A 1,153,433-nucleotide genomic window follows, 5' to 3' on the forward strand; every position below is an offset into this window, starting at 1 on the left:
CAATAATGAAACATATGGAATGCTGGTCGTAGACTGAATGTTTGTGTCTCCCCCAAATCCATATGTTAAAGTTCTAAGCCCCAGTGTGACTGTCTTTAGAGATAGGGTGCATAAGGAAGCAATTAAGGTAAAATGAGGTCATAAGGGTGGAACACTGATCCAATAGGATTAGTGTCCTTATAAGAAGAGACACCAGAGAGCACTTACTTGCACAAAGAGGGCTTGTGAGCACACAGTGAGAAGGCAGCTGCATGCAAGCCAGGAAGAGAGCTCTCACCAGATACCAAATTGGCCAGAACCTTAATATTAGACTTCCCAGACTCCAGAACTGTGAGAAAAAAAAATGTCTGTTGTTTAGGCCACCTGGTATATGGTATTGTGTTTTGGCAGCCCACGCTGACTAAGGCAGCTGAGTAGTCATAATTACTATGAAGAGAAAGAAAGCAGGGCCAAGACCTCAGGTGGTGGGAGGTGATGTGCTACTTCCACTAAAGTAGTGAGGAAAAGCCTCTCTGATAAAGTGCCAGTGTTTAGCTCAAGGAATTTTTACATATATCACACTCTTGTAACATTCACCCAGATCAAGACAAAAAAATTTCCAGCACCCCAAGATTCTCCTTTGTGCCTCCCCCCAGTCAGTACTCACCTAAGAGTATTCTAATTTCCACCAGCATAGATTGTGCTGTATGTTTTTGAACTTCATAATAGTGGAATTTTATAGCACGTTGATGGACATTTGGGTTGTTTCCAGTTTGAGGTTTTATGAATAAAGCTGCAAAGAACATTCTTGAACTTGTTTTTTGGTAGACAACACTCATTTCTGTTGGGTATATGCCCAGGAGTGGAATTGTTGGGTCATAGAGTATACATATGTTTAGGTTTAGTTACCACTGCCAAATATTTTTTTTCAAAGTGGTGTTATCAAAATGTTTCCACTAACAAAATAAGGGAATTTTAATTGCTCCTTACCAACATTGGTATATTGATTTTTTGAATTCTAGCTCTTTTGGTAAGTATGTCATGGTATCCCTTCGTGGTTGTAATTTAGATTTCTCTTATTAAAAAAAAAAGATGTTGAGCACTTTGTCATATGTTTATTGAGCATTTTTATATTCTTTATTGTGAAATATCTGTGAAAGTCTTTTGCTCATTTTAAAAACTGGATTATCTACCCGTAGCATGGAAGGAAATATGTACAAATCATATAAAGGGTCTAATATCCAGAATACATAAAGAACCTCTACAACTCAACAACAAAAAGACAGATGATCCAATTTAAAAACTGACAAAAGACTTGAAGTCATTTCTTCAAAGAAAATATACAAATAGCCAACAAGCACCTGAAAAGATGTTCAATGTCTTTAGTCATTAAGGAAATGCAAATCAAAACCACAATGAGATATCACTTCACAACTACTAGGATAACCATTAAAAAAAAAAAAAAGAAAGAAAAAGAACAAGTATTGGCAAGAATGCAGAGAATTTGGAACCCTCATCCATTGCTGGCGGGAATACATAATGGTGCAGCCACTGTAAAAAACAGTTTGGTGGTTGGTTTCTCAGTAAGTTAAACATAAACTTACCATATGACTTCCACTCCTAGGTACATTTCCCAAAGAACAGAAAATATACATTTACGTTTGTATAAAACTTGTACACAAATGTTTATACCAACTCTATTAACAATAGTCAAAATATGGAAGCAACCCAAATATCCATCAACTGATGAATGGATAAACAAAATATAGTATATCTATATAATGGAATATTATTCAGACACAAAAAGTAACAAAATAAAACCCAAATGAATCTTGAAAACATTATGCTAAAGTGAAAGAAGTCAGATCCTAAAGGCCATACATTGTATGGTTCCATTTATATAAAATATCCAGAATAGGCAAATCCATAGAAACACAAAGCAGATTAGTCATTACCAGAGGGGAAGGGGAAGGGGGCAAGGGGAGTAACTGCTTAATGTGTACAGAGTTTTATTTGGGGTGATGAAAGTTCTGAAATTAGATAGAAATAATAGCTTTACAACATTGTGTACGTACTTAAACCCACTGAACTGTACACCTTAAAGTTTACAATGGTAAATTTTATGTTATATGTATTTTACCACAATTTTAAAAATTGGCTTATCTGCCATATCTTATTAATTTGTTAGAGTTCTTTATGTATTCTGGATAGGAGACTTTTGCCAGATATATTGTCTTCCTCTCTATGTCTTACCTTTTCACTCTCTTAATGTTATCCTTTGGTAAATGGAAATTCTTAATTTTAATGACATCTAATTCATCAATCTCTTCTTCATAGTTAGTGCTTTTTATGTCCTATTTAAGAAATCTTTGCCCATCCCAAGGTTACTAAATATTCTCCAATGTTTTCTTCTAGATGCTTTGTTTATTTAATATTTAAGTAAATGATTCATTCTAATTAATTTTTGTGTATAGTGTAAAGTATGAGTTAAGATTCATTTTCTTCCATACAGAAATTAAACTTACCTCGCTCATTTATTAAACACCATCCTTTCCCCACTGCACTGCAGCGTCACCTTTTTTATAAATCTGGTGACTATCTATATGAGAGTCTGTTTCTGGACCCTGTGTTCTATCTGTTGGTGTGTTTGCCCACCTTGTATCATTACCACATTTTCTTAATTTGTTGTAGCTTTTTTAGAAAGACTCAGAATCTGGTAGTGCACTTCTTCCAGCTTTACTCTTCTTTGACATTACCTTGGCTATTCTAGGTCTTTTGAATTTTCATATAAATTTTAAAATCGGTTTGCCAATTTACACACACATACACACACACACACACACACACATACACACAAACACGAACCTACTGGGATTGTGATTGAGATTATATTGATGCTATAGGGCAACTTGGGGAGAACTGACAGAGAGGCAAGAGATCATTTGCAGCCTTTCTTTTGAGGAAGCAGGCTCAGATGCCTCCCCACATTCCCTTTCCCATTTTTCTATTATCTGCAAGTTTCCACTAATGCTGCTTTCTCCCAGAAATACTTGCTTCCTCCTCTAAACTCCCACAGAAAGCTCTCCACATCTTTCTAATGTATCTCAATGCAGTTCTATGTTATACCAAAGCCCTTTGGTTGCCTGGTTGTCCGTGAGCTTCTAGAGAACAGGAAATCACATCTGACTCATCTGAGAGTCTGTGGGGGAGCGGTATAATGAAGTGGGAAAGGTATAGACCAGTAGAGTCCAAGAGAACTTCTGTGGTGATGAAAATGTGCTATATTTGCACTGTCAACACTATGGCCAGTAGCCAGTTATGGCTATTGAGTGCTTGAAATGTGACTAGTGTGCTTGAGGAATAACATCTTAATTTTCTTTAGTTATAATTAATTAAATTTAAATAGACATGTGTGGCTGGTGGCTGTCGTATTGGGCAGCACAGGAACAGGCTTTGGAGGAAGACAACTGACCCCCAGCTCTACCATTCATAGGCTGTCACCAAAGTTGTTCCAAATCCATTGCTTCCTCTCCATCCCGCTGTCACTCTTGCCTAGCTCACAGCCACAACCTGGCCCATATAGTTCTCTTCCTATTGCCAGACCAATTTTCTGAATCAAAAATCTAATTCTGCTCCTTTCAGCTGGAACCGCCATCTTCCAGTAATTCACCAAAATGACCAACTAAAAGGAAAAGAGGAGAGGCACCTTTAGAAAACCTGGAGTTGCTCCTTTGGCCACATACAATGTAAATCTACAAGACAAGTGATATTGTAGACATCAAGGGGCCTTGTTCAAAAAAGAATGCTCCATCAATGTCACCATGGCAAAACTAGAAGAGTCTACATTGTCACCCAGCATGCAATTGACATTGTTGTAAACAAACAAGTTAAGGGCAAAATTCTTGCCAAGAGAATTAATGTATATATTGAGCATATTAAACATTCTAACAGCATGTGAAGGAAAATGAACACAAAAAAGAAGGGCACCAAAGAGAAAGGTACCTGGGTTCAACTGAAGTGCAAGACTGTCCCACCTGGAGAAGGACACTTTGTGATGGAAAGGGTCCTGAGCTGCTGGAACCCATTCCCTATGAATCCATGGCATGAAAGTGTAAAAAATTAAAGGCATCTGTACTGTTAAAAATATTTCTCTCAATTGAGTAAAAATGTGGTGTCCTCTCCCTCAAAGAAATAAAGAAAGAAAATCTGATTCTGTCTCTCCTCTACTAAAAATACTTTAGTGCCCTGCCACTGATTAGAGCTGCCTCCCAAATCAGGAGTTAATGACTTATTTGGGGGGCTCCCTCAGTCCTCTATGTTAATTTTTAAAATATCAAACCTACAGAAAAGTGGAAAGAAGAGTGTATATAGCTTTTGTTTAGAATTACAAATTATTAACCATTTGCCCTATCTCTCTGTTTCACTTTTGCTGGGCTATTTGAAAGTAAGTTGTCAATAAGAACTCCTAAACACTTCAAAATACATCTTCTAAGAATAAGGACATTTTCTTACATATCCCCAATATAATTATGTTTATGATCACTTTAATGTTGTTTTAATAATGTAAACAACTTAATATAAACATATTCTGAATCATCCAGATGACCACTATATATTACAGTATTGCCACTGAAATTCAGTGCTTGTATTAGACATCATGGGCTAGATTATGCTGTAGTAACAAAAAGCCCCCAAACCTCAGTGTCTTGTAACAAAGTTTATTGCAGTCTTATGCTATATACCTATTACATGTTTGCTGGTACTTTGCTCCATATCACCTCCCTCCAAGTGCCAGGATGATACCAAAGTAGCCCCTATTGTGAATATTGCTGGTTGCCATGACAGAGGGAAATAGAGTGCTGATAGGTCTCACATCAACAGTTAAATGCTCTGGCCCAGATCACAACTCATTGACCCATAAGTGCCCAGAATTCAGAGAGGCAGAAATTTTGCTGAACAGAGTTCAGGAGTACTGCATTGCCCAAATTTTTATTTGTGTTTGAGCAAAATGGAGATGAAATAGCATTACTTAAATTGTCATGGCTAATAAGAAAAGAACAGAGTTGGACTTTATGCTTAAAATTTAAGTTTACATCAAGTGAAGGCTGGTAACATCGCAGCCTGGTGTACAATGGAAATTTTCAGAAACTCTCTTCTTCTCCTTTTCCTCCTCCTCCTTTTCCTCCTAGCACTTCTACCATTATACTAATGTTTATAGTACTTCTCCTACCACTATACTACTGTTAATATTACTCCTATTACCACAAATACAAGCACCTTTGCTAAGCACCTTGCATGAATTATTTCATTTCACTCTCCTTGTAAGCTAGGTATCATCACTACTCCATTTTACTATTGAGAAACTATAGTTAAGAGAAGTGAAGTAATTTGCCCAAGGTACGCAGCTAGTAAGTAGTGAAATTCAGGCTCTACCTCTGGCAGCTCAACTCCAGAACTCACACTCCTGAGACTGGATGTTGTAAATATTCAAAGAAAGAAAAGTTGTGGAAAAACAGAGCCATCCTGACCCACTGTCCTATAAGCAGACCAACTCAAAGAACTGGGCAATTGAAGTCAGTATCATCTTGTTTTGAGTGGTAATTTAGTTTCAGCAAAACAACACCTGTCATGTTAAATTGTTGAGAATTCTAATTTTATTTGTAAATTTGGTTTTATAGTTCTGTAAGAGTTTATACCTAGTGACACATTTCTACATTACAATAAAGTACTTTCAGTGAATTCTATGGTGGGAGAGAGTCAGGAAGAAGTTTTTTCTTTAAAAATTGTCCATTTATACATTATTCAGGTTTGAGGAAGAAAAGGCTTAAGGATAAAGTTCAATTTCTAAGCAAGACTTAGGAGGCCCTTTGTAACCTGGTCCCCACAAACATCTCCAGGTTCATTATCTCTAAACTTCCTTTTCTCCAGTCCTCTGAACCATTTGTGGTTCCCCAGCTTAAAATATCTTGCTTTCTCAGTTTTTGTATAAGTTAGGAATTGCTTAGATTCCCTATAATAGAAAATGTATCTTACAGTGGCTTAACCAAATAGGAGCCTTATTCCTCTCATGTAGCAAGAAGTCCAGAGGTGAGCAGCCCAGGGCTTGTGTGGTGGCTCCTCTATGTCAGCAGAGACCTCCACTCCATCTTCATTCCTCACTCCTTATGTGTGGTTGTCAGCCTTGGCTCATCCCCTCATGGTCACGAGATAGCTGCTCCACCTCTAGCATCTTATCTGCATTTCAGGCAAGGGTAAGGGCAAAGAGCAAAAGATACACCAACTGATTTCGCTCTTTTTTAAAAAGGTTATCCAAATGCCCCTCTTAGCATCTTCTGTTTATATCTCATTGGCAAGACTTCTAAGACCTCTGTCATATGGCCTCTAAAATTTTGCTCATCTGCTGGCGATGACTATGCATTTCTCCAGCGGAAGTGAGTAAATCAGTAGGATTTTCACATCCTGGATAATGCCTGCTTCAACCACCAAATGCTCCAAAAATACAGGTGTGTCAGTGCGCCTTCTCCAAGAAACAGACATTAAGATGGGATTAGATGTTCAAGAGATCTCTGGGGGAAACAACTTTGGATGATAAAGAAGATGGTGCGAGAGAAGGTAGGGAGAGTTTAGACGCTGATGTAGGTCTCATACTTGTGAAAGGTAGGGAAGGGAAGGAGATTTAGGTAAGAAGAGTCTCAGATGACCATGTAGTTCTAAGAAAGCTTCAGCCAGTCCAATGGAGTGTCCTTGAGACAAAATTCCCTGTTTAGGTAACCCGTGTCTCCTAGGAATGGTCCTGCATCAGTACCCCTGCTGTGCTCTGTCATTGGCAGAGAGGGCTCTGCGCAAACACAAATGCAGACTGGATCCAAAGGGGTAGCACCTGGGGCTGCCAGTCAATGATGCTCCCACAGCAGAGGAGCTGAGTGGTGAATTTTCATGACCACCATACAATGTATTAGACTTTTGGATAAAATGGACATCTCAAAATTCTCCCCCACAATGCCTGCAGAATCAAGTCTGAAGTTCAAACTCATGTCCTGAATATCCTGTCCTCTTTTCCCCCCTCCCCCCATTGCCCACGATGGATGATGGAGTGACAACTATTGAGAGTCAACTATGTGTCAAGGCTGTCCTGTGTGCTTTTATACCCCGTATAGTCATCAAAGCAACTCGGTGAAGTAGGTATTGCCTCCCTCATGGCAATATGGAGAGTGGCCAAGCCTACTTGCCTGGAGGAGAGGGTAAGCTGGTATCAGGTGTTTTGGGGCTCCTAGGGTGGGAAGTGAGTTCTTCCAAGACTTACATAGTAGGGAATTCCACTAAGACAGAAAGTGGAGTCCATGCACTGGGCAGGAACGGAAAAAAAAGAAAAAGAAATGTCCCCTTCATCTTTCCTGACTTGAACATTTTCCCAGGTGTTACCGCAGCTCGCTCCTTTGTGCTTCCAATAGACCTGGTCCATGGCCTTATTGCAGCCCTGATCACGCTGGTGACAACTGCTTAGATTTATCCTCCCTTGCTTTAGCTTTTCAATTATGTAAATAGATCATTCATTCTTGCAGCCCTGTAGGCATTGGGGATTCCATGGTAAAGGAGATAGACATGATCCCTTCCATATCAGAGCTTCTGGTCTGGTGGAGAAGACAACAATAAAACATAAAGGATGCAGAGATGAGATGTACAGCGTTCCATGGGAGGGCATGGCAGGAGAACGAAGCAGGGGCAGGGGACAGAAAGTATATAAAACTGATGGTCACTATATAGCTGTTACAGCCTGTGACAGCTATGGCTTCGCCTTCCTGTCTGCCTACCATTTGCCAACTCCTGTGATCCAGGTAAGGCTCTCAATTACAACGCTTTGTTCTCCTGCTACCACCAACTGGGCATGTGATACAAGGCTAGCCAATTAGAACACCCATCCCCCTACCCACAGGGATGGGTTTAGAACTGGGTATGGGAGCCCGGCAGGGCCAAAGTCTTCCCTGAACTTTGATTTCAGGAAACTGGGAAACAGGGGGCATCACTTCCTTTAAGACCATAAGCTGTAAGGACAATATAAGCTGGAACACCTTGTCATTTTTCTAGATCGCATGAAAAAAGCCACCTGAAGGGGCAAGAATGAAGCTGCTAAAGATGGAGCAGGGCAGCCATGGCGACATCTTTCATGGTCCATTTGCGTCTAAAATCCATTTCTAGACTTTTTAGTTAATGTGAGTAATTAACTTTTTAAAGCTAGCTTAAGTAGGGTCTGTCACTTGTTAACAAAATCATCTTGATTGATACATTGAACTTTTCATCTTGAATTTTTGGTACTTAGCCCAGAGTAAGGGATTGATAAATATCTGTTAAATAGATAGATGTGGTGGGTGGGTGGGTGTTGACATGAGCCAGATTTCTTCCTCTATTCTGCTTTTCAACTTTCGAAGCCTAGTAGTCAACATTCTCTGGGAATAATTTCTAAATTCACTTTTAAAAACCATTTTATTTATTTGTTTTTCCAGTTTTATTGAGATGTAATCGATATATAACACCATATAAGTTTAAGGTGTATGTGTTGATTTGATACTCACTTCATTTTCGATTTCTGTAAAATATAGCCATACAATTATAGCTTTGTGGAAGCTTACAAGAGCTTTTTCATTAGGCATAGAGAATGATCTTTAGTAACAAATAATTTGTTCCTGCTCTACAATAGAGATACAAACATAGCCCAAGATCTGAAAGCACCATGATTGAACATACCTAGAACCCAGATCTTGGTTTCTAATATCACTTTCCATTTAAAGGAACCAGGGTTCCTTGGAGAAATGGCTAATTCTAGGACTGAGCCAGGAAATATACAGGTGAGTCTGGAGCATCTTCCAGTGGCAGAAATAAGAAGTTGCTCAACAACAACAGACATTAGTGGGGGTATGTCAAAAGGATGCAGAGCTCCCAATAAACACTAAAATAAAAAAGTACTAATATTAGGTTATAGCCCAAAGTATAAAATAAATGCAAATGAGTCAATACTGAAATAAATAATGATCAATTAAAGAAATAATCAGGGGATAAGAGACAAATCTCTCATGCAGAAGAATTCCCAACAATCTATGTAGCTATTTTGCCTTCAAGGAGGGAAAGTGTAACTCCACACTCCTTAGGAATAGGTTGCACATAGTGACATTCTTTCAAAGAGTACAATATGGAAAAGCAGAGAAAAAAGAGAAATTTAGCAACGGAGAACTTCGCAATGGCTGACCTACACCACCTCAGCCAGGTGATCAAGATCAACATCAACAGTGGTAAGTCATGTTAGTAGTAGTTACTCTTGATAGGATGCGATGGGAATGGTGCTTTACCTCTGTTGTCTTCCTCCTAAAAACTCATAACTCCAGGCTAATTATCAGAAAAATATGTCAGTGCTCCTCAAAACTGTCAAAGTCATTAAAAACAAGGAAAGTCTGAGAGGAGACTAAGTACGACATCTAAACATAACATGGTATCCCAGATGGAATTCTGGAGCAGAAAAGGGACATTAGGTAAAGAGTAAGGAAATCTGAGTAAGGTATAAACTTAAGTTAAAAATAATGTATTAATATTGTTATTAATTAATTATAACAAAGATATTCATTAATTGTAACAAAGATACCATACTGTTGTGAGATGTTAATGAAGGAAGAGACTGGGTGTGGGGTATATGGGAACTGGGTACTATTTTTGCAATTTTTCTTTTAATGTCTAAAATCGTTCTTAAGAATTAAGCATATTTTTTTAAGGTATTGTGATCAGAATTAACGACACATATATAGAGAGTTCTGTGAAGTTGTCACAGTAGTCACTGGTCTTAAGACCTCAGTCCTAGTTTCTTGAAGCGACTTATGAAAAGCAGAGAATTTGAACTTCTTGCTCAGGTGTTCCATGAGCAAGTTTAAATGCCCAAAACAACCACAGAAAAATGCAGGCTAAAGAGAGTTTGATAGCTTCCTTTTACTGTAACTGATAATTTCAATTCAATTTAAAAATACTTATAATCTGTGGTAGCCCAGGTAAGCCCTGCTGCATGGAAAGGAGGCCTCACAGGGCAATGAGAAATAAAATGAAAAGTGGCTGGTAACTGAGGCACAGCAAGGAATTTTGAATTTACATCTCAGATATTAGGCTCATGTCTTGGCGGTTGACATGATCCATCTCCCAAAATAAAAAGGGACAAATGCCTCCCCACCCCAGGGTTCTAGACCCTTCTGATGGGCATGTTTCTCATCCCGCTAGGACAGCTGAGGCCACTGAATTTCAGTTGCACCTCTGAGGACCAAGGATCCCTGTCCAAGGGCAGGGGGTACCTGCAATCTCAGGTATCCCCTTTACACAGCTCTTTGGCAATTAAGTGCAAAACACCTGCCTCACCAGTCCTTGAACCTAAACCCACTATGGGGATCTGGCCTAGCTCACAACCTCACCCAGGTATGAGTGTCACAGACTGTAGACGAGGGCAAGGGTGAGAACATGGCTTGGAGGGTGAGACACTCTCTGGGTAGAAGCTCTGTGAGTGCGAACCATGCAGTAAGTTGGAAACAGTCACTGTCAACTGACGATGATACCATTGTTATGCCCCGACTCGTATCTCCACGAACCACCAAGAAGCCAACACCTATGCAAGAGCAAGAGGGAGTTTATTTCAGACTCGAGTCCGGACCACGCTCCGCACACCGACGCAGCAGTGAGTAGGAGGCGGTCCTGAACATGGGGCTTCAGGGGTATTTGAAGGGGAAAATTGTAAGCACCTGGAGTGATGTCTTGGCGTTACAGGATTGGTACAAGGAGCTTGACCTTTAGCGGGATTGGCTGGGTGATGGTGCCAAGGAACAAGGCGGGGAATTTGGAGAGTTACTTTCTAGAGTTGCTCTGATTGGCTGAGTCTAGGGTGAGGCGATCGTCTTGCTATCTGCGGCTTTTCCGGGAACTGGCCTGTGCTTAAGATGGAGTCTTATACCTAAGATGGAGTCACTTTGGTTGTTCACCATCAAGCCTGTCGCTTTTCACTTTATAATGCCATTTGTCATACAGATGCCTTTAAATTGGGCATAGTCAAATTTAACAGTCTTTTTCTTAATGGTTCATACTATTTGCATTTTACTTAAGAGACCCTTCTCTACTCTGATGTTCTAAATATATTTGTTAATTTTTCTTCTGAAATTGCAAGGTTTTAGTTTTCACATTTAGAGCTTTGATACATCTGTAATTCATTTACGGTCTGATGTGACATAGGGAGCTGATTCTGTTTTTTGTTTCCATACTAATAATCTGTTGTCCCAACACCATCCCTTCCCTACTGTCCTGCCCATCTGGTGTCTTGGCTAACTCAAAGTGGGCCAGTTCAGCAGACTCGGTGGAGGCCTGTCGGCACCGAACGCTAGCCTTATAGTATCTTAGAAGCTGCGTTGGTGAAGGAAGATGTCTCTTACAGTTTATGAGAAAAGTTGCCATTTAAAACTGTAAAAACTTTCTAGGCAGAGCATGAATAGTGGTACATGGTCAGTTACAAATCCAGGTTTCAGAGTCAGACCGTGTCAGACCCTGCTTTCTCTCCCAGATGTGTTTCCTCCAAGGGCTCTATGGTTACCTGTCCTGGTGGGGGGGCCCTGCTCACGCTATCCCTGTCACCCCCAACTCTTCCCTGGTTGCCTAACTGTGCAACTCCTCCCCAAATCACTGATGGACAAAGGGAGCCCACTCCTAGAGACCGAAGTTGGGTCCCCTAGAAGCAGAGGATGAGGCAGGCAGGGGATTCTTGTGCAAGCTATTTATTGAGAGAGAGCCCTAGGGAGAAATCTGTAAGGAAGGGAGGGAAGCAAGACAGAGCGGGGAAGAAACAAGCAAATATGTGCTTTCAAGAGAGGTCTCACCACAGCCAGATCCCACACGGAGCTCCAGGGCATTTTTTACACTGCAGAGTTTGTCCTGCCCGGAGGCCAGAGAGCTGGGCTTTAAACCCCACCCTATTAGTCAGCCATTGGCCACGGGCCACTGGGGCTGTGTGTGTAACCTCCCAGGCATCTCCTGGCAAGGCAGTCCCCATTAGCTAAGAGAACCGCCAAAGAAGTACAGAGCCATGAGCTTTCTCCAGCCAACACCCAGAGCAGCTGGGAAATGGGTGCACTGATAAAAAGAACCTGATAAAGAAAACATGGGTAGGGCACCAACGGCATCCACCACAGAGACCAAATCACTACACACTGCAATTCAGTGTGAATTAAAAAGAAATATTCTAAACAAAGGCCGAGGATGAGATGATGGGAAAGGATTGGTGACAAATATGTACTTGGATATATCTTTCACAAAGTTTCATCATAAAATGATCAGTTTTACTATTTGATGTTTGTTATGTTATGCTGGTTTAATTAAATTGTCCCTTAGCTTTATTTTTTTCTGATGCCAACAGAAATCTATGTTCATTGTAGAAAAATTAGTAATTTATGTCTTTGAAAAAAGTTCCTGGTAATGTCTTTCCATACCCCCATCCTGATATAACCACTCTTAAGAGTTGGGAGTATATATCTCAGCTTTTATGTATAGGCATTATTGTTTTGAAAAGTCTAGAAAGCAGAGGAGAGCACATTAAATCTGACACACTAAAAACTTTAGCAAATATACTTCACGGTAAATTTGAAAGCTCTCTTTTTGAGATAGGAAATGAGACAAAGATACCTGCTTGCATCACGAATATTCACTATTGTCCTAAAGGTCATAGGCAAGGAATGCAAGAAGGCAATAATTAAGGCATAAAGTCTGGACAAAAAGAGGTAAAACTGACATTACTCAATAGTGACATGATTGTGTATATAGGAAGCCCGAAATAACCTAAAAATAAACTGTCAAAATAAATAAGTTAATTTAGCAAGTTGGCTAGATACAAGGTCAATATAAAAAATGTACTTCTATATACAAGCAACAATTATAAAGTGAAATATAAAAAGTTACTGTGTACAATAACATCAATAATTAAAATATATAGAAACCAATTTTTTAAGTGTGCAGATCTTTAGACCAAAAAAAAACACTAACAAGAAAACAACAACTATAAAACTTTATTAAGAAGAAGTGAAGGTTTTCTGAGACACTGCTAAGGTTTCTCATAGTAAGCCTTTTACGTAGCCCTGTTTGGATGGATTTCTATCCTTTATCTGGACTACGAGGGGTCTTCTATAAGCATTGAACAAATCAATAGCAAACATTTACTTGTCAGAACAGTGGAAAATACATGACATGCACACTTTCCTTTACCTTCAGAATAATCCTGTTCACTGTTGTTATGTCCACTGTACAAAAGGAAACCAAGGATCTGAGAGTTCAAGTAATTTTCCCAAAGTCACCCAGACAGCAAACTCTAACCCAGGTCTGTCTGATTCAGGAAACAGTGCTCCGTATCCCTGTTCAATGACTGAAACTCAATCTTCAGACTTATATTGAGGCAGTCTTTTTAAGTCCAAAGTTTAGCAACGTTTATAAAATGAACTTCAAAAATTTCACAAAACGGCAAAAGTTGACCCTAACGTAGAAAGTCTTGGGTATGAGTTAACCATTTTGGGGAAAAGCCATCATTTGCACATGCAGTGATGACAATTGGCCACCAGATGGCGCTGCAGCACATCGCCAACCGCCTCCGCCTGTTCGATCCAGTGGCCAAACCTTTACAGGAGAGCAGAGAAATGAGAAAAGTAAGCACAATATAAGGCATTAAAAAAAAAAAAAAAAGCTTAATGTACTAAATTTAAAATTCTATCTTATATTCTGAGATCACGTACTTCCAATTCTTTTGGGTAGTAATAGATGGTTGTTGCTATCTTGAGACGCACAACCTCCTTTTAAAAAAAAATTTTATTGAACTGTGTGAATTCTGAAAGTCTGAGATCAGTAATGTACCATTTTCCCATGAAAAGCAGATCCATATCAAATATCTTAATGTAGTTTAAAGATTTCCAGCCCTTAAGCAGCGGCCCCTAAAATAAACAAGCTATAAAGTACCTGTGAAAATTAATGTAGTCATAAATATTCTATTTAGAAGCGTTTGTTTGTTTGTTTGTTTGTTTTGTTGGTGAGGTGAAAATATGTTGATAAAAGAACCTTGAAGTCGAGGAAGCTGACTCAGTGGGCATTTTCAGGGGAAATATTACCATCAAGTGTTGAATAGATCATCAGGAAGGTATAAAAATACGGGGAGTTTGTTCTGAATAAAGTAAAGCCAGAGTCTTAGCGCGATTGAGGAATAAACGGAGAAAGCTCAGAACTGCTGGGGGGATATTCTGAAATGAAAGGGAGGGGAAATGGGAGGAGGAATCCTGAATGAATATAGTCTTTTGTTTTGCACTTATAAAGATGGAGAGCGTCCCTGTCTCTGGGCGTGGCCAAAGGAATCAGGGCCCCAGGGATGGGTGTAGAAGACTGTCCGGTTATGGACTAAAACTTTCTTTAGTTTTGTTTTATTTACTTAAGAAATATTGAAATCTGAAACCCTCAGCTCAACCTGCTGGAAGTCTTCCTTGACTCCTGCTGCCCTGTGCACACACTAAGCCAACAGGCTGGTGCTGTTTCTTGTTATTCTTGAAATTCTACTTCAAGTGTTTCTTTGGCTAATAATTTCCTCAGGCCTACATGTGCCAGGCACGGTTCTAATTGCTGCATACCTTGAATTTTCACAATGTGAATAATTTCTCCCAAATTACCAGTGAGGAGCCTAAGACTACAGAAAGGTGTGACAATTCTCTCGGAGTGACTTTCCCTCTTGGTCACACAGGTGGATCCTGAGTTCTACAGAGGCCAGGGATCCAGGAGCTAGGTCGTGTGTGGGTGCCCTGCAGCTGTGGGCATGGAGTACAGATGAAATGGAGTCTGAGCCCTGGATGAGGAAAACCAGGGAAAGTCCCAGGTGTCAAATTTAGGAAAGTAGGTGTTGGGCAAAAATAAGGCTGGGCTTCTGAGAACAGGCAGGATGGGCCAGCAAGTTCTGGAAGCAGTGCCAGAAAGATACCCAGAGATATAGGAGTCAAAGGGCAAGAGCATTCTGGGGGTTGCCGCTGTATGGTGCCTTGAGTTTATAACCTCAAATGGTGAAGGGCAGCAAGAAAAGAGACTGGCCCAGGAATGAGACACAGCTGGGAGGGTGGAGGAAGCTGACTCAGCTAGGGACAACTCTTAATGTTCCCACAACTCTCCTCCTCCGCCTTCTAGGTACGCTGAGATCTAGAATTAACCCCAGTTTTCCTAGAGGGGAAACAGGCATGCAAAAGAGCTCAACAGGCAGGCAATTTGGTCATTCTAATTCTGGGTTTTCCTTTTTAAAACTATATTTTAAGTCACATGTGCTTATAGGTTGTTTTGATTTTAGTCAAGGCAGGTATAAAAGGCTTACAACTTTACATTGTTCTATCTTCTTTATCAATCTTTGATTTCATAAATTGAAATCAAATGAGGAACTAATTCTCTTTTAACATCCGCCTCCCAGTTCCTCTCATTCTCCCTATGTATTTTATATCGCCATTTTTATTAATGGTGTGCATTATTATGATTATGTTATTGTTCACAGCTGAGACACATAGCATATGATGATTAAATTTTCTTTTCCTGTACTTAATAACCACTTTATTTTTTATTTCCTTACTTATCTGTGTTCCTATTCCCATATCTCTCTCTTTCTCTCCTTCTCAATTTTTTTTTTTTTTTTTTTTTTTTTTTTTTTTTACCAAATACTTCTATGGATCTTTTTTATTCCTATGTTAAGCCCTCCTGCTCCAATGCAGGCTGCTTGTTCTCATAGCCTGTGGCTTAACCTTCCTCCTTAAGTTCCCTTCACCTTCTTCTGGATCCTAAGGCTTCCTCTTTCTTGGGATATTCTCTTATTTTCCCAAAGCACATCTAGTCTTTAGTTACCTAAATATATGTAACATATTTTTAACAGCTTAATTGAGATATAATTCACATACCATACAATAGTTTGAGTGTAAAATTCAATGGTTTTTAGTATATTCACAGAGTTATGAGACCCTCACCATAATTGTCACCCTCAAAAGAAACTTCATACACCTTAGCCATTATCTCCAACCCTTCTCACCACCCCACCACCCCTGCCCTAGGCAACCATTAATCTTTCTATCTCTATAGATCTGCCTGTTACAGACATTTCATAAAAATTGAATCATATAATACATAGTCCTCTGTAACTGGCTTCTTTAACTTAGCATACTTTTCAAGATTCATTCATTCATGTATCAGTAGCATGTATCAGGACTTCATCTATATTTATTTATTAAACAAAATTTAATTATAATAAAATACACATGACATAAAATTTACCATCTTAGCTATTTTTAACTGTACAATTCAGTAGTGTTAAGTATATTCACATTATTGTGAATTCAATCTCCAGAACTCTTTTCATCTTGCAAAAGTGAAACTCTACACCCGTTAAACAACAACCTATATTGCACACCGATATACATAGCAGCATTATTCATGATGGCCAGGACATGGAAGCAACCAAAGTGTCCTACAATAGATGATTGGAGAAAGAAGCTGTGGTACATATATGCAATGGAATATTACTCAGCCATAAGAAAAGATGAAATACTACCATTTGTGACAACATGGGTGGACCTCGAGATAATCATGCTAAGTGAAATAAGCCAGACAGAAAATGGTATTACATGATATCACTTATATGTGGGATGTAAACCTAAAAGCAATAAATGAACAGGACAAACAAACAGAGACTCATGGACATGGACAATAGACTAGTGGTTACCAGAGAGTAAAGGGGAGGGGGAAGGAGGGAAGTAGATGGGGTAAAAGGGGTCAAATATGTGGTGACAGAAAGAAATTTAACTATGGGAGGGAACACACAATACAATATACGTATGCCTTACTGTTAATTTGTATACCTAAAACTTACTGGATTTCGTTAACCAATGTCACCATAAAAAATAATAATAAAAATTTTAAAAATCTTAAAAAAAAACCCAAAACCTACTCTCCCATCTCCTAGCCCTTGGCAATCACCATTCTACTTTCTCTATGAATATGACTACTCTAGATATTTCATATCAGTGGAATCATACAGTATTTATCTTTTTGTAACTGGCTTATTTCACTTAACATAAAGTCCTCAAGTTTCAATCATGTAATAGCATGTGTCAGAATTTCCTTCCTTTTAAAAAGGCTGAACAATATTCCAATGTATGTATATACTATGATTTGTCTATTCATTCATCCATTGACAGACACTTGGCTTGCTTTCACCTCCTGTCAGTTTATGAATAATACTGCTATGAACATGGTTGTACAAATGTTTTGAGACCATGTTTTGAATTATTTTTATTGCCAAATAATATTCCATTGTAGTGATAAACCACATTATATTTATCCATTCATCAGTTGATGGACATTAGTTTGTTTACCTTTTGGCTTTTATATGTAATGCTGTTATGAACATTTATGTCCAAGTTTTTGTATAGACATATTTTCACTTCTCTTGGGTACACACCTAGGAGTAGAATTGCTGGGTCATATGGTAACTCTATGTTTCACATTTTGAGAACCTAGCAGCCTGTTTTCCAAAGCAGCTGCACCATTTTACATGTCTATCAGCAGTATGTGAAGGTTAGTTCCAATTTCTCCACAACCTCATCAACGTTTTTTATTATCCATCTTTTTTATTATAGCCATTCTAGTGGTTGTGAAGTGAAACCTCACTGTGGTTTTGATTTGCATTTCCCTAGTGACTAATGATGTTGAGCAGCTTTTCATTTGCTTTTTGCCATTTGTTTCTTCTTTGGGGAAACATCTGCTCAGATACTTTACACATTTTTATTTGGGGTATTTGTCTTTTCTATTGAATTGTGATAGTTCATGAATTCTAAATATAAGTCTCTTATCAGACACAGATTAGCAAAATTTTTCTCCATTCTGTGGGATGGCAAGATACAGGTTTTGAGTCTTTGGGTGGAGAAATCGAAATTGAAAATAATATATTTCTCAAAATTTGAAGACAATGTCCATGAATTCAAGATTTGAATGTTGCTGTTGAGAAATTCTATCCATTACAGTTCCCAATCTATTGTATATGCTTGCTCTTCTTTCTAGAAATTTAGTATTCTCTCTTGATCTTTGTAAATGTAACAATGCCTTTGTGTGGCTCTTTTCATTCTTTGTGGTGAGTAGTCAGAAACTCTTTAAAGATAGACATTAATGGCCTCTAGTTCTGGAAAAAGGTTTAAAAAAATTTTTTTTTATTTTCTTTGATAATTTCCTGAACTTCATTTTCTCTGAAAGTTGGATGTTAAACCTGGATTGAGACACCAATTTCCCTACTTTTTCTCTCATATTCTCCATCTTTTTGTCTTTTTGTTCTACTCCCTGAGACATTTCTTTGTCTCTGTTTTACAAACTTTCTTTTATTTTCATTTTTAATTTCAGAAATCATATTTCTTAATATCAAGAGCTGTTTTTGATTTTGTTCCTTCATCATAGCATCCTTTTCTGGTATTGTGGATGCAATATTTTCTCTATCTTTCTGAAGATAATAACTGTAGATTCGGGGATATTTATTATTATTGTTGTTTTGTTTTCTCATGCGCCTTGCATTGCTTCTGCTTTCCTGGGTCCCTTTTTCTTTTTTGTTTTGCTCATAGTCTTTCATATGGAAGGTTTTCCTTAAATGTCTGGGGATCTTTGGCCATCAATTCAAAGTTAAGAATAAGGGAAATAGAAACCTGATTGAAAGTTCTATATTTGAGTGAGGGACTTGTAAACCAATTGTTCTTCCCTGGAACATGATCAAAAGAAAAAATCTGTCTTATTCATTTGAGGACCCCCAAAATGCCAGCATTGTGGGGATCATTTATCTTGGACAATTAAGTTTTTCTAAAGAAGAACTTTCAGTCTCCTGTTGGGGGACAAACTTTCTAGGAATAGAAGAGTAAAAGGGGCCTGGAGATCTAACCATTTACCATGCAGAGTTTCAGTTAATCCCTTTGTTCTTAGTTCTGAGTCTTATTTTGATCTCCTGACATACTCAGTGTCCCTAAATCTGGGGCCTCTTAGGTTCTATTTTTCCAGACTCTAAATTTAGCTCCACAGGTACGGTTGCTAGAAAATCAATGTTTGCTTGTCACAATATATTACTTTATTGTATCCCTTAATGATGGCAAGCTTTTCTATAAATGCTTCAAATGTAGGGTTGCCAGATGTAGCAAATGAAAATACAGGATGAACAGTTAAATTTGAATTTCAGTTAAACAACACAATATTGGGTACAACCTGTGTATTAGTTAGCTTTGGCTGCCATAGCAAAATACCATAGATGGGTAGCTTAAACAACAGAAATAATTTTCTCCCAGTTCTGGAGGCTAGGAGTCCAAGATCAAGGTTCTGGCTGATTCAGTTTTTAGTGAGAGCTCTCTCGCTGGCGTGCAGATGGCTGCCTTCTCACTATTTCTTTACAGGGCAGGGAAAGAAGAGAGAGTGAGCTCTCTGGTGTCTCTTCTTATAAGGAAACTAATTCCTATCATATCAGAGCCCCACCTTTAACCTCATTTAACCTTAATTACTTCCTCCAAATACAATCACCCTGAGGGTTAGGGCTTCAACAGGAGAGTTTGCCGGAGGGGGAGACACAAACATTCAGGCCATAGCAATTGTGTACTAAAAATTATTGTTTGTTTATTTGAAATTTAACCGTAACTGGACATCCTGCATTTTACCTGGCAAGCCTACTCACACAGTGGGGCTTTCTTATGCCCTTCGCTGTGTGGGGCTTTGAGGATCAGCTTACTCAGTCCCTATGACACTATTGCTAGGAAGGGCTGATACCTCCCTGCTTTTACCCCAGGAGGAAGTGGTGCCTTGAGAGGGTAAGCAACTTTCTTAAAGTCACAAAACTACCACATGGCCAAGGCAGTTAGTTAGTTGAGGCAAGAGTCAAGCTGCTGAGGCAGGAAGCAAATCCAACGCATCTGACTGCAAAACAAGGCCAGTAACCACTTTGTCAAAGTTCCTCTCCAGAGAGGGCTAAACTCATTGTCATGTTTGGGATCAGCCTCCTTTAGTTCATAGACCATAAATGAAATGAAAGTAAATACAAAAGCCACGTGCCCATACATGAGCAATAATGCAACCGCCTCTCCTCCAAAAACCGTATTCATAAAACAAACCATGAAGTACTGGAAAACAGGAACTCAGGGCAACGCGTTTAAAAATGCATGGCTCAACTCCAGGGCAACTTGTCAATGTCCTCTGCCTTTTTTTTCTTTGAATTTTTATATTTTAATTTTTTAATGAGGTATAATTAACATCAATAAAATGCACAGATCTTAATGTGCAATTAATTCAATACTTTCTGATATTATATATACTTGTAACAGTTGCCCCAAACAAGATGTAAACTGTTTCCATGACCCCAGAAAGTTCCCCTGTGCCTCTTCCTAATCGTTGCCCTTTCCTGCCCCCACTGCAACCACTACTCTGATTTCTATCATCAGAGACGAGCCCGTTCTCAAACTTCAGATAAATAAATTCACAGAGATCATACGCTTTTGTATCTGACTTCTTGACTTAACAGAATGTTTTGGTTTTGATTGAGGTAAAATTCACAAACATAAAAGTAATCATTTTAAAGTGTCCCATTCAGTGACATTTAATACATTCACAGTGTTGTGAGACCGTCACCTCTATCTACCTCTCAAACATTTTCGTCGCCACCCCCCTCCAGTTCTTCCCTATCCCCAGAACCTGGCGACCACAAATCTGCTCTCCATCTAACCTTTATTTTTTATGGTTCATAAGTTCTCATCTGGCTGGTAAAATTGGACAAGTAGAGAGGAATTATTAAAAAGAGCTCCAATGAAGGAAAGGCAGGGAAACAAAAGCAATACTGGATAAGTTTAAGCCGGACAATCAAACTGACGCGGACAGGGCAACTTCTCTAGTTTGGGAGCAGCTCAAGCACTGCGCCAAGAGTGAAAGGGTTCTTGACTGAGCATCAGAACGAATTCAAACACACGCCAGAGTTAGAGTTAAAAAGAAAGTTTATTAGAGAAGGACAGAGAAAAGATCAAGTAGAAAAAGCAAAGACAAGAGAAAGCAAAGACAAAAATACAAGACAAGAAGCAAAGACAAGAAAAAGCACCGAGTGTGGGGGAATTCAATTTATATATCATTCTTAGTTTCTATGAGTTACGGTTTAAAGACTTTGTTTATCGATTTTCCTTTGATGATATGGGCATACAGTGAGACAGGATAAGAGCATGTAGTGTGAAAAGGTAATAGGTAACACGAAAGGCCTGTTGGCAGTTTCCAGCTTTTGATCCATAGGTTCCCCATGGTTTTAGTCATAGGGAAGGAATGATTTTATTTTATGTAGGCCTTGACTTAAAGACTCTGTTTTCCTGTTTTCCCTTCACATATGGGGAAATGGTTTGTTAGCAATCCCAGCAGAAAAATCTTCCTTTGTTCTGCAGATTTCCTCATCATCTGGCTGTAGGGCTGATCAGTATATTGCAGTCTCTGAACATAGCTTGATTTAACTTAGTTTTCTCGCCTCCTCTCTACATTAAAACAACAAAGGACAACATTCCTACCACTACCAAGATAAAGCCTACTCTTCATCTTGAGCAGAAGTCTCCCGCTCCAACCAGTCTTGAAGGCAGCACTGGTGCATGTGGTGTTTATTTTCTTATCACCACAGCACAATTCAATGTCAATGTTGAAAGAGAAAAGCGCCACAGCTGTTCTCTCTACAAAAGGCATTGACATAAAGACCAAAGTAAATGTTAGGATCCTGGAAACAGCAGCAGGTGTTTTAAATACAAGAATAGCAGCCACAGGGAGAACCGTGACAACTTGCTAAGCAGCATCTACCCAGAATTCATTTGAAATGGTCACAATAGGAATGGCTGCTGACTTCCAGGTGTGTTCTATCATCGACCTTTTTGCTAGGTCTTCTTTTGCATTGCAGGGGATTTCTGGATAATTTTTGATGGTTTCTGAGTTTTCACTCACCACCATATCCTTAGCAACTAGTACCTAGTGTGATGCTTGCTGCATAGGTGAACAGTAAGAAGTTTTGGAATGAATGATTGAACAAATAAATTGCGCTACTGATTGTAAAAGTGAAATCATAAAATCACTTCATTAGACTCAGAGGAAAACTAGAGAGAACGAAAACAAAATAAATGATCTCCCACAATGGGAAGCAGCAAGATGGTTTCTATGTGTTACCCCATTTAATCCTCACAATTACCTTAAAAGGTATCATGATGCCCACTTTACATATGAGGAAACCGATGGTCACAGAGGTACCCCGCTGTCTCCCAGAACCACAGAGCTCAAGCTTCTTAGTTGGTAATTGAGGGAACTCAGGCCCGAAGCAGTCCGGGGTCTTGACTCAGGTGACAGAGCTAGGCTAATTAGTTAACAGCCTACACAGAATGTTCCCAGTTCTGTTTCTAGCTGAAGGCACTATGTAATAGTCCTAAAAGCAAACTGACCATTTGTGTCTAAGGCATAGAAAGTGTCAAAAGATAATTTGCTTACTTAAAAAAAAAAAAAAAGGAGCACACAGCCTCCTGGAGATGTTTTACGCAAATAAGCCATTATCACTTATACTAGGTAGGCCCGTATTGCAGAAATCTCAGGGGATAGCCATAGATGAGCAGCAACGGGCCAGACACTTGGAAGGCCGAAAGGTTAGGCACTGGAGTACAAGGGATTTGTCAGTGGGTCCTGGTCAATTCACTTTTAGCCTTTCTGTGCCTCAGATAGCAACTGACTACAGATATACAGATGCTCTGCCAAAAAGAGCAAATTCAGTCAATAATAATTACTGAGTACGATTAAGTGGATAGAGGGTCCAAAGGTGCCTAAGATGCAGTCCCTGCGTTTTTCTCTGATAGGGTGACCAACTATCCTGATTTGCTAGGGCTACCCCGATTTAAGCTCTTAAATTCCCTCATCTTGGGAAACTCCTCATCTCAGGCACACTGGCAAAGCTGGCCACCTCGGTAAGGTCTTAATAGGCAGAAGAAATCACTTGTGCAATAATGACAAACACTAGGGGTAGCATGTAATGCTGAGTCTGAAACAGAGACCCCAGTGGACACAGGAAAACAGTGTTGTGTCAACCACATCAGAGCCTGCAACAGATAAAAAACAATACTGATCTTTCTTTATTTAAAAAGGTGATGCTTTGTTCATCCTGGATTTTTGCATTAATTTAGATTTTTTTTTCAAATATTGCATCAAAATATTATTCATCTTGATTCCTGAATTTTGGAGCACTCCCTTGAATTTTGCACCCGAGGCAAGTTCCTTTCTTGCCTCTGTCTACTGCCGACCCTGCAGGGCACCTCTAAGTGCTAGCCATGATGTCTCTAATACAGTCTTCGAGACTTGGGACAAATCGCTCAGCTTCTCCATCTGAATATTCTCAGCCATATGTAAAAGAGGGTAGACTACACCGCTCCTAGGGACCCTTCCAGGTCCAAGTTCTATGCTTTCATAATTAGGTGTTCAGGAACTGATATGAGGCCTGAGACAGGCAAGGAAGAGAGAGGAAGGAGGTATGTCTACTTGTCTATTTTCAGAGAAACAGAACCAGTAGGAAATTTCATATATATATGCGTGTATATATATATGATTTATATGCATGCATATATTCATAAAAATGTATGTGAATATATAAATATATATTTATATATATGATATAAAAATATATATTATATAAAACTTACTTGTGGTGGTGAGACTGTAAGTTTGAAATTTGTAGGACCGACTGGCAGCTAGAAACTTTGCAGTCCACAGGTGGAATTTCTTCTTTGGAGACACTAGTTTGCTCTTAAGGCTATTCACTGATTAAATGAGGCCCACTCAGATGATTTCATTTACTTCAGGTCAACTGATTATAGGTGTTAAGTACATCTATAGCATGCCTTCACAGCATCACCTAGATTAGTGCTTAATGGAACAACTGGGGATTATAGCTCAGCCAAGTTGACTCATAAAATTAACCATCACAAGAGGAGAAAATTGTTCAGAGGAGTTAGGTGAATTGTCCAAGGTTATTCAGCTGACTGGTGTCAAAGTCATCACTGAAAATGTGCTGTGCATGACCACAAAGTCCACATTCTCCCATGAGTCTTGTTATGTCTGGACCTCTGGAGAAATTCCTGGAGCATCAAAGCAGATTCCTAATCCTCTGCGTGACCCTGTTACTTCTATGTCATAGACATTTGTGTGCATCTCTCCTGGACTGTGGATTCTTTGAGAAAATGTTTATGTGTATTCATTTTATCACCCATAAAACTAGTAAAGAGCCCTGCATGTGCCAGGCATTCGGGGAATATTTGCAGAATTAGGGAATCCCTAATAATTCCCAACATGTCGTGCTTCTTATGTACCAGCCCTGAAATAGCTTTAACTGTAAGATGTTAACTCTGTGAGAATGAATGAAGGAAACCTCATTTAAAATTGAGTCCGAAGCCTGAAGGTGGGGTAGGGGAGAGCTCTCCCGCACTACAACTCTATGTCAATTACAGACCCCTATAGGAAGAGACTACTTTGCATTCCCAATAGGAAGTGTCTCTATTACCCCACCAGGAGAAAGGAAGATTTTTCTCCTTGCTCAGAAACAAGCCCAGCCAATGGGACTCATCACAACTCAGCCGGTGAAGAGCCATTACCACCCTGAATTCTTGCTTTCCTCCAAAGGACTTTCCTTCAGAGCACCCCCTCTATACTTCTTCCTTTTTCTCTATGAAGAAATCGCTCCTCTCCTTTATTAGCTGGACTTGCCTATGGTTTCGGCTATAGCATACTTGTCCAGAATTGCAGTTTTCCGCTATTCCCAAACAAACTAATTTTGCTGGTAAAATAACTGGCTGTTTTATTTTTAAAGGACTTCTAATTTTTTTTTTTTTTTTTAGTTTCTTAACTTTTTAACTGAATCTAAATTTCCCCACCAGGAAAAAAAAAAAAAAAAAAAAAGATCAAAGGAAAAAACTCTTGTGACCATGGCAGTACATTCTAGAATTTTGTGGCACATTCTTTGATTTCTTGACAATCCTGTAAAGTGGGTCCTACTATTATTCTTGGATAAAAGATAGGAAAATGGAGGCTCTGAAAAGTTAAGAACTTATTTAGGATCACAGAGTTTTTAAGTGGTGAAGCTCACACTTGAATCCAGGCAACCAGATTCTACCTTCTGCCTACCTAACCATGTACCACACTGCCCATGCCAAACTGAGCCCTGCAGCCAGACTGGACCTCAGATGTCAAATTGATTTTCTCTTCTTCTAGATGTAGAACAAAGAATTCCAAGTGCTAATAATGGCAGCACAGGACCAGTGACCGAGCTCCCAGCTCCCAGCCCACAGGCACATTCTCCTAGTTGTCTCTCAAAGTGAAGCATATGGGGACCTTGCATGCCCTGCCTTGGCCTCCAGGTGCTATTTACTCATCTAGGTGTGGGTTCTGCCTTGCTCCCAGCCTGTCGTTTGCATAGTAAATGTCACACAGGCCCCACTGGTCTCTACCCCCAACCAAGGAATGAGAACAGAGACTGAAAGGAACATTCTTTTGCTGGTTTCAGACAGCTTGACTTCAGTTTTCTGTTTCTGTTTAATAAAACGAAAATCACTGAAAGTAGGGGTTGCTTCATATCCAAAAAGCAGTGGGCCAGGCCTGGTTCTTTTCCATGCCTTGGACAACTTCCAAGAAACTGAGCAATGTCTGAAGTTACAGAGATTTAGGTTTGAATCCCAGGTCCACCACTGACTAGTTATGTAACCTTGGGCTTAACCTCTCAGAACCTCATCTTTCTCCTGTGAGAAATGGCGCCAATTGCAGGAATAAAAGAGAGAATGGGTACCAAGTACTTTGCACAGTACCTAGCACATATCCCATACATGTTATCTATTGTTCCTAATTTGACTTATTTTATCCGTCCTCATACTTGTTTCTTTGAAAATAAAGAGAACTTTAGAGTAAGGAGAAAAACAAAGCTTAATGTTCTTTGCAACTCTGATTTTTTATTACCTGGCCTCTTCCTGGAAAAGGATTCCAAGAAATTTTAGAACTAGAAAGTGAATAAACAAATGAGATTTCAATCAGTCAAAAACACTTGTAGATTCCATCTTTCTCAGGGAAGCCACTGCCTACATCTTGACCCAACACTCAGTCAGTGACTTTACCTCCCTGGGCAATTTCCAACAAATGGTTCTTATTCTTGAACCAGGATATGCAAACAAGGACACTTACTGGTAGGGAGGTGTCAGAGCCTCTGGTTTCATCAGCTGCCTACTCTCCCAGGAGAGCTGGTGGGACCTGTCACACCAGCAGTTAAGGCCAAAAGACAAGCCAAACATTTCAAGGTCCATGGGGCCTCGCCCTTTTGAGTTTTTAATTTAAGCGGAATACGTTAAGAGACGCCAAGGAGGAAACTGTGTTAATTTATAGTTGCCAAACCAAGTGGGATGCAGAAGGAAAAAAACGGGAAATAGAAAAAAGTCAGCTACCTCATTGTGCAAAGCGAAGAATGGGGACAGGTGCAGAGAGTACAGCCTCAGGTCTCAGGAGCCCTGGATTCCTATCCCAGCTCCTGACCCCAAGAGATAACCTCTCCCTGGAGCTCCGAGGGAGAGTGACAACACTGCCCAAGCTCAGACACACAGAAGTTCTTCTGGTTGCTTTAGGAAGAGAGGTAGAGAAGGGAGAGGGAGAAGTGACTATGCAGAATTTAAAGCCAGACAGGGGTAGTGGGTTGGGGGGTGGCCGGTATATTTTTCTTTCTCTCCATCTCTCTCTTTCATATTTCTGCCTCCATTTTTTAAACAAAAGATGTTGGTTAAAAGAGAAATATTAAGGAAATCTTGAAGGGGGCTGAGGATGAGGGTAGGAAAGAGAAAAGGGACGTCTCAGAGATTTAAAATAAATATGCAGAAGTCCAGAAGGATCTTCTTGCCCACTTCGTCTTGGGAATAGTAGCAGGTGGTGAAGGTTGAATATATATTTTGTGCTAGTTTCAGGTCTTTTTTTTTTTTTTTTTTTTTTTTTTTTTTTTTTAGCACCAGATGAACTATTATTGCTTTCTTAAGATTCTTTCTCAGAGCAGGTGGCATCTAGCCTCTCTAGCAGGGAGAAGGGGCAGTGGGGGAAAGAAAAGCTAAACCCTGTGCAAACTCCTACTTATCCTTCAAGATCCACATGAACATCACCTCCTTTATGAAGCCTTCCCTGGTGGCACTGAGGAGTTAGACCCTCATCTCTCCAATACCAACACTGAGGGCTGGTTACAGTTATACTACACAGAACTATTTACCTGTCTCTGTCCTCTTCTAGATTCTCCTCCCCTGAGAGCAACATAAAGGTAGCACAGGATGAATGAAGGACCCCAAATCAAAAATTTCTGGCCATGGTTTTGATCATGATGCTGGAAATATCAATGTATTGCACACGGACACCCAGCCCCTGGACACTAAGTTTAAAAAGTCATTGAATGCACATGATTGAGCATAGGCGAAGGGTGGAAATTTTCAGGAGCCCCTCAAGCTGGTACAAAGGCAAATTGTTCTCCTCCCTCTCCTGCTACCCACCGCAAGTTATGCTGGTACCTGGGGAATGTGGGACACTTCTTTGATCGAGATTACGGGAGTCTCTTTAGAAAACTTCATTTTCAATTTTTTCTTAAATTTACTTAAATTTTTAAAGTAAAACTTAGAATCAGATAATCCACTTCCTGCAAGCCTGAACAAATCTGACTTTTCAAGACACTAATGAAACGCTTCAGTCGAGAATGTTTATTCCCATCTAAAGCTGCACCCAGGGCAGCTGTCTTCTTGACTCTTTTAATTGTTCCAGAAAGTAAGAAAAAGTCTGACTCACAGATCCTTTTGAGTTGTAAAGCGACCTGGTCACCTGAAAAGTGAATCTACAGGTCCTCCATTTCCCCAGTGTGTATCTCTGGGATGCCAGAGAATCTGCATTCATTCATTCCTTCAGCTGCTGTGCCTGTGTCTGTACAGAGCTGTCCCCTAGATGGATGTTGGAGACTGAGTGGGTGCTCCGGTCACTGCCAAGGGAACGTCCTCCTTTAGATATCAAGGCAGAGCTTCCTAGAGTGAAGTCAGACTGGCTTAGCCTGGGATGGGCTACCTTTGCTCTGGTGCCTGGAACTAAATGAAATAAGCTTCCTATGTCCCAGGCTCTCCGCTAGGTTGCTTTTATGCACATTCCTGCCTCTTCTGGTAAAATCAGACAACAGCAACAAAGGAAGCTCTTAAAGAGGTTCATTGATTTATTCCAGGTCATCCCACAGAGCCAAGTGCCAATCAAGCTCAAGTTCTGTGGTCAGTCCACTACTTCTTCTAGTAATAATAAAAAACTACTATTATAATGATAATGGTGATGATGATGATGATGATAATAATACAACCCTCTACTAGTAATAATAACACTAATGAAACACTTCAGTCGAGAAATGTTTGTTCCCATCCAAAGCTGCACCCAAAGCAGCTCTCTCCTTGACTCTCTTATCTGTTCCAGCCTCTCCAAGTGGCTGCCGATCACTGCAGGTACAGACAAGTATTTCTGGATACACATTTTGGGTCCCAAGGACAGTAAAAAATTCTACAATTCTGAAGCTATATGCTGAAAAATACAACTTATTTTCAAATGGAAAATAGTTGTGTTTTGTACAAAAAGAAAACAGGGATCCATTTTAAAATTTAAGATTCCCACCTTCTTTCCCAGACCCCAAAGTCTCGCCCACCTGTTCTGTGTAGAGCAGTTCCCACAAGCCACCAACCCCCAGTTATGGCATAATCCAAACTCTGCTCCTAGACTCTCACAGTTGGTCATGGGTCTGTGTGCCCAGCAAATGTTTGCAGTCTTCTGCTGGGAATGTTATCCCAGGTCACAGTAACAGGTCAGATCATTGGCAGCCTATGGCCAGGTCTGGCTCACCCAGGGGTCAAGTGGGCATTTTGTTCTCAGGCTGGAGGAGGGAGCAATTGGGGAAAACATACCTGGTGTCTATTGCTATAACATTGTTCCTGCTTCATGGACCACATCCCTCCTCGTGATTGGTGATCAAATTTTATATTTAATTAGACATATTTTAAAGACTTAGGTGCTCTATTGTTCCACTTAGCCTTCTGGTTTTAACTTCTTGGTTATAAAAATTGGAAAGATGGAAGAAAGGACGCGATTAATGGTAGGCGAAGAAGAGTTGGGAAATATCCATTAAATGCAGTTAGGGTGGACTGCCTTTGGTGATGGCAATACTTAACGTGTATTATGTCCTTTTTTTGTGTCACACAATGTGTTAAGTACATAATCTTGTTTAATACTTGTTTCTCATTTTACTGACAAGGAAACTGAGGCTCAGGGAGGTTAAGTTACTTGTCCGCAATTACATAACTAGTATGTGTTAGAGCTGAAAATCTACCCGAGGTCCATCGTCTTATTTCACAAACCAAGGCTCCTAGTCCCCAGGTTGTAATGATCAGTCTTCTTTTTATTTCCCTTCTTTAATTCCCCACCCCCGCCCCCACTTCCACCCCTGACCTAAGGATATTGCCGGTCTCCCTTTTATTTTTTTATCTTAAAGAACTAGATCTCTGAAGGCGGGGCATCTCCCACATGTTGTGCTCACGGACCAGACCAGGGCCTGGTGCACCCAGGGTATGGTCCGTTGCTTCACCTGGGCAGCGAACGCAGGACCTTCTGCTTGTAAAGCAGACGTGCTAACCATTACACGGTGGAGCCGCCCTTGTAATGACCAGTCTTACAGGGTCTGGAAATGGATGACCTCTGTCCCAGTGTTTTTGGAAGGAGGCATAATTCAATTTTCTCTTCTGCTTTCAAAGCTTTGCTCTTCTCATATCCCCTATATTCACCAAACCAGAGTTGGGTCTATATTTTAACCAACTGGCTCCTGAAACTACATAAATCCTGACAAAATTGTGAGAGAACAGAAAAGGCACAACTTACTGTCTTTTCCCATTTGATTATGAGATGTACAAAGTAGAAATAAAAGAGGAAATCCAGTCTCCTATGAATCAGGTCATGCAGAAACTCACAGGATCTCCTAAAGGCGAGGCCACCTTGCCAAAGGGGGAGGGATTCAATTGCTATTCTTCTCGAATCAAACCTTCAGGGTACATATGTGTCTGGGAAAGTCGAACTTAAATAAATTCAGCTCTTCAAATAAATATCACTTACTGAAACTAGTCATGAAACATTTTGCAACAACAAAGGTACCACACAGAAGCAAAACCAAGGCAGGATCCTGGAATGGATGACAGATATTCAGGGAAACACCGGTGAAATCCAAATAAAGTCTAGAATTTAGCAAATAGCAATGTTTTATTGTCGATTTCTTAGTTTTGACAAATGTACTATTGGTAATGTAAGTGAATAACATTAGGGGAACTGGGAACTGGGTGGGAGTTTGTATGAGAATTCTTCCCGGCTTTGCAACTTTTCTGTAAATCTAAAATTACATCAAAATAAAAAGTTTATTGAAAAATTTTCAAAACCAGTGAACTGATATTTATTCTCCTAGTACAAATGAAAGGGACTTGCAGTGCTTAAACCTCTTTCAAGTAAGATAATACTTCTCTCACAACCTTTGAACATGGGTGTCAGCGAAGGTCCCGACAATGGAGAGATTGTGTTTTCTTTCAAGAGGCAAAACCAAATGCAGAGCTATTTACTGCTCTGGGTCAATGCCAAGTGAAAAAGAGAGACCTGTGATATCTTTGCACTTTTCAAACAAATCTTTTCCTTTTGTGTTGTGCCCTTTCAGGCTCTGTTTAATTTACTGGGCAAATGAACTGCAGCGTTTTGCAAAAGTCAAAGGAGTATTGAATTTCTTAGAACCTAAATACACACAAATTAACTACAGGAAGTGTTGCAACTCCTCTCCAGAAAGGGGTGGGCAGCTGCGGGATTGAAAGAAACATTCGTCAACATCACCAGGAGGATTTCCTGCTCAGTGTCTCAACATTACTTAGATGGCTCATAACCGTCTTCCTTTAGAAAGCATATTCATAAAATTAAACGCACCAGGGTCATAAGTCCTAACAAACCAAACCTTCATCCATTTCTAGAGGGTAACGAAGCTCTGTGCAACCAGACTGGTTTCTTAGTTGTGACAAATGTACCATGGTCATATAAAATGACAGCATTAGGGGAAATTGAAAGTGGATGAGGGATGTACATAGCACTTTCTGAAAGATTAAGATGCAACTTTGATTCTATAAAGGAAACAAAAAACATTACTGAGAACTTTGCTCTTCCCTCTTCCCCATATCGCTGGGTTTTTATTTTCCTTGTGAGAATATAAATAGTTGTCTTAAAATGTTTGCTTTTCTTTTCCATTTTAATTGGTGTTTAGAAAAATGTGCAATATAATACTTTCTTGCTGGAATCTGCTCTTGACTATAGCATGGGAGTTTATAAAATATGACATCAATAAAAGGGATGGGACACATGAATCTTTAACAGTGAATGTCAAAATCATACAATGAGGGAGCTGAATTCTATTTCCATTCTTCTCCTGAACAGCCTAAAAATCTATTTAGTCAGTAATCAGGGGGATACAAAGATGTGTCAGATGTAGTCCCTGCCTTCAAAGAGCTTTAAGCCTAGTGTAGAGATCCAGGCAGGTAAACTTGTACTGCCATGTGTCACAGGTGTTTTATTGGAAGTCCATGGAGGATTGCATGGGAACAAAACAGGTGCAGAGAGCAGGATGATATTCAACATGAGTTTAGAGCAGTGGTTCTCTACGGGGGGAGATCTTGGCTCCCAGGGAACATTTGGGAGTATGGAATTAATTTTGGTTGTCTAAACTGGGGATGGTGGTGGGGTGCTATTGGCATCCAGTGGGTAGAAACCTGGGACGCTGCCAAAATCCTACAGCACACAAGACAGCCACCCCCAACAAAGAATTGTCTAGCCTCAAAGGTCAATAAAGCTGAGGTTGAGAAACTTTGGTTTAAACAGGGAGATAAACAGGGGTTTGCCATGCAAACTCAGGGGGAAAAGGACATTTCAGGAAAATAATAGGACTGGAGTGTAGGTCTGACAGAGAAGCTGAAAAAGTAATCTATAGCCTTAAGCTGATTATTTCTCAATTTTCCTGGCCACAAAACAGTGATGCTAAATGACTCATCTCTCTTCCTCATTTCAGAAGGAAGTGCCACTGATGAAAATAATGTCCCGGCTTACCTGCTTCATTGCCCTATTTAATTATTCTTGTTCTTTAGCAGTGCCAGTAGCCCATTCATGAAAAAAATAAAGATAGTGTTTGAGAAATCTAACTTATGGCAATGTGGGAGATAAAGTGCCTGTAAAAGTGAGAATCGTATGAAATGTGACAAGAACTCAACCACTATAGTATCTATATTTCTCATGTAACTTGGGATCTGGAAGAGGGCAGCATAAAGCTAGGTTGGGGCTAAATGGTCACTCTGTATGGTGCCATCAGGAATCCAGACTTCTGTCTTTCCCCTCTGACATCCTTAGCATATGGCTTCCTTCCTCTTGCTTGCAGGATGGCTGCTGAACCTTCTCAATGTTTGACCTTTCATCAGCATTCCAGGCAAGCGAGAATGGATAACAGGCAAAAGGTGAAAGGCTTCCTAGTTGTGGCTTCTCCAGTTAACAAACTTTCCTGGCCTCCTCTCTTCCTAGAACTTCCACTTACATTGGCCTGAACTGTATTACACGGTTATCCACAGCTCCAATGAAATCTGGAAGCTTCCAGCAGGGAACCCTGTAACTAAATTGTGTTTAGGTTGTTTTTAATAAGGAAGAAAAGTAGAATAGATACTGCGTAGGTAATTAAAATATTGCTTTAGTGCCTTAAAATGAGCACACTCTAGGTTTTTCTTATGATTCCAAGATAGACTAATCTAATGTTGAATTCTGCTTTCAAGAAAATGGTATTTATGTAGCAATCTTCCATGGTAATTTAAAAGATGTTCGGTCTTTTAAAGCATCTTGCAGATAGCCTAACAGTTCAATAATCATTTAAAAATATTTATTGAGTATCTAATATGTACTCTACATTATATACTAAACACAGAAGACCAAAGTGTAACACATGGCTTTCGTTTCTAATGAGCTTGTTAAAATCTGCTTGGAAAAAACATACAATGTAAACAAATAAAAAGCTGAGTAACAATAAAAAAGAGTTAAATACCAATCAGCAATAGCAATATACTAAAGTAGTCAATTGTTCTTGTGAATGTAAAATGATAAAACCACTTTGGAAATCTGGAAGTTTCTTAAAAACTTAAACATACACCTACCATATGATCTCTCAGTTTCACTCCTCTGGTATTTACCCAGAGGAAATGCAAATGTAAGGATTTCTGTCATACAAAGATTTGTATATAAATGCTCACAGTAGCTTTTCCACAAAAGCCTAAACTTAGAAAGAAATCCATTTCTTAACCTAAAGTAACAATAGTCAATCTCACTCTTCAAAAGTAAAATGGGTTGAAATTTTGTGAATGTTTCTCTTTTAAAAAAAATGTAATTTTAGTTAGGAAGAAGCTCTATTAAGTTTGTCAAATCTTCTTTGTCTGCTCCATCTGTTAATTCTGAAAAGGTATATTTGTCTCCCATTGTGATTGTGGATCTGTCATTTTAATTATTTGTTTTGTTTTTGTTTTAAACATTTCAAAAATATGTTACTTTGTTTATAATGATTTATGTCTAGTGACTTGTACCTTTATTAATAAACAAGAAACACTCTTCTTTGTCCTTGTTAATTCCTTTGCCTTAAATTCCGTTTCATCTGATATTAGTGTTACTATATATGCTTTCTTTTGTAAACAATTGCCTGGTAAGCCATTTTCCATTCTTATGTTGTTTTGTTTTATGTATATCTCCCGAAACAGCATATAGCTGGATTTTGGGCTTTCTACTCAACCAGAACCTCTTTTACAAAGAGAATATAGTCCATTCACATTTAATTTTGATTATTTATATATTTGGACTTATTCCTACCATGTTATTTCATGTTTTCTACTTACTATGCTTCTCATGTTTCCCCCTTTTCTTGTATTTTCTGGAATGACTGTTTTTGGTCCTCTAGCTCTCTCACTCTTAACTTTCATTCTCACTCTTGTATTCTCTTTCTTTCTCCTAATGGTCTGATTTTCTTCTACACTAATGGTCTTAAAACTTTTTTCTTCACATAGGCCTTAAAATACTTTAGTAAAAGTACACCTTCCCCCGCCGCATTTTAAATTTGGCATTTTAAAACTTCTCATGATAAGCTTAAAGAGTTGCAGAGGGTGTCATTTCTAATGAAACTGGGAGTGTTGACATTTAAATAAAACTTTTGTGTCATTCTTTTAGATGTGTTTAATATGATCTAAATGCCATAGTTACTTGCTACCTTTTATCACATTTTTTAAATACAAGCTGAGGATCTGGTGAAGAATGGCTGGCTGGATTGGGGTTGGCATACTCTGGGGCTAAGGATTCAACTAGCCACTGATAATAGAATGGTTACATACATTTGCTTACCTGAGAATTGAGCAAATAAGCAAGCATACTGAGGTTAATAAGTGCCTGGTTTTTGTTTTTGTTTTTGTTTTTTTTTGTCAGAGAATAGAGTTAAAATTATAAAGAGAGGATAAAATGAACCTTTTTGTGCTAGATTGGAGTTGGAGTTATTGATGTGCATTCATGAATTTTTAATACATATAGATTGATATAAAAACAGAAATAGATGTACAGATCCTATTTCTATATCTTTCTATATATGTGGATATGTATACACATAAATATATTTTCTAGTTCTATCCACTGAGAGAACTTAAAAGCAATGGCTCCCTAGTAGCAATGAGCACACCAAGTGCCCAGATCTTTGTCACTATGTATCATTCTCCACTAAAAGGAGTCAGAACTCCTTGGAAAAATGGCCAATTCCAGGGCTGAGCCTGGGAAAGAATAAATGAATCTGAAATATCTTGTTGTACCAGAAAATAAGGAAGCGTTCAAAAAACAATTGAGCCATATCAGACAGAGCAAATGTTAAAAAAGAAAGAAAGAAAGAAAGAAAGAAAGAAAGAAAGAAAGAAAGCCCCCAAACATATTACAACATGGATTACTTTGAATACCTTGTGCTAAGTAAAATAAGTCAGACACAAAAGAGGAAATATTGTGTGATTCCACTTATATGATGTACCTAGAATAAGTAAATTCATAGAAACAAAAAGGAGAATAGAGGAACAGGGAGAATGGGGAATTATTATTTAATGGATACAGAGTTTTTGTTTGGGATGATAAAAACTTCCAGAAATGGATAGTGGTGATGGTTATACAACAATGTGAATGTACTTAATGACCGGAATTCACACCTAAAATGGTAACAATGGTAAGTTTTGTATTATGTATATTTTACCACAATAAAAAAGAAAGGGAATCTCATTGGCCAAGTCTAAGACATTTTGAGAATCAAAATAATGTAGTAATAAATTTTTAACCACTAAGTAAAATAGGACCCCATCAGTTAATGCTGATGTGAAAATAAATAAATAAAATGGGAAAGTTCTAACACATCGTAGAATTTCAAATAATAAATACAAAAGAAATCATGGAATTGGGAAATTATTATAGTAATAATTAACTTAGGCAAGAATCATCAATGAATTCTAAAACTGGTGGGTGAAATTCTAATGAGGAACAGGATAGTTAGATATCTCAAAATATCTTTCTACAAAATACTTATTATTAAGTATAATACTTAACTTCATAGTGAAAAAACTTGGCAGACACCATCTTAACCAATTGGTCAAAGTTAACATCACTGGTTATGGGATAAATAGACATCATGTGCCTTCTGATATCCGTGGTATTCCTGCCCAAAATGCATAAATCATAAAGTAGTATCAGACAGATCCAAACTGAAGGACATTCTACAAAGTAATCTGTAAATTTCAAAAAAAAAAAAAAAAATGTGAAGGTCAGAAGAAATAAGACTGAGGAACTGATTTCAATTGAAGGACATTAAAAAGACATGATAGTCACGATATGCAATGCTTGATCTCGAACTGGATTCTGGACTATAAATTACATTATTAGAACAATTAGAGAAATTTGAAGTTTGGGGATTAGATAGAGATGCTGTATGTATACTCATGTTAATTTACCGATTTTGATGGTTGTACTACAGTCAAGAGGAGAATACACCTTGGTTTTAGGAAATACATGCTTAAGTATTTTAAGAGTTATGGGGCATTATGTTTGCAACTTATTCATAAATGGTTCAGAAAAAAATTGTAAAAGTGTGTGATGTATGTATACACACACACACACATACACACATACATACAGAGAGAGGAATACTGATAAAGCAACCAGTAAAACGTTAATGAGGAGTCTGCGTAAGGAGTCTGGGTGAAGAGTATGCAGGAACTCTTTAAACTCTTCTTGTGCCTTTTCTGTAAGTTTGAAATTATAACAAAATCAAAAGTTAAAAAAAAGTACCGAGTCATTTTTAAAAACCTGTAATTTCTCTTTTTCTATTAAATTATATTTTCATTCTACTTTCTCTACAGACTTTTATCCCAAAATAATACAGTTGTATAATTAAAAGTCTGTTGTTGATTATCTAATAGGCTACCCTGGAAAAAAAAAAGGATATACGCTTAAGTATCTAAAAACTTTCTTCTTACCGTAAAAATAATTTTGCATGGACCTATAATTAAATTAAAATCAGTACACATTTAATATAATTATCAAAAAACAATATATATTCCAAATTTTGATAAATAATTATTAAACAGAAAGTAAAATTATATTGGAAATGTATCTTTGGATTCATGGGTTAATAGTACTTGTTGCTAGAATGAGACAGAATTTGGCATCCATTATATTTTTTTTCTCATTAAAAAACACATAAGTGCCCAAAACCATTGTTCATATAACTAAGTAGATGAGTATGGAAGACATTTTATTTTAACAATGTCCCCCGATTGCTTGAATATCTTTTGAGTTAGAAGCCAAGTCACATAGTGATCCATCATCAAAAATTATTGTATTAAACTCTTAGCTGACAACTCAATTTTGCCTTCTATCAGTTTTACTGAAAACAAAAACCTAGAATTGATAGAGTTGGAAAGGGATTTGTTACTCAGTGATGAGGATCATTTCCTTAATACCATCACCAATAGCTAGACTGACCTATTTGTTTGGAGCCCCAAAGGTTTTTCTACCTCAGGGCAATGCACCTTGGGAAGATTAAGCAAGAGTAAAAAGGTCTTCCCTCTGCAGAGTACAAGAATGGTAACTGTAAAGAAGAGATGTGGGAAAAAGAATCTGTTTTAGAGGTATTGTTCTCAGGCATGTTGATCTTGGAAGAGATTTTATCCAGGTACCCACATGTGGCTTGTAAAGTCTTTGTGTATACTCAGGGGTACATGCATCTTAATTCTAAAGTCACTATTAATACTTCTATTTATTCTAATAGTGTCTAGGATTAATCATTATGCATATCCTTTCCTGAACAAGGCAGGAATCTAAGCACACTTTATTTCCCTTCCTTCTCTATCTTTACCTGTGCCATTTCCCACATTGAAATTACCTACTCTACGGCCATGCCACCCTGAACATGCCCGATCTCATCTGATCTTGGAAACTAAGCAGGGTTGGGTCTGGTTAGTACTTGGATGGGAAACCACCTAGGAATACAAGGTGATGTAGGCAGAAAGAAAGAAAAGAAAGAAAAGAAAGGAAGGAAGGAAGGAAGGAAGGAAGGAAGGAAGGAAGGAAGGAAGGAAGGAAGGAAGAAAGAAAGAAAGGAAAGAAAGAAAGAAAGAAAGAAAGAAAGAAAGAAAGACTCATCTAGACCAATTGGCAGCCAATTTAAAAAAATAGGTAAAATTAACTGGAAAAAACAGCTTTACTCAAAATATCAAACCTATTATCACTTCAACATATAATCTGTATAAAAAATGATCAATAAGATACTTTACATTCTTTTTTTTCACACCAAGTCTTTAAATCCGGTGTGCATTTCATGCTTGCAGTACATTTTAATTCGGACGAGCCACATTTCAAGCGCTCAAAGCCACACATGGTTACTGGCTACCATATTAGACAGAGCAGTTCTTGAATTTTAGTTTTAGATTGTTATTGGGTTTTGTTTTATATTTTTACATTGACTTTTTTTATATTTAATGATCTACTTGTTTCTTAGCACTTTCTTGCATTTCACAAAGACTAAGAATGTTGTATTTTATATATTTTATAGCTCTTATCACAGTGCCTAGTAAATGTTTTAAAATAGTAATAACATCTGATGCAAGAATTATCAGATTAATCTTACAGAGAGGATATGAAACTGTTCAAAGGTTTGGACTTGAGTGTTCGAGACTTCATGGATAGCAATCTGCATTAGGTCAAATTACTATGTTTTCGGCATGATTTTAAATTTATCAAAAAGGTGAAGGTCTTGAAAACAAAATTGTGAGAGTCCATTTCAACATTTTATTTCTACCCCATTAACCAAGACCAAAATGCAATTTACCCACATTTTCTCTGTTTCAGCATCTTGTGCCTTTTTCACATGGTTATTCATTGACACCCTAACAGGGGCCTCATGTCTTTTGTGTTCCTAAATGATTTAAATTTATATTAGTTTCATTAGGATTTTTTCACAGTGCCAGACATTCTCTTGGTGTTCACAAATGTTAACTTAGTAAATAAAAAGGGTGCATGAAAATTACATAATTTTTCTCAGAACCTCTTACAACTTTCCAAGGTTCTTTAACATTAAGATGTAGTTCTTAACCAGAAGTTACTCCAAAAACTTCTCCTGAAAGGTCTCAGAGCCCAGGAATGAATCTCCCATTCCTAGAGGTACTATTGGGCCCAGATAGCCAAAACTGATTAAGCTGAAAAGGAGGCAGGCTTCTTTGTCCTGCAGGGTCTCTGATCACCCACACTTCTTTCCCAATCCACAGAAGCAGCATGTGCTCAGGGTGCCCTGAGTTGGGCCAGCTCACTTTAAATAAATTGTCACAGGTTTACTCTGCTAATTTGGAGGAAGAAAATACGTGTTAGGAAACTTATGGCATAGCCTGGGAATAACAGAAACCGTGCCCCATTTAAAAGGCCTGTATGTCGCCTTGCTTTTCTCGCCATATTGGAGCCTGTGGAGGCTTGCTGAGAACAAGACTTCTAAAACAACAAATATGTCTGGAAGGCTGTGGTCCAATGCCATTTTTGCTGGCTGTAAGTGGGGTCTCCGAAACCAGAGAAAATGTACCACTCTTCTTAAAATCGAAGGCATTTATGCTTGAGATGAGACTGAGTTTTATCTAGGGAGGAGATGTGCTTATGTGAATAAGGCAAACAACAACACGGTGACTCATGGTGGCAAACTGAACAAAACCAGGGTAATCTGGGGGAAAGGTAACTCGTGCTCATGGAAACAGTGGCATGGTTTGTGCCAAATTCCGAAGCAACCTTTCTGCTCAGGCCATTGGACACAGAATCCACGTAATGCTGTACCCCTCACAGATTTAAAATGAGTAGATTCATTCTCTTGAAAAATAAAAATAAAAATGAAGGCCTGTATATCCAGAGACTGAACTGCTTTCGTTTCTTCTTCCCGTCCTGTTTCCTCCCCACCAAAATATAATTGAAGAACTAATCTGACTTATTAACACAGAGGAATTAGCTAGAACCATTCTATCTTTTCACATTTTGTGTATCTTCCAAACACCAACTCTGAGTTTAACAATCTCTGTAACCCTAGAACCTAGAAGAGTACTGAGGACAGAGGAGGCAGTCATTACTTATTAAAGTATTGCTTTGTGATTCTAGGGAACTTAACATTTTATAATTTGCTTTAAAAATGTGAATATATGTGTGTGGGGTGTTTTCTCCGGGTTCTCCATTTTACTATTATTCATATGTCTACATTGCTCCCTAGCTGCTGTCCAGGGAGTCAGTGGCCCTCTTTCCCAGGAGCCCTCCAGTGACTCCAACCACTGGGCCCAGCTTATTGAGCAGCCTTGAACTTACCCTCGTTCTTACACATGTAATATTTTTTTCTTCGTTAAAATTCATAATGTACGCTCATAGTAAGAAACTTGGAAATGCAAAGAAAAATTAAATTACCATGTATTCCTACACCTGTCGTTTTATTAAGCCCTCACCATAAGCTAAACCTAGCATTAAAATGTGTGATCTCATTTTCTAAAGACTTACTCGCGGAATTTCTTTGCAGGATTTTCTGCTATCCCAAGGCCCGATTGGGCTCTCGCGACTTTCGCTCCATTCAGGGCCCGAAGTGGCGCATGACATAAAATCTGTCACGCAGAAGTAAAAATCTATTATTCTTGGTAAAGAAATATCAGTCTGGAAATTTTTCAGTTTGGATGAAAAACTGAAAATGCATCAGCCTAAGGAGAGGAAATACGTTTGTTGAGGAAACTCCGCCTGGCTCTGGACCCTTCCACACGAACCTCGAGCTCCCCCAGCCCTCCTAGTCTCAGACATCCGCTCAGGGGCCGACACCTCCGGTGGCTCCCAGGAAATGCCCCAGAACACTCTGCGGGAAACACCGGCTGCCACGCTGGACGCTCTGGCCCCGCCCCCAGTAGGGCCCGTCTAACCAATGGGCGCCGAGATCGGCTGCGAGTCACGCGTCACCGGCCAATCACGAGAGGCCACGACCGTAGAAATGCTGGGTGCGGCGGGGCTAGGCCGCTCGGCGGCGGAGGCGGGCACTCGTGAAGACACTCTCAAGCTATGGTGGTGGTGGCACCCGCGCAGAGCCCGGCCGCTGGGGCCCCCAAAGTACTGCTTCTGTCCGGCAAGCCTGCCGCCGCCGCCGCTGCCGTCGGAGCCCCAGCCGGCCGGGCTCTGCCACTCATGTTGCCGGGCCAGCGAGGGGCCAGCCCGGAGGCAGAGAGCGGGGAGCCACCCCAGGCGCGCAAGCGACAGCGTCTCACACACCTGAGCCCCGAGGAGAAGGCGCTGCGGAGGTGGGCGAGGGGCCGGGGTCTGGAACCGGATCTGAAACCAAGACAGGGTGCTGGATCTGGATCCGGCAGCACTCCTTGGCCTGGAGGGTCCGGTGCCAGCGTGGCGCGGAGCGGGGCGGGGCAGGAAGGGGCAGGAAGTCTGGACTGACCAGATCCACCACGTTGGGTTGAGTCCAGGGCTTCTCGGGCCGTTTTTTCTTTCTCTTATATCTCATTAGAGATGACTAGAGCTAGGTATGTGAGCACCTGGGTTCCCGGCCCTTTTGCTGTGTGTGTGACCACAGATCGGTCGTTCAGCTTCTCTGAACTTGGAATTAGCTGCTTCTTGGTTTAACTACTTTTTTGGAGGGGCAACTGAAATGACAGCTGTTAAAAGAACGGACTATGAGCTCTGTAAGGCCCACTAGTTGAACTCACTGCGTCTTTAAAATAGTATTTACTTCATAAAGTAGTTGGAGAGATTGAGTACTTAGTCCTTAGTACTTAGTCCTCTGTAATATTACTTCTTTTGTGATCAGTATGACTTTTGAACTCATTAAGTGCCTTTTCTAACAGACACGGTCCCAGCCATCAGGGGACTGCCCAAGATCTCAGCACTAGGGCCGAAGGCATCAGCCTCTCCCTTGTTTGAGTTCGGTTTGGAAAGGGAGGGTTTATGACAGCACGATTGCAGCCTTCACTAGATTTAATCAGTCCAAGTCAGATTCTGTTTGAGGGAAATGGAGACAGGAAACAACGGGGGAGTAGAAAGGGGAGGAGGAAATTTCTTATGATGCAAGATGAATAATGTTTGTGTCCAGCTCCTGTGCTGTGGCTGGCATTTCACTGAGGTGGATGATGCAATTTCGGAGAGAATAAAACAACATGGGAGAGAATAAAACTGGTCTTCAAGCTAGATTGAAAGAAGGCTGTATTTTTGTTTTATTTTATTGAGGGGAGGAGCTTGAAGTGTATTTTACCATTAATCTACTTATACCATAAATTTATATGAAAGCACCGACTGGCCAAGTTTTCAAATAAAGATATAATTAATAAGGTTTGACATGACTCAGTGTGGTATGTCCCTTCTGTTCTCAGGAAATTGAAAAACAGAGTAGCAGCTCAGACTGCCAGAGACCGAAAGAAAGCTCGAATGAGTGAGCTGGAACAACAAGTGGTAGATCTGGAAGAAGAGGTAAAAGACTTCAGGCCAAATTCTTCTCTTTTATCCATTGCATGTCCATCCTTCCTTGACGAATGTTCCAGTATTTACTGCCCATCCCAAGTTGTTTCAGCCCCTTTCGAATGAAATTGAACATGTAATTAAAAGTTTAAGTTAGGGTAGATAGGTAGTTGATTAAATGGTGAAGCTTGATGAGAGAAGTGATTGACTCTGGCCTGTGGTGCTAGATCTGTTTCAAAGTAGGTGAATTACAGTACAACAATGTTTATCAAGTTAGTACTAAGAAATTAGTAAGAGCAGATAGGAAATCATTGCTTAAACTTGAGACCCTTCCTGTCTTGGCCAAAAGTCCATTAAATGTCCCTTTTCCCTTCCAGGGTCCACTTAATTTTAAATTTTTGCCAGTAACACATTTTGAGTACATAAGGATTATTTATGTTGGGGGTTTTTTTTGTCTTTTTTTTTTTTATACATATTTTGATTTTATGGTCCATTTTTATTACCTGCCAGTTCAAGATAGGATTTAACGTGTTATCTAAATTAAAACCTCAAGTCACCCTTTGCTGAGGTCTATATTAGTTGGAGGCATTGTGTTATTTGTGACTCCACGAAATGGCACTTCCTAAATAGCTTATTTTTAGTAATTATGACCTTGCCTTCTAAATACTGCTGTGAACAAATGGATAAACAGTTTTCTCAACGATCAAGGAGCAGCAAAGGAAATCAATTGTAGTGAAATTTCATCAGGTGTATTAAATGAAAGAAGTAGATGTTTTACTAGCCTCTTATGAACTTTCTTCCAGAACCAAAAACTTTTGCTAGAAAATCAGCTTTTACGAGAGAAGACTCATGGCCTTGTAGTTGAGAACCAGGAATTAAGACAGCGCTTGGGGATGGATGCCCTGGTTACTGAAGAGGAGGAGGCAGAGACCAAGGTAAGTAGCCTTTGGTGCCATATGTGAGAACTTGTTTTAAATAACGTGACATGACCTCTTTAACGACACTTAATTCAAGTGTGTAGTGGATAGTACCAAGTCCTATAATTGTTATGTGACTCTCTAAGAGCAAGTACTAACAAATGCTGATATAGCCAACAAGATGTGCCGTCATCAAGAACGAGAATAAGAGAGCCAGTCAAATCTGATTTTGAGTGCTACTGAAATTATAGTTGAGTTATGGATTATAGCAAGTTCAGTGACAATGTTTAAGTGGTCTAAGATTGACAGTAGCGCAGTTCTACTCTGTGAAGGTGATGTTTAGGACAGAGTTTAATTATCCAAAAAGATTCTGGGCCTAAATTCACTATAGAGCTTTATTATTTAAGAATATTATTATGAAGAATATTGAGATATTAAGAATATCAGTCCTACTTGAATCTTTAGGGAATAAAAATATTTCATTGCATAGAAAATCAATGGAAAGTTAGTCTTTTCTTCTTCTTGAGGGGGACTCAAAAAAATGTAAACAACAAAGGTAAGGGGAAAATTTTAGCTCTGAAGATTACTTTTCTAACTTTCTTGAAAGTTGAGCATCATAACTTTCCTTGAGGATTCTCAGCTGTTTTAGCTCTTTATTCACTTTGGTCTTTCAGGAGAATGGAGCGAGTCCGGTGGCCGGGTCTGCTGAGTCCGCAGCACTCAGACTACGTGCACCTCTGCAGCAGGTGCAGGCCCAGTTGTCACCCCTCCAGAACATCTCTCCATGGATTCTGACGGTGTTGACTCTTCAGACTCTGAGGTAGGGGTTATTTGAATTTACTAAAGAGCTGCATAACTAGTTAATTCCATCTTTTTGATGCCTGACATCCCAAACCCAGACAGATGAGGGCAGAAGTTAGTTTGGGTTGGGTTAGAGGTGAACATTGACTACCTTCCTGTTTCCAGGTGATTTAGGAGATAGAATGAAGTATAGAGGTTATCATATAGCATAATGATTAATTTACATTAGGGAACCTCGTACTAGATGTTCTAGGTAGATTCTCAGATGCATTCTAATAGTTGGACTCCATTTTTTTGTCTCTTGCAGTCTGATATCCTGTTGGGCATTCTGTTCAACTTGGATCCAGTCATGTTTCTCAGATGTCCTTCCCCAGAGTCTACCAGTCTGGAGCAGCTCCCAGAAGTCTACCCAGAAGGACCCAGTTCCTTACCAGCCTCCCCTTCTCCATCACTGGGGACGTCATCAGCCAAGCTGGAAGCCATTAATGAACTGATTCGTTTTGACCATGTATATACCAAACCTCTAGTCTTAGAGATACCCTCTGAGACAGAGAGCCAAGCTAATGTGGTAGTGAAAACTGAGGAAGCACCTTTCAGCCCTTCAGAGAAAAATCACCCTGAATTCACTGTCTCAGTGAAGGAAGAACTTGTGGAAGATGACTTCATTCCAGAGCTGGGTATCCCAGATCTACTTTCATCCAGCCACTGCCTGAAGCCATCTCCTTGCCTACCGGATGCTTATAGTGACTGTAGATATGAGGGATCCCCTTCCCCTTTCAGTGACATGTCCTCTTTGCTTGGTGTAGACCATTCTTGGGACGACACTTTTGCCAATGAACTCTTTCCCCAGCTGATTAGTGTTTAAGGAATGATCCAATACTGTCCTTCTCCTTGATTTTTACACTGCCTGGAAGATAGCAGAGAAGCCTGTTTGTGCTTCATTCAAAAAGCCAAAGTAGAGGGTGTACAGTCCTAGAGGATTCCTCTAAAGTATTTGTTCAAACCTCACAGGTCACCTCAAGTATTGTCTTTTGACATTCAGCAGTCCAAGGTATTCAGATATATTACTATAATCCAGAATTCCAGCTTTTGAGGTACCTTTATCTTAAGGGCAATAATTTGCCCTAATACTTATATAAGGGACATTGGACAAGGGTCTTAGACATGAATTTATGAATGGCCCTTTATCATTTCTCTTCCTCAGCATCCCAGGCTTGCCTACCATTTTAGGTCTTTAGGTCCTTTAGTTTACTTCTGCAGAGAGAATACCTACCTGAGGGCGTCTTTTTCCCTCATGTACACTCAAGTAAAGATCATGAATCTTTTTTAAAATTATAGAAATTTACTATGTAAATGCTTGATGGAATCTTTCCTTGCTAGTGTAACTCTTGGAAGGTGCTTTCTCCATTTATTTAAAACTACCGTGCAATTAAAAAGTGCAATGCAATGTCTTTGTTGATTCCTTGTTGGGCCTTGTCTTACTGTGTTCTCTGTGCCATAAGAGTGATTTATCAAACTTCAGTAATGCATGCCACATTTTAAAGTGCCTGAAAGTTTTTTCCCTCTTAAGTATTGCTTCAATTTCTGATCTGAGCAGTTACCTGTATTTCTGAGTTTCTTCAGCGTAACTGACCAATATTCATAGCTAGTAAGTAGCAGAGCTAGAACCCTTAACCACTGTTTTGCTCTACCACCTGTGAGAGGACATGCCATTAAATATCAAGATTTTCTTGCCATTATTAAAGGGATTAAGAGCATTTTCTAGAATCAAACTCCAAGGGTCCGACCCTGCCACTGGTTTAGCTGTGTAGCCCTAGATATACAATATCATTTATTTCTTCATCTGTGAATGGGCATAATAGTTAATATCTCCCGTGGTTAGAGGGACTCAAAAGAGATGGTACGGTGCCTTATAAGTACTTCGTATATGCCAGGCACTATCCCAAGCACTAAAAAGTTACTTATCTTAGTCCACTTTGGAATGATTTTAATCTCTTGCAGAATTACATATACTCTAGAACTTGTTTCACAAAAGAATGAACCTGTTAAAGAAAAATCCTAGAGCCATTAATACAACCCCAAACTGGACTTGATAACCTCAGCATCCTTCATGGTACATCTCTTGGGAATCCTCTCAGAAGATATTAAAGGGCTTCCCTTACAGACATTATTTCACCTATGCCAGCATTCTATGCCAACATTTAGTAAGACCATCTCTGGGGAAGCTGAAATGAGTGAGCAGACGAAAAGTGGGTAGGATGCAGAGTCCCAAGAAGCAAAGCAAAGCAGGATATAATTTCAACCCAAGTACAAGGGAATACAATACCTCTGGAGTAACTAGAGGCATACCACAAACGTAATTGACAAGACAGCTTTAAGATCCCTGGTCACTGAAGCCAGAGCCCAATCTTAGTGCTTGGCATGCAAGCCTGCTTAGGCTGAGTTTCTCTTATCATATATGTAAGGACAATCTCTAGCTGTCCCCATGATGAGAAACATGATCACATGATTTTCTATAACTGAAAACTTAAGTCCTGACAATCTATTTAGGGATTGTGTAGGCAGGTGTAATTACAGATGCATTTTAAGCCTCCGTCATAATAGCGTAAGCATCTGGAGAATGAAGCTCAAGTAATTTACATTCAATGACATCACATGAAAGAGGCAGCTGTACTAACAGGAATAACACACAGGACACACATAAACTGTAGGTTATCAGGGTTTTCATTTCCTGCACAGATGGATGAAAATTACTAAACACTATCCTCAGCCTTGAAAAAACACCTGGTATTCAAGGACATCTTCATACTGAAACACTAAATTGAATGGTTAGAAATAAAAATCAAGGAACTTTCTTGCAAAACCGAAACAAGATTTTTATTAAATGCAAAGGGTTGTTCCTAATTGAGATGAAAACAATCAGGTGAAAGATGCTTGCATACTATTTCCCTTGGCTTTGTAATGCCAATCTATGTGTGCTTTTCTAGGTATACTTCTAAAGCAGACACAAAGTATGCACAGAACTGTAGGCAGAAGATAATACTGCCCACTCCAGGAACATTTTATGGCAGTTAAATTCTAATCTCCTAAGAATTAAATCTTGACCCTATGAATTCTGATGTTCATTAAGGGACAGTAAGACTGGCTTGTTTATCCACTAATCAGTTGCTAAAAGACAGTATCTTGTTGAGGCTGCAGTCTAACACTGTATTCTATCTACATATACGCAGCTCGTCTACAAAATGCCATTGGCAGAATATTTGAACCAAATTTACATACACAAACCAACATTCCCCTCAAGGAATTTATTGTTACACTCCCTGAATCACATTTTATTGTATGTAGATTTCGATAAAATCTAAATGGCATTTTAGGTGTTGCTGCAAAAAGACTGTAAAATCACTTGTCAAGTAGGAACACTGGACCTGGTGAGGTGAATTATATTAATTTATCACTACTAAAGTTTTAGTTTCCAAACCCATAAAACAAATTAGATAACTTTTAGCTGTGATTTCCAAATTTTGGTGAAAAACAGAACAATATCCTGAGTTTTCTGTAATTGTAACCCAAACTTAACTCCACCTGCCCACAAATCAAGAATACACATTCATCAAACAATGGCTGCTTAAATATGTAGGCAATACTGCCACCCAGTGACCTATCAACTCTCTTCAGGAATGACCATGTAACTGCACATCACGCAATTTTCCTATTCCTTAATTTTTAAAGTCCCAAACCTATAAACACAACAAAACTGTGAACTCTATATACCATTCATTTCCTACTCCATATCTGAACATTATTTTTGACGACTCAGTCACCATTGCCATTTGAATACTGGCAATCAATCACCATTGCCAATCAATGCCATTGACTGACAACAGTAATGAATTGCTAAGTGGAGTGGAACGCATTCTATGGGTTTTAGAATGGAAAAATACAGTCTGCCTGTTTTGGAAAAAAAAAAAAGTCATTTAAAAAATTTACCTTTAACCTAACATAAACATCTTTGCAGAATAAATTTAAGCCCTTCACTGATATGAATGCTGATTCAAATACAATTTAAAGGAAAGCAAAGTAGCTATTTCATTTACTTAAGTATAGGAATACAAATATCTCAAAAAGTCCAAAACACGAAGTTTTATTGAAAACAATACATAAACACCAGATTCTCATTTTAAAGTAAAACTGACAGCATTTTCCAGAACTTTCTTACCACTGCACCATTCTCATCACTATTAAAAAACAAAACCAAGTTCCAGGTCCAAAATAATTAATGAACTTGCTGGTAAACATTCTCATGGTTATAGATATTTTCCTAAATTTTATATTTGCACCTTTTCAAGAATGAGATTTTAAAAAATTGACTAATATTTATGAAAACTGGACTTTCATTTTAATTAAAAAAAAAAATACACACACCCTACTTAAATTCAGAGAAAATATACATTTGTTCATTAAAGCTCACCTGCTTTAGATACTTTTTTTCTCTTCACACATTAGCATAGAAAGCCAATGTTTGATCCATGCTGCAAAAGCTATACAAAATGAAAAGACCTCTTATTCCCCTAGGGAAACCTTAAGGCAAAAGCAAAAGCTTTATATTACAAAACAAAGCAGAGGCAAGGGGACTGTGGAGTCGGCTCAGATGAATAAGCACCACAAGGATGAAGACAATTTTTGTACAAACATATGCAAGAAGTTTAAAAAGGAGCATTAAACATCCATTTTTCCTGCAGAAATAATTGTTATGTCAGATAGCTTGACTCCTAAAACAAGTTCTATTTGGATTTAATGACAGATTCTGAATTCTCTCCTATATTTACCAATGGTTTTGGTTTGGGGGCTCTTCTTTCCTCCTTTTCATCATACAGACCTTTGATCAGAGGCCTGTCCAACAATTTCTATAGAAGACAATCGGTGTGTTTGGGTCCTTCTTGAGAAAGCTGTCACCACCCTTTCCACCATAATATGGAGACTGACTCCAAATTCTGAGCAGTCACTTCATGTTTTCGAGTTGTACTGAACAAATTTTTTAGCATGGAGATTTAAGGCTACAAACTTTGCAAGTTGGTCCCATTAAAAACTATCTAAAAGCAGGAGTTTTTCGAACGGCATGAATCAAACACTTACAGATTTCAACAGAATACAGTTTACATTCATCTCTAAATCTGAGATTAAGAAACTATTAGCTGGTTTCCAACTGGTTTCAATACTGGTTTGAAGTTCGATTAATTTTACTGTGTAGACATTAAATATTTTGTTTAAATATTAAACATTACATCTTTTCCTGACTATCCAGACAGAAATAGAGAAAGCAGGAACAAAAGGCAAGAAAAGAAACAGTCCAATTAACAGACCTGTGACTTCTACGTCATGTGCTAACAGGGAGGGATTTCAGCATGAGTTTCAAAAATGCCTGGGAGCTGGTTTCTAAAAAGTTACCTCTACTTGGCATAAACCACTTTTTCCCCCTACACAAGGTATCTACTTCTCCTACAAAGGGGGAAACTATTATAAATAGGCACCCCTGTTTGTCGAAACCCAGAAAAACAAAAAGAACTGAGGTGGTCTCCTGTTGCGTGAGGAAAGGGCCAGTATTACACTATTACACCCATTTAATAAGTTATAGTGAATATTCTGTAGCCCTAAAGGAATTGTCATTTTACTTTGCACTACTGAGTCCATAGAAGAGTTCTTCCTGAGAAATAAAGAACTTCAATCCTGGTTATTCCCAAAGGACACCTTGAGGCAGGTAGGTCCTCAAGATGAAGATCTCCTGTTAGCAGGAAGCTATTCTCTACTAATGTTTAGGCTACTGCACAATAGTTGAAGCACCAGGCAAACTGGCTATTTCAATAAATTTCAGTGTCGCTTGCCCATATGTTCTCAGTTAATTACTCACTGTTTTCTAAGTTAACATTAAAAATTCAACTTGCTAACACAGGTACAATCAATGCTGGGCTTAGCTGAAACAGCGCTTCCTCGAGATTACCTAAGGGATGCTTCTCCCACAGACAATTTACACACGGGTTACCTCGAAATCTTTTAAACTTAACAAAGTTAACTTGTAAACATTACAGAATAGCTGGGCTTATTAATTATGCAAGGGAATCCAAGGAGCAATAGTAGCACAAGGCAAAAAAGCCTCAAAGGAAAAAGCTTTTGTTTGTATTTTCACTACATTTTCTGAGGCAAGGAGGTGGGCCACAATGCTACTGGCTATTTAATCAATATAGCTACATTGAATTGACAATATATAAGTTTCAGAGCCTCTATTAAATTTCTTAGCAATAGGCTTTAGCTACTGCTTTCTTCCCTCCTTCTCCCCAATTATAAAGTCACCACTGTAAACAGAGCTCATCATCTACAAAGTTGTGACTCAACTGTCCGGGTACAGTTGTACTAGGAGTATCTTTCTTTCTTAATGTATCTTTTTCAACTCAAGTGTCTGAGTATGCTCCAAGTAAATACATGGTTTAGACAATGTGACAGATGACCTAAGTCACCCTTACACATAAAGCTTCTATACTTGCCTTTACAGACTGTAATCTCACGTTAATCCCTCTAAAAAAAAAAAAACCAAAAAACAAACAAACAAAAAAAACATATTTTCCCTTGAGACAAGCTTCCTTGGCAAAAAGTTGAATTCAAGAAATGGCTACCTAAAATGAGAGTCCCACCCCAAATCACAGGCAGAGATATTATTACATCCATTTCATAAAACTTTCAAGTCCCTATACTATATATGTAGACTCATGACTGAAAACATGAGCCTTCTAAAACTTGACAACTTCAGTATGGAAACATGTTACTGGAGTTCCATCTCTTCTTCTGTACAAGCAGCTATCTCCAAACTATTATAAATAGGCACCCCTGTTTGTCGAGGTTCCAAGAACAGTTCAGTTCTCCTAGGGAAGGTAGTGCCAGCAGCGGCATGCTTAGTTTGGCTCTCTCCTGGGTAGTTCTTAGCATTAGATGATGGCTTTGGCTTATCAGAAAGGAGTTCAGGAAGAGGTTTCCAGAGCACAAGCTCCATAGAAGGACGACTCCTAAGACATAATAAAATAGATTTTTATCAAAAGTTTTAGGAAGTAAAAATAAAAGATACGTGTTGAAAAGCTAATGTCTGCTACCTAATATGCAGAATTATGAACTGATGGCATCAAAACAGATTTATGATAAATCTCAATTAATCTTTAGAAAGCCCACTCAAATATATAAAATTTTACAATTCTATATGCACTTTCAACTAAACTAACTGGTTGTACTGAGATTGCGGTAAGAATATAAAAGTCCAATGTGAAAAATAGAGGCCCTTGAGTTAACATTATCACTTTCAAAATTGTGGTTAATATTAGCAGATGTGGGCTTGTACTAAACCATTATAAATGAAAAGGGAACACTGGACAAACACGTTAAAAGTATCTCCGTATGCCCTTTATTTAGTATAGCTATAAGTATAATGCTTTATGCAGTAAGCCAAAATGATTATGTCCCCAATGCCTGTGTCTGCTCCCCTCACCCAGCCTTCCTCTATTCACTAATGGTTTGGTTTCTGGGACACAAAGGCAAGTAAGGCAAAACAAAACACAAACAATGAAGAATACCTCGAAGTCTGGCTTCTGGAAAACTACCAAGAGGAAGCAGAAAGTGCTATTTTTTAGGCTGGAAAGCACTGTGACCGGCTTAGTCTTGACTAAACTATTTATACCCCCCCCATGGCTGGGTAGTTATAAGCTCAAGCTAGGGGGCTAAGCGAAATCTCTGCAATCTAACATTAAGCATCAGATGAACCGATTTTGGCCAAAGGTGATGATGTCTCATTTACCTAGCATCACTGGGACTGGTGTCCCAAGAGAATTTTTCAGATATCTGATGTGTATCCTCACTATCAAGTCCATCTGAAGTCTTTTCTAGGCAACACCTAAATGGTACTTTATAACTTGCCTACAGCAGACAATGATGACCTGAAATCATGTAGACTCAAGAACTACAAGAATTACAAGATTATCACTAGTTAAGTTAATGAGCCCTAAGCTGCTTTGCTTTTTAGGTTCTTAGGTTTCCTTTCCAGTTTCCTCTCTTGTCCTCACACTATACTTTCACTACTCTCTACTATGAGTTAGTTTATGTTCTCACTAGTTGTTTTTGTGTTTCTCCTCTGATGATCTAGGAAACCAGAGAACTGAGCTCCTTGAACAGTCTAAATTAGGGGCAAAACAGTCCTTAATGCTAATGACTTGAGGGGTTATGCCCTGTGAGACAAATATATGACTTTGATTTGTAGCCTTGTGATTATTATTTTGACTGCTGGGACACATTTTTTGTTTGTTTCCTAGGTCTCAATGGTGTTCCTGGATAACTGAGAAAGCCAGGTAAACAAGAGGTCTTGAAACAGATGGTTCCTACATCTGTTATCACAAGAATTTAAGAGAATGGGGTCTTTCTTGCCAATCATCCCATTCCCAAATACACTATGGATTATTTTAGGACTTCGAAAGAATCCATGGATAAGCAGGCAAGGCAAGCCACTCCTGCATACTTCAAACTCATGCTTGCATATAGCATTTTGCTCATATAAAACCAACTGTGCTTTCTTCACTTGGCTGGTGATCACGAGATGAAGAGATGGCTAAGATAGGACAGGCAGTGTCTAGAGACACTGAGTTTTCCAAAATCATAATTAAATGGAAACCAGGAATCTAAACTTACATGGACTCAATCATTTTCTTTGTAAAGACTTCATCAAATTCCCTCTTCAAACCTGTTTTCATGGTATCAGAAAGGACAAGACTGGGGAGACGGTTAATATTTCTGTCAGCTTCAACTTCTTCATCTTCGTCAATTATCCTATATAAAGCAGCAGAAGCATAGAAAGAAGAATTTAGTTAAGCTATTTTATATTCTAGTAATTGGACAAAACTTAAAAAATATAAAGGATAAAAGCAACGGGTACTACATACAACAAAAGGTCAAGTAAAATATGAGGCTATACATGGGTGAAAAAATTACATACAGAAGAGTTAACATTTCAGTTAACAAAGTTTTACATTAAATGCAATCAAATTTGAAGACTGTGTCACTGAAAACTCCCATAAACCAAAAATTAATATTCAGAGATAGTTACTATCAAGTGAAAATGCTCTGTACAGTTCTATGAGAACTTACTTTAATGTGTATGTTTTGAGTTCCCTGATTTTTATAGTTTCACTGAGAGGCTGAGGATCAAGATATCAAGTAATGAATTAGTCTAGCTTAAAAAAGTAGAGATGTTTCATAGGAAGAGCAATGAGCCAGCTACATACGCTGTCCATTTACCTGTCCTCAATTTCCTGAAGCCTCCTTCTGGCAACTTCACACTGCAGTTCTCCAGTTGTCTGATCCATTTCTTCACAAATAACATCTAACATGCCAGGTGCAGAAAGGCCACTAGTGCATGGATTTACTCCATGACCCTCTATATCCTGATGTGCACAAAGAATCCAGTCATTAGGATCAGCACAGAGCCCTGCTTCAGTTAGCCTTTTCTTTCTTACTGGACAACTGGAAAAAAAAAAATTTAATGAAAATCCTAATATAAATATCATCCTATCTCTAATCACATTCTTTTATTTAAAAAAATAATAACAATTTTGGACAGTATGTGATTACAAGATCAAAAATCATGTATTTTCTTTTCTATCATTTTCACAGCCTCCTTGAGAAGTTTTCTTCTACTGTTCTCTGCCAAACTAGGACTTTTCAGATTAGAAGGTTCAGTGTCGGAACTTAAAGTCATTCCAATTTTTTTGGCTCTAGATAGTTCAAGTGGGAATAAGGAAACCAGAAATTACAAAGCAGCAACTAAGCACTAGCCATATTTTGTCATATTGCGGTGTTCCAACAAACTGGTCATATGGGATGGTGTTATGCAGGCATCCTCTATTCCTTTATGGCAAAAATATATGCCTTATAAGGTCTGTTCCAAGCACTACAGGTGCTGACGATGTTGCTGATTTCTTGGTCCTCTGCAAAATGTCACACTGTTATCTGGCTCTATGAGTTCTGAAAAATGGGGTGCACTATTCTCCCACTCTGCAACATAAACGATCCTCACTTTCTAGAAAAACATATTTCATAGAGACCTTAGAGTTCATTAAATCCAATTTCTTTGTTTTACAAATTTGGAAACCAGGACCAAGAACATCAAAAGCGTCCCCTCCAAAGTGTTATGTAACACAGAGCTAGAAGTTGGGCACCAGACCCCAGAGCTCCTGAATCCTACTTCTGTGCCACTATCATTAAAAACTCCAACCTCTTTAGAAAAGTTCAACTGTTCAAACTCTTAACCATGAATCACTATTTGCTAATAGTATGATATACCCAGTTTAGTTGAAAGCTGTCTGAAGCAAGTTAAACAGACAACTGGCCCTGTTCTATTTACGTATTTAGACCAAAAGTACTTTATTGCCTTGACATCAGCAAGTGTAATCTCAAGACCAGAACACAGCTCTGCAAAAAAGACAAAAACAAAACAAAACTCATAAATGGCTACCACAGCTTTTCATTCTCTAAACTGAAGGTCAAAGGAAGCAGCACAGATTTTACAAGAAGTTTCCATTCTGTGTTAAGACTACAAAAATTAACATTAAAGTCTTTGGTGATATGAAACCTGAAAAGTAATAATGCTCTCCTGAACCTAGATTTTTGACTGGAATCAACGATTAAATGTATTTTGTTATAATTAGTTTTAATTCATAAGAAAGTATAAAGAATGTCTAGCTATCATGGACATATTTATGTAGTACTTGAATAGTTTTAGCACATGATGTTTTAAAAGAAGAAAAAATTAAGCAAAGAAAAAACTAGCTAAGAAAAGCAGAATAAATAAAGAGAAAATAGGTAATTTCCTAGCACTTCTAACAATTCAACTATTAAATGCAACTGAGTGAGAATTGGGTTCTGGTCTCTGATCACCAGAAGGATCTGTACTAAATTATTTAATGATTGTAGGTCTATTTTGCAAATAAATAGAGATCAATGGTGATTAAATCCCCCCAAAAATGTGCTAGAAAAGACCTCACAGTACTGATAAGAGCTACGGAAGTGGCAGCTGGGCATTAGATATGCAAATGTCAAGACCCTCAAATTCTCAAGACCGCAATCTCTTCATATGTAAATTAAATGTGGTTAACTTTTTAAGTCGATAGTTTTTATACTTCAAACTTTTTATTTTCAACACTGGAACCCTTTATTCAATAATCTCAAAATTTTTTTCTTATAGGGAACCCCCTCACAAAAGATAAAAGCAAAAAGGTTCTTGTGTATCCACAGCAATCCCAAGGTAAAGAACACAAATGTCTGGACCAGTGGTTTTTAAACTAAGGCAAATTTCAAATCTACTGTCTTATTAGTTTATGTATCAACAAGGTTAGAAAAATCCAAAGTTTCTGCTGACTAAATAAATCATAAAGTCAAAAGACAAATGACAAATTTGGGGAAACCATTTATAACACACTTAATAAACTGCTGATTTAACAAAGATTTCTTACAGATAAACAAGAAAAAGACCAGTAAGCCAATAAAAAATTTGCAGAAATAGCAACAATTCACACAAAATTAAACACACATGGCTTAAATGAAAAGATGTTCGCTTAAAATTTACAAAATACAAACTAAATATTAGATACAAACTATAAAAAGTATGTCTAGCTATATTGTTATCTAATGTTTTTAACTATAAAACACTATGCTCATAAAAATACATATAATTTAATGAAAAATAACCTTCAAGATAAGCTGCCACCATCCCCAAATGGTAATCTAGTCCCTCTTTCCTACAAGTAGACTCTTTTATGGTAATTACTTCCTTTGTAAAAAGAATGTTTATCACATATAGATATGCACCCCTAAACAATGTTTAGTTTTGCCTGGTTTTGAACCTTATATTTAGGGAATTAAGCTATATACATTTTACTGTTGAAGGACATTTGAATTATTTCCAGTTCTGAGATTTTATGAGCCAGGATGCTATGAACTTTGTGTCTCCCGATGTGCTCATGTACATAACTCAAGAGGGAAACTGGTAGAGGCTGCATGTGCCTTCAATTTATTAGATAATGCCAAACTGTTTCCCAAAGAGCTTGTACCAATTTGCATTCTCATTCACAGTATCTGAGAGTTCCTGGTGCTCCATGATCACTCCAATCAATATCTGGTAGTAGAGGAGTATTTCACTGTGGCTTCAATGTCCACTTCCCCAAAGACTGATGAGGTGAGACATTTGCATTTGTTTAGTCAACTGCATATCCTCTTTGGGGACTTTTTTCTCTCATTTTTTTCACAGACTGCCTGTCTATGAGATGTATTTTTTCTTTTAACATATAAGTTAAGTCAAGAAGTTTGAAAATACAGTTCTGGTGAGAGGATAGACAAATAAACGTTCCAACTGTTAAAAAAGTATAAACTGGCAACAACTCTTGTTCGAAATTTCAAATGCATACATTTTAAAACCCAGCAATTCTCCATCTAGAAATCCATTCACCTACTTGCAAATCTATAAAAGAACTTCAAAACAATGGTCACAGTAGATTCGTTAGTAATAGCAAAAGACTAGAAATAGCTTAGAAATCCATCAACAGAATGGGAAATTATCTACACCTAACCCTATAATAGAATTCCGTTCAACTGTTGAAAAATTACATAGAACTCTATGTAACTATATGCAACAAACTAGGAGAAAGTAAAATGAAAAGATCAATGTGTTGCACAGTGTGAACAGTATCTTCTTACAAATGTAAAAAGCAAGAGGTATATACAATTATAAGCTTGTAAGTTTTTAAGTTATCTTCCACAGGAGAAACAGGTAACAGGAGTTGCCTCTGGGGAGAATTGTGAGCATGCCGTTTGAGATGCTTCAATACATATCCTTTACACACTTGGAATTCTTTTACTTTGTAATAAGGTTCACATGGCCCAAAATGCAAACTTTAAATTGGTTATAGGGTAAAAAGTTTCCAAACTCTGACCTGCCAGCCACCCATTTTCTCTAAAAGGCAACCCATGTTACCAGTTCCTTGTGCCTCCTTTCAGACACTTAGTGTCTCAGCAAGTAGCTGAGGACATAAATTAAGTTAAATTAAGAGACCATAACGTGAAAAAAATGGCACCTGAAACTTACTCTTCATCCTCCTGCTCTAGCTTGTGTTTCTTTTTACAGGGAACTGAAACACTGTTGAAACAAATAAAAGTAATCAGTCAATTGAGAAATTTATTCAGCTTGTGCTTTCAGCCTCCACTCTCTTGCTCCAATAAGCTTTCCCACCCCGCACGAAGCCAGCTGTCCCTGTCCTTGCCGAGTGGGATGTATATACAGATCACAGTCAATGAGGTAAATGTTGGGTGGTCATGACCTATCGAGAGATTGAAATCTAAACTTCTCTTTCTGTCAGGGTATGAGAGAGAAATTTGGGGAGACCCACGTAGGGAAAACGTATTTGGGGTAGGCACTGTGCTAAGAATTTATTTCCAAGATCGCTAGGAGGACCCATTTCTGTCCCACTTTGCATATGAGGAGGCTGACTGTCCGACAAGCACTGAAAAGTTGTTCCCATCAGCGGCGGCGCCGTGCCTGGTCGAGGAGCGAGGTGTGTACGCCCCGCGGAGACATCCAGGGTCCACTCGGCCCTGGTTCCAATCCTGGCTCGACCTGGGAGAGCTGGAAAAAGTCTCCTCACTTCCTGAAGGCGCAGACGGGCCGAGGTCCGAACGGGACTCCCGGGCTGTGCAACCTCCGGGGGCTCACTATTAAGGTCTCTGGGGATCAGTGTCCTCCTCTGTAAACTGGGGGTGAGAAGCTTCCCCGCGGAGGGTCGCGAGGAGGAAGCGCCCGCCCTGCCCGCATCGCCCGCACCGCCCGCACCGCCCGTCCCGCGTCCGCCGGCCTCCTCACCGTTCGCGCGCCGCACTCCCGCCCGGGCTGATCGGGGCAGCGCGGGGTCCGGGCCGCGGGGCCAGCTCAGCGCCGTCCGCCCCCGGCTGAAAGGCCCGGCCAGGGAAGGCCGGCGGCGACGGCGGCTGCAGGAAGTCCGAGCCACCGCTCAGAGGGAGGCCGCTGAAGGGACGGCCGAGCGCGGCCATGGCTGGGGAGACGAAGAGGTTGCGCCGGCGGCCCCGGCCGCCGGTGTCCCGAGGCCCGGCTGCTGCAGCCACAGCAACTGCCGAGAGGCACCCGCCTCTGAGCCCGCTCTTGACCCCACGTCACGCCTTCTAGAACCCTCCACGCCAGGCCGCCAGGAGGCACGCCGGGATTTGTTGTGTGTGGAGAGCAGCTGCCGAAAGGAATGCCGGGCGTTGCAGTCCTTGCAGCCTACAAACAAGATGCCTGCCTCTTCTTAGCTAAAGCTTGAGGGTGGCAATGTTGGGCGTTAAATGTGACCGAGGTTCGAATCCTCGCTCCTCAAGGTGTATGTCTTTTTTCGCAGTAGTAAAATCCGATCATAATAGTACCTATCCTCATGAGGTTGATGGGCGAAGTAATGAATTAAATATCAAGAGCTTTTAGAACACTGCTTGTAACATAATACAGATTATTTAAATATCAGCTATTAATTCCTGCTATGTTTTCATATAAATGAAATTGATGATGCCTTAGGGAGAACAGCATGGAAGATCAGGAAATACCTCAAAGGCTTGTGAGAAGCTTTCCAGCTTCTGCTTGAGGCACCCACAGATATAGGCTTGCCAGAGAGGCAAGCAGAGTTGGTGAACCCCAACCAATGATCAGGCCTCATTTTCCATTTTTCCCATCTTAAAGAATGGCACCATCATCCAGTCTGAGTTGCTTGTGCTAATATCAATGCCCTTCAGCCAAAGACCACCAAGAACACATCTATAATTGAACAAAGAAATTCTGTATTGACTCCTCGCAGTGAGGGAGTGTCTTAAGGGGTGTTTGAAAAAGCTTTTTGTATAATTTGAGCTGTCTTGGGTGATTTGGGGGATGTTCCAAAGAAGCAGAGCTTTGCTCTAGAATTAATACTGTCAGGAACCAGGAATAATCCTATGGTTGAATATCTTAGTCAATCTTTTCTAGAAGTTGGGGGGAATGAAGGGAAGCTAAACCTGTAATTGGTAAGGAAGCAACAGTCCTTCATATGAGCCAGGATAGAGGGATGTTTGATAGTTTTTGTGGTTTGGACAATGTTCAGTTTTTTCTGTGTTCAGACGTAATTAGGGAGTAGTCTTGTTTTTTTTTGGTTGTTTGTTTTTTTTTTTTTGGAATTAGTCTTGTTTTTATCTCAATCCATCGAAGTCACATCTCTATCCTTATTTGATATTGACATTTTGTGAAATTGTTTAACATGCAGAAACCAAGTCCAACCTGATAGTACCAGGCTAGTTTCAACTGTCAGAAGATGGTCTTCTCTTTCTAAGCAAAACCTAAACATCATTGATGCCTCTTTTATGTTTACCCCTGTACTTAACCAGTTAGCAACTCCAATGTGCTTTATTTGTGAAATGCTTCTAGATTCATCTTTCTCCATTTCCATTGCTCTCACATTGGTCTAAGAAAAAATAGACTAATCCATTTTTCCTAATGTAATATAATGGATTAGGCTGAAGTTTTCTTAGTGTCATTTACAATCTAGTTTTGCCTCCCTAATTACTACATTGGATATATATTCCTAATGTAATATAATGGATTAGGCCGAAGTTTTCTTAGTGTCATTTACAATCTAGTATTGCTGCCCTAATTACTACATTGGATCACTTCTACAAATGGCTACCTCATTCCTTACCTGAAAAAAAAAAAAAAATCCTTTCCAATGATGTTATATGCACATATAAATATAAAGATATATTCATAAAAAGGGATCCTTACTCTATATGTTATTCTGGAACTTTTTTCCTACCTAATTATATTTCTTGAATTATATTTCTTGAATGCCCAGATTCATTCTTTCATTCTTTGATTCACAATTCTATACCAGGTGGCATACCTTTATCAGGCAATGTACTAGACTTAATCATTTTTTAGATACTGCCTATTTGCCAAGTACTCTTTACCCAGATTAAATGAAATATTCCTTACAGTAACTCTTAATTGGATGCTTTTATTACCCCCATTTTACAGATGAGAAAATTGAGGCAATTTATGGTCCCCAGTTTCCTTAGCTGTAAGTGAAGGAGTTCAACCCCAGGAATGAGACTTTAGATCCTGTTCTAGACTGCTAGGCTTTGCTCCGTCTCACTGAATTCTCTGGAAGAAAGTGGTTTGGGGGAATAGGAGACAGTTTCACTACAGTATGTCTGAGAGATACTCCTTCAGGTTTCAGACTCCTGGAAGCAAAAGACAGGATTACTGTGTACCTTCTCCTATAATAGTCTGGGGAGAGTTGCAACAGAACTTGACAGTGGCCACTGAGAGCATCTCTTCTCTGTGACATTCCAGGGCTGCCTCTTTGAGGTCCTTCCAGCTTACATATCATAGGATTGGCAGGTCAGAGACATACAGATACTCAGATAAGCCCTTCCTGACTCCTTTCTCTGGTGGCTAATCTCATATTATCTTTTTTAAAAACATGTTTTCTGGTTGTAAAATGAACATAAGTTCTTAGTAGAAAATTAGGGAAGGTGGTGATAAAATTATAGAGAAGCAAATAAAAATCACCTTAATGCCATCCTGCAGGAAATGCCATTGTCATGAATATGCTTCCAGTCTTTTTTCTTATTTGCATGTGTGCATACACACATGCCTGTGTGCTACTATATAATATATACATAAGAGCTCTGCATTTTCTCATTTTACTCTCACCATTGGACCACAGGTACTCATGTCTCTACATAAAAATGATCAAACTAAGGATTGGAGAGAATAAGTAATGTGTCTACACAATTAATAGTCATTAGTTAAGAGAGTTTAGCAAGCAACAACCTTGTTAGGATGTCAATGCAAAATTATTAGGCTTCGTTCCCTCTGAAAGAAAAGACACCAAACCAAACTGTTGATGGCAATGACCCATAAGAGGTGGGATTATCAGAACTTTCACTTTCTGGGGATAAATCTTAAGCTTTTATTCTTTTCCAGTGAATATGTACTACTTTGTAGTCAGATAAAGAATAAATGTTTTTTAGATAAACATATCTAATATGACAAGGTATGATGGACTGTATGTTTATGTCCCCCCCCTCCCAATTCATATGTGAAAATTCTAACCCTCAATTAGGAGGTGTGGCCTCTGGGAAGTGATTAGGTCATGAGGGTAGAGCCCTCATGAATAGGCTTCATTCTCTTATAAAGAGACCCTAAAGAGCTCCCTTGCCCCTTCCACCATGTGACAACACAGCAAAAAGATGGCCATCTATGAATAGGAAATGGGCTGTCGCTAGACACCGAATCTGCTAGTGCTTAAATCTCAGATTTTCTAGCCTCTAAAACTGTAAGATACAATTTCTGTTGTTTATACCACCCAGTCTGTGATATTTGATATAGCAGTCCAAATGGACTAAGACATAAGGTTAAAAACAAGAGGCCAAAAGCAATCAAGACCAGCAGCAAGCATGTTTTGAGCACTCACTATGTACCAGGCACTGTACTAAGTGTACTACTTCATAAGAGTTCCACCATAACTCTCTACTAGTGTTAATATCACCACTTTGCAGTACAAGGGACTACAATTCAGAGAGGTGAAGGACTTGTCTCAAGGTCAATTAAAAATGATGGTTCAGGAAAGATCTGACTTATTCCAAAGCCAGGAATATCATCATTGCTTTCTACAAATAGAAACATTCTTTCCTCTGAGCATCCATGAAATGCATATTCAAAGGAAGATCCCTGTATTGATCAGAGTTCTCCAGAGAAACGGAACCAATTGGAGATTATATCTATATCTATATCTATATCTATATCTATATCTATATCTATATCTATATCTATATCTATATGGAATTGACTCACATGGTTATGAAGGCCAAGAAATCTTAGCATTTGCCATCTGCAAACTAGGAAGCAAGAAAGCCAATAATGTAATTTAGGCCTTCGAATCAGGGGGCTGATGGTGTATGTCCCTATTTGAGTCTCAAAGCCTGAGAACTAGGAGCAGAAGATGGATGTCCAAGGGCAGAAGATGGATGTCTTAGCTCAAGCAGAGAGAGAGCCAGTTCACCCTTCCTCCACCTTTTGGTTCTATCTGGGTCCTCAACAGATTGGGTAATACCCACCCACATCACAGGGCCATCTGTTTTATTCAGTTTCCCAATTCAAATAATAACCTCTTTTAGTAGCATCCTTACAGACACATCCAGAAATAATGCTTTACCATCTATCTGGGCATCCCTTAGCCTAGTCAAGTTGACACATAAAATTAATCATCACAATCACTAAGGAACTAATGCTCATGCTAAAAATGGCAATACCCACTGTTGTCAAGGGCAGAACGAAACCTGCATGTTTAGATGTTGCTAATGAAATTCCGAATAGCTGATCACCACAGAAGCAGCATTTGTTTTCAGATCATAAAAGTACCGGTACATTATGGATATTGGTATGAAAAATGTGTGCCTGTGAGGACAAAGAGAGGGATGTAATATGTAAACAGGAAATGCTAGGGCATAAGAGTTTTTCATGATTATTTTAAGCAAATCCAAGAATCATCTTTTATTTGTTAATGCTTTAGCGTTTATCTAATATATACTTTTTCACAAAAAAATTACCACAATACTATTATCATACCTAACAAAGTGAAAATAATGAAAGTAATTATTATCATTTTAAAAATCACACTTGAGTGCTTATTATGTGTTAGGCATTGTGCTAAACAATTTGCATAGATAGTTTACTTTGTTTAATCTTCACAATAACCCTGTGTGGTAGGTATTATTATTATTACCATTTTAAAGAAGAGGAAATGAAGCTTAGCACATTGACGGACTAACAGCAAACAAGTGGCAGAGCTGGGGACTGAAACCCAGATATATCAGTCAGCTCAGGCTGCCATAACAAAATGCCATAGATTGGGGTGGCTTGAACAGCAGAAATTAATTTTCTCATAAACTGGAGGCTGGAAGTCCAAGATCAAGGTATCAGCATGGTCCGTTTCAGTTTCTGTGAAGGCGTCTATTTCTGGCTTGTAGAGAGACACCTTCTCTCTAGCTTTTTCACAGGGTCTTTCCCCAGTGTTCGAATGTAGAAAAGAGTGAGCAGGGAGCTCTCTGGTGTCTTTTAAGGACATTAATCCTTGCTTATCAGGGCCCCTCCTTTAGATCTCATTTAACTTTAATTACTTTCCTCAAGGCACCATCTCAAAATACAGTCACAGTGGGGCTTCGATATATGAATTTTTTTGGGAAATGTTCAGTCCATAACACTAGGCTTTGTCTTACACCAGAGCAGAGTCACAAATTACTCAAGACCTCTGATTTATTCTGACACCATATTAGGAGCAATGTGAGCTTGGAAGGTGGGTGTTTCATTTGCTTCACTCCTTCAGAAACTTTAATCCAAATAGGGCTGCTAACCTTTCAGACATTTAGTTAGAAGCATGTTTCCCGTAGGGCTTTGTCAGGGAATACTTGAAAGCGTTCCTGGCTTTAGAAGTCCAGCTAAACTTGGAGTTTAGACTAAAAGGGAAGGAATTTGGAAGAGAGGAAAAAAAAAAAAAAGTAATCGCACTGACTCAGAAGCCATGACTCAGAAATAAAGTTTTTAAAAATTTATTCTCCAAGTCATGGAGATAAATAATAAAAAAATAAAATGTTTTGCTGGGAGGCCCAGTGGCCTTTACAACTGATGGCAACAGGTAAGAGAGTTTCTTTGAAGTTCCTCGAAAAGTATCATTTGAGGCAACATTTCTCTGATTTCTTTTTGTGGTCACATTATTTGGTCCTGATCATTGTTCTGAAGAAGGAAAAATAGACCATCTATGGAAGTATATCGAACACTCCTTTCATCTCCTCCTTCTTTGCAGAAGCATTCCATTTAATCAGGACATTTGCTTGCATTGTAATTATTTACTTAAAAGACTCCATGTGTGTTTTCAAACAAGTAACTCCTTCTTGTAAATCTTGTGAGTTGGAGATTATATTGATATTCCCAAGTACCATTAAGCCACACAGCTGCTGTGGTTAATTTACATTCAGGAGGATCCATAAATCTTCAAATGTTAACTGAGAAAAACTGGCTCAGGATTCATAAGATATAAATTCTTAGAAAAGGAAGAGAGAGGATGCAGTTTTAAGCTCTGGTAGTATGTAAATCTTGGCTCAGAACCCTTCATTTTTCAATTATAAACATGACATTCTAATAGTTTGAATGTTGTTTCTTGGAATTTTTTAATCAGAATTTTCTATTTTAATCTTTGATCCAGAAACTTAAAAAAATATATATATTTGTTTCTGGAAATATATCAAGAACTAAAACTGAATTTTCAGAGATCCAAAGGGGAAGTAGAGCTGCTTCAGGCTGGGTTAGAGGAGCATGGAAATCATGACAAGAAAGTGTCAATTGTCCAGAAAAGTTAAAACTGCTCTTAACCCACCAGTGTGGAACTGCAAATGTGGTTAGTATTTAATACCAGAATAATTCTTGATAATATTATCTACATCTTGAAATGTAGACCAAAGAGACCGTTAGGCAGCTTTGCATGGTTACCCAACAGAATGCTCTGAAGGCCATGCTAAAAAGGGGACTATCTATCAGTGAAGGTCATGCTATTATAAAGATTTGGCCATGTTCAAGGGCAGAGGTTGGCAAACCATGGCCAAATCTAGCCCATTGCCTATTTTGTAAATAAAGTGCTACCATGCATGGCAAGTTGCATAGTTATGACAGGCAGTATGGACCACAAAGCCTAAAATATTTACTACCTGGCCCTTTGCAGAAAAGATTTTGTCAAACCTCTCCTCTAGGGCCTCAAGTTGGCCCCATCCCCACCTCATCATCTACTGGCCTAGTTGGGGGCAAAGTGTTTCAAGGATTACATGAAAAATTGACCAAACTCTGGCTAGGCTGTTTCTGCAGGCAAGACAAACTTTGGCACTCATTAATGCTTGAGCCACAGGTTTAATTCACATGATATAAACAGTTAACACATAGCTAGTCTTAATTAGCAGAAGCCTTAAAAATATTAAAGAACTTTATTTATTACACTTTAAAATTAGTGACAATTAGAGAGGAATCTTCTTTAACTTGATCTTTTCTTCTACATTTGAAAAGTATTTCATCTTTGTTAAAATTTCTTTGGCTTTTTCAAAATCACCTGAAATAAAGAGACATTAATGTGAGTCTTCATTTTAAGCAAGAATAAAACTAACTCTTTTGACCAAAGCAGCTAGATTAAAATTGAGCCCTAGCCTCTGGACAGCTGATCATTCATGCGGTAAATCTGAGTGACAGAGAGAGGGAGAACATCTGGATTGTTAAGAAGACAAAGGGACTAATCAAAACGGGGTAAATGCATGCTTATTTACAGGATTTGGACTTTACACAAGCTGTTTTTTTCCAGGATGGTCCCCAAGTAATAAATGGATGTGTTTTAAGAGTTTTCCTATATTATACATGGTGGTCTAACCCTGAGGGGGATGTGGAAGCCTCTGTGCCAGCTGCTGTTGTACAGACTCAGTTTCTGAGAATGAAGCCCTTAAACCGGTGGTCCTTGACTGGGGGTGATTGTATACCCACTGAGAGAGACATCTGGCAGTGTCTGGAGACGTTTTTTTTTTTTTTTTTTTTTTTGGTTTTCCCAACTGGGAAGGTGATACTGACATCTAGTGGGTACATGCCAGGAGTGTTGCTAAACATCCTACAGTATACAGGCCAGCCCCCTGCATCAACAAATTATCTGGCCCAAAATGTTGGTAAACCCTGACTTAGATATATGTAAAACTAAATAATATACCTTTATTTTCTTATATGGTTAAAACTATCAAGAAAAGCAAAAAATGATTAGCACAAAATTCAGAATGGTTACTGTGGAAGGGGGATGCAATTGTAAAGGGCCTACTGCGGGCTTGGAAGACAGTGGTCATATTCTATATTTTATTTTATTTTATTTAGTTTTGGTATTAATACAAATTCTTTGAATTATAGCAATACATATAACATAAAATTTACCATTGTAACCTTTTTTAAGTATAGAGTTCTGTGGCATTAAGTATAGTAACATTGTTGTGCAACCATCAACTCCATTTATCTACAGAACTCTTTTCATCCACTAAAACGGAAACTCTGTATCTAGGAAACAATAACTGCCTATTTCCCATTCCCTGCAGCCCCTCGCAACCACCATTATATGGTCATCTCTACGAATGACCATATAAGTGAAATACAGTATTTATCTTTTTGTGACTAGCTTATTTTACTTAGCATAATGTCCTCAAAGTTTATCCATGTTGTAGCATGTAACAGAATTTCCTTCCCTTTTAAGCCAGAATAATATTCAATTGTATATATATGCCATATATTGTTTATCCATTCAGCCATTGTGAAAAATCCTATGAACGTGGAGGTTGACAAAAATTCTCTCCTTGACCAAACTCCAGCCAGGCTCCTCTGAGCCCTCTTCTTGACTAGGCCTCAGCCTTGACCTAGACCTCAGCCTTGACTTGAACATAAAATAGTTTCTAACAGCTCAAGGCCACATCTCTAGGATGATCCTAGCCCTGCCTTAAAATGCCTGCCTGAGAAAATTCGAGGCTGCCAAAAGAATGTACTCTTTATTACAGCCAATACCCAGAGATAGAACCTCTGTCTCCCAGGCAATGTGGGAGGGTAGGAGCCTAACTTCAGTAAGTGCCAGCTGGCAAACCCCAATGGGTTTCACATGGACCACCCTTCCACATTCCCACTTTGAGAATTTTTCACTTCCCTGACTCTACTGAGCTCCTGTGCACCCCCTCCTTATTGCTTCATTCTCCCTTTAAAATGCCCAGTCACAAATTGAAGTTTAGTTCATGTTGGACTCTTTTCTCTATTGCAAGTTATTACTGATTCAAATTTGTCCTTACCATTTTAACTAGTATCTGGTTTTATTTATCTTTGACAGGCACAAACATCTCTTCAAGTCCCTGCTGTCAATTCTTTAGGTATATACCCAGAAGTGGAATTGTTGGGTTGTATGGTAATTCTCTTTTTTACTTTCTGAGGAAACACCATCCTGTGGTTCTAACTTCTCTACATCCTCACCGAGGCTTGTTATTTTTAATGTTTTTGATTATAGCCATCCTACTGGGTATGAAGTGGTATCTCATTGTGGTTTTGATTTTCATTTCCCTCATGATTAGTGATGCTGAGTACCTTTTTATATGCTTATTGGCCATTTGTATATCTTCTTTGCATGTTCTATTTCTTAAGCTGGGTGGTGGGGACATGGGTGTTTGTTCTATTATCCTTCCTTCCTTCCGTCCCTCCCTACTTCCTGCCTGCCTTCCTTTCCCCCTCAATTCCCCCCACTCCCACTTCCACCCCTGACCTACAGATGTTGCCGTCTCCCCTTAAGAACTGGATCTCTGAAGTCGGCATCTTTTTCCATGTGCTCACGGCATGCACCCAGGGCCTGGCACACCCGCCGCGACTCCCGCTCCAGGGCCTGGCACCCCCAGGGCACTTGGTGCACCTGGGGCGCGAAGCCAGGACCTTCTGTGTATACAACAGACATGCTAACCACTACACTATGGAGCCACCCCTGCTATTATTCTCTAAATTGTACTTATGCATTATTTATTCTTTTCTAAAATTATATTTTATAATTAAAATATAAAAGTATACAAAGGTACAACAGGACCATCTTAGCCAGTGGGTTGAGGATATGGATTTCAGGCAGATATGTAGGGTTGGATTCCTGTATTTTCTGCTTTTAACCTAGATTTCCCATCCAATTTATTTATGATATTAATTTATCTATCTAGCTACCTATTTATTAATTTCTCATCTTTTAAAAGACATTACCTTTGTGTGCTTCTCAGAATTGACTCCTACAGTTCCTGCAAATTAGGTAGCACACTGTGTAAGCCTATCCTCTCAGCCCTAGCTGATTGTACTGGAGCGGATATCTGGCCAAAGCTGGGCTAGATTCCCTCTCTCAGAAATCTAGAGTTGGGTCTAAGGTTTTCGTCAGATGGTGAAATGCCTTGTTTTTATAAGGAAATAGAGCAAGGTGGACTATAGAGTCATCCAGAGGGAGAGTCCACTTTGGGGCACCATATACTAATAAGAAAACAGATAGAAGTTGCTTTTAGGAAGATGGAGTAAACTGCTAGAGGCACTGAGTCCAGGACTTCAGTCTTGGTTCCAGACTGCTTTCTGGTCCCAATTTTCTGTGCCTGAAAAGTTCTGATCACACTGTATGAAAATCATTGCAGGGACTTTCTCTTTAGATTCTGGGAGATAGCCCTGATTCCTTACAATAACTTCCCTTTATCTTGACAAGCTTGAATTCTCTAATTAAGGGGTAGCACCAGTCAGAAATGGATAGAAAGGTTGTGCTTGCTTAAAAATAGCTAGAAACAGATATTGTCTCTTCAACCTGAGAGCCAGGTTGGAGACAAGGATGAACAGTCCATGTTTGTAATTCGGGTAGAGCTCTGCCATGGGCTTCTCCTCCTGGGCTTTGCAGATAAAGGGGTATGCAGGCTCTGCCAAATGTTGAGGGTGCAGCCTTGCCCTTAGGATCTACCTATATTGGCATCAGCCCACAATCCCTCATCTTATTTTCTCCTACTTGTTTAAGGGGATTGAAAGCACTTTCTCTTGTCTAATCTTTTAATGGCATATCACTGTTTTTGGCACACAGCTTGTTTCTCCAGCGAGACTGAATTCTCAAAGGCAAAAATGTAGACTTCTCTATAGGTACTCCCCATGTACTTATCATCACAAGATGTGTATATAATAGCTACTTGTTAAATGTATGGTTTATCCTTCAGTGCTTACAATTTATTTCCATATTTAAGAGAATCAAGAAATGAAAAAAATACCTTGTTCAAAAGCTCTGCTCACATTGTCTGTTAATTCTTTCAGTTTAGCTGAAAGAGAAAATCATTATCTTAATTTTTCTATTTAAATTGATTCATAATACAAAGACAATGCTTCTTGGTTTAAGGCTGCATTCCAGAGCAATAGGGATGTCTAACTTCCAGACAAAATTGGTTTCAGTATAACACACAAAAAATATTCCCTAAATCTCTATAATGGTCATAATATATATAATATATAATATATAATATTCATTTTTCACCTAACCTCAAGCTGGTACTCATAAAATGCATTTGGTGGTATTTTATTTATTTTTACCTCTGACAATAGATTCAGTCTCTTTCATGGCAGCTTCACTTTGAGCTTCTGCAAGTTTTTCATTAATATCCATTATTTCCATGAGGAATTGCCTGTCCATTTCATAATCTGTTCCTTCTGGAATCTCTATGCCATGGAGCTTTAGCTATTGGGGCAAAAAGCAAGGAAAGTAAGTTTGCTTCAAGAAACTATGACCAGAGTCATAAATCCTACTCACCCTTCCTTACAGAATATCATAGGGAAAACATGTATTGTCCTAATAATGAAAGCGTGAGGGTAGGATGCTAGAACCTTGGACAGGATCCCTTTCTGCTACTTAGAACTGTGTGACCCTGGGGGAGTCATTCCTTTACTTGAGAGTTTGAACTGGATATCTGTAAAGATTCTATTAAATCCTAAAATTCTAAGGTGCTCATCTCCTCCCTTCCACGCTCCCCCAAACCCCCTGAAATTACTCTTCACTAAAAACCATCGCCATCCAATTCTTAAAATTTATAAAATATCATTAAAAAAAAATGCAACTGGGCAATTGAGATTTACAGAGAATATTCAGAGAAAACTATACTTATGTAGTATCTTTGAGGCTACATATTGTTTGGTTCCTGGACTTGCTCAGGTCTTGAGCACTCCTGAATATAGGAGAACGACTGTCCCATAGTGCAATGGACACCAGGCAGTGACGCATAGAAGGGGTGGAAAATCACCTTACAAGGTATAGTCCTCTGCTCAGGGGGGCCAGAAGGGTCTTATAGGCATCATTCACCAGAGTTGAATGCTTCTCTGAGAAGTCCCTTTCAGTCTGTTAGTAGATATGAAGATAATCTTATTACCAACCAAATCAGCCATTAACAAACTGTTTCATAAAATATTGCTGGGCAGCCACTTAAGGAAGTGGCCAAAGTGGAATCGGTGTGGAATGAGCTATATTTATTTTCAACTGATGGGTTCTAATTCTGCAGGACAGGTCCAGGGCCTGGCTGGCTGGGGTCTGGCTGTCATGTCGAACTGGCCGTCCCTGATAATCATATAACCACAAGGCCACTGCCACCCACCCAGATTGCACATGTGTTTGGGTATGATTAGTAAGTGGCCAATAGGCTACCTGAGACCTCTGGCTGAAGAAATCTGGGTGGACAAGACGCTGTAGTTGTTGGTACCTATGCTGGAGCTTCACAGTGTCAACTCTGAAGGAACGGTTGCTAGAAGGAAATCAGGAGATGAAATTCATTCATCAAATATTTATAGATTTGTATACTATGGGCCTGGTTCCTGTTCTCATGGTGAAATAAACAATAAACATGCAGACAGAAATAATTTCCAAAAGTGGTAGGTGCTGTGAAGGAAAACAGAAGAATCAGAGAGAATGGTAGATTGGTGGACAAAGAGGTAGCATTTGAGCTGACACTTGAAACAATGATGAGGTGTAATCAAAGATCAGAGGAGTCATCCAGACAGAAAGAACATGCTAAGGCCCTGAGGTGGGAATGAGTTTGGCACCCTTAAGGGTAGTGTTACTGCAACCCGCCATAAGTGCTTAGTGACTGGTAGGGGCAGAGCCCAGAGTTAAAGGGAAGGAGCATACCTAGATCTCATCCTATTTTTACAAGGCCTTGGTCCCTTCATCTCTGTCTCCCACTTTATTTTAATCCAATCCTTTTGGCTTTCTATTTCCAGAGCCTGCCCTATCTCATCAGTTTAGCTCTGCCCAAATTTCACCATCTCTCCAAGCTTAACTTTCAGAGGAAAATAGGAAAAACACCCATTTCTCATTCTCACTTTACCCTTAGACTATGCTCACAATATTAAGTTTTTCTATGCTTTATTTCCTTATTTTGGATAACCTCTCAGTACTCCTTAAACTTCTCTACCCAATTTTAATCATTCTCATCCTAACCCTCAAGCCTTTCTTCTCCAGGGCCTTTTAAGTACCCTTCCCTCAGCTCCCGCCCCTCAAGTCTCCCTTGTCTCCATCTCCTCCGTTGTCTCCGTCCCTCAATTTGCCCTAACTTCATTCCTCGACCCTCCAGTCCTCCCCCCACTGTCTCCATCCCTCCAAGCTCTTCTCTTACGCCGGCCCCTCAATTTCCTCTTTCTCGCGACGCAGCCCATTCTCCATTCTCCCAGGCCCAATCCCCAGTCCCTGGTCTCTAAGGCTCCGCCTATCTATCTAACTGGCCCCTCCTTTTCCTGCCCAAGCCGGATCGGCCCTCTCCACTCGCATACAGGTCCTTGACAGCTATCTCGTCCTAGTGCTTTCCCAAAACCGTCTACAGTACCAGTCCATAAGGCTGAAATGGTCTCGAGTGGGGTCAGGTGGCTGTAGAGCACTGCACTGCGGGCAGAAGAACCCGTCTCCACGAAGGGGGCCCCCTGGGCCACCGCAGTTCCAACAGTGGGGGGAGTTGTTTCCTTCCAGTGATGCAGCATTGCAGCTTAGTGGTTTCCTTCCGAGGACCCCTGTTGGCCACAACCCCCACACGCGGGACAAGGCCCCGGTCCTCCCACCCCACATTTCTGGCCCGCGGCCTAACTTCGTCTCGGTCACCGGTGGAGGAAAGAGAGCGAGCCGCCGGCCAGACAAGTGCTGCTGATTGGCTGGAGCCCTGAGGGGGTGGGACCACTCGAGGGAAACCTGAATTCTGAGTCCCGCCGTGCATTTTAAACTACAAGTCCCAGCCAGCAGTGAGGCTACGCGTGGACGGCCACACCGCTGGTCCTCATTGGTCCGGCTGGTCCTCATTGATTGGCTGAGGTGGAGTTTGTATCTGTTTAGCGCCACTGCTGGCTGCGGCTACTGTGAATGTGCGGCTCCAGGTGGGCTCACGCGGTGAGTCATAGTGGGAAACTTCAATTGGGTATTTTGGCTTCGATTCCCGTGCTCAGCGTGTTAATGCGAGCTGGACTTTCCGCTTTGTCTTTTTGAGCTTGGGTTGCGGGGTAGGAGGTAGGAAAGGAATGCGTGGGCGACTCTCTTCCTTCTTTGTAGATGAACTTCCAGGTGAAGTTCACTCCCCCAGTTAACTTACAAGCTGAAACTGGCCCAGACGTACAAGATAAGAAACAAATTGTGCTTTTCAAGATCAGAGCAAAGTTGCTTTGTAAAGAGTTCTATTAATATTAGTAATTATTACCGTACTTTAGGTTCAGTCTCAAGAATACCTAGGGAGAACCCACTCTTAGCGGCTAGGCATTGCAAGGACTGGAAACACACTGACCTGTGTAGGAAGATGCCTTGCAAGTGGCCCTAAGAAAGTGTGGAATGAGGTGGCGAGGAGAGGGTAGGAGGACACCAGTCTTCCTTGCGATTCAGTTTCTCTACATGAAAAAAAAAATTTATGTTGCACTTGTAAGGTCTTTTCCGATTATCAGATTCTTTGGGACTGGAATTCTGTTCTTGCAATGATCAAGCATTACTAGCGGAGGAGCGTTCATGCATCATCTCTTTAACCCGCTAGAGCCTTCTACGTTTTTATATAAGGCTCCAAGAGGTTGTGATTTACCTAACGGTTCATGCAAAGATTTGACTCAGGCATCTTACTCCAGATCTATTTGCCTGTAACCACTCCACTGTACTTTCTCCTCAGGGCTGAGGCTAGTACGGTTTCGCCTAGTGGACCCTTATTTATCATAAGCGATGATAGCTCCCGCTTTACACACTGTCTTTTACCAGTTTTCAGGACGAAGTCTTGCTCAGAAAGCTGCAGAAGGACACAGCCTGGCTGAGGTAGTATTAGAGCCCCTGGAGTGGCAGACTCTGCTCTGGCTTCATCTTCCTGGGGCGCTTTAAGGAAATTCATCAGGACCTTTGTATCTGGAAAGCTGTGTAAATGCAGTAAGTGTGAGTAATCCTTACTCCGTTCTGGAGGAGTAGCCTGAGTGTGGGGATCAGGAGAGAATTTATCTTTTAAAGAATGATTGATTAGCGATTTAACAGTTGGTTTGAAAGTTACTTTGACTTTACTGTAGGTTTTATAATAAGTTTTAAATGTCCATCAAATTAATTCTAAAGCAAAGGTGGGAGCCTCTGTTATGGTCTCTTACGGCTCAAAGAATGTTTTCTGCAAGATTCTGAACAGCTGGTAGGCCATTTAGGATGCTGAAAAGGTAAGTGATAAGCCCATAGTTACTCAGCATCACAAAGGGCGAGGTGGAGTTGTTTAGTGCAATCCTCTTTGTGTTCTGCCTCATTAAGTAGCCCAGCCCTTAGGAGTCAAGGAATGTACTGTGAACCAAATGACAGAACTTGATTCTTATCTTCCTGGAGCTGGTTTGGGGGAGGAGGGGCATCAGTGACCATTTCTGTAAATGGCCCCCCTGGAGTGGTGTAGCAAATAAGTTTCTTTGCCTGTCTTCTACCCCAAGCCACCAGACAATTTCCCTTCTTTCTCTTTCCGAAACATAAAATTTAGTGTTGATTATGATGCAGGACAGGGCAAATTACCCTGAGGGTGGGGGGCGACCATGCTCTGCACTGAGAAGAAGAGGATTCCTTGGCAGAGAGTGTAGGAAGAATTCAACACACACGCCAAAGTTAGGGTCAAAAGGAAAGTTTATTAAAGGAGAAAAGCAAAGACTAGAGAAAGCAAAGACAAAAACCCAAGACAAGAAAAAAATGCCCCGAGTGTCCGAGGATCCAGTGCATATATCATTCTTTAGTTCCTGTGAGTTGTAGTTTAAAAGACTTTGTTTACCCATTTCCTTTGATATGGATATACAGTGGGAAGGAAGGGCTAGGGGAAGAGTATTTAGCCTGAAAGGCCTGCTGCTGCTGGCAGTTCCCAGCCTTTAATCCATAGGTTCCCTATGGTTTTTGCCATAGGGAATGAATGATTTTTTGTGTTTGAGGAGGGCAGCCACTTAAAGACTCTTTCCTGTTTCCCTTTTAGAGTTTGGGGAAATGGGTTGTTAGCAATCCCAAGTAGAAATCTTTCTTTGTACTATGAGTGTCCTCCTAGCCTTACTGTAGAGCTGATCAGCATATTGCAGCCTCTGAATATAGCTTGATTTAACATTTTAATTCTCTTGCTTTCTCCCTACATTAATTGTATTGATGAATACATTTTAGGTTTCACTTTTGGTTTTTAAAAATTGGATGAGTGTAAGCTGTTATGAGTCTCTTCCCCATCCCCAACTCATTTTCATTGCTTTTTACTTATTTATAGTCCTCGAATAATTTGTTTCATTTTTTTCTTTTCCCTGTGGTTTGTGGCTCTCAGAGAAAAAACTGATCTAGTGAAAGTGATCTGATGAAAAGTTCAGCCTAGATACAGGTCTAGACTGTTAGATTTTTAATTTTTGCAGAGCATGCTTGCCCTAGGTTTTTTTTTAAATCATCATCACAATTTGAACATCCTTTAATCTTGAACTTTAAGTCTTGTTCTTTGAAACTCACTTTATTGTTGGACAATTGTTTTTGAGGTCGTAATGTCTCGTGAGACGGATGTGGAATGTCAGCAGTCCCATGGCAGTGCCTCCTCACAATCCCATGGCAGCAGCACCAGCTCGCAGTCCCAAGGCGGCTTCTTGCAGTCCCATGGCCTCTCCTCACAGACACAAGACTCCTCACAGTCCCAGGGCACATCGAGCTCCTCCACTAGCACAGTGCCCTCATCCAGCCAGTCCTCTCACTCCAGTTCGGGGACACTGAGCTCCTTAGACACAGTGTCTACTCAGGAACTGTATTCTATTCCTGAGGACCAAGAACCTGAGGAGCCCGTCCCTGCCCCTTGGGCTCGATTATGGGCCCTTCAAGATGGATTCTCCAATCTTGGTAAGACCCTTTGTCATATAGTGTAACATTGATATTGTGTTCAGAAAAACAACTACAGAAATTTTTTTGCGGCAGAAAGCTCAAGACACTGCTATTGTGGGCTTGTACAGGCTGGTCAGGATTACAAGCACCTGTGCCAAGACTTGAGCCTGTGCCAGGATCTGTCATCCTCTTTGCACTAAGACAGCTCCTACTCATTTGATGCTAGCCTGCCTACCTGATGTTGGCTGTAGTGTTGGGAATATGTTATTTAAATTTCAAAATATCCTATGAGAGAGTATTATTCTTACATCCATTTTACAGAAGAGCAAACTGAGGTTTAGAGAGAAATTTTTAACTCGTCTACTGTCATACAGCCAGGAGTTGGGAGATTTTGTAAAAAATTTTATTTTCCAGTTAGAGCTAACATTCAATATTTATATTAGTTTCAGGTATACAGCGTAGTGGTTAGACATTTATATAATTTATGAAGTGATCCCCCCAATTAGTCTAATGCCCACCTGGCACTATACAGAGTTATTATAATATTATTGACTGTATTCCCTATGCTGTATTTTACATCTCTATGACTATTTTGTAACTACCAGTTTTGTACCTCTTAATCCCTTCACTTTTTTCACCCAGCCTCTCTACCCCTGACCCATATGGCAGTCACTATTTTACTCTCTGTATCTATGAATCTGTTTTGTTTGTTTGCTTGTTTATTTTGTTCATTAGATTCCCCACATGAGTGAAATAATATGGAATTTTCTTTCTCTGACTTGTTTCACTTAGCTTAATACCCTTTAGGTCTATCCATGTTGTTGCAGATGGCAAGGTTTCATTTTTTTTTATAGCTAAGTAATTTATTTCTAGGTATTTTTTTTTATGCAGTCGTAAATGGAATTATTTTCTCAATTTCTCTTTCTGATAGTTTGCTATTGGTGTATAGAATTGCAACTGATTTCTGAATATTAATTTTGCATCCTGCTACTTCACACAATTCATTTATCAGTTCTAAAAGTTTTTTGGTGGGATTTTTAGGGTTCTCTATATTTAGTATCATGTCATCTGCAAATAATGACGATTTACTTCTTCCTTTCCAATTTGGATGCCTTTTTGCCTTTTATCTCTTTTTTTGTCCGATTGCAGTGATTAGGACTGTTAGGATTTTGGAGATTTGAACCTGCTGAGGCACAAGAGGGCAAATTTCCCCAAGTCCTTTGGTGGTGAGTGTAGAAAGAATTCAATACATGTGTCAAAGTTAGGGACAAAAGGAAAGTTAGTTAAAGAGGGAGAAAAGCAAAGGTTAGAGAAAGCAAAGACAAAAACCTAAGACAAGGAGAAAAAGCCTTGAGTGGGGAGGAGGGGATCCAGTTTTAAAAATCGTTCTTTAGTTCTTGTGAGTTATAGTTTAAAGACTTTGTTTACCCATTTCCTCTGATACTGATGTATAGTGAGGAGGAAGGGGAAGGGGAAAATTATTTAGCGTGAAAAGGTCAGAATATGTAGTGTGAAAGGCCTGCTGGCAGCTCCCAGCCTTTAATCCATAGGTTCCCCATAGTTTTAGCCATAGGGAATGAACAATTTTATTTGTGTAGGGCAGCCACTTAAAGACTTTCCTGTTTCCCCTTACAAGGATGTGGGAAATGGGCTGTTAGCAACCCCAGCAGCAATCTTCCTTTCTACTGCAGGTGTCCTGGCCTGGGTGCAGGGCTGATCAGCAAGCATATTGCAGTCTCTGAATACAGCTTGATTTAACAATTTAATTCTCATTCCTCCTCCTGATATTATTATGACTTTTTGGAATCAAACCTATGACTTTTAGACTTTAAACCTGTGTTCTTAACCTGTCATTGTGAAAGAAGCGAATGGGGTAAAAAAGGTAATGACATTAAAATTAGCTAGTAGCCAAAGGGGACTATGGAGCCCAAAGGAGGCTTGTTACTGTATGAAATGAGTGTGAGAGGAACTGGTAGAGAGAGAGAGTAAAAAATACTTGAGTGGAAAGAAAATAAATGTAAGAGTGTAGTTAAGGGAGTGGGGGAAGAGTGAGGGCACTACGGTTAGAGAGTAGAAGTTCAAGGCCTAGCTCTGTCTCTTTCTAGCTGTGTGACCTCAGGAAAATGATGTTACTTCTCTGAGCCTTAGACCTCATCTGTAAAATGGGAAAATAATATTAAAGCAAAGATGGGGAAGATGGGCCAAAGGTTGGGATTGAATAGGGTAAATAGGAGAGATGAGTAAACTTTTCCCAGATGGCCTTAAAGTTTTCAGTGTTATAGCATCCTCTGAGAGGGAGGACAGTGAATTTGAACTTCAAAGGGGTCTAGAATACTGGTAAAGAAAAGAACTTAACCTCAACGTTCAAATCACTTGCCCAAACTAATATACTTGTTCCTCTCCCCACACACCCTCTTACCTGCATCTCTTTCATTACCAGGAGGAGGGGCCCTTCCTTTTTGGGTTCATACCCTTAATTGCCTCACTGAGAGCTTCTGGTTCCCTTACCTCCTACCTTGCCCTCTCTGCCCTCCTCCATACATCTGCCTGAGGTCTCCTAATGAGCAAAGGTCAGAGCAGACCTTCCATGGGAGGCTGCCCCTTGCATTCTCTGTTTTACCATTTGTGGACTCAGTGTCTTGATGAACTCTCCATGTCTTCCTTTTCCCCAATTGCCCAGAAGCTCTTGGTTTCTAATCGAAATATCATGATTCATTTATTTATTCCGCCATTAAAAGACGTTTAGGTTGTTTCCAGTTTTTGTTCCGGTAAGCAAGACTACAGTGAATGTCCTTGTAGTTGTCTCTTTGGTTGGTTGGGCAAATGCATCTCCAGGGTAGAGCCTGAGTCAGATTGCTGGGTCATGGGGTAGGCCTGGCTTTACTTTATTTGGATATTGCCATATTGCCTTCTAAAGTTTCTGTTCAATTTATACTTCCTGCCTCGCTTCCACCAAGAACTCTCCTTGATAGTCCCAGCCAGAGTTGCCTAGGCTCTGCATCTGTGCTTCCCTTGGACAGTTTTCCTGCATTGTTTCCATTTGTCTCTCCACTAGATTACAGACTCATTTGATTTTTAAAAGAGGTCATATTTGCATTAGGTACAAAATCTTCATTCAACTTACATCCTTGCCCCAACTACTCTGTATTACTGATTTCTTACTTAGCCTTTCAGAGATTTGATGCATATATAAGCAACTGAGTTCCCTTTATTTTCATACTAATTATAATTTACAACACATTGTTTTGCAACTTGCTTTTTATATTTAACAATATATATTAGACATTCTTTCCTCAGAATGTAAAGATCCTCATTCTCTTTTTATAAATTCAATATAAATTTATTGAACCAACCCCCTTAATAATGGACATTTAATTTATAATCTTTTGTTTTAGAAATAATGCTATAGTTAATAACCTTATACATATGTCCCTATGTCCTTTCATAATACATATGATTCTGTCTGTAGGATAGATTCTTAGAAGTAGAATTTCTGGGCCAGTGCATGTGTGCATATGTAATTTTTAAAAATTGAAGTGAAATTCACATAACATAAAATTAAGCACTTTAAAGTGAACAGTTCAGAGGCATTTTGTACATCATAACATTATGCAACCACCACCTCTTTCTAAATCAAAACCATTTGCATTACTCAAAAATAAAACTCTATGTCCATTAAGCAGTTCCTCCCTATTTTCCTCTTCTTCTGCCCTGGCAGCCACCAATCTACAAATCATTTCTATGGATTTAACTATTCTAGATATTTCATATAAATGCAGTCATATAATATGCAGTCTTTTGAGTCTGGATTCTTTCTCTCAGCATGTTTTCAAGGTTCTTTTATGTTGTAGCATATATGAGTACTTTGTTAATTTTTTTATGGCTGAGTAATAACTCCATCATGTAAATACCCCAATGTTTATTCATTCATCCATTGAGGGACATTTGGGTTGTATCCACTATTTGACTGTTGTAAATAGCGCAGGTATAAATATTCATGTATAAGAATTTGGGTGCCTGTTTTCAGTTCTTTTGGGTATATACCTAGGAGGGTAATTCTACATTGAACTTTTTGAAGAACTGCAAACTGTTGTCCACAGTGGCTACACCATTTTACATTCCTACCAGGAATGTATGAGATTTCCAGTTTCTTTGTATCTTCAGCAATGCTTGTTATTTTCTTTTTTCCTTTTTTTTTTTTTTTAAATTATAGCCATCTTCATGGATACAAAGGGGTTACATAAGTAATTCTGATAAATCTTGCCAAGTTATTTTCCCTAGCTAGTGTATAAATTTTATTCTGACTGGCAATGTATGAGAGTAACTGCTTCATACCTCTTACTAACATAGCGTGATATCCCACTTTTTGAGTTTTGTCAATCTGATCATTGAAAACGTGCAGTCGTAACTTGTCTATATATCCTTCATCCATTTTCTGTTGTATTATCTTTTTCTTTTTGATTTGTAGGCACTTTACCTATGTTAGGGGAATTAGTCCTAATATCTGTCTTTTCATGAGCATTTACTTGCATACTATGTTATTGTTTTAGGTGCTGGAGCTATACTCTTAAATAAGAGACCAAAGGCTGCCTTCCTAGAATTGATGTTGTAAATGGGGAATGTGGGGAGACAGTATACAGATAATCAAGATAATTTCCAGTTATGGTCCATATTTAGAGGGAGACATAACAGGCTATCATTATGATAACAGGTGGGTGGTGAGGTAGGAGTCTGCTTATTCAGAAAGCTGAGTGGGAGATGAGAATTTGAGTCCTCAAAGGCAAGATGGCCATTCCAATTACTGGAAACAAAGTATTCAAAGGCTATAAGGCAGGTCGGGCCTAGGATGTTTGGGACAGTGAAAGGCTGGTGGGACTGATTGGACTGTAGTGAGCAAGGGAGGGGTAAAAAGTGAGGCTGGAAGGGATCAGGGGCCAGATCCTGAGCATCTAGCCTGCCATGAGAAGTATAGATTTTATACTAAGTATGATGGGATGCCTCAGGAGGGTAATAAGTAGGAAGTTATTGTATCATGAGTAGTTTTTCAGATGATTAAAAATTGTTTAAGAACTTTTAATGACTGCATGTTATTTCATGGTTATGTAGAGACTATAACTTATTAAACTCACTGTTAGAAATTTTTTTTCTCCCCTGTCATTTTTAATCTAATAAAATCTTGACAAATCTATAATTTTGATTGCTTTCTTAGGCTGTTTTCCTACTAGTAGATTTTATGAGCAATTTTTAAAGGTATCTGATAACATGAAATTCAACAGCCCTCCAGTGTGTGCTTTTGTGTTACAGAGTGTGTTAATGACAACTACTGGTTTGGGAGAGATAAAAGCTGTGAATACTGCTTTGATGAGCCACTGCTGAAAAGAACGGATAAATACCGGACTTATAGTAAGAAGCACTTTCGGATTTTCAGGGTAGGTGACAAATTACCCATATATTTGGGAGGGATGGTAATCTAATCATCACTGTTCGATATCTTCCCACTATAACTCCCCACAAAATAAAATGTTCTCTATTTTAGGAAATGGGTCCTAAAAACTCTTACATCGCATACATAGAAGATCACAGTGGGAATGGAACCTTCGTAAATAGAGAGCTTGTAGGGAAAGGAAGACGCCTTCCTTTAAATAATAATTCTGAAATTGCACTTTCAGTATGGAGTAATAAAGGTAATATTATCGTCTGGTTATTAGAATTTTTTTTCTCCCATATAAAGGAAAATTGACATTGTGTTCTTTGCAGAATATGGTTTAGGTAAATAAAATACAGTTAGTATTCAATATTCAACTCGATTGTGTTTTTAAATTATGAAAAAGTTCTATCAAGACAGATTTTCTAAGGTTTTATTGGTTTGGTTAACTTTATTTAAAGCTGTAAGCTCTCCATTGAATTATCATGTTGCCTAAAATAGTTTATAGTTCATTGGTTGTTGCATTTTATATCATGTCAGTCTTAGATATCTATGAGTTGTTTTAGGCCATTAATTCCTCTACTTTCCTCATTTTTCCCTTCATTCCCTCTGAAACTCATTCATTTCTATATATTTATTGAACTCCTATAATATGTCAGGCGTTAGGCTGTAGGTTTTTCTGGAAGAATCTTAATTTAGATCTTGCACCTTAAATACTACTTGGTTATTCTCTGAAAGTGGAGATGTTTACCATCATCATCAGGTACGTAGCATTGTATAAGTATCCACTCCTAAAACTTCATTAATAACACATCTAAAACAAACAATTATTATTCAGTGCAAAAAATTGCTCTAGAAAGTATAATTGACAAAAACAACCTACAGAATTAAACATAACTCACAGTGATTTTAAATCCTTGGACAAGAGGAATACTCTTGGTTCTTTAATTAAAAGAAAAAAACACTCACAGAACTTTCCAAAACTATCTGGGACTTGAATGACTTGGAAAGGTATGTATGGGTTTAACATCTAGAAAATAGAGATTCCCATAGGCACCGTCCCACAAATTCTGATTTAGTAGTTCTAGGGATTTAAAAAATCCTGCCCAGGTGATTCTCTTGCAGTCAGTCTTCAGACTGGCATCTGAGGACTACGGCCATCCTGGGGATTTTAATGTACATTTTATGATTGCCTTAGTTTTCTGTGTTTCTATTTTGTTTCCTCTCTGATAATTATAGTCAGGGCAGCTGCAAAGGATTTTGCTGTTTGAGAGCACCTGGTTGAGGGGGCAGCTTGGCACTGAAATTTGGCCTGTCCTTCTCTTGACCAGCTGTGTGCCACCTTTTTCTCAATTGTCTGCCCAAGGGACACCACTTATAATTTGAACAAAGGTGTTAGTTATATAGGCTAAAGGTAGCCCTGATTGAAATAGATCAAACTAGTACTCTGCAGGCTGCATTCAGCTTATTGACATTGTATTAGGCATTTGCTAATACTTGTACTTTAACATGAAACTCTAGATATGTTTAAAAAAGTGGACTATCAGGCCACACAGAGCCTTTAATCCCATAACCTGAGGATTTGCAGGTGATGAGTAGAGGCTGCCTCCTTTAGGTGAGCGATGTGTTTAACCATTTAGGTCCCCACTGCTCTATGTTGTGTTACACTCAACCCAGCCTTACCTGGGTGCAAACTCAGGTTTGCAGCCCATGAAGCTTGCAAACTCAGGTTTGAAGCCCATAAAGTAGACTTTGACATTTGTGAGAAATACATCTATCTCCAGAGCCCCTCAGTTACCAGATTCTCAGAGGCCACTGGAATATCTAGGTTCATAAATATCTAGATCATATCCTGGGTGGCTAGCAGGTCCCATTCACTAGGCAAGTAAGTGTCTTATCTCATAAGGACCAACTTGGAATGATGCACAGTGAGGTGGCTCAAATTTGTGCCAGAGGTTGGATCTCTAGATGACTCCAGGGAGGTCAAAACCCATTACCTGAAATCTGTTAAACTCAAGGGTCTTAACAAATTTTACTCTTCCAAGATATTGTGGGCAGTTGCAAATTTACTGTTGATGACTTTGAAATGTTTGATAACTCATTTTAGGGTTGGCCTACATGGATGGTTAAATTATTAAATGAGTAGATTTTTGTTGTTTTCTTTTTCTGAGTTACAACTCAAATAATGGAGAAATGAAGGGGAATTTGAGGGGAGATGCTATTTGTTTAACTTTAGAAAATATCAGATATATAAAGATGTACTGGCTAAGAGAAGATAATGCAATTATGGTGACCAGTGGTCTAATTTTTATTGAGATGTTTATGCATAGAACATTTTTTTTCTAGGCTCAAATGAATTACTTTTTGGTTTTGGTCTTGTGTTAGTGCATAGGTATTTTACTGTGATTGATTAATATGTATTTCGAGGTCAAGGAATAAGGCTAGGTTTATGTATGGATTTTCTGCAGCATAGGAAGGCCGATGCTGTGTATTTCCATTGAAGGATGAAATTTAACTGTCATCATTTCCCATGGGTTTCATGTATGTGTTAGCCAGCTAAATAATTCCTTTAGGGTTAGATGTTCAATTAAAACAATTGTCTTATATTTCATATGTTTACTAAATTTTAGGACCACTTATTTTTTCCTTATCAAATGAATTAATGAGACCTATTTCTGCCCTTTTTCCCTTAGTTTTTGTATTTTTTGATCTGACTGTAGATGATCAGTCAGTTTATCCCAAGGAATTAAGAGACGAATACATCATGTCAAAAACTCTTGGAAGGTAATTTATTTTTTCTTATGGAAATTGCACTTAATTTTTTTCTAAACATTTGTCATTACTTAGATTTTTATTCCTAGTTTTGTAACATCTATTTATAACATACTTGTAGGGCATCGATTTGTGATAGGTGTGTTATTGATTTAATAATGATCAATTGAAAAATAGTTTTTCCTTAAAATTTTTATCTGTTAAACTTTTTAAAATCAGTTTTAGTGAGACATAATTCACATACTATATAATTCACTATTTAAAGTGTACATTTCAGTGGTGTTTAATATATTCACAGAGTTGTGAAACCTTTAGCATAATATTAGAACATTTTCATTACCTTCCAAAAAGAAATATTTACTGCATTTCTGCCTTCTTCAGAATTTGTGACACCTTGGGAAGTGAAATGAAACTGATCATTGAATAGGGCAAAGTTCTCAAAATTTTTGGTCTCAGGACTCCTTATACTCTTAAAAATTACTGAGGACCCCAAAGAGCTTTTGTCTATGTAGCTTAAATCTGTTGATATTTACTATGTTAGAAATTAAAATGGAGACATGGTAAATAAAGGTAAATAATGTCTTATAGGCAAATATTATTCTGAAAATAGTTTTGACTTTGTGGACACCCCAAATGGGTCTTGGGGTCCTTTAGGGGTTGCCTGATTATACTTGGATAACCATATCCTGTGGGAAGGTGTTCAGGCCACCTTTTACCACATTATACAATGTCCTTCACCCTCCCATTCCTTCCTCACCCCCAAAGGCCTTTCTACCTCTTGATATTTTTAGAAACATGAAAGTAGAAAATAATAGAAGGAAATAATCAGCGTGTTCCTGCCACATAAAATCAAGCAGAGTGTACTTTTTATGATCATCTATGGGATATATTTTAGTTTATGGACATCAAATTCAGTAATTCATTGTTGTTTCTATATTTGCATTGGCTGCTTGGAAGCTCACAGCCAGATTTGTGCCAGCTCTTAAGAAATGTATGGTACTCTATTTTTTCTAAGGGAGGATTCAACATATCTAACTTTTAACAGGTGACAGAAACTTATATGAGTCAGTTAAGAAAAGAAATTTATTGGCTCTTGTAACTGGGAAATACAGGGGCATAGCTGACTTCAGGCATGGCTGGACCAGGAGGCTTTTAAGCTTTATTTTACATTTTGAGTTCTGATTTTTGGTTTGGCTTTATCTATGCCTATATCTAAGGGCTTCCACAGTGTTGCCAGGGCCCTGGCTCCATCTCTTGATTTAGCTATTCTTTGTTGCCCTCCTATGGAATTGCTCTCTCTGTGTGGCAGGAAAAATGGCTTCCCAAGAGCCACACATTCATATTTTCTTTCTTTTAGAAACCACAGCAAAGAGAACTGTTTTTCTCCCAATATCAGTATTTGATCCCAGGGAAAAACCCTGATTGGCTTAATTTTACATGCCCATCCCCTGATTCTAGGGTATTATACTATTATAGACACTCTATAAGAGCTACATGAATTCAGGGAAGATTTCTCAGGCAAAAAGTGGCTATTACCAGCAGAAGGGGAATTGGAAAATGTTTTGAGAGGACCATTCTCACGCAGTATACAAACATTAATTCAAAGTGGAATGGAAATGAATTGTAAGAGGTAAAACTATTAAACTATAAGACAACTCTTTATGACCTTTGATTTGGCAGTGGTTTCTCAAATGAGACCAAAAGCACAAGCAACAAAAGAAAAAAGATAAATTAGGCTTCATTAAATTTAAGAACTTTTGTGCATCAAAAGACATTGTCAAGAGAGTGAAACACAGCTTACCAAATGAGAAAAAATACTTAAAGGGTTTTGTGTCCAGAATAGATAAAGAATTCTTACAACTCAGCAATAAAGAGATAACTCATTTTAAAAATGGGCAAAGGATTTAAGGTAGACATTTTTCCGAAGAAGGTATACAAATGAGCAAAAAGCACATGAGAAGATGTTCGACACTATTAGTCATTAGAGAAATGCAAATGAAAACCACAATGAGATACCACTACTAGGTTGGCCATAATAAAGAAATGGAAAATGACAAGTGTTTGTCAAGATGCAGTGAGATTGGAACCCTTATACACTGCTGGTGGGAATGTAAGATGGTATAGCCACTGTGGGAAATAATTTGGTGGTTTCTCAAAATAGAAACCATATAGAATTACCATATGACCCAGCAATTCCCCTTGTAGCTCTATCTGCCCTCAATTGAAAACAGGTGTTCAAACAAAAATGTGTGGGTGAATGTTTGCTGCAGCTCTATTTGCAATAGCCAAAGGTAGAAACAAAGTGTCCACCAACAAATGACTGGATAAACAAATGTGATATATCCATACAACGAAATATTTAGCTACACAAAAGAATGAAATACTGATACATGCTATAGCATGGATGAATCTTGAAAACATGCCAAGTGAAAGAAGCCAGACACAAAAGGCTACATATTGTATGATTCTATTGATGATGAGATATTTGATAACAGGTAAATTCATAGAGACAGAAGGCAGATTAGTGGTTGCTAGGGCCTGAGGGCAGGGTAGAATGGAGAGTGAATACTTAATGGTTATGGGATTTCAATTTGGGCTGATGGAAAAGTTATGGAACTAGGTAGGAGTGATGGTTGTACAACATTGTAGATGTATTTAATGCCACTGAATTTTTCACTTCACATTTATTACAGCGATAAATTTTATGTTCTGCATATACACAGTAAAAAGATGGCTTGGCAAACTTCTCACCCCTCCCCCAACCTCATAATAGTTATAATTGTCTATTTTAATCAGGCAGTGAGTGATTGATACTTGGGTAGGCATTACCTTAGACTGGCTTATGCTTTGGAGAACAGCCTACATAGAATTGTGTACTAGATGACATTTCTCCATTATAGTATCCCAATTAATTGCACATCTTTGAGAGTTTGTCGCAAGTAGGTTAATTTTGTAATTAACTTGTAATTGTGTAATTTTGGTTTCTTAGGTATTGTGATTTTATTTAGGGTATAATTCTTGGCATCAACTTTTTTTGTATTTCCTTTGAAGGCAGAAAATAAGAAAGAAATACATCAATGAAAGTAATTCATTTACAGATGCCGCTTGTTGTAACTTGTTTCAGGCATCATTTTTGACTAAACTTTTGTTCTGTTGATGTTTCTCTGATCTCTGGGATAAGTCATTTCTCTTCTATTTGTTCTTTGTGTCTTTCTAAGAATTTCACCATCTGAAGTGACAGGAAGACTTAAGTTGATAACACTCAGCTCCAAAAGTAGAATTTGGAGCTGATTCATTGTTGTTAGAAGGTCCACATTCCCTTATGCCCTTGACATTTTATGTTGGTGAGGTTTCACTGTGTTCTCTGAAAATGAGGACAATGGAAGTATTATGTGTGGACCGTCTTTAACTTGGAATAGTTGAGGCCAACTCAGGAGCGGCGGGTCTCCTGATTAAAAACATTCTGACAATCTCTTTCTATGTTTTTCCCTGTAGTGGTGCCTGTGGTGAGGTGAAGCTGGCTTTTGAGAGGAAAACATGTAAGAAAGTAGCCATAAAGATCATCAGCAAAAGGAAATTTGCTATTGGCTCTGAGAGAGAAACAGTAAGTACCTGTGTTTGTGGCTGCTCAGCTGTTCTTAACATTTGATGTCCCAAAATAATTTTAGAATGGTGATTTTTAATGTTGGGAAGAATGTACTGCTCAGATATATGAATTTGTATTAAAGAACATTGAAAATACTTGAGTGTATTCAACTAATCTAGAAACTTATAGAGAATTTAGTTCCAAAAAGTATTTGGTTGTACATAGTAATATACTTGCAGGAAGTTTTTTTTTTCCCTTCTTCCAAGTTGTTGCAAGACTGTTTTTACAATAAATGAAAGGAAATTAGGGGAAAAAAATCCAGCCATATCCCTGCCACTATAACCCCACAGCTGTTTTCAGTTTTCCTTTCCCTTCTAAGTCTTTGTTCATGTGAATTCGTGTTTTTAGATGGTTGAAATCACATTGTATATACAATTTTGTATTTTACTTTTCCATAGAAGCATCGATATATAAACTTGCCTCTAATATGTGCTTTTTGATGGTCAAGTCTCTATTTCATCAACTTTATCATAATTTATTCAACCATTTCTCTGGTTGATCATTTAGATAATTTCTAATTCCTTGCTCTTTCTGATAATGTGGCAATGAGTCTTAGTGTTTATAGATTTAAAAAATCTTCATTAAATTATTCATTAGTCTTTTTATATGCTGGCCATTCATTTTATTACATTTTGTGTAACACACTTTTACTGCGTGAGTGAAATTGCCAAATGTATTGGTCTGTCAACACATGACCTAACAAAGTAATGTAAAATGCAACCTGTAATCACGTTTTCCTTTGCGACCAGCTGTTTCTGGGTATTATATTTTAACATTCTTTAAAGATCATTTTTTTCCCCACAAGACAATGCCATTCTCACATGGCAAGAGGAATTTCCTTTCTGTGTTCACTTTGTTATCCATCTTTTCCCTTGTGATTCTGGATTTGATCCCCATTTTGGGGGGAAGAAAATACCTCCAAGATTCTTAATGACTTGGAGCAAAATTTTAGTTTCATCTTTCAAATTGTATTGTACTCTTTTAGACCTCTCTATCATCAGAGCACACCCTGACTTGGTAATTAGTTTAACGGCTTACAGGAAGAGGCTGGCGTTTAAAATTAAACATCTGTGTTTCTTAGCTGAAGTCCATTTTACATAAATATGTAATTCTATATCCTCTGTGCTTGTGGAGGGTGTAGCCCATGAGGTTGAGTAACTTGATTCATCCTTTTGGAATTGTAATGGAGAACAACTTCAATACCCTGAAGCTTCCTCTAGTTAAGAATCTCAGTAAATATATCATCCTGTAGTTGAAATTAAAAACTGTTTTTGCTCTGTTAGGAGAAATTTGACTTGACCTTTTTTAAAATACAGTTTAATTAACTAGCTTTTGTCTGGGCTTTTCTTGTTTTATCGTTTTTATGAATGCATACAATTCTATAGCTAATGCGAACAGAGCTTAACAGGTAAATATGAGAACAGTGGAAGCGCTCGTTTCTGGCTGTGGGAACTGGAGCAAGTGGCTTCCTTTTTCTGAGCCTCAGTTGCCCCATCTGTAAAATCGGGATAATTATAGAACCCAGTTCATTTGGGGATTATGAGAATTATGTGAGATGACCCTTTTAAATAAAGAGCTTGGTATAAAGCCTGCTCACTTACCGAATGCTTCCTATTTGCTAAGCACTTTACAGAGTGATTTTAGGTAAGTTTAAATCATTGACTTCTAGGCCTTGATTTCTCTGTATGAGTAGAGCTGAATCTGGAACTAAGGCAGTGTATACTCAACTAAGTCTAATTGTAAATATTTTCTAAATATCAGCTATTATTATTATTAAACTCTAATGATATTTTATTTATCAAAGGATCCAGCTCTCAACGTTGAAACAGAAATAGAAATTTTGAAAAAATTAAATCATGTAAGTATTGATGTAAAATATGAACCATACTTAAAATTATTTATCACAAAATATGGGAGGGGAGTACAAAGCATTTCAATGTAACAAAGCTAGTATTTATTTACCTGGGTTCCTTAATTGTGTGCGTACATGTTTATACATGTGAATGCATATGTGCGTTTAATTGCCATTTAGCTAGAAAGAGCATTACTCTGAATTTTTGAAAGAATAATACTGTGTAAAGATTTTATGATTAAATAATGATGTAATTTTACACTGACTTAGTTCTTGAACAAAAGACATAGTAAATCTCCTAAATTTTATATCTCTAGGGACTTTATCAACTGATTATGTTGGGATGACAATGCTAATTTGGTAAATTTGGTTTAATTATACCTGGAGTTTTAACTCTTCTAAATACCTTTTGATGGTGATTTCCATTTACCTCAGTTGGAGTAAATCACATAAATATAAGAGTATTTAATCTAGATGACAACAACCTGTCCTTAAATCTGGTTAAAAGGGGTCAGTGGCCTCATTGAGTATTAATAGTATTAATAGTTCCTGATTACCTTGCCTCAATGGAAAGCATCTGACTTAAAGATGTGAAAAGAAAACATTTGAGTTGTAGGATTGATCCCATCTTCCTTTTTATTGCTCTTTTCATTTCCTCATTAATTCATGAGCCCCCTGTGAAGTCATGAACTAGGTAGGCAATGGAGTTAAACTTGAAACAAGGCCTCCTGTCTGTCCAGCTAAGGATTATTTTATTTGGTTCTTAACCTCCAGACAACGAAAAGATTTATTCTCTCTTCTTTCACTTCCTGAAATCCTCCAAACAAGTAGAAATTAAGAATAAACCTCCACCATCGACACATTTCAACAAGTTCCTTTAGAACTCAGGGGTAGGTCTGAAAACACTTGAGAATCCAAGTGGATGACCCTCGCCCTGCCCCCGCTGCTTGGTTTTCTTCTAATTACCTTGCAACTTCTTCCTCTTCCCTGAATTCACCTCCTTTTTTCCAAGGCATCTAGAATCTCTCATTAAAGAGAGGAACCCTCCAATTTTCTGGGGTGGGGTAGCTTCAAACATACCCCTAAGATAAACACTTAGAATGCTTAGAGAATTTTCTCTGATGTCAGAGGATCCCCAAACATTTATGTAAATCGAATATCCACTGTAGTTGAGAGGAATTTAGAACGCCAAAGAAAGTACTAAGAGATATTACATGGTAATTTACAAGGGCACATGGAAGCCCTTGGGAATTAAATATGGACTCATGAGTTTGTTTGCTGGAACGATGAGTAGAGAGAGCGTGAGTAAAACATATTGTCCCGGACTCTCTTCTAGGCCTGGGCAGTGGTGAGCACAGATGGTCTTGTTCATTCCTCTCCTCATGTGGCTTCAGTCTAGTGGAGAGACAGACCTGGGTTCCCATCCTACCTCCATCACCTGGCTCTGAGAAGGTCGTTTCACTTTTCAGAGCTTCTGTTATCTGTATAGTGGAGACAATAAGGATACATACCTCAAAGATCAGCATGAGAATTAAAAATGAGCTATGCTTGGAAAGCTTTCAGCACAGAGAACACACTTGAGGAATGACAGATATCTGTAATTCTTTAATCTATTACCTGTATGACCTAAGTGGAGTCTCTTGTTCCTTAGAGACACTTTCAGCTGTGACAGCTCTAGCCAGTGATGCTGGGGATCACTTTATGCTCTCTTAGCTCCCAGCTATTGCCATACTCCATGACCAAAATGTGGCTGGCAGTGTCTACACTTGGCGGGCATGGTGGGAGCTGGGTATATCTGATACTGATGTTGGTATTAATCTGGGCAGCATTATGAATGTCTCCCGTGTGCCAGCTGCTATCCTGAGTGTTGGCCCAAGAAAGATAAATAAGGCTTGACTTAGCCTATGCAGTGCCTGGTGAAAGAAGACCTGTGCTTGGTGTTAGTTTCCTTTCTCCACTCTCCTGGGGCTCACAGCCTGGTGGGGGAGACAGACACTCAAGATGTGGTGTGGGGCAGCACAGATTAGAACCACCTCAGGGTGTGCGGTTGCATTGTAAGGAGGATGTTTTAGCGGGGCTTCAGGCCTAGTGTGCCTGGAGGGCTGGATCATCAGGCAAGAGGGTTGCACAAGCAAAGGTGTGACACTGGGAGAGATGACAGTGTCTGGGGGCAGGTAGGAGAGGAGGATACATGGGACCAGGAGCAGGATATGAGGCTGGGGTGGTGGGTGAGGGCAGGATGAGGCTGGGTCATGAAGGCCTGGCTTCTGTGAAGTTGAATTTTATCCTTTAGGTGGCACATAGCCAAAGTTGTTCGTCTTGTCTTTCTTCCTGCCTCTCTACTACTTCCTTCCCTCCTTCTCATTGCTTTCCTTTCTTCCTTCCTTTAAGTATTTTAAAATGATATATCTAACACATGTAAAGTAATAAATGTAAACTACAAAGCAAAGCAATAAAATGAATACCTTTGAACTCGCCAACTTAAGAATGACAACTTGACCCTGCAATTGAAGCACCTCACATTCTTTGAAGTCTGTCCTTACTTGCGTTTTCCACTTGACAGTGTGTTCCCAAGATCCACTGTGCTGGGAGAAGCAGTGGGGCATTCATTCACTGCTGTGTAATAGTTCATGGAAAGGTACCACTTGGAGGATTTTAATTAGAGCGATGTATGCGATGAAATTTGCTTTGTAGGAAGATCATTCTGGAGAGTTTTGCTACTCTTTAAAATCCAAAAATCTTATAGCTCTCTTCTCTTTAATTCTGATAAAACCACAATCTTCCTCTGTGCTGAGGGGTGGGGGCAGGTCCCTGATAGGTACTCACCACGTCTCTTACTTCTTCCAATCGCTGAGCTTAACTGTCTGTCCCTTTTTCTAAAAACAATAGGTGTGTTTTCTAAGCATAACATCATACTATTAAATATGCATTTTAAACTGGACAGTACTGCTCTGCTTTGTTCTTCAATGTTCTTTTATGCATCCTGCATTGATAAGAGGTCACAAAAGATCAGTCATATGTATGTATCTTCCTCAATCCACAGATGTGTTTAGAGTTCTCAGGCAATTGGAATTTCCTTCTTCCTTTGAAAAATGGGAGGATCTTGTCACCTGGGGTTCCTGTTCCCCTGGGGTTCCAGTTGTGAGGAGCTGAATGAGCCCACTATCTGGCTGCATGGCTGGTCTCCCCACCTGGCCCACTTCTTTTCATGCTACTTGTCAGGGTCCTCCAGGTTCCTTAGGTGTCCTTGAGTACCTGTTCTCTGGGGAAGTGAGAAGGAAGGCTGAGGAGAGACTGGCTTTCCTTCCTTGGTGCTATTCTGTGTGTGAAACATGAACCAATCTGTCACCAACTTGGTTGTGTGGAGAGTTTCTTGTACATTCTCACTGAGGAGCCAGGTAAATTCTGTTCTGCCTTCTCCCTTGCATGAACTTTAAAGTGTCCCAAGACATGGGGCCAAATGCCTGGCCTTGGCCTCTCTGACCCTTTGGGCAGATGTCCTGAGTCCTGCTTTTGTGTATATCTTCATGGGAGCATCTCACTACTTTTCCTCTTTTCCCTCTTTTAGCCTTGTATCATCAAGATTAAAGACTTTTTTGATGCCGAAGATTATTATATTGTTTTGGAATTGTAAGTAGTAAGCTTTTCACTTGTTTCTATTTAAATGCTTAAAGAATCTAATGTTGCTTGGCATTTCTCATCCTGGGGGACCCTCAGTGTATGAGTGTGGTGGTGGAGGCCCCTCAGAGTACATATGGGATTAGTATCATATCTGAAATCCCTCCAGTGTTTCCAAAGGCATGTGGCTTAGAGGTTTTGGACTCTGGATCTGAGACCTGGGTTCATATCATACTCTTCAGGTCCTAACTGACTGCCCATGGTTAGTTTAATTCCACTCTTAGAATCTCATTTTCCTGGTGTGAAATGGGGATAATCATGATACCCCATGTGCAGAGTTGTAAGGATTAAATGTAGTGAAGGGTAGAAAGCCCCTAGCAGGGCACCTGGCACATGTAGGTGCTGAACCACAGGTGGATATTATTTCTCTGGACCTATTGGCATGGGATCACAGTACCAGGTTGCAAGGTAATACCTGAATATCTTTCAAGTACTGGTTTACTTGCTGGTTTATTTTAGTGGCCATAGAGTCCTGTTTTATTGGTATAACCAAAATAAATTTCTTTCCGATTCCTGGAAGAGGCCTATCTGATGTCCATTCTTCCATAATAATAGCGTTTCTGGGAGCGGCTGTTGGGGCAGACAGGCAAGGCTTTGCTCCTGAGTGACAGTGTCTATGCATGTTGTCTATTACGATTATATAGTAAAGAGTCCTGATCATAGCGTTATGAGTGACTGGACAGCCCTTGTAGTGCTTGAGGGAATATCTGTTGCTATTAAATAGGAGATTATTACCTGACTGGGTCTAGTTAAAACAGTGTAATAATAGTAATAACAATAATAATACAATTATAGTAACTGATACTAATTAAGCACTTACAGTGCGCCACTGCCCTAAGCTCTTTATGTGGATTGACTCATTTAACCTTCGTAACAGTCCTCCAGGTTACTTACAAATTACTGGCAGGTTGCTACTTTTAGTCTCACTTTACAGAAAAGGATACTAAAGTGCAGAGGGGTTTGATATAACCTTGCCAAGCATCTGCGCTGTGCCAGGCACTGTACCTACATCAGTTATCTCTAGATTTTGACAACAGCTATCAAAGTGGGTGGGATCATCTCTATATTTTTAAGAGGCAGAAACAAGCTCAGAGAGGTTTTATAACTTGCTCAAAGTCCCCCAGCTGGGAAGTAGTGGAGCAGGGGTTCAGACCCGGTTGTCTGATTTTAGGTTCCTACCTGCCACTCTATAGCAATCTCAGAGTCACCTGGGGTACGTGATAAAAATGCAAACTCTTGGGCCCTGCCCGATCTACTGAGGCACATTTTTAAAACCTCCCCAAGTTCTCCAATGCCAGTTGTACACTCTTTCCATTCTTTCTTGGTCCTTAGTTCCCTATAGGGACATCTTCATTATGGATGAGGCTTGTTACCTTATTTCCTTTACGATGGGAGCCAAGAGTGAATAAAAATGGCAACTCTTTTCTTAGCTTAATGAGTTTGTTTTGTTTGCGTTGTCACTCACTCAAGTGAGTTTCCTTCCAGCCATGAACCCCCTGCTTTGACTGTGTGTTTCAGGATGGAAGGAGGTGAGCTGTTTGACAGGGTGGTGGGGAATAAACGTCTGAAAGAAGCTACATGCAAACTGTATTTTTACCAGATGCTCCTGGCAGTACAGGTAAGAGAAACCTTCAGTTCTTTTGACAACCTACTTTCTTGTAGGTGAATTACTCTCTGAATCAAACAGAAAGTGATGGACTGTGGATGAAAACCTGGAGAGCAGAGAGCCCCTGTGTATGTGTTGTTTGTTTTGTTCATGGCAAAAACATCCTACCCCTTGAACTCAGATGAGAAAGCTCTTGCTGTAAAGCTTAAGGAGTAAGAAAGGGTTAGTTAAAAGAAATAAACATATGGTCCCGTGTGTCTTCTCTTTGGCTTGGAGGTATTTCTGAAGGGGCATTGATCTTTACTTCTGCCTGATTCTTGTATAAATTCCTATTACCTCTCAGGGTGGGAACTGGACAGGTATTACAGTAAAGCTGGCAAGTTGGGGTGGTTGTGACAGATTGCTCGCTGTGGCCCAGTACTAGGTATTCCCTTCACATGCAGCATCATGTTAACAGTAGACAGGCAGGCAGGCAGGCAGATAGGCATGTGCTCTGCCTTCTCTTCTCTATTCCATGAAAGTGTTGGGTGGGTGTTGGGTGGAGAAACTGCATGAGGCATTGTCTGCTTTGAGGGACATCGTCCTTTCACAAACCAAATTGGTTCTGGCCATTCTCTGCCAAGGTTTCTTCCCTTGGAAACCACTCCATGCTGGAAACACAGTGACTGGGAGCAGCTCTTATACCGAGTGAAGATTGAGGGAGATTTCTTGGGGTTAATCCACCTTGCCTTGCTTGCTCTTCTTGGGGGATTCACCAGGTCCCAGTCCCAGTGCAAGTATATTGGAGGAGTTTTTGCTCTAGACGAGAGGGATAGCCAGAGACCATCGAAGTCCAAAAACACCTAACCAGTTCTTTACTCTGTTTATGGTTTATTCCCTTTCTTATGACAAGAATATTGAGATAAATTGGGTGCAGATCAGTGGGTGTGGGAAATTTTTTTCTTAAAGAAATATGACTTAGTGTATAAAAATGAACATGAAGAAACATCAACATATTACATATGGCCCCCAATTTATGATGGTGCAAAAGCGAAAAACATTCAGTAGATGTGTCCAGTTTTGAATTTTGATCTTTTTCTGGGCATGTGATAATGTGGTATGATACTCTTTCCTGATGCTGGGCAGCGAGCTGCAGCTCCCAGTCAGCCACATGATAATGAGTGTAAACAACTGATATGCTACAGTGTGTTCATTTTGTTAGATGATTTTGTCCAACCATAGCCTAATGTAAGTGTTCTGAACATACTTAAGGTGTAGTAAATGCATTTTTGATTTACAATATCTTCAACTTACGATGGATTTGTCAGGATGTAAGTTGAGGAGCATCTATATTTCAGACTAGAGTTTTTGAAGACTCTATGTCATTCTTTGCATTGAGGAATATTTTAACTGGGTATTAATCAGATAATTTATAATATGTCCTTTACAGATTCTTTTTAAAAATATTCTCAGGGATGGAGTCATTTTTATGGTTTACTTTAATATGGTCTTAAAATATTTTATGTCACCGTTTACATTTTTATTATTGAAATTGATACCTTGTGTTTCTGCCAACCTGAAGGGATATATATTATCTGGAAAAGTGAAATAAAATGTCTACCTTTTCTCATAAGGTGCTTTTTTCATTTTTTTACTTCTTAAAGATTTTCTTGAAAACAAATTTGTAAACACTAATCCTTTTACCCTGTAGTTTTCTATAATTTGGGGAGAATATATTTGTGAGTAACATGGCTTACAGTTTCACCCAGATGTAAGGGGTGTGTGTGTGTGTGTGTGTGTGTGTGTGTGTGTGGTTTCTACTCACATACCTAATCCGTAAATCTAAGGATCATGTCTCCCTTTCTGTGTAGTACCTTCATGAAAATGGTATTATACATCGGGATTTAAAGCCAGAGAATGTTCTACTCTCATCTCAAAAAGAGGAGTGTCTTATAAAGGTAAGATATTTATGTTCTGTGTGTGGCCACTCCAGTAGATTTCTCTTCAGAAACTGTTTTTTTTAATTCATTGGGAAAAAGTAGGAGCATAAAAAGATTGAGAATTTGACCTTTCTACTCTTAGCAATTATTTTAGAGATCGGGTGGTATTGCTTCAATCCACACTCTAATAAGCATTTGTTGGGCTCCACTGTGTACAAGCTACTTTTGTGTTCAGAGGGAGGGAGAAGGAATCTAAATGGATGAGTGAACAAACACATCCCCTTTTTTCCCCGTTCTGTCTAAGGCAGTGCTTCCCAAACCTGGTTTCACTTTAGAATCTCTTGTTAATTATTTTTTTAAATTAATGAATTAAAAAAAAAAAATCATGACATCCAGACTGTTCCTCAGAATCTCTGAAGGTGGCACCCAGGTATAAGTGTTTTTTCTAAGCTTCTTAAGTATTCTGGTGTACAGCCATGGTTGAGAAACTGGGGAGCCATGCATAACTAATTAAGGGGAGCCACACATAACTAATTAAAATCTGAAAGTATCTGTGGAAAGGGTTATAACCTTTTGTAATGGTATAGAGAACACAGAAAAGTTGGAAAAAAACCTGGGCCTTAGTGCTTTTATTAATCTTTTTATTTTATAATATCATTAAAAATGATTCCTCTTTAATTTTAGATTACTGATTTTGGGCAGTCTAAGATTTTGGGGGAGACTTCTCTCATGAAAACCTTATGTGGTACCCCTACCTACTTGGCTCCTGAGGTTCTTAATTCCTTTGGGACTGCTGGATATAATCGTGCTGTGGACTGCTGGAGTTTAGGAGTTATTCTTTTTATTTGGTAAGAAAAATTTTCATTGCTTCAGAGTCTGGTTGGAGGTAACTAGGTGAAATCGAACATGTCCAGGTAGAGAGCTTGTGTTTAATTTAGGTCACTTTTTTTTGACCATTGATTTAAAGAAAAACCTAATTTTTCATTATGCTGAAAAAGAAATCTATATATCCAAATGCCACTGAGAATGCCACTTGATTTCTTTTCCTTTCTCTCTCTACCAATATTAAGCCTTAGTGGGTATCCACCTTTCTCTGAGCATAAGACTCAAGTGTCACTGAAGGATCAGATCACCAGTGGAAAATACAACTTCATTCCCGAAGTCTGGGCAGAGGTCTCAGAGAAGGGTATGGATACAAAAGGGTTAAGAATTTATGGTTTGCTAAAATGTGTGTGTGCCGTGATGAGAGTTTCTTTTCAAATTTCATGATATTTTCTCCTATTGATTCTGTTGCAATTTTCTGTTATTTTGCACCATCTGAGAGGCAGAGGAAGGTATTAAAAGCATGGCTCCAGAGCCAGGCAGATCTAGACTCAATCCTTGGGTCAACTACTTCCTAGCTCTGTGACCTTAGGCAAGTTACTTAACCTCTCTCTGAGTCTCCTTTTTCTTTATTTGTAAAGGGGGCACAATAAACCCTACCTTAAAGCGTTTTCATGAGGATTAAATGTAATGTTCACAGTGCCTGGTACCTGTTTAAGTGCATAAAATAATAAGTAACTTTTTAGTTACAATGTTTCCTTTGAGTAAGTGTAAGAGCAAAATGAAATTACTTTGTATTTAAGAATTTAAAAGTGCAACTTTGTAATTCTCAAAAGAAAAGGTAGAAAATGAAAACTAGATGTTAGATTATGTAACAGATGATTGTATTAAATATCAGGATGTCTGAGGAATAATACTGTTGCCATATACAAGGCAGCCTCCACTTGTTGCTGGCTGTCAAGCTTTATTTCTGCCAAGCCAGCAGTTCCCAGAGCCTCTGCTGGCTGAGGAATTCTCACTATCAATGTGTGGGTCTCAGGGAAAGCATCCTGAGTGTTTTAGAACTGGGTGGAGTTTTAGCTTTAATTAGTTTGAGCTTGAATCCAGCAATGAGAGAGGAGACAGAGCTAAGAGGTTGTGATGCCTGAACAGGGAGAGATGAGGGGAGTATCATGGTCATTCCTGGTTTTCTCAGAGCACTCAGACAGATACAGAGTGAGGAGGATTAGGGGGCCCTGCCCACTCTTCCTGCTCACTCCATGATGACTTCAACCCCTCTCTCCTTTCTCTGGATGTTGGCCTGTGATTCTAGAATACTTTAATTTTGCTGGTTGAATGCATTTACTCTTCTCACTGTTATTTGCTGAATTATCTTATTGCTTTAGCTCTGGACCTTGTCAAGAAGTTGTTGATAGTTGATCCTAAGGCGCGTTTTACAACAGAAGAAGCTTTGGGACATCCATGGCTTCAGGTGGGTATGGGGCAATGCCTCCTGGCATAAAATCCATGGGGAACTTGAACTGTGCCTGAGAGATGAGGATGGCAACGTTTGCTTTGTTGGGTCCTTTCAATGCAGCTGTTTTGCTATTTATTTATTTATTTATTTATTAAAAGAAGAAGAATTTATTTTCACCACATTTCCTCAAAATTTATGTCTTTGAGTATTTAATGAGTTAATGCAGTTATTTTAGATTGAACTTTAGACGTATGTGGTCTGTAGTATATATGTGTATATGGGTATGGGTATGCATGTGTCTTTGTGTACATTTGGTGCAACCTTTTAACTTGACTCGTGGCTATTAGATGCACAAGCTCACTTTGTGTCCAGTCTGCTGTTGGGTTGTGTTCCTCTAACTCCAAACCTTCACTCCCTGCTTGACCTCCCCTTTTCCTTCAAACCTTGCATCTCAGGTAGGATGGGCTGCATTCTAGCCATCTTCGAACTTAAATCTGGAAGGAGGAAGGCAGCCTCTCCAGGGGAAATTCCTACTATTTCTTAAGCCCAACTGCTTGTATATAAAGGGTCCCACTTCTTATTCACGGTAAATAAGTATGCCATTAGTGCAAACTGTCATCTATGTCTTTCAACTCTGCATTACCTCTGTATCCCTGCTGGGGGCTATTGCTGTCATTAGATTGAGCTGCTAGAGCAGGAAGTCCTTTGTGGCTTTGCTGGGCTAATTTTTGATTTAGGAATTCGTTACAGCATTGAGCAGGTTTTCTGATGGGATTTAGGTCTTCTGTTAAGTGCAGTTCTTTTCAGCACAGCTATACCCCTTTCTGTTAACTTTTATTTGATCTGTTTCCTGTGGCAAACAGGGAATTTAAGCAGGTAGTTTGAGCTAGAGACTCAAGTACTCTGGGGAATGCTGGTCCAGGAACACCTTGGGACTCTGGGAAGCCTCCCCATGTTTTCTTCCAACCTTCCACACTTAACAGTTTGGCTCAGGTCAGCTCAGGTTGAGAACAAGAAACCCGTAGAAGGAAAAAAAAGTAGATATATGTGTTTGGAGGGTTGCCCTGGAAACAGCAGTCCCCCCCTAGAAGAACTCCCTCAGATGATTTAGCACTTAATAGACCACACAGATTTGAAACAGCAGGACCCTGGAGAAAAAGAATTTGGAAACAAAGGGTGCCTTTGCATGTGGGGATTTAATTTTGATGTAAAGGAAAAACATGCCTTTGGCTCTTTTCATGTGCCCTAATAGGGAAACTTGGGGGCCAGATGTGGAGGCAGAGCTGCTGCTGCGAAAGAAAGTAGAGCTGGCCTGTTAGGTCAGAGGACAAGGTTTGCATCTGCTGCCCTAAATTCATGAACAAGCCTAGCTTGTTTTCTTGTACTTTTTGTCTCAAACAAACAAACAAACAAAAACCTGTTACTAACAGCCAAGGGAAGGTGAAGTTCAACCTGGCCACAGGGGTCTCAGTGGAATACTTTTTTTGTCCACATTTTGTTTTTGCAGCAAAAGGTAGAGTGAATATTAAATGAGGACAGGGGTGCAGGTTGCCCACACAAATCATCTGCTAGTGATAGTTTAGGCTTTCTTTTGGGAAAATTAAGTGTTCTTGAAGAAACCAAGTGGTTTTGTGGGTCTAGCTCACTGGGCTGAGCATTGTGAGTGTGAGTTCCAGTTTCTGATTAACAGTACGTCCAGTTTAGGAAACATCATCTCTTCTATCCACTTTTTGCCTCATGTTCACTTCCTGCAATAGATGATTCCTTACTGCTTGCTTTCAGGGCATATTACAATTTAATATCTTTGAACAGTTTATGGACATCTCAAAGAAAGGGCATTTACAGATACACAGTGTTACCTGTAGTATGGCAAGGTAAAGAGCTCCTTTTTCATATTATTGCTGATGGATGACTTGTTTTAAATACAGGCCTAAATAGGTTTGTGGTTGGTCAGCTCTGTTTGGCTGCATAAAGAGCTGCCACATATGGGGGGCATTTCAGTGCGGTTTCATTTCTTCATGCATTCATTCTTTTAGAAAACAGTTAATGAGCTCGTGTGTCAAGCACTCTTAGGCACTATGGATGTGAAGAAGAATGTGCCCTTCTTTGTCTTGGGGAGCTGATAATTTGGATGGGGCCGCCTTGGGGAGGTGATAATCTGGTTGGGGCCAACTGTGAGCACAGTCACTACAGAACAGTGATACATGTGGTAGTAGTAGGAGATGTAGAATATTGGGGATCTCAAGGATGAACGGGGCCCACTGCCCACGGGGCTTTGGGTACGCAAAGTGTGAAGAGTGTCTAAAGAGTATCTAAAAGCTGAGTTGCCTGGGGATGATGTGGATATATTGATTCGTTAGGGCCTTAATAACAAAATACCATTGGGTGGCTTATCTAACAGAAGTTTATTTTCTCAGAGTTCTGGATGCTAGAAGTATAATTTCAAGGTGTTGGCAGATTTGATTTCTCTTGAGGCCTTTCTCCTTGCCTTGCAGGTGGCTGCTTTCTCTCTGTCCCCACATAGTCTATTTTCTGTGTGTTCACATCTCTCTTTCTATTCTTATGAGGACACTAGTCATATTGGATTAAAGCTCTACCCTGATAACCTCATTTTAACATGTAATTACCTCTTTAAAGGCCTTGTCTCCAAATTCAGTCCATAACAATGGGGGACAGCATTTTCCACTTTGATTGAGTCCCTCTGATATGGAGGCCACTATTCTATTAGAGTGTCTGGCATTTAAGGGTGCTTGGGAAGTATTTGTTCACTGAAAGAATGAGGAAGGTGAGTGGGTGGATGGTCAAGAAGGCCCGGGGTGTATATTCCAGGTGGAAGCTGTGAGCAGGTATGGGAGAAAATAAGGGATGGACCTTTGAGAATGGCTCTGCATGGGAGTGAGATCCTAAGGGACGGTGTGTAGTGGAATCCACATAAACTTGGCAGTCTCACAATGGCTGGTAGGGGAGCCATTCTGAATGATGCAATAAACAGTGATGGAAGCAGATGATTTTAGCTACTAGATATAGAACAGGTGGATTAATCTTCAAGCACTATAATTTTTCTACAGCCATTAAATTGCTGAACGTTAGAGGCCTTCGCTCCTATTTTCTCTCTTCCTACCCACCATGGTGTACTTGGCTTAGTGGCAGTAGTAGAGGGAGGATTGGTTGGGAAAGTATATGCAGCTTTGGAATCAGGTAGCTCTGGCTCTGCACATGCTGCTTATAGTAGCTGAGTTGGGCTTTCGGCTGGCCCCAAAGCCCACAAGCCTTAGTCACGGATGTGTTTCACCTTTCTGAAGGTGGGGAGAGCTGTCCCAGGTCACCTCTTAGGGCTCTCAGATGTAAATCCTTGAACCTTGCAGAAATGAGCATCCAGGGAGGTGAGGTGGGAGTTCTCTGTGAACATCCTCTACCTCGAACTTAAAGAAACACCTGTAATGATATGACTGTTCACCTGTCTTCCTTTCTCATTAGACCAAAGCTCTGGGATAATGTGGGCTTGGAGTCCTTATAGTGACTTGTACAACATTTGCTGGGTGTTTCCTAGGATACTGGGTTGGTTCGTTAGGATGGCCCTAGTAACTGGCCTTATTGTTGGCAAGGGGAGGGAGAACCTCCTGGAAAGATCTGGGAACTGCATGGCATCAGTCCTCAGAGGACTGAGCCAACCCCAGCCTCTGGCCTCCTGATTATATCATCTTTTTCAGGATCTAAGATGCTAGTTCTTAAAGTCTTTTGACTGATGAGGTCTGTGGTTCTGACCCACCAAGAGCTTTTAGGCATGTGGTTTTGATTCAGCCAGTGTTGATTGAGTGCTAGCTGCTGATTAGACGACTCTGGGTCCTTTCCCTCCCAGAGCTTTAGCAAGGGCATACCACTTGGTCAATAGACCAGACAAGTTCAGGGGCATCCTAGCCCGGTCTTTGTAGGAATTTTTTCTTAGACACAGCCTACTTATGTTTTTCATTACAGGATGAGGACATGAAGAAAAAATTCCAAAATTTGCTTTTTGAAGAAAATAAGTCAACGGCTCTACCCCAGGTCCCAGCCCAGGTATTCCAGATGATGGTCATTAAACACAGGCTAAGTTTAAAGAGCTGATGAAGAAGAATGATGAGTTTAAATTGTCTCTTTAATAGCAATTGCTTAACATTTTTAAAAGAATAATGTAGTAGATACTTTGTTTCAGCTTGATCTGCTCTAGCACCCTTAGAAGATTCAATAATATTTAATGCATTAGAGAAGCATAGCTAGGGATTGTCATTCAAGAAGTCTCCTGCAAGGCAAGACCGAAAGACTGTATTAGAGGTTCAAATTTAAATTTGTTGAAAAATTTAAAATTTGGGTGAGTGCTCGATTTATTGATTATAATTTTATTCCTTTAAGTTCTCTATAAGTTAATATCTGTTCATTCTTTTTCTGCCTGCTTTTGGTGAATAACACTCTTTCCACTGCTCCCTTGCAATTTCGTAATTTGGAAAACAAAGATACAAAAGACTATTTTCCCACGAAACGACAGCAAGACTTGGGGCTCCCAGTGAAAGTTATTGTCATCTCTTTAAACTTCATAATTTGGGAGATGACCGAGAAGAGGCTGGTTATGCTGCTCTTACTTTCAGTATACATCATTGAGTGATTGGAAGCCACAGGGGAGAGAGATGACAGTTCAATAAGCATGTCTGAGTCTGGTTGGGTGTGGTGGGGATTATGATGTCAGGACAACCAGTAATTCTTGATATTAGAAGTTTCACAAGAAATGCTCCAAATTTACCCAAACCTATTGGGAAACTTTGATAATCTTTAAGAAGCCAATGGTTTTCTTTGAATATTACTCCCTTTTTTATTTTTATTTTTTTCAGCCTTCTACAAGTCGAAAGCGACTCCTTGAAGGGGAACTAGAGGATACCGACACCACAAAGCGCCTAGCTGTATGTGCTGCTGTCTCGTGAACACTGGTTGAACCCTGCTGCCATTTTCTTTATATTTGTTTTTTAGAGTTTGTATTTTAATTATGGGAACGGTTGCTTTTTTCAGAGTAATCAGTACACAATTAAAAACCTAATGGAAACTGGGCTTTGTGCTTCGGCTCCATGATTAGCTTTTCAGTTGCATTCCTTTTTGTGTGTTTATTTGAAATCATGTGCCTTTTGTCTGGCACTCTACCTTGACTGTCATCAGTTAAGTTTCTCAGGATGTGTCCCTGGGTCTCAGCCTGGGCAAACTGTATACAAGTTCTAAAGGCTTCTTAGAAAGTTGCAGGGAAAGGGGCATGGTGAGATTGGGGTGGATTCTGTAGAGAATGGTTGGCTGCCAAAGTCCTCCTGATAAAGTAGGTACCTTGGTACATATATTATGGACCTGTTTTAAAGTCTCTTCATTACCCTCATAAAGCTACAGGCCCTCAGTTAAGCTCAGAGAAATAAGCCAAATAGTATCTGATTCCACTTACATGAGGTAACTAGAGTTATCAAATTCATAGAGACAGAGAGTAGAATGGTGGTTGCTAGGAACTGGGGGGAGGGCGGTAATGGGGAGTTATTGTTTAATGGGTATAGTTTCTGTTTTGCAAGATGAAAAGAGTTCTGGAGATCGATGTTGGTGATGGTTGCATAACGATGTGAATGTAATTAATACTATTGAACTGTGTACTTAAAAAAATAGTTAAGATGTTAAATTTTGTTTGTATATTTTACCACAATAAATTTAAAAAAAAAAAAGAGAGAGTGATCCATAGTCTGAAACCTTGGGGCTAGATAATCTGTAAGATTCAAATATTTTCCTGATTTTAAGAAAGGGGCATGGTATATTCACTGTGTTATGTACAACACCCAGCAGAGTCCTGTAACCAAACACATTAATATTTCTGCAGCAGATATTCACAGTCAAAGGGCTAGAGAAGACTTCATTTGAGCCTTTTCTGTCAAATGAATTATGTGACTCAGTTTTCAGAGATGTTTGTATTTTGGAAATGCAGATAAGGCACATGGGCATGTCATGTTGACCCAACGATGATCAAGGAGACCCTGGGTAAAGCCCCCACCTCCTTGGTTGGTCTTGTCTAGTCCTGGAAGTGATTCTGTGGGCTTGGTCTTCTGACCACCTCCATATGTGAGGAACCCAGGCTGAAAGAGTAAGGTTACTTATCCAGAGTCACAAAGCTAGTAAGTGGCAGAGCTGGGACCAAACCTAGGTCTTTCTGATTCTACTGTTCCTCATTTCATTGGTCCCATATTTAATTAGACTTAGGAGTGCTGACACACCACTGACAAGAGGCTGATATCCAAATCATGAATGCTAGTGTTTTAAATTATGAGTGGATACAGCTCCATGATCTGGAAGTTGGGGCACTTTGGTTTCAAGGAACAGGCCCAATAAAGTTACTTAATGGAAAAGGATTTGTTTTAAGGTTGGAGATGGCTGTGGCTGGGAGTCATCAGGAGCTCAGGTCATTCTAATGACTGGCTTCTCTTTTCTCTTTCTGACTGACTGATTTTGCTTCTCTTATTACTTTGGCTGGTTGTTGCTAGGCCACATTGTAGCTTGCTGGCCTTGCCATAAATTGAGTGCCTTGATTCAGATGCCACAGATGCAGCAGGCAGTGCAGGGTTGGGGATACCCAGCTGTTGCCCCAGATAATGGGGTAGTGGTTGGCAATTTCCATTAGAAGGGTGTGCAAGCGTTTTGAGGCTTGGCTAGTCTGGTTTGGGTAGGGGGGATTGGGGATTTAGGTGGTTTTCATATTTAAAGCAATGAGGCTGAGATTGCTAATTTAGAATGGTTTTAGCTCATTTGAATATTTAATGTGAAGGCTGTGGTTTCTTAGGGCATTTTTCCCTCATTGGGTAGTTAGCCAACCCTTTAACATTTTCAGAGCACTTTGTATTAGCTCCCTCTGCTTATACCTACTATGGTAGGCTGAATAATGGCCCCGAAAGATATATTCATCCTAATCCCCAGAATTTATGAATATGTTCCTCTTTATGACAAGAGATTTTGCAGTTAAGGATCTTGAGATGGGAATATTTCTGACTTGTTTGGGAGAGCCCAATGTCATTACAATGTTCTTTTTAAGAGAGACACAAGAGGAGTCAGTCTCCTCTTGAAAATGGAGGAAGAGACCACGAGCCAAGAAATAAAGGCAAACCCTAGCAGCTGAATAAAAAACAAGGAAATGGATTGTCTCTTCAGACCCTCCTGAAGGAACCAGTCCTTTACAGCTTGACTTTAGCCAAGTAACTGATTTCAGACGTCTGACCTACAAAATTAGAAGAGAATGAATCTGTGTTGTTTTAAGCTATCCAATTTGTGGTAATTTGTTACAGCAGCCATAGGAAACTAATATATTCACCAATGGGGAGATACCAGCTGCTGATTGGGGCCACCTAACATCTATTTTCTCTTCTTAATTTCACTCTACTTTTCTTTTGGGGGATTTTTTTTCTCTATGTCATGAAGACAGGGAAGTGGGGAGGGAGAAATGGTAAAACTAATTGCCTGCCTGCCCCCCACTATGGAAGCCGAAGAGGTCTGTAGAGGTTCTTTTCTGTGCAGAGCTCCTGCCACTGGCCCCCCAGCTGGAGGTAGGCACGGGACTTTGAAACTTGAGCAAATAAATGGATGGCAACATTAGTGGTAGGAGCAATATTGTGCTAATCTGAGCTTTCTGCATTTCCTCACTTTGGCTTTGAGCAAGTTATTTCAAATTGCTGAGCTTTTACTTCCTTATCTGTAAAATGGATACAATAAGAATTACCAACCTCATGTGGTATTTGTGAGGATTCAGTGGTGGAATGTCCATTTAAAGTGTCTGGCACATGGTAAGGGTTCTATCAGTGTTGGCTTCCATCATTAAAGGTGAGAGGGCTTCATAAGTAGTCAGAGGAAGCCACAGAAATTTCTTGAGCAGGCAAGTAATATCATCTGTTCAGATTTTTTTTTTTTTTGGGTGGAGTATGGGGCACACAAGATGGGTGGATAACTGAGATACCTTTGACGAAGTACATTTTGGAAATGCCCAGGCCTGGAGTGGGTGGTAGGAGTAGAGGTGAAGCGGCATCTCCTGGTGGCTGAAGTAACCGCCACTCCCTTCTGAAAAACAGGTATGTTGCTCCATGGTGGACCTGCTGTGTGCCTCGATGATGGTGCAGTGGATAGCTCTTATTTGTGCCGGTCCTGCACCAATGCCTCTTGTGGAATCTGCATACCTATTTTTCTGGGGGAGGCATTCCTCCTCCCACTTGCCCCCACCCCATGTCCTTCTGGAGGGGTTGAACCCACCCTGTTCTTAGAGGGCCTCCATATGGCCAGGTCTGGCCATTCTTGCTTGAAGGATTCAGGCAGGGCTTGTGACCCAAATGGGTACAGGGAAGGGCACTCCTGAGACTGCTTGGAACTACTGGAAATCAGCTTCTGCTTTCCTGGTCAGATATGAAGTAGCTGCCTGGAACACTATGGGAAGAGAGCTGCATGAGAATGAAGTCTTCATCCAGGGAAGCAGAGCTGAGAGAGAGACTGGACAGACTGGGGTTATTTTTGAGCACCTGGATCCAGCTATGCCTGAAGCGAGGTACCACCCCAGGACTTTTCAATATATCCCCCCCTTTTTTTTTTTTTTTGTTCCAGGTTGAGTTGCATTTTTTGTCACTTGTATCTGGAAAAGGCCAGACTAATAAATTCAACCATTTACAAATTCCAAGAGACCCTTAGAGACTCCTTTTTTTTCTGGTATGGAAAACATTCTCTGCTCCTGTTTTTCTGCCAACTTTTGGGTTTTCAGAGAGGTTTGGGGCAGAGAATGGAAAAGATGTGGGAAGTATCAGTCCTTCCAGCCCCAAGGTTGAGAGAACCCCTCCCAGCTAATTATACCACAGGGGTTGGGAGCAGAGCCCCTTTTCATTAAACTTTTAGGAGTCTTGGAAAGATAAAGCCAGAGTTAGACCAGTGAAGCTTGGAGAACTTGGTGCATGACAGGCATTGTGCTCAGGGACGTACATGCATCATCTCCTGAAAGCTTATCTCAACCTTGTGAGGTATTACTGCGACCCTCCCCTTTGTAGATTTAGAAGGCACTCTGGCTCTGTAACGTGACCTGTTCAAGGTTTCCCAGTTTGCAAGAGGTAGAGGCGAAACTTCAACAGAGATTTCCCTTCCCAAGAGGCCTTGCCACTCGATTACCACTTGATAAATCCTAGGCGCAGTGTTGACACTATCTGGATTATTTTATGGAGTCCTCTTAACATGCCTGATTAGGGAGAAATAGCTCCACGGATACCTAACTTTAATCACGCAAAGGTTAATGGAAATCGGGGACTCGAACTGAGGGTCTGCATTGAGTGTGGCTCTCCCAGGGACATACATTCACTGTGCCACTTAGGCTCGTGCACGTGCTTGCACACTTCCACGACTGGGATCTCATCACCTTAGCCGCGTCCGTTCCCCTGCACTTCTTAGGGTAATTCCCTCCTGGTCCAGACCCTCGCCTCAAACCCGGTATAACTGGTGAAGCAAAAAAAGCAGTACCGGAAAGTGGTCAAGGGACCTGGCCTGGGGTCGTCTGCAGCGCGGCAGGCGGCGGCGCCAAGCGCAGAACGGCTAGTGCTCTCACTGGGCAGGATGGGTGCGGAGGGGGTGGGCGCAACGCCGGGAACAGCGGCCAGCTCTGAGGGCGTGAGGCGGGGCACGTGGGGAGGGGGCGCGGCGAGTGCGCGCTTGCGTGGTGGTGGGGGGAGTCCGCGGTGGCGCGCAGGGAGCCGGCGCGGCGAGTGCGCGCGTGCGCGGTGTTGGGGGTGCTGTGGGTTGCCGCGGCGGCGCGCGGGACGGCGGGAACATGGCGCGCGGAGCCGGCGCGCGCGCGTAGCTGGCGGGACCGTTAGCTCGAGGCGGACACGGCCCGGTCCCCGAGGGGATGGAGCAGTCGCCGCCGCCAGCTCTCGAGCCTACCCTGGGGTCGACCCCGGCACGGAGCCGTAGGCGGCGGGAGCCGGAGTCGCCGCAGGCGCCGGCGCCGGTGAGTGCGTGAGGGGCGCGGGCCGGGAGACTTTCTTTGTGAAACTCCGTCGGTGCGAGCCGGGCCGGGCCTCGGCGGCTGACGAGCGCCCGCGAGTCGGAACCCGCCCTACCTTCTGGGTTCGAGCCCCGCCTCGCGCCGCTCGGTGGCGGGACCGGGTCTGTCTCCTGACGCCTCAGTTTCCGTAGGAGTGTGTGTGCGCTCACGGGGGGGGGGGGGAGTATACAGTTGGCGCCTAATGAGCTCAGCATCTCTCCTTTACCTCCTCCCTTGCGGGTCATCGGGCCCTTAGCCGCGTCCCACGCGAGAAGTACACACCCGCTGCTCGGAGACAGGTGTCGGCGCAGCTGCGGGAGACTCAGGTGCAGACAGCCCCAGGTGGAATCCAGGGAGTGAGTTGTCTGTCCTTGGAGGGAAGCAAGTCTTTCGGTGATTCAGCACAGTGATTTGGGAATGCTTTACATCCAGCCCAGCTTCGTGGTGTGTTTAGGGTATTGGTAGGGTGAAGGATGCTGGGCGAAATGGACTTTGGAGGTGTGGCTTTCCATGGGATGGGATGGCCCTGAGCATTGGTCTTTCAAAACAACTGCGGTTACAAGCGCTTGGTAAAAATACAGACGTCACAACGCGCCCTAAACCCATGGACTCAAGACTCCAAGGCTTAGGAGCAAATTTTGAGTTTTTAACAAGTTTCCAAGTTGTTATGATCCAACAAATTTGACAAGCACTGTCTTAGAGTAAGCTTCCTCTGTGCAGAGACCTGTTCTGTTTATAGCTCACCATGGTATCTTGGTACCAGGCGCAGCGCTTGGCACATGGTCGATGGTCAGTAAATATTTGTAAGAAGACTATATGACTTAGGGAGTTTCCAAATTAAGAGTTATTGAGACATTTTCAGGCGCTTTTTGAGATTAATGATTCTGTCAGATTACTGTATAATGTGATCTTTCTTAGGTCCCAATTTAACTTTTGTGACTTTCTAATGCCTTGTTTTCAGTATCTTGTAGGTAAAGCAGGGTATACATTGCTTAGCTTAAACCATCAACTGTGTATACTCTAGCTACATTAAAACTAATTCAGAAACAAAATTCTGAATAAAAAATGCGTGTTTCTTTCTCATCATTTGGGAACACTAGGCTTACAGGATTTTGTTCCCTTTAGGCAGGTAAGTATTTATTTTCATCAAAGCAAATATGAATTACTGTTTACTCAGAAAAGTTGGCAGTTTGCTTAAACTTGAGTAATTTGTCCTCTGTGATATTTTGAAATTGAGAGTTATGTTTAGTTCAGTCAGTGTTAAAATAGAATTATTTAAAAGTTATTTGATATTTCAGAGGCTGTTTTTTTGATAGTTGATTTAATTTCAATAGTTGATTTAATTTTAATAGTTTCTTTTTTCACTGACACAAAAGGAATATATAGGAATATAAGACTTTAGGAGTTGAGATTGCATCTGAAGGAGAAATAATGAAAAATCACGTGCTTTATTCTCTCTGTGTGCCATTTTTGTAGTTTATATGGATATATATAGATTTATTTTTTGAGAAGTAAGTAACATGTAACTTATTCGTTTTAGGTGTACAACATATTGGACATTTGTATATGTTGCAAAAAGATCACAATAAGTCTAGTTAACTTCTGTCACCACACGTAGTTATAAAATTTTTTATGTGATGAGAGCATTTAAGATCTACTCTCTTAGCAACTTTAAATGTACAATACAGCATTAATAACTATAGATACCATGCTGTACATTGCATTCCCATGACTGATTTTTTAAAAGTGTCTTTAAAAAGAAAACAGGTTTGTTGAGATATAATTTACCTACCATAAAATTAACCTCTCATGTACAGTTTCGCAGTTTATAGCATATTCACTATATGTCCAACATTACCGTTATCTACTTTCAGGGCATTTCTCACCCCTCAGAGAAATTCCATACTCATTACCATTCCTTATTTGCCATCATCCCAGCCCCTGGCAATAACTAACCTACTTTCTATCTGCCTTTAGATATTCTCGACAGTTAATATAATCTTACAATATATGCTCATTTGTAATTGGCTTCATTTGCTTAGCATAGTTTTTTTTGAAGTTCATCCATATTTTAGCATGTTTCAGTACTCCATTCCTTTTTATTGCTGGATAATATTCCATTGGAAGGATGTACCACATTTTATTTATCTGTTCATGAGAGTTTTTCTACTTTTTGGTTCTACTCGGTATCTGCAGGGAGTTGGTTCCAGGAACCCCACAGATACCAAAATATCCAGATGATCAAGGCCTTCGTATCAAATGGTATAGTATTTGAATATAACCAATGCACATCTTCCCATATATGATAATCCATCTTTAGATTACTTCTGATACTTAATACAATGTAAATACTATCTAAGTAGTTGTCATACTGTATTGTTTAGGAACTAATGACAGGAAAAAGTCTGTCTGTACATGTTCGGTATAGACTCAACCATCCTAGGCCTAACTGTATAGAACATGTCAGCAACAACATAACCTTTTTTTTTCTGAGTATGTCCGTCTGAGGTCGAATCCATGGATGTGGAACCCATGGATATAGAGGACTGACAGTATTATGAATAATGCTGCTATGAACATTTATGTGCATGTTTTTGTGGACATATGTTTTCTCTTGGGCATATCCCAATTGATGTGTCACATGGTAACTCTATTTTAATCTTTTGAGGAGCTGACAAATTTTTCTAAGATGCTACATCGTTTTTCATTCCTACCAGCAATATGTAAGGGTTCCAGTTTCTCTACACCCTTGACAATACTTGTTATTGTCTGTCTTTTTAATTTTAGCCCTGCTGGTAGGTGCAAAATGGTATTTCATTGCAGTTTTGGTTTGCATTTCCCTGATAACTAATGATGGGCATTGGGGGTGTGTGTGTGTGTGTGTGTGTGTGTGCGTGCGCGCGCGCGCGCGCGCGCACGCGCGCGCGCTTATTGGCCATTTGGAAAATGACTATTCAAATCTCCTGCCCATTTTTTGGGGGAGGGGAAGGGTTCATTTTTTAATTGGGTTATTGGTCTTTTTATTATTGAGATGTAGGAGTTCTTTAAACATTCTGGATACTAATCCCTAATCAGATATATGATTTGCAGATAGTTTTTTCCATTCTGTAGGCTGTCTTTTCACCTTTTTGATAATATCCTTTGTTGGAAAAAAAAAGTTTTGCGATGAAGTCCACTTATCTATTTTTTTCTTTTGTTGCTCTTACATTTGGTGTCATATCTTAGAATCCATTGCCAAATCCAAGGTCATGAAAGTTGACCCTTATACTTTCCTCTGAGAGTTTTAAGTTTTTAGTCCTTTTGCTTATGTTGTTGATCCACTTTGAGTTAAATTTTGTGTATGATATAAAGTAGTGGTCCAGATTCATTCTTTTGCGGATGGTGATCCAGTTGTCCTAGCACTGTATGCTGAAACATCTTTTGAAAATCAGTTGACCATACGTTAGGTTTATTTCTGGACTTTCAGTTTTATTATCTTGTCTATTCTTATGCTAGCACTGCAGTATTTCATTATAGTAGCTTTTTAATAGGTTTTGAAATAAAGTTTAGGTTCTGTAACTGTTCTTCTTTTTCAAGACGGTTTTGGATTTTCTGGGTCCCTGGATTTTAGAAACAGGTTAGCAATTTCTGTTAAAAAGTAGCTTGGATTTTTATAGGGATTGTGTTTAATCTGTCTTTTCAATGATGTTTGTAGTTTTCAGGTCCAACTCTTGCTCATTTTTTTCAAAAATTTCTAAGTATTTTATTCCGTTTAATGCTATAGTACATGGAGCTGTTTTTAAAATTTCATTTAATGTTGTTAATGTTTCATCACTAGTTCATTGCTAGTATATAGAGGAAATAAATTGAGTTTGGGATATATCTTTTAACTTCTTCATTTAGTGATAGACTGTTCCAGCTTTCTGTTTCAAATCTTCCCCTGCAAAATCACGAGGGAGAATGGCCTTTGAAAGGTTAAGTATGGATGCAAACCTACGTTCATATCTCTAAGTTTTGGCTCTGCTACTTACCAGTTGTATGAATTTTGATATGTTTTAGCTGTTCTGCATTTCAGTGTTCTCATATGTAATGGGACGGTAATATCCATCTCAAAGAATTGTTAAATAAAAGAGAATGTAGGTAGATATTTAGAACAGTGCCTTGAATGTGGTAGGGATTTGGTATTTGTCATTTATCTTCTTCTGTTAATTAACTCCAGTTAAAAGCGGGCCAAAAAACAAAAAGCAAACAAAACACCAAACCAAAAGAAAAATAACCAAAAAACCTCCCGAAGACAAGCAAACCCCAAACCACAGCCACCCCCCCCCAACAACAAAAAAAACCACAAAGAAAAAGCCACAAACAAAAACCTCAAACCTCTTCCTGTCCCTATCACTTTTCTATAACCCAAGAAAACTCTGTAAGTACTTGAGGAATAGTGAAAGACAAAATCTTTCACACACTACATTTCTATTGTAAAAGCTTTCTAAATCTAGGCTGCTTCCTAGGATATTTGACAGTGTATTTGCAATTATTATTAAAAGTAAGTGTAACCCAAAGCTGTTTGTTTTTTCCCAGAGTTTTTATTTAATATGATGTTCTTTCACTACCTATTTCTTCTAAAAACAGAAACAATATTTTAAAATCTGATGGTTACAATTCTTGTTTCTTTTGAATAATTGCTATTTTTAAAAAACTGTGAGAGACAAAGTTTGATCTTTGTACTTAATAGTGCTTTTGATGTCTCTTCAGTAGCTAGAGTAGATTACTGTTTTGTATGGGAAGAAATCAGAGACACAATACAACCCAGATATGATGCTTGGAATATATCATGTTCATTGAACGTGTATTTACTATGGACCAAAGAAGATAATGTTTACACTGGAAATACTAATTTAACAACAACAAAAAACTCAACTAAAATTTATAACTTGCAAAACCAGAGATTGGTAACTCGCAGACATTTCTACAATAAAATTTAAAATCGAGGTTGGTCTTTATTTTAATAGAAACCCCTTTTATTACAAAAGCCGAATGGGTACATCATATAAAATTAGGAAATATAAGACAAGCAAAACAAAATAAAACCCCATAATGTTACCCATATGATTATTGCTACTATTAAGACCTTAATACAGTGGTCCCTAACCTTTTTTGGCATCAGGGACCAGTGCTACTATGAGACTCTTAATGCCTGATGATCTGAAGTGGAGCTGAGATGGCGATGCTAGTGTTGAGGAGCAGCTGCAAATACAGATGATGCTTTGCTTGCTGTCCCTCTGCTCACTTACTGCTGTGCAGCCCAGTTCCTAACAGGCCAGGGACCGCTATTGAGGGTTGGGGACCCTTGCCTTAATACATTTCTTTCTGGAACTTCTTCTGTGCATTTTTCATTTTTCTATTTAACAATAGTCATACACATAAACATAAATGCATATAGGCATCTTAACTAAAATAAGATAAAATGACAAAATGTCTTAAATTTGTTTATATTTAAAAGTAGCTTTATTTAGATATAGTTTACATACTATAACATTTACTAATTTTAAGTGTATAGTTTTATGATTTCTGACAAGTATATACAGTTGTGTAATCACCACCACAGTCGGTAGAATAGAAAACTGTTCCTTTTTATTACTGAGTACCACTCCATTGTATATGTCCTGCAATTTGTTATCCATTCACCAATTGATAGACGTTTTGGTTGTTTCCAGTTTTTGGTGATTGTGAATAGAGCTACCATGAACACTCACATATAGGTCTTTGTGTTTCACAGATATGTTTTGGTAGGTACTTAAGAGTGAGATTGCTGGTTTGTATGATGAATGTACATTCATTTTGAAATCTACTTTTTCTTTCATTCAGTGATCTTCCCCTTTAACTTTCTATTTAAAATTTTCCCAATCTCTTCCAAAAAATTTTTAAAGCTGTTACATCAAAATCAGTATCTAATCCAGGACCATGCCTTAGTTAATGCCACTTAAGTTTCTTTTAATCTAGCATGGTCTCTTTTTTCATGAAACTGACTCACAGAAAGGACTAAACCAGGTGTCCTGCAGAATGTCCTTCCTATCTTCTGGATTTGTCTGGTAGCTTCCATGTGACATCATTTATCTTGTTCCTCTATTTCCTATGAAGTAGAAGCTGTATACAAGTTAAATATTTTTTGGCTAGATTATATCATTGGTAATGTCTACTTAGTGTTGCAGTATAAGGCTCGTTTTATCATTAGTAAATTCTTGCTATTGAGAAAGAGAAAGCAGTGATAGTGTCACTGTATTCTTTAACTAGAGATCAGAAATGAGTCCTTTTTACTACAGACCAAAAGTAGTACTGGGAGATCGAAAAGGTGGTAACAATAACTAGGGAGTGGAACTGGAAAAGAAGGAAGTAGGTGTCAATATGGCTCTAATTGTCCTCACAGTAACTACTACCAAAAACCTCTTTTTCATCTTATACCTATATTATCTCTAGGAGAGAATGTCTGAAGAACATGCATTATTTAAAATGATTAATAGTGTAAAATTAATCAGCATTAATCTGAAATGTGATTTGTTGAGATTCTAGTTTACAAATAATTGATGATTTGTAATGAGAATGTGGTGCTAATTTTGTGGATGAAGAACAGGCTTGCTAAGGAATAGGTGATCTAAGTAACACAGCAGACCTGACCTTGTGTTGTGGTTTTGCATTCTCAAAAAAAAAAAAAAAAAAGAAAAAAGAAAAAAGAAAAAAAGGTTAGCCATGATTGTTAGATAAGGGAAGGCATATTATTGTATATGGTTTCCCATTTCATGATATTACATTTGGTATTTTCACGCTATCATTGACTAAGTTTGTCATAGTAGACATTCAAAAATTACCATAGTAGTATTTCAGCTTACTGTGGACTTGGTTCCGAAAATGGTAGGAAACATTTATCAATATTTATCAAGCACAATACTTTGTGCTTGCAGAATTGCGTAAAGAATGTCACTTTGATAAAGATGAAAATTTCTAAGATTATCGTGTAATGTCAGTCATCATAAAAGAAAATCAAATTAACCATGATACTTAAGTTTTGCCAAATCATGCATATAGAAAAACGTTAGTGCTCATTTTTAGATTATAAACAAGAAAATAGTTTTTGAAGATAAGGAGGAGAATGTAATGATAGACTAGGTCAAAAGAAAAAGCTGTATTGTAAAAGAATCAACCAAATAAGTAGAAACTAGAAGAAATAAGTGAAGATGGGAGGAGAAAAAAGGATAATGATTATATTTACAGAACATTCTAAAAAATATTATTGGGATCTGTATGTAACCAGGCCACTTTTCTTTCTTTTGTGGTTGAACTCTGCAGCATCAAGTAGAGCCAGAATGGATTTAATTGTTTGAGGCTGAAGGAATTTTCCTTGGTTATTTTGTTTTAGTAGTTGTACTGAGCAGCTTAAAGAATGTAGTTTTAAAATAAGTCTAATCTTAATATCTCATGTTCATGGCCTAGAAGACTTGACATTAAGATGGCAATACTCTCCAAAATGATATAAAGATTAAATGCAATACCTTTCAAAATCCCATCTGCCTTTTTTTGCGGAAATCCTAAAATCTATATAGAAATGCACAGTACCCAGAATGGTCAAGACAGTCTTGAAAAAGAAGAATAAATTTAGAGGACTCACATTTCCCAGTGGCCAAATCTACTATAAAGATACAGCAATCAAGACAGTGTCGTACTGACATAATAACATAGATCAATAGAATTGAGAATCCAGAAATAAACCCTCACACTTTATGGTTAATAAATTCTCAGCAATGGTGAAAAGACCATTCATGGGGGAAAGAATGTTCTTTTCAGCAAATGGTGCTGGACAACACATGCAAAAGAATGAATTTGGACTCCAACCTCACACCATATGTAAAAATTAACTCAATGAATCAGACCTAAATGTAAGTGCAAAAACAATAAGATCTTTATCAGAAAACACTGGAGTAATCATTGTGACCTTGGGTTAGGCAATGATTTCTTAAATATAATACCAAAAACACAAGTAACAAAAGAAAAAGTAGATAAATTGGACTTCTTCAAAATAAAAAACTTTCTTGTGTCAAAAGACAGCATTAAGAAAGTGAAAAGAAATCCTACATAATAGAAGAAAATATCTGCAGCTCATATGTCTGATAAGGAACTTGTATCAAGAATATATAAAGAACTCTTAAAATTCAATGATAGACAACCCAGTTAAAATATGAACAAAGTATGTGAGTAGAAATTTCTCAAAGAGTACATACAGATGGCCAGTAAGCATGTGAAAAGGTGTGCAACATCATTAGTCATTAGGGAAATTTGAATGAAAACTGCAAGATGCTACCTCACACCTACTACGATGGCTAAAGTAAAAAAGACAGACAATAACAAGTTTTGGTAAGGATGTGGAGCCCTTATACATTGATAGTGGGAGTGTAAAGTAGTGAAACCATTTTGGAAAACGGTTTGGCAGTTCTTCAGAATGCTAAACATAAAGCTGCCGTATGGCTGGCTCAGTAATTGCATCCTTAGGTATATACCTGAGAGAAATAAAAGCATTTGTCCACATAAAAACTTATAGGTGAATATTCAGAGCAGCGTTATTCATAATAGCCCCAAAGTGGAAACAACCCCTATGTGCATCAGCTAACTGCTGAGTGGATAAACAACATGTGATATATCCATATAGTGGAATATTATTCAGCCATAAAAAGAAGTGCCAATACATGATACAATGTAGATGAACCTTGAAAACATTATCTGAGTGAATGATAATGTTTACATAATTAACTGGTCACAAAAGATCACATATTGTATGATTCCATTTAGGTAAAATATTCAGCACAGGCAAATCCATAGATGTACTCAAGGTAGATTAATATTTACTGGAGACTTGCGGAGGGGTAGGGAATGACTGCCATTGGGGTGATGGAAATATTAAAATTGTAATGGTTACAAAGCTCTGAATAAATATATCACTGAACTATATACATTAAATGGATGAATTTTATGGTATGTGAAATACAGCTCATTAGAGGTGTAAAAAAAGTAAATTAGAAAAGAAAAAGAATGTCTAATATTTTTTAATATTTAAAAATGCTATTTAAGATACTCTCCAGAAGTCTTCATCTCCTCCCCCCATTTTAATTTTTGCTAACACATGGTAAAATGAGCAAGATTATTCCTGTCATCTGAGATGATCCTGTCATCTAAGGTGGTCTTATGGAGTAATAAACTAAATTCAAAAGTAGTAGTTAAAATCGAGTATCTATGTACAATTTCAAGTATATAGAAAAGTACATTGAATCCAATAATAAACCACCTAATATTCTCATTAGTTATTATTAACATTTTATCAGTAATTGGATATATTTTACTATTTTAAAATAGTTATTAAGATTTGTAGAATCTGTCTTTATATTTTCTAAAATAAAATGTGTACTAAGCATTACGTAGAGAACTCCTGAAATCAAAATGGATAGTAAAGTTTCTGTGAATTAAAAAATGTCATGTGAACATGTTAAGGTGTCTGAACTTGTTTTGAAATAATTAGGTCTGTGAATGACAACATTTTTAAGGTTAAGCATGTCAGCCTTCATGTGCTTATGAAATTACTGTGCCAAATTATAGAACAGAGGAAACTGTCAACTCTGTAAAACTTTCTCTGTGACCTGTTCTCTACTAGGAGTTTAGTTTCCAGATATTTTGTTAATATCATTTGATATCGAAGGCTATATATTTAATAAAGCCAAACACGTAGGGTGGTATGGTACCTTTTATTTTGGAGTTAATGAGTCACATATCTGGGTATATTCTCCTCCTCTCAGGAGTTTGCATGTTATACATATGATTTTAGAATTTAGGTACCTTTATTGGACATTTAGCCCAGTGTGTAGTTTCTTGTCATTAGGAAAAGTATAACAGATTGCACAATTGTCTGATAAAATACTAAAAACACTGCCACTATTGCTTTTGTTCTATTTCCATATTGCGTGCTGTCTTAGATCCTTATGGTTTTAGCTTATATAGAAACAAGAGTTTTAAAATTTGCTCCATTGTCAAATAATGCTCTTGTTAAAGTCATTGCTTTCAAATCTCCACAAATATTTATGAAAATCACTTATATAAATTCTTCAGGAAATTGGCTATAAATTCCAAACATTTTATAAAAAATAAAATTTTCCTTAGATATATTTCGAAGTTATGTGTAAATTACAGAGTACTTGTGTGGCATAAATATAGTCTGTTGTTTTCATATTATTATAGCTAACATACTGTGCTTACTGTGTATTAGACATTGTTCTAAATCCTTTATGTATATTAATTTATTTAATCCCCACAGCTTCCTTATGAGGTAGATACTATTGTTCGCTTTACATGTAAGGAAATTGAGAAACAGTGAGGTTATTAAGTAACTTGCTCAAGCTCACACAGCTAGGAAGCTGAGTTGCTCTGGATTCTAATTTAGCAGTCTGGTTCTGGAGTCTACATTCTTAACCATTATACTAGACTGTGTTTGATTTGAATGATCATTAAGCAAATAGTGGTCAGTTTTAATTATCTCTTGCTACTGAAGTTTTGATTTATTGCAAGACAGTGATACAGGCAATTCCCGTGGGGATCTTGTTAAAACTTACTTTTTATTGTGAGGTTTAAGGTTATGTTGGCACAGTGGTATTTTGGAATTTGAGTCTTTAATTATAGAGTAGAGGGGTAAGTATTTGATACTGTTTATTTTTGAATTTTTTTACCAATAACTTTTTATAAAAAGGAAAAATAGCTGTAATGTAAGCAGTTTAATTTTTAAGTAGTTAAAGTTAGAAAATTGTTATTAAACAAATACTTAATGGAGTACCTGAGATAAATGTTTTTTTGACTGAATCATGGGAATTAAATCAGATAATGGAGAAAAGGATTACATGAAAGGAGGTTATATAAAAACAACAGATTTTAAGACAGTAAAGGAATGATTCTTATTTTGTACGCACCTGTGAAATAAAAAGGAATTATAATATAAAATCACTGCTTGTATCTTGTTTATTGATGAAGGGTTATCAGTCTTTACAGTGCAAATTAAAAGTTAACTACAGACAAAGTGTATTGATACTATAAGATGTTTGCTGATTCAGAATTTTAGCTCTAGGCCATGTTTGTGAAATAAATGTATAATTATAGTTTCCTGAGAAAAGTTTATTTTTGTTAAAAAAGTGGATTCCAGATAGATATTTATTCTTTATTTGAATTTCTTGTGAGACTGAAATATATTTACTTAATAAATATTAATTTTTGCGCTTATTCTTTATTCTCGAAAGACAGAGTTGAAATAATTGAGTGTCTGGAGACATTTTACACTGTGTTTTAAGTCATATCTATTTGTAAACTCAAAACTATTTAAATAAAAATTTTAAATTAAGTTGTTTTATCCTTTGTGAGATGAGTTGTAAACAGGTCAGCAGAGAAACAGGATTACTCTTCTACTTTAGAGTACATATTTCTAGTTGGAGTTGAGAGAATTGGAATTAATTCATTCGTTTACTAGTTAATTTTTTTTTTCAAACGTGCTTAGTTTCCCACCATTGTCATAGCATTTTGTTAGATTTTAGAGAGTCTGTTGTGAAAGTAAATTTGTATTAATTTGGCTCAAAAAGTTTTAAAAATTTGGTTTCTTCTTGTGTAGCATTTTAATTACTTGTTGTACAGAGAGACTTTAGATGCGGCAGTATTTTAGCATTGGCTTTTTATAATCCTGACTTCTTAATCATTACACTAAAAACACATGTCATTATATTAAAAAATACAGCAAGAAAGTAAATACTTGCATTAAAGTTTTATTTATACAAAGTTTGTAGGTGAGACAAGTATTTAATATTAAGGCTTAGGACTCTTTAATTTTATATTCTCACCCTAACACATTTTTGAGCTTCACTCAATAAGAAAAACAGTTTATAAAATACATTGTGCATATCTACCATGACTTCCGAGTGAGACAATAGTGAAGGCAGTAGTTTTATTTTACAGTGTGGAAGATTATTCCATTCATTACTGCTGCCCATTTTATCCAGTATTGTTTGAGGGCACCAGAAGTGTGTTGCTAGGTTGGATGTTCTCAGCAGAGTTTTGAAAAATCCCTTAGTGTTAGAGAAAATTATTTTCCATATAGCTGTAAATCCAGATATGAACTTTACAAAGTATGTAAGCAAGTTGTGTTTAACAAGTGTTGCATTTCAAAGGCAGCCTTGAATTTAGAGGAAGTTGTGTTTCGTGGTGTTGTAGCATATTCAGTGATCAAAAGCATGGGATCCGTATCTTATTGTTCCATCTATAAAGTGAAAATGCTACTATTGCCTACTTCATAGGGTTATGAACATTAAATAAATTAATACATGTATCCTATTTAAAACAATCTAGGCATGTAGTAAGTGCTAAATGTTAGGTGCGGTTTTAGTTATTATTATTACTATTATTATTACTCTCAGAGTAGTGGGAAATGATTAAATATTAGATACAGATAGATGACATTGATTTTGATCCCCTGCACAATCTCCCCTGGAGATTATTAAACAGATAGTTTATGTTGTAACAGGAAATATTTTGCCAGATAAGTTAATCTCTTCTAAATCTGTCTTGTTTTTTCTGCTTTGTGATCCTTGTGTCTGGGACGCTGCAAGCCACATTTCTGCATTGCCAGCTGCTCCCTGTTCTGCTGGAAGATAGGGGGCAGTAAAGTGCTGGAGAAGACAGGAGGTACTTGTTCATTCTCTTTTGCTTCCAGTGGCCTTTCTCTCTGCTGTTCTGTGAGTGCCACCCTAATGACACTTTTTAGTGCTGGCAGCAGCAGTACCTTTCTGTAACAGTTGCTTGATCCAGTTTGCAGGACAAGTTTCATCAAGCTTCTTCCTTCAGAAACCACTAAGATCAGCCAGCCAGTGACCCTCTTCAGAGGTTTGGATCCCAGGCTCATGGGGCCTCTTCTAGAAAATCAGACACGAGCAGCAGTGGACTAGTGCCTTCTTGTATGTCTTGAGTTTAAGTTCCCTGGATCCCTCTTCTAAGATTTGGTAGCCTAGCCTTGGGTGTGATAGCTGCTTCCTGCAGTTACTATCTCTGATTCCTCAGCTCTTTACCTAAAAACTTCATACTTAGTTAAGAAATCTTACATGATATTTATTGTCTGTTCAAATAGCAAGAACAGTTCCTGTCTTTCTGACTGAATTTTAATATAGATGAAGGTAATAAGGACTAGTAGTCAACAAAGTTTCACTTAAAAACTTCTCATTCCCTTTTTTTAAAAATGGTATTGTGTATTTTGATTTTTCTAAATAATTTTGTAAAGTATCCCATGAGAGTCTTAGGACAATATGAATCTTATAGATTTAATGATAATAAAGTTGTTGAATTAGACAGTTAAAGAGTTGATAGAAACCTGCAGGAAGCCTATACCAAAACACAGGACTCTATTTTTAAATCTAGTCTTATTCAATAATGCTGTATCCTTGATGAAGGCATGAGAGTTTTTACAAATATAAGATGGATAAATAATACATTGAAAGAATTAGGATTCAAAGAGATATTGATGAACTAAATAAGATAAAACCACCAAAATATTCTGTAATCTTGACAAGGGCCTGGACCATATCTATTTTTTCTTTTTTCTTTTCTTTTTTCTTTTTTTATGTCCAGTCCTTTGTAAATGTCTGACTCAGAGTATATGCTCAACAGTTAAGTATATTGATAAATCAAGGCAAACTTCATCAGTTATAAATGAGGTACTGCACTTAGGTTAAATGCATATAAACAAACCACAAAACTAGACTGCTGTCTATCACCATACACCAAAATTAGTTCTAAATGGATCAAAGACATGAATATTGGACCTGAAACAATAAATTGCATAGAAGAAAATATAGGCACTAAACTCATGGACCTTGGATTTAGAGACGATTTTACAAATTTGACCTTGAAGGCAAGGAAAGTAAAAGCAAAAATAAATCAATGAGACTATATCAGACTAAAAAGCTCTGCACAGCAAAAGAAACCATCAACAAGGCAAAGAGACAGCCATCTGAATGGGAGAATATATTTGCAAACAGTGCCTCCGATAATTTCGAAAATATGTAAAGAACTCATACAACTCAACAATAAAAAACAATCCAATTAAAAAATGAGCAGAGGCCCCATCAAAATCCCATTGGCATTTTTTAAGGAAATAGAACAAAAGTTATCAGAATTGTATGGAAGCACAAAAGACCCCAAATTGCCAAAACCATACTGAGAAAAAACAAGGCTGGAGGTATAACTGTGCCCAACTTCAAATTATACTACAAAGTTACAATAATCAAAACTGCATGGTATTGACAGAAAAGCAGACACATAGACCAATGGAATAGAATGAGAGGCCAGAAGTAAACTCTATATGAACAAGTAATTTTCAACACAGGAGCCAAAAACATACAATTTAGAAAGGAAAGCCTCTTCAATAAATAGTGCTGCGAAAACTGGAAAGCCACCTGCAAGAGATTGAAGCTAGACTGTTACTATCAACACACACCAAAATTAAATCAAAATGAATTAAGGACCTGACTATAAGAACTGAAACAATAAAGTGCATAGAAGAAAACATTGGAACTAAACTCATGGACCTTGGACTTAAAGAGGATTTTGTGAATTTGACCTCAGAGGCAAGGGAAGTAAAAGCAAAAATAAGTGAATGGGACTACATCAAATTAAAAAGCTTCTGCACAGCAAAAGAAAGAGCAAGGCAAAGAGACAACCATCCAGATGGGAAAATATATTTGTAATCAATGCCTTCGATAGGGACCTAATACCCAAAATATATAAAAAGCTCATACAACTCAATAACAATAAAGAAGCAATCCAATCAAAAAATGGGCACAGGACCTGAACAGACTCTTCTCCCAAGAAGACATACAAATGGCAAACAAACATGAAAAGATGTTCAACTTCACTAGCTATTAGGGAAATGCAAATCAAAACCCAACGAGATATCATCTCATACCTGTTAGAATAGCTGTTATCAACAGGACAAGTAATAATAAATGTTGGGGAGGATGCAGAGAAAAAGGAACCCTCATACACTCCTGGTGGGACTGCAAATTGGTACAGCCACTATGGAAAGCAGTATGGAGGTTCCTCAGAAAACTAAGAATTCATCTACTATATGATTCAGCAATCCCTCTACTGGGTATTTACCTCAAAGACTTGAAAACTCATATCCGAAAAGATATTTGCACACTAATGTTCATAGCAGTGTTATTCACAGTGGCCAGGACATGGAAACAACCAAAGTATCCTATGATAAATGATTGGATAAAGAAGCTGTGGTACATGTAAATAGTGGAATTTTACTCAGCCGTAAGAAGAGATTAAATACTACCATTAGCGACAGCATAGATGGACCTTGAGATAATCATGCTAAGTGAAATAAGCCAGGCAGAAAAAGTTGAAAACCACATGCTATCACTTATATGTGGGATATAAACCTAAAAGCAATAAATGAACAGGACAAACAATAGACTAGTGGTTATCAGAGGGGAGGAGGAAGGGGGGAGGAGAAAGGTAGATGAGGTCAAAGTGGTCAAATATGTGGTGGCATTAAAGAAAAAAAAAGGGATAGAAAACCTGAACAGACATTTCCCCCAAAAGACATACAAATGGCCAATAGAAATATGAAAAGATGCTCAACCTCACTAGCTATTAGGATTTTGAGTCCAGTTTTAAGAACCATACATTTAGAAGAACATATTAGTTAACTAGAGAGCATCCTAAAAAGTGACTAGGCCATGTGATGAACATTTGAGGGAAATTGAGGTTTTAGAGAGGAAACATCATTGCCCATCCCTTAAAGATTTATTGGACTACTGGGGATGGTTGAAATGACAGATTTGTGATAATTTATCTTCTTAAAGGATGTACTAAGAAAACACCTCACAAGTGAGGGAAGGGAAAGGAAGGACTTAAAAAAAAATACATACATATATATATGTATTTTTTATACATATACATATATATACATACATACATATATACATATATATATATGTATTTTTTTTTTAAGTCCCTGAGCAGTCACCCCTGTTCAGTTTCTGACAAGGACTTTAGCAGGGTCTCACTTCTGGGAATGCGTAAGCTGGCTTGGGTGTATATAGTCATTAATTAATTTTTAACCCATTTTTAGCCCTTACAAGTTACTGAGGGCATTTGGGCTTTTAAATGAAATGGTAGGAGAGGTATAGGTTATCAAATAGAATTGAGCAGGTACCCTGAATAACTCCTGTCCCTGTTCTTTCTCCCAAGTGAAAGGAAATATTGCAAGGACAGAAGTTCAGCACACAACAGCCCTCAACCACAGATACTGTAGCAACATACAAGAGATATGGGAGCTCTGTGCAATATCTGAAGGCAGAACACTTAACATGTTTTAGGACACAAAACTCAGACCAATGGCTAGAAGTTTTAGGGAGGTAGATTAACATGTTTTAGGACACAAAACTCAGACCAATGGCTAGAAGTTTTAGGGAGGTAGATTAAGGCTAAGGAAAAATAAACCTTTCTGGATAACAAATAATAGAAAGTTGTATTTTCTGATGAGAGTTCGTAATGTAGATATTCTTCCGTGTACCCTGAGGTCATCAAATGGGCAAGTGGTAAAGATGCTGTCAGTGTCCTTTTTGCAATATTGAGATGTTTAACCTGATGCTTCATCTGATTGAAGGACTATCCTTCTGGCCTACAAAACAAGTTGAGGAAGTACCTGCAGTCAAAACTAGTATTTTCTGAAGAAATATTTGTCTGTTTCAGCTTAGAACAAAGGAGATTCTCAAAGTTCTGCAATGTAAAAACATGGCTAAAAAAATTCTGCTCTAAAAAATTTTTAAGTAGACATCCATCAACTATAGAACAGAATCTCACAAATGTTTCTATGGACTTCTGAACAACATAACTTACCTTGAACTTTCCAGGTCAGATTATTATAATATGTTCCCTTATTTAACTAAAGTATGCCAAGATTATTGAGATTGAATGTAAGCCTATTACATTTGAGAGATATCTAGCAAAAACCATAGAATAGTTGCTATCAAGGCATTATTTTTGATGACAGTTTGATAGCAGGATTAATTAACCAGCATAACCTTTTATTTTCTGTAGCATGGAAACTTCTACCATATCACCACTCTCCTGTTTTGTGGACTGCAAGGGCGGTCCATGGTACAAGTCACATGTACACCAAGAATTATCTGTAGACCAAGTAAATAAAATAACTTGTTTACATACATGATTCTCTTGTTTTCAAAATATGTGTAGATATTGTTCTGATTAATAAAATATACATGCATTTAAAGGCAATACTGAATTCAGAGTAGCCTTTGCTATTTATTTGTATTTTTTCAATTAGTTTTAGAATGTACAGTTAAGAAATTTGCAAGAGATTTTGATGCTTAAAAAATCAAGAAACTAGAAAGTATTGGCAATAATCAGTCTAGATCAGAAGCTGGCAAACATTTTCTACAAAGGGCTAGATAGCAAATATTTTAGGCTTTGTGAGCTGCACAGTCTCTGTTGCATTGTAGTGCAGAAGCAGCCATAGACAATATATAAATGAATGGGTGTGACTATATTCCAATAAAACTTTATTTTCAAAAACAAGTGGCAGGCCAGATTTGATACATACACTGAAGTTTACTGAGCCCTGATATAGATCTTCTAACAATGCTTTCAAAGAATTAACTTTGAAAAGATAGAGGTGAGAGAAGGGGTTAGACTATAATCCTATTTTAAACCTCACAGAATACTCATTAAGTAATCAAGGATCATTCCTGCCAATCATGACTCTTACCCTGGATTGAAATGTAGGTTTTATAAGGGTTTTATTGGTGACTGTGAGGTTCAGTACCTTGTACTTCTTTCTATGCTTTGGCCTAGCTTTCTCTCTCCCTGAATGATGTGAATACACAGAAAATTGTATTTTCATTAATTATGCATTTCTAGGTTACTGCTGAATTGAGTTTTTTTTTTTTCCCACCTCTTTAATTCCCCCTTCCCCACTTACACCCCTGACCAAGGATGTTGCTGTCTCCCCTCTTTTTTTTAAAGAACTGAATCTCTGAAGGTGAGGCGCCTTCCCTGATACCCCCCACGCACCCAGGGCCTGCCACCCCTGGTGCACCCGGTGGTGGGCCTGGCGTACCCGGGGTATGGTCCATGGCTCCACCTGGGGCATGAACTCAGGACCTTGTACATGTAAAGCAGATGTGCTACCCATCACACTATGAAACCAGACCCTGGATTGAATGTTTTTATTTGTATCACTCTTTGTTTCTAATTATCTCATGGTAGGCTTCTATTGATCATAAATATTTTTCAATAAAAGATAGTTCCTTTTACTGGATTCCAGAGTACTTCACCTTGGGACTGTTAGGAAAAATTGTCAAAGACTCAAAATAGACTTGGAAAAAGGTTACTGGATTTCTTCAGTGGAAAACCAGGTTGTCTGGAATGCAGCATATGCTTCTGGGTTATCTGATTTTATGAAGTTTGTACCTGTCATTGCCTTTGAACTACTTTATTGTCCAGTACATTGTAAATAATGACAACAGTGCAAATTATACTTGTCCATAGATAATGCACATGTTCTTTTCAGGTTGAGTAATAATTGATTTCCCTTTCTTCCTTTACCGTTTCGTTCTAGTAATTTTATAGTTTTATTTTAAACACTTTATTCTTTGATTTACCTACAAATTTTTGATATAATCATTAGGTATTCTGCTATATCATTTGAGTAACCAAAATTTGTAACAGGGTTGGAACTATGTTTAGTAATTGTATGTGGCTGAATATTCTGAGCCCATATGGTTCGTATGTTATTGACACTACCTCTGCCCTTTTAAGATGAGTTTGTCAAAGGGTCAGAGGAAAATATCAACAATGTTAATATATGTTGACACCTATAAACTGTACATGTATGAAATATTCGAGCGAAGAAACAATATAATAATCTAATTAAATGAGTAATTCAACATTTTTTCTTTATCTCCTTAGGTAGTGCTATTCACTCTAATAGTCTCTGAATTTAAAATGACCATTTTTTCCCCAAGTACTATATGTGTAATCCTAGAAATACATGCCAATGTGTCTTTTATTGACTGTTATGCCAAGCTTATTAACCGTAGAGAAAATAAAGAAGGACTGGGGAAATTATATTCCTTTTTTTAACCATACACAAAAATTACTATTTCTTAGCCTCCTAAGGACTGTATTGTAACCAGCTGAGTACCCATAGGAGTAGTTTGACAAATTAGAAAGAAGCTTTTGTGTACATTTACTAGAGTGCATTTTTCTCTTAAATTTGTGGACACTTGGTGTAACGATGGTGTTGGAGTTCTCCTCTAGTATATACTCTTTCCTCACTAACTTTTCTATGGTGTTTTCCTGTGCTCTCAGAAGCCTTATTTAAAGTTTACATCAGTATTTCAAGCAATTTCTGGTCCAGCTAGATGCTCTACCAAAAATGTCCTTTGATCTCATAATGTAGATATCTCCCTTCACAGATTCACAATGAGCACAATAAAAGCTCTGAGAGGTCTTCCACTAAAGAGGAAACTTATTTAATTTTATTCATCCCAGTATCCTGAGGACTTAGAGGTTCCCAGGAAAGTCTTTTGAGAATTGTCAGCTTATGTTACTATGTGTAGAAGGAATGGAGTGCAGAGTCTTTCTTTTCTTAAGTTGATTCTTTTCTCTGTTGGCATTGAACCAAAATTATTACTCTGAGAAGTAGGGAATGTTCTAATAGTAAGAGCATATCTCTTTTACTTTTAGGCTACATATGAACATAACCATTTTACTTTTAAAGGCTATTACTGCTATTTTTATGTTGTGCCCCTCAAATTTTTAAATATAGACTTTGTTTCTATAATTTATGGCTGGTACTACCCTTAAGTATTATTGTGATGACTGTGTTTTCCAAAATGAATTCGTCTTATACATTGTCAATGTCTTACACGTTGGTTTGATGATATGGATAAAATAATTAAAAATCAAGACTGTTCAGGAAGATCCTGGTTGTTTGGTAAATGTTACATAGTCCATTCACTTTCAAGCAATGTGTTTCACTAAAAAAAGAAACCTAATCAGAGTACATTATTGGTTAGCCACTTCCAGTACGAGGAAATTGTGGAATATCACTTGGACACTGATATTTGAAACTCTAGGATATTTTAATGTTGTAAATTATCCTCAAAATCTAGGACATGATATCCCTGTATACAGAGGAAAAATAGTGTTCTCTGTATGGGAAATTAACTCTGTTTTTCTTCTTGCTCTTTGTGGAATTTGTTCTTTTTAATGCAGATACCTCTGTGAGGAGTCTTTTACTTTTGTACCTGTTGGTGTATTATGTATCAGATTCATGTTTTGAATCTTAGGGACTGGACTTAGACTTAAAGGAAGATGTGGGAAATAAAATTATACATTTTGTTTTTATTTTTCTTAGGGCAAACCTGCTTAGAATTGCAAATTGTCTCTCTTGATACTGCTGTGTTAAGTTTCATCCCTTGGATCTCTAATGTAGTACCTGTTCACTGTTTCAAAAATGAATAACATTTGACTGATTCATTCCCTTTGGTTTTCAGGTCACTGCGCTACAGTCCTAGAAAACTTAGTGACTTCAAAAAATCAACACCAACACAGGCCTTAAATTGCCAACATATAATTTCTAGTAGTTTTTTTATTTTTTATTTTTGGTGATCTCTAAAAACTGGCGTTTGTCTTTGAAATCCCATAATAGTGGCCAAATTATAGTTACAAATTTGCCAATCTCAAAGGAATCATTATTACATTAAAATTTGTTTATTTTAAAACATGTGCTCATTGTCTAGTATTTAGATAAGAGAAAATTTTAAGAAAATAAAAATAATTCATAATCCTATGTTCAAAGATAACTTAGTATAGTTAATATTTTGATTTTGTTCCTTTACTATTAAGTGCAGCCACCTTAACATGGTTGAGATCATATTGTCTATGTAGGTTTATATTTTGGTCTTTCCCTTAATAAAACTTTAAATTGCCAAGGAAAAGCTTGAGTACTCTTTTGCATTCATTCAATCAAAAATATATACGTAAACATAATATGTAAGTTTATAACTATATACATAAACACATATATACATATGCACTCAAGGCATTATGTTTGCTGCTGCTTGCAAAGTTTATTGTCTTTCAGGGCACAAAATTTAACTGTCATATAAAGTTGATCATGAAGAATGTCTGCATTCTCTTAAAGTTCAGACAAGGAACCGACCCCTCTGGATTATCCGAACTTTGTCTTACAAAGTTTCTTTGTTTGTAGATTCCTCTCTTTGGTGCTAAGACTATTGGCCAGAGAAGTCCTGATGGGCCAGTGCTGAGCAAAGCTGAATTTGTTGAGAAAGTTCGTCAGAGTAACCAAGCCTGTCATGATGGAGATTTCCACACAGCTATTGTTCTGTACAATGAAGCCCTGGCTGTTGACCCACAGAATTGCATCTTATACAGCAATAGATCTGCAGCATATATGAAAATCCAGCAGTATGACAAGGCACTGGATGATGCAATCAAAGCTCGACTTCTCAATCCCAAATGGCCTAAGGTAGAAATTTCATTTACTTCTATAGAATCTTTTGTGCTGATTTTTCATTTTAATGTAACATTTTATTGATTCAATGCAGTTATTAATATTTTAATAGTCTCTACTTTGGCAAAATGTAGAATGGCTTCATTGAGCTGGTACACTAGTTAATGGCTTCCTTTTTTATGCTTTGGAAGTATGCTTTCCCTGTCCAAGTTTAATTCTTGTATGTTTGAGATTTGAATTTTTTTTACTTATCTTCTTGATGGGATAAATTTGAGTTATTTATATAGGTTTTGGACATCTTTTTTTGCACAGATGTTTTAGATGGAGTATGATTATCATGTTGCTTTCCTTCAAGTTGAAATAATTTTATTTCCTGTCAATAGCTACTTATTTTCAGAATGGTATATAATCAGAGAAACTTTTTTCCTAATAAATCATCGTAATAGTCTAGTTTAAGAGTTGATTTATCTTTGTTTTGTACATATTTTCAGTGTGCCTGTTCACCACCTAACCCTCAATTTATTTTAGAAATGATTTCTTAAGATGTGACTGAAATGTTTGAGATATTTTTTATTGAATGCAAACCCACTTGATTCCATTCTTGGCTTTCTGTTGGGTTAAAAAAGGTTAATAGATATTTCCTAGAGATTTAAAGAAGATTCTTGCTGTCTTAATAATATGTCACAGTCATGTTACGTTATACTTCAACTCTGATATTTTTGGCCCCATTCAGTGCAATTTTCAGTATTGCTGCTGCCTCAAGAATTGTTTAATATTCTATAATTCCCTAAAGAATTTCTTTCATAACTATAATCATTGTAAATGAAACAAAATCTGTTTTAAAAAAGTGTTATATGACAACATTTGGGAGTCAGAATGCTGTTTTCAAAGGACAGACCTACGTTCAAATTCTCTCTTTTAATGAATATGGGTAAATCTCTTGACCCTCTCTGAGGTTAAGAGAAATGGGCTAATAATACCTATCTTGTAAGGTTATTTAAGAGTTAGATAATTTGTTACTTGTACATAGTAGGTGTTATATAATAGCTATGATTGTGACTTTTTTTTAAAGGTTCAAATTAGTAAATTTTTCTAGCATGGTTTGGCAATGTCTTGTCTTTCTTTCCCTTTGATATATATATATATATTTTTTGTTTTTTGTTTTCTTCCCTCTTTAATTCCCCTCCTCTCTACTCTTAACCTGTGGATGTTGTCGTTTCCCTTTTTTTTTTAAGGACTGGATCTGTCAAGGCGGGGCGTCTCCCCACACATGCTTGTGGCATGCACCAGGGGCCTGGAGCACCTGGAGCCTGGCACACCCAGTGCACTTGGGAGGCCTGGCGCACCTATGGCCTGGCACACCCGGAGTATGTTCTTTGGCTCCAACTGGGTCGCAAACCCAGGACCTCTTGTGTGTAAAGCAGATGTGCTAACCACTACACTGTGGAGCTCTCTTTCCCTTTGACTGATGTGATGAGCCTGATAAATACAGAGTTTAATTTTCAAATTAAGCATCTCCATTCATTCCTTTTAGGATCCATTCGTATCCTTCTTATATTTGTGAATATCTTTAAACTTTTATCTTTTTCCTTTTCTATGTCACTTGCACTTTCTTTTGTCAACCTGTTGTGATTTTTATGTACAAAAAAGGCTGAAAACAGTGAACTTCTATGATTATAGATGAAACATCAACCTTTTATGATAATTTCTATCATTATAGTCTCTGATTTTTTCCTTACAATAAATGAAATTATATATTGATAATTTGCATTAATATTTCAGCTCCATATTTGGTTTTAAGCAAGCTAACTTAGGAACATCTAGAATTATATAAAATTAAATTAGGGTTTATTATTGAAGTCATGAAAGGATCTTTCTATGCAATATTGTTCATAACAAAATTAATCTATAAAGAATTTTCCACTACATAAAAAAGTTTCATTTTATGAAAATTGATATACTTTTCTAGGAATATACTCATGTGGAAGAAAGTTTATTTATACTCTTGTCATAAAGATATGTCTGGTGAAATTTTATTTTATTTTTTCTTTAAATTTTGACTCTTCTAACAGCTTTTTCATTATAATCCTTTGCCTTTCTGAAATCTTGCTATGAAATGTAATTGTTGTGTATGTAGTTCGATGTGGGAAAACATGTCTTCCAATTTCTCTCTCTCGTTTTGTAAAGATCCGGGGGACTCCAGAGATTGAATGGAGAGTCTTTTATTCATGTCTGTTTTGTTTGAATGAAAGAATGATTTTGGTGTGATCTGGGTTATAAAAGAGGTATGAACTTATCTCCAGCTACCTCTTAGCTATTGTCTATGTTAATTCTTTTTGTGTCATGTTTAAGAAATATTTGTCTTCTTCGAGGTTATAAAGTTTTAATATTTTCTTCTAGAATTTTTACAGTTTTCGCTTTTGGGTTTATGATTCATTTTGAGTTAATTTTGGGTGATGGTATGACGTAAGGGTCAAGGTTTATTTATTTATTTTATATAGAAAACCATGTTCTTGTAACATTAGTTGAAAAGACTGTCTCTTTTGTTGAATTATCTTTGGCACCTTTGTCACATGCCTTTTGATCATAAAACTATGGGGTTATTACTGGACTCTGTTTTGTCCCATTGGTCTGTCTATCATTATGCCCCAACCATACTGTCTTAATTACTGTAGCTTTATTGTATGTCTCAACATCAGACATTGTGAGTCTTCCAATTTTGTTCTTCTTTTTCTAGGTTGCTTTTGCTATTCTCTGTCTTTGCATTTTTAAAAAACATCAAAAAGCTTACTGGAAAATTAATGGAATTGTATTGAATTTTTAGAGCAATTTGGAGAGAATTGCCATCTTCACATTATTGTCTTTCAACCCATGAACATGGTGTATCTCTCTGTTTATTTAGTCATTCTTATATATTCCTGTACAATTTTTTGTAGTTTTTAGTGTTAAGATCTTGCACATCTTTTATTATATTTATTTCTAAGTATTTTTGATACTGTTAAAAATGGATTAAAATTTTTTCATTTTCTAATTTTCATTGCTAGGCTATGGAAATACTTTCTTTTTTTTTTGTATTTTGTGTTATGTCTTTGCAGATCCTTTAACATTTTTTTTCTTGTACATGAGCACGTTGCCTGCAAATAATGACAGTGCTACTTCTTCCTTTCTTTTGTATATCCCTTTCCTTTCTTTTTCTTTTCTTTCTCTCTCTCTCTCTTTTTTTTAATTCCAGTGTACTGATTAGGTTATCCAGTAAAGTTTTGAATAGAAATGGTGAGAGTGAAGTTTTTTTAGTCATTCCTGATATTAGTGGGATGGCATTGAGCTTTTCATTGTTGAGGATGCTCTCCTTAATCAGGTGGAGGATGTTACCTTCAATTCCTGTTATGATTGAGTGTTGAATTTTATCAATTTTTTCTTCACCGATTGAAATTATAATATGTTTTTTCTCATTTACTCTGTTAATATGGTAAATTGAGTTGATTTTGTTTTTGGCTGTTAAGCCTACCTCGCATTCATGGGATAAATGCCAATTAATTATTAGGTATTATCCTTTTTATATATTGTTGGATACGATTTGGTGTAATTTTATTAAGAATTTTTGCATCTATGTTTATGAGGGATATTGATCTGTGTTTTATATTCTCATGATATCATTGTCTGGTTTTGGTATCGGAGTGATGTTGGCCTTAGAGAATGAATAGTGAAGTGTTCTTTCTTGTATTTTTCTGAAAGATTTGATGTAGGATTGGCATTGTTTCTTCCTTCGTATTTGGTAGAATTCACCAGTCAAGCCAACTTCACTTGGACTTTTCTTTGTGAGAAGGTTTTAATTATTAATTCAATTTCTTTGCTTGATATAAGGCCATTCAAATGTTCTAAATTCTCTTAGATTAGTTTTGGTATTTTGCTTTCAGTAAATTTTTACATTTAATTTAGGTTGCAAGTTTATAGGCATAAAGTTAACATTTCTTTATTATCCTTTTAATTTCTGTAGAATCTATAGTGATGTCATTTCTTTCATTCCTGATATTGTTAATTTGTGTCTTCTCTCTTTTGTCTCATTAGTCTGTCGAGAGGCTTATAAATTTTGTATTTCCAGATAATCAACGATTAGTTTCATTGATTTCAATACTGTACATTTCTCTTTGATCAATTTCTGCTCTTTATATTATTTCTTTCTAATAATTTTACATTGAATTTATTCTCATTTCTTAAGATGAGAACTTAGGCCATTGATTTTAAATCTTTATTCTTTTTAAAAATATGAGCATTAAAGCTAAATGCTCTCTTGGCACTGCTTTTGCTGAATCCCACAAATTTTGATACGATGTATTTTTCATTATTATGCAGTTCAGAATATTTTCTAATTTTTTTTTTGTGTTTACTTCTTTGATCCATGGATTATTTGGAAGTTTGTTGCGTAATTACCTAATATACATATATTTTAAGTTATCTTATTGTTGATATCTAATTTCATTGTGGTTACAGAACCTACTTGGTCTGACCTTAATGCTTTTAAATTCATTGAGGTTTGTTTTATGGCCCAGCATATAGCTTTTCCTGGTGAACCTACTAGGAACACTTGAAAAGAATGTGTGTTTTGCAGTTGTGAGATATAGTTTTATAGATATCAATTAAGTCAAGGTGGTTGACAGTGTTGTTCGTATCTTCTTTGTCTTTGCTGACCTTTTTTGTCTAGTTATTCCATCAATTGCTGGAATAAAGAAATTAAAATCAATTAAGATTTTGGAATTGGCTATTTATCCTTTTAATGTTATCACTATTGCTTCATTTTTTTTGAAACTTTGTTAGTAACATATTTTCGTTATGTCTTCTTGATGAATTGAACCTTTTATTATTATGGAAGATTCTTCTTTATCTCTGATAGTTATTTTTGTCCAAAAATCTATTTTGTCTGATAATAATATGGCCACTTCAGCTTTCTTCAGCTTACTCTTTTCATTATTTATCTTTTTCTATCCACATATTTTCAACCTCTGTGGCCCTTTGTATTTAAAATTTATCTCTTTTGGACAGCATATAATTTTGTCATTCTCTGCCTTTTAATTGGAATCTTTGTCTATTAACATTTAATGTAATTATTAACACTTGATTTTTTCCCTATTATTTCATTATTTGTCGTAATGACAAATAATGTCATTATTTTTGCTCTTCTGTTACTCATCTCCTGCCATTTGTTGATTTATCTGAGTACTTCTTGAGTTGATTTTTTTTCCTTATTTATGTCAAGCTCTGTGCCTGGAGTTTTCTCCTTTGCTCCCACTATTATTGGGCTAAGTAGGTCTAGTTCAACTCTTACCTTTTCCTGGAAGCTTTCCTGGGACATTGAACTTCTGTGAATATAATCTAACATTCATTTGTCTATTGCTAATTTCACGTAGTTAATTATTTATATTACTGTATAAACATGCCACTTGAATGTATCTGAGTCTTAACCTAGTTTGAAAATTCTTTGAAAGTTTGCCTACTATTTGTTTTATAGCCCAGCCATTGCTGGCCACCATTTTTTTTTCTTAACTTCATTGTCTAAATCAATGAGAAAATTAGGAGGTGGTACTGCATTTTCTTCTTAAAGACTTCTAAAGATGCAGATTTTATAGACCATAAACTTCTTGCTTAGATGGTTTAGAAGTTCTTGTTATCATTAGTTGAATTCCTCAATAGTTTTAGTCTACTTTTTAATCAGTTCTGGAAGTAAGCTAACATTTCTTTAAAATTTCACATTATGTGCTTAGTGAGATAGCATAGTATAATGGAAATAGCATATACAGCTAGGCCTTGCTTTGCATGGTGTCACTACCACAGAAATGACTGTGCAAGCTGAAAAATATCGCAGTGTGATTTTTGATTGTTCTGTGTCCTTTAAAAGTTTTTGTTAAAACATTGAAATCTTTCTTACAATGGATTATAAATGTATAAGGAATGAAAAAATATTAAAACTATTTAGTACACCATGATTTAAACTGTTAGAAACATTGATAATTTGTTTTATTTTTTTGTAAAAAAACGTATCCAGAGTTATTTGAACAATGCTTGCTGCCTTCCTCTCATCATATAATTTATAATACAGAGTGGATATCTTTTCTATGCCTTGACAAATTGTATATTCTAATTTGGATCAAGTTCCAACACTTTAACCTTTGTTTTTTCAGTTTCAAATATCTCCGAAAGTTCCTAAATTCCAATTTCTCACCTTTGGTCACAACTGCTTTTCTCATTTATGTCAATAAGTTCATCTTCATTAAGTTCTGACTGAATCTCTTATATGGTGGATATGTCAACATTTCTACTGTCAGCTGTTTCTTCTGTAACTCCTTTTATGTTTGATCTGAAGTTTACTTCCAGCATTATCACTTTTTATTCCTTTGCTGCATTCTTTTTTGCTTCATTACTTTACCTCTGTAAGCCTCATTTTTACCATTTGTAAACTAGGTTAACATCACAAACTTTGAAGGCTTTTCTAGAGGATTAAATAAAATAATGTTAGGCATTTAGCACAGAGCTTTTCATTTTCAGGTTACTTAATACATGATGGTCATTGATGATCATGGTAATGATCACCATGATACTGTTAGTAATTGTTCTGTATTTATATACACATAGTTTTAAGTTAAACTTCCTAGTCTTTTTATTGAGCATTTTTCTTCCTCTTATAATAATCTAAGTAATCTCCTGAATCCTTCCAATTTCTGCTGATCATTTAAAAAAAATTATGATGTCAAATGGATAAAATATTCCTTTAAGATATATTTGTTGCAGAGTGAACAGGAAGAATTTTTTTTTACCACATATATGGTATATATAATCTTGTGAATAACTTATTTGATCCAGTTGCTCTTTTATATGTGATTATATTTCATTTATTTCAGTTCAGTAAATATCTGTTAGGCATTTACTATAGGTAAGCATAGTTATTATCTCTCTGGTAACAATATTTAATTATTTAAAAAATTTAGCATATTGAAATTGTTTCATTGTTTTGGTATTCTACCTTTTCTCTGTTATTTAGGAAAAAAAATGTATTTGCTGGTTTTTGTTTGTAAACCATCACTGCAAAACATAGTGACTTTAACATAACCATTTATTTAGTGCAAGATTCTGAATGTCAGCTGGTAGCTCTTTTGGTTTGAGTTGACCCAGCTGATTTCTATGGTGCTTGCTCATGTGTTTGAGGTCATCTAGAGATTTGACTGGTGGTTGGGTCATCTAAGACAGTCTCACTCACATTTCTGACAGTTGGTATCCTGTTGGCTAGGGGAACAGCTGCAAGTATGTTGTGTGTCTTTTATCATCTAGCAGGTTTTCCTGGGCTTCTTCACATGGCGGTTGTAGGATTCCATGAACTGGGAAAGAATGGTAGCACCAATGCAAAAGCAATTTTTGAGCCTGTTTATACCACATTTACTGTTGACCCATTGGCCCGAGCAAGTCACACGACCAGCCTCAGACCCACTATAGAAGGGGAGTACCCAAAGGCCTCTATGGAAAGGGAAGAATTTGTGGCTATCCTTGTAATTTACCTCAGTATTCTTTGTCAGATCATATGCACAGTATGGTATATATTCATGTACCATCATTTCTAGAACATACCCTTTTTTAGTTGTATCTATTATAGTTTGACTTTTAATCCTTTTTCTTTCTGTTCTGGAATTTTCTTGAATCACATCTTTTCAGACAAATCAGTTATGAAATAGTTACTGTCATTTTAGTGTGAATTATGAGATTCAGAAATAGTTTTATTCCTCAAGGGTACCATAGTAAGAGAAACCCAAAGGAATGCTAGGTTTTAATATGGTGTAACACTATCTATGGGAAAATTTCACCGTAGGACTTTCCCATTAATTTTAAAGCACACCATAAATACCTTCTCTTTCTTCATGGATTTAATACTCTTCTTATGTTCTCATTTATTGGTTCTTCCTGATGACAGAATCCTGTCATTGGGTATCATACTTGATAACAGGGTATTGTTCCTTATTAGTCAGGTATTATATCTGATGACAGAGTTAAATATAAGAAAAAATGTTAAAAAATATCTTGACTACATGTTTCCTTTTGGTTTTACCTACATTATAATAACAAAATATAATAGTTCTTTTTGAATACTTATTTAAAAAGATTGTCTGAATCCTTTTATTTGTATCAGTTTGACAAAAACAATAATCTTATGGAGTAGATATTATTTCAACTTTAAAAAAGGGAACATTTATACTTAGTGAGAGGTTAAATAACTTGTCCAGGACATCTAGCTAGTAACTGTTAGAGTTGAATTTTAACTCAGGTCTGTCTGATTCTAAAGAATTTTTTCTTGATTAATATGCTATACTACTTACCTGGACAAAAGAGTCCATCAATTAAGAAATCTTAAGAGTTCAGAATTCTCTTTCAAGTTTTAACACTCATATGTCCATATGACTTAGAGGACACTATTCAATTTCATTTCCTATAATGTAAACCAGAGTCTATGTTGCAATTTATTTGCCTTTTACTTGTCATTACAAGTAAGCAAAATGTTTTAAATGCCTTGGAGCTTAATAACAGAAATGTATAAAAAAATGTTTTAAGACTGTATTTTTAATAGTATGCATTCATTATACAATTTTTGGGTATATGTGCTTTCTATAATTTCAAGTCATTTTTTGAACAAGAAATGAATTTTTTGAGCATTTCTGTAGGCTAGGCACTATTCTAAACCTTAGTGATTCAATCAAGAACAAGGTGGAATAAAGTTACAACTAACATTCTAGTGAGGAGAAGCAGAAAATAAATAATAATTAGATATGAAAATGTTTGAATATGATAAGTGCTCTGAAGGCATTTAAAACAGACTACAGGGAAGAAGAATACTGAGAGAGAATGATGGTTCTGAGAGAGTTTATAGGAGAAGAGGATTCAGATGGGACCTGAAAGAACCAAATGGGGAGATCTGGGCAAAGTGCATTCTCGTCAGAGTTAACAGCCAGTTTGAATTTGGTAATTAAAGAAAATAGCATAGAGGCTGGTGGAGCACAGTGAGTGAGTAGAAAGGAGATGGTAAGAGATGAGGTTGCTGAGTTGGGCAGGAGCCAGGTCATGTAGGCCCTTTTAAGTAATTGTAAGGAGGTAATATTTTATTCAAAGACTGATGAGATATCATTGGAAGATTTTAACTAGAAGAATGACATTTAATTTATGATCAGTCTAGTTAAAGATTATGCGTATGTTTAATTTCCATGTATTTGTGACTTTCAAAATTTTCTTCTGTTATTAATTTCAAATTTCATTCCATTGTGTTTGGATAACATACTTTGTATCATATCAATCCTTTAAAATTTATTGAGGCTTCCTGCAGCTAACATCATACTCAATGGGGAAAGGCTAAAAGTTTTCTTTAATATTAGGAACAAGACAAGGATGCTGACTTTCACCACTCCTCTTCAGCATTGTATTGGAAGTCTTAGCCACAGCAATAAGACAAGAAAGAGAAAAAAAAAGGTATCCAAATTGGAAGGGAGGAAGTAAAACTCTCATTATTTGCCAATGACATGATACTGTATATAGAGAACTCTAAAGATTCCACCAAAAAATCGTTAGAAGCGATCAATTAATTCAGTCAAGTAGCAGGGTACAAAATTAGTATTCAGAAATCAGTAGCATTTTTATGCACCAATGATGAACTTTTGGAAAGAGAAATTAAGAAAATCCCATCTACAGTTGCATTGAAAACAACAAAATGCCTGGGAATCAAATTAACCAAGGAGGTAAAAGACCTGTTCTGAGAAAATGATAGGTCACTGAAAAAAGAAATTGAAGAAGATACAAATAAATGGAAGCATATACCATGCTCATAGGTAGGAAGAATCAACATCATTCAAATGTCCATTCTACCCAAACCAATTTATAGATTCAATGCAATCTCTATCAAAATACCAATGACATTTTTAGAGAGCTAGAAAAAGTAATCCTAAAATTTATGTGGACCCATAAAAAACTCCGAATAGCCATGGCAGTCATGAGAAAGAAGAACAAAGTTGGAAGTATCACACTGCCTGATATCAGACTATACTATAAGTCTACAGTAATCAATGGTACTGGCATAAAAACAGATACATTGATCAATGGGACAGAATAGAGAGCCCAGAAATAAATCCATGCATATATGGTTACTTAATACGTGAAGACAAATACTAAGAATATATAATGGGATATAGACAGTCTTTTCAATAAATGATGTTGGGAAAATTAGATACATGGAAAAAAAAAAAAGAAACTGGACCACCATCTTACACCGTATATAAAAATAGACTCAAAATGGATTAAAGACTTAAATGTAAGACCCCAAACTATAAAACTTCTAGAAGAAAACATAGGCAGTAAACTCTCTGATATATCTTCTTGGGCAAGGGAAAAAGAAGAAAAATGGGACTACATCAGACTAAAAAGTTTTTGTCCAGCAAAGGAAACCATCAACAAAACAAAAAGACAACTGATTAGGATAAGATATTGGCTTATGATAAATCTGATAAGAGATTAATATCCAAAATATATATAAAGCACTCATACAGCTCAACAAGAAAAGAACAATCCAATTAAAAAAATGGACAGAAGACCTGAACAGATATTTCTCCAAAGAGGAAATATAGACATATAGACAAAAATAGACATATGTAAAGATGCTCAAGGTCACTAATCATTAGAGAAATGCAAATTAAAACCACAATGAGATATCACTTTACACCTGTCAGGGTGGCTGTCATCAATAAATCAAAGAACAAGTGTTGGTGAGGATGTGGAAAAAAGGGAACTCCTCTACACTGTTGGTGGTATTGCAAATTGGTACAGCCACTATAGAAAACAGGCTGGAGGTTTCTCAAAAAATTAAAATTAGATTTATCTTTTGATCCAGCAATTACACTTCTGGGTATTTATCCAAAGAAAACCCAAACAATAATTTGTAAAGATCTGTGCACCCCTATGTTCACAGCAGCACTATTCACAATAGCCAAGATATGGAAGCAACCTAAATGCCCATCAGTATAAATGGATAAAGAAGTTATGGTTCATATACACAATGGAATATTACTCAGCAATTAAAAAATGAAATCCTACCATTTGCAATGATAAGTATAAACTTAGAGGTTATTATGCTGAGTGAAATAAGTCAGACAGAGGAAGACAAATACCATATGATTTCACTTATATATGGAATCTAAGGAACAAAAAGAACAAACTAATCAAAACCAGACTCACAAATATAGAGGACAGTCTGGTGACAGACAGAAGGGAGAGGGGTTGGGGAGCTGGGAGAATGGGGTGAAGGGTTAAAGAAGTACAAATAACAGTTGATAGATAGTGATGGGCATGGAGAGCATGCCATAGGGAATGCAGTTAGCATTAATATAATGGCTAGGTGGAGAGCAAGAGGAGAGAAAAAGCGATTAGGGGGATTGTTTTATAAACTACATAAATATTCAGCCAATGCACTGTACACGTGAAACTAATAAAATAAATTAAAAAAAAAAAGAAACTTTTTTGGAGGCAGTGTATTTTAGGTGATACTAATGTTAAAGGTGGTGAGTTCTCCATTCTTGCAGGTGTGTGAGCAAAGATACTGAAGAGGGGATTGGAGCATCAGGTGAGTAGTTGGCCTAATTGGCCAAGGTTTTAGTATCATTTTGACCTCTCCAACCTCCAACCTACCAAGTCAGCAAATCAACTGATCAACTCTGAGCAATGCCTGGACAATACCTGTCAAAGGATGGAAGCATTTTGAGTCTGCAGTCTGTGTCCTGCTCACCTCTATCTGCAGCTGCCTACCTGGGACATAGGAGGTGCTTAGTGAAGACTTTTTGACTAGCTAACCAGCCGAATGACCTGTTGACCTATGTAATCCTTTCTGCAACTTCATGAGATTTTAGTGACCATTTCTAAGAAGTCTTTGAATGATATGTGGTCCCATTTACAAATTTGACATAAGTGGAGCCATTTCAAAATAAAGTTGGAGCCACCATATCAGAGGAACTGCCTTGCACATCTTGTTCCTTGAAACTTTGGAATGTTTGAACTGGGTAAAACAACTTTTGGACTGGGCCAAACCAACTTTGTTTTACAGTTATTTGTAAAGCTAACAGGAAAGCAGACATCCTGACCACAAGGATTGATATTATGAACTCTCTGAAGATAGAATCAGTAACTAGCCATGTACAACTAAAGAGTAACTCAGCTTGTTGGCTCCAACAGGAATCTCCTTCTTCTATCTGTGTAATTACTCTCTGTCTTTTCTCTTAAAAACCCTTTGCCCTCACCCTGGAATTGGGAAACTATTTGGGTTTCTGCCTGAATCTGTGCTCCCAAATTGTAGCTCTTAATCCCAAATAAACACTTATTGCCTCAGCCCCTCCACCCACTGCAAAAAAAAATTTATTGAGGCTTGCTTTATGGTCTAACACATCTTCTGTCCTCAGGAATGTTCCACGTGCACTTGCAAAAAAAATATGTATTCTGTTGTTGTGTGGGGTGTTTTGTAGATGTCCATTAGATCTAGTTTATAGTGTTCAAATTTTCCGTTTTCTTATGAGATAGATATTCTATTCATTGTTAAAAGTGGGGTATTGAAGTCTCCTTACTATTTTCCCCTTCCATTCTGTAAGTTTTTGCTTCATGTATTTTGGTGTCTTTGTTGTTGTAGACTAATATTTTTATGATTATGTCTTTCTGAAAGATTGATTGCTATAAATATCCTTCTTTGTCTCTAGCAACAAAAAAATTTGTCTTAAGATCTGTTTTGTTTGATATTAATTCAGCCACTCCACTTCTCTTTTTCCGTAGTTTTCCTTTTAACCTATTTGTGTCTTTGAAACTAAAGTGTCTTGTAGAGTTACAGCATGTTTTTTTTTTTTTTTTGGTGAATATACTTTTATCATACATTATTTATTTGATCAGATAGTTCTAAGTGCAATGGGGTTTCTGCATATAATAAAATTATTCCCATCTATGGCCATGCTACCCTGAACAAACCCAATGTCTGATCTTGGAAGCTAAGCAGGGTCGGACTTGGTTAATACTTGGATGGGAGACCACCTAGGAAGACCAGGTGCTGTAGGCATAAAAAATAAAAAAAAAAAGGGATTGTAGGCTGATAAGGTCCTTATAATCTGTGAGGTCTACCACGGGTTGCCTTGCCTAAAAAAAAAAAAAATTGATTACCGTATAAGTATTAAACAGAAGTTGCTTAAAGTCTACTTCATTGTGTGAATAAAATGTTTAATGCATATTTTACTTCTTGTACATGCTCAATAGTTTTTATTTGTATTTTTTTCCACTGACTGCAAATTTTTTGTAACACTTTTTTTCTGGCTTTATTGAACTATAATAGAGAATTAGTTGCTTGTATTTACATTGTTCATTTCAGTGAATTTTTCAATTATAGTTGGCATACAATACTATATTAGTTTTAGTTGTATAGCATAGTGATTAGAGATCTATATAACTCACAAAGTAATCACCCCACTAAATCTAGTACTTCTCTTCCCCACTACATATTTATTACAACATTATTAACTATCTTCCTTATACTACCCTTTATATCTCCTTCATGACTGTTTTGTAACTCTCCATTAGTACTTCTTAATCCCTTTGCCCTTTTTCACCAACCTCCCAGCCCCTTTCCTATTTAATAGCCCTCAATTTATTTTCTGTATCTATGAGTTTTCATTTTTGTTATTGTTTTTTTGTTCTTTAGATTCTACATGTATGTGAAATCATGCAATATTTGTCTTTCTCTATCTGACTAACTTCATTCAGTGCAATACCCTCTAGGTCCATCAAGGCAATATTTTTTTTTCATACCCTGCCTTTTAGTCTGTGTGTGTCTTTTAACCCGAAATGAGTCTTGTAGGAAGCATATGTGGGGATCTTGTTTTCTTATCCATTCAGCCATCCTCTTTTTTGTTTGGAGCACTTAATTTTTTTCCATTTGAGTTACTCATTGATAGATATGTAATTTTTTCTTCATGATTTTGGTACATGTTTTTTCTTCTTAAAAAAGTCCCTCCAACATTTCTTGTAATACTGGCTGGGTGGCGATGAATTCCTTTAGCTTATTTTTGTCTGGGAAGCTCTAAGCTCTATCTTTCCTTCAACTCTAAATGATAGCTTTGCTGGATAAAGTGTTCTTGGTTGTAGATTCTGGGTCTTCATCACTTGAAATATTTTGTGCCAGGCCCTTCTGTCCTGCATAGTTTCTTTTGAGAAATCAGCTGCCAGCCTTATGAGTGCACCCTTGTAGGTAACTAACTGCTTTTCTCATGCTGCTTTTAAGATTTTCTCTTTGTATTTAACCACTGGCATTTAAATTATGATGTGCCTTGGTGTGGGCCTCTTTGAGTTCTTCTTTCTTGGGACTCTGAGCTTCCTGGGGTTATATGTCTATTTCCTTCACCAGGTGAGGGAAGTTTTCCATCATTATTTCTTAAATAGCTCTTAAGAGTCTTGTTTTCCTTCAGGTATGCCTATGACGTGGATGTTTTTACATTTAATTGTATCCCATAGGCACCTTAAATTATTATTATAATCTTGGTGTTTTTTTCTTTTTTTTCTTTTTTTTCTTTTTTTTGCTATTGGATGTCCTTGGCTTCCCCATCCTCTGTATTGGTGGTTTGATCCTCTTTTTTATCCATTCTGTTGATTCCCTCTAATATACTCGTTATCTCAGATTATGTGTTCTTCATTCGTGACTGGTTCCCTTTTATAATTTCCATTTCTATTTTTATGTTTATCTCTTTGCTAAAGTTCTCACCGAGTTCATCTACACTTCCCCTAAGTTTATGGAGCATCTTTATAACCAGTGTTTTGAACTCTGCATCTGGTAGATTGCTTGACTCCATTATTCTTAGATCTCTGTTCTCTTCTCTCATATGGTTTCTGCTTCTTTATCTTTCCATTTTGGCTACCTTTCTGTGTCTGTTTGTATGTAATAAGCAAAGCTCCTGAGTGTCTTGGTTTTATTAGCGTGGCTTTGTGTAGTAGGTGTCCAGTGGCACAATCTTGAGAGGGATTCAGCAGTGGGCCAGTTTTTGCCCCAGCCTGTGTCCCTGTGGGGCCACCCGTTAAGATTCAACAAGCAATCCATAGGTGCTGTGCTTAATGTTGCCTAAAGAGGCCACACCATAAACCAAGACCAGCTGCCACCAGTGTGGGTCTTGGGGTTGGCTCAGTAAGGAGCACCGGCCTCACTGAGGATACAACTGAATGTGTCTTGGGTGGGGCCATGAGTTGGGGGAGGCAGAGTTTCAGGAACTCTTCTGGGCAGATGATGACGTTTCATCTGTGGCGGTGCTGCCTCCACACACTGAGAGTGGGAAGGGCTCAACAGAAGAACAATGGATTTGCTGGCACTTCTGCCAGGGAGAGATTCTCACATCTGGCCCTTGCTCCAACAACTCAGTGCCCCTCTGTAAGTAAGGTCCTGGTGCCCTCTGAGCAGCTGACCTGATGCTGTTGCTTGAACAAGTGAATCTGTCACTGCAAAAGTTTGGTCATGGACACAGCCTCTTTAAGAGGTATCTGCAGCTTTTGGCTGCAGTAGCTTCTGTCCCATTCAGCCACTAGGGACCGGGCACCCTTGGGCCTTTGCCCCATTGTACCTTTTACCGTGGTAGGTTGATGAATTATTTCTCTTCCTAGTTGTAGTGTTTCTGTTCATCTAGATTCCAGGCGACTGCTTGCTATTTGCTTCGTGTTTCAGTTCCAACTTTGATACGATTGCAATAAGGATGAACAAAACCTCTATCCATCTACGTGACTTTTAGGTACTTCCCTCATGTTTTTTATTTTTTAAAAATCCATTTGCCCATTTCCTGTCCTTTCATCGTAGTGTCTAATTCATTTATATTTAATGTAACTGTTGATAAAGTAGGATTTATGCCTACCTTTTTGTTATTTTTTTATATGTCTGTATTGTTTCCTATATGTCTTTTTCTTTTCTTCATTCACTACTTCCTTTTTTATGTTAACATAAATATTTTCTAGTGTACCATTTAGATTCCATTTTTTAAAAACTGTAAATATTTTTAAATTATTTTATTGGTGGGTGCCCTAAGGATTATAATTAAAACTTTAATTTAAAACAATAATTTGAATTTATATACCTTTAATTTTAATAGTGTACACAATTTTTGCTCCAATAAAGCTCCATTCTCTTCTCCTTCTGTTGTGCTATTATTGTTGTACAAATTACTCTTTATACATAAGCCCATCAGCATAGTCTTATAATTATTGGTTTATGCCATTGTCTTTTAAATCATACAATTTCTGTTCTCTTTATTGATATTCTGTATTTGGTGAGACTTTGTGCTTACACTTTAATTCTTTAGACATGGTTTTCTTTGGTACTCTGAACATGTTTATAATAACGTTTTTGTCTAGTAAGTTTAATGCCTAGATTTCCTCATGAACAGCTTTTATTGTCTCTCTCTCTCTTTTTTTTTTTTTTTTTTTTTTGCAGGGTTAAGGCCATACTTACCTGTTTGTGTGTCTTATCATTTTTTGTTGTTGTTGAAAACTGGGCATTTTAAGTACTATAACATGGCAGCTTTGAAAATCAGATTGCTTGCTCCTCCTTCCCCCAACAAGAGTTTGTTGCTGTTGCCTTTTGTAAATTAGTGACTTTCCTGGACCAATTTTTTAAAGTCTATATACTTTGTCATGTGTAGCCACTGAAATCTGCTTGATTAGCTTAGTGGTCAGCTGTTGATCAGACAGAGTCCTTAAATGCTTTGAATCAATAAATTTCCCAGTCTTTGTTGAAGAGTTCCTTGTGTATGTTGGGCTTACCTTCAACACTGGTGACTTACAATTCTGTTTTAGCCTTCACTTCCTGCTTGCTTATATATTACTGTAATTTTAGCCAGAGGTGAGAGACTAAGGTATTCTCAGGTCTTTGTTGGGCATGTGCAGAGTCTTAAACATTCCTAAGTTTCCAAGATATTTTGGAGTTTTCTAAGCCCTTTTTTTTACATCTAAATCTATAGATTTTTTTTTTAAGTTTTTCTTTAGCCTCTGATTTATCCAATTTGTATTGCTGCTTCAGGTAGCTGTGATGTTAACTAATTGCCACTGATTTTGCTGACACACACGTTGCGGAGAGGACTGTTTTTACTGAGCCATATCTGAGTCATGTAAAATAAAGTCCTGTGAATGGATTTTTTTAGGTTGCTGCCAGATAGGTCAAATAGTGGTAATATTCTGGGGACGGGCTGTTTCAGGGAACACCAAACCATTTTGACCCTTCTATTGATTTCCTGTTTCTGATTTTCACAGGTATGCTTGAGAGGCTGCTGGCTTTCAAGTCTATCATAAAGCTAGGGAAAGGGGATAAAGGTAGTGTAAGGTAAAACTCCACAAATTTGCTGTTGTTTGAGATTCAGCTGTTTCTGTTGAAGAAACATTTCTTGGGTTGCTGCAAGTTGTTGGTTAACTTCCACAATTCAGAAAAAGTTGATTTTGACAAGTTTTGCTTGTGTTCTTATTGCTTTTATGGAAGAGCAGAGTTTTGGAGGTCTTTACCTTGCCATTTTGGAAGTGCTTTTCCATAATCAGGAAAGGGGATTTTTCATAGGCAAGAATGTGACACTTCCCTTAATTTAAGTTGAAACTGCATTCTACCATGAATGAAATTCATCGCAGCCAGCTGTTACTTCTTTTAATGTTACAGATTTCATTACCAAAACAAATGTTATTACCAATTTATCTTTGGGAATAAAATGGTTTCTTGTTATTAATATAAATCATTATTTCATATGTTTTAAACACATGATTTTATGATAGGCTTATTATGTATATGCCTTTGAAGCTATGTTTCAGGTGTTTTGGGTTAATCTATAAATTGTACATACACACATAATTTTTTAAGTACAAAAGTAACTCAAAATTTCTTTTGGAAAACTCTCAAACAATAAAAATTTTATTCTTCTCGTCTGCTGCTCACCCTATTCCCCATCCCCCACTTCAGTTCTAGAGTTAACTGTTTTTATCCAATTCGAATATTTTTTGAGACCTTTTACAATATATCTACAGCTCTACATATACATACACATGTGCTCACATACAACACCTACATACTTTTTTAAGAAAAGGGATACTTTATGTGTGTGTGTGTGTGTGCCTTCTCAAAACAGAGACATTTAACAGTAGTTAGAATGGCATCTCTCAACATTAAAAAAAGCTGCATCCCCAAATGGGAAAACAAAGAGTAGTAACCTGGAGTTCAGCTGCGTAAACCACTGTGTAAGCCTTAAGTGCCAAGGTCTTCTAATTTCAGAATGATGTGTCTTCAACTTGTATCATCATTTTAGTGGAAAAATGTAATTTAATTTTAGTAAAATGGGATTTATCTCCCAATAGGATTAGTAACAGCATTCACTGAATTTCACGTTCTTCTTTTGTGAACTGTGAAGAAAATGAATACTAGCTAGTAGATCAGTGAGATTCCAGCTCCTGCTGCAGATGAAATGATGTACCAGGACAAAAACACCTATATTTTGATTTACAAAGCTAACAGCAGTTATAAATTTGCAGCTTAATTACAGACCATCTGCACCACAAACCTTTCAAATGACAAAAAATACAAAAAGTTAATTGTTGCAAAAATACTTTAGAAAAAGTGCATAGTCTAAGTGCATAGTAAATAAAAGCACTGAAAAATATCTTACTAGAAGTAGTTCAGCTTGGAAAGGTTATTACAAAAACTTAACATTTTTATTTTATACAAGTTATACTCAAAAATAACTTCATGGGACTGATTTCTGGCTAAAAGTAACAAAGGGTTTATTTGTCAAGAAACAAATACCTTCACTGACATGGTTGGATAGAAAAGAAACAAAGCTACATACCCCAAAAGTTCATACTCAAGATTTCTGCAATATTGATTCAGGACAGGGCAAATTTCCCCTAGTAGGGGGAGACCAAGCCCTGCACTGAGAGAAGAGCATCCTTTGTAGGAGAATGTAGAAAGAATTCAACATACACGCTAAAGTTAAAATCAAAAAAGTTTATTAGTAAAGGGATAATACTTTACAGACTGTGATCACCTCTCAGAGGCAGAGTGAAAGGGAGGGACTAAGAGAGATGAGGACAGTGAGAAAGACAAAGTAGAGATCCAAGAAAGACAGTGAGAGGGACCAAGAGAGAAGAAGAAAGGGCAAGTGTTCAGAGATTTCTTTAGTTCTCATGTATCATTCTTTAGTTGCCATTTCCTTTGATATGAACATACAGTGAGGATTGGGAAAGGGAAGAGTATGTTGCCTGAAAGACCTGCTGGTTCCCAGCCTTTAATCCATAGGTTGCCTAGGGTTTTAGCCTTAGAGAATGAATGATTTTATTTGTGTAGGGCAGCTACTTGAAGACTGTGTTATTCGTCTTCCCCCTTCCACAGGTGTAGGGAAATGGGTTGTTAGCAATCCCAGTAGAAATCTTCCTTTATTCTGAAAGTGTCCTGGCCTGGCTGCAGGGCTGATAAGCATATTGCAGTCTCTGAAGGTAGCTTGATTAACATTTTTAATTCTCTTGCCTCCTGCCTACATTAGTATGATGGCGCTGATATATCCTTTAATGACAGAATGTGGTAATCATGGAGTTGATTATTGCTAAAGTAGATTTTAGATGAATAAAAGAAAGAAAAATTAAGCTTGACACAATCTGACCAAATGTGTCAATTTACAGTTTCAAGGTTATTTTAGAAAATACCTACATTTACGCAGTTCTTTTATTTATTCTGACATGCTATAAACAAATAAATAACGCTATTTAAAATAAATAACGCTATTTAAAATAGTATTATTTATAAGCCTTTCTTCCTCTTGTGTCAGAAAAGAGAAAAAAGTGGCACCTAAGACTGAGGAAGCACAGGCAACTGACAGAAATGGGTGGGCTAGGGAAGCTCAGCAATCACATGAATTGAATTTACATGGTGTGATGTTCTCCTAGGTTAAGAGTCAATCTGCTCAAAGCCAATTAGGAAGAAATTTGAAGAAAAACTTTGTTTTGTAGTTAAACCCTTTATTGCTTTCATTCTTATTCAAAATCAGTCCAGCTGTTAGTCTGAGTCTGCAGGAGTTACTGTATCAAGGCTTGTAGCACTCAGTATTTGTGCTTGCAAGTTATGTTAATAAAAGAAAAATGAAATAATGCATTTCCAGAAAAGGGATAGTTTAAAGTTATTAGATTTGTAGAGTGTTCATTTTTCTGTTAATATAGATACCTAATCAGTTTTAATAGCTATAAAATATTCCTTATTAGGCATATACCAATATAACATTTTTGATTTTTTTAGTTAAGATGAAAATATAAATTTTTTTAAAATTAAATTTTAATTTTAAAATTTGAAATTAAATTAAAAATTTTTATTTAAGATGAGGAGGAAAAGTGGTCGAAAGTTTCTATCTCTTCTTGGGTACATATATGAAGGCACAAAGTAGTCTTTTTTTTTTTTGTTGTTATTTAAGGATAGACTACAAACAGACTGCAAACAAAAGGACATTTTTCTAGTTGGTCACCATTTAATAGATAGCTTTTTCTATTTGGTATTGAAGTGAGTCTTAAGCTCACTGGTCATTGTTTACTTATTTATACATTTAGTTTTTATGTCACTATTGTTGATTTGAGGTAAAACACAGTTTTTCACTGAGAGGAATTTTTCTCATAAATGTAAGCCTGAGGTAATGCACAGTCCACAGCATCTCCTTGGAAATCAGACTTTTGTGAGATAGAACCAACTACTTTAAGATGAGTTCTTTGTCTTAGGAAATGTTTCAGGAAGTCTGGCAAGAAGGAAAGTTTTGGAAAGGAAATTCAAGAAATAAGAGCTCAGTTATTTAAATTCTCAGGTTTGTTCGTTATAATTCATTTAAAGAATGTTCTAATAATTAAGTTCTAAACATATGATAAGTAATGAGGGTCACTTCCAGTTCCCAGATGGTACATATTCATCACACTAAGAAGTGTGAATGTATTGTTTTAAATAAAGTGGTAGTTTTGTTGTCATTTATACTTGACAATTAATTAAACTGTAGATATGTGCTTGGTGGGTGATATTATTTAAAGTGTATTAGGACACTCAACTATGAACGGTTTCTATTTGGCTTGTCTCCTGTAATAAAAGTTTGGTAGCATTTTTTATGTTGTGAAAAGAGAAAACTAGGGGTTTGCACAGTCATATCATAAAAGTATTTTTCAGTCTCAAAAAACCATTTTGGATCAGAAGGTATGAAAGCAACTCCAGAAACAATGGCAGAGAAATATTTTTCCAAAAAACGTTTTTAAATGATAAGATTGGTATATGAGCAATATATGTAAATAAAATTCATCTTTTTTTGAAATTGAGGTACTACTGTTGTCCAAATTGGAACATTATTCATATATTTTTGTTACTATAGCAACGCTGAATGTTAATGGATATATCTAGTAGTGATTAAATTTTTATACAGGAGATTGGCTGACATTTCAGAACTGTTATACTGTTTCAGTTTTGAAGAGGGCTTTAAAAGCATTTTAACATCGTATTTGGCTTATAATTCTCTTTACCTATTATTATTTTCTGAACCATTTGAGAGTAAGTTGCAGACATGATGTCCCGTCACCCCTAAATCCTTCAGTATGTAGTGAGAATACTCTCATATATGACCTCAGTACAACCATTAAAATCAAGACGTTAACATTGATGCAACACTGCTATCTAATCCACAGACCCTTTTCAAATTTCAGTGATTGTCCCAGTGATATCCTTTATAGACACCCTTTTCTTTCTTGTCCAGGATCAAGTACCTGGCAAGAAGTATGTTAGGAGTCTAGTTCAGATAGACTATATCAGGTCTGTACCACTCACTCATATTACAAATAACTTATTTGACTGATTGGAGTTTGACAGCTCTGGAGTTCCTGATTGTTAGTTTCTTGGTTTGTGCCCTGACTTTTTATCACAATATATTTCTTATCCTTTGTTCTGGACTGTCAGCCTTTGTCCATACTACCTAACCTGAAGCTCACTGCTCTTTTGATCCTAGCAGTCCTTTCATCTTTTTTGTTTCCTTATCATAATAATATGGAAGGGATAATTAATATTTACCATACCAGGTCCTCATGTGTCAGTTACCTACCTCTTCTTTGTAGGAGTTAGGTACAATATGAAATTATTGCCATTACGAATAATTTTATATGTCAACAGCCAGCATGAGGACTATATAAAGCTGAATAGAGCTATATACCTACAACTGTGTGTGTATGTGATATTATGCTGTGAATCTTGGGGTAGGCAGAATGTGCTCTGGAATTATTTTGGATTATGTTCCTGCCTATAGGCTCTATAATCTTAGCCTGGTTGCTTCAAACTCCTCAAGTGATAGCTTCTTATTTCACAGGGGAATAAATTAATGCAATCAAAGCCTACTATTTGGGATTGGTTGCAACTCTTGGAATATATCGTTATAGACGGAATATTCACTGCTTAAGAATTAAGTGGCTAATATTAGTATGATATAGATTTGTGTTAGTTTTTAAAGGTTGGATGTCTGTTTCCTACAAGTAAGTTTATTATAATTCTTATTTCTCAATAGATAAGCTTTAATGATGCTTGGAAATAGGCATATTAAAAGTTGGCTAGCTTCTAAATAGGTTTTCCAAGGAGGAGTCAGATTAAAAGGTGGCATAAACTTCTGGTTAAAAGTCATAATTTTTCTTAATGATAAAATATTAAATTTAGGTTTAAAGATAAATTGGATAAGGAATTCGTGTTAACAGAGAAGTAGTGATTTGATTTCTGGAAAATACATTGAGAAAGGAAAAAATTTTCTGTACAATTGGCCTCTATCACATGCATGACGAATCCTTTATAAATTCATGTGACCATGCATTAAGAGCTGCAAATTATTGAGTAAAATGCAACTTATATTTGGTGTTATTAATTTCCCAGACTTGTGCGCCCTCTTGTGTTTAATTTATAGTTGAAACTGTTCTATGTTGTGTGGCTTTCAGTTAATGGTTTGGGTTGGTGTATGTACATATTTAAAGAGATTAAAAATTTTTAAGTATAATGATAAATATTCAATGCATATTACCTAATTTCATAATTACAAGGGAAAAGAATGTTAAGTGTTTCCCTGGTTCTGTTACCTACATTTACTTTCATATACTCCATATCAAATTTTATATTTAATTATTGCATTTATTGAGATATGCGTCCTTGAACATAGTTATTTTTTATAAGATTAAGAAAGTTTAATTATACTATAATTTTTATATGAAGCTTCTGTGGCTACTCTAGGTTATGTTAGGTGATCAAACCTGAGTGCTTGGCATATTATTGGCCTTCAATAAATATTTGTCGAAAAGAAGAATGGAAATATTATAACTGATTACTTGTGTTTTCTTATTGACTGAAAGAATTAAAATTTGTCGGATAATTGCCAACTTGATATATTCTTAAAGACAGTGTGTTACTCAGGTTCCAGAGGCAACTAGAGAACAAGTGACTTTTGATTGTTAGGTTAGTATTTAATTAAAATAGGACCTTTATATTTAATGGTACTTTAATAACCGTATTAAAATCTCAATCAATAGCTTTCTTCTAATTGACATGAAACTAGGGCTCCCCTTATATGGACTCTCCATTGAATGAATTACTTTGATTGATTTCGTGGATCCCATTAGAATCAGATCATTTTTGGTGCACATTTATAAGCCATTGTGCCAAGCTGATTGTAGAAGCTTAGCAAATAGTGTCATAAACAAAGCATTCCTTTCAAACAGGGAAGGAATTGAAAAGTTGATTACAAAGAGTTTGTTACCAAAAGTTCAGAAATTGAGAATGCCTTGCCTACCTTCTAGATAATAATAAAACCCTCTTGCATTTGATTTGTATGGGCAATTGTAGACTAAATCGTATACTTTGAAAAGGAGATAAAGGACTTTATGGGTTTCTTGATTATATTCTCAAATTTGATAAAACTTACCTTTTAAAGAATGGGATGTAGAATCCTTCCTGTAAATCCCACATAATTCTGTAACTGTTGTCACAGAAAAGGATTTTTGTTTTTGGTTTTAGTGTTAATTTGGCCCATATGGCATCTCGCCTGTACTTGTGCCCTTGTAATTTTCCTTGAACACGCATTTCACTGATAGTTTTGCAATTTACTAAATCACTAATTAAAAAAGAAAGAACTGTAGGAAAAAGTTACCTATCTAGTATGTTTTTTTCTAAAGATTTGCTTGCTGTGTCACAAGTAAACATACCCATAATCCTGTCCCTTTTGTTCCTGTTATATTGCATATAGGTTTATATTTTGATCTTTTAACTTTGACCTCACCATTAGCAGATTTAAGAGAGCTCATTTTCTGTGTATCAAATATATAGAGGAAATTTGCTGACTCTTCATATTCAGGATACTCTATAAATTATTTGACTAATATTTAGTAAATAGTTATTGCATGTATAGCACCATGTCAGTTTTTCCTTGGTTTGAAGTGATACATTTGTTTGGTTTTATTTTTAGACAATTTATATATATGTAGAAGTATTTACAAATTTCAAATCGTATTTATTATTTCACTTTTTTCCTTGTTTCAACCCTTCGAGGTCAGCGTAGTAGGCATTTTTATGATGACTTTTACAGATGATGAAAACATCTTCCTATGTGTTAATATCTTTTTTATATAAATATATTGGCTAGTTGTCCTTCTAGTGGCCAGTAACCCTGTTTATAATGATTTTGTAAGTATTCATAGTGGATTGGAAATAGTATAATGTGATTACAATATAATTCTCAGTCATTTCTTCTATGTTCCTGCCTACATATTGGAGGCAATTCTTAGCCCTTTCTACTATCCACATTTTGGTTAAGAAAACAAGGATGAAATTGTTTAAACAAAAACAAACTAAATTACCAATTCAAAAGCTTGTATACATAGTTTCTTTGGTAGTGGCTTGGGTACTGTTACATTATAATAGTATCAGTCAAAAAACAAGGAGTGATATAATAACAAAGTAGAATGGTGGTTGTTACAGGTAGGAGGAAACAATTCAGTAGATGTAGAATTTCAGTTTTGCAACATGAAAAAGTTCTGGAGATCTTTTACACAACACTGAATACATTTAACACTACTGAATTGTACACTTAAAATTAGCTAAGATGATAATTTTATGTTATGTGTTTTTAATTATAATAAAAAAGACACATTAAAAAGGCAGAGAATACAAAGTTTAATATATCAAATGTTCAGGAACCTGTTCCTAGAATGAGCAAGAGATAATAATTTCTCCTCAGTGATTATTTGTGAGGTTAAATTTTACTGAATCTTGGTGTTACAGCTTGTTGTTAGAAGCTCTGCAGCGCCTATATCATCTTAGGTTCCCTTAAATTTTTAGGCTATTGCTGTATTTTGTTCAGTTAATATGATGAGAAGTATTCTTGCTTCTAAATGTATATTACTTTTTTTATTTTATTCTGGTTTCTCTGATAATAGGAAGAGATTTCTCACATTTAATGACATTTCTATACTTTTACTCAGGAATTTCTTCTCCAGATGTCTGGCACTCATTGTGAACTATTTGGAGATATCTTAAACTTAGCAAAATTAATGAATGATTAGCATAAGAGCCTAGTAAAGTCATCTATATAATGTACAGTGGTTTATGCAGGAGTAATTTAGATTCTTCCAGTAATGACTGTCAAAATCTCATTATTTTAACTTCCATTAAAATGTTAGTAGACTGCTGTTTTATCCTTTACTTTGAAGATTTAATTATAAAATAACTTTTTTACTAAAAAGTCTTTTGTTTAAACAGAAAGGCTCTCTAACCAAAAGCATAGTAATTTTTCTTTCTCTGTATTAATTTTCCTTTTAGTGCTACCTATGATGCAAATGTAGCAATTTGAATTGGCAAATACATATTATGTAGCCTTAAATAACTTCTCATCTTACTTAGAATAAAATTCTTATGGCCCTAGAAAGCCCTCATCTTGCCCTTGCCTACCTCTCTGATTTAATCTTTTAACACTCTCTCATTGGCCCATTATAATCTAGCTACAATCTTTTATTTTTTTTTTCCTGTTCCTCAAATATTTGCATTTCTTGCCCACTTTGGGCCTTTTGCACTTGCCACCTGGAATTGTCTTTTCCACATATAATTATGACTAGTTGATTCTTTCTTATATTCAGATATCAATTTGAATATTGCTACCTAATTGATGTACCTGCTTAGCCATCTGTATTCACGTTGCCCTATTTAAATTTTCTCCATGGCTTTTCTTTCTACCTGATAATTTTTTTTTTTTTTTTTTTGTCATTTCCCTTGCTCCCTAGAATGTGTGCTTCAGGAAAGCACGGAGCTTGACTTTTGTTTTTACCACTGTATCTCCCGTGTCCAGAACAACACCTGTCTTGCAGTAAATGCTTAAGAGTTGAACAAATGACTGAATGATTCATTGTTTTGTCTTACTATGTGCAAGACACTGTGAAAAGACCTGCGGGGATAGAGTTTAGTCACAGAGACTAACAGTTTAATAAGTGTGATATAAGTGTTAAGTCTTATAATAGAGGGATGTATAAAATGCTATGGGGGTCACGGATAGAAGAGTAACAAATTTCTCTTAGAGATTGGCCATGGGATATTAGAAGTGAATTAATGCGGTAGTGCTTCGTATTTCACATTAAACTGTTTTGTGGCACTTTGCTGATTAGTTAATGACTAGTTTTTACATTTCTAATATTTCATTTAACTTTACTATTTACTTTTCTGTAAAAAGATGCTGATGATATTGATCTCAGGAATGCTGTAAAAATTGTTTAATGTTGGCTAAGTGCTTTGAAAATGTAAAATGTTGTATAAGCCCTGATGTTCTTAATTTAACTACTACTTTTATAATTGTTTTATTATGTACTGTGTTCCCAGTTATTCAGATAAGAATAAATATAACAGTTTTTTTAAAGAGATCATTTAAGGAAGGCCTAATTTGTTATTTGATGTGGACTTTTTGCATTGTGTTTTCAGTAGAAAATAATATTTGTATTTTCTTTTTATGCCATTTTCTCAGAAGAGTAGTAATGTACTATAACCCCCAGGAGGCAGTCGTATACCAAGAAGATTGTGTGCTTGGGCAAGCTTAACAGCAGTGCAAACCTGTTAGTGATTAGTGACTTGATTTAACATGCAGAGACTTCCTTTTACTGATCAGATAGTGAACGTTTCAACAGATATTTTAACTTTCCTTTTCCCATAGTATTGTGTTATCTTGTGTTTAAGAGTGTTTCTTCCCTAAAGAGAGGATCCTATCTATTTCAGTTGTTGGAGCGTAATAATAGCTAGGGATTGTTATATACACAGGGGTATCTCACTTTATACTATATTATACTATCCTATGTTATAGTATAGATTTTTCTAAACATTTTGAATAGATTGGAAAATTAATAAATTGAATATTACTTTAAATTTCTTTTGGCAATGAGTTTCAACCTTTGTTTCTGTCCTAAAGTGCTAATGGATAAATACATTTAAAACTCTCTAACAGTGGCTTGCTGCTTCAGTGATTCTCAATTTTTGGCAATTTTCTGCTCCAGATCTTAGAGAGCTTCATGTTTCATTATCTGGAGTCTTACTTCAGAGAATTAGGATTAGCCATCTTCACAGAATTAGGGTGAGTGGCCATGAAAAAGAATATTATTCTTAATATTTGACCCTGCATCTCACTTATCCTTAAGGGTTTTTTTTTTTTTTTTTTTTTTATTTTAACATGCAAGAAATGGTGTTTTTTAAAGTGTGGAAATTTTAAAGATTTTCAACAGTGAAGTGGATGAGCATTTATAGGTTTTTCTTGGAGGCCCCTCTGTGTGCTTCCATAATACCCTATACTTGTTCCTATCCTAAGTACTGACTTATCACACTGTATTATAACTAACTTAGTTTTTTGTCTATAACCCTGAGAGCTTCTTAAGGTGCCTAGCACATAGTAAATGCTCAACACATATTGTAAATGAATGCTGAGTTTGTATAGACTTGAGATATTTTAACTAAAGATACTTAGTGCAGCAACAGAAAGATGTTATTTACAAAGCTTTTCTGCTGTTCAAGGTGTTTGGAAGTTTTACATAGTACATGGCATTAGTGAAATATTAGGAAATTCTTATTGGGAATACTGGTTTCAGAGCTTCCAATGGATACTTAAAACTGGTTTTAGTTTGTGACAAAGAGATAAATGACAGGTTAGATATTTGTAGAAGGTAGTTTGACACATTGCTTCATTGATTACTAATTCTTAGAAATTATGTGTAGTTGATATGAGACCTAGTGTTTTAACTAATTTCAGAATAGGTATTGAGGCTTGATTCTAATGTTTTATATTAACCTTTAAAAAACACTTCTGTATAAAAAGCATTCTATACTATATTCTATATGAAGGTATGAAACCCCTAGTCTTCCTCCTGTGGTACCCTACCCTTATAGCTACATGTGTATTTTCCTGAGACTGATAGAGTCAGCACTGTATAGTTTGGGCAATACTGCCAGTCACGTAACTGAAATAGCTTAGTGGCATAAGATACTGTCCTTTGGTTGTTTACTTCTAGAGATATTGTAGTCCTTGGCTAAAGCTTGACTGACTGCACTTTCACCTGCCTATAGTTATAATTATAGTTTCATTACTATCTGTACTAAAAACTGCACAGCTTTATGTTACATAGGTTGTTTTGTGTTTTTATTTATTTATTTTTACTGTCATCTAGAACATGAGGAAATGCTTTTTAAAAATACTTCAAGTTCTAGGATAAGACTTTTCACTACAATTATTAATTTAGTTGTTTGGGATTCATTGACAAATAAGTGTAAGCAATATTCCCCGCCCCCATTATAATATATAAGAATTGAGAAAAACTTTTAAAAAATCTATTTTTTTAAAGCTATGTAGAAATTTTGAATTCTTTGGGAGATAGATATGACCAGTTGGAAGTTAGGGAAAAGATTCTAATGCTTCATTTTACTCGGTTCCCCAGAATGTACATTTTAGGTCAAAAGGTCTGGTAAATTGTGGTAATTGATATAATCCCTGATTAAAATCCTCAATTTATTAAAATTTCCAAGTTATACTTTTGAGTAGTCACCTACTTTCAGAGAATAAATGTTATGATTATCAATCTCATAATAAGGTTAATAAAAGCTATTAATTCTCTTTGGTGATGAAAGATAAGATTAACTAATTAGCAATTAAACAATAATGCTAGAATTAAAATTCATTTTGTTTTTAAAGTTTTAGATACAACATCAGTGTCTCATCACAACTTAGAGTACTTTATCTGTGCCTTAATTATAGCGCAGGGGACTTTTAATTTTTGCCTTTGTACCTTTCAGGAGTAGTTGTTAAATATACCAGTAAACAATTGAGAAAATTTGTTTTATCAAACTTGAGAAGCCTAGCTCTACATCTCACCTTGTCCCTGTGAATTCAAAGCCTCTTTCCTGAGAAGTAATTCTTCCCCTCCCTACTCCACTACAACTTACAGCTCAGAGATCTGAGCAGTAAAACTAGTAAATGATCATAGACAAAGAACCTTTGGATCTGTGGGCCCTTAGGGGGATAAAACAATAGTTATGTGAGTATATATCTTTTAAATAACTCATTTGTGAATAGGTGATACATGCTTATAGCATGAAATTCAAGAAACAGGGTGTACAGTAAAAAGTAAGTTTTCCTTTCTGTCTTCTAGCCAGTTTTCTTCTCCAAAGGCAACTGCTATTACTAGATAGCTTTAAATCCCTCCCAGAGTATTTGATGAATGTATAAATCTTTTTCCATATTTTACACGTACACATATATATAAATAAAATCTTTTTATACTTATATATCTGCACATAGATATATAACAGTCTATATATCTATGTCTAATCTATATATGATTGTTAACAGTTTGGGATTGGAGAAGGAAAATAAAGATATTTAAAATACCTTAGGAATAAGAGTTTTAATCTGAGAATTAGGGCTTACATCAATATTAGAGCTGGGAGTGAATGCCAGGGAAGTCACCTTGGAAAGTCAGGGAAGGAAACACTGAAGACTTCCAGGGTTCTCAAAAACTGATAAGGAAACTGCTGCAATTATCAGGGGTCTTTGAGAACTGCTTCTGCCCCCATGTCTTAGGCTGCAGCAATAAAGCAGGTGATTCTCAAGCGCTTGTCCAAAACCACTGTGAATCTGACATCTGCCTTCAGCCACCTCAAAAAAGTAATGGCCTCTACTCTTTCCAGATCTCACATGTATTTTTTCACTGGCAAAATCTAACCCAGATCAATACAGGGAAAGGGTTTCTGGGAAGTAATAGAGGAGTTTTAGAAGAGAGGGGTTGTGCTAAGTTACCCAGACAATGGTTAGTAAGAATTTTGACTCAGGAAAACTGCTGTGTCCCAAATGGGACTGTCATTCTTGCTTGTACACCAAGTGTCTGAGGTTTTTGATAAAAGCTAATAGGTTATAGACAACTTAGACAACAAAAAAAGGAAACAAACAAACAAAACAATAAAAAAGAAGAATCAAGGGACTTCAGTGTCCTGAAAACCAGTGAAGGAAAAAATTTCCAGAAGAATTAAGCAGTTAATTATAAATAATACTGTCATGAAGGAAAAGAGAAGAGGAAAAAGAAATTTGCTGGGTTTTAATTTGATGGATTTAGTGAGATTCAAGAGTAGTTTTTATGGAGTAGCCAGAGCAGAGACGTCCTATAACCAGTCAGTATCATCATAATAATCACATAAATGAAGAAAAGTTCATCAAATCAACTTTGTCTTACTCTATTACCTTTTAATAATATCTTCAGATTCTTTTCTGCTACATTATTTATAGTATTAAATATAAACACCCAATTGGAATGCGATACTCCTATAATTGTCAGAACAAAATAGTGTATACCTAGAAATTACCACCTAGCTCATTTATGTAAATTATCTTCAGTTGAGTTAAAAAAATCTTTGAGTCATATTGTTTGTCATTCATTATATTCCCAGGCACAATAATAAAAAAGTACATAGACCAATATTAATTAATTGTCTTGATATAATACTATATTTATCTAAGATGGAACCATTGGCAGGAACTTGGTGAAAGATATGTGAGATCTCTGTTCTATATTTGCAACTTCTTGTGAATCATGAATCTATGATTATTGAAAAAATTTAAAAAAGTACATGGACCTGGAATCGTGTCTAGGAATCTACTTATGAGCTGAGTCACCTTGGGAAATCCTTCTATTTTTCTGTTAACCTTAGTTACCATATCTATAAAGTGAGGTTAATGATAATATATCTCTCACAGGATTGGCATAAGAATCAAATCAGAGTCTTTTTTGAAAACATTTGTAGACAGCAGAGTTCTATGGGAATCTTACTGAAAATTGTATACTTTTTATAATTAAGAATACTTGTAATTATTAAGGTTTCTTTTTTAACAGACCATTTGACAAATTCATCAAATTCACTTTGAAGCTTTGAAATTTGCAAGATTATATTTCTTCTTAACTTGGTTTTACCTGCAAACAATCAGGATACTCTCAGTATTATATATAGAACAAACACTTTTTCAGTGGGGTATGGTCCCTTTTGGATTAAATTTCTATTTTCATTGTCTTAGGAACAGCTTGAAGCTGTCATTTGCAAGTCTTGTCATCATTTGTAGGGCCAGTAAGTTTTATAATCTATTTTTTGGGCTTGATCGAATAAAAAGAATAGGGCCTTATGGCTCTTAGCAATTGAAGTCCCTTATATTTCCTTAGTCACTAATAGGCCACTGATTTAAGAGTTTCGGTTTTTTCATTAAACAAGTGTTAATGGGGTAACCGTTATATGCTGGATAATGTTATAGGCACTTGGGATAAATCTGTAAACCAAAGAAAAGGTTGCCTTCAACTGAGATGGAGTTTTGTGATGGGACAAGAAAGGAATAAATGATAATCAAAACAAATATATGATACATTAGAAAGTGATAGTGCTGTGGAAAATAAAAAAGTAAAGCAAAAATAGTGTTGGTGAGAGGGATGGGAGTGAGGGTGTGTTTTATGTAAAAAGTAATACTAGAGCAAAAATTTAAAGGAAGTGAGGGAGTTAAACATTAAGTTGTTTGGAGGAAGAGCACTCTTAGTAGGGGGAACAGCTAAAGCAAGGCCCCTGGGCAGGAGGGTACATGGCTCATTTGATGAAGGAAATTTATAGGAGAAAGTAGTAGGGCATTAGGGAGCCAGATCATGTAGGTCATTGTAAGCCATTTTAAGAACTCCGGCTTTTACTTGGGAAATGTGGACAATTAGAGGGTTTTGAGCAGAGAAGCGCTAATCTAACTTACCTTTTAAGAGGAATACTCTGGCTTCTATGTTGAAGCTGGACTGTGAGGGGTAAGAATAAGAGCACAGAGACTTGTTAGGAGGCCTTGCAGATGTGAGAGATGATGATGGTAGTGTGGAGATAGTGATATATATCTAGTTATGTCTAGATTCTGGATACATTTTGAAATAGTGCCACCAGTATTTTCTGACAGTTTGGAGAAAATCAAGGATGATTTCAAGGTGTTTTGCCTGAGCAACTGGAAGGATAAATTTGCTGTCAACTGAGATGAAGAAGGTTGTGGTTGAAGTTGAATTAGAAAGATCAGGAATTTGAGATATCTAAAAGACATCCAGTCTATGGCCATGCCACCCTGAACTAGCCCAATCCCATCTGATCTAGGAAGCTAAACAGGGTTGGGGCTGCTTAGTACTTGGATGGGAAGCCATCTAGGAGGATCGGGTGCTGTAGGCGTAGAAAATAAAAAAGTAGGGATTATAAGATGACAAGGTCCTTGCAAATCTGTGAGGTCAACCAAGGGTTGCTGCATTTAAAATAAACAAACAAACAAACAAATAAAACAAAAAAAGACATCCAAGTGACATACTGAGTAGGCAGTCAAATATATAAGTCTAGACTTTTGGAGGTATGAACTAGAGATATAAATTTGTTTTTAAAACTATATCTGTAATTACATAGATATAATTACCGGGGGTAGGTAGATAGAAAAGAAAAGAGGTCTAAGGACTGAGTCTGGATGTGCTCTCCCATTCAGAGGTCAGGGAGGAGATAACAAGTGAAAGAGACTGAGGAGGAGTGATGAGTGATGCAGAAATAAACGAGAGTGTGGCATCTCAGAATCCATGATATACCTCATTGAGACAGTTATCATTGGCATGAGCATAATCAAGATGCTGAAACTATATTTGATATCAAAAGATGCTTTGTGACTGTTTTTCCTGAAAGTAGTGGTTTTAATTTAAGTGGGTGTGGAAGTTGCTGATAACATTCTATAAATGTCCTTTAATCAAAATATTTTAAAAAGTCACAGTTTCTGTCATTGTTTTGCAGAGGTTATTGATCTTGTTGATTCATTGCTTAAGCCAATATTTTGCACCATTGCTGGAGATTGTGAGAGTTCTTGCAGATTTGTTCTAAATTTCATGGAGATTACTGAGGCCCCCTGTGAGATTTAGAAATTGGAGGATGCCCATAAGATCAAATAGGAAGTTATAGAAACCTTTTTAAGTTCCTGTTTTTTTCTTGTTAAACTGAATAAAAAGTTGTTAATATCATTAACTATCAAGCCACTGTTTAAATTTATAATTTTCTCATAAAAATCATAATTAAAAAAAATTAGTTTATTTGTTTGAATCCAGATCTATTTAAGGTCCACACATCATGATTGCTGGTATGTCTCTTAAATCTTTTTTAATCCTCGGTTTTCCTCACAGTTCTCTGTTATTTTTGTAATTCAGCTAGGGTTAATTGAAGGAAGTTGCCGAAAACTCCATAGACCTCATAAAACTGGATTAACATTTTTCCTTTTAGGAAAAGTGTCACTAAGAATACACAACAAGATCATTTAGATAAAGTAGAGATTGAAAAATAGAGGACTGATGGTTTTACCTTTTAGAATTTAGGAATGCTCGAGGTAAGAATTGGAGGGCCTCCTTTCAGAGTATCTCAGTGCTACTTTATTTTTCTTAAGTAGTTAAAGAGAGTAAGAGCTAAGTAGTCTTGAGCATAGTGTATACATAAGTTAAGGACAATGTTCAATGAAACATGCATAGTTTTTTCTCTAGGATCTGAAAACATGAGATTGGTTGTGTATTTCATAAATTATTTTTGAAATATTACTTAAAAAATCACTTTGGGATTCTAGTCTTTGGAAGAGAATAAATAACCAAAAGGTAGTTTCATAATATGAGTGAACAGGTTTTTAAGAGCACCAGGAGCAGCATGTAAACCCTTGGTTTAGGCATTCTCAGTCAATTTGTAAAGTTAGGAGTAAAGGTGCAAAAGTTTATCCAAAATTGAGGCTTTTTCTGTGGCTCTGGAATAGAATGAAGTTTGGCCTAGTACCTTGTCAGCTAATGGTAGTTGAGGGTCTTCAAGTTCAAAGATATTTTACTTTTTGTACTCTTGTGCTAATGTCATATCTGGATGCTGGGGAAGCAAAGAGAAATGAATTCAATTGCTTCCTTGACGGAACTAAGAATCCAGTAGAGGAGATTGACATAAAGCTATGTCTTTTCCATTTCAACTGTTGTTTTTTTTTAAAAAAGGCCTTTTCTGCTATTCTTTAATATGTTAATCTTAGTAAGTCAAAATTCCCCATGTGTTAGTTCCAATATCTGGGCTAATTCTGTTGAATGCATTGTCTCTTGACAGTGTGTTATTTTTTCTTGTTTCTTTGTGTGTCTCATATGTTTTGGTTGCAAGCAGACATCTTGTGTAGAACAGTAGACAATGAAGACAATAGTATTCATGCCTGTAAATGGTCATGCCTCTTCCTTTGCTTGGCCTTTGTTGTAGGACTTGTATCAGATTAGTCAGAGGCTGAACTGAGTTTTGGGTTTTGTTGTTGCTATTCTTGTCCTTAGTTCACCATAGGCTTTGTACTCATCGAGTGGTTTTTTTTTTGTTTGTTTGTTTTGTTTTTTGTTTTTAATATTCATCTAGTGTTATCTTGTGCTGAGGGTGGAGAATAATTTATCGGAGACTTTTTCTCAATGTCTGACCCATCCTCAGCTTATCTTTGTAGGTAGAAAGATATCTTCCATCTCAGACAGGATCTTTTCCCACATTCTTGCCTTCCCCCTACCAGATCTGCCATTATTTGCTACTCAGTGCCTCCTAACTTGGTATTAGGGGTTGGTAGTGGGGGCTGTTCTGGTTCAGCCTTAGGCAGTTGCTGTGTTGGGGTCTTCTTGGCGTTCCTGACCTAAGTTCCCTCAGAGGTAGGAAATGATCTGGACCTAGAACATTTTCCTGTCTCTTACCCTGCCTTAGGTCTTTTTCTGGTCCTCTGTCCAGCTTATAGCTTTTGTTCTGTAGGGAAGAAGGATTCTGATGGGACTTTAAGGGCTTTCCTTGGAACAACTGTTGCTTTCCTCTTCTGAACCTGTATCACAAAGGAGGTCCCTGGTTTCTCACACTGCCTTCATACTTTCTCCCCAGTACCAGTTTAAGATCTTTAGAGAAGAATCTGTGAGTGGGTACAAAGTTCTTTTGTTGTGTGGCTCCCAAGGGTTCTGTACTGTCATGGTAGCCTATACTTGACATTTTTTATTTTGTTAAAAATTGTGGCTGATTTTTTTCTACCATGTGTATGGCACTTGGTATCTGTGTCAGGTAAGCAAGTTCTTGTCTTCTATTTCTGTTGGAGGCATCTGTGTTTCTTTAGATTTCAGGGTAGTTGGTTTTCTTACACTCTTAGCTGTCTAATAATTTCTAGAAAAATTCCTTTTTTTAGATTTCCTGTTTTAAATTTTATTTTATTATTAGTTTCAAGTATACAGTACACTGGTTAAACATGTATATAGTTTATGAAATCATCCCCCTGATTGCTCTTTCTCTCCTCTGGCTGCACGCCTAGCCATTACATTAATGCTGACTGCATTCCCTATGCCGTGCTCCCCACCCCCTTGACCATCTATCAGCCACTATCTTGTACTTCTTTAACCCTTTACCCCTTTCTCCCAGCCCCCCAAACCCCCTTCCCTAGGGCTGTCACCAGATTGTCCTCTATATTTGTGAGTCAGTTTTTGATTAGTTTGTTCTTTTTGTTTCTTAGATTCCATATATAAGTGAAATTGTACGGTATTCACCTCTCTCTGTCTGACTTATTTCATTCAGCATAATAATAACCTCTAGATCCATCCATGTCATTGCGAATGTTAGGATTTCATTTTTAATGGGTGAGTAATATTCCATTGTATATATGAACCGTAACTTCTTTATCCAACCATTTAGGTTGCCTTTTTTTTTGATATAAGCATGGGAGTAACTCTGTTTCCAACATTCTACATCCTAAAAGGAAGCTAGGAAGTATTTATAATGTTTTAAAATTTTAAACTTTGTTTCTATCATAGCTGACTTAAATGACATTTAAAGATAAATTAGTATTAGTGATTAATTATAGAAAGTATAATGCCCCATTAGAGAAGTTTACAACTTTATACATATTTCAAATTATATTTTACTATAAGTGTTTTTATAAGTATATATTTTTTATATTTTAGAGAAAATCACTGATATTTTAGAAATTTTAAAAATATTTGACTTTAAATGTTTATTTAAAGTAGGATTCTTTTAAAGTCTAAAATTCAAGATAATAGAGCTAAAAGGTCTTTACAAAAAATTCAAATTGTGGTAGAAATACATGGTTTTAGTATTGTTAATTATAGAATTATTATTTAAATATATTTAGTTTTCCCTAATTTATAATAAGTTTAATGAAAGGTGATGCATCATACTTCTGAATCACTTATGAAAAAATATAGCTATGGTAAATTTTGTTAAGTGTATTTTACCACAATAAAAAAAATTGGAGAAAATATAGCTGAGATTCCTGGGGCAAGATGGTGTAGAGCATAGAAGCTTTGTACATCTCCTCTTGTGACCACACCAGAAATGGGACAAAACACAGAGAAAACAGCAAGCAGAGTTACCTGGGATCTAGATGAATGAACAGAAGTACTACCACTAGGGAGAGAAATAGGAAATCACACTGCAGCGGTAGGAGGGGGCAGAGATGCGAGGCTGTCCAGTTCTGAATGGCTTAGCTAGACAGGGGCTGTGGCAGTTGTACCCAGCAGGTGCAGATGTTTTTCTTGGGAGGGCTGTGACTGTGACTGAACTTTCATGGTGATATACTCACTGGGAGCTCCAGCGTGGGTCAGCTGCTGGTGAGGGGGCACCAGGGACATATGGGGGGTTGCTGAATTGTCATGGCTTCAGGGCAAGGGCTGAAGGCAAGGCTTTCTCCTGGGCAGAAGTGCTGGTGACCCATTGTTCCTCTGTTGAGCGTAGCATTCAGATGGAGCAGCTGCCATAACTGAGATGTCATCAAACTGGATAACAAAGATCACTCTGCCCAGAGGACTCTCTGAAACTCCATCTATCCCAACTTGTGGCCCTACCCAAGCCACATCCAATGAGGTCCTTGCTGTGCCCTGTGCCCCTTGATGAGAGCTCCAAGCCTCACACTGGTGGCACCTGGCCTCCAAGCCTCACACTGGTGGCACCTGGCCTCAGTTTCTGGCATGGCCTCTCGAGGCAACTATAAGTACAGCATGGGAATCAGCCATGTGAAGATAGCTTGCTGAATTTTAACAGGTGGCCCTGGAGGAGCACATACTGGTGCTAAACTTGGCCTGCAGCTGAACCCCTCTCAGGACTGTGCCACTGGATACCTATTAACACAAAGTCAGTACAACTGGGAGACTTAGGAGCATTGCTTAATACGTAGAAAGGCAGCCAAAATGAAGAGACAAAGAAGCATGTCCTACATGAAAGAACAGAACAGTGCTCCAGGAAAAATGGAGACAAGCAATCTACCAGATGCAGAGTTCAAAACACTGTTTATAAGGATGCTCAGTGAACTTAAGGGAAAAGTAGATGAACTCAGAACTTAAATAAGAGATAAAAAACAAAAATAGAGATGGAAATTATAAAATGGAACTAGTCAGAAATGAATACAATATCTGAGACGAAGACTGTATTAGAGGGAATCAACAGAGTGGAGGAAGTGGAGGATCGAATCACTGATATAGAAAATGGGGTAGTTGAGGAGACCCAATCAGAATAGCAACAAGAGAAAAGATTCCAAAATAATGATGATAATATAAGGAACCTATGGGATAACATCAAACATAACAACATTCGCTTTATAGGGGTGCCAGAAGATGAGCAAGAAGTTGAAAACCTATTTAAAGAAATAATAGAAAATTTCCCTCACCTGGTGAAGGAAATAGACATACAACCACAGGAAGCTCAGAGAGTCCTAAAAAAGATGAGCCCAAAGAGGCCCACAAGACAATCATAATTTAAATGCCAAAGGTTAAATACAAAGAATCTTAAAAGCAGCAAGAGAAAACCAGTTACCTACAAGGGAGCACCCATAAGACTGGCAGCTGATTCTAAAAAGAAACTGTGTAGAGTGAAGGGCTTGGTAAAAAATATTTCAAGTGATGAAAACTCAGGATCTACAACCAAGGTTACTTTATTCAGTAAAGCTATCATTTAGAGTCAAAAGACAGATAAAGAACTTCTCAGAGAAGAAAAAGGTACAGGAGGGCACCACCACCCAGCCACTATTATAGGGACTTCTTTCAGAAGAGGAAAAAATATGTAGCAAAAATATGAATAAAGAATGACAATAATACGTACTTCAAATGAAAAATGATTAAGTACTCCATTTAATAGACAGGGTGGCTAAATGGATAAGAAAACGACCCTTACATATGCTGCCTACAAGAAACCAACTTCAGGCTAAAAGATCCACACAGACTAGATGTAAGGGGTTTGGAAAAGATACTGCATGATGGATCTAGAAGGTATTGTGCTGAATGGAGTAAGCCAGATAGAGAAAGACAAATGCCATGTGATTTCACGTGTATGTATAATCTAAAGAACAAAATAAACAACAACAACAAATGGGAACAAACTCATAGATACAGAGAATATTTTGAGGGTTACTAGATAGGAGGGAGGTTGGTGGGGTCGGTGAAAAAGGGCAAAGGTATTAAGAAGTTTAAATGGATAGTTACAAAGTAGTCATGGTGATATAAAGTATAGCATGGTCAATAATATAATAATAAATATGTAAGGGGCAAAGGGGTACATCATTTATTGGGGTGATCACTTTGTGAATTATAGAGATCTCTAATCACTATGCCGTACAATGGAAACTAATATGTTATTGTATACCAACTATAATTGAAAAAAAAAACCTCATTGAATTGTACACTGTAAATATGAGCAACTAATTGTCTCTTATATTTCAATAAAAAAGGAAGAAAATATGTAGCTGAAAATTATATAAGTATCAGAAGAAATTTGATCTCATGTAAAAAAACATTTGATTTAAGCACTTTCTATATATTTTTTAAATGTATCAGATACCCAGCATTGCTAGCTAAATATCAACATCTAAGGACTGATGATAAAAGAGAAGTATCTTTTCTAATTTCAGGTCCATTATGGCTCCCTTTCTTTCCATTGTTGTTAAGTCAAACCATCATCTTTAAACTTTAATTACTTTCCTCTTCTCACACAAGGTCTTGCCTTCTCCTTTACAGGGAAAATAGAGATCATCAGGTTTTAATTTTATCTATTTCCTGTCATCCGTAAACTCTTTGTACTATAAACATACATACATTCACACTTAATTGATTTCTCTTTCTAATCTCAGATGAAGTGAGCTTTCTCTTCTCATCCAAGGTTAATCTTTTGCGTAGACTCTGAGTTCCATTTTTACTTATCTTTTCTAAAGCCTTGTCCCATCAGTTACTCTATCACTCTCTTAAAATTTTAATCTTCCTGTAGATCCTTAACTGCTTTAATACTGCATTTCTCTCATCAATTCTACATTGACCTTTGAGAGACTGAAAAAGACCCTAGTTTTATAATCCCAGGCTCACCAGAATGAACTTGGGCAGGTCACTTAGCCACTCTGAGACTTATAAAATGGAGATGAGGTTTACTACAAGTTTGTTCTGAGGATTAAATGAAGTGGAATAATCAATATGAAGCACCCTCTTTCAAGTTTGAACACATGATAGCTTCTCCAGGATGTTCGTTCCCTACTTCTTTCTTCCTTCAACGTGCAGAGTTATTGAAAGAATGGCCTGTATTTGCAATCTCTATTTCTAGTGAGGTTTACAACCCCACTACCTTACTGTACCTTCTCAGACTTATATTTTGAGTGATGTCCTAATTGTCAAATCCAGACCTCCAGTGTTGCTTTCGTTTTCCAACTCCGATAGTCATACTCTCACAAAGCAGCCAGAAAAAGCTTTCTAAAATGAAAACCCAACCTTTTACTAATTCTCCAACATCTGCAGGATGAAGTAAATAATTTCTAGTAAGGAAAGCACTCTTGCTCTAGATTTGCACTGTGTAATAGGGGGTTACTAGTCATACATGACTGTTTAAATTTAAATTCAAGTTAATTACAATTAAATAAAATATAAAAAGTCAGTTCCTCAGTCACATTAGCTATATCTGAAGTGTTCAGTAGTCACATGTGACTAATAAGTACCATATTAGTCAACTAAGGTATAGAATATTCTCATCACATAATGTTCTCTTGGACAGCGCTGATCTAATTCAGGATATCTTTAAAAAAGGGAGACAGATTGGCAGTATACCACACCTAGCTGGGTTCAGCAAGGGAAGCAGGGGTAATGATGCTAGAGAGCTCATTTTATTAATCTGCAGAAGTAAGTTTCCTCAGAGGAAGCTGGAGAGATGGGAAAAAATGTCGTAGGTGATAGAGGCTTTGTTCATCCCTCTTGTGACCAAATCATAGTTGTGACAGAAACGTGGAGCAAACAGCAAGGAAAGTTGCCTGGGAGCTAGATGAACAGAAACACTACAACTGGGGAGAGAAATAAGTAATCAGCCTGCAGTGGTAGAAGGCAGGAGGGGGTGAAGACGTGAGGCTGCCTGGTCCCAAGTGACTGAGTAGGACAGAGGCTGTGGCAGCAGCAGGTGGCAGCTGCAGATGCCTGTTAAAGGGGCTGTATCTGTGAGTGGACTTTTGTGGTGACAGACCTGCTCACTTGGAGCACCAGAGCCAGGTCGACTGCATGCAGGGCATCAGGAACTTATAGCGGGATGCTGAGTTGTTGGAGTGAGGGCCAGAGGTGAGGCTCTCTCCAGGGCAAAGTTGCGGCTGTATCCATTGTTCCTCTTTGAGGTCTCTCTGCTCCCAGTGTGTGGAGATATTGTTGCCATAGCTGAGATGTCATCATCGAACTGGATAACAGATCGCTGAGCCCAGAGGAGTCCCTAAAACTCTACCTCCCCAACTTTTGGCCCCACCCAAGTCACATCCAGATGTGTCCTCTGTGAGACAGGTGCTCCTTACTGAGCAGCACCTAGACTATCATTGATGGCAGCTGGCCTTGGTTTCTGGCATGACCTTCTGAGGCAGTTATAAGCACAGCATCTGTGGATTGCTTGCTGAATCTTAACAGAGGGGCACAGGCTGGAGCTAAACTTAGTTTGCAGCCGAACCCCTCTCAGGACTGTGCCACTGGACACCTATTACACAAAGCTGTGCAGATGAGACCAGAAAACTCAGGAGCTTTGTTTACTACATAGAAACAGACACAGAAAGGCAGCCAAAATGGGAAGACAAAGAAGCAGAAACCATATGAGAGAATAGAACAGAGATCCAGGAATAATAGAGTCAAGCAATCTACCAGATGCAGAGTTCAAAACACTGGTTATAAAGATGCTCCATGAACTTAGGGGAAGTGTAGATGAACTCGGGGAGAACTTTAGCAAAGAGATAAACGTAAAAATGGAAATGGAAATTATAAAAGGGAACCAGTCACAAATGAAGAACACATTATCTGAGATGAGGAGTATATTGGAGGGAATCAACAGAGTGGATAAAGTAGAGGATCAAACCACTGATACGGGATGAAGAAGCCAAGGACGCTCAATCAGAACTGTAAGATAAAAGAAGCCAAGACTATAATAGTAATTTAAGGTGCCTATGGGACACAATTAAATATAAAAACATCTGTGTCATAGGGGTACCTGAAGGAAAACAAGACTCTTAAGAGCTATTTGAAGAAATGATGATGAAAAACTTCCTTCACCTGGTGAAGGAGATAGACATATAACCCCAGGAAGTTCAGAGTCCTAAGAAAGAAGAACCCAAAGAGGCCCACACCAAGGCACATCATAATTTAAATTCCAGTGGTTAAATACAAAGAGAAAATCTTAAAAGCAGCATGAGAAAAGCAGTTAGTTACCTACAAGGGTGCACTCATAAGACTGGCAGCTGATTCTCAAAAGAAACTATGCAGGACAGAAGGGCCTGGCACAAAATATTTCAAGTGATGAAAACCCAGAATCTACAACCAAGAATACTTTATCCAGCAAAGCTATCATTTAGAGTCGAAGGACCAATAAAGAGCTTGCCAGATAAAAATAAGCTGAAGGAATTCATCACCATTAAGCCAGTAACACAGGAAATACTGGAGGGACTTCTTTAAGAAGAAAAAACATGTATCAAAAACATGAATCAAGAATGGTAATAACTACATTCCTACCAACAAGTACCTAAAATGGAGAAGAATTAAGTGCTCCAACCAAAAGACTAGAGTGGCTGAGTGGATAAGAAAACACGACCCCTACATTCGCTGCCTACAAGAGACTCACTTCGGATTAAAAGACACACATAGACTAAAAGGAAGGGCATGGGAAAAGATATTGCCTTGATGGACCCTAGAGGGTATTGCACTGAATGCAATGGGTTGGACAGAGAAAGGCAAATATTGCATGATTTCATGTACATGTGGAATCTAAAGAACAAAATAACAACAACAAAAGCAGGAATAAACTCAGATACAGAGAATATTTTGAGGGCTGCTAGATGGGAGGGCATTTGAGGGATGATGAAAATGGCAAAGGGCATTAAGAGGTACAAATGGATAGTTGCAGAATAGACATGGAGATGTAGAGTGTAGCATGGGGAAGATGATTAATAATGTAATAAATATGTAAGGGAAAAGGGGTACTAAATTTAGTAGGGCGATCTCTTTGTGAGTTATGAGGATCTCTGATCACTGTGCTGTATAACTGAAACTGGTATGTTATTGTATGCCAGCCAGCTGTAATTGAAAAAAAAAACAACTTATTGAATTGAACCATGTAAATATGAGCAACTAATTGTCTACTTTAATAAAGCTGGAAAAAAAAATGAAAGGATAAAAAGAAGCTGGAGTTTCCTAAAATACGGAGTACTTGGAAAGATCAGCAGGAATGGTGGTGGTATCAGGAAAGGAAGGTGCTATGTCTGTCGTTATGTTGGACCTTGGATGAGGAATAAATGGAATCTTATTGCTAAATGAGAGAAAGAAATGGAAAACCGTAAATTTGGCTTTTTGCATCAGGTTGAGCATTTATTGTCGAAGAATAAAAGGTGTTTATTTTTATTATGAGAAAAATGTAGATGATTGAGAAATAGTTTCTTGGGATTTTAACCTTTTGGTAAATAATACAGGCCTGATGTTAATGCATCTGCTTTTTTGGCTTAAAGGAATTTTTCAATTATGAATGCTTTTGCTGAGCTGAAAGAGATTTTTATTCTCAAATTCTGTTTATAGTCATCTCCAATCTTTAGATTTATTTTCTGTTCAGCTTATAGTCAAGAATGCCGTGAGTGTTTTACTCCCATATGTATAAGTTATTAGTGCTATGATATTTTTAGGCTACTGGATATTAATATTTTAAGTTCCTGAACTTCTGCAAGACAGCGTCCATACTGAAAGACACAGCTGTAAAATGCAGATGCTGACAAGCAGAAAAACAAAGAGATTTTCACAAGGAATTGTGGGTATTTAATGTAACTCTTTAGTTCACAGTTCAATAAAACTGTGTTGTTTCCATAGTACTGCATTCTGTATTAATCTACTGGTTTATTGCCCAGTTAACTTGAAGAAGTGCTACATTTATCTTCTGTTTCCTATCCTATATTTTAACTTTCAGTCCTCAAAAGGCAAGAATCCTACTGTCCCAGCACAATTTAATATATTTAAATTAGCTTTGTACACACTTATAACTTTCACTGAATTATTGATGAGGAAACTTCAGTTTGTATTTTCTCATCCTTGTGAAAGTGAAAATGAATCACAAATTAGTGAAACTGACTTTTATTTACACTTGCTCTATTTTCTCTATATCCTGTAAAAATTATTTTGTAAAATGAAAACTCTGAAATGGTGTAGAGAAAGGAGGGGTGGTTGTATTGCAAGGGTGGATAAAGGGGCAGGCATTGAGATCACTAGGCAACAGACTATGAGAAATGTAGAATTTCTCATTTGTGTCGTCATGTAACTATGGAAGAACCACTATAGCGCCTAAACTGGTATTTCTTTTTAATCAAGTCCAGCTGTTGGTCATGTGCATACACTCTTTCCTTCGGGTATTAAGGGTGTGTTTTCTCCTTTCCTATGGTATCTTAAATGGCTACTAACATATCACCTGGAATGTGCTCTAGGAGGCCCTGTTAACGTTGGTCACTTTCTTTATGAATTACAAGTAAAATGCTCACCCCAAGTTGCATATAAAAACTGTAGAACGAAGAATGTGACTTGACCACATAAGTTTTTTTTTTTTTTTTTTTTTTTTTTTTTGTGAATAGAGCTCTTGTTTTTAATTTGATGAGCAGGGAGGGAACTTTCCAACTCTAACCCTCTCTTTACAATCTGTCTTTAATTTGCAAAAAAGATGCATTCCAAATTTTCAGACATAAAACTGTTTAATGGATTTTTTTGGATTCGCTAGTTCTCTAGTCATCTTGGGTTATCCTGAAATTCAACATATGCCATTTCATAGATTTCAGTCTCCTTTTCTCATTTGCACATTTACATTTACTAGTTTGATATTAAAAAATAATTAGATGGCGTCTCACCTGAGTTCTCCTTAAATAATATACAGTTGCAGCTGTTAGACTGATTTTATGGTGTTGTTACTAACCAGGTCTTCCCTGAAATAAATATAAAAGCATTTTCAGCATCTTGGATCATTTAGTTCATTTTACTTATCCTCTGTGAAACATAATCTAAGTGTATTTTTAAGGCCGCTCTTTGTTTAAGCATTGAACTTTTTATTCTACTGTATCTTCTTGTTGGTTCTAAAAAAACAAATAATTTTTTTCCGTTTATTTTTTGGGATCTTCTTCTCCCCCTGACCCTTTAATTTTGTAGCAAATATTTAAGACATTCTAAGTCCCAACACTGGACAGAGCTTAGTTAATCATCCTAATATATTCAGATAAGATAAATCTAAAAACCTGTATAGTAATCATCTATTCTTAGCTGAGAAAAATGGGTGGTAATTACAGGCATGAATATTGCTGTATAGGCCACAAAATTATTACAATAATACGGCTTCGTTTAAAAAAAGAAACCAGTTAATATTATTTTGAGATAAAAAGTGTGCTTACCAAAGCATTCTCAATAATATACTCTTTCAGGAGTTTATAAAGCCCTTAACTCTGTTTTAGGTCTGATAGCAGGTACTTGAGATGCCACATATATCAGTGAGTTGTTTATAATGCATGATCTACTGATAAGATTATGCCAAGTAACAAAGATACATAGAAAAATAATGATGTGACAAAAGGAAGGAATGTTATTGCAGTGATGTCTGTAGTTAAAATCATTGAATTTTATTTGTTAGTGGCATCCTGCTTCTATTTGTTGAAATTTCAAATCGTATGCATGTGTTTGAAAATTATTCATGACTATTAGTTTCCTTAAGTACTTTTAAGAGTTATTTAGACTTTTCTCCACTAAATCACAATATGTTATATATTTCTTCCTTGGAATTTCTTGATACTACTTAATTCACCACCAAATTCCTATTTTTTGATATTCTAGGGTATAGTGGTTATCTCAAGGAACGATACAAAATTATTAAAGTAATATTTAATTTTATGTAAATATATTTTTCTTTATTTTATTTTCATTTTTCAATTATAGTTGATATTTAATATTATTTTATAGTATTTTAGGTGTACAGCATAGTGGTTAGACATTTATATAATTTATGAAGTGATCCCCCTATTAGTCCAGTACCCATTTGGCACTATACATAGTTATTACAGTATTACTGAGTGTATTCCCTTGCACCAATTTGCAGTCCCAACAGTGCATGAGGGTTCCCTTTTCTCCACATCATTGTCAGCAATTGTGTTTTGGTTATTCTTGAGGAAGATAGCTATTGCAAAATCAAGAAATTTTAGAATGAGAATATTTGATTTAAACAAATGTTAATTTTCACTTAGTCCCAAAGGGTATATAGTTTGAAACACCTGGGATTTTAGCTTCCTAGGGTAGCCTTTGCAGTGCTTTTGGAATGAAATAATAACGGAAACCTGAAGACCCAGTTGTTTTCTCCCAAAATGTCATACTTGGTAAATTACTTTAGGAATTAATACCTAATTTGTTAAAGAAAAGCAAATAGATTCAGGTAAAAATAATTACAATTATATATTTAGTAGGAAGAATATTAATTCTAGATCTAAGTAGTGCTTAGTACATTACTGGTATTTGATAAATATTATTTTTAAAATGTTTCTAGTAAATGCTTTATTAAATTTAGCTATGTGTAAAATTTGTGTAAAAATGACATTAGTTCTAAGCAGAAAGGTAAATTTATGGAACTCCCCCCAAAATAAATTGAATACAGCATAAAGGGAATTTCTGTAGAGAGGTAAAGAGATAGCGTAAGATGGCGTGGTGCCAGAGAACAGATTGGTGATTATCAGAGCAGGTGATTGCATGGTGGGAGAAATGGGTGGTCAAAAGGTACTAACTTCCAATTATAAAATAGATAAGTTTTGGGAACTTAATGCACAGCATGGTGTCTATAGTTAACAATACTGCATTGATATTAGAAAGTTGCTAAGAGTTGATCTTAAATTTCTCATCACAAGAAAAAATTAGAAGTGTGTGGGGTTGTGGGTGTTAACAAAACCTGTGGTAATCATTTTGCAATGCATATATATATCAAATCATTATGTTGTATACCTTAAATATAAATGTTATATGTCAATTTTATCTCAATAAGACTGGAAAAAAGTGAAAACGTTCACTGAGGAAAAAATGAAAAGATGGCACAATACCTTAATAAGACTTGGAAAAGAATCACATTAAAAGACAGCCCTATAATGACAGAAGTAGGAAGGTACAGTTATCCTTTCGGGCTATATAATTACCTAGTATTTGGTAAAAAAAAGAATACTAACTCAAAAACTACCTCCATACTGGACAAAGTGCCCCTTCTCTGTGTTTCTGTCTAACCCTGTATGTATCCTTATTGCTGTCTTTATCACACAAAAAAAATCACTGAAATTGCCTGTTTGTGTGTGTGTGGGCGTGCGCGCGCACACACATACCCACGTATAAAAGTAACAATATAAAGTACAGGCAAAGATTTTTCAAAAATATGTCTGTTACAGCATTATTTAAAAATAATGAAAAACTGAACAACTCTGAAGTCCTATGTTTGATAGACAGTTCTGTAAATTTCATTTCATCTATATGAAGGAATGGACTGTGTTGGCTTCATCCTCAGACTAGTGGCAAGTTCGCCACAATGGTTCCGGACACAGCAGCCTCCAGAGGGTGAAAAGGAATTCTCCTTTTCTCTCTCCTTTAGGAGTGTGAAAGTCTTTCTTGGAAGTTCCTAGCTGACTCCCTTTATTTCTCAGCTCAGAATTGGGTTTCATGCCTAGGCATTGGCAAGGGAGATAGGTTTTATGGTGAAGAGGATTTAATCACAGTGACCCCTACAGCAACATATACAAAATATTAAGAGTGGTTATATTTTTGTCATGGGAATAATAGGTGCATTTTATTACTTCATTTTTACTTTCCTAGTGTATAGAAGATTTAAATACTGAGAAAATATTGCTTTAATCATCAGGAAAAAATAGATATTAAAATATTTATGTTTGTATGTCTATGTCCTCAAGCCATTTGAGGGCAGGGCAGTGGACTGTGACTTTTTTTTTTTAATTCTGGTAAAACTGGTATACAAGACTATATGTATTTAAGGGATTTCTTTATTATGGTATTTTCAGTGGTTAATCCATCCATGCCTGGTGCATAATACGTTCTCAATAATTGTTGAACTGAATCAAGTATTTAAAGTTTAAAAGAAACAAACAATAAAGAAATGATAATGCGAAGATGAGGATTTAACTCTTTTACATCTTTGTGGGATATAAACACACTTCCTATACTCCCATTCTCCTAATATAATTATATCATAAATTTGTATATATTAGAATTGATTGTTTCTGTTAGTATTACTATTCGAAGACAATTCACAGCTGAATCATTGGTACACAGTGATTATCCCCTAATTCTCTAAGTGTTTGGTTAATTTCATCTCCTTAAGGACATCGTTTATGACTGGTTTCAATTAGGATTGATTGCTCTTTCTCTGCATGTGCAGTTATCATCTTCAGATCTCCCTTCCTCATTAGTCTGAAAATCTCTTTTGCCTATAGCTTGTGTTGAATCCTGGTTCCTGATTCAGTTTGTTTTTCATTGTTTATTCATTTCCTAATTTTGGCATTGTATTTTCTTTAGCAGCTTCCTGAGAAAGAATGGATGGGAGGTAAATTGAGACATTGCAAGTCTGAAAAATACCTTTTTCTTCTAACTTTCACTTTATATTTTGGCTTGTTAAAGACAACTAGTTTAGAAATAATTTTCTTTCAAGTTTTGATTGTCTTATGCTTGGGTTACCCTTCTTCCAGGCTCTCAATCTGAAGGCATTCTGAATCTTTATCCATATATAAAACTTGTTTTTTCCATATGGAATTTTCAAAGTACTTTCTTTTTATTCATAGTGTTATGAAATTTCTTGATGATATATTTTATTTTAAGAATACTATATTAGATCTTTGATGATCTCTCTCAATCTGAAATCTCATGTCATCAATTCTGTTTTGTTGTTGGTTTATACCCCTTTATTTCTTTTTAAATTATCTTTCTGGCACTTCTGTTTTACATGTATTGGACCTCCTAGATTGACTCTCTAGTTTTCTTGTCTTTTGTATTTCTATGATTTTTGTCTTTTTGCTCTCTGCTTTGTAGGATGTTTTGTTTTATCTTCCAGTCCTTTCATTGAGATTTTTTGTTTCTCCTACCCAATTTTCTAAGAACTTTTTTCCTTTTTTTTTTTTAACTACCCTGTCTTATTTCATGGATGTAGTATCATATATGAAGATATTTATAGCATTTTTGAATCTTGATTTGTTTTTATGAAATGGAAACAAAGGAAAAAAGTGAAAAAAGGAAAATGAAATCTAAATTAGTAAACCTAGTGTAGCAAGATTGAAAATTTCTCACTTTACATTCAAATTCTTTAAGAAAATATAGCTTCTTTATTTTTCGTTATGTCTCTAATCTCTCTCACAAGTATCTTACCCAAGCGGGTAGTGGTAGCCAAGGAGAGGGACAGAATTATAGCTTAAATTTGTTAGTTAATGTCTGTTTCATTAGGTAATTCAGCTTCTCTGAGGGCTGTGTTCAGTTTTTCAGATATCCCCCTTTCCTCTTTTCCCTGTGGTGCCTCAGATGCTGTTTATGTGCTGTGGGGGGGTCGTCTAGAGATGATTTGGTTGACAGCATCTTGGGATTGTTTACTGGTCATTGCTCTTCACTGTATCTGCTGTGGGTAGCTTCTCTAATCCTATTCTCGAATGATTTGACTGCTTAGATGGCTTTTCTCTCCTTTGGGACTGATATTTCCAAAGCTTATGAAACCTCTGGATTCTTTCTCTATATGTAAACCATGGGGAGCCAAGGGTATTGCCTCAAGTTCATGTACTTGCTACTTTCTGCTGAGGTTCTGTTGTTCCACCTTCTAGACCATATCGCCCCAAGAACATTATGCATGATGGTCTTCTCTCAGGGTTTTATATGGGGAGGTAGGCAAAAGCCTCCCACTACTTTTAATTTTGCCTTTATTTATGTACGAGGAGTGGAGGCATTCTCTTTCCTCCTAATGTTTGGAAGGTCCTTTATTTCATAATTCTTTCTTTTGCAAATTAGTATTTGTCTAACCCCATCTTGACTGGAGCCATAATGGCAGATAGGATATAGGGCAATAAATTTGCTAATAAGGGAAAATTCAAAAATATTATCCCAATATGTGAACTATTCATTTCATTATATAGCAGGAGAAATTTTGTCATCTCTTTTTAAAATGATTTCAGTACTTCTTAATTTTTTCATCTTTAATAGTAAATATACTTTTCTAACTCTGAATCAGTTATTCTCATCAGTTATGATTTGTGAGATATATCTCAAAACAAAATTTGAAATTAACAGTTAGTAAAGAGCTGTTTTTATATTTTTATGGCGTTTCCAGAAGTTGGCTGGGATGTGCAGATTTCATTATAGCTGCTTTTCTTTTGGCAGTCTTGGATCAGATCCAGTTCTTTGAAAGATGGATTATGTGAATATATAAGTGTGCTTTAAGAGTATCAAAATGTGTAATCAAGGAATCCCTTTTGATAATGTTCTAGTACCTTTAGACTAACCACTCTAAGCGATATATCTTACTAATTCTTTAATAATACCTCCTGTCAGGTGTTATAACGTGTCCTCTTTGGTACGTTTTGGAGCAATTTAATTTTATATGGAGACTTTGGTACATTAATATTGCTCTTAATTTTCTTTTTCCGGAGACAGAGCATAGCCATGTATTACCCAGGTATATTGTTTCTCTTGTCTTCCCAGCTGAAATAATAGCTGTTCTCTGCTGTGGATTATTAAGTTGTCAGCCTAGAGTACTGTACTATATATGGATGAGCCTCACTGAATATAGCAAGAGATCTTCTGTGTTTAGTGGGGAGATCATATTCCTTTATCTATTAAAATTTTTTCTTTTTAATAATTTATTTTTCACCTGTAGTTGCCATACAATATCATATTAGTTTCAGATGTACAACATAGTGATTAGACATATATATAACTTTCAAAGTGATCACCCCAATAAATCTAGTACCCATCCAATACCCATAGTTATTACAATATTATTGACTATATTCCTTATGCCATACTCTGCATCCCCATGACTATTTTGTAACTACCAATTTGTACTTCTTAATCCTTTCCTCTTTTTACCCACCCCACAAACCCCTAACCCATCTGGCAACTATTAAAATGTTCTCTATATCTATGAGTTTGTTTCTGTTTTGTTTATTTTTTCTTTAGATCAGATAGTATTTGTCTTTCTCTGACTTACTTAGCATAATACTCTAGGTCCATTCATGTTGTTTCAAGTGGTAAGATTTCATTATTTTTTAAAGCAGAGTAATATTCTATTGTGTGTACATGTGTGTGTGTACCATGTCTTCTTAATCTGTTTGTCTATCGATGGACTCCTAGCTCGCACCACTTTATATTCCTACTAGCAATTTATGGGGGTTCTGATTTCTTCACAACCTCGGTAACACTTGTTGTTTTCTTTTTTAAAATTATCGTTATAGTCAGAGGGCGTACCTCATTGTGGTTTTGATTTGCATTTCCTAATGACTAGTGATGTTGAGCATCTTTTCCTCTGTTTATTGGCCATTGCTGTATCTTTGCATCAATCTGTGGTTTTGATGATAAGAATTGTTACACAACTTGATTCACAAAGGTATATCATAGCAAAGCAAATCACTTCAATCCATATTTACTTTGCCATGAATTACTTGCCTTATATCAAGGAATCGCAGAAATTTTCAAGACTTATGATTTACATCTATGTTATATTATTTGCTCAGCCCTTTAGCAAGGTCACAGTATCATTGACACTATTTTCATTAGTAAGAAAAGAATGACAAATATACATTTGCCATTTAAGGTCATGAGCAAAATAATTTTTTTTTGATACAGTTCTATAGATTTCTCTTCTTGAACTACTTGAAAAACCATCCTCTGATGAAGTGATTGACTTTAATGTCAAAAGACAAGACATCTCTTGGGCTTTTGGCCATCTTTGGCACTAAAGTTTATGTACTGGTTGGTCAGACCCTTTGGTACTCTGATCCTGGATATGGGGCTCTGCAAACTACATTTCTCCTTTGCTAGCTGCTCCCTTCTTCCAGTGCAAGGTATTAGAAAGAAATTGAGAGTCAGAAATTAGGAGAAGGTATGAGGTATGTGCTCTTTCTTGCTTGCTTGTTATTTGTCAGTATCACTCAAGAAATGGTACTTCACCCCGGCAGTGGCAATTGGTTCGAGTCTCTGGTTTAACATCATCCTTGAAACCAGCCTTGTATTACCGTTTCAGAGATACCAGCTCCATTAAGTCTTCATGTCAGTGTCTTTCAAACTCACCTTTACATGTCATAAATGTAAAATAACTTTTATTTTGCTGAAATACATATATCTTTATGATGAATCTATAATGAAGAAGTTGAAAACATCATAAGTATAGATACCAAGTAATTGTTGCTATGGATGTCTTCTATGAAGCCATTTTTAGTTAACTTGAGTAAAGGTGGCTATATTTCTTATTCTTTTCCCCAAATACTATGCAATTCTATTTTCCATTACAGTGTTTTCATCTCATTATATATATTCATTAAAAGTACTTCATTACTATGCTTATTCAGTATGTATATATTCAAAATTTTTAAACTTTTAATTAGAATTTATTTTCTAAATTTTATTATGATGACATTGGTTAATGAAGTCCAGTAAGTTTCAGGTGTACAATTTAACAGTGAAGCATATATATACATTGTATTGTGTGTTCACTCTCCATAGTTATATTTCTTTCTGTCACCACATATTTGACCCCTTTTACCCCATCTACTGTCTCCCTCACCCCTCCCACCCACCCTTTGGTAACCACTAGTCTGTTGTCTATGTCCATGAGTCTCTGCTTGTTTGTCCTGTTCGTTCGTTGCTTTTAGGTTTATATCCTACATATAAGTGATATCATGTGGTTTTCAACTTTTTCTGTCTAGCTTATTTCACTTAGTATAATGATCTCAAGGCCCAACCATGTTGTTGCAAATGGTAGTATTTCATCTCTTCTTGTGGCTGAATAATATTCCATTGTGTATATGTACCACAGCTTCTTTATCCAATCATCTCTCTTAGGACACTTTGGTTGCTTCCATGTACTGGCTATATAATGTTGCTGTGAACATTTGTGTGCAAATATCTTTTCGGATATGGGTTTTCAAGTCTTTGGGGTAAATACCCAGTAGAGGGATTGCTGGATTATATGGTAGAGCAATTCTTAGTTTTTTGAGGAACCTCCATACTGTTTTCCATAGTGGCTGTACCAATTTGCAGTCCCACCTGCAGTGTATGAGGGTTCCTTTTTCTCTAAATCCTCTCCAACACTTGTTATTACTTGTCCTTTTGATTATAGCTATTCTAACAGGTGTGAAATAGTATCCCATGTGGCCTTGATTTGCATTTCCCTAGTAACTAGCGATGTTGAGCATCTTTTCATGGGTTTGTTTGCCATTTGTATGTCTTGGGAGAAGTGTCTTCAGGTCCTCTGCTCATTTTTTGATTGGATTTTTTTTTTTTATTGAGTTCTTTGTATCTTTTGGATATTAGGCTCTTATTGAAGGCATTGCTTGCAAATATATCTCCCCAGTTGGATGGTTATCTCTTTACTTTGTTGACGGTTTCTTTTGCTGTGCAGAAGCTTTTTGGTTTGATGTAGTCCCATTCATTTATTTTTGCTTTTACTCCCCTTGCCTTTGAGGTAAAATTTATAAAATTTTAAGACCAAGGTCTACAAGTTTAGTTCCTATGTTTTCTTCTTTATTGCACTTTATTGTTTCAGGTCTTATATTTGGGTCCTTAATCTATTTTGAGTTAATTTTGGTGTATGGTGATAGATAACAGTTTTTAGTCTTTTGCAGGTAGCTTTTCATTTTTCCCAGCACCATTTATTGAAGAGGCTTTCTTTTCTCCACTATATGTTTTTGGCTCTTTTGTCAAAAATTATTTGTTCACATAAACATGAATTTACTTCTGGACTCTTGATTTCATTCCACTGGTCTGTGTGTCTGTTTTTCTGCCAATACCATGCCATTTTGATTATTGTTACTTTGTAGTATAATTTGAAGTCAGGCATAGTGATGCCTCCAGCTTTGTTCTTTTTTCTCAGGATGGCTTTGGCGATTCTGGGTCTTTTGTGCTTCCATACGAATCTGTTATTCAGTATTTTAAAGGGAATCTAAGTGTCTGATTCACCCTTTTGTGTGACTATACATTTTAATGATTCATTCTGGCAATCGATAATATCTGAGAATCCCAACTCTTGTGTTAGGTACTAGGTATGTAATGGTATGCAATTCAGACAGGCTTTCAAGGAATACTAATTTTGTCAGGGAAGACAACTACTGAGTAATTAATCACAAAGCTAATACTTCATGATAGAGAAAAGACAGAATAGTATAAGAGCATATGGCAAAGGGATTAAGCCATAATTCACCTAGTTAATTAGGAGACTTTGCCACAGTCTAGGAAAAAAAATAATGATGACCTGGACTAGGGTGGTAGCTGTTGAGATAGTAAACATAGTTGGATGTATTTTGCAGATAGTCAGTAGGATTTGCTGAGGAATTTGAATGTAGTTTATGTGTGTGTGAGAGAGGATAACTGCTAGGAGTGTATGCCACTGGGTGAATGCTGATGCTATTTCTGAGATGGGAAGGATTGAAGGAGAAATAGATATTTCGTGGAGGGAAGTAGTACAAAACTAAGAGTTCTGTTTTAGATGTGAAATTTGTGATTCCTATTAGACATCCAAGTGGAGATGACCAGTAGGTTATCTTGGCCATGGGAGAGGTTAGAGCTCAAGCTATAAATCTGAGATTCATTAGCACATCGTTGGTAATTAAAGTTATAATTAAACTTGAGGAAAGTGTATATACAGAAGAGAAAATGTTTGAAGACTAAACCCTGTGGCACTTCAACATTTAGGATTTGAAAAGAGGTAGGCAGGTTAGCAAAAGAGCCTGAGGAGGAGCAGGCAATGTGGTAAGAGAAAAAACTGCAGGATGTGATATCCTAGAAGTTAGTGAAAGATGGAATGATCCATTATGTTAAATACTAAGCTATGTACTGAATAAAGACCATTTTGATTATATATTGTATGGATGATAGACTACAGAGAAGCAAGACTAGAAGTTGAGAAATAGAATGCCATTGTACCTGCCTAGAAAATAAATGATAAATAGTGCCTTAGACTGGCACAGTAACAATTGGCATGGAAAGTCATAGGCAAATTCAAGAGGCAGAATTAACAGACTTGATAATTGGGTATGGGGTGAGTGTTATGGGTTTTAGGTATACTATTTTAAAAGACCGGGCTTTAAAAATATAAGTAGCTAAACAAGCAAACAAAAAACTTAAGTAACTGCAGCTGGAGTATTTTGCAATATATTGGAGACTGAGCTTTTTAGTTATATTTGAAGTGGTCAAGGTTATACAAGCTTGGCTAAATCAAACTAATGACATTTTAATCAATATTTTGGATTAGGATATATCAGTTAGTCTTTGTGGAAAAAATATTTCAAAGCATGCAGATAAGGTAAAGATTGAAAGGGAAATGATTAACTACTGTGAACCATTTTCAAGCAATCAATTTTGAGCAAGCCTTCTATATAGCAACTCTTTTTATAGTCACTGTACACATGGAAATAAACTAATATTCTTCAGGAAATTCTGTTCTTCATACTTTGCAATATTTCTCACATGCTCTATCCTCATTACATGTCGATGTCCACATTAATGAGGTCCACATTAACAAGATGCTATGTGATTAAAACACTCTAAGTTTTTTACTTCTTGGTGATAATTTATATCTTACCACACAAATAAACTCAAAATGATGAATTACTTATATATATTAAAATGAGTCCATGATAGTTTCTCTGGAATTATTCTCTGGTAAAAGATGAGTGGCTAAGAAAAAGACTTGAGGACTTTCTCTTCTGGAAGAGTAATAGACAAGTTAGGTTAAAGGAACCTTTCACTGCAAAGCATTGGATAATACATTGGTGGACTCATAGAAATTAAGGGAAATTTTATAATATCCCTCAAATGCAAAGCAAAGCAAAGCAAAACAACAACAACAACAACAACAGTAACAACTATGACAAATTCTCAACTAAGAACTGTAAACTAAAACAGGTACAGTAAAAGATAGGCACACGTGAAAGTTTACCCTTTAAGTAAATGCCCATATATCAGCACAGCAGTTGGGAGTCTAAACCTTGGGCTGATGACAAGGTAAGAAAGCTGAATATGAGATCCCAGTTTTAAGCCAAGGACCATAGAAGGGAACTAAAGTAAGACTGATAGAGAACCATGGTTCCTGGCAGAAGCAAATACAAATTCTTCTGGAAGAAAAGCATCCTTAATTTGCCCCCTAGGATTCTTTCAGAGTAAGATCAAGCAGAAAGTAAGGTCACAGTCAAGATTACTAACCAATCACACAAGAGAACAAGTCATTGTTAAGGAGTTGGATGAAAAAACAGATTTCACATATTGGGAGGATCAGGTATAGAATATTAAATAACTGTGTGTAAAATATTTAAAGAAATAAGAGATGGACTCAAAAAAATGAGCAAGCAGCAAGAGATTATTAAATATGACAAGATTTGAAAAAGAACCAAATAGAATGTCTAGAAGCGAAAAATGTCAGAGTAAAACCTCAGTGGTGTGGTTAAACAACAAATGAGATACAGCTAAAGAGATAATTAACTAGAAGATAGATTTGACTAAATCACACAAAACGAAGCATAGAGGCAGAAAAATGGATATATGACAGAGTAAGAAAAATGGAATAAGAAGGTCTAATGTAGGCTTAAAAATAACCCCAGAAAGTGAGACTAGAAATTTCTAGGACAGACAATATTTAGAGAGTTAATACTTGAGAATTATCAGGAATTGTTGAAAGACTTGAATCTATAGTTACAGGAAACACAATATATACAAAGTAGAACTAGTAAAAATAAATTCACATTTAGACACTGTAGGTAAATTTGTGCCGGGTAGCCAGCCTCCAAGATCATATACAATGATATGCAATGATTCCTTCTGATATTAATTTACACTCTTGTGTGTTTTTCCCTCACTTAATAGAGCTGACCTTCATAACTAATAGGATATTGTGCAAATGAAAGAGTGTGACTTCTAAGGCTAGGTCATGAAAGACATTGTGGCTTCTACCTTGCCCATTGTTGGATTATTCACTCTGGGTGAAGCCAGCTGCCATATTGGGAAGACACTCAAGCAGCTGACCAAAAACCCCAAATAGGGAAGAACTGAGGCCTCTTGCCAACAGCTAGCATCAATTTGTGAGGCCTCTGAGTGAAGTACCTTAGAAATGGATCCTCTAGCCCGGTTATGCCTTCAGATAATTATTATTTTTTTTTTAACTAGATTTTTACAACATTATTATATCAGGTTTTAACATTGGTGAAAGGCAGGTTGATAGATGTGAGCTAATAGGAACGGTTCTACAATTTTCCCTCTACTTAGTAGCGTAGGTGTCCAGATCTCCCCACATTTAACCAAAAGCTCTGGCAGCTATGGCATTCAGTATTAGCAGATCATAGATCTAACCGGCCAATAGAAATGTGGTACATCCAATATATTTTAAGTGAATGACTACGGAATGCAACCAGGGATGTCCTTTGAAATAACAAAATAGGTACATTGTGATTTTTTTCTGTTTATTTTCCCCAGTTTTATTGATATATAATACATAATTAGTTGCTCATATTTACATTATACAATTCAATGAGTTTTTCAATTATAGTTGGCATACATTAATGTATTAGTTTCAATTGTACAACATAGTGATTAGAGCTCAAGTGATAACCCCACTAAATCTACTACCCCTCTTCTCCCTTACCTATTTATTACAACATTGTTGACTATTTTTCTTATGTTGCACTTTGTATCTCCATGATTATTTTGTAACTATCCATTTGTATTTCTTAATCCCTTGCCCTTTTTCACTGTCCCTCTCAACTCCCCTCCTGCCTGGTAGCCCTCAGAATATTCATGATATCTATCAGTTTGTTTCAGTTTTTGTTGTTATTGGTGTTTATTTTGTTTTTTAGATTCCACATGTCCATGAAATAATGTGGTATTTGTCTTTATCTGACCTACTTCATTCAGTGCAATCCTCTCTAGGACCATCAAGGCAATATCTTTTCCTATCTCCCAAATCCCCTCCCATCTAGCAGCCCTCAAAATATTCTCTGTATCTCTGAGTTTATTCCTGCTTTTGTTGTTGTTATTTTGTTCTTTAGATTCCACATGTACATGAAATCATGCAATATTTGCCTTTCTCTGTCCAACCCATTGCATTCAGTGCAATACCCTCTAGGGTCCATCAAGGCAATATCTTTTCCCATGCCCTTCCTTTTAGTCTATGTGTGTCTTTTAATCCGAAGTGAGTCTCTTGTAGGCAGCGAATGTAGGGGTCGTGTTTTCTTATCCACTCAGCCACTCTAGTCTTTTGGTTGGAACACTTAATTCTTCTCCATTTTAGGTACTTGTTGATAGGAATGTAGTTATTACCATTCTTGATTCATGTTTTTGATACATGTTTTTTTCTTCTTAAAGAAGTCCCTCCAGTATTTCCTGTGTTACTGGCTTAATGGTGATGAATTCCTTCAGCTTATTTTTATCTGGCAAGCTCTTTATTGGTCCTTCGACTCTAAATGATAGCTTTGCTGGATAAAGTATTCTTGGTTGTAGATTCTGGGTTTTCATCACTTGAAATATTTTGTGCCAGGCCCTTCTGTCCTGCATAGTTTCTTTTGAGAATCAGCTGCCAGTCTTATGAGTGCACCCTTGTAGGCAACTAACTGCTTTTCTCATGCTGCTTTTAAGATTTTCTCTTTGTATTTAACCACTGGAATTTAAATTATGATGTGCCTTGGTATGGGTCTCTTTGAGTTCTTCTTTCTTGGGACTCTGAGCTTCCTGGGGTTATATGTCTATCTCCTTTACCAGGTGAAGGAAGTTTTTCATCATTATTTCTTCAAATAGCTCTTAAGAGTCTTGTTTTCCTTCAGGTACCCCTATGACACGGATGTTTTTACATTTAATTGTGTCCCATAGGCACCTTAAATTACTATTATAGTCTTGGCTTCTTTTATCTTACAGTTCTGATTGAGCATCCTTGGCTTCCTCATCCCGTATCGGTGGTTTGATCCTCTTCTTTATCCACTCTGTTGATTCCCTCCAATATACTCTTCATCTCAGATAATGTGTTCTTCATTTGTGACTGGTTCCTTTTTATAATTTCCATTTCCATTTTTACGTTTATCTCTTTGCTAAAGTTCTCCCCGAGTTCATCTACACTTCCCCTAAGTTCATGGAGCATCTTTATAACCAGTGTTTTGAACTCTGCATCTGGTAGATTGCTTGACTCCATTATTCCTGGATCTCTGCTCTGTTCTCTCATATGGTTTCTGCTTCTTTGTCTTCCCATTTTGGCTGCCTTTCTGTGTCTGTTTCTATGTAGTAAACAAAGCTCCTGAGTTTTCCGGTCACATCTGCACAGCTTTGTGTAGTAGGTGTCCAGTGGCACAGTCCTGAGAGAGGTTCAACTGCATACCAATTTTTGACCCAGCCTGTGCCCCTCTGGGGCCACCTGTTAAGATTCAGCAAGCAATCCATAGATGGTGTGCTTATAGTTTCCTCTAGAAGGCATGGCCAGAAACTGAGGCCAGCTGCCATGTGGGTTTTGGAGCTTGCTCAGCAAGTTTCACAGGACTCTCCTAGGACAGAACTGGATGTGGCTTGAGTTAGGGATGCCTTTTGGGGGAGGCGAAGTTTCAGGGAATCCTCGGGCAGAGCAACCTCTGTTATTTAGTTTGATGATGTCTCAGCTGTGGCAGCATCTATGTCCACACACTGGGATGGGGAGGGCTCAACAGAGGAACAATGGATATGCCAGCACTTCTGCCCAGGAGAAATCCTCATCTCTGGCCCTTACGCTGACAACTCAGTGATCCCCTGTAAGTCTCTTGTGTCCCTCCCATTTCTCCCCCCCCACCCCCCATCCTCTCCAGCAGTCAACTGGTTACTAGTGCTCAGAGCAAGAGAGCCTGTCACCATGAAAGTCTGGTCATGGACATGGCCCCTTTAAGAGGCGTCTGCAGTTGCTGCTGCCACAGCCTCTGTCACATTCAGCCGCTTAGGGCCAGGCAGCCTCACATCTTCTCCCCCTCCTACCTCTTGCAGGGTGATTTCTTATTCCTCACTTTAATTGTAGGGCTTCTGTTCAACTAGGCCCCAGGCGACTCTGCCTGCTGTTTAACCGTGTTTCTGTCACAACTTTGGTGTGGTTGCAAGAGCAGATAAATAAAGCCACTATCATCTACACCATTTTGCCTGGTCTCCTTATTTTTATTTTTTAATGCTGAGAGTGGTAGTAGATTCTGGCAAGACCCATTCTAATGCTTTGATGTAATGCAAATCCATTAAACCATTTTATTGATATTAGTACATTATAAAATAGAATTTATAGAACATGAGTACTTTTTAATATTTCATTCTTCTTATAGTTTTTCATAAAGCAAAATAATGTTAGAGACGATTTTTAATAGCTTTGTTAAGATACAAATGAGAAAGGTGCACTCCTCAAAGAAGGGCATGGAAGCTTGATTAATCATTAACAATGTTGGCTACAGGGAAATACACTGCACTTACAGTAGATTCCTGAACACTGTTATTTGAATAGATTTGTAGAATTCTTGTGATTGATGAAACAGTCTTGTTTTTAAAGAATCGTAGCTTGAATAAGGAATAATGAAACCACACTAATATAATAAACCTTGCATTTTACCCTTTTGAAGGGAAATGAGGCCTTAAGCTGCTTTGGCTAAAATTTCAAAATGAATTGTAGTCATAATTCAGACATTATGGTTTTTTGTCCCTAAGAAATTCTTTAAAGGAACTTACTATCTATTGCTATAAAATGTCAATCATATCATTTACCTCTTTTTTTTTTTTCCAGGAATGGAGTAAGGATTTTTTTTTTTTCAGGAACGGAGTGAAAAAAAGTTATCTGTTAAATTGTTATATCTCGTTACTAGAGAGTATCTTTTCACTGAACAACTATAAAGGAGGTGGTTATCACTCATTTTTTTTTTATCACTGACCTTAAGAGTTTATCACACATCTCATTATACTAAAATTTCTGAGAAATTAAAGTACAGATCTTATTTCTGAGGAAAAGGAACTTTGAACCTCTGGTTTATTATTCAATTTAGAGTTGTGACGATTTGGGAGTATGATATAATCATTTATAATTGGATTTTGTAAAATTAGTGATTTTTGATTTTTAGATTGAAGAAAAGGGTTAAAGACAATGATTTCTACGGTTATTTCTTCCTTCCAATTCAAGCAAATGAAGCACGTTTTATTTCACAAGTGTATTAACTGTAATAAGCATATAACCACATATCTCTTCTTTTGAAAAGATCTGTACTATAAAATATCATTGTCCTATATTTTAAAATTTGAAGGTAGTCTTATTCAATTAATTGACAAATATTTGATTACTTATATATTCATGTTATACTAGGCACTGTGGTAAGTACAATGAATTAAGATGACTAAAAACAAAAAAGGTAGGATCTAAATCTTTGGGGAATAGGATTGTTTGTTTTTATTTTTTATTCCTGGTATTTAGCATAGGACCCATCAACAGCAGACATTTACTAAAGGTTAGGTGAATGAAAAGATGAAGAAAAGGACTTTCATGATTGCCCTCAAGAAACTTAGATTCTTTGATATAATAAGATGAATATACAGAAAGCTAGATTGAACAATAAATAATATTATTATGTGATAAATAAATAGAGTTTAGAGGTATTAGAATTTGAAGGAAACACTAAAATAGTTTTCAAACATGATATTTGGAGTACTATTATCAATTTATAGTTACAAGGTCTTATGAAGTCTTCCTGAAGAAAATGGGACTTGAACAAACCCTAACGGATTGTTAAGCTTTGGATGTGAATATCGAAGGCATCATAGGTGAGGAAAACATCATGATTGTTATGGGGATGAGAAAACATGTTAATGGGCTAGTGACAAAAATGACCTATTGGAAAACATTATAATACGGTTGTATTGATATGTCGTGTTTAGACAGAAGAGTTTAGATTCCCAAATGGCAGTTTTACTGTTCACCACCAGAACTGATTTGCTGAATGCTTCTAGCCATATCCATCTGCCAGAAGTCTGCCTGGTATATCGCCTCACAGCTATTTGCTCAGATTGTATGACAGAAGCATAGGTGACAAGAAATGGTGCTATTAGTGTCAGTAAACCTATCCTCAGTGAAAGCTACCAACCCAGCATGACTTCAAGCTTTATGACTAATGATTCATGGTGATGTTAAAAAAAAAAAAAGTAATTTTAAATGGTGTGTGATAGGCTAGGCTTCCCTTATTATTCAGAGGTTACCATTGTGGTTATGATGTCAGGGTTTCTCTGCTCACCCCATACCCTGCTTCCTCCACACCCCGAGATGCCAGAACCAATTGATTATTTCTTTGCCCACCAGTAAAACACATATCTTTAGAGAAGTGACCGTGATCCGCTTACCATGAGTCGAGTGCATTTTTCTTCCCTTCCCTTCCCTTCCCTTCCCTTCCCTTCCCTTCCCTTCCCTTCCCTTCCCTTCCCTTCCCTTCCCTTCCCTCCCCTCCCCTCCCCTCCCCTCCCCTCCCCTCCCCTCCCCTCCCCTCCCCTCCCCTCCCCTCCCCTCCTCTCTTTCTTTCATTGAAGACATGATTTAAATTTATTAATCTTTCCCTGAGACTGGGATTTAATAAAGAGGTGAATGGAAAGAACATAAGTTCATTGAATGCAGATGTAGTAGGAAAAATAGTAAGGGAGCACTACTGGATGAAGGGACAGAAGGGCAGAGAAGAGGCTTGAAGAACCAATGACAAATTTCACCCGCGTTACAGTTTTGCTCAGAGCTTCATCTGTAGATGATGACAGATTGGTTTATTGTTATCCAGAGTGCTTGTATCGTATTAGGATTGAATTTAATGATTGGAAAGAACTGTACAGTATGTACTGGTGATTAGAAGAATCGAGCTCTTATTCTACTTTTGCCTGTTAATTAGCTATATGATTCTTAAAATTGTTTGTTTTCCTTATTGAGGAAACCAGATTATAAGAATCAATTGAGTTCTTTTTTAATACCAAAATTTTGTGAATTTCTGTGGGAAATAGAACAACATAGCTGGGAATGAAATTCATGGAGATATATATAAAGTGAGGACATATTTAAACATACTGTTTTTAACACTACAATCACTCCACTAAAGATATTATATATGAAATTATAGCTCTCTATTTCTAATCACCCAACACTGCTGCTTTGTTTTAGAAGTCTTTTATGTCACATAATTCTAATGTGCCAGTTTTTTATTATTACCTAAATAGGGGCTTTATTACATATATATAATATATTATTAAATATATTTATTATATTATATATGTAATAAAGCCCCTAACAGTGAGAAAATCTGGATAAAAATACTTAATTGAAGGATGTTTTTGTTTTTAATAGAGTGAAACTAACAGTTATTCACAGCATATATACTTTCTGTTTTATAGGCCAGAAGTATCTTTCTGCTGTTTTTCTCAGTTCTTGGTTAGCTTTATTACTTTTTATTTTCATAAAAATTTTACACTTTATATGAGCTGTCCTGGTGCAAGCAGATTTCAGCTCCTCATTAGTTTTTATTGATCTAAAAGTAGAATTAGACTATAAGTGCCTGGACATAGAGGTATAGTAAAAATTTAATACTAAATACACCTTTCAAGAGATACCTGCCTGCTTATACAGTGTCATATTTGGTAGAGCCTCCAGAATGCCAGTTCATGTTAGAATGGGTCTGGAATGTCCAATCTAGCTTAACATGCTCTGGTCTGATCCCTGGGAGGATGTTTTGGTTGGGGACTGATGACTGAAGGCACAAGGACAAATTTATTAATTCTTTATGCTGGAGTCAACCTCTGCCCTGCCCCAGAGCAGAGTTCAATCCCCAGATTTGCTTTGGCGTTATCTTGTCCTTTCAAAATGATTTGGGGCTAGACTAGATCTCTTAGGGTGACCACAAATTATACTTCTTCCTATCTGTTAATTGGTATCAAGGACATGGGTGCTGAGGTTGGGAGGAAGAAAATCAAATGTCACTTGGTTGCGCTTCTGTCCTTTGTTAGACAGTATTTAGGTAATAATAAAAATCTGGCACATTACAATTATGTGACATAAAAGACTTCTAAAACAAAGCAGCAGTGTTGGGTGATTAGAAATAGACAGCTATAATTTCATATGTAATATCTTTAGTAGAGTGATTGTAGTGTTAAAAACAATATGTTTAAAAATGTCCTTAGTAGCTAAAGATTAAATACTTTAACTATTTGCCCACTGTTAAAACGCACATCTTTAGAGATGATCTATGTTAAGCTCACTGTGAATGAATTTCTCAATTTTTCCCTAAGACCAGGATTTAATAGAGAGGTGAATAGAAAAAACATAAGTTCTGAATTTGCACAGTCTAATTTTTTTGGTTTGTGAGAGGTAAGTGATACATATCTCTAGAATTGTTTTATGGTACTTTAACATGCCTCAGCATTAAAATGTCCTTAAGAATATTGCATTATATCGTAAGAGTCTGACTATGGAAGGAATGCAACCGTAATACAGTGAGTAAATTTTTTATGACTACAGTCAGTGGATGTTAAATAAAAAATGATAACTTCTTGGATTTGGTTGCAGTGTAAACTCGTGACTCAAAATACACAGATTCATAGACCGGAGGTAGAGGATAACAGGACACTTAGTTTAAGAGGCAGAAATGTTATGAAATGTTTTATATACTTTATAAGAGAGATGAGAATTTTGAGTGTAGTTTTGCATCATTTATTAATGGTAGAATTACATAGTTGAAATGAATTAAGTGTAGAGGCTTTTACTATTTTACTTTCATTCGTTCAGCTGGTGTATAGGAGGATGCTTGGTGATTGAATTAATTTTTGGCTGCATTTGCGAAGGGAATTTGACAGTCATAATAAATGGACAGCGCAGCCATAGAAGGTTGTAGCATAACTGCTCATATTCACTCTGTGTGTGTGTCAACACATGGTATTCTTAGTCTTTTTAATTTTAGCTATTTTAATAGATGAATAGTGATATTTCATTGTGGTTTTAACTTGCTTTGCCCTGATTATTACTGTTAGACATCTTTCATGTGCTTACTGACCATTAGTACATATTCTTTTGTAAAGTAGCTCTTCAGTTAATGTGTGTGTTTTTAAGTGTATTGCTTATATTCTTATTATTGGTTGGTAAGAGTTCTTAATATTTTCTGGAAATCTTTTCTTATATATATTATGACTTTTCCTAGTCTGAAATTGACTTTTTCATTTTTTAAATTGAGATATAATTGACATATAACATTAGTTTTAGATGTACAACGTAATGATTCAGTATTTGTATATATTGTGAAATGATTACCATAATAAGTCTCATTTACATCCATCACATGTAGTTACGTATTTTTTTCTTGTGATGAGAACTTTTAAGATCTGCTCTCTTGGCAATTTTCAAATGTCCAGTACAGTGTTATTAATTAGAGTCACTGTGTTATACATTTATCCCCATGACATTTATTTTATAGCTGGAAGTTTGTTCCTTTTGACAACCTTCACCCATTTTGCCCACCTCTCATCCTTTGCTCTGGCAACCACCTCTGTATATATAAGTTTATGCTACATACAAGCGAGAGCATATTACATTTTGTCTTGCTCTGTCTGAATTATTTCACTTAGCATAATGCCCCCAAGGTTCATTTATGTTGTTACAAATGGCAATATTTCCTTCTTTCTTAATGGTTGAATAGTATTCCATTGTGTATGTGTATATACATTTTCTTTATCCATTCATCCATTGATGGACACTTAAGTTGCTTCCATGTCTTGGCTATTAAACAATCTTGCAATGAGAATGGGGTACACTTAACTTTTCAAGTTAGTATTTTCATTTCCTTCAGATAAGTACCCAGAAGTGGAATGGCTGGATCTTATGATAGTTCTATTTTTATTTATTTGTTTATGTTGAAATTTATTTATCTGTTTATTTATTCATTTATATTTTTGAGGAAACTCCATACTGTTTTCCAGGAGTTCCTTTTTTTCCATATCTTCCTCAATAGTTATATTATCTTTTTTGTAATAGCCATTCTAACAGGTGTGAGGTGATATCTCATTGTGGTTTTGATTTGCATTTCCGTGATGATTAGGGATGTTGAGCTTCTTTTCATGTACCCGTTGTCCGTCTATGTCTTCTTTGGAAAAATGTATATTCAGACCTTTTATCCATTTTTTTAAGTGGCCTTTTTTCTTTTTTTCCTGCTGTTGAGTTGGATGAGTTTTTTATATTGTTTGGATATTAACCCCTTATCAGATACATGATTTGAAAATATTACCTCCCATTTGGTAGGTTGCCCTTCATTTTATTGATGGTTTCCTTTGTAGTACAGAAGCTTTGTAGTTTAATATAGTCCCACTTGCTTTTGTTGCCTTTGCTTTCAGTGTCAAATCCAAAAAATCCTTGCCAAGACTGCTGTTCTTTTAGGAGTTTTATAGTTTCAAGTCTTTAATCTATTTGAGTCGATTTTTGTGTGTAGTGTAAGATAATCATTAAGTTTTATTTTTCTGTACGTCTCTGTCCAGTTTTCCCACCACCATTTATTGAAAAGACTGTCCTTTTCCCATTGTACATTCTTGATTCCTTTATTGTAAATTAACTGACCATATATGCATGGGTTTATTTCTTAGCTCTCCATTCTGTTCCATTAGTCTATATGTCTGTTTTTATGCCAGTACTTCACTGTTTTGAGCACTGTAGCTTTGTAATATAGTTTGAAATTAGGAAGCACAGTGCCCCTCAAACTTTGTTCTTCTTTCTCAAGCTTTGGCTTTTTGTGGTCTTGTGGTTCCACCAAATTTTAGAATTGGTTGTTTTATTTCTTTGAAAAATACCATTGGATTTTTGATAGCAATTGTATTGAATCTATAAATTGCTTTGGGTAGTATGACCATTTTAACAATATTAATTTTTCCAATTCATGAGCATAGAATATCTTTTCATTTATTTGTGTCATCTTCAGTTTTACCTTTTTATTTTCTTAATAGTCTTTCGAAGAGAAGTTTTAAAATTTTTGATAAGGTCTAACTTATCAATATTTTCTTTTATGGATTATTATGCTTTTTGTGTACTATCTAAAAAATCTTTGCCCGCCCCCGGGTCATGAAGATTTTCTTCTATGTTTTCTTCCAGAAGTATTGTAGTTTTCACTTTTATATTTAAGTCTATGACCTAGTTCAGGTTAATTTTTGTGTATGGTGCAAAGTAAGATTGATATTAATTTTATTCTACATAGATACTCTGGCATCTTTGTCAAAAATTAGTTGACCATATATATAGGATCTATTTCTGGATTCTCTATTCTGTTGATTTATTATATATCTTTATGCAAATACCACACTATCTTGATTATTATAGCTTTATGGTAAGTCTTGAAATCAGGTATTGTAAGCCCTCTAACTTGTTCTTCGTTTTCAGAATTTCTCTGGCTACCCTAGGGTCTTTGCATTTCCATATAAAATTTAAAATCAGCTTACCAATTTCTATAAAAGTTGATTTTTGTGTGTAGTGTAAGATAATCATTAAGTTTTATTGTGATTTGTATTGTTATTATATTGAATCTATAGATTAATTTGTTTAGAACTGACATCTTAACAGTATTGACTCATCCTATGAATATGGCATATCTCTCCATTTATTTCAATCTTATTTAATTTCAGCAGTGTTTTATAATTTTTCTTATACAAGTCTTGCATGTATTTAGTGAAATTCATCATTAAGTAGTTAATATTTTTCGGATAACATAAATAATGTTGTTTTTAAAATTGATTCTCAATCGTCTAGTGCAAGTATAAGAAATAAAGTTGATTTTTGTGTATTGACCTTCTAACTTTTGACCTTTGTAAATTCACTACTGCTTCTACTAGGTTCGTGTTTGTCGATTCTTTCGGCTTTTTATTGTCTTTTTGCACTGACCAGAATCTCCAGTACGTTGTTGAAGAGAAGAGGTGATAATGTATACTTCACCTTAGGGAGAAAGCATGTAGTCATTCACCTTAAAGGATGAAAAGCGGTAGGTTTTCTCATAGAAGCTCTGTATCATGTTGAGAAAGTTCCCTTTTTGTGCTAGCTTTATGAGAATTTTTCAAAGATAATGAATGGATCTTGAATGTTATCAAGTACTTTTTTACATCTGTTGGATTGATCACATAGTTTTTGTTTTTTATTTTTTAAATCTAGTATTGTAGATTATGTTGACTCATTTTCAAATGTTGAACCAATCATTTGGAATATATTTCAGGAATGCAAGATTTGTTTACCATTTGAATATAAATCCCTCTTGGTCATAGTGTATTATCAGTTTTTAGATTGTCGGATTTGATTTGTTACAATTTTATTTAGAATTTTTTTATCTTTGTTCATGAGAGAGATTGTTTTGTAGTTTTCTTTTAATGTCTTTGTATGCTTCCAATATCTGTGTAATTTTGGACTTACCAAAGGAATTTGAAAGTTTTCTCATTATATCTTTTTTGAAAATGTTTGTATATAATTGATATTTCTTATTTAAATATTTGATAGAATTAATGAGTGAAGCTTTCTGGGACTGATGCTTTCTTCATGGGAAGGTTTTTAGATTATAAATTCAATTGTTTTAATAGATATAGGGCTCTTTAGATTTATGCTTCTTGAATCACTTTTGGTTATGTCTCTCGAGGAATTTGCCCATTTCCCTTTAGATGTTTAATTTATTGGTATAAAATTGTTCATATTACTCCCTTATTATCCTTTTAATGTATGTAAGATCTGTAGTAATATGCCCTTTGCCATTCCTGATATTGGTTGTTTGTGCCTTCTCTCTTTATCTTAATAAGTCTGACTGGCGTTTTATCATCTTTACTTACTGTTTTTCAATGAACAGCTTTCGATTTAAATTGAATTTCTTTATCTTTTTAAATTTTATTGATGTTCTTTTTTTTAAACTTAAAAAATGCTCTTTATTTGTAAATATAGATTCATAAAAAGCTATGAAATGTTCTCACTTTTATTATTCCTTTCCTCTTTTTACTTTGAGTTTACTTTGCTCCTATTCTTCTGTCATCAATTTTGGATGAAACTTCTTTACTAAAAGCATTCGAATATATACGTTTCCCTCTAAGCACTGCTTTAGCTGCATTCTACAAATTTAGAAATGTTGTGTTTGCATTTTCAACTAGTTCAAAATATTTTCTGTTCTCTCTCGTCTCAGGATAGTGTTTTAATTTACATATTTCAGGATTTTTATTATAGCTCTTTGTTACTGATGTCTCATTTACATTTAATATTTTTAATAAATTTACTTTTAATTGTAAAATATATATAACAAAATTAATTATTTTAACCATTTAAAAATGTATAGTTCAGTGGCATTCAGTATGTTCACATTGTTATGGAGCCTTCACCACCATCTATCTCCAGAACTTTTTTAATCTTGCAAAACTAACAATAACTGTACAATAACTCCCCTTTTCAGATTGTGTATATGTAGATAGATATAGATATATATAGATAGCATGTGAGCATAGTTGTAATAGCTTTAAACATTTTTTGGTAATTTCATCATCTGTCATTTTTGGGTATGTTTATGATTAATTTTTCTTCTGTTTATGTTTCACGTTCTCCTTTTTCACAATTCTGCCTTTTAAAAAATTAGATTGTGGATATTGTTAATGTTTTCCTGTTCTGTGTTTGGATTTCGTTGTCTTTCTTTAAAAACTGTTTGGCTATATGCTAGCAGACAGTTATTTACAGATCTGTGTAGTTTCCTCCTTTTTGGGAGTCTGCTTTGCCACCTTCAACTGCCTCAGTCTTCCTGAACTCTGACCCTCGTAGTCAGCAAGACCTCTCTGTGCTTTATTTTGTGTTTCCCTCTGTGCTCTATGACCCAGAATATTCTTAAAAGGCAAGAAGTCCTAAAAGGCAGAAAGTGAAGTAGTCATCAGGCTCACCTCATTTGTTTCCCTTCTCTCAGACATTACAATTTTGTGCTACCTATGTTCCAATGTCTAAAGACAGTTACATAAATTTTGTTCATTTTCCTAGTTGTTGCTGCAGAGCATAACTGTGGTCTTTGTTATTCCATCATGACTAGAAGTGGAAGTCACTACTGGTAACTTTTGGGGGTATGGTAAATAATATATAAGTCTATCAAAAATTTATTCTGAAAAAAAGTTTGTGAAGATAGTCTGATCTTTTCTTGTTGCCTTTTAACTAGTCTCCCCTTATTTTATGGTACTGGTACCTTTAGTGGAATGATTCAGCATGATGTATTGAATGAAGAGGGGAGCTGGAAAGATTCAAGCTCATTTTGCTACTGTTTTTGTGTGTCTTTAGACATATTCAAACTATTCTAATGCCCATTTCTTCCTCGGTAAAATGAAAGAGGCATATTAGACTGACCTAAGATCAGAAGATTTTTCAGTTGCAAAATTCTGAGTCTGTATGTATCTATAAATGCCACTGCAGGTTGAATTCTAAGCTCTGAAACCAGTTAAGCATTATTTACATATGAAAAATCTGGGTCCTGTCTCTGGCAAAGTGTCTTCCTTATTTGACCTATTTAAATAATAAATCAAGGATGAAAACAGTATTAGAGTATTGGATTTTATAGTATAAAGAGCAGTTATTCATAAATATTGTACCTCTTGACAGTGTTTTATGCAAATAAGTGGTGAAATGCTATTATGGTATCTGTGGGCTTGCATAGGATCTCATTTAGAAACAACTTCATGCAGAGAGAGGCACAACTAATATATGGATTAAATTCTTAATCGCTGTTAAAAATTCTCACCAGTCTTTTAAAACATTAACTATTTTAATTATGTAAACCATGCACATAGTTCTAAATTTAAAAGGTACTAGGGGAAATTTATAGAGGTATAAATTTATCTCTTATCACCCACTCCAACCTTCAGCAATCTAGTTTCTTTTTCCAAAACTCCTTCCCAGAAGGAACACTCATTACCAGTTTACTGTTTGGACCACCACAGATAACCTATGTATATCAGTGTCTATTAGAATTATATACATATACACACATACTGAATAGTATACTATCTGCATTGTTCTCGTCCATGTTTTCTCCTTCTGTATAATTTTTTCCCCCCATATCTCTATAGAGAACTACTTCAGTCTTTTGGTTCCTTGATATTGAATTAATGGATGTATCATAATTTAACAGTTCTCCATTAATGGATTATTTTCAAGTTTTTGCTGTCATATTCAGTGCTGTAATGAGTATATTTACTTATAAATTTTGTTTACCTTAGATTATTTGTCTTTTAATTTAGCTTATGCTTTTTTTTCTTTACCATGCATAAAATTTCAGTTTTTATGTATTTCAATCTATCAGTTTTTTTTGTTGTTGTTTTTAAGTCTTTCAACCATTCTTCGAAAGGCCTTCTCTACTCTTAATATTTTTAAAATGCTCATTTTTATGTTTAAATTTTTGATCAATCCGTAATTTATTTTGGTGCAAGAGGATCCACCTTTATTATTTTTCTAAGGTGGCTACCCTTCTGTTTTTTCCCCACTGATACATAATTTGTCTTTATCATGTCCTAAGTTTTCATATATATTTGAATTGTCTCGGGATTCTCTAATCTTATTCATTGATGTGTCTGTCTAGTCTTATAACCATGCTGGTAATTATTGTAGCTTTATAATGTAAGATATATAAAGCTTAATATCTGAGTTGGGCTGTACTCCTTATTACTCCTTTTTTGAAATATCTTCCCAGTTTTACTTACATGTTTGTTTTTTGTTCACTTTATAATCAGGTTGCTTAATTAATAAATTATGTTAGTATTTTGTAGGGATTGTGTTAAATTTTAAAACAATAAAATTGTACATTAGAGAATTGACAACTATATGGCATTGAATCTTTCTTTCCAAGATAGGATAGACCATTACATTTATTCAGTGCTTCTCAGTAGTTTAAAAAAATTTCATCATGTAGATCTTGTACTTTCCTTGATAACTTGATTCTAAGGTAATTCATCATTTTTGTTGCTCCTATAAATGTAATAATTTTCTCATTTATATTTTCTAAAATAGTTGTTGCTTATATATTTGTAGGCTATGTTAATTTTTTTATATGCATTTTATTGGGTTTTTAAAAATAGTTTTTTTAAAGTTGATTTCTTTGTATTTCCAGGAATTTGACCATATTATTTGCAAATATGACTTCTTTCTTTCCAATTTTTGGAATTTTGTTCTCTTGTATGAACTGCTACTTTTAGAATAGTGCTAAGTATTCATAGTAGTAAGTAGATATGTTTTTGGCTTTTTCTTAATTTTAGTGGGAATACTTCTAGAATGTCCTCATTAAGTATGATGCTGGTTTTTATGATGAGATATATATAAATGCATATATCTATATTTTATTATGTTAAGGAAGTAGCTTTGTCCTTTATTGAGATTTTTAAAAATTCAAGCTTCTCTTTTGCATTGATTACATGTTATTGGTGTTTTTATTTACATGCTCCTTGCTTATTTATGTATTTCAGTTTCATTTCAATAGATGCTTTAGACATGTGTTTAAACTATTCTCTTTAAAGTCGATTTTTTTGAAAATGAAACAAATCAAAGCATAAAGGGTTTTGCAGAGCTTGGAAAGCAAACAAAATTTGTTTCCATTGGAAATAGACTGATCTATTTGCAAAATCATTAATATAGTGTAAGTCAAAATGTTTTTGTATCATTTTAAACTGTTACAAAATTATGACATATGAACTTTAAATATTCTGTTTCAGTTCCTACATTGACTTTTTAGCCAACTTGTTTACAATTTTTAACATGCTACCTTAGGTATTACAATATGCATCCTCAATGATCTACTGAGAGTTAATATGGTAACAATCATGAAAGGTAAGAATTTTGTAACCTAATAGTTCTTTTTACTACCATCTGTATCCTTTGTGATATAGTTGTCATATATATTACACCATACATTATAAACCCCACAACGTAGTGTTTTAAGTTTTGCTTTAAACAGTCATATGTCCTTAAGAAATTAAAAGAAGAAAAGATATATTTTTTATATCAACCCCAACAAATTTATAATTTCCTGTGTTCTTCATTCATTCCCAAAGATGAGTATTTTCATCTGTTATCAATTCCCTTCAGCTTGAAAAACTTCCTTTAGAATTTTCGTAGGTAAGGCTTGTGGATAATAAATTCTCTCAATTTTTCTTTTTCTGAAAAGAACTTTATTTTGTTTTAATTTTTGAAGAATGTTTTCACTGGATGTAGAAATTTAGATGGACGTTTTTCCCCCAACATTTAAAGATATTGTTTTCTTCTGTCCTCATTATTGCTTATATGAAATCTTACCTATCTCAAGTTGCAGTACCTCATTCTTTTTCAATCTATATCCTAAATTTCAGATGAGAAACTTGGTGAGATGTGAATTCAGCTGTTGTTGTAATTCTGCAAACTACACAATTTAGTATTTCATTCGTAGCAAGATCTGTTTTGTGGCTACAAAAAAATAAAAAGATTCTTTTATGGTTGTCGTGGAAGGCATATGTTTCAGACTACAACTTGTGCTGAGACTCAGTAGACTTGAGTTTGTCACTTTTCTCTCTGTAAGTGCTGAAGTGCACTCAAAAGAATTCACCCCACATCATAGTTCTTATAGTTGTCATTGTCATAATTGTGACGTGTATCAGCCACTTGAGCCTCCTGGGCACCTGCTTCAGTTGGCACTTTATTATGAATAACCACGGGTGATACTTTGATTAACTATGATACCACAGTATTTGATGGTTTTTTTAGCATCCTATTTCTCATTGGCAGTGAGCTCTTTCTTACTTCCCTAAAACTCAAGGGCCCAAATAGATCAATCCCAGAAGCTCATCTTTATGAGTATATTTGCTGGGGCCACATCCTTTAATAATTCCGTATCTGTCTGGGTCTAATCAGGAGAGTGATTTAAACAGGTGTACTTTCCCCAAGGCTGAAGACCTTATTAGACAATCTTGGAAGGGTGTACTTTCCCCAAGGCTGAAGACCTTAGTAGAGAAGATTGCCCTTCCTTGGGTACTCTTCTTTGTAGCCCATTGGGTGGCCGAGAAATTTCTGATTTGCTTGGGCCAGAACTGGTCTGCAGTTTCTAGGCAAGCATGAAGCAACTCTTGGACACAGAAGTCTCACAGTGGTAACCTCACTCTGGTGACTAGTCACATGGGAATGCAGAGAAAGTTGAGTACCAGTTCATGGAGGAGGCCCGGAGTACACATTGTCCGCATTGGCAGGGATATGGCATTGGGAGGGTTATAGGAAACAAGTCTCCAGTGGAAGGAGCAAGCAGAAGAAGTTGATGCATCATTATGGGCAGGTGACCTAGAGTGTTTAGTATCTGTGTGAGAGGGCTGCAGAAAGTTAATTACCAGGCCAAGCTGGGAGCTGTGAATTTGTTAAGGGACCCTATATTCTTAGTACTTGGTGGGAGAAGAGTGCCACTAGGTGTCCTCATACTGACACCACTGATCCCATGTGCAGCAGTCAGAAAAAAGTCAGAACTCCTTCTTCCTTACAGTGGTTCTGTAGTGCCCTCTACTGTGAAAGCTCAATATTATGTTGACCATAAAGGAGAATTCCATCCATTATTGCAGAGCAGGTATTGAAGGGTGAATTTAGACCTGAAAGACAAATTAATAACAGACAAATTCATCCTGTAACTCCTTAGGGAAGTAAGACTGTGGCTTTCTGTCTGAGTTTTCGCTGCCCTGCACTACGTGGACTGGGAGTGTCCTCAGACAAAAAACCATATATATACAATTCTTGCCAACTTCAGTTTTTTTCTTTCAAAGATTGACTCCTTTTAATCTTCTCTCAGCTTTTAGTTGTTAAGTTCCTTGAAACAATTTCTAAAAATTTTTTATGTATTTTTTTCAAATGCAGTTGACATACAATGTTATAGTAGTTTCAGGTGTATAACACATTAATAAGACATTTACACAATTTATGAACTGATCACTCCAATAAATTTAGTTACCTATTTGATACCATACATAGTTATTACAATACAACCGACTGTATTCTTCATGCTGTACTCTACATCCCTATGACTATTTAGCAACTACCAATTTATATCTCTTAACCCGCTCCCTACTTCACTCATCTCTCCACCCCCAATCTGACAACCATCAAAATGTTCTCTGTACCTGTGAGCATGTTTCTGTTGTTTGTTTATCTTGTTGTCTAGATTTCACATATGACATTTATCTTTCTCTGACTTACTTCACTTAGCACAATACCCTCTAGGCCCACCCGTATTTTTGCAGATGGCAAGATTTTATTCTTTTCAATGGCTGAGTAATATTCCATTGTATATATATACTACCTCTTCTTTATCCATTCATCCATTGATAGATACCCAGGATGCCTCCATATCTATCTGGGCTACTGTAAATAATACTGCAGTTAACATATGGATTTACATGTTGCTTCAAAGTAGTATTTTGGATTTCTTCAGATAAATACCTGGAAGTGGGAAAACTGGGTCCTTCTTTGTCACTTTTGTATTAAAGTCTGTTTTGTCTGGTATAAGTATTGCTACCCCAGCTTTTTTGTTTGTTTATTTCCATTTTCAGGAAACATCTTTTTTCATCTTTTTACTTTCAGTCTGTGCATGTCTTTTGATCTGAAGTGAGTCTCTTGTAGGCAGCATATATAAGGGTCTTGATTTCTTATTCATTTAGCCACCCTGTCTTCTGATTGGAGCATTTAATCCACTTACATTTAAAGTAATTGTTGCTAGATATGTAGTTATTGCCATTTTATTATATGTTATAAAATAAATTATTAAGTTTTTTAGTTTTGGGACATTGGTTAATGAAATCTAGTAGTTTTCGGGTGTACAATTTAACAGTGAGTGATCAATGAGTTCTTGTATTTGAAAAGATATTCTTGATTAACAGTTTAAACCTCACCAATTATGTTTTCTTACTAAGGATATTTCTGAAAATCATGCTTCCATCAAAGAAGTAACTTCAGTAGGGGATTGATTCAGTGTGGCAGGTGATAGCGTAAAGCTTTTTGAGTGAGGGGTATCTTTTGATGGGGAGGAGGAAGCCTAAGGGAAGTAATTATATTTTTGAAAAGGTAGAAGAGAATTTACTAATACAGAGAGAAATTTAGTGTGAAAGTTCTTAAGCTCAAAGCTGTCTCTCACCTTTATAGCTGTCACTGTTAGGGTCCATTTCGAGTGGTGGAAACATGCTCAACAATTGATAGGAGAGGATAAAAAAGACTATTAAATAATGGCATCATTAACTTTATTTTTCTAAAGCAGATTCTTTGGGGAAGTGATTTACTAATGAAGCTAGAAAGACTGATTTATCTTTATCTAGGTTTTATATAATAGGTTATGATTAGTCTCCATAGTTCTCTGCCACACAGTATTGCAGGCTTAAAAGTTTGTATTAATAGTGGTTTCCAAAAGGCACAGGGAGACTGCCATGTAAATAATGTTTGGCTAGTTAATTCTCCTCTTCCTGAGACTCAACAGACTTCAGGCTTTGGTGAATTATAAGGAACTGAAACAAATGAAAAACGGAGGGACAAGATTATTGTTATCTCATTCCTTGTTAAATAAACATTAATATGGTCTTCTGTGCAATTTGTGTTTTTGTGGCTTTTAGTTAAAGGCAACTTCCCCAATTCTTTGTGATAATGTTTGGCCTAAAAACTTCCTGTTCCTTAGATTTCCAATTTGCTGTCTTTATCAGCCAGCCTTTTTAATCCTGTGCTCTTCTGATGAGAAAATACTAAAAAACTAAAAATCATTGTTTTTTTCCCCTCATTTTACCTAATTTGTTACTTAACATAGGATAAACTGTTTAAATGCTTCTTAAATTTTTCTATAACAGTGTCCGTAAAGACAGAGTTCATTACTGCTTCTTGGGAAGTTTGACTAGAGCTGGCTGCTGTGACTGGGTGAATTTTTTTTTTAAACTTTGTGATTTATGTGAATTTTGCATTTTACTTACATAACATATTGACATTTATTTTAATAACAAATGATTCAGGTTTCTTTCCAATGAGCAAAATTGATACTGCATAAAGATGCACCATGTTTTTTCTGTGGTTTGGATTTCTTCTCCATCACTACCTCTTTGCCAAGAGATTTTCATATCAGTTTGGGAAAATACTACCTTACAGAGTGTTGTTTCTGCCTTTTGAATAAAACGTAAATTAGATGGAGGGTCTGCTAGAAAATTATAGAGGATCTTTTACAAAGGCTTCATCCAGCACTTGCCTTGGATCACATTCAGGCTGTTTACCATTTTTCTTGTCTCTTTTAGGTCATTTCAACAGTAGGTTTGGCATTGAACCATAGCTCTACTATTTCTATTTTCTTTGCTAGTTATGTGACCATGAATAAATCACCTCATCTTTCAGAGAGTCGGTGTCCTTGTTTATAAAATGGAAGTAATGATACAGCTGACTCATGGGGCTATTTCAAAGCCAGATGAGACAACATATGTAAAATGCCAAGCACATAAAAGGCTCTCAGATACTTACTTTCACTCCTTGTCCCCACCTCTCCTTTCTTCCATTTGAGAGCCTGAGAGAACAAAACTGAGCAAGCAAGTTCTGCCTCGAGGTTCCCAAAGGGTGGAAACCTGTGACTTTGTAGGTGGAATATTGGTGATATCAGTGCTATATGGAAGAATGTTCTCTGGGGTCAGGCTAGCCCTCTCTCTATGGTGACAGCTGATTCAGGTTGTTCAGGATTTCTTTTTAAACAGGCTCACACCATTATCAATGAAAAATTTCTGTTAGTAACAGTAAACACCCAGATAACCTGACCTTCAATAACATGCAGTTGAAAGGAAGTGAGCACACCGAGATTCAACTGTGAGGTCTCCTGAGAAACAGAGCAGGAAGACCCCAGTGTTTCTGAATTGTCTCCTCTTTGGATTTTAGAGTAGCCAAGCCTTGTTAGGGTTATAGTGAGAAAGGGTTGAAGATTTGTGTAATTTGTGTAAATCTGTCATGAGGATAAAACTGAATTATTTATTTGAAAGTGAATATTCTAAATACCTAAGACCAGGGATTTTGGGGCTCCTTTTAGTGGTACTTATTACCTCCACATTATACCTGCTTTGTTTTTGACATCTTTTAGGCACTAGTGATACAGCAGTGAAAAAACAGACTTGGAGTCTATTACAGAATTTTTATGTTTACACCCTAGTTGAGAAGACAGACAAATAAAATAATATAGATTACAGAATAGTAGGGGAGAGACTTAATTTACATAGGGTAGTTAGGAAAGACATTCCTTAGAAGATGACGTTTAACATGAGATTTGGAAGCTAAGAAGTATCCGTTTTTGCGAAGAGCCTGGAGCACAAATGTTTTGAGGTAAGAGAAATTTTGTGTGTTCTCTGTACTGACAGAGGGGTCCAGGTTTGCAGTATAGTGCTTGGGGGGCAGAGTGGTAGGAGATGAAATTGGGCAGGTAGTCAGGGTCCAGAACATATAGAAGCTTTATTTTAAGAGCAGTAGGAAGCCATATGATGGGTTTAATTAGGAGAGTGGCATGACCTGACTTGCATTTTTAAGAGGTCACTCTGGAAGCTAGGAGAAGAATAGATTGTAAGGGGGTCCAAAGTGGAAATGGATAGATATAAGGCTATATTCATGTGTAAGTGAAATGTGGTGATACCCTGGACTTTGGAAGTAGCATTAAAGATGGAAAGAAGTGTAGGTATAGGAGATAAATTTTGGAGATAGCTTTGTTAGGACTTGTTAATGAAATGAAGTGTAAAGAAAAGAAAGAAGGCAAAGGTGACTTCAAAGTTTCTGACCTTAGTAACTGCTGGGGAGCAACAAACTATTGAAGGAGAGGAATAAAATCAAGAGTTCTGTTAAAGACATGTTAAGTTTGAGATACTTCTAACAGACTTAAGGGGAGATATAAAATAGACTTTCAGAATTTGGAGCTCAGAGAAGTCATCAAGTTTGGATATAAAAATTAGGAATTATCAGCATATAAATGGTATTGAAAGCTGTAGGATAGGGTGAGATCACTATGGACCATGTGTAGTTTAAGCAAGGTAAGACAGCTTGCTGCTGAACCCTGTGGAACTACTGAATTTAGAAGCTGAGCTTAAGAACCAGCCAAGGAGTCTACGACCATGCCACCCTGAATAAGCCCGATCCCGTCTGATCTTGGAAGCTAAGCAGGGTTGGGCCTGGTTAGTACTTGGATGGGAGACTGCCTAGGAAGACCAGGTGCTGTAGGCATAAAAAAATATATAAGGGATTGTAAGCTGACAAGATTCTTGCAATCTGTGAGGTCAACCAAGGGTTGCCTCACCTAAAAAAAAAAAAAGAACCAGCAAAGGAGACTGAGAGGAAGTTGCTTGTACAATAGGTGCAAAAGCAGGAGAGTGTAGTGTAATTGAAGCCGAGAAAGACAACGGTTTCAGTAAAGGGTGATAGTCAATTATGTCAGAGGCAGGTGAGAGGTTGAGTAAGGTGACTTCAGAGAAATGACTGTTGCATTTGACAATATCAAGGTATTATTGATGTTGGGTGGTGGTTTCAGTGGAATGGTGCTGCCACACACTATATTCATGTGAGAGAAAGAGTTTGGGGTAGGGGTGGGTATTGAGAAAATTGAGGTTAAGCAAGTTTCTTCAATGTTTTAGGAGAAGTATAACTGTGAAGGGAAGCAGAGAAATGGGGGTGATATTTAGTATTGTACATGACTAAGAATTGTACCTGATTTTTTCCCAAAATTTGAGAAGGAGGCATAAAGGGCACATTTTTTTAAAGCTAAATTTTACATTAAAAATCAACTATACACAGGACTTGAACTTAAGTTTTAGTCTTGTTTGTCAAAACATGACACATAATACCTTCTGCTGTAATCTTTTCTGTTCAAATTATTCGTATTTTATTATTAACCAATGAGATATGATACTAATTTGTTATTATAAGCCTAGCAGAATATTCACTTCATCTATGTTCTTATAGATTTTTCTCTCTGCTCTATCAGCCATTAAAAGAGGCATTTTAAAATTTTCATGGTAATTGTGGATTTGTCTACTTTGTTCAGTTTTGTCAGTTTTCGCATTATATATACATATTTAATTTTAATTAGTTTTAAGCATACAGTACATTGGATAGACATCGATATAGTTAATAAAATGATCCCTCTCAATTGCTCTCTCCCTCCCCTGACCCTCCAATTAATGCTAATTGCATTCCCTATGCTGTGCTCCTCATCCCTGTGACCATCCATCAGCTACTAATTTGTACTTCTTTAACCCTTCACCCCATTCTCCCAGGCCCCCAGACCTCCCTCCCCTCTGTCTGTCACCAAATTGTCCACTATATTTGTTAGTCTGTTTTTGATTAGTTTGTTCTTTTTACTCCTTAAATTCTGCATATAAGTGAAATCATATAGTGTTTCTCTTTCTCTGTCTGATTTAAATAACTTCTAGGTTCATCAAAGCAATATTTTTTTCCATCCCTTTCCTTTTCATATGTAGGGATTTTGTTTTCTTATCTTTTCAGCCATTCTATCTTTTGGTTGGAACATTTAATTCTTTTCCATCTAAGGTACTTATTGATAGCAATGTAGTTGTTACCATTCTTTATTCCTGTTTTCAATACGCATTTTTCTTCTTAAAGAAGTCCCTCCAACATTTCTTGTAATTCTGGCTTTGTGGTGATAAATTCTTTTAGCTTGTTTTTGTCTGTGAAGCTCTTTATCTGTCCTTTGACTCTAAATGATAGCTTTGCTAGACAAGTTATTCTTGGTTGTATATCCTGGGTCTTCATCCTGTCGAATATTTTGTGCCAAGCCCTTCTGTCCTGCATAGTTTCTTTTGAGAAATCAGCTGTCAGTTGTATGGGTGTTCTCTTAAATGTAATTATTTGTTTTTCTCTTGCTGCTTTTAACATTTTTTTTTATATGTAACCTTTGACATTTTAATTATGATGTGTCTTGGTGTGAACCTCTTTGGATTCCTGATTTTTGGAATTCTCTGAGTTTCCTGGGGTTTTATGTCCATTTCCTTCATCAGGTTAGGGGAGTTTTCCATCATTATTTCTTCAAATAGCTGTTCAGCATCTTGATTTTCTTCAGTTACACCGATCAGACTAATATTTGGAGCCTTAATAATGTCCCATATCCTCCTTAAGTTATTTTCATAGTCTTGACATCTTTTTTTTCTTGCCATTCTGATTGTACTGATTGGTTTTCCTGTCCTCTAGTTAGGGCACGTGATCCTCTTCTTTATTCACTTTATGCCTTTGTTTATTCTTTTTACTATACTTCTCATCTCAGGTAATGTGTTCTCCATTTCTGACAGATTCCCTTTTATAATTTCCATTTCCATTTTTACGTTTTTTATCTCTTTGTTGAAGTTCTCACTGAATTTATCTACATGTCCCAAAAGTTCATTGAGCATCTTTATAACCAGTGTTTTGAACTCTGCATCTGTTAGATTACTTGACTCCATTATATTTGGATCTCTGTTCTGTTCTCTCATATGGTTTCTGCTTCTTTGTCTTCCCATTTTGGCTGCCTTTCCATGCCTTTTTCTATGTACTAAGCAAAGCTCCAAAGTCTCCCAGTCTTATTAGTATGGATTTGTGAAGTAGGTGTCCAGTGACACAGTCCTGAGACCAAATTTGGCTGCAGGCCAAATTTAGCCCAAGCCTCTACTCCTCCAGGGCCACCTGTTAAGATTCAACAAACAATCCACAGATACTGTGCTTATAGTTGCCTCAAAAGGCTACACCAGCTGCCTCTACCATTGTGAGTCTCAGCAAGGAGCACCTGACTCTCTGAGGATACCCCTGGATGTGGCTTGGGTGGGGCTCGAGTTGGGGTAGGCAGGGTTTCAGAGAATCCTATGGGTGGAGCGATCTTTGTTATTCAGTTTCATGATGTCACAGCTATGGCAGTGCTGTGTCCAGTGCACTGGTAGGGTGGAGGGCTCAACAGGGAATGAAGGATGCTGCCGGTACTTCTATATGGAGTTAGTCTCGCCTTGGCCATCACTCTGACAGTGTGTCCCTGTAAGTCCCTGGTACCCCCTGCACACAGCCAAATCAACACTGGTGTTTAGAGAAAACAGGTCTGTCACTGCGAAAATCCGCTCACGGAAGCGGCCCCTTTAAGAAGCGTCTGCCTCTGCTGCAGCATCTGTCTCACTCAGCCATTCAGACCCGGCAGCCCCACGTCCTCGCCCCATCTTACCTTCTGCCATTGTAGGGTGCTTTCTTGGATTTCTCCGTAGTTGTATGGCTTGTTCATCTAGATCCCAGGCGATTTTTCCTTGCTGTTGCAGCTCATTTCTGTCACAACTTTGATTTGGTTTCTAGAGGGATGAACACAGCCTCTATCATCTGTGCCATTTTTTCCCCCCTCTGCATTATATATTTTGATAGGTTATTGGATTCGTCAGCTTTTACTGCATAACATACAACTTTGTACATCTTTATGGCATATAATAATAAACATTTATATTTAGCTCGTGGTTCTGGGTTGACTGTGTAGTTCTGATTCAGGCTGCAGGTTGAATTTAGTTTTACTTTATGCATTGTTGTTGTTGCAGCCCCTGCTGATATGGTAAGACTATCAGGGACATTCTCTTCTTATAGTAAATCAATGCGCACAGGACTCAATCCAAACAGTTCAGACACTCTTGGCCATTTGCTCATGTCATGCTCACTGACAACCCATTGACTGATGCAGGTAGCATGGCCAAGTCCAACAGTAAAGAGAGTGGGGAGAATAACTTTAGTGAGATGTAGGGGGAAATGTGTATTTACAGAACCAACATTTTCAGTATATTATATGGGTGTATACAGATCTGGAATTATGATATATTCTTACTGGATTAACTTTTAAATTACTGTGAATGTCTCTATCTTTAGTAATGCTATTTTTGTTAAAATTCTGATTCTCATATAAGTATACCAGCCTTCTTTTGGTTTGTGTTTACGTGTTATATCTTTTTCTAGCCTTGTATCTTTTGATCATTATATCTTTTTATTTAAAGTGTGTCACTTGTAAGTCACATATTAGGTTTTTCAGTAGCAGTTTATTGATATATAATTCATATCCTTTTCAAGTATGTAATTCAGTAGTTTTAGCATATTCACATAGTTATGCATGCATTATGACCAATATTTTTCCTTCCGGAAAGAAATCCTGTACCTAGTACCAGTCACTTCCCATTTTCCCTGCTTCCTTCAAACTCACAGCTCTGGCAGCTACTAATCTACTCTTTTTCTCAATGGATTTACCTATTCTGGATATTTCATATAAATAGAATCATATAATATTTGGTCTTTTGTGCTTGGATTCTTTGACTTAGATTGTTTTTTTTAGGCTCATCTATATTATAGCCTGTATTAGTACTTCATTCTTTTTTTTAGTGTTTTTTTCGTGCTCTGCTTCAATCCATTATTTCTTTTGGGTTGCTTTCTAGTTCATCAGTAATCTGCTATCAAATTCATCTATTGGATCCTAATTTCAGTAGTTTTTTCAGTTCCATTAAGTTCATTTATTTATTTATTTTAGGCGAGGCAACCCTTGGTTGATCTCACAGATTGCAAGGCCCTTGTCAGATTATAATCCCTTATTTTATATTTTTTATGCCTACAGCACCTGATCTTCCTAGTTGGTCTCCCATCCAAGTCCTTACCAAGCCTGACCCTGCTTAGCTTCTGAGATCAGATGGGATTGGGCTTGTTCAGGGTGGCGTGGCTATAGACTAGTTTTATATTTTAATACATTTTAATTCTCTGCTGAAATTCCCAATCTCTTAATATTTTCTGTTTCTCCATTTTCTTAATTGTATTAATCATGGTACCTTAAAAGTTTTAATTTGCCAACTCTCCGAATACCTGTGATTCTCCTGTTTTTTTTTTTGTTCTTTTGGTTGTCTGTCCTGTCTTTCTTGGCATATCTGGTAAATTCTGATAGAAAGGTAGACATGGTATATAAAAATTGGTGACTCTACAGATAATGTTTTCTTCTGGAAAGGTTCCCTCTTTTCTCTGCTAGACAGATAGAGTGGGGGTTGATCATTTTAATCCAATCAAAGATTGAGCTGAGGTGCCTTCTAGAACTGTCAACTGAGCCCCAACCGCTCCAGGGAGGAGTTGGCCCACTGGGTCACCCACACATCCTACTGCTTCTGAGGCCCGACCACTCATCCCCAGGGACAGGGGTTGGGGGCCGTCCCCGCCACACTACCCTTTGCACGCGTGATAAAGTGTCCTCCAAATCTCTGAAAAACAAAAACAAAAACAGAAAAACAAAAAAACAAAACTGAGCCCTGTGTTCACCAGGGCTTTTTGTCCTGATGTGTTCTGAGTGCTAATTCTTGTCTTCTCAGCATTCTGAGACTACTCAGAACGTTTCCCTGGTTTTTATAGGCTTTCTGCTTAGACTCTTAGTCCTGTATTTTTGGCAGATGTCTTAAGTAGAAAGCTGGCTGTGTGTCAGGCTTAGTTCTCTACCTTTTTCTTCTCTCTGGGATCTTGGCCCTTCAAGTTTCTAATTTTGTTTTACTAGCCCCAGGAGACAATCAAAAGCTTTGCTTGTTTCTGTGTTTTCCAGACACAACCTTTTGTCTAGAAGAAAGCCTGGATGGAGTCTCAGCCTCTTGACCTTTGCCCAGAATTAGCAATACCCCCAGGGAAAGAGGCAGCAAAATGTTTGCTCACCTCTGTTTTTTCTCCTCTCTGGGGTAGTAGCTTCTCTAATCATAGTTGCTTTATCAGCCCAGATGCCTTTAAACAGACAGTTTTAAAAAATATGTTATCTGAATATTTTGGAATATTTTCGATGGGAAGAGTTGGTCTGCCATAAACTATTAGTACCTGAAATCAATAGTTTGATCTAACTGGATAATGTCATTGCTTTTGTTTATGAGTGAGTCAAGCATTGTTGGTCAGAGAAATATACTAACTTTTATAGTTTATTCGTATATGTAGTTGACCTCAAGTTATTCACTGAAAGGAGCTAAAGTTTTTATATGAATTATTCCAGACTTTGGAGATGGAGAATTGTAAGATGTGTATATGAGACACTAGTTTGTGAAAGGGTTTTATTTAATTACAAAACATTTTCAAAGATTTCAATCCATTTGGTACTTTTAACTTTGTAAGTATAAGCATTATTATCTTCTTCAATCATTCAAATAAGAATTGAGCTTGAAAAGACTGCGACTTGCCTTTTGTCTTTTATTTGCTGCTTTTGGGTAGAATTACGTCTCAAATCCAGATCATATGACCCCAAGTCCAGTATTTTTTCCTACCTGCATTCATTTGGAATTCTAGAAACTATTTTTTTTTTTTTGGAATAAATCAGTTTGTCTTATTGGTTAATAGAACACTAAAAAGCATTATAACTGTAAAGCTGTAACAGCAGTGTATAACTTAGAGATGTATTCAGAGGATATACTTTCTCTCTCTCGAATTTATCCTAAGTAGAACATAAGCTCACAAATCGTTCTGTTTTGCTTTAACTGTCCACACTTGAAAGTAATAAGTTTTACTTCTATCTTGTCTGTTTTTTTTCATACTCTAGTTAGTAAAATGACCAAAGCAAAACTGAAATGCCAGAAGAGAAAAAAGACTTTTGAAGAGCTGTTTTCTTCTATTTCTAACAGACCCAGATTACTGTGAGGGTCTCTGGGTCTGATAAAATATTTGTCACCTCTTCCTTTGTCAGCTGTCACTTAGACTATTATCAGTGATTCGCTGCTGCTTATACTTCCCTCTTCTCTCTCTAATTGACTATTTTTGATCTTCTATTGCTTAGGAAACTGGATAACTAAGAGTGTTCAAAATGTCTTAAAAAGTGAGAATATCATCTTAGGACTTTAGAGGGTAGCTGGAATAGCTTTTCTTTATTTTATAGGTAATGAAATTGACATCCAGAAAAATTAGGTGCCTTGCCCAAGACGCACAGCTAGTTAGTTGACACAGGACAAGAAGAACTGAGTCTTTTTTATGGACATCAATTATTACATCATTTATATTTTTTAGGCCCTGAGTGAGGGCTTAGAAGCCTCTAATGAGTAAAGCATATCATTCTTGAGAGTTTAGAGACTTTTTTACTTTCTACATAATTGATAAATGAATTCTGCCATATATGTTACTTCAACATAAATTTGATTTGTTTGTGTGTATGTATTTATACTTATTGTATATGCTAATTCTCAAAAACTTAAGGCTGTCATCTGCGAATTTAGAACAGGTATCTGTTAATGTAAACCCACCAGTTAACATTTCAGTTCACTGAAATCTTTGCAGCTGAAACCCTATAGCAGTCTTCATTTTCATAAATCTGATATTTTAATGCTGAAGTCCCCTCCCTTAACCCAAAAAACCAGCAGTGATAGGAATATTTGAAAATTTATGCTAAAAATTGCTGAGCATAATTTATAGTATATATGTATATCAAGATACTTAATGAATGTTTGAAAAAATTATCTGTCTGAAAACTAGAGAAAAGAGAAAAATTGCTTAATAGTCACTTTGAATGAGTTCACATTTAATATATTATGAAGTATTGAAGCAATGTTGGTGAAGTAAAGAGTTGAAAGCATTTTCTCCCTATGGTCCTAATTAGAATAGTCAGAATGTTGCTTTAATAAGTATTAAGTGTATTAAGTATATTTAAGAAGTTTAAATGACTTTATATAGTTTTCTAAGGATGAATTATGAGATTCTAGGTTAACCTGGCTATTGGGAAGGGAAATTCCTGAAGTCTGATGGTTGAGACATTTTGTAGCTTAGGCGCTTATGAGTTTCCTTCTCACAAAGATGGTCTTACCCAGTGATTTGTGTACTGGACCCAATAAGAAGTTCACTGGCTGTAATTCTGATTGCCCTAAGCTCTTCCTAGAGTTCTCTGTATTTCTCTTTTAGGTTGGAAGGGAGGATTGGTACTCTATCTTTTGTGAAAAATTTTCTTTTTTTCTTTAGATTGCTAATTTTGTTGGGTACCCATGTCTTAAATGAACGTCTTAAATGACACTCTCCTTTGCCTATAGTTGGGCAGAAGCTGATTGGAAGAAATTCTTTAGCCAGTTAATTACACTTGCTTTAATATTTAGGACTCATCAGTTTTTACATTTGAGAAGACAATTTTATTTCTTGGTTTTAGGGGGCTGTTATCCTTAAATACTGCACACAAATAGAATGACAGAATTTTAGAAATGAAATATATCAGGAAATCCATTAAATATGGGAATTGGGGAGTAGTTTGAGTTACATATATTTTAACCAAATAGTATATATCTTTGATCATAGTTAATAGATTTATCCTTACTTTTGGCTGTCAAAGAATGCTAGATTTCTGCTTTTATCCTGTTACTTTCATATTATAGAAACTATAGTTCTAGTCCCAGTCTTCTTTGCTAACTTAGAGCATTTGAGCCTTATACTTTTATTGTCAGTTTCTTTAAATTTGGTCATGTTGATATAGTGGAAAGCTTTAGCATCAGAAACACTTAGTTTGAAAACCTAGCCCTGCCCCTTACTAACTGTGCAACCCTAGGCTTTTATTTATTTTCTCTGAGCCCAAATTTCTCAACTATAAAATGAGTTGTAGCGAGTATTACCTATAAGCTACAGAGTAGTGAGTTATAGTGAATATTATTGATAACATATGAAAACTATTATCTTGGAGCTTGGCGTGTATTGTATAATTTAATCATTATTTTTTCAGAATTCTTGTGTATTATATTTATAAATTGATTTTTATTTTAGAATGCCTAAATAATTTTTAAGAAGCTAGAATGCTCGTGCTTCAGAAAATTTATAGTGTTGCCATATTAGTTTACCATTTACGTTAAAATATGGATAATAAAATCATTCTTTTTCCAAATCACATGAATTCACTGAAATATTCTTATAAATAGAAATGTTACTCTCTGTTTTATAAAAAGGATATAATAGGTTTAATTTACAAAATTTCAGATCTTACAATATATATATACCATGTATAGTGGCTAGCCTGTATCATCCCAGCCTTAAGTGAGAAGGATTAAAGGAAGATATGTTGAACCTTTTCAAAAAAGAGTGGTCTGCTCTGTTGCATTATCCAAAGATTAAGTTTCTTGACATTTGCCTTAAAACCTTGAACAGTTTATGCTAAGAGCTCTGCTATTTGCTAAACTACCTCTGTAACCAGCATGCTGTGAAGCAAGACCACACCTGAAATCTTGCAGCAATATCTTTTTACTTTAGCTTTTGTATACTTACAATGTGTGATTGTATATTATAGACCAATGGAAAAAAATAATTTTTTGAGTAATGTTGCTTTTCCACTGGTTTAAAAAAAACAATTAAGAAGGACCTTTAATACTGCTTTGAAAATAATTATCAAGGTTTTTAACTATCTTGAATCATTAAGATCATAGAATCCATTATGTAATCATTTTTAAATCTTTTAAGTGGGATGTTTAAATTAGAAAATCAGAATATTATTGAAAGCTTTCTTTGCCAGAAAAGCTGCTGTGATTTTTATTTCATAATCATTAATTAAAAATATTGATTGCATGAGTTATGATTTACAACTCACATAGTAATTTTAATCTATCTTTTTAATAAAAATTCACTCTATAATCTCTTGCATAAAGAGAGTAAACAGCACCTGCCAGAGCACTGTAGCAATAAGAGCCATCAAGTGTGTATTCACTTCACTATGCAAAACAACAGTGAAAGAGTTAATAAAAGCTGAATACATTACGAGATTACAAAGGCTTTTATTTATTAGGGGACAGGGAGTGTATGGAATATATGGAATGAAATATTAATAACCTCTCCATTCTTCAGGACCGACCTGTTACTTTGGAACTACTCTCTTAGCCCCACTGAGACTGTGAAACTGTGTTTTGGTGGTCTATAGGAGAGGTTCGACTTGGCAAATGTAATGGTGAATGATGTCACTGAATGCATACCATATGTATTGAGAGTCAGTGAATGCTATTCTCACTGCTGTGCACAGGCATATGTAAGTGTTGGAATGGAAAAATCATTTTTATGAAAATACTGAGAAGTAAAACAAGAATGTTCTGTCCTGGGCCTGATCACATCACCAGTAGCTGCCAAATACGAATATTCCCTGTAAGATTTTCTCTTCTTAATTCTCCAGCTTCCTGCCTTTTGTTGGCTTTCAAAGTAGTTCATTCGGAAGGCCTTATTCAGCATGTTCTTTCTATTGATATGATATGAACACCAAATGAAAGTCCCATTTTCTTCAGTAAAGTAAAGCTGGGAGAGTATTTTAGTGTGCATGGTTTGCAGCAGATGGAAATGATTAATTGATTTAGTTAACTTGCCAAATTGTTCTTTTTTCCCCCAGTAGAGCAGTGTTATCTGAGAGAATTGTACTGCTAATCATTGTTCCACTTATTAATATATCAGAAAGGCTATAATTGTTTTGTTTTAATTATTCTCATTACTATTATTTAAGACTTTATGCTCTAATAGTACAGTAATGGATATGTCAAATAAATAAAGCAATTGATGCCTATTAGGAATTTATAGCCTATAAGAGAGAATAGTAGAATATATGAAGATACAAAAATGTGAAGTGTACCCAGGTATTTTATTCTTAAATTTTTATTAGCAAGTCACAGTGCTCTTAGTAAAAGTCCAATGTCATTTTTCTTAAGCTTGAATATATGCCATCTTAAAGTCATAAGTTTTTTCATATTATAATAGAGAACAACTTATATAACAAACGATATGATTTTAAAATTATCTAAAATAAAGGCAATATTTCCTTATATAGGACATTAGAAAATATAATAAATAAAAATAATAAAATAAAATTTATTATGAAAGAATTCTGTTATCATTTTGATATATTTTCTTTTGGATTTTTTTGTATATGTACATCTGCATATATAAACATATAAATGTGTGTGTATAAAGATGTAAGTGTATATTTTTATTTTTATAAAATTTGGAACCCTCTGAAATTAACATTTTCCTGACGATTTTTACTTTCTTGACAATTTAACATTTTCTTGAGATTTTCTCTTCATTAAAATGTTTTTAGAAATCTCATTTTTAATGAGAAATGAGTTTTTATTTTAAAAAGAAGATGCTGCCTTTTGGACTAGAAAAAGGTCAATATGCCCTTATATTTCCGCTCTTAAAATTTGAACCAGGGAAGCAGTGGGTAGGATTAAATAGTGAGGTTGCTGCAGTTATCACTTGACATATTAACTCTCACATTGACTCTTTTCATTCTGTGTCAGGGAATGACTACTGTCACTAAAAAATAAGAGCTAATATCTTCCTGACTTTGCATCAGAAATTTAAAGTGTGGGCTGGTTAATAACCACTTTTTACTATGTTGTCCTGAGTATGAGTATTGAAGAAAACATTTCCAGGTGAAAATATTCAAAAAAGAAGCACAGTATGCAAAATTTATATGGAAAGTTATTTTTTTCAGTTAAAAAAGTTTTATTATGGAAATTTTCAAACATGTACAAAAGTGGAGAGAATGATATAAGGAACCTATATAAAAAATGAAAAAATTATCAGCTCAGGGAAATCATATTTTACTTGTGTGTCACGCTAACTACCACCTGCCTCTCCACACTGGATTTTCTTGAAGCAAATAACAGAAATTATATCAGGAAAGTATTTTTTATAAAGAGCCCATCTTTTTTCAGAGCTGGGAATGGACAAATCTAAAGGTTGACTGTGGTAAAGGGTGAGTCAGGTGTCAGAAAAAAAGTATTATGATGGATAGAAACTGTAAATTCCATTTAGCAAACATTCACTGAATGCCTGTTATGTTGAAACACTGTTCTAGATGCTGAGGATATAGATTTAAAAGACATTGACCATGCCTTCAAAGAGCTCACTTTTTAGGAGTGAATACAAATAAATATTACATACTTAGAATACAATAAAGCAAAAGTTGAGCTTATATATGTACATATGTGTGTATGTATAGTATGTTTATATATGTGTATATGTGAGATGGGTACATATCCATATATGCACCTATATATACACACATGTACACATATATGTATAGGATACCATAGGAGTACCTAGAGAAACATATAACCCAAGGCATAAAATTACATATGACTAATAATTACCCTCTGTGTATCTTGCTTTTAGTTGTTTACATACACATTTTTAAGTCTGTCATGAAGATAATTACCAGAAGGAGATACCTGAAAGAGATTAATGAACAATTTGGTTTGTATTTATTACACAGATGAGAAAGTAATAGTTTTTTTTTCCTTTGCCATATTCATGATCAGATTACTGTAGAACATAGGAAAAGAAATGTTTGTTGTTTTATCGCCAAGTTTATATTAAAGATCAAAGTCTGTAAATGTAGCAAATATAGCAAATTATTGATTTACATGAGTCTATTGACTCAATTGTAGTTGTGAGTGAATTGGAGAAGCTCATCTTTCTACTATCGATCTATACTTTAACTGGTATATTTGTTCAGGAGGCTGACTTCATAGGAAATGCTTCTTTCTGAAACATGAATTACAGTGGGCCCCCAGGCTTTCATATGAGATGGACAATTATTATGAAACTGGCAGTCATTAGATCATTGCTTAGAATCCGTCACAGGATGCTACTGACTGGAACTAATGACTATGTATTTATTTTTGTCAGATAGTTCCACTATTAGGATCTTGATAATCTGTAAGATTTAAAAAAAGACCTTAGCTAATATGATTAAGATACAGCTGAAGACAATATTAGGTATAATATTATGTGAAATATTCTTGCTGAGAATTATGTAAACATTTTTATACAGCATTTTATTTTTTATTAAATTTATTGGGGTGACATTGATTAATAAAATTATATAGGTTTCAAGTGTACAAGTCAATAATGTCATATGTATATTATGTTGTTCCATCACCATATATTATAACATTTTAAAGTTTAGAGTTTTCCATAAATCCTAACAATTCAGTTAAGGTAGACTTTTCATTGTTTCACAGATATGGAAACTGAAACTTAATGATATTAAGTGACAGTTAGAAATTTACCTAGTAAGTTGTAAATCTAGGGTTCAAATTCATTTAGCAACAAATATTCATTTGGAGTCTGCTTGTAAAAAGCACTGTGGAGATAAAGCTGTGAAAACTCGTGGCACATCCTAAGGGAGAGCCAGATATTAAACTAATCAATCACAGGATTAATTATTTAATTACAATTGTGATTAATGGTATGAAGGAGTACAACATGAAATAAGAATATACAACAGGAAGACTTCACCAAGTTTGGATTTCCTGGAGAAATATTTCATCCGAATTCTGAAGAAAGTGAAGAAGGTAGTGGGTAATGTTCAAGGTGGAGGGAGCAGCATGGACAGTAGACCTGAGGGAGAAAGAACATTTTCAGGTTTAGAAACTAAAATTAGCCAAGTTTTTTTGGAGCATAATGAATGAATGAAAAATGTCTGATGAGGTAGTTAGGGGTCAAGGTCCAAATCTCATACTTTTTAGCTGAAAAATTCAACAAATTATTTAGTGTTTACCATTCATGAGGCAATGTGTGAAGCAGTGTGAAAGGATACAAACCTTCAATCTAAAGTAGACAATGCAAAAAAAATTTTTCTTAAAAGCCAGCCATGGACTTTTATGAGTATTGTGGGATTATATAGTCAATTTTTATTAATAAAATAAACGACCCAAACTAGGATGTATTTGCTTTTATTCTTGGTTTAAAGAATTAGTTCCTTTTTGCTGACTTTTGTAAAAATTGGAAAATCTCTGTGTTATTCAAGATTTCCGCAATGACAGCCTTTATTGTTTGAATCTTGTGAAAAGATCTTTAGAAGAACTTTTGGGTGCCACCTTTACATTTTCCTTTATAATTTCTTCAGAAAGGAGTCTGTATGATTCCGAATGTGTTGCTGGTTGGTAAGTAATATGTAGTGATAATGAAATCAGTTGATGAACATTTTCAAGCTGCAACTCTCTCAGGTGCCTAGATAATGGGGATTAGGCTATGTTAGCCAGATATTGGTACTTTATTGTAGAAACAGCAGTTATCTCTTAACCGATTGTTATCAGATGGATTTTCAAGGCTTTAGGTATAGACTGTCACCGAAAATAGCAATTCTGTGTTGTTCCATTTGAGAAATATTTATGAGAGCAATATATTAACTATGTAAGTTTTAAAAGATTTGGTGAAAAAACCATGCTTTTTGTAGAGAAAGCTTTTAATACAAATCAGCTCTTCAACTTGAAACAACAGAACATACTACAAGGCCCAGAACACAATGGCATTTAAACAATTCATTGCATCCGAAGAGAACAGATATAACAAAGTGACTAGGGAAGTGATTTTAAAATGTGTATGGTCAACATTGCATAGATTATGTAAAAATGAGAAAAGAATAACATAATGAAAAGACTCCTGTCTCATCTATTTGCATTATGATGAAAATATGAAATTTTGAAATTTACTTGAGAAAGAACTGCTCAGTAAAGTCTAATTCAGTTTTAAAAATTTGGATCAACAAATAGGATTTCTTCAAATATATAAAAATTGTTCTTGGAGGAGGTCTTTTTAAGAAGTAGAATAGGAACAAATATATATTTCAAACTGACATCAGATCTTTACAGACAGTTTGAGATTCAAAATATGAAGTTTCTTTCTACACAGAAATGTGAAATATAAACTGTATGTGTTCTGAAGTAATGTCTTGATCTATATTTTGTATCCCTTATTATATCAGATTATCTGTTGTTTTTGGATTCTGTGCTTGCTTTAAAACTATACTATTTTATATTATATCTTGCTATTCAGCAGAGTAAGTACTTCTACTTTGTTCTGCTTTTTCAAAGTTATCTTGGTTATTCTTAGTTTTACAATATACATTTTAAAATCTGCTTGTCATTACTATACATGTGGGATTTTGGATTGTGATTGTACTGTATCTATAATAGATTAATTTAAGGAGAATTAACATTTTTATAATAATGAATCTATGTCTGTAGGACCTGTAGTGATTACCTCACGTTTTATTCATAATGCTAATTTGTTTTTTTCTTGATCGGTCTTTTGAGGAGTTTGTAAATTTAGTCTTTTCAAAGAATAAACTTTTTCCTTTCTTGGTCATCTCTATTGAATTTTCAGTATTATTAAGTGTCTTTGATCTTTATTGTTTTCATTTTACTTTCCTGCAACTTAATTTGCTGTTTTTATTTTTTTAAATCTTCTTGAGGATGCTTGGATTGATTTTTTAGTCTTCTTCTTTTCTTATATATACATCTAAAACTATACATTTTTCTCTCAGCCCAGCTTTAGTTATGTCCCATAAGTTTTGATATGTAGTACTTTAATTTTAACTTATTTCAAGACATTTTCTATAATCCTTTGTAATTTTTTATCTACTTTTTAGGGAGTTTATTGCTTAATTATCAAACATTTTGATTATGTTTTTGTTATTGATTTCTAACTTAATCGCATTATTAGAGAAATACTTTATATTACTAGAGTCCTTTGAAATTTATTGAGATTTGCTTTTTTGTTCTAACATACAGTTAATTTTTTAAAAAGTCAACTCTATCGAGGCATAATATACATACAATAAAATACACCTATTGAAGCCTAAATTTAATGAGTTTTGACAAATGCATACACCCATGATACTAGGACCTCAATGAAGATATAAAACCTTTTCCTCATCCAGGAAGGTTCCTTGTACTATTTTGCAGTCATCCCACTGGTACTACCCCTGGCCTCAAGCAACCACTGATCTGCTGTCACTATGGATTAATTTGAACTGTTCTTGAATTTCATTTAAAGAGAATCATACAGAATGCATATATTCTTTTGTGTTCTTATTTTACATAGTATAATATTTTTGAGATTTATGTAAATTGTTGCACATATCAGTAATTCATTACTTTTTATTACTGAGTAGTATTCCATTGTATGAACATATCACAATTAGTTGATCCATTTACTTGTTGATAGATACTTGGGCTATGTCTGGTTTTTGGCTATTATGAATGAAGGTGCTATGAACATTAGTCTTCGTATAGACATGTGCTTTCATTTCTCTTTGGTAAATACCTATCAAACAACTCTCCACTTACCCCTACCCCTACCTTGGCAACCAGTATTCTACTTTCTGTTTTCATGATTTTGACTATTCGAAATATCTCATATAAGTGGAATTATTATAATATTTGACCTTTTGTGACTGGCCTATTTCATTCAGCAGAATATCCTCAAGGTTCATGTATGTTGTAGCATGTGACAGGATTTCCTTTCTTAAAGCCAAATAATATTCTATTGTTTGTATGTATGTATGTATGTATGTTATGTATATGTATGTATATATGTATTTGTATATCTGACCAATTTCACTTAGCCCTCGAGGTCTATCCATGTTGTTGCAAATGGCAGGATTCTCTTCTTTTTTATGGCTGAATAATATTACATTAGATATATATTAGATATATTAGATATGTATAGTATATATTATATATGTGTAATACATATATTAGGCATATAATAAACATAATATACAATAAAAAATATATAAAATGTATAATATAAAACAATATATATATAATATATATATATATATATATCAGTCAATCATACCTTTGTCCATTCATCTGTCTTTGGACATTTGTGCTGCTTCCTCCTTTTCACTATTGTGAATAATGCTGCAATGAACATGAGTATTCAAATATCATTTTAAGATTCTGCTTTCGGTTCTTTTGGATATATACCCAGAAGTAGGATTGCTGGATTAAATGGTAATTCTATTTTTAGGTTTTTGTGGAATCTCTATACTGTTTTCCATAGTGGCTACACCATTTTACATTTCTGCTAGACATTCCACAAGGATCCAACCCACAAGCATTCAAATTTCTTCACATCCTCACCAAGACTTGTTAGTTTATGTTTTTTGTTTTTGTTTAATTGTTTGTTTGTTTTTAATAATGTCTATCTTAACCGGTGTGAGATGATATCTCATTGTAGTTTTGATTTGCGTTTCCTTTGTGATTAGTAGTGTTGAACATCTTTTCTTATACTTGTTCATTCATATATTTTCTTTGGGGAAATGTCTACTCAGGTCCTTTGCCCATTTTTAAATCAGGTTACATCCTTTTGTTGTTGAGTTACGAGAGTTCTTAGTATATTGTGAACATCAAATTTTTGTCAGATAAGTGATTTGCAGTTATTTTCTCCAATTCTCTAGGTTGCCATTTCACTTTGCTGATGGTTCCTTTTAATATGCATAAGTTAAGTTTGATATAGTCCCATTTGTCTATTTTTGGTACTGTTGCCTGTGCTTATGGTATCATGTAAGAAATCATTGTCAGATCTAATGTCCCAAGGCTTTTCCACTATATTTTCTTTGGAAGTGTTTTAACTAGTTCTTACATTCAGGTCTTTAATTCATCTTGAGTTATTTTTGTATATGGTGTAAGATAAGTGTCCAGCTTCATTCTTTTGCATGTGGCTATACAGTTTTCTCAGCACTGTTTGTTGAAGAGACTGTCCTTTCCCCATTGCGTAGTCTTGACACCCTTGCCAGAGATCATTTGGCTGTATATATAAGGGTTGATTCTTGGGCTCTCTATTTCTGTTTCATTAGTTTATATATCTGTTTTATGCCAGTACCTTACTGTTTTGATTACTGTAGCTTTGTACTATGTTTTGAAATCGGGAACTGTGAGGCTTCCTTTGTTATTTTTATAAAATCGTTTAGACAATCAGGGGTCCTTTAAGATTCCATGGGACTTTTAGGATTTTTTTTTTTTTATTATTTCCATAAAAGTTGCCATTGGTATTTTTAGAGGAATTGTATTAAATCTGTAGGTTGCTTCGGGTAGTATGGACATTTTAACAACATTAAGTCTTTCAATTCATGAATGCAGGATGTTTTTTCATTTATTTGTGTCATCTTTAATTTTTTTCACAATGTATTGTAGTTTTCATTGTATAGGTCTTTTACTGCCTTGCTTAAATTTACTCCTAAGTATTCTTTTTGATGCTATTATAAATGGGATTGTTTTCTTAATTTCCTTTTTGGTTTGTTCATTGTTAGTGTATTGATTTTTTTTGTGTTAATTTTGGATCCTGCAACTTTACTGAATTCATTTATTAAGATCTAACATTTTTGTTTGTTTGTTTTATGTGGAATCTTTAGAGTTTTCTATGTCTAAGTCTTTTTTCTGTGACCAGAGATAATTTTATTTTTTTCTTTTCCAATTTGAATGCCTTTTTTTCTTTTTTTTTCTTGCCTCATTGCTCTGGTTAAGACTTCAGGTACCATGTTGAATAGAAGTGGTAAAGTGGGCAACTATGCTTGGTTCCAGATCTTGGAAAGCTTTTATTTTTATACCATTGAGTATGATGTTTTTTATATATAGTCTTTATATTGAGATAGTTTCTTCCTATTCTAGTTTGTTGAGCGTTTTTATTGTGAAAGGGTGTTGAATTTTGTCAAATACTTTTTTGTATCAATAGTGATGATCATGTGGTTTTTATCCTTCATTCTCTTAATGTATCTTATTACATTGATTTTTTTTTGTATGTTGAACTATCCTGTATTCCAGTGATAAATCCTGTTTAGTCATGAGGTATAATCTTTTTAATGTGCTATTGAATTCAGTTTGCTAATTGTTGAGTATTTTTACATCAGTGATCTTTAGTTTTTTTTCTTTTATCTTTGGAGTTGGTATCAGGGTGATGCTGGCTTCATCAAGTGTGTTTAAAAGTATTCTTTTCAAAATTTTGAAATAGTTGGGGATTTATGTTAATTTTTATTTAAATGTTTGCTAGACTTCTTCAGTGAAGCTTTCATTTGTTGGGAAGTTTTTGCTGATTTAAACTCCTTACTAGTTATATTTCTGTTCAGATTTTACTTCTTCATGATTTATTCTTGATAGATTGTATGTTTCTAGTAATTTATCCTTTTCTTCAAGTTTTTCAATTTATTGGCTTGTATCTATTTATTGTAGTCTCTTATAATCTTTTTATTTCTGTGGCACCTGTTGTAATGCCTCTTTCACTTCTGATTTTAGTTATTTGAATCTTCTCTTTTTACTTAGTCTAGTTAAGGGTTCATCAATTTTGTAAATCTTTTCAAAACAATTCTTGAAATTTTCTGTAGTTTTTCTTTTCTCTATTTATTTCTGCTCTTATCTTTATTTCCTTCTGTTAACTTTGTTTTTTGTTTGTTCTTGTTTTTCTAGTTTCTCGAGGTATAGTTAGGTTGTTTGTTTGAGGGCTTTCTTCTTAAATGTAAATCTTTACTGCTATAAACTTTCCTGTTAGTATGCCTTTCATTACATCCATACATTTTGGTATGTTGTATTTTCATTTTCATTTGTCTCAAGTTATTTTCTAATTTACCTTTTGATTTTTTTCCTTTGACCATTGCCATCTTGTGGATGTGTAATGGTATCTTATCGTGGTTTTTTAATTCGGTTTTTATGGTTAATAATATACATTTTTTCTGTGCTTTATTAGTCATTAGTATATCTACTTTTGGAAATACCAGTTCAAATTTTTTGCCTAATTTTTAATTGGGTCAATTTTTCTTCTCCTTGCGATAAAAAATATATTCTGGGCACAAGTCCTTCATCAGGCATATGCATTGACAATGTTTTCTTTTAGTCTATAGCTTGCCTTTTGATTTTCTAAATTGCATCTTTAAAAGAATGAATGTTTTAAATTTTGGTGAAGTCTAATTTATTATGTATTTATTTTATGATTCATGCTTTTATATGTTGTATCTAGGAAATCTTATACTCAAAGATTGTAAATATTTTCTCCTAGATGTTATGTGGTTTTAGGTTTTACACCTGGTCTCTGATCAACTCTGAATTAACTTTTAAGTATGATGTGAGGTAAGGTTTGAGGTGCATTTTTTCCCATTAGGTATCCAGTTGTTAAAGTATCATTGATTGAAAAACTATCTTTTCTTCCATTGAATTAACTTGATAATTTCGTTCAACTTGAATTGGACTGTATATACCTGGGTTCATTTCTGGATTCTTTATTCTATTCCTTTGATTTGTACATGTACTGTGATTATAGTGTCATTATCTTGTTTACTGTCTCTTTTTAGTATGTCATGAAGTCAGATAGTATATGAGTCTTCCCGCTTTGTTCTTTTTGTTCAAAATGTTTTGGCTCTTCTAGGTCCTTTGCATTTCCATATAAGTTTTATAATCAGCTTGTCAGGTTCTACAAAAATCTAGCTGGTATTTTGATTGGATTAAATTGAATCTATAGATAAATTTGGTGAAGACTGACATTTTAATAGTACTGGATCTTTCAGTCCACAAACATGGTATATATTGCATTTATTTAGGTCTTTCTTAATTTTTCATCAGCATGGTATTCCAGATCTTCCATGATCTGACCTCTGCTAATATTTTCAGCCCTAATTCTTGCTACTCTTTGCCTCTAACCTCTTTTTTCATGTACACTGAACTAGTCACAATTCCATTCACATTGTTGTTTTATACTTTGAGACTCATATGGTTTCCTTACCTGGAACACCTTTTATATCATATTTTCATATGATTAATAACAGGCCCCAGAGTCGGATGGCTTGGATTTGAATCCATCTACACTTGAATCCATAGTGCCTATCTCATGACAGTTGCTTAAAAGGTGTTAGCTTTTATAGTGCTTGTATTTTCTGTATCCACTAGTAAACTCTTTGAGAACAGTGAACGTTTTTATTCTTTGTTTTTTACTTTGGTATATTTAGTGCCAAATACAGTGCTTGGCATGTGGTAGATGCTTTACAAAAGTTTGAGTATTTGCAAAAGCTCTAGAAATAGACACAGGATATTTTTCAAAATGTTCAAATTTCACACTACTAAGAAATGTTTTTCTGGGCTCTGAAATTTTATCAAATAAGATACCCTTTTCAATTTAACAAGCAAATTAAAGATAAGTATAATAAAGTAGTCGACACATTTTTATTCCAACCACAGAGTGCAGTGCCTCAAGTGATCTGTTGTTAGTTTCTTTTCCTCTTGTCTCATTTTGTGAAATTGTTAACTAAATCTTCATTTTATTCTTCGTACAGCTTTATGAAACTCGAGTTATCAAGAATCACACAGAAAATTACTGCTGACAAATAGAAATTTTTACTGCTGATGAAATTATGGGATTAGTGTATGATAAGGAATTGTCTATTAGAAATAAAGGTTTCTGCATATTTTAGACTTTAATGTAATTATATGCTAGCAAGTATTTATTATTCAGAAAGTAAAACTGTATATTAAGGATAAATTGAACCTATATTAGACTAATTCTACTTCACTATTTTATAATCATTTTTTCTTTGTAATGATACATCCTTCCATGAGAAAAATATTTTTGAAAGATTATTACATGTATCTCACATCACTGAATTCTTAACTTTGTGAGCAAGCTTGATAAAGCCATATGGATATAATGATTAAAATAAATTATCTTAAACATACTGATAGTAGAATTCTAATGCCAAAGTATGTGAATGGATGATATTAGACAAATGCTGTAGCTGTCATACAGCTCATAGTAGTCTTTTACGTTAAGGTGGTAATAGTTCCTTCTTGGAGACTTCATTCAGTTTTGCAGGCTCTCCAAAGGATTTAACATTAGCACATCTACTGAACAAATATTTACTCAGTACTTACTATTTGTATTGTTGGGAAAGATGTCAGAATTCAGGTATATGATTTTTTTTTCAGTGTCATTAAGATATAATTGACAAATACAATTGTAAGATGTTTAAAGTGTTCATCACAGTGATTCGATATATATACATTGTGAAAGGATTCCCCTATCTAGTTAATTAACACATTCATCACCTCACATATTTATTTGTTTTTGCTGAGACTATTTAAGTTCTACTCTCAGTAAATTTCATTTATATAATACAGTGTTATCACCTATAGTCACTATGCTTTACATTAGATCCTCAGACATTATCCATCTTATAGCTGAAAGTCTGTACCCTTTCGCCAACCTCTTCTTATTTTTCTACCATCAATCCCCTGGCAACCTCTTTTGTACTCTATTTGAATTTGGCTTTTTAAAAAAATTTTTTTTTTTAATTTCATGTATAAGTGATACCATGCAGTAATTCTTCTCTTCTCTTCTCTTCTCTCTCTTCTCTTCTCTTCTCTTCTCTTCTCTTCTCTTCTCTTCTCTTCTCTTCTCTTCTCTTCTCTTCTCTTCTCTTCTCTTCTCTTCTTTCTCTCTCTCTCTCTCTCTCTCTCTCTCTCTTTGCTTGTGAATTTGTTTTTATTGGGATAAAGGGGATGTATTGGGAAATGTCACTGTGGGTGGTTATATTGTGAATGCCCACCAGGGCACTATCCATTCTAATCTTCCTGAGATAGCTTTTGGAGCTTTTTCTTTTTCTTGGAGCTGCTGCTCTTGCTGCCAGCAGTCTTTTCAGGTCCACTGCTGAGCTGCCTCTCTGTGGAAGAGAATTTTTTTTTTCTTGAGGTCGCTCCTATTCCCTGCCTCTTCAGGGTCACTAACTGGTACCTCTTTGGGGAAAGGTTTCTTTCTCTTGGGAAGACTTCCACTGCCAGCTGTTTCTTCTGAATCACTACTATCCATCTTCTCCTTGGAAAAAGATTCCTTTTTCTTGGGTTTGGATAAAGAGACAGGTGGGTCTTCCATACTAGTCTTCTGAGGAGACTCCTAGAGCTTTTGCTTTTTTTTTATTTTTGGATCTTTTACTTGTCTCCTCACACTCCTCTGGCATACTACTGCTATTTTCTAAAGATGCCAGGGCAATTACATCTTTTCATTCAAGCATTTCTTCTCCTGTTTCTCCAGTTTCCTAGTAATCTCAGCAGCCACTGCCTCCATGTGAATCATGGCCTCCTTCATGACCTCCAGATTCTTTTGTGGAATCTCTTGTATTATAAAAGGGCAGCCAATCTTCAGCCTATTCTTGAAGATTCTCCCCAAATACACTTGTGGACATCCCAGAGAAGCATTCAATTTGTGAAGCAATACTGCATTTGTTTGCCAGATACGGGGAGAGGCAGGCAGCCTTTGTTCTTGGCAGCTTGGCAGCTGCTCGGCCAATGAAGATGGAGCGGAAAATGAGTCCATATTTTGGAGTGTTATCCCTTGTCTTTGGGCCTCTGGAAACTTTTTTTTTTTTTTTGCTGGATCCTGGGAATTATTCAGACATTTGGGCTGGCCAAGTAATTATTTTTCTTTGGCTTATTTTACTTCGCGTAATGCCTTTAAATTTTATTCATGTTGTTGCAATTACCCTTAAGTTTCATCCATGTTGTTGTAAATGGCAGGACTTCCTTCTTTCTTGTGGTTAAATAATATTCCATTAAATATATATATATTCCCATATGCATTACATATTCTCATCCATTCATCCCTTGATGGACACTTAGATCGTTTCCATATCTTAGGTATTGTGAATAATGCTGTATTGAACATACACAAGTGCAGATATTTCTTTGACATTCTATTTTCATTTTTTCTCCATATATCTAGAGTGGGATTGCTGGATCATATGGTAATTTTATTTTTAATTATTTTTGGAACCTCTATACTATTTTTCATAATGGTTGCACCAGTTTTTTAAATAACATTCCCACCAATGGTGCACAAGGGTTCCCTTTTCTCCACATCCTTGCTAACACTTATTGTTTCTTATCTTTTTGGTAATAGTTATTCTAATGGGTGTAAGTGATATCATGTGGTTTCGATTTGAATTTCTCTGATGATTAGTGATGTTGAGCACCTTTTCACATACCTTTTGGCCATCTGTATGTCTTTGGAGAAATGTCTGTGCAGTTCCTCAGCCTATTTCTTAATTGGATTGTTTGTTTGTTGCTGTTGAGTCATATGAGTCCTTTATAGTTTAGATATTAACCTCTTATGAGATATATGATTTGCAGATATTTCCTCCCATTTAGTAGGTTGGTTTTTCATTTTGTCGATGGTTTCCTTTGCTGCGAAGAAGCCTTTTCTTTTGATATAGTCCCTAAGAAGTGTGTATATGTATATGTGTGTGTATGTATGTGCATATGTATGTGTACACACACACATTTTCCCCCTGTTCCAGCAATATTTGTACTTTATTTTTTCCAACTTCATACATATAACATTGTATAAGTTTAACATGTACAATGTGATGATTTTATACACGCATGTTTGTGTATGTAAATAAACAATAAGATATATCTTCTGAAATCATGCTGTTGGACCCATGGAATAACTAAAATAGAAAAAAAGTCTGAAGATAACAAGTATTTGTGAGAATGTGCCCAAATCAGAACTTTCATACACTGCTGGTGGATTGTAAAATGTTGCAGCCACTTTGGAAAACAGTTTGGCAGTTCCTCAAAAACATTAAATAGAAAGTTACCTTATGACCCACCCAGCGGTTCTACTTCTGGGATATGCCAAGAGAATTGAAAACAGGTACACACAAAAACTTTTATAAGAATGTTCACAGCAGCATTATTTATAATAGCTAAAAAGTAGAAACAACCCAAATGTTCATCAGATGATGAATGGATAGAAAAATGTGATATATCCATGTAATCAAATATTATTCAGCCATAAAAAGGAATGAAGTATTGATACATGCTACAATGTGGGTGAATCTTGAAAACATTATTTGATGTGAAAGAAACCAGAACACATGTTTATTTCCATTTGTATGAAATGTCCACAATAGGCAAATCCATAGAGACAGAAAGTAGATTAGTTTTTTTCAGAATCTGTGTGGGAGGCAGAAATGTGAAGTGACTGCTACTGGGTATGGAGTTTCTTTTTGGGATGATTTCGTAGTGAATACTATTTCAATTTCTGGTCTGAAGGTTATTCTTCTGACTGCATGTTATTGAAGTCAAGTTGGAGAAGGAGATTAATGAAGAATTTCAATATTCATCAAATAAACTTTCAATTCTCATTTTATGCAATATTCTATACTTAACTCTTCCTGGTGTCCCTTACATAAGAGACCGAGTGTTTTAGCTAGAGAGTAATTCTGTGCCATGTGCTGTAGGATAGGGGGAGCAGCTATTACATGGCTTTAAAATAAGTATCTGGGTAGACGGGGTGTCTAACTGCTTTTTAAAACTTTTCATTATGAGAATTTCAAGCATATACAAGTAAGAGAGAACAATTTTCACGTATGGTTACTAAGTCATGGTCAATGTTTTTTATCTGTTATTTTGAAGCAGTCCTAGACATCATTATTTTATTTATAAATATTTCAATATGCACCTCTAAAGGAAATAGGCATTTTTAAAAAACAGGGAATATAGGGAGTGGCTCCATAGTGTAATGGTTAGCACATCTGCTTTACACTCAGAAGATCCTGGGTTCGCACCTCAGGTAGAGCCACAGACCGTACCCTGGGTGCGCCAGACCCCCCAAGTATACTGGTGGCACTAGGCCCCGGGGTCGCCACACGAGAATGGGGGGTGGGGGAGATGCCTCACCTTCAGAGATCTAGTTCTTAAAGAAAGGGAGACAGCAACATCCATAGGTCAGGAGTGGAAGTAGGGGCGGGAGTGGTGGGAATTAAAGAAGGGAAATAAAAAACAGCAACAACAACAACAAAAAATAAGGAACATAACCACAATAACATCATCATACCTAAATATAATTAACAGTAACTTCTCATTGTTGTCAGATAATTTATTCAGTGTTCAGATTGTTTCATTAATGGTTCTCATTTCTACCTGATAGCAGGTTTGTTTGACTTATGATCTAAATTAAGATCCATATATTGCTATGTTTTTAAGTCTCTTAATTCTCTTAATCTTTGTCTATCTTTCACTCCTCTGTTTCTCACTCTTGCATATGCCCTTGCTCCTACTTGACCTTCTGGCTCTCCTACTTTCTCTTTCCTCTTGCAAATTACTTGTTGCAGAAACAGGGTCAATCATATGGTTTTTTAGTCTGAACTTCACTGATTATATCATTTTGGTGTCTTTAACATGTTATGGTGTCTCTTTCATTTTCTAAAAACTGATAGTTGGATTTTGATGCTTTGTCAAACTCACTACTGCAATATTTTGTGTGTGCGTAGGGTTGGGGTGGGGCAAGACTACTTCAGAAGTATTGTTACATACTTCTATCATGAGGCACTAATACCATGTTTTCTGTTTTTGTGTTGTTAGCAGCCACTGATGGTCATTGCCTAGATCCTTAAATTAATTTGGGGTTGTGAAATGAAGATACTTTAGTTAATGTCATTCCATCAGCTTTTATTAGCTAGCAAACTTCTATAAGGCAATCTTTTTTTCATTAGCTAGTTGGTTACCAGTGATATGGTTCCTACAGAAGGGCAGGATGAATGTTTCTTTCCCTCATTTCCCTTTTTCTTTTCACAGAATGAATTGGTTCCTTCACATCAGCCAAAGGAGACCAGTGAATTCCTTCCTTCTTCTCTCCCTTCCTTCCTCCTTCCCTCCCTAAGTATCATCATGAACCCTTGGATTTATATGGACCTGGTGTGTATTAGTCTGTTGCCATTATTACCCTTTCTATGATCAATCTTTGGGCTTTAAAGCCTCATCATGTTGGCTTCTGAGTCCTTTTGACATGACTCCAGTGGTCTTTGAAAGCTCCCTTTTTGGAATGACCTTTTGTACATTTTCTACCTCACTCCTGGAATCAGCCATTTCTCTAGGGAATTCTGTTTATTTTTGGGCACATGATATTTAGAGATCACCATCTATATTCTAGGGGCTAAATGCTTCTTAAACAGATTTTCAACCAGTTCTTTTATTTTTAGACCCATCTCTATACCTAGTTGCTTCTCAAGACTGTGTAAATTGATTGTTCAGTGTAAATTGGTTGTTTCTTAGCTTTCTGTACTTTAGGTTTTACTTTCTTGGATCTCCTTAGTCTGTGACCACTTTGTTCATCAACTTTACAGCTCCCCAAATTTTGTTGCTCTTTTTTCTTTTCCTGGTTTTTTTTTTCTTTTTGGTTTATAACTTTAAATAAAATCTCTCATTTTAGTTTTAGAGATTTTTTTTGTGTACTGAATACTTATGTTTAATCTGTTACCTTTAACTAGAAGCCACTTATGAGCAATAGTTTGGCTATCTTGACTTCACCTTATTCAAAGCATCTGTTAGGATATATTATTTCCTTCCTTCCTTCCTTCCTTCCTTCCTTCCTTCCTTCCTTCCTTCCTTCCTTCCTTCCTTCCTTCCTTCTTTTCTATTTTAGAAATTAAAATAAATTATTTAAATTAGTTTCTATCCCCCTCATTGCTCCCTCCCTCCCCTGGCCCTCTACTTTGCCACCATATTAATGCTAACTGCATTCCCTCTACCATGAGGATATTTTCTTAAATAAAGACAGTGCTCTCCTTAAGAGAAACTCTTTAAAAATATACTTTACCACTTATCCTCAATAAGAAAAGGAAGAGAGGGAATGTGGTGGGAGGAAGGGAAACAGGGCAGGAAGAAACGACAAGACCGAGGATTTCATAGATCATTCATAAAGCTTGACAGTTTTATTGCCCATGTCTTATAAAAAATCTTGACTAACAACAAGCTTAAACTACTGTATGATTAACTTATATTTTAGTCAAAAAGGCATTGCTGGTGATGTCAGAAGAATTTCTTTTGAGTTCACCGTGTATAATGGTGATTTTTATTTGGCTTCTGTCTGTGATGGTATGTTAACCATTTTCTTCTCTGATTAGAGAAACATTAAATTAGTGAGGTCAATTGTTTGGAAGAGTAGAGTCCTGGATAACTGCTCCATTTCCTCAATTGAAAAGGGAGTCTAGTATGCTGAAACAACGAATGTATGCCTGAGACTATTGTCAAGCCCACACTTCTCTGACCATTTTGTGGCTCTCCATTAGCCTAGCATTAGTATTATTACATTAACTTTCAACTGCATTCAGTTCAGCATTTCTTTGTTTATATTACCAATAGAGATGCTATTTGAAGAGTTAAAGTAACTGTGTATGGTGGCCCTTAGTGCTGTTCATCAGTATTTCTCATCCCTCTAATTCTGGGTACCTGGTAGGCTTGTACTTCACTATTCCTTTGAAGTTAGCCGTGGTCATATGTCTTGCTCTGAGCAAGGAAATATCAAGGAATTAGCATATAATTTGCTATTGCCATGTTCTTTTCCACCTGTGCAATTTGCTTTGTTTCATACAATAGAAACTCTGACAGCTTTTACATTTAATTTCCCCGAGTGAAAACTGTAAAGAGCAGAGCAATGGACATGTAGAGAGAGGGTAAGAAAAAAAATTGAAAAAACCTTGTTACTTAAAGCTACAGTGATTTGGGGATTATGTTGCTGTGGGGTAACCTCGCCTTTCTTCGCTAACACTGTGAATGTAGACTTAGTTTCTTAGAAAAAATGTGCTATGGTTTCCCCTGATTCCTGCTTAGGCAATTAATAAAAAGATGACTGAGCATTCATTCATTCATTCATTCATTCTTTCATTCATTTATCCCAGCTTTATTTAAAGATAATAGACAATTAGTTGCTTGTATTTACATTATACTATTCAATGAGTTTTTTAAAATTATAGTTGGCATATAATCATATACCAGTTCAGTTGTATAGCATAGTGATCAGAGATCCACAAAGCTCACGGTCATCACCCCGCTAAATCTAGTACTCCTTTCCCCCCTTACATATTTATTACAACATTATTAATCATCTTCCCTATGCTACACTTTACATCTCCATATCTATTCTGCAACTATCCATTTGTACCTCTTAATCCCTTTGCCTTTTTTTTTCATCCCCCCAGCCACTGTCCCATCTAGTAACCCTCAAAATATTCTCTGTATCTATGAGTTTATTTCTGTTTTTTTTTTTGTTGTTGTTGTTGTTTATTTGGTTCTTTAGATTCTACATGTCCATAAAATAATGCGGTATTTGTCTTTCTGTATCTGACCCATTGAATTTAGCACAATACTCTAGATCCATAAAGGCAATATCTGTTCCCATCCCCTTTTAGTCTGTGTGTCTTTTAATCTGAAATGAGCGTCTTGTAGGCAGCATATGTAGGGGTCATGTTTTCTTATCCATTCAGCCAGTCTATCTTTTGGTTGGAGTCCTTAATTCTTTTCCATTTGAGGTACTTGTTGATAGAAACGTAGTTATTACCGATCTTTATTCTTGTTTTTGATACATGTTTTTTCTTCTTAAAGAAGTTCCTCCAACAATTCCTGTAATACTGGCTTGATATTGATCAATTCTTTTAGCTTAGTTTTGTCTGGGAAGCTCTTTATCTGTCCTTTGACTCTAAATGATAGCTTTGCTAGATAAAGTATTCTTGGTTGTAGATTCTGGGGTTTTCATCATGTTGAATATTTTGTGCCAAGCCCTTCTCTCCTGCATAGTTTCTTTTGAGAAATCAGCTTCCAATCTTATGGGTGCTCCCTTGTAGATATCTGGTTTTCTTTTGTTGCTTTTATGATTCTTTCTTTGTATTTAATCATTGACATTTTAATTATGATGTGTCTTGGTGTGGGCCTCTTTCGGTTCCTGGTTTTTGGGACTCTCTGAGTTTCCTGGGGTTGTACGTTTATTCCCTTTACCAGGTTAGGGAAGTTTTCCATCATCATTTCTTTAAATACCTCTTCAATGTCCTTTTTTTTTTTTTTTTTTAACCGGTTCCCCTATGACATGGATATTTTTACATTTAATAGTATCCCATAGGCTCCTTAAATTATTATTATAGTCTTGGCTTTTTTTTTCTTGCTATTCTGATTGAGTGTCCTTGGCTTCCCCATCCTCTATATAGGTCATCCGATCCTCCTCTTTATTCACTTTGTTTATTCCATTTAATATACTTTTCATCTTAGATAATATGTTCTTCATTTCTGACTGGTTCCCTTTTATAATTTCCATTTTTATGTTTTTTTTTTCTCTCTCTTTTAAAGTTCTCACTGAATTCATCTACACTTCCTCTAAGTTCATTGAGCATCTTTATGACCATGTTTTGAACTCTGCATCTGGTAGATTGCTTGACTCCATTATTCCTGGATCTCTGTTCTCTTCTCTCAAATGGATTCTACTTCTTTGTCTTCACATTTTGGCTGCCTTTCTATGTCTGTTTCTATGTACTAAGCAAAGCTCTTAAGTTTCTTGGTCTTACTAGTGTGGCTTTGTGAAGTAGGTGTCCAGTGGCTCAGTTCTAAGAGGGATTCAGCTGTAGGCCAAGTTTAGCCCCAGCCTGTGTCCCTCTGAGGCCACCTGTTAAGATTCAGCAAGCATTCCACAGATGCTGTGCTTACAGTTGCTTCGAGGCCATGCCAGTAGCTGAGGCCAGCTGTCACCAGTGTGAGTCTTCGCTCTGCTCAGCAAGGAGCACTGGACTCACTGAAGAAACAACTGGATGTGGCTTGGGTGGGGCTGCGAGTTGGGGGAGGCAGAGTTTCAGGGAATCCTCTGGACAGAGCAACCCTTGTTATCCAGTTTGATGACATCTCAGCTATGGCGGTAGGTCCACACACTGGGAGGTGGGAGGGCTGATTAGAGGAACAACAGATATGGCTGGCACTTCTGTCTGGGAGAGAGCTTTGCCTCCGGCTTTCACGCTGACAACTCAGTCCTCCAGTAAGTTCCTCATTTCCCCTGAGCAGCTGACAGGGAGCTGGTGCTCAGAGTGAACAGGTCTGTCACTGCGAAAGTCCACTTGTGGATGTGGCCCCTTTAAGAGGCGTCTATAGCTGCCGCAGCCTCTGTCCCACTCAGCTGCTGGGTACTGGGCAGACTTGCATCCTTGTTCTGTCTTACTTCCTCCCATTGTGGGGTGATTGCTTATTTCCCTCCCTAGTTGTAGAGCTTGTTCATCTAGATCCCAGGTGATTTTCCTTGCTCTTTGCTTCTTGTTTTTGTCACAACTTTGATTTGGTTGTCAGAGGGATGAACAGAGCCTCTGTCATTTATGCCATTTTTTTCTCTCCCTCCTAGATGATTGATTTTTAAAAATTTTATGGCTATTTTAAAATCAAGATTCAATTTATGAAGAATGAAATTTTGAAGTGTTTTTGAGAGTTTTGAGAAATATATTTTTTACATCTTTGATAGTTATGGTTATATACGCTTTGATTTCTGACTTGTGGAAGGGTACCTTTTAATTTAGAGATAAAAATGTACCTTTCATTTAGGAAAAGCAATATGCTTGGAAGTTTAAATCTGTTGTTTGTTTTTGCTATCTCTCACTCATGGTGGCTTATTTCTTAAATGGTTTAGTGATTTTTCAAAACAAATGTTTAGTAAATATTTATTTGAACTTAATCTGTGAGAATCCTAAGGGCCTAAATTGGGGATTTTTTCCTTCATGGAGGATTTACATTTATTTCTGTCAGAAACCATGGGTCGTAGACCTGAGACCACTTTAGCACAATTCAAGTGACTTGGCTTAATCTCAAGCAGGAGATTCTGATTTGGTTTATCCAGATTTAGTTCCTGTGTGCATCTATTCTAATTCAGCTCATTGTTCCTTTCTCTCTCTCAGAGCTTTTTTTCCTTACTTACTTGGAGTCTCAGAAATACATTAAAAATATATATATTTTTAGCATATCCTATATCTAGTTATGTAATAAGAGAAAGAGCCTTACTTTGTTTGCCATAAGAAGTCCTAAGAATAGGACTTAAGAATCTTCCAAAGAATATTGAGAGACGTCACATATACTTGCTATATTCATTCTGTGTTCCATTGAAATAATGATATCTTACATTTACATAATTCAGGCTTACCAAGATTTTCCACATGTCTTTTCTCATTTAATCACCATAGCAACAAAGTATAAAAACCATAAAAACAAAGGTAAGCATGTTTGTTATTAAAACTAGTCATTTACAAGAATTAGGAATTGGTTTTATAGATCATAATCAGGAAGGATATTTCGATATTAGTATTTATAACAAAGTATCTCGTTTGTTGTATTTTACTTATTTTCATGCAGCAACATATAATATGCTTACAATGGATAAGGAATATAAAATTGTATCTTTTACGATTAGAATTGTCAATTATATATTCATGTGAGTAACCATTAGAAATGAACATGGCAAAAATAAAAACATTTAATTTAAGGTGTTGGGATTGTAGAAGTTTTGTTCATTTTATTCTAATGTTCTAATGATTGTACAAGTAATAAAAGAAATCCAAAACTTATTCTAAGTATATTAATTTCTCAGTTTTTATTAAAATCTATATATACATTTATACAGAGAAAAAGTCTCAGATGGGTGTGTGTGAGGATATGTATGTTTATTTATATATCAAAATCTTAACCATTATTATCTCTGAGTGGTAGGACTTTAAGTGATTTTTAAAAGCATATACTTTATATTTTTGTAATATGTGTTTTTTAAAAATAAGGATAATTTATTTATTTTGTAATTGTAAAAAATGATGAAAGTGTTTTAGTTTTGGAAAAGTGTCCCATGTGCTCTAAGTCTAGGTTTGAATAAAAAAGTTATCTTTATTGGGGCTAAAGGAAAGAAAGGTTATTCCAAAGGAAAAAGACATTTACAGTGAATCTTTCCCTAAGTCTCACCTCTTTGATGAAAGTACATTAAAATTGAAGACTTAATTTCTCAACTTAATGTTGAATGAGAGTCATGTAGCTTCAGAAGATCACATAATATACTCAAATATTTGATCATTTAATAGTAAATCTCAAACATTTATATTTGCCTGACTTGTGTACTTTATTTGAGGAATGAACATTTAGTGAGGAAAGAGCCAAGTGCTTTAAATATATGAAATTTAATGTCATAATCTTAATCTCACAAACCTGCAGTGCTGCTGTATCCTTCATTTGGGCAAAGTTATTTAACTCTGAAATGTAAAAGTCATAATCTAAACCCAGCCCTGAAGGGTTCGAAAGACTTTGGTCTGTCCAGCATGGCCTCCCATGAAGAGTCGCTCCTTCCTGCTACTTATCTTATTTGATTTTGCCTGTGTCTATACCACTTCCATTTGGCACTTGGGCATTTCAACAAAGGAAGATATTGAAAAATATACATTAAAAAGTTGATTAGTGGTAATTCTCATAAGATTTGAGAGGACCCTCTCCCCGACCCCCCACGTTTTGGCAGTTTGCAAATGGTTAAACTTGATGAAATTCTAATGAAGAATTACAGAGTTATTTGTTTGACTTTGCCACTTGGGACACTTGGCAAATGAGACAATTCATCTCAGTGTGCAGCTAGTCTCATTTCTTAAAGAAAATTAATTAATGCAGTTTGTCTTCCTCCCATATCTCTGATTATAGTTCTTTTAATGTACTTTCACTTTTTTGCTTTACTTTTCTTCCTTGGAAATATCTGTTTTTCAAGGTATTCTTGTTTCTTTCAACCTGATAAGTAAAAGCAATTTTCCTCAATATGAGTGTGTATTTGTAATTTTAGTACACTTTAGACAAGGCAAAGACATTTGTGCCATGTCCCGTAGGAAACAAATTCCATACTAAAGAATTTCAAAGGCATCAACCCCTTTTTAAAAGTGATTTAGTTTTTTTTTTTAAATAATTGTCTTTATTACTCTTTGTCTTCTTTTTGACAAGGTGGGTTAATATTTTGTGTATCCTACCCCAGTTGTCTTCAGACACAACAGCTCATTATGTAAATTAATTAACAACATAATTTGGTTTGTAATACCTTCACATTTAAAAAATAATACCTGTCTTTTTAGAGGTCCCGCCCCTTTTTTCCATGGTTTTTGCAGGACAGGGAGTTGTTCTCTATAATTTCAACAATCACAACCAGAAATGTAATTTCTTTTTAGGAAATGGCTTGAGCAGTTTGTTACTTGGTCTCTTTGAATCTATTTTTTCTCTATTTTCACAGTGTGGACTTCTCATTTTAAAGGTAGAATGATTACATGCTCATTTTCTTTCATTTTGATATTCATCTAAAAAAGTGGGGTTTCAGAAAATCTAGCTTTTAAGTCACTTTTAACATTTTCTCCCACCTCACAGACCCAGCAAGGAATCAATTTGAAAAAAATAAGATTGTTATCAATCATCTCTCTTACCAATGTTGTATAAAAAATTTTTAAATTATACTGGTGAGAACATGAAGAATTGGCATGAATATATTTAAAGCCAACCAAATGAGAAAAGATATAGGAAAGAAAGGATGGAAGTGAAGTTATTTAGGAATTAAGCAAATACCTCATGTTAAGATAGCCATTTACATTTTTATGTTAAAATTAAATAAAGACAATATAAAAGTCGCAGTTATAGCTCAATGGTTTTCAGGTTATTTTATTTACATATATATGCACACACAGACACATATATGATATTGACTTCCATATAACTAAAAATGATATGTAATGAAATGGCTTGATTCAGTCATGATATGATATTCTAATTTATAACAATGGAAGAATTTTAATATTCCTAATTTTCAGTCTTTTCTAATTTACTCATCGGACTAAGTTTTAGAATTATTGGGTCATTCTGTTTGCTCACAACCTTTAAAAGTGGTGACTCTGTAGAATACAGAAATATAATTCCATTATTTGCTTCCGTCATAGTTGATATCTGGCAGTTGAAGGAATGGTAACCTTTAAAATGAAATAATCCTGTCATAATATTGTGGCAGAAAACTGACAGGATAATAAAAATATACTGGGCTTTGAGGGGGCATTCTAGGGGAAGCAGTTTACAGATACTTTTTATTAGAGAGACTTACAGATAATATGTTATTCGGTATACTTAGTGTTGAACTGAGGAGGCAAGTTAGACACAAATCAAGTTTGAGGATTCTAAGATAACCCAGAAAAGTCTTCAGATTTCAGGGAATAGTTGTGAGGTTGGTCTGCTATTCTCTTTTCTTACTTATTCTTATCATATACTTCCACTGAATTATTTCAATGCAAATCTATATAGTTTTGTCATTTGAAGGTTTTTTTTAGGGTTGGAGTTATAGAGAGTTTTCTTTCTTGTCACAGTGTATAATGAATTAAATATCCATGGGAGAGATCTTTGGTAGGACCCAGGGAGAAGGGTAAGAGAATAATTATAGAGTTAGACTTAGGGCATGAGCGTAGGGGACATTTTTGAGCTGTCTACTCCTGAGGCTTCTAGGAAAGGATCAGAGAAGTTTCAAAAATTAAAAATGATAAACCATGGGGTTTGTCTGTTTTTAAAAAAAGTTTGATATTCCAAAGTGCTGGAATCATAAAGCTTATAAAAACTTTGGGGGTAATGGTGGTGACTGTTGCAGAGTTTTCGAAGAGCAAGGACAGAAGTCTATTGCTTATCAGTCTTTACGAAGTCCAATTCTATATTATGAAAAAAAACCCCCACATTAACTATTCAATCCTGTTGTGAAGTACTGTGTTTTATGTTACTTTTTGTACATGTAGCCAAACATTTTAGAATTTCTTATACTTCTTCAGTATCTTGTTAAATTTCTTATTGGATCATATACTTACTTGTAAGCTGTAAATTTGATTTCTCCCTCTGGTGATTATGAATTTAGTTTATACCGTACAGTTCTTTCATTGCTTAAAGATCCTCTGGCATTGCTCTGGACCTCATAACAGAAAAAAAAACTATTTTAGGAGGTTACACTGTTCTGATATCAAGTAGTGATTAGGTAAGATTATGTCACAACTCTGATGTAAATAAACTTTTGGCTTAAGTTTAGAAAAACCTCAAATTTTCAAAAAAGCAATGAATTCAAATGGGTAAAATAGCAAATTCTTTCTTAGAATATTTACTTAGCTGATACTGATACTTGAAGAGGAGTGTCTAGGTTCAAATTTCAGCTCTGCTAACTTATTAGTTGTGTTAAGTTGGGCAAGTTATTTAAGTAAGGTCTTCTTTTTAGATCCTACATTCGTAAAATGTGGGAAATGATATTTTTACCTTATAGAGTTCTTAGGAGTGCCAAATAAGATAATATGTAAGGCATTTAGAAAATGGCCTGTTATATACTAAATGTTCAATAAATGTTAATTTAAATTTATATAATTAAATAGTATTATAAGCATACAATTAAGTATAATTAAGTCTCCCACTTCCCTATCCACAGTTTTGGTTACCATGATTTCAGTTATATGTGGTCAATTGTGGTACAAAAATATTAAATTGAAAATTACAGAAATGAACAATTTGTACTTTGTTCTGAATAGGATAATGAAACCTCAGGTCTTGAGCTCTGTCCCACTCGGGATATAAATTATCCTTTTGTACATCCTGTCCTTGCTGTATATGATACCTGCTCATTAGTCACTTAGCCCTCTCGGCTATCAGATTGACTGTCGCAGTATTGCAATGCTTGTGTTCACGTAACCTTTATTTTACTTAATAATGGTCCCAAAGTGCAAGAATAATGATGCTGGCAATTTGGATATTCCAAAGAGAAGCTGTAAAATGCTTCCTTTAAGTGAAAGGTGAAAATTTTTGACTTAATAAGGAAAGAAAAAAAATCATACCCTGAGGTTGCTAAGAGCTATGATAAGAACAAATATCCATGAAATTGTGAAAAAGGAAAAATAAATTTGTGCTAGTTTGCTGAGAGATATACCACATTCATGTAACTTTTGTTGCAGTATATTGTTATAATTGTTCTATTAGTTATTGTCATTAATCTCTTATTATGTATAGAGAAAACATAGTATATATAGGGCTCAGTACTATCCACGGTTTCAGGCATACACTAGGGGTCTTGGAACTTATCTCACATAGATAAGAGGGAACTACTTGGGATACAACAATAAATAGAACAAACCAGATTTCTGCTCTCAAAGAACTCATGTTTGTGGGAGCAATCTAGTTATAAATACTCTAGAAAAATAATTCAAGATAGTTATGATGCTTTAAAGGAAATAAAGTATTTGATGAGATAAAGAGTGATTTGGTCTCACTGAGGAGGTAACATTTAAACTGAGACCTGAATGACAAATGGAGTTAGCTACATAAAGATTTGGGGACCAAGTTTCCTGATAAAGGAAACAACAAATACAAACACCTTGAGAAAATTGAACATAGTGTACCTGGAGCACAGAGAACAAAGAGTTATGATAGGAAATGGTGTCAGGGAGTTTGGTAGAGACCAAGTCATGAGACTTTGTAGTAGGACATGGCAAGATGTTTGGGATTTTACTGAAGTGCAGTGGAAAGCCAATGAAGTGTTTTAACCCTTTTCCTGTTTGCCCTGAGAATGCTCACCGGTGATTCCTGTGGCTGCAGCGTTTACCCTTAGATAACTCATGGATTATAGTTCTAACTTTACTTCCAAAGTTTTCCATGAAATACATTGCTTTTATTATTATTTTCACATCACTCTAGTATATCAGTAGTCTTTGGAAACAAATGACGTCATTTCTATTTATAGTGTTCTGATTTTTGTAGTGGTATTTCCATTGACAAAAGAATGAATGCTTGCAGCGAGCTGCACTTTCTTTTTCTAAATGGGGAAAGGGTTAAGCCTTGAAATGCCAACATCCGATCACTGATTTAAAAAGATTACTATGGCTGACGTGTAGATTATAAGTGGTCAGGAAGGCAGATCAGTTAAGAGATGAGTCCTATTACAGCAGTTTGAGTGAGTGATAGTGATGACTTGAACTAGAGAAGCAGGAGGGAGCTAGAGAAGGAGAGAAAAGGGCAGATTCTAAGTATATTTTGGTCGCAGAGCTGATAGGATGGTTATAGGGAGGAGAGAAAGGTAAGAATGAATCCTAAATTTTATCCTTGAGTTATCAGTTGGATAGAGATGCTATTTACTATAATAGGAAGACTGGAAGAGGAGCAGATATATAGGAGCAGATATGGCAAGGAAAATATAAAATTTTGTCTTATCCTTGTGAAAGTTAAAATGCTCTGAATTGGAAACCTTTTGGAGGCAATTGGATATAGGAGTTAGCACCTCAGCAGAGAGGTTAAGGCTCAAGATATAATTTGGGATTTTCATTTCATATTTGGAGACATGGCAGAGTGAGAGATATCCCCAGATCTCTCCCCTTGAAACAACAGTAAACTGAACATCTAAAACTCAACAAAAAACACAAAAAGTGCACACCAGCACGTCTGAGCGTGGGATCAGTGCATAAGAGCTACCACAGGTCAGAACCTTGGGTGTCGGGCAGTGGACTGGGAGAAATAAAGAAGCTGCCTCTCACTGCCTCAGAGCTACCTGGAGGAGGAGAGGGAGGAGACAAGGAGCTGCGAGTGTCCTGCACAGCCTTGCCCGAGAAAGCTATGAGCTCCCTGTGGCTGGTTGGCGGCAAGGCCCAGTCATCAGGGCAGAAGGAAGAGAAGCAGGATGGCAGAAGAACAACAGTTGATTTTTACCAGCCACAGTTGCAATACCAAGGCTGAGCCACAGTCCCTGAACCCCAACCCAGAGGGTTCCTCCCCCCATACCCTCTAAGATAGAACAGCTACAGAGCCCCAGGGCAATCTGAGAAAACACTACTGAAATTGTTGCTGACACTGACAGGGACTAAAACGGAGGGTAGCGAGCGTGATTAAATATCTATCAGAAAATAAGTATTTTTAAGGCTTTATATAAAGCAGGGATCCTAGAGGCTTACTGGAAACTGAAAGAAAAGCGCCTTCTTCGCAGCAGGCTAAAGAGGGACCTTTATATAATAAATCTTTCTGGGAAAAAAGCAGAATATATTTTCATTAATGCCCAGGTGGAGAAATAGTCCATTAAACACCATGAACAACCAAGGTAACAAGGCATCTCAGAAAGAGAAAAATCTCCATAAAACAAGCTTACAGACATAGAAATGTGCAATTTAAATGACAGAGAATTAAGGATAATACTTTTGAAAAAACTCAGTGAATTCCAAAATGAGTGATATCAACAAAGTCAAGAATTGAAGAAACACCTAGAAGAGCAGAGCAAGGAGATTGAAACCCTCAAAAAGAACCAAATAGAACTTTTGGAGATGAAGAACACACTGAAAGAGATGAAAAATGAAATAGCAAGCTTGGGAAATAGAGTCAACTGAATGGAGGAAAGGATCGGTGATATCGAAGACAGAGATCTAGAAATAAATCAGAAGGAAGAAGAGAGAAACCAAAGAATGAAAAATAATGAAAGAGAAATACAACAACTAGCTGATACCATCAGGAGAAGAAACATAAGAATAATGGGCATTATTGAAGGCGCGGAAAAGCACCAGGGACTAGAAAGCATTTTCAGACAAATAGTTGACGAGAATTTCCCAAATTGAGCTGGAGCTTGGAATTCAAGAAGTCAGCAGAATACCCAGTTATCTCAACCCAAAAAGACCTTCACCAAGACACATTTTATTAAAATTATCAAAAATCAACAACAAAGACAATACTCAGGGCAGCCAGGGAGCAGAAAATAGTAACTTATAAAGGAAAACCCATTAGATTATCCTCGGACTTCTCAGCACCAACTTTACAAGCCAGAAAGGAATGGAATCAAGTATTTAAACTACTAAGTGAAAGGAACTACCAGCCTAAGAATAATTTATCCAGCTAAGCTCTCCTTTAGATATGAAGGAGAAATTAAGACCTTTCCAGACATACAAAAATTGAAGGAATTCTCCACTATGAGGCCCGCACAGGAAATTCTGAAAGGGGTCAGCTCACCTGAAACAAAATGACAAAAAAACAACAACAACAACAAAAAAAAATGTAATTAAGAATAAAGTGACTATCAGGTAAATAAAAGCAGAGGAGTACAACCCTTACTAAGAACAGGGCAGTATAAGCTTAAATAGTAAGAAGAGAATTGTTATGACAAGATAGTAATAACGTTCAGCATACATAGGGACAAATTGAGACAACAGTGACTAAGAAAGGGAGGATTCAAAGATCCAAATTTGCAAAAGGGGATGGAGATAAGACATGTGCATAAGAAAGAAAATGGATGACTGTGTACACACACACACACACACACACACACACACATTTGTAATGGTAACCACACGTCAAAGATTCAGAACTGAAGCTGAAGCATATAACGTAAAATAAAAAAGACTAGAGGAAAAACCCATAAAAGCCAATCAAAATAAAGAAAACAAACAGAAGGACAAAGAAGCAGTGGAAACACCGAGCTACCAGAAAGCAAAAGATAAAATGTCTATAAGAAGACCTCATATTTCAATAATTACCCTAAATGTAAATGGACTGAACTCACCAATAAAAGCATGGAATGGATCAAAAAACAAAACCCAACCATGCTGCCTCCAGTAGACTCATCTCAGCTCCAAAGACAAATAAATATAGACTCAAAGTGAAAGGGTGGAAAATATTTCAAGCAAATGCTATTCAGAGAAAACCGTGAGTAGCAGTACTAATATTGGACGAACAAGACTTCAAAATTAAAACGGTAAAGAAAGATACTGAGAGACACTTAATAATGAAAAGGAAATCATGCACCAAGAAGACATAACACTTATTAATATCTATGCTCTCAATCAGAAGCCTCAAAATAAATAAAGCAATTACTAACAGAACTAAAGGGAAAAACAAACCAAAACACAATCATAGTATAGGACCTAAATACCCCACTATCAGATATGGACAGACCATCCAAACAGAAAATAAGGAAATAACAACCTTAAATGATACATTAGACCAACTGGTCACGATTGCCATTTATAGAGCCTTTCATTCCAAAACAGCTGCTTATACATTCTTCTCTGGTGCACATGGAACATTCTCAAGGATTAACCACATATTGGGACACAGAGATAGCCCCAACAAATATATGAGGGTTGAAATTATACCAACCATATTCTCGGATCATAATGCTTCAAAACTAGAGATCAAAGTAAAAAGCAGAAAAACCACAAATACATGGAGATTAAACAACATGCTATTGAATCACTAGGTTAGAGAAAAATAAAGGAGATCAAGAGATACATAGAAATGAATGATAATAATAGTACAACATATCAAAACTTTTGGGACATGACAAAAGTGGTAATAAGAGGAAAGTTCATGTCATTAAAGGCCTATTTCCAAAAACAAGAATGGGCCCAAATAAACAACCTAATGCTTCATCTCAAAAAAATAGAAAAGGAAGAACAAATGAAGCCTAAAGTCAGCAGAAAGAAATAATCAAAATTGAGCAGAAATAAATGAAATTGAAAACAACAACAACAAAACAATAGAAAAATGAATGCAACAAAGAGCAGGTTCTTTGAGAAACTTAATAAGATTGACAAATCCTTGGCTATAGACTCACTAAAGAAAAAAGAGAAAGGACACAAATAAACAAAAGCAGAGATAAAATGAAATTACAAGTGATAGCACAGAAATACAAAGGATCATTACAAGAATACTATGAAAAAATATATAATACCACATTTAATAACCTAGAAGAAATGGACCAGTACTTAGAAAAATACAACCATCTAGACTGAATCAGGAAGAACTGGAAAATCTAAATAGAATGATCAGCAGTAGGATAATTGAAACAATTATCCAAAACCTTCCAAAATGAAAGTCCAGGACCAGATGGCTTCACCAGTGAATTCTACCAAACATTCAAAGAAGATTTAATACCTATTCTCCTAACTGTTCCAAAAAATCAAAGAGGAGGCAATACTTCCCGATTCATTTTATGAGGCCAATATTACTCTGATACCAAAACCTGGTAAGGATAACACACCAAAAATGAAACTACATCATGAACACAGATCATAGTCGCAAAAATCCTAAATAAGATACTAGTGAACTGAATACAGCAGCATATTAAAAAAGTTTACACCACGATCAATGGGCTTCATCCCAGAGGCACAGGGATAGTTCAACATTCGCAAATCAATTAATGTGACACACCACATAAACAAATTAAAAATAAGAATCATATGATCATATCAATAGATGCAGAAAAAACCTTTGACAGGATACAGCATCTATTTATGATCAAAACACTTCACAAAATTGGTGTAGAAGGAAAGTACCTTAACATGGTAAAGGCCATATATGAGAAACACTCAGTCAACACTATACTTAATGGTGAAAATATAAAAACCCTCCCTCTAAGATTAGGAACAAGGTAAGGTTGTCCACTATTACCACTGCTATTCAATATAACACTGGAGGTCTTAGCGAGTGCAATCAGACAAGAGAAAGATATAAAAGGCATCCAAATAGGAGACAAAGAAGTCAAACTCTCCATATTTGTGGATGACATGATTCTCTATATAGAAAACCCTCCACAAGACTCCATAAGAACACTACTAGAAACAATAAGCAAATTCAGTAAAGTTCCTCGATACAAAATGAATGTTCAAATATCCATAGCATTGCTATACTCTAATAATGAAGTGTCAGAAAAAGAAGTGGAAATTATAATTCGTTTGCAATTGCAACAAAAAGAATAAAATACCTAGGAATAAATCTAATGAAACATGGGAAAGACCTATATAATGTAAACTATAAGACCCTATTAAAAGAATTCGAAAAAGATATAAAGAAATGGAAAGATATTCTGTGTTCTTGGATTGGAAGAATCAACATATAGATTTAATGTAATCCCCATCAAAATCCCATTAGTTGATGGAGTCTCAGATATGATGCCTGCAGGAGTCTGCATGCTACGTTGGGGGAGGGCTCAACAAAGGATCAATGGATTCTCCCAGTACTCCTGTCTGGGAGAAAGCTGCCCTTCCAGCCCTCACCCTGAAGCCAGACAATTCAGGTCCTCCCCATATGTCCCTGGCATCTTTCAAGCTACCACCCCAGCACTGGAGCTCAGAGCAAGTGAATCTGTCAGCAAGTAAGTCAGAGCGTGGGCTCTGTAAGATAATGTCAGTGACTCCAACTGCCCTCTGTCTCATTCAGCCACAGTGTTCACTAGTTTTTACAGCCAGAAGTTGTGGAGTCTTCTCTTTCCTGACTGAAACTCTGGGCTGGGGAGCCTGTTGTGGGCTGACACCTCTGGGGGGACCTCCACAGCCAAGATATCCCTCCCAATTTTGAAACACCAAAGATCTGTGTGGGATCATCCCATCTGTGTCTCCAACCCTCCTACCAGTCTTGCCTTGGCTTTTTCTGTATGTCTTTAGATGTAGAACTTCTGTTCATCTAGAGTCAATGTGATTCTCAATGATGGCTGTTTTGTAGTTTAGTTGTTATTTTGATGTGGTTGTGAAAGGAGGCATGCACAGCACTGACCTACTACTATATCTTAACCATTGCCCCTATTCCTGAAGAAATATTCTTAGTGCTATGTTTATCATTTCTTTGGCTATTTTGATATAGTCTTTTCACAGTATGTCTGAATAAAATATTATTTGGTTTCGCTTATGTATTAACTTTCTCAGTGATGCATATAATTGTAGTTCATTCACTTTCCCTAATGGAAAGTATTATAATGTGTGAATATGCACAATCCTTTATCCTATCAGAGGACATTAGTGTAATTTCCAGTTTGTCCCTGTTATAAACAGTGTTACTCTCAAAATCTAATGCATAGTTCCTAGTGTACTTATGCAAGAGTTTTTCTGCCTAGCTGGGGTGTAGAATACAGAGTTTAAAGTTCAACTTTCAAAATATTGATATACTGTTTTAAAAATCAGTTATACCAGTTAACATTCAAACTAGCAAGGTATGACAGTTCCTAGTGATAAATCATCCCCCAAATAAACTGTGTTAAATGGCACTTCTGTAAATTTATTAGATGAACATAGTATCTCACTATGGTCTTCATTTGCTTTTCCTTGATAAGTTATGTGATGGAACAATTATAAAAAGCAGTTTAATAATTTCTTTTAAAATCAAAATACACTAAACTATGATTCAGCAATTCCACTCCTAAACAGTGACTCAAGAAAAATGAAAACATTTTTACAAAAAGACTTGTCTGTATATAACTGTTCATAGCAACTTTATCTATAATTGTCAGAAAACTGGAAACAACTCAAATGTCCATCAACGTGTGAAAAATGGATTGTGAAATTGTCAAACCATTGCATGTTACACAGCAATAAAAATAAATGAATTGCTAGTACTTGAACCAACATGGATAAATTTTACTGACATATGCTGAGTGAAAGAGCCAGATACAAAAGAATAAATTAGTATGATTCCATTAATATGAAGGTCTGGAACAGATACAACTAATCTATGTTGACAGAAATCAGATCAGTGGCCTCTACAATGGAAGAGAGACTGATTACATAGGGGCAAGAGGGTACTTTCTGGAGTAACGGAAATGTTTGATATTTTGTTTGTGGTATTTACATGATGTTTACATGAGTGTACACATTTGTAAAATCTCATTTGTGTATTTTATTACATGTAAATGTACCTTGAATTTATCAAAAACAAAACAAAACAAATTGGATCATGTCATTCCCCAGTTCCGAACCCATCATGGCTTCCCAGATGCTTTAGAATAAAATCCGAACTCCTTCCTATGATACACAAGACACTCAATGAATTGACCTATACCTTCCAAACCTTGCCCATCATCCTATCACTCATTACTAAATTCTAGTCACATTGACCTTCTCAACTTTTATTAGAGATTCTAAATTTTCTTTTAAAAAATAAAATACAAGGTAAAAATAGAGAAGAGGGATGACTTAGAAATAGCAACTAATCACAATGTGTGAACATTAGATTCTGATTCAAACAAAATGTAAAAGAAAATCATTTACAGCATTTGTGTTAGATTGGTTGTATTAATAAAATCCAATGGCTTTTCTGAATTCACCTCACTTTGTGCTACATCTTTGTAGTCTCCTCCAACTCTAACTTACTTTGGCCAACAGGATGTTAGCAAAGGTGAGACAAGCAGGGGCTTGAAAAGCAATCATTTAATCTCACCTGCTCTTTTGCACAACTGGGCTTTGCTCTTGCTGCTGTTTTCACCATGAAAACATGCCCAAGATTGCCTACTTGGAGGACAAGACACTAGGGCAGAATCAAGACAGCCAGTCAAGGCCCTAAATATGTAAACAAAAAACAACCAAGATCAACAAATTCTTCTAGTCCACCTACAGCTGACCACAGATAAATGAATGAGCCCCTTCAAGCCCAGTTTAGAGCAACAGAACTACTCAACTGAATAGAGACTCTTTGTTTATTCTTGTACACTTCTGAGGTATTGTTGTTTATTATACTGCATAATTGTGACAATAAGTAACTGATAAAGCATTGATGAGACAACTGAAAGTTAAACACTAACTAAATATTTTATGATATTAAGGAAATATTTTTTTCTAGTTATGATAATAATATTCTGGTCATATTTTTAAAAGAGTCCTTAGATTTTAGACATACAATGAAATACACGTAAATAAAATAATATGATGTCTGTAAATAATATGTCAAAATAATATGGGAGTGGTGTGGGAAGGTTTATCACTGAAATTGATAATGAATACTTGAGAGTTCATTATATCTTCTCTGTACTTCTCTACATTTGAAATTTTCCATAATAAAAAGGTTTCCTTTTTTTTAAATCTAACCCAACCAACCTCAGGGCCTTTGCACTTGCTGCCACTCCTATCACAGTCCATTCAGATCTCAGTTAAAAAGTTACTTTCTCAAAGAGGCTTTGTTTGACTGCCCTCACTAAAATAGACCCTCTCCCCAGTGACTCTGTATCACAACACTCTGATTTACTGATTTTTCAGGACTTATCATCTCCTGAAATTACCTTGATTATGCATTTATTTATTTTCTGTTTCAGCACCTTCATACTCCCAAAATATAAACTCCATGATGCAGGGCCCTCCAATCTTTCTTGCTTCTGATTTTCTAGCATTTAGCTTACATCGGTTCATTGCAGGTGCTTAAAGAATAAAGAAATAAATCAAACCACAGCAGACTGAACAGAGCTTCAAATGCTCAAGTCAAGGCAATGTATATGGGATAAGTACAAGGGACAAGAAATACCTCTGAGATGTTTTCACAGAACTACAACCAAGGGGGTACTCAGTGCAGATTGGCAACCTGATCCAATCAAACTGTCTCTCTTAAAAATACACAAAATAGAATGAGAAGCGCCACTATGGTTTAGGTTTTAACTATAAGCAGGCTGGTTTTTCCATAACAAACTCTGCATTTCCAGTGTTTGTATCAGGGGTGACTGAGTAAAACCCCATTAGAGTGACTTTCAGTGCTATGCACATATAACATCACAATAAATTCTCATACAAAAGGTAATGTTTCTTTTCTTCAGAACTATAAAGACCTGTCTAATCACAAGAGGATGGCAAATCTGACCTTAATTTGATTTTACACTAGTCACTGCTATTCCATCTGAGAGAATTTCCATTCTAGTAGGCTGTTCTGATTTCCCCCATTTGGAGGGAAACCTCTAAGACTTAAGTATTAGAGCTGGTGAATCATAATTAATAAACATTTTCAAAGGACTGCAGTTAACAGGTGATAATCAGAAGCTCAAAGCTTAACATGAGAAGTATGTAAATTTTCACTGACACTTACCTCAAAATAGTCATCTTTATTCTCTCTCCACTCTCCCCATCCCTCTGTCAGATATTCCCAGTCTCTCTATCTTTGCAATTCTTCCATCCACTCTCAATCTTCTTTTCCCCTTCTCTTTTTATCCACATATATTCCAATCCCCTTGTCTTATCCCCTATTTCTTCCCTTCTCCTCCAAGCTTCTGTGAAAATGAACTCATTCATATTTTTAAAATATTTATTGACTAATATAATGGAAAAATAAAGCAATAAAAAGATAGCATTTTTACCTATCAGACTGAGCCTCTCATTCCTGAGGGAAAGAAAAAGGCAAGCAGCAAGCTCATATTACAGAAGATGAGGCAAAGCCAAATGAGGGTTATCAATATGCAGATTTTATAAGTCTCCAGATGTGAACTGTCAGTCACAATGATTACCACAGCAATCTCACAAAGGCTATATGAGAAACAAGAGTGCTGCTACAAGCATTCATTCTAAAAGCATTTGTTTAATGAGTTGGGGAAATTTTTGCAAACATACCAACAATTTTCTGTCTCTTGTTTGTCAGACACTTGTTACCCATGTAACTAAACTATACATAGATCCTAAAGTTTTATGACAACTATCTTGCCATAAAACTAAAATTTTACACTTGTGACCTCACCGTCATCTTTCTAGCAATAATATCAGGTCACAAACTCTACATGAAGACTTAGGAATATAAACTCAATAGGAATGTAAAAATGTTCAGAAAATTAATTAGTATTTGGCATGCTGGTCAAAAAGCCGTTCATTGTGGTTCTGTCAAAAGCAGTCTGGCACATTTCTCTAATGTACTAACAATCCGATGACTGGTAAACCAGTGTTTTATTTTAAATGATCCTTTCTACAGTGTTTTATTTGCATGCATGCATAAGAACCAAGTCAAAAGCTAGAAGAGGAAAGGGTATTTCATTCTTAGATTAGCCTTCTTTTAATGCTTTTAATGCTTTCTTATGCTTTTAAGACTACTTCCTATCAAATGAGACAGTGATGAGAATAGTTATGGAGGAAAGCAAAAGAAGAAAGAAAAAATGCAGTCAAGTGTTCACAGCTGCAAAAAAGATAATTTACCTTGCAAATTTTCTTATTTTTAAAATTGAATTTAAAAGAATAATCACTCCTGACAACATAAGGTCCTATTTTTTAAAGGGCTTTGCACACCAGAGATAGGTTGATCATCCTCATTCTACAAACGGATAAACTGAAGATTATTGAGGTTAAATGATTACTCCAAGGTCACACAGCCAACAAATAGCAGAGATGGGATGCAAGTTCAGGTCTGATTCCAAACACTGTACCTTTAACTACCATGCTACCCTGTTGTTCTTTTTTTTTTCTTTTCTTTTCTTTTTTTTTGTTATGTATTGCATTACATCTATGAAAGTTAACCAACACAAAAATCTAGCTATTTCAGGGCAGGTTCTTTTAAAGAAAAAAAGGGTTTGTTTTTTTTTATAACTTTTAATTTTGTCACTTTTATGACAGGTGACATACCACAGACTTTTTGGTTGTTCATTATTAATTTCCATAGTAAAGCAGTTACAGTTGACGTTTGAGAATAACCCTGGGCTTACTGCTTAGATATTCCATTTTGAGAAATGCCTATAATAAAAAAACCATTGCTAATAATTAAACACATGGGAATACAAACATAAAAGAAAACAGAGGTAAAATTTTTAAAGCACTTTGTGATTACAGAACATACATAAAAGACTGTACTTTAATATAAAAAACTCTAGGTCTGGACACTGGTTATAATTAACAATAATAAAAATACATCTAGATTCTGATTAGCAAACACCGAAAGTCTATATGTAACAATCATTGCAGAGCGCAACAAAGCTACAAAATTAAGTGAAAAGATGAGAATAAAAAATTTGCTCTTTTAAGAGAAAGGCAAGCTGCTCTAGTTGCTGGGGTAAAATAACTGGATTTAAATATTGAGAGAATTGGATTAATTTTTTTGGTACTGTTCTCTTCCTTCAATTCCCCTAGGAAGAAAGATCATGTCACTGTGTTAACAGTGATACTTCTAGGCAATTAAAGGGTGGTTTGGGGCTGCAGTACCTCCACTGTATCTCCAAGCTAGAAAGATTTCATCTGTAATATAGGATCCACAATAAGGATAAAGTAAGGAAGAGCAGGTAGAATGAGCTCTGTCATACTGGCAGTCAGCCTCATGGGAAGGAAAGAGCCAAATAATTAGCATTTCTAAACTTGACAAGGGAATGTAACAGTCACAAAGACTCTATATGCACAGCAATCTTATTCTACTCTATCCTTCATATTAGATCAGATTTTAGGAACTATTACTACTAGGTGTGTTCCATGTCAATCAAGTATTTCCTTTCTCTTATATGAATCAAAATTTTCTGTAGAATTTTAATTTAATAATTGTTCCCACTGTCTCAGTTTGCTCAGATCGCAGTTACTAATTAACAGGCATATACACAATACCCGACACACGGCAGGTACTCAAACCTGATATCTTTGAGTGTTTAGTAAGTAAGTGTTTAGTAAATATCTGGTATAGTTAGGTAACATATATATAATATATACCATATACATGTATATGAATATAGAGAAGTAATACCTACTACAGATAAGCATCCTTACTCTCATTTTACATGCAAGAAATTAAGATTTAGAGAGAAAAAGTAAATGTTAAAGATCACACACACATACATATATATTTAATGTGTGTATGTAATTAATATGTGTGTTTAATATGTAAATAAATATTAATATATGGGCATAGTATATATGTATATATTATATAATATATATGTGTGTATGAGTCTATACGCATGTGTGTATGTGTGCATATATACACACACGTGTGTATTTATACATATACGTGTGTGTGTGTGTGTGTACATACATATATATGTATGTATATTAAAAGTGGCATTCTAACCCAGAGAGGACCAAATGACACAGGTACACTATGATAGTTAAAGATATTAACAATATGATTAAACATATTCTTCATATAAGTTCTTACGATTTTATTTATATAAGTAAACCTCAAAATTCTGACTAAAATCAAATCAAATTTCTTATTTCTTCATCTAAAAGTTGCCTCTATTATTTCTTCAATCTAAACTGAAAACTATCTGGTTTCCAGTCAAAATTAAGAGCAGGAAACACTGTGCTTGCCTCCTTTCAAAACCACATCAAAATGACAAATGAACTATGACCAAAATGACAACCATCACTGGGTATCTACTAAAGACTAGATGAACAGTAGTCATACAGTAGGGGATGTTGAGAAGAGGCCACTTTGAAACTGGTAGGAGGGGCAGAGGCGCTAACACACTGCTCCTACACCTACATGTGGTAGTTAAAAATTGGGAGGGATATTTTGGCTGTGGAGGTGTCCCTAGAGGAGCAAGACTCCACAACTTCTGGCTGTAAAAACTAGTGAAGATTGTGGCTGAATGAGACAGAGGGCAGTTGGAGTCACTGACATTATCTTACAGAGCCCGCACTATGACTTACTTGCTGACAGATTCCCTTGCTCTGAGCTCCAGTGCTGGGGCAGTAGCATGAAAGGTGCCAGGGACATATGGGGAGGACCTGAATTGTCTGGCTTCAGGGTGAGGGCTGGAAGGGCAGCTTTCTCCCAGACAGGAGTACTGGGAGAATCCATTGATCCTTTGTTGAGCCCTCCCCCAACGTAGCATGCAGACTCCTGTAGGCACCACATCTGAGACTCCATCAACTTGGCTAACACTGGTCGCCTCACCCTGGTGATTCCCTGAGATCCCAGTCCAACCAACTGGCAGGCCCACCCAAACTGCTTCCAGTGGCTTCTCCATAAAAACATCCTATCTTGGCTCATGCTACAGACTTTCCTAAATTCTCTCAAAGGTTCACAGAACCCAAACAAGCAGCAGTTAGCTTCAATATGCCTTATATCTCTTGCTGAGCAGTCCCAAGCCCAGCACTAGAGGCAGCCAGCCTTGATTCACGTCTTGGCGTCTTGAGGCACCTCCAAGCCCAGTGTGGGTGGCAGCCATTTGCAGATTGCTTCATGGCTTATGTCAGATGGCCCTAGGCAGGGCACAAACTGTGGCTGAACTTGGCCTGTGGTGAGGCCCCTCCCAGAGAGCACTGTTGGTGGTGAGCACAGCCCTTGCCCTCCAGAGCTGAGGGGCAGTGACACCCAATGGCAAGGGCTCCTGCTGGGCAAGCTTGGCACCCACTGAGCAGGGGTCTCTGTGCTGGGGCTGGGAATCATAGTTATTTATCTGTGCCTTGCTACACAGCCCCTCTGGTATATAAACACATAGTAGCTGCTCAGTTAAGTTGGTTGAATGAATGAAGAACCACAGCTACCACCCACTGCACACCTGCTTAGCGCCTGCAGGTCTGTGAGATGTGAAGCTGCTTTGCACTTCCATAGGTGAGGGGATCTGAGTCAAAGAGTGGACGTCCTTCCCATGGCCACAAAGCAGCCAGGTACCCGAATGAGGTCTGCCAACTCCACGCCTGCAATGGTTTCTATTGCCTCTGGTGTGAGAATCGAGTCTAGTTTGGGCCCCAGCAGGCAGACAGGATGCCTCAGAGGGCTGAGGAGGGGCATCACACACCTCAGGAAGAGCTCTGTGTAGACCACGGCTGGCACAATCTTCTCCATCACACTGGCGATGTTGAACTGGTCACCTGGTGGGGACCTGCACTGGCAGGAAGAACACAGTGCTTCTATGAGAGCCAGACACAGCCCAGAACCTACCCAGGGTAAGGAAGAAGGAAGCACCGCCCAAGACCTTCACCATGTTCAGAGCCCCTTGGGGACACTCAGCAGGCAGCACAGCGACACCACCCAGGGCTGCATCTGAGGACAACACACCCAAAGAGCAGACTGGGCGGGCACCCAAGCTCTGCTAAAGTAATTCCTGCTCTGTCGGGTCAGCCCCTGCACAACAGCCCCTCCAGTGGAGTCAGTGGCCATTCCTCATGACCATCAGCCCGAGGGTCAGTCCCTCTCAATGATGTGCAAACAGCAACCAAGGCTCAACTACTACAGGAGGGCACACACAACCTACACAAGGGACACACCTGGAGCACTCAATTCAGGTGACCAGAGAGACTGTGCCACTGGGCCCCAAAGGATACCTAATCCATAAGGCCACTCTACTAAGACTGGGAGATATAGCAGCCCTACCTAATACAAACACAGGGAGGCCGCCAAGATGGGGAGACAAAGAAACATGCCCCAAGTGAAAGAACAGAGCAGAGCTCCAGGATGAGAACTAAACAAAATGGAGATAAGCAATCTACCAGATGCAAAGTTCGAAACACTGGTTATAAGGATGCTCAATCCACTTAGGGGAAGAGTAGGTGAGCTCAGTGACAACTTTAACAAAGAGATAGAAAATATAAAAGTGGAGATGGGAAACATAATAAAGAACCAGTCAGAATGAAGAATACAATAACTGAAATGAAGAATACATTAGAGGAAATCAGCAGTAGATTAGATGAAGCAGAGGATTGAATCGGCGATTTAGAGGATAAGGTTGCAGAAAACACCTAATCAGAATAGCAACAAGAAAAAAGAATCCAAAAAAATGAGGTTCGTGTAAGGGACCTCTGGGACAACATCAAGTGTACCAACATTTGCATCATAAGGGTGCCAGGAGAAAAGAGAAAGCAAGAAATTGAAAACCCACTTGACGAAATAATGACTGAAAACTTCCCTAACCTGGCAAAGGAACTGGACTTGCAAGCCCAGGAAGTGCAGGGAGTCCCAATCAAGATGAACCCAAAGAGGCCCACACCAAGACACATCATAATTAAAATGCCAAAGATTAAAGACAAAGAATCTTAAAAAGCAGCAAGAGAAAGGTAGTTACCTACAAGGGAGCTTCCATAAGATGGTCAGCTGATCTCTCAACAGAAAGTTTGCAGGCCAGAGAGATTGACAGGAAATATTCAAAGTGATGTAAAACAAGGACCTACAACCAAGATTACTCTTGATTAGAAAAGCTTTCAGAATCAAAGGATAGATAAACTGCTTCCCAGACAAGAAAAAGCTAAAGGAGTTCATCAACACCTAACCAGTATTACAAGAAATGTTAGAGGGACTTTTTTGAGAAGACGAAAAAGGAGGAGGAGGAGAAATATGAATAATAAAATGGCAATAACTACATACTTAACAGCAGTTACTTTAAACGTAAATGGGTTAAATGCTCCAATCAAAGGATAGGTTGGCTAAATGGATAAGAAAACAAGTCCTTTACATATGCTGCCTACAAGAGACTCACTTCACTTCAGATCGAAAGTCACACAGAGACTGAAAGTAAAGGAATGGAAAAAGATATTTCATGAAAATGGAAATGAAAAAGAAAAAGCTGAGTTATCAATATTCATACCAGACAGAGTAGATTTTAAAATAAGGCTGTTACAAGAGACAAAGAAGACCCAGTAATCCCACTTCTGGGTATTTATTTGAAGAAACCCAAAACAGTACTTCGAAGGGATATGTGGCTCTATATATTAAATGCAGCATTTTAAGGTGGCTGGAACATGGGGACAGCATGGGCGTCCATTGGTAGATGAATGAATTGGGGCGAAGTGATGTGTATGTGTAGTGGAGTATTGCTCAGCCAGTAAGCGAGGAATGAAGTCTTGCCATCTGCAATGGTACTGATGGACCTAGAGGGTATTGTGCTGAGTAGAGTGAGTCAGAGAAAGACAAGTGCTATGTAATTTCACTTACGCTGGCATCTAAAGAACAAAACAAACTAACAAAACAGAAACAAAGTAATAGATACAGAGAACGTTTTTGGCTGCCAGATGGAAGGGTGGTTAGGGGAGTGGGTGAAAAAAGGGAAGTACCAATAGATAGTTACATAAATATTCCTGGGCATGTAAAATATAGCATAAGGAATATAGTCAATAATGTAATAACTATGAATGGTGTCAAGTGGGTACTAGCTTATCTGGGTGATCACTTTCTAAGTTATATAAATGTCTAATCACTGTCTTATACCTGAAACTAATATTGTATTCCAACTGTAAATGAAAAAAGTATTTTTAAAAAAGATTTTTTTTTTTTTTAATGCAGGAGGCAGGTCGAAGGAGTGGCAAAATTATATACAAGTTATTGGTAATATTTTGGTCTTGGGTTGTCTTATAACTTAAATATAATCTTCGGTATATGTTGGTATATCAAATATTTAAAAAGATCATACAAATTACTCAAAAATTGTGTAGAAGAATAGATTGTAATGAGACAAAATATAGCCTAATTTCATTCAAAGTAAAAGTTGTTACAGCTGTTTCAGGGAAAAACAAATTCATGGCTTTGTGTGTGTGTGTGTGTGTGTGTGTGTGTGTGTGTGTGTAAGGGAGCACTGTATTTCACAGGAGTAGACAAGTTGACAATCTATCCCATATACTTGGGTTAATGATTTTTAATTCACACTTCTCCAGTGTGTAGGTCTAAATACCCATTTAAATGGATGTTCAGAAACTTGGAAGCTATTTACTTAAAGTACATTTATAGCATTAATTCATCATTTATTAATTCATTCAGTGGCATCTTAATTGTAGAATTTATATTATCACTTGGAATATAAATAAGAACAAAACTTTATTGATGAATTGATTTAGCCTGATTATTTTCAAGTATAAGAGCCAACCAAAACCAGTAGTATTTTACTTTGAAATTTAAGATTCTCTCTCTCTCCCCTCCCACCCCATCCTCTCTCTCCATCCCTCTCCTTTTACCCTTTCACCCTTTCTCCCTTTCTCTGTCCCTCCCTCTCTCCCACTCCATCTCCTACTCCCTCTTCCTCTCTGTCATTTTATCTGTTGTCTAGGAGTTACAATTATAACCACTTGGGGAATCTATTTTCTGCTCACTGTTTTAGATATTCTTTTCCCTGGATTTCACATCTTTATCTTTTTTGGTTTACTTTCTCATTTTGGTAGAATGCAATCTTCAGTACCTTCCTAAGAAAGGGAGCATAAGAGATATATTTTACTCTCACAATTACTTTAATTACAGTGTAGAAATTATTTTCCCTCAGAATTCCTAAGGCATTGATTCATTGTTTTCTAGTTTGCAGTATTGCAATTGAGAAGTCTGATACTATTCTGATTTCTGACTTTTTTTTTTTAATGAGAGCTTTTCCCTCCTTTCTTTAGAAGCTTATATTTTCTTTATTTCCAGCATTCAGCAGTTTCACAAAAATATGCCTTAATATGGACCTGTTTTGATTCTCTGGTTTACGTAAATTTTTATAGAATTTACAGGCATATAGTTTGATGGATTATCTCTTTCTGCTTTTCTCTATTCTCTCTTCCTAAAATTTTCATAAAGAGGATTTTGAACCTCATGGACTTGTTTAATTTTTTAATATTTTTCTCACCTCAATTTTATTACATTGTCATTTTGCTCTGCTCTATGGTACATCTTCTCTATCTTATCTTTCAAATCTTTTATTGAATATTTAATTTCTTCTATCATATTTTTAATTTCAAAAATTGCTTTTTTAAAAATATTGAGGTATAATTCACATACTATAAAATTCACCATTTAAAAAATTGTACAATGCAGTGATTTTTAATTTACTTGCTAGGTTGTGCAACTTTCACTGCTATCTAATTGCAGAACATTTTTATCATTGCAAAAAGAAACTGCTAGCCGTTAGTCATTCTCTATTCCTTTTGCTCCCCAACCTCTGGCAACCACTCATCTAATTTCTGCCTCTATGGATTTGCCTATTCTAGACATTTCATGTAAGTAGAATCATTCAGTGTGGCTATTTGTTCTGATTGCTTCACTTAGCATAATGTTTTCAAGGTCAATCCATCTTGTATTACATATGTCTTTTTTCCTTTCTGAAGTCTTTTTTAGTATACTCTGTTCCTGTTTCATTCAGGCAATATTTTTTTATATTATTTTTGAGGGTATAAATTATATTTTTTGAAATTTTAATTTATGTACATATTCTCTATTTTCCCATGTTTTGTGTGTGTGTGTGTGTGTTCTGATGTTTTTTATATTAGATGTTTTCTAGAAAATACCTACTATCCTTATTTTTCTGCTTAGATTTAAGCGTAAAGTATAATAGAACTTAGTGGAAGTTTTTTTTAACAAGGGCGAGATATGCTTTTCATCACATGGTGATCTGGCTGAACTATAGAATTTCTTCGAGTCTTTTTTTCCCCCTCTGGGGTTTAGTCAGATTCTCTAGCACCAACTTCTCCATTTTCTGCGTGAGAATTTATGCTTGGCTGCCTGTCAGTGTTCTAAGAACTAAATGTATAAGCCTTTAATTCACCCACATGTTTTTAGTATGAAACTCTCCCACCATGCCTTTTATTCCCCAGTACAGAGACCTGTTTTCTTTTCTGCAGGCTTCTGCCAGAAGAGGGAGGAGCAGTCATCTGGGAGTATAACTGTTTCTTAAACAGACTTTCAACCTGTCTTCCTGTTTCTAACCTGTCTTCATTTCAGTTTACAGAGGTACATGGTGCTGTCACTTCTGGAGCCCAGTAGGGATTCTGTGATATAAATTGGGTTGCTTCACAGCTTTTCTCACTGGCTTAAATTTGGGTTCTGCTAAGTCAGGTAACACTTATCCATCTGCTTTCTGTCTTTTAAAACTGCTATTTTTGCCCTTCTGATTTTTTTTCATTGTGTATTTATGCTATTTATAAAATTATTTTAATGAAATCACTTCAATGGCATTTTGGAAGAGAGGAGACCTAAATGCTTGTGTTTAATCTACCATGATTAACTAGTAGTAATTATTTTAGCAGAGTATTAAGAGAATTGTATTAACTTCTAAGGTCTGCCATAACAAAGTACCACAGACTGCATGGCTTAAAAAACAGAAATTTATTTTCTCACAATTCTGGAGAGTAGAAGTCCGAGATCAAAGTGTTAGCAGAATTGATTTCTTTGAAGGCTCTCTCTTTGGCTTATGGATGACGTCTTCTCTTTCTCTCTGCACATGGTCTTTCCTCTGTGCATGTCTGTGTCCTGATCTCCTTATAAGAATACTAGTGATATTGGATTAGGGCTCACCTGTATGGCCTCATTTTACCTTTATCACCTCTTTAAAGAATTTTCTCCAAATAAAGTAACATTCTGAGGTATCGGCAGTTTGTACTTCAACATATGAATTCAGCGCATAACAAGAAAATTTTTAACATGTATTAAGTGAATTGATTTTATGGGCCACTTTCTATTTTTTTTTTTTTGAGTTATACTTTCCCCAAATACAGTGAGATTAGTAACATTTCAGTTAAGACTCTTTTACTGTTCTTTTACATGGATTAGAAAGTCACCCAGACTAGCTTAAATAAAGTGTTTCTGTTGAGAAGTCTAAAGCCATTCTGATTCCAAATCCTTTCTTCATGATCCTTTAATAGCTTCCTTTTTCTAGCTTATAAGATTTTTCACCTTTCTGAAATTTCTCGATGTGATGCCTTGTATTTTCATCCATTGCATTGAGTACTCGGTGGACTTATTCAATCTAGAAATTAATATCCTGTAGAATTTTCTTGAATCATTTCTTTTATGATTTCTTCCTTTCGTTTTCTTTATTCGCTTTTGTTGGACTCTTTGTTATTCAGATATTGGCTTTCCTGGACTGGTCTTAAATTTTTTCCTCTATTTTCTCTCTCCTTCTTTCAAATTCTTTTCACTTTTCTTTCAGAGAGACTTCCTTATTTTCATCTTACTGACCTAATAGTGAGTCCTTACTTTTTAATATATATTTAATTTACAAGAGTTTTTTTTTATTCTCTGAAGTATTTTTTTAAAGTAATTTGTTCTTGTTTTGTGGTTGCAGTTTCTCTTTTTGTACATTTGAGGATAAACATGCATTTTATTTTTATCAAAATATAATCTACAAATACAAGATGTATAATTTATAATTAATCAAACACTTGTGAAATTACCACTCAAGACAAGTAATAGAATGCATGTCTTTTATCCTCTCCTTTTTATATCTCATCCCCTACAAGAATAATTTCTTCACTACTCGAGGTTCATTACCTCCACTGGTAAAAGAACAACTATACAAGTCAGTCTTTGCAATTATTCTTTATAAAGAGAATAGCAGCCATTTAACCAAAGAAATGCCCTTGTATTAAAAAGAAAAAAAGATAGGGCCATCAGGAAGAAAATTATCCAAGGGGAAGATTTGGAACATGAAAGGTAGGTATGATGTTTGATATAAATTAATAAAGGAATGATAGTTATAAATAAAAGCTCTTTGGTGTTTTTTTGGTTAAAGTATGGTACTGTATTTGGAGCTTTAATTAGCTATACAGGAAGGAAAAGGAGGACCTTCGAAGAAAAGTTTTTTATATTAACTTTTGTCATTCATTTATCAACCAATCATACATCATTTATTAAGCACTAGAGAGTCAAATATGCATTGAGCATGGTCACTGCCCTCCAGAGGCTCAGAGATGCTCTCTGACTTCAAATAGACCTTTTTGTCAAAGGTAGATCCTAATAAAGGTCAGAACATAAAGCATTAAGTTTTTACCCAAGCAAAAGAGATGTATCTGATACTGGACTGGCAAGAGATTGGAATATTATGTTAATGTTCCCGGTGTTCTTTCTCATCTTATACAAAAATTACACTTCACTGATTCTAAGGTTCAGTGGATTAGAGGAAAATCTCAAACTAGGAAGATTAATTCAAATCCTATATTAACCTATTTGATCATTTCACAGTATTACTGGATAATTTGTAATTAGTGACAAGCACTTAGAGTTCATGAATAATCCTGTTTGGGTGATCGCTCCCCTGTTCTGACCTTCCATGCTCCCTGTTGTTTCCAAGTGATAAATTGGCACTCTAAGTTATCTGTTATTCAGGACACTGCTTTTCTTTCACCGAAAGATACAGTATCTTCTCAATTTTTGTTAAGTGTGCATTTTCCCCATAGGTCTTCTTTTGTCACAGAATCCTAAGTAAGTATATCTTTATTTCCCATGATTTTAGCTGTAGCATTTCAACCTGGATTAGGTTTATGTTATGTTAGGATTTTGTTTTTTTTACATCACTAATCAAAGAGTTTCTAATGACAGCTTGTCTTTTCATGTGACTTGAAGACAGGTACTAGGAATTCCAGCACTATAATGACCTGTCTCATAAAGGTACTACAAGGAAGCATAATCCTTTTTTTGGAAAAGAGTTGTACATACATACCATTAAAAAGGTAAATAAAAGTCTGGTAGCCTAATTATTATTCACAAAAGTACAACTTCTTAAGCTTTGAAAGATGAAAAGATTGGTGAACTTGTCTATTTCTCATTGTTGAAAATGGAAAACTGCTTTTCTTACTCTACTGAGATCTAGTGATTAAAGTTGGGAGAATATATTTTCTGTACTGAGCTTTTCATATAGGCTTGATTGTGAATTACATTCTGGATTCTCTTTTGATCCTCTAAATCTGTAGGCCTTAGGTTGAAATGTAGGCAAAATCTGCTCATTTTATCTCAAGTTTTGAATCTAACCTCCTCTGGGTACCCACTCTCCTGTACTGTTCGCTAAGGGCTAAAACCTCTTTTTTCTTTGCTAGTGTGGATTTTTTTCCACCCAACAACCAATTCTCTGACTCTCCAGATAACAACTGGGGGTCCTACAATTCATTTCAATTCTGATACTAACTATGGATTGTGAACGCACCATAGGTTAAGGGCTCAGTCCTTAACAAGACTGCTCTCACTTCAGACACCAGTCACAAGTCCCAGTTTTCTATCTGTACTTCTGAACAACTGAATATAAATCTGGGGTTTCCATGACACTTTCTCAGGTTTGATACCTTGCTATAACAGCTCACAGAACTCAGGGAAACACTTTATGGAAGAGATACATAGAGCAGGGTAAGAGGGGAGGGGCAGAGCTTCCTTGTCCTCTGTGGGTGTGCCACCATCCTAATACCTCAGCGTGTTCACCAACTCAGAAACTTTCAGGACCTCATCATTTATGGTTATTATGGAGGCTTCATTATGTAGGTCTGATTGATTAAATCATTGGCCTTTGGTGATTAATTCAATCATCCTAGAAACCAGAGGGTGCGGCTGAATGTTCCAGCCCTCTAATCATGCCTGGGTCTCTCTGGAGACCACCCCTCAGGAACCAGTCATCTCATTAGCATACAAAAGACTCACCAGTCCATAGATGCCAAAGATTTTTGGAGCTGTGTGTGAAGAACTCAGGAAAAAGACCGAATATATATTTCTTATTGTATCACACCCACCTTACTTGAATTTTGCTGTTTTAGATGCTGTTTTAGGTTCCAGTCTGTACCAATTTTCTTCTTGCAAATGTGCTTTTTCTTTGTCCTAGTACTTTAGGGCCGAATATAAAATGTTGTTCCATTGTTTTGTTAAAGCCATGTCGATGTGTTCTGTTGATGCAATTATATTGGGGAATTTCACTTTCAGGTAAAAATAGAATTTCATTTTATTTAGGGCAAGACATGCTGGAGATAATACTTAAAGCTACAAGGGTGACTACTCTGGTAGAAATTTGGGGCACTGTTTTCAACTTTTTATCTGGAGTTTGTGCATTATGATTCTTTTCAAATTACACTGCATAGTTTCTTATACTTTTACTTTATTTGGCTTGCTTTACATCTTAGCTAAGATTCTGGTTGGCCTAAGCAAAATGTTGATTTATTGTAATGAAACACTGGTATCTCTTGAAATATAATGGAAAGATGTGTAAGCTAGGCCACTTGAAGGAATGAAATAGAAAGCAGGAACTCAGACAACCACTTTTCTCAGTCTCTTTGTCTAGGGCCACATGGTCTCTGTATCAGTTTCTTGTTGCTACAGTAACAAATTACTACACACCTAGTGGCTTAAATAATAATTCTCTTAAAACCGTAGAGACTCAGAAGTCTAAAACCAGTATTACTGGGCTCAAATCAAGGTGTTGTCAGGGCCACGTTCACTGTGGAGGCGGTAGAGGAAAACCTGTTTCCTTGCCTTTTCCGTCTTCTGGAGCTACGTTTCTTGTATTCCTTGGCTCATATCCCCATCTTCCATCTTCAAAACAATATGGCATCTTGCTTCAGTCATATTACCTTCGTTTTCTGTGTTAAAATCTCCCTCTACCTCTCTTATAAGGGCACTTGTAATTATATTTAGAGTCTACATGGATACTCCAGGAATCTATCCCCATCTCAAGTCCTTAACTTGGTTACATGTGCAGAGTTCTTTTGTCCATATAAGATAACATTCATAAGTTCCAGGGATTAGAACCTGGATATCTTTGGGGGCTGTTCTTCACTTAACCAGTCTCTTATCCCTGCTCCTCTATCTGCAGCTGTTCGTGCTTCTGTCTTTTTCTGAAGACTAGCTTTCTCTAATTTGGCATACCGGTACCAAGCGGATCTAACCTACAATGGCAGCCTTAGGTCTCATAAGAGAATAGTCTAGACTAATAGGATAGTAGATAATAGAATCGAGTATCAATTCCAGATTCCTGCAAGAGATTTGAATCGTTAACTTGGTAAGATGTCCAATTCTGGTCTAGCTTCCTGCAGCCAGGGGGCAGAACAAGAACAGCTTCAGACTCTCAATCCTATTGAGATGGTGCAGTTCTAAGAGAAAGAAGATTAAGTAGGGGATCTATATTGAAGTTGTTAATTTAGTTATAACTAGAGACACAATAAATACATCTTCTTGGACATCATAATAAGAGTGTTTTGGGTATACCAAGAAAGATGAATCTAACAGGAAATGAGAGATACTTAATGATTATTATTTCTGCTTTCAAAACCAAATGAGAGCCAATCCTATAATTGATCTTCAACATAGCATCAAAAGTGGTAAACTCTTATATGTATGAAAGGAGTAGAGGGCGAAAGAAATGATAGTTTAAATTTAGAGGAGGGATAGGACACATGCACTGAGAATTAAATAGTTGTGTATTTTTGCTGTTTATATTTCCCCAGATATTGCTGATTCAAATAGCTTGTTCCACCATTCAAATACATAGTTTCTGTGGGTCTTGGGAATGCAACCTGGGCCTCTCCTAGTCGCACTGTGAAGCTGAAGATACCCTCCCTTAACTGCTCCCACCATTTGTACACCAGCTACAGGTTCACCACAGGGATTCATTCAGCTTCTTCTCAGAGTGAATCATGTCTTTTTCCCCAAATCACCCTCGAATTCTTTGAGGATGTTTTTCTTTTGGACACATGATCATATTTTCATAGCATTCTTACTTTGTACCTTATTTCTCTAAAATAAGTCTTCTCTGGGATCTTTCAGATTTATTTAAGATATACAAATTCTAAGCTTGAGGCATTTATTTTATATCTGCTTGTCATGTATAATTCTTAATATGACAATTCCATGCTAAAGACTAATTGAGGTTCCATTAATTGATGGCACTTAAGAGAGAAGAAAATGACCATATACAACAATATATTGTTAGTCTGGAAACAAATTGCTACCACAGCTGCCTTACTGAATAGGCTCACATGATGTGGCTTGTTGGAGCTAGATGCCAACAGATCAGCAAGTACAGAATTATTATGATAATTGAAAATCAGTATTAAATTTAACAAATAAAAGCCTTGGTTTTGTAATTTTTATTCAATTTTCAGGAATTCCAGTTATTAGTGTGGGTTATTCTTTGAAAGATAGATAAGATTTACACTGGTAAAATATATGATTCCCATTTTTGGTAGGGGATGCTAGTTTTTCGAAATTCAAATAAAGTGCTCATTTAAAAAATTGTCTTCCTAATGTGTTCTAAGTTAATTTATGGTTGCCTCTTCATATCCTCCTAGTATATCACTTAGCAAGGTTACAGCAGATGTTGGCATAATATATTGGATATTAGAATGCCGATTATGGGTAGTGGGGAAAAATAAGAATAAAGGGGCTATGCTGGGAAACTAATAAAGGGCAAGGGATGGGTACTGCCAAAGTCTGGGCACCCATACAGTACAGAAGATGTGGGTGCTGACCAACAAGTATATGCAGAGTGCTAGTCTCTAAAACCATCTGGCTTAATGCATTTATATGAGCAAATTAGAGATGTAAATGTGCCCATGCAGGATTAATCATGCACTGTGCTGCTCTTTGCTAGTCTTAGTGCCAAATCACATTTCACATTCTTGGTACTCTGTGTGATTTCTTTAGATTTATTACTTTCATTTGGTATACAATGTTTTATATAGCATTAAAGCTTTACAGTGGAATTTTTTGATGTTTGTACCTATAGTGTGGAGGAAGGATCTCAAGGGGAAAGAAGAAACAGATCATAAAATCAGTATTGTTTTATTTCCTTTCATTGCTCAAATGCTACCTAAAATTCTTAGTAAATTTGCTGCTGCCTCCAATTTAAGAATATCTCGGCATTCTCAGATATAACCCTGTATTTTCTGGCATTTTTCTTTTGTTTTTCCCTGCCAGCTTTATTGAGATATAATTGACATATAACATTGTGTAAGATACTTATATGTTGCAAAATGATTACCCCCTTGGTGTTAGCAAATATCTCTATCACGTCATGTAATTACCATTTCTTTTTTGTGGTGAGAACATTTAAGATCTACTCTTATACTAACTTTGAAGTATATAACACAGTATTATTAACTATAATCATCATGCTGTACATGAATCCCCAGAACTTATTCATATTATAACTGAAAGCTTATATTTTTTACATTTTTCTAGTTGATATTCTTAATGTCAAGAGTTGGGAGACTTTTGAGTGAGAAAATGTGTATGGACTTGACAGAGGTCATAATAACTTAAGTCTTGGTTCTCAGAAACAATGAAATGTGATCATCATTGTGGCAGAAATTGCTAGTTGTTCCCCAATATTCACTTCCCCTTTTTTTGTAGCATTAAAATCTGCAATTAACTGGACCTTTGGCTACCCAGAATAAAGATTACATTTCCCAATCACACAACTAAGTTGTATTGATAAACTAAAATCTGGCCAGTGGGATGTAATCAGAAATTTCAAGTACAATTTTTGGGATGTGACTTTATAAGGGAAGGATGTGCTTTTCTTTCTATCTTTCTCTTTCCTTCTGGCTAGAATGTGGATACGATGGCTGGTGCTTAAGTAGCTATTTGGACTGTAGTTGAAAGCTATGTGTTGAAGATGGGAGGAGGCAAGATAAGGTAAGAGATCCTTGACGATAGTGAAGATGATAGACCAGCTTTGGACTTCTGATCTCTGGACTGTGTTTATATCAGAGAAAATTAAACTTCTCTTTTAGTTAAGCTGCTGTTAATTTTGAGTTATTTAACCCTGACTAATATAGTCATCCAAGGCTTATTTTGTGCCTGTTATAAAGTTGGAAAATTAACTATTTCTAGAATTTATATATGTATTTTTTAAAATTTAAAAAAATTAGTTTCTGGTTTCCTTTTGAATATCTGTATCTAACCTATTGTATTCCTGTAATTTTCCTGCATGCAGAATTTACCCTACTAATTGTGTTTTGGGAAGCTAGCTAAAGAAAATAGATTTTTTCCCAAATAAGAGAAACCAGAGTTTGTCAGTAAATCAAAGTCTGTAACCAGAAAATGTAAATTTATGATGTTTTATAGTTCTGCTGGTTATATATGATCATTGAACACAGAGGTGCAGAAATGCAGTAAGAAATTGAAGTTTTGGGGGAGTCTATAAAATGGAAAGCATCTGGTATAAAGTCTGTAAAAGACCACAGTATCAGGTCATTTCAAGTTCTTTTGTAAGTTGAAATTTGGCTTAATATAAATGGCTTCCAAGTGGTATTGCTTCCTTCTGTTCTAAAAGAGGATGTAAAGCAGCGAAGAATGCTGAAGTTCAGTTTGGTGGGTGTAAAAATCCTGGGAGGGTCAAATAGGGTAAGTATCATCCCTTCCAGTACTGAAAATGAAATGATAACAGGGAGGAAGGGACTTAGACATAGAAAAAGTAGAAATAAATGCAAATCTTGATACCGAGAGAGAAAGAGAATATTTCATTTTAATTTCTCTTCTAAAGAAGATACAAGTCTTCAAGTCTGAGGATTTTTTTCTTTCTTGAAGTGAGCAAATGGAGACCAATAGAATCTTACCACATTCTAATTTAGTCTTTTTCATAGATAGGAAAACATTTTCTAAGAAAATTGAAAAGTAAGCATCATCAAGAGATTATAAAAGATATGCATCTAATGAGGAAAATGAAAGTATCAGTATGGTAAATTAGCATCTGGGTTCCTCAGCAATCTTAAGGGTTCAAACATGACATAGCTTTATTTCCCTACAATTATTTCCTTTAACCATGCTCTGCAAAATCACTTTTTCTGGGAAAGTTCCAGATTCCATAACTTTCTGTGTGCTTTTGGGTATTAAAAAAATTTATTCTGGTCTAATTAAAAACTCCAGTATTGTATCCAATTTAGAGTTATTCTTTTTCCCCTTTTCCAGAGCCAGCGGCCCAGGCTTCATCAGGAAAACTTATTTCCCCCATCTCTTCTGGGTCTCTAGCTCTTCAATGTAGTAGAAGGAAGGAGATGGATGGGGTTAAATGTCTCTCACTTTACTGATGCAGTCCTGGCTCACTCACTGTTAATTGTTACAGTTTTTCTGGTCAACATTGGCAGGTGTCCGGATGCTTCTTTTTTTATGGAAGCATGTGTCTGAATATTTTGAAGGACTCTTTGAGAGCTTCTCCACTGCAGTTTCTTAATATGAGACTAAGGTCCAGTTCTGTCTCTTCCAGCCTCTCTCATTTTCCACCTCTAGTGGTACACCATAAAGCCTCCTGCTGCTGGAATCCCTTTGCTTCTGGGTGGTCATCTTGGATGGGATATCAGAAAGATGTCCCAAGCCATTTTCTATGGTATCTAAATTTTGGAAATTTTTATATCTTTGCCAGATGATGGGAGTTTAAGCTATTCCAGTGTTGTCCCTTTCTGCTAGTTCTCTCAAATTATCAAGGCAGATCAACTATTCATTGCTTAACCCAGTAGCTCTCAGAGTGTGGCCCCTACACTAACAGCATCAGCATCACCTGGAAATTTGTTAGTCATGTAAATTTTTGGGCCTGGTGGGGCTCACTTAGCTGTGTTCTGCCATTCCTGGATAGCTGGTCTAACTAATTATTCAAATGGGGGATGAGATGCCAGTCTTCTCTTACTACAGGTACGCTCAATCTTTATGATTAATTTTCTTGGAAGCCTCCAGCCCAGATTTGACTAGGGGTAGGAAAGCCATGGGACTCCCCATGTAACTTTTTGGAATTTCTAATGTTGTTATATAGCCCGGTATGGTAGGAGTGGGAAGGCAGCAGTAGGAAGCTTATTATTATTTCTTCGGGGAGTGGGGGGGGGGAAGGATATTAACTTATGCTATTTGTGCTTGGGGTAACAATCCCCTAATCTCAGTGGCTTACAAGTATAAAGCTTGAGTTCTCATACTGCTTATTCACATTAGCTGCAGTTCAATTGCAGGCCTGCTCTACAACTGTTTTTTCTTCTAGGATTCAGAATGGGCTCAACTCTTATCTGAGACATGCCCATCTCATAGCAGAGGAAAAAGACGCATAATGAGACCATGTGATAGCTCTTAAAATTCTATTCAGATGTGGAAAGTGCCACCTTTACTCATAATCTACTGGCCTGATACCACTAGAGCAGGAAGTATACTCATTTCAAAGAAAGGGAATTTTTTCCCCTTTTTTTGGATAAAACAGGTAGAGAAGAACAGCGAGTATTTTGAACAAATAATACAGTCTGTCACAGTTGTGCAATAAATGGTAGCATATTATTGTTAAGATATAGTTTCCACTTTCAGTAGACAATAGGAAAGGAAATACTAACAAATATTCAACAATCAGAGAACAACTAATACTAAACTTAAGTATAATTATAACATGGGGTTAGAGAAGATAGTAAGACAATCTACATGATGAATGATGGCCGTGATTGGAGTGGCAGGACATGAGAAAGGAGGGAGTTCCAGAATGGGGCAATCAGTTAAGCCATGGCCTGGATGAGGGGAAGCCCTTCTATGGAAGGGACATAGAAGAGACTTTATGGATTTGAGTGACCTGATTTTAGAGTCAGGAAAGATAGGGCTGGTGAGAGAAGGTAGGCCCAGATTATGGAGGACCTCAAAAATCAAGGGAAAACGTTGGATTTGATATTATAGATAGCAGAGCATTTGTCATTTTCAAAGATAGACTCAGTAGAACCATATGATCCAGTGGAGGGAGAGAGCTAGATGGAGAATTTTAATGCTGTTTTTGCCATTTAGTAGCCATTTATCTTTGGATAACTCAGTGGTTATTTATTCCTTCAACAAAGTAAGAAATATTGCTGTGTATAGGCACCATTGCAGGTGCTAGTGATATAAAGATGAAGTGACAGAGATCTTGTTTTTAACAAAGTTGTAGGCAATTGGAAGATAATTATAGAAAATGAAATAATGACAATAGACAAGGAAGTCACAAGAAGGAACAAGCATGGGAATGTACCTCTTTAAGAGGCAGACCATAGGTAGACAGATCCTACCAGTGGGTCAATTAAGTTAATTGTATTTTGAATATGATGTAGCCATTTAAAATTAGAGGAGATAGCTCATGAGGTGTCCTAGATATTCTTTTGGGTGGAAAAATAGGTCATAGGTTCGTATATAAAGTATTATCATGTGAATTGGAAAGAATGTTTGTCTACGCATAGAAAAGTTCAGGTAGTGGTGGGGAGGAGAAATTTAACTTTTTGTTTTATACCCTTCTATCTGTTAACATTCTACAATAATATATTTTAACTTTAAATTAAAACGTTAAAAAGTATCTCATCATAATCATTTACCCATCACTTTATTTTTGAACTTAAACATATTAATACTAAAACCATCATGTTAATATACTTCAACTCTGACCTGACTTAATTTATTCAGCTTTTGTCCTGATAATCCTAACTGCTTCTCCTGTTAGAGTCTCATCCAATAGTTATTCTTTTCCTATAGACTCTGAGGTTTACTTCTTTGTTTTTATTTTCTATTTTTAAAATTGTGGCAAATATACATAACAAAATCTACCATTTTCATCATTTAAAATGTTTGTATTTAACCCTTTTCCTCAATGAACACATTACTCCTCCTCTCCATTCTTCCTCCTAAGGACAAACAATGTTTCCAAAAGAACAGCCTTGAAACTGATAGTTATAGCCAAATCTGGGGTATTTGAGAGCAGAGGGCAATCCAAAATAGGCAACACATACCAAAGATAAGAGCCGGATGGTAGGTCTGGTGTCAGCTGTTCTTGAGGTATTCATGAGCCAGGCATTAAGTCAGATTTCTAGATATTCAGAGACAAGGAATAAACAACTTGGATAAGGGATGTGACTCCATAGTGTAGCAGTGAGCATGTCTGCTTTACATGCAGCAGGTTCTGGGTTTGTACCCCAGTGGAACCACGGTCCATGGTCTATAGCCATGCCACCCTGAACAAGCTCGATGTCTGATCTCAGAAGGTTAGCGGGGTTAGGCCTGGTTAGTACTTGGATGGGAGACTACCTAGGAAGTCCAGGTACTCTAGGCATAAATAATAAAAAAAATGAAACAAAACAACAACTTGGATAAGAAGTAGGCACCAGAGAGTTAGGACTCAGCTAGGAGACTGAGGACAAAGGCAAGGTAATTGCATTGTTGACGTGGAGCAATGGCAGTAGCAAGAAAGAAAAGAAACTGCTAATACATACTTTCTGCAAAAAGTAGAAACAGGTCTTTTAGTGTAGGTGGGTTGTACCTGGAAGAGGGCAGCAGGTGGCACTTTGATCCTGTTTTAAGAGAAGGGTTGGAGAGCAAGGCCAATTTTGTCAAGTTTGATTCACCTTCTTTAGGCTTTCTATTAGAAAAAAGACTAAAATCTTTGAAGTAGGAATATTAAAACTCGCAAACCAGACCAATTAGCAGTCTCATCTCCTCTGTCAAAACACACAGACACTACATGCACGCGTGCACACCTGCACATGCTCACTTGCCTGCAGTTAGGAGACCTTGTGATCTTTGGAGTTGTGTTCAATAATCTTTTAGTGGAACGCATGGTACATTAATGATCTGATAAACTAGAGTGTACTGTTATTCTGGTAAATATTTTAACACTACTTTCAGAAACTGACTTAAAAAAAGGATTAAGGCTTTTTATTCAGGAACATACCTTTTGATATTTCTGTTTTTACCAAATCCTGGTGTTGTATTCGAATCTCTATTTCAGGGGAGATTATTGAGAAAGTTATTGAAAAATAGGTTTAGATATATCTGGAACTTATCAAATTGTCTCCATTTCAGAGTGGTTGAAATGAAGTCCATAATACCTTCAAGCTAAAAATCTGCTTTTTTAGGTTACGTATTTTTGTTTGGATGAATTTACCTTGTTTGTTTTGTAGAATTTTCCTATCTCTAGCAGTCCTTAGACATGGCTCCCCTGTTCATTTAAATGTCTTTTTTTTTGTTATTATATTGAGGTAAACTTTTTGAGGTAAAACTTTTAAAAGATTTTGATGTTAAATTAAGACAAAAATATTTACGGCAAGCATATTTTATACCTAGACAGCCCAAATGAGTTGGCTAAGATACTAGAAAAAATAAGAGTTCAATAAAATAAGTAGCATTCTATCCATGTTAGAAAATATAATAGGAAAAAAAAGAGGCACATTTATCGTAGCAAAAATTACTTAAGAATATGTAATATGTAATGTAAATAAGAACTATGCATGATATATAATGAAAACAGTAAAAATATCAACTAAATTTTTCTTGAAATTTGACAGGATAAATTTGGAATATATGTGGAAGAATCAATAGGTTAGAATATCTAAGATTACTTTGATTATTTTGAAAAAATAAACTAAGGAAAAGGGATTAATCTATATTATAATAAAGCACACTTTAAAAAAACATTAATTAAAACTATACTATTTGATTGGATTATTGTAATGATTTAAAAATTATGTATATAAGAATAACTATGAAAAGCTAAAAATTTCTGGACAGCATGAGTTTTATATTTTGGAATATGCAAATTGTGGCTGTTACGGGTCTTTAAGACAAGACTATGCTTCAGGAAGTGGAGGTGCTTTTTTATTAGGTTTATTTTTTTTAATTAAAAATTTTTTCATTTGCAGTTGACATTCAGTATTACATTAGTTTCGGGTGTATAGCATAGTCATTAGACATATAACTTACAAAGTGATCCCCCTGTTAATTCTTACATTCACCTGACATCATATTTAGTTCTTACAATATTATTGACTATATTCTCTAAGCTGTACTTTATATCCCTGTAACTGTTTTGTAACTGCCAATCCTACTTCTTAATTCCTTCACCCTTTCCACCCAGCTCCCTAAACCCCCTCTCATGTGGCAACTATAAGTTTGTTCTCTCTTTCTCTGAATTTGTTTCTGTTTTATTTATTCATTTATTTCTTTAGGTTCCACACATAAGTGAAATCATAAGGTATTTGTCTTTCTCTGACTTATTTCAGTTAGCATAATATCCTCTAGGACCATTCACGTCATCGCAAATGGTAAGATTTCATTCTTTTTTATGGCTGAGTAATATTCCACTGTATATATATACCACATTTTTTTATCCATTCATCATTTAATTGGAGCATGTAATTCATTTACATTTAAAGTAATTTTTGATAGGTATGTTGTTATCTCTATTTTATTGTTTCCTGATTGGTTTTGTAGTTCTCATTCTCTTGCTCTCTTCTCTTGTATGTTGATGACTTTGTATAGTGTGTTTGGTTTCTTTTATTTTTATTTCTTGTATATCTCTTGTATATTTTTGGTTTGTGGTTATGATGTGCTTTATATATATCAAGCTATGTTTATAGCAGTCTATCTTAAGTTGACGGTCGCTTAAGTTTGAACGCATTCTAAAACACTACTATTTTCACTTACTTCCTCCATGTTTATGTTTTTGTCATTTTTTACTTTTAGTGTGTGTGTTTGTGTGTATTCCTTAATTTACTGTTGTAATTACACATGATTTTCTTACTTTTGCCTTTTAACCTCTAGCTTTAGTGTTTAATTGATCCACTGCTTTTATTATATGTTTGCCTTTGTCAATGAGAATTTTTTTTTCTTTGTGATATTTCCTATTCCTATTTTTTATTTTATTTTTTTTCTTAAAGAAGCCCCTTTAACATTTCCTGGAATACTGGTTTTGTGGTGATAAACTCCTTCAGCTTTTTCTTGTCTGGAAACTCTTTACCTTTCTTTAGAGTCTAAATGATAGTCTTGCTGAGAAGAGTAATCTTGGTTGTAGGTCCTTGCTTTTCAGCACTTTGAATATTTCATACTAGTACCTCCTCCAGGCAGGCAAAGTTTCTTTTGAGAAATCTGCCGATAGTCTTATGGGACCTCCCCGTAGGTAACTAACTGCTTTTCTCTTGGTGCTTTTAAGATTCTCTCTTTGTCTTTAAGCTTTTGCATTTTAATTATGATTCGTCTTGGTGTGGGCCTCTTTGGGTTCATCTTGTTTGGGACTCTACACTTCCTGAACTTATATGTTTATTTCTTTTGACAGGTTAGGGAAATTTTCTATTCTTACATCTTCAAATAGCATTTTAAGTTCTTGCTCTCTCCTTCTCCTTCTGGTACCCTAGTGGTGTGAATGTTGTTACACTTGAAGTTGTCTCAGAGGAACTTAAACTATCCTTATTAAAAAAAATTATTATTTTTTGCTGTTCCTACTGGGTGTTTTCCACTACTTTGTCTTCCAAATCACTGATTTAATCCTGTGTTTCATCTAATTGCTGTTGGTTCCCTCTAATGTATTCTTCATTTCAGTTATTGTGTTCTCCATTTCTGACTAGTTCTTTTTTATGCTTCCCATCTCCACTTTAATCTCTTTGTTAAAGTCGTCACTGAGTTCACCTACTTTTCCCCTAAGTGGATTGAGCATCCTTATAACCAGTGTTTTGAACTCTCTATCTGATAGATTGCTTATCTCCATTTTGTTTAGTTCTCATCCTGGAGCTTTGCTCCGTTCCTTCATTTGGGGCATGTTTCTTTGTCTCCCCATCTTGGAGGCCTCCCTGTGTTTGTATTCAGTAGGGCTGCTATATCTCCCAGTCTTAGTAGAGTGGTCTTATATAGAAGGTGTCCTGTGGGGCCTAGTGGCACAGTCTCCCTGGTCACCTGAGCTGGGTGCTCCAGATGTGTCCCTTGGGTTGTATGTGCTTTCCTATTATAGTTTAGCATTGATTGCTGTTGGCATGCCAGTGAGTGGGTGGGATTGATCCTCAGGCTGACCGACTGTGAGGTCTGGCTGTGACTACAGCAGACACGCTATTGTGTGAGGGCTGACCCCATGGAGTGGGATTTGCTTTAGTAGGGCTCTGGTGCCTGCTAAGTACACCCTTTGGGTGTGTTTGTGGCGCTAATTGGAAGGTACTCTGGTGTGGTCTGAAGCCAGCCACTAAGTGTGTGAGTTCTGGGGCCTCTTGGGAGGGGCTCTGGTATAGGTCAAGGTCAACCACTGCCTGTGTCTGGCCTGTGGCCACAAGGTAGGAGCTACAGAGTGATCTGAGTTTGGTAGCTCCCTGTGCTGGGGTTGGAGGGACCCCTGGGAGTGGTTATGCTTTGAACTGAGGCTGGCTGCCACTGGCTTGGGGCTGCTTAGCAAGAGGTATAGGGCACATTGGGACAAGTTGCTGCTTGTTTGGGAGTTTGTGGACCTTTGAGAGACTGTAGGAAAATTTTTAGTGTGGGCCCATGCTGGCCACTTTTGTGGATTGGGCTCTGAAAGAGGTTTGGGCCAGGCTTGTGAATTGGGTGGGGTCTCAGAGAATCACCAAGGCGAAGCAAGGGCAGTGTTAGCCAGGTTAATGGAGCCTTAGATTTGGCACTGGCCAGTGCTTGAAGGCTGTGTGTGGGGTGAGCTCAGCAAAGGAACTATAGCACCTGCATTTTAGTCCTGGGGAGAGCTGTTCTTCCAACTCTCGCCCTGAAGTCAGAGAATTCACTTGCTCCCCATATATCCCTGGTACTTTTCATGCAGCTGTTTCTTCTTTGAGGTTAGTGAGGGCAAGTGTTTGTGAGAGAGTGAGTCTGTGCTGGGGACCTTTAAGAGAACACCTGGGTCTCTAGCAGCGCTCTTTCTTTCCTAGGCTGAGTCCTTTATGATTTTCATAGCCAGCTGTTGTGGGGACTATTGCTCTGAGCTGGGGAGCCTAGTGCAGGGCTGGGACCCTTTGCTCCTCAGTGGAAACCTCTGCAGTTGAGTTATCTCTCCTGATTCTTAACTGCCACATGTGGGTGTAGAACCAGCCTGTTTTGCATCTTTGCTTCTCTTACCAGTCTCGACATGGCTTCTTCTTTCTGTCCTTAGTTGTAGGAGTTCTGTTCAGCTAGTCTTCAGGTGGTTCTAAAGGGTGGTTGTTTTATAATTTAGTTGTAATTTTAATGTGGTTGTAGGAGGAAGCGAGTACCGTGTTCATTTACTCCATCATCTTGACTGTAAGTCTAGGTTTCTTTTAAAGTTGGAACTGGTTTTGACACATAGAATAGTAACCGTGTTTTAGGAATGGAATTTTAAAATTTCATCTTGGGAGTGGTGGTGCTAAAATTGGTAAGAATTATAAAAACCTTTCCACATACTTTTGTTGAGGGGCATTGCAAAAAGGTCTGTGCACAGGTTTTTTTTTTTTTTTTACAAGTTTATAGTCATGGATATGTTAGGTTAGTATATGTCGTTATAAAGCTAATGATTAGTTTCATTTTTATTTGGTATTATTAGCTTTTGTTCTCTTTCAAAGGGTCCAGTATGTGGAAGGTGCCGTATAGAGCCATGGTGTTCTTAGTAGAATGCTATGAAATATTGACATATTTTATTACATCTTTTAAATGCAGTATTGACAATGGTAATTACAGATTCTGTGGTATGTGGTTATAATTAATTTATATCATCAGCACATGTCCATAAATAAAATAACATTTAACTAAGAATGTTGATCTGTGTTTTCAACTTTTCATGCTGACATTAGTTTGCTAATTGTTTGTTTTTGTTGTCTGGTGCTAGAAGATAAGTGGTAGTTCATGCCAAAGATTTTTTAAAAAAATTATGAGAGAAAAAGTTGTAAGTAGAGAGAATTATATATTAACTTAATTTTTTGTGAATGAAAAAAGCTGACCACATTTTTTATAACAGCTTTAGTGTGATAGAATTTGCATACCATGAGATGTACCCTTTTAAAACGTATAATTCAGTAGTTTTTCATATATTCACAACGTTGTGCAACCACTATCCAATTCCAGAAGAACATTTTTATCTTCCCCTAAAGGAATTCCATACTGATTTGCAGCCACTCTTAATTTCCCCCACGCCAGCCCCTGGCAATCACTCATCTACTTTCCATCTCTATGGATTTGCCTATTTTGGGCATTTCACATAAATGGAATCATGTAGTCACTTTCTTTTTCTTGCAGCAGAATATCTGAATCCAAGTCTAGAAAAACCAGCATTGTTATCAAAGCAAATTTGAGCAAAACTTCTATTTTATTGCTAGACTGGATTCTACCTCCTAGGAAGTGGGGTTATACATGAAAGTGTAGATTTGATGGTGAATTCATCAACCTCTTCCTTGGGGTTGCAAGAGGGAGGAATGCTTAGGAGAAATGCAAACAAGAAAACCTTTTAAGATACTACATAAAAAAAGATGATTAAAAATAATATTCGAACATTTTAGTTAGGTCTTTAACCCTTTCGTTGCAGTTTTTTGCTATTTTATTTTTGCCATTTACAGTATATAGCTAACCCCAGCTGCTAATGGAAAGTTATCTTTTGCACTGTGTTCTATATGCAGAAGACTGACAATAATTTTGTTAGATGGTATAATTGATAAGAGTATTTTTATGAGGGTTGGATCTTGAAATTACCACCCATGAGGGTTAGTTAGTAGTTATCTTATATGTGTACATTTGGAACTTAAATGGAAAATTCTTTATGATCCTAATTGCTGTTACTTAATTTGGTAATCAGAGTGTCCACTGTCTGACCCATTCATATACTTTTGAAATACGAAGAAAAAACCCTCTAATATTTTTACTTGGATGGCCAGATAGAGAGCACTTTTAAAAATTAGCATATGAATGTTTTGATTATATCACTTAAGACAGCCTGTCAGTTTGGCAGCTCTTAGCCTGTTATTTCTGTGTCTTCTCTTTCTTCATTTTCATGTTTTGACAAATGAGATTGTTCTTTTGACAAGTGATTTATACTTTATCTAAGGATTTCAAAGTGTTTTTAATTTATTTATTAAACTATCTAAAGATCATTTTATCCACCTTTTTTGGGTAATGTAAGATTCTCTCTAATACAAATGAAAATAGAAAGTGATAGTCCTGGAATTATTGAAGTAGAAAACATTATTAGACAGTAATTATTTTTTGGAATAATTATTGCTCCTTTTTTCAGAAGCTTTTATTTCTTTCACTTGAGCATCACAGACTTGGGCTTGGGTGTAGTACTGATTTAAGGGCATAATTCCTTTGTATGTCACTTGGGAAAGTGTATCTTTCAGAACTGAAGATATCCATTGATAAATGAATAAATACCATGCAGAAATTTGTTCTGCAAAAGGGAATCTTATTATATAGCTGACATTAAATTTTCTCATTTGTTTAATGACTATTTAATAAGTATCTAATATATACTGGGAACTGTTCTAGGTACTGGTGAACAATAGAGATAGAGATCCATAGACCTGACAATCTGTTGGATAACATAGAGATCAAATGAGTAAATAATGCAGTTTCAAATTGTAAAATGTGGCTTGAAGAAAACAAAGCAAAGTAATAGAATTTGTAGTGAATGTGGGGAGGGAATTAATTTTGGTCAGCAGTCCTCCCTGAGGACTTGCTATTTGAAAAGAAACTTGAATATTGAGAAGGAAATACTTATTCTGGAGGAAAAGAATTCCAGGCAGACATAACTGCAACCATCAAGGTCATGAAGTAAGCATAAGAAGGCAGATCTGGCTACAGCACAGTTAAGAGTAAGTATGGTCAGAGATGAGGGTGAAAGGTAGAGGCTAGATCACATAGGGTGGTAAAGGCTTTGTATTTTATTCTTTGTGCAAAGGAAGCCTTAAGCAAATTTTAAGCAGGGGAAATACATGATCTGATTTACATTATAGAAAGATCACTGGCTATGTGGAGAAACTGAATCATAGAAAGCAAAGTGGAAGCTTTTACAGTAGTCCAGTTGATATTAATGAAGTCTGTGGCTAAAGGAGAAAGGTAGAGGTGATGAGAAATGGCAGGAATTTGGATTAGAATTTGTGGGTAGAGAGCTGAAGACTTGTTGATGGATTAGATATTGAGAATGAGGAAAGGACAGGAATCAAAGTTAACTGTAAAGTTTTTCATCTGAGCTACTAGATGAATAGAGATGCCGTTAATTGAGATAAAATAAGACTGAAGAAGGACCAGATCATTGGGACAAAACCAAGAGTTTCGTTTTGACTATATAAGTCTGAGATGTCTGTTAGACATCTTAATGAAGATGTTGAGTGGGCAGTAATTTATGTAAGTCTGGAGCTCAGTAGAGAGGTAAGTATTTGAGGCATAAATGTGGGAGTCATCATTTAAGAGAGTATTTGGAGACTTGGGAGTGGCGGAGATAACTGAGGGAGTAATTATAGCCAGAAAAGAGGGCAGAAGACTGTGCCTTGGAGCTCTCTAGCACACACACATATCTGTTCATGTATATATGTTTGTACAAGAATCATTTGTGTCCCAATATAAACAAAATCAAATGTTTCTGTGTGAGTCAGCCAGGGTTCTTAGTTGCAAGTAACAGAAAACAACTGTGACTGTTTTTACCCAAAAAGTACCTGGATTTCAGCCGTAATGGTGCCACAGCAACTGTTATACCCTGGATGCCAGAGCTGGAGCTGGATGTTGGATACCATGATGAGCTTCAGTGGCACTAGTAGTTGGAGATTGGTTGTGGCTACTGCCAGAGTAAATTCTCTGTCACTATTCTTTATCTCACTTGCTTCACGTTTAATGTTCTATCAAAGAACTGAGCCTGTATGTTGTGTCTTCATCCTAGCTATCAGATGGTGGGAAAAAGTAATTATCTGACCTTTTTGGTTTCTATCATGAGAGATATTTCCTATAGTCCACCAAGACTCAGATAATGGGAAATTCCCCCCAAAAAGAGGATGGGAGCTCATTTACCAGACCGTTTAACAACCACCATAAAAAAATATCACTTTCATGACTGTAATCCATGTGATTGCTTACAAATTCATAATTATAGAGTTAAGCAACAAGTCATTAGAGGGCTTTCACACGGATCTCAAGAATAATATTTTAACTCTACTGACTTTATTTTCTCATAGTCTGTTTCCTGCCCTGCGATTGAGAAGATATAAACTTTTCCTATGTTTCTTTTAACCATAGCCATAGAAATATAGCCTCCTTTGGTTAAAAACGCACAAGTAAATAAATCCCCAATTCAGGCCTCTTTCTTACGTAAAACTTACGTATTAAAACACTTCATACATAGTTACTACCACTGCATCCTTAGGATTTCTTTAGAAAAGTTAATTAATCCAAAGATGCATATTCTGGCCCAAATATTGGACCACTGAATCTATCATATGCTGAAATGTCCTCCAGATCGATAAATTATGTAACAGCAAAATTACACATGCTCTCTGGCTATGGCTACCTGGTAGAGAGAAGTATTAACATTGTAGCCCAAAGAATGATAGTCCATTGATCTGATTTATATGTGAAAATTTGTAACAATCATAGTATTCTTATGATAGAAGATTAATTGCTTGCTAAAGAGATAAAGTATTTTTAGGTTAGCACCCATGTTCATTAATAAATGTCATTGGAAAATGATTGAACGCTGGGCTTTTTCAATGAGTGCAAGATTTTGGTGTCTTACTTTGAAGAGTGTTGAGTTACGTGTGGATTAAATTTGGCTTTTTCAAGGTTTGTTATTAAGCTTCATTAGGGTGAGTTTGGAGTATACTTAGGCTAGATCACTCTTTCTGTAAAGACATGACTTTTTTAAGATCTCTACTGAATTTCCCAAACATTCATTTCACTCTGGCTGGTTGAAACTTGAAAGTTGCCCTAGTGAACTCTGGCAGTTGTTCTTGATTACAGCTTCCCTTTGCCTACCCTTGTGACGTTTCATCCTACATTGGCCAACTTTGTATTCAGCCAAAATTCTAGAAGACCTCTGTGTTGATTTCTGGAGCACCTTGTCTGTGTAGCCCCCTTAGAGTTCATCGTCTCCATTTTTTTTTTTTTTTTAACCCTGAATGTTCCAGGAACATTGTCCTTCTCAAACTTTGATCTCTGTCTTCTCAACCCAGCAATACCATTCTCTGCTTGTCTGGTCTATAAAGTGCTTCAAGGTAGAAAGCCAGGTTGTAGGGCTCACCTCATTTGTATTTTTCCCCTCAAAGTTCATAGTACTATGGTGCCAGTTGTCTGAAACAATACAAAGACAGTATTTTTCCTATATTTTATCCAGTTTTCTAGTTACATCAGGAGTGTAAGCCTGGTCCCAGTTGCTCTGTCATGAACAGAAGCTAAAGTCTTATTAGAAAAACGATTATACCACTGAAACACATAAGCATTATTTCTGGCAGTTTATTGCCTTTAAAATATAATGAACACAAAATCCATAGTATGATGAAGAAAGAGAAAAAAAAATCAGGGTTAGCACAGTAAAACACCAATGATAATAACAATACTAAACATATAGCATTAGTATAAGATACGTTAGGTGGATGTATAATTACATATATAAATAAATCCTCTCAACAATCATAGGTAGCTGCTATTATTGTCTTATAGAGTTGGAAACTGAGGTACAGAAAAATGAAGTAATGCAAGGCCACACAGCTAGTGTATGGTGGATCTAAAGCTTGAACCAGGCTATATTGGCCAAATAAAAATTACTGCCTCAGGAAACTGGGTAGGTCTCCCACCCATCCCAAGTGGACAATAAGTTATGTTGTATTTAGAAGTATGGCATTGCTCAAGATTTAATTCTGTCCTCTCTCTACCTCCCCTTCCCACCCTTTTATATTCTTGTTCTAAACTCCATCCCTGGGGAAATCTTTTTTTTTTTTTTTTTTAACCTATAGCTTTATACATATCATCGTTATATGAATGAGCTCCAAATCTCTTTATATCTGTATTACAGATTTATATCTTCAACTCCAGACCATAACTCCATCTACCTACTCCACATCCCTATGTATCTGTTATCACTACCTCAGACTCTGTGTCAAACTGAATCCATTATCTACCTGTTTTTTCTGTGATCCATACCTCAGTTAGTGGAGTGTCTCTTCTTCTGAAAGATGCTAAAAAATTTTAGGGTCATCTTTAAATCCTTCCTTTTCTGTCCCTTTCATGTAATAGGTTTTTAAGACCTCTTTTACTTGTGAAATATCTCTCAAGAAGGTCCTTTTTTTTTCATTTCTTCTGCCCTAATTCAAGGTCTCTACATTCCTTATTGATATAGTGCAACAGAAACGTATTTGACCTTTATGTCTTTATTGTTCTTCTGTTCTTTCTATCCTTCACAGTACTTCCAGAGTTAGCGTAAAACTCAACTAGACTTGCTAATACTTTGATTAAAATCCTCTGCCCGCTCATCATTTGAAGTCAGGAGTTGAGAACAAGGCTTTGGAGTCCAACTGACTTGAATTTCCTTTCAATTACTTTCTAGGTGTGTTCCTTTGGAATTTACTTAACCTTTTAGCCTTAATTTCATCTTCTGTAAAATGGGCATAATAATAGTTCTTCATAAAAGTGTTAGAAAGAATCAATAACAACAGCAACAATACAAAGTATTTCAATGCTTGGCACATACTCAATACATGATAGTTATTATTAATATTGTTAGAATAATAGCCCTCTAACCATAACTCTACTATACCTTGTCTTGCATTAGGGGTTTTAGATCTATTAGATGACTTGCTGATGTGGTCCACATTTCCATACCTCCAGGTTTTGGCTCTTACTCTGTTCATTCAGTCTGCTGCACTTCTCCCCAAACCCTCTCTTCTGCTTGTTTAAAGGCTACTGCGCCACCCCTCCTGTAAATCTTTCTCAATTACCACCATCAGAATTTGTTATTCTTTAGGGCTTCCATAGTCATAATGAGAGAATATGTGATTAATTATTCCATTCTTCTAGCACTTATCAGGACCAGTGTTAGCAGCTAGCGTTATTGTTATTTTTATTAGTTGTGTTATCTGTCTTCTTCCACCTCTATCACACTACTGTTTCTTCCAGAGCAAAAATCATCTGATTTATTTTTGTCTCCTTTCACAGTGCCTATTATAGTCCCTTGTATATAATGAGTACTCAATGTGTGTTGAATTTAAAGGATTGGGCTTCATCCTCTAAACACTGCGTAATAGAGGAAGGAAGTGAGGTGGGTAAGGTTAGGGATGATCTCTCTGGGTGTTGTGGAGTAGTTTCCCTCCTGAGGAATGGGAGCATGGTCCTGCATCAACTTGGGTGTGTGGCACAGTTCTCTCTTTCACAAGTTATTTTAGTGTTCTGCTTTTAGCAAAGCAAGACCTTTGTATTCTGAAAGCGCCAATTGTGTGAAATATCACTAATAAGGAGATAAAATTATTTGGTCTCAAATATGTTTCTACCTTTATCCCTTTACTTTCCTAACACTTCTTTAGATACTTGAAAATAATGAGAGGCCTTTTGGAAAATTATCATTTTTCAAATACTGGTTCACATTGACTTTAATATACTACTTCTAAAACTTAATAAATGTAAATAAGTATGAAGCTAGCCTTTTCAGACATATATCCTGTGATCAGTGTCAGACATATCTATCACTCTTTAGGAAATCTTGAAGAAATTTATAACAATGAAAAGTGTGTTTTCTTCATTCATTTCCTCTTTTCTACTTTTGTTCAGATTTGAATTGGCAAGTAGTTATTGAGGAAAGTATTATTTTAATAGACTGTTTTACAGTATCTGCTTTTAGTAAAGTGATTTGCAAAATGCAATGTTAAAGAATGAAGGAGTTGTAAAAATGTCTTGTAGTGGCTGCAGATCTGAAAAATTGTGTTCTAACTGTTTGATGCTGGATCTTTGAAACAATAAGTTAAATTACAACATTTTGAACTCCATTAGCTTGGTAATTCAACATAAATAATCCTAATGGAGAAAGTATATTGGTATAACAGTAATTCCTTAAATATTTCAGGTATACTTACTGATTCAACTTGGAGTAAGCAAAATAAATAAAGACACACACAAAAACAAGGTGATTTAAGATAGTATTAATATTTAAAGACTAGTAGGTAATGGTCTTCTTTTGAGTGTTACCTATTAAATGAAAGTTGAAATGCCAGACAGCCGGGGAAGAAATGCCATACAAACAAGTGACCCAAAGGCACTATATCTAAAAAATTGAAAACCAATTTAAAGTCTTGTATTACTTTGAAGTTTTAGATTGATTCTGTCTTTTTATAGAAGCATAAATATATTTTTGCTGTCTCCTTTCCTGATATAGCCCACTATTCTCAGACCTTCCCCAATTTAATGACTTTGTCTTTTATTAAGTCCAGTAACATCTGAGCATGAGAGATTGCTCTTCAGTCCACAGATCATGCGTGGTATGCATATGGATTCACAGATGCTGTCAGAAAACCACCCCACAGATTAGGAACCACGTAGGTCCCTTAATTTACATATGGGAAAGTGATGCCTTGAGTGGTTTAAGTCAGCATTCACAAATTATGACTTGCAGACGGAATTTAGACCTACAGGCATGTTTTGTTTGGCCTGTTAGGATGCTTTAAAGTTTTTGAGCAAAAAGTTAAAAATCAGGAAATTTTTAGCTTCTCATGCAGATTAAGGGATCTGGCACTGTTGGAGTGATATTCCTGCATGACATTAATTGACTAGAGTTACATAGCTGCTTTTTTACATGATTCATGTATCTCCGGGTTTGCATTCTTCACAGTTCTCTTTTGTCTTATACCTGACTCTGTTTCATTTATTCATGTTACCTACCATACCTTTCTGAAAACTTTTATTATATAGTAAGTCACAGGTAGGGAAGAAAGTATAAACTTTTCTCCTGACTCCGAAGCGATTGTAGGTTTCTGCCGCCATTACTCACGCATTGGGTTTTAGTTCTTTCATTGCCATTGACTTGCCCTAGGGCACTGAACTGGCCACTTAACCCCTCTAAATTTCAGCTTCGATATCTGAAAATGGTCATAATAAGCATTTTAATCATGTAAATAGTTAAAAAAAATCTAAAGGGGGCTGTTATCAAGAAAATGGTCCTGTCTGTGTAGTAAGACTGTCAGACTGCCAGACAAAAAGGAAGAATATGTTTATTTCAGATGATATAATTACATATAAAAGCCAAAATAATTTATCAATAAATTATTAGATTTCAAGGATTAAGATAAAGTACTCAAGGCCTTTGGGTAAAACATCCCAATTACTTTCAAAGGCAAAACAGTTGGATTGGCATTAGACTTTTGAAAACTTACCTATAAGGCAAAGGCAACAAGAGAGCACGTTTAAAAATCAGTGGAAAAGTAAAGCCAAGGATTTTTATTTAACCAAATATCTGTCAGTTATTCAGGCTACAGAAAAACAATTCTCAGCATACAAGAAATGAGGGAATCCTATACCTATTACCTCTTTTTGAGGAATCTACTAGAGGATGAAATTTATCCAACCAAGTGGTGACAGGAAAAATTTCAGCTAAAGGACTAATGATGAGCATTTAAAAACATATAAAGGTGCATCTAAGACTGAATAAAAGTAGGAATGAGGGTGGAAAATGAATTTAGAAGTGCCACATATTGTGACAAAGCAGAAATAATGCCACTAAAAATTGGGAGGAAAAGAAAGAAGAAAATGAGAAAATAGAAAAGGTGTATTATTGTATAGATGGACATTAATAAGATACTAACAACAAACCTGATAAATTAGATAGTAAAAAGTTAAACAAGTAAACAGGGCACTAAAGGGCATTAAAAAAAGGTAAATGTATGAAGGTAATCACTAGGAAAAAGATAGAACTAGGTGGATGGGAAAGTGGGTAGAGGGAAGGGACAAATGGGAATGGGAGCGAATGGATGAGGAGGAGTTATGTTCTTCTCTGAGTATGAATTTTCAATAGCTTGGACTTTAAGAACCATAGTCATGAACAACAACAACAACAAAACTGAAGGCTTATATAAAAAGCAGCCTCATCAAGCCATAGTTAATATTTTGTTGTATATTAGATTGCTTCAAACATACCCTTTGCCCAACTGATAATATCTTCAGTTTCCTGCATTCTACTGGATAAAGTTCAAATTTCTTTGCCTTACAGTGTTCCTTACCATTTGGTTCCAACATACCTTGCCAAAGGATCTTTTACTTTGGAATAGAATTTTACTCATTTACCATTCATTCTCTACTCCATCCCCCATTCTTTTATCCCCTAAATGTTGAGCATCTCTGCTGTGCCAGGCACTGTTCTGGGCACTAGGAATTATAAAATTGAACAAAACAAATTATCTATCTCTATCATCTCATACTTAGCCTTCACTGTATCTTGAATACATCTTTCATATGATTACCTCATTTATTCAAATTATTCTTATTTTCTTTCATTATTTCATTCAATAAATATTTATTGATTGCTTATTGGTATGAAAACAAGTCCCTACTCCTTTGGACTTTATGTTTTTGTGGGTTGAATAAGATATTAAATAAACAAAATATATGTCATAAGGGCTTTGAAATAAAATATAGCAGCATAAGGAAGATAGAGAGTAACAGTGTGCAGGTCATGGTGCTATTATTTTAGAAGGAATGGTCAGAGACAACCTTTCTGATATTTGAAAAGTCCTGAAAGAAGTGAGGGAGGGAACCAAAAGAATAACTAGAAGGAGAAAGAATGATTCAGGCGGAGGGCACATCAAGTGTATGCTTGACATGTTCAAGGAACAGTGAGGTGGCCAGTGTGGTAGGGGCTGAGAGAAGGGTAAGAGATGAGTTCTGAAAGGTAATGGGGTCTAGTTCTGAAGGGCATTACTGGCTATGGTAAGCACATTAGTTTTTGGCTCTAGAATAAGTACTATCTCCTCTGAATTTTTAATTCAGTTCATTTGCGAAACCCTCTTTGACCATCTCTGTTTATAATGATTTCTTCTTCTAACTCCTGGAACACATAATGACCACATAACTCATGTGTTGCTTAATTAACTAAGGCAATGCCTGGTTGTCTTATTCTGTTCTGCCCTAACATCTTTGTAACTTCTTTTAGCATAGGGACTTAATCTTATACCTTTCTATCCTACATGGTGCTTTGTACCTTTTTGGTACTTAATACATATTTGTTTTGTGAGGCTCTGGCCTCAGATGTCAGCAATAGGAATTTGAAAACCTAGTCTAAGAAAGAAGTGAAAGGATGTGGTGATGAATTAGATATGAGGTACATTAGATAGATTAGATATTAAGGTTTTAGTTTGTGATTCTGGAAGAATAACAGTGCTATGGACAGATAAGGAAAAGTCAGAAATAAATTGATTTTGGAGTAGATTGATAAATTTCGTTCAGAATTTATTGAACTTTCCATGCTAATAGCATATCCTTGCTAAGCAGTACAGAATGATTTGGGTATGTCAGAACATATACAGAGTATCGGTGTTATTCATGGCTGCTGCCTGCAGTATGTCATTTCAAGAGCAGGAACAGAACAGCTTATTCATTTCTAGTGCCTAGAACAGGGGATGGCAAATAATAGGTGCTTAAGTCATAGGCACTTAAAAATATTGAGATGAGAGGTGGTAGGTGTGTAGTTATGACGCACATCATAGAAAGGGCATAGGCTTTAGAGTCAGGTCATTGTGGGTTTGAATTCCCGCCTTACTACTTTCTATGTGTTGTGGTCTTGGTTGAGCAAGTGACCCCTCTGAATCTCAGTGTCCTCATCTGGAAAACGAGGACCTTCCTTGCGGGCTACAGGGAAGACCTTGCAATTCAGACCTTTCTCAAGGGCTGTGAGATAATGAATGTAGGCATAGGCCCTAGCATAGAGTATTAGCTTAAGAAATAGTACTTATTCTTTCAGCTATAATGGTTAACATTATTAAGAAGATAATGCTTTCACCATTGAATTTCAGCAACATTTTTATAGGCTTAGAAAAAATCTCAGAAGTAATCTGATCTAGTTAACTGTTTTGGCTACTTTAATGACATTTATAGTCTAATATAGTTAGTGTCCGATTTGCATATAATCACCCAAAGCAGCTGATCCTATTTAATGCACATGGAACTCTAGGAGTAATGAGTGAAACAGTGTTGGAACATTGGACTCATAGTACATCAGTTGCTGTTATTATATATATCAGTTAGTATTCTAGAAGCTTATATCATGCTTTATAGTCCTAGCTATCAAAATAGCCTCATGATGGGATAGGAGTTGATAGGCATGTTGGATGACAAATAATAGTAGAAGTACATAGTATTTTGTATTTAGAGATGCATCTCCTTAAGTGACATGGAATCATTTTATAGAAGATGAATGAAACTCAATCTCCATAGCAATATTTTTATAGTAATAAAATATTTTAAATTTAGAAAAGCAGAGTCTATTTTTGATTAATTTTTTTTTTGTCTTGTCAGATACCTTAAAATTTTTTTCTTCAAATCATACATTAAGATTTTATGGACTTTTGGTCTAAAGTCCTTTCCTATCCCTTTTCTCTCTCAATATAACACAAATCTAAGTACATCTGTTAAAGTGGTTTCCTGATTTATAGGTATCTTCTGGCTCTGATTCCTTAGGCGCTATTGGGTGCCTCTGAAACGCATGTTTTACTTTTTGCTTTGGAACTGATGTCGTGGCACTAAGACCCAGAAACCATTTGCTCTGTGTGGCTGGAGCTGGGCAGGCTGTGCTCGAACTGAAGGGAAGGAAGTCATTAGTGCAGACTGAGCTGTGGAGTTGGGTTCTTGCAGGATTTCCTTCCAGCCTTTCCCCACTAAGGTTCTTGGGAATTAAAAAAAAAAAAATCTAAACACACAAACCAAGTTTTCCTATTTACAGTGTTTAAGGAAGGTAGGCATTTGGGGAAGGGCAGATCCTTTTCCCAAGTTATCCAAGAAGGAAGAGAAAACAGCGTAAAGAAGCTCTGATTACAGATCTTTGGAATTTTCTTTGCTAAATTTTACAAACGAGAAATACACCCAGAATTTTGGGAATTGCTCCAGGCTGCGCGTGAGGGTTTGATTGCTTGTCTAATCTTTTTTTTTTTTTTTTTTTTTTTTTTTTGAGAAGAGGAGAATTCGCCAAAAGGGGTTTGGATGGCAGAAGCCCGGCTGGGTTTTTGCAGCAGCTCCTGTTCTCAGGCTCTTCTTTGAGGGAGGGTCTCTGCAGCCGGCTGGGAGACCCCTGCCGCAGGCTCCTTTTGCAGGCGCTGGCTCGGGAGGGAAAATGCCCTGCTCTGGTAGGAGTATACTGGCTGCGGGGACTTCCTAGCCCGGTGGGAAGTGTGTTCGTGGTTTGGGGACACTTTTCATTGAACTGAAGGCGAAAAGACTGGACTCTCCTGGGCTTTTTCCATTCGCAATGAATATGGGAAAGAATTAGGGGGTGGGAGGGAGGCAGCATGACTTGCAGTCGCTGCTGCCCTGCATCTGCCCCCAGCCCCCAGCCAGCATCTTGATGTTCCACGTATCGGCTGTACAAATATGATGAAATGGCAGCCCCGGAAGAAGGTAAGTGTCCTGGAGTGGGGATGGGGCCCTGATGCCTGACCCAGGGAAGGGTGACAGGGGCCGGTGGCCCTCGGGTCCCTCTGCCCCTTTCATAGTTTGCTGGGCCAGCCGGCCCAAGCAGCTCTGTCCCCTTAGGGACTTGCAGCAATCCTTTAGGGCCAAGTTACCAAGTCTGGTATGCATCCACTGCCCTCTTAAGTTTTTCCTTCTTGGTGAGCCTGGACTCATAAGGGATGACAGCTCAGAAACACCCTCTGGCTTTAGAAGCCCTGTGGAGCTAGCGACCTGATTAGCTTTTTAGGAGCCAGTTAAGAACTGCCGGGGTCCAAGGACTTGATGGCGCCCCATCTCTGGGGAGCCAATTGGAGCTGTACCCCTGACACATTCCTGTGTCTCCTCAGGTGGGTGGTGCTGTAGCACCTCCTTCCCCAAGGGGTTAATAAGCTCGGAGCCGCTGGCAGCCGCTTCCCCAGGGCCCCGCTGGGGGGCGAGCATCCCCAGCACAAGCGTCCAGCAGCTGATTCCCGGGCAGCCCGGCCGCGCGCTGGGCCTCTTGACCGAGTGTCTGGGGCCGGGCCCCGGTGGGCCTTGTGACTGTGGGGTTCCCGGGCAGCCGCGTGGGCCCATGCGAGTGTGTGCGCCGGCCATTGTGCATGGGTGTGTGTCTGTGTGTGTCAGTGTGCACGGGCGTGTGTACATCGATCGTGAGGAAGAGGGGGAGGGGGGCACTTTGCTTTTTGCAAGATTATTTCCTAATATGGCTCCTTTGTTGAGAACTCAAGAAAAAAACTCAGTGGTTCTATCAAAATAAATTGCTATTGGTCCCAGAAAAAACGTTTCTAAAAGTGGGACTGGTCCTTACCCCACGACGTTCAGGGAGAAAGATAGTTTTCTTCAAGTTGTTGGTGGCTGTAGGTTTGGCTAGGGCTCCTTTTTGCTAACTTGTCTGACTGGCGCTGTTTGGTGAACTCAGTGGTTCACTGCATAGCAGGACCTTTTTTCTCCCCTCTACAAATACCTCATTTGGCCATGGTTTTTATTGACATTCTTCTGAAGGAAAACACAGCGAACTGAATGTGCTGTGCCCTTCCCCAGCCGTGACCTGTCTCTGTTAGCAGCTGCCTGGTGTTTTACTTGAACTAGCTAAACTGACTCTTTGTGGCATGATGTGTGATACCATGTTTTATATCAGAGCTGAAATAGAAATCATGTGTGAAATACTCGAAAAGATATTGTGCATTTGTTTTATTTCTAGAGAATCTAACAAACCCTGCTTCAGTATAGCCTGGTGAATTGAAAGGTTTTCTTTTATGTCTAATTGATTCACTTTTGATTTCTGACACTAAGTCATTTCCACCTCATTCTAAAGTCAGAATCTCCATGTGTTAGTTCTCTTTGTAGCGCTTCTTTCAGTGAGATTGGTTTCATCTATTTTAGTTAAGAGATTCGCATATCTCCTCCCTCCCCCATCCACATAAAAATCAGTTAGGATGTGGAAAACCCATAGAAGAAACCATATAATTAAGTAATTTATACAGATGCTGTGTATTTCTAAAGTCCCTTTCCCATTTCTTCTATATTTGTAAATTGCATATTTATGAGTACTTTTAAGATGTCTGTAAACTATACATTCATAAATGTCTGTTTTTTCTATTTTACCCGATGTGCAGTAACTCATGTGGTTATGTCTGTGAAAACCCCTCTGGGTACTGGTATTGCTTGAATCGCGGAAGTATTATTCTTGGCAGTCAGGTGGATTTCTGGATGCTGGAAGATTCTGTTTCAAGTGTTAGGATTCACTCTGCAGTATTTACTCACTCTGTGATGCTTAAATTGCTATAACAGAAGGTTGTATTTATTCACTGTATTCATAATCCCAAGTTATCATGTTATAAGGATCCAGATATAATTCGGCAGAGTTCATAGAAGATTAAAAAAAAATAAGCCATCAATACCGTATGATTATTTGGTGGTGGCTTGAGAACAATTCTTACTTCTTCTACATTAGAAATGGAAGCTTCCTTGGAAGAGATTCCATATTCAATTCTGGTAGGGTAGCAGTAAATCTTTATAAAGATTAGGTTTATTTTCTTACTCTTGCAAGAATACTCACATGATCAGATCATTGCCATGGTTTCTGGCTGGGTTTGCTGACACATTTGTAGTGGTGCAGTCACATGCCATGTGTTTTGCCAAACTGTTTCACAGAACCCATTTGTACTATATATGAAAAATGCTACTGCATGGTGTGATTTTAACAAAGCGAGGAATATCATCCATAAAATGCTGCCCCAAGCAGGATTTGTTTATAGCTGGGCTTCATGAGTAGGATTGGTTGGTAACTTGGTATCATGGTGCCTGGTCAGCCTCTACCAGTGCTGGCTTTTGTTAATTCTGGGCTCACTATAAGAGAATGACCATAGGTTCTAGGTTTCTTTGCTTCTAACTGAGCATGCAGCTGGGGCACATGGTTGAAGGGGAGCTCTTTACTCCTCTTTTCTCTGCTTACTTGCTGGGCTAAACTAAATACTAAGATTTAAAATGTGGACTCTGGAGTATTCAATTAGGCTCTGCTGCCTTTTCACAAAGAAACCACCAGAACATGATTAATTGTGTTCTACCCTCAGGACCAGTGAAGAGCTTAGGACCCAGTCTTCTAGAGCATAGTGAGTGGACCTTCCACTAAGATCCCTATAATTCCCCTAAAAAGCAAGATTCTGCATGGTTGTGATCCCATCATAGTAAGAATGGGATTTATATCATGTAAATAGCTGCTATCATGTTTTAAGCATCTGTTCTATGCTAGGCATCTCTACTTGCTCTATATGCATTCATTAAATTCTTATCTAATAAAGGTGTTATAATTTGCATTTTGCAGGTAAGGAAATAGATTTTGAGGTGAGATGACTTACCCAGAGTCACACTGCATGGCAGGGTCAGATTAAACCAGGTCTTATTTACTTCACAACATGTGTTCTTCATCATTGTATTTGGGATTTTTGAAAACCAGCATTCTTTATCTGAGAAAGATAAAGCCTGAGCTGAGATGTCTCAATATATAAAGGTTAGCCATAGCCTTGCTCTTTCACTTCTGGATATAAGCACCAAGAAGTTCTTCCCTTCCTTTCTTCTTGAAGAAGCACAGTGATTTTATCTATGAATTCTTGGAGCATTTAGAATCTATGTCCTTTTAGACTGATGGTCTTTTATTGATAGTAACCTTTCTCTCTCTTTCAGTCATTCATTCTCTCTCTTTCTCTCTCTCTCTTTCTCCCTCTCTCTTCCCTCTCCCACCTCCCCCTGTTCTGTGTGTGTGTGTGTGTGTGTGTGAGTGTGTGTGTGAGTGTGTGTGTGTGTCTTTTGTTTACATTTGGCCTCTCAATTTTACTTCAAGCTCTTTGAGTTCAGGAACCATATTTCATATCTCTTTTTTTGGCTCCAAGGATAATATAGTTGCTCAAAAATATTTATTTGATGTGAAAGTAAATAAGAACTATTACTTTGTAGAACATATTTTTAAACTTTCTTACTCTAAGAGGTAGAATGAACTTTAAAAAGGTTCAAAATATTTCTGTTAATTCATAGATATTATACTATATTAGATTATTAAAGAAACCAGAATATTTTGGCACTCAGTTTTAATATTTTGTAGACAACATCAGGGTGGGTTTGTCAAGCCACACTTTTTATAAAATCTCCATGGCAGTCATTATTAAGACACACCACTAGCTCCATGAACCAGGATCCTGATCCAGTGTCATGATCCTTTTATTAACATACCTTATTGGCCTGGCAAAATATACTTTCCCCTGTGTTTGTATTAAGAGGCTATCATCCATCACATTAGTTTTATCTTGTATTTGCAGAAATGATAGTAATTAAAATGTTCATCTCATAGGAACATGTTTGTTTACAATTCTGAAGTGATTTCTGCTCTTTCAAATCCAAGGATTAGTATCAGATAACACTGTGTAAATAAGACTGCAGTCAAACCTCCAGGAAAGCTGCTGCTGATGGGATTTTCTCATTGCTTATCTAATGTTATTTTACTGTTCACACATAATAAAAGATCATTAATAGGAATGTGTCACATAAGCTACATTAATTATGTCATTTCAGAATCATTTGATGTATTCATCTTGTTAGACTTGTCACATTAATATAATGTGAATCTCGCTTCTTAAATGACTTCTCTGATGGAGCTTGTTTGAAAGCTTACTTGTAAGGATTCCATCCTGTAAATTTGGGTCTTATAATAGCTTATTACTTTTACAAAAGAGTGTATTTCAAATCTCTGCACTTTCTCTATAATAAAGTTATTTTCTTTCTGGATTAGAAAGCTAAGTCTTAAATTTTAATACAGCTATATTAAATTAGTTACCTGCCTGAATGCTGTGCTAGTTGATATTATTATATTATTCATTTAGGGCCACAGTTTGTTTATAGTATAAAATTAGACTTAAGAATAATCAAGCATTGTGGACAAAAGTACTTTTAAAGAGACATCTTAGAAATTTCATGATTAAGATCTTTCTGCAAATCCATTCTATGTAACCATTCCCAGATCAGTGCAATCTACAGACCCAGGTTTTGGTTCTGCCAGTTCCCATGACTTCTGTTCTTGGGCATGTTATTTAATCTTTCACATCTGACTCCCCACTGTTATAGTTTAGCTCCTCATTATCACTTGCTGGATCTATTGCAAATGACATCCTAATGATTTTTCTTTTTCTGGTGTCTTTTATTCTTTGGTTTTCCATCATATTCCATTTGGAGTAATTATTAAAAAAGCACACCCGTCAGCTCACATCATTTACCTTCTTAAAACCCTGCTGTATCTCTCTGTTGGCTAGTAGAGGTCTTTATAGTGAGGTAAATGCACTTTGGCCTAGAGGGTATGCAAGAAAATGACTGGTATATGGGGAAAATATGAGAACTTCTATTTTTATGTATTTTTAAAAGAATAAGAAATAAATTAAGCTTTATTCATTTTTCAATATAGTTTGCCACTTGTGCCATCATTTGTTTAGAGGCCACAAAGTATCCCTAGTGGTGCCACTCATTATTCACGTCAGTCATGTGTTCAACTACAGTGTGTTTTAGTGTATTGTTATTTCCATCATAAAATATCTTGCCTCAAGTGATTAATTTTATTATTGAGAAGAAGAATAAAGAAGAATGTAGTGTAGGCTGTATAGCATGTGAAGAGGATGGGTGGGCTCTGAAGCTAGATAGCCTGGATTTGAATTCCAGCTCAGCCTCTTAGTTATGTAACTTCTCTGTACTTAAGACGTTTCATCTATTTAATGCGAATGACACCTAGCTCTTATTGTGACTCCAAGAATATAATGTAAAATGCTTACAAGTAGTGCCTGCCACATAAATGTGCTTACTACATTTTTCCTGTTAGCATGATTGTAACCTACAGTCTAGTTGGACATGACTCACCAGGCTTCTCTGCATTTGCAAGTATGTACTCCTTCCTTTGCCTAGAAAGCCTTCTCCTCACACTCAACTCACCTTCCTTTTGTCACTGGTCATGCCTTAAGAACTAACTCAACCTTTTTCTTAGTTAATCCTTCTATAATTGCTGGGCATAGTTGGCCACACACTCCTTTAACTATACTCATATAGGCCGCAGTCATAGCCCTGTATTGAAACTGTTTATATGTCTGTCTTCACCATTGTAAGGTCTTGAGGGTAGAGGCACAGAGTGTGAATTGAACGAATGAATGTTTGAAAAATGTAATGTGTTTATGGAATGAATTACATTTATGAAAAATGTAATGCAATTATGGTCAATGATCTTCAATCACTTGGCAAGATTTCCTGACTTGCCAGTTATTGGAAATGCCTAACTTGCAAGTTTATCTCTACCTATTTCTGACCCTCTCAGAGCACCATATTGGCAATGAATGAGGGTGTTTCATTAAAGGTATTATATTAACTATGCATCTGTTAAATATAGTCACAGTTATGAGGCAATAGTTGTACAACATTGTACATGTACTTAATGCATCTGAATTGTACACTTTAAAATGGTTAATTTTATGTTATATGGACCTCACCTCAACTGAAAAAAGGGAAAAGTTAGTTATTTTTGACATATCTTACAACTGACCATCAACGCAGCAATACTATGGTTGTAACCACTAGAGTAAATATTTTCTTCAGCCCTAAATATTTTTGATTTTGTAGAATTGGTAGGGAATGGTCATCTATAGAAAACTACTTCAAGGGACATTTGAGAAGCTGGGAATGGTTGATAGACTTGATAAAAAGCAAAGGAAGCCAGTGATGAGGAAATTTGATTTGGCACCTTTACTGTTAAGCAGCTAGCCAGTAAGCATTGCCAGTGTGAGAGGCTATAAGGTTTAATTGGCCCAACTTCAAGAAAGGGCACCAGCAGCCACCTTCATTTTGCTAGTCAGTCACAGTGATGACATGCTGTGGAATAAATAGCAGAAGCAAGAGAAAACCTGAAATCCCTGCCTGCCCTGTCAGCTTTAGCTTCCACAGTGAATTCATTATATCATTAATGATAACAATGTATATCTCAGCTTTAAGATTTTGCTTTTATTGATGTGTTAAAGCCATGTAGTATTATTGAAAGCTATAAAAATATATCATTCAACTTACATTTTAGGTTTATATGAAGCTTTTGTGTGAACGTTCTTGTTGTCTTTTTTAAAGGATGTTTTAAATTTATTTATGTATTTCTTTTTATAATGGCATCGGTTAATGAAATCCAGTAAGTTTCAGCTGTATATTTTATTAGTAAAGCATATATATATGTTTTTATTGTGTATTCACCTATTATGGTTAGATTTCTTTCTGTCACCACATATTTGACCTCCTTTACCCCGTCTACCTCCCTGCTTCCCTCCCTGGTAACCACTAGTCTATTGTCCATGTCCATGAGTCTCCTGTTTGTCCTGTTCATTTGTTCCTTTTAGATTTATTTCCCACATATAAGGGATATGTGATTTTCAACTATTTCTGTCTGGCTTATTTCACTTCGCATGATTATCTTGAGGTCCATCCATGTCATTGCAAATGGCAGTATTTCATTTCTTCTTATAGCTGGGTAATACTCCATTTTGAACTTTCATGTTAGTCTCCCCTTTTAGGTTTTTGTAACTTAGAGGAGTATTCTCACATGATTGAGCTCTTTAACTATATTCCCTTCCTAGCACATTTTTTAATTTAGTCTGTTAGAGTGTTCTGTCTTTGTTATTTTGAAGATTCTATCCTTTTAGCATGTATTTTAAGCAAAGAATAAAATTATATCCTTTGGCTTATATACCTTCTGTGTAAACTTAGCATTTCTAGAAAAGGTACATGAAATAAGCTTGATGGCAATTGTCAAAGCTACACCTAAGTTTTTTACTGATAGATGTCTCTAAGTTTGGACTATCAAAGGACTGAAATTTCTCTAGCTTATACCTGGTTATATAAGCCAATGTACATTCACGAATGTACTCATATTTCCAGCATTATTTAATTGGTAGGAGGTAATATTTTAGATTTACATCTTTTGGAGGACTGAGACTTGTAGAAGCACAGATATTTAGACAATTCTGAGTTAGGGAAGAGTTAACATTTGGAATAGGGTTAAAATGGAGTTAGGAGCCAGGAGGTCATTGTGGGAACACATCGTGTTTGGATATATACTCTCCTAGACATGAAATACACATAGACTTAAACCTAGAAATGTAATAGTAGAGAGTAGGGAAGGAAGAAACCCACAAGGAAACTTTGTTGCACATCCTGAAATAATTTTGATATAGCCTATATATTGGCATAACAACACTTATTGGATTAGAAATAGTTTTTTAATGGATAAATGATTCTTTATTGTGTCCTATCTAATGTTAAGTATTCCTTGTTTTAAGGAAAATCAAAGTTCACTATTTTGAATCTGAAAACAGACTCAATGCCAACTTGTTTCACATTACTAAAAACCTTGAATGTCCGTTATTTTATCTGAATCATGGCTACATTGTTCTGACAATTAATTTTTAAACATTTTATATTTTTAATATTTATAAATGAGCTTAAGAGGAATGCACAAACACATTTTGGGGATTATGCTAAATGGAGGTATCTGTGGAGAGCTATAGTGTTGAAGCCCAAATCTAGCAGGTGTTTTTGGAGCTGTGTTTGCAGAGTTGAGATTCTCAGGCCTAAATAAGTTTGTTATGTTTTTGAGTAGAAAGAAAATATTATAGTGAGCAATGGTGGGCCAATGATCATCTTGGTGAACTTTGGATCTTTATCACTTAATTAGTTTTTTTCAACAGAGAGTGGGCTGGAGAAAGAAAAGATAAAATGCAGGCTACTTTATTATATTGTTAATAATTTTTGTAAAATATTAGGTTGAACTGTTTGAAATTGCTGATGTCTGACCATCTTTTACCTACAAAAATAGAAATTTACTATGGTTCAATTAATATCTGGGAATTAGGAATGGTGGTGATACATATTGAAATTAAGACTAATATGTTTGAGGGATTAATTATGAATTTTAATATTTCATAGTCACCATGGTTTCCATGGAAAATTGCTATGCTAATATTTAATTTACCTGTGGTGTACTTGTGAATTTCATGTTAATGCAAAATTAATTCAACTGCCAGCCCTTTTTAAATTTCAACTATTTTTTAATGTGACATTTCCTAAAATGTATTACACATTTTTTGCCTTCTTACATGGAAGGTACTAAGCGTGATTTATACTTTTCATGATTCCTCAGGATTATCATCACAAACATAAATTATTCTATGTAATAACATAGCAATACTATAGGAGATTGTAAAGAATGTGCAACTGTTTGTTCTTATTCTGAATGACCTCAGATTGCCCTTTTGTTTCTTTTAAAATACTTTCATGTCTTCTTTGTACAGTTTTTATCTTCCTTTCCATGTTGCTCAAAGTAATGTTGTTATCATGTACCTATCCTTTGCAATTCTGTGTTACATATTTGTTTCCTGTCTGTGATGGGTAAGAAACACTCTAACTGAGCCCTAGTTTGTGACTGAGGTGAAAGTAAGTAGACATTGAATGAAGTGTTCTCTTATGAGTGTCTGAACTGTGGCTTTTTGTTTTGACTGTTTAGAGATTTTTAAAAAAAACTTTCCGTTTTTAGGCTGGGCTTTATGTAGTTGAGATATTTAAATAAATGCTCTTTTGGTAAGTGAGATATTTATTATGATGCTGATTACTAAAAGATCTATATCACAGGGACTGAAAAGAGATGGAACGATTTCATAAATACCACTGTAGTTTTCCCTTTTCTGATTTTGCTTTGGTGTATCTGGCTTAGCATTTTTTTCCCCCAATAGCTTGTTCAAATATATACATACAACAAAAAACTAGAGTGGAAGAAACTAGTATTAGTAGTTTAGGTGAAAGGTAGAATTGTATATCCTAGGGAGTATATGTAATTACCTTTGAGAAGAAACAACAAAGGAATGTGAGATTTATTTAAATATTAATTAGTTACATATTAATTAACCAAAACATTTTTTTTAGTGACATAAATATTATTTATTTTAAATAACCCTTTTTTGTTTTAGCTTAGATTCTTGCTAGACAGTATGATACTGAGATTAAAACATTTTTAGAAATGAAAGAAACCTTAAGGAGCATTTAATATTACAGATTAGGAAGCAGAGTGCAGTAGGGTAAAATGGCTCCTTCAAAATCATGTAGCTCTTCAGAGTCTGGCCCTAGGCCTGGGTTCTCTAAGGAAAGGGATGTTAGTCACTGGCTTGTATTGCTTCTGCTTCTCTAGTTCAGAATCTAGGATTGGGCTTGTTGGTAAAAAAAAAAAAAAAAAAGAAAAAGAAAAAAATGGACAGTTATATGGATGGTATATTTTGAAGACATGAGGAATCTATATACTTTCAGACACCACTTCTGTGACTTGTTCTCTTAAAATCTCTGTGCTAATGCTTTAAAAATCTATGGTAAAATGTAAATATGATAGCAGCATTTGTTTTCTGTTAGCTTAGATGGTCTGTTACACAACAAAACATTCAGAAATGAGATTCTTATAACCTCTTGATGTAGCTTGTAGGTAGGGATTTGTGAAACATCAGAATTATAGTCACTGAGAGGCCCGGTTTGAGATAGTGATTGGGGTCACTTCATTGGGGACCCTAAGTAAATAAGTAGCAGCATTAAGAGGGGGGTCTGTGTTTGGGGGGACAGGAGAAAAAGATAGTTGACAGTGGAAATAGAGCATGTTGACTACAAAATTTACATACTTCACAATTTCAAGAGACAATCAGCTCTAGGTCAGAGTAGGTGACACAAAAGGACCGAAAGTAAGGGGGAAAAATTGATGATTACTGTCATTAAAGATAGAATAACTTGTATGAAAAGTAAATATTTATGTAGGTTTAGCAAATATGAAATAGACCTCATTAATAAGTAAATCATCGGACGATACTTATTACTGTCCTAATTGTGATGATAGCTATGGTTCTCAAGAAATTTTAATAACCATAGAAATGGCATTCCATTTATAGTGGTCAACAAAGAATTTAGAAGGGCTGGGCTATTATAGAACCTGTGTTTCCAGTAAACAGCAGTAACTGTGAATTAATTATCTGTGTTAATTTGAACAGAACTCTCTGATTTTATCTTTTAAAGTGAATCCATAATATATCTTTTCATTGCATCATGCTGGATTAAAAATTAATGAGAATGTAAAATTTCTAAAGCTAATTTTTAAATTATTACTAATCTATAAAATATGCAATGGACATTTAAACGTTTATTAAAATAGGATGAAAATGTGGAGAAAGTGAGTAGACTTATTTTTTTGTTTAAAATTTAAATGTAAAAATTCTACCTTTAAGAGATAGCAGTTAAAGAAAAGATCTTAAATTATGGGTTATTTACTATATGTAATTACATACACAAATATACTTAACATTTATACTGACCAAATAAACAAGGCAAGATTAATAGGAACAGAGGTTATAACTTTACCATGGACGATTTTAAACACTAATATAAAAATGTACAAACTTCACTTTAATGAAACCAGATATTTGTTCAGTTTAAAATACACATAATTTCTTTTTTAAAAATGAATTAATTAATTTTTTATGGTGACATCGGTTAATGAAATCCAATAAGTTTCAGCTCTACACTTTAATAGTAAGACATATATATATATATTTACACTGTGTGTTCACCTTCCATGGTGAGATTTCTTTCTGTCACCAAATATTTGACCCCCTTTACCCTGTCTGCCTCCCTACTCCTCTACCACCCCCTACCGTTTGGTAGCCACTAGTCTGTAGTCCATGTCCATGAGTCTCTGTTTAAAATATACATAATTTCTTAATAGATTCTATAGTCATTTTAAAGGCTCTTTCAATGGTAAACTTCTAAATTGGAATAACTTTAAAAATCAAATTTGTTTAAAATCATCAAATTATTAAACATTTACTAAAGTTGCCAGAGATGCAACTGTGAATAAAATATATTTTCTCTCACAGGGAGGATAGGACAAATTGCACAAATACCTGAAATGTGAGGTGACATGTATATAACCAGAGAGAATGAATAAAAGGAGAGGTCACAGCTGAGTTGGTAGAAGGAGGAGAAAGGTTTGGAATTCAGGAGAAAAATTAGTATATCAAAAAAGTCTGCATGGTGGAGTGGCATTTCAATTAGACATGGTGGACTCATTTTTACCAGACAGAGACAGGGAGGCTGTTCCAGGCAGTGAGAATAATATAGGGAAAGGCAAGTTCTGAGCATGTTTTTACAACATGGTAAGGAATCCCAGTTTGGCTGGAGTACAGACTTCAAATGCCAGCTGAAATCCAGATGGTAATTGGCCCCAAAGATGGTGAAATTAGGTTTTCACATGCTTATTCTTCCTAACGCTCGGTGAGTAACTAGTTTTTCTCACACTTTCTTATTAAAGGAAAATGAAAACTGAATGGATTGCAAATGATGGGATTTTATTTGGCTCTGCAAGGATTTTATAAATACTACAGCAGCTGTTTACATGTTTATCATGATTGCCCTATGCATATCAAAATGATTTTCCTCATTGTTTCATGTGTAAGTCTACATTTGACTCAAATTTATCTTTGAATGTTTGCCATTCTCATTTTGTTTGTATTCCTTTGGGTAGTGTTAGTTACCTGCTGATAAGAATATCATAAATTCAGAATTCCAAGTGCTTCCAACTTTAGAATGTCACCTCTTTACTACACATATTACATAGGACTGTTAAACAATGAGTTTGAAGTACATAGCACAATTCACAAAGCAACAGTCTCTCCTGTATTTCCAAATAAAGTATTTGAAAGGAATGATATTTGCAGAATGTGCTGTAGTGGTAAATTTAGAGAGTACAAGATAATTACTTGTAATTATGGCAATTTCTGTAAGGGAAATCATCTTAATTTGTTCCTACTAAGAAATAGAATTGCTCTACTCATAGCATTTGAATCTTCTTAGGAGATTAATGCTGTGTGCCTTCATTACTTTGAATGGACATTACAGCTTTTCACTACATTTGAAATTACCCCTTTAATTTACGCTTCTATTTGAATTTTTGTTAAATGTAGTCTTTACTTTTAAAAAATGATATTCCAGAGCCTATGTTGAAGAGAACTTACACATTCTTCTTAAGCAAATTCTTAAGTAAAAGAATAGTACATCTCTACTAGGAGAATAAACTCTCAAAGAAATCATAGTCTGGGTGGTGAAGAGTCTTTAACTCATAGTTGGAACATTCGCCTGTCATACTACTCCCTGAATATTTTAAACTTCAGTTGGCCTTTAGGCTGATGAGTATTTGCCGTGGCTGAAAAAGAATGCTGTGTCTGTGGGCATTTTTATGAAGACAGAATATTGACTGCTTTTTTATTTTTAATATTTAATTATACAGTCTGGGACAGGTAAGTAGTTAAGACAGAGACAAATTGGAAGGGCAAAAATGGGTTTACATCAAAATACAATTAACTGGAAAAGATACTGAACAAGAAATGATGGACATATGTCTACACGGGTAACAAAGGTGCTAAGAATGGAAAGTTAACTCATTGTTAGGCTATGATTGTCTACAAAAATAAATGATTTCAGTCTTCAGAGCTGCTGGGGTGACTTTAAAAATTCTCAGTTTTTCAATTAGCATCGACTTCATATTATACAGGAATTTCTTTTGGCTTCAGTGAATCGAGGCTGGTACCTTAGAGCTAAAATTTCTGTCTGCCCCAATGCCAAGTACAATACTCAGCAGCAATCAGAAGCTTGAATACAGTAGCTTTTAGGCAGATCAGGAAGAGCTAGTGAGATGCAAAAGCTGCAAGTGACTTATTTAGAGTTCTTTGATTTTTAAGTGTCCTGCCCCTTCTACCAAGGCCTAAACTTGTAGTCAAACTTGGATTAATTGATTAAATAATTATTTCAATATGTATTTATTGAGGGTCTATTATGTGTCACGTGTTGGCTGTTTATATCATAATGAGGATGAAAACGAGTAATGCATAATGGTGACTCCATTATCTCAAATTTGGGATAGTTCAGTTTATCCTTATGAATGTTTGCTAAGTAAGCTAGTAATTACTGAATTTGAGAGAACCAACTAATTTACTAACTATAAGCACTCAATTTATGAAGTGTTAGACCTTGGAAGGGGGGATGCAGATTCAGATATAATATCACAATTCTTAAGGAGCTTACAGTCTAGACAGAAAGTCAGATGAGAAAATAAATTGTATGATAACATCGCTACCACATACAGGGTGCTTTGGGAACACTGAAAAGCAAGAGAAAAAAGGAAGAAGAGGTGATGTGAGCTAAGCATGAAACTATGTTTAGAAGTTGTCTAGGTTAATAACCATCATGTATTTATTTCTATAGTATAGATGGACTTACCACTTTTTTTTTTTGTTTTTATTACAGTGATTTTGAAAAGAAACTAAATTACTTTAAAAGGATTCACCATTTCAATATCATTTTAGTTCCTTGTTATATTGTTATTCATAGCTTGAGTTCCTCCTAAATATTTTTGGAAGATAAATGTGCATTACTTACATAATCACCTCCAATTAGATTAGTTTTCACAGTTGGATTCTTAATAAAATGAGTGCTACTGCTAGTCTTTTTTAAAATTTTTAGTCTTATGACATAGTGTCTTCCTTAAAAAAAAATACTTTAATGTACAGGCTTTTTGAATATATTACACCAAAATTATTTTTTCCTTATTATTATTATTTTTTAATTTAGGTAATGAGTTATCAAAGTATATTTCACTAGATTGAGGAGGAAAAATTCTATGGTTAAATAAATTTAGAAGAGGTGTACACACTATCTTTTGTCAGAGTCATTGGCCTATTGTGAAGGTTCTCAGAAGTTGTAGAATTAAAAAAGGAAGAAAGGAGGGGAGGAGAAGAGACACTTCTTTACCTTTATTAACCAAGTATTTCCCAAATATGACCTCTTTCTTTTAAATAACATGAAAATATATTTTGGGAATTACTTTCTTAACATATCTTTGTTTTTGGATTAGATTTAATAATTCATACACATAGTATGAAAATATTCTTTTCATATTACTGAAATTAATTAGAAGGAAATAATAGGCAAGAGAAGAAAATCAAATGAGACTACAGGAATAGAAAGCTGTGAAAGGAAAATATTGGTAGCAGAAAGGTAAAAAGAAAACTTATCTTGTAAAAGTTACAAAATGTTATTAAAATGGGACGTAGTGAAATCCATTATCAAGTTCCTGGATTTACTATTTCCTCAGAGATATGAAAATATTGCTAAATGCCAAAGTATTTTTCTCACATTTAATTTTTTACAATGCTTAAAACATTTCCCTACTGGTTTTCCTGAAAAATATTATGAGGGTTTCACTTTATTATTGAAGTACTAAAATTTTTAACAATATAAAGTTAGATAAGAGGGCATTGCACCCTTGGTGAATTTCAAAATTGGGGAAACATTTTCCCTTCCTGACTCTTCAAGGGCAAATAAGTGAGGTGGTTTGAAAAGAATGTTAAGTGTGATGCTGCCTGAGGTAGTGTGAACTGTTGTAGAACATCTATAAGTCTCGAAGGCATGAATCGTTCAGTTGTTTTGGTTACTTCTTTTCACAGAGTGCTATTATTCTTTGGACTTCTACTGGAATTTCACAGCACTGTTTTGCCATTAGTAGAGCAGTTATTTAGTTTGATCAATTGATCAGTCGATTGCTTAGTTCATTCTTTCAGTGTGTTCATTACATATATCAGCTATTCGACATATCAGAGAGGGAGCTGATGAGAAAGACTCTGTTCCTGCCCATTGAGCTAATTGTGCATTGCTCATTGCTTTATATTGGTTTCTCCCTCTAGATCTTCAACTGCTAAAGAGCAGTGATGGCTCTTATCCTCAACCATGTGCCCAGCAGAGTGTCTGACTGTACAAGGCATTCAGCAAGTGCCTTTGAATATACTGATTTTGTTTTTGTTTTTGGCACACAGAACTGAAGATTCATGGATATTGCTCCATTTAGTTGAAATTTATATAATAGGCTTATATTGGAGGAAACCAGAGTTCTGACAGCTTGTATTAAATGACACATCCAGCTGTATTTAGTAAGTCAGTAACAGATGAATTCATATTCTGATACTTTTCATGTTAGTTTGCAAGCCACTGAACTGTTGTGCCTTACTTTACTTATTTTAAATAAACTGAATAACTGAAGAACTATGTTTTAGAAATATAATTTGTAGTAGAAACAAAGGGTTGGAGATTTGTTTATACACACAATGATTTAGTAAGCAATAGATTCATATGTCAAAAGGCTTTTAGGTCACTGTTGAGTAGCATTGTGGTTTATTATTTACCTTTTGCCTACCACAAATGTTCTTCTAATCCAAAAACCCAGAGTAAATGTTTGCTGAGAGTCTGCAACGCCTAAACAATGAAATATTCACATGCTTTAGTGGTAGCAAAGTTGAATGGCAAACAGCTGCCAGCAGCCATTCCTTACTGATCTAATCCAGGAGGTTTGTGAAAGGGGAACATATGGATCGGGGCTAACTGGAAATTAGCAAAGCTCTAAATGTTTGACTAAATGTGGTTATAGTTTGGTATGGTAAAACCCAGAGGTGAGAAATGACCTCATATCAAAGTGAAGTGGTGAGAAAGAACTTGACTGGAAATAGCTATGATATAAACACAACATTAGTTATGAGATTCCTTTACCTGGGACTATAGAAAGGAAGTTGTATTCAGATGTATACTTGACCTGGATAAGGAGATAATCATTCAAAACTACCTAAAAAGGCACGATTCCTGTCAGGATACAATTGGGAAGCATATATTAATATTCAGTTATGATACAGTATTATAAGTATTCTAATGGAAGTATATACTACAAATCATGGGAACACTGAGAAAGGAATGTGAGGGAAGTAGAGAAGGTTTCCCACACTTGCAGGAGGTACAGAGGGTTTGGTTTCAGGTAGGGCATCACCGTAGGCAAAGGCAGGGAGATGTGAAATAGTAGAACACATTTGTTTATTTACGTATTTGTATATTGTGGGACTGTAAGTTGTGATGGGCAAGTAATCCTAAGAGCCTAATTTCCTGTAATCTTTGGTATAAATGATACCAAAAATGATAAATAATTAGAAAAATGAATTTCTCTGTGCCTTACTAGTATTTCCTAATGTTTAAGGCTATATCCATTAAATGAATGAAAGGATATTTTATTGCATCTTTTTATGTACAGTTATTTTATTAGGTATTTTTTCAAGTTATTTCATAAGATTAATTTTATGTGAGTTGAGTATACCAAAGAACCTGATATTTTCAGATGTAACATTCAAGATTTAAATTGCTTTAGTGATCTCAAAGGGTGATGGAGAAATTTGTGATCTTTGTAAAGTACACAGTATGAGTTGCTTAGTGCAAGCATAGCAAATACCCAGCAACCTCATATTAAACCACTTTTTAAATACATCACATTTGGATTACTATTAGTGTATCGTGACTTCTTGCTATGCAGTGTCTGCCATCCTCATCATGATCACTTGTGTGCTATACAGTGACCATCATTGGTACTTGGAAGCATTGCTCTTGTTTTGCACAGACAGATAAGGTTAATGTAGCTACTGTAATGATGTAACTTAATGGACTTTAGAGTTTATTTCCATGACAGGATTTATTTTAATGGCATCATAAATTACTTTAGTCCAGTATTTATAGAACCATTGAGAGTCTGAGAAGGGTTGCCTAAAATTTTGTCATATTTTAGTGAATTTTGTGGGGGAAGCTATATGCTGTGGTATCTTTGCAAATTTGGGGAGTTAGAATAATCTAGAGATCTTTAGAAATGTTAGGGATCTATAGCAGTTTTAAGTTTTTGATAATCTGGATTCTTTTTCACTTCAGATACATGATATGTAATATCTGTATTTCTTTATTAAGAGAACTAAACTATGCTTTCACTATTTTGAATGAAGAAGTAGATGATTTGAAATAAGCAAATGACAATTTGTATTATCCATTGATAGGAATTGTTAATAATATTAAAAGTGCATTTAAAAAATATATCATTGAATTTTAAAACAAAAATTGGACTTCTAGTGTTTATGAAATAAAGGCTTTCTCTCTGAGTTTTAAAATGCTTTTAAGCTTCTTATAGAAGCATGGATACAATTAATTTATGTAATGTGACTGAATGATAAAAGGTGCAGATCTCATTGAATTTAGAGGTACATGAGGTTAGCAGGGCGGCCATCCCAATATAAAACGAGGGGAAAACAGCTTTCTTTTCATGTTTTTGAGCATAACATTATTACTATTGTGTTGAGTACAACATTTTGTATTTTGTTGATTTGAGATACATTCATTTACTCCTTTCCTCTTAAAAAAAAATCATTGGCATTTTAAAAGAGAAATATAACTGATAACCATAACATCCACTTCAAATCTGATTAAAGCTCATAGGAGGTCACATTTCTTGCTCTTTGTTTTTTTTCTTGACTAGGTATTATAGCTCTTTTTGATTTGAAATAGCAACTGGAGGCATTTTAATAAATGCCTTAAACAATTATTTAACTTCATCAGTTCTTGTATAAGTGGTATTTCTGCTTTAAGCAGATAATCAGCCATAAGTTAATAATTATTGCTAATATTTGGGGAAAAAACATTTCAACCTCATTAGTCATCAGAGAAATGTGATACAACTATTTTTTTTTGGCTTCTATTTCTTTTGATGATATGCTTATTTGAAATTTTCTTCAAAAAGTCAGTAAATTACCATATATAACGGAATCAAAACAATTCCTTTTGAAGGTCTTACTCTATTACTTATATTTTCATAGATTGAGACAAATCAGTTTTTCAAGATTGAAGTTTTATTTGTTTAATTTTGAAAGACAAAGTATCTGTTTAGCATGCTTTTGGATGTGTGCTTTATAGGATGGAGCAGAATAGAATATGCCAGATTCATTTTTTATAGTTAGGTGATATAGGGAAAAAAGAAAGAAGAAAGTAGAAAGAAATACTTAAAAATACATGGGGGGGGCACACTTTGAGGTCATATGACATCTTTATAGATTTCTTTGTCAGGTAAACTAGAAATGTGGCTCTTTCCTGAACACTTGGTTATTGGTTGTTAATGGCACTAGCCTCTGTAGGTTACAATTCTATAGAAAAGTAAGATCTCACCTTACTTATACCATTTTTATGGTAAAGAACTTTTTATTACGTCAATCATAAATATGATACATAGATATTGGAGACAATGTGGCATTATACATTTGAATATATATAAATTCACATTAAATACAGCAAAAAGAGGGAAGGTATTTCCTCTCTTTTCCAGGTGTATCTAGCTAAAACTGTCTTTAAAATGTTATTTCTTGGTTCTGTGACTTGACTCTAAACACAGAATTATAGTTGCTTTCTTTCAACTGCTTGGGGAGAAAAAAGATCCAGAAGGTCAGAGATAAGGTGTATGCTCTCTCTCTTTATTATTAAGTATGATTTTGAGAATTACTGTAGCTGCAGAAAAGAGAAATTACCAGGAAAGCACTTAACTTTCACCTGGTGTTTGTATTAAGTAATTTCTAATTGATATCAAAGTTAGAAAGATAACTATATTTTTTCAAAGAGTTACATTTGAAGTTTCATATTATATACTCATGTTTTTTTTTTTTTTTTACTGCAACCTTAGTTGTTAGTTAATAGTGAATTAAAAATAGATTTTTAATAGAGAGGGAGGGAAGTAAGCATGTTATTTACTCAAGATGAACAGTTAGTCATCCAGCCAAAAGCTTTCATCTGTCTTCTTTTACAATTAAAAAAAAATCTATTAGTCTTGTCAATCAGCAGTCATCTGGGGTGATGACAAGGGCTGTACAAACACCGGTAGCAGCTGCCAAAGAATCAAAGATGTGTAACTTTTCAGAATTAAGCTTGCCTAATATGAAATAAATCAGCCTTTCATGATAAGATTGGTAACTCAGTTGCTGAACTTCTGATAAATCTATAAATTGATCCATACTGTCATATGGATTTGGGGACATTTTCATTTTACTTATAATCATCTGCAGCTCCTCTTTTTGAAAATGCACTGAATCCAGTCTTGTTTTAGAGCTGCTGTTGGAAAAATAGCATTCTAAGCTATCTGTATATTTATAATATGTGGAAGAAGTGGAACGGAAAGAAACTGTATAATCTTATCCTTAGAGTATGACTCTGGGATTTTATTTAAATGAAATAAACAGTTTCTTTTGCCATGGTCAGTTTTGCTCATAGTTGAATGTTCTAGTTTAACCAGAATGTAACATATCATACCTAGAAGAAGGTAGTTGTTTTCTTAATTAGATTGATTTGCTGTTTAACATAATGTTTTCAGCAAGGGTCCTAAATCAGCAATGATCCTTTATATTGCCCTCAGACAGTAAGAAAAGACTAATGGTCTCTTCCGGTTTGTAAGTTTGATCAGTTAAATGAATACGTGTGAAATATCTACTTTGAGCATAGAATTATATGCCGGAATAGGCGAGAGATTCAGTAGGTGAGGTTCCATCTGTTAAAGAGGGTAACATCTTGTCAGGGTAACCAATGCAGGCAACCTAGTGTAATACAAGACAAAATACAAAAAATATAAAGTGCTCCGGAACACAGAAGAGGGACTGGTTCCTGTTGAGGGATCAAAGAATGCTGCTTGGAAGAAATAGCGTTTTAATTTGTCAAAAAAATAGGTAGAATTTCAACAAATGGATATGGGAGGGGGTAAAAATATTTAAAAATAATGATATGCTTTTTTTTTCAAGTAAGGAGTTTGATAGAAGGAAATGTTGAAAAATGAAAAACTGTGGCTTCAGATAGTTATGTAGAATTTTTAGTTATGGTTCCATGTTTAAAGAGGGTCATTTAGCTTTCAGGTTCTTAGGAGAGACAAATATTCAATAGAATAGTGATTCCTAAACCCGGTGGGTCATAATCATCTGGGCCTAGGAGTTTTAAAAGCTACATGCTTTTAGACTTTGTTTCTACAGAGTCTGTTTTGGTAAATCTTGGGTAGGATTCAAGATTCTGATTTTCAGTTCCCCGTTGATGCTGTCCAGCCAAGTTTGGAAGGTAACCTTCATCATGAGCTTTCACTGCTCACTAAAAATACAACCTTCCTCCTCTCATTTCTTAGTTCCTAAATCAAAGCAAAACCAATAGACGTGTTGCAGTCTATTTTTGTTTATTGGATCCTTGAAATTTCAATGTTCAATTGGGATTGGAGTTTATTGATACTTATAGGTATATGGTTGCTCAATAAATATTTGTTGAATAGATAAAAGTGTACTAAAAAAATCTTAAGGTCGTGTTAGAGTTCCCCACAATAAATTTCTGTAAGGGGCTCGCTTTTTTATTTCGGTCTCTTCTCTTTGTGTTTGATTATTATAGTAAATAATGCTCTTAGATTTTTGGAAAAGCCCTGCAGGTTCCTTGTGGACCATGCTTTGAGCATCAGTGATAGCTAAGGTCCTATAACATTATGAAGGGCATCTAGATGAAGGAAGACATTTTGCTGAGAATTTCTGTAATGTTAAGCCTCTTTTGTAGTCTCTATTTTTACTTTTTCACTTAACCAAAAATCTGTTTTCTAGAGATTCCGAAAAGGAAATGTATGCTAATAAGTATTTTGAAGTTCTAAGCAGTTCAACTGCTGTCATTGGGGTTTGAACTGTGCAGTATATTTGATTTGTTATAGCTTCTTTATTCTACTCACTCAGCATTTTCCTGGCAGTTAATTACACAGTGGCTTTAGGGTACATTCTTTAAGATGCTGAAGACACAGCTTCACTGAAGTCTGACACACATTCCTTCTTGGTTACATAGCTAATGGCCACTCTGGGATAATTAGTGAGAAGAAACTCCAGTGGCCCAATTACTGTCTTCTCAAGGTTTTCCCTCTTAATTCTTCTTTGCTCAAATCTTGAGATTGCCTCCATTGTAGTTATCTTGTGTGCTGTTTAAAACCGAGTTTTTTTAGTTCTAGTCAGACAAATTGTAAAAGATCTGTACTTTAGTGTGTTGAGAGTACTGTAAGAAGTTGATTGTATTTTAAAGGAACCATAGAGAAGTACCAGTACCATTCAGAGCAAGAGATAGCTAATATTGTCAAAGCCACAGTAATTCCTGGGTTAAGACTAATACCAGCTGTCCTCATCTATCAGTGAGAGGGCTTGAGGTTTTAGGCTCAAAGCTATTAGGGCTTCAATAGCTTTGCCTGCTATGTAGATTAGTAATCAAACATGCCATTTTTCCATCAGGAAGCTTGACTTGGGGTATTGTAACTTACTAATGTAATGAAAATGCATGTGCATATGCATTGGTACTAAAATTATATGAGCATGTCTACCACAGAATTTGATAGGTAGATAGAATCTAAATGATGTAAATTCCTGAGTCATCTAAGTCAGCCATATGGTGTCTGCTTTTTAAGAATTTCTTTCCAACATAGAACACAGTGATTTCATTCTTTTTCCTACGGTCCATGTCAACATAAGGTACTTCTCATTGAATTGTGCAAGCAAATGTCTGTTTCTGAATTTTGTCCAAACTGGAGAAAAAAATGACTATGTTAAAAGAAACTCCTTTGAAAAATTGCTATATGGAAAGTTATTAATATTATGGCTATGTTATGGATGTGCCATTTTCTATGAATGTGTTCTTTATATAGAGAGAAGGTGCTCAGTGAATATTTGTTGATCGAATGAATGTAATGAAGTTTTGTCATAGGAGTTCTAAATCTTTCCTTTTCACTGCAGTTTTCCTGTTTGGTTCAAACGTTCCTGAGCTCTCCTTGCAGACAGAGTATGTTACTATCTCACCCAGCCTTTGCTTCAGTGTTGTGTGCTATGCTTTCCCAAATGGCCTGCGAGGATTGGTTGGGGTAACTTTCAACCTTGGAGTGATGAAACTGAGCCAGACTATGTTGCTGGAGCTCACCCTAACTTGTCATGTTTTATTGAAGCAGTAAGAGTGATGGACATAAAAATATTCTAGGAGTATTGACAACAACAACAACAACAACAACAACAACAACAACAACAACAATAGCAGCAAGTTCTGTTTTTATGGCTTGACAAATCTTCCTCTGGTTTGTAAAGCAAATAAAAGTTCTTTTGGTGTGGAGGTGGGGGAATTGTATTCAGTGTATAATGACCACATGATATTCAAAGAATTTCTATCATTTCAGATTGGATGGGCAGCTCCTGCTGAGTCTATTTAGAATTCTCTAGGAAATTGTGACTGTGCCAGGATGATATATTTCTCTAATATCCTGTCAGTTAATAAATATTTTTGCTACGAGGAAATCTTTTGAAGAGTAAAGGAAAAACAACTAATCAAGCCATAGAATATTGTGATCTGGTATGCTGCAATTAATGGAACTAGAGGTGGAGAATAAGACGATTGAATATACTCTGTATAACCATTGAGATTGGCTGCTGCTTCAAAGTGTTTTTTAGCATTCTGTATACTTGCATAATGAAAAATCAGGCCATTTTTTTATAGAGTCTTCTTTCATAGATAGGGAGATATTTAGGAAAATTCAAATTTTAACCTTGAAATGTTAGAACTTCTTTAAAAGAAAACATTTAAGTACTTCTGCTTACTCCAGAACTTTTCCAGAAATCCTCTGCTCTTTTAAATACATACAATCTTAAACTTTTTATTGAAGGTTGCAAAATTTGGAAAACACATACATTTGGCATTTAAATTTTTATTTGAAATTATTTTGGTCCTTTTAGTAAGTTGCATATCGTTATTTGTATTTTGCCCTGTTTAAAAGTTGAAGTACCTGATAAAGCAATGAAGAAGGATTTACAACTGTAGTAAGTAGCATAAGCTTTTTCCCCCACTGATGTGATCTTTTTCCTTTCATTGGAATAGAAGTCAGCAAGTTGACGTTTGCTAGCATTTCTTCTGTGTCCTAGCTGTGTGATCATTGGCACATTGTGAGCCTGTTCAGAGCCTCAGACTTTTTATCTGTAAAATTGGAAAAGAACTTTGCCTGTCTCAGAGGGCTGTAATGAGGATCTCAAGGGATAATATATGTGAAAGCATTTGGGAAACTGAAACAATACATTATTGTCATTTCTATAAAAGAGAGTTTTAAATCATATTTATCTTTTGATTGCTATGGTCTGTTATAAGTAAATCTGTATTTAACTTCTTTTTATTAATTTCTAAATGTGATTTCACCATAGTTCAAAACTCACATTGAACTATGTTTTATTATGATTCAATAGACTTTTCTTAAATCTGTACCATATATTTTTTTCTAATAAAAATTATAATTGCTTATCTGCATGCCTGCAAAAGATAGTCTTCACTTTTCTATAATTGTTTCTTCATTTAAAATTTCTCATTTATCTCAGAGGAATTTCATTTATCTGATATTATCTTACAGTTCTCTTGTCATTTAGGGAATGTGTTAATTAAACTCAGGCTCAGTACTAACTCTGGCACATGCAGCAGACTCTCCTCCCATTTGACATATTTCCCTTTATCATTTTCCTGTGTGATCTCAGAGCCACTTTTCAATACATCTGGTAGTGCTCATATTAGGCCAATTTTGATTAAGCTTGTAAATTAGACTCTGAGACCCTGTCTCAGATATTTTAGTAGAATATAGTTTTAGATCATTTAGATTCATAATTCAACAGAGTATGCCATTAAAATATTAAAAGTAAATCAGTCAAGCCAGTCCATTCTTAAAAGTTGTAAATATTATATCGATTATTGCTTATTACTCCATTTATTTCAAAAGAAGATATTTCTTCAAGTTTTTATGCAAAATTGGAAATTGAACTATACATATTGTGAATTTATTGGACAATAAGCAGAATTGTGCTCTGCTTTTGGTGTTTGTATTATTGCATATTCACTTTTTCTCCTCCAGGGACTGGATTATATTCCCTGTTTTGTCTTCTCTTCAATTCTTCTCCCTCCCTGCCCGCTAATGTAAATGTTTGGACACATGACCTAGGCTTTTAAGATACTTGTTCTTGTTCTACCCTGATTGCCTACAATGCCCTTTCATCTCTGAAGCACATGCCTCCAGTGGTTTGTCTCCAATGAGAATACTTTTCCCAATATAGGCCAACTTTGCTGTAGTTTTCAACTCAACTGATTTCTCAATCCTGAGATATCTTAGTCTGACAAGAACCATCTCCTTAGAACATAACATATTGGGCTTTCCCCGCACTCTCCATCATTTTACATTATTTTAGAGGGTTGCAGTTAACATCCCAGATGTTTCAAATATTCCTTCCTGCAGGCACTCCCTAGTTACAGTCTGATCAACTTCAGATTTACTGTTGCTCTCTAGAGAGCTATGCTGCATCTGTGCAGGGTGTTTGTTTCTGAAAGGTCATTTCCTGGTGCAAATTCCAACCAAAGGGGATCAAGCCAGAATACAACCTTTTTTTCTCTGTGTACTCATTTTACTTGGAAGAGAAATTATTCAGATGCGCTACACAGTACACAAAATTGGATGATGATGTGCTATATTGATAATTGACAGGAATAGATGAAAAGAAGAGTATTTGAGCTCTTCTAAGCTTTGACATGTGTGGGTTGCATAGTGAATTAAATACAGAATTATTTGAGTTTGAATTAGTCAAAAGTTCATTCTCCTTATTGTTTATAATATCCCCTTCAAATCTTAAAGATAACATAGCTTTCCACCTCTTTGTTGGTTTTAATGTCATTTGGCTGTCATTGTACTTTGCCTTTGAGCAGCCTAAAACAAACAGTCCTCCATTTATTATGCTGTCAATATCATCATAAATGATATGGAACATAGCTCATGGGAATGGTGGGGGCAAGTTACCCAGTGTTTTCTGAACCATCACACAATTAAAATTTTCTGAAACACAGATTTTTTTTTTTTTTTTTTTTTTAGTATTCTTTATAATTTGGCACGGTATTTTGAAGTATAAGGCATTACTCCTGCATTAAACATTTAAAATAAGTTTTCCTGTAACAGAATTGATTCGCTTTAACCCCTGTGACTGCTTTCCTGGCCGCTTCTGGTATTAGTATAAGTATCAGAGTTCATTGTAGTATGTAAGCTTTTATCTATCCATATTTCATGAAAATAAAATCCAGTCGATATTGTTTTTCAACTATATCAGATGCCTGTAATAGTCTTATGTTTAAAGAGTCATTAAGCACACTGAATTCTTCATCAAAGGCCACCTGAATGTGCTCCCAGGTATTAGAGATCTAAATAATGTAGCAAGTGAGATGATTTTTCAAAAAGCTGGCAACCAAGGGTTTAGATAAAATAGATTAAATGGAGAAAGTTTGTGTACAGTTTTGCATTCCTATCTACTTGCAGTCTACCTGCCCCATTCTCTGCCTATTCTGTCACCAAGCATCACCACTGCTAAATATAGAAGAAAGTATTATAGAAAACCACAGTACATGCTAAAACTGTGAAATGATCAGAAGAGCAGTAGAGTAACAAACTTTTTAAGTCTGAGAGCAGAGCTGGCACTAAATGAGGAATAAAATTTTGTCAGATGGTGGAAGGATGGGGGAAGGGTATATCTGGCACAGAATTGTGAAAACACCTGGCATACCTGGTAGGTGGAAAAGATCATTGTGGTGGATCTTAATGAGTTTGGTGGGAAGTTATAAGGAGGCAATGCACGAAAGATGGATTGGCTCATATTATAAAGGCCTTATATGCCAAGGTAAGGAGTTTTGGTTTTGTTTAGGAGTCAGGGAACATCCAAGAATTGTTTTTCAAACTTGGCAGGAACCATGACCATCTTCTTTCTCCCTATGCCTCTCTGTCTTTCTCTTGCTGCATAGTACAAGATGAACTGGAAGGGAGTAGTAGTGGAGAAGGGGTAGCAAGAAGACCGTCTAACTACCTGAGGCACATTGAAATAATTCTAATCAAGGGTAATGAAACTGGACCTACAATGTTGATTCTGACCATCTGGCACAGCCTTCATTCATCTACATGACATGAGAGATCTTCAGGTGTCTAAAGGCAGTCTTATTTGTATTCTTTATCAAGATATATGTTTGGGGAACTTATGAAGTCCCAGCTTCCCTCTCCAACTAGGAGAGAGTATAAGACTCAGTGACATGTCAACCTGCTTGTAGAACTTGCCTTACTATTCTCTTCTCATAACTTTTTTGTGACTATACTATTTTTATTACTTTGAAATTACAATGCTTTAAAATATTTGGAGAGCAGGATCCTGGAGATTTGTATATTGTGTTTCTACTTGCCAGTTCTCAAACTGGCAACAAAGAACTTTGGTTTTGGTTATTTCTCTAGCTCTTGTAAGGAAACCTTAAATGATGAGGATATTACATTTTTTTTTCTGCATGTATACTGCTACCTAGTAGTAGTTGTAGTTCCTACAGTGCTTGGAATGATTCTTTTCTAGGGCACTTCTTATACTGCCTTTGCAACCATGGAGGTCATCAGCAGTGAAGGCCATTTAACTGATATTAATGTCTGTTGCTATGAAACCGATACTTTCATGAAGGCATCATTTAATTCTATACCTTTTCGGAAAGGTTGTAGTTCTCATTTAGTCATCAAGAAATGTGATGTCATCTTTTGTAGGAAGGACACTTTTTTTTTTTTTTTTTTTGGCAGAATCTCTTTTTGAGGTTCTAAGGATGGATAAGGATGGTCTTCTGAACCAAAATTCTTTTTCCAAGACTGTGTTTTAGGAATGAACTTGGGTGAAACTTGCTTTCAGATTACTAAATAGGATGAACATGGCTGAACTGTGAGTGAGAAGACCTTTTTCTTTAAGAGTTGAATAATTATGCAGCTACTTTTCCTGGCTCCAGGTAGCTAGGCTCACAAGTGTGGCTGTCATTGACTGCAGTTGGACTTAAGAGACATTTTTATGGATGGGAAAACATCATAAATATATAATACTTTAAAATCTGTTAGAAGGATTTGATCTGGAGTTTTGCCGAATATGCTTTCAAACACTAATGTCTTCTGAACAGATTTTTATTAGAATGTTTAAAAACTTCCCTTTAAAGCAAGAAAATTTAGTTCATCACTTTTTTTTTTTGCAAACTTGAAAATAAAGGAATTGAGTAATTAAGTCTTATTCATAACATACCCAATTTTCCATTTTAGAAACAGTTGTTCAGATTATCTTTGTGTTTTGTTTTAATTCCATCCAAGGAAAGGAGAGTTATTAATAAAAAAAAATTATATATCGAAGTTTACATCATTAAAGATGGAATTCTTTTCTTTCAAAAATATTGAAAAAAAGAATTCTACCTTATATATTTACTTTATTTGCTAGTTCATTAAGTTATTTTTTCTCTTTTTCTAGGCATTTTATCTTTTTATCCTCACAAGTGTGTCCTAAATTCTTCATTTAAACACTTTCCTAATTGTACCCACTAAATACCAGTTTTGGTATCCTCACACTTCTTTAACATCTCTTGGGCTTCTCCCAACCTATTTGGCTACTCTCTCTTTTAGAATGAGCTCATTCTTTCCGAATCCCAGACATCATAGTTGATTACTAGGGTCTGTGCTTAGAAGTCACAGTTTTTTCTTCTCTCTCACATTTATGCAATCTGTGTTCTTTCTCACAATGAAATGTTCACAAGAGTTCCGTAATTTATTTTCATTCATTATTTAGCATGTTTATGGTAAAGCATAAGTAACTTTAAGATAAATATAGATAAACTGAAGTGTACTTAGGATGGCCACCACAGCCAAGATAGTGGAAGAAAGGGGCAACTTTCAAACTATTTCAAATGAATAATGACATAAAGAAATGGGTATATTTAGTAGTAGAAAAGAACATATAATAATATCAAGTATTTGAAGGATTGTGGAAGAGGGATTGGCCATGTTCCATATTGTCTTAAAAGGTGTGCAAGGGGTAAATTTTATAGTATATGAATTATATCTTTAAAAAATATTGCAAAGATCAGTTGGTGGAAATAAGAGGAACATGTTTTGGCTTATTGGTTTCCTTTAAGGGAGAACTTTCAAAGAGAATGGTCTCAAGATAGGATGCTCTCCCTGTGGAAGTAGTGAGTTTTCTGTCACTGGAGATGCTCGACTTTGTTCTGTAGGGCTGCTGTTGATGGGACTTAAGCATCAGGTAGGAAGCTGAATTAGCCGACTTCTACACTGTATTTCTTTGATTCTGAAGGATGCACTTTTTCCAGCTCTTTAATAATATGGGAATCAGTATAAACAATAGACATGATTACTAGAGTGACCTCTCTTTTAGATTTCAGTTCAGAACCATATTATTTAACAATTGTTATTTTTCTTCCCATGATTATCTCCAATTTTTCACAGCAGGAGAAGGGTGGAGTGAAACTCCCACATCTTGAAGGCGTATATTGTATAACATTGCAAGGAGGACAAGGAAGCAAGGATAAGAGTCATAAATTGCAGCTGGAAGCTTGGAACTGATTTCGTTACCCTGCGGTAGCTCAGAAAGGATTCGGCTCCAAGTTTAATGACTAATGAAACATGATCTGAAGAAATTCTATACAAGAATACTCTGTTGCCTGGTTCTTAAGTGACATCTCGTAAATGTACTTTCTGCTCTAAAGAGAAGCAGTTCTCCTTGTTCACCTTCACTTTTAGAGTTTGAGGTGACAGTTCAGGATTCACTTGAAAGGCTCATTTTAATTGCAGGTTAGTTTCCAACACATGTTGGTGGCCTGTGGTCACTGCAGGACAGATGTAGAAAGCACTGGCTTGAAAATAGAGCTTTTAAAATAAAAGTTGGGACTTTTTCCTCAAAGTGTTTGCTGATTGTATGTATTATGAGAATTATGGAATCTTCTAGGTGGAAGTGACCTTAGGAGACACCCAATCCAATCTTGTTCTTCCAGAGAAACTAAAACAACTTATTGGGAAATGGGACTGCCAAGTTGTGTTTGCCACATATAATAGTGCTGTTTCAGAAATTTCCTTTATTATTATTTTTCAATCCTTTGTAACTTTTGAGAAGTCCACTTCCTACCATTTTATTAAGTCTACTCTATAAAAATGTGTTTACAAAACAGGATAAAACACACTATAATTGAGTCGTAACTGAAATATAAGAGAGATTACTAAGAATTCACACACATCTTTTCTGGAATACTATTATTGAACAGAGCCAGCTATACCTCTACTTGTCATTCTAAGAGTTAATTGACAGCCTGTGACCTTAACTTCTCTGTCCTACTAACTTCCTTTAGACAGGATGTTGACTCTGTGGCATTCAACTCAGTTCCTCAGGTTGCGTACGTGCTATTGTACCAGATCTAATAGATTGTCTCTGTGAGAACTAGAAAACTAGAGGAGATAAGAAATTTGTTACCAGGGTGATTTAGTCTTTGTATTGATTATGTGTCAAGTCACAATGCATATTATACTGCAAAAGTACCTAGACTAAAGATGTTATATTACTTTGTAATAATCGAAAGTTTTTTTCTTGTAAAATAAGATTACAACTCTGAAAAATTTAATCAGTGAAGCAGTTAAGTGGATTACTGAGCTACACTTACCTTGATCCTCAGCCTTAGAGAATCAAAAGACATTCTATCTTGTCCAAACACCAAAACCCGTATAAAACTCTGCACACATGAGTGTGTGTGTGTGTTTTCACAGATAACAATTCTTTCCTATTCCTAAACCTTGGAGCCCAGAGAGTTTGGACATGTCAGACAGGCGTGCTGGGGCAAAGGCCTTTGTTCACCACAGCCTTGGAGAAATACCAGGCACAGGATACCATAAAGTTTGAAAATTAGCATTTGTTGTACTTGTGTTTGTTTTCCTACCTCCTACTTCTCCAGAGTATCTTTGTCTCAGGTCTAGGAAAAGACTAGACAGGCTGGAAGAGAACTCTTCCTAATAGAAAAATAAGACCAGAAAAATAAGTTAAATGAATTCACATTAGGGTGCCATTTTTTGATGTATTTGTTCTCAATAGACAGATAGAGACTCACCTATGTAATACCAAGGATGGTACTTGTCCAGTTGCTAAAGCATAAATTATGTTCCTTTTTGATTGTTGCTTGTTAATGCATCTTCATCTTGCTTCAGGCAGGCCACATACACACCTTTTTAACACAAGTTCGAAGTGCTAGGACATTTGCCTCTTCAGAGGGTCAAAACTGACTCTTTATATATTTCCGTATTATTAATAGCATTTCAAAGGTGTAAAGCATTTCTGTGAATTAATAATAAACTGAAAACCTCATTTTTCAAGGGAAGCAAAGTATAGAATGGAATTCTATTATGAGTCCTGTTTCTTGTCAAAGGGAAGGGTCCAGTAGTGGTAGAGCATAAACTCACCTAGGTTAACCAGGAGACTAGGGTTAAAACTTGACTCCTGATGTTCTCATTAGATGTTATGAGACTTTGAAATGTAGAGACTTATTTCTGAGATAAAGCGTTTCTTTCCTTTTCATAATTAGATGTTTACTAGTGCCAGGTTTTGAACCTTTAATGTAGCAGATGTTAGCAAAGTTTCTCATTGTCTCTCTGGGTGTCTCTAGGATTGTTTTGCTGGATCCCACCGGAAACTTCATTTCTAGGCTCGCAAGGCTGTTCCTCTGCTACACAGCAGGGCCAGGCTCTTCTCCATCTGTCTGAATCATAGATTTCCCCTAGAAATTCAGGAAAACGTTTGCCGTGCTAAGTCATTAACAACTGTTTCAAAACAGTCTGATTTCTAACAGTTGGTGCATGTGGAGATACCTAATTAAAATAATTCCAGTCTCGTTAATAAGATAAGTTGTTTTCTAGTTGCTACAGGATTATTGCTATCAAACACAAAGGACAGGAAGTTTAGCTGAGTGATTTATGCTTGTATTCCAGTCTCTTTACCAATTTCATTGCAATTTAAGAGTTTAAATCCTTATGTTTTTTTTCTTATATTTTCATTTAAATGACTGGAAGAGGTAACTAGAGAAATATTATGGCTAGGAATACTAACAACAGATGTAAAACTTATAAATTCTGCAGGAGATTTAGCTTCCCAGAGAATTTCACAGAAATTGAAATGCTAGTACATGGTGAAGTAGCCTCTTGTTTGAATTATTCACTATCACTATCTTTTCCACAAGTCCCTCAACTGAAATTTATTTCTTCATCCTCTGAACTCCCAGAGTGCTTTATCTATATTCTGCTTATGGTACTTTCAACTTTTTGCTGTAGTAGTTATATGCACATGTTGTATAGCTACTTCTCGAAGGCAGGCTCTGTGACTGACCATTGTCTTGTCTCCCCTGAAGCCTAGTGTAATGGATCATTGTAGTTTCCACAGTAATATTTGCTGAGTGAATGACTAAGAGAAAGAAATAACATTTTATCATAGACTTCAATTTATTTTATATAATCATATTCCAAGTTTTGATTAGGGACTTAGAACCTGTTCTTAGGCATATAGGAATGTTTTTATTTTACAGTCTCAAAATTACTAAGTCGGAATCACTAAAAAACTTTTGCATGCTGAATTTTATATGATAAGAAACTGACATATGATTCTTTTAGCAGAATCAACAGAATCTTGCAGACTAAAATTAAGCATATCAAACTTTCTTCAAGAAAACCTTGCATGAAGATAGACTTCTTCATTAATTGTATAGCACTCAGACAACACAGACTATTTAATGGTAAACTAAACAGAAAAAGACCATGCATTTAGGAATTAGAAAGTAAAATATTTGATTAAGCCTTGCTTTCATCAGTCATTGGTCATTCCTATCCCTGTATTACTCTGAAAACAAATTTTACCACTGCTGTCTGAGAGTTTTCTGACCTTTGTTGGTGATCATTATCAACCTCACTTCCCCAGACCCCAGCTTCCTTGAAACTCTGCTTCCCTAGTTAATTCTCATGAAACAGACATTGGGATTTTGGCAGCTAATAATAATGCCATCGTTAATTCTCCTAGTAGGAAGTCATCAAGGGACACCTGAGAAGATAGAAAGAAAATCAGGAATGAGTGGGAGAGAGGTGATAGAAAGAATGACTGAGAGAGGGAGGAAACGAGGTTAGGTGCTGGGATGCAGATTGTGAGTGAGAAGCAGCAGGAGAGAACAGGATGGGCTGACAGGTAATCCAGGCCTTGGAGAGGAAACAAGTACATGTAGGAGAACATTGGTCCATATCTACCGACATTAACTTTGTGTGTGTATGTCTTAAAAACAATGCATATATTCTAGTTTTCTTCATCTTATTAATATTCAGGGTGTCTTTTTGTTAGTGGTCATGTGTCTTTTGCTTCTCGAGCTTGTCATTTTAGAAGCAAAGAGATCAAAAGCCAAGCCACAGTCACATGGAGAGGGAAGCTTGTTACTTCATTTTTTGGAGCAGATGTTTCTTTGCTTAAAAAAAAAATGTGTCTGTCTTTCCTATTGCCTTTCCAGCTCTGACGGGCCCTTTTAGACCTGTGGTGTGAATGTCTGCAGAGATTGTTCTCATGACAAAATGAGACCCGTCACTGCTTTGAACCACACAAAGCTGTTTACCTCTAAAGACAAGAGGCCAAGCAAAACTTGTGCAGTGTTTTCCTGCAGTCTCTTAGACCCTTGTTATATGTGAAGCAGAAGAAATGGGGCATTTCTGAGAAAGGATGCTATTTACAGTCAAGAGACAGCTTTGATTGGCTGCCAGGTATGTTGGAAGTCAAAGAGGCCTGGATTTAATGCTTCTCCTGAAGCACTTGGGTAAGTTAGCTGGAGGAAGGACAAAATGGGCCTTCATGGAGACAGCTGATTCAGGATAGTATCTATATAAGGGCCTAAACAAGAGGTAACATGAACAAATGTTAACCAAGCTTTGACTCTAGAACCTGGTGTCATGCTTAACAAGGGATTAGGGCAATTGTCCAGTTAATGAGTTGAACTGTTACTGTGGAATCCACCTGTCTATTCCATCACATCCCCTTTTGGATCTTAGTATTACTAATATTGTAAGGGGGTAACAGCTTTGTTCATAACCAAATGGTCTGTGCCAGAACAAAATGTTTGAGACAATTGCTTTTCCATGTGTAGTCATGTTGGGGATCTAGTGCCAGTGACAACAGATGATTGGCCAGTAGTGAAGAGCAATGATTAATTCTGTGTTTATTCTGATTGGTAAACTTTTGTATATGTCTCTTTGTTTATTTAATAACAGATTGATGTCCGGAGGTATAAAAGTGCAATATCTGTAACCTTTGAGATTGACTACTTTTATAGATTAAATTACCTTCAGAAGGCTAAGAGATTGTATAGAAGTTGTATAGACATTTTACTAGTCTGTGACCTAAAAATAATTAAACTTATAATAAAAAGAAAACTTGGTTGTAATAGCATGATTGAGCATAAAACGTTTGAAGTTCTTTTCTGGTTTTGCAGATAGAGCTAAAACAGAGGCATAGACAAACTGGAGAAAGTTGTCAACAACTAATGATGATAGCTACTATTTACGGGGTACCTCTTGTGTGCTAGGCACTGCGTCACACCATTACCTACTTCATGTGCTAACAACACTGCAAGAGGGTGTTACAGTGACTGTTTTACAGGGGAGGAAATTGAGTCTAAGACTGAATCAGTAACTTGCTGTGTTCACAGAACTAGAAAGTACCTGTAGTGAGCTCGGATTTGAACCTGAATCTGTCTGACAGAGTGTGTTGCACATTTTTTATAGTTGTGTGCTGTAAGATGAAAAATATTATAGGCAAGCCTACAAAAAAGTAGTGCCAAAACTTCTAAGGCATAGAAGCCCAGAAAGCAGAGCTTTCAACACATTATCAAAGATCACAAACCAACATATGATGATCAGAATGAATCAGGGAGTGAGCTTTTTAGCTAACACTCCAGGGTAATTTCAGGTAAAGGAAAATATTAACTCTTATTTTTGTATGTGCCACCACAGGATTTTTAATGAACTGATTTTCTGTGCTTTAAAAATGACAGTGCTTGTCAGCCCTGTGTCTCCTGTCACCATGTTAGGTGTTATTCAGTGTAGGCACCAGGAACTTATTTTTTTCATTCATTCGTGTACCCCTGCTACTGGAAACAGATGGGGAACATCCCAGTGCTTCCTCTGACAAACTTACATAAGGTGGTGGTATTATGTTTGCTTTTCTTAATCTATTACTTTAGTCTTCAGTGCATCAACATTTATAAATAGATGTACTCTTTGGGAACCTGTATTTAAATGTAATAGTACTGAAGTCAGACTTTAAATTTGGACAAGGGTAGGGAACTTGACCAGTAAGCAAATGGGTGGGAGATATTGTCTTTTATCTAAGAAAAGAGTCAACATCTGAAAATTATGTAATGTGAGTAACCAATGTTATCCCAACAAATTTAATTTTTAGAAATCCTGTGTTTGAAACATAACCGTTATGAATTAAATGTACAGATCTCTTCCAACAAGGCGATATTTAGGTTTGGCATCATGGATCAGAAAGTAAGTCAAATATGTCTATGTTCTGCTGCGCGTCTAGTAGTTTATTTTGTTTAATGAGTGGCTCTGATCTTCTTTAGGAGAATTTAACCCATTAGAATATTATTTGAGCTGGATAAAGTGATAAGTTAGTTGTGATGGTAGTAGTGGTTCTTCCTCTTCTTTCTGCTCCTCCATCTTTTTCTTCTCTTAAGGACATATTATGATTTAAAAATCCTACTGATGTGCTAATAAAGAGACACCATTAATTTGATAATAATTATCTTGACATTAGGGATGTGTGACATATGCATGTTTATTACTCAGCATAGTGCTTTCCCAATTGGGGGTTGCAACAAATGGGAATAAATGAAGGAGTACAAATATATTTCTGAATTTGAATTCTCTGAATTTCTCTTAAGCACATTTAAAAGTTTTGTTTTTATTTTTATTTTGTCCATACCACTTAAATAATCACTTGTTTTTGATAATCTAAGGAGGTGCCTTTAGTGGAAGGACCAGTTCTGTTATTGTATATCTGCTTCTTTCTTAGTGATTCTTTGGCTATAATATGCTTTTGAATTTTCTCTTTGTTTTCTCTTCTATCTGGCTCTCTACCAATCTAAGTTTTTGCTTCCTTTTTAGACTGTAAGCTCTTCTGTATTATCTTTTTATCACATCTCTCTGGTACCCATTTTCCTGCCTTTCTGTCTTCTTTCTCAACTCAAATGTAAACAAGAATTAAAGAAGCTGAAACATTAATTTAAAATAAGAATAAATGTTCTGCCTTTTCAATGTTTGATGATTATGTGTTTATATTTTTTAAAGTATCTTAGAGTCTAAGGGTTGAAGACATTAAACTGGATCTTGTTGGATTTCTTAAACAAGTACACACACTTGTTTAGAATATAGAAGACTGCAATAGTAACACTAGAAATATGTTAATAAGTGGCCTGGGGAGTTGGCACTACTTTATTATCTGGACTATCTTAAATGTTTTAGCTAATATTTATGAATTAAGTAAAAATTTATTTGATCTTATTAATCAGTCTGCGTAATATGGCCTCTAATTTGAAGGTTCTATTTTTTTTTCTGGATTGAGGATCAGATGCTTTCTAAATAAAAGGATTTTGCTTTGCATTACACTTTGTGTATAATAAGTAAATATTTCCAAGTGTGAGGTGGTGCTATTATTGTTGTTGCTGCTGCTACTACTGTTACTATTGCATACAACTTATACATATATTGAGACTTAGGGGAGGAGTCTTGACACTTTTTGAGACATAGTACAGAAGGACTTGAGCTATACATATTACCAAAAGGAAGAAGGCAAGACATACCTGGCGTGGGAGAGATAGCTTAAAATACAACTTGGTTGATGATTCTAGACTTGATACTAATTTGGACAAAACAGCTGGGATCCATCTGGGATATCTGAATTTGGTCTGGGTATCAGATGATATGAAAATTATTAGAATGAAAAGGCGAAGACTTTAAAAGTCAGGTTGCAGAAGAGTATGTAAAATATAATTTTATTTTGGTTAAAACGTGTATGAATATGTGTATATGGGGGTAAACGGAAAGACCTAATAGAATAGATATGTTGTTAACAATGCTGATCTCTGGATGTTGAGAATATGAAAGTTTATCTAAATAATTTTTTGCTTGTCTTTATTTTCTAATTTTCTGCAATGCACATGCTGCTATTATTATTATTATTAAAGACTTATGAAAATTGGTTGTCAGAGAAGAACATCTAGTAGAGTCTTCTCTTGGTTGCAGATGAGGATGATTGGTGATGAGCCAGGTGAGGCAAGACAAGGGACCAAGTGCCTTGAAGGCTTAAATACAGTGACTTTGATAATACAAAACATCAAGAATAAAAAAAAAAACTTCTTATCTTTTAAGTATTTAAGAAAATTTATCAACTTATATGATTATGAGAAATTTACTTTCCTAATTGTTTTAGAGTGATAATGTTTGTTTTTATTCTCAGATTATACACAGATTATAGTGGAAAGAGCTCAACAATGAGCTGCGTGACTGGGGAAGCCAGCCTGGAATTTAAATTTTACAGAGATAATGCACAGTTCATGGCATCAAGAGTTTGGCAGAAATCCCCAGGAGTTAAGAAATTTCAAGCAAAGGCTGACAGGAGACATTTGGCTGGAAAATGAAAAAAGTCTGGTAGAGTTGAAGTGCATCGTGTATTAGGATCACCAGTAATGCAATGAATTTTCATGGCCAAATAATTAAGTTAGAAATTTTTTGAAAAGCTGTTTTGGTTGTATTAGCCCATATTTAAGCTTTAAAAAATCATATTATATTTGAACCAACTGTTGCAGTTTTGTTTTTCTAAGTTAGAACAGAAAGAAAGATATAGAAATGATAAACAAAATTAGAAGGAGTAATAGCAAAAGGTTGGAGATGCTCAGATTATAGGGAAGTCATGTTTACCCCAAGAAAAATGTTATTATGAAGCTGTGCCCTAGCTGGGAAGTAGATTCCAAACTCAGTACCTAAAGTGAAAAATGGAAAAGTCAAAATTACCTTGAAAAATCCCTTTAAAAATTTTGTTAGAGATCAGTAAATTCAATACAGTTGATTTTTCCTCTAGTGTTAGAAAAAAGTAACATTTCTTTGGCTGAGCCTCAGATGTACTTGGCTTACATTTGTTACCCATGCTCTTTAGGGAAAATAATACTTTTTACACTAGAACCACCCTCAGCATGGGGACCTGTGTTCTAGCCTGACAAGGTCTATTCTACACCTTACCATATTTGTTTCTGGGACCATTTATTCCTGGGACAGCTGGTGTCACCTTGAAGATTGGGTCTGAACTAGGCTCTCAGGGCATCCAGTCTGGTCGAGTGCCTTTGGGATGTTTGAGCCTGGTTCACAAATTTTGAGGATGTGTGGGATTCTAGGGATTAATTTTGAGAGTACTTGAGACTAGGGATACACACAAGGATCCTGGCTGGACTCAATGCCCTCTGGAGTAGTAAAGGGATCTTCCAAAGTGAAATCCATATGACCTGGATTTCCTTTATACAGTCTTAAAGGCTATATTTTACAGTAGAAAGAGCACTGAATAAGAGATTGAAAACTTGGTTCTATGCCTCCACTTCTTTGTTCTGTTTTCTTAGGTCAATATTTTTCAGATTTTTATACTTGTGGCACATTTTATAATAGAGTTTTGGTGGCATAATTGAAAGGAAGAAAATCTCAAAACAGCACCAAACAAACCAGTAACAATTCAGTAGAGTTACAATTAGAGTGTCATCAAGTCTTGGCGCCTATAAAAGCATCCTTGGTTGGTTTACTCTTCATTTGGTCACTCTTTCAGCACTGTTTTGCTGTTAGAGCTGTTCACTTTGTGACTGTGCTCTCATGTATAATTACAATGAAACATTATTTATGGTTTCAGTAAATCACTTTATCTTTGGCACTAGCTTTGTGGTGTCATACTCCTCTTCTTATTTCTAGCAAATCTGTACTCCGAATTTGTGCTTTCATCTGTTAAGAGAACAGTGTAAGAATTGTTTTAATGTATCTCAGGACTATTGTGAGGATCAGTGAGCTATAAAGTTTGATAACATTTTTATAAAATTATGAAAGGTTTTGAAACTCTAAGAGATTTTTTTTAGGTTTTTGTTTGTTTGCTTGTCTCTTTGCCTTACTAGACAATAAGATAATCGGAACTATAATCTGGACTGGATTTTTTCTTTACTTTGTTCTCAGCATGTGGTTCAATGTTTGGCATATTAAAAAAATAGTCAATAAATATACGTTAAATTGAAATTTAAAATTAGTTTTATTCTTAATATTGAATTGGTTTGCCACACAGCCAACCTTCTCTGTGCAAAGTGGCATCAGTAATGTAGACTCAGCTGTTCACTGGTAGATCTCATCCTCTGTACAGAGGAACAAGGTGAGTGTTTGGTGCTTCTGGTGGGTTTGAATGGGGAGCAGGGACAAAAAGACAATCAGGAATTTCGGTATTCTCTTTTGAGAAGCATTCTTCCTAAATGTAGTCAGCTGGATTATTGCATGGTTGCTGTGCAAGTAAAGTGCAGCATTTTGTTTAGTCTGTTTTAAGATGTTCTGAGTGGTTTTATTATTATAGTATGTCTATTGGAGGCTCTTCCACAGCCTTATAGATTTCATTTTCTTTAATTGAGGGAGAGAGAGAACAGCATTTACTTGGCATTCTTGCCTTTTAGAGCTGTGGGTTATTGATTCAGGGGCCAGAATAGTAATGCTTGGAAGTAAAGGTTCCCTGGGGAGCACCAGTATTAAAGGGCAAAGGGAAAATGATTAGAATTTAAATCTCCAGGCTCCACTGAATTTGTGGCTTCATTAAAAAAAGGGGGGGAGGAGGAAATGATATAGGCTGCTGCTACTGTAGGCTTTATTTAACACTTGCATCCACATACTGATAACTTGGAATTATAGCTTTCACAAGTAGAGTTATGTGGTCAAGTATGAAAAGCCAGCCAATGGACAGACTGCTTTTACTGCCAGGCATCATTTTGGGCCATGTTCTATTAGGGCCAATCAATTCTAGTATTATATCTCTTATTTTCCAAGGGAGAATATAACCGTTGGCTTTGGCTTTCTTTGAGCTTGTGAAATCTCTTTTACCTGTTTGTGGAACATGTAATCACCAAATTACACATATACTTCGTTCTTCGGTGTATCACTCTTTAGAAATTCTACTTCCCTAAAATGAAGTTTTCCTTTTAGACTGTCTGATGACTACTGTGCTACTTATCATTCATTTATATCATTTATACTTATTATTCATTGCTTCATTATCATTCTATGGAATAAAATGTAGTCTAGTTAATCTTTCAACTTTCAGCTAGTCAAAAAAATATATTTTCTTTTGGAATGTATAAGTTCCTTATAGAGAGGCCCTGCATATAGTGGTTGAGAGCATGTACTCTGGAGCTAGAATATCTGGGATGGAATCCTTGCTCTATAGTTTACTAGTTGATAGTTGATCCTTGCTATTAGTTAATCTCTGCACTTCAGTTTCCTCATCTATAAAATGGTGATATTAATAATGCTCACCTCCTAGAGTTGATAAGGGTTAAATTAGGTTATAAATGTATTTTTATTTATTATAGTGCCTGGGAGTTACGTACCTAATGTTACTATTTATTTGTTGTTTTCCCAATGAATTTACCTCTCTAATGATTATACTTCAATAAATTGTTAATGGAACATCCCAATGAATGGAAAAGGCTGCCAAAATTGTTTGAGTAGTGGGGAAATGTCTTGGTGTTTTAACTGTGGAAGAATTTGTAAGAAAAGATGCAAAGTTAACTAAGTACAGTTGTTAAATTAACCTATATTTCAGACATCTGCAAAAAGTTCCTATCTATGATCTTTAACCAATGCTTCTATATATTTTTAAATTTGGTTTAAAAATCCACTCCCCCCCACCTCCCCCCACCCCCGTGAGAAGAGGCATCGTGGTGCTCAAGAATCAGTAGACCTGGAGTGTGACCTTGGACCACTTCCTCACTATGGAATTTAATTTTCTCATGTGAAAATGAGGTGGTTGGAGTATCTGATCTTTAAAGTATCTTTAGGTTGATATTTTAGGATTCTAGGATTTAAGGCCTAAAAGTATAATTTGAAGGTGTTTTATTATTTGTCGGTATTATCATAGTTGTGAATATCTCTCAGATTCTAAGAAATATGAAATTTATCAGTGCCTTTCATGGTTTTGCCTGCTTTGATGCAAGATAAGCCACTCTTCACATCCAAATGGTGATTAGGCCTTGAGCGCATGGTTTTTCAAAATGTTGTTTTTGTTTGGGTATATTTTGTAATGTCAATAATTTGGTTGAGCAGCATATGTCAGGGATAAAATGGCCCTACAAGGATATAGAGGTTGTTTACACAGAATTTGTATAAATATACAATAACAATGAATATTAGAATTGTTGCTGTTTTATAAAGGAAAATGTTTTCTGGTACCACACTTCCTTCCTCAAGAAGAAAGAAGGGAAAGGAAGAGAAAAGATGGGAAGGGAGGGAAGAGATAATTTGCTCTTAAAAAAAAAAAATATGTATGGCAGATGTTTGTGTGTGTTAAAAACAAATCACGTTGCTGTATCCATGGAAATATGCCCGTACATGTGCACATCTCTAAATTGGGTTAAAGGAGCATTGTCAGGCCTGATTGGGGATGTAGTACAATATACTTTTGATGTCCAGGTTTTTGAATTGAAATTGAAGTTCCTTCCTGGGCACTTGAAATTAAAGATAAAAGTGTGGAGGCTTTCACTTAAAATGATATGTTGATTATTTATCTTGTTTATAATAAGTAAATCATTAGCTGGTTCAGTGGGAGTCACAGTTACTGTTACAGCTCCAGTGTGTTTCTGATCATTCTAAGGAGGAAAGAGACAAAGTATCGAGCAACCAGGGACCATATCATATCCTGAATCCTGCATTATTGAAATGCTATCTGTTCTACGTGCCATAGGTTTCATGAAAATAAAACAAGAGACCACCTTCATTATGTAGATTGAGCAGTAGCCCAAGCAGCTGTGAAAGTGAATAAAAAACTGTCCCTGTTTCTCTCAGTTTTTCCATTGATTTTTGTCTAGAAGTTTAGCATCACCAAGCAGAGAGGTCACATTGCTTTTGGGGTTTGAGGGTCATTCAGAAGCTGCTTAAGTAGTGATTTTGGTGTGATGAATAGAAACGTTAGCAGGGAAGGATTCCTTATAAATGGGGCTGAGAGTTTTTAGGAATTCCAGAATTTGGATTTTAGATTTAATATCCTGGAAACAATGGCAAAATGGAATGTTTTTAGTTGTTTTCAAATTAAATACAATAACCTTTAAGTGCGTTATTCAAGGTACTGTGCTAGTGACTGGATAATTTGGCATTTTACCATAACATGATATATATATATATATGTTCTACACAGTCGAAAATAATAGGGCTTATGGGAAAAAGTAGGGGTAAATGTAAACTTCTCAACTATGCAACTTTGAACTGTGGAACCAAAAACAAACAAACAAGCAAACAAACAATAGCTCAAACAGCCCAGGCAGGCAGCTCAAAATGGGTGGAATTTGTTATAGATGTTAAAAATGCACTAAAAAAAATGTTAAAAAATGCTGACTTGCAGAAATGTGAGATAATGCATTTGAAAGTGGAGCCCTGACTCCATTAAAGTGGGTACAGAAGGAAGACTTGCCCTGAGATGAGAACCAGAAATTATACCTCTCTCAAACTTGTGTGCAGGCATTCACTTTTCATTTTCTCTAAAACAGAGCAAAGAGCCTGTCTGTGTAGCAGCCTAGCTGAAGCCATTTTACTTTTTCTTCTGAAGGTTGCAATTCTATTCTACTCTTCTGTCTCCTCTTGCCTAAGAAAAAAATCATCTATAAACCAATCTGAATTCCATGTTCTATTAACATAAGCTAAGTGGTGCTGTAGAAATGTTTTGTAGCAGAATGAATTGTAAAAGTACAGAAATGAACTCTACCTTTATCAGTTGAGAATACAGAAAAGAAAGTTAAATGATGAAAGGTTTAAAAATGGCTCAAGGAAATACTGCAAGAAATAACACAATGCTGCATATGATTATCAAATGATTAAGTAACTGTAATTGCTCTAGGAATTTAGAGATGGGGAAAGAGTTCTTCAGAAGGGAATGATCAGAGACAGTTTATAACAAGGTGGATCATTGATTTTAGTTATTTTTCTAGCCCTCCAACTTTCTGGATTAATTTAATTTAATGCTTCTGAGGAGTTACACAGTTAAAATTGTATAGCTGTTAGATATTTAGTGTTCTCTCCCCTTCATATTTCCTCACTTCTATCTCAAGACATTTAAAAAAAATTCTCAAAGTAGAATACTTTATGGAGTCATAGTATAGAAAGGATACATATGTCTGATTCAGTAGCCATTCAAAGATAAATATTTTAGGGATGGATCTTTACCTTTCAATTCTGGTGTTTAATCTAACTTGTGCTTGTATAGTTAGTTCAATTCAATTTAGTAGAGTTTTTCTGAATGCTAAGTATTAGATAGCACTGTGCTAATTGCTGAATAAGATGTGGTCCCTGCCCATCAGGAGGGAGTAAGAAAAGAGACATAAACAAAGTAACTTGTAAGTGTAGGAGAAAGAAATAAACGTAAATGGGTGAAATTATGGCTGTCTTCTTGTAAAAAATGGGGGTTGAGCTGGAGATAGAAGGATTGCAAAGGTTTGTGACATACTGCAGGGGAAGAGTATTTCTGACAGTTGTGGAGCAAAGAATAGATATAGGAAAATGCTGAATGTGATCAGAAATAGCAAATAGAGTTCTAAGTAAAGTTTGCATGGGGGTAGTGGATGGTTGTGTTTATTAAAATATAAAGTTGGAAAACTAGGTTGGAGCCAAATTGTGAAAGTATTTCAATACCAACTGAAGCATTTAATTTATTCTATATATAGAGGCAAGCCTGTTAAAGTTTTGAGCCAGGGAAAACATGATCAGTTTGGAAAAAAAAATCTTATAATAGTTGAATGCCTACTTATATACACTGCTACTAACATTTCATGCTTTATATTCTTACTTTATTTAGTCCTTATAATAGTCCCGAAATATAAGTATTATGTCTATGGAGGGAGTATGTGGGAACTCTGTATCTTCTGTTCAATCTTGTGGTGAACTTAAAACTGTTTTAAAAAATAAAGCTTATATATATTTTTAAAGTAGGTTTTATCTTCACTTAAAGTGAGAAAACTGAAACCCTGAAAATTTCAAATGATTTGTTCAAGGTCACATAGCTATTAGTTGACTGCTTATGGAAAGTCTACACTTGTCTAATTTTTAAAGTCCATCTTTCCACTTAGGAAGTGCGTTAGACAGATTGGATGCAGAAAGAACAATGGTAAGCCTGTTGCAGAAGATACATGATGGGGAGCCGAACTGGAAGTCATAATGGAAATGGGGAGATGTAAAAAAGTGTTATAGATGGAGATTTGAAAGGACTTAGAGACTAATGGGATGAAGGTCATAAGGGGGAAGAAGTATTGAAGATACCCATTTAACTGGAAGAATATCGTCATTTGGCCACCAAATATTTAATGCACATCTACCATATACCTGATAGTTATTTAGGCATTGGGATTCACCACTGAACAAAGTCAAGTTCCTGCTTTCATGGAGTTTATATTCTAGTGTATGTAAGAGAGACAATATATAAATACATTGGGATAGTGTGCAATTTTATCTTGGGTAGCATAGAAAGTCATTTCTTAAGAAGTGATGTATGAGCAGAGACCTAGTAAGTGAAGAATGTGGTTTCTGAGAAAAAAAAGAGTAATTTAGCCGACAGACCATCAAGGGTAAATGCTCAAAGGAGGGCATATGCTTGCTGTACTCAGTATAGGAATTTGGACTAGAGGGAATGAAGTGCATAATGGTAGAAGATGAGATCAAAGAGGTTGTTGGGAGGAGGGAAGATCATGTAGAGTTTGAAGCCATGGGAAAGACTTTATACTTTAATTAATTAATTAACTAACTAACTTTTTATGGTGACATTGTACACTTTAACAGTAAGGCATATATATATTTACACTGTTTGTTCACCTTCCATAGTTAGATTTCTTTCTGTCACCACATATTTGACCCTCTTTACCCTGTCTGCCTCCCCCTTCTACCCTCCCCCCATGCTCTGGTAACCACTGGTCTATTGTCCATGACCGCGAGTCTGTGTTTGTTTGTCCTGTTCATTTGTTGCTTTTAGGTTTGTATCCCACGTATAAGTGATGTCATATGATTTTCAACTTTTTCTGTGTGGCTTATTTCACTTAGCATGATTATCTTGAGGTCTATCCATGTTGTCGCAAATGGCAGTATTTCATCTCTTCTTATGGCTGAGTAATATTCCATTGTATATATGTACTACATTTTCCTTATCCACTCATCTATCATAGGACACTTCAGTTGCTTCCATGTCTTGGCCACCGTGAATCATGCTGCTATGAACATTGGTGTGCAAATATCTTTTGAGATATGCATTTTCAAGTTGTTAGGGATAAATATTCAGTAGAGGGATTGCTGGGTCATATGGTAGATCAATTCTTAGTTTTTTGAGGAACTTCCATACTATTTTCCATAGTGGCTGTACCAGTTTGCAATCCCACCAGCAGTGTATGCAACCTCTCCAACATTTGTTATTACTCGTCCTTTTGATTATAGCTATTCTAACAGGTGTGAGATGGCATCTCATTGTGGTTTTGATTTGCATTTCCGTAATTGCTAGCGATGTTGAGCATCTTTTTATATGTTTGTTTGCCATTCGTATGTCCTTTAGGGAGAAATGTCTGTTTAGGTCTTCTGCCCATTTTTTGATTGGATAATTTGATTTTTGTTGTTATTGAGTTGTATGAGTTCTTTGTATATTTTGGATATTAGGCCCTTATCAGAGGTGTTGTGTGCAAATTTCCCATTAAGATGATTGTCTCTTTACCTGGCTGATGATTTCATTTGCCGAGCAGAAGCTTTTTAGTTTGATGTAGTTCTATTCATTTATTTTTGCTTTTACTTCCCTTGTTTTTGAGGTCAAATTCATAAAATCGCCTTTAAGTCCAAGGTCATTGAGTTTCATTTCTATGTTTTCTTCTATGCATTTTATTGTTTCAAGTCTTATATTCAGATCCTTAATCCATTTTGAGTTAATTTTGGTATGTGATGATAGACAATAGTCTAGTTTCATTCTTTTACATGTGGTTTCCAGTTTTCCCAGCACCATTTATTGAAGAGGCTTTCCTTTCTTCACTGAATGTTTTTGGCTTTTTTGTCAAAAATTATTTGCCCCTATAAATATGGATTTACTTCTGGACTGTTGATTCTTTTCCACTGGTCCATGTGTCTGTTTTGCTGCCAATACCATGCCGTTTTGATTACTGTCGCTTTGTAGTATAATTTGAAGTCGGGCAGAGTGATGCCTGCTTACTCTGCTTCTCACTGTTCTCCTATCTGCGCCTGACCTCTGGAAAGATGACCTTTCTGACCTGATAGGGCTGGTAGGATGGATAGACATGACCTTGTTTGCTCTCTATCACTGTACCTCCCTCCCCACACCTCTGCCCAGCTGTCCATTCTCTCTCCTTTCCCTGTAAATGTCAATTATGTCCGGTTGGTCTAATGTATCATTTAAGAATTTCCTTACTGATTTTCTGTTTGGTTGTTCTGTTCATATCTGACAATAGGGTATTTAGGTCCCCTACTACGATAGTGTTTGGTCTGTTTCTCCTTTTAGTTATGTTAGTAATTGCTTCACGTAATTCAGGGCTCTCTGATTGTGAACATAGATATTAATAAGTGTTATGTCTTCTTGGTGCATGATTCCCTTTATAATTATGAAGTGTCCCTCAGTATCTTTCTTTACTGTTTTTATTTTGAAGTCTAGGTCATCTGATATTAGTACTGCTACTCTTGGTTTTCTATGAATGCTATTTGCTTGAAATATCATTTTCCACCCTTTCACTTTGAGTCTATATTTGTCTTTGGAGCTGAGATGTATTTCCTGAAGGTAGGATATGTTCAGTCCATTTACATTTAGGGTGATTATTTAAATATGAGGTCTTCTCATAGCCATTTTATCTTTTGCTTTCTGGTAACTCAGTGATTCCATTGCTTTCTGTTCTTTGTGTTTCTGTTTTATTTGTTTTGGTTGGCTTTTGTGGGTTTCCCTCTGGTCCTTCTTGTTTTATGATATATGGTGTGTAGTTACCATTACGAATACGTAGAGGATAGTTTTATATTTATGCAGTGGTCTATTTTCTTCTGTACGTACATTATCTCCATTCTCCTTTGGAAATTTGGATCTTTGAATCCTCTCCTTTTCAGTCATTGTTGTCTGAATATGTCCCTATGTATGATGAACGTTCATTACTATCTTGCTATAGCAAATCTCTTATTGTTTAAGCTTATAATGCCCTGTTCTTGGTAATGGTTGCACTCCTCTGCTTCTGTCTGTTTGCTAGTCACCTTACTCCTAATTATGTATTTTTTTTTTTTTTTGTCATTTTGTTTTAGGTGAGCTGACCCCTTTCAGTATTTCCTGTAATGCAGGCCTCATAGTAGAGAATTCCCTCAATTTTTGTATGTGTGGAAAGGTCTTTATTTTTCCTTCATATCTAAAGGAGAGCTTATCTGGATAAATTATTCTTGTCTGGTAGTTCCTTTTATTTAATAGTTTGAATATCTGATTCCACTCCTTTCTGGCTTGTAAGGTTTGTTCTTAGAAGTCTGAGGATAATCTAATGGGTTTTCTTTTATTGGTTATTGTCTTCTCCCTGGATGCCTTGAGAATTCTGTCTTTGTCATTTTAATACAGTGTGTCTTGGTGAAGGCCTTTTTGGGTTGAGATAATTGGGTGTTCTGTTGACTTCTTGAATTCTGAGCTCCAGCTCATTCCTTAGATTTGGGACATTCTCATCCACTACTTGTGTGAAAAAGCTTTCTAGTCTCTGCTCCTTTTCCTTGGCTTCGATAATGCCCATTATTCTTATGTTTCCTCTCACGATGGTATTAGCTAGTTCTTGTATTTCTCTTTCATTATTTTTCATTTTTGACTTTCTCTTTTCTTTTTTCTGATTTATTTCTAGATTTCTGTCTTCGATATCACTGATCCTTTTCTTCATTTGGTCAACTCTATTTCCCAAGCTTGCTTTTTCATTTTTCAACTCTTGCAGTGTGTTCTTTATCTCCAGACGTTGTATTTGTTGCTTTTTGAGGGTGTTAGTCTCCTTGCTGAAGAACTCATTCTGCTCATCTAATTGTTTTTTCAGTTCCTGAAATGGTTGATATGATTTCTATTGGATCTCATTGCGTTTTTTTCAGAAGTACCATCCTGAATTCTCTGTCATTTAAGTTGCATATTTCTATATCTGCAAGTTTATTTTCTTGAGATTTTTCTCTTCCTTTTTGAGATGCCTTGTCACCTTGGTTGTTCATGGTGTTTAATGGACTATTTCTCTGCCTGGGCATTAATGGAAGTGTATTCAGCTTTTTTTTTTTTTTTTTTCCCCAGAAGGAAGATTTATCATATAAAGGTCTTTGCTTAGCCTGTTGCAAAAAAGGCGCTTTTCTTTTTTTTTCAAGTAGGTGGCATCTAAGCCTCTTGGATCTCTGCTTTATATAAAGTCTTAATAATGCCTTTTCTTCCCCCTTATAGATGTTTAATCACACTCACTATCCTCAGTCTCAGTCCCTGTCAATGTTAGTGAAATGTTTTGTAGCGTTTGGGCAGATTCCCGTGGGGCCTACTTGAAAAAAAAAGAAAAGCGCCTTTTTTGTAGATAAATGAGGTTTTGAGGAAAGGAAGTTAGAATTAAGAGTTCAGTTTTTGATTCCTGATATTAAACATCTAAGTGGAGATTTGAGTACATTTGGAATTCAATGGAATCATGAATTTGAGAATTGTAGGTTATAACTATGATCAGTTACCCTGAAATCACAAACCATAAATGATGAAAGGTGAGGGTATGTGAACAATTAGGGATAATTCTATCAGTACTATGGATGAAGGAAAGTGTCTCAAACTCAACATCATTTTCATCAAAGAAAGCATATAAAGAAAGCAATAAACATACTAGAGAAGAAGTCTGAAAACTGAGTATTGGGGGCTCTAATATTTAGCAGATGGAATCAGAAACCAGGAAAGGAAAACAAAGTGGAATGACTAGTAAATGAATGACTGCAACTGCCTTTCTGCATCTCATCTCTTGTCTAATGGAAAAGGGATAGATTCGAGAAGACTGGAGAGAGAATGTAACACTTGAGGCCAAAAGAGAAAAAGTGTTTCGAGCGTGAAGAACTGATAGGTCAAGTAAGATGAGACTTGATCAGTGGATTTGGCAGCTCTGAGGTCACTATGATCTTGCTTAGAGAAGTTTCGCTGGAGAGAGTTCAAGAAAGTGGGACACGTAGTAGTGATAGAAAGAATAGATAATCTCTTGTATCTTGAAGTTTTGTTATTAGGTATATTAATATTTTTGATGGTAATGTCTTTCTGATGAATTTGCCTTTTTGTACTTATGAAGTGTCCTTCATTATGTCTGGTTCTATTCTTTGTTTTGAAGTCTACTTTACCTAATACTCATATTGTCATTTGCAATAGCCACTTGGATATTGTTTTGGTCTAGATTGGTCAGATTTTAAGTTGAATGTATTTGTACAAGGATTTGGGTTTGTCTAATGTTGTGTACTCTAGCTTTCCTGTTCATTTGCTCATTTACTTATATTAGATACCGGGTGAATTTGAGAACAGTTACCAAAGGTCAAGTCCATAGATAATCCTGTCAGATAAATAAAATCTAATTTGTTATCTATACTTTTAAAATGGCACCAGGTGAATATGTATTTATTGCGTCTCATATATATCAGAAACAGCTTTGGGATTCCAGGGAATACTCAACGGATGATGTGGAGAAGTAGCTCAAACTTCTTCCCAAGTCTAATAGAGAATAATAAATTGCTTTGGTATAGTTGTCACAGTTGCTACAATGATACTGTAGTTTAGTATATTCGTATTTGTATCTTGAAGGAATGTGCAGAGAATTTACTTAAATCTGACATTTGGTTCGTTTGGATGATGGTTTGCTTTATTTCTTTTGATAGCTTCGATAATATCAGCAGTCACGTTCGTTCATGACTACTGTGCTCATTCCTTAATAAGGCTCATGTTTCTAGTTAGAATAGAACAATTAAGTTCTTCTGTTGAATCTGGGCTAATTCCACAATGCTTACCTTTTAGCTGTAATTCTGAATATTAGGCTGGCTATCTGCTGGTGTCCATTTTATTCTTTAGCCGAATAATGAAGAGCATTTTCTCTTCTGTTGCCTCCTGCCAGTGCATGTCACATATATCTTAAAGTAGCATGAAGGAATACTTAGTTTTTAATCTAATATATTGAGGTATCAGAGAAATGTATGTTTTGAAATATAAATAGAATATAATTTTCAAGGAAAAATAATCTTTAAATTTTGCTATTTTCTTTGGAAGAAGAACAATATAACATCTGGTTACCGAACTGTGGTACCCTTAGAGAATTGGAGGTGGTCCAGTTTCCAGTAAAATATTGAATTAAGTGATTTCACTTGAGTTTTTATTAAGTGCATTTAAAAAATCTCTATTCTCTCTGTAATTTGCAGTTTGCCTTTGCTTGCAAGCAGTGATTTTAGTTTACACAATGAATCATTTTCTGTACCAACATTTGTAGGATACCAAGAAAAATATCATCAGAGTGAAAATGCCAGGTTACTAAAATGCAGCAGACGAGAAGGCACCATCTACTAAGAAAGGCAGCTCTATTTTTGAATTCTTATGTTGGAACAGAGGGAACTGATATCACTGGGCACTGATCTTGAAACCTGGAGCTTTACATATTTTCTCTTTTAAGTTTGCAATAAGCCTTTAAGGTTGGCTCATTCATTCCACACAAATATGCTGAATCAGGAAGGGCAGATATAATTTTTGTTGCATTGGTTTGGAATCTTAGAAATTTGTGAGTTGCCTATGACCACATAGCCAGTCAGTGGTAGAGCTGGGACCAGACCCCAAATTTCTTATCCCTAGTCTCTTCCTTCTGCTGGGTCTTCTGTTGTTGTTGTTGTTGTTGTTGTTGTCTCTTCCTTCTGCTGGGTCTTCTGTTGTTGTTGTTGTTGTTGTTGTTGTTGTGTGTGTGTGTGTGAGAGAGAGAGAGCAAGAGAGAGAGAGAGAGAGAATTTGGTGGTAGAGCTGTAAGAAACTACAATGATTTGTTTTACTAGTTTGTTCAGCCTTTTCACCTAATGTTCTCTCCGTGACTGCAAATCTAGTGCAAGTATGTATGTGTCTAATAACAAGGTGAATCTGTCCCATTCTATAGGAGTTTAGAGTAGGATAGGTAAGGTGGATGTGAAATGAGTGCTAGCAGTGACATTTAACAGGCGTTGATTTCTGAGGGCCCAGATAAGTTGTAATTCATGTAAACTTTCCCAATGACATAGTGGGAAAGCCAGGACTGAAGTACTCATCTGTAAAAATGAAGATAATAATCCATTCTTCTTAGGCTTGTTGTGAGGATTAAATGGATTATTAGATAATCTATGTGTAAAGCATGTAGAACAGTATCTGGCACAGAGTAGCTGATCAATAAATATTAGTTTCAGTTTCATGCTTTTTCTACTCCATAAAACTGCTTCTCCAGATTGAAGTGGGTAAGAAGGTTGAGAATTAAATGTGTGGATCTCATGGACAGGAACAGTAGGGAAAAAAACATGTTTTATTCTTATGGAAATGTAACTATTAAATTATTGCTCTTTAGCAGAAGGGATTGATTTTAAGTGATTGGAATTCATACAGCATCATCTGTATTCTTAGCTTTTCCTACATTTCTTATATATGTAGATCCTCATGTTTATTGGGTGAGTTTTGAAGTTTGTTTTACTGTTACATGTGTCACAACTTTGGGAAGGAGGTATTTTTTATTTTGTTATATGTAGATCATGATTTTTTCGCTGTTCCAGCAGTATTTGATGACCTATTCTTCCATATATGTCTATTTTAACCAAGCAGACAAAACAAAATTGCTTTTCTCTCTCTAAGTTAGACCTAAAATGTGTTCACTGTGGACTTTATTCATCTCTATTAATAGTGGAACTTTTAACTCTTGTCAGAAGTGGCATGCTAACTATGCTTTCTTCTTTTCTTAAAAAAAAACAACAACAACTTTATTTTGAAATAATTTTAAACTTACAGAAAAATTGTAAAAAACGAGGTAGAGAATTCCTATAAACCTTTCACATAGCTTTCTTTTATGTTAACATTTTGAACAAGCATAGTTTAATTATCAAAACTAATAAATTAACACAGGTACAATACTGTTAACTAAATGATAGCCCATACAAATCTCACTGGTTTTTCCACTAATATCCTTGTTCTGCTCTACAGTACCATCCGGGATCCCACATTGTAGTTAATTGAGATATCTCCTTAAGTTGCTTCTAGTATGTGACTTGTCTTTGTCACTCTTTCCTGTACCATTTTTTTGTAGTGCAAGTCTGCTGATAAAGTCTTTCAGCTTAAAAAGACTATTTTATTTTTAATTGTGGTAAAATACACATAACATAAAATCTATCATCTTAACCATCTTAAGTGTACAGTTCCATAGTGTTAAGTGCATTCACATTGTTATGCAACCAATCTCTAGAACTCTTTCATCTTGCAACTGAAACTCTATACCCATTAAATAGCTCCCCATTCCCGCCTACCCCCATTCCCTGCCAACCACCATTCTGCTTCCTGTCTCTCTGAATTTGGCAAATAGTTACCTCATATAAGTGGAATCAGACTGTAGTTGTCTTTTTGTGACATGTTTATTCACTTAGCATAATGTTCTTAAGGCTCATATTCTATGTAGCATGAACCTGTGTATCTGTGTATCAAATGTTCTCTTCTCTTTAAGGCAAAAGAATATTCCAGTGTACGTAATACCACATTTTGTTTATCCACTCATCTGTCAATAGAAACTTGAGTTGCTTTTACCTTTTGGCTATTGTGCTGCTGAACAGTGCTGCTATGAACATGGTTGTACAAATAGCTGTTCGAGTCCCTGCTTTCAGTTTTTTTGGGTGTATACCCAGAAATGGAATTGCTGGATGATATGGTAATTCTATTTTTAATTTTTTGAGGAACTACCATACTGCTTTCCATATGAGCTTTTATATGCCAGAAAATGACTTTTTTTTTTTTTGCTATGGTGTTTGAAAGATATTTTCACCAAGTCTAGAGATTCTTTCAGAGATTTAAAGACCTTGCTCCACTTGTCTCTCGTATTATTTCCAGTGAGAAGTCTGCTGTGGTTCTTAGTTTTTTGTTCCTGTGTAAAATCTTGGTTTTCTCTAGCTGCTTTTAAGATTTTTTTCCCCTCTTTATTAATGTGTTTAAGAAAATTGATCATGATGTGACTTGTTTTTATTACATAGTTTTAACTTTACAAATGTTAATTTTTATTAAACCTGGAGATTTTTTAGGTATTTCTTCAGATATGTTTTCCTGTCCTGTCCTCTCTCTCTTCTCTTGTTGAGACTCAACTACACATATATTAGGCTACTTGAAACTGTTCAGAGAACACACTGATGTTCTGTGGAAACCCTATCTGTGTTTTATTTTCACTTGCTTCAATTAGTATGTTTTCAATTTACTAATATTTTCTTTAGTTTCTGATTTGCTGTTAATCCCATCCCCTGTATTTTATAACCTGAGACATTATATTTTTTCTCTAGACTTGATTTGTATCTTTTTAGAAATATCTCCTAAATATTAAATATCTCCTTAACAAGATTATATTTTCCTTTATTTTCTTGAACATATAGAATATTGTTATAATAACTTTTAGTATCTTTGTCTACTAACCTGTGTCATTTGTGGTTCGGTTTCTGTTATTCTTATCATTATGAGTTGTATTTTCCTATTTATTTGCTTGCCTGATAATTTTTAATTGGATGTCAGACATGGTGAATTTTACTTTGTTGGATGATAGGTGTTCTTGTATTTACAAATTATTTTTTAACTTTGTTTTGGAGATTTGTAGCTGTTACATTACTTGGCAATGGATTAATCCTTTTGAGGCTTCCTTTAAACATTTGTTAGGTGGGATCAGAGTAGTCTTTAGGCTAATTTTGCCTCACTATTGAGACAGTACCATTAGAATAATTCATGTACTATGTATTTTAAGGATTTTTCATTATGGTTTGTGAGAAGACTATTCATGACTCTGTGTGAGCTCTGGAGAGTGTTCTACCTGTTTCTTTCTGATGGTTCTTTCCCCAGCTTTGGGTAGTTTTCCCCATGTGATGCACAGATCAGTTTTCAGATGAATACTTAAGAGGACCCTCTGAAGATCTTTGCAGTTTTCTCTTAATGTAGTTCTCTCCTTTCCAGTGTTCTGCCTTGTGAATTCTAGGCACCATAGCCTTTTTGAGCTCCCTTCCCTTGTCTTTTCAACTAGGAGAGACTACTAGGCTCTTCCTGGGTTTCCTTTCCCAGAACTGCAGCCTAAAACTATGCAGTGAGCTTAGGTGATCATAGGGCTTACCTCTTTCTTTCTCCTCTCTCAAAGATCATTGTCCTTTGCTGACTCTTGTCCAATGTTTGAAACTGTTATTTCTTGTATATTTGCCCCAGTTTTTTAGTTGTTTCAGTAATTAGGTAAATAAATGAGTCTTGCTCCTGTTACTCTATCATGCCCAAAGGCAGAATTTGAACAAGTTATTTAATCTCTTTATTTTCTAATTTACTCATCTATAAAATGAAGATTTGTGAGGATTGAATAAGATAATAGACATAAAGCACTTAGTACAATTCTTGGCACATAGTAAGCGCTCAGAAAGTGTTAGTTGTTGTTATTATTGGCACCAAAGAGGAGAGAGAATGGCTTGAACCAGTCTGGGAAACAAGGATCGTGAGCCAGTTCTTTTTATTCTTACTCACTTTCTCTGACTTGTAAGTATTGAAAAGCAAGAGCTATTACTGGAAGTGTTTTTTCCCTGTCCCCTTCTTTCTGTTTCCTCCCCAATTAATTAATTAATTAATTACCAGGTCTAAAACATCATTCTTAATACTCTTATCAACATAGAAGCTAGTTACTTTCTCTGAAACCGTTTTTTTTCCCACAGTCAGAATAGTATAGCAATGAGGAGCACAGTCTATAGAGTTAAACTTGACTTGAAATCCTTGCTTTTCTTTTTACTAACGTGCAGCTTAATTATTCTGCCTGCCTAATCCTCATTTGCCTCATTTGTAAAATGAGGTAGCACTACATACTTCATATGGTTGGAAGAATATATAATTAAGTTAAAGTATATAAAGCTCTTTAGCATAGCGCCTGTCACGTAGTTAGGACTTAATAAATGCTGACTATTAGCTTTAATAGTAAAGTTCACACCAGAGATCTAAGACCGAAATGACCATATCTAATGCCAGCTTTCTAGGTCGTGGTTTCCTTTTAGTGGTCTTTTTGTAGTATACAACCTAATAATATTTGTTTATCACTTTAGAGTTTACAGAATATATTCTCATATGTTATCTTATTAGGTGCTTGAATCTTTGCTTCTATTTTCTAAAGAGGAACTTAAGACTCAGAGAAGATAAACAATGAATTTACAGCCAAACAGCTGGTAAATGACAGAGCCACAACTAGATAGTGATTAGAGAACTGTATATGTGTTCTTTGCACTATTTATGTTGCTTCCTAGGGAATCAATTTACTTGTGTCTAGATTTACATACTGTGTCATCAGCAGTGAATTTTATATTCTTTTAGGGCAAGGGTCATGAGGTGTCTTACTCTTTTTATTTTGCTTAGTGGCCAGTGTTCAATATAGAGATATTGTTTCATGATATCTGTGAAAAGAAAAACATAATTTTTATTTTACTGTTTACTTCCCACACATAATATTATTAATACATATTTGTATAGGGTACTGTTGAATGGTAATTCTTTCTTCAAAATGTAGGTGTGTAACTATACACTTGAGAGATTTTAATTTTGAAAGCAAATATATCCTACGTAGATAAATTTACTAAATTTTCTTTTTTGGTATAAAGCTTTTCTAGAATCACATCAAATGGAGCTGCTGTTTGCCACTTTCCTTTAGTAGATTCCATTTACAGATCAAATGTCTATGACTAAATATAATTACTTACAGCTAAATCTTATCAAAGCAGTAAGCTCAAAATAACTTCTGTGGAATTTGAAGCAAAGAAGGGAGGCAGGATGTTTCAAATAATGGATGTTTCCTATTGTTTCTTGTGGAAAATAGTTCTTATTTTGAAAAATGTCTGTGTTCCTCCATGTTGCTTTCAGGAAAAAAAAAAAAAAAAACCCAAAACCAAAACTAAAGCATCTTCAACTTTTGTGTCAGGTTTTTTTCCTACATTTTTGTATTCTTACAGGGAGAGAATTTTCTTTGGGGTTGTTAATTTTATGTTCATTATCATGGCCTATTCATGGTAACTGATTTTTCCTCCCTTTACTTCTCTAGTATTAGAATGGTTGTATTCATTTAAGGAGCCTATTTGACCAATTTTTGTTTGTTTACCTATACTGCTTACAGATTTAGGCTGAGGATTGCTGTCATTTCTAGAGGCTAATTTTGGTCAAATCATTCTGTAAACTTAATGTAGTTATTTGGTAGCAGTCTTATTTATATCCTTAGCTACTGGTTATATTCTTCATAATTATTTATGAAACAAACTTAAAAAACCCACATTAGATGATAAAGCTACATTTAGTGGTCTTTGCTTTCATGATTAAAATACCTAGTGAGTGCAGATGTTGAACAGTGTGGTACTTTTGCAATTAAGCCCTTGTGTACCAGATGAAGGGCTTCATAAAATATCTGAGGGAGTTGTAATGAAAGTCAAAGTCCGAAGTTCTTTTTTTTTTTAATTTGTAAAATTAAAATGAAACTTGCCTTATATTTTGGTCTTTTCTGTGTATTGAACATCTGTCTAGCACAGTACCTGGAGTATAGTAGGTGCTTGATAAATATTTGTTATTTGAGTAAATGAAAGGACCCAGTAAATAATATGAAAGTACTTAAAAGTATAAAATTATCTTTGGCGATGAGCTCACCAATAACTATCTAATGTTCTCATACTCTTTCTTTTGCTTACTCTGTGGTATTCTTCATTCCTCAGCCCTTTACTATGTATGAGAAGAAAAGAGGGGTTCGGCTAAATGCAAACTTCAGCTAGAAGCATAGACTGTTCTGGAAGGGACTTAGCTAACCCACATTTTACTGATGGAGGCATTCCTTGGTTTGGAAATGACTTGCGCAGTCAGTGTGGTCTGTAGTTCTTTTCTCTTGACTTCAGTGTCTGTTCCCTATAGTACACATCTTGCTGTTTTTTCACAATTTAGATGTTTGCTACTAGGACATGTTGGCAGGGTTGAGGGGTCCTGAGATTTACTGAGGGGGCGAAGGGAAAAGGAAGGAGAAGAAAGAAAAGCTGACCATCAGTATCCTAGCCCTTCTGTTAGCGACAGTTATTGTTTCTACCCAGAACAAAGAGCATAATCTTGGTTAAAAAAAAAAAAAAACAGACATTAGTGTCTTATACTTATTTTCTTCCTTTAAAAAAAAAATGGTAAGTAGGACAAACCATGAACAATAAGGAGGTGGGGAGAGAAAGTGGCAGCTGGCAAAGGGCTCAGGGAATATGTCTGGGACTGTAGGGAGAGAAAAACATTAACATGTGGGTGAGTGAAATGCTGGAATTTCAAAGCGGCAGTAATTTTACACTGAAAATCCTGTAATTACGTGCTTGGCTGTTTAATAAAAACATCCTGTAGTGAAATTACTATATATTTACTCTGTATCTGAAATGCAGAATATCTTAAATACGCATGTTATCATGGGATGGGTGCTACATATTAAATTTTTTGAAAAAGGAAATTAGATGTTTTTAGTAGCAGCTGTTCGGAAATTTTCTAACTATGAATGATCAATTCAGAGTTACCCGATTAAATCTATCATTTGTCAGTCTTAAAGGTTTCCTGTTTTTGAACTTTTGAAAGAAAATTTTTACGGAAACAAATGGTTGTATTATTAACTTCTTAGATGTGAAGCTACTGTGAAAAAAAGCTGATAGCAAGGGTGGTTAGCTTGAATCTACATGTCTGCATGCAGGCTACCTGGCCTGAGATCTTAGTTTATTCTGGGTCTCTAAGTTATGGAACCTTGGATTTTGTACCTAGAAGCAACCATTTCTCTGCTTTTATGATAGTTAAAATGATCCTGAGAATATAGAGTTAACTGTAGTTAGAGCCTGAATCACCTGGGGGTATTCTTAACACAGATTCTGATTCTGTGGATCTGGGACAAGTACTGGGTTTCTGCCTTCTAACCAATCATGAGGTGGTGCTGTTTCTGGGCCAAGGGCAGTATTGAATAACAAGGGTTTATAGTCCTGCTTCACCATTCTACTCTCCTCCTTTCTGTTGTTCGTTCTTTCTTCATCCGAGTGTCTTTCCATCTCTTTTTCTGCTCTCAGCTTCCGTCTCTCGGTTTCTGTCTTAAATTCTCTGTCTTTCTATTTCTTTTCTTTGCTTCTCTCTGCTCTCTCCTTCTCTGCCTTCCCCTTTTCTGTCTCCTCTGACAGCCTACCTCTCTGCTAATCTCTCAGCCTACCGCTTCTCCGCACTTCCTTCCCTCTCTCCCTCCCTCTCTCCCTCCCTCCTCCTCTCCCTCCCCTCCTTCCCCTTCTTTCTCTCTCTCACACACATACATACACACATACTCACATATGCACATGCATACACACATACAAACCACATTCAAAAAGTTACAGTGTAGCTACAGAGATGTTCAATGAAGAATTTACCAATTCTTAATAATGTATTTCCCATTTTGAGTCTTAGCCAAAGCCTTCTTTCTCTTTGTTCTCAGAGATAAGAAAAAATGCCAAGGAGATGGTATGTATGAATTTTTATTCACTATTAGGATTCTGTACACTGAGACATCCTTCTGGATGTGAACATAGTTTCCTCACAAGTATTAGAAAAGCACATAAATCTCCCAGGCTGGTTTGGTTTTTATAGAAGGTTATCATGGTAATTCAGAATCCAGCAATCTTAGCTGATAAGCTGGATTCCTCCCCCTAATTTAGTCACAACCCTTCAAGTAGTCATACTTCTTGCAGCCATACATCAGCTTGCCCCAAAGATTTAGTCCTGATAGGGTTCAGACCAGCTAGCTAGTAATTTTGAACTACCTACTTAGGCCTTGGGCATTAAGTTCCTCATCTGTAAAATAAGAGAGTGTAATTAGATGTTCTCCAAGGTTCCTTTTAGCTATGACGTTCTATGATTTTAAAAATCATTAATTAAAGAACATTTCAAATATTGGCTGTTAGTTTGTTCATATTCTTGACTGGATCATTTCCCCCATCAAAATATAAATATCTCTTTCTGTAAAACAGAGCTGGACTTGATATGTTCTGGATTTAATTTGAAGATTAATACATTGCATTCATCCTCCAGTGGTCTTTACTAATGTAGATAATGGATAATGTAAGCAAAAAAAAAATCATATTTATGTACTTTAGGACACATTATCTAATTACAACAAATTTTTCCTCCCAGTTGGTTTGCTTGGGCTAATATTAGACGTAGTTTGTATTTGTGAGCTACCCGGGACTATCACTATCTGGATAGTATATCTAACAATAGATAATCTGAAGCCTAAAAAGCCCAGCCGATTGAGTGCCTTTTACTTTTCTGATACTCTCTATTTATTATCGCTGAACATAAGAACAGTTAATAAATGCTTTAGAAGATATCATGGATCTTGGAAACATCCATTGTATTTTCTTTCGATTTTGGTGGAGAAGAAATGAAGATACAAAGTAGAATGAGTAAGGACTTGAAGAGCTGAGTCCCTAATGTAATCTGAGTCTTTTCTTCTGTAAGTTGTCCCTATACTTGTTAGATGCAGCACTTGTATACTGGTAGTAGTTCTAATGTTCCTTGGATTCAATATCTCAAAGTTTCACATATTATATGTTTTCTATCAAATTATTTAATTATCAAGAAACCATAGGTGATTATTTATCTTCTGAGATAAAACTTGATTTTTTTTCAGGGAAACCTTTGGATAAATAAATAGTTGAAATGTAGTGATAATGCAGATTGCTATATGCAGTCATTGGTATCACAATGAAGGTTCAGATAGGTGGGGAATATGAGGTTGGATAAGATGTAGAATAGTCTTTGTAGAAAATGTTCACTTATTCCTCAAAACAGGTACATCTTACTTTAAAGAAATGTATTATGTAGAAAGCCAGGGTTTCACTGAAGAGAATTTAATGAGGGCACTATTTACAGAGATTTGGGCAAGGTGGAGGAAACTGAAAAAGGATAGTAAGATATCTGGAACTAGCATCCCTGGGAAGCTGTCACCATTTCCCCTAGGCTAGAAGGAGAAATAGGGAATGTGTTATTAAAGCCTGATGAGAAGTAACATTGTTGAAGAAGAGTTGTGTGATAGAAGCTGTAACTGCAGAGGAGTGAAGCCTCTGAAACAGTCACAGCAAGGCAGAGAGGGAGCTGAAGGACTGTGAGAGAGGGATCAGGAATAAATACTCTCATACCTCTCTTCTCTTTCATTCTCATCTCTTGCCAGTGCCTCCTATTTGCTGAGCTCAATCCAAAACTAGTGCGTAAGGGAGTCCATAGAGTTTGGCCTCCTGGTGAAGAGGGAGCTAACAAGGCAGGGTAGGATAAGGGGTAAGATGGGGAGACAGCAAACGGAATAGTCAGCACAGAAAGGATGCATTTTGATTTACAGATAGAATTGCCTTAATGTGTAAGGAAGCATATCTGTGATTTCCTCTCACATTTACTATGTATTCCTGTTAATCTTATGTATATATATTTTCGCATCTATCCTTTAAACTTTTTACAAATAATAATTTTCACTATACCTTGTAAAGGGGGCATTCTATATAAATGCTAAAAGCCAAAATCAACTTGTTTACGTCTGTGAATCTTTATTACACTCAAGAAAAGAAACATGCTAGTTAGTTATGTTGACATTTTCTCTTAGGAGTGATGAAGATACTTTAAATTAAGCATAAATCTTTGAAGAACCTATGGGTTAATTTTAAAATCATGACCAGTTCTCAGATGTACATGGACTGTATAAAGAAAGGATTCTATTTTAGCACCCAGTTTTTTCTCTTGAGTAATGTGTTACTAATCTGATTATAGTACTTGTTAAAACTGGTCATATAGAGGATAACCTTTTCAGATATGTCTGTAGTCAACATACCTTATTTTTAAAAATTAATTTATTTTTATTATGGTGATGTTGGTTAACGAAATCCAGTAAGTTTCAGGCATATGAGTCAACAGTAAGGCATAGATATATTGCATTGTGTATTCCCTGCCCATAGTTAGATTTCTTTCTGTCACCACAAATTTGACTCCTTTTACCCTATCTACCTCCCCGCAACATACCTTCTTGATATAACCATCTCTTCGTCATCTACTGCCTTTCTAGGGGTTCCAGTTTTATTCATGACCCATCAGAGTCACATACTGTGCTATGAGACCTCATCCCTTGAATGAGAAAGTTCTATGTTAAAAACAAACAACTGCCCCCCAATCCCAACTACTTTTTAGAAACTTATCAACAAATAAGTGCTTCAGTCTGCACTTAAATGTAGCCCTTTTGTGTTCAAAAAATGAGAGTTCTCAAGCCTTGCTAGTCTGCCTTGCACTGTCTACTCAGAGGGAGCTGCCCCTGATAAGTAATGCCGTTGGCCCTGATAATGAAACTAGATATCTTGCCAGTTACCTTGGTTCATTTCTGGTCCCTGATCATCACACTTTAGAGTATAATGATACTCTAGTATTAGCTTTTTAAATTTAAACATTTTTGAAAAAAGCTGGGTGTTTTTGGGTTTCTTCTTTTTTTCAAAAGTGATTTAGGACAGACAAAAAGCAATGGATATTCTAAGTAGTGACTCCTTGAAAAGCCAGATACCCTTCTAAGTCCTTGATTCAGATCTAAAGTACATTGGCTGACCATTCTAGCTTGAGAAAGTAACTTGCAGGTTTTTGTACCCTATCCAGTACATAACCTTATTCTAGACTTGGATTTCTTTTTCTTCTAATATTGTTTAATAGTTATATATTTTAGAACTTTTTTTTTTCAGGGTATGTAGGTGAGAAAGCTAAAGTATTAAAGGGCATTTATTTTGTTGGTATACTTTTATAAACTGAAATGAGTGTTGTTAAAAATTTTTAAGTCTTGTCACTCTTTTAAATGTTTTGGCACATTCAGCACCACCCACTGTTCTATCAGTTTAAACACTCATTTTACTAGACAGAGCATTTTCATGTTGTAGTATACACATTCAGATGTAATTTCACAGTAATATTGCAGCATCCTGTTACCATGACTGTATGTAAACATTCTTTGTAATTTTTTTTTTTTTGAATCATTGTAGTCAAAACTTTAAAAGTAAGACTACTGTGTATCATTCATCTTTTGCAGTCATGGAAAAAAGGGAACTAAATAAGTGGTTTGGATAGTTTAAGGAAAAACAAAATAAGAAAAACAGCTACTCTATAGTTATTAGATTTCTTTTGGAAATACCTGAAAAGTTTGGTCTCTGTCAACTTGCATATTTCATCCTTGTCTACTTTTTCACTATGTTGTATACAACCTTGTCACAAGTGTGGAGAACTACCTGAAAATGCAAACCTCACATAGTGCCTTTCTTTTTTATACTGTCTCACAAACTCAGTTCTCTTGCAAAGAAAAATGAAAGCAGGATAGAAATGAAATGATTGTTAATGCTTGAATGTAACCCTTTCATGTTTTTAAAAAACTGTTTTATTGAAATATAATTGACATACAATAAACTGCACATATTTAAAGTGTACGATTTAATAAGTTTTGGCACATGTGTATACCCATGAAACCATCATCACAATCAAGATAGTGAACATATTTGCTACCCCAAAAAGTTTTCTCGTGTGTGCCTTTGCAGCTTCTTCTAGCAGTGCCCTCCCCTTCTATATATCCCTCCTAAATATTAGTTTGTGTTTCCTAGATGTTTATATAAATGGAATCATACATATATATGTACTCTTTTATGTCAGGCTCTGTCACCAATATCAATAGTTCATTTCTTTTAATTGTGGAGTAGTATTGCCTTGTATGGATATATGACAATGTATTTGTCCATTCACCTGTTAATGGACATTTGTGGTATTTCCAGTTTTTGGCTATTATGTATAAGGCTGCTATCAGAATTTGTGTACAAGTCTTTGTATAGGTATATATTTCATTTTCACTTGGGTAAATACCTAGGAGTAGAATGGTTGGATCATATGGTAGGTGTATGTTTTTAAGGAACTGGCAAACTTTTTAAACTCTTTTAAAAAGTGGTTGTATCATTTTATATTCCCACTGTCAGTTTATGAGAGTTCTAGTTTCTACACATCCTCACCAACATTTGGTAGGTGTGGTCGGTCTTTTCAGTTATAGTCATTTTAATACGTGCATAGTGGTATCTCATTATGGTTTTAATTTCTCTAGTGACTAACATGTTGAACATGTTTTCATTTGCTTATTTGCCATCCATTTATCTTATTTGGTCAAGTGTCTAAATCTTTTACCAGCTTTTTCCATTAGTTGTTTTCTTATTGTTGAATTTTCAGAGCCCTTTTTTTTTTTTTTACCCAGAATATAAATCCTTTATCAGATATATGCTTTGCAAAGATTTTCTTTCAGTCTCTGACTTATAGTTTTTATTCTTCTCTTTTGTCTTTTGAAGCACAGCAATTTTTAATTTCGATGAAGTCCATTTTTTTTTTCCAATTTGTTATTTTATAGATTGTACTTTTGGTGTCCTATGTAAGAAATCTTTGCTTACTCCAAAATCACAAAGGTTTTCTCTGAGATTTTTTTCCTAAACATTTTATGGTGTAGGTTTTATATTTTGGTTAATGGTTAATTTTTAGTTGATTTTTGTATATGGTGTGAGGTGTGGATACATATTTTGGGGCGGCGGGGAGCTGGCGCATGTGAATATTCAGTTGTCCCAGCACTCTTTGCTGAAAAGGCTATCTTTTCTCCACTGCATTACCTTTATGCTTTCGTCTAAAAACAATGGAATTTTCTTATTGTGCTCTTTTGATTTTCTGCTGCGTTGTTCACTGAAAACAAAGGAGAACAGATAAAGACCAAATTCTGGAAAATAAATAAGACCTTTATAATTTGGCCCCAATTTAACTCACCTTGTTCATCTCCTGCCATAACTGGTCTCCTCCTGTCTCCTCCAGTTTTACTCTGTGGAATTGCTCTTGATTCCCTGACTGTGCCATTGGCTTTCATGCCTCGGTGCTTTTCCATAAGCTCTTCCTTCTGCCTGAGCTATCATGTTCCCAGTGAAGCCTCAAATCCTTTAAGTCCATCTAAATGCTGCCTCTGAGAAACCTCCCATTGCTTAAGGTAACTGCTCTCTCCTTTGTGTCTCCAAAGCACTGTAGACAGACCTCTATTGAGTACTTCTTATTTTTTATTGTGATTATCTACATATCCGTCTTTTCTAACAGACTATGAGCTCTTAGAAGACAGAGACAAGGATTATAACTAATTCATATTTGTATCACAGTGGCTAGAGCTCACTAAGAAAATGTTAGAAGAATGGGTGATCGAGTGAAGAGGGAAGAAATTAGAAGTAAATATTTTAAGGAAAAAAAATTGTTAAGAAGAAAATACATTGTATTTAGATTTCGTTTGCCTTTGTGGGCAAAATGTAATATGGGCTGTAGGAAATCTTAAGTAGGACTATATATTTGTTCATAGGTTTCTTTATTAACTTCACAGTGTTCTTAGTTGAAATTGATATTGTTTCTTTAAGCAGTTAAATGCATTTAGTAAATGACAGGAAAAGAACAGAGTACAGTAATCAAGAAAGGTAGGTTGAGAGTGATATTTTCAACATACATACATGTAAAAGAAGAGGAAAGAAGCTGTTGAACTAGCAGCTGCTGAATTGCGGCACATACTTTCCTTTTGGGTTCAGTTTTACATAGGATTTAGCACTTAATCATGTGCAAATTGGTATTTAATAAATATAGGATTAATATGGGCCATATATTGTTATAGTTTTTAAAAATTCTTTAGGCGAAAGAGATTTAATTAGAGACGTCCATGAGAACTAATTTTGGTACTGTTTTTACACTGTTGTTACTCAGTAATATTTGGCAATATTTCTAATAGACTAATAAATTCAAATTGGAGGGAGAAATGATTAGAAGTAATACATAGGCAAATATGCATATGTACGTGTGTTACTATCAACACAGGTTTCATTTTTTTTTCTTGCTAATGAGAATGGACTTCACCAAAGAGAACAAGATTTGTGTCCTTCCAGCATTTGCAGAAGTAGCCTCTAAACAGAAGTCCTGAGCCCATTAGCACTAATGAAAAGAGTCATCCAAGGGAATAAGATGGATGTCTTGTGTTTGCATGTATGTTCTCATGTATGTGTTCTGCTACAAATAGTTTCCTAGTTTTGAATATTACCTAACTAAACCTGTCACATCAGAGTTGTTTTTGTGTGTTGATGGTATTGATAGAAGATTAATGTTTCTAAGTTTCAGACTTAATATCGCTGCCTGAGGGAGAAGGGTACTCTTGTACCCAGCTTTTAGAATGTTGGACTTTGTTTTAAAACAAACAAAAAATAAGTGTAGTCCAGAGGATTTTTAGGGCAATAAAATTTCTACATATGACAGTATAATGGTGGATAAATGTCATTATACATTTGTTCAAACCCATGGAATGTAGAACACTAAGAATAAACCCTAATGTAAACTATGGACTTTGGTCGATAATGATGTGTCAGTGTAGTTTCACATTTGCAAACAAATGTACCCCCTGCTGGGGGATGTTAATAGTTGGGGAAACTATGCATGTGTATTGGTATGTGGAAATCTCTGTATCTTCCTCTCAATTTCACTCTTTAAAAAGTCTTAAAAAAAAAAAAACCAACAAACACAAGAAAATATGTTTAAAAGAAAATGCCATTCCAATGTATATTTCAACAGTGTTCATAAAATAGTAATTTCATGTAAAAATATTGTAATTCCAATTAGTGTTTGAAACTAGCTTTGTTGAAAGCTATCCAGTAAGAAGTTTGTAAGGTGTCAGGTACTTTGTTCAGTGTTCTGTCCAGGATTCAGAGAGGCTGCAGGCTCAATTAAGCAGGTAGGATTCTAGCACATGGACTCTGTCTCCCTTCTCTGTGTCTAAGCAGGCCCTTTTAAATGTTTTATATATTCTACTTCTGGTTAAGATTTTGTTTGAAGGAAGATATTGGATGCTTTATGATGGTAATGATGACAATGACGATGATGACTGCATCTATGATGATAGGGAGGGGAGGGAAAAAATGGAATCGAGTGAATGAGAGAGGGAGGAGAAAGGGAGGGAGGAAGGGAGGAAGAGGAGAGAGGAAGGGAGAAGAAGAAGAGGAGAAGTAAATGTTTTAGATTAGGGATCAGATGTTTTTGAAAGCAGACCTGATTCTGCTAGTTCATGTCATTTGTGCAAATGACTTCTGGGCCCAGATTTTCTCTTTTGTAAATGAGAAGGTATACAGTATTTCTATATCCTGTGAACTGCTCAGAATTGGGGCAGCCTGAGCATGCACAGGTCAGAGCTCTCTGCCTTGGCCCTGCCAGTGTCACACCCCTGGGGCCAAATGGTCTCATGAAGAGACATGGCTGCCTGACATTGATAAGGCCACTCCATTGTGTCAGAATTTCCCTCTGGGCTGAATGGCACCCACTAGGCTAGCCTATCGTGATTTATAAACATAGTTTCTGTGGTTGTCAAAGTGCATCTGCTTGACGGTTGGCAGGTGGCATGTGGGTTTATCATGAACCAGGTTCTGTTGCTTGGGATCTGCCCATATACTTCAAGTTATTTGACAGGCAGGTGAATGTGATTGGATATAGAAAGGATTTTCCTCCAAACGTCTTAGGCACTAAGAAAAACTCTGAAGCGTAAACAGAAGCACTTAGTCTCTAACTCCAGTAAACTGTGTCTTGTATGAAGAAAAATGGATTATTGGATTCTGGCTGGGCAGCTCTTTTCCTTGACCCAATCACTAAACCAAATTTGATTAATTCAAAATCTGATTTGAGAAGCAAAAGACAAAAATTGTTTAAATGGTGAGGTACATGATTATAGTCAAGCAAACCATTTTTTCCTTCCTGATATGATCCCTAAGATAGCCCCTAGGATTAATGGAAGAGATTTTCTTAAAAAGTATTTTTAGATTTCTTTCCTTTGCTTACTATTTAATTTTAGCCATTCCAATCCATATTCTAGAATTCAGTCCATAGGCTCAAACCTGTTAGTAGTTAAAATTATGCCAAACTGTTTTCACTCTTACAGTGGGGTATTTTTATTAAATGAAATAATTTGATTATTAGAATTATCATTATTGTGATCTTAGGAATTGATTTTGTTATATAGTTCAGTAATTTTCTAGATTAAGGGAACCAGGGTATTTCCTTCTCAATTAAGATCTCATGCCATTTTATTTAGCGAGGTGAAGACAGGTGGTGTGAAGGCCACATAGAAAGGGGGAGAGTGGAATAGTAAACAAAGACGGAGTCAAGAATAAGAACCCATGGGGAACTGAATAGAAGCTACAAGTGAGGAAGGTCAGGAATTATAGTGGTCCTCATCCACTTACTGCCTGCAGCTCTTCTGTTATAGGCCACTGGGAACATTGGTATGTCAGGCTGGAGGTAGACAGTTACTTCAAAATAAAAGTTCCTTGGCATGAAATGTTTAATCTACTGCATAGGAGGATACATTTTGTGATATATGAGGATATTATTAGTTTAGGACAAGGGTTTCTTTCCTAATTGGAGGTGCTTTGTGGGCCCACTGTTAGCACATCGGCTGATTCCTCTTGTGTTGTACTGCAAATTGCTGATTAACTGCTTTTATGTATGCAGAGCTGACAAGTTGCCTCATTTAGAAACAAACAGTAGTGCTCTAAGGAACTAGTCAGAAGTCCAAACTGACATTTAGAAATTGTAAACCCACAGACTTCATGACAAGTAATGCTGTCAGTTTAAATTATAGCATTTCTACCTGGAGATGGGATAAAAAGAGCTAGTAATATAGCCTGTGACCACTGTATTAGAGAGAGATTCTGCTCTAGTGAGCTGAGAGATTGTACTATTTGGATCTAACATTCAGTTGTACTTCTTTTTGCTTGGATATTTTCTGGGTGATCAGCCAGTGTGAAGGGTTGACACTGTGAATGGTCGTAACAAATACATATTAGTTCAACCAATAAAAAAATCTCTATTCTTGCTTTGAGGGGAGAATTTTGAGTAACTGAATTAGGAAATGAATGAGTTGAGAGTTCACTTCTTAAAGTATGTTAACCTGAGGAAGTTTAGCAATAATTTCACTATCTGGAAAGATTGAATTATATTAAGTATATGGAAAGAAGATAAGGAAGAGTCAGGCTGAAGAAAATAGACCCCTTCTTGATTTTGATATCTCTTATCTATGTACTTCTCTATCATTCCTGTCGTTACTATCTGGCATTTTGCTGAACTTACTCCCAACTAGATTAAGGAATAAGCTCTTCTGTAGTGAAGTATGTTGTAATGCAGAGTAGCATGGTCTCATCTGCTAGCTCTGGTGTCCTTTGTAGCTGACATTGGGTGGGAGGGGAAGCGGAGAGTGGTCCAGAATGGTGAGTTGTTGTGCATACTGCATGGGATACATTGGGAAAAAACTACCTTTACATCTGTTAGTTTTTCTTTTTTAAGTCTGCATTTTTAATATAAAGCTACTGAATTCTAGAATGTAAAAAATCAATTGAATTTTTAAAAATCTGACTGGAATTGACAGAAATGTGACAGAAATAATTTCTACCTAATGACTAAACCAGTGGCTCATGTAGAGAAATGGTCACTGTTTTAGTGTCTACCACCCATCTGCCATTTGCTTAAGGAAGCATGTTGCACTGGAGAGAATCCTGGACTTGGAATCAGGAGGGATGGCTTTAACTACTGCTCTTTCATGCCTTGGGCAATGGAGTCTACCTTCCAAGTCAGTTTTTTCATCTGTAAAATGAGGATGCCTATTCATCTCTCTGTATAGGTTTATCGTCAGACTAAAATGAAATTGGAATTCTTTTGTTGACTTGGATGTTTTGTGCAGATGTAAGATGGTATTGCAATTATTATGTAGTGTAGCCAAGATAGGCTTCCAGAGCAGTTGTACAGATCTCATGTTCAGAAGGGGGTCCTGTGCTTGGAATTTAATGCTGTGTGATCATTGTCTTGAAATTCTGAATAATTGCATTTTTCAATTTGCATTATGTAAATGATGTCAGATGGGATGAAGGAGCGTGTGGCGGTCCGGAGCCTCTACTGTCCTACCTTTTGCCACTTCTCTCTTCTCTGGGACGAATTCTCAGCTGCTCACTCTCTGGCCACTGTTCAGAGACTGCTGCTACCCTCTACTCCTGGCAGGCACCTGGTTGTAGGCAAAGGAGGAATGGGATTTGGTGTGTATCCTGCACACCAAGTTGTGGGTGACGCCTGTGAGAATATGCATTACCCCAGGAGCACCCTCATGCCCTAGGGAGTACAATATTAAGTAGTAAAACAAACGGACAAACAAAATACCGTAACTTGCTTAGAGAATTGCATAGAAAAAAAGGAAGAAAACTTATTCCTGCTTTTAAATAAGAGGGCCCATATTTTCACTTTGCACTGGTCTCCACAAATTATGTGGCTGCCTCACAAAATATGTAACGGGACCTCAGTGTAGTAATTTTCAAGTTCTGCCTTCAGAGCCCTAGGATTTCTCAGGACTCCTTCAAGGCCCCAAAGGAACAGGTAATAATGACTTTGAGAAGAGCAGTTTGGTAAGGGTGTAGTAGGGAGCATATAGAGAAAGAACTGGAAGGCGAAGGTGTAGACAGCGTTGAAACAAACTTGTTCAAAAGACTGACCTTGAAGAGTAGGGAAGAGACTGGGAGCTGGAGTAGAAGATAAAATAGAGGGACAGGTCTTATTATTATTTTACTTAAAGAGAATTAAGCATATTTAAATGTTAATAAGAGGAAGCTAATTGAGAGGGAGAAGTTAAATATAATCCTTTCCAAGCTATTTATTGAAAATTTATCATTTAGTTTTTCTGTATATTCTTGAACTGAGATTCCAAAGTTTTCATTTTCCAAAGCAACAGAAGGAACTTTAGGTTTTTATTCTTTACACCCAAATAGGGGTAGGACATTGAGAGTGGCTCAGGACCATTCATGTTTGGCTGTCTTTTCAGATGTCATGGACTGGAGCTGGAGCAGAAGGCCACGCAATCTCTTCTTCTTGACTTAGTAGTACAGCAGGGTGATCATCTGCCCTGCACCATGTGTTTGGGTGTGAGATCTGTTGGGGTTTGAATACACAATTATGCAGCATGTTAGGGGAAGCTGTCATATTGGCTCCTTCAGGTATCTGGGATAGCTTTTGGCAATGACTACTATTCTTTGACTCCCCAGGGAATTAAAATGAATTGGCTTTTACTTGACTAGAATACTTAGCACAACAATCCCACCTTATCCATAGATTCACTTTCCATGACATCAGTTACCCGCAGTCAACTGTAGTATGAAACTACTACATGGTAAATTCTAGAAATAAACAATTCAGTTGTTTGCCATTCTGAGTAATGTGATGATATATCTCTCTGTAGAGCTCCAGGATATGAATCATTCCTTTATCCAGAGTATCCAAGTTGTATATGCTACCTGCTTGTTAGTAACTTTGTTGCCATCTTGGTTATTAGATCAGTTAACAGATATTTTGAAAGAAAGACAACATTTACACAAATTTTATTGTTATAATTGTTCTATTTTATTATTAGTTATTGTCATTAATCTCTTACTGTGCCCAAATTATAAACGAAACTTTATCAGATGTATATATATGTGAATAGTAAAATATATAGTATGTAAATAGGGTTTAGTACTATCTGTGGCCTCAGGCATCCACTGGGGCTCTTGGAACTATCCCCTGGGATAAAGAACTACTGTAGTAAATAGGAGTATTTTTGATTACTATGTTTTTTGTTTCTTTTTCTATAAAGTGGGAATAATAATCTGTACCTGACAGATTGTTGAGAGGATTAAATGAGATAAGCTATGTAAAATGCTTAGTACACTGTCTAGCACATGATTAGATACTTGAAAAGTATTATTTTCCTTCTTCATTTCTCTCTTTTTAAAAAATTAAGTGTTGTGTGGATATACCTTGTGTGGATATGCCTTTCTTGATGCAGTAGAGGTGGTCACAAAAATTATGTGCAAAGTCAAATAAAAAATTTTTAATTATGTTGCATGAAATTTCCATTGAAAGAAAGCTTCAGTGATAATCCCTTTTCCAAGGGGGAGGAATTACTTTTGGCGAAATATCGCCAATTTATTTATAAAAAACTTTTTCTCTCTAGCATTTGTTTAAATAAAAACAAATAGATTTGAACCTCTATGGATCTCCTTTTTCTTACCTGTAAAGTTGGGATAATTATAATACATCGTGTAAAGTTGTTAGGAAGTCTATTTGAGAAAGGTGGCTAGCACATAGTTAAGTCCTCAGTAAATGTTAGCATAATTATTGTTTTCTTCAACTGCATATTATTTTGAGATTAAGGATCCTGTGTTTTAAAATACTTATACCTGTATTTGTGATAGTAAAGTAGTATTTAATCTTTATTCTTTATTAAGATATGTTAGTTTATATCAATAACATTGGAAAGAGGCATATTGTGAGTCACATGCCACTTAGGTCTTTTTATTTGTGTAGTAAAATAAACATCATAAAATTTAGTATTTTAACCATTTTTAAGTATACAGTTTAGTGGCATCAAGTACATTCATAATTGTGCAAACATTACCACTTTCCGGTTCCAGAACTTTTCCATCACCCAAACCAGAAACTTTGTACTCATTAAATTCTAACTCCCTATTCCTCCTTCCCTGAGCCCCTGGCAACCTCTATTCTACCCTATGTCTTTATGAATTTTCCTTTTCCAGGTACATTATATAAGTGAGAGCGTACAATGTTTGCCCTTTTGTGTCTGGCTAATTCTATTTCGTATAATATTTTCAAAATTCAGCCACGATTTTGAAGTGTCCTACAATAGATGACTGGCTAAAGAAGTTGTGACACATACATACAATGGAATATTACTCAGCCATAAGAAGAAATGAAATATTGCCATTTGCAACAACATGGATGGACCTTGAAATAATCATACTAAGCAAAATAAGCTAGACAGAAAAAGTTGAAAATCACATGATATCACTTAGACATGGGATATAAACTTAAAAGCAACAAATGAACAGGTCAAACAGAGACTCATGGACATGGACAATGGAGTAGTAGTTACCGGAGGGGAAAGGGGTGGAGGAAAAGGGGACGTTGACAGGGGGGGGGGAATTTAAATCATTTCTTCAAGTAAAGAAAAAATTTCAGCCATGATTTAGAATGTATCAGAATTGCATTCCTTTGTATGGCTGAATAATAGTCCATTATATTTATGTGTTACATTTTGTCTATCCATTCATCTGTTGATGGACACTTGGAGTGTTTCTTCCTGTTGGCTATTGTGAATAATACTGCTATGAATATTGGCATACAAGTATCTGTTTGAGTCCCCACTTTTCACTTTTGGGGTGAATATACCTAGAGGTGGAATTGGTGAATTATATGGTAACTCTGTGTTTAACTTTTTGAGGAATTGACAAACTGTTTTCCACAGTGGCTGCACCATATTACATTCCTACCTGCAATGCACTAGAGTTCCAGTTTCCCTACATCTTTGCCAACATTGTTTCTTTTCCCCCTCATGTTTTGTTAATAGCCATCCTAACAAGTATGAAGTGGTATCTCATAGTGGTTTTGATTTTCCTAGTAACTAATGATATTGAGCATCTTCTCATGTGCTTGTTGGTCTTTTTCATATCTTGGAGTAATGTCTTTTCAAGTTCTTGGCCCATTTTTATATTGAGTTTTTTTTTTTTTGATTATAGGAGTTCTTTATATATTCTGCATATTAATCCTTTAGCAGATATATGATTTGCAAATATGTTTTTCCATTCTGTGAGTTGTCTTTTTCATAGAGCATTTAATTTTGATGATGTTTAATTTGTTTATTTTTTTTTCTTTTGTTGTCTATGCTGATGGTGTATCTACAAAAACATTGTTAGATCCAATGTCGTGAAGCTATTCCCCTCTGTTTTCTTTTAAGAGTTTTAGACTTTTAGCGCTTATGTTTAAGTCTTTGATGCATTTTGAGTTAATTTCTGTGTATGGTATAAAGTAAGGGTCTAACTTCATTCTTTTGCATGTGTATATCCAGTTTTCATAGCACTATTTGTTGAAAATACTATTTTTTTCCCATTGAATGGTTTTGGCACGCTTGTTAAAAATCATTTATCCATATACATGAGGATATATTCCTGGGCTCTCTATTGTGTTCCATTAGTCTGTATGTCTGTTTTTTATGTTAGTACCTCATAGTTTTACTTACTGTAGCTTTGTAGTAAGTTTTGAAATTGGAAGGTACGAATCCTTAAACTTTGTTCTTTTTCTAGTTTGTTTAGGCTTTTCAGGGTTCCTTGAGATTCCGTATGAATTTTAGAATGGGTTTTTGTTCTATCTGCATTTGATACATTTATTCATTTTAATTTTACAAATAGCAGATTGAAAAAATTTGTGAGTACTTCAGAAAAATAAAATTCTTAAGGCTTTCTATAGTTGCCAAATGTATAAGGCAATACAAAACATTCTAAGCTGATTTTCAATACTTTTTAAAAATCATATTCCAGATGTACAGTGAGACTGTGATATAATGAAATTGATCTTTGCGTGTAACTTTTAGGGACGCCTTATTGTTTTAAAGCTATATCAAGATAGAGGCATTGTCCATAGTGATTAAGACTATGGCTTTTGGAATCAGACACACCTTTGCTTGAATCCTGGCACTGCTGTTCACTACTTGTATGACTTTGGGCAAGTTACTTCTCTTGGTGCCTGCTGTTTCCTTATCTGCAAAATGAAAATGTAATGACATACCAGGATTTCAGCACAATGTCAGACACACTTAAATATTCAGATAGTAAGATAACTAAAAAAAATTTCAGGCTAATGTGGTTTCTTTTTAGTAGGCTCTCCTTTTGGGTATATGTTCAATAATGGAAGAGTGGGCAACTAGCTGGTGATCTGTGTTCTGCCATCTTTGCCTCTGACAAGCCCTATGATTAAGTTGATTCTGGGTGGGGATTTTCCCATTTGTGAAATAAGGTGTCTTCTAGCTTTTAACTCTTTAGTTATATCTTTTCTCTCACTTTTCTCTCTCTTTTTTTTATCTCTTCTGGAACCCTTGTTAGATCTGTTTTGAACTGTCTTATTCTATCTTCCTGGTCTATCTTTCTGTATTTATCTCATCTTTCCTGTATTTCGTATTTTGGGTGATTTCATTGAGTTAATCTTTCTAGTCGCTAATTATCATTTGTGTATTGTTCAGACTACCTGTTGAGATTCTCCTCCCCTACGAAGTGCCCTCCTTCTTTGATTTCTAGAATTTTTACTTGATTTTTTTCAAAATCTGCCTGGTCATTTTTCATACTTTTTTTTTTTTTTAACCTTGTTCTCTTCCTTTACCTCCTTCAACATTTTAAACATAGTTGTTTTAAAATTTCTTTTAGTTTTTTTAAAATCATGCCTAACTCTTGTGATACAAATTTTTCCATCTACGTCATCACTCTGGATGGAATTTTTCCAGTCCATACTTCATGGCCTTTGGTGACTCTTGGTTTTATTCAGGTAGTTCATGTCTGCTGAGCAGTGTGCATGAGGCCTGCAGCCTGGTCATCACTTACTGAGATGGCATCTGCACACCCTTCCAGTAGCTGAAGCTTATGATTTATTCCAATACTCACTCTTCCTGGGAGCTTTATCTGCTTCAGCTCCTGCTCACCACTCTGCCTTTATTTCTTCTTTGTTTCTAGAACTTGAGGGATTTCTGTTCCTTAGATACGAGCTCAGATATGTAGCCTAAATGATTTCCATGTATTCTACCCTTTCTTATTTTCGAATTGAGAGCTATGTCATATTGACTGGAAGCCTTTGTACATATCTAGACATGTGCATGTGTATGTCCTTGTCTAAAAAGTCTTTAGAATCTTTGATTAAACATCTCCCCTCTTTTTCAGCCCTAGTACTTTGTAAAGAGTTGGTATTAAGTAAATACCAGAGCTGTTGAATGAGTGAATGAATGAATGAGATCTAAGGCATTGGTTTCCAGTTTTGAAGTTTATGGAACATTGGTGAAACTTTAAACTTTATTGTTGCTTAATTTTTGTTTTGTTTTGCCTTTTTTTTCTGTTTAAATGAACTAGATAACCTATTTTAATAAAAGTGAACTGAATTAGAGGGTGGCCATAAAGGGGAAAATACCCAGAAACTAAAACAGTAGAGAGTTCAAAACTGCACCAGGAATTAGTGATCCAAAGAGGGAGGTAAATATCAATAAGCCACTAAAAGATATTCTTTGAATCATTGAAGAGCCCCTAGGGACCCATCTGAAAGGAGAGAGCAGTGTTATCAGCTCCTCCTGTATCAACCAGTTGTGTTTTTTCATGAAATCCAGCTCCTTATCTTTATAAGCAGGCTTTGATAAGAGATTGCCAACCAAGTAGTGTTTCTCTTGACTTCCAAAGCTGCTTTGATTTTCTTATAAATACCAAGATAAGCTCACTTAAACTAAGTGCCTCCTTCCATCTCAGGCAGAGACTGTTTTCCTTCTCTTCAGCTTGAGGAGGGTTAATATTGGCTCTGAATGAACATCTGCTGGCCCCATATTGACACAGGAATAAATTATTCAGCATGTAGTATTTGGGAATTTAAAAGCTCCATGATGAATTCTACAAAACTATATTATGTCTCTGACATTCTAGAGTTTCATTATTTTGTCTTCAATTATTCACAAAGGCTTTTCACCTCTCAAAGCTTATATGGAATTCTTCAAATCAAGTGAGCCCAAGGCTGGAATGATGGAAAACTATATTAAGACACGATGTTCTCTTTTTTGTTTCAGTAGTGTTTTTCTCTTTAGGTGGACTAAACAACCTTTTCTCTATACACATATATTGAGATCTGTTTGTTATGAGAGTGAGCTCTTTTGTTTGCACAAGTTGTCAGGAGACACTTTCTATGTGCAGTGTTCCAGTCCCTTCCTGACAGCTCTGGAGAAATGTTTTGTGAGGATTATAACAGTGATTCTCAAACTTTATTTACTATAAAAAATTATCTGTTTTCTATATGTACACAGAGTGGTGCTTAACGATATAAAGTCAAGCAAAAGAGTCTTGAATCATTTTCTGTTTCTCCACCGTTGGTACGTTAACTCTGGCCCTCTTTGTTTCTGATGGCATTGTAATGGCTTCCCATAAACTCAAAGATTCTTGTCTGTGTGTGTATGTGTGTGTGTGTATGTTTGAGTGATGGATTCCTTTAGTAGTCTGGTAGCGCCTTTGATGACAAAAAGGACTGATTTTAGAAATACAGTTCTATCCATGGCTTCCTGTACAGCTCAAAGTGTAAAATAACTTCTAGTTTAACCTGATGCAGCCCTCAAAAAACATTCCATCAAAAATAAAACTTTCGTTCTTGTGATTAACCCCAAAGAAAATTTTTGGGGGATTTAAGCAAAACACATTAAATCAGAAAAAAAACACAACTTTTTTTTTGGATGAACAAATAACTAAATACTATTAGTACTTTGAAAAGACTAGAAGTTAAAGATCATGATTTTTCTATATTAATCATACATATAATACATTTGATTCCTAAAATTGCTAGTAAATCTGTTAGATGCAGGAAAATAAGTTGATAAGCTGTGAGAAAATTGTACATTTTCTGGAATGCAGTTAATGTTTAAACTTGCCATTTCATTTCTGCTCTTGTAGCTTTCTTGAGTTGCTATTTTGTATACAACGTGTGTAGGAAGGGACAAAGAAAGGTGAGGGGTAATGGATCTGTTGCTCTCCAGTGCTTGTGTTGCTTTCTGCCAATGAGATAGATATGAAAAGAAGTACATTTATTTACTCTTCCAGGTACATACTGGACAGGTATGCTTGTGTCGTACGTGAAGATAAGATTACTGTCATTTTCACTGTAACATGGGTTAATTTTTTAAAAGTGTTGGACACTCTGGGAGATTAATAGTAATACACTGGGATCATGTCATTTCCCCTCCCCACCTTTATACTAACTTGTTAGTGGAAAATGAATTCAAATCTTTTCTGGATTATAGTAAAAAATTGCTTTCATATTTTCCCCAAATACATAATGGCATAAGTTATAATAACTGCTTATATTTGTATCTGACTGTTTACCGAACAATTTTACTTATTCGATCTCAATTTATCTTCTCAGTAACTTCTGACACATGTATGTCAGGGATTATTTATCTCTATTCCACAGAAGAAGAAACTGAGGCCCAGAGAGGTTGTGACTTGCCTAAGGTCACAGGGTAAGTAAACGGTAGAGCTAAAGTGGGAACTTCAGTTTCTTGGCTCCTTTCCAGTGCTCTTTTCTATAACTCTAATCAGAGAGAGTTTGCTCTTTGCTTTCTCCGCAGAATCCTTTTGTACTGCTTAGGCAGATGGATGGGCGTTTGTTCAGTCTTGGTAATGGACATGGATTATGCCCATCTGCTTGGTAGGAAATCAGTGACTATATTGAGAACTGTCCATTTAAAATATTAAATTGCATCAAAACTTATGACATTTAAAGTGCATTTACAATGTAGTTAAGATAACAATTTTATCTGTTCCTATGTAATTACAGTGGTTTCCAGTCACTTCAATTTAGCAGGCTGGAAAAATATGACCTCTGGCTACATGGCCTTTTCATTTCACGAGTGTGTGTGTGTGTGTGTGTGTGTGTGTACCTAATGAACTTGGGGAGGTTTTATTACTTTTATGCTCTGCTTTTCCAAGGGCTTTAATTGTCTCTCTTGCAACCCTCAAGCCGCCGCCTCCTGTCTGCTGACAGCAGGCAGGATTTCTATGTGACACAGAGCAGCAGATTATTGATTTTGTTTTTTGTGTCAGGGCACTGTGTATGTCACTTGAAGCAGTCTTTTGGGCATTAGTTCATCAGTGATTATGCATAGGGCCCACTTTAGCTTGAGCAAGGAAGGAAATGTCAAATAGGAAAGGACTGGATGGTTCTTTTAAGAGCTGGTATCAGGGAATGTATGCTAGAGAGAAACACTGAGCTGTCACTTCTCCTTTGGCATTGTACTTTGATTTCTAGTTGGCATGTTTAAAGAGCCTGACATTTCATTTCTCCTTGTTCACTTGAGCAGGGAGTATGGGATCAAAAGCCATCGATTGGCTAGCAGTAGTCTATAACTCTTAAGTAGCATTCGATCTTGAATGAAAGCTCTACATGTCAGCCCCAAACAATTGGGTGTATCTATAGCCTGTAGAGGTCTGTTCGATTCTGATTCAAACATGGGAAATTTGGTCTAGTGCCACTAGGCTTCAGGGAAGCCCTGCCTCTTCTCAGGTGAGAGCTAATTTCAAAAGCTAATTCCAAGGACTTTAGGAAGTCGTCTGCTTATCTTGGGCTAAATAACCTCTGGAGGCTAGACTGGGCCAGGACCTAGTTTCCCCTATGGGAGTTCCAGTGAGTACTGAATATCATTTCTTTCCCTTGGCCCCTCAGCTATACTTCACCTTTCTATGATGGGAGGCACATGAAAGGACTTGAGGGCTGCTGCGCATGTGGGCAAAGACTAGAAGTGCATGTGTTGCTTTCATATTTTTTTTGACAACTGAGACCCTATTTATGAGTTCTGTCATCGTTCCTAATGTCTAAGAGAAATGATTTTCTTCTGTCAGTTCTACCTCAGGGAGAATCTTTTATCACATCCCTCAAGCACTAGGTGGACCACCTGAAACCAAGGTACAGGCTATAGACTAACTTAGAATAGTGGAAAAGCGTGTGCCTCGTTCTTTCCTGCTTGTTTTATACTCAAGTGACAAGCTTGCTTTTGGTTTCGATTCTTGGTGCCAGTCTGATGATAGTCCTGAAGGAAGAGGTCAAAACTCCATTGCTTTAAATCCCTCTCTTAAAATGGTGCTATTCTTCCTGCTGCCATTTTCCATGGGCCTCACCTGCCCCAAATGGGGTAGAAAGAAACGGTGATCTGGGGCATTACTGGGGCGTTAGGTACTATATGCATGTACATTGTTTCTGAGTAAAATATTGATCATTGCATCTCAAGTTACCTGTGGTGAAACTTTTTACAACACTCTGGAGATGAAATGTGAAATTGAATGGAGTTCACTGTAAATGGAGCAGAGTGGTAAGTAGAAGGAGCTGAAGGAACTTGGATTAAGGATCTTTAGTTTAAAATCTTTAGTTTGTTTTTACCCCGATTGCCTCACTGAATATATGTTTTTTTTGTTTTTTGTTTTTTTGCTTGTTTATTTATTGACTTCTAAATTTTTCATTTTTATTTTTGTTTGGTTTTTGTCTTTTTGATTTAAGTTGCTTTTTTTGTTGCTGTGGTATATAGTGTGCTTGTTGAGTGCTCTCCCCCAACTCCTACCCCATCTCCGATAACAATGAATGGGCATCTTAATTTCACTCTGTTCTCTCCCTGTTCTCCTTCTTCTAAATTAGCTGCATTGTTTGTATGTAAAAAATCTTGTATGTTACAGAAATTGCCCGTCTATCAAGTGTGTACCAAGGATGGGTGTTAGGCAGTTTTCATGGATACTCAAGGAGATTGTCCACAAGTTTCTACTCCTCATCACTTGCAAGGGCTATTGTCAGCCACCTGCTCTAATAGATAGTAGCTTTACGTTCATTTCCTGATATTCTGTGGCCCATTGTTAGCCAACTTGGATCTCCTGTTCTCAAATTCTGGTGAGAGTTTGGAGCTGGTGTCCACTTTTCTGGCCGTTAGAGGTTTCCAGTAAGTGTAAAATAGACTCAGTATTTTAAATAAGAGCTGTTGGCCATGTCTTTATCCCAGATCTTGAGGTTGCTGTCCTTAATCTAGTCTGACACATTAGAATGAAAGCAATGTAAAACCTTGGTACCCATTTTGACAAAGTCGGTGATATCTGGTATAAAGAATGAACTATGAACCAACATGCAGACAGACCTGAGTTCATGTCCCAAATCTGCCACCTATTATGTTATGGCTTTGGGCAATTTATCTTTCTGAACCTCAATTTCTAGCCAGTAAAATGGACTGATAGTACTTATTTCACAGATTGTAGTGGAATTTGTCAATAAGTGATACCATATATGAAAAGCATCCAGGGTAGTGCCTGACATTTAATGTCCATTTTCCTTTCATCTATACAAGCTATCTCTACCTCTGACTCCCACCCTGAAGATTTAGTAAGAACTTACATGTTTATAAGGTAGAATGAGTGATTCAGGTTAGTTATATGAAATAATTTCTTGCCTATAAATGCTGATTTTTTTTTCCAATTGAAGGTTTTAGCGTTGAATGAATTCCCAATTATTTTGAATACTTTAATATAATTTTGTTAGAACTGAAGATGATGGGCTAGTAACTATATAAGATCTCTTCAAGCAGTGTAGTTTTATGATTCTTTGTTATTTTTGAAAAACCAACATAATATGCCTTTCTGGGTTTTAAGTTCTGATTTCTATGCAGTAAAAGTCTTTGGGAAAAAAAAGAGTGAGCTTCATAAGAAATTTGTCTTGTTTATGTAACCGGAGCATTAATTTTTTTGTGATGATGTTTTCTCTAAAAAAATAAAAACAACTAAAAATGAGTTTCTTTGCCAAATTCTCACATTTGCTTTGCCTTGGGCTCTGTGAGCAAGCTCAGGCAGATCCATAAAAGGTCATTGCAGGCACCTCAGCTAACTCAGGGTCCTTAGCTCTTTAAGAGTGGGGCTAAGGGAAACAGGAGAATAGGAGGGCTGGGAAAAGAGATGGTTCTGGACTTAGGATTCAATAGTTTCATATACTGTTCAGGATTTTTAGGGGGTGATTATTAGATTTTTGGCAGCAGTTTTTTTTTCCTTCCTGTGAGTTTTTATATCAGGGGTCTAGCTTTGGAAGTTCTATTCCTCAGCATTTTATTGGCTGTAATATAGCATATTCCTTTGTGGTTCTGAATATTTGTGGCTGTTGTGGGTTTTTCTTTTTTAATTTCAGTTACTGTGATATTAAGACCATCTGGTTAAAATTATGTATTTATTTTTGATACAGAAAGGTATTATGACTGAACTGTGCTGAGTAAAACTTTAATCACGGAGGTGGCATACTACAATGGAAACAGTAGGGGCTTTGAAAGTTAGATCCGAGTTTGAATCCCAACTCAATAGCTTGAGGAGTGTGTGTGATGGAAAGCAAGCTGCTCAGCTTTTCAGAGGCTTCCCTCCTTCTCTAGAAAAAAGTGAATGAACAAGTCTCATGTTTCAGGGAGGTTGAAAGCTTTAATTTATATAAAGTGTATATGTTAAGGTTTGCACATGTTAGTACCTTCCTTTCTTCACCTTCCTCTTCTACACCTTATTCATAAAAGAACTCATCTTCTGATTGGGCCAGAGCCTTACCAGGTCCTTTAAAGATGAAAGCAGAGAAACCACCCCCACTCCCTTCTTCTTCCTAATTAAGGTCAGGGAGACTCATTGTCTCACCCTGTTGGGTAACTTCCCTATCCCAATGGTGGGCTATGTCTTATTCTGTGGATGATAGAATTAAAATGATTATAAAGTAACTTTGAAATTGGGGCATAAATAGAGTACCTTTGTAGTTGTTAATTGTAATACACCACTAATAATACCAATCAGTAGAATAAAGTTATTTTTTTCAGTTATATTTCCTTTAAATATCCCAGATCTTTCAGCATATCAGACTCATTCCTGCATTTTCCTTGCTTTTAGGATTTTGGGTGTTAATTCTTAAGCATATTTCAAAAAGATCTCGATGTCAGATTCTTTGGATCAGGAAGGAAAGCTGTAGAAATTATAAGTTGAGATTATTTTAAAGGAAGCATTTTATTATTTGCTGAGATTTTATTAGTAATGTTGTTTCAGGGAGTGTATGTTTTATTATTCTTTGTGGTCAGTGGCTCTTCTTCAAGACACGGCTTGAAAGCACTTGTTTTGAATATAGCCTAATTTCTGAGTTGTGTCATGAGACACCATTTCAGCTTGCTGGACCATTGATCACAGAATTGGTATATGTTCTTTCACAGGCATAGACCAGATGCCAAAGACTGGTAGAGTGACTAAGGCTATTTTAAAATAGTAAATGCTATTTGTTTCTGTTGAGTTTTATATACATACGCGGTTATGTTTATACATAAACAATTGCATATATTTAATGTTGAAGTAAAGAATTCTCTATCCTTTCTCTAAGCTCTCAAGGAAATTAAAAATACCAGAACACTGGGTAAATCCAAGTTTTTACAGTTCGTGTAATTTTTTAAATAGGTAGAAACTGGTTTTATATCAGCATTTGAAAGTTTTAGAGCCAGCTGTACTGGTGTGCAGAATACATAACTGAGTGAAAATGTTGCTGCAAACAGAATGGGCTCCAATAGATGTTTATAGATGTTTGCACATGTTCCAAATAAAATTACATTCATCTCCAGTGCCACATTCTACAAATCTCACAGAAAGGACTTACTTGTGCTCCGTGAAGGTAATCCTTTGGAATTCTTGAATTAGACTGAGGACATTGTTATTCCTTTGTATCAGAAACTTTTAAAGATATGTGTGATTTTCTCATCCAGGTTTTTCTTATCTAATATTATATTTTAATTTCTATATTTAAACAACTTCGTGGATGATATATTTTAGAGATAGTTCTTACTATTGGATAAATCTGTAAATTGGGTACATATCAATCATTAGGTGTTGTGCTTTTTCATTATGTGTACATTTATTTGTGTGTGCCTTTCTGCCACCAACTAGAAGTTGTCATAGTGAAAATATTTCTTCTTCTTAATTTTTTTCTGTGTGTGTGTGTGTGTGTGTGTGAGAGAGAGAGAGAGAGGGAGAGAGAGAGAGAGAAAGAGAGAGAGAGAGAGAGAGAGAGAGAGAGAATGAATATGAGAGAATGAGAATAGCCTGGTTCTGTAATAGCAGAGGTTGATGTGAACTAAGAGGTGTTTGGAATTTCCTCTCATGAGTCTAATAAAAATTTTAGTCTAGGTCTGAGTATGTGTATGTTAATTTCTCACATTTATTTGAAAAATACTTTATACTTTAAGCTAGTCTAGTTTCTCTTATCTGGTTAGTTTCCATTGAGTAGTTATAACATGATCAACAGTTTGCTGTACAAATTAGACATGCTCTATGGATATATTTATTTGATAAAATTGTGGTATGAATTCAGCTCTGAAATATAAATTTGATTGGATCTGTATGAGTTCTTAACACATGATTTTACATATATGCATGCATATGTAATTATATACACTTTGTGTGTGCATCATGCATTCATATATAAAATTATGTGTCCTGAAATCAATTTTATCTTGTTTTGTCCACTTTCATCTATGAAGACTATGTTACCAAATGACTATTTTAAACCAATTTAAGCCAAAATGAAAGGTTAGAGAAAATCCAAGTTTTATAAGAAATATGTCTGAATAGAAAAATACTTGGTAGTATATAAGCTAAAATGAAAGTAATGATCTCTGGGTGATGGGATTAAAGGATGAGTTTAACTTTTGTTGTGCTTTTACATTTTTCCTAGATTTTCTAACATGAACATATATTCTTTAATTAGAATAATGTAAATCTTTAAAATAAATGTACTTTAAATCTCTTTGAAAGAAACATTTTCAACTTAGTCTACCTTTTAGTTGAGAAATATGTGTTATTTGATTAATAATGATATAAATGTATTATAAAGAACTTGAGTATAAATTGCAAACTTAACTCAAAAATAATTTTTAAGTAATATTACATTTTTGTTTCAATATCACATTAACACGTTAATTATGGTCTGAGAAGATAGTTCTCAAACCCAGTCCATATGCAGCGATTAGGACTAAAGGTAGATTACTTTTTATTACAGTTTTAAAGTATGTCCAGAGTACAAATTCTGACAAATTCTGACAAATTCCAAAAGAAACGTAAAATTTATCTGTGTTAGTATGGTTTTGCAATTAATTGAGCAGCTTTGTTCTTCCTCTGTTGTTTTGATATATTGGTCTCCCAGTGCCCACAATTCTTGTTTGCATTTATCTTCAATTCATCTTAATTAGCCAGTTTAACAAAAACAGTACTCTTTTGACCTTAGAGATGGATGCATCTTAGGATCCTCAGGGCATTAGTCGTCATTGGGATTGTTTTAGGCTTCTGGAAGATGCTACATGTGTAGTCTTTGGAGATTTTAAAATAAAATATTTTCTCTTCCTAGTTATCTAGTTTAATTCAATATTTCAGGGTGGAATTAATGCTGGAAAAGGCATCTAAGCAATGTAAAATGTGATTTTCAGAGCATTCATTAACCTGTAAAATGTTATTTTTCTCTACTCTGGTCATTTTATAGAGGACCTTGAAAATAGACCCTGTTTATTAGAGACTCCTGAATACATAAATCAATTTTGACATTTTCTTTGGTCTAATGATAATGTGACTTGTTAATAATTACTGTAGTAACTTCCAATTAATGAGAATTGTGACTTCACATTAGATTCCTTCTAATTAGTACTTTGTCATTTTACCTCATCAAAAAATGGTTTACTGGTTTGGAGTTAAGGAAAGAATTCCATTTGGCAATAGGTGGTTCATTAACACATGGAAAGAAATAGACTGGCTCACACTCTTCTTGCCAATTGCGAGTGTTTTTGTTAAAAGGAAAAGCTTGCCTTGCTTTGTGGGGGATGGTGGTAGCAGATTTCTTATCCAGAATTCTTATGTTAGGTTTTCCTTTTAGGAAAAAGATATTTGAAAAGGAGACATTGAAATCAAACCAAGTGTGGTAATCAGAAGGCTTCAAATGATAGTAAATGTACGAGCACTAAGGAGAAATTTGGGATGCCTCAGCAGTTAGCCACTCTATAAATAATGAAAGAAGATAGCATTATTTCATAGCATAGGATTTTAGAATGTTACAGTTGTAAAGAACCTAAGGAGATCACTTAACTCTACCCTTCCTTTTAGAAATAGTGGAACTGAGGCTTAGAGAGGGAAAGTAGTTAAAATTCACATACCCGTAGGACCAGTGCAAGGTTTCTGTCCATTGTTCTAGTTCACTATTATATATTGTTACTATCTTAATTACTGTGCCATCAAGAATATTAATCTAGTCTAAATGTTTTGCCTAGAATACAATGATTGAACTAGAGGCTGGAAAATGTAGTGATTTATTTTCTTTAGGTTTGTCAAAAATTCTGTGAAAAATTATGCCAGAGAACTTTAACTTCTTTCACAATGAGTAATAGAGTAAGTGATGAATAAATATAAAGATTTTAAAATTTGGCATGTAGATGCTTTTTAAATTAAATATAATTTGGAATAAGGAACCCACATATGTAACTTAAGTGCTTTTCCTAGAAATAAGTGTAGATACTACAGAAGTGTGGATAGAGGCACAAAATGATCAGGTCAGAATTGAATGTTGGTAGAATAGTGAACATAATAACAATTTCATATAGAGGTCACCCCTAGCATCCTAAGGCAAAGGGATGTTCTTACCCCATTGCTTGGAATGCTTTCTCTGTTGTTGTGATGTGAGACAAACAGCTGAAAGGATCAGGTTTCGAGTGGATACTGATGTCTCTAGACTATTTTAATTTCAAGTATACTGATATCTGTATACTAAGTTATATCTATTTATGTTGAAATCTAGAGGCCTTCACTTTCAGGGGAGGATGGATGAGACATCAGGAAGAGATTAACTTTCTAAGCCTCCCTTTTCGTATTTATTACAAGGTGTTTTTACAGATGTTACTTTTGTCCAGTTAAAAAAAATATTCAGATTGTTCGAAATAAGCAGAAGAAAATTTGAATGATTTTCAAATAGACTAAATTGAGCTCTTATAATTTAAAATCATTTTATTTTTGTTTGCATTGGCTGTTTATTACACTTAAATATTTCTTCAGGAAGGATTTCTTCTGATCCGTGATCTCCCTGGCAAAATCAGTGTAAGCACTTGAATTTCAAATGCATGCTTTTTACATTTAAATTGCTGTTCTCTGCTACTGGAAGAGCTCATGAAAACCATCTATAGTTCATAAGTCTGGTCTCTTGCAGAGAAATTAGAGGCCATTAGAACTATTGGTCTTATTTCCAACTGAATTAGTTAACTGCCTGTTAAGGTTCAGAGTTTATTGACCAATAGGCATTTATTACCCCAGCCATAATGACACAATGATTTTCATTAAATTCCAGAGTTTATGGAAATAAAAAAGAGATCTTGCAAAGAAAGTGGTTAGTGGTTGCATTTAATTATTAGGATTAATTAGGCATTTAAATGTGGTTATAAAGAATGTTTTAAAAACAAGTAGTTGTTTTTCATTGCTCTTGAGCCAATTGTCCTGAAGGGAAGTACTTTTTGAAAGTACTGCTGGTTCTCTTGTTTCACAAAGTATATATACTGTACCTGCTGAGCAGTGTGTTCAGAGAGTACTTATCAATATTACAGAACATTTGGTAGTTTAACATTTGCCATTAATAATATTCAGGATAATTTCTAAAATAATCAACATATTGGTATAGGACATTGAAAGTACTCATCTGGGAGCTTAAGAAAATGATATCTTTCTTTTAAGGACTTCTAATGTGATAATTTCAGAACCTGTATTTCCCTCACTTCTATATTTTCATTTAATTGTGGTCACAATTTTAAAATTAACAAGGATTCTTTACATAAGATATCAAAAAGATATCAATTAAATTCGAGCTTTATGCATTGTTTTTGAACTTGTAGTGGTTAAAAATGTATCTTAGGAGCTAGTTAAAAGAACGTATTAAAAATTTAATGTATCCTGAAAGAAGGTAGAGAGAATGACAGATTATAAAGTGGAACCTAGTTTTTAAGCTTTTGGGATTCTATCCATTGCATTAAAAATTGATGTGAGATCTGAATATTCATCTCCAAAACCATTTGAAATGATAAGCTGCAGAATTAGAGTTACTTCTCTGTAGAAGACTCATTTGCAAGTGTCAGCCAACATTCCTTTCAAACAACGTAAAATGAGTTTCTTAATTTGCTTTAGAAGTGTGGTTTCAGAAAGTTGATGTAACCAAGTTCATTTGCATTTCCTCTGGACAGGATAAATCCACTTCACTGATATTAGTTTGGATAATTTCTCCCCAAGGGGCAGTGCATCTTTTTCAAACTCAGAGATTCAAGAGCATTATGGGTAAAGCTTTCTAGGTTAAATTCGTATCTGTCCTGGTTGGGGAGCATGCTGAGCCACATAAAAGATGTAAATATGGATTTAAGTCTCTTTGGATATCAGTGTCTAAAGAAAAGAAAGGAGAGAACTGAAATTTTGAAAGACACTGAATTCAAGGAATGAATTTGAAAGTGGTCAGGATTGAAAATTTAAGAAAAGTAGAATGAGAGAAAGTACACTAGTGGTATAAAATTCTTTAGTTAATAAATATTTATTGAGGGATAGATTACATATCTATGGTAGGCTATATGTATATAGATATCAATTAAAAAGACCCTTGCCTTTGAAGAACAATTTTCTTTTAGTTTTGTTTGTTCATTTGTTTATTCATTTAGTAATCACTGGGTATCTATCTACTCTGTGTCAGACACCACACTGAAGATACAAAGATGAAAAGGCATTGTCTCTGTATTTCAGGAGCTTTCAGGCTGTGAAGCTTATTCCTGACATTCTCATTTGGAACACAGAAAAGGTGTTTCCTTATAAATGCTGTTTTAAAGGGAAGCTGCATGCTATAGGAGTAGAAACCTAGCTTCAGGGCCAGAGTTCTAGGTTTGAACCTCTGTTCTGTCACAAGCTATTTCCTTGAGAAAGTTGCTTAACCTTTAGTAGACTCAGGATCCTTATCTTTAAAGGAAGACATGTGATCTACCTTCCAGGAATATTAAGACTAAATAACATTACTTATATGAAAATGCTTGTCACATACTAACAAGTATCAGTTCCGTTTCTTCTCCTTTTCTGTCATATTGCTAGTTGTGTAAACCAGTGACATTTTGTAAGAACTAGGCCATTGTGAACTGGGTGGATAATAACCCTTTATAACATAATTTATTTTTATGGAAAAAATGCTTAAACATTCTTAACAATTGACTTGAAAATGAACTGTTAGAAAATAATTCCTTTGTAAGTTGGGGAAGACACATATTCAATTTTTACATGTAACTTGTTTATATGTTGCTTTGAAATAATTTTTTAATTATTTAATGTGCAGCTTTTCTCTCTCTCTCTCTCTCTCTCTCTCTCTCTCTCTCTCTCTCTCTCTCGTTGATCAGATACTTTGTAAAAGCTGAGATTATCTCTACTTATATATTCCTGTAGCAGCAAATACTTTTATACATAGTTGGTAGTGAACACATTATTTTTTAAATTAAATTTATTAGGGTAACATTGTATAAATTTCAGGTGTATAACTTTATAATCCAACTGTATACTGCATTGTAGAAAATATTATTGATGAATGGTGAAATAGTTACAGAAAAAATAATGCCAAAGATACATTTAATTAAAAATACGAAATCATTTTGATTCCTCAATTTAATACTTGTTAACAAATAACATTAGAAAATGTTTGATTTTTAAAAAGTCAAACTAAAAAAGTGAAAGTTTTATAGAAAGAGTGCTTTTAATGATTAGCGGGAACAATGGTAGCAATTTATGATCTTTGAAAGAGGTGTGGAATCACATCATTTCCTGCACAGAAAGTACCTGTCAAATAGTACACCGGAATTATGTGGTGCAAGAGACCCTATCAGGTCAAAGAAGAGCATTAATCTGGAACTGTTTAGCCAACTGAGGCACCAGTTGTCTGTGAATATTACTCTTTATGCATGATTACCAAGACCTAAATTTATTGATAGAGTTATGCAGTTGTGTTTTTAGTTATGCTTGTTTTCAAATGATTTTGTAAAATAATAGATAATCCCAATGAATAAGTAATTTTTAACACATTGATATTATGCCTGAATAAATTTTCTGACCAGTTCTCAATCAAAAGAACTTATTAAGTTTCTAGATATGTAGGAACTGCTGTGCTATTCTGATGGCTTTTTTGAAAGGAAATTCATCTGCCCTATCACTACTGTTTCTTTTTTGGAATTGCGGCCATAATTTCATAGGAATGCATCACCCATAGGACTATTATGCTGATGAATGAAAGCTTCCTGTGCCTGTTGGCAGGCACTAAGTAGGCTCTAAGCAAACTGAAATTCATTGAATCTTAACAGGGCTATTAAGAAAATAAGTGCAAATTGTCAGGAGAAGAAAGATTTGTTCTTTACCATCATCACTTGACTCTTAGGTAAGAAATGTTAGGCAAGAAAGAGACCGTTTCAATTTGTCATCCTCCTGAGACCTCAAGATGTTATCTACAGAACTGAAATAAACCATTCCTTCCTATAAGCAGAGAAAATGAGAAAATGGTTTATGCCCAGATTGGTCCATTTAGTTAGGAGGACAGTCACATAAATAACTACTTAAGAAAACAAAATAAAGAAAGAAATGGGAAACATAAGTCCCTGGCATGGACCCTTTTAGGATCAAAGCCTCTGTAAATCGTATGTGCAAAACAGAACTGTCTAGGACAACTGTAATGGGCTAATAGGAAGGCATTATGAACTTTAACCTCTCTTTACCTTAATTTTTCCATCTATAAAATAAAAGCCATTTTCTTTTCATGTCTCATAGGGGAAAGCTGGCTTAGCTCATGACGGAGAGAATTCTCTGGCAACAAGGAATTATAGAGATGTGACGAGGGTGATAATGTAATTACTGAACACGTGTCAGCAGTATGATGTGACTATTTAGATGGGCGCAAGATCCCCAGATGTACACAGGCAGAAAAACAACATATTATCAACTGTACTTGTTGTCATCAAGGCCTATTTATTATATTGTGATTTAGTTATTTTTCTTTAAAAAATTGTCTATCCGTGAATCTGTACTATTTATCAATCCAATTTACTTTGCTGAGACAGGAAAATCTTTGGGAGTGAGTCATAGGAGGACACCAGTAAGAAAGTGAGGAGGCAGCATGATGTAGGTGAAAAGAGTATGGATTTTGGCATCAGTTCAGGCTCACTGAATTTTTTCCAGTAGCTGTGTAACTTGACCCATTTTCTTTACTTCTCTGAACTCATGGTTTTCATTTTAAAAATGGGGATAATAATGTCTGCTTTCCAGAGTTGTTGTAGAAACTAAATGAGTCATCTCATGGCATTCTTTGCCGATGTAGAGGCCTTATTTGAATTTCATGAATATACTGTGCTCTTCTCAGTCTTAGGCTTTTGGACTTCCTCCTGCAGTGTTCTTTCCTCGGTCGTCTTGTTTATTTTTTAATAATATTTTTATTTTTCAAGTACAGTTGGCATACAATATGATATTAGTTTCAGGTGTACAACATGGTGATTAGACATTTATATATCTTATGAAGCGATCACCTCAATGAATCTAGTACCCATCTGACACCATACATAGTTATTATAATATTATTGATTATATTTCTTATGCTATACTTCATTAAAAATTTTTTTTACTTTATTTTTTTATTTTGTTTTATTTTTTTTAATTTATTTTTTCTTCCTCCCCTTTCACCCTTCCCCTCTGATAACCATCTTACGCTATACTTTATATCCCCATAAATATTTCATAACTATTAATTTGTACTTCTGAATTCTTTCCCCCTTTTCACCCCCTCCTCTAATCCCTATCCATTCTGGCAACCATCAAAATGTTCTCTGTATCTAATCTATGAGTTTGTTTCTGTTTTGTTAATTTATTTTGTTCTTTAGATTATACATGTAAGTAAAATCTATGGCATTTGTCTTTCTTTGTCTGGCTTACCCTACTTAATACAGTACCCTCTAGATCCGTTCACATTGTGGCAGATGGTAAGATCTCATTCTTTTTTATGGCCAAAAAATATTTCATTGTATATATTTACCACCTCTTTTTTATCCATTCATCTATTGATGGACACCCTGGTTGCCTTAATGTCGTGGTCCTAAAAAATCATGCTGCAGTGAACATATGAATTCACATTACCCTTCAAAGTAGTTTTTGGGTTTGTTCAGATAACAGAAGTGGGATTACTGGATCCTTCTTTGTCTCTTGTTAGATAGCTTTCATTTTAAAGTTTATTTTGTCTGGTGTAAGTACTGCTATCCCGGGGGTGTGTGTGTGTGTGTGTGTGTGTGTGTGTGTGTGTGTCCATTTTGATAACATATCTTTTCCCTTCCTTTTACTTTCAGTCTGTGTATGTGTTTTGATCTGAAGTGAGTTTCATAGGCAGCATATGTAAGGGTCTTGTTTTCCTATCCATTCAGCCACTTTCTTTTGATTGAAGCATTTTATCCATTTACATTTAAAGTAATTATTGATAGAGCTGTAGTTATTGCTACTTTATTATTCTTATTTTTGATCTTTTTTTCTTCTTTAAGAAGTCCCTCTAACTAACATTTCTTGTAATACTTATTTGGTCTTGATAAACTCCCTTAGCATTTTCTTGTCTGGGAAGTTCTTTATCTGTCTTTCTATTCTAAATGATAGGTTTGCTGGGTAGAGTAATCTTGGTTGTAGGTTCTTGCTTTTCATCACTTTGAATATTTCCTTCTAATTCCTTCTGGTCTGCAAACTTTCTGTTGAGAAATCATCTGACTGTTTAATGAGAGCTCCCTTGTAGGTAACGAATTGCTTTTCTCTTGCTGCTTTTAAAATTCTCTCTTTGTCTTTAACCTTTGGCGTTTTAATTATGATGTGTTTTGATGTGGACCTCTTCGCGTTCATCTTGTTTGGGACTGTCAGCATTTTTTGGGCTTGCATGTCTGTTTCCTTTGCTAGGTTGGGAAAGTTTTCAAACATTATTTCTTGAAATAGGTTTTCAATTCCTTGCTTTCTTTCTTCTTCTGGTACCCCTGTGATGTGAATGTTGGTACTCTTGATGTTGTCCCAGAGGCCCTTTAAACTATCCTCATTTTTTGATATTCTTTGTTCTTGTTGCTATTCTGATTGGGTGTTTTCCGCTACCTTATCTTCTAAATCTCTGATTTGATCCACTGCTTCAGCGAATCTACTGTTGATTTCCTCTAAAGTATTCTTCATTTTAGTTATCGTATTCTTTTTTGTGTTTTCTATCTCCATTTTTATGTTTTCTCTCTCTTTGTTAAAATTCTCACTGAGTTAATCTACTGTCCCCCTAAATTCATTGAGCATCCATATAATCAGTGTTATGAACTCTGCATCTGGTAGATAGACTGCTTGTTTCCCTTTTGTTTAGTTAATTTTCAGGGATTTGTTCTGGTCTTTCATTTGGGACATGCTCGTCTCTGCATTTCGATTGCCTTCCTGTGTTTCTTTCTATGTATTAGGCAGGACTGCCATATCTCCAGTCTTAGTAGAGTGGTCTTATATAGTAGGTGTCCTCTGGGGCCCAGTGGTGCAGTCTTCCCTGGTTACCTAAGTTGGGTACTCCAGATGTGTCTCTTGTATGGGTTGTGTGTGCTCTCCTATTGTAGTTGAGCCATGGTTGCTGTTTGCACATCATTGAGAGGGAGGGATTCACCTTTAGGCTGATTTGTTGTTAGGACTGGCTGGGCTTACCCTACTTTAGCAGGGCTCTGGTGTCTACCCAGTCAGCCCTTTGGGTGTGTCATCCTTGGATGCAGCCCTGGGTGGTGTTCTGTCTTCTTCTGAAGCCAGCCTCCAGGCATGCCAGCCTTAGGGCCTCCTGGATGGGGCCCTACTGCAGGCTAAGTTCAGCTGCAGCCTGTGCCCTGCCCAGGCCACCTGGTAATAGTCACTAAGCAATGGCAGATGTATTCCACCTATCCTGATCTTGGAGGTGGCTTGAGAGGCAAAACCACAAACTGAGGTTGGCTGCTGCTAGTGCTGGGCTTGGGCTGCTCAGAAAGAGGTATGGGGCACACCGAGGCGGTTGCTGATTCTTTGGATTTTGTGAAACTTTGAGAGATTTTAGGAAAGTCTGCCTCATGAATCAAGATGGGCCATTTGTATGGAAAATCAAATGGAAGTGGCTTGGGTGGACCTACAAGTTGGTATGGTCTCAGGGAGTTACCAGGGCAGGGTGACCATTGTTAGCCAGATTGTATGCTGGGAGTGGGGCAGACTCAACAGAGGAACAGTGGATTCTGACAGCACTTCTTTCTGGGAGAAAGCTGCTTCTCCAGTCCTCACCCTGAAACCAGACAATTCAGTTCCTCCCCATATGTTCCCTGGTGCCTTTCAAGCTGCTGCCCCAGAGCTGTAGCTTAGAGTGACTGAGTTCATCAGCGAGTAAGTCTTTGCATGGGCCCCTTAAGAGAAAAGCTACTCTAGCCACCCTCCATCTCACTCAGCCACAGTCTCCACTGGTTTTCACAACCAGCATTTGTGGGGACTTCTCAGCTCTGGAACCCTTGGTTAGAGAGCCTGGCGTGGGACCAAGACCCTTTGCTCCTCTGGGGGTAGTTCTACAGCCAAGATAATCCCTTTTGCTTCTCAAGTGCTGCTTGTGGCTGTGGGACCAGCCCATTCTGTGTCTCTTTCCCTCCTGCCAGTCTTGAGGTGTCCTCTTCTGTATGCCCCTAGTTATAGGACTTCTATTAAGCTAGACTTCAGGCAACTCCCAATGATGACTGTTCTGTAGTTGTAATTTTGATGTGGTGTGAGAAGAGGCAAGTGCAGTGTTTCCATAATCTGCTATCTTGACTGAAGCCCTGAGTTAGCTTCTTACCATCCTTAAGTCACAGCTTAAGTGGTACCTTTTCTGAGCATGTTTCTAAATAAGCTATTTTTCCCCAACCAGTTATTCTTTATTACCATACAGGTTTTGCTTTATTTCTGCACTTTCACAATTTATTTTATCTTTTTACTGTGTATTTGTTTACTGCATATTCTTACACTAGATATGAGCTTTCAGAGAGCAGGGACAGTGTCTTTTTTCTCTCCCTTCAGTTTCACTGGCACAGTGCCTAATACAGTGCTAAACATGCAAATATTTTTTTTTTTTTTTAAAGAATGAGTGAATGAATGTGAAGCACCTGAAAGAGTACTGATAAATTAGGGGACACTTACTGAATAGTAGCTATTAAGATTATTGTTAGTCATTATACCTCTACTTATAGATGTAGGTATTCACTTTTTCTCTGCTATCTGCCTTTGAGCTCCAAAGGAGGGCAATGAACACTAGAACATCTGCACATTTGCCACTTCATTGGGCATCAGAGCTGAGGGGGAAATGGGTTTCCTTTTCTCTAATTAAAGAACAGTCAGTTCTTGTTATTAACAATTGTAATGTTCTATAAAGTTGAATGAATATTGAGTTAACAAAAACTGAACCATTGCTCCTAGGGGAAATACAGGGTTAGGTTCCTACAAGTCTCTACTCACAACATTTTTGTTAGGTGATCATCACGTAACCTTATTTTATGTGTGTTTCTGTTCAAATATATCTGAGTTACTATATGTTGTTGATTCATTAACATTGAACTCATGACCAATAGCATTATAAATCCTGCCTGAACAAAGCTTATCCATCATGTGGTTTTTCTCTGTAGGGTACATCACAGCTTTATTGCACTAAGGAACACTTCAGCACTACACTTGGGGACCCTTTAAAACAGCAAAATCACCGATAAAAAGGATGCTTGTTTATATATGAGAGCTGAAACAAGAAGGCAGAGTGTCAACTTGTTTTGCCTCAGCCAAGAATATGTGGATTGGGCGACACAAATTTTTTGATGCTCTGCACATGTTTTTGAATGAATGTGAAAGTATGAGTATTGATTTTGGAATTACAAATAAATTTTAGTAAGTAAACAAATTCACAAATATGGAATCTGAATATGAGATCAACTGTACATATTGCTATTCATTATTTATATTTAATTTCATAACAATATTTTTTGCTTTACTTTAAATAATAGTTATTTATATAAATGTAATATTTATATAAATAACTCTTTTCTTCCAGAATAGTTTATTGTTTATTTTATACAAAACACATTTATTGTTTATTTTATACAAAACACATTTCATTTTTATGTATTCTTTTGTTTTTCAATAGGGCTTGCAGTGTATGTTCTGTGCCTGTGTTTGTGCATGTGTTTGAGATGCCCAAAGTAGCATTTTCACTCTTAAAAGCATCTTTAAATTAAAAAAAATCATCCACAGGACTCACAACCCTGAATCAATCTTTATAGGTTAATCCTCTGACTTTATTTGGATTGCAGTTTGACCCAGTTTGGAGAAGATGGCAAATGGGCATCTTGGAAGAAATTGGCAAGTGCTAGTAATAAAAATCAGATTTGAAAAATAAAAATTATTTATGGACCTGTTAAAGGACATTTGGATGATTCCCAGTTTGGAGAAATTATGAATAGAGCTGCAGAAATATTTGTACATAGGTTTTATGTGAACATATGTTATTTTTCTAGGGTAAATACCTAGAAGTGGGATTGCTGGATTATATAGTAAATATATATTCCACTTTATAAAAAGCTGAAAAACTATTTTCCAGAGATTTGCATTCCACCAGCAATGTATGAGTTCCAATTGCTTTGTATCCTCACCAGCACTTGGCATTGTTATTATTTTTGTTTGTTTGCTATTCAAATAGACGTTTAGTGGTTTATTTTGCTTTTACTTAATGGCTAGTGATGTTTAACATCTTTTCACGTGCTTATTTGCCATTTGAATACCTTGTCTGTTGAAGTTTCTGTTCATACCTGTTGCCCATTTTTTATTGGGTTCTTTGTTTTCTAACTCTTAAGTTTTTTGTATGTAATGGATATTATAATAAAAGAAAGGGGGTATGGGGAGAGGGTAAGAAACAAAGAATTAAAAAAAAAAAACCCAAAGACTTTGCAGATTGACTGTGTACTGGGGACTCTTTCAGTGCTTAGCTATGCCGTTTACTACTCTGCCTTAGTCTTCACTTCCTGCTTGCACTGAACCTAGAGATTAGTCATAGGTGAACACTTAAGAGTCTTCTGAGTATGTATCCTGCCCTGGGCATGTGCTTGGCTTTCTGAATTTCCCAGTTTGTATGGGTACTTTTGAATGCTCTAATGCTTCAAAGAAACTTTCTCTAGCTTTTCTTTCCAGATTTTTGGTACTCTATTATATGCCTCAACTGTAATCTTTGGCCTTAGGTGACTGGAGGTGGTTCATTTGCATTAAAAATTTTTGAGGAATGCCTACTACATTTCTGGCATGAGAGAGTTCCAAGTTAGGTGAAACAAAGGCATGAACCTTGCAATAGTCTTTTATGCAGTCCTCGGATTAGAGCAGATAAATATTATTATTTGAGAATAAGGTCTGCTCTGATCTCTCCAGAGCCAGGGACGAGGTTCCTGCACAGATAATGTGGGCTGCTGGATTCAAGACTGTCACCAGGCCAGGGAAGAAAGTGGAGCAAGACCATATTAAAATGTCACAAATCTTTTCTACAATTTTTAAGTTGCCTTTTTCTTATTTCAGCATTTGTTTTGTTGGTGTAAACCTGTGCCTGTGTTCGCAAAGACCTGAGAAAATTGATCCTGACTGCTTGTCTTGAGTTTTCGATATTTATTTAGAGGGAGGGGCTCTTAAAGTTACCACTCTACCATTTTTTTGCTCTGGATCTTTCTTAATGCCATATTTAAGAACTTTTTTCCTAACTCTATGTCACAGATTTTTTTTCTTCTAAAGGTTTTATAGTTTTATTTTTTCACATTTAGATTTGCTGGTCCAGTTTGAGGTTCAAGGTTCATAAAGTACAAGGTTCATTTTTCTGCATATGAATGTCCAGTTGTTCCAACATCATTTGTTGAAAATTTCCTTTCTTTTTAAATTCCCTTTCCAATTTTGTAAAATATCAGGTGTCCACATGTGTGTGCATCTATTTCGGACTCTGTTCTCTGGATGTGTCTATTCCTTCACCAGTATTACACTGTGTTGATTACTTAAATTTAGAGGAAATGTTAAAATTGGGTTCTATGAGGCCTGCAACCTTTTATTTTTTAAGATTGTTTTGGCTATTTTAGTTCCTTTGCCTTTCTATATAAATTTTTAGACTCAGCTGTCTTATATGTATAAAAGATGTTATTTGATCTTGATTGGAATTGCATTAAATCAATTTGTATGTTCAATTTGGGGAGGGTTAACATTGAACATGGTATGTTTCTCTATACAGATAGGTCTTCATTGATTTTTTTAAATAAGTATTTTGTAGTTTTTGCCCTGTTCATCTTACTTATATTTTGTTAGATTTACACCATTTTGGAGCTATTGTCAATGGTTTTGTTTTCAGAAAGTTAATTTCTAATTATTTGCTATGAACTATGATATTTGTATGTTAACCTTATATCTGTTGACATTGCTAATTCATTGATTAGTTCTAAGAGTTTTTTGTATTCTCCGTAGGATCGTTATATAGATAATCTTATCGGTTGCTTATAGGAATAGTTGTATTTCTTCTTTCCAATTTGCTTGCCACCTATTTATTTATTTAGACTTATTGCACTGTCACCTCTCTCACTGGCATTATTTCTGTTGCCTCTGAAGAATTTACTTTAGCATTTCTTTTAGAGTACGTTTATTGGTAACATTTTCTCTTTTAGTTTTTCTTCCTCTGCTAATGTCTTCATTTCAGCATCATTCCTGAGGATGTTTTCTGAAAGATTACAGAATTCTGAGTGTATAGTTCTTTTATTTCAGCACTTTAAAGATGTCTTTCCATTGCTTTTTAGCCTCCAAGGGTTGTGATGAGCAATCTGCAACCATTTGGATTGTTTCCCTACATGTAATATGACATTTTTACTTGGCTGCTTTCACGATGTTTTTCTTTGTCTTTTATTTTCAGTAGTTTGATCTTTCTTGTCATGGATTTTTTTAAGCTAATCCTGTTTGGGGTTTGCTGACTTTCTTGAATCTATAGGTTGATGTCTGTTTATGTCTTTCACAAAATGTGGAAAATTTTCAGTCATTATTTGTTCAGGTTTTTGGTTTTTCTTTTCTGCTCTACACTCTTTATTGTCTCCTTTGGGACTCCAATGACATGAATAGTAAACCTTTTATTGTTACCCAATATATTCATGAGGCTCTGTTCATTTTTATTTTTCAGTTATTTGTATATTGTTCAGATTGGGTTATTTCTATTAACCTGTCTTTAAATTCGCTGTTTTGTTTCTCTGTCATCACAGATCTACTATTGAATCTACTCCTAAATATTTCACTTTAGTTATTATGTTTTTATATTTCAATTTTTTATTTTTATTTTTTATATCTTTTTTTCCTTTCTTGAGAGTGTTTGTCTTTCCATTTGTTACAAGAATGTTTGCCCTTATTTCTTCTCATGTAAATATAATAGCTGCTTTAAAATCTTTGATAATTTTAACTTCTATGTCATCTTGGAGCTGGCATCTGTTGATTGCCTTATTTTCTTGTGAGTTGAGATTTTTATGGTTTTTCATCAGCCACATAATTTTGTTTAAATCCTGGATGTTTTGGTATTATCCTTTGTATCTTTTTTTTTAATAAAAGAATGTAGTTTTGTTTGTTGTTATTTTGTTCATTGTTTTAATAAACAATTTAGCTGTTTAGTTTCAGGTTTTAAGTCCCAATCCACATTTTGTGGACCTTAGTTCCTATGTCAGTGAAGTTTTCAGAGCCTTTGTAGTTTTACAAAGACTTTTTGTATGCATCACTCAATGGTCAGTCTGAGGATTAGATTGTAGGCTCTCCTATAGTTTAGTTCTCAAAACCTTAGGTATTCTTTGTAAGGTCAGATCCATATACATCTTTACGGGATCACTCTCATAAACTCCTTCCTATATTTGATCCCCCCTACACTTTACAGATATGTTCCAGCCCCCCTACTTTTCCATCCTCTAGCCAAAAACTAGGACTTCGTTTCCTCACTCTGCCATGCATAGCCAGCAATTATGTCTAAAATGAGAGGGGGAATAGAGAGAGAAAGAGAGGGAGACAGAGACAGAGAGACAGAGACAGATACCGCCCCCCCCCCCCCCGACACACACACACACACACACACAGAGAGAGAGAGAGAGAGAGAGAGAGAGAGAGAAGCATTGGGATTCATCCTGTGCTCTTGGGACCATAGCTTCTGTGATCAGAGAGAAGGGTCTCCTTCCTCCGAATTTTAGATGCCTGCCCAGCAACTACTGCGGTTGCCATCCCTGCCACTGCTGGCTTGGCCAGGGTGTGCAGTGGGAAAGAATAGAAAGAGGATTTAAAAAAACAGGATTTTCTTCACTTTCTCTGACCCGTAAGAGTCCCCCTTCTTGCTTCGCTGACCAGAAGAGTAGGACTTCTCTTGGGCTGCTTTCTGTTTCGATCTAGTGTGTACTTCCTCATTTTGAACTACTATTGAATCCAAGATGCTCAACACCAGATGGGAAGGATAAACTAAACAAAACAGGAAACCCATTGCTGGTTTGGTACTACTTTGAATTCTGGTCTTCTTCCTCAGTTCATCTGCTATCATTTACTGTTTCAGAGAGCTAGCTGTTTCATGAAGTCTTTCCAGGGCATATATGTACTCAGCTAGAAAAGATTGGATGCTTACTCCATCTTGCCTAGGAATGGAACCCCTTCCCTTTTGAAAAGGTATAAAGTATATTGTTATATTTTTGAGGGAGTGAGTATTGAGAGGCAGACATTTTTCTTAACCTTATATTTTCCATTGTGATATGTGGCACCCTAGCACACATATACCAATGTAGAAATAATATATAACATAGGAAGGAGAAAGAGGTAGGCTGTGAAGTTTATTATTTAGACAGACGTGTGTAAAATATCTGTGCAAGTGTTTTTTGCAAGCTCTCACCACTTGCTTATGTTACTCTGTTCATGTCTCTCTTCCCAATAAATATTCTTTCCTGGAGACTCTTCCTACAGGTTAGCAATTGAAATAGTAGAAGTTGCCAGTGGTTTAGCCAGTACTTCTTGGAGTGGTGGTGGGCATTTTTTAATGTTTTCTCTCTCTCTTTTTTTTTTTTTAAGAAATTGTGTGAACTCTTCATTTTCTTTTATAATTTTTCATATAAAAATAATTCTCCATCGATTGTAAAGAAGTACTGCAGCGGTGCAAGGTGTTAATAGTGAGGGAGGTTGTACATGCGTTAGAACAATAGTTATATGTGAATCCTTTGTACTTTTTACTCAATTTTGCTGTGAATTTAGAACTGCTCTAAAAATAAAGTTTACTAATTAAAAAATTCTTTCCCAGAAACTTCATATAAATTTGACACTTCAGGAAATGTTATGTTATTGAATGGCTTTGCCCTTCTCCATCGTATAATGCTTCAGACTCACATTTGAATTATAATTTGGTGAGAAAAGCAAGAGTTGATAGATGAGAAAATTCAGAAAAATCAAAGAGTGAGTCACTAACGGAGGAATTTCATAAGTGCAAGGAACCCTTATGTAGAACTCCTATATCCATGGCAATAATTTCTGATAGACTACTTTTTGAAGGAAGTGAATTTTCATTAATCTGGCATGGTTTGGATATACCTACAGTGTGGTAGATAAGATGCCAAATGTTTTTACCAATAGTGAGAATTTGGGGTCCCTTTTAATTCCCACATTGTTGGCTTCAGTGGTTTTCTGAATTCATTATTCTCTCTGCCCGCCATCACTTTTTTTCCATTTTACTTCTGGTCTTAACCACATTCCCCAGGACCAGGCTCTGTGCGTGAAGGCACACTTGCTCTGTGTTCTTTTCTGGGTAGGGGGATGATTGGTAGGGCAGGAACACAGAACATACTGAAGCCAGATGATTTCTTGGCAATGTTCAGGAAATTCCCTGGTTTTCTTCTTGGCCCAACTTTATATTCCTCCTATGCCACACTCATAGAGGAAGGGTATAGATATGGAAAGTTCAGAACCGTTGCTCTCGGGGACTTTAAACTGCTTTCATTGTTTATTTTTAAATCTTAGAAGAGAAACTTCAGATTGCTGTACCCACATTTTATAATCTGACATATGCTTTAACTCTGGGAATCCCTTCAGTGCTACTTAATTATTTAACTTCTGGTTGTCATTTCATTTTTTCTTTAAGCTTTTATCAAATTTCAAATTTATCTTTTAAAATGTTACCTTAATACTGTGATACAATTAGTTTAAAATTAATTTTGGGAAAAGAAATAGCTGATATGATATGAAACAATCAGGATTGAGAGCAGACATTGGTATTAAACATACCAAAGCCAGAGTTGGGGAGAGAGGCAATTTACAGTGGCACATTTGGTTAGAACATTATGTTGAGACTATTTGGACCTCTGACTCGGAGTTGTAAACTAACTAATTGTGTTTTCTAAAATAGCTTCCAATCTTTTGCATGTGCTTTCAGCATACAGGAAGACTAGTTAAAAATATAAATGCAGTTTTCTGGAGAGATAGGAATGATTACTCCCAGCTGAGCAAGTAAAACACATACATTGCTGCATGAAGAATGTGTTCTTTGCTGATTCTCAAGGTTTTATTTTTATTTTTAATGTAAAGTGTCAACAAATAGAGGCAAGAGAAAATTCACTTGAAAATGTCACAAAATAAAAGAAGCATAGCAAATTGTATTGCAGGTAAAAATCCATTTTAGCCAGCAAACAAATAAGCAATGGCCGAGAAGCTTGCTGATGGCTCCTTTTGTTTCTCTTTGATTTAGAGCCCCATGCCTGTAATCTAATTAACATCGAACGGAATTGCAAGTACAGTGGCCTGTTTGGTTCAATAATAATACATTTATATGAAAGGTTAATGAAATGAATTTTCCCTCCATCAAATTCATTAAAAATTGTTCTACAATCAACGGTTGCTAATGGAAAAGAGATTAAATATTCATGTTCATAAATTTTCTGTGTCATTTCTGATTTTCCTTCATTTCTGCCTCTGTAGGTTAAATTTTGCAAGTACAAGAATTCCCAGACAAAAAGCTTGATTTAGAGGTTAATTGAATACTATTAATTCTTTTTATCAAAGAGGTGATGTGAAGTAGTGGAAAGAATTTGGGAGCAGGTTTGTGTCACTTCGTAGCTGTGTGATGTTGGACAAGTTTGTAACTACCTCTTTTTTGCAATAATCGTAAGAACTTCTTGTAGGATATCATGAGGGTTGCTGATATACTATGGAAAGCATCTAACACAGTGTTAGGCACAGATAGCAGTTCAACAAATGAATACTAGAAAATGTTTTGGAAAATAAAACACCTACATATATACAGTAAAATTCATGGTAATTTATAATGGCAGTACTGATATGGTAAGACTGAGCTCTTACAAATTCAAAAATAGGTGTCAAGCGTGGGCCTCAGAACATCTTGTAGTAACTCTAAGAATCAGTGTATCAGGATAAAGTCTTTGACAGGTAGGACTGTTTTCTGTTTGACAGATATGTTTTTGGTCATCTATTTTCTGCCACCTCTTCTTTTCCACCAGGGCCAAAGGACCTTATTTAACCTATGTATGATTTTTTTTCTCCAAATAATGAATTTACTAGATAATTGGAGCCTACCCAATCAACTGCGAAAGGTATAAACATTTTTAAAAGCAATTTTAATTTAAAAATCTCCCTCAAATATATTATCTACATTATAGGCCTTTGAAACAGAAGATAACAAACTTAAGTTTTAACTATTTCTTTAATGAGTCAAGGTGATATTTATGATCATTAATTTTTCTTTTAGGCCTGATTTTTGTTAGCCCCTTACTAACTTTATCAAAGGCGATTTCTAATCTGTAAACTAGTGAAGTAGATAAGCTACCTGATAAAATAGTAAATGCTAAATTGAGAATAATACTTAGTGAGAAATTCACTTCTGTTTAATGTTTTTTTTATAAAAGCACATACTCTGTTTTATATTTCGTAGGTGAAATCAATTGGCAACCATTGTTACAACCTTTTAAGTTCATCAGTATCATCCTCTCAGTAAGCGAAAATGGAACATGACATTTGGTGAAGTTAAGCGCCTTGTCCAAAAGCACAAAGCTAAAACAGATAGGATTCCTGTGTCAGCGTTATGAGTCCTTTCTCTTCTACCACATCTGCCTTGGGAATAAGTCACATAGCTTCAGTTCAGAGCTTTTATAGTAGTTATTTCGCTTGTTTAGTATATCCCCTTTCACTTTCCAATTTAGATTTGTGTTTGGAGGTTTGTTGTTAGAGGAAGACTAAACTCTAGAATTGCACTATCCAATCCAATGACTACTAGCTACTTGGTGGCTATTTTAATATAAAGTATTTAAAATGGAATAAAATATAAAGTTTAGTTTCTTAGTCACACTATCCACATTTCATGTACTCAGTGGCCACATGTGACTGGTTAGAGACCACCATTATACATCACAGAGAACAGTGCAGAAAGTTATTTTAATTTCTCCCTTGTTCTAAATGAAACATACATAACAGAATACATATCAAAAATAATTTGCATGTATGAATCCACATGAGTGCCTATTTATTGCAAGAGGGTAAAAACTTATTGAGAGCATGGGTCTTGTGCCTTCACTTTTATATGTCACATTTTTATGTGACATAATGTATTTGTATTATATAATAAATTTTATAAAGGTAATATATATATATTTACATTTTGCTCAAATGATGGACCTCTGTTTTAAGTACTACAAGTAGTCTTTTTCCATACAATACATTCCTGAAAAAGTACGTGAAAGTTAAATATGTAAAATATCAAATATGAAAATATTAAACAAAAGATTGACATGTTCAGTGAGTAGGAAGTGTTAATTCTTAGAGAACTAAAAACTAAAATCTCAAATCATGCCTTTCTTTTTAAGAATCATTTTTTAAATTTACTCTAATTTTATTCTTTTCCATCATGACTATGCGTAGTTAGTTGTTCTATGTACATCCAGTGATGTTAAAGGTTTTCTGCCTTTGGCACCCTGTAATCATTTTCGTTTTTGACCCAGTTGTGTTAAACTACAGTTTAATACTACTGCTTTTTTTTTTTTTAATACTACTGCTTTTTTTTTTTTTAAATACTGCTGCTTTTTAAAAACTAGTATCAGCATTTCTATTTCCCCCATTTCTGTTCATTTTTAAATAAAGTAATAAGGGGACATTCGGTAAAATAGTTATATAATTTATAAATATTAGCGAAGAAGATGATGATGTGGTAGCAGGTGATATGACTGGTCAGCAGATATACTGCCATTTTATACTAGAGCTATTCTTTAGAAGTTATAAAAAAATTCAAATTCAAACAGTAAAGATAAGTTGGGAAAACTAGTGTAATATTTGAAAGTACAGATTAAATCAAAGGCAGCATATTTGTGAATGCATAAACTAAATAATAAACAATCTTAATTTTATATATCATTACATATTACCTGTATTTGTTCTATATTTTATGTTATAAATACACACATGTACCTATGAGCATATATTTACCTACCTAATCACTCATTTGAGCCACGGGAGGATAGGATGTTAGATTTTGGCTTTATTGATGTTTTAGAATTGTGAACCAGGAATGGAGTGTTGTGAGTAAAGACTTAAATATCTTTCATAGCTTCCGGTGGTAATTAACAGGTGAATAGCTTGCTGTTTCACGTCTTTAGCCTTTGAGTATTTTTACCTGTCTAGTGTTTTAACCCTGCCTAGTCCATTTGGAAAGCTATAACTAACAAAAGGGGGTAGCTTTAACAGCAAACATTTATTTCTTACAGTTCTGGAGACTGGGAAGTACGAGATCAAGGTGATAGCATATGTGGTGTCTGGTGAGAAACATAACACACATTTCTCTTGCTATCTGACATGGTAGAAGGGTAGAGGAAGCTTTCTGGGGCCTTTTTTATAAGGACACTAATCCCATTCATGAGGATTCCATTCATGACCTGATCACCTCCCAAAAGCTCTACTTCCAAATACCATCATACTGAAAATTAGATTTTAACATATTAATTTTGGAGGGATACAAACATTTAGAAAACTCTCTGAGGTGAGAAGAATGACCACTTAATAAAGACAACTACTAATAGTTTCAATAACAGGGCATAACTACTTCGGTCATTAGCTACATTTTTATTACTGCTGAAATATTACAAAATCTTACTACTTGGAACCAGTTACTGGTAGCAGTCAAGATATTTATAGTTTTTTTTTTTATAGGCTTCCTCTCTAGACTGAACACCTTGAGGGTATGAGTCCCGTCTTTGTTTCTTTCTTTTGTGGTACACATCACAGTGCCTAGTGCTCCAGATTTTTAGGGAATGTTAATTGAAGGAAATGAGGAACGAATGAAAATTTATTCTTGTAACCCAGTTGTATTTGTGAGATTATTTAGTAGCATCTGTGGAATAATTACTGAGAGTTCTTTGTGGTGAATAACAAAAAATAAATGAATGACTACAACACTTGAAAATCTTAGCTTTCTGCCTTTAGTCCAGTATGTTAACTAGCTCCCTAAAAGTTCTCTTTCTGGCTAAAGCTTCAAGTTAAAATAATTGTTCTCAGTGTGTTGATGCTCTCAATAGTCAATTCATGTTGCCTTTCCTTCTCCATCTGCTACATAATCAGTGACCAGAATGTGGTGTCTGTATGCATGGGGTGACGGCAGGGGCGGGGGGCTGTTGCTGAGGCAGGGTAATGTATTTTCTGAGGTTGGCTGGGCACCAAGTGTTCAATATTGCTTCATAGGCCTCACCTTCCCATGGCATGCTGCACACATACTGCCTCTGCTCAATCCTAAGTGATCAAGACTTGTGCCTTTCCCAAATGAAGCAGCTTCCAGGGATACTTGTGATACTGAGTAAGAGAAAAATTAGTAGCAGGAACCAGTAGGGGTGAAGCGGATATGCTACAGCAGATTATATCAATTTTCTCGACTATGGTAAACAGTTTTGAATTTGAGCACATCTTGACCTTTGCTTAGGAAGAGGCTGGCAGAGGATCATGTGGGTGACTGCTGTACCTCCCCAAACCTGATAGTACCAATTTCTTTTAGTCAGATGGTTCAGATTTTGTCTGGAAGCCTTACAACAGTGAGTATTTCAGTTGCCAATAGTCTTTTATGGGGTAAAAGGTGGAGAGAATGAAGCAGTGATAGGAATTGAATAATATATTAAATAATAAAATATTTGAAATAGTTGTTGGATTCCTCTTATATTTTGTTAGTCCGTAATTGTGTTCTTATTAGGATTCTTTTCTCATTAATTAATAATAAAAATAGCTAATTTTATCGAGTACTTACTTTCAGGCTCTGTGCTAAAATTCTTTTTATTCTATTACAGTAATTCACAATCTAGGTTTTATCATCATCCACTTAAACTCCATAGTAGCATATCTTTCACAGAAGTATTAATAACTAATTTGTATTCAACAACTATTTGTACATGCAATGAGTATTGCATGGAAGAAAGTTGGGAGAGCTCCACTCTGTGAATTAGGATCAGGGGTTTGACAGAGCTTGACTCATTATCCTACCTTGACAAGGATATAACTCTAAGCTTTTGACTGAGAAAAATCTTATAAAGTTGGGTCAGGGATTGTGGAAGGGAATTAGGGAGGTCCAAGAGAGACCTTTGAGCCTTCTCTTCTACCTCTTTTCAAAATCTTCTTCTGAAGAAAGGAAGCAAAGATTGTGGGAAACATAGTCCAGTCATACCTTTTCTCATCTAATTTCTTAGTGTCCTAAGTATACAAAATAAGCATGCTATTCCTTAACTGCTGTGTGAACTTGATACCATAACTGTCATTTAATGCAACTTTGCCTACCTAGTAAGAAGTAGATAAATCATATTTTTCAGTGATTTCAGGTGGCAGACGGGGAAATCATTTGTTCTCTCAGTGAAGTAATGAATGATTAAGTTTTGCTTTTAATATGCAAGAAATTATCAGAATTCACTGAGACTAATTTAAGAACTTTGTTTTTCTAGTTTTTGAGATATAATTGATATATAGCATTGTATAAATTAAAGGTGTGCAGTATAATAATTTGACTTACATATGTTGTGAAATGATTACCACAATAGATTTTTGTGTTTCTTAAAATATATACCTGAAATCTTTAGTTAAAGACATTTTTGTCTTTATATATGTATGCACATATATTTTTTTAGTTTAGCTTCAATGTAGCATCTTTAGAATTATGTAAAGTCTAGTTATTTTTAGCTGGTATGTGGTATATATTACCTCTTGGATTATAGAAATCACCTAAAATGTGAAATGGAAAGGATAGTGAAAAATGTCTATAAAACACATTAAAGATTAAAACAGTGGCTAAGCCAATGAAAAGAAGTGATCTTATGAATTAGTAATGAAAGTGCATTTACAAATTATTGTCTTACTTGGGACTGAGTTTTAACAGATGATGGTAGTTTAAACTAATAGAAGTCTGAATAGCCTATAATAATTTGAGTATTAAATTATTCTGTTTATGGATAGTTTCTTAACAGAAACACTGAATAGCATTGCTCATCTTAAATTACCTCAAAAGGTAATTGTAAAATGAAATAAGATAAGTAAATATGTTTCATAAACATTAAAGATGTTCTGTCTCACTCTCTATCTGTGTGTATGTGTATAAGATATAAAGTTATAAGATTATTAAGTTTAGTGAGTAGTTTTAGGAGTCGTTTGAAACTTCATTTAGATCCTATGAATGCAATTTTTGACAGTCTAAAGTATATTGGACTAAAAAGTTAAATTTGTGTTATAAAAATGTAGTTTTTGTAAGAATATTTAAGTTAAAGAGGAGGCCAAGTATTTTAGAAGCAGATATTGTGATATAAGCAATGAATACATTAATAATATGCCATTTTTATGTGTTATTTTATCAGATACAAGGCCCTTTGCTGGTTATATACTGGTAACACTTTTTTTTACTCTGTATTCTTGAAAATAAACTATGCTGCTGTAAGGACTATTCTAAAATTTAAATATTTTATTAATTTCTTGTCCCTTTCTACAACTAGCTGAAAGGAGGGATGTTCTCCTGTAATCACAGCTAATGATAATAGTTTTTAAATGAGTCCAATTAAAGAATACAATCTTATTTTGTTTCTGAGCAAAGCACACATATTTTAGATAGCAGCTTTTAAACATATCTGAAACACTACATTAAATATAGCCATATTATATTATTATTAAAATTATCTTAATAATCATATTGTTTTTTTCTGTTAATTATATAAAAAGGGAAAGTATGAAATAAGTAGAATTTGAGTGTCTCTCATTTACCTTGCACTGTACCACATACTTCTGTGAGATACAAAAGAATCTGCAAACTCTTGTCCTTGAGGAGCTTATGACATTAAAGGTAGGATAAGAAGTATTTTTTAAAAAACAGTAAAAGCAGTATGTGGATAAATGCCAAATACTGTGATAAAATGTATAAATGTATAAATGTTCTAGAAGTTGAAAGAAGGGAAGTTTAGAATATAATTTGCCTAAAGGAAGTATGCTTACCTTTTATAACGTTTGAAGAAATCGGATTTTATTGAGAACTGTTTACTAGCTTTTTGAATCAAGACTATTTACTAGCTTTTTGAATCAAGACTGTCTCAGTTTTGCTGACCTGTTGTTCGAATAAAGACTCATCAGCAGCCTTGTTGGACATAGTATATAACATGCATTATATTTCCTTTATTTGTAGGCATACTTTCGACAGGGTGTTGCCCTCCAGTACCTCGGACGTCATGCCGATGCCCTGGCAGCCTTTGCATCTGGACTGGCTCAAGACCCCAAGAGTCTCCAGCTTCTGGTGGGAATGGTAGAAGCTGCCATGAAATCTCCCATGAGAGGTAAGTATGATAAAAGTGTATGGTGTGACACTAATTTAAAGTAGAACATCTCTAGCCTTTGAAGACTTCAGACTCAGGTATTGAGAACTGATAACGTTATCAAATTTGCTAAGATTGAATATTTTAGATAAAGAAAGATTAAGAATCCCTGTCAGCAGCTGACCATGAGCCATAATAGGATTGTGGTAAGGCTACTGGCCTAGAAGTTTGTGGACCTAGATTATATTTTTGAATTTTTCATTAATTAACTATATGACCATGGGTAAATGAATTGATTTCTCTGGATTTTAATTATATAAAGAGTCCTCATGCTCTTTGTAGTTCTAAGATTCTGGACCTCTAAACTACAACACCTCTGATTTGTTTAGGTAGACCAGTATGCCATCTAGAAATAAATAAGAGAAGACATTAGACATCCTAATATTTCATAAAAGGACATATGGATCTAACTGTAGGCTCTGTGTAACATTTTTCAGAGGAGCATTACAAGATTATGTTGAATCGAAAGAGAGAATCAGCAGACACTAGTTTAAATTGTTTTCTCCTATTATTCTATTTTATAACAATTGATATTCTAGGAAAACAATGGATTGGAAATAGTACTGTGGAAGTTGGAGAAGTTCGAAGGCCCAGAACAGATTGGCTTCACTTTAAGGCATTGATTTTTGAGAAATGAGTTCTTGGGAAAATTGGACCGAAAGTGCACACACAAATTTACATCTTTGCAGAGTAGTGGAGACAGTAAAGTAGATTGATGGCAGATAGTGGACAGCTAATATTGTTCCATGTTAATTAGGGTATATCAAGCAGAACTGTTTTATTTATTTATTTTTTTCTGAAAAGGTATGTTTTTGAATGAATCTAAAAATTTTGATGGCAATATCATTAGACATTTTATCTAGTTTAGAAAATGTTTGTGACATCAGATTGTTTTAATATACCGGCTAGTGTGGTATTTGGCTAGTATGGTATATCAAAATATATGCTAAGTAAAAGTTTGATGAACTAAATGGTACTTGTATGGTATCTAAGCAATTCATAGCTATAAAAAATATCTTTCTGAAAGTCAAAGATTTCATGTTTTAGAAAAAAAGTGGTAACGAAACCTCTCTCATGTGGTTTTATAACCCCATACAAAGCTGTGTTTGCTGCAGGAACCTAATGGCTTCCCCCACTGGGGGACCTGCTGTTAATAAACTCTGACTTAGAGCAGATGCGCTTTGGAGCTCCAGGGCTTGGGGGTTGGGCATGGGGTGGCTACGGACAACAAAAAAAATCAATCTGTCTCTCCTTTCCATTTTCCACTGGTTTCTCATTCTTTGTCTACACCCTACTGCAAGTAATTTACGTGGAACATTTTTTATCTAGTTCATGAAGATATCACTTCTTTATTCTGAGGTATTTCTGCTGTTACCTTAGAATATTGGAGTGAACATGTTGAGATCAGCAGAATCATACTTACCATTTTGCCTTTGAAGCAGTTTGTTTAGATAAATGTAAGGAAATCTCTGCACTGAGAGAAATAGCTCAGTGCTGTTGTCACCCTTAGGGTTTTCTGTGCCTTGTTCTTTCCCGGCTTATACTGAGTAACCTAAGGCTGACCCTGGAGAAAGTTGCCTCTTACAGGTGCCTGGAGCACGTCAGTATTTTTTTTTTCTTTCCTTAAGGCAATTTAATTTACTGTTTATTTTTAGTATTGCCTTTACCACTGTATCTATTCCAGGTGGACATTCTTATCAACATTTTATATACAGAGATTGTGACTTTGCTCGGTGTTGTTCTGTACATTATCTTACATCTTAATAACCTCTTTTTTTGTCGTATGGTGGTAACTCATAAAATCTATCATTATTTGCTGCCCATTTTCTACCCATCTTTATTTTAGCCTTCTGCAGCTTTCTATGTTTCTGTCATTGTTGCATAGCTGTGCAGTCTGGGTCACTTTACACATAGGTCTGATCTGTTGTGTCAGTTGTTTTTATTTTGTAATTTTTAAATGCAACAGAAGAAGCTCTCAGTCCAGGTGCATCTGTAAGCAAACAAAGCTCTCATGATATGCACAGCATTCCTTTGTAGGAAGTTTCAAGATTTCATTTTTTTTAAAAGGTAGGGCTGATCTATATTATACCCTTGTTCCCTAAATAAATGTTATATTTTTGCATATTGAAACTTACCTGATTTTTTTATATTGTTGCTGCCTATATTGCTAACTGAATTAAGTCTTTTTTCTTTATTTTTATGGTTTCACTCATACTAACCAGATATCAGTTAAACTACTTCTCCTGTGGTTATATTTACATCATTATGTATAATGTATTTCCTTTAAATCGTTAATGAAAATATAAAAATAAATATAAATATAAATATGACACTCTTTTTCATGACTTCAAATTATTCACTTTCTATTTTCCATTTTTCCTGTTTAGATAGTCTTTTAGCAATTTCAATTTATTGTAGCTTATAAATGTTTATGCAAATTTGGATTGTGTAGCATAGTACTACTGCCAACCACAGATTTAATAATATAATTACAAAATGTGATGGAGTTTACCTTTATTTGTTCCTCTAAAGACACCAGGGCTGCTTCTTGCTGAGGGCTCTCTTGAGTATTTTTTCTCTCCTCCTGTTAATTCGGTAATCTAAAGACTATTACATTTATGGGCTATCACCTGTCGTGGTGTTTCTACAAGCTCCAGAGGATCCAGGGAAACTGATTTTATGAAGTGCTGGTAGAAAATGGCTGTTTAATGTATAAGCTTTTCTCTCAGGGTCAAGTTGGGACTCACCTTTTATTTGCTTTATTGTCCACCCTTGGTGAACTCTTTTAGGTGGCAGTTACTTTTCTCAGGAGGCCTCTTTTTGAAATATATGTTAAGAAATATAAACTTTCTCCCCCAAAAGATTAGAATCTTAATTCCAGCACTGCCATTTGCTCTTCCATTGACTGAGCAAAGCTGCTTCCTTTCTCTACACCTAAGTCCTTATCTGTAAAAGGGAAATGGTAATATCTACCTCCTAATAATGTTCTGAGAATCAGACACTAGAATGCAAAGGCAGGCACCTTGTAGGATGCCTCCCCCTCAGCAATGTGATGCTCTTCTTCTCACTGGCAATAGAAGAAGCAGCAGTAATAATCCTGCTCTTGTATTTATGGCTGGCACAGTATTAAGGGTGTGGAATGAGCACTGCATAGTACGCACAATCCTTTTGCTGAGAACTCACTGGAGAACTTTCTCCCAGGCCTAAGTTCCAGGAAAAGCTGAGTTTCTCCTGAGTGTTGGTGTATTTTTATCTGAAAGGTCTGGAAAATTTTCAAGTAATCCTTTATCTTTTTGCTTTGTCCTCTATGGAGCATAGAGCCCAGTGTCCTGGCTACCTTTAGGAAGTGTGTCAAGGCTTACTTACAGCCTGCCGGTCTGTATGCTGAGTTTTATTGTCTCACCCTTATTTTCTACTCATTTCAATTTTTGTGTTTTCCACCTTATTTCTACAGAAGGCCTTTGAATCCTTTTTGAATGAAATGGAATGTAAATACATAAAGAAATCCAGAAAAATGTGAAGTGACTTAGACAGAGTACTGAACATATCAGTTGTTTTTGTTTTCTTTTTTTTTTTGAGGTGGGTTAAGTTTTGCTTTTAGTATGAAATAAAGTTTTTTTTTTTTATTGTGGTAAAATATATGTAACATAAAATTGACTATTTTAACCATATTTAGTTATAAAATTCAGCGCCATTAAGTATATTTACAGTGTTGTGCAACTGTCACTACCAGCCATCTTCAGAACTTTTTTATCTTCCCAAATTGGCACTCTGAACCCATTAAACAACAATCCCCATTCCACTGTTCCCCCCTGCTCCTGACAAATATTGTGCTGCTTTTTATCTATGAATTTGATTACTGTAGGTATCATATAATATTTGAGTTTTTGTGACAAACCCTATGGTTTTTAATTTAATTTCCTCTTTAAGGAATTAAGAGAGGTAAAATTAAAATTAAATGCTTATTATGAACTTTACCTCTAAATTTTGTTTTTCGGGGGAGTGTTTTACCCTCAAAATGCTTTAGTAGCTGTATATTTTCTTTGGATCCATGTTTGGAGATTCATTCCAGAATTATTTCTCCTAATCTTTGGATTTTCAGTTCAGTACTATATTTTAGTGATGTATCTAAGGATATTTGGTAGTGGTATCACCAGGGTTTTAGGAAAGTTGAAGCCTTTTTAATAATGGATGCCAGGAAAATGTTATAAGGATAAATTGAAAGGCTCCAGAATGTCTTCATAGTGCCTTAGACAGATTGAAATCTGTAAAAATATTAGTTACCTTGAAGACGATCCATAGGAGACAGTTAGTAGAGTACCATTCTTTTGGAATGAGGCATTATGCCTGTTAAATACATTTCCTCCTCAAATTCTATAAGTTTTTCGAAATTCTAAATACGTCTGACATTTATTACCTGCTCTTCATTGCAAATACAGGACTTTTCCTATAACTTGTTTTTCTGGATTTTTATCTCTTCCAAATCAGTCTGTTTTTTGCTGTCCTTCCAGAATGAATTTTCTAAAATGTAAGTTTGATCTATCATTGTCTTACTCATAATTCTGCATTTTCCCTATTGCCTATAGGATACAGGCCCACCTCCTTAGTGTAAGAGATCTCTTAACTCTGTTTCATTCTCATCTCCAAGATGCAGTCTATCCGCAGTTTTTGGGTATTGGTCTCTCATATCACCATTTTCTATTCAGATGTTAATTCCTTTGGAAAGCATTTCCATACATACCCAGGTAGATTAGCACCTTTCTCCTTTGGGGTCCCATAGTACATCCTACCAATGCTAAGAACTCTGGATTCAAAGTTGCATCATTAGTTTATGTATTACTAAGAAAAAAGAAAATGCTAATGATTAAAGGATGACACAATTCTTTCTTATCACTTATCTTTTTATTTATATAAACTGAAAGAGATCTTTTAGTCCCTTTAGGGCATAGAAGTGACAGACCATTGTGTGGCACCATTGAGTTCAGAGATACTAAATCCCAAATTTAGAGATGTTAATATGTGAATAAATGCGCATCTCAGAACTGATGAAATGTAGTATAATAAATCCTCACTTAATGTTGTCACCATGTTCTTTGACTTCAAGTTGAAGGACATATAATGACACCAGTTTTACTATAGTATATTTAATATAAACAAAAGTTAAGTTTCTATGGCATCTCATCAGTGCTATAATGAAATGACATTGAATGAAATGACATTTGAGCACCTGCTATATATCTCTCAGCAGAGTGTGATTATTTATTATTAGCCTCTACTATATTCATATAAGCTTTTCAGGTGTTAGGAAATGCGACTTTGTTCATCTTAAATTTTTATAGCCTTTACATTTTGAAAGCACATAGCTGGTGTTCAATGACTGTTGCAAAGGGCCTTTACATTCTTATGGAGTTGGTTTGACATTGGCTATTGCATAGTTTCTAGAAAGAAAAACATTTAATAGCTACAGGTTGCCAAAACTCTGTTCCACGTAGCCTAATAAAATCATAAAATTAGTCCCTTTGCTAACAGCCTAAGTTTACTCTAGCATAGGAATTAGAATCATAGAAGAGTATAGTTGGGAAGAATCTTAGAGATCGCCTAATCTAGCCTATATATTTTTATACATTAAAAAAGTACCATACCACTTTTATTCACTAAATGCATGTACAGCTGATAACCAGAGGTTCTGATTAGTGAGTATGGACCAATAAGACATAATAATAGCTAAAAGCAGAGACTCAATTTGATATTGAAAAAAATGTTTTAATTTATATTAAGTGAAATGGACTTTTTGTATATGTATGTGTATACATGCATAGATGCATACATAGGTACATATATGGGTAGACATATGTATATATTCATACATATATGTACATAAGTATTAGACATATCCACATTGTATGTGTGTGTTTATGTGTGTGTGTAAATAAAATCAGTACCACAATTTATACATTTGACAAAGTGAAGAGACTGAGGCTATGGGGCTTTGAAATTCAAGTCTTTTTATTCTTAGCTCAGTATCTTCTCCATTTTTCCACTGTTCCAGTCAAACTCGCCTGTTGTTCACCATGACCTGTCATTCCATGTACCTGTCTTCTCCTGGACCTTTGATTAGGACAAATCTTCTGCCTAAAATACTCTTCACTCTTAGAAAAAAATGACTTAACTCCTACTCTTTCTTCAAGAAATCAGTTAAGTTCTGCTTCCATGAAGCTTTCTGATTACCCTTGATAATTACTCCATTTTCCAGACTCTTATAACATATACTGTACATGAGCTTGTACAGTTGATATTCAATATTATATTAGTTTCAAGTATATAGCATAGTGGTCAGAGATTTATATAACTTATGAAGTGATCCCCCCAATAAGTCTAGTACTCATCTGGCTCCATATGTAGTTATTACAATATTATTGACTGTTCTCTATGCTCTATTTTACATCCTCATAAATATTTTGTAACTGTCAATTTGTACTTCAATTTGGCAACAATAAGTTTGTTCTCTATATCAATGAGTCTATTTCTGTTTTGTTTGTTCATTTATTTTACTTTTTAAATTCCACAAATACTGAAATCATATGGTATTTATCTTTCTGTCTCTGACTTATTTCATTAGCATAATACCGTATAGGTCCATCTGTGTTGTTGCAAATGGTAAGATTTTATCATTTTTTTTTTTATGGCTGAGTCATATTCCATTGTGTATATGTACCACATCTTTTCCCCTCCCTTTTAAATTCTCCCAACCCCCAGTTCCACCCCTGATCTACAGATGTTGCCATCTCCCCTTAACAACTGGATCTCTGAAGGCGGGGCATCTTCTCCAGTGCACTTGCAGCGCGCACCTGGGGCCTGGCACACCCAAGGTGTGGTCTGTGGCTCCATATGGGGTACGAACCGAGGACCTTATGTGTGCAAAGCCAGTGTGCTAACCACTACATTATGGATCTACCCACCAATACCACTTCTTCTTTATCCAGTTGTCTATTGATAGACATTTTGGTTGCTTCCATATCTTGGCTATTGTAAATAATGCTGCAATGAGCTGAGATGCATTTATCTTTCTGAATTAGTGTTTTGGATTTCTTTGGATAAATACCCAGAAGTGGAATTGCTGGGTCATAAGGTAGTTCTATTTTTATTTTTTTGAGGAACCTCCATACTAATTTATCTTTTAATGTATTTATATTCTCTTTCCTGTATATACTGCAAGTGGAAATTCGATCTTTTTCTTTTGTTCCTTCAATTTCATTTTTATTTAGTGAAAATTAGTACAATTGATGACTTCTTGTCTTGTTTTGTTTTGTTTTGTTTTTTGGGGTGGGGATATTCCTATTCCTATTTCCTTCAGTCCTTTAACTGTGGCAATGCTCTCTATTATTGTATAGTTTTAGAGTTCCAATTAGATAGCTCTTTCTTTTGGACTTAGCCATGATTGCTCTGATTAAAAATACCACCAGCTGAAGCATAGTATCTTTGTTGGCCATCAATCGTTTTTGGCTGTCAATGTCTGAACACTTCCTGTGTTTGTGGAATTCTTTATCTCATACTTCTGTTGCCTGCCTTCCAGTGTAAAAGCTGAAAACATCAGATCCTAATTTTTCCATCCTTCTTTGAACCTGGGACCCCACTTTTGATTCAGGAGCTAAAGGCTCAAAGGAAAAAGAATAGCACAGGATTTGTTCTTGTAGTAGTGGGTGGCAACAGTGACATCCATTTTCTAAGGGTGGCATTTAATAGCGATGGAGGCAGAATTACAAGCTGTGGTGTCCTGAGTTTAGTTGCAGCAGTTATGTTGCCTTTTTTGTGGCATGGTTTTGACTGTGGGCCTGGAAGCCTGGTTTTCCACCCCTCCCATTAGCCACTCAGTATATTCCTTTTCACTTAAAACCAATCAAGATTGGTTTATTTTGTGAGCAATTTGCCTGATATGGTATCATAGGACCTTGACTTAGAGCCCTGCAGTGGATTCTTATCTTGGCTCTGTCCTAAGCTGTCTGATCTTGGGTGAATCACTTAAATACTCAGATTCTTCATTTTTTAAAAAGAGTATTTTCAAGGTGTTTTCAGCTCTAAAATTCTGTTAATTTTGTTTCTACTAATTAGCCAGTGGAATGCTAATGTGACCATCATTGCCTGCCAAACCCATCAATAGTACCACCAAAATTCTGCTCACAGTTTCTTTAGTTCTTTTTTATTCCAGCGTTTCTTGGGTTCTTATGCCTGTATTTAGCCATATTGGGTTAGCTGGTATTTACTGGTTCTATGCACTGCTTGCATCTTGACAGGTGTAAAATTTCTTTGTTTTCTGTTTAGTGGTCTGATTAAAGGGAAACAATTCTTTAGGCACCAGTAGGTTTTGAGGTTTACATGGTAATGTTGATTCAGACGAGAGCTCCTTAATGGAGAGTTGAGGTTTGAAGTCATAAATTGTGAAAATTACATTTTAATACAGTACTGTTGGCTGAGAGATTCATGATTTAAAGAGACCAAGCTTTTTATAGTTTTTTTACATGTGCACAGTGGAACAACTTATATGATAGTTTTTCAGGAAAGCTAGCAAATGCATCATTATAACTGCTACCTACCTCATTGTAGGGTTATAGACATTAGTTTTGCACTTGTCTTCTGAAAAAAGGAGAAGGGGGAGAAGGAGTTTAGAGGTCATCCACAGTCGAACCCAGCTTCTAATAGAATCTTTCTGTGGCTTTCTAACCCCTAATTTATATCCTTTCCAGACACCACATGAAAATAAAAACGAGATCAAAGTTAATTTTGTCTTCTACCTTACCTTAGTAAACTCAGATGATTTCTTTATAGTTTCATTGTCACCCCAATAAAAATTGATAATATTTTTTTTTATTTGGTCGTACTGGTCTCAATCAGCAGTAGTGGACACTGGGGTTGCTACTGAAAATGACAGGTATTTTGTTAGGAGAACTTTTCTTATTGCATCTTCTAGGGAAAAAGGTGAACAAGATTTATTAATCAGTCATTTGAATTCAGGTTTATTCAACTCCAAATATGTTAGAGATTTTTACCTATGTGGCAATGGCAGGTTTTGTATTTAGTGCCTATATTGTGCCAATTGCTATGGAGTTATAATAAAGTATTAAACAGTCCCACAGTGGCTTTCAGATTTAGCTGGGAAAATATTTTTTAAAAAACATATGTGGAATAATTCTAAGATAGTTAAGGATGAACTGTAATACTAACTGTAAAAATGCAGCAGAATTTTAGATACAAACATTAATGTGGGCTGGAAAACCTGGGGATACTGTATAGTACAGGCGGAACTTGAGGGATGTGTGTGTAATGTTTTGAGAAGGCAACAGGACAGAGAAGGGAGGAACATTCAGGGAAAGTGGTATGTTATATTCAAAGAAAGACCAAAAGAGAGGATGAGCGAGGCATATGCATGTGAGAGTGAAGAGAGAAAAATAACTGGACTGAGGTTAGTGTTACAAAGTCATGTGGATAAGTAGATAGTGAAGGTGGTTCTAGATTTTTTTTTTAGCATTTTATTTTATTTCATTAATAGTTTCAAGTATACAGTACATTGGTTAGACATTTATATAGTTTGTTAAATGCTCTCCCCCATTACTCTCACATCTCTGGCTCTAAACATAGCCATTACATTACTGCTGACTACGTTCCCTAATGCCGTACTCCCCATCCCTGTGACCCTCTCTCAATTACTAATTTGTACTTCTTTAGTCCTCCCAGCCCCCCAATCCCTCTCCCCTCTGGCAGTCACCAGATCATCCTCTGTATTCATGAGTCTTTTTGATTAGTTTGTTCTTTTTGTTCCTTAGATTATACATATAAGTGGTATTACACATATTTATGGTAATTGTTTTCCTCTGACTTATTTCACTCAGCATAATAACCTCTAGGTCCATCCATGTCATTGCAAGTGGTAGGATTTCATTTTTTTATGGCTGAGTAGTAGTCCTCTGTATATATGAACCGGGACTTCTTTATCCAGTTGTCTGTCGATGGGCATTTAGGTTGCTTCCATATCTTGGCTATCGTGAATAGCACTGCTCTGAACATAGGGGTACATAGATCTTTAATTTTAGGGTTTTGGTTTTCTTTGGATAGATACCCAGAAGTGCAATTGCTGAGTCAAAAGGGAGATCCATTTTTAATTTTTTGAGGAATTCAGACTGTTTTCCATAGTGGCTGTACCAATTTACAGTCCTGCCACATCCTTACCAACATTTGTTGTTTTTTGGTTTGTTGATGATAACCATTCTGACAGGTGTGAGGTAATATCTCATTGTGGTTTTCATTTATATTTCTCTGATGATTAGTGATGCTGAACATCTTTTCATATGTCTATTGGCCATCTGTACTTCCTCTAGATAGAACTACCCAGGTCTTCTGTCCATTTTTTAATTAGATTGTTTGTTTTTTGTTGAGACATGTGAGTTCTTAATATATTTTGATGTTGAATTATATCCCCTCTATTCCCACTTTGCTGAGAGTTTTTATCATAAATGGATGCTGGATTTTGTCATATGCTTTTTCTGCATCTTTTGATATGATCATATGAATTTTATCTTTCAGTTTGTTAGTGTGGTGTATCACATTAATTGATTTGCGGATATTAAACTAACCTTGCATCCCAGGAATAAATCTCACTTGATCATGGTGTATGATATTTTTAATGTATTGCTAAATTTGGTTTGCTTATATTTTGTTGAGGATTTTTGCATCAATGTTCATAAGGGATATTGGCCTATAGTTTTCTTTTCTTGTAATGTCTTTATTTGGTTTTGAAATCAGGTAATGGTGGCCTCAAAAAAAGAATTGGGGAGCTTTCCTACCTCTTGAATTTTTTGGAATAGTTTGAGAAGATTTGGTATTAATTCTTCTCTGAATGTTTGGTAAAATTTGCCTATGAAGCCATCAGGTCCAAGACTTGTTTTTTTGGGAGTTTTTTTTGACTATGATTCGATTTTGTTGGTGGAAATAAATGAATTCAGATTTTCTTCTTGACTTTGTCTTGGGAGATTGTATATTTCTAGTAATGTGCTCATTTCTTCCATATTGTCCAATTTGTTGGCATATAATTGCTTATATTATTTTCTTATGATCCTTTGTATTTCAGTGGAGTCCATAGTTACTTCTATTCTTTCATTTCTGATTTTAATTATTTGGGTCTTCTCTCTTTTTTTCTTGATGAATCTGGTTAAGGGTTTATCAATTTTGTTGATCCTTTCAAAGAATCAGCTCTTGGTTTCATTAATCTTTTGCATTGTTTTTCTACATTCTTTTTCATTTATTTCTGCTCTGGTCTTTATTGTTTCATTTCTTCTACTCACTTTGGGCTATGTTTGCTGTTCTTTTTCTAGTTTAAGTGTAAGTTTAGAGTATTTATTTGAGCTTTTTCTTATTTCTTGAGGTAGGCTTGTATTGCTATGAATTTCCCTTTTAGGACTGCTTTTGCTGTGTCTCATAGATTTTTGAGTCATTGTGTTTTCATTTTCATTTGTTTCTAAGTATCTTTTGATTTCTTCCTTGATCTCATTGTTAACCCATTCATTATTTGGTAACATGTTATGTAGCCTTCATGTGTTTGTGTATTTTGCAGTTTTTTTTCTTGTAGTTGATTTTTAGTTTCATACCATTGTGATTGGAGAAGAGACTTGATATGATTTCAGTCTTCTTAAATTTATTGATATTTATTTTGTGCCCTAGCATGTGGTCTATTCTGGAAAATGTTCCATGAGAAGAATGTATATTTTTTTTGCTTTGGGGTGAAAAGCTCTAAAAGTGACTATTAAATTAATCTGGTCTAATATGTCACTTAAGACCACTGTTTCCTTATTGATTTTCTGTCTGGAAGATCTGTCCACTGTGCCAATGGGGTGTTAAAGACCCCTACTATGAGTATATAACTGTGGCTCTCTCCTTTTCTGTCTTTCAATAATTGCTTTATATATGTAGGTGTAATTGTTGAGTGCATATATGTTTACTAGGATTTTGTCCTCTTAATGTATATGATCCCTTTATCATTATCTAATGCCCTTTTTTGTCTCTTATTATAGTCTTTCTTTCTTTTAAAGTCTATTTTGTGTGATATAAATATTGCTACCCTGGCTTTTTTTTATATTTTCATTTGCATGAAATATCTTTTTCCATTTCTTTACTTTCAGTCTGTTTGTGTCATTTGATATGAAGTGGGTCTCTTGTAGACAGCATGTGCGTGGATCTTGTCTTATTATCCATTCTGCTATCCTACATCTTTTGATTGTAGTGTTGAATACATTTATATTTAAAGCGATTATTGATAGGTGTATACTTATTGCCATTTTATTATTCGTATTTATGGTTTTTTTTCCTGCTCTTCTTTTATAGAAGTCCTTTTTAACATTTCTTGTAATACTGGCTTGTTGGTTATGAACTCTTTAAGCTCTTTCTTGTCTGGGAAGCTCTTTTTTGGCTGTGCCCACAGGGTGTGAGTTGCTCTGTGGGAGCTGACCCCACTGAATGGGATTTGCCCTAGCAAGCTTGTATACTTGTTGAGACCACCCCTTGTCAGTTGTTGCTTATAGTTAGGTGTTGCACAATTGCGGTCTAGCTCCAGCCTTTGGATGTGTTGGTTTTGTGGCTCCTTCGGAGGGGCTTTCCAGTAGGCCAAGGTCAGTGGCTGCCTTTGATTGCTCAGGGCTACCTGGTGGGAGCTACAAATGATTCACAGATGGTTGCTGCCTGTAGGTAAGTGGAAGAGACAATGCTGTAAACCACAGTCTGGTTACCCCCAGTACCAGGCCTGAGGTGATTTAGCGAAAGGACCGGTGCTCCTTAAGGCCTGAGGCTCCCTGTCTCTTGCTTGTAAGACTCCACAGCCCGAATCACTTCTGAGTGACACGCATTATGGGTGGTGCGGGGACCCAGAGAGTCAAATGGATATATTGAGCAGATTTCCCCCGATGACTGCAGTGTCATTTTACATGCCAGCACTGTCTCTGTGGTTTCCTAGAAAAGTCTCAGATTGCAGCAAGGTCAGCCACTGCCCACCTTGCGCCTGCAAACACCCCAGTCTGTTCTAGAAATATTGAAACTCAAGGGCAAGGGTTTATGGCCTGCCACTGAGTTTCTCCCAGGACACATGGACATTTCGTGGGCTGCATGAGCTGAGTGCTGTTGTTTGTTGTTAAATTCATGTCCCAAGGAAAGTACAGGATATAATTGGGTTGCCTGGGTATAGGCTTGCCACAGGTAATTTATGGGTTGGGTTGGGCATGGTCTCAGTGAGACACGGGGCTGTCAGGCCTATACAGTACCAGATTTGCTGCCAGTTCTGGGTCCGTGGGCTTCTTCAGAGGTCACAGATCACTGTAAAATCTCTGCCAATTGGGATGGGCCCACAGACCCCCATGATCTGCCCAAGTGACATTGTATGTAGTTCTAGCAGCAGTGATCTGCCTGCCACTATTTTCCCCAAAATGCATGCACTGTGCCAGCTGAGGTCCATTGTCTGCATGGAATGCTCAACCCTGGAAAGGGGCAGGGCGGGGCTAGCTGCCAGGCAGTGGCCCCCAAGGGCAGTTTGTGGGTTGGGTTTCCCGGGATCTCAGGGACACAGAAGGCCGTCGGGCTTGTACAGACTCAGTTTTTGCTGCAAGTTCTGAATCTGTGGATTCCCACAGAAGTCAGAGATCACAGTCAGATCAGCTGCCTTTGGAGGCAGGCCCACCATCTGCCCAAGCTCATGCCGGCAGCCGTGATCCATCCGCAGCTGTTTTCCCTGCAATGCATGCACTGCACCAGCTGAGGTTACCTTTTTAGAATGTGTGGTTCTGCAAAGGGGCAGGGCAGGGCTCGCTGCCCAGCAATGGGCAGACCCAGGCAATCTGTGGGTGGAGTATGGTGGGCCGACCTCCCTCCGGCCAATATAGCTTCAGAAATGCCATGCAGAGGCAGGATTCAGTAAAAGGCAAACTGGCACCTGTCTGTGGACTGCCCCATATTGGGGCCCAGCTAAGGCACAGTGGCGGCTCCCCCTCCATGCCTCACTTGTATGACTCTTGCACCTCCTGAGCCTCCATTACTCTGACAGTGCCAAGAATGTATGTCCATGTACAAGAGAGTCTGTGTACAATCCCTTTAAAGGGGCGATTGGGATTTTAGTCTCTTTCTGTCTCACCGGATGGGCAGAATGCCACTGATTTTTACAGTTGAATTTTTTGGGAACTCCTCTGTGCTGGGACTCTGGGCTGGGGAGCCCATGTCTGGGGCTAGGACCCCTCTCTCCTTCAGGGGAGCTTTGCAGCCAAGCTCTCACTCCCTGTACTCCACTATCATGTGTGGGTGCAGGCCCAGCCTGATTCGCGGTTGCCCATTCTACCAGTTTTGATGTGGCTTCTTCTTTATATCATCAGACATGTGTATGATCAACTTGATTCAGGTGATTCTCTACATTGATTATTTTATAATTTGGTTGTAATTTCAAACCCGCTTTTACCTAGTCCACCATCTTGACCTATCTCCAGTGTTAGACTAAAGGTTGAAGAGTTTGTACTTGATATAGACCATAAAAAAGTGTGATAAACATTTGTTTCTAGAGCATATTAGGAAAGGTTGTTTTGTGTATCCTTCTACATTTTCTTATTTTCTTTTGTTTTTCTTCAGACTCCCTCGAGCCTACTTATCAGCAGCTTCAGAAAATGAAACTGGACAAGAGTCCCTTTGTGGTCGTGTCTGTCGTTGGGCAGGAACTCCTGACAGCTGGCCATCATGGGGCTTCTGTGGTTGTCTTAGAAGCTGCTCTGAAGATTGGCACCTGCAGTCTCAAACTAAGAGGTTCTGTTTTCTCTGCCCTGAGCAGTGCTTACTGGTCTCTTGGAAACACAGAGAAGAGCACTGGATACATGCAGCAGGACTTGGATGTAGCCAAGACCTTAGGTAGAGTTATGCTCCTCTCCTTTATTTTAGTACAGAAAGGAAATAAAGAAAGCTGATTAACCTGACTGACGTGAATAAGAATAACATGTAATGAAACGTGAGTGTGTCTCTAAAACATTCTGTTTTTAGAATACTCAGGTCTTTAGGGCTTTTTGTATAATAAGGTACCAAGACTCTCAAAAGGCCAAGAGATGTGGATTAACATATTTATTTCCCTCTTCAGAGATTTGGGCTCACAGATATAATATCCCAAATGAACGATAGTATTGTTGAGCAAATCTTTCATCTAAATTTTAATTTTTGTTTATGTTAGAATATATCATCATTTTATTGGAGGAAACAGTACAGCACAGTGGTGAAGAGCTTGAACTGTAGAGCCAGACTGCTGTGTTTAGAATCCTGCCACTTAACAGCAGAAGTGACTAGCAGTGTAGCCTTCGGCAGGTTGCCTAAGCTCTCTGTGCTGCCATTTCCTCATTTGTAAAATACGTGTGGGTTACGATTATGATTTCTCTTATGGTAGTTATTCAAGGACTTGCAGAATTGCAGTAAGAGAAGGGGTATGGTGAATCTACCATCAGCATACTCGTAAAGAATCACTATATTATAGTAGATTTGGAGTCAAATGACTGAATCAACAAGCTGTTGGTTGTTCAGAACCAAAAGCCATTAGCAGAGCAATGAAGTGACTCAAAGAGCAACTGGTTTGTGTCAAGGTCTTTAACCTCTCATTTCCAGGATAGCTATGTCCCTGACTGCAGTTATATAACAACAATAGCAGTTTTTATCCAGAGATTTAAGTTCTAGGACAACTTCCCACACTGAGTCTTATAGAGGAAGAAAATACTTTTCTAAAAGAAGGCAAGTGAAATCGTAGCTAGTATGTCTGTGGCTCTTAAATTAAGGTGGCTATTATATGTTAAAATAATACTATAACTTAGAGGAACTTTCTTTTTTTTTTAAAACCAATTCAGGTGACCAGACAGGAGAATGCCGAGCTCATGGGAACCTAGGCTCTGCATTCTTCTCCAAAGGAAATTATCGGGAGGCCCTCACTAACCACAGGCATCAGTTGGTGCTCGCCATGAAACTCAAGGATCGAGAGGTAGGAAGTTTATCTGCAGACCAAAATCATTTCTTTTGAAACATAGAATCTTTTTTGCTGTTCAAAATGTTTTAGGTACCTTAAAATATTACTTTAAGAAGTTGATAATCATTGCTTCTATCTTTAATCAACAACTAGTTATTGGACATCTACCATATATAGGCCTTGGGGTTATAGAGATAAATAAGTCATGGTCCCTGACCTCAGGGTCTAACAGCTTGGTCAGACGCATTCTTCTTATTCTCTTCAAATGTGCTGTGCAGTAGATGAATGTAAAATTAGCAAAAAGCTATGTCATCCTGACATATTCATTAAATTAAACACATTATGCTTTATTTGAGATGGAGTATTATTACTGCAACCCTTCATGTTGTTTCTTTGGTGAATCTTTATCTCAGGTAGTAGAAGCATATTAAGTCTGATTGAGAGACCTGCATTGTAATGATAAAGAAATATCATCCTAGTCTTTATTAGATAAATGAAATGTAACGGTCTCAGAGACTTGATTTCTAGTAGATATTACATGATGAGAAAGTACTTGCAGAGTTAAAAGAGGGTGAGGTTTGTTGTGAGATAGACCCAGATTGAATTTCTGCTCCAGTATTTCCTGGCTCTGCGATCTTGGGGAAGTTATTATTTAACTCCTTTTTGCCTCTGACTTCTTGTTCAGAAAATGATGATTCTGTTTCCATGCACAGTTGTGGTAGGATTATTATCAATAATATATGTAAAGTACCTAGCATGATACCTGGAATTCCATAATGGAATTCCATACATGGTGGCTTTTAATATATTATTAATAAGGAAGAAAAGGTTAATAGTAGAGGTAACAATAAATTTACGAATTAATCTATGTGTTAGGAAATGCATTTTGTTGCATTTACACCTCAGAATTTCACTGTGGGACATTATGGAGATTAATTACATTATTTAAATGATCCAGCATTTAAGTCTCTAGAACACTAGGAAGGAATTGAGGGAAAAAATAGCCTTTGCTCCAACAGTATGCTGAAATCTCCCCTTGGGAAGACCAGACTTCTACAAAGTCTTTCTCATCTATGGGTGTCAGAAAAAAAGCCTTTGAAAACTACCAAAATAAACCATTAAGGGCCATGGGCTTTTGGCAGTTTTATTCTCAAGAGAATTGCTTAATCACTTTTCTCTTTGCTTATTTATTCTAAGATTACAAACATTTCTTATAAGCCAGATAATCTGATTTCATTATGTTAAGAGAATGAAAGTGGGTTCATACTTCTCAAGGCAGATATACTGATGGTATTAAGAAATGAGAGTAAGGTTTAAGAACTAAAACAACATAGTTGTCTAGATAGGGCCATTTGTGAAGAAACAGTTATAAATATGTCAGGAGCTGCATTTATACTCTATTTTCCTAACCTTCAGGATGTGTATATTAGCCCAGGGACTGAATAGATAGAAAGACTTAATTAGAGGCATAAGTTTATTACAGATATTAAAAATGAAAAGCGAAAATTTTCTGCCTTCCCTCTTCTTAACAGTATAATTTTCTATAGTGTATGTTATTTGGGTTTTATGAACCTGTGCTGTACAATAAATTTGAAGAAATCATTTAATTATAAGGATTAAAGAGGTCTTGAGATAATACTGGTACCAGTGTCCTACCCAAAACCTTCCCATCTTAGAGGTGCCACCTTTCATAGATACTCTTTGTCCCCTTTCTGTTGGCTTCTGCTTAACCACTACTGCAGTAGTTATCACAAGCCTGCTGATTGAGAAATCCCGTTATGTATAAGTAAGAGATCCTAAGATTTTTAAGCCTATTTCCTCTTCCTCTCTGGGGGTAGATAATGTCCAGCTACTATAATTAATGGTCTCCTCAAAGTTTCAGATTATCAAAACCTAAGTAAGTTTTACAACTCACTTTTGGCTGTTCCCCTTTCACTTGGGCCTGCTCTGGTTGCCTCTTAAGTCATAGCTTGAACACACCAGAAGCCTCGTTTTGGGATGTTCTGCTGTCTAACCCATGCTGGCTGCCCTGTGTTGCTGAGGCTTATTTATCTGATTTCTAGGCTGACTTATACAATTTTTCTTTCTCTCACCGTGTGTCTCTTCTGTTGTGTTTGCCTCTAGAATATGGAGTACCATTAATTTTATTGCTAAATTTAATGTTATTTTCTTACCATTTCTCCTAATTTTTAAGGTTGTATTTGAATGCTGCTTCTTGCCTACCTGCAATTAACTGGACATCTTTATTCCCATATCCCTGAAACCAGGCACCAATTTGTTAAAACTGGAGTTAATATTGGTTCAGAACTTAAAGGAATATATAAAATGTCTAAAGGGAATTATTACAATAATATATATTTTGTTTAAGTTTAAGATTTTAGTTGACCAGTCTTCTGGATTTTAACTCATCTAAGTGCGGCATCTGCTCATGAAGCACCTAATGTGTGCAGAGCAGGCGTCAAAGCCTAGGCAGTGGGTGTGTGGTCACTCCCCTTGAGGGACCTGTGTTCTATAGGAGACAGAGCTTGAACACAACAAAAATATTAAAACATTGCTTGAGCAATAAGTTATGTTCTCTTAATCATTGCCAATATTCTGGAATTTAGAGGTGGCAGAGGCTGGTATAGACTTGAGGAATTGTTGTGAAACAAGTGGAACTCAAGTTGGCTCCTGAGTGAGACATAGAAATTGGCAAAAGTGTCCTAAAACCTGATCAGCATTATCAGTTATGTTTTGCTGAGTGATGAGATAGTTCTTGCCTTTAGCAAAAATTGGGTATTTTCCACCATCCTCATCAGTCACAGACTCTTGTTTTTTATAAAGGTTTTATTTATTAGTTTTATCCAATTGCATAAGAAATACATTAAAATAACCAACTGTAAGCTTACCATACTATTAATATTTTGGGTATAATCTTTTCATCATATATGCAGTTATAATTGTTTATAGCTATTCAAATAAAATTGAAATCCTATCATAATACTGTTTTATAACTTGTTTTTTCATTAACTTTTTCACTAATATTTAAACATTTCTTCATTGTATTCGATGGCCTACTGAAAGTCTTATGGCTTTATTATAATTTATTTCATCTGTTCCCATACCGTTATACATTTAATTTGTTTCAAAATATTTGGTATTATAAAATCTGGAAAAAAAACTTTGTAGATAAATTTTTCAACCTCCCGCTCATCATTTCCTTTGGTTAAATTCTTAGAAGTGGTCTTGCTTGGAAAAAACATATTAAGTCTTTTGATACTTATTGTAAATTGCCCTGTAAAAGGCTGTATCTTTTTTCAGTCCTTGCAGCAATGTGCCAAAGGTTTCATATGCTTGCACTACTAATGCTATGTATTATTATTAAAAGTAAAGTCAATTTGATATGAAAACAAACCCTGGTATTTTATTATTTTAATTTGCATTGCTTCGATCTCTATTGAGGTTGACTATTTTTTAAAATTTTCTTTTATAAAAAGTTGTATGCTCATATTTCTTTTATAAGGAGCTTTATTACTCAACCTTTTTTTTCTTTTGTGATATTGGTTATTTTATATTGATCTGATTCTGGGTATTGCTATATCATTTCACTGAACTGTTGGGCAATTTATGTTCTAATACACAATTTTAATTATTATTGCTTTATAATGCATTTTCTATCTGCTACAAACCTCATACAAATATTCTTTTTAAAACGTTCTGGAATATTCTTTTCTCTTCCTTACTTCCACAAATGAACTTTAAAATTAGTTTGTCAAATTTTGGAGACTCTTTCTTTGGAATTTTTATTAGAAGTGTAATAAATTTACATATTAATTATGGATAAATTGATACCTTTTCAATAGTTTATTTTCTATTCATGAACCTGGTCTGTTCCTCCATTTACTCATTTATGCTCCTCACTGATTTATACTTTTGGGGAGGTTTTTCTCTAGATATTTAATGTGTCTCATTGGAAATGGGATATTTTTTCATTTACTTATTTTTATTTTTATTTTTAATTTTTTAAATTAAGTTTATTGGGGTAACATTGGTTATTACAGTTATATAATTTTCAGGTGTGCATTATAATTTGACATCTGTATATTCTATTGTGTTTGCCACCCAAAGTCCAGTTTCCTTCAGCTACCATATATTTGATCCCCTTTACCCACTCTCCTCTCCCTACCTCTATATATTTGACCCCTTTTAACTATCTAACTACCCCTTCCCCCGCCATTCCCTACCCTAGGTAACCACTAGTCTATAGTTCATGTCCATGAGTCTCTGTTCATCTTGTTCATTTGTTTTTTTTTAGATTTATATCCCACATATAAGTGATATCATGGAATTTTCAGCTTTTTCTGTCTGGCTTATTTAGCTTAGCATGATTATCTCGAGGTCCATTCATGTTGTCTCAAGTGGCTGTATTTCATCTATTCTTATGGCTGAGCAATATTCCATTGTATATACGTACCACATCTTCCTTTTCCAGTCATCTATCATTGGACACTTCGGTTGCTTCCATGTCCTGGCCACTGTGAATAATGCTGCTTTGAACATTAGTGTGCAAATATCTTTTTGGATATGGGTTTTCAAGTCGTTGGGGTAAATACTCAGTAGAGGGATTGCAGGATCATGTGGTAGATCAATTTTCAGTTTTTAGAGGAACCCCTATGCTGTTTTCCATAGTGGCTGTACCAATTTGCAGTCCCAACAGCAGTGTATGAGGGTTCCTCTTTTCTCCTCATCCTCTCCAGCATATGTTATTACTTGTCCCATTGATTATAGCCATTCTAACAGGTGTGAGATGGTATCTCATTGCGGTTTTGATTTGCATTTCTCTGATAGCTAGCAATGTTGTTGTTGAACGTCTTTTCATATGTTTGTTGGCCATTTGTATGTCCTCTGGGGAGAAGTGTCTGTTCAGGTCCTCTGCCCATTTTTTGATCGGATCGTTTTTTGTTGTTGTTGTTGTTATTGTTATTGAGTCGTATGAGTTCTTTTTATATTTTGGACATTAGGCTTTAATCGGAGGCATTGTTTGCAAATATATTTTCCCATTCTGATGGTTGTCTCTTTACCTTGCTAATGATTTCTTTTGCTGAGCAGAAGCTTTTTAGTTTGGTGTAGTCTCATTCATTTATTTTTGCTTTTATTTCCCTTGCTTTCAAGGCCACATTCATAAAATCCTCTTTAAGTCCAAGGTCCTTGAGTTTAGTTCCTAAGTTTTCTTCTATGCATTTTATTGTTTCAGGTTTTATATTCAGGTCCTTAATCCATTTTGAGTTAATTTTGATGTGTGGTGATAGACAACAGTCTAATTTCATTCTTTTGCAAGTGGCCTTCCAATTTGCCCAGCACCATTCATTGAAGAGGTTTTCCTTTCCCCACTGTATATTTTTGGCTTCTTTGTTGAAAATTATTTGCCCATATAAATATGGGTTTACTTTTGTTCTCTTGATTCTGTTCTACAAGTCAGTGCATCTATTTTTCTGCCAATACCATGCTGTTTTGATTACTGTCACTTTGTAGTATAATTTGAAGTCAGGCAGAGTGATGCCTCCAGCCTTATTCTTTTTTCTCAGAATGACTTTGGCAATTTAGGATCTTTTGTGCTTCCACCTCATTTTTAAAAAACTAGTTATCGATATCATATAGGGGAAATGTTTATTTTGCATGTTTTGATATTGGCCATGTGAAAATTCTCTCATAGCTCATGATTTTTTTTTTCTATTTCTTTGGATTTTCTGTGATTGAAATTTTCTGCAAATATTAACAGTTTTATACATTTCTTTTTTTATATTATGCCCCCACTTTTTTGGTTCTTAATTATTTACATGGGTTATAACTTTGAGAACTCTCCCTAAAAGCTAAAAGCGTATCAAAAAGCACACCATCTTCAGTATAAAAAGTTCAGAGAATGTACTTTTTTATGCTTATCATATTCTACATTATATCTGTGACCTCAAATTATACCTTGGTTTTCCTTTTGCATTATATTGACTCTTAAACAACAGGGCTTAGGGGTTTGGACCGCCACACAATAGGAAATAACTTTTCTTTTTTTCAAATTTATTTATTTTAATTAGTTTCAAGTATACAGTGCATTAGTTAGACATCTATACAGTTCAGAAAATGATCCCGTCAAGAGCTTCCTCCCTCCCCTGATCCTCCATATAGTCAACATATTAATGCTAACTGCATTCCCTGTGCCATGGTCCCTATCCCCATGATCATCTGTCAGCTACTACTTTGTACTTCTTTAGCCGTTCACCCCGTTCGCAATCCCCCCAAACCACTTCCCTCTGTCCATCACCAAATTGTCCACTATATTTTCGAGTCTGTTTTTGATTAGTTTGTTCTTTTTATTCCTTAGATTCCACACGTCAGTGAAATCATATAGTGTTTTTCTTTCTCTTTCTTACTTAAATACCTTCTGGGTCCATCAAAGCAATATCTTTTTCCATCTCCTTCCTTTTCATATGTAGGGGGCTTGTTCTCTTATCCTTTCAGCCACTCTTTCTTTTGGTTGGAGCACTTAATTCTTTTCCATTTAAGGTACTTATTGATAGGAATGTAGTTGTTACCATTCTTTATTCCTGCTTTTGATACATGTTTTTTCCTCTTAATGAAGTCCCTCCAACATTTCCTGTAATACTGGCTTGGTGTTGATAAATTCCTTTAGCTTATTTTTGTCTGGGAAGCTCTTCATCTGTCTTTCAACTCTAAATGGTAGCTTTACTGGATAAATTATCTTTGGTTATAGATTCTGGGTCTTCATCCTGTCAAATATTTTTTGCCAAACTCTTCTGTCCTGCATAGTTTCTTTTGAGAAATCAGCTGCCAGTCTTATGGGTGTTCCCTTATAAGTAATTATCTGTTTTTTTCTTGCTGCTTTTAATGTTCTTTCTTTGTATTTAACCTTTGGCATTTTATTTATGATGTGCCTTGATGTGGGCCTCTTTGGATTCCTGATTTTTGGAATTCTCTGAGCTTCCTAGGGTTTTATGTCCATTTCCTTCACCAGGTTAGGGAAGTTGTCCATCATGATTTCTTCAAACAGCTGTTCAACATCTTGATTTTATTCAGTTACACTGATCAGATGGATATTTGGACCCTTAATAGTGTCCCATAGCCTCTTAAATTTTTTTATAGTCTTGGCATCTTATTTCTTGCCATTCTGATTAAGTGTCCTTGGATTTCCCATCCTCTAGATAGGGCATTTGATCCTTTTCTTTATTCACTTTGTTCATTCCTTTGTTTATTCCATTTAATATACTTTTTATCTCAGGTAATGTATTCTTCATTTCTGACTGGTTCCCTTTTGTTATTTCCATTTACATTTTTATGTTTTTTTTTTTATCTCTTTGTTGAATTTATCTATACTTCTCCAAAATTCATTGAGCATCTTTATAACCAGTGTTTTGAACTCTGCATCTGTTAGATTACTTGACTCCATTATATCTGGATCTCTGTTCCGTTCTCTCATATGGTTTCTGCTTCTTTGTCTTCCCATTTTGGCTATCTTTCCATGTCTGTTACTGTGTACTAAAAAAGCTCTTAAGTCTCCTGGTCTTATTAGTGTGGATTTGTGAAGTAGGTGTCTATTGGCACAGGCCTGAGTGGGGTTCAGCTGCAGGCCAAATTTAGCCCATGCCTCTAACCCTCCAGGGCCACCTATTAAGATTCAGCAAGCAGTCCACAGATGCTGTGCTTATAGTTGCCTCAAAAGGCCACTTCAGCAACCGAGGCCAGCTGCCTCCAGTGTGAGTCTAGGTGCTGCTCAGCAAGGAGCACTTGACTCTTTCAGGATACACCTGGATGTGGCTTGGGTGGAGCTGTGAGTTGAGGGAGGTAGGGTCTCAGGGAATCCTCTGGGAGAAGTGACCTTTGTTACCCATTTTGATGAGTTCACAGCTATGGTGGTGCTGTGTCTGCTCCCTGGCCCGGGGGTAGGGGTAGAATGGGGGTCAACAGGGAAAAATGGATACTGCCGACACTTTTATACAGTGTCTCGCCTCAGCCCTTACTCAGCAATGCCTCCCTGTAAGTCCCTGGTGTCCCCTGCATGCAGCCGAATCAGCAATGATGCCCACAGTGAGCAGGTCCATCACTGTGAAAATCTACTTGTGGACACGGCCCCTTTAAGAGGCTTCTGGTGCTGCCTCATCCTTTGTCTTACTCAGCCACTTGGGACCGAGCAGCCCTGCATCCTCAGCCCAGCCTACCTTCTGATGTTGCAGGATGACTTCTTGGATTTCTCCCTATTCGTATGGCTTGTTCATCAGGATCCCAGGCGATTTTTCCTTGCTGCTGCACCTTGTTTCCATCACAACTTTGATTTGGTCACCAGAGAGATGAACAGAGCCTCTATCATCTACACCATTTTTTTTCAGCTCCTCAATTTATATTCTTATAGTATCTTGAAAATTCATTAGATGCTTCAATTGTCAAGGGATAGGTGAGGGCAATTAATGTGTTCCTTTAAAGTGACTGTGGATCATCTAATTTATATAGTTGTGAAAGTACAACTGTTAGTTCTTCATAGGTCTCTTCTTTCAGCTTCACGATACTTGAAAATAACTTTTGACTCCACAAAAACTTAACTACAGTTGTCCCTCAGTGTTACCAGGGCACTTGGTTCCAGGACCTCTGATGGATATCAAAATCCATGGATGCTCAAGTACCTTATATAAAATGGCATAGGACTATGCATACAGTTTTCCCTCTGCATCCAAAGATTCTCAACTTTGTATCAAAAATACCTTTTTTAGTGTTTAGAAAAGCAGTATTTTTGATCCATAGTTGGTTGAATCCACTGATGTGAAACCCAGGGATAAGGAGTGCTGACTGTATATTTACTGAAATACTCCACATGTGGCTGGATACATGCAGTTCCAACCCAGGTAGTTCAAAGGTTAACTGTAGTTTGATATTGAAATAAAATATAGGAAACTGCCTTTTGAGGCAAAAATTAACCACTGTGCATGCTATGACTGGCAAGGATACTAAGCTGTCTTTTTCTACCTCTTACATCTTTGGGTGTAATATATTTTAAGATTTTTCTCAAGTAGCAAGATAGCAGCCTGAAACCACTTTGTCCACTTAACCTTAAAGAGCAATAGGTTTTTCTTTTATAAGATTACTCTCAGATACTTAATAGGAGAAGTAATATCTTCTCCATAGGAATTTTCATTCTAACTAACCTTCTGTCTCCTTTAATGGTTTCAGAATTAATTTCAGGTGCCCACAGAGACCTTCCTGTGAGCTAATATTAATTGTCAGAAAAGTGCATAAATTATATTGTACTAGAGATGTTGTTCTCTATTCAGGGAATCTGATATGCAAATGTGCTGATGACTGATTTTTTTTTTTTAATCAGTGTGATTTTTCTCCTGAGCTTTATATTTCTGTACTGAACAGCCACCTTCAATTCTGTGTGCCTGATTTAGTCCTACTTCTGCATTCACCATTTGTCCAATTACCATGCCACCTCATGCTCATGTTTGGTTTATTACTGGGTTCTTTTCTTTCTGTAACAGAAATCTCTTTTCTGGCTCCTCCTTTCTGCCATCTTCTGCCTAGACTTTTGCAGTAGCCTTCTCTCAGAAGTTTTTATACTTTTTAAAAGAAATTCTACAAGCAAAAGAGAGAAGGTGTCTACTACTTAGATCTATGAGCGTAGCTTGAAGCTGCTGCCATAAGTAGATAATTTCAGGCATAGTGTAGTGGTTCAGAATGTGAACCTAGATATTAGATAAACTTGGTTTAGAGCTTTGGCTGGGCTACTTATTAACGTGCAACCCTGAAAATTATATAACTCTTCTAAGTGTGATAGACATGTGAGTTGTTTCCAATTTTTGGCTATTATGTAAAAGCTGTTATAAACATTCATATATATATATATAAAATACATCTTTTGGTAAGCATCAGCATTTATATTTGTTTGGTCATACATATGTTTAGATTTATTATTTTTACCAGCTTTCCAATGTATTTTTACCAAGTTTTATCATCAGCAATGTAAGGGATTTGTTAAGCCTTAATAAGAAAATAAATAAAAAGTAAAAAGATATATGGAAACACATGTCTGAATAAAAAACTGTATGTAAATAACTGTGTACATGATGAAAGAAATGATTCTAATAGTAACTACTTTGCTTATTGTCAGAATTAAATGACAGCTCATATAATATGCTTGCTTATTATGTCTCAGTACCATAATATGTGTGTACACACACACACACACACACACACACACACACACACACACGCACACACATAATGGAATATTATTCAGCCATAAAAAATGAAATCTTGACGTTTGCAACAACTTGGATGGACCTAGAGGATATTATGCTAAATAAAATAAGTCAGAGACAGTAAGACAAATACCATATGATTTCACTTATATGTGGAATCTAAAAAAATAAATGAACAAACAAAACAAAACAGAAACAAAGTCATAGACACAGAGGGCAAACTGATGGTTGCCAGAGGTGAGGGGTATGGGGAGGATGGGTGAAAACAAGGTGAAGGGGAATAACATGTACAAATTTGTAGTTATAAAATAAATATGTCACAGTTGTAATGTACAGGGAATATAGTCAATAATATTGTAACAACTTTACACTTTATAACTTTAGTGACAGATGGTTACTAGACCTATTGTGATGATCACATCATAAGCTATATAAATGTAGAATCACTATGTTGTACACTTAAAACTAATATAATATTGTGTATCATCTATAATTTTAAAAACTTGAGTAGTTTGAATTGAAATGTACTTTAAATGTAAAATATACACTGGAATTCTAAGACAGAATGAAAAAAATAAGGTAAAGTATCTCATTACTAATTTTTATATTGGTTACAGCATAATGATTCTATTTTGGACACATTGATTAAATGTTATTAAAATTATTTTTTTACATTTTTATGTGGTTACTAAAAGTTTAAATTATGTTTGTATTATACAGCATGGCTCTAGCCTATTTTTTATTATGGTTTTGTTTTTCATATGTGGGAATACAGTATCATTTTTCAAATTTTTTTTCACTTAATAATGTTGAACCTCTTTTCATGTCAGCACATACAGATCAACTACCTTCTTTTGAACTTCCGTTCAGTGATATGTATTACGGATGTACTATTCATCCGATGGAATGTTCAAAGAGGTTTTTTTTTTTTCTTTTTACAATTATGGTTGCAGTAAAAAAGATCTTGTACAAATCTCTTTGTATACATTTAGGACTATAGTAGTGTCTGATAAGTGGGATTGCTGGGTGAACAGGTATTATACATATTTTAGATTAAAAGGTTTTCCTAAATTGGACACCAAAAGGCTGTACGCACTTGATATCAATCTTAATTTTTTTTTTTCAGATTGATTGGCAAACCATAGCTATAGTGACACCTCAGTTGTAGCACTTTTTGTTTGTAATGGTGGTCTTCTCTCCACTGTTTAACTGGTGGCTTCTGGAGGGAAAGGAGAATAGCTTATTCATATCAATATTCCCATTTATTCATTCATTCATTCATTCAACACCTATTAAGTCGGTGCTTACTGTGTTTCAGGTACTATAATGACTTTGGGTATAAAGATGAATATGCCATTATTCTTGTCCTCAAGGAGCTCAAATCTTCTGGCATACCTCCTGTAGTGTTCCAGTCCAGTGTTGATAAGTATTTTTCGGCATGAGGAAAAACAGTGAGGGTTTACAATAGGTAAAGAGTGCTCTCCTCTCTTTGGTTCTTATGAATGGTGGTCTTTGTTTTACTCAGAGCTGGAGAAGAAGTTTATGAAGCCCAGGAGTAAATGACAGCTAAGTTTACTCCTCTTTTACACATTTACTTTTCTGTCAGTAACTAAAATCTAAAATTCATGTTCAGTAAGAATACTTTTATATTCTGAAAATGCCTACCCCATAAAAGACCTTTTTAAAAAATTTATTCTCTGTGTTCTTGAAGATTAAAAGTAAATCATAATTATTATCAATTTATGACACCTATGGGTTCATAGGAACAGTTACTGACTCTCCAAAAAGACTTCTTGACTTTGTGAGAAAATTGAGTCTCCTGGATTTCCTTTAGGATGTGGCTACAGGAAATTCATTAGATGATTTTCAATGACATCATCCTGACCATAGCACGTTCTCCAAAAACAATGCTATTTTTCTTGGACCTTTTTGCAGACATTTTCTACACCATGTATATTAATGCATTTGTAGTGCTAATATGAAATTCACATAAAGGTTTATGGGGTGTGTGTGTGTGAGAAAGAGAGAAACAGAGAAATAGAAGGAATGTAGTGAGATAATTGTTTTACTTCTAGTAGTATAGGAGAGTAGGTTAAAAGGTAAAAAGCATTCCATTTTAGCTGAGAACCATATCCTCCTAGGGAGTATTAAGTTCAGGAAGGGAATGCTTGACAACCTTTTCAGTGGTGTGTATCTTATGGGCTTTTGAGAAATAAATAAGATTGTTAAACTGTAACTCTTCAAATCACTGAAGACTGTAGGACTGGGAAAATAGACACTTGTGAAGAATAGAGATAGGATATCAATTTTTTGATTATGCTCTTTGTACTTTGTATTATAAGTCAGCTGAGCCAGACCTTTTGGGCCTGTGATGAGTAATAAAAAGCTCTTTTTCTCCTACTGATAAAATAGTTATTACTGCAAAAGAAATTGCTCACCCAGTGCATATGTGTGTATTCATAGTGGTCCTCCTAAGCCATGATTTCACTTTCCCTATTTTCAGTTAACTGTGATCCAAAAACATTAAATGGGAAAGTCTAGAAATAAACAATAGGTTTCAAATGGTATGCTGTTCTGAGTAGTGTAATGACATCTTGCGCTTTCCCTCTCTGTCCCACCCAGGACCTGAATTATCCTACATATCCACGCTGTATACACTGCCTACCTGTTAGTCACTTAGTAGTTGTCTTGGTTATCAGATTGACTGTTGCAGTATCACAGTGCTTGTGTTCAGGTAACCCTTATTTTACTTAGTAATGCCCCAAAGTGCAAGTGTAGTGATGCTAGCAATTTAGATGTGCCAAAGAGAAGCAATAAAGTGCTTCCTTTAAGTAACAAGTTCTCAGTTTAATAAGGCATTTTATCATCTCACATAATCAAGGAGAAGGGTGAGTATAGTATAAGTTATTTTGAGAAAGACCACATTCACATAACTTTTGTTACAATAGATTGTTATTGCTCTATTGCTTTTAATCTTTTGCTATTTCTAATTTATAAATCAAACATTATTAAACTTTATTAGTTATGTATGTGTAGGAAAAAAACATTATATAGGCTTCAGGGTATCTGTGGTTTCAGGCAACCACTGAAGGTCTCGGAACATATCCCCTTGCAGATATGGTGGGACTACTGTCTATGTAATGTACGATATGTTTACAAATCATTTTGCCCTCAGCCTTTTCTTTTTTACCCATCTATATTTTTTCAAATTCTACTTATCACTCCACCTATTATATTTTTGGTAGTTCTCTTACAGCAGTCTCCAACCCCTGGGCTGTGAACCGGTACTGGTCCGTGGTCTTTTAGGAACCGGGCTGGACAGCAGGAGGTGAGCAGTGGCTGAGAGAGTGAAGTTTCATCTGTATTTGCAGTTGCTCCCCTGCACTAACATCATTGCCTGAAGCTCCACCTCACATCACGAGGCTTTAGAGTCACATCAGGACACTGGTCCTTGGTGCCAAAAAGGTTGAAGACTGCTACTCTATAGAATAGAAGGAACTTTAGACTAGGAATTGGGAGATCTAAATTTGAATCCTGGTTGGCCACTACGAGTCATAATTTATGGGAAGTCCTCTTCTGGAAACCCTTTTGGTTGCTGGTTTACCATTTATAAACAGGAACACCACATCAGGTGATCGTTAGAGCTGTATTGCCCAGTGCAGCACCCATTAGCCAGCCACATGGGGTTATTTTTAAATAAATTAATTAGAATTAAATAAATAATTCAGTTCTCCAATCACAGTAACCACCTTTAAGCACTCAATAGCCCATGTATCTAGTGGCTACCATATTGGACAGCACAGAAAAAAAATTGTTATCTTGGATAGTTCTATTGAACAGTGCTACTAGAGTCTCTTGTAGCTCTAGTCTTTAATCAGAAGGCAAAAAGTGTATCACTGTCAGTAATAGACCATCTTCATGTTTTCATTGTATTTGCTATTTATACTAGAATCATTGGCATTATTTTTAGATATACAGGGAAAGAGGGACGGTTCTGTTTCTGATAGTGGCAGTGTATATCAGCCTAGCTATGTAAAACAACTATAAACTCGGGCAAAATATAAAACAAACAACTATTGGAAGGTACTGGAGAGTAACCAATATCCTAGTTAGTGATATTCATGCTGTAGTATTTAGGGAGAAAGTATACTAGTGTCTGAAACTTACTTTAAATTGTATCAAAAACAACAACAACAACAACAACAACAACAACAACAAACAGATGGATTGTTGAAAAGATATACATGTATGTGATAAAGCAAATTTATTAAAAAGTAATGGCAGTATCTTAATGTGGGTATTTAAGTAGTCACTGTATCATTCTTTTAGCTTTTCTGTATCTTTGTAATTTTTTTACCCAAAAATGTTAGAAAAAATATGGAATAGAGGATTCAGTGGTGAAAGAGGTTTGAGCAGTATTTCTAGTGATCAGACTTCTTGGTGGGAGCTGATCCATATGGAGTAAATTTCACTGGATGCCCCTGTCTCTGCCTCCCCCCACCCCACTCCATTCCAAGAAAACAAAAACACACCACAGCTCCCTTCGCCCTCCAGGCTATACATATGCAGCATATCCTGGAACATCATCACAGCAATCTATTCATAAGCAGGTGAAACCAGGTTTAAGTAAATGTCAGAAGTCGATGCCTTGCAGACAGTTTGGGTGATATGAGTGAAAGAGAGAAGTGACAGTCTCATTTTCTCCACTTTAGTGAAGGCGCGAGTGCACCCCTTCATGACATGACCAGTGGCTTTCTCTTATAGCATTGGCTGCGGGGAGCCATTTCTTCCTTGCCGAAAGATGGTAGGATAGGGCAGGGAGTAAAATGTAGATCTCATAGAAAAAGTACTTTATGTCGTTTATTAGAAATCACCACAGCTAACCCTTTCATTTTATCCTAAGAGGTAAGGGGGCTATAGAAATGAATTGACTTACCCAAGATCAGTAATGAATTGCAATTCATTATATTTAAGAATTGTTATCTTTTGTGATTAAATGTGGCACTTCTAAAGATACTAAATTAGTTATTTTCTCTATAATGATACAATTTATACAATGTTGAGTTCTCATTTAGAATAATGATAATCAGGGATAATGTATTATATATATGTATATATATGCATATATATATAATGTTTACTATTTACACATAAATTTCTTATTTTCCTATATATTTTTTATGTTATTCTGACAAAAGCCCAGAGCAAATATTTGCATTTCAGGAATGGATTTTCAGATAGTTTGGTATTATACCTAAGTAATTTCCCAGAAAGATAGGTTCCCTGGGCTATACCAAAAGCCTTTTGCTTGATATTGCATGTGGTACTATTATTTGGGAGTGTGAACTGAACCAAAAACTAAAAGATCTGAGCATAGTCATAATTAAAGGACCCAGAAGCAGATAGAATCTGACATATCAGCGACTGCAGCATTATCTAAGGACTAAGAGGAATTTGAGTGCTACCGTTCCTAAAAGTATTGTTGGCAATCTATAATGCTAAGATGCTGTCATACAGTATGATGGGTGGCAGGCAGTTCTGACAGAACAGCTTCCTGATGAATTTACATTTCCTTGATTTTTAAATTTGAACTTAACTATTCTGGAGACCATGGAAACTTGGAGAAACTGAAGCAAATTTGATGGCATTGTTCCTGTTTTATAGATGATAAAATTAAGGCTTAAGAGGAGGGGTGGGTGATTTTGCTTTATTCCACACAGCTCATGACTATGAATCATGGATTTTGAAAACCATAGGAAATACATTTTGCTAGCTACACTACTCAGAACAGCATGCCATTTAAAACAGAATTTTTTGGTACAAATCATTAAGCCTTGCTGAATAAAATCTATCCTGTGTGTCCAGTTTTTAAAAAGATAATTTCCACAACAAAAACAACAACAGAAACCATAACTTCCATAACTTTTGATTTTGTAAGGATATCACTGATGTTTGTTTAATTTTATGTCATTGTGGATTAGAACAATTAAAATCTGATGAGAATAGATTTTTAAGAACAATGCCCGTCCCATCCACTACCACAGATGATACAAATTAGGAATCCTTTCTTATTTTCAATTTTAGTTCACTATCAAAAAAAGTGTGTTTTCAAAGCAGTAATCAGAATCTTTTATTCTCCCTGAATAAAAGTACTTTCCTCTAATTACCATAAAGCATGTATAGATTTAGAAGTTTTTTTCTACAGAGAAATTACATTCCAAAGAAATTGTCATTGAATTGCTTATTGCTTTTATTCTTTAATCCACATTCTTCCTCACACTCACTAACCAGGTGTCTACTGGTTTCTAGAGATATGTTAGAGCATGTCTTTGGGCCTTTCCTGGAAGATAGAGGTTGATCGTGACAAGAATCAATTTTACCATTTCCATCTCTGATAACATTTCACTAATTAATCAGTTAACTTATTCTGTTTAGAATTTGTGATAATCGGTTAAGCCTAAGTTTTTATCTTTCAACTATCAGGACGTTTTACAAGGCAAACCAAGAGGCTACAATGATTATAGGATGAATAAAATCCTTAAGACAATAAGTATTCCCAGATTCTCCAGAACTATTAGGCATATAAGGAATTAACAATGCTGATCAGAATTTATAAGCAGAATGTGATTAAGATCAAATAGACTTTGGTTGAGTCCTCACTTTGACACATATCTAGTTTTATGACTTTGTGTAAATTACTTAAACTTGTTTAAGACTCAATCTCCTATAAAGTAGGGGTAATATGTATTGAAGTATTTATTTAGCACAGTATTTAGCTTAAAACATGGAGTCAGTTGTGTTAGCTGCCATTGGAGTCACTCCTACCATACCATCCTCATCATCTTAATCATCCTCCTTTAGCCAAGATAGCTATCAGAGAAGTTCTAGTTACTGTGTATACTTGCCAGTATTATAACTACGAATTTATCTAATCAAATCTTATTGCCAGTTCAGATCTCTCTCTCTCCTGGATCCAAATCAGTGAAATTATTTTTTCTTTGGAATCTTTGGAATATAATTTTACTCTCTTACTTGATCCCAGTGGCTTAGGCTAGCCAAGATTTGAGAGTTAATACATTTGAAGTATCCCCTATAATAAAGATAGTGGTAGCAGTCCCTATTTTGTTGAGCTCTTAGCCATCTACAAAACTGTCCTCTACAGCCTGTCACTTTCTGTGTGTCACTTTGTTTATGGTAGTCCAATGCAACTTCTACTGGGGGATCAGAATCACTTGGCCAGCCTTTCTAAATCAAACCAGTTAGCTCCCACCTTTTACATCTACTGATTTGATGTTCTCACCATCTCAGTATCATAATGGAGTAGAGTAGTAGACAGCATAGTTTGGGGAAAAAAATGTTTCAACTTCCTCTTCTCCCACAATAAGTTAAAAACTTTGTTCTTCTGTAGAATAAATACCTTTACTCTCTCCAAAAAGCAGCCGTATTGCCTTCGTTCATAAAAGAAAGGAAGTTTTTGGCTATTTTAATGTAAGAACAATTATAAGTCACATATAATAACTTCTATCAGTGACTGTCTTTCACAAGGCTCAGCAAAGTGAGATAAGAATTTCCTTCACTAAATTACTGGAATGGAAGAATATTCAATACCTGTAAAGCTAGTACCGAGTTTGTGGTTCCTAACGTTGTTCAGTTTTAAAGCTACCTTAATTGCATATGAGATCGTGTAAGAAAATGATTAGGAGAAAAGCAAGTGCCAAATCAATAAGATTGCTTTATTAACAGTCTGTATTGCAAACCATGTGCTGATTTATTGTTTTAGGCAAACTCATGATGGTGGTGGGAATTACTTTAAGAGCTCTCTCTTTGTTCCAAGTGAAATATACATGAGGTGTGAAAGGGCTTTGCTAAAGCTTTTATACCAGACTGATGGATTTTCTGGCTGCCTTAGAAATATAGAATTTCTTATGAAACATGTTACACAGCCTAAATAGTCCATCTAATTTAAAGTTCTCATTCTTCTAGTGATTACTTAAAGTTTGATCTATCACAAATGGACCCCTAACTGTGAGGTTCAAGGTATTGTATTCATTTTCCTGATCCATCCTATCAAATTACTCATTTCCTAATGCATCTTTTTACTATCATCTTTTCTGCAATCCATACTCTTTTTTTTTTACACTTAATAAATCTTCCTTTCTTATCTTAGATTCTTTTGTTTTGCTTATCTTTAAAATTGATTTCTCACAAAAACAAATGTCTTATGTGATCAAGTTCCTAGCCTGACTCCTAGTACCTCGGTCATTTCATAATCTGTAGATGATCTATAAACTTTAGCTCCTATTTCTGAGACTATCTCATTCATTCCTGAGAATCTTCCGAACCCAAAGAATGGGTGGTTGAAAGATATATTAAGTAGCAATTAGAAAAGAGGAAAGAAGTTGCGTATGGATTATTTGTGAAGTGAATTTGCAATATAAAGAGTGCTGCTATACATTAATAAGTGCATGTGTTTAAGTAAACTTTTATTGAAACATACCATATATACACAGAAAAGTGCACAAATAAATTTTTAAAAATGAATTTTGACAAAGTGAACATACCTATATAACCTCTGCTCAGATTAGGAACTAGAATGTTACCGGCAGCCCAGTAGTCTGGTTTTTGTCTCCTTCTAGTATTAACTACTCCCAAAGGAAAACTACTGTTCTGACTTACAATAGTTTAGGTTGGTTTTTCCTATTTTTGAACTTTATAGAGTGGATCTACATATATCCTCTTTTGTGCCTGGTTTCTTTTACTCAGTATTATTTTTGTTCAATTCATTATTCTCGATGCTTGTAGCAATCATTCATGTATTTTCATTTTTATCTAGTATTCTATTATATGAATATATATACACTATTCATTTTGTTTCCATTTTTCTATTAAAACTTTCTGTCTTATTTTTTATTGTGATTTTTAACATTATAGTTGACATACATATTAGTTTCAGGTGTACATCATAGCGATTCTATATTTATATTCCTTACTGTGTGATCACCACAATAAGTCTAGTAAACATCTATCACCTTGCAAGGTTATTATGATAATATTGACTGTTTTCTCTATACTCTACATTTCATCCCAGCGACTTACTTTTTTTTTTTATTAGTGGAGGTTTGTACCTCGAATTCCCCCTCACCTTATTCACCTATCCTCTCACACTGCTCCCCTCAGGCAACCACCAGTTTATTCTCTATCTATGAAACTGTTACATTTTATTTTAGTTGCTCATTTTTTTTTTTTTTGGATTCCACATATAAATGAAATCATATAGTATTTGTCTTCTCCTGTATGACATATTTCACTTAGCAAAATACCCTGGGTCCATCCATGTTGTCTCCAATGGCAAGATTGGAGACATTAAATATCAGGAGACATTAAAAATTGGAGACATTAAGAAATTATATTTTATAGAGCAGAGCAATATTCCATTGTGTGTGTACAATATCTTCTTTATCCATTCATTTATCCATGGACTCCTAGATTACTTCCATCTCAATAATGCTTCAGTAAACAGAGGTGTGTATATATCTTCTCAAAGTAGTGTTTTTGTTTTCTTCAGATAAATGCCCAGAAATGGAATTGCTGGGTCATATGGTAGTTGCATTTTTAATTTTTGAGGAATCTGCATACTGTTTTCCATAGTATCTGCACCAGTTTTCAATCCTACCAGTTTATGCACAAGGGTTCTCTTTTCTTTACATCTTCACCAACACTTATTCATTGTTGTCTTTTTGAAAATAGGTATTCTGACAAGTACGAGGTGATGGCTCATTGTGGTTTTGATTTGCATTTCCCTGATGATTAACAACATAGAGCATCTTTTCGTGTGTCTGTTGGCCATCTGTATATTATTTTTGGTGAAATGTCTATTCAGGTCCTCTTCTTATTTTTTAAATTGTATTGTTTCTTTTTTTTGATGTTGCGTTGTATAAGTTCATTATATTTTTTGGATGTTAACCCCTTATCTGATGTATCATTTGCAAATATCTTCTCCCATTCAATAGGTAACCTTTTTGTTTTCTTGATGGTTCCTTCTCTTTTAATTTGTTATATTCCCTTTACTTTTGCTTTTGTTGCCTTTGGCTGAGGAAACGTATCCAAAAAAATATTGCTAGGAATGATATCAAAAAGTTTACTGCCTATGTTTTTTTCCTTGGAGTTTTATAGTTTTAGTCTTACATTTAAATCTTTAGTCAATTTTGAGTTTATTTCTATATATAATATAAGAATGTAGTTTGTTTGTTTGTTTGTTTATTTATTTATTTATTTATTTATTTTTGCATCTATCCAGATTTCCCAGTATTTATTGAAGAGACTGTCTTTTTCCTCATTGTATATTCTTGCCTCCTTTGTCATTGATTAATTGACCATATCAGCATGGGTTTATTTCTGGGTTCTCTATTCTGTTCCATTGATCTATGTGTCTGTTCTTGTGCCGGTACCATCCTGTCTTGATTACTACAGCATTGTAGTATAGTTTGAAAATTAGGAAGCATGGTATCTCCAACTTTGTTCTTCTTTCTCAAGATTGCTCTGGCTAGTCATTGTCTTTTGTGGTTTCATACACATTTTCGGATTATTTGTTCTAGTTCTTTGAAAAATGCCATTGGTATTTTGATAGAGGTTGCATTGAATCTGTAGATTGCTTTGGGTAATGAGCATGGTCAATCCTTTATTTAGATCTTCTTCAGTTTTTTTCATCAATGTCTGATGGTTTCAAAGTCCAGGTCTTGTACCTCCTAGTTTTTTTTTTTTTTTTGATGTACTCATAAACTTCATTTTTAAAAAATTTCTTTCCAATAGTTTGTTATGAGTGTATAGAAATTCAACAGATTTCTGAATATTAATTTTGTATTCTGGAATTTTACTAAGTTCATTTATTAGTTCTCATAGTTTGAGGTAGAATCTTTAGGGTTTTCTATGTATAGTATCATGTCATCTACAATAGTACAGTTTTACTTATTCCTTTCCAATTTTGATACCTTTTATTTCTTTTTCTTATCTGATTGCCGCTGTTAGGACTTCCAATACTATGTTGAATAAAAGTGGTGAGAATGGGCATCCTTGTTTTGTTCCTGATCTTAGAGAAAAAGCTGTGAGATTTTCACTGTTAAGTATGATGTTAGTGGCGAGTTTGCCATATGTGGACTTTATTATGTTGCAGTATGTTCCCTCTATCCTCGCTTTGCTCAGACTTTTTATCATTAATGGGTGTTGGAATATGTCAGATGGTTTGCTGCATTTGTTGCTATGACCATATGATTTTAATTCTTCATGTTGTTTATGCAGCATATCACAATGATTGATTGGTGGATATTGAACCATCCTTAATTCCCAGGAATAAATCCTGCTTGGTCATGGTGTATGACCTTTTTAATGTATTGGTGAATTATGTGTCCTAATATTTGATTGAGTATTTTTGTATCTATCTTCTTCAGGGATATTGGCCTGTAGTTTTTATTTTTGTAGCGTACTTTTCTGGTTTTGGTATCAGGGTAATGCTGGCCTTGCAGACAGAGTTAGGAAGTATTCTCTCATCTCAAATTTTTGAGATCATTTGAAAGGAATTAAGTATTAATTCATTTCCCGTTTGCCCTGAGAATACTCACTGGTGATGCTTGTGGCTCCAGGATTTACCCTGAAATAACTCACAAATTACAGTCCCAACCTTACCCCCAAAGTTTGCCATGAAATATCTTGCTTTTATTATTATTTTTGCATCAATCTAGTGTATCAATAGTCTTTGGAAACAAATGACATCATTCTATTTATAGCATTCTGTTTTTAGTAGTGGAATTTCCATTTACAAAATATAGTAATTCTTGATTGCTGAACTGTCAAATTCTAGAAAACGTAGCATTCCTACACATGATGTTAAATAACACTGGCAGCAAGCACACTTTTTTTTTCCTAAACAGGAAAAGGGTTAATTCTCTTTGGAATGTTTGATAGAATTCATTGGTGAAGCTGTCTGGTCCTGAACTTTTGTTGGAAGTTTTTGACTACTGGTTAAATTTTATTACTAGCAATTTGTCTATTCAAATTATCTCTTTCTTCCTGATTCAGTCTTGGAAGAGTGTATGTTTCTAGGAATTTCTCCATTTCTTCTAGATAGTCATTTGTTGATGTGTAATTGTTCAGAGTATTCTCTCATAATCATTTGTATTTCTGTGGTGTCAGTTGTCATTTCTCCTCTTTGACTTTTGGTTTTACTCTTTTTTTCTTGATGAGTGTGGTTTATAAATTTTGTTTATCTTTTCAAAGAACCAGCTCTTAGTTTCATTGTTCTTTTCTATTGTATTTTTTAAAAAATAACTCTCTATTTCATTTATTTCCACTCTGATCCTTTATTATTTCCTTTCTTCTACTCATTCAGCGTTGTGTTTGTTCTTCTTTTTCTAGTTCCCTCAGGTGTAAGATTAGACTGTTTCTTTGAGTTTCACCCTTAGGACAGCTTTTGCTGTGTCCCATATATTCTGGATCATTGTGTTTCCATTTCATTTGTCTCAAGAAATATTTTGATTTCCTCCTTGATTTCTTTGTTAACCCATCGATTGTTTAGTAGTATGTTATTTAGCCTCCATGTGTTTGTTGTTTTTCCAATTTTGTTCTTATAATTGATTTCTATTTTCTACCATTGCGATCAGAGAAGATACTTGATATAATTTAGTCTTTTTAAATTTATTAAGACTTGTTTTGTGGCCTAACATGTCTATCCTGGAAAATGTTGCATATGCATTTGAAATGAATGTGTATTCTGCTTTTTTGTTGTTGTTGTTGTTGTTGTTGTTGTTAAATGTTATATACATCTATTAATGTATTCTATATATATGCATCGTTCTATATTTATAGATGGCTGCTCTAATGTATTGTTTAAGGCCACTGTTTCCTTGCTGATTTCCTGTCTGGATGATCTATCCATTGGTGTAAGTGAGGTTGAAGTCCTCTACTATTATTCTATTTCTATTGATCTCTCTCTTTATATCTGTGATTATTTGCTTTATGTCTTTTAGATGTACTCATTGTGTGCCGAGATGTTTACAGGTGTTATATCCTCTTGTTCGATATTTCCTTTATCTTTATGTAATGCCCTTCTTTGTTTCTTGTTACAGTCTTTGTGTTAAAGTCTATTTTGCGTGACATGTATTGCTACCCTAGCTTTTTAAAAATTTCCGTGTGTATGAAATATTTATTTTTTCACTTCAGTTGATGTGTGTCTTTTCACCGGAAGTGAGTTCTTTGTAGGCAGCCTATGCACAGGGGTCTTACTTTTCATATTCACTCAGCCACCCGGTGTCTTTTGATTAGATCATTTAGATCATTTTGCATTTAGAGCAATTATTGATAGGAATGTAGTTATTACCATTTAATTGTTTTCAGCTTGTTTTTGTAGTTCTGTTTCTTTTCTTGCTCTTTTACATCGATGTCTTTCTTTAGTAGTTTGTTTGTTTGTTTTCTCTTTATTTTATGTGTATCTGTTGTAGGTTTTTGGTTTGTGTTTATCATGAGATTCACATATAACAAGCTATGTTCGTAGGAGTCTTTTTAAAGTTGATGGTCACTTATGATTAAATGCATTCTAAAGCACATTTTTTTACCCATCCCCATGTTTATGTTTTTAACATCATATTTTAGACCTTTTATGTGTGCATGTGTGCCAATTTATTATTGTAGTTGCATATGATCTTACTACTTTTGTCTGATAACCTTCATACTAGCTTTCCAGTTGGTTGATCCACTACTTTAAATGTCTGCCTTTATCATTGAGATTTTTTTCTTTTATCTATTATTTTTAATTCTGGCAATTTCTTTTCTGCTTAAAAACTCCCTTTAATATTTCTTGTAGTTCTAGTTTAATGGCAATGAATTCCTTTAACTTTTGCTTGTCTGAGAAAATCTATTTCTCTTTCAATCTGATCGATAGCCTTGCTGGGTGGAATATTCTTGATTGTAGGTTTCTCCTTTCGTTACATGGAATGTATCGTGCCATTGCTTCTGGCCTGCAAAGTTTCTGCTGAAAAATTAGCTGATACTTTTCTGAATTTTCTTTCGTAAACTAGCTGCTTTTCTCTTAAGGCATATAAGAGTCATCTTTATTTTTAATTTTTGGCATTTTAATTATGATGTGTCTCCATGTAGACCTCTGTGGGTTAATCTTGATTGGAACTCTCTGTGCTTCCAGACTTGTATGTTTGTTTCCTTCACTAGGGTAGGTAAATTTTCAGCCATTTTTTGTTTAAATATATATATCTGTCCTTTCTCTCTCTCTCTCCTCCCTTTCTGGGATGCTTATGTTGTAAATGTTGGCGTGCTCGATGTTGTGCTAGAGGTCGCTTAAACCATTCTTATTTAGATTTTTTTCTTTTTCCTGTTCTGATTGGATGATTTATACTACCTTGTCTTCTAGGTAATTCGATCTTCTGTATCATCTAATCTTCTGTTGATTTCATCTAATTTTTTAAATTTTAGTTATTGGACTCTTTAGTTCTTATTGGTTTTTTTTTTTTTTTAATACTTTCTGTTTACTTATTAAAGTTCCCACCAAGTTTATGTTTTCTTCTCCTGAGTTCTTTGAGCACCTTTATAACCAGTATTCTTTGTTTATCTGGAAGATTGCTTGTCTGTTTCATTTAGTTCTTTTTCTGGGGTTTTGTCCTATTCTTTCATTGGAAACATATTCCTCTATCTCCTCATTTTGTCTCTCTATGATTGTTTCTGTGAGGTAAGTAAAATAGCAACCTCTCCTGGTCTTGAAGGAGTAGTCTTACATAGGAACTTTCCCTTTATAGAGTGTATGTGCTAGGTGTCTTTAGCAGTCTAGCTGGAACCGATGTGGGCATGGGCCGTAGGGAGTCCTGTGGGCATGCTGTGCAGGGGTCACCTGGACAGGCCAGTTGGAATTATTGTTGAAACTGGCTCAGGCCTAAGGGAGTCTCAGGGACAAGCCACACTATGGCCCAGCACTGTCCTGAAGCAGGTTAAGGTTGAGAGAAGTCCTAGGAGCAAACTTGGCAGGAGACTGGAGCTTTAGGCTGCAGGATGTCCTGGGAGCAAGCCACTTTTGGGCCGCCTTCTTGGGCTGGCTATAGCTATATTGGGTACAAGCGATGGGAAATTCTGGAAGGAAGCTCCTCACCAGCTGCCGTGGCAGGCCAGTTCGAGCTGTAGTCAGAGTAGGCTGGGGCCACTGGACAGTACTAGGGGCAAACCTTACTGGAATCTGAAGCTATAGCTCAAGTGTGTGAAGACCATGAGAAGGCCGGGACAAGCTGAGCTTGGATAGAAGCTCTAGGTAAAATGGGTGTGAGCCTTGGGGAGTACCTAAAACAAGCTTCAGAGCTGGTGTAAGCCTGGGACTTGGTGTGCACTGGGCTGATTTTGGTCAGCCAGCACCTTGATTAAGTTTCTGTCTGTGCATTCAAGATGGAGGGGGAACACAACAAATGGAGCTCTTTGATACCTCCAACCACAGAGAAAATCCTTGCAGTTCGCCACCTGCTTGGCAGAAATTCTAGGTTTAGTAAACAGATTTCCTTCTCATGTAGTCTAGGAACTCTTTAAACCATGATTTTTCACTGTGCCCCAGTGTGGGTGCATCTGCACAAGGCCCCTGGTGCTACCTCCCTACTGCAGGTTGGTCTGCTGGGAGTGAGATTCCCGTAATTCTGTGTCTCCATCTCTCCTACCCTTTTCTGTGTGGTTTTTTTCTCCTTTTTTTTTTTTTTTTTTTTTTTTTGTGCAGAAACTGCAGTCAGCCCTCTTCAGAAGGAACTGCTCTTTCTGTAGGTATAGATTTGATGTGTTCATAGGAGGAGGTGAGTTCAGGGTCTTCCTATGCTACCATCTTGGATTAGAATTTTGGCTCAGTGTTATTGTTGATCCTTCGAATATGTCTTCCCCCCCCCTTCTTGCCTTTTCTTTTTGTGGTTTTTAGTAAGTACTTTACTATGAAATTGCCTCTATATGGCTTGCTTTATATTTATGCTTTGTGAGATTCACTGAGTTTCTTAAATTGTGACTTGATGCCTTCATCAGTATTGGAACATTCTCAGCTCTCATCTCTTCAAATAATGCTTCTACCACATTTTTTTGTCTTCCTGTTCTGGAACTCTAGTTGTGTGTAAATTATACCTTTTTATCATGTTCCACCTGTCCCTTATTCTTTACACTGTATTTTCCATCCTCTTTATCTCTGTGTGTTTTACCCTAGATATTTTTTATCCTGTATTCTAGATCACAAAATTCTCTTTTCAGTTGTGTCTACCTTGCTATGAAGCCTGTAAATCACATTCTTAATTTCGGTCATTTTATTTTCCCAGAATACGAATTTGATTAATTTTTATAGCTTCTAATTTTCTGTTGAAATTCTTCATCTTAACGTATTTTTTCTTGAACATATTAATTAGGTATTTTAAATTCCACATCTAATAATTAGTGAGACTTATTTATTTATTTATTTATTTTTATGTTGACATTGGTTAACAAAATCTAATACATTGGTTAATGAAATCTAGTAAGTTTCAGCTGTACATTTTAACAGTAGGGCATATATATATTTACACTGTGTGTTTATTTCCCATAGTTAGATTTCTTTCTGTCACCACAATTCATGGGTTTTTATTTTTTATTTTTTTCCTTGATCCTATTTTTGTTGTGCATGTTTTTTTTTTATTGAATGCTTGCAATTTGATATGAAAATATTAATAGATAGCAAAGATATTATCTTCAACTAGAAAGAATTTCCTTTAATACTTAGTGGGCATTTAGAACAGGAGTATATTGTCTTAATTCAGTTAAAAATGAGGTATTTCAGAGCTGGGTTTCAGTCAACAATTTCTGGTTCAACTTTACTCCTAGGCTTTAGTTTTTCAAGCATCCCAAGCTGAGGTACTAACCAGGCCTCACCACCATGGTGGGCTCTGAACTTTAGTTTTTCTCTTACTGGTACCATGGGAATATTGTTAACACAGTTTACTACAATTGTTTTCTACTTCTTTTCTCCTTCTCCAGGTGTGTGCTCACTTTTCTGTAATATTAGTCAAATCCTGGCTTTTTTGCTGCTTCTGAACTTCAGTTTTTATTTCCCTAGTCCCATGTAATTGCTGAAAGTTCTGCTAAGTTTCTGTGCTCATAGTGTCCACTTTACATCTGACCTCTCAGCCTTTTCCCATAACCCTTTCAAATTGGAATATTTCTCCAGAAGATGTCAGATGCACTTTGATGAGTTTCCCTTTGTCCAGAATCTTGGACCTGTAAGTCTTAAATGCCTTGATACTGCTCCAGTGCCTTTAAGTAGTTTTTTAATTCTTTTTTTTTTTTTTTTTTTTAGGTGTTCTTGGCCAATGAATTCTTCTGTAACAAAGTAGTCTGTCATAGCTGGAAGTAGTTTATTATGTGCTTTTTACTAATGAATATTTTGACTTCTTATGTTTATTTATTTAGAATCACAACGCTTGGATCAGATAAGGACCTTAGGGAGTACTTCATTATACAGCCAAAGATACACAGCCCATTAATGGCTGTTCTCATGTCAGGGACTCCCAACTTCTAATTCATTGGATTTTACACTGTAGCACTGGTGGTGTAGTAATTAGTGTAGTATTTGTCTAATACTCTTCCTGAGTTTCTACCTAGGATTCTATAAAATAAACTCAACCTTGACCTGTTTGAGTGATGATAATTACTAACGGACTTCATAGTATAAGAAAAGAGCTTACATTTTAAAGTTATGACAACATTGTTAAATTACAGGCACATCCATGAAGCCCTATTTATGCTATTTAATATACCCACATTTAAGACTCTAAAGTTTTTTTTCTGTTTGTTAGACTCTATGTGTAATATTAGTTTTTTTCAGTCTAAAGAGGATAAATCGTAAAGAACATTACCAGATTATGTCCATCCGTAGTGCTATAGAGAAGTTTATTAACTACAATAGCTCAGCTCATCAGATGTGCCAGAGAAAAATAAGATATATTTTGACTATGGAGTCACATACAGTCAAAGGATACTAAACCAAAGGGCTTGGGCTTTTGTACTTTATTTTCATAATGTTTGAATAATATCTTATTTCTTTTATCAGTCAAGTCAATATCTTCTCTTACAAAGGATAAACTTATTTGCAAATTCAGAGGATACACCGTAGAATGAATGGAGTTGACTCTGGGTCAAGAGTTTGATCTGGTTTATGGATCTCATAGAGGAGCCACTGACAGTAGCTTTATGGTAGCTTGATTACCTGGTTTCTGTACAAGAATGCATAAAGTAGCATTTGGGTTGCATATCTTTTTGGCCTTTAGTTTTTGTTAGGAAAAGTGAAATATAAGTAATGGAAATCAAAAAAGACATTAATAGGGAATAAATATTGCTTAGCATTGAACCTCTGTACATATAAAAGCTACTTTAAAGTGTTTTTTTGGGGGGAGAGTTGTTTTGTTTTTAAATGACAGAATGTAATCTGCACATGACAGTCTGGAAAAGAATTCTGGTGTTGCCTTGGGCTCTCAGCTTCTCCAGACAAAGTGCATTTGTTAGACAATGTCTGAACCAAGGATTATTGCTATTTAATAGTATTGCCAGAGTCATAATTTTATATGCTTGAAACTTTTCTCATCCTCTCTATTTTGCTTTAGAATTAATGTAACCCTGAGGAGTAACATTTCCAATATTTGCTCTTTTTAAAAATGCAGTTTTAGGATTCAAGTGCTTCCCCAATGTGTCTCACTTTGTCTTTTGCATTTTGCTTTTTTCACAAGAGTTAAAGGAATAATAAATGAAGATAGTTAAGGTAAGCAGCAGGAAATAAATCAGTGACTTCTTTGTATTCAGGCCTGGGAACATATAACAATTCTAGAAATTGAATTTTAGACATGTAAAGTAGTTAGATCATCTGTAGCACTCTTCTCATTTTATCGATGAAGAAACCAAGGTATATGTATTTCTGTGTAGCTGATTAAGGGGTAAATTTGGAACTAGACTGCAGGCATTTTGATGCCCAACTCAATGTTTTTATCATTGGCTCCTACTCTTCTGCATGTGTTTTCTTCCACTTTAAAGTCAGGTGCTTTGGTATTTATTATTGTGCAGTTTGGGCTGTATCTTGGGCTTTTCCCCCTTTTCTGACTGTAGAAATTGATTGTGGTGATGCAAGTTGGGTCGAGGGCATTTAGTTGTCACTTTCCTATTTGAGAGCTCTGCTTATTTCAGTTATTAAAAGCAAGCTTCTAAGAAAAACACATGGTCCCCCCCCCCAATTATTTTATAAATATCCTTCTTTATCCCAATATACTGTACTTGAAAACCATTCTACTCTTTCACTTTTTTTTTTTCTGATAAGCACAGATCCAGAACCAGTCTTTCAGAAAGCTTCATCTCAGAGTTACATATAGAATGACTTCAAGTAAATCTGACATTTCTTCATGCAAGGTCTTGTTCACATCATGAGCTGTTTTATTGTGTTACAGAAATTAGTATTGCTACATTATACAAGAAGTCAATAACTCATCCAGCCTCCTGCAAGACAGTGTTGTTAAGTTGTAGCTAAGAATGGCAATGTACAAAAATAACTATAAAGAACAAAACTGGGAAGACTATTGAGAGACTACAAGTACTTAAAAGAAGAAATTAAAAGGAAAATGAAGAGAGCAAAGCAATGTGTTTCTTGTTGGGCAGAGTTCCCCTGAGGGACCCTGTGTTTGAATACTCTTTGACATTGCATTTGAATCCTTAGCTTCCAACAGCCACCAATACCGCAGAGACCCAACAGCGTGTAATGGTTCCTTCATCTCCTGGGCCTCTAGATGCCTCCTATTACAGCTCCACATTTAAAAATAGCAGGGAAATGAGAGAAAATCATAAACTAGCTATAATAAAATTAGTGCTTGCGTGAAAGACTATTGCCAGAGAACAGCTTTTAGAAGGCGCAGTGCTGGCAGAAGGCCGCTGGTGTTGGCAGTATTCAAGCCTTCACTGGCCAGCACGTTGAGACCTGAATTGGGTGTTTTATTAAAGATAGAGTGTCTTTTTTTTAAATATAATTATGAGTATAAAGAGATTTTTTTTAGATAATAGAAAATGAATAAAAAATTAGATTGTCATAATAAATAAATGTATTACTCTTTCTTGCTAAAATGGAGTAGAAATTAAATAATTTTGACTTAATAACAAGTATTACTGCTTTTCTCAAAAAGGCTGATTAAGTAAAGGGTGTTCAAGAGCTAACATCTAAGAAACTAGATGTCTTGATAAGGAACACCACCACCACTAACGAAAAACCAACTCTTCATTAATCTTTAAATGGGAAAAGAGTAGGAATTACACATGAGGGGATGGTGAGGATCATTGCATTTCCTATTAAATGCATACTTCTAGAAGATCTGGAATTCTCATTACAACTTTAAAGGAAAACTGTTTCTCTTAGAATCAGATATTTTCCAACTAGTATGTCACAGAGCCTGCTCTGGTTCAGTGGTTCTTGCTACTAAGTATGCATTACCGTGGCTATTGGCTTTCATTCCCACATATATCATTAACATAGATGATTCTTGAAGTCATTCTGCTTTCAAGGATGTGTTTCAGTGACCTGGATGAAAAGAATTTTTACTTAACATCATGAATCAGTCTTTTAAAGGATTTTTGTTGGCATATGTCCCATAGTTTCTGCTGTTGAACTTGTAGGACTCCTTTCCTGCACCCATTGCAGGCAGTAGTCTGGATCACATTTCTCTGCAATAATCTTGGTTCTAGCAGCCTTGGAAAGAATGAGCTGGAGGATTTCAGTACTAATACTGTTATGAGGGCCGTTCTAGTTAGAACCTTAGTTAAATCTAAAAAGCTGGATTGGCATCCAAAGCTTTCATTTTAAGTAAACCCTGTATTTGTTCTGCAGGGGCCAGACCATTGATCTAGTTCATATATTCCAGTTACTTTTTAATCTCTTGAGTGTATGCATCTCCATTATAAATAGACAAAAAAAAAAAAAAAAGCCTGTTCTTGATGGTATGCTAGGTTTCGACATGCCCTTTAGGTTTAAATAAGATAAAATACCTGATATTAAACTTTGAAAATGTCAGTAAAAGGATTTCACTGTAGCTGACCAGCTCTAGTCCCAAGGCACTTGATCTCTGTCCTGTACCATTACATAGGAATATGGGATATAAATCATTTTAGAGAGATTGCAAAAACAATTACTGAAACCTTGAGGAAAGACATTTGAATTTAGAAACTCTAATTGATGTTATTGGCTTTACTATATCTAGAGAATGCCCACATCTGATTAGCTATTACAAGTTAATTCATGTGTGCTGATTGGACAATAAGATTAATAGTACTAGGTTAATTTATATGATGATCTTCCTCTGAAGAACTCAAAATATTTTATATGTCTTAGCACAATATTGACTCTGAGAAATCCATGTTTTTTCTTGATGTACTTTATTCTTCTTGGTTACAGAAAGAATTGGACGTAGGTAAAGGATCACAAGGAAGGAATGACTTGGGTCATCTTCCCACAAAATTTCAGAAACAGATATTTTTGCTTGCCTTGTTCCCATTTGTTAAGGGTGATTTATCTGGCATCCAGCTGTTTCAGTGTCCTGAGTGGCTATTAAAAGGAATGGATTTCCTAGCTTATAAAGTTTTTTCTAGATTGATGTGCCAAGATTAGATTCTCTAGTACTGGAGAAGACTTTCCAGGAAATAGGAATAGAAATGCAGTTGCTTTTTTTTTCTCACTGGAAACCAGTGTTTCTGTGTAGTTAGGCGACAGGCTTCTTTTAAGGTATAGAATAAAAAAACAACAACACAGAAATTGAAAATACAAAAAATACTGTAGGTCATTTAGCCCAGCATTTAGTATAATACCTTGCTACTGCTCCACATGCACCTAGGAAGTCAACTATTATACAAGGTAGTTAATCTCGTATAATCTTAAATGGATGTAATTTTAGCAATTCAATATCTATTGATGCTTTCTGATTTTGAGTTTAGAAATAGTATAATAGGAAAGGTCCCATGTTTGATGCCACTCTATATTAAAATCTGACTGCTTATAAATACCTGAAGAACAATGATGTTTCCAAATCCTTGTTCAAACACGCACAATTCCTGTCATTGTTGAGATGCTGTTATGTAGTCCGTCATTCTGGTGGGATTTGGGCTTTTATGGGTTAGTAAGTAAACAATTTTCACATTTTTTACTTTTACTTTTCTGTTGCTATGGTAATGTTGTATTACAAAATAACCACAAAACCTCAGTGGCATACAACAATACATATTTATTTTTATTAACATCTCTCTGATCAGAGCTAGGCTCAGTGGGGCCTACTTACATGTCTGCAATCAGCTGAAATCAACTGAATGGTGGCTAGGTTGCTTCCTTGAGCTTGCCCAGCCTCTCATATATCTGAGACTTCTGGCACAACTGTGTTAATTAGGGTCTGTGTGTTACATATGTCTCATCCTCTAGTGGGTCACCTAGGACATTCTTTTATGATGAAGGCAGAGGAACAAGTGCTTAACAAGTTTCTGCTCATATCACATTTGTTAACATCTTGTTGGCCTAAGCAAGTGAACTTGACTTAGCCCAGAGTCAACACCACATCCTTGACGGGAAGAGTGAAGAACTGAGGCTATCAATGCAATCACTCTCACAGTGTGGTGGCTTAATTATTTCATAAATGAGCATGACTGAAAATGGTACACCTAGGTTTCAAATACCTTAATATGTATTGTTTTCATATGATTCTTTTTGAGGAAGTAACATTCTTACTGTCCATGTCCTCAGAAGGAAGAATAGAACAAAGGGTGACTAGAATTAGCTTTCCTGGCACTTTCACATATTTGTTTCTGTTTAATCCCCACAAAAACCGACGAGAAAAATTCTTTTAATAACTTTAATAATTATTGCTACCCTTGAAATATTTGGGCTTCCTTATCTCTATCTGGGTACTATTAAAGGAATGTTGATGAGATCATTTAAAATCCATTTTCTATCCTAAGATTTTTGTGATTTAGTGGTTACTACATAGTTTTTCTGTGTATATGACTTTGACTTTTTGTTTCAACATTACTTTCTCTGTTATTTGTCTTGTCACAGAAAATTTAAGTTTATAAATAAGTTGGTCTCAGTCAATCATCAGCAAACGAGCAGAAGATTTTTGACTAGTGCTGTTGGTCTTGGGATACATGCAGCATCTCCTTTAATCCTTACAGTAAGCCACAGAAGTAGGGACTATCATTTCCACACAGCAGATGTGGAAACTGAGGTGTCTTCTTTGAGGAAACATTTCAGCAGGTGATCCTGGAACCCCTCTCTTCTCATTTTCTCCTTCCAAAGACTGATTGGGAGGGAGTGAATTAATGAGCAGTGATAAGCCATTTGAAAAGCTACAGTTGCTAGTTCTTCACATAGGCAAAAAAATTTACTGGATAGATACATGGTATGCATGACCCCACAAAAAACATTTGCTTAAAATTACAATTGAGCAACCCGTTAGTCTTTCAGTTCCATTAATTGTGTTATTTTCCTAAGTCGTTAGTAATAAAAATTTCTCAAAACCACATTTAAAAAAATGGGCACAGGATACATAAATATATGTGTAATCACTTTATCTCTTCTATGTTAATTGTGAAATATCCATTGCAGATTCTATTTTACAAATACTATATATTTACATGTTGTGTTGTTTCTAATGAGCTCATGTATAAAGTATATTATCTTACTGAAATTACTATTTTGTAGGTATAAAAAAAAGGATATTGGTAGTTTCATATGGTTTGACCTAATATGCAGTACTGTTGTCGGTGAGAGAAAATAAGGAATCACTTAGAAATCAGTAGAATTATATCTTCATCCTGGATCTTGATTTTAAACTTCAAACTCACATTTCTGACTTCTTTATCTATATTTTTAAAATGTCCTTTGTTTTCCTTTCAAAGAGACCCTCATCATCTTCCCCTAAACACATTTAATATTTTTTGCTAATGTTCTATGTTATTCCACAAGTAATGGAAGGGACAACAATCTCTACGTTGGTCTTTTTGCCTTCCCACTCTCTCCTTTTAACCCATTCTCCCTAAGATGTTAGAGCAGAATTTCAAACTGCAAATCTAAACACAGCATTCCCCTGCATTGAAACCACCACCAACTTAACCACAAATCAAAGCCTAATCTCATTAGCCCTTCCTGATTCATCTCCTAATTACCTTTCCACTGTCATTTGCTGCTACTACTATGTAGATCCCATCCTCTATCCTAACTAACCTCCTATTCTTTTATCCTGAGATCAAGCCTTAGATCAAGCTTCACCCTTTCTGGTCCAACCTTCCCTAAATGCTCCGTCAATATGATATCGTGCTAGACAGAGTGTGTAGAAGGTTTAATGAAAAGCATTATGTACCAGGTTCATTGATCTATCAACATCACCCCATGAAGAATACGAAGCACTACGTTCTTTCTTCTGTTTGTTCCACATATTTATGAAAATTAACACAGGAACCTACTGAATAGGGTAGATAGAGGAAAGTAGGATGAAATAAAAGGTAGACTGCATCTATATGTAGTGAAATTGTCCAAGTTCAGAATTGAGTGGTTTTATTAAAGGAAAAGTAGTGTACATATTGCTGATTTTTTTTTGCTTGCTATTCATTTTTGTGTCACTAACTGTGAAATACTTATTCCAATATAGCATAACATATTGTAATGTGTGCAACACAGAAGTAGTAAATTTTTATTATTTAACATATTCTAAATTGAGATATAATTTACATATAACATTATATTAATTTCAGGTGTAAAACATGATTAATATTTGTGTATGTTGTAAAATGATCACCACAATTGATTTAGTCAATATGCATCACCATAAATTTTGTTCTTATGATGAAAACATTTAAGATTTACTCCCTTAGCAACTTTCAGATATGCAGTACAATATTATTAACTATAGTCACCATGCTGTATATTATATTTCCATGACTCATTTATTTTGCAATTGGAAGTTTGTATTATTTGACCATTCCCCCACCCCTGCTTCTGGCAACCACCAATCTGTTCTCTGTATCAATGAGCTTGCTTTTGTTGTTGTTGTTGTTTTTAGAGTCCACTTATAAGTGATATTATACAGTATTTGTCTATGTCTGAGTTATTACACTTAGCATAATGCTGTCAGGGTCCATCTATTTTGCAAATGGCAAGACTTTTTTTTTATGTACTATATATTCTATTATGTGTATGTATGTATATATATACATATATATATGTATATATACACGTGTGTGTGTGTGTGTGTGTATCACATTTTCTTTATCCATTAATCATTGATGGACACTCAGGTTGTTTCCATATTATGGCTATTGTAAATAGTGCTGAATGAACATGGGGGTACATATATCTTTTCAAATTAGTGTTTTTGTTTACTTCAGATGAACAGCCAGAGATGATATTGCCAGATAATAAGGTAGTTATGTTTTTAATTTTTTGAAGAACCTCCATACTGTTTTCTGTAGTGGCTGTACCAATTTATATTCCCACCAACATTGTACAGGGGTTCCCTTTTCTCTACTTTTTTGCCAACATTCTATGTTTCATTTTGATAATAGCATTCTAACAGGTTTTAGGTCATATCTGTCTCATTATGGTTTTGATTTTCATTTCCCTAATTTAATAATTAGGGATGTTGAGCATCTTTTCATGTACCTATTGGACATCTGAGTATCTTCTTTGAAAAAAGGTACAGATCTTCTGCCTATTTTTTAAATTGTATTGTTTATTCTTTTGCTATTGATAGGTATGAAGAGAGTTTTATTGTTTAAAAAACAAACTTGAGTTAGCCACTCAATCCCTTCAAATCTTTGTTTACTCGTCTTTAAAATGAAGATAAAAACAAAGTATTCACAGGCTATTAAAGAGATTAAACGCATGTAACACACTAACATCATGTGTAGTACATAGCAAGGATGTAATAGATGTTAGTCATTATTATTGTTTATCTCTTGATGCCAGAAACTGTTTCATTTATCTCTTATTCATCTCATTCAACACCTAACATAAAGCTTCATCATGAAAGCCTATCACATTGTTTCCTTAAAAACCACTCTGTATGTCTTGATTCTTATTCTGGAATTTTTCCAGATCACCTTCTCTGCTTGTCTGCCCCCCTCTTCCTTGTCTTTTCTAGTTCTAATTCCTGACCCACACCTGCCTCCTACCCCTTATTTAGGCTCTATGGCTTGCCTCTCACCCTGCACCTAGTATGGTCACTTGTCAATTATGTCGGATGCTTTCATGGTCTCATTAGGGACTGATTTCTGGTAGTCATTCTCAGGTCTCATGAGCTACCTCTTCTCATGAGGAAAACTCTGGTTCTTCATTGCTATTTGGGCTTTTGGGATGACAGATTTGTCATCTTTACCTGCCCTTAGGTTAGAAAAATCAGACCCTCAGGCTAATATTTGGTCAATCCCTGCCTTAGGGCTTAACTGAGTGATTTGTATATAATATATACTCTTTGGGATTCTTAGCAAATGGCAGTCTTATGCCTAGATCTGTCAATCTAGGTCCCTTCATTAAGACTGATTTTATTTTATACATATTTTATAACTTTAAGCGGAAAATCTCGTGTTTATTTGTATCAGAGATAAAGCTATAGAGAGAAATAGTCCATTCGTTTATGTTATTTCAGTGACTAAGATTATGGACATATGAGACTTATTTGAGGTACATTGATGTGAATAAGAGAAGATCAAAGAAGCAAAATAAATAATGAATATTGCTTTGAAAAATATAACTTTAATTTAGCCTTGCTGTAGTGTGGAAAACTATTTTCTAGTTTTGTGGCTCAGAACTATTGTTTGCATAAAGTCTAATTTACAAAGTCAGAAGCTGAGATAAATATTTGTGTCAGATACAAATGACTGCAGGATTGTGTTAGTTGTAATGGTATAAGTTGTAGAACTACTCTCATGTGAGAAACAAGGGCAACTGAGGCATCTCTGTTTGAACCAATGACCTTAACTTTGATTTTGCCTAGTATCACAGTACGTTGAGGTCAGATTTTAGCCCTGATTTTTCTTCCAAATACCCCTGATTCCCTTCTCTTTGTTATTATTTCAGTATAGCAAGAAAGAGAAGGATGGATATCTAAAGCCTGAAGTTGTTTCATCTGTTTTTCATAACAAATTTTGTTGACCCTATGTACTATAAGTTTAATTAGAAATCTTCTATTACAGAACCTTACAATATTAGATCTCAAAAGACCTTAAAGATCATCCAGCCCAACGTTTCCTGAACTGGGTTCTAAACTATATTCTGTACGATGTTAGTAGATGTTCCAATAACAAAAGGGTTTTGTGGGAATAGTAGTGTATGATATCCAGAATTAAAAAGGAAACTTAGTAGGCTTCTTTCTGCAGGAGTTCTTAAGAGCTGTAAAGGTACTTTGTTAATCATAAAAGGATTAACTAGGAAGGGTAATTAAGTAGGGACGGTGACTCAAATTTATTTGAATTTTTTTGTGTGTGTGGAATATTTATTAACATCTATCATAAGCCAGACAGAAAAAATTGAAAATCACATGATATCACTTATATGTGGGATATAAACCTAAAAATAACAAATGAACAGGACAAACAAACAGAGACTCATGGATATGGACAATAGACTAGTGGTGACCAGAGGGTAGGGGAGAGGTTGGAGGTGGGAGGTAAACCAGGTAAAAGGGGTCAAATATGTGGTCACAGAAATCTAACTATAGGAGGTGACCACACAATGTAATAATACATATGCCTTACTGTTAAAATGTACACCTGAAACTTAATTGGATTTCATTAACCAATGTCACCATAAGAAGTTATTTAATTAATTTTAAAAAATAAAGTAAACGGGGGCAGGGGGGACAACTATCAGAAAGATCCAATTAAAATAGTAAAACAGAGTATGCCTCTTTCCTGCTCAAAACCATTGAAGTAAGTTTCCATCTCACAAAGAATAAAAGCCAGGATTCTTACAGTGGCTGCCAAGACTCTTCAAGCCTCGATTTTCTTATTCTCTCTAACCTTTTTTCTTTCAACTCTCTACCGTGCTCCAGGCACACTGGACCTTCGCAGTGAAGCCTGCTCGGGTCATCCTGTTGCTAGTATTCCCTATCCCCCTTCCTGCGCTAGCTTTCTCCATAGCACACGGTGTCTTCTAGTATACTAATTCCATCATTGCCTTATTTAATTTTTTTTTTATTATCTCTTTCTTCCTATTAGCGTGTTGTTCAATGACAACAGAATTTTTTTGTGTGTTTTCTTCTCTGTTGCATCCCTAGCATCTAGAATATTGCTTCACACATAGTAAATACTCAGTAACTATTTGTTGAATGAGCTAATTGTCCTTGGGAGAAATTAAGAGTCTAAATTATAGTGATATGCCTGAGGCCTGGAAGAAAGGTACAGATTTTTACTGTCTCCATCCTGAGTGGACCAGGCAGGGGAGCAGAGGCACAAGCAGAGCAGAAGGATCCTCCTTAGGAAGACCCTGTATGAGGAACAGGGAGTGATGTTATGACCTCGTACAGTGAATGTGGTGACATTTTTCTTCTCGGGACCAAGACTGAGACAGGGAATTAGGAGGAAATTAGGAATGACGCTTATGAAATAGGAGTAGGTGATGGTGCTCATCTTACTGTGCTATACTCTCCTGTAATTACAACCAGTGTCACATGAAAGGACAAGGACAGCCTTCTGGCATGTCCCGACAATGAACCCTTAGTCTGGAGCTGAATTAGTCTTGAGTCCAGGAAACACTGGCCTGTCGTTCTTTAAGCACATATTTTTACAAGATACCAAGTCATGCCAAACAAGTTATATAAGGAATAGTTTCATTTTGGGTATTCTCTTTCTTCGGTGACAGATTTTGTTGTTGTTGTTTTGTTTTTTGTTTTTTTTTTTTGCAAAACTTGGTCATTGGTTTCAGGATTTTGATAATTTCATATTTTATTTTCCAGATCCATCATGTGAAAAATGATTTTTTTGTTTTGTTTTTCAAAATACAATAGAAGGAAGGGTTAGACACTGTCTTATAATGATAATTCCAGTTCTTGCCTGCAAAGAGAGTTTTATCTTGTAGTGGTCTGACTTGTCTACTATCATATATTTATCAAAAAGAAGAAAAAAAACTTTTAACCCCATTCTTTTCCAGATGAATAAAATATTCCACTTCTGTTCCCTTAGCTAAAATGAATGGATACAGTAGTGTTCTGGAGAGTTTGTCCAAAATTTGTCCCCTTTTCATACAAAATGTTATAGTACAGAATCACAACTACCAGTTTTCCACTTTTTCTATTCCTGCTTCATAAAAAGAGACAAAGCAAAAGCTTTGCTATTTTCTAATAAAATATTCCATTTTCCACATCTGTTCCTGTCTTTTCTCTGAAGCATTTATTCAAGAGAACATAGCATTAACTGAAAATAATAGAATTGTGGGAAGACGTTTTTTTGATAAATGTATTGACAGTTGATTTGTTGTGATTAGAGGAAAACCTTGGGAGTAGAGGGTTTGGGGCTAAAAACTGACTTTATGCCTTTACTGCCAGACAGTGTCTCATTCTGCCCTTTTCTCCTTTCCTCGTGGTTTCCTCTAAAAGAAATCGTGTGACCCTGTCACTACAGTTTGTAATGCCAAATATCTAAGTGTCTTTAAAATGCAGCACAACATTTTTGAAGGCAAATAGTGAAGTAGTTTTGTCTGACATTTCCATTATAGCTCTTAGTGGATTCTAGACATCATACATAATGGTGGCTAGCTGATTCTTTCTTTTTTTAAAAATTACAGTGCAAACCCATTGAGCTGTCTTTTTATATTTGATGTTCCATTCATTGTACATGCAGCACATTTTTTTTTCTTAGAAATGTGATTTGATCAGAGGATATCTGTAATGGTCTGGACTAGATTTTTCTATCATTTGTCTTACATTTTAGAGATACAGCCATTTCTCATAGTTTTGTGACATACCTAAGTATTTCCAAACTAACATAAATTATTTTGTTATTGTGAGTATTCTGATTCCAAACTGAAAAAAGCAAAGATGTTTAATTGTCACCATTACTATCAAATTGTTGTTTTATGTAGAAGTTAAAACTGTATTTTCAGACTTTATATACATTGGTTTTTTTTTGAATCTTAAAAACTTTATTAAATTTTTTACTCATATATTAACTATTTAATGAGCACCCGTTATGGGCTTAACAGTGTATGATGACCTCAGTACAAAGATAAACAAGATTCAATACCTGCCTTTGAAGAGCTCACAGTCCAGAGAGAAAGGCAAATGAGCAAACAAGGAAATTACAGCAATTACAGCAATAACAATAATAACAAAAATGCTTTGGTCACATTTTAACAGTTGAGTCCCCCAATAATAGACAATCCAGTAGCTTCCTACCACCACAGCAGTGCTTCGATCACCTTTATATTTGTTTCTTCTGGGTCCGTATGAGAATTTCTTTGGAGAATGTACTCATGGGTGGAAGTGTGAGGTCATAAGATATACATAGAGTTGATTTAACCAAAAACTGCCAGATTCTTCCCTGGAGTGGATGTATCAGTCTGTGCTCCACATCTTCATCATTGCACTTAGCATTCTTTAGCATTTTAACTTTTGTTGGTCTAAAAAGTGTAATATGCTTTTCCCTTGTGTTAATTTGCATTTTTATTACTAATAAATCTGAGCATCTGTTTTTAGTTTTGTTAGTCTTAAAGTTCCCTCTTCTATAAATTGTAAGCCATTCTTTGTTGTTGTTGGGGTTGCTGTTGTATTGATTTGTAGGCATTTCTCATATACTCTTGGGTTCAAGTCATTTGCCAGTTTTATTTATTTTATTTTTTTAAAATTAAGTTTATTGGGGTAACATTGGTTAATACAATTATATAATTTTTAGGTGTACATTATAATTTAACATCTGTATATTCTATTGTGTGTTTACTAGTTTCCATCAGCTACCACATATTTGACCTCCTACCTCCCCCTCTCCCCTACCCCTTACTCTAGGTAACCACTAGTCTATTACCCGTCCATGAGTCTCTGTTTGCTTGTCCTGTTCCTTTGTTGCTTTTAGGTTTATGTCCCACATATAAGTGGTATCATGTTATTTTTCAGCTTTTTCTGTCTGGCTTATTTTGCTTAGCATGATTATCTTGTGTTCTGTCCATGTTGTCACAAATGGCTATATTTCATCTCTTCTTATGGCTGAGTGATATTCCATTGTATATATATGTACCACAGTTTCTTTAGCCAATCATTTATCGTAGGACATCAGCTGCTTCCATGTCCTGGCCGCTGTGAATAATACTGCTATGAACATTGGTGTGCAAACATCTTTATGGATATGATTTTTTTTAAGTCTTCGGGGTAAACACTCAGTAGAAGGATTGCTGGATCATAGAGTAGATCAATTCTCAGTTTTTTGAGGACCCTCCATACTGTTTTCCATAGTGGCTGTACCAATTTGCAGTCCCAACAGCAGTGTATGAGGGTTCCTCTTTTCTCTGCATTCTCTCCAGCATTTGTTATTACTTGTCCTGTTGATTATAGCCATTCTAACAGGTGTGAGATGGTATCTCATTGTGGTTTTGATTTGCATTTCTCTAATAGCTAGCGATGTTGAGCATTTTTTCATATGTTTGTTGGCCATTTGTCTGTCCTCTGGGGAGAAGTGTCTATTCAGGTCCTCTGCCCGTTTTTTGACTGGATTGTTTTTTTGTTTTTTGTTTTTTTTTTTTTTTGTTATTGAGTTGTATGAGTTCTTTTTATATTTTGGACATTAGTCCCTAATCAGAGGCATTGCTTGCAAATATATTTTCCCATTCTGATGGTGGTCTCTTTACCTTGCTGACCGTTTCTTTTGCTGAGCAGAAACTTTTTAGTTTGATGTAATCCCATTCATTTATTTTTGCTTTTACTTCCCTTGCTTTCGAGGTCAAATTTATAAAATCCTCTTTAAGTTCAAGGTCATTGAGTTTCGTTTCTGTTTTCCTCTTGCATTTTATTGTTTCAGGTCTTCTATTCAGGTCCTTAATCCATTTTGAGTTAATTTTGGTGTTTGGTGATAGACGACAGTTTAGTTTCATTTTTTTTGCAGGTGGCTTTCCATTTTTCCTGGCACCATTTATTGAAGAGGCTTTCCTTTCCCCACTGTATATTTTTGGCTTCTTTGTTGAAAATTATTTGCCCATATAAATATGGGTTTACTTCTGGACTGTTTATTCTGTTCCACTGGTCCGTGTGTCTGTTTTGCTGCCAAAACCATGCCGTTTTGATTACTGTCACTTTGTAGTATAATTTGAAGTCAGGCAGAGTGATGCCTCCAGCCTCGTTCTTTTTTGTCGAGATGCTTTTGTCAATCTGGGGGTCTTTTGTGCTTCCATACAAATCTGATGATTTTTTGATATATTTCTTTAAAAAATGCTGATGAAATTTTGATGGGGATTGCATCAAATCTGTATAATGCTTTAGATAATATGGTCATTTTCACTATGTAGATTCTTCCAACCCAGGAACACGGAATATCTTTCCATTTCTTAGTATCTGCTTTGATTCCTTTTAATAGAGTCTTGTAGTTTTCATTATATAGGTCCTTCACATGCCTCGTTAAATTTATTCCTATGTATTTTGGTGCAATTGCGAAAGGAATTATTTTTTTTATTTTTTTTTCTGACACTTTGTTGTTAGAACATAGAGACACTATGGATTTTTGAATGTTGATTTTGTAAGAAACTTTACTGTATTTGCTTATTGTTTCTAGTAGTGTTCTTGTGGAGTCTTTAGGGTTTTCTCTATAGAAAATCATGTCATCTGCAAATAGTGACAGTTTGACTTTTTTGTTTCCTATTTGGATGCTTTTTATATTTTTCTCTTGTCTGATTCCACTCACTAGGACCGCCAATGTTATATTGAATAACAGTAGCAACAGTGGACAGCCTTATCTTGTTCCTAATCTTAGAGGGAAGGTTTTTAGTTTTTCACCAATAAGTATAATGTTGGCTGAGGATTTGTCATAGATGGCCTTTATTATCATAAGGTACTTCTATACCGATTTTGTGAAGTGTTTTGATCATAAATTGATGCTTTATCTTGTCAAAGGCCTTTTCTGCATCTATTGATATGATCAAAGCATTATGATCAGAGAATATGGTTGGTGTGATTTCAACCCTCTTATATTTGTTGAGGCTATCTCTGTGTCCCAGTATGTGGTCAATTCTTGAGAATGTTCCATGTGCACTAGAGAAGAATAAATAAACAGCTGTTTTGGGATGGAATGCTCTGTAAATGTCAGTTATGTCCACTTGGTCTAATATGCCGTTTAAAATGTTATTTCCTTATTGATTTGGTTTAGTTGATCTGTCCATGTATTATGTATGTGTGTGTGTGTGTGTGTATACATACATACATATATATATATATATATATATATATATATATATATATATATAGTCGTGCATTTTCTTCTGCAGGTGCCTTATCTCCATTCTCCTTTGTGAATCTGGATCTTTGAGTCTTCCCCTTTTTAGTCATTGTCATCTCAGTTTGTCCCTATGTATGCTGAACATTCATTACTATCATGTTATAACAATTCATTTCTTATTATTTAAGCTATAGTGCCCTGTTCTTAATAAGGGTTGCACTCCTCTGCTTCTATTTTCCTGATAGTCATTTTGCTCCTAATTATGTATTTTTGTTGTTGTTGTTGTTGTTGTTGTTGCTGTTATTTTGTTTTAGGTGAGCTGACCCCTTTCAGTATTTTCTGTAGAGCAGGTCTTGTATTGGAGAATTCCCTCAGTTTATGTCTGGAAAGGTCTTAATTTCTCCCTCATATCTAAAGGAGAGCTTAGCTGGATACATCATTCTAGCCTGGTAGTTCCTTTCACTTTATAGTTTAAATATGTAATTCCATTTCTTTCTGGCTCGTAAGGTTTGTGCTGAGAAGTCCAGTGATAATCTAATGGGTTTACCTTTATATGTTACATTTTCTTCTCCCTGGCTATCTTGAGAAGTCTATCTTTGTCGCTGATTTTTGATAACTTTAATACAATGTGTCTTGGTGAAGGCCTTTTTGGGTTGAGATAATTGTGTGTTCTATTGACTTCTTGAATTCCAGGCTTCAGCTCCTTCCTTAGATTTGGGACATTCTTGTCCACTACTTGTCTGAAAATGCTTTCTAGTCCCTGCTCCTTTTCCTCGGCTTCCAGAATGCCTATTATTCTTATGTTTCCTCTCCTGATAGTATCAGCTAGTTTTTGTATTTTTCTTTCATTATTTTTCATTCTTCAGTTTCTTTCTTCTTCCTTCTGATGCATTTCTAGATTTCTGTCTTTGATATCACTGATTCTTTCCTCCATTTGGTCGACTCTATTTCTCAAGCTTGCCATTTCATATTTCAACTGTTGCAGTGTGTTCTTCATCTCCAGAAGTTCTATTTGGTTCTTTTTGAGGGTTTTAATCTCTTTGCTCTGCTTATCTAATTGTTTTTTCAATTCCTGAAATTGTTGATATGATTTGTTTTCTATCTCATTGAGTTTTTCTGAAATACCATCCTAAATTCTCTGTCTTTGAGTCGCATATTTCTATGTCTGTAAGCTTATTTCCTGGAGATTTTTCTCTTTCTTTTTGACATGCCTTGTCACCTTGGTTGTTCATGGTGTTTAATGGACTATTTCTCCACCTAGGCATTAATGGACGTGTATTATGCTGTTTTCTAGAAAGAAGGTTTATTATATAAAGATCTGACTGTAGTCTACTGCAAAGAAGGCGCTTTTCTTCTGGTTTCCTGTGAGTGGCATCTAAGCCTCTTGGAACCCTGTGTTATATAATGCCTTAAAGTACCTGTGGTAGCTTTTATATGCAGATCCCATGTTCAGACATGCTGGTGTGCAGTTTGGGTGTTTTTTTTGAGTTTTAGATGTTCAGGTTATTGTTGTTTCAAAGGGAGAGATCTGGAGACGTCTCTCCACCATGTTTTCCATTGAAATGTGGCTCATAGCTCTGGCCACTTGCTAGGACTTGAAATGTAGCTTATAGGGCTGGCTACTTTTGCTGCAGTTGGAAAGGTCACTCAAAACAGTGACCACCCAGCTGTGAACACTTGGTCCTGAATCGTTGGGAGCCGAGCTTGGCAGCAAGCCAATAATAGTGCCCAGGTAGTCTACAGGGTGAGTGGTGCGGGGTCTCAGAGAAAGTGGCTGTCAGATCAAAACAGCCTCAGTCTTGCTGCAAATTTGATAACTATTGTGAAGTCCCGCATAAGACCCAGGTCACTGCAGGACCAGCTGCTGTCTGTGACTGGCCCACAGGCCCTTAATATCTGCCCAAGTTCATGATGGTAGCAGTGATATGCTTATCTGTACTGATGAAGTGTGGCTCACAGCACTGTTTGCCTGCTGGGAATTGAAATGTAGTTTACAGGGCTGGCTGCTTTTGCTGTGATTGGAAAGGCCACTCACAATGATGGCTGCTCAGCTGTGAACATTTGAATCACTAGGAGCTGAGCTTGGCAGCAAGCCAATAACAGTGCCCCAGGCAGTCTACAGGTTGGGTGGGCAGGGTCGCAAAGAGACAGTGGCTGTCAGATCAAAACAGCCTCAGTCTTGCTGGAAATTTGGTAACTGTTTTAAGTTCCCACAGGTAACACAGATCACAGCAAGACCAACTGCTGTCTGGGACTGGCACACAAGTCCCCGACATCTGCCCAAGTTTGTGTTGCCAGCAGCGATCTGCCTGACCTTATCTCTGAAATGGAGCTCACAGCACAAGCCCTTATTGCTGGGATTAGAAACACTGCTCACAACAATGGCTGACCCGCTGTGAATAATTCACTCTGAATCACTCAGCTCAGGGCTTGGCAGCCAACCATAAACAACTGCCCTGGCAGTTTGCAGCTTAGGCAGGGCAGGCTGATCCACTCTGACCAGCATCTCCTAATGGCTGTGTGGGAGGGGTCTGCACAGTCAAGCTGGTATGGTCTGTAGGGGGGCCTGACTAAGGCACAATGGTGGCTGCCTTTTCAGCCCTCTTTCTGACTCAAGATAATCGAGACTTTTTCAGAATGAATCCTGTGCGAGCCTCAGACCTACCACTGATGTCCCAGGTGAGTGTCCTCAGGTTAGAAAGCCTTTATGTGGGTCCTTCAAAGGGATGTCTAGGGGCTCAGTCACCTTCCATCTCATCCAGGCAGCTGGAATGCCCTCTAGTTTCTACAGTCAGAATTATTGGAATCTCTCAACCCTGGGCTGGAGAGCCCTGAGATGTGACCAGGACCCCTATCTCCTTCAGTAGAGCCTCTGCAGCCTCGCTCTTTCTCCTGCCTTAAAGTACCTGTGGTAGCTTTTATGTGCAGATCCCACGTTCAGACATGCTGGTGTGCAGTTTGGGTGTTTTTTTGAGTTTTAGATGTTCAGGTTATTGTTGTTTCAAAGGGAGAGTTCTGGGTGCGAGTCCAGCCTAATTCAGGACTTTGCCCCTCCTACCAGCTTTGATGTGGCTCCTTTCTATTATCAGATGTAGATGTTAGGATCACCCGGACTTCAGGTGATTCTCCACATTGATTATTTTATAATTTGGTTGTAATTTCAATGCGGTCCTAGGAGGAGAGGAACCCTGCTTTTACCTAGTCCGCCATCTTTCCATTTGCCAGTTTTAGGTATTGCAAATGTCTTATTGTCATCTTGCCTATGAGTGAGTTTGTGGAATTATTTGTATATTTTATTGCATTTTGCCTGTTACTTTATATAAGTGTGAAATTTAAATATAGAAGTGCTAATATTAGCAAAAGAGGTATGTAGGTTTCATAAACTCATAGAAATGAGATACAGATGGAAAATACTTGGCCCTGCCCAAAATAGTACCTCTTTATCCTCAATTTGATTATTCCTTTGACTTCTGCTAAATGAAGGAACAGGATAAGACTAAAGAACATATGTAAAATGCTGAATATATCTTTGAATATCCAATCTAACAGCTTGGATGTAATTGTAGAACAAGAATTTCCCTTATAACATGAAATTCCATTGTTTGACTTGCGCACATTCAGCCTTTGTTCACATTTTCAAGAACAGATTATTCACCAAAAGTAGGACATGGCTTCCTCTGGGAGACCAGTTGCAAGGGCATTGCTAAGTAACCTCCACCACTTTAGAGCACTGACTAATTTCAACTTTAGTATATTTTTAAATTTTATTTGGTTTCTGCTAATGAAGGTGGAAGATTGGACTAAGTAAGAGTTTAGAGGGCAAGTATTTTATTTTCGGGGGAAATTTTGGTGGCCCATTATTCGATGGTTTTTAATTAGTATAAAGAAAGGAAGTAGGATTTCTATAAGGACAGCAGTTGTGAAAATCAAGTAAGACTTCCTGTAAAATTTGCTTAAAGAGCTTAGTTAGTATGAACAAATGATATGTAGTTTCTCTTTCCTGTCTTTAACTCCTATGTTAAGCCCTTTCTCTTCATTATCAGCCTTGTGAATACCTTGAGGTCTTACCTATTTTAGAAAAAATTTCCTTGTGTCCCTTTTTAGCTACAGTGCTATTTCTTTACCACCAGTGTGAGCACATTTCTCAGAAACATAATCTACACTTATTACTGACACATCCTGACTTTCTAGTAACTTTTCCCTTAAAAAAAATCTTTAATCATGTTAAAATATTTATAATGTTTTCTAAATTAGTTTCACATCAGATAGGACAGGCTAGATTGTCTTGTAATAACAACCAAGTAAAAAAATCTCAGTAGTTTAGAACAACCAAGGTGCATATTTTGTTTATGCTATATGTTCTTTGCAGATCATCAGAGAACCTCTGCTCAATGTAGTCACTCAGGGACCCAGACTGAGAGATAAGTCACTGTCTTGAGCATCACCGGTTGCCATTTCAGAGTGAAAGGAAGGTCTCACACTGGAACTGACATATCTTATATACTCAGAAAGCAAAGAGCTGGAAATATTTCCTGTTAGCACCAATGACAACCACAGTTATATATGTCATGCTTTGAGGCTAATAATTCTCCATTTATTTGTCTTTTGGTCGATGGCTTTCTCGTGTGGTCTATACTTTTTCAACTTGCGAGATCATCTTTATTGGGAGTGATTATGGAAGAGTTCCTACAGATTAGCTTTGCCTTTGCTTCTGCTGAAGACACTCAGGGCTTTCTTGGTCTAGAATTAGTTCTTAATGTTGTTTTCTTGGTTTCAGATTCCATATTATATGGAAGGTTTAAATGCAGACTCCACAGCTGTGTATCATACAGGCTAGAGTTTAATTTGTCACTGGACATCATGTTTCTATGCAGAAGACAGATGACAAGATTTCTGTGTCTTCCAGGAATAGTTTTTCTAGTTTCCTTTTCATGGACAGGGAAGTCCTTTCTAGGCTCCTTGCTTTCTTTGTACAAGAGTTTCAGTTCTGGTTTTCTGCAGTCTAAGGCCAGGTTTCCTCTTCCCTATTCAGGCATTGTTCCTCATCAGATGGCCCCTGTGTCAGGACTCTTTTGGCTTCATAGTTCACATTTTAGTTTTGAGTTCATTCTGTTTCTAGCATTTTATTTAACGTGTTATATCTGACATTTTTTTCATGTTTTAGAAGGAGGTCCACATCTAGACTTCAGTCATTCTTCGACCATTATGGTTATCTTTTCGTCCCCTAATATACTCAATGTTTTTTCAGTGGTTCATGATTGACTCCCATTTTATCAAATTCCAGGGATACTCTTCAGCCTTATATCTTACTAGACTTTTTCTGCACGTTCAGTATTCCTGAATAAACACTCTTTTTGAAATGTGCTTCTTTCTTGGCTTTTCTCCTGTGATTCTTTTAGTACTTTGTAACCATTTCCTCACTTTCATTCCCAAATTTTCCCAAATACTAAATCCACTCAACAAACACTGATATTCTTCAATTTTATTTTTCTCTGTTTTTTTTTTTTCTTCTAAATTCTTTGTATGGGCCCTTACAGTTTCATTATTCTAACTATTGCCAAAAACACATTGACAGCCTTATTCTTTCCTTTCCTCGTATGTTCAGTTGGACATAGGCATTTCAGTGCCTCTAAAGTAATTATCTAAACCTGGACTCATTGCTTTCTCCTCAAACTCATTTCTATGAATTCCTGATACCACTTAGTAATATCGGCCTCATGAAAGGAAACTAGGCCTCTCATCCTAGAGTCTTCCCTTCCTTCAACCCCTACTCCCCCATATAGTGCTGTTTTAGCTCCTAAATATTATAAAATTTTTTATTCTCCTCTCTGTCCCTACTACCATACATAGTTAAATTCACATTCATTCTTCCATTCACATAAGACATTTATATTAGATACCTACCCTGTACCAAGTGTTTTATCACAGTGGTAACTAAGTCAGCAAAGTCCCTGCCCCACAGTTTATTTACATGTAGGTGATAATGAACAAATAAATAAATAACATATGATCTTAGATAGCAATACGTCATTGCATTGCAATGATGTTCTGTTGTTGCCTAGTGGTGATTTAGGTAATTTTCAAGTTTAGTTTTTTGGAATGTGAATAAAATCTCTCTTGAAGTTTCAATCTATAATTTAAGTGCCAGAAAATGCCATACTGTGACTATTTCTCTGAGTTTTAGATATGCAAAATATAATTTACTTAAAGTAGTCTAGAAGTCTGAATAATTACTTCCATTATATTGTTGAAATGTATTCCTTTAGGACATCATTTCACTATATAGATATTTTATTTTACATGATAGCTTTTTCTTTAGGCTCTATTTAGAAAATTTCCCAGGAGTTGAAATGCGTAGTCTCTCTCAAGAGTATTTTGATTTTTGTTTGATATTTTATTTTTTAGTCCATTCTCTGAAATATCTATGAAAACTTTTTGTAGATGCCTTTAAAATGATGTGAGTTTTTCAGAAAACAACAACGAACTATAGTTGCAGAGTGAGTGAGCACTGGAGTAGAGTACTTAAATCCTGTCTTGGCATTTAGAAGGCATACCAAGGGTGTATATTTGGGTATCTTTATACCCCACATTTTGCTGTTTTTTGGCTTGCTGTACTTGCTGATGAATCAGTGAACATGTTTCTAAAATCAATAGCTGAACCATGTAACTAATAACTTCTCTTAGGAGAGGAACAGAGGGGCAGAACAATGATGTGGGCTTGTTGGGTGAATTAACCACCATCACTTCTGTTCCCATAGTCAGATTCTGCCAGAGGATGGTGCCAGATCTTTTGTGGTCTTTGAACATAAACCTGAGTTTCCCCTAATGTCGACATCTTTAAAAAGACTCCAGCAATGCTAATGGAGATGAAACTGGCAGTCAGAAATGAGAGAAAAAAGATCCTAGCATCCAAGTTATTGTAAATGAACAGTTTTTCTCTGGTTTCAGCTGTTTCATTTAGATAAATGCTTCTAGGAAGATGAGACAACACCATTTGCATTATGGGTTTAATCATGGCAGTTACAGCTTAACTACCTGGCTTCAGTTTTGTATGTGCGTATGGGTGTGTGTGTGCGTGTGTATGTGCACACGTGTGTGTGTATACACACATACACATCATGCATGCATGCATATACATACATACATACATACATACATATGTGTATATACCTCTATCCACCTCCTCCCCTCCTTCTGAACCTTGCAACCATTCTCAACTCAGTACATTTCAGTAGTTGGAATACAGGGTAGCCAGTGTGGCAGGTTAAAAAATGATTGAATACTTCATCATCTTACTTCTCACAGTGAGCTCTGTTTTTGTTAGAGAGTCGTAGCTGATATTAACCAATGGCTATTGCTACTCCTAGATAATGGCATAGTAGTTGTTGAAAATATGTTGGAATTGCCCTATCAAATGAGTTGGAGCAGAGGATAGAAATGAAATTATTCCAGTGTTGGCCTGGGGCTGTTCTGGAAAGAACATGTAGCCATGTAGCCTTCTCGTGTGCATAAATTATGATACTGAATATTTTATGGCTATTTTTGGGTTGTGTTCTCACTGTATATAATACAATTTAATTTCCTCTTCTAAAAAATGAGTAACTGAGTAGAGAATGTCTTACAGGTAGGTGACATGGCTAATAACCAGTTGTCTTGTTAGTCTAGGATAAATGCTCCTGGTCCTGGATGTGTTTGTTTTGCTTTTAATCACATGGAATATGGAATACTGAGAGAGGGAGAGAGCTGGGCAAACACAGTGAGGAGAGAGAGAGAGAGGGAGAGAGAGGGGGAGGGGGAAGGCAGGAGGGAGGGAGGAAAAGAAAGAGAAAGAGAAAAATATTCTGATTCAGGAAAATTTTAAATGCACAGTGGGATAGAACTACCCTGTCTCATAGCCTTTTTCATGTTTCAAAGCATGCGTTTTCTCATGTTTTCATATTGTTGGTTAGGATAAATATTGCCATTCCATATTAATATTAGACTGTGAAACACAGATCAAAAAGTTAAATAAATCGGTTAAGATTCCTCAGTAACTAATTACTTGCCACCACATATTTGTGAATCACTTTACATTTTAGTTGATAAATAATACAAATTATATTTTTGTTTCTCCCAATAGTGTGACAGTCAGGTATGGAGTCCAGCTCTCCCATTCCCAGCTAAACCTGAGGTTGGCAAACTTTTTCAATAAAGGGCAAGATGGTAAATACTTTGGGTTTTTCGGGCCAGACAGTTGCAATTATGCAACTCTGTTGGGGTAGCATGAAAACAGCCATAGATAATAAATCAGTGGACATGGCTATGTTCCAGTAAACTTTATTTACAGAAATAGGTGGTGGGCCAATACTTTCTCTAAAGCAGTAGCTTCCAAACTTCTCCTTACTAAAGGGCCTGTTATGGTTCCCATCTGTGACTTCCATGTTTCGAAAGTTGGACTTTCAAATAAACTCAATATTGAATAATAATTAGTTCACACTCCTATTTTTAAATTAATGCCAATCGAAATTCTACATGACCATGTTTCTTAAAAGCTGTGACTATTGAGTCATATAGCTTTGTGATACCCAGAGTCTATTTTTCTGTCAAGTGCATAGCAACATCGATGATAACTTGACAATTAGATAATGATATAATTTAAGTCTTGGGCCCTGGGCTGCTAGTTGACTACCTCCTTCTTTAGGTTCTGTAATCTGTTACATGCAACCACTACAAGGGGCCCACTTTGCCTTCAGGTTGTGAGAATAATCCCGATGTCTGCATTTGTAGGCTTGCATCCCAGCCGGTCTCTGTTGCTATGCAGCTTCACCAAGTTAAGTTACTCTGCAAAATTGCTTTCAAAGATAACCCTCAATATCATTTGAGATGACGTGAAATCATTTTCTTAGTGAGTAAGCATCTATTCAGAACTATGTATTAAAATATATTAGTAATGCAAATTAGAGTATTAATGTTTTCATGTTAGGGAATATGTACTTTTAAAGTTTAAGAGAATTTGACCTATTAAATTACTGAGTCAGCCTTGCAATTTTTAATATTTATAATTGATTAATTGATTAGACATGATTTTGAGTTAGGACTCTAAGTTTGTAAACAATATTGGAATATTTTAGGGACCCCAAGAATGATCATTTTTGAACATTTACTTATAAGAATTACCAACATTTTTTGAAAGGGCTCGTTTGTCAGATAACTAGAGAATTAAAAAAAAAACCTGAACATATTAAATTTGTAAATGTAGTTTAAAGCATTTAAGTGAATTTATTAATGTTGCAATAGTCTCTTTAAAAATGATAGTATAAAAAGAATAAGAAAATTAAATTTGAAATCTTAAGAGTAAATAGAATTTTGAATTTTTAAATATAACAAATGGATAAATAAACCAAAGAATGCCTGAATAGTCTTTTCTGTTTATGTCCTCGAACATTAAAAAGAAAAACCTCACATTGAGATGATCAGTATGAATAATCATTGTGACTGTACAATCCTGATGGAATCCCAGGCATGGCAAAGAAATGACATTTTAGTTAGATTGCACAGTTTACAGTTTCTTAGAGGCTTTTAGAAATATTGAAGTTTATGAATCTCCGTTTGCCTTCCAGGACTAAGATTTGCCAGTTACTTACATTAGACACCTCTCTTATATGTAGAATTAATTTGTTAGTTGAATGTTATTTGAGATATTATATTTAATATAACATAAGAGCTCTCATTTTAATCACAAGGAGTGAAACCTCAGAGATTCTGCTCTGAGGAACAGTGAATTGGTCTCAACATGAAATAGTGAGTGAGTGGCTGGTCATCAGGCCTGACCTCTGAGGTAATGTCTCAGAACTGAGTTTTCAGTAAAATAGATAAAGAATTTTTATTAAGTTTCCTGAACTGGAAACACATCCATCCTCTCAGTTTGCTGGACAACGTGTTTACCATTAAGGGCCTGCCCATCTAAGTGAAAGCTCAAGGTGGCCATGGAGGGCATGCACCACTGCCACAGGGGGAAGCGAGGCTTGGCTGAGTCCCAGTTATATTACAAGTCGTGGTGGAGGTGCTGCCCTTTTGCCCGTGTCCTGGGGAAATTCATCAGTTCCTAGAGCTACTAGAGATTGCAAGACATTATCTCATTCAGCTCTTTGACTCTAAGTAGGCATTTACTTAAATTATCTCTGGCAAAGGAGAATGTCTTCATATACTACTTATATAATTCAAAATTAATTGTAAAGCTGTATTAAAAAAAAATTAACTGGGAGATTTTGTTCTATCTACTCCTAAGATCTGCAGGGGTGGTTAAGTCACCTTGCTAACCTATGGGAAGTAATGATGAGAAAGATAATTAGAGCTTACATATTTTGAGCACTTTCTGTGTGCCAGATACTGAAGTAAAAACTTCCAATACATTCACTTATTTAATCCTCACAGCTACCTACTGGGGCAAATAATGTTCTTGTCTTCATTATGCAATTGAAAAAGCTCAGAGTTAAAGCTCCCAAGTGATGGAATTGGGCTTTGAAACCTGGGTTTGTCTCATTTCAAAAGCTGTGCTCTCATCCTCTGTGTTATTCTGCCTTCACAGGTCATAGTACTTAGCTTGTCTTCTAATTGTGATTTTCTTTTGGAAATAAATAATTAAGCTATATAAAGAATTATATAACAGTGAAAATTAAAGGGTTTGGGGGATTAAGGAATTACTGTTATTTCTATCAATCCTACCTATTATTAGTTAACATGTACAGTATTGATGGTTGGAAGGAATTATTTACTCATATGGTAAAATTGTTATAAAAACAAACAGTTTGCATAGTTCTGCATTTTCTCCCTTTGCTACATAGTCCATACTGCTTTAACTTTTAGTTTGTTCTTACTATGTGGAAAAGTGGAGAAGCTTGATTGGTGAATTATTGAGCCCTCATGGAAAGAAGAAACAAACTTGCAGGAGAACTTGATTTGAAATAAAAATGTGGACCTTTATTCTTGGCCCCATGAATTCAAAGCCTTATAGGCTTATAATGCTCTTTGGGTAGGATCCTTTCTCTCTCCCTTAGTAAACATCAGTAGAAAGCAAACTCCAGTGTGGCTCTAGTGGGTGTATATTAAGAAGGGCAGAGCTGCAACTAAAAAAGTGGGATCACTTTTGAATTGAAAAAAAAAATTGCCTATTTATTTGCTTAGTGCATTTAGTAGGGTATATGTGGGTTATATTCACAATATTTTTATAGGTGGGCATTTTGAGAATTGTGTTCTGTTTTTAAATTCTAATGTCCTCCTTAATTTAAGAGCACCTCTGGAATAAATTCTCATTTTTCCATGGCAAATAAAAGTCTGAGAAATAGTAGAGATTAAAGTAAATTCAACCCCCAGCCTGGCCCCTAGTTTCCAGGCCAGCTACAGTGAGAACTGTCAGGGAGATAGATGGGGGCTCTAAGGTTTCCTGGAGTTTTCAGCCATGTGTGGGCACCACATGTGGTGTGTTCAGTGAATACAAATACAAGAACACATGCTGTTTCCATTAGGGACACTTCAGACCCCTCTCTGTCCCCAGCCTTACTGAGGAGTTGTATGGGTCATTTATCATAGGCCACTTACTGATACTGACTGGAGCTCAGGCCCTACTACAAGTAAGCAGCAAACAGTGTGATTTGTTCTTTTAGAATGCATATCACACAATGATATTATTTTTTAACAGTTCACAAACTCATATGCAACGATTTGTTTAACGAGCTGTTTATAGAGTGGAATGTATTTAAAATACAGATCTCACTATGTATGTACCTTGCTTAAACCTTTCAGTGATGCCTGAGAGTCAAAAGTATTCAAGACTGGGTCTGCCTTGTCTGCAGGCTCATCCCCTTGTATTACCTCTAGAAGCCTAAACTGCTGTTAGCTTTCCACATATATCATATAATTTTTGGCCTTTCCTTGACCTCTACTTCTTTGTTCCTTTTGTTGACAAGGCCTTTCTCTGCTTTCTTTGTCAAAGTAAAGCATCTCATTTTAGAAGACTGAGGTCAGCTATCACCTCCCCCAGCAAGCCTTTCCTATTTCTCTTCCCCAAGTCTGGGTCTGGCATCCCCCTTGAGCGCTTAGAGAATGGTGAAATGTTATCTATCATGGGTTACTCTTCTCTCAGTGTATTGAAACAATGTTTCCATCTCTGTCTCTGTCTCATGGTGTGAGCAGCCTGAAAGCTGGCTTGAGTCTGTTTTGTCACCCACCCTCATGTGCCTGGCCCATGTGCCTGGCCCAATGGCTTGAGCACTGGAGAGGCAACCACTAGTGATTCCTGAACTGAGTTGAACTGCCTTGTAAGCAATTCTGAGCTTCACTCAGGCACAGTCACATATGATTCTCATTATATTCCTTATCCCAGTGCCTTACACACCCACACTATGAGAAAGTTCATACTGAAGAACTGGCCGACAGTGTGACTCCCTCAATTTTCCATGATTGAAGAGCCCAGATATACAAACCTTACAATCTGTTTTCCTTCATGAGTGTTGTCACTAGAAGCACTCTTTATTGAGTGTTGTGTTGGTCCTAGCAGATATCTAGTAGCCGCATCAGCTATTGTTTACACTTAGGAGAAAAATAGTATCTTAAAAAGAGTACCTGGTATCTTAATGATCTTCAGCATTTCCCCTTGTTTTATTTGGCTTAGCTACCCAGAGTCAGGACTTCTCCTTAGCCACAGTACTCATAAAATTTCTCATTGCTTCAGTGTGTGATTGCATGCTATTTACTTGCAAGGAATGCATTTTCTTCCTAACCAGGTGCTGGGATGTTTGCAGAATGATTTAAAAACTGTTTTCATTGAAGTATAGCACATCTTTACCTTTTATTCTTTCTTATTATTTTTACTAGTTTACTGTACTTGGTCTTTCTTCCTCTTGTCATTTTTTAAAGAGGCCACCATAGTACAATGGGGATAACAGGAGCTTTGAAGTTTGAGACCTGGGGTGAAAGCTGAACTCCACCACTTACTGATTATGCTTGAGCCTTAGTTTTCTCATTTGAAAACGGGGATAGTTCTTATGTCATTAGGTTGGTGTGAGGATTCAGTGAGATAATTTATACATATAAAGTACCAAATACTTGGTCACTGCGATCATTACCATATACCACTATGCTGGGGCCTATGTGGTATCTAAAATATTGACACTTGAAACAAGTAGCAATATAAGGTATTATGTGAAAAGTGCTAAGCTTAGCTCTTTGAAGAATCACAGAATGTTAAAAGACCAGAAAAGAGCCTTGGAGACTATCTAGTTTAATCCTCCCCTTAAAAATCAGGTTTAAGTTCCGACTATATCATTAATTAACTGTATCACCAGGATTTACTTCCTTATCTATAAAACAGGGAAGATCATTAATATATACTCCTTAACTTCACAAAAGCGGCCTGAGGATGAAATGGAGTCATTAGTGTATGCTAGCAAATAATGGTATTGGTATTACTGTAATTGTTAATAATAGGAGCTATATACTTTTCCTACTGCATTTTAGTTTTATATTAAATATTGTTGAATTCTGCATTTTCCCCATCATGAAGCATGTGAAAACTGTTAAAACAGTTATTCAGTTCTCATGCATCTGTTAAAGAAAATTTCTGCTTCTAAACATTATCAAAACCCCAAAGGGAAGCTACTGTTCCCTGCCATTTGTGAATGTAAGCATGACTTCTGAAAAACAACTTTCCACAATATAAAAAGGAAAGTCAGGCCTGCTTTCTCTCTCGATGTTCTGTTCTAGCAGGCTCTAAGGGCATCTGAATGATAACTGCTTTCTCTCTTAATACATAATGTCCCCACTTGAACTTATCTTGCTTATAGGCACGACACAAGCAACATCAAGGCTGGACACTCTCAGTAGACCTCCTCCTAGGTGTATGTGGACAGCCAGCTAGATCACTTTCACTTCACTGAGCTGTGAAATTGACACCAAATTGTGCCATTAGCTTGTTTCTGAAGGGTATGTTGTGCTGGATGTTCTCTTCTTGCTTGCATGGTACATGAAAAAAAAAATGACAAGATAAAAATGCCCCATAAATGAACATGAGCGAGGAAATTTAGATGTAATTTGTCATGAATTAAAACATTGAATAATGTATCAAGAGCTTCTGGAAGCAGAGATGCTGAGAATTCAGAGCGTGTATTTAGTATTTGGGGACAAGAAAATATAGAGCTTTAGGTGTCTCTTTTGAAGCTTTTTCAGATGTTCATTAGCCTTCTTTATACCTTGCTAGCAAGAGGACAATCTTGCAATCAATTAAGTCATTCAGTAACACTTATCTATATGTTCACTGATTTAGGTGTAGTGGCATGTTTATGTGAGTCTTTCCTTTCCATAATTAAATCCTTCTTTGTCTACCTTTTGATTAGAAAACCGAGATAAATTATTTCTCAGTAAAATCTTTCCCAGATAGTTGAAAGGTGGCAAAGGGTAGCTGTAAATGTGGCGATTGGAAGAGATTTCTTTGAGTGGAACCCACATCATTCTTGTGAAAGCGTTCTGCATGGTAAATCAGTGGGTAGTCTCCATCGAGCCTTTGTGCCTCCTCTTCTCCCAGATACCCACTTAGCTCACTCTTTCACCTCCTCCAGACTTAACTCAAACCTATTCCAATCCTGCCTGTCTACCTTCCCTACTTTATTTCCCCCTCAGAACTTACCACTAACTTACTGCCAAATTTGCTGCTACTTGTCACATATATATTTCACATTTTAACATCTTTGAAATTGGGAGGTGTCTAACAATCAATGACATCTTTGATCCTGAAAAATGAGTATGTATATTAGTTTCTTTATTTTTCTCACCTCTAGAATATAAGCTCCATTAGGGGAAAGTGTTCTGTTTATGTTGTGCATTCTGTATCTCCAGCACCTATAACTGCCTGTCACATAATAGGTACTAAATAAATGTTGAATGAACTATCTAGGTTCAAGGGATTTGGGGGAAAAGCTCTTCTAAATTGATTCTTCTATCCTTGTCTCAGCCCTCCACTTCCCAATTCCTGTGCATCCTTATCTAAGCCTGCTTATTTTCTCTCTGCCAGAGGACATTCTCATTTTACCTGACTTCCATCCCACCCCACATAGCTTATGGGGTCACTAAAGCAGTGAACTGAGGTGTACAGTGGATATGTTTCCCGTTCCCTATAACTCAAGCCTAAAGCTCTAAGAATTTACCTGCTGGCTCAGATCTTTGTCTAGCTCTGTAGGCTTTAGTCATGATAGGAGCATTAAAGCTAGTACTGTATTAGGGCAGTGCCTTTCATACTCTGTCGGTAAGGACCAGTTTTAAATTTCTAATCCATCACAAATTGACACATTTGTAAAACACACACAACAAAAGCAAAACAAAACAAAAATGAAATAAACTTTTTAAAAAAAACAGATATACAGTCTTCAATTTTTTCATTGTTAGATTAAATAGACATAAAATTTCTCTGACAACTTGATAAAAACATTTCTAAATACTCTTGATTTCTGTAAATATGTCATTGCAGACCAGTAATAAACTGTGTGCAGATCAGCACCATTTAATGGACCACAGTTTGAGAAGCACCGTATTAGGGCATGATTGCTCAATTTGATGTCAGTTCAGTTTTAGAATATCATCTAAAATGAATCTGCTTATTATTTCTGCCTTTTACATGTTATTGTTCAGAGGCATTAAGTTGAAACTCCTTTAACCCATCAACACTAGTAATTGGTTAGTTAAAGGAAAAATAATTTAGAGTAGAAATCATAACAAGAATACATCCATATACAGTAATATTATTTTAACTAAAATAAACATGAAAAAACACTGAGTCAACCACCTTAAGATGTGGAACCAATGCCTTTTCTTTAATGCTGGCCTTAGAGTTCAGCAGTTTTCCTTATAAACCATACTTGTTTATAATTTCAGTTTCTTCAAACCGATATGAGAATTGAGTGCATCATTTATAAAGAAGTCTGAAGACAGAGCCTCTACAGCTTTTTATGATTTAAAAAGTATTTTATAGTTATTTTACCTGTATTGAATTTGCCTCAAATTCATTGTCTTTCAATGTCTTTTTTTTTTTTTTTTTAAATAAGAGCATTGTTTCTGTGCTCATAGTTTATCACTTTACCTTAAGTTATATAATTATGTAACAAATCAGTGTGGCAACCTGGTTTGGGAGCATCATAATACTCTGGGTAGTGTACCACTCCATTAGGAAGAGCAAAGGTGCTGGTGAATACTGGAAGTAGACAGCAGTCACAGATGATCAGTGTGCTGTGGCACTGGACCATGTTCTACTGAAGGAACAGAAAGCAGAGGGGTCAATCTGTGCACTGGTATAAAGATCCCTAAAAAAATTGTTTCTACCATGCCATTTTATTAAAATGCTTCAAAAGCTTTTCCTGGTACTACTACAATTCTGTTCAATGAATCTGTTTTCAGCCATCCTGTTTATGATTATAAATACTTTATTCATATCTTCACTTAGCTTTTTTACTTATAAAAGAGTCTGGTCTTTTTAGCGTATAACCATGTAATACATCTCAATCCATTGTTTATTTCCCTTTCTCTAGTTTCACCATTGCTTTCTTACATTGTTATAACTAAACTACTTTAAGTCCTGTGCCTGAAACATGAGAGGAAAGGAAGCCAATTTTTGTAACTTTTTATTTTTATAAAATTACAAACTTACCCCCAAAATTGTAAGAGTTGTACAGTTGAGCCTTAAATAACAGAGTGGGTTAGGAGTGAGGATACCTGTGTAGTTAAAAATCTATGTATAACTTTTGACGCCCTTAAAACTTTACTAAAATAACAAATTGGAGAGGAAGTGTAGAAAAAGGAACGTTCATACACTGCTGGTGGGACTGCAAATTGGTATAGCCACTATGGAAAACAGTATGGAGGTTCCTCAAAAATCTAAGAATTGATCTACCATATGATCCAGCAATACCTATACTGGGTATTTACCCCAAAGACTTGAAAACCCATATCCAAAAAGATATTCGCACACCAATTTTCATAGCAGCATTATTCAAGGTGGCCAGGACCTGGAAGCAACTGAAGTGTCCTACGATAGATGAGTGGATAAGGAAGATGTGGAACATATATACAATGGGGTATTACTCAGCCATCAGAAGAGATGAAATGCAGCCATTAGCGGCAACATGAATGGACCTCAAGGTAAGGCTAAGTGAAATAAGCCAGACAGAAAAAGTTGAAAATCACATGATATCACTTACATGTGGGATGTAAACCTAAAAGCAACAAACAGACAGGACAAACAAAAGGACTCATAGCCATGGACAACAGACTAGTAGCTACCAGAGGATAGGAGAGGAGCAGAGAGGAGGGAGATAGACGAGGTAAAAGGGGTCACATATGTGGTGACAGAAAGAAATCTAACTATGGGACGGAATACACAAATATAGATGTATATATGCATTATTGTTAAATTGTACACCCCCAAATTACTGAATTTCGTTGAGCAATGTCACCATTAAAAAAAAAAAAAACGTTTACTAATAGTCTGCTATTGACCAGCATCCATACTGATAGTATGAACAGTTGATTAACATCATATTTTTTGTGTGTCTCATATGTATTATATACTGTATTCTTAAAGTAAGCTAGAGAAGAGAAAATGCTATTAAGAAAATCGTAAGGAAGGGAAAATAAATTTATAGTATTTATTTTAAAAAATCCATGTTTAAGTGGACCTGTGCAGTTCTAGCCTGTGTTATTCAAGGGTCAACTGTACAAAGAAGTCTTGTGTGCCTTTTACTCAGATTCAGTCATTTTTTAGACCCACTTGTTTTCTCTTTCCATATATTTTTTTTATATTGAACCTTTTGAGAGCAAATTACCGACATTTAACTTTTACTCCTAAACACTTCAGCTTATATTTACTGAAAATAAGGGCACTTTTTTTGCATAACCACAGTACAGTTAATCAAATTCAGGAAATTTACATTGATTCAATACTGTTATTAAATCCATAGCTCATACTCAAATTTTGTCACTTGTCCCAATAATAATCAGTCTGGCTGTTTTTTTTCTTGGTCCAGGATCCAATCCAGGATTACACACTGCATGTAGTTTTCATGTCTCCTTAGTCTTTTTTGAATCTGAATAGTTCCTCAGCCTTTCTTTGTCTTTCATGATGTTGACACCTGTGAAGAATATTGGCCTTTTCTTTTGTAGAATTTCCCTCAGTTTGAGTTTGTCTGATTAGATTTCAGTGATTTATTTTGGGGGCAGCAATCCACAGAAATGATGCTGGTTTTTCTTGGGAGCCGCCTGGCATTGAGGTGCCTTATTCCTGGGCAGAGGAACTTTAATCACTTCAGGCAGGCTCTCCCGGGTTTCTCCACTGTGAATTAACTTTTTTTTTTTTTTTTGGTTATTTCTAAGTAATTTATGAGGAGACACTTTGAGACTAGGGTATGTATATTTCCTGTTTGTTCCTTCTATTTTTAATTGACATTTTATAAGAAAGAAGAGCATTCCCCTTCCACTCTTTATTTATTCATTTAATTTATTCATGTATCAGTATGATCTCATAGATTCTTTTTTATTTTGCTAAATGGGTTAAAAGCTTGTATCTATTGTTATTTAATTTGATTTGTTTTTCAAATTGTCCCAGGCTTGGGAGCCCCTTTAAGCTGATTTTTATGTCCTTTTGACATGTCTCTATTATTCTTCGATCATTTTACTTTTTGCTTCAACGAGAAGTTCCAGGCTTATGATTTACTTTTCCTGTCCAAGTACTAGCCAGAATCAACCACTTCTCTACTTATCCTTGTTTCTTTAAGAGAGGAATGGTTTTAAGAAATCAAGATCTCAACCTTAGTTGTGCTCATTGCTAATGAGTTATCAATATTCTTCTCTGTAAAGGAAGCTAGGGGGAAAATATGTATGTGTACAATATCAATATTTATCTGTTCGTGTGTGTACAGATATTTATATAGATACATGTTATATATGAACATACATATGTGTATATATACATATGTACATCTATAGCTATTTTTACATTTAAAACTATTAAAAATTATGTATTAACAATCATTAGTCCCTACAGATGTCTCCAGTTCTAGTCCAAACCATATAACAGAGTTTATTCTAGTCTTCCTTCTTTTCATGTTTGTAATTCACCTCTTCAACAGTGAGAAACCTAATTTCTGTTATCCTCAGTATATTTTCTCAGTTCTTTAATATACAGAAAGTTGTTTCAGAAGCACAAATTCATATCACTATGAAAAACAAACTCACTAACTGGAGTTCAGTATTTGTTTAGGATTGTTTTTGTCTTTGCCTGAGGGTACGTAGTCAAAAGTTCAAAAGTTTGATTTGTAAATTTTTTGAGTTCCCATTCTTTAACATAATTATGTTATTAATTTGAAATATAGTTAGATTCATTTGTTTCTGTTATCTAGTGAATAGAGTTCAGGGATGCTGCTTAAACATTCTACAATACACAAGACAAGCCCTACAACAAACAATTATTTATCTTTGAATGTCAATATAGGTATACCTCAGAGATATTGTGGGTTCTGTCCCAGACCACTACAATAAAGTAAATATCAGAATAAGGAGAGTCACATGAGTTTTTTTTTTTGTTTCCCAGTGCATATGAAAGTTATGTTTTTACTATACCATAGTTTATTAAGTGTGCAGTATTTTTATGTCTACAAAAACAATGTATAGACCTTAATTTGAAATATCCTTTATTTCTAAAAAAATGGAAACCATCATCTTAGTCTATTGGAAAAAATGGTGCTGATAATCTTGCTCAATGCAGGATTGCCACAGACCTTCAATTTGTAAAAAACACAGTATCTGTGAAGCACAGTAGAGCAATGCACAATAATACGGAGTATTCCTGCTAAAGTTGAGAAACCCTGGTGTATGAGCAATGAAAGGTGATGACTGCATTGGGGGTAAATCTCTGGAATATTAGCATCTCCTTCAAGGAAATTATTTCATAAGAGGTTATTATAGGCTTTTGGGCAGAGGGAGCCTACTACCCTTGGGGTCTTAAGATCCTCAGCTTCATCAAAATACCCATGTCTCCATCCTCCATTTTAGGGTCCCATTCCTCTTTCCTTGATCCCTGTGAGAGTCTGGTAGAGTTCCTGAAGGGAACCCCTTTATATCTGTGTTCCCCAGGGGCTTTATGCTATTTTGCTAGACCATACTAATCCTTTAGCAGTTTGTTGAAAGTGTTTAGTTTAATTGTCTTACTGGCTTTTATAGTGTTTGGTAGCATTTGTCTCAGGTAAGCAAATGCTCAGATCCTGTTGCTCTTTGCAGTTTCTCTCTCTAGATTTCAGGTTAGTTCTCTGCCCTGTGACCTTTAGTGTCCAATCAGTTCAAGAAAAGACATTGATTTGTACTTTGTCCAGTTTTTTTTTTCCTTATTGTAGGATGGAAGGATGCTCTTTCCAGTTTTCTACATTTTTGAGCTGAAATTCGAAGTTACTAGCCACAACTTAAGCCACATGTGACCATTGGCTATCATATTGGAAACCGAAGATTATAGAATATTGCTATCAGTGAAGAAAGTTCTGTTAGACAACACTGTGTTAGATAGACAGGAACTTGGAGAGACTAAAAGGAAATAAAAAGAACAAACATTTTGCTTTGGTCATAATGGAATAGCTAGGAATAGATTAGTCCTTCTACTATAAAGAAATAGAACAGTGACCAATATACATTTTAAAAAAAAACTGTATTCAGACATTGCACAAGCTGTGCAGGATTGTAATCCTGAGGGTTGGGTAGGGGGAGAGGAGAGGGAGGGAGGTGGGGGGAGGTGGGAGGAAATAAAAGAATTGAGCTTTACAATTACCCCGGTTTTATCTAAAGGGACTTTATAAGTCATGGTGCAAGAAGTGGGACCCAAGCAGAGCGCAGTGGCCTCGCTGAGTGGAGAAAAAATAGATCACAGTTTGAGGAGTCCAAAGTAGCTGGAATTTGTGGAGCACAGACAGGAGGAGATGACAAAGATAAAAACATCCAGAAATCAAGGGACATATGGGTCCCTTTAGTCTTTGGACAAATACTAAGCAGTATTTGCATAAGCTATATTTCCATAAAACCAAACAAAATAACTAGAAAAAAAATCCACCTATTTGAGGGCTATTTTGAACAACTACCAGAACTGACTGGGCTAGACTAGAGAGACATTGTTAAACACCTAGTAGAGACTCTAAAAAGACTAGGTGTAGTTCTAAACATCCCTGGTAAAGGCTATGCTGGACTTATCTTAATGAACTGGAAAAGGTCTTGAAATAAACTGATCTGCAAATAAGTGATACAGGTAATGTAATCAACAAACAATTACTTTAAAACTGGTGTTATAAATATTTTCAAGAATTTAAAAGAAAACGTTTGATATTATGAAGAAAGAAGTAGAAACTATCAGAAAGAACCAAATGAAACTTCTAGATTGGAAAAATACAGTATCGAAAATGAAAAATTATTATATGGGCTTAATAACAGATTAGACACAGCTGAAGAAAAGATGAAAGGATCTAAAGGCACAATAGAATCCGTCTAAACTGAAGAAAAGGAAAAAAGGTCAAGGAAAATGAACTGAGCCTTAGTAGTCCATTGGACGTGTCCAGTGGTCTGTCATAAGTATGATTGAATTCCTAGAATAGGGAATGCAAATATTTTAAAAAATAATGACCAAGGAATTTCCTACTAGTATGAGATTTATACAACAAAGAAACTCAATGAACCCCCCTCCATGCAGGATAAAACATAAAGTAAACCACACCAAGGCAGACCATAATCAAACCGTTGAAAACAGATGATTAAAGAGAATGTCTGAAGAGCAGCCAGAGAAAAAAGACATTACATACAAGGGAACATAGATAAGAATGATTGCTAACTTTTCATCAGAAGCAATACAAGTCAAAAACCTCATAGAATGACATCTTTGAAGGGTTAGCAGAAAAAAAAAAATTCACCCTAGAATTCTATATGTAGTTATAATATACTTCAACAATCAAGATGAAACGAAGACATTTTCAGGCAAAAGCTGAGAAAAGTTGCCTGCAGACTTGTGCTAGAGAAGTGTTAAAGGAAGTTTTTCAGGTAGAAGGAGAATAATACCAGGTAGAAACTTGTATCTACACAAAGGAAAGAAGAGAGCTTAAAATGCAAATGTGTGGATAAATATAAATGACTTTTCACCCTATTTTCCCCATTTAAAAGATAATTGGCTGTGTAAAGCTGAAATAATAGCAATGTATTATGTGGCATATAACATGTTTAAGTAAGATATATTACAATAATAGCTCAAAGTACAAGAGGGGGAAATGAAAGTATACTGTTGTAAAGTTTTAAAATTATACATGAAACAGTGTAATGTTATTTAAAGGTAGACTGTAATAAGTTAAGAATGTATACTGTAAACCCTAGCAGCCTTTCTCAACTGGAGTTTCTCATCTCAACCACAGAACTAGAAAATTATTTGAGTAACTACTGTTGTCTCAATTCTCCTAAGGATGGAATGTAATTAGTACTATTCTGCTATGCACAGGAGAAGAGTTAAAACATTACATACAGTGGATGCCTCAGGGCATTAGGGCTTCATTCTCTCTAGGATCCTAGTTGAAAATGGCTGTGAGAGCAACCACAAAAAAAGAGACTGACACACGCACACGCAGAGAATGAGAGAGAGAGAAAGAGAGAGAACATGAGAGAGGGAACTAATACACTAGTAGAAGGGATAAAATGCAATCCTAAAAACTGAGCACTTGATCCAGAAGGTAGTATATAAAGGGGAAAAAGAAACAAAGGAAAGATGGATACACCAAATTGTAGTCAATTGTCCAAATTGTTAGAGCCACTCCCAGTTACTTGAGTTCACTGAGCCTGAATAAATTTGTTCTGCATTACACTATTTTTTCACCTTAACATCGTTAAGATCAATTTTCATATAGAGTCCTCAGGTTTCTGTTGATATGAATTGTAAATACTTGTGTAATTCTACTGATGTTTGATACCTCTTCTCATGCCACACTTGGATTTGAGAGAAATTATCTGATTGTGCAGTTGTTCTTAACTGGAGGCAATTTTGCCCCCAAGGGGACATTTGGCCATGTCTAGAGACATTTTTTGGTTCTTACAACTGGGGTGGGTGCTGCTAGAATCTAGTGGATAGAAGCCAGGGATGCTGAAAAATATTCCACATTCTCACAACAAACAGTTATTCAGCTTCAAATGTCAATAGTGTTAGGATTGAGAAACCTGAATCTAGAAGCAGTGATAGGTTTTGGGGGTACAGTCAGATCTTAAGATTAGCATCTTCTTTAAGTCAATTGTTTCATGAGAGGGCAATTCATTGGAGGACTAACCCTTAGGAGTTTAAAGTTCTCAGTTTCATCAGAACATGCCCATATATCTTCATTCATTTTTTCAGGGTACCGTTCCTTCTCAGTCAGTGCCATAATTAGTTTTCAGTAATCTTAAATGTAGTTTCAGAAATAAGGGGTTCTTTCAGGACAGTCATAGAAGCTTTTGGTTCCTTACTCTGACCTTGGGCTGAGAATTTAAAGCACTGAGCTCATAATTTTCTTTCTTCAAGTTCTCCACCATTCTTAGAAGCAACCAACCAGCCTTTATACTCTATTTTTGATTATATATACCATGGTAGCAGCTTCTTGGTTATCCAAATCTTGCCCTTTATTGGCATTTGAGTTCAGGTGATTATAGGTAATATTTTTATATCTGTTTTGCCACTCTATGCCATGCATTATCTGTATCCTATTTAACCTTGGCAACAGGGTCACTAATGCTTTTAGGTATCATCAGATCAGAGAACGAATTCTAGATTCCCTTTTATTCTCTTTGGAACAACACTTGTAAGATCAACAGTTATATTAGTCATGCAAGCAAATCTACTATGAGTGTTAGAGGATAAAGGATTTAATATAGGAATTAGACCGTACACAAATGTGGGAATAACTATGGAAATGAAGGCCCAGAAGGGGAGGTAAGTAGAGGATCAGTGGAAAAGTCACTAATCTGTCCTCATGAAGTACTGGCACAGGTAGATAAGTTGGAACTTGCAGAGGATCTAAGAAGTTGAGCATGTCTAGTTGCTGAAGCCGGATTGTGAAGGGGAGGGGAAATTATTGGAGGGATCTGTGGGGAAGCCGTTGCCTCTGTGTAACTACTGCTAGGCATCTGGGAATGGACTTCAGATTGCTATTGGTCAGCAAGACCAGTAAATAGAAAGAAAACCTGAATGTGGAGCAGAGGAGGAAGCCAAACTGAAACATACAAGCATCTCTATCTGTTCATTATCGTATTAGTCCATGAAGAGTCTCAGATTAATAGCTGTTACTTTACTTCCACCTCCTGAATTTCTAATAAGTACTCTCTTTCTCTCTCTCTCTTTTTTTTTTTTTTTTGGCCTGAAATTACATGAGGAAGGGGATTTCAGGAAACAGTTCCAAGCTTAAGCAAGTTAACAGTAGAACAATCTCAGTTTTTATATTTTTATCTGTGATTCATTTTGAGTTTATTCTTGTGTCCGGTCTGAGGCATGGGTCAAATTTTATCTTTTTCCAGAGGCTATCTAGTTTTCCCCGTCCATATTTGTTAAAAAGTCTATCTCTGCCTCAGTGCCTTGAGATGTTACCATTATCATATTTTAAATTACCTTATATACTCCCATCTATTCTGGAATTTGTATTCTGTTCCATTGTTCATTTTGTCTATTGAGGTACCACTACCACATTGTTTTATTTTAGAGCCTCCTAGTGTGTTTTTATATCTGATAGGGTTAGTTTTCCTTTACAGCTTGAAAACCAACATTTAAATAATGTATTTATTTAAATGTTTTCTCACTTTAGTTTAAACCTCACTTGAATCAGTGTTTCACCTTGAATACTAGGAGCTATTAACAGAAAGGAGAAATTTGAGATTTAGAAGCAATTAATTAACTTTGTCACTGATTACTGTGGACTTCAGTGGGGGTGAAGCTTCTTTCCTACACAGAGTCGAGTGAAGGCAATAGACTATACATCAAATGCTAGTACAAATGTTACTTCCTTCCCTTGGTCTTGCCTATTTTAGAATGGAAAACAGAACAAAATAAAACAATCAAAAATCCCAATAGGACATCATGAAAATAACCAGAGGAGCAGTAAAGTCTGGACTAAGAACAAATGGTCTGGGGACTGGCGGTGGTTTAACACACTGTGACTCTGGGAAAGTTGTTTCATCTCTTTGGGTTTTGATTTCCCATCTACCATATGAGTGGGCTAGATTAAACACCTCCAACAGTCTTTCCTTTTCTAATATTATGTGACTAAACCTTGTAATACTGTGTATCAAAAAACCCTCAGAGAAGAAGTACTTGTAATACATTATTAGCCCCTTCCTTGGAGATAAAAACCTCCAAAAACTCAGGTTGGAGGTAATTATTGGCTGATTGTTCATTGGTGAGCATATTCCAAGAACTTATTATGTATAAGTTCACAACCCCACTGGAACAATTCAGCACCGTAGTTCTAATTTAGAAGTAAATTATGTATATATAGTGTTTTTCTAACATGTCTCAGAGTTCAAGAATTTTATTCACCTCTTTGTTTTACTATGTAGGGATAAATATTTCAAGGAATCTCAGCCTCTCCCTAATTCTGCATAGTCTTAAAGTTAGAAGATGAAGCTAGTGTAATAAAGAATGGAGTTTTGGATCCTGGTGAATTCCATTTTACCTAACAATTTTAATAAATTCTTCCATTGTCTTCTAGCCAGTGATATATTAGGCTATAGAATGCATATTAGCTATGGTTCCTTGTGCTCTTATAACAAATACAACACATGACTTTGAATGGTATGTTGTATTGCTGGTGAATTTTTAATGTCTGAATGATACTTGTAATACATATGTTCAACTAGGGAATCAACCTCTGGGTTTTTAATTATCATTTTATTTCTCACTATTTCACTAGTTGTATAATGGACAAATATCTACATATTAAACAATATGGCAATATTCTAGAAAAGTGTATAAATGGTGCATTAATCAAAATGTGTGCATTTTGTGAGGTTTAGAGATATGTCCTTGTAATGAGTAAAATTAAGATATGAGCATAATTATGGGGCATATATGGTCCAATTTAAAAGCAGTGAAGTCTGAGAAAAATTATCCTAAACTCAAATATAAATTTGGAACACTTTGGACTATTATTTCTACCAATGTATTTGATTTTCTCTAAAATTATCACTGAAAAAATCCAGAATTTTAACACTCAAGTAATATTGTATTTTTAGTAATTACAAAGAGATAAAGGAAATACAATTCAGATTTAAAATGAAAAAAAGTGTTGAAGTACATAAACAATGTAATGTTATTAAGGGATCCTTAAATAAAAGGGAAAAAAACATTTAGTCATAAATCTACAAGAGGCAATAGTCTAATTATTTATTTGTTCACACAAATTTTCTTTCTTGAGCCACATACAGGAACCAGTTCTAGCTTTACTATTTAATTATACTGAGTCTCAGTTTCTTCATTTTTAAAATGAAGGTTGTACTCAGTTCTTTTGGTTTCAAGAAACAGAAATTTGTGAAAAACACATTAAGAGAAAGATAGTTTATTATGAGGATACATGTACACTGGAGTGGAAACTCCATTTAGGACCACCAGCTTTTTCTATTCAATGGGCCAATTAGTGTCTCTCTCTCTCGAGGTCTCTGCTATTTTTTGAGAATTGTTCTGTCATCATTTAGCCTTGCCATGAGTGCCCATGCCCCCAAGACTGGCTAATGAAGCTCCTTTTTAAATGTATTCTTTCAGCTTTAACTTTACTCTTAAGTGCCTCATTCTTTTAATATTTATTAGTTTAAATTCCTGAAAGTGGTTTAATCTTATTGGTTGGAGCTCTTTTTTTTCTTTTTAGGGCACACAATAGGTCATTGGTCATCCAAATGATTGGCTGTCTTTCACTCAGATGCCCACACCTGGTTCAATCACCTATGATGTGGTGCTCAACAGAGCCACCTGTGGCTCTCAGCAGGGGCTGGGATGAAGAAGCAGTTGCCCTTAAAAAAGGCTTGTGGACTGGCATTCCCCATCACAGGCTTGTCTGTTATAAAAAAACTAACACTTGACTTACGTGGTTATAGGTTAGTACTTAAAAAATTTATCCATTGCTCCCAGTTCTCTGCTGGATACTTTCTCAGACATTATGACTTATTGTGGTCCCTAAGTACATAAGTCCAAAATAAGTATTTAAGCCTTATATCAAATCAGAATGAAAATTTCCCTTAATTTTTTAAGCCATTGATTGATACTTCGTTTCATATAAAGAAACCATTTTCCATTGTTTCTTTGCTATTATCAAAGCTGGAATTAATGTATGGCGTAAAGGTTAAATGCCCTGATGGTTGACTTCTTTGATTCCTTGGATCAACAAATATCTTCCTTCCAGACATTTATTTTCATAGACTTTCCTAATGGCCATGCCTAGTGTGTTAGAGTTGAGTTCCTGATGGCTCTTGAGTATAGCCTCTCCTCATAAGCCATGTGTAAACTGCTAACATTCCACAACCCCTCCATAGGACTTATAAACCAGACAGAACACAGAGTTGTTCCCAGATACCAGCCACTCTTGTATTGGGGTTATCTGGTTGGTTTTAGGAGGAATTAGAAGAGTTATAGATACAAGCTGTGCATTTTGACCTTTACAGGGAATTTAGCCTTAAAATTTAGAAATAAGACTCTAGGTTCATTCTCTTGCCTTGTGTTCAAAATCCAGTCTTAGATGTTAGGATCTTTTCTTTGAGTTTCCTTAGTTACTGTATTATACAGCACTTATATGGCCATTTGTTTTATATATCTGTCTCCTCCAATAGACTGTTCCTCAAGTGCAGAGACCATGTTAAACTCACCTGTGAGTTCTCCTTGTCACCTGTCACCTTCCTGTTTCTGTCTGTAGCACAGTAATATATATGTTAGGTCTGTAGTCAGCATTTGTGATATGAATAGGTTGTAGAAAGAAAAGCTAGAGTTATTAACTTTAGAACATACCTAAATAAGAGCATATAGAGAAGGATCATCAATGTTATAGACTAATATTTATTATAAATCATGCTTATAAAATACTTGATACATATTTTACCTGTATAAGCTTCCCATGTAGGCACATACATCTCTCTTATGTAAACATTTTTGCCTAAGACCTGCACAAAGAATTGAGTAATGAGGTTAGACTTCCTATTAGGTCATTCCTCTTGGCTGAGGAGGATTAGAATCCTGGGATTGGAATGAATGAGAACTCAATAGTTTACAGTTACGAGAAGCTTTTCTTGCTCATAATGAAAAAATTTTGGTTCAACTTACTCTTAATGTTCAGCCCCTTTGCAGCTGGCACTATAGGGTATACTTCCAAGGGAAAATATCCCATTTCTGCTGAACTCCTTTCAGCATCTCTCTGTGTCACAGAACATTAGTATAATGTAAGAAAAGTCCCTGGATGAATCCTCCGTGGCATGGGAAGGAAATGCTGTGGAGCCATCTCCTTTGAAGAATCTCCTGTGTATCAGTTGAGAATAAGAGGGTTGTTTTCTTTTCTGGGCAATGAAAAGACAAAGAATTTTTCCCAGGTGTGAAGGTGCAATCTTATGTTGCAGTCACCAGTGAGCAGATTGTAATAAGTCTCGCCTGGATCTCTTGAGTTAGATTTAATAACCTACAGAAAGCTTCAGCAGGATCAATAAGCTTTTTACAGCCAACAGAGCTCTATGTGTACTGCTGCCGATCTATAGGAAATTTTGCCACAGCCTAGTTGGAAAGAGCCTTTATGTGGCTGGGGATATTTACTTTCATTCTTCGCCTGTCTCTCTTATACATCATACTACCACTTGGGCTGATATGACTGTTGGTGGTAGAAAAAGAGCTTGCACTCTTCTTTGTCAGGTTTTGTTACCTTTTACAGTAGAAGTGACGTCAGACAGAATCTGCTGTTGTACGATGCAGACTACTGCCACAATGGCTTTTTACATTCTTTCATTTCCAACTGATATCTGTCATCCGGTGACCAAACTGGAGAGTAGGTTCCTGCAATCTGAATATGCATTCTAGAGCCCAGACCCAGTGTGTGTGTGTGTATCCTATTTATTACCACATTATGAGGCAGTCATTAGAAATAGAATTTTGCCTTTCTTTAGAGTTTTTTTTTAATTAAGCATTTCAAAATGTTTTTATAGAACTGTAATTCTCAAAATTCTGTCATCGAGAAGAGAAAGCAACATCATTTATATATCGCAGAAGAAGAAATTTTGCAAAAGTTAGGCTCTGTTTAACTCAGAGAGCTCAGAATGAGGCTTCAGAGTTATGACTATACACCCTGGATGATCATTCTTAATTCCTGATTCATATGCTTATAGATGGAAGTGGCTGGCAGGAATAAGCTTTCACGACTAGCAGCCCTTAGGAAGCTGCTTTTTGCCTCCCATGCTATACCTGTAAATAACATTGTTTTGAGAACCCCTTTGCTTTAATTATACAATGTCAAATAAATGGTTAGGAAAAAAGGAAATAGTGAAATTAATTGAACCTGGAGTATTCAAATAAGCTAGTTGGCTCTATATTTTATTTATCTACACTAGAATAGGGCTACTGAGTTTGAGTTGAATGGTTTTAGAGTTGACTTTTGCTGGGAATGGTTGATAGTAATTCATTATGGTAGCTATTAAAAGTTAATTATTTTCCTGATCCACTTGGTTCCCCTTTATTTTAGCTTAAGATTAACTTAATTTTCTAGTATGTATTTTAAAGCCAAACAGAGAGCTTATTTGCGCGTTGTGTGATTTTTAAAGGTAGTAGGTAATCTATTCAAGAGTTACAGGGTTAGCTATCTTTTACATTGAAACTAACTTATTGGGAGTCGTTTTTATTTTAAACAATCTGGAAAATGTTTATATTCCATTTGTTTATTTAACCCCTTTCCTGTTTAGAAAAAAAAGTGCAGCTCGCTGACAGTGTTCATTTAACATCAATGTAGGAATGCTACGTTTTCTAGGATTTGACATTTTCAGAGATCGAGAATTGCTATATTTTGTAAATGGAAATACCACTACTAAAAACAGGATACTATAAGTAGAATCATATCCTTTGTTTCCAAAGACTATCGCTATGCTAGAGTGATGCAAAAATAATAATAAACGTGTGATATTTTGTGGCAGACTTTGGAAGTAAGATTTGGACTGCAGTGCGTTAGTCACCTCAGGGTAAACGCTACAGTTGCGAGTGCCTCCAGTGAGTATTCTCGGGGCAAACGGGAAGTGGGTTAAATAAAATTTAAAAAGTAGTTCCTATCCCTAAAAGGACCTTCACTGTCTTAGAGTGTGACTCTCCTCAGATCTGGCATGTAGTCTGAGCATGTGTACTTTTTAAAATTTATTTTTTATTATCACAAAACAGCATAAAATTGATCATTTTAACCATTTTTATGTATTAAGCGATATTAAGTTCATTCACATTGTTGTTCAACCATCACTTCCATCTTTTATCAGAACTTTTTCATCTCCCCAATGTAAACTCTGTATGCTTAAACACCAACTCCTCATTCCCCTTCCCACCACCCTGCCAGCCCCTGGTGACTTTATAATATTTGTCTTTTTATGTCTGGCTTATTTCACATAGCATAATGTCTTCAGGATTCATCCATATACTAGCATGTGTCAAAATTTCCTTTTTCAAATATATTAAATGTATTAATATTCCACTGTATGTATATACTACATTTTGTTTATCCATTCATCTGTGATGGACACCTGAGTTGCTTCTGCTTTTTTGCTGTTATAAATAATGCTATGAACATGGCTATACAAATACCCGTTTGAGCCCCTGCTTTTAATTCTTTCGAGTGTATACCCAAGAGTGGAATTGCCGGGTCATATAGTAATTCTGTGTTTAATTTTTTGAGGAACTGCCATACTGTTTTCCACAGTGCAGTTGCTGCACTTTTTTATATTCCCACCAGCAAAACACAAGAGTTCCAGTTGCTCCACATTCTTGCTGACATATATTCTTTTTTTCTTCCTTTTTTTTTTTTTTTTTTTAAAAAAAGTAATAGCATCCTAATGGGTGTAAAGTGGTATCTCATCATGATTTTAATTTGCCTTTTCCTAATGACTACTTATGTTGAGCATCTTTTTATGAGTTTGTTAGGGCCATTTATATATTTTCTTTGAAGAAATGTCTATTACAGTCTTTTGGCTCTTTTCGAATTGGGTTGTTTATTTTTTTGTTGTTGAGTTATAGGAGTCATTTATATATTCTGTATAGCAATCTGTTATGAGATATATGATTTACAAATATTTCCTTTTATTCTATGTGTTTGTCCTTTTAATTTCTTGATAGTGTCCTTAGAATAAAAGTTTTTAATTTTAATGAAGTTCAATTTTACTATATTTACTTTTGTTGCTTGTGCTTTTGGTGTTATATTTAAGAAACCACTGCTAAATCCAAAGTCGTGAAGATTTCCCTCTATGTTTTCTTCTAAGAGTTTTATAATTTTAATTCTTACATTTAGGTCTTGGATCCATTTTGAGTGAATTTTTGTATATAGTGTAACGTAAGGGTCCAACTTCATCCTTTTGCATGTGAATATCTAGTTTTCCAGTAATATTTGTTGAAAGACTGTCATTACTCCCCTTTGAATGGTTTTGTCACGCTGATGGGAATCAATTGACCATATATGTGAGGATTAATTTTGAGGCTCTTCATTCTATTCCACTGGTCTATATATCTATCTTTATGCCAATAACACAATGTTTTGATTATTATATCTTTCTAGTAAGTTTTGAAAGTAGGAAGTTTGCAACCTCCAATTTTGTTTTACTTTTTCAAGGTTATTTTAGCTACTTAAGGGTAACTGGAGATTCATATGAATTTTAGGATGGATTTTTCTATTTCTGCAAAAAATTCTGTTGAGGTTCTGATAGAAAATACATTGAATCTACAGATCATTTTGTGTAGGATTGTCATTTTGACAATATTATATTTTCAAAGCCATCAATATGATGTCTTTCCATTTATTTATGTCTTCTTTAATTTCTTTCAGCAATATTTTGTAATTTTCGGTGTATAAGTCTTTTGTCCCAGTTAACTTTATTCATTTATTCAATTTAAATTTATTACTTTTAAAGTTATTTTTATTCCTTTTGAAGCTATTATAATGGAATTGTTTCTTGATTTCCTTTTGGATTGTTCATTGTTAGTGTACAATAATGCAATTGGTTTGAACATGTATAGTTTTGAAAAGCTTTTTAGGGAGTTCTGATGCATGTTTCTGGTTAGGCACCCTATTCCTAGGCTTTCTCAAACTCCCCAGTAGACTCTGGAGCTAGAAAATGGTTTAAATGTCACCTCTGTCACTTACCCACTTGTACATTTTCTCAGCATTAAAATGGAAATTATACTGTTAATTATACAGGTTATAAGAACTGTTATAAGAACTAAATGTGTATTACCTGGAATTTAGTAACCCCTCAAAAAATATGAACATTCATTCTGTTTGTTTGTTTGTTTGCTTTCTTGTTTGTTTGTTTATTTATTTTTATTTCACTGTTGTTCCTAGATAGGTAATGCTTGCAATGAGCATTGAAAGCCAAGTAGAAATTAGGAAGAGTGTTTTAGCAGAAACAGCCCTACATATTAAGGTATAGAGGTGTGAAAAAGTTTGCCATGTTGGGTAACTGAATAATGATTAAGGACATGGGCTTTGGAATTAGGTCGATTTGGATTCAAATTCCAGCTCCTCTGCTTCTTCACTCTGTGTTCCTGGGTCATCATTTAGACTTTCTGACACATGAGTCAAAATGGAAATTAGTATTTTGAATGAAATGAAAATACAGCATATCAAAATTTGTAGGATGCTGCTAAATTAGCACTTAGGGAATATTAATAGCATTAAGTGGCTATATTATAAAAAGAGAATAGTCTCAAATGAATGACTTCACTTCCACCATAAGAAACTAGAAAAAAGAAGGCAAATTAAACTCTAAGCAGAAGAAAGGAAATAATAAAGATCAAATCAGAAATCAATGAAATAGAAAAAAGAAAAATATGAAAAATCAATAAACCTCAAAGCTGGTTGCTTTGAGAAAGCTAATCAAATTTATAGTCAGACTGATCAGGAAAAAAGCAGAGAAAACACAAATTACCACTGTTAGGAATGAAAGGGCAGGTATCACTATAAATATCAAAAAGATAATAAGGAAATGTTATGGTTAAGGCAATTTATAGCCATAAATCTAACATGTTAGATGGAATGGACAAATTTCTTGAAATATGAAAACTGCCAAAGCTCACTCAGGGATAAATAGATGATGTGGATAGCCTTGTATTTACTAAATAAATAGAATTGATAAGTTGGACTTTATCAAAATAAAAACTGCTTTCTGAAAGACACTATTGAGAGAATAAAACGAAAACAACACAATTTAAAATTTGGCAAAAGAGTTGAACACTTAATCAAAGAATGGTAATGAATAGCAAAAACAACGTAAAAAGACACTCAACATCAGTAGGTTTTTTTTTCCTTCTTGTGAAGACTACTTTATTGGTGGCAGTTAGCACATGGCAGTAAATATTAATCCCCCAAGAAGAATTCAGTTATTTAAGTTATTTATCAGCTTACTGGTCCATAGAGAGCTGAATGAAACTGAACCAACTGATTGCTGGGAAGCTAACATGAAGTCAGTCCTGCTTCTTGGGAAGGGAAGCCATAGCCAGTTGATATATGGAATATGATGTTCCACCAACTGTAGAAATCATAGTAGCTCTGTACAGGAGGGCATCAGCTACCCTACCCTTTAGATGCACTGGAATTCCTTTATTTTCTGAAGTAGCTTTTGTTTCTCTGAAACTTTATTTTCGAACAGCCTGCGTGAAGCAATACTTTTGGTCTTCTGTGCATGTGACGAAGAGCCAACAGATTCCGCAGCATCTTGGTTTTACTGCCCACCAACCGTGACATCAGTAGTTTTTAAACGCAAATTTAAACCCTACGTCCTATTAGAATGGCTAAAATTAAAAAGACTAATTATGCTAAGATTTGGTGAGGATGTGGAAGAATTGGAACTCCCAAATGCTACTGCTGAGAATGTAAAATTGTACCACCATTTTGGAAAGCAGTTTGGTAGTTTCCTAAAATGTTAAACACATACCTGTTATATGACCCAAACATTTCACTCCTGGGTATTTACCCTAGAGAAAAGAAAGCATATCTCCATACAATGACTTACGCATGAATGTTCAGACCAGCTCTATCTATAAGAGCCAAAAAACTGGAAAAAACCCAAATGTCCATCAGTAGGTGACTGGATAAAAGAAGATAACTTTTGGGAATGATGGGATTGTTAACTATATTGCCTGTTGTGTTGGTTTCACAGGTGTATACATATTTCAAAGCTTATCAAATTGTATACTGTAAATATATGCTATTTATTTTATGTCAGTCACCTCAGTAAATAAACTGCATGCTATTTTGAGTTATCTGTGAAATTCTACCGTTCTTCAGATCATTGTTATACTTCCCCATCATATTTGTGTTTCTGTTGGTTCATGGCAGTAAAGTTCATTTATCTCAATTTGAAGAGTTGATTGGAGACATTTCTTCAGGTGAGAGCAGGAATGAGTAACTTGAGATCATGAAATGAAAATTTGAGGTACCATTGTTTTTCAGTGAAACGCTGTGTAGTTGTGAGCTTTATTATGGGATCATTAATGTGCAGACTGTAGTTTAAGGAGCATGAGGTTTGGATGCAAAGAATTTGTGTTTTTACATTTACTGGTTCTTACTAACTTTGGGTAAATTTATTAACCTTCTAGCTGTAGCTAACACTGCAGGGTTGAGGACAGTCATGAACACATTTTTAACAGGAATCAATTGTTTTAAGCAAAGGAACCTCCTTAAACTAATTTAAGCTAAAAAAAATGTAATCACGAGATATAGAGGTATGTAATGAATTTTGGGCAGGGAGTTCAGCTGGAGCCTTAGGAGGGACTGGAACCAATGTGAGGTCACTCTCCCATATTTGCCTTTTATCATGCATTCCCTCCCTCTCTTCCTTGCTTCCTCCCTACTTCTCTCCTCCCTCCTAAGTTCAGAACCTTCTCTTCTCTGTGCACATTGCCCAGACACACAGCCATCCTGAAACATAGCTCTACAACAGTCTTTAGCTCCCAGAATTGATTGCTAGCTCCTAGTTTTCAGCAGAAACTTTCTAAAGTCCCTGAAGCCTGATAACAAATTCCCCGAAGAGGTCATCTGACTAACTTGGCTGGGTTCTGGGTTTCATGGAGGTATAATGAGCCTTGGCTGGAGGGGTGGAGTCATGTGGCCCACTCACTAGGGGCTTTGAGAACAGATTCTTGAGAAGGGCTGCATCAGACAGGCACATTAAAAACTACACATGCTATATGTAGAATCTTGATATTTAATAGGCCAGTGGTGTCGGCATCACATGAGAGCTGTTGAGAGATGCAGAATCCCAAGCACTGCATTACTTGACCTCAGATGATACACATGCATATGAAAGCTCAAGAAGCACTGCTTAAAGCAGGATTTCTCCACCTTGGCATTGACATATGGGGCTGGATTATTCTTTGTGGTGGGGGGCTTTCCTGTGCCTTGTAGGATATTTGTCAGCACCCTTACCCTCTACCGACTAGCTGCTAGTAGCAACACTCACCCCTACCCCAGTTGGAAACATGTTTCCAGACATGCCCTGGGGCAAATATCATTCCGGCTGAGAACCACTGCTATAGATAATTAAAAGAAATAGCATGTAAAGTGTTTTATAAACTATTACTATCTGTACAAATATTAGTCATTCTGATGGGATTTTCCCTCCAGAAGCCAAAGGCCATGTAAAAGGGTAAGTTTACTATCAAGATTTAAGTTAATTTTTATTTCTTTATTATGTTAACTTTTATAAGATTCATATATACTTTATTAATTTATAAAGCTATTTCTTTTTATTTTCCATTTTCCTGATATAGTGGTGAAATGTTTTTTTACTTAGTTATCATGTACACATTAAATCTTGAACTTAGCCACTTGTTTAACTGTATTTGTTTTCTATAAAATATCTGTCATTTAACAGTGAGACCCTTTCAAAGAAATCTCTTTGGGAAGTTCAAACTCTAATCATTCAGGAAGTTCCACTGCTGTGACCAACTGTGGAGATGTAAAAACAGATCAAATCTAGTTCAAATAATTAAGTTCTAATGCACAGATGTTTGAGGCTCATGGAAATAAATTATAAAAATCAGAATCATAACTTTTAACAATGAGCAGTGGAAGTAGATATTTTCTCAATTTCAGTTTCTTTTTTTGGAGAAGTAAGCCAAGTATGTTTTCCAAAGGGACTTTGTTGACTTCACCTGATGTGGTTTAAAAGTTCCTTTTTTACATTCTCAATTTCTTACTTATGCTACTATATAAATTCCGTTCTTAGAGGAAGGAGTCTACTATAGTAATAGCATTGAGTAAGCTCTCAATGAATATTTGTGGACTGGAAAGAAGAGACCAAGGAGCAGGCAGACGAGCTGTGATGATACACGAGATGCTGGCTCTAGCTGACTGTCCCCATGGAGTGTGCACCTGCTGTGTTCAGTGTTGTGCTGAGAGCATCTTGATAGAAGGGCCTTCCAGTTCCTGGACATGTTCTCTTCACAAGCTTGACTCTAAGGACATATTAATCAAATTAGGTTTTTTTGGTCAGCATATTTAGTACTTGTCCCTCATTATTAATCGAGTTCTTTCATTATCATAGGCCAAAGAAACATTTTAAAATACGGATCTGTACATATTTTAAAATAAAATGAAAAGATATATGCATAATTTGTTCTCATTTCTAAGGTTTAATATTTGTATTAAGAGGCTGTAAATGGATCATGCAGATTAGCTGAGACTGTTTCCAGCCACTCCCTCTTGGGGTCATCTTGAGCATTAACAATCAGATTCGAAAGATTCATTTCAACTTAAAATCTTTCACCGTAGAAAAGAATTGACTGATACTGTCGTGCATGTCTGAGGATGATGAATATCCCTTTTCTTTCTTGCTCAATAGAAGGTAGCTAGCTTCATAACATTTCTTAGTGCCAAATTCAATAACTGGCCTCAGAAATAGTCACTGCTGTGTCTGCGATACAACTTTGTGCTTGTACATTAGGTTTAGTCATTAAAATCTCACATGCAAAAACAGGAGGAAGTCACTCTCACATGCAGAATGAATTTTGAAGAGGAAATACTTTTACTGTAGCTTCGGACACTAAAGACACTAAGTGCCAAGGCTGATGTTTTTCTTGTCAGCAAAGGGAGAGGGACTTAAAATCACCTTCAGGTCATGTGGATTTTCTGGGTTACCCACAGTGGCAGCTGTGAACTACACTTAGGATTGTCTCTCTTTTGAAAACATGTGGGTGTTGTGTTCTGCTTTACCTCTCACATCTGGTGATCAGAGCTCAGGGTCAACAGGGGAAATGTCTGACTGTGCATGCAGATTTGCAGTTTGTCCATAAAAGATTTAGTAGTGTTTTTTCAGCCCTCTAGGTCAGGCTTCAACTGCATTAATGCTCATTAAAGAGCAGCAGTTATGTGAACCCATTAATATTGCAAGAAGTGGGTTGTGTCGCAGGGGGGCGAGGGGTGTCGGTGAGGGTAAGGGAACAGAATTAGGCTCCTGAGGCAAGATCAATAAAGCATGATTTAATTGCTTCCTGGGTTTGTTATTTCAATAATTTTTTATTGAGTAACCATGAGATACCAGCCACTATTCTAGGTGCAAAGGATACAAAGACGAATAAATAGATGTCACCTTTTCCCTCACATACCTGTTGTCCATTATGGTAAAGACAACATAGAGTAAATAATCAGAACTTGGTTGTGTTGTCCATTATGGTAAAGACACATAGAGTAAATAATCATAACTTGGTAAGTGCTACAGTAGAGGCCTTAAAAGTGGGCCCATTTCACAGAGAAAGTAACATTTGAACGGGATCCTGAAAGATAAGTAGGAATTCTTCAGATAGAGGTGGAGATAGGGCCCTCTAGGTAGAGTAAACAGATAAGTCTCAGAGGCATGCCAGTTCATGCCATGTTCAGGACATGGCAGGCCATTCTAGGGGTTTAAATCTAAGAAGTGTCAACATGGGGGGAGATAAGACTAGATGAGCAGACTGAGGCTGGATTGTGGTGGTGTTTATAACATACTGTGGGTTTAGACTTCACTCAGTGAGCTAAGCAATGGCAAATTGTCAAAGCCAATTCCTGTCTTGCTTAGCTCCCAACACCAGTATCTTAAAGTTCAGTCTCACCTAGTCAGTTCCTCACCATGTCACTATCTGAAGCAAAGATTGTTTTAGGTTATTAGCCAGTGGAATCCTGAATTAGTTTTGCCATCCTAAACTGTGATATGCCCAGTCTCTCACATGCTCCCTGAGCTCTTTGACAAGACCCTCACTGAATTCTTATTTACCTGGGCCTTGTAACTATGCTTTTACCTGTTTTCTTAAATAGCTTTCCAGTTCCTAGAACTAGAGCTTGCTTCATTGCAGGCTTCTGTCTCCTTGACTAGAGCCCAGACACCGAGTCTATCTCTTATAAGCCCACATCCTCGAGCCTAAAGTATTCTTTCCATGTTCCAGTTGCTCGCTGGGATCCTGCTTCAACTGACAGCTTTCCTGGAGCCACACCATTGTCACCTATTTATTGTGAGTGCCTGTTAACTCTTACAGTTGTAGCCAGTCCACCAAGTCATACATTCTTACACAGCAATACTATCTCAGTCCTCATGTGGATTTGTTGCATCTCTATGGATATAAATTTTTATTGATAACTCATTAGCTCTTCTCACACTAATCTTGGCTTCTGTCAGTTTCTTGCTATTTCTACTAGCCACATTTCATGCTCCAACATATCTGTGGTAAAGACACTCTTAAGGTGGTCCCCTGATTCCTGCTGCCTGGAGTTCATGCTCTTCTATGACCCTCTTCCCTTGAGTGTGAGCAGGACCTGCAACTTGATTCCAAACAATGGGATATGGCAAAAGTGACAGAATGTACATAATTATGAGTGTGTGATTAAACATAAGATTGCAACACTTGCCTTACTGGAGTCTCTTGGGGGCTCTGAGAAAGCAAGTAGTCATGTTGGGAAACTCCTTGTGGCAAAGAACTGCAGGTAGCCTTCAGGAGTTGAGGGCTATCTCCACTGACAGCCAATAAAAAAATTGAAGCTTTCAGTCTTACAACTGCAAGGAACTGAATGCTGTCAGCAGCCACAGGAACAGTGAAGCAGGTCCTTCCTCATCTGAGTCTCCAAATGAGAACCCAGACTTTGTGGACATTGATTACAGCCTTACAGAGGACCCAGCTAAGCTGTGCCTGGACTCCTGACTCACAGAACTGTGAGGTTAAAATGTTTTATTATTTTATGCTACTAAGTCTGTGGTAATTTTGTTATGCAGCAATAGATAACTAATGCAATGTGTCTCAGTGGAGCAAAACATGATACAGCAATTAGAGTATCTGTTCTGGTTAAATACTTGACAGCTGGTAATTAGATATGTAATTGTGCTTTATTAAACATTTTTTTTCCTCTCTCTTACAAATATTCCTAAGGAAATGGGAAATTTTTATTTTCTGTGAGGAACTGGTTCATCACCTTAATTTGTCAAATTCCTGAAACAGGTGTACTAGATAAAGGACACCAGATGGGATCCAGCAGCTGGAAGAGGAAAACTAAAATCACAGAGATTATGTTGAATGTAACCTTGTGTGTAGCAGAGAACAAAGGAAAAACAAATGAATTCTTAAAGATTTTCTTGAAAGTTTTGGGGAAGGTGTTAGTGTCTAAAGTGTAGTAATAAGTGGTTCAGGATGAGTATTTGCTGTCACTTTTGAAAGTGAGACAATTTACAAATGTTTACTGGCAGAAAATATAAACATTTGTTTAAAACATTTAAAAATATCTCAGTTTCAGAACAGTATTCTGTTTTTTATGCACTATCCTCATGGTAATTTTACCATTTATTGTTAGTTCTTCTGATCTTTAATTATTTAACCTGACTTGGCTTTTGCACAGATGCAAAATGGGCTAATCTCCATTTTATGTAGGGGAAAGGGAGTTAAAAATAACATTTTGTGAACATCTATTGACTACTTTACTACTAGTTTCACATGTCATGTGTACTTCACAGCAGGTCTATGAAATAGTTATTTTTAAATCTTACTTTTGTTAAATGAGCAAACTAAGGTCAGAGAGGTTAAGTAATGTGCCCAAGAGCACACAGCTAAGTCTCAGAGACAAAACATAATTCCGATGACCTTAGTACTGTCTTTCCTTTATACCAGCAGTTCTCAAAGTCTACTCTGTAGACTTCATAGTACTTGATATCCTTTCAAAGAATCCATGAGGTCAAATTATTTTCATAATACTACTAAGATGTTATTTAAGTTTTTGTTTTTTTTTTAACTGTGTTGATATTTGTACCGATGGTACGAAAACAATGGTGGAAAAATTGACTGGTATTTTAGCCTGAATCTGGGCAGTAGCACCAAACTGTTCCAGAAGTCATTATATTTTTCACTAGTATAAACTTGCAGTTAAAAGAAAGAAAAGCCAGTTTCACTTAAGAATGTCCTCAATGAAGCAATAAAAACCATTAATTTTATTGAAACTGAACCCCAAGTACACATCTTTTGAATATTCTGTGTGATCAAATGGATGGTATGTATAAATCACGTCTGCTTCATGCCAGCCAGAGGTACTGTGTTTGAAAGCACTTGAGCAATTGTTTGAGTTGAGCTGCATGGCTGTTTTTTTCATGAAACACATTTTTTTTTTTTTTTTTACTTGAAAGAATGACTGACAGAAAACCTGTGGTTATCCAGACTTGAATATATGGAGAGATTTATCAAAAACGAATGAATAAAAAAAAAAAGGAATGAGCCAGTATTTATTGCCAATTCAAGGTTTCAAGGAAAAATTAGAATTTTTAGAAAACTCTTATTCACCACTGTGACTGTGAGCTTGACAACTTTCAAATACTTAAAGATTTTTCTGATGAGATTGGTGGTGAGTTTTTGATACTGTATAATGAAATATGTCAACATTTGGAATATCAGTGAACAATATTTTAAAATAACCAATGCATGATGTTACAAAGTTAGAGTAGGTTCAAAGTATTTTAATGGAACAGAGTACAAAGAGTTCATTGACATAGTCTCAGATTTCATGTTGCCCCTAACCTTTAAAAAATTACTGCTTATAAAGTTTTGTCATAGTGTTAAAGAATAATATTCATAATTATCCTTTTTCCAATTTCATATCTCTATGAGGCTGGATTTTATCCCTATACTTTAATCCAAACAATATTTTTCTATAGATTGAATACAGAAACAGATATGAAAATCTAGCTATCATCTATTAAGTAAACAGTAAAGGTTAAAAATATATGGTGATGCCCTTTTCATTACTTTGCTGTTTTAGAGAATCTGGTTACTTTTCATAAAAATATTATATTAACCTATAATGTGTCTAACATTTAATGGATAATAAATACTTAAAATTGTACATCTATCTTCTGAAATGAAAACGAAACGTTATCAGTGGATTAACTTGGTAAGACACTTTAAAGACGCAAAGTCCTGTCACTAATGATGATGAGCCTGTTTCACCTTCATCCTATTAGCCTTGATTTTGCTATTGAGAAAGCAATCTCTTGATATCAGGAGATTATATACAATTACCACTTTCCTTCATCACCACAATTCCTTTTTACTAAATGGGATCCATAAATTAGACTCGACTTGGCTGAACTGATATAAATAGGTTTGTGATGAAACTTGTTTTATAGTCATGTCTGAATTTATTGTTAGATCATTTGTAGATTTCTCTAGTAAGTTATACTTAATGGTGCAAACTGTAGACTGTTTTTACTGACCAGTTTATGTAGGTTGCAGTCAAACTTGTCATTGAAATAATTTTTTAGCCTTGCATTCTGGAAGCAATATAAATTGCAGTTGTTAAGTATTCCACTTCCATCTTTCTTGTATAGCGGAGTGGATCTTGGGACCACAGCTTTAGGAGGATGTGCATTTCGTGTAGTCATTAACACTCAGCTATTAGGAAAAATGAGTTTTCTAACTTGGACCTTTTAATGACACCTAATGAATATGGTAGAACTGCCTATGGAAAATATTTTGCCAAGATCTGAAGGTATTTAATATTTTCTTCACATTAGAGCTAAATGTTTTATTGCATGAAGTTTATTTTTTTTAAATCATATTTATTGTCATCAACATCTTTAGTGGACCTCAGGATCAGTGACTGCTGTGTAGATGGAACTTTGTGGAAGCTGCCAGTATCCTTTCTTCCTCAATGACTGCCTCTTGCTTTTTTTTTTTTTTTAACTTTCCTTTATATGTAAATGAGGCCATGTAAGGCCTATAAGTTCAGCTCAGTAGTATTACACATAGCAAAGATGACATAAACACAATATATTTCCTAATGCACCCCACTTTACATGTGACTTCTGTATTACCACATGTCTCACTCTACCTTATGGCTAAAGGACAGACTCATTACTGAATTTATGCACTGAAGACTCAGTCCAAGCTCATCTTCCCAAAGACTTTTCTGACTTTCTATCCTCCCTCACTGAACCCAATCCAAGCTAAATTGATTACTTCCTCCTTCATGTCCTGACTATGAAATTTTTTCCAAATCAGCTATGATAATTACTGTACCTTTTATATACTCTTCAGTGACAGGGACCATGTCTCATTCATTCATTCTGCAAATGTTGAGGGCTTCTTTCTTTGTCTCAGTTGCTGTGCCAGGTGCTGAGGATGCAACAGTGACCCAAAGTGGTTGTCCTCTCAGAACTTAGGCCCATAGGGTCTGCTATATAGTAAGGGCTTAATAAAAATGTCTTTTGAATGGTATGATGCTTTTCTTTCAGTCTTTCTGGTATTTAAGTTTTTAGCCAGCTGAAATGTAATGAACCTGTATGCTGTGCAAGTCAGGCTTTTTTCTCTCTGATTTCAAGGCATGCGTTGTTTACAAGAAAAGTTAAAAAAAAATGCTTTCTATTTGCACTTTGCCTAATGATGAACAGATCTATTCCCATACTAATTTCATTTGATTCTTAAAGTATCCCCAAGTAGAGAAGATGGTTTTATTCTCATTTTGCACATGGTAGTAAGATCCTAGTCTTCTGACTTAACCTCATCACACCTATGCTCACAGACATCCTCACACACACATATGCATGCTTTAAAAAATCATTTTAGAGATTTATCAACTTGATATGAACATGCTTTTACTTTCTTAGAGATAAATGCCATAGTGAGGTCACTGTTGTAGGGAAGAAAATTAGTTGCCAAATAAGGAGACAAGAAACAAAGAGGACAGTGGAGGCATTATTTTTTATAGTGAAACTCAGTTAATGTGATCCATCATTGGAATCTCTGCCTTTTGTAGTATATGAAATGACAGAGCACAGTTGTAGCAGTAATGGATGAGCATGGTGTTTTAGTGTTAGAAAGGACCATGTAGATCATTTGGTCCAGTATCCTTTATACAGCTAGGGAGCCTGAATTATAGAGATGTGAAAATGACTTTTCTGAAGTCTCTCAGCTAGTCTAGTGGTAGCTAATCTATAAATCACCTGGTGTGAAAATATGAAACTATAAAAGCAGTGGTTTCTTGGTGTATGCTAAACCTGTTTAACAAGGTTGTGTGTCTGAGAAACCTTTTAATTCAACTAACCTGTTTTGAGTCAGTGGCTATAAAGTAATTTCCTTTGGCAGGTCCCAGATGATTCTAATGAGCAATTTGTTCTTCCGAATGATTGGATATTCACTCTCTAATATGTAGAGGATAAGCACCTTTAGTCTAAAGTCTAAGTACGCAATTTTCTGACAAACCTCTTCCTAGAAGCTGAAATTGGTTTCTGGTCTATCAAGTCTTAGAGTCAGTTCCATGTTGACTTCAGCCTTTTTGTATCTTTGAAGATTTGAAAAAAATTTTTTTGATTAGAAGTCAAAATGCTATATTTTAGAAGACCATGGGTTATAACTTGAGTTCATAGGATATTAATTTATGTAAAAAAACTTGTTACCATTGTATAAGTGTGGACTATAGATAGCTGTGCCTGGTAAGTTAGGGGAGGTCATTTGTGGGCATATGGTTATTTTTATTCCTAGATTTCCAGGATCTTTAAACTTCCTTGTTCTGTGGGTTATAATACAGAGAAGTCGGAAACTGTTCAGACTCAGAGCTGAGATTTGAACTCGGTTCTTCTGACTCCTCTAGTGTGGTGCCCTTTTCATCAGCCCACCCTCTAAGTGTGTAGGAATTCTAGCAATCTCTGCCATCTCTGTGTTTTAGTCACATAGTATGTAAATGAATTACCTAATGCCATGTGGAGTTTGCGAGCTGGGCTGATGAAGGAGAATGATGAAAACCATAGCAGAACACCATTAGGCTTGACAGATACTAGGTTGCTTAGTCTCTGGTCATTAAGAAATTAGGATTTGTGATGTCGGTGGGTGATTCTTGGGAAATCTATGTGTCCTTTATTAATTTAGCACATATTTAAGCACTTTGCAGCATTTTAAGCAGGTTACAAAATGGAAGGAAGAGACTATACATACACATAATCACGCACCTACTAGATTTATTGCATCATTTGCATAGGACTCCTACAAGCAAGATGGCAGCACAGAGTAGTGACTCTGTGTTAATATTTTTCTAGTCATAGATTCAGCATCGTGTTTCTTTTGCCCATTGGTTGCCTCGGGGGTACATAGTTTCCCAAGATAATCCCCACACACATCAAGTACTACAGGTTGAGTATCTCCTGTTCCACACTCCCTATTTTTACTACCATTATCTATCTATCTATCTATCTATCTATCTATCTATCTATCTATCTATCTATCTATCTATCATCTTTATCTGTCTATCTGCCTGTCTGTCATCTATCTATCTCCATTTTCAACCACTTTATTGAGGTTGATTGACATACACAAAGCTGTACATATTTATATACAACTTGATGAATTACACTTTTATTTTTAGGGTTTCATTCACTGTTCCAGAAAAGCTTACACTTACAATCTGTGTGCTTTATTTAAGTGCATGTTTACAACATAGGGCGCTCCTGGGTTCTCCACCAGACTCTATGTGAGCAAGGCAAACACCTTGATAGAGAGAAAATAGAGAACATTTGTATATGTCCCTGAGCCATGTCTCCACCTTCAGCTTTCCAGCGTCTCTGAAGTCTACACTTGGATATTATATTGATGGTTCTGATGCTAAGTTAAGAAAATACTAAGAAATCTTTATCTTTTGTACATCTGCTGTGTTCTAGGGGCTCTGCTATAGGTTTACATAGTTAAGAATCTACAAGAACAGGTCTTGTTGGCCTCATTTAATAGCCTGAAGAACCAGGCTTAGAAGAATAAATAACTTGCCCAAGGTCATGCATATTAAGCAGTAGAGTCAAGATTCATTCCCACAATCTTTTTGATTCCAGAGGTGGCCCCTTGCCTTTTTCAGTATGCCATGCACTCAAACATAGTATTGCGGGATCACTGTATTTTGAGTCCTTTAGTATGTAGTGGCATGCTATAATGATTTTTAGGATGAATTAACCCATAGTGATTATGCTGTCTCACAACAGTGAATAACTATTTATCGAAGGCTTTTTTTTGTGCCCCTTTTTACAGCTACTCAGCCCTCATGAAATCAAGTGACATCCTCTTAAAAAGGCTTAGTGGCTTGTTATTCGAACTCAGAATTTTTCCCATAAAAGTACCACATTCAACTCAGATAGTCTCAGTAATAGATAATCCCCAGCTGGGATGATCCAAATATTATTTACATTTGTAGGATTGCCTTAAATTTGCCTTCCTTATATTATCCAGTGTAGAAATGTTAGAATGAATTATCTATCCTGACTAGTCCTTCTTTTTGTCCTTCAAGTTTTACTTACTTTGCCCCTCCCTCTCTTCTGCCCAGAGTACAGACTCTTCCCCCTTATCTACAACGTGAGTCAGTTGCACTTAAATTACTTTTGAGTGCCTGTTTCTCACAATAGTGCTGAGTAAAGTACTAATGAGTATGGCAACTAGAATGTAATATGGCTCCCAGGGTATACACATGTCAGTTTTCTTTTCCTGGCTTCCCTGTAGCCAAAATTTGATGACTTTTCAAACCCCTAATGAGAGGACCTATCTCTTTTGTTTGTGAAGCTCTAGTGCTGTTTCAGGCAAAATGCAGCTCCCAGCTTAAATGATTTAACAGTGGTAATACTAATCAGAGCTCATCTACAAGGGACATATTAACCAGATTCGTACATCAGCAGAATAGGCTAAGTTTTCCTTTATGGCCTAGCATCTGAGCAATATGATAAACTGGGTTCTCTTACACTAGCTCTGGACACTTTTAACTGCTGCTTGGGCTAGCACAAATACTGTAATTAGCATCTAAGGCTATTAAAATTGAAAGATGATTAGAAAGTAGACCCATTTTATTCTTTCCCCATAGAATTAAAGAACAAAAGATCTGAAGGTGCTGTATGACCATAACTTGTGTCAGATCGCACAGTGAAATATACAAAGAAATCTGAGGAGGCTAGAACTTTGTTAACCAAAATCTTCTTAGGTTTTTTTCTTCCTTCTGGAAATGTATTTATCATTACTTACCAGTCTGTGATCATAGGCATTTGTATTTTAAATAGGAATTACTGCAAAGCATCTCACAGCTGACCCAATACTTAACTAGAATAATCACGGGAGTAGATTTTGCAAGCTGGCTTCCAAGGGACTTAGGTGGAATTTTAAAGTAATGTTCTTCTTCAGAATCTAGGACTCTAACCTCTCTCCCTTTCCCAATTTCCAGAATGTTTGCTCTTTCTTGACATCCCATGGCTATTTAAGGGTTTGTGCAGATAGTCTGCAGTAACCCTCTCCTACTCATCATGTACTTAAACCTTAGCATGAATCATTGGGGGGGGAAATCAATGTTATTTCATGAAAATCAATGTGTTACTTCTTCCAAGGGGGTATTTTAATTTAAGCCTGATTTCTAATGGTGAAATAAATGATTTTGTGCCTTGTTAAAGGAACTCATGCATGAGGAAAGGAGAAGGATTTTGGCTTATGTGGGCTCCTTCCCTGATCTAGGAAATCATACCTTCATTTTAGAGTTGGCCTTGTTCTCAAAAGTTTAATTCAAGTGTATTTGTCCAATCAACAGTTTTATTCTCTAGTTCATTTAACATTTTCATCATTGAAAATTCTTGTTTATACAAGCCAAATAGACCAATCATTTACCTGTCTGATATTTTTCTGTGTTAATCTCAATTCCCTCAGTCCTTTGGAAACCACCAGATAGAAGTGTCATTTTATTAAAATTTAACGTCATCTTAACCCTGGAGTGTGGGCAGCCAGGCAGAATTATCATCAGGTGTAAATTCTAGTCTAGGCTTCAAGTGCACATGATCTTTCTTGATCTTGTCACATGTATTAATTACTATGCAGCACCACCTTGAGACAATGAGTCTTCGAAATCTGAGGATATTTATAAGGACAAATATCCAGCTCTACCACAGAGAAGTAAATTAAGTTGAGTGGAGTCATTTCTATGTGTGTGTATGTTTCTGGCATTAAAATAAAAGAGAGTCTCTTCATCTTTACTGTATTCATCTATGAGCTTTAAATCCTTTTTCAGTCTTTGAGAGGGAGCACAGAAACATGAAAACACTATAGATAATATTTCACAAGGATCCTTATGATGGAGATAAGGTCAAAGTGAGTTGGTTGTATGCTCTCTACTAAAGTCATATTTTATCCTAGAATACAAATTAGTTTTAGGCATTTGGTCTGAAATCCAAGAGATTAAATAAATAATAAACAGTTTTAAGAGAAAGGTAGGGAAAATGCAAGTAATAAAATAGTATTTACTGCTACTAGGAATCCTTATCATTTAGGCACTTAATTTTCTTTGAGAGTGTAAATAAATTGTCATGCTATTCCTATGTTCCCTGTAGTGTCTAGCATTGATAAGTATTTAATAAATTTTTATCGATTAATGTCTCTAATGATATTTGGCTGCATCTCAGGGCAATTCTGATATACTTATTCTTTGTGTTCCTTGCCTCAAGCCCAGTTTGGTGTGGCAGGGTAGTCATTTTGCAGAGTGATGAGTCAGGCTAGTGTTCATTATATTGGACACGTGGAGTAGGAGAAGCACGGGCTTCAAAGTTAGACCTGGATTTGAATTATAGTTCTCCTGCAGTCTGGAAAATGGGGACGAGTCCACTTTTCTTGTAGGATTTATATGAGAATAGAACTAATGCAAATAAAGGACCAGGCATAGCAGAGGCTATTACTAATACCTTTTAGATGGAATCCACGTGGACACCAGAGTAAGCAGGTTGGCCTACTCTCAGTGGTACTTATAGTGTGCATGTCGACTAATGTCCCATCACAGTGTACCAAGTTCTGATAGTTACCAAGTTTAATTCAGCACATTTTAATGAACATTTTTGAATCCTATGAGAGAAGTGAGTAGGATATCTTTCCTTGGAGGAGCTTGTAGTTTAATCAGAGCTACATAATAGGACTAACTGCTTGCTGAGCTTTATGCATAAGGCATATGCTCTGATGTTCAGAAGAGAGAGAGGTTGCCCCTTTGGGGAGGGGGAAGTCAGGATGGATTTTATGAAAGAGTTGGTAGTTGAGAAGAATCATGAAGAATGGGTGAAGTTTTGACAGGCAGAATTAGGTATGAGAAGTGGGATCAAGGTATTAAAAATAAGACAAGGAGTAAACTTTTTTCTTTTTTGGCACAATAACATAACAGAAGAGCTTTTGAAGGAACAATATCAATCTCCTTGTGATGGGTGAGGCAGAGATGACATAAACAGTAGTGCTTCTGGGGGTGTCAGTCCTGAGGCTGAGTTTAGCATTTTTGTTGGAAAGGAGATGAATGCTCATGAAATTTATGAATAGCACAGAAGTGTATTGTGATGGGTTAATTTATAGTATAAGTGGGTAGGAGAAAGGTCTGGGGTTGGGAGATAGGATTAGGCTTTAAAAAACTTCTACAAGTTAAACTCTTGATCATTGTCATACAGAATGGCATTTCATAGAGATCAAAGAATTAGGAGTTTAATTATGCCATTAAAATAAACTAGCCAAGCCCAGCTGGATCGAGGAATACATAAAAATTCATGGAACTTGACTTGGAAATTATCACACCTCCTGTTATATGAGTACAGTCAGACTTTGGGGCCATTCTAAGACTTAGGATTCCTAAACAAATGTGAAAAACCTTTACAGGTTATAGTAAAAATAGCTACTATTTATTGAGTGTGTACTATTTTATTGTGACGAATAATGGTTAACATTTATTGAATATTTGCTTGGTGCAGGCCTAAAGATAGGTATTATCTTTTAGTTCCCAATAGTCTTTCAAGGTAGCTTTTTATTCCTATTTTACAAAGAAAGTAGCCGAAGCTCTGGAAGGTTCATTAACTTGCCTGTGGGCCTAAGTAAAAAAGCCACAATGCCTCCTTAGCTGTCTCAAAGGCCTGTTCGCTTCGCTTTACCATGTTGTCACAAAAAAAAAAAAAAAAAAAAAAAAATTCAGATATGTGCAAAAAAGTATAAAAATAAAATCTGCAGAATGATGTGTGCAGTATGTTTCTATTTATGTAAAATTGGAAAACATGCAAAAACACTAACAATTTTTATGGATTCATAATATACAGTAATAGTATCAGATGTTCATGGGAGTGTTAAACACTGAATTCAGGATAATGGTTACTCTGGAAAGGGAAGGAGGGAGTAAACCATAGCTATGTTTATTTTCCCTAAGAAAAGGAAAAATCTGAGGTAAATATGGTAGAATATTAAGATTTGCCAAAGCTGAGTTCTAGGTACTCATTATATTATTTTTCATACTTCTCACTGAAAAATTTTAGAAGTTAAAAACAAGAAAAAAGGGCCTAAATTACTGCATAGAAAGCTTTGATGGCACTTGCATTGGAAGAAATAGCTAGAGCATGTACCTCTGAAGTCCCTCTTGGACAGCTGTAAAACTCGTGGTTCTCTGATGACAAGCTCCCTGCTAGTTTGACATCTTTATAGCTTTATAAATCTAAGTTATAGAATGATGATGCAAAAGAAATTTTATCTATCCTCATTTCTCATTTTTGAACTATTGAATTAAAGCAGGATTTTGAACTTTCTGAATCTATTCAGATGCAGTATGGTATTTTGAAAAGAGCCAGGGCTCTGTGAAGTCAGCCTGACCAAGATCTGAATCCCAGCCCTGCCACATGAAAACCATGAGTCTGAGAACAAGTGACTAAACCCTCTGAGCCTCTGCTGCTTTTGTGAAATGAGGAAAACACTATCTCATAGGATCTTTGTGGGGTTAAGGATGACATGTGTAAAAGGGTTGAGCACATAATAGGTACTCATGGTAGGTTATTTCATTTGGCCTCTAAAGCCCTATATAAATACTAATTCCATTACATTCTGTGTCCTAAATATTTCTTGTTATCTGCATACTTCTTTCTAGTCCCAGGACCATCACCCCTCTTCTGGCTGCATTAGTCTCTCACCTAGACTCCTTAAACAGCCTCCTAGCTGGCTCCCCTCCCGGTTTACTGCTTCCTGTAGTTAGATCTTTCAGAAACCCAAATCAGACCACACCCTCTTCTTGCTTTTTTCAGCCTTTCATGCTCCCCGTTGGGTGCTCGCCAGGTTGTCCCTTCCTTACTCTGTCATCTTCTTTCTCACTGCCGTCAGTTGCATTCCCTGCCTCACACATACTGGTTTTTGCAGAAACTTGAAAATTCCATATGCTCTTGCTTCTCGCTTCTTGTCCTCCTCCCCATGCACCTTGCTTCACCTTACCTTTCTAATTCTCATACATTCTTCAGGGTTTCCCTCCTGTTCTTTTAAATTGAGGCATGACTGATATATTAGTTTTAGGTATACAACATAATGATTCGATATTTGTATATATTACGAAATGATCACTGTATTAAGTCTAATTAACATCCATCACCACAGTTACAATTTTTTTCTTGTGATGAGAACTTTTAAGATATACTTTCTTAGCAACTTTCAAATATGCAGTATAATATTATAATCACCATGCTGTATATTATATCCCAAATTATTTATTTTATAACAATGACTATTTTATAGCAAGAAGTTTGTACCTTTTGACCGTCTTCATCCATTTTACCCAACACCCCACCACCCCCCTGGGAGCCACCAATCTATTCTCTGTATCTATGAGCTTGGTTTTATTGTTGTTTTTAGAGCCCACATACAAGTAAGATTATACAGTATTTGTCTTTCTCTGTCTGACTTATTTCACTTAGCACATTGCCTTTCAGGCCCATCTTTGTTGTCGCAAATGGCAAGGTTTTCTTCTTTTTTATGCTTGAAAATATTCTAGTGTGTGTGTATACACACACACATATATATATATTCATGTGTATATAGATATATACTATGCATATCACATGTTCTATATCCTTTTATGCATCAAGGGACACTTAAGTTGCTTCTATGTCTTGATATTGTAAATAATGCTTCAGTGAACATGGGGGTGCATATATCTTTTTGAGTTAGTGTTTTTGTTTTCTTCAAATAAATGCCTAGGAGTGGAATTGCTGAATGACACAGTATTCTATTTTTAATTTTTTGAGGAACCTCCATATCGTTTTCTGTAGTGGCTGTACTAATTTTCATTCCCAACAACAATGCACAAGGGTTCCCTTTTCTCCACATCCTTACCAACACTAGTTTCTTTTCTCTTTGTTAGTAGCCATTCTAACGAGTGCGAGGTGATATCTCATTGTGGTTTTGATTTACATTTCCCTGATGATTAGTGATATTGAATACTTTTCTGTGTACTTGTTTTGGCCCAGGCTTCATTTCAAATCTAGTTTCTCAGGGCGGTCACCACTGATCCCGGCCTGAGGTTAGGTCTTGCTTTTTTCGCCTCTTCCCCTGCACTTCCCTAGTCTTCATCAAACATTGTATTGTAATTTCTTGTTTGAAATCTGTGCTAGCCTCACACTCTTCATAAAAGCAGAGTGCATCATGGTCATTGGTATATCTCCAGCCTAGCTGGCAAATAATAGGTACTCAGAAAAAATTGGTTTGGTTGTTAGACTGAATTTTGAGATCGATCAGATGCTGCTCTTATACCTTACTCAGTGTGTGCCCTTGGCTAAATGATCCTACTGACCCTTGGTTTTCCAACTGTTAAAGTGGAATAACACTATCCAGCTCTAGTTGTGAGTTGCAGGTGAACCAATGTATGTACACTGCCGGCACATAGTAGATGCTGAATGAAAACTATTTTTCCTTTATAAATGGAAAGCTAGAAGACAGAGATTTCCAAGAAATGTAATTGTGCTTTTGAAAATAAAAACAAAAATATTACTTCTGTAGTAACACACAGTATGACTTTCTAGTTGTAAGTCAGGTAGAGCAAGTCTCTGAGACCTATTTGTCAGCTGTTTATCTCAGCAGAGTTTGGTGATCTTATTCCTCCTACATAGTGGCAGCCGTAGGCCACATCCAACCTTCTACCCAGCCACTTCGTTTATATTGCTCCTTAATTGCTAGTTGGACATGGAGTGTTTAAGACTGCATTACACCCCTTTGTTTGTTACCCTTTTTGGGCCATAAGTGCCTTCCCATTGGCTCTTAAATTCTCAGAGAAGCTGTCTTCCTAGCCCTGTAATTTGAAACCCAGTTCTAAACTCTCTTTTTCCAGGCTTGCTGTCTGATCTCTGTGGCTAGGATTTTGAACTGCCTTGTAAAAGGGAGCCAAGTACCAACATTATGTCTGACCTCATTTGGTCTTATTATTTCAAGACTGTTCTTTTTAATTTAGATTTAATTAGACTAGAATTTGAAAAGGCAAAAAACTTTTTGAATTGTAAATTAGTACATGCTGCTGTAGAAAATTTAGAAAGCAGTGATCAAAAGGTAAACAGAAATGACAGGTCTTCTCATTTCCCATCTGCAAGTGCTGTTAATATTTTCTATGTTTTTTCAGTCTTTGTCTTTTGCCTCAAAAATAAAGTTCATTTTATTTTTAATTTTCTAAATCAATATGTATAGACATGGTATACAGAAATAACAAATGCCATTTATAGTATTAAATGCTCCCGTCAGAAGACATAGTGTGGCTGAATGGGTAAGAAAAAACGGCCCTTACATATGCTGCCTACAGGAGACTTATTTCAGAGCGAAAGATACACACAGGCTGAAAGTAAAGGAATAGAAAGGTATATTTTATAAAAACTGAAACGAAAAAGCTGGGGTAGCAATACTTATAACCAGACAAAATACACTTTAATAACCAGACAAAATACACTTTAAAACAAAGGCTATAACAAGAGACAAGGACCCACCAATTCTACTTCTGGGTATTTATCCGAAGAAACCTAAAACACTTAATTCAAAAGGATATATGCATCCATATGTTCATTGTAGCATTAATTGTAATAGTCAAAATATGGACGCAACTTAAGTGTCCATCAACAGATGAATGGATAAAGAAGTGGTACATATATACAATGGAGTATTACTCAGCCATAAAAAAGAATGTAAACTTGCCATCTACAACAACATGGATGGACCTAGATAGAAAGTATTTTGCTAAGTGAAATATGTCAGACGAGAAAGACAAATACCATATGGTTTCACTTATATATGGAATCTTTAAAAAAATAAATAAATGAACAAACAAAACAGAAACAAAACCATAGGTACAGAGAACATTTTGATTGTTGCCAGATAGGAGAATGGGTTGAGTAGATGAGTGAGGTGGGGAAGGGATTAAGAGGTACAAAATAGTCATGGGGAGGAATATAAGATATGGCTTAGGGAATGTAGTCCATAATATTGTCTTAACTATGTATGGTGTCAGGTGAGTACTAGATTTATCAGGGTGATCACTTTGTAAGTTATATAAATGCCTAATCATTATGTTGTACATCTGAAACTAATATAATATTGCATTTTTCAACTATAATTGAAAAATTAAAGATTATTTTAAAAAATCAAACATACAAACAAAAAATGTCATTCATAGTTTCATGACTTGAAGATAATTCTGCTGATATTTTTTATTTCTGGCATTTTTAAAAGTAAAGCATATATAAATAATACACATATTCTCAAGGTAAATTTTTTAAATATTATAGATAAAATGGATATACTCTTTGCTCCTCTCCGATTTCTGCCCCCTATCCTCCCAGAATAACATTTTAGTGCATTTAGTGTGTATCCCTCCTAAGGGGCAGGGAGGGGAACTGTTTTTATTAGCACTTACTGGGTGGAGGCCAGGGATACTACTAAACTTGTTTAGGGCATAGGACAGCCCTGCCCTCCAAGAACTATCTGGCCCAAAATGTCAGAAGTGCCGAGGTTGATACACCTGCTTCCTCACCTTGTTTTTTGAATATGTACACACATGATTTAGTTTTATGTTTTCTAAATATAGGTAGCATCATACTTTATTTTTTGTCTTCTTTTTTGCTGTTAATGACATGCCTTAGAGATATCTCCAACTCAGTTAATATGCTGTTGACTCTTGAACAACATGGGGGTAGGGGCACTGACACCCCCCCTCCCCCCCGCCCCCGCTGCCCCATACAGTCAAAAATTTGTGTATAACTTTTAACTTCTCCAAAAATTAACTATTAATAGCTTAATTGATAACATAGTCAATTAACACATATATTGTATACTGTAGTTTTAAAGTAAGCTAGAGAAAATAAACTATTAAGAAAATCATAAGGAAATTTAGAGTATTAAAAAAATTCACATATAAGTGGAACTGCGTGGTTCAAACTTATGTTGTTCAAGGGTCAACTGTAGTTCTACTTTATTCCATTTATGCATGGTGTTCCATATATGGTTTTGCTAGAGTTTAGTTAATCAGTTCTCTATTTAGGTTATTTCTAATATTTTTCAATGTCTTTCTGTTTTTTTTTTTTGCTTTTTTTTTTTGATGTGTATTTCTTTAGAGAATATATTTAGAAGTAGAATTGCTGGGCTGCAAGGTATTACTCTTGTTTCTGGTAATAGTAAAAAATGATAGATTGGAATTGCATTGTATATATAATATATTTAACCACTTTTTAAATTTAATATTTTATCATGGCTCTGACAGAGACTGGTTTACCAAATCTGTTTTCTCTTTTATCTGGGCCCATGAGTAGACTATATATTCTAACCTCCTTAGTAATGGCCTGTGACTCAGTTCTAGACTATAGAACGTGAGTGGAAGTGATTTTTGTTACTTCTAGGTCTGGCCCATAAAACACTCCTAGTCATGATCATCCATGCTCTTTCAAAACTGCAGAGTAAGGGTAACTTTGGACACTAAGGGTAACTTTGGAAGTACACAGTGAAAATGGCAGAGCTGCTGGCAGCTGGGGTCTCTGAATGCCTGCGTGGAATAGGGCCTTATCTCTACCCCATTCTGCCTCTGCCAATTTGGTACCACCTAGGACTGTCGCCTGAACAAGAAATAAACTTTTTAATGTTAAGTCAGTTAAGTTTCAGTGTTCATTACAACAGCTAGCATTATTTTAATTAGAATAAACTTTTTTGTTTGAATGTTTTGAAAATACCATTGTATCGTAATTTATTTAACCATTCTGCTATTACTCAGGATTTATGTAATTTTTTTCATGTTTATAATTTTTAATAATTTTTCCATGTTTATAATTTTGTCTTATAATGTTCTAACAACTTATTTACAAAAGTCTTCATTTAACTTTCTCCTTATTTTGTTATATAGGAAAGTAGTTCTCAACTGGGAAAGATTTTCCCATTTGGCATTTGACATTGTCTAGAGACATGTTTGGTTGTCACAACTTGGTGGTGTTGGGGGCCCTGCTACTAGCATCTTGTTGGTAGTGGTCAGGGATGCTGCTAAACATTCTATAGTACATAGGACACCCCCCTCACAACAAAGAATTATCCAGCCTAAAATCATGCCAAAGTTGAAAATTTCTGGTCTTGAGTCTAGAAGGAAAATTACTGCATCAAAGGACGTTATAGGACTTTTGATTTGTCTGTCAAGTTGCTTTTCAGAAAGGCTTCACCAGGTTATATTCCTTTCAGCAATGGATGAGAGTTCCCACCTCACTCCATTCTCACCAATAAGGTGACAGTTTGTTTTAAAATTATTTTTCTACACTTCACTATTTTAAAGTTGAAATAGAATCGTGTGTGTGTGTGTGTGTGTGTGTGTGTGTGTGTGTGTTCCTTTACTTACTAATAAGGATGATTTTTGTTCCTGATTTTTACATTCTTTTGGTAAATTGTATGTTCTTTCCTTCCTTATTGTGGCAGATTTTTTTTCAGGAATTTTTTTTTTTTTGTCTTTAAATTTCTTTATGATGCTCGCCATGTTTTTGACATAAAGAAATTAAACATTTTTAGACAATCATACCTTTTGATTTTATTCTTTGGTATTTCTATTATTTTTAGGCTTAGGATGTCCTTCTCCATTCAGAGATTAAGGATTCACCAATATTTTCTGGTTTTATGTGTTATATTTTTTGTTTGACCTTTTTTATCTGTCTGATTTATTTTGAAGAATTGTATATTTTTAATGAAATATTTCATCTCCATTTACTTGATAATCCTTTATTTCTCCATTGATCTTATAAATAGGATTTTTAAAGAAGCCTTTAATGTAATTTGAAAAAATAAACTTGCCTTGAAATATGTTTCTTATGATTAAAAATTTAACACAAATATGAACCATGGCTTAGAATCAGGAAATGAAGCAGATGTTTAGAAAACAACAAATATGCCAGGAGATCTGGGTTGTAAGGAGGGAAATAATAGTAAAAAAAAAAGAAGGTTGGAATCACATTGTGAAAAGCATTACTTGCCAAGCCTAGGGGTTGGATTAGTATACACTGGAAGTCATCAAAGGTTTTTAAGCAAAAGAGTGGCATAATCAGAGCTATGCTTTAGAGAAATTAATAGAGTAGTAGAATGGAGTGGGTAGAGGCCAGAAGACCTGGTAAGCTGTTAGCAGTGCAGGTGGGAGATAAAACAGCCCAGAGTGGGAAATGTCTAAAGTAAGAACAGGGGTCTCAAAAAGCAGTGAGGCAGTACTGCAATGAATGAAGTGTGTTTGGATATGGGGAGTGGAGGGATCTGTGGGGAACTTGGAAGTACGTATATACATTGTCTGACCAGGACAGCCGCTATTCAGTTGGGTAGTTTTTCCTATGTAAGAGAATATGGGTCAGTGTTGTCAAATCTATCTTCTTGTTATTTCTGTTGAAAACCTGGATTTTTTTAAATGTGGGATTTCCTAATTAAAAAACAAACAAACAAACAAACACCGTGTGAATCAAATAAGACATGTTTACTGGCCACTATGTGCTACATTAGACATACCTCAGAGGTAGATTTACTAGGGCTTACTCATTATTGGATATAGGGAAAGGAGATTTAGAGGAATCAAAATAGCTTCAGAGAGGGTGATACGGGCCAGTGGTATGGGGAAGCACTTTGTAGCACAGCTCATTCTTGAGCTGGAAAGACTGGGCATGAATCCTAGCATTGACTTACTAATTGGATGGCATTAGGCAAGTCACTTCATCTCTCACCTGTGAAAGGAAGATGATAATAGTATCTATCTGTTTTATAATATTGTTCTGAAGATTAAATGTGCTAATACACATGAAATGTTTAGGGCAGTGCTTGACACAGAGTACTGCCTAGTAAGTGATAATTATTATTTTAAGTAGTTATTAGAATGAACACTATAGTTAAGAGAACAGGTTGTGGGCACAGCCAGCCTAGATTTGAATCTCTTCATGCTTTTCAGTTGTGTGACCATGGATACATTACCTCTCTATGCCTCATCTGTAAAATGGGGAATAACAATACCTTCCTAATTCTGTTGCTTATAATGGGTCCAGCACAATGATCTAGTGGTAACTAGATTTGTTGAAACTACTTAGGCTTCTTAATGAGAAAAGCAAAGCTGAAAGCTCCATCCATTTTAATTAATTGTGATCACTCCCCTCCTTTTTTTTCCTTTTAAAAAATGTCTTTTGCCTTATCTCCTTATCAGTAAGACTATGTGGTTAAGGTACAGATTGAGCTTATATCTGGAGAAGTTACCTTTCCACTGTTCATTCCCTTAAGTTGGCCTCACCTCCATCCCCATTACTGTTGCTCTGCTTCAGGCCCTTATAACTTCTTTCAGATTTCCTCACTCAACTCCTAACCTATCTCCTTTATTTCTAGTTATACCCCTACTACAGTTCATCCTGACACTGTCCTAGTGATCTTTCTGTATGGCAAAAGTGGAATTAATTACTACTTTAGTTCTCATGGTATGGTTTTGTTTGTTTTTCTTCGTGCCCATCACTAACATAAGACTCTGCAACTGAACTATAAAACTCCTTTCTAGAGTGCCAAACATATTAAGTAGTATATATACACCCACTTACCCTGGAGAAGTCCTTCTTGTATCTCTTAGTGTCCTGCTCCAAATTTGACTAGTTGTTCCATAGGCCCCTGAACAGCTGCCTTTCTAGGATTTGCCTTCCCTAACTTCTTCTGTCTTTTCCTGTCTTGTAGCCTCTGTTTCCTGCATTACATCTTCTTATTTGGTTTACATCCATGCATTGTTGGAATACACTACTTCATTAGTTCCCTGAGAAAAGTTGCATGATATTTTGAATATCTCAAAATTCTTTAAGTCCAGCTTTAAACTTGATTGATAATTTGGCTAGGAATAGAATTCTGGATTAGAATTTTCTCTCAGAATTTTGACAACATCTGATACATTGTTTTTTAGCTTTCAGGTGCTGTTGAGAAGCCAAGTGCTATTCTGAATCCTAATTATTTGTATATTAGCAGATTTTTTTCTATGGAATATTTTGGGATCTTTTCTTTATTCCTGTTGTCCTGACATTTCCTGACAGTGGGTCCTTTTTTCTTCTTCTTCATTGTCTAGAATCTCATGCGTTTAATTCCTGTAAAATTTTCTTGAACAAATTTTTTGGTTAATTTATTCTGCAGTTTCTTTTTTATACAGCCAGAACTTTTTATTCGTCAGATGTTAGGCTTCTTGGGTTGATTCTCTGTATTACCAATGGTTTTTCCTCTTTTCCATTTCTTTTTTAAAAAATCCTACTTCCTGTAGTAATATTCATCTTCAATTTGTTCTACTTCATGTACTGTTTTCTGCTGTCATTAAAAATTTTGAAGACTTATGTTCTCCGAATGTTCCTTTTGCATGACACTCAAAAGGTTCATGGCTATAGTATGTTGTTTTATGTCTCTAAAGACTATCTTTTTGAAAGTTTATTTTCTATCCTTTCATCGTATTTGTTTTTTCTTGAATTTCTATTTTGTTGTTTATTTTCGTCACCGTCTTTCAGGTTAGAGTTTTCCTCAAAGGTCTGGTAATCTTTGGTTAATTGCTCATATTAGGGGTGAGGCACTAAAAAACTGATTTGAGCCTCTGTATGCTTGGGTAGGCCTTGTGCACAGATAGAGTTCAATGCAGGTTGAAATATAGTGAGGTTTGGGGGGAGGGCAGGAATCACTTCATATTAGTACATTAGTATGTGCATATCTTTTCTTTGGACCAGTTTCCCCAGAAACTTCTATTCTGCTATCACACGTAGCTATCGGTGTAATAGAAACTGAGCAGAGCAAAGTGGCTTGTAGTGTGGAGAGGGGTGTCCAATGAGAATTTCACCATTCAGAATGCAGATTTTCACTGATCTTCCTTTTTATTTTTAAGTGTAACATTTTATTTTTATCTTCATCTTTAAACATCTGCAGAAAGTAGGTTTCCATCTTTTGCCAGACTAGAGGAGCAGATCTATGCTCTAATTGCTTTTTGTATAAGTATATATCCCATTCTCTGTTTCAGACCTATATACCCTTTCCCTGAACTTCAGAAGACTTAGTGCCTCAATTCCTGTTCCTTTCCAGTGTTCCGAAGCTGGAGTTGGCACCCCTCCTTGCAGGCAGTTTGGTTTCCATTTTCTCTGTCCTAAATCAGTTACCATTCATCCATTTGCTTTCCATCTTCCAAAATTTGTGGATATTATCTGCTGACATTGTTCTCAATCTTTTTGTTTTTGTTTTTATGGGCTTACAGCTTTTTAAAAAATTATTTCATTATTATTTTACTGGGGTTTCTTGCAAAAAATGAGAAACTTGGGGGTTTCCATTTGCCCTAGTCACCCATAGTCTGTTGCACTTACTTTTTTCCCAGTCTGTCTCCTATGCTGTGAGTGACTCTACAACAGATGACTTATCTCATTTATCTTTATATTCCCAGGGCCTAACACATAGTAGGCACTCAATGTTTGTTGACTGAAGGAGTGAATAAAATAAATTTAAACTATTCTTTGTTAGTTTTATGAAATATTTATTTTCTTGATGTTTCTGAAATCAAAATACTGACAGTGCCACTCTAGATTCTACCATTGTGGTGAGGCCTGTCTTTCTTGAATGCAGCTGGTATTCACAGTATGCGCGAGTTACTTAGAATTCCCAGTGGGCATTGTTATGCAGAGGGTTTTATTAAGTATCCAATGATGAATATATCTCCCAGACTCTTATTACCAACCCCCTGAAGCACATCCTTGATGCCCCCAGCTGACTTAATCACCACATTGCTCTCAAGTACCCAACACATGTTTAATGCACTACTCTAGTTTTGCCTCTGATGGCACCCATGAGAAGTGTGAGGACCACTATTTATCTTGTTAGAGAGAAGATGTTGGAAGAAGCATCCCAGGGGAAATGTAACTCACTTGGGCACATCTGGATTCTGCTGTAAAAGACAGGCAAACCCCTGACTGGAGCCGAGAATGAGGTTGTGGATATTGGCCTCTGCTGTTATCACCAGTTCAGCAAGTTTAATTTTCAATACAAAAATAAGGTTAAAAAAAAAAATCAAAGTTCTGTCTTTTGACAACTCATCAAATGCAAATTAAGGTTCTGTGTTCCTTTTAAATTAAAATTGTCATACTTTCACATTTATGGAAAGCTATTTCTGATAGTTTCATGTTTTAGTACTGGTATTTTTTTTTTTTTTTTACTTTCCATTCTTTATTTTGCATCTCTTCTATACATAAGAAATTAATCTTAACATTTACCTTCACTTAATGAATGTCTCTATTCAACATTTCTATTAATATTTCTTAAATTCTAGGCACATAAGCAAGCACAGAGTGAAGTCACTACCAGTAGAGTAATCTTAAAACTTGGGAAACAAAACTTTATTTATCTTTCTGTTTTCTCTTTCATTTTCTTTTCTTCTGAACTATAAAATTAGGTAAAATAAGCTTTAGATGTAATCAGATATGATACAGCACATGCTTTACTATGGGGAAAATGTGCTGCTACTTTCTTGGGAAGAAGCCAGAGCAGGAAAAGGCCGTATCCCACCCCCATGTAGTAGGGAGCGTCATCAAAAGTGTCATCACTCATCACTTCAGCTTCTCCCTCCTACCGCTTTCTCTCTTTAACAGTGACGGAATCATCACCTCCCCTTTCACCGTTTCCTAGAAGCAAGGTAAACCAATCTATTCCTAAACACAGATTTTTTAAGAAAGAGGCTTCTGAGGTTTCCATAAAACTACATGATTTCCAGCAGTCTCAATTTAATACCGTAATACTTTGAATGGAACCTTCTAAATATGGACCCTGCCATTCTAGGAATTGGACTAATTCTTTTTCCTGTTGAACTCCCGGCACATATACTTTACTAGGGCACATTTAAATGATCCTGCCTGAATTCATAGCCCAGTACCACTGTTGAAAACCATCTCTATCCCTAAATGGAATAAACTTAAAACTGAATCATAACCCATCTTCCGAACGTCTGTAATTACAGGCATTTGGAAGCAGCTTTCTGGGATTTTTCATGCATGCCAGACACATTAACCAGTCCTAGACTTGGCACATTCCCTAAACTTTTCATTTCACATCCCAGCATTTATATATAATCCTGAGCATAATATTAATCAAATAAAATACACCTTTTCTAGACCCATATGTAAGTTGGCAACCTTGAAAGATTCCCAAGGTTGTTTTTATATCTGTGGTGGTAGGGGAAGTAAAAAATTATAAGGTGCTCAAAAATAATAGCATAGTAGAATTATTGCAGATTTTTTTTTAGTCTTAATACAATTCTGAGTCTGTATCCAGTTTGTGATACATTTTGACAATAGCCTTTTTTATTGTTGTTATTATTTAAAATTAGAAACACTTGCCTGCTAAGCTTTTCTAAGCACCTGATTATAAACAGAAATAATAAGATGACCTTTTCAGAGCAAGTACCCTTGCTGTATTCCTCATATCTTGTCTAGAGTTTCTGGAGGAAGCAATCTGGTATGATGGATATACTCAGGTTTGCAGTTATATAGGCCTAGATTTAAATCTCAACCTTGCTATTTAGGAATAATTGTTTGACTTTGGATCAATTGCTTAATGTTGTCTGTTTCCTGATTTGCAAAGTGAAGGTAAAAATTCCTACCTTATTGGGCCTAGTGGGGATTGGGGATAATGTAAAGAAAGCACCTGATATATCACAATTCACTGATTCGAAGATGCTCATTTTTTTCATGTTTTACTGTCTCTGAAATCAGGATGCTCTTATAATCAATAAGTAAACTCTCATTGTTCAATCACAACATTTTTATCCGTTTATTTGTGGTACATATTGTAAAGTGCTTCTTAAATTTATGACAAGTTTGATTTGATGAAATATGGTGTCCCTGGCTCTCAATGAATAGCAGTCATACTTATTGTTATGATATATTTTTTCCATGAAATATTTTAATGGTATCAGAAATAATCTGAATTTCACAAATTTTTCTAGAGCCTAATTTGGGGTACCATTATCATTATTCCTAGGAAAATAGTATTATAACAAAAATAACAGTGGCTCCTGTTTAATAATTTCATGTCTCATGTGAACAATGTGAATGTAAAAGGGAGTAGACTTCATAAGACTTAGCAAGAATGTGATTGATTGGATGGGGAGCAGCAGGTAGAAGAACACGTACAGATATGAGACACCGTGAGTTCTATACAGACAAACACCAAGGTGACAACTGACAAACACCTGTGTCTATGGATTCTATATTCTTGCAGCTGTAGGAAAGTTTTAGTGCACTAGAATTTTGCTTAAAGAGAACTAAAGGTTGAGTGGTATTGGTAACACATATTAATTCTGGCATTTTGGATGGAGTTTTCTTCTTTTACATCCTGCACAGACTCAGAGTCCTGTGACTCTTAGTTTGGTTCTTCAGCTGCTTTTTGAGCACTTGCCATGTGCCAAGCTTTAGGCTAGACTTCTAAAGTTACATTGATGAATAAGATAGCCCTGGCTTCAAGAAGCCCCTAGTCTGACCTATCTCATGCTATGCTCCTCTTTCCTTCATCCTAATCCTGTATCTTTTCTCATTACCTCAAATAGAAAATATATGAATCATCTCTTTTTCCTTTAGAACATATTTCCTTTGAAATTTTAGTACATGTTCTGGTATTCAGTTAAATCCAAAACAAGCATACCACTGAAAAACAAATTTAAAAACTAACATAACAAAAAATTTGATCACACTTGTAATTAGAAATTTTATCTATCTGTGTAAGCTATGTTTAATGTCAGGTTGGATATTTTTATAGTAAGCTAATCTTTTAAAAAATAATTTAGAATTTTTATTAAAAATTTAGTTTGTCTTTGATGAACATATTGTCTTTCTTTTTCAGATCTTGGTGTAATATCTTCTTTGTTTGGGGATTCCCAAAAAGGAGTGTTTATGTGCTTGCATGCTCAAATACTTTCTGTGCCAAAGGAACAGTAACAAATGCCATACAAGGGAAATGACATTTTCAGGTTTTTTAATTAATATAATGAGAGGGGAAGGAAGGTACTAATTTAACGCATTTAAATTTTAAATAAAGGTATAAAATAGATTAAATGAATATAAATATGATGACTTTAAAATCACTTCATTTACTCGGTTTTATTTGTATTTAGCATCTATAATAACAGCTAGCAGTAATTGAATACTTATTATGTGCCAGGCGCTTTTCTAATATCTTTAAATGTATGCTTATAACAATCCCATGAAATAGATATTATCACCTCTACTTTATAGATAAGGAAACAAGGACAGAGAGAGTCAGTTACTCCTTAAGGGAACAGAGCTAGCAGAGACAGAAATCAAACCTAGACAATTCTAGTCACTGCATTACCCTGGAATTTGCTAAGTTCATTAGCATTCAGGAGACAGATTCAGGAGCTGTTAAAAAAGTTACTGATGTTTGATTAAAGTTTTTAAAGTTTGTCATTGAATTTGTCACTCAATAGCTGGCTTGGATTTTAGAGAGAAAAGCAGTATATATTTAAAATGCGTTACAAACCTCATCTGTAAACATCGTCATGTAATATTGAAGATAATATTTATTATTTAAAATTAAACTGTCGGAAATCAATTCTAAGTGGATCTAGTATATAAATAGTTGGCAGTAAAATAAAGATTATTAAATAAAAACTAGTGTAGTTACAACTTCAAGAGTCTAATAAAGCTGGTCTTTGGTACCTGCTGGATTTGAGGGCCAAAAGAGAAGGAAAAATCAGTGATAACGCTGAGCTTTTGACTAAGGTTGTGGGAAGAAATAGTGATAACAACTACTTCTTTTGTTAATCACAGAAGTCCCAGAATAAGGGAGATTTAGGAAAAGCAATGAAGGCTTCAGTCTGAGGTGACCGTGTGATGGTATGATGGAATGTTGGCAAAGCGGAGTGAGAAGAGTACCAGCCGAGAGCCCAAAGACCTGGGCTCTCGTCTTGTCTTTGCTGGACGTTAGCAGGTTGATCTTTGGCCAAGGTACTTGACATCTTTTGACTTCAGTTTCTACATCTAAAGACAATGAGGAGTTATATTATTAAGTGGTTTTAAAACTCTGCTCTAAAAAGTCCTGCAAGGTGGGATAGAATCTCTTAAGGGTACTTGAGGAGAAAAGTACACCCTAGTCTAAGTGAACCTAAACAGCTGCATTTTTAATTACACAAATTACATGTATTTGTATTTCGGTTTAAACAACATTTGAAAACTGGTGGATTAGGTGATTTATAAGGCCTCTTCTAGCTCTAAAATTCTTTTATCTCTTGTTCTGCAATCTGAGTTTGGAATTATCCAACAGGGATAGACGTTGAATCTGCCAGAATAAGTGAATGTACAGAGAGCTGAGATTGTGGGCCATTTATTCCTGAACAGTTAGAAGCCATGAAATTCAGGTCTCAGCCTGCATTAGGACCTGTCCTTCACAGTGGGAGCCCATAATGACATTCCTTCATGGATGGTTGCAGTTCTCGTTTTTTTTTTTTTTTTTTTTTTTTTTAATTTCCTACATCTTTCCAGTTCCTTGAGGGCTCCTCTTCATCTCGTTTAAGGATTTATTTTTTAAATTGTTATCTGCTGGCCCCTGCAAATAAGTTGGTTTCCCCCCCCTCCTCTTGGGCTTTCTTCCTTCTAAGATTTGTAATATATTTTAAATATATACTGTCTCCTCTGCTTCTTATATTTGTACTTACGCATGTGTATATTTTCTGTCCCTCTCCCCCTTCAACTTTCTCCATTATATCCTACCCAGCCAATGCCAGATTTTGTGATTCAATGTAAACACTATCTTCAAGGGGTGATTGACTACATTTCAGCCCCCTACGGAACAATGTTTTATGGCCCACTAAAATTCAGGTTGGCTGGCAAGCATGGAATGGAACAATTTTGATTGGACTAAAATAGCATTATGGTAGAATATGTCTCCCAACCCAGGTCAAGTTATTGCATAAGAAACTTGAGTGAATTATGTCATAAAAAACTCATTTGAGACTAGGTTATCTGCCTATCACTCTCCCAAATAAAACTGATAATGTAGGTGAAACTGAAAGTGGGACATAAATTGCCAAAAATAATCTTAACTGATTATTTCAAATGAATGAGAGAATTTACCCCCAATCAAACTCAGCTCCCTAATAAGACTACTAAGACTCTAGGATTTTTACTTGTTCATCATTTTGTGGCCAAAGAGCTTTGTAGAATGAAGGTGTTTGTAAAAATCTTCCTAGATGGATAGCAAGTGGCTGCAGTGGAAGGTGTTTGGATGTAAAGCGCGGAGGAGAATTTTTAAGTCATCTGGAGCTGTTAGGGAGTAACTTACTTTCTTCTGATGTTCATCATCAACCTCACCATTTGCAGACTTTTGTAAGGAAGGGGAGTACACACTCTTCCATTGGCTGCCACTTGGCTGTTATAGTGCATAGCACAGATGCCTGTTATATTGCATCAAGTTTACATAGAGCATCAAGTTTTTTAAAAAATGAAATCATTGTAAATTCTGGCAGTTTTTATGGTATAATTAAAATGTCTAACAGGATACCTCTGGGAAACTAAATGCAGTTTTACTATTTATAGAGCCAGCAGAAGTAGTGTTTCTTGCCAACTTTCATATCTTATGACCTATAAATTGCTCTTAATAGCTAATCTGTCATCCTAGCTTCTCATACAAGAAAGCTTGTTTCCTTATTAATCTGTTAATTTGCATCTGCAAAGGACATTTACAAATTATTGGTTTGAAAACATTGCTGTATTAATGCTGGGCATTATAAATAATTTATCACCTGTGATAGCAACTCTTAAATCTAGGTAATAGATCTCTCTGATGTGTTATTCTTCCAACCCTAATATAATTTTGATAAAAAATAATTATGAAAACTCCTCTGGCCCTACAGTATTAGGAAAGGCTGACAGGTTACCGTGGAGAAACTATAACTATCACTAACCGTTCTCTAAGCTCACAGTAATAGATTCAAAGCAACTATTCTAACTATGGTATAGTATATGGTAGAAAGAATCCAGAGGTGTGCACATTACTTTCTTACCTTTTCAGTAACAATTGCAGAATGTTCTTCCAACCCTAAAGTTAGGTATTGGAACCAACTGGTTAGATCGATTATAATAAACCTGATACTAATTATTAAGTATGTGTAGCATGAAAATGATTTAAGACGGCTAAAGGTTATATAATTAAAATTTACTGTTTTTGTGGTATTTAAATCTCCAAGCTGTGGCTGTGAGTTTACAATTCTTGAAGATCTCATTTCAGGAAACTTCTCTCTGGCAAGAACTTTAATATTTACTATTTTTTGTTTGTGTTTTGTTGATTTATTTTTTCTCTATTTTAATTCAACAAGAATTTGTGGGACCAGGAAGCAAAACAGTAAAAGGAAGAAATCAGAGTCATGAGAGGATTAAGGTTATACCATAGACTGAAGCCAGAGCCCAGTTTGCATTTTAGTTTGCATGTGTTATGGGATCATATCAGGCTCTTAAAAGGAAGCTCTGCATCAGGCCAAAAGCTTCCTGGTGACCCAAACAAAAATATAAATTGGACCACTTAAATGATTCACATTTTTCTTATGATAAACCATAGTAGCTGTTTGGTAGGAGCATTGAAATACTTTCAGATCTTTTCAATGGTCCTTATAAAGATGACATTGGATAATACAGATAATGTCCTCAGCAATATAGATTGTAATTTTTAAAATTATTTTTGTCCGCCTGGTTTTGTGTGACTATTGAGTAAGCAACTATAGACCCATCATTTCACCTTTTATACAGAATTACTTTATCAGCTCAATGCTAAGGGTAGATTTTTCAGGACCCACGGATCATGATCAGTTTTCTGTTTCTGCAAGTTTATATTTGGGTGGCTATTGATTCCTGCTAAATAGGCCTGTAATTTGGGTACATTACTACCAGTTAGACCCTTGTATCTGGGTTAATACAGGTTTTTAAAGATTAGCTAAGTTTCTGATTTTAGTATCTAATTCTCAAATTTAGTTTTTCTAAAAAATACCTAAAATTTCATCATCCAGAAATCTATGATAATTGGTAAATGCTTAAAATGTAATCATCTAGAAACATGTTAATTCAAATAATCGAACCACTAGATAGTTAACTATAACTTTGATAACTGGAGTATGAAAGTTTTTAATTTATGCTCAGTACTGTATTAGCCAGTTTATACTGCAATAACCGTGAATCCCCAAATCCCAGTGGCTTAAAACAACAAATATTTATTTCTTGTGCCCACTATATATTCATTACAGGTCAGGCGGGGCTCTGGTCCATATTGGCATGATTCTCACTTGAAGTTCAATTCTGATGGGACAGTGTGTAGCAAAGAAAAGAGAGAATGTAGTGAAGCATGCACTGGTTACTAAAGCCACCTGGCTCTGATCACATTTATTGGCCAAAGGTCACATCGCTACTTAATCTGACTTCATGCAGGCAGGGATGTGCAATTTACCTGCTTGAGAAGAGAGAAGCCAGCAAGCATATTTGTGAACAGCTCAAAAGATTACCCTAAAGATTATTAATGTTTAAAATATATCTTATCCTAATTAATCATTATTTTAGTTAAGCATTTTTTTAGTTGTTACTGCTGACCTCCCTTCTTTTCATCTACTTTATGTAAATACACAGAAGTACAATCTGATCATGTCAGTCCCCTGCTTAAACCTGTGGCTGTTATTACCTCCTGGGTGGATTGTAAATTCTTCAATAGAGGCAAACTTTGTGTAGTCAAATGAGCATGAGAACAGAGTCTGATGTACATGGATCTGAATCTTGGCTTTGCCATTAATTGTGTACTTTTAGGGATGTCACATTATCTCTTTGAGTCTAATTTTATCTCACAGAGGACTGTTGTAATGATGAAATAAAACAGCATACATGGAAAAAGCTTTAGATTTTACAAATCAATGGACAGAGATAACTCATCTAAGCCTACCTTTCTAGACTCCCTTCCAGGTACTACCCCTACTCCTAGATCTAAATAGCTTTTGCTCTCTAATTATTACACACTGTATCATACTTCATGACTTTGCTCATGCTATTTCCATTTCCCCAAAGAGGAAAACTCCCGTTTATGTATTTATTTTTACATAATTAGACTTTATTTTTTTAGAGAAGTTTTAGACTTACAGAAAATCGAGGAGACAGTACAGAGTTCTCACATACCTTCTCTCTCCGATCTGTTCTTCTGTTATTAACATTTTGTAGTAGTGTGGTGTATTTATTACAATAACCAATATATTGTATTATTATTAACTTAAGTTCATAGTTTGTATTAGGGTTCACTATTGGTGTTGTACAGCCTATGGGTTTTGACAAATGTATAATGTCATTTATCCATCATTATAATATTTTGCAGAGTAGATTTGCTGTCATAAAAATCCTGTGTTGCACTTACTTATCCTTCTCCCCTGCCCTGCAACTATTAACTTTTTGCTTTCTCTGTAGTTTTGCCTTTTCCAGAATGTCATATAGTTGGGGTCATACAGAATGTAGCCTTTTCAGATTGGCTTCTTTCATTAAGCAATATACACTTAAAGTTTCCTTCATGTCTCTTCATGGCTTGATAGAACATTTCTTTTTAGCATTTAATGATAGTCCGTATAAGGCTATACCAGGATTTCTTTAATCATTCACCTATTGAAAGACCTCTTGGTTACTTCTAGTTTTTAGCAATTATGAATAAAGGTGTTAAAAACATTCATGGTATGTTTTTGTGTAGACATAAGTTTTTATTTCATTAGGGTAAATATGTGAGAGCATTATAGTTGGACAATAAGGCAAGAGTGTGTTAGTATTATAGGAAACTGCCCAACCATCTTTCTAGAGGCTGTCCCTTTTTTACATTTCTACCAGCAACGAATGAGAGTTCTTGTTGCTCTACATCCTCACCAGCATTTGGTATTGTCAATTTTTTGGATATTAGCCATTCTAACAGGTGTGTGTAGTGTATGTCATTGTTTTAATTTGCGTTCCCTGGTGACATAATGTAGAACATCAATGTATCTTCTTTAGTGAGGTGTCTGTTCAGATCTTTTGCCCATGTATTTTTTGAATATTTTTTGTATATTGAATTTCTTGTATATTTTGGATACAAATCCTTTGTTAGATATGTTTTGCAAATATTTAAATGTTTCTCTCAGCCTGTAGCTTGTCTTTTTATTCTCTTAACAGTATCTTTTGCAGAGCATGGTTTTTAATTTTAATAAAGTCCAACTTATCAGTTTTTCTTTCATGGGTTATGCCTCTGGTGTTACATCTAAAAACTCATTGCCAGGTTCCATAGATTTTCTCTCATGTTATCTTATAAGAGTGTTTTAGTTTTACATTTTACTTTTAGGTCTATGATTTAGTTTGAGTCAATTTGTGTGAAAAGTATAAGGTATGCCTAGATTCACTTTTTTTTTTTGCATGCGGATGTCAGTTGTTTCAACACCATTTGTTGAAAAGACTGTCCTTTCCCTATTGAATTACCTTCACTCTTTTGTCCAAAATTAGTAGACTATGTGTGTGTTAGTCTAGAGAATTATCTTGAGTATATGAATGAATGAACAAATGAACCAGCCAATCAACAGACTGAAAACACCCCAATGGCTCTGTAAGCATTGACCACTTGAAGTGAAGTACTTTTACCAACATTGTGTACTGGATATACCAATGATTCTGTTACCCTTTGGGGTTGATTTGAACTATGTGTGGCCATAGCGGCATGGGGATGTGGTAATGACACAGAAGTGCAATTGGCATTTTTCCTCGGGTTTTGCCCACTGATGCAACAAAGATTCACAAGTCAGTGAGATTTAGAAAAAGAATTAGCAAGAGTATATTTTAGAAGGAGATGGGCCACACTAAGGAAGGCTGCAGCCCTGTGGAATTTGGGAGGTGAAAAGATAAAAGAAATAGGTTCTGGGAAAAAATGGTTTAGATGATAGAGGCTTTGTTCATCCTTCTTGTGACCAAATCAAAATTGTGACAGAAACAAGGAGCAAACAGCAAGGAAAGTCCCCTGGGATCTAAATGAGCAGAACCACTACAACTAGGGAGAGAAATAATTAATCAACCTGCAATGGTAGAAGGTAGGAAGGGGCGAAGACAAGTGGCTAAGTGGGACAGAGGCCACTGTGGACAGTAGTAGCAGACACCTCTAAAAGGTGCCGTGTCTGCGAGTGGACTTTTGTGGTGATAGACCTGTGCGCTCTGAGCACCAGCGCCAGGTAGGCTGCTCAGGGGTACCAGGAACTTACAGGAGAAATGAGTTGTCAGAGTGAGGGCTGGAGGCAAGGCTCCCTCCCAGACAGAAGTGCTGGCATATCCATTGTTCCTCTGTTCAGCCTTGCCTCCTCCCAGTGTGCGGACAAGTGCTGCCATAGCTGAGACGTCATCAAACTGGATAACAGAGGTTGCTCTGTCCAGAGGATTGCCTGAAACTCTGCCTCCCTCAACTCGTGGCCTCACCCATGCCACATCCAGTTGTGTCCTCGGTGAGTCCAGTGCTTCTTGCTGAGCACAGCCAAGACTCATACTGGTGACAGCTAGCCTCGGTTACTAGCATGGCCTCTTGAGGCAACTGTAAGTACAGCATCTGTAGATTGAATCATAACAAGTCGCCCTGGAGGAACACAGGCTGGGGCTAAACTTGGTCTGCAGCTGAACCCCTCTCGGGACTGTGCCATTAGACACCTACTACACAAAGCCACACTAATAAGACTGGGAGACTCAGAAACTTTGCTTAGTACATAGAAACAGACACAAAAAGGCAGCCAAAATGGGACAATAAGAAGCAGAAGCCATATGAGAGAAGAGAACAGAGATCCAGGAATAATGGAGTCAAGCAATCTAACACATGCAGAGTTCAAAACACAGGTTATAAAGATGCTCAATGAACTTAGGAGAAGTGTGGATGAACTCAGTGAGAACTTTAACAAAGAGGTAAACATAAAAATGGAACTGAAATTATAAAAGGGAACCAGTCAGAAATGATGAATACATTATCTGAGATGAAGAGTATATTAGAGGGAATCAACAATAAAGAAGAGGATCAAACCACCAATACAGAGGATAGGGAAGCCAAGCACACTCAATCAGAACTGCAAGATAAAAGAAGCCAAGATTATAATAGTAATTTAAGGTGCCTATGGGACATAATTAAATGTAAAAACATCCATGTTATAGGGGTACCTGAAGGAAAACAAGATGCTTAAGAGCTATTTGAAGAAATAATGATGGAAAACGTCCCTCACCTAGAGAAGTACATAGACGTACAACCCCAGGAAGCTCAGAGTCCCAAGAAAGAGAAACCCAAAGAGGCCCACACGAAGACACATCATAATTAAAATGCCAGTGGTTAAATACAAAGAGAGAATCTTAAAAGCAGCAAGAGAAAAGCAGTTAGTTACCTACAAGGGAGCACCCATAAGACTGGCAGCTGATTTCTCAAAAAAAACTATTCAGGAGAGAAGAGCTTGGCACAAAATATTCAATGTGATGAAAATCCCAGAATCTACAACCAAGAATACTTTATCCAGCAAAGCTATCATTTAGAATCAAAGGACAGATGAAGAGCTTCCCAGACAAAAGTAAGCTAAGGGAATTTATCAACACTAAGCCAGTATTACAGGAAATGTTGGGCAGACTTCTTTAAGAAGGAAAAAAACATGTATCAAAAACAGGAATAAAGAATGGTAATAACTACATTACTACCAATAAGTACCTCAAATGGAAAAGAATTAAGTGCTCCAACCAAATGATAGAGTGGCTGAATGGATAAGAAAACAAGACCCCTACTATATATGCTGCCTGTAAAAGACTCACTTCAGATTAAGATACACACACAAACTAAAAGGCAGGGGAAGGAAAAATATATTGCCTTGATGAGCCTAGAGGGAATCGTGCAGAATACAATAGGCCAGATAGAGAAAGACAAATATCTCATGATTCACATATATGTGGAATCTAAAGAACAAAGTGAACAACAACAAAAAAGAAACAGAAATAAACTCATAGATACAGAGACTATTTTGAGGGCTACTAGGTGAGAGGGAGTTTGGAGGGAATGATAAAAAAGGGCAAATGGATTAAGAAATACAAATGGATAGTTACAAAATAGACGTGGAGATATAAAGTGTGGCAAAAGAAAAATAGTTAATGCTGTAATAAATATGTAAGGAGGAGGAGGCATCCTAGATTTAGTTGGGTGATCACTTTGTGAGTTATATAGATCTCTAACCACTATGTTGTACAGCCAAAATGAATATATTGTACGCCAACTATAATTGAAAAAAAAAAACCTCATTGAATTGTAAAAAAAAAAAAAAAAAACAGAGAGAGAGAGAAATAAAAGACAGAGGACGCCCCAGGGACAGGTAGGTTTTAAACCAAGAGAGCTGTTAACAGCCCAGAAATGGGAAGGTCTGTATTATATTTGGGCTATGATGGGTGGTTACAAAGGTGTTCCTAGGTGATTGGCATGTGAAGTCATTTTGATTGACATTTGGCTGCTATATAACTCTGCCTAGTACATATGTGCTTACCCAGAATTCAGTCTGTTATAATTAGATTCATGAACTTTCAGGCATAAACACGGTATTATAATTATGGTGTAATAAGGCTGAGGTTGTGGGCAGGTTAGGGTAGCACCTTCTGTGCAAGCCTCTGTGGCCAGATTAAACCAGCTATCGCAGGGGTCCCAAATCCCTGGGTCACAGACCTGTAGTGGTCTGTGGCTTATTAGGAACTAGGCCTCACAGGAGATGAGCTGCAAGCAAGTGAGCAAAGCTTCATTTATATTTGTAGCCACTCCTCAGTGCTAGCATCACCACCTCAGCTCCACCTGAGATCATCAGGCATTAGATTCTCACAGGAACACCAGTCCCTGATGCCAAAAAGGTTGGGAACCACTGAGCTATAGGTTATGCCCTCCCGTCCTTTGTCTCCCAGGATGCAGGAGGGATTCTTTAACTACCAATGGAGCATTCTTTGGGATGTCCCTGGGCATTCCTTTGTTCCCTTTCCCTAACAATTCTAAAATGCCACTGGATAAAGGGATTTTCTTATACCTATATTTGCAGAAGATGAATATGAGTAACATGCTTAGCATATGAAGATGATGACACTTCCCACCACTAGTAGAACAAAGTTGTGTTGTCTTTTTAGTTGTGGTAATATAACTTCACATTGTATTTTCTGGTCATCTCTTACCACATCTTTGAAAATGAATAAATCTAAGTGAGTGTTATCTTGGCTGAGATGGGAAGAGAAATTAAAATCTAAAATTTTTGAGCATTTTCTGTGTGCCAGTCATTAACCAGGCTCTTTACAAGTACTACCTGATTTAGTACTCACCGAGGATCTGTGAGATATTAATGTTTTCATTTTACAGATGAGGAAACTGAAGCTTAGAGGCACTGTGCAGCATGCAGTATCACATTAATCATAGTTTGTCATTTGAACCCATGCATGCCTGATTCCAGAGTCTGTGTCTATTATTCTACATCCTTCTGCCTCTTGGGTTGTAGGTAGTTAACCCAGGACCTTGAGTTTGTGGGCACTGAACTGGCAGGGAATACAAGGTGCTTAGGGATTTGGACAAAAAAGAGAAGCCATGTTTATGGTACTAGTAGAAGGTACATTCCCCTCCCCATCTTTTTTAACTACATGCAATTAGTCAATCAGCAGTTATATCAGACATTCTTTATATATGCATTTAATCCTTCCACAAAATATAACCCTATGAAAACTACATACAATAAGAGGGAAAACATGCCAAAATGTGAAGGAACACATGTTTAACGGTAGTGTCATCACTGTGGTTATAGTTTGGGTAGTTTAAACTTTTCTATTTTATGTATCAAACTAAAAACCCTTAAAGGGTGGTTTGAAAAAATATGAGTAAATTTCCTTCTCTAGCTAGCTCCATGTCCCATGAAACTGACTTGTCATATGGAGTTCTGAAAATATTCAGGTTACAGAGCAAGGGGTGATGATTCCTGTGTGCTAAGTCTGCAGCTGGGGATCATGCTTTGGCAAGAATATGAGTAATTTATATCTTGTAAAGAGAAAAGTATTGTCTTATTTCAACCAGATAGTTTGTTAGCATAACTGTTTGTGTGCATTTTAGTATTCAGATACACATGTTCCAAAATGTTTCTACTGTGGGAAGCAGCTGCTGCTATTCTAGCACAAAAATCTCAGAGAGATTAATATACAAAGGCAGTGTGAACCTTAGTGGCAAATGCAGCATCTGCTTGAGGTGGGGCCTGTGATTCCCCATAGATAGTGTGTCTTCACATTCTCCTTAACAGCCTGAAACCATGTTTCAGATCTACACTTATTCTACAGGAAGAGGAACAAAGACAAGTGATTAATTTGTAATTCACTTAGCTGATAAATATCATCACATGTTATTGCCCAAGGGCTGTAAAACACTGGACTTCATTTCCTATTGCAACTGATAGGAATATAGATGTTTGGTCATGATGACTGATGTTTTCAGTTGCTGTTACTAGCCTCTGCTTGGTAACAGCTCAGCCCAGCTTCCCCGCAGTCATAAAACATCAATTCACACCTTAGTGGTACATTCAAGAGAACTTTGCAGTTTACTCAGGACTTTCACTTGCACTGCTTTATCTGATCCGCATCCTAGCCCTGGGAAAACTGTACTCTATCATCATCAGCACAATTTACATATAAAATAAACAGGAGTGAAGAAGTAAAATGACTTTAACAGGGTCATGCAGCCAGGACCTCTGACTCCAAACCTATTCCATTCTTATACAACATCGATCTGCCTTTCTAATTTCAGAAGCTATGATGTATTCTTCATAAATTATATCATTCTTTCTAGAGATGCTGGTTTCCAGAACACCCACCATTAAGTGTCCTAGCTTAATAGCACTGCCTGGGGAGAGCTAACGCAGTAATCCTTCCCCTTTTCCCTCACATCCCAGAGGAAAAAATGCCCAAATATTCCTTTTTCTTATGTTCAGAGAGCTCCCTGGCATTTACAGAAATGAAGAGCCAAAAGCAGAAGATTCTGGGGCTGTCATTCAGAGTTGCCATAAAACAGAAAATCCTAAGAACAGTGGTATCTGGGGTGTTGTACCTGCCCCAAGCCTTGTAAATCCATACCCTGCAGTGTTCAAGGGCTCATTGCCTCCAACCAGTTCTACTATTTGGAATTATTGAGCGATTTATGTATGGTTTACACATTTGACAGAGGCTCGTGGCTGAGTTTGTAAATACTCAGATCCTGGCTTATGGCTGGGGCCTAGAAATGTATGTCAGAGAAGTTAAGTGTTAAAAGGTGCCCAGAGCTAGTAAAAGCATAATTTTGAATGAGTGCATATGAATCTAAGTTATGCTAGCTCCACAGTCACAGAGCCATGTATTTTTCTTTGAGGGCAACAAAGATTTGCAGGTGGGAGGGTTTGTGGACTGTATCCTGCCCCCTATCTGGGCTTGGGTAGAGAAGAACCCCAGAAAGCTAGGTAGGGAGGGCCAACTAGAGAAGTAGAGGAAAGAGGCTGAGTCCCTGGGCTTGCAGCAAAGGAGGAAGAGGATATTGTCAGGCAGGGGAGAGGAGTTGTGAGCAATAAAAGGCTCATGCACGATGCACTAACATGAAGTCCTAACCTCTGGTCCTCCGGAGGCTCCCAAAGTAGGAACCTGAGGAACACATCCAGGTGGCATGCTCTTTGGTGACATTATAGCTGCTTCTGCCAGAATCATACTGCTACAGCACTATGACTTTTGTGGAATTGTTTCTGCTCTCTGCTACCCAGAAAAAAAAAAAGTAAATTTATATGTATTTATTTCCTCTTTATTTTTCTATATTTCTTGTTGGACCATCTGTGAAATGATAAAAGCGACTTAAAACAATATGAAACTCTTTGCAGATACCCAATTTGCATGCAACATGAAGATGGTCAAGCTGTCTGAGTTATTTTGATAAAAACTATTTTACAGGCAAAGAAATAGGGTAGCAAATTACTCATATCTATAAAATAGTTCCAAAGTGCACAGACATAGAGCACAAATCATAAAGAAATACCCTTGCTCCAGGTGGGACAGCATCCCTCATTGTTATTTCCTATCCTGGAGGCCCTTGTAAAGATTGCTTGCCTACTTACTTGTGACAAAGCACATATTCTGCCAGGATCACATGCGCATGTTAGGAAGAGGGGGCAACATGAAGAAAGGGGGCTACATGGCTCTAACTGTAAGCACATTGTGAAGGAAGGAAAGGGTAGGCAAGCTTTCAACCTGTAGAATAAAAAGGACAATAAAAGCCCAGTGTAAGTAACTTCCTTTTTATGTCTCTGCAATGGAGTTAGAAACTAAAAATGAAAATTTAAGACTATACATACTTGGTAAGATTCTAGAACCTGTGTGCCATCTTTGTTATTTTTGTTGTTCTCCATTTGGTTCACTATAGAGTTATTTTCATTAAAACTTTTAACATAAAAAATGCTTGAGTAGCAAGCATTTTAAGGGGACTAGGAAGAGCATCTTTCTGCACAGAGGCTGAGGTCAAAAGTGCTTATAGGCAAGAAAAGCAAAGCTGGAAGAGCCTGGAAAAGGGTAGTGGGGCCCAGTGGGGGACCACCCCATTCAGAGGTATAGGTCGTAACCCACCCATTGTTTTTCTCTGGGCTTATCCAAACTTAAGCCCTCCACAGTAACCAACACTGATGATGTCACATTGAGGGAAAAGAGGTAAGAACAGAATCTTCCTTTGGGTCCTGAGTAACAAAATTATCAATCATCATTCTAAACATCCCACCAATTAATTTACCTCTTTGCTTTGGGAGAAGACAAGGCTAGAGAAATGCCCGGGAGTGCAAAGAACCAAGCATGGATTTCTCAATGAATTTCCTATGTTATGTTATATGTAGTAATTAATTTTGGTTTTCTTTAACATTTTCATATGCTACAGAAGTTAATAGCTATTAACAGAGCTATAATATCATAATATTAGAAATGTCAGTGTCTTTTAGATGAAGGTTATGTGGAACCTATTTCTGTGAGATTAGGTATTGAAAGTTACTAATTAAATTACCTTGTCTTTTTTTTTTTTTTTAAGGAACTTACTGTTTGGATATACTCTTTTTCATTTCTGCATAGGTCTGTGAACCACTAATAGAAATTATGAATTGGATTGGAGGGTTATAGGCAATCTCTGTAACATTTTATCTGCTGAAACAAAAGAGAGCCATTTTCTGATGTGTCTTCATTTCTCTTTTTCTCCAGGCAGCTTCATCAGCCCTGAGCAGTCTGGGCCACGTGTACACAGCCATTGGAGACTACCCTAACGCACTGGCCAGTCACAAGCAGTGTGTTCTTCTCGCCAAGCAATCCAAAGATGAGCTTTCTGAAGCCCGAGAACTGGGCAACATGGGAGCCGTGTATATTGCCATGGGTGACTTTGAGAATGCTGTGCAGTGTCATGAGCAGCATCTGAAGATAGCCAAGGACCTGGGCAATAAGCGAGAAGAGGCCCGGGCCTACAGCAACCTGGGCAGTGCCTATCACTACAGGAGGAACTTTGATAAGGCCATGTCTTATCACAACTACGTGCTGGAACTGGCACAGGAGTTGATGGAGAAGGCCATTGAGATGCGGGCCTATGCTGGCCTGGGCCATGCTGCCCGGTGCATGCAGGATTTGGAGAGGGCCAAACAGTACCACGAGCAGCAGCTGGGCATTGCTGAGGACCTCAAGGACCGGGCTGCAGAGGGGCGAGCATCCTCCAATCTGGGTAAGGACAGGATTGCTTGGAAGATCCAGGGTCAATGCCATGGGCTGGGAATAGCCAGAGTAGCCCACTATCTTTTACGGAAATCTGTGTGTTTATATTCAAAAGAATCTCCTCATTGTGTGTGTTGTGTATTTCCTTGGAGCCTGCCTGCTGTAAATCACATGGTCTTTCCTGTCATCACAGTGCTCTAAGGATTAGAACTCTGAAATGCAAAAACAAAACACCCCAACCTTTTAATCTGTCTCGAGAGAAGAGTGACCAGATTTATCTAATTAGAGAGAAGGGGAATAAAATGAGGATATAAAGCTGTTTGGTTTAACTGAAAGAGAAGCCGCTAGTAAGTCATCAATGAAAGAGAATTTGAGAGGATTTTTGTTTAAAGGAATTTCTTTATTTGGTTACTTTAATTCCACAGGAAAGGCATTTTTTTTCCCCTCAAAAGTATATATATTCACAAACGATATTGATAAATTTAGTATAAATGCAAAAAATCATTTTTTGAGAGGTCTATTTAAATAAGATTTTCAGTCACCGTTTTGATAGTACTTGGTTACAATTAAGACATTTATACATTTGGGGGAATTTGTATGTAATAGTAAGAGACAATGAGTACTGGTAACTGGCTACTTTTTAGAGGATATTATCTTGTCTCTGTACCCAAACAGATGTGGATTCATAATGAATATAAGGAACAGATATGTTTGGAAGTATAAGCTGAACTTATTCCTGTCCCTGGAGCCCCATGGTTTGTTCTATGTCCACAGGGACTCAGAATGGGGAGACGACAAGGAAAAGGTTACCTTGTTGGTATTAGTTTATGCTTATCAGATAATAGCAGTGGCAGAATGTAAAAATCAGCCCATTTTTTTATATGACCTGCAAAACCAAGGTACCTCATCTCTGTATAATTTTAGTACTATTCTCTCCCCCTGACCTCTGCTTATTGTAACCATATGTTTTGTGAATATGGTTGATAGGATAAGTGTGGCAGATCCCTGGAGATGACTCTGAAGATGGTATTGAGATAAAAGGAATCTAGAGAGTCTGTAAGAACCGTAGAGATGAGCTCCTGGCATTATATATTCACTCAAGAGATTATACATATTTATTGAATCATTACTAGAATAGTTACTTTAAGGGATAGAGAAGTTAAAAAAAGAAAAGGGTTGCCCTCAAACAGCTTATAATTTAGTTGGGAGAGTAAGACTATTGTATAAGGTAACAGTGGCCTCCCTGAAAGACAGTGTTAAGGATGTTGTAGTGCTGAGAAATTCCTGGAAAGGAGACCCTGAGGGCTCAGAATAGCCTAGAAAGCTTCTTGGGGAGATTGGACTCAGGTGGACCTTGACGAACAAGTGAGATTTGGCCAGTGATAGAATGGCATTGATGGTGAAGAATATGAGAAAGAAGGTATGAGATGCAATAACTAGGTTGACGTATCTGAGAGATAGAAGCATGATTAGCTTTCAGGAATGTGCTAGAGAGTGGTAGAAGATTCATATGAAAACTAGGCAAGGGCTATGCTCCTGAAGGTTTTGAAATGTAGGAGTAAGAAGTTTGACTAGATATTTAAGGAGGACAACTCAAGCAGTAGAACGTAAGATAGATCAGAAGGCTTTGAACCTGGAGTTTAGACGGCTATGCATATTGGACTGTTCAGATTTTCTTATCATCTTGTATCAGTTTTGGTAAGTTGTATTTTCCAAAGACTGTGTTCATTTCATCTAAGTTGTTGAATTTATTGGCATAAAGTTGTACATATATTTTTTAAATTTTCCTTTTAATGCTTATAGGATATATGGTGATATACCCTCTTTCATTTCTGTTGTTGGTAGTTTGTATTTTATACCTGTACCGCCCCCTTTTCCTGTTGAAGGCTATATTTTTGCTGGATATAGAATTCTAGGCTTATAGATTTTTTTTTTCTTTCAGCAGTTTAAGGTAGCATTTCTCATTTTTTTTCAGCCCCCATTGTTTCTGATAAAAGTCAATAGGATTAATGATCTATATCACATGTGCTCATTTTTTCTAGACTGCTTTCAAGATTTCCTCTAACATTGGTTTTTAGCCGTTTACCTATGATATGCCTAAATATGGCTCTGTGTGTGTGTGTGTGTGTGTGTGTGTGCGTGTGTGTGTGTGTGTGTGTGTTCCTCTGGTTCCTTGAGCTTTTGAATCTACAAATATATATCTTCCCCCAAATTTAGCAAATTTTTACCTTTTATTTTTTCAAATATTTCTTCTCGCCTATTCCTTTTCTCCTCTATTTATGAGACTCTGCATTATTTTAGGCCTTTTGATATTATCCTATATACTACTGAGGCTCTTTTATGTTTTTTCAATTTTTAATTTTAATTTTTAAAATAATTTTTTGTTTTTTAATTACAGCTGAGATACAATGTTATATTCATTTCAGGTGTACAATATAGTGATTAGAAATTAACATAACTTAAGAAGTGACTACCCTGATTAATCTAGTACCTATCTGACACCGTACACAGTTATTACAGCATTAATGACTATTACCTGTGCTCTAATTCACATCCCCTATTATATAACTACCAATTTGTACTTCTTAATCCCTTCTCCTTTTCACACCCGCACCCACCCTCTCATTCAGCAACCATAAAATGTTCTTTGTTTCTATGAGATTATACCTGTTTTGTTTGTTTATTTTGTTCTTTAGATTCCATGTGTAGGTAAAATCATATGGCATGTATCTTTTTCAGTCTTACTTACTCCACTCAGCTCAATTTCCTCATGATCCACCCATGTCTTTGCAGATAGCAAGATTTCTGTTTTCTTTTTCTTTTTCTTTTCTTTTTTAGGGCTGAGTAATATTTCATTGCGTATATGTGCCACCTCTTTTTTATCCATTTATCTATTGATGGACACCCAGGATGCCTTCATATCTTGGCTACCGTAAACAATGCTAAAATGAACTTATGAATTCACATGTCCCTTTGAAGTAGTGTTTTGGATTTGTTCAGATAAATACCCAGATGTGGGATTGCTGGGTCCTTTTATGTCTCTTGTTACAGCTTTCATTTTAAAGTCTTATTTTGTCTGTCATAAATATTGGTACTCCAGCTTTTTTTGTTTGTTTCCATTTTCATGAAATAGCTTTTTCTATTTCTTTACTTTCAGTCTGTCTTTCAATCTGAAGTGAGTCTCTTGTAGGCAGCATATGTGTTTTGTTTTCTTATTCAGCTACTCTATGTCTTTTGATTGAAGCATTTAATCCATTTATTTTTAAAGTAATGGTCAATAGGTATGTAGTTATTGCCATTTTATTACTTATATTTTTGATCGTTTCTTCTTTTCCTCCTTCTTCTCCTCCTCTTTTTCCTCCTCTTCTTCCTTCTCCTTCTGCCTACCCCTCCCTCTCCCCCTCACCCCTCCTCAAAGCCCCTTTAACATTTCTTATAATACTGGTTTGGTGTTGATGAACTGCTTTAACTTTTTCTTGTTTGGGAAGCTCTTTATCTGTGTTTTGATTCTAATTCATAGCTTTTCCAGGTAATCTTGGTTGTAGGTCCTTGGTTTTTAGCACTTTGAATAATTCATGCTAATCCCTCTGGCTTGCAAAATTTTTGTTGAGAAATCAGCTGATACTCTTATGGGATCTCTCTTTTAGGTAAGCTCTCTTTCAGGTAGTCTACATTATTTTTAATGACTCCTTTCCATTTTATTGCCGTTTGTTAAATGCGGAAGTTATGTTTTGTTCCTTGATTGTTTTTGTTCTTTGTTCATATATCTCCCTTCATCATTTTTACTACCATCCCTTCAACTGCTGCTTCAATGTGCATTGTTTCTAAATCTATATTCACGAGCTCTAGCCTCTTGCCTGAGTATCATTTTTGCATTTCCAACTTCCTATTGGATACCCCAGTGCTGATCTGTCAAAATTGGTGAGTCTAAACATGAAATATCTTTTTTCTAAATTAACCGCTTCTCCTAGATATCCTAATTCCTTTGATGCCAGCCCCACCCCTCTATCCATCTGTATTAATTTTCTATAGCTGCTGTGAAAATTGCTACAAACTTAGTAGCTTAAAACAATACAGATTTCTTCTCCTACAGTTTTGGAGGTCAGGTGAGTGAAATTAATTTAACTGGGCTAAAGTCAGGATGTCAACAAAGCTGTTTCTTCTGCAGGTTCTAGAGAGAATCAGCTTCTAATGGCTGCCTGTATTCCTTGGCTTGTGGCCTCTACATCCATCTTTAGGATAAATCAGTCCAGTCTCTGCTTCTGTCATCACTCTGCTTTCTCTTCTTCTCTGACTCCTCTCGCATTCCCCTTATACAAACTGTTGTCATTATGTTAGGCTCACTTGAATAATCCAGGATGATCTCCTCATCTCAAAATCCTTAACTTAATCACACGTGTGAAGTCCCTTTTGCCATGTAAAGTAACATTCACAGGTTCCAAGAATTAGGATGCTGGCATGTTTGGGGTTGGGGACATTGTTTAGTTTATCATAACGTCCTGACTTAAAAATCTAAAGTCATCATTGATTTCTTCTCTTTTTTTCCCACTTGATTCTCAATCTAACAGTTATCAAATAAATGTTCTCATAAAGGTTCTTTTCTTTCATTGTCTCTTCTTAATTCCCAGTCTTTTGCATTAACCTGCTGGTTGAACTTTTCTCACAACCATCTCACCCTCATGTCTCCTTCATTCCACACATCAATAATTTGACTGACCTTTTAAAAGCTGTGCTCTGGGCAGTAGTTGCTGCACATGGCACACCACACATGGTCGGAGTCCTCACCTTCAAACCTGTCATCATTTCTGTTCTTTAATTCCATTACTCTTCTGTACATACTCTTTACTTTACAAAAACTGGACTTTTCCCATATTACTTAATCTCACAACATTGGCTATGCTTTCTTGCTTTGATATATTTCCTCAAGCTATTTCTTCCACTTAGAACTTCTGTGTCCCTACTTGCTTGTCTAAAGTTTACCCATCTGTGCATTACTGTACTTAAAGCCTCTTTTGATAACAAAATAAGTTCTTTACCTTGTCTGAACTCTAGTAACACTTAAAAAAATTCTCTTATCTATTTATATTTAATCATAAATTATGGTTGTTTATATACTTGTATAATTACCACTACTGGATTAAAATCATTAGAAGTATGATCAATATTCTATTCTGTAATCTCTATATCACTAAATATAACCCCTTACACATAGTGGGTACTCAATAAATGTTTGTATGGTTAGATTGAATGAGTCAAAGCTTATAACAAGATATTGTGCCCAGATGATTGGAACAATAGTGGTACCTTTGAAAAGAAAAAGGAAAGCTGGGAGGAGGAACTAATTTTGGGAAGCATGTGATAAGTTTGATTTTGAACATGCCCAATGCGTGTTTCTCTTACTTAATGTAATATGAACAAATAGAACTGGAAACAAGTATTAAGATGGCATCATCCTAATGACATCTATGATATAGAGAAGGAAAAGTAACCAGCGAGACTGAGTTAGGATCACAGACAGTAAAAGGGATCCAAGTGGAACTCAGAAGAGAGTTTCAGGGTATGGAATGCATATTACTTATATCAAAGAAGCCAAGGAGAATGAGATTCGGGTCACTAAGAGGGTTTTGTGACAATAGGAGCTTCCGGTGCACATCTGAGGGGAAAGTGGATAGAATTTGTGGAAATGTAGAGCAAGAGAAGGTGGAGATGATGAGAAATCTTTGTCCTTTAGTGGTCAGCATATACTAATATTTATTTACTTTTTATTTACTTTTAAATAAAACACGTAGAAATGATTCAGACTCTTCAGAATTGGGTAGCTATCTTCTAAGCATGTCTTGTGAAAATATTAATGTAAATTTTGGCTTGGAAAGTGTCCATCTTTTTCTTTTATGCTCAAATCAACTGTAGTTAGTTGCATGACGCTATCTCTATGTCCTCTGGTTTTTTGGTGACATTCTTTAAAGCTCTAATTAAGGCAATTAGGAGTCAAACCTTAGTTATACTGGAGTAAAGCCTCAAAGTCCTCTCACCCTGTTCATCACAAATCTTTTCATTCACCAAGGAGCTAAATAGAAATGCCTCTCATCTTACTTTGACATAAACTGCAATTAGGAAAGTGAGAGGGGAGACAGTTGGAAGGATGGCTAGTGTCATTTCTCTCCTCCCGTCCCCTTTCCTTCCTTTCTTCTTTCTCTCTCTCTCTCTTTCCCTTCCCTTCCCTTCCCTTCCCTTCCCTTCCCTTCCCTTCCCTGCCCTTCCCTTCCCTTTCTTTTCTTTCTTTTTTTTCTTGTCTCTCCTTTTCTTTTTCCTCCTTCTTCCAGGGTAATTTGTTATTTCTCTCTCTAGTTGTAGTGCTTCTGTTCATCTAGATCCCCAGGCGACTCTGCTTGCCATTTGCTCCGTGTTTCCGTCACAACTTTGATGTGGTCACAAGAAAGATAAGCAAAGCTTTTCAGTTTTTACATGTTGGGTCCTCTTTAGGTGGAGAGTAGCTTAGCTTTACAGAAATAAATGTCTATAATAATTGTAGGTAGTAATTAATTTACACTCATTGGGTATGGTTTTTTGGAAATCTTTAGTCTGATTAATGGGGCCATATTCAAAATAACCACTCGAGACGTTAAAGAGTCTATGAGACCTTACATAGAAATTCTTGATATAGTAATGTAATTCCATTATATTTGTGTTTTAGAGTGCTTGTTTATTTTTCTAAGAGCCCCGTGAAGTAAACTATTATTTCTTTTCACAGATGAAGATCCCGAGATTGATAAACATTTGTGACTTGTCCAAGGTTATAGAGTAATAGGCAGAGTCAGGGCTAGGCTTCAGGTCTGTGATTCCATGTCCACAGACCTTCCATGATGGAACATTCTCACTAGAATGGTGGTTTCCATTGGGAGCCATGCTAGGATTACCTGGCCTAGGGATAAAAGCCAAAGATGCTTCTTCTTCTGCACGTACCCAACCCACCCCCTTCTTCTCCCACCCTTTAACCAGGCACAGAAAGATATAAAAAAGGAAGCACCACTACAGGGGGTTATAGGCCACCCTGAAGCAGTGGCCCCTGCTTGTGCCTAGGTATAAGATTTAGTAAGCGTTCCTAGAGAAGTATAGGCACCATCAGGATGAAACAGCTCTTTCTTCTTTTCTAGAGAATCTGTTGTCTATTGATTACTTGAAGTGAGCTAGATACATTATTTCATTAATAATCTATGTAGTAGGCACAGGAGTAAAGGTACTGACTCAAATTCAGTTTATCAGCATCAGAGGCGAGATCCAAATCCAGGTCTGCAAACACCCACGGGCCCCCTTTGAGCCCTACAAGTTTATAGAATAGTTAGTTCTGCTTGAGAAGCATAGACAAGACTACACAGATTGTCAAAGTCTAATAATGTCCATTATATAGGAAGCCAAACCACACATCCCTGCTTTTCATTCAGAGCCGTTCCTTTTAAAGGTTATGAAAAGGGAAAATATAAATAAAAAAAATAATGTGTCCCAGAGCCTGGAGCAGATTTTTCTAGACATCTAAAAGAAAGTGACAAGAATGTGCTTTCCCTGTTTGAAAGGAGAAATGAGAAATAGAGAGCATCAAACAAAGCAGGAGATTTTTCTGATCAAGTACCAGAGGACCTGCAGAAGATGATTCAGACCCTCATTAAGGTTATGACATGCACATCCTGTGCTGTGGCTCACACATATCAGTGCCTAATACATATTAATAATATTTATTCTCTCCTTTAGGTCAAGATTTGTTACCCTGCTTGTCTAGACATTGCTATTTAAAAGGAGCTGTGATTTGCTTACAGATATGACGCGTCTGTAAACATGTGAGCAGGAACAGACGGGGCAGTAAATCTTGGTCAGAGCTGCACTTTGGACTTGCAGGAGAGGCTGCAAAACTGTTGTTGGAATAATGAAGTGGATGCTTGCTGCCAGGCCCCAGAGTTCTGTCTCCAGCAGGCAGAGTCTAGCAGTAAATTAGCTTATGTTTCAGCTTGGCAGTTGGCACTTGGTTCATTTGTAGATGCTAATTGTAATCTGATGTTATCAGCAGCAGGTAATTGAAATGGGCTTGATGAATTACTTAATTTCCTTTAATAGCTGAGTCTTCAAGAACTGAATAAAGAAGATAAGGTGATCAGGAGGAAAATACAACAGCTCTATCTTTCTAATTAGTGCTTGGAGATTTTTTTCGTCTTTACACAAATGATTATGAACATGTGAGGCTGAATAAGTTTATGAGTCAAATGCCCCCATGGGGGCATTTCCCATTAGGCGGCCCAGTCCTGAGCATTGATAACACTTCTGTTAGAACTTCAGAAAGGAACACGAGTGATCACTTTGGAGAGCATTGATTTTTGAACACAACTTTGTTTTCCCAGACTTAGGTGTGCACTGCCTTCTGGGAGTACTGCCACTTTGGCACTCACCTTACCTTTAGCCTCTCTTTTATGGCTATTTTCTATGAGCAGTGCCGCCTGGCACCATGCAGTGAGCAGGGGAGACTTGCAATGATGTTAGTCATTGGCTCCTGCCACCCACACCTGCTTGTACCTAAGTCTTTCCATCTGTAGCAGCTCCTGTGTAGCCCTTTGCTTTGCCAGCAATGGTGGATACAGATGTGACCCTGGGTCCTACCATCTGTGCTGGACACTGCGTACTGGATCTATGCCACGTGACTACAATGAGCTTGGGGCTCTTCTGGAATCATTTGGCTCTGCTTTTAGTATCATATTTGTTCTTAAGGAATCCATCTGTTGTGGATGACTTTGGAGAAATTTACTTTTGACTGATTTTTTGAGACAATCAAAATAGCAGAAAATGTAGAGCATTAGAATTGGGCCTCTTAGACATTTGGAGGAGATATAGCTAGTGGTTCTCCATTATGGTACGTTCTATTTAAAAAGAGCTTATTGTTAGAGGCGAAGGTTCCTGTTCTCTAAGCCACCAACATGATTGGGACAGTAAATGCCTTTTATGGTAAATGTATTGCAGGGATTCTGGTAATACTCTACTTCTTTATCTGAGTGGGAGTTACATGCTTGTGCTCACTTTGTGAAAATTTGTTGAACCGTATGCTTAAGATTTTATGCCTTTCTGACTCTATGTTATACTTCTGAAAATGCATTGTACTCTAGGGCAGAGTAAAGTTGAAATGGTATGCCTTTTTCGATCCCATCCATTAATGAACTCCCCAAACCCAGACCTCATTCCAACTGAGAAATCAGTCTACTCCTGCTTCCTTGACACCTCCATCTGCCTCAAATAGGCCTCGCTCCAAGTGTGATTTCATGTTGCGTATTCCTTGTTTCTGTGAATGACAACATAATTTCAGTGTTCAACTTAAAAATCTCAAAGTTATCCTAGAATCCCTACCTCCTTCCCTTACAGCCCAGAGCTAGTTGGTCAAAAGTCCTCTTCCAGCATATTCTAATATATCTACAGGGCTGTGTTTTCAACCTCCCACCACCTCTTGCCTTGGGCATCACAATGGTTCCCTTTATACTGGTTACCCAGCTTTTCCTTCAGTTCATTTTCTATATTGCTTCCATGGTAACCCTCTCAAAACCCCAACTGCTCAATCTTATCATTTCTATTTTTAAAACTCTGCAGTAGTTTCCCATTACCTTCAAAATAAAGTCCAAAATCCTTGGCCTGATGTGAAGTAAAGAATATGTAAATAAAATCTGTCTCCCATTCCTGATACAGAGCTCCTAAAATCCCTATAACTTTCTAAGTGATAAGGGCACTAGGAGCATCTCTTGTTCTATTATCTGTCTGCTCCCGTCACTGACACAGGGCTCCTAAAACCCTGGCAAATTCCTAAGTAATAAGAGCACTTGGAGCATCTTTTGTTCTAATGAGGAGACTCTGGATGGACTCCTGGATGGCTCCTGGATGATGGCCAGTCACCGGAAAGACCAAGCCATGATTAGAAGCTTGGAATTCTCTCTCTCTGACACACACACACACACACACACACACACACACACACACACACACACCCCCCCCCCATCCATCCATCCTCCGGAGAGGGAAAAAGGCTACAACTGGAGTTAATAACTGATCATGCCTCATGAGGAAGCCCGCATAAAATTCCAATAGTAGGAGTTTAGAGAGTGTCCTGGTTGGTGAACATATTTATGTACTGGGAGAGGGATATACCCCAATTTTACTGGTACAGAAGCTCCTGCACTCAGGGATTCTTCCATAGCTCACTCTATGTATTTCTTCATCTGGCTGTTTATCTGTATCCTTTATCATCCTTTAGTAAACTGGAAAATGTAGTGTTTCCCGGAGTTCTGTGAGCTGCTCTAGCAAATTAATTGAACCTAAGGTGGAGATTGTGGGAACCTCCAGTCTGTGTAGCCAGTTGGTCAGAAGCACAGGTGATACCTGAGCTTGCAACTGGTGTCTGAGTGGAGGTGTGGTGAGGGCAGTCTTGTGGGTGGGACTGAGCTCTTACCTGTGAGATCTGATGCTATCACCCTGGAGACAGTGTAATAACTAAGTCGAATTGTAGGACACCCAGTTGGTGCTGGAGACTTGATTGTTGTTGGAGGGGAAAATACCCTCACACATTTGGTGACCAGAAGTATCAGAAGTGAAGTGTTCTTTGTGAATAGTAATAGAGACTCACAGGAGAGAAACAGGGGGGAAGGACCTGGTTTTTCCTTACATTGGAAGGTAAAAACTGAGTTTTTCTGTTTACACCTGGCATATTTATTTTCCAACAACCTGCAACCTTCAAAAGTACTCATCGAGAACCTATTATGTGCCAGAAACTGTGCAAGTGGCTGTTTGTTCGATAAAGCAGGCATTTTAAGTGCTTGAAAGAAAAGTATTTAGTGATTTCAGAAAGTATTACATGGGATGTCTGAAAATTCCTCTCTGAGGAACTGGCCCCAATTTATCTTATTAATATAATTTTCTGCTATTCTCGCCCCTCACACTTACTGTTCTCCAAACCTCTGAGCTATTGTACTTCTCCATGGCTTTCCTCATGCTTCTTCTGCCCTGAATATCTTTTCCTGCTGTCAAGTCTGTGAAGTCTTACTTATTCTTTTATATTTCAATCAAAAGTCTCATTACTCTTAAGCCTCTCTCTCAGGGTCTTCTAGGAAATTTAGTGTTCATCTGTATTCCCCTAACATTTTTATACATAGTACTTATTAAGTATTATAATTATTTACCAACTAGACCATAAATATCAAGAATGGGCAGGATATGTGTCTTAGCATTTCTGTGGCTTATTACCTTAGTTGCTAATGTCTGGTCCACAGTGGATACACTACAGCTATCCTGAATGGATGAGGGATGAGAGCCAAGCACTATGGAAAATGCCAGAAACTAATAGCTGGAGTCTAAAGTTCAATTACTTACTCATTTCTTTCATGTTTGCTGTTTTCATCCATTTGTGCCATACTGCTTTTTTAAGTTCAGATATATTCCTGCTGCGTCTGATTCCATAGCCCAGGGAGACTAATTCCAGGGAACAATGGCAGTTTTTGTAGATTTATGTTTTTCAAATTCTTGTTGGTGTAAATTATCTATAAAACTCTTTACTACTGTAAAAATCTCAAATTTTTTAATTTTCCATAGACATTGTATATGGAAACTGAAACTTGATTCTTAAAGCCTTTGAAATGAACTGAAAATATAATCAGCTTGAGAAATAGTTAAACCAGGTGATTAGGTTTTATGATAATCATTTTAGTTTTACTCCAAGTAGTTTACAAAGCATGGTTAAAATGAGGCCCTCCATGCAGGTTTGAAGAACTCTAATATTTATTAATTTTGGACAAGAAAATCACTAGAGTATCACACGGTTTCTTCTTTTAAGTATATGAACTTAATAGTCTATTCTCTGCATTTAACATCTAGCCTTAGGAAACTGATGCTAGCTTCACTTTTTGGGTATTCAAATAACAGGTTCTGGTAGAGAATATATGAAAACGCCTTTGTGATCTTTCTAACACACCTTTGAAGTGACATGGAAGTCATGATAGTAAGAAAAAGAATGACACTTACAGAATGCCTCCAGGGTGCTAACACTATACTTGGTGAAGCTTCTTATGCAGTGCTTCTTTGGTTCATTTAAAATTTCAGAAAGTTAAGGTTTATCATTCCCATTTAGGATTGAAAAACTTAAAGAACAGAGAGGTTGAGTTGTCAAAGGTCCCACAGCAAGTATGTAACAAAGCTATCTGAACTGAAAATCGATGCTTTTTATGCTATGTCATATTGCTTCTTTAAAAAGAATATCTAAAATTGGGAAAGAGCTAAAGCTCTAGCGTTTTTAAATGACAAGGACAATTTGACATTGTAACTGGAAAAACTGGAATTTGAGCTTTTTTTTTTGTCCCACAGCTTCTTTTCATTCTTTTACTTATTCCCATTTCATACTGGGCACACATAAGCACACCTCCAAACTGAATGCAGGGCAGAAGTGTGGCTGGTCATGTACCACAACTTGAACTCTCCCCTCTTTTCCAACATGAAATCCACAAAAGGCTCAAGTGTTTAAGACTCTTCAGCATAATTAGCAATTTCAAGGTACCTTCAAAAAGTAGCTTTCATCAAGAACCATTTCAGCATGTTGTTCCAGAAATTTTCCTTAAGGCTTTCTCTGACACAGCATAAAATGCATTTGTTGAATTGGGTTAAAACTGGAATGCAACTTTTAGTTGGTATTGCTGACTCAGCCTGTCCCCACTTGACTTTCAAACAGCTTTGTTAGCTTCTGAATACAGGCTCTCATTTTTCAACAGATTTCGGAAAAGGGTCCTTTCTGTCCTCCTTTAAAGAGTTAAGTTACTCTGGGAAGTGAATGCTTTCATTTTCTAGTAAAAATTGCATTGGTGCCATTTAAAATGTTTCCAAGAACAATTAAAAAGTGAAGTAAATGCTTTGTTGTTATGTGTCCAATGTACTTGTAAAGGAAGCCCTCATCAGAACAGCCCCAGTGGCAAAAAGTAACAGATTTTTATTTTTGAGCCATATTGTCAGAGTTGGCCACTTGCTTGAAGCAACAGCAATTCTGTAATTGTGTTTTCCTGATTTAAATGGAAGGTCCCATCAAATCTATTATCTAATACCAAATAAGACAAAGACAGCTTATAACATGACCCAGCTGTTGGAGTGCTCTGGAGGGAGATATAATATGCTCTGTGACTCAGTAAGCAGAAGGTAATGGACTAAAAGTTATCAAGCCCTTCACAACAAGGAGATCTGGAGTTTAACCAGAAATTTCAGACTGTCAACCTTAACAAAACAGATGGTATTCTCCAGCTCATAGCACCATCCGGCAAGCTGGCATGTCTGCCTTGACAACTCCTGGTACTTCTGAAATGCCTGATGGAGAAAGACATTCTTTGTCATCAGTGAAGAACTCGTACTACTCTGTGTGTGACAAAGGGAAATAAGAAGTACCTCTGTGCTAAATCTTTTATTGAACACTTTATGATCTTTTTGCCCTCAGGGCTGTGGTATTTCGCATATGAATCCTGTTGGACTCTTTTTCCCCCCATCTCCTGGTACCATAGAAACCACTCAGCTCTTGTGCTGATTTCTCTCCATTTTGATTACTAAGAAGCCCCATTCACAAATGACTTGCATTCACCACCAGTGTTATGGGTTTTTACTATGTTATATAGCTAAGGTGGCTGTATTATATAATTTATCACTAGGACAGTTTTAGATACCACTAGGATATAGGATATAGAGTCACCCTACATATAGCATTCCAGATTGCTAGAGTCAGATGGCCTGGCTTTAGATCTCAGCTATGCCACTTACTGGCTTTGTGACCTTGGACAAGGTGCTTAGTTGTTCTCTGCCTTAATTTTTTCATCCGTGGAATGGGCATAATGATAGCACCCACCTCACAAGGTGACTGTGAGGATAGAGTGAATTATGTGTAAAACCCTTAGAATAATGCCTGGTACATAATAAACACTCACAAATGTTTTAATCATTATCATCATCATAGTTTTATAGCATGTGTGGGAAGAACCATTTTTTAACACAAAATTAAATGCTAAAAGGAAGATGAAAATGTTATTGAAATATATAACATTTTTTTGTGTTTCACAATATTCTCATCCATTTAAAGTGGTGGTCAGTGGCCAGCAGTACATGTTGTTATTGGTCGCTTCTTCTTTGTTCCTAGCTTTATTGAGATATAACATTGTAAAAGTTTAAAGGGTACAGTGTGATTATGCAATATACTATATAATGTGAAATGCTTTACCATGATAAGGTTAGTTAATACATCCTTCACCTCACATAATTACCATGTTGTGTTGTTATTATGGTGAGATCATTAAAGCCCTACTCTCATAGCAAGTTTCAAATGTACAATACAGTATTGTTAACTATAGCACCATGCTGTGTATTAGATCCCCTGAATGTATTCATCTAATAACTGAAAGTATATACTTTTTGACCAGCATCTCTTCATTCCCCACCCCTTGTCAGCCCCTGGCAGTCACCCTTATATTCTCTGTTTCTATGAGTTTGATGTTTTTAGACTCCACATACAAGTGAGATTATACAATATTTATCTTTCTCTGTGTGACATTTCACTTAGCATAATGCCCTCAAGGCCCATCCATGTTGTCACAACTGGCAGGAAGAATTTTCTTCTTTTTCATGGCTGAGTACCATTCGCGCGTGTGCGCGCGCGCGTGTGCGTGCGTGTGTGTGTGTGTGAGAGAGAGAGAGAGAGAGAGAGAGAGAGAGAGAGAGAGAGAGAAAGAGAGAGAGAGACAGACAGACAGACAGACAGACAGAGACATTACATTTTATCTGTTTATCCACTAGTGGGCACTTAGGTTGTTTCCACAACTTGGCTATTATTAATGAAGCTACAATAAACATGGGAGTGCAGATATCTCTTTGAGATAGTGATTTCATCTTTTTCAGATATATACCCAGAAGTGGGATTGTTGGATCATATGGTAGTCCAACTGAATTATTTAAGAGAATGCCATACTGTTTTTCATAATGGCTGCACCAATTTACATTCCCATAAAGAGTGCACAAGGATTCCCCTTTTCTCTACATCCTTGCCAGCATTTGTTATCTCTTGTCTTTTTGATGATAACCATTTTAACAGGTGTGAGACAGTATCATTGTGGTTTTGATTTGCAGTTCCCTGATGATTAGTGATGTTGAGCACCTTTTTATATGCTTGTTAGCCATTTGTATGTCTTTGGGAAAATGTCTATTCAAGTCCTCTGCCTGTTTTTTAAATGAATTAGGTTGTTTCTTTGCTATTGAGTTGTACGAGTTCTTTCTAATTTTGGATATTTACCTTTTATCAAATATATGCTTTGCATATGTTTTCTCCCATTCCATAGGTGGCCTTTTCATGTTATTGATGGTTTCTTTACTGCCTAGAAACTTTTTAGGCTGATGTAATGCCATTTGTTGACTTTTGCTTTTGTCATTTATGCTTTAGATGTCATATCCCCCCAAAAAATGATTGCCAAGACTGATGTCAAGGAGCTTTTCCCCTATGTTTTCTTCTAGGAGTTTTGTGGTTTCAGACCCTACAATTAAATCCTTAATCCAGTTCTACTTATTTTTGTGAGTAGTCTAAGTAGAGGTCCAATTTTATTCTTTTGCATATGGATATCCAGTTTTTCCAACACCATTTATCGAAGAGACTATCCTTTCCCCATTGCGTATTCTTGGCTCCCTTGTCAAATATTAGTTTACCATATGTGTGAGCTTATTTCTGGGATCTTGATTTTTTTCCCATTGGTTTATGTGTCTGTTATTATGCCAGTATCATACTGTTTTGATTTCTATCGTTTTATAATATAGTTAGAAATCAGGAAGTATGATGCCCCCAGCTGTATTCTTTCTTAAGACTGCTTTGGCTATTTAGTTTTTGTGTATGTGTGCGTGTGATTCCAGATGAATTTTAGGATGTTAAAAAAATTTATGTGAAACATTCCATTTAAATTTTGATAGGGATGATGTTGACTCTATAGATTGTTTTGAGTGGTATGGACATTTTAACAATATTAATTCTTCCAACCCATGAACACATGATATCTTTTAATTTATTTTTTTGTATTCTTCAATTTCTTTCATCAATAGCTTATAATTTCCAGTGTATAGATCTTTCATATTTCTGGTTAAATTTATTCCTAAGAAGTTTGTATTTTTGGTGGTATTGTAAATGTGGTTGTTTTCTTTATCAGATAGTTCATTACATGTAAAACAGCAACTGATTTCGTATGTTGAATTTGTATCCTGAAACATTACTGAATTACTTTATTAGGTCTAAAATTTTTTTTGAAGTTTTCAGGATTTTCCATATATAAGATTATATCATCAACAAAGAGACAATTTAATTGATTCCTCAATAGTTTGGTGATCTTTTTTTTTTCTTGCCTAATCACTCTTGCTAGGATTTGTAATACTATGTTGAATAGGAGTGATGACAGTGGACACCTTGGTCTTGTTCCTGCTCTCAAAAGGAAAGCTTTCAACCTTTCACCATTGATATGTTAGCTGTAGGCTTGTCAGATAAGTAGGTAGGTAGGTAGGTAGGTAGGTGATAGCTAGCTAGCTAGCCAACTAGCTAGAAAGATAGATAGCAAGTGTACGCACGAGAGAGATATAATTTTTAAAAAGTCATATATATATGACTGTTATTATGTTGAGGTATGTTCTTTCTATGCCCTGTATCTTGGGAGTTTTTGTTATGAAAAGATGTTGAACTTTGTTAACTCCTGGTTCTGCATCTGCTGAGATGATCATATGATTTTTTCTTTTATTTTATTAATGTGATGTATCACATTTAATGATTTGCACATGTTGAACCATCTTTGTACCCCAGAGATACATCCAACTTGATTGTGGTGTATGATCTTTTTAATGTGCTGTTGGATTTGGTTTGCTGGTATTTGTTGAGGATTTTTGCATCTTTGTTCATCAGGAATATTAGCCTGTAGTTTTCTTTTTTCGTAATGTCCTTATTGGGCTTTGTTATCATGGTAATACTGACCACTGACAAAATGAGCTTGGGAGTGTATCCTCTTCTTTGTTTTTGGAAGACTTTGAGAAGACTTGGTATTAATTCTTCTTTAAATATGTGATAGAATTCATCCATGAAGCCATCTAGTTCTGGACATTTCTTTATTGGGAGTTTTTAAAATTATGATCAGTTTCTTTCCTGACTTGTTAATTTTCTGTTCATATTTTCTGGTTCTTCATAATTCAGTCTTGGTAGATTGTAATTGTTCAGAAATTTTTTCCATTTCTTCTAAGTGGTCCAGTTTGTTGGAATACAGTTATTCATAGTAGTTTTTATGATACTTTGTATTTATGTGGTATCAATTGTAATGTCTTTTTATTTATAATTTATCTGAGCCCTTTTTTTTTTGAATCAATCTAGCTAAAGGTGTCAGTTTTCCTTACCTTTTTAAAATCCAACTCTTAGTTTCACTGACTTTTTCTATTGTTTTTCTATTTTCTTTTTTTTCCCCTTCCTTAATTCCCTGCCTCTCCCCCCCCCCCCCCGCCCCCTACTTCCACTTCTGACCTACGGATGTTGCTGTCTCCCTTTTTAAGAACTGGATCTCTGAAGTTGGGGTGTCTCCTCCCACGTGCTCATGGCACACACCCAGAACCTGTCTCACCCAGGGCCTGGCTCACCCAGGTCTGGATCCTGGCGCACCCAGGGGCCCAGCGCACCTGAGGTATGGTCCATGATTCCACCTGGGGCACAAACCCAGGACCTTCTGTGTGTAAAGCAGATGTGCTAACCACTACACTATGGAGCCACCCTGTTTTTCTGTTTTCTATTTCATTTATTTCTCCTCTGATCTTTGTTATCTACATCCTACTATTAACTTTGAGCTTAGTTTGTTCTTGATTTTTTTAGTTCCTCAAGGTATAAAGTTAGGTTTTTTATTTGAGATCTTTACAAAGAATGTGTATGCTGCTGCTGTTGGGTAGAAATATATATATATATGAAGTTAATTTTGTCTAAAATTTTATTTAAGTCCAGTGGTCTGGATGATGCATCCATTGTTGAAAGTGGGGTATTGAAAGTTTCCTACTTTTATGGTACTTTTTATGTTGTCTATTACTTTCTTCAGATGTTAGAATTAGCGTAATTTATTTAAGCGCTCACATGTTGGGAGCATGTGTATTTACAGTTGCTATATCCTCTTGATGAATGGACCCCTTTAGCTACTGCTGCTCTCTTTTTGATTTCTGTTTGTTTGAACTAACTTTTCCATCCCTTCACCTTGAGCCTATATGTGTCGTTGAAGCTGAAGTGTCTCTTGTAGGCAGCATATAGTTCAGTCTTCTTCTTCTTCTTCTTCTTTTTAAAATAATTATTCTGTCAGTTTATGCCATTTGGTTAGAGACGTTAATCCATTTACATTTTGATACGTTCTCTCTCTGGTCGTATGCACAGTAGTACAGGCCAGTGACAGAGGTCAGGCTGGGGATTTGTAGGGTCTAGTCTTGAGTGTGTGCATGGTGGTAAGGGTCAGCTTCGGGGGTCTAGGCTGGTATTTTACACTTGCACAGCTACAGAGTCCTGAGCTGGCTTCCCGTGCAGTCCCTGGGCTCTGGCAAGGGAGTGGGGAAGTACTCAGGTAGCTGGCATCAGCAAATACGAATACCTATGGGATGGCAGCTGGTGAAATCTGGTAGTCCATAGAGGCTATGCTGGCTGTTGGTGCCTTCAGTGATGAAAGCACTGGAGTCATATGTAGAGCAGGTCCCTGGGAACTTGGACGCTGTTACTCTGTGGCTAACACTGATAACCCCTGATTTTCTTCATTGTTCCTAGCCTTCTCTATGTGTCTCAGCTTTGCGGGTCTCTGGGTGAGATGAAACTGAAGCAGATCCTTCATGTGGTGCACCAAAAGGCTGGTAAAGTTGGTTGCTCACTCTGCTCTTCTTTCTCAGTGAAAGAAACTCTTTCTAGCTGGAGAGTTCCCTCTTGGCGGTAAGCAATGCCAACTTTAGGAATGGGATGATGCATTCAAATTGAAACTGTTCTTTATTCTCTTTTTGTGTGTTCGTTCTCAAGTTTTTTGTTTCAGTGTTTTGCTGAAATGTCTTAAGTGGACTTTAGAGCTCTCAGAGCTATTCTTATTCATGGATGGCCATCTAATTATTGACTTTTGTGGGAGACAGAGACTGGGGTCTCTTACTTCTCCACCTTGGTGACATCACTTCTACTTCTGATCTCTTCATCTCTTACTGACAAACTCTGTTATCATTGGCTGCCATGCTTCTGACAAGAAACATGTCAAAGAAAAGAGACCCATAAAAAAATATCCAAAGTAAAACATTGACTAAGGAGAACGCACACCAGATTCAACTCTGCAACCACTGTTCCCTGATTTTTGAAATAATATGATAAGCTGATAATCAGGATGGTTCAGGGATGGCTGGACTGGGATTTAGACATTCAAGAGCCCGAAACTGAACCCTGAAACACCTTTTGCAAGCCACTTCCCCATCTTGGGCCTCAGTTGTCTGATACCCCAAAAAAAGGGGGGGGGTAGATATAATGTATTTATTCTTTAAAAAGATGGTTATTAGGCTCAAAATGTGAATGTGGTCTTTTGGCAGTGGGCAGCTGATGTCGGCCCACGCTGCAGTCTTTCATGGACAACTCTTGGGGACCTGCGGGCCCCAGGCAGGTGGAAGCTGGCCTTAACGTGCTCTGTGCTTTTTGCTGAGTGGCCCCAGGCTTAGCACTGGCACCAAATCTAAATCTGTGTTACACTGGTGAACTCTTTGTGCCCCACCCTGATGACTCCCCGAGATCCCACCTCACTCACTTGCATACCGCCCAAGACTCCCTCAGCCGTTGAGCCTTACAGGCAGCCAGCAGGCAGCAGCAGGCCTTAGGGTACCCTGGTCTTTTGCAGAACTGCCTCAGGTCCAGGACTGGTGGCAGCTAGCCTCCGTTTTCAGTGTGTCCGTTCCCATGTGCCTCTAGGTTCAGTACAAGTACCAACCACTGCGATTGCTTTGTAGGTCTGACCAGGTAGCCCCAGGCTTGCCACAGGCATCAACCGACCTTGCTTTGCATAGGAGCCCACCTAGTGGCCAGCTTTGGACCACAACAGAGCACCACCAGATTAGTCCCACGAGTCTCACGCCCCAGAGCTCATTGGGGTGAATCTCACTTAATGGGGTCAGCCCCCACATAACAGCTCGTATGCTGTAGTTGTGGCTAATCCTCATAGCCAGTCAGCCTGATGGTCAGTCCCACCCACTGACATGCCAACAGCAATCAAGACTCAGCTACAATAGGACACACATAAAATACACAAGAGAGCACCCAGCTCAGGTGACCAGGGAGACTGCACCACTGGACCCTGTGGAACACCTACCAAGGTGTAGACTGCCAAGACTGGGAGATGTGGCAAATCTACCTAATACATAAAAACAAATGCAGAGACAGCCAAAATAAGGCACCAAAACAAACAAACAAACAACAACAATAACAACAACAACAAAAAAAAAAACAACAAAAAACAGACAAACAAAAAACACAAAAAGAACAGGAGAAAACTCCAGAAAAAGAACGAAACAAAATAGAGACAAGCAATCTACCAGATACAGAGTTCAAAACACTGGTTATAAGGAAGCTCTAGGAACTTATTGAGAACTTCAACAAAGAGATAGCATAAGAAAGGACATAGAAACTATAAAAAGCAAACTAGTCAGAAATGAGGAATACAACAACTGAAATGAAGAATACATTAGGAGGAATCACTAGTAGATTAGACGAAGCAGAGGATCAAATCAGTGATTTGAAAGAAAAGATAGCAGAAAATACCAATTAAAATAGCAAAAAGAAAAAAAAATTAATCAGAATAGTTTAAGGGGCCTCTAGGACAACATCAAGTGATGAGCATTCACTATGTAGAGGTATCAGAAAGAACAGAAATAGAGAGCAAGGGATTGAAAACGTATTTGAAGAAATGATTATTGAAAATGTTCCTAACTTAGAGAAGGAAATGAACATACAAGTCTAGGAAGCACAGAGAGTTCCAAACAAGATGAACCCAAAGAGGCTCATGCAAATAAACATCATCATTAAAATGCCAGTGGTTAAAGACAAAGAACCTTAAAGGCAGCAAAAGAAAAGCAGTTCATTACCTGCAAGAGAGCTCCCATAAGTATGTCAGCTGATTTCTCAACAGAAACTTTGCAGGCCAGAAAGAATTGGCATGAAATATTTGAAGCAATGAAAAGCAAGGACCTATAAGCAAGATTACTTCACCCAGCAAGGCTATCATTTAAAATTGAAAGAGCAATGAAGAGCTTCTCAGATATGAAAAAGCAAATGGAGTTTATCACCACCAAACCAGTATTAAAGAAATGTTAAAAGAACGTCTTTAAGAAGAAGGAGAGGGAAAAAAGAACATAAATATAAATAACACAATGGTAATAACTGCATACCTATCAATAATTACTTTAAATGTAAGTAGATTAAATACTTCAATCAAAAGGCATAGGGTAGTTAAATGGATAAGAAAACAAGAGCCATACGTATGCTGTCTATAAGTGACTTACTGCAGATTGAAAGACACATGCACAGATTGAAAGTAAAGCCATGCAAAAAGATATTTAATGATAATGGATATAAAAAAAAGGTTGGGTAGCAATACTTAAATAATACAAAATAGACTTTAAAACAAGGCTATAATAAGAGACAAAGGAGGACATTGCATAATGATAAAGGGATTAATCCAACAAGAAGATATAACCGTTGTAAACATGTATGCATCTAACATAGGAGTACCTAAATATATAAAGCAGCTATCGAAGACATAAAGGGAGGGATTGACAATAATATAGTCATAGGAGGGAACTTTAACACCCCTTTGACATTAATGGACAGATCTTCCAGACAGAAAATCAACAAGGAAACCTCGGCCATAAATGACACATTAGACAAGATGGATGTAATTGGTATTTTTAGAGCATTTTATCCCCGAACAGCAGTATATATATTCTTTTCATGTGCACATGAAATATTTTCCAAAACAGATCACATGTTAGGGCCCCAAAAAAGTCTCAATAAATTTAAGAAGATTGAAATCATATCAGGAGTCTTCTCTGATCACAGTGGTATGAAACTATAAATCAATTACAAGAAAAAAAACTGAAAAATACTCAAACACTTGGAGGCCAAATAACATGCTACTGAACAATGAATGGGTTAACAATGAAATCAAGGAAGAAATCAAAAGGTACCTTGAGACAAATGAAAATGAAAATACAAGGATCCAAAATTTATAGGACACAGCAAAAGCAATCCTAAGATGGAAATTCGTGGCAATATAGACCTATCTCAAACAACAAGAATAATCTCCAACAATTTAATCTTACACTAAAGGAACTAGAAAAAGAACAGAAAAGTCCAAACTGAATAGAAGGAAGGAAATAATAAAGATCAGAGCAGAAATAAACAAAATAGAATCTAATAAAAACAATACAAAAGATCAGTAAAACCAAAAGCTAGTTGAGAAGAGAAACAAAATTGATAAACCTGTAACCAGACTCATCAAGAAGAAAAGAGGCCCCAAATAAATAAAATCAGAAATGAAAGAGAAGTGACAACTGACACCACAGAAATACAAAGAATTAAAGAAAACACTGTGAACAATCATGTGCCAACAAACTGGACAATCTGGAAGAAATAGATAAGTTTCTAGAAACATACCTTCTTTCAAGAGTGAATTAAGAAGAGAAAATCTGAACAGAATGATTTCTACAAATTAAATCAAATCAGTAAGAAAAAAAAACTCCCAACAAAAAAAAGTCCTGGACCAGATGTCTTCACAGGTGAATTTTACCAAACATTCAAAGACAAATTAATATCTGTCCTCAAACTATGCCATAAAATTCAAGAGAAGGGAAGGCTCCCAAGTTCATTTTAAGAGGCCATCATTACCCTGATACAGAAACCAGACAAAGACACTACAAAAAAAGAAAATTACAGGCTGATATCCCTGATGAACATAGATTAAAAAGTCAGCAAAATATTAGCAAACTGAATTAAACATTACATTAAAAAGATCATACACCATACTCAAGTGAGATTTATTCCTGGGATGCAGGATTGGTTCAGTATTCACAAATCAATTAATGTGATATACTATATAAACCAAATAAAAGATAAAAGCATATGATCATATCAATAGATGCAGATAATATGACAAAATCTAGCATTGATTTGTGACAAAAATTCTCAGCAAAGTGGGAATAGAGGGAACATATCTCAACATAATAAAGGCTATGTATGAGAAACCCACAACTAAAATCATACTCAACAATGAAAAGCTAAAAGCATTTTCCTTATGATCAGGAAAAAGACATGGATGTCCACTTTCACCACTTTATTCAACATAGTATTGGAAGTCTAGCCATAGCAATTAGACAAGCAAAAGAAATAAAAGGCATGCAAAGTGGAAAGGAAGAAGTAAAACTGTCATTATTTCCAGATGACATGATAATATATAGAAAGATCCCTAAAGATTCCACCAAAAAGCTGTTAGAACTGATAAATGAATTAAGCAAAGTAACAATATCCAAAATTAATATTCAGAAATCGGTTGCATTTTTATACACTAATAATAAACTTTTAGAAAGAAATTAAACTATCCCATTTACAGTTGCATCAAAAAAAAAACTTAGGAATAAATTTAACCAAGAAGGTAAACTACTTGGAAAATTATAATACATTGAAGAAAGAAATTGAAAAAGATGCAAATAATTAGAAGCATATACTATGCTCATGGATAGGCAGAATTAACATCATTAAAATATCCATACTACCCTAAGCAATCTGTAGATTCAGTGCAATCCTTATCAAAATACCAATGGCATTTTTTAACAAAGAATTCTAAAATTTATATGAAACTACAAAAGACCCCAAATAGCCACAGCAGTCTTGAGAAATAAAGTTGGAGATATCACTCTGATATCAAACTATGCTACAAGGCTATAGTAATCAAAATGGCATAGTACTGGCATAAAAACATAAAAATAGAGAACCCGGAAATAAACCCATGCATATATGGTCAATTTATGATAAAGGAGGCAAAGATATACAATTGGATAAAAATAGTCTTTTCAGTGGTATTGGGAAAACTGGACAGATACATGCAAAAAATGAAACGAGGCTACCTTCTTACACCGTTTACAAGAATAAACTTAAAATGAATAAAAGACTTAAGTGTAAGAACAAAAATTTAAAACTCCTGTAAGAAAACATAGGCAGTTAACTCTCTGACATTGCTCTTAGTAATATATTTTTCTGGCATATCTCCTCAGGCAAGGGACACAAAAGAAAAAATAAATGGGACTGCATCAAACTAAGAAGTTTTTGCACAGCAAAATAAACCATCAGCAAAGCTAAAAGACAGCCTACTGACTGGGAGAGAAGATATTCGCCAATGATATATAAAATAAAGGGTTAATATCCAAAATTTATAAAGAATTTATACAACTCAACACCAAAAAACAAAACAAAGCAAAAAAAACCTATCCAACTTAAAAATGTTCAAGGAACTGAATAGATATTTTCCACAAAAATCAGATGGCCAGTAGGCATATGAAAAGGTGCTCAATGTCACTAATCATCAGAGACATGTAAATTAAATCTGCAATGCAATATCACCTTACACCTGTCAGAACGGTTACCATCAAAAAATCAACAAATAATATGTGTCGGAGAGAATATGGGGGAGAAAAGGGAACCCTCTTGCACTGCTGGTGGGATTGCAGTATGGATAACAGTATGGAGGTTCCTCAAAAAATAAAAAATGGAACTACCTTATGACCCAGAAATTCCACTTCTGGGTATTTATTTGAAGAAATTCAAAACATTAGTTTGAAAAGATATGTACACCCCTATTTTCATTGCAGCATTATTTATAATAGCCAAGATACTGAAGCAACATAAGTGCTCATCAATAGACAATTGGATAAAGAAGTGGCATATATATACAATGGAACACTACTTGGCCATAAAAAGAATGAAATCTTACAATTTATGACAACATGGATGGCCCTAGAGGGTATCATCATGCTAAGTGATGTAAATCAGACAGAGAAAGAAAATGCTGTATGATCTCACTTATATGTGGAATCTAAAGAACAAACAAACAGAAGAGGAACGTTCATAGATAGTGAGGACAAACTGATGGTTGCCAGATGGGAAGAGGTCGGGGACTGGGTGACAAAGTGAAGGGATTAACAAGTACACATTGGTAGTTACAAAACAGTCATGGGGCTATAAAGTATAGCATAAGGAATAGAGGCAATAATATTGTAATAATTATGTATAGTGGGTACTACATAATTGGGGGTATCACTTGGTAAATTATAAATGTCTAACCATTATGCTATGTACCTGAAACTAATATAATATCGAATCTCAACTGTAATTGAATTTTTTTTTTTAATTTAAGAATATGATAGGCCTTGGTGTAGAATTTTTTGAAGAATAAAAAAAGAGAAGGTGAATGTGAAAATGCTTTGATGACTCTTAGGTACTAAACAAATAAGAGTCACATTAATGTGACTCTGCTGAGAACCTAGAAGTTAGTATATGTTTTGTTGTTGTTTAGTTTTTCACCTGTAAGATTTTTCCTGTGGTAGAAGCTTTAAGGAGGGTATTTTCCTGTGAGGCCACAGCAAGCAATGGCCAGAATATGGCTTTGAAGTGAGGTGACTTTGGCTTAGCCCACTTCATAGCTGTGCACCTGTGTGTTACTTAACCTTTCTGAACCTGAGATTTCATCCACACTACCTCCTCTAAGAAGCTTTCTCACATCTACATTGATGCTCTTCTGTACCCTTGTAGTGCTCTGTGCCTGACCAGCAGGGAGCGTGCTCTTACTGCCCTACATGATTGGCTTCCTTGTCTTTCTCTGCCTTCAGCCTGCAAGTCCCTGGAGATGCTGCAGACTCCCTATCTGATGCATTTGTATTCCCAGTGCTTAACTCCCTGCTTGTTAATCTTTGATGCTGTATGAATTGATGAGTAGTGCTTAGCACATAGCAAGCACTCAGTAAATGGTACTGCTGTTATTATGCTCTGAGAGATTTGTCTCTTTTCAAATGAGCTTACAGATGTCTCCACTCATCTCAATTAGCTGGATGTTAAAATGCAGACTTGGATAAGGAATGACCATAGCACAGCAATTTTGGCTCTCTGGAAGGTTTTTACCAAAGAAAGACAACTAACTAACTGCTGGTTGTTTTATATTGGTAAACCTAGATTTTTTTTTTTTTTTTTTGAACCTGACCAGTGATCTCAGATCATAGTCTTGAAAGAACTTGAAGGTATATCTGATAGATTTCTAAATCATCTTCCACTATTAAGCTTGGTAAAGCTACAGCTTCTTGGGTTCTCAGAAGAGAAAGACCATGGCAACCAGGACACAGAAAAACCTGAACCTTGGTGTCCGATAGGCCTTGGTTTGAATCATATCTCTGCTATTTACGAGTTGTATAACCTTGAGGAAGTTATATAAATTCTTCAAGCTTCAATTTCTCAACTATAAAATGGAGTTAATAGAACCTCCAGGGTGGGCATGAAGGCTGCAGCTCTTGTGAGGAAATCTTGAGGCAATGTATATGAAGCACTTTGCACAATGCCTGGCACACAGTACAGGCTCAGGAAATCGTGGCTAGTATTGCATTGATCACCCTCTGCCTTGGGACACTGCCGGCACCACTGGGCTCTTTTCCTTCTTTCTTCTGCTCTTTCCCTCCTTCTCTGGGTGATGTCAAGGCTCTCAGGAAATTAAAAGTGCGTAGTTCTTCTTTGTAGAAAACTTGAAAGTTCCTGACCTAGACAGATGATTGGAGCTGGTTCCTTTTGGGCTGTGGGATTTGCTAGAAGAAAAGTTTCCTCCCATGCTGGTGAAAAAATAACTTTCTTCCCTTTTATGGTTTTAACTTGTACTGAGCCCCTTTTTCCTGTTTTAACATTTTAGACTTTCTATGTGATCTTGAAAAGAATTTTGTTTTTTTCTAAATATGTTTGTAATAATTGCAGAAGCAGTTCTGTGCTCATAAAGTACATGCTTGACTTTTGGTCCATCTTTGTGCTAGGGCCTTCCCCCTTTATCTCTCTGTTCTCCCTCATTTCTGGTACACCTTGAAGAAGGGAGTCGTACTAAATAATAGCAGTCAAATAATAACAGTTCTGTTTAAGAAATCTGTTCACCTATATTTTTTTTCACAGTCATTATTCCTTTTGGGATACACACACACACACACACACACACATATACACATACATACCTATATATACACATATATGTGTGTGTATACATAAAATTATACTTGAAAAGAAAGAATTTTTGGAGTGAAATCGGGAATGGTTGCTAAGCGTGATCCATCTGGCTTTTCAAATTTTTATTTTATTTCTAACATGTTTCAATGGTATATTCTCTTTAACCTTTTCTGGCTGTGAGCATTGACCCATAGAGGATGGCTTTATTATTTCATTCATTTGTCCATTTATCCATTTACCTATCTATCCACTCATTCCTCCATCTGTCTGTCCATCAAATAATTTTCATATACCTACAATGTTTGAGACCTCATTCTGCAAGATAAAATTCAATGGATTGGGAGCTAAGAGATGAGGTTTTAGATCTAGCTCTGCCATTAAGTCATTTTCCATAGAGAGGAGAAATGACTTTCTGCAGATTACATGGTAACGCAGATCTCTTTTTCCCTCTGACATTTTGTAATACATCCATACAGAAATTTCCACCACTGCCTATGTGCTGTGATTGGACATTTCACACCTTTGAGAGCCATGAAAAATGTACAGATGGCTCTGTTGTTCATTTAGGCACTTTAATTTATGTCAGCATTCAAGCTTTCTTCAAAAACTCACTTTATTCTAGGGAATCTCATGGTGGCGGTAGTGTTTATGAATGAGAATATGCCCATCATATCATGTTTGGCTTGTCTGATGGTTGCCTGAATATTACATATTCATTTTTGTGAAACCATTAACAATGGTAGACAAGCATCGTCAGAAAAGTCCAACCCTGATTTTTCTTCTTTGCCTTTCCTTTGTTCTGTTTTTATGGCTCCAGTAACAGGAATTTTATTACAGCAGTTTGTGTCCTCAGCTCTTTTGCTGAGGCTCTGCATAATTTATGATCTAGATTCCAAAATGTTAGTGAATTGCTCCACCAGAAATAATGGAATGTGACAGCAATGGATTCCACATTCTTGGCCCAAATATTTGTGTCTGTGGTTTACAAGTCATTTCAGAGCACGATTGCTACACTGCTCAAGCTGTTACTGGGAATGAATTCTGACAAAAGAAGAGAATCTGGGTAACTATAAAAACACAAAATGGGTCTATGCTACAGTATTCTGCTTATGGATATCAGGAAGGAGAGTATATTCATTCCCATCCTTCCCCCTCCCACGGACATTGTATATTTCTCTATTTTAGGCCACATTGCTGAATATTAGGCATGTGATTTAGATTTCAGAGTATCTATTATGTGAAAGGTATACACGATTGATGGATCAACATTTATTGGACATTTGTCCTGCCTGAATAAAGTAGATGTGTCTCCTAATGATGTGCCTTTGTAGTTATCACTTTCATTTTAAGATTTTATCTTCCTGGGGTAAATGCTTGATGACCCAAAAGCTCCGTAATCCATCTAATTCCTTTTTGTTGAAATGCATTTTTATTAGGTATATCTCCTAGCTATTTAAGAAAGATCTTGAAATAGAGGCTATTTCAAATGCAAAATCCTTTAAATGACCAAAAATTGCAGTTACTTCAGAAGTACAAAAGAGACTGTTTTGGTGTAATAAATGAATCCTTTGCTCCCATGTTAATGTGGCTTTTGTTAGTGAGTCAGAAGAGGTTTAGTGGTCGTGGAATTAACTGTCTGAAGGATCTGGGAGGTTTGTATTAAATTGTCCTTAGAATGGCAAAAATAAGATAAAAATCATCTCACCAAATTCTTGAACTCTCCATGAAAAGAGTCCTGTATAGTAATTCTTGTAACAAAGCTGATAGAAAGGGCGTAAATACGGTGTGGACAAGAGCATGGTGCTACAATTGTAATGGTGTGCTCTGATTTTTCAGACATAGCTGCTCTTTTAGTAAAAAATATTAATGAATTCTCTTCATAACCAATTTGAACCTTTACTCTGATCATACTACCCAGACCATGGACAGAATTATGAAGTAGGATGTGTGTGTGTGTGTGTGTGTGTGTGTGTGTGTGTGTGTGTATGTATGTATGCATGCACGTATACATGTATGTATCTGCTTTCTTACTGTATACCCTGGTGAGATGTGATGAAATATGCATGCACTTAGGATTTTTTATTCATTTGTTTATTTAATATTTAATGAGCGCCATATCTTGGGCACTATTTTAGGCATTGTAGATAAAGCAGTGAATGAAACAAAATTCCCACTTAGCTTACATTCTAGTATGGGAGATGAGTTTTTAGACAAACAAACAAATAAGTGCTATGAAGGAAAATAAAGCTGGGGAAAAGGAAAGAAAGAAAGCTGGGGGAAGAGGATAGAAAATAAAGCTGGGGAGAAAAGGATAGAAAAGGACAGTGAATGGATGGAGAAGAAGGAAGGAGTCAGGGTGCCAGTCAAGGAAGGCCTCTGTGAGGAGATAATGTTGGATAGACATCTGAATCAAGCACAGAGTGAGCTTCAGAGTAAGCCAAACTTGGGTTTGAATTTCATCGTTGTAACTGACTCTCTGTTGGAATTCTCTAAACTGGTCTCATCACTTGTTAAAATGTAGTTAGTGATCCTTGCTTGCATGAATGTATTCACTGATATTCCTCCTCCTCCTTCTTTCTTCTTTTGCCTTTAAAAATTAAATACAGCTTTATATTCTCTGACCATGCCGGTTAACCCAGAGTTTACAATATTTACACTAACCGTATTTTCCAAGTAAAAATTCAAGACTCAGAATCTGATCTGAAAAAAATGCTTATTTCTGATTTATGAATTTATATGAATGACTATCCAAGGGAGTTATAAAAATTAATTCTACTTAGTTATACATTTAATTAATCTTTGCCTTTATTGAGAAGATTGCATGAAATCGGTCATTTCTAGAAAGTCCAGGCCCATGGATACCTTAACTATATTAAATGCATGTGTCCCACAAAACTTTTTTGGGGAGTTTCAGAAGTCAATTTTAATAGATAGAAATTTTAACTTCTTGGAACTTTCAATGGGACAGTGGGTGGCATGAATGTTGACCTAAATGGGAAGTGACAGAAAAGTTCTACTGTTAGAGTTTCTAATGTGGTGTGTTCAGGACTTGTGAGCTGAGTGGGATTGAGGTGGACAGCATTACTGTCAGTTCACAGTAACATTAAAAGCTTCTTTAGAGAAAGAGTCTGCTGAGACCTTATTAGTTCTAGAGCCACTAGCTGCTCTGGGGAGAGATTCAAAGGCACATCAGCTTCAAGGCTGTGTCTGTTTTACATCAAGCTTCCTCTCAGGGAGCAATACAGCATATAGCTCAGTCCTGGCAAGACTTCCGGCTGAAGGAGCCCCTGAATCTAAAGCATTCATTTGTCACGGTCATCATATTAATACTCTGTATTCGTACAGTGCTTTATGAATCACTTCATTTTGTCCCCATTAACAACCCCGCAGAGAGTCAGGGCAGACCCTTTTGATTTAATGTGCGAGGAGTTCGCATGTCCAAGATCACCCAAGAAGCCAAGACTATTCCCAGATCCAAGTCCGTGACTGTTTCCCCTGGGCCATTGTGCTAAGAAAGACCACTCTCCTTAGCACTGGAGCCACTGACCTGTGGCAGATCCTTCTACAGAAATCGTCTGGACGGTTGTAGTTGGTGCTGTGGTCTTCGTCAGCCAAAAGAAGAGATAAAGGAGATTTGGCTCAGGGCCTGAAGCCAAAGAGATCCATGCCAGGAGAGATGGCACCTAAGAGGGCTTTCAAAACAGACTTTTCTTGGAATATTAGGATCACAAATTTTAGAGCTAGAGAGGGACTGTAGTGATTGTAACATCCAATTCCCTTAACGTTTAGGAAAAACAAACCAAACCAAACCAAACCAAACCAAACCACAGTTCAGAGCAGCTGAGGAATTTAAATTGTGGAGCTAGTTTATGGCCAAGCAGTGTGAGAGCCTGGTGTTGCTAATGCCAGGCAAACAGGTTTCTATAGTATTTTCCTTCCTCATATCAGGCTTGCTCTTCCTTAATCCCCTTCCTGAAATAAAAAGCTCTTTACTTTTTGACAGTCTTATATTTTAAATTGTTCATCTAGTGCTCATGGTTCCTAAAAGCAGTCTTGATTAAAATGTCTTTAATTGAAATATGAACAGTGATTCTACCCTTGTTACTGTGGGTTTATCTTCCTTACCATCATCTCCTTGATTTGTGAATACCACAGAAATGGCACTCCCTGGATACTAAAGGCAGTTGCTCATTTCATAGAACCATGCTTTATTTTCTGTTGTTTAATGTATCACAGTGTGGTGCTCTTATTTCTTTCCATGTTTCTCTTCCCAACTAGGCTGTGAGCTCCTTGAAGGCGTGACACAGGCCTTTTCATTCTGGTCTGTGGTTTGTGTCCTCTAGGACAATGTATGACCCTCAGAAGACATTCATTAAATGTGTTTGTTTTGGTAGCATGTTTACACTTCTCTCCCTCAATGCACTTGACTTTACCCCTGCCTTAAACTCTGGATGAAAGCTGTTGCTCTGTAGTCCTAATAATTAACAGGAAAATTTGGAGCCTCATGATTCATGCTCATGTTTGTCCTTTTAAGTATCTGTATTTTGAGAACTGGTGGTCATTATTATTCTTTGTTCATCTGAACTGCCCTCTATTTTTGTTCGTTATCTTTGAGTTCAGTTCAACGATATTGATTTCCTTTTAATGGAGTAGAAGCCACCTCAGATCTTTCCTGCATATTGAGTTATGTTTTGGTGCTTAGGAGAGGCAACGCCACCTAGTGATTAAGGACTCAGGCTGCGGAGTCAGGGTCTCTCATATCCTGCCTGTGGGGTTATATCTGGGCAAGTTATTTGGCCTGGATAAGCCTCAGGATTTTCCAAAACTATTAAAGCCAGAGCTGCATTGACCAAATCAGTATCATTATAGTTCTAAAAGCGGCATGTTCCTCCTGGATTGTTTTCTTCTTCAGTCATCCTTGCAGATGGAGAGATGGGCTCCTGCCAGAGTAGGCATCTTGATGGTGATACCGGGTAGGAGGAAAGATACAGAATCTCACATTTTCAACTCTCTTATTTTAGTAGTTATTAAAACTTCTCTTGTGTAAATAGTTGTAAACATTTGCTCAGTGTTTTTAGAAATTTGTGGCAGAAAGAGATTTATTGGATTATTTGAAGATTTTGGGTTCTCATTTTCTCAGAGTCTAGCAGTACATCCCTGTACCCATTATTAAACACTTATAAAAGCAAAGCTTTTGACAATATCTTGAGATTATAATGATTTCTGTGTCAGACATTTGTTCGCTTCGGACTCTGGCTGGTTCATACTGTAGTTTTTCCCACAGACTGAGTTAGAAAGTGTTCAAGAAGTGTGGTGATTTTAAAACATGTCCACAAATTCATTGATACTCCTTCCTTCAAAAAGTAGAGCCTAATTCTCTTTCTCTTGAATGCGGGCCAGACTTAGTGACTCCCTTTTAACCAACAAAATATGACAGAAGTGATCCTATGTGACTTCTGAGGTAAAGTTATAAAAAAGATACACCTTCTGTTTGGCTTTCTTCTTCTTCTTGGATCACTCATTCTGGGGCAAATCAGCCACCATGTTGTGAGAATGCTCAAAGTTAAACTCTCAGTGGGGGACAGAAATGGATATTCCCTCTCCAAACCAAGAAGAGGCCTCCGAGAGAACTACTTCTGGCATTTGAGGAACCTGCAGAAATGGGAGTCACATTCTGTAGACAGATATCTGATTATATAGTGAGCTTGCTGGTCCGCTCTTGTATATACCTTCTGGGAGGGAAGAAAGGTAGGGATGGGACCAGTAGTGGAGAACTGGCATTACCCTGTTTATGAAGTTAAGCACACTCAAATTTCCTGTGAACCAAAAAGTATAAAAATTGGCTTAAGGCAACTCTCCAGACCCTTCCCAAGAGGGCTGCCTCTCAATGAAGAAACCCCAGTAGCATGCGGCTGTGAAGTATAACTCTAACGATGGGATCTGAAAGAGGGTTCCCACATCAGGGAACTGTGCAATGGATAGATCTTCCCCAGGGGCTCTAAAGAATGTATATATGACCCCCACAAATGGGGCCAGCATTGGATGCCTGCGTAAAGGCAGCGTCAGTATTCAATCTGGGGCAAAAAGCCAGCAATAGCTAAGATAATACTGGCTAAGAGTCACCTGTCCCTTTCCATGCCCCCTGGCCCAACACACTGGAGGTGTTGGAGGAAGATAGTAGTTCTCTACTATTTGTTTTCCAGTGGAACTTTGACAGACCTTCCTCTTTGTTGCTTATGATTAAAGCGGTGTGCCTAGGTTTCTTAGTTTCCTTGAAGAATATGTTACTGATTCTAGCTGATAAAATGTGAGGCCATGGAAAGCACATATGCAGTTCTCCAAAGCCTATTTTCCTGCCACAGCTACTGAGGTGGCGGGTGTGCGGAACAGTCTCTTGACGACTCACCTTGGACTTGCAGAGTAAGTAAGAAAGACGTGGTAAACCTCTGAGACTGGAGTGTTCTTTGTGACAGATTAACCTAGCCTCCCCTGATTAATGCAAGCAAAGGCACAGAAATGTAATGCCCTTATGTTAGACGTTTCCTTGGACATCTGGAGCCCAGTTGAGAAGTCAGGTTTTGAATGTGAGGTCTCTGCAGCCTGAGCCTGGCTTTAGAGAGGAGTGTTGCTCAAAGCATGAGCCATTGCCAGTCCGTGAACTACCTATTCCCTGTCCACAAGAAGATAAGGAGAGAGAAAGCAAGAATAAGCATTTGAAACCTTTATAGCAATTGGACATTACTGTGATATTTTATTGCATGTTATAACAATATTAGTCTAAAACATATTGTAAAAAGCAAAAATCCCCAAAACTGGCCCTTCACCAAGATAATTTGAGAAGCACTACTTTATAGTTTATTCAGATCAGTTTTAGATATAGTTTAAAAGAGTAATTAATTTTGAATTATTTCTTCTTTGTATTTATTCCATATATTCTCTTTCTAAGGCTTCTTGATATTTCTTTTGAAGTGACTCTACTATAATAACAATTATAGTAGTAATATCAGAAGCCATTAGATGTAAATGCCTATATTTCTTCACCTTCGTTTTCAAATTTGGCTCCCTCCCTTTATTCCTCTTCCTCTCAAGTTCAGCTATTTCAACTCCCATGTACTTCTCAGCCACCCTAAAGCTGACTTCTTCTCTCACTACTCTTTTAAATTTCTCTCGCTAAAGTCTCCAATGGTCTTCTAAATGTCAGATCTGTCAGCCTCTCCTTATTTACTTGTACTCCCTGCCCTGTCTGCCACTCCTAGTCCTCTTTATTAGTTTCTTCTTCACTTGGCTTCCAGAGCTTCCAAAGCCCTGGGATTTTACTTCTCAACAACTCTGCTTAGCAAAAACTGGGTTATAAAATCTGTAGGAGGGTACATTTTTTGCAAGTTAGTTCATTAATGGTTTTAATAAACCATTGTACTTATTTGGGGTCTTTTTACAATGTGAATAAGCATTTTCTTAGTTGTAAAAGATAAGTTTTTTTCCTTACAGTTGTTTTTAAAGGAGGTAATCCTGGAAATCAAACACACACAGTAGCATAAGTTGATTCACCATCTTTATTCCAAAGCATTATTAAAATGTGTCTTCATTTTAAAACATTCAATTTTATTTGATTTACTTCAGTAGTTAATTACAGTATACTTTCTGTTGGTTATGTACTGGGCACATTAATTCTTTATTAGAGAAGTGAAATGACTTGCTCAAAACGATATCACCAACTTCCACTTCTGGGAAAATGGAATAGACATACTTTTCCTATTTTCCCCACTAAGTACAACTAAAAACACTAGACATTGCATATAAAACAAACAGGAGACTCAGAAAGGTAGAGAGAAGAAGTCAGATTGAGCTAGGAACCGCAGGACCCAAGAAACATGATGGTGAATTCCCCTGGTTTTCTTTTTGCTTTATATAGTCCAGACTGAACATTGGAGACGCACACAACCTGGGAATGCCAATGGGTACAGACAAAAAAAAAGGCCCAAGAAAAATTTGCTCTCTAGCTGAAGGATTAATCTACTAAGATAGAAAACTTTTAGACACTCTGCTCTTTTCCAGACAAACACTTCAGAAAGAATTGAAGCCCCATCCCTATCAGCAGAGGCTAAGTAGAAAGCCTAAACCTTCACCTTTTCCAGGCTATAATGAAATACCCCAACCCACTGTCTGTAGTAGTGCCAGAGAAGGCCAAGTCAGGAGCTGGAACTTTCATGCCTGCCTGGCGAAACTTTCATCTTCCATCCCTTGCCCTGCTCCCCGCCTAAATCTGTAACAGTGGAAACCATGTGGAGAACCTAGACCCTCACCCTCACCCTCACCTGGTGGTAGCAATGCATTCCTCCCCCTTCCAGGGATGGTATCAGAGGAGACACAGTGGAGAGTCAAGACTTCCATCACCAATCATTGGTAGTGAGGCTACTAACATTTCACACCATGTTGGTGGGAACACATGATAAGTCTGGACTTCCACTCCCACCCAGCAGTAGTGACAAGGTCATCTTCTCGTATGGTACCCGTGAGGCCATGTGATCATGGAGGCCTGAACTTATCCCCCAAACCTGCAGACAAACAAACAAAAATGTATTTTCCATCCCCTTTAACACAACTAAAAATTCACTCAGAAAGGTAGAGAGAAGGCAGACCAGCTAGAGGTTTTCAGGGCGCAAAGAATGACATGGTAATGAGCTCCCTCATAGTGCATTCCACCAACAGAGGCTAAGTGAAGACACCTGGTCTTCTACCCCCACCTGGCAATGGCAAGGTGGTTCACCTCCTTCACTCATCAGAGTGATGTCAGAAGAGACCTATTAAAACACAAGATTAAAATAAGATCTAGAATCATATTACATAATATCCAAAAAGACTAGATTTCAGTTGAAACTCACTCATCATACCAAAAACCAGGAAGATCTGAAACTTAATGAGAAAACACAATTACTAGACACAAGCAGCAAGATGACATATATGTCAGAATTATCTAACAAAGATTTTAAAGCAAAAATCACAAAAATGCTCCAGTGACTAATTATGAACACACTTGAAACAAATGGTAAAAAAATAAAAAGCCTCAACAAAGACATAGAAAACATAAAGAAAAACCATATGGAAATTTAAAACTAAAAAATAAATAAAAGAAAAAACTCAGCAGATGGGCTCAACAGCAGAATGGAGAGGACAAAGAAAAGAATCAATGAACTTGAAGATAGAGCAATAGAAATTTTCCACCCTGAGCAACAGAGAGAAAATAGACTGAAAAAGAAAAATGAATAGAGCCTCAGGGACATGTGAGAGACTATAACAAAAGATCCAAAATTTATGTCATTTGAGTCCCAGAAAAAGAAGAAAGGGACTAAAAAAGAATATGAAGAAATAGTGGCTGAGAAGTCTTAGGTCAAGTTGGCAGAGTAGGTGAATACTGTGCCTGCTTCCTCTTATGACCACATCAGAATTACAATTACAGAACAACCATCATTGAGAATCGCCTATAATCTAGCTGAACAGAAGTCCTGTAACTACAGATATGCAGAAGCCACTTGGAGACTGGTAGGAGGGGCAGAGATGTGCAATAGGCTACGCCCACAGCCAAATTGAGAGAGATATCTCGCTGTGGAGGTCCCCCATTGAGGAGCAAAGGGTACCAGTCTCGTACCAGGCGCCCAAACCCAGGGTTCAGTGCTAGGAAGAGAAATCTCTATAACTTCTAGCTGTGAAAACCAGTGGAGATTGTGATTGAATGAGACAGAGGGCTGCAAGAGTCACATGTATTCCTTTTAAAGGGCCCGTGCACATACTTACTCACTGATGGGCCCAATTGCTCTGAGCTCTAGTGCTGAGGCAGGAGCTCAAAAGCCTCCAGGGCCTGAATTGTTTGGCTTCGAGGCAAGGGCTGGAAGGGCAACTTTCTCTTAGAGAGAAGTTCTGGCAGAAGCCATCATTCCTTTATTGAGCCCTGCCCCCACCTTGCCTTGCCCTGGTGATTCCCTGAGATCCTGCCCCACCCAACTTGTGGGCCCATTCAAGCTGCTTCCAGTGGCTTTTCCATGCAAATGGCCTGTCTTGGCTCATGCTGCAGACTTTCCTAAAACCTCTCAAAGGATTACAAACCCCAAATAAGCAGCATCTGGCCTTGGTGTCTCATACTTCTTCCTAAGCAGCCCCAAGCCTGGCACTAGTGGCAGACGGTCTTGATTTACAACTTAGCCTCTCCCAGCACAAGTGGCACAATCTGCAGATCTCTTTGTAGCTCATACCAAGTAGCAGGGCATAGGCAGGGAAAAGTAGCAGCTGAACTTGGCCTGTACTAGAGCCCTTCCCAAGAGGCCTCAGAACCAATACACCCAGTGGCCAGCTTCAGACCATACCAGAGAACCACCCGACTACCTCCACAAATGATATACCCGAAGGGCAGACTCACCAGGCACCAGAGCCCTGTTAAATTCTTCTCCATAGGGTCAGCCCCTGCACAACAACTCCTCCACTGTAGTCATGTCCAGTCCTTAGAACCAATCAGCCTGAGGGTCAGTCCCTCCTGTTGATGTGCCAACAGCAATCAAGTCTCAACCACAACAGGAAGGTACATATAACCCACACAAGGGTCACACCTGGAGCACCTGGCTCAGGTGACCAGGAAGACTATACCACTGGTGCCCAGAGGACAGCTACTACATAAGGCCTCTTTCCAAGACCAGAAGACATAGCAGATCTACCTAATACATAGAAACAAACACAGGGAGGCAGCCAAAATGAGGAGACAAAGAAGCATGTCCCAAGTGAAAGAACAGAACAAAACTCCAGAAAAAGAACTAAACAAAATGGAAACAAGCAATCTACCAGATGTCGAGTTGAAAACACTGGTTATAAAGATGTTCAATGAACTTAGGGGATTCAGTGGAAACTTTAACAAAGAGATAAGAAACATAAAAACAGAGATAGAAAACATAAAAAAGAACCAGTCAGAAATGAAGGATACAATAATGGAAATGAAGAATACATTAGAGAGAATCAACAGTAGATTAGATGAAGCAGAGGATGAGTCAGTGATTTAAAAGATAAGGCAGCAGAAAACACCCAATCAGAACAGCAACAAGGGGAAAAAATCAAAAAAAAAAAAAAAAGGATAGTTTAAAGGGCTTTTGGAACAACATCAAGCGTACTAACATCTGCAGTGTAGGGTACCAGAAGGAGAAGAGAGAGAGCAAGGAATTGAAAACCTGTTGGACAAAATAATGACTGAAAACTTCCTTAACCTGGCAAAGGAAATAGACATGCAAGCCCAGGAAGTACAGAGAGTTCCAAACAAGATGAACCCAAAGAGGCCCACACCAAGTCATATCATAATTAAAAGGCCAGAAGTTGAAGACAAAGAGAGAATCTTAAAAGTATCGAGAGAAAAGAAATTAGTTACCTACAAGGGTGCTCGCCTTAGACTGCGAGCTGATTTCTCAACGGAAACTTTGAAGACCAGAGCGATTGGCAGGAAATATTCAAAGTGAGGAAACAACAGCCTACAACCAAGATTACACAGCAAAGCTATCATTTAGAACTAAAGGACAGATAAAGAGCTTCCCAGACAAGAAAAAGCTAAAGTAGTTCATCAACACCAAACCATATTACAAGAAATGCTAAAGAGACTTCTTTAAGAAGAAGGAGAAAGGAGGAGGAGAGGAAGAAGAGGAAGAAATCAAACATATGAATAATAAAATGGCAATAACTACATATCTATCAACAATTAAATATCTATCAGCTTTAAATATGAATGGATTAAATGCTTCAATCAAAAGACATAGGGTGGCTGAATGGATAAGAAAACAAAACACATATTCTGCCTACAAGAGACTCATTTCAGATTGAAAGACACACATAGACTGAAAGTAAAGGGATAGAAAAACATTTTCATAAAAAATGGAAACAAAAAGATGATGTAGCAATACTTATACCAAACAAAATAGATTTTAAAACAAAGGCTATAATAAGAGACAAAGAAAGACTCAGCACTGCCACTCTGGGTATTTATCTGAACAAACTCAAAGCACTAATTAGAAAAGACATGCATCCATATGTTCATTGCATCATTATTTGCAGTAGCCAGGATATGGAAGCAACATCAGTGTCCATCAATAGATGAATGTATAAAGAAGAAGTGGTACATATATACAATAAAATATTACTCAGCCATAAAAAAGAACAAAATCTTGCCATCTGCAACAACATGGTTGGATCTAGAGGGTATTTATTATGCTAAGTAAAATAAGTCAGACAGAGAAAGGCTAACACCATATGATTTCACTTACATATGATTTCACTTACATATTTTATTCTAAAGAATAAAATAAACTAAACAGAGACAAACTCATAGATAAAGAGGACATTTTGTTGGTTGCCAGATGAGGGGGTTTGGGGAGATGGGTAAAGGGGGAAGGGATTAAGAAATACAGATTGATAGTTACAGAATAGTCATGGGGATATAAACTATAGCATAGGGAATATCATTGATATTGTAATAATTATGTACAGTATCAGATTGGTACCAGATTTAATGGGATGATCACTATGTTGTACACCTGAAACTAATATAATATTTTATGTCAACTTTAATTGAAAACTAAAAAAAATTTAAAAAATGATGGCTGAAAATTTCTCCAAACTGACAAGAAACGTAAACCTATAGATTCAAGCAGCTGAGAAGATTCTAATAGTAGAAACCCAAAGAAATATACACCAGAACACATCATACTCAACCTTCAGAAAACTAAAGACAAAGAAAAAATCTTGAAAGCAGCCAGAGAGATATAACATTTTACCTATAGGAGAAAAACAATTTGAAATACAGTGGAATTATCATCAGAGACTTTGCAATCCATAGGAAGTGGTACAACATTTTTCAGATCCTAAAAGAAAAATTATTTTAATCCAGAATTATATAACCAGTGAAAATGGAAGTTAACACATTCTCAGTTGAAGGAAAAGTAAGAGAATTTGTTACCAGTAGATCTTCTCGAAAACAATGGGTAAGTGAAGTGCTCTTAACAGAAAGGAAATGCTAAATGGAGTAATTTTGTAATATCAGGAAGGAAGAACATGGTAAGAGCAAAAATACGGGTAAATATAATGGATTTTCCTATCAGCAAGAATATGTAGATCAACTCAACAACACCATCAACTAACAGGATTTAATTGACATTTTAGAATACTTCACCCAACAACAGCAGAATACAGGTTTTTTTCCAGCACCCAAAGAACATATATGTCAAAGTAGATTATAAATGGGGCCGTAAAACAAGGCTCAACAAATGTAAAACAATTGAAATCAGAGTGTGTTCTCTAGTCATAATGGAATCAAATAACAAATCAATAACAAAAAATATAGGTAGAAAATCTCTAGACACTTGGAAACTAAACATACTTTTAATTGACAAGACGGTTAAAGAGGAAGTCTTATTAGAAAAATGAAAAAATTCATGGAATTGAAATACAGCATATTGGAATTTGTGGGAATCAACTAACATAGTGCTGAAAAGGCAGTTTATAACACTAAATGCTTACAGTAGACAAGAGGAAGCCTCAACTCAATAATCTAAGCTCCCACCTGAAGAAACTGAAAAAAGAAAAGTGAAATAAATCCAAAGCAAGACAAAGAAAGAAAATAATGAAGGTAAGGGCAAAAAACAATGAAATTAAAAATGGAAAAACAATAGAGAAAATAAATAAAACTAAGAGCTGGTTCTTTGAAAAACGCAATAAAATTGGTAAACTGTAGCAACACTGACAAAGAAAAATAAAAGATACAAATTACTAATGTTGAGAATGAAATGGAATATTATTATAGACCCTGCAAACATCATGACAAGAAAATACTAGGAATAATTCTACATTCATAAATTTGACAACTTACATAAAATGGACTAATTCTTTAAAATGTACAAACTCCCACAACTTACCCAGTGTGTACTAGATAATTTGAATAGTCCTGTCACTACTAAGGAAATTGAATTCTTCATTCAAAACCTCCCCAGGGGAAATCTTCAAGCCTGGATGTTTTCACTGGAGAACTCAACCAAACATTTAAAGAAGAATTAACATCAATTTTGTAATCTCCTTCAGAAAATAGAGGAGGGGAGAATACTTCCTAGCTCTTGTTATGAAGCCAGTATTATCCTGATATCAAAACTGGGTGAAGATATTTTTAATTATATGTATTTATCAAATATAGATGCAAAATTCTTAACAAAATACTAGCCAATACAGTTCAGCAGCATATAAAAAGAGTCATATACCTTGACCAGAAGAGTTTATACCAGGAATGCAAGACTTGCTCAATATTTGGAAATCAGTTGGTATAAGCCACCATATTAACAGGCTCAAAAAGAACAATCGTGATCATATTAACTGATGCAGAATGGCAAAATAAAAGCAAAACCAAAAATACCTGACAGTAACAGATGCTGGTGAGGGTATAGGGCAGTTGGGACTCTCATACACTGCTGGTAGGAATATAAAATGGCACAGGCCACTCTGAAAAATAGACTTACCATATGACCCAGTGATTCTACTCCTAGGTATTTACCCTACAGAAATAATGTCTCTATACTATTTTGTAACTAGGAAGTTGCAAAGGTAGGAATGAAAGTATAATTATTTCAGAGTAACAGAATGAAAGAAGTTAAGGTTAAACCAGGATTGAGAACCAAGTTGTTTTTGTCTTTATCGATAGTTTCGTTATCATTCTAAACCCTCAAGAAACTTAATTGATTTTGCTCTTGCAATCTCAAACTGCCAAATCTGGATGCCAAAACTGGTGAACTCTTCTAATTTTTCAGCCTTTCTGACTTCTAGAAGTACGTGGAGCCATTTTTAAGATTCGCTGTATTCTACGGTTAACTGTATTTGTATTTGCTGGAGTTCGAGACGACCTCTGTTCTTTGGTGCTTTTGACCTGAATCATGCTGTTAGTGGGAGTACTTCTGAACATTGCCAATGTGAAGTTAGAAAATCAGAATATTAGTGTATCTCAGCATTAAAAGGATCTTAGAATCGTGGAATGTTAGAATCGGAAAGCTTTTTTACAAAATATTATTCAATTTAACTCCTTTCCTTTACTGATAAGAAAACTTATGTTTTGGGAGATTCATTGACTAACCTGAGATCACAACAGATTCATGACCAAGCCAAGAGAAAAACACATTTCTCCTGGTTGTTAGTATGTTTCTATGCAATAATGAGGGTCCTGCTGAAGTTATCAGGCTGACAGTCGTGCTCATAAAGCATATTGAGACCACTGGACAAGTGGTTACAAACACCTCTTAGTATTCATTATTTCCATCTCAAAAGGCTTGCCTTATTAAAGTGTGCAATTTTCTGGAGCAACAAATCTGATAGTGCGTGATGGCTTCTGTCACACTACCCTCAGGGTTATACATCTGTAGCGTTCACAATTGGACTCCAAGAGCCCAGTGGTTGCAGGGTTTTTTTGTTGTTGTTTTGGTTTTGTTATAACATCTTTTCATTCCCTTTTCTGTATATATGTGGGATTTTTTTGTTTGTTTTCTTGTTTTTGTTTTTGTTTTTTTAGTTTTTGGTGTTTTGTGCTGTTTTGCATATCGCTGAACAATTTTCCTTTTCCTCAAAGCAGTGGTCCCCAACCTTTTTGGCACCAGGGATTTGTGCTCCTATGAGAATCTGATGATCTGAGGTAGAGCTGAGGTGGTGATGCTAGTGCTGGGGAGCAGCTGTAAATACAGATGAAGCTTTGCACTCTTGCCTGCCACTTACCTCCTGCTGTGTGGCTAGGTTCCTAATAGGCCACAGGCCAGTACCCATCCACAGCCTGGCCTGGGGGGTGGAGACCTGCCCTAGAGTGTGACCCTTGGAGACTATGGTCACAAAGATATCATAATACTAATGGTTTGCTTGTAGCTTACTTGGTATAATGGCCTTTTAAATAATGAATGGTGTCTCCCTTCAGTGCTGTTTTAGGGATTAGTCAAGGGACAGAAGAAAATATCAGAACAATCAATTGAGTATTCAGTGCTATATAATAAAACTTATAATGGCAACCATTTATTGAGCATCGATTCCATACCAGGCACTGTGTTAAGCCCTTAATGGCTTCTCACTTAATCCTTAGAACAGTAGGTGTTATCACAGTTTTATGGTTGAGTAAACTGAGGTTTAATGAAGGTGAGATATTTACTCAAGGTCACAGAGTTAGTACATGGTAGATATAAATATCTCAAAATTGATCAGGAACTGATCTTTGGCTAAAAATTACTTAACTTAGAAAAGTTTTTTTTTTTTTAATGTAGAACCAGAACTAAGCCTTTTGACATAATACCCTATTATTTGTTAAATCTTTCAATTTAAAGGGACTTATTGCAGTGTTTTTTACTCACAGTCCCTGCCTGAACATTTCTAGCACCTAGCACTGAGTTACAAACTTATATAGCAGGCACCAGCAATGTTTGTTGGGCGTACTGTCTGTTTCCACTGTTATCCAAAGAGCACACAAATGCTTTTGCCTCTCTAATGACAGATAAAGTTGTGTCCTCCAAGAAAGCAAGAAAACAGAACTCTTAGGGCTGGAGGAACCTCTATAGAAGTGATTACTAATTGAGGTATTTCAATCTATTCATGTAGCAAAATGAAAATCCAGATTTTCCAAAAGGCAAAGTAGACTTTCAAGGATGGTTTTCAAAATTATCTTTCATAGAAACCTTAACTAGCCAGCTGTCTTTCTGCATCTAAAATAGGGATTGAGTCACTCAAGTTTTTCATGCCTAATTTTTTTAGGACATATTTATATGTAAAGCTATATGCATATGTATAAAACAAAAATTCCACTATCATTCTGATAGAGCACACACAGGACTAAGATTATTATGCTAAAAGAAAACCGTTGATGTTGAGAAACACCACTGTTATGAAGATAAAACTAGAGAAGTTTCTGAAGCATCAGAGATGGATTATTGTTATTTTCCTAAAGTGATGAAAGAAGCACAAAGCTCCTTGGCAGTTGTAATGAATGGATCTTCTGCATTTCCTCTGGAACAAACAAAGGAAGAAATATCTTTAATTCTTAGGGAAAAGGAGGACAAATGTACTTTTTACACTCTTGTGATTCTGATGTGTATTTATTCAGTTGAATCAGATGTTGACTAATAGCAAAAGGAAGAGTTCAAGCTGAAAAACATGAACCTGAATCTCAGATTTTTCATATAGGATCTCTGATATAGGCTGGTTCCTTTGTTGGTGTTAAACTTGATATAAAGTCCACCAAAATAGAAATATTTCAGAGATTCAAGAGAGTAGGTAACATGGTGATATTTTTTTCCAGAGTATGTTAAGGAAATTAGTAGTGCTTTACTTCTACAAAGAGCTTTACAAAGCATTGATAGTCTTGGTACTCAAAGTGTGGCTCATGGATCCGTTGCTTCTCATCTCTTGGGAGCTTATTAGAAATACAGACTCTCAGCCCCACCTCAGACCTAAGAAATCACCCAAGGCCCCCTGGGATTCTTATGTGCATTAAGGTTTGAGAAGACCTGGTCTGCAGAGTACTTTACCGTGTGTCATCTCCCCTACCAGTGTAGCATGAACACAGGAGAAAGTGATATTGACCTTACCACACTCAGGAGTCATTTCCCCTGAGGTGAGGGAAATAGTGATAATGATAGCAACTGCCTTTCCTTAAGCCCCCAATTTGTGTCAGTCACTCGGCATAGGTGATCACATTCCCTTTATCCTCACCACAGCCACACCTAGTGATGGCGGGATCAATAGTGTTACTCGGGAAGGTAGTTAACTTGCCAGAGATCACACCGCCAGGAAATGCTAGAGCTCAGATAGCTCCCTGCTCTCAGAGCCCCTGCTCTTTCTAAGTGTTCCAGAACGTACTAGAGTGAGAAGGGGATTGCCACAGTGAACTTCGGCCTTGGCTGTGTTTTAGAATTGCCTAGGGAGCATTACAAAACACTGCTGCCCACTGTCTTAGTGTGTTCAGGCTGCCATAACAAAATTCCAGAGACTGGATGTCTTTCTCCCCGCCTCTTTAAATTCTCCCCTCCCCCACTTCCACCTCTGACCTACAGATTTTGATATTGCCACCTCCCTTTTTTTTTAAGAACTGGATCTCTGAAGGTGGGGCGTCTCCTCCCACGCGCTTGAGGCATGCACCCTGGGCCTGGCACCCCCCGGGGTATTGTCCGTGGCTCCACCTGGGGCACAAACCCAGGACCTTCTGCGTGTAAAGCAGATGAGCTAACCATACACTATGGAGCCACCCCCTGGGTGTCTTATAAACAGCAGAAATGTATTGCTTACAGGAAGTCAGATGAAGGTACCAGCATGGCTGGAGTGAGGGTTAGTGACCCTCTTCCAGGTCATGGCTGAAGGGGCTGGGGATCTCTCTGGAGCTTCTTTTATAGAAGCACTGATCCCATTCATGAGGGCTCCACCTTCATGACCTGATCACCTCCCTAGGGCCCCACCTACTAATACCATCACCTTTGGGGGTTAGGGTTTCAACATATGAATGTTGTAGGGATACAAACGTTCAGACCATAGCAGCACCCACCCTTAAAGATTCTGATTTAATTGGTCTGGGGTCTGGGCCTAGCACTGAGACTTTTAAAGACTCTGTGGATGATTCTAATATATACTCCAATGTTGAGACCCACTGGTTTACAAACTAAATGTCTCTCCATTTGGCATTGTTTGACAGAACCTTCACCAGGAACAGCTCACCTGACTTAGTTCATTTTTGCATGGGTTGACTTTGAGTTTGCCGGCATTGAGAATGCCAGAGTAGTGGCAGGCATTGATGCATTGTTACATGCAATAATCACATTGTGTTCAGGGTGAGAGAGATTGATTATGACCATCCAGATCTGGCTGAATGTCTAAAGTCAGATAGGCGTCTTTTACAATCTTTATGATGAGTGTAGTTCATTTATCTTACTACTCACACAGCCTGGCCCTCATCTTCAGTCACCAGTTAAAATCTTGTGTGTAGGTCTGCAGGTGGATCTCAGTATTAAGCACAGCAATGTTGAAAGTAGAATCCAAAGTTCTAATCCTGATCCATCATTTGGTGACAGGAGTTAGCTGTATGTTTCACTTAATCCTCACCTTACCCTGTTTCTTAGGTGAGCAAATTCAGATTCAGAGAAAGTAAGAAATTTGCTGGAGCTGCAGTTCAACTTAAAATAATGCCAAACAGTTCATGTTCTTTTCTTTTTGCCACACTGACTAATAAGAAGGAGGATCTAGCCCTAGAGTCAATCCCTGGGGATTCAAGTTAGTTCAACAAAGACTTTTGAAAACTCTGATGTGAGCCAGACACTGAGCTAAGCTCTGGGGCTGTAGGAATAAAGAAGGTAAGGTCATTTGCCTCACGGAGCTCACAGTCTTAAAGTGTAGTGAAATGGTCTTATGCAGCACTGTTCAATAGAAAGATAATGTGAGCCAAATATATAATTTAAATTCTCTAGTGGCCACATTTTAAAAGATAGAAAAAAAGGTGAAATTAATTTAATAATATATTTTATTTAACTCAATACATAAACGTTATCATTTCAACACATAATATGAAAATTAATAGCATATTTTACATACTTTTTCATACTAAGTCTTTGGAATTCTGAATATATTTTATATGACAGCACATCTGAGTGTGGACTAGCCAAGTTTCAAAGGCTCAGTAGACACACGTGGCCAGTGGCCGCTACACTGGACAGTATACACCTAGACACACCTTGAAGAAAGCCTATCTTTATTACTGTGGGGGGAACAAGGGTTAGGGGAGGTTTGTTGTTTGTTGCTACGATTTTCTACTTTAAAAGATACTAAAAACCCCACTTTGAGGTAGGCGTAATACAATATTCCTTAGGCTATTTCTGTACTCAGTGAGATAATGTAGTGTGCTTCTTAGAACTCCTCAATTGTAAATATTCTCATATATCAAAACCCCAGCCAAACAACTGATTCTGTCTCGACAGTGAGTGTTTCCCAATCCGGCCTAGAGAAAAGTTGTGACCTTACCTCCTTTATTTCTGTGTCTCCTAGGTATAGTGACCCATCGGTTCTTCTTGTTAGTAACAGATATTTTTAATAGGGCTTGACTTTGTAATAACTATAGTGATATCAGACCATTTAAAAATCAATCTAAGCAATAAGGGTTTCACTTTGTTAGAATATTTTTTAAATTGGCTGAATTTAAAAAATAGAATCCCTTTTCTGGGGCATGTGGATAAGACTATCTCTCTGTGATGAAATAATTTGGGGTACTAGATCCCCCTCTAGGAAATTCATCCTGAACATTAGCATATGAAAGGCTCTGAGAAATCTTGTATTAACTTTGTTTAACCCAGCGTTTCACAGCGTTTGACCACAGAAGACACATATATCTCAAGACATCAATTAGCATCTTATGGAGCATAGCTACTCTGTGGAGCAAGGTTCAGAAAACACAAAACTAGACGATTATTTTTTGGTGCCCCTGTGTTTACATGGTGGCAGCCTTTCTCACTGGAAGGGTAAGGCATAGAAACTTTCCTTTTTCAATCTAAATTTACATAGTATTGACTAGAGAGTGACTCTTCAGGCCAACAGGCCTTGAGAACTGCCATTATTTCTGTGAAAATACTGTCTCTGTACCTCCTTAGATTGAAGTCGCTCTGTATTTAAGTGACCTATTACAGAGAGCAGGCCTTGAAGAGGAATGTGGAGCATGGATTAACCTCAGATACCACAAGAGGCTGGACATGCTGGGTTACAATTGGGTTACAAAACACTGGAAACACATTGTTCTCCATGGTCAAACCCAACTATAGTTATACTTGTGATTTTGAGCCATCTTAATGATATATACGGGGTCCAGTACAATAATAAGGTTGAACAATTTCATGATCAGATTAATTCATTATATTAAGGAAAGACCACTTCTTCTTTTGGGGAATCATGCTTGTCCTTCACTGGTAACCCCTAGCACCATGTGGAATAGGAACTGTTACCAGGATGAGATGTTTATTACTGCAGAAACTGGAGGACTCTGGTCGATGTAGAAGCTACGCAGTGCTGCTGTATCATTTCACATCTGCTAGGACAAATAGCCAAACTCATTCTCTCTCTCCACTCCTCTCCAATTCACTCTAGGACCAAAATATTTTCTCTTGTTTCATATGTTGCTTGTTTTTTTTTTTTTTTGCCTCAGGAGTACAGTGTCTTTCAGTAATAGAGAATATAGTAGTGACTTTGCTGCTTTCTAATTTCCATTTCTGCAGATCCTCTAAGGATTGTGGATGGGTATGTGCAGTCTCTGAGCCCCTAGTGTAGTATTTTTTTCACCTAATTTATGCAGATACCTCATAAAAGAAAACTCACCCTTTTGTCTCTTACCCAGTTTTTTTGTAATAAGCTATCCAACATTTTTTAATTTAATGGATGAGTATGTTTAAAGCATTTGTGAATTACTCATGAACATATTTTTATGCTGAATAAATTCCATTAATGATTTTTTTAAACCATTATTAAGCCAATTAACCTGTCTTATTAATGATTGGTGATAATCCTTTTTTTCAAATAGACCTTATGAACTATTTCAGATGAAAAGCACATCATAAATAGAAATATGAATCCTCTTGTTGTAAGCCTACACAGTATTGATTTATACTGTTGTGTGTTAGCAAAGTTCAAGGTGTAAAAGCTTTCTTTTTCTTTTTTTTCTCTCCACCTAGAAGAGCATTTGGCAACATCAGTGCTCATTAATAGTGCGCACCTACTGGCTAGAAGGCTTTGCGTATCGTTTGTGTCACCTCCGTTCCTACACCTATTACCCTGTGTTGCGATCATGCCTCCCCATCAGGTCGTGAGCAGGCGCCTTGTATTTATCGTTTCTTATCCCTGATGCCCACTACGGCACTACAGTAAATATTTGCTGAAAGAAAGTTAAAAGCATTTTAGCAAATTATGTCCAAGCCAGCAGAGATTGATAAATCGCTATTTTTCACTCTGGGGGGCTCACAGGATCTGATGCTAAGGAGGTGAGAAAGGAAACAGGTACATGCTAACAGTAACCAGCTGTCTGACTTTGGGTAGGTTGCTCCCCTTTGTACTTCAATTTCTTCATCTGGAAAATGAATGATTAATAACTTTGCATCGCTCCGAGTAATAGTGTAAAGATAAAGGAAAGAGAGATGAGAGTGTGGTGTACTCTTTGGAGGCAGGATCTATGTAGCAGTCAGTCATTGTAATTGCCACTGTTATTATTTCTCTAGGGTGTGCAATGTATTCAGTTTATTCCTTTGAAGAACACAGAGGAGAGAGTTAGCTGGAGTGAAGGGTTCACACTGGCGAGACATGGAAGATGAGGTTGAATAAGTAGTTTAGAATCCATCATTTTAATATTGGGAAACCTAAAGGACTTTGTCCTAAAGAAGTACTTCCCCCAACCCCCACTCACTCTTGATAAAGAGACAACTGAGGACCAATGGCTAGATCTCAGGTGAACAATCTAGAGATGATTTAGAAGTCATTGGGCATAAATATGCCTCCTCAGATTCAGGTAGCTTTCTCTACCTATCTCCTGCTTACAGAAGCTTGATTTATTGACCAGATGCCATTAAATGCTATCAAATATATTGGTTAAGTTCTAAAATTTTAGAGTCAGACTTCCTGGGTTTAAATCTGAACTTGCTACTTTCTAGTGATGTGGCTTCGGGCTTGTTCCTTAACCTCTCTGACTCTTCTGCAACACTCAGATAATTATAGTACAGCTTACTCTTAAACAACATGGGTTTGAACTGAGCAGGTCCATGTATATGTGGATTTTTATCAATAAATATACAGTTACCCTTCCATATCCCTGGGTTTCACATCCATAGATTCAACCAACTTAGATCAAAAAGTGGTATTCTCGACCTCATTTGAGAATCCCTGGAAACTGAGGGTGGACTATATGCCTTATTCTACACTATTTTATAACAGGGATGTGAGTGTCGCAGATTCTAGTATTTGCAGGGGGTCCTAGAACCAATCTCCCAGGGATACTGAGGGACAACTGTATTTAAGTTTTGAAGGAGTCAAAAGTTATTTGTGGGTTTTTGACCGTGCAAGGGATTGGCACCTCTAACCTCCTGTTGTTCAAGAGTCAGCTGTACTTAACTCACAGCTCTTGTGAGAATTACATTAACACATGTAAAATGCCTAGAACAGTGCCTGGAACATAGTTAAGTCAATGATTTTAGCTATTAAAAACGGATATTATTATACATCAAAAATTGAGCAAGGCACTCTATACAACATCATTCTGTCATCTAGCCATAGGTCTGAGACCCAGATTTGGCTAGCCCCCAGGCACATGGAGAATGGAGCCAGATCCCACTGGAGCACAAACCATGTACTTTATTTATGAGTACATATTAAATACAGCTTGTTTTTTTGAAGGTCAAACAGGAAAAAATAAGATAAATGAAAATTTACTACAGAATAGGGGAAAGGCAACATTGATTCTGAGAAGAGAAGCAGAACTTTAAAAATTGTTTACTACAGGAGCCAAGAAAATGTGTATACAAGTTTGGCATCCTTAATAGATGCAAAAAGACATGAAATAGAAGTAGAAGATTATAAAGAGCAAGCTCAGTGGGGAGAAAGGGATCAGATAAAGAAGAAGGGCGAATTGTAAGGAAACTAAAAATGTGGAATCTGTAATAAAGTTAGAACTGAGCTGAACTGATAAAGTGGGAAACTGAATCAATGAAGTGGAGAATAAGTTCTATAGAATATAGAAGAAAAGAAGAGTTGAAGACAAGAATTAGGAAGTATTAGTATAGGGTTCGAGGCCTTCTTTTTCTCTTCTTGCTTAAACATTTCATTTGGCTGGTGTGTTGTAAGGTAGCTTCAGCTGACAGGAGAAGTTCGAACCTGTCATGTACCTGTCTGTGAGTTGCCTTTGACTCCTCGACTGATACTTAAAGTGTGTTTCTTTTGCCACACCTTTCACTCCTCATTTTCAAGTGAAATCTCTTGTATAGTGTGATACCTCTGAAAGCCACACTGGTATAGTTCTGTCCTAGCACTTCATAAGAACGGCTTAGTTATTTTTACATTGTGAAAACAATGTAAAACTATTAGAAGAACTGCTGAACTAAAAACATTTTTTTATTCTACAAAACAAAGCTATAGAGAGCAACATAATGACCATTTTCATTACCAGGAAACTATCAAGACAAGAGATGATTTGTCTATATCTTGTAGACCCATACTGAATGACCTAATTCTAAGCAAAGAGCTAATGGCAGATAGCTGTCATCAAAATCTTTTTTATTATTATTCCTTTAAGAGTCTGGTCTTCTTTTAATTATATTTAAAAATCAGTACATTTAATGTGATCTCAATAATATAAACAAAACAATCCATACCAACACAAAAACAAATTATCAGGAACTATACTAAAAGGTTAGTCATGATTTTCTTAGCGAGTAATGAAGATAGATAGATAGATAGAATTTTCCTATATTTCTTATTTTCTGTATTGAATATAGTAACAGTAATCCTTTGGCTAAGAAACAGAAAATCTAATTTACAATGGCTTAAACAAATAGGGGCTTATTTTTCTCACAGTGTGAGGCACTTGACATTGAATAGAGGTTAAGGATAACAAGGCCTACTCTGCGATTCTCTTGGCCTTTCTCATACTAATCACTTATGTCTCACGGTTACATGATGGCTGCTGAAGCTCCAGGCTTATGACTTGTTCAAATCAGGAGAAGCAAGGGATGCTGAGCCAGCTGCTTCTTTATCCATTTATCAGAAAAGCAAAAGCTTTCCTTAAAATGCCAGCAGAGTTCTGCATTGGTCCATTGACCACAGAAATGTCAGTTGACGAATCCTGACTGCAGAGAAGCTGGTAGAGTGAATATTTAGCTTTGCAGCCCATAGCCAAAGGCAGCAAAGGAGAGAAGGAGGAAGTTGAAAATGAGTGTTGGGTGAACCAAACTTTGCTGTGTGCCAGAGCATTTTTTTTTTAACATGTATTATTTTTATAATTGAAAAAATATTTTTGAGATTATGTTCAACTTTGATGTATTATAGAATCTCAATAATGCACACCAAGAGGACAAAAAGAAAGCCACAGAAGCATTAAAGTTTTCTGCTCTGGGTCTTGGCACCAATGGCATTCTGTATTAGCATTACTGTATATGCTCAGAGCAGGAGCGATTAGATGGTTCCTTTATTTAAATTTGTATAGAAGACGTGGTTGGCTGGAGATAGGAGTATAAATGGACAAGTGGGTGGTCTGGCAGAATAGACAGACAGGGACCCACCCCTCCCTGAATTAGCAGGGTTAAGATGTGTCAAGAACTAACAAATGTTTTAGGAATCCCGAGTTTAGGTGATTTCTACAGGTTTCTTGGATCCTATGAGTCCACAACTTGAGTGAAGGATGTAAATGGAGTTATAGATTTAAAGCAGGTCACTAAGAGCTTTCTAGGAAGACATGTTCAAATATCATCTCTATGTCGTGCATGAGTAAGCAGCCTCAGGAGCCTCTAATTTCCTAAGTAAATCCCTCTCAATTAAACAGAAATAGAATAAAAACTGAAAGCAGTAAATAGATTCACAGTTTCAATCCCATTTTGCTCTTTTCCATGTTTTTGAAATTGCCCTAACCAAAAGCCCATGTACTAATATAAAAATGAGCAGAATATATGAATCACTTGTTTTGATAGCATTATGCTTAATCTAGCTAGAACACTTCACACAGTCATAGAGTTTGAGTTTTCTATCCAGTATGAATTTTTAAAATGAAGCTTTTGAAACCTGATTGCCTTGAGAAAGCAGATTTCATAATTTTCTCTCCAGCCTTGCTGGAAAATCCATCTGTCTTTGCAATTGAATTTGCAAAGTGAAATCATTTTGAAGGGCTGTTCTTTTGGCCAGCTCTTCTGATCCTCCTCCCTTTCCCTGCCTGTTTCCAAGGCTCCCTGTTGGTCTGGGCAGACCATGCCATCCTCTCATCCCGCTCTGGGCTGACAGAATGATGTGGCCCTGGGGGATGGGCTTCGTTCTCACCCCAGATTGCACAGCTGAATTCTGCAGCAATTGCTGCCTCAGGCTCTCAAAGGGGCAAAGTAACCTGGGAGGAAAATGCTGGGCTTGGGAGGTGGTAGTATTGAGTTCAGGTCCTAGCTCTGTAACATAGTGACTGTGTGGAATTTATCAGTGTCTTCAACAGCAAACCCAGCCACCCTGCCTTTGTCAAATAAGAGAATGGAGGCCCAAAGCCTCTGAAAACTGACAAGTGCCATAAAATGTTAGATTTAATTCTGCTGAACAATTCACAAACATTTTTGGAAAGATTGAGTTTTAGGTTATCTGAGGTATATCCAGTAGGCAGTTAGATTTATGAGACTAAAATTTAGGAGAGAGCTCTGAGTTGGAATTGCATATTTGGGAGTCACACAGTTGGATCTTGGTGTCATGGTATTAAATGAGATCACCAAGGAGCATTTTGTCTATCAGTGTCATTATTATTTCTGCTACTACTATTTTTATTATTTAGGAAGGGTTCTCCTCTTTCTTATTTATCTTAATGAAATTGTGAGGAAACCTATATATAGGTGTCTTAATTTACCGTCTCAGTGAATCTCATTTCACAGGTAAGAAACTGGTGAAGGCAATCAGTCAGTAAGCCAGATTTTAAAATTAAGTTTTCCTGTTTCTCAGTCTTTTGCTTAAATTATTGGATACCAGCCAAAAGACTCCCCAATTAATAAGCTTTGATGATTTATTTTAACAACTTCAGCTGGATGACAGTATAGATATGAAGTTTTTTTTTTTTTTCTTTCAAGTTATTAGTGACAGGGTATAAAATCACCTCAGAGCACCCAGTGTTCCTCAGTGTGGTCTATTGGCACTTGGGGGTATGATGGTTCCTTATTGTACAGGACTTTCCCATGTGGTACAGGCTATTTGGTACTCCTGACCCCACCTACAACCTACCACTGTGGGCCCTCAGATACTTGATAACCAAAAATGGCCCACCACTTGCACATACTAAGACCCTTAAGGAAATGGGCCCCATTCTCACATCACATGCAGAGTTTGGCTATAATCTCAGAGCTTACAATTTTTCACTCTCCTTAGATGAGATGATCTGTTATCACATTCCCCTTGGTGTACTCGCTTTGGAAATATGAAGGCATCTAAGACTTAGAGTAAATTCCATCCTGTAGTGAAATAATGCTAGAGGGAGTAGCATATTTTCATTTTGTTATTTGCAATATCAAGGACTATGTTTATTGAAGCTGTTGGAATAATACCAATACCCTAGAAAAGCAGTCCCCAGCCTTTTTGGCACCAGAGACTAGTGCTCCTATGAGACTGTAATGCCTGATAATCTGAGGTGGAGCTGAGGCGGTGATGCTAGCGCTGGGGAACAGCTGTAAACACAGATGAAGCTTCGCTATCTCCCCTGCTGCCCGCCTCCTGCTATGTGGCCTGGGGTTTGGGGACCCCTGCCTTAGAAAATGGAGTTACATGAAAACTTAAGGCTGGGAGAAGTAGTATTTCCCTAAAAGCACCAGACAGTGAAATAGTAAAGCTAGCAATAGCGAACCTCCAATTCTTGTCACAGTACCTTTCAACCATAAACCCTATCTCCAAGTAACTGATACTTCTGGGTTATTAAAGCTGATAGAACAGAACCCATGAAACAAGTTGCAGCAGAGTCAAGAGGTGGCAGACTAAGCGGGTAGGCAGTTTACCAAGGCAAAGTCAATTGAACATATAACAGATGTAAAACGATTTTTTGATTGCTTGCTTCTTTATAACTTGTTTCATTCCATAAAGGATTTTACTTAGCTTATGATGATATAATAGAAATAGAAAATCAAGATCAGAAAAATACAACTGAAAATAGGAAACCAAGATCAAGGAAAAGAGCCCAAATATGCAACCCATAAAGGCTAATTTAGTTGTTATAATAGAGTTTCATATTTGAGTCAGAGCTTCCTGGTGGCCAAAGCAAAAAGGGTAACACATAATTCTCATTACCCAAAAGATAGGAGCGTAGAATTCCTCGGGGAAGGAAAGCTGAACTCTAAAAGAAATTTCTCAAGAGAGATTTTGCACAAGGGATTTTGGTAACAAAATATGTAGTATCAATGAAATTTTAACAGTAAAGATTATAATAGATTTTAGTATGCTTTTTCTAATAGCAAACTTGACTCAAAAACAAATCAACGAATCCTAGAGTATTGAGATTAAACCTCAATTCATTAAAGCCAGTTCTGTGTGGTCCAAGGTAATTTGGTTTAACTTTATAGATTTTAGTGGTCTCACTCGATCCAGGGCTAGAATTTAGAACATCCAGAAATGTGGATGACTTAAAAGCCCTTTGGAAAATGTCTGTTAAAAGGTGCCTCTCCCCTCACACAGGTTTTGTTAGGACAGTCTGAAATTGTAGGTTATGACAAGGGCTTGGAGGTTTGATATTGGATGGCATATCCATCAAGATGTGCTTGGGTCTGGTGCAGTAACAAGAGCCCACAAATCTTAGTGGTCCCAAACAAGTATTATAATCATACAAAGCCTGCCACAGGGTCATGTAACCTGCAGGGGCAGGTCACTAATCCGGACCTGCCATGACTCCATCTTCCTATAACGACACCATCTGGAACACATAGCTTCCTCAGTCAATGAGGCAGGGGAAAAGAGAGCATGGAATATTGTACTCCAGCTCTTAAATGCTTCTGTCTGAAAGTAAAATCACTTCTACTCACATTTCATTGGGCACATCTAACTTCTGAGTAGAGAAATACATATCTGATCATAGAAGAGAACCAGAGAGCGTAGGTCATTAATAAAGTCTGCCACATATGGGGGAGAAAGGCAGTCCAAGCCATGTAAATGAGATGAGAAGGTCAGGCATACAAGGCAGGGTGGTATTGAGTGGATCCCAGGGTGAGTGGGATGTCTTCGTTGTTGGCATGGCATAGGGAGCATGGGGTAGGAACGACTAGGTTGGAGCTTGGTCCGGAAAGCTCATAAATGCATTTTAATTGGTCTGTACTTTACTCTGCAGGCCACAGGGGCCCTTAGAAGGTGCTCCAGGGAGGTGGAACTGGTCTGGTTTTTAGAGGCTCAGCTCAAGGGAGGAGCAGAAACAGCTATCTCTGCATTTCAGTGATTCTACTCCATGCCTTGAAACAAAAGAACTGTTTATTTCATATCGAAATGAACTCCCTGTAACATTCTCTGCATTGTTAACTTATGAGGGTGCCTCCCACTTCTTATTGTGATCCAGAATGAAAACCAGGCACACTTTGCCTTTTCCAAACAGTGACTAATGGCAGGGCTTGGCCAGGCAAGCCCAGCATATTTTTCACTCTGCTCTGGGCTTCCCACCAAGTTCTCTCACAGTGGCCTGGCCACAGCCATTAGGGATGACTGTACCTAGTACTTCCTACCTCATCATCCATCTCCAGAGTGCCCCTCTCCAGCCATCTCCTTTTTAATAGGTTTAATTATTGCTTCCCCTACTTCATGGCACAATTAATCTTCCCTACCAACTGAGGATTTACAGCTGTACAGGCCCAGGGAATTTCTGAGCTGTTCACCTGCAGTCTTGTTTTTAACTATCCGAGGGAAGTAGAACGTGGAACAATGTATGAAGGCAGTAAAATATCTGGGCTCCACTGGGCTTCTTGTCACTGTCATTCAGCCCAGATTTTTAGGACAATAGCAGGAGGGGACTGCAGAGGAACTAACTCTGCCTCTATCCAGCATAAGGGGAGCTTCGAAGGCCAGAGATTGAGCAATTTGGGGCTCCTTATCTCAACTATATTTTATTTCCTTCAAGTTTGGTTATAAAATGAGAGAGGTCTGGGTTCTAAAGTACAGCAGGGTGGCTATAGTTAATAAGACATATGTTTGAAATTTGCTGAGAGTAGATATTAAACATTTTCACCACAAAAGATGATTGGTGTGTTAATTAACTTGATTGTGGCAATCACTTCTTAATGTATATCAAATCATCATATTGTAGACTTTAAATATATACAATTTTATTTGTCAATTATACGAAAGTGAAGCTAGGAGGGTGGGGAGACGGGTAGTCTCCAATAGGTTTGTGGGAGGGAGCGGTGACACATGCATGGGTTCCTCAACCTTGACACAGTGGGCTCCTTAGAATAGAAAGGGAAGGCAAGGACAATTGGGATCTGGGGGCAGAAGTGCCACTGAACTCTCAATGTCCTGAATCGCTGTTGAAGCGAAAGAAGATAACAGGCTTTTAACTTCATTTATCCTTTGGAGGAACAGGAAGAGCCTGGTGGGTTTGGTAGATAAAGTAGACAGATGTAATTAAGATAAACAACAGCAGAAGAGACTTGTGAAGGCCCAGGAGGTGGTGCCCACACAGATGATTACATCTGCCTTCTCCTTGTACATTCCTTAGGATTTTCTGGTCTCTAATGTGTACTTTTTCACTCTAGATACAAATTTAGCCAGACCATCAGTCTGTTCATATACAGATGCCAAAAGGTTGGTTTGCCATGACAGTATACCAATGTTAATGAAGAAATGGATGTCAAATCATGACCACCTTTCACTAGAAGGCATTCCAGTTTCATTCTAGAAAGGGAGCAGGTGAAAGGGCATCGGCTCCTCAGGCAGAAGAGCCTTAGGCTCCAATATCAGTCCTGCCACTTATAGCTGTGTGGGCCAGAATAAGTTTTTGAGTCTTTTGGGTCTCTGAGACCACAATATTGACCTCATAAGACTCTTCTGAAGTGTGAATGAGACTGTCAGGTAGAGAGTCAGGCACAAGTTCTCAGGAAAAGCTGCTTGTAGCTGAAATTATGTAAGTAAGTTTGGAATTTCTGCCATTTGAAAGTATCTGTACCTTTGCTGTTGGGTTTCCCTGGGTAAAAATAATGGAGGCTTGGCTTTAGGTACATAAATAGTAACTGGAAAATGAGTTAGATGAAAACATCCAGTGGTTGCCTTTCTAATACAGAGCGCTTAGATTCTAGCCATCTGTTTAGTAACCAGGTCTGCCCCCTCCTCCTCACTCCGAACTTTTAGGTACGCTGTATAGGAACTCTCCGCGGGAACTTGAGAGAGAGGATCCGGGGAACCTAAAGATGTCTAGAGTTGGGATGATGGATGCCCTGGGGAAGCTGGGGCCACTCCTCCCGGTGAGGAGGAAGATTGGGAGGGACAGTGAGAATACGCAGTGCTGCTTTTGAGGAGCAGGTGTTCTCAGCTGTTTTTACCATACGATCCCACCATGCCTGTTTGATAGACAAAATATCATCCAGTCCTTTAAGATCACTTTGAAATTAAAGGTAAAACTAAATATCATGATTACAGATAAAGCAGTGAGACAAAGCACTCTGTTGTTTTCAGTCTACACATGTCCAGCCCCCAGCCTGGAGAAGAATCTGGAGGCTGGTATACCTACAGAGGCTGGGGACCAGCTTATTTCTTTCTCTTCTGAAGTCCCAAAGACTTAAAAATGAACTCAAACATCCACTTCTGGACTTAGCTATGAGGAAGAGTTTCCTGATCCAAAAGGGGCTACAGAAGAACACACAGTACGGCTCTCTACGTATTTTATTATTTGATTTAACTTCCTGTTATGAGAATTTACACACGCACATGGAGAGAATAGTGTAATGAACCCGCACACTGATAACCCAATTATCAACATTTTGCTAATTTTGTTTCATCCATTTTTTATAAACGCACACGTGCATGCATATGCACACGTGCATGCATGCACTTATACACCCGCCTCCTCCCCCCTACTAGAGTATTTTAAAGGAAATTGTAAACATCATGTCATTTCATTTGTAAATACTCCCATATGTATTTCTAGCAGATGAGAATACAACTACTGCTTCATGTTATACCTAGTGAGTCTAATAACAGTTTCTTCATCTTGACAGCAGATATGCTGGTACAGCTGAGGGCTTGTGGGTCAAGAGTCCCTCCGTCAGCTCTGCCACTAGCTCACGTCCTCTCAATGGGCCCAGGTCATGTCCTTTATAAAGTGAGCCTATGGGAGGGCTTCTTCTATTTCCCAAACCTTATGTTTCTTCTGAGAATAGCTGGTGCTTTGGCTAGGATGGAGCAGAACTCAACCTGTTTGAAAACAGGCATTTGGATTGTGCACTATTAATAATCAGGACAATAATATTTTCAATAAGTGAGAAGAGTACTTCTATTATTTGTGGAGTCTCACTGAGGCCCTACTTTCAGAGAATTCACAAGAGAAAAAGTAGCCAGAATTCACAGCTAAAATACTAAATGTTTTCGTTTCAGCAGAAATTCTTCTGCTTGGCTTGGCCTGTTCACACCTCTCTTGGTCTTTGCTGGTAATGGGCAATAGTAAAAGCAAAATAATTGAGCACTTACTACGTCCCAGGCACTTGTGCTACCTTCTAGTAAGCATCTTATTGGCGCCTACAACAGCTCTTTGAAGGAGGTGATGTTAATTCCCATGGCAGTGACGACTCCTGACACATAGGTAGAGGCCTACTGTGCTGATGTATAAATCTATAACCACGTGTCTTTGCTCCACACGCCCTTGTGAGAACTCGGGCTTTGCGTGTTCTTCTGCCCCACTAATCTTCATTTAATTCCCTTCCCTGCAGCACTGTTGTCACCTAGCACACCCCTGCTGACAGGCCCTCTGTAAGTCTTCATCTGAGTGATGGCCCTAGAAAATCAAGCTGTGGTCTTGAAAGCAAAGGAGGATCTGCAGATTATCTCCTCAGCATGTGCAGTCACTCTGCTGGCAGCTCATAGGGCCGCTTTTATGTTGCCTCAACAAAGAGAAAGGCTGCCAAGAGTGTGTAATGTTCCGTTCAGAATTCCCCAGGCTGGCAGCTGCTGGGACAGTAGAGACACAGGGCAGATGAAAAAAATCCCACTAGGCCAGGTCCATCTTCCTTACCTTTGCCTGTGTCCAGAAGTCTTTGTTTTGAGAATCTTCCTCTGATTCTTTATAGACCCTTGGAAATGTCAGATGAGGAGGAAGGGGAGGAGAAAAGGAGAGTGCCTGGGCAAAGCCGGCTGGGGGTCAGATCATTTTGCCATAACCAGCAGGTAGTTTCTTTCACAAATCGTTGAACCCTGGGTAGCCATTATCATCCCAACTGCTCCCTATTAAGTAGGCCAGCCTGTTAAGGCTATGAGAGTAAGAGATATAGAATTCCTTTTCCTTTCTCTCACTCTGTAAATACTGCTCACTCCATGTTTAGACAGCAGGCTATAGTGTACAAAGTTTCATTGATATACACTATTATGTTTCTCATACCATTTCTTCAAGATGATTATGAGCTCATCTTATAAATAATAAGGCAAAAATCACCAAAAAGTTTTCTATTAAAAGAAAGAAAAGCTCCGAGACATAAAGTGACTGTCTCAAAGATATTTAAGTGAATAAGTGGGAGCCAGGCTTGTAAAGCAGGACTTCTGAGTTAAAGTTTTGTTCCTTTTCCATTATAGTGTGTGTTCTAGATACTTAGCCAGCTTCCTGTATGATAGGGTACCAATAGGGAGGGTGGGAGGCTAGCAAGGAGACTTGTGTCTTTCGTGGTAGCAAGTAGGCAAAAACTCCACGCTTCCTCTTATTACTGTCTTTGAAGGTCTCACACTGCCTGCTTCCTCTCAGCATCATCTTAGCAATCAACTATTGATCATATTGGCTTAAAAATCAATGTAATGAAACTCAAAAGCTGTGGGGAAAGATATCAAAGACATTACTGGGAGAAAAAGTGCTCTGAGGGAGATGCAGGCATTACTGCTGCGTTCTCCAGCTCTGGCTTTTTCCCTAACTATGGACTCAAGGCTGGGCACACGTTTCGACCCTCATTTCAGAAAAACAGAAGCTGAGGAGAGCGGGAATAAATGGTTCACTTTCTCTAAGGATACCTGAAAATTTAAATATAAAATTTTTCTCTTTAGATAAAAACAGTGTAAGGGTACAAGACAAATACAGGTCTTTAGAACTGAAATGTTTCTGTCATTAATAATTTTTCAGCATTAAAAGGGTTCCAGGTGATGCTAAGGTATTACTTCTTGGGCAGCTTAGATTTTCTAATATTGAGACAGGTTCTGAAAAACTCTGACCAATCATCTAGGATGCTGGTGACTTCTCCAACACAGGGAAGTGACCAGACCCAATCCCCTAGGAATATTACTCTACTTATTGGATTAGAGTTTCAAAAACACCTTCAGTAATTATTAGACTAAGGGTTATGCATTTATCATAGAAAAAAAGACTTAAAATATAGATAAGCAAAAAGAAAAGAACTGCCCTTCCATTACTCAAAGATTACTACTGTTAACATTTAAATAAATTTTATGCTATATGAATATGTATAAATATAAACACATACCCACATCCTACTAATGTTTTTAATAAATGTACTGTTTTATGACTACATATCTCATTAATATATTGTAATCTTTCCCATGTCAAAATATACAATTCTACTTCACCATTTTTAATGGTATCATGTTTTTGCATTGCATAGAGTACCATGATTTCTTAGTTATTTTTAAATTATGAAATATTTTACTCATATAAGAAAATACACAGAAGAATTGCCATAGTTTATTTAATCTCTACTATCTCCAGAGTGCCCTTTCCTGGAAGCATAACAATAACTAATATTTGAATTTCACTTTATAGTTTACAGTGTATTTGCACATTATTTCATTTGATCCTCACTACTACCCTCTTAACATTGGTATCATGATTGTTATTTTCCTCATTTTGTAGATGACCTGAAAAAATGCTCAGAGAGACTAAATGATTTATCCAGTACCCTAAATCCAGTCAGTGTCAAAGAGATGGCTGAGCCTAGAGATATGCATGACTCCTGTGGCAGGGCAGACCTCCATAACAGGCTGGAGAAGAAGTGGGGACCAGAAGAGCGGCCCTGAAGTGCTTTTCTCTCATCTCACTTCAGCATTTATTATGTGTACTTCCATTGTTTAATGATTGTCTCTTTCACGACCTTGTGCGCTTTCTGAGGGCAAACTCCTGTCTTCATGTCTATCTCTACCCCTGCTGCCTACCACAGGGCGTAGTACACAATACTCAGTTCATGTTTGCTGGGTCAGTGTTTAAGTGAATGAATGAATGAATGAAAGGTGTCAGAGAGAGAAGCAGATTGCAGAGGCTGGATTTTGATAGCTTGCTTTCTCAGTGCCTCTCTTTCAGACATTTTAACAAGAACACATCTTGGTGGTTTTGATTTTTTGTGCTTTTGCAGTTTTTGGTCACTAGTGCAAAGCTCGGACATTGGTGCATGGAAGAGTTTTCAGAACCAAGGACAAAGAAAAACCTTTTTGCATATTAGATTCTCTCTACCTTTTCCAGTGCCTCTCACTCCAGCCTCAACAGGGATGAACCAGGCTCATCCTAAAGCCATCCCCCAAGTTACTTTTATGATATCTGTCTTTTGAAACTACTTTATAATATATCTCATTTTGGACTGTATGTGAAAACAATAGCTTAGCAGCTATAGCATAGTTTATGAGAGTTGTTTTAACTGCTATTATTGTTGACAATAAAAGCCATATAGCAGAATTAATTTTAGAACAAAAATTATTCAAATCCCAGCACCTAACAAGGCAATTGTCTGTCTTTCTTTCTTTCTTTCTTTCTTTCTTTCTTTCTTTCTTTCTTTCTTTCTTTCTTTCTTTCTTTCTTCCTTCCTTCCTTCCTTCCTTCCTTCCTTCTTCCTTCCTTTTCTTTTCTTTTCTTTTCTTTTCTTTTCTTTTCTTTTCTTTTCTTTTTCTTTTTTTCTTTTTGGCATAATCCCTTCTGTGTGCACACATTTTTTTCCCTAGTTGTCACAGGGAGCATGCGGCATTGTTTTCTGCTTTTTCTACTTAACATATTGTGAAAACCTTTTCCCTCCATTTTCCTGCCTAGACTTTATAATTATTTTTTAAACGACTGCATAATCCTCTATTGAAGTGATATATGACCCTAGTGTTGGCCATTTAAGATGATTCTGATTTTCCACTAATCTGTACTACTACAGTGAAGATGGTTACGGATATAGCTTTTACATTTGTTGGATGATTTCCTTAGAATACTGTATTCCCATGAGTAGCATTGCAGGGTCTGAGCAAGACTCCGTGGTTCTTGTCACACTGCTTCTCCAAAGGCTGTTCCAGTTTACTTCCAGCAGTTAATGTGTTTCCCAATTTCAGGGCAACCTCATCAGTATAAGATGTTTATTTATTTATTTATTTTTTTTTTTTGCTAACATAGCAAAAGTAAAATGGTACTTCAGGGTTGCTTTATTTTGCATTTCTTTGATTATTAAAATAAATTAGCATTTTCCCCTCTGGTTACTCTATGCATATCCTTGGATGTGAGTTGTCTGCTCACACTTACTGTTTTTTGCCTCTTTTAGTAAATTGGGACTTTGATTTTTTTAAATCAAACCGAGTGAAATCTTTACAAATGATAGCTATTGAATTTTTTCGCGTATGTTTAATATACTTTCTAGTATTGTGTTTGTCTTTTTAGATATATATTTGAAGTACAAAATGTTTTATTTTTGTAATCAAATCTGTCAATGTTTTGTTGTCGCTGTTGTTGCTTCGAAACACAGAAAGCTATCCCCCCTCTGGAGGGCTAATAAATATTTAATTCTACCTTCTGTTATTTTAAACTCTTTAATTCATCTGGATTGTATTTGAGTATAAATCGAGTTGCAAATTACATTTTTTTCCCAAATTGGTAATCAGTTATTCCAACCTTTTTTGTTCTTTTATTCTTTCTCAGGAATCATACACCAGATGAAAGGTGATTATGATACTGCACTGAAACTCCACAAGACCCACCTGTGCATCGCCCAGGAGCTGAGCGATTATGCTGCCCAGGGCCGTGCTTATGGGAATATGGGTAATGCCTATAATGCTCTGGGCATGTACGACCAAGCGGTCAAGTACCACCGGCAGGAGCTACAGATCTCCATGGAAGTGAATGACCGCGCCTCGCAGGCATCCACACATGGGAACCTTGCTGTGGCCTACCAGGCCTTGGGTGCCCACGACCGGGCCTTGCAGCACTATCAGAACCACCTGAACATTGCCCGGGAGCTGCGTGACATCCAGAGTGAGGCCCGGGCCCTCAGCAACCTGGGCAACTTCCACTGCTCACGGGGGGAATATGTCCAAGCTGCCCCTTATTATGAACAGTACCTCCGGCTCTCTCCTGACCTTCAAGACATGGAAGGAGAAGGGAAGGTCTGCCACAATCTCGGCTATGCCCATTACTGCCTTGGAAACTACCAGGAGGCGGTGAAGTACTATGAGCAGGATCTGGCACTGGCCAAAGACCTTCATGACAAATTGAGCCAAGCAAAAGCTTACTGCAACTTGGGCCTAGCATTCAAGGCTCTACTGAACTTCAATAAAGCTGAAGAGTGTCAGAAGTACCTGCTGTCCCTAGCTCAGTCCCTGAATAATTCCCAGGCTAAATTTCGAGCCCTAGGGAACCTGGGCGATATATTCATCTGTAAAAAAGATATAAATGGTGCAATAAAATTTTATGAGCAGCAGCTGGGCTTAGCTCACCATGTAAAAGATAGGAGACTGGAGGCCAGTGCGTATGCAGCCCTGGGCACTGCATACCGAATGATCCAGAAATATGACAAGGCCTTGGGTTATCACACGCAAGAACTGGAGGTCTATCAGGAGCTGAGTGACTTGCCAGGGGAGTGTAGAGCTCACGGGCACCTGGCTGCTGTCTACATGGCCCTTGGGAAATACACAATGGCATTCAAGTGTTATGAAGAGCAGCTGGATCTAGGGCAAAAGCTAAAGGATCCAAGTCTAGAAGCCCAGGTCTATGGCAACATGGGCATCACAAAGATGAACATGAATGTGATGGAAGAAGCCATCGGCTACTTCGAGCAGCAGTTGGCCATGCTGCAGCAGCTAAGTGGAAACGAGTCTGTACTCGACAGGGGCCGGGCCTACGGCAACCTGGGGGATTGCTATGAGGCTTTGGGTGACTACGAGGAAGCTATCAAGTACTATGAACAATATTTATCTGTTGCCCAGAGCCTGAATCGCATGCAAGACCAAGCCAAGGCTTACCGTGGCCTAGGAAATGGACACAGGTAAAAATGACAAGGACAAATGTGGTTGATAAACCTGCACAAAGAGCAGTTGTGACAGTAATGGCAACTTAATGTCAGCATGGTGGTTTATTAACTAGAAAGCATTTTCATACTTATGTCATTCAGAACTTCCAATGATTCTATGAATTTAGCAGGTCATAATATTGTCCTTATTTTATGGAGGAAGAAACTAAGGCTCAGAGACATTAGGTTAGTCTCGAAGATTACACAGCTTAAAATGGACAGCTGAGAGTCAACCCTGGTGCTCTCTGACTCCAACTGTACTGCCTTTTGACTATATCATAATGAGCAGGATAAAAGAAATAATGGCAAAGATGAATGAAGCAGTTTAACTGATCTTTTCTGAATGCCTTCCATATTATGATTGTGTTTTTTAATACATCATCTGTACTTACCAATAAAGAGGTTCCATTTTGTGGCTTTTAGGGAAATCCAGTTGATAATGGCAGGAGTGAATAAACATATAATCATGCTAGGTACCTTGTATAGATAATCTTGCTTAATCTTTATGGCAATCCTGTATTACTCATTTATTATCATCTGCTATGGGATGTGTGATTTTTTTTTTTTTTTTTATCATGCAGTAACTGAGGCTCAGGGAAAGGAATTGGTGCGCTGCACACAGTTGGTTTGGTCTGCTGCCAAAATCTATGTTCTTCCCACTCTTATCATGTCATCTCTTAGTAGCACAAAAAGACACACTGTTGGCCAAGGCGATGCTTTCCTTATGAATGTGGGGAACCCAAGAAGGTGTCTGTGTCTGCAGAATATACAGCCTCTCCAGATAGGCAGAGGATTAGGGCTCCTGGAGTGGAGGAAGGGCAAGGGTCAAACTAAATCATCACCCACAGAGTGCTCTGAGGAACTCAGGGTGAAAGATTTATAGCCATTGTAAAGTGATTTCAAAAACATAGTCTAAGTGGTAGTGGAAATTGGGAGGCCCGAAGAACCAAACAGTTCACTTGCTATCATTGTGCCTATTAATATATTTTATGTTTCCTCTGGGGTGTATATCCCATTGAATCTCAGGCTCTTGGGAAGGTCACTAAGGGATGACTTTTGAATTGCTTTCCAGATTATGAAATTCTCCTGCATCTCACTCTAAGGGCACATGATAGATTTTAGCTAGAAGAGGAGTTAAGAGCTTCTATAGTAAGTGACAGTGACAAATGCTTTTCATTTTCTCAGGGGCTTTAGCATGTCTGCACCTGCACAAAATAATATCATTGCTTTTCTGTCTACATCCCCACAGGGCAATGGGGAGCTTGCAGCAAGCCCTTGTGTGCTTTGAAAAGAGGCTCGTGGTCACCCATGAGCTTGGGGAGGCCTTTAATAAAGCCCAGGCCTATGGAGAGCTGGGAAGTCTGCACAGCCAATTAGGGAATTACGAACAAGCCATTTCCTGCCTTGAACGCCAGCTGAGCATTGCTAGAGAGATGAAAGACCGAGCATTGGAAAGTGACGCAGCCTGTGGCCTGGGGAGCGTTTACCAGCAGATGGGGGAATATGATACAGCCCTGCAGTATCACCAGCTTGATCTGCAGATTGCAGAGGAAACCAACAACCCTACGTGCCAGGGCCGAGCCTACGGAAACCTAGGCCTGACGTACGAATCTCTGGGTACCTTTGAGAGGGCCGTGGTCTATCAAGAACAGCACTTGAGCATCGCTGCACAGATGAATGACTTGGTGGCCAAGACAGTTTCATATAGTAGCCTCGGAAGGACCCATCATGCCTTGCAAAACTATTCCCAGGCGGTCATGTACTTACAGGAAGGTAAGTCCAAAGGCTGGTCGTGGTCTCTGGGTCTGCTCTGAGGCGGAGTTCAGAGTCTAGTCAGGAAAAAAGTATGCACAGTCTGAGTGGTCACCTCTGCTTGGAGTGAGGATCTCAGAGTCCATCAATTCCACCTCCAAACCATGGTGCTCTGCACTGGGTGTTCCTTACTAAGTACGAAGAAGGTGTTCTGGTTTCCAGTTTGTTTTACTCTGCCAGCCAGCTGCCCAAGGAGCAGATACCCTGCTTTTCAAAACTTTCTACTGAGCGAAAAATACATTTTCATCCAAGGTGAATCAAGTAAGATATAATCATGTAAAATTCAAGGGTCAGAATCGGAGGAAAATGCCTGTCTGTTCCAGTAGGGTTGGGGCAGTCGTATCTTCTCTTCTTCCTGAGCCCTGGCTGGGAAGCCTGGAGAGAGAGAAGCAGGAAGCAAAGTGGAGAGTGGGCCAGGAGCTGATGTTTCATGTGTTCCTTCACACAGGCCGGCAGGTTACCGAGAGGCTGGGAGCCACTTCCCAGACCTTATTTGGCTCCCACTCAGTGGGAGCTTGCCTGACTGCATTAAACATGAGAGCTGGCTTTCGATTTCCTGAAACTTGACTGTGGTAAAATTCCAACAGACTGGGGGCGATTTTCAGTTGAATTTGTGAAAACTATTAAATTCAGACCCAGCATATGACAACCTTTCAGCTGTGTTCTTTTGTACTTCCTGAAATATTGTTTCCATAAAGCAGCTGCTTTGCCTGAGACATTGTAACATAATTCTGTATTTATGGGGAACTCTCAATTGCATTTGTATTGTTTCTTGTAGTTTTAAAGTCTTGCAGAGATCTAAATTCTTAATGTGGCATCTCCAAGGTGTCTTGTGGATGAGCTTCAATGGAGAGCCTGGTATACCCTGTGGGCCGAACCAGATACCTCTTCTCATGAACCGTTCCTGGAGCAGGGCACCTGGAAGGCCCTTTCTGAGTGCTCTGAGTTGGGTCTGTACCCTCTTACAATGAGAGAACAGTTTGGTTGGAAACCATCTCAGTGCTCTCTCTCCTGGCTTTCAGATGGGGCTCTGGGACTATGGATCAACCTCACCTGGCCCCAATGCAGTAGAATCACGCAAGTGGGGCCTGGTTTGAGTCTTTTGAACAAGCTTTCCAGGTGTTTGGTGTAGACGCCTGGTTAAAACCACTGGTCTCATCCAGCTTTTTCTCCTTTTGCAAATGAAGAAAGGGAGCCTGGAGTAATTTAATGACTTACCTGGCATTATACAACTAGCTCCTAGCAAACTGGGCTCCAGGAGAGCTGGGTGGATGGGTTAGATTTGTAGGGAGGCAGAAGCAAATAGAAACTGGCGTAGGACAGGTACCATTGGGCTTTCAGTTCTTTATTGTTGAACCTCTGACTATGAGCCAAAGAGTGTCCTACATGCTGGAGATCCAACAAGGAACAAAGCAAATTACCTGCTTGCATAGAACATACCTTCTAATGGGGATACTTCAATGAATTTTACTTCCAACTCAGACCTGGCAGGGATAGCTGTATTGAAGAATGATTATGGTTAGCTTGTCGAAGGTTAAAACAACCAGTATCCTCCTGGTTTTTATCCAAGAACCATCTTCTTTCATTTGTTCCTATTCTGTGAGGTATTTTAAAATGTGAATAACTTGCAAGTATTATTTTTGTTACCCAGTGACATAATTTAAACCTAAAATACTATTTCGAAGTTTTCTGAGTTATGTGCATTTTGAAATGCATATATTTTATGAGCTTGAACCTGAATATCACTTTTATTAGCCTCTCAACTGACTCAGTTCCTTTTCAAAAGTCTGAAATTTCACAGGCCCAGCATGCTCAGAGGCAGGCTCCCTCCCATCCTGAATTAGATTAGAAAAAGTCCTTTGTGCATGCAGTTGTAGTGTGGGAGCCTTCATGCTGTCTTCTGCACAAGTGAACTCCTATGTACAGACAACAAGATAATGAGGGCAAAGTGATGCTGAGAACTGCTTAGTGGCCAGTACAATAAATGGTTACCCTCCTATTTGGTTCCCACAAAGCCGTGGAGGTCGCTGGTGTCCTGAAATCCAGAAACTTACTGTAGGTAAGTGACCCAAACTGCAGGTGTCTATCTGAAAGCCATTAGAGTGAAGACAGTCTCATTTAAGGCTTTCAACTCATAATAGCACTTGTTCTGCAGCCCTGCTGAGGCACGTCATAGTCTCAGCCTTAAAGAAAAAACAGATTGAACATGAAACGCATTAGTAGCATCAGTAACAGAAGGCAGGGTCAGGCGGTGTGAGTAAGCATTCTGCTTTCAGGAGGACATCAAATGTGTCTCCCATCAACATTGATTGGATGCTGTGCACGTGAAGTAGGAAAAAGTATCAGCTTGGCTTCTGTGCTTGAGTCTGGAACTGTCAGGAAAAGCTTTTGCCAGCCAAAGAATTGGGTTAGATCAATTTATAAGTCAGGAGTTTTCATTTGCAAAGCTAGGGATTGCATCTGGGAGGGTGGCAGGTTAGGTTCCATTCATTTCACTGTTTCTGCCTGCCATGCAAACCTGTCTCCTGATAACCATCACCTGAGCTCTTGCTGGGGCATCTTGGGATGTCTTGGAAAGATTGCTGCTAACACAAAATTCGAAGAGAATGCTTACCCTGCCTTGGGTGATTCTACTCTTGTCTTGCACTTTATCTAGCTATGTTAACATTTTTTATATACACCTGAGGTAGAATTACCCTCCAGGACGCTTTGGCATGTGGAATTGTCTATCTTCTATGTGTCCTTAAAATTTTTCTACGATTGCAGGTTTAAGGTTAGCTGAACAACTGGGCCGAAGAGAAGATGAAGCCAAAATTCGTCATGGTCTTGGCCTCTCCCTTTGGGCTAGTGGGAACCTAGAGGAGGCTCAACACCAGGTGAGCAGGAGAACCCCTGTCCCAAGTGAATTTTCTTTCCAGAAGTGTGAGAGACCTCGGGATTACTATCCTAGTAGTCATGACATTGGCCAGAAGGTGCTGACCTCTATACTTGGGTTGACATACAGGATTTCCAGCCTGTAGCCTCCCAGAAGTGGTGAACCACAGTAAAGATTCTTGTTCAGTCGTGTGATGGATTTCTCAGTAATTTCTTTGGAATTCTTATATTATATGAGGCTGTTCCTTATTAAACCTTAATACAAAATTACATACATATATTTTATGACAAGTAAGTAATCCAAGAATTTGTAATTATTGGATTTAATATCTTTATAGGTTTCTAGTACTATCAACAGATTCATTCTCTCTCTCTCATTCTCTCTCTCTCTCTCTCTCTCTGTCACACACACACACACACACACACACACACACATACATATGAGTTCATGTTTCTGCATAGGTACAAATAGTTGAAGAGAAGCTTGCTCTGGAGATTGGAAAGATCCCTAGAGTTATGAGTTCTGGCAGGTTGAAGGAGTTCTGAGATGGCATCTAAAAACATACACTTAACCGCTTAGGCAGTGTGTGAGTAATCACCGAGAGGGCATTGGGGGCCTAAGAGCATAAGGGGATCAAGGCTCCTATTCAAGGTGCTCACAGGAACCGAAGACGCGACGTGACTGAATTTGTGTCATAACATCCTGGTATGTTACGATATTTTACTGTACTGTTAAAGGCAATTTAAAGAATTTGCTAATTTCCTAGTTTTAAAAATTAAAATTTGTATTAGCGTTGTTATAGTGACTTAAAATTTTCAAAGTACTTTCACTCACTGAATTTAATCCTCAAATAATCCTGTGAGGCAAAATGATAACCATTTCTTTTACAGAGGAGAAACTGGGGCTCCAAATCTTACCAAAAGTCACACAGCAAATTAGTGGCAGAATTGGGAATAATACATTCCTCTCTCCTAGTCTAGGTCTCTTAGTCTTAGAATTGTTTTTTTAAATTTGTATGAACTTAACATTTGATACTGTGCTTCCAAGCATATAAATATCAGAGAAAAGTCTTGTGCTCTCACTGATAGAGAAGCCATTAAATCAGCAGGACAGTGTCCTCTTTTTCTTTAATTAAATTTATTGGGATGACTGGTTAATCAAATTATAAGTTTCAAGTGTACAGTTCTATAATACGTCATCTGTGCGTGGCATTGTGTACTCTCCACCCAAAGATATCACCATATATTTTCTGTTACCATATATTTGACCCCCTTTACCCTCTTCTACCTCCCTCTCTTCCCACTTTCCCTCTGGGAACCAATCTGTTTTCTGTGTCTATGAGTTTTTGTCTTGTTCTTTTGTTGCTTTCAGTTTTATATCCTACATATGAGTGAAATCATATGGTTCTTGACTTTCACATAGAGGAAAACATAGGTACTACACTTATGGACCTAGGACAGTGTCTTAGGATGTCAAGTGTCCCATTCTGCAGGTGGTGTCCCTTTGCATAGGCCTGGCTCCAGGGGGGCTTGTCCAGCACAGACCTGACCCTGGGACAGTGTTGTGGATGGCAGCGTTTGAGTTGTCTGAGCTGCCTACAGAAAGCTGTCCCCCTCCCGAGAGCGCCGCTGCCTTTCTCCCATTCCCCCCAGCCTCGTCCATGGCCAGCCTGCCTGCGCCACACCTGTGCTTACCCCAGTGTTTTGGCACCATGAGGTGTGGGAGTGCTGAATTAGGATTTCTTAATGACAAGAAGAAGGCTTTTATTCAAAATAAGCACTTGGTTGGATTAAGCTGATTTTTCGTTTTACAGCTTTCAGACTTTAAGTCCGTAACCTCTGTCTTTTAGATCTGTTTATCTGTCAATTTATTATGTAAACTGTAGTTTATTGGGTTTGATGTGATGCCTTTCCACTAGGACCTACCTGGAAATAAAGATTCACCCTTTCAAACCTTTAATGATTTTTTTAGGTTGTGTTCCACGATGTGAGCAAAAGTTGTCTTTAGTCAGTGAGTAGTGAAACTGGTTTCTAGGGAATGGATAACTTTTTTTGTCCCCTATTTGCAGCTCTATAGGGCATCAGCTTTGTTTGAAACAATCCGACATGAGGCACAGCTGAGCACAGACTACAAACTCTCCCTCTTTGACCTGCAGACGTCATCCTACCAGGCCTTGCAGCGGGTGCTCGTCAGCCTAGGTGAGAGCAGCTGGAGTTCCCACTTTGTGTGCGTGTTCATGTGTCTAAGTCATTTGGTGATTGCTGTGATGAAGTATGATTATTGTTACAACAGACTGTGAAGCCATAACTGCAACCTAGCCATTGAACATTTATTCAGTAAATATTTATAGAGCACCTACTTTGTGCTGTGTGCCAGCCCTGGGGATTAAAATCAAGAAGGCCTGGTCCCTGACCTCAAGAAGCTCTGAGCTTGTAGAGAGACAGAAGTTAGTGAGTCCAGTATGGTGTGATTGACTCTAGGGTAAAAGAAACTCAGGTGTTGTGGAAACCAAGCAGCTTGGCAGACAGCCCTGGGAGCCAGCAGCGGTGTCCTGGAGACAGGGACACTTGACAGGGGTTTTCTCCCCAGGTTTCCCTCTCACCATTAATTAATTCCTGAGGGGCGAACCTGAGAAGATACCTGGACTCTTCCCTGTTTTCTCTGCCGCACATCTGTTAGTTGCTACCTAGTAAATGTTTTCAATATCTGGGTTTGCCCTCTAGACTGTGACATAGTACGTGGCCGTTCTCCCACAGTGCGCTGCGCTGCACTGGGGCAGCAGGCATCTTCCCTCACCCCGGCCGTCACTGTTGCAGCCACCTTCTTTCCTGTCTTCTTCCTCTTCTCAGACCTGTCCATCCCTGCAGACCATTTCCCTCAATCCAAAACTTGGGTCGAGGAGGTATTTATTGGAACTAACAATGTATTTGAAGTTGGATGTTGAGGCCTTTTAAGTAACCTGTCATTTTCTGTATGTGTTAAATATGCAGACTTCCCCTGGAAAAAATGTGTCTATTAAATGTACTCATTGTCTGAGATTACAGTTTATAATCTATTATACTCACAGTGTTAAGTCTGTCTAACACTTTCAGGCTGATTTTCCAATGTGCAGAGAAATCATCCCTGCTGTTCTAGTTAATAACTTAATAGAGTAAAAGAAGATATTTGCATACACACATATAAATCCCCACTTTCTGCTGATACTTGAACTGTAGGAAGTGAGACATCCTTGACATGCCATTGGAGCTACAACATCTGGTCTCCTGCCTCTGCCTGATCTCTCTGTGGACCCTAGTTGTATCAGCTCTTCCATATTATTTTTATGACACAAGCAAATCCTCCTCATTGTGCTCCTTCAGCGCTTGTAAACGTTTCTCACTTGAAGTATGTTGGTTTATATTTTTTAGCTCTCATATTGTGCATTAGCTTTTAAACTAGATTACAGACTAGTTTCTTGGAGGAAGTAGAATTAGAATTTGGAATGAAAGACTGAGGAAAAGCTTGAAAAAGAGAAGCAATTTCCAAGAACTAGAGACCTCAGAGGTTTAAACCCTTTGCTTGCCCATTGGGACTAGAAGAGAGAGAAATAAGTGTGTGAGAGCCCAGAATAGAACGAGGTATCAGCTCTAACATTAATAATATCACCTATTATATATGGTGCTTTAAATAATTCTTCCCAAGCATCTGCAAATATAGTGCCTCATTTACTCTTTATGGTAGCCCTTTGAGATTGGCAGGACAATAATTAGGATTCCTTTTTTTGAGACAAGGTCAATAAAAGGGGGAAGGGCACACTCAGCAGCAGAACCAGGATATGTAAAGGCACAGAGGTATAACGGAGGGAGATGTGGTGCTGGATAATGTGATGCATAGAGGGGCAGCCCCGAGGGGAGAGAAACCGTCGGGAACCAAGCTCTGTTAGGGCTCTTCTGCCAATGTTAAACCATAATCGAAATTGAGCAGGGAAGTGAGAGGGTAGCCAGAGAGCAACGCATCGTGTCCAAAGAGTCAAGTGAATGGGGTCAGAGGACAAAAGCGGAAGCAACTCGGGATGTAGAGCAGAGACTGAGGATGAATCCTCTGAACAAAGTTGGCTTTCTTGTGTGGCTACAAGATAGGGGAAGGCCCAAAGGCTTTGAGTGGCGTGGAATCCAACAATGTGGGCTTTTATAAGAGTGGACACTGCATCCAGCATCTGAGGCAGGAGGCTGAACCTGAAACAATATGACAAAGACTCTGCCAGGGCAGTGAGGTTTCTGCCCAGGATCTCTGTACTCGATGGCCCTCCTTGAGTAAACACACTCCCCGTGGAGTCCTCAGCCTGTCCCTTTTGTCTTCCAGGCCATCATGATGAAGCCCTGGCTGTGGCAGAAAGAGGACGGACAAGGGCATTTGCGGACCTTCTGGTAGAACGACAAACAGGACAACAGGACTCTGACCCCTATTCTCCAGTCACTATTGATCAGATCTTAGAGATGGTTAATGGCCAGCGGGGACTAGTGCTTTATTATTCCCTGGCGGCAGGCTACCTATATAGCTGGCTGCTTGCTCCTGGGGCAGGTAAGATCTCTTTCTATAAGAAGAGGTCAGTTGTACACTAGACTGTGAATGTCTAATGAATAGAGGTGAAAGAGGTACATTACCATTGATCAGACTAAGGAGCTAATGTTTTTCAGCAAAATCTCAACCACCTCGAATAGTCTGTGGTGGGGCATGCAATTAATGAGACATCCCAGCTTTCACATTCTCCCAAGAAATCGCAGCTTCTCACTAGCAAATATGGAAGCTTTTATCAAGGAAGACTAAGAGCAGGGAGGGTTAATTTCAGCAGTGGCCCTACTTTTAAGCAGCTGCTGTTTGTTAGCTAATAAAGCAGTGACTGTAAGTCCTAACAAGTTCTTTCTAGATATGATTTAATAATTGTGACCCTTCGTCATGATAAAATTAAAGAGACTAAAATGATAATGGGAACTCCTCTCACAGTATATAAATGAAGTCTTATGCTTGAAATTTCTGAGTTTAGCAGAACCCATTTTAACCAGTTCTGTTGTAAATCATTTTCAGAAGTAAAAATCCCCTTTGATTAAATCGGCATAAAATGTTCAGGCTGTAACAGTTTCACTAAATACAGACCCACTAATTAGCTGTTAGCCATATTTTTTGCATAATAAAATGCTGAGGCTTTACCATGTTGGAGACACACCAGATCCAATTAGAGTTTATTGACTGGGGAAGTGGATTTTATAATTGTGAATCCTGAAAAATTGGCTTCTTGAATATCCGTAAGCCAATTTTGAAAAGTTCAACTGCCAGGAGAATTGACAAGATTTTCTTGATTGTGTTTCCATCCCTTTGCTTTAAAAAAGTGACGGCTGGTTGACAACTCTCAGATGCTTCTTGGGTTCTGAGCTCTCGTACCTATACATTCTGTGCCTCAGCATTATTTTTTATAATCTTCTTAATTCCATGTTTTTTATGGGCTTTCTATAAAGAACATTTTTAGCTCTGACCTTTTTATGCTGAAGATTTTAAGCTGTGATGCTCGTGGTGATTCGGTGAGTGTCAGCCACAGTGAAATGAATCCCTGTGTATCCCAGCCCCCAGAGGGCCACTAATACCCAGGAGGACACGGTTGATGACAGAGATATCAAGCTCTTTCTCTCTGTGGTTGTTATGTTTTGGGGATGTGATTTGACAGGTGGTATATCCAAATCCCTGTAATAATGAACCATGTATAATGAGGCTCCTATTGTTTCTCTTTCTGCTCCTCTTTGCTCTTAATGAGACTCTGAAGCTTTCACCGGGGCTCTAATCCAATCAGAGACGACCAGCATTTTCCAGGGCTGACATACCTCATTACCATTTGAGAATATGTCCTATATTTATTGTCAGAAAACCACGATGGATTCCCTCAGTTTCATGCAACCATCATTTTTTGCTTCTTTAGTACATTAATGACCATTGACCAGTTAGTTTTATTTTAAAATGGTTTAACATGTTTTTATCTGGCCTTTGTACTACATATTTATTTTGATTTGCTTTTGTGAAATGAAAGATCTTTGAGTAACTGTCCATGTGGCTGGTTATATTTTTATTCAGGATATCAGTTTCCAGGGAGACTGTAGGCATGCTCATGTGCTATCCTAAAAGAAAACTTTCTCTAGTTGGTGCTTCTGAGAAGCATCTGTTTTGAAATATCTAAGAAGTAGTCATTCCAGGAGCTTCTAAATATATCATCAAAAGCAAAAGCCCTATCTTGAATTCCCTGGTTCCAAGTACCAGACCTGATGGTGATAGATCTAAAAAGGGTACTGACCAAACTTCCGAAAATTTTCTTGGGATCATGTATTTCAGAATTGCTTCACATGGTTTGGAGGATGGCATGCTTGTCAAAGAGGCCACACAGCGTCAGCATTGTTGATACCTGTCTTCCCCCTTTCTTCCCCCAACCTCGATTATGTGTAGTGTTGACTATGCCTGTCTTGTTTCAGGAATTCTGAAGTTTCATGAACACTACTTGGGTGACAACACGGCGGACAACTCCAGTGACTTCCAGACTGGCAGCAGTGCAACTCTTCCGACAGCCACCAGCTCTGCCCTAGAACAACACATCACCAGTGTGCGGGAGGCCCTGGGGGTGGAGTCTTACTACTCAAGGCAAGTAGTACAACACTCCTAATCCCATGTACAGATACAATTTCAAGGTTTTTTTTTTTTTTTTTTTAATATCCTTTTTGAGATCTTATGGAATTCACAGCTTTATGCTTAGTCTATTCACAGTTGCTGTAGCAGAAAGAAAAATGTGTCTCTGGAGTACAAACCCTTTAGTGAGCTGTGTTTATATTCTTTTTGGTAGTTTGCTTTCAGATAAGGAAGGGCCTCATCAGAGATACCCATTTTCTAAGGAGGGTTTGTAGAATGTTTGAACATAAATATGACTTTGAGTTTAACATACCAGCTAATTAAAACTGAGATGAGTTTTTCTTATAAACAGATTCATAATGAGTTTGTTTGTACTATAGCTGAACGCCTGTTCGAGAGAGTGATTTAGCACCAGTGACAGGGTCTGTGTATGGGTCTGTGTGGTGCGGCGCTGCGGTGAGGGAAGTTGAGCTGCCAATATCAGGGATAGAAAAGAGAAGTGTTCTTTACAAAGATAGTAAAAGTTGCACACTTATGGAAACTTTTGGTCACGATTGACTATTTTGCATATGGACAAAGTTTCCACAAGCACCCTACTTCTGGAGAAAATCAAAAGAAGAGGTGGCTTAGAGCTGGTTGTGGCCAGATTTCCTAGGCATCTCAGTCCTCCATCCTGCGATTAACTGGTGTGTCCATGTGTCAGAGACTCTGCCATGTTAGCTTGTGTCAGGTTGCAAGGGTATCTTGTCTCTTGAATGATTTCGTTTGTAATCATGAAAACCCTAAGATATTTTTGTGATTTCTATAGAGATGCTTATCCTAGACTCTTGAGTGTGTAGTGGTCATTGCAAACAGCTGGATTGCTCTTTGAGGTGCTTATGAAGTCAGGGGCACGTTCTTAAATGAAAAATAATCTTTGGGTAATGTAATGTCAAGACTGGAAGGGGCTATGGTGGTCATCTGGTTCAACTCCTTCATTTAACAGAAGCCAGTGCTGAATCAGACTTGCTGACAGCCAAATTAGTGTCAGAGCCAGGATTAAAACAATCTAACTCTTACCCAGACTCCCAGGCCAGTGCTCGTTTTGTTTTTAATTATCAAAATTAATATCATATTTGGAGAAAATAGCTGAAGCATGTAAGAATGTCATCTCTAGCTTCTGCTTGTATGAAGTCTGAACAGACAACAGCCACATGCACACACTGTTGCCTTATTTCTTCTATAGTTGCTGTGTACCCTAGAGAATCCCCATCCTTAACCCAGGTAGTGGTATGGTGATTACCGGGCCTTTACAGTCCAGAAATCCCAAAGACTTAAAGGTAAAGCTACTCCCTGAGATTTAATTGACCATAAAATAGGTTAGGCCAGGGGTATACAAAGCTGCTTCAGCAGACAGGAAGGCACTTAGGCCAGTCTGATTAAATTGTAAGCTGACCAAAGGTATTGCGTGTCTAAAGCAAGTATTAGAGGGGACTAGTTGGCCAGCACTAGAAACACACAAAGAAGAGAGTAAGCAGGGCAGACTTTGGCAGTGCCCATTTCTGACATTGGCAAAGGGAGAATCTGGGCCGAGCAACTTGAAGGCCCATTGGAAAGCTGTTTCCGTAGTGGACTTGCAGTCATCATGCTCTTATCCTTCCTGCCTTTCCTCCCTTCCACAAATATTTGAGTGCCTCCTGTGTACACTCAAGACTGGGAATAGAGTGGTGTTGAGACAGGCATGGCTCCCTCCAGCTCTCGGGGAACTGAAGATAATAAATAGAGCATATGAAGTCTTTCAATTAAAATGATCGTAAGTACTTAAATGAAAATGCAGGATGTAATGAAAATGTATAGTGGGGGTGGGACACCTGTACCAGGAATAAGGAGGGGATATTTGAGCTGAGCTCAGAAGGAGGATAAGGAATAAACTAGATGGAGGCCACCCCAGGCAGTATGCGCCAAGGCCCTCAGTAACTCTCAGTGGAGAAGACCTCACAGGTTGTCCTTCTGTCTTCCCTGTTCAGGTCGCATGCTGCTTGTTAGACTTTCTGTTACTGGGTTTCTCATGTAAATCTACTTGTAGATAAAGAATGCATAAATTACCTGGTTTTCAGGTTTGCACAACTCTGCAAGCTTGGTTAGTGAAAATGGGCTGCCAAGAGGCAAAGCTTCTGAGCACATCAGCATCAGATTTTCAGACTTGTAAGGCCACAGCCTAGAGCTTGAACTGAGATGAGATCATGAAGGAACCCAGGTGTGTGGCACCTACTGTTTTAACCTCTGCACGTGCGGAGGTGGTTTCCGTGTGCCATCTCTCTCTCAGAGGTCATCTCAGTCAAAACAACAACCATTGTTAGGGCTCAGCCTGTGTAAAAAAAAGGATTCCACTTGATCCTAGTTTTCATGAATCTGGATTAAAATTCATCATAAGAAGGAAGAAAGTTACTTTTTGACTCCAGTACTCCTATTAGGCACAGTAGTTTTAACTCCAAACACTAATGCCTAAGCAGTTCTTTTATATGATACAGAAAGTTAAGTAATTTTTCTTCCAGGTGCCTTTTGAATTGAAAAAATGGCTTTTGGGTTACAGTTCAGCTCTTCATCAGCGGCAGTGGGAGAGAAAGGACTATAGCTTGCTTATATTCCCCACATTAATCTTTTCCCCTCTGCTCTATACAGAAAGCTGACAAGTTAGGATGAGTCCTTTAGGATCTCCAGGATGCTGAGTGGCTTGATGCTCAGCATGACTTTGTTAGGCTACCTCCAGTAGCTCTGATCGCCAGTTTGAATTGCCATTAATAAGGTCTTTCCTGTTTTTTTGGACTAGTCTTTTAGAAATTTGTTCATATTTTGTGAGAAACTCAGTTTCTTGATTGTGATATTAAAATTGAACACTTCAGTGGCATGGTTTGAATTTACTAGAATGAAGTTTTTGTGAAACTGGTTTCTGTCTCACAGTTTCATAAAAACTAAGAAAATTTCAATGATGGATTAATTATTTTTCATCTATAAAATTAATAAACATTTTTAAAGTCATAATGCTCAGTGATGGTAAGGATGCTGTCAATGAGCAGTCTCATACTCTAGGGATATAAACTGACTTAGGCTTTCTAAAAATAATTTGCCAGTAGTATCAAAAATATTTTAAAATATTCATGTCTTTTGACCCTAAAATTTTCATTTTAGAAATAAAGATGTATACATATAAATATTTGTAATAGGTCTATATATTATAGAAAAATAGTCTAAATGTCCACAATAATTGAATGTCAAATTATTCTATATAAAGTGTGATATTATGTTACAATTAAAATTACATTGACAGAATTTTTAATCGCATAGCGAGATGTTTGTGACAAAATATTAAGTGATAAATACAATATAGAACTATTGTATATAGTATAATTTAAATTTTATAATATATACAGAATATGGATACAAAAAGTAAAAAAAAATCTTTGGAAGGAAATAGGCCATAGTGTTAGTGATAACTATAGGTGGATGGTGGTGTTATAAATGCTTGGAATTTTATTCTTTATAATTCTCCTTATTTTCAGTTTTTCACAATGGATATATATTACTTTTTAGTGGATATAGTAGTCAGAAATAACAATGAATAAACAACTTTGTCATTCAAAGGAAAAACAGAAACCTTTCTGTAATTTCAGGTTACAGAGAATAAAACCTAAGTTTTAGAGCTTAGCACCAAGACCTTGCTCTAGGAAGGCATGCCAGGTTTTTAGTCCATTCTTGACTTTTGGTGAATGCTATGTTCTGGTTATCACACCTTCTTCTCTGTTCCTTAAATGTACCCTGTGACTCCTCTCCCTCCATTCTAGCTCAAGTATCTGTAACCTCTGGGTCTATAGGTACAGCTTCCCACTAAATATCTCTGTCTATTTCCAAGCACCTCCAATCTAAAATATCTGAAGCCCAACTCTTGAGTTTCCCCATTTCTCTTCCAAATCAGGCAATATAATATACCACATTTACAGAATGAAAGATAAAAACTACATGATCATCTTAATAGATACAGAAAAAGCATTTGACAAAATTTAACACCTTTTCATGATAGAAACAAACTATGAAAGAAGGGAAATTTCCTCAACACAATTAAGATATATTAAGAGCACACCGCTGACATATTCAGTGGTGAAAACTGAAAGCTTCCCCTCTAAGATTGGGAGCAAGGCAAGGATGCCCTCTCCTGCCACTTCAATATAGTACTGGAACTTCTAGACAGAGCAGTTAGGCGAAAAAGAAATACAAGACATCCAAATTGCAAAGAAAAAGTATAATAATATCTGTTCACAAATAACATTATATATAGAAACCCCTGAAGATTACACACGTGTGTATGCACACATGTATACACATACGTGCACAGACACACATACCCTGCTAGAATTAATAAACAAATTCAACAAAATTGCAGATTCCAAAATCACACAAAAAATGAGTGCCATTTACAATAGCATCAAAAACAATAAAATACTTAAGAATAAATTTAAGCAAGAAGGCCAAAGACTTGTTCATGGAAAACTATACACTATTGCTGAAAGAAATTAATGAAGACAAAAATGGAAATACATCCCATGCTCATGGATGGGAAGATCTAATAATGTTAAAATATCTATACCCAAAACAAATTTGATGCAATCCTAAAATTTATACAGAAACTCAAAGGACCCCAAATAGCCAAAACAGTCTTGAGAAAGAAAAACAAAGCTAGAGGCCACACACTGCCTGATTTCAAAACATATCACAAAGCTATAGTAATCAAAACAACAAAGTACTGGCATAAAGACAGACACACAGACTAATCAAATAGAATAGAGAGCCCAGAAATAAATCCTTACATATAAGGTCAAATGGTTTTTGACAAGAGTGGCAAGGCTACATATTAGAGAAAGGATAGTCTCTTTAACAAATGTTGTTGGGAAAACTGGATAGTCACATGCAAAAGAAGGAAGCTGGACCCTCATGACATATGAAAAGTCAACTTGAAATGTATTAAAAACCTAATCATAAGACTTGACTGTAAAACTCCTAGGAAAAGCTCTATTACATTGGATTTGGCAATGTTTTCTTGGATATGACACCAGAAGCACAGGTAACATAAGTAAAATTAGATGGGTGAGATGACATAAAATTTAAAGACTTCTGCATAGCAGAGAAAAAAAAGGCAACCTATGAAATGGGAGAAAATATTTTCAAATCATACAACTGATAAGGGGTTAATATTTAGTATATATAAAGAACTCCTGTAGTCTAACAACAAAATAATCCGATTGAAAAATAGGCAAAGGACTTAAATAGATATTTCTCCGAAGATGATATACAAATGGCAAACACATGAGAAGATGCTCAATGTCGCTAATCCTAAGGGAAATGCAAATCAAAACCACAGTGAGATATTACTTCATACCCATTAGGAGGACCACTATCAAAAATGCAGAAAATAATGATCATTGGTAAGAATGTGGAGAAATTAGGACTCTTGTGTACTGCTGGTGGGAATGTAAAATGCTGTAGCCACTGTGGAAGACAGTGTTGTTGTTGTTGTTGTTTTAACACAATAAAATTATAAAAATACATTTGGAAACCACCCACTTCTATTTCTACTGCCACAAGCACAGTGTAGGTTCCGGCTGTCCTCTTTCCTGAACCACTGCTGCTGCCTCTTCTCTGACTTCTCTGTTCCCTCTCCTGGCCTTCTAGTCTCCTTCAGCCAGAATGAACTTTCATAAATGTATTTGGGACTGTTTCTTTGTTCTTCCACTCATCACAAAACCCCTTAACACGCTTAATCCCTTCAAAGGTTGTGATGGTCTTTGGACTCCAACTCACATTCTTTACCCTGGCCTGTGTGTGATCTAGCCTCCATCTGCGGCTTAAAACCCTCCTCTAGTCCTCCTTCAGCTTGGCATAGCCCTGTGCCCCACCCCCCAGCCTTTCACTGCTTAGGATAATCCAGGACTTTCCCACTTTAAAGTTTTGTACATGTCCTTCCTTTTCTCTGCAAAGTTCTGCCCGCTGCTCTTGGTATGGCTGGTTCCTTCTCATCCTTCAGATTCCTGCTTAAAGTAAGTCCTCAGAAAGGCCTTTCAGAAGCTTCACTGTTAGTTTTGTTCACTTCTGCATACCCAGTCCCTAGGGCAGTCCTATGACATAGCAAATGCTTAATAAATGTTTGAACAACCCACTGACTCAGAACGAATGAAATACTTTTCCCTTCTGCCTGGAATTGTTCTTCTCTTTTTCTGTAGATAGTCTCATTACCCTCTAGAGCCCTGTTCAGATCTCACACCGTTTCTTTCCATCAGGGCCATCCAAGTCACTGTATGTCCAAATAAGATTTTTGCTCCCTTCTGTGGTGCCTAATAATAGCACTTATTTTGTTCTTGTTTCATAATCACCTGGTTTGTGTGTCTTCCAAGCAAATGCTGATGCCATGGAACACAGGTGCTATGTCCTTCTTCTTTCTGAATTCTTACTGTCTAACATAGTGCCTGGTCCATAGTGAGATGTCAGTAAATTTGAAATTTAGTCACCAGAAATTGCGCTGTGAGCATACTTCCTATTCGTGCTGAGCTAGTTTACTGAATCTTTTTCTAGTGGATGTAAAATACACTATGCCCCTGGAAATTGAGTCCCTGTGCCTTGGGGAACACTGTCATTCAATTACCCACAGCCTGGCCATGGTGTCCTTGTTATTCTGCAGGCTGTTTTTGCTCTCCTTAATGGCATTTTACTGCTTAAAGGAAGTATAGTGCTACAAAGGAGTTTCTGAAAATGGGTTTAAAATAGAAGTGCTTTTATTAAGTGTTTAATAAGAACTTCCCATCTCTTCCTCCCAGATCAAAAGAGGTGTATATTGAAACCACTGCATAGAACACAAACCTCCCATAAGGGAAATGTTATGAATTTCAAAACACATCTTCAGGTTTTAATTCTGATATTTAGCCGGAGCCATGCTGCTTCCTGGGCACCTGGAACAGTGCAGTGGTGCTTTGGGGAAGATAAGCTGACTGGTAAGAACACTAGTAAGACTGTGTTCAATAGTAGGTTAGATCTGGAAGAAGTATTCCCAAGGGGTCTTAAATAAATTTCAGTTATAGACTGCCTTTATAACAGGGTAAATGTTCCTTCATTGTAAATGAATATCAAACCATGATAAACTATAGCTTTTATTTTTTTCTTTTGGTGCTTTTCTATATTTCTAAATTTTCAACAGCAAAAATTTTTATAATCAAGTGTATTTTCTTACTTTAAAACTGATTAATTTAGATTCCACTGGTTAATAACTGTTGATAACTCCAGTTGATTCTAGACTGATAACAAGCGGCTATTGTTAAGAAGCATGACAACGCCATGGGTCTACAAGATATCTTATTTTTTGTTGGTGAGAGAGTAAATTGGCATAATCACATCAGAATACAGTTTGACATCACATCCTAAAGCTAATATTCACATTTCTTTTGATCCAGATATACACCTTAGGTGTAAAATCTATGAGAGGCTCTTGTATATGAGGAAAAATGTTCAGAGCTGCACTGGAAATAATAGCAAAATTTTGGAAACACCCACATGCCATCAATGAGAGAGTAGTGAGTATGGTGCTATAATCCTCAATTGAAATATTAGGCAGCAGGCAAAAAGAGATGAGCCATAGTGAACCCCAAGACATGTCTAAATCTTAGAAATATGGTATTAGGTGAAAAAAGTGTGTCCCAAAATACTACCTACAGAATGACATCCTTTAACAGAGTTAAAACAACTAAAATAAGAATGTGTTTTTAGGAATACAGCCAAATTCAATAAAACTTGTATAGAAGGCACAGGCAAGGAGCGATGGCCATGGATTTTAGGATGGGATTTGCCTCAGGCTGGGGAGGCAGTGAATGAGCTCCATGGAAAGTTAAATAATTTTGTATGTTATTCTCCAGCTTTTGTTTTGGGTGGTGGTTTTGTGAGCACTTATTACATTATGAATAAATGAAAGAAAGAAAAGAAAGAAAAGGAGGGAGGGAGGAAGGGAGGGAGGAAGGAAGAAAGGAAGGAAGGAAGGAAGGAAGGAAGGAAGGAAGGAAGGAAGGAAGGAAGCAAGGAAGCAGGCCATGCATGGATCAATGTTGAAAGGGTGTCATGAACCAAAGATTATGATTAATCCAATCCCAAAGAAATTCCACCACCACCATTCCCCCCCCAAAAAAGAAAAACTTTGTTTTTTAAATAAATGAATTGCAAAAGCAAGATTGCAGCAAGGACATATTTAATTGATGTCAATGGACAATTGATAGAGTGATTTAAATTATTAGTATCTGTTCTTCTAAGCAAGCGCCCAAGCATTGGTCATTGCTACATGGTTGGCTTATTGTAAGTTACAGTGGGTCTTTAAAGTTTAAAATTATCTTTCCAATATTTTCTAATGTGGGCTTTTGGCTAATCAAGGCTGACCTCCCAGTTAATTAAACTAATAAAGTTTTATTTACAAATTAAATTTTTTTCTTCAAATCCTTTCCAGAATTCTGTGGAGTAAAAGTATATATAATATTTGGGGGCATTTATTTTGTCCCTTAGAAAAAGAGTTTCCAGTTTCATCCTAAATTAGGGTGGTACCATTTTGAAAATATTTTACAAGCATGTAGGCAGTCTGTGCCAGAGCTGGTACTGAGCCTGGAGATAAATACATGAAATAACTGAGATTCTTGGCTTTACAGTAGCTCACAGTATGGAACAATCAAATGTATAAATTATTAATCCACCACATGCAAAACGTTATAAAGGTTCTAAACAAAGAAAACCATGCCTTGTTCTACCTGCTTGGGGGCAAGTCAGTTGTTCAAGAGGCTTTCAGGGCAGTGGTATTTGAGCTGGGCCCTGAAGAATGAGGGGAGAAAAGTTATACTAGGCAGAGGAATTCCTCACTGGGCAATGTTATAAAGCAGCAGTCCCCAACCTTTTTGGCACCAGGGACAGGTGCTTTTATGAGAATCTATTGCCTGATGACCTGAGGTGGAGGTGCTTGTGTTGGGGAGTGGCTACAAATACAGATGAAGCTTCACTCACTTGCCCACTGCTCACCTCCTGCTGGGTGGCCCGGTTCCTAACAGGGGTTGGGGTCGGGAGGCAAGTACCCACGGCCTTCAGATAATGAATGGTGGTTTCAATAGGAGAGTGATATGCCCTTTGCTGCAGAAATTGTTATCTTTTACATCACAGTTGCTCAGCTGCTGCCTCCTGAGGCTCACCTCTTTCTTGCAAGATCTGAAGGCAGGCTCTTTCTGATGGGGTGGGTTTGCCTGGCAGAGTATCTTATGTACTGTCTTCTTTGATACGGCTGGGTTTCAGAAGGAGGCCTTATTATCTATGAGGTGACTCACTCAGACTCAGCTATATCTGAGGGGGGGGAAAGGTGATACTAGGTTAGGGATTAGGGCACCGAGGAGACATAGCTGCAGAAACTAGTGGAACACACCGTAGGCTCTGGTCTTTTCCCCCTGATTCCCGAATTTGGATTCCTTCCAAAAGGCTTAGTACAAAATGAGCTCAGAATGCTTTGCTAAGCTTCTTAGTGTAAGTCAGCAGCCTAGCAAGAAGGATAAGTGTCGTTGGTCTTCTTGTATGACCTCTGAAATAGCTTTAGTTGAATCCCTTTTGTATTTCTCAGGAACCCTTTAAAAGCAAAATTCTTGAAATTGCTAGATACGAGTTTTCCCATTTATATATGGGGAGATAGCCCGATGAATGGTAGAATCAGCCTTAAGACAAAAAGCAGACAGCAGTGATGCAGGGAAAACCGTTCGTGCCTGTCGTTCTGCAAGCATGGAGACCTGAAACGGTGAATGGCCTGGGCTTCCCTGGGCCAGGGGCTGACCCTCCCGCAGCGAGGCCACAGGTCAGGGGCCAGTTTGGTAGATGCCATGAAGACCTGGCAGGGGCACCATTGGACACCAGACATTTCTTCTTTTATCTCTTGTTCCAGATCCTTTATTCACAGTCCCTCTACTTGGAATGACATTCCTGGTAGATCAAGAGGCAGCAGCAGGAGGAGTGGGGCAAATCCATTGACCATTCTAGACATTTAGTGTTTTCCTCTCAGTTCTGTATCAACTATAAGCTGGCTGTTGCCATAACCAATTTTGTAAGAATAGTTTGAACTAATTAAATTTCAATAGCCCTGACTTTGTGTATCCTGCCCCATGCTCCAGTGAAATTCCCTGGCCTTTTCTTCCTGATTGATTCTGCGCAGCTTTATCTAACAATCAATATTTAAGACAGTTAATATATAACTCTTGACTTATCTTACTTTGGGAAAATAAGCCCAGTATAGCCACCAAGTTTTTCTTTGAACTGGCTAAAACAGGCATTGTTTTTTATCTATCCTGTTTGCATTTTTATGGTTCGAACACAGTGGTCAGGAGGCTCTGGAGAGGTGTCGTCCTTAAAGCTCATTTTACTGAGTCAGACCCATAGCTCATACTATACTAGTGAGATTTTCCTCTAGTAATGCCATGTAGTACCCCAAAATTTTAGAGACTTATAAAGCACAAACATGTATTTCTTGCTCTGGGTATGTAGGTCAGCTGGGGTTCTCCTTTAGGCTATTCGTGAGACTTAGGTCTTTGTGTCTCATTTTCTGTGACTGGCAGTGACCAGACAAGACTCTTTTCACAGAAGAAATCAGGATCGCAAGAGAATAAGCAAAAACAATCAGGAACATTTAAAACCCTGCTCACCTCTCCTCCACTCATGTTCCTCTGGCTACAGCATGTTGATATCAAGACGAACATCACTGGGGCAGGGAGTGCGTTTCTCCCACTAGTGAATGTGTGCTGAACAGTAAGACAGTCTCCCACACCCCCGCCAGTGGAGACCTAGAGAGAGATTAGGATGATCTTCGCTCAGGCTGCTTTCTGCAGTTTCGTCATCATCTGGTGATTGATTGTTTTTCTGCTTATATCTCTCCCCTCAATCCTCACATAGCCCGGTGTGGGTGAGCTCTGCTAGCACTCTTCTGTCTCCTCTAATAGTTTTCATCTTCCTCTTTGTCCGAAACCATGGGCATTTCCCCTTGCTCACACTCGTTATTGGACTTCCCTTGGAAATCGAATCTTTCAGGACACAAATCCATACCCCTGGCCCAGTGTCTCACTTTATTTCTAGGTTTGACCTTCCCTCTGTACACACATAACCTGGAATTCACCTCAAGCTCAGCACATCCAAAATCTTACCTTTTCTCAGGCAGCATCCAAATCTGACTCATGCTTATTCCCAATTTTCCCCATTTATTTTAAAGCCTCCATCTTTTCTAGTCAGGCTCCTTAGTTTCGAGGGCTTTGAATCATTTGTCTTTGAATTTCTCTTTCCTTTATTGCTGTTTATTTATTCAGTCACTAAACTCATTTGCTTCCTACTTACCTCTTAACTGTCACTCTTTCTTCTGTCCTACACTGGGCCAGGCTCTTGTAAGAACGGGCCTACATGACTAGCCTGGCCTTCCACCTCCTGCCTCCTCCCCCTCCAGTGCTTTTGGCAGTCTGCTGCCTGAGGAGTTTTCTAAAAGCTCTGCTGTTACTTGAGCACTCCTGCATACATCATAGCCCACAGAGAATGATGGTGGCCGAGGAATGTCTGCAGATGAAGTTGGTCATCAAACCCCATTGTTCCATATAGCCTGTCCCACTCCGTCTTCTAGAGTCAACCCTTTGTTCCAGTAGGGGCCAAGTTTTTTCTCCTGCCATCTGCACACCATGCACATTCCTACGAGTTTGCATTTGCTTTCTTCTTCTGCCAGTGTGGGATCTCTTGAAGTTCTATCCCTGAGGGCATTGCTTTTCCTGGTAGTCTGCAAGCACACACTGAAGGCAGGAATTGCTTACGTAGGTGGGTAGAAGCAAAGATGGAGAGAGCATTAAGGAGACTACAGGAAGTAGAGAATATCTACTATAGAGCTGACCTATTCATGTTTTTCCCCTTTTTCTGCCTCCCAACCAGGATTTAGCAAAGTCTGGGCACATAGTACCTACAACTCTGATACACTTACTGGTTAACTAAAATTAAATCATACAAATTAGCTCAGTCCCAATGATGATGGCCCTGAATGCCATATAGTTATGTCTTGCTTTTACATTACTAGCTCTTAACAGTGCCTAGTACTTAAGAGGCCCTGAATAAATGTTCCCTGGATGAGTGGAATGATGAAAGTGAATGAACAAACTGCTGGGGGCTGGGAGGACACCTTCTGAACACTGTTCTGTAGAGGATCATTAATGTAAGGTCAGTGTACCATCATCAGTGTAGCAAAACATGGCAGTGATAACATGTGTTTCATAGTTATTGTTCTAGCTTTTTTCTTCCACTTTCACCCCTGTGAAGTTTCATGAAAGCACAGTATTATCCTGGAAGCTCAAAGAGTGGACTTACCCAGATCAGGTAGTTAATGCAGACCTTGAACTAACATCCACATTATAAAACTTGACCCCTAGGCCAGCACATGAAACTCTTCTGATTCACATTGAACTTGTTAAGGCTTCAGAAGTAATGAGATGTTCTTTCCTGGCTTTTGATAGACTTATGCTAATGCAGTGAGGAGTCACCACTAATAAGCAAGGAGACGCAGAATTGATTTAAGGATCTGTCACATCAAAAGCATACTGCCTGATAGAGACAAAGTTATCATTGCAAACTTGTCTTTTTCTTTATTCCTGTGTGTGCTGCTCATCTCCCTGCTAATTAGAGACATCAGAAGACAACACTTCATTTTCTGGCAGCCTTGTAAAAGCTTCCTGCTTTTTGGAAGGCCTGAGTGCCTTCCCATCTCAGGAGTTGGCCCATAGCTGCCCTGTACTCCTTCCCTTCCCCTGCCTCAACCCCAGGGCCTCCCTCAAGCATGTTGCTGATAGGGGCTTCAGTTTGTTTTCTGTGTCTTCACCTCCAGTCTCACAGGTAGATCAAGCAACAGTGGAGGCGTCCTCCTAAAACCAGAAGCTAGATTGGCATCCCCTGTCTATAAAAGATATAGCCATAGGATAACTTTCAGCTCCTGCTGTAAGTTAATACATACCTTCATTAATTTAAACTGATAAGGTTGAAAACCTGTATGTGTCACATATTGATTATCATCTCAAGATTGGAGACAGCTTTTCTTGTGAAGATTATGTAGAAAGTCTGAGTGATATACAACATTAATTTCCTTTCCTTTAGCTATCCACTGCAAACCATCTCTTCTTTGTTTTGGACTTGTTTCTTAATGATGCTCTGGGTTCCACATTCCTAGAGAGAACTTAGGAAATCCTTTTGGGTTTTTAAAAAAAGAGGCTATTCAGTTTGGGTAGTTTTGCTGTTGTGGGGTTCTGTTGTTTTCTTCTCTCTTAGCACCCTGTGTGTTCCTTGGTTGTCCCTAATCACAGTGTTGTTTATTGTTTGTAATGGTTGGTTTTGTAATGTCTGCCTCTCACACTGGAGTAGAGGTCCATTAAGCGTGGGGATTGAGCCTGTCTGACTTACCATCAGTACAGTACCTGGGAATAGTCACTTAATAACTTAATAAAGTGGACCTACCTTTTTTTTTTTTCCTATGCAAACATTGTCTATTCATAATTAAAGCTGAAGCTAGGAAAGTTTCTGATCAATGCTAGTATTGGTTTGGCTATGTACAAGAAAACAGCATTTCAAAAAAATGGACACAGAATGAGCAAACTGGACCGGCACCAGACTAAAATCAAAAAGAACAAGGGTGTATGTGGGGGAGAGAGAAGGAGGGAGGGAGGGAGAGAAAGTGTGTGTGTGTGTGTGTACAGTCTTGCAATCAAGCATAAGCTAATGCTTTATTGTTTTTTTCTTGTTGTCTGCTTCCTCCTACTTTGGTTCAATGTTGAGTTTTAAGCCTTAGAGATAAAAACTCAGCATAGTTTATAGTGAGTAAGAATGTTAAATTATGGTGTTTTTGAGTGTTGAAAATGGCTAAGTTTAAAAGAGATAGAGAATTATAGTTGGAAGAAAGTTTCAAGGAGAAAAAAGGTATTTGTCCAACTTATCTTTGAAAATCAATCAAACAGGCAAGAGAATCCAAATTCAGTTTCCCAAGGTCAAAAATTTCTCAGTAGATGTATACAACATTGATTTCATCTCACACTACTAAATAATGTTAACCAAGATGCATAAGTTGCCTTCCTGGGTGCTATGTTATGCCAAGTTAATGTTCATGTTTTAACTCCGATTCTCTCAGCACATCCCAGAGTGCTTCTTTTTGGATAAGGAAGAGAGAAATGGCCTCTATTGGCCATTTCCATGTGTCAGACACAGGCGTACATACTCATTAGATATGGGTAATATCCTCAGAGGTGGTGATTGTGGTCCCATTTTACATAGCAGAGAGCTAAAACTCACAGTCATTCACTGAATTGTCAAGGGATCACAGCTAGCTAAATGGTGGAACTGGAATTCAAAGGTGGGCTTTATAAGGGGCTTCTCAAAAACAAAAGAGTGCCAGCGTACTTCTTGGGGCTCTAGAATTGCATTTTTAAATGATTTTGTTCGAGGTTGAAAAAAAGACCAGACTGACAGAAAATGACTCATTCACTGCCTTTCCAGACTTTTGCCGTCCCTTTGGAGATTTTAGTTGACGTTTCTGCTTCCCTTCTGGAAACTTCCACTGAGTCTCCAAGTACTGGGTATTCTCCACTGGCCTCAGCAATAAAATGTAGAAAAGAAAAATGTAGAAAAATATACAAGATGAAAAAGTAGAGACACATTATTTCACAGTGTAGTCTAACATATCATTTAAGCAGTCTGACTTTAGTGAATTTGAAAGCAAGGAGAAGTTTTTCATTGAGAAATTAAAATCTTTTAGCTTGAAGAATATTTTCAAAAAATAAATTCTTCATTACCCTAGATAGTTATTGAAATGAAAATAGTTCAGATCAAGCCAAATCATGAAAGACATAATTCAGCAGTCCTTGAGAATTTACCTGTTTTCTATTCAAACATTAAAGCGATCGTTTAATCTGACATGTAATTCCCTGAACTCTCCCTAAATAATTGCTTTGGTGATTTTAGCTCAACCTTGAAACAGACTTGGATCTATTGTATATTTGACTTCATTCGAAAGAAAGAAACAATTTAAAAGAGACTTCAGAGATTTAAACCCTTTACCCATGGGGACTAGAAGAGAGGAGAAGAAAAGTTAAGTGTGTGGGAGCCCAGAATGGAATGAGGTATCAGCTCTAACAATAATAATACCACCTGTTATATATGTAATACTACTTGATGTAACATCTACCAGGCATCTGCACATATAGTGCCTCAGTTAATCTTTACAGTAGCCTTTTGAGTTAGGGCAACTATTAGGACCCCTCTTTTTGAGACAGAGAAACTGAGTTGCACGGACTGACTTATCCAAGATCATGCAGCTAAAGAAGAAAGTCAGAACTTGAACCCAGGCTTCCAGGTTCCAATCTACTCTTCCCATCAAGCCATTTGTCTCTCTTAAGAGGCAAGTATTTACTATGGATAATACAAGGCTCATACAAATTCTTTTATTATAATGGAGCTTTTCCTATGTTTGAGACATGTGGGCATTGCCTAAGGTTTGTAACAGTATTTATAGAATGAAATTTGAGCTGTGATAATGAAGTTCTGAATTATTTTCTGTGTAACACTAAGCTTTAGTGAGCTAAATTTCAGTCGATAGTATGTGAATATACTGGTCTACTTTCACATACCTTGGGCATATGGTTTCCAGGATACCTCTGAAGCTGTTTAAATCAAAGTGGAATAAGAAAAAGGTAAAAAAGAAGAAATAAATAAGGTGACACCTAGTGTGATAACAGCTTTAGTTAAAAGAACAGCTGTGAAGTGAGTGGAATGAATATAGTGTGGACAGTTTTAGAAGCTTTTTCCCAAGTAAGTGCCCTGCTTTCCAAATAGAGTTTGAAAGTTTTTATCCATTTTTTAGTCCATTTATTCATTCAACAGCTATTTGCTTGCTTTGTATCCCCATAATGCCAATCTTTGTGCTGGGCGCTAAGAATTCAGAGAAAAGACATGTTTCCTGTCATTGAGCTCACAGACCAGTAGGTTTGTGGGGGTCATGACTAGAGACAGAAGCTCAGTGTAAGTTTCACAAAGGTCTGGCATTTATCTTATGATGGGTACCAAGTTTATCTACCCCCAAATTTTAAATTTATTTTCTCGAAGTGGGAATTTTTAGTATTTCCTATTACAAGTGATATTACAGTCTAATTTGTGAGAAATCTAATTATTGAGACATTCATTCATTCAGCAAACATTCGTTAAATGCATACTATATGTCTGGCCCTCTGCTGGGTATTGGGGTTACAGAGATAAAACCAATAGATTTCCTGCTGTAAGGAGCTCTCAATCTAATAGAAGAGAAACAAAACAGCCAGTCTGAATTCCGCCACTTACCTTTGGCAAGCAATTTAATTTCATAGAGTTTTTGTATCAATAAAATAATGCCTGAAAAGCAGTAAGACAGAGCTGGGCACATAAGAAGATTTCATGTCGTTGCCACTGTCAGTTGTTATGAGAGGGATGGAAGAGGCACGTAGAGGTGAGAGGGGCTACTTGTGCCTTAGGGAGGGCTCAATCAGGAGAGGCTTCCTGGAGGAGGTGCTGCTTGAGCTACATTGGAGGTGCAGTGGGTTTTTGCCCTGTTAACAAGGCAAGGGTTGTTAAATACCTATACTAACCAAGACCTACAGCAGATAGAGGGCACAGCACCAGCTGAGGCATGAGATGGACAGCCGCCACCCTTAGGGAGATGCAGGGAGAGCACTACATTTGGACTATAATGTACAGAGAGAACTTTGGCCCAGACACTCCTAGGAACAGGGTAGAGAGGTGCGAAGGGGCCATGGAGCAAGGCATCAGCCTGCAGCCACAGGTGGCAGGTTTGCATTTGAGAAAGACACATGGTCCGAATTGTCCAGTGGGAACTCAAGATTATTTTGCCCTGTTCTGAGGCTCTTGGGTTAAATATTCTACATGATCTGTTATTTTAGGGGAGAAAAGAGAACCATTTAAAAAACCTATACAGTTAAAAGTCATGTCGAGCATCTGCCTTCAAGCAAGAAATATTATTCATATAAGAGGGATGGCTCACTTTTAGTTCTAAAGACAACTAAATATTCTGATTTGGTCCAGCAAATCCCCTAAGAGTAAGTCATCTATAAAATGTGTATATTTCCTAGTCACATATTTGATTGTGTTGGCAGAAAATTACCTGTTTGGCATGAATATTCAGAAGGATAGGAAAGGTTAGACTGTGTACAATCTAAAACAAAATCTTTTCTTTTTAAACCCATCTGACACAGCCAGGGCCTGACTCAGTGATAGCCTAAATCTGAAATGGTATTAAAGTCTCATTTTACCCAATTTCTTTTAAAATCAAGATCAAATACTTTTGTCATGATGTCACTAAAAATAAATAAAAAAGAAAACAGTGGAAAGATATGATTTCCTTTTTCCGAGGGGCAGACAAGGCTGTGCTGTGACACTTTAGCTGCCTTTAAAAACAGCATCAGCAGAGCTACCAAAGGAGCTTGTTGGCCCTCAGTTCGACCATAGAAAACATGTTTTCTTAAATTATTTTGGCCTTATAGGGTGTCTTCCTGAATGAAGGATGATCACAGTTAGCATGCCTGACCCTTGTTGGCCTGATCACTTTATGTAGAAGAATAATGCTATTATGGCAAAACAGTCTGGAAGGAGTGCCAGCTTGCTTAGGTTAAAAATTCTCAGTGGCTTCAAAACACATTAAGTCGGCGGAGAAAGAATTGAGGGCTAAATATGTAGATTTTGAGTTGTGGCAGAGTAACCAATACTTTGTTCAGCATCCATGTGTTTTTGCTTCCTTCTTTGGAAGAATCTCATCTTGTTGGGAAGTATAATTACCCTTGCACAGGCCACTTTGGGAAGAGAACGTGTGTCCATAATCACTGAAAGGAAATACCCTAGCATGGTAAGAGTCTATCCTGGCTGGCCTCATGAGGTTTAGCGGCTGCTGCCAAGATGTCGTGCAAAGGGGTGGCTGGCTGGAATGCCAGAAGCATTGTTGGTTTCTCAATGCGATAGGGAAAACCCACACATTTCTATTTATAATGAATCAAAATGATGCTTCAATGTACTGATAGCTCTCCCATAAGCATTTCCTATTCATTCACTATTTACATTTTTACTTCAGATTTCCAGAGAAAATCTCACCCATTTACTCTGTCACCTTGGTTCTTGAGTGCAGCAATAGTGTTTGACAATAGATATGGTGAAAATATTTTGCAACTTTAGTTCTGAACATAGAGCTGATGTTGAAAGTATGAAGTTATTTGAGGGAGGGGTGTAATTAGGTCCATTTAACAATAAAATATTAATTTTATGTATTTTATATTAGTAAAATATTTTTATTCCATGTCTCATTTATTAAATCTAGAAAATAGATAAGAGCAGATATAATTATTTCCATTTTACAGTTTATAAAGTTTGTACAGCTAATCACGGGCAGAATTAGACTAGAGAGGTTCTGCTGATTGCCTTTGTATGGTACTTCTGTTCAGTGTCACAGCCCGATTTTAGGGAGATTCTTTGTCATTGTATATTTTGAGTTGTAATGAAGTTTGTTCTGATTTTAGAAATACTTTTGTCTCTTGTCTTTAATAAAATATTGGAAGGACCACTATGAAGGGTTGTTAAAGACCTATACTAAGAAAAATATCTCATTATAACTAATCTCTGAGCCCTTCTCTATTCCAGGCATAGTGCTAGATGCTTTGTATATGCCATTTTATGCCACACAACTTTGTAAGGTGGATGGTATTAACCAATTTTACAGTTGAGGAAACTGAGGTATGGAGAGATGAAGTAAACTGCCAGTGGTTATACAATTTGAAAGTAGTGGAGCTTAAATTCAAATCTAGGTCTGTGCCTATTTCCGCCAAACAGTACTGCTTCCCCACATTGGGTGACCAGAGCAGAAATGGGTATTACATCCACAATACAGATATTTTAGTTATTTAAAGAACCAGCAAATACATGTGAGTCTTGATTATTAGCAGTTATTAAAAGATGAAAGAAGTATAAGTGCTGAGCTCTGTTAAAAATACCATAAAATATTAAAGAAATAAAAGCTTGCTTCCTGCTTTCAGGATGTTACCATCAAGTTGAAGCCATAGAAGTAAAACAAATTAACTTTAGAACATAAATAACATGATTGTAAAACCACACTCGGAAACATAGAATCAGAGAGGTTTGAAGTTAGAAAGGTCCAGGAGATTACTAGAGACTTCTTCCAAGCCTGAAGTCATCCTTTTCCCTCTGATTTGTGTGTCACTGATACCATGAGCCTCCCAAGACACCAAACCCACAGACAAACTTCTAGTACATTCCTTCCACTCTTTCATCTCCAGTCTTCTGAGGACCAGGCTTGCAAACTGAATTTAAAGCAACCATTCAATATTGTACCCCTCTCTTATCTACGGAAGAATGAGTCCATGCCACTTCTTTCATATCTGTCCCCAACCCTGCCAGTCATGTTTCTCCTGGTTCATAATCCTATCAATCTGGGCTAAAAAAGACACCAAACCAGAATCCTGGACCTCATCCCCTTGTGTCGTCCAGGGCACCAAAGTCTCTGTAAGCACAGGCTCTCCTGCTGCTCCCTCAGTGAGGGCTCCAGAGACTCATTTCTGCATGGGTCCCTACTTCAACTCTTCTTCCTCCTCCCCACAGCCAAACTAGTCTTCTCTCCATCTCGGACACCTGGTTCACATGCCTACCTCTTTGCTTTTGTTTGGGACAGTATCTTCATCCAGATGCTGTCCCACCGCAGAGATGTGTGGTAGAAAGGATACTGGACTGTGTTGTTTGTGTCAGCGTGAAGTCAGAGTTAACCCGTACGTCCATCACTGTTAAAGGGGACAGGTACGACATGGTTGAAGCACTCCATGGCATCTTATACAGCAGTAATAGATATTGCAATGGTTCCGTTACCAGTTGGTGAAATAAACTCCTTCCAGGACATTCCTCTCACAAATAACTGAAATCTTGGGATGGAGCTGGTGGTGGAAATGCCAGCTTACCTGAAGGTATTAGAGAATGAACAGATTCTAGAGGGATGTCAAAACATGGAAGAAAGAAATGGCATTAAGTATGCTTCCCATTTTTATGGCTTTAGCCTAGGGTCAGACCACAGTCAGAAGCCACACTTGACATTTAAAAGTCCATTAGAAAACTACAGCCTTTCTGGTCTAAAGAACCAGATGACAGTATTAAGGTCTACTGCAGCCTCCGGAAAGTGTATGTGGAGGGTATATGCTGGCATAAGAGAGTGGAAGATCAAAATTCTGTATATAAACTCTGCCCAAATCTTTGGCTGACCCCTGAACTGCAAATGCATGGGACAGATTCTAGCTAAAGATAGAACTGAATTGAGATGTGAATTGCCGTGCAAGAGATGGAATTTTCCATTTTATAAATTAATTGCCAACTTTAAAAAAAATAAAATCAATATTCTTTAGAAGAATGTAACAGAATTCACATTATAACTTTCACAGCGTCCTGGATACATTGAAAAATTATTTGACATACAAAGAACCAGGAAAATATGATTCAATTGAGAGAAGAGACAATCAACTGATACCACCCTTGAGATGACTCAGATATTGAAATTAGCAGACAAGAATTTCCAAGCACTTATAATTGTTCAATGAACTATGCTCACAAAGACTGAAAATACAAGACAAAATAATATACAGATATAGAAAATATCAAGCATATTTCAAATATATATAATGAAATATTAAAAAATAAAATATATAAAGTATAAATCAGTAGAAAACTATAAACTTTAAAAAAGAACACAATGGAAATTCTAAAACTTAAAACTATATCTAAAATTAAAAATTTTACTAGGTGGACTTAACAGCAGAATAGAATTGCCAAAGGAAAGAGTGAACTTAAAGATGGATCGAGTATCTAATCTTAAGAAAAAAAGAGATTTTAAAAAATTGGGGAAAAAAAGAATAGAGCCTAACAGATCTGTGGGAAAATATCAAAAGACTAACATGTATGTAATTAGAATTCAATAAAAAAAGAAGAGAAAACAAGGTAGAAATTTATTTGAAGAAAAAAATGGCCAAAACATTCACAAATTCAGTGAAAGATATACATTTAAAAATTCAAGAATCTCAGATAACTCCAAGCAAATAAGAACAAGCCATGCCTCGGCACATCATAGCTAAACTTTTGTAAATAGAGAAAATTCTGAAGGCAGTTTGAGCAAATCAGGACGTGTACAGAATAGTGATTCGAGTGAGGTGGATTTCTGATCCAAAAGGTCAAGGGCAGACGACATTGAAATCGCATCTTTAAAATGTTTGAAAAAAGAAACCGTCAATCCAGAATTCTATAAACAGTAAAAGAATCTTTCAAGAATGAAGGCAAAATAAAGATGCTTTCAGATTAAAAGAAAAATAAGCTGAGGCTATTGACATCAGAAGACTTATACTGCAAGAAGTACTGAAAGAAATTCTTCAGGTTGAAGGGAAATACTGGGTGAAAACTTAGATCTTCAGGAAGAAAGAAAGAACATCAGAATTGAAAAATAAGTGGCTCAAAATAAAAGACTAGTTTCCCCTTATTATTTAAGATACATAAGACTGTATGAAACAAAAAAATCAGGTTGTCCAGGGTTTGTAATGAATATAGCTGCAATACATATCACGACTCTACAATAAAAGTTGGCAGTGGTGTTAAATGGACCATTTGGTTGCAATATTTCTATTTTTCTTTTTCTTTCTTTCTTTCTTTTTTTTTTTTTTTGCTTGAAATAATACTTTGAAAGTTCAGGATGTATGTTGTAATTCCTAGAATAACCACTTTAAAAAACAGAAAGATGTATAGCTAAAAAGCCAATATAGATTAAAATAGAATTCTGGGAAACATTCAAATAATCCAAAAGGAGGTAGGAAAGGAAGAAGAGGGAGAAAAACCACAGGGAGCAAACAATAATTAAATGGTAGACTGAAATCCAACATATTAGTACTTTTATTAAATATTAAGGAATTAAAAACTCCAATTAAAGGACAAACATTGTCAAATGGAATTTTTAAAAAAGAATGAACATATCTGCTTTTTACAAATAGATTGAAAGTAAATGCATAGAAAAAGATATTCCATGCAAACAGTAAGTGTAAAGAAGCTAGAGTGTCTTCCATTAGATAAAATAGGGTATTACCAAAAATAAAGAGGAATACTTCTTAATGAAAAAAGATGAATTCACCCAAAATACATAGAAACTGTAAGCGTTTTTTTAACCTAATGACAAAGTTTCAAATTACATGAAGCAAAATTTAATAGAAATAGAGGGAAAAGTCGACATTTCTGCAATTGTATTTGGCAATTTTAACACCATTTTAGTGATAGAAGAATTAGAATTTGATAGAACAATTAGAAAAAAATAAAAACCATTAACATGTAGATGATATGAAAACACCATCAACTGCTTTGACCTAATTATATTTCTAGAACACTACATTTCCAAACTGAAGAACATGTATTCTTTTCAAGTGCCCATAGTACAGTCAACACAATAGACCATAAAACAAACTTCAGTAAATTACAAATGATTGAAATACTATAGAGTATGTGTTCTGCCCTCAGATATTTGGAAATTAAACACATTTTTAAATAACCTACAGATCATAGAGGAAAACAAAAAAGGTTAAAAAATTATTTCTAATAAATGATAGTGAAAATCAGCATATCAAAATCTGTGATATGTAGCTAAACAGATTTAGAGGGGAAATTATAGCTTTAAATGTTTATTTTAGAAAAAGAGAAAGATATAAAATTAGAGGCCTAAGATTATACCTAATAGACTAGAAAAAGAAGAGCACAGTAAACCCAAAGTTAAGTAGAAAGAAGGAAGTGATAAGGATAAAAGCAGAATCAGTGAAAGAGAAAACAAAAAAAACAATGTAGAAAAAGTCACAAAGCTAAAGCTTGCTCCTTTGAAAAGAACAAACAATTGGTAAACTCCTAGTGAGACTGGCTAAGAAGAGATAGAACCTGAATTATGACTATAAGAGCTGGAAAAAGCATTATTCAGATCTCATGGATAGTTAAAGGATAAGAGAATATTATGAACAAGTTTATATAATTTAATTCAGCAACTAAAATGAAATGGAAAATTTCTTGAAAAAATTATTTTACCAAAACACTAGATGAAAGAAAATATGAATAGCTCTATATCTATTAGAGAAATTTGAATCATTATAAAACCTTTAACAACAACAAATTCAAAGCCTAATGGTTTCACTGATGAATTTTATCAAAAAGTTAGGAAAAAGCCTACAATTTTATAGACTCTTTCAGAATATAGAAGAGGAGGAAACATTCTCAGTTATTCTGTAAAGTCACAATAATCTTCATACCAAAATCCGACAATTATATTAGAAAAAAATAACAGATGAATATCCTTTATGAACATAGCCAAAATATTTAGCAAAATATTAGTAAATTGAATGTAGCATCACCAAATAGTGTTTATCTGAGGAATGTGAGGCTAGTTTAACATTCAAAAATCAGTCAATCTGCTTTGCTATATGAACACTGGAAGACTCAATATTGTTAACTCTTCCCCAATTATTTATTGGTTCACTTTATCAATCATAACCCTAAATTGATAAGCTGTTCTAAAGCTTATATGGAAATGCAAAGGACCTAAAACAGCGGTTCTGAAACCAAGGCTTATGAACCAGCTGCAGTTTTGTGAATAAACTCTTATTAGACTACAGCCACACCCATTTGTTAACATATTGTCTTATGGCTACTTTCATGCTATAGATAGTGTTGTTGAGTAGTTATGACAGATGCCATATGGCTATCTGGCCCTAAAGAAAAAAATTTTTCGCTCATCTTTGATCTAAAATATCCTAAGCAATATTGAAAAAGAAAATGTTGGAGAACTGATACTATATAACTCCAAAACTTATTCTAAAAGTATAATAATAATCAAGACAGTGTGGTGTATAAGAGGATCAATGTGGCAGAGTAGAGCCCAGAATTAGACCCATGCTTAGTCATTTGATTTTTTTTTTTTTTTTTTTTTGACAGAGACACCAAAACAATCCAGTTGGGGAAAGGAAAGTCTTTCCATTAAATGTTGCTGGAATAACTAGGTATCCCTATGGGAGAAAATTAATCTCAACTCTTTCCTCATACCAAACACAAAAATCAATTCAAGATAGATCATAGCCTTAAACATAATAGCTAAAACTGTAAAGCTTTTGGAGGAAACCATAGAAGAGTATCTTCTTGGGGGTAGACAGGTCATAGAAAACAATAGCCATAACAGAAAAAAAAAATGATCAGTTAGACTTCATCACAATTTAAAACTTAAGCTCCTTAAAAGACATGAAGGAAATGAATAATCAAGCCACAAATCATATATTTGGTAAAAGACTTATGCATAGAATATGTAAAGAACTCCTACAACTAAGTAATAAAATAGCAACAATCCAATTTTAAAATGGAGGAAGATTTGAACATACAGTTCACAAAAACATTATGTGAAAGGCAGTGTGCACATCAAAAAATATTTAGCATCACTTGTCATCAAGAAATGTGTTTGAACCACAAGAAGATACTACTGCATTCCCACAAGAATGGATAACGTTTAAAAGACTGTCAACATAAACAATGGCGAGGACGTAAAGCAACAGGGACACTCATGTATTACTGGAGTGACTATAACTGTATAATCACTCTAGAAAAAGTTCTAACAGTTTTTATGAAATTAAACATACCTACCCTGTGCGCCGAAGTTTCATTCTTAGGTATTTACCCAAGAGAAATGAAAATATATGTTTACAATAAGAATTCTACATAAATGTTATTAACAGCTTTATTCATCATATCCCCAACTAGAAACAGGTCAGGTGTCTATCAATAGGAGAAAGATTAAGCAAACTGTGCTATAGTCCGCAACGGATGAAAACGTACTCAGCAATAAGAAAGTAACAAACTGTATTACAAACAGCATGGATAAATCTCAAAAATACTTTTCTGAGTGAAAGGAGCCTTATACAGAAAGGTATATACCGTATGATTCCATTTATATGAAGTTATAGAAAGGCTTATTCTTCGGTAGAACAAAATCAGTATAGTTGCCTCTAAGATGGTGAGAGCAAAGCTTGGAAGAATTATGAAGGGACTCTCTTGTGTGAAAGTAATGTTCTATGTCTTGATAGGATTCATGAACACAAGTGCATGCCTTTGTCAGAACTCACTGAATGTAGGTTTGTGCAGTTCATTTTATGTAATTATTTTTTTACTACATATAAATATTACATTAAAAACTATAAACAAATACTGTATTCTAGCTAATAACATGCTTCTGAAGTATTTAGGGCAACTTTAAGTCTGTAAATTTAGTTTGAATTACATCCCAAATACAAAGTTTATAAATAGAAAAAGAAAAATAGTTGGATAGATGTATGATAAAGCAATTGTACCAAAATGTCAATGATGGTATCTAGGCAGTATTTGAGTATTTACTATAAAATTATTTCAGCTTTTCTATATGTTTAATTTTTTCATAATAAAGTTTTGAGAAAATGTAGAATCACAGTATGGATATATGAATATTAAAATATGGAAAAATAAGAAACAGGATGAAGTATATAGTACAATATAATTCACATGAATAAAATATCTATGTCCAGATTTGGGAAGAGAAATTCAGACAAGATGATATACAATAAACACATTAGAACAGTTGCCAATGGGGAAAGGAATGTGGGTGGGGTCTACAAATGGACAGGATGAGTGACAGGTGCATATTGCATAGATAGGTCTTGTGTTGACAAATGATAATGGGGAGAAAGGAAGGTAGGGTGGATGGGTGGATAGAAAAGCATTGAACTTAGTCAAATCTTGGCCTCACCAGTTACTACGTCGTATTAGATGAGTCTGTAGACTCCCTTTTCACATCTGTAAAATGGGCATTATGATCTCTACCTTATAGGGCTGTTGTGAACCTTAAAATGAGATAATGTCCAGAATTTCTTAGCACAGTCCTTAATCTATGGTAACATTCAGTAAAGGTCTGTTTTTCTGTTCCCTTTTCTTTCCTCTAAATCCCTGGTGTCTTTCAGGGGGCTTATCTCATCTAACTCTACAACACCATACCTCTTTTTCCTGTTTTCCAAAGACCATTTGCACTTGCAGCCCATTCTATTTTATCCCATTTTGCCTTACACATGTGCAGAATTAGTTTGTGTATTTCTACCTTTTCTCTTCCAGTAACGATTCTCGAGGGCTCAGGATGTAGCTTTGAGTGTCCCTCTGTACAGTTGTTACCCAGGATTATTGTGTGTAGTTACTTGTGTGTTTCTCTCTTGACTGGAAGGGGCTCAGCAAATGTTTGATGAATAAATGAAAGAATAGACATTACCTGTTTTTTTTTTTTTGCTCAGCACTGTCTAATGAGCATTGCTTTTTATTATCATTGCTTTTACCTTCTGCCAGCCCAATGTTACCAGCCCAATCTAGGTCTGCTTTGGGATATTGCTCCAGAAACCATTGGATTCAAAGACAGGGACCCTCCTTCCTGTGGGTGCTTTTTCAGCTATTCTCTTAAACTGTGGATACCATTTCAGAGCTGGAAGTGATCTTAGATTTTATGTAATGAAACCCTCGAATGCTAAAAGTTAGATGAAAGGATCTGGATGTTCAAAGCCAATTGGGATTAGTCAGAGAGACTGCTTTCACAGAGGAGGTAAATATTAGGCAGAGTTTATTGGTGGAGAAAGATGTGGGTTGTCTAAAGAGAGGATGGAACATTCCAAGGGTATAGAGTGACATGAGCTGGGTATTGGTGATGGCAGCAGATATGTGCTGGACAGGAGCCCACCATGGGGTGTTGGCTGTTTATCAGGACTATCACATGACATAAAGGGGCCAATATGGGCAATGGATGAGTTGGAAGCCATCTCTATTCCCTCTTTTCTCTGTCCTTTGCAACTCCCATAGCTAATCCTTGATTTGGTCCTGACCCCCTCTTCCTTTTATCTGGGCCAAAAGAAGGCATAAAACATGATTTTAAAATAAAATCCAAATGATACATTTGAAACCCTATATTTCATCCCAGAAATATTGGTTTTGGAATGTGTTTGGTGGAGAGAGCAGCCAGCTGAGATGGCCCAACACTCAGGAGGGACCTTTGGCACAGCTCAACCTGCTATTTCCACGTCTTCAAATCAAGCTACTCATTCGGAGGCCTCATTTTGTCAAAGAGTCTGCTGCACCTGGGTCTGTCCTGGAATCACCAGAGTTTTCCATTTGGTCCATCTCTTTCCCTCTCCATTCCTGCATTCACCACATTTTGGATCTTAGAAGATGGCTGAGGAAACCAGCCTCTTTACTTTTTCTCTGGGAGGGCCGGACACCTAGCATGTGTGAGCCTTCTTCCCCTAAAGGGGCTCTTGTGCTACTTTCCTAACCCAGATCATTTCCTTTGACTGGGTAAATGTACTAGGGGTTTCTTTAAGCTATTGCTTGGCTAACAGGCTAACAGGCTTCAGAATGCATTTATATTTAAATGAAGAACTGTTTAATGTATTCTAAAAACTGTTTTAAAAGCAAAAATGTCCATCAGTAGGTATTACTTTTTCCTCCAAATGATACCAGTGAGCATTTTTGGGGGGGTAAAAATTGTCTCTCCAGAAAAGCTTGCTTCGTTCTTTTCTAGGAATTCTTAGCCTGTTCTTTTCTTTTCTCTAATCATCACAAAGGAAAAAATAAATGTAGCTCCTCCAGTAACTACTTTCCTGGATTTCAGGGCCACTGGAATATCTGCAGTCGAGGGCCAGCAATCTGTGAAACAATTCAGAGTTAAGCAGGAGAGACCATAGTTCAGGGTTTTAGGTATTCCATTTAATGGGCAACAGCATTTCTTCATTTAACATTGCTTCACAATATATGCAATAAAAATAGTTCTGGAGAAATCTAAATTGTTGTTACCCTTGCTCTTTGAATATGGATTTCTAGTATTCTATCCTGAATCTTAGCAATGCAGATTATTGCAAATTGTCACTTCTTGTGATGCACATAGTAAAACCTGGATTCAGAGGTAGCAGTTCTCACCCCTATCCTATCTGGAATGGAATCTACTTTTCTTATTTGGTTTTTTTCAAGTTGTGCTTCCTTAAGGTTAAAAAACAAAAACAAAAATAGATTACCAGCAGAATAATTTGGGTCCGTGTAGATTCTATGCATATGCCCAGTGGGAGAAAATAGACCATTCTGATCTCAGGGACGGTGGATAAAGCCCCCGCCTCACATGGCTTATTAAGGCCTGGTTCTCAAGCTTGAAACAGCAGAAGCCATTTAATTCTTTGCCTTTCTTTGTGACCAACATGCCGATGCATTCACTGAGCTATGTAGACAGTCTCTCTAGCACCAACAGCTTTTATTCCCGCTCCTACCCAGTTGTAAACCTAGAAACAAATATTTAGCTGGCTGTGGAGTGCCATCTACATGAGTGCTCTCCCTCTGGGGGTCTGCTGCACACACAGAGCCTGACTGGTCCTTTCACATAGCACAGGACATATAATATATTTACGTCTCGCGTAACCATAGAAACCTGTTGTGTCGGAGAAGACTTTATGATTTTGCTGCTCTCCAGAAAGAGATGAATAAAGCCACAGGGCAACCTGCCACCTCTCGTTTAGTTACTTTGTAATCGTTTAGCAATTAAGACTGCAGAACATATTTACTATAATTTTCACATCTGTAGACATTTTATAGAGTATTGAATATACATAAGGAAATAACGCTTGAAACATTATTTTAGAAGCCCCACAGCCAACTCAGTTTTCTTTTTTTTTTGTATTACATAATTTGTACTTCATTAATTATTCTTGAAAATGGCTCGTCTGTGTGTGGGGGGGGGGGTGCGGGGTAGGGTTTCCTTTAGGGAATCCTTGGCATAAGGAAGTCATGCATTTTGTTTTGCTAGCTGTACAACAGGGCTGCAGAAGGAACAGTTTGGGAGTTGGGGAAAGTTGGACATAAAACCCATTTTAAATCCGGGCTCTTCTGCTTACTCGCTGGGCTTCTCAGGGTAAGTGACTGAGTCTCACACATCTCTTAGGGGCTTTAACAAAAAAAAACCCCAAAAACCGTGAAATGGGAATAACAGTAATATCTACCTTGATGGATCATTGCGATGAAAGCAATAATATAGGGGAAATAACGCACATGATAAAGGGTCACTATATGGCACTGTTATTTCTCTTGTTCTTAACTTCCATGCCTTTTGATGTAATATGGAATGTAACACAAGTAAATTCTAATGCCTGCAAAAGCTTGTTTTGTTTAGCATATATATGGTACTTCATACTTATCAAAGGCTTTACAAATATTAATTATAAAACCCCAAGGGAGCTGAGGAATACAAATTCCATCTCTTTTTCAATTAATTCTGCACCTTTGCATTTGGCAAATACATGTGTTTCAGGGCTTTTAATAGAGCAAGGAACCCCCTTGGCTCTTTTGTCTATCCCTCGGATTGTTTAAAGGAGTTATCCACAATGTCATGGAAGCTTCGATTTAGCTGCTAGATGACTTGGGCGACCCCTGCTGGCTGGCTGTAAAATCAGCAGCTCCCATCAAGCCAAAAGCTGTACCCTCACCCCCAGACCCTGTATAAATTAGCTGTGGACTATGTGGACTATGGGTGGTAGGGTATAATCAAGGCTGTGAAGGAATTGAGTTTACTCTTACTGTTATTATTTTCTTTATTATTGTTATTTAAATGGAAGTATTAGAATTCAGGGGACGTTTCCCACTAGCTAATAAGCATTTAAGTTGCATTTGGGGGCTTTCATGACTTGACAACAGCTTTTCAAAATCTCGAGCTGTTAAACCCCCTACCGGGTTAATGTGGCAGAAAAAGACAAGAACGACATCAGCCAGCGGCTTTTTGTACAGTGCTGTGTCGCAAGCATCTGGAATAGAAAAGGGGAAACGGATCCTTTTAGAAAATCCAATTAGAGAGAGCAGGAAATACGCTTTGGAGAGAGGGAGAGAGGGAGGGAGGGAACGAACGAGAACAGGTTCTCCTCCAGAGGTGAAAGACTTTAATATTAACAAAGGAACATCCTATATTACTTTGACTTGTTTCAGAAAACCAGTGTTTCTGGATATCTTCTCTGAAAACAAAGACTGCAAGTGAACAGGGAACTGTTTCCACCCAAAGTTCAATTTAAACAGTAACGAATATGACTGTCCAAAAAACAACACAGAGAAAGGAGAAATCAAAGTCTTTACATGATTCCTATTCAAGCATAAGAGTCACATTCCCCCTCAACTATTGTTTCTGTTTTAATTAATCTTACAAAAGATCAAGGGATTAGGGAGTAATTTTAGAAGTCACCCCAAGCTTTTAGAGACTGTACCCTACATGAAGGACAACGCTCTCCCCACAGTCCTTGCCTAGCATTCAGTCACACCTTGACTTTCTCTGTTTATAAATGGTCTTGTTATCCAGACCAAATAGACTCATTTTGGTAGCTCTTGGTGACATTGTTTGTATAAAAACTTCAAATATGCAATTTACCTAGATTTAGAGGATTATAAATAAAACTGCCACACAGCTCCTCTAGTTTTCCTCATTAAGGGGATCACGTCGTATTAGAATATGCATTTTCATTATGACAAATTAGGGCCGGTTGCATTTATAACAACTCTGAGGGGCGTTTTCACAGTGTTCCATGGAGGTTTAGCTGCAGGAGTCCCATTATAAGCAGACACAGTAGGAGCTTTGCTATAATATTCTCATTATCCTAAACCCTCATTTCTTTTTCGTTTGTTAAAGGGGTCAATTGGCTTTTTAATATAACTTGTATTTGTGTAGTTGTAGGAAACAACAATCTTTAAACACCTACTCAGGCAGGTCTCCCTTTAGTAAAAGGTATGCCCATACTCCACACTGCCTTCATGCTGCTCAAACCCTGCCATGTAGTGCTCTTAAATGATATGTAGTGTGTATATCACATATGCAAATTCCCCTCCCAGAAACCTTCTTGGCTCTTAGTAGACAAGGGAAATGGATCTGTGAAGACCATTTTCAGTTATAATAGCCTGTGTTTTACACAAGAACATAGAATCAAATGAAATTAAAAAGCATGCAATACATATGGGAGCCGCTGCTGCTGCTGCTAAGAGGGCTGAGGTAATGGAACCACTTCTGTGAACTTTGGACTTCCTAGTCCTCGATTGCTTTTAGAAAACATGTCCCTGGATCAGGCAATTTCTGAGACCTTAGAGGCCAGAATGGTGGCAGGGGAGGGCACAGGCCTGAATTCAAGCCCAGCTGACTCCCGGGCCCTGTTTGGTTGCTTATGACCAGTGGGGACTTGGACAAGTGCCTGAACTCCTCTGAGTCTCCCTCTAAACATCTTTAATAAAGATGGTAAGATCTACCTCCTAGCTGTGCTACGAGGATTAATGCCAGAAGGGCCCTGGCACTCAGTTATTGGTTTCTGCTATTGTTAATGTCTCTAATGCCCTTTGACTGGAATTGGTGGAGGAGGGGGCCTTATAGGTAAGAACAAGTACCTTATTTTAGAGGCCCAGGGGAAGGGCTCAGAGCTACTCACCTGATTGAACACTTTGTCTGCACACCGCTTCAGTCACCCTCACACGACATATACCTCATAAGATATACCCCTCACATATATCGCCCTCATGTAACACTCTCACGTCACACAGTAACATGCTCTCACATGATATGCACGCTACACACACATTCATCTCATGCCGTCACTACCACACACTGTAGATGCCCCCACCCTCACAAATGCCCACACTCACCACTCTACCCTCTGTATAAATGTATGCACTCTCACACGCCCCATGATGAACCGAAGCAAGGCCACCGTGATCCCCAGATAGTTCCCAACCAGGAAAGGGAAAGGGATAGCCAAGGCCTGTTCTAGAAAGTGCCATGGATTTGGGACCAGCCTATGAAGGCACTGCATCCTCCAGTGCTCCTGACACGTAGCCCTGCTTAAAAAAAAAAAAAAAAAAAAAAAAAAGAAGAAGAAGAAAATCCTTTCTATAACAATTCCTCCTTTCTCTGGTCACCTCACAGGAAGAAAGTTCAAGAATCTAGGAAGGAAATGGCAGAAAGGCATTTTACAGTTGCTGTGAAGGCACTGTTTACTTACAGGTGCATGTTTTGTTTTTCCAGTGCCTGATTTAGTTCCCCTGGGAAGGGACTGAGGCTAACCCGTGCAGTGGGGTTTTGTGCAATAAAACCTCACGGCGTTATTGGTGGTGCAGTGCTGGTACAGAGGCACGTCTCCTGGTGCAGTCGCCCAGCCTGTGCTGAGCTCTGCCCCCTGCTAGGCCTTGTGCGGACCGGAGGCATGCAAGAAAGGGCCACTATCTCCACACCTGTCAATCTACTGAGGGTTTCAGATGAGCTGGTTACAGGCCTCTGTGCCTGGAGCTTAGGAGTTGGCCACCTGGAGATGTGCAGAGGAGGGAGAGCTCAGTTGTGGACAGAGGTGTTCAGAGGAAGCTTTCTAGAGGAAAAGACGTCCGAGCTGGTTTTGAGGGCGAGGCATAATTACATGCATAGGCGGGTCAGGTCGATGTAGAGGGGCAGTCTAGGTTGAGGGCATAGCCAAAGCGAGGCTGACAGGTGGCACGTGGCATGCGTGTTTGTGAAATGGAGAGTACTGGGTTTGGAGGGAGCAGGTTTGTCTCGGGCAGTGGTGGGAGATGAGACGTAAATGGCGGACTGGTGCTAGGTGACAGTGGTCTCGAACGCCATGCTTTTGTACTCTCCTAGCAGCATCTGCGACACCCATGTAGTTAGTTCATGCCTAATTAGGGAGCTGGTTTTAGGAAGATTAGTCTGACAGTTTTTATGTATTTTATTTTAATGCCACTTTTGTCCTTTTGTAGTCATTTTCATCTGACAAAATGCCTCATCCTTACCTACCTCAACTCTAGATCATTCCTTATCTCGTCTCAAGTGCCACTGCCTCTGAGAGGACCTCAAGGGTCTTCCTTGACTATGAGTCGCCTCTCCTGCCCCACAGCCCCCGTGTTCTTCTGTATCAGGTATTTGCAGCTCTTGGCTTGTGGTGGAGTCAGCTCCCCCTCGAGGCTGGAAGTGCCCGAGGCTGCAGATTCATACTTGGTAGGCTCTCTCCTAGCATCGTGCACTTGGCAGGGCCTCCGGAATCTCAGGGTACGTGAATATACACTATTTGGGCTGTGTTTTTGACACTTTAGCTCCCTCATCATCTCTTCTCAGAGTCCCAGGAGTCTGTTCATTTGTGGATTTACGCAGGCAGAAAAAAGTCTCCCACCTAGGCAAGTGTGACTGCCTGCCTTAGAATCCTGTTATGCAGAATCGTGACTCTGAGTGCAGGGCCCCATTTTAGGGAATGGGAGGGAGCAGGGCAGTTTTCTCCTCAAGTTTTATTAAAAATCCAGGAGGAAAATAAGGATGCCTCCCTTCCTCCATGCCTAAAGGCAATATGGTTCCCTGGACCAGAAGAGAAGACAGCCCAGAGTATACTCTTGTTATCAAATAAATTATGAGGCCACTTAAATTTCTCTTCCAGCTTACCTGAATGTGGTTGTGTGCAACAGCCAGGGTCTGTTCGACCATGTCCAAGGAGAAGAGGGTATTACAATCACCCAGGCCTGTTTTGGATCGGAAACCTGCTGAGGGTGAGGGCCAGGCCCATCTCCTCTCTCCTCTGTTGCTCGCTCACTGCTGTCACAAGGGAGTGGAGGGAGGGCAAGTAAGGAGATAGGATTATCTTTGCTTAGCTAGGTGGCTTTAGGGACTTTAGGTCTGGCACATGGTTAAAATGAAATTTTGTTTTTGTGGGCTCTCTGTAAGCACTTTGGAGGTGCCCTGCAGCTTGCAAGATCTGAATCTTCTGCAGGCTCCCTTGAGACACCTCAGCCCTTGGCATCTGGTGGTGCATCTCCTCTGGCCTTTACAGGTGGCCTTCTTGGACAGAACCTGAGATAAGTCATGCCGGCTCCCCCCTCTCTGTAGACCCATGTGGTCTCAGGAAACACACTTGCATCCCTAACCCCTGCAAACTCTAGCATTGCAGGCTGATCCCTCCCCAGCTGAGCCAGGACAAGCAAGGGGCAGTGAGACCCTACTCAGCAAGGGTTAGGCTCCAGTCTTCTCAGTCTCTCTCCCAACTCCAGGGTGTACATTTCTAGGCTCTCTGAGTTGTACCCCCATGAAAACATCAGGCTTGAGGCAGGAGAGATGCTGTTTACTCCTCACCCAAGAGGATGTGATGGGAACACACTGTGTGGGGTAGGCTCTCTCCAAAGAATTCTCTTCGCAGTCTCCTCACTCCCTTCTTTCTGTGCGCTCTCTGACCCCTATCGGCTGGGGACATAGAGTCCTGGGACAGGTTTTCAGAACCATTTCCTGTGTTCATCTGCACGTGGGCAGCTGAGACACAGCACCTGTTCCTTTAGCAGCTAATGTTTATTTTACCGGCACCTCAGTTAAGAAGGTCTCATTCTGACATTCTGTTCCCATATACACACGTACACATGCATACACCTGCACATAGGTAACATATTGCTATCATACAGGCTTCTCTATTGACACAATGGGAGCAGTATTCACTCAGTGGGGAGACAGAGGTGCCTTACATTTTCACTTGGTTACCTTTTGAACCAATTTAAATATTTTTAAGTATATTTTACTTCTAGAAGTTAAAAGAAAGTGAACAAGATTGTCACCATGCTATTTTTTTCTTACCTTTTGGCATATTTGCCAAGGAAAGCTCACACATTGCTGCTAAATATTGGTATGGCTAAAAAAATCCCCTAAGTGTTTATAATAACACTGATCATTTTTATCTGTGCAGCCTGCCTTTACAAGGGGCTCACCTGTGTTCTTGTTTGGTGCTCGAAGCAATCCTGTGTAGTGGGGATGACTTTCTTTCCTGGATATATCTGGGCCTGCAAGTGTATATGTGTGTATACACTCTCACACAACACACATGTGTATTCACAAAATTGGAAAAGAAGTGTCCATGGAGCGCACTGAGTGCCTACCAGGTTTCACTAGGTGCTACACTTCCATCACTTCATCAATCCTATAATTATCCCTACTTTACCTATGAGGAAGAGAGGTTCGCTTGCCCTAGATAAGAGTAGTGACCCCCCGGGAGGGATGGGATTCAAATCTAGGTCTTTCAGACTGTAGGGCTTTGGCTCTTTTCACTACAACACACACTGTCCATATGGGTTGAATTCGGCTTTATTGGGGGAGCAAGCTATTGCCAACACGTTCTCAGCAAAGATTTCAAAAATAATAGACCAAGTCATGGAGACTTCAAATCGATTACCGTCTTTCTGTCTTCATGTGCACAGGCTTTTGAGCTCACAGAAGTGAAACCTACTCATTTATTTGATCACTGTGTTTACTGAAGGAAGGAAGTCTAGGGAGACAATCCATGTTCCTCCTCTTAACACTTAAGTGCAGACCAGATAATTCCAGACCATGAGATAAGCAGGGTATTCACAAAATGCTTCTGAGTTAAAATTACACGATTATTATGGATCCCAAAGGCTGGAGGCTTTTTTTACTATTATTATTCATATGATCGATAATGTTAAGGCATTTTTAAAGAGGACTTTTAGTATCAGTTTAACAACCATAGCTCAGATCAGAGCTTATTGTGTGCGTATGTGTAGATTCCTGGAAGGTAATTATCGTCATTTGTCTTCAGACCAAAAGAAGATTTGTTCTATAAATAATTGTTAGCTGATAGTATGGATTACGATCTTGAGGTGATACAGAGAAAAGGAATTCCTAGACTGATATATAAGAGCAGGGAATTAAATCTAGTTTCATCCAAATATAAGCATTTCCAGAGAGACAAGTGAATGACAGTGACTTTGACTTTCTGATAGGAAACTGTAATACCCCTTAGGCAGTATGGACAGTAGATGCTGGAGGAGCCACACTGCTAGTGTGGATTTGAACCAGTGAATTTGACTTCAGAATCTGTTCTTGCTATACATTCTCTGACTGTGAAGTCTGGAACATGATAGGAGTGGACTCACTGCAAAGGGTTTTCTGAGAATAGCCTTCACATTGTCCTCATGGGCGATTCCAGCACATATTTCTCGAGTGTGCAGCTCACACTCTTCCTGCCCACTCACTCTTGCTGGCCTACTTTTTCATGTGCCCCACAATTTGAATAATGCCAGAGCAATGTGGGCAGCTGTGGCACCAGCTCTCTGAAGTAAGGCCACACAGGTCTCTGAGGATACCTCTCAACCCTCTTCTTCCTCTCTCCCCGCAACAATCTTCTCAAAAGTTTGCTTAAACCAAAGCGGGTGGTTTATAATAAGGTTATGGGGATAAGGAGCCCTATGAAATTCAAGGGAAAGCTTAGAATAGAAAAGGAAGTCAGTGGGGAGACCCTGGGTTGCACAGGGCAATCTGGTTCTCATCACTGCTCAGCCATTTCATTTTGCACCTCCTACTGCAGACCTCCAGTTCGCAATTGGTGATAAAAAGTGCTCCCTGCTCCTAGTCCCAGAGTGGGAAAATGACCTCCCTAAACAGCTCCTGTGCTCACACAAGCCTGCAGAGCTAGCCACAGAAAGTCGTACTCAGCTCTCTCTCTGAATTCCAATGCATAGATATTGGGAGAAGGAATCTGACTGGCGCTGCTGAGGGCAGATGTCCACTCTGGTCCAATCAGCAGTGGGGTCATCAGGTATAAACTTGGAGTTGGAAACTTGCCCCTGTCACCTTGTGGTTCAGGGAGGCAATTTGTAAAAGTAGAATCTTTATGACCAGAGCAGATGCCTCACGGTTGTATGCTACACCACTGCCTTCTCCCATCCTTGAAGATCAAGCCTGTTTTCCTGCTTCAAAGCCTTACCCCGGCGCCTCTGCTTCTTGGGTTCTTCTCCTTTGTGAGACATCTCATGGAGTCTATGGGATGCTTTTTCTCCAGCTCTCTCATTCCTCGCTCTCTCTAAAAGTAAGCTCCAGGCTCTTTTCATCTTAAAGATTTACTTATAACCACTATTAAAAAAAAGGGGGAGGGGGACTAGCAAGTCGTTCACATGGGAAAATTTCAAAAGTCTCAGAAATCTTGCATTTCCAAAATCCCTTGTGTTTATCTTCTGGGACTCTGGCTTCTGGAATAAGTGGGTCTTTTCAGCTGTCAGCAGACTGGCCATGCAAAGCCCAGCAAGTGCCCATAATACTTGTCATCTGTGTATCTTTTCATAATTCCACAGTACTCTCTGCTGCCTAACTCTCGAATCCTATAACACAGGATGCTGTCACAGTCAGACCTGGTCTCTCATTGTTGGGAAGCCCAAAATGATTATATGCAGTGGTAGCAAATGAACTAACTCTTGCTTCTTTAAGTTTTGTCAATTGCGAAGAGGTCTCTGCTTTGAAAGAAGGGGCATTTTTCTGCCCTTGGTGTGACTCCAACGGGCATGAGGCTAGTGGTGTAGGAACTAGCTCACCGCTGTATGCATTGACACTGAAAATGGGGTTTCTCATCCATTGTTTCTGGCTTCAAGGTTGCAAGTGGTTGGTCTTTGGCAAGTAACTGGTTATCAGTGCAAAAGAAGCCTAGAGATGAGGGTGGGGGAATAGACCAGAAGGAAAAATGAGTTAGTAAGGGATGTTGAGACATAAATTAAAGTGTGCCTGTGTGGAGCTTCAGTTCCAACTGTCAGAGAGATGACAGAGAGTGTGTACTTGGAGAGATCAAGAGGCCATACTTGCAAATGAAAATCCTCTCTGGGGCCTCTTGCCAAGCCCTGTCCCTGAGAATGGGATGAGCTCTGGCACGGCTCCGTGGTGCTTGATTCATGGGCAATTTCCATCCCTCTGGGGAAAGCTGCATGTGAATAGCATTTTGGAGCCTGGCTCTGGTGATGGCATGATTTATATTCCCCAGAGCAGGCAGGGGCTGGACTTCTCCCAGGGTCTCAGGAGCAGATGCTGGCAGGGCAGGTGGATACCATGGAGAAGCTGCTGCCTACCTGCTGGACTCTCTAGCTCCCCTCTCATCTTCTCCCTGGGACCTGTGCCACTGTCCTGCCCTTCAGCCATCCTGTACCGACTTTTAACATTTTGCCCTCATTATTCTCCATGACTGAGATGATCTAAACTTCAGCCTTCCATTCAGCCCCATACAGGGAGCTGGGGCAGAGTCCAGCCAGGGCTCCAGCTGGTGGGCAAGTGCCAAATGAGAGGCCTGGAACATGAACAGAGACCTCAGCTTCCCTCAGGGGTCCAGGAGTAGAAAGGGCCTGGGAGGCAGGTCCGAGCCAGAATCCTTAGGCCTTGAGAGCCACAGGGAAAGAAATGGAGTATGGTTGTCAGACCCAGAGGGCAGGAGGCCAAGGGTCCAAAGCTGGGTCAACAGGACAGGAAAGTGTGCAGAATAGGGAAAAAAGAGAGGCATTTGAGCAACTGAGGGGGTGAGGAATACCCTCCTCCGTTCCTCCTTACTACGCTGCTCACATCCCTTTTCTCTCTTAAGGCCTTCTGATCTCCACTTGCTGAACTGTGATGCCAGATATGACTGCTAGTTTTGTCTGCAAAGCCAGCGCTTTTTTGCTGTTCCTTCTGTTTCAGATCATGGCCATCAGGAGAGTGTCCAAAATCAGGCCATGAGTTCGAGTGCTCCAGAGGCTCTTTCTGCACAACTGGCTGTTCATTCACATTCTCATATTCAGTCTCTTTTCTCTCTCTCGTTTCCTCTCTCTCTCTCTCTCATCCCTGCTGATTGTTCATTTAATCGCAATCTCCCTCCCTCCTTCCCTCTGTGTGTGTGTGTGTGTGTGTATCTCTCTCTCTCTCTCTCTCATACACACACACACTCACCACTAGGTAATAGGTTTTTTGTCTATGTGTTGTGGGTATCTAGTATCTTCTGTGAGTTTTTTAATGGCAGAGGCTGTCTTCATTTGCAGTAATTCCAGTCCAGGCTGAGGGCCTGGCATACACTGGTCACACAATGAATGTTTTGAGGGTTAGTCAGCCTGACAGCCAGATAGATGAATGAGAGGCACCAAAGTTTATCTTTTCCGAATAACTATCAGGATTTAATAGCACGATTTTATTTTATTTTTTAACTAATATAAAGTATATATCCGTCAGGATCAAAGCAGGAACAAGAAACCACATAGCAATTTGAACAGGGATAGTTTAAAATAACAGATTATTAATTATAACAGATTAGCATGAAAAGGGATTGGCTAGTATTCTAAAACATACAGGAATAGCAGGTATAAGGAGCAAGGATCAATGACGACAAAGGGTGGAGATTCTGCCTTTGCTGGAGAAGGCACTGCCATGGCTCACTCGACGGCAAAAAGTTGTTGTGGTTCCCCATTGGCGGAACTTGCTGGAAATACGTCCTCTAGGGTGCTGTGAAAAGCTATTTACAGGGAGATGTCTCACTGTATGACAGAACCACCCACATCTCTGGCCATGTCACCCTGAACAAGCTCGATCCCGAATGATCTTGGAAGATAAGCAGGGTTGGGCTTGGTTAGTACTTGGATGGGAGACTACCAAGGAAGACCAGGTACTGTAGGAGTGAAACATAAAAAATAAGGGATTGTAAGCTGATAAGGTCCTTGTGACCTGTGAGGTCAACAAAGGGTTGCCTTGCCTAAGGAGAAAAAAAGAGAAAGAACCACGTAGGGTGGATTTGATGGCCACTGGGTGTTTGTTGTTGGCAAAAGCAGGGCTGTGGAGAAACCACCCCAGCTATAGGAAGCTGTGTGCACTGCGGGAGCTGGTCACTGGAGAAGCTACCCATGCAGCAGGAGCCAGGTGCTAGAGAAGCTGTATGTACTGTAAGAGCCTGCGGACCAAGCACAGCAGAACTAGGAAGGCAAAACCCCTGTGTGTCTCTCCATGTTCTCTACAGACAAGGCTCAAAACTGTGGCAGCTGGCAAAGTAAAAATATTTAAAGGGCCATGATCCAATGAAGGATGAATTTGGAGCAGAGAGATGATAAATGGATAAATGACACAGTAAAATTTATTCTTTTCATGTACAGCTCTATGAATTTTAATGCACATATGGATTTGTGTGATCACTACCATGATTGGGATATAGAACAGTTCTGTCACCCCAAATAACTCCACCATTTTATAGTCATACCCTATACCTTCCCCTGCCTCTTACCCCTGACAAACGCTGATCACTTCTCTGTCACTAGTCTTTTCTTTTTTGAGAATGTCATATAAATGGAACCATATCCTTTTAACACCAGTTTGTTTCACTCAATCTAAAGTTTTTGAGTCTTCCAAGTCGTTGACTGTATCAATAGTTTATTCCTCTTTATTACTGAGTATTCCATTGTATGGATGTACCACAGTTTGCTTATCCATTCACTTGCTGAAGGACCTTTGGGTTGGTTTCAGTTTCAGGCAATTATGGCTAGAACTGCTATAAACTATTGTAACATAAGTTTTCATTTATTTAGGGTGAAGAGGGTAAATAAATTCATAGCTTCAGGAATGTAATTGTTGGGTCACATGTAAATATATGAGAAACTACAAAGTAGTTTCCAGAATGGCTATACCATTTTGCATCTCCACCAGCAGTATATGAGAGTTCCAGTTGATCTGTTTCATCAGCACCTGATAGTATCAGCATTAAAAATTTTTGCCATTTGATGCGTCATGGTATTTGGTCACAGTTTTAAGTGCATTTCTCTAATGGCTAACGACATTGAACATGTTTTTCATGTGCTTATTTGCCATCCTTACATTCTCTTTGGTGAAATGACTGATGAAGTTTTATGCCCTTTTTTAAAATTGTGTTGTATGTCTTCTTATTGTTGAGTTTGAAAGTTCTTTATATATTCTGGATACAAGTCCTTTAACGTGTGGTTTGCAAATATCTCCCAGTCTATAGCTTGTCTTTTTTCTTTCAACTGTCTTTCACAGAGTAAAAGTTTTTAATTTTTATGTCAATTTTATCAATTATTCTTTACAGATAATGCTTTTGATGAAATATCTAAGAAGTCTGTCATCCTGGGTCACAAAAGTGTTCTCCTATGTTTTCTTCTAAAAGTTGTAGTATTACATTTTTATGTTTGGATCTGTGACTCATTTTGAATTAATTATAAGGTGTGAGGTTTAATCTGAGGTTCATTTTACAAGGTTAATTTTTTTTTATGCATGTGGATGTTCAGTTGTTTCCAAGCTGTTTATTGAAAAGACTATCCTTCTTCTATTAAATTGTCTTTGTCACCTTTGTCAAAAGTTAATTGACCATTCTCATGTGGGTCTATTTTTGGACTCTCTTCTGTCCATTGATATATATGTCTATCCTTTTACCAATACCACATTATCTTTGTTTCTGTAGCTTTATAGTAAGTCTTAAAATCTGGTGGTGTCATTCCTCCACTGTATTCTAGTTTTTCAAAATTGTTTTAGTTTTACCTGCTCTAGTTCATTTGCCTTTTCATATAAATTTTGTTTTTTTAATTCATTGGGGTGACATTGAGTAATAAAATTATATAGATTTCAAGTGTACAGTTCAATAATACATCATATAAATATATTACATTGTGTTCACCATCCAAAGTTAAATGTCTTTCCATCACCATATATTGACTCAACTTCCCTGTGGGTACAAAAATGTCTTGATATTTTGATTGGAATTATGTTAAACTTATAGATCGATTTGGGAAAAATTGCTATCTTTGTTGAGTATTAAAAATCCATAAACATGTCAGTCTCCATTTTTTTTTAGATCTTTTGTCAGCATTTTATAGTTTTCAGGATACAGATTCTATACATGTTTTGTTAAATTTATACCTATGTTCTTCATTTTGGAGCTATTATAAATGGGATCATTTTTTAAAATTTCAGTTTGCAATTGTTCATTGCTAGTGTACAGGGTTATTGATTTTTCGTGTGTGTTGATCTTGTGTTCTGAAAACTTATGAAACAATGGTTCTAGGGGTCTTTTTGTATATTCCTTGGCATCTGCTGCATAGACAATCATATCTTTTGTGAACAGTGTCTTTTCTTCCTTTCCAATCTGTATGCCTTTCATTTCCTTCTCTTGCCTTTTTGAACTCGCTAGAACTTCCACTACTATGTTGAATATGAATGGTGTGAGCTGATGTATGTACCTTGTTCCCAAGGTAAGCATACAGCCTTTCACCATTAAGTATGATGTTAGCTGTAGACCCTTGGTAGCTGCTCTTGATCAGGTTAATGAAGTTCTCTTTTGCAAGTTTTTATGAATTGGCATTGGATTTTGTCATATGCTTTTTGCATCACTTGATATAAACAGGTACTTTTTCTTTTGTTGTAATGTGGTAGGTTATATTGATTGATTTTTAAAATATTGTACAAGCCTTAAATTTCTGGAATAACCCTATCCCCCCTTTGGCTGTGATATAAAGATTCTTTTTGTATGTTGCTGAATTATAGTTGGTGATATTTTATTGATGATTTTTATGTCTGTTTTCATTTGATCTGTGGAATATTGGTCTGTAGGGCTTTTCCCATATTATCTTTGTCTGGTTTTGGTGCCAGTGTAATATAGACTTTAAAACGAGTTGAGAAATGTTTTTTCTTTAGTTCCTGGAAGAGATTCTATAGAATTAGTATTATTTATCCTCTAAATGTTTGGTATAATTTGCCATTGAAACCATCTGGACCTGGAGAATTCTATTCGGGATGGTTTTCAACTATGAACATAATTCTTTAGTAGTTAGAGGACTATTTAGATTATCTATTTCATTTTGGATGAGTTTTAGTGGTTTGTGGTTTGTGAGTAATTGGTCCATTTGATCTAAGTTGCCAAATCAACATGTGTGGAGTTGTTTGTAGTATTCCCTATTATACTCTCAATTTCTGTGGAATCAGTAGTTATGTTTCCTCTTTCATTTCTGATATTGATCATTTTTGCCTTATTTCTTTTATTCTTGATCTGTTTGGCCAAAGGCTTGTCAATTTTATTGATTTTTTTTTTTTTAGTTTCTTAAAGTAGAAGCTTAGATTATTAATAGCAGACCTTTTCTAATCTAAGTATTTAATGCTATCAGTTTCTCACTGAGGCTTTGCATTCTGCGCATTTATGTTGTATTTTTAGTTTTATTCAGTTTAAAATATTTTTCTAATTTCCTTTGAGGCTTTCTTTGACATTTAGAAGTGTATCGTTTAGTTTCCAAGTGTTTAGAGATTATCCTGTTATCTTTCTTTCTTTTTTTTACTTTGAAATCTAATTCCATGGTGGGCAGAAAACATATTTTGCATGACTTCAATTGTTTTAAATTTGTTAAGATTTATTTTTTAACCCAGGGATGATCTGTCTTGGGTCTATGTACATTTGCTAAGAGTATTCTGTCGTTGGGTGGAGTGTTCTGTAAATGTCAATTATATCCACTGGCTGATGGTTTTGTTCAGTTCTTCTGTATTTTTGTTGGTTTCCTGTCTACCAATTCTGTCAACTACTGGGAAAAGAGTGTTGAAGTCTCTGTCATTGTACCCATTTCTCCTTTCAGTTTTGTCAGTTTTTACTTTGTGTATGTTGAAGCTCTGTTGAATACACATTTAGGGCGATTTTATGTTTTTGGTCCTTTTATCATTGTGTTAGGTCCCTGTTTAAGCCAGGTAATTTTCTTTGCTTCGAAGTCTACTTTGATTTTAGTATAATCACTCCAGCTTTGTTTTTAATTGTGTTTGCATTTATATCTTTCTGTATCTTTTTACTTTTAACCTAGCTATATCATTATATTTGAAGTGAGTTTCTTGTGGAAACATTTAATAGAATCATTTTTTTAAAGTCCGTTCTGTTACTCTGTATTTAGGCCATTTACTTTTAATATAATTATTGATATATGGAGGTTTATGTTTGCATATTAATGCTTGTTTCTCCATTTTTCATTCCTTCATTTCTCCTTTCCTGCTCTCTTTTGGGTTAGTTGAACTTTTAATCCATTTTAATTTATCTCTTGCTGTCTTTGACTATATCTCTTTTTATAATTTTTTAATGGTTGCTGAATCTTCTGCTTCAGTGTCTAACTTAAAGCTGCAGTAAAAATGTCAGCCATGGTTGAGGTCTTGTCTGAATGCTCAACCATAGAAGATTCTACTTCCAAGTTCACAGATTATTGCCAGGACTTACTTCTTTTTATCCTATTGGACTGAGAGCCTTAGTTTCTTGCTGACTGTTGGCCAGAGACTGCCTTGCATTACTTGCCATAAAGGCCTCTCCAGTATGGCTGCTTGTTTCTTTAAGGTATGCAAGTCAAGAATCCAGTAGAGAGAGTCTGCTAGTAATCCAGAAGTGACAGTCTTATGTAACATAATCACAGAAGTGACATCCATTACCTTTGCCATATTCTGTTGGTAACAAAACCTGCCCATTTTCAGGGAGGAGATCAATTGCACAAGGCATGAACAGGAAGCACGGATAATTGGGAGCTATTTGAGACTGTCTGCCAGTTTTTTTCTTCTGAGAATGTCCTTTTTTCACTATCATTTCTGAAAGATATTTTCACTGGATGTAGTATTCTGGGTTGATCATTCTTTTCATTCAACACTTTTAAAATGTTTATTTCCTTCTGGCATCCATGCTTTCTAATGCGTAATCTCCAGTCATTCGAATTATTTTTGTTATACATAATGCATCTTTTTGTCTCTATTGCTTTCAAGATGTTTTTCTTTGTCTTTGGTTTTCTGCAGTTCGAATAGGATATGTCTGGTCATGGATTTCCTTGGGTTTATACTGTTTCTGTTTCACTCAGCATTTTGATTTGTCTGTTTATGTCTAATAACAAATTTGGGAAATTTTCGTCCATTATTCCTTTAGGTTTTTTTTTTCTTTCTGCTTTACACTCTCTTCTCATTCTTGAGCTCTGAAGACATGAATGTTAGACTTTTTGGTATTGAACCATAGGTCCCTCAGGTTTGTTCACATACAAAAACTATATTTTTCTCTGTTAATCAGATTGGATAATCTCTATTGCTCTTCTATCTTCAAGTATATTGATTTTCTTCTGTCGTCTCCATTCTCCTATTGAGCCCATACTGTGAGTTTTTAATTTCAGTTATATTTTTTTCATTCCAAATTTTCCATTTACTTCTTAATATTTTTGTTGAGATCTCCTGGCTTGCCATCCTTTCAGAATCTTTTCCTTTCCTTGTTGCAGCATTTTAAAATAGCTGCTTTTATTAGGTAATTTCAACATCTGTGTCTTCTTGGCATAATTCTAAAAGGCATCTATGATTGCCTTTTTTCATGCGAGTTGAAATTTTTATGGTTCTTCAAATGCTGAGTAATTTGAGATTATATCCTGGACAATTTGAATGTTATGTTGTAAAACTCTGGGTTGTTTGGTCACAATGGAGAATGTTCATATTTGTGTTTCAGCAGGCAATTGACCTGGTTAGAGTTCAGGTCACAAGCTCTGACCAGCTTTCAATGTAAGTTCAATTTTCAAAGTCTTTGCTGTGCTACTCAAGTCTCTCCCACAGGTACACTATCCAATGGCCTGTCCAGGATCTAGGCAGTGGTCCATCTTGTATTTAAGTTCTCAAAGTCTTTAGGGTCAAAACTATGCATGTGCAGCTGGGGGTGAATCCAGGAATTCCTGAACAACTTTAAACATTTCCTGTTTGCCTCAAGAATACTCACTGGCGTCACTCACAGCTGCAGCGTTTACCCTGAAATCACTCACAGATCACAGTCCTAACCTTACCCCCAAAGTTTGCCATGAAATATCTTGTTTTTATTATTATTTTCACATTGCTCTAGTTTATTGATAGTCTTTGGAAACAACTAACATCATTCTGTTTATAGCATTCCATTTTTAGTAGTGGCATTTTCCTTTACAAAATATATTAATTCTTGATCACCGAAAATGTCAAATCCTGGAAAATGTGGAATTCCTACACATGATGTTAAATGAATGCTGGCAGTGGGCTGCACCTTTTTTTTTTTTTTTTTTTTTTAAACAGGAATGGTCCCTTTTCTGAGCTCTCGTTCTGTGTGATCTCACCAGTATGGCTTGATTCCCCAAGATCTCTTCCTTTTGGTCCTTTCACCAGAAAGCTTAGGGTTTATTTATCCTCTTTCTGTTGTACCGTTCCCATGACAACTCTCACATCTTGGGCCAAGGGGCAAGGGCAGGGTGGAAGAGAATAAAAGGGGATTGCCCTGGCCCATCCTCTAAGGATCACATCTCTGATTAGACCTAAAAAATCCCTTCCTTCAGAGTTTTAGACTTCTTCAGGCTCTTGCTGCCACTGCTGTCACTGCCACTATCAACACAAGATCATTTGTGGCCTGGAACATGTGAGAACAAGAACGAGGATAAGAAAAATGGGGAATTTTCTCCGTTTTCTCTCATCTAGCAGTAGAGAGCTCCTCCTGGAGCTCTGTTTGCGCTGATGTCCACCTCTGCATTTGGGTTGCATAGAGAGACCTGTCTGAGGTATTCTGGGAGACAAGAAAAGTGAAGTTCACTACTGATTTGGTCTTCTTTGAATTCTGGTCTTCTTCCCCAATCTGTTTGATATTATTTACTTTTCACATTCCTCGGATAGCTGCTTCATGCAGTCCATCCAGGGTTTATAGTCGTATGCATTGGGAAAGGTGGGGCGGAATATGCTTACTCCAGTTTACCTGTAACCAGAACCTGGTACAGCAGGATATTTATAACAAATACTTGATAACATTTATTGAGTAAACAAATGTGTGAGACATCAAACAGCTGGTCCTAACCTCTCTTATGAGCACCAGACCTAAATTTCTAATAATCTCCAGGCCTTCCGGGAGGAAGAGTGTTTAAATAATTGAATCAACATCTGCACGCTTGGCATTTCCAACTATATGTCCTGTCTGTACATTCAGCATGTCCAAACCGAACCCATTCCTCTTCCACCTAAGACAGACTGCTACTTTCGGTTTCTCCGTTTGTCACCAGTTGTCCTTCTGCCATATATTAACTGCTGGGTGTCTTTTGCCCTCTCCCTTCAATGAGTTTCCCAGGCAAATAAGTTATTTTTTTGTGTACTCTTTCTCCTGTCAGTTCCCACTTTTCTGCTCTCAGCCTTGCCACCCTACTTCACACATCTAGGCCAATGGGATAGCTGCCCCACTCACAGGACAAGGCAGAACCATTGTTGGTATTAATAAAGACCAAAAAATGAGTAATCAGGAGTGTGGGTTACAGCCAGGCTAGTCTGTTTGTACGGCAGACAGGGGATGGGAGCTAAGGGCAGAAGAGGGAGCCACTGTCCTTACCTCAGAGCCTGAGAGCTTATGAAAAACTTTCCTCACTTGGCACATTGAGACCCAGGCACATTAAGTTATTAACACAATAGTAATTCCTGAGAATGGGGCATCTAGTAGGTGTGGGGGCCAATTAGGTTTTATTGAGCTTGACCCTGAGCCTTCTGAGCCTTCTGAGCTGGTGCTGCTAATAGCCACCTAACTATTCTCCCTACTCCCCCTATAATCTCCACTCTGGGCCTGTTGACTATCTCCCAAAGAGCAGCCCTGAGCCTGCCACCCCTTGCTCAAAAGCCTGGACTGACAGCTCTCAACTGCATTCCAAGTTCAAGGCCCTCCACCATTATCTCTTCTCTCCCACTCTTACCCTGTGCTCCAGCTCAACTGGGCTGTTCTCTTGGCCCTAAGTATCCACTACACTATCTTTCCTTCATACCTTTGCTCATACCATTCTATCTTCCTGGAAACCCCACCCCCCACCCCGCCCCCAAACACACACCTGTGAAAGTTAAAGCCTTCAAAATACCTCTCAGATGCAGCTAATTCCAAGAAAGCGTTTATGCCCTTATCTTGGTTAGAGGCTGATGCCCTCCCTGTGCTCCTTCTTAATTCACCTTAACTAATAGTCTCTAGTCATACTAGATTGTAAGTGCCTCGAAGGCAGGTTTAATGTGACTTTCTTTGGCTTAACCTCTGCAGTTCTTACACACGGGTCCCTCTCAGTAATCATTGTTAAATGGAAGTGAATGGAATCAGCGTCTGGTGATTAGGTGATGTACCTTCTCTAGAAAGTCTCTCAGAGAGAAATAGGGTGGCAGAGGTTAGGATCACAGGTTGGCAGGACACTCTTGCAACTCCTGCTATATGCTGTATAGATGAGGTTTGTTTTGTAAATGGGAGATTCCCCTATCTGTGACATCTCCTGTTTGTTTTTCCCTTCAGTATTAATACTGTGAAGGGTCAGGAAATAGGAAACAATCCCATTAAGCATGAGATTCTGAAGGTTCTATCTACAGCTGACAGCAAGAGTGGAACTGCGAGATAATTGAGGCCGATACCGGTTCCAGCCAATTCTTCTCCCCTTTGCAAAGCGCTGAATGACAAGCAGATTTCTCAGCTCCATGCAGGCAGTCGCATTCAGATGATAAATGTGCCCCTGGACAGAGGAGCTCGTTGAGTGATATTTACCAGGGTCTCTGTGAAGGGCTCTCAGCTCCCAAGAGATCATTTCAAGCCTTGAGCGGCTCAGCTGTTCAGTTGATGCCTGTGGAGTGGTGAGAGGAGTGGAATCTCAGTCCCTGTTCTCCAGCAGGATGGAAGCCATGGTGACTTGTTTAGGTGCTCAGAACTTTCTTGATTTCTCTTGCTTCCTGTATGCACCCCCACCCCTCCCCTAGTCAAACCCCAGCAGAGAGACACATGGAATCTGTGAGAAGCTTAGAGCCTTAAAGAAGGACGAGTGAGGAAGTCAGTGCCAAGACCTGAGCTCATTTCAGTCCTGGCTCTGCTTCTTATTGCTCTTTGGCCAAATTCCTTGGTTTCTGTGAACCTCAGTCACCTCAGAAATAAGATGGAGATGATGAGAGCTACCTCACAGGGTTGTCATACAGATAAAATTAAATCTGTGTAAAATACTTTACACATTAAGAAATGCTCTCCAGCATCAGTCATTCATTGATTTAGCAATTCCTCTTTGCATATCTGCTGCATGTTAAGCGCAGTGCTGAGTTTGAAGAGTCATATCCAGATTGTGTGAGTGAGGAAGAAAAGCAGACTAATGGCCTTTACCAGCCATCAGCATGGTTCTGGGGCAAAGGTGAGTAGCTGGCCCAGAAATCGTACTTCTGTGCCGTACCTGAAGACTTTCCACTCTCGACACTTTTCTAGGGCTTCAGCTCTTGGGAACCTTCCCCAGTGACTAGGCCTTTTCAAGGATCATGGCTGAACTGGGACTCTGGTGCCTAATTACCAGGCATGTTAGTCTGGGTTCTCCAGAAAAACAGAACCAATAGGATACGTTCTTGTTCTCATTCTCTGTCTCTTGCTCTTTGTCTCTGTCTGTCTGTCTGTCTCTCTCCTTCTGTCTCTGTCTCTGTCTCTCTCTCTCTCTCACACACACACACACACACAAACACACACACACACACACACACACACACACACACACACACACACAGAGAGGCATTTATTATAGGGAATTGGCTCACATGGTTACAGAGGCTGAGAAGTTCCAAGATCTGCAGTCAGCAAGCTGGAGACCCAGGAGAGCCAATAGTATAAATTCCAGTTTGAGTCTAAGTCTGAAATGAAAGCAGGAGAAGACCAATACCCCAGCTTTTAGACTGTCAGACAGAGAGGGAATTCTCTCCTACTCCACCTTTTTGTTCCACTGAAGCCATCAATGGATTGGATGAGGCCTACCCACATTGGGAAGGGCAGTTTGCTTTCCTCAGTCTACTCATTCAAAGGTTAATCTAATCCAGAAATACCCTCACAGACACACCTAGAATAATGTTTGACCAAATGGCCAGACACGCTGGGGCCCAGTCAAGGAGACAAAAAAAAAAAAGTACCATCACACCAGGGTTGATGTTCACTTAGAACGTTCACGTTTACTAGGCAGCTTCAGGTTCTGAGCCTCATTCAGCGCCGTAATGACCGAGGAAGGGTCTCATTACCCTTCCCTGTCGCGTAATCCTGATGTCACAGGCTCACCAGCCTGGCTGTTTTGAAGCAGGTCATGTTCACCTTAAACCCAAATCTTGATGCAGGAGCCTCTTCCCTCTGGAAGACAGGAGGCCTGTCCCTTTCCACACTCCTTCTCTAGCATGTGAGAAGCTTGCGTCTGAGTCTGTTTTCTGCCTCCAGTGTCCTGAGGCTCTCCACTCTTCTACACTGGTCCTAGACTAGCAGGAAACTATAAACAAAGTTGTCATGTAGGCTGACAGTCATCCGGGGGCCAGACGTCATCAGCATTTCCACAAAGTCTGAATGGAACCATCATGCTGAACAAAGGCGGGGGCCTCAGCACAGAGACCTGCCCTTGCTGACCTCAGCAGACCCCGAGGACTGGGATCGGGGCTACCGTAGGTGGCAGCGCTCCCTGGGACAGGTTTGCTACTGTGGCGTCTGTCTTGGTCTCACAGGGCCACAGTGCACGGCTTTTGTGTTTAATCAGCCTCTCGTCATTTTAATAGTGATGATGAATCAGGGCTCTCCTGGGTATTTCTGTTTATTTAAAATCCATTGCGAAAAGTTCTGTTACAGTCTGTCATAGGGGAAATATGAATTTATTAATTCAAATATTATAACATCCTCATGCTGCGCTTGGAAAATGGGCTCCAATCAGCGATATTTCTCAAGCCCACATTTCAAACATCTTGCTCTGCCCAACATCACAGCTACCGGGGTGCATATCTGTCTCCTTGTCTGCAAAACGCCTTTTGGGGCTATGCGTCCCCCAGGCCTCGCATGGTGCCCGACACGTGGTAGGTGCTTAGTTACTGTTTCTGGAATGGAATGGACTGGAACTCATGCCAGGAGAATCGCCACACAGCCACAACTCAGCTGAGTTCTGCTCTGGGAAGAGTACCCAGCCAGCCCACCACAGACACGGCAAATGGTGCTGTTCCTTCAGCAAACAGTCGTTGAGCTCTGAGACACAGGGAGTACAGTACTGGCTCCAGCATAGCTCCTTCCTGTAGAGTTCGCAGCCCAGTGGGGGCAGCGGCCAGAAACAACCACCCAGAGTACGCCTCGAGAAGCCCTGGACATCAAAGGGAAGAAGGCTGCAGGGATGCTGAGGAGGACACAGGTGACCCAGCCTCGGGGAGGCTCTCAGTACCAGGGGTTTTTTGAGCAGGGGATTGGCACGGAACCGTGAGCAGACTTCCACAGCCAGCATTTCTTCTCTCTGATTATTTTTTTCTGCACTTTCCCACAGGGCCTGTGCCAGCAGCGAAACAGAGAGTGAAGCCGGAGACATCATGGACCAGCAGTTTGAAGAGATGAACAACAAGCTCAACTCAGTGACTGACCCCACTGGCTTCCTTCGGATGGTTCGCCGCAATAACCTCTTTAACAGGTGCGTGTGGGCTCTGTCTCCCAGGCCCAAGGCAGGGAATGGTACCCTGAGCGCAGATAACACGTTTGCCGCTGATGCTCCTTCCAGCTGTTTTTGCTTCTCTGGTCTGTGTCATGCATTTGCAGAAGCACATGTGACACTACCACAGCCCCATGCTCCTCCTGATCTAGGCGTCACAGCAGCACCTCCTGGTGAAGTGAGAAAACAGTGCAGCCTTGATATGACAATCTGCGTTTGGCTGGGGACTGTTGGCTACTTGTTCACATAGCCTCAGAGCTGACTTCCCAAACACCGGTCAGAAGCCAGACAGTATCTTCACATACTTCTTTGCCAGCTTCTGCCAGTAACCCTTGTGCCGGGTACCTCTGTTGACCATCCTGGCCTGAGGTTGAAGGAGGCCAGGGGGGGGGGGGGGGCGGCACTGCTGGAGGGAGCACTCATCCAAACCCAGGCTCACTTGTCTGCCGTGAGGCCTCATCTCCCTGTTACTTGACCAAATAAACCTTAGTGACTTTGAGATGAGTTGAGGTTGAAATTGTCAACCAGCACACCTCTGCATTTTTTAATCAGAGGTGATAGCCAAGCTGCAGACAATTGGAGTTGAGGGGCACCTGTCCTTCTGTCATTTGGCTGCCTGGCAACAACAAAGGTCAACATTTGGATAGACCTTTTCCAGAAAGATACCCCAGACTCTCTCAGGTCCTTGCCACGCCTGAGGGCCTGACTTAAGGGGCAGCAGGTCGAGCCTGGAACACAGGAGGGAAGTGATGGGGATCCGGGTGGGGCAGCCTCTGCCTGGCGGCCCTGCTCTGCGGGGCCTTGTGTGCCCTGTCTGTTCCTGCTGCAGCCTGGTTTCCTCTTATTATTTTGCTGCCAGGCTGACAAACATGTGTTTACTTTCCCAAAGTTGAGCCGAATGGGATGGGAGCCAAGGGCCAGGGATGTAGGAACTGGCAGCTTGGTTGAAAGGAGGCCAAAACTTTAAGCCGATTTATCCCAGTTCCTCCTTCTTCCCTAATCCCTTCAAAGGTTGTCCATCCCGGCTTTCAGTTTTATGTAGGGACATGACCTGAGGAGGATATGGGAGTGGGCCTGGGCTCACATGCTCCTCTGCCAGCTTCTTGGCCTGCGAGGCAGATGATTCTCAACTCTTCCAGGTGATAGGATTCATGGTTCTAAACTAGAATGGAAAACTCAGGGCTCAGGTTCTGGCCGTGCCATGTGCCAGCTGTGGGATACCGGACAGGCATTTTCACCACCATCCTTCTGTTTCCTCATCACTGAAACAGGGACAAGATTTCTATTTTGCAGGGCTCCCTTAATATGGGAATTAAAGGAGCTAATATCTAAGTAACACTGACAGGCTTCCTAGTGCATAGAAGGCACTGTACACAGGGTGGCTTTCTACTGTTAAAGTGGAAAGGATAGTGCTAAACTTGAATTCTTAAGATAACACAGGTGGATAAACTTGGGAAGGGATGAAATTTGTATGTATTTGTTTAGCAGGTGTTGGCTACCTTGGTTTGTGGCCTCACCTGCCCTTCTTTCTGTCCCACCTCATGTTTTTACGTGAGAGAGTGCCAAAGGCAGGCCAGCAGGTGTCTATGCTGACTTGATCACAGGTGCACCAGCAGTCAGGAGCCCCTCCCCTGGACCTCAGGTACCACAGCAAGAAAGGGTCAAACCAGGTAGGTGCACCTGGGATCCTAGCTTTCATCCCTGGATGGGAGGTATGTGAATTTTGGGTCTTGGAGTTGCTTTGGGAAAAACATTTCTCCTGTCGAACAGCTCTGAGATGGGTACTATGAGCACAATACTCTGGATTAATTTATTGATTTATTGGTTCCTTTAAACAATGTCAGCTGTGCCAGCAGCCAGGCTGATGACTGGGCCAACCCAAGGGCTGGGTGGGGAGCCCAGGCCTCAGTGCCTGGCCACTCTGTACCCAGCACCCTCAGTAGGACCTCACCTGGCTCAGGGCCTCAGTCCTGCTCTGAGAAAAGCAAAAGGGGTTGAAAGTGGTCTCTGCAGACCCTTCCATTACTAACACTCCAGAGGTTTCTAAGGGCAGATTGGATTCTTTCAGCTTCAACGTGGCAAGCAGTAAGGCCCAAAACAGGTTGCCACACTGTATGCTCTCTGCCACTTCCTAACAAGCCCAGGAGAGAGGGTCTCTGGCCTCCTTCCCAGGGAAGCAGAGCTACTAAAGGAACCATGAAGGCAGAGGCTTCTCGTCAGAATAGTGCAGGCCCTTGTGAACTTCCAGTCCAGCCTTGCATCTCACAGCCAAGGGGCACACAGGCTGGGGAGGGTGGCAACCTGCCCAGGAGCAGGTGCTAAAGCAAGGTTTCAGGTTGTGCCTCTCAGTTGCCCTGCCTGCCTGTGCTTTTCCACCCTGAGGCTTGCCAAGTGTGTTCCCCTGCCCCGTGTGGGGTCTAAGGCCTCCCTCTCTGCCCCTTCCATGTCTAGGCATCTCGGCTTCAAGATGCTGCTTTGTTACTGAACGGCACAGCTAAATAGTGGGTTTTCTGCAGACTCCTGATATTGACTGGGGCTGGCAAAGGGCTCATTCCCTGGAGCCCACAGAGGTGAAGTGGAATCAGCCATGTGCATAGGGCCTTGTGCGCACTGGAGCAGCACCAGCTCCCCTCTGCGGGGCTCTCCAGCTTGGTGATTTATGGGTTCCTCTGCCCTTTTGTTCTGAGCAGTTTGCGGAACTGGTTTGGCCATGAGGCTGCCAGAGCTGATGCAAGTCAAGTGAGCCTTGGCTTTAGAGATTTCTCTCCTGCCACTGCAGGACTTGGTCTTTGTTCTGCCTTTGTTTTTGAATCTCCGCACCACTATTTTTCTTCTTGCCCGTTCAGTTGGGCAGAAAATACATTTACATGTCAAGCCCAGGGCAAGTTCCATTAGTGAGGAAAAACAAGGATTCTTCTCTTGTTTAGCACACTGACCCTGGGTGGGCCCCATGGGGCAGAGCAGCCACCCCCAGAAAGGTCTCTGCCTCTCATCCTGCAGCATGCTTTGGAAGTTACGCCACAGGCTGGAAGGTCTGTCTGTGTCTGTCTGTCTGTCTCTCTCTCTCTGTCTCTCACTCTCGCTCACTCGTGCACATGCGAGAGTGTGTGTGTGTGTGTGTGTCTGTCTGTCTGTCTGAACCTGGGGACAGTTAGCAGATCACATTTGCTGTAGAAAAGAGGAAGAAGAATGGGACAGGCTTTCAATTGCATCTGGATTCTAGGTCCCAGGATAGTGCCTTGGTGTTGAAGGTGCACCCATCCAGGATCAACTAGGACCAGGACCAAATAGGACCAGTATCCCAGAGCAATTCTCTGATTCCTGTTGCCACTATAGGTGCCACATGCATCTCAGGTCTTTCCTTTTCCACTTTATGGCTGTGTTTGATACGATCTGGAAAGGGGCTTTTCTGTTGCCCAGAAATTAGTGGCCAGAGCTGAAACAGGAAGAAGTGTTACATCTACCCATTCTAAAGACTGGTGCCAGAACCCCTCCCCTCTGCAGCCTCCAGCTAACACTAGCACCTCAGCACACACACCTGCCTGTGAAAGAAGACTGGGTTGAGGAATCAGCAAGTTGGACTTCTCGTTCTGGTCAGAGGTCCTCCGGGAGGATCAGTCACAAAGATTGGGGACAAGAAGAGGAGAGAGGCATCACCATCCCATGGAAACAGCCTCCCATGACTGTGCAGGGAGAGAAGAGACTAAAGAGAGGGGCCGGGCAAGAGCGGGCCTGCCATGGTGTGGTCTGCACGCTCACATCTAATGTGCAGACGTTTGCCTTTCCCAATGGGTAGGTCACACGGGCTCAGCCACTTGCTGGTTCCCCACCCAGGAGGCAGCCTGCTGGGAAGAGGACCTCAGCAGCAACAGTTATGGGGTACGTAGCCAGTGGAAGGACTAGGGGGTCAGGGGGACCAGAGCTGGCTGCCTGTCAGGTGGTTGCACAGCGAAGCCGCTGCAGGGCCCTCACAAGCCAAGGGGACACATGGAAGGGTGATAGCAGTGCTTGCCCTCCCCCCGTCCTACCTCCTCTGCCCTTAACACCAGAGTCAGGCCCTGACAATGGGGAGGGGGGCGTGCTCCCAGAGCCCACCCTGCCCTCCAAAGCCATGAGCAAAAGTCTGGCCTTCGGTGGAGAAGGGAGGGAATGAGGTGTGCACTGCACAGGAGGCTGGGGACCAACCCTGCCCAGGATTCCTGAAGGCCTGAGAAGGAGCAGTGATCGGAGGAAAGGCCGTCCTCGCAGGGTCAGCCTAGTCAGTAAGTTGGAACCCGTGCAAGCCACTGTGTCTCTCTCTCGTGTGTGTGCATGTCTCTGCATGGTGCGTGGCTGTGGCTCTTTATGAGTATCCACGCTGTGCCAGCTTCCAGTGCTGACCTGAAGCGGCTACAGCGATGCCACCAAAGTCCACCGCAGGCCAGGAGGCCCTGTACAGACAGTATGCAGTGTATCCTGTATTCTAGATCGAGGCATTTTTCTGTGGTGAGGCACAGAGTGGAGGGGAGAAACCTTGGGCTCTGAGGCCAAGCAGATCTGGATGTGAAACCTCTCTCTAGCTTTTATTAGTGGGTGACCCTGAGCCTTTTATTGTTTCATGTGGAAAATGGGGGTAATGATGCCTGCTGATGGAGCCGTTAGGAGGAGGCGGTGAACGTGATGATGAATGGACCCCGTTGTGTAGTAAGTAGTTTCTTTTGCTCCCTGCTGGGGTCTGAGGTTTCTATGGCACCAAAGGCCCTTTTTTTTTGGGGGGGGGGGGTAGTGAATCAACCACTTTTTGAATCAAATATTTACCCCAAAAACCTGACTGAATAGCTTGATGCTTCCTCTCCTTACAACCTCTCTTGGCAGCCAGACACCAGAAGCCTTTGAATAAATGCAGACCGATGATCCAAGTGGATATCTGTTACAGCCACAGTCCTGGCCTTGCGTCTTGAGGTTCCATACTCAGTTCTGGCTGGTGTCCTGCCAGCCCTGTCCTCTGCTCTCTGTTGGTGGCCCCTTGGCTCCAGGCCAGAGTTCTGTCTGCTCTTCTGCTGGCCCCAACAAGGGGGTGAAGTGTTCTCTCCCACACCCCTGACCTCCGACTCGGGCCAGCCCTCACAGCCGTGGTTCTGGGCCGGGGCCTTCCCTGCCAACAGCTACTCCGTAGGTGGGTCCAGTCACTGGCCCTCAGGTGGGAGCCTCCGTCCTCGTCAGGGTCCCCTGCCTGTCCCCATGTGCTGCCTCGCGGCACCGCCAGGTGAACAGACCCCTCACGTGCCAGCACGCGTGCTCCGGCCCGTCTGTGCGTCTCTCCAGGCAGCACAAATGCAAACACGGCGAGGTGCGAGGTTAAGAAATGTATCAGAAGTCGCTTTACAATCAGGCCCAGCAGGTAGTGATGAGTTTGTTCGGAATGTAGGAGGAGTCCTCATATATTGCCTCTAAGTATTAAGCTTGCCAATGTATCTTTAGGCAAATTTAATTTATAAAGTTTCCTTTACCACTTGTTTAGTTGTTCACTTTCTTATTCCAGAAGTTAGACAGTTTACCAAAACACAGTTGCTACCAAATTATATAAAAAAAGAATGAGAACATCAAGATGGAGGGAAAGTAAAAGTAGAAGAGAGGGAGTAAAGTTTATGTGCAAAATATGTGCTGTTAGCACTGCCGGAGACAGGCACAGATCAGACTCTTAGTTTTTCCAGCAGCCGAAGCAGAGAGGTCAGCTCAGCCATTGTCTGCGCTGCCCTACTGACTCAGTCTGCGTTCTGAGGGAGTCCCCAGGTGCTTCGTGTGGAGAGCAAAGTTGAAGTGCTGCTCCCCCCGCATTCCCTACAGCTGTTAGGCCACCTCCATACCCAGTGATCTCATGCCTCCACTGCAATTTGCCACCAAGACCTGCCCATCAACTCAGTAACACTTCCAGTCTCCATCCTTTAGTCTGTTCCTGTTGGCACAGCCTTTCCTTCAGCCTTTCCTTGCCATTTAATGCGACCCTAGGAGCAAGCTCACAAGATGTTGATGCTTATTAAGGTTACTGCCCCGGGTGCAGAGCCGGGCTTCCCCCTCAGACTCTCCCCTCCTTGAGGCTCCATTGCCCACCTGCTCTCCTTACGACCTGACTGGCAGGGCATTGATCTTTGCTTCTTCCCTCTGGTGGAGCACAGTTCTGATCACTCACTCTTTTGTTCAGTGTCCCGGGGCTCCTGGTGGAGTTGAGTTGAAGTGGCAGAGGTAGGCAGTTGAGTCCTCGCAGTCTAGCCCTGCCGTCCTTCCAGCCTCTTGTTCCATTCTCCCCATACCCTTTGTCCTAACCCAAGGGGGCCCAGGACCTTTGCCACCTCAAGGCCTTGGCTTGGGCACAGGGACATGGCCAAAGAGTGCTCTCCTCTGAGGTACCCTTCCAAACAGCCTCTTTGACAAATCCATCGTGGAGTGCCCTGACTGGGAATAGTTTTCTCCTTCTCTGAAATTCTCTGGCACTTTATCTGTGGAATAAGGAGCCACCACCTACTGTCCTGCATTTTAGGTACATGTGTCCATGTCCTTTCACCTCCCAGGCTGCACCTTTGCCCAAGACCTGATTGCGTCTGATTACTCCCTGTGTCCCCAAGGTGCCTTGCACCATGCTTTGTTTAAGTAGGTGCAGGTACTTGCTCATGGAAGGAGGGGAAGAAGGGAGGGAAGGAAAGAATGTCAGAACTGAGACAGACATTAAATAACAACAGAGATGATGATGACAATGATGATGATAGTGGTGACCATCTATTGATTAGTTACCAAGAAACCAGCCTTTTGCTCAGCACTTTACATGTTTTAGTCAATTCCTACAATAGCCGTGAAGGGCACTATTATAATACCTTTTTTAAAGATAAGGACACCAGGGCTTAGAGTGGTTAAATTAGTTGCCTAGCATTATACAACTAGTAAGTGATACAGCCAGCATTAGGATGCAGCCCTGTTAGTCTCCCAAATCCCCAGCCATCTAACATCCCTGTCAAATCACTTGGCCTTTGCTTGAATTCCTCCAGTGATGGGGAGATCACTACCTCCTGAAGCAGTGCATTCTGTCTTTGGCAATACTGACTAATACAGCTCTGGAGGTTTTTTGTGAGCCAGTGAGTGAGGCTCCACAGTTTTTTGGGGGCTGGGGGGTAGGCTTAGACCTACAAACTGCCTATAGGTGCAAGGCCCTTCAGACAATGATTTTGCTGTATTGCTGGGCATGAATCAGCTAGACAGGCCACCATACACAGGGTCATCTTTTCTCTCTTCATTCCTGAATACATGATAAACCCATCTCTCACTGACTGCCTGTCTTGGGCCATCCATCCTGATTCCTGAATGGGATCAGCAAATAAAGCCTGTGCTGGCCTGGGCATCAGGATTTTCCAAGGTGACCATATCCAGGCTTGGCCGTGGAGCCTCATGCACATTACAGCAAAAGCAGCTGGCCACAGCGAAGCTCCCTGCTTGTGCATAGGCTGTATATGGCTCTTATGAGAGGTTGGACCCAGGCCCTCTTGGTGGAGGCGTGTACTGCACCTGTTGACCTAGGACATGAACCTGTCCATGAATGCAACAGGTCTGGGAGAGCCAGAGAGCCAGGAAAGAGAAGCCACATGCAGCCCAGACTCATCTCTGGTCATTAGAGAGGTCCTACCTGAGACCCCTACCATCAGGCTCTTCTCCTGAGGGGGGAGCTAGACCCAGTGAGCAGGCACAAAGCACTGACAGCATACTGAATAAGGGCTTTAAATGCAGTGTTTGATAGCCTTTATCTCCTAGGGAAGGCAACCCTTCTTGTGAGGATGGTCATGGTAGAGAGTCACTGAATGGTATCAGAGTCCTATTCTTGAATTGAGACAGCTCTGACTATTTGAATATAATAGGCTTGCCAATTAATTTTTCTGCTGATGCCTTAATACCCAGGTACTTGTTCAGATCTGAGGTCAACTCTTATCCTGCAGAAGACAGAGCTCAGAGTCCAGAGTCCCTGAGGGGTTTTGGAGCATCTTGGTCAGGGCCGAGGGCAGGAGGGAAGGAACCAATGGTTTTACAGGCAGCAGAGCCTAGTAGAGCAGGAGCTCTGCTCACTGTCTGCCAGGGGCCCTCCCAAGAGCAGTGCTGCTGTGAAGCAGGAAACCGCCACTGGCGGGGGTGGGGCTCACCAGGAGCAGAGGCAGGACTTCCCCCAGGCACAGAGCGGCAGCCTGGGTCACCCCTTGGTGCTGTGAACACAGAAAGGAAACCACCCCAAGTGGCCATTGGAAAGTAAAAGTGTGTAATAAAGATATCATAAGGTGAGGAACCATGCGCCTGAACAGAGGAGGAAATACGTGACTGAGCTCACCACCACTGGGGAGCAGCCTCTTTCCTCCTCGCCACCCCGTGTACAAGCCTGACCAGAGGCAATGTGCTGCTCATAGATGGCCCCTGGACACTGGTTCTCTGTGCAGATCTGCCATCCTAGGGGAGAAGGTGTACTCCAGATAAGGGTTCAGGGCCAGAGATCACGACAGCTCTAGGCCTTGGGTTCCCCAGAGAACAGAGGCCCCTAGGCTGCAGGGTCCCTGTTGCTTGACCACTCTGAGGAGCAGGGCCCTTCCCCTGAAGTTGCGTCTTTAGGCAAGATGCTTAACCTAAAGTCACCGCTTATCTGTGACAGTGGAGGAAGCGAGGGTCCCTTATGGTGAAGATTCCAGTGATATACACATCACATCCCAGATCTGGCCCACCCTAGAAGACGCCCCATATTGGTTAGTTCCCTTTTGTCTCCTCACTTCCAGTAGTCCGAAAGATGTAATGCCTGGATCTGCCCTCAGATGTGACTGTCCTGACTCAACTTACTCCATGGCCTCGTGTCCAGACGGACGGGAAGGACCCATGTGCCTGGTGGTGAACTGAGATCAGGAGGACTTCTGGCCCTGAACCCTGCAAAGTGAACTAAATCCCCGCTCGTGCCCAGAGCATTGCAGTTTGGACTGAGACTCCCAGCATGCATCTCCATAGGCTTGTTCACACTTGGCAGGCACACACCCACACGTTCACATGCAGGGTTACGTCAGTCAGTGTGTGTGAGCCTGAGCAAGGCTCGGCACACAGGGTCTTCTGCAGGCCCACTCCAGTTATAAATCCTGTCGCCTGGGGAATAGATAGCTTCATCCCCGAAAAGTCATCCAGGCTGAAAAGAAAGGAGATTCATGAGCAGTGTGTGCTGCCCATGCTGCCTGGTGTTTGTCATCATTCCGGAGACATAAACTCCATCCTGATGCTCTGCCCTCCTCGGTAGCACTTCACATATCATCTCAGAGCTCTGCGTTCTGTACGTGCAGGAACCAGGCAGCTTCCCCCTCACTTGCCAGCCGCCTCCTCCCTGGACTCCTGCTCGCTCCCTCTCCTTTTCCCAGCACCACACAGATGGCCATGCAGTGGAGAAAACCAATATTTCTCCAGAAGTAGATTAATAAACATTACCTGAGGAATGAGCTAATAAAGACAGTGTAATGTGAGGAAATGCTCTTAGCTGAGAGCTGGGCTGTCTAGCTGCAAAACATCCCTGGCAGCAAATGGACCAGCCAGGAGGAAAGCGAGCCAGTGCCACCTGCTGGAGCTGCTTGGTGGTACAGCTGTAAATTGGGGAGCCCAGCCTTCTTTCACTGACTGTTCCTCAAGGCAGAGGCACCTGCTGTTGGCTCTGCCCTTACAGGCGTGGCCTGCAGAGGGTAAGGGTCTGAAGTGAATGCAGGTTAACGGGTTGTTCTGTGTGTCCTGAAGGCAGGGAGGACGCAATGAAAACCACTCCCCTGCCAAGCAGTATGCCTGACATCTGCCCTGCCTGCAGCCTGGGCAAGTCTCTCGCCTTCTCTGAACCTCTGTTTCTCATCTGTAAAGGAAAAGCAACCCCACCTCCTAGGACCCTGAGAGGATGACATGAATTTGGCAGGCCTGGCAGGTGCCAAAATGGGTAGCACAGCCCCTCCTGGGGCTCACACTCCTGCCATATGGGAAGCATTTCTACCAGTCCAAGCACCCATTGAGAGAAATGGAAAATACCATTCTTTCTTTCATCTTAGAATCTAGAGCTGAGGTAGAGAGAGAAGTCAGCCAGGCTGAAAGGACCCGCAGAAAACAAAACAGTGCAATAACTGAGGTCTCACCACTGAGGACCCCCACCCCATTCGTGGTCATTCTTCCACAGTGCGATGGATGTACTAGGCCATCATGATAGTTCCAGGAAGGAGCTTGTAAGGACAGCAGGATGCAGGCCATCCCACACACCAGTTCACACCAGTCAACCACTGCTGGCCAGAGGCTCAAAGCCCAGAGGACTCACCGTCATTCAGCTGTGACTCTGAGACCTGACCACGGGGACATCCATCAGTGGTTCCAGCTCTCCTGGGAAGATTATGGCACTCGAAAGCTACACTCATACTGTGACACTCACACTCACGGGGGTGAGCACAGGGAGGGCTGTGGGGCTTCCGGCTATGGGGGTCATGGCATTGTCCTTTTGGTTAACAGAGGAGTTAAAAGAGCCACCACGGTTTTGATGGCTTCCCAGATTGAATAGATTTTTAATTTTTTAAAACTAGAAGAGATCTACAAGGGCTTTAGTTCAACCCCTTCCTTTTACAAACAAAGAGAAGAAGGGAATAGAAAAATGACAAGCCTTGCCAGAGTCATACAACCAGTGGGTGATGGAGGCAGCCTGGCAGTCCTCTCTTTTGTTCGTAAGCATTCCCAGGGTCAGGACTAAGCAGCTGACTGCTTCGCTGTTTTGAATGACTGAATGTGTCTCTAGGCAGACCTCTAGGCAGACGTGCCCCAGTACAATAGCTGTACTAGGTCACTGTCAATGCTGTGGTGAAAACAGAAGCAACACATAAAAGGGAGCTGTTTGACTCCAGTCTGCACAGGCAGCTCTGGCACCTAATGCTCGTGGAGGTTAGGCAGCCGCAGGCCTGCCCCGCAACCAGCACGGGGCCTCTCCTGAGACCCTCCCCACACCTGTACCTCAAGAGGCCTCTGGCTTCAGGGGCCCTCAGTTCCTCTTGGCCTTGGTTCCCTGACCTCCATTTCTTGGGGGTCTGTTATCCTGGGACAGCTCTCCGGTGGGGACAGCACGTGCTATTGGTATTGAGACAGAAAAAGGTACCAGTGTGGAGAAACTGAGTGCAGTTCCCGCCAGAAGAACTGCTGCAAGAGAGATGGGGGCAGCAGAAAAAAAAGGCCGGCCAGGGAGGGCCGGTGCCCGGGGCTCAGGAGCGCTTGCCTCCAGCTCCGGGAGAAGAAGCTGGATGAAAGAGCCTGGCCTCAAATTATTGTTTCAGGTTAGTTTTGTTGTTGGTTTTAACTACTAGCTGAGTATGTTCTGGGCTTTTGTGTGTGTATGTGTGTGTGAAATTTTGCAAAGGGCATCTCTAGAGATGGGTGCCGACCACTGAAGAGAAGCACAGAGCAGGGGGTAAGCTCAGAGCTTCCCACCTGACCAGTGCAAGAAGCCATGTGACCAGGTCCAGCTGTACCACCCAGCCTGGGCCAGCCTGGGTCAGTGCCCAGGAGCTACTGCTCCAGAGATGGTTCATCTGTGACCTGCTAGGCCTCAAGAGGGACCAGGATGGAAGGCTGAGAGCCAGCACTAATGTGGCATCTGGGAGGGTAGAAGTCAGCAAATATAGATAGGGCTTGGGTGGGCTTGACAACCCGAGAGAGAATAAGACAGGTTCCACAGGCAGAGTGGCGCAGCCAAGGCATCTGCAGGTTTGCATGCCCTAGATGCCTGCCTACCCCTCCAGGGCGGAGCTCTCGAAGGATCAGCACTGCCTAGAAGCATACAGATGCCCAGAGCAGGTGTCCCAGGAAAACTCCACAGGCTAAACAGGTGCCTTGGTCTACCTCATGTTTACCAGTCCTGGGTAAAGACATCTGACTGCCTCTGGAAGCTGACCAGAGGTGAGGATGGGTGTCACATAGTGTGATGGTGGCTGCTCTGCACAGCCCTGGAGACTCGGAGTTCTCAGGGAAGGTGTAAGGCGCAGACAGCCTTCTTCTGATCATTTCTAGGAAGGAAGCAGACTGGTCTCCCCACCAGGCCTCGTCTCCTCCCCTCAGCATTACCCAGAGCCCCCAGCCTACCTGGCCAAATAACCCCTCCAGCCTGCAGGCCCGACCCTCGCTCCACTTACTCCCAACTCACTGCCCCAGGCACGTCATTCCTAGTGTCTATGCCTTTCCCCATGTTGTTCCCTCAGCTTGGAATGACCTGCTTGTCCACAGGCAGGGTAACTCCAGGTCGTTCCTCGAGCCCACATCATATGGTCTCTCCAGGAAGTCCTCCCTCAGCTCTGTCAGCGGCCGTGCCTCAGTGCCCCTCCACCATTGCTAAGCAGGACCCTTTCCTCCTGGCCCGGTACAGGGACCATGATCTGGCCACTCTGTGGACCTGTGTGCCTGGCACATCATGGGCAGCACTGCATGTGTAATGGGACCCTTTTAGGTGCCTCTGGCGCTTCACAGGGTTCAATAAAAAGACACTACCGTCATCTATGCTCGCACTCGAGCCCCCAGGCTTCCTCCACCCTCCCACCCAGGCCACTGCCTCATTCCCCCATCAGCTAAGACGCCCACCGCCTTTTGGGTTTGGGTTCAGGATTCTTTGCAGTCATCCACTCTAGTCCTGACACTCCTTGCCCGTGGGCTGCATTTCCCCTTTTTGCAGATGCAGAAGGCCAGGCTTAGAGGGTAAGTGACTGACTTGTCCAAGGCTGGGATGCATGCCCAGCAAGTCTGTCCACTGCATACCTCCCCACATCCCTCCAGACATTTTCCTCTTTTGAATTGCTGTTTTCTGGCACTTTCTAGGCCATTCTGCTTCCAGAAACCATGTTTCAGCAGCTCACATTGCCATCAAAGTACCTTATCCAGGCCTCCAGGGTGCAGCCAGCCTGACGTCCTGTGTTCAGGGGAATCCCCCTCAACAGGGACGAGTCAGACGGACCAAGCATGTGGTTCTAATATTTTGGAGTAAGTATGCTTTAGGTCAGCTGAAAAAAGTGCCTTATGCCTCCCCCATGCAACTTGGATTCTGTTGGCTCCCTGTACTCAGGGTGCCCTGGGGCTGGGATCTCTCTATCTAGTGGGAGCTTTTTAGTTCAGAGCCTTGGGGTTTGTGAAGCCCCCATCAGTCACTGTAAGACCTGTGGCCACAACATTGTCTGTAGACTTGGCACTTTCCCTGGACATCTGCTGCTAGGTTAATCAGACTCAGGTGCCTTAAGGGGGGTTACAAGCCCACAGACCAGGCAGGCAGACATCTAGAGAGTGAAACAAGAGGCTCACTGGGGGTTGGGCCCGAATTTGTCCTATTGCCACCTCGTTATGCTGTCCCAATGGCAGCGCGGGCTCTCTAGGCTGTGATCTGTGTGCTGAGAATGTGAGTGCGCACACAGACTTGTGCATAGGAACACAGTGCTGTGACAGACACCGCGTGCACCACCAGAACGACCCCTCTGGAGAGCAGTCTGGTGCTCTCCCCCTCAGGGGCTCATTGCTCTTTGCGCTGTATTCTGTGGAATTAAGCGAGCCTCCAAGTGTCACTCCAGGGTTATCTGTGCTTCACTGGCTCTGATGGCAAAGACACAGCGTGGCCCCAGACACTTGTAATTATGTTTCCTGAGTGAACAAGACGGAGGAATGGATGCGAGCAGCTCTCAGGCCCCCAAGTCCTTGGCTTTTTCTTCCCTGGCCGTGAGCAGGGTCGGGGCAGGGGGGCTCACATCCTGCCTCGTCACAACCCTAGAATTTAGATCAAATGGGACATTGCTGAGAACAACTAGAAGGGTTGGGGAAGGCCAGTGGGTTGAAGTCAGACTGAGATAAAATGAATCTTTCAAGTCATTTCATCCGATGGTCATGGATCGTGGCCTGGCCCAGGAGAGAAAGCCACCTTCTTGGTTTTTTCTTAAATAACAACCAAGGAGTTGCCACTGAAAGCAGCCCAGGGTACTTACTGAAGCTCCGCAGGGTATCTGGTGGTCTGGCGTGAGACATAGCCTTTGCCCTTAAGGGTCCTTGAGCACTCAGCAGACACCTCAAAACTGTGCACAGTGTCTAGATTAAGGTTAAGAGACTGCTGGCTATATAGTAATTGTGTGCAGAGAATGTCACACAGGAGTCAGTCCTGAGGCCACACCGGCCAGATTGCAGGGTAGGTTCAGGGAGTCACATGGGGGCAGCCCGATCTCTGCATTGGAAATGGATTTGTTTCCCCTCCTGCCGTCTCATCTACTCACCTGTGTGGTTCGTCCTCTGCAGATCTCCAGGGCCTACAACAGTGCCTGGCAGGTAGCTGGCCCTCAAGAAGCATTTTATGAATGAATGAATGAATGAATGAATGAATGAATGAATGTTCTCATCTTGTGTTGGGAGTATGAAACTTGGGGTCCTTTGGGTTGACAGTACCATCCATACCAATAAAATATTCCCTGAAAATATTGGAACATAAATTAAAAGGCAAAACAAAGCCCCGAAGCCACACTTGACCTGACCCTGTCTACAGCTCCTGTAGGTCAGCTCCTCCTGCCTGACAGGGGCAAGAGCCTCAGGGCTGCCCAGTGGCTGACCCGAGGCTGAGGTTGGGGCCAACACATTCCTTGTCTTGGCAGTGCGTCCTGCCCACAGATTAATTGGCCTTGGGGCACCGTCCTCCCTGGCAGCGTGGTGGCTGCCGCTGATTCTGATGGTCCTCACGTTTGCCTGCACACAATCGCACACAAGGATGTAATTAAATCCTTTGAACAGCACTTTGGGACATTTGATTATGCAGAAAAACTCCGTAGAAATGTAGGCTGTTGTGTGCAGCTGGTTTACCCTGCAGTTCCTGTCAGTGCTCGCTGTTCTGTGAAAATTACCTGAAAGGGAGGAGAAGGGGCACAGCCTGAAGTGAGGCTGGGCCAGGCCCTGCTGTGTGGCCTCCAGCTGCTTTTCCAGGAACTGGAGCACTGAGGAGTGAGAAGTGAGTCCCTGCCTGCCCTGCCTGCGCCCTGGTTAACCTCTGGCCCTTCTCTCTCCAGGAGCTGCCAGAGCATGACGAGCTTGGTCAGCAACACCATGTCACCTACCAAGGATGGCACCTCATCTCTTCCCAGGAGACAAAGCTCGTTCACCAGGCCCCCACTCCGTGCACTGTACGACCTGCTCATAGCACCCATGGAAGGGGTAAGTGCCCCGCCTCCCCCACCACCAGGGCCATGAGGCTTCTTGGCGTCAGAACTCATCATTTGCTGCTCAGTACACACATGGAGGTTTTCCAGGACATGAGTCTTCTCTGTCCAGCTTCTCAGTCAGCGTATGAAAGTTGGCTGCTGGTTAGTAGACAAGACTGAGCTTCAAGTTGGTAGATCCAGGTTCAAGTCCTAGTCTGCTCTTTCCTAGCCAAGTAAATTCTGCCTCAGTTACCTCAGGGAAAAATGAAACGATGCTCCTTTCCCCACTTCCTTAGACATTAGGAGGCTCAGGAAGGCACAGGGCACATCCCAGTTGTGAGTGGGAACCACCCAAGTAGACGGCCATGGGGCTCTGCCTCTCCCTGCTGGGGGTGCTTCCCACTGCCCCACCTCCCATTCAAGAGTGTTGCCTGAGCAGTTTCAAGCCAGGGCTGTGATTTCTGGTGAGAACAGTTCCCTCGGCCTCTGCTACCATCAGAGTCCAACATCAAAGACACCCTTGTACTTACGATTGAGATGGCTAAGAGAAGCTGCTGGCAGATTTCTGTGGCCCTGGGTCTTGCAGATCATTTTTCAATCAAAACATGGCTCTCTAATTGGGTGGGGATGCTGTAGGGCTCACGGGTCTTTGTGAATCTTGTTGGTGAGTGTTTCAGATGCCTTCGTATACAACTGCCTGTTAGCTCTGGTTGCTGTAACGAAACACCAGAGACAGACAATGATCTCATGATTCTGGAGGGTGGAAGTCCCAGATTACGGTACCAACATGGTCAGTTCTTGGGGTGAGGGCCCTCTTCCTGGCCTGCAGACACCTTCTCACTGTGTCCTCACATGGCAGAGAGAGAGAGAAGAGAGCGAGCTCTGGTCTCTCTCTTCTCATAGTGTGCTAATCTCACCATGGGGGACCTGCCCTCATGACCTCATCTAAACGGAATTATTTCCCAAAGACCCCATCTCCAAATACCACCACACTGGGAGTTAGGGCTTCAACATATGAACTTGGGGGCAGGGGGAATACAAACATTTAATCCGTACCAGACCCCTGGGAAAGAGCGGGGTGCCTGCAGCGAGTGGAGGCTGTGCTCCAGGGGGCTGGCTGTCAGGAGCGGAGGGCTGTAAGCGATTGGCTCTGCAAGCTGTCTCTGCAGGCCTGAGCCTCAGTGTCCCTCCTAGTAGCTCTCTGCAGCCAGGTAGCTGATTTGTGTCACAGACGTTGAAGTGACCCCACAGTAGCTCGCTCTTCTACTTCAGCCAGCAGACAAGTTAAGCACATCCTCAGGGAACCACACCTTGACAGTGATGCCTTGTTATTGTGAATTCCCTTCCTGGCCATCCAAGGATGTGTCTCAAGTTGCCTGATGTTATTTAGGAGGCCGCATGGCCTGCCAGAGCCCTCTGGACTTCCTTCGCTTGGGGAGACAGGGGTGGGGAAAGCATAGAGCCTTTGGGAGGCCGCAGGCTGGACTCGTGCCTGGCACTGCCCTTTCTTGGCTAGGTGACCGCGGCCAAGCTGCTTCTCCTCCTTGAGTGCCTCTGTCCTCATTAGAAAATGAGGATGATGCCGCCGAATGCGTCAGCTTAGAGCAGGGATGGGATTAGGTGAATGCGAACATCGCGTAGGGCAGCAGCCCCAGCGAGCGTGCGCCTGGGGTGTGCCGGCCGCCGTGCCGACACCGCCTCGGAGAGCCGGGCCCTCCCTGACCCAGCGCCTCCGTCCACATCAGCACAGTGGCCCAGCCCTGTCCTCTCCTTCCCTGCAACACACTCAGCCGTCCTTTCCTCCTCAGAATTATTATCCCCCCAGTGTCCTTTGACCGAGGGCACCAAGGCTGCAGAGAGCACTCAGAGCGTCTCAGACGCCACCATAGCTTAGCCTGATTTATGTGTCATACCTCAGGGAAGAGAGGTATGACTTAGACTACTTTTCAGATTTTCTTTATGGCCATCAACCATCAAACACACCATTTTGGTGACTTACTCCCAGCCCCCTGCTCTTGCCCTGGCCTCTGCATTTTGCACTGATCCTCCAGCTCCACTGAAGGCTCTTCAGACCCACCGTTATTTCGTTCCCTGGGGCCTGCTGAATTCCTTTGCATTTCCCCTTGTGCATTCAGGTCTCATTATCTGCTCCATGAATGTCGAATTGGTGGTGGGGAGGTGGGAGCAGAGGGTAAAAATGGAGACTGACTGTCACTGTTGGCCTCCTCCCCACACCTCCCCCTGCTCGGTGATGCCAGTGTGTACTTAGAGGCTTATGTCATCTGGAGCAGGTGAGCTCCTCTCCTTTCTCTGGCCCAACTCTTTGAAGTCTTCCATGCCCTCCTCTCCCCACACCCTGCAGCCTTCATCCCCTGCTGTCCCTCTGCTGGGCCCATGCCTACTCAGTGTCTCTTATGGCATCCGATGTGCCTTTGGATGCAGGACATAGCTCTTGGCATGTCTTTTGTTCTCTCCCTCACTGCCCACCTCACACTCCCTGAAGGGAAAGATGGTCCCTCATCTCTGTGTCTCAAGCAGCTGGCACAGGGCCTGGTACATGATGGCACTCAGTAAAGTTTATGGAATGCTGTGTCGTCCAAAGCTGCATTTGCTTTTTGGGTCTAGTCTAGCATAGAAATCAGAAGATTCAAGGCAGAAAACAGCTAATGGATTTTCCGTGACCCCTTTTGTGGGCCTCTGAGAGCTTTCTGAGAGATTAGGAAGTGGAAGGAAGGGGTCGGGCCTGCTCTTGAGCAGCCTGGAATCTGGTGAGCCCCCCAGCCCTGCCTACCAGCACAGGGTCAGGTTTCTGGCGCATTGCAGGGCAGGATCACAAGTCCAGCGAACATGCCTGCGGGGGACCCACACCTGAGCGCTGTTTCACTGGCTGCTGCTGCCCAGCTCACTGGGAAGGGACTCTGTACTGGAGGTGAAAGTCCTTTAGGTGGGGAGCAGTGCAGAGGGGAAGGGGTGCGGGGTGGGGGGAGAGGAACAGCTCCTCCCTCCGTCCATTGTAGTATCACCACCCTGGAGAGCAGCTGCTGCAGCGCCATCCTTGAAGGGGATTCTATGACTTTGTAAAAATCTACAGTTTCTTAGACAGTTTTTCTCTCTGAAGACTTTCCCCCGAGACCTAAAGAGTAAAACTGTGCCAACGGAATTAGTGGCAGCTCACGTCTGGACATCTGTGCTCCTCTTAAACTAGTTAGAACGATGATCAGAATCATCTTCATAAAGGGGCAAAGCCCTGCCCCCAGACGTGTGGGACGATGTCCTAAAGGAGCTACACTGTATGAACATTGTGACGGAGCCCCTGCACTCACCTTTAGGATGCAGAATAACCCAGCATTTAGTTTGAAAGCATATCTTTAGTTCCTGATAATTACAACTATTCTCTTTCGTGACCAACGTGTTTGAATACAGTGAAGAAATTTGGCTGCCTCGAATGAAACACAGGGTAAAACCTTTTGAAGGCCATTAAAGTAAATGATCAGAGCAAGCAGAGCTTTTCCTTGGTTACTAAAGTGATCTACTGTGTTTCAGTAAAAACACGTAGCTGAAAAGATAGACTCTAATCTGGAGTCCCTTCCTTCCCCAGTTTCATCCAGTCATTCGAATCTGTTGACAGGTACAAGCACACACTGTCCTCGACAGGGGAGATTGCTGAAAAGTGGGCCATGGACCCACGTCTGATGCTCAGGTGGGATGGGGGGGCCAGAGCCAGAGGCCGTGGGCCTCGTGGAGCACGGGGAGGTCCAGTAGCTCCTCCTCGGTGGGGCTGCCCACCTGGAAGGAGGAGGCCTGGACCGCCCTCCCGCTTCCCATGGCAGGAACACCCACCTGCTCTGGGGGCCACTAGAGGGCGACACGACACCGTCAGCCCACTCCAGCGCTGTCAGCTGCCAGACAAAGCCAGATCCTTCTCCACATTTTCAATGAAAATACAAGTCAAAACCCAAAGTCCAAGATTATGAATCACTCACACTTCAAGCCTAAAACGATTAGCCTCTTCACATGGGGTTTATAATTATTTGAACAACTGCCTTTGTTTAGCCGCAGTCCTGTTGCTAAGGGACTAGGTCAGACAGTATGAAAAGCGGAACAGAATAATATCTTTCCGTAGGCTTGCACCGGCATTTGATTTAATTTGGCTTAAGGGAAATGCTGCTGTGCCTCTTTCCTGGAACCACACTGTCCTTTGCTGTCACGATGGAGTGAGCATGTCTAGTTTTCTTTGAGGAGGGCCCAGTTATATCTGCACATGAACCATCAGCAAACATTAAGTCAAATCCTGTCTGCTACCCAAAGGAGAAAATGTCACTAAAGAACAGTTGCAAGTGTTTAGAGTGAAGGATAGTAACACATGCTTCCGAGCTTGGACTTCCCTGCTTCTGTGAAAGGTCAGATCCGGGACCAGTCTCGTTCTCGCAGTGGGAGTACTCAGAAGCACATGCCGATAGTGGTATCATGTGATATGATGAGGGCCCACAGGGCCGCTCCAGGTGAAGCTGCTCATTCAGTCAGGTCCAAAATCACCCCTTCAGCTTCATCCAAGGTGAGGAGCTGCTGTAATCAAGGAACTAAATTTAGAATAGGAAATTCCCTAGGATTTGGTCAAATTACTCCTGAAAGATCCAGATTTGGGGACTTTAAGATCCTTGGAGTTTGGACTTCTAGTCTCTGTCACCTTCATTATTATTTTCATTTATTTCAATTCACTATTTCCTATATTTTTAGTCTTAAAAGCCAATGTTGTAGGAAAGGTAGCAAGAGCGCATGACTCTGGTCAGAAAGAGAAGTAGTGCTCATCCATCGCCTCTGCTCTTGATTAATGAGCCGACCCATTTAAGTAACTTACTGAAAACTTGCTGTTCATGTTGGTAAACTGCCTTCTAAACACTGGAGCTCCGGGAATTCGCCCAAGGCCTCTCATCTAAACATGAAGAAGGGGTCTGGCTCTGCCAAGGGTTCAGCCGTGAGGAGAGCTGGGCCTTGGCCGGGTCATGACTGTAACTACTCTCTGGGGAAAAGGACTCTTGCTAATCAAGTAGTGTAAAAAACCAGCTTATCCTAGAACAGACGCCTTGGGAGACGAGACTGACCATGCAGGTGCCTGTTTTCTAAATAGAATTGAGGGGTTTGGAGACAGCGGGGGAATGTTTGTCCACAGAAACAGCCAGACCTCGACGCCACAGTGTGGAGTGGAGGATGAAGCCCTTGAGACTGGCATGCTTGGGGCTGGGAGCCCCACCGCCAGGCTGTCTAATTGATTTCTGATTGAGACATCTGTAGTAATATTCAAATGAGGACAAATGTTACCCAAGGACAGCAAGCATTTCCACAACTGATTAGGAGAAGGAAAAATGGAGGCAATTACTTGCAAGCTGTCTGTATCACTGAAACCGATGGTGAGACCACCCAGACTGATCAGTGAGCTCCCTCGAGGTAAGCCGTGTTCTCACCTGGGTCAGTGCCGTTGGGTGGGAGTCATCTGGCTTCCGGCTCTGTTCAAGCTGATGTTCAGCGGCAGCCATCTCAGCTTGACTCCGGCAGGTTCCGGGGAAGCCGAGGCGCGCCTGCCGCCGAGGAAGCGTGGGCTCGTTTTGATGAGGTCAGCCAGGACGGAGAGGGCCCCTACTCACGCAGGCTGATCGGGAGGCAGACCGCTCTGGCACTTGTTGGCCATTGTTTGTGTCGTTCTAGCACCCAGATTCCTCACCCCTCTCCTTCTCAGATTCTTCAGGCAAACCAGTGGTTTGTTGCTTGTTTAGCCAAAGAATACAGTTGAGTGGGTTGAATTTTCACTTTTTCATTTCTGGTAAAAATGCGGTGTCTACAGTCTTTGTAGACTCTAGTCATGGTTCGAGGGTTATTTCCAGCAGATCAGCAGTACCCTGGTGTCCGTGGTCTCACCTTCTGCAGTTTTAGTTAGCTGCTGTCAACAGCAGTCCAGAAATTCCAGAAATAAACGGTTCGTAAGTTTTAAGTTGCGTGCCACTCTGAGTAGCACGATGAAATCACTCGCTGGCCCTTCCATTGTCCAGAGTCTCCACTCAGTATACACCCCCCGCCCGGTAGTCACTCTGTAGCCGCCTCGGCTATCAGTTCGATTGTTGAGGTATCGCAGTGCTTATGTTCAAGTGACCCTTATTTTACTTAATAATGGCCCCAAAGCCGCTCACGAAACCTTTATTATAGTATATTGTTTTAATCGTTCTTTTTTTTATCGTCAGTTATTGTTAATCTTTTACTATGCTTATTTTGTAAATTAAACTTAGTCATAGGTTTGTGTGTATAGGAAAAACATAGTAGATATAGAGTTCAGTACTATTCAAGGTTTCAGACATCCATTGGGGATCTCGGAATGTATCCCCCACAGATAAGGGGGTACAACTGTATATGATATTTACTGAAATTGTAAATATCTATCCATGATGCCAAGGTTCCTCAGAGGCATCACAGAAAGGTTTCTTCTACCTTAAAAAGCTCTGTTCGATCAGTTCACTCCATCAAAAATATGAATCAGGAAAAAATCCTTTAGCCGTGTACACAGTTCTGGGTTATCCAGAGTCCTGGAAGTTTTTTGCTTCTTGAAACTGTGTTATAAACAGTCCATTTCATTCCAAATCTAATCTGCCTGAAAGCTCACAGACCCAGGAGTTTTCTTCCCTTCCCCCACAATGATCAGGGCTGTGCATTCCTCTGGTCTGTGCTGCTGTGACACTCTGAGAGGCCTCGCGTGTCCTCCTGTGAAAACAGAACTCCCCACGCGTGGAGGTTGTGGGCTAATCCTTTGAACCCTGGTGATACACATAGAGCATGTGGTTCTTGCGCCAGAATTCAGGACACATGTGACACGCCATTTTATATCAGGGCTTTCTGAACAGTTCAGGACCCCTGATCACCATGAGTGTGTCTAAGAGATCCTCACCGACCAATATGAATGGTGATGAACTCAGCATTCGCCATCCATGTGACATTTCAGACCCATGGGAGCTGCCTGGGAGAACCACAGACATTTGACTTCAGGGCACCTGCCTGGCAGCGAATTTCATAGGTGTCGGGTGTTGTGGACACTCAGGAATAGCCGTGGGTGGTGGTGATGGTGTGCGAAGATGAGAAGGATCATGGTGACGTTGGTCTCTGTTAGTCCCTGGGTTAAAATTTGGAGCCAGATCCTCCAGAGAGGCCTTTTACATATTTTAGCCACATGATTGTTTATGGAACACCAGAAGGAAAGGGAATGAGTTGTTCTGAAAAACTGATCGAGGCCCAGAGGAAGGAATAATATGAATAATAGGGACTGTGTTCAAGTTATTTCAAGCACCTGAAGACAGTTGTGAATTATATTTGACCAGCACGTACTGAGAACCCACCGACTGCCAGGCATAGCGCCCCACACCCTGCTGCAGCTGGCTTTGTCCCGCAGGCCTGCGAGGCAGTGGACATAAGCGCTGTCTTGAGGGTTTGGAAACTGAGGCTCAGGGAGTTGAGTGTCTTGTCGAGGTGCTCCGAACCACCTCACCCGCCACCCTTACTGCACACCCCATAATCTAGTAATTCCAGGTCACCCAGAGCTCTCCACATAGCAGACTGACCCAGATCCCATGACAAAGGCCTCCCCAGAATGCGCCTTCCCTTCCTAGTCACTGACAAGCCTTTTCACCCTTCCAAGCCCAGCGAGACAGTCTGAGCCCGGTCAGGAGATAGAAACCACACAGTAGGTTAACCAGGGGAAGTTCAACATAAAGACTTATTCCCTGTGGTAAAGAGTAACTATAAGATCTAAGAAACTCGTTTTGCTTCTCTCGGGCTGAGGGAACATACCCAAGAAAGAACAAACACTGGAGAAGGTATGGTTCATGGTTCAGCCCACTGGATAGCAGAGACGTTTGCTGGTTTGGCCAGCCTGGAGCCAGTCTAGCATTGCTGGGCAGGCCACAGGCCGCCCTCTGAGTGGAGGTAGGAGAGCTGGCAACGAGCTACGGTACACACTGGGAGTCCGGGCGCCTGTGGGGACAGCAGGCCTGTGGAGTGCACAGGTTGCATGGGCCTTGGTATCTGTGTAGACAGAGCTGTGGGAAGGATATTGCCAGGTGAAGACTGCATGGCCAAAGAAGGGCCATGTTCTGGGCTCCCCTGGGTGTCCTCACACACACAGCACCAACCTAGGCTGCGGGCAGGAGATTCCCTCCCCACCGCAGCAGCTAAGCCTTCCACTGCGAAAGCTCAGTGCCTGCTCGCTTGACAGAATTGGCTGCAGGAATCCAGTGTATCGCAGGACAGGTATTGACAGGGCATCAGAAGCTGAGGCTATAAACAGGTAACAGCCTCCCAGAGCCACCTCCAGGGTGCCCGCCTCCAACCCCATGTAAAGGAACAACCTTCTCCCTCTGCAAAGACCGGGCCTTAGCTGCATCTGTCCGCTTATTGCAGCGCCTGCCTGCTGGGCACTCGTCCCTCTCTTTTCCATCCGCAGGCCTGGCCCACAGTCAGCTCTCCAGCACTGTTTGCCACCTGGACTCGCACTCCAACCGGCAGGGTCCCAGCGCATTGGTGTCAGTGAAGGGACACTCCCTGAGGAAATAGATTGTAGTGCACTTGGCCTCTTGGTCTTGTTCTACTTCAAAAGATCCCTTTCTAGAAACTTCAGAGGTCAGAAAGTCTGCTCTGTCCTGGAGTTCGTTGGACTCAGTTGCAGGTGCAGGGCTGCTGCTGAGCGTTTTCATCTTCCAAACCCGGGACTTAAGAAGCCAGCAGATACCCCTCTAGACTGACGTATAGAGGTGCAGAGAGAATTTCCGTGATCATCTCTCCTTTTTCATCCAACAGATGATATAAATTTGGAGAGAGACATCACTTTATTTTCTGTTTTCAAGTTCACATTGGATTGTAGCTAATCTTTCTGTTCAAGGACAATGCTCGTGTATCCTGGAAGCAGAATTCAGAGACACTTTCCAGGGCATCTTTTCTAACACGGTCAGTCAGTTTTCCCATGGCCTTTTAACTGGAGCTGTCATTCTGTTGCGTGACTCGTCTGCTCACAAGCCCGTGCTGCTGTCTCCTGCCTCCTGACATGCTGCCCGTGCTGGGGTCCCATTCAAGACCCTTGCCTGGGGCTGGACACATGTGCCAGCTCAGTACCAGCCACAGGCACTGTCCTGGGAGGACCCAGATCTATGAATTGGGATACGCGGTTCAGAGAAAAGTCTCTCAGTCTCCCAGGCTAGAATTTCAGAGACTTCGCTTTCCTGACCATTAGCTCAGTGTTCACCAAGTGCTGGCAAGTGTCCTATTCCCCTTCTCCTGGTGTGCGGCTCCATATCTGAATTACCATGCACAGCCCCTCCCCTGTGATCAGGCTGCTAGCCTCCGCGTTTCGCCTCTTACTCTATTCAGCACTCCTTGATTCGCCTTCAGGTCACACGAAGGGGTGCCGTCATGACTGGGGACTTGTCTGACAATGTGTGTGTCTTGGTGAAGTCAGCGGCCTGTGGATGACACCTGATAGAGACTTACTGGGGCTTGGGCAGCAGGAGTCCAGGGAAGACCTGTAAGGATGGGGCTGGCATCCTATCTAACAACATCTGACAACCCCTACAGCAGCCAAGGATGGGTTTGGTGTCGCTCGTGGCAGGTGGCCTGAGTCCCCACATTGCCCGCAGTAGGGCAGTAGGACTCTCACTGAGCAGCACATGGTAATCACTGTCACAGTTGCTGACCCATCACTGAGGTCAGAGCACTATCAGTCCAGCTGCTCCAACCCAACTTCCGGTCCACTAGGCACACTACAGCAGCGGTGGCACTGCCCTCCCTGAGCCACCCTGCACACCAGACCAGGCAGGTAGCTCAGTGTGGCCTGTGGTGGGGACACAGGCCCAGGAGCTGACAGATGGCGTGGAGCAGGGCTGGGGGTGCCCATCCGTCCCCATCTCCTTGTGCCAGCCTGGAAGTTCATCAAGGACAGCATTGGGGGTGCTGTGACACACCCCACTTCTTCCTTGCTGGGCCCTACAGTGATTGTCTTTTCTTAGAAAATAGCTCTTAAAGCAAGCAGGAAGAAAATTGCCTAATAATTTTTATTCCTGCTTCGTTTAGATGATCTAGAATTTTTTAAAAAGAAAAAAACCCACAGGGGGTTTGGACACGCCGAATGTCCTGCCAGGCACGTGTCACTTTGTGTTAGCTGAGTGTCTTCTGCCACCCTCAGCCAAGTGCCCACAGCGGTATGTCAGCCGGATGAGGCGTGCATACTCACTCTTCGGGATCGTGGCAGCACCCTGGTGGGCGCTCCGCTTGGCTGGCAGACAGGGCGAGGGCGAAGGGAGCTTCGCTGTGACTCCCCCACAGCCAGCGCTGCCCCCGAGGCTCAGGGCTGGGCGGGCACCCTGGGCATGGTGCTCGCACTTGGACTGTCGGTCCTGGGACATGCTCCCCACCCGGCTCCAGGCGGCATCTCCCTGAGCGTGCGCAGCAGCTTCCACTTATCTATCTCTATTCACGCTCAGACTGTCCAGTCCAGTGTTCTCAATTGTTCCTCCTAATTTTATCAAGATTTACATGGGCTTGGTCTCTATCAGCAATTATTTTGAGAAGAAATGTGTCCATAGAGAACAAGAGTGAGGGGGTATCGGTCTGGCTGCCATGGGTCTGTGTGCACCCCTTTCTCAGGGCCTCGTGCTGGGCCATCAGGAGCGATGGAGTCACAGCAGCATTAGATCCCCCGGCAGCCTCGGGGGAGCCAGTAGGGACAGCAGCAGAGCCCTGGGCCAACAGGCTGTTCCTCAGGCCCCGAGGTCACGAAAGGTCCTTCTCCAGCAGAGGTTATTGTAGTTCCCGACTTCCTTCTGCGCTCTGGTTTTGTGCCTCTTGTCCACTGGGATGAACGGCACGCCCCACACTGGTAGAATTCTTACTGCCTATTTTCTTTAAAACCCAAAGTATATTTATTTAATGTATTCATCACAAGGGCTCAACCAGAGACTTAATTTAACAACAAATAAAACAAGTGTGACACCATAGCTGAAGATAGAGTCCTGTAGAGAAATCAAGGAAAGGACAGACCATCAGAGAGAAAAATACAGACAGCACAAGGAGAGAGGCCGGGCAGCCTGGTTCGGGGCTCTCGGCTGGAGACCTGCCGTGCGTAGGTTTCTCGCAGATACTTCTTAAACGCCGTGGGGTTTCCCCAGAGCTCGGCAGTATGCGTGTTAATGGGCTGCCGCTGCCGGGTTCTCCTAGCAGGCTCCGGATGGAGAGCAGGATGGTCCCGACGTCGTACCAGGCAGACCATTTGTCCTTCGGCATGTCCAGGCAGATGTTACCCTGGGTGTCCCCAGTGGGGTGGTAGCAGGGCGTGGGCACGCTGTGAGGGTAGCCACTGGGCAGGGCTCAAACCATAGGTCTTCACATATTGTGCCGGCTGCTCCATGGATGGTCCCCATCCATCCAGAAAAAGTTGTCTGATTCAGGGAAGGCAGAAATTCCTTTGTCACCAGACATCATGAGCGTCATCAGTTCTTGCTGTAACCTCTTGCCCAAGGAGTCCTGGGTGATGCCCCTGCTGGGTTTGGCTCCTTTTTGGGTGGCGGTGATGCTGGTGGCAGCTGCGTCACGGTTCTGGGAGGCCATTCGGGCGGTGTTGGCAGAGACACAGGAACTCAGAGAACGTGACTGTAACTGCCTCACTGCCTGTTTTGAGGGGAGTCATTCCTACACTGCCTTAGGGTCCCCGTGCCGATGCACGTCCCTCGCCCTGGTCCCCTGGTACACCATGACTCACACCGTTCTTTCTGGGTTAATGTCCTTTGCATTATTCTCTGCTTACTGTAGGAACATCTGGATCTCTTAGGGCCAGTCCTTGTCATTGCGGGACATCCCCTCCATGACTGGTGAACCTGGACTCCCCCCCCGCCCCGTAGACTTGGAGAGACAGCCCTCTACCCTTCTCAGGGCCTGCGAGGCTGGAGGAAGCGCCCACTTGGTGTCGCTCCTGTGGGCAGTGCCCAGCCCCTCCCCCGCATTCCCTCACGGGCCCTTCGGATGTCCTTGCTCTTTCTGGGCGTATTTCAGTTCCCTGCTCGGGGTTGGCCCGGCGCGCACGAGCCCACCCTGCCAGGCCGTGTCAGCCCCTGTGCTTGCTCCGCAGGGCCTGATGCACTCCAGCGGCCCTGTGGGCCGGCACCGGCAGCTGGTCCTGGTTCTGGAGGGGGAGCTCTACCTCATCCCTTTCGCCCTCCTGAAGGGAAGCTCCTCCAACGAGTATCTGTACGAGCGTTTTGCCCTCATCGCTGTCCCTTCCATCCGCACCCTCGGCCTGCAGTCCAAGGTAAGGCTCACAGAAGACCTGTGGGTGCTGCACCCTCTGCTCCTCGAGGCACGGTCTCTGGCCAGACTGGGCTCCAAAGTGATAAAATGTGATCTCTTCAAACTGTTAATCGTAAAGCTCACAGCAGGGTAGGGCGACTTTAGAGTAGGCGTGTCTGAAGGCAGGGGCACAGCCCTCCCGACGACCCCCGATGGCTCTTTGCTACGTCAGGAAGCCACAAATTAGGTCATCTCTCTCTAAATTTCTCTGCTGTGACATCAAGGTTGTGAACTCGGAAGTCACGATGTCAGGCTTGAGGCCCAGGCCGAGTATCTGAGGAAGCTGGTTACCTACTGACACGCAGGACCCCCCGTGAGGCGCTTAGGCCCAGCCAGCGCCACACTCACCCGGCCCTGAGCCGACTTCTGACGGGGCGCCGAGTTTACCCAGTGGAGGGGGCCACGGGCAGGGATGGCAGACAAACAAGATTAGTGTCAGTGGGAAAGAATCCCAGAGGCCAACAAAATAACTGAAAACAAGGGGCGGCTTTCAAAGGACAGGCAAAAACTTAAGTCTCTTTGAGCAAAAAAACTCAGTCTGGGAAAATTAAGAGGGCAGCAGTGGGCCATCTACAGAGTCATGGGTCTTACTCCACAGCCACCCTTGGCCCTGCCCAGTGATGAGAGAGCCTTTTGATCCAACCCCAAATCCTCCTCTTCTGCAACTCAGAGGCCCGAAGCCCTGGCCTCCTCCTGGCCCTTCGCAGCCCCGCTGCTCCCCGCCCCCCGGGCCTGCACTGGCAGCCTTCCCTGGTCCACCGCAGCGCTGTCTTCACCACAGAGGTCTGAACTGCCCCAGCTTCTCACGTGGACATCCCCTCCCGCTGCCAGCCGCTCTCAGGGCCCCTCAGGCTGCCAGGCGGGGCTTGGTCAGACAGATCTCCTCCCTGTGGGTGGGGTTAGGAACCCAGACCCCAGGCCTGGGGTGGGGACGGCCCCCGTGGAACCTGCCTTGGCCTCCGTTGACCTTGGTCATTGGCATGGTGCAAACCAGGTCATTTCTTGACCCGAGGGGTTTTGGAGGTCTTAGTTCAGACTTTTTCTTCCTTCCTTCCCTTCCTTCCCTTCCTTCCTTTCCTTCCTTCCTTTTTCTTTTTCTTTTTCTTTTTTCTTTTTCTTTTTCTTTTTCCTTTTCTTTCTTTCTTTCTTTCTTTCTTTCTTTCTTTCTTTTCTTTCTTTCTTTCTTTTTTTTTTTTTTTTTTTTTTTTTTTTTTGCCAAATTTTACCTTTCTCATGGGACAGAGTCAGTTCAAAGTGAAAGAAATTATTTTCTCCGAGTTTTTCTCATGTCCTTGGTTGAGTGAATCCCAGATGGCCTGGTTGGACACTTCTGCACAGGGTGCCAGCTCACCACACCTTCTGCCAGAAGTACTCTGGGATCAGAGATTGCCCATATTGAGAGAGCTTCATGTTGGTGACAACAGTGAGCTGGCTGTTTGTCAGCATCCTGAGGGGAAGGAAGAGTCCTGTTTCCTCACAAACACCCACCAGGCATTTCTCTTGGGGATCGCTGCTCTAAAGGACTGAAACTGGCCTTGTCTCCCCTGAGCTTGACTTGCTTTTCACATGTTTTAAAGCCACTCTTCAAGCCCTGACTCATCAGGAATGGGGTTCCCTTTATTTAGGGGTACACAGGGACATCTGTGGGGTGAGGGATGCTGGGCAGGCAGGCACCACAGACCCTCACCTCCTACACTTTCTCTCCCATCGGTGCCCCCTCCCTCAGCCCTCCTGGGGCTTGACAGACAGGAAGGGGCCTTCCTACCATCCAGTCCTGATTATTTTCAATAGTTTGTCATAACAAGTGTGATTCTCAGTAAGACATGCACCCGTGTCGAAAAGGTGTTGAAAATTAGAGTGAACGAGGCTGTCGGGAGAACAGGTGAATCGAGTTAGACTCAGCCCTGACAGAAGAGCTGGCCGGCCCTGTGCTCCGGGGAAGCCCACGGCTCTGCGGGCCACGGCCAGGCAGCCTGGCCGGTATGACAGTGGTGTGCTTGTTCCTCCCCCCAGTCTCACCTGAGGAAGACCCCACCCAGCTACTCCAGCTCTACGTCCATGGCGGCTGTCATTGGCAACCCCAAGCTCCCGTCAGCAGTGATGGACAGGTGGCTGTGGGGGCCGATGCCGTCAGCCGAAGAGGAAGCCTACATGGTGTCCGAGCTGCTGGGTTGCCAGCCCCTGGTGGGCAGTGTGGCTACCAAAGAGCGGGTCATGAGTGCCCTGACCCAGGCTGAGTGTGTCCACTTCGCCACCCACATCTCTTGGAAACTGTCGGCCTTGGTCCTCACACCCAGCGTGGACGGCAACCCTGCCAGCAGCAAGAGCTCCTTCGGCCACCCCTACACGATCCCGGAGTCCCTGCGGGTGCAGGACGACGCCAGTGACGGGGAGAGCATCTCGGACTGCCCACCCCTGCAGGAGCTGCTGCTCACGGCTGCCGATATCCTGGACCTGCGGCTGCCCGTGAAGCTGGTGGTCCTCGGCTCCTCTCAGGAGTCCAACAGCAAAGTCACAGCCGACGGGGTCATCGCGCTGACGCGGGCCTTCCTGGCTGCTGGTGCACAGTGTGTCCTCGTATCTCTGTGGCCTGTGTCAGTGGCAGCTTCCAAGACGTTTCTCCACGCCTTCTATTCATCCCTGCTGAATGGCCTGAAGACCAGCGCTGCCCTGGGGGAGGCCATGAAGGTGGTGCAGAGTAGCAAGGCCTTCTCGCACCCCTCCAACTGGGCAGGTAGGAGCGCGGGCACTGGCACCTCTGTCGGGGGCCTCGAGGGCCAGTCCTCAGAGCCCCGGGGCGGTGGGGAGGGCAGGGCGGGGCACCAGAAAAGGCAGCATGGGAAGATTCAGAAAGAGAGCCTTGTCTGCTGAGACTTTTGTCCTCTGCCAAATCAGTCTTTTACTGTCCTGGTATTAAAATAGTCCTTGGCCCAGGGAGCAGCAGAACAGTTTGCCATCAGAGTGTGAATGTAAAACTCCTCCTGAGGTTAGTGTTTACTGGGTTTTACGGCACCTCATGTAAATGACTATAGAAGAGAGTGGTGTGGTAGAGAGCCCTAGATTTGTTATTTGGAAGACTTGGGTTCAGTCTAGCTCCAGGTCCAAGCTGTGTGACCCAGGATAGGTTACCTACCCTCTCTGAAGCTCAGTGTCTTCAGTGGTGACAAGGGGCTGATAATGGTGATACTGATGATGCCTTCCTGTCCACGTGTGAAGATATGTGAGGAACTACACATCTGAGAAGGCCAACAGCATATGCTCTGAGTGGGCCTGCCGCAGGGGGTGAGGGGGGGCCAAGGGAGAATGTTCCCTGTGACAGCTGGTCCCTGGAGGTGGGGCGAGGGACTCTGCCTCTCAGCTCCATGGGATGACCTACATCCCCTGGGGTCCCTGTGGACCTTCCCTGACAGGCTCTGGCCCACAGAGTCCAAACTCAGCTCTGGGCTATACGCTTCACCCAGCCGAGGTGGTTTTGCTGACATACCTTCTGACCTTCAGTCTGTGATAGCCCCTGCACCTCCCAAGACGCTCCACCAATGCCGTAACGATGGGACCGACCCACAAAGCAGTGCCTTAACCCTTAGGAACAGAGGAACATCAGAAATACTATTTTCAAACGTTCATAGTTTATTCTAATGGCAAAAAAAAAAAAAAAGTACCATCCATGGATATATTTAAAACTTGGCAACAAAATGGCTTTCACCTTACTCTTCCTCTTAGAATCAGTTCAGTTGACATGTGCTGAAATTGCTGGTTTCACTTTTCCAAAGCTGGGGAAGTTCTGAGGTGGAGCCATGGTGTTCCCAGGCTGAATCGGCCAGCAGGTGAGGAACCCGCAGGGGCTGGCCCGGGCTCGGAGCTGTTCTGCCACGGCACGGGCCAGGCGGACGAGCCATGTTGTTGGGAGATGGAAACAAACATTTGTTTACTTGACAAACACGACATGTAGTCTTTTTCAAAAGGAACCCAAAACACAAAGTAGAATCTGTCCTGTTTCTTTATGTAGCTGAAGAGAAACATTCAGTTGGTCCAACAGGCCTGCTCTCTGGGGGCCCCGCTGCAGGGCCGCCCCTGTTCTGCAAGGTGGGGGGTGCAGGCAGGGACGGAGGGTTTGGACCTGGCCATGTTACTACACTGCTGCTGCCAGAAGATGCAGAAACAGAGGCAATGCCAGTGGTTTCCATGATCGTTCTGAGCCCAAGGTGTCTGTTATATACACTTGCGCAATTAGAAGGGGCTTTGGGTCCTGCCTAGTCCCACAGATACACTGCAGGGTTCATGGGAACTGGGTCCCTGTGCTTGGCCAGGGCCCCCTGCCCTTCTGTATAGGAGCACCTCCTATAAAGTTGTTTGACGACTTGAGGAGACTACTCTTTCTGTGCACCGCGCAGGCCCTGCTTTTAGAAGCAGCGCTGAGGAAGAGGCTCGGGATCCAGGTGGATGTGTGCGTCTTCCTGGCCCGGCTCAGTCTGCTCTGGCTCTTACAGCAGAGGGAGGACAACCTCCTGCCCTCTTGTCCAGCGGCCCCAAGGTGGAGCTGAGCTCACCTCCGCCCCTGGGAATGTACCAGACAGACACTGATGAGTTTCAGGGAAAATGAAGCAGATCATTCCTCGGGATAGTGGCCAAGCCAGGGAAGGACACTGGGGGACCCAGGACCGCCTTGGAACAGCCTTTTCCTGCCTTCACGCACAGTGCAGCAGAAAAGCAAAGGCACTTTCCTGAGCCACTCGCACTGTAAGGCAGCACTCTCCACCTACTGAGCAATTAAACGGTATTGATTCTTAAAAGGGAGGGGACAGAAAGGTGCCAGACTGCTCTCCAGCGGTTTAGACAGCTCACAATCCAGCCCCTGGAGCAGCTGTCCTGGACAGGCCCCTCTCCCCTGGAGGGTAACTGGGAGGCATTGGTGAGCTGTAGAGACCAGCCGGGGCTGGGAGTGGGTGGGAGCTGGGGTTTCCCAGCTGCCGGCTGGGGCGAGGGCAGGCTCTGAGGTGCCCTTCTGTGCTCTCCACAGGGTTCATGCTCATCGGGAATGATGTTAAGCTGAACAGCCCCTCCTCGCTCATCGGCCAGGCCCTCACTGAGATCCTACAGCACCCGGAGTGCGCACGGGACGCCCTGCGAGTGCTGCTGCACCTGGTAAGGGGGCCGAGGGAGCCCCTCACCCGGGCTTTCCATGGAGCAAAAGAAGCAAAAGATGCTTGGAAATGCGCGAGAAGGCGTGGCTGGAGGCTTCTGCCACACCAGGGGGGATGAGCGGGCTGGAAGGGATATTGGCCCCAGGCGTCTGTGGGTCAAACCAGTTGGTCCCCGTGGTGGGCATGATGTGCGGTGTCATACAGACGGCTGCAGCAGTCCTCACCAAGGCTCCGAGGGAGGGGGCAGCCCAGGAGTGACCTGGAGCGAGGGCACACATCACAGCCATTCCTGGGCCATGTGGCTTTGGGCAGGTGTCCTTCGCTCTGAGCCCCGATTTCCTCATCTGGAAGGGAGGATAAAACTTTAACTTTCCAAGGTTATCATGAAGATTAGAGAAAAAAGTGAGCGGCTGGCACACCGTAGAGTTCCGGTAGCTGAGATGGCGTTTTATAATCAGACGACACTGGCCTTCCCCCAAGCTCAGCTGGAGGAAGAGTCCAAGCCTGCCCCTGACCTTGGTCAGCCCTGACCTTTGCAGGGCCCCGGCGAGAGTACAAATGGCGGTCCCATGCCATTGTCTGCACATTTGAAAGTTATAAATCAAGGCAAGAAACATAAAACTCGTTCCACCCTTCCACCAAGATAACCTGGAAGGCAGTTTCAAGTACTTTAGACTTTTTAGCCTCCTTGGAGTTCTGTGCCAAAAAGACCAGCCCAGGATTTTACTGTAAGAAAAGTCTCAGGTGACATTTTGGAACACCTCTTCTCCTTCAGTTGATGGCACATGCAGCATGGTAGACACCCCACACCAGTTCCAAGCTCTTTCCAAACCCGATGCAAACAGCTGCCCTGCAGCCGCCTCACAGGACAGAGGTGTGCACTCCAGGCTGTCTGTGCCTAGAGGGTAGGCCTAGAGGGTGGGCCGGGGGAGTCCCACACAGGCCCTGGGAGTGGGCTGGGGCTTTGAGCAAGGGAGCTTGGAGTCTGAGTGCTGGGTTCCAGGCGTGTCCCCTTGGCTGGGCAAGCTCTGGCCCCGTGGGCCTCTGCGAATCTCTGGTGATGGATCAATCATGTTTCTTAAGCGTAGGGCTGGCCCGAGGAGTTTTTCTTGGGCCCGAAAGAAGTCAGCGTGTGAATATGTAAAAATGCTGTGACCTGAAATCCTCTGACAGCTCTCGGGCCAGACTTGAGGTAGCCCAGCTGCCTGCTACAGGGCAGTCGTGTTTGCTTGCGTTCGAGAGTTTGGGGAGACCGTCGCAACTGATCTTAACTTGTGCCTGGAAACCTTAAATTGCTCAGCACTAGGGCCCTTCTCTGGTACCTGGTACCTTCTCTGGTACCTGGTACATTACTAAGCTGACCCCCCATCCTGTTTGGCTTCTCCCAGGCCAGGCTGCGGAGCAAGAGCCAGACCTCTCAGCTCCTCCCTCTTTGGCCTTGAGGCCCCTCAGGCACATTTAAGGGTTTTCTCTTCTTTCTTGGCTTCATCTTTTGGGATGACTACAGAGGCCATGGGTCAAGTTCACCAGCCTGTACCTCCTCCTAACTACCCTGAGTGCCCCATGATACTGTGTGCACTGTGTCTCCCAGGCCTTCTAGCCCAATGTGATCTGTCCTGCCCGGGAACACTCATTTCTTCCAGCCTGTGATGTCAGCCCCCAGCATCAGGATTTTACTGTAAGGAAAGTCTCAGGTGACATTCGAAAACAACTCTTCTGCTCCATCAGTGATGGTACTCGTGTCCCAGGGCAGGCAGTATCTCGGGATGGACTGAGTTTCCCTGGAGAGAAACCGCCAGGGGAAGACCTGAGGCTGTTGGAGGAGCCGTGGCAAGCTCATGGGGGGTTAACACAGTAGTTACTTGGGTGAATTCAGCCCGTATGTACCAGGTCGTGGAAGGCTCCATTTAGGCCCTGGAAGGCAGGAGGGCACTTGGTTATGGGGGGCGACACAGGGGTTCAGTGCTGCCGAGTGAAGGATGAGTTGGAGGTACAGGGAAAGGCATCGCTGGCCAGGGGCCCGTGATGGTCACGGCTTGGCGTGTGTGAAGTATATGGGGGCAGTGAATGGGGGTCTTGAAGGCCTGAGGATTTATCCTAGTAATGGGCAGCCATTCCTTGGTTTGGGGCAGGCCCCTGACCTGAGATTGACTTTCAGAGAGATCACTTTAGTGTCTGTGGAGGAGCAGGAGGAGGTAGGTTAGGAAAGGGACAGAATTCTTTTGAGTCACATCAGCCCTCGCTGGCTCTGACTGTAATATCCTTTCCCTTTGCATCCTCCCTTGCAAGAAGCCAGGCTACTGCTGCAGTGTCTTCCGGCCTGGGCACGCAGGTAGCAGCAATCAGCCCTGCACTGGCTTCACACATGGGGCATTGTGTTCCCCTAATGCCACTCAGAAACCAGAGCTGGCGCCTGGGCAGAGCCGCACCTCACTGCCCCTCGCCTTTCCAGGTGGAGAAGTCCCTGCAGCGCATTCAGAATGGACAGCGCAACGCCATGTACACGTCCCAGCAAAGCGTGGAGAACAAAGTGGGCGGCACCCCCGGCTGGCAGGCCCTCCTCACTGCCGTGGGCTTCCGGCTGGACCCCCCGACTAGTGGCCTACCGGCGGCTGTCTTCTTCCCAACCTCTGACCCGGGCGACCGGCTCCAGCAGTGCAGCAGCACCATCCAGTCCCTGCTGGGTGAGCCTCAGGCCGGGCAGGGCCCCGAGGGAGCGGCTGACAGCATGGGCAGAGGGGTTGGCACTCACGAGGGTGTTGGATTTCATAGCTGGGAAAGAGTGAAAGAGCATCCTGAGAAACGGCACAGTCCCAGCCATTTCCTCTGATTTGGAGGAAAAGTGCTTTTGATCAGATCTTTCAATCTGTAATGGCAAGGAGTTCTTTGCCCAGCAGGGCACTACCCTGGTTCTGCCTCTTCCTGGGGTGACATGAGATAATGTTGGGCAAATAGCAGCTGCTATTAATATCTAATATGTGGCTTCGGATCTGACAGAGCCACATGGCCAGCCCCGGGGTGAAGCAGGGTGCAGATGCCCCAGGCTGCCCTTTGTGTTTCCCTCAGAGGCGGCGATGCCGCCTCAGTGACCCAGACAGGGTTGTGGGAATGTGCCCGTCACCTGGAGGACTGCAGCAGGGTCGGGACTGCCCCCACCCGCCTTTCTCAGAGACCATTCTTCCTTTTTCCAAATCAGGCATGGACTGTTGTGAGCTTTTGAAAATGGCATCAATGCTGAGCGTGTTGGGCTCTTTCCCCTGGGAAGGCAGCAGGACTGTGGGTGTAAAGACCCCTTTGGATAACACTCATCTCCTTCTTGGTTTAGGTCTGCCCAACCCTGCCCTCCAAGCCCTCTGCAAGCTCATCACTGCCTCAGAGACGGGCGAGCAGCTCATCAGCCGGGTGAGTTGAGCCAGGAAGTCTGAGCCCAGGCCTAAGGGCTCTCTACTCAGTTGGAAAGAGTGATTTTGCCCTAAACATGCAAGGAACATGCAAGTAACATGAAAGTAATGAAGTCTTATTGGTTTTTTCAGCCTTTGTGATTAGAAGAAAAATGTGAAAGCTGGGAGTAAGAGAACAGCCCTCCCCAGCACATGCTAGACCTTGGGGGGGGGGGGGCGGTGCTGAGTCCCAGAGCTTAAGGGCCTTCAGAGGATGCTTAAGGGGCCCGTCACCTGTAGTCGTGGGGCATTTCCTGAACTCTCCATTCAGTGGCCTCCTACGCCTTGGCATCCCCAGTCACTAGGTTTTTTCTGCTGATTGCCAAGTGTTACAGCCACCTTCCCTAAGCCAGCAAGGGTAGGGCCAGCCTGGCTACAGGTGTTCCAATACTTACTCTCTGATCAAAATATGAACCCCGCCTGAAACAAAGTAGCCACAGAGGCACAGTAGTGAACACAAACAGATCCATTTCAAGATATTGCTTTGTTGGTTTTTAAAAATGTGCTTTTAAAGAAAATGTAGATCTAACTAAGGCATTTGGAGATTCTAACTCTCAGCACTGTACAGGCCCTTCCCAGCTTGGCCTCAGAGCTTCTGGTCTTCCTGCTGGCCAGTGAGGGCCTGGAACAAGCCCCAGGGTGACAGTCATGTGTGGGAGGGCTCCTGGAGTGTAGCAACCCATGAAGACACAGTGCAGTTTTCTCTGGTCATATTGGAATGTAGTAATTTGAAAAAAAAAAGTGCAATTATTATATGTTTATCAGCAGATATCATTTTAAGCAGAAATATTTCAGTGTGGAGATCAAGCTCTTCCATCTAGGATTAACCCCTGAAAATCTGAATGGTGCGTGGAGCCTCCGTGTCCCTATTGTAGTTTGCAGCCTGCATCTGGAACACAGCCCAGTCCGGCTCCTTCACTGAGTTTCTACTCATTTAGTAATAAGTGTTACACCTGCTTTTGAATAGAATCAGGAAGACACTTTTGGAATGTTGCAGATTAAAAACATCCTGAACCCAGGAGTGCTAGAACCCTGTGCTCTACAAAAAGAGAAAGCTAGAAAGAATTACATTTGCCAGGCAAGACTGAGAACCCAAAAAGCCAGTTGCTTAATTTCTTGCTTTTGGTGGCAACTCAGGGACTTTCCGCCTGATATCTTTCTGCCTGGCCCCTGGGAAGTGTCCTGGCCTACCTCCAGTGGCTAGTGGATGGTGGACATTTCTTGAGTCACTCTGGAACCATGGACTTTGGTTTACAGAGTGGCCTATAAATGCCCACTGTGCCCCTTCCCTACCTGAGTACAGCCTGCCCTGCTCCTCTCCTGGCAAAGGGCAGGGCCTAGCTGACCCTGACCCTGACCCTTGACCCCGAGTGTGTCTGGCCTGGGTGTGGCTGTTCATTTTCCTGTGTGTCCCTGCTGACTCTCGCTCCTCTCCCCTCCCAGTCAGAGCCGCGGGCCTGGTGTGGCGCTTCCTAAAGCAGTGATCAGCTCATGTTGCATAACAACCTGTGCTTGAGTCTAAACTCTCTCTCTCTCTCTTTCTCTCTCTTTTTCTTATAATCTGCTGGCCGAAGGCTGTTAAAAATATGGTTGGAATGGTAAGTACTACTTTAAGTAGCAACTGTCGTCAGGTGAGCCCCTAAACCCACCCCCCAAGTTCCCCTTGGCACGCGCTCTCAGAGCTGCATGCACACGCCAACACGTTCTCGGACTGCGGTGGCCAGGGCCGCTGGCGCAGGCAGTCTGCCCCCTTCCTCTGCTCTGGCTCCCCTTTTCCTGCTCCACCCTTCTTGTGTTCTTGAGTTGACTTTTCAGTTTCCATCAGAGTAGCAGGGGCAGAAGCGACTCTGAATGACACTGTGTGAGTCCACACAAGACCCCAGAGTAGTGTTCACAGACTCAGGCAATCTGAAACATCACGGGCACTTGAGCGGGTTCTAGAATGTCACCTTGGGTTCCTCTTCACCATTTCCCTCAAGATCATAGAGATGACTTTAAATAAACAAAAAGAGAGGGAGATGACCAGGCCTAAACCCACCCCTCGTTTAGTTCCCAAGCCCCTCTCGTGCTGAGCAGCCCCACAGAGCGTGTGCGCGAGGGAAGACGCGAAGCAGAAACCCTGACTGTGGGTCGGCCCCTTGACCTTCCCACAGAGAGGACAGTAGGCATGGAGGCACTGTAAAGAGAATTTCAAATGCTACACACGTGCAAGGTCATCAGTGATGACAGTAACAGATGATAAGAATGACTTGGGGACGAATCTTAGGCGGGCCAGAGGGGAAGGAAACACTGGGAGGGAGTGAGAACTCATACTGTGCCCTCCTTACTCAGCTCCACCAGGTGCTGGTCCAGCTGCAGGCCTGCGAGAAGGAGCAGGACTTCGCATCGTCCCCCATTCAGGTCTCCATCAGCGTCCAGCTATGGCGACTCCCGGGATGTCACGAATTCCTGGCGGCTCTAGGTAGGACAGAGTCTTTGACTTAACTGGTTTCTTTAGTTCCATTTTTAAAAAATCGATATTTATCCTAGTTTTTGTTGGGTAAAGTTGGTGGATTCTTAGGAGTCTGTTTTCTCAGTAGTTAAAGATTCTAGAGCATTAGTACAATTCCCAAATGGCCCCCCAGCTTTGTCCCATTTCCCTTATGTTACGATCTCATCTCTTTTGTTTGTAGTCATCTTAATCTGCTAGATTCCAGTACTGTTGGGAGTCAGGCTATGATTAAAAGCTAAAGAAAATAGTCATGAAATAATGGTTTTAATGTTCTTTATTACTGGAAATTGGCAGAAAAAAAATACTATTGAAAGAAACCACTTTTGATTTGACTGTGGGGACCTAGAACTGCACATACCAGGGTCCTTTATTCAATCTAGGGCTTCCTTTTTCAACCTTAATGCAGCTGAGGCAACTCCCAATGTATGTGCTACTGACAGCAGATGCATCTATTGATGAATCACTGAGACTAGTCTGCTCTCCTGCTCCACTTAAGTGCTTATGTGACTTGCTTGAGAGCAATTCACACCATAGTTTTGTTTTTAATATACACCTGTATGTGCCAGACAGTGTTCTGGGCACTGGGGATGCAGCAGTGAGCAAAGGACAAAAAGCCCTGCCCTCTTAGAGTTTTCATTCTAGTGGGGGAGATAGTAAATACTTAATCTAAGGGGAGCACCTCAGGGCACACCGTAACAGAAGAAAGCATCAGAGACTTTATTTTTGAGTTCAGAGATGAAAATGCACCGTAGAAGAATGCTGAGTGAACCTAATTCCCAAAGGAATGACAGTATCACACCAATATCAGAATCCTTAAGAATAAAAATATAGACACATATTTCTCCTTTGGTAAATACTGTCATGAAATGCACAGCATGCTGACAATGGCAGCATTGTAAATTAGGGCTCCCTGTCACTGGGACATTGAAATCAGAGGAAGGAAAGGCCAGATATCACAGGTGCCTGTCCCCTGGGCCTTCAGCACCAAGTGTTTGTACTGTTTCAAGCGGAGCTCAGTGACCTGCTGAGGAGGCTAAGTGAAGATTTTCGGTGCTAAAGGCTCTTCAGGCCCTAAATTCTTGCTTGGTGTTGCCTTTCTGTGGTCACAGCATCTGTTTGGCTTCTTCCTCTTTAGTTCTTCCTGGGGGGATGGACTGGGTGCCTCTGCAATGCCTCGTAATAAGCCTAAGTGCTGTGGCAACACCTCGTTAGCCAGCCTCTGCTCAGGAGGCTCACGCCCTCTGTTGTGCCCGCTCCACATCTCAGCAGAACCTTAGACTCAGAGCGGCCCCGTGGGCTTTGGCAGAGCAGAGCGCCTGCACATTGGTTTAGCCAAGATAGCGGATTCTCCTCTGTTGCACAGAGCTTACTTCAAAGCCCTGGATGGCAGTCACTGAGCACGTATGGAGACACTGTCCTGGCCCTTGCAAAGCTTCCACCTTCCCGTGTACCAGCTTCAAATACTGGGCCCAATGCCAGGAGGAGTGGCCAGTTTTTGTCCTGGACAGTCTCCTTTAAGTGGACTGTTCTGTGAACAAACAGAAAACAAATGTTGAAGAGCCTTATTCCAACCCTCAGCTCTCAAGACCATATAGTTCAGGGTAAGAAAGCAGCCAGTGCCCTATGAAGGGACAGAGGGGATCTGTGCGGTTTGCACATGGGGCGCCCCACTGGCAGAGGGGCCTGCAGGGGTTCCCATGACAATGTACAAGGAGCCCTACAGTTCTCATCCCTTTCAGGATATGGAATGTTCCCTAAGGAAGCTGATGTTTATATTCTTTGCTCCACTAGGTTTTGACCTCTGTGAAGTTGGCCAGGAGGAAGTAATCCTGAAAACCGGGAAACAGGCCAATCGAAGAACCATGCACTTTGCGCTCCAGTCCCTGCTCGCCCTTTTCGGTGAGAGTTCTGCCCAGAGCCCCCTGGGGATGGAGGCCAGCACAAATCTGGCAGCATTTTTGGAAGGGGAAGAGAGATTTTTCGTGTTAGACTGTTTAAGAGCAGTAAACAAAAACTCCCTGCTTTACAGAACTTGCAGTTAAAATACACATAGTATATAAGATGAGGTGTTGCCTAGTGCTATTAAGAAAACAAGTCAAGTAAGGGACTACAAAGTGAGAGGGTGGCCGCAGAGCAGACAAGACGAGGGAGGAGCTCCGCCCAGACCACTGGGGCCTGGGAAGCAGGTGTTGACCCCAGGGGCACACCTGCCCGCCCAACCTCAAGGGGCTACACTAGCTGCAGCAGAGAGACTAAATGTTGGGGTCCACTGGATCTGCTCAAGAATGTATGTCAGACAGAATCAAAGGTAACACTGTTTTTTGGAACTGCCAGAATGGGGCTGCCTTTTGCTGAGACCTTGAAAGTAACAGGAAGAGTGAGTTTGAGTTTTACTTTGGACATATTCAGTTTTGAAAAAAGTATCTATTAGATACCTACATAGGCAGCTGCTTATAAGAGTCTGGAGTTCAGGGAGAGGCCAATGTGGAGACATAAATGTGCATACAGGGCCAAGGGCAAGGGGACTATGTCCTGTGGGCATTCTGGGGTTCAGAGGTCACACACTGAGGGGCCTGGGAAGGAGCAGTCAGGGCAGGGTGTGATGGCCTGAGAGGAGTGGGCTAAGAGAGGTGGGAGGGGAAACAGTATGGAGAGTGAGTGTGAATGACTTCTGAGGAGGCTGCTGGGCTATGGAGCAATGTGGAGCAATGGGGCTGTCACTGGAGGGACAGTGAGTGTGGGGACAGGGGACATCACGGATTTCACACAGACCCCAGTCGGAGCTGCAGGCAGATGTGCAGGGCTTGTGAACTTGCCTAGGGTATGTATGTCCGTATGTCCCTATGTAAGGTTTCTTTTATCCAACAGAACCATATTTTTCAAGATTATAAAATGAATTCAGGTTATACATAAGTAGCACTTGTATAAGTCTTTGTTTCTGTGCATGTAAGGATGGTTGTGATTTTGAAAGAAAAATCAAAACCATACAGAATTCTAACTGCCCTCTGGGTACATACGTTTTGTCTTAGATTCTACTGAGCTGCCCAAGCGCCTCAGTCTTGACAGCTCATCCTCTTTGGAGTCCCTGGCCTCGGCTCAGTCTGTCTCCAATGCCCTGCCCTTGGGCTACCAGCATCCTCCCTTCTCTCCCACTGGTGCGGACAGCATTGCCTCAGATGCCATCTCCGTGTACAGTCTGAGCTCCATCGCCTCCTCAATGAGCTTTGTCTCCAAGCCGGAGGGTGGGTCAGAAGGTGGGGGCCCCCGAGGTCGGCAGGACAAGAATGCTTACCCACAGCGATCCACTCTGCCCCGGAGCCGGCTGTCCCCCCAGACCCGTCCTGCAGGCAGCAAAGATGAAGAAGAATATGAAGGATTTTCCATCATCAGCACTGAGCCTTTGGCGGCCTACCAAGAAAACAGAAAGACAGGCTTCTCACCAGATCACAAACAGTCCCGAGGAGGGGCAGCTGGAGGTGTGAAAGTTTCAGTAAGCTCCAAGGGGAGTGTAAGCACTCCAAATTCTCCAGTTAAAATGACTCTGATTCCCAGCCCAAACTCACCCTTTCAAAAGGTTGGAAAACTAGCAAGTTCAGATACGGGAGAATCAGACCAGTCTAGCACAGAAACAGACAGTACCGTGAAATCTCAAGAAGAAAGCAACCCAAAGCTTGATCCACAAGAATTGGCCCAGAAGATTCTAGAAGAGACACAAAGTCATCTCATTGCGGTGGAGCGTCTTCAGAGGGGCAGCAGTCAGAACAGCAAGAATAATAACCCAGAAGACAGCATTTCCGTACCAAATAGTGCTGCCATCTTCAGAGCATCAGAAACAAGTGCTTTCAGCAGGCCTGCCCTCTCCCATCAGAAGAGTCAGCCATCACCAATTACGGTTAAACCAAAGCCCCCAGCCAGAAGCTCATCCCTGCCCAAGGTGAGTTCAGGCTACAGCAGCCCCACCACCTCAGAGGCGTCCATCAAAGACAGTCCGAGCCAGCACAGTGGCCGGCCGTCACCTGGCTCTGACTCCCAGACTTCCCTGACCGACCAGCCTCTCTTTAAACTGAAGTACCCCAGCTCTCCTTACAGTGCCCACATTTCCAAATCACCGAGGAACATGTCCCCAAGCTCAGGCCATCAATCTCCTGCTGGCAGTGCACCATCCCCAGCGCTCTCCTATTCCTCAGCTGGTTCCGCTCGCTCGAGTCCAGCTGATGCTCCTGACATAGACAAACTGAAAATGGCAGCCATTGACGAAAAGGTGCAGGCTGTCCATAACCTGAAGATGTTTTGGCAGAGCACACCCCAGCATTCCACAGGACCAATGAAAATATTTCGGGGGACCCCTGGAACAATGACTTCCAAAAGAGATGTCCTCAGTCTATTAAATTTGTCACCTCGGCATAATAAGAAGGAGGAAGGAGTAGACAAGCTTGAACTTAAGGAACTGTCTTTGCAGCAACATGGAGAAATGCCACAAAAGGCCCCTCCCAACGGACACTGGCGCAATGAGACCACCACTCTGAGCACGCTGCCACTGCCCGCCGGCCCTCCCGCTGCGGCTCCCACGCGCCCTTTGAGACTTCCTTCTGCAAACGGCTACAAGTTTCTGTCCCCAGGAAGATTCTTTCCTTCCTCTAAATGCTAAAGCATCTTTACACACACGGACTCAGTGCAGCAGCCCGCGAGGAGGATCTGGGCATTCACCGGCCTACTCCTCTGTCTGAATGCAGGCACCCCATGAAGCCACCAGCCCCCTCACGATGGGTGCACTCTCCAGGCGAGGGGCGCCACCACGCCCAGAGGCCACCACACATTCAGCTAGTGGCTTCTCTGGGACTTTGGGCCAGATTCACCAAAAGCCAGGACTTCTGTGGGGTTGGTACAGGAGGCTCATGGAATTTTCTACACACTTCACCAAATGTTTACCTTTGAACTCCTTGCTTCTCATCTTTGATGTGATTCTTCAACAGGATTTTTGTAGAAAAATGGTCATGGTTCTGGGGTGGGGAGAGGAAAGGGAGCACATATTTTGCTAAGAGGTAGATATGCAGTACCTTTTATACACAGAAATACAAACAGAGCTTTTTTTAAGGCTTTCAGGTGCTGGTTGGGGGTGGGATACATAAAATCTAACCTGAATTCTACATGAAAGTGATATATTAGCCAAAAACCAAAAAATGGTTTTAAAAATGCCAATGATTTGTAATTAAATTGTAGCAATTCTGGTCTCATGATATCGTAACATCACAGTGACAATGCAATAATTCACAGAAACAGTGCTTCCATCCTGAACTCTGTTCTGCCTCATCGAGCTCTACAAATGTCCTTGGGGCCCCACTGTTAACCAAACTTGAATTTTCTTAAAAATTTTATGTAACTCTTATCCAGGCATTTTAGAACTATGCAATTGTGATTTTAAAATGCAACTTTGTGCTTTTAAAACATTATTGACCTTTTTTTGTATGTGGATAAACAACTTGGTTTTCTTATCAATAGTCCTTTGCATTTATAGCTATTATTTTTAAAAGCTCAAAAAGTTTTTTAAAATGTCAAATTTTGAATAGTCATCAATAAGTAATTACCAAGGTTTTTGGGGAAAGACTGAAATTATTCAGTTTCCTTATAAGCAAAAAAAAAAAAAAAAAAAAAAAAAATCCCCTGGCTAACTAGATTTGACCATAGCCTTCCAGCTCTTATTCCCTTTACTAGCTGCTTAATTTTATTATTTTCCCATCTCCAGGCCTCTAAAGCCTCTTCTATCGGAATCTGTTGCCAGGTTCCCACAAGCCCAGCACCCCCATGCCTGTGAGATGCACGTGGACCCTCACCTCCGCTGTGACCAGTACCCCTTCCTCCTGCATCTGAAGAGCAAGCCCCCTCCGCTCCCTCAAAAAGCTGTAATGTCTGCAGCCTGAAAAGCAGGGGGCTTCTGCTGGATTTACATCCAAATTATTCCTGGATAGGGAAACAGACAGACATCCCTGAGAGTGTCATAGTAAAAAAGGTATATTCCCACAGCTGTGACAATACACTGAAACTGGTGCCGGCTAGGAGACGAAGGAATAGTCTGGGTAGGCGCAACCATCAACTCATTTGAGTAAAGAAATGAAATGCTGAAAATCATATTAGTATTAAGTTTAGTTGGAGAATTTAAATAAGACTTTTAGGTAATTCTAAAATTGCAGTCCCATCACCTTCAGTGTGAGGGTGTATGTGTGTCACCCAAGGATGGGCAGCCACTTGGCCCAGGAACCAGCAACACGGGGAGTGGACAGGATGGGCCTGGCAGGAGGGACACTAACATCAAGATCCCCAGGTAGCTTTTAACCTAGAGTAGGATGGATCTCACTTTATAAACACATCCTGACCACTGTCCCTGTTCCTCCTCGTACTCCGAAAAGAGAAAAGGATAATATTCGTGTTGTTTTTCTGAGCTATGGTCAGAGAGGTTTTTGCATTTAACCCAACAGCCATATTGACAAAAGCAAACAATAAGGATGTCCCATTCTAACCCTGATCCCAACGCTGGAAGAGAAATACTTTATAAAAAAGCAAGAAATTTATGAAGTTGTCTTTATGTCAGTAGGGAAAAACATAAATGGTCACAAAAGTACTATTGTAGCAGATGAAAGCCAAGTTTATATAGCACTGTGCATTAGATGGCAGAATCAGGTTCTCAAAAAAACCTAAACCTCAAAGTAAATTTCTGAATCCATATGTAGATAGTTGGGCTATTCCTTTCTCAACAAATCTCAGCCTCTTTCCCAAGTGCCAAGGAGCCCTGGAGGAAAGGCCTGGGGCCTGTGCTCCATCCACGAGGATGAGGGTGCTGCCCCATTTGCCCACCTCTAAGTGCAGGCCCTCCACCACCCAGACCGCTTCCTGTGCTTATCAAGCCTGGGAGGACTCGTGGATCCTAACCTGGTTCTAGTCCTATGTGCGCTGTTGTTTTGGATTTCATGTTGAAAAGCCAAATGGTATTTTTTTTTTTTTTGTCCTAGAAATAGGATTCAATGAAGGAAAGCAAAGATGATAGAATAATGGGACCAAACTAAAAATCACTGTAGAGTCTCCGCTTCTTTATGTTTACTGTCAGTCTTGGTGTTTTCTATATGAGTAAGATGGATGTAAAATCAAGGTGAAGTTTTCAGGCTACGCTGAAAAGATTGTGAGATTGTATAATTCACAGATTTCTTTTACAGATCAAGGGTTGGCAAACTACAACCCACAGGCTGAGTGTGGTCAGAGGCCCAATTTTTTACATGAGCTAGGAATGGATTTTACGTTTTTAAATAGTTATAGAAAGCACCTATATATTCTTGATTTTGCCTCTTGGCCCACAAACCTAAAATATCTTATACCTGGTCTTTTAAGAAAGTTTGCTGATTCCTGGTATAGATAACAAAAACACAATTAGAATAATGTATTGTTTCTACAACCTAGAGAAAGTGTCAGGTTGTGGACAAAATTAGCTGGTGTGCATGGGAACCCCAAGCCGTGTGCACAGAAGCAAATGACGCGTCATAGCATTTGGCCGTTTGCTCTACTTTGGAAGGAGTCAGAGGATGTGGGTAAAATTTACAAAAACATTTTTTTCCTCCATATGTAGATAGCATTGCTTTTTCAGCTCAGGAAACTGGGTCCTGCCCCTACTCTACTCCATCAGATGCAAACATTCTGAACACAAGCAATAAAAATCTCCCTCTCTTCGAGACCTTGGTGTGACAGACCACAAAGCAAGGGAGTGGCAGACTCGACCTTAATTCTCAGCAGTGAACCACACCAACTACTTCGCTGATTCTAAGTCAAAATACCAGGACAAAATTAACTACTAAAATTTACATTTTGATACACATGAGTGTGTAGTAAATGAAAATAGTCTCACCTCCATTCTATTTGAATAAATTCCTGGTCCACACTGATACTCGCTGGGTCTCAGCAGGAGACCAGGTGCTGCACACACTGTCCCATCCAGATCTTGTCTGTCCCAGTGACTCTCAGAAGGTGATCACTGTAGCAAGTCTCCAGTACGGTGCCTGCCTGTCCTGCCACCTGCCACAAAATCAGTCACTTTGTTAGTTTCAGTTTAGGTTGGAAAAAATACCACACAATTATCTGGTTTGCTTTTAGTAAGTAGGCATAAAGTGAAAACTGTATAATTTTTCATCACATATTTTGTTTTATCTAAAATGATTGTACATGTGGTTTGTGAAATAAGCCCTTGTTTGTGCCAGATCCTTCAAAGATATTTCATGTAAGGACAAACGCGGTCACCTCGTCCTTCTTCAGACCCCTTTCCCCACTCAGCACTCACGCCCCTTGTATGCAGTGTTAGCCATCTTTTTTGTAAAGTACACAGTTTCCAGATGGCATTAAACTTTTTATATTATGAAATTTATCATGTAAAAAGAACTTCATATTTTTATTGAGACTGCTAAGGCACTTGGCCTTCCTTTGTGATTTCAGTGTCTATTAAAGCATGAGTTCCCTCGGTTTTAAGTGCTGTTATCTGAATTGCTTTCTGTACACATTCCACATTTTCTAGGTTTCTTTGCAGCACACAGAGTGGCCATGTGTCATTAATGAGCATGGATCTCTGTCTAGAGTTTTATCCTAATGAATGTATTGTAACCTCACATTTGTCAGGAGCAGAGCACAGGCTTCTCCAGCTCTAAGGCACTAGGTACCTGTTAATGGATGGCTATTTAGATGGCTAAATGCTTCTGATCATCTACAATCATATTTGGAGGACTAGAAATTCTACAGTTTTATAAGTGTTTATACCAAAACACCAAAACTTAATAGTCCATTACCACCAGATCCCTGAATCTAAAGAAATTTCTAAGGAAAGTATTTCAGAGAGAAGGAAAACAATCCTACAGGTAAAAGTCTGAAAAGCATGGAGGAATAGTGAACAAAGAGCAGGTAAATGTAAAAAAAAAAATCAAAACAAATATTAATTGTATAAAAAGTAATGTCCCATTTGTGTAGACGACAGTATGTAAAACAAGGAAGTGAAAGTGTTACAGGTTGGGAAGAGAAGACTAGATTACTTTTAAAGTAGGTTAAATAAATATGCATAATCACACACAAAAATAGAAGTTAAGGGTTATACTTCCAAACTATTTAGTAGACAATAAGCAAATTTTAAAAATCTTAATTGAGCTAAAGGAAAAGAAAAAGGAATAACAATAATCATTTTAAAAGCAGGATGAATATAAAATAAGATGACAGAAAATTACCCTAGTCATTATAAATGTAAGTGAACTAAACAATTAAAAAGATTGACATGAGGATATGCCACATATTCTTTAAAAAACATATTTGCTGTCTGGAAAAAATATACCAAGGCATAAGGCCCTGAACTGGCTGACAATAAAAGGATCAGCAAAATAGACTTTAAAGTAAAACATAAAAACAAAAGATTCATATTCTAATGTTTAAAAAATACTTAGCAGAAAGGCAAAATTCTAAATTTGTATACAGCTAACCATATAGCTTAAAAATTCATAAAGTAAAAACTGGCAGAACTAGAAGTTTGGAAAACTACACTGTCATAATGGGAGATTCTACCCTCTACTCTCAATAATTGGATGAAGCAGACCAAAATTTAGAAAGCACATGGTAGGCTTAAACGAATTTAGCAAACGGGCTTATGAAATAGAGAACCTGGTCTCAGACAGTGAATCCACAAGCACACATGGAATATTTTATGAAGACAGGCCTTGTGCAGGCCACATAGCAAGTCTTGGCAAACACTCAGGAATCGGTATCATCGCCACCATTTCTGCTTACAAGCTACTTTCAGGACATACATATATAGTATAGAATAGCTTAAGAATAAAATTAACTTTAAATTCCATAAAAATTAATGGGATGCAGTTAAAGTGGCATTTAAAAAAAAATGTACAGCCATCAATGTTTATATTCAAGCGTAATATTCAAAATACATAACTGCGTGAGCCCCAACCAAGGGCTGCCTGTCCTAAGCAGCCAGTGCCATGATACTAGCGTGTAGTGGCGTAAGGGAAAAATAACCACTGAGCCAGGCGACCAATTCAAGAAGTTAGCAAAATAGCAAACCCAGAGAGAAAAGAATAAGAGTCAGAAAATTCACAAAAGGCAATATAGAAGATCAAGAAAGGCAAAGTATCAAAAAGACAAAATATACTAATTTATGGGAAGGGTGATCATTTTTGTGGTGGAGGGGCATGGGAGAAGCAAGGGAAGGAAATGTGGATTATAGCTTTAGATGCAGCAGAGATTAAAAAATAAAATACTTAGAATGTTTTTATGCCCATATGTGTGAAAATACAAAATAATATGGGTTAGGCATACATAGTTGAGGTATCTAGAATGCATGGAATGGCAGACCTCAAATTCAGGAGAATGGTGCCATTGTCAGGGAGAGAAGAAAAGGAATCAGAAGCAGTATATAAATGACTTCAACTACATAAACTCTACTTTCTCACATATAGGAATTATTTGATAATGAATGAATGAATGGCCTGGACAGAAGGCAGCTCCAGCCTTGACTCCCTGTCCCCTCCCCCAACAGGCGGCCCTCCCTGACCTGTGTGTGCAGTAGGGCACCTCAAGTTCCCACTATGCTAAGAAGGTTCCGGCTAGGCACACATCCCCAAGGCATATCACTAATCATCTCACAGAGCTACTCGGTGGCCTGGGCTTTCCTCAAAATCATGGCCCACCGGATAAGGGTCAGATCTGGACCTTAGAAATGGTATTTCACTTGTAGTGTGACAAAGCTGTCGGGTGGTGGGGAGGCTGCTGGTGGCAGGGAAATGGGACACACACGTACTCCCGTGTGTTCCCAGCTGCCCAGTGCATTCAGTCATTGTGATGTGGGGCTCATTTGTTACTGCAGCCCGGGTAGCCAGATGCTAGGTTGGTGGGGGTGGGGAATGAGACAAGCAGGGCAGGTGTGGGTAACAGTGAGAAAAAGGAGAATGAATGAAGAGTATTACTAGCAACGACATGACAATAAGTTCAATTATATCAACTTTTAGAAAAGATTATTAAAAGTCTGGTGCAAGAAAGAAAACTTAAAAGAAATCAAAGCTCATAATACTAAAATGGTAATCAGAATTCCTTGCCCTTTACCCGACTCTCCAAAAAACTATAGGCCCAGATGGTTTTACATGTATTTCACCAAACTTATAGGGCCAGTTGATCTCTTATCTTTTCAAATTAAGAAAACATAAAAATAAGATATCCAAATAATCTAATGATGCTTTTCTTAAATTTAAGACCACTAGATAGTATGAGAAAACAATAGGCCCATTTCGTTTATGAACCTAGACATAAAAATCCTGAATAAAATACTGGCCTTAAAATCCCTGTATTTTTAAAAAACTAGAAAAACATGATTGAAAGTGGATCTACGTGTCGATTACAAGAGCATTAGTCTGCTGAACACACATGTGCTATTCCCAAGGGGTGGGAGCCCTAGGCAGCACCTATAAACACGCTCACATATGGAAACTAACAAGCATTAAACTATGGAGAGCATTACTACCCTGAGGGCTGCGGTGGCCAAATCCTATGGTTCACACAGTAACTAGACAAGAAACAAATCTATTATATCCTATTATAAGAACAATGAAATATGTACATTGGTGTAATGGGAATTCCAAGCCGTTCTACCATTTCTTAAGAAACAGTATAAGAACTATATACCCTGATACCACTGATAAAGTAGAAAGTGGCTTTAGGACAACAATCTATAGAGCAAATCTAAGGACACAAGGTTAACACAGGGCTATGCAGGATTTATAAGCACAACAGTGTGGTCCCTATTACCTTAGGAAATACAATTTATGTTCTCTGTTACTGCTAAAAACTGCATACCCAATTATGAATACATGTTTTGTTAGATGTTTCCACGGAAGGAGAGAATGATCCTTAATGAAGATGTGGTTATGTGCTCGAGGACCTCAACTGACAATAAAACACAGGTACAAGCAGGACTACCCTTAGCTACAGCAGCTGCTTTGAATATTAATATTCTAATGCTTTATTTATAGTTACTTTGTTTTGTTGTTTTTATTCTCAGAATTTTTGGACAGGCACTGCAGCTTGATACCTTTCTCAATTTAAAGCCTTTCTTCAACTTTCCCGATGAGCATGCATGCTTACAGCCTCTAATACTACTAAATAATGGCAAACAGCAGGGAACTGACAGGCTAATGCTGTATCCACTCCAGCAAATGAGGCCAAAACATCTGGATCCAAATACATTAAAAGGACATGTTGGCATTAAGGAAACATTTTGCCTCTCAAATGAATTTACACCCAATCTCAAGATATTTATTAAATTTCTAGCAATTGTGAAGTCGAGCTTCAGGGAACAATAATATTCTTAAAGGAATAAATAGTCTCAATACATTTCTATTAAATAAAAAATTTTACACTTCTAAAAGAACTGTAAATCCCAGCAGAACTCAGTGGCTAGCTACCCTTACAGTTAACTGGGACAGGCAAATAAATTCTAATCCACCTAGTAGTATTTGGTCAAAGTCTGTCTTTTTATTTATTTATTTATTTTTCATATACAGAGCTCTCCGAAAAATAATCATTTACTTTTTGAACCAAAAATGTAAAAAGCAGTTCTTATTTCAAGTCATTCATTTCACATATATTTGCAGAAGCTTTGTTGAGATTAAGAGAATATAGCCAGTAAAAAATAAATAAGCAGGAAGATAAAATAGATGTTAAAAAATCCATAAAATAAAGATGGTCCACTTTCCTTAATTAGATGCCATTCTCTCCTGTATTACACACAATTCGAACAGGCTGAAGAATAAAAATGCCAATCATTGTGCCCCTCCATACCATGCCCCCCCCCCACCTCTTCTAAGGACCACCTTGGCCCAGCTCCGAGGGATGACCACCGAGGCAGCTGTGTTTCTGTGTACGGACCTAACTCCTGGCTGAGCTGACTACGCCAGAGCAAAACGACCAATCCCGTGGGAAATCAAACCTTTGCGAGAAGTCCCTGCAATCACATTCCTTTTTTCATGAATTCAAACCCAGGAATCTTGACTAGATCAGGTCTTTGCAGCTAAAGTGAAAGCCAAAAGGTAATGATGGAAACAGGTCAGTGGGGCCAGCGTGGCCACATGCAAGCCAAAGTTGCAGAGGTGCAAAAACTATGAGGGGAGGAAGCCAGCATCAGAGACGGGTGAAAAGAACAGAGGCAAAGGCAGCTTGAGAAAGACGACGACCCTCAAGCAGCCGAGTTTCAGGCCACTCGTCAGGTCCATGTTTAGCTACTTGCCGCTATGGATGTTTGAACCTATTGTATAACAGAAAAGTTAGAGGTGGAGTGGGAGGAAGGCTGTAGCATTGGGCAAATTGAAGAAAGAAGTGACGGCAAAGGAATACACATATATGATTTGGTTAACAGAAGAACATACAAAGTATGGCGGTCTGAGGCCACACGGGGAAAGGCCGGTACGGGAGCCCTGAATGGAATCGACGAGGAGAGAAATCCCGCGTTCCTGACGGCTGGGGCTTGGCCTGGGCTCCGCTCCACGGAGCTCTGCTCGCCAGACCACTCTCACTTGCCTGCTGAAGGACAGCATGCCAATATTCTCCCCTTCCTCTCCCGTCACATTTTTCCTCTCAAACAAGTCTTTCCTATCAGCACATAAATACGCTGTAATCTCTCAAATTAGCCCCATGTCCCCATACGGCGAACACCCCATTTCTCTGCTCTTCTTTGAGAACAAAGCTTCTGACTGGTCTATCTACTTTTTGCCCCCAACACAAGAACAGCTATATCCACATTGCAGAATCTAAGGGTTACTTAGTTCTCTGCAATGCAATACAAAGGATACGGCATCACTTATGAGGCACTCTTGAAAAAAGTTTCGTGTGCATTTAATTAAGCTTTTAAGTATGTGCATATAACTTTCACTGAAAATGCAGATTATTAGAACGAGTTATACAACACCATGAGAAAACCACGAGGCAAGCCCAGAACATGGGGCCACCCGCCCACGCCACTCCACACAGTGCTTTTCAATACAACTTCTGCAATGATGAATATCTGTGCTGTTCAACACAGTAACCACTAGGCACGTGTGGCTATTAAGCAACCAAAATATGGTTAGTGTGACCGAGAATCTGAATTTTATTTTAAAGTAATTTTGATTTATTTATATAGTGGACTGGCCTGGTCTCTTAAGCCAATATTAGAAAGAAAAAAATAGAGACTAGGTACTTTTCAAGAACAAAAGAACTTTAAATAAGAGGGATCACAACCGAGTGTAAATACAATTAATTGCATTTCTAGATATTAGCAACAAACACTGGAAAACAAAATTAAAACCAATTCTGTCTACCATTATGTCAATAAACATAAAATTGATTAAAACACACTGAACTGTACAGTCAAAATGGGTACAGTTCATAACATTTGGATTACACCTCAACACAGTTGAAAAATACTTAGAATAAATTAAAGGTAAGACTTTTACTTTGAAAACTACGTAACACTGAGAAAAAGGCATAAATAGAGGGAGAGAATGTGTTCAAGGATGGAATATTCAACATTGTTAATATGTTAATTCTCCCCAAATTTACTTACAGAGTTAACACTATTGCAACCAAAATATCGGCAGGGGGAGAAAAAGGAAAAGAAGTTGCCCTCATACCTACTTTAAGGCTCCTGTAAGACTATGTGATTTTGACATATAAGAATTATGTCAGTGGAAAGAATCCAGAACTATATGGAGAAAAGAGCCCAGACATACATGGTCAACTGATTTTCAATAAAGGGTGACGAGGGAATTCAATGGGTGAAGGACACTGATATATGGTACTAAAACGACGACATTTTTTTGATATATGGTACTACGTATCATGTAGGGAAATAAAACCTCAACAGGTACCTCAAACCATATTCGAAAATTAATTCAAGATGGATCATAAACCTAGACATAAAAGTTGAAATTATAAAGCTTCGTACAGAAGACCTAGCTAGAGTCAAGCAAAGACTTCTTAAGACACAAGAAACACTAACCATAAAAAAGTTAATAAATTGGAATCTATCAAAATTAAAACTGTCTGGTCTTCAAAAGAAATACTAAGAAAATGATAAGGCAAGTACAGACTAGAACAACATATTCACAGTATCTTTACCTTACGAAAGACTTGTATCTGTAATATATAAAACACTTGCAATGCAATAATAAAACAGCAAACAATAAAGGCAAATGATTTGAATAGAAACATCACAAACGAATATATATAAATGATCAATAAACACATGAAAGTGTGCTCAGAATCATTAGCCATCAGGGAATGCAAATTAAAGTCACAATGAAAAAACATTTCCCACCTTTAGAATGGCTAAATTAAAAAGACTGACCATACTAAATACTGGTGAACATACAGAAGAGCTAGAACTCTCACACCTTGTTAGTGGGAGTGTAAAAATGATACAACTACTTTGGAAAAATGTTTGGCAATTTCTCATTAAACTTAACATACACCCAATTGTATGATTAAATATTTGCCTAAGAGAAATGAAGACGGATGCCTACACAGAGACTCATACAGGAATGTTCACAGTTGCCCAAACTGGAATAAACTCAAATGGCTATCAGCAGGTGAATGGATAATCAAATTTTGGTATAATCATACAACAGAATACTACGCAATAACAAGAAATAAATGGACACATACAACAACCTGAGTGAATATCAGGAACGTAGTGCAAAAAAAGGCAAACACAAAAGAGTTCACTCTTTATGATTCCACTTAAATGACGTCCTAGAATAGTCAAACCTAATTTTGGAGATAGAAATCAGGAGTGGTTGCCTCTGGGAAGAAAAGTGGATTGATTGGAAAGGAGTATGACGGAACTTTCAATGATGAGGGAACTGTTCCGTATCTTATCAGAGTGCACACATTTGTCAAAACTCATCAGATTGTACCCTTAAAGTTTATATACTTTATTGTGTATAAAGTATATAAAAAGCCCTAGAAGGAGGTGGGGGGTAGACAAAAATTAACAATCTGATTCTAAATCTTACATGGAAATGCAAAGGGGCCAAGAATACCCAAGGAAGTTCGGAAAATGAACAAAGCCAGAATTAAGCCCTATTATAAAGCTCTAATACTTAAGGCAGACTGGGTTTGCTGAGAGACAGATGAAGAAAACACAACAGAAAGTCCAGAAACAGACCCCCACACCTGATTTATGACAAAGATGACACTGCGCTACAGTGGAGAAAGAATGAACTTTTCAATAAATGGAGCCGGGTTGACTGGATATACATATTTTAAAAAATTAATTTTGACCTCAAACCACATACAAAAATCAATTCTTGATGGATTGTACATCTAAAGGTAAAAGGTAAAACTAAAAAGAAGTACATCTAGAAGAAAACACAAGAGGCTATAACCTTAAGGTACGCAAATGTTTCTTAAAACAATGTAAAAAGTAGTAACAATAAAGGAAACATTTGATAAAGTGGACTATGAACCACAGACTGAGTAAAGTAACAGTGGTGTGTGGTACTATAGACTACTACATGGCAGCCACATGTAAGAACAGAGATGAATTTCTCAAATGAAATGTTAAACAAAAGAAGCCAGACAGAATGGAGTATATGCCGTATGTTTCCATTTAGTATAAAGTTCACAAACTAGCAAAACAAATTTATGGTATTAAAGTTAGGATACTGTTTACTCTTCTGGCGGGAGACTGATACCTGCTTAATCTGGATGGGTTCACTTGGTAAAAATTTATCACACTGTACAATTACGATTTTTGTACTTTTCTCTGTGTTATATGTCAACATGTATAAAGTTAAAAAAAAAAAAGTCTGATTTTTCTCACCAGTCTTGTTCCCTCTGGTCTTCTACATCTCGGAAAAATGGCCACTCAGTCCAGTTGTTCAGGAAAAAAACAAAGAAGCCTCAATCAACTAACTTCCTTTCTTGTGTGCACCACATACAATCCACTGCAAACCTTTTGGCTCCATCATCTCTGCCACCCGCTGACTGGCCTGGCATCACTCACCTAGACTACTCACTGGTCTCTCCAGCTCCCACCCTTCTTCCCTTCGGTCTGTTCTCCACATGGCAGCCACAGCAAGTTTTAAAACACACATCAGCTTACCTTACCTGTTTGCTGCAAAGCCTTCGAGGCCAAAGCCCTTCTCATGCCTATGGCGTACTCTGAGATCTTTCACCCCTGCTCACTGCACTCCAGTCAGAGCCCTTCTTGCTGCTTCTTGGATATGTCAAACATGCTCCTGCCCAGGCCTAGGCCTCTGCACATGCTGCTCTGATACCCACATGGCTTGCTCACTGGCCTTCAGCCTTCTGCTCTAACGTCGCCCCTCGGAGACCTGCCCTGACCATTCTAAGCAGCACCACCCCTGCGATCGTGTTCTATCCCCTTTATTCCGGCTTTAGTGTTCTTCATAGGTCTTATTATTACATAGTAATATATTAAATAGTTTGCTAAGGTCCATTAAGATAGATATTTTTCTTTTGTTCATAACTACATCCTCACAACCTAGAAGAGTGACTAGCAAATATTTTTCAATGAAGGTTGTTGAATTACCAAATATAACGAGAGAAACATAAGACCTTCATGTAGAAAGTCATAAAGCTTTATGTAAAGATGTTAAAAAGAAAGATGAATTCTATTAGTGGACAGAAAGCCCAAATACCAAAAGGGTTAATGATCCCCAAATTAGTCTGAAAATCAGGTATAAGTCCAACAAAAATCCTGAGGTTTTCATAACATTTAACAAGATCTTAAAGTTTGTATGGCAATCCAAAGGCACTCATATAAAATTTGAGGGCAGAGGAGAAGTCTATTTTTGCTCCTTCATCAAGGATGGGCAAATACATGATGACTTCAGCAGATGTGAGATTTTGCAGCATCCTTCAGTTGTTTTCTGTAAACTACCAGCCTAAATATTGGTGACAACTGATTCTTTCCAGAGATTTTCTGTGGTTTCTGCATCTTCCTAACTCCCTGAAAGTTAGTGGCAAACCTGAGAGGTAGCGGTCACTTCCTCCACCTTTATTCCTCCAGTCCTGCCACTGTTTTTGTAAACACCCAGGGCTCCACACAATAAACCCATCTTGTTCGAAATACTTAAGGAGGTTTGTTTTCCTGACTGGACTGTGGCTGAATGAAAAGTTATGGTAAGTAAGACAGTGTGGTAATGATTAGCACAGAAACAGACAACCAGATGAATGAAACGGAAAGATCAGAATTAGACACACATTATAGAAATTTGCTATTATAGACATGAAACTGCAGATCAGTTTCATTGGTAGCTCATAGGTCAATAATAGTTCCTAGGTCAGAATATGAACTATTGGAACCCATTTCATAAGAAACACCCATTTCAAAAGGGAAAAAAGCAAATCCCTACTTCTAACCATATACAAAAATCAATTCCAGGTGAATTAAAGCCTTAAACGTGACAATAACTTTTATAAGCTTTACAGAATATTTTTATAATTTCAAAGAAAAGATTTCTCAATTAACACAAAAAGACACAGACCAGAAAGGAAATTAACTTCCGCAAATTTTAAGCTCTCTCCCTCATTCTGCGCTCCCAATACACTCAGAACAAAAGCCTGAGCTGGTTCTGAGCAAGGTACGTATCCAAAAGGAGAAGGAACATTGGTGGCCCAGGAAGATAACCATCCAGTCAGTGAGGAGGGTGTCCACATGGAGGAGTGGTGACAGTGGCCCCAGTGTGGGCCGTTGTGGCCTATGTGGGCGAGGGGAATATCTACCCAGGGCAGCGGTGGTGGAGGCAGTTTGAAGATGTGTTATATATGGTGGGATTGAACAAATATGTAAATATGTAAAGGATAATGAGAGCCAGGCTGCTCACTGTTGGAAAAGGAGTTACAAATATAGAAACGTTGAATGAACCCTATATGATGCTGGGCTGGTACTGGAAGTACTGACGTAAACTTACGGCTTCCATCTATCGATTTATGGATCAGTGATGGACAGACATACAGAGATAGTCCCTACCTCTGGCCGGGAGGGCCTGGCAGCAACGACACCCCTAAAGGAATGAAACACCTAACACGCAGATCTTGGCTTCTAAATACTATTCTCCATTAAAAGGAACAAGGACCCCTTGGAAAAGGGCTGATTCCAAGGGTGGAACACTCTGTGTATCATTAAGTTGAAAGCATGTAAAGGATGTTCGGGATGTGACAAAACGGCACAGATGACAACTTAAAGGAGCTCCCACTGGCCAGATCAGGTACGATCTGAATATCAAAGTAAATAATGCTAGTAACAAATTATATTGCACTGAACGAAATAGGAAATCATGAATCCATCCTGGTATTAAAAAATAAATAGACTGAAAGTCTGATGAGGAACAAGAGAGTTTCCATCTGTAGAAATTATATTTGGGTTATTGTTTTTTGTTTTGTCTTAAAATTAGCTGTTTCTATTTGAGTTTTTAAAAAGATTTTCCTCATCATGCTCCCGTTCTATCTTCTGGAACACATGACGTATACTTATAATTGTTGTTTTAACATCCTGTTTCTTTGATTCTATCATCTGTGCCGTCTCTTGTCAATTTTAAAAAAGCTTTCTACTCATTAAAGGTTATATTTTCCTACTTTACATCCCTGGTAATTATTGATTAGATGCTCGACACTGTAACTTTTACACTGTAGAGTGATGGATTGGAGGGGGAGGTGTTCCTTTAATTATTTTTGCATTTTGTTTTGGGACATGGTTTCTTGAAAACAACTTGAGCCTTTCAAGGCTGGCTTTTAAGCTCTGTCAGGTTAGGAATGGCCTCCAGACCAAGCTGACTCAGCTCCACCACCGAGGTGACTGCATTCTGAGAATCCACCCAATGCCTTGCATTATGATGAGGTTTCTCCACTATGGCTGCTGGGAGCATGAACTATTCCTACCCCTGTGAGCTCTACACATTGTTCTGTCTGTTTATTTACGGTGGTTCTATCCTCAGCCTCAGAGAGTCTCCCCACAAATATGCTGACGACCTGAGGACGACTCTGCATGTTTCCAGAGCTCTATGCTGCTCTCTCCTCCCTGACATGCTTTCCTGTGAATTCTAGCCATCCTGACCTCCCCAAATCCTCATCCTTGACCTCAACTCAAAGAGAACACTGAGCTTGTATGAGTTCCCCTTCTCTGTGATGAGGCCAGGAAACTCTCTGTCCAGACAGTAAGTTGGGGCAATCATGGGGCTCACCTCATTTGAGAGATCAATGTCTAGCATTGCCTAGCATCCAATGACTTGAAACTACCGTTTCCCATATTCTCTTCCCATATTCTCTATGAGTTTTGTTATTGTTTAAGACTGTAGGGGAAGTGTAAACACTGTTGATCCACCATGGCTGGAAGTAGATGTGGAGAATGGGATATTTACATTGTTTCAAAGTGCCTCTCTACAAAACTAACCAATTACAAAAAGAGTAACTTAACATAGAGAAGCCTGGCAGACATCATTCTAACAAAGTAACTAAAATAAACATCATCAGAAATGGGACAAATTGGAATCGTGTGCCACTTTATAATGAAGGTCCTTACTGGGTATACTGAGAAGATCACAGCATTATTTCTGTAATAGTCCTGCTAATTATAAGGAAACATCTGACAAACTCAGACTGGAAGACATTCTACCACACAACTGACCTGTGAACTGTATAAACATTTTGGAAAGTAATCTGATAACAATTACGAATGATATTCATACCTTATGACTCTGCAATTTAACTCATAAGTACATATGCTAGAGAAACTCATACATGTATACAAGAGACCTCCTGGAATGGCCATATGGTATTATGATATCAAAACATTTAAATCAACTTAAATACCCTCCAAGAAGAGAATGATGAAATATACAGCAATGAAAAAGAATGAGCTAGAGCTATGCATAGCAACATGGATAAATCCCATTAACGATGATGAGTAAAAATGATCTATTACAGATATGCATGGGAACTCTAACAGCAAATTTACAGGGAGGAGAGGATACAATCTGGAAGGAATATACCAGCAGTTTCAATTGTATTTACAATGTTTTATTTCCTAGGCTAGATAGCAGACATGGGTTTTCATGATGTTATTCTCTTTACCTTTCTTTACCTCTGAAACTTTTTAACTGAAAAACATTACAAATTCAAGTTTTAAAAAATTCCATATAAAGTAGTTAAAATAAAAACATTGCTAAAATAGTTTTATTTTAGCACACCATAGGTTTTCTGAAAAGTGTACGCATAAGGAAGTTGTACACAGATAATATCAGATAAACTTTCATTACATTAATAAATAATTTCCAAAACATTTGGCTAATTTTGACAGTGTAGCAAATGCTATCAATTTCATCTGGAACTTGATCACTTTGATATCTGTTCAGATTTGAAAAACTGATAAAGCTTTAACACAGCTTAAAAGACTGAGTGTCATGAATATTATCAACCATCATTAACTAGTAATAATATGTGGACTATTTGCCACGTAGTTGTAGACAGCTATATGTACTCAACTTCATCAAAAAAAAATTTTTAACTAGCCAACCAAAAGTTATATTTTTAATTGGGAGTCATGAACACTTATCAGATGAGGTACAGGATAAGAGTCTAAAGTTTCCTGTCAGAAGTCACAGGATAGAGCTGTTTCTTTCCCTGTCTTTGGGCAAAAACAACTGTTTGAAAAATTAAAAAACAACTCATTTAGGTCGGTTATGTGGGCCAAAAAGTGCTTACTTTGATTTTAATGAGAAAATGGATACAAAACAGAGTTGGAGCTGCCATCCCAGAGAAAAGGCCTTGCGAGTCTGGCTCCTTGTTGAGCCTTTGAAATGTCTGAACTGCAAAAAGCCTTTGGATTGGGTCAAACTAACACTGCTCTCCAAATAGCTGCTGGCAAAGCTCGCAGGAAAGCAGGCTGCCTGACTATGAGGACAAATTTAAGAACATTCTTTAGAATTAGGACCACCCTGTATAGGTAATAACTTAGCTTATTAGCACCTATAGAACTTCCTTCCTTTTAGTCATACAATTATTTCCCTTCGCTTTCTCATAAAAACACCTTGCCTTCACCCTATAATTGGGACATAATTTGAGTTTCTGTCTGAAGCTATGCCCCCGGATTGAATTCCTTTTGATATCAAATAAATGCTTGTTGCTGCTCACTTTGGGGCTTTTTAAAATTTTAGCTTCACAATATTAATCTTAAAAAAAAAAAAACAGTAAAAGTATTTATGTGTATAGGGTTCTAGAAATGCCAGTGACTTCACATCTGATTGAGTAGACACCAGATTGCTTTCTGAGATCATCCCAATTCCCAATCCTCTATACCCCATTCCTACCCAAATCCTGACACATAAAGAATCACATATGGCACTTTTCAAACTTTTAGAATTCACAGAAGGATGCTGTGGTTTCTACAGAAGGATGTGTTTTTGATATATCTTTCTGGCCATACAAGAGCATGTGGCATGTGGCAAATTCTTTTTGAAGAATAAGTTGCACAAACAGTGGCTTTTTTTCTTTGAAAATCTGTAATCGAAGAATTCTTTTGAAAGAAAATCCACATGCAATAAGATTTGCATAATGCTTTCTATATATCAAGAGAAAACTTTTTCAATATGTATATCAATTTGGGTATTCTTATTACAATAATGCATGCATAAATATATATACTTATATGTTCTTCATCTTCTAAAAAGGTTTTGAGGTTTTAAATAGACAGAATGAAACCCATCAAAACAAAAATGAGTCAAGTAATGAAAAGGGCAAAGGAAGAAAATAAGTGAGTTGCTTACATTAGAGGATTTTATGAGATTGTGCTCTATAATCATTCAGTTTCTGCCATAGGCTTCTCCCAAGGGCTCCTCCAAGCAGGGATGGTAAGATCAGCAGGCATATAGCATAGTGCTCTTCTGAGAAACTCTGAGTCCACATCAGCATCCACTCTCTGTGCTAAGAGACTTGGCCTGGGGCCTACACCCTGCTCCTTCTGGAGGCTTCCAGCAACCACCCCAGGCATCAAGGAATCATCAGGTGACTCCTCCCACACAAAGGGCCAGAGCTCTCTTACTCTTTGCTCTGTTAATTTTTTTTTAACTAAGGCGGCTTTGGGATGACTTCCAGAAAACAAATCTGGGGAGTCCCTGAGTCCTTGAGACCACATACTAGTTACTAAGCTACTGAGAGGAAGTCTCACCACTGCCAAGTTCTGGCCCTAGAGCTGCCCTAAGCACTAGACATTTATCATAAGGTTGAGGATCAAAAGGTCACTGAACATTTCCCACTTATTATTTTCTGGATTTTCTGTTCTTGCTTTTCCTTCTCTCCCTTGCTGTGCTTTGAACTCCAGGCAGAGGATTTTATGTTCATTGTAGAATGAACTGATGAAGGGGAATGGTAGAACTGTGAGGGCTTCCTGTTAATGTGACTCATAAACCTTAATGGTTTATTGCCCTGAAAGATATCCAATTACCACAGCTCTAATATCTTGCTAATCTTGTATTAAAAAGTTTTTTAAAGGGCAAAATGACAATGAGTATCTCCACTTTCTATTTTCTGAAAATCTGGCTGAATGTTAAAATGATATCATAAAGGTAAATTTGCAATTAATCAGGACTAGAATACGATTAACAGATAAACAAATAGTTCCTTCTTTTATTTTCCAGATAAGCTTAGACTCTCTCAGAGCATTACAGAATAATTTGCCAAAAAGCACATTTAAGGAAACATCCAGGATATTCTAAATGCATTAACTTGAGGATGTTAACTCTGAATTTGCTGTCTCCACAGTTCACATAAAAAGAAATCTTACTTAACTTGAGAATATTTCCTCGATCGATAAGAGATAACATTGCCCTTTGAAATAATAATCTACTCCTTTTTGTGAATCAAATTATGTTTATAAATGCATAGGTAGTAAGATAAAATATGCCTGAATCGAAATAACATTACTTTAATCCTATTTTTATTAACTAACTTCATCCAACTCTAATACTGTAATTATGGCTGAAAATTGACAATGAAAACTATTACATTTTTCTGTTAATACTCCTTTAGCACAATCAAACATCAAATAGTGGTTCCAGAGGTTGAATTTATCATGACTAAATGATAGAAACTGCCGTTTCCCTCAATATTCCCTAAAGGTAAAGAATAATCATCTAAATTTGAAATTATTTCTAGGTTACACTTTTAATACAGTAAAATGGCCCATGGACTTGGCACACTTTACTAACATCTAACAAAAAAACTGTTTTTCATTTTGAAGATATTTTTAAAGATTCTAAGTTTTGAATTACAAATATCCAGACTTGTTAAAAAGGAAAAACAAAAACATTTTAGGGTGGGAAAAGTTTCACAAGTTTCTTCTGTCTTGTCAGGCTACATGTTGCATATCCTCTTTTAGGATTAACTGTGTAAAATTAGGTACATTTTGTATTTGCAAATAAGATACAACATTACAGTGAAGAAAGGAAAACTCACCCATAATGCCACTATCACTTAGATAAAACTACCTTTAACATTTCCTGAATATTCTTCCAAATACTTTATCATGTAAAATATATCTAATCAAATTTACCATTTTATTCATTTTTAAGTGTATGATTCAGAGACATTAAGTTCATGTACACTATTATACAACCAGCATTACTACACACTTCCGGAAATTTTTCATCATCCCAGAGAGAAACTCTGTATCCATTTGTTATGAGTTAAGTTGTGTCCCTCAAAAAAAGAGACAGTGAAGTACTAATCCTAGGACCTCGGAATGTGACCTTGTTTGGAAGCAGATCTTTACAGAGGTTAAGTGAGATAAGATGAGGTCATTGGGGTGGGATCTAATCCAATAAGACTGGTGTCTTTAAAAGGGACATTTGGACACAAAGACATGCACAGAGGGAAGGTGACATGAAGAGACACAGGAAAAATGCCTGGTGAAGATAAAGGATTGGAGTGATGCATCTAAAGGTCAAGGAACACCAAAGACCGCCAGCGAACTATCAGGAGGAGGCGAAGGCGGCTTCTCTACCAGCTTCAGAGGGAGCACAGCCTTGCTGACATCTTGACTTTGGACTTCTGACCTCAGCACTGTGAGACAGTAATTTTCTGCTTTTGAAGCCACCCAGTCTGTGGTACTTTGTCATCACAACCCTAGGAAATGAATGCACCATCAAACAATAACTCTCCTCTCCCTGCTCCTGCCCCCTGGTAACCTTTATTCTCTTTCGCTAAAAATCTGCTATTCTAGGAACCTCATGTATGTAGAATCATATGATATCTGTCCTTATGTCTGGATTATTTTACTTAGAATAATGTTTTCAAGTGTCATCTTATGTTGTAGCATGTGTCAGAATTTCAGCCCTTTTAATGGAGGAATAATACTCCATCGCACGTATATATATCGCATTTTGTTTATCTATTCATCTGTTGAGGGATACCTGGGTTATTTCCACCTTTTGACTATTGTAAATAATGCTGCTATGAATATTAGTGTACGAGGAATTCAGCCCCTTCTTTTTTTTGGGGGGGGGAAGGGAGTATATACCTAGAAGTGAAATTGCTAGGTATGAAGTTCAATTTATTACCCTAATGAATTGTGCTCTGGGGTCATATGTAAGAATCACTGTGTAACAGAAAATTGAAAAGACTTTCCCTTATGCTTTCTTCCAGAAGTTTTACAGTTTTAGCTCTTACATTTAGGCCTACAAATGATTCCTTTGGAATTAACTGTGGTGTGTGGTGTTAAGCAAGAGTGTAAGTTCTTTTTTCTTCTTCCTTTTTTCTTATTTTTTGAATATGAATATCCAATTGTTCCATTACCATATGTTGGAAAGACTAGCTTTTCCCCATTGAATTATTTTGTCAACTATGTCAAAATACCATATGCTTCTCAACATAAAATAATGGTGGCTACATTTACCAGCCTGCATGAAACCAGAAAAATTTAAGAAACAGTAATTTTCAAGACACTAGACATTAAACAAAATATCAGTGACGCTGAAACAACTGAAGTGAGCACTCCAACTGGTCTAGCTTACCATCTAGATAGAGCTTCCAGGACATGGTACGGTAGGGAAACCTAGTGTGGCTTGGTGGACTCCTCGAATTGAAGAGATGTAGCAGAGACCATGGAAAAAATAAGATGACTACTTTGCAGGAAAGAATACCAGAGGAGAGAGCTGCACACAGAGACCTCTGGAGATCTGGGGACGGAGACCCTTGAGTATTCAGTTGCATCATTTTACATTCCCACTAGCAGTATATAAGGTTTCTGATTTCTCCACATCCTTACCACAACTTGCTATGATCCACAGTTTTGATTACAGCCATCCTAGTAGGTGTAAAGTGGTATTATGATTTTGATTTGCATTTCCCTGATGGCTAATGATATGGAGCATCTTTTCATATGCTTATGGGTCATCTGTACATTCCTTGGAGAAATGTCTATTGAGATTCTTTGCCCATTTTTCATTTGGGCTTTTTATTATTGAAGTGTAGGAGTACTTTATATATGCTAGTTTCAAAGTTTCTCCAACTATGCAGGTTATATTTCACTTTCTTGATCGTGTCTTTTGAAGCACAAAAGTTTTAATTTAGATGAAGTTCAATGTATTTGTTTTTTCCTTTGTTGCCTGTGCTTTTGGTATCAAATCTTGATTATTTGTTCTTTTTTTTTTTAGTGTATCTCTTAGGATTTTCCATGGTTGAGACCATGACATCTGGAAACAGACAGTTTTACTTATTCCTTTCAATCTGGATGCCTTCCCACCATTTGTTCTGGCTAAAATCTCCAGTACAATGTTGTATAGAAGCGGGGGAAAGTGGACAATTTTGTTTTGCTCATGATCTTAGGGAGAAATCACTCAGTCTCTCACATTAAGTTTGAAGCTAGCTGTGGGTTTTTCTTAGATAACCATTACCACACTGAGAAAGATCCTTTCTGTTCCTAGTTTGTTGAGTGATTTTTATCATCAAGGGTATTGAATTCTGTTAAATGTCTTTTCTGCATCTATCGAAATAATTATGTTATTTGTCCTTTATTCTATTAATATAGAATACTACATTAACTGATTTTTTGGATGTTAAACCAACTTTGCATTCCTGCAATAAATCTCATTTGGTCTTGGTGTATAATTTTTTATATATTGCTGGACTTGGTTAGGATTTTCTTGAGGATTTTTATATCTATTTTTATGAAATATTGATCTGTAGTTTTTTCTATAATATCTGAATTTTGTATCACAGTAACAATGGCCTCAAAGAATAAGTATCTTCTTCTCTTATATTTTTTTTTGAAGAACTTGTGAAGATCATTTCAAGAATTAGTTCTTTAAATGTCTGGTAGAATACATCAGTAAAGCCATCAGGACTAAGCCTTATTTTGCTGTAAGGTATTTAAGTATTAATCCAATTTATTAACTTGATACATGTATATTCAGAGTTGTAATTTCTTTAGTCAATTTCAGTAATTTGTATCTTCCTAAGAATTTGTCTATTTCATCTAAGTCATCTAACTTCTGATATCTAAGTTGCCTAAAATGTACTATGAACTTAAAGAAGTTCATAATAACCCCTTACGATTCTTTTAACTTATTCAGCACTCATGTCCCCTCTTTTAGTCCTAATTTTGGTAATTTGTGTCTTCTTTTTCTTGGCTAGTCTAGCAGACAATATTTAAAAATCTTTTCAAATAACCAATTTTTTGTTTCACTGATTTCCTTTTGATTATATGCTTTATACTTCATTAAATTCTGTTTTGCATTTTATTATTTCCTTCCTTTTAGTTAAATGAGTTCGATTTGCTCCTCCATTTCTAACTTCAGGTAGAAGCTTTTCTAGCATGTGTCTGAAGCTATTAATAAGCACTGCTTTTGCTGCATCCCGTTTTTTTATATTGTATATTCATTTTAGTTCAAGATATAACACTCCATTGTTATCTCTTGACTCATGAATTATTTACAAGTGTATTCTTTAATATTAAGCATTCAGGGATTCCCTAGGTTTCCTTCTATTATTAATTTCTAATTTAATTCTGTAGTGCTTGAAGAATTTGTTGTTGATTTCTAATTAATTCCTTTGCACTGGAGTACATAATTTGAGTAATTTAAATCCTTAATAATTCATTAACAATGCTCCATGTGCACTTAATGTGTATTCCGCCATTGTTGGGTGTAGAAATCTATACATTTCAGTTAGATTAAGTTGGTTGTTAATGTTGCTCAAGATTTCTATATGCTTGCTGAGTTTCTCCCTAGTTTTTCTATAACAAGTAAGAGAAGAGTATTGAAATCTCCAACTATAATTTTTGAACTGTCTCTCTTTCCTTTGAATTCAGTCTGTTTATGCTTCATATATTTTAGGACTCTGTTGTTAGGTGCATTTATAATTATTAAATCCTTCTGAATTGTTGGCCCTTCTATTATTATGAAATGTTACTCCTTTGTTTCTAGTAGTATTTTTTGAAATTTATTTTGTTTGACAATAAAACTCCACCTCTTTTATGGTTATTGTTTCCATGGTATATCATTTTCTACCCTTTTTTGGTCAATCCACTTGTAAGTCTTTGAATATAAAGTCTCTTGTAGAGGCTGGGGTCCAAGATGGCAGCAAAAGAGGATGCAGAGCTCACTCCCTCCCATGAACACATGGAATGCACACCTGTATTTAGAGAAATTCCTCTTGAGAGACAATTGAGAGCCAACTGAACGGTTTCTGCACAACAAAAAAGAGTGAGAGGCCACACAGAGAAGATTGGGGAACTGTGGGAGGTCTCTAGAATCCGAGGGAGCTCCCGAGGATCAGAGGAGCTGGTGAGCATCACTGTTTGCATTCTCCCTACATTTGGATAGCACAGGTGGAGGCTCTATACAGGTGCTCTGGCCAACCTGCAAGGCTGCAACAGGGCATCCCCAGAGACTCTTCCAGGAGCTAGTTCCAGTAGAAAAACAAAACGTCGCCACGGTGGATGCACACAGGCCCCCCCATCCAGGGCTTGATCCAGTGGGTCCAACAAGGCACTGAGGTTTACCCACAATGGGCCACTGCTGCATGCATCCTCTAGGTTGCCCCATCCAGAGAAAAAGCACACATTGTAGCACACACACTCATCAGGCTTTCCAGACTAAACTAGGCCCTGGTCACAATCAATCAAATAATAGGGCATGAGCAAGCACACCCACAGTGGGAAACCCCACCCAGATTAGGGGGAACCAGCAGGGCACTGCAGTGCATGTGTTCACAGGGCTCCACAGCCTAGACCAAATTCTGCTCAATGGGCTCCCCAGCCCAGATCAGGCTTAGCCAGCAGTCAATCAAAACAACAGGGCAGCCTCCCCTGAGTGAGAGAGAACCAGCAGGGTACTACAGTGCCAGCGCTTACAGGGCTGCCCAGTGCAGAACAGACTCCACTCCCACACCAGACAATCAAATCAACAGGTGTCACCACACGTTCATGAGGCAGCTCCATCTGGATCAAGAGTGGAACCAGCAGGGCTTTGTAGCCATGCCCATAAGGCTGCCCCACCTGGACTATCAGGGAGGGCATGGAAGTCCACAAAAACCAGGCTGCCTTGTCCTAATTCCAGTCTGGCCAGAAATAGCTGGAACAACAGGGAACTACCCTATGTGCATGCACACCAGGAGGTCTCACCCCAAGTCTGCTCCTACTAGCCAGGTGACAAAGGAGACACTACATAGCCCCATGCCAGCTCCAACCAACCTGCCAAAACTACCCATACACAGTCCACACAGAGGCCGCTTCTACACAAGCCCACTTTTTCAATATTGAGAGACAGTTATTTCATCTAAATCATAGGAACAAAAAGAGAAAGTCAAAAAATACAAATGGCGAGACAGAAAAATATTCCCCAAATGAAAGAACAAGTAAAAACCCCAAATGAAACAAAAATAAATAATTTGCCTGATAAAGTCAAACAGTCATAAAGATGCTCAAGAATCTTAAGAGAATAGAAGAACTCAGAAGAGTTAAAAAATATAATAAACCAATCAGAGATGAAGAACACAATAACTACAATGAAAACACACTAGAAGGAATCAAAATCATATTAGTTAAAATGGAAGAACAGATTAGTGACCTGAAGGACAGAACAGTAGGAATCACCCAATCAGAACAGCAAAAAATAAAAAAAATAAAGAGGATAGTATAAGGGACTTCAGGGATGACCTCAAGAACACTACTATTTGCATTACAGGGATCCCATAAGGAGAAAAGAAAAAAGGGCAAAAAGTATATGTTTGAAAAAATAATGACAAAAAACTTTCCTAATTGAGGGAAAGACACAAACATCCAAGTCTGGGAAGCACAGAGAGTTCCAAATAAGATGAACCCAAAGAAGCCCACAGCAAGATATATTGTAATTAAAATGGCAAAAGTTAAGGATAAAGAAGCCACCTTGAGGGCAGCAAACACAAAGCAATAAGTCACATACAAGGAACCCCCTCAGAAGACTATCAGCTGATTTCTCAGCAGAAACTTTACAAACCAGAAGGGAGTGGCAGGAAATATTTCAAGTGCTGAAAGAAAGAAACCTACAACCTAGAATATTATACCTGGCAAGGTTATCAGTCGGAATTGAAGGAGAGAGAAAGAGTTTCCCCAGACAAACATAAACTAAAGGAGTTCATCACCACTATAGCTTTAAAAGATATATTAAAGGATCTACATGCAGGGAAAAAAAGGCCATAACCAGAAATAAGAAAACACAGGAAAAAAAGTCTTACGGGTAAAGGCAAAATATAGAATTAACACAGTGAATCACACTTAAAAAGCTGTATAAAGATTAAAAGACAAAAGTAGCAAAATTAACTATACCCGAAGTAAATAATCAGGGGTCACACAAACCATAAAGACAGAAACACAAAGGGTGGAGGAGGAGTGAAAATATAGTGCTTTTAGATTGTATTTAAACTTAAATGTCTACCAGTTTAAAATAGACTACTATAGATGTAGATAGATACATATGAACCTCATGGTAATCACAAACCAAAAAACTACAACAAATAAAGAGTAAAGAACCTGAACAAAACACTAAAAAAAAAAAAAGCTCCAGCAAACCAAAGGAAAGTGATCAAAAGAACACAGAAAAACTACAAAAACAAAAAACAATTAACAAAATGGCAAATACACACCTATCAACAATTATTTTAAATGTAAGTGTACTAAATGCTCCAATCAAAAGACATAGGACAGCTACATAGATTTAAACACAAACAAACATAAAACAAGACCCACCTATGTGCTGCCTGTAAGAGATTCACTTTGGATCAGAAGACATGCACAGACCAAAAGTGAAGGAATGAAAACTGTTATTCCATGCAAATAGAAACGAAAAGAAAGCTGGGGTAGCAATATTTATATCACATGAAATAAATTTTTTAATAAAAGAGCCATTCCAAAAAGAACACATGCTAATAATAAATATATATGCACCTAACATAGGAGGACCTAAATATATAAAGAAAATATTAATAGACATAACAGGAAAAAGTAACAGCAATACAATAGTAGGGGACTTTAATACTCCAGACAGAAACTTAGAAAGGAAATAATGGCCTTAAATGCCATATTAGAGCATATTGACTTAACAGATATTTATGAACATTTCATCCAAAACCTTAAGAATACACTTTTTTTTTTAAGTGCACATGTAACAGTCTCCAAGACCGATTGCATATTAGGACACAAAACAAGTCTCAATATATTCAGAAGTCCAAAATCATATCAAGCGCTTTTTTTTCTGACCACAATGGTAAGAAATTAGAAATCAAGAAGAAAACTGAAAAACACAAACAGGTGGAGACTAAACGACATACTCTTAAACCACCAATGGATTAAAGAGGAAATCAAACAGGAAATCCAAAAATACCCTGAGACAAATGAAAATGAAAACACAATTTCTCAAAATTTATGGGATGCAGCAAAAGCAGTTCTGAAAGACAAGTTCATGACTACATAGGCCAACCATAAGAAACCAAAAATTCCTAAATAAACAACTTTAAACTTAAAAGAACTAGAAAAAGAATAACAAAACCCAAAGTAAGTAGGAAGCAGGAAATAATAAATATCGGAGCTGAAATAAACAAAATATAGATGTAAAAAATTAGAAAAGATCAAGGAAACTAAGATCTGGTTTTTTGAAAGCGTAAACAAAATTGACAAAACTTTAGCCAAATTTAAGAAAAAAAGAGAGAAAGCCCAAATCAGAAATGAAGAGGTTACAACCAACATCGCAGAAATACTAAGGATCATTAAAGAATACCATGGACGATTATGTGCCAACAAAGTAAACAACCTCAAAGAAATGGATAAATTTCTAGCAACATACGACCTTCCAGAAATGAACTAGGAAGAAACAAAATATGAACAACCTGATTACTAGCAACACAATTGAAGCAATAATCCAAAAACTCCCAATAAACAAAAGGACCAGATTGTTTCACAGGTGAATTCTACCAGACATTTAAAGAAGAATACCTATCTTTCTCAAATTATTCCAAAAAATTTGAAGAGAAAGGAATGCTTCCAAACTCATTCTATGAGGCCAGCATTACTCTGCTACCAAAGATACTACAAAACAAGAAAATTAGAGAGCCAATCTCCCTGATGAACATATACACAAAATCTTTCAGAATACTGGCAAACAAAATTCAATAATACATTAAAAAGATTATACACCATGATCAACTGGGATTTATCCCAGAGATGTAAGCATGGTTCAATACCTGCAAATCAATTGATGTGATACACTGCATCAATAAAACCAAGGATAAAAACCTTACAATCATCTGAATAGGTGCAGAAAAAGTATTTGACAAAATTCAACATCTATTTATAATAAAAACTATAAATAAAGTGATTGTAGAGGGAACGTGCCTCGACATAATAAAGGCTTTATGTGATAAACCCACAGCTAACATCATACTCAAAGGTGAAAAGCTAAAAGCTTTTTCTCTAAGATCAAGAATATAAGGAAGTTATAGTCACAGCAATTAGACCCCCCCCCCCAAAAAAAAGGGCATCCAAATTAGAAAGTAAAACTGTCACTATCTGCAGATGACATGATACTGTAAATAAAAACCTTAAAGACTCCACCAAAATTAGAATAAATGACTTCAGTAAAATAGAAGATACAAATATAGATATCTATCACATTTCTCTCAGGACAAATTAAGAGAACAATCCCATTTACAATTACATCAAAAAGAATAAACTATCTAGGAAAAAACTTAAGGACGTAAAAGACCTATACTCTGAAAACCGTAAGATATTGAAGAACAAAACTGAAGAGAGTGCAAATAAATGGAAAGACATACCATGCTCATGGCTTGAAAGAATATTGTTAAAATGCCCATAATACTCAAAGCAATCTACAGATTCAGTGCAATCCCTATCAAAATACCAATAACATTCTTAAGACTAGAAAAAGTAATCCTAAAACTTAAGTGGAACCTCAAAAGATCACTAATAGCCACAGCAATCTTGAGGAAGAAGAATCAAGTTGGAGGTATCACACTCCTTTGTTGAGCAGCTTTTTGGTTTGATACAGTCCTATTTGTTTATTTTTGCTTTTGCTTCCCCTGCTCAAGAGAAAATATCCAAAAACACTTTACTATGACTGATATCAAAGAGTTTACTACCTGTGTTTTCTAGGAGTTTTATGGTTTTAGGTCTCATATTTAAGGCTTTCATCCATTTTGAGTTAATTTTTGTATATAGTGTAAGACAGTGGTCGAGTTTCATTTTTTTTGCATGCATCTGTCCAGTTTTCCTAGCACTACATATTGAAGAAATTGTCAAGTCTCAATTGTATATACTTGCCTCCTTTGTTGTAGATTAACTGACGATGTAAGAAAGGGTTTATTCCTGGGCACTCCATTCTGTTCCATTGATCTAATTATCCGATTTTGTGCCATTACCATACTGTTTTGATTATTACAACTTCGTAATATATGGTAAAGGTGGTATATCACATCACTAGAAATAAATTCGATTGTTAGAACTATTTAAAAATAATAAAATGGAATCTATATTGTACACTATATACCATATAAATTGAAGAGTTAAATGTAAAATATGAAAAAATTACTACAAAGACATTAGAAGTAAATATGGCAAAGTTATTTAATAACTTTAGACTAGGACAGGCCTTTTTAACTGACTCGAAATCCACAAACTGATACAAATAAATGGAAAGACAGCTATGTTCAAGGATTGAAAATAACTAATATTGTTATATTGTCCATACCCAAGACCATCCATAGAATCAATTCAATCCCTATCAAGACTCCAATGCCATTTTTTTTACAGAAGTAGAAAAAAAACAATTCTAAACTTTATATAGAAGCACAATGACCCCAAATAGCCAAAGAAATCCTGAGAAAGAACAAAGCAGGAGGCATCACGCTTCTTGATTATATGCACATGCATATGTATATGCATTAAACAAAATCTCCATAGCACATACAAGCAACTAACAGTGTTTTATCTTGTGGAGGAGGCAGGACTCAGGCAGCAGTAGGTTACTAGAAATAAAACTACTAGGTCAATGGATAAACGCCAATGTAATTTGCGTTTGTAATATGTAATTAATGTAATATGTAATATGTAATTGCCAAATTTCCCTACATAAGGGTTGTACCATTTTGCCCTACGAGTTATGTATGTGTGCTTGTTTCTCCAACATCATCTCCAACATTCTTGTAAAACTGTTAGACTTTTTGCTAACCCAGGAAGAAATGTCATAGTATGTTTTTTTTATTTGATTGTTTTTAAGTTCAAGTTTAGGTTTGTTGAGGTATAACTTACATACAATTAAATTCACCCTTTGTTGGTGTACAGTCTGATGGGTTTTGTCAAACACATTCATGTAACACCACTACAACCAAAGCATAAAACATTTTTATCATCCCAAATGGTTACCTCGCGTCCAATCCACCACCCCAGCTCCCTGACCACCAATGATTTCTGTTCCTACCATTTTGCCTTTTCCAGACTGTCATAAAAATAAAATCATAGTATGTAGCCTTTGTGTCTGGCATCTTTCACTCATAATATTGGTATTGGTATAGGTCATTCCTCGTTGCTGAGTAGTACTTCATTATATCACATCATAGTGCGGTTTTGAGATTCATCTATTGTGAGTGAGAGTTAGCATCTTTAAATATGTTCAAATGCCATTTGACTTCCTTTCCTGTAAGCTGAATGTTCAAGTTTCTGCCCAGTCTTTTCTTGGGTTTCTGATCTTTCTTTTCAATATTTGACAGCTCCTTATTATTGAAATTAACCCTTGTGATATAGATTGTAAATACCATTTCCCAGTTTGCTATTTTTACTTATAATATTTTTGATACTCAAATACTTATTTTTATGTAGTCACAGTTATCAATCTTTTAATAGGTAGGTCATGTCAGAGTTAGAAAAGTTTTTGACATTACCAGGTTATAAAGGAATTCATCCATTTTCTTCCTTCTAGTTTTTGTATGATTTCCTTTTTTACACTATGTCTCCAAATTTGAATTTATTTTGGTGTGCAATGTGAGGTTTAGATCCAATACTATTTTTATGCAAAGTACTATCTAATGATCCTAACACTACTTATTAAAAAATCCATCCTTTCCCCAGTGATTTGAGGTATTATTCATATACCAAATATCCATAAGTGTGTGGGACTATTTTTGGAGTTTCTATTCTGTTCCACTAATTTGTCTACAGTGTTACCACACCACTCTCTTTTAACTGTAGATGCTTTATAGTATGTTTCGATAATTGGTAGGGCTAGTCACATTCTGCTCTTTGCTCCTCTTTTTCAGGGACTTCCTGACTATTCTTGCTTATTTATTTTTCCATGTGAAGTTAATAATTAATCTTTCTGTTTCCCAGGGGAAAAAAACACTTATTGATATTTACATTGGGATTGTGTTTATTTTTTAACATGGGGAGAAAACGATATCTTTGTGACATTGAAACATCCTTTTCAAGAACATAGACTATATTTCCATTTGTTCAAGTGTACATTTGTATATTTCAGAAATGTCATAAAGTTGTCTTCATATAACTTTTAAACGTTTACATTAACTTCATACCTTTTTTTATTTCTATTGAAAATGAGAATTTCTCTTCCAGTATATCTTCTAGGTGGTTACTGTATACACATGAATGTTACATATTTTTGTGTTAAAGAAAACACGCTTTCAACTGTACGACTTACAGTAACTTGATTCCAAACTAGATTGGAAAACATTGGATTCAAAACAATTTTACATTTGCATTGAAAGCAAGTTTAGAGTTTTAGTCTTGTTCTGTATGAAAAGTATTCATATCTCAAAATTCATCCATCACTAACTGCCTATTTTATTAACAATTTTAGAAAGAGGTAAAAAACAAAATAAATCTAAAAGATAGAACTAGACATATTTTCTTCAAGGATGGTCTTTTGAGGTTAAAATTAATGCAAAGAGAATGCTTCTATAAGTATATGTTTGGTGAAAAAAATTTAGAAGAGAGTGTGTTAATACTGCCACTTTTAAAAAACATGAAATGGACTTAAAATTAGTGAAAAGATCTCAGTGTTTTTCCTACATAACGGCAATACTAATAAATACAACTGAATTAAGATCTGTCTTAAGATAAGCTAGTACAGGATGCTTAAAGGTAATACTAATATTTAATCTAAAAACAACATCTTATACTAGACTCACTATAGACTAGTCGCAGAAATGAGGACTTTAAATTCCAATGGAAAAAAATCGTAATACATAAAACTATCAGGACATGTCTGCCATATAAGAAGTTCACTGTTCATAGACACCAGAGCAACAATTTTACTATGTATGAATTTTTATAAGGTAGACCATGGTTTTATTGGCTATGCATAGATTATACCAGGTTTTCTTCTTCTTCTTCTTTTCCTCTTCCCCTAGCCTGTTTTGTTTTGTTTTTAACTTCACAGGCATCCCATCAAGGTACTCTAGCGTTGCAGTACCAGAACAAGGTACTAGTGTTGCAATCAGACTCAATGATTAATTATTGATTGCTGCTTAACCACTTTAATAACAAATGTTTTAAAATTTGACAGTTTCAAAATAGTATATATTCTGGAATCTCTCTCCTGCCACCACTTAACCTTAGGAGAAGTAAATTGCAAGAAAAAATAGAGAAACAGGGAAATGGTATTTATTACAAACGACAAGAAAAGGAGAATTCAACAGTTACTGCACTACTCAGTTTAACAGAATGTTCCCTCTAGCATCAAGTCTCATCCCTAAAAGAGAATATGTGACAAGATTTTAGTAAGTGAAAACAAAATGCAATTACATTTTATTGCAAGAAATTTGGAAACGTATTTTTTAACAAAGTTAGCTATTCAGAAGTGTTACCTTAGGCTGTCTCTTAATAGCTCCTTTTCACAAGTGTGAAATTTAATGAAGGCAACAGCATTTATAAGCAATACTAAAATGGTATCTTAATTACTAGCTGCATTTTCTTAGGCAACAAGAGATTAAATGGAAAAAGAAATTAGTTTTATAAATGGCATCATACATCTTTATGTTACAACCCCCTCCGCCAAGTCACAGATGGTTATGTATTTTGAACTTCCTAATATTGTAGGCAATTTTCTTTTCCTTGGGCACACCCAAATCCATCACTACTCTAAATTACATATTATTTTTGAGTCATTTACAAGGATTGAAGCTGTTTATCATAATGACTTAACATTTACTGCCCACATGAAACGGGCTTTCCCCTGACTGGGCCCTAAATGAACATAAAACAAAACTTGTTGAAACTATTGTCCCTATAAGTTTGCTGTGTACTCATTACACACAGTTTGGAGGAAAACCTCCACTAATCTAGCCAATTCTATTTAAAATGGCTAAAGCCTGGGGTAAAGTCATGACTAATGATACTTAGGACTGTCATATAACTCATTTCTTAAAATAGGGACTTCTGAGGGCCCATGTAGGACTGCTCTCCTCAGATGAGTGTCTAGAAAACTCGTGCATTTAAAAGAGCACAGAGATTATTCTTCTAATCATGGCCAAGTAACTCATATTGGAATAACAATTCCACATATACACCTATAAAATCTGGACGAAATATAACACACACACACACACACACACACACACACACACACACACACACACCCCTCACCCCCTCCCCTCCTAAAAGCTCTGGAAAGCAATCAAATCAGTTAGATTCTGTAATGGAGGACTAAACACTGAGTGAGTTTTCCATTTTCTCCTTTGGGAAGGACCCAAGCCATGCCATGCCAAGAGGCTAAAACTCAGAAAATCTACAGTCTTACTTTACTGTCTCAGATGTGAACATTTCAGGGAAAATGCAGCAGCTGGTGAGGAGGAAAATACTACAGAGAGCAAAGAGTATCTTCGAAATATGTTTATAAAGCAAACATGTAGAGAGCAGATTCCAAGTAGCCCAGATAAGGAACATAACGGGAGCCAAAGTCTTTATGATATATCATTCACAATGCCTAGGATATAATCCAAATGTACTCCACACAAATAGAAACAAGAAAATGTAAACCATACTCAGTGACACTCAATGGAAACTGATCCTGAGAAGACTACAGATCTTAAAATTTACAAACGAGGAATTTAAAGTAGCTATTACAACTATGTTTGAGGGTGTTAAGGGGAATATACTTCTAAGGAATGACAAGATAAACTCAGCAGAGAAATAGAAACTATATAAAAGATATACTTACACATTTTTGATTTGAAAATTATAATATCTGAAATTAAGAAAACTTCACTGAATGGGCTAATTGCAATTTGAAGAGAATAGGCTACGTGAAACTTAGAGATATACATAGAAATCTGTCAATATTTACAGAGAAAAATATATTTTAAAAAGTGAACAGAGCCTCAGGCACTTGAAGGACATGAGGTATAACATGTATGTAACTGGATTCCTATAAGGAGAGAAAATGCAAAAGAAAGAAAAAATATCTGAAGACACGAGTGGCAGCCAACAAATGACTCAACATGGCAAAAGGCATAAACTTGTAAGAAGTTCAGCAAGTCCCAAGAAAGGGTAACACAAAGAAAAATACGCTTAGACACAGCCATAACTAAAATGATAAATGCCAAAATTAAGAGAGAAAAATCTTGAAAGCGGCCAGAGGCACCTCCCTCCCCACCAAAAAAGCCCGCATTACACAGAAGGGAAGATGAATGATTCACGATGTCTGTTGGATTCTCATTAGAAACAACAAAGGCCTGAAGATACAATGAAGCAACATATTTAAAGTTCCAATAAAATAAAAACTAATAAATCCAGAATTCTATAGCCAGTGAAAATGTCGCTTAACAGTTAAGGTGAAACAAACAGAATTTTAGATTTTAAAAAAACCTAAAAAATTCATTTTCAGCAGGTGTACATTACAAGAAAGGCTAAAAGAATATTAGGAAGGAGGCAAGGATACCAGAATAAAACAGATCTTAACAAAGAAATAAACAGGATCATAAATGGTAAATATGGGGGTAAACACAAAACACTATTCTTTTCTATTAATTTCATTAAAATATATAACCATGTAAGTAAAAATTATAACATTGTATGATCGGGTTAATCATGTTTCTAGATGTGTTATGTATAACTACTGTATCATAACAAACAGGGGAATGGAGTAAATAAACCCATACAGCTGAAAGTTTCTTATATTTGCTGTGGTACATAAGTTTTATGTCTAGGCAGATTATGAAAAAATAAGTTTATACATTTTAATTCCTAGAAAAATAACTTTTAAAAACACCAACAGGAACAGCTAAAAAGAAGAAACAGAGAATTAAATGCTCCAATCAAAAGACAGAGTGGCTAAATGGACAAGAAAACAAGACCCTTACCTATGCTACCTTCAAGAGACTCACTTCAGATTAAAAGAACACAGACTGAAAGGGGATGGAAAAAATATTTCATGATGGAGTAATTCAGATAGAGGAAAACAAATGCCCTACGATTGCATGTATATGTGGACTCTAAAGAACAAACAAAGAACAGAAACAAATGCATAGAGAACATTTTGATGGTTGCCAGGTGGGAGTGGGGTTGGGGAGAATGGGTGAAAAGGGGGAAGGGATTAAGAAGTACAAACTGCTAGTTACAAAATAGTCATGGAGCTAGAAACTATAGAATAAGGAAAATAAGCCAATAATATTGTAATAACTACGTATGGTGTCAGAGGGGCACTAGACTAATTGGGCTGATTACTTTGTGAGTTATACAGATGTCGTCTAATCACTATGCTGTACACCTGAAACTAATACAGTATTATATGCCAACTATAACTGAAACATATTATTATTTAAAAAAAGAATGTTATAGTCTTTAAAAAAAAAAAGACAGTATCAATGGATCTATGGGACACAATGAAAAGAAACAATATTCACATTAAAGAAACTGCAGGAGAAGATATAGAGAAAGGAACGAAAAAGTATATTTAAAGCCATAATAGCTAAAAACCTGGGGAGAGAAATAAATATCTAGATTCATGAAACCCCCATAGGATGAACCCAAATAGAGCTACAGTGAAACATAAAACCAGCAAGAGAAAAGAGAGAAGTAATATATAAGGGAACTCCCATAAGCCAATACGTGGATTGCTCAAGAGAAACTTTTTGGGTCAGGAAAGAATGGGAAAATATATTCGAAATATTAAAAGGAAAAAATTGCCAATCAAAAATTCTATAGCCAGCAAAGCTGTCCTCCAGAAATGAGGGAGGGATAAAGACTTTCCTGAACAAACAAAAGTTGAGGGAGTTCATTGTCACCGGACTGCCTTACAAGAAATAAGAGTTGACTGGAGGCAAAAGGACACCAATTAACATCATAAACACATAATAAGGTGGCATAAAACTCACTACTGATAAATATTAGATTTTCTGTAATACCATGATGGTGGTTTATAACTCATTTACAATTCTAGTTTAAAAGTTAAAAACAAATGTAGTAAAAAAAAAAAAAAACCTGTAGGTAGTTATTACACTAAAGAATATGATAAAAAAAGTCAAAGCATACTAATGCCAAGACATCAAAACACACACAAAAGGATAAAAAAACAATTTACAAAATAACCAGAAAATAAACAAAATGGCAAATAGTAAGTCCTTACCTATCAATAACTACTTTAAAAGTAAACAGATTAAATTATTAAATCAAAAGATATAGAATGGCTTAATGGATAAATTTTAAAAATCCAATGATATGCTGCTTTCAAGAGACTCATTTTAATCTTATAGACTGAGAGTTAAGAAATAGAATCCTATAGACTGAGAGTTAAGAAATAGAAAAATATATTTCAAGCAAAAATATACTTCAAGTAACCAAAAAAAGCAGGCGTAGCTTTATTTATATCAAAACATATATGTACATTTTAAACTAAAAATGTTAAAAATAGATAAAAGAGGTCACAATATGATAAAGAAGTCAAGCCATCAAGATGTAACAATTGTAAATATTTATTCACCAAATATCAAAGCACATAAATAAAGCAAAAACAGCTAAAAAGAGAAATAGACCGGCAGTACCGATAATAGTTAGGGACTTAAATTCACACTCTCAACAATGGATAGATCATCCAGAGAATCAGTAAGAAAACAGTGGATTTGAACACTATAGACCAGTGATCCCCAGCTTTTTTGGCACCAGGGACTGGTGCTCCTAAGAGAACCTTAATGCCTGACGATCTGAGGTGGAGCAGAAGTGGTGATGCTAATGCTGGGGAGCGGCTGCAAATATAGATGAAGTTTCATTCACTCTCCCACTGTTCACTTCCTGCTGTGCGGCCTGGTTCCTAACATAGTACCATGGCCCAGGGGTTGGGGACCCTTGCTACAAACCTAAGACCTAACAAATATATATAGAACATTCTATCTGACAACCGCAGAATACAATTCTTCTCAAGCACGCATGGAACATTTTCTAGGACAGATGATATGGTTAGTTCATAAAACAATTATTAGCAAATTCGAGAAGAATGAAATAACACCAAGCATCTTCTCTGACCACAATATTATAAAACTAGCACTCAAAAAGAGGAAAACTAGAAAATTCAGGAATACAAGCAAATTAAACAATACTCTCCTAACAAAGGATCAAAGAAGAAATTAAAAGAGAAGTTAAAAAGTATCTTAAGACAAACAAAAATGGAAACACAATATACTAAAACTCATGAGTTGCAGCAAAAGCAGTTCTAAGAATGGAGTTCACAGTTATATGACAATTAAGAAAGATCCCAAATAAACAACCTAACTATGTCTCTAGGAACTAGATAAAGAACAAACTGAGACCAAAGTTAGCAGAAGGAAAGAAATTAAATAAGGATTAAAGCAGAAATAAACAGAACGGAGAAGAGGAAAACAAATAGAAAAGGTTAACAAACAAGAGTTGGTTCTTTGAAAAGATAAAATTGACAACTCTTTTGCTAGATTAATCAAGAAAAAGAGAAAACTCAAATCAACAAAAGTATAAATGAAAAAAGGAGACAATAGCTACTACAGAAATACAAAGGATCATAAGAGGCTACTATTGAACAATTACATGCCAAAAAACTGGACAATCAAACAATTCAGAAAGTCTTATAAACATACAACCTACCATGACTAAATCAGGGAGAAACAAAATCTGATCATTACTACTAATTAGGGGATTGAGTCAGTAATAGAAAAAATTTAATCTCCTAGTGAAGAAAATCCCACCAGATGGCTTCACTGGTGAATTTTCCAAACATTTAAAAAGAATTAACAACATATTCTTGAAATTCTTCCAAAAATATCAAAGAAGAGAGAATGCTCCCAAACTCATTTTTAAAAACTAGCATTACCTTGATACAAAATCCAAAAGAGGACACTACTAGGAATAAAAGAACTATAGGCCAATAACCTTGATAAATATAGATGTAAAAATTCTCAACAAAATGCTAGCAAACTAATTTAAGGAACACATTAAAATGATCATTTATGATGATCAAGTGGGATTTATCCATGGATGCAAGGACGGTTTGACATTTACAAATCAATCAATGTGATACATCACCTTAATAGAATGAGAAAAATCATACAATCTTAGTAGTAGCAGAAAAAGCATTTGACAAAATTCAACATCCATTCACGATAAAAAATCACTTCACAAATTAGATATAAAAGGAACTTATCTACACATGATAGAGACTACCACAGTTAATATCATACTCAATGGACAAAGGCTTAAAAGTGTTCCCTCTAAGATCGGAAACAAGACAAAGGTGCCTACTTTAACCATTCCTGTTCAACATGGTATTAGAAGTCCTAAACAGAACAATCAGGCAAAAAATAAAGAAAAGGACAAAAGAAAAAAAAGGTATCAGAATTGGAAAAAAATAAAATTGTCTCTATTTGCAGATGACATGATTTTCTATATAGAAAATATGGAAAACTTGCCCAAAAAAACTGATAGATCTAATCAACAAACTCAGCAACATTGCAGAATACAAAATTAACATATAAAAATCAGTAGCTTTTCCATATACTAACAGTGAATTTTCTGAGAAATTTTTTAAAAATCTCATTTACAACAGCATCAAAAACAACAAAATACTTGGAAAGAAATTCAATTGAGCAGGTGAAAGATCTCTATTCCGAAAACTACAAGGCACTGATGAAAGAAATCAAAGACACACACTAAGTGGAAAGATACCTTGTGTTCACTGATTGGAAGAATACTGTTCAAATGTCAATACTAAAAAAGCCATCTGTAGACTCAATGTAATCCCTATCTTAATTCCAATGGCACTTTTTAAAGAAGTAGAAAAGAACAACCTTTAAAAGACCCTCAATAGCCAAGGCAATCCTAAGAAAGAAGAGAAAAGCAGGAAGCATCATACTTCCCGATTTCAAGCTAAACTATAAAGCTATAGTAATCAAAACAGTACGGTACTGGCAAAACAAAACAAAACAAAAAACAAATATACTGCATAGAATCTAGGACCCAGAAATAACCAAGTATGCAGTCAACTAGTATTTGACAAGGGAGCCAAGGATATTCAATGGAGAAAAGACAGTCTTTTTAATAAACTGTGGTGGAAAAATTGTATATTCACATGAAAAAGAGTGAAACTTCACATCTATCTTCCACCACTCACAAAAATTAACTCAAATTGATTGAAGACTTAAATGTAAGACCTGAAATCATGAAACTCTGAGAAGAAAACATATAGGAAAAGCTCCTTGACATGGGTCTTGGCAATGAGTTTTTGGAAAACACGCCTAAAGTATAAGCAAAAAAGCTAAAAATAAACAAATGGGATTAAATCAAACTAAAAAGTTTCTACAGAGCAAAAGAAACAATCAACAAAGTAAAAAGACAACCTATAGAATAGGAAAAAATATTTGCAAACTTTGTATCTGATAATGGGTTAATATTCAAAATATACAAAGAACTCATATAAGTCAATAGTAAACAAAAAACAAAAAAACAAAAGCAAATAATCCAATTAAAAAATGGGCAAAGGACTTTTTTTCGAAGACAAACAAATGGCCAACAGATGCATGAAAAGATGCTCAATATCACTACTCATTAGGGAAACTATATCATCTCATACCTTATATGGCTATTATCAAAAAGACAAGAGATAACAAATGTTGGCGAGGATGTAAAAAAAAAGGAACCCTTGTGAAGTGCTAGTGGGATTGTAAATTGGTACAGCCACTATGAAAAATGGTATGGCAGTTCTCCAAAAAATTAAAAATAGAACTACCATACCATTCAGCAATTTCACTTCTGGGAATATATCCGAAGGAAACAAAAATATTAACTCGAAAAGATATCTGCACCCTCATGTTCACGGTAGCATTATTTACAGCAGCTAAGACATAGAAACAACCTAAGTGTCCATCAACAGATGAATGAATGCCATGTGGTATATATATATACAATGGAATATTATTGAGCCATAAAAAGCGAGGAAATCAGGCCATGGGTGACAACATGGATGGATCTCAAAAGCATTACGCTAAATGAAATTAGATAAAGACAAACAGTGTATGTTGTCACTTACATGTGGAATCTTAAAAAGAAAAACTCATCAAGAGAGAGATTTGATTTGTGGGTACCAGAGGTGGGGTGTGGGGGGAAAAGGGACTGGAAGAAGGTGGTCAAAGTTACACATTTCCAGTAATAAGATAAATACGTGCTAGGGATGCAATGCACAATACAATGATTCTAATTACCACTGCTGTAGGATGTATAGGAAAGTTAAGGGAGTAAATCCTAAGAGTTCTCATTACAAGGAGAAAAAATTATTTTCTCTTTTCAATTTCTTTTTATTATATCTATATGAGATGACAGACAGATGTTAAAGTTATTGTGGTAATCATTTCACAACATATGTAAGTCGAACCTTTATGCTGTACACCTGAAACCCATATAATGATGTATACCAATTATATCTCAATAAAACTGGAAAAAGAGTATTAGAATGCACTTAAAAATCAAAAAATGAATGTTAAAACAATCTGGCTATAATCTGTTAACAAGAGCCACATGTAAAACATTAAATAAGGCTGAAAGTCAGGTGGTAAAAAACAATAACACTTATTGTAGAAATTACACAATGTCTTGCATTTGCTTTAAAATATCCCCCCAAATAAACTGTGGAGGGAGAGTAGATGAAACAAAAAAGACACATTGTTCATTGTTGAAGGTATTTGATGGACACATGGGAATTCACTAGACTCTTCCAATTTGCATATGATAAAATAGCTTTTGTAATAAATGAGTTTAGAAAGACATATGCCAGGGGAATACTAACCCAAAGTAACTTGGTCTACCTATATAAATATAGATGAAAGGTAAAAGCATTGCTAGAGCAGCATCACACATATCATTAAGAGTATCAATTCACCTGAAAGATGTAAAAGTTCTTTTACATCATTTTATGAACCAAATAGTGTAGCCTCAAAAGTATATGGCAAAAAAAATAATAATAATAACAATAATTGAAAGAACTACAAGGAGGAAAAAAATACATCAATCACTATATTTGGAAATTCTAACACATCTCTTAGTTAATTGTTGGAATACACACACACAATCACTATGGAGTTAGAAATTTGAACAACACAATAAATCTGGTCTAATAGTCCAAAAATTGAAGAAAACATTTTTAAAAATAGGACTTTAAAAATATCACTCATAAAGAGCCTGGAAAAAACATTATACACATTAGGGTTAGCATATATGTCAGAGGAAAGACTATTCGATAAATGATGCTATGATTATTCGTTAACCATGAAAGTGGAGGGAAAATACTGGATCCCTACAGTTCACATCAACTACAAAAAGATCCAAATGTAAAATGTGAAATTTTAACACTTTTAGAATACAGAATATCTTTACTACCTCTAGATAGAGAAGTGTATTAATAATAGATTAATATCTTAATCTATAATAATTCAGGATGGGGAGGAGGTATAAAACATAAGAGAAAGATATGAAATCATATAGGTATATGTGGGGCTTGAGCTTTACTGGAAATGTTTTATTTATTAGCTGGTAGGCACAGAGATGTTCATTATATTTCATATGTCAGAAACATTTTACAGGGAATTCTTAAATGTAAAAAAGAACATTCATTTATACTATTGCAATACATGCTACGACAATAGTCCAACCATAAAATCAAGCATTAGGATAAAATGGATCAGACAGTATCCATATAAATGAAAAAAGAAAGATGTGAAGAAATTAACAAAATTCCTAGTTAAAAGGCAGAGGAATGGGAGTAATTAAGAACACATCTTTAGATATGTAGCCTAAGAAAATGAGTAGAAAGCTAGTTTTTGTATAGTGCCCACTGTATGCTGTATGCTGTAAATAAATCTTCCTCTTAATCTTACGAAACTCTTTAAATTATATATTACTATATCACAGATAGGAGTCAGATATTATAAACAGTCCATTCAGCATTTTCCTGGCTCCAAAGCCAATATTCTCTATTATAACATTCTAGCATTAATAACCAGATGGAAAGCTAGCACACATGCATACATGTAAATGATTATCAATTATTCTTTAAAAGATATTTGCCCACAACAAACATTACATGGTCTTTGAGTACAGTAGTGGTAATTGTCTCGTTACAGAATCAGTCTCAACCAACTATTCATAAGATTATGAAGGTTATTCAACACAGCATAGTTCTGCAGAAAAAAATTAAAACAACTCAAGTTACAATTTTAAGTATCATTTGACCCCTTCTGTAAAGTACTATCTGAATTTCATGTCTTCTTAAGCCACATTCTGCTATAAAGTATGAAATGGGGAAGATTCAACATCCATTTTGACAATAACAAACATTTCCTTACATAAAATACTGAGTGATATGAATCCTTTTCCATGGATGTCTGACTATTTCATTAAGTATCATTGGCATCTAGTACTATAGATGAGGGCCGCATAAATGTTTTTCTGAGAAGAATTAAAAAGCAAATGAATGCATGTATGTGAAACATTACAACTGGTCTCCTTGCTTTCGCTCTAGCTTGCTAAGATTCCCCCAGATGATTCTAAGTGGTACTTCTAAGTTGGGAAAATATGAAGCAGGTCTCTCCGAAGCCCTTTAAAGCTTTAAATTCTATGATTTTTAAGTCAGTATATCTTAAAACATACACTTAAGTAAAATTTATCAACAAAAATCTGATTCTTTCAAATAACAAAAATAATGAAATTGAAAATTTATAGAATTTGGTGAAAGAGAACTGTAAGCAGGATGGGGATGGAGAAATATAAAATAGTAAGTTCCTTAGTGTAAACGAGGATTTTCAGTGTTGAGGAAAGGAGATAAAAAAACAAAAGAGGTTAAGTAAAAGAGGTTAGTCCTGGACTTGAATTAGTAAAAATTCATGAGTACTGTGTCTTTAATAAAGCTATTTTTATATTTATATAATTTATAATTTGTATGCTTGGAAATTCTAATATTGGTGCATAATATTAACAAAATGTTAAATTTTATATTTATATAAGTAAACTTTACTCATATAAGTGTGCCACATTTATATGATTTATATACTTATGCATTATCTATTTAAATACACAAAATATTTTTTAACTATAGCTTCTAAAAAGAACTAAGAATGATAACAAACCAATCCATTAGCCATGTCAGACCTAGCACAGATTATGTTCTCAATACCATTTGCTGCTAAAAGAAACCAAAGTTTCTTGGCAAAATAATAGCTTCCAGTCTGAAGCAGCACACAATGCACAAGACCAGTATTTTCATGTTAGATCATGTCATATCGTTTACCAAGGAAATTATCAAAGACTACTAGGAACACATCAAAAGGACTCAGGATGTGACTTGAACAGCCTTGACTGGTCAAAGGTAGAACAGTTTGAGCAACAACAATAAGAATAGTAAGTAATATATAAATCAGTACCACAAATGTGTTTAAAACTACACTAAAAAATAGTAATTGACCACCATTAGAGGTTGATAGGAAACCAATTCTCATTTTGAAAACTGGTTTAAAAAAAAGGACAAAAATCAAGGGTTTATTCTGCTTTTCCAATATAAATTGTACCACTAGATGAACTGAAGTATTGTAGGCAATAAATCAAGAAATTATTGACTAAGAATATCACTATTTTGCAATCTCCCCAAAATTAATGGATTTAAGCATTTAGCAGGAATGGTTGATATCAGTTTAAAAAGACAATGTGTGTCTCCTGATGGAAGAACACACTACCTCTATGAAGTAGTTTGCCAAAAATATTGAAACTGAACCTGGTCAAGTCTGTAGATCTTAAGAGGAGCAAAATTCAGAGTGTGGAAATTCTACAGAAGAAACAACCCAATTTCCTCAATAAACTGCATGGGAAAAAGAGACAGGATTACATGTAAATCAAAAGAAGCAAATATTAAACCATAGAGTTTGGGGGATGCATACTAGGGTGATCAAAACTATAAAGAAAGGGAAGGAAGTATTTCTATAAAAGTCATGGAGGTGGTTACTTTTAGGAAAGAGGGACTTGGGACTGGAATAGGGTACATGGAGAATTTATGAGAATGGCAAAGTTCTATTTCTTGACCTGATGGAGATAACAAGTGTCATTATCCTTTTAATAATTAATTTGTTTTATGTAATTTTCTTTGCATCTGTACTACATTTTACAATAAAAAAGTTTTTTTAAAAAATGTTTGAAAACATGCCAGAATAGTTTGGGGAAATGGGTACTCTCATACATAGCTGGTGGGAGCATACTCTTACACAATCTTTGTGAAAAACAACTGGCCAAAATCTGTAAAAATTACAAATGTACATATCCTTCCATTTTCAGAAATTTATCTTACAGCTACACTTATGCATATGTGAGATGTAAAAGGTCATTTATTGCAGGACACCTATAATAGCAAACTACTGGATATAACCTAAGTGGCTACAAACAGGAGACAATCAATTATAATGCACATACAACCTAAGTGGCTACCAACAGGAGACAATCAATTATAATGCACTGTACAATGGAATTATCATGCACCTACAAAAAAAAAATGAAGCAGCCCAAAGTGATCCACAGATTCAAAACAATCCTGATCAAAATCCCAATGACTTTTTTTTTGCATAAATAGAAAACCTATTCTAAAATTCAAATGGAATCTCAAGGAATCTGGAATAGCCAAAACTATCTTGAAAAAGAACAAAGCTGGAGGATTCATACGTCTTAATTTCAAAACTAACTACAAAGTTAAACAAAACAGTGTGGTACTGACATACATACAGACATATAGGTCAATGAAACAGAATAAAGAGCCCAGAAATAATCCCTTGCACATATGGTCAAACGATTTTTGACAAGGGTGCCAAGACCATTCAATGAAAAAATGAATCTTTTCAACAACTGGTGCTGCAACAACTGGATATCCACATGCAGAAGAATGAAGTTGGACCATACCTAACAACAATTAACTTAAAATGGATCAAAGGCCTAAATGCAAGAGATAAAACTTTAAAACTCTTAGAATAAAACATAGGGCAAAATCTTCATGACCTTGAATTTAGCAATGCCATCTTAGATATGACACCAAAGGCATAGGAGATAAAAAATAAACTAGACTTCACAAAAATTAAAAACTTTTGATCATCAAAAGACATCAACAGAGTAAAAATTCAACCCTATAGAATGGGAAGAAAGTATTTGCAAATCATATATCTGATAAGGGATTTATATCCAGAATATATAAAGCTTCTAAAACTCAACAATAACAAAACAATTTGAAAATGGGCAAAGGACTTAAATACACATTTCTCCAAAGAAGACATATAAATGGCCAGTAAGCACAAGTAAAGATGCTCAACATTGAAATTACAATGAGATAGTATCACACACCCATTAGGATGGCTACTATCGAAACACGAGAAAATAACAAGTGCTGATGAGGATGTGGAGAAACTGTAACCCTTGTGTCCTATTGGTGCAAATATAAAATGGTACAACAGCTATGTGATTCAGCAATTACAATCAAGATATGTAACAGCAATTCTATTTCTGGGTTTATATCCAAAAGAATTGAAAACAGGGACTTGAAAAGATATTTGTACACTCATGTTCACAGCAGCATTATTTACAATAGCCAAAAAATAAAAGCAACCCAAGTGTCCATTAACGGATGAATAAATAAGCAAAATGTGGTATATACATACAATGTAATATTTTCAGCCTTAAAAGGGAAGGAAATTCTAACACATACTACAATATTAACCTTGAGTATATTACGCTAAGTAAAATAAGCCAGACACAAAAAGACAAATATTGAATGACTCCACTTATATAATACTTAGTAGTCAAAATCATAGAGACTTTTTTTGCATGTAGAATGGTGATTGCCAGGGCTGGGAAGAGGCAGGAATAGAGAGTTACTGCTTAATGGGTATAAAGTTTCAGTTTTACAAGATAAAAAGAGTTATGAAAATGGATGCACAACATTATGAATGTATTCAATATTACTAAACTGTATACTTAAAAATGGTTAACATGGTAAATTTTATAATGTGTATTTTATCTCAATTAAAAAAATGAGGAAAGAAAAACATATTTGAAATGAACCATAGACCTAAATGTAAAGGTAAAACTTTAAAACTTCTAGAAGAAAACACAGTAAAATAGAATCTCTGTGACTTTGGAGTAGGCAAAGATTCCTTAGAACACAAAAAGCAAAAACCATAGAAGAAAATAATTGGTAACAGATTACCTCAGAATTTAAAATTTCCGCTACCTGAAATATTCCATCAAGAAAATGAAAAGGCAAGGTGCTCGATGACGGGGAGAAAATATCTGCGACGTACTTCTGAGAAAGAACATACCTAGAATACATAAAGAACTGTTGTGACAATAATAAAGGAACCAATTTAAAAATGGGCAAAACATCTGGACACTTCACAAAAGATGTACAAATGGCCAATAAATACAGAAAAAAGTGCTCACATTATTAGTCTTCAGAAGAATGAAAATTAAATTACAATGAGATATCACAGCATATCAACTAGAATGTGCTGACGGGGATGTGGAATAACCGAACTCTCATCTATGCATTGTTGGTGGGAATGTAAAACCACGCAACCACTTTACAGATCTATTTGGCAGTTTCTCCTAGAGTTAAGCATGTACTTTCTTTATAATCCAAGAGCAATTTTCCCAAGAGAAATAAAAACCTTTCATTTATAATGGTCAAATACTAGGAAGAACTCAAAAAATCCACTAACAAGTAAATGAATAAACAAAACCTGATATATCCACAATAAAGGAACACCACTCGGCAATGAAAGACTGAACTACACACAACAAAAATGATGAATTTCAAAAGCATTACACTTAATGAAAGAAACCTGATACAATAAGTACATACTACATGATTCAATGATATGAATCTAGAGAGAAAAAGCATGCCTAACTTACAGTTGCGGAAAACAGTTCCCTGCATGCCTGGGGCTGGGAGTGTGATGGGACAAAGAGGGAAAGCTCACAAAGAAACCTCTGTAAGTGATGAAACTGTCACACGTCTTGACTGTAGTAAGGATTACCAGAAGTATATATTTGACAAAATGGTCAAATATAATGGGTGCACTAAATCATATGTAAATTATAGCTCAGTAATGTTGATTAACATTTTCTGCACATTAGAAGACATAAACAACATTTCTCCTTTATAAAATAGGGATAATAATAGTACCTACTTTATATGTGGTATGCTTAGGGTTAGCATTAGGTCATGTGAAACATTTAGCACCTACCATATAACAAAAACTCAAAAAATGTTAGTGAGATAAAATTTTCTCAAAGAAAAATAACTGCATAACAGAGTCACTATAAACTATCATTCTTAAGTGGGCAGGGCGGGGCAACTTTACCCCCCAGGGGACACTAGGCAATGTCTGGAGACATTTTTGATTGTCATGACTAGAGGGGTGCTGCTGGCATCTAGTGGATAGAGGCCAGGGATGCTGCTAAACATCCTACAATGCACAATACAGTCCCCTCAACAAAGAATTATCTGACCCAAAATGACAGTACTAAAGAGACTGAGAAACCCTGGCATAAACAAAGTGATACAACAATCCATAGAGGGAAGGATATAGCGCACATAATCAACATAAAACTCAAATCCAAAAAGGCTATACCATCTACAAAGAAAGAAAAAAACAAAACAATAGGACAATGAGCAAAGAACAAGGCCAGCAAACATGAAAAGATCCTCGCCCTACAGAGAAATGCAACGTGAGTATGCGCAGTAGCATTTTAAAACCAATATAGTGGCAAAAATGAAAATTTCTGACAATACCAAAATGTTGATGACAATACAGAAAAACAGCAATCTGAAGGCGAAAGGGTAAATCATTATAGCCATATACAAATACATACATGGATGTATGTATACATATATTCATGCATTAGGATGAATAGTGATTAATGATACTATTTACCTCCAGGGATAAAGGGAGTGGGATGGGGAGAAACTTCATTATATCTTAATTTACATTACTGTTCTGCTCTCTAAAAGCTGTAAGCTTTTAAATGATTGCCATTCACGAAACACCTATTATGTATCGGGTAACATGCAAGATAGGTGCTTTATATATATTCATCTCTTTTATTCCTCACAACAAATATATGTAGATATTAGTAGTTCCTTTATAGATGAGTAAATTATGTCTGAGAGATCAAATAATTTACTCAAGGCACATAACCAACAAGTGGCAGAGCCAGGATTCAGGCCAAGGGCTTTCTACTGCAAATCCCAATCTTGTCTCTCCCAGTTACTATATTATAAAATGCACTAATGTTTGACAAAATTAAAGCATTCCTGGGAATATTTCTAGTTTTCATAGAAATAGTTTCATTCAACATAATCCTCTGATAGGAAGAAGATAAATAAGATGGCAAATGCAGAGTAAGCAAGGCAAATGAAAGCTATAGACTTCTCTGAGAAAAATGTACACAGACATGAAATTATATATGTAATTTCAGTGGTTCACAAATTCCCTGTGTGCACCAACCAATCGAAAGGCCTTTGGATTTCATGTTAAGAGTGTCTCTTTAGGAAAAAAGGGGGAGATTCAATTATAATATTTAAAAGATTGTTCAAATTTCAAATGGTTGTCCTTTATCAACTAGTACGTAAAATAAGTGTTTCAAAATTGCTCATGTTCAGAAATCTTTTTGGTAGGCCTCAGTGAAATCTACCAACATTTACTTTAATGAGCTCTTTGCTCCAGAACTGTATACAAGGGAAGACATGAGACGGTGGTTGGTTATATGAAGCTTGTAGAATTAAACTCAATTGGACGTCTTGTGTGCAAAGGTTACCTTTGTCAAGGGTTAAAAGAACAAGGAACAAGAGACTTAAAGAGGTTGGATCTTTTCTACAAAGTCCTAAGTTATAGCCCATCTTATGTCCGTATGGGTAAAAATGCACAAGATTCAACATCTTTTAAAACAAGAAAATACCAATCGATTTCTGTAATTTTTTCAAGTGTCATTGTCTTTTTCTTTACATGTTCCTCTTATTTTGGAGCAATGGTTCATGTCTTTCCTACTCTCTAGTCCTCTTCAATATTCCCATATTCTGCCTTTTTTCTCTCAAGCAGTTGTAACGTACAATTCAGTTACATAGATTTCATATTTTCTACCAACCTAGACAATTTTTAATTAGTATGTTTTTTTTCCCCTCAATAAATACATCTAAACTGGTTACCTTCTAAATCTATCCTTGTGGTTTTCAATTGAATGTTTTAGTAAGAATCTTTACATGAGAAAGGGAGGCAATGACCGTAGTGCACACTGGTTCAGAGTTGTGCTCCATCCAGCACACTATCTCTTCATTTTATAAACATTTTAGTACTAAGAGCGGTAACTGTGCTATACAGGAATTAGTAATGGAATTAGTGAACATTTGTGGAAAGACAAAGTTACAGATATGCTCTACAACATCCTAATTTTTCTTAATATTTGATAAAGCAAGCCAACTACAAATTTTTCCCTGTTTTTAAAGGTGTTTATATTTTTTTGCTTGCATACCATTTGCAGAGAAACTGTGATGTAAAATGACCACTTATAAGTTTGGCAATTAACATTACCTCCTCGGATCTTAAATAACATTTCCGAACTCTAAGATACAAGGGTACAATATTCAAATCTGTAGTTTCCCTAGTCTTACATCTAAGTATCTTCTGGTTTTTGACCATAACCTCCTTCTTTCCATAATTGAGAACAATTATGTCATAGGTTGTCTGCATGCCTTGACTTTTTATTTTTATGTGGAAAAAAGTCAGTGTAAAGATGAGACTTTGAAGTTTTAAAAATCTGGTTTGAAAACTCGTTCTGTTAAAAAGCTAGCTGAATGATTTTTTGCGCACGTCACTTAACTTGGCTTTTTGAACTGCCTCCCCACTCCGCTTTCTAAAACATGTTAAAATACTTACCTCACACTGATATTCTAAGGGAGAAATGAGATAAAGCATCTTTATTACCTAGTACAGTATTTGGCATATAACAGGTTCCCAATCAATAGAAGTTATTCCCAGTTTCTAAGCTCCCTAAAAGTAAGAGCATAGTGCTTCTTCGCACACCACAGAAACTGAGTGAATCCCAGGTACTACTTTAGGAGGAAATTTCTAGCTTTTTGAATATTTTACTATCACTTATGAGGCAGCCCTAATTCCATAAGGTGTATTCCAGTATCAAATATATCATATAGACTTACTTGTGTTTTAATGACATTTTAATTCTATCAATAACCTTTCAACAGCTTCCCATGGTTCTTATAATACAATTCAAATGCTTTACTATGGCCTAGTGTTGTTTATTCCCAATTTATTGCCCTCCTTTCCCCCACTTAAGATGTTCTAGCCACACCTGCCTTTAAGTGCTCCTCAAATACCCTAAACTCATTCCACCCTCAGGGTCTGTTTTCCTCCAGGGAATGCCACTCCCTATAGTCACAGGCTGTGCTATTTATAACATTAGACTCAAAAGTGGCCTCCTGAAAGTTCTTCTCTTGATTACTCTGCTTCCCCCATTACTCTATCTTATTCAAAGCACTTAGCACTATGCCAAATTCTCTCGTTTCCGAGCGAAGACTGGGACTGTGTCAATTGTTTCCAGATGTTTCCTCGGTGCCTAGAACTGTGCCTGGCACAGAGTAAGCAAGTGAACCCTGGGCTACAAATCTTAAGGTTCACCTTTTGGCTTTCAGGCTTGAGCCAGGGTATGGGGTAGGAGGGTCGTGTGGAGCCCATACTGTGACCGCACTTCCCAGAACAGGTCTGTTTCCTGAGTCTTACAGGGCACTGGGTCGGGACGCACCTCCTGACTATCACAGTAACTGTGGGATTCTGGGTTCTCGGGCGGGGGTGAGTTTGGGCGTTGGGAGAACGCGTGGGCCCTAGCAAGGTGAGTAATGATCAGACAGCTGCACTCACAAGGCTTCTGGAATATGCACGTCAGCCCCGAGCCAGGTGAATCTCTTACCGCGGAATCTGATGGACCCACTAAGGGAAACAGACCCGCGGCGTCGGCCCCCCGAACCCGGGAGAAGCCCTCAATGTGGGCTCTGAAAGTGAGGTGTCTGTCAAGAAGGCAGGCCTCCTTTCAGATGCGGTGAGAGAGTGTAGTACTGGTCACAGAAAACGGCTTCCAAGGAACCGACTCTTAACACTCACCAGAAAGCGTAGGTTGCACTTATGCCCCGAGGGAACTTGACTGTAGGGAGGAGCCTTTGGGAGGAGACCAGCTACCGCTCGCCAAGCTTGCGCAGCCGCAGTAGAGGCCTCACGCCCCACGGCTGACTGCGCAGCCGCAGTGGAGGCCTCGTGCGCCCAGGGTAGGGTGCGGAACTGGGGCGGAGCTAGCTCCTCGCGCGCGCTGACGCGCCTCGTCTCGGCGGAAGGGTGTGGAAGCGCAGGCGCAGCGGTGGCTCCGTGGTCAGGGAGGCAGGGCCACGCAGGCGCAGTAAGTGGCGGTAGCGGCGGCGGTGGAAGTGGCGGTGGTGGTAGCGGCGGTGGTAGCGGCGGCAGCTGTGAAGGTGTTCCGGGAAGATGGTGCTGATCAAGGAATTGTGAGTGGATCCGTGGGCGCGAGCGCACCTCCAGGACGGCGGGGCTGGGAGGTTCATTGATTGAGAAATGGTAGCATATTCCTGAAGAGTGAGCCTCGGGCCGGCCGCTCCCTGCGCGCGACTCCTCCCTCCGGCCCGCGCCCCCGGCCCAGTCGAGCGCCCCCCCACCCCGGGCGCGTCCCCAGACACTCCCCCCACCATGGTCGTTGCAGTAACACCGCTGCCCTCTCCCCCGAGGCAGAGGTGGCTGTGTCCCGGCCGGAGCGCGTGGCTCGGGAAGGCGCGGCCGGGAGTTTCCGCTGAGACCCGCCTTCTCCCCAACCCCCCAACCCTAGTCCCGCGGGTGAGACCGAGGGTGGGGGACATGGTGGGTCTTCCTGTGATTTGTCGTCTGAAGTGGATCCTGCCTGTAACCCGCGGGAGATGGGCTCGTTGGGTGAAGGCAGCCCCGGTGTCTGAACATAGGCGCCCTGAAGTTTATGCAGGAGCCCCGGGAGTCTGGAAACGCTGCCCTTCACTGTGCAGCTCAGTTGACTTGACCGCACAACCCATCTCTCTGCTCTGAGCCTTAGTTTCCACATCTCTGAGGTGGGGTGACACTCTGGGCTCCACCTCTTATGGAGTTGAGGTGATGTGTTTACACGTGGTCTGTCAAATAGAAAGGTTTCCAGGTGCATTAGACCGGCGAAGTGATTTTGTTGAAAAGTTACGGTGTTTCCCACCCCGAAAACTGACTATCACAGGAAATCTGGTTGGCAGTGATTGTTCAGCTGTCACAGCTGGTTCAATTTCGTCATCATCCCTTGGGCAACTAGAGATTTCGAGTATGGCCCGCTCTTCAGTTTTTCAAATGCTGTTTTCATTTTAAATTCTTAAATAAAAATTTTAGCTTAATTTAGCCATTTGCAGACACCTTTTTTTAGTGTTAATTCTCAAACTTCTTTGAAAAAGGAAGCGACAGGAGTCAGCTTACAATCCTCGAAAGATTCCCTTTCTCGCTGAGAATAAAAGCCAAAGCCTTTACAATAGCCTAAGAGGTCTTGCACTATTTATTTTTTCAGTTCTGATCTCACTACCCTTCCCTGCCTATTCCAAACTCACACACTTCCTCAGTGTTCTTCCACTACTCCAGGAAAAACTCAGTTCAGTGCCTTTCTGCTTGTTGTTCCTTTTGTCTGAATGTTTTTTTCTCGTCTCATTAATGCCCTTCCTTCAGGTCTTTTCTTAAATAGCATCACCTTCTTAGGCAGTCCTTATCTGAAGACTTCATTGCGACCCCCCACCTTTTGGTGTTTGCCTTCCTTGCTTTATTGTTCTCCATAGCAATTATCACCATCTACCATGCAATACAATTACTATTTTTTGTATTTTACTGTATGTATTCTACTACATGTAAACTCCATGAATTTGTCTACTTTACTCACTTCCATATCTTCAGCTCTTAGAATAGTCCCTGTCACATAGTAAGCGTTCAATAAATAAATTAATGAAAAATGATAGCTTTAGTCAGTGACAGGGATCCTGAGAAAAGACACATTTTCAGTAAAATCTTATAGTATTGAATTTTGGATTTATATAAAACATTTTTCCAGTTTTTACAATGTATCATGTGAGTGTTATCTCATTTGTTACTCTTTGTATAAAGTAGGTAGTTGACAGACATTAAGATGAATGGAGGATATAAGACAGAAGGAAATTGACTTGGTGCAGGTCACATAAGATTTGAGTTGCAGAACTGATTTTAGATCACAGACCATCATTTTTCATTCATACTTCCCTCCTAAAACGTGAATTGTTTACTAGTAGAGTCCATTTACAGTTATGTGAGGAGTATCAAGGTAACTCGTGGAAAGCAGTTTTCATTGGGAATTTGCACACTATGCCTTTTTGGAACCATTATTTTTATTACAAAAATTTGAGTGTACTGAGTTAACAAATGTCAAAATGTATCCAAAGTATAATATTTTCTCCTAAAGAGTTACAAATTATATCTCTTGATGTTCACTCCTTAAGTATGTCTCCCCTAGAATTTTTTTTCCTCCTAGACTTTTTGAAAGTAGAGACTGTTTTTATTTCCTATTTGAGTATTTCCAGTATCCAGCCCAGCTTCTAGTTTAACATTGTAAGTACTCAGTGTTGTTGAATGAAAAAAATGATCCTTCCTACTCACAAGTCAACTTTCTAAAATTGTTTTTGGTCAGGAGCAATGAATAGGTCATTCCTATGTGAAGATGTTGGTGTACTGTAATATACTTTGGCTAATATTTGTTGTCTTTAAAAATTCCATCTATTTTTGAAGTGAATTAAAAGGTTAAAAATGACTTTTCAGGGTGGGGTTACCCTTCAACTTAAGCAGTAGATGAAGTTGCCATTAGCATAAAGTCTTGGTTTTAAAAAGCTAGTTGCTAGTTCCATTTGGAAAATTATTTTCATGAGGATTTTCAGAGAAGTTTGAAAGTTTTCAAATACAGGCATACCTCAGAGATCTTGTAGGTTTGGTTCCACACCACCACAATAAAGTGAATAAATGTCACAGTAAAGCAAGTCACACAGATTTTTTTTGTTTTCTAGTACATATGAAATATATGTTTACACTATACTGTAGTCTATAAAGTGTGCAATAACATTAGGTCTTTAAAAATGTACATACCTTAGTTAAAAAATAATGCTAAAAATACTATCATCTCAGCAGATTGGAAAAATGACATCAATAGACTTCTTAAACACAGGGCTGCCAAAAACCTTCATTTTGTAAAAAAAAAAAAAAAAAAAGGAAAGAAAGACAGAGAGACAGAGAAAGAGAGAAAGAGAGAAGGAAAATGAAGGAAGGAAGGAAAAGAAAGAAAGAGAGAGAGAGAGAGAGAGAGAGAACACAATATCTGTGAATTGTAGTAAAACAAGGTATGCCTGTTCAGGTTTCTCCCACTATCCCAAAGTAGAGTGTTCCCATGAAACCTGTCATTAGCAGAAATAGCGTAAAGCAGAAGCTGTCACCATTAAGTTATAGTTTACCCTTGGAACAGCACGGTGGGAGATAGTTAGGGGCACCAACCCCACCTCCACAGTCAAAAATCTGAATAACTTTTGACTCCCCCAAAACTTTGTTATTCCTTGATACCCACAGGGAGAGAATTGGCTCCAGGATCCCAACGGATACCAAAACCTGCGGATGCTCATATCCCCTGTATAAAATCATGTAGATCAATCAATGCATATGGTTGACTTGCATCTTCAGACTCCCAACTACAGATTGAAAATAGTACAAACATTTAATGGAAAAAAAAAATCTGTGTATAAGTGAACCTGCACTGTTTAAAGCAATGTTCAAGCACTATTGTTCAAGGGTCAGCTCTTTATGGAAAAAGTTTCGAGAATTCCCAGACCCCAAAAAATGACCTACAAAATCACACCAAATATGCTTGTGTCCAGTTTTACACTAAGTATAATACTCTTATGAGCTCTCTTAGATTTTTCTGATATCTTAAGACACATCTTGCTAACAGATGCACAGAATAAATCGAGATAAAGCAGAGATGCTCAGTTTAAAAGCTCTGGCAGCTTGATGCTGAGATCCTGAGTGTAACTCTCAGGGAAGAAGTTTGGCAGGGCCACTCTTACTGCTCGCAGGTGAGAGCTGCCTTTATGACAACTCCTGTGAAACTTGCTGAACATTATTTTCTCTTTCTTTTTTTTTTTTTTCGTGAAAGCAAAAATCCTGTGGCGAACTTTGAAAATGCGGGGGATACTTGTACTGCTTTTAACCGAAAATCAAAACCTTTTTCTTCTCTCTTACTTTTTATTAAACAAATCTTAAGGTTATTTAACTCATTCATTCAGAATATCTTAGTCATTTTCATTTTGTGTAAAGGCTTCCCTGAAAGTGTTATTATATAAAAATAGGTATCTTTATGCTAATGAGCGGTTGCTAAAATTACTCAGCAGAGATTCTTTGGTTTTGTGAACCTTCAGGGAAGTCTTACTCTTTCCTCTATATTCTTTCCTTCCATTTCCTCTGAATCCCATCATCTTGGTTCAGGCCTTTGTAAGCCCTCGCCCAGCCTCTCCAAAGATGGCTTTTCCCCACACTCCTGCTTCTCAACATTTTTAAGCACCTAGAGATGACTTCTTCGGGTTAGCTGTAATTATGTCTCTTAGTTTTTGGAACAACCTCCCAGGATTAACAACCTAATAAATTTAATAGATTTTTTTTTTACCATTATATTGTGGACTCTAAAAATATTCTCACAACCTATATCTTTTTCTATATCTCTATCTAAATCTTCCAAAAGATGCTCCCAAACTATATCTTATTCTTCCCCCTGACCACTACACTCCCTCCACCCCAGTATATTTTCCCTTACTGAGGCAGTGAGCGAGTTATTGTGTACCCTGAGGAGACAACTAAAATTTAGACTAGGTATGGAAGGACTTCGTATACCAACTTTATTCTTGATGAGAATAGAAATTAGTAACCATTATGATTTTGGGAATGTTCATTGTCTTTAGATGACCGTTATTGGAAAGACAAAGAGTGATGAGTGATCCCCAATAGTCAAGGAGGAGGGAGTTACAGGAGACATATTTTATGGAGATTAAGGTGATGTGAGTATTCAAGCACAGATGTTTGAGGAGAATAGGGAGAGAGAAATAGGTAGAAAAAGTTGCTATTTTGGACACCAGCTATTATCATAAGACAATTGATATTTAAGGATAGTTTTAAGAGTTTATGGTGGAAATAAGGCACTTCCCTGTAAAAATCTGGAGGTAAAATGCAATATTCTGATATAAAATAATTTGCCATAATATATACATATACTTATATATATTTCCTTGGAATTCATCTTTAGGAGCAGTAGTCTCCTATGGGGTCCTTGTGTCCAATAACAAACTCTGTTGGACAGAGTCAAATACATAATCAACCTTATATTGAATCTACCTAGAGTTATAGTTACAAGGTTCAGGGTATTTTGCATAGTAAAGTTTTTTCTTATAAAGTCCGAAGGACTGTTTACTTGTTTTTCTCTTAATAAAATTGAGGAATAATTGGGAAATGGGGGTCAATTTTGGGTAGAATTCATTCATGATGTATTTATTGAATGAGAAGGACCAAAAAACAAAATGCATAGTGTATAGTTGGATAATGAAACCATACTAAAAATTTCATGAGGGCATCCTGACCAGACAGTGTACAAATAATACATTATGTACCCTGCAGTTTTCAATTAGGAGTTTTTTCTTGTTCTGTACTCCTCACAAGCATCTCCGTAACTGCATTTTTGGGGTCCTAGTACCATAAGGTCACTAAATGCCAGTGATCATTGAGAGCCCAGAATGGTAGTTTAATTTTCCATTTAAAAACCCTATATAGAGCTGTAGGCATTGAAAAAATCCTCTTTCATAAATAACATCCTTGTTCCAAGCAATGGATTTAAAGTAGAAGCTTTTTTAAACATAAGAGATCTGTGTTTTAAAACTGCCTATTTCATATGTAACACATATTCTTTTTCCTTTTGTCTTTTTAGCCGTGTGGTTTTGCCCTGTTCTGTTCAGGAGGTAAGTCTTGTTTGATTCTGTATTTTATTGATATAGGTTATTTTGATATGTTAACCTAAAGTTACGTTTTCATTGTATTCATTGTCTTTACATTTTAGTTTATGCGACAAAATGAATTAAAGTATATTACAGGTTCTTACACAGATAATTACATATAATTGTAAATGAATTTCCATAACACTGCTTTGTTTTGGAAAGGTCTAAAGAATGTAGTTTAACCTCCTGTCCAGCACAGATGTTCTGTCTACTATATCCCAGAAAAAGTTCTAGCCTCAACCCAAGCATTTTAAGGTTAAGTAACTTGCTGCTTAAAGAAGCAGCCTGCTTTACTTGCTGTTGGATATTTTAAGCATTGTATTTATTTTAAACCAAAATCTGCTTTCCTGTAATGTTTGACTGTTAAGTTCCTTCCACTTGAGCAGTGGGAAATAGGCCTGTTATGTCCTGCATACGATAACCCTTCCGATTTCCTTTTGGCAGTTCTCTCTCCTCCCTCAATCCCTTTTGTTCCATCTTCTCTGCATGAGGTTACAAGGTTAAAAATTCGCAGGAAGTTCTTTTGGCCTAATATAACATGACTTCTAGACTTCCTCACCAGCTGGTCTCACTACTGCATGTGTTGTAGTTGGTGGTCTCAACTGACAATATTCCAGATGTCTGACCAGCACATAGCTGTGAGAGATTATTTTCTCCCTTGATTTGTACATGATACAGAAATATATCACCCATTCAGAAGTTGCATGCTCTGCAGTTGTAGCTATCTTTAGTATGGCCAACAATGAGGATAAAAGCAGAGAGGACTTCTGAGAAATCAAGATATGTTGCAAACCATGTGAAGCCCTCTGGGTCCTTGTGTAACTTACACAATTTGCACTTGCTCTGTTATCTGGTTTTCTTAGAGCTGAAAAAGGATTAGAAGCAGTGAGTTGGAAGTGGGACAAAACAAACCGATAATCTAAGAAGTGACAGCTGACAGAAGACAGAAAAATAAAATGCAGGAACTAAAAATGAGTAGCTCTCTGTTACTGTTTAGTGTAGACTTGAACAGAGCTGTATATATCTCAGTTTTGCCTGAGGTTTCACTGTGTTAAAACAATCAAGAAAAGCCAGGCACCCCTATTCTTGTGTAATTAATTGTTTGAACTGGAATGTGGAAACTGACATTTGTTTTTGTTAATTTTTTTTTTTTTTTTTTTGGTTTCAGCTACTTGAAGCAGCTTGAAATCTTTCTGAGTCTTGGTATTGTCACCCAAAATAATCTCAGATCTTTGTTATATTCAGACTTTAGTAAATACACCTCTTGTCTTCAATGAAAGTCTGGTGGCATACCACAAAATATTAGTCCATTAAGAATAGTTTTTGGATACCGTTGTTTAGTTGTTTCTATATAAATTTGTGTTACTCTGTTCCTGACCAAGATCATATTTATCTTTGACTTAAGAGACATTTTAATTCTATTTTTAAAATATGACAGTGTTGAAAAGTACGTTTTGAAGAACTTAAGGGTTGATTGTAGCATTACTGGACTAACACATTGTATCATAAAAACCAAAAGAAGATAATAGCCATCTCTGCTGTCTAAAATCCTACAGAAACTTATTTTTGATTCATTTAAGAAATGTGTTTGGTTGCACCTTCCTAAACCTTTCTAAATTGGGGTAAGGGCGGAGGGAAGGAGAGAGGTGTGTGTGTGTGTTAAAATTAATCTGCAGAATAACATCATATTTCCAGGGGCTTTTTAGATGTGAATATTTATGGAGCTTACAACTACCCCTGCTTTTCGTACCTCAAATAAAATAATTTTTTTTGAATTATTAGTTTATAGAGGTAGCTTTTCTTTGAAAATACACTTAGAAAAACATTTCTTCAAGCTGTCTTCATGGCGGTGGGGAAGAAATTTAGCCAGATTTGAAGACGTTGGAGACGGTGCCATGGTTGAGTCACTAGGAGCAAATTAAAACCTAAGATCTTTGCTTTTTATCACGTCAGAATGGTTGGTGTCTCCAGATTGGCATAGAACAATGATGCCCACTCGCAGGTATTGGTGCAGACCACTGCAAATTCTGGTTCATTTTAAAATGAAATAGAAACCACTATTAGCTGTTCCTTGCCTTTTATGGTAATACTTGTGTATTTATAATACTTTAAAAACAATTTGTTTACTGGAGTACTTCACAGTTCACAGTTCTGGTCCAGGATATCCAACACTGTTTCTGTTTAGGCAGACAAAGGCCAAATTGGGTACTTCATATCTAAGTCATGGGAAAATAGACCCCAGAGGTCTACTAAAATTTGAACTGTAATGGTTCTTTGTATTTGCAGGCTTTTATTATTATACTTTATATCTCTCTTTTTTATTATTGAGAACAGTATTCTGGTTGCTCAGTTTTCTTAATTGGCAAAGTGATAATTATATACATGTTATACCTTTCTCAGAATTTTGTAAAATTAATGAGATAAAATAGATGTGAAAATGCTTTGGAAAATACAAATGTATACCTAGTATTCAAAAAGTTGAAGTTAATGTTAAGACATTTTCTTGATAAGTGAATAGTATATATTAAAGCACCAGAGTGTTTATAACTAGCAGTTTTCTTGAGTAATGGGAATCTTGTAAAATATTATAGAGTTTCTTGAGCTCTGTAATTATGTATCTTCCTAAACATTAACTTCTAATCTGAGTCAGAGTCACATTTCCATGTACAGCATATGTGCTGAATGGTTTGGATATGCTTTTCTATATCATTTATAGTAAGATTTTAGCATAAGAGGCTTCCACAGTTACTACTGACTTATTGAAATTCTGTACTCTTTGAAATTTCAGTATCAGGTTGGGCAGCTTTACTCTGTTGCAGAAGCCAGTAAGAATGAGACTGGTGGTGGAGAAGGAATTGAAGTCTTAAAGAATGAACCTTATGAGAAGGATGGAGAAAAGGGACAGTATACACACAAAATCTATCACCTAAAGAGGTAAGAAGGGTAGTCACAATTTATGCTTAGTCATTACATTAAACATTTAGCTTACTTATGAAGCATGTAAACTACCTACCTTACTAGTAGATGTGCTGAGGTACTTCTAAATTTTCTATGTGACAATGTATTGCATTTTAATTTTTTGAACTCCTCCCCACTTTATTGGTTATTTTTAAATTGTAAAAGTTATATATCTGCTTATAAAAAAAAATCAGACAGCATAGACAATAATATAAACACTTACACCCATCTCTTGCCATCACATATCTGTAACTCGAGAGAAAATCGCTAGAAGCCGTTTAGTTTAGACTTCTATATCATTTTCTATTCATATACAAATAATTTTTTTAAAAAACAGATGTATCACTTGTATGATTTTTTTGTTTCATTCAATAAATGGAATTATACCATGTATATGGTTCTACAGTTTGCTTTATTTTTCATGCAGTAATATATTGTGAACCTTCTTCCGTGTCATTTATTGTTCATGTCATTCTTTTTAAAGCTGAGAAAAATTTCTGCTATGGACATAATATAATTTACCTATTCATTCTCTAAATGATAAGCTGACAGGTTTTTTGTTGTTGTTTTATAGCTTTTGTCTGTTAAAAATGAAATTTTATGAACATGGTTGTACATAAATGTCTTTACACCTTAGGTTACTGTTTCTTTAGGAGAAATTTATAAAAGTAGGATTGCTGAAAGGACATGCTTATTTCAAATTTTGATATTACTGCCAGATTTCCTTCCAGGAGTTTAATAGTGTTCATTTTTCCATATTTTTCTGTTTTTAATTTTTGTTGATTTGACATGTAGAAAATAGTCTCTGGCTTAAATTTGCATTTCTTTACTAGTGAGTTTGTCTTCTCATGTTAATTGACCATTTGAATTGTGTGACTTGGCTGTTCAAATCCTTTGTTTATTGTTTTTATCTGCTGGGTTCGTAGACGTTCTTTTGCACATTTTCCTGAGTTTGGCAGTCTGATCTCTTATCTTTGGCATAAATATTTTAAAATAGAAAATACATATCAAATTTATCCAAGGACAAAAGACCAGTAATGGTTTCAAGAGGCTGTTTTGGCAATAGTCTCCCAGTGTATTAAAGGTAGGAAGGAGTCTTTGCTTTTATCTTGTCTTAAGTCTCTTTGTAGTGAAATGAAGAACTGTGTTTTGTAGCGCTCCTTAAAAGTTATAGATGAGCTGTGATTATCAGTATTCTTTACATTGTCTCAGTTTAAGGCTACTACTTGGTTTATAGAGACACATGAATATTAAGCAGGTTGTCATTTTATAGAACCTTAAATTTTGTTATTTTCTTTTAGAACATAGCACTTCCTTATTTCTGATGCAGGTTTTAATGAAGGCAAAAATTGATCAATCAGTTACTCATAGAGACTGTCTTACTCATGGTTTCTACTTTTTAAATTTTTATCTTTTTGACATTTAATATTTTATATTAGTTTCAGGTGTACAGCATAGTGTTAAACATTTATATAATTTACAAAGTGATCCTCCCAATAAATTCGGTACTCACCTGGCACCATACATAATTATTACAATATCATTGACTATATTCCCCATGTTGTACTGTATATCCACATGAATATAGCTTAAAAACGTGTCATTTGAGAGAAAATTTTAGCATTCTACTTGGTAGAATTTGTGTAATATTTATAGTATTGATGAACTTAAATACTCTCAGAATTCTTTTTATTAGCATTTTACATTTACTCATTAATTGAATTTTACCAATACATAAAACTTCCTTTATTATAAACATTCGGCTCAGGGGGTTCTAAAATAAACCAGAAAGTTATATATATTAAATTTTCTGTTGTTCTGTGATATTTTTATGTGAATAAACTTAACATAGATTTAAAATTCATCACTTGAAAACTAAGAGTTGGAAGGTTGGGAAAATGTTTGATGTATTATTACATGGAAAAGACTAATTGCTAAATATGTAGATATTCATATGTATACATATGTAATATACATGTTCTTTTTTAAGGAATCAGAAAAACCTAGAAAGAGCATCATTAAAATGTTAAGAATGTGGTTTAAAAATTTCTTCTGTATTTTTGCTTCATGTGAAAAAGTGATAAATGTTATTTTTGAAACATTTGATTTAGATGACACTCTAGCCATAAATAATGAATCTCTTAAATTGAGGAGGAGTATGTAAATATAGTTAGTGCAAGAGACGTTACTGCTTTGGAGATGAGAACAAGAATTTCCTCGCATGTTTTTGGTGGATTAAATGAAGGAAAACTTTGACTCTCTAGAAGCTAGCCTCCTTGTGCACTCAGCCTTCTGGAACAGTTTTTTCATCCCTAAGAGTTGAAATTATTCCATAGTACTCTTTTGTTTTACCCTTTTATGTAAAACAAAAGAGTACTATGGAATAATTTCACCTCATTGCAGTCTTAAGAAATAGGCAATGTATACATTGTATGTAAGAGGACACTAAGGTACATATTTACCCAAAGTCACACAACTGAAAAGTGGTAGGATGGTGACTGAGACCTGCAATCTCTGATGCTAATGCCAGCTCTTTTGGTCACAAGTAGGCAATCCTAAGTGCCTGAGAGCGAGCACTCAACCCAGTGAACATAGGTTTTGCATAAGAAGGGAAGGAGGGGGTCTGACTGGACTGCGAGGGCTGTTTGATGCCCATAGAAGGCTGGCCTTGTCTCAGAAAGATAGCAACTGGATGGAGGCATGGAGAAGCATGAGACAGGAAGGGAAAAAAGGAGACAATAATGGCTCTTAGGAAGTGTGACAGATAATAGCCACCCTGACAGTATTGAAAAACAACCAAAAACCTGTTCATTAATGAAGACAAAACAGGGACCAGTTGTTGCTATAGTCTGGGAGAGGGAATGGTCTTGGGGCAAGGGCAATTAGATGTCTGCACTCAAAATCTTCGGTGTCATACTGAAGGCAAATAGCAATAGGATAACTGTATTATTGAAGGCAAAGATTCATTTAGTAGTAAGTCCTGAGACCTTCACTGTGCCATAGGGAAGACTGCGGTGGTGATGACACGGGGCTGTCAGTGTAGCCCTGTCAGACTTCAGTATCCTACAAGGGCATCAGTTCAGTATGCTGAAGACATACCCTTAGTTCCTAGAGAGTTTTAGAGCTCTCTCCCTAAGGAAGTTAAATATTTGTATAATAATATATGTTCATTTTTCTAGTGCTTACTCCATTGGGTAAACCCAAAGTGCTGTGTACACTGTCATTGTATAGCATTGATAGAATTGCAGACTTGGCAAACTTGGATGGCTAAAAGTAAGGTTGGTTAAGGCCACCAACACCTTATTTTACATTTGCAATACTGGAAATTTTGAGTTCCACTTTACGCGCTGTAATCAAGGTCTCTCAATTCTCTGGCCAGCATGCCTTCCCATTTTAGCAAACACTTGTTGGTAAGATATAAACCTTTAATCTCAACCAGAAGATTGAGGAACAATCTTGGCAAGGTATTAAAAATCCAAAATTTAGTGACCATCTCAAGGGACATTTCAGACGTCTGTTTTCTTTCAATCTTTTCTTATGGGGTAATGAGATTCTTTCCATATCTTTTGATAACTTTCACTAGTGAAGCGTCACCTGTACGTAGTAATTCTAAGCATGGGGTCTAGTACTTGGTATATTCTTATGGTGGGCTGGTCGCTGTAAGTGCTCTAAGTAGTAGCTCATTTATTTCCCACAGCAGCGTTTTCTAGTGAGGAAACTAAGGTCCAGAAAGGTTTAATTATGTAGCCCCCGTGTCACTGCTGATTGGTAGCAGAGATGGGCCATGAATCCAGCCAGGTGACTCCAGAACTCACCCTCTTACTCACTTGGCTCTACCTCTGAGTCCTGTGTGTGAGAGAGAATATTTTCCATTTGTTGAAGTGAGCTGCAAAGGAGTTTACAGAGAAATTCCTCCAAAACCATGGATTTTACCATATCCCATTTTCTCATAAATCTTTAAAGTCTCAAATCTTCTCCCAAAATTAAGTTAAACTCAATAAGGTACTCAAAATTATCCACATATCCCCCGTTGTAGTAACCTTGGACTATACGTAAGCTAGTATCTTCATTGTCTTCCAAAGTGATCTGTTAAGCCCCTTAGGCTCTTCTGATTTTAGGTCCCTCATAACTTGCTCAGCTTCCTAAGCACAGCTCAGATTTTTTCTGTGCAGAGGCATTCCTTGACTACTTTACATTCTTTTCTAAACTCCATCACTTTTGTCACTCTGCTCATTTTGCCACTTAGTCATGTATGTCCATATGTTTTGTACCCCATTTACCATAAAAGTTTGAGTACGTTTCTTTAAGTTGTTTAATGTGCCCTTAATGGTGGATGGTGGGGAGGAAGACAATTTATTGGGCAAAGAATTTGGAACCAAGGCAAGAAAATGTGTTGCACCCTTGGAGATGGTTATTTCAGAGAAAAACTTGAAGCTCTCCTGAGACCTCATAGGAACACACTGACCAGACCTTTTGTTGTTTTGTTTTCCCTTCTTTCTTAGGGAAACTTAGATTTACTCTTTTTTTTTTTTTTTTGTCTTCATCATAAGCATTATGCCTTCACCATTTTCAGTCAGTCCCGGATGATGGAGAATTCATAAAGCTTTTCCAACTGTAGAATGGCCTTGTTGCCCAAAGGTTAAAACAGCAGAGTATTGAAAATCATTGTAAAATTTCATGTGGCTCAATTTGAGAGCTCAATTTTGTGAGAAAAAATTATCTGCCAGCAAATAAAGTTATGTTCACATTTAAAAATGAGAAGTTTAAATCACCTGAGAATATAAAGATTAATTATAAATTATTTACATTCAGAGAGCATCTCCGAATAAGAAATTAATAAACAACCTAATTCAGTAATTTGTGAGAATTAGCTATCAACACATAGTTTTTTCTTTGTGTGTTTATATAGTTCTGAGTTTTCCAAATCAAGAGTGATCCCATTCTAGAAGAATGTCAAATAATACCGAAATACATTGTTTCCTTTGTATGGTATACAGTGACCCTTGAACAGCATGGATTTGAACTGTGTGGATCCACTTATATGCAGGTGTTTTCAATAAACATGCAGTCAGCCCTCTCTACCGCCAGAATTTGCATTTGTGGATTCAACCAACCACAGATGGAAAATCGTACTTTGGAGTCGTGGTTGGAAATCCACAGTTGCAGAGGGCCAATTGTATGTGGTATCTTACGCCATTTCATATTCGGGATTTGAGCATCGCAGATTTTGATGTCCACCAGGTCCTGAAACCAATCTCCTGCAGATACCAAGGGATAACTGTAGTTAAGCGTTTGGGGAGTCAATTTTTACATGAGTTTTTACTGTGTGAGGTGTTGGCACCCCAACCTCCAGGTTGTTCATAGGTCAACTGACTTCCATTTCTCATAGCTATTTCCCATTTTATCATGTGAAAACTCCTTTTTTCTTTTCTTTTTCTTCTTTTTTTTTTTTTTTTACAATTTCCCAAAACTTTTGTATCCTATGTCCCGGATGTTGAACGGTTTGTATCTGGTTATTTTATTTCTTTCCCATGAATCAAGGAATTTTAAGTTATAATTTTTCTCCCTCTCGCTCCATTTCTTCCTTCATTCTTCTATCTCCATAGCCACTACAGAAAAGCAAGTTACCATTATCTGTCTCTTGAACTTCCCCAATTATCTGCAGATTGTTCTCTTGCCATCCATTCTTGTGGCTGTTGTAAATAATGCCGCTATGAACATTCTTATACAATTTCTGAGTGTATATTTTTATTTCTCTTCATTTTAAATAAACGTAAATACCTACAACCGGAATTGCTGGGTCATATGCTAACTCCTCACTTTTTGAGGAATCGCTAGGCTGTTTTCCCACCAACAGTATGAAGGCTCTACATCTTGCTAGTCCTTGTTATTTGCAGGTCTTTGGTTTTTGTTTGTTTCATAGTAGCCATCATAGTGGGTGTGAGGTGGTATCTTGTGGTTTTGATTTGCATTCCCCTGCTAATTAATGGTGTTCAGCATCTCTTTATGTGCATTGGTCATTTATAGATCTTTAGGGAAATATCTTTTCAAATCTTTTACCCAGTTGTGTTTTTTGTTGTTGTTTTAGGAGTTCTATGTATGTTCTGGATCTAGTTCCCTACCAGATATATGATTTACAAAATTTTTTGCCCATTCTTTGAATTTTCGTTTCACCTTCTGGTAGTATCCTTTAGAGCTTAAAAAGTTTCTAATTTCGATGAAGTCCAATTTACTTTTTTTTTGGTTGTTGTTTGTGCTTTTTGCACCATAATTTCATTGGTTAATACCAGGTCACAAAGATTTGATCTCTATTCTAAGAATTTTATAGTTTTAGTTCTTATATTTAGATATTTAATCCGTTTTGAGTTAAATTTTGCCACCATCTATTCTAGCCCACTCTCATTTATTTTCCACACAACACCAGAATGATCTTAAAGCCTAAATCAGGTTGTGTCATTCCCCTTCTTAATGCTGTCAGTTGCTTCCCATCTTAATTCCCATCATACAAAGAATAAAATCCAAACTCTGACCTGTAAGATGGACCCCTGTGATCTGTCTGCTCCCCATCCTCAGCTTGTGTCTCTCTGTTCCTTGTTCACTACAGTCAGCTATGCTGGAGGCCTCAGAGTGGCCCAAGCAGACCAAGTCTTTTGCTCTTTTAGGACCTTTCTCCTATTTCTTCATGTGGTTGGCCCTCCTCACCCTCAGGTCACCATGTAATGTCACTTCCTCAGAGAAGCCTTCCTGAACATCCTTGCCCCAGGCGGCCTGTTCCTTACGTCACTACACTTCAGAATTCTCTGCCTTTTGTCATTTACCACTCTTCTGCTCTCCTCTCCAGAAGGTGAGCTCTGGGTGGGGATAGTCCCTGTTTGCACACCATTATTTATACATCACTTAACACATTGGACACACAGTGAAGTACTTGCTTAAGTAAATGAATGAGGTGCCCTGTGGATTTAAGGTATATTTCAGTTGATTATAAAGTGAAAAAAGCAATTCCTTGTTTTGTTTTATGGCAAATTAATTTGGTCTTCAAATTCTCTTTCTACATTTTGATGTTTATCCACAGTAGGATAGAGAAGGATGGAAAAATAGATCTTTGGATAGTTTTACTCATTTTGTTTACAAGTAGCTATAAAAATTTCATGGGAAAAGTACAGTTTAAAATGATTTGCCAAGGTATCATTTATCTCAGAAACAGGATTTTAAAAAAAGAATACTCCTGGGTCAGAAGTTCAGTGTACATTATGGTCTTTTATTATGTATCTTTTAAACCCTATAAGACCTTTGTTTTCCTGTATCGCTTTGACAAAGTGGTGTTACTGCAAAACCGACAGGTTTATAACCATTTAACAATATTGAGGTTAGATCTTAATATTATCTCCTCTCAACACAATTGATAAAACACTTTGGTTGACTTTTACCCTGAAGTTAAATATTCTTAAATAATCTTCAGTTGGGGGAAGGCTCTGTACTGGCAAAGAACCTTTGTGCTCTTGAGCATTATACTGTGGCTAACTCTTAAACAGCTGAAATCTAGATATGTTTACCTTGAGGCAAGCTCTATGGGGAGTGCTGGTTTACTGTGAGAACATTTTGTGAATAGTTTGGGAGAACAAGAGGAGGGATATCCTTAATTTGTTTTTGAAGGTCTAGCTGCATTTTGTTAATTCAGTTAATATTTGTCCCTTTTCTGAGACTGAACTCTAAGCTTCCAAAACAGAATTTTCCTGCATTTTACCAAAGTGACTTCCTAAGAGATACTACATAGGGAGATAATATATATGCTCTCAGTTATATATAAGTGGCACACTTGAATTGTTCAGAATATATTAAAGTTGCCATTAATGAAAGTTCTTCTCTTGTAAAACAGAATTGAAATTTAATTTTATTTACTCCAGTTATGCATTTTCCTCATTTTCTCATTGAGGACAGATGTGTTTGTTAGTGTTCTCATGTTAAATGTAAAAAGCCAGTAAATTGGAAACAATTAAAACTGATTCAAAGGTTTGGTTGTTCCTAACTAAGTCAAAACATAAAATGAATTGTTGGAATTCATATAGTGGAAAAAAACATCTCGGAAATAATATAATAGGCAGTTTGAGAGCAAGCTGAAGAAATAGTAAAGCTTTCTTGTAGATTTGGCTTTTGGTGAACTTTAATGACTGACTACCAGTTTTCTTCTGTTTTAGAACTTGTGATGAATATTAAGGTTTTTAGACTATTGAGCACTCTCAGAATAAATAAGATAGTCTTAAAGAATGTTTCTGAGCTAGTACACAGCTGTTTTTCTCCTGCTTTTTTCTAAGTTGACCAAATGAACCATTGATATATCTGTTTGTCATACTCTCAGATAGATGATCTTGTAGCTTGTATTTTAAAAAAATTACCCACATATATTACATTATACCTTGATGAGACCTCTCCCACATTTAAAGGGATTTTGGTTCCAGTTCTTTAGTAATGGAAGAAATAATTTGGACTGCTAGATAGTCTTTGACTTTCAATGTGATAGCATTTTCAGTTACACTGGCTCAATTTTTCTGAAGTTATACCCCTTTGCATGAATCATTCCAAGATTTGAAAAGAATAAGTGCTTAAAGAATTAGCCCTCCTTTATTATTTTAACGATGTAAAGGCACAGGTAAATCTCTTGATGCCTTTGGAATCCCACTTGTACTGCCATATATATGTAATAGTAATACTTGAGAATTTCTTTTCCAGTGATTTAATTAGCCACAGTAGTGGAAGCTCCAAATGGTGTACCTGCTCTTATGTTCAGAGGAGACAATAAAAGGGCTGTCCACACAACACTCAGGCTAGAGTGGGGTTCCTTATATCTTGTGTGTGTCTGGTCAACTGCTCAGTCTTATTATGGGCCTGGAAATCCGTTGTGGGTCCCAAGTTTACTTAGTTTTTTTCTTTCTCTTAGCTTAGGAAATTAAGTCGTGCTTGAAATTTCTTAGAGAAGCAGCTCTGATATGAAAAAAATACACACACACACATATGTAACAGGGCTTGTAGTTAGAAGATATAGTTTGATGTAGTTATTTAGCCACTTAAATACTGTTATATGAAATAATTAATGCTTACCTCACAGTGTTATTAGGAGATTTAAATGAAGAAAACAGGTGAAAGTACCCAGACCCACATCAGCTTATAATTAAAAAGGAGTGACTACCATTTATTGAGCACTCATTGTACTGTGCAGTGTGCTGAACACATTACAGATATTATCTGATTGAATCCCCTCGATAACCCTGTAGAGTGGATAATGTGACTCCATTCAACACATGAGGAAATTCAGAGCCAAGTAATATGTCCAAGGTCACACATCTTCCAAGTGGTGATGTTGGGAGTCAAATCCAGTTTGTGTGAAAAGGCTGTGTATGTAAAACTTTTTACATAAAAATTATAATTTTTCATTTGCATTTGTTAGAAGACTGACAAGTCTGATTTGTCTACTTGTTCCTTAACCAAGTTGTATCTCTATTTGTGAATATCTTTTGTCCTTTTTATCTGTAGGGATTTTTCCTGATTATCTTAACGAATTTGCACAAGCTCACCATGTATTATATATTTAACCCTTTTCTGACCATACTTGAGGCACCAAGTGACATTCATCTTTTAAACCTACACAATTTTAAAGTTGGATATGTTTTAATATCTCATTTCTACTTGAGTCCCTCATATTGTCATTTTTCTTTAGATTTATTCTGTAAAGTGTATTAAAAGACTTATTTAGGGGATACTCCTGTATTCTGGGGCTTTTTTTTTTTTTTTGCATTAAGAAACTGTAAATATAAAATAATGTTGAATATCAACTCTAATTGAAAATAAAAATAAAAAAAGAAACAGTAGGGGAGTCTACATGAGAGAAAGTCTGTTGTATGCACGTTGAATGGTTTCACTTAATTCTTAAATTTCACATTAGGGAAGTAGATGAAAGGCACATAAGAAAGAATTGCTTTAATTTTTTAAAATGCTGTACATGGTTAAACGTATTCTTAATCATTTTGTTGTTTTTATATTAATTTTCCCCCTGATTACTTTGGGAATGAAAATAAAACTCTTGATAACAATCTTAAACAAGAGTTCATGAAGCTTAGAACATAATCACTTTTGATTATAGTGCTCTTTGAAGCAGGCTGATAGATGCCAATGAAGAAGTGATAGTGTTATTGAAAACATGTCCAATATTTCTCTCCTCACAGCAAAGTTCCTGCATTCGTGAGGATGATTGCTCCTGAGGGCTCCTTGGTATTTCACGAGAAAGCCTGGAACGCCTACCCCTACTGTAGAACAAGTAAGCCTGGTTCCCAGCAGCCATTCCACCCCAGATAAGGAGAGGGATCTGGGTGCTAGCACTTTTGAGAAGGGTGACACCAAGCAAGGCCTTCTGTAGGTTTTCAGGTAGTCACTGCATGAGCTATAGAGGAAGATAGGGTCCCCGCCCCGGACATTTGTGAGGGGCATTGGTTCACTCCCAGATGACAGTGATGTTGAGGTCTTGCTGACCACAGAGGCTCCAGTGGTAGGCAAATGAAAGGAATACAGGCATACCTCGTTTTGTTGTACTTGCTTTATTGCATTTCCCAGATACTGAAATTGAAAGCAAGACCTTCTAGTAACAAGATTACAGCTCGCTGTATGGCGATACTTGTTTTATTAGGGTGATGTGGAAGTGAACCTGCAATCTCTGAAGTATGCCTGCACAGAAACTTTAAAGAAAGGTCATCCACACTCAGAAGTGTCTTCTGGTGTAGCTATAACAGTATTGGCACATAATACAGTAAGAGTATGGCAGACTTCTGAAACTGTTCTGTTCTTTGCTAAATTAGTGTTATAAATGATGGTTAGCTTTTGTGATATTATTCCTTTTACCATTGTTTAGAAGTAGATTAATGACTTTATAATCATAGTATCCTATAGTGTGACTTGGGTAGAAACTTTCGCAGACATAAACTACTATATGCTCTGTTTTCAGGTAGTTTAATCTTTATGACATTAAATATTGTGACGGATTGTTCTGACTCCAATTAACATTCTGAAATTTTTCCCTTTTTATTGCCTACCTGTCCATTATGCCTCAGTTGTAACGGTGAGTAAAACTGTTTTTGTGTCACATACTCTTTATTTTTAAACTGTGCTTTAGGTAGTAATTATTTTAACTGTTCCTTGCTTTATTAAAACTGCCCACTGCTGCATGGCTTCTGTATGCTTCTTCCAACAGCCCTCGTGCCACCACGTGTTCCCAGTGTTAATGGGCAGCTTCCAGCCTTGTCTCAAATCTGTTGACTTTATTTTGCTTCTACTTCCTTTGAATGCTCACCAGACCTCACAACCTCTTTAATATTAGCCGTGTATGCTGCATGACAAGTAGGGTTGTTGAAATTATTTAAAAGCATGCAGCATTTGGGTTGCCTGACAAGTCTAGAAAAATAGGTAACTAATGATTCTTTGTCACTTGAAGATCAGGTTTGTTGAATCAAAGCATGGATGATCATGCTAGGGAAGGCTCTTGCAGACATGCACCCCAAAGAACTGGTGAAAGATCACTGTCATTTTGCTGTTGTGTTTTCCGCAGAATGAATATATGAAAGATGATTTCTTCATTAAAATTGAAACATGGCACAAACCAGACTTGGGAACATTAGAAAATGTAAGTTTCACCTCTGGGCTTTCAGTGCAGAAGCCCCTGGAAATGAGAATACCATAGTCCATTTGGTCATCAACAAAGCAATGCCACCTGCATTACTAGCATCTGGCCACCCCTAGGTGTGTCAGATTGCGGAGAAGTGAGTGAGCAACTAGAAACATGGGCTTTCCTGGTCAGTCCCCTTGCCTTGGTGCATGAGTGGACTTGGGCGAGGTTGCTATTTTTATCAGCACCTCTCTTTCTCTGTGGCAGAGAGAGCACAGAAAAACCAAATTCACAGATAATTCCCAAACCAGTTTTAGCCATTAAAGTTTAGATTTCTTTCATCTTTTCATCTCTATATTTGCCAGAGATGCTCTCCTTAGCAAAATTGATTGCCTTAATTTTCACCTTCATTTCACTTTGCTTGGATATGGGTTGATGTCAGAGAAATGGCCAAATGGCAGAATGGAGAAGGTACTTTGAATGCTTTGCAAAAATGTTGACAAGCTCCTAATTTTTATAAGAAAATTCGGACTCAGTACAATCATTAACTTTTGGTAAGGTTGTAAGGGAACTTAGGGAACTGGATATAGGTTGATGCACTTGGTCCAGTGGATCTAAAAAGTGTGGTTCTTGGACCAGCAGTGGCAGCATCTGTGAACCTGTTAGGAATGCAAATTCTTAGGCCCTACCCCATATCTACTGAATTAGAATCTCTGGGGGAGGGGGCCCAGCAGTCTGTTTTTTGGTGTACACTAGAGAACTGTTCCAACTTCATGACAGACACACTGTTAAGTAGGAGAATTAATTAATGGTAATTGCAGTAGGTTCTGTTTTTAGCATGCTTTTATGTTGTTGGTGCCAAGTAATAAATTTAGGTTATAATTTATAGTATTTTGACTTGAGTTTTTCTTCCAGGTGATCATGTTGTTTTTTCATAGTAACTCTAGAGTTTAGAGTCTAAATGAAATGATTTAGTATGCTTTAGTCTGTGTATGATTTAATTTGCCATTTTCAGCTTTCAAATGGGTATATCTGGCAGCTTTTAAACAGTTCTTAATTTGTTCATAGATGGAGTTTCAGAAATAAATGAAGAACACAAAGTGTAGAGGAGTTGACATCATACTGAAACTCAATAGCTTCAGGATAATCAAGTTCAGTAGAGGTTTTAGACCATACAGTGCAGCTTCTTGAAATCTAATTGTAATGTCACTTTGTTTATCTGGAATTAGAAGGTTATAAGGACTTTACATGTACCGTTTGGGTTAAACATAGGTCAGGTACATTTTGTTAAATAAATCATTTCTAAGGACTACCAGAAAATAATGGTGACAGGTTTCTGTTAATTTGACAGAATCCCACCCCCACCCACTCCCTTATTATTTGGGGTCTCAGGGCTGGGGATAACGAAAGATTTCTAGATCCCTCAAGACTTCAGATAGCTGATGAAATAGCAATTTGGGTTTTTTATTCCTCATAATGTACCCTGAGAGAATCAAGATAAAGAATATATATGTAAGTGTAATGGTTTTGCTGAGCAAGAATAGTCTACAGTTTGTTTTGTTTCTATTATTTATAGGTACATGGTTTAGATCCAAACACATGGAAAACTGTTGAAATTGTCCACATAGATATTGCAGATCGAAGTCAAGTTGAACCAACAGTAAGTACTGTGTACTGTTCAATGACATTTTAACCCGTTGCCTCTTACATCTAAAAATTATTTTTTTCCTTTCTTCTATGTCCTACGTTTGTACACTGAAATGAGCCTGGGGCTTGGGTCTGGGTCTGTGCAGCAAAGACCAGAGAGTAGGAGAGGTGATTTGCTCTTTGTGTGGATTTCACCTTTGCACAAGTGATCCCTTTAAGAAGTCTCAGTGTACCTGAGATGTATAGAGGTTTATTTTCATGAGAGTGAGGGGAAGTTATATTTTTCAAAAGAATTCTCCTTTGAGCTTCTTTAAGTAATGTGGGTCCCTTATACTTTTAAAGTGTGATTAAGAAAGCAAAATTTAATTTACATATAAATTTTCAGTAATTCAGATTGACCTAAAGTTGTCATTTGTGGAAAATGGTTGATCGTAGAACATCTCAATTTAGCACTTATTTAGCTTTCTATTTGATTCTTAGTAAATATTTGTATTTTAGGTTTTTAACTTAATGAACAAGTTTTTTTCCAAGAGTAATAAAAACCTTTATTTCACCATCACCCTGCCCTGCCCCAGAATTAAGGCCTTTGTATTTCTTTGCCACAATTTGTTGATATTAGCTCAGTTCTTATAGTATGTTGGATGCTGTGTTGGTTTTTCAGGGCACAGCTATGGACTTTTTACATTTTAAGACAACCAATGACCCTCCTCGTTGCTGGTCTAGACAGCAAAAACTTTGGAATTGAGAGTGTCACCCCTTGTTCTGCCCTAGTAAAAACAACGCGTTTTGTTCGCCTTTTATTTCATAGCCTTCCCATTTTATTTTTGGTGGTGCTTCTCTGAACTTCAGCATTGCTGGTAGCTGAACAGAAATAACCTAAACACTAAACATCTTGCTTTGCTTTTGAAATTTAAATGTAAACTTTCTAAAACGAAAGTCCCCTGCCTTTTCTCAGAAATCAGCGGGGTTGGGACTGCCAGCAGTGACCCTCTGCAGAACTGGATTCTGTTAGGGCCTCTCCTTGATTAGAAGCATGAGCACTGATAAGGGAACATTTTCAAAGAAGTTTTTAGATTTTAGCTGGGTTATGATTTGAAGTTATTTCAGTTTTATGGATTTTTCTGCCTTCGAAATTATATAGGACTTCAGAAGTAAAATGAATGTTCTATTTTAGAAACTATTCAGATATCTGTTTTGCCAATTTTTTCTGTTGATATCTGTTCCAGCCATGATTACTGTACGTGCAAGAATGGTGGTAGGAAGAAAAATCATTGGGAATGAGTCAGGACAGCTTATATGCCTGGAGCAGCAGGTCACAAGATAACATCAAGCAGCAGTATGGCACACTGGGGAAGGCATTCAGATTATATTGTCAGTGTTTGAAAAAGTTGTGCTGGCCCAACAGAATGGTCCAGTCTTGTGTGGCTCATAGGTTTGCATTCCATGTTCTCCAACAGAGTACAAGGCATCTTTGGTTTTGCTGGGGACATAAGTGTAGTTCTTTGTTCTTATTCTGAGGCTAAAATGGGCTCTCATTCAATGTGTGCAGGCAGCAGTGCAGGTTGTAAGAACAATTAAGGCAGATTGTGAAGAACGCTGCAGGCACTCAGTCCCATTCTCTTCCCCCAGCACAACCCTCAGAGAGGAGAGAAGGCAGTACTGGCCTCAGATGAGCAAGACAGCAGCGTGTGGGATAGGTGCTCCAGGTAGAAGGCACTGCAGGTGCGAAGGCTGAGCGGGTGGTTCCCTGTGGGGAATAATGTTTGGGGTGGATAGATATTGAAAGAGAGAATGGATTGGGCCCGAATGAGGAGGTCTGCCTTGTGAGTCCATGGAGCTGTGACTGAGAACATATATTCTGAAAAGATAGACTTCAGATTCAAATTCTGAGGTTCTGCCACCTGCTGGCTCTTCAGTCTTAGGTTACTTTTTCTCTCTGTGCCTGTTTTATCTTGTATAAAATGGGGCTAATTACCTTACAGGATTAAGTGTGAGTACTTAGAGCAGTGCCTAGTTTAATCAATGTTTACCATCATTGTCATTATTATTAGCTACAGTTGTGCAGGAGTTCTGAGAATCTGTTCACACCAGGCATTGTTTAGGTAGTGAATAAGTATTCATATATGCCTCTGTGGTTTTGTTTTTCAGTGTTTGTAGCTCCTATTTTCCAAAGTACATTCTAGAGATTAGTGATATATAAATGTTTTTTAAATTCATTGGGTTCACAGTACCTTTTTTTGTGTGATAAAATACACCTAACATAAAATCTACCATTTTAAATGTATAGTTCATTAGCATTTAGTACATTCACAGTGTTTTACAATCATCGCCACCATCTAGTTCCAGACCAGTTTCATCATCCCAAACAGATACCTTGGACCCACTAACGATCACTCCCTCTTGCTCCCTCCCTCCTTTAACTACCATTAATCTGTTTTTTGTCTCTGGATTTACCTATTCTGGATATTTTATGTAAATGGAATTATAACAATATGTGGCCTTCTCTCTAGCTGCTTTTACTTTAGCATGATGTTTTCAAAATTCATCTGTGTTGCTGCATATGTCATTCATTCCTTTTTTTTGGCTGAGTAATAGTCTGGTGTATGGATATACCGTGTTTTATTCATTCACTCATCTGTTGACAGACCTTTGGGTTGTTTCCATCTTTTGGCTCTTGTGAATAGGGCTGTTGTGAATATTTGTGTCACAGTAGCTTTTTGTTTATTTGCTTTCTAAGTTGTGGATACTAAAAGTACAACTGATGTCATGTAGGAATTCAGACCTTTTGTCAGTAAAAAAGGAACCCTGATGTGAACATTTTCTGCTTATAAAAAATGAGAGAGGAACTCTGTGGTAAGAGGTGACGGTGCCTGTGAAGTTTTTAAGCCTGAGGGTGGGGAGCAGAACATTAAGCTGCCCTGGGGGTGAGTTGTAGGGCCTGGCACCCATTCCAGCAGGGAGGTGGGCAGGAAACCTAGTGGGCTGGATCTGCCCTTTTCTTGTACACATCTTCATCTGTTCACTCTGTTGCCACAGTTGCCCCAACACACAAGCTCTTCTGTTTCCACCCTATCTACTTGGCCTTGAGTAGTTAATATTTGTCTTAGAATTAGCTTCTATTGCAAACACCTGGATCAGTTGGCCATCCTTACCTTTTACCAGATCCAATTTGGTTTTCTGTTAATGTGTTCATGTGATTCTGCTCTTCTATGTTCCTTGAAAATTTTAATCCTAGGGGTTGGGAAAAGAAAGCTTTAAGAATGTATTTGCAATTCTAAAATGGCAGTGTTGTCATAGCAGTCAGCTGGTATCTATCTAATGGCTGCTCAGTCTGTGCTGCTGGCCTAGCCCTGCTAGAGCTATCCAAGATTGGTTTAGTACTCTCAAGAGGTTTACAATCTGGGTGACACAAGCCCAATACAGTGACAGAGTTAACAAATGGCAGAGGCTTACACATGGTCCGAAGTGCTACAGGATGTTAGAGAAAAGACCTAATGAGGATGAAAATCTGAAAAGACTAAATAGAAGAGTAGTAACATGAAGATGAATAGGATTTGATGGGTGGAGTAGTTCACTCCCACACTCATTACATTTTTCCCTCTTACCCTCTTTCTCTCTCTTCCTTCCAAATAGAAATTGAACTTCAGAGGGAAGAATCTTTGTGCAGTTACCCATTATCTCTCTAACTCCTAAGACAGTCCCTGAGATTTAGTAGGCACTCGTGAATGTGCATTAAATCAGTGAATGAATTGTAGGCAAATGGAATAGAAGCTAAGGTACAAATGCATTATTTAACACTGAGGGAAAAACTAGAATAATTTTTGGAGTTGAAGGGAACCTTGGCTACTTAGGCCTGGTTGCTTTCAAACTGTGCTTTGAGTTGTTTGGAGCCCACGCGTGTTGTCAGGATGGAGCGACTGGAACGTGGGACTGAGGAGTTCCCTCTGTTCCCCTCTCCCAGCACAGTTCTACTCGTCTGACATTAGTCTTCACTGTAAGATTTACGTTGAACACACAGTTCTGCAGCTGCAGAAAGTTTGGTTTCAGGGCAAACTTCTCTGTTTTACAAATGAGGAAACAAACCCAGATAAAATAGTTTTTCTTAAAATCATTTAACTAATGCCAGAAGTAGAAATTCTGTCAATCCAGTGTTTTTTTCCACTGACTCTTGGTTCCTTCCAAGCTTAAGGCCCTGCTTTGTCACTCTTTGAGTTGCCACTTGAGCGCTGTCTTCCTCTCCACAAACTAGTCTGCCACTGACCATGTCCTGGGCTTTCCTCTCCTGGCGCATTGCTTGTCCTGGCCTTCCTCCCGGGACGCCTTCCCCTGTCCAAAGCCTGTGTTCTGCAGGTTCTCAGTCAAATTCCACTTCTTCTGGGACCCCCACTGGAAACAGTTTTCCCCTCTGCTGAATTTCTGCTCTTGTTCACATCATTAATGTGTCTCGTTCTCTGTGTTCAGGAACCCATCCCCTTTCCACAGAGTGGGTCCTTCATAAATGTTTGTCGAATGATGAGTTTGAGGATAATTATGAAACTAACCTATGTGAGTCAAGAATTTGTGTAAATTGAAAGTGAATTGGATAACACCTAGGTTGGCAAGGGGTGAGGAAATGGGCACTCACATTGTCTGAGGGAGTATGAATTGGTACAACCCATGTGGGAGAATGAGAAATGCGCATGCCCTTGGACCCCAGTAAAATTCCACTTCTAAGAAGTGATCCTATTCAGTGTGAAGTGACAAATATATTAACATAAGATTGAAACAATCTGAAGTCTAAATGTCTCTTCATCAGTGGGGATCTGATTAAACACATGGTTTTTTTACTCATATGATGGAGTTCAGTGCAGTCATTAAAAGAGAGTGAGAACTCTATCTCTACTATACAGAATCCTTTCCAAGATAATGTGGAGAGAAAAAGATAAAGAAGACTGTGTATACTATGCTTCTATCTATGATATTGTAAAGGGAGAAAAATTTGTATGCACTTACTTATAGACGTCCAAGAAGACTTTGTAAGAGTAGTAATAGGGATTCTTTAGTGCATGGGGGAGGTAGGTGGTGGGGAATGGGGTGGAAAGTGGAAGAGTCGCGGTGTGGCAGAGATGTATGCAATAGATTGGGGGGATGTCCTCTTCTCACTTGGTGTATCAGTTTTCTATGGCCGAATGACAGATCACCACAAATTTAGTGGCCGCGTAACATAACCTAATCAGGGGATTGAGAGCCATCACCTTTGCCATAGTCTGTTGGTTAGAAGCTAGTAGCAAATTTTATTTGTACTCAGGTCAGGGAAAGGGATTATCCAAGATTGTGACTCACTGGGATGGGGGCGGGGAGGCTGTCATACCAACAGTCAATATTTAGTGCCTAAAACTTGCCCTTCAAGGATTAAAGTGACACTAGAATCGTGAGCTTAACTACTAATTGGGCCAGCAAGGTAGGATTTCAATAGGAAGGCCTTATAGGGGTGTGGTGCTCTCTCACAAAAGTTCAGACTGGCATCTAAATAAACTCTTAGAGGTTTTAGTCTCTGACGTAATTTATCGATTTTCATTTTATTTTTAATGATTTTCATTTTATTTTTAATGAACTCTGGTTTTTCTTGAAGGTGACTATTTTTTCTAAAAACCTCTTAAATGGTTGAATATTACTTGCTTTAATTTTGAGAGGATAAGTGGCCAAGTCTCCTGAATCAGGACAAAGTTGAAATAGTTGGGAGTTGAGAAAGCAAGTTGGAAGTAAACTTGTAGCTTTTAACTCCACCTGGTGGGGGTTTCTGTTAGTGCAGGTGGATTTAATACAAACAGCCCTAAACATTTTAATTCATAGTGACTGTTGATTACTTTTAGGGTTTAACTCTGCTGAGTTGCTTGTGTCAGCTTGCATACCTTTCTTGTCGTAGACTTGCTAGTTTTGGTCATGCTTAAGAACTTTACCTCACCATGCATAGGTGGGATGTGATAAACCCATAGCGTAACTCAATATGTGGGTGAATGCTCCGACATGTTTATATAATTAAAGATAGACATTGTCACAGTAACTCTAGGAACAGGTTTATTGTAAAAATCTGTTAGTATTACTCAAGGTTATAGAGTAATTTGCTAAAGAAATCACATGTATTTAAATAAAATATATGGATTATTTTTTTTGTTAATGACTTATGGAAAGTCCATTTGAGCTGTTAATGTATCCACTGTGCTCTGTAATTTTCTAGAAGATAACATCATTACCTAATGAAACAAGCTAAGCAGTCTAGGATTTCTGTATCAAGGTCCCCATCCAGTTTCTTTTATTAACCACCGTATAAACTAGATTTTCTGTGTCCAGGGAAGGAGGCATTGTAGTGAAGTGTTAAGATGTTATATCCTTTAAGTAGGAAATCTCCTTCCGCTTAGCATTTAAACAGCCACTGAGCACTCTGTGTTCCAGCAGAACACACCCTCTTGCTCCCATCCTCTTCCCCATTTCAAATGTAACCCACTTCTGAAAACGTATCACTTCTGAAAAGAATTCCTCAGTACATTAGGAACCCCTAGGGGGTTTGACCTGTACTAAATCATCTCTGTGTTGCCAGGATCTAGCAAGATGCTCAATATTGAGCCTGACATAGAATGAACTTTTAGTTAACAGTTTGGTGTATCAAAGAGAAATTGTGTGGATTTTTTTCCTCTCTGTGGTGTTAAAAAAAGTTTCAAGGAATTGAAATTTTTATCATTAAATATTAAATGAATGAAATGCTACTTCAATTCCTTCTTTACTAATCCTAGATGGTGAAATTTGTATGATGTGCCTTTAATTCTGAAAATTCTGCCATTTCTAAATGAGCAAATGTGTTTTTGTAAGATTAAAAAGTGTTTTAGTTAGATCAAATTGTAGTAGGAGTTAAGGTATTCAACATAAAATACCAGAATATAAGTGTTAAAATTTTTTTAGTATCTAAAGTTGTCATTGATACATAACCGCAATAAGTTGAGAATTCTTTAAATGTCCTGATGAAATGCACATGCATGTCTCCAACTCATTTCCAAAATATACACAAATGAGTCAGTTGACATCTGCTTCTGCTTTTTTTTAAGGTATAAATTTGAATCTGGCCCCTTTTAATCATCTCCAGCACTTTGTCTAAGTAGCTTTCCATGATTTGTATACAAAAGTCACTTCCCAGGAGAGGAAGACTCTTTAAAGTGTAAGCCGAAGTGTACACATGATTAACATCAGAGAGACCCTTCGTTTTTGGAAGTAATTTGAAAGAAAATGAGCAGGGTTTTTTTTTTCCTTTTTATAGAAAAAAAAGGAAATTGGAAGCACATTTTTAGATATATATGTGTAACCAGAAAGGATTGTATTAGCCTTCTTCTATAGTATATGCTTCATCTGTAATACATGCTATGTGACTTTTTTTTTATAATTTCCAAGGGTATTTTAGTAGAAATAATATTAAATTCAAATTTTTAAGGCTCACTGGCTGGAAATTGATATAAATGTCAGTAATGAGCAAATATAAATGATATGAAAGTATTAAATTGGGGGTTTATTTTAAAAATATGGATCTATTTCATATTGAAATGTGGTAAGTTTTAAAGACGCAGTGAAATTTTTTTTTCCTCATCTTTCATTCAGCATGTTGGAATATACTAATTTATGATGAAAAGTTTTTCTCAAATGAGGCATTTCAAAACCAAGAGCTGTTCAGTTTTATAACTGTAGTGGTGTTTTCCTGAAGATGGTATTCTTAAAAGGAGGAGACACAAGCCCGAAAGTCATGTGCCTTGTTTCTGAGTCACAGAAAGTATGTGCATAGTGTGCTCTGATTGGTAGGGTTCCTCATGGGGACCTCCTGCAGAGCTTGAGGGGCCCTTTTAATGCAGGTGACCAGGTAAGCTTGTGCTCTTAAGATAAAGCTCAAATTTCATTCATACCTCTTCTTTTGACATTTTTAACCCCTTCTGCCACAGTTGTTACTCCCACATCTCTCTTCTTGCTTGCCAGTGAGTATAATCACCATGTCATATTTACCTCAAGTCTCGATTCTTTTTCCTGATCCCTCTTCCTGTTTGCCCTTGTACACCCCTGGAGAACGGTGGGGAGGGGGGTGTCTTACCCTGTGGGATTAGAGCACTATAGCCACCCTGCAGCCCTGATGCCTGTGCCTCATAACCAGTCTCCTGTCCCTGGACTGTGGTCTTTGGGTCCTTATCACTGCTGGGATTCTGGACCACCCTGTGCCACCCTTTCTAGCATAACACTTCAGTTGAGCAGTTTTTTCAGAAAGAACAGAGCAGCTGGTGCAAAGTGTGGCTCTACTTATAGTCTCAGTTCTTTTCTTGATACCCCAGGGAACACAGGCACTTCTAGGTGGGAAGATGGGCTACTGATAAATCTTATCCTCCCTACCAGTACCTGCCATCACCTCCATTCAGTACAGCTCACTTAGCCTCTCCCACCTGGTTTGGCCTCCTTCGGAGAATACCCCCACCATGGCCATGAAGTAAGGTCTACATGAACCCCAGTTGTAGGCTGAATCTGCCCACTGGTCCAGTTTTCTGAACATTTCTTGGACGTTAAGTGGTTCTTTTTAGGGTCCTTGACAAGGACCCTCTGGGGAGCATTGTAGCCAGGACTTGAGCCTAAAGGCTTGAGCCCCTTTCCATTTTAAGGGAGGTCTGCCCACAGACAGCTTGTTAGATAGAAATGCCCATTTTTACTTAGCCCTCTCCTAGGTGGGGCTCAGAGCTCCCCCCAGCCCTCCCGGTGATTTCCTGTGCATGGTCAATGTCAATGCTTGGGGTGTGCTCTCCTGCACTATTAATGATGAAGATTGTGGAGTGGGCACCCTTCTAGGATTTTGGAAGAAGAAGAATCTCAATTGGAGGCTGGTCTAAAACATTTACCCTGGCCTTTTTACAAGGAGCTTAAGCCCAGATTAGTGCTGTACTTTCCCTGAGCCACACACCTAGTGGAAGGGGAACCAGGACTCACAAGCATGGTTGCTGACTTATTTTTGTCTTTTTAGAATATCTCACTATATGACGTTCCTTCTTTTGCAATCCTTTGAGAGCATTCTTATTTAAAATGAACAAGCAATCACCTATTCTTCCATCCCTCTTCCCTAGTCCTCTGAAATAGCAGTTTTCATCAGTGGTCTTGATCACCTCCTCCTATAACTGCTGAACTCTGGCTTTTTTTTTTTTTTTTAATTTGCATACATGCATTTAGAATAAAAGGCCTGGAAGCCCTAAGGTGTCTTTTGGTGTGGGCATTGTAGAGAACTCCACTCTTACGTTTTCTCATATATTCAGTTAGCAAACATTTGTTGGAACTTGCTATTTGCTCTGTGGCAGCGTGGTAAATATTTTTTCCAGATAAAGGAATAATTGTATCTGTCTGAAGAGAGTGAAAGATTCTTAATCAGTGAACACATTAAAGTGTTTCTAAATGACTTTGGAGTTCCTTTGTTCCATCTGTTGCTTGTGTAACATGCAGTGCTGAGTGCCCCTCCACCAAAGGGCTTTTTTTCTCACAACTGGTAAAGACCAGTGCTGGGCTCCAGGCTGCAGCCAAAGTCTGGATTCCGAGGCTGACGAGAGAGCTGGAAGGTTTGGAGTGTTGTATGTTATTAGATGAAGAGCCCTGCCCATTTAATTGCATATCAAAAGACAATAATGGGGTTGTTGTACACATCTAAGCTGCACATCTAAGCCTCTTGTAGAAGTTCCCTGATCATCTTTGTAAGGATTGTGATGTCAATGAATTGATTTTAAAGTTTGTGCTCTTTGCTTATTCTTTGTAGCATTGACCGCTTGTTCTTTGGTTATGATCCATTTGTTTGGTGTGTGTGTTTTGGTAGCCAAAACAGTCTCAATTTAGTCAAGAGCAGAAATATGCTAACCAGTACCTGATTTTCTGAAATTCAGGTTGCTTTTGAAAATGAACCTGTAAGACTTGCTTTTCCATCCATTTAACTATTTTCACTTTGAACTTCCAGTCCATTATTTGAGTGTTGAGCAACCTGACACTTTTTAAGTATTTTAAAACATGAGTGTGTATTGTTTTAAAGTTATTGCCCTTTTTAAAGATACTTATTTTAAATGTTAGCCTTGTAAAGCCGATGAAACTTCATTTAATTTATTTAGGCTTGTAAGTTTTGGTTATACCTTAAGCAGTACTTGTTTTCTGTACTCTAGGAAGGATTCAGGCATATCTTTTCTTTTGATCAGACATTCTGTGAGACAGTGCCCAGATGTTATACATTTGCGTAGATAGTGTTGGCAACATATGCTTTACTGCACTGCCTTTAGAAAAAAAACCTCGTAATTTTAAAGAAATGTAAGAATCATAAAATACACTTTCTAAATCATCCTTATAAGATTAATTTTTTACCTCTTTAGAATTAAAAACAAATCTGGCTGGAAAAAATTATAAATTAGATCAGACCATGTGAAATTGTTAATGTTTGGCAGCTTTCGAACTATAAAAATAACATTTTTTTAAACGGGTCAACCTAGGAGATCTTGGAATTAACCTTTGGGAGATGATAACCTTAAATGGTCAGCATCGACTGTGATTCTAGTTTGTTCTCTCTCACAGCTTTCAAAAAGCTGCTGCATTTTGGATGTTACTTTTGTTCCAACTGCTGCCGCTTTCTTCCTAAGAAGGGCTTTCTGCTTCTCAGAGCTGTGTAGTGGCTACCCAGTTCCTTAGCCCTAAGAAGAGCTTTTGTTTATTAGAAGTCTATGGCTGAGACCCAGCGAGTCAGAGTAGAGCCTGTGGTTGCCAAATGCTTCTTCGGTTGTTCTCCTTGGCATGAGCAGGCACTCAGTCTAGCAGAGTACCTCTTCCTTTCACCATTAAAGTGAACCTAGACATTCATATCTATTTTAAAAGTTTGTAACTTGTCCCTGGTATATGTGTGAGAGACTTAAAAGCTCTTTATTGAAATGTGTGTTAGAAAGAGGTGAGAATTGTGACCCAACTCCTAACGTGTTAATGGTAGCCTCTCTTAACTTAAGACCAAAACAGTACAACTCAAGTACAGATTTTGAGGTAGCAGTGATTTTTGCTTTTGCTGAAGCAATTTCCACTCGGCTATGCTCTGAAGCAAATCATTGTTGAGATCCTTTGTGTAGTAGGTTACAGAGGTTTTTTTCCCTCCATCCTCAAAGAAGATATAAATGTTAACATGGTTCTTATTAAAAGGAAATGTAAAAATGTTTCCCATTTTCTCTTCTTGCCTTACATGGACAAGTGCTTTCATAGCACTTATATTTGCATCCGGTAGTGGATTTAGAGAATGCCCCTTGTATTTGAAGACATAATTGGATGGCAGTGCCCTCTTGTGGGAAAATAACATATTGCTTATAATAACGTGCTTGCTTAACTCTTAGCAAGGAGTTTTAAATTTCTCTTTAAAATCTATATATGAGCATATTTTGCACAAAATACCTTCTCACTAGAACCTATTATTAATGTTTATTTCTAATCTCTTCCATCTTTTAAAAGTATAAAAAGTAGGTAGGGTAGTGGAAGTGGCAGGGTGTTCAGTAGAATTGCTCCATTTCCTGGCTGGGAAAAAATTCTTTGGTTAAGTGTTAGAAAAAAAATTTTTTAGTAGCTAATGGCAGATATTTTTAAAGAAATTAAACACAAAACAGCTCCAAATAGAGTTTTAAAAGAGCATTCTTCATAAAAGCTCCTTTTCAACAATCTCTTTCTTAGAGACGGTTCTCTAGGCTGAGATCCCATCAGGTAAGTGAGTCTTATCAATGATAAAGTGTAAATTACATCCCATTTTTGCAGCAATGTATTGTAGTCAGCCTGAGTGTCAGCAGTGCCACATCCAAGTTCAGGTGGAGTCGGGCAATTTCACTCCCCACCCCCAGTGGAATGGCAGTACACTTGTTCCTACATAGTAAGGGTTAACTGAGAATGTGTGTGCCTGGCATGGCACATAAGCACTCCAAAAATAGAAGCAAGAATGATGCTGCCTATCGGATTTTGCCCTTACTGTTAAAAAAGAATTATAAATTTTTTCCACAATTATTTCGTATTTAATGCTTGTTGAATTCATGCTCTGGGTTAAATCAGGTCCTGGGATTTAGGAGCTGCTTTGTCTGAAGGCGATATCAAGAACCAACCTGGACATTTTACTGGAGAGTAAAATTCAACCTGTGAATTTTAAATAGGACCCCCCCCACCGCCACCACCCATTTTAGTTAAAGGAATCTGATGTAATATATTCTACGATCTGTCATTTAAAGAAATAACTGCATTTTGTGTTAAAACTTTCCTAAACCTAATTCTTACATTTCAGGCATCTGAGACTTAATTTTAAAATGTATAATGTTATACAAGCACTTTTAGCAAAACGGACTTGTTGATATAACTTATTTTAAAATCTTAATTTTTAAGTGCTATAATAAACATACAGTAATAGTAAATATATTATAGTAATGACTATATTGAATATTTGTACTTGAAACAAATCAGTACCCCACCTACCCTGAGGAGTAGTCCAACATCCCTGGGCTATCCATATCCAGGAACCCCTTTTCCCACCCACCAGGGGCTTTCTCCTTTTCACTTCACCTGCCCATCTCATTTGGAGCACAATTATTTTGGTTTTCCTGCTAGGTTATAGTATGTGTTGTCTGTCACATCAGGCTTTTGGTTGTAACCTCTTTTCACAGCTGAAATTCTGATTTCTTTCTCTTGCTCTCTCTTAATCGTAACTTTCAAAGGCTTTGGGGGTCTGCCTTCATAAACATAACAGTGTTGGTGGTCTCTGGCTCTGAAATGGATAAGATGAGAAAATGAAAGAAGCGATTGGCCTACCTGTGCTCTAGCCTGTGCTACCTGAGCTCTAGCAATGCTCTAGGCTGTGGCCACCTTTTTAGCACAGAGCTCTGTCAGCAGCCTCTGCCCCCCTTTTTCTGTACACCATTCTCCCATCCAAGTACTAACCAGGCCCTACCCTGCTTAGCTTCTGAGATCAGACAAGATCAGGCACATTCGGGGTGGGTATAGCCATAGACCTCTGTCCGCCACTCTTACCCCATCCACACCCCCAAACCCACGTCTCTTATCAGTAGAAAGGTTACAAAAAAGTGTTCCGTTCACGTGTGTAGGCTTGATTTCTCAGTTCTCAATGCAGTTTAAAAATTCAGTTTTTAGGAGGAGTCATTGGTGGAAAACCAGTAAGGATTAATGAGAAGGCTGAATTAGAGAATATTTTTAATGCAGTTTTGTTCCTCTGAGATACATTCAGTAACAGAAACTAGGCCAACAAGTTATTGACAATTAGTGGCCCTTTGGGAATCTGCTTTAATGAATAGATAAGAATGATTTGTAATTAGCATAATAATTATATGCAAATGATGCTTCAGAATTGCTCTAAAACACTTCTGAACTGTTTAAACAGCTCTCCTGAGATCTTGTTACTCTATTAATTTGTGTAGCAAATCCTTTTTTCATAGATCATGCAAAGATAAACTTCAGTCCAGCCCCTGTCCGAATTATTATGAATTCCAAGGTGGTAGAACCTGAATTAATGAGATTTACTTATACTATATTAATGGTACTCTGCGGGAACCTGAAAGGGTGAGGAGTCATTGGGGAGATGTAATTAAAAATAGAAAAAAAAAAAAAAAAAAGCTGTTTATTTGAAAATAACTCCTGAAATGTGTTTCTTAAACAAGTTAGTAAATGTTATTTCTCTTTACACCCCTGTTTCTTGCTCTTAAAAAATTTTAATGCAGGCATATTTTAGTAATGGGCTTCCCCTTTGGAGTCTGGCTTGAATTTCGTCAGCTCCAGTTAGTTGTGTACTAGGTCAGTGGTGATAGGATCCAGGATCCAGGACTCCTTGTTTTCTAAGTGCCACAATACTGAAACTGCAGGGCAGTGCTAATAAGTGATGTCTGATATTTATCTTCATATTTAATTCCGCCCCCATCCTGGTCTTTACTTTTAGGTTGTGATTAGAGGAAATAAGCTTTGCTACGTTAAGCAGCAGTACCTGTGCATTTTAAACTTAGTGATTATCTTTGAGCTATTTGAATAGACACCCAATTAATCATGTTATGCTAAAGGAAAGCATTTTACAGCGGGCTGCAGGATCCTAATATTGCTCTCAAGTTTTTGTGTTTACCCTGTAGAATTATTTCTCTTTTTTTGTGGGGGTGCAGGACATGCCCTTTTATAAGTAGATGTCTAGGAGTTGCTAATGCCTGTGTTTAGGTCCACTTTTCCTTAGTTTACATTTGGACTCACCTATGGGAACCCTTGCATGGTTCTTTAAGCAATTTCTGATGTCTGTAGTTCATCTCGAATTTTCTACAAGCTGTCAAGAAATTCCTAGCAGCCTGTCCCCCAACTTCCTACTCACTTCTCTATTCCTAATCATGAGTTAGATCTGAGCTCAAGGACATTTAGGTTGGCTCAGCACAGATTTTGCATTTTTATTCTAGGGGACAGGCTCTGTGCTAAAAGATTCATAAAACTAATATTCTTTGTCTTAAAAAGGAATCTAGTTTCTGTTGAGATTTTCTGTTGAGAGCTGTGGTGCGTAACAGATACCCAAAAGGCAGCAAAACTTTTGTATTCCATTGACAGAAAATAGGCACTTAAAAGAAGTGAATGAATGTATTCTGTAGTTCCATTATGGAGACTCAGTAATCCATTTATTTACCACATTATATTTTATGTGTTCTCCAAAGGGTGTCTTGACTTTCACTTGCCTTCTTTTTTACTTAAGAGTTTGCAATTAAATATCATTGTGTTAATATTAATTCAAATCTAGCTTATGCCGATACCATTGTGTTTTTCTGTTGTTCAGGCAGTATTGGTGGAGGGAGTAGTGTCTAGGGACATTACACCTAACTTGATAATGATGGTTTTACTAAGCCCTTACCCTGGCCGGGCCTCTGGGCATTATACAGATAATTAAAATTTGATCATAAAAATTTTTTAAACAAGGTGCACCTTAGCAATAAGATTTTTTACTTTTAAATGTGATTTTTAAAAACTCCTTTCGCAAATGCATTGCCTGGTGAATTTGCTTTCTTTTTTCCCAAGGATTACAGAAAGTGCATAGCAAATTCAGCCTTCAGAATACCCAGGAGCTGAAGACTCAAGTAGGCTACAGCTGTCTTCACCCACAGTATTCTAAAAGAACTAATGAGATGAGAAGTCTGCAGCTGGTGGCAAGCACAATAAACCATGAGCCAAGGGCTTCTCTTCATCAGAGCCTCCCCTTTCCCCATGGGATCCCAAAGGAGACAGAATACTAACAAAGCCAGCAGGCTGTCTCATTCCACACTATTGCTCATTTGCAGCTATAATTGGTAGCTGAGGTTGCATTCTGTATGCTGAAACTGTCATACATGAAGGAATATATTTGTTCATTGTGATACGGATATAAATCGGCCAGTTTTCAAATACAGAAAGACCAAACTAGATACCCAACAATAAAATTGTAGCAAAGAAGATACTGTTCAACAAATTAAATGTTTGTTACAGAGATACAGAACTGAGGTTGTTAAAACTACACCTGCTTCCTGCTTTTTTAATATCTTGCTACTTAATTCAGCTGATTAAACATTTACGTATTTGAGCTAACATAAAAAAGCACAAAAATTCCTAGGTTTTGACAAGATGTATTATCCTCATCTGTCAAAGTTAAGGTACTATTGTTAATAATTGGATTTTGTTACATTTTTGGTATATCTGTAATGTTTCTTCCTTTGTATTCAAAAGAAAAAAGCAGAGGGAAGACATAGCTTTGGAGATCTATGTGTATGTATTTATAATATCTGATATGCACACACTCATTTCTTATAGGAAAATCCACATTGGTATCTGGCACTACTGCTTCTTGGTGTTTTTAAAATGTGTTTTGCTCATCTGGCATTTGTGGACACCCTTCTGTGCCTCTCCTGTGTAGTGTATCAGAAAGAGCCCAGGATAGAGGCTAAGAAGCCTTGTGTTGAAGTCCTAGGGGAGCCATACCACCTCTTTGTTGGCTTTGGTCTCCTCATCTGTAAATGAGGTAGCTTGGATGGTCCTCAAGGTTCAGTTTACCTCTATAATTCTGTGCATTCATAGTTCAGAAAAGCACCCAATGAACAACTAGCATTAATAATGAAGACTCGGAAATACACTTTGTGGAACAATGTATTAGGTCCAGAATGGAGAAGCTTCAAAGTGTTATTCCATTTTCTTCAGTTAATTAATCTATGTCAAATAGGTATTGAAAATCTCTGAAGTTGTTGCCTTGGTATGGAGCTGGGGTTAGAAAGGAGAAAGGAGTTGTCAAAAAAGTCTGGGTAATCCATCCCCTCACATTTTCATTTTCACTGGTGCCACAATTATGCTTAAGCCTATCACCTTGGGGCAGGTCAACCTCTTAATTAATTTATCCCTACATGAGTATAATTTATGCTGGTCACAATTTAGAACAAGCTTGCTTTTCTTAAATTATTTGTTTCTTAATTTATGTACTACCCTTATATTTCTTCAGGGTGTTTTCCTTTAGCTCTACTGATATTTGTGTGCACTTTGTTTTGTGGATTTTGTTTTTCCTTTCTCTCTGAGATCGGGCAAGTTCTGCAGTTTTTTCTTTTATTCCTTCCCCCCATATTTTAATATATTCAGATTCAGAATCTGTCTTCCAGTTATAGCATGTTTTATTACCTGAATGTTTTCATTCTTAATGGTACATAGAATAATGGAGCATCCTCCAACTCTTAGGTTCAGGAAATGTGGTAATTTATTGTTGAAATCATGCCAGGGTCCATAACATCTCAGATTTGGGGGAAAATATATATATATATTTATATATATTTGTATATATTATATGTATTTTATAAATATATATATATATATTTTTTTTTTTTTTGAGCACCGTGCCCACAGCGAGGTCACACCCCAGATGGTAAAAAAGAAAAAAATGTATTTTCCCTCAAATGTGATGAAACACTGGCCAGACCTCTGGACATTGTATAGATAATTAAGATCTAATCATAAATAATATTCACATAATGCACCTTAGCACTAAGATTTTTATACTTTTAAATAGGGTGTTAAAACTCATTTAAAAAAATATTTTCATGGCTAGTGTTGGTTTTGATTCTGACCCTAATTCTTCTCTCTGTTCTGTGTTGGCAGTTTACATGTACTCCCTGAGTTTCAGTTCCGTTTTCTTGGTTTGCCTGTCTTTCTCTCAACTAGACTGACTTTCTAGGAGCCAGAGCCATGTGTTGGGTCTCCTTACCCCTTGGACTACCTCTTAGCATCCTGTGTACTACCTTATATATGATGGCTGTTAAATAAATAGACCTTGATTGAGGGAGATGATGTCAAAGTGATTATTTGATATGACGTTAAATATTTTCAATTTTGGAGAAAATTGAGCTTGTTCGGGAATTTTAATTTCAAGCTTCTGACCTAAAAGGAATGTTTTATGGAGTTCTATGGTTATTGGTGTTAGCATAGTAGCTGTGTTCTCACTGGATCTTGATAGTAAGACCACCCTGTGCGGTTGATACTTTTCTCAGTCAACAGTGAACATGTTCATTTTTAGGGTGTGGTTCAAAACAAGAGTTTCAGAATTCATTACAGTAATTGAACCTTCTGCTAATGTGCCCAGACACATGAAGTAACTCCAGTTGTCTGATCCTTGTAGTCATCCCAGTTTGTCGTTCCTGGATAATGCTGACCTAATGCCTATGGTTACACCACATTGCTATTGGCCTGCTAAGTTTGCTTGTGTAGTAAGTTTAGTCCATTGTTGGACCTTTTTATAGCTTCTTAGAAGACATCCTTTAAACAGGCTTCAAGTTCAGGGTCACGTATTTACCTAATATCTTTAGTTACGTTGTATACCTGAACCTTGCATTTTTTATTCCTCACATACTTTATTGTAATTTTTTTTTCAGGAATTATCATCATGTCATATGCATTTACTGAATAACTATTTAGTCTTGTTTGGCTGCTTCTCAGCATGTTTTCATTGATCTGCGAAAGTTTGTATTATACTTCAGAGTATGTTCAGTTCTTACACTGCCCTTATCTCTAGAACAATGATTTTTCACATTTAACTGGCCTGGGGATTTTTACCAATGGATGTGGTTTCTCCACAAATGGTATGAAGGACTCCTGGTTCAGAAATCGTGCTGAGGAGGGAAAGGGCTCTCTCCCTATGCAGTATTTTCAATTGACCAACTGACCTCTGTTAATTATTCCTTTTACAACTCATTCCTTTTTTTAAACCTGAACTTTAGCTCCTCAAAGATAATTTTTGTTTCTTTTCATAGATTGCATGTATATATGTGTAATAATGACGAAAGAACTTTTGTAAAGCAGACAGGTTTAAAAAGATTTACTCCGTTCATTTCCCTCATTCTATCAGGAAGAGTATGTTAAGAGAAATAGAATTCACACACAGTAGAACCTTGCATAAAACCTAAATTTGAGGGCAGTTCCGCTGTGACTTGACATGTAACTGAGGTATTCCCATAATGAGACATAAACTCATCCCTCACCTCCTTTGACAAGGAGGGGCTGCCATGAGTACAGTCCCTCTTCTATGAGGAAGCTGGGGTATATGGGCCTCATGGCTCTCTGGACATGGTTTTGGAAAAGCTGGCTTTATAGTAGAGTCATCTACCCAAGGCCCCACCGTGAAAGAGACGGTGGGTGCCGAGCATCAGTAGTTCTGACCTGTGTTCCCAGTCACAGTAGTGACTCTCTAGCGGACATTAAGAGTCCAATGTCATCATCTTTGGATATCGTCAAAACTGGTATTAGGTACGTTTCATTTCTTGAATGTGACTATACATATATCAAAATACTGGAACTGTTGAAAAATGTTGGAAGATTTATTCTTGCAGATAGCTATCCAGTAACCAGTGTTGGACTGCTAACTAAGACTTTTATTACTTTTTTATTATGTAGTCATTTTGCCTTAAGGTAAAAATTTAAAGCAAAGAGAACCAAACTGAAAATGTAATGTCATATAGAAGCATTTTCCTACTTTTATGCAAAAGCACAGTAAACCTAATTGGTTTCTGTCATGTGTTCTAGTAGCTGCAAAGAGCTATTCTGGCAAGGTTAAAGAATTTTCTCTGGTTTTCTTTGCTGCCTCTGACTTTGTTTTGCTTTGCAGGACTACAAAGCTGATGAAGACCCAGCATTATTCCAGTCAGCCAAGACCAAGAGAGGCCCTTTGGGACCCAACTGGAAGGTACTGGATGCTGACCTTTCTGACAGGCAGAGTCTTGGCAACAGAACACTTGACAGGTCTTGAGCTAGTGACGTTTAAGTGAAAAATAGAAATGGCACAAAAATAGTTTTATTTGCGATAAGGACTTAAAGCCAGTTGCAGTTGGCCAGCAAGTCTGTGCTGCGTTAACAGACAGAACATAGACAGAATGTCACTTTCAGCATAATGCTATTCCGATAACTCTTAAAGGAGACAAGTAGTTTTCATCTTTGGGGTTTGTAATGTTCTCTTTTGAGACCTGAAGCAGTATAAAATTCCATTTTAAATGAGGGCTTGTAGTTTAAATTTACTCAGTAAAAACTGAAGAAGTTCCCTTCACCTGAGCTTATGTTCCTTTTAATAATTATACTTTGAAAAGCAGGACACCAGAGGACAATTTTGATGCAAGTAGTTGTTTTCTAATAAAGAGTACATCCTTGCTTTGTTGAGAGAAGTAAGAAAAGCAATGTCAAGGTAAACATTTAAATTGCTGTAGGAATGTAATGCATTTTAAAGACATTTGCTAAACTAAATGACAAACCCTTAAAAAAGGCTTAATGTGTTGATGGCAAGTTATTACAGCTAATTTGACAGGAGGAGCAAAACCTAAACCTGCCCAGAGCAGATTTTCCACAGGTAGGATTTTACTTCGTAACCAATCTGTTTACGCTGAAGCCAGTCACAGGTCTTCAATAAATGCTGTCTAGGTCCTACTTTTTGCTTGCAGATAGAGGGTTACTATAGCAGCCCCATGGTTCTTCATGGTTGTCAGACTGTTTTGTGGCCTGTCTTGCACATCAATTAAAATGAAGAATGTGTCTGACTTCATTAAGACAATGATTCATAATTACCTTATTTTCACATTTGTTCCCTGGATAGAGTTCAGTTCAAGATTCTCCTAGTTTAATGGCCATGACTAGAGGCTTTTACCTTAATACCCAGAAAGTGGTACATGTCACTTACAAATCAAGGAATGAATTCAGTATGCATGATCTAAATTTACTCTGATGGATTAAAAAAAAATCCCCCACCCTCATCCAGCTTTTTAGCTGTGGACTTGAGAACTTGGCCCTGAGCCGGGGCAGAAGCCTTTCTCCTTTGAGATTTAACATTGGCCTTCTAAAAGAGAGTGCCATGCTAGGGCCACAGACAGGTGGCAGCTTCTAAGGTTGCCGTATCTTCTAAAAGGCCATCTTGCTCCATTAAGTACTAACTCTCTAGCTGATACTTTTATAGGGAATAGAGGAGCATGAGGTTGAGACTCCGAGGTGAATTAAATACTGAATTTTCTTCAAATGATCAGTTTTTCAGGTATAAACTTGAGAAGGCAATAATGCGTTTCATGGTGGGCTATTGTGTTTGGGCTCAATTGTTGACTGTAGCAAAGGTAGTTTGATACTATAACTTTTACCTGATTTCTGACCTTTTAGTAACCTGGAATATGATTCTTATTCCTTTTTTATTTATGGTTTTTACCTTTTGAACTAACATTGCTTTTGTCTTTTATTACCCATTAGTGATTATTTAAAATTCTAAGATAGGTTTAGTTTTTAGAAATAATTGAATTTTACATTTGTTCAGGTTGCATATAGCACTTTCCCCCCATTGTGTGTGTGTGTGTGTGTGTGAGACAGAGACAGAGACAGAGAGACAGAGAGAGACTGACTAACTTATTATTTCTCTGGGAGAATGCTGGCCAGTAGTGATACCTTTTTTACCTATTTGCCTGTTGGTAGTTAACATTAGCCAAGTGATAGTGGATGCAGCTACTCTATGACTAGCTGATAAAACAACATAGAAAAATTAGGAACCTATGGACTGACTTGATCTAGTCAGTATTTGACGAGCCCTATGTGTCAATAAATGGCACTGAAGGTAGCACTGGGGAAGGATGGTAGTTGGAGATTTCCGTATTTCTGAAATATGAGAGTAGGGAAAAAAATATGGTAATTAAAGCAAAGAAGAGAAATCCTGCTCTATTCCTCCTTACCCAGGATTCTGGTTCCACAGCTGTCCTGAAGGCCTCCCATGCCCCTCAGCAGAAACTCGCCAGTACAGATTCCAAAGTATATTCACAGCTAAGTGCAAACCTCATCATCTCTTAGAAACTTCTTACTTATTCCACAATGGTGGTTTCCTTCTGAATTATTGTATGTAGTATTTACTGCTTGTCTGCATCAGACTGGAAAGGGGAAAAGAAACTTCCCTGGTGCCAGGCAGTATACAAGGGAGTATTTAATCTTCACAATTTTCCTGCAGGCTTAGTACAACTGTTTCATTTTATAGCTGAGAAATGGCCAGAGAAACACAGATAATAGTCGTAGAAGAAACATTAAGATGTCTGCCATTCCTGTGCCGCCTGATTCAGTGCTAGTCAGAGATGGGTAACACATGGAGACGTAACAGATTCTGACTCTTAAGCCAGTGACTCCAAATCACCCACCTGTACCTTTTGTGCTGTGTCACATCATGGCAGTTGTGTAGCTGTCTGTATTCATGGTATTTGCCAGAATTTGATAATTGCTGTTAATATGAGACGTCAGGGAATCTGTAGGTGACAGCATTAAGGGAGATCCATTAAAAACCCATCATGAAACTGTCACAAGTTGTGACCTGAATAACAATCCTAACTCTGAGCCTTGATTTCCGCATTTCTAAAATGGTAATGATATTAGTAACCACCTTGGAAGGTGGTTGTGAGGACTAAATGAGGTAGTGAATGAATGTTACATTGCCAGCACAGGGGGAGAACACAATAAGTAGTAGCTCTTACATTATTGCCATAGTCTTTCTTACATTATTGCTTTGGTCTTTGAAAATAAGAAGGCTTCATCATCTCTTTGGGTTGATTATTTCGATACCCCTGTAATATGGGGGCACAGTTACTCCTTTTTCTCTCTCTGGCATCCAAGAGTTCCCTGGTTCTGGTATTTGGGGGTTATTGGTTTACCTATCCTTACCTCCTATGGTTATGTGTGTTTAATGAGTGCTCGACTTGGGTCAACCATAAGCCAGAGGCCACACAATTTAAAGAGCCTTTGATAGTGTGAAATCACATGGTTGCCAGGGAGTAGATTGTTATACTTTGCACATTGGTTAAGAATACAGAACTTTTTTTAGCCTACTACTATGCATACTTTTTTTATTTTTAAAAAATTACAAACCCAGAGATGGAGGCCTTAGTTGGGTATTAAGTTTTCCTCTGAAAAAGAATTTTATAAATCTGAGCACATGAAATACACACACACACACACACACACACACACACACACGTATGTATATATACATACATATATATATATATATATTTATTTAGAGTTCAATATTTGATTAAGTGATTCTGTGTATAGTAATAGGAGGGCGATTTATAACCTGTAAAGATTTTCGCTTCAAGGCAGAATTGTGAATTTCTGTGGACATGAATGTCGTATTTCTCTGTAGCACTGCACATGTGTGTACACATGTACATGTTTTGGTTCATTTGTGTTTTGGGGGCTTTGTGTTGTGACATTAGTATGACTACTTATTCTGATGGTGTATGAAAAACAATTCACATATGAATTCTTCTGGCTTTTCAGTTTGCCTCTGATATGGTGAAGAGTTGTCTTTTAACGGATCAAAATACTACCTTTGAAGATTATGGTGTCATTTCTATCCTATGGCAAGGCCTCATTTCTTTCTTCATTTAATCCAGACGCCTCCTGAAGACTTAAGCTTCTGTGTCTACATATATATGATAGTTAAAAAATTAGGCCTGTAAAGGTCTTTGTAAGAGGTTTTGCATCTGGTCTTTAACAGTGCTTGGCATGTTTTAGAAGACTCAGCCAGTATCTGAATATTGGGCTATAAGAGGATCAGGTCAAATAAAGAAGCTGATCCAGAAATTGTGGCAGCTTTTATGTTGTGTGTGTGTGTGTGTGTGTGTACACTCTTTCTAATCATATAGGCATGTCCCATTTGTCTTCTACATTAACTTCAGTCTGAGCAGAAGCTCTGGCATTTGGAGCTGAGCTTTTCAAAACAGACCGTTTACCTGCTCGGTCACGCTTTTTTAAACTCATTTTAGAATTGCTAGAAAGGCCATTCTGGATCTTCTAAGCCAGTGGAGGGCAGCCGTCTTTGTGGATTATGAAGATGCTAATGTATTTCCTGCTATGCTTCTAAGACTCCTTTTTCTTTTACCTCACATCTGTGAAAAAAAGGCGGTAGCCTTGGTTGTCAGTGGTCTAAAGTAAAGATAACCACAGGTTCTGTTAGCCAGAGATTGGTAGACTGGAAGTGGGGCATGAGGGAGAAGTTGAAACTTAGCCATGGAAATCTCTTTGAGATAGAGACTGGCAGGAAAGTAGCCCAGAGAGTTTTCAGGAGGCTAAATAATGAGCACTGCCCTTTACTGATAGCCACCCAGGGAGAAAGACTGTTTTCATGTGTCTTCATCTCCACATGGCTGCGAGTCCCACGAAGGATGTGAAAAGCTGCTCCCTCCCTGTAATCTCCATTTGAAACCTCATAGTGGATGGTATAATGAAGCTTAACAATTAGTTTCTGGTTAGACCACATTATGGATTATATGTAATAAAGCAGACCTTAAAACACAGCTGATTTTTTTTTTTTTTTTTGAGTACTTGGTTTGGCAACTAGGTTTTTAATTCAGTTTTTAAAAATAATGTGTTTAACACTTGCTATTCCACGTTTTCCAGAATCTCCACGTACTTACTCCTGGAGCAGTACATGTTCAGTTCTAGACTTACCTGGATCCTGAATGCATCTGTTCCAGGCAGAACTAAAGCCTCAGGCCTGAATGAGTGAAGTGTGTTACTCAGGTTCAAAAAGTGATTTAGCAGGATGGGCCTCTTGGAAGCATCTTACTGACACTCAGGGACATAGAGTTGTCTTCATGAGTTTCATTTAAAGAGAACTTGTGGTTTCACTTGTACATAGTGTCACTCCTAGAGTAATTGGACACAAGCACCAAGCACACGTCATAGTTCTTATTAGTAAAATGAAAATGGGCGTGAAGTACAAAAATATTAAGTTTGGAGGCATGGAAATTTGATTCTTCTCACAGGCAGTTAGCTTTCCTGTCTTGATTTCATTTTGCTTATTTTTGTGAATTAGTTTAACCTACAATTAGTTTAATCTTTTGAACTTTCTCTCACGTTGACTTCTTCCATTTAACATTTCCCATTTGCCCAAGCAGATAGGAATCGCTCACCTCTGAACCCTACTGGAGTTCTTTGTTGATGACCTTCTTATGACACTTACTGTATCTTGTGTCAGAGTGGTAGTGGATGGTTTCACTCTGCCTTCCTTGACCTATGTCCGTCCCCCATTACTCACTGATTTTCGTCCATAAGCTCTGTGTCTGACTTAGCTTGATATGTGACAGCGCCTAGCACAGATGTTTCCTCATAGTAAGTACTCAGGATTTGCTGGATGCCAGTTAACTGTCTTAAACCAAATAAAAATCAAACGTTGGACTTGCCCATGTACTTACAGAGAATATACATCCAGTGTAGGTCTATCCAGGTGGCTACCAAAATCTAAACAAGGGTGAGGGAATGGCTGTGAGTTGAGGAATCAGGTTTTGCTTGAAATTTCAGTACACATATTTCACATATATTCTGTAATCTTGTGTTGATATTTACTGATACATGTACTGGCAACAGCCCCAGCAGTGCATTTATTTTTAACTTTCTCAGTGAAATCTGGGTTGGAAACTTACACTACAAAATCAACAGCTGAAATTGAGTGTTCAGACTGCCTTAAATTAAAAAATTAAAATCTGAAGAGAGTGTGAGCCTTATAGAAACTGCTGTGTCCTTGCAAAGTATTACCTTTGGTTGAGTGTAGCATATACCTATTACATCTTCGTCTCAATACATTTTAAGTAGGAAGAGGTGTATGTAGAGTTGACATGTAGCACAAGACTGTAAGGGAATTGTATTTTTAGAAAATGAATTTCCAGAATGCCTTTTGGTTTTTTTAAAATTCTCTTCTATTTGTATATATTTATAATAGATGCAAGAAACTAGTTCTTGTGGATAACATGGGCTGATTGCTCACCATTCCAGTTAAACATGCTGCGTTTTGTTTAGCTATGTTGTGTGGCGTCGGTATACATTAGCCCCCTTCCCCAGGCCTCATCCACATACCTCAGAGTAACCTAATATGCGTCGTAAAATTAAAAACATGATCTGAGTTTGGGGGTTTCATTTATAGTTAGAAACGTGAAATGTAAGGAATTCAGTGAATACACAAACTATTTAAATACAACTTTGAAAACATCTTACAACTAGTGCTAGCTCTATTACAGATGAAATTTAAATTATGTTGAGATGAGTCATAATTTGTTATGACTCTGTTAGCCCGTGAGGTTCATTTTATAGAATTTATGATTGTTCTTATCTCTTGGTAACCAAGCATATTTTACCTTTTATTTTCAATTATTCATTTAAATTTTTATGCTTTACTCTATATAAAACTCACATTCATCAGCAAAATAATTTTATTTACTTGTAGGTCAGGAGTGTTATTTCTGTTTTGCCTTAGGTTAGGAAAAGTTAGATTTGGGCTGGATTGGAATTGTGTGCGAATGATCTGAATTAGGTCTTGGCCTTTTTTTTTGCTTTGGGTTTATTATTTTAACTGGTGAAGAGAAAAGAAATTAGAAAACATTTGCATTGTTTAAGACCAAAGAGGAAGCTTTGTCCTGCCCCAGCAGTGAGCCTTCTGTGGGTGAGGCAGACAAACTGGAACTCCTTTGGGCTCTGTGTATCCCAGAATGTGGCTCTCAATGTGGGGTGGAGGGGTATTCCCAAATATTTATCTTATTGAGATTTTTCACATTTTAAAAGTTACACATTTTTTGTCACAAGAATATTTCTATAATTCCGAAGAGCCGATAATATTTTACTCTATGTATATCTTGTTTTTGCTTTAGAAATTTAAGATTAGGAAAATTTAAATATGGACTGGACTAAAGTTATATATTAAAGATCTTAGTTCAGCTTTTAGCTCGATTTTGTTGTTTTCATTTATTAAACATCAAAAAAAAGGGGAGGCAGGAAAACATTTAGATTGTTTATACTCAATGCAGAACGAAGATTTGAAATAGTACCCAGATAATTTAGGGCAAAGTAAACCTTTATACACAGCTGAAGGCAAAAACTTTTTTAGAGTTTATTTTTTAAACATATTAGGGTTTTTTTTGTTTATAAAGATACATATTTACTGAGTTTTGAAAATAAAGAATTGTGCACAGAGAATTAAAAGCAATTGTAGTCTCACTGTTTAATTACTATTATATTTTCTGATTCAAGTTTATTTTGTTACAGATGTTTATACCAACATGGATACCTATTTATATTCATATTTCGATTTTTTTTTACAGTGTTAATCATTATTTGAAAAGATGATTTTTAATGGCTGTACATAGTAGGTTTGTGAGATATTTGACCACTTTCCTTACAACAGGTTTTTGCTGTTATAAATCTACAGTGTTGTTATTTTCTTAACTGATGGATTGGGATGCATTTCTGAAAGAATTACCAGTTTAAAGGGTATATAGTATACACGAGATATGAACAGCTTTAAGACTTTTTAATTATATAGTATCAGATTCCACCCTAGAAAGATGGTGCCAAAAGAACTCTTTTAGCCTTTACTTACTGCATCTAGGCAATTTCACTATTTTCTAAGTATGAAGACTCTTAAAGCCATTTCCTTAACGGTAGTTTTAAGACCATAGCTCAAACTAAGGGGTCAATTGCATAAGTCATTTTTTAGAATTGGATGAGACCTCAAATACCACATATATAGTAATAATAATAATAATTTAAGGAAAATATATAGCTTCTGTATTTTTTTTTTAATAATTACTTGTAAGTGGGATGGAAAACATAAAAGCAGATTGAGATTGACTGTTCATTTTAGATCTGGGGAAGATAGCTTAGAGAACTGATTCTTTTTTGTCCTATCACTTACAGTTTTTAAACTGAATTTTATAGGCCAGTGTTACTTTATAAATTACCAGTATTACCATAATTGATTTGAACAACCTGCCAGAGTTACTAGAATGTGAGAAGTAAACTTAGGTAATTGTTGAAGTCTTGTGTTGTGTGCTCTGTTCTTAGAGTCCAAGTTTGGTATAAGCATACTCGTATTAAATTTAGCTTACTCTTTAATTAGAACCATGCTTCATCCTGTTGTTTTTATAAAATGGGAGAATTCTGAAGAGTCGGTGTTCTACTGGAAACACCCAAGGTTTTCAGTTAGCACGAGTGTCTAATGAATTGGAGTTCAGAACTATCAGCAGCCCGTAATTAGGACCATGGAATGTTCCATCTGGAGGTTTCTTAGGGCTAGTCAGTGGTTGCATCAGAGGTTCTCACCCACAGAGGAAATTCACCCTGAGTAGGTGGGCAGGGTGATATTTTGTTAATAAGCCCAGGAATATTACGGAATACAATGCAAAATTAAAGGAAGTTTTAGGGCAAGCTATTGGATGTCAAGGCCATGTGCTTACCACCTGCAGCCCTGGGCCCACCCCAGCCCTCGAGGAACTAAGTTTACTAATCTATGTCTTTAGTATAACATAAATAGAGGATGAAAAGCTCTGATGGAGGCCAGCCTTTCCTTTTGCCGACAGAGAAGTGAAGCCTAAAGAAGTTAAGGATCCTTCTCACTTACATAGGAAGTTACTTGGCATTATAGGAACTGTTTCGCAGGTGTATCTCACAATTTTAAGTGCCATATTCTACATATACTGAAATTTGTCTCATATGAAGGTTTTCAGTGACACTCATTGTCTAATACAGTAGCTCAGCACTGGCTCATTGCTTATTGAAAAATGATCTGTGAAAGACCAGTTTTGTCATTTCAATAAGGCTAAGTAAGCACTCAGAAGCTAGCTGTGTGTTGTAGAAGGCTGGTTGACTACTTCTGCACACTGGAGCCCAGCTTAGGTGCATGGGGCCTGCAGGTCAGGGAGTGGGGAGGGGCAGTTGCAATTAATGTGATTTTTGCCCAGGGCCACAGTGACCACAACAGAAGGATGTCCCTTCAGATTACTGGCACCAGTGGCTGTGATTTTATCATTACTTATGCGCATAATTACTCTCCTCTCTGCCAGCCTCTTTGGTGTCCTCTTACAACACCTAGCACAGATTGGGTTGTAAATTGCACTCACTTAACAGTTGCTGATTTAAACTTGTTCATACAGTATGGGTGTGGGATGGGGAAAGTGGTGTGTGTGTGCACGTGCATGCAGAATTTTCACATTGGCACACTTTTATGGGAAGGAAATCGTGGGAAAATAGAGCTAGGCTAGCCAGGTTCTTCTGTTGACTTAGCACTCACCTACAAAAAGATGATTTGCTGTATGTAATATTTTTATTTAAATGCTTGTGGTGTTACCTCATTGATTTAACCCATCTACCAGGTCATTTATTTAGAAGATGAACTGTTGTTACAGAAGAGATTTTTCTGAGAAAAGTTGATCAGTCATTCAGGATTCTACAGAACATTAAGTTCTATTAATAATACCAAAATAGATTTTTTCATATATCTTATCCTTAGAATTCACTTGAAACTGGAACATTATTGAGAGTTTGCGGGGGAAATGTGGTCTAGTGCTACGATTCCATAAATGAAGAATAATCTTGAGGTTTTAGAATAAGACCTAGAAATTCATCAGTTTTTGAATTTATGTGTATGTGGCTGAATGGAAAGAATATTTGCTCATACACAACAAACTTATTGAAAGTGGAACGTGTGAGTGACTTGAAGCTGACAAGAAGTGACAGTGGCACACAGTGTGACTGATGCTGGCATTGTAATGTCTTGAGCACTGTGTAAAGCCATGAACACAGGTAAAAAAGAGGAGAGCCTTGTAAAAGGCTGCTTTATCTTTTCACTCAATAATTTAGTTTTTATAAAAGAGTCCCCATAGTGTTGCACATGACTTCCTAGTCTTTTGAGAAGCTTTATTTAAAAAAAAATTTTTTTTTTTTTTTGCAAATTCTAAGTGGCAAATATTATAACTATGAAAGAATAAGGATGAGGGATAACTAATATGTATTAAGCCCTTGAGTTCCACCAACTAAGCTCAGAGCATACACTGCCTTACTTAGTCCTCACTATGGTCCTGAGATACAGCTTTCATCTTGTAAGTACACCAACTTTATCAAATGGTCCTTTCTGTAGACATGCCTGCAGTCCGCCTCTGCTGTCTCTGTTTCTTTGATGAGTATCTGCCTTCTGGGCACGTACTATGCGCTCTAGAGGCAAGGCTGTGTCTGCATTTGCTCACTGCCGTGAGCCCAACCCAGGTTCTCTCCTGCGTCAGCTCAGGAAGGTTTTGGTCTCCCATACATGCCACCTTGGAAGAACCTGTGCTACAAGTTCCTGGTTCACCCCACACACACATATTCACCCCTTCCCCCCAAATAAACATGCTCTAGTATATTGAATTTACTAAGGCAGAAGCCTGCTTTACGTTTCACAGAAATGATCAGTAATACCATGGATTGCAATCCCCCTTGCCCAATTTCTATAATGAAAAATTTCAGAGCTAACCAAAAAAGCTGAAATAAAACAGTGAACACCTCCACCTAGGTTTAACAGTTACCACTTTGCCATATTTGTTTTCTCCTTTCGCTGCCTTCCTCCTTCCCTTTCTCCCTCTCTCCATACAAATACGTTATATTTTATCTCTTCAGGCCCTTTTCATCCAGATAGGTCCCCACACCTTTCTTCCTTGTTCTTTTATTATTTATTTATTTTTTTATTTTAAATATTCTTTTCTCTCTCTCTCTCTCTCTTTTTTTACTCTAACAACTCTTGATTTGATTCCCCGACTACATCATTTAAGCTGTGAGGTATAATCTCGTGGATGTTAAAGTCCAGATGTTTGGGATTTGCCTTCAAAGACTTGATGTAGATCATGTTTGCTTCTGCATCCCTTTTTATATCCCCCTTCTATTGAAAATACCTCAGTTAATAAACAGTGCCACTCGACTTACTAGTGTTTTGAGGACACAGCAGACAACTGATTTCTTCATCGTTTTTTCATTTTGCCTCACCACATCCATGGTGGGGGTGCGATAATGGTTTTATGAGAACCCTTATGTATTACAGACTCACTATTGATATGATGTGAATAGAATTCGATATTTAATATAAAATCCGAATAGTATAATTTGAGACAGAGTAATACGCCTATTAAACTGTAGAGTTGGGAAGTAACTTCGTCTGTGGAAGGAGGGTTTGCAGCAGGGGAATACTGCCACTTTTGCTAAAGTGATTTCAAATTTCCAAATACCTGAATTAAACACATATGAGATTGTAGTATTCTTCACGTATGTCTGTGATGTTGTTACATAGCAGCCAGTTTTGATCAAAACATAAATATTTAAATCATCACTTCTCCTTTTCAATGTTTTTCATCTAGAAGGAGCTGGCAAACAACCCAGACTGTCCTCAGATGTGTGCCTATAAGCTGGTGACCATCAAATTCAAGTGGTGGGGACTGCAAAGCAAAGTAGAGAACTTCATTCAAAAGGTAAAAATCTGATCAAAGTGCAGGGACTTGACTTAAATTTAGGTTAAGATTTAAGATAACTGTCAATGGGATGTTTACTCTGTTACCACTTCCCTTTTTTCTCATTTATGAGATAAAAATTACATCCCTGTGTAAATCCTCTACAACCTTTTTCCCCCTAGAAACCTCAAAGACTGATGCCAACAGAAGCTTCAAGGGGTTTCTTTTCTTTTAGGGAAGATTATAGCAATTTTTTGTTCATAGTGCTTTCGTGTATTTGCCCGGCTCTTTGTAGAGAGCCCTTTTCATATACAGTATGTCCCCAGAGGGGACCTGATGTCCAAGAATTGGCTGAAGGGAGAGGCCAGGCCTTGCCTCCCTGCCGAGGGCCTCCTTTGTTCCAGCTCGGCTGGATTCCTTCCACCCTTCCACATAGATTCTGACATATACCTTCTTGTGTGCTTTGCACTTTCTTGTCGCATGTCTTCTGTTAGGAGTCCTTGTTGAGAATAGTTATACTCTGAACCTAGGGTGACATAATCTGAGGATCCAAATTCCAATTACCTTTTTTATATCTTCTTTATTAAAGCGAAAGTAACAGGTGCATTGATCTAGAAGGGGAGAGAATTGTAATTATATAAATATACATGGTTATAAACACATAAGGAATATGGAAAATTTCTTTGGTAATTACTTTTCTTGTAGGATGAATATTTATTCCATTATCATTATAAAGAAGCCCCTGTTGTATCTGTGAACCCACAGTTAGTTGCATCTGAGTTTCACCATAACTTTTCTACTTTTAAACTGTAACTGCTCTAAATGTTTTTTTAAAAGAAGATCTCAAAGTGCTGGAGACTCCTGGGCCTGCTTGCAGTTGGCTCACAGTAGGCGCTCTATAAATATTGGCTTCCTTTCTTCCTCTTGAATCATAATAATAGATTAACAATCTAGTTCTGATAAATAGAAGTCACACATGTAATTGATGAAGTCCCTTTTGTTCTTGGGAAAAAATGTGAAAGTTGAAGATTGTCCAAAGTACTGAAGTACTTACTGTTCGGTGTGCTATTCTCTTTTTGAGAAACTTTAGTAAAACTTAAATAATCTAGCAATTACGGTTACTAGTTATATATGTGGATATAGCCATATTCAATTACGCCCCCCCTCTATATATATAGGCAGTAATATTAAAATAGAAAAATTAATGGAGAATGTATAATAATTCTTAAATATAACATTTATGCCAAAGAACCCAGGGCTCTTTTTCTTTCAGTGCATTATTGTATTCCACCTCACAGTATTTCTTTGACTTGCAAAGAAGTTAATGATAATGTATATTTTATAGCAGATTAAATTGAGTTGACCTTTGGTCATCGACATTTAGAAAAAGGTAAAAATAAATCAGATCCCGCAACAGTTTATGAAGGATCAGAATGTACACACCACATATTTTTCAGTTTCTACTAAATCATGCTCCCTTTGCAAGGTGATATTGTTTCACATTTCACAGGGAAATCTTTTTATTTTGTTTTATAAAAAGACAATAATATGCAGTTCAGATTTCTACTAACCAACATAGTGGTCTTTTCAAACTAAATATGTATAGATTTTGTGGGTTAATTGAGACAAAGAAAGTTAATACGTCATTTATCTTAGAGTTTTAACATCTTATACTATTCTTCTTTGTTTTAAAAGCAAGAGAAAAGGATATTTACAAACTTTCATCGCCAGCTTTTTTGTTGGATTGACAAGTGGATTGATCTGACAATGGAAGACATTAGGCGAATGGAAGATGAAACTCAGAAAGAACTAGAAACAGTAAGACTTCGTGTCCTGTGGAAATTCTTTAATTTTCTTTTTCTAGTACTGTATATGTGCTTAGTAAGTATAGACTTAGAGTATTTTTAGAAGCCATTGCTTAATCTGTCTGTGTTTATCAAAACCAAGTTTCTTAGAAACTCTTATCTTTTTACATGTTCTGATTTCTCTTTCATTGAGCACCTTTTTTCATGAAAGTAGAGTAGAGCTTTCTTGACTTAGAATTTGTTACCTGTTAGATGTTTAGTGGTTTATATTCTTTTTCATGCATTAGTCCTCTGTGATGGTACCTGGTTCATGTCCTTTTAGACATCCACTTTATCAAGCCAAGTTGCCTTTGGCTCATTTTATTATCACAGTAAGTTATTAATGTTAGCACAGAAAGTCCTAGTTTCCTCTTCTGTGGAAAAGATAAGATGAATGGTATTGTCACTGATTCCAGAAAAGCCTCTTTCCCTCCCACGACTAGCAGTGAATCCTATTTCTTCATAAGCTTTAGGCAGAAATTCAGATGATCCTTGGACTAGAGGTCAGCATGCCATGTTTCAAAATGAGAAGCTCCCTCTTCCCCCCCCCCCCCCAGTTTCTCCCACCCCAGTGAGCAGCATGTGAGCACGCTATTCCTCCAGGGACAGATTCTTCCTCGACTTCCTCTTGCACAGGTCAGGTTTTGCTTTTGCTCTGGGTTCCACTTCTTTTCAGTTGAAACTAAGGCCCCGTGGGGGAAATGAGGCCAAGGCATGTCCAGGATAGGCTAGTGGTTTCCATGCAGTCATCTCGAGTCCTGCCAGCGACCTCAGTTCTGGAAGCCCTGCAGGCGAGAGAATGTTTGACAGACGCCTGTGTGTGAGGCAGGAACTCCATTTAATCACAGGAGAGTGGCAGCAAATAAGGTTCTTTGGCACAGAAAGAAATCTGTTTGGCACAGAGCTTCGTAAAGAATCTGTGTTTAAAATTGCTTACTTTTGGTGATTATGGTAGATCTGCTTCTAATTAGCTTTATACAAACCTTTTGAGAGGACTAGGACATAGTTTCTTTATAAGACAATAAAATGTTTTAACCTTATCTTATACATAAAGTAAACTTTAGGCTGTCTCCAACTTGAATTGGATTTTGTTCCAAAGGTTTTTAAGTCGATTTTATGAAATTTGGAATGTTTTCCCATAGAGAAAATAATAAATCGGGGTTCGGTTTCTAGATCAGCCAATGGAAGCCTCTGATTTCCCATACTACTAGTATTACTTTTGAGTTCTGGATCTTAGAAATGGGGTGCTAGAATGGCAAGCGCAGAAGACTCTCCCCCACCCACTTATTTTTATGCTGGCCCAAGACAAAATATTTAAACAGGCAGGAATAAGTCATGGGTCCTGCCTACATTTTTTCCCATGCCTTTCTCATGCTTCTGTCTTCCTTACTTAAGAGTCAGATGCCCTTCTCTAAGAAGCACCCCCACAACCACCACCACTCCCAGTTTGAGTCCCTTTTCCCCCGCCTTGCCTGGTTTTGTTCCTTCCAAGGTACTTCAGGCTCCAAAGATACCTGCTAGCTCTGTCTCCAGCCCTTCCAAGCAGCTGGTGTCAGCTGAATATCAAAAGAAAGCAGCATGATTACACTCATTCTGACTAAGCTCATATGGTACAGTCTTGGCATCTCCAAAAAGGATTTACCCACACCAAAATAAAACAGAACAGACTTATTTTTATTGATTTGAACTCTCAGGAAGGAAGCCTTTTTGGTTTTGATTTTTATGTTGAAGGGCTAGCCATGACATGAGGAAGAATGGTCACGGTTGGAAGGTGATGGACAGAGCCCTCCCTGGTTTGGGCTCTGAACCCTACCTACCTCCGGACCCCTTAGACAGACTTTAGCTGAGACCTCTTCCCCCAGGGGAGTGCTCCTGCTTCCCTCACAGGTTCTCAGTCTCCTGATATCTGAACACAGAACAGTCCCAGTGTCAACACGATGAGAGCCCTGACAAGGAAGTGGGGACTCTTGCTGCCACCTGTGGCTGTGGGCCTGTGGGCTCTGCTGCTTCCCCATGCAAGTCAGTTATTCATGAGTTGGCACTTGTACTTGACAAGAAGATGTAAGAGGAGATCATCATTATTGTATCCCCGTGATTCAGACTAACTACCCACCCCCAGGAAGTTGGTAGGAATCTGTCATTGGTTCAGGGTTAGGGGTACGTGGCAGTTACTTTGTTATGTATTTCAAAAACATTTTAAGACCAATTTCAGCATTAAGTGCTAATCATCTTAATATAAAATCCCATTTCAGTTATTTTGTTCTAGGTCATTGAGTAGTGCTTTCTTCCACATCGCATTGCTGCTGCTCTGAATCCTAACATTTGGTTTGTGAGCCTCTTCACAATCTGGGCAGCAGTATGCCTGCAGGCCAAACTGCCTACCTGAAGCGACTTAACATTTTTAAGTCCTTCACCATGGAGGAATTTCCTTTACTTGAGGTCCTGTTTCCCTGACACCTAATGATAGAATTTGATACATTGTAATTCTCTTCTTAATTCAAAAATATTTTAAGAATTGGATTTCTTTCAAATGGGTTTTGGCCCTGGAGAAACAGAATAGCATCTTGAGAGGTTAGGCATGAGCGGAATGCCTTTGCCTGTAATCTTGTAGAGAAATGCTGGGTTTAGGCTCAGCACCTGAAGGAATACTTTGAGCAGACCTTTTGCGTTTATTCTCAACTAGCACTTTACTTGGAGTTGGGGGGAAAGGGTTGGGTTTTGGAAATATTTTTATTGCATTTGTTCCTTTTCTATCCTTTTCCTTAATTTTTTCATTGAGGTTTTTTTTTTTTAAATATCTATAGGCTGCTGTTATGAATGCCTGTCCTTTCTGACGTATGCTGTGTCCTTCATTGCTTCTCATACATTGTTTGTATCCACTTCCCTCTTTTCAATTAACTTCCCTTAAAGAACTGCTCTGAGTCACCCTGGTCTCAGAAGTAGCAGAGGTGGCCATACTTCATGGCTTCCTGTCTGGTCAAGGCACTATAAAAATATGAACTAGATATTGGGGCATTTTCTCACTAATATGTGAGAAAATGCCCCAATATCTAGTTCACATTGGCTGTCTTTGATAATTTCACATCATCATTCTGCAAGCTTTTGTTTCCTACATTCAAGAATACACATTTTTGGTGCTCCTTTTGCAAGATTTTCTTTAGACCAAGATTACTAGAGGGGCCTCAGAACTTCATTCTTTATGTGGATGTGGTTATAAACAGGCAACAGTCACTTCACCATCTCTTCTAGATCTTTTTTCTCCCTTTGCTTACTAACTCGATATAGAGTCTGTGATTTCAGCAGCTCATGATTTTATTTTACGTTTAGATGCGTAAGAAGGGTTCCGTCCGAGGCACGTCGGCTGCTGATGTCTAGATGAGTCCCCTGTAGGGTCAGAGACAATATCAAACTGTGTAAGTGAAGACCTGGGTAAAAAGAATGTTTAAAAAACAATACCTTTTGGTAATGAGTAGTTAACTTGCTGAGGAGAGACTAAGTGTTAAATGTGGTTTAATTTTTAGAACTTAAGAGAGAGATATTTTAGAAGTTGGCAGTGAATGGTTGAATTATTATCTGTGGAATGGGTTGAATTTAGTGATCCCGAACTAGTTCTTAGTGTTAGTTACCAGCTGCACTTATTCATCATGTAGCATTGTCCTAGGAGACAGCTGATTTTTCATTGATATCCAGTTAATTGACCTTTTTCTCAGTAGCACCATTTGTGGTTAGTAAGGAATAAGTAAAAGCATTTTAAGGCAAATTTCCTTTTTCTATACCATAAGGGCCCACCTCAATAATTCATTTTAGTGTTTTTCCACACACCAGAAAGTCTTTCCTTCACATTGGATCTTCAGTTATCTTTACAGATAGCTTTAACATGTATAAATGCACTTTGGTTTTCATTTACAACACAAAACATTTCTGTGATCTTATATCTCTAACACAAATTTATTTGCTCAAATTAGAGCTTTTCCTAGAGGGGATAAAAGAGCCTCAAAAATCTACCCCACATAACGAAACCAGTTTGAGTAAATAAAAATTGACAGTAGACGGTCATTATTCGTTAATATTGAACTACAGCATTTATTGAGGAAAAGCACAAGACAGAACACCCCTCTCACTCCACTGTGGTTCTTTGCCGCCCCTTCTGTGCACTACCTGCTCTATAATTCCGGAATGTAGGAGGTGTGACGCTCAGTAGTGAAAAGAAGCAGTTGTACAGGATAAGAACGAATGAACTCTGCCAGGATTCCCCCAGAGTCCGTCCCTTCAATTCAGTGTTCATTTTTTTAAGTTTATTATTTTCGTTCAGTTCTTCTAAGTTTCTATAATTTATATTTGCTTCTAATTTATTTTCCCTCTGATAAACAAAATGTTGCCATTAATAAAAACAAAATCTTCAAGAGATTAAATTTTTTAAATGCAGTAGTTGGGATCCATTTTCTGCCAAAAGTTTTGATAACATTCGAGGAATTAATAATGTGTGCACCAAGCTCTTAGCTAATTTTTTTGTTTTTCTTTTTACGTCTCTCTGTATTTTAACGCATTGCACTTCTTTTCCTTCCCTTACAGTTACGTAATCAAGGTCAAGTAAGGGGAACAAGTGCAGCCAGTGATGAGTGAAGAAGAATCTGACCAGTTATCTTGCAGTGTTGGCGTTTCCCAGACGTGTGCCTGTGATTATGTACTCACATGCACAGGTTCCCAGCCATGTGTGTATATATGTTAGTGTGTGTATATCCGTAGCTGTATATAAAATGCATGTAGAGCTACAGATCAGAATACACACACGTGTATATATATGTACATATAAACATACTGAAGGGATTAGTACAATTTCTCTAAAGTACTGTACCTATCTTCAAGAATGCAAAAGAATATTTTCAATATGTATACCTGGAACAGATTTTAATAATCAGAGTAATACCATGAATGGGACAAATTGACTGCAGTGTAATACTAGGTAGTATGTTTCATAAATGTCAAGTTGTGGACCAATATATACATATATAAATATATAGCCTTTTATTACTTTCCTTTTAAATCAGTCTCTTATAAATTTTTATTTCAGTCTTATAAGCAACAGACTCCCACAGAAAAATTATTCAAAATCTTTTTGCTATTCAGTGAACGTAAACTCTGAATGTACATATAACGATTTCTGTCTGGATGGTCATTATCTTACTGCCAAATTGGACAATATCTATTAGTAAGGAGTAAAGTTATAGGCCAGTTTTTACTTGTTTGCTTTGAGGGACAAAATCCTTTTAAAAAAAATTTCTGGTTTTTATTGGATTTTTGTATTTAAATTTCAAGTATTTTTCTACATCAGACATAGCAAAAACGAGATGATGGTTTGTGATGTATAATAAACACTATACAATTTTTAGGCTCCTGTGAGGCAAACAAAGAAATTAATGAAATTAATAGCATTGTAGGCTGTTTAGAAAAATTGGAAGTACAAGTGCTTCCACGGAGTCTTGTTTTTGAAATGACTGTTTTCTGAAATTACAGCTTGGAAACTATGCAAATGATTTAGATTCCTCACAGCTTACACGATAGACTATAGATAGTGATGATGTTTTGCTCTTTTCATGTTGAAACACACTTTAAGGGGGAGACGCTGACTTTGAATTAGGAGGAATTTAAGAGGCAGCGTGAGGCTGGCCCGCACACAGGAGGCCCTGCCCAGGAGCCGGTGCACCTCCACCCATTTGGCTGTGCTCTCAAGGAGGATGTCGTTGGAACATACCCTGAATAAGCATCGTGAAAACGCTGGTTAGAAGCTGCTGCTGCCTTATTTTATTTCATTTTATTTTTCTTTTTTTTAAGAAAGGAACAATAGGTAAGATTTTTATCAGCTTTCTCTGTCTGAGTCTAGTTTTTCTCCTGTCAGTCCTGGAAGCTTGAATAGAATGATATTGTTGAAGCCTTCAGGTCACAAACTGTCGTCTTAACCTCTCGTCCCTCCTACCACACGCCAGCCCCTATAGTCACATCGCATTAGTAATCTGATTTGCTGACAGTCCTGCCCCCCTCGCTTCCCCTGTCCCACATGTCCTGTGTCCCCAACGAAGTGATCGTAGTGACTGAGACAAGGATGTCTTCTGCATTACGATACCCTGTTATCCTCAGCTACAAACCCCACATTGCATATGTCCTCTGTGTACTCAGGATCAAGACTGATGTTTACTCTCGGGGCACTATTGTAAGATAGGTTTTGTCAACACATAATCATTGTCTGCAAAGTGATGCAAGGAAGGAAGATTATTGCTAATTTTGTGAAATAAAGAGTCTAGCCCTCTCCTTTTAATGAACTTAACTCTCGCTGGCATCTGTAGCATCATTGGGAGCTTGGGCACACATGGAAATGAGAATCCAACGCATGGATTTTAATGTTTTTCTAACAACTGTGGAGATTTGAGGGAATGTGTGGTGAATGTAAAATATCTAGTTTACTTGGCAGTCTCTTGTGTAAATTACAGTAAAATAAAGTAAATGAAATTTAAACAAAAAATAAATTTGATCACAAAATGCCACTTGTGTGCTTGAGTGGTTGTTTCCCTGATGCCACGTCTGCTTCAGAACACTGCAGACTGCTTCTCTGCCGTTTTTTCAAGCATTCTCTAATTTGCAGCACTACCACTCAGGGAAAAATAAAAGTTGTTTTTTTGTGTGTGTGTTTTTTAATTGCAAACTCCTGTTCTTGAAATGCGCCTATGCCACATTACGTTGTTACATTTGGTTTCTTAAATAATTCTCTGTCTGTAAAAGCTAAGCAGTAAACTAAAGAAGGATTATTTATTATTAGTCTCAGAAGTTTTTTAGATATTTTTAACCGGGAAAAATATGGAAAATCTGTAGTATTTTTAAAAGCACTCAGGATTTTGCCATTAGATTTCTGATTGTTTCAAGATCATGGGTTTTTAGTTTGGGGCTTTGTTTTATCTCTCCTCTTTTAGGACTTTGTCATTTCCAGTTTGCTGTTTTTGGACATGTAACAACTATTTTCTCATGGTTCCAGCTTGCATTCTAGAGTTGCTCAACCTTCGGAGAGATGACCGGCCATATGGAAGTATTTCATATATATTATATTTCTGGGGTGTTCTTTTGTTTGTTAATTTGCGAGGTAATTTTCAGATACAGTGTTTACATTCGCCCTGGCAGTCTGTCATTCGTGCATTCAGCAGTCTGAGCATCTACATGCCCAGCTCTCGGGTCTCACTGAAGGTTCCAGGATGAATACAAGCATAGTCCAGTGTGGGAGACAGACATATGAACAGATACGTTACAGTTCTGTGTGAAAAGTAGTCATCTAACAGTAGAGAGTTGGTTGAGAGAGATCCTTGACATCATTTACATTGTACAAATGAGAAAGCAAAAGTCCAGGCCAAAAGCAGCTGGGACCGGAAGAGCCCAGTGTGCCGGCTCTTGGGCAGGTGCCAGAAACAGCCCTCCTGGCCCCTCGCTGAATCTTGGACTCCTTGTCTGTCAGTGGAGGCCATAGTGCCCAGCTGTAGAGTGTTCAGGGTCAGCTGAGACATATCCTCCAGCATATGGTGTGCCCTCTTCAGTGTCATGTCTCCCTCTTTTATTCCTTTACCAAACTGCCTCCTGTTTGATATCTAAAATCACTTTGGACCTAACACCTGGCTTTTTAAAAAGCTCACCTTTCTCACCTCTCTTTAACTTGCTAAGCTGTGAAGTTTCACAGCCTAACCTCAGATTTTGTCTCTGCGGAAGAGACATTTACTAACAGTTGCTTTGTACATCTCTCAGCAGCAGAGCTGACATGGAGTCTGTGTGGAATTCCCTGTCCTTAACCATTTGAAGGAGAATCTTCTGACTCTTCTTAGACCTTCAGACCTGATCCCATTGAAAATGCCACCGAACGTTATGAGCTGTATATAAAAATTTAGAGTTCGGGACTTCGTGTGGTTGGAGGAAGGGAAAGTGCCAAGGGACAGGTTAAAGACTGGCCCTGCTGGGCTTGGAGCAGCTACTGCCCACAGGGAGTATGACCTCAGAACCCTGCCGTTGTCACTTAGGGTTATGCTTTCTGACTTGGAAATATTAAGTAACAGCAGGTCCCTTCAAAACCAGTTCTTCAACCAGATTGGATTAGGAAAAGTTAGAAACTGCGGATATTCTTAACGCCTCTCAAAAGTCCCAAGGCAATGCTAAGCGTTTAAAGCAGTGCTGAGCAGTTTAGGGTGCCTGACATGTTGATGTTCATCCTTCTTAAAGTACCACGGTGCAAGACATCTCATTGTTTAAAAAGGACTAATTGTGTTTGCCTCCCCCACTCCCTCAAGGTCGTTTGCAACCCCCAGAGGTCCTCCATGACTTCCTCAGGCATTTCTCTTTTGTTGAGTTAAAATCATGAGATAAAATTTGTCCCTGGATGAAAAAAAAGAATGTCTCCTGCATTCTAGCTAGGCTCTTCACGTTGTCCCCAGAGTACGTCTTGTGGGTTCCTGTCTCATGAGGGTTTGTGTTAATGCTAGGTCTACTGGTTTGAAAAACTTTGGCTAGGGTAAAACCAGAGGTTCTCAACTCTGCTTGCACCTTAGAAGCATGTGGGGACACTTTAAAAAACTTGCCCACCAGTTGCCTTTCTGTGAGCCCCGTGTGAAAGGACAGGAAAAGAGCTGAGAATTCCCACTCTCTCCCAGGAAGATCATTGAGGAGATTGCCTTCTCTCCAAGTAATTAGATTTCTACCCTTTATTCAGAGCCAAGTGCCGCTCTCCCCACTGCATACTTTCACCTGGAGTTACCTCTGCAGCAGTCCGCACCCTCCAGCTGGCTCTTGCAGTCTATGCTGCTTTGGTTAATAGATACTGTCATCTTTTATATGTCTTCGTTTTGCTTCCCAAGTTACCACAGGAATCCCTCACGGGCAGGAGTCACAGTGGTACCCCAAAGCCTCCTCCCCTGATGGAAACAAATTGGGCCTTTTGCCCATATCAGATACCTGCCTACCTTATGCAAGACCCCTTTTGAATCTGGGGTTAGAGGAGAGGGAAATATAACCAAAAAATCAGTAAGATCTAATTTCTGCTCATAAAGAGTTAAAGCGTGACAACGAGCTGCAACAAGAGGTAGTAATTTGGTAGATGGCTCAACTGTACAAAGTGCGAATGAGAACAGAGGAGGGAGCTCCAGGCCTGTGTTTCCTGCTTGCTCTCCAGCTACCTAAGCCAGAGCTTTGGTACACCAAACAAAAGGTGTCCAAAACCAAACTTTTGGTCTTTTCCTCTTTCCCCCAAATGTACTAGGCTCCCATCAATCAACTGTAGCACAATCAATGTGCTACCCAAGCCAGAAATCCTAGTTGTTCACTGAGTCAAAAGTGCCCCCAAATGCCCATGAACTGCTTCTCTTGTGTGTCTTGGCCCAAGCCATCCTGTGATTAGCTGTTCTCTCATCTAAGGCAGGGGTCCACAAACTTGCTGTACAAGGATACTAAATATTTTAAGCCATGTGGTCTGTCACAGTTCTGCCCTCGTAATGCAGAAACAACCACAGACAAATACGTAAATGTGTCTGTCTTGATAAAACTTAATTTACGCAAACAGGTAGCAGGCCAGATTTGGCTGTGCCAGTTGCAGGTTGCCGACCTCTAGTCTAGAGCATGGATAAATAACCTCAATCAGCCTCTGCCAGAGGGGCCTTCCTAGAGCACCCCTGTTCATCCTGCGCTCCTGCTCGAACCCCTGCCTGGCTGTCTGAGGCCCAAAAGAAGACCAGTGCAGCTAAAACCTAATGACTAGTGAGACCCACATTCTGCTGTCTGCGATGTGGAGACAGACGACGATGCTCGTCCACAGCGTGGCCACTGGCAGGTCAGGCAAGGGCGAAAGGAACTGAGCTGATATATCTCTGCTGCCTGTAGCCCCGTAGCCCAGATGTTGTCAATAGAAAGGGCTCTAAGCATAGGAAGACAGTTTTATAATTTGCCATTAGATTTCCAACCAACACCAACCGAAAGTTGAAGGGTAGAGCAGTGATGGGCTAACAAAAGCTGTTGCCGTATGAAATACAATGCAGATAATGCTGGCTAGCTAAACTCTTCTCAACTGTCATATTTACTTCACTGTACGTCTGTTGTCCAGAAAATACCATCTGTGGCTGTTAAACTAAATGCTAGCCTTGTGGAAAAGCTCGTAGATGTCCTATACATTTTCCATGATTGAAATCTGACTCTCTAGATCCAGTTGCTAACGTGCTGGCCTGAGTTTGGGCTTGGCTCTGTGGCTCCTGATGGGGCATGGTAAAGCCTAGGAAGTCGGCCCAGAGTTTCCTTGGGTCAGCGACACTCGCCCTTCAGTCGAATCTGTTTACTCCTTGAATTCTGGGAAGCAGTAAAGCTCCGTGACGCGCCTCCACCTCGTTGATCCCTTATATATTCTGACACCACCTGCTAATCAGTCCAAAGCAGAATTGCCTTGCACTCCAGACTGAGGGAGGTTCATGAAGTGGAACGGAGGAGTGGCTTACGGTGTTTATTAATGTATGTGCTAAACAAAAGCTTCGCCTCTGGGCATCCCGTTGCACGCAGGCTCCCTGCAGCCTGGAATACTGATGGCATGTTCTCTCAGAGCCGCCTCCACTTTCCCATGGCCCGGGAAGCCTTGAAACAACTGAGCCTACTGAGAGGTGCTGTGAGTGCCTCGAGTGCTTTCCATCCAGTTTTCTGTACCCATCACTCCACAAATGTCATTCCCAGGGAGGCACTGTGTAGGACGAGAGACTTCTCCCCAGTAAGGCTGGAGGGGGGCTCAGAATCAGGCCCAGAATAGCCACGTATAGACATCACACAGGCCATTCATTCATTCATTTAGATCGGGCATCGGCAAACCTTTTCCGTAAAGGACCATATAGTAAACATTTTTGTGAGCCATACAGTCTCTGTTGCAACTATTCAGTTCTGCCTTTGTTGCATGAAAGCAGCCATAGACGTTATGTAAATGAAGGGTATGGTCGTGTTCCAATAAAACTTTATTTACATAAACAGGTGGTGGGCTGAATTTGGCCCAAGGGCCATAGTTTGCCAATCTAAATTCTCCCTGCCCTCTCCCCTAAAAGCTAACACCTTAATAGCACTTACTATGTGTGAGGCACTGTTTTAAGCACAGCACATAAATAAGTGGCCTCTAATTTTCACAACCACCCGATGAAGTAGATGCTGTTATTACCCCTCTTTCTAAAGATGAAGAAACTGAGGCCCTGATAAGTCTAGTTTTGCGAGGTCATGTTTCCGAAAGTGGTGGAGCCACGGTTATACTCCTGCGACCTGGGCATAACCGCTGCTCCTCCGCCTCCCCGTCTTTCAGAACCGCAAAGTTCATACCTGTGGCATTTAAAAGGTCCGTGTAAGGAACAGCCATAATGATAAAAATTCCGTGGAGGACACCCTATGTTTTCAAACACTGCTTAGGCGCAAACTTCCACCACTGATTCTGCCCAGAGCTCAGAGCCAAGAAAACATTTCTTTCTAGACAGGGTTGAGTTTGCCCTCAGTCTCTGTCAGAAAGCGCCCATGTTTCATTTTCTGTCCCACCAAGGCAACCTCCTTAGGCGGGGCTTCCTGGCGTGACTCCTTCACCCCTCCCAGCACCCTCTTCCCACACCCTCACCCTTGATTTTTGTGTTGGTGCTTCCATTGTATCCGTCCCTCCTATGTAAGTCGTCATAGCGCCCTTGGTGGGAAAGATTTACTGATAATTCCGAAATGTACGTGGAAACACAACGTCTGCTACGTTGAGGTGAGAAATCAGAAGGACAGCAGTCACTCCAGCTGCAGGAAACCTCTAGGCCTGAAAACATCTGCAGGGGAGCCACCGTGGTTGTTTTGTTAGCATGGCGGGATTGTAGGTAGTTTTCCTCCCCCCGTCCCCCGCCCCCCAAACTGTCTTCAGTGTTTCACTGTAAAAGAGAAATCTTATTTAAAGTTATTCTTGTAATGCTCAAGGCCTTGTGAACACGAATGCCCAGCAGTGCCTTCTCTCACTGGGGATAAGATTTTTCTTTGCAGCATCTGGTGGACCGTGAGCTCACTCTTCTTTCTAGGCGTGTGCCAGAAAGCCGTCTGGGATGGGGAGTGGGATTTCAGGAATCCTCCTGGCCCCTTCCAACCCCACAGGCTCAGATTTTCCACTTGTGCTGTTGAGGTCAGCGCCTGCATTCCGGCTGACAAAGCTCTCTGCACATGCAAGCGCCAGGCCTCAGGCAGGGGCTTCTCCCACTTGCCCTGGAATTCACCCCCCTCGCTGGTCCTCCAGATCCCCCAGGCTGTTTGTGTGCTACACAGCACCCAGGAGGCTGGGAGGGCTCCATCGGTGACTTGGAATTACTTGGTCCAGCCCTGGCTATGGGCCACCAGGATGAGATGGTGGCCTCTGTGTTTGCTCAGGCTTTTGTGTGTGAGTAGGGAAGGGTCGTCTGGCTGGGCAAGGAACACTGGGATTATTGTTGCTTGCAAAGAGCTTCATTCCCTCCCTTGTCAGGCTACACAGAGAATGTGGAACTCGACAGCCATGACTGCTGCCGTTGGGTTTTACTAATGATTGCTGCCTCTGTCTCTGAGAGGCCATGTTGAACACAGGGGCTTTGGCATCTGACGCCTGGATGCCAAACCTGCCACGTCCACTTACTGAGCAATGGCCAGCTAGTAAGTCTCATCCCCTCTGAACCTCTGAGTCTTCCCTGTGGAAACTGGGTAATAAATACCAACAATACCAACATGGAATGTGGTCATGGGACAAAACATGTATAAATAATGCATAAAAATCTCCAGCACTGGATTCGCCCCTTGGTTGTCCTACTAATCAGCTAGGGTGACCAGCCATCCCACTTCTCCCAGGATGGAGGGGTTTCCCAGGAGGCCAATACCAGGACAGTCTAGGCAAACTGAGCAAATTGGCCACTCTACTTTTCATACACAAATGTCAGCATTCTTTAAGCCAGCAGCTTTTATTCAAAAACAAGTTTTAGCTGGACTAACATTGTATAGGAGACAGGTAACCTTGTTTTATAGCCTGAGGTGCCCCAAAGCAACTGCCTCCCCCAACTCCCGGCCCTATCAGGGCACCAAAAGTTTCAGGATGAGAAGGGCAGGTTGTGTACACGCCTGTCTATGAGTAGGTGCTGGCCAGGAGAACTTGGCAGGACAAATCGTAGGGGAGAAAGCAAATCCTCTCTTTACCCAAGCCTCCTCTGCTATGGCTCACTCTGACATTGTCTGGGGAGCTGGGAATGATCACATTTTACTCTCCTTGAGGAAACTGGAGGCAGAGCTTCCTACAGCCTCTCTCCCAGAGGGAGGTGGACCAGGCTCTGCATGTTGGATTGGCCACCCTCTCCATACTAACTCTTTACCTCCTTGCTCCAGCCACGCTCACCTGGTTCAGTTTCTCCGAGACCGAAGCCTGTGGTGTCCTCCAGGCCTGGAGCCCTTTTTCCTCCCCTGTTCAACCTTCTGCCTCAGCCCAGGGACCACGTCCTCAAAGACACCTCCTCTCACCTCCTGACTAGGTCAGCGTCCTCCCTGGGCACTGTCATAAGGGCAGGTACCAGGAACACTAGTGCCACTCGACACTGCTGGCTCATGGCTGCCCACTACTTGCCAAGGAGTAGTCTACGCTCCACAAATCTGTTTCAAATGAATGGAGCAGAGAAGCCCAAAAGTTAACCCCTCTCCTCCTGCACCTTTCCAACAGAGCCTCCAGGCAGTCTCCCTTAAACCACTCACAGCTAATCATTCCCCTGACCCTTCCTGTAGCACAGCTGAGGCCTCATCCTGGTAAAAGCCATGCCACCCCGATCCCCTCCCATCCTTCACAAGGAAATATTTCTGTTTTATGACTAACTCTGCTCCTCATTTCTCTCGCGTTATCTTAATGAATTAACTGGGTCCCCATCGTTCCTCCTGGCCCCCCGCAGTTTATGAGCTGTACAGCCATATCTGCGGTCTTAGTCAACCCCACACAGTTGTTGTGCTGGTTCCTATTACAGTAATTGGCATAAACTTTATTCTTTTGCAAAGAGATTTTTTGGCCCGCTGAGACTGCATAACCATCTGCCATAAATTGAGACTAGTACGGCTTATTTTGGTGAATGCAAAATTGGATCCCATTCTTTACTCCGTGGCTTGATTCAACTTCCAGATGGTTAATCCACATGAAGTAATAGGAATGCACCACAGCTCTGCTTAGCTGAAGATGGAGACGTAATATTTATTTGCTGATGTGGAGGCCTCCGAACGCTGCCCTGTCGGGATGTCAATATATAACGCAGCAGCACAAAAATGTCAGCTTGTTCCACGGGAGCGAGAGCGTTCCTCCGAGCTGCCATGGGGGACCCCCGGATGTCATTTTTTTTTTTTTTGTCTGCCCTTGACCTAATCTCAAGAGGTTCTGTTCTCTCCTGGGCTGTTTCTTATCAGCTATGTCTGCCCGTGTAGCTGGCTTCGCATCTGCTTTGACTTTAGTGCCTGTGACATTTTCATTAATACTTCTCCAAGGTTGAGCCTTTATTCCAAATATCCTGCAGCTCACGGAAGCCGTAGCTCAGCTGTGCCCAGCTGGGGGCTGCCGGGAAATTTGGCCTGGTAATATCGATGAGCTCGGACGTCTCCACCCAGTTGAGCTAATCAATTCGTTTTTTTTTTTTTTTTTTTTTACTTCTTCTCACACATGCCCACCATGCTGGGGATGTTCTGAAAGAGATCTAGGTCAGTAGACTTGAAGGCATAGACCCCACTAGTGCTTTTATACCTAGGAGTCTTCATTGACCCCCTGCCTGGACTACTCACCTCTGGCCAACCTTGCCCTTGCAAACTCCCCACTTTCACTACCTGTCCACATTTCCTTACCTACCCCAGGAAAGACTGGAGCTCAGGGCCTCTTCTTTGCGCCCGTGTGACCCAGGAGACCCCCTGCGTTTGAATTACCTGGGGAGCATTTTTAAAATGCAGACTCCTCAACCAAAGGAGACCAATTATCCCACTGTGCTCAGGACTTGCCTAGTTCTAGCACTGGAAGTCTTAGGTCCCGGGGAACCCCTCAGGTCTGTATGAATGAGGGGGGAAGGGGCGGCCATCTTACCTGGGCCCCAGACCAGAATAAGAACCTCTGAGGATTCATGATTCTGCATTTTGATCTATTTTCATGGTTGATTCTGATGAGCACTTGAACTTGGGAACCCTAGCAGGAAGCTGCAAGTGCCAATAGAGCCCATGTTCTCTCACTCGTGTGCCTGGCACACAGTGGACGTACAGAACGTTTTGCATGGATTAAGCACATAATACCATCATCATTTACTTACGTAGAATGTTTGCTTTCCGAGTGTGAGGTCCTCAAGGGAAGGGCTCTGCCCAGTTCACTTTTACATTCTCAGTTCCCAGCTCCGTGCCTGGCCTACAGTTGACACTCCAAACAGACCGACTGAAGGAATAATTAGATACAAGCGAATATTCATGGGAGGGAAAGTGACCCAGACCTGTTTCCCACGTACTTTTCCAAAGTTCTGGGGTGGACTCGATTAGAAATTAGATCAAGGAAATTCTAGTAGGGCAGAAACTGGATTTAGGATATTTTTTAAGGAAATGAAAACCTTGAAAGCTCCAAGATGGAACAAATAAGGACTTAGATCTAAGAAATTCTAAAATGGAATAGACTGGAACCATGAGCGCTCTAAGATGGAATTCCTCTTTCTTTCTTAATCATCACTTCTGCAGGCAGAAAGAACAAGAGGCCGGATGCCTTGTACTTGATTATCAACACCCCTTAGCTCTCTCAAACGTCTAAAGTCTGCAGCTCCCCAAATAATTACAGTTGTGCATGAAGATAGACTCAAGTATGAGGTCTTTGAGCTGGCTGGTGGGGGCCAGAGAGCCCAGAAAAACAAGCAAAGTCAAGGGGAAAGAATGGGAACCAGTGTCTGGCCCCAGCAGGGTCCCAGAACCATGATCTTTCTTTGCCCTTTAACCTGAGTGGGGCTCAGCCAAGTGATGGCTGTCTCCTGTTACCTGAGGGCAACCCCGGCTTTACTCCAAGTTGCCCCGTTGCCTTGGGCAGCAGATCTCGCCACCTCTGAGTTTAGTTTCCTCATCCATACCATAAAGATGTAAAGACTCTCCTCTTCTCTGGATTGTGGCTTTAAAGTGGGTACGAAGAAAGGACTGTTTGAATGGGCTTTATCTGTCTGAAAACACCACGGTTGACCCAGGGGCCTGGTCTTCCTCCCACTACATGTGATCATCTTATCGGCAAGAGGGAGAGGATGTGAGGAGTAAAGTTTGTAACTGCGAAAAGGAGCCCAAAGATCACCTTAACAAGGAATCGAACCCATTGGATCCAGTGGCAGTCACCATGCTTGTCCAAGTGGATAAAGCAAAGCCGCAGCGACAGTTTGCAGTGAAGAGAGACTGGGGCACCAAGGAGCAGGAGACTTGGCACAAATCTCCCGCCTCCTGACTAGGTCAAGCGCTCCCCTCGCTCCCCACATTAGATCCTATCTGCTCTACCTTCAAAACACATCAAGGGTTCTACCCTTCTCCTCTTGTCTATCACAATGACTCTGAACCAGCCTGGCCACCGTCCTCTCTCCTTGGATTCTTATTCACGACCTTTCTAACAGGACTCTCCCCTCCTATAGATGAGCCAGAGGCTTCTTTTAAGTATCAAACAGGTCATCTCCCTCTTCTGCTTAAAGACCTCCCATGTAACTCAGTGAAACCGACCCCCTTGCTGTACCCGCCCACTCTCAATCCTCTTCTCCTTCAGTCCACTCCAACCACACACACTGCTGCCCGCTTCTCCAACACACCAGGTAAGTCACCTCAGGACATTTGCACTGGCTGCTTCTGCTGCCTGGAACACTCTTCCCCCAGAGCCTCTCGCAGCTCCCTCCCTGGCCTCACCTGGATGCCTCCCTGCCGTCTGTTATAGCTCTTTATCCTTCACAGCAGTTATCACTACCTGCATTGTGCGTGTGCGCACATGTGTGTGTGTGTGCATGCCTGCATGTGTGTGTTGCTTGTCTCTCCTGACTGGACCGGAAGTTCCATGAGAGCCAATTTTGTCCTGCCTTCAGTGAGCATTTGCAAATGAGTAACAGCGACTTTTCTCCCATCTTAGAGTAGGCTGGCAACTCTTGGTGAACCACACGGTAGTTGCAAAGATCACAATATAACTGAACAGGGCTGTCCAAATGTAATAATGGCCATTAGCGTCTCGGCACCCCAGAGCGGCGATTCTGGAGCATTCTGTGTAATTGGAGCACAATTAAGCATATGGCAGTATTTCCACCAGGCCGTAGATCTGATTCTGAGCTTCCTCGATGTGTCTCTGGTTTCTTTCTTTTTCTCTGTAACAATAAACTTGGATCCACCATGGGGCAGGCCCCGTGGTCTGGGTCACAGGGGAATACTGGGGAATGAGCTTCATACTAACAGGATTGAATCCCAAGACATTGGGCTATATATTCAGTGGTGATTTCCTGGATTTTGCAGCCAACATAAATAACAGTGAGAAGATTCCCGCTGTGTGACGTGAGGTGAGGGGCGTCCTGTTGGTCTGGGGCAGGAAGCCGCCCAGTCTGGGCTGCTCTAGGTGGGTGAGGCAGGGCTCCCTGACGGAATCAGCAGAGCTGCACCCTGCTCCCTCCCCCCTCATCTGTCAGACCACTCACTGGCCTCGCTCACTCTTCTGGAGTGCCAGGCAACTGTGCAAAGTGTTCTCAGGGCGAGAAGGGTTTAGAGACTGACAACAGAGACAGGAGTTAAGATGCATATTTGGCACTCAATTTATCTGTGTAGTGAAATTCCTTTGCTGTATGTACAAATCATGTGTTTCCAACCAGACTGTGATCTTCCTGGGGGTAAGGTCTGCATTTTAGGCAGCTAGCCGTGGTAACTTGGAAGTCATCTGTGGCATCTCATTTTTACAGAAGGAAAGTGAGGTGTCTAGTAGGGCAGGGTTAGAAATACCTTGCATATCCATCTATGGGGAAATAAATAAAATAATGGATGTTCATAAAACGGAATATTACACAGTAGTTAAAAGGAATGAGCTACCTATATATTTACCAGCAAGGATGAATCTCAAAAATTTATATTGACGGAGAGAAGAAAATTGCAAATGAGCCACAGAGGATGATCTCACTAATGTTTACTTAAAAAACACCTCCTCAAGGCGGTGTTATCTGTTGTTCCCAGATACATAAATATGTGCATAAAGGGTAGCAGATGTCCTGGAAGGATGAAACTGCATTTAATACATGAGACCCATGTTTATGGCAGCAGGGAGGGGAATAGACTGGGGATGAGGGTCTGTCTAGACCTATGATGATGAGTCCTTGAGGGGATTGATTCATTCTGTGTGCCTGCCAATCAAAAATAAGTAAGTCGGGCTTCCAGGGTCTCCCAGTCTGTAGTGACACAGTGTAAGCCTGGGTCACTTGAGCTGTAATCTGCCTCCTCAGTGGGGCTTCAATTCGTGAGGCTTCTGCATTCATAAAACCAATAAATACCCTAGGAGTGCTTTCTTGGCGAACAAAGATCCTTTACTGAATCCCGAATATGAAAATCTACGCCCTGATATATTCTCCCCTCTCCCTGTGAGATTCTGCTGAGCCCTTCATGCGCATGGAACGTCGTCGTGTCTGCTTGTTTTTGCTGTTGCGTCTGTTATTTTTGCATTCTGTCTGCTTGTTCTTGCTGTGGGAGTCTGATACAGGTGTAGCACCCCCTTCCTCGGAGGACTCTTTTTTTCTTTCACGATCAAAGTTTTTCTTTGGTTCCTTTGATTTTCCTTCTCTTGATTCAATCCACTTGTCTTGAATAGCTTCTCTGTGCCATGAGCTGGGTGGGATCCAGATGCCAATGCAAGCTAGTTCCTCCCCTCAAGGGACTTCAAATTTAATACTCCCCCTTCCTCAGGCAGGTCGACAGTGTAAGGCAAGACCATGGGTGGAGGAGCAGGGATGCCCAGAGGCAGAGGTCCATTCTAAGCAAGAACTTTCATAAAGACCATGGACTACCAGGCATGTGTGCCGAGGAGGGTGAGCAGAAGAAGAAGGAAGAGGAAACTGGGTTAATGAGAAATAGTAGAAGGGCCTGGAAGTCCACATTCCACTTTAGAGAGAGGGGATCTCTCTGCCTGTCTGCAGCCCTCAAGGATCCAGTCATTCGGGTTTGGGGGAAAGAGGGCCCCAGCTGGGAGTCCACATAGGTTGAGACAATTAGGGGGATAATTTGGGCTGAGTCATCTTGGCGGAGGCCAGGAGGAGGGTGTTTGGTGGGTGGGGGCCCCATCAGCATAATTGCTCCAGATTTCTGCTTCTTTTTGACACAGCAGTAAAATAAGTTGATCCACGGCTTGAAAAGGGCCGAGTTTCCTCTTACAGTGTGGCGTTAGCAGCAAAATCTACCCGAAACTGACACCAGGGTGACCTGGTGAGGACCCCGTCCCAGGACAAGAAGCAGGGAACATAGGGGAAAAACAGGCGAATTATATCCCTCCCTCAAAGTGGAAAATGGGAATAATGCCATATTCCATCAATTCTAAGAAGTCTTTTTTTTTTCTCTCTTGCATTTTAATATTTCTAAAATTGGAACGTGGTTTACAACTGATGGTGTCTTAGACTTGGTGAAATATGGTGATAAGAGAAAAATAGAAGAGAAAAATATCACTACCGTTTATGGAGTGCTTACTCTGTGCCAGGCACTGGTGCCAAGAACTTTAACAGTTTCACCCTTACAACAACCCTATGAAATGGATACTGGTTTCATGCCCATTTTATGGTTGAGAAAACCGAGGTTTCAAGGAGGATTCATACGCCGGTGAGTAGGGGACGCAACACCTGCTAACGTGGTTTTTGACGCTCACACAGGCACAGGTAATTTGAAAAGAAAGCGTATTTACATCTTCACCTCGGTGCCTGACACCTAGTAGGCACTTGACTGTTCCTCTGCTTCCAAGATGTCTGTTCAGTGTGCCTCGCTCTGCACCTAAGCGTTGCTCAGCCCATGGATCTGCCAGAGCCACCGTGGCAAAGAGCTAAGGAACCGAACGTGACTCTCTCACCCACTTCTGTTCACAGGGGCGGGCTGGCTCTAGGGTGAGTCCTGTGTCAGCTCCAACAGACACTTAAAAGTTGCTGCAACTCTGATACTGTGGAAACAGCTTGCAGAGCCGGGATCTGAATCCAGGTGCTCCGAGCCCGCCCGGATTCAGATCCCAGCTCTGCGGCTTCCCAGCTCTGTGACCTGGTCCCTCTCAGAATGGTTGCTGAGAGGACTCATAGAAATAACAGGTTTCAAGTGCTTCTCAGAGAGCCAGGCACAGAATAACTCCCCATCCCCAGCCGACTGCCAACTTTGGGAACTTCCAACATCTGCGTTTCCATTTTCTTTCAAGTATAAAATGGAGGGAATACCCTCATCCTGGAAGCATTGTAAGGATTTAAAGAGTTATGTAGGAGACGCTCCGAGTCAGTGCTCAGCAGCCACACGGCAAATATCAATTGGCACCACTTGTGTTAGGAGTTAATAAAAATTTATTTTATTCCCTGGTCACCTCGTATGCTTCTGTCACACTGACCTTTTTGGATCTCACCACGGGGCCTTTGCACCTGCTATTTCTGTTTCCTGGACGACCGTTCCCTCCTTTCTTTGCTTTGTTACCTCTCCAGCTGCAGCTCTTAGCCCGTTTGGCATTTCCTCAGAGAAGCCCTCCGTGACTCCCACATTCTCATTGCATTGTGTACCCCTCCTTGCCGTGGGCTTGTTGAATGTTGCCTCTTTCTTTATAAGTTCCACGAGGGCAGGGGCTGTGTCTTTTCTGCTCCTAATGCCTTCCTCTCCTCCATGCCCAGATTCGGGCAGTCAGCACTCAATAAATGTTCAGTGCAGGTCTGAGGAAGGGATCTTGTGTCTAAAGTAAAGACCTGAAGGAGCGACTCGAAGGCAGAGACTTTGGGGCCGGGATGGGTGAGGGAAGTGAGCTGGGTTCGTTTCAGCCATCTAGCCTGGGCTGGAGAAAAGGGGGCACGTTTGGGGCCCGATGAGCCTGCATTCAAAGTCCAGCTCTGGCTCTTCCTAGTTCGGCGACGCTGCCCGCATATTGAGTTTCAGGTCCTTCATCTGTGGAAAAGAAAGAAAAACATGAAACTCAGTGAGTTGTCAGGAAGAGTAAATGAGACAACATAAGTTCATGGCCTCGAAAGCCAACCCTGTCCACAGACACAAGTTACTTCTTCCTCTTCTCTTAAAGAAGGGGCCTGACACTCTAGAATTCTCTGCGGAGCCTGGAGCCTGGGGATACTCTGCGGTTATGAGGCTGTCGCCTACTGCGAAGTCATAATTGCTGGGTCAGATTTAATTGTGTGCTAAAGAGCAGATGGCCACGCTGGGCGGCTCTGACACATTGCTCTGTTTGCCCGCCTGGCAGCACGGCCCTGGTGGGCACAGGGGACTTTGTTTCCGGGGTTTGAGCAAAAGTCAGGCCGTGGAAGCATGGCTATTTTCCAGGCAATTCTTGTCTGTTGTGGAGGCTTCTCCAGCCCTTGCTCCATCTTGGTCGGCAATGGGGGACTTGAGACCGAGTTTTAGGGAGGGGCAGCGAGGGCATGGGAACGGCCAGTGAGATGAGAAGGCCCCGGAGGCGAGATTTTTCGTCGTTAGCTCTCAAGAGGACCGTGGAACTTACAGGTTCATGCAGGCGACGGCAAACAGTTTCACACGAGGGCTCGGCGTACCAGCCGGCGGCCACCACACGTGAACGGCTTCGCCTTCCTCGGCCTCGGTTTCCTCATCTCATTAATGGGAATAATAATACCTATAGGATGAGGGGATAACGCTATAAAGAATCTTAAAAACAACTCGAGGTGCTGCCGCTTTGGCCCCACGGCCATCTCCTTCCTCGCACACTGCCACTCTGTCCTGTCCACGCGCACTTGGCTTATGCAGCTGCGGACCTAGTGCGCACGCCGCTTCGCCCAACCTTCAGTTCGAGCACAACTGCTCACTTTTCTGCGTGCTCCTCGGGGGTCACATTTTTGATGGTTTCTAACTTGTCCATTTTAGTGGTGTTTCAGGAGTAACTCACACTTACGTAGACACACACAGATAGACCCTCTTTGCCACCTGTGGGGTGTGCAGGTTGCTCCGAGATTTCCACCGTGATAGACAACGCTAGGATGAACATCTTCATATGGATACTTTGTTTTTGCTACTTTTGATTCCTTCCTCGAAGATAAATTCCAAGCTGGGAGATCCCTGGATCTTGCTCTCTAAATTTTCCATTTTGGAGGTGCATTAAGGATGGAATTTCCAGCAGGGCTCTTGCGTAAAGGAACATAGCAATGTCTTGCATACCTCCAGACTAAAGGTATGCAAGACCATTGGAGAAGTCATCCACCTATCTGACAACTATTTGTTGGGTCTCACAGTGTGCCAGGCCCACGTTAGGTGCTGAGGATACCAGTGATATCATCCTCACCTTCTTGGAGCTTACAGCCAAGGGTAGAGGACAGAGAGGTTAAGGCATTGACTTCACAGCACATGCTGTGCTGTGTTATGAGAGAGCCACGTAAGGCTGTTTGCGCCTCTACTCATGCCGCAGGGACCCTACTCCACATAGCCAGAGCTCTGTACATAGGCCTGAATAGTGCCTGGGTGACAGCTCACCATGGTATCAAATGTTTCACGGCACCTCTGCTCCTTCAGCTTGCGCACCCATGTGCTGATTTGTTCTGGGGGCTTCCACACCCTGTTCAGTTCTGACTCTAGACCAGAGATTGCTTGAGACTTACTCCTTTTAATATTTACCTGAATATTTATCAGAATTTTTGGCTTCTGAGATGGGGCTTGCAAGAGTGCAGCTTCTAGAGTCACTTCTGAAAGTTCGGAGACTCTGTGGGCAGCTTCTCTGGGCTGTTTCCAGGGTGCGTGCACAACTGCCCCCGTGTAAGGACCACAGTGTGAAGTGTTGGCCTTGGTGGTTATCTGAAGGAAGTCTGGAGACTTGACCGCCCTTGGGTTGCTGTGTGACTTTTCATGAGTCACTTTAGCTCTCTGTTTCCACCTCAGACAGATGGGATTATCCAGTGGGCTGCTTCACTCCCTCCCCTTCATGGTCAATGATCAAGGCTCCTAGAAACAGAATCTAGATTTTCCTTTGGGGACCAGTCCCCTTCCCATCACAGACTATGGGTTCGGTGTGAGGCTGATTCAGCTCCCTAACTCCAGGTGTGGGCCTTGATGTAAAATTGGTCCATGGGATACCGCTGCGATTGGCTGAGAGATGGGCCTATCAAACCAGCAAGTGGCAGCACTAAGACTTTGGCTGAAAGTACTCTCTCTGATGGGGTTGCTAAGCCATAGGAGGCAAGCCTTAAGCCTTCTGCAGGCTATCTTTCTTATCATCTTATCTTATCTTATTTTTCTTTCTTTTCTTTTCTTATCCTATCTTATCTTATCTTATCTCACTCTGGAAAGTTATCAGACATAAAGAGCCACGACATAAAGAGAAACTGGTTTCTAAACTGAACACCTGGATACAGCCATGCCTGAAGCGAATGTCAATCATGAGAGTCCATGAATTTCCATTTTTCGAGTCAGCCAGTTCGAGCGGGGGTTTTTTTCACTTTCCTCCTAACTGTGTTGTTGCCTCCAGTCACACCCCTTTCCAACATAAGTTCGACGCAGCTGCAGAATCACCTTTCCAAAGTATAAATCTGACTTTGTCACTACTGTTTAAACCTTCACGTGGCTCCCCAGTGCCTTCGAGAGAAAGTCTAAGTTCTTTAACCTGGTTCAAGCCCTCCATTTCCGAGTCTGTCAACAGCAGCCCCTTCCCTCTCTAACACACTCACCAGTATCCACAACTTTGTGCCCTTCCTCATGCTGTTCCCTCAGCTTGAATGCCTTTCTCCGTTGACCTTGACTTTCCATATCATCTCAACAGAGCTTGGTTGGGTTTTCTGCATTAAAGTCTCTTGCTCATAGAGCCACTGGGAGAGTGTGTAATAAATGCAGGTCCCCCAATGACTGAGTCGAATTCTCTGGGACAGGGCCAGAAATCAATTTTAGTAAGAGCTTCTAAGAGTCTTCTCCTCCCCGACTGTGTGACTTCCTGCTCCAAGTCTCAGTTGCCTGGTCTGTAAAATGAGCATGATCTACTTGAAAAAGGTCACCAGGGAATAAAGTTTGACAGTATTTATATAAAGCCCCAGCATGGCAAGGGGCACGTAGGAGATGCTCTATAACTCTCTCGTAGGGTGACCAACTTCTCAGGACCGAGAGGTTTTGCTTGAATGTGAGGCTTTCAGTTTTAAAACTGGGAAGGCCTTGGGCAAACCAGGAAGAGCTGGGTGCTTGCACATCTCTTGCTTCCTTGTCTCTGGATCAGAGATCCTGCTTGCCTGCCTTGGCACCACTGGCCAATAGGAATCACTAAATCTGGGGCCCCAACAAAAGGGCTGGAAACTCAGTGAACAAAAGCATAAACCATTTTGAAAATACTTAGAAGTGGTGTTTGCCTTCCAGGAGTGGTGGAGCCTGCATGTTGCAGTTTATCTCACTGAAGAGATCACATGTGGCATCCCCTGGCCTCTCAGCCTCACCACACACACAACCGAGAAAGCCAGGTTGGCCAAACTCTGGCTTGAGTTTTCTGAGTTCTTGACTCTCCAAACTATACATCTAAATATTTCTTCCACGAGAGTTTTGGGGATTTTATTTTTTTCCTGCATTGAATTCCTGGATTTATTTTAAGCCAAATAGCTCCTCGCCCAAACTTCTCTACCTCTTTTTAAAACCCAAGGCCACGTCCAACCTTACAGGCCCAAACCGCGCTTACATAACCTGCAGTGACACTAAGTGTTTGTGAGGCCAGCCAGAGCAGGACCAGGACCGCCTGCTCTGGAGCACAGGGGACATTTTGTCCTGCAAAATGATGCTGTTTGGGGTGTGTGCGTGTGTGTGTGTGTGTTTTTCCCCTCTTGAAATTCAAAAACAGCTCCTTTTGCTCGAGCTGTCAAAAAGGAGAAGAAGAAAAAAAAAAGAGTCTGTAATAATTTCAGTGCTGGGCTCAGATCAAGGATTGCAAATGCTAAGAGAATATTTTCCAAAGTTATGAGGCTAGTAGGAGTCGCCGAGTTACGGGAAATCAGAGGCTGATCTTGTGTAATTTCCAGGGGCTCTGTCTTCTGGCTGGTTCCTCAATGGTGATGGGGTTTTTCACAATGATCTGGTCCTTACTATGTGCCAGGTACTTCTATCCCTCACCTTATTTCTTCCTCACAAAAGTAAAATCAAGTTCAGAGAAGTTGAAGATACTTGTCCAAGGTCAGCGTGCCGATTCCTAGAGAGTAGTGATTTGAATCCAGTTCTTTCTGACTCTGAAGTCCGGGCTTTCACCACCACATGACACTGGATATAAGTACCTACTGTGTGCAGATGGATGCGTTTTCATCTTTCATGTAGCTTTCTTGATGAATATCCAGACAAGACTTAGCTGTCATGACGAAAGTCCTCTAAAGGTGGCATTTGATGTTCCCACAGGAAAGAGTTATGCTTAGGAGGGTGACCTCTGTAGCCACACTGTGTTGCTTGGACAATTGGGCCTCAGACAAATGCTCCAATAATGTATGTCTTAGATGGAGAAATCTGAGGCCTGGGATCAACCCCAAAGGGTCACTTAACTCAGAATCTGCCTCAATGAAACAGGCCAAAGCAAGAAAAGAAGTGACATTTGGTTGAACACCTACAATGTGCATTATGGACCTTGTCTGGTTTAATTCTTGTAAGAACATTTAAAGCCAGATGCTGCCATAGATACCCACTTTACAGCCAGTGAAACTGAGCTCAGAGAGGGAGAGGGATTGGCTAAGATCAAACAGCCAGGAAGCAATGGAGCTAGAATGGAACCCAAGCTCATCCATTCGACCAGTGTGTCCTGAGTGTTCATTCTGTGCTAGATGAGGACCCTGGTCATATGGAGATGGATGAGATACACTTTTTGTCCCTAAGGAATAGTTGCAGAGATGGGTCAGTGACTTCAGTAGATGACAACACTGGGACAGGGTGGCAGAGGGAGCCAGGAGAGCCCAATGGAACCCCCTGGACAGTCAAGGAAGGCTTCTTGGAGGAAATGACTGTCTACTGTGAGATCTGCCAGTCTGAGATGTTTATGATGACAGAGGCTGAGTTTGTCCTTGTCACTGCTCTGTCTCCAGTGTGGTATTTGGGACACGGTAGACACCCAAAATATATGCACTGAATCCCTGAACAAGTGAGGATTTGTCAAGGTAAAAGGAAATGGTGTGGTAGACAGAATAATGCCTCCCCAAAGATGTCCACATCTTAATCCCTAGGACCTGCGAATGTGTTTCCTTGCATGGCAAACGGGTCTTTACAGATATGATTAAGGTTAGAGATCTTGAAATGAGGGATTGTCCTGGATTATCTGGGGCAGGGAGTCATGTAATCATATGAGTCCTTCAAAGCAGAGAATCTTTCCTGACTTGATACAGAGAGAGAGATGACTATGGAAGAATAGTTGGAGAGACGCAAGTGCTGTCTTTGAAGAGGGAAGGAGAAGGCCAGTGAGCCAAAGAGCTTGGCAGCCTCTGGAAGCTGAAAGAGGCAAGAAAACTATACTCTCATAGAGTCTACAAAAAGAAACACCTTTATTTCAGTCTAGTGAGAACATACCCTCCAGAACTGGAAAGACTTCTAACTTCAAGCACTGTAAAGTAATAAATTTGTGCTGTTTTCAGCCATCGAAGTTTGTGGTAATTTATTACAGCAGCAACAGGAAACTAATACAGTAGAAGAGAGTTCCAGGCAGAGGGGACAGCACGTCCGAAGACCTGGAGGTGAGCAGGAACGTGCAGAGCCAGCAGGCGACCTTGAGGCTGCTGCGCCTGCTGTTACTCTGTGACCCTACCTAGCAAGACAGATTGCCAAGGAGATAGGTGGGCACTTACCAGAGCAGGCAGGCATCTGAAGGCTCCCCTCCGCCCTCCACACTTGCACACGTGAGGCGTGCTCTGGGAAGCCAGCCAGGGCAGATGCGTTGGCAGGTTGCACTCCCTGCCTTCTTTCCAAGGATTTCGTGAGAACAATGTGAGGTAGGACTCTTTGGAAAAAGGAGGAAAGCTTGACCAAGGAAGGATGTCGGACATCCGCGTGGAGCTTGAGTGTCCTTATCCTGCCTGCTCTCGTTGCCATAGTACTATTTCTTCAAACAACATAGTCTCCTGCATAAGCTTCCCCTGAACCCTGTGAGCTCCGTAGGGCCAAGGGCAATAGGCCTGACATACGGAGGGGGACAAAGATGCTCAGAGAGGTACACTGACCTACCCAAGAGTGCCCAGCATGTTGGGCAGATCTCAGCTGGGACCCATATCTTCCTATATCTTCCGCTGTTCTTTTCTGTCCTTCCATGCCTCTTCTTGCCTAATTTTTTTTTTATTGTGGTAAAATACACAAAACATAAATGATCATTTAAATCATTTTAAAGTGAACTATCAGTGGTGTTTAGTATATTCACAGGGTCGTGCGATCATCACCTCTTACTAGTTCCACAGTGTGTGTGTGTGTGTGCGCGCGTGCGCGCACACATGCATGTGTGTATTTGTGTGTGATGTGTGTGTGTGTGTGTGTGCGCGCGCGCGCGCACACATGCATGTGTGTATTTGTGTGTGATGTGTGTGTGTGTGTGTGTGTGTAGAGTGCTTGGTGCACACACTTCCTTTGTAGGCTTGTCACCTGTTTCACAGAGTTGATCCCTGGCCTTTGTCCCTGCGAATGGCCTTCTAATAAATTCCTGGTCACATCCCTGCACTCTGCTGGGCTTCCGCTGATACTGGCTCGGAGTAAGCTCTCAAATAAAGAAACATAAAGAGTCTTTTCAGATGCTCCTGATGCACAGAATCCTGATCTGATGAAAAAAGTCAGAAGTCTTGACCGGACTGGGCACAAGATCTCAAGTCATGGTTTGATTTCGGACTAAGAAGATCGTTACATGGCTAACGGATTCAAGGCTCCCCCGCTATGTGACATCCAGCAAAGGGTGGGGAGCTGGCAGCCACTTTTAATTTGAACGTTCTCTTTTCTGGAGATGTTCTTTCTCTCTAAGGACGTGACCACGACATGGGCGGACACCACTGAGGTGCAGACAGAGCCGGCTTTGAGGTCTGCCGTGGCCCCTGCCTAATCGCGTTACTGGCCCAAGTCGCTTCACCTCTCAATTTTGGCAAAAAAGCTAAAGAGTGATTTTGAGGAATAAAATTTAAAAAGCTAAAGAGTGATTTTGAGGAATAAAATTTAAAAAGCTACTGCTGTTCACGTGCTGTCAGGTTCTTTAAATATGGCATCTCGTTGGGTTCTCAAATAGCTGCGTGAAGGTAGGGAAACCGAGGCACAGAGCGATTAAGTTAATTTTTATTGCGGTAAAATTCGCCTAACAAAATTCACCCTTTCTAAAAACTTTTTAAATTAAAAAAATTTTCAGCTCGATTGAGGTATAATTGACAAATTAAGTCATAAGATATTCAAAGTGTACGATGTGATGATTTGATATACACACACACTGTAAAAGAATTCCTTCCATCTAGTTATCATGTCCATCACCTAACATATGTGTATATATATATATATACATATATATATATATAAAAGAACATTTAAGTTCTATTCTCTTAGTAAATTTCAATTATATAATACAGCGTTATTAACTATAGTCTCCATGTTATATATTAGATCCTCAGACATTATTCATCTCGTAGCTGAAAATTGGTACCCTTTTATCAACCTCTCCCTATTTCCCCTGCCATTTCGACTAATGTAAAGGGCGTAATTCAGTGGCGTTTAGTACATTCACGATGTTGTGTGGTCACCACCTTCGTCTAGTCTTAAGATGTTTTCATCACCCCGGAAGGAACCCTCGTACCCGTTAGCAGTCACTCCCCATTCTTGTCTCCTCTGAGCACCCAGCAACCACTACTCTGCTTTCTGTCTCTTCAGCTTCGCCTAGTCTGGACTTTTCATATAAATGAACTCATACAATATGTGGCCTTTTGTATCTCACTTTTTCACTTAGCATGTTTTCAAGGTTCATTTATATTGCATTCTGTATCAGTACTTCATTCTTTTCTATTGCTGAATAGTATTCCATCATATGAATACACCACATTATTTTGGTCCAGTCATCTGTTGACAGATATTAGGTTGTTTCCACCTTTTGGCTATTATGAATAATACTGCTGTAAACATTCATGTCCCCCCCCTTTTTTTTTTTTTTTGGAAAATTTGCTTTTACTTCTCTTGGGGATATACCTTGCTGGGTCCTGTGGCAATTCTAAGTTTAATTTATTGAGGAATCTGAATTAATTTTTAACTTGCCCTCGATCGCATAGCTTGTGAAAGTCAAGGTAGAGCTAGCATTTCTGATTCAAGTCCAAGACTTTGCCACAGTGCTCTTCTGATTCCGAGGAACATGGAAGTGTCTGCGTGCTTGATTAGGCCACTACACAGCCCTGAAGAACTGTCACTGTCATTTATTAAAAACTCAAATGTAGGCATGGTCTAGGACTGATGGAGTTGCTTCAGAGGAAGTGAGACTTGATGGCAAAAGAGGTTCTGGGGGAGGTGCCTACCTGTGAACTTGAAGGAATAGGGTGTGTATGGTGTTGAGTGGCGGCCATCAGACATCCTTGTGGGTGACCAATGGGGTAAAGCTCAGAGGCGGGAATGTGACCATCAACAGTATGAAGAGAGCACACAGGAAGCAGTTTAGAAGATCAACAGACCCAGTTCAAACTTGGCTCTGTCTCTTAGGCTAATGCTTCCCTCAACCTCAGTTTTTTCCTATCCATACACTTAGACTACCAGTCTAAATCTTTCTAAATGTTGAAGTTGGAAGTACGGAGCACTGGCGGGCTGGCACCTGTTAAGGGCTCCGTAAATCACAGCTGGCCTTGTTGTTATGAAGGCTGTTAAGATTATTTCGCTTTAGAGACTACTCGGCCCAGATCCGATGCCCATGTCTGCCCTGAGTTAATCTTGTTTCTGATAAGAAAGCATTGGACAGATTTCATTTAAATGATCACCCCCAAATTTGAAACATGTTCCTTAAACAATTTCTGAATGGTTTCACAGTGCAAGATCCCCTGCCCTGCTAATATCTTTAGGGATTTAAAATATATATTTACAACAAAGAGGCCTTTGTCTGCTGAGCTGGGGCAACCTGGCGAGGATATTACTTGAAACCTGATCAGCAAACGCCGGCCACAAACCTGCTGCATTGTGCCCCAGCCGTGGCAGCGGTGACTGCGGCTAGATTAAATTGGGTCTTTTGTTAGGTGGGAAGGGCCACTAGCCATGTGACACAAGAGGACCTTCACTCTGCAGAGGGGCCCACAACCCTCTTCCTGGCATGTCCCAGGGAGGGGCACTGGCTCCATCCCTGCTTTCCAGATGGAGAGCAGGCGAGGGACTTGGTCCAGGTCACTCAACATGTGAATGGTACAGCTGGGATTCAAATTTGGATCTGAACACAAGTCCTGTGCTCCTCTGCAGGACCAAGCATTGGGTCTAATCATTTGGCAAGTATATGTTGAATATATGAGGCCCCTATTCTAGGCACCAGGGATCCAGTAATGGATAAGACGGAGATATTGTTTTGTTCATTCATTAACTCAACTAATATTTATTGAGCTCCTACTATGTGCCAGGAGCTGGAGAACTGAAAGAGGAACCGTCCAGCAGGCAATCACTTTATAATTCACACACCTCATCTCATGCTGTGTTGCGTAGGGCTCTGTAAAACCTGGGGCTCAAGGGAGCTGCCGTGTTTCTAGCGTTTTCCTTGTTGCTTTCCCAGGACCCTTCACTACACCTGAAATTTGCTTCAAAGAGAAGCAAATTTCTGTACATATATGTCCTGACTTGCCTGAGGTCATGTAGCATATAAGCTGGGACTTGAAATCGGGGTGACTCCAAATCTAGGACTATCAGACTCAACTACGTCTCGATCATTTCTAAAAAATACTGAGTACCTACTATGTGCCAGTACTGAGCTTGGCATCTTAAACGCACAGAGAATGAGTCACAGCCCTTGGCTCTGATGAGCTTGTGGTCTAACTCTGGTGATCAACAGATAAACCTGAGGTTAGGCCACAAGGAGAAGGTTGCTGAGTGTTGAGAGCTGGCACAAAGGGGCCTGGGAACAGAGAGGGGGGAGGACGTCACTCCGCCCGAGGTCAGGGCAGGCTTCCGAGGATCTGTGACCCCGGAGTGCAGTGTTTTTCAAAATTAGTTGACCTTGACCCAAAGTCAGAAATATATTTTACACAAACACACTAACAAATACATAAATGAAACAAAAGTTTTACCAGATAACCAGATAATCCTTACTTGTACATTTACTCAAAGAGCTTAAGGGTTTTTTTTTTTATTGTGGTAAAATATACATAATATAAAAGGTATTATTTTAACCATTTTTATGTATTTAACCATTTTTATATAGTTCAGTGGCATTAAGTGTATTCACAAGGTTGGGCAACTATCACCACTGTCCATTTCCAGACCTTTTTCATCATCCCAAACAGAAATTCTGTACCCATTAAACAAAAACTTATTGCCCCTTCCCACAAGCCCATGGTAATCTCTATTCTACCTCTGTCTATGACTTTGCTTATTCTAGGTACCTGACATAAGTAGAATCATATAATATTTGTCCTTTTGTATCTGGCTTATTTCACTTAGCATAATGTTGTATCCATGTCATAGCATGTGTCAGAATTTTATTTCTTTTTATAGCTGACTAATATTCCATTGAATGTGTATACCACACTCCTTAAATGGATTTTTAACCTATTATTTGGTCACAACCTGCAGTCTGCAAAGCACTAAGTGGTACCTTGCAAGATGAAAAGAGTTTATTGATTCCAGAAGAGCAAGTAACAATGAGACCACAGAGGAAGAATGAACAGGGAAGACTGGATGACAAAGGTCCTCACTGTTTGCCAAAACTGTGGGGCTTGATGTAATAGGACTTAGAAATGCTGCTCTGGACTTCAGCCTTACCATGCCCTCTGGCTGGCACACTGTGTTCAATCACTCATTCATTCATTCATTCATTCATTCATTCAACAAATGTGTATCAGGTACCTACATGGTCCCAGAAAATAGCAGGGACCCAGAAACAGCAGAGTGCCGCCCACCTGGTGTTCACGATCAGGCGTGATGGACAGACATTCATGAAAAGATACTATGAGATAATGAAACTGGATGTCAAACTGTCCAGTCCTCAGCATCCTAAAGTTTGCTTATCTGGTTGGAGTGGCTGGGGAAGGACTACCCTAAGGATATGGTAGCTAGGCTGAGAGATGGCTATGCCTGGGCCAAGGAGGCATGGACAGGAAGAGGCCCTCCAGCCATGGGCACGGTGTCTGCCAAGTCCCGTGAAGGGAGAAGGCAGAAAGGGCAGAACAAGGGCCTGTGAGGCTCAGCTGGGGAGACTGGGATGGACATAGTGAGGTCTCTAGGGCCAGGCACAGAAGGCCTTGCAGACTGTGGTGAGGAATTTGATCTTTATTCCCAAATGATGGAATCCACTGATATGGTTTAAAGATGGGATGAGGCGGGTTGGGCGGGGGAGAGACATGTATAACTTGATTTGATCAGATTTAGATCCTGGCTGCTGTCCAGAAGGGGAGCATGGTGGCCAAGAGATGGAGCTGGGAAAGATTTCAACAGGACCTAGGGGTGGACAGGATTAGTGTGAGCACGTGTGTGCATGTGAGAGTATGTGTGTGTGTGCACACATGCATGCACCTCTGGTGAGTGTCCAGGTCAGGCAAGCACCTCCAGGCCTCCCTCCCTCCACCTGGGACTTTCCCAGAAGACGAGTGGCCCTGACAGTGATGGCAGGAGGAAGTCCAGTGCCTGGTGACGGTCCCTCCCTTATGTCCCTGCCTTTGAAGCGTCATCAGGTCTTTGCACCTCCCACCCTGCTCTCTCCTGGCTTCCTGTGATTTAAGAGGCATTTTCCTTTTGGGTGATATAGATTCCAAAACGCCACATCCATCTCCTCAGCCTGGTGAAGCCAGCCTGTCTGAGTTATAGCAGATTGCTTTTTGCATGCGGAAGGGGGGCGGAGGGCACCGTTTTGCTCTTTCTGCTCCCTGCGTCTGGAACATTTGAGCAAACATTCCTGGCTGCTTTGGAAGTTACCAAACCCAGATGAGCTCATCAGAGCCAGAGGTGGGGGCAGCTGGCGCCTGGAGCCTGCCCAGGGCTCACCAGGTGGCCCAGTGGCAAATGTCAGAGGCGGCTGGGCCTCAGCTGGGGAGGGGGGGTCCCTGCACAGCTGGGGCCTAGCCCAGGGAACCCCGGGTGGGGACCCCCTCCTCAGAGCTGGCAGTGTACCGGCATTGCGAGGCCTCTAGTTGCAAGCTGGGAGCTTCGAACTGCACAGCCAGGGTCTGAGAGGGAACAAACGTGTGATACAGGCACCTCATCAATTCTCAGGGCCGCCCTATGGGAGCCAGGGCTGCCCTGCAGGGGCCTCAGCTCTGAGTAGTAGCACTGGCATTTATTGAGTGTTAACTATGTGCTAAGTACTTTATGCCCTGCTCATCCACGCCCCCACCACCTCGCCCACAACCCTAGGAACTATTATTCTCCCCATTTGGCAGATGAGGAAACCGAGGCCCAGAGAGGTAAAACGACTAGGAGTGGCCACGCTTGAGGCTGATCTTATTTGCCATACCGGCCTTCCTCTTCCGACATTCAGAAGAAGGAATATTCACACTGTCATGGGCCAAACAGTGATCATTTGTGAACTGTTCAAAGAAGCTGACTCAGATAAGCCCATTATCTTCTCTCCGTGGGCTCTATGTCCTTGTCAGCGTAGAAAGGACATTCAAAACCTACCAGCCTCTGGTTCAGGTTCACTTCACAGCCTGAGTTGACAGGGGGGTGGTGTTGGGGCCCCATCAAGCCTTCCCTGGAGAGCTCTGTTTATTTCCTGCCTGGGCCCTTTGGGTCACTGGCACAGGCTTCTATTTCAGAAGAACTCTCCTCATGCTCCTTCCCAAGGCAGTATGCCTTTCTCAAAGTTCCCTTCTGTAAAATGGGCACATGCACAGTTCGACACATCGTTGGCGTGAGAATTACAGTTATTCCCTGGAAAAGACTCAGCACGGAGGCCAGCACATGATGGGCACTCAAAGCTGGAGCCCACTCCCCTCCAATCGTGAGTTGCCAGACCCCCCACCTCCCATCAATTTCACATGTCTAGGAAGCCCTATAGGGAAAACCTCGGTTTCCTCATAACTGCTTCATTTAGCAACTAAGGGAGGTGCGATTCTGTGACATGTAACTGATTTCATTTCATTTCATCCTTACAAATGCTCTTTGACCTACGCACTGCTGGGATCTGCTTTTACAGATGAAGAAACTGAGGCACAGAGAGAGGAATGACCTGTTCACAGGGTCGCAGATTTCAGCTCTGTGTGACACCCCGAGCCACACCAGCCTGAACCTCCGTGGTGGACAGTAAAGAGGGGCAGGGCAGCTCTGAGACAACAGGGACCTATCTGACAACCCCTTACCTGTCGCTGCTTCTGATAGACAGAACGTGGCTTCAGATTCCAGTGGCGAGTGGAATTTCTTCCTGGGAAACAAATCCTCAGCCCGGGGCACTGGAGGCCAAGTCTGGGTGACCGTCCCCTTGCTTTGGGGCAGTTCTCCCAGTCCCCCCTCCCGAACCCAATGGGGACACCACTCTGCAGCGGCCTTCCCCAGCAGGGGAGGGGTGGGGAAGGGAGAACAACGGAGGATGGATTTGAAAGGCTTTGGCTAATGATTGGCTTGTCCAGAGTTTTCCCATCACGTATGCTTGTTTAGTTCCGTTTATGAGGTTGGTTTTCCAGCTAGACTCTCTCGGTGGTAATGAGCCTGCATTGCTGATTGCTGCGGGGAGAGAAAAGGAAGAGGTGGAGGGGGGAGGGGGAATCATGCTAAATAGGCTTGTTGAATAATTATGAACCCTGCCGAACTTTCACATTTTCTGACTAATTGTGTGGTGCGTGGTGCGTGATGCTTTATGTGTGATGCCTGTTTTTTTGGTTATGTTTTTTTTTTTTTTTTTTTTTTAGCCAAATGAGAACTTTTCAAGGAGAGGCTAGACCGGGCCACAGAGTTGCCGAGGCCTCAGTTCCAGCTGCGGGGCTGGTTTGAGTTATTTTGGGACTGGGGCCTGGGTTCAGCGCACTCTGCTTAGAGAATGGAAAATAGACGCTCATAGCTGGATACTGTCTGGGGAAGAGAAATCCTTGTAGATGGAGAATTTGGCTGAACAGCTTTAGGATTCTACTAATCTGAGTTTCAGACAGGGCCCCGCCATGTACAAGCTGTGGCCACCAGAAAGTTCCCAGGGATGATGGAGGCACTGACCTCTCAGGATAGTTTTCAAGATCAAATGAAGTCTAGGGGGGTTTCTGTACTCCTCAAGGGGGCAGGTCTTATCAATGTTGCTAATCATACTTTCAAGCAGTGGTCATGTATTTTACCCCCCCAGGTCATAGCTAAGCATGTTGGTACTGGCTCTGAGCTAGACTCCTGAGAAAGGAGCACACCAAAGAGAAGCTTGCCTTGTCAAGGACAGCTTGATGCCGGAAGCAGATTCAGGGCCCTGGGTCCTGTGTCTGGGTCCTTGGGAAGTTGAAATGCCTTATGGAGGCCAGAGCCCCTTTCCTGTGCAGGTAGCCCTGCTTGGTCAGGTGAGCTGGGAAATAGGCACTTCTTGTTTTAGATATCATTCAAGGGGAATTCAGTGGCTCCCTCATATTGAAACTCTATGGTCATGCCCTGGAGGCCTCTGGGAAGCAGGGAGTTCAAGGCAGGGGAGGGGGAGTTTCTCAGGTTCTACCCATGCCCCTCTCCAAATCCCCTCCCCCTTCAGACGCAGACCCAAGCTGCATAGATTATGAGCTACTATGGTGGCCCAGGCCTGATGAGGGTCAGGCTCTGCCTCACTTGCTGAATGACCTTGGGCAAATCCCTTAACTTCTCTGTGCCTCAGTTTCCTGCTTTATATGAGGAAAAATAATAGAACCTACCTCATAGAGTAGTAATATGATATATAATATAATATAATATAATATAATATAATATAATATAATATAATATAAAATATAATATAATATAATATAATATAATATAATATAATATAATATAATATGTTATATATATTATATCATCTGGGCTGGGTGCTGTCCCATATTCGTAGCCTTTCTGACACCCTTGGAGACAGGTGTTATAGATCTGGAAAGCGGAGCTCCAGTCTAGGTCTTGGCCACAGGGGATCGTGGAACTGGGCCTAGAACCTAAGACATCTCTTTCTCTGGTAAATGCCCCTCCTGAGGGGTGAGTTAGAAGTCTTACCCAATAGGGAGTAATATCTGTAGTCACCGAGGCAGGAGGCGATCTTGTTCGTGCAAACAGCCCCTAGATGGGAAAGCCAGAGAGTACCACCTTGCTCAGTGCTCGCTGCTTGGGGACAAACTCAGTATTCTTCCTCTTCCAGGCCCTGTTTCCAGAGAAACTGGTGAAGATGGTTTCTGGGGCCACCTTGAAAGGCAAAGAAAGGGGAGACCCTCAGGTCTCCAAGGACTTTTTAAACTCACCTTTGACTATGCCACTTGGCTTTGCATAAAATCCTTTCAAGGCTCCTCATGTCCAAACTTGTCCACCTGTCTTGTGGTCTTCCTGACCTCTTGAGCTTCAGACCCTGCCCCTCCCTGTCCTATTGCTACCTGCAGCTTCCCATATCTCATCTTATCTGATTTCTTTGCTTGTGAAGTCCTTGGACCCTCTTCTGGTTGTTAAACTCCTATTCTACCTACAAAACCCACCTCTGGGAACCTTTCTCTATTAGTCCTCCCTCCTAGCACCATTATTTTATCTCTATAGTGTGTAATATAGTCCTTTTTGAATAGAATACTAGATTTCTCATATTGAGGGTTGGGTTTGGATCTTCCATCTTTTTTCTGAGTTCCCAGCCTGAGCCCTGGCACACAGTAGGCACTCAATATGTATTTATTCAGTGGACAGATGGAGGAGAGACCCACAAAGATATCAGGCATGATGCATAGAGAGAGGGAGGGGATGCTGTTGCTTAGCAACTAGATGCCAGTGGCTTCATGAGGGTCTCATCCCTTCCAACCTCTACTATACTCTATCCCAGCCATAGCTGGGCCTTCCCAGAGGCTTCAGCTCTAGGTGCTCCTGGATAGAGCCAAACCTAAGTCATCCCTTCTCTCAAAGGTTGGCTGGTGAGCTAAGGCTGATTTGTCAAATAAACTTGATTTCTCTGGGATCGTTTTTTTTGCTCCCCGCTTCCCTGGATCTAAACACAGAAGAAATAATAATGATAATAATGTTAATAAGAGAGGCAACCATTTAATGAATGCCTGCCATCTGCCACGCTCCGTGCCACTTTTTAAACATTGTCTCCAATCCTTATGCTCCATACGAACTGGCTATGATTCTCCTTTCCAATGGGGGAAACCGAGGCTCAGAGGAGGAAAGGATTTTGTTCAAGGTCATGCCAGATCAGAAGTGGTAAAGACAAGATTTGAACCTGGGTATGTAAACCGAAGTTCATGTCCCACTGATTCGTGAGAGGGAGTTCGTTCTGTGGACCTTCTATTCCAGGCATCAGGAGACGTAAGTTCCCCTACAGGCCTAAGGGACTCTGTGTGCAACAGAGACTTGATCTGCTATGATTCTAGTGAGTGTTCAAGCTCTAAAGGATGTAAAGGGGCAGAAGGTTGAGGACATAAGTGTGTGTGTTAGTTTCTCATGTTTGTGTGATAGACGGACACAGAGAATAACACTAATCGAAATCACATAAATTTTAATAATGATAATATTGGCAGTAGTGATAAAGGTAGCAAACATTTCTTGGTACTTCACTGTGACAAGTGCTTTACCTGAACTATCACATTCAGGTAGAGCAGGCAGTGGTTAAGAGCCAGGTCTCAGTGTTAGGTGAATTGGTTTGGAGTGTTCTAGCATTGCCATGTTTTGACTTTGACAAAGTCACTTGATTAGTCTAAGGTTCCATGCCCTTTTCTGTAAAATGGGTTCAGAGTCCTGACCTCATGCGGTGGCTGGGAGGATGAAATGGGACTCTGGCTATAAAGCACCAAGTCTGACACAGAGGGAGCCTTCAATACCGGGTAGCTAGTGTGTGGACACACCCACTATGGATGTGTGTGTGTGTACCTGCATTGGTGTTGGGGGCCTGATGTGTTAGCATAAAGGCTGTGTGTCTGGCTAAAGGGTGTGAGTATCATTTCTTTCGTGTTTTTGCTGAGTGAAAGCTCACTAGCGGATTGGAGCTCAGGTATGCCAGGCTCTCAACATCCTGTGGGGAGGTTTTCAGGCAGCTCACTGGAGGCCATTCCAGGCAGCCACTTACTTGTCACTAGCTTGGAGCATCCTTCTTCAACTCCGTGGCCCCAGCCCAGCTGTGTGTCCTTCTTACTCTGCTCAAGTGGCCCCATCTGACTCGTGCCAGTGCATTCAGAACCTCTCAAAGGAGTAAAGGAGTGCTGAAGAAAGGAGAAAAGGAAGGAGAAAGGTCTGGGGCTTCTGCTGCTCCGGGCTCTGTGCTGGTAAGCAGGGACTGAATTTGTCTGAGCACTAGAGGGCAATGTGTCTGTTCTAAAGAAACTGTGGGCCCTTGCAGGCGGAATGCACACACAGGCTCACACAGGGGCGCCCACACTATGGAGGCGCACAGGGCGGTGTATCCAGGGGCACAGATGGGCACAGGCAATGGCACACATTCTCACATTTGCAGAGAAAACAGACACATGTGAGTAGAGTCTCAGGCACACAAGGTGTGAGTCAGCTTCACACGCAGGTACAAACACAGAGGCATACTTACAGAGAAGCATGGCGTTGGAGGACAGACAGTACACTTTCCCCAGGGACACTCACAAAGAAACCCAGAGATACAGGAACAAACACACGTACAGGTATGTACCCAAACACGCACAGATGTCCTGCCATCCCCACACAGGTGAAGACACAAATGCAGGTACACGCCACACACCTACACAACATTCGTAATGTCAAGGAAAGGTGACCCAGACACACAGCCTGAGCAGAAACACACCCTCCTTTCAGACACTCATACACCTTGTAGACTGAACTCTTGGAAAAAGCCCCAGAAAAATACTCCCACACACCCCTCCCTGGAGTGCACAGAATTATTCCACAGGAAACCTGCCCAGGTGTTCAGGAGACCCCCACCCAGCCCCATGTGAAGTCATGCTGCAGCCTAAGCCTAGAGCACATCCTGGCTAGGGTGTCCCCAGACTGCAGATCTGTGGGCTGTTTGTCCCACTGCCCTGGCCCACCCAGGCCTCCAGATAGGTCCCAACTTGCTCTATTCCCTCCAGACACACAAGGGAATATAAGACTCCTCACATAGTTGCCTCTTGAGACACTCATGACTCAGAAACTACCCTTCTGGACCAGGTATGTGACAAGTGTCACGGCTTTGCATAGGCCGTTGCCCACACAAGGGTCTTCCTCCTAGCAACCATTCCCCCTAGGGGTCCCCATCCTGTTCAAGAGTCTCAGCGTCTACCAGGTTCCTGCTTGGGGCCCTGTGGTGGGGAGGTGTCGCTGGAGGCCTACCCGGACCCTTTATCTCTTTGTACCTAAATCAGCCAAGCCTCAGTCTTTTCTCCAGCTCTCACTTCCCTGTCACTTTGCTAAGTAATAATTTCCATGTCCAATTCCATTTCTTTTCTAGTTCTGAAACCTCTAAGCTATCAGCAAGAGGATAGTTCACATGAAAACTAATTACACAAAATCAATATTTAATCACAGACCAACAACCTGATCCTGCAGAAAAATCCTTTTAAAACTCCACCGCCCTGTACAAATACTTCTTCCCGATGCTTATTTATGGACCCCATTTTTGGTGGGGTAATTTTCATTTTTAATTTCAAAAAGAAAAAAATATCCGTTAACATCCACAACAGGGAGGTCCCTCAAAGAGCCTTGGATCTGAGCTTGCTTCAGCTCTTTGAGTTTTAAAGTTGCAGGATTTTATTGTTTGCAATTTAATCTTTTTTTGGGGGGGGGGGTCATTTTCTTTGGGAGTTTCTCGAGACCCTGTTTCCTGCGTCTCTCGCCCTAAGTCGAGCCCTTTTTCACAGTATTTAGGAAAAGCCAGCATCTGTCTTCCCAGCAGCAACTCGGGGGAGCAATGAATCCGCCTGCCTGAGCTGGTAACTTTTTAACTCCCTCCCGAGTTGGTGGAGTGCTTAATCTGAGGTTTTTAAATAAAAAGGGCTCAGGGGTTGGTTTTATTATAACGTTTATTTCATTTCAGATTTCATGCGTAATTTAGCAAACGCTAGACAGACTTGGGTGATAAACACTTTCTTTTGTGGGGGGAAAAGGCATTTTTATACACCATGCTTAATTTTATTTAGATTTAATAGCAATATCAGGGGCACTTCAAAGAAAGTTCTTTCTTTTTTTCTCCCCTTCTCCTAAGAATGTGAGTCGGCTAGCAAAATTGCCTTTTGCTATTTTATGGCAAGGAAAATTAAAGGCTCTCTCCCCCTTCCTTCCCTATACACACTTTAGGGAGGAAACACACACACACACACACACACACACACACACGCACACAGAATAAACACCTCCTTTACTCTCCATCACCTCTAACTCCCAACTTCTAATTGCAAGATAGATTTCAGCCTCAGTGGGGATCAGGAAGATCTAAACATTTTAACTAAGATTATTGGGATAAATATTTCATAAAGAGCAGGGCAGATATTAAATTACTCCTATTGATTTTAGTATCACAACCCAATTCCGCTCCTTGGCCTCTTCAGTTTAATTGATCTCTTAAGGAGGCCAGCCTTGCGCACAGAGAGGGCCTGAGCCTTGGCTTGAGTGCTGGGGGTAGGGTGCTGAGGCCGTCCAATGCGTTCTGTGAGCGCAGGTCTTCCCTGGGCGGCTAGATGCTTCGCCACTCTGACGCTGCTGGGCTCAGCCGATGTGCCGCACATAAAGTGACCGAGTTATGGCTCCTCCCGGCAGAAGCTGGCGACTGGGAACCCCAGGCAGTGCGATTAGGGAAAAATTGTGCGCGCACTAGTAAGAGGAACGTGCAAGCGCCTGTATCTCTCGAGGAAAACCCTAACTTTGGGGTTCCCCGTTTGCTTTCACCTCCAGGAAAATCCGAGGGCCGGCTAACTTGGGAGCACTAGCAAACAGACAGCGGTGGAGAGCCAATGGTTCTTCCCAGGGTTGATGCGAGGTTGACACTTGGCGACTTTCCGTGGCGAGTCCCGGAGCTTTGCCTGGCGACCCCATTGTCTCAGCGCCCCGCACCGTTTACCGCCCACCTCCCCGCCCCCTGTCCACCCCGCAGGTCTCGCTTCAGTTGGGGGTGGGGAGTTGGTAACTGAGTGGGAAGGGGGGTGAACAAAGCCAAGCTCCCGCCATTCTCCTCCCGCGCCCTCTCCAGCCTGACAAGCAGGGAGGCCAGGGCGCACCCCCCAGCGCACTGGCGCCGGACTCGGAGGCGAAACCCACGCGGGGGACCCCGGAGGTGGCGAAGTGCGGGTTCGTAGCGGGGGCCTCAGCAGCCAGCACCCAGGACCACCTTAAGAGCGAGCCCCGCCCCGGACCCGGAGCTCGGGCTGCGCTGATTGGTGCAAATGTAATGGCTGAAATTGATTGCTGAAATGCAAAACTTGTTGCTGCTTCTCCCGGCGCTGGGCGAGAGGCAGACACAGAGAGGGGAGCTGAGACCCTCGGAACGCCCCACGCAGAGCCCCCCCGCTAGCCAGGAGAGGGGTGCACAGACCCCCCAGAGCTGCACCCGCCCCACCCCCATTTTGGGCTCCGAGAGCTTAGCAGGAACGCCTTAGCCTGTTTGCCCAGCGTGGCCCCCAACCCGCGTACGCCCCCACCCCGAGTCCGAAGGGGACTCGCGAAGCACCTCGGCGCGAAGGCAGGGAACCCGAGCCTCGGAGCGACCTAACCCTTCGTCTCGCTGCCTCTCTGCGCCTGGACTCGTGCGCAGAGACCCCAGCGAACTCAGAGACCGAACAGCTGAGGATAGAAGCGGCAGGCAGCGGACGTGGCCGAGAAGCAGCGTGCGGGGTCGCGGCGCGCTGGGGTGCCGCGCGCCCGCCGCGGAGCCGGGGATCCGTGCCTTCCCCCAACCTTCGGCTCCAACCCCGAGCGTCCGCCGCTTCTCCAGCGACCCTGCGCCCTCCGCTCCCGGGCCAGCACCGGTGATGTCGAGCGGAGCCTCCAGTCCTCCGACCCGCTGAAGAAGCTGTAGCCGCTTGCTCGGGGCCAACGGGGACTGAGCGCGGATCGTGTTTGGCGGAGGCTCGGCTGCAGAGCGCAGGGACTCCGTGGGGAGGGGGGAGGGACCGCTCAGTCCGTGCCCCGGCGCCACCACGGTTTTGAAGGGTCTCCCTGTCCAGCTCCTTAGCAGCTCCGCCACGGACTCCGGGAGGTTTCGGGCGGCGTCCTGAGGCTCCCCACCCAACCCGATCGGACTTAAGAAGGTGACTGCTCTGCTCTCCCTCCCTCCTTCCCACCTCCTTTCCCCCCACTTAACTTTTTGTCTTCACTCGCCTGCAGCTCCGTTCCCTCCCCACTCGGGGCATGGGCCCCCCAACCCGGCTCCTGGAAGCCCCGCTGTGCCGCAAGATGTAAGAGGCCCGCGTGGGGCAGAGCCAGAGCTTCGGGATAGGAGCTGATAGCCCCCAGCCAGGCGAAGCGGCAGTGCGCGCTGCGTCCCCGCGCTGCTGACTGTCCCGGAGCGCCCGACCCGGGGCCGGAACGAGTAGCTGGCCGGCGGTGCGCCGCGGAGAGCAGGCTGTCATGCCCTATTGATCCCCCCGCCCCCCGCCAAGTATGTTTGGGCTGGACCAATTCGAGCCCCAGATCAACAGCAGGAACGCTGGCCAGGGCGAGAGGAACTTTAACGAGGCCGGACTAAGCATGAACACCCACTTTAAGGCCCCGGCTTTCCACGCTGGGGGGCCCCCTGGCCCCGTGGACCCTGCCATGAGCGCTCTGGGTGAGCCCCCGATCTTGGGCATGAACATGGAGCCTTACGGCTTCCACGCGCGCGGCCACTCGGAGTTGCACGCGGGGGGGCTGCAGGCGCAGCCGGTGCACGGATTCTTTGGAGGCCAGCAGCCGCACCACGGCCACCCGGGAAGCCATCACCCCCATCAGCATCACCCCCACTTCGGGGGCAACTTCGGCGGCCCGGACCCAGGGGCCTCGTGCCTGCACGGGGGTCGCCTGCTCGGCTACGGAGGCGCCGGCGGCGGCCTGGGCAGCCAGCCGCCCTTCGCAGAGGGTTATGATCACATGGCGGAGAGCCAGGGGCCCGAGACCTTCGGCCCGCAGCGACCTGGGAACCTCCCAGACTTCCACAGTTCGGGCGCCTCGGGCCACGCCGTGCCTGCCCCATGCTTGCCGCTGGACCAGAGCCCTAACCGTGCCGCCTCCTTCCACGGCCTGCCCGCCTCCAGCGGCTCCGATTCCCACAGTCTGGAGCCCCGGAGGGTGGCGAACCAAGGAGCCGTCGACTCGCTGGAATACAATTACCCGGGCGAGGCGCCCTCGGGACATTTCGACATGTTTTCGCCCTCCGATTCTGAGGGGCAGCTGCCTCATTATGCGGCGAGTCGCCAGGTTCCCGGGGGCTCTTTCTCGGGTGCCTCGGCAATGCCCAGAGCTGCAGGCATGGTGGGGTTGTCCAAAATGCATGCTCAGCAGCAACAGCAGCAACAGCAGCAGCAGCAGCAGCAGCAGCAACACGGCGTGTTCTTCGAGAGGTTCGGCGGGGCCCGCAAGATGCCCGTGGGCTTGGAGCCCGGAGTAGGCTCCAGACACCCGTTAATGCAGCCTCCCCAGCAGGCCCCACCGCCACCTCAGCAGCAGCCCCCGCAGCCGCCGCCGCAGCCGCCGCAGCAGCAGCCCCCGCCGCCCGGGCTTCTGGTCCGACAAAATTCGTGCCCGCCTGCGCTCCCGCGGCCCCAGCAGGGCGAGGCGGGCACGCCCAGCGGCGGCCTGCAGGACGGGGGCCCCATGCTGCCCAGCCAACACGCACAGTTCGAGTACCCCATCCACCGGCTGGAGAACCGGAGCATGCACCCTTATTCCGAGCCTGTGTTTAACATGCAGCACCCCCCTCCGCAGCAGGCGCCCAACCAGCGGCTGCAGCATTTCGACGCACCCCCCTACATGAACGTGGCCAAGAGGCCGCGCTTTGACTTCCCCGGCAGCGCGGGAGTGGACCGCTGCGCTTCGTGGAACGGCAACATGCACAACGGTGCTCTGGACAACCACCTCTCGCCCTCCGCCTATTCAGGCCTACCCGGCGAGTTTACGCCGCCGGTGCCTGACAGCTTCCCCTCGGGGCCACCCCTGCAGCATCCGGCCCCGGACCACCAGTCCCTGCAGCAGCAGCAGCAACAGCAGCAGCAGCAGCAGCGCCAAAACGCGGCCCTCATGATTAAGCAGATGGCGTCGCGGAATCAGCAGCAGCGGCTGCGCCAACCCAACCTGGCCCAGCTAGGCCACCCCGGGGACGTGGGCCAGGGCGGCCTGGTGCACGGCGGCCCGGTGGGCGGCTTGGCCCAGCCGAACTTTGAGCGCGAAAGCGGCGGCGCGAGCGCGGGGCGCCTGGGCACCTTCGAGCAGCAGGCGCCGCACTTGGCGCAGGAGAGCGCGTGGTTCCCAGGTCCGCACCCGCCGCCAGGTGACCTGCTGCCCCGCAGGATGGGCGGCTCGGGCCTGCCCGCTGACTGCGGCCCGCACGACCCGGGGCTGGCGCCGCCCCCTCCGCCCAGTGGCTCCGGGGTGCTGTTCCGGGGCCCTCTGCAGGAGCCGCTGAGGATGCCCGGAGAGGGCCACGTGCCCGCGCTGCCCTCCCCGGGCTTACAGTTCGGAGGCAGCCTGGCCGGCCTGGGCCAACTGCAATCGCCCGGGGCTGGGGTAGGGCTGCCAAACGCTCCCTCCGAGCGCCGGCCCCCGCCGCCAGATTTCACGGCGCCCGCGCTCGGGGGCCAGCCTGGCTTCCCTTTCGGCGCGGCAAACCGTCAGGCCACGCCACACAGCGCCCCAGGCGTGAACTCGCCCCCGAGTGCGGGCGGGGGCGGCGGCAGCACGGGCAGCGGCGGCGGGGGCGCATACCCGCCGCAGCCTGATTTCCAGCCCAGCCAGCGCTCCTCGGCCAGTAAGCTGGGCGCGCTCTCGCTGGGCTCCTTCAACAAGCCCAGCTCCAAGGACAACTTGTTCGGCCAGAGCTGCCTGGCTGCGCTCTCCACTGCCTGCCAGAACATGATCGCCAGCCTCGGGGCCCCCAACCTCAACGTGACCTTCAACAAGAAGAACCCGCCCGAGGGGAAGAGGAAACTGAGCCAGAACGAGACCGACGGCGCGGCCGTCGCCGGCAACCCGGGCTCGGATTACTTCCCTGGAGGGACTGCTCCTGGGGCCCCAGGGCCCGGCGGCCCATCAGGGACCAGTAGCAGCGGCTCCAAAGCCTCGGGGCCGCCCAACGCACCCGCCCAGGGGGACGGCACCAGCCTCTCCCCCAACTACACCCTAGAATCAACGTCGGGGAACGACGGCAAGCCGGTCCCCGGGGGCGGCGGCCGGGGACGGGGTCGCAGAAAAAGGGACAGTGGTCACGTGAGCCCCGGGACCTTCTTCGACAAGTACTCTGCAGCCCCGGACAGCGGGGGCGCTCCGGGGGTGAGTCCGGGGCAACAGCAGGCACCAGGCGCAGCTGTCGGGGGCAGCTCCACGGGAGATGCGCGTGGGGCGCCAACGCCTCACGAAAAAGCGCTCACGTCGCCGTCTTGGGGGAAGGGGGCCGAGTTGCTCCTGGGGGACCAGCCAGACCTCATGGCGACCCTGGACGGCGGGGCCAAGTCGGACGGTAGTTCCCCTCACGTGGGCGAGTATGCCTCAGACGAGGTGAGCACGAGCTATGCCAACGAGGACGAGGTGTCATCCAGCTCCGACAACCCCCCGGCCCTGGCCAAAGCGAGTAGGAGCCCCCTGGTGACAGGCTCTCCCAAACTCCCTCCCCGGGGGGTGGGCGCAGGGGAACACGGACCGAAGGCACCCCCGCCCCCTCTCGGCCTGGGCATCATGTCTACCTCTACCTCGACCCCTGACAGCTATGTTGGCGGCGGGGGCAATGGCCATCCGGGCACGCCTGGCCTGGAGCAGGTCCGGACCCCGACGAGCAGTAGCGGTGCACCACCACCCGATGAGATCCACCCCCTGGAGATCCTCCAGGCACAGATCCAGCTGCAGAGGCAGCAGTTCAGCATCTCTGAGGACCAGCCCCTGGGGCTCAAGGGGGGCAAGAAGGGTGAGTGTGCCGTTGGGGCCTCGGGCGCGCAGAATGGAGACAGCGAGCTGGGCAGCTGCTGCTCCGAGGCTGTCAAAAGCGCCATGAGCACCATCGACCTGGACTCGCTGATGGCAGAGCACAGCGCCACCTGGTACATGCCGACTGACAAGACCTTGGTGGACAGCGCAGACGACGACAAGACGCTGGCGCCCTGGGAGAAGGCCAAACCCCAGAACCCCAACAGCAAAGAAGGTATATGCGCGCGTTCTGATTCCCTTCACACCTCCCAGAGACCCACCCCACCCACACTGCAGGCCTTAGCCCCCACTTTGAAGGCTCCATGAAAGGGGAGGGTCCTTTGGGGTTAGGATAGCATAGGGCCTTCCTAATACCCCGCTCAGAGCTGGATACTCTCCCTTTGGTTACACCAAGGGCTCTGCGAGTGGACCCCCTCTCACCCTCTAGGTGCTGCCAGGTAGATTCTAGTTCCACAGTAAGAACTTAGGTGGCAGCCCTGTGGAACTATTGCAGAGTTTCCTCCCCCTGTCAAGTTTTAGCCAAGTCGCTGGGTGCTCAGAGGACTAGGAGCCTTTCTTTTCACACTAAGACCTTTCATCACCCTCAATGTTCAGGCTGGTTCCACTTTTTAGGAGTTGTGTGTCCCTCCCCCGCCCCCGCAGGACACCTGGGAAGTTGTGTTAATGCCTCCCCACCTTTTCCTAGTCAGCCAGCCTCCAGCTCCAGCTCCCTTTCCTGTGCCAGCATTTTTAGAAGTTCCTAGCTCTGCTGTCTGCAGGCAGCATCACTCAGAGAAAACACCTAATTTGACATTTGTTCCTAATGAGTAGCTGTTTTGTCTCTTCTTAACTATTAGAGTTTCATTGAAAAACTGGAGATCTGTAGGGGTTGTAGAAGGCAGGCAGGCTTTTCCGGGTGCACCTCCTTGATATTTAATAGGGGATTGGGGATGGGGTGGGGTCTGCTTAGCAGAGGCCGGACTACTCAACCAGGGTATCATTTGTGTATGGGGATATGGATATATATTCTTAAGACACAAAGGATCTGTGTTTGTCAATATCTCCCTGGCTTTGGTGACAGATGTCCAGTCCCAGTTCTCCTTTGCATTCTAAGCACTGCCTCCCCACCAGGCCTGGAGGCTTTTTAAGGTGGGTGAGGTAGGCGTTAGTCAATGAACCACCACTGCAGTTAATAAGAGTTTTTTTTTTTTTTTTTTTTTTTAACCTAAAGAAGACTGGGCTGCAGTAGATATCCATTTTATTTTAATGGGGCCTTTTTTTCCCTTTCACAGATAATGGCTTCTTAAAATTAGGTAACATCATTTTTTCCCCCCATTCATACCTTTTTCTTGGAAACCCGAGCTGAATCCCCTCGGTTTCATCAGGCCGAATATTACCATGCAGCCAGTGGCTAGCGATTTCACTCTGTCTTTAAAAAAAATATATTCCTTGATTCTCGCCCCTCTTAGAGTTCTTTTCCTCTGCCTTCATTTTCCTAGTCTTCCCCAAATCCTGCTCTCTCTTGACCCTGGGTGTAAAGTGAGGATAGGGTTTTAGGAGAGTGGGATGGGGCGTTCGGGGGAGGGGAAGTGTGGCTGGAGTTGGGTGGCTCAGAACGCGGCTTTCAGGGCTTTCAGGGCGCCTGTCCCCCCGTAGCTTTCCCGCTTAGGTTTTCTAATTCATGAATGCGGCCTCGCTGCTTTTCTCTTTGTTCGCCTACTGCCCAGCCCGGGACGCCGCTCTCTCATTTGAAGCCGGGTGTTTAGCATGCACAGCAGACCCTGGGGCCAGCATCAGCATTCTCCAGGCTTCTCCCCGGCAAGGCCATAAATTGGTTAGTTTGGGACCCTCCACTTCTTCTCCCCCCTTTTTCCTCCTTCCTTTTTAAAATGGAGTTGGACACAGCATCCTGCTTGCTCGGCCCCCCTTTCTCTTTTATTTTCTTGTACACAACATCTCGATCCCCTGCCAATCGATAGCTGGTTAGTACAAATCCCGGCCTCTGTCACTTCTACCTGGCTTGGCCTGGCTGCCCCTTCTCCTCCCCCTTTCTCCCATCCCCTAGTAATTAAGAACATATTGGGCCAAAATGGGATGAGAAAAGTTAAAAAAAGAAAACTATATTTAGAGGATTAAGAAAGAAAAACCCAGAACACTTTGCTGGCGGGTATTTTGAAGGACTTAGGTAGAGAGAAATTGGGTGGTTTTAATGAGTTTTTTTTTTTAAGGTGTCGGACCATTCCCTTTCCAGTCCAACCAACTACTTTTTCTTTATAGAAAACAATAAATGAAAAGATGCAGGCTCTAAATGAAGAAATGTCATTAAAGAAATGTAATGTTTTGCTTGTTTCATTATCACAGTCAGATGAGGGAAAATATTTTTTTGGAAACAGATGCTAGTCACTTAATGGTTGATTTCCCCTGTAAGCTCAACGCAGCCCTCCCCTGCGCACAGGAGGACAGGGACTTCCTTCAGGGACAGGCTGCCAGTCTGACCGCCTTAGAGGCATCGGCAGGGACACCCACTTGACCTCCTTTGTTTTCCACTCTGTGATGTGGGAAGGACAGTTTCCTAGATAAAGCCCTGAATTGAGGTCACTCGCAGCTTCTGCAGCCTTGGGGCTGCTAGTTAAGGCTTTATAAGGTATCTGCATCCAATTGCTGCTCCCTTACTGGTAGTAAATAAGGAAGATTAAACTTTTCATTATGATAACACCCTACAGTTCCATCTGCACATGTTGTATAAATAGGTACACAGAGCCTTCAACAGGCCCCCGAGTCCCCTGGCTGAAAATCAGAGTGAAGTGTGCCACTTCGAAAGACAGTAAAAAAAAAAATTAAAGTAAAACGTCTTGCTTTTCCTTAAACACATGCCTGTATGGTCCCGTCAGCCATGAAGCGATGGTGTCCAGCGGCTTTGAATAATCTTCTCCAGGTTCCAGCACTAGCACGCACTTTCTTTCATGCCCCCCTTCAGGCAAAGCCCATTTTTGTAATGATATTTTATTTTGTCACACCGTAAAACACGCCAGTACTAATGTGATTAAATATTAACACCGTTTCTGAAATTCTTCGCTCCAATGACAAAATACTAGTCGGTATTTAGCAAAATGATCCGTGCTCGGATTGGAGAGAACGAATAAGTCTTCAGAACTGCACAAGCCGTGTAGCCACTGGGACGTGCCCAGATTGTCTTATGGGGCTTAGAAGTCCTTTGGTGGGGAGGGAACTCGACTGGCAAGTTGCAGTTCTGGAAAAAAGTCTAGGCCAAAACGACATGTGATTATGAATTTTTTTTTTTTTTTTTTTTTTTACCAGGAAAGTGAGCCTCTCCAAATTATGCTTCCCCTGACTTCTTAATCAACCCACCAAACAACTTTTATATAATGAAACTCTACAGCTCATCGTGAGGTTCAGTTTGCACAAAGTTGGGGTGGGGGAAGGGTGAGGTTGCGTAAAAGCTTAAAAAAAAAAAATATGCCTGAATTTGGGCCCATTCAGACATCTCTTAAATCAGTGAGGATTACATAAATTTTGAAATCAGTTTGCAAAATCATCCACCTATCCTCGTAATAGGTGTGTGGGTATGGAGGAATTTCGAAACAGAAGGAGAAATAATGACACATTGTAGATGAAGGTTATTTAAGTCTGAAGAAGTATATTTCCCCCTCCTCCTGCGCCTTCCTATGATTTTCAGAACTTGAGTTAACCATATTGTTATAAGTTTATCCTTGCCAAACTTCCATTCTGTTGGTTGCTCTCTATGTTAAAATCCGAGCAGTCTAGAAACGCTCTTTCACATACATTGAAATGGCAGAGGTCTCCGTATTTGCTCTGCATGCAATCCTGCCCTTTTTGGAATTATGACATTTTTACAGTGATGCGGGAGAAATTTTTGGAATTTCATGCTTCCCTCAGTGTTCTAGGCGGAACGTAGTAAGGATAGTAAGGAGCGCTGAGAAATTTAAGGCAGGGAAGAGTTGAACACTGAATTTCCTCAGACATGGGGCAGGCTTGGGGGAGGAGGAGGGGGGTCCTAGTGCTGTTTTTTTGAGTGGTTTCCCCAGCTCATCTTTCTCCGTGGAGAGAATTTTAAGGCTCCCTCAAACTTGTTTGGGGAAGGCAAGGAGCCTTGCATACCCGTTTCCCTGTAAAATCATCCAGCAAGGGTTGCATGCCTTCATGTGACTTTTGTAGCCTCCGGAAGATGTAACCCAAAACTTCACAGGTGTTAATTAATCAGGGGTAACATAAACAGGAGCCCCCTTTGTGCAGCTGACATTAGGACCTGCCTGCTCCCTGGCTAGTCCGGGACATACTACTACTGTTCTTGGTGCTTGTTTAATATTTCATGGCTGTAATAAACCTGTCTTCTTTGCCCGCCTCCCGACATAAAACGCCAACCTAGCACACATCTGCAATTACACATTTCTACTAAATATTAATAAAGGACAAGGATGTTTAAAGGGGCTGAAGCTTATCGATGTTGAACTTGTTATGGTTTCTGCTACTGGATTTTTTTCTGGCTGTTTTGATTTTAAATAGTCACTGCCTTCTAATATGTAATATATTTGTATGTATTCTTACATATAAGTATATATGATTTATGTAGATCGAAGGGCTTTCCTCAAGGATAGCTTTCTTTAATATAACTTCATTTAGATTTCTTGTGAGGCCCCTTCAGACCAGAAGTAGGAGACTGTTGAAATGTACTTCTATTTTATTGAGATTTCTAGGAAAGGAATGAGGGTTGGTTAATCTAATTTCTCTTTCTAGCAATGAAATTCTATGGTTCCTGATATGATTTTGTTTGCCTGGCAGAGGTATTTAAATTTTCACAAAGAATCTTAATAGGTCCTGAAAATAAGGCTGCCCTCTCCAAGAAGTTACTTGATACTCTCTACTGATATAAAATCTACATCTTTAATAAACATTCTGGGAGAACCAGGTGAAATTAGAGGAGGGGAATTCTTCCCATTGTGGCAAGGCGAACTTGAGTATGTACCCTTGGAATTTCACAGGATCTCAACTCACTCCATGCTGGAAGATTTAGCAAAAGCACCTTTCTCTGCACTTGAGTGATAATAACATCAGCTTGTGTTCTTTTGCCCTGGGAGTGATCTTCTTTGCCAAAAGCATTTAGGAGATAAATACTCCTAGTAAGGAATCCTATATTTACCTCTGTTTGGTTAATTTTAGAGATTAAAAGGCTATAGCTTTATGTAATAGGATCACATGTTTCGGGGGTACGTGAGGGCAAGCAGGTTTCCCAAGCACATTACAACATGAAACACCTAACCGTCTCATGCCAGATGGGACCTGTGTTTATTGGGGACCCCCTGTATCCAGTGGGTGCACCTTATAGCCATTCCTCACCGCCCCCATGCTTGTTCCATCCAAGTCTTTTTACTCTGGAGGCGCTGGAATAGCCTAGCTCCATCATTTTGACTCAAGTCAGGATTTTGACTTGCCGAGCCGATGTGTTTGTTTTAGGACGATGTCTATTTTTAGGCACGTCTTGGGTGGACAGATTTGAGTGTAGGTTTTGATTGCTAGTGGCTGAGATGTTGATATATACATGAGAGCGTGATTGAGAAGAGAGGCATTTGGGGGAGATTTTTCAAGTTTCCTCGCCTTCTCGCACACACTGGAGCCAAATGAAGTGGTCTGGGGGCTGGCTTGTAAGAGTACAGCCGCGGTGGGTATCGGATCTGTGTCTGTCATCCACAGAGGAAAGCAGGGGCCTGAGCAAGTCCGTGTGTGAAGGAGCACCCCCCTCTCTCCCTCACCCCACCCCAGCATACACACATATACATATGCACGGCCAAGTGTATTTCCATCAAATCATCCAGCTACTCCTCCAGCTTATCCTTACTCTACTTTCTGAAGGCGTGTGGGGAAAGACGCTAAACCTTCAGTCTCAATGGCCTTAGCAGGCAGGCAGGTCCCGATTCTGGAAAGGACTGAGTGAGCACACGTCCTAAAAATAGAGGGAGGAATTCGGAGATCCTAATTGTGAAATCTCTGCTTCTCGGGCCTCCTGGGCCATGGGTGACTGATTTGCAGTATTTCTCGTAGCAGACGCACGGGTCACCCCTCGCAGGGTTTTTTGCGTGAGTGTGTATGGAGGTGTCTTTCTGGCTGAGTTCAGCTAACACCCCTCTTTAGCCAGGAGAGGAACCTTTGAATCAGTGGCCCCCCCATCCCCAACCCCCAGCCACCACTTTCCCTCCCAGCTGAGGGAAGTGGACGCTGCTTCTCATTTACGGAAATTCCTCTCCTTTTTTGTAATCTTTTGGTATCAACTACGTGGTGGAGACGATGCTGTGCTTTCGAATTAGTCACAGCCTTGCCTTTGGGGACCCTCTGTGTCCTGATGCACAACAGCTAAGCCGATGGTCCCCAACTCAGTGCCACTCAGGAGACGGTCCTGGGGCCCTGACGCATTGCACTCAGCGGGTCGCCCAGCGCAGAGGTGGCCCTGACCACGTTCTGCCATCTTGCGATGAGGGGACAGCATGCATGCAACACACAGGCTCGCCCCCAGCCGTCGGTTACTTTAGGGTGTGAACGAGAGGGTGCCTGTGGGCGTGCACTTCAGGGGACTCAAACTCCAAACTTATTCTGTGTTAAGTTTAATTTGCTTGAGTGAGGAGGGATGCTTGAGAGACATTCTCACGCAGTGCGATCATCACAGACCTGCTTTGTTTGTTGTACTGCATTTTAATCAGTGGCCTCTGAGGTTTGGGAAGCAAGTGGAGGGTCCACTTCCAATACAGTGTTTGCCCAGAAAGGACACAGTGTGTGTATATGCGTGCGTGTGTGCATGTGTGCGTGTGTGTGTGTGTGTGTGTGTGTGTGTGTGTGTGAGGGGTGGCAGAGAAACTGCCACAGGTTTCCCCACATTTTGCAATCCAAGGAGTTGTTTCTAACCCATTCCTGATAGCTTCAAATTTTGGCCCTACAAGGCTGTGTTGGATTGGCACCCATGGTACCTACGGAGTCGGGGTCCATCGTAGCCATTGTGTCCCAAATTCTCATTCTCCCTCTTGGCCGAGAAAGCTGGTAGTTTTTCATAATCATCTCTTTCTTGAGAGAGAACTTTCTAGTGATCTTTTCACACTTTTATACATCATCATATGGGCTCAAATGTCCTTTAAATGTAAAGGCAATTGAATTTAACAGTTTGGAGGTCTGAGCGAGCTCACAATAACAAATTGGCTCTTTCTGAATGTCCCAGAAGGAACATCATCTTCGGAATAGACTTGTCCAAAAGAAGGGAAAATCTCTCAATAAACATCCCAATACAAACTCGCATTGTTGGGGGAAAACAGGCTTTCATGTCTCATCTTTAAAGCTCGGGGGTCCAGCGACGTCAGCTTGCCACACTCCCCCTAGAGCTGGTAGGAGCTGCTGTGTGACTCAAAGCCACAGTCTTCTTTCCCATCTTTGATCTCTCTGTGGAAGGTCTTGGGCTCCCCATGAAATGTTCGACTCTGGAATTCTGATCTCTGGAGCTGCCTCTGGTTTTCTCAGTTGCAGTCTGACTTACCTGTGCTAGTGTCTGGTTCGAGTGAAACAAGGTGTGCTGGGCAATGGTTTACACAAACAGGGAGACTCTGTGTCAAAGGCATATTTGGGGTTCATTGCTGTGTATGGTCTTTGGGAAGTGAAGTGCTTTGAAGATACTGGTCACAGGCGGCGGGAACCAGGCCTTGCTATTATCTCGTAAACTATCTCCGTGACTGCTCAGAAGTAGAGGGCTGTTAGGTCTGCAGAGGAAACGTGGAGTAACTTTGGTGCTGAGGCATTTCGCGGCCTTTATCCCCTGCTCCCTCTTCTAGCAGCCTATCTTGTGAGATCTAAGTGGCCCAGGGATGCGTTCAATTCTGAGAGTTTAAAATTAGTTTTTCTTTCTCATTGCTGATAATAATTGAAAGAGTTTTGGGGCACAAAGATTTCATTTGATCTTGAGGCTCGGGTCAAAAATTTCTCTGGAGCTCCGTGGTCTCAGGCCCTCGTGATGCAGCCGGCTTTGTGTGGTGTGTCTGGGGGAGTTGTGTGCACCAGGTTGAGGGCCCCGGTGTGGTGTTCCTGGCGATATTTGGGAGCTCCTGGGACATGAATGAGTGAACAGTTAGTGAGTGAACTCTTTTCCACACACACACTTACACACATGCACACACACACACACACACCCTGCTCCCTGTTCATCCAGTCATCTGGCACAGGGCAAGTTGTCAAAAAGATATGACCCTTTTCTGTTACCGCGAGCAGTGTTTTCAGATGCCCTTGGATCTTGGGACACAAGCATTGTCGAGTGATTGGCAACGGCCACCAGGAATAGAATACTTCTGAGGAACCATCTTATGACGGGAGAAGGGGTGGGGGAGTTCGCATAAAACATAGGCAGCTTTCAAATCGCCGAAGCTGAGCCTTCCACAGAAAGTGAGGGTTGGTTGGGAATTGGCTGAGAAGTAAGAGGGTTCTACGCTGTTCGCATGGCCTGTTTGAGAAGTCCTTGAAAATGTTAGGACCCGAGCCTTGATGTGGACACTCTGGCCTCCTTTCCTATGAGTCAGAAATACCTCCAGTTAGGAAGACTCGATGGAGATTGGGGTGTGGACTTTTTTCTCAGGGTTGGGGCAGTAGAAGTGTGTCCATATGAATCGTGATGTTATTTACCGACATTTGGGATTCGGGAGTGGATAATAATTTATAAATGTGGAAGTCATTTACGTAGCAACTCCTGGGCAAGGCTGGGGGTGAGTGAATTGCTGGGGGCTGGTGTTGGCCATTGTAAAGGGCAGAAAGTTTTTGGCCGAGTTCTCCCTGCTGGGCCTGGGGCTTCCACATGACTGCAGCTCTTTTGGGGCGGGGGGGGGAATAGATGCGGAGGACCCAGCCTGGGACTGCAGACTGTATCGTGGGTCTGTTAGCAATCAGAGCCCGTTTCTGTTTGGTTAGTGGCCGAGGCAGACACGTGGGGCAGGGGAGATGAAGACCCAGATGGGCCCTGGGTGGGTTGAGCCCTCACAACGTGCCTGTGGCTAACTTCTCCTGCAGAAGAGCTGGCCCCAGGAGGCCTGCTGCAGACATGTAGAGGTTTGCAGATGCGCCCAGATTTTTCGTAAAAGAGGGACAATGGGGGTGGGAAAGAAAAGTGACCTTTCCCCTGGTGACCCCATAAAGTGACCACCAAGGTTTCCCTCCCAGCACTGAGCCTCTTCAGGGATAATCTTTCCTTTTACAGACCTTGCAGGCAGGTCTCACTGTCTTGAAATGCAAGCAATGCCCTCCCACACAATATATATATTTTCTCCTTTTTCTGAATGGTAGGCAAAAAGAGAACGAAAGTAAGTGACGAATTCAGCTAGAGGAAGATTCCCCTGACTCAAGATAAACCAAGTGTGGAGAGTAACGGGAGAAATGAGTCTCCTCTTCGTCCCCTTCAGGGGAACCACCGTCTAGCCATCAGCAGCCCTTAATGCTTTTGTAGTGAGGCCTAATTGGCTCAAAACAAATTGACCGTTTTCATCCCCTGCAATGTAACTTTTGGTGGTTAGTATTTGAAGGGAGAGAGGCTGCAGACCAAAATTTGGCTTTTTTAAACAGGAGCAATTTCACGATCCTTATGCCGTGACTATTTCTAAATTGTCTGGGCATAAAGCTCTGGATGCCTTTTGCGGGTTTCGGCTCGTGTGCAAGCATGCACACACACCCCCACCCACCCATGCACACACACAAACACACACAGGCCTGAGAAGTCTTAAAAAGAAATGAAAAAATAAAATTTTTCCCCTCCTAAGAAGAAGCTCATACAAAGTTTTGGCCCCATTCAGTTTTAAGTAGAAGCTTATTGATCTCATTGTGGTCAATTTTTGTCAAATTTGTAATCCTGTTAGGCCTCCAGGAGAGGCATGATTAATTTACTTGCACATTTCACTATTTTGGGTTGGTTTAGTTAGTTAATAAGAATTTATTTTGTGCTCGGTGTGTGTGGAGCATTTTGCTGGGATTGGAAGTCTCTGTGTGTGTGTGTGTGTGTGTGTGTGTGTGTGTGTATGAGGGTTAGCGTGTACACTATCAGCCTTTATTCCCATTGGGGAATAAAGGCCCCCAGTCTTGGTTCCCACCACCTCCACAGGGAGAGAGGGCGAGTGGTTTCTCCCACCATCACTTGTCAGGGAGGAGGGAGGAAAAGCCTCAATGGTCCAGCAGACCCAGCTTCCCAGAGCCTTGGAGAGAGCCAAAAAACATGCGCTTCCTTTTAGTGTCTTGGTCCCCGGAAAGTTACTGAACATTAATTCTTAATTGACTGGAAGCCGAGCGCTTGACGTGGAGAAGAGCTCAGAATCTTAAACCACGTTGGAGCACCTTCCGTGCTGCGGCTTGACAAATGGTGGTGCTGGGTGTGTGTGTGTGTGTGTGTGTGTGTGTGTGTGTGTGTGTGTGTGTGTGTGTGTGTGTGTGTGTAACTTTTAGAGAAACGCATAGTTTGACTTCCAAAGAAGGAAGAAAAAGTCTGCATAGGTCTCGAAAGCCGCCGGGATAACGAAAAACAAAGCAAAACAGCCCGCAGCAGCTTTGGCCTTTCTTAACGCTCAGTCTCAAAAGGGGAGCTTGTGTCATTTTGATGATGTGGGCACTTCAGCTGGGGGTCTCAGGTTGCCCCCCTCTTCCTCCCTGGGCTCCCCACAGCCTTCCTGTCTCTCTGCTTCCAGATGATGGGCTAAAATTCCACTTTTATTATTCTTATTTTTTTAAAGACAGGTTTTGGTCATAACAGTTTTAGAGCAAATGGTTTCCTGAGCACCCCCACTCCCCCATTTGCCTAATTCCTCGAACACATTTTCCACTGAGGCCTCGCCTTTGCAGAGCGAGGGCCCGACGGAGTATTTTCGGCGCTGAGCCAGCCTGCTGTGAACTTGAGGCGCTGAGGAAAGAAGCACTGGGAGAGATGAGGATACAATTTCTTTTTTTATGTGGGCCTGTTAAAGTCTAACGGACATTGGTGTCTGGCCTTAGATTTGAAGAGGGTCTTTATCTAACCCTTAAAACCAGAGTCGTTTTCAGTAATTATGACGCCCCAGGCTAGACCACTAAATCTTCCGGAAGTTTGTCTGGAAGATGGTGGTGGTGGGGGTGGGAGGGACAGAGGGGCACACCTGTTACCTGTATCTGCTATAATTATGACATTTCTGGACTCCTGGTTTGAAAGGAAGAATTTAGAGACCAAGCAGTGCCGGAAGAGAGCGGCCTGAGGCATTCTGGCTCATGGCAACGAAATCACAGGGGCCCCCACGCTCGGTGCCCATCATAGCCCCTGCATTTCCTCAATGAATTAATTTAGCTCCTCGACATTTGGTATTAAGTAAGTAGTTATTTTGGGAATCCGAGAGAGAAAGTGCTGGAAGGCTTTTTTTTTTTTTTTTTTTTTTTTTTAACTTTTTGGGGAAAAGAGAAAAAGTGTTGCATTTTGAAGTTTGATGTGACTGGGCATCCAGGCGAGCACTGTCATGGGGGAGGACATGTCTGGTGGGGCGAGGCAGGACATGGCAAAGCCATCTGGCCCCATCCCTGCTTGTGTTTTTGCTTCTCTGCAGAGGGGATTTTTCTGTTGTTAAGAACAGCGGAGGCCGCTACACCCCAACTCCGGGCAGTTTGTTTGGAGGTATTGTTTAGATTACTCTCGCTTTTCAAATTGAGAGAAACTCAGTTTAATGGGAAAATAGCAGAATTACTATCTTGGTGTGTTTGCTTTAGTGTTTAAAAATAGTTTGTTTTCACATCCTGAATTTCATCCTTTCTTGTTTGCTTGTTTGATGGAAACCCGAGAGTGTGTGTGCGCGCGCGTGTGTACCCGTGTGCTACCAGCACACACATCTATACACATGCCAGCAGTCAAATGATTGCAATTGCGCACCCCCAAAACCAGTTGCAATTTCACAGCTCGCTAAAGGGATCCACAGAGCATTTGCTTTTAACTTAAACCATCTTTTCCTTTCCTCCCCCATCGGCAGACCACTCACAACCCATCCCACCCCCCCAAGCAATATTTCTTTCTTTCTTAAAAAAGGCATGCGGAGACTGTTTGCTGAGGTCTCTGTTGGAATCGATTTTCTGGGGTTATGTATTAAATGTGTTTGAGGGCGATTTCAACCCTTAGCCTGGTCGCCCCGGTACTAATGGTAGCAGGGCCGATTATAGAGAGGCAAAGAATATTGTAAATGGCTTATGCAGAAAAACCATTTAGATAAAAATGCAATTTTCTCTTCTGCATAGAGCGCTAAGAATTAATAGCACATCTTTCTAAATGGGTATTTTTATATTATATTTTCCTCCTAATGAAATTCTTTTCCTAAACAGGAACATGTTTCATTTGAAACTTTCGAGTAAAATTGATCTGTTCTTAAGCCTGCAAAAACTGGCCCCTTCCCTCTCCACTCTGCACCCAGGGTTTCTGAAGTTTAGCTCAGGCCCAGGATGGCGCTGGCAGTTCTGTCCCTTCCCTGTCCCCGGTAAGATTGAGAACAGGGAAAGGGGCTGGGTTTGCCGCATTTTGTTTTTCCTTCTTTTCTTCCTGGGGTGGATTTGGGGGTGTTGGGTGGTTTCAACGCATAGAGAAACTGGTCTTGAAATTCCAGCTTTTCATGCCTGGTGCCCCGAAACCCTCACCTTCCTTGTCTCTGGGAATTTCCCACCATCCTCTAGGTGTATCCTCCTCTCCCTGGCTTCTTCATAACTTCAGGGGAGACCCCTGCCCAGTGCCTGCTTTTCATTACATGAAAGCTGTTAAAGAGGATGCTTTCAGCCCTCGAGTGCCCTCCGAGGGGCTGTTCTGTGGGCCGGCTCTCCGCCAGGGCTCATGTGGCCATTTTGGGAGGAGTGGAAATTCAGAACTTCTTAGAAGACCGATTTCACACATTCCAGTAGAAGCTTGCGGCGGCCTTGACGTGGAAAGTCTTTTGAGAGTTCATCGAGCTGGCTGCCACGGGCCAGTGTCTGCTGACCCAGTTCCTCCTGCCTGGGCGTGTGTATGTGGAGATATTGGGTAGAGCTGCATTGACAACTTAGATGTCCAGACGTGACGGCAGTTGAAGCTGTCGTGTTGCAGTAGGTGAACGTCCTGAAACACGTGCTTACAGTTTTCGGTATTGACATAGCACCAAGAATGGAAGTTTAGGTAAACTTTTAGAATGGGGAAGAACGTCCCCCACTTTTGCATCCCTTCTCCACAGCATTTCCCAGCTGAGACATCCAAGGACCAGAGAGGGCAGGCAACCGGCCCAACGTCATACAGCACTGCTGCAGAATGAGGATTAGGCCGTAGCTGACCCTGGGCCTAGGCCTTTGCTTCCTGCCTCTTGACCCCCTCACCCGGAAGCTAAGATCTGAATTTGCTTGGCTAAGCCTTGTGCAGACCGGAGCCGGAGTCTTATTAAACCAGAAATTTTCAAATCTTCTGTAAAAACCACCATGGCACACATTCCTGAGGACAGTAGAACTTGTTCCCCTTCCTGTTTCGGAGGTGGATATTGTACAGGAGATAGTCCTTGACCTTGGGGAAACCACAGCAGTACCAGATCCTGCCAGACGAGTGGTCTAGGTTTCAGGCCTGGCTCTTTGACTCTTCTGACCTGTGTGACCTTAGCCACTTCTATGTACCCAGCTTGGTTTCCTCAATTGATAAAATTGAAAAAAGGGTGGGGGGGGGGAATTCTGACCTCATAGAAGTATTGCGAGGACTAAGCAGGATGATTTTAGCTAAATGGGACTAAATAAAAATGATCACAGCGATGTGGTTAAGAGCACAGGCTCTGGAGCTAGACTACCGGTATTCGTAGCCCAGCACCTCCACTTCCCAGCTGTGTGTCCTTGGGCAGGTTACTTAACGTTGCTGGGCCTCCATTTCCTCATCAGCGAAAGGGGACAGTAATGGTTCCTACGTCATGGGTCTGGGAGGAGTCGGTGAGTAACATATACATGAGTTAATACTCGGAAGACTGCCCGACACAGAGGAAGGGCTGTGCTAGCACCAGCTTTTATTGACAGCCTACTGTATGCCCCATGTTTCATATGCAATGCCATCCGCCTCCTCAAGGTCCACAGTGGCATCGCTGTTATGGTTTGTTCCATCTTGGGGATGAGGAAACGAATCCCAGAGAGGCTGGTTGGCTTGTCCTTGGCTGTCGAGTGGTACAGCCTGGAGGGGAACCATGCCAGGATGTGCATCAGGTGGTTAGCACAGGGCCTGGCACCGGGGATTTGCTCAGTACATGTTATCGCGTCATAGGGCAGGGCCGGGCTGTAACCCACTGCTCCTGCAGCAGCATCTCAGGCCTCGCTGTTGGACCCTCTCCTTGTCTGGGGCAGTCAGACCCTGCGTGGACCTCCGTGGGCTAGTCCTAGCCCAGCATGCCGGCCATGCATGGTCAGGCATGGTGGCTGGCCGCAGGATGGCAGTGCCTCGGCATTTAGGTATTTATCTTCCTCCTGACAGCTCTCCCTGCACACTGAAGAAACAGTGTCCTGATATGCGCGAGTAATGGTCAATCTTCTTGTTGAAGGAATTCATGAGATGAAGTAGTCCCCAGCCTCTGAGCACTTTGCCAGGAGCCTGTGCCAATCATAAACAACCTGGGAGCTGGCAATAGACAAATTAAATCCCAGGGTTGGGTGCCTCAGGTGGGACCGTGGGTACCTGACACGTTTGGATTGAACAGAGAGAGTAAGAGCAAGAGAGAGAGAAAACTTGAGAATAAGAGAGCATGCCCGCCCCCGGTGAGAGTGGGAAGGTCTAGAGTCAGGCAAGCCTGGGTTTGAATCCCAGCTCTGCTACTTGTGTGCTGTGTGACCTTGGGCATGTGGTTCACCTCTGAGCCCAGGTTTCCTCACCTGTAACGTAAGCATCACCCCTGTGTCCCTCTCAGAGGGTTGTTATGGGGTATATTAGCCCTGTGCCCTGGGGAAGCAAGCAGCAGGATAAATTGGTGAGAATAAAGGCTTTGGAATGAGCCGGAGGGGAGTCATTCTCTGCTTCCACATGGGACCCTTGTCACAGCAACAAGTCACAGCACCTCTCCCTACCTCAGTGTCTTCTGCTGCAAACCTGGGAGAGTAACACACCTCCCTGAGGGCCCCGGCTGTGGTCCTCATGCTGGGACGATATGACCCCCCACTCCAGGGGAAACTTGGCAGTGTCTGGAGATATTTTTGGTTGTCACAACTGCAAAGGAGGGAGGGTGTGACTGGCATCTAAAGGGTAGAGGTCAGGGATTCTTCTAAACCCCTACAAAGCACAGAACCATCTCAGCTCCCCTCTTCCCCAACAATTAATTATCCAGCCCCAAATGTCACAAAGTGCCAAGGTCGAGAAACCCTAAACTACAGCGAGGAATTGTGGTTAGGTTCAAAATAATACTGAAAACGTGGTAGTGAAGTCTGAAAGTGCCTGGCATATTTATTCATTCAACAAACGTGCACCGAGTACCAGGTGGGGCAATGCCGTTCTAGGTGCTCAGATGCATTGGGCAACCGGATTGGAAAAAGCCCCTGCCCTCACGGAGTTTGCTTTGTAGGAGAGGGGATAGACAGACAAACCACAAACAAGAAGAGTGTCACAGAGTGAGCATGGCTGGGAACAGAAAATTAGAAGAAGGAGATGTGCCTGAGAGTTTCTAGGCTGGGCCACCAGGGAGGCCTCCGCGAGGTGGTGACAGTAAGCCGAGACCCAAAGGATGAGAAGGAGCCAGCCAGTGGTGTGCTGGTAACTGATCAACAACCAGCTCTCTGGGGCAGAGGGGAGACGTTACGCTTGAAGCGTTTGCTGATTCCCCTGGTGTAAATACTTCGGTTGTGGCCCGTATCAAGCTCCCAGTGTAATGTCAGCTGTCAACCAGCTTGCAGAATTCTGGATATTTAACCATAGGTTCCCATAGCTGGGAGCCAGGCTTATCAAGCTCTGCGGGAAGGGTGTTCCAGGCTAGGGAACGAGTGCAGGAACCCTGAGGCATATTCCAGGAACTGGGAGAGGCGAGTATAGAGGGAGAGATAGACCAGACTGAATATAGTAGATGTGCAATTAATGGTGATTTCTCAGATATTTGAGCCCCAAATATCTGAGAAAATATCTGCTTCCTTCTCTTCCTTCTTTCCTGGCCCCTTCTGAGGGGGCAGAGACTCTCTTCTGATGATTTGGCAGCACCTGGGCTATAGGTTAGGGCAGGGGGTGTCCTACTCACCCCAGAACAGGGTACTCAGGCCCCCAAGGGTGGGGCTCAGCCTGCTGCAGGTGGGGGATGTGGGGGATGTCCGTCCTCTCCCCGATCTGGGCAGGCCACGATTTATGTCCCGGCCCAGGGAGACTCTGCTTCCTTCTTTCCCAGGCATTGTTCTCCAGGCCTGACAGAGGTCACCCGGACAGGAAGGTACAGGCCCCGCTGGGGCCAGCCAAAGGAGGCACAGAGGGGCTGAGCCCTGGGTGACCTGGGCTGCCATCCACCTTCTGGAAGCTTTCCTTCTGCTTTCCTCCCTGACTCAAGTCACAAAGGAATCATAACAGGCCGCAGTTACTGAGCACCAATCACACCAAGCCCTGTTTTATAGATGAGAAAACTGTGTTTCAGAGAGGTAAAGGGACCTGGTTAAGGATGCCCAGCTGGGAAGCAGAGTGTAGATTCACACCCGGGCAGGTCTGACTTGGGAGCCTGTGCTCATAACCACTAAGGACCAGAAGGAAAGCCGATTTCCCAACAGATGCTAGAAATGAAAACCGACTCCTGGTCTCGCCCCCTCCCAGCAATTGCCAGCCATGACATTGACTATTCAAATCTTCACCATCTGTTCCCCGCAGGTGAAAGGACAGCGGCCAGAGCCCCAGGTCTCAGGAAGGTGGCTTGGTGTAGTTGGACAAGGCCATGCAACCTTGCTGAGCCTCGATCTGCCTGTCTGTCACATGGGTCAATTTTGGTCTCTCCTAGGACCCCTGTGATCAGGGAGTGTCTGTCATCTTGTTTTGGTGCGTCCCATATCATGCCAGAAACATAGCTATGAACAACACAGCCTCATGCCTGTCGGCGGAGGAAATTACCCCTTCAACATGTAGATAAAAGGGACAATTTCAGGAAATTGGCCAGTATAAGGAGAGAGGGTCTGGGACTGGCCTTTTGGCCAGGTGGCTGTGCCTATGAGCTGAGACCAGAATGAAGACAATGTGGTAGGTATCTCTAGCACCTAGCACTGGTTGGACAGCCAGTAGGTGTCTGATGATTGAATGAATGACTAAAAGGGCTTTGTCAGCTGCAGGGGGGTACCCCTGCCCAGTCCCAGGGCTGGGGGTTAAGTGCCCTGTCCAGAGATGGCATCGCACTCTGATACTCCTGAGACCTAGAAGGGGTGATGGGGATTTCCTCCAGAAGGACAGGGATGGGGTGGTTCAGGGTCTAGGATCCCAGCTCCCATTTCTACAGGGCTGGATAGGAAAGGGAAGGGGCCCTGGGCATCCAATTTCCTTGTCCCAGACCCGCTTGCCGCCTCTCTCCCTTCCCGACGCTGGTCCCTGCCAGCCCTGGCTGTGGGTTGTGCTTGTCTAACACCTACTGACTCTGGACACAGCCACTGTCCCCCCAAAGGCTTGTTACAGACATAAGGGCGTGCCTCTTGGTGGTGGGCGATAAGGGGATGCCTGAATTTCCTCTGTCAGTTACCCAGTCGCTGGGCATTGGAGCTGGCTATTACATCCCAGGTCTTGGGGAGGAAGACAGCACAGGAAGTCAGGGCCCCAGTCCTGATAGCTCTGCTTTTCCCTGTTCCAATCCCTTCACCGTCCTGAATCTCAGTTTCCTCTTCTGTTTTCAGGGTCAAACAGGGTCATGGTGAGGATTACGGGAGAACATGAAAAGCACCCCTGTTCGGCACATCCTAGAGGTCACTAAACCTTGCCATACATACAGACACTTTCTACCTCCTGGGCAGGAGGAACAGGAAACCTGTGAGGGGAAGGGGTGGCATGCTGCAGAAAGTAGGGGAGCGGGTCCCCCTTTAGAGGGTCCCTCATTCCCCAGTGGGCAGTGAGAAATTGGTCTGCAGAGTTTTGGAGGGTGAGCCTGGGTGCCGTTGAGGGTAGAGATGGTGGCCCCTGCGGTTGGCAGAAATTCCTTAGGCGACTAGATGTTTCAGAACTTAAGTCAGTGAGAAAATGGATTTGAGATTAAAAAAAAAAAATTGCATTTTCTGGAGCCCCTTGGAATTTTTAATCCTCTGGCCCATATACCTACTTCTTAGGTTCTGTTTGTATGGAGTTTGGAAAATCAGTCCCTTGCTAGTGTTAGGAAACTTCTAAGAATCATGGCAACAATGATCATAACATGTAAAAGAATATTAATATCTCCTCCTCAGTATAGAGATGGTGACGTGTTCTCCATGGGCAGTCATGAGACAAACCGTGTGTAGCCCTTAAAAACTGCCTGGCTGGTAGGCAGCCCCAATCATGACTACCTGCAACTTTGTCATGGGCCTGGGCTACCGGCTTGGGACAGAAAGGACGGACCCTGTAGGACTTATCTTGTTTCTGTTTCCCCCCAAATCCATGTGACTGTGTGCAAGCCTGTTGACTGGGAGCTTTCTTCTAGATCTTGCTTTTGGAAAGAAATCCCTTCTGATTCTCCACTTTCAGCTTTAATTTACGGTTTAAGCGAACAAAAGTGGGGCGGTGAGCCGGGTGCATAGGGAGCAGAATCCTATCTCTGCCCAGACTGGGGTACGGCCTCATTTTTCTTTGAGTTTTAAGGACCCCGTACATCCACTCTTTGCCTGCCAGTCCCCGGGGGACAGAAAAATATCTCCCAGCTGTGGTTCCCCAGGTGTTTGCTTGGTCTCCTTCTCCCAGTCGTCGCCCCCTCCTCTTTTTCCTTCTTTCCCTTTCATTCCTGGAACAATTGTCCGGGCCAGTTCCTCTGGGCCCCTCCACATTCCCGGCCAAAAACAAAAACCATCCTTAACCCCCATGACCAGGCCTGCAGCCGTTTTGTCTGGTATGTGGCGTCCGCCTGGGGTGGGGTGGGGGCATGCATGCTTCCAATTTATATTCTGGTATGCCAGCTTCAAGGGGAGCAGGGGCTGGGCGGAGGGAGGCCTCAAGGAGTGGGGAGTCCAGAACCATCAGATTTCAAGAGAAGAGAGAGAGGGTGAGGGAAGGACAGCAAGCTCCGGGGTCCCAAGGGGGCACGAGAGGATTCTGGGTTAGGCCGGACCCCTGGCCTTTTATACCCTCCACCCCCAACTTATTGGCCACATTGTGTGGACTTTGGATTTTACTCTGTATTCTGTTTGGTTATTATTATTTTTTAATGAGGTCAGGCTGAAAATCCATCTGCCTGGGCTGGCTTGCCTAGGTTTGAAGGCAATTAAACTGGAGACTAACCTCTTAATTAGGGTTTCCCTGTGTAAATCTCATTTGATAAATTCCTTATCATCCTTGGCTTTAACTACAGCGAGGCCTCTAGGGGGGACTGAGCTCCCCGTGGGACCTCTAAATGAATCCCCCCCAGAGGCCGCCCCTCTCTGCACAGGGGGCGCCTCCAGCCAGAACCTTCCCCCGGGAAGGGCTGGGAGAGAGGCCCCTTTCAGGGTTAATTAATCAGACAATTTAGTGGTGCCCGGTGATTCTGGAGAACTTGTCTGCCACCTTTTCATTCTCCTGGTCCCCCTCCGCCTCCCTTCTAGGTCTTTCTTTGAAATTATTTTTGGGGGTGAACTGAACTCTGCTAAAGGAAATCTGCAGCCCTGCCCTCCTTCCTTGCCACCTCCCCCCACTTCTACCCAACCTGTTTGTCTGTGTAGATGGTTAAATTTTTTTCCTTCCCTTTTTTAAATGCAAGTGCGGCTGGGAGTGGAAATGTCAGGGGTCAGGCTTCAGGCAGCGGGGAGCAGAGGGGGGGGGGGCAGCCTCAGCTGCTGTCTTTGCCATTCGAGAGAGAAATCAGAGCTGAGCTTAACCCTTTGGAGCCCAGCCCCTGCCTGTGGGCTCTGGGTGCTTCTTCTTACTCTCTTCGCTAGGAATTTTGTCACTAGGACTTCTTGTTTTAGGGTTTTAGGGTAAAAACCACTTTCGTGGTGGTGGCGGGAGGTGAAGTAGGGCGGGGCAGCCACAGCAGCATCCCTGAGAAGAATGTCACCTTGGATCCGTGGTCCCAGCAGCATGTTCTGAGCACCCAGGGTGTGCTGGGGACTGAGCTCCAGGTGCCACACATTTGGACAAGGTTGGTGGGGCAGGCCAGGCCACTTCACTGCCGTAACCCTGTCAGCACGTCATTAGACAGCCCTTTTACAGATAGGACACCAAGGCCCAGGAGCCAGGGTGATGTGTTGAGTCTCCCAGCTGGTAGCAGGTAGAGGCGGGATGCTTGACTGGAGGCTGGTGATTGGACTCCTTATACCACTCCACGGCCATTGAAGGAACAAGGGAGTGCCCGCCTGGGAGCCGAGCATGACTCGTCTGTGGCATCCTGACACCCCCCGAAGCAGCTGCTTCTGTCGACCCATTTCACAGATGCAGTGAGTGAGGTGCCAAGAGGGAAAGGGTGTGCCTGTGGGTGTGGCTGGCAGGTGGGAAAGCTGCATCTGAGCCCATCTTTCTGCCCACTGGTCCAGGCTGCTCCTCAGCATGGAGATGCCGCCAGTCCACGGAAACTGGAGAAGCAGCGCGAAGCTCTTGCCGGCCAGGTCTCCTTCGCCTCCTGTAGAGTTACCCAAGGGCAACGGCGAGATGGATGGTCTGTGAAACCAGGCTCAGGAGAATGTGCAGATGGCCAGGGTTCGTGAGGGTGGCTCGGGGCTTAGGTCCGCACCTGGCTGAGCTGCCCCTAGCATGCGGGGCCTGTATTGTAATGATCACAGATGTTATCTGTGCGCCTTAATCTGTAAAGAGGTTTCCTCATCTGTAAAGAGAGGATAATGGCAGTGTACTGTGGGGGAGGGGCGACACTCATTTATACACATACGCCCATGTGGTTAGTGACTCACACCTGGTAAGCATCAATATACATTACCTGTTGTTATTAGTATTATTTATTCTTCATCATGGAGAAAAAATGTAGGCACCAACCAAGTCCCAAAGGGCTTAGAAGCCCCATGTCATGATTGGCACCTCTGCAGATGGCCAAGAGTGTGTGGGTTCCCAGCAGGTGTCAGTGAGAACTGGGAGGGGCTGATCTCGGAACCGGGGCTGTTCAGGCAGGCCACCTCACCTCTTTGTGCTCTGGTGGTAGGGAGGGTATGACAGCTTCCTCAGCGAGCAGTGGAATGCATCTGGACCTGGAGTCTGCAGGGCGAGCAGAAGAGAGCTCGTTTCCTGGCTTTGCTCTTAACTGGGCAGTGGCTTTGGGACCCACCTTGCTGCCTGGGGCTCGGTTTCCCCATCCGGCATGCGGAAGCTGCCGTGAAGCTTAGAGGAAGAAATATACCTAGACGTGTTTCTCAGCCTCTAAAAAAGCTACTCTGATGTCATGGATTATTATTAGAATAATAGAGAGTAGAATCGTTTCTCTGCAGAGTGGAGGGAAATCAGAGCAGACAGGAGGCACAGCACCTGGCGGCTCCAGGTATGTCCAGGGGTCCCTTTGTTCTGTGTCTGCCCTGGAGAGGGCACCTTGGGGGTGGTGAATGATACTCGTGTAAGTAAAAGGACCAACATGATGTTTTGGGGCCTGGTTTTGCACCTTCTTTTTCACGTGGCTTTGACTGAGCCACGTTGCTCCTCTCAACCTCAGTTTCCTCATCTCTGAAATGGGTATGGTAGCTTTCCTACCTCGTAGGGGGGCTGTGAGGACCGAGTGAAGTGAGGCATTCATGGTGCCAGTCTGGGCTCCCACATGACGATGCCATATGCTTGGTCACTGGTCACCTGTCACCATGACAATGACTCAGGCTGAGCTGAGCCTGGAAAGGTCTTTGGAGCCGCCTGAAGCGGAACTTGAATTCTCCCCTTGCTGGCCTGTGGTCTCCCTTCCTCCCTCCCTCTGAAACCAAAGCCCAGCATCTGTTTCCCCAGGAGCTGTTTAATATTCTGCCTCAGTAAAATGAACTCACTGGAGCCACCCGAAAACAGCTGAATGAACCCCCGGCGCCCGGCGGCCTTTCAAAATGGCTCCAGAGCCCCCCTCGGGCCTTGGGAGGCTGACAACGATAGCAGCTGTGGGAGAGGGGCCCCCTTTTCTTCTTCGTGTCCCGGAGGAGCCTGTGCCCCCAAATGGGGCTTCTGAAGGGCCAGGCGGGAGGCTGCAGCCTGGGGAGGGGCAGCCTGGGTTTCCCAGCCTGTTTAGGGCCTCATTCATGGTTCTTGGCTCAGAGGATCTGCGTGTATAGCCTCCTTGGGGAGGCTGAGAAAGCTTAGCCTTCTCCCAGTTCTTCCCCTGACCCTTTGCCACCCCAGCTTGGCATGGTGGAGGCAGAGGTCCAGCCTGCAATAGCACTCTTTGATGATGATGATGATGACGATGATGATGATATAGTGATAGCAGCATGCGACGAATGCTTGCTGAGTGCCAAACACTGTCTAAGCATGTCATCTATGCTATATTATTGACTCCTCTAAACCACTGGGGGCAGTTTACTATCCTTATCCCCATCTGACAGGTGAGACACTGAGGCCCAAGAAGTGAGCTGGCTTGTCCAAGATCAGCTAGGAAGTGCCGAAGCAGGGCTTCACCCAGAGCCTGGTTCTTTCCTTGATGGCACACAGATGTCTGCCCTTGATCCTTTGGGACCCAGTGGCGTCTTCTGTAAATGGTGAGGTGGTGTTCTAACATGCCCACCTGCAGAGTTATGTGAGATTAGATGATGTCACACCACGGAGCATTTTTCCCAGGCATAGAGTCGGCGCTTACTTACGTGCTAGCCGTTATCATTACTTGATCACTTTGTAACACCTGTTGCCTGTGCAGTCCAAATCTCAGTGTCTTCCCCCATCTTCCCACCCCTTAGTTGCTCCTGCCTGCCTTGATCTTCACCCCAACTACCTCTGAAAGCCAATGGTAATAAAGTGCTTCCAGGTCGAAGCCGAATTAATTTTATGTGATTATTCTGATAAAATTAAGTATTACTTGCAATTAGTCTTGGACAATTTCTCTACCTAGAGGCAGCAAAGCAATGGGGTGAGAGTGGGCTGAGCTGGTGCTCGCTGGGCTGGGTGCTGGACCTGTGGGCAACTGGGTGTGAGCTGCCCCGTGAATGTTCCCGACACCAGGACTTAAACCCACAGCAGTTATTCTCCCCCAGGCAGGGAGTGCTGGGGAGAGCTGGGCCAGAGGACGCAATGGCCTCTCTGCTGTCCTAATTTTGTATCTGAGAACCTCAGCTACTGGGACAGGGCTTGGTTTTTCCAGCACGTGGCCTGACACGTGTCTTGTCCCACAACCTCCCTGGAATACCCCAACAGTGGACCTTCAGAAATGGAATCCAAAGTTTAATGTTTTATCCCCAGCCTAGGGACTTTGGCCAAATCACTTTCTTTCTCTGATCCTCAGTTTTTCTCATCTGTAAAATGGGGATAACTTTGACCATTCAACGAGTTAATGCTGGAGTCAGCACAACTTTTTTTGTAAAGGGTCAGATGGCAAATATTTTGGGTTTTGCAGGCCATCAGATCTCTGCCACATTTACCTAACTCTGTCCTTGTCATGGAAAAGCAGCTATAATGTACAAATAAATGGGTGTGGCTGTGTTCGATAAAACTTGCTTTATGGACCCTGACATTTGGATTATGTATAATTTTCATTTGTCATGAAATATTCTATTGATTTTTTTCAACCATTAAAAATGTAAAAAAAAAAAATCTTAGCTCACAGGCTGCTGAAAAACAATAATAACAACAACAACAAAACACCCCAAAACCTCAAAATCAGGACTTGAAGTAGCTTTTATCGGTGTATTTAAAAGTAGGTCAAAAACAGGTTTATACTGTGAAGTTTCGGGTGATGATGATAATCATCCCTTTTGACTGTTTCCATAGCATCTTTACATTTTTTGGTTTGTGTTCTTTCTCTAAGGCAGGGCCTATTACCCCCATTGCAGAGAGACTGAGGACCAGAGAGGGAAAATGCCTGGTGTAAAGTCACACAGCAGGGAAAAGGCAGAGGCAGGACCTGAGCCCACGTGGTTCTCTGTCTGGTGCAGGGCCCGTCTGGGAGGGCCCCAGGGTCCCCTCTGGCTTTTTATGTGTTGGAAAGCTTGCTGGCTTGGGAACCAGAGTTCTCGCTTGCCCGAGCCTCAGTTTCCCTACCTAGAGATGGCTACCCTTCGAACCTCTGTCTGTCTGCTAGAGTTTCCTACTCTGAATGCCGACTGGATGGTGAGTGATGAGACTTGCTCCCCATCCTCCTTTCAGTGGTTCTGAAATCCAGGTTATACCCAAGCAACGTTTTCACCTCCTTGTGGCAAATGAATGTGGGATCCATCTGCTGTGCTGGCCAGAGAGGACTTGGAAGGGAGTCATGCAATATGAAGCTCAGGATTGTGTTCCCGGGTTGGGGTGAGGACTGTGAAATAGTGGGTGATCAGTGCTGAGTGCTCCGGATGTCATTTATCAATAGCAGATTATGATTGTCGCTTAGTAATTATGTGACCTTGGCTGGGTCCCCTTGGGTCCTCCAATCCTTTACTCATTATCTGGAAAATGGGAATAATGATGTGCACATTATGGGTAAGGTACTGGTGAAAACCAAGGCTTAGGGCCTGCCACATAGCAGGTGATCAATACGTTGGCATCATTGTTATTATTGTTATTATTATCATTGTTCTTCTTCAGTCGCTGCATTTCCAGGTCTCTTTTTTGAGGACTGTGAACTGTGACTCTTAAGAGCTTTCATGGGAGAGATGGGGTGGGAGACTGGGAGGCAGGAGATGTGAATTTTAATCCTGGTCTGCCCTGGCCCAGTTGTCTGACCTCAGGCAAGTCACTTTATTTCATTGGGCCTCAGGTTCTTTCTCTGTGATTGGGCTAGGTCAGATTTACAGATTCAATGTCAAGTGCTAATCTGGATTGATTAGTTCTGGCTGCCTGGAGCATTGTGTTGAGAAAGACTCTGAGGCTGAGTCTGCGCTCCGCTCCACGGGAGGGAGTGCTGCTTTCGATGAGCAATGTCTGCCACAGGCTCAAGAGGGCTTATGTTTTGGTGGGAGTCCCAGGTGGCTGATAATCCTAAAAAAGATGACCCTCGTGACTCCTCCAGCCCCAAATTTACCTCAGCCTATGGAAACTTCTTATTTGAAAAATAATGGGCTTGCCTTTTGTTAGAAATCTAGTAGTCATGGCAGACTGAGAAGCACTTTGTAGGTTATGATTCTAGGCCAGTGCTGTGTAATAGAATTTTCTGCGATGATATTCTGTGTCTGCACTGTCCAGTATGGTAACCATTAGCCACAGACGGTTGTTAAACACTTGAAATGTGGTTAGTTGTGAATGAGGAACTGATTTTTAAATTGTATTTAATTTTAAATTTAAATCTGAAAAGCCACATGTGACTAGTGGCTGCAATATTGGACAGCCCAGTTCTAGAGTCACAGAGCCCCTGAGTTTGTCGTGCCTGCAAGATCATCAACTTATTATATCCCAAGCATGCCATGAATTCTGGGTGGGTCGTTGGGTGAAAGCCTGTTGCTTAGCAACAGACACACTGTTGCCCCCAGGCAGCTGGAAACCACCTCTGCTCAGGTGGGTGAGCTCTGCAGGGGCAAGTAAATGCTTTTCTCCTTTGTACTGCTCCCTTCCCTGTGGGCCTGGTTCCCCAGGGCTCAGACCCTGCAGTGGGCAAGGCCTGGCCTGGGTCAGATGCCCCTCCTTAGAGGACGTGTATGCAGCTTCTCCTCACCCTGCGGCACCCCAGGAAACAGACAGGTGGATAGGCTGAGAGGGGACGCAGGTGACAGCCTTCAACAGAGTAAGAATCATATTTTAATTTTTTCTTTCCTCTTTCTATGCCCCTTCTTCCTCATCCCTCTCCCTCTGTGTACTTCTGATGTGGAACTTTTGGAGACTGGCTTGCCTTCGTTCTGCCTCAGTGGCTCCCTAGCTGTGTGGTATTGGGCAAGTCATCCTACCTTTCAGAATATGTTTCTGGATCTTTTAAAAAGGATTAAAATGTGTGCAAACAACCAGCCAACCAAAAATGCAATGGCAAAAAAAAAAAAAAAAAAGGAATAACAGTTCCTTCCTCCTAAGGTTAGCAGGAGGACCTGATGCAGTGGTATGTATGAAATATTTAGAATGATGTCTGGGATGCTGTTCCCTTCCCTGGAAAAGAAGAAAAAAGAGAGCAGATAATTTAACTGATTGCCATGCTTGGCGTCAACTTAAAACTCATCTCAGATTTTCTCCCAGTGGGTCCAGGCTCAAGGTCACTTGGCAGGAATGCTGGGTTGGGTGGGGGTGTTGGCTGGGCAAGGGGCCTTCCTAGGTCATCATCCTTGGGCAGGAAGAAATGGCTGGCATTCGTTAGCTGACCCTTGAGTTTTTCTCTCCATTAAAGAAAACTGTATCTTGTGGCTTCTTCACACGCTGGCAAGATCTAAAAGAAAGTGAGGGAATTTGTACCTCGAAACTTTGAACAAAGTTTGTTGTTTGAGTTGGGTTCTGGAGAGTAAGTGGTTGTGATTCCTCCATTTTTGGATAGTCTGTGAGAAGGTGTGGTTCCTCTCAATACATTTTGGGGAGGGGCAGTGAACAAACCTCCTAATGAAGTCTTGTTCATTGGCATCTGGGAAGCCTTGAAAATCTCCTTGTCAGGGGAAAATCTCTGGTCTGGGGGCCCAGGTGATGTGGCCTTTCTTATTTTTGTGAGTCTTTAGGGTTTGTTCCTGTCCCCAGGAACTGATGCATATATCGGTTGAGGGCCTACTATGTGTCGGGTGCCAGGCCACAGTGAATACAAGAGACAAGACCCCTGATTTTACGGCACTCATTTTTTAGAGGCTGTGGCAGAGAGCAGGACAATTATGAGAAACTGGGGTTAGCATCAGGAGTTATAAAACGATACTGAGGGGCTTGGAGAGCGCTACCTGAGGGAGGAGGATATGAAAGAGTCAGTTAGCTGAAGGAAGACGTGGCAGTACTGGTCCAGGTAGAGGTGAGAGTCGGCAGGAGCAGCGTTACTACCACTCGGTGACAGTGTCCTGCAAACTCCATTGTCCCACCTTCTGAATGAAGAGAGGGCTGAGTGCTGGCTTGGGCAGCCAGGCCCCCATCCTCCGATCTGGTGATACTCCGGCCCCTTGATTAACCCGTCTGTGGCCTCAGTTTCCCCAATTTACAGCACTAGCCAGCCCAGTCTTTCTAGGGCCCAGCTCTGCCTTCCTCAGAAGACCACTGCAAGGGCAGGTCTCTGTGATCCCTGCCGTGGGAGGAGAGGCACTGGGTCTTAATCCTGCTTCTCTATACCTGAGACACAGGCCAAATCTGGAAAATCCTTCAAAGAGGTGGGGTGTGGGTGTTGCAAAAATGTGTCGTGTCTTGGGGAAAATTTGACAGAAGGTGAGGCCAGGGTCAACTTAGTCACCTACCCCCTACCCCTGTGCCGCCTCTTCATACACTCCCTACCTGGAAGGAATGTTGTAGCCCCCGCCTTCCGCTCAGAGCCCACACCCTGCCTTGCCAGGTCAACCTCGGAGAGCACTCTGGGTGTTGCAGTCCCAGTCGGAACACTTAGGGAGGAGTCAGTCCCCTTTCTTACTCCCAAGTCACAGATTTGCCAACATTTCCATCAGTCCACAGCATGATTTGGGGTGGGGAGCACCTATTTGGGTAACCTCTTCGGGTCAGAGTCACAGGCCTGGCAGCAGGGACTCCTGCCACAGACAAAGGAGATGGCAGCCCAGAGAGGGCAAGTAATGCACCTTAAGTCACACAGCTAGCTCTGGCAGAGCTGGGCCTTAGCTTCCCGGAGGAAGGGAGGAGAGCCCAGCCTGGAGGGAAAGCGAATTGGTGGTTGCTTGTGGCAGGCACACCTCTCCCCCAAAAGCCAAGGCTGGACCTACTAGAACCCGTGGGAGCTGGGAGTGGGCGTGCCAACCACCAGGCAACCCTGGGGCTTTGTTCCCTGTTTTGATGGGAGTGACCAATAGCTTGTTCCAAGCTCAGACTAGCTTCTACTGCCCCACCCATCTCTCTTCCCCAGGTGAGGCAGATGCCATGGGGTGGCTGAGAAGATGCAGGCTCTGGACTCATACAGACCTGGGTTCGAGTCCTAGCTCTCTACTTTGTAGCCGTGTGACCTTGGCCCTCAGAGGGCTATTGAGAGGATAAATGAGATAAGCCAGTGAGAAGACCCCAGGGGAGCTCTGGGGTGGATGCTCTGTCCACTCAGGCTCCGCTTACCTCGCCCATCTCCATCCACTTTGCCCATCACTCTGTCCTTCCCTGAGTCAAGGCAGAGTGAAGCTGCGCAGAGGTAGTGAGCCCCAGGGGACATCCATCTCTTCTGACCTGATGTGGCTGACTCACTCTGTCCTCTCTCCTCTTTTGCTGCATTTGTGGGCACATTCTGGAATGATTTTTTTTTTTTTTTTAACAACTCCCCACCTCCCAACCACTGTTTTGTTGATTTTTAAGTGGAAAGGCAGGAGCTTTCTGCTGTAGCTGGGGAGGGAAGACTAGGGCTACGGTGAACAGAGAGGATGCTGCTGATTCCCTCGGGGTCATAGTGCGAGTCTTCAGGGACCCACAGTGTTGTTTACACGTAAACACATTTTTAGAGAGCATGTGCCTACTGGGTTCCTGGCTGCTTCTTCCTACTTGTGTGAACTTGGACAAGTGATGCCTGTAACCTTAAGCTTCAGATGTAGGCAAACTTTGTAGAGGACTGGATAGTATATATTTTAGATGTGTTGGGTTATACAGTCTCTGTCACAACTACCCAACTCTTCCATTGTAGCACGAAAGCAGTCATAGACCAAATGTAAACATATGACTGTGTTCCAATAAAACTTTATCTATAAAAACAGTCTATGGGCCAGATTTGACCCTTGGGCGGTAGTGTCTTGACAATGGCAAGTCCTTCATCTGCGAAATGGGACTAAGAAAATAGAAGCTTTCCTCCAGGGTTATGGTGAGGAATTAGTAGTTTAAAAGAATGAACATGTGATAGGTGTTCATTCTAATTATTGTGTTATTGTTAATACTATCATATGTCATTCTCTCAGCAGCCCTGCCCAGCAGGCGTATGGTCTTATTTCACATATAAGGAAACTGAGACACAGAGAGATCAAGTCACTTGCTCTCATCCTTTCTGCTTACTAGTTGGATGACCTGAGACACATCTTTGTTCCTCTTTGTGCCTCAGTTTCCCCACCTGTAGCCTCAGAGAGGACTCACTGATGTAAATGGGCCCGATGGTCACATCTGTTGTGCAGCGTTGGGAAGGCAGAGATGTGGAGGCATAGAGAGGTGGAGTCCCTTGCAGGGGCCACCGCTCACAGGCCTGGGATTAGGACACAAGTTGGGTTTCTTGGGGACTCGAGTTATAGGCACCTGACTCAGAAGCTGCTGGGGAAGAATGGCCATCCCAGTTAAACCAGTGCTCAGAGTACTGTTTCCATGGGGTCGGTATTCAATGCTGGAGTGTGTTTCCTATGTCAAGACTGGAATGGATAAGGTGCAAGCCTTATTAATTTTGACAGATTCTCGAGGTACCTCTTCTGCTCAAAAGCCTTCCTTGGCTCCCCTTTGCTCTCAGGAACAAAGCCACACTCCTTCCTGGGACCTCTAGTACACCATGACTCCTTCCTGGGACCTCCAGTACACCATGACTAACTCCATTTGAGCTTTGTATCCTCCTCTTCCTCTGTGCCCGCTCAGGCTCCAAATCATGGTCCCTAGGCTGGTCTCTTTTTCTTCCAAAACCGTCACACTGGGATTTGGACCACCCCTCTCGCTTCTCTCACCTCAAAGCTTTACATTCATCCTTAAACTCCCCTAGCATGTCCACTCCTCTGCCAAGTCTTCCTGGATACCCCCCTGTCACTTGGGTCCCACGATATCTCTCCATCTGTGTTGGGGTCACCTCTATGAGCCCAGCGCCCAACACACAGGCAAGGACACACATTTGGGTGTGATGTTTTTGCCCACTGACAACCATCCTGAGGACTCCTTGGAGGCTGCCCCAGGCCCAGGTTTGGGGAAATGATTATGGTTACAGGATACTGGGTGTCACTTGTGTACCAGACATTTCTTCACCCTCTTTGCAAGGAAAGAATAACCAAACTCATTATTTTAGGTGACAAAATGGAGACTCAGAGTCAAAGTAGCTGATCCAGGGTCGTGCAGCCTGGCAGAGACAGGGTTGGGATTTGAACCCAAACCTCTGTCTTCAAAGTGCGTGACTATCCCATGACTGACCCCTATGCAAAGTCCTTCCTTGGTGACACAACAAGCAGCCACTGCAGTCTTTTGACATGAGACGATCACAAAGCTTGTGCAGACTGTGGATAGGTTAGCAGGGCAGGTGTCCCCAAGAGCATGGGCACTTTGAAAATTTATTTTTTAAAATTCAGACTCGTCACTGAATCTAGTTTTTCCTCCAGTGGGCTGAAGGCAGTGAGGTTCTAATCTACAGAAATGCACGTGTGTGTTTGTCTTATTTTATGAAAATAATTGTTGTATGGCTTACTGCAGGTGAGGCAGAGTACTGGGAGCTCAGTGGGATGTTGGCTCTGGTGGTAGGTTGTCTCTGGTGTACAGGTAAAGATGCTGGGGCTCAGAGAGGGACATATCCTGCCCAGGGTCACCCAGCATTGGGTCCAATGCCATGGGGATGAATGATGGGTGAGAAGGCAGGAAAACAGAGTGGGAGGGACTATGCTAGCAACAGAGAATCTCAAATGTAAGAATCATACCAGTAATACTAATAGTAGTTACTATTTCTTGAGGCATCCTTGGTGCCTGGCAGTGTGGTAAACACTTTGTTTACATTATCCCAATGGCCCCATGAGAATTATACTGTCTTCATGGATGAGAAAACTGAGGTTCAAAAAAAGTGATGTCCTTAGAGCTGAGGCTGAAACCCGATGCCCAGACTCGCTGTGCAGTGCTCTCCCTGCACAAGCATCCTAGCTGCACCACTGTGGATGCTCTCAGAAGGAAGGTGCAGGCCGGAGGTCAGCCCGAAGCCTCTCCAGCCTGTCATGTCTTGGCAGCACGCATGCCGGGAGTGGCCTGGGGGTGTGCAGGGCTGCATCTGTCACAGGTCACTGGCCACGCCACTTGGCTGGAGGCACCAGGAGATGGAGCCCAGTCGGAGGTGCTCAGGCCAGGGTGAGGGGCTTGCCCCATCCGCCCTGTGGACTCTGGTCTTCATACGCTGCCCTGCCTGCTTCTTCTTTCAGGGCCGAGGAAGGGACCAGAATTCAGCCCCTAATGCCTTCCCGGTCCCGCCTCCTGCTCTCTCAAGCCTGATTCCAAGGATGCCCTTGCTGCTTCGCCTCAGTGGAGTCCTCGGCCAGTTCTCAATCTAAATGACAGCTGCCCTCAGCCAAGTCAACTCCAATTAATTTCTGAGGGTTTTCAGGGGCCTGGTGGAGTCTTTCACAGACTGAGCTGGCCCAGTGGCCAGCATGAGTCCCCTTCTTCACCCTGATGGGGCTCGAGAAGGGGGATCTCACAGGGGCCCTCCTGATTGTTGCTGGGGGCCCTCCCTGCCCCTCGGGGTTCCCCATGCATTCCGTGTCCCCTGCATCATTCGTCAGATGGGACCGATGCGGAAACTCTCAGGCAGCATCATGGAGAAAGCATCGACCAGGCCTGGGTTTTATTCTTGGCTGCTGTTTCACCCAGGTCAGTCTCATTCTATTGGTGGACTTCAAGGCCCTTTCTCAAAAGTGAGGGTATTGATCTCAGAGAAAGGAAGAAGGGAAGGGGAGGGGGAGGACAAGAGATACAGAGAGACTGAGAGAGAGAGAGAGAGAGAGAGAGAGAGAGAGAGAGAGAGAGAGAGAGAGAGAAAGAGAGAGAGAGAGGATTGCAAAAGAATAGGGGATGGTGACATGAGAGAGGGAAAGAGAATGGGGAGAAGTAGGACCTGCTATTCTGGCTTGTGACATTTTACTTTTTCGTGAGACTTTCATAAAATCATACGCTTTGCCATCAGACAGACTTTGGAGTGACCCCGGCTCTGCTACTGGTCAGCTATGTGACCAGTGACATCGTCCCCCCTGAACTTCTGTTTACTGTTCTGTAAAATGGGCTGGAGTGTTGGGCCTTCTCTCTTTCTGGGTGTCGGGGTGATCCGATGAAATCACATGAGGCGTGGCCTGTAGGGAGCCCAAGGTCAGTGCTCACTGCGACAGATCTGCAGTGCAAGCGCAGAGATGTGGTCAGCTTCCTTTTTCCGTTTCTCGGTTGTCACAGCGGAACCACTGCTAGCAGTTGATGGGAGGGCAGAGAAGGGGTGGGCGATGTAGGCAGAAGGCTGGGCAGGGGAGTAGCCAGTCCCCTGGTCCTATGAGATGCCTTGGTAGGTTGTCACTCAGGCTGCCAGCCCTTGGTCCTTGATCCTTGGGATTTGGGTGCTGGTTCCTGGGTTGAGGTTAAGGCATCTTAGTGTCCCTCACTTTGGGAGGACCCCAACCTCCTGCCTACATTGAATTGTAAAATCTGATTGCCCCAAAGGGACAGAGCCAGAGGGGTTGTACATCCACTTTAGAGGGTACCAAGTAGGCCCAGAGAGGGGGAGTGATTTGCTCAAGATCACACAGCTGATAGGTAAAGAACTGGGATGAAAACGTGAGTCTGTCATTCATTAAAGTATGTAACAAGTTTTTATCAGGTGTCTACTATGTGCTAGGCACCAGAGACAGCTGGGAGCCACATGGGCCTGTCTGCCCTCAGGGTCTCCTAGCCAGGTTCCTTTCTGAGAGGGATCATCAACCCTTTCTACAGATGGGAAAACTGAGGCTCAGCAAGTTGAGCTTGGCCAAGGTCATGGAGCTGGTGAAGGCCGGAGCTGAGATTCAGACAGAGGTGGGATTTGAATCTAGGCTTCTGGATGCAGAGTTGGGGCTCCGCCAAAGCTGCTGAATATGGAGGAGGAGGGGAGCGGGGCTTTGGGTTTGCCGTTTTCCCGCTTGATTAGTGGCTGTGTAGACACTATTTGTGACAGTTGACATCTGGCTTAGATTTTTTTGTTCTTGCCCCTGAGCCTGATCAGAGTCAGTGAGTACCTGGACTCCACCTATCCCCCCAGAGGAGGGGACATGGTCCAGGGATCAGACATGGACAGGCGGCTTGAGTGGGGGTCTTCTTTGGGGTTGTGGGTCTCTGTAGAGGGATTCAAATGAGTATGGAGGACAATTTTGCTTGAGGGGGTCCCCCACAACCCCAGCAGTGGGTTCTTGGACATGGGCCTCAGTGCTGTATTAAAAAGCCTTGTGACTTTACCACTGAGCAAGATGCTCTGTTTACTCCTGCTCTGATAACTGGTGTCCATTACCAGTCACGATAGAACCTGAGGTGACTTGGCAAGGGGTTAGGTGCTATCCTTATCTCGTTTTGCGGCAAAGGAAGCTAAGGCTCAGAGAGAGAAAGTGACTTGCCCAAGGTCAACCTGCAGGGAAAAGTGCTAGGGTCAGACATAGAGACACTGGTCATCTGACTGCAAAGCACCCCCTGATATTTTCCATCTTTGACTGCCCGTAGCCGAGGGGCCCTGAGCTTAGGACTCTCCTCCGCCAGGGAGAGATGTATCGGTGCTTTCCTACAGCCAGCTAGGCAGTAGCTGGTGATCTCATTACCATTGTGGTGGCTGGGGGCAGGGGTGCCATCTGTGAGCAGGGAGAGGGGTCCCTGCTGGGGCGTTGGAGAAACACCGACAGGGGGCTGACAGTCAGGTAGGATGGTAGGAGTCAGCAGGGGTGAGGAGGGGAGGGCGTCCTATGCAGAAGCAGCATCAGAAGCAGAGGAGAGGTGGGAGGGATCAGGGCTTCCATGAGGGACGGCACAGCTGGGGCACGGAGAGACGAGGCTGGAGGCCTAGGAGGGAAGCAGGCCATGTCATGCAAAGCCAGCGACTTTATCGTGGGGACATTGGGCAGCCATGGGATGTTTAAACAGGAGAGGATGGTGCTTCAGGAAGCTCCCCTGGTTCACAGCGGAAAATGGGCTTGGGGGCCAGCATGGAAGCAGAGAGTAGCAAGGCCGCTGTTGCTGGCAGGAGAAAATGGGACAGGAGAGAAGTGGGTGGACTTTGGAGGCAGCTTCTTCCCTTCCTGGTGTTGGACTCTGGGGCATGGGGAAGAGTGATGAGTGACCTTCGAATGCCCAGAGCTAGTTTGGGTACAGTGCTCAGACTTTCTTGGAGATGGGGAACAGGAGCTATGAGAGTCTGGGGGACATGGATGTGTCTAGGGGACCTAAGGGATTCCTGGGCTGCAGGACAGAGCTGCTAAGAGGACATGGCCCAGCCTCGTGGCTCCCAGGCCTGCCTCTGCTTCTGGGCCCAGTGGCTCAGCACTCCCTCCCCCCAGCTGAGTGGCAGCTGTCACAGACACTAGCGTCTCTCACCCGCCCCCCCCCCCACATCCCCCACTTCCCCCAGCCAGGTCCAAATAAAGGAAAAACCAAAATACATTTCCCTTTGTCGGAATTTAGAGAGGGTGAGTGGGGTGAGAGTCATTTGCTATTGTGTTCTGGGGCCCACACTGCTCCTTACATAAGCTGGGAGTTAAAAATACACACAGAATTCTAATTCCCCTGCTCTGCCTGGGATTGCACCCCAGGCCCCCCTCACCCCCGCCCTCCTAGCCTCAGAGGGCAGGGGGTGGGGCAGGGCCCTGGCACCCAAGGAGATGAAGAAGCTGTCTCATGCCACAGAGCTGCACATGGCAGTACTAACTTTGGTACTTCCAAAGCCTTGGGCAGTTAAAAAATAGTAAATGTAATAATCCTAAGAGCAGCTAACCTTTCCCGAGGGCTCGTCATGTGTTAAAATCTTCACCTACATTATCTCACTTAATCCTCCTAGTAGCCTGTTGAAGTAGGTTCCCATTTTACAGCCCAGGTTAACACTTTGCCCAGGCCACACCCTACTCTGGATTAGCACCCCGGGGAGACCTTGATCTGGGCACTAGCTGGAGCCCACGCTTGACTCTCACTACCTCTTCCCTTCCCTCTGGTGGCCGGGGGGCGGGGGGGGGGGGCGGGGACAGGAGGAGGCCAGACAGAAGTCCCCTTTCAAGGACAGAGTGGTGGCTGGGAGTACCACAGGGGCAGCACTTCAGCTGTGGGGTGTGGCAGCTGCCCGCACCGCGCTCACCACACCTGAGCAAGCGGCTCACGGAATTGGAACCCAGTCCCAGGAATACAGAATGCTGAGCAAGGTGGTAACAGGCCTTTTTTTTTTTTTTTTTTTTTTCTCACTTTAAAAAAGAAAGAAAACTTGGCCCCTTCCATGTGGGTGGTATCTCTAAAAAAGGAAATTAACGATGAGATGTCTTCAGGTAAACAAATCTATGGCTTCTCCCTTCTTCCTTCACCCGAGTCGTGGCCAGTAAAAGAGCCACAGAGCGGGCCCTGTGGCTCGCCACTCTTGCCTGCAGGCTGGTCAACAGCGACACAGGGCAGCCCTGGATCCCTAGCATCAGCAGGAGTCGCTCAGTCCTAGGCAGCGTGCTAAGCACTTTACACGGATCATTTCACTTAATCCTCCTAACTGCCTCCTATTGTTTCCCCCATTTTCTTGGCCTGAAGTTCTGAGAGCCCAGGTGATGTGAGCAAAGTCCTGTGCCCTACAAATGGTAGGCGCTACCATTGTTGGACCTGTAAGAGAAATGGAATTACGTTCGTTGTTCACATGCTTGCTTTTTTTGGCACTGGCTCAAGGTTCTCTCCTCCCTTTCATGGAATTCGCTGTCCCCGTAGTGGATGGAGAAGCACGGAAGACAAAATCCTACTCGGGCCTCATGATCACAGCGGGGTGAGCAGGAGGCCCGGGTACCTCCATATTGTGTTGCAAAGTTGGCGGTAAAAATGACCAGTAAAGTGCTGTGGTGTCCAGGGAGGGGGTGTGGGATGAATCAGCAAGGACTTGTGCACATGAAGAAAATGCACAAGGGCCTTCGAGGAGAGGAAGAGCAGGGCATCCCAGCTCCAGGCTCTGGCCCCTGCACGGCACCTCTAGCCAATAGGCAGATGTCCTTTAAAACCTATCACAGTTCTTCCTTGCTGGGTACACACGTCACCCAGTCTCATCAACCAGAAGCCCCTCAGATTGGCTCCTGGCTGCCTGCATGGGGGAGGCACACTTGGGGTGATACATTTTGAGTTGATGATACCCCTGCCTTCCTCTGGGACTGATACATTCCTCCCCGCCCACATGCGGGGTGTCATGAGATCTTTCTCTAGTATGGTCTCCCCAAGATGCTTTGCACCGGGCCCATCAGGAATCACCACCTCCAAGTTACAGGTGAGGAAACTGAGACCCTGCAGATGGGGGCCAGCTGCCTAGCTTTGGGGGATCCGGGAGTCCACCTCGGGTGGACCTGCTTGCTAGGAATCTTCGGCTAAAAGGAGAGGGCTGATCCTAAAGCTGATGACTTGGCCCCTGGTGACCCCTCAGCAGCTTTCTGCCCCTTGGGGCCTCAGTCTTCTCATCTGTCATTTAGAGAGGGAGGGTCACTTTAGAGTCAGTGCACAGGCCCCAGCTGAGTGCCTGCTGTGTGCAGGGTATTGTGTGAAACAGACCAAGCCTTCCCCTCCCCCATGCAGGATGGGGAGGCTGATGGCGAGGCTGATGGCGAGGCTGACAGCTAACAAGTGGAAAACATGACAACACCCATCGGGTTCCCAGGTGTCTTCCAGCACCTGTGCTGAGTGATTCCAGGATCTCCTCCAACCCTGGGAGCTAGGCGCTGAGTGACTCCAGGATCTCCCCCAACCCTGGGAGCTAGGTGAGGGGGCAGTTTTATCTCTGGGTCCTGGCGCGGGGGCCGGAGCTCCTGCCGCCCCAGGAGCAGGGACTGAGGGCATCCCAGAGCTGAGACAGGCCCTGACTTGAGGTGGCTTCCGCAGGACTGATTTATTGGCAGCCACTTGGAAGCCCCGGGGAGCCCTAGTCTTAGGGCGTGCTGGGTCCCCCCAGCTGGAATGAATCTGGTGGGAGGATGAGTTCGGTCATGCTTGGGTTGTCAAGAACTGAAGAATCATATTCTCTCTTTAAAATATTCCCCGTGGATACCAGACTCTTGCATGTCCCAGGAAGTGGCTGGGGAATCCTGAGCCTGTGCTCTGTGATGTCAGGAAGCCCCTCACCTTCTCTGAGCCCCAGGGGCTCCGTATAAAGTGAAGAGAAGGGTCACTCGGCTGCTGGGCTTGCTGGGGGATGGAATAAGATAATTCATGGAGCTGTTCAGCTGTGAGCTCATTAAATCCACCCTGTGTTAGGTGTCAGCGCACGGCACGCTATTGAAGTGTCTGTAACTTCCATCACTCAGCAAACCCAGCTCCCAGAAGAGTCCCCAAGACTCCTTGTAGTTCAGGAAATGCTGATGCTTCTTCATTCTCCTGGTGCTGCAGCCATAGAGCAAGGGAGCTAGGTGGCAGGAGCTTGGGCCTGGATCTTATAGTTCTTTAGCTGTGCAAACATTGGCTAGGGGCCTTTGTTTCTGACCTGTAAAATGGGCACCTGCATTGCTGTGTTGGCTTCTGGAGGTGATATGTGTAAAGTGAAGTAAGGAACCTCTTTCCGGATTTCTCTCTCTGGCAGATGCAACTCTTCCCCCCATCCAGATCTTGCAATGTTAGGAACGAAATTCCTGTTGGGAGTACTAAGCAGCGGCGTGTCGCTGGGAGTGAGGCAAGCATGGGCTCAAGAGCAGCAGTGTGGGGGCTCTGTGTCCGCGTTGCTGGAATCTAGGGCTCGCTGTGTGCTAGGGGACCCTGAATCTGATGCCGCTAGCTTCTGGGGTACCTTCTCCCCAAGAAGCTTAGGCATGGCATTAGCAGGATCCCAGCTCCACTACTACCAACCAGCGTTGAAACCTCAGGCTCATGACCTCAGCTTCTCTTGTGAAATAGGGAAAAGACTCCAATTTTATGGGTAGGAACATGACCCTCTGGCCATTCCCAAAGAGTGGAACGAGGCTCGGGGGCTTCACCTCCTGACCTCTCCAGATACTAATGACAGTCTCTGTAGCCCTGTCCGGGGATCTCTCTGTATGCCAAGCCATGACCAGGCCCCAAGCGAGACATCACCCCCACTTGACCAATGAGGAACTGACGCTCAGAGAGGGAAAATGGCAGATCCCCGGCCACACGGTGGAGGGACAGGGATTCGAGCCGCAGTCTGTGACTCCAAAATGGCTGTGCTATGTCACTGTTTCCTGGCCTCACCATCGGCTCCAGGAAGAGGATGAAGACACTGTTTGCCTTGTTTCCTCATAAGGGCTAGCACCACACCTGGCACATGGTGGGGACTCAATAAAGTCTTAGTACTTGAATGAATGAGGGAAGGAGCAAAGGAGAGAATCTTCTGCCCTAGCCCCAGCTCCTCCCAGCAGGCAGGTCCCACAGCTGGGTGTCTCTGGGGCTCCAGGGTGGGGCTCCCAAACCTAGTTAGTCACAGCCTGGCCTTGGCTGCCTGGGCCCGTCTCTCTGGAAAGATTTTCTCTGTAGGCTGTGGCTCAGTTCCTGGGGGGGCCTCCTTCTTAATCCCAGGGGTCAGGATGGGCAGGGTATAACTCCTGCCTGGCACAGGGCCCTGGCCAGGCCTGCAGCAGTGTGCTGAGGAGGGCGGGTCGGTTATGGAGTTCAGTATCTGGGTGTGCTCCCTTGGCCTGATGTGGGCTCCCACCCCCAATTCCAGCTTTTCTCACTTCTGCTGACTCAGAAATTTACCATCAGCCTATCTTCAAAGCCACTTCTGCCCCTTCCTGGCCGTGTGGCCTTGGGCAGGTCATCTCTCCTCTCTGAGAGTCGGCTCTATAAAAGGGGAATAATGAGAATATTCATTGGTGTACAGTAGGTCTCAGAACAGAACCATTGGTCACTTGGCAGTAGTAAATTAACAGACTTCCAAAATGATTGTTCTGTTACTTCTCTGCCTCAGAACTCCCAGTTCTTGTGGGTGATTTTTTTATTTTGAATCTAATTTATACTAAGGTGTGGATGATTGTCAAGTGTCCTTCCCCCTCAAGTGTATCTGAGCCAGATATCCCTAAGATCTGTGGTGTTTCCGGTGCTGTATGAGTGAAAAGGAAATTGAGGGGATTTTCATTGAGGGTGTAAGTGAGGAATAGATTTCCTCACTCCATCACCTAAAGTCCCTTCATGCAGGAGTTGGGTATGGGCAAAGGGCACTGATTTGATTGAGGGGTTCACACTTTTAGTCTTTACTGCTCTGAGCAGTTTGACACTATTTAAGGAAGTTTTCAGCTCATAACAGGCATTTAACAAATGTCTTCCGGGTGGATGACCAGAGAATGGGCTTTATTCTAGACAAGGGCGATTTTCCCCGCCACCTCTTCACCGCATCTGGCGAACTCTTACACATCCTTCAAGGCCCGGTTTAGACGCTCCTCCTTCAAGAAGTCTTCCCAACTTAGTTCAGGTCCAGTTAACCTTTCGGGAACTCTGGTTCATCAGAGATGGGCAAGCCCTGAGTTTATCCTGCCCAACTCTTCTATTTCCTAAGAGTGTGCAACCGTGATCCCAGAAAGAGACCTTCCCTTGGCTGAGGTCTCGCAGCCAAGCCAGAGGCAGCAGCAGGGGGATGCGAACCAGACATCTCTAGATCTCCTCAGACCCCTCTATAGGCAAGAAAAGGGGGCCATGGGCACTGCCTCTCTTCTCCTCCTTCTCCCACTCCGCCCCCCATTAGGGCCTCCCACGGAGCTGAGAGCAAGCTGCTAACATCCTCTCTTCCTTCTTTCTCCGCAGCCCATGACCTCCCTGCGAGCAAGGCCTCGGCAGCCCAGCCCGGCAGCCACTTGCAGTGCCTGTCTGTCCACTGCACAGATGACGTGGGCGACGCCAAGGCCCGAGCCTCCGTGCCCACCTGGCGGTCCCTGCACTCTGATATTTCCAACAGATTCGGAACATTCGTGGCCGCCCTCACTTGAATTGACAAGAAATTACCCCCTTCCCCACCAGGCCCTTCCCTCCCGCCTTCTTGCTCCCTTCCCCCCTCACCCTGCCTCCCGCCCCCACCCCCACCCCCTGATAATTTGAAAGGGCCACTATTGCTGAGTGGATGAATTTTTTTCTAGCTTGGTACCTGCTTAGTGGCAAATGGACCGGAAAGGGTTAATTTAAAGGGGGAAAAAAAAAAAACCTCAAAAAACTTTTTTAAAAGAGAAACTCTGGCTGCCACAGTATGTTACCAGTGTTAACCCTTCTGCAGTTAGCAAACTTTTGCTTAAGCCTTTTTCCTGCTAGGTAATTCCATTTTTCTGTCATCTTGGCATACGTTTTTTAGATGACCTCTTTCCTTGTTTTATTTCCATGCTGCTGTATGTCCAAGTATTGTTATTTCATAATAAGACAAGAGTTGCTTTCCTTTTTTTATTCTCTTATTGTTCCTCCCCCACCCCGCCATTTTTTTTTCCTTTTTTTTTTTTTTTTTTTCTTTTTGCTTTGTTCACTGCTTATTAAAATGGAAATCCTGGAGAAGAGTAGTTCTGGAATATTGCCGGGTAAAAGTCAAATTGTCATCACAATATTACATATTGACACCCAACTGTCATCAGTCAGACAGGAGCCAAACAATGAATGCCCCCCTTAGGTATTCTGCCTGGGATTTTGTTTTGTCTGTTCCCTAAGAAAACAGAGAGATATTTCCTTCCTACAAACACGGGCTCAGCCTTCAGCCCCGTTCTCTCTCCTGCTGGAAGCTGCCCCTCTCTGCAATGGAGGCGATGACGTGGCCAGCCTGCTCTGTGGGAAGGAGTCAGAGTATTTGACGGTGGTGTTTTCTCTCCTTTTCTGGGCCTCTCTACAGACTCCCAGGCTCTGAATTTTCACGCTATGCTGAGCAGCCTGATCTGCATGGGTGATGGTGGCTTTCCAGCTTGCAGAGTTTCTGGGGGCTGGGGGCTCCTGACTCTTGCTCCACTGCAGCAAGGCTGGCTGGGTCTTGGGTGCTGGAGTTGTGGGTGGACCAATTCTTTGCCCTTGACCTTTCCTGACAGCTGATCTCAGCCAGGCATTCTGGGGAAGAAGGAGAGGGGCCTGTGTGTACCTGCCCCCCTTTCCCATTGGGTCCCCACTCCCCATCTATTTTATCGCCTCCAACCTGGGCAACCCTGCATCCCTGAGAGGGATGAGGTTTTCACCAGCATTTTTTGAGGGGCTCCTTCAGTGAGGGATCCCTCAGGCTCAGCTTGCCAAACACCCGTCTCTGAGTCTGGGTGTATTTCTTTGCTGGGGTTTGCAAGCTGCTGAGGGCCGGAGGGGAGAGAAAGGGAATATAGCTCACGACTTTGATACCTGGGCCTTGTTTTTTTAACCCTGGAATTCTCCCTGCCCCCTTTTGATTTCAACTCACCCTGTTACAAAGTTAAAGCCACCTCCCATGAAGGAATAACTTCTCATAATGGAATAACTTCTCCTTTGAGAAGAAATGAGAGGTGGTTGGGCAAGCAGGGCACCTGGAGGCAGCGAGGCCTGGTACCTGGTCCTCCCAGAGTGGTGGTCACCAGAGGCCCAGGTGGGCAGGAGCAGAACCTTTGAGTACTGTTGATGCCTACAGAGGACTTGAATGAGTTATGGAGGTGGTAGGGGCCACTGAGATTCCAGGGTGGGTCAGACAGGAAGTGACTGATATCACTTTACCCCAATCAACAACCCATTATTTTATTTCAGTTTTCGTTAACGACCGGGTCTTCCTAAATGCCCCATTTTGAACCTCACCTCCCTTCCTCCCACGTCCTGAGAGTTTGTAGACCTGGCTTTTTTTAGCAAGTGACCTGAAGGCTTTGGGGGCTTACTATACAACACCCACTTTGTTTATTTCAAAGAACTTTTCAGCCAAGGGAGAAGAGCATCCAGAAAAATCTCGCTCTTTCCATACCCCCCCTTCTTTCCTCTGTTCAGCCCTTTTGGCTCCGGTCTGAGCCTGGATGGTCTGAGGTTCTCTCACATGGGCAGTCTGACCAGGGGCTGACCCCAGCCCACAGAGGGCAGGCCAGAGCCCGAGCACGTGGTATGGATTTATCAGTGAGAAGGTGCGAGCTGACTCAGTTCCTGAGTTCTGCCACCAAAGGGGAGGAAGGGGGACAGGTGTGCCCCCTGCCACGCTGCAGGAAAATCAGCCATAGTCTGAGCAAAACTCCACGCCACCCCCCGGACCCCCAATTCCACAATGTACAGCTGTTTTGAGAGCTTCACCATTTTATTTTTTTTAAACAGGAATGATTTCTCCTTAATTGCTTAAGGCTGGGGAGCCAAGCGTCTTGACTTCTATCTGACTTTCCCTGCGTTGAGTCCATCCGCACTTGTCCATCAGCTCATGGTCCTAGCAACCTCGGAAACTCCTGAAGTTTAAAACACTCTCGCTCCCCACGACCCCAGAATGGAACAGCTTTAAAAATAGCCTTAAGCAAAAGGATGTTATTTCATTAAATTTGGTTTAATGGAAAGAATAAAAGCAAATTAAAAACACACCCAGCCCATGAGACTCCAAACACTGGTAATCGGTACTGCATAGCAAACTCTTCGGGAAAGAAAATGAAAACGTTATTGCACATGTAAAATATGAAAACTTAACTCTGCTGTGTGTTAGGCAATCCTGTAATCTTTTTTGACTTAAAAGAAATTCATTTCTGAAATGCTTGGTTGGAAGACTGTGACAATAGCTCATGAAATTGAGTGTTATTTTTTTCTTTCTTTTTTAAAAAAATATGTAAAGTGCAGTCTTCTGTATTCATGCATATTGTATATACCTGTATATGTTTTCCTGAGCAGCTAAATAACAATAAATATGACGTTAATGGTGACTGTGGTACATTTGTGGGGGGGGGGGCTTGCTTTTTCCCCCCACCCCACCCCTTTTTTCCATAGGTCTCTTCACATTCCGTGGGTCATGGGAGTGTAGGTCTGGATGCTGTAGTGTGTGTGCATGCGTGTGTGTGCATGTGAATGAATGTGTTGATCCTGGTCTAAGCTGGGTCATCTTAAAATGTCTCCACTCAGCACTACTAACATTTGGGCTGGATAATTCTTTGTGGTGGCAGAGGACTGTCCTGTGCAGCATCCCTGGCCTCTACCCACGAGATGCCAGTAGCACCTCTTCCCCTCCCCCTCTCCCTCGTGACAACCAAAAATGTCTCTCAATATGGCTCAATGTCCTCTGGGAGGCATGATCCCCACCTGGGACTGAGAATTGCTGGTATCTGATTAGCGCAGGAAGTAGGGGGCAACGGGAGACCCAGGTGGCTGTGCTGTATGATGGTTATTTTTTGGGTCTTAAAGTTCAGTTTCAGGAATCAGTAAGCTGTGTAACCTCCCTCCAGTTATGCAGCTTCTTGATTCCTCTTTTTCCTTATCTGTGAAATGGGTCTAACTTGTGGAGTTGTTACAGGAGACAAATATGTGAACACCACACATAGGAGGTCTCCATACGCATAAATCGTTAGCATTGCGCCATGAACAGAGCATGGTACAGCTAACAGTGTTCTGGAGTCGGCTTGTCCTGGGTGGATACTGCTTTGTCTGCCTATAGCCAAGGGCTTTGGGCAAGTGGTTTCAACTCAGTCTCCATTTTCTTGTCTCTAAAATGGAGCAAATACCTCTAGCTGGAAAGTTACTGTGAGCGCCAGCCCTGTTTCAGGCTCGGTTAAAGCTCTGGCTGTCCCACGGGCCACCCTTTGGGCAGCAGCTTCACTCTGGCACCTGCAGCCTCAGGCTTGAGGCTATTGCAGAATCTTAGTCCACAAAGCGGGGAATGGAGGCAAGAGATAGACAAGTTAATAGACGATTAAGAGTGAGAGGTATATGCCCCACAACCCATGGTACGAGGGATAAATTTCACTCTGAGAGATTCGTGAACCTCATGTAGGAGGTTTAGGGAAGGCAGCAGGTCATGTCCAGGTGGGGTTTTGAAGGATGAATAGGAGTGCATCCTATTCATCACAACATATAAATTTATCCTAATTTGGCAGAAACTTTGTTTCATTTTTTCCCCTCAGCTTTTACATTTTTTAAAAATATATGCAATGGAATATTTGTCAGAATATAAAGTTTTAAAGACGAGGTCTCTATATTCACTTTAATTTGAAGGAACTTAAAAATCTCTAACCTTTAAAGGTCTCCTGCTCAAAGTGACAGTTGTATATGATCATGTTCAGTACCTTAGAAAGGGAAGAAAAGTGAAAGAATGATGAGCAGTGGGAGTGGGCATTTGGGAGACTTCAGATTGCTGTGAAATGAATGGACGAGTGAATGAATGAGTTCATGTTTCCGAGGGCCAAGAACCCCAAGGACAACATGACGTGGGGCCGTAATGTCGGGGTGCATGTTTCTACTGGGGAGGGCTCTAGCAGCAGGCCGGTTCATCTTGCAGGCTGGCCTTTCCATGTCGATAGGGAAACCCCTTCTTAGCCAGATATCCCGACACACACTTCAGAATGGCTGCCGCCTCCTCAAGCATCAACAATTCCACAGGGCTGAAGGGCTGTCTCATGGGCGGGAGGATGGAGGGAGTGTGAGGTGGACTCTCTGCCCTTTAAGAGCTGGGGAGGAGGTGCAAAGAAAAATGCCTCATCCCACTTTCTTTTTAAAAAAGATTAGAAAAGGATCCCAAGACCAGAGTGAAACATATGTCTCCCTAAGTGACAAAGGAATCAGCAAGAAGGACCCCACCTGAGGCATCTAAATTGAGTTGTAGTGGAGATACAGGGTGTGGGAAATGCCAAGCCTTTGCCCCTAGACCAGGCTGACCTGACCTGGAAGTGATTGGGAGTGAGTACCAAATTCTCAATTATAACACAGTATGAGAGGACAGACTTACAACCCTAATTCTGTAATTATAACATAGCCCGATGAACTGTTCCCGGAACTTTGGAAGCATTGTTTTTTTATTGAGATAAAATTTCCATAACACAAAGTTAATCATTTTAATGATTTTAATGTGTATAATTGAGTGGCTTTTCGTATATCCACAATGTTGTGCAACCATCATTGCTATCCAATTCTAAAACGTTCTTATCTCCCCAAAAAGAAGCTCCATACCCATTTTCAGGCAATCCCATATTGCCCCCTTCTTCTGGCCCCTGGCTTTTTTTTGTCTCTATGGCTTTGCTTATTCTGGACATTTCATGTACATGGAGTCATACAATATGTAGCTTTTGTGTTGGACCAGTTTCACCTAGCGTAATGCTTTGAAGGTTCATTCCGTTTTATGGCTTAATATGATTCCATTATACGAATTGTACAAATACACCACGTTTTGTCAATCCATTCTCCAGTTGATGGAAATTAGGGTTGTTTGCACCTCTTGACTATTCTATGTAATGCTGCTGTGAACATTCGTGTACAAGTTTTTGTGTGTACACACATTCTCAGTTCTCTTGGGGATATACCTGGGAGTGGAATTACCTGGTCACATGGTAACTCTGTGTTTAACTTCTTGAAGAACTGCCAAACTCTTTCCACAACAGCTGCACCATTTTACATCTTAGGAGTTTTTGTTTATTTATTTAACCCAGTGTTCCCCACCCTGCTTTTTCACATTCTAAAAATTAAGGCGTAATTTTTATACAACAAAGTGCACGGATTTAAAGTGTATAATTTGGTGTGTTTTCACCAACGTCTACATGTGTGTAACCCAAACCTCTTTTCAGAATTATACAACAGGACAAGCTCTCAGAAAGTTCCCTCTTGCCCCTTTCCAGTCAGAAACCCACCCTTAAAGTGACAACTGATTAGATCTCTGTACCACTGATTAGTTTTGCCTATTCTTGCATCTTAAATATCATAGAGATGGAGTCACACAGACTACGATGCTTTGGAGTTTCCAGTCCAAAGTTTCTGGCTCGCTGGGATGCGGAGGGGATTGTGAATAATGCTCCTGCTGTTGACACCGACTGCCATTCATCGAGTACATGCCTAGAGACTTTCCCCGCTTTATGGACTTCAAACCCAGGCCTACCTGACTCTCCACCCAGACCTCTGCTTGCTGCTCTGAAGCCACCAGAAGACCCTAGTCTGGCAGGATGGAGCACATAGTGGGGTGTGAACAGATGGTGTGAGGGGGCTGGTACCAAACTCCCCACTAACTGGCCCAGGGTCCTCTCTCTGGACCTTAGTTTTCCTATCTGAAAAATGGGCTTAAACCAGCCCCCGCCTCAGGTAACTTTCAAAACAAGGCTTCCCTGAGAAACAGATAGAAAGGGAGAAAGTTGAAAATGGTGAATTCCATTGGGGTTGGAGGAACACCCTTGCCTGTTTTCAAAACCTGGGCAATCAAGGGTTATTGGTTACTTAGTGTACACCAAGCGCTGGCTAGGCAATTTTTCTGCACAGTCTATGTTCAGACAGCTGTAGGGGTCAGGGCCTCAGAGTCCTTTCTATTTTGTTGATGAGGAAACCGAGGCTCAGGGACATGCAGTCTGTGGACCCAGGTCATCCAGGAGGTGAGCGGCTGGCTGGATGCAGATTTGGGGAGCACAGAGCTCCGAGCTTGTGGGCTGTCATCTTCTTTTTGTACCTATTGTAAGGATTTGTGCAAACAGGGATGACTTCACCCCTCCCAGCAAGACCCTGTGGCCGCCTGGTTTTTCTAGGACGAGTGGGGACCCAGGAAGAACTGGAACCTGAGTTTGGCAAAATCCCTTTGGTTGTCCAGGTAGAGATGTCGGCCTGATTCTATGATGTGGGAGGTGATAAGGAGAAAGTAGAGGCTGAGTGGCAGATGGCCCATCAGCTCTAAATCCTGCTCACTGGCTGGGTGGCTGCTCTCTGAGCCTCGGTTTCCTCATCTGCAAAATGGAGCCAATTTTCACACCTACCACATAGAGATGTAAGGATTCAACACTATAAGAGGGCTTTGCACAGGGGTTGCTCTGAGCAAACATTCAGTACATATCAGTTGCTATCGGTGGTAGCATTAACCATTATGTGCCTCAGTTTCTTCCTGTGCAAATGGAGGTACCATGATTTATAAAGGGAAACACTTGCATGATGCTTGCTATGTGTAGGGGCCTTACGCTGATGAGTTGTATTAACAGCATAGGAGGCAGACTCTATTATGAGCCCCATTTTCCAGAGAAAAAAGCCGAGACACAGAGGTGAGGCCAAAGTTACCTGGGCGGCTAGTGGCAGCTCGCTTTTCCAGGGCCAGGAGGAGTCAGTCATGCTTGGCACAAGGCTAGGCTGGGTCAGCCCCTAGTGGGTAATTCAGATGAGGTTCAGAGAGGCACGGCCACTTACTTGAGGTCACACAGCCTGCCAGTGGCAGAGCACAGGACCAGTTTGTGCCTTTCAGTTTCAAGGGGCTAGAAATATTTTGCTCTCCCTTCATTGTACTGTGCTCTACATACAGTAATTGCTGGATAAATGTTCTGTTTCCTGCCCAGGGCAGGACCCAGACAAATCTTCTATCCTTTTGGCTTTGTTGGCTAAGGAGACAGGGAGGAGAGGCTGGGGAAGAAGAGGCTCTTGATTTTCCCGCCTCCTCTCGCTTCCAGCACGAGAATAGGCTGTGGGCTGGACCATGACAGGGCTCATGGCAGCCCCTGCTCTCTGGCAAGAGGTGAGATGGTGGGAGGTGGAAACTCCTGTTTCTCCAGCTGCTCCTTTTGGGGCTGGAGCCCTGCATACCTGGTGGTGAGGTGGAGGCTGGAGTGGCGGCTGAGGGGCCACAGGACCTGACTGTGCACTGTGGCTGCAGCCTTTGTCCTCTCCATTACAGCCCCTCCCCTTGGGCTGGAGGACTCTGACACCCCGGGAATCTCACTGGCAATAGCACATTCTTCCTGGTGCCTCTGGAGCCCCCTCCTGTCGCCCCAAGCAGCCCTCACTCCTCCAGCCTTTGTCCCAAGGAGGAACCCTCAGGAGTTCTGAGCCCCTCCAAGGACAAAGGGCTCATTGAGGTACCAAGGCCAGGCAGAAGGGAGAGGGGAAAGGTGTAGGGCAGAGTGACTGACAATAATTGACAAGGTTGGAGCCCCCTGGGGACCCAGGTTCAAATCTTGCTCCTGCCACACAAACTCTTGCTTCTGGGAGCCTCGATTTATCCATCTGTGAGGTGGAATGATTAGAGGATGGTAAGAGTCCATGGTGGCTGCTGCCTCTAACTGTTATATTCATAATGTATGGGGTTGACTATTGTTAATGTAGATCTCAAGGTCACTACCTTGCATGGAACCCCCTGGGGCCACCGTGTTTCCAAATCTGGAGTTTGGGAGAACTTAGAAAGGTGGGCAAGTTAGAGCTTATACCATGTGCTCAGTGACACCCCCAGGGGGCTGGAATCAAATACTGGAAACCATTGGAATATTCTCATTAGGTGGGACAAAGACCTCCAGGCCCACAAATTTGAGAAGAACTTTCTGCTTTAGAGCCTTTTTGGATTTCAGGATTACACATAACAGAGTGTGATCCATTACTGCTAGAATTCATTCACTCACTTACTCACCTCTCATTCATTCATTCATTCATTCATTCGTATAATATTTACTGAGCATCGCTATGTGCCAGACACTGCTTCAGGCTCAGGGTACCCTGTGGGGCTCCCACTGAGGTATGTGGGGGTAATGTCTACACCTGCATCTACATGCACTGAAGGGTTTGTGGGGCTATCAAACCTCACTGTGGATGAGGAGGCTGGTGTTATCCACCCCTAACACTCATATTTTCTTAGAATCTTTTCTCCGAGTTTTGTTAAAGGCGGGTGTGGGGATGGGGTAGTGATAAGCTTCTGAAGTGAACACGCATGTCACGACCAGCTTGAAGGTGAGGGAACAGTCCTGGGTCATGAAGCGTCTTGCAACTGGAGCCTTTAGCAGGGAAGGCAGGGCCTGTGCTGTTTGTGGTCTCCGGATCCGGGCTCTGCCTGGGGCTCGTGGAATGCCGTATGGGATGTGGAGCGTTGGAGGGGCCTGGGGTTTGAATCCTGGAGGACGTCCTTCTAGCTGTGTGACCTCAGGCAGGCCAGGTTGCCTCTGGAGCCTCAGTTTCTTCAGCTATAAAACAGGCCCAGCGAGCTGTTTGGAGGGCTTCTAGAAGGACTGAATTACTGAGCTGCCAGATGTGGAAGGCACTCGTAGCAGCTCGATATCTGAAACAAAGTGGCTTTTCTCTCTAGAGTTTGGGGCAGGGTTTTACCCCTTCGATGAGCAGCTGCGCCACTTGGGGCAGGAGCAGGCAGACAGTTAAAAGACCCCAGACATCGCCCCGTCCAGACCCTCTGACCTGTTCCTACTGATGTGGGGTCTGGAATTTGGACTTTTGGGTCAGCTGGGGATGAGGATGGGAACGGAGGACCAAGGGCTGTGGGCCATGGGCTCAGACTCGGCTGGGCTGGCCTCCTTGCCAGTTCAGGGCTGGCCGGCTACATAATTTGCAGAGCCCAGTGCAAAATGAAAACGCAGGCCCTTTGTTCAAAAAGCAAGAAAAAGGCATGAAAAGAGGCACTAAAATATAACGCTTTTCCCTTTCTTCCGCAGTCTCCCCCTCAACTCACGGTATTTTTTATTTGTTATTTAATGTGGTTCTAAGTAAAGACAAATTAAACTTTTAAATTACCATGAGTTTCACCACTCATCTGCATATCGTGCGATGCCAGTTTTAAGTACAAACGTAAGAACTTTAGATCTGCGTGCAGTGCCATTGAAACTACACATTTGTATTTGTAGTTCGTACATGCGTATGCATTTCATTTTAGCCAGAACAGTGGAAATGCTGCTCAAAACAAACTCAACTGTTTTTACTTCACTTTTTGATACACTCACATTCTATCAACACTCGACCTTCCACTTCCTGAAAGGGAGGGAATTTATGGCTTTCTCTAACCTTCCTTTCGTTCTGTATTGCCATTTTAACAGAAGTAAACACAAATCAGAAAGGATACCTTGGGGCTCCTTGGTTCTCCTGGTTTCTTAGAGTGCCTTCTTTTTGCAATCGAAGTAAGTTCAGGTGAAAAAGAGGGCCTCTTGGGGGCATCCCCGCCCCCTCCCTTACTCAGTCTTAGACTCAAACCATTTACCTTGTACTCGATTTGCATCTCTCTGACCTCCCACACACAGTGGAGTCCTGTGCTCGCAGGGAGTTGTGAAAGCCACCTGGGAACCCGGCATCCAGAAACAGCAGTGGTCACACGTGTTATACGTATCTCATCTGCTCACATGCATGCTCCATTGTCCCATGGGACTTCACCTACAAAACATGAGTTGGAAGATAAAACTATTAGGATTTTAAGACAGCGATAGCAGAACATTAAACCAAGGGTGGGGCCCTTGGGAGCGTGGTGTCCTGTGGACTGTAAAAGACACATGCTCATGAAGCTGGCCCTGGTCCAGGGCCACTGTTTCCCTTACTGATAGGGAAACTGAGGCCCAAAGACAAGCGGGATCCTGATGAGGTCATAGACGACCAGACGAGGACCTAGATCTCAGTTTCCTCATGATTGGATTGGAGGTCATCGGATTTGCCTCACAGAGATGGTGTGTTGGTTAGGAACAGAAGTGGGATTGAGTTTACAGAAGCCAATCATTTCTCTCCCTCCTGCAGCTGAAACATCTGCTCATTCATTTATTCATTCATTCAACAAATGTTAGCTGACTATTTACTATGTGCCAGGCAAAACTAACCTGATCCCAGTCTTTGAGGAAGTTCCAATCTAGTGGACAGAGCCCTCTATTCCAAGCCTAAATATACAGTCTTGAAACTTCCAGACCCTGAGACCAGAGGCCGTGACTCTGATCACCCCTTGATAAGTGGCCAGAGGGTGGGACATAAGCGACAGCATTTGACTGAGGGGTCTTCAAAGACGAGCTGTGAATTTGCTGAGAGTTTCAGTAGCTAAAGAAAGGGCATTCTAGGAAGAGGGCACAGTTTGGGCGAAGGCTTAGCAGTTAGAAAGGATTTCAGAGGAAAACTGCCAAAGCCTAGATCCTTGAAGAAAAGAGGTGAAGGCAAAGAGGGAGATTTGAGCCAGAGGCCCCAGAGGTCCTGTGACTCCAAATCCCATCCCCCACCCCAGTCAATTCTTGGGCCAGGCCCCCAGCCAAGACTTCTCCTTGGAACTTGGCTTTCTGCACAGAGCTGAAGGAGTTCTTAACAGCCCTGCCTCATGGCCTAGATATGTCAGGGTTTCTCTCCCTCCCCCTCTTTTTTTCTTTAGTTCATCTAGAAAGAAAGAAGGGCGCAGAAAGAGGGAGGAGAGGATGGAGGGGGGGGGGGGAGGGAGGGGGGGGGGAGGGGGAGGGGAGGGAGGGTTCGGGGAGGCATGAGTTTATGAAGGCAATGGAAGGAAGAATTCCTGTCCCCTCCTTCTCCTGTCCTTCATTCCTTATCTTTCGCTCTCTATATCTCTCCCTTCCTTCCTTCCTTCCCTTCCTCTCCTCTTCCTCCTTCCTTCCTCTCTCTCTTCTCTCCTCTCTCTCTCTCTCTCTCTCTCTCTCTCTCTCGCTCTCTCCCCCCCCCCATTCCCTCCCTCCCTTCCTTCTTTCCTTCCTTCATCTCTTCTCTCTCCCTCTCTCTGTCTTCCCCCCTCCCTCCTTTCCAAGGCCTGGGGTCTAGAAGCTCCTCGGCCTGGTCTTTGCATGAAAATAACAGCTGCTTTGTTTACCTAGCTGATGGTGTGTCCAGCACTGCACCAAACCTGTGCATCTTTTCACCAAATCTCACCCGACCTTATCACTTTGGAGATGAGGAAACCAAGCTCAGAGAGCTGAAGTGACTCCCCCAAAATCATTGTGAATGAAGGAGCTGAGTTTAAGCTCACCTGTGGGCCCTGAACCACAGGCCTGTGTGCTCACATCTCCCTGTTTTATTTTCAGCCTCTATTACCTCTAGGAAACCCCTTTTCATCCTTTAGAACTCTACTGAAATGCCTTTCCTTTGTATCTTCAAACCTTCAAGGAACATTCCATTTCTCCATCCTACAAATATTCGAGTACCTCTGTGTTCCAGGCATGGTGCGAGGTCTTGGAGAAACACTGTGGAATAAACTAATTTGGTTCTGCCAACTAACAAGCCAACATAAACCAATACATTGTTATTAATTGCGAAAACAGTTACGAAAGACATGAACTGAGTGCTCTACTAAAGAACCAGTTGGAATTACTATGTTTGTGTTGGGTAATAAGAGAAGTCCTTTTGAAAAGGTGAAATTCGAAAGTACCTCCAGAGAGAGAAATGGGCGTGTGAAAAGGCCCTGAGGCAGGAAAATCTTGATGTGTGCAAAGAACAGCGAGGAAGAGGAAGCGTGGTGGCTAGAGTGGGGGAAGAGAAGAAAGGGTGGTAGGTGATGAGCCAGTGAGGTGAGCGAGCCTCACTTCGAGTTGTCCCCTAAGACACTGAGGTTTTGGAGACTCTGCTTCCCTCGTGGGGCAGAGGGCTCAGATCGAATCCTCATGGTGTCCCTAGAGCTAACACCCTAGGGCTCAGATCGAATCCTCATGGTGTCCCTAGAGCTAACACCCAGGAGGTGTGCAGCTGAGGTGATTTGAGGCAGTTGTGGGTGAGCAGGAAGGTGACAGGCAGCTCTGTCCTCTGTCCTTTCCTCTGCTCAGGAAGGTGGCTGGGCCCTCCCCACTTGGCTGGCTTCTCTGGGACACCCTCCTGAGGGGCTCAGTGGGTCAGCTGGTTGGAGGGACATGAGAGATGCTGACGTAGGACCCAGGAAGGGGGCCCGGGCGGCACTCTTTGGGAGTCAGGCGCCATCTGTAGCTCATTTTCCTCTGTCATTTGCATTTTCTCTGAAATCATTTTTTTTTTTTAAAGATTCCAGCCAAATGCTCTGTCACGAAAACTACAACTTTAAAGGAGCATCGGAGGAGATGGTGGGCATTGGGTGTGGCCCTTCCAGGCTTGTAGCCTCCCTGGGATCCCTCTCCAAACCCCTCTCCTGCCCAAGGCAACTGGATTCTTGGATTGAAACGGATAAGAGCCACGAGGCAGTGTTTGTAGAGGCTTCCCTTGTGCCCGGCTCCACACTCAGAAAACACCATTCAGCCCGTGAGCAAGGGGGAGGGCGTTATCCCCTCTGAGGCTCAAAGCATGTTCACAGAGAACAGAGTCGAAGCTCGCAGCAAAATTTCAGGGTAGCTTCTATTCTCACATTAAGGGTGGGTGGCTCTGCCAGACGGAATACAGGTCTGCCACATTCACAGGCTGCAGTCTCTCTGCTTAGGACAGGAAGGGTTCTCTGAGGTACTTTAGTACAACCAACCATTGTATAGTTGAGGAAATGAAGTCCTTCAAATAGACGGGAAAGGGTGGAGTTGGGATTTGAACTAGGAATGCCGGCTTCAGAGAAAGATACATGATGTAACTTCAGCCATAAAAAAGCCTGGCCCTGCTCAGAGAGGATGGCAGCAGAGGTAGACTCCTGAGTGAAGCAACCCGCCCCTGGCACGTCACACCTGCCAGTGTGTCTTGACAGTCGGGTATAATCCTGTCTGTGGGATGCGAGATAAATAATTTTGAATCCCCCAGTGAGACAGCTATTTCCTCCCCATTCCTCTCATGACATCAGGGAAAGACTCCTGTTGGTGCTAATGTGTCTTTAACACCTCTCTCCCGCTCATCTCCCTTTTTTTACAAAGAAGCCCAGAGCTTTCCGCAGGCAATGCTGTCCTCTGGAATTTAGCGGCAGTTTTGTCAAGAGGGAGCCATTTGAGCTGAGCCCAAGAGGGTCACCGTGAGGTTTGACAGGGAAGAGCGAGGGGCATTCTGCGTTGAGGGTATAGCTGGCTCATAGTCCTGGAGGCATGTGGATCGGCATATTTGGGATAGAAGGGAACCATTCGATGTGACTGGGACTGCAGGGTGTGGTTGACAAAGTGGGAAGGAGTCTTAGGGCAAGGGCCTCAGTGCCATTGGATTGAAATGGATAAGAGCTGTGAGTCATGCACAGTGTGTGTTTGTAGAGGCTTGGAATTTATGAAAGGGCTTGAGATTTATTCTGTGGGTGATGGGAGCCACGGAAGGGCTTGGACCAGGAACAGAGGTTTGGAGAGAGTGAGACTAGAGGCAGGTAGGCAGTTAAGTAAGAGATTCTACCAGTGCTCTGGGTTAAAGACGATAGTGATTTGGAGGAAGGCAGTGGCTTTGGGGATGAAGACATCAATGCTGGTCTATCAACTAGGCTTTGCCTAATGGTGATGGAGATGATAATGGTGGTGATGATGGTGATGGTGTTGGTGCTGATAGTGATGATGGTAGTGCTGTTGATGAAGATGTTGATGGTGACGATTGTAATGATGCTAATGGTGGTGATGATGATATGGTGGTGATAACAGCATAAATAATACTGTCAGCTAACATGTAGTCTTACATTCCTTAACTGGTTGTTATTATCAAACCACTATCCCCTGAGATTGACACTATTTTTATTCTCCTTTCTCATATTGCCCGTGGCCACCTGGCTAAAGAATGGTAGAGTAGGGGTGGGATACTGGGCTGGCCTGACTCCTGAGCACTGAGCTCTGCATTCCATGTCTCCTGCTTCAAGGCAGCAGATGGACGAGGTCTTCTCCAGCCTTCCCCTATTCCCAGGCCACCGAAATAGCGGGTTTACTTTGTCCCCAGCCCTTGTCCTTCCCTGACCCTATGGGTTTAGACTTTTAAGGCACTGGCTGCACCTTTGGCTGGGGACTCATCATCCCTGTGGCCTTGGTGGCTGTGCTCTGTTCCCCAGGGGAGGAAGAGAAACCTTTCCACAGCCCTAAGCCATTTTGTGCCAAACTCTGGTCCATCTGAGATGAGTATGGGAGGGATTTGACCCATATGGTTCCAATTTCTTTTGGAATATCCAGCAAATGATGCTGGACAAAGGCAGGCTGCCTTGGCCAGACCTAAAATATGTGGGAGATTGCTTCCGAGATGTTTGACGACTCCAAGACTCAGTGGGATGGGCGGGCAGTACTGAGCCACAGCAACTGGTCCAGAAGTAAGTAATTGAATGCCACGGCTTATCCTGTGAGCATGGCAGAGACACATGGACGGGGACCAAGATGTGGGGAAATTTGGCCAGGTTGGGCAAAGTGCTGAGCAGGGATCCTCAGGGCACAAGAAACTCTTCCCTTTAGAAGTAGCAGTATCATATAGTGTCAGGAGTGACATTTTATTTTCCTGCTGTGTGACCTGAGTAGGTCACCTGACATTGCTTATACATTCGTGCTCCTATCCATCCAATGGGGCAAACAGACTTGGAGAGTATCACACAGAGCCAAGCAGGCCTTTTGGTTTTGTCCAAACTCCCTTACCTTCCAGGCATTTGTTCTTCCTTTTCTAGACACACGCTTCTGGTGGAGGCTGCCAATCATAACATCCTACCCTCTGACTGCAGTGATTAGTCTAAAGATGGGCAAATGACCCACAGTGGGCCAATCAGAGCCCTTTTCTGGTATTTCTGTCCTTGGGCTGGTTATGGAAGTAGCTTCTTTCCTCCACAGATGTGAGTTCTGAGCTGTCTGACTGTCTCCCTCACTCTGTGGAGGGGCAGATCTGAGAGAGAGAAGATGACCAGTAAAGATTGAAGCAGACGAAGACAAAGGATCCATCCAGCGGAAGTTGGCATCTTGGAGGCCTGCCTCACACCTGTCCTGCTCACAGAATTTTTGGTAACAAGAGCTAAGAAGACCTCCTGTTTTGCTTAAGCTAATTGGACTTGTGTTTCTGTCTCATACGCCTAAAACAGTGTTGATAAATGCCAGCCTTTCCTGGCTTCCAAGGAGCCTCCATGGTTTATTACCCTCGTTGTTCCTCAGAGACGCTCTCTGAGATGGGTATTAATACTTCTATTTACAGATATTAATAATCATAATGAACCTCATTTCCTGAGAACGCAATGCTGTGCCAGGCACTGAAATAAAACTTCTTACAGGAATTTTTTTTAACGCCTCCTGCAATGCCCTTAGAGGTAGTGTTTATTAATATGCCCATTTTACAGATAAGGAAGTAGAGGGAGTAGAGAGGTCAAGGGACTCACTCCAGGTCACACAACTGGCAAATGGCAGAACCAGAATTCAAACTTAGGTCAAGTTTTCAACCCCTTTGTTACCGGTCTGTGAGGGTGGTGTTGATGACGGTGAGCAAAGATTTATTGAGTACCTACCGTGTGGCAATCACTTCAAATACATTGTCTCTTTTAGTTCTCATGATGGCCCTGTGATGTAGATACCATTTTTACCCCTACTTTGCAGATAAGGAAATAGAAGCTTATAGAGGCTGACGGCTTACCAAGTGCTACATGGCTGGAAAATGGCAGAGCCGGAATGCCGTGCTATCCAAAACTGGTGCACATAAATTCTATACTATAGGATTGGTGGTGTTAGCCCGATTGAGAAAGACCTCAATTCCTCCTCCCTGGCTCTTTCCCCATCTGTGCCTCTTAATGATGCGTGTGGCTCTGCAGTTCCTTCTTTGGAGAGGCGGAACCTATTTCCCATGTTCTGAAGCCGGGCTTGGCCATGTGACGTGTGTTAGCCAATAGAATGTGCTGGAAGTGGCACTATGCCAATTGCGAGCTGAGATTTAAAGGTTTGCAGGTTCTCCTCTTTCTCAGACCCCTGTCCAAGCTGCTGCGAGAATAAACCCGGGCCAGCCTCCTGCAGGATGAGAGGCACGTGGAACAAGAGGTGTGAGGTGGCAATGCCAGCCTAGATCGGTCAACAGCCAGCTGAACCCCGGACAAGACGGTGAATCCAGCCAAGGTTCACAGAACCACCTAATCGACCACTCTAGATATGGGAGCAATAAATGCTTGGCCCTGGATGCCACTGACGTTATGTCATTATTTTATCACGTAGATTTATCGTGACAAAGAAGACAGTCAGAGTCAGTGGAGGAGGAAGGAAGAGAGTGTCTTCCTTGAGCCATCTCTGACTGTGCCGACTTTGCTGGATGCTATAATGAAGGGCCAAGAGGCACGTCTTTGTCCGCCCCCCACACCCACCCTTTCTGCGGATGAGAAGGTGTGACGTAGGTTGCTATAGCTGTAATTAATAGCCGGGCTGACTCAGAAGGCTGTCCTGCCTGCCCACCCTGCCTGCCCACCCCTCTCAGAGTGGAGTTTGCAGGAGTTGAGTAATTGTATTGTTTATTGCACTAAATGGAACATTAATCAAGCAGCTTGAAGGCTCTCAGGCTGTCCCCATGGGCCATGCTCTCTCCCGAGCGTCTTAATGGGAAGTGGGCACTTGCTGGACCTGCATGGTGGACACTGGAATTCCAGCTCCAGTTTTCCAAGTGCCCCCCACCCCCCACCCCAATGCCTCTCTGGTCTTCCTGGGTCATGTGTTCCATTCTACAGATGTGGAAATTGAGGCCCAGAGAGGTCAAATCACTTGCTCAAGTTCACTCAGTCAGGAAGAAGAGGGAAAGAACTTGAACCCAGGGGCACCTGTGTCCAGAGCCAAGCTATAAGCAAGACCTCTGCAGGCTTCCCTGGACTACCAGCTGGCCCCCCGAGGGCATTTCGATCACAGAGACAATTTGCCTAAAGCAGCAGGAAGACTCCTCAGCATGGACACCAGTAAATCTCTAAGAAGTTGTCACGATTGGGCTCAGGGAGGGAAGGAGGGAGAAGCTTTGATGGGTGCAGCCCTTAGAAGTATAGGTGACTCTCTACCTCACTCCTGTGGGTGGGGAGAGGGTGTCTTTCTTCCCTACACTTCGTGACAAGATAGCTATTTTTAAGCCCCTCTTTTTATAGTTAAAACGTGTTCATGTCAAAGCCACCACGTCAGAAATACCGCAGGCATCCTAGGGAGTGACGTTTGGGCAGACAGGCTGGGAGAGGCCTCAGGCTGACGTCGGAGCCGCCGGGCTGGCAGCCTGAGTGGGTCTCTGATGAGTCATCCACTCTTCCTCACATCTCATGCGCCTCTGTCCCTGGGAGCTGCCTTGTTGGGAGTTTCCCAGTGACAGGGAAAGTGGCCCCAACCAGAACTCACCATCCACTCCATCCCCTAACTGGAACCCCAAGTGCTCTTTCTTCACCTCCATTGAATGCCAAGGTCCGAGGGTGCTGCCCTCTTCTCTAGCCCCCAAATGACAGAATCCCCTCCAGTTCAGCCCCTGTCCCCCAATCCATCATCTATACCACGGCCAGAGCTCTCCTTCTAAACACTAAATGCAATCACTGCTCTCTCCTCACTCCATTTTCCCTCTCTCTTTCAGAAGATTTTATTAGAGAGAAATGTTTAGCAGCTGAAAATAAAAAAAAAATGCTTGAGAATCTTAAGTTTTGAAGTTAGACAGCATATGTTCAAAGCTCAGCCACTTAGCTGTGTGACTTTGGGCAAATTACTTAACTTCTCTGAACCTCGTTTTCCTGATCTGTAAAATGGGAATAATAATTGTATGCACCTTGTTTTAAAGAGCGTGACACTTGTATTTTCCAAAGATGGTCACATCCCTCACTCCCTTGTGAAACCTTGCCTCTCCCACATCAAGAGGTGGAGTCTAAGCACCCTCTCCTTAAACCAGGGTGGGCATTTGTGATTCCCTCAACCAGAAGAGCACAGTGGAGGTGATGCTAAGACTTTTGAGGCTAGGTTATAAAAATGTCATGCACTTATATCTGGTTTTCTTGGGTTGCCCACTCTGGGAACCCAGCCATCATATGGTGAGGAAGCCCAAGCAGTCTGTGGAGAGGAATGGAGGCCCCCAGTGTAGAGCTGCAGCAGAGTTCCCTGCCCACAACCAGGAGCAAACTGCCAGCCATATGAGTGAGCTGGTCCGGAAGTTGATCCTTCCCTTCATGGCCTCCGCTGACGTTGTGTAGAGCAGGAGTGAGCCATTACAGAAATGACAGATTCATAAGCAAACTAAACGCGGGTTACCTGAACAAGGAATAGGTGAGATAATGCATGTAGGGGCAACGCCTGGGACCTTATGCATTATATGCAATTTTTACAAAGAATAAATTGAGCACAGAGACAGTGGTGGGTTGGCCCAGGGTCACAGAGCTCTTAGGCATGTTGTTCATCTACTTCTATTTCTTCTCTCCGTGGAGGTGGTAAGCGCATGACTGTTGGGTTCTGAGCCCATCTGAGGGCTGGGGCTCTAACGTCTCTCCCCAAAGACTTAACTTGCACTCATTGCTTGGAGCAGATTTATCAGCCAGGCATGGGTAGCTCCAGACAGGTTTGCTGTAAACCATCTCCTCCCGGATTCTTCCTTCACGGGCCCTCAGTGGCGGCCCCGGGAGATGGGGCCAAGTGGTCCAGCTGGGCATTGGCAAGTAAAGGGCCCTGGTGGCGGGGAGGGGGGCATCTCCTGGCACCAGCCCCTGCTTCCTGTCTGCCTGCAGCTTGTACTCCCGAGTGTGAGTTGCTATGAGAAAGGATCTGGGTGACTCTTTCCCCTCGGCATTAATAATACTGTTAATTAAGCGGCCAAAAGAAGAACACGGCTGGCGCCAATGGGAGGACAATGGTCTGAAAAGGGAACAGAGAGACGCATCAACAGCTTCCCATGCAGGGCTTTCAAAAGAGCAGCTGTGGGGAGCAGGCGGGCGGAGAACAGAAGGGACGTCGCCACACTGGCGATCATGGCATGGACGGGCAGGGAAGTGCTGCCATGAGCCCATGCCAGCCTCCCAGCTGTGCTCCTCCCTGGCACCCCCTGCCTGCCCAGCTGGACGAGGGCTTCTCTGGAGCTTCTGGAGAGGCTGGTGAAGCAGGCGCCAGCTGGTCCACATAGACTCCTCGCGAGACCTTCCTTGCTTCCATTTCCTCATCTACAGAGTAGGTTGAATTAAATCCCACTTCTTCTTATGTGTCGATGTTGATTGAATGTGGCTGCCTCCAATGAGGGTATAGAAGCCATATCAGTGCTCCATGGAAAAGCATGCTGGATTGATTAGTGATGTCTGCCATGGTTATGGGATTGGCAATTTTGGGCATGAATGCTGTTCATAAATCGAGTCTCCAAGGCCCATTCATTTATCCAATAAGTAGTTAAAAAAAAAAAACACCCCACTAAGTGCAAAGCTTTCTCTTTTGTGTGTGTGTGTGTGCTAGTTTCCTCATCTATAAAATGGGTGGCCATGGGGAAGTACATTCTTTTCTTCTGGGCCATGGAGATAAGAAAAGTGGGAGGAACTTTCTTTAAGTAGGGATCTATCAGGAGTGATAAGAAGGAAGGGTTGGTATTTGCATATTGCTTTAAACCAGGAATTGGCAAACCACAACCCACGGGCCAATAAATAAACTTTTATTGGAACAACAGCCACACTCATTCATTCATGTATTGTCTGTGGCTGCTTTTGTGCTATAAGTGACAGAGACCTTATGGTTCTCAAAGCCTAAAATATTTACCGCATGGTCTTTTACAGGGCAACGGTGCCTACCTCTGCTCCATACTTTTCAAGACGCTTTCCCAGCCCTCATCTCATTCGCGCTTCACGCCAACCCTCTGTGTTTGGCTGGGCAAACACAGTCACGACTGCTTAGTGACAGGGATGTGCGCTGAGAAATGCATCGCAGGTAATTTTTTCATTGTGCAAACATCGTAGAGGGCACTTGCATAAACCTAGGTGGTCTAGCCTTCTACACGCCCAAGCCGTATGGTACAGCCTACTGCTCCTGGGCTACAAACCTGTACGGCATGTTACTGTACTGAATACTGCAGGCAGTCGCAACACAATGGTAACTATAGAAAAGTCACAGTAAAAATACGGTATGAAAGATAAAAAATGGGGCACCCGTATAGGACACGTACCGTGAATGGAGCTAGCGGGAGTGGCAGTTGCGCTGGGAAGTCGGTGAGGGAGCGGCGAGTGACTGTGAAGGCCTAGGAAGTGACTAGACACCGCTGGAGACTTTATAAACACTACTCGGAGGCTACACGGAACTTACAAAACAACGCAAGAGTACATCGAGCACAGAGAAAAGGTTGTAATTAAGAGATGCGCTAAGCGCAAGATGCACGAAGCTGCTGCCCGTGCAACACTGTTTTACAGCAAGCTTTAAAAAAATCTAAGTAGAAAGCGTACACTTTAAAATAATGACCAAAAGTATAATACGGTAAATGCTTAACCCAGTAACGTAGTCATTAATTACCGTTGTCAAGTACTATGCACTGTACATCATTATACATGCTGTATTTTTAGACGACTGGCAGCACTGTAGGTTTGTTTCCACCAGCATTGCCACAGACACACGTGTAGCACATCGAGCTATATGATGTTACGACAGCTACAGTGTCATTAAGCAATGGGACGTTTTCAGCCATGATTCTATGGCACCACCGCAGTGTGTGTGGTCTGAGACGTATGTGGTCCAAGGCGTTTCACCTTTCACACGTATTAAGTCCTATTTTCAAATGAGGAAACTACAGCCTGGCCACAGGAGGCAAGGCCTTGAACTTGAGTTCTTCCTGCTGGGTCTCCTTCTCCACCCTGCTTCTGATCTAACTCCAGAGGCTGCCGATTCTTCTCCTGAAATGTCTTGCATCAGTCCTGGTCCCAGCATTACTCATCAACGATTCTAACAGTCTCTAGGATTTCTCCTTCTATATTGTCCTATGGTGGCTAGAAAGGCTTATCTTGAACTCGGATCTAATTAGGCCATTCCCTTGCTCAAGGCCCTCCCCTTCCCACCGGCCCTCCCAGTGCCCCAATCCAAAGCCTGGACCCTTTAGTGTGGTCTGTAAGGCCCCTGCTGTACTTAGAGCTTCTCCATTCCCCCATGCTCTAGGGCGCCTCCATCCTTTGCATCTTCTGCTTGGAACTTCCCACCCCCACCCCCAGCTCCAAAATTTCTCCTCATCTGTTAAGGCTGAGCTCAATCTCCAGACAACCCAGAGGAAGCCTTCTCTGCTTCCTCCCATATTCAACCAGGTCAGCCCGTCCCCTCATCCTTGCTTCCTCAGGCTCCCGTCTCCCCATTGCTGTTCACACTGGGTTGGAACTGCCTGATGACTTGACTGTTTTTTCTCTTAGATTTAGCTCTGAGGAGAGGCTTGTGTGCGTTCCTCACCACTGTACCCCCAGCATAGGCCTAGCATCCAGCAAGTGTTCACTAAAAGCACCCGCAGCCTGACTACTTTTGCCGACTGGAACTCGTCCTCAGCTCTTGAACCCTAGCCCCCACTGTCGGCCTCATGGAGAGGTGCCCAACACCTGAACACCCCTCGGACTCCCAACACCCCTTCTTCCTGTGACTGTCCCAGGACCTGGATGGCTGGCAGCTGTGCATTTGCCAGGCAGAAATCATGGCAACTCTGGGCCTCATTATTTTTGACATCTGTCTTGTCCCCTGAGTGCCTTTGGGAGGAAGAACAGCTTGATGGCAAAATGTTCCAAGAAACATTCCTCCTTTAACACACCTTGCTCATGCACCGAAAGGGGCCCCACAACCCATTCAAAACATTCGTAACAGGAAGAAAGAGGGATAGTAATAACACCAAAACATTTTTAGGGGTATGAATGTGAAGGAAGGAAGGAAGGAAGGAAGGAAGGAAGGAAGGAAGGAAGGAAGGAAGAAACTAACATTATCAAACGCCCAATATGTGCCAGACTAGCCTGCTAATAACAGCTACTATTTGTATAGCATTTACTCCGTTCCAGTGACCAAAATGTTTAGCATTGCCTTCAGGTATGGCTGGATCCAGGCACTTAAAAATGTTATCAGGACTTGGTTTCTCCTGGCTCCTCTTTCTTCTTCCAGGCAAGCTCTACCTATAAGACCCTGGACAACTCAGGAACTATATGCTTCTATCAGAATCATGACAGAAAAAAAAAAATGAAAGAAAAAAACAACAAAAACCCTCTTTCTCAGTAGCTCCCACGCAAGTTTTAGAGCTCATTGCCACTGCTTGCATTTGGGTCACATGCACGTTGATGAACCAATCAAAACAAGACCAGGGGATGGAGGGCTTTCATTGGCCAAGCCACTGTCACATGCCCTTGAAAGAGCTGGGGAGTGGGATAAGTCTTTCTCAAACTTCACAGACTAAAGGAGGTGATCCCCAAGGGAGAATCATCTTTATTGAGCACTTGCCATGTGCCAGGCATTGTGCTCAGCTTTGGAGAGCACCTTAGTGAATAATAGATATGGTCCTTGTATTGATGGAGCTTCAGTTCAAATAGGTCATAGTTTCCTGCCTCCTAGCTCTTGCTCGTGCTGTACCCTCCACCTGGAAGACCTCTACACCCTACCCTTCTCAGTCCCCAATGGCCTGTGTTATAATCCATCCTGCTTTCCTAGGTGTACTTATAGTGATGCCATCCCCCTCAAGCCTGCCATGCTGGCTGCAGCCAGATGTGTCCCCTCCTCGCCTGTGTCCTGTTGCCCTTCTTCTCCATTAAAGCACGTTTGGTCTGTCTCCTTGAGAGAGAGGTTGTGGGAGTCCTAGCCTTTGTCTCCCAGTGCCCTGCAGAGAGCCTGGCCCACTGTAGAGACTTTGAAAAGGTTGGCTGCCTCGAACCTATCCCCAAGAGAGGCCTGAGTGTCCTGCTTTGCTGCACGAAGTTGCCCCATGAGAAATTCAAGTTGGATGCCTGTCCTCATGGATGGTGGCTCTGTTCAGCATCGGACAAAGGGGCTAATTCATTAATAGCCACCCCTGGGAGCCCAAGTACCTACCTGTCCCTGAGATGTACCGAAAAGGTGGAGAGGTGGCCCCACTCACTATCTCATTCACAAACATTTACCAAATGCCTACTGAGTGTGAGGCACAGTGCCAGTATTATGCACACAGCGATGAATGAGAACAGGTCCCAGCCCTTTCCACTCCCTGTTCCTAACCCGGAACTCAAACTACTAGGAGAGACAATGCTCACGGAATAAGCGCACGGTGCTTCAAAAGAGAGACATGTAGCGTGATGAGATTGTGTATCAGAGAGGGCTTCTCTGGGAAGTGGCAACGGAGATCTGAACTGGGTGAAGAGCATAAGGGACAAACATTCTGGGACGAGGGAACAGCACATGCAAAGGGCCTGAGGGGAGAGGAAGCATAAGCTCTCTGACAGGTTTGAATGGAGGCTCGTGGACAGGAGTTCTGAGAAGGACATGAGGTTGAGGGTGAGTTAGCCATGAGAAGGCGGGAAGTGGGGCCATGGGGGGGCCACTGAAGGATTTCGAGGTAAGAAGTGACAGGGTCTGTTATAGGTTTAGAGAGATCACCGTGTGGAGAAAAGTCTGGAGTGAAGTGCAGCTGGACAAGGAGGTAGCGCACCATCTGGATGGAGGTGACGGTGGCTGGCAGCAGAGAGAGGACAGGGGGATGGGGAGGAGGAGATGAGATTTGAGAGAAGTTTGGGAGATCAAGAGGAAAAAATGCAGATACTACTGGCATCTGGTGCGGACAGCGCAAGGGAGCTGACCACGACCACTCACCTGGGGCCCTAGATACAGAGTAGGTGTGGGGTGGGGGGAGGTATTTCTCATAGCTCCCTAATATCTCCCTCAGACTTCCCTCTCTTCCTCACTCACAAACTCATTCACTCACAGACACCCTGACCACTCACACGCATACCCTCACTCACATAGGTATTTTCCCACATCCCCTCACTCCCAAGGACACGCAGTCCCTGTATCAGTCAGCATGGGCTGGGTTATGCCCTAGTAACAAACATCCCCAAACACCCAAACCACATGGCTGAAGAGGTTTTGCTCACACGCACACTATCTTGCTAACTCACTTCCATACACTTTCATATCTCCTCAACTCACACAAACACAGGAACAATCAGCCCCAAATCTCAACACTGCATGGCATCAGGGGCTTGTTCTTTCCTTGCTCACACTCTGTCTCCAGCACGGCGGGGGGGAAGGCTCTGCTCCTCCCCATCTTCCCTCCCCCGCCTGGCCGCTGGCGCGGGCTCTCTCTTCCTGTGGCCATAACAGAGGAAAAGGAGACCGAGGACCATGCGCTGGTGCTTGGAGCTCCACCTGAAAAGAACACATGGCATTTTCACATCTTATTGTCCAGAGCAAGTCACACGGCCATGCGAGATGTCACAGAAGCGTGGGGATGGGCAGGAAAGATCTCTGCTTAAGAATAGCGGGCCGTGCACCCGCACGTCCTCGTGCAGGACTCCCTTCATTGATACACTCACTCCTGCCAGTATCCACTCACAGCACCATTTGCCCTCCCACCTACACCTATCCCCTGTGATCCAGCCGCACGCTCTTGGTTCACACTCACGTCCTCGATTATACGCATGCGCACTTGCGCTTGGCCCCATTCCTCTCATTCATAAACATACTCGCTCAGAGCCGATCTCACCCACACGCTCGCTTTCTCATCACGCCACACACTCGTGTGCACTTCTGCTTGTGTACACCTCCCCACACTCAACCTGGTCCACACCTGTGTCCACTCACACTCACAATGACATCTAGCTCTCAGACAAAAAACATACATACTCACATCTTTAAACGTCCACTCCTCTAGCCACACCCCTGTACACACTAGCACACGTACACCTGCAGTCATGTCTTCTGTGCACACACACACACACACACGCCTCGCACTCTAATTCTCCTGTATAATAGTACACGCACATATCAGGCCACTTGCTCCTTCCCAAGTGAATGGTCGCCCGGCCTTCTGTTCTCTGGATCTGAGTGTCCAGCTCTGTTCTGCTTGAGCCTGCTGGTGCCACACTCTAAGGACAGGCAGGTGGGCCTGTGTGAAGCCTTGTTCAGTGAGATGTCCCCGGAACCAACCCCGACTTCCTCGCCAAAGACCCCGTCACCTCACTGTGTCAACCCGAGGAGCTTAGATGCGGCAGTGCCTCTGTAATTGGCAACGCCGGGTAGATCGATCAGCCTCTGTGTACACTGGTCACGGGAAACATAATTAACAGTGTTTGGGATTCGTTAATTGCACTGGGTAGGAATTCCAAACAACCTAATTTGGAACCTCACTTTCGAGTGCGTCTTTACTTCGATTGAACATGGGAGGCTGAAAATAGCTGCAGAAGGTGATTTATGCAGAGCGGGAGCCTGCAAACCCATGCTGAGGCCCCAGCTGGTTAGACAGAAGTCCTATCTATTGTCCTGGGAGGGAGTAGAGCTCACCAAGACAGGGAGGGGTGCTGCCCTCCTGCAGGAAGTCTTCCTGGATTACCACAGACACCTCTAGCAACCTCCGGAATCTCCCCACATCCTAGTTCAGCTTGTGGCCTCCTGCCTCGGTGGTTTGAGGCTATTTTATGTGGATTCGAGCCACTTCTCTTGTGGTCGGAGGCCTTGTCCACATCACCCCTTCCAGGAGCTAGTTGTCTGTTATCAACATTGCTGTTGCTATTATTTACTTCTGTTCTCAATCTAGGCAAAACCTCAGGGCAGTGGTTTTTCTGTGTTTACCTTCTTTGTGAAACAGGGTTTCCCTAAACTTCTTAAAAGCCCAGATCTGAGGAAATAAACGAAATCAGTTTGACGATCTTAATGGCACTAAGAAAGGTTATCATTGAAAATGTTTTGATCCTCTGACACATGCAGCTCCAAAAAAAAAAAAAAAAAAAAAAGTTTTGGAGTTGCCTCGTGCATTTGTCTGAACCTTGTGGATTTGAATGAGCTTTTGCTCATTCCTGCCTTGTCTTGTCCTAGAGCCTGAATTGTCGAGAAACCACTAAAGATATGACCCGGAGGCTTATTTATTGCTCCCTTCCCAAGCATCTCTCAGGCTGAACGATCAAGGAGGCATCTGGTATGAGGAGACCTTTGGCAATATGGGTTTTGCAGGATGAGTAGGAGTTTGACAGATGGCCGAAGGCAGTATGGGTTTTGCAGGATGAGTAGGAGTTTGACAGATGGCCAAAGGAGCTGGGAAAGGGCCTTTCTGGCAGAAGGAACAGCACTTTCAAAGGTATGAGGCAGCAAGTCACACTCTGGGGAAGATGGAAAGGGTATGGCAGATGCAGCTGCACATGAATGGGTCAGATCTTGCGGGGCCTAGAAAGTTTGGTCTTTAGTGTGAGGGCACTAAGGAGCCAAGGCAGGGCTTATGCCAAGGGTGGTAAAGATCACATTTGCATATTAGGAAGACCCCTGTCATTGCTACGAAGGTGAGTGGGTCTGAAGAGGGTGAGACTGGAATCTAACAAAAAGTTCAGCATGGAGGCTGCCTCGGGAGCCCAAGGAGGAGGTGAAGGGGGCCTGGCTAGGATGCTGGCAGAGGATGGGAGGGTTCTAGCTGTATTTAGGAGCCTTGACTTCCATCAGGGCCCAGCATTCACCCTGTACCTCTGCCTGCCTTGAGCTATCTATTCATGCCGCCAGCCTCTGCTCCTGCAGTTCCCTTTGCTAGGAATGCCCTTCTTTGCTTTGCCCTCCGAGAGCATGCCTACTCATTGGTTGAGCTCCAGCTCAGGTCTCTCTTTCTGGACAGTTTCTCTAGAGGTTCCCCTCTTCCCCACAGGCTGAGTTGATCCCTCCTCTCCCCGTCCTTCTTCCTATCGTTGTGCGTGTCCATCTGTTATAGTGTCAATCAGGTCACATCGTGACCCTGAGCTGAGGCCGAGCACTCCTCCTCCCTCATTTCCACTTCCATTTCTGCACACGGGCACCTGATACACATCTGGTACCCGATTGCTGGGGAGAAAACATTTGCTGAATGGATGGATGCGTGTGAGAGGAGCCTCAAGCTGTTTTCCTCAGCTGCCTGAAATTCCCCCATCGGGGATGCATTCGGGAGTGGGGCACAGGTTGTGCACAGATACGTGTATGAGTGTGCGTGGTGTGTGGCCAGGCTGGAGTGTGTGTTTCCACACTGTGTGAAACGGGGCGGCGTGTGCACCTGGGTGGGGATTAGAGTGTGAAGTGTCTCTGTGGGGGTGGGAGGGCACACGTGTGTGTGTGGTTGTGAGTGCGGCAGGGTCTGTGAACATGTGTGTGGGCCACACGGGGAATGCGGGGAGGTCTGGATTCACAGGTGTGATGGGCTTGTGCTCCGACCTGTGCTTTCTGCCGGTGCTTCTCAAACATGACTGTGTCCACACATCCTGGGCAGGGGGCTGCCAACCTGCAGGGTTGCTTTCGTGGGGGGCGGGGAGGGGTCACAAATTTTTGCATTTCTAACCATCTCCTAGATGCCACTGCTCCATGTACTGTACTTCCATGTCACCACGCTGCTGGCACCCAGGATGGGCCTGGGACCCAGTATAGCTTACCCAACCAGCCAGTCCTTGGACGGGAACCCAGGCCTCTGCCCCCAGCTCTGGAGGCTGTTGCAGTCTTGGGAGCTCCATGGCTCCCACGAGGGCCCTATTCTCTGCCACCCATGTTTTACAGGCTCTGTGAGGGCAGCTCCGGAATCGAGGGGCGTCAGCAGGTGGGTTTAATGTGCCTGGGCAATTCTCGCAGCTCAGGTGCCAGCAGCCATAACTCATTTGCTAAATTATGGCCATAAATTTCCTCAAAGAGATGGGTCCCCAAGCATGTGGATGAGTTGATGCTGGTATCACTGAGCAGAGTTCAGTTTTCTGTCCTAATTAAATGGGAGCATGGGTCCATGCAGGGCCTGGGTGGCCCTGGGGCCTGTGCCCCACCGCCCCAGGTGCTCACTGTTCCTGGGTGGGCGGGTGGTGAGCCGGGTAGCCCGTGGTGGCATGGACAGGGGTGGCGGGCTCTGCGATGTGCCTGTGTGTAGAGTGGAGAGAACCAGGAGGCTGCACTCTCAGCATCGATCTTGGTCCTGCTTGTAGTGGGTCGAATAGTGGGCCCCCCAAAACATGTCTCAGAACCTGTGACTACGACTATTTGGAAAAAGTCTTTGTAGATGAAATTAAGTGAAGAATCTCAAGATGAGGTGAACTTGGATTAATGTGGGCCCTCGATCTAATGACGAGTATCCCTAGAAGGAGGAGGAGCAATGGCACAGAGGGGAAGGCCACGTGAAGACAAATGCGGAGATTGGAGTGATGCAGCTACAGGCCATGGCATGCCTGGAGCCACCGGGAGCTGGGAGAGGCAAGCGAAGGATTCTTTCATAGAGCCTTGACTCTGCTGGTACCTTGATTTTAGACTTCTGGCTTCCTGAACAATGAGAAAATGAATCTCCGCTGTTTTAAGCCACCGAGTTTGTGGTAATTTGTTACAGCCGCCACAGGAAACACACACACTGTTATATGACTTTGGGTAAGACCCTCAGCCTCTCTGAACCTCAGTGTCCTCCTCTGGCCGATGGGGTTCATGTCGTGGCCTCCTCTCAGGCTAAGCGTGGGGCATAGTTTCGTGATGCCTGTAATATGCCCATCACAGCCTGTGATCAGCCACCAGGATGCTTATAAGACACGGCCGTGGGCAAGGCCCTGTAAAGTGGGGTTGCTAGGCGTGGACTGCATCAACTGAGATGGTGTTTGGACGGGGCTTTTGTAAACTACGAAGCGGGGGATTGTTGTTAAAGACCGGCAGCGCTCCCGTGCCCCCCCGGCCGGGGCCGGCCCCCATCTACCATTCACCTGCCACTTTGCAAGTATCCCCAGTTTCACCTCCACCAATACCTGCATTTTTTCAATGCTTTTCTTTATATCAACTCATTCCTTCAAGTCAAAGGAGCGTGTTTGAAAAGGACATTTTATACCGCAATGGTAAATGCAAGGTATGCTGCACTTGCCCTAAAGTAGATGGCTCTCTTAAACCCAAATGCAATGCCAACGGAGCAGAGGGATTTTGTGAGAATCCAGCCAGGTGTTGCCCTGACCCTGAGATCTGCTTGTGTTTTGTTAAAAGGGGAGATTGCCAAAGAGGAGACATAAAAGACACATCCGCACCAAACTGAGACTTTCTTCTGGTTAGTAATCAGAAAAGTGATCAGACAGGAGACAGTGCTTTCTTTAGGCAATTCTTAGCGCTAGGTCCATGAATCCTCCCACAGTCATCTCTCAATGCACATCGCCTTCACCACGGGCAGCCATGCTCTAGTCCCGCGCCCTCTTTTGTCTCTACTCCTGAAACACTGGGGCCAGGGCAGGGCTGAGGGATTCAGGGCAGGGCAGGGACTCAGCCGAGGTCATAGTTGAAAGCACAGCTACCACTAGAATCTGGGTCTTTTAACTCCTGATCCAATGCTCTTTCTATGGTACTAGACTCTCTTTGCTTCTACTTTACAGAGGCTTTCAGGCAATATATTGCTTTATCGCAAATGGATGAGGTTAATGGTGGGATTTTAAGCACTGGGTGGCAGACACGTCACTCCTCACACACAGCAGTGTGGGGACTGGGCCGACCCTGATGATTGCCCTTCAGAGATGACTACCAGAGTGCTTAGGGCTGAGCCCAATACCTTCATCTCTTGGAACCTTAGTTTGTCTACCTGTTAAATGGTTGCAATCACCTCATCCTTGAAGGATTATTGACAAGATCAGTTGTGATAAATGAGGTAGCGCCTCCTGAAGTACTTGGAGGAGGTGAAGGCAGGGTACTCACCATCGTTATGGCCCATGAAGTTCAAGGTCATCATTGTGATGGGCAGGGGCCTGGGGCTGGGCTCCCTACGTCAGCGATTGTGGTTTAGTAGTGAGCAATGTTGGTTTGGTGGATCTGTAAATTTCTGAGGTTGGCACAGAAGTAGGAAGCCCCTACCTGTCCAGGTGGGCTCGAGGGGCCTATGTCCCAAGATGTAGGCAGCGATTGGAGCCAAAATGTCCCTGGAGGTTTGTGTGGCTGAAGAAGAAGGAGCCCCGGGCAGGGATAGGAGCAGCATTTTAGTGTTCCAGTTCTGTTCCAGGCTCTCTGGGGTCTTGGGCTTGTCGTTTTTCCTCTTGGGCCTTGCTTTGCTCATCTGTGAAATGAGGACAACTAGTCATCCGACATCTCCGCTCTCCGTCATTCAGGCAACACTGACTGATCTCCTCTGTGTAGTCTCGGGTGCTGAAACTGACGGAGAAGAATAACGCTGTGTCCAAACTATCACCTTAGGTGACATGATGTGAAAAATGCCAGGAGCCCTGAGGCGGATCGTGGAGAGGCGACCTGCTCTAGCAGCCAGGATGGAGTCGGGGGAAGGCAGGGGCTTAAGAGATCCTGGGCCTGGACTCTGGGAACCCTGGCAGGTCAGGGTCAGTCCTGATCCAGTGTCAGGCTTGGGAGCAGTTCTAAATCCCCCTACACAGGGAGACCAGGAGGAATACATGATCTTGGGGGATGAGAGTAAACTTGATACTACTCCAGCCTGCTCCCCACAAACCGCTCCTGGGGGTTCTTACTCTGTCATATGAACAATAGTGTTTCTCTCAACTGTCTGGGAAATGTGAAGAGCCTTGTCTCATGTTACTGATCTGAAACACAGTGGGCTGGCAGTGCACCTGGGCTTTTAGATGGGGCCACCAGCCCCCACCTCAGAGCCACCTGGGTGCCACCCCAGCTGCTAAACAGAAGCCTCTTGAGAGGCAGGCAGGGATGTGGTGTTCAACCTCAGAGACTCTCCAAGGAAGAAGATTGCTCTTCTTGAAATCCACTTTCCGACCCTTCTTCTACACTGAGGAGAAAGTCTCCACTTGATGCCGATGTGTCTTTAACGCCTCTCTAGCCCTGACTGAACTTTCTTTCCAACACAGAGAGAGGGAAGGCAGGCCTCAGGCTCGTGCGCTAGGCAAACAATAGTATCAGTTGTCTGGGATTCTGTGACATCTATTTTCCCCCTTGCATTTATTTTTATTTCCTTTTCGGGGCCCGTTTTACTGCTTTTCCAGTTTTCTGTAAAGATGATATATTTCCTTGCAAAATAAATTTAAGTGAATTGATTTAAAGAAAACATAACATCCAGACACTGTTCCTTCAGGTGACACACGGCTAAAGTAGCACTCAGGGAGATGGGGTTGGAATTTGAAAACTGCTGTCCTGGGCGGTGGGAGACACTGCAGGTCCGTGAGCAGGGGAGAGACCACCCACGACTGTCCCCCTGGAGGTGCTGGGTACCGGGAGTCAGGCCTAGGCCTATCCTGAACCCATGAGGCCCCAGGCCCTGAACTTCCATGGAGATGGAGAAATATAGAGAGACAATAAGGCAGTGAACCATGGCAGAAGGTTTATGAGGCGGCCATGCTCGAATGGTTGAAAGTTAGGGAAAATGTATTTATTACAACACTTTTCATGGGCAAGTTATCATTTTGTCAAACTTTATTAGAGGGACTAATTAATGGGTTGTAAAAAGTACTAGTGCGTGGCCAGAGAAAGAGCTGGTCCCGGGGACATTGGCAGTCCCAGGATTTATGACCCCTCGGTTCCCCATTTATTAACGCAGAAAAGGCACGTGGAGTGGGTTATATATAGGTTGGTGCAGCGCCACCTCCCCCTTCCCGGAGGCGGGGGGGCTTGGGAGGTGTTGTGGGCAGGGGTCTTCTCTGTAAAGTAGAAGCAAAGAGAGGCAGGTGGTGGGGGTGGGGGGACAGGGGCCTGGGCTGGAAGGGGAACACCTGTCTGGGTGACCTTGGATGACATTCTCCTCTCTCAGCCTCAGTTTCCTCTTCTGTGCACCTCAGGGTAATGTGAGGATCCAGCAAGGTCCTGAGTAAGGGTCATGCCTCATAATCTGTAACGGTTTCTGCCGCGTGAGACCAGGTGCTGCAGGATCGTGTGATCGAATGGGAGAAGGTAAGGCAGACAACAAGAGCGACCTTGGTGGAACCCCACTCTCTGGCAGGGGCTGGACAAACCCTTCTCTTGCTCCATTTCTTTAATCCACACTCTTCCTTAGCCCCTTGCCTGGTGGTTCCTTCTCATCTTTAAACTCTCAGTTCAGGGGCCTCTTCCTCCAGGCAGCCCCTCGGCCACCACTGCCCCATACGCTATACTCTCTACGTGATACTCTTTTTATTTTTCCCATGCCCTGGGAAATCTTTACTTGTTTAGTGATTGGTTTACTTACCTGGGTATTCCTTGCCTCTTCTATGTGATAATAGGGCAGGGACCATGTCCATTTGTGCCTTGCTCTGTCCCTGAGGACAGGGGGAATGCAGTAGGAGATCACGAATGTTTGCTGGGAGGATGAGGGAGGACCCGTGGGCATAAAGGCTGGGTGGGGCTACAGGGGCACATGTAAGGAAGTGACAGAAAGCTACTCTCTGGGCAGCAACCCCAGTAGACACTAAGCAAATGCAGGTCACTAGGCTGGAGGGTGGGTCTAAGCCTCATCCTGACCTTCCAAGGCAGCAGTGGGAGCCAAGTGGAATTCAACCTTCTGAGACATGCCCCCTCTGCCCAGGCCATGAGTTATGAGGGCAGCTCGGCTGGAGTCTGAGAGGAGGAGCCCTTGGACCCTTGGTGGAGATGACACCCAGGGGCCTTAAGTGAGAACCCGCATCCTTATGTGCTGGTTCTCAAAATCCTCCTCATTACAAACAGTCTGAACATGGGGGAAAGGGACAGTGTCCCCAGGCTGAAAACACCAACAGCAGAAACTGACCTAGGTTAGAAAGCTGGGAGGATCAGGATGTCCTACAGACATGGGTTCAAATCCCGACTCCCCCAGTTACTAGCTGTGAAACCTTGGTCACATCACCCAACACCCAGCCTCAGTTTCCCCATCTGTAGAGTGGGATGCTAAAGTTAAGTACTCCACTAGGCTGGTGTGGGGATTCGGGATGATGTCTGGAACCTCATGGTGCCAGGAGGCTCTTGGGAACTGGGGCTCCACTCTGTCTCAGTTTTGGCTGGGCGAAAGGCAGAAGGTGGGAGCCTCAGCTGCTCTCAGGCTCAGCTTTCACCTGTGTGGAGCCTTGTGACTTCTGTGAGGACAGCTGGCCCCTGGCTAGGGACAAGCTCTCCTTTTGGTTTCTTGACTGGTGTGATATGAGGTCAGTGAGTGTTAACTGGGCAGGGACTGCTCCACAAGGTCAGGGGGAGGACAGGAGAGAAAGGTGGCTCTGAGGACTACATGACCCATGGTTGCACTTCTACTCGTTGCTTTTTTCCCCCCTTAGCAAGGGAATGATGCCCACAGGTGTCATTCGCAACCTTCTCCAGGTGAGGGCCTGTCACTGTTCTGGCCTGCCAGGCTGCTGTGAAGGGCGGCCAGTCGCTTCTCCTGCCCTGGGGTTCTTCCATGTGCCTTGATCATTTCCTACTCCCTACAATGCTGGGTGATTGGTGTGATGATCTCATTCTCCAGTTGAGGAAACCGAGGCTCAGGAGTTTAAGGCATGTGGCATCAAAGGACTGTCGGTACTTGATGCAGGCAGATTATGAGGGTGTAAGGCACAATTCTCACCCTGGAGCACCTCTCTGTCCAGTGAGGAAGATGGACCCAGAATGACAGACTGGGATTAGAGATAGACTGAGAACAGAGGCGCATCCTAGAGAAGGGGACAATTTAGCTGGTTATTGAGTATAAATTTTCTAGGAACAGAAAGAGAAGAATGGTGTTCCAGGTAGAGGAACCCGCACAGACAAAAGCACAGAGGATGAAGAGGAACTGCTGACTGGTTTGGTGAGGCTGAGGTGAGGAGAGAAAGTTATATGGAAGGAGGTGAGGCAGGGAAGATCGGCAGGCAGAAAGTCATGGAGAGCCCTGAAGGGCAGGCCGAAGAGTGTGTCTGAGATGAGAAATCTGATGGAGGAGTCCAGATTTCAGTCAGGATGGCTCTTTGGCTCTCCTTCTCTGTCTCCTTTCTTTCCTTCTAGAAACATTTGGGAATCTTCCCAGCACTTCCCTTTGGACCTTCAAGATTAGATTCCAGCTGTGGCCAGCTGCTGGACTTGGCACCAGCTGTGGGGCAGGGGTGTGGAGTGAGCCTCCAGGCCTCCCAGGCTTGGCCGAGGAAGAGAAACTGTAAATATCAGCAGGCACTGGGCACCTACACTGGGGAATGGATAGAGTTCCTGCCGTAGGGTGGGGGCCCAGGCGCCAAACCAGTAAGTGTCAGAGAGCTAGCCAGCTGGGCTCAGGTGGGTCGTCCAAGAAAAGGAGAGTAAGGAAGACCTAGAGAGGTCCTGCTCAGGGTGAGTCTGGAAAGATACATATTGTTTTCCAGATGCACAAAAGGAACTCCAAGTGAGGGGACACAGCTGGAACAGAGGCATGGGGCTGCCTCTGAGAGACTTCCCCAAGAGTGCACGGTGAACCAGCGGCAGGGGTAGCCTTTTCCTCGGAGCCCTCATCAGGAGTCGGGGTGATCCTGCCTGGGCGCCTTTGTACTGTCCACAGAGGTCAGGAAGCCTGGTCTGCATAAGCAGATGCTGGTTGCGGGGGGCACATTTAATCCATTTAGGAGAACTAACTCCCCAGGTGCCTACATTTTGGTGCTTACATTATTTGGATGCAAACGAAGGCCACTAATTGTAGCAGGAACTTGGACTCCATTAAAGCAGCCCTTAAGGACTAGTTAGACAGCTGTTGACAGTGTGAGCACCTTGCACCTTCTGAGGATACTCTTTCTATAAAAAGCTGATTTATTCAATCAGCCACTCAACAAACATTTATCCAGCATGCCCAGCATGCCAGGCCCTGTGCCAGGCTCCAAAGACATGGTGGGTGGGATGGACACAGCCCTGCTTGCTAGGGGCTGTGTTGTGATAGGGGCTAGAAGGGCAGAGGCGAGGGGTGGTGAGAGAGAAGACGCGGCACGAGGGGACTTGGTTTGATTTGGACAAGCGATTTGTTTGAAAGATGATTCTAGAAAGCACCTGAAGAGGAATGAGGCAGTGGGACAGGGAAGGGAAGGCAGCTCGCATAGGGTGTGCGAGTCTCTTATGACAGTGGTCAACTGGGTTCCAGCCTGGGGGGGCCTTGGGAGACTATGCCGATGGCCTCTCTGGACTGTGCTTCCTTTGGGGAGAGAAAGGTGCGTTCAGTTCTTGTTGCTGCTGTCAATCACCACAAATGTAGTGGCTTGAAACAACAAGCCACTACGTTTATAGTTCTGGGGGTCAGAAGTTCTAAAATCACGGCATTGGCAGTGTTACAAAACAAAATTCAATTTAACAAATTTTAAAGTTCTTAATGGCTTTATTCAGCAATTCATGAATCGGGCAACGTCCAACTGAGTAGATAGAAAGGGCTCTGAAGAGCTGTACGAGCATGAGATTTAACAGGCAGAAAGGAGCAGAAATAAGAAAGCTACACTAAGCAAAAGGGGTTGATTATTGTAAGGTTACTTTCTTTTGGATGTCAGGTGACTTGATTAGTGCTGATCAGGCAATTCCTGGTGGACTGGTTTAAGATTCCATTTCTGGGAGAGCCAAAACTATAATTAAGTCTTGGTTTGGTGACATGGGGCTTAGCATAAGCGACTCCGTTTCTGGAGACTCCAGGGACAGAATCCATTTCTTTGCGTTTTCTACTTTTTAGAAGCCACCTGCATTCTTTGGCTTATGGCCCCATCCTCCATCTATTACCACGTTGCTTTTTTTTTTTTTTCCCCGTCTCTGACCCGCCCACATTCCTTTTATAAGGATCCTCATGATGATGTTGTATTTACCCAGGTAATCCAGGATAATCTCACCTCAAGTTCCTTAACTTAATTACATCAGCAAAGTCCCTATTGCCAGGTAAGGTCATATATTCACAGATAAGGTCACTATCCATAGGTTCTAGGATTAGGACATGGGTGTCTTCGGAGGCCACTATTCTATCTACCACAGGTATCCACAGCACCTGTTCTGGGCAGGTGCAGAGAGGCCTTGAAAAGACGCGGGCATTTAGGCTGAATCTGGAAATTAAAAAGGAGTTTTCCTGTGCAGGGAAAAGCGGCTGGGCAGGGATGTGCATCTGTACAGGTGGCCTAAGCTGACACGTTCGTACACCTGAGAAGAGGCCAGTATAAATGGAGCAGAGTGAGCAGAGGTGGGAGGTGGGATCAGGAAGGACATAGTGGGCAATGCCATGGGGCTGGTCAGCAGGAACGTCTAGACACTTGTAATTTTTATTCCGAGGGAGAGAGAAACCATTGGAACCTTTCGGACAGGGGACTAATCTGATTTACGTTTTGGGGAGATTACTCTTGCTGCTGGCCAGAGGATGCGCTGATGGGGTCAGCAGAAGAGCGGGGAGAACTGTGTTTTGAGCAAGGCCTAAGATGTGCTCTGGATAGTGGAGGGGTTGGTGATGGAGAACAATGGCAGGGCTTAAGGAATATTTAAGAAGTAGAAACAAGGAGATTGGTGATGGATTGATGCCCGCAGAAGAATAAAGTAGGACCTCCCTTTGCTGGAGGCTATTAGGGGGCATAGACCTCAACTCTGGATCTTAGGTAAAGTGGCTAATCAATACATATGAACACATCCTCTGAAGCATCACTTGGCCCTGGGGCCACCGGCATAGCTGGCAGGGGTGAAGAGAGGGAGCAGTCTTGGAGGTGGGGGCTGGGGCTGCAAAAACTAGATTTCTTCCAGCCCTCTTTCCCCATCTCCCTCCTGTCTTCCTTCCTTTCCTTGTTTCCAACTCAAGTACTTATTTTAGAATGAAAAAGAAGAAAGCAGTATAAATTTATCACTCTAAGAAACTCGATCTGCCTTAGACGTGTATTAAGGAAAAAGCCACAGTCTCGCTCCATTCCATCCCTTCATGACTATCCTTCAAAGGCAATCACTGCTATCAGCTCCTCCTGTGTTTTGTGGTTGTTTGCTTTCTCATATGTTTTGTAATTTGGGCTTGTGTACTCATATTTGGTATAGCCATAACCGTGGGAATCCTGGGTGCCGTGATTGAGGTTGTATTTGGTACTGTCCAGGGAGGTTTAGCATCTGCTTCTGCCTGGGTTGCCATGACATTGCCATCCTGGTCTCAGTCTGGAGGTTTCCTTTCATGCAGGTAGTACAAATCTAAACTCCAAATTGGTGTGATTGTAGGTCTTTATTTACAAATTCTTAAGGGAAAAGTTTTTCCTCATTCTGAGTCTAAGCCAGAACAGACAACATTCCTTGTTACTACTCTTCGCCTGCATATTATGCACATAACTTTTTCTCTCCTTCATTCTTTTTTTGAGATATTGCCTCTTGGGATCCTGGTTTTAGGCTGGGGTCTCTGGTCCAATAATTCAACCTGGATGGTTCAAAGCTTTGTCTCCTACTTCCATATGGCTGTTAAAATGGGATCCCTTTAATCCTCAGCAATATCCTGAAAGCCTAGACCTCCTGCCCTCCCCCATTTTGAAGAAACAGAACTTCACTATGCTTGTTTGTGTCTGGGGAAGACAGGGTAGCTTAATAGTTAGCAGTGGCTTTCAGACATCCCGGGCTTGAAGCCTAGCTCTGCCACTCACTAAAGATGTGACCCTTGGGCACTCATTACTGAACTTCTCTAAGCCTAAGTTTCTCCAGCTATAATATCAGTTCTTACATCAGAGGATTCTTATAAGGGTTAAGTGAAACAATGAATGTAATTGCCTAAAATAAAGCATTAAGCCCTTGTTAAATCTGGCTATGATAATAAATGTCCTTTTTTTTTTTTTACACAAATGGGAACATAGGAAGCTGGTTATTCTGCATCCTGCTTTTTCTGTAGATTGTTCTGTATCAGCCCAAGTGGCTCTAGGTCATTCTTTTTAATGGTTGCATAGTACCCCCTTGCATGGATACACCACAATTTATTTAACCTGTGCCCTATCAGTGAGCATTTCAGATGCTTCCAGTTTTTCACTATAACCAATAATACTATGACTGGCATCCTTGTATGACTGTCTTCACCATTCACTCATTCTAGTTTTCTTCCAGATCAAATCCATGAAGTAGGATTGCTGGGAGAAAGCAAAGCCTTTTTCAGAGACATGTCTCCTTTATCTTCATTTCTTTACCTGTTTCCCTGACCGAGACCCAGGGGATGTGATGGCTGAGGGTAAATGCACAAGGAAGTACCTAAAAGTTGCATGCATGAACATTTCCCCTTCTTGCCTGTCATTTTTTCTACAGTGAAAGATGTATTGATTAGACAGTAATTAAGACTGTTTTGGGCAGCACAAAGCACTAACAGCCTTCTAGGTGTTTAATAATGCCCAATGCTGCCAAGAAAAAAATGTATTTAGCATCATAACATGCTGCGGATGCCAAGTTTGTCTTCAGCCATGGCACTGTAACACTGGTAAATGGAAAGAGGATCAGGGTTTTAAAGCTCACTGGAGAGGGCGACTGAGGCATCAGAGTGGTAAGGCCAGGCAACTCTGGGTTCTAAGTCAGTCCCTGCCATGGTTCTGTGATCATGGCCAAGTTATGGGCCTTCTGTGATCCTCAGTGTACTCACTTGTAAATCAAGGCTTGTGATATCTGCCTCATTGGGTTATCGGGGTCATGATGTGTAGCAGTGAAAAATATGAACTCTCAGTTCTAATGTAGCTGCTTCCATTTACTAGCAGATGACTCTGGGCAGGCTTCCACATGTGTATGAGTCTCAGTTTCCTCATCTATAACGTGAGAATAATAATAACCCTATGAACCCACTGTATAGAATTGTGGTTAAGATAGGAAAAAATATGTGCCAAGGATTTAGCCTAATGCTTGGCACAAATTTAGTACTCAAAAAAAAAAAAAAATTAGTAGCTCGTATTATTGGTATTAGAAGTTGACTGAGTATTAGAGGACATAATGTATATACCCCTTAAAAATATGTATAATTTATATGTAAAAGTTAAGGCAATGCTGGTTGCATTAACAGATAAAATTGATGCTTCTGTGGTTTAACACAATAAAAGTTAATTTCTTACTAATGTCACAGCCCAGTGCTGGTATTCCTGGTTGGGTGGCCCTCCTCCAGGCAGTGATTCAGGCACCCAGGCTCCTTCTATCTGTGGCTCTTTCAATTTCAATATGTAGCTTGGAGTCTACTCCATTCAGGTGGTGGATTTGGAAAGAAGGAATGGGGAGACACAACACTTGTTAACCACATCCGTCCTAAAGTGATGCATCACTTAATTTCATAGTCTATTGGTCAAAGCTAGTCAGCCATGTGACCTCTACCTAGATGCAAGAGGTACTGGGAAATGTAGTCCCTGCCTGATCAACCATTTCACAGAAACAACTCTATTATGTGGAAAGAGAACAATAATCCTTGGTGGTCACCTTGACTTAGCCAAGCACTCTCATTTTCAGAGGGTGACCTGGAAATGGCCTGAGGGTGGGATAACCCTGTCCAAAGTCATCCAATAGGTTGGAGCTGGGGGTGCATAGGGGTGTATCTCTCCTCCTTGAAACGGTGATGTTGGTGCTGGAAGCATCATCCCTCTGACCTCTAGTAGTGAGAGCAGTGATTCCTGTTGGAGCCTTCCTTGTGATCACACTTCACCCTCCAAACAGCCCCAACAGAGCATTTTTATTGTTACCACCACCCATGTCACAGATGAGGAACCTGAGGCATAATATAGCTACTACGTGCCTTGCCCAAGTTATTACAGCACAGCAGGGGCGAATCCTGGACATGAGCTCTGATCTCGAGGTGAATCTGATCATCTTGGGAGGCTGGGATCACAGCAGAGGGTCTCACATTTGGAGATGGGAAAGGGGACCCTCTACCCTCCCCAGCAGGTTTCAGACACCAAGGCCTGCTGGACAAAGCCTGGCTCCTACAAAGCTGAATAAACAAACCAGGGAAGAACAAAGAACAGTTGTTCTTTCTGGAACCTCTGGTTTGTTCTTTGAACAGGTTAAACATGCCCCTGCAACCTTGCTGGCCCTTGTCATTGGCTCTGTAAGCCCTTGGGTGGCTGCCGTGGACATTTTTTCACATCCAGCACTTACCATGGAGCCAGGCACACTAAGAGGCTCGGGGATATGTGCGGAATAAAAGAAAGGAAAACTACAAGGCGAAGTTTATCTACATGACAACTAGCTTCACGTTTGTGTGTGTAGCTGTAGACTGTGGAGATTAAACAGAGCCCTGCTAGGTACTAGGCACTTCTCTGAATTCTCACAGAGCCCTGAGAGGCAAGTCCCAGTGATATCTACGTTTAGCAGACAGAGAAACTGAGGCACTCCCCTGCAGCCTCTCACTGGTCAGAGCAGCCTGACTCCTTATTCCTCACCCCATCAACTGCCTGGTGCTGCCGCTTGTTGGCTGTGTCCTGTGGAGCTAGGAGCAGACAGGGACTGAGCCAGACAGGGGCCATGTGACCACAGGGAGAGCCTCCTTTTGGTAGGTGATCCAAGCTTCCTTGGCCCTGTCCAGAGTCACAAGGACCTGAAAAGTGACCTCTGGGCATCTATAATTAGGCTTTGCCTGGAGTCAGGGGTGCCAGTTTTCTGTTTTGGCTAATGTTGGCTGAGCACTCACTACAGGGCGGGCACCATGCTAAGCCCTTTACACCCTTGCTCTGACCCTCACGGTCAGCCCCTGGCAGATGCATCGGTCTCTCCGTTTTCCAATGAGGAAATTGAGGCCCAGAAGGGTCTTACCTGAGGTCGCTCAGCTGGGAGAGGACTGAATCAGGATTTAAAGCCAGACCAGGCAGCAGCAGCCCTCAGTAATCGGCAGCCTTCGCCAATGAAAGTAGCTCCAGATCAAGGCCAGGTTTCAACTGAGTAGGCAGGAAAGAGCCATGCTGAGGCTGTTGGGCACTGACTGGTCTCAGGGCCTTTCCCTCTGCCTGGTATGCCCCTCGCCCAGATCTGCATGTCTGGCTCCTTCCCCTTTATTGAGTTTCTGTGTTGTTGTCACGTCCTCCAGGAAGCCTTCCCTGACTACGTCCTCTCCCAATCTGTCCAGTTATTTTCTTTTTTGAAGCGATCTCCAGGTGAAATGATCTTTTCTGGTTTATTGCTTATCATCCCAACTAGATGTGAGCTCCATGAGGGCAGTGTTTCTCTTCTTCCCTGTGGGACTCAGATCGACACACAGTAAGTAGGTGTTCTATAAATAGTTGTCGAGTGAGTGACTGGCCGAGGGTGAGAGATCCTCAGGGGCAAGAGGCCACCAGGATAGATGGGCAGGTGAACGTCTGTAGAGACAGAGCCTCAGGCCATCTGTAAGCCCAGGGTAGGACCTTCTCCAATCTTGGGGAGATAGGGAGTAGGATCCAGCATCCTGAGAGAGGGACCCTGGCCATGTGCACTGAGAGGCTGAGGGGAGCCAGGTCAAGGTCTGGGACAGAGTGGCCTCTCGCTGCCTCAATTCACTTGGGAACATTGAAAGTGTCACTAGTAGCTCCTGGAGCAGAGCTGGTTCCTGGACTGAGGCCTGGGTGTCCTGATGAGTCACTAGTCTTTGTTGGGACTGGCTTCAGGGACCTGGCGATTGGGCAGCTGGAAGGCGAGAAAAGGATGGGTGGGACATGAAGATAAGGAAAGAGGGTCATTTGTTGCGACTTAGCCAGGCTGCCCTCTTTACCAAGGCCTGGCATTTCTATCAGTAAAGATCACTGAAGAATGAATGAGGGGAGTGGTCCTAGACAGACCCCAAAGTCCTTTATCTTTTGCAAACTCGAGATGCTTAGCATGGTTCAAAGTGCTATTCAAACATGAATGCATTTTATTCTCATAACAACCTAAGAGTGGGATCCTATCATTAACCCAGTTTTACAGAGAAGGAAACTGAGGGACAGGGAGGGAAACGACTTCCCCAAAGTCACACAGCTAGACCTGGGACTCGGACTGTCCCTGCTGGCTCCAGAGTCTGAGCTTTTAGCTTTCCACTCTGCTGCTTGCTTTGGGCTAAAATACTCTGACTTCCAAGACAAAAAGGCAGTAGTTTGCAAACTCTTGAGAAGAAACTGGAGTCTTCCACAAGGACTCCAATATGCAAAATATACACGAGGAAGGCCTCCCTGCTCAAAGTGGGAGTCTGTGTCCCTGAGCGCTCCATGCCCAGCCCAGCCCCGCCCCGACCCCCATTCCCTCCCTGCCTTGCCCAGTACTGCCCTCCATGGGTTCTGGCTCTTAGTCTGGCCTCATGACCTGTCTCTCAAGGATTCTCATATTCCTAAAAGCCAGAAACAGACAGCTTTGACTTTTTGGTTGCTATTGTTAATACAGAACCCTAGAACCCTAACAAATAATACAGATCTGGGAGAATGGGGTTGTGGGTGAGAGGCTCCTCAGCACCTACCCATTTGTAGGCCTCTGAAGCCCCACTGAGGTCCCCATGGGGTACTACTGTGCTCAGGAATCCTATAGTCTGACTCTCAAAGGCATTCCAGCTCCTTAAGACAGTCTAATCGCCTATTTTTTTTTAAATCGAGAGACAATTTCCATACGTTAAAATGCACAAATATTATGTGTTACACTCATATGACCATCACCCGTAACATGATATAAAACATTTCCAGCCCTGACAGCTCCTACACATTCTTTTCTAGTGTTCTAAATATTTCTAATCTCCTAAAGAAGTCTCAACAACAGGAGTTGGCAAACTATGGCCCGTGGGCCAAATCCTACCAGTAGCCTTTTAATAAAGTTTTATTGAAACATGTCCATGCCCATTTGTTTATATCATGTCTATGGCTGCTTCTCTGCTACAAGAGCAAGAGTAGCTGTGACAGAGACTGTACGGTCCACAAATTAAAAAATACCTGAGTTTTTACAGAAGTGTGTCAAGCTCTGTTCTAAAACAGAACTTTTTTTGACGGATTATTCTAGACCTGTGCTATCCAATATGGTAGCCCCAGGCCACATGTGGTTACTGAACACTTGAAATGTGGCTTGTTTGACTGAGAAACTGAATTTAAAAATTTTATCCGATGTCAATTAATTTACATTTAAATTGCTCAATGTGGTTCCAGCGGTAAAGGGTTAGAACAGGGACAGTAAAGAGTCCAACATCCACCTATCCTGAAAGAGACTAACATTCTGAGAAGGGACACCAATGTCTCCCTAGGGTTGGGTCTCCCAGAAGTGGCCCCTGGTTTCAGGCCAGCAACTTTGGGGTTAACGAAGAAGCAGCTTGGTATTGTCAGAATTTTCTTCAAAGATGTTGTTTGTATTGATAGATTTTTGGATGATGCTATAGCATTAAGAGAGAGAGGGAAGAAAGGGTAGGGGGAGAGAGAGAGAGAGAGAGAGAGAGAGAGAGAGAGAGAGAGAGAGAGAGAGAGAGAGTGAGTGTGTGTGTGAGAGAGAGAAAGAGAGAGAGAGAGAGAGAGAGAGAGAAAATCAATGCTCGGCTGATTGTACCAGGAAGGGCAGTCGATTGGTGAGAAAGCTGCAGCCACATATTGGGAAATAGATTTTTCTGCCCTGCAGACATTAGCTTGAAATTCTTTGAAATGAGGGACCACAATCTGTGTCAGAAATGAAAGATTAAGGAGGTTAATGTGCTGGGCCTCCCCTCCTCCTTTTTAATTTCCACGTCCTGGGTGCCCTTGGCCTCCTGAGGAAGATGCACAGGTTTCTGCCACACTTCACCTGGCGTCCCCTTCCCCCATTTCTCAGGGGGCTTGCGGAGGGGCGCCTGCTCCCAAGGCTGGATGCAGACTGGAGGGAGAGGCTGCCCAGACTTTGTTCCTGGGGGTAGACTCAGGGCCTCCAGATCTGGTGGCCTTTTCCCAGGAGATCATTTTCTGGGGGCTGGTGGCAGGGACCTGGTCGCACTCCTGGCTCCTCATAGACTTGCTGGGTCCCTAAGCCTGTGGGCAGCCTCAGTGTAAACTCTGGGGAGGCCCTGTGCTGGGGACACTGCTTCCCCCAACCCCCAATTTCATGGGTTACAGATTTGCATGCATGATCTGAAATTCAAATATGTGAAAATTGAGCAATAAGCTCATGTTATAAAGAAGTAAGGATTTTATTCCCAGAACGCTAAACTGTATTATAAAATCCCTGAGTAGACTGTGTTTAAGCAAAGTCGTTGATAATCTTTTCCCGGAACTTTATACATGTCCACTTAGTAAGCTCTTTCTTTTAATAGTTGAACATACAGTTGGCTGACTTTCTATCCAATAAGCACTTGACAAAGGTGAAAGACTTGCCACTTTTGGCATGCTCCGTGGCGTTGCCTTCTTGGTCTTGAAAACACCAGATTTAAGAGACCTGCCCTTCTTAGTCCTCATATCAGCACTTCCGGAGTAAATGTAGAGAGAGGCTCGAGGGACCCTGGGTTTGGGATTTAGACCCTTTGGGAGGCCCCAAGGCCTCACTGGCTGAGACAGCCCCTCTGGGATGTGCACAGAGCTACACTGGGAGGAGACTCAGCTAGCTGTACATACAGCGCGAATAAAACGTGGGGCCATCAGGTACTTTTTTGTGTGGGTCTGGGCTCTGCTATCTTGGGGTCCAGAAACAGGAAGCACTGAGGCCAGCTGTGCCTTCCATTCCGTCCTATAACCTGCAGCCACTGAGCTGAGCTGCAGTCCTCCCAATTCAGTGAGTACCCCATTCCAGGGCCACTGCTGCAGCATTCGGTGGTGGGGGGGCGGGGAGCAGGGAGAGGACCAGACTGTGGGTGCTGGAATAGGCTGAAACCCCTGGCTTCAGGCAGGTTCTGGGCACCAGCCAGGAAGAAGGGTCTGTCCAGGGAGATGTCCCCACTGCAGGTGTACCCCAGGGCAGACTGAGGGTGTGTGAAATGTGGGGAGGCAGAGGGTGTCTTCCTCACCTCTCCCCTCCACAGGCCCGGTCAAGCCCCTGGAGTTCTCTCCACGAGCTCCAGCACCTTTTATGTAGCATGTACCACGTGGCAGTTTTTCTTCTGTTGGTGCCATTCCTGGGTAATGTCAGTCTCCCTCCTGACTAGATGGTCCCCGAAAGCAAGGCTAATGTCTCTTCTCTCTCTCCACATTGCCCTCTTAGGCTCCATCTTTCTTGTTCACCTCTGTGTTCCCAGAACCCAGAGAATGGCAAGGATGTGCAGTAGCTCCTAGATGGGTGAACCAATGCACGGCATGACCAGGAAGGGTGAAGAAGGTCATGCTAACAATTTATTTAGTGCTTACTGTGTGCCAGGCACTGCTCCCAACACTCCCTTTTACTAACCCCAAGAGAAAGTAAAAAGCACAGAAATAGGCACTCAACTAATGCTTCCCGATTACTGTGGAGCCAAACACCACTGGGAGCCCTGGAGGGATCCTAGGGTGCCCCACCCCCATCCTCTCAAGCCTGCTGTATCCCAGGTGGAGCCAGTACAATGTCATCTGGAGCAAATGGATTCAATTCTCCCTTGTTCTGAAAAGTAAAGATCTCTGGGTCTGCTTTGACCTAGGGTTAGCAGGCCCCAGCAGCTCTGTCTGCCTGTTCCGTAAGTTGCACATTTCAGCCTGGAGCCTTTGTTGTCTGTCATAGGCAGCAATTGGTTTCAGATTTTCTGGACCAGCAGGGCTTGGAATTGTATACGGGATCTTGAACTGGAAGATATGTGAAAGATCATTTCATTCCCTTATTCATTCACTCTTGTGGCAGAGGCTGGCGAATCATTCACTAAACCCATTTCCCGTTCTTCCAAGGCACACAAAGTAGACCACATTTCCAGCCTCCTTTACGTTACCGTGTGGCTATGTGGTTGAATTCTGGCTAACAGAATGTGGGCACCATAAACCTCATTTAGGCATGGCCCATAAGCTCTCTGCCCCCCCCCCCGCCCCCCATTTACCAATTGACTGCAGGAGACTCTGAGGTCCTTGCGGAGGGAAGAGTTACAAAATGGAAAGAACCCGGGTCCTTGGATGGCCTCTGGAGCCTGGGTCCTCGGATGGCTGCGTACTGATCAAGAACACCATGTGGCCTTCAGAGGAAGAGTTATTGTGTTAAGCCACTGAACTGTTACAGCATCTAATGTTATCCTAACTAATATAGCTCATTTTGTAAATACTTATTGGGCATCTGCTATGTGCCAGACACTGGACTAAACATTGAGATTTTGTAGCGAACAAGGTAGACAGTGTCTCTGCCCCTGGGGAGCTTCCATTCTAGTTGGAGAGACAGAGAATAAGCGCATAGGATTATTTCAGATAGTGGTAAGACAATAAAGAAAGAGAAAGTAGGATAATGGTGAGAGAAGGATGGAGGCAGGAGAGTTATTTAATTAGATAATTAGGGAAAGTTTCCTTGAGAAGGGACTGAAACATCTGTCCCGAGATTTGAAGGCTGGCAATGCCGAGGTCCACAGGAAGGTCATTCCTGGCGGGGAGAGCAGCATGAGCAAAGGCCCTGAGGTAGGAAAAGAAAGACCAAGGTAGATAGAAGGAAGTGGGGAGTAGGAGGAGATGGGTTTGGAGAATGAGGCGAGAGGTCAGCAGAACAGACAGCATAGAAAGGAATTTGGTTGCTTGCCAAGAGTATTTTGAATGTCTTCTAAGCCATATGTTATGCTAAACGTTGAAGATAAAATGACGAGCAAAAATAGATGCTTGTCAATTCTCCTGGTGCTCAGATTCTAGGTGACTGACTATCCATCTGATATTTGAGTCCTCTCTCAAGCGTTTCCACCAACTTGCCTGTTTATTTACCTCCAGCGATGGGGAGCCCATTACCTAACAAGGCAGATCATTGCATCTCTGTATGGTTCTGATGGTCCAAAAAGTCTTTCCTTAAATTGCCTCCTGGGGGCTTTCTTTCATGGGGTAAATAAAGAAGTCACCCTGTTCTGTCTCATGGGACCAGGGCAGCTACTGTGTGCCAGGCTTCAGGGACTTAAAGGAGAATAAAACAGGCCCCCGCTGGCAAGGAGCCCATGGTCTTTTAGAAGAGATAAGATATGCTCGTTTCTCCAATAGCATGTTATTATATGCTATAATATTAATTTGCAAAGCTAGATTGCCCAAAGCATAGAGAAGGAAGAAAATAGAGGACCCATTGTCCTTTGAGTGGACCGAGGAGGGCATCATGGAGAAAGAGGCATTTCAGCTGATTGGAGAACAGAGGAGGTGGAGTCTCCTCCTCAGGAGGAGGTGGGGGGCAAACAGATTGGCTCGGGGCAAGTCCCAGCTCTGTGTGGTACCTGTGCTCTAAGGGTATCAGGGTGATGCTTCAATATATTAACCGATGTTTCCCCTGCACCCCCCGCCCCATCCTTCCTCCATTTCAAACAGCCACAGGGCCATCTATTTTCAAGCCCAAGGGATGATTGTAATAGAAAAAGAATAAGAAAGTGTCAAGTTTGTGGTTTTTGGATCTCAAAAGTCTGTTTTAAGTCCCTAGAATCTGAGTTTTGAGCCTCAATAGTATGGGTCTTGAAGGACACAGGGCACAAAATTCAGAATATGATAGACAATTTGGAAGACTATTTAGTCAAAGGTGGTTATTGTCATCCTGGAAGAAAGCATGGTAGCTCCTGGGCTGAGGGTGGAGAGCAGGTCTGGGCAATAGGGCAGCACTGCGTGGAAGGAAGTAGAAACCTCGCCAGTAAGCAGAAGACCTGGGTCTGTAGATGAGCAGATTCTCTTTTGAGAGGATGCAAAGATTGGTGAGGGTGAAAAAAGCAGAGACTCCGAAAAGATATATGCACCCCTGTGTCCACTGTAGCATTATTTACAATAGCCAAGGAATGGAAGCAAGGTAAGTGCCCATCGGTAGATGACTGGATAAAGAAGATGTGGTACGTAGACAGAATGGAATATTACTCAGCCATTAATGAAATGACATGACATAGAAGGTATTATGCTAAGTGGGATAAGTCAGACAATCACAAATGCTAAATGATTTCGCTTAAATGTGGAGTCTAAAGAATGAAATAAACAAACAAAATGGAAGCAGACTCATAGATACAGAGAACAAACTGGTCATCGTCAACTGGGAGGGAGGTTGGGAGGCTGGGAGAAAAAGGCGAAGAGATTGAGAAGTACAAATTGGCAGTTACAAACTAGTCACAGAGATGTGAAGTACAGCTTAGGGAGGATAGTCAATGATATCATAATAACTATGTACAGTGGAAGGAGGGTATTAGCGTAATACGGGGGGTCATTTTGTAAATTATATAAATGTCTAACCACTATGCTGTACCCTCGAAACTAATATAAAATAGTGTTGAATGTCAATTCTAATTGAAAAATAAAAATTAAAAGAATAAAATTATAGCCGATACACTGACATTTTTAGTGGTTACTGAAAAATAAAAAGCAGAGGCTGACCTCTCACAAATATCCTACTACCTGAGTCTGGGCATCCGTGCCCACTTCCTGCCATCTTTACTGCTAGTCAGTTTTCTCAGCCAGTCCAGGGCTTACAGAATGACCTTCTAGCCTGCCTGAGGACAAAGTTAATTAAGGGAAAAGTTGATTTGAAAAAGACAGGCAGCTTCTTGCCGGCATTCTCAAGACCCTGGATCTAGCCATGCCTGAAGGTGTGCTTCAGCAATTTTTTCGGTGTGTGAGACAGCAAATTATTTTCTTGTTTGCTTGCTTCTTAAGTGACTATGAGTTGGGTTTCTAACACTTGCAACTGGGAGTCCTGATAATGGCATCTAGCAGTAGGGCGTGGGAGAGGATTACCATGTATTGAATTGGGTAGGACACTTTCTCATTCAAATCTTCCCTCAACTCTGTGAGCTAGAGAGCTCTCTCATTTTATAGACACAGTAGCTGAAACTCAGAGGCCTCACAAGGTGGCATGGCCAACCTTTGAACATGGCTCTGCTCTATAATTTGGATCCATGCCCCAATGTGTTCCTCCTGGGCTGAACTGCTGTCGATACCACAGAGAGAAGATGAGAGAAGGAGGGTGTCCGGGGTATGCACAGAGTCTCGGAAGTGAGCCATAAGGCGGCAAGGAGGCGCTGTGTGCATCTGGATCAGGGAGCAAAGCAGATGGCCCATCTGACTCCAGCACATCGTGTAACTTTATGGCGTCTTCGGCAGGTTCTCCTCCCTGCTGCGTTTATAGGGATGTCTTCAGGATTTCCTTTTTGATATATGAGAGAGGTTTGTCGTCTGGGGCTCCCTCCATCGGAGGGTAATCTGTGAGTAAATCACTGCAAACCAGCGACAAGTGTCTGCACGGGGCCCGCGCCCTGTGCGTGCTTTGGGATAAATCTTCCGAGTAACATGCTTACACGTGTGACCCTGGGGACCGAACAGCATGAAAAGGTCAAGTACAAGGGGCAGAAGGGAACTTGTCCTTTGCTCTCACTCTGGACCAGAAGACAGAGCAAGAAGGAGGTGTTAGGAAGGTATATTTGTTTCCTATGGCCGCTACTACCAAGTACCACAAACTGGGAGGCATAAAACAACAGAAATGTCTTCTCTCACAATTCTGGAGGCTAGAAGTCTGAAATTAAGGTGTCTACAGGGCTTTGCTCCCTCTGAAGACTCTAGAGGAGAATCTTTCTTTGCTTCTTCCAGCTTCTGGTGGGTGCCGGCAATCCTTGTCGTTCCTTGCCTGGTAGACAAATCATTCCATCTCTGCTTCCATCATCATAACACCCTGAGTATGTTTCTGTGTCTGTATCCAAATCTCTTTCTCTCTCTCTCTCTCTCTTTTTTTTTTACAAAGACACCGATTGCCAAATAAAAGCCCATTCTACCCCATGTGACCTCATCTCAACTTGATTACATCTGAAAAGACCCTATTTCCAAATAGAGTTACATTCAGAGGTTCTAGGTGGACATGAACTTTGAGGGGACACTGTTCTACCCGGTACAGAGGTTGATGGTGGTCCTTGCATGAAAGAGGGCTTAGTATGGAGGTGAGAGGGGCTTCAGAGAGTGCACATGCCGCTTTGGCGGATTTCCTTTGGAGAACGAATCCCAGAGCAGCTTCTGTTCCTCCTGATGAAGAGTTAGGCCCTCTGAGCCTCTGGAGGCTGAATAAAAGCTTTCTCTATAACTCGGCAACGTCACTCCTGGGAACATCCCCGTTAGAAATGTGCCCTGTGGCTATTGGAAGACATGCACTAGAATGTTCACAGCAGGATTATTCATCTTGGCTGAAAACTGGAGACTACCAAAAGCCTCTCTTGGTGGATTGCAAAAAAGCAGCCACAATTCTTTGTAGCCCATCCCATCAAGAGGCAGAGTATTCTTCTTCTTTTGAATATGGGCCTGTCTTGTGACTTTTAGCAGCAGAAACGATGTGTGTTAGTTACAAGATCAGGTTTCGAGAGGCCATGAATGCTTCTCCTTGCTTCTTGGAACTCTGCAGTCACCATGTGAACCGTCCAGGCTAGCCGATTGGAGGATGGGAGATGTGGGGAGCAGCCACGCGCTTTGCCCGCTGTCATCCTAGAACAGGCAGCCCCAGCCACAGAGGCAGGCGCATGAGGAGCCCACGCGATCAGCCTAGCCCAGCCCAGAAGAACCACCCCGCTGATCCCAACCCCAATGTTCCCACAGAACATCGATGAATGGCTGTCGTTTTAGGGCACTAAGCTTTGGGGAGTTTCGTTCCCCAGCAACAGCTAACTGAAATGGATGCATTGTGGTATAGTCACACAGCCAGGAGAATGAATGAACTGCTGCCACACACAACGTGGGTGATACTGATACTACAGGAAGTAGAAGAAGCTCCACATAGCAGAGGGCATACTGTATGGTCCCATTTATGCAAAAAAGTCCAGAAAGGAGTGAAAGTAACCTGCGGTGAGGTCACTCAGGTTAGTGGTTACCCTTGGGGGTAGTGACTAGGAGTGGGCATGGGGTGGGCACTTTTGGAGGCTGGTTAGATGGGTATGTCCACTCGGTGAACTTTCACTGAGCTGTACACTTAGGACGTGTTCATTTTTCTGTATGTAGGTTATACCTTGGGAGAGATTAAAAAATGCCAGATGTTTTGTTTCTTTTCTAATTGTTGGAAGGCCAGTGGGGTTGCATCTTATGTGGGAGACAGGTGTGTAAGGGAAAAGCATGTACTATAATCAAAACGCCCTTGAAAATTCCTTGGGAAGCCATCACATTGGAGCCAACTTCCCTCTCTCAATAAATCTAGCACGGCTAGTTTTTCCTCCTACGTGGGGACAGATCACTATTTCTCCTGTCAGACTCCAGATGAACCAAAGGTTTGTGTTTAGGGGGTCACACGTTGTGACTCTCCCAGGAACCCAGAGCAGTTGGGTACTCACACTCAGAGATGTGTAAGACCAGAAGGGAGGACTTGGCTAGGAGCAGGAGCCCTTCAAAGCCAGGGATGTGCAGAATTCCCCTATCATACGATCTCCGCCTTTGTGTGTGGGGGGAGGAGCGAATGTGTTCGTTAAACTGACCTTACCCAAATTTAACCAAGTGAAGTTAAATTCCTGTAGGATGCGAGGCCGGCACATTCAAGGACTTAACTCTTGATTAACTGACTGTTCTTCACCTATCACTGCAACACCCTCTGTGCCATCTGGAACATCAGAAAAATCTGAATTGTGGTCCTCATGCGACCCCAGGCAGGTGACCTCATCTGTCTGAAACTCAGGGTCCTCATCTGTAAGTGAGGGGCATGGACTTGGGCAAAATGGGCACCCTCTGCCACTTTGAGAGTCTGGGGTTCTAAGCTGCCCTTTGGGAGTTAAAACACACCGCGACCCAGGTCCTAAGCGTTGCCATAGATAATCTGGGTGACTCAGGGCCAATGTTTCCTTCCCTGGTTTTCTTTTTGCAGATGTTGCACAGAGGTAGGGGCCAGGGCTGCAAAAAGAGGGCTGTGATGGCCAGGCCCAGGGGGGACGGATTGCTTGGAATAAAGACAACAGAGGGAAGCCCGAAGTGCAGGCAAAGTGCTTGAGGCTTCAGGGTGGGATCAGGGATAGGGAGTTCCTCTAGCAGGTCACCTTTCTCTTCAGGGCTGACATTCCTTTCTGAACTCATAAAGCAGCCCAGCTCTGGTTGGAGAATGGGTGATTCCACCTAGGGCAGGCGGACCCAGGGGGCCAGAGACACAGAGAGCAAAAATGCAAGGGGGAGAGAGAATGAGGACGGACAAAGGCGCAAGAGAGAAAGCAGAGAAAGGCTACCACACAGAGAGACTCGCATCCATTCAGCAAATATTTATCGAGTCCTAACTTGGTGCCAGATGCTGTGCTTGAGGCAGAGAGGAGAGAGAGAGAAACGGAGACAGACTGAGATGGGAATAGACTGAGAATAGATGGGAAAACAGAAAAAGCGACAAAGAGAAAAACTGAGACATATTTCATTCATTCATTTCACAATATTTATTGAGCACCTTACTTTGTGTTAGAGGCAGATTCAATGAGGGGCGGGGAGAGGGGGAGAGAGAGAGAGAGAGAGAATAGGGAGCCTGGTGGACTGAGTTTGTAGCTGGGCAGTGCCTTCTTGTTTACAGCAGAATATTACAGAAACACGCAGAGCCAGGTCTTCAGATTGCAAAGCCGCAAGCTCCTCGCCCCCTCACATTCCATTCTCAGGAATTTTCAGGGGCTATGTGAGCAGCACAGGGGTTTCCAAGCCTGGTTGCTCACTGGAAGTGTCTGGAAGACCCTCAAAGAGACTATAGCCTCCTGGGCCCCAACTCTGGCAATTTGGCTACAGCGTTGTGAGCTGGGGCCTGGAAATCTGTATTTGAGCCCCTCCAGGGGTTCAGCGGGTATGGGAGCCCAGGTGGTGGACACGCGTCCCCGGGGGGCCTCCCCTGGAGCTCCCGCTGCTGTCACAGCCACACACGTCCTTTTGCAAACACACACGGCCCATGATTGATTCTCTGCTGTTTCCCTCACAGCCCAGCGGGTCTGATTGAATGGCCGACGTGCTGCCCAAACACCCTGCTGGAACCACTTCTCTGCCCTCTGCCCCGGAAGTCGTTTGTTTGTTTTTAGACACAGCCTTTATGTCCAGCTGAAAGGCCACCAGCCTCCCTGGAGCCGCCCATCCAAGCTGGAGCCGGACTGCAGATTGCCCTGGGGCTCGGGGTACTGCTGTGGGGGGCCTTGATGCCAAGGCCAGGGTTGGCTGGGTGTGGTGGCTCAGGCAGAGTGCTCACACTTGAGGGTGACACCAGGGTCACTCTGTGAGTCCAAGGAGGACATGCCTTGCTTTCTGTATTGAGGTAGCCCTAGGCTTATCTGGATATTTGTCCTTTGTGAAGAAACTTACCTCTGCTTTTAAACTGTGAGTGGCTCCTGGGCAGCCATCTCTCCCTCCCCGCCTCCTCCTTCTTTAACCACCATTTACGAAGCACCTACCATGTGCCAGGGCTTATAGTTCCAGGGCCTTTGTCTCTCCGTCTATAGGAATGAATCCATGGGCAACTTTTTGTTGTTAAAAGACCAGGCTCTGTAATGAAAGAGTTGGGCTTGAATCCAAGTCCTGCCCCCGTCCCCCCATGCCTCAGCTTCCTCATCTACTAAATGGGAATGATAAAGCCAGCTTTGAAGGGTGGTTGAGAGGATTCCCAACATTTTGGATGAGAGAGAAATGCCTCGTGTTGTTCTGACACACAGTAGGTGCTCAGAACTTCTTTCTTTTTCTCTTCACTCCTCCCACCCCCAGTTTTCTTGGCCTCTGTCACCTGGCCTCCCTCTGCACCTGGACATGTGCTATAGGGAACACTAGGCTAGGAGTCTAGAACCCTCAGTCCGGATTCTTGCTCTGCTGTGTAAACTTGGGCAAATATCTGCTCCTCTCTGGTCTGGCCAGATCATCTCAAAGGCTTTTCTCATTCATGTTTCATGTCTGGGTTGTGAGTTCCTGGGGACACTGGACTCAGTTTCCCCTTTTGTGCACTTCCTGTTTTGCTTGGTACACAGTAGGTGCTCCAGGAAGGAACTGAAATGAAAATGAGATGAGTGGGTCGTTAGTAATGTTCAGACACCAAACTATTCCGATCTCCTTGGAGGGGTCTTGTCATTAGAACATGGCTCGTTCTCCTGGGAGAGCTGGGCTGGAGGTGAGGAGAGAGGGAGAGGGTTTCGCATTCAGTATTTTCATGGAAAGCCTGCAGCCTCAGCCTCCACCACTGGTGAGGCGAAAACGGGTATGGGTGGGACCAGGGGGGCAGCTCTGGCTTCAGAGACCCCTCAGCGGTTTGGTAGACTGCACGGACAGCTGTCCCCGCCCCTCCCTCCCCTCCCCAGGGCTTCGTCCCACCACTTTACTTTCTTCCTTCCTTTCTGTGTCTAGCAGGTCTAGGAAACAAGGTTTCGCACACTTACCTGCTGCTCCACTCACCCACCCATTTATCCATCCATCCATCCATCCATCTGTCCGTCCATCCATCCATCCATCCATCCACCCACCCACCTACCCACCTATGCATCCCACAAATGCTGGCCAAGCTAGTTTCTAGGAATGCAGCAGGGAGCAAAACAACTATGATTTTTTCCTTTAAGGTCTCTGAATCTATTGGGGGTGACAATAGCTCAGGGTGTTGGGGCCTGTGATGGGAATGCACATGGCAGGTGGGAGCCCACGAGGAGTCCCTAAAGCAGCCTGGGGTGGTGGCTGTCAGGGCAGGCTGCCTGGAGGAGGGAAAGTTTAAGGAAACAGCTTCAGGAGTTAAGTAGTGGAGGAATTGAGGGGTGGAAGGGTTCTAGGTGGAAGGAACAGCAGGTACAAAGCTCTGAGAGTGGCACTCTAAGCAACCGAAACAGCTAAGAAATAGCTGGAAATGGGAACGCAGCACTAGCAATAACAATGATAATAATCACCTTCCCCATGTGCATTACCTCGCTGAGACCCAAACCCCCAGGCATCCATGCCCATTTTACAGACAAGGAGACAAAGGCCAGGGAGATGAAGACTTGTCCAGAGCCCCTAGTGCGTAGGGGCGCAGGCCCCAGCTGTGGGAGCCCGCCTCCTCCCCAGGACGAACAGCCCAACTCCAATGGGGGCAGGAGAGGCGGGATAGACAGTTCCCTCCCTGAGCTCCCCTGGCCTGGTCTGGAGGCCCCTGAGGCCCTGAGGGTGGGGGTGGGGCGTGGGAAGGCTGTAAACTGGTTTGGGGTGGTAGGGCTTTCCTGTCACTGCCGGTGGCCCCCGCCTTTGTCCTCATGTGTCACTGAGGAATGCAGCTACAGTCTGCATAAAGGCAGCTTTGTTTGGAGGCCTCAGGAAGGGGGAGGGTGAGGATGGAGGCAGGGAGGAGCACGGCCAGGAAAGGGTTACTGGCCCTCCCTTCTGGTTGGGCCCAGCCTCAGCTCTGGGCAGGAAGCACCTATGCCCCATGGACACCAACATCCTCTGTTAGGCCCTTAATGCCCTTCCTGACCTTGGGGAGCAACTTCCCTTTCTCTGAGCCTCAGTTCCTGTGTCTGGAAAATGGGACTCATTTGCCAACCTCCATGGGTGGTTTTGAAGCTCCAGGCAAAAATGCCACAGGGTTAACTATGTCTGCAAGGTGTATTGATGAAGGAGGAAGAGGTAGCCCAGAGAGGTAAAGTGACTTGCCAAAGGTCACACAGCTTGACCCTTAAGTGGGGATGAAGTCAGGTACTTGCCCAGGGTGGTAGGCAGGGAGATGAGTACCTGTTTGTTTCAATCTGCAAGCAGCTGGGACCCAAACTATTCCTTTTGCCTTGGTGAGGAAGAGTGAGGGGTCACTTGCATGCATGCACTTGGTCATGGCAGCCTGTGAGGGCAGGTGCTGGTTTGCTTTTGGTCACCACTGACCCCCAGTGACAGCAGAAGGTGGGCAGGAAAGCCCAGTGGTTCAAGCACAGGGGCTGTGTGACCTTAGGCTGGTCTCAGTCCTCTCTCTGTCTCAGTTTCCCCCTCTGTGAAATGGGTCGAAGGTGAGTACATACATTACAGTGTTGTGGGGTAAGTTCAAGCTGATAATGAACACCCAGTCAGCCTAGAACCGGGTACCAGTTAGTAGGATTATTGGGACAATGGAGATCTGCTTGCTGGCTGCACAAAGGATTTTCCCAAGGTCACAGCCAAGGGTGAGCTAGGATTAGCCCAGGGCTCCTCCTGGCTCTTCCTGCCCAGGAAGGAAGGGTGTGAGTCCAGGAGGGGCCATAATCCTGGGATGGGATAGTTGAATGGAGGAGAAGCAGGCAGCGTGAGCCACCCAGCTCTGTCTTTGGGAGGAGGTGTCATATGGGCTGGAGCTCAGGGACGTGGCCCCCTGTCCTCTCCTCATGGTGGACAGACAGATGGGGGAGGGCTCAGCTTGCTTAGTCATGGCCCAGATATAATATTGGTCCCAGGGGCACCTACCTCTGTCTTGCTCCATCACAGCAGATGCAGCTAATCCCAGTAAGTCTGAGGCCTTGCTTTGCTCAGTGAGTGGGTCTGAGCTCACTCTCTTTGGGTAATAAGAGAATCCCAGAGAGGGGTAGTGATTTACCAAAAGCCACACAGCAAAACAAGAGCAAAATCATTCACTCGCTCGTTCACTCACTCACTCGCTTATTAACTTGGCAAATACTTTTGGAGTACTAGGGGCAAGTTAAGTCTCTCAGGAATGACATTCCTGGAGAAGTCCTGACTTGTGCGAAGGTATGGAGGACAAGCCCTATTATGGTTAAGGGTGTGGGTGCTGGAGCTGATCTGTGGGGTCAAATCTTGGCTCTTCCACTTGCTTCTTCTTTCCTTATGAGTGTCTTGTCCGCTCCATTTTTCCAGTTGGACTTCACTCACAAACCACAGGTTCAAAGATAAAATTATTGAGAGTTTCAAGAAGGCAACAGCGAAACGTTAAATCTGGTGAGGAGGCTTTGGTCTCTGTGCGACTGCAGAGATCACACATCCATACAGCTGACCCTGACGATGCCCATTGCACAGATGACAAAACAGAGGCTCCGGGGAGGGATATTCTGGGGACTAGAACTCGGGTATATTTTCGATGCTGGAGCGCCTATATTTTTCCCCACCATGTGTCTACTCATGTTTAATTTCTACTTACCAAACTCCAAAGAAAGGTTGAGGTTGTTTACATAAGAAACATGGAATGCAGATGTACAATAAAGAGAGAGGCAATGGAGCCCTCGTTGAGGGGGTGGGGTGGGGGGCTGGTGAGACCTGGCCTGGGAGCTGTGTGACCTTGGACAGGCCACACGAACTCTCTGTGCACACAGTCTCTCGGTAGATAAGCACAGAGCCCAGAACTCCTGTCTGCACCCCCAACCCCCCCCCCCCCCCCCCCCCGCCTCCCACAAATTTTGCCCACCCCCACCACCTCCCCCTCGGTGTCTGAGGCTTGAAACAGTCATAAAAAATGAAACCACAGCCCCCAATGTGCTTGCCGGTTTCTCGGGCCTTATTTTTTTTGGCCGCTAAGGAGACTAATAAATGGCTTGCCACTTGACGTAATCATTAAGAGCTCCACTGAGCTGTGGGCAGCGTTTCCTCTCCTCCTTGGCCGGGCCTGGGGCGCCCAGCCACTGAGTGTGGCAGTGATGGATGGTGTCATCACCAGGCTTGCCCAGGGGGGAGTGCGGGTGGTAGGCGGGCATGGCTCTCTCTCCTGCGGGCTCCTGGGCTATTCATTATGGGAAGGGGGATTTAATGTGTGGGGATGACGGCCGGCATCCAGGAGGGGCAAAAACCATGAGCGGACATCCCAGGGGACTATGGGTCAGGGTGGATCCGAAGACTGGTTTTTGGATGCAAGGAGCGAATTTGACGAATGGCCAATAAACAGATGAAAGAAAAAAAAAGGTGATCTCTGTAGTAGGTGACCCAAAAATATACATTAAAACACGGTTTTTTAAAGTTACAAAATTGGTAAAAATTTTTAAAAATTTAATTTAAAAAATTTACAAACATATGATAAATTGATTGTAAAAATGTTCTCAATTTCCTGGCCTTCCATGTATCTATACGCTTTGCAATGTGGCTTTGCAGATCTTTCCATCAAGAGATAAAATCTATTTCCCACCCCTAAATCAGGGCTCAGTTACGTGACTTTTTTGGCCGATAGATAATGTGGCAGATGTGATGTGATGCTGTGTCAGTTTCAAATGGATGTCTTACGAAACCTTGTAGCTTCCGCTTTCTCGCAAGGAATCCTGCCGCCACCAGGTGAATGAGCTCAGACTAGCCTGCTGGAGAATGAGAGACCACATGGAGCAGAGCCAAGCTCCAGACATATGAGAGCACCCTATCGAGATCATCAAAAACAACTAGAGATGCATAGCAAACCTGGATGAGCCCAGAAGAACCTCCTAACTCACCTATAGACATGCGAGAAATAACAAATGCTTACTGTTTTAAGTCATTGAAGTTTTCGGTAGTTTGTAATGCAGCCATAATTGACTGGGACAAATCCTAATAGCCAGTGTTGGTGATGGTATGGGTAAATAGACTTTTTCACATATAACCAGCAGGAATACAGTTTGCTAAAATTTTGCATATCCATTAAAGTAACTAAAAGGTGAAAAGGCTTTACGAGTACAAGGTGCTATTATGATTTTGTGGGTCTCAGTTTCCTTAACTGGAAAATAGGTATAATAGTACTTCTCTCATAGGATTATGGTGGAGATTCAGTGAGTGGGCTGAATGCTTAAAAAATACCCCAAGAATGTTACTCTCCTTTTCTAGAAGCTTATCACAGAGACAACAACACTCATGGAAACTTATTTATGATCTCAGTTTTGGGGATTAATTCTTTTGAAAATCCTAAAGCATGTGTTCCTCATGGAGAAAGCTATATCAACAAGGATGTCCATTACAACAGCATTGTTTATAGTGATCAAATGGAAATAAACTAGATACCATTACTAAAGAAACCATTGTTACTTATGTTGCTGTTTATTTACTGTGCTTATTGTACACTAATTTTACTTAATATTACTTGAATAAATTAAGGTATGGCTATGTGGTAAATCAAGTTCAGCCATGAAAAATCAGGTTTTAGAAGAGGATTTACTGACATTAAAATGTTCAGGCTATTTAATCAAGAAAACATTACATTACCAAATAAAATTATAATATGATTCTAATTCCTGTAAAAAATTTCTCTCTATCTATCTCTGTCTCTGTCTCCATCTCTGTCTCTGTTTCTCTGTCTCTGTCTGTCTCTCTCTGTCCACTTAATCTGTGCAGAGAAAAATGTCTGGAAGAAACTAACCTGCAATGTTGTTTGGTTTTGTCCCTGATGGTGGGGCTATGTGTTTCTTTTTTGCCTTTTTCATATTAACACATCTGAATTTCTTCTGTGTCAGGTACCTTATTAAATACATCCATCTGGGGTCTCCTTTAATTCACAATGAATCTTAGAGATGGATACTAGAACTGTGCCCATTTCAGAGATGACAACGTTAAGGTTGAGAGGAGCTCAATGAATATGAGTTAAGTGGGAGAATGAGTGAATAAATGAATGAAGGAATGAATGGAACCAGAAGCCTGTGGCCAAGAGGAGTCGGGGATGGTCTGGAGACCTCAAATAAAAAACAGTAAAGGCTCAGGTGTTGGTGTTCCCTTACCAGCCTGCTATACTCTGAAATTCCCCCATTCACATTTCCTTCTTCTTTCATTTGGGAAAAAATCAGGGTCCCTCCTGCCCTCTTTTGCTCAAGCTTCTTGCTGGATTTTACGGACCTGGAGGAACCCTGAGAAGTTATCCAGCTCTATGTTCTCAGTTAATTTTTGAAGTATTTTTAAAAATTACCTTTTTTAACTCTGATGAACAAAGAACTATTCATTGTAAAAAATTTGAAAAATGATATCAAAGTAGGAGGAAGCAGAACCCCCTCCCCCTCACCACATACTTCCACCATCAGAACAATCGAGGGCGACATTCGGGTGTATTTCCTCCCAGGAGTTTTGCCCTCTGTGTTTCTCTTTATTTGGTTGGCATCATACCAGGTGGACGATCTCGTAACCTGCTAGTTTTACGTCACATCAATGAAAATCTGTGTGGACAAAACACAGCAGTGGGATGTTGCGATGTGTGGAGATCCCAGATCAATAGGTCTCTGGGGTGTGAGGAATTCCACAGTTTTGTAGGGAAGGGTGGCAAAGAGAAGCTGGGCACTTGTGGTCCCAGATCCCCACTCTGAGCCCTGCCTTGTGTCATGCTGCTTGAGATATTGGGCAACACCTACAATTTTGATCAAAAAGAATTCTTTGTTTCAAATATTCAACCCATCATCTAAGAGAGGAGGTGCGATCTGTTAAATGTCCCCAGCAAACCAGAGATAGACCCGAGGCTGGGACCCAGGCCACCTGTCTTGTGCATTCATGGGACAGTCATTAGTAGGAGCCATCTGTATGCCAGGCACTGTGCTCGGCCCTGTGGAATCGGCGCTAAACCAGACAGATGTGGACCCTGCTCTCCTGAAGCTTCTGTTCCACCAGGGAAGCTGCAGAATCCTGGTCATCAGAGACTTGATCAAACAGTTGTGGTTTGCAATTGGAGCAATGGGGAGAGGAAGACAGTGGAGGTAGAGAAGAGCAGAGTGGAGGGAGCGAAGGTCTCTCTGGCAGGCGACCTCTGGGCTGAGGGAGGAGTGATGAGCAGGCCGGAGGGGCTGGCAAGGGCGAAAGCCAGGAGACAGTCTTGGTGTGAGCGAGCGAAGGAGAGGGAGGAGACGGGGTCAGAGAGCTGGGACTGGTAAGAAGTGAGCAGAGGGTTTTCAGCAGGGGAGGGACGTGACTGGATCCATGTTCTGAAAAGGTCACTGGCTGCTGTGGGGCTGTGGCTGGAGGCCTGCCGAGGCCCTGCCAGTCCAGCTTCCTGGCACACTTCTCTGAAGTTACCCTCCCCCACTCCCACCCATCTGGCATCCTTCCCTTGGGGACTGCACCATGGGTGGGTCCATCAGCTCAGCCACAGCCAAGACCCCACGCCCCCCACGCACCTGTGGGGGTTGGGGACCGCATACCCCCACTGCGGGGAGAAGGGAACAGCAAATCCCTTCCCTGGCCTGGCCTGGGGCCTGCCCGCCCCGCAAGGCTCTGGTGTCACCTCTCGTTCTGGGGCATCAGCCAGATGAGCCAGGCTGGCCATGTTCTGCTTTCCTTAGCCTCTCAGTGACCCTCTGACCTCATTGTCATGGCAGGAGGGGGCCCAATGACCAGAACTCCCTGGGCACTCGGGTCGGGACAGGACCTGAAGCGCGTGCCTCCCCTCAGCCCCACCAGCCCACACCTGCTCCATGTGCTTAGACATTAGACTCAGTCACGCAGACTATCAGGGTGCAGCTGGCCTGTAGGGCAGGTCTCTGCAGACCCCTTGTGTCCCATCCTAGGCTCTGCTTCTCAGTTCCTAGGGGGATGCCCGCCATTGGTCAGAGGAAGGGAGATGGTTGTTCCCGCCAGTGTGTAAATATGTGGGTGTTTTTTGGGGAACTTCTTTACGAAGATATAATTCACATACCATACAATTCATCCATTTGAAGTATACGAGTCAATGGTTTTTAGTATGTTCACAATGAACATTTTCATCCCCTCAAAAACAGACCCTATACCCTTAGCTTCCCCTCTCCCTTGCCCCAATTTCTTCATCCCCTCAGCCTCTGGCAACCACTAATCGACTTTTTATCTCTACAGTTTTGCCTACTGTGCACACTTCATATAATGAAACAATATAACATGTGACCTTTTGTGACTGGCTTCTTTCACCGAGCATGTTTTCAAGGTTCATCGAAGTTGTAGTAGGAGTTAGTACATCACTCTTTTTCATGGCTAAATAATATTCCATCATATGGGTGGACCACGTTTTGTTTGCCATTCATTAGTTGATGGACATTTTGATCATTTCCACCTTTTGACTATATGAATAATGCTACGATAAACATTCGTGTACATTTCTGTATGTTTGTGTGTTTTCATTTCTCTTGGGTATATTCCTTGTAGAGAAATTGCTGGGTCATATAGTAACTCTAGGTTTAACTTTTCGAAGAACTGCCAGGCTGCTTTCTGAAATATGTGTTTTTAAAAGTAGTGAATATGCGTCTGTGAATATGCATGCATGGGTACTTGTATTTGTACACATGTGTTAGAAGGTGAACACATTTGCGTATGTGTCTGAGTGTTAAGTTGGCCTTCTTAAAAAGTACCTATTGTGATACTTTTTGCCCTACTTATAGAGGTAAGTGGATCAGGCATTCCTAGCAGGGGATCAGTATGAGCTAAAGCTGTGTGGTAAGAGTGAGAAGCAGAAATGAGTTCTTCCTTTGGAAAGTGCTAGAAAGTGGCTGGGTTCATAAAAGACCCCCACATTTGAGCCCACATATCATCCTTTCGCCCTCCCAACCCGGGCCACCAACCCGCAGCATCTCATGCAAATCATATGCAAATCTCTCCCTCCCATCAGCCCTGCGGCACCCAGAGGAGCGGGAAATATTCTTGGTTGGGTCCTTCCCTTCATTAATTTCTGAGCCGTAGTACATTACTCATGGATAATTAAGAGTGAGCTATTAATACAACATTTAATATTCAAGTGCAGCGAAGAGGAGAGAACCGTAAGTCACAGAATCCTATTCGACAAGACATTACAGTTTAGGAATGAGGTATTTTTTTCGCCTTCCAGATGCTAAGGACTGCTTGCATTGAAACGTGGGCCTGAGAATTTCACTTATTGATAGAATACGAAGAAGGGCCTTAAATCACCAGGAAATCCATTTGAAGGGCCCAGTGGAGACGGCCAGGCAGTAATTACACCCAGAAGTGTAACTGTCTCCATTAGGCACGTCCGTTGTGAGGAGATGGCCTGGCCATCCCACAGCTGGCAGGGGGATTGATGGCAAAGAGGCTGGGCAAAGGCGAAGACAAAGGAAGAAATGGAGATGCGACTGTGTCCGTCCACACCTGGGGTAGGGGCGGGAGTGGAATGTGGATCAGCTGGATTCTGGCCACCCAAAACCCAAAACACAAACCGTGTGCTTCCTGGCTGGAGGCTAAGGCGGCTTGGACTGCCTCGGCTCCCTCCCCATCTGACCTTGGAAATGAGGATCCTCCAGTGATCCAGCCTCACTGGTCCCCAGGGCCTGACACAGAAAAGGAGGAGCTTGATAAGAATGGGGCTGAAGCGAAATGTCTTAGAGCATCTTGAAGCCTCAGTTTCCAAGGCCGTAATTTAGGCTCTCTGTGGAGCAATCTCTAAGAATCGGTTCCGACCTTCCTCTGCCTCAAGAGGGTAACTGTGTGTGGCACATGGGGGTCACTTAAAAGCCAGTGGCTGTCAGGCATGGAGGCTGTGTGGCACATGTGGGTGCCAGACCTGGGTCAGTCACCTCCTGGGCCTGCCGCTCACTAGTTCTGCAGGGAGTACTGTCACCTCCACTGGGGTTCTGCCTCCCCATCTGTACGGTTGGGCTAAGTTGTCCTGAGTTAACATACGGAGAGGGCTTTGCACATCATAAGCGATTGGTAAGTAGGTAGTTTTGTTGTTTTGGTAGTGGCTTTGGCTGTGGGCTGAATGAGTGGCCCAGAGGGCAGGTGGGGGAGAGTTTGGGGTGGTCAGTGGAGGGAGAAGGGTCTGCGGGCAGGGATGTGAGGCTGGAAAGAAAGCCGCTCTTTGCCAGTTGTGACCTGGGCACTTCCCTGTGGCTTGTCTACCTCTCATTCCCAGCCTGCAAGGCGAAACACCTTCCTCCATTTTCCTGGTGAGGCTGAGGAGGCCCAGAGACGTTGAGGAACCGGCCACAAGCTGCCCAGCAGAGCTCAGTTCTGGGACTCCTAGATGTTTGTCTCCAAGGCCTGTGCTACATGCTCTCACTTGGGACCCAGGGGAGTACTTGGCGGGTGGCTGGGGATATAATGGTAAAAAGCTGGGGCTCAGAGTCAGACTAATTGAGTTTGAATTCCAGCTCTGCCCTGTGTGATCCTGGACACATTATTTATTGTCTCACCACGCAGGCCCCTCATCTTGAAGTGGGAATAACTGAATGAGAATCTTTCTGCTGGGGTTCTGCAGGGCAAATGATACAATGTTCTTCAGGCTGTTTTGGGACCCAAGGGATTGTGCAACACATCTTACCGTTGGGAATTATCCTTAGACCCATTTCACAGCTGAGAAAACTGATCTTCACAGAGGCAAATCAACCTTTAAGGTCATTGTTCGAACCCAGATCTGGGTCCAAAGTGAGCCTAACTACACCCTAGCCATTATCACATTAGCTGTTATAACAATAGGAGTGATATCATGATTGATTTCTTCTCCTGCTGACCCCTGGGGAAGCTCCTTCTTCTCTTCATCCTCAGAATTTGTTGGTGATGAACCTCTGGAAGTTCTCCAGAGTGGGGATCCTAGTGGGTCAACCTCCAAAGGGCAGAAACCCAGGTGGGCAGAGCAGGCCACTCTCCAGCCCCATCTTGGTCCCATCCTCCCCTTGCTTGAGCCAGTAAGAAGGTTCTATCGCTGGTCCTCCTTTCTCTGCCCAGTAGGCCTAACAAATGGGCGGCCACATGTTTTCTCATTTCCCTCTACCGCCTGGGCCTCTCCAGGCCTCACTGCCTGCCTTGGCCACTGTAGTAGAATGAGAAGAGAAACTGATTTTTGGTTTATTCTGACTCCAGATAAATGGTTTTGATGAAACAGTAATTTGGCAAAGGGTAGAACATTAGCCCCTACAGTCTTACACTGTTAGGATAAATACTGGAATCTCTGAGTCAGAGATGAGGTACTGCTCAACCTGGGAGATACTAACCCCACCCTGAGTTAGTATTTGGAATTTGTTTGATGTTGCCTCAGTCGATCTTCAAAAGATCTGTAGCCCCTTGATTCAGTGATAAAACTGAGCCTGACACAGTGTGCCCAGTTGTGTTGACTGCACAGTTAGAGCATTTGAGCCCTGGATGGTGATTGCGTGCAGCCCAGTTGCAAAGCCGGGACTGTATCTTAGGGTGCCTGACTCTCTGTCCAGTGCTCCCTGATCTCTTGGATGGTTCATTTTGCAGAAAGTTGGGAAAAATTGATTTTCAAGTAGAGTACTGAAGCCTGGCAATGTGGCAACCAGGATATTAATGCACCCTATAAATAGATGCTAGCAGGGTTAATTTGTGTTCATATGTTAAATGAGCATCTGTGTGTGCAGGCCATGAGCTCAGGGGTACTCACTGGAGGTATGGAGGAGGGAGCTCTTTCAGGAACTGCTAAACCCACCACAGGAACCCTTTGGCTCTCCTTGAAAGGCGGAGGATTAAAATAACTTTTTCTCATTGATGGTGGCCATATTTGATAATGGCTGTTGCTGATGGCTGCCATATTTGGTATTGGCTGATAGCTGTAATGTAATCATGGGACACATGCTGAGCAAATTATGCAGTGGGCTAATAAAGTTCCTAGATTCTCTATTGAGTTCTCTAGAGATAAAGGGGGCATGACCGGAGGAAGAAAAGTGTGAGTAGCTAGAAGAACTCAGACATGGTCCAGCCTCTCTTTTATGGAGGAGGAAATGGAAATCCAGAGATGAGCTGTGTCCGGGGCCATATAGCATGTCTACAATGGCATCTAGACCTGGGGAAGAAGCACAGCCTTCCTGCAGTGGTTGCTCCAAAATACATGCTTTCCTCCAAACACTGTGTGTGGCGAGGTGTCATTGCCTGAGGACCTTCAGCCAGTAAAGGGCACAGGCTGGATCTGAAGGCAGAATTCCAACCCCGAAGCCAGGGCCTTCTCTGCTAGCCCTTCTGCTTACGGAGAGCTCAAATATTCTGTGAGCTTTGTGAAGGTGGGGACCATGCCTGCCTCCTTTCTCATGATAGCCCCAGCACCCAGGATGGCCCTCAGTGCAAATGTTTCAGAAAGGCTTATTGAATTAAGGGAGGAATAAGCGAAGGATGTTAGGCTTTCTCATCTACCAATCCACTCATGTACCTATGCACTGAATGTTTGTGTCCCGCCCCACCCCCAAATTCATACATTCCAGCCTTAACCTCCAGTGTGGCTCTATTTGGAGACAAGGCCTATGAGTAAATAATTAAGGTTAAATGATGTCAATAGAATTGGTGTCCTTATAAGAAGAGACACGAGAGCTCCTTTTCTTCCTTTTGCCCCATGTGCCCACAGAGAAAAGGCCATGTGAGGACACAGCGAGAAGACAGCCATCTACAAGCCAGGAAGAGAGCCCTCACCAGAAACCGAATCAGCCAGAACCTTGATCTTAGATTTCTAGCTTCCAGAACTGTGAGAAAATAAATCTGTTGTTTAAACCATCCATGATGGTATTTTGTCATGGCAGCCTGAGCTGAGTAATACACCTTCCGTTCTCTTTCCCACTTCCTTCTTTTCTCATTCCTTTTTTCTTTCCTTCTTGCTTTCTATCCACTCATCCTTCCATCATATCATCCGTCCGTCCGTCCATCCATCCATCCATCCATCCATCCATTCATCCATCCTCCATCTATTTATACACCTTCCTTGCTCCCTCCTTCTCTTTCTTCCTTCCTTCTTCCCTTCCTCCTTTCCCCTCTCCCTCTCTTCTCTACTTCCATTCATCCACCCATCCTTCTATTCCAAACTACCTTCTACCAACTGCTCATCCATCCCGAACTGGCACTGCTGAGGAGAGTTTTTTCTGCTGCAACACCCTTTCCTTGCACCCTGCACCCTGCACCCTAACCCTGCACCCTGCACCACAGCATTCCCAGAGCACATCAAAGCCTTCTTTTGGCACTTTGCTCAGGGCTAGGATGGGACACCTCTGTATAATTTTCATTTATGGCAGTCTACCTTACTATGGTAGTCTCTCTTACTCAGTTGTCCCACTGGAATATCTTAAGTCATCCCAAACTTACCCTCCAAATTTGATAAAAAGTCCAACCAGCATGTGTTTGCACCATGAAGTAACAAATAGATTAATTTTATTTACATAAACAGGAATGATTAAACCTCAACAGCTGTCCAGGTATCTCCTGCTGCAAGGCTGGAGCATTCAGGAAGGCCTTCCCTGTGGGAAGCTTGCCTAGAGGAGCCAAGGCACCTGGGGCTGACAGAGAATTCCCAGTAGCCTCTCCCACCTGCTCCACCTTGGCCCCTCCCAGGCCTGCTCCATGCAAATCACCCACGAGCCTCATTTGCATACCTACCAGCTCATTTCCATATCCCCCAGCTTTGGGTGGCTGTCTGCCACAGGACCGGCTGACAGCAGCCCCTTTTGTTTTCATATGTCATCCAGGGAGTTGCTCCTTCATCCTTGAATTGGGGAGGAGGGGATGAAGAAAGCAAGGGAAAAGAAAAGGGAAGAGAGGAAAAGCCCTCAAGACAAAGAGACAGGCACCATCTGGGCAACAGGAAGAAAATGCCACTGTCTGGAGTTTAGACCCTGGGGGAAGCAGGCGATGGAGGGATAGGCCTCAGGGCCGGCTGGAGTAGAAGATCTCAGACTTGCCAAAACTGGCTGGAGTCCCAGCCTCATCATTTATTTGGCTCTGGTGTCCTAGGCAGGTGACTTTGAGGCTGGTGCCTCTGTTTCTCTACTTGGGAAGTGGGACTCTCACACCAGCGCGTAGCAGGCCCCAGCTCTGGCCCCTGTGTTTATCCCGGCTGCTGCAGACCTGAAGGGACTGCGAGGTACAAGCAGGAGGCGCTGCCCCGCATGCCCTCTTCTGTGGAGCTGGTAGTGTCCACCCCAGCTCTGCCCTGCCCCTTCCTCTCTCTGTGCCTCAGTTTCCCCCAGGTGGTAGGACCTCTGAGGGCCGATTCTCTTGAATTACCCCTTCCTTTTGCTGTTCAGAGAATAGCAACAAAAGCCAAAGTGTATGGTGATGACGATGATAATATGACTATTAGTGGCATATGTAAGTGAGACACCAGCCCTGGCCAAGTGTGTACCTGGGTTTCCTCATTTTAGTCTCGTAAGCACCCAGTGGCCCAGGTTTTCTTGTAATTTTCCATTTAACAGACAAGGACACAGAGGTCCAAACTGAGGCCTCGGCCTGTGCTTTCTTCAAGCTTCAGAGAGGCAAATCTCTAACCTCCTAGAGGGCTTTGCTCATGCTCCACCGTTCCCATCAGGGAGGAGTGAGCCTCATCCTTGCCCAAAGAGCAGCCATCAGCTCCCCTCAGTGTGTTAGTGGGACAGAACAGCACTCTGGCAGTGCCAAGGGCCAAAGGGCTGGGCCCTGCTCTATCTCAGTGGAGTGAGCTTGGTACATGGCAAGCAAGAAGTTGGGGTGCCTTGAGGGTGGGGAAGGACACAAATGTTTGATCTTGTGTTTGTTTTGTCCCTGACCTTATGATCCCCCATCCCTGACTCTACTTCTCGGTACACCTCTAAATTTCTCTCCTCCTCCAGGTTCCTGGATGCGTGAATGTGATGCAAAGGCACTGTGGTCCACACACCCGGCGGTGTTTCTCCCTCCCGTTCTCACTTAGTTGATTGCATTGTATGTTTGCAAGTGTGTCTGTCTCATGAGCAGGAAAAACATGCTGCAGTGCATGTGTGTTAACGCCTGTGCTAGGGCCCTTACATCTCTGTGGTGGTGAAGAACATGGATTCTGTAGCCAGTCTTCCTGGGTTCAAATCTCAGCTCTGCTAGTTTCCAGATGGGTGACCTCAGGCAAGCCACTGAGCCTCAGCCGTTTTATCTGTAAAATGGGAATGATAATAATACTTAGCCTTGTTGTGAGAATTGAATAACACATATATAACTATAGAGAATGGTATTTGGCCACCATAGTAAGCTCTCTATGAGTTAGCCGATGACAGTGGAGTGTGCGTGTGTGTGTGCGTGCGTGCGCGTGTGTGTGTGTGTGTGCGCGCAGCAAGTTAGGGTCCAGAATCTTATATGAGTGGACACATATATTGTTCTCATCACACATGCATATTCACTCATGCCCACCTAGGCAAGTGCCATTACACACATCTGCGGGCACACATGGGCATGCCTGTACCTGTGTGCATTGCATGTGAAATGTGCATTCATGGTGAGAAAGTCAAATCCAGTAGACTGGAGACACTTGTAAGGTAGAGATTTGTGCTTGCTCTGATCATTTTATGTCAGTGTTCATTAACTTGATTAATACCTTAGTTTGTGTAAAGAATTTGTAGAAAAATAAAACTTGCTCCTTCTTCAGGAAGTACTAGTATTTGCCTCAAAGACTGCTGAAGAAGATCTTCTCTTTCTCTCTCCAGCACCCCCTCCCCCCCAACAATGTCCTCCAGTCAGGAACTAGAGAGTGGCTCACATGACTGGGGTGGGCTGGCAAAATCCTCTGGGCGGGCTGGTAACTCTCTTGCTATCTGCAAGGCTGGCTTCTGGAGCCTCTCTCTGGGTATACCTGGGAACTACCTCTCTCTGCCCTACTCAGAGGGCCTAAGGAGATGTCTGAAGTTCTCCATCTGGCCACAGCCCCTCCCTTCCCCAAGTGTTTTCACTCTGTCCCCAGGTTCACATTGCAATTTTAAATATAGCAACATGCAAAGCCTTGTGTAACGCTGACTGATTTAACTTTACAACCCTGGCTCCTGTGTGGGATCTGGGGAGCTCTCAGAACCTTTTTTGAAGGGATAGAATTGGAATGATCAGGACTAGGACCAGTGGGGACAAGAGACCCTCAAGTCTCCTTCAGATTCCTCCTGAACACATCCCGTTTCTTCATCATTTCTACCTTCCAAGAGCCACCTGGCCAAGACTTGCCTCTTGGTCAGATAAAGCTGATGTCAGGACAGGAGCATTTAGCTAGAAGTCATAAGTTGCAGGTTTGAGACCTGGTTGACCTCAGAGTCTCTATGTAACCTGTTCAAGACCCTTTGGTTTTGTGAACCTCAATTTCTTCACCTATCCAATGGGCTCTTAGTTCTTCTGGTTGTCCTTGAGGGTAGTGTGAAGATGAAATGGATGAGAGGGTGTTGTGATTTGTTATTGACTACGTCTTTCAGAAGCCCTACCTCTAGAAAGCTTTATTGATTCATTTGTTGCAAGGAAGAGGAGAATGGGGTGGTGGTAGGGGTCTCTGAGGGTTGTTTTTTTTTTTTTTTGGCCTCTTAGAGCTTGGCACATAGAAATAGCCATGCAAGTGGTGGTCAAATGGATGACACTTTCCAGGGGTGATAATTTTTGCAGTGAGGCCTGCCCGAGAGCACACAACCAGCGAGGGTCAGCTGGTAGCTGTTCTCTCTGCTGTGAGGGCATGGACCCTGGGAGTGACACAAGCCACCATTGTGCAAGTCCTGTGTGTGCCTGTCCAGGAGGAGGAGGGTGAGGGATTAGCACTCAGGGGGCACATGGCCACTTGAGGAGGCCGCCTGCTCCCTGGGAGCCAGCTGGTCTCAGGGGGAGGAGGGGAAGAACCTGACACCCCAGAACACATGGTCCTGTCACTCTCAGGGGATTTGATGAGCTTCTGGGGAACCTGGTCGGGTACATGCTGTGCTGGGTGGCCGGGAGGTGGGGGAGTTGGTACATTCCTTGTGAGTGCCAGGCACATCGTAGGTACTCCATATGTGTTTCTGTATGAGTAAAGAAATAGAAGAACTCTTGCTCTCCCCACCTAAATTCTCAACCAGCCTTTTCCAGCTCAATATGTGTTCCCACCATGATCTCAAACCTAAACGCAGACACCTGGGAGTCACCCTTGCTTTCTCCCATTTGCTCACTCTCCACATGCTGTCCGTCTCCAAGATGTGACAATTCCACCACCAAATGTATCCGAAACACCTTCTGCCCTCTCCCCACCTTGCCGCCATCTCTCATCTGGCTCCCTCTCGCTCTCACACCCTCTTCTCCACCAGGACCAACAGTAATCGTGGAAAAATGTTAAGTGGTTGCGTCCTCTGTCAGAACCCACGGCTTTTAAAATAAAATGCAGACTCCACCTGTAACGCCCTCCTCCTCTCCTGACTCATAATGCCTCAGCCCCACTGCTCTCGGTTCTGCTCTTTAAACATGCCAAGTTCAACAAGGTTCCCACTTCAGGCCGCTGTTTAAGCTGTTCATTTATCTTTATGTTCTTGGGGCTGGTTTCTTCTTGTCTGGCCAGTCTCACCAAGATTTGCAGCTTTGTTCTTATCTCCATATGGTTCTTTCTTGTAATCATTATCTTGATATTAAGTTATAGGGGCATGTCTGGGACAGGATTAGAATGAAGAAGGTGGAGGGTGGTTGGAATGATTTGGAAAGACAGAGGTATCCTTTACTAGAATGGGCTGTTTGCCATCTAGTCATTCTTTAAACTATCCTCTCTATCTCCTTCTTTTCTATTTGTCTATCCACCCATCTTTTCATCAATCTATCTATCTATCTATCTATCATCTATCTAGCTAGCTAGCTAGCTAGCTATCTAGCTATCAGTCATCATCATCTATGTATCTATCATCTATGTATCTACGTATCTATCAATCTCATCATCTATGTATCTATCATGTATGTATGTATGTATGTATCTATCTATCTATCGATCTATCAATCATCTATCTATCCAATCTTTATTAAGCATTTTTTTACTGACCCAACCAATATATAGAATCTCACTGTACCTCAGTTCTCTTTTCTCTAGAATGGGACAAATACGTCTACCTTATAAGGCTGCTGTGAGGATCACATGGGATGATGCACGCATGGTTCTGAAGGTGTGCCTGGCACAGAGAAAGGACTCAGCCAACATCTTTCTCAGAAGCACTGGCTTCAGTGCCTGGGTTTGGAAAACAGGCATATACTCTTTCTTTAGCCTGCCGTTTTAGAGCTTCCACCACCTCTTCGCTCAGCAAGTTTATTTCTAGGAGTGTTCATTCCCATCACACAACGCTTGTGGAAGGAGAGAGAGGTGCTGCTGCGCAGGTGGCCCACAACCAGCCTGGCAGGGGTGGGCATAAGGGCAGCCTGTCTCCTCGCCCTGGTGAAGGAATGGGAGGGGAGGGTTCATGAGGAGGTGGGTAGATGTGGGATCTCTCTCTTCCTCTAGATCTCTTTACCGCTCTCCTTTCTGTCTCTTCTCCCTTACTCCCTTCTCTCTTTCTTTCTTTTCCTTCCTTTCCCCCTTCCCTTCTCCCTTCTCTTCCCTTCCCTTCCCTTCCCTTCCCTTCCTTCCCTTCCCATTTCTTCTCTAACTTCCCAATTCCTATTCTGTTTTTCTTTGTCTCTTTTTTCCCTCCATTCTCTCCCTCTCCTCCCTCTCCTTCTCCATATTCACCCCTCCTCTTTCCCTCCTTTCCTCTCACTCTCTCGGCATCAGAGGATCTGTTTCTGCAGTCTTGGTCCTGGCCGCCTCATAGAATCACAGGACAGCGACAATCTTAGAATCTCGGAATGGCACATCACATCTGAGCCGCAGGTGGCCTTAGGAATAGAGAACGATGGCATCAGAGAACCAGAGAGTCAGGAATCCTGGGATCTAAGCACCCCGAGACTCTGGAATCAGGGTTCATTGAACCTTGAAGCAGTAGAATATGGGGATCGTAGGGTTCTAGACTCACAGAGAAAGGACCGCTTGGGGCTGGCTCCACAAGCTTTCAATATCCTGGCCTTGTGTTGTCAGCCCCTTCATTTGACAAAGATGTTTTGAGCACCAACTATGTGCCAAGTGCTGTCCTGAGCCACTTGGGATAAATCTACACACTAAGCAGGCAAAAAATCCTGCCCTCTGGACTTCGCCCAGGGAGGAGTGGATGACGACCCACAAGGCACTGATGTGGTGGATTAGGAGGTAGGTGCTGTGGCTTGGGGGCATAACTCAGTACCACCTGTATTATTTACTTAATACTTTTCCTTTAAGGTGACTCGCTTTAAACACGTTAATATATTTTTAACAGAAAGCTTTGTATTATTGAAGATAATGGGAACCAATATCAATGGCCGCCAATAGACGGTGTCTTCAACAATAAACACAATGGAAATAAAACGCTGGCATGAGAACCTGACTTGACACTGTTCCTTGCCTCGAGAGCTCCGCACCCTCTTCGCTGTGAAGGGGAATTGGCAGGTGTTGGAGCTGCCAGAGACAGGTAGTTGTAAAGATATGGAGAGGATGGAAAAGAAAAAGGTATCATTGAAACATCCCCTCCATGTATTGCTAAAACCCGCAGGCCTGGCCTCAGCCTGCCTCTCCAGGGCCCTAATTAGCTGTCTGACACCAGGCACATCATCTAACCTCTCTGAGCCCAGTTCGCCCATCTTGGAACAGGAGCATGATGAACACACTTCCCTTCTGGGGCCGTCGAAGGGATTAATTAAAGTAAGTGATTAAGGTGGGCTGAAGGCTTAGAAGGGTTAATAATTCTTCCCGACCTTTCTGTTTCATGCCCATTTGGATAGCTGTTTCAGGCTGCTAGGGGTAGGTCCCTAGGCCCAGCCCCTCCTGGGCCACCCACACTAAGCCTGGACCGGGTGGGATCGCTGAGGAGGTCTCCCCCGGGCTTAGCTCTCTGGGGTAGTGGCTCCTGGGCAATTTATGGGCCTGCCGTTCCCTCTTCCCTGATTCCTCCCAGTAGCTTGGCTCTCACTCACCCCCTGCTGTATTTCATGCCCACTGAGATTTAGAGTCCTACCATCTTCCTGTAGGAAAATCAGGCTGAGGGGGATTTTAACACAGTTTTATCAGCTATATCAAGCTCACTTTACTTGTTGGGGGAATTACAGGTGGGGTTAGACGAGGGCTCAGAACAGGCCATAAACTCCCTACATCTTTATTCCCTGAAAGAAGGGACTGTGGACCGTGCAGATCTCATGGAGCCCATGGATTCAGATAGCTTTGAGTTTCTGTGTCTAGACCTTGCAAAGGATCCTGGTGTGACAGGTGTGGTTCATTCATTCATTCAATAGGTCTTTAATCAGTGCTTGCCTTGGGCCAAGCAGTGGGTATGAAGTTATGAATAAAACATGGTTCCTGCCCTCCTGCAGCTCACATGTGCAGCAGGCTTTGTCTCGGGAAGCCTGGGGTGCTCTGAGAGGCCTGAGGATGCACCTGGCCCAGCGAGGGAAGTCCAGGAAGGCTTCCTGTGGTGGCGGTGGTGATGGTGGGAGAGCGTATAAGCTGAGTTACTGACGGACAAGGAGAAGCCACCCAGGATTGATGGCTGGGAGTTGGGAAAGGAGTGGTAAAGGGAAGGAGGAGTGAGGGAATAGCATGCGCAGAAGCCCAGAGTGGGGAGAGTGAGGAGGGCACTTGAGGAGGGGCTGGCGCAGAGCGTGAGTGGGAAATCGTGGGGGGCGACACTGGGGAGCAGGAGGCAGGGCCTCCGGCCGTGGCAGGGACTGTGTCCTGAGACCTGGTCAGCCGTGAGCAGAGGGTTTGGAGGGGTCGGAATGGTCATAGGGCGATGAGTAAGGAGGCTGCCGCGGTGTCCAGGAGAGAAGAGGTCTGGGGTTGGAGAGAAGTAGACACGCCTGGAAGAAATTGTGTGGAGGAATCCACAAAGCCTGGGCATGAGGGCAGAGGGTGTCCGGCTTGGCAGGTATCAGGAGAGGATCTTGACCTCAAGCCATCAGGGGAGTGTATGGCACCAGAGAGAGACTCGTGATGGAAAAGAGCATAATTATTCTGGGCCCATTCTTATTTTGTTTGTGTTCTTGGGCTACCCTGACTCAGAGATGAAAAACCTCTTTTATACTAGATGGGCAGACTCACTGCAGCCTTCACAGACCCTGCCTACTGTCTTCTGTCTCAACCAAGCGAGCAAGGGCTGCTCTTGCACCACAGGCTGCCCCTCCCAGCTCTAGGAAGGGTGCTGGGTCCTGGAGCCATGGGACGGGGCAATGGGGTCTCCAGGGTCGGAAGCGGGGGAAAGGGGGTGGCCTTTTTCTATTCTCTCTGGCTAGTCCTCTGATTTCATCTGGGGTCCGTGGTGTTCTATTGTGTTTCTCTCTGAAATGCTAATTCGTTCCTCTCTTGCATCTTTTCCTTCCTCTCTTCCCTTCCCCACTCTGTCCCTCCCTCCCTCTCTTCCTTTCTTCCATTCAATAAATATTTATTGAGTGCCCATAATGTTCCAGAGGCTATTCTAGGCACTGGGAATACTGCACAGAACTAATCGGGCCAAGATTCCTGACCTCACAGAGCTTACATTCTATAGAAGAAGACCCAATGATAAAAAAAAAAAATAGGTTAACATAGATACTATGTCAGATGATGATAAAAATAAAGCAGAGCAGGCTGACAGAGAGCATCGGGTGGCCAGATGCCTGCTGTCCTGAACGGGTTCATATTATACCCCAGCCTGGTCTTCACTCCCAATACCTCCATGCGCATCCAAATAGTATATGGTACGGCTTGGCACGTTCTAAAACTTTCTATAAATGCGAGCACCCCATATGCATATTCCATGACTGCTTTCTTGGCTCACCGTCCTCGTTTGAGACTGATCCTTGTTGATACGCGACGCTCCAGTTGCTACACTGTCACTGCGAGAGAGTATTCCGCAGTATGAATATGTCACTACTCATTGAGTCATCCTCCTGGTGATGGATATTTAGGTTGTTTCCAATTTTTTTTTTTTCTTTTACCACCCAAGCTGGAGGAACGTTCTGGTACCAGTTGACACCCTCTGGCCTCTAGTGTTTTCTAAAAGAAAAGCACCTGGTGATAGAAAGCCAATAAGATCTGTCAAACTGCTCAAACATGCTACACAATGATGAGGATGAGGATGATAAAAAAAAAAAAAGCTCCCGGGTCTCAAGGGCTTACTTCATCCAGAGCCATTCCCGGCACATCCAAGCCCATCTTCACACTCTGTGAGGCAGATTCCAGATGGATCTCATGTAACAGAGACCAGCGAGCTTAAGAAGCTTCCCCTGTGCTACCCAGCTGCATGCTGCCCTGCCCTGCATGGTCCCCATCCCTGAATCACTCTGCTTCAGCCACAGTGGCCTCCATCACATCCCTAAAACACCCCCAGCTTGGCTCTAACTCTGCACATTCACAGCAGCTGTTCCCTCTGCATAGAATACAGTTCCAGTCTCCTCTTCGATACTACCTCTCAGGACCCCTCCCGGACCCTGTACTCTTTTTCCCTCCCAGTATTCACTACATGTGTAATTAACTAGTCACTTAAGAGATGTTCCATTGGGGCAGGTCCTTGACACTGTTCATCTCTATATCCTTAGAGCTTAGCCCTGCAGTGGTGTGTAGTAGATGCTTACTAAGAAATGCTTCAACAGAGGGCTTGCTCCATGCCAGGCCCTAGGCTAAGTGCTTTACAGATATGATCTCATCTTATCTTCACAGTTATCTCTTGAAGTGGGACCATAGTCTTCATTTTACAGGCGAGGAGGAGGTGGCTCAGAGGCATTAAGTAGCTTGCCCAGGGTTACCCATCAAGGGCAAGTAGAGGGGGGATTTGAAACCAGGCCTGCCCAGCTAATGTCACCACTGCCTTCACTTGTCTCCTCAAACACTTGAGTATTACAGACTTCACACATCAGAGTTCAGAGATGTCACTATTTCACAAAGGGGAAACAGAGGCCCAGAGAGGAACCAAGACTTGCTCAGGATCGCACCGAAGGTTTGCAGCAGGAAAGGCCAAGCTCCCATTATCTCCTGGACTCCTAGGCCCCTGCCCACCCTGCTCTGGGCTCCACTGCCCCATCAGAATGAAGATGACATGTGTCACATCTCTCTCTCCACACTGGGGCCAGTGGCTGGGGACATGACTGAAAAAGTAAAGCTCGGCAGAAGAGTGTGAGAGGCATGGATCAGAGATGTGTCTGTCACTGCTGCTGGACACTCAAAGCAGTTCCGTTATTCAGGTCATCAGTCTGGAGCCACCAGGGAGGGTAGGGATGGCCTGCCGCAGCCGGACAGTCAGCTGGCCTGGCCGCGGGGGGCTGCAGGGCCCTGGGAGCTGTCACCGGTGACTGATGGATGGGGACAACCTCCAGTCGCTGGCCATCCCCACCACGAGCCCCGTGGCCATCTCTGCGGCCGCCCACGCTGGCCTTCCGCCTGGCGCCTTGCTTTGAAGGTCTACAAGGCCTTTTGTTAACGCAGCAGGGGCAGGGCAGGCAGCGTTGAGGGGCCCCTCTCAGAGGAAGGAGCTGCCTGCTGGGGCTTCCCCCTGCCTTCGACCCCCACTGCTTTCCTCTAATTACCTGTAGGCAGGAGAGGCCAGCCATGGGGTGGAATTCGCTTGGGGTAGGGGGTGCGGTGGTGGCTGGAGAAGCTTCAAATTCCAGTCCCCAGATCACAGATGGGAAATGAGGCCCAGAAAGAGCAACAGCCTAACTCAAAGTCACACAGCAAGTTAAAGGTAGGGCTTGGAGGGGACCCACGGGCACTTAGGAGCTGGCAGAAAACTGGTCCTCAATTACGTGCCAGGCACTTGACACCCACTGTCTTCTTTAATTAAACAGACCTGTTTCAGGTGATCCTTGCTTCTCAGCTGTTTCTTCAGACAAGTTAATTCTACTCTCTGAGCCCTGGTTTCTTTACCTATGAAATACACTTATTTAGTGAGCACCTCCTACGTCCAGGACCACATGGATACAAACGAAACAGTCTCTAACCTCAAAGAGGTCTCTGCCAAGTGAGGGGAAAAGATGAGTCAGCAAAAAGCCTGGCACACGAGGTAAGTGCTCTAGTGTGTGGGCAGAGGCAGCAGTGAGACCTCGGTGGGGACCTGCATCCAGCTTACAGGGCGCCGTGTAGGAGGAAGATTTTATCCTGAGAACAATGGGGAGCCGTGTACAGTCCCAAGAATTGGAGGTAATCTCTCTAGGTTTGAGGAAGTGAGGCAGAGTGTAGCAAGGGCTCACCTGGGAAGGTCTAGGCAGATGGGGACCAGCACTGGGTCCCAGGCATTTCATGCAGAATGGGCTCCAAGCCAGAGGGCTGTAGACTCTTGGCGCAGCCACAGTTTGGCAGTTCCTCCAAAAGCTAAAGACGGAGTGACCCTATGCTGTAGCAATTCCGCTCCTAGGTATATACCCAAAGGAACTGTAAACAGAGACTTGAACAGACACGTGAATACCCGTGTTCATAGCTGCACTATCTACAGCAGCCAGATGGTGGGAATAGCCTCAGTGCCCATCACAGATGAATGGACAAACAAAATGTGGTCTATCCGTACAATGGAATATTATTCAGCCATACAAAAGGATGAAGTATTGACCTATGCTACGACATAGTTGAACCTTGATAACATTGTGTGAAAGCAGCCACAACTGAAAGGACAAAAATTATGTGGTTCCACTTATATCAAATATTTACAATAGGCAAATTCATAGAAACAGAAAGTAGAATAAAGATTACCAGGAGCTGGGAGAAGGGAGGATGTGGAGTCATTGGTTAATGGTGCAGAATTTCTCTTTGGGTGATGAAGAAGTTCTGGAAATAGATAGTGGTGATGGTTGCACGTCATTATGACATTATGAATGTACTTAATGCTACTGAATTGTCCACTTAAAAGGTTTAAAATGGCAACTTTTATGTTATATATATTTTACCACGATTTAAGAACTTAATCATATAATATACCAAAACCCAATGAGTTTGGGCTTTAAATGGCAGAACTGTGCGGTACGTGAATTATATTGCAATAAAGCTGTAAAAAACACAACAAAATGGGTGGGTGCCATGCTGGAGGTTCGCAGGCTCCTAGTGAAATGGGAAGAAGGGGAAGTTGCCTTTGGGTAGACAAAGGTCACAGTGTGCCCACTTTGGCAAATGACGGCTAGCTGCCTCTGACCTATCCCTGTGGACCTATAATTTACCCAGAGCCTTTGAGACACTTCAACTCTGATAGCGCTGACTCGCTGTGTGCCTTTTGGCAAGTCACAGAACCTCTTTGGGCCTCAGTTGCCTCACCTGTATACATCCACTCCATTTGCCGAGAGCGGAATGTGTGCTGGGCATAGAGTCAGATACTTGCTTAGAATCGTCTCTTTCGGTCTTCACCATGTTCCTGAGTTGGACCTGAAGGCCCAGAGAGGGTGAGAGCCTTGCCTTGGTCTCCCAGCACAGCAGTGGTTGAGCGAGCCTCAGAACCTGGTCTGGGACAGGCTCAGAGTTTGCCTCAGCCCCCTCTCCCATTGGCTCTGAGTGCTCCCTGACCCACCCCGCTTCCTACTCTATGTGTCCCTTTGGAGCCAGTCACGGATTTTATTCCTCCTGCAAATGATCTCCATGTGTCAGGGATTGGGTTTCCCCTAGTCTGGCCCTGTCCCCCTAGGGACCCCAGGCCCCCCACGGTCTGATGCAGCCGGGTGGGGCCTCCCTAGCAGCTCCACTGCTCATTTTGACCTGGGATGGGGCCCAGGCGGGATGGGGCCTGGGCATCTGGTTTAACGATCAGAGCAGGGGCTTGTTTCGGTTTCAGTGACCCATGGAGCCCCCGGTGGGGGCGGGAGGAGAGCAGACTGGCAAACGGGGGCAGTGAGGCAGCAGGGGGTGGGGAGAGCTGGAACTGAGCAAACAAATACCGGAGCGTTAATGGGGGATCTGTGGCAGAGAAAATACACACACACACACACACACACACACACACACACACACACACACACACACACACACACACCCGCGCACGCGCACGCGGAATGAAAAGCCACCTTTCACACACCTCTTTCCAGACCTTCATGCATCCTTAGCTCTAGCCATCCAAAAGGCTCTTTTCCACGCATGCTCCGTGCTCTCCAACCTCTTGCCTGGGCTGGTTCCTCCACCCGGAATGCCCTTTGGGCTATTCCCGTGAATGCCAACCCTGCGATTTCCAATGCCCAGGCTTATGGGCACCTTCCGCTGATTCCCGCCTCCACCACCAGTGGTGGCACCCAGAAAGTTCTAGTCACTGACCCCTGGGTCACCCAGCTGGTTAGCAGGAGCCTGGATTAAACTCGGGCGCCCGCGCTTTCATGCTTTCTCTACTTCTCCAGCCCAGGAGGCAGAGAAGCCTGTTGCACCCCCCGCCCCCTCGGCAATGCCAGCCGGCGCCTCACTGCTCCTCAGCTCCCCCCGAATGGTCATTGTGATAGTGGCCTATGATTTACAAGAGCCCACTTGGTCTCTGCCTGTTGTGGGGAGGGTGCCTCAGGCACCAGCCTCCCGGCCTCGGCCTCCTCACCTGTAGGCAGGGAAGTGTATTCCTGCCATCTTGACCCTCCATGCTGGGAGAAGAGAAATGCTCCCACTTCACCAAAGGAATAACTGAGGCTCAGAAAGGCCACTGGCCTTTCTCAGGAGCCACAGCCAGCCCAGGGCAGGGCTGGGACTCGAACCCAGGCTTTTGGCTTTGCTTGTCAACGCCGGACTGCTGCTTCCACCTGGCAGGCGTGAATCAAGCCCTGAGGGGGCTATGCGTTTTGCTAACTGATCCCAGCTTGGGGGTAGGCATTAGAGCAGGCATTGGGGTTGGGGCAGGGGTGGTGGTTGTGGGAGGTAGTCTGGGGAGGAAAAGGCTCACTGGAGACTCAGGGCTCTATGGATCCTCTGCCCAACTCCCAAGTGGTGTGGCATCTCTACTTCATCTATCAAAGAAGGGTATGATTAGGACCTGCTTTGTAGGTGTTCATGAGGATGAGAATGAGTTAATGCTAATATACATACATGCTTAGGACAAATGTTCTTGTTCTATGTTAAGTGTTGGCTATTACTAACAATATTAATCATCAGCTTGGCATGACATAGGTTAAGCACTAAGGCTACTCTAGCAAAAATCTAGTTCATGGTCATGAGGACTTGGAGGTGAGTCAGGCTATGACAATGGCCTTGGCTTCTCCAAGCCTCAGTTTCTGCATCTGTAAAATGGGACAATACCTCTTGCCTTACTATTTTTTTTGCAACCAGAGCCACCAGACAGCAGGTCTGACACAGCCCACACAGGCCCCTCTGTCTCCATCCAGTGCAGGGCCCAGTGGTTCCAGCTTCTCCAGGGTGGGTGGTGGGTGGTGGGTGGGATCAACTTCCAGCACCCAGGTTCTCTGTCTGCAGGGCTGGCCGGGGCCAGTCTGACCCTCCATCTAGACATGCAAATCCCTGGGTCTCCCAGGGACACACCAAAGGCTAAAATAAGACCTGAAGTCAGCAGCAGCCTGTCCCTGGACGCCACCCGATTCGGCCAGTCCCTCGGGAGCTCAATGCTCCTGGCACAGGGGATTCTGAAAAGACGGTCAGCAAATAAGTACCAGGTTGAGCCATCTCTGACCTCCGAGTGGTTTTAGGATACACATTCTCTGCCCTGACCCCCAGAGGCAGTCAGTGGCCTGAGGCAGGGTCCGAAGTCTGTATTTTGCAAAGCTCCCAGCTGATTCTGTTGCCAACTAGTACTGGGTGTCCACCTTCTGCCACGCTCGCTGTTGATTTGTGCTTGTTTATTCACACCTCTGTTTCCCTCGCGGTAGCGCTGGGGTCTCAGAGGGCAGGGCTGGTCTAAGTGACCTCCGCTTGTCTGAGCGAATGCTAGGTGGAATGAATGAATGAACGAATGAATGAGTGAATATCTAGCTCGCTGGAGAATTCTGGACTTTCCTAGTCACCGACATGGGAAAACTCTAGGACTGATACTTTCTTTGACACATAAGCTCTGTTTAGAGGCATGAGAAAGGATTTTCTAGATGGTTTGGGACACTCCCTGCCCCCCTCCGCCACCCCATCCTTTAGTCAGTCTTTCCTGATGCCTCCTCCGCATGCTCTACCCCGTGAGCTCTCGGCTTCCTTCACCCATCTCATGTCGTTCCCATTTTCGTTTCTGTCTCCCCAGCACCCAGCCCAGGCCTGGCACAGAGCAGGTCATCAGCAACCTTTTGGTTGAATAACCAAACAGGTGACTGGATAAAGGACCCACTCAACTGAATCCCTCCCTGGCTTTGCCTTCCAATGGCGGGAAGTCTTGGAAAAGGCCACCTTCTCTTGCCACACTCTCCTTTTTCCTTCGCTCCAGTCCTGTTGCATTTCTTTGAGTTCTTGGCACTTCGTCCAGGCCCTAAGCCTGTGCATGAGCTGTTCCTCCTTCCTGTAACTCCCTCCCCTCTAGCTAATTCCTGCTTCTCCTTCTCCTTCACATCTCGGCCTCAATGCCTTAGCTGTAAGGGTCCCTGATTATTGGCCAGATCCCAGGTTCTACTTGAAGCTACTATCTTCCTACTTGAGATCCAATTCCTGGCTCTCCACTGCCATGGACAAACAGCTCCATCTCACTGGGCCTCAATTGTCCTCATCTCTTCAGTGGGCACTGATGACAGACAGACTGGTCTGAATGTTGGGACTTTGTCCCTGTTCTGGCTGTCCACCCAGCCCAGACCTTGAGGCCTAATGACATCAACATCACTAATTTGACCTCAGCATCTTCTGGAGATCAGCTAGCTGGCTGGTTGGGGGGGCTGTTATCTGGCTTGGAGCAGGTGGAGGGCCTGTGAGCTCAGGGACTGCTGGCTGCCTGGTTTATATTTTTAACACCCAGCTCTCGGGCGGTGACAAGGTGTCTGCTAAGTGAGGTAATAGGCAATTGAGTGGGTTCCGCTTTGCCGAGGGCCCTCATAAATCACGTCTGTCAGGGGCCTGTGTCACGGTCCAGGGCAGCGGCCGCGCGTCGGCAATTAGCCAGCCTGCGCCCGGTGGCTGGACTGCAGCCCATTCACCCGGCACCATGGCCTTGACAGGGGCAAGGGGGGCTTTGGCCCCACCCCTCTCTCTGTTCTCCCAGCCCACCGGGCTCAGCCTCAGACCGACCAGGAGCGGATGGCATGGCGAAGGACCTGCCCTCAGGATGGCGGTAGCCTCTCTGCTCAGGAGTCCGTAGGGCGACCTCTGCAAGTGTCTTTCTCTCTTTCTGGGCCTCAGTTTCAGCATCTGTAAAGTGGGCGAGATAATTCCTGCCTGAGGACTAGTGGGCGGAAGTGACAAGGAGGTGCTCACATCTTAACAGGGAGAAGAGTGTCGTTCTATGAGTGATGATAACGATTATGATAAGGAACACTTCGATGGCACTGGCGCTGTGCCAGTTACTATTCCTCTCTTCCATGGTTCTAAAGCTTCCTGTTTCGGGGGATGGGGGAGTAGGAGGGGTGAACAGCAGCTCAAATAGTGTTAATGGCAAGTATTAAGGCAGAATAGTGCTTCCGTAATTACCAAAAGTCCTGTGTGGTAGACATCCTCATTTTATAGATGGGAAAACTGAGGCACTGCTAGGTAGTGACACAACTGGTACGATGAGAGGCAAATTTTGAACCCAAGTGGTCTGGCTTCCCAGTTCATGTACCTCTCCTGTGTGGCTTGACTGGCCAACAGTACAGCCTGGTACTTTGGGAGAGAGCGAGCCTCCCATCTGACGAGAAGTGTAAGCGGCGGCTGGGCAGACCTCTCACTGGTTATTGGGGGAAGGAATGAGTTCTGTGTCAGGAGGGAGAATGGGATGGATCCTTTCTGGGGTCTAAGCTGTTGGGGGTGCTGAGAGAAATTGGGGCCAGAGAAGCGACGAACTTGCCTGAGGTCACACAGCATGTTGGTAACAGGTGTGAGACGTTCAGGCTGCTAGAGTCTCTTAGGTTGAGTTCTATTTGACTCCACAAACATTGTGCCGCTGGGCACCTGACATGTGAAATTCAGCCCCAAAGGGCACCATTTCCTTAGAGAACTTGTTCTTTTTCTGTCTGCAAGGTGGTATTCTTCTCAAGGCCTGGTTTTAATCTGGTCCCTGCTTGGCAGTTCAGCTCTGACTCCTGGCTTCTCCCAGGCTCACCCTGTTCATCTGTAAGATGAGCCCTTGTCATCAACTGCCACACAGGACTGTGAGGGCTCAAGGAAGCACAGGATGAGGGTTCGGACTCAGGCAGAGTTATAGGTGGTGTCACTATATGTGACTTTTATTTTATTCTTTGTACATCACTTTGTTTTTCCAAATTTATATTTCACTAGGCCTGGGGAAAGGAGGTTCCCACAGCAGGCGACTGAGCTCTGAGGCCTGCACAGATTGGATGCTCATGGGCCTGGTCTCCGAGGCAGGAAACAAAGTCTTGAGGTCATTTCTTAGAAACACATGCTTGCCCATAGAGAGAAAAAATGCCACGCAAACACACAATCTCATACACCAGGGGTCCCCAACCCCTGGGCTGAGGACGTGGGTTGGGGGGGTGGTGATGGGTGGGGGGTAGTGGGGGGATTTGTGGCCTGTTAGGAACCTAGCTGCACAGCAGGAGGTAAGTGGCAGGCCAGTGATCGAAGCTTCATCTGTATTACAGCCGCTCCTCAGTGCTAGCATAACCGTCTCAGCTCCATCGTAGATCATTAGGCATTAGATTCTCATAGGAGCACCGGTCCCTGGTGCCAAAAAGGTTGGGGACCGCTGTCATACACAGTCACACACTTGCATACTCACACACTCTTTCTTACGCACACTCTCTCAAACACTGTACACACTGCTTCACAGGCCCGCTCTTACAAGCTCAGAAACACAGATCCCGCCCAATACCCATTCTGCAAATACTTCTTAAAACTACGGTGTGTTCCACATGTGCGATTTAGAAAAACTCAGACCCAGAGAAATGTCTGCCCTCGGGCAGTGTACTCCTGTACCTCAAACATTTGCACACATAGCTTTACACTCCAACCCCCACACATGCAGGAGGCTCTGGTCAGTCTCCACACCCCACATGGAGGGCCAGGCCACCCTTTTTAGTTCCAAAGCTTCCATCCCTGCTGCCTGGGATGGCGAGGGTTGGGTGCAGGGCTCAGGCAGCAAACAAGGCAGAGTGAAGATCCTGCCCCTGCCCTGGCCTCCTCATGATCCCCAGATGGGAATCCTGTGGCTGCCTGCCAGCCCCTTCCCATCCCCCCACTAGCCTGACCAACCTTTGTGATGGGGAAGGGAGCCTGGGGAGGCCCCAGGAGAACATTCTTCCAAGAAAGCTCATGGCCCCTCCTCTACTGAGCTGTATTCAGAGTCTCTGGAGTGGCTGCCCCTGGGGGGCCGGACCTGGTCAGAATAGGGACCAGAGGGGGCATCCGGGTGGTTTGGAGAGATGAAAGATGCTCCAGTTGGGGGGCACTTGAACTCCAGCTGGGCAGTATTTCCTGAAAATTTCTGTCTCTTTTTTTGGGGGGGACCGAACACAAAGTCCAGCCTCTAGGCTCATGCGGGGCCCACCAGGTGCACAGGCCTCTGTCCTGCAGGCCTCCATCCATCCACTGGCGGGCAGCCCTGAGCGGGGGTGGGGCCGCGGGCCCTGGAGACTGCCATCTGCATGGCTGGCTTGGCTGCCTCTCCTCTCTGGGGCTCATCAGGGGCCAGGATCGATGCTGGGCCCAGCTGCCCAACGGCACCCCATTAAGAGCCTGGCCTGGCCTGGCTCTAATTGATTACACTGGGGCGTCTGCATGGGCCCAGGTGGCAGGGCCTGGGCAGCCTCTGGCTCCCTCAAGGCACAGCCTGACTGGGGACAGGGGAATGGGAAAGAAAGAAGGCACAGGGTGGGGGCGTCTGTGAGCCCCAATTAAGGCATGAGTGGTGCAGCTTGGGCTGCTCCTAATTTGGTTTGGATAATGAGCTAGGGAAATTAGCTGCTGTCTGACTGGAGTTTAAACCCCATCTGGACCGGGCCCTGGGAATAGCTTCTTCAATCCCTACCCTGTGGATGGCGTGGGGAGGGGCACGCTGGTGATGAAGCAGGCTCCTTTGGTGGGCACAGCACTCTATAGTGTGCAAATAATTTCCCTTTTGTGCTATCAAGAGCATCTGCTTGGGGAGAAGGGAGGGTCACCATTACAGCCCCATTTTACAGGTGGACACGCGGGCCCAGAGAGGAGAAATGAAGTCTCATTTGACTCTCGGCTGGATCTAAGACTTGGACACAGACCTTTGCATACAGCTGTTCCTTTTTCTTCCTGAGATATTTTTGGGCTTTTAGAGTTGGCGGATTTAGCAAATAAAAACATAGGATGCCCAGTTGAATTTTAATTTCAGATATACAATAATTAACATAATATAACCCATGCAATATTTGGGACATACTTATACAAAAAAAGCGATTCGTTCTGTATTTTATCTGGCAACACTATTCACCATTTCATTCACCTTGGGAGCATCTGGGGGTCGTGGAAACAAATTTTGGAGCCAGTCAGGCTTGGTTCAAACTGGTTCTGGCACTTTCTTCCTGTGTGGTTGTGGTGGGCAGAATGTCTCCTTATACCACCTCCATAAGATATCTACCTCCTAACTCCTGGAAACTGAGTTATATCACCTTACACGAAAAAGAGACTTTGAAGTTAGGATCTTGAGATAGGAGGCATATCCTGGATTATCCTGTGTGGGGTGGAGGCAGAGTAAACACAAGGGTCCTCGTGAGTAAAGGTGGAAGGCTAGGTCAGAGAAGATGTCACAATGGAAGCAGAGTTCAGAGTGACACGCTTTGGGGATAGAGGAGGAAGCCATGAGCCAAGGAATGCAGGAGACCTCTAGAGGCTGGAAAAGGCAAGAAAACAGCTTCTCCTCCAGAGATTCCAGAAGGAACTCAGCTCTGCTGACACACCTTCTTTTTAGCCCCATCAAACCAATTTTGGAATTCTGCCCTCCAGAATGGTAATACATTTGTGTTGTTTTCGGCCACTAAATTTGTGATGATTTGTTACAGCAGCAACATGAAACTAATACAGTGGCCTTGGGTGAATGGATTAACATCTCTGGGCCTCTGTGTTCTCACCTGTAGAATGGAGATGGTCCTCCCTCCACAGGGGGCTGATGTGAAGTTTACCCAGGGCAGAGAAGCCAGATGTCTCCCTTGGCTGCGGTTAGTGTAAAACTTCAATGGGTTTCTGAGGGCACAGCTGCAGCCTCCTTCCCCAAGCACCTCATTCAGACCAGCTGGAAGCCTGTTTAGTGATTTCTCTGTGAAAACGTGAAATGCATGTGGGATGGTGATGATGCAGGCCTCTAAACCTTTGGTGAAAAGGTCTCTACCATGTGGATTGGAAGTTCTCTAATTTGAAGAGTTCATATCTTTCAGAACTCTGAGATCACGGCTCCTGAGAACATGTGATTTCAAGCCCCAGGAACTGCAGGTCCATGCCGTCCCACTCTGGGCTTATGCTCTGGCAGCCAGTTCAAAGCTCCAGGACCAAGATGTCAGATCTGGAATCTTAATCCATAACGGAGTGGGAGATTTTCTTGTTTCACTGTGGAAATCCTGGACTCTGAGCACCGAGGAGCCTGGCCACCCCTGACCACCCCAGTCTGGATGGAGTATCCAGGGTCCAAGTGAATGGCGGTGGCCTCGCCTATACAGCCACTATCTGCCACTCACCCCTGATTCTCCAAAAGATGGGTGCAGGCAAAGACCCCGGATGTCCTGATGCCCTTGAGGGCTCACCAGGACCCACAGGAGAAGATGAAGTTAAACCTGATGACAGCTGAGAGCATTTAACAAGCAGACAAACAGTGTTGGTTAAAGGCATTTCAGACATCAGGGCATAAAGGGGAAGGGAGGTGGGGAGGTTTGGTGGGTGGGGGGCTGAGGGAGAGAGGGAAGTGCTCCCTGCCCCTGCCCCATGTCAAGGAGGCTTTCTCTATTTGTGAGTAAAATCAGCTACACCAGACACACTGGAAATTGTTAAAAAATGGAAAAATATCCCTGTAATCGCTTTTTTTATTCTCTTCTTTTTCTGTACATTTTTTTCCTTGTCTTAGGATATGAATATACTAAGGTAAAAAATCACAATGATATCTCATTAAACTCATGTTTAACTAGACTACGTGTGAGTGCCATTACGGAGTCCTTGGAGAAAATCCTTAAGGGCCATTTGTATGACACTCGATGTTAGAAACCAGCCCGTTTTTTAACAGAATGGGGCCCCAGGAAACCTCCTTGTGCCTACACCAAGGCCTTGTGACAAGTCTCCAGGCTGACCCTCAACAAGCCTGTGTGTCCTGGGTCACACAGAGTGACATCATTTATTACACTGCTGCTGTTTGAATTCAGGCCCAAGCATTCTGTTGGAATGGGAAGACTGTGATTTGGGGTCAAAGCGATAAACTTGAAGAAAACTGGAGGTCACCTCTGTGCGTGTGACCAGGCCCAAGAATACCAGGCTGCCCTCTGGAAAATCACAGATGTGCTCAGTTAGCCCCACAGACAAGAAGCTGCCAGGCACTCCCAGGGGGCGGGGGGTAGCCTGTGGGCAGGACACCTGGTTACCCCTCCTGGCGTCAACAGCAGTCCTGGAATCCTGGGCATACTGTGGGTCCCGGAATCAGCAAGTGTGCTTGGGATGGTGCCCGCCCCTGCCTGCCAGGGTGTAAGTGGGAGCCTTTGGCCAATCCCTTCTGTGCTGGGCCCCCCTGCCACCACCAAATCGAGACAGGAGGCAGCACCCAAACTTGCTTGTCAAGTTTCTGCAGCATCGGGGTTGGGTAGCCTGTGTTCTCGGGGCGACGCCCATATAATGGAGCAAAATAGCTACTCCCATTTTCTCTCCAGGAACCAGGAAGTTCATCCTTAATGCATTAAAACACCAGACTTGGAGAAGGTGCCAGTCCACCGCGTTTCCTTGAAGAAATGTTCATATCCTTTCATCTTCTCTCTTCACTCTGCCTGGTTTTGTCCTGCGGATTTCAATGGTTTTCTCATTTTTTTCTTTTTAGCCCTGGCTCTGTTGGTTCAAGCAAAATATTCAAGAACCCCAGAGATGAGACAGATGAGAAGGGCTGCCCTGGCTGCGGAGGGGTGGGGGCCTGGTTACCCCCACTCCACTGTCTCCCATCCGTAATTCACAGAGGTGCTTGAGGGGCTTCATGGAACTCCAAGGGCTCCACGGAGGACAGTTTGAAAAACACCAGTTGGGAACTCTGGCTCCTCTGTCTGAGATTCAGATCTAGTCTGAGTGCCAGCTCTGCCCTCGGCCTTGCTGTGTGGACCAGCTCCTTTCGTCTTTGGGCCTCAGTTTCCCAACGTTTTATAGAATCTTAATGTTCGGGGGAGCCAGGTCTAAAAATAAGCTCCTCATTTGACAGTGAGGAAAACGGGAGGCCCAGAAAGGGGACTCCACTTGCTGCAGGCGCACAGCTTTGTCCTGAGGCTAGCATCCCAGCTTGAGAGGTAAGGGCCACTCCCCGAAACAAGGGGTGTCATCTCGTTCCAGGTGGGTGCCTTCCCAATGGAATGGAGGAAGGCCAGATGTTCACATACGGGCCACGCTCCTCTGAAGTCCCAAGGCCGGGGCTTTCCCATCTGGAAGGAGGGCCCTCTTGGGTCATTTATTTTATTTCTGTAAAAGTGGGCCGAGCTCTCTAGGGCTGTGCAGATGACTTATCTGCCAGGAATGTCTTCTCTGCTATTTCAGGATTAAGACAGTAAATTCCTTCTTGGAGGTGTAATGATGTAAATAGTGGGGGCGTGGGGGAAGGTGGACCAATCACTGGGCCCTAACCCCAAGTCTGTGGCCAAGGTGGGGACCCAGGAAGGGACTGCAGTCCTTGGGATGATAACCACCCTTGCCCACTGGGGTTCAGGTATGCTGGGGCCCTCCTTCTCCTCAGTGGGGTTGAAAGCAGGAAGCTGCTTCATTTTCCTGGTGACAACAGAGGGTTGGGATTCCCCATCATCGGGGCTGCAATGGCTTTCATCTCTGCTCCTTGGTATCCTCATCTCTAAAACAGGAGCGATCATAAAGCCTCAGCACCCTGCCAGGCACATAGTAGGTGCTCAGTGTACCACAGCCACAATGATGTCTGCAGTTTGTAAAATGATAATCGTGATTTAAGATGATGTCTTTGCTCTGTGCCTGACCCAGGTAGTAGTGGCTCTGAGGCTCAGATGCCATAGTGAAGGTGGGGAATCCACTGATAGATTTGTTCTGCCAATATCTATGGGGGCTGATGAAGGGCAGGCCCTATGTCCACTGGGGACACAGGCAGGACAGAGCCCTGGCCCCACTGCCAAGCCAAGGCCCTCCTATCTGCTACTCCCCTCACCGTCCCCTCGTCCCCCACCAGAGACCTGCTCTCTGCCTCTGGGCCCTGCTTTCCCATCCTAGCTTCTTTTCAGGCTTCTCCGTGAGCTTCCTTCTGTCTCATATACTAGAACTCCCAGGGCTCAGGCCGGGTCTTCTTCCTTCTCCCTCTGGGCTACCTCGTCTCCCACTTCCACTCCTCATCTCTACTTCTCCCTTCTGTTCTTCCAAGGGGGCAGCCTTTTCCTGCCTCGAGGCCTTTGCATCTGCTGCTCACTGTCAGGGTTTGAGGTCCATTCTCTACTAACACTTTGCAACCATCATTTCCATTCCAGACTCACTCACTCGAATGCATTCATTCATTCATTCACAACTACAGATGCTCTTTGACGTACAATGAGATTACATCCTGATAAACCCATATTAAATTGAAAATATTGTGTCAGAATGCATTTAATACACCCAAGCTCCTGATTATTATATAGCTTGGCCCAGTCGACCTGAAATGTGCCTGGCACCCTATATTAGCCTACAGTTGGGCAACATCATCTCATTATCACCCAGCAACACAAGAGAGTATTGTACCTCGCATCGCTAGTCTGGGAAAAGATCAAAATTCAAAATTTGAAGTATAGTGTCTACTGAATGTGTATGGCTTTTGCACCATCATAGAGTCTACAAATCATGAGATGAACCATTGTAAATTGTGACCCTTCTGTATTTTTTGCTAAAATCTTGTCACTGTAACGTAAGTTCCATTATGCAGGAAATTTGTCCTGCTCACCATCCTCTCCGCAGTCCCTGGAACAGGGCTGGCAGGAGGTAGACCAGAACCTCACTTGCTAAATGAATAAATGAATGGTGAGCCTCGTAAGGGAGGACTCACTTTTTCAAACTTAGACAGAGACAACCTTCACCCCCTGGAAAGAGGAGACCTACGAAGAGACTGACCGCCTTGGCTCAGCCCCAAATCACATGCAGGAGAGTTGGAAAGGTCCCTAAAAAGTCACCCAGTTCATCCTTTTCACCTCCATTTAGCAGATGAGGAAACCGAGGCCCCAGGCAATAAAGTGAGTTGCCCAAAATCACATGGCAATTCAGTTTTTGAGCAAGGACCTGGCTTACAGAACGGTGTTCTTGCCTTTTGTCCAGGAGACCGGCAGGGTTGGGGCGGCCCCAGAGGTCTTCCCACAGCAGTGAGCCATGTCGTATTTCTGTCACGTTACATAACGGCAGGCAGGTAATAACCACTCAGTCTCCGCCGTCTCCGCACATAATAGGCAGGAAAATGAATTCAAATGTCATTCACGACAATAAAAGAAAGTATTCTTAGTGCTCGTAGCATTCAGTGGGGCTGAGATGAGGGCAGAGAGCATTCTCAATGAATCACCAGGTAAAGCAGGAGAGAGGGGATCTCAATTATTCTCTGGCAACGTCAGCCTGATGAAGTGTAATCACCAAGGTGATTTTTATAAGTGAAGCCGATGAATACAAGTGTTTATAGGTGAATGGGGCCGGGGGTGTACATGTGAGTGCTTGTGTGTGTGTGTGTGTGTGTGTGTGTGTGCACCCAGGAAAGGATGAGAGTGGCCTTGTGCAGGTGTGCAGGTACACACATGGGTTGCTCACAGATTTGGGCATATAGTATGACGTGTGCATCCCCTGAACAGTGAGCCTCATGAAGCTGTCATTCACTGATGTTGCCCTGGTGCCCATCCTGGTGTCTGGCACACAGCAGGTGCCTTGTAAATATCTGTTAAATGCATAAACAAGTCACCTAGCCCCGCCACTCCCTCCTCCCACAAAATGCTCAGATCTGACCCCTCTTCTGCACCCTGCATTCCACATCCCAGTCAAAGCCACTATCTTCATTGGGATCCCTTCAGTCCATAGTCCAAGCAGTGGCCGGGGAAGGGGTTTTCTTAAAACTCAGATTGGAGCAACTCACTCACCTGCTTAAAAACAAAACAAAATAAAATAAAAACAACCCAGTGCTCCCTGTTGCACCCAGAGCAAAACCCCAAATCCTCTCCAGGACCATCAAGGTCCTGAGTGGGCTGGGGTCTGCCTGCCTCATTCCCCACTGCCTCATCCTCTGCCGCCTTCAATTCTTCCAAGGGGGTGGCCTTTTCCTGCCTCAGGGCCTTTGCACCTACTGTCCCCTCTGCTCTCAACATTGCCTGCTTAAACACGGTACCTCCCCTGGGAAGCCTTCCCCATCCGCTCTCTAATCTGCATTCCCCCACCCTGCCCCTGTCCCTTGATTGTCTCATGTATCAATTTTCCACAGTAGACTGTAAGCTGCAGAGTGCAGGGACATACCTGCCTGATTGCAGAGTATTGCAAGCTGGCAGCCCAGCACTGGGCGCACGGTGGGTACCTACTCAATGTTAGCCGATGGCTGGTGTGCGGCATCCACCTGGGCGAAGGTGAGGCCTGAAAGCTACCTGCACGCTGAGCTGGAAGAAACCCACTTCCCAAGCTTCCATCCCTCCTTCCCATGTTGCCTTCAACCATACCTCATCTGCATGATTTCTTCATGATTTTGAATTGAAAACTTGCTATCAATTAAAAGTAACCATTGAATTAGAAATGCAAGTATCTTTACAGCGTAGCTCACTGTGGTGGCTTTGCTCTGGGCCCCGGAACCCACATCAGCTCCCTCTCTGTTAGATGTTTAAGACACAGTGGTGCCCAGGTGAGGTTTTCCATGCCATAATCAGGAGAGTTGGAAGAGAACCATGAGCACTTGGGTCTCCCTGGCATCCCACGGCATCTGTCCGGCTGTCTATAAACAGCCCCCAGCCCATTCTGTAGCTTCTGCTTTCCTGCCCAGGACTTACAAGGCTGGAAGGAGCTAAATGCTTTTTTAGTCCCTCCCGGTCACCCCTTGTCATCCCTCTGCATCTTTGCATCACACTCCAGGAGGCAACTCGGAGTCCAGAGGGCTGGACTGGGGGTCACTGGCTTCTGTCTTGGGACCTCAGTTTTCTCTTCTGGAAAATGGGGATACGGACCTGAGCAGCTGTGCAGATGGACTGGGATCCCCAGAAGGTGAACCCTCATGCCCGCGGGGGGTCTTGGCTACAGTCTTTCCTGAGCCTCCAGCTGCCTCCTGGGACAATTTGGAATTTTTATTTTCTGGTCTTTGTCTGCAAGGGAGAAGCATGCGCCTCTTTACATAATTTTCATTCCATGAGGCCGGAAAGGGGGTCTGCACAGGTGTTTTGGGGAGGGATGAGAGAGAGCTGGGAGCCCTGGGGCTGCTGTCATTGGCAGGAGGCCAGATGGGCCTGCTTTTCCGAAAGACAGAGGGAAAGGAGCATGGTAGCACTGAGTGTCGACTGTCAACCCATTTGTGTACGAGCTGCCACACATGCCCGAACTTACTAACTCTTTAAAGGAACCCCCTGTTGCCACTCATTTTACAGATAAAAAAACCGAGGCTCTGAAAAGGAAAGGCGCTTGCCCTAGGTCACACAGTTGGAAAGTGGCAGAGTCAGGATTTGAACCCAGGTCTGCGCGGCTCCAAATCTGTGACGTTAACCACTGTGCTTTCAGTGTTCTTTTCGAACAACAGCAATGCTATCCCCAGGAATAATAATACCACTCCCATTCGAAAGGCTTTCCCTGGCTCACAGAGGGCTCAGGGAACGCAGGGGAAGCCCAGAGAGAGGAAGCGACTTGTGGAGGATCACACAGCACTTCTGGGTCCCTACCTCACAGCCCCCCAGTTCCATAGCGGCTGGTTCTGTCCCTGCCCTGTCACTGCTCTGTGCTTTTCTGAAGAATCTCGCCCTGATCTGAGGATGCCTGTACCCTTGACCCCAGCAGGACTAGCAGTGCAGTGATTCCTCAGCACCCAGGAACTTGGGGAATGTTTTCTTCTGAGTCCTTGCCCACTCCATGGCATCCTGCGATTGTAAGGGGCTGGAGATGTTAGTTTGCACAGAGGAAGCATCTGGAAAGGAAATCCCTGCTCTAATTCTGGGCTCCATTTTCCTCTGTCTCTAAAGTGACTTAGCGCTATGGAGGGAGGAGACAGGGGCGTTTTATGACAAAATCCATTTTATGATAAAATCCAGGGAATAGCCTCCGGGCCTTGGTGACCAATAGCCACTTAGGTCCTCATGTCCCTGGTGAGGCAGCCAGGCCCTGGCCTCTCTGCTCTCAGGGATTAAAATCTGAGCGTCCTCCCTGTCCACGCGCTCAGCCCCCGGGGGCGGCCATGCTCACCGTACCTGTCTGTACCTCTCCGCCCGCCGCTGGCTCTGCCCGTCTGTCTCTCAAGGTCTTTGCCATGATCTCTCTCACTCTCCGTCTCTCTGCTTCCCTCCGGTTCCATGTCTCCTCTCTTTCTGTCTCTGCTTCACTCTCATTTCCCTTCAAATCCTGGATTCTTTACCCCAAAAGATAAAATAGGAAAACGGCTGTAAAAAAGATACAAACCATAGCTACACAAATGACCCAATTTTTTTTTTTTTTTTTTGGAGGTGGTGGGGCAGGACTCAAAGGGAAAAAAATCCATAACACACACACACACACACACACACACACACACACTCACACAATAGGGTATGAATTGAGTAACATATAAGAAAAAGAGAACCTCTTAAGACAACTAAAAAAAAAAAACAACTGAAATTCACCCTCTCTTTCCTCTCAAACCAGTCTCTAGTCCAATTCTCTGGGCTCTTTTGGGCCTGGTGCCTTGTCTGAGAAATGAGAGAAAGATTACCCCACTCCCCAGTAGCCATTAGGCGAGGGTCCATGGGGTGGGGGGGTGGGGGGGGTTCCTCCCTGTCTTGCACCTACCGAGAATGGGTGGTGCTCATGGAGTGGTTTCAGCTGTGTGTCTTTGGATAGGTCGCTTGCCCTCTCTGAGCCTTGGTTTCCTCATTTGCAAAATGAGAGAAAAATTCAGGGTCCTGGCTCTGCTAGGACCTAGTGTCTCCCTCCTGGTTCAGGAACTTGGGAAAGGTGGGGGAAGGGAGGGGAATAGATGAATTTCAAAGAAGCAAAGCTGGGGAAGGGAGCCCGGAAGGCAGTGGACAGCTGCTGAGCCATCCTGGTCAGGAGTGGGACAGAGACTCCTGGAAGCGGCGCTCGGTACCTCTCCTCATGCCCCAGTCCTGGTTTCCAGTCCCAACCCCATACGGACTCTCGTATCTGGCTCCCTTCCGCTCACTGGCTCCAACGGTCATGTGTGCATCTCCGCCTGGCTCGTCTTCCAGACCTGCCCACCACCTTCCTACCTCTTTGCTCTAGCTGTTTCCTCTACCTGGAACATTCCGCCCACCGCTTTTTGCCTGATGCTTCCAGTCTTTAACTTCAGCTGTTTCCTGAAATCCTTCCTCGACCTCCTACCTAAATCGAGGTCCCCTAAATCGAGGGTACTTCTGCCTGGATTGTGACTGGTGGTGCCTGCTGTTGGGGTGACACCAGCTGCTCAGTAAACAGCCCTGAGAGACCGGATGCCCTCCTCTGGGTGCCCACCAGGCTTAGGCTCAATCCTGAAGTAGGAGAACAGGTGATGGGCCTCTCACAAATCTTGGGACGATATCAAGCAGGGGGCCCAGAAGGCCACTGTTCAGAGGTCCCTCCTCCCCACAATACACCTGCTTCGTACAGGACGCCGTGCACAGTCCAGGGAGCAGCTCGAATTCTCACAACTCCATCGGCCTGATTTTATTTCAATTTTCCAGATGAAGAAAGGAAGGTTCTGGGGAGAGGTCAAACTCCTGCCCTAGGCCATATAGCCAGGAAGTGGCCAAGCAGGGACTGGAACCCAGGTCCCATTGATGGACCAGTTTGGGGAAGTTCATGCCACTAGCTGTCTCCCAAGGCTGGCAGAGGAGTTATCCAGTCCAGTTCAGTCTCCAGCCAAAGTATTCTCAGTGATCTGCACCTGAGGCTCAGAGAGGGTAGGGCTGGCCCAGGGTCACACAGCAGGTTGCTTGTGGTCCCAGCAAGAGCCCAGTAAGCCTTCACCCTGGGGGCTGGGACTGAGACAGCTGAGATTCTGCCCTGTGGTCCCCTGTTCACTTTCTCCGCTCAGACCCATCAGGGGGCGTGGCAGCCTTGACATTGGCTGAGGCAGCCAGGCCTGTATTTCAGCCACCACTACCGCAGCTCTGCCATGGGTATACGCAGTTAATTAGCGGGGCTCTGAAAGTTCATCAATAATAGGTCTGGCAGCAGCGGCTGGTTACTGGCGTGCAGCGGGCGGGGGGCGCCCATAAATCAGCCAGAGAAGGGCTGACCACCACCAAAGTGCCGCCCTAGGAAGTCAACTGGGTCGGAGGCCATGGTTTCTAGCCTGGCCCCAGGGCTGGGCCGCCCCACAGCTCACCTGCCAGTCCTCCCAGGCTCTCTTAGTCTCTGACTTTCCTCTCTCTTCCTGTCCCCTGGGACCCCTCTGTCATTCTCATTGTCACCTGGTCCAAGGGGTCCCTCCATGCTGCGCTTGCTCTCAGTGCCCCTTGAACACGCTTAATGCTTCCGGACGGCCAATCTCTGTTAACTCCCCAGATAATTACAACCCTTCTTGGGTCAGGATTCAATTTCTCCAGTGAGATCCTAGGTGCCTCAGTTTCTGCCTGTATCAAATGGGGATAATGCAAGTACTCCCATGTCGAGTTCATGGGCTACTTCACGAATAGGCCATGCAATGCCTTGGACCCACAAGGCCCCAGGAATAGCCCCATCCCTTCTTCCATCCACATACGGCCACACTTAGCACTTATGACCCATGCATGTTTCCCTACAACAGTACCCTGGTTCTCTTGTCTATGAGATTATGTCCATGGTCTTCATATGCCCACATGTGTGCCGGGTACATGTCAGCCATGAACACGCCCATTCACATACGCATCATGCACACACATATCTGCATGTGTCAGATCCACATGTGCATCCTGGTTGAGTATGAAAATCGTAGTTTGTGGGGAAGATGCACCTAGTGGAGGAAACAGCACGTGCAAAGGCCCTGTGATGAGAGAGAACAGGTGCGCTCAGGGACTAAAAGCAGCAACTGTGGCTGCTGTGGCTACATTCACATTTTCCCCAAAGGCACCTTAGATGACAGGCGATTTTGTAAGCCGATGCAGAGGGTCACTCAGCCTCTTGCACAACCTTGCTAAGGAAACACTTCTCAGATCCAGGTCTTCAGCTCACCTCCTTCCCGTCTTTAACCACAACATTTAGCTTCTCTTAATTCAGATTCTCCTATCCTGTTCCATGAGGGGCTCAGGTCCCCATGGCCAGCTTTGAGTTGAGACAGAAAGAGCCAGGAGGGAGGGGGCCGGCCATAAATTTCCAGCGAGTCCCTGCTGGCAGCTCTCTGCCTGCTCTCAAAGGCCATAAAATTTTACTAGAGGGGCAGCCACACAAGATTAGAGCTCGCCAGGGTGTCAACCCTCGACATCTCCATCAATTGCCAGGTTGCTCCATCCCAGGGCTCATCCATTCTGCATGCCTCCCCAAGAGACTTTGGACTAGCCACCGCCTGACCAGGGCAGAGCACTTTATAGTTTAGGAAGTAATTCCCATAACTTCACAAGGAATCTTCTAGGCTTTGAGGGAGCCGATAGGGCAGAGTCATGATGCTCATTTGACAAAGAGAAAATAGGTTCAGAGTGGGTGACCCACTTGACCAAGGCTACACAACGGATTAAGTCGAGGTGGCAAACGGCATGAATCTAGGACTCCAGAGTCCCATAGCAAGAGTATCTTTTCAGCCTTAGTTTCTCTCTTTTTATTCATCCACTCAACCAATCACTCATCCCTCCATTGTTATTTCCAGCTATCCGTCCATCCGTCCACTCTCCTACTCATCCATCCATCTGTCTGTCAGTCCTTCAGTCCATCCATCCATCCGTCCATCCATCCATCCACTCATACATACAATAAATATTTGTGAAGCACAGATTATATGCAAAGCACAAAGGTAGATAAAACACAGCCCTGCCCTCAAGGAAATAAAGTGATGGTGGTAAGGGCAAAGGTCAGCACCCACCCTTAAGGCACCCACTGTGTGCAGAACAGTGTGCTGAGTACCAAGATGGGAGCATAAATAATGACGACGAGGCAATCATCATTCACCATCGCTCTACTACTTTCCTTTGTCTAGGGCTCTTCTGTGCCAGAAACTGTGAGAAGTATCTTCCCGTCATGCCACGGATTTGCATCAGGCACCTACCACGTGCCAGGCCTCACATACAGTGGTTTTAATTTATTGGCTGTCTCAGTCTTGTGACGTCTGGGTGTTTTGACTCTTGTTTGGGCAGCAGGAAACTAAGGCTGGTGAGAGTAGGAAACTGGGGTGGTTGTGGAGTGCAGTGCAAGCCAGGTGGGGTGTGTGGGGCTTTGCCCCACGGCGGCCAAGGAGTGGAGGCTTCTGGGAAGGGCTTGCGGTGGCACTTGGTGGGTTGAGCCTGACTGTACAGGAAACATCTTTGCCTGGCAAACAGGATAGTCGTTTGCTGTCTGAGCCTTGGGGTGCATGGGTGCGGGAGGAGAAGTGCCCAGAATAGTTCCTGCCATCCCTATCCCCCCTGCCCCTGCGAGTCGTTCTGCACCCCCAATTTCCCCCCCAGTGCACACAGCTGGGAACCTTTGCCAGTGAGGCCGCTTCTTCTGAGCCTCCCGGGGTCCTGTGCCCACAGAAGGGAAGCAGAGGCTCAGAGAGAGGAAGTGACAGGCCCTGCATGACCCTGCCAGCACGTGATGACCCCTTGATTAAACCCAGCCTCCGGCTTCAGGCCTACAGATGTTTCAGGGCCTGGGGATGGAGAAGAAGGAGCTGCATTTGAGAGTCTTCTCTCCTTTCGGCAAAACTGCAGATGTAGGTCCCACTTTTCTTGAAGTTCCCAGCCCTTGTCTCTGTACCCCGTTCCTCAGTGAGCTCTCCCCACTGGGAGCAGCTGGTGATAGACTCTTACCAGGTACTTCAAAGGCAGCTCTGATGGGGGATTTTTGGCATGGTGCACAGTGACACAGGGGTATGTGTGTGCATGGTGACCCTACTTTTGACAAACTCTGAGTCTAACTTATCCTAATTGCTTACCCCCCGCCCCCCACCATGAAAAGTGCCATTGCGGGGATGGGAGAGACAGTACCAGCTGTGTTGAAACCTGGGAGGCAGGGCACACTGACCACCACTCAGACTGCCCCCATGATGCTAGGAAGCCCAACCCTACATGCTGTGCAATCTTAGGCAGAGCACACACCCTCTCTGGGCCTCATTACAGCACCGGAAGGACACCAACAGGAGTCTCTTTTCCTCTTGAATTTTCTGATTTGATGATTTTAAGATTCCATTACTTTCAGGTTCTATGAGTTTGTTACATGAATATTCTTATTCTAAGATTCTGTGATTCTCAGAATCAGCCTTTCCATAAATTTCTCAACCACTCTGTCTCTCACGTGTGCACAAGTGAGTTTTCAGAGAAGCATTGCAGGGTGGCTAAGGCTCTTAGGGGGCAGATCATGCCCCAGGGTCACACTTCAGAGGTATCCCTCCACTTTGGCCCAGTTCCTGTGTCCCCAGAGTTATTTGCACTTAGCTCGTCAGTCAGCAGAGCTCCTGTGAGAACAGGACGCCTCTACTATGATTAAGGTGAAACCAAATTCCTTCCTCCCTTTCTCCCTTCTCCTCACCTTCCCTTCCTTCCTTTCACACTTATTTTCTCATTCTTTCTCCTTTATCCAATCACTTATTCATTCAACAAACAAAATACAGAAACAACCTCACATGTGATTTGCAGGCCTTCACCTCCGACAACATAAAAACGACCCAGGATCCTTTTTAACAGGCATGAACACCAGAAAAGGCTGGTTCTTTGGAATCATCCAGATCAGTTAAAATCTCTGCTCAACCACTTCTAGGCTGTGTGAGTGTGTGCAAATCACTTTACCTTCTGAGCTTCTGTTACCCTCATCTACAAAATGGGGATAACGGTACTCACTCTGCTCTCTTCCTTGCCTGCTGGGGTAGTGGGGGGGGGTGTTTTTTCTCAGGGGGAGAATGAGCCCTAGTGAGACACCAGGGCTACTATTTTGGTGGGGAGACAGAGCATCAATTGGAATGGGACCATTCTGGGAGCCCAGCACGGGGCCTGAGGGCCGAGGAGGCACCTTGGCCCCCTGGCCCAGCCTCAAAGGCCCATTTGAGTGTGAGCCTCAGAGCTCCCGGGCCACAGACGCCGAGAAGCTGGGCGTGAAATCCGGGCGCACGCAGCTCAGAGAAGCCAGGCTGGGCGGACGCGAACCGTCCTTTTGATGTGCTTTTGGGGTGTGTAATTAACTGTAACTGAAATATTATTTGATCTTTTATGTGGAAAATCAAATTGTGTTGTGTCAGACATGAATAAATACACACCGGTCCGTTTCTGCTGCACCGGCTGCTCCTCCCCAGCCCGCCCCCCACCTCCAACTCCCCGCCCCACCCCCTTTGCCACGGTGGAAACATAATTCTCGCCTTTTAAACTTTTTCCCTTTGTCTGGTTGTGAAAGGCCCCATTGTCCTGGGGAAGGGGCTGGAGGGGGCTGGGGCTGAGCTGAAGGGAGGAGGTCTCTGGCCCACAGACAGGGCTCAGGGGCTCAGGGGCTCAGCTTCGGGAGCTACACGTCTCTGTCCCTGGAACTTGATGACCTTGGACAAAACATGTCAGCCACCCGAGCCTTAGTTTCCCCAGCTGGGTTCCCTCTGAAGAAAGCACTGGGCCCGGGGCCCATGCAGGGAGTCATATTTTATAGGTGACTCAGTGCAGCTCTGATGCTGGAATTTGAGGCCCTGGCAGGTCCTTTTACACAGAGGCAGCAGCCTCTTTGGAGGCCCTACAACTACTCCCATTGGGGGATCTGGGTTCTGACCTTTTCTTCCAGTGAAGCCAGGGAGCAAGGGAGGTTGTTGGGGGATGGGGAAGAGCATAGCCTAGTGGTTATGGATGAACTCTGGAATCGGGCAGGTCTGGGTTCAAGTACTGCCTCTGGTATTACCTCTCTGAGCCTCAGTTTCCTCATCTGGAAAACGAGGACGACCTTCCCCACTGGGCTGGTCTTAATCTTTGCACATTCTGTTCCACCTTCCTAGAACACCCTTCCTTCCCCTCTCCTAATTGACACCTATCCATTTGTCAGGGCTCAGCTTAGACATTGCTTATCTTTAGTGGGGACTTTTGCTGACTCATCTGAACTTGACTTCTTAAGAGTTTTCTTGCCCCTCCCCCTCCTTTCCACAGCTCCCCTCCCATCATACCCCGGGCCCCTAGGCACTTGTTTATTCTGTATCTGTCTTTCCCTGTGCATTGTGAATGGCGGAAGCTCCTCAAAGATACCTCTTATCTTTTTCGGTAGAGTCCCAGGGCCTGGAACAGCATCAGGCACAGAGTAGAAGCTCCGGAAACAGTAGGTGTGATTATGCCTTGCAAACTCTGGCTCCATCAGTAGACTTCTCTGGCCCAAGCTGTGTCCAGGAACACTCTGGGAGAAATTTTACCAGTGCCTAGAGGGAACTCTGGTGCCAAAAGTGGGAATCAGAGATGGCCATGTGAAAACTCTGGCAGCCTGGGCCAGATGAAACATCCGGGAATTAAAGAAATAAACAAAAAGAAGGAAGCCACAATCATTATTGTCTGAACCTCTAATATTTACCTGACTAGGAGATGAGAGGAACTTAAAGAAGAGTGGGCCGTCCTGCTGCTGGCTGGGCTGCCTCCTGGGGGCGGAGCGGGGCTCCTCGCTTCCCCAGGCAAAAAGAGGATCCAAACAGCAGGTCTCTTACTGTCCGGCTGGGGAAACTGAGGCTAGCCAGGGGACAGTTTCTGAAGGTCACAGGGAGAGGATAAAGCCCAGAACAATTTCCATGTCCTGACTTCTAAATCAGTGCTCTCGGCCCTGTCAGATCAACACTGACAAGAACAGCAATAAAAGCCTTGGTTGAACACACACTAGGTGCCAGGTCTTGGGCCAAAGGCTTTTCACGCAGGTACTTTCATCGCTCCCGCTTGGCAGAGGCCACATTATGGCCTTTGTGGACCCTTTTCTGCATTAAAAAATATTCAAGATTATATTTTATGACTCCGTTGGTATAAAGGTGAAAATATTAATTTTACGTATTAGGATATTGTCTCCGAAAGGTTCTCTCTTTTTTTTTTTTTTCTGATTTTAAAACAAATGAAAATATTCTCGAAACCCATAAAACTATTACGGGCCCTAAGCTCTGTGACTACCGTGCCTGATGGAGAAGTTGGTTCTGTATAGAGGGGAAACTGAGGCGCAGAAGGGAAACAGAAGCAAAGGGGGAGGAGAAGTGAGACACAAAGAGGTGAGGCCACTAGCTCAGGGACAATATGACATATTAAAAAGGAGCTGAAAAAACCGAGGCCCAGTGTGTGTGTGTGTGTGTGTGTGTGTGTGTGTGTGTGCGCGCGCATGTGTCCCCTGGGGTTCCTCTGCAAGAGTGGGGCAGCTCTGCTCGACCCCCAGGCCTGCCCCTCCCTGAGGCCCCCATGTTCCTTTGGGCCGTGCTGCAGTCATGCTGGCCAGCGTCCTATGTCTGTGAGGCCTCTGGTGGTCCACAGGGCACACAGTCCCACTGTTCCCAAGAAGCCAGTTCAGAGGCCTCTCTTTTTCACTTTCTGCATTTTGGGGATCTCTTGTCCCTGCCTTAACTGTTCAGTTGGGGGTAGGGGGTGGCTTGGGCCAAAAGCCTTTGTTGGAACCTGTTACATCAACTCCTTCCTGCCTTAGTCACCTGTAGCTCAGGACTTCAGGACTTCCCAAGGGCTGGACCACTTGCTTGGGGCCAGAAAAGGTGCTGCTGTTGGTACAAAGGACATTAAACAGCCCAAATCAGGCAATGAGGAAGTGACTCCCTTTTAATTCTCCTTCAACCTCAAGGTAACAGGAGGAAGAACATCTCAGCTGGGTGCTAATGTGTCTTTAACACTTCTCTCTCAGGCTTGCAATTCCCCATTTGTAAAGTCTTGGAGGAGGGGAGGGCAGAGAGGGAAAAATGTTCATCTCTAAGTTAGCTAAGTTAGCGGCGCTGTTTTTTTTTCCTATGTTTTTATGGTTCCTTTGTATTTATGCCATATATCGCTGGTTTCCATTTAAGGAGATGATAAAAACTTAAAAAAAAAAGTTTATTTAAGTAAAAGAAGGTCAATTTAGAGAACAATATTAAGTAGATCGTCACAGAGAGGAAGTATGGATAGGGCTGAAATCATGCAGGAGGCACACATACCAGAGAAGTTTGGAAAAGCGTCTAAAGGCCACAAATACAACCCTGATTTGACTTTGGGGCTCAGAGAGGGGCAGTGACTTGCCCAAGGTCACACAGTAAGTAAGAGGCATGTAGAAAGGACTCAAACTTGTCTTCATGACTCCAAATCTATGCTTTTATTTCAGGAGTCATTCACGTTTTAGAGTGAGGTGGGTGGAGGTTAAGTCCCTCTTGGGGGACTTGTTTTTTTCTCAAAAAAGCTTGTCGAGTATGTTGGTATGAATTTGCTACAATTTCAGGCGCTTGGTGATTTAGGCTCAGAAGTCCTGAGTGTCCTGCCAAGTGTCCTCCATTGTCCCTGCTCTTGCATGGTGACAGATGTCTTTCCTGGCTGTGACTCTATCCTTTTCTAGACACATTCATAGTGTCCCAGTCGTCTGACCGGTGCCTATCTGTAAGGACCACCCTGGATGCAGGAGAAGCTAGAGGTGGTCAGGGGACATGTGTCCTTGTCATGTGTCCACGTGGCCCCAGAGGGCAGTGCAGGGAGGAGGCCTCCCTCAGTGGAAGCAAGCTGGTTCTCACAGCCAGAGCTGTCTGTTCCAGAAGGCCTGGCGGGGGAGGGATCTCTCCATCACTGGAAGTATGCAAGCAGAGGCTGAGGGGCCTTGAGCTTGGAATTCTCACTGTGGGAGTGAGACTGGCCCCTCCTCTAAGGCTCTTTCTTTAATAGACACGTTTCCGGCACGTCTACTGGGTTGGCAAACACACGTTGGGCACTGGGATCAGGTGGGCTGGGTTGGAGCCCATCTCTGCCATGCTCCATCCACCACCTTGACTCCTGCTATGTCCTCACCCGGCTTGTTTTATTTCTAGCGCGCATCACCACTCTTGTTATCTCCTATGGTGTTCTAGTTACCTGTTACTGTGTAACAAACTACCCTATAACTTAAGGGCTTAACGCAACAACAATCATTCCCTTGGCTCACTGAATCTGTCCGTTGGGCAGGGCTCAGCAGGGATGGCTCCTCTCTGCTTTAATCGGGCACTGGAAGATCCATTTCCAAGATAGCTCACTCGCATGGCTGACACGTTGGCTGTTGTCCGGGATCTTCTCATCCTCTCCATGTGGGTCTCTCCACAAGCCGCCTGGGCTTCCTCAGAGCACAGAGGCTGGGATCCAAGAGCAAGTCTCCCAAAGAACATGGTGGGGGCACATGATGTTGTTAGGACGCAGCCTCGAAAGCACCGCGACAGCATTGCAGCTGTATTCTGTGGGTCAGGCCATCACCAGGGCCTGCCCACTTTCAAGGAGAAGGGGACAAATGCTCATCTTTTGAGCATGAAGAGATATATTGCGGCCATCTTTGGAATATATAATGTCCTACATATGTCTACTTGTTTCTTTGTTTACTGTCTGTCTCCTGAGCACAGGGACCTTGTCTTACTCCCTGTTGTATCCTCAGCTTCTAGGAAGTGCCTGGCAAATAGTAGGTGCTCAATATATGTTTAGTGGTTACATAAATGGAGAGATGGACGAAAAAAGAGATAGAGGCAGAAAACGATAGGAAAATGCAAAAGAATGGGAGAGAGAGCGATGGAGGCATAAAAGGCAGAGGTAGAGAGAAACCAGGAGAGAGACACATAGACTTGGTGAGACGTGGTCAGGGCCTGGCAGAGGGGCAGCTGACGTCCAGCTGGCCCAAAGGCAGAAAGATCTGGGGGCTCTGGCTGGGTCTACCATGGGGAGGTAGGAAGACAGCAGATTCTGGTGTCTGCAGCCTGTGAGCTGGGGCGGTGCCAGCCCAGGAGGGCTCACAGTCAAGGTGAATGAAGGCTGCGTCCAGCACAGCCTGACCCACAGCCAGGCCCCACGGCCAGCTGGGGCCTGATGTGGCCACGTGGTGGGTGCAGGCAGCCTCCCTCTGCTAGCAATTTTCCTCCGGCCAGAGCTGTAGCAACCAAGAGTAATGAAACAGAGGAATGTCGGTGACATTTTTCTAAAGAGGAAAAATGTGGAGTTTCGAGTCAAACTGAAAGACTTATTGGGTTCGTAGCAAGGGTAGAGCTCACTTTTGAGAACAAACTGCTAGATAAGGGGCACGATTGAGTCCCCGGTAATGTTCACTCCCGGCCGGCATGACGCCTGCCGACAATGTTTTGACTACATGGTTCACATTGATTTTCCTCCAATTCCTCAGAAACGGAGACTTGGACATCCCTGGGGATCGTAATCGGGGAGGCCGAGCAGATTCTTCCTGGAATGCGGCCAAGGAAGTGGGGCACTGGGGGCTGCTGGGCCGCAGCACAGGCTGGGCAGGCACTCGCCTGGCACCTGGGGTACGACTGATAAAATTGATAACAATACTCAGCACGATTTGCCCGCTATTTCCCATTATCTCACTGAGAAAATTCCTCTCTCTCTCTCTGTCTTGTTCTAACCCTCATAACAACCCCACGAGGCTTGGAGAGCTAAAAGGATTTGCCCAAAGTAACACGATCAGCCAGAGGCAGAGACCAAACCTAAGTCTCCTGGTTCTCAGGCTGCTAAGGTTGGAATGTGGCCTTCCGGTTAGCAGAGGTCTCTGGTTAAGTGAGGGTATCCTGGCCAGTCTTTTGGATTTCGATGTCAGCTTTTAGAATTGGCATTTAATACCCTCGACCCCTTTTCGCCGTAAATGTCCATTTTGCGGGCCTTCATTACTGAGTCATCTGACCAACGTCATTGTCAGTGTATTCGTTTTTGTTCTGGACCATCTGCTGTGTGTTTGACTGTGGACGATTGATGTCTCGAGCTCAGCATGTTCCAAATGGAACCCTCCGTCCCCTCCTCCACCCCCCCTCCTCTGGGGTCACTTGTCTCATGAAGAACAGGGCCATCTCTGTCTTTCTTCCGGGCCCCCTCATTTCTCTCTCCCTTTCACCCCAAGACACAACTATCTACAAGGCCTTGAGAAAATACCTTCCAAATCTCTCTTGAATCTATCTGCCTCTCCACCTGCACTGCTGCCACCCACTGAAACCACCATCTTCTCTCTCTTTAATGACTGCAGTTGCCTTCCCCAGACCATTCTTGCCCCTATAGTTCATCTTCTGCACAGCAGCCACAGGCACCTCTCCAAAATGCAATTCACTCCCTGCTTAACACCTTTCTGCTGGTTTCTAGGATATACAAGATTTGGACCCTGCATCATCCCCGCCCACTCGTCCAGTCCCCGCCCACCCATCAGACCCCACCATCTCCAGTCCCACCCCTCACGGGTCCAAGTCCCACCCTCACTGCCCAATCAATCACCTTTAGTTTTCCGGTGACTCTTTTTCTTCCTTGTAGCTCTGTCTGCACCCACTGCCCTTTCGGCCCAGAAAGCCACGACATACTGAAACGATCCGCTTTCCCGTCTGCCTGCCTCAGGCTGTGCGCTCCTGGATACAGGCCTGGGCTTTATTCCTTTTTTCTTTTTTTGCACCCAGCACCTAGCATACCCCTTAGCACATCATGGGGGCTGGGTGCCTGAATCACTATTGGTTAGCCAAGTCCTCAGGAGAAGTGGTCTCAAGCATTGGGGGCTTGCCCAGGCATATGGTGGGTCCCAGCGTTCTGGAGATGCAACCCAGGGGTGTCACGGGGCCCAGCTGTGTGGAGGTGGCCTCCCTAGCCTTTGGGAACTGGAAGTTTATGGTTGTTAAGGGAAGATTCTCAGGCAAGGGAAGTTTGAGTCTTATTTGTAGGACAAGGAAGGAAATTTTGAAGGGACAAGGCATTTTTTTGGAAGGTGTAATGGCTTGTGCAGAGGCATAGAGGCTTGAAAAAGAAATCACCCCCCAGTCTTGGCAGAGGGAGACATCCAACACTGAGTTTGTCTGGAGCCAAGACAGGTGCATTGTCAGAAAGTCAGACTCAGAGAAAGAAGGACCTGTAGAAATATTGAACTCAATCTGCCATTTATAGGTGGGGAAACCTAGGCCAGGGCCCCCAGTGTGGGGGAACTTACTCATGGTCATACAGTAGAGCTAGGGTTGAAAGCCAGGACTCCCGACTCTTGAGTCCAGCTCCCTTCCTTCAGGAATGAGCTCGTGATGCATTCAGAAGAAAATGGAGGTTCTTGGCCGACAAGGAAGCATTTGGGGCCAAGCAGGGAAATGCCAATTCTCAGACCTGCTCAGATCACCTCAATTTTACTTGAAGGGTGGGGGTCACCGATGAACGGACTGCAATTTCCTCAGAGGAAATGAGCTGCCATCTGTGGGGGAAAATGTCTGGGGACGAACGTTTGGAGACTGGACGGGTAAAAAATAGGAAGCAAAGAGAGGTGAACCTTGCAAATATCTAGGTCATTTCTTCTGCCAGCAGCTGCCCCAGCCCTCTGGGCTGGCCCTGCTGCCCATGGCCAGAGGTAATGGGAGGTCGCCAGGTTGGAAAAGCACTTTCTTTCTGATCCCATCCCAGTCCTGTCCAGAAGCTGGGTGGGGCTGTTTCTGGACCCTTCGTCAGCTGAGGTCCAGACATAGTAACAGTAACAATAAATAATAAACACTACCATTGATAGACCATTTCCTCCAAGCCTGGCACTGCATGTTGCTAATCTTATTTCATTTAATCCGCAGGAGTTGGGAACCCTTGGTTCTGCCCATTTCACAGATGAGGAAACTGATGTTCAGTTGTCTAGATTCAAAATGAGGTCTGCTGACTTCACTGTTCTGAGGTATTCAACTCTGAGTGTCACAGCTTGTGACACTCGGCTCAGTGTTCTGCTTGCCAATGCACTTTAGAAGCTGGCTGGCTCCAGCCTCTATTGGCGAGTATCTGGGCATCTCAACTCTGTGATCTAAGAATGTCAACAAGGCACAGTATCTCCCCGCAGATGCTTGGTTCAGTGGAAAGGCAAGGCTGCTCTGTAATACTCACCACAGAGCACCCCCGAGAATGCTGTCTTAGAGCCTCCCCCACTGCACACTAGGGCAGGACACTCTACTGCTCCCTCACAGCTCTGGCCCATGGTAGTTTGCAAGGCACTTGCTTGATGTCTGTCCCTCTCATTAGATTTGAAACTCATGAAGACAAAGACTGCAATCTTTGCACAATGCCTACCCTTCATAGATCCTCCATCAATGCTTATTTAATATTGTAAAACACACACACACACACACACACACACACACACACACACACACCTTACCAAGATATATAATAAGTAGATTACAAGCAGGGAAGTGCTTTGAAAGGGTTATTTTATGTTTTACACAGGTGAGCCATGTTCATTAGAGAAATACTAGAAAATCTAGACGAGGAAAAAAAATCAACTTTCTTAGTAGCTTCTATTATTATTTTGGTAAATAACCTTTCATTCTTTAAAAGCTATTTGCAGGGATAATGCATTGCCCAATTCAAGTGGGCACCATTCATAATGTATTGAGTGACTGTAGTTGTCCAGTGCACAGCCTGGGCAACTGTGTATGGCAACCCTAGGTATGTATCTGTCTGTCAGTGTTTATTTCTTGTAGAAATGACACCCAACTACATACACAATTTGAAATGTTGCATTTCTCACTAAAAAAAAAAAAATACCGTGATCAGTTTTTTTTGTGTTAATATCTCATTTTTAAATGTTTTTAAAATAAAATTTCAATTATCAGGTTATTTTCAATTTTATTCCATTTACAACAATACCACGATAAATATGTTTGGGAGGGGGCATTTGTTCTTTTAAGTTCTTGGGATTCTGAACAAGGGGATATTTGATGTTTAAGGCTTATGATACAAACTGCCAAATTATTCTCTAGGAAAATTTCTCAATTATGCAAGAAACAAAAGGGGTAATATAAGTTACATAAAATGGTGGGAGAAGGAAAAGGATTGAGGATGATAGGGTATTCAATCTGCTAGGGGTCTACAGAGAAAGCTTTCTCTTTCTTTAGGGAAACAAGAGATGAGTAGTAGACTGTCGTGAGAGCTCAGCCTCCTGGCCTGTGGCAATAAAGCCACAGCATCCCAGCTTCTAACCTTAGACTCTGTTCTGAATCTCTGTTTGACCTTAAGCAAGTCATTTCCCTCTGTGCAACCTAGTTTCTCTCCCTATCAACCAGCAAATTTGGGCTACATTTAGAATGGTCAATAAGATCATCTTGTGATTGATTGGTAATGCCTGCCTCGGAAGGCTGTGTTAAGATCGGCACGCTGTCTAGACTTAGGCAGGAAAGGGTACAGTGATCAATTAAGAATGTCTCCTATGGGTATGGGAAGTCAGAGGGTGGTACCTTTGCCACGTATTTACTATTCCAAGACTAAATACTCTTAGAGGCTGTTAAAACTTTGAGAACACAGAGAATTTTTTTTTCTGATGTCACGTTTCTCATAGATGTCTAGATTTTGAGAAACTGTTCGTTGAGTTAGTCACGTGTTCCCAACCTGGCCTGTCTCATTCTGGGTGTACTGTGATGGAGCTAAAAGGCAAGTGACATCTAATTTCTGTCTCTCGACCCTAATCTGCATCTCATGACATCGTCTTTAGCCTGCGGAGGGAGGATTGGGGATTTCCTGCGATTTCAATATTCCATTCAGTTTTTATCATTTTAAGGTTCATGCGTTTCTAATTGTTATGAATACCATGGAAAAATTAATAGTTCTATGGTTGGTTTATTACATTTAGTAAAATTATGTGCATGCAGTGTTTGCCAAGAGAAGACGCGGCAGGCTCCTTAATCATGTAAAGATGATAATTTAGTTGTTACACTTGTTGAAATGATGGGATTAATTTTTTAAAAGTTTGCAAACTGGAGGAGAAATGTAAAACATTAATTTAGTTAGACAAGCAAGCCGACAACTGACAAATCCTTTCAGGCAAACCCGGTAATGGAGATGCTGCGGACCCAGTGGGGAGGAGACTCATCAAGGAGGCACAGGCACTTGCCAGGAATTGGGAATGTGGTAATGCAGGTGCTGTGTGACTTATGGGGAGGCATGTTCCATCTCTGAGTCTTCATTTTTCTTCTATAAAATGTGACTAGAGGCGTCTTTTTCAAATCAGGGTCAAGGCTTCAGAAAATGTCTTGGGGGCTAAAAGAAAGGCATATGGGGTGCAGTTTCAGGGGAGTGGATATCAGTTTTAGGGATCCTGTCCAGATTCCTTTTCTGGGTGCTAGCAACCTGATTTTACCTTAGAGAATCTCTCTTCCCTCATTGTTATTAGCCTATGTAGTTCTGGAGGGATTAACCCACTTCCTGGCTCCAGAAGGTATCTCTGAGTCATGATTGGCTGATGAGTTCAGCATATTGCCCTTGCTACAGTGATTGGTTTGGAGCAATCACATGACTCAAGTCTGGCTAATCAGAGCCAATCAACCTTTTTCCTTGTACCATTTCTAGAACTATCTACCCCGAGTCTCTTTCTTTTGGTGTGGCTAAGCCAGGGGGATGGGAGTCTAGAGGTTGGGCTTTGGGGGCCATCTTGGTTATGAGTTGGAAAGAACTTATCTGAGAATGAAGCCAATGCAAAGTAGAACCCCAATATCATTTTTCAACTCTCAAGTCAGGCTATACCTGATGTTTGGACTTTTCAGTTATATGAGCTTCTACATTCCTTTTTTTTTTTTTTTTTTTTTTTTTGCTTCAGCAGTTATAGTTGAGCTTCTATAACTTACAACTCAGAGTTGTAACTAATATGGTCTCATCCCACTTCAACTGGAGCTGACCTATGTTTATCCATTTTGTACTTTGAAATTCCATTTAAAAATTTTGTTTGAACAAAAGATTCTATTACTAAAAAGAACTAGGACTAAGACTGGATTATTCCTAAAGGTTCTTTTAAATGTGACGTCCCGGGTCTCCATGGGTGATGACACAGGTCTACAGTTGTATAAACTAAGTGCGGACACAGAGGAAGGAAGCCGACTCCAGGTCAGTTTCACTGAGAAGGCACCATTCAAAGTGAAGGACTGTAGGAGCTCTTCAGGGGGAAGGAGGAAGCAAATGGAATTCTAGGAAGAGGACGCAGCATGTGCAGATGGTCTGGAGGTATAGAGACTGTAAGGCCTTTGGAGAAACCTGGAGAATGTGGGACAGCTAAATTAGGAGATTTGAGTGTGGTGAGAAGGTGGAAGCTTGAGCAAATGAGGCAGAAAGGCTGGTGAAAGGCCATTGTGATGGTTTTCACAATGGTCTGGAAGGCAGTGGGCAGCCATGGGAAGTGCTTGAGCAGGAGAGAAGCAGGACCCATTAAGGGTTGGTTGCTGAGAACAGGACAGACTATGGATGGGAAATCAGTCTCCCTGGACGGCTCCGCCTGAGGCTTCTGGTACTTCTGTACGGGGCAGAGGTGAGGAGGACCAGACACTCAGCTCCAGAGGGATCTACGGTCCCTACAGTCTGCATTCCAGAGCTGGCTGGGCCTTGCCATTCCCAGGCCCTGCGTCTGAGCACTATTTTGAGGAGGGGGCCTGGAGGTCACTTGGTGGAAATTGGGAGGATGGAGAAAGAATTCTTGACTCCGCCGGCTCCGCTTAACTGGATGTGATTTACGGGGATGCTGCCCTGGTTCCCAGGGGGATCCAATCTTTTCTCATTGCATTGGGGACTTTGAATCTAAGGATATGAAAATTCTTACCAGTTCTGAGGGCCTTTGATGTTTACTTCCCCAAAATCCACCACATAAGCCATATTACATTATTCTTCAGGAGCTTTTACCCATACTGCTCCATCTCCTGGATCACCTTCCTCAGCCTTTTCTCTCTTGAGGACAATAGTAACAATAACAGCAGGATAACCAACAGCCACAATGGCGGCCGGGAAAGTGTATCACATGCCTACTATGTGCAGGCACAGAACTAAGTGCTTTATGCCCAGGTGCCTTTTCTAGGCTCACCTTGACCAAAGTGCAGCGTTTAATGCAGAGAAGCCACAAAGCAGGGAGATTGAGTTGTGTGTGTGTGTGTGTGTGTGTGTGTGTGTGTGTGTGTATGTGTGTGAGGGGGGATGGGGCGGGTGGAATTACTGCATTAAAAATATTAATTTGCAGGGTACCATGGGTGGTGTGGTTTGGCTACCAGGCAAAACCAAAGCATTCTGCCTTCCACTCTGTTCACATGTCTCTATGCTTGAGCGTCTGAGCTCACTGGGAGGTGTTGTCCAAATCTCTTTGGCATTTGAGGCCCTCTGAGCTTGGGAACTGGGGTGTGTGTGTTAAATGGTCAACTGACCACCTCTACCCCAATCAGCATGTACATACAGGATGACTCACAAGCAGTGCTGTGACTGAAGTTTTCTAGCTCCATTTTACAGAGGAGGAAACTGAGGCTCAGAGAGGGCAGACTGGAGTCTGAATGTGGGTCGGCCTCTAGAGCTTGCCCTCATGCTTCCCCAATGGCCTGAGTACTCTGGCTTCCAGTTTTCCATGATAATAGCTGTCGTTTGGTTGGTTCAGAAAGAACTCTCCTCACCACTGTCCCCTGCCCTTTGTGGGACTTCACTCTAGGTGCAGCTTGAGTTCTCAGAGTTTGAATGCTACTATGGCCAATGCCTGCAAGTGACCTCAGTCAACATTTGTCTCCAGACCCAGCCTCTTGCCCAGTGAGGCCACAGAAGCTGCAAGCCACCAATAAGTAAGGGACAAGAGGGGGTCAGAAGTACAAGGGAAAAAGGTGGGAAAGGCTGGCATTTAATTCAAAGGATGAGTGAATGGAATTATATCCATGAAAGACAAATATTATAATAATAATTTATAATAATTATTAAATAATAATAATAACTCAATAATCGTAACAACAGCCAGGCATTCTCTGAGCACCGTGCATATGGCAGGCTTCGTGCCCGGCATTTTTCATGGATTATTTTACTAAATCCAGACAGCAGCCCTAGGAGGCAATACTTTTACGATCCCCATTTTGCGGATGGGGAAAATGAGGTTTAAGGAGCTGAAGAGAAGGGCCTGGGATTCCGACGCTGTTTACGCTGTGCAAGGTTCTCCTCTAGTCGTGATGGGTTCAGGAGCATACGGAGGCAAGAGCATGACTGCTAAGCCTGCCCTGTTGGCAGGCCCACTTAGCAGTGTTGGCTCAAAGCTGACCAGGCTGTCGAAATGGTGGCACATCCCTCTCACCTTCCCTGAGGGACCTGTGTGTTCCAGGGAGGCAGCATCTGTTCAGAGAACGTGAGCTGTCTAGGTGGCTGCGCTCTTCAAGGTGGGGCTTTCCCTCCAGCTCTGAGCCAGTAGCACCAAGAACAGCTCCCTCCAGGAGCAGGGAACGAGAGCTGCTTTTCTACTCTGTGCCCCGCCTGGAGCCACACCCTTGCTATATTATCTCATCTAACCCCATAACATCCCAGGGGGGGCGAAACCAATAGCCCCACTTTACAGAATAAAGAGACTAAGGCTCAGAGAGGTCAAACGACCGGCCCAAGATGCACAGCAGAGAGAAAAGCTGGGGCGGGAACACGGGGCTTTCCCTCTGTTCAGTCTCTGCCGTCCTTGGTCCTGTGGTTGCCTGTCGGCCAGCTCTCTTCACTAGGCCTCCGGTTTTTGCCTTTAGGGACCTGCCGAGCAGCACTGCTGCCCCAGGTCTGACACGGACAGAGATGAGAGCGACCGGCTCAGGCCGCACTTATGCAGCACGGCCTCACCCACCCTGTCCCAAATCAGATTTATGGTGAAACACGCCACTTTCTGTGTTTAATCCTGAGGCTCTGATGACCGCAGCTTTGGCCTGATTTATGAGGCTGTTGTTTTTTCTTTATGTGAAAATCACTACATGAAAATATCTCGATCCTCCCAGTATTGATGGAGTTGGGCCGATTGCTTGAGAAGCACTGGCAGAAAAGGGCGGTGCCATTTTTTTGGCCTCTGGGGACTGTGGTTGAGGACGTCCAGGCGTGGGGAGAGGTGCTCACATAGGGAGACGCACACCCTCCTGGGAACACATGCACATGTGCGCGGACCCTCTGTAGCACACATTCATGCCTGAACATGCATGTGTGAACACTGCAGGCGTGTCTGCGCGCACACATGTGAAGGAATGCACAGTCACACATATGTGTGCTCATGCTCACATCCAGCTACAGTGCATGCACACACTTGTGCACACATGCACGTGCCCATGGTCATGCCCCCACATGCACACATGCACACATATACTCAAACGTACCTGGACCCTCATATATGTGTGTCCACACTGCAGGCACACCCCCACTCACTCACTAATGGGTGCTCATGCATAAATTTTTAACACACGCATTCCCCTCTAATCCATGCACACACTCATATACATGTACAATTTTGTGCCACACACACTGACTCTGGCCCAGGCCTGCAGGTATAGAGAGGGACTGATTGAGGAAACAGAGAAACCTGGGTTCGAATCTTGGCTCTTTCCCTCCCTTTGGGTAGATATTTAACTTTCTGGCCCCCAGTTTTCCCATCTGTCCCAAGCATGACATGAGAGCCCGCTCTCAGAGTGGCTGTATAGTTAAGGGAGGCCACATCAATAAAGTGCCAGTCCATAGTCGGGCTTAGGATATAGTTACTCTTAGAATCAATGGCTAGATTGCCAGAGGCTGTGATTCTGGGTGATGTCGCTGCTTCTCAGCTTTGTTTTTCATGCCTTTCCCGACCAGGTCTGAACAGTTTCCTCTTCTCTGACCCCATATGTACCCCATGCTCTGGCTATCTAGAACTACTTAGAGTGCCTAAGCCCAATAGGCCTTTCAGACCTGCAGAGTTCTAACCACACTGTTCCCACTGCTTAGAATACTCTTCTCTACATCTCTCTGGAAAACTCCTATTCATTCTGCAAAACCCAGCTTAGGAGTCATGTCCTCAAGGAGGTCCTTCATGAATATACTCACCTCTACAAGTGCCTGTTTATTTGCCTGTCTTTCCCAATCTCCATCGCCCAGTATGTAGTAATTACTCATCCAGTCATGCCCTTAATAAGAGATTAGCAAACGAATTGATGCTCAGCAAATTGATGTCTTGAGCCCTCTGCCCCCAGGACGGCGCTCTCTGAATTACGGGACTCCTGAGAACAGTCCCGGCAACACCAGTTGCTTCAAGTACACATTATGCTTTCACCATCTCATTAGATGCTCCCACCAACTCCATGAGGTGGGGACTCTTATTGTCCTATTTTACAGGTAAGGAAGGTGAGGCAGGACAGGTGAAGTGGTGGCCCGAGGTTGCCTGGCAGCAGGGAGCTCAGCCCTGACGCCTGAGGGACTCCAGCGTCTGAGTCTTAGCTGTGTCTCATGGGGAATGAGGAGATGACTGATTGAATGAATGAATGAATGAATGAGTGACAGGCTGAATGAATGAATGAATGAATGAATGACATGATGAATAGGCGGATACAGAAACCAATAAGTGCTTTATCTCCACAACCACATGTGATTTGCCCCATGACAGGCCCCCTCAATGCCACTGACCTTGGGGCAAATGCTATAGCCCCTTCCCCGCCCAGGGGCCTCTAGGGGTCTCAGGCATCCTCCATTCTCCTGACAGGTCCCATCCATCTCCCAACTCACAACTTCTTTTATTTGATATACATGCCAGTAGACTCTGGGCCGTGGCTGTTTCTGAGACATGGATGCTGGGTTCTAGGCACATTTGTCTAGGTTGTCAGGGCCTCAAAAACAGACACAGTACAGGCACCGGCCCAACGTCCAGCCCTCCTGCAGCCGATGAACAGAAATCCTTCCATAGCGAGTTAAAACCCCCTTGGCCACTACCTGCAACCTCCTGATCTGTAACGAGAGGGAAGTAGGTCAGTGAGAGCCTCTTGCCTGCGACATTGCCCCATAATTCATACGGGAAAGGTGTCAGGGATATATTTTGACTACAGAGTCATAAGCTCCAGGCTTTGGGTCTATGAGTGCCATCCTGACAGTTTGATTGGTTGGAATTCAATTGTCTGTGACAAGAGGGCTGATTTCCCCAACCGCTTTCCTCCCGGGACTTCGTAGCTCATGGGAGGAAGAGTTGGGAAGCCTGAGCTTTCATTAGTCCAGCTTCTGGCCAGCTGTCTGCCATGGTGCCTTCCCCAGCTCTGAACATGCCTGCCAGCACCCAGCTCAAGGCCTCTGTGGTGGGAGAGTGGGTGGACACGTGGGATTGTGTGGAGACACCCTGATATTGGTGACTTGGCTGCTGTCTTGCTGTGTGATCTTAGGCAAATCTTTTTCTTTCTCTGGGCTTCAGTCTCCCGTATCTTATAATGTGAGGGTTCATTGCTTCTCTCTTCTTTCTCCTTCCCTCTTTCCTACTTCCTCTCCCTACAAACCTTCATGAAATCTCTACGTGTTATTCCTAGTTTGTCACCAGCACTGTGTTGGATGCTAAGAGTACAGTAAGACTCATGAACGCCCTAGCTCTTGAAGCAAGTTGATTAGACTGCTGCATGGCCTCAGGCAAGGCCCTCCCTCTTCCTAGGCTGGGGGTGGGGTGGGGGACTCACACACTGGGGCTCTGAATGATAAGGCCTTGTTGAGGCAACCTTTGTCCTCAAGCTCTCAGGAAACTCTCCTGCTGTAAACAGCCAGGCAGAGCCCAATACCAGGAGCATCTAATTAAAACCTGGCAGGGCCTGGCCTCTGCCGCCCTGCCAGGGGTGATGTGGACACAGTAGTGCTTCTGCCAGACCCCGGTGATTTATGGACCTGCCCCCAAGGCCATGATGTTTGCACTTTTCAGGATGGGAGGCAGGGAGGGGAAGGGAAGAGGGTGTTTAATGAGGCAGGTAAATATTAGGTGAGATTGTGATGACCGCAGGCTAGGGGCCTGGCTGAGGGCCTTTCCTAGCTGGGAAGCATGAGGGATCCTGTCTGTGTCTGGGGCCTGTGGCGGCTTCTGCAACTCCTGGGCCCCCACTTCAGAGCATGTGTCTGAGATGCGAGAGATTAACTTTCAAATGCCTTTGCCTGAACCAAGTTCATGTTTTGTCTTCCTTCTCCAAATGGGGAGGAAGAAGGCAGAGCCTATGGGTCAGAATCTTGTATTCCAATCCTGCCTCACCAGCTATGTGACATTGGGCACCGTTTTCTGCCACTCCGAGCCTCAGTTTCCTCCTCTGTAAACTAGAATGGATCAAATGCCGCTGAGAGTTTAACGGGGGAGACACCTGTGGATGGAGGTGACCGCACTTGGTGCCAACGACGTGCAGCAGAGCCAGGAAGAGCAAACCCAGGGCTGTGTGAGGGTCGAGGCTGCGTGTCGGCTTGCAAAGCCCACCCCCTACCTGGTGAACAACAGGAGCTCATAGTGTTAGCTTGTGCCTGGCCTTGAAGCTTGAGAAATGTCTCTTAGGGATCCTCAAAAGAGGATGCCGCAGCAAGAAAGGACATCCCGGGCAGAGGGAACAGCCTGTGTAAAGGCCTGGAGGTGGGACGAATATGGCCGTGGTCAGGAAAGCATGACACGTCCTGGGTGACAGGAGTGGAGGGGCAGCAGTGCAGGCAGCGAGGCTGGACGATCAACAACAGGGGCGGGTGGGACCCAGGCGGCATGGTCAACTTCGACTTTGCTTTCTCTTCAATTTTTTTTTTTTTTTGGTTTAATTCCTTTATATCCTACCCAGTGGTGTAATTTTACGTACCTGCGTCAATGTCGCGTCACCCATGTTTCTTTAGTGCTGACAGTTTTCTTTTCTGCCTTGCTTTTCCCTCGGCTTTCTCCACCCTCTCCTCCAAACTCAGACCATTCTCCCAGCCAGGTCACCCAAATCGACAACTGAGTCTTATTCTCCCGTAATCGTCACATCTGTTCCCATGTTCATCGCATCAGGAACGGACACACACAAATACGTTTGTGAAGTTTTGTGATTGATTTCCTTACATAGCAACAGGTTCATACCACATACACTTCATCCACCTTGCTTTTTTCCCCCACGCAAACGTCTCCTGCTGATCTCTTGAGCTGAGGGGCGTAGCTTCGCTCCCTCTGGCCGAGGGCCGTGTAGTATTCCCTGGCATGGAGGCACCTCCTGCCTGCCGTTCCCTGACTCAGGGCATTGCTTTGGTTTTGCCTTTCTAATTTTTTGCCACTTCAAATGATGCTGCAGGGAACATTCTCCAGCACACAGCCTTAAGCGTTACGCGTTTGTTTCTGGGGGAGAGACTCCCAGGAGGGGAATTTGCTGGGCCCTAAGGTGGATTTTACATTTTCAGGGATGTAGTACAATCGCTTTTCTAAGAGGCTGTAACACTTCACTTCTCCAGCAGTGATGATCGAGAGGATATTTTCTCCCCAGTCTGGTGGGGGTCAGGGATTTGATTTTTCAAGGCTCTTTCTGACTGCAGAGTGGGAAATGGGTTAGAGAGAAAGATGCATTGATTTGGTTGATTATTCAATTGATATCTACCAGACTGTGAACTCCGTGAGGGTTGAAACAGAGCTATCTGGTTCAGCCCTGGATCCTCTAGTAGTGGGAAACACAGAGGAGGAGTTCAGTGGATACTAGTTGAATGAAAGAAGAAATGAGAGGATGGGTAGGTTGATGGTTGGGTGGGTAGATAAATGAAGGGATGGATTGGAGGGTCAGTGTGTAGGTGAATGGAAGATAAATGGATGCAGGGTAGGTGAGAGAATGAGGGATAGGCTGATGGATGAAAAAGTGAGTATATGGGAGAATGGTAGATAAATGAGTGGATGGATGGATGGATGGATGGATGGATGGATGGATGACTAGGTAGGTGAATGGATGAGTGAATAGATGGGTGGATGGATGTATGGATGGATGAATGGATGGATGGATGGATGGATGGATGGATGGATGGATGAGTAGATGAATAAATTTTAAGAATACGCCAGGATTTCTGGAGGCTTCCATCTTTCTCCAGTCCTAGGTATGGACAAATAAAAAATCAGTAAATTACCAGTTTTATCCCTCTGCCCACCCAACACTGAGGAAATGGTAGCAGGGCAAGCCGTTGGAAGGGAGCTGGGAAAATGTGTCTCCGAGAGGAGAATTGATGAGCAGTCATAGATACTAATGAACAGAGTGATTTGTTCACGTTGTACCGTTGGCACTGGCCGGAGACTTGAGGGGTGTGGCATCAAGCAGCCGCATCCCCAACGGCGTGCCCGTGCCCCATGGCAGAGGGACGGCTGTTGAAAGTTGGAGATGTGGCTCCCGGTGGAGGGCCCAGCTGTCTGATGAGAGGCTGGAGAGATGCCTCTTCTCCAGAGCTGATAAGAGTAACCAACATTTCTTGAGAACTTACTGTGTGCAAGGGACTGTACCTTACAAACATCTCATTACACCCATGGCAAACCCGCAGGTAGCTATTCTTACCATGTCACGAGTGAGGAAATGGGGTGTCAAGAAAGATAGGGCACTAGTCTGAGGTCACACGGAGAGGAAATAAGAGCGGCCCAGGTCTTGGCCACTTTCTCCACTGCTCTTGCTACTTCTTTAAGGCCTGCCCGGTGGTGTCCCGCTTCTGCAGGAGCAAGTCCAAACTCCTCCCCTTCATATTCCAGCCTCCACCTACCTGCTCAGCCACTCCAAGTGATCTTCCCCAAACAGCTAGGCAGCTTGAGGCCTCTTCTGACTCCTCTGTCTTCCAGAGGTATGCAGTAGGGGGAAATGTGGTTGTAGAATGAGAAGACCCGCATTCTAGTTCTGTCTCTGCTACTTTCTGGCCTCAGGGTCCCCATCTGCAAACTGGGTTTATATCTGCCTTTGCAAGGATGCTGCGAGGAACCGCGATTTGCTCTGTTCTTGCGAAGGATATTATCATCACCGACCTGACCCACAGAGAGTCTTTCTGGCCTACCCTGCAGGGTTTAGACCCTGGATCTGTAAAACTCTCAAGGTCACCTCTATGGGATGTAACAATGAGTCATGACTCCTCGCTTCACCCCCGGCCTTTCTCCTGGACCATGCACTCAGTTCTCCTTGCCTCCACTTGCTCTCATTATTCTGACCTCTGACTTTGTCTTCCCTAGAACTCAACACCCAGGCATCCCTTCTTTGACTACTGCTAGTTATTCTGCATAAATACCCTTTCCGGTACTAGCCTAGCTTGGGAACTTTGGCTTAAACACCTAGGGAGGAACACAATCCTGCACGTTCAGCCCAGCCTCATTCTGTATTCAATCACTTGATAAATATTTATCGAGGGTCTACAATGTGTCAGGCACTATGCTAGGAACTAGGGACAAAGCGCTAAAAACATTCAGGTAACTTTCATGGAATTTATATTTTTCAACAAAGGCATAAAAAATAAAAACTTTATAAATGGTACTTGGGCATTTTTCAGCTTTTTTTTTAGTCTTAAGTCCACCAAGGGGTGGATGAATGAGTAGGAGCTGATTAAGCTCAATATTAAACAATTTGTCTGTACTTCAAATGGAGAGTGAGCTCCCTGTCATTGGAGGTGTGCAAGCAGATCCTAGACAACTCATTGACACGGCTCCTGGCATCAGTGAGAGGGTTGGGTCCGGGAATTTTAAGGCCTTTCCCAGCTCTGGGTGTCCTTGGCTATGGGCTAGAGTCTGGCCAGGATCTCCTCCCAAGGAATTGTCCCAAGCCTGATGGCTCTGAGCCCATTTGCGCTCAGGCTTCCTGGCTCCCAGCATCACACTGGCTTCTGGTCCCTCAAACCTGTAGGGTTCTGCCAGGCAGGCTCCCATCCTCAGGCTAGGAGGGGCCCTTCCCGCCTGCCTCCTCCTGGGCCCGTCCTGTTTATGAGGCTGCTGTCTGGGGTTGCTGGGGTAACACTGGATTCGTGCCCCACTCCTAGCCCACCGACTCTTGGCCCTCTCCATGCTCAGGATGCAGCAGCTGCTCCTGTCTCCTGTCTGGGTGGGCCCGTTGGGTGGAAAACCATTGACGTGGGTGTTTGCAAGCACCCTGAGCCCACGAGATCCTGGTTTTTTTCCTTTAGCTCCAGCCAGGGGATCTTCTCCCCGCCTGTGTGGGGTGGAGTAAAAACCCAGGTTCTGCAGCCAGGCTGTCTGGGTTCAAATCCTGCCCCATTGGCTGCCGCCCTAATCCTACTGGTAGAGATGTCCAGCTCCAGGGTGTCTGGAACTTCTCTGCATCCAGAGTAGAGCCCACTGTGCCTGTTCCAACATCGCACTCTCACAGATTTCTCTCTGATTCCTGGCCGAAGGCTGGGAGTCCGTGGTGACCGATAGGCCACTTATTCTCTGAGATGCCCCCAACGTCCCTGTCACTTCTCTCCAGTCGGTCGCTTGACCCTACCTAATGTGAGGCTGGTGTCCAGGAGGCCTTGTCCTCCTGAAGTCCCTCTCCCTTCTGGACCCTGCGGTCAGGGCCTAGCGTCCCCTCACTCCACCCTCGGAGGGACAGGATGATTTACAAGGAGCCCTGGACTGGGAGGTGGGGGGCCCGAACCCCACCCACTCAACTAAACATTCGCTGTCTAGCTTTAGATAGGTCACCTCCCTTCTCTGCACCTTATCTTCCTGTCTAAGGTTAGGTCAAACCAGTGATTCTAGGGCATTCTTTCTTTTTCTCTGATTTTCCTTTTATTTGTGGTAACAATCTTCTTTCACCTAAGGATGAAATCTTAGGTGGAACAATGCGAGCAAGAGTCAGGCTGGCCAGGATACAGGTGGGGATCTAGAAAATTCTTTAATAAAGACAAAGCAGAGTTAGGGGCTGTCAAGGAGAGGCAGAACAGGCAAGATTCAGAATTACCTTACCAGGTCCCTTGTCCTAGCAAAGCATGCCTCTCCTTTGTCTCATTCCCTCGGGTTCCTGTCTTGTTTAGAGTAATTGGTCCCATGAAGGCAAATGGCTTTGCATTTGAACGGGGCTTCCCAGAGACTTTTAGCCCTGAGTCCACTCAGAGGGACTCTAAGGCAAGGCTAGGGACCGGAGGGCTTTTGGGGGCAGGTGGACTCTTGGCGGAGACGTGAGCAGCATGTTTTGTTTATACTGGAGGGTTTGTGACTTCACGATGAGAGTATTTTGGGAGAGACTGTCTCTCCAACATCTGGATTGGGGTAGGGACCAGCTGTTGCTCCCTTCTCCGCGTTCACGCTGTTGTCACGTGCGGGGACGGGCCGCCAAGTGCTGGCGCGGGGGCCGAGCAGGAGGAATTCTCTCCCTCCCGCCGCTTTCTGTTTGTCCTCTATTCTCCTTGGAAGGTTCTGGCGAGGCAGCAGGACCCAGAGGCACAGTTTTGGATCCCAACTCCTGCTCGCTCACTGTGGGGGCAGGAGCCAGGTAAATCACTTCCCCTGTGAGCCCTGGGCTCTCACCTCTAAGATGGGAGTGACTAGTGGGACTCACCTCACTTGGAGGAGGGGAGGCGAAACGAGACTGTGTACCAGCACATTTGATGGCCAACGATGGTGAGTGCATTTCCTCCCTTGCATCTGGGTTTGTGCACACAGGATGGAACCAAGGAACCTACACAGGGGAGGCCCCTCCCACACTTTCGCCAGTGGACTTCGTTCCAGGGCTTCTTCCCCGGACACGCATGCTTATTTTCTCAGACATACATGGTATGAACACTCATCCATGTCAAGATGGACTCAGAAACAGATGCATTCGTTTATACTAACACATGAGCACTCACATCTGCCCTAAACATGCGCACACATGTACACACACACACACATACACACATACCGCACTTTGATCCAGTTCAGCCCAATGAGTGTATTTAAGCAGGTTGTGCTAGGCTGCAATTGCCAGCTCTGAGGAAGACAGATGAAGGCCACGTCCTCCCAGAACGTCTAGTCTAACGGGGGTGGGGGTGGGGGGTGGCAAACTCCTTAGTGGGACCAAAATGTACCACAAGAACAAAATCCTTCCGATTGGGGAAGGGCTGTGGTGGAAATAACCGTGGGCGATGCTGAGGGTGTGTGGTGGTTGTGGAGGGAGAGGGGTTTCATTACCTGGGGAACAGGACCAGGAGATGTCCTTTATACCCCCAAAGGCCATATTGAAATCAGAAGGAATGAGAAGGAGCCAGTCATGGAAAGATCTAGGGGAAGAAGTTTCCAGAAGAGGGAACCTCAAGAGCAAAGGTCGTGAGTTGCGGAGAGATGGTAGGATGAACGGGTGGAGATGAGGCCCCCGAGGGGGACGAGGCAGCCCACCATCCAGGCCATCGGGTGAAGTTCAGATTCTCTTTTCTTTGCGATGGGAAGTCAAGAGCCACGAGAACCTTATCAGAGATTGTTCAAAGACCTCCATGTCCACCTGTGCGACCTCCCTTGCACAGACATGTGCATGATACACATTCAGACACACGTGCGTATCCACTCTGTGATCCACACGTGTGGTACCCGCCGCAGCACGCAGGCACGTGGACCCTCAGACACATACACACGATACACACCGAGGCAAGCATGCACGCAAGCACACACTGCGCAGTGCTGTCTGAAGTCTGGGAAAGCAGAGCCAGGAGGAGCAGGGCGATGGGGAGACCCACGGGCCTCAGTTTCCTTATCTGTAAAGCGAGCAAGGGCACTTGGCACCACTAAAGGCCACCACATCCTGAGGATGTGACCCTGGGATAGAATGTGATTCTTATGTAAGCCTTGCAGTAGATTCAAAGCAGGAGAAATCAGCTAAACAGGAAGCAGTCAAGGGAGGCTTCTTGGAGGAGGAGCGGTTACACCATACTTACTGCTTAGCCCATTGCTGTTGGAACAGAACCCAGAGCTGAGCTGCCTTTCAGATAGTCTGCATCAGGGAACAGGCAGGACGCCAGACCACCTCCATGTTGCTGTCTGTGATGTGTAAATGTGTGCATCTCACACACGGAGCTGCGTGGCTGATAAGATTATCCCCATTTTACAGATGAAGAAATCAAGGCTCAGTTCCCATGGCAAAAGTCAAAGAGGTAGAAAGTTGGAGCCGAGTTAGGAATGCCGAGTCTCCTGCTCAGTTTGTAGAAGCCCTCGTGGGGTCCCCTTTTTCAGCAGTTACCCTCTCTCCTCATTCCCCATATCTAGCTCCATCTCATTCAATCCAACCCTGAGTTCTCTGTAAGTGACAGACTGGCTCCCTATGAATGGTAGGACCCAGAGTTATGAACAGAATCGGGGCCTAAGACCCTTCGAAGGAGTCAGAACCTCAGCATTTCTATCAAGTTCAGCTGCACTGAGTCTTTCCATCCCATGGGGATGTCCCTTGCATGGGCAGGGGTTGAGTAGTGACCCTCTCTGTCTGTTTGCAGATGAGGGCAGTTGGGGCTGTCTCAGTCTCTTGAACAGCCACGTCCTCCAGCAGGGACAATGTCAGGAGCATCAAGGTTGATAATCAGTACGACTTCAGCCCTGCGTTCACATGGGCGGGTCCCCAGTCTCCTTCACAGCTGCCCACAGGGTGGAGACTCCGTCACTCTCCATGGCTATGGGGAGATCCTGAGTGCTGGACTCAGACAGACTTGGGTTCACATCCTAGCCCTGCCTTGTCCTAGAGCTCTGCCTCTGCTCTGAGCCTCTCGGCTGTGACATGGGTATATGGAACAGCATCAGCCTCAATGCAGGACTTTGCCCATCTCGCTCACTCCGGCATCTCCTGTGTCTGGGATCAAGGAAGTTCTCGATAAGCACCTGTTGAAAGTGTGAACCACAGAGCTAGTGTGAGAGTTAAATAAGAAAAAAACATGTAGAGGGTCCCGTCATACGGTAGATATTTAATAAATGGTCACCACTATATTCATGTAAAATGATTGGAACAATGTCTGGAAAATGATAATACTACAGTTAATAGTATTATGGAACATTGTTATTAGTTATTTGTCTATGATTTGAGTTTTTGCAGTAGCAATTGTTACACTGGGTGCCTATTATATGTCAGGCATCATGCGGATCACTTTACAAGCCTCATTCTCATTAAATTTTCCCCACAGCCTGGGAGGGAGAGAGACATTTTATCACCCTCATTTCACTGAGGAGCAAACCGAGGCCCAGAGATGCCATAACTGTTTTCTAATTTTGAAGCCAGAATCTGAACGGAGCTCCTCCACAGACTATCTGGGGGCTGTCGTCCCAGCCTTGGTCCTTCCTGGACCCTCTCGGCCATTTTTACCCCATTGTTTAGCCAAAGTCATTCTTCCAATCAACTTTATAGTAACTCACTTAAACAAGATTTTAGCCTCGGCCTTAGCAACAATATCCATGCCTTCTCAGGTTGGAAGTGGTGATATATTTAGTACACACTAAAATAAATATTTGAGAATTACCCCAAAAAAATGTGTGGCTTTTTTCCTTTTCTTTCTTTTTCTTTTTTTCTTTTTCTTTTTGCCAATGTGCCACCTGTCTCCATCTCTTGGCCACAGGGATGTTTAAAACTCATGTTGGGACTCATCCAGCTCAACCGTCTTATTTCATGGGAGGAGGCACGGAAAAGTTCAGGGATTTGCTTATGCTGATACAGCAAGCACAACGCAGACCTGAGGACTCCCAGGCTTGGGGCATCCCCCACCTCTCCTGTGCATCTGGGGAGGCAAAGCGCCCTCAGGGAGGGGTCCTGCCTGACTCCAGGATGAGAGCAGGTGGAATTCTCAGACACACCATCTCCGTTAATCCTCAGAGCCATCATTTCCCACATGCCTTCTTGTTCCCATTTTCAAGTGGAGGGAACCGAGGCTCAGAGAGGTAAAGAAACTCTTCAGAAGATGCACAGCAAGTAAGGGGCAGAGCTGGGATTCAAACTCCGGATTTCGGTGTCGTGCAGTAGAAAACGTGGCTAAGGACGTGTGGACCCAGTAAGAGGGATACTACTGCCTGGGGTGATGGTGGGGTGGACACAGGCCAGCTGGGGAGCCTTGACGTTTTGGGTCAACCAATATTCTTTGCTTCCTGGCTTGAAATGTAGATGTGCTGTACCTTCCTGCTTTCTGGAATAGATTTAGGTGGTAGAGGCCTGTGTGGCAGCTGACGTGCTGCATATTTTTAACTCCGAGAAGAATGTCCCGGCCCTTCCAAGCCTTCCGCCAGCCTTACCTCCTTGGGCTCAGGAATGTAGCTTGCTTCCTGCCTTCAGTAGCCTCTCATTTTCTCCCCAGACCCAGCAGCCCTGTCTTCTCAAGTCCAGACGGCAAAAGGTCTTGGGAATTTTTGTAAAACTCTTAAACCTGGCCGCGAGCCAAAGGGAAACAGCTCTGAAAGGGCTGACACCGTCTGGGAGATGATAGAAATATGGCATTCCTGTGGCAGGCGATTCCTGGATTTACGGGGGGCTGTAGGCAGGCCCATGAGCAGCCCGGCCGGCCCCGATGACTGGATCTTCACAGCACCCAGACACACAGTGGGCAGGAGAATAAGAACGCCTGTGGCCAGTTATGTGGCTCTTGCTGTGGGCCAGTGTCAATCTGCCTTCTTCAGGCGTTATCTCAGCAAAGCCTCGGGAGCTGGTGAGGTAAGTGTTATTGTCAGCTGCTCCTCATCTCAGTCAAAGGAACTGAGGTTCAGAGGGAGATAGTGACTGGCCTAAGGTCACACAGCTAGGGAGTGGCGTAACTGGAATTTGAGCCCAGTCTTTACCATTATATCACCTTTATGCACACCTGGACACACTTGCACACCCACACGTACACACGCAAACTCACACAGACACAATACATGCAAACACACAAACACACATCTCTACACACATGCACGCACAGACACACCACATTTATATACAATATACACATGCCCACATATATACACTCAGGCACAACACATACACACACACAAGCACAATGGACACACAAATGAATGCACACACATGTGCATATATGTCCACGCACGTGCACATACTAAGTCGTGTGCACATTCTGAGACGCCAAACCACAGCACTGACCTGGCTGTCTGGAGCAGGGCCAGGACTTGTCCCTCGGACCCTGGGAGCATCGGCTTCCTTCCACCTCTCTCTTCCTTCTCGCAGATGTTTACTGTGGCTCCCGCCAGATGTGCTTGATGCCTCAGGATGTCTCAAAGACCCAGAGGCTGGGGGTTTGCCAGATCGCCCCCAGATGTCTCCACGACACGGCGACATGCTGAGAGGAGCCAGACACTCGAAAGGGACCCATTGCCCTGCGAAGTCACTGGACGTTCATCATACAGAAGCATCAGGCCAGGCGGGCTAAGTTTTGTGCTCCACGTGGGATCGCTAAGTCTGAGTTCACCCTGAAGCCACTGTGAGACTCGGGGCTGACCCTCTGCCTTCTCCGAGTCTCAGTTTCCACATTCGTGCATCGGGGACAGCATGGTCAGCTTGGCCTCTCGAGGGTGTCTTGGGGCTGTTGACACTTAGAATTAAAACGAATCTCAAAGATCTCTTAGTTCTCAGTTTGCAGATGGAAAAACTGAAGACTGTGACCACGCTGTGAACCAGTGGCAGAACTGGGCTCAGAAACCAACGAAGGTCCAACACACTTGGCAGGATTACATTTTATATTCGACTTAACCAGCTCCTTCAGTGGCAACATGTAATAGAACACAGGAATGAAAAGATCGTTCTGTCTTCTTGCTCGCAGGCCTGTTCTGACATTTCCTTTTTGCCCCAAGACGTTTTTCTCAGGGATAACTGACCAGCAAGACAGAATGTCTCTGAGAAGCATCCCGATTGCCCCAGTACCAATGCTCTCAGTGTAGCAATGGCCTCTCCCCAGACCCTGGCCTTTGCCGTTTCACCCCAGGCTCTCCAGCCCAGGTTTGGAATTTCAGAGACTTGGGAACAAGCACCGCAATGCCGTGTCCTGACATGGCCATGTGGCCCTCTTCTCTCAAGTGAGGCAGATGCGAGCTCAAATCCTGACCAAGTCCTTCACCAGCTGCGTGACCTTGGGCACATCGTGCGATCTCTCTGAGCCTCACTTTACCCATCTGTAAAATGGGGTGACCATATATCATGAGGCTTAAAAGAAAAAACAGTGTGTGGTACTCGGCGGGGCTGGCCCAGGAAGCTCTTGGCTGGCATTAGCGGCCTTGGACGTTCAGCCCCTTTTCCAGAGAGACAGAGAGACACACCCGAGGTAGCCCAGATTCAGAAGGCAGGTCAGAGCCCAGGGCAGGCTGACCCACATCTTGGCTCGGGCTTCAGAACAGCTCGCTGGGCGATGTGCAATGTTTTTCCACGTCTTCCCTCTGGAACAGACCTCAGGTTCGCTGCAGAAACTGAGCTTGCCTTTCTGAATTTCTCTTCTCAGACAAAAATCCCTGTAGCTCGTCTCTGTGCCACTCGCCCAGGCTCAGGCCTATAAAAAGCTGACTGGGGCTGTTATTTTAAGGGCTGTCGCTGTGTTTCCCTCCAAGGGTCTCCGCTGGAATTGGCCTCTGGTTCTCATGGCTGGTGGCTGAGCTCTGAGTTGGCTTTCAAGGGCCAGGTACAGACAGGGGCATAGCCGCTTCCGGGTGAGGGTAAGGGCGGACCCCTGGCCTTTCCTCTCCTCCCTCCTTCCTTCTTCAGCAGCCTATGTACCTACTGCGTGCTCCCTTGGCCTCTGGTTAATCCTTTTACAGACACGAAAGCCACGGCTCAGAGAGGGACAATGCTTTCCCCAAGGCCACACAGCACAACAGTGAACAGTTGTCTGACTCCCAGCCCTAAATCCCCTTCCCAGGTGCCTTGCTTCTGCAGCCTCTTTCCTTTGTCTGAGGTCTCTTCTCTCACCAAAACTTCCTGCATCCTTTCCCTTCTCCCCTGCCTCTCCTCTTTCCCCTTTTCTCCTCTCTTCTGGTTCTTTTTTTTTTTTTTTTTTTTTGGAGCTCTTCTGATCCCACCTGTTTTTCCCATCATAATCACCATTGTGATAATACTGAGAAACACATCAGGAGAGGGCGATGACATTTCACAGCATTTTTTGAGCTTTTCATGTACCCCAGGTTGCGAGCTGAGTCTGTCTGGTGTGTAACATCTTCCAACAACCCTAGGAGGTGAGCACATCACTGTATCACCTAACAGGCAAGGACCGGGTGCCCAGAGGAACAAGCCACCTGCTAAGGTTACATGTGATGCCGGGGCTAGGGATGGGGTCTGGCGTTTTGCTCTGACTGACACTGGACACCTCCTCGCTTGATCTTCATTTTGTGATAGACGCACACACACACGAAACCCCACACAAACACGTTTTAAAAATTAAGGTTTAACTTACAACGTTTAACTCACCAGGTTTAAGTGAGCAGCTCAGTGCATGTTTACATACAGACACATCCACCACATAATAGCATTTCCCAACACCCTGGAAAGTTCCCCTGTGGCCCTTCCCAGCTGACGCTGAGTCGTCAGTCTTACCCCAAAACGTGTGTGCCCCCAGCCAGACCCGGGCTGGAATCCCTGTTGTGTCACTTTCAGCAAGTCACTTCACCTCCCTGAGCCTCAGTTTCTCAATCTGTAAAATGGAGCTAGGTAAGGGCTGTCCAAGGTTACGCATGCCCACAGAGAAGCGGAGCTTGTTGTCACTATTATTAATATGCCAGAGCTTTGGCTGACCGCCCCCCCCCCCCTTCATTTCCAGCAATCTTGGAGGCTGATGTCACCTATCAGGCCCCTAGCTTCTCTCTGAGTTCCCAGGCCCTAGCCTGAGACGACCCCCTAGCCAGGCCTGCTTCTCTGGGGAAATGAGGCACGTCGGCCCCTGACCCCAGCCTTTTGCCTGACCCCCAGACCACAGCCTGCAAGAGGCTCACCCCCTCCCCACTGCCCTGTGGCCCCCCTTGGTTGGTGAGGCTGCGCCTGCCTGTGCCCATTCATGTATTTTGTATTATAAAATGACTGCCGTCGCCATGGCAACATAAAAGGAACCGATCTCATTACTGAGGCCCGGACACATTATTTTCTCCAAGGAATTTCTTCTTTTCATTATTTCCCTCCAAAGGTCAGTTATCCTCTCAGGCGGGGCGGGGGGCGGCAGGGGGGCCCGCGAAAGGTGAGCCGGATTCATGGCAGAATTCCCCTGGCGGAATTTACAATCATTTTGCCTTTTTCCCCTGCTCTAATACCGTTGGAGAGATTTTCTTGCAGCTGAGAGGTTCTCTTTAACCCCTGCAGCCCTGGCAGGCAGGCCATGCAGGCAACGAATGGGGCTGTTCCTACTGGGCCGCCCTGGGACTCCCCACTCATCTCTGTGCCTTCTGCAAATGGTCACCCGAGGCCATCCAACTGTGTCCTGAGGGCAGGGGAGTCTGAGGTTGGTCCCATTTGCCACAGATGATTCAGGGGGTTGCTGCTCCAAGAAAATTTGCTTTTTATCTTAGTCCTCCTACTGGGGAAAACACCCCTTCAAAAGTCAATACTAGTGATAATAACAATAATTCATATCGCTATTTGGAATGTAGTGTGGTGCAGTGATTAAGAATTTGGCTCTAGAGTCAGATAGGCCTGGGTTCAAATCCTAGCTCTGCCACTTTCAGGCTGTGTGACACTGGACAGGTTGCTTCATCTCTGAGCTTCTGCTATGAAACAAGTCTCATACTGGTATGTACCTCACAGGTGTGGAGTAAGGATAGAGTGAGACATGTATGTAAATCACTGAGCAGAGTAACAATAAATCTTTGCAATATTTATCTTTAGGTATATATATGTGCCAGTTACTGTGTTATAAGTTATCTATTGCTGTGTAACAAATCACTCCAAGATTTAGCAACTTAAAACACCATAATCATTTATTCTCTTTCATAGTTTCTATGGACCAGGAATTTGGGAGTAGCTGAGTTCAGTGGTTCTGACTCAGAACTTCTCTTGCTCTTGTAGTCGAATGTCTGGGGCTGTAGTAATCTGAAATCTTGACTGGGACTGGTGGATCTAATTCTGAGATGGCTCACTCATGGCTGGCTATTGGTCAGAGGCCTCAGTTCCTCTGGGTTTCCACATGGGTTTATCCTAAGGGCTGCTTGAGCATCCTCATGATATGGTGGCTGGTTTGCCCTGGAATGAATGAGAGAGCAAAGTGAAAGCTATAGTGGCTTTTAAGACCTAGCCTCAGAAGTCATACGGCACCGTGCCTGTCATCTTCCGTTGGTCACATGAGTCAGTGTGGGAGGTTCCTACACAAAATCATAAACAGCGGAAGCCAAGGATTATTTGGGACCGTCTTGGAGGCTGGCTACCGCACAGCACTACCTCCTTCATATACATAATCTCATTTGATCTTCGTGAAAAAGGTTTGAGGCTGATACCCATTTTACAGAGGAAGAAATTGAGGCCTAGCGAAGGTAAGTGCCTTGCCCAAGGCTGAGAGAACATCCAGTCTGATTCCAGGACCAGATTCTTTCTCTCCCACTTGTTTCTTATGGACCCAGTATCATGTTTGTACTGGTTGGATTCTGCTGGTCTGAAGGGAAGGAGATCTGCTGAGAAGAGAAAACTTCGGGCAGCCTGAGTCTGTATTGCAGCTGGTTGGGGCAGAGCAGTGCACAGACACTCAACAAGTGAAGCCAGTCAAAACACTCCCCCCGACGAAGCCAGTGGAATAAGTGTGTTTGTAAAACTGACAGCGTTTTTGTTGACAGGCAAATGTCTATATTACATGGCAACAAATGGCTGGAAGATGCAAAATCGCAGTCAATCATCAGGGAATTTTTTTTCTCTTTAAAAAGGAAAAGCTCTCCTACCACCAAACAGATGAATGATGTTTGCAGATCTTCCTCCCTGATCTAGCAAGTTCTTGAGGGTGCAGCATGGAGACCCAGGGAGAGCCCCAGCCCGTTAGAACCAAACAGGGAGGGGTTGTCAGGGTCTTTTCAGGAAGTGAGATGTTACTGAGTTGAGGGAAGAAGGGAGATGTCCTGAGGAGCCCCGAGAGTGAGGGGTGCCAGAACATCAGCTCAGTTGTCAGCCACTTGGCTCAGTTAGGCTCCGAATTTCTGGTGGACTTTGGAAAATGCAGCCTTCCTCAAACTCAGATATGCTCAGAACCTCCCAGTGCAGCTGGTGAGAATGCAGATACCCAGGCCCTGGCCCTGGAAATTCTGATTCAGCAGACTGGGGGCGGGGGTGGCCCAGGTATCTGTATTTTTAATACTTGCCTACCTCTTCTCAGAAATGCTGATATAGGGTTTTCCCGGGCCACTCTGAAAAACTCATTGTGTGGAAGAAAGACTCTGTGCCCAGCACACTCCTGGCCACGCTTCAGGGCCCAGCTGGGCTATGTCTCTAGAGAGCCATCTCTGATACTCTCTCTCATAGGACAGGTCACACTTGTAGTGATCCTGTGCCTACGCCCCCTCGTTTTTTCTGATCCAGTCTCTCAGAACCACACAAGGGATGTCTGATGTTTGATTTCTCTGCCCAATAATAGTCTTTCATATTTGGAAGTCATTGGTTCATTCATTCATTCATTCATTCGGTGTCTTATTGAGCATCTACTACATGACAAGGAAGACAGCAGTGACTGGACAGGCGTGTTAATCCTTGCCCCTATGCAATCTGTAGTCCAGAGGAGGAGACAGATCAAACAAGCCAAGAGGCAAATAAATAAAATATCTGTAAGTTTTAAGTGTCCCAGAGAGAATAAACAAGGAGTTTAGAGGGCAAATGAAGGGGCAGCCCCTTTACACTGGAGGGCTGGTTGGGAAAGATCTCTCTGAAGAGAAGACTTTTGGTTTGAGATCCGACGATGAGAGGAGACTGGTTGCATAAAAAGTAGAAGAATGCCATTCCAGGCAGGGAGAGCAGCATGTACAAAGGTCCTGGGGCAGGCAAGAGCTGGGCACATTCAAGGCACAGATAGAAGGCCAGTGTGGCCAGGGTGGAGTAGGCAAAGGGCAGAGAGTGTGAGATAGTCAGGGAACTGATCACAGCCCGACTACAATGGAATTTGGATTGTCTTCTGAGTCTGATGGGGAGCTTTTGGAGGCTGTTATGGTTAGAGGTTAGAGTTCACAAAAGACCATTCTTTGGACCAGAACATTGTTCTTTGGCAGGTGAAGTATTATCACTTTACCTGATTCCTGGGAAACTTTTAGTAAATGTGGCCATTGCTGCTGTTATTACTTAGACCTTAGATGCTACCTCCTCCAGGAAGCCTTCCTTGCTTCTGCTCTGGCAACTTCAAAGCATTTATGATGAACATACAAATATACCACAATGCATCAATAGATTTGCAGAACTGTAGCCATTGCACATTTTGCAGGATGGCAGACTCTGTGAGGGCTCAACTTCATTTTATATCTGTGTCTCCTCAGTTTCCTTAACTCTCAGTTCCTCCTTTTGAGAAGTAAGAATAGTCCTTGCCAAGGTGGAATGCTGCGGTGACTGAGTAAGCAAATGCTCACAAACTGCTCACCACAGTGCTTGGTGCACAGTGATGCCCATAGGGGTTGGCTGTGCTTCTTATATACTCAGAGGATGTGTGTTGGATAAAGGTTTTGGGGCAGCTCCTGCTCCCCCGCTGTCCCCATCACCCACCCCCTGACGAGAGTTAGGCTCATCAAATCCCCCAGCATTGGCTAGGAATGTGTTTAGGTTTGCTACCCGGCTGTTCTTTTAATTTCTTGGATTTAATGTTGCTAAGATATACTCACATATACATTCATTCGCTTTGGAGATCCCCTTGGGGATTTATGGTGTCCTGGCCTCTTTATGGTGAAACAGTTGGAAGGAGCTGGGAGAGGATCTAAGGCTGGGAAGAAAATGACTCCTAGGGCTTGATTCCCTGGGTGAAAGTATAGAATGACATTTTCCCTGGGAGGAGGAGTAGGCTGCAGGACGTTAGTCCCCAGTGTGATGTCTGGAGTTTGAGTCCCTCTACAGCCATCTATCTGTCCATCTGTCCATCCATTAGACAAATATTCACTGAGCACTGATTGTGTCCGACACCGGGGACCTAGCAGTGAACAAGACGGATGCCAGCCATCCTGACCTCACAGAGTTCACATTCCATACAGGATGGAAAAGGAGCCAATGATTTGCGAGTACCTACTATGTGCTGGGAGTTTCTCCTGCATGATATTCATGTTTTGTAAAACCAAGATTGGTTTTATTGCCTCATTTTTCAGGTTCCCACTTGTGAGGTTTGGAGAGGTGAAGTCAATTGCCCAAGGTCACCAGCTCAAGGGTAGTCACACTGGCATTTGGACCCAGCCTATTGGATTTTTTTCCCCCAAGCCGCATTCGTCTATAGAGGGACAATTTAACTTGGAGATTGTTGTTCTTCCTCCTCTGTGTTGACCCGATTCCTGACCTTGGTCTCCTTGAGGGTAGGACCTGTGTCTTCTCCATTCTGGTTCCCCATGAATCCCACATGTTGCCTAAAGGGTAGCAAGGGCATTAGCATAAGGCTATAAAACAGAACTAGTTCCAGTTCCTACCTCCTTTCAGACACTGGTTAACCCACTTCTTCCAGGAAGCCTGTGCTGATTGCTTCAATTATGGGGACCTTACCCTCCTCTCTTTGACCCCAGAGCCCAGCTTGTGTGTGGCATCATCTGTATCACCATCTTCTTACCCTTTCCTCACCCTCCTCTAACCAGCAAATATTAATAAAGAGCCTACTGGGGTAAAATATGCTGTGGTTAAGGGTATAATCTCTGGGTTAGGAGAGTCAGGGTTTGAACTCCATTATTGCCACTAGATGTGTGGCCTTTGGCAAGTCCCTTTACTGCCCTGAACATCAGTTTCTTCATCTCCAATGTCAGGGCCATTCTGAGGATTCATTAAGATTAAATTTAGAATTTTCTTCCATCATAATTATTAGTGGGGTGAATCTGGGAGACTGTAGAATGCAGGAAGAACATTGCTCTCCTTAGTAGAGCTCCTGATGACTTGCTAAGAGCAGATGAAGAGCTGTGAACAGCTACCGAACGTCTCTTATATTATGTAACCATCAGAGGAACTTTAACAGAATGCTTATCACATACTTACAGCTGAGAATTGATCAAAGCACAGGACACACAATTTCATCAAGTGTGTGTCTGAGCCTTCTCTCCTGAGCCCAAGTTCCTCTCCTGGGAACTCCATGACATTCTCCAGCTTGGGACACAAACATCAGCTTCCTAAAAGCTCTCGTTGGGTGGAACTGGTTAACTCCCCTTTTGGTTCCTTAATACTCCTGCCAGGTCACTTGTCTGAGAACTCCCATTCATTAGGCAGAGGTATCAATAATCCAGATACATCTTTCCGGTAATTTTTCCTTTTTCCATTTAAAATGGATGTTGAGTTTTGTTCTCATTAAGGCCCTGGAAAGCATGAGCTTCGGTGCTGGTACATTCAACTTACGCAAAACACTGTAAGTGCTAAAATTTGCTTCTTTTTGATTTAGTCTCTTGCTAGCTTGAAGGACTGGATTTTATAACAGGTCAATTTCAGACCATTTGATATTGATATATGAAGATCCTTAGGGATTATTGAATGCATTTTTCATCCAGCTGCGATAGTATCATATAAGGAAAATGGGATTGACTGTTAAGTACAAATTGAAAAAGACATGGTCATTTAAGATAACTCCTTATCTGTATACAAGGAAATAGTATCAGAGAAATAGACCACCAGTTGACAGAAATAAATTTCACCTTGGGTTCCTCCTCCACACGGCTCCTCCACTGCTGTTCACACTCGTCTGGGATTATTCAATTATTCTGAGAGCCCTTTCCTGGGGCCCCTGTGAGAGGACGCATCTGCAGAGAGAAGAAAATTTTCTGCTGCTTTATTTTGGAAGGAAGGATTGGATAGGAGGAGCTGGAACCATTAATAGAGCAACCTTTGGGGAATTTGGAATGGGGTCACTTCGGCTCCCTAGCAGAGCCCCTGACAGCTTGCTAAGAGCAGGTGAAGAGCTGAGAACAACGATTCCATATCTTTCTTTTCATTCATCCGAGCTCACTCACATGCTCTCAGCTGTTCACACTATGGCCACTAGAGTGGTCTTAGCCAGGCAGGGCCCCTCTCTAGGTGATGCCCAGCCCTGGAAAACAATATGCTCACTGAGAGGCTTCTGGCCTGGGTGACAGTTGAGAATTTCCATTCTAGCACAGTGGGCTGCTCTTCATGGCTCATCTCTCTTTGATATAATAGAGTTTACACGATCTTTTGGAGTGGCACATCTGGCCTATGAGGATGGTATTGCTCCCCACTCTACTAATATCATAACTGAGGGAGTGGAATTGACTGGATCGAGCCAGCGCAGGTTCTGCCTGACTCCATAGCCTGCACCATTTCCTGAATTTTATACAAGCAGAGTGGATTTGAAGGTCACTTGGAAAATTCCCCAGATTCCTAAATACCCGCTTCACTGGTCTGTGGGGTGGCTGGAGACTTGTGCCTAGTTTCCTACAGGAATACAGTGCACGGATTTGTTTCTGACTTAGCAGTGCCCCCTTCTCCGGTTCTGAGGGCGGTGGGTGAGGGTTGCTACTTCTACTTCCTCCTAAGGTCCCACCTTCATGGAGATCAGCTGGGAGGTGCGTGCTGTGCACCCTCCAGGTCTTTGTACTTCTGAGGAGGACAAGCCTTGGGGTGAGTATCTTCCTCGGCCCTCAGGTGAATAGGGCTCATGCCTCAGCCTGGTTCCTCTCACTTCCCAGTGGGAGTTGACATCAAAAATTCCCTTTAATTTCACTGGAGCAAGGGCATTCAGAACCCCAAAGAGAGCCAGGTGATCTGGGGCCTATAAGTCAGGTCCCCCCTAAGGCTCCCTGAGGATCTATGCGTGCCAGGTATGCCACCTCCAGGAGACTCTGAGAAAGAGTGATGAAGATTGGACCAGTCCATTTACATCCATGATATTTTTAGAACTCACAGCAAGCTAAGCAACATCGCCCCCATTTTACAACTGAGGAAACTGAGACTCAGAGACAGGAAGTAACTTGAGAAAATTATACAGATAAGTTAGTGGAGGAATAAGAATTTGAATCTGGGTTTGTTCAACTTCAAAAAAATTCATCCATGCATCCATTTATCTATCCATTTATCCATTCATTCATTTTTCATACATCCATTCCCTTATCCACTCATCCATCCGTCCATCCGTCCATCCACCCATCCACCCATCCAACTATGCATGCATGCATGCATGTATGAATGCATACATACATACATACATACATACATACATACATACAGTGTTAGTCAAACATGTACCAGCAATTAGCATGCTTAATCATTATTAATGATGTCCTAGGGACCAGAGGGGACCCCAGGGATGTTCTTAGAGCAGCCACATCTGAGATCTGATCATAGTCATTATGACTGGACACTTGGACCATGTTGGAGACCTTAGTCCAAGTTCACCAGGAGGAGGCAGGAAGTGACGGGCTACAGATGTCTCCCACCCAGCATGGAGACCAGAGCTGGGCATCAGAGTCTCCACCTGAAAGATGGTGTATAGGGGTGATTGGGGTTGGCGGAGGCTGGCATAAGGAGCTCACTTCTTTCCAGAAATCCACAGGCAAACTGTTCATCAATCTGTAATTCCAGCCCACCTGTCAATGCATGCAGGGCACTAAGAAAATTCTTCCTGAGGCCCATGATTCATAGCACTTGATTCTCTAATACTAATAAAATGCAGCCTTCCTTAAAGACTTGACTAAATGAACTAGAAGTCCACAGAGATCCTTAGGTATCTACCTACCAGCACATATTCACACACCTCTCTCTCTCTCCCCCTCCCCCCTGCTGACTCTTCACTCAGGCAGAGCCTCAATTGCTAGATTAAAGAGGGACATGTTCTGTGGGTGAGGTAGGTATTCTAAAACAGGCTTAGAAGAACACTGATGGGGCCCAAGGCTCTGGGTTCAAGTTCTGCCAGTGGCGCTTGGGTAAGGCTCTACCAGTCTTTGGACCGGAATTAAGGTGACTGTCCCTGATGCTTCTGAAGTCTCTTCCAGCCTGAGCCACCTGGGACTGACTTTCTCTAATGCTGAATGGCTATGGGACTCTATTTATCTGTAGGCCTGGTTCTTGCATAAAAGAAATTTACAATCTATAGGAAAGGACAGACATATAGGCAGCTATAATTCATAATCGTAGTGATACGACAATATTAAGGGAAGCTATTCTGCATTCCGTTGCTATTGTAACAAATGACCATGAACTTGGTGGCTTAAAACAATAGAAATGTATTGTCTCACAGGTCTTGTGGCCAGAAGTCCAAAATGGAGGTGTCAGTTAGACCACGCGTGCTTCCTCCAAAGGCTCTAGGGGAGAATCCTTCTTTGCCTCTTCTACCCTCTGGTGGTTGTGGCCACAACACTCCAATCCCTGCCCTTGTCTTTGCATAGCCCTGTCCTCATTACGTGCTTCCCCACCCTAGACCCAGTATCAGGCCCTTTATGTTCATCATTCCTGTGAATCACCAAAGACACCTGTGGGCCTGTGGTGTGGTGCCCATGCAGAGGAGAGCGAGGCCCGGTTCATGTCAGAGCCTCAGCTGTAGTGCTCCTGAGCCCCGTGGTGGCCCACATACTGGAAATGAGGGTGAAGAAGGGGTGCTGTGTGCATTTTGGAGGGCCTATTAGAAAGATGTTCAAGAGTAAGTGCATTGAGTTGGGCTGTCTCCAAGAAGGAGTCAAAGCTGAGCTCGGAGTGAAGGATGTGGCTTGAGGGACTCTCTTCACTTCACAGGTAGGGAAACTGAGGCCCAGAGAAGCCAGGCTTTCACATGAGGGTGTCGTGGAGCAGGGATTAGAACCCAGATCTCTCTGACTCCAGAGCTTTTTGGGACAAGTCTCTATTCATCCCTCTGTTACCAAGTTCATAGGTCTTGTATAACACTGAACAAGCAATAACCTTTTTTGAGTGCTCACTGTGCCCAGCACTGAGCTAAAAGGTCTGGATGAGACGTCAGTCTGCTCACATAGGGAGAGCAGGGTACGGGGAAGCCTAGGGGATGGTGTGGCAGCTGGGGTGGGAATTTGTGGAGAGGGACAAAGGAGGGCAAGGCTGAGTGGAGAGGCCCTGTGACAGCCCTGGCAGAGCTGCCACTGTCCCTCACCTGGATGACTCGAGGGGCCTCTTCGCAGGCCTCCAGACCTCCATCCTTGACTCCCAACAACAGCCAAGGGAGAGGGGTCCTAAAATATGGGTAGACTCATGGCATCATCTACTGCGCACTTTCAAAGGCTGCATCTTACCTAAAGTCAAGGCTGGCATGCTCCCCGTGGCCCTCATTCCCCCGGCCCACATTCCAGCCTAGCACAAGGGCCTCCTCCTCGCTGGTCTCCACCCTCACCCAAGCCCTCTGTCTCAGGCCCTGCATTTGCTGTTCCTTCCCCCTGCCTGGATTGTTCCTTCTCTGGACATCTGTACAGCTGTGTTCCTCATCTCCTTCCCGATTTTCCACAACCTTTTCTGCCTCCTTTGGCCATTCTCTTTTAAACCGCTACCCCCTTGTCCCTAGGCTCCAGTACTTGCTACCACCCTTCCCAGCTTTATTTTGCTTCATAGCACTTTTTAACTTCTGCTATATAACTGATTTATTGTCTGCCTTCCCCACCTAGAATACAAATTTCATGGAAGCAGAAAGTTTTATCTGTAGTGTTCATTGCTCAATATCCAGTGCCAGTTTGGCACCTAGCAGTCCCTCGATCAATTTTCTTTGAGTGAGCAAATATGTATCACTAATAATTTGTGTGGTTTTGTTTATTATGTAGCGGCTGTGGAGGAGAGTGACTAGGGGGCAGACTAGGAGTCATATGAACATTAGATCAAATTCCAGCCACGCCCCATATTACCTTGGGCAAGTGACTCAGCTTCTCTGTGCCTCAGTGTTCTCATCTGTGCAATGGGGATGCTAACCACACCTGGCTCATTAGGAGGTTGTGAGGATTGAGTGAAACCATACACAGCGGGCACTTACCATCTGGGGAATACAGTAGGTGCTCAATCAATGATAGACCTTATTACTGCTGATGAATTAGAGATTCTTGGGATTTCAGCAAAGGGCTTAGAAGATTACCCAGTCTGTCTTCCTCTTGTGGGTGGGGAAAGTGAGGCATATTCCACAGCCTAGGAGGACCACACTTTGCTTTTCCCTCTAAATTAGGAGTCTGGGCCTCCAGGATTCTTGTGGCCTCCAGGGTGAGAGGTTGAAGCTCCTAGAACTCTGTGGTGGGCTGTGAGGAGAAAACACAGCTGGACTGGGAAGGTGGCTTTTGCCTCAGGAGGGGCTTCTTATGGGAAAAGGCTGACCAGGTGCTCTGGGTGACAGGGCCTGAGGTGACCAGTGTCCAGAGAGGCCCCCGGGGTCCAGTCAGAAAAATGGAGCCCTTGCCGGGTATGTCAACGGAGGGAATTGAATACAAGGAACTCTTTCCAGGCGCTGGAATGGCTGGAAGGGCAAACGGGGGAGGGTTGGCAGCCCAGAGATGAACAACTACAGGAAGCCATTGTTTTCTACCCCAAGACAAGATGACAGAGGGAGCAGGGGCACTGTCAGAGCCCGAAAGCCAGGGCTGCCTGACAGGAGCCACAGAGAGGTGCAGCCACTGTCGGAGAAACTTCAGGGGCAGCCAGGGAGGGGGAGAAGTAGTCCAGCTTCTCCCCATCTCCTGCCCTCAAGTGTCTCACTGGCCCCTCCCCTTGTTTATTCCCTCCTGGAAGTAGGTTGACAAGGGAGCTTGGGAATTGTAGTCCTAGTTGCTCATCTGTATGGTTCAGAGCATGATGGGGAAGGGCAGGGAAATGGCACTGCTGGGAACTGGCAGCACCTCAGGAGGCTCTGAGCCCTCATGGGGTGGGGGGGGGCCCAAGTGTGGAAAGATGAGCCCTAATCCCACCCTGAGGCTGGTTCACCAAAACCGTAACCACTGAAGATAACCTGTGGGGCCACTGTCATGACTGTCCTCAGGAGGTCCAGGCCATTGGTGGCAGCAGGGCTGGACAAACACATTTGTGAGTCTGAGTTGGTCAGAGGCTGGTTAGAGGTTGTATGTGTTAACAATACCTCCTATGCCCACGGGACCTGTACAAGCTCACTTGGGAGGTCTCAGGACAGTTTCTCCACCCTGTCCCTGCCTTCCGACAATCCACCACAGAGAGCGATGCTTCCAAAGCACTTGTGAGCTCAGGCCCTCCAATGCTTCCCCCTGCCACCCCATCTCTGAAAAGGAGCACTGGACTCCTTCCTCCCCACCCTCGGCCCCCCAGGCCCCGCAGGATCAGCCAGGCCCCTTCCCACCATTCGACCTCGGGCCCTGCGTCGCTGCCCTCACTCTCTCCATCCCAGCGACACACTCCTTGTGTCTGTTGCATGAACACGCTGAGCTTGTCTGGATCCCAGGGCCTTTGCACATGCTCTCCTCTCCCTTGGCATGTCTTTCCCTTCGACCCTCACGTGACCGCCTCCTGCTCTTCTTGCTCCATCAGCTGGTTTTATTGTGACATTTTCTCATTTACGTGTTAACTGGCTTAATATCTAACACCCCCACTGGGGAGTGAGCCAAGCCTGCCATGTTCACAGGGCCCCTCCAGCATCCGGAGCAGTGTCCCACACAGAAGCTGTGATCAGTAAAAACTGGCAATGTGACAGTGCATTCCCAGATGCAGGTGACAGCATGAAAGGTCAAAGAGAAGAAGGGATGCGGCTGGTGCTCAGCTGTGCAGCGAGCCTGGGGTGGAGCCCAGAGGAGGAGACGGGGGCTCCTCCTGCCCCCTGTTCTGGTGGTTCCCACACTCTGCCAGTCTCAACACAGCCCCCATGTGAGGTGACGCAGCCGGACTGGGGAGGAGAGGTCTGGCCCTCTGGGCTGAGATACAGGAGGAGGGCAGGCTGGACACACCCCGTGAATGACACTCAGCTACCACAGGGTATGGCAGGGACCATGTCAGAGGTGTTATGGGCTTTATAAGATGTGATGGACGTGGCATGGACATGGCGGGGTGTGGCCAAATCACATCCAGGGCCGGAGACAGAGCCCAGCCTCCTGGGACCATGGCATAGCCCCTGCCCTACCTGACATGCTTTGGCCGCTCCCTCCCTCACAGGGCTCAGATGCTGAGTGGCCACACCAGCCGAAAGGACAACAAGGTTCCGGCTTTCTGGAGCCCAAACAGCTGAAGTTTGGAACCCCAATGTTGGCATGCCCACCAGTGACACCGTCCAGAACATTTGGATTCCAGCGCTGGGGAAACCCTAGGGGTCCTGCAGCTAGTGGATGAGTTTCCTAACTGCGGATGCTCCTGGAAGACACAGGGGAGGCTGCAGGCCAGGGCCCCAATTCAATAAGAGCATCTCCAAGTACACCCAACACACATCTTGGACTGCGTGACATTCTATGTGTAAAAGGGGCTCTGTGGTTTTTATTTTAATTAAACTTTTTATTTTGAGATGATTGCGTATTCACATGTAATTGGAGGAAAGAATACAGAGATCCTGTGTGCCCACCCAATTTTCCCCAAAGGTGACATCGCACGACATCGCAACCTGGATGCTGACGTAGAGACAGCCAAGATACAGAGCATGCCCATCCCCACAGGGATCCCTCACCTATTGTCGGAAGGACATCTGGGCTGTTTCCAGTTTTTGGCTATTAGGAATAAGCTGCTGTAAACATTCATGTACAGGTTTTCATGTGAACATAGTCTTCATTTCTCTGCGATAAACGCCTAGGAGTGCAATTACGGGGTCACCCGGTAGAGTGTTTACTTTTTAAAGAAACTGTCAGCTCGTTTCTCTATTTTACATTCCCATCAACCATATATGAGTAATTCAGTTTCTCTTCATCTTCACCAGCATTTTTAATTTTAGTCATTCTGATAGGTGAGTGCTCACATCTCACGTGGTTTTAACTTCCATATCTCTAATAGCTAATGATCTCCTGACCTGTGGTTTAAAAAAAGTTTTGAACCACTAGTGGGTCCCACTGGCCTATTTCACAGATGAGAGAAATTGAGGCCCAGTGATTGAACTGAACTTGCCCAGCTGCAGAGACATCCCTCAGGCTTCACCCTGACTCCTGGTCACATGCTCCTCTGAAAAGAGAGAGAAGAAAGTCTTTAAAAAGGTGTCTACTTTTACTCGGTGAAGTGCTATTTTGATATCCTAGCAGATGTGGTATGTTGAATTCTTGCCTATATAGAGAGCTGGCTTCAAGATGTCTACAAGAAATAAATTGTCACAATAGAACTTTACTCGATGGCCATCAGACCACACCATGTGACACACTTTCTTTCGAGACCTAGAGCTCTCGTAAGCTGCCCTGCGTATGATGGTGGGCTCTGGCCAGTGAGGGAACTGCTGGACACTGACTCTTCAGCGGGACAGAGGAAATGTACCCTCTCGCTAAGGGCGAGTTTCTGATTTCCGCCTTGAGAGAGAAAGGCGGCCATCTGTGAGGTCTGAGGATGGCGCTGGCCAGCTGGGCCCAGGTCAGTGTTTAAGCCCCTCAGCCATACGCCGTCTCTCTCTGCCCTCCTCTCCCCACTGGCCCTTTGACCTCTGTTCTTCATCTTGCAGCTATCTGCTCCTCACAAAACATCTCTCCTTGGCCTCCTCGATGTGTTGTGTGTCTTATTTTATCTTATTTTGTTTTTGGATAAAGCTGCATCCAGGAGACCCCGGGGGGGGGGGCGGTGGGCACAGCATCTGTGAAGGAAGGGCGGCTGCAAAGAGACAACACAAATTTTTTTTTTAAAAAGCATGGTAATAAATGCTATTCAAAAAAAAAAAAAGAAAGAAAAAAAAAGAAGAAAAGAAAGAAAAAAAAAAGAAAAGAAAAAGGAAAACCCACCCCACAATCTCTGAAAAACACAGCCCATTGAAATGACAAGCCGAAAATCATTTGCTAAGCGCTGAAACCGTTCCCTTTGTCACCCAAATCCTTCTGTTGACAGTTACCTTTCAATCCTGCAATTGTGCAGAAAAGGCTGATTTTTATTCAATGTTCTATTCACCCTGCGTATTAATGAAAAGGGGGGAGAAAAAAAAAACTTGTAAGAATGGTGTTTAATAGGCTGATAGACAAGCTGTCTGGATTCCCCAGCCGAGCCCCTCTTATCAGTGGCTCACACTGGGGCTGACGCGTCCCCGTCCGGGCTCACCTTGGAGCACCCGCCGGTTTCTTGACCCCTGCAATGGAAATGCTGGGATGGATGGATTGATTGATTTTTATTATTATATGTTTTTAAAAAACTCGATGATCTTTTCTCTTTCCCGGGAGGAGGGGAGAGGTGCAGTGCATGACTTGTCCCTGTGATTCTTACATGTACCAAAACATCATTTATTGAACACCTACTGTGTGCCCAGGGGCTGGACTGGGTTCTGGGGTCAGATATGGACAAGCCAGGCAACATGCTCACGTAGGGAGCTTTCAACCCGGGCAAAGATCAGCAAACCAGGGATTTTACCCCTGTTGGACCAGGTGTCAGGAAAGGTCAGCAAGGGCCCCACTGAATCCCAGGACACTGTATGCCCTAAATAATTTTCTCTACGTGTCCCTAAGGCAGAGGGATCTGAGAACCACCTAGCCCCATCTTCACAAGAATGGGTTGTGTTTTAACATTGCCATGCTTTCTGGGATACGGGGGGCTGGACCAAATGGGCTCCCTGGTGAGTTCTCATCAGATACTGTGTGGGATCATGAGGCTATGCTAAAGGTGGGGCCCAGACCTGGCCTTGAATCCTATCTCTGCCATTCACTTCCTGGGGGAATTTGGGCAAGTCTGTTCACCTCTCGGACCCACAGTCTCCTCGATTATCACATGGCGATAGTGACATCATAGTACTACAGCTGCTAGGAGGATGTTACAGACTAAATGTTTGTGTTCTCCTAAATTCCTATGTTGAAGTCCTAACCTCCAAGGCAATGGCATTGAGGGCCTTTGGGAGGTGACGAGGTCATGGGGGTGGGGCTATAGTCCGATGGGATTAGCGTCCTTAGAAAAGGAGATACCAGTTAGCGCTTCTCCTCCCCACCCCCCCCCCCCACCACAGAGGAAACAGTGAGCAGGCGGCCGTCTGTAAGCCGGGAAGAGAGTCCTCACCAGAACTCAACTACGCGAGCACTCCGATCTCGGACTTCCAGGTCTATGGTGTTTGTGGTGACAGTCCAAGCTGACCGGGACAGAGGAGAAAGTGAGATCTGCAAGCCAGAGTCCTGCCCTGCCCCTTTTCCTCCCTCCGTCTCTCCTTCCCTCCCTTCCTTGTTTTCTTTCACGGATTTTAGAAATCCAAGAGGGGTGTCGTGCTGGGGTGGGGTAGAAGGAGAGCTCAGAAGAACAGAGGAGTTTCATTTAAAGGATATGTTTGTGACAACGAAACCCACACCCTGGCTGGGTGGTGAGGTCTCTGTCATTGCAGGGCTGGATGACAACTTGGTGAGGATGTTATGGAGGCTGTAGAGATGGACAGTATGGGCTTGGGGGACCTGTACCTGCCTGCCGAGCCAGCCAGCTTCCCCGGAGTGATCACTGGGTCTGTACTTGCCAGGCCTGTTCTGGCCCCCAATGACACACCTGTTGGCATCATCTTTTCTCCAGCACTCAGGCTCCACACCCAGAAGGCATTCTGGAATTCTCTTCTTCTCTTTACCCCACACCCAGTCCTTGGCGAGTCCTGACAATTCTGCCTTTAAGACATCCGGAGCTCTCATCTCCTTCGTCACCTTTCCTATTTGGCACCTGCTTCCCCTCTGGGCCCCTTCCTCTTCAGAAAGCAGAAGGACGCCCTGAGTCTGTTTGTCCGATCTCCCCCTCGTCTGCTCGGACTCCCCAGTGGCTCCCATTATGAAGTACTCAGAACAGTAACCAGCCCCTGTTACAGCATCTCCTGCCTGTCCCCACACTATTTGCTTCATTCCTACCACCCTGGAACTTTTTCTGTCTCTGATATATGCCAACTGTGATTCCTTTTGCATTGATTGTTCCCTCTGCCTGGACACCCTTCCTCCAGGTCCTCACAGGGCTGCACCTCTCCGTGCAGGCTTTTGCCCTAACTCCACCTCCTCCGAGAGGTCTCCCATGACACAGTCCCCTCACCCCATCATTCCTTCACTCCTTCCCCAGCTTTATTTTTCTCCTCATGAATGTATCCCTACTTTATACTATATCATGTATTTGTTCGATGGATCATCATCTGCCTCTCATGCTGGTCTGTGAGCTTCTGAGGGCAGGGACTTTGCCCACCTGGCTCTCATGGTGACCCCAGATGCATAAATGGAGTCATATGTGGCCTCTAGGCCTATAGTGGCACAGTCTTTGTATCTCATTTTGGATCTTGTGTCTACTGACCTCCTGGTTTAGAACCACAGGGTTATCACATTATTCTTTCCTCCTTTCTTAAAACCAACAGACACTGCACAACAATGACGAGTAACAGTCACCTCTGGTCCTGATCACTCATTCAGTAGCTCAACAAACATTTATTGTCATGTGCCAGGCAATGTGCAAAGGTTCGGGACCCAGCTATGGAAAAGATGAGCTGACATTCTGAAGGCGGAGACTGAGATAAGAAAAAGTAAATTAATATAAGCGATGATGTCAGGGACTATGTGGAGCAAGGTAAGGGGTTTGGGTGATGCCCTTGTTGGAGAGACAATCGAGAGGACTCCCTGGAGGAGGCAACAGTAGTGAAAGCCTGAATGAAGTGCTGTGCTATCAAGGGACAGGTCGGGGCACTGGTGAGGCAAGGGAAGTGGGCAGCAGATGATGGAGGACTTTGAAATCCTTAGGCGGGAGGTCTTGATTTTTGGCCCCCCTGTAGGGAGCCTCAGATATGTTTCAAGGAAAGGATTTAGCACAAAAATAAATTAGAGTAAAAGCCGAGTGGATGAAAGAATAAATGAGTGAGTGAGGTGGTGAGCGAGCACTCTGGAGTTCAGTGTCCTGCCCTCTTTTATCCATTCCCCAAAATCAGCCCTCCTTGGCAGGCAACCCCCTTTGAAAGATGTCACCTACACTGTCTTGGATCCACTACCTTCTCCTGGGGCCTCGGCTCCAGAATGAGTTCAGCTCTCGTGGCGAGCATTTTCGGGAAAGCTAAGCAGGAAACCCTCCCAGTACACAATGCGGTACCCCCGCCCCAGCCTCCTGGGGATGGAGTGATAGATAATCCAGACAGTCATTTGCGTTTCAGGTTCCACACGGCCCTCTCCTCTCCCCTCCCCTCCCCTCTGTCTCGATCGCTGACAACGCGGATTTTAATATATTCACATTGGCAGAGCTATTTGCATTCAGATGCAATTATGAGGCAAGACAGCCTTCTCAGAGCCGAGGGAGCCCCAGGAATGTGGGGAGGATTTGGTACACTCTTGGAGGGCTGGGGGGCTCTGAGGCCGAGCAGGGTGGTCCAGGCAGGGCTGATCTCCACACACCTGTTTTCCAGAGGAAATGTCCAGACTGGTACAGCTCCCATCCTCCCCTGCTCCAAGCTTGCATGAATCTGCTCAGTTTGTTCATCCCAGATGGGGAGCAGTGTTGGTGCTGGTAGAAATGGGTCAGAGGAGGCTCTACTCGGTGTCAGGCACTGTACTTGTTCCTGAGTCATGCCCCCCAAGAGCTTACATTCTCATGGGGAACACACAGACGAGAATAAGTTAACAACTAAAAATACTAGATAACACATCGGAGTAAGGGTAGCAAGGGAAACCACAAGGCGAAGCGATACTCTTTGGGGGTGTTCCCCTAAATAGGGTGGTGAAGGTAGGGGTACGCTGATGGTAAAAATGTGCCCAGTCTTTCACTCCTCCCTGAAGCCACTCCCGCTTTGCAACTTGCTCTGGCAGCTCACGCCGTCAAGAAGTGGGGTCTATTTTCTATCACTTGAATCTGGATTTGGCCACGTGAGTTGCTTCGGACAATAGGATGTGATGTAAATGTTATAAGGCCAGCTCCCAACTGAAGCCTCAAGGGACTTTGCATATTTCTGCTCATTCTCTTGGAACCCTGCTACCACCTTACGAATAAGCTCAGGCTCTTCTGCTAGAAGATGAGAGGCACGCGGAGCAGAGATGAGTCATTCCACTCGAAGTCGGCCTAGACCAGACAGAACCCAGCTGCTCTGCCAGCTAGACCTCAAACGCAGCGCTCATGGTCATTCAATCAGTCCATATCAGTAGAACTGCCCACCCAACCTTCAGACTTGCGAGCTAAGCATATGACTGCTATTTTAAGCCATGAGGTTTTGAGATGTTTTGTTATGCAGCAGTAGCTAACTGGTATAAACGGTCAGTCTGAGCAAATGACATGTCATCTGAGACCCAAGGCCGAGAACACAGTGGTGGTGAGGAAAGCTGCAGGAGGAGAATTCCAGAGGGAGGGAATTGCGAGCACTAAGGCCCTGAGGTGGGAAATACGGAGCCCTGTGTCAGGTCCAGAAAGGAGGCTTGTGTGGCTGGGGTGCGGCGAATAAGGAAGGTGGAATGGAATGTGGATGAGAGATGGGCAGGGGCTAAATCACGCAGGACCCTGTGGAGGCTCCTTGTGTCTGAAGAGCAGCAGTCACAGATCTGATTTCTCATCCTAGGAATCTAGAAGCAGGAGTGTGAGCTAAGGTGACTGGTGCTGCTGCTTATTTTAACCGTGCAGGTGACGGGATGTAGGCGAGGGGGCGGCATTTGGTAGAAATGTGGACTTGGCCTGAATGGGTTCCAAGAACAGGTGTCTGTACTGCGTACGTGCAGATGGGGGAAGTACAAGGAGGCACACGTGAGCAGCCCACCGTGGAAGCTGGAGTGAAGGGCCAGAGCCCACCCTGATTGACTCGCCCCAGCCCCCACCTCCTTGAGGGTTCACATTTTGGCTTAATGGCCTTTCTACCCTGAGAATAGATTCTTCTGGGATTGGTTGCTTTAAGCTTTGCCTTCATTGGGGTGATTTCTCCTGGTTGTCACCGCCCTTTAGCCGAGTCCAGGGAACTTGGAAAACAGGGGTTGGGGATGCCATGGGGCATGAAAGGGAAGGTTGTATTAGGAGGAGGCTCCACCCAGTGAAGCAAGTACTTTCTGCGCCTTGTGTCACATGCCCTTGACCCACCTCTGGTTTCAGGACAGCTGCGTGGACAGTTCCAGGCATGATGCCAGCACCCTGCCCGAGTCCTGGCATCGCTCCTTCGTCTGCTGGCACTATGGGATGTCACATGGGATGCCATCAATAGGTAACGGGGGTCATGGATGTGTCCCAGCATCCCTTGCTTTGGAGGGACAGTCCTGAGGCATGTTTTATGTGGTTCCTCAGAAGATCCCCAGCAGGATGGAGCCCCAGATGTCCACACAGTAATCTCCAACATCACACTCTTTCCTGGACTTTTCACTTCCTCATTGCCCTTTCCTGGGACTCCCTCCTAATAAACCACCTGCCCTCAAGTCCTTGTCTAGGGGACAGCTTTCTTGAGAACCTGGACAAAGAGAGACCCAAGCCGCCAGCCTTAGCCTCTGCTGGGTCAGGTAGGGGCTCGGCTAGGATACCCAGAGGGATGTCATCCTGAAGCTACAGGGGTGTCTGGTTGAGGACTGGGGAGAAGCCACTGACTCGAGGTGGATGTGACACTCTCTCCCCAAGGAGGTTCCTGTTTCTGAATATTGAAGGGTACACTCAAAGGAGTGGAGGCTGACCCTGGGTTACAGCACTTTACAGTTTACAAAGCCCTTTTCCTGCCATTGGTCCTTTGCTGGTCACAACAACCCATGACATCAGCTGAGAAGGTGCAGTTCTCTGCATCCAGAGCTGAGAACAGGGGAGCTCAGAGAGAGCCAGTGGGCTGCTCAGGGACCCACAGAGAAATGCCAGGGGCCAAGCTCCCTGCTGCCTTCCAGCAAAGTGTTCTCTCCTAGGGGATCCTGGGACTGAGAGCTGTGATGTTGAACAGACTGGCTATGCCCCTGGCAGCCTATGTGACTTCGGGGAATTGACTGACCTTCTCTTGTTTCCATTTTCTCATCTATAAAATGGGCATGTATCACCGGTGAGGGTTCAAACACAATGTGGGTCCTTGCAGCAGTTTCCATGCTGGCTGGCCTGCCTCCTCCAGCCCTCTCCAAATCCTTTCTCCAGAGTGATCTTTCCAAATGGTAAACCTGCAGTCTCTTTTGCGTGTAAAACCCTCCAGTGGTCTCCTTCGTCTTCAGGACAAGGAGAGACTCCGCGGCGTGGCTGACCAGTGTTCACCCCAGCGAGCCTGGCCGCTCTCTCTTGCCTCGCTCCTGCCCTCCCCAGCCCCTGTCGGGGCCACGCCAAGGTCTCCGTCATCCCAGAGAGCGAGTACTTGCTATTCTTTCTGCCCAGGACTCTTGCTGTCTTCCCGACAGCCTAGTCAGCCCTGCGAGTTGTTTTTTAATTCAGGTTCTGAATCAGTATCACATTCAGATGGATCAAAATTCATCGAGGTACAGAAAGGCATGTGAAAAGCTCCTCCCCTACTCCCGGTTTCTAGCCTTCGACGCCCTGTTCCTCGGCAGCCAACCCTGTGTTCAATTTCCATGAGTCCTTTTGGAGACATTTTATGTAAATGTAAACAAATACTGAAAAAGATTATCCACCTGGTGCCTCTTACACAAATTCTGTCATACTCAATCCATCTTATTCACTCACCACAACTTGGAGACTGTCCATCTTAGGAAAAATAAAGTGCTTTTTGGTTCATTTTATATAGCTGCATAGTATTCCATCACATGGCTACACCATCATTTATTTATCTAATCTCCTACCGATGAGTATCTACATTGTTTCTAGTGTTTGTTTTTTGTTTTTGTCATTACTTAAATGTTTCTTTGAATAACCTTAAACATGTATTTGCATGTGCGAGAGAAACTCAATAACATAAATTCCTAGATCTGAAAGTGCCAATTTATTATATTGATGGATTTTTTTTCTAGTTATCCTCCGTAGAGGACATTGATGGATAGTATCACTAGCAGAATATGAGAGTGGCCTGGCTGAATCGTCATCATTTTTTAAGATCGCCATTAGCTGTTACCTCCTCCAGGAAGCCTTTCCATACCTTCCGGCTGACTTGGGAGTCTCATCCGGGCCCTCATGTCAGCACTGAGAGTGGAGTCCCCAGTATCGCAATGGCTTCTTTCCTTTTCTGATCCTGTCATCAGATTGGGAGCTCCCTGAGATGAGCCTTTGCTTATTAAGGAGTCAATGGGCCTACTCAGGCTTCAGCACAGGGCTCAGGGCTGGGGGTCCCCAGGGTAGGGAGACTCGACTTACACATTGAGCTCCCTGCCTCAGAGAAAGGGCTTCGGCCTCTGCCTGCAACACCTGCAGGCCACCCCATGTGCTGGCACCAGGCCCCTTCTCCCAGCCGCTGGGACCTCCGCCTTCTCCCTTGAACAAATAATAATTGTTAGAAAAAGCCTGTGGATAAATTATTATCGTGACCCTCATTCCAGTGCAAAAAACTTTTGCTAGCTGCCAAGTGAAAAGTCAAAATTTGCATTTAAATAGAAAATGTTAGGCCAGCTGAACAGGGAGGCCAATGCCCCCAGAGGCCTCTCTCTGGTAGGGAGGGCCAGTCAACGTACCCCTCCCCAGGACCCCAGCTAGTGGCAGGGGGGACATTCAGAGCCTGAGTTGAACCAATCTTCTTTGTGGTTCGTGGCCCCTTGGGGCCTACTATTTCCAGTCCCTGCCTTGGTTCTGCAAAAGCCCTGTGATCCAGCCAGGTAAACTTCTTAGATGCCCTCCATCCACTGCACCTTGAATTTGAGTCTCCTCTCTCATACCCCACAGTGAGCAGATAATCAAGGACACTAAGGGGAGTCGAGACGTCATGGCTATCATCAAGCAGAATATTTAGAGCATGGTTTTAGAGCTAGACAGACAGGACTTGGGTCTTGGTTACTTGCCTGGTCATTTAGCCTCTCTGAGTCTCAGTTTCTCTGTTTGTATATGGCAGATAATAATACCTTCTCAGCTAGGTGTTATTATATGATCAATATAATTTATTATCATTAGCAAATTTAGTTGTTTCTGTTACTTAGTTCAATTCATATGTTGAAATTCCACTTTGGCATCCTGACAAGTGCTTAGCTATCTCCCTGACACTTGTACACGGACCAGTCTGTTCCCTTTATCTGCACTCTGTCACACATACTGGCTTCTCCTTTTCTAGGGAGGTCCCTGTAATTGTGGGAGGACCTAGCTTCTGACTCTCTTTCCTGGCAAAAACCAAACTTCTATTCACCTAAAAATCTATCCAAACAGCCAGGAGGTTCACTCCCCTGGGCAACCAGGAAGCTGACAGCAACTTCCCAACACAGAAAGTAAAGTCTAAAGAAAGAAAAAAGTCACAACGGACGTGCAGTGAGGAGCCTAGCCTCAGAGGGTCTTGACTTTGTATCTCATTTCTACCTGGGCCACCTTGGATAACTCAGCTTCTTTGAGCCCCAGTTTCCTCTTTATAAAATGGGGGGTGGGAGCTGGAGCCTTTTTCATGGGTTGTTCTGAGGATAGAGAGAGATCACACATGTCCAGGGCCCAGCACTATGGCAGGAACTAATTGATACACCAGTCAATGAAAACTAATGACCGGCTTGCAGTCCATTTGAGTGTAAGTTGCACAAGGTAGAAATGAGGTCTTTCTATTCAATTCAGAAATTCTGTTTTGAATTCTGAGTCTAATGCCAGCATACAGACTTCTTTCACAGACACGATTAAATACAACTATGAGAGGGCAATATTCGTGTCTGCTTTGTAACCATTGGAACCACGTTGCCTGGGACACAGTAGGTGCTTAAATATGTTTGTGTCTGGATGAATAAATAACTGCTTTGTCCTCAGGCCCTAGGATAGAGCCAAGTACATAGTAGGTGCTCAATAAACACTTGGCTGGCAGGAGGACAGAATGTAGGCGGAGAAAAAAGAAGTGGCCAGAGTTCTGACTGGCTATATCAAAAGAGATGTTTGGCCCCGCATGGATCCCATGCGAGACTTGCCTCCTTAGTTGACACACGCCGGCTGCTGCCCTACTATGTGCTTGCTCTGTTGTAAGGGCTGGAGTAGAAGGGAATAGAAGAGGCCCCTGTACTTAAGAGCTCATGATGCTGGAGAGAACCCAGATCTGGATGAGAGAACTCGCATCTGGTGAGGGTGGTCGGTGTCCTAGCTGGAGGGTCCTCAAAGATGTGAAAGGCTGAGGCTGGGAGATCACGAGAATCTTCCTGGGGAAGGGGCTCTCTGAGCTGGGACTGGGCAAGCTCAGGACAAGGTCAAAGGCAGGTATTTGTCAAGTGGATTTCAGGCCTTCTGCACGTCACACACTGAGCCTCTAGTTTTCCAAGGAGTTCAGGAAGCAGGTCCCACGGCTTGCCCGGGATCTGAGATGTGAACTTAAGCTACTGCCGAGGTTCATCACGCCCTCCTTGAGGGCCAGGCTTACATGATCATCCCATTTAAAATCTCAACAGCCAAACCAGGTAGGTAGTCCTAGCCTCATTTCCGAGCTGAGGAAACGAATGCTCAGAGAGGTCAAGAAATCAGCCCAAGACCACTCAGCGAGGAAGCATTGGAGCGGGGCCTCCAACACAGTTTCTGTCAGAATTTAAAGCCTGTCCTTAAAAAGAAAAAAAAAAGTATATGTAATATTTTTTATAGTTAAAATTTAAATAGCAAAAAGTATAATATACAGAGTATTCAGAAATACAGAGATAAAAGAGCTAAAAATGTTGAACGTGGCTGTTTCTGGGGAGCGGTATGGGGAGTGAGCAGGTGCAGGGTGGGGCTCACTGTTGTGGCTAAAAAGCTTTTTCGTACCATCAGATTTTATAAACCTACGCGCTTGCATTTCTTTTACGGAAAATAAAAGATTAATTGAGAGAAGGACAGCTGCCTATAATTCACTATTCAAACCGTCTTCGAGGCTCTTAGATGGAAGAAAGCCCCTGTCAGCGGCATCTCACACTCGCACGTGGAGGTTTGTCTTCCAGCTTTAAGGCTCACCTGGCAGACCCCAGAATCGAAGTGTCGTGAGTCCCGGAGTGAATCCGCTATTGCTAGGCACGTTTGCAGGGAGCAGTCAGGTTGGGACCTGCGCTCGTGAGCACTAGAGCTGGGCTCTCGGCCACTGCGCTCCCTGGCATCCACTGTGGGCTCATCTGACTTGAACACAAGGCTGGGCTGCTCTGGCTCTATGCTCTGGTGCCCAGCTCCTGGCCTGACACAGTGACCTTCCATCTGGCATGGTGACTGGGCAGACCTGTGCCTGCCCTCTGGGAGCCCCTAGTCAGATTCAGAGAGACAGATAATTACCCAGATCGACTTCCCTAATGATGGATGGGGACCAATATTTTTTTTGAAGGAGATTGCTTGTGCTAAGAGTTGGGTGGCAGGAAGAGCTTCTCTGAGGAAGGGAAGTTTGAGTTGAGTTGTGAGGGACCGAGGAAACTTAAGCTGGCAGAGACACTGAGGGCAGGTTTCTAATGCAAGGGAATAATGTAGGTGAAGGTTACAAGAAGGGAAAAAAGTTGGCTGTCCAGGGAGTGGCCGGGCCGCCACAGTGGACAGGGAGGAGGGAGGAGGGAGAAAGGTAGGTGGGGAGGAGAGCGGTGAGGAGGACAGGGCCAGGTCAGAAGGGCCTGTGGGACTTCACCTCAGGAGCTCGAGATTGGAGCCCAGGGCAGCTGGGGGACCCTGGTCCTGGGGCACCCTACACTGGAAGAGGGGTGTGTAGCTCTGAGGGTTCGAGTCCCCTTTATGGGCAAGGAGGAGTGCCCCTAGGGCCAGGACAGGCCTTTCAAGAGGCACACAAACCCTAAGTGCTATGAAAAGGTTAACGAGGTCCCTACTGTCCCTCGCTGAAATCACTTCACACATTTACAATGTACCAGTCAAACCAATTAGCTGTGAAAAGTGTTGTAGGGCCTGCATTTTATTGGATTCTGGTCAACTCGGAATTGGTTAAATAATGCCTGCTAAGAAACATCAAAGAGCTACACATGGTGGTGGTGGTGGTGGGGGGGAATGGGGGCAGCTCTGGGAGGTCTTGAGAGGCCTGCAGTACAAACGGGGAGATGTGACTGGACTCAGGGGCTGCGAAAGGCCAGGCCGGGCTTCCGCAAGAAGGTGTCTGCCCAGAAAGGGGGGCGAGATATCCTCATTATCTTTTAGCCTCAGTGGGTCTCGACCTTACCTGATCATGAGAATCGCCAGGGAACTTAAAAAATGAAATCCAGCCCTGGTGCCCAGGGCCCACCCTGATCAGTCGCACCCCCATGAAGGTGGGAAGCAAAGCATCATTGCCTTTTCCAAGTCCCTCAGGAATTCTGATGTACAGCTGGGTGGGAGAACAGACCTGGCTCTTTTCCAGTGGTCTCAGCTGGGGGATGTTGTCCCACGAGGGGACATTTGGCAATGTCTGAGACATTATTGGTTGTTATAACTGGAGGGGACAGTTAACTACTGGCATGTAGTGGGTAGAGGCCAGGGATGCTGCTATATGCCCCACAACACAGAGACCCTCACCACAAATAATGATCTAGCCCCAAATGTCACTAGTGCTGAAGTTTAGAAATCCTGCTCTAGTCTAATCCACCCACTTGACAGATAATGAAACTGAGGCCCAGACTGGCTAATAGGGAGTGTCTGGGGTCACACAGGGAGTGTATGAAGGCAAGAAGGACTCATGCACCTTTGTCCCTGGTCTGCGTGTCTGGCATTGTGCTAGGGGCTGAGTACAGAGATCTTTCTATCAGGTTCCATTGGCCAAGTCGATCAAGTTGCATTTGGGGGATGTAGCCTTACTCAGGCTTGGGTTTTTCTGAGGGTCTGGGGATTGTACAACTTCTAGAAGTTGCTTATCCTCTCCTGTGGAAACCAGAGACAGATCGCATCTCTTTAGCAGCAGGTTTAAACCCAAAAGATGGTTCCAGAGAAAGAAAGAGGCCAGTTTTCATGGGGTGGGTCAGCCCTACAGCGCCGGTCTTGGACCACTGAGGGACTGTCCATTCATCCATCCTGTGGCAGTAACTTGCGTGGCGTGCAGGACAGGGCATCTGGCTAATTGCAGGCTGGGGAAGGCCATGCAGAGATTAGCACAGCGAGGAGGGACTGCGGGCGGGTGTCTGGGGCCAGGATGGTACCTGATTAGTTAAATTGCCGGCACCTGCTTGCTTTTATTGCAAACATAAACACGGCCTTGCAGACAATTGTCAGCGAGCCTAATGCTTTCCTCGTTTGCCACATCTGCAAGGTCCAGGGTCAGGCAGCGGGGAGGCTCAGCCCTGGACAAAAACAGGGAAGCAGAGAGGTTTGGGTGAAAAGGCACTGGATTAGGAATCAGGGGAGGGACTTTGCACTTGGCGAGGCCTCCTCCGTGAAAGGCACTGCGGGAGACCTGTCTATCCCCGTGCAAAGCCATCTGACCCTCAAAGCCTTCCTGTAAAATATTATTGCTTTACTTGTTGAGTCTCTGAACAGTTAAGCAACGTCCTCCAAGTGATCTAGCCAAGAGGCAGCCAATACGGGATCTGAACTCAAGCCTTTTATCCCCAAAGCCCCTTCTCTCTATTAGGTGTTGGGAGGCCTGAGGGTTCCTACTAAGCTTTAGTGACCTTCGCATCTGTAGGGCCAAGCAACTAGCTGGCAATTGCATGTGTACTCAGGACAGGGAAATAGTTTCTGGCCCTCCTGATGATTTGCTAGGTTTTCTCTTTCTGTGCCTCCGTTTTTGCATCTGTAAAGTGGTCATCTAATAACTCACCCTCTGCTCTTGAAGAAAAAGAGGTTGGAGTGTGAGAGCTTGGCTCTCGAACATGTTTGAGGTCAAGTCCAGTGCTGGCTGAAATTACCCACTTAGACTTCTCATAGGTTCTTTAAATAGAGTCGTGCATGAATCGGATGCCTGCAGGACCCCGCCATGCACGAGCAGGACCCCACCTTAAACAGCCGGTGTTTACTTCAGCCATCGCCCAGCAATTGGCCGACAAGACAAACAGCAGAGAAAACCATTTCGAATTAACTCTGTCTCCATTACAGGCGCTTTTATTAAGATAAACTATTTGGGGATGTTTACAGGAGAGAGCCCTTTGGTGCTGGCGGAAGGTCAGAGGGAAAGTCTGTGGGACTGCACAACTGTCATTCGAAAGCTGGCGGCGCTGGCGGCGCTTCTCCCGCATTCAAATGTGCATCTCTCCCCCTCGGTGACAGATGCTTCAAGACTGTGACATGCTTTGTCAGAATTTCATTTGTCCAAGCAGCTTTTGCCTCGTTTTTGGCAGATGCGGGCGATAGGGGAGAGTTTGTGTTTAAATTCCCTTCTGTGGTTCTCGGAAATGAAGTGGGAGTACTTCTCTAGCACCACACTCCACCTCGAAGAGGAAAACGTCAAAAAAATAAAAATTTGCCCTTCTCCCTCCAGCCTCGGAGAAGGGCAAATGTTCGTTCATTCGTTCATTCGTTCGTTCATTCATTCAATCATTCCCTCGTTTATTAATTCATTGGTTCGTTAAATAATTCACATCATCTTCTATTCGTTTTCCTAATCACTTTAGATTTTTAATTGGAATCCTAACTTCTTGTGCATCCTTAAGTACATCAGAGTCTCGGTATCTGCACCTAGGCAATGGGCTGATGCAGAACTGCCTTACGGCTAACTGGGTTAATTTGAGTGAAGCACTTGTTTTGCTGCCTGGCCCTTGGCAAACACCCACACGATAGGCCTGGTACTATGGACGTGGTGGTGGAAACAGACTCCTCCTTTGGAGGTGAGGCTGTTGCTTTTGGCCACATGGCAAGTGTGCGAGGCAGGTGGGGTTAAGCCCTGGGCATCTGGTTCCAGGTCCTCTGCCCTGTTCTTCCACTAAATCTTAGCATGTGTGTTGCCTGGATCTGATGTCCCAGGAATCATTGGTCTCATGGTTGAGTGGTGTTTGCTGAATGCAGATTCTTATGTGTCTTCTCTTGGACTTGTCCAGGGTTGGGCTGCCTTCTCTTGGCTCCCTAGTACCCAGTGGTGCTCGTTGCCATCTTTGGCAATAAACAACATCAGACAAAAGACCCTCCTGGACCCAAAGGACCCTTTTTCTTTTCAACCTTGGGCGAGCCCTTCTCTTCTCTCTGGGCCTCAGCTTTTCCCTCTGCATGATGGGCGCTTAGGTGGTCTCTGAGCCCTCTCCAGACTCCGAAACCCTGGTGTTTTGAAGAGAGAGGATAGGTGTCACTACAACTCAAGGACTCCTTTTTTGGAATGTTCTAGGGCTCTTGGCCACACACGGTTGACATTAACCAGTGCCTAGAAACTCTTCTCCCCTACATGTCTGTACCCAAGGATCTTTCCCTCCATGGAGCCCCAGGTACCCCTTTGCTGTGGGTAATGTGTCACTAATACGGTCTGGATGCAGGGAGGGGTGAGGGTAGGGTGAGTAGTATATTAATGCACCAGGATAGGCTGCAGCACACTTGAAATATGGTGAGAGTTGGGAGAGCGGGATGTGACTGGCAGGAGATGGGGAGAGATTTTCCCAGTTGAGTAAGAGGTGGGTTTGCCTTGATTTAGCTGGAATTTTGCTATTTACTTAGAGAAAGGCGGAGAATTCATAGAGTAGTCTTGGCAATGACAAAGTCAATGGTAAAGGAAAGAAAAGAACATTCCTATATATATATATTTAGGAGGCTGGAGAAAGGAAGGGAGATCAAGTTAGATTCGAAGGGTTCATAGCCTGAGCAGGTCTCCTGGGCCCCCAGGAGAGGTTGTGGGATCCAGATGTGGATGGGGAAGGCAGAGGGGGGAGGGGAGACAGGGGAAGGGGGTAGGGGAGATCTGTTCACAATTAGCCTTGATTTTGTGTGATGACATTGAAATTGTGGGCAAACATGAAAGCAGAGTTGTGAGGACATGTCTGTCCGAGCAGCCCGGGGATTAATCCAACGTGAAGGACACAGGCTGAGGGCTGGCACCACATGGAAGCATTTTGTGTGGGTTTTGATGTCCCGCCAGCTGAAGGGGGCTTCGCGTGCTCAGACTGAACGGGCCCTCCGCCCCCATCCCAGCCCCACCAGGACTGGCTGACTTTGGGCGAGAGGTTAAGTTGAGAGGACCAGAAGGTTCTGCCTCCCACAGGACTCCCCTCTGGCCCGCTCAGACCTGAGCTCAGACCAACATGACACCCCTGAATGTCTGCACAAAGCCAGGCATTGGGGGTTCCCTCCTGTGCCTCAAGGCAGTGATGGTAGGGGCTGTGGCAGGGAGAGTCTGTGAGCCATTTTCAATATTTCTGATATTATAAGAGCTGGGCTGACTCACATGCTGGGCATTTGGCAGACAACAGTCGTCTACCAGAGCTCTGCTGGGATAGGCTATGAGGACACTGGGGGCCTGGAAGGCTTGTGGAGGCCCTAGGGATACCCACCAAGGGCTCCAGTTCAGGAAGAGCCTTCTTGTTGAGCTGAATCCAGGAAGAAACATCATTCTGACATCTGTAGGCTGTGCTGAATGGAGGGGGAAGAGTAAAAGTTGTGATTCCAGGTACAACACTAGGTGCTGCCTTTTACCATGTGCTACCTTTTACCCCCTCTGAGCCTCAGTTTCCTTATCTGTCAAATGGGGGGAACCATTAGCCCTCCCTTCATTGAGTAGTTTTGAGAATTGAATACCCTAATGTTTATAAAATATCAGCATCGAATAATCACCCAATAAATGGTAGTCATGGTTTCCAGCTTTACTGATATTCTGTTTATTAGTATTACAAAAACAGTCTCGTTAATGATGCCGAGTGCTACCCAATATATCTGTTGCTAAAATCAGGGCAAAGATTGCTTTCCGTCAGTTCAGGCAGTGGCTCAGCCTCAGCGCTCGGCCTGGCTGTTCGTGACCTGGGGCCCCATCACGTGCTGGCGGGCAGACTGCCAGGCAACTAAAGCTGTCTGGAAGCCCGGAGCCCCACCGATCAGAGTGGAGGAGCGTATTTCACGCAGTCCCTGTGACCCCTGGAGGTCCTTGGGGAGACAGGAAGGAAGGGGCTCTGTTTTGGTGGGGGAGGGGTCGGGAGAGGCTCTTTGGGGGAGAAAAGGAGTTGATGAAATTTCAGGATGTACCGAGGTCAGCTTCCAGCCGGCTTGTCTAGGTTAGAGAAAAGTGATCGCCACCCCAAACACGCTTCTTAATGAAGCACAGCCTGTGCTTACAAGCCTTTCCCTTCCTGCCTTTTCCCTCTAGGAGGAAATTCTAAATCCTGAACACAAATGACCACAGAATTATATTTACATATATTTATATTTTCCATTCACGCATATTTAGAGAGCTGGAAGCAAGGGAAAAAGACTGAGGTTAAACCTATATGAAAGTAATGTTTTAAAATTGAGCCTCTGACCATGTGGTAAGAGCAGGTAAAGAGAGGTGAATAGTGGTCAAATTTGCCTTATTTGGTGTTTGGGCTTTAAATCAACAAAGAAACTAATCTGTCCTGAGACGAGAATTAGATTGTATACAGCACTAAATATGACAAGATTTTCAAAGGATATATGGATGGGAAGAAGGGGATTGGAAAGCAAACCTCTTGTAGGTGTTAGTGAGGTTTTCTCCAGCTGAGCTGGAGCACAGGATCTGGGCGTGAGATATGAGGGACTCGTTGCCTGACCACGTCGAACGCTGATGCTTCCCTCACTCTAGCTTGCTATGGAGGAGGAAGACACAGGAGAGAAAGCCAACGAAGTCTGTGCCCATGTGGGTAGATAAGAGAATAGAGAGAAAGCAAGGTCGCTTGGCTGTCTCCATACTGGACAAGACCTCGTCCTTCCACGAGGAAGGAAAATGGAGAAGAACGTTCCAGTGATCCTGCCCACTAGCAGACCTGGCCTGGTCTCTGCTCCATATCTAAGCAACTCAGGAAGCCTCCTCCTTCCTGGTAGGGGAGACAAGCTGGGGGAGTGTGGTGTTCAGAGAGCAGGCACACACTTCTAGCATCGAACTTCAGAGACGTGGGTGGTGCCCTCGCAGGGCTGTGCAAGTGAGCGAAGTGGCCCCTGCAGGCCTTCCCAGAGTCCTCATAAAAAGGGAGGCCCAGATGCCCAAAGGCCCTGGGAGGGCATTTCCAAGATGAAGGCACCCCAGTATACCCGTCTTCCTGCCCATTAGGCTACACGCGGGACATCCTGAGGCCTGGGAATTTAGAATTAAATTGGAGGTGCTGGGGCTGTGCACGTGGCCATTTGGTGCCCTCCTGTGCTAAGCTGTCTAAAACATATATCTGTTTTTAACCTTCTTCAGAACACTATGAGATGGTAGGAGGCTACAGGAGGTAAGGTAACTTGATCAAGGTCACTTGGCTCCTGAGAGGCAAAGCTAGCACTTAACCTGGGCCTTTCAAAAGACCAAACTCTTTTATTAATTTATTTTTACTGTGATATTTTATATAAATATAAAATAAAATGCATAATATCAGCATGAGATATAAAACAAAAGACAGAAATACCACTGAGCTTGAGACATGGAATGTTAACCATTCTGCCAAGCCCTGGGGACCCCTCCCTCTTTACCTCACCGCTGCCCAGGTGAACCCCTCTTCAGAGTTCAGTTTGATTCTTTGCTATTGACTTACAACATGTGTAAGATTCTTAAATAATACCTTGTAGGGGTTGCCTATTTTTTTTTAACGCAATTAAATGGAATCATACTGCATACTTTCTTCTTTCTTTCCTCATTCTGTTTTTGTGGGCCCTTCATGCTGTTGTATGCACTGTGATGGATTAATGAATCATTTTAAGTTTTTATTTTGAAATAATCGAGCACTCACAAGATGTTGAAAAAATAATGCAGAGAGTTTTTGTGTACGTTTTCCCCCAAATCATCATATCTCATATGACCTCAGGACAATGATTGAACCCAGGAAATTGACATTGTATGATGCTATTAATGCAGGACAGGCCTTACTCAGAGGTTTTTACATGCACTGGTGTGTGGGTCTATGAAATTTTTTGTAATCATAACAATAGGAACACAGAACTGTGCTGTCGCCCTAAAGAAACTCCGTGGTGTAACTACTTAGTAGAGTGATTCATTTATTTTCAGTGCTGTGTGGAATCCGCCCCTTGACTATCTTGTAACTGATTTGTCCGTTCTCCTGCCCATGGGTGTCGAAGTCTGGATGGTTTTTGCCTTGGCATTCTCTCTTTTTAAAAATTTAAAAACTTTAATTTTTCCCCCAGTTTTATTAATAAATAATCGCCATACATTACTGTATAAGCTTAAGGTGTAGCGTGATGGTTTGACTTGTATGTATTATAAAATGTTTACCACAATAGGTTTAGTTAATATCCATCATCTCAAATAGATGCAATAAAAAGAAAGGAAAAAAAAATGTTTCCTTGTGATGAGGAACTCTTAGAATCTACTCTCTTAGCCGCTTCCCTGTGTACCATACAGCAGAGGTAACTATAGCATCATGTTGTATGTTGCATCCTTAGTACTTATCTATCTTATAATGGGAATTTTGTACCTTTTGCCCGCCTTCCTCCAACTGCCTCTCCCCCAACCCCCTGCCTCCGGGAACCACAAATCTGATCTCTTTTTCTATGAATTTGGTGTTTGGTGCTCTCTTGATCAGCATTGGTCACCATCGATGACACATCGCCAAATCGTTTTCCAGGTTGTCGTGACAGTTCGTACTCTCACCAGCAGCGTGCTGAGCTATTTCCCAAGAGGCTCAAACAGGGCCACAAAGAGAGCATCTGTACAGAGCTACTTACAACACTTAACATTCCCTCTTCTAGTTAACCCCCTCGGTCCCCCATGACACAGGCATAAGTGGTCACCTCACTTCTGTGCAGATAGAGAAGCCAGGGCTGCAGCGATTTGCCAATGTTCATGGAACATTCTAAGTCTGGGCTGTAGGCTCGCATCTGTGATCTTCCCAGCTACAATAAAATTCGTCCCTTGTTTAGTTCTTACTATGAATCAGGCACTGTCCTAAGGGCTTCCCCCAGATTAACTCAGTTTAATTCTCATAATAATCCTATGAGGTAGTTACTCATTATGATATTCATTTTATGGATGAATAGAGGTGTGGATGGAGATGTGAAGTAACTTGGCCAAGATCACCTAGCCAGGAGCAGCAAGTGCTGGGGTTTGAACCTAGGTGGTTCCCTTGGTATCTTGTCTGTCTAACTCTCCGTTCAAGCAGGCATCTTCTACCGTCCTGGTGCATGATTTACAAGGGACCCTGAATTTTCATTTTGCACTAGGCCTTGTACATTAGGTAGTGAGTCCTGGATATAGCAATTAAGAGAAAAGATTTTGGAGGCAAGGGAACTTGGTTCAAATCCTGGCTCAGCTCCTTCCCAGCTGTGGAACTTTGAGTAAGTCAGAGCCCCTCTCTCAGCCTTAATGGCCTTACACTGTAGCCCCAGTCAGGTACCCGGCAGCATCATGCAGTGCTGAGGAGCATAGCTTGGCTGGGCTAGGTACCTGGTGGTGACCAGGGCTTGGAGCTGGGCCCCTGCCTCGATTACCCCACAGGAAAGTAGGGAGCACGCAGAAGCTTTGACCTTATTATGCTATTCGTTGGGACATTCTGGGGTTGCGATCTGCATCTACTTGACAAAATTCAGCCCCTGAGCAGAGCCCCGATCTCTTCAACCAGGCGGAATTGAGCCTGCACTTCCAGCGGCTTCTCCGTGATTACCGGCTCACTGCTGCTAAAGAACCAACAGCAATAAATACGCCGCCAATTGGCTCTCTCAATGTTCTTGTTTGCAGCATGCCATGCAGAAAAAATATTAACAAAAAACAAACTCCTTGCTCGTAACAGGCTGACGAGGGCTGCTTTAGAGTGGCAGTGTTTGCCTCTGTCTCATCTCCTCTTTTCTTTCTTTTTAAAGAAATTGTAATTTGAGTTAGCCGGCACTGGTAACGCTCTCCTGGGGCACCAAGCTAAGAGAGGCAGATGGTTTGGGAGAAGGCAGGCCTGCAAGGAAGACAATGGAAAGCAGAGACTCTTCCTGGGGTGGGGAAGGCGGGTGCAGAGGCAGGGGGAATAGGGGAGGCCTGTCAGCTGAATGAGAAGAGCCCAGGGCTCAGAGAATTGTCCTCAAGGGTGAAGGGGAACCCTGGGGTCAGGAATACCAAGGGAAGCCACTGCGGCTCTCAAGCACTTGATTTCCACATCTGTAAAATGGCTTGAATCGATAACCTTTTCCAGTGCCAACAGTCTGGATTTGCCAGTCAATTGCTTATTTTTTTTCTGATTTTCTGGATCCTGATCTAGCAAGGATATGAGGAGATTGATTCTGCTCTGTAATTCCAGGACCACTAAGATCCTTGAGACTCCACGATTCTGTTGTTCCATTGTTCTCTGATTCGAAGACCCCAGGTATATACAAATATGAAATTGCAATATGAATAACAGCAGCTCACATCCCCTGTGTAGCCAGAGCCAAGTTCGTGGGCCTGTCACCTGTGCGGTCACAGCAGGGCAGTTCAATGCTCTGCTGTCACTGACTTGAAATTCCGTTTGGGAACAGGGGCCTTACATTTTCATTTTGCACTGGGACCTGCAAATTAGGTAGCCAGTCCTTGGTATACCAATTAAGAGAAAAGACTCTGAGACAAGGGGTCTTGGTTCAATTCCTGGCTCAGCACCTTCCCAGCTGTGGGACTCTGGGTAAGACATACCCCTCTTTGAGCCTCAATGGCCTCATCTGTAAAAGGGAGCTAAAAACTTATTGAGGTCATGACTGTGGAGCCCCAGCCCCGAGCTGAGCTCTCAGGAAAGGTTTGAAAATGGAGCATCTTATCCTGGCTGTTGAGCATTCACCCTGGGCCAGCCTCTTGGCCAGCCACTTCACCTGCATGTTACAGATGAGAAAAGTGAGTCTTAGAGGGATGCATGTCTTGCTTTTACAGCTGATAAAACCAAGGCTCACAGAGGCTTACAGGTGAGACCGAGATGCTTTCTCCTGGACGAGCCGGGACTTACTCTGATTCGTATGGCTCTAATTGTGAGGCTGCCCCGCCTCCCTTCTGATTTAACTTTCACCATGGAATACTTCAAACATATGAAAGTTAAAAGATCAATCCAGAGAACCCTGAGGTACCCAGTAGCTGCCTCAAAATCTATCAGCTCACTGTCAGTTGTATTCATCTTGCCTCCATCGCCGAGACGGACTTATCCACAAATAAATTGGCTATTAGAATGAACGTGCTAGTTATTGCAGTCTGTGTTTCGGCGCCTAAAGAGACCTGGCATTTCATGACTCCTCAATGCAAAGGCCTGATGCTTGGGACACTCTGACCTTTAGAGAACCCGTATGGAGATGTTGTAGCCACAGGAGACTTTTTTTTCTCAGTCTGAGTCAGGCTCTTGGGCTCAGCACCTTACTTATCTGGCTGAGCCACAGAAAATGGAGCAAATGCCACCCACAAGAACCTGAAATCTTGGTTCGCAGTCCAGCAGAGTCTGGCCGCATTGGTTACTTGAGACAATCTCAAGTTCGAATGCTTCCTTTTCATGATTTCTCTTAAGATAATTACGTTAGGTCCCATTGCCAAGGCAGTTCTAGGAAGAATGTATCCTCATGTTTAACCACATCTTGAGCTACCGAGGACAGTTTTAAGAGCTCCTCTTTTCCCTCTACTCCCAATTCCAAAGAGTTTTCCAACTTTCTATATTAATATGCCTTGATGAAATTATGAAAAGGAGATTGGTTTGTGAATGAGCCAAGTTGGGAACTCTGGATGTTGATGATTATGTAGCAGCTGTCTACCACTGAGTAACGAATGACCACTCATTTAGTGGCTTAAAACATACATTTACTATCTCACAGTTTCTGTGGGTCAGGAGTCCAGGCCTGACTTAGATGAATCCCCTGCTTAGGGTCTTGGAAGGTAGCCATCAAAGTGTCAGCCTCTGGCTGCGGTCTCATCTGAGGTTGGACTGGGAAGGGCTCTGCTTCCAAGATTGCTCAGGTTGTTGGCAGAATTCAGTTCCTGTGGTTGTAGGACTGAGGGCTCCAGTTTTTGCTGGCTGATGGTCAGAGGCCACCTTTGGCTCCTAGAAAGCGCCCACATTCCCTTGCCATTTGGGTAGCCTACACCACGGCAGCCTGCCTCTTCAGTGCCAATCAGTGAGCAAGAGATCCCAGCAAGATGGGTGCTATAATCTTACGTAGGTAATGATATATATCCCATCACCTTTGCCATATTTTATGGCTTAGAGGCAAGTCACAGGTCTTGCTCATACTCCAGCATAGTAGACTATGAAAAAGCATAAGTATCAGGAGGCCAGGGTCATGCAAGGGCCCTTTTAGAGTCTGTCCACCACAATAGCTTATTTATTCATTCACTCACTTCACTCATTCATTCATTCACTCATTCAGCAAATGCTATTGATAGCTTGCTATGTACCATGTATGGATGCTAAAATAGTGAGCAAGACAGATACAGTTCTTGCCCTTTGGATACTTACGTGGAACAAGCGAAGCATGGGTCAGTCTAGCAGTTGTCTTAGGATCCCTGGGGTTGGGGAGGGAGACCCAGCTCCTACCCTGCTGCGAGTCTTCTGATTTGACCTTAGCCTTTCTGGGCCTCCCTTGGCCCATCTGTTCAGTGGAATACGTGCCATGGAACCCTCCTTAACTCAGTGGTGACGTGAGGGTTCAGTTATCACGGTGAGCATCTCTTCAGCAGGCGACGTTGCCACCTACTAGCTGCGCCTCCTTAACTCACTCTCGCCACAGCTCACGTGCAGGGTCTTTAAGCCTGCTCTCAGCTGTGACCCTGTTCTGCCGCCCATGAGAAAATGTACGCAAATGGCTTCTGGAATGAGTCAAAGGAGTGACTGTTGGGTGCCCCGTGTGTGTAAAGAAGAGGTGGGATAGAGCAGGAGTTATGAAGAGAGGTGTTTGTGATGGATACACACTCTGGGGCCCAATTTCAGCTTTTCGAGACTTGAGTCTTGAACAGAAACATCTCTATGCACCAGTATATTCACTCTAACACAAAGGGCATGCTGGTGTCTTCCTCAAGGATTGATGAGACAGTGACCTACATCAATGGCTAGAAAGTATCGGAACCATGTTGGGAATGTAGTAACTGCTCAGTGAATTGTGACTGATTGTGAAACACCTACTATGTGCTGGCTGTGTGCTGGGATGTTTCATGCTAAGCCCACGCCTGATGGAAGGTCTGAGATGGGACTTAGCTCGGATCATGGAGTAGCATATATATCCTCAATAGTGCTGGCCTTTGAGCTTGCCTGTGATAGCTTTTTAGTAAATGCAGAGCCTCCTGGTAGCAGCTGGGAGTGTTCAGGGTGCTTGGACCCCCCAAAAACTCTTACCTGTGGGGCCTTTGCTTCTGCCGCCTGGGCCAGAACTCATTTATGAATGAACTCTTCCCCTAGCCATGTGTGGCCGCAAAAAACCCGCGGGAGCTGTTGCTTGGGGCAAAGGGCTCTGGTCTTCCTAAGAGCTGGCCATGCTCCTTCCAGGATGAGAACTGTCCATGGATCCCCGGTGCCCTTGTGATAAGTGAAAACTCTTGCTTGTGGCTTGAAACTTCCCACGTGGACCCACCCCTCCGGTTTCTTCAGCCTCATCCCTCACCTCCGGTCCCCTGGCTCTCAGTGCTCCAGCACCCTGGATATCCCTCCCACAGCGTGGTCATCTCTGACTCAGGGTGCTCCTGTACCCTTCTCTGCTCCCTTTCCTCCACTGGCTCTTATAACCTCTCAAGTGCTTCTTTCACGAGGAAGCCTCACCTGACCTCGGCATTAGATCTTGAGCCCTCCATATTTCTCCTTTGCAGTACCTTGCAAGCTTGGACTTATCTAAATGATCATTTGGGATAGTCTGTTTTATGCTTCTCCACTAACCCTGCAGAGGTCACATGGGCTTGTTATTCACAGAGTGCCCAGGATCGGAACATAGTAGGTAGGCGATTTGGCTCAGTTCATGTCCAAAAACTACCTCAGTTTCCCCTGCTCTGCAGCTCATGAACTACTCTGAATCTCAGCATAGAAGGACCTTAAAAGGCATCTCATTCTACTCCCTTATCGTCAGTTGGTGACACTCGAGAGTCAGGCATACATAGGCTCCTATCCCTGCCCCTTCATTGAGTCATAGCTCACGCCTTAAGATGTCACTGAAATAACATTCATTTTTCCTTAATTATTCAACTAAGAGCGTTATAGAAAATTTGGAAAAAATACAAACACTCTCTCTAAAAAATACCTAAATCGAAACATTCTTGCCAACTAAAACTTAAACCTGCCACTCCAGAGGTACCTGTGCCAGATTCAGCAGTCCTGACCAAGGTTCTTTTTTTTTTTTTTTGCCTCGAAGAGAAACTTTCCCCACTTCCACCAGCCAAGGACAGAAATCTACATGTTGAAACACTTCCTTCCAGTCTTTCATCTGAGTCTACATTTTTACATGGATTGCAGCCCGCTATCGACATCAAACATTTGTTTCCCATTCTACTAACAAGTTTCTTTGAAGGTAGAATCCAGGTGCTGTATGTGCTGGACTCTCACAGGGCCTAGGACAGGGACTTGCACCCAGTAGGTGTTCAACAAATATCCTTTGACCAGTTGAAGGAACGTGAGGGAGAGCAGCCATGCAATCACGGAGGACTTTTAGTGACCTTGGGATAGTGTCCCTTTGGGAAGGGGAGGTGGGTGTGCTCCTGCTGGTAACCTGTGGGCATGTTTGGGTTTGAGTCTCACCAGTCACTGGATACCCTTCACCTCGAATGTGTACACATGTGTTTTCTCTTTGAGGTAACAGAAGATGCTTGTTGGGGACTGCTGAATTCCACTCAATCACTGCTGGACAAAAAGGGTCAAGTTCTAGGCCATTGTGGTATTTAGAAATAGAATGAGCACTGGTTTTGGAGTCAGGGAGAAGTGGATGTGCATTCTGGCTTTGTTCACTCTGGCCATGCATGGGTGTCTCCCTGATCATGATACCTATGTAGCCACACGAGGCCTGTGTGCAGGGAGGTTCCTCTCTAGATTTAATACTCTCTTGTTGCCGTCTTGCAATGCATGATAATTTTTCAAACATGGGGCCCTGATTTCATTTTACACTAGACCTCCCAAGTCACTTAACTGGTTTTATGGTCCTGAGACTTTGGACAAGTCATTTAATCCTCTAGGACTTAACTCTTGATTTGCAAAGGGAGATGATCATTTTAACCTCACAGTGTCCCTGTTACTAAAATACATAAATGCATGTACATGTATAATGGCTATCATTTGCATATACTGAGCACGTGCTGGCTCCCGGCACTGTGCTGAGTGCTTGAGTTATTCATCGACTGCACCAGTTATCCTGCGAGGAAGAAACCGTGGTCATGTCCATTTTATAGATGAGGAAATTGAGGCTCATAGCAGCAAACTTGCTTGCAGGAAGTCAGTGGTGGAGCTGTGAATTCAACTGTGAATTCAGCTTGACCCCCAGCTTGGGCTACTGCCTGCCCCCAAGGGCTGCGGAGCCCAGTAGGGCAAGTCCTCCTACCTGGACTGTGGATGTCTGTGGGAACATTTCTACTGCTGAGCTGTCTCCTCTTTCCTTTCTGAGCCTGGAGCACAAAAGCTTCTCATTTCCAACAGCACTGAAAGAACAAACTGTCTCTAAGGAGGAAGGCTTTGTTTCTCCCCGTCCCCTTCCCCAGCGCCGCCCCCACGCCCAGCCTCCCCAACCAGCGGGAGCCAAGACCTGAATGATTTCAGCTGCTTTGGCAACAGCGTCTTTGAGATCATGGGTGGATCCCCTGTGTGCAGCATGGGGGTGGGAGTGAGGGTCTGTGGGGGCGGGAGGGGGGCATTCTCCCCGGAGACTCTAGGAGGACCTCCTGAGGTGGCAAGGGGAACATTCTTCTTGGCTGTACCCAGGGGGTGCAGCAAGTTGCCCCAGCGCACCTCACCAACTGGAACAAATGGAGAAGGAAGCTCCACTCTCAAGCCCCTCATCTTCCAATAAGTTGCTCTTGATATTATGGAAAATGTTTCCCTCTTTGGGCCTCAGTTTCCTCTTTGTAAAACAAGGGGCGTATCTTTCTGTTCCTTCACGATGTTCATGTGAAGAGCAAAAAGGAAAATGAAGAAACCGCGCTGCCAATAAATCAATAGCTGCCACCAGCTGCCTTCTGCCCGCCCGCTGGCCTCTGCACTGTCCCTCCCCTCAGTCTGGATGCCCTCCCTAGAATGTAACCACCTGCTTCAAGTCTTAGCTCAAATGTCACCTTATCCTTGAGACCTACCTCCACTCCCCTATCTAAAATGGCAGCCTCCCACCCTGGCACCTATCACTTCCTAACCTCCGATATATTTTTTAAAAAACATACTGGAGTATGATTGTAACATGCATTTAGAAAATTACCTGCACCTTAAGTGTAGCTTGGCGCACTTTGGTAAACCAAATACACCCCTGTAAGCAGCCCTTAGATGAAGAAATGCAAAGCCACAGCCCTCAGATCCCCCTTCATGCTCCCTTCCTTCCAAACTCCAGTATTTGCTTATTTATCATTCGTATCGCTTGCCCCCTCTGCTGGAGTGTCAGCTCCGGGAGGGTGGTTTGTCTACTTTGTTCACAGCTGTATCCTCAGCTCTTAGAACAGTGCCCGGTCACACACCAAGGGTTTTATGAGATAGATACTATTACTGTTCCCACTGTATAGATGAGGAAAACCGAGGCCAAGAGAGGTGAAGTTATGAATGATTTGCAAATTATAAGGGTCCGTGCCTATGTAAGGATGTGGTCAGAATCGCGACCCCTCCTGCAAACACATTCTGGAACAACTCAGGAAGGCTGATTTCTGGGAAATGATGCAATGAGGCCCTTTGAGGCTTTCATGAGCTATGGAGGTGGGGACCACCATCTCTTCCTTGCAAAGAGGCCCTAACTTGGATGGCCATGTGGATGTAGGACAGGCTCAGGAAGTGCGAGTTTGCAAGGTGGCTTCACGCTGGCTCTGCCCTGCAAATTCAGGAGAGAGTCCAGGGTTCTGAGAGGTGCTCCTGCAACCCGACACTAGGGAGAGAAGAATGGAAGACTCAGAATCCAGTGGTGGGGAGAGGAGGGCTCAGCCAGAATGCAGTGTGGATTTAGCTGTCACATCTGGAAGAACCCAAGACCAGTCAGTGGTTTGAGCCGCAAGAGAGTAGTTGGAATGAGACTTTCTAGATGAGGTTGACATGACATGTTCTGTTCAGTGAGGGAGACTGTGGGCGTTCTTGTCCCCATGGCCATGTTAGCAAGGAGGGGCTTCCCCTGTGCTTGTAGGAAGAATGTTGGAAGTGGGCGTTTGACAGGGGAGCAAAGGATCTAGGGAGCTCCTCCGAAAGGTGCTTAGATAATTGGGGTAGACCATGAAGTCATGTTCTGATATCACTGTTTTAATAGGCTTATCGCCACTTCCTCAAGAGTTGGCCAGAGAGAAACTTTGTCAGTATATAGGTCAGGTCTCCCCGAGCTGCCAACGGGGTCGCTCTGAGATGCCTCTTCGGTTTTTCTTCCTTCTGCCAGATTCACCTTGCGGAAATACTTCTTACATCGTGCCATTCCCCTAGCCTTGTACCCTCAGCGCTGCCCCTTTATCTGTACTTGTATTTTCAAGTTTTAGCCAGCAAAAGAATCTCCTTGGGTGCTTGTTAAAATGCAAATGTCTAGGTTTCAAGTCCCAGCCATTTCCCATACCGGCATTGTTGAGACATAATTCATCCGTGTAAATTCACAGAATTCACACCATGTGATCACCCATATAAAGGGTATAGCTCGATAGCATTTAGTGTATTCACATCACCACAATCAATTTTAGAGTGTTTTAACTACCCCCCAAAGAAACTCTGTTCCCTTTAGTCATTATCCCCAAACCCCCATTTTTACCCCGGCCCCTGGCAACCACTAATTTACTCTCTATCTCTATAGATTGGCCTATTTTGAACATTTCATGGAAATGGTATCATGCAATCTGACTTCTTTCACTGAACATGTTTTCAAGTTTCATCGATATTGTAGCTATATCAGTGCTTCATTATTTTTCATGGCTGAGTGATATTCCATTGCACAGACATACTATATTTTGTTTATTCATTCACCCATTGATGGACATGGGCTGTTTCTACTTTTTTACTGTTCTGATTAGAGCTTCTATGAACATTGGTGTATAATTTTCTGTTCAAGTCCCTGCTTTCAGTTCTTTAGGATACATATCTAGGCATGGAATTGCTCCGTCATATGGTAACTTCATATTTTACTTTTTAAGGACCTGTCCTTATAGCTCTGGCGTAGGGGTGAGGAATCAGTATATTCGACCATTCTCTCCTTGCATCACAAAATAAAGAATAACCTCATCTGGCTTTGAACTCATTCTAGGGCACGATCCCAAGCTAATAGCCCAGCTTCTATCTGTTGTTCCAACCAGTGAGGCGATTTGCTATTTCTGTAACAGAATTCTCACAGTCGTGCCTCTGCCCTTTGGCTCATAATCAATTCTCCTACTTAGAATAACTTCCTTCCCATATCACCTTCCTACCCAAATCCTCATGGTCTCAAGACCCACATCAAAGGCCACATTTTCCAAGAGGCCCTTGTTAACCTTCTCAGGCTTGACAACATTGTCTCTGTTTTAACATCTGCCACTTATTTTCTCCAACTTGTAATTATTTATGTACATGCAGCATCTAACTGGCTAGATATTTTTTAGGCCCCTGAGCCGTGCCGTCTTCATCTTTGCTCCCTGAGGATAGAGAACATGCTTGAATTTGTTCATTGCTGTCTTCCTGGTTTCTAGCATGTAGCCTGGTGTGCAGTAAGTACCAATGAATATTTATGAAATGAATGAGTGATTCAAAGACCCTCCGCGTAGGATAATGATTGCCTTGGCCAAGTGAGAACCTAGCCCGGGAGCCAAGGAACATGGGTTTGAAACCTGGCTCTGCTTCTAACTCTCACCCTTTGATCTTGACCAAATCCATTTCCCCTCTGGGCCTCAGTTTCCCCATCTGTAGAATGGAGGCATTGGATTAGATGAAACTTGGGCAATTTCAAGCTCTGCTCAGCCTAGGTTTGCCTTTGCCAATGTGAGGAACCAGCCTTGGCAGGGGGCGCTGGGAAACCTGTTTCTGTCTGTCCCAAGAGAAATAATGAAGGTGTTCTCAATTTTCATTTGAGAAATTGCTGGGGACATCTGGGCTTGCAGGGAATGCTCATTGTCTCTGGAGCCTGACCTCCAGTCTCTGATCGATCTGGATGTATTTTTAATGCATATTGCATAGTGGAGTAGCTCGTGGCACAGTGTTCGTGCCCCAGCTCCCCGCTGCTCCATCTAGGGCTCTCTAAAGCACATTCTAGCTTCTTCTGACCCAGACCTGGACTGGACCATGCAGGTTGGTCCAGTTTGTCAAGAAGACCTTGGCTACAGTGAGTGGAGGCTCCTAAGCAATGGGTCTCTGTCCTCATCTCACTGCTGAATATATCATCTGATCATGAATGTGTTTCCTAGTGAGGCCGTGCCCTCTTTCGTCCTACAGCTCGTGCTAGACAAGTCCTACCATGATTATTGTTGATAATAATAACCATCATGAACTGAACTCTTGCTCTGTGTTAAGTATTTTATACAACTTAGGATTAAAAGCTTGGGGCTTTGATTTCAGATAGGCCCAGGGTCCGAGTCCCATCTGGAGACAGTTGTAAGTCTTTCATTAAGTCCCTGCACAGTACTTAGGGACACAGCTCCTGGAACCAAGCAGAACTGCGTTCAAACCTCAACCTGCCACTTAGCTCCTTAACCTCGAGGATAAGACTTCACCTCTCTGAACCCCAAATTCATCGTCTGTGAAATGAGTATAAAAACATATGAGGATTCAGTGCGCGAGCGTTGCCCGGCTCTCAGGGAACACTCAAAACCACTCCATCCCAGAGACATTCTCCCTTCTAGTTGCTCCCCCCTCTGTTCGAGGTGTAACGTCTATCTTGACTTCTAATGTTTCTCGTTCTTAAACGTCACTTGAGCGGAGTTGAGGCGAGTGTGTCCTGTGTGGCTGGTTACTTTTGCTCACACTGCATCTGTGAGATTCATTCATGGTGTGGGTATCAGTAATTTGTCCTTTTTCATCGCTGGGGAGTTTTCCATCCCGAGAATCTTCCGTAGTCTACTCTTCCATCCGTTCTCCTGTTGAGGCGCATCCTGGTAGCTTTCGGTTTGGGGCTATCATAAAGAACTCGCTGCCAGCATCTTCCTGCAGGTGTCTGATGCCCACACACGGCTTTTCGTTGTGTGTCTGCCCAGGGGCAGAGCTGCTGGCTCACAGGGCAGGTGTGTGTCCAGCTTCAGCAGACACCACCAAGCAGGCCTCCCAAGTGGTACACCGAGGATCCACTCTCACGTTAACTTTCTTTAAATCGAAGTGACATTTACACAACACAAAATTAACCATTTTAAAGTGAACACTTCAGTGGCGTTTAATACAGTCACAGTGTTGTGCAACCATCACCTCTATCTTGTTCCAAAACATTTTTATCCCCCTCAAAGAAAACTGCACACCCACGAACCAGTCTGGAAATTAAACTCCCCATTGCTCTCTCCCCTTAGCCCTGACAGTCACCAACCTGCCTATTCCGGTTATTTCATATAAATGGAATAATACGACACGTGGCCTTTTGGTTCTGCTTCTTTCACTCAGCATACGTTTCGAGGTTCACCCCCATTGCGGCATATGCATCGGTACTTCATGGCTTTATATGGCAGAATAATCTTCCGTTGTATGCATGTACCACATTTCTTTTCTCTGTTCGGCAGTTAACGAACGATATCTTAAAAATTTAACATAAACATTCAAAATATGTGCATCGCTAGAAAAATTCATACAGCAGGGAGTGTCAGTGCCGAAAAACAAAGTCCCCCTCTCTCCCGCTCATTCTCCAGATGATCTTGGTCAAGGGACTGGTGTCATAAATGCACACGTATCAGATACATGCAGACAGGGCCAGGTGACACAAACGAGATCCCGCCAGACAGCTCGTCCTGCAGCTTTGAAGTCGCTGGAAAGGACTTAGTGACTCTGTACATTCTCCCCTGGAAATTTGCAGCGATGTGGTGGTTTCACTGAGAGCTCTAGCACCGTAGCCTGGAACGTTCTGCCCGTCGCTTGAGTCTGGGCTACAGTGGTGTCTCCTGTGAAAGGAGGAGGCCTGGTGGCAGCTGGCGATCCCTTCCTCCCTCCCCTCGTGACTGGCTTTGAGCGGTGCCGGTCCAGGCTGTACAGGGCCAGGGGTTTCATTTTAAGCATCACTCAATCCTCAATTCTTTCTCTAAAAATTGCTCCATTCTTCAACGACTCCTCAGGGCTACATCTCTTTGCTCTATGACTTTTAAAATAATTTTCTCTCCCTTTTGCCCAGCTGGACGTTCCTCCCGGCTCACCAAGCTTCCTAAAATGCTGAAGAGTTGGATACAGACGGGGTTGAGGGGCAGGTGGGAGGGGCGGGCAGGGGGCCCGGTTGGGTCCCATGGAAGCCAGGCCGGGCAGACCAAATTCTTCAGAGGGTGGATTCCTGTCGGGGGTTGGCTTCCAGCAGTGTCACTGCACCTAAAGAAAGCAAACTGAAATCCAGTTCTGGCGGCGGCCTCCATCTTTTCACCTGGAGGACAGATCACAAAACCTGCACCCTCTGAAGACACCTGGGTCGTCCATGTGACCCCCATCTCAGCACTGTCAACGGAGGACTTAGTCTAGGCTGCAGCCAGCAGATCTGGGGACGGGGCAAGCTTCGCAGCCTGAGACTATTGCCATTGCACAGGACCCAGCGGTCAAAAGAGCCCCATACTTTGCTTAATGCTCTGCTGTTGCTGTTTTAAAATTTTTTAGTAAATTTTTAAACAAACGGTGCCACATTTTAATTTTGCACTGAACCAGCAAATTATGTAGCCGATTCTGCCCGGGGGTTTAGTCATAGCCTTGGCAATGTCACTTGGGCCTAGCACAGTCACTCTCAATTTTCCCAGCTGAAAATAAGAGGACCCAATTGTAATTGGCTATGTGAAATGATTTTGGAGGTAATACCATCCCTACTCTAAATATCTCCTTTTGAACTTCTCAGAATAATACCTGATGGGCCACCATTATAGGCACTCACTCTCATGGTCGGGTTTTTGGGACAACAGCATCAGCGTTCCCTAGGAACTTATTAGAAATGCAAATTCTGAAGTCCACCTAGACCTCCTGAATCAGAAACTGAGGGTGGACCCAGCAACCTGTGTTGTAACAAACCTCCCAGGGGACACTGAGACCCTCTTAGGATTCGTTGGTGTAGACTTTGACAGCCTCTGCTATAACGTGGGATCCCAGCCTGAGAGTCAAGATACTGAAGACTCCTTCTGGATCCAGCTAACTGCCTCGTGACCTCAAGCAAGTCCCTCCTCTGATCTAGGTCTCAGCTTCCTCACCTGTAAAATGGGCAGGTGCGATTTACCTTGTAAGTGTCTGTGGCACTGACATGCCACCTTGTGCCTAGTTAGTATAAAGCATCACAGGCTCAGGTCATTTAAAAAAAAAAAAACACATTTATGAATAAGGAAGTGAATGACTCTGGCCCCTCACCTCACCTGGGCAGACTGCCTGCACTGACCCTCAGGTCGCCCCTTCCCTGGTGCTAACTAGAAGCTTCTCTGACTCTGAAAAGGGTAGTGTTTGTTTTTGGCAACAAATGATGAGGGTGGTGGAGAGAGAGCTAGATTTTTCATTCCTCTTTCTCTTCTTTGAAGAGAAATGCAAGTGGACACGTTTTTTTCACTTATTTGAGCCTTATTTTTCTCATCTATAAAATGGAGAGAGTGTTACCCACCTTTCATAGTTGAGTAACATAGATTAAAAGAAATAATTCACGGACAAGGCTTAGAGCAGGGGCTGCCATGCAAGTACGAATCAATACAATAGTCGTGTGATCACTGTTACTAAAACCTCCGGAATCAGTTCCAGCTTGCCCTTGTTTTAGAGGACTGGGTAGCCTAAGAGCCAGAGTCCCCTTCTTCTTAGACATTGTGATCTGAGCAAGAGAGCGTTAAAGTGGAGAGACCAAGATGCTGAGATCCCCGTGGGCCACCCCCAGAACTTTCCCATCCCAGGTCTTGCTCTATCCTCAGGGTTGCCCAGAAGAAGGCTGTGACGCCATTTTCCAGGAGGTGGGCAGTCCCGCACAGGGGCTGCGGTCTCCCTCAGAAGGAGTGCGGACCCCAGTCCTGCCCAGCCACTGCTGCAGATTCCCCTGGGGTGGGTAGGTAAGTGGGTGGTTAAATGGTGTGCACTTCAAGGGCATATTCACCGTTTAGAGTTGATGGAGGCTGCAAAGATGTCAACAGAGCCAGGTGCTCCTACAGCAGAGTGTGGACAGGAATATACGGGGTAGGGATCCCTCGGCGAGTGGGGACCTGGGAAAGTGGAAAGTGTCCAGGAGACACAAAGAGCAGGTCAGTTGGTGGCCCTGATGCCTCTGCCCTCAGCAGGAACAGATTGGGGATGCAACAAAAATGGGGGGAAGGAAAGAGGAGGAAGAATCTCTAGGATGAAATGGCCAGGGACAAGGGTGCAGGGGGCAGTAGGAGGGGAGCCTCACAAAGGCAGCGGGTGGGGGAGGGGAAGGAGAAGGAGGGGCATCTGTCTCCCCATGTGGTTTGAGTTCAGGGCTGGCTGAGACTCTGGGCCCTGTTTGCTTTGGAAGGGCCTCCAGTTAACTCCTTCCTGCCTGGCAGACTGCCCAAGGCTGGCTGGAGATGGGGGCTCTGGATCTTGCCAGGTGGTGCTGAGGCTGTGGAGGCTCTGGATCCACTTCCTTACCTGGTAATCCAGGGGGTGTTGGGGTGATGGCAACAAAGACCCCAGCCAGGGCTGGAACTAGGTGCCTCCTTAAAGCATGTGCCCCGGGCACTTTTCTAGCCTCGCCCTGGCCCGGTTGTGGCACTCACGTGTGCTCAACTATTCACTCTGACTCAGCTCTCTGCACGTGGTGTGCATGCTCATGCACACATATGCACACTGTTAACACATTCCTCGCACTTGTTTTCTTTCCTAGCCTTCGCTATAACTCAGCCAGCCAGGTGCCACACTCCCACATGGTGGGGAAACAGGATCGAAGAGGGGCAGTGACTTGCCTGTGATCACTTAATAAGTGGCTGAGCTAGAATTTGAACTCAGGTCTCTTGGATGTCAGAGGCTGTTTTAAAATCTGACCCCTTCTCCACTCTAGGGTGAGACCATGGATCCGATCTGCACTACTCACTGGAGGATTAGAGGGAATGGATCTTCACCCCCATTTCTCATCTTCCTTCTGTTGGGATCAAGCCGCCATTCCCAAGTCTCTTTCATCCACATCTGACAGGAGTTCATCCTGTATAGTGGAGATTCTGAGCTGGAAAATTGCAAAACATCCTATTAGGGCTTGGTGGAAAGCCCTAGAAAGTGGGGTTCCTGCCCCCAGATACCCTTGGGGAAAGACCTTCTTTCTAAAGTCTTCCTTTCTGAAGCCTCCTGGGGGAACCCTTCCAAAGGCTATCTTTTTTTTTCCCATCCACATTTTTTTTTTAATTAACAGAATGAAAGGAGGTGACTGAGACCCCACTGTTGTAATGACAACAGCTAATATTTACTGAGTGCCTGGTATATGCTAGGTCTTGTTATCTCCATTTTACAGATGAGTCAGCAGAGGCACAGAAATATGTCACCGTTTATCCCAACCAGCTTGTGGCTAAGTTGGAGTTTTAGCCTGGGATCCTCTAAAACACTAATAGTGCCTCTAAAGCATTAATAAATTATTAATTATTTATTAATGATTATTAATAAATAATAACCACTCAGCTTGAGTTCTCCCTGGTGCTGAGCTGTGTGCTGGGTGCCAAGATACCCTCAATCACCACCCTGTAGGCTCATGAGTGAGATAAATGCTGTTGATTTATACTGCCACGGTGTGGGGTGATTTGTTACACAGCACTATGTGTTGATAGGTGACTGATACACTACACACCCAATCTTGTTACCCTGATCATGCTCAAGCTCAGAATCAGAGGGGAAATGCAGTGTAAGGTCACAGGGCCAAGGGTATGGATACTGTGAGGGTGAGATTTGGGGACGCTAATGCAATCTGCCATAAGTGGGGGAGGAGGGAAAAGGAGGGAAAGCTGCCACTCTTTCCACAGACATGGTAACACCCCATTGTCCTGTAATATTATTTTCCCACTCAGCAACACACTGGGGACTTAATTCTCTGACATTTTCTCCAGCCCAACTTTGCTTTTTCCAATACCCGCTTAGTAACTTCAATCATTACAACCAGCTGTTCTCTCATCATACACATGAAAATACTGAGGCTCAGAGAGGTGAAGTGACTTGCCCAAGGCTACACAGCAGTAATTGGGAGACAGACGCTGAATCTGTTCTTGGCCACCACACTCACATTTTTTTACTTCTTTCCCAAGAACCATCCTAGGGCCAAGGTCACCAGCGGTTATTTACCAAAGCACAAGAAAGACTGGATTTCAGAGTCAAGTTCTTTCCACCTCCTGATCTCGGAGCAAAGTTTTTCTTGCCTCTAAAAACAGCTCTGATGTCTTTGCTGTTTGAAGAGAGCAGAAAAAGTCTTTCTCAATCCAACAGAAACATGGTGTGGTAGAGAGATTCTTTCCTTGGGAGTCAGGCACCCCAGGCTCTCACTCTGAGCTCTTCAGCTATGGCTGAGTGGCTTTGGGCAAGTCACTTAAGATCTCAGAACTTGGGGTTTGCCCCCCAGTAAAATGGGGGCTCCTATTCCAAGGAAACATGGAACACATCCTGAAGAGCCTGATGAAACTTGGAGTTGAGTTCAGTTAGGAACGTGTCCAGGAAAGTTGGGCTGCACTGCCAACGCGAGCCTGCTCTGGGCCCCTTTGGTCATGCTTTCCTCCTGTGCAAATAGCGGGGAAAGTACCCACCTCACTCGGGCTGGTGAGCTAATGGATGGATGGGCCCTGGCATCGGCCTGGCTCCCAGCAGGTGTGCAGGGACTCACAGCCGTCAGTTAGTGCTGTTCCTCCAGCTGACCATCCAGCTATGAGGGTTAGAAGGCCCTTGGAGCATCTTGGTCTTACTTTGTGCTTTGGGAACCTGAGGCTCTGAGTGATGGAAACTTTTCTAGTGCCCCGAAGAATTAGGGCCAACCCACATCTCCTAAATCTCAGCCCCATATGTATTACCCTACCAGGCTGGGCCCGTTGTGTGAAGAGGAGGAAGAATCTAATTGGTATTTACACAAATGGCCTTTGCGTCACCACAAATTTGGCTCTCTCATGTGAGATATTATTTGATTTTGACAACACACCAGGAAGCAAGTGCCGTTGTTGTTGCCATTTCGTAGAGGAGGAAACTGAGGCTTGGAGACCTCGAGTGGTGGAATGGTTGGGTTGTGGGCTGCGATTCCCACAGGAGGTCAGCTGTAACTCGGGCTTTCTCTCTCACTGGATAAAATCCATTGGCAGGTGAGTGAGTGAGGATGATGTCATTAGAATCCACACTAAATGAAATAAAAAAGGAACTAATTCATTCTCGAGTGTCAGCACTTGAACCGTTATTGGCGACAAATGACCTGGGACATAGTTCACAGCCAAGGGTACCAGGGTGGGCCTTAGTCATCATCTACTTAAAGTCAGAAATGATGCTGACATCTCTAGGGCCACAGAGCTGTGCAAGGGACCAAGGTCAGGTAAATGTGAATGGGGGCTTTGTGTAAAGATAGGGGGTATGTAGCCAGCAATGTGGGCTCTTAGATAGGCTGCTGTGCGACCTCAGGAGAGTCATTCAACTTTCCTGGTCTCTGTTTCCTCATTTATGAAATGAAAGTGCTTGGATCAAACAATATCTAAGGTCCCTTCTGACTCCATTGCCCAGGGCAGGGCACCTTATATGTGTTTAAGAGGGTGGGCACTGAAGTGTGGTAGATCTGAGTTTAAGTCCTGATGAGAAACCCAGCCTCTAAGAAGCTTGAACAAAAGAATAAAAACAAAATAAGCAACAACGAATAAATGGGGGTGGGGAAGGAATAAGACTATTTTGGCTGCAGTAGTTGGAATCGGCTTCAGGAAAGGATTGATCCAGATGTTCAAATGAGGCCACCAGGGCTCTCTTTCTCTGCCTCCTCAGCCTTCTCTGCCATTTGGGCATCGTTCATAGCACCTAACTGGTGCACGTCGTGGCGGCGAAACGCCGAGGCTCCAAGATGGAACTTCGTCACCTTTTTCAACTCCAGAGAACAGGAAGAGCTCCTGTGAAGGTTCTCTGTTCCATTGGCTCTGATTGGGTGACATACATCTTCTAGAACCTATCATTGTGGATGAGAGGGCGGGAAAGGCAACTAACCCGAGCCAATCAAGACCCACAACTCCACATGGCTGAGACTAGGACAGGCTTTTTTGAAGGGAAAAGAGCGATGCTGCTGGATGGAGAAGAAATAAATGGATGCTCGGGAGCTAAAAATATCTACTGCAGCGAGTGACGGCCTCTCTGAGGCTTCATTTTTTTTCCTCTATATAAAGTGGGGAGACTCCTTACGTTTACCTTGTGAAAATAAGATAAGAAGATGTATATAAATATTTAGCTTAGCACCTTGCATGAAGAAAACCCCCTCGTCTTTAAAGGGAGACGGTCACGAAATCTACATAGGGTGCAGCCATTCTGTGGTTCTATGAGTCAAGGGCAGAGCCTACCTCTGCCCTACAAAGAGTGACCTGATACAAAGAACATAGGAGCTACAGTCGAATTGTTTGAGAAACATTGGATTGAATAACATATGGTGTGTTTCTTTCCTGCAGGACTTATAAGTACCTTTAGCTTATTAGTCGACTTTGGGGGACTATAAAAGGGAAGCGCAGCAGGTAGAGCTGGACACTGGAGAGAGACACACACACACAGAAACAGGGAAGTGGGGCAGAGGTGGGGGTAACGGCAGACACTAAAACACAGGAATAAAGGTAGATTCAGAGCCCCCTGCATGGTAAAGCTGGAGAGACCCAAAGACACAGGGGAGAGAGAAGGGGAGGGGGCGAGAGAGAGAGAGAGAGAGACGAGAAACGAGAGGCCTCCATCTCCTACTTCTTCCCGGATCATACACCAACTACCAGCCTCACTCAAGCAGGGCTCAGATTCCAAAGTTGGACCCCTATCATCTCTGTAGTCAATAGCTGGGGGACCAGCCAGCCTTGGGGTCGGGGTGGGGGTTAGGGGCTGGGGAGGGCTACTGGCCTGGTTCCCATTGGCCTGAAGCCACGAGCTTGGCTTGTTTGTATAGTTCTTTAGGCTTCTTCCCCCTATCTTGGTGTTTTTTGGCTCCAAACTAGCGCCCTCCCAGCCAGGGAGGAGATAACTGCACTCGGCCCAGGCCTCTGGGGCACTGGGAAGGATGTCAGGAAATAGCCGGAGCATTACGCACCTCCCCGCCCTCCGCCGTCCGATCTCATTTTCATGAAGTGTAGAACAAGAATGGGGCTGCTGAGGGAGGCTTGAACATTTGCAGTTGCTTCCTGTTTTCTTTCGAATCTATTCTTTTCCTGAGATGTTGTCTCTGAGCCTGTCGAACTCTGTCTTCTGGTGGGTGTGTGTCCTGCATGTCTACACACGCCTGTGCCAATGTGCACTTGTGTGCCCTGTACTCAGTGAGCCAGTTGACAAACAGACCTAGGAGCGCCCTGGAGTAGACTCCTTTTCTCTTTAGACATGTTCCTTATTCTTGCAATCTCCCAAGAAAGAAAGAAAGAAAGAAAGAAAGAAAGAAAGAAAGAAAGAAAGAAAGAAAGAAAGAAAGAAAGAAAGAAAGAGAGAGAGAAAGAAAGGAGTAGGCCTAAATGCCTCCTCTTTCAGGAAGCCTTCCCAGATGCCCCAGTAACCCTCTTTGTCTCATTCACGTCTGCACCAACCATATTGATCATAGGATCCAGTATATAGTAAGAACAAATGAATGAATTGGGGCTACACGTTTATGTTAGAGCTGAGAACAATTATGGTCTAGAGAGGATAAAGGGATTTGCTCAAAGTCATGAGTGTGTCAATGGCTGGGTGAACAAGTGGAAGCCAGAATTCCTGATCCTTAGTACAAAGTTTATTTTAGGTCATTATGCCAGGTGCTCAAAGAAACTAACCATTACTGAGCAATGACTTTGTATCTTGATTGGAAAGACCTATGAAGAAGGAACCATTATTTCTCTGACATAACTGATTAAGAAACTGAGGTTCAGTGAGGGCTGAGTTTGCTCAGGGACACTGAGTGGGAGATTCTGGATTGAAGCCTCCTGGGGCTGCTTCCTAGGCCCGATTCTTTGTCCAGTAGCACACAGAGAACAGGCCAGTAGCTGGTGAGGGCAGAGCCTTACCTAACCTCAACTAGAAACTCGGAGTAGGACTCACTTGCTATTTTAGGCTTTTTTAGAGGGAGATCAAGGGCATTCAACTGAGTCAGACTTAAAATCTACTCTTTTGGAAACTTTCTGTCAAGCGGAGCCTGCTCCTCCCGGAACTCACAGAGACTCCTTGTGTTAGCTCTGGGAAGAGCCATCAGGCCATGGGGGCCTAGGCAGTGAAAGGCCCTTTCTGTCTCGGTGTCGACAGCAATTTCCAGCTGAGCCCTGGCGGAGCTGTTGTTGGAAAGCCGAGAAATGTGGGGAGGTTCCCAGAGGGGTGGGGGCACCTTTGCAGCTGCCTTGAGGGCCACCTGCTCTGAATCCCCGGTTGCCGCTTTCCTCTGGTGTGGCATCCACATCTGCTTACACCCACACTTACGCTCACGCATAGGCACGCATAAGCCCTTCACAGAGCTGCACACACAAGTGAATGGGCACCCACACTCATGTGCACACACTAGATTGGAAGAACTTGGGACCCCAGACCTTGTCTTCATCTCTCTTCAGCGTTACTCGGCGACCTCTCCAATCAGCAGTTACTTTCTTCTGTTAAAGGGGGTGAAATTCCTAGGGATGAATTCAGGATGCGCTGTGATATACTCTGCTGCTCTAAGGTCATTATGTAACCTTGTCACTCTGTGCTGCTGCCCCATCTCTCTCCTTGGTAGCATCTGCTTCGTTTTTTTACTTTTAGGAGACTTGCTAACTGTGCATTCTCTCGTGCAGTTATCTGAGATCTCTTGAGTGGTCCAGTTCGTCTTTTCCAGCCAGACCTCATTGGTTCCTGGCCAACCAATGAGCAGCTCAACCTGGGCAGCTGCACATCACTTCACCCAATTACTGTGGCCAGGTTATGTAACCCAAACAAAGGCTACTCAAGGAAGTAGCATTGGTGGATGGGGGTCCTACCAGAAGTGGATGAGGGTGGTCTGACTTCCTGAGTCAAACCGGGAGCAGCAGTGAGAAGCAGAGTCTCAAAACCTGCTCTGCCTTCTGTCAGCAGGGTACCTTTAGGCAAGTCCCTGGAATGAAATTCTGCTGCATCATTTGCAAGGTGGCATAATAAGGGTAGCACTGTTTTCCCAGCAGCTCTGTGCACACCCAGCTACAAAATTCAAGCCAGGCTGTTGACACAGGACCTGACATCAAGTAGATTTTCAGTACAGTTGTCCCATGATATCTGTGGAGTATTTGTTCTAGGACCTGCACGAATATCAAAATCCATGGATGCTCAAGTCCCTTATATAAAGTGTCATTGTATTTGCATATAACCTACGCATATCCTCTTGTATATTTTAAATCATCTGTAGATTACTTATAATACCAAATGCCATGTAAATGCTATGTAAATTGTGGTTATGCTATATTGTTTAGGGAATAATGACAAGGAAAAAAGTCTGTACGCGTTCAGTACAGATGCGACCATCACAGGCCTAACTACCTAGGACACATCAGCAACTGCATAGCAACATTTTTTTCTTTCTGAGTATTTTTGATCCGCAATTGGTTGAATCCACGGATGCAGAACCAGTGGATATGAAGAGCCGACTGGACTGCAGATGCCCTCTGAGTCCTGAGTTCATACCTTGAAGAGTTTGGACTCCCTCCTCTCAACCCTTTATTGAAGACAACTCACCCGACACTGACAACAGTTTGAACCAAGAGGGTTCATCTAATTTTAAGTCCCAGTGTGTAACAATTTATTTTGGTCCATGAACTGTTGCTCAGCACCTGTTGGCATCTTGGAATGCAAAGTCCTTCTATTTTTGAGCATCAGTAGGGGCAGGTCTAATTTTAGATGGCTTCTGCGCTGGGGGCTCCCAAGGGAATGCAAACGCTGTCGTTGAATGCCTGGGGCAAGGCGGTTACAGATCAAAGTGGTGATGTGTTCCACAGGGACTCATGCAGTTTGTACTCACACATTAACTACTATTTCGTAGGGTTTTCTATTTCGGCAGGTTTTGTACCAAGCCATGTATTTTTCACATACCATCAGATTTACTTTTTACCTTGAAGTTTCAATCCGCCATCACTTACACCGAGTGTTTATTATGTGCTAGGCACTGGCGTTGCAGAAATGAATCTGACACAGCCTCATCTGCAGAGAACTCATGGTCCAGTGCTCACAAGCAAGTCAAGAATGGTCATAGTGCAATGTGACCTGAGGCTCGAGCAGTGCCTGGCACCCAGCTGCCTTTGAAGAAACATCTGGCAAGTGAACGAGAGCAATGCTCATGTTAGAGACGAGATGAAGTTGTTGCAAGAAGGCACATTCTAGTTTTTCTTGAGGGATTTGCAGAATATTTCATAGAGGAAGTTATACTTTAAGCTGGAGTTTGAGGAGATAAAGTGTTTCTCCATGTGAAGCAAGAAAGACGGTGTGACATGTGCTGTTGGAGCCCCACTTGTATTCCCTTGACACCAAGCGTTTCTGTGCACACCAGCCCCATCCAATGGCCAGCACTAAAAGCTCTTGGTCTGAGGGTTTGTCTGGCTACCAGAACTTGTTCCGCCTTCTTGAGGAGTAGGCAGGAAGGGGCTGGGGATTAACCCTCCCAGGAAACCCTCAACCACTAATGGATGAGAGTTGGTATATTGATACCCCAGCTGCCTTCCTTCTCAGGCTGTGTAACTCTCGAGTGTGTGTTCTGTAGAATTTCCCGATGTTCCCCGATGGGACTGAGCCCCAGTTGCCCATGGAGGTAACTGCCCTTCCTGACGCATCCTTTATGACTGCCTTCTTCCTTCACTCATTCTTCCACTCCCCAGCAAGGACTTTCTGCACATACCAAGTAACTACTCATCTCGGGGTCTACTTCTGAGGGAATCCAAACTAAGACAGTGGAATAACTAGTTAAGATGTTTTTTTGTTTGCTTGTTTGTTTTGGTTTTTGGTTTTTTTTTTTTAAATAAAAAGAATAGCAGAGAGAAGCATGGATCGCCGACATGCTGCGTTCCTGAAATGCGATGAATGACCCACATCAATGATTAGGGTTGCGATCTGTCATTGTTGAGTACCCCCATTACAGTCTGGTTTGGACCCGCCCAACGGGGGAACACCTTCGTTCTCATTTTGCAGATAAAGACTCCACTGCTCAGAGGAAAGAAGGGACTTGCTCAGAAACACAGAACCAGTGGGCTGTGGGTTGCAGACTGGAAGCCAGGAGGCCATGATTCCAGGCCTGGCATATTTCCACACCAATCTTGCCAGATATCTTTCAGGGCTCTGTGACTCAGTTTCTCTGTTTATCACTGTGTGGGGTTGTGGAGTAGGTGCAAGTTCTGAAATCCCTCTGGGCTGGTAAACTTCTTTTGCCTGTCATCCACAAACGACCTCCTTCTTCTCCTGGAACAAGATGGGGGCCGCTGGGAGGATGCGTGTGTATTTGTGGGGGCACGGCCTGTGTCAGCAGTGAGTGTTGCTGTATGAATATCTCCAGCCTTTCTGAGCGGGGCCTGGGTTCTGTCTTCTCTGAAGTCTTAGCAATGAAATTTGGTCAGTGTACTCCAAATGGGTAGGAAAAAGGAGGCTGGGATGGGTCCCTGCAGAATGACAGTGTTGGAAGAGGCCAACAGGAAGGGGAGGGGCTTCCATAAGTAACAGGTTGAGTTTTCCAAAGGGGGAATGTAGTGAGCATTTGTCTTTCCCTTCTCCTACCAGGCCTGTTCGGTGTTGCTTTGGGGGTACACCTCATCTCCCATTCTCAGTCCTGGGGTTAGGTTGGTATAGAACCCACCCTCCACTCCATGGAAGCTGCCTCAATCTGTCAGCCTTTTCCATCCTCAAGCCACGGTGTGTGGTTCAGGGGTTCACCATGGGTGGCCGATCGAGAGCTAATGAGACGCAAGGAGGTGTTTCCTGGGTTTACCAGAAAAAAAGACTCTCTCTCTCTTACCTAAGTGAGAAGGATGTGGCCAAATTACCACCAGGACAAGAGACCCTGAAACTTCTGGGCACCTTGGAGCTTCTGGGTACAGCCGAGAGAGAGAAATAGGCACCAGAGAAGACAGAGTAGAGAGATAGAGAGACTGTTTGAGTTGCTGGATCAAGACAAGCCTTGCTTGAAAGCAGCATAACCCTGGATACTTCAATATATATGTTATTTTTTTTTTTTTAGGAGAGGTGTTAAGTTTACTGAGGGATAATTTCCTTACAGTCAAGTTCACATTCTTCAGTGTACAGTTGCTTGCCTTTTGATAAACACATATAGTCAAGTAACGTCAACCACAATCAGGATATATGAGTTCCATCACCCTCCTCCCCAATTCCCTAGGATATTCCTTTTCTGTCCTTTTTTTGAAAAGGCCAAGTTGAATTTGGGTTTCTGTAATGCCCATTGCAAGAGTCTTAACTGATAAAGGGGCACGGCCATCCCAAGGATCAAGTCCCCAAGAACACCTTCTCCCTCTCTTCCTTCTCACCCCCTTCCTGCAAAATTGGCTAAGTGCTCACCACCCACTGTGCTAGCCATCAGCCTGCATCCCATGCCCCTTTCTTTCAGCAGTCAAGTTGAATATGACCATTTGGGTGTGGAGGAGACAGTTGTCATATAAATAAGGTTTGCTAGAGTGGGGCTATCGGCAGAAATTTGGTCCCTGAGCTCTTGCCCAAGTTGCTTCTAGAGGGGCTGAGTCTTTCCCAAGCCTGGGAATAGGGAGCAGGGGTGGATCAAGAGCACGGATCATTAAAATCCTGCAGTTGGTGAAAGGTCAGTGTTTTACAGCCACTTTCTTCACTGGGCGACAAGGGAGCTGACCTTTCCGTGCTCAATAAGCCAATTGCTGCTAAAGAGGAGGTTCCCTGGTGAGGGGGGCCAAAGCAGCCATGCAGATCGCACTTCTGGCAGGAGGCAGCATGGGGGAGGAGAGAGAAAGGGGGTCCGGTGGTCTGGGGTTTGACCCGGCTCCTCTAGGAGGCCTGGGGCAATCACTCCCTGAGCCCTTCTGCACTTAGTAGGCAGCTCCCTGTACCTGGTACTCTGTAGATACAAAAGGACTCAATGGATGCAGAGTCTCAGAGCCTGGTGGGGGGGAGGGCGGGGTTCACTTAGTCTAATTCTCTGGTTTACAGCTGGGTCCCAGAGAGAGAGTCAGCCCCTTAATGTTTCCACAGAAGTCTGTGCACCACACTTGATGGCTTGCACCATGGCCTCCTCATGTCCTGAGGAGATTAAATCTGGAAGAGGACATTTCTTGGACATTTCTTGGACTTATCACTTGGCAAAGATCAAGTTCAGCTTTTACCTATATCCCTTCTCCCGTAGCACCTGCTCCAGAGTCTGACAGTGCCAGGGGCACCTCTCTCCCCGCCCCTGGAGGAGAACCATTCCTCTCTATCTTCAAACCTTTGGTAGAAAGAGCCCCAGAGGTCAGGGAGCCAGACGGACCTGGGTTCAAGTCCTGACTGTGGCACCAATGGGTTGTGGCACCAATGGGCTGTGGGATCCTGCTCTTCACCTCAAGACTGGGTGAGGAGCCAAAGAGATGGTGACTGTGAAGATAAGCCTGCGATGGCCCTGCATGTCTGTGGCAAGCGTGCCAGCCAGGGCTCCAGACACTGTCCTCCGGAGGTACCTGAGATGTGCCTAGGCTGCCTTCTTATTTCCTGTCTCTGTACTTCTGAGAGTCCTCTTCTCTCACTGAAGCTCTCCCCCAAACTTGGAGCCCCCTAATTTCTGCCACCCAGGAATGAAGCTAGAGGATGCATAAAAAGAAGGGACACTTGCTTGGGAATCTTTCAGGTACCACCTGGCCTGGTACAGGTTTTGGCCTGGAGCTGTGCGTCAGCCAAGACTAACCACCTTCCTGCAGCAGGTAGGTCCCAGGAGTGCTGGAGAGGCCTTCTCTGTGCATTTAAGAGGGGTGGCCATTCTCCCAGTGTAGGGAGACCCAGGGAAGGGCTCACATGCACTGAACATCATATGGGTACCAGAGGCCTTCTTCCTTTAACCTTGACCACTGGTTACAAGGTTAACCTTCTTAACTCCATACTGTAGAAGAGAAAATGGAAGCTCAGAAAGACTCAGCTATCAGCCTGGGATTGCAGACAGGATGTGGGGATTGTGGAAACCTGTCTCCAGTGTCTATGCTGCCTCTGCTTTTGGGGTAACCTGGAGACAAGATAAGCCCACTTCTCTAGAGCCTTGCTGGCCCAGAGGCAAAAGTGGAGGCTGGGTGTGAATTAATGGGTGGCTTTCAAACTTGAATATGTGTCAGAGTCCCCTGGAGGGCTTGTTAAAACAGATCACTGGGCCTACCTCCAGCAATCAATTGCTGGCTCTTTAGATCATGGATGGGGCCCAAGAATGTGCATTTCTAGCCAGTTCCTGGGTCGGGCTGATTCTGCTGGTCCAGGGACCGCACTTGGAGAACCACTAGGCTAGATGAGCCCAGATTCTTGGAAGCAGTGACACTGCGTGGTTTTTTTCGGTGCCCTGCTGTGCCTGCTGCCACCCCTGCTATCCATGAGCCCTAGTGAGTTTTCAGATGCGCTAGCAAACCCAAAAGAGGGGCCAAGAGCATCTGTGGCAATGGAGTTCGCTTTCAGCAAATTCAGACGCAGCACCGGTGAGAAGATGATCCAGAGCTTTGGGGACCAATATTCCTGTGAAGAACCAGAGAGAAGCTGGGGGTGGTGGTGGGGGTCGAGGTGACAGCTCCCAGGAAGCCTCACTCCCCCCACCCGTCACTGGGCCGCAGGATCTGAACTGCCTCTGCCAGCCACTCTGATCTATTGGCTCTCCCCTGGGACCCTCCGAATTCGCTGTTGATAAACAAAGCCTTTATTTTTCAGGCCCGTGGGGGAAAATTTCAGACTTTTATAATTAAGTGTCCTGGTGAAGGGCAGCTGCCGAAGTCTGGCACTGGGTGCCCGTGAGGCGGGTGATGGATGGTAACAACACATCATCCCAGTGGCAGCCTGGCTGTGAGCTATGGAGGTCGTATTTCACAGAGGGGCTGTCGTCTGGTCTTCACTGTACACGGGCACAGGAAGCTTGGGCTCTGGGTGGGGTGGGGGTAAAGAGGGACCTGGGCTAGCTAGGGGCAGTGGTGGTGGAGGCTCCCTTCATCTCTAATGGTGCAGATGAGGAATAAGGGGCCACGGCAGGCTGGGGTGAACCCCCATGCCTAAACTTTCCTTCCTCTCACACCCGTATGCATCCATCCTATCGTTCTGAAAGAAGTTTGGAAACCGAATTCAAGTCTTATCTTTTTCCTTACTCTTTACATCCAGTCCATTGGCAATAATCCTGTCGATTCAGCCCTTAAATGGCTCTAGAATTCCTTTACTTTTCTCCATCTCGTGGTCATTGTCCTCATCACCGTTCTCTCTCTCTTTCCCTTCCTGTGCTCTCTCACTGTTGGCGGGATGTCATTTCCAGCTTCTGAATGTGACCACGTGAGTTGCTTGGGGCAACAGAATGAAGCAGAAGTAACAGAGTGTCAATGCCAAGTCTAAGCCTCAGGAAGCCTTGCAGCTCCCACTCACTCTCTTGTGCTTCTGTCATTGCTATGAGACGGACATACCAGGCTAGCCCTCTGGTCTCAAGAGGAAGATGAGGGACATGTGGAGCCAAGCAAAACACAGAGCAGAGCACCTTCTAGTCCCTAGCTGACCCCTAGAACTGTGAGCTATATTAATAGATCATAGTTCTTATACACGACCAAGTTTGGGGGTTGTTTGTCAGGCAGCATTAGCTAACTGATACACACAACCTGCAGCTACTACATGATTTGAGCCCTTCTGACCTCTCCAATTTCGTCTCATGCCATTCTCCTCTGTGATTATCGCTTCCCTGCCTCAGGGCCTTCGCCCATGTGCAGCCCTCCACCTGGAAACCTCTTTCATGGTTATCTCCTTGCCCTTTAGGTCTCAGTATAAATGCCACCTCCTTAGAGAGACTTTCCTTGACCACCCACCCCCATCAAAAGTAGGTAGGTTTCCCAGCTCATTATATTTTCTATTTCAGTCTCTTATGTCCTTCATGAAACTTTAAAAACATTTTTAAAAACTCGTTTAATTTTTTTTCTCATTATTCTCCTCACTCCCTTTGTTTTTTCTACCTCCTCTCTACCGCAAGGCTTATAATGGTAGGGGCCAGGTCTTGGGGTCTCTCTTATTCAAACTGTGTCCCCACCACTAAGTTCGGTTCCTGGGCATAATAGGTGCTCAGTTCACATGTGCTGACTAAACGTTCCCCGGATGTCTCACGGTGCATTCACAACAGCGCTGGGCTAGGCTCCAGGTCTTTGCGATTTTCCATCAGCCCTCACTTTTGGCTGACAAAGGTTTTATGTGTGTGTTAGTGTCATGTGACAGGAAAGCTGGATTTGCTGGTGGGAGCAAATGTAGTTATTAGGCATGGGCTCCACCAGGCAGGGCAGGGACGCATGTCTGTTCTGTCACCAGTGGGTCCCCAGAGCTCGCACCATGCCTGTCCCGGAACAGTCTCTGTAACTATTGTTGCGTCAGTAGATGAAAGAAGGTTCCTAATTCACAGTTTAGACGGACCTCAAGGGGTCCGCAAACCTTTGAAATGGTGAGCACTTTGCAGAGGTCACAGCTCTGTGAGCGGCTATGTCTCAAGATAGGTTCTGTGGAGCACCACTGCCCTCCTGGGCTTCACAAAGTCAATCAGGTCTCTTTCCTACAGACCTTTACAGAGTCTTTCATATGCTAATGCCCACTGGGACTCCTGGAGGGGATTAAGAATGCCTATTGCTCAGCAGTATTGACCAGGAGACCCTTTTAATCAGGGACCATATTGCTAGATTCCTGGTCTGCAGGACTCACTAGCCTGGAATAGAGTCATAAGCTACAGCCTTAATGTCCAAATCCAGTTTACTGATTTTTTTAAATTTGTTTCTTGTATGGTTTGGAAAGTCAGCAACTCTTACCTAAAAACAAACAAACAAACAAACAAACAAATGAATAAACAAACCTAAATTTCTAGCTTCTCTCAAAGAACTAAGTAGAAATGGGCATTCTGGTTCCACATTCTTATGTGGCAATAACCAACTGAAGCCACATAGCCTCTTACAGGCAGGGCCTGTACTCTAATTTGCCATAGTCCCCACCACTCCCTACTGTCTTGTACTCTATTCTTTTACACATTTCTCTTCCTCGTTCAATCCTAAGCCTCCTCCTGAGTTTGTTACCTGGGGCCCAGAATGTTATGTACAGCCCCAGCAAGCTGGCCTTTGCCCAGAAGTGGAGGATGAATGTCTGAATCTCCTTACTGGGTGGCACATGTCATAGGGGAAAGATGGAGATCAGACGATGGTTTTGGGGAAGGGTCTCTTAGCCTGTCTGGGCACGGGAGATGGCTCCAAAGAGACCCCTACTCTGGGAAGGACAAAGGGATAAAAGGGACAGCTAGGATTTCTTTTTAGAGGTCTTCAGGGAACTAAGGGGTAGAAGGCAAGGATGGGGAGATGGGGAAGCAGGTGGGAGAGGGTGGGGCCTGAAACCAGCTCACACCTCCCCAGTAACTTCCTTCTTGCCTGTGAGGTTATAACTGAGGGTGCTAGTGAGTCAACTCTGGGGAGTCCTGGGGAGGCTGGGGACTGCTTTTGCTGACCCAGGGTTATTACATCAGCTTGGGGGCTAGGGTCTGGCAAAGTGCTGGGCACAGGGTTTGAATCAAATTCCATGGTGTGCATGGCTATAAGATCTAACGGGAAGAGGAATATTATTACTATTATTATATCTTTAATACCATGACCAGAGCTATAATTTTGAGAGAAATGGACCATATACAAGGCATTACGTTCAGCCTTTTGCATGCACTAGACTGGTCGTTCTCAGTGTGGGCCCCAACCCAGCAGCAGCAGTATCACCTGGGAACTTGTCAATGCAAACTGATACCTCTTGGGGTGGAACCCAGTGGTCTGGGGACTGAAGGAGCCCCAAGGTGGTTCTGGTCCAGTTCATTTAACCCATACCACAACCCTCAGGGGTTGTGGTATGGGTTAAATGAACTGGGTTTTATGAATGGGAAAATGGAGGCACAGAATTGAGGCGAAGCACCTTGCCGTAAAGACTGGAACCCAGGCTGCTTTCAACTCAGAGCCCCAGTTTGGGCCCCAGTAAATGACAGAGATTCCTCTACCGGCAAAGCACTCTTTGGTTTCCCATCCCAGAGAACCATCATAGGCACAATGAGGGCGATAAGGGGTGAGGAGACAGTTCATCTCAGAGATGAAGCGCCTGAGGGCCACAGAGGCAGGGGGAGTGGTCCCAGGGAGCAGAGCTAGAGCTGGTCTCCTAAGCCCCACTCAGTGCCCCTGGGAGGCCAAGACCTTCACAAGAGTGAGGGCCATGCGTGCGTGAGGGTCTCGATGGGTTAAGTGGAATCCACCTTATCTGCAGCCCATTGGTTTGTGTCCATCTCACATATGTGGAAATGGAAGCAAGGCAAACTGGCTTGCCTGAAGTCTCACAGGCGGCAAGTGGTGGAACTGAGATTCACTCCCAGGAGGCCTGATTCCGACTCTGCTGCTCAGGCCACTGTGCCCCGCTACCTGGCCTAAATGAAGGCTGTGACTGTTACTGCAGGGGGAGCTTTTCCCGCCACCTCCTTCCTCCTCAAAGACATCACGTGATGCCTCTCGTCTGCTCCAGCCACCTAAAGGCTCTTCCCCATCTGGAGTACCTTCCTCTTTTTTTGTCAGATGGGTCAGTTTCTCTCTATCCAACAAGAGCCAGGTCAAATGTCTCTTTTTGACTTCTGGGATGCTCCCCAAAGCTGGACAGGCTCTGAAATGGCATTAATCTCATGCTCCCCCAGAGGCCCTCACTGAAGCCCTCTTTCTGTGGGCTCAGGTGAGGGACGTGCGGTTCCCCTTGCTCCTGATTCACCCTGGGCCTCATACCCTCCATTACAGCACATTTCCTTTTGGGCCGCGAGCTCTGTGGGGGCGTCAGCCAGGTCTGTCCTGGCCCCTTAGCCCCCATCAGGTATTCTCCACATCTGGCACCCATGGCATGCGAATAAATGGGCGAGAGAGAGAAGTCTCTGCCGCAGGCCCCACTCAGGGCTGCATCTGAGCCGAGCTGGGGTGGCTCTGTGAATGGCCGCCCTGTCTCAGCTGCCTGCTGCCCCTCACTCCCGGACCATGCAGTCATGTCCTGTGTGGGGCTTAGGTAATGGGGTGGCGGGTGGCAGAGCAGGGACCCTGGTGAGGCTGGCCTGGCCCAGCAGGATGAGCCGACTTTTCCAGGCCCTGCTGGGCATCAGTTCCTCCCACCGTCTGGCCCAGCTGCCAACGTAAACATGTGGTCTCTTGTCTTCAGGGTTCTGGCTGTTGAAACTGAGGTCAGAACGTAGCACACAGAGGTCCCTTTACCTGACCTGTGGGTAGTTAACCCCTTGCACCCCGCCTCTGTTTCAAGGTTGGGTTGTCACAGAAAGGCAGTTGAGGCCGGTGATTCTGTTTCCCCCAGAACTCCACAAAGTATCTGGCTACTCAGTGAGATTACAGTACAGAGACTGGGTCTGGCCCTTCCTTTGCAAGTGCAGGCGAAGCCATTTATCAGGGTGTTACCTCCACACTCCTGCTGGTGATCTGCCATCATCAGAATATCCTGGGGGACCTTTACAAAGTACTGATCCCCAGAGCTACCCAGGAGTGCGGTCTACTTTTCAGCCGTGGAACCCTCCCACCAGCCCAGTGTGTGGAACTGTGACTTTCCTCATTGACGGAGGACTATTAAGAACCAATGGGGAGAATTGCAGAGGAAGGAGCGATCTTATCCAGAGCATCCGGAAAGCACCAATTCCTGGCGGGGGGAGCTTGGAGGTGGAATGGGGGACATGCAGGTAAGAACGGAGGTTGTGGCATTAGTCCAGCAGGCGAGTGGGTTGGCTTGATCAGGAATACGAGCTTGTTGGCGGGGAGGGTAATGAGTTTAAGGACCCCGAGGAGCCTTCCTCTACAGGCACTGGGGGCCACCCATGTCTAGCGAGCCAGGCCAGGTCCAGGCATTGTGTGGGGAGCAATGGTAACACATGCGCCATGACAGCCCAGGCTCACCTACTGGGAGGCCTTTTCATCATTTCCAATCCTGAGAATCTTGCTGGAGGAAATATAAGACAGTTCACTGGTCCTGCGGGGTTTCCTGGAGGAAGCCTGCAAACTCAGTTCCTAAGTAGTTATCAGGAGACGTGAGTTTGGAACATCTAATTGTTACAGGAAAGCCTGGGTCGCCTGGTTTTACATGAGGCAGTAAGCAAGAGGGGGTGTGGACACAGGTGTCTTCCAACATTGAGAAGAGAAAGGGGAGATCACAGTGGCTTTTGACATCTCGGTGCTGCCTTGGGAGGTTGGCACTATCAGGAGACGCATGGGACAGGCTGATGGGGCGGCCTCCATCACGGTGTGTCTGAAATCCTGGGTCTGGAAGGATGAGATTCGAGGCACAATGCACCCCCTCCTATAAAACTGAAAACTATTGGTGCCCGCCTGGAGGGTGGTTTGGGATGATGAAGTTAGCCCAGTAGAAGGAGGTGTCTCTCTCAAAGTCATTCCTCAGACTTCTGTTTGCTTTTCCCTCTGCACACCCAGGAGTTGCTTATGGGAACTTGCTGCCTATGAGAGACATGGAGCTGAAGCTTTGCTGGCTGCTCCAGCCCTAATGACCCCACAGTCATACTTCCCATGAATTTATTTTGCGTAAAGAATTATAATCTTCTGCCATATTTCCCACACATTCTTTTAGCCCCAGCTGAGGCCAAAACACATGGGCTGTGAGTTCTTATCCTTTGTGGGGAGAAAGGCAAGTTTTCTTTCCTTGTTTCTTAATTTTTGTGGCTCTCTCTTTTCTATAGTAGAAGGATATACCTGACCTACCTTTAAAGAGATTTAGCCAAACTGCCACCAGGAGAAGGTGAATTGGGAAAACTGCTGGCTGGGCTGAGTGTTAAGGTGATGTGAAGAGTTGGGTCACCGACTTGTCCTGCGTGCTCCCTGCCTCAGTTCCCCCTTTGGAGAGGAGATTTTGACAAAATACTCTCTATTTGAGTTTCTTTCAGTTGGTGCCGCTTCATGACTCAGAGGTGACCCTCTTTCCAGGTCAGGTTCCCTCCCTGCCGACACTACGGCCTCATCTCACTGCCCATCTGCACCCACCCCGTTTTTCAGCACCCCGTTAGCCTCCCTGCTGACCCTCATCCACCTCCACCTTCAGCATTTTGGAGCACCTGCTCTGCGTATCCTCACACAGGTGCCTCTCACCCTTTGTCATCATCTTAGTGAATTGTCCAAACCCAGGAGTCAGGTTCCAGTCGAAGCCAAGGAAACTGAGGCTCAGAGAGGTACAGACAGCTGTCCAAGATCACCTAGCCCTCGACAGACAGCCAAGCCTGGACTTACCCAGGGACCTCCCAATCCATGCTTGCTTCCCTCTTGCAAATGGTCAAGAAAAACTTCCAGCTCTCTCCATTGTTCATTGCTTCTCCCCAACCCCCGTTTCCAATTTCAGGCTAAACTCAACCAACCAAACCAACCAAAAAGAAAAAAAAAAAAAAAAACATCTCTTGGTTAAACCTCTCTGCTCTGTCCCTTCCAGAGACTCGGGATTCTTTTTTGGCAAATCTGCAGGAGGTGGGGGCCCGGCGAGGGAGAAGGTTTCCCCCTTCTACTCTCTGTGGCCAAGTCAGGGGAACATTTCTGAGGCTGGCTGCTTTGGAGGCCCCAGCCCCTGCTGCAGCCCCCTCCCCTTCCCCAGGGCTCCTGGCCGGGCTGAGGGGGCCCCGGTGCTTGTCAATGCATCTTAGCAAACGGAATGCGCCCTCTGACCCCGCCTTCGCCTCCCATGAGTTTTAGAGAAGGTTCTTTTTTTCCAAACCGCTGCCCCTCGGCCTTCTGGAAACAAATGGAGCTTGATTCAGTCTGTGTGTGGCTTGAAAAGCCGCTGTTTGCGGGGGTTACTTGAAAAAAGTCTTCGGAACCCCTGTGATGTTTGAAGGACTTTTATTTTCAGCTGGGAGGAGCCAACTGGAGCTAGGAATGCGCTTGGTGAGAGGGAAAGAGACCTGGGCCATCTGGGGGAGAAGGAGGCCCCCGGCTAGGCTTCCCACCTGACAGCCTCAGATTGGGTTCCTCACCGATTTTTTATTATATTCTGAATCATTGCAGATGGGGCTCCGTTGGGGACTAGAGGGTCCTGGTGACTGAGGAGGTCAGAGGCTACATTTTCTAGAACATGTAGAGCCTTGGAAGGGGTTGGATCAAACAGCCAGAGCAACCAAGATCTCTTGGCTTTTTACCTTCCCAGCTGAATGAGAAGTTCCTTCAGCAGGCAAGGAGACTTTCTCAGCTTCCCTTGCTTTCCCATCAAGATGTACCTGTCCTGGGTCCCACCTCACAGCATACTGTTTCTTGAGGGTTCCACTAGCTAAATGGGTAAAGGACCGAGTCACGAGGCCTCTGTTTTTATCTCCCCTCTGCTTCTCTGTAGCCTCAGCAAAGGGGGCTCCCTTCTTTGGGCCTCATTCTCCTCATTTCCATAATAAGCAGCCAGGGTCAGACCATTTTTCTCTAGGTCAGGATCTGTACACTTTTTCTGTAAAGGGCCAGATAGTAAATATTTTAGGTACTACTCAACTTTGCTACCAGAACACGAAATCAGTCACAGACGACACGAGACAGAATGAGTGTGGTTCTGTGTTCCAATAAAACTTTATTTTCAAAAATAGGAGGCAGGCTGTGGTTTGCCAACCTCTGATGTAGATCCCTGGGGTAAGGTCTTTGGGGTTGCCACCTTATGAGTCCCAAATGAGAGCATGGTTGTGCCAAAGATGGCAGAAGATGGTCAGGGGGAATGGCTGAAAGCTGGACTTTAGGGTCAGGACGGCCTGGGTTCAAGTTCTATCTCTGAAGCATTATTGCTGTGTGACCTTGGGCCAATCACTTCTCCTCTCTGAGCCCCAGTTCCCTCCTTTGTAACATGCAGACAATAATAGTACCTACTCTATAAGGTTAGTTGTTGGGATGACAACTTGGCAAGGCCTGGTGCATGCTAAGCCAACACATACCAGCCATGCTTTTATCTGTAATAGCAAGGCGGCATTCCCGGACCAGCTCTTTGTGTCCATGGTGAGCAAGAGGGAGAAGATTCCCATTGCTCAACCAAGGTTCATATCCCACCTCTGAGACTAAATTGCTGGGTGACTGTAGGTAAAACATATCAGCGCTCTGAGCCTCAGAGTCTTTCGTCTCTAGATGGGAGCCAATCATACCTGCCTCTCAGCATCGCTACACATCGAAGGGGCTAGAAGGAGCTCCCTCCTCTTCCACAGGCAGCCCCTGTTGTTATGGCAGACGTCTAGGTGGCCAGCTTAGCACAAGTAGAGCGAAGGCTGAACTCCTGGTTCTCTTTCTCACCATTCACCTATTTGTCCCCCAGTCTTCCTCATTTCAATTAATGGCGTCACCATCTGCCCAGTGGCTCAGCCAAACCCCTAGGAGTTGTCTTGAGTTCTCCTCCTGTCTACCCACAACCCATCTGTGCTAGATGTTGGTGAATAAGATCTCTGTGAATTCCTCCCCTGCCAGTTCATGGTCCAAGTGTGTTGTCCCTTCCATTAATAGGTGGTGTCTATTTTTTCTGCCCTTGACACTAGTCTCAGACCTATGCCTTGCTTTAGCCAATTGAATGTGGCAGAAGCGACTCAGTCAGGACGGGGTGGGGAGGATCTGGGCTTAGGCTTCAAGAGGCCGTAGCAGCTTCCATTTTCATTCTTGTGCTGCCCTGAGCTATTATGGAAGGAAGCCCGGGCTGGAGAGACGGGCCACCTGGTGGGGACTGAAGTGTTCCAGCCAACAGCCAGCCCCAAAGCTTTAGGCATGTGGGTGAAGACTTCTGGGAGTCTCCAGCCCAGCCCAGCTCCTAGTGGAATGCAGCCATACGAGTGAGTCCCTTTGTCACTGTGTGGAGCAGAAACAAGCCATTCCCACTAAGACTGCTTAAACTTCTCACCCACAGAATCGCGAGCAGTAAGATAATTGCTATTTTATGTCACTAAGGTTTAGGTGGTTTCTTACACACAATGGACAACTGGAACACCCATTCACCGGCACATCCTGTCAAAGTTCCTTCCGTCATGTTCCCAAAGCTGACCTTTTCCTCCAGTCCCAGACACCTTCATTTGTCACCAGCATTATGACATCAGCCTTCACCCTGATCTCCTGGATTCTACTCTGGTGGCTTCTACACTCTTCTCCTTTGGACCAAAGAGCTTTTAAAGTATATTTCAGACCTGCCAATCTCTCCAATAACCCCCTTGCTCTTGGAACAGAACCCACCCTACCCCAGCCTACAAGTCCCTCAAGACCAGACTCTGGGTAACTCTCTGACCTCAGCCCACACCAGCCCTGCCCCATCCACTCTGCTGCAGCCACGCTGACCTTCCTACTGTTTCTTGGAAACACTGAGCACTTTCTCACCTCAGGGCCTTTGACCCAGTTATTCCCTCTGCTGGATCATGTTGCCCTCGGACTGTCTCCTTCTTGTCATTCAGATCTCAATTCAAGGCTTTCCTGCCCACCCCGACTAAGGTGACCTCTGTCCTTACTGCCCCAGTCACTCGGCCCCCCTCTCTGAGAGCCTTTTTATAAATTCCTACATTACCCTCCTGAGCCCCTTCAGAGATGTCCATCTTCATCATAGGCCAGGATGTCTGATTGTCTTCAGACTTGGGTAACAGGTAGGAAAAAGCTTTGCCTTTTCATGAAAACTGATAAACCATCTGCCTCTTACTGACTTCTGGACATATGCTGGGCCATCTAGGGCCTGATTTACTCTTCTCAGTGACCCAGTAAAGGTGGTCTAACACTTAGTTCATTTCACAGATGAAAAAATCGAGGCTCAGAGAGGGAAACAGTTTGCTTGAGGCCACATAGCAAGTAAGGAGCAGAGCTGGGATGAGCCGGAGTTTGTGGGACCCATGCATGGGTTCTCGCCACGATGCTGAATGGCTTTCTTATTGCCTCCACCCCTCCTGTGTGTCCAGCTCACTGCAGAGAACAAAGCAAGGCTTTGGGCACAATCTGGGGAGAGGACAGCCTTACTTCCTCTCCCTTCCCATGCACTCGACCCTCTGCTAGACCTCCCTGCTGCCTTTTTGAGGGCTGTTTTTCCCATCTTCTCTCTCCAAAGCCTACTGCAAGCTTCCACAATTTTTCTGAGGGCCTCGCGTGACCATTGTTTGTGGCAAGCCAAGATCTAGGCATTTATTTCCAAATGAATGTTTTCGAAGAGGATAACTATACCCCTTTTCTCTCCATCTACTGCCCCTCAGCAGTGGGGCCTGGACATTCATGGTTTCCAGGTGACCTACCATGGCCCAGCCCCCAGGAAGCCTGGCTAGCTCTCCATGCTGGTGTCAGAGTAAGTCCCCTCCAGTGAGCCTGAACCTTAGCTCACCACTCACCAGCTGAGAACTCACTTGTGGCCACTCTCTGGCTCAGTGACCGCTTGCTAGCTCAGTGACTTTTGTCCAGATGAGTGACCACCATCCAGCTGAGTGATTGCTTGCAGACTCTTTCCTTCTCTGAACCTCAGTCTCTCACCTATAAAATGGGGACAAACATAGAGCACAGAGCATCTGCCACAGGATCACTGCGAGGATGTGACAGTTGAGTACAGTGCCTGCTGCATTGTCAGCACTTGGTAAATGCCTGTGATGCCTCACACTCATGATCCCAACCACCATGCCAGGCTGGCACAACCGCTCATCTCTCTTGAGCATAAGGCATCAGAGAGATAAATGGAGAGGGTGAGTGTGGTCATTTTCATTTTAATAATGAAGAAACAGGTCCAGATAAGGGAGGTGATATGCTCAAGGCCAAGTGCAAACAAGGAAGAAAATAGAACTTGAAACCAAATCTTGGAGCCCCTCCTCTCTGACGTGCCAGGACCCTCTCATACTCCCTCCCCACTTGAGTAGTAGACATTTACTGAGTGCCTACTATGTGCACAAGCTGTGCCAGATGCTGGGAGCGTGGTGCTTACTCATAGAACTGCAGGATGACTTTCGTGGCCACTAGTCCTTTGCCTTTATGGGCCCCTTCTACTATAACAAGCATAAAAACTTATATTTTCTGACTGCATTGTTTTCCAAGATGGATTACATTTATAGTTTTCTTCTGACTTAAAAGAAGTGAGAACGTGTTTGTGGGCTTCAAAAGGTAGTCGGGGCCCCAGGCTCTGTACCTCCTGTGCCTGATGGAGACATCAACCCTGCCTGCCCGGCACATCTCAGAGAATCCCATGGATGAAGTTTAAATTAAAGCCACGATGAATTCTACAAGGAAGGGGTTCTGGGTGTTATGCAGATTTGTAACCAGGGTTTGGCCCATCATGGGAGTTCGGAGGAATATCTCTGAAGAAGTTGCATCTGAACTGAGACTATCAGGAAGGAGTCATTGACAAGTGCAGGAAGGAACATCCCAGGCTGAGAGAACAGCATGGGCAAAGGCCCTGGGATAGGAGCGGAGGGTGCAATGGGGCACAGAAAGTGGAGGCCAGCTCACGGTGAGGAGGCCTCAGGCTCGAAGCAGGAGGACATCATGATCTCTCCCTGCTTCCAGCATGATCAGTGCAAAGGATCTGGAGGGGGTAAAGAATCTCCACAAAGAAGTCTTCACGTCTTAGCCCCCAGAGCCTGTGAATGTGGCCTTATTTTGAAAAAGCGCATTTGCAGATGTAATTAAGGATCTTGAGGTGAGATATCCTGGGTCATCCAGGTGGGTCCTAAATCCAATGACAAGTGTCTGCATAAGAAGCACATAGAGAAGAAATGGGGAGAGAAGAGGAGAAGCCACGTGAAGATGGAGACAGGTTGGGGTGATGCAGCAAAATAACAGGAGATGAGTAATAGTGACAGAAGAGTAGACAGAACTTGGCCATCAAGACGCTCGTGTATGAACTCTAACTTAGTTCTCAGCTAACTGCGTGGTCTTGGGCACATGAATCCTCCTTTGTAAACTTTGCCTTTAACTTTTTTATTTTGCAATTGTAGACTCAAGAGCTAGTAAGTTGGTGACATCTTACATAGTCACAATCTCCAAAACAATCTGCAGCACAATCTCCAAATCATGAAATTGACTTTGGTACCATACCATTAACTAGACCACAGGATCTCACTCAGTTTTCAACAGTTTGCACATAAACTTGTGGGTGTATGTGTGCGGTTCTGTGCAACTTGATGCGGTCTATAGATGCCCCTTGACCACTCCCACGATCAAGCTTCATACTGCTCTGTCGCCATGGAGGAGTGCCTTCATGCTACCTCTTTACAATTGGGCCCATACTCTACCCTGTCCTGTTCCCAGGCAACCTTTAAACTGTTCTCTAACTCTATAGTTTTATTCTTTCGAGAATGCTATAGAAATTGCCATCTTTAAACTTTTGATTTTCATTTAAGAAAATGTTCTCAAATATTACTCTTCAAAAATGCCACTATCCTCTGTGCTTTCATCTCTATCTACAGAACAGAAGGTTATAAGGAAGATGGGGAAACTGAGGCCTAGTCGGGGAACCCAAATGGACTCGAGCCACACAGAGAGTGGGCCCGTGAGCCCAGCTTGCTCCCTTCTGGGCCCCAAGGATTCCCTCAGCCCAGTGAAAACATAAACAAACAGCCTGACCAGGTGACAGATCTTGAAATAACTGGTCGGCCTCCCACCCACCTAGTTCTGTGGGTGGTGTCTGGCTTCTGGCCTCCCCCCCGGGCATGGGGTCTGGGTCCCTCCCAGCTCAGGACAGTTCTCTCAGATGTGCATCTCCCATCTCATTCCCCGTCAGTGCTGGTGGAAAAACTGATGCCTTGGAGAGAGTTGGCAGGTAGGTCCGGCCCCCATCCAGGTGAGCTGGGGCCACCAGCCCCATGCACAGACAGGCCCCTCAGAGTCAGGCGCTGGGCAAGGGCTCAGACACGAATGTCAATAAACGCCGCTGTTGGAGAGCTGACCCACGCCCTCGCTGGAATTAAGAGCTTATTCATAACTCTCTCCCGCCACCAAAATACACTTTGGAGAGGGCTAAAGTAAATAGTGCCGTTTAACCTGACCTCCGTGGGGCTCGTGGCCCTGCCCAGGCCCTGCCACTCAGAGGGGAAATTTGGCACCTTTCCCCTCAGACCACTTGGACCACCCCCAAATGCTCCTTCCCCTTAGAGAAATAATCAGATCATCTCCACAGTCCAACGAGGGGGGGAGGTGGAGAGAGTGGGGGGCGGGTGGTGATGGATGGGGTTGGAGAGGAGGTGACAGCCCACTATTGATTGAGGGCACGTTGCGGAATCTGGATTCTATTCCAAGAGCAGTGGGAAGCCATAGAAAGGATTTTAAGTGGGGGGATGATGTGAAATGATTTATGTTTTTGAAAATATTACTCTGACTGCTGTGTGGAAAATGGACTGTAGAGGGCAGGAGTGGAAGTTGGGAGTCTCCTAGAGACACTCGAGTAAGAGGTGACAGTGCCTTGGGCAGGGTGGGAGCTGAGCAGATGGAGCGGGGTGGTCAGACCCATGACATATTTCAACAGGATGAGGAGATAGCAAAGGGATAGAAGATCCATCTCTTGCTAGAGAAAGATGAAGAATGAGTTTTTTTTTTTTTCTTTCTGGTGGGGGGTGGTGTAATCAAGCCATGATTCTGTGTGGTCGTGTTGAGTTCGAGATGGCCAGGAGTTCTTCCAGGTGGAGTTTAACAGGCGACCAGCTACTCATACGTGGAACTCTAGGGGGCTTTATTCTGGGATGGGGACTGAGCGCCTTCGCCCAACGATGGGGTTTAGTCCCATGAACAGAGGAAATGACTTGGGCTGTGAACATAAGAGTGAACGACACCAGGACCCCCACGTCAGGTAGGAGGAGTGCATGGCATAGGAAACCCATGGTGAGGGGCCTCAAGCCTGGGGAGAATGATTCGAGAGGGAAAGAGGTGTCCACAGTACCCAATGCCTCTGAGGGGGTCTAGTGGGCTGAAGTCTGGAAAGGTCTGATAATTATCAGCAACATGGAAGTCACTGGTGACCCCAAACCAAAGCATATTCAGAGAAATAGGAGGGGCAGGAAGATCACTGGAACAACAACAATAACAAAAAGTGTCCAGAAACAGACTTCTGTGCCTACGAACATGTCATAAATGTTGTAGGAAGCATTACCAGTCCGTGGAGAAAGGGCGGACAATCTACAGATGAATGCTGGTGGAGATTATTCAGCACTAAAAAGAAATGAGCTATCAAGCCATGAAAAGACATGGAGGAACTGTAAATGTTATTACTAAGTGAAAGAAGCCAATCTGAAAAGGCTACATTCTATGTGATTCCAACTTTATGACATTCTGGAAAAGTCAAAACTATGGAGACAGTAAAAAGATCGGTGGCTGCCAGGAACTGGGGGAGGGCGGGATGAACAGGCAAAGTGTAGAGGATTTTTAGGGGAGCGAAAGTACTCTGTATAGTAACATGATGATAGATACATGTCATTAGACATTTGTCCAAACAAATCGAATGTTCGACACCATGGGTGAACCCTAAGGTAAACTATGGACATTGGTGGATAATGATGTGTCAATGTGGGTTCATCCATTGTAACAAATGTCCCACTTTGGTGGAGGATGTTGATAAAAGAGGAGGCTGAGCTTGTATGGGAGCAGGGGGTATAGGGGAAATTCTGTACTTTCCTCTAAGGTTTGCTGTGAACCTAACCTCTCTAAAACTATAAGTCTTAAAAAAAGAATACTGGAAAGTGATGATTCATATGCACAATATGGAAGACAGTTTAAGGTGGTCCCCATGATCCAACTTCCAGATGTTCAAGCCTTTGTGTAGTCCCCTTCCCTTGAGTATGACTTGCTTCTTTCTATCCCATAGAATATGACAAAGAGGATGGGATACCTTACATTATATAAAATCCTGCCTTGCCGACAGTGTCTCTTGCTCTCGTTCTCTTTTTTTTCTCTCTTCCCCTATCCCCCCAATTTCTGACTTTGAAGAAACAAGCTTCAAGGAAATCAATTCTACTACCAATCTGAGGAGCTCCAATGTGGATCTTTCCCCAGTCAAGCCTCTGATGAGAACCTAGCCCAAGCTAACACCTAGATTGTAGCATTTGGACACACAAAGCAGAGGATCCAGCTAAACTGTACCTAGACTCTTGGCCCACAAAAACTGTGAGATAATAAACGTGGGTTGTTTTAAACACTCAGTTTTGTGTATCACTTTGTTTTGCAGCATAGACATGTCATATAAATAATATTACATTCGATTCTAAACTACACAGGACACATACACTCAAACAAATTAATTTAAGATACGTTAAAGAGCTAAATACAAAGAGGAAGATAAAAAATATTTCTAGTTGGAAATATAGGATAGCAATAACACTAGAGTAAGGGAAGATTTCTTAATCATAGCATATCGATCTAAAGAAAAAGATTGACAAGTTGGACCACCTTAAAATTAAAAACTGCCTTTCAACTAAAGTAATCATAAATAAGTTGGAAGAGAGTATAAAAACTAGGAAAAGATATCCAAATACATATAACTGAAAGAGGATTGAATCCATAATATGTAAAGAGCTCTTATAAATCAATAAGAATGACACTAACCACCAGTAGAAAAATAGGCAATGGGCATAACCAAACAGTTTTCAAAAGAGAAAACCCAAGTGGCTGCTAGCTATGAATAATATTTAACCTCATTCATAATCATGAAATACAAATGGAAACAATGACAAGATACCACTCATCTGCTTGACAGAAATTTAAAAACTTGAGAATACCAAGTGTCAATGAGCTGGGGGAGGTGAGGAATCAGGACCTTTCTCTGCTGCTGGTGGGGGTGTGAGTTGGCACAACCTTGCTGAAGAGTGGGAATATCTAGTAAAGTTAAAGCTATGTAACCTGACCTAACTATTGCTTCTTGGTGAATATCCTCTAGAGCTGTTAGCCTGCTGCCCAAAGGGATATATCCTAGAATGTTAACCACAGTGTTATTAGTAATAAACATTCCTCAATAGAAGAGTGAGAAATAAATGGAAGTATGCTCACACTGTGGAATACTACACAGTGGTGAAAATGAACCGATGCTATGTCAGTTGAGAAAACAAGACTGAGCAAAAAAAAAGCGAGTTGCAGAATGATGCACGGAACAGGTTACCATGCATGTAAATTATTAAAATGTGAAAAACATTGCCATATATTGTTGTAGATCCATTCATATACAGTAAAAGTGTTAAAATATAAACGAAAAAGATAAGTATCAACTTTAAGATGGTGATTAATTCAGCAGAAGAGAAAGGGGAATAGATTTGTAACATTTGATAACATAAACGATTTGAAGCAGATATGACAAAATGTAGACTTTTGATAATACCAATGGCTGAGTGGTTCGACGTGGTAGCCACTACCCATGTATGGTTACTCAAATTTAAATGTAAATTAATTAAAAGTAAATAAAATTAAAAGTTGGGTTCCTCAGTCACACTGGCCACACTTCAAGTGATCAATATAGCCACACTTAGCGAGTGGTTCCTGTATTGGACAATGCAGACAGAGAACATTTCCATTATTGCAGAAAGTTCTTTCAGTGGATGCTGTTCTAGAAGTTTCCATATATACTTACAATATTTTGTAATACTTTTTAAAACGCAAGGACTGGAAGGTGAACAAAGGAGGTAGGGAGGGTGAAGTGTTCTTTTGAAGAGGTTGGCTTGAGAGGGAAGGAGAAATTGGGAGTTCAAGGGAGGAGCCGGTGGAGAAGGGGGCAGGGCCTTCGTTTGTTGTAGTGGGAGAGTGGGAGATGTCCTTGATGCTGGTGGTCAGTAGAGGGGGAAGTTGGCAGTGGAAGACTCAGGGGACGATGGAAGGCACAAGGTCTGAGCAAGGGAGGGAAGAGGACACCACACCCAGCAGCCCCTGAGATCCCCACCTCGCGCCCCACTCTGCGTGACCCCCACCCTTCATCCTTCCACGCTCCTGCCAGTGGAGATAAATAATGCCCGCCACGCCTGTCACAGATGTTTGAACAACATATTAATCACTTTAACAAATATTAGCTCAGAACAGCAATAAACAATCTCTAGAATCTCCTCTTTCCGGCGGTATTACAATGAAAAATATGCTAATATGGGCGCCTAATTGATTGTGTTTGAATAACTTCCTTTATGACAATAAATGTTTAAGGTGGCATCACTCAGAGTCATAAACGGCATCTCCCAAACCCTGGAATGCCTCCCTCTGTTCTTGCCCAATTACCCTTTGCGGGGAAGCTCCAAATCAGCAAAGTTGTAGGCCTCGTGGCTATCCATCTAGGGAGACTTTGGGGGGCACCCACAAGAGGGCTGGCACTTGGGCTGTGGCTCCCATGGGCTGGCCTCATGTACGATGTCTTCTTTAATCTTCCTAGAAGTTGTAAAAGGTCAGGTTGTGGTCCCATTTCACAGATGGGAAAACAGAGGCTGCGAGGCATGAAGAGACTCACTCAGGGCTCCTGAGCAATGCACCCACGTGTCTCCTTCAGGCTTGAGTCAAGAGCCTGTTCGCACCATCTCCAGCCTGAAGGCAGGAGAGCTCATGACAGAAACCTCTGGAGACATCCATGGGCATTGCTCAACATTAACCCCACACGGGAAACTCACAGTTCAATTTGATGGACTATTGGGGAAGGTGATCCTGAAATTTCCCGGGCGCTTCCGTTTCCGTGCCAAGCACAGATAGCTACCTCTCTGCTGGTCATGCAGGGTCTTCTCCCTCATACGTCATCTTCTGCAATCAACAATATTATCTTCTTTCCCTTTGCTCCTTCCTTTGGTTAAATGCACTCTGGATCCTGTCACCATGCACAGGATGAGAAGACCCCTGGGGTGATGGAGGCTAATAAGATCCTCATCCCAGGTTCCTTCCCCTCCTCCTCCTTCTGCTTGTACAGTATCAATTACTCGTGGGGCTGGTGCGATGCCAAGTCTTGTTCAAATTCATTCTCTCTTATCCATCCTTGCCACACTTGCCTGAGTTCAGGCTATACCTGGGATCCTGCCAAGGCCTCCTCAACCCCACTGTGAGGCAGAGGAGTTGGGGTCCCATTGTAGCTCCTGCTCCTAAATGGGACAGTGTCTGGGTCCCTTCTCTATCTGATGATTGATGATGGTTATGGATTAGCAAACATTTTTTGCAAAGGGCCTGGTAGTAAATATTTTTGGCATTCTGTGTCACAGGGTCTTTGTAGCAACTACTGGACTGTGTTGTTGTAACAAGAAATTAGTCAGCAACAATACACACATGAAGGGTGTGCCTGTGCCCCAATAAAATTTTATTTATGGACACCGAAATTTGAATTCGATAAATGTTTACATGCCTCGAATTCTTCTTCTTTTAGTTTTTTTTTACAACCATGTAAAAATGGTTAACAATGGTTGTAACTTTTAGTCTGTGGACCGTACAAAAGAGAGCTGCGAATTGGATTTGGCCCGTGGGGTATAGATTGATGATCTTTGTTCTCTGGCTGATGAATTTTCCCTAAAAAAAAAAAGTTTTAGTTTTTAAGTTTTCTGGCATAGGCTTCTCGTGGCACTGGCATGGCCATTGCAAATGAGGCAGTTTGAAAAAGAAAGAGAAATTTTAATGAATAAAAAGCACAGACCAAGGATCAGGGTGACGTTGGGAGAGGTGTGACAAGCAGGCTTCAAAGGCTGAGAACGTTCTGAGTCTTGATCTGGGCGCTGGTTGCGGGGTGTTGACTATGTGAAAATCTGTTGAGCTGGATTCTGATGAAAAGCGCGTTCTTGCATATGTATATTTCGCTTTAGTAAAAAGTCAAGGGAAATGAAAGGGCTGATGACATTCTGTGCTGGCGGGATTCTGGGCACCTGGGCGGTCACAGCCCTCACTGGGGAGCGTGCGCTGGGGCCACCCCCAAGGAAAAGCAAACGAAAGCGCAGCTCACATCACCCAGCGATGGCATCCGTAAGAACGGTCCCACGGCGCATTCGCACACTCGTGTGCAAAGACGTGCGTGCAAGACATTTATTTCAGTATTATCTGGAGTAGCAGAGACTGGGAAAACTTAAACACAGACTCATTCAATTGGCGGCCGCCCCTGTAGACAGATTACCACACAGTCACTGAGAAGATGTTCTCCTTGCGCTCATGTGGACGGTTCCTCCCTGCATGCTCTGCAGTGTAAAAAAGTGTCAAAAAAGGAGTGGATAGTGACAGCTGCCATTAGTACATGAAAAGGCAACACACACGCACGTGCACACGTATGTAAGCAAGGATAACTTTCTGGAAAGATACAAGAGAGGTAACGACAGGATGGGAGGCTGTTTTAATTCCTTTTTGGCGTGTGCCTGGTGACTTTACAATCAAGATAAAAAGAAAGTGAAAAAAATCAGAGGGATAGTTTCCCATACCCTGAGGATATATTAAGCCCCCAGTGTTTCCGACCATGTAAATGAATCCTCAGGCCCATCCCAGAGGGCCCCCAGCCGAACGGCCCAGTTGCTCTGCAGACCCAGCAAGCTCCTCGATGGTCTGAGAGTCGCAGCAAGGCGGGCTGTGAGTCAAACAATGGGCAGGACAAAGGATCCTTTGTGCTTTTTCTCCTGCCCCAACAGAGCCCCAGGACTGGGCCTCTCCAGTTACAGCCCCTGAGGGCCTTCCTGCTCAGCCAACTGAGCCCCAGGGTAAATACTCTTCCAGGATCACCTGTCAGGAGTGGGGGAGGGTCCCCTTGGTGACAGAATTACCATAACCCCCATTTTTCATCTCAGCCTCCAAAATGTCTGCTCCCTGGTGGTGTGGTTCAAGAGCAGGCAGTTGGCTGGACTCCTGAGACACAGGCCGAGTGAGCTGGGCAAGCAGCTTCACCTCTGTAAGCCTCAGTTTTCTCATCTGGAAGGTGGGGTAATAGTCGTGCCCACCTATTCCGTAAGCTGTGGTGAGAATTCGATGAGATGGTATATGTGAGCTAGTGGTTCAAGGAATGGTATCTTTGAAATCAGAAGGAGTAGGAATGAAAAAATGGTGCAGATGCTTTGGAAAATAGTTCAGCAGTTGCTCAAATGATTATACTTAGAGCTACCAGCAATGCCATTCCTTGGTGTCTACCCAAGAAGAATGAAAACACACATCCACACAAAAATTCACACACAAATGTCGATAGTAGCATTACTTAACAATGGCCGAAAGGAGGAAACAACCCACATACCCATCAGTGGCTGAGTGGATAAACCAGATGTGGTCCAGCCACACAATGGAATATTACTCAGTCGTGGAAAGGAATGAAGTACTGACAAGTGTTATAACATGGATGAACCCTGGAAACATCATGCTAAGTGAAAGAAACCAGTCACAGAAGACCGTAGATTATATAATTCTATTTATATGAAATGTCCGGAATAGGGAAATCAATAGAGACAGAAAGTAAATTAGTGGTTGTCAGGGGGCTGTGGGTGGCGGTGGGAGGCTAAGAGGGTGACAGCTACGAGGTACAAAGTTTTTTCTTGGGATGATGAAAATGTTCTAAAATTGACTGGGGTGATGGTTGCACACATCTGTGAATATGCTAAAAATGATTGAATTCTGCACGGTAAATGGTATGTGACTTTATATCTCAATAAAGCATTTTCCCCACATTTAAATAGATTTTTATTTTTAGAATCGTTTTAGATTTACAGAAGAGTTTCAGAGACAATGCAGAGTTTCTGCATGCCCTTATTCAGTTTCCAAAACTGTTAATCACCTTATGTTAATATGGTACATTTATCACAACCAACGAGCTAAATTGATGCATTATTTTAGAGTAAAGTCCAGATTTGTTTTTCTAATTTCATTAGATTTTAGATTTTTTCCAATATTCTTTTTTTCCCCCCTGTTCCAGGATCCTATCTAGGATACCACAATACATTTAGCCATGATGTCTCTTTAGCTCCTCTGAGCTATTCCATTTTCTCAGATTTTTCCTGTTTTTGATGACTTTGACAGTTTTGGAGAGTATTGGTCAGGTGTTTAGGAGAATGTCCCTCAATTTAGGTTTGCTGATATTTTGCTGCTGCTCAGACTGAGGTTGTGGAAAGACTGCAGAAGTGAAGCGTCAATCTCAAAACATAACATCAAGGCTACCTGCTATCGCCATGACTTGTCGCTGATGATGTTGACTTTGATCACCTGGCTAAAGTAACACCGCTAGGTTTCTCTACTGTAAGATTACTTCCCTCTCTCCCTTTTTCAAACTGTACTCTTTGAAAGCAAGTCACTCGGCATACCCCACGTGGAAGGAATGGGGAATTATGCTTGAGGGCAGAGGAGTTACATAAATTATTTGAAATTCTTCTACATGGGAGATTTGTCTCTTCTCTCCCATTTTTTAAATTTATTCAATTATCGATAAAGCTGTTTTTTTAAAGGTTAAAAAAAAAAAGCTCTTACTAAACAAAAACTTGAAGAGAGGCTCCAGGCAGAGAGATGAGACCAGAGGAGTGCAAGCAGAAGGGAAAATGAGGGAGCAGGTTTGGGGAGAGAGGGGAGACAAGACAAAGTCGCGGGGTGGGAGGTGGGGCTGGGGAAACCAGGCTCCGTTCCTCTGGGGGCCCTGGTACCTGCGCCTGTCTCCCCGGAGGGGCCCCACTAATGCTGGCTGACAGGGAACTTCAATAGTTCTATAAGGAGGATGCCGGCCGGAAGGCCGGGGCGTCTGTGAGATGGCCTGCTCACCTGCTTGGTGGGGGCCTTTAGGGGGGTCTCTTAAGATGCTCAGCTTCCTCCTCACTCGGAAAGCAGACCTAATGACCCCCGTTGCACTAAGTGGTCTTGAGGTTTGAAACAGGTGATGGATGTTCGTTAGTGTGCCTGCCACATAGTAGGTGGTTGTTGAGAGAGGGAGGGAGAGAGAGAAAGAGAGAGAGAGAAGGAGAGAGAGATTGAGAGAGAGAAGGTGCAGAGAGAGAGAGAGAGAGAGAGAGAGAGAGAGAGAGAGAGAGAGAGAGAGAGAAAGAGAGAATTTCATTGCCTTTATTTCAGCAATGTCAACTTTCTTTCCATAGTGGCTGAGGTACCAGGGTGAGCGGATAGCAGGGTGGAACTTTCTTTTTTTTCAACTTTGTATTAAGCTTTTTCTAACTTTTTAAAAAAAGTTTATTAGGGTAACATTGGTTAATACAATTATATAATTTTCAGGTGTACATTATAATTTGACATTATATATTCTATTGTGTATTTACCACCCTAATTTTTTTTCAGCAGCCTTATTGAGCTATAACTCCCATACCCATTTAAAGTGTATAATTCAGTGGTGTTACATATACTGATGGAGTTGTACAGCCAGGAGGGAGACTTTTCAATGTCTATCCTTTTGTATTTTTTGAAATAGGAACCATGATAGTGTGTCAACTACTACAATTTAAATAAATAACAGGTAAAAATGAACAGCAATGAACAAGAAGGAATGGGAGAGAAAAGCTGAGAATTGGGTAACCTGAATTCCTGCCTGTCACCTCACCTCCCCGAGCCTCAGTTTACCTCCTGTGGCTCTTTTCTTCATCTCTTCCTCTTCCATGGCTTCAGGCACTTGGAGGTCCACTCCAGGCTCTTAGCCTCCTGTCTGCCTTCCGGGGTGTAGCTCCTGGCACACGGCAGGTGCCTGTCACAGTCAGCGAGGAATCTAGCCTCCCAGCAATACCCTTGCCTCTATTTGGCATCCAGCAGGCGCTGGGGCGGGAGTCTCATCCTGGGAAAATCCACCCAAAGTTCCATGAATGGAGGAATCTTCTCTGCTTCCTCTGTGAACCCCTCGATAGAGCTGCAAAAATCCAAACCAAAGCAAAAACAACCCAACGCAAGCAAGAAAAGCAGCTAAAGTTATTCTGAATGGTCCTGCTCTGTGGGAATTTTTTTAGAGCAACTTCTCAAATGTGTTTTTCTTTACTGGAGCCACTTTCCAATTTGAGGCTCACTCCACACTCACTCCATTCCCCATTGGTCTGCTGAAAAGACTCCAACCTGGCTTATGAGTTCAAAGCTCAACCCTGTTTGTGGTGAGAGAGGGCACAGCTAGGCAAGTGAATCCTTCAGAGGACTGGATAATAAATAAATCACTGCGGGCATCTACCAGAGACCCCGAGGGCTAGGTGGGTACATCTCCAGAACAGGTCCTTCCCAACACTCCTTCTACACATTTTGACCAGGCATGGATTCGGAGTGTGGGTCTCTTTACTCTGCTGGCCTCTTGAGTTTTTCTCAGCAGGAGCTGGTCTCTGAGCTCATTCTGGAGGGGGTTATGAACCTCTGCTAATGGAAGAAATGTGATGATGAACAGAATAGTGATGATGGAGCTGAAGGAGGCAGACAGGCCAGTGGGTCACAGTCACAACCACGAGGGATAGGCAGGGCTGGGGGACCATGGGAGGAGCTTTGGGTACTGGGACAGCCCAGGCAGTGACAGCCAAGGTCCTGGGATGGGACAGACTCTGACGCAGCCTCGGGTTCCCAAATGGAGTCCGTTCTTCCAAGAAAGGACCTGGAAGGAAATGATTACCGAGCACCTACTGTGTGCCGGGCCTAGTCCACAATCTTTTTCAAACATGATCTCGTGGGATTGTCATATCAGCTATGCAAGGGGGGCTGATCTTGTTCCTGCTTTGTAGATGATAAAACTGGGGCAGAAGGGAACTGAAGCCTACAGCTCAGCATCCTAAAGCCAAGAAGTGGCTGATCAAGATTCGAACCAAGGGCCTGGGCTAAATTTGCATCAGGTTCTCTTGGATTTAGAGGCCAAATACTTGGACTAATGGACCTTTTTGGCCTCTTATCAGCGAATCATTTCCCTTGTCCAGGTCTCAGCCTCCTCATTTGTAATATGAGGGTAGTACTGATGCTTGCAGGTGATGTGAGGGGGTTACAGGGGAGCACTGTATAAAGCAGCACTGTGGACAGGCCAGGGGTTACTATTATTAGTCGTGTGCAGGTAGCTGACACCGTTGCTGCCCACCCCATGGCTCCTCACTGCCAGTCCCTACCCAGCAAAATGCAAGGGAGCTAATATACCTGGGGAGCACCCTCTGGCCAATGGCAGACTCTAAGAGAGTTGGAGGATTAACGTCCCAGCTCCCTCCCTCCCAGGCATGTTTCACATGGCTCCCAGAGTTCCCAGCAGGATGGGGCTCCAGTTGCTCACAGCCAAATCTTGCTTTGTACTGAACCTTTCCGTCCCTCGCGTGGCTCTCCATCCTCTTTCACCTCGCGCTGCGGTTCTTGCCTCCGGTGCGCTCCTGGGCACCTACTCTAGACAGTCAGGAAAGGGATGTTCCTTTGACACAAGAAGAGAAGCTTCCACATTCCTACTACCCCTTCCCTCCCCCCAACTAGGGCGGGAAGCATTCTGCCTTTGTCACCTGGAGGAGAAAATGATACTTTGGGGGATATAAACAATAAATGGGAAAGAATTGGTGACCAATGACCCCTTTCAACCTCCAAACTAGGCTTCCCAGGTGGGTAGGGGAGTTAGAAGCAAAGTAGAGGCTGAGTGCCACCGTGGTCACCCTCCATGTGAGTTAAGTAGCAGGCGGGATCAGAACCTAGCTAGTGCAACTTGGATCCTGCAAGTTCAGTTACAGGAAACTACATTTGTGTCCTGCATACTTGAGTTCATGCCAAGAGATTCTTGATAGTATTCAGAGAGAAGCTTGTTTTCCTGACTCACTTGCAAAGAACTACCCCCACCTGCACCCACAGCCTCCCCCCTACCCCTGAATTTCCCCCCACCTGGCCCTGAGTCACCTCTCTCCTTCCGGCCTGGAGGCCCCAGGATATTTTCCAAAGGAGCCCAGCCTGTTTGAGGAAGAAGACACCTGAAGGGGAGCACCTGGCTTGGGGGTGCTGTCTTCTCCAGACAGGAAGAGGCACTGTGTTGAGATTTTGGGGAGAGGGCAGGGTAGGGCAGGAGGCAAAATGCCAGGGAACTGAAGACAGGCTGGGGGTTTTAGGGGAGGAACTCTTTGCTGGGGTCTACTCAGCCAGGCTCTGCTGAGTGACCCCGAGGAAGTCACAGCCTCTCTCTGGGCTCTGTCCCTATGGAGTGAAGGGCTTAAGGCTGGTCTTCTGATTCCCATTCTGAATTCTCTTTGAGTCTAGAACAGAGTCATAAAGAGCTGTGCTTTTTCTCTTTCTCTATCCCTTCTTTCTACCCTCCCTCCCACTATTCATTCATTCATTTCCTCCCACTCCATGCCTAGCCTTGCGCAGTGTGCAGAGGATTCAATGATCAGTAAACAAGCATCTTAGGACCTTGATCTGGCAGCAGACGGATGTTTAACAGCCAGTTACAAGAGAAGGCGGAGTTGGGCATGTTATCAAGGGCTGGCATCTCTTCTGGAGTCCCTCCTTTGTGCCAAGCCCTGGGTGTGCCTGACTTCATTGCATTCCCAGAACTTTCCTAGGGTCAGGTCCTTGGTCATCTCCATTTTCCAGGTGAAGAAACTGAGGGGTGAGGGATGAGGGCCAGCTAGACTAGGAAGGGAGGATTACATCTGGTATTTGAACCGGGCTGAAGGCCCAAGCTCAGAATCACTCGTTTTACTTCATCTTAGAATGGAAGTGAGCAGCAGGCATTTGAGGAGCTGAGAGAGCAGGCATCTAACCTGCCCCTGATGGGAGGGTGGTGGGGAGAGGCACCGGTCTCCTCTGCCTAAGGATCTCAGACTTTATAGTGACATTGCCTCTCTTGCCCCTCAGTGGGACTCAGCTTAAGGAGCCAACATTTGTCACAATAACATAACTAATACTAGCTAATATTTGTGGGTGATGACTCTCCTTAGCTGTGATTGACTGGCTTGAGTCAAGGGCTTGATCTCAACCAATCATTAGAGTTGGGCTAATAGACATCCATCCAATCCACATTGAGAGTCAAGGAGGGTGCCACAAACCATGGTGCTCTTAGCAGAGGAGTTAAGATAAGAGGTGTCCTTTAATCCAGGGTTTTAGGCAGATCAGCTCATTAATCCTCCCAATGAAGCTGAGGCACAGAGAAGCTAAGAGACTCGCCTAAGAGAATACAGCTTGTAAGTGGGTATGCTGGACTTTGAACTCTCAAAGTCTGGCTGGAGAGTCTGTTTTTTAACTTCGGTGTTATGCTGCCTCTCAGGTTAAAGTCAAAGCTAAAATCAATAGCATCCGCTTGGAAGTGGAGTCGGGGAGGGAGGGAGCAAGGAGAGGAGGTGATGCTTTAACCTCACCAAACTCTTCCTACTCTTAGCCTTTCCCCAGACCCCGCAGTTGACTCATAGATGGCAAAGACGGCCAAATCTGGCTGGCGCTTGCAGTTCGACCTTGACTCTGTGATTACCAGTGGTGGGATCACTACAGGGTCTGAAGAAACAGATCATGCCGGTTCCAGCCCCCCCTGCTGCATGTCGGCTCAGGGGACTCATTTTAGACAGTGCCTGCAACAAGCTCAAGTGACTTCTTGAGAACACATCTTAGGGAAGGACCTCAGGGTCAATAGCCAAGGTTTCTTTTCTTGACTGTGTGAGTGTGTGTGTGTGTGTGTGTGTGTGTGCATGTGTGTGTGTGTGTGTAACAGTTTAGAATCTACCGATCTACCGTCATTAACACGTTGTCTCCCTGAAAAGATATCTCTTGCTTTAATGTATTTAATTTCATTGTTGCTGAAATAGCCAGTGAAATGTCCCTAAACTAGTACTTTTATCCCAATGTCCTTTTGGTAGCTTTGGTTAAACACATTCCGGAAATAATTCCAGAATTAACCTTCCTTGTTTATTTTCCTTCTTTCCTTTCTCTTCTCCCTCTCATTCGACCATCTGGCCTTGAATAAACCTGTATTGTGCATTTACTGTTGGTCAGGCCCCATGTTAACATTCTGGGGAGACAAAATGAACTTTTCTTGGGCTTAAATGAACTCCTAACCTTTTAGGGGAGACAGATAAGCAATTGTCATGTAGTGGGAACCCTTGAGGGCAGGAGGGAGGGAGGCCATCCCTGCTGGGAGGACTTTGCCAGTCAGACACAGGAGATTGGGGACTAGGGAAGGGAAAGCTTCCTAGGCAGAGGGCACAGCACAGGCAAAGGCAGAAGGGTATGGAGAAGTCTAAGTTCATGAATGATCGTGGTTTGGTTATACATAGGGGGAGTTGCAGGGATTGAGGCAGGAGGCATAGCCAGGGCTCAGACAGGCCACTAAGAGCTTTGTCACAGCAGAAAGAAGACATGTGAGTGGTGTCTGTACGAGTAGTCCAGAGATGCTGTCCAAACTCTCTATTTTGAGCCTGGCACGATTCCTCTCTGAGTCTCGGTCTTCTCATCTATAAAGACAGAGGCTTGTTCTGTTGGCCTTTAAGGCACTTTTTGACTCAACATCTGATGTATTTCAATGATATCCTTCCCTTTGTCTTCCCTGGAATCCCTCCCCAGCTCTATAATCTTGCGTAGGTCTTGACCCCCAGACTCCAGCTGGCTCAGAGATAAATTGATCTTCCTGATCCTGGTGGGTGTTTCCACTGAAGCTTTGAGGGGACACTCCTGGGGTGTCATTGCACACCACCTAATTGATTTTGCTTTTATTTTCACAGCCGTGGTGTAATTATGAAAACCTGCTGTAATCATCAAAATGCAACTCTGAGTATTTCATTATTAAAGTACCCCTATGGCCTATTATTAATTCATTAGATAAATTTGGATTATATCACTTAATAACTAATGTGCGGGCATGGATCTGGGGAACTTGGCCACAGGGAGTCACATGGCAAGTGTGGGAGGCAATGGTGGACTGGGAGGTGGGCGAAGATGGAGACGGGAGAGAACGGAACAAACAGGAGGGAAAACGGTGCTCAGGGAGGGTCGATGACCAGCTACTGCCTGGCAGTCTCTAACCATTAATTCGATAAACACTGCTGCCTGCCTACTATGTGCTCAGAACTTTGAGTACCTTACCATACAAATATTAACTATTACAAGATGGTTCCTGGGGTTTTCTTTCATATATCTATACATTTATCGACTCATCTAGTCACCTACCTACCCATCCATTTATTTATCATCCTCTCAGTTTATCTAGCCAGCCAACCAGCCAGCCAGCCAGACACCCATCTACTTACTCACATCTACATACCCATTTATTCATTTATTATTCCACTCAGTCCGTCCATCCATCCATCCATCCATCCATCCACCTCCTTTCATCTACTACTTACCCATCCACTATCCCCGCATCTGTTTATTGAGTAGTTTCTGTGTTCCAAGTATGGAAAGTACATCAAAGAACAGAATACGGTCTCTGCTCTCAGAAAACTCACCTTCAATGCGAGGGACAGGAGATACACATGCAGACCAGTGTTTTGATGGGGAATAATGCAGACCTGTTGGGAGCTCAGGAGGAGTGTGGCTTTGCTTTGAGGGGAGAGGTCGTGTTCATGGAAAGCTTCCAGAAGGAGAGCTGAGGCAGAAGGGGAAGAGTAGGGTCAGCGCAGCCAATCCAGGAAGAACCGCTTATGGAGCCAGAGGCCTGAGGTGGCTCGGTGTGTACGGGGTGGTTGGAGGTGTGGAGACACGGCCAGTGTGGTCGGCAGGGTCAGAGATGGAAGCCTCTTGACCTTGTTCGCTTTTTAGATTTCATTTTGAGAATGATGGCTGTTAAGAAGTGAGCAAAAATGGTTTTGTGTTTTAAAAATGTTTCTCCAGCTGGAGTTTGGAGAATTGACTGGAAGGAGCATGACTGGAGGCAGAGAAGGTGAGGAGAAGGTGGGGCAGGCATCTGTGTGAGCAGTCCTGGTGGCCCTCACTAGAATACAGTGAGGGGACAGAGAGAAGGAGCTAGCCTGGAGGGACATTGAGGAGTTAGTATCCTGGGTGAAGGAGAGGGATGGTAAAGGACGACACCCAGTAAGGCTCTGTCCTGACAGGCTCCAGCTGGACAGACCAGTTCAGTCCAACAAACTTTTCTAGAGCACCTATGTGCCAGGCTCTGTGTAAGGAACCAGCGGTCCTTAACTTGATAATTCAAGAAGCAGCCTGGTATGTGGTAAGATCTAACCTCAGATAGGGAGCACCAAGTACCAGGGGTGAGATGGGCACTGGACCTGTGGAGGTTAGCAAAGGTTATATCGTTGAGAATCTCAGGGGTCAGGCCAAGGAGGTTAGATGCTTCTTGAGAGCACGGGGGGTCATGGGAGAATTTACAGCCAGAAAGTAGTATGACAAGAGGTCAGATTAAGGGAGATGGATGGCTCCGGTTACCATGCTGAGGATGGGTTAGAAGGGCCCAGAAGCCAGGATATATTGAGGAAGCTGCTGCTGGCACGTAGGAAAGAGATTGAATGGGCTTGTCGGGAAAGCATGGCTCCTGCACTTACTTGCTGTGTGATCTTGAGCTAGTTACCTCACCTCTCTGTGTCTCTGGAAAACGTAGATTGTAATAGTTCCCATCTCACAGAGCTGTCATGAGGATTAAATGAAGTAACACAGGAAACACATTAAGCGTTGGAACAGGGCCTAACGCATAACAGCTTGTATTGGGACCATAGGGATGGTAATGACCTTTGACCTTTGAGGACTCAGTTTCATCACCTCTAAAACAGAGATTACAACAGTGCCTGCCTCAAAGGGTTGTCGAGGATTCCATGGTTTGATACACACAGTGCACTGGCATAGAGACCGGCCGAATTGCTTCAGTTTGTGGGGTCAGTTGCAAAATGAGAAACGTGGGGCCTCTTGTTCAAAAATAATTAAGAATTTCAAGACGGCAAAAGTACAACACTAAACCAAGCACGGGACCCCTTGTGTCGATTTGACAGGTTGACAAGGGAAATTCTAGGCGAAGGGAACAGCTTGTACGGAGGCTTACAAGGAGCCCAGAACAGAAAGTCTGAAACGGGGATTATCTCCAAAAATCCAAGCCTGCGGCTACCATGACCCTGAGGCATTCGCAGGATGCTTCAGACACTGGGTCCGTGCCTTGGAGATCTTCCACCCCCAATTCTGAACGGGGGCCCCAGCGGGACCAAGAGTAACCCACTCCCCCAGGCTAGAGATCTGGGTTGGTTTTCCAAGGACACATAGCCTCCTCGGGGCAGAGCCTGAGCTGGAGCTGGCGTTTGCACCCCTCACTAGGACCCCTGCCGACTCTGGGCATTCCACAGACGACCAGGAGTGGAAATAATTCAGAGCGGCTTAGAAAAACCAAGCAGGCCAATTGTTTTGTCGCTATCATGCTTCGGAAAGTATTGGGAGCAACGAGAGAGGAACGGGTCTGCAGAATGCGATGTTTCCCTGTTAGCTTTTGAAAGTTTTGCACAACATATTTTATGTGTGTTTATAGAAAAAAATATCCCAGACCCAAAATTGATTGAAAAAATGTGTTGTTATTGAAAGGGCTGAGTTGAACTCTCCACAGAGCGTGGAGCTCGGTAAGACTTGGAAGGCGAAGATTTCACATAAATAGTTGTGCCGAGTTGTTATGGCAACTGAAATTTGAAAAGTAAATAGGTTTGGGGGAAATATTTCTCCTTGTCTCTGGAGGAATTTTCTGTTGGGGATCATGTAATGCCCAGGGGCCTTGACATATTTTGTCGAGGGACTGAAATGGGGTGTTCCTCGGGCCTGGGTCTCCATGTCAGTGAGGCAGGCTCTGCCCTTTCCCTGAACAGGCGCTGAAATGGGATGATATGAGCTGGACCTTGCATGCTGTGTGGCCTTGGGCCAGCGACATGCCCTTTCTGGGCCTCCACGTTTTAGTTTATAGAATGGTTTGGTTGATATTAATGACCACGCAGTTTGATGACTCTCGTTTTTGAGCCAGACCCCTACTTGTGGATTCACCCCTTAAAGCCTGCTGAGGGAGGGCATGTTCCTTTCCATTGGAGAGATGGGGAAATTGAGGCCCAGGGAAGTATAGAGACCTGCAGGTGATAACCCAGGAATAAATGGCAACATCAGAAATTCTCTTGAGTTTTGCCCCAGAGATTTTTTTTTTTTCCTGGTGCATTCCTGTGTGCTGTTGCCCATGTGTGCTGGCAGCTAGCCCATCATGGTGAGGCCCTAGCGACCACCCGTCGCAGCACTCCCGAAGAAGTTAAGACACTGGGGGCCACTGGCCAGGGCCATTCACCTGCGGGAGGTCGGCAGGGCCTTGTGAGGGCTGGAGAGCCTCGCAGGTGGAAACGGGGCAGCTGTTCCCAGGCCTTGCTCTGGCTCCCATGTCCCAGGATGCAGCACTCTCTCGCCAGGCAGAGAGGCCCCGGAGCTCCACAGGTCCCTGCTTCTCCCTTCTCTGCAACGGGAGCACCATGCTCCAGACAGGGAAGGGCCGACTGGCCTCGGCATGAAAGGCCATAAGCATAATGACTCTCACAGGATCGCCTCTTCAGGGGATTGCTGTACATCCCCAGTGGCGTTTAAGCCTCATCGTGGCTGAGACCAGGTTGGTGGTGGGTAATGTGACCCTGTTCATGGTTGTGTAAAATGAGGCACAGAGAGGTGTAGGGGGTTATTTAAGCCACACGGATAGCCAGAAAGGATCCTTCCAATATCATGAGCAGTCCGGCACTAGGGTGGATGCCCAGGAATGTAATGAGCTCCCTGCCCCGGGTGGGGGGGGGGGGGCATTCGAGCTCATGGGCTGGACAAAGGAGAAGGTTCTATAAGGTAGAGGCTGAGCTGGATGACGTAAAAATACCGCCCCCCCCAAAAAAAAACCCTGACCTGAGTGTCCGAAGTTTTGAGGTCAGATCAGGGATTCAGGTCTTGGGGACTGATCTCAGTTCTGGGCTCTTTGCTTTGTCCATCCTAGATGGAGTCTCCAGTGTGGAGCAGGCCACAGAGAGAAAGGTCTGGAAACTGTTGCCTCCTAATAGGGTCAGAAAAACTGTGTGTCTGCTTGGAATATAGAGTGTACGCACGTGTGCATGTGAGCATATGTATCTGCCCGTGTGTGTATGTGTGTCCGTGTGTGCCCTCCATATGCTTTTGGGTTGTGCACCCGTGAGAAAGCTACCCCACTTCTACCACTTCTGTCTGAATCACCTGGGCCCTTGCTAGCACCTCATGGGGCGCTTTCAGAATGCACCCGCTGGGCTAGTGAGAAAGTTCGGTGATGTCTGTCTACAGGGCCGCCTGCCCCTCTCCCCAGGCTGGTGCCCCAAACGCACTTGCCTCTGGAGCAGGCCTTGATGGCTGGGGGAAGGGCGCCACAGCACCAGATGCTCAGGACAGGTGTGGACAAGCTCCTCCCAGTGCAGAGACATCTGGCTCCCTGCTCCTCCCAGCAGAGCCCCGGCCCGATGTCGAGCCGCCCCGCGCCCATCTCCTTGTTGTAACTACATGGGATCAGGGATTCTCCAGGGAAGATGGGGAGACACACAGTGGGTGGGGGCACTTTGGGGAGGGAGGAGACAGTGGTACCTGAGCACAACAGGAACACCTTGTCTGAGAAGGTGAGCCTTGGTATTGAGGTTGTGAGCTGTTTTTTAAGAGAAGAGGAGATAAGAGGAGGAGAGAGACAGAAATGGAAAGGGACATACACGGAGATATCTGTCTCTGTGTGTGTTCGTGTGTGTGTGTGTGTGTGTGTGTGTATGCACGCGCGCATGCATCTTTCTATCTCTGTCTCTCCCCTCTTTTCCTCTCCCTTCTTGAAAAACTATCTATTATCTATCTATCTATCTATCTATCTATCTATCTATCTATCTATCTATCATCTATTGCCATCTATCTATCATCCATCCACCCATCCATCCACCCATCCATCCATCCATCCATCCCTCCATCCATCCATCGAAAGATAGAAAGAAACGGAAAAAGAGTGAATATAATATCAGAAGCTCAGGGAAAGCTATATCGGAAAGTGACCTGAACTTGGTCTTTCAGAACCCAGAACTGGGCCCTGTCCTTGGCCAGCTAGATGACTTTGGAGAGGATTCCTGAACGCGGACTCTCTCATCTCACCCCTGACCCAGGACTCTCTCATCTCCTATTTCAGAGCATAAAGATGGAGACATGGGAGGGTGTTTGGCATACTGCAAGGCGCCACCTGAATGTGTGTTCCTTCTTACCAGGTCTGAGGTCCTCCAAAGGTGATAATCCAGTAGGTGTGGCCCCCACTGCCTTGGGAGACCACCACCAAATAATGGGAGCAGCAGAGACTATGAGTTGCCTGCCCGAACATGTTTGTTCCCTCTTGTTAATGGGACCTTCTATTTTTGGTAAGGTACGTGGCTTCCCCAAATAGAGACTGTTTTTCTCAGTCTCCCTTGTTGCTAGGTGTGGCCAGGTGACTAAATTTTAGTCAAATAAGATGCAAATAGAGTGATGTGGAACATCTTTTTAAAAACTCAAAAGCCTCTTTAAAGCAGTTGGTGGGCAACCCTTTGCCTCTTCTTCCTCCTTGCCGGCTTCCTGCAGTCTGGAAGGTGAGCGCGATGGCTGACACTCAAGCAGCCATTTTGGACCATGAGGAAAAGGTTTCATGTGAAGTGTGGACTCTGCCTCCCTCTGGACTTCTGTCACGTTATGTCAGTGAGAAACAACCTTTTATCTTGTCCTTCAACGTCTCTCTCAGTCAGTCTTAATCCTAACGGATAAAACAGGGAAAAGGTAATTTCTCTAGTTTTCCCTTCCCTTCTATCTGAGCCGCTCAGCGTTGGCAGAAACGGGGAAATGTCTACTTATCTTGAAGCGGTTAGTCTGGCAGAAAAATACTATCAACAGCAATGATAACACTTTAGTGATAATAATGACAATAATAGCATTGTTATTTATTGAGCACTTGCTATGATCCAAAGTTGTAAAGCTTATGAGAGTCGGGGTCCAGATCCTGCATGGTGCCAGGCTAAAGCCAAGACCTACAGGTTTCTCTACATGGCATTCAAGGCCCTTCATATGCTGGCATCTTCCCGGCAGGTCCCTCTCCCTCCACTGACTGTTAAAAATCTGTCCAGTGCCACAGCCGCCTCTTCCAGGCTGCCTAGGCACCCTCTCCCCCAGTCACACTGGACACAGTCTTCTTTTCCTGGCTCACAGTAGGTATGAAATGCTGGGTTATCCTCCCAGCCAGTCCCAGGTCCATGGCTTTCTGGTTTACCACCAAACTCTCTGCCCCACATCATGGCCGTGGGGGTGCACTTCTGCCTCCCCTACGAGGCTCTCAGCTCCTAGTCCTTTTCTAGCCCAGAGCCTGGCACACAGTAGGTGCCCAGGGGAGGTCTGGTAATGAATGGAGGGTAGGGTATCTAAGCTGGAGCTTCGATCGGTGCTTGGCAAACTACAGCCCATGGGCCAATACCACCTGCCTCTCGCACATGCAGTTCTGTCGGAACCCGGATGTGCATGTGTGTACATGGTGTCTGCTGCTGCTGTGCTCGTGCTGCAGTGACAGAGTGAGCAGCTGTGACAGAGACCGTGTGGCCCACAAAGCTGACAATATTTACTCTCTGGCCCTTCATAGCCCGTGCTTGCCAATCCTGATGTGAAAAGGAGGAAAAGAGGAGACGGATGGGAGGCCTCTGAGCCCATAGGGCGCTGCGTGCACAGTGCAGACTGTTCCGGCTGCTGAGCTGGCCTCAGTGGGCACTTCCTCATTACCTAGGACGGTGCCTGCCTAAAACGGAGCAAGGGAGGTGGGGACCAGGTCAGGTAGAAAGCTGCAGGAAGAGGAGGAGGCAAGGAGAGAAAGTCACTCTGGAAAAACCCAGTCCCCTCAGCCCCTCCTCTCCCTTCCCCGCCCCGTCACTTCCTCGGCTTCCCCAACCTCTGAGGACCAGGCCCAGCTGTTGCCCTTGCAGGCCTGGCTCCAGGAAGCTCATCAGAGGAGGACCATCAGGTTGCATCCAATTTCCCCGGCCTCCTCATCGAAATGAGAAATCTGAGGCCCGGGCAGCCATGGAGAGCTGATAACACAAGCTCAGGTGAACCTCCTCACTTATCACCACCAGGGTCACCTCTGTCTCGAAAGACTTGTTTTCCTTAAAAAAAAAAAAATTGCCTGGGACATGTGATGGGGTTGGCTGTGATAGGAAAAAAAAAAAGAAATAATAAAGGAAAGAAAAAAATAGAAAGTGGCAGAGGAACATTTTATTTTTCCAGACTTGGGGGAGGCGGGAGTTCGGCACCCCCTCCTCGCCTCCCTTCCCCCCTCCAACAGAGGAGCAGCCCAGCTCGCATTGGCCCCAGCCTGCCAAGAGGGAACCAGGGGAGGAGGGAAAATGTGGAATTATTTAGATGGGGTGTCTCTCCACATGGCAACAGTTGCCACACGAAAGAGATCACAGCCCAGACTCCGCCCAGAGTGGTTTGGACAACAAAGCCAGTGTTTGTGCAGAAAGCTACGGTGAGGATGACGAGGCAGCCGGGGTGAAGGGCGTCTGCCAGCTGGGTACTCTGTCTCCCTCGGGCCCTCTCCCCTTCTGCAGATCCTCGCCCGCCTCTGCGGCACTGGTCTCTCTCCATCTCTCTCTGCTTCGGGGTCCCTGTACCCTTGTTTTTCTCCCCATGCGTCTCTTTGTCTCCCTCCTCTGTCGTTTCTCTCTGTCACTCAGTCTCTCTCTGTCTCCCTGTTGCTGTCCCTCTCTTCATTTCTGTCCTTTGTCCCAAGCAGCGTGTGGCCCTCTCTATCTGTCCTCCCCCACGCCGTTCCCGTTTTCTCTCGTATTTGTCACCTTTTCTCACCTCTTACCTCATCTTTCCCATGTCTTATCTTTCTCTCCCTCTTGATTTCTTTGCCTCTCCCTTTCTCTCTCCCTTAACATTTCTCTCTCCCTTCTGAGTCTCTGTCCTTCTCAATATTTCTGTCTTCTTCTCCACCTGTCCCTGTGTACATCTATGAAAGTGTTTCTCTCCTCCTTCTCCCCCTGTCCCCATGTCTCTGCCTCAACCTACCCATTCAATTAAAAGAAACTTTCTCTGACACTGGCCTCACTGCCTCCCAGGATGAGGGGCTGGTTCTCGCAGACCCTTGGGTGGACTCTCTCCTCAGTGCTCTGGTCCCACCATATGCCCTCGTTTGTCTGAGGAGTGGCTTAGAGTGTCAGAGACGCCCGCATCACAGGATGCCTCCACTCCAGGACTCTGGCTGATAAAGGGACAAGCGTGACAAAATGATCCTGGATCGGAGTCCCTGGGACTGAGGTCTGTATGACCCAGGGGCAGGAAGGGAGACTCGGCAGAGACCGTGAGGCTCAGAGTTAAATCAATCTAGCTTCATTTCCCACGCGTTCAGGGTTCCACAGAGCACGCCCATTCCCAGTGCCAACCAAGTACCAAGCAGGCACCAGGCCTTACCAAAGACAGAACATGGTTCAACTCTTGGCTATGCCACTTACTAGTTGGGTGACCGTGAGCAAGTCATTTCATCTCTTTAAGTCTCATTTCCTCATCTGCAACATAGATCAATGTGGTCAATGTGGCCATCAAAAATTTAAAACTGTAATGCTTTTAGAATATCACCTGGCACTTAGAAGGCTTTTAATAAATATTGGTTTTCATTATTATTAGGGGAAAATCACCAGATATGAGAGCTAGTACATCCTATGTGAGGTCAGAGGGGAAAGGGCATTCCAGCCGGGGTCTTGCAGGTTAAGTAGAAGTCGGCCAAGCTCACAGAGGACCCTCCAGATGGATGGTACAGCATGAGTCAGTGTCATTTCACAGATGAAGAAATAGAAGCCTGGGGGGTGGAAGAGGCCTTAGTCATAATTATAAATTCCAAAGAAGGGAGTGTGGCGAGCCTACAGGTCGATGTTGACATGTACTCTGCTTCTGCCCCCGAGACCTTAGGAACAAAAGGGTGAACAGACTGCCGCGTCCTAAAGTGAACACTGCTTTCCGTGCCATTCAGTCTGCGCCCGTTCGTTCCCTAGGCTGTGAGCAGGCATACAGTTAGCCATCCCAAGGGATGGACCCAGTGGAGCGGGAGCAGCCAGCCGTTGGCAGGTCGACAGAGCCCGTTCTCCAAATGGAGCATTCTTGGCCCCAAGCAGCTTGCAGATGCTGGAAGAAATGAGGAAATGTGGCTCGGATCAGCTGATTGGTATTTAGATCGCTCCAGAACCCAAGCCGCAGCCCCTTGCCAGCCTGGGCAGCTGGGAAACGCTGCCAGTGTGCTCGGTCTTCAGGGCTGCTTGGAGGAGGCGGTAGTTCACTATTTTCTCCACCTCCTCACCCCGTTCTTCCCTTTCCACTGTTTCTATGCAGTGAGGAGAGCTCAAGGAAATAAGAAATAGCTTTTCCTTCTCACTGCCTGGGGTACATCGTCATCCTTTGAGGACTGTTCACACATCTTTTCTTCAGAGAGATTCTGTGGCATCGAGAAAAAACACATTGCCTGAGTTCTAATCCTTACATCTGGGTGACAGTGGCAAGCGGCTTCTAATGTGGCTCCGAGGGATTCAATCTCCTGGTGCTCACACCCTGGAATTCCCTTCCCTAGGGCATGGGCTGTCCCAGTGACTCACTTCTAAAGAAGAAAAACTGACAAAGGTGATACGAGATCACTTCTGAGATGAGACTATGAAAGATGATGGCTTCCTTCTTGCTGGATTTTTCTCTCTCTCTCCAAGGCTTGCACACTTTGATGAAGAAAGCTGCTATGATGAGATGCCCACGGGACAAGGAACTGAGGGCAGGTGACCTCTAGCAAACAGCCAATAAATGACCTTGAAAGCACATCCTGCCCTAGTTGAGCCTTGGAATGAGATCAGAGCCCCTGACCAAGACCTTGCATATAGCCTGTGAGAGGCCTTGAAGCAGAGGACCCAGGCAAATCTGGACTGCTGGCCTGTAGGGACTTGAGAGGCTTGATGCTGTTGTCTGAAGCCACTCTGCTGTGGAAGTTTTTTATACAGCTTACTTAGCTAATTAGTTCAGTGACCTTGGGGACACGCGTTCAACTCTTCCAAATCCCTGTATATTCATCTGTAAAGTGGGTGCAATGAAGCCTGAGAACTCAGTGGGAGAATATTTTTGCAGGATCTAGAGCTCAGGAGAAGCTCAAGAAGTTAACCTTTCACATCTTAGTCAATAAATTTTTTCCCAGACCAGTCCTGGGTCCTGTGACAGGTACTGGGGACAGGAGGTTGGGGAATGGCACGGAGTAGTGACCCTGCCTCATGGGCTCACAGTCTAGTGTAAATCAGGTAATTACAAAGGTAAGAGGAAATGGCCATATGTCCCTGAGAGCAAATGCTAGGGGGAGCCAGCCTAGGCAGGAAAACCTATTATTCTGGGCCCCCTTTGGGACCCCTGGAAGTCTCCCCAAGGATGCCCGTTCTGCCTTCACCCAGCTCTGGAATCCTGAGCTTTAAGGTATCATCCAGGTTCAAATGTGCCACCTGGATTTATCATCCAGGCACCCTTAGGTGCCCCTCACCTGTCTGAGCCTGGCAAAACTTTTCCTAGTACCAAGGTAGTGAGAGGATTAAGGGGTTCATACCTTCTAGAATCAATCTCTAACGTCAAAACATGTAGCATTGTGCAGGTGTCGTTGGTACAGCAGCAGCCAAAATAGAAATGGGCGATTCCTGTCTCATGTCCAGGGGGAAGATGGTGAATTAGCCCAGAACGCCGTGGGCACCAGAGACAGAAGAAGCCCGCCCCAGCTTGCCGAAGTACAGAGGGAACTTGTTAATGCCAGTCACTGGGAAGGACCCTGGGGTGGCTCCACGGAACTGCAGGAAGAGCCGTGGGCACAGTCGCAGTCACAGCCTCTTTCCATCTGTCCCCATCACTGCTCATCTCCATCTGACATCAGTGTTTAGCCTGGCTCTGCCCAGGATGTGGTGAGCATGGCATCCCAGGGTCCCCACGTTATGTCTTCTCAGCTTAGCACCCTGTTCTCCCTCTTCGTTGTTACATAACATCCCCAAAATGGAGTGTCTTAAAACACCATTTTTTTTGTTCACAAATCTGCCATTTATTTTGTTCACAAATCTGCCATTCGGGTAGAGCTCAGCAGGACGGCTTGTCCCTCCTCCACTTGGCGTCGCCTATAGTGACTCAAAGCCTGGGGGTTGGAATCATCAGACAGCTTTGTTGTTGACATGTGTGACAGTTCATGCTGGCTTGTGGTTGGGACCTCAGCTGGGACTGGAACACTGGACATGTGACTTCTCCATGTGGCTTGGGCTTCCTTACAACATGGTGGCTGATTCCAAGGATGAGTGTTCTGAGAGAGCCAGATGCAAGCTATGGCACTGTTTGTAACTAACCGTCAGAGGCCATGCAGTCTGTCTTCCACCATGGTCTGTTCACTGCGGCGGTCACAAAAGGCCATCCACGGCCCAGGGCAGAGGAATTAGATTCCACCTTTTGTTGGAAGTAAGCAGTGTCAAAGAATTTGCCAACGTGTTTTAAAACCGCCACCACACAGCCTCTGCTCTGTGGACACTGATCGCCCTTGCTCGGGTCCCATATGCCTTCTTTGGACCAGCACCTCTTACTGGAATGGGGAGTTGTGATTGTCCAGGCCTGGGTCAAACCTCCATTCCTGGGTGCAGTGTGCACGTGTTGGGGGGAAGCCCAAGTCTAATTGGCAGCGAGGCTGGAACCACATGAACTCAGAGACTGAGACTTCTCCAAAGAAGGGAGGATAGGAAGGCAAAAACAACATATGTCCTCTCCAGACAGTAAACAAATAAATAAACACGCAAGTACATAATTACCTAGAGGGGTAAATGATCTGTTTTCAAAGGACAGGGTGCTTGTAAGAGTGACCAATGGTGGGAGAAAGCTGTGGGGATGGAGCCTTGACCTGAGTGATCAGGGATGGTCATCAGAGGAGTGATTTACACTAAGTCAGCTGGAGAGGGAATTTCAGGCTGGATATAGCCTGTGAGGCAAAAGCTTGGCATATTGAAGGACTTGAGTGGCCATGTGGCTGGATCAGAGTAAGCATGATGGGGACGTGGCAGAGATGAGTCTGGATTACATGGTCTCTCAAAGGCCATGGTCAAGAGTATGGATTTGCATTCAAGCAATGGGAAGCCACTGGTGAGCTCCAGCTCGACTTTACGCATATTGTACCCAAAATGCCTAGCAGAGAGTTGTTTCACATATATTTTCAAAGCCTGTTGATTCCTTTCCTTACAGCCTCTTGGCCACTCATCCTAAGTCCCCTCTAAAATCACCCCAGCTTGGATATGACATTTCCCCCCACCCCATATTTCCCGTCATCTTTCCCATGACTCCCTCCTACTCTAGTTTCCTGCAGCGGCTCTGCCCGCCCCATCAGGCCAAACCCTGCACCTTCCGTCTGCTGTAAGTCACCAGAGCACATCCTCTTCATCTAACACATGCATAACATCAACAAGTGGCAGCACGAAGGCGACATTTTCTTCACCCGGCCGCCATCCATGCCGCTGGCCCATCCATCGCTTCCTGGCGCACCCAATCCAATTTAAATAAACAAAACCCCAAATAGGACCCAGTAATGGAAACGCTGACAGGCCTTTATCTACAGCATCTCTAGGTGTGCACAGGTCTATAATAATTTGGGCCTCACTGAGGTGGAGTTATTGCGATTGTGACGTGTCTATGACAGTTTAATCAGATCTCGAAAATCAGGGGCATTACATTGTGCACCTGCTCGTGGGGACAAAAACGGAAAAGAAATGGCTGGTGGAGTTTTCTATTATGGGCTTATTTTTTAATACCCAGGCTGGACCTTCTGACTAGATAATTCATAGCACGTGTGTGGGTGGGGGAAGCAGGAACTAGAATTATGCTGGATGGTGACCTGACAGTAATGATGAAGGATGTTCACGAAGGGACTTCTGTCTACATAGGCTGTGTCTGGGGCAGATATGACATGCCCCGAATATGAAGCAAGACACACCTGGGTTCAAGACCCTTGCCTCACCTTGCCTTCCCTTCTCTCCCATTCTCTCTCTCCCTAGCTCCCTTCCTTCCAAGAATACTTGTTAGCTCAGTACTAGGCACTAGGATGCTGTAATGACCCAAATGATCCAGGCTCTGCCTTCGAGCAACCAACGAGTGTAGCCAGGGAGAAAAAGCTGGCTCAGAAAATGTCTTAGCTTGGGTCCTGCCAAAGCAGGATCCGAGACACAATTGTAGGAGCAGGAAATTTATTTGGATATGATTGCAAAAAGTAGGAATGAGGAATCAGAGAGAGACAGAGAGGGAAGAAAATTCCAGTGAAGGGTGTGTTGTTATCACTTCTCGTTACCACTGTGGGCAACTAGGGTGGAACAGTGCTGGGGACTTTGTGAGAAAGTGCGTAGAACGTGCTTCAGCTTTGAGAAAACCCTGGAGCAGGAAAGCAAGGAGACGCCCACTTATGGGATGCTGGCCCCTTGCAAGATAATGTTTACTTCTGACGTGCTGAAATTAGTGGTCCAGAGGATGTGGCATGGCACACCACGGACGACTCCTCATGTGTCCAATTGGGGAGCCGGGGCATCCGGATGGTCAGGGTGGGCTGCCTGGAGGAGGTGACACATAAGATGATTAGGCGATAGGGTACAGTGAGATGGGAAGGAAGGAAAGAGCATTCTAGGAATATGGAACAGCATGTGCAAAGACCCAGAGGCAGGGAGGAGCATGGTGCATTCGAGGGCTGAAGCCACATGGCTGGAGCAAGGAGAAGGAGGGCAAGAGAAGCAGCGCATGAGAAAGGAGGGGCCAGGACACAGACCCTGTGGCTTCAGTACAGAGGGAACCATTAGAAGGCCAAGGATGAGGACGTCAGAGACACTATCCTTGTGTGGGGGATGGACGCCTGTGGGGGTGGGGAGACGGTGCAGGGAAAGCCGAGACGCTGCTGCTGAGGCTGTCTGGGTGGGAGATGAGGGTGTTCTGGCCTGGGTTGGTCACTCACCCGCTGCGTCACCTGGACCCTGCCACTTCCTGCTCCAGACTCCGGTCTCTTCATGGTCAAAACTCCCCGGAGGTGTCATGAGGGATAAAGGAGGTCACATCTGTGCCGGTGTCTAGCACAAAGTCCTGCCCATAGCAGGTGCTCAGAGCCCTTTCTTCGTTCCTTCCTTCCTCCTCCTCTTTTCCTACCTTCTGACTTCAGAGGTTTGTCCTGCCAGGCGTAGTGCGTTTCTGGGAGGAATGGGCCTCAGGCGTGTGTTGCCGATCCGTGCTATTAGAAAGAGACCGACTGCTAGCCCTGGCTTGGAGACAGTCCCTGCAGGATTGGCTGTGGGTGTCTGCCTTGCTATACTGAGCAAACTGTTGGGTACTCTCCACAGAAGCATGAGTTAGAGATGTCTGTGCCCAACACAGGACAACAGACTCCTGACTCTGCACTGTTCTTTTGTTCCCGAGCCAGGCTGTAATGCAAACAGAACTTCACAGAGCCCACTACCCTATCTATCATACCACCCCCATTGAGATTTTGTCTCAAATTCTCCCCTAATTGGTTTTCTCAGTCTGAAATCCAAGATGGCTTTGCCAGAGAGGTGGGGAGGTGGGGAAAACACCCCAGGGGGTAGGAGTGCTCAGTTATTCACACCTTGATGTGAATTGGATTGAAAGACTGTGAAGAAGGTAAATGCTACAGGCAGTGGCCATGTTAGTGGCCTGATCAGCCAGGAGAGCTGGGATGCCCGGCTGCTAGGTTGGAGGACAGAGGGATGCCGAGGATGAGGAGATGAGAGAACAGGAGACCCCGCTTCCTTCCTCTCTCTGGGTCTCCCTTTCCCATTTTGTATAGCTGGCAAATTAGGTTACGGCCTCCTAAAGATTTGGCATCTTGGGACCAGGCACCACACTACCTGGCACGTGTCAGGCACCAAATAAACATGAAATGGATGAATAGATGGATGGACAGACAGACGGATGGATGGATGGATGGACGGATGGACGGACGGATGGATGGGTGGACGGACAGATGGACAGACAAACAGGTGGGCAGACAGACAGCTGGCTGATTGAATGAATGAGCCAGTGGTTGGGTGAGCAGCTGCATCAGGGCATCACTGATCAGACTCTGGTGAAACCTATTTGGGCTGGTTGTTTGCAGCCCAGGACCAAGGGCCATGCTGCTTGTGTTCTCAGCCTGTTTCTGCAGAGGGCTTCCCAGCTCCAGGTTCTACGGAACACCCGAATTTGACTCTAAAGAGCTTGGGAGAATCCCTTCTCAATGTTTCTCTATCCCAGGTCATTGAGTTTTAGGTAGTTGTGACATCTGTCAGGGGCCCAGGTTCTCAGGCATAGGCAGCATGCCAGGAGCTCTCTGTTCTGCTGGGCAGCGGAGTGGGAAACGGGATGATGTGAAAAGGTGGGTGGGAAACCAGGCTCGTTCATGCTTCGGCCGTTTGTGGAATAACCCGGAGAAGTGCTGGGGCTCCAGAGACATTGTTTGGATAGATCCGAGGAGAAGATGAAGGAGTTCTCTTTCACCGACAAATCCTTTGGGTTTTCATTCAGTCATTTAGCTGTTTGCTTGATGTCCCTTCTAATCACTCACTCACTCACCTATTTCTTCTTTCAGTCACCCAATATTTAGCCATCTACTCATCCAACTATCCACCTATCTATCCTCCTGACTACCTGTCCATCTACTCACCCATATTTCTACCCACTATCCTTCTATCCACTCATCCCACCCACACATCCATATGTCTATCACTCTCTCTAACTATCCAGCCAACCATTGACTGACTCATCCAACCATCCATCCATCCAACCATCCATCCATCCATCCATCCATCCATCCATCCATCCATCCATCTATCCCTCCATCTATTCATCCCTTTCCCTTCTACCCACCCACCCATCTATCCACTTACCCACTCATCTACTTACTTTTCATCCATCCATCTATCCATCCATCCATTCGTCCACCCATCCACCCATCACCCAACCATTCGCCCACCCATACACCCACTTATCCATGCATGCATCCATCCATCCCATGCCCCCATGCCTCGACTTACCCAACCAACTTACCAACTAGTCTGTGCCAAGATTTGTTGCATACACTGAGTATACCAAGGTGACTGAGAAGGTCAATGCATTCAGAGTCCCCAGTGTATGAGGATGACCATGATGCAAACAATTATAACACAATAGAGCACTGTAATTGGGGCAGCACAGAGGGTTATGTGGGCCCAGAGGAGGACCACACTTCCTCTGTTTCCATGGAGCCTTCACAGATGCTCTTCCCCTGCCTGGAACACTCTCCTCCTGTCTTCCGGATCACTCCCACTCATCAATTAAGTCTTAGCCTGGGGCACCTGCTTAGGGGAGCTATCTCTAACAGTCTCTTTTTTTTCTCTGAGTTGTAATTTCCCACCTACTTTTGGTGGGCTGGTTTTGTGTCTCATTCATTCCTGGCTTGCACTGCAAGTATTTGAAGAACACATGAATGTGGGTGACCAGACAAAGAAGAAGGGAAAAAGGGGAGAATATACAAGGGTGGCAGGGACAGCATCCAAGATAATCTCTCCACGTTCAGATCCTTTAAACTAATAATATTTGCAGAGTCCTTTTTGCCATGTAAGGTCACATAATCACAGGTCCTGAAAATCAGGGCATGGATATCTTTGGGATGCCATTATTCTATCATACCTTCTGAGAAGTCAATGCCAAGAAGGGCTTAGGGAGAGGAGAGAGCTGAGGGAGGAGGTGGGGAGGGCTGCCAGGTGGTAATGCTGGTCTGTATACCTTTCGAGAGAGGGAGTAGGAAGGAGGATTAAGCAGGAAGAGTCTCGAAGGCAGCACAATTCTAAGAAAGTGTCAGTCAGACCAGTGGAAGCAGAGGAGTCCTGTGGTTCACAGGAATGGGCCTGCCTCAGTATCCCTGCCAGGCTCAGTCCCCAGCTAGAGCAACTTGTGGGAAACATGGCCTCTGTTCACACGTAGCTACAGAGTCACAGTGCAGGTGAGGCCAGCAGCCAGTTAATCACCCTCTCTGTATCAGGAGATCCTGGTGGCGTGTTCTTATGGCATGCACAGTGGGTTCCAGCACAGGGGCTGGCACGGGCTTGTGGTAGGAAAGAAGGTGCCTATAGCATTAAGCTGAAGTCTGAGGAGAGAAGAGGCTGTTGGGGTGCTGTCTCTTGGGCCCTGGGGGTGAGAAACTTCCAGGTTCCCTGAGGAAGACAGGTGACCTCTCACCCAAGGGGACCCCAAAAGGCCTCAGGATTTCTTTGAGATTTCTGGGGGAAGCCCCATAGCCCATCCTCACCTAGAGGAAACCTTGTCTGCAGCCCCTGCTCACTTAGTGGCCACCTGTGAGGAGAAATGAGCCATTCTCATCCATGTAGTCTTATGAATGGTCCCGAATTAGAATTTTCTTTCTAAACATGAGCCAAATGACATTAACTAAGGTTACTTAATTTTTTACTTACTTTCTCTCTCTCTCTCTCTCTCTCTCTCTCTCTCTCTCTCTCTCTCTCTCTCTCTCCTTCCCCTGTCCTCCCACACATCTTCTCTCTTCATCTCCAGGGCTCTCTCCTCTGTAAATGTGAAGTCAGGCTGGTAGGGTGCCTACCTCTGAGGACATGTTTCTGTGAAATATTTCCCAGAGTGGACTCTGACTCTGTGAACATGACATCGATGCCATTACTCTCTATTCTCCACTCCTTGCAGACATTGCTAATTGATCACAGAATTACTTTTGCTAAGCTGGGCATGGTCTCAAAATAAGGCGATCATACGATTTACAATGCAAACCAGGATACATTTGAGAGTGAAAGGGGGCATGATTAATAATTGTCTGCACAGCAGGTGTAAATTGGGATAGTCCTGGGGAGAGCAAGGTGTTTACATGTCCTACTTCAAAATCTAGCTCAACCCAGCGTTCCTGGCCATTACCAATCAATCACCAAAACTGGCTTGTGAGATGAACTTTATTTGCCTTTCCAGGTCTGACCAGATATGAATGATAAAGGGCGTGTCCCTCTAAGGACAGATAATCAGAGCGCCTGTCATTTCTGGAATGGGGTTCCGCTGGGTTACTTTCAGTCTCCTTCACTGCCATTCCTGTGCCCGGACAGTCATCCAGTCCTTCAAGGAGCGAGCTACCCCTTGCTTTTTATTTCTGAGCCCCAATGACAGGGGCCTCTGCATGGCACCCTCCCCAAGAAAGCCTATAGGTCTCACATATTTGTGGCTTTGACTCCAAAGGCTCATCTCATAGAAAGTCCTCAGAAAGGACCACAGCTGGGGAATCAATTCAAAAAATGCCTTTGGAAGTCCTCATTGTCCCCTTGAAGGATTGAAGGGGTGAGTCCTTGCCATGTGGTGGCTGAGAGTTTGGGACCTGCAGAGGGAGCCTGCTCAGGGTAGTGGCCATTGCTTGGTTCTTGTGTAAATCTTGACACCTTCTCATTTATACTTGCTCTAAATGAGCTGACATAGGCATCCACATCTCTCGGTGTCTTATTCATCCGAGGTTTCCCAATGGCTGGCCAGGGTCTGGAGGCCCACAGACTGCAGTAACAGGGGAACAGGGAACATTTTTCTAGCATGGGAATGACTGGAGTTAACGGTCTTTACCTCCTTAATTCACAGATCTGGAAACTGAGACTCAGAGAGGAGATGCACCTTGCTCAAGGTCACTGAATAAATTCACGGAAGGGCTGGGATCCCCAGGCTGACGCTCTCAAGTTCTGGTCTCTTTTCTCTTCCACTTTGGTGCTATTTAAAACATCTGCAAAACGGGTACAACAGAAACTGGATTATCTGTAAGGAAAGCACATCTTTCTTCATCAAATAGAAGACGGTAAGTGGTTTTAATAAAGAAAAAAATGCCTGACTCAAGCATGAAAGCATGCAACGCAGCATTTATTCAGCTCCTGCTGTATGCCGGGGTGGTTCTTATGTTCACTTAATGATAACTTGTTCTTAAAGTTCCCCAGACTCTGTGAAGTGGGGGTGCTCTGAGCATTTCACAGAGACTCGGGAAAGAGACTCAGAGAGGTCAGTTGAGTTCACAAGGCTGGGAGCGGCAGGACTGGGACGTGAACCTGGGTCTGGCTGGAGACCGTGTTCTTTCCGCTTCTCTCTGCCCAGAGCTGCCCACACTGGGGCTCCCCCAAACACTGCTGAGTCTGTGAACGAGGCGTGCTAGAAATACATCTCCAGTGAATGAATCCAGTGTTGTCAGAGGTCCGGGGACTGAAGCAGTGGTTCACATGCCTGCTCATTCCATAATAATCATGACATCTTCTATTTCCTAAGTGTGCAACACGCAGCCTGCAAGATTTTACTGTGACTCTCATTTCATAGATGAAGAAATGAGGCTCAGAGAGGCAGGATCGCACAGCCAGGCAAACGCAGGATCTGAACTTACACTTCAGACTCCCATGTTCTTCCTGGACAACCTCCATGGGGACACCCCGTGCCCAGGGCCATAAACGACAGTGCCTACTTTGCCCCTAAACCTTCCTTTGCTGGGATCCGGGAGGGCCACAGCAGGAGACAGCTGGAAAGTGATGTGGCTTCTAGACTGAAAAGTGCCATTATTACAACTTCTTGGTGCTAATAATCAGGTCACCACACGGAGCAGGCCTGGAAGGTGGATGGTGTCTCCAGCCTCCCCCGCCATGCCCAACCCTGTCTCTGACCTTTCTTGGGGAATGTGGTCCTTGCCAGGAGGCCACCTCTGGCTCCTTTGCCATATCTGAAGAGGGTGTGCAGGGTGCTGGGCACACTGACCTCGGCCAAAACATTCTCACCGTTTTACAGCGGAGGAAACTGACTCCAGGCTAAATTGGAAGGGCCTTACCCGAGGACAAGAAGAAGCTCAGCTTGTACCTTCATACTCCGGGAGTCAGCTGAGGGCCTGTTTTAAATAAAACAGCAGCGATGAGAAAAATTCTAATGGTAACGATGACCTTGACTTTTACCCAGGCAGTTAGCACCTTGTCTGATCATCAGACAACCTTGTGAGATTGGTGCTGTTCCCATTTTTTTTTTTAGAAATGAAAGCTGAGGCTTGGTCCATAATGAATTTGCCTGAGCACACAAGATTGCAAAGGGTGGGGACAGGATTTCGATCCAGGCCTAGCTGAGCCCTGGCCCTTGTATTTTCATTTTCTACACCATCCTGACTCATTCCTGGGAGTTTGAGCTCCACCGATCTCCTTGACCTCAAACTCTCTATGCTAAAAGTGGAGTTCGGAGCCTGTGCGGTAGGATATTTCTAGTTAAAAGTTAGAACTGGCAGTGGTCACTCACTGAGCACTTAGCCTGTGCCAGGCATCCTTAGCATGATCTGAATCTGTGCAGTCTTACTGTTGCCAAATTTCAGATAAGGGAAACTGAGGATCCCTGACATGTCCATTCCCTGCCAAGGCCATACTTCTAGTGGGGACATCATGGTCAGTCCCACTCTGCCCCCTAGAGCAACAGTCTCCAACATTTTTGGCACAGAGACCGGTGCTCCTATGAGAATCTAATGGTTGATGATCTGAGGTGGAGCTGAGGCTGTGATGCTCGTGCTGGGGAGCGGCTGCAAATGCGGATGAAGCTTCACATTCTTGCTTGCTGCTCACCTCTTGCTGTGTGGCCTGGTTCCTGACAGGCCAGGACCAAGGGGTTGGGGACCCCTGCCCTAGCGAAGCTCGCTGCTCATGCTTTTTCCTGCGCTCATTTCGATTTTCTTCCTTATGTGTTTGGGGAGATCCGGACGTGGAGCCTCTGGCGGGAGATCAGACTGAGGCATTCTCAAGGGGCCTCTCTCCCCATGGCCCATCTGTGGTTCCGGAAGCCAGCACCCAGATGTTTGGTGTCCACGGAGCAAGCCCCAGCTGTGGACCTGGATGCTGGAGGCCTCCTTGGCTGACCTCGTGGGGCTCAGAGGGCTACTCTTGGTGACAGAGTTCAGCCTGAGGTTGGGCGTGGGCTGGGGAAGCACTTGTGCAGGGGTGAAGGTTTGTAGGAAACTTCTGGATCCATCCCTCTGGGCTGGGGGGATCCCAAGGACTCCTGCTCCCAGACTCCCCAACACTCACACATGTTGGTGTCATTCTGGAGCTGGCCTCCTTAGGCCAAGCAGGAGGTCCCAGCTGGTTGGCTGTGTGACTAGGGAAGGTCACTCACCCTCTCAGGGCCTTGGTCACCTCATCCTTAAAAAATAGTCAGACAGGCTAGATTGTCCCCCACAGCTTGTCCGGCCCCAAGGGGCCTGGATGATAGCCCAGGAAGAAAAACCTCAGGCTTTGCCAGCCTTTCCCAGCCTGCAGACCCCAGCTAGGGACACCCTCTCCTGCACCACAGAGTCTGTGCCTGTGAAATGGGTTCACTTACAGTGCCTGCCTCACGGGTTATGGGAAGCTCTCAGCAGTGACCTTGGCATGTGGTCCACACGGACTAAGTGGACATTTGGCATCATAGGAGAACCCACCTTCTGAGGGCATTCATCGGGGTAGCCAGGTGCGAAGCCAAGACCAGCGGGCCGGTTTCCACCCAGGTGGCCTCAGTTTCCTTCTCGGTGGAGCAGGGCTGGACTAGCCCGTGCGAGGACGTCGCAATGTGGTGGGAACAGCAGCGCGCGGTTTCTGAAACACCCTCCGCTTTCTTCCGTTCGCTCCCTCTCCCTCGTCCTCCCCTGTGTTTGCTTTTTCTTCTCCCTTCTCTCCTCACTTCCCCCTCCTCTGGCCTCCCTTTAGTCTTCCTCCTCCTCCCCTTCCAGGAAGGGCCCAGATACCTGGGGAAAAGGGAGGGGCGACATGAGCAGTTTCCTGGTCCTGTGGGTGGTCCAAGGCAGGGGGTTCTGAGGAGAGGAGCCTGAGTGACCACCCCCCACAAGCTCCCCTGGGTGTCTTGGCCCAGGTGGTGGGGAAGGAGCATGAGGGACGGGCCCTCTCTGCACCCCCCACACACTTGCTAACAGGTGGAGACGCCCCTCACGATGGGTCGGTGACTGTCCTATCACCATAGGCTTCACCATGGGGAACCATGGAGCTTCAGGGTCAGTCCTAGGGCCTGTCCCTTCCCCTTTCTGGGCCTCTGTTTTTCTGCTTGATAAATGGGGATTGTAAAATTTGCCTTGGGTTGGGGAAGCTGTTGTCACAAGTAAATGAACTGAAGTTGGTTTTGGGGGGTCCTCAGGGACTCTGGGCCTCTAGGTGGGGCCTAGAGATTCAGTCAGCGTGGAGGGATCATCAGAGGTCAGAGGCAGTGCTGAGGGTGCCATAGTGGAGGCCAGGGTGCCATGGAGTGACTGACTTTTCATCTCTAAAGACTTCTCCAGCATGAAGTCTCTAAAGAATGCTTCTATTGAGGTAAACTTTAAATCCCTCAAATTCACAGAACCTCTTCTTGCTGCCCCAAACACTGAAGGCCAAGCGCAAGCATGACCCAGCCCGACCCCCTTGGAGGGTCTCAGAGCCACTGGCTCTCCTCTTGGGAGGAGAGGATGTTGCTTCCGTTGTGATTTCTAGATGATGATGGCTTTGGCCAGCCCTCCAAACTGCGGGCTAGTGAGTGGAGACTTTAAATGAGCCACTTCTCAAACTTTGATGTGCCCAGGAATCACTTGGAGATGGAGTTAAAATTCAGATTCCAATTCAGCAGGCTTGGCTACCTGATTTGCGGGGCCCAGTGCAAAATAACAATGTGAGCCCCTTGTTCAAAAATTGATCAAAAAAAATTTCAAGATATCAGCAGCAGAGCGTGGGACCTTTCTGAGCACAAGGCCTTGAGGGACTGCAGAGGTCTCGTGCCCATGAAGCTGGCCCAAGAATCTGCATTGCCAATAAACTGGAGGGGCTGACGCTGCTGGCCCCAGCCCACACTTTGAAGACATGGGTTTGGAGTTTCAATGGCAGCCCCAGGCAGCATTAAATGCTCAGCATGTCAGGAGACATTGTGTCTGGTCCTTTGCCTGTGAACTTGGACAACCACCTTGGCCCCTCTGGGCATCAGTGTCTCCAACCGGAAGGCAAGAGGATCATCATACTTGATGGCCTTTAAGCCACCACCCCTCTGGCACCCCGTCTGCCCACGAAGCCCCAAACCTCTGGCCTCCAACTCTGGCCAGGATCATACTGCCAAAGTCACCTCGTCCACCCAGCCTGACTGGAAATGATTTTTAAACAAAGCCCGTATTCCTTTAGAGTCTATCGACTGCGTGTTCCCAAGCCCACCACCATGCCTGCGATTTCTTTGCCAAACCAACGTCTCGGATAAACAAAACGATGAAACCCTCGGCAAATAAATAAGCAAAGCCCTACACACCCCACCAAGTCCCACCTCACTCTGGCATCTTTTCAGAACAAGTGCCCTGGTGACAACGTCGAGACATCAGGGGCCCTGCAGGGGAGGAGGGGGCAGCTGGGGGCTAGGGAGGACAATTGGAATAAAACGAGGTCAGACCCCCAAGAAGGGATGGCTGGCTTTAATCCCATAATGGAAGTCGGGGAGGATTTTGCCTTCGAAGGCTCCCAATGGACTTTTGTCGTGAAGACAACAGCCCTGTACATGGATAAAGTGGCTTTTAGAACTATTAGAAAGTGGGTGTGCTGGGAAGGGGGGGTGCAGGACGGGAAAATTAAAATTCTGCTCCTGCCCAAGGTTTCTGGGCTCCAGCTCGCCGCGCGAGCATCGATCTGTTCCAGCATTTGACTTTCAACCATGACAAAACTGTGGGCAAATTAATTGTTCTCCAGGATATTAAGCATCAGACTCCATTAATCCTTTTTGAGCGAGATGCTTGCTGAATACTAATTGGGAGGGTTCCACGCTGCTATGGGGTGTTTTTCCTGTCCATGGAGGCTCTGCTGGGTCCTGCCTTTCTCTGTCTCCCCTGGGTGTGGGTGCTAAGGGCTGAGCTCCCCACCCCCGCCTCGTGCTCCCTTTATTTCTCTTTGTGGCCAAGGACAGAGGGGGGACAGGTGGGCTCAACCTGAACCCCTCCCCCTCCTGGGCGTCTTCCTCTAGAGAAGCCGTGGGACTGGTGGCAAGATTGTTTTATGCAAATTCCAATATCTGTATGCAGGCTCGGCCGTGAGGATGAACGCAAGAAATAATTACCAAATTATGCACGTAGAGTTGGTTTTCCTGAATCCCGAGCCCTTAAAAGAAAAAGCAAAAACACAGTAACGTGAGTATATAAAACAGAAAAAAATCCCCATGGCTCTGGTCACCCACGGGTGTGTGTGTATATTGGCGGGGGGTGATGCAGCTCTGGCTGAGGGTCTCCCTGGGGATTTGGAGGGGGATGGAGTAGAGGGTCCAGAGAAGGAGTCAAAGGATCTGGGATCTAGGCTGCCACTAAATGGCGAGGTATCCTGGAGCAAGTCACTTCCATTCCTGGGGCCTCAGTTTCCCTATCTACAGAAAGGGAGGAAAGCAGGCAGTCTGACAATGAATGCCGTGTCTTGAAATGTGGGTGGAGATGTGGCGAGGGCGACCCACTGAACTCTAGGCAGAGCTGACCAGACATGCACGACAGCTCTCCATGGGGACAAAAAGGACCCTGAGGTGTTCCCTTGCCTTGCAGTTTCCCTGTCTAATTGTCAATGGCAACATCCTTCTTAGATCGATAGGGTTTCATGCCATCAGCTCATCTCAGATTGCCTGAGATTATCATCCCATTTTGCAGACTGCAGCTTGGAGCAAGAGAGGGTCTGCCCTATAGGAGAGAGAAGGAGGACTAGATGATTCCTCTATTCCCCCACCCTGAGACAACTCTACTCCCTTCCACCGCAAGCTACCTCTTCTGGTCAGCTGCTGCTGCTTGGTTTCCTCCCACATGGAGAGCTCAGTACTGCACGGAGCAGGGTACAGTTCTTGCCTCCTATGGTCCCAGCTCTGCCTGGAGCATCCTGTACAAAGAGAATTTACCTGGGGTCAGACACCAGTTTAGAGAATCCCAGATCTAATCATGAAAGGAGATTAGAATCACCTCCACTACCGTGGCCACCAGCACCCACACGCATCACGACTCACTCTGTGCTAAGCTAGTTCCGTACGTCGTTCTATCCACCTCTCACGACCACTTCATAAGGTGGGTCCTATCATAATCCTTGTTTTCCGGATAAAGAAACTGAGGCTCAGAGAGGCCACACCACTTGCCTAAAGTTACAGAGAAAGTCAATGACAGTGTCAAGATTTAAATCTGCGTCTGTCCGACTTCACAGCTCACTAACTGTCTTACGTAGGTATTGTATCTTCAAGTCCACTTTCCCTCTGTCCTGGAAGGTGGGACATGCTTTCCTCATTCCCCACGCCCACTGCTGGCTTCACTGCTTCCCGTTTCTCCCACTATTTTTTTTTTTCCAGACAGCAGTGGGCAGCAAAGAAAGAGTGCCAGCCACTTGCTAACTGAGCGGATATTTATGCCTGTGCAAACACCACACACACCTTCTGCATGATTTGGAGCTAAATGCAGTGTTACTTAATTAATGCACATGTAACATGAGAGAATATTACACCTATTAGAACTTCCAGACGGTTAACACTCCCAGGGCCGCTGCTGCCACCACGTCCCATAGACGAAGGCTCCGGAATTGCCCCTGTGCTAAATCGGTTGCCTGGTGAAATGCTCTGCCCACTTTGTCTCTTTGCCTTAGGTTTCTTCTCTTCCCCTTTTATTTATTTTGGTTTGACTTACTATTTTATTTTATTTTTTTCAGCTTTCTTGAGATAGCATTGACATATAACAGTGTAAATTTAAAGTGTACAACGTGATGATTTGATATATGTATATGTTGCAAAATGATTACCACAATAAATTTAGGCAACACATCTACCACCTCTCATAGTTACACTTTGTTTTCTCCTGTTCTTTACCTATTTTATTTTTAACTTTTTTTTTTTTTGTATTTAATCTCCCAGTTTGGGCAATTTGGAATCATTGCATATTAAAAATTGTTGCATATAAAACATTGTATTATATAGTATTTTACATATAAACCATTATGTTTGGGAGACATTGTGTGCATAAAAGTCTATGCTGCCAGGGATAAAGGGTCATCAAATATTTTTAATTTCCAGCTTACCTGAACCTCAAGGGACTGATTATCTTTCTTTCTTTCTTTCTTTCTTTCTTTCTTTCTTTCTTTCTTTCTTTCTTTCTTTCTTTCTTTCTTTCTTTTTTTTGACTGTTTGTAAGAGAAAACAAAAGCCACCTCTTCCAGGGAGCATCCCCTGATTGTTGCAATCCTTTCAGGCATTCTTCTCTACTGATATCCTCCAGCACTTAAGATATTATAAGCTCCAATGAGGGCAAAGACTCCATGTCCCCTCTCTTCACCACACCTGGGTTATCCAGATGGCCTCAGCTCTCACAGCTGTGAAATGAGGTCCAGAAAACAGTCCCACCTGCTTTTTGGGGCTCTAGAGAGGATGCAGGATGTGGGTGTTGTGTAAACCTGCAGTGAGTTTGATGTAGTGTCTTCTCTGCATTCATCTTTCTGTTTGTCAAATGTGGATGTCAATACCTTCCTGGAAAGCTTGGTGTTAAAGGAGCTGTCCTCACATGTAAAGAGTCCAGTCTCATGCCAAGTTCTGGGGGACATGTTCCAGGGCCCAGCATGGTACATAAATCAGGCATCCCCTATCCATTTCAAAAGTATTTGTTGGACATCTACTTTGTGCAAAGGTAGTACTGGAAATTTAGATATACACAATCCCCTGTTTCAGGAAACTTCCAGTCTCGTGGGGAGTGATGGGCGATAAACCCACGAACAAACAAATGCTTGGATAATCCTGGCTCATGATATATGTTAGGAAAGAACTATCTAAACGATGAGGTCATGGTCATGGGTAAGGTCTCTTTCTTGAGGTGGTCAAGGAAGGCTTCCAGGAGGAGGTACCCTTTGAGCAGAGGCCTGAAGACAGAGGAGGAGTTACAGGTGACAAGGAGAATATGCAGCCTCATGAAGTCGGTGGCTCACCCATGTCCCCTTGTCACTCACCATTTGCCCTGCAAGCTGCTGGGCTGGCTGCAGGTGTATGTTTGGTTTCCCCTGTGGGTGCTTCTTGAAACCTGCTCTCAGATAAACCGACCCTGTAGTACTTATTGCAGGGTCCGCTGCTGACCCCTCCCAAACGAAGACCCTCAGGGGTCACGGGGTGGCAGATTGCTCTGAGACCACAACTTGGAGCACCTCTAGAATCCTCTCAAGAAGACCCCTCCCCTCGGTGGTCTCTAGCCACCCCCCACTCCACCCCATCTCACCCTCTGCCCAGCCCAGGCCTCGGGGATTAGGAGGGTCCCTAGAGCTGCCTGTCAGATCCTTCCCCAGACACTGTTTTCAAAAAGGATTAAATAAATATGTCCAGCAGGAGGGGGAGCCCGGCTTTCACTGCCCGCTGGCGGGAAATTAAATAATGTTCATTTCTGCCGCTGTGAGCCGGAACAAGGCTGGCCGAGCCGCAGGGCCGGGCTGGGAGGCGGCCGCGATTGGCAGCTCGTGGCAAGCCCTAAATCAGAGGAGCCGATGAAATTTCTAATAGCAGGAGTGCGACTGGCATCAGCATATAAATAAAGCTCCCCTCTTGAAAGGCAGCTTATTCCAGCCTTACCGCCAAGGATATTAAGCCTGGAGGACTGGTGGCTGCGGCCACACTGGACCCAGGCCAGAAGCCCGCTGGGCCGGGGAGGTGAGCCTCACTCCAGCAGAGACCCTGTTGCCCCTGGACCGTTCCCCGGGGTTGAGCCCCGGGTGTGCCCAGCCCTTAGCTGCGTGGGTTCGAGTTTGCAACATGAGAACGTTAACTTGTAGGGCAGTTTTATCCCACCCATTGCCCCGGTACACAGAGGCTCAGAGGGGTTAGGTGGCCTATCTAAGGTTGCACAGCTGGTAGATGGTCCCTTTCTGTGTGTAGGGTCGGAGAAAGGG

General features: G+C 41.0%; 7 protein-coding genes, 1 long non-coding RNA gene, 1 other non-coding gene and 6 pseudogenes across 25 annotated transcripts; 10 read left to right on the top strand and 5 right to left on the bottom strand.

Annotated features, from left to right (window-relative positions):
- Positions 1–37,615: 37,615 nt before the first annotated feature.
- Positions 37,616–37,734, top strand: LOC118603425 (annotated as a pseudogene).
- Positions 37,735–39,224: 1,490 nt separating this feature from the next.
- LOC118602829 lies at positions 39,225–40,053 on the top strand (annotated as a pseudogene).
- A 689-nt stretch (positions 40,054–40,742) lies between these two features.
- On the top strand, positions 40,743–45,355 carry XBP1 (X-box binding protein 1). The gene is given in 6 exon segments (XM_016164341.2): positions 40,743–41,024; positions 42,102–42,198; positions 42,990–43,121; positions 43,778–43,813; positions 43,816–43,923; positions 44,212–45,355. Coding segments are annotated over 6 exon segments (1,167 nt in total). The 5' UTR covers positions 40,743–40,788; the 3' UTR covers positions 44,770–45,355.
- Positions 45,356–50,593: 5,238 nt separating this feature from the next.
- CCDC117 (coiled-coil domain containing 117) lies at positions 50,594–58,158 on the bottom strand. Its single transcript, XM_016164342.2, has 5 exons — positions 57,838–58,158; positions 57,067–57,117; positions 53,226–53,450; positions 52,620–52,757; positions 50,594–50,956 (listed from the first exon to the last, which is right to left on the bottom strand). The coding sequence occupies exons 1-5, from the start codon at positions 58,023–58,025 to the stop codon at positions 50,716–50,718; spliced, it is 843 nt and encodes a 280-aa protein (XP_016019828.1). The 5' UTR covers positions 58,026–58,158; the 3' UTR covers positions 50,594–50,715.
- A 6,769-nt stretch (positions 58,159–64,927) lies between these two features.
- HSCB (HscB mitochondrial iron-sulfur cluster cochaperone) lies at positions 64,928–71,760 on the bottom strand. 4 transcript variants are annotated; one of them, XM_016164376.2, is made up of 6 exons: positions 71,448–71,760; positions 70,274–70,370; positions 69,876–69,970; positions 69,172–69,316; positions 68,856–68,903; positions 64,928–65,143 (listed from the first exon to the last, which is right to left on the bottom strand). In XM_016164376.2, exons 4-6 carry the CDS (start codon positions 69,269–69,271, stop codon positions 65,052–65,054), a joined length of 240 nt encoding a protein of 79 aa, XP_016019862.2. In that variant the 5' UTR covers positions 69,272–69,316; positions 69,876–69,970; positions 70,274–70,370; positions 71,448–71,760; the 3' UTR covers positions 64,928–65,051. The 4 variants fall into 4 exon arrangements, 3 of the variants coding, with proteins under 3 accessions (XP_016019862.2, XP_016019860.2, XP_036076953.1); XM_016164374.2 differs by having other exon boundaries at positions 69,881–69,970; positions 71,448–71,741; XR_004950918.1 differs by having other exon boundaries at positions 65,059–65,143; positions 71,448–71,755.
- Positions 71,717–103,213, top strand: CHEK2 (checkpoint kinase 2). Of its 3 annotated transcripts, none has more exons than XM_036221058.1 (16): positions 71,717–71,998; positions 72,842–73,009; positions 74,590–74,941; positions 80,228–80,352; positions 80,460–80,607; positions 83,042–83,132; positions 86,616–86,724; positions 88,571–88,624; positions 92,187–92,248; positions 93,815–93,914; positions 95,753–95,839; positions 96,506–96,669; positions 96,892–97,007; positions 98,029–98,114; positions 102,075–102,155; positions 102,962–103,213. In XM_036221058.1, exons 3-16 carry the CDS (start codon positions 74,596–74,598, stop codon positions 103,049–103,051), a joined length of 1,659 nt encoding a protein of 552 aa, XP_036076951.1. In that variant the 5' UTR covers positions 71,717–71,998; positions 72,842–73,009; positions 74,590–74,595; the 3' UTR covers positions 103,052–103,213. The 3 variants fall into 3 exon arrangements, with proteins under 3 accessions (XP_036076951.1, XP_016019856.2, XP_016019857.2); XM_016164370.2 differs by having other exon boundaries at positions 72,842–73,003; XM_016164371.2 differs by lacking the exon at positions 102,075–102,155 and having other exon boundaries at positions 72,842–73,003.
- A 4,654-nt stretch (positions 103,214–107,867) lies between these two features.
- On the top strand, positions 107,868–717,729 carry TTC28 (tetratricopeptide repeat domain 28). 4 transcript variants are annotated; one of them, XM_036220511.1, is made up of 24 exons: positions 107,906–108,108; positions 129,494–129,772; positions 403,675–403,822; positions 418,508–418,780; positions 419,755–419,885; positions 541,832–542,339; positions 606,463–607,804; positions 609,078–609,601; positions 612,407–612,516; positions 614,584–614,713; positions 616,857–617,075; positions 619,007–619,172; positions 670,437–670,577; positions 683,448–683,609; positions 685,658–685,802; positions 697,938–698,117; positions 700,169–700,889; positions 703,173–703,297; positions 705,749–705,980; positions 706,622–706,698; positions 708,311–708,334; positions 709,068–709,197; positions 711,019–711,126; positions 712,257–717,729. In XM_036220511.1, the coding sequence occupies exons 1-24, from the start codon at positions 108,007–108,009 to the stop codon at positions 713,873–713,875; spliced, it is 7,596 nt and encodes a 2,531-aa protein (XP_036076404.1). In that variant the 5' UTR covers positions 107,906–108,006; the 3' UTR covers positions 713,876–717,729. The 4 variants fall into 4 exon arrangements, with proteins under 4 accessions (XP_036076406.1, XP_036076404.1, XP_036076405.1 ...); XM_036220513.1 differs by lacking the exon at positions 683,448–683,609 and having other exon boundaries at positions 107,868–108,108; XM_036220512.1 differs by lacking the exon at positions 708,311–708,334.
- LOC118603131 lies at positions 142,750–142,865 on the top strand (annotated as a pseudogene).
- Positions 162,460–162,578, top strand: LOC118603737 (annotated as a pseudogene).
- Positions 209,224–209,342, top strand: LOC118603511. The gene has a single exon (XR_004951220.1). It is a non-coding gene; the product is annotated as a 5S ribosomal RNA (ribosomal RNA).
- LOC118603129 lies at positions 213,718–213,836 on the bottom strand (annotated as a pseudogene).
- Positions 497,117–497,523, bottom strand: LOC118602807 (annotated as a pseudogene).
- Positions 709,484–765,640, bottom strand: LOC107502439. 7 transcript variants are annotated; one of them, XR_001594988.2, is made up of 7 exons: positions 765,505–765,613; positions 760,563–760,650; positions 717,116–717,282; positions 715,059–715,185; positions 714,157–714,227; positions 712,520–712,635; positions 709,484–710,755 (listed from the first exon to the last, which is right to left on the bottom strand). It is a non-coding gene; the product is annotated as an uncharacterized LOC107502439 (long non-coding RNA). The 7 variants fall into 7 exon arrangements; XR_001594985.2 differs by having other exon boundaries at positions 760,539–760,650; XR_001594987.2 differs by lacking the exon at positions 760,563–760,650 and having other exon boundaries at positions 765,505–765,640.
- A 151-nt stretch (positions 765,641–765,791) lies between these two features.
- On the top strand, positions 765,792–826,926 carry PITPNB (phosphatidylinositol transfer protein beta). 2 transcript variants are annotated; one of them, XM_016129662.2, is made up of 12 exons: positions 765,792–765,899; positions 771,422–771,452; positions 774,277–774,422; positions 784,664–784,755; positions 785,543–785,550; positions 786,037–786,111; positions 787,670–787,753; positions 806,906–806,983; positions 818,454–818,564; positions 820,239–820,361; positions 823,715–823,800; positions 824,960–826,926. In XM_016129662.2, the coding sequence occupies exons 1-11, from the start codon at positions 765,880–765,882 to the stop codon at positions 823,760–823,762; spliced, it is 816 nt and encodes a 271-aa protein (XP_015985148.1). In that variant the 5' UTR covers positions 765,792–765,879; the 3' UTR covers positions 823,763–823,800; positions 824,960–826,926. The 2 variants fall into 2 exon arrangements, with proteins under 2 accessions (XP_015985148.1, XP_015985147.1); XM_016129661.2 differs by lacking the exon at positions 823,715–823,800.
- Positions 826,927–861,998: 35,072 nt separating this feature from the next.
- MN1 (MN1 proto-oncogene, transcriptional regulator) lies at positions 861,999–922,609 on the top strand. Of its 2 annotated transcripts, none has more exons than XM_036221160.1 (2): positions 861,999–867,107; positions 922,469–922,609. In XM_036221160.1, exons 1-2 carry the CDS (start codon positions 863,387–863,389, stop codon positions 922,522–922,524), a joined length of 3,777 nt encoding a protein of 1,258 aa, XP_036077053.1. In that variant the 5' UTR covers positions 861,999–863,386; the 3' UTR covers positions 922,525–922,609. The 2 variants fall into 2 exon arrangements, with proteins under 2 accessions (XP_036077053.1, XP_015985162.2); XM_016129676.2 differs by lacking the exon at positions 922,469–922,609 and adding an exon at positions 906,789–909,844 and having other exon boundaries at positions 862,001–867,107.
- The last annotated feature ends 230,824 nt before the right edge of the window (positions 922,610–1,153,433 follow it).

This window comes from Rousettus aegyptiacus, unplaced genomic scaffold, assembly GCF_014176215.1.
Source record: "Rousettus aegyptiacus isolate mRouAeg1 unplaced genomic scaffold, mRouAeg1.p scaffold_m13_p_5, whole genome shotgun sequence".
In the NCBI taxonomy this organism is placed as follows: domain Eukaryota; kingdom Metazoa; phylum Chordata; class Mammalia; order Chiroptera; family Pteropodidae; genus Rousettus; species Rousettus aegyptiacus.

What these genes read in the sequence shown, in the direction of transcription:
- CHEK2 (XM_036221058.1), top strand. Translation starts at nt 74,596, where the DNA reads ATGTCTCGTGAGACGGATGTGGAATGTCAGCAGTCCCATGGCAGTGCC. An exon ending in AGCACTTTCGGATTTTCAGG is followed by an intron (nt 80,353 to 80,459) that starts GTAGGTGACAAA and finishes TCTCTATTTTAG; the next exon opens with GAAATGGGTCCTAAAAACTC. An exon ending in TGGGACATCCATGGCTTCAG is followed by an intron (nt 98,115 to 102,074) that starts GTGGGTATGGGG and finishes TTTTCATTACAG; the next exon opens with GATGAGGACATGAAGAAAAA.
- CCDC117 (XM_016164342.2), bottom strand. Translation starts at nt 58,025, where the DNA reads ATGGCCGCGCTCGGCCGTCCCTTCAGCGGCCTCCCTCTGAGCGGTGGC. An exon ending in CTAGAGCAGGAGGATGAAGA is followed by an intron (nt 53,451 to 57,066) that starts GTAAGTTTCAGG and finishes TTTTTTTTCCAG; the next exon opens with TTGTCCAGTAAGAAAGAAAA. An exon ending in AAGAAAATGATTGAGTCCAT is followed by an intron (nt 50,957 to 52,619) that starts GTAAGTTTAGAT and finishes ATTATGTCTTAG; the next exon opens with GAGTCGTCCTTCTATGGAGC.
- HSCB (XM_016164374.2), bottom strand. Translation starts at nt 71,683, where the DNA reads ATGTGGGGTGGGAGGACCGGGGCCTTGTCCCGCGTGTGGGGGTTGTGG. An exon ending in TGAGCAGAGGACTATACCTT is followed by an intron (nt 69,317 to 69,880) that starts GTAAGGTGATTT and finishes TTGCCCCAATAG; the next exon opens with CTAAAGCTCCATGGCATAGA. An exon ending in GAGCAGAGCTTTTGAACAAG is followed by an intron (nt 65,144 to 68,855) that starts GTATTTTTTTCA and finishes TCTTTATTTCAG; the next exon opens with GTGATTTTGAAAAAGCCAAA.
- PITPNB (XM_016129661.2), top strand. Translation starts at nt 765,880, where the DNA reads ATGGTGCTGATCAAGGAATT. An exon ending in GAAGTCAAGTTGAACCAACA is followed by an intron (nt 787,754 to 806,905) that starts GTAAGTACTGTG and finishes TTTGCTTTGCAG; the next exon opens with GACTACAAAGCTGATGAAGA. An exon ending in CTTTGGGACCCAACTGGAAG is followed by an intron (nt 806,984 to 818,453) that starts GTACTGGATGCT and finishes TTTTTCATCTAG; the next exon opens with AAGGAGCTGGCAAACAACCC.
- MN1 (XM_016129676.2), top strand. Translation starts at nt 863,387, where the DNA reads ATGTTTGGGCTGGACCAATTCGAGCCCCAGATCAACAGCAGGAACGCT. An exon ending in GAACCCCAACAGCAAAGAAG is followed by an intron (nt 867,108 to 906,788) that starts GTATATGCGCGC and finishes CTTTCTCCGCAG; the next exon opens with CCCATGACCTCCCTGCGAGC.
- TTC28 (XM_036220511.1), top strand. Translation starts at nt 108,007, where the DNA reads ATGGAGCAGTCGCCGCCGCCAGCTCTCGAGCCTACCCTGGGGTCGACC. An exon ending in GGATGTAGCCAAGACCTTAG is followed by an intron (nt 418,781 to 419,754) that starts GTAGAGTTATGC and finishes AAACCAATTCAG; the next exon opens with GTGACCAGACAGGAGAATGC. An exon ending in GGTCATGTACTTACAGGAAG is followed by an intron (nt 609,602 to 612,406) that starts GTAAGTCCAAAG and finishes CTACGATTGCAG; the next exon opens with GTTTAAGGTTAGCTGAACAA.